The sequence below is a fragment of the Mesocricetus auratus genome, unplaced genomic scaffold (genome assembly GCF_017639785.1).
Source record: "Mesocricetus auratus isolate SY011 unplaced genomic scaffold, BCM_Maur_2.0 Super-Scaffold_100008, whole genome shotgun sequence".
In the NCBI taxonomy this organism is placed as follows: Eukaryota; Metazoa; Chordata; class Mammalia; order Rodentia; family Cricetidae; genus Mesocricetus; species Mesocricetus auratus.
In genome coordinates this window covers 22,016,600-23,170,032 of record NW_024429192.1, presented here as the reverse complement: position 1 = coordinate 23,170,032, position 1,153,433 = coordinate 22,016,600, and the positions used below count along the sequence as shown (strand labels likewise).

At 37.3% G+C, this 1,153,433-nt stretch overlaps 1 protein-coding gene across 10 annotated transcripts; it reads left to right on the top strand.

Moving 5' to 3' along the window:
• The first annotated feature begins 188,894 nt into the window (after positions 1–188,894).
• Robo1 (roundabout guidance receptor 1) lies at positions 188,895–1,108,008 on the top strand. 10 transcript variants are annotated; one of them, XM_040750592.1, is made up of 32 exons: positions 188,895–189,126; positions 307,846–307,983; positions 673,792–673,875; positions 818,651–818,977; positions 969,731–969,888; positions 997,055–997,175; positions 997,511–997,649; positions 999,543–999,670; positions 1,018,533–1,018,541; positions 1,022,387–1,022,511; positions 1,025,134–1,025,305; positions 1,034,443–1,034,648; positions 1,035,922–1,036,003; positions 1,036,134–1,036,302; positions 1,036,483–1,036,649; positions 1,040,654–1,040,775; positions 1,041,443–1,041,674; positions 1,042,712–1,042,833; positions 1,046,595–1,046,766; positions 1,050,075–1,050,272; positions 1,054,700–1,054,726; positions 1,056,077–1,056,119; positions 1,064,863–1,065,017; positions 1,067,599–1,067,769; positions 1,069,642–1,069,749; positions 1,072,209–1,072,353; positions 1,076,426–1,076,674; positions 1,085,848–1,086,254; positions 1,089,504–1,089,656; positions 1,097,000–1,097,308; positions 1,105,081–1,105,277; positions 1,106,360–1,108,008. In XM_040750592.1, the coding sequence occupies exons 2-32, from the start codon at positions 307,896–307,898 to the stop codon at positions 1,106,372–1,106,374; spliced, it is 4,800 nt and encodes a 1,599-aa protein (XP_040606526.1). In that variant the 5' UTR covers positions 188,895–189,126; positions 307,846–307,895; the 3' UTR covers positions 1,106,375–1,108,008. The 10 variants fall into 10 exon arrangements, with proteins under 10 accessions (XP_040606526.1, XP_040606519.1, XP_040606518.1 ...); XM_040750584.1 differs by having other exon boundaries at positions 188,896–189,126; positions 1,067,434–1,067,769; XM_040750585.1 differs by lacking the exon at positions 1,018,533–1,018,541 and having other exon boundaries at positions 1,067,434–1,067,769.
• The last annotated feature ends 45,425 nt before the right edge of the window (positions 1,108,009–1,153,433 follow it).

Here is a 1,153,433-nt window from a genome sequence, read left to right as displayed (position 1 = left end):
GATAGTTTCTTCAAGGAAATAACCTGATAGAAACTACTGAACATAACGTAGCCTTAAGGCCAGATGCATGATATGCATATTTAATATAGTTGGCTTGATATAAATTTTTCTAATGGGCTGTATAATTTAATTAATCAGGAAAAACCTTAGCTTCGCCAAAGAAAAGCTTTTTCAATTAACCTTATCTCATGGTTTGGAAAGCATTGTCTGTTATTTAATAAGTTCAGCTTGATTACTCCTTCAAATTCCAGACAAATGTAGAATAGTGGAGACACACACGGCAGAGAAACAGATGTCAAAGAAAAGAACACAACCACAAACTTCTACAGGGTAATGACGAATTCTCAGAATCCCCTTTCAGGCCTACATGCCTTTGGTAAAGGGTGGCACAGAGTTTCCTAGATAAATAATACAGAGCAATCTCAGAGAGGACATCTAATAGGCATTTCTGAGTTGTTAAGGAGAATATGAAAGTGAAAAAAGTTTGCTGTGAGATTGTGTCTCTGAGTAATGTCAGTAGCAACCTGCATAAAGTCTCATTAACAGGAGCTGAGCAAGAACACAGTGTACATCCTAAAAAAGATGGGAAAAACTCACAAGCCTTCAACCTACACAAACAACTGAAAGCAACGAACTAATCCTGAGAGCAGGAGACATAATTTTGACCCATTTTTCCTTTTCTTCTTTTTTTTTGAGACAGAGTTTCTCTGTGTAGCATTGGAGCCTGTTCTACAACTCACTCTGTAGACAAGGCTGTATTCCAACTCACAGAGATCCACTTGCTTCTGCCTCCCGAGTGCTGGAATTGAAGGTGTGTGCCATTTCTGCCCCTGAGCCATTTTTATAAGGCTATTTTCCTTTCTTTGTTCAGTTTTGTTAATTACATTATATTCTGGTTCACTATGTCTTCACCTTGCCTTTGCCTCTCATATATAAGTATATAAAGGCTGTGTCTCTTATATTTTTGGTTGTGAGCCTAGCCTTTAACGGCTGAGCCTTCTCTCCAGCCAGAACTTGGAAGCAACCTAGATGTCCCTCACCCGAAGAGTGGATAGAGAAAATGTGGTACATTTACACAATGGAGTACTATTCAGCAGAAAAAAACAATGGAATCATGAGATTCGCAGGCAAATGGATGACACTAGAAGAAACCATCCTGAGTGAGGTAACCCAGTCACAAAAAGAGAAACATGGCATGTACTCTCTCATATATGGATTTTAGACATTGATCTGGGGAGTGCCAGCCTACAATCCCATGACCAGAGAGGCTGGGAAACAGAAACTTCATTTAGTGGCTGATCGAAGAAGAGGCAGACTCCCTCGGTTAAGTACTGAGCTGAACTCAAGAAAGCCAGTATCAGAGAGGGAGGACTGATGATCAAAGGAATTAAGACTGGGCTGGTTTAACCCCCAGAAACAGCTTACCTGACAAAGGTTAACCCTTGAATCCCAGGCATCAGCCTGGGAATCCAGCATGGGACTGATCAAGACCCCCTGAATGTGAGTGTCAGTGAGGAGGCCTAGGTAATATATTGAGCCTTGGGCAGCAGATCAGTACCCATCCCAAGTATACACAGGGACTTTGGACTCCCATCCAACAATGTGAGGTGCACTCTCACCCTGAACTCTTGGGGAAGGGTCTAGGCCCTGCCCTATATGAAATGACAGACATTGGACACCCCCATGGAGTACCTCACCCTCCCTGGGGGAAATGAGGGGATAATGGGGGGGGTTGGGGGGAGGGCACGGGAGGAGGGGAGGGAAAGGGAGAGGGATCTGGATTTGACTTGTGAAGCAACCTTGTTTCTTATCTAAATTTAAACTGAAAAATAAAAAAAGGCTGTGTTTCAGAGACCTTCATTTTTTTAATAAATACATTTATACATGACACTTACTGGTAGAATGTGCTAATAAATATATATTCATAAAAATGTTTGTATTGTATATGCCATAATGAAATTTCACATAGGAATTGAACAAAATTATAAACCAGTATCACTTTGAATAGAAAAATTCTCCCAATAAAATAGGCATATGGAATGTATATATATGGATAACATATCACAAACAAAAGGCATTTAAAATTTGGGATAATATTAAAAAACACATTAGTACAAAGTACAACATCTCTATTAACAGATTTGTGAGAAAAAACAAGAATTTCCAAGATGCCAAAAAACTGTTGAGAAATTTAAACACTTACTGAAGTACATGTAAGTAGCTAATAATTAAAACATTAGACATTCTTTAAGATGTTGTATATCTACAAATATCACAAGTCTAATAAAGTTCTTTTCATTTCTTTTTATTATCATTAATTAAATTGTTTCTTTGAAAATTGTTCCATGATAAATTGTGAAGGAGAAACTGCCTGTATTGTTTAGAAAATATATATCCACCTTTTAGAGATTTATTTGACCAATGCCCAAAAAAAGGTTGAAATTCTGCCTGCCCAAACATTCACATGAAAGGAGAACTATACCACCATTTCCTCTAAAGAACATTTTATTATCAATGTGTAAGAGTATGCAATAATTTTGAAGATTATTTTAGCATGCTTTTCAATGATAAACTGGATTTGTCTCTGGAAAAGCTTGTGAGGGATTGCCTTGATTAGGTTAATTGACTTGTTCATTGTGAGTAGGTTTATTCCATGGGCTGGAATCCCAAATATGAATAAAGAAGATGTAGTAAGTGAGTCAAAGCATTCATCATTCTTTATACCTTGAAAATAGGTGCAGTGCGATCAGTTGACCAAAATAAATCCAAATGTATTTGGTTAGTGAAACCCACGAAGTATAAAAGAAAGTAAAAGGGAATGACGTGCAAATTCTCACTGTCCTTCAGGACATTGTTGGTCTGGTTGTCTTATGGTGCATGCATGGAGTGCTTGGGTTTCTTCAAAAAGAAAATGTCAGTTTGCAATATCCACAGAAGGAATCCGTCCCATAAACAAATTGGAATCGAGGGGAGATATCTTGCAGTGCCTGCTTTCAACAGCCACAGGAGGAAATGAAAAAGTGGTGTTACCATTGTGCCTCAAGTTGAAAGTGAGTGGAGCTGAAGACATTTCTCTGTTTGTCTTCTTTATCTTTCTCTTTTTAAAGAAGGCTCAGATGGCATTATTGATACACCATTTAAAGTATTAATTTAAATTTGCTAAAATAACTATGTAACAACAAATAGTATTCTCTTGATTTTTGTATGTTTGGTTTTTTGTTCTAAGAGAATAGACTTAACTGGTTATTGTAGGAAAGGCGATTGATTTCTGACTCACAGTCTCAGAATTTTCGATCTTTGGTAGCTAAGCCTCCCTCATGGAGTGTAAAGAGAAGCCTTCCAGCCAGCCTCGTTCCAGAGCCTCATCACTCCCAAATAAACACACAGGAGGCTATATTAATTATGAAGCTGTTGGCTTTGCTTGTTTCTTACTGGCTCGCTCTGACTTAAGTATTTATCCCATAATTGCTAATCTAAGTATTTCCCTTACCGGAGAGGTTTCCGGGCTTCCTACCCCATGGCATTACATCTTGACTCTCTGTGTTTCTCCTTCCCAGTGTCCTCCTGGACTCCTAGTCCCACCTATCTTGGTTCCCTATTGGCCAACAGTGCTTTATTGACATATACACAGGACTTCCCCAACAATGGAGCCATTAATATCATAGTTTTTGTAGAAATTCATGAAGGGTAAGAAAGAAAACAAGTGTTCATAAAGTGATCTATACCAGTTGTAATAATGACAAACATTTCCTTATGATAGTATTTTCCATTCTGTTGGATGTGATGGATATTGATTTCTTTCTTGCTGCAATCGTGTATTACCATAACAAATATTCATTGTTGCACAGTGTTGGAACTCTAAAGTCTATATTCAGCTTTATCAGGCAGAAGCTACACTATCGATAGGGCTGTGCTCACTCTAGAATTTCTGAAGGAGAACCATTTGCTTTGGTGTACATAGATTCTGAAAGGATATGTCCTAAGCTGTAGCCACTAAGAGCTCCACCTGTGCACATTCACTATGTTCCCTTTTAAAGGGGCTCTGCCTCTTTTTTTCTGTATCCCTTTCTTCCTCTCTTCTTTCTGTCTGTCTGTTTCTTTTGCTCTTCTGTCTGCATCTCTGCCTGTCTCTCTGTCTCCCCCCTACCCCACCTTTCTTCTTCTCTTCTGCTGCTCCTGTTCCCAGAAGCTGGTCTGCCACTCCCCACTCCCTCCTTTTCCCATTGCCTTCCCCCTAATAGAAAACCCTGCACTTAAGCTCTGTTACTTGGTGCCTTTCTCTCTCTGGCCCTTTTTTAAAATTACAACAGATAACACACAACAGTATTTAATATAATAAAATCTCTAGTCATTGCATCCAGATGAAGTAATATCACACACACCAACATATAAAGTATAAACATATATGAAGGCTTCATAATAAATTTGTATGTTTATTTAAAGAAAAACATTTATAGAATGTTGGGGCCTAGCCCCCACAGGGTCTCTGAGTTGTTTGTCAGCTGATAGCCACAGGTACATCCTGTTTTCTAGTCCTGGCTTACTGCCCCGCATTGCCCCCACTGACATCAACATCTAGCACGAGGAAAACACGCTCTCTCTCTTCTCTCTTCCACTTGGGTTTTTCTACTGTGTTGTAAGAAGACTGTACCTCCTACAAGAGAGAGACGTCTTAACACATGAAAAAAAAAAGACACTTCTTAGTACAAGCAGCTAGACATCTGGTCTTTCTTTTCCTGATTCCTCGTGTGGCACGGGCGCCACAATATAATACAGATATTAATATACATTTTATAATTTACATTGATTATTTTTAAACATATACAACTTGAAGAATATAGTCAATGTTTTTTTCTGAAGGTGTTTTTCAAAGTATTTCCTAAAAATATAAATAAAATATAAAAATTTAGGTAAAATGATCAAGGTAAGACTTTCAAAAATTATTCGTTTTAGGGATTGTGCACATTGAGACTATTACTTTACATTAGCATTTAGAGTTGATTTGTGTTTATGATATGAGAAGGCTTAATTACACTTTAATTAAAACTATACAGATCATAAATTTGAATCATTAATTACACTGAAATGTATGTGAGTGTCATAGAAATTTCCCTTCTTATATTTTTCTGCAATTATCACCTCAAGTAAAGTGAACTTCAGGAATTTATTTTTATTTTAATAAACCATTGCACAGTGCTTGTCATATCTTCGACACTTTACAGATTAGGTGAAAACATGCAGAGGCAAAGAACAAAACCAAGATGTCAATAAACATCATTCCTAATGACAAGGATCTTATTACTCCATAGAATATAATGGCTAATATAATTGATGAGAGGAAGGAAAACACTTCTAATAAATTTTGGTGTCACAACTCTACCATATATGTCTTCAATGTCAATTAACAAAGAGTATGATATTGCAGAATGAAAGCTCCTAAACATCAGCCTCTCTTATTTATGTAACCATGGAAACTAGTATTTAAATGAGAGCTATTTACAAAAATTCTAATTTTAGGTTATATGAATGTGAGTTCTGAAGCCAAATTATTTCTTAAGAAAAAAAGTTTATCACTGAGAAACTGTTTACTTGTAAAGTGAGTGAGTAAAAGATACAGAGACAGTACTGGGGTTCAACCTGAATATCAGAGAAGCAAAGCAGCTGGCCACTAGCTCTCACCTCAAGCTTAAGTTGAAAGAGCTGATCCACACAGTAGCGCTTCACTAAGCCTCAAACTGCGGCCTCTCCTCATCATGGCTATGAAATTAAAGCCTTATACTGACTACTGAAGATCCTGCTTCTATTTTTTATACCCTTTGTGCTGGAGTTAAACATGTATAATCGCAGGTGCTGAGATCACATTTGTGTGAGCTGTTTCTCTTTAGGACTGGATCAATCTTGTGTACATTTGAGTGAACTTGAACTCACAGAGATCCATCTACCTCTTAATCTTCAGTCCTAGGAATAAAGGTATGCACAACCACCTCCTAGCGTCTGGCTGCTGGAATTAAAGGTGTGTGCCTGGCTTGTATGGCTTGTGGCTGACTTTGCTTTCTGAATCTTCAGGCAAGCTTTGATAAGTCATAAATACTGCATCATCACATTTACTGTTAAGTATAATAACGACATTTACAGTAATAGAATAATTGAATGCATTCTCAACATAATTACACCTCTACTGTAAAGTAGGGAGAATTAAATGCTAGGGCAAACCTCTGCCAATGCAAGGTCCAGAGAGGAGTCAAAGTTCAGGCAAGGGCAGAAGAGAGCCAGGCCATGGTGGTGGGCAAGGGTCTTGCAGCCTGACTAACTAGTAGTCAGAATGCTGCTTTATTTATACACAATCCAGTAAGCAAGGGAAGATTCATGTTGGTAGGAGTGAGCCCACAATACTGTCCACGCCCAAAGGGGCATGGACAGGTAATGGGCACAGGATTAAGGGAAAACAAAAGTGAAATCAATCTCTTTTGAAAGCCATCCATCTTCCCAGAGCTTCTATCCCTGTTTATCTTGTAAGTATATTTAATAAATATATTAGACACACATCATTTTTGCCTCCTGACATTAGTTTAACTGAATTACCTGCCCATCTGGGGTCACAAGTTTAGTCATTGTAGATAAACTGTAACAGAATAGAGTTATCTTGTACAATCATATTTCATCATTTAGTTATCATTGACAAACTGGGTTATCTTTGTTAGATTTTTAAAATTTAAATAAAAAACAAGGTTGCTTCACATGTCAATCCCAGCTCCCTCTACCCTTTCCATGAGCCCCCCAGCAATGCACCCAATCCCCACTTTGTTCCCCAGGGAGGGTGAGGCCCTCCATGGGGGATATTCAGAGTCTGTAATTTAATTAAAGGCAAGACCTAGGCCTTTCCCCAAGAGTCCAGGCTGAGAGACCATCCCTCGTTATGGGATGGACACCCAAAGTACATTTGTGTGCCAGAGGTAAATACTGATCTACTACCCAAGGCCCCATAGATTGCCTAAGGCCTCCTCACTGACACACACATTCAGGAGATCTGGATCAGTCCCATGCTGGCCTGTTAGCAATCAGTCTGGGATCCAAGATCTCCCCCTTGTTCAGGTCAGCTGTTTCTGTGGGTTAAACCAGCCCAGTCTTGACCCCTTTGCTCATCACTCCTCCCTCTCTGAAACTGGGTTCTTGAGTGAGGTAACCCAGTCACAAGAAAAGACAAACATAGTGTGTACTCACTCATATATGGATTTTAGATATGGATCAGGGGAGTATCAGCCTACAATCCCACTGCCAGAGAGTCTGGGAAAATAACTTCAACCAGTGACTGATGGAAGCAGAGGCAAACACCCACCGCTAAACACTGAACTGAACTCCTGTAACCCAGTGACTTAAAAGGGGCTATCTTTTATAATCACTTATAATTAACAACCTCATAAGCCAATTTTATGAATTTAGATGCAGGGTCTTAACCCAAACAGGGAAGGTTGAGCTTGGTCTGTGGAAGAGTAAGTGCACTGCTAGCCTGGTCCCAGACTCCCAGAGACAATCAGACTTAGCAGGGAGTCTAGTAAAGCAGAAACTGTTTATTAGGACACAGCAAGCATTTTTTTCATACTTCATTTTTTTCATATTTTTTAAACTTTTTACACATATCACTCTAAGTTCCTTCTCCCTCCCCTGATCCCCCACCCCCTAGTCCTCCCAACCCTTCACTTCCACCACATAACCCCTCTGCTCCCCAGGGAGGGCAAAGCTTGAGGAATTCTCAGAGTCTGTCACATCATCCCAGGGAGGGTCTATGCCCTCCCCCATGTGTCCAGGCTGGGAGAGCATCCTTCCATGTGGTATGGGTTCCTAGAGTTTTTCTGTATGCCATGAATAAATACTGCTCCACTCTCCCAGGTCCCACAGGTTGCCAAGGCCTCCTCCTGTCACCCAGGTTCGGTGGGAGGGTGTCTGAATCAGTCCCATGCTGGCCCCTCAGTCATCAGTCTGGGATCCACGTGTTCCCCCTTGTTTAGGTCAGCTACCTCTGTGGGTATTGTCAACCTGATCTTGATTCCTTTGGTCATCACTCCTCTTTGCAGCTGGGTTCCAGGAGTTCAATTCAGTTCCCAGCTGTGGGTGTCTGCCTCTGCCTCAATCAGCCACAGGATGAGAGTTCAAGGATGACATATAAGGTAATCATCATTCTCATTATCATGGGAGGGCATATAAGGTAGGCTTAGTGCCAGTTGGTGTCATTCTTGTAGATCTGTGAAAACCTCACTAGTGTGAGAACTTTCCTCAAACTTATACTGGCTCACTCTTTTATGGGATCTCCCATCCTTCTCTCCTCTATTGTTACCCTGGCTCAACCTTCCTGCTCTCCCATGTCCTCCTCTACCCTCCTCTTTTCCCCCTCTCTTTCTCCTATCTCCTTCTACCCTCCCCTTCTTCCTCCCCCAATCCAATTAGGAGATCTCGTCCTGTAACCCTTCTCCTGGTTACCATGCATATATTTCTTAGGGTCCTCCCTGGACCCCAGACTTTCTAGCAATGTGATTGTAGGCCAGCAATGCTCTGATTCATATCTAAAATCCACATATGAGTGAGTACATACCATTTTTGTCTTTTTGTGATTGGGCTAACACACTCAGGATGGTTTCTTCTAGTGACATCCATTTGCCAGTAAACTTCATGTTTCCATTGTTTTTTTCTGGTGAATAGTACTCCATTGTGTAAATGTACCACATTTTTTCTATCCAATCTTCAGTTGAGAGCATCTAGGTTGTTTCCAGGTTCTGGCTATTACAAATAATGCTGCTGTGAACATAGTTGTGCAGATGTCCTTATTGTATGAGGGTACAACTTTTGGATATAGGCCTAAGAGTGAATTACTGGATCTTGTGGTAGACTTATTTCCATTTCCCTGAGGAATCTCATAATTATCTCCAAAGTGGCTGCACAAGGGAGGAGTGTTTCCCTTTCTCTACATCCTCTCCAGCATAAACTGTCATTAGTGTTTTTGATTTTAGCCATTCTGAAGGGAGTGAGATGGTATCTCAGAGTTGCTTTGATTTGCATTTCCCTGATGGCTAAGGATGTTGAGCACTTTCTCAAGTGTATCTCGGCCATTTTGGACTCCTCTATTGAGAATTCTCTGTTTAGTTCTGTACCCCACTTTTTAATTGCCTTCTTTGGTGTTCTGGAGACTTCCTTCTTGAGTTCTTTGTAAATTTTTGGAGATCAGCCCTCTGTCAGATATGGGGTTTGTGAATACCTTTTGTCATTCTGTGGGCTGTTGTTTTGTCTTGTTGACTGTTTCCTTTGCCCTGCAGAAGCTTCTCAGTTTCAAGAGGTCCCATTTATTAATTGTTGATCTCAGTGTCTGTGCTACTGATGTTATGCTGAGGAAGAAGTCTCCTGTACCAATTTGTTCAAGGGTATTTCCCACTTTCTCTTCTAAGAGATTCAGTGTGGCTAATTTGATGTTGAAATCTTTGATCCATTTGAACTTAAGTTTTGTGCATGGAGATAGAAATGGATCTATCTGTTGTCTTTTACATGCCAGCATCCAGTTATGCCAGCACCATTTGTTGAAGGTGTTTTCTTTTTTCCATTGTATAGTTTTATCTTCTTTGTCAAAGATCAGGTGTTCAAAGGTGTGTGGGTTGATATCAGGGTCTTTGATCCAATTCCATTGGTCTACCTGTCTGTTTTTTGTGCTGATATCAAGCTGTTTTCAAGACCATAGCTCTGTAATAGATCTTGAAGTCAAGGATGGTGATGCCTCCGGAAGTTCGTTTATTGTACAGGGTTTCCTTGGCTATCCTGGGTCTTTTGTTTTTCCATGTAAAGTTGAGGATTATCCTTTCGAGGTTGATGGAAAATAGTGCTGGTATTTTGATAGGGATTTCATTGAATCTGTAGATTGATTTTGATAACATTGCCATTTTTACTATGTTGATAGTACATATCCAAGAGCATGGGAGATCTTTCCATTTTGTGGTATCTTCTTATTTTCTTTATCTAAAGACTCAAAGTTCTTGTTATACAGGTCTTTCACTTGTTTTGTTAGAGTTACCCCCAAGATATTTTATGAAATTTGTGGCTATTGTAAAGGGTGATGTTTCTCTGATTTTTTTCTCATCCCCTTTATTGTCTATATATAATAGGGCTACTGATTTTTGGGGGGTTAACTTTGTATTCTGTCATTTTGCTGAAGGCTTTTAATCAGCTGTAGTAGTTCCCTGGTAGAATTCTTTGGGTTGCTTATGTAGACTATCATATCATCTGTAAATAGTGAAAGTTTGACTTCTTCCTTTCAGATTTGTAACCCCTTGATCTCCTTTTGTTGACTTATTGCTCTAGCAAGGACTTCAGGTACAATATTGAAGAGATATGGAAAGAGTGGACATCCTTGTCTTGTATCTGATTTTAGAGGAATCATCTTTAGATTCTCTCCATTTAGTTTGATGCTGCATGTTGGTTTGCTGTATATAGTTTTTATTATGTTATGTATGTTACTGTTATCCCTGATCTCTTCAAGACCTTTATCATGAAGGGGTGTTGGATTTTGTCAAAGGCGTTTTGAGCATCTAGTGAGATGATTATATGGTTTTTCTTTTTCAGCTTCTTTATATGGTGGATTGCATTGATAGATTTTTGTATGTTGAACCATCCCTGAATCCCTGGAATGAAGCCTACTTGATCATGGTGGATGATTTTTCTGATGTGTTCTTGGATTCGATTTGCCAGTATTTTATTGAATATTTTTGCATCAATGTTCATGAATGAGATTGGTCTGTAATTCCTTATCTTGATTGTGTCTTTGTGTGGTTTGGATACTAAGATAATTGTAGCCTAGTAAAAAGAATTTGACAGTGATCCTTCTGCTTGTTTTGTGTGGAATAATTTGAAGACTATTCTATTACCTCTTCCTTGAATTTTTGGTAGAATTCCACACTGAAGCCATCTGGCACTGGATTTTTTTTTGCTTGGAAGACTTTTTATAGCTGGTTTTATTTCTTTAGGGGTTATAGATCTGTTTAAATTGTCTATCTGTTCTTGATTTAAATTTGGTAAGTGATATCTATCCAGAAAATCATCCATTTCCTATAGATTTCCAATTTTCCAATTTAGGGGAGTACAGATTTTCAAAGTGTGGCTTGATGATTTTTTGGATGACCTTCCCCGAATAGAGGAGGACTGGTCTTCGGTCAAGGGTATACGAGTAGCTGCGATCCCTTGCTAGAACCTCCAAACAAGCTCTCAGCACCATCTTTGACAGGCTCTTGTGCCCTACACTAGAGACATAATCTTACATTTGTATCAATATCCAAAAATATCTTAAAAATGAGTTTAAACATTTATACAGTATGACAAATGTAACCTCAAATTTGTATCAATACACAAAAATCCATACCAATGTAAAACATTTAAGACTAGTAGTCGCTTTTTTGGTTTAAAAGTAGATTCAATATCTATTTTTTTATCCTATCATTTCTAGACCCCTGTTTTCTCTTTTAGAACAAGATCCCTGAATCTAATTTTCTTTGTCCAGCTTTTTTTCCCAAATATTACCAATAAAAACTTGTAACCAACCACTCTAGACAAAGACAAATATATATAAGACCATGATTGTCTAAAATCTGTCCACTCCACCTCTTTGAAATGTGGGCATCCTGTTCTCTTGCGGTGACAACATCTTCTTTTTTTTTTTTTTTTTTTTTTTTTTTTTGGCTTTACGAGACAGGGTTTCTCTGTTTTGGAGGCTGTCGGTCCAGCCTGGCTTCGAACTCACAGAGATCCGCCTGCCTCTGCCTCCCGAGTGCTGGGATTAAAGGCATGCGCCACCAACACCCGGCTCTTTTTTTTTGGGGGGGTGACAACATCTTTAGGGGACCCGAAAAGTTGGGATAATTGTAATGTCCTGGTTGAGCTAGCTCCAGTGTATATGTAATGGGAAAGTGCAGGGATCATCTCAAATCCTGGCTAGGGTAGTATGTGAGGCTGGACCATCTTGAAATAGTCCTGAACAATTTATAGTTCAAAGCAGACTTTTATTATATGTATATATATGCATACATATATATATAATTACACAATACTTAAATAATAATAGAAAAATTTTAGTAGCATTCTACTCTTCAGAAATAGCTTTAAAATATTAAAAATATGAGAAATATGTCACTTGTCTCTGATGCAGTCTCTGCAGAATTTATCAGTTAGTTACGCATGTGCTAAGATGTATTGAAGATCAATGAACAGTAGTGGGACAAAAATACAAAAATAAATAAATGAAAATAGTAAATCGTATACTTTTAGGAAACATAAAAATCCAAAGAATGCTAGAAATCCAAGGTCAACAAATATTAGAAGATCTACAGGATATTCTTCACTTATACTTTTCGTGTATATATGAAAATATAATATACTTACCAAAAACTCAAGGTATATAAAAATAAGCTGTATCCTTAAAACAGACATACTCCTCATGAAAATACAAGGAGATATAAAATAAGCAGATGTATTTAGATTTGTAACAGTGTAGAATCTTTATTCCAGGTAACATTAAATTTTCAGCACACTGTTGAGAGAGCTCAAAATTATTCTCAAAAATATTATGGAAGACTGTAGATTTAGATACAATCAAAACATTTTTAAAGAAATCGAGAGACCAGAAGATACACTATTTCTATTTGTTGTATAAGATATTGCAAAGTAAGAATAAAACTTATGGTACTAACACATTAATAAATTAATTCTCCAGCAGTACAAGTTGAGAAAGCAATGATGATGATAAGTTACAACAAAGATCCCAGAGTCAATCATTTAGGAAGAAATGGATTGTTTACTGGAGATAATAAATTAAACATTCTATTTGCTGAAAATCTCAATAAATAGTATTATTTTGTCATGAAAAATGCATCTGGGATAACAAATTTAAAAATATTTAGGACATAAATTAAAAAAACTATACACAGAGGAATAAAACAATTGATGGTGTTTTTATTTAAGAGGGCAAAATAGATGCAACAACAAATTGGTTTTCATCATGTGTATATTTAGTCTATATTAAGTGTACATAATTAATAGTTTAAGTAGATTAAATAAAGTAATAACTTGTACCCTTTATAATTTCTATGATGGGTATTATACAAGGATAATGAAGACATTGGAAAATAATTACATTCCAGTATAATGGTCTAGTACTAATCAAAATATACAACTCTGTGCAAATAAATATGGCTTCATTAGTAATTCATAAAGAAAAAAGTTATTACTAGTGTTCACTAGTAGCTACAGTACAACATATTATATTGATCACTCTAAATGATGTTACATTCACCAGAATGACAAGAATCTTCATTCAATATAAAAACTGATATTTAATATCATGAAGAAAAATTAGCCTTGCTTTATTTGTAGCTAAAAAAAGAAATTTCTTCACAATCTGGAGACCCATATTTAAGAAATATCCTAATTGCACAATTCCATTATTATCTGTATGATAGAAATGTCTGAATGGATTACTCCATACTCAAGAGTAATCACATGAAAGTGGCCTTAATCCATAGACTATTTCTGTAGCTGGCCAAAACTAATGACTTTCCAGGAATGAAGACAATATGATTTCCCTTTCCCCCACCCTACCAAAGTCTCAAGCATTACAGGCTACCACCAATATACTTGGTTACATTCAAGAATTTACATGTAACACTTTATTGCTGAAGAAAATATAAACTTGAATTACTGAATATAAAAAGAAATCAGGCTGACACTCCTCTGTAAGCTTATTTCCAACTTAGTAACTATTATAGGGCTGAATTGCTATGGCTGCTAACAGAGCTAAAATTTAATCATCAATATCATCCTGCTGTGAGCCCTGAAAGACTTAACAACTTACCTAGTAAGATAAGCTCACTTGTGGAATAAATGGCAAAAGAGCAACAAATTTCTTATTGTATTTGTGTTCTGCTCCATGAGATAAAACACTCACTTGGCACTGTTAATGGTACCAGAATCTGTTTATAGGTAGGTCATAGGCCCTATGTGAGAAACTAATATGCTAAATGGACATAATATTAAAATGAATCCTGATAACTTAGTATGAGTCATTAGTACATCACTCAAAACTCAACAGAGATGATTCTTGAGGTAGATAAAGAATAACATTGAGACACTTAAAAGGCAACCACTCAAAGAATAAAAGATGGTGGAGTGTTCACATTTGTGTTTGTTATAAGTGGAAGGTTAATATGACAGGGATTGGTGGAGAAGATATATATGATCAATATATTGTATAAAATTCTCAGCAAATTAATTAAAATATCTAGTAGGTGATATTTATAATTTATGTATTATGCACATACACATATATAACAATAATATAGAAAAATAAGCAATGAATTTGAGGGGGAGTAAGTGTGAGGTCCCCTGAGAATGGTTGGAGGGAAGGGCTTAGATAGGTTTGGAGGGAAGAAAGGGAATACTATCAGTGATGTAATTACATTCTAATTTAAAAATTAAAATACATAAAATATTTTTAAATGTTCACATGTTGTCATAGAACACAAAATTAACTCTTTACAGTTACAAAATACAAAAAAACTAAAGACCATTCTTATGATCTTGGTGAGGTAGTGCTTCATCCAATGCTAGAGGTAAGTGAAAAGTAACCTCTATACTATCTAACATCCTTTAGTAGTTACTCTAGCTGGTAGCCAGCTGGAGTCTGAAGACCAGTGAATAGCAAGCAAATGTTTAGTTAATGAGAGCAATATTCAATACAATAGTCTTGATTCACTCACTCACAAATATTTCATGAGAGATCACAATGTAAAACAAAGCCCTAATTAAATAGCCTACATATTATATTTTTAATAATCTCGAAATTACTAGCTAAAATTTTAATATATATGAAAATATAGTAGAAACGTATTATTCCTTGCTGGAAACTCAGTTTTAATACATTTATACTTGAGAAGTAGGAAAATGCTTGAATGGTCAACATTAATGAGCATTTAATTTCATGAATGTAAATAACTAAAAAGATTGGAACAGGTCTCTGTCAGGAGTTTATATACCAAGCAATTTAAAATTTTGATACACAATGTAATCACTTTGGCAAAAAGAAAGTACATTAAAGCAAATAAAATTACTTCTCATTTAAGAGAGCATATTCCAAAGCACAAACTTAAAATGGAATTTAATATTCATGGCTAAATATGGATGGCACTCGGTGAAGCTCTTTCTGGACCTATATCAAGTCAACAATAATTATTTTTCTGCACCAAACTCAGAGGCAGCACTCTTGGCTCAGGCTGGCCATGCTTCAGCCAAAAACTCAAGCATAACTTCTGTTATTTTCATCCTAACCTGCCTCTCAGAAATATGAGGGTAAGTGTACACAGAGCTTTGTTGAAACAGTTGGAGTTGGCCTGTGAATAATGATTCTGTACACCATGCAGTCCACGTAGAAAGACCATAATATAAAGACAGGTTTCTAACAGGTGCGCCCATCTGTCTATCCATTTCAAGAACTGATGAAATTGCAGAAAAACTGATCACGAAAGTCAGGCCACATCTGGGGATGATAACCAAAGTTGACTCAGTGGTTTGAGTGCATCCAAGCAGTTTAGGTGGTAAGTCATGTCTTGGAAGTGTCTTCATTGAGCCTATGACATTTTCATAGAATACTAGGGAATTAAGGTAGGGATAGCAGCTGAGGAAGACATATGGTACTACCATAATGAAAAGTCCCAAAGTTGGTGGTTTAAAACTTTTTACTTTCACATACTCCTTCACATGACTAGTCTTTCTGTGTCTCTCTGTTGTCATTTTTCCATGTGTGAAAGAAGCCTTTCATAATCTTCTCTACCATAATATGATCTCATTTCAAGATACATATTTATTTATTTGTTTATTTATTTATTTGCATGTTAGGAATATTGATGCATTTTGTTTGTATTTTTCTTTTTTGTTTTTAAATTTTTTTATTTTAATTTTAAATAGCTTGTTTTACATGTCAATCCCAGTTCCCTCTCCCTCCCCTCCTCCCGCTCTCCCCCATCCCCCCCCAGCCTCCCACCCTATTGCCAATTCCTTCCACATAGGGGATATCTAGAGTCTGTCATTTCACTCAGGGCAGGGTCCAGGTACTCCCCTAACAGTCCAGGCTGAGAGAGCATCCCTCTTTGTGCTATGGACACACGATGTCTGTTTGTATTCCAGGGATAAACACTGATCCACTGCTCAGGGCCCCATAGGTTGCCCAGGCCTCCTTACTGACTCTCACATTTGGGGGGGGTCTGGATCAGTTCCATGCTGGCCTCCCCACTGTCGGTCTGGGGTCCAAGAGCTCTCCCCTGTTCAGATCAGCTGTCTCTGCTGGTTTTGCCAGCCCATTCTTTGCCAATTTGCTCATCGCTCCTCTCTCTCTGTCACTGGGTTCCTTGGGTACAGTTCAGTGTTTAACTGTGGATGTTTGCCTCTGCTTTCGTCAGCCACTGGATGAAGGCTCCTGGATGGTTATAGACATCAAGTTCATTATCAGGAATGGGCATTCGAAGTGGTCTCTCCACTAATGCTTAGCTTGCCAATTGGTGTCATCCCTGAGATCACTAGAGGTCACACTGGTGCCTGATCTGTCTTCTAACCTATGATTCCCTCTTCCCCCTATTCTACCCCCCCATTCAACCTTCCTGTTCCCCTATGACCTACTCTCTCTTCCTCTTCCCCCCCTCTTCTTCCCAGCTCCCCCCCCCCCCGTACCCCTCGCCGATTTCATCTGGAAAAACTCTAGATAGAAAGTTGTAACTAAGAGTTTGGGGGACATAGTATCCAATCAGTTACTGAAAGGCAACCAGTTAGATGTGACCTGTTTATCAAGTAACCTTGGTAAATAACCAGTCACAATACTAGTTTCAAATTCTGGAAACCCATGGAAAACTAAAGGAAATGCTTCCTGCTGTACTCCTTCATTAGCATACAAAATTAGTATAGATTTTTCTCTTTCAATCCATTTAAAATTTTGTTTTCAAAAACCAGAAAGTAGGTTGACATATTCCTATGAAAAGACTGGCCTTAGGCCTAACCCTCCCTAGCCCAAAACCCACACCATGGAGCATACTTGCCTGCCCCTCTTGCTTACAGATGTTTTGATTTTTATTTATTTTCTAAATTTTATTCTTGACTGTATTATAGAATGACTACATGTAAAGTAGAAATAATGTTTTTTTAATTCCTGGTTAAAAAATTATGTTCATTAAATAGTTAATTCTTTGAAGCAGTATTGAAATATGAAGTCTCATGGGAATTTAAATTTTATCCTTTTTTAATTAGCTGTCACATATTTGGCAAATGTTCACATGACCCTTAGACAGCATCTGTTTCTTCATAATAATTCAGAGAATAATTCTTGAAATTAAGGTTGCTTTTTCCAATCTAGAAATCTGGAATTCAAAATACTCCCAAACCTGAAAATTTCTAAATTCTGATGAGACCATAAGGTAAATCTTCCACTACAGATAGCATATGACAGCTCACAGTCACCTGAGACAAAAATCAAGCAGTCAATGTTTTATAAAATCAGATTCAGACTACTTGTAAAAGGTATTAAAATATGTATGAATTTTGTGCTTAAAATATGCTTCATAGCCAAGGTATTTCACGACCTGTATCCTAAAATTCCACTGTCAGAAAGATAAAACAGTGTTTGAACTAAGCCTTTCCATTCATACATATACTGTAGCATGGTGTATGATGTATTGTGTGGACACATTAGATATTTTGAGGCATATATGTATAGTGATTGTGACTCTACTTCTTGAGAAGTAACTAATTTCCCTCTTGTCAAACTATTACTCATGTGTCATAAAAATGTTACAATGGAAAGTTTTTTAAGATGTGTGGGTATGCATTATGGTATTTCATATTTGTTCAATTTTCTCTAACTGTAGGTTCTGATGGCTATATATACCAGATATAAATTCAATTAGCAAAATAGATAATAGGAAATAACTGTACTGGGCAAATGAGTGTGATTAAGGAAAGCCTTGGGCATAATTGCAAAGGATTTAAAATGAATTTACAAAGCCCTAATTCTGCAATTTTATCTTCCATCATATTCTCTCTACCCTCATCTGAACAATTAAGCAAATTCCTAACAATGTTGAATACAGAACTTCAGTTCGTGATAAAGCTATCTAAAATGTGTTGTCTGAAACAATTTTAAAACAGAGAAAAATTCAGACACAGGAAAAGAACTTGAATACTAAGTAAAGTTCTGATATTTTGATTATGCAACAACTATAAAAATTATACACACTGCTCCCTGACCAATGTTAATTATGGTGAATCTTATACAATTTCTTAATTTCCAACAGAACTTAGTCTCTTCAAAATATGGGAAAAATAATTTGTTATACTTATCCTTTGGAAATATATAGCAAAACATTGCTAGGATAATGATCTAGACCATTCCTGCAAACTGGGTCAAAAGTTAGATGCCTCATGAATCCTCCTGAAAAGCTCGATGCTACCATTGTTTCAGAAAGTTGATGTTCCCTGCAATTTTGGCCAGACAATTTCCCTTCTTGTTCTACTGTTCATTTTAAAGCCCTTTGCCATTTTTCCTATAAATGAGACACAAGGGAGATTGAAGTAAGCAAAAATGGACACAGAGACATGACCATACTTCACAGGAAAAGCAATGGCAACATTTTCCATCTGAAAATATGGGCATTTTGCTTTAAGTTTAAAGGATGGTAGAACTGCAGAAAAAATTCCCTCATTTTGTTAATATACCAGTCTAAGAAGTGAACATTCTTCTTATGTTTAAATTACTTTAAACCAGAAAGGTTCAAGTAGATTTCTGCCACCTTTAACACTGTTACCTGATTGGAAATTCTTTTATGTCACAAAATATAAATTTTCTAGAGTTCACATTTTGCCACAATGAAAAAATGAATAATTAAATTAGGGTGAGTATAGAAAAAATCCTTTTGTGCTACCCTAAATTATATCTACTAACAGAGAGAGAGCCACAAATTTTAAAAAGCATCCTTCTGAATAATCAACTGTTAGTTGATGGAAATGTTTTCAATTATATAACAGCTAGCACTCTTCATAGTTGCTATCATAATTTAGATTATTTCCTTTTCAGTTGAATAATTATAATCTATTGAGATCTGTACAGGCAGCTTTAAGGCTTCAGAAAAGAGCAAATAAATGGATTATCCATTATAAATTAGCTTAAATAGGCCATGTACCAGAAATAATCAAGTAAGCCTTAAGGATAAATTTCTTCTAGATTAATCTAAGATGAATTTTAAATTTTCTTCCTACATTTCCCTTGAACCATGTGAGAATATGATTTTTATCATGTTTCTTCCATTCAAAATTTGTAAAATTCACAATAACCCATATCGTACAAAAATGTTTATAATATGGCTTTTAAATGAATTCTTTAAAATGAAGCAACAACTCACTGGCTGAGTAATGCATAGAATGGATTTTTTAGAACAATATGTAGAGTAGAGAAAAGTGATGATTAATAAATATTCTATCTGTAAAGTGTGAATAGGGTAAAATAAATCAACAGTTTTTAGTTCAGTATAAGAACTTATAAATACTTGTGGTAATTTCATGTTTAAAAATTCAATCATGTGTCCCTCTCCCCAAGCAATTAATATAAAATGTATGCACATAGTGCTGTGTAACTTTACGTTCTTTGGATTTATTCCAGAAACAGTTTTGCATTTGTACTGATATTCTGCTTGACATTAAAATACACTTTGAGCTGCAAATTTTTACAAGACTTTGGTAATTAAATGGGAATCATTTCCCGTGATATGGGACTCTGGATGTGCTTGAAATGCAAAAGGAGGCCTTTAATTAACTCCTTATAAATTTATGATGTGACAAGATATTGTCTGTTTCTTTCTCACAGGAGAACTCCCAGAGCCACACGATGCTTAGCTCAAGCTATTAGTTACCTTTCAGTGGCAGCAGAGCTCCTGGAGACCTGAATGGAACTCACTGTATCATGCTGTACATAAGAACACCAGCATAAAATATTAATCACCGGAGCTCCACATGTGAAATGTTACAAAAGAGAAAGTCAAAGAAGAAAGGGGTATATAAGTCACCCCAGGATGCCGTACATTAGCATCAACAAACCATTCAGCAAGTATGGTGGTCTAAGCCCAACATGCTAATAATTTTTATACTTTTGTCATGTCTAAATAATAACCTAGCCACAGTGGGATGTCCTGACAAAAAAGAAAAAAAATCTGTCCTAATGGAGAAAGGAAAACAACACAAGTGCCAATGTGGTGATTGATTTGATTCCCCCCAAAACAAGTCAATGCTAAACTGAGTGAAATACACTCCTAAACTTTAGCATGAGAGTAATATTGCTATTATGCTACTAAGCCAATTTATCTCATATAACACATCAGCTAAGCCAAAAAATGGCTTGGGGTGATTATGCCTGAATTAATTATATTATGTGTCTATAGTTACAAATGGTTCATAAATATTTTTACCTAATGTTGAGTGGTAATATTATAATTGTCCTGGAATTATGCATTTATCAATGTAAAATTTTTAAAAGCAAGAAAGTAATTCTCTAAGAATAATGATAGACATTTCAGATTGCCAGAAAGCAATACAAGGGAATATTGCAAGCTGAGTAGGCTGGGCAACTCAAAGATGTTGAAGCAGAGGGAACATTTTAAAAGCTAACCTTAGGAGGAATGCATTAGATATTCTGAGACTATACCCCTTTGCCAGGGTGATTAATAGAACAGCATCAGATCAAGTTTTTATACATAGCTGTGGCTCAGATGTCCTTGAAGTTGATTTTTGTATAATAGCTTTGGGTCCTCTAGGAAACCATTAATGCAAAGGACAGTCTTTTCTCTTTTACCACATCAACAGGTATAATCACTTGTGAATATGTTCTTTAAATGTATATATCTATTAACAATATTTGTGTTTAACTCTGATCAAACATGTTTAAGTAGTTTTGTGGATATATGTATAAACTTGTCAATGAGTGGTTCCCAAAAGTTATAATTATATATTCAAAAAATGCCTAATTATTTTTTAAAAAGATGTCCAGTATATCATCCTGCTCATTAGTGTTTAGTAAGTAAACTAATAATTCTTTATTGAAAGAAAGTGAATAAATAGATGAATTAAAGAGTATGTAGTGTTACTCTTGGTGGTTTATGCTTATTTATAGTGGTGCATTAAAATAATAGATTGTTTAAAACTATTTATTTAAGAGTATTTCTAACTATTTCATAAAAATAATTGTATATGAGTTGCAAATAATTAAAATGTAGATGATGTATGAAGAAAATTTTTATTTAATGTTCTAAATTAATTGTATTAAAGGTTTTCTGGTCTATTAATATTACATAGTCTGTTAAATTGATTTTGAAAATATTTTACTTATCTAAAATACAGTACCTTTATTAGTGGTCAGTGACTTTGCTAAATGGTTCTAGATAAATTGCATGACAAAATGACTCTTAAAATAAGCACCTTTCCATAAATGAAGTAATTTAACTAGTCCTTGTGCATGTTTTTGGAGAAAGAGAAGATATATGTCTAAGATATTACAATATTTCTACAAGTTAAAATTTAAGCCCGGAGAATCACTTAAGACATTATACTGGTCATAGGTATAAAGAAGCAGATGTACTAGCTCACTATTTTAGAGGCATATTGATGTGTGTGTTTGTGTATACGTGTGTGTGAGTGTGTGTGTTTACTCATATGTGTCCCTATAAAGATTTTATTGAGTTAGTAATCTATGGACTTTCTCTTCTGCTTCCATCTTTACTATCATGGCATATCCACTATACAATAGTTCTACTTACAGTTATTTAAATGTGATTTACATTCTCTGTAATTCTGAGTACTGCACACTGATGAATGTAAATATAAGAGAAATCTTCGTGGGTAGTTATAATAATGGAGCATCAATAATGTTATCTATATCTCTGTAACAATGATGATGAACTACTACCATTAATAACATTTTTTTCTGTATTTTCTTCACATAAAGTGGTTTCAAGATCTATCATAGTCTTTGCCAATCACTAAAAAACATGTCAAAAGTTACTTTTGCTAGCAACTAATCTCATATTATGATAAAATAATTGTGACCTAGCCAAAATATACACCAGCTTTAATATATACTATATGTTTACTGTATTTAGTAACATACATATATTTACATATTTATGTTATATACAAATAAGAATATGCTTGAAATAGTTCCTCAGTAGTTAACATTAATACCATGATCACTTCTCAGTCAACTTCTTTAAAATACTTTAAATATACATTCTGCTTTCATCTTTCTTTTGTTCTTCAAATTAGTCAAAATTATCTTACTCATGAACAACTTAATAATAACAAATAAATTTGCTGCAGATGTACATATCATACTGTTAAGATTGGTTGCTTCTCTTTCTTCCTAGCACCCATTTTTTAAATTGTATTTTCTAATTAATCTTAACAAAGGCTAAGCTGCTAGTGGAAAGAGTTACTCAATTTTACTAGAAATTAATTTTACCTCTGAAAAGAAATCTTTTTTTCTGTGAACTGGTAAACTGCCAGAAATGTGTTCACTGGAAAGAATAAACAGTATCAGATGCACAATGCATGTACTCCTGCCTCAGTAGACTGGGATTTGGCTTTCTTGTCTAGTTCTCTGTATGAAATGCAGATAAGGGGAGTTGTAATAGGGCCTGGGCAAAAATTCAAGGTTTCTGCCAAACACATGTCTGTCTAACACGCAAGGGAGATGATACCCATTATCTTAAAACTCCAAAAATTACAAATGTTTTATTATGAATTTTTTTACCTCCATTCAATAACAATTGAATATTTGTTTAAAAAATTAATGAACTAAATTCCTACTGTTCAACAATTATTCTTATTTTCCGTGGTTCTTAGTCCTAAGTTGATATATTTAAAGAATGGCTGTAAGGTTATATTTGATTTGGCTTTGACTTCTAGTATTTTGTAAAATAGATTAAACAATACACCTCCAAAGCTTGAGTTAATTAATTGCCAGAAGCAATATTCCCAGCCAAAGATAGTCTTGGAATGAGATTTATAATTTTTGGCTGAGTTATACATTTTTTGTCTCTCATTTATTTGAGAAGGTTGTTCTTAGTTCTGGATGGTATGTTTTGAAACTGCAGTTGCACAAATTTTGTTATAGGTTTTGTAGTCCAAAATGAAGATTTATATAAGGTAATCATATAGAAAACAAATACAGTATCTGTACATAGGTGATTAATAATCATTGTAACTTAACAAACAAAATTAAAGTGTAAGTGTAAGTATCCTGCATTTAGTTTTGTCAGGTTAACTGTTGTAGACTATAGAATAGATTTAGACCCAAGATCAGAGACAGCATCAAACTAAATGCATATAAACTTAAAGAATTTTTACTAAATCAGGAAAGAAACAAAGCTATCCAATGTCTCTGCTGGTACTTAATAAAGCACTTGAACTCTTGCTAATGTAATAAGACAACTGAAGGGCATCAGGGGAAAATAGAAAAGAGAGAAATTAATGTATTTGTATTGACAAGAGATATAATTTTATGCATAAAATACACTAAAAACTCCACCAGGTAACTTCTGCAGCTGATATACACTTTCAGCAAAGTATGGAGATACGAAGTTAGCAAACAAAAGCCAGTAGACTTCACATGCACAGCATGATACAAAAGCAAATCAGAAAACAATAACTTGTACAAAAAAATAAAATATCAGTGATATCTCTAACCATCAAGTGAAAAACTTGTAGAAAAACAAGCAGAAAGACACTGAAGTAAAACTGAGGCTATCAGAAGATAGAAAGATTGCCCAGTGCTTAGGGATTGGTAAGATTAGTAGAGTGAAAACAACTTGCTAAAAGCTATCTCCAGAATGAATGCAATCGTAACCAATATCATAGCATAAATTTTCATAGAAATAGAAAAGAATAATCTTCAGCTTCAAACATACACACACCAAAACAAAGCAAAGCAAAGCAAAACAACAACAAACAAACAATAAAAACCAGTGTAGCTAAAAAAAACCCTAAATCCTAAATATCTCTGGTGGATATAGTCCCATTTTTGGTTTCAAGTTGTATACAGAGATACAGTTGTAAAAGCTTCATGGTTTTGGCCCAAAGTCAGACACATCAGTCAATTAAATTGAATTGAAATCCCAGACATCCCCACACCTATGGACACCTTGGTTTTTACAAAGAACACAGAAACAGACACTGGAAAGAAGACAGCACTTTTAACAAATGGTGCAGGTTACCTGGGTGGCTGCATATAGAAGAAAGAAAATAATTTAATAATTCATTAATAATAATTTATCCCTCTGAAAAAGTTCAGCTCCAAAAGAATCAAAGAACTCAAGGTAAGGACACATGCACTGAATCTGATGAAAGTGAAGATGGTGAATACCCTTGTGCTCATTGCTACATGAACCAACCAATTTGTAAGCTCCATTAGTGTATACCTACACCACTGAGAGAGGAAGGGAGAAGTCAAGAGACAGAAACCGATGACAGACAGAGACAGAGACAGAGACAGAGACAGAGACAAAGACAAAGACAGACAGAGGCAGAGAAAGACACAGTAAGAGACCGATCCACTATATCAGCCAAAACTAGTCACGGTGATACGTTATAGACTCATAAAGCATTTTAATCAAATTGTAAACAAACTTAGAGATTTTGGGGGAGGAAAGATGGGATGCTTCCTTTTACAGATTAAATGTTAAAAGAATAGGTTAGAGAAATGTGAAGTGTATTATTATTCTGTACAGTGTAATTGGTTATGTGTAGAAGGATTTAGTCAAAATGGTTCTTTTGTGTTTTGAATGTTAAAGTGAAATAAAATAGAGATCATGAGTGTTTCAATACTATCCTCTATAATTACTTTTTAGTGTCTTCTGAACATGTTCCTAAGTAATAGACACTAAATTGTTACCTAATTATGTATGTATATATGGATGTGATGTATACATATATGCATAGCAAATGTATATTAAAATTTTGAAACAGAAGTATTATGTTGACTCTAATATTGATAAATAGATTAGTTAATTTTATTTGACATTTGGGATGATACCTGTTATATCTATTTTTTAAGTATTTGTAAGAGACCTTTAAAATCAACTATAGCACACTGGAAAATGGTCAGCAGTGAATAGCAATTGCGGCTCTTACAAAGGATCCATATTTGTTTCCTAGCCCCCACATGATGGCTCAAAACCATCTGTAACTGCAATTCTAGGGGATAGGACATTGTCTTCTGATCTTCTTGAGCACGTCATATGTATGTGATACACATACATATATACAGGTAAACACACATACACATAAGTAAAAAATAATATCTTTATAAATACTTTTGGGGCCAAAGATATAACTCTGTTGCTAAAATTTTTTCCCTGAACTTATGACACTCTGAGTTTGATTTGCAGCATCACATAAACCAGTCCTACGTTGGCACACCATCTACCCCAGCACCTCCCAGTCAGTAAATGGAGACAGAATAAGAAATACAAAGTCATCCGCTATTACATAATATTATGAGGCCAGCCAGAGATACTTGAGACTGGTTATAGTTTTCGTGCTTTAGTAACTACAAATATTTATAGTTATCGCTTATAGTAAAATTGTTTTCCTAAAATTCATAGGAATTTATTTGCTACCTGCTACATACATATAGTTGTATATGAGGAATTATTTTCATCCTTTTCCAGAAGGCAGGTCTTGCAACTATTTTCTGAGGACCTCCCTTTGATGTTCTTTGTTTTATCTTTGGACCACAGGAACCCCAAAGTTATGGGGATAAGAGCATGCTCTAGGTTTTCCCTACAAAACCTTTAGGATGAAATTTGTGGCATCAAAATTTCAACCACTCACCTGTGAAGCTGAACTCAAAGTGAAGCATCTTTACTGCCAAACCTTCACTGTGGTGCATCTTGCTATCTCCTGAATTGTAAGCCAAGGGACTTGTAGATATATATTCTCTAACAAAATTGAGTGAAGGGATTATAAAAGATTAAATATATTATTCAAAATAAACAAATTTGAAGCAAGAATAAAAAGAATCCTAAACACACAACATACAGAAATATGTATGTACAAATACATATACATGCAATAACAATAAAAGGAAGCCATGAATTTTAAAGAGAGCAAGGGACGGTATATGGAGCAGCTTCGATGAAGGAAAGTGATGTGGTATAATGTAATTATAATCAAAAAATGAACCAACGAGTTACATTGCCAACACAATGAAGAAAAAATTAATGTAATAGTAATTTCCATGGAAAAAAGTTTTGTTAATGGTGTTATGTCTAGACACTGTCCCTCTCTGTGGCCCTGGGAACTTGCAGTGCACCATCTCCCTCTGCTTTGGGGAATATAGCATGTGTCACTACAACTGGTTGGAATTTCCCTATGGAATTGTGAATTACAATGTTTATTTTAATATTGCAAGGATGTTATGAAATTCAGGCATCGTATATTAGACTGTATAGTAATGACAACCTTCAGTGCAAACAGCAGATATACAAGTTTTGATGCTTCTGTGAAGAGCAGAAATCACTGAAGATTAATAATTTAGTACATATTTAAATATGCTTAATTACATTTATATTAGTATAAAAATATGAAAAGTACATATATGATTAAATTAATAATGGTTCCACAGCTTGCTAGAATGTAATAAAGCATGATGAATATCTTTATCGTCAAAGCTTTATCCATTGCTAACTGCATTATAGCTGGTAAGAGATCACCATTATGTACAGTTATAAAACTTGTCACTTTTTAATGCAGACAATTCATTTTTTACAGAAGCATCCGTCACCTTCCTCTTCTTCTTAAAACATTTTTCCTAGCCTATGAATATTTCAATTATATGGCCATTATTATGCCAATTACAAAAGTAAATACCATAGACAGAGGATCTTGTAAAAGGAAGGTATGCTGTTAAAAACAGATATTTGTTGAGGAGACTTTGAAACAGTACCATTGGCCTAACTTTAAAATATACATTACTACTTACATGTCATTTATCATTCAGATAACATATTTGCTTGAAAAATTTCTTAGCAGTTTACAAAAAATAAAATTACATCCTTACTGGGGGCATTTGCTTTTTTATATAAAAAATGACATAAAAATTTAATCACATCTGGTAAGATATATTTTATATTCCCTTTAGCATTTAAGGACAACAGATAATTCTGTTTTTATCTTTCACTTTTTTAAAAAATCATACATCCACTTCCTAGAGCCTACAGTACCATTTCTCAAAGTAAACATTATCATTGGGTTAACCAGTGAACTTATCTTAAACTCAGCTGCTCACTTGAGGATAGGTAGTTTACTGAATAAGAACCTCCTACGGAAAATTTGAAACCTGAAAATGGATGTCTTCTAAAAATAAGTAAATTACTTATTCTCATTTTGACAACCATCAGCTTAAGAGATAAAGTAACAGAGTTTTTAGCTTAGGCTTTGGTGCTTTTGTTTAGCCGATAGCCTAGATTTTCAGTCTAACAATTCTATGTTATTCCTGTAACAATTACTGGAATATCTTATCCTATTTTGTTATGCTGGAGATGCTAACAAGAAATTTATTTGCTCTCACTTCTAAAGGGTAGAAATATCAGTGTTTAGGTGGTTGCATCTAGAAAAAATCCTGCTATATCAGCTAATAATCTGGAAGTTCACAGTCGTTTAAAAAATACAGCCAAAGATGCCTTTTTAATATGGGACAACCCAACACATGGTAGTAGAGCATATTTTCTTTCCTTTAACTGAAGGTAGTTTTCTTTCTCATGCAATATATCCCCATTGGAGTTCGTACTCCTTTTAGTCTTCCTAGCCCTTAATCCCATTCCAGTGGCAGTCATAATTCAATTACATTTAGACACAAGTTTGGAGGAGTTAAACATTCAAACAGCCCCAGCTTTATACAAGGTGTAATAAACTTTCCTGTCTCCAACTCTTCTTTTTAAGATGTTTTCTTTTATTGCGTTTTTGAGAGGCCCCCGTTCTTGCTCTTTTTGTTAGCTTTCAAGGCTGAAGACTTGAGTTCAGATCCTGGGGAATGGAGCTGTATGATTATAGTCTCATAGAGGAGGGAGACAGGTGGATACCTGGAGCTCATATGCCTGATGGAATTGTTGTGCTCCATGTCCAGGGAGATCCTCTGCCTCAAAGACAGGTAGAGTGACTTATAAAGACACTCAAAATCAACTTTCCCAGATTTTTTCGATGTGTCCCTTCTTTAGAAGAACTAAGATTTACACTGTTATCTCATCAACACTTTTATAATCAACTTTAGGTAAAACAGCAAAACAAATAAAAGCCTTGATTACATTTAAGAGCAAGATGATCTATGCCATGACAAAAGAGCATAACAAGCGTGGGTTATTCTGTTTGTTTCCTGTGTTCTTATAAAAAAGTTACCACAAAAGTGGTAGAAAAAAAAATACTTACTCTGCTGTGGTTAAGTGTATATGTATAAAGCCACATGTCCTCTAGTGGTTTAGGGAAACATTCTCCTGGCTTCTAATTCTTTTGTTATATCTATGTCTCCCACACTTTGATTGCATCATCACATACTTTCTCCCCAACATCTGCTTAATGTTCCTAGACCTTTTTTGTCTAATACGCACACACATGACTTCATTCGGAACCACATCTAGGACCAAATTTTTAAGATCTTTATCTGAATCCTATCCTTATCTGAACAGAGCAGTATTTGCCATTTCTCACTTAGGATCATACTTGCTATTTGTCATCAAAATTACTTTTCTGAGATTTCAGGATCAGGAACTTAACATACATTTGAATAATAAAAATAGTTGTATCTTATCTTTTATTCTTCATTTCGTGTTCTCTTTAAATTTGATAGGCTGATAAATGAATTTTAAGTATTTTAGTCATAACTTTAAGAATAAACATATTTTAATGGTAAATGTACTTAGTATAGTTCGGATTTGATTTCCAATTGTCAGTGACTTGGACGCTTAATTCTATTAACTTATAAAGGAAGAGTTGATATTTTAGATAAAATAGTCACATTCAGAATTGAATGAAATTGTTTCAAACCAAAAAGTAACAACTTAAATTTAGCCAGTATGATTGAATCAGGTTAGAAAAAATGAGGACATTATACTCTAACAAATATTTTTAAAATAGTATTTTTAAATTACAAATTCACTTGTATTAGAGCATCAAACTTGACTTAATCTTGTTAAATACCCAGACTGCAATAGTTCTTTTCATTTACATATTTTGTAGCATAAAGATGCATAAAATCTGCATAGAGCTATTTTCTCAGTTTATAAAGCTTTTGCACGCAAAGCGCGATAGGAAATTTTGTTCTTCCTGTTTTTTTTGTTTCTATAGCAATTTGACATTGTCATCGTCTTTATTTCCATCCTTTGTCTGTATAAGGACTATACTAAAACTATCCCTAACTAACATGGTATGCCCATTCTTCAACTGAAAGTCCTCAAATTCTGAGACTTCACTTTGGCCTTATCTTAGAGGTGAAGTAAAAAGGAATGGAGAAGATTTAACTGATTGAGCATTGATTGTGAGCCTGCCATAAGTTACCTAGAGCTGACAGGACTAGGAGATGCTGTACCAGAAAACAAACATGAGCGTTTTCTCAAGCACAGTTCCTATGTTTTCATTTGGCAGCTTAGTGGGAGTTTGTGTTTTTGCTGTACAAGATGGACACATGGAAATCTTTAGGCATAAGTTTACACTGGGTGGCCTCCAAACTTAATTCAATGGATCTGTTGATCCTTCCCAACACAATTTCTTATTTGTAGAATCAGCTAACTTAAATCCATTCTTTTTATCCCCAATTGACAGCCTACTCACCTTTGGAGACTCAGGATGATATCATCTCATTGTGCTTTACTCACTTGTAACGTAAATGCATGCTTGCAAGTGTCTATTCAAACAGACACAGATTATTGATTTTGCTTGTTTTGTGGCACTTCCGTCTCTTTCACCAATTTTTTTTCATAATGCTCCATAGTTGGCAGAAACTTGTAAAATTAAAACTCTAATTACTGGCTCTCTTTCATTCAGTCTAACAGCATTCAGGACACAGGCATTGTTTTCCACTCCCATTCTGTCTCGCGTGTGTTAGTCATCATTATTGACTCAGAAGAGTGCTGTGGTGTGTAATATATCGCTGCCACAAAAATCATTCTTCTTCGTTAAATCCTCTGTGCTTGCAGGTGCCCGCTGACCTGTACCCTCCACTGAGATGCAGACACTGCATTTTCTATGATTGTATTGGTGGCACATTCATGAATGCTTCTTGGGGAAAAAAACTCATTCCAAACCAATAAATCAAATCAATAAATAAGTCAATGAATCTCTTTTACTTTGCAAACGCCATTAATCTTTAGCAGAATGAATCACTAGTGCTTGTCTCTGCCTTTTGGACCCTTTAAATCTACTATTAGATGCACTTTTGGCCCTGTGTTAATGCTTACATTACATAATACACTTGAACTGATACTGGTTCCAAAGACATTTGACCTTTTGGGTCAATCCCAATGAACTGCATCTTTTCAAAGAGAATTCAAGAGGGAATGGCATGTGTTGAAGATTGATTTAACCATAGTATGAGATTTGAACAGCAATGTGGATATGTATGCGCAGTGATATAATAATGCCCAATTACTGAAACATATAACTCAATGTGTATAGTACATTGTAGTATTCCAATAACTAAATTTCCATATCCAGTCTTATAAATTATGTGTATGTTGATTCAAGATTTAAATAGCATTATCTTAACCAAACAGTATGAATCACATTTATTATATTCTTTAAAAATACTTCAAAGTAGAACAATTCATAATGGAACCCAATATAAAGATGTACAATTTATCATCTATTACTTAGAAAGTTTATTTGTGCACCTACATAATGATTCCAAAATGTCAGTTCAGATGGAGGCAGTACCATTATTTTCATCACTGACTTCAGTTTCCTAGATTATCCAGATTTCTTCAACCTACCAAATATAATCTAAGTATTCTATGGACACCATCCTTTCACCTCTACCCCAATAGTTGTTTCTCATTGATAATACAATCCAAAGCTGATTCCAAATTTCCTGTTCTCTGGTCTGGCCCTCAGAGAGTCTTCTGCTGCAATTTCCTCTACTTGACCTTCAGTCTAGGGACAGCTCTCTTCTGTATTCAACCACTCAAGGCCTGTTCTTTAATTCTTTCTCATGGATTAATTTATTTTCATAATCTAAGTGAAATCTACCTTCCACTTCCTTCCAGGATATTTATTGAAAAGATTATACACATCTTAAGAACCAGGTGCTTGCTTCTTTGTGTTTTTATCTTCCCCAGCAGTGTAAAATAAGACCACAGTCTCAGAATCTTGGAACTCCTCAACTGGAGAAAAGAGTCCTGTCTTTTACTAGAGTTGCTTTCAATCTAATAATTATTTCTACAAGATCTTCAGAATTTTGCACTCAATTGTAGTGTCTGTGATTATTCCTTTTTCTGTTCTGTGAATTGCTTCTGATTTCTCAGATGGCATTGAATGAAAAAAAAAACACTCCAAATTTAATCTCACTATGAGATATTGATTGATTCCTTTCTCATAAATTACATGAGATGTTTTCATCTCACAGTGCCTAAAGAAGAAACATACGTTGTAAGCATAATTCTGGATTGCTTTTACCATGACTATTCATTCAATATTCTTATTTTATATTTTACATTATACTTTTAAAAACACTAGAAATAACAATAAATGAACTGGAGATAATTAAAATATCTAATTTCTGTCCCTCAAAAGTAAAAGGTTTTAAATGTCTACTTGAAAAGGGAGGCAAGTATTCCATTGTCTGATCTTAACCATGAAATGTATAAATCTTGTTCAGTCTCTGACTGTGCAAACATTAACACAAATTTTATTCTGGTATTGTTGCTGTGGGTTTATCAAGTATTCATGATGTTCACAGATATGGTGTACCTGCATTGTGTTCAGGGACTGGTTATAAACCTCCATGCACAGCCAGCAGTAAAACTGATGTTATTGCTCTGTTACATATTTAATTTTTTTCTCTCTCTCTTTTCTGTTACATTTTAACAGGTGACACATTCTAAAGAAATAATTTTAATTCCATGCATACTTGTACTTTTTTCACATATTTGGCAGCTATCTGTAAGATAGATTATAAAAATAAGAGAGCTATTAGTAAAGGTGATTTGTAAGAGGTAAAATATCAAACACTATATCATCAAAACATTTTCTTTGAATGACACTTGGGAGTCTGGGCCTCATGCCAGGAAGTAAAAGCATTTTGAATGTGTAACTCCATGAGATCAAAGATCAAATATTTTTCATACTCTATCAAGCTAGAGTTATTGGCTTGATTTATAGTCTGTTTCCTCCATACTTAGAAAGAAAACAGATGCTATAGAAGATGAAAAAGCACTGAAGTTTTCTGCACTTTGGACTCATACAAATTGGTGCCTAGCCCAGTTGGATGAAATGATATCTCTAGATATTGTACTCTGTAGTCTCCATTGTCAACATATGTCTGTATTTATAATACCTATGTAAAATGAAGGGGAAATCATGTTTATTTCAACCTATTACAATGAATAACACATTCCCTAAATTTAACTTGTGACTAGAATGAAATGCATTTTATCATTCATTTCATAGCTTATTGGATTGTCAATAGGGCCTTCGACATGTTAAATATATAAATTACCACTAGCCTGATTTTTCATATATTTTTATGCAAAACTAGAATATTATTATTAAGTATTGAGCAGATTTTTTGTGGATGAAAGCTTGTGCCCTGCCCAGTTTCACGGCCCTTTAGTCCAAAATAAACACACAGAGGCTTATATAAACTATAAAGTATTTGGCCTATTGTTCAGGCTTCTTACCGGATAGCTCTTTCTTAATTAACTCATAACTATTAATCTGTGTATCTAAACATGGCCTTACCTTACCAGAGAATGCCCCAGAATTTACCTTATCTGCAGCTACATGGTATTTGCCGACTGCCTATTACCTTTCTGTACGCCTGTTTGGATTTCCTACCTGGCTAATTCCTGCTTGTCCATTGGCTGAAACAGTTTGAGTCATCAAACAATAAGAGAAATGAATATTCATAACATAAGGAAGGACCTCCCAATCAGATTTTAATTATTTTCATGACTGAAAAAGACAAATCAGATATTAAAGATTTTTCTATGTGATTTCTATTGTAAACTAATCTTATGTATTTACTACATAGTATTAAAATGTATTCTTAGATGTCTGGGTAAAGTAACAAATTCAGCACTGAAATTTAGTGAAAGAAAACCCAAGGTATTACACAATAATCTATTACCCTGCAAGATACTTGCTCTGTAAAAGAACACATTAAACCTGGGAGCACTCTTCAGAGAGAGGTAGGAACACCAAGTGTCTTAATTAGGGTTTCTATTACTATGAAGAGACATGACCATGGCAACTCTTACAATGGAAAACAGATATTGAATTAGCACTGGCTTACAGTTTAGAGATTTAGTCTGTACTCATGGCAGGAAGTATGGTGGCATGAAGGCAGACATGGATGGTGCTTGAGAAGGAGTTGAGAGTTCTACATCTGGATTGACAAGCAGCAGGAAGCCTGAGCAACTGAGCCTCGCTTGAAAATATGACCGCAAAGCTCAGACATACCTCCACCAATGAGGTCAGAACTGCTCCAACACTGCTGCAAGTTGTAATCCTTTCAAATAATGTCATTCGCTCCCTATGAGTCTATGGGGCCCATTTTTCCTTTAAACTGCCACAGCAAGGCTATGGTAACACCAGCCTCTCACATTTTCCTCACTGTGCAGCACCTACTGGAGCCAGAAGGAGCTGAGAATGGCACCTATCAATTCAGAGTAGCTGTGCCAGCAATCCACTCTATGACTATTACTTCACTTTCACAATAACTATTATTTAATTCCTGTTCTTCACAATGACTGTACATATATATGTGTATATATTCAGAGAAGGACACACATACACACACACACACACGAGTGGAGAAGCATCAGTCAATAAAACTTTACTGATCAGTTTTCTGTAAGGAATTCTTTATACTGGTCAGGATCATTTCCTATACCCCTCCTGTTACTTTGCTTCTGTTTCTTTTTCTTAATGTTATCCAGTTCATTTTTTTAAATTTTAACTTATATAGTGACAACAATCTGTGGAATATATGGACCCTAGCAACATCCCAGAATTCCTCTTCTATCTGCTTTATTCACTGTGATTTTTATGTGTGTGTATTTTTGTGTGTGTGTGTGTTTTTCTTTCAGAGACAATATAACTAATAATCTTTATTCTCTCCACCCTGCTTTCCTCCCACTGCTAAACTCATTGCCTAAAATCTGGGTATATTCCATGCTGTCTTTGGTGTATAATCATAGGGGCCACTATTATTAATTGGGTACTATGATATTTATATAGTCGTAATATCAAGCACTCATGGTTGCTTTTCTACTTAATATTCTACTCAGGAAAATAAGCCAAGCAAAGAAATAACAGCTAATGCATAGATACCAACAGAGTAACATAAGCAATGTGAACAGAATGAAAAAAATGGAATTATTCCTCCAAAACTTAATAGTTTTACTGTAATGACATCTAGTAACAGTGAGTTAGATAGAATCCAACACAGAGTATTCCAAAGAGTATTTAAAAGTACCTTCAAAGAAATCAAAGAAGAAAATAAATTCCTGGTTGAAAACAAGAAAAACAATTAAATGAGAAAAGAGAGACATGCAATATATGAAAAGAAATAATTCAACAATGTGGTGATATATTATATATGATTTAAAAAAGCTTGCTTGAGAGTTCAGAATGCAAAGATAGCCACAAGACATAGAGGCCAGGCAATGGTGATACAGACCTTTAATCCCTGCAGGCATACTAGCAAGCCATTAAACTAGGTTGTGACACACACCTTTAATCCCAGGACTCAGGAGACAGGCAGAAGGAACTCTGTTAGTTCAAGGCCACACTAAGCTACAGCAAATTGATCCTAAAGAGAAACAGCTCACACAAAGGTGATCTCTGTATAAAAGGAAGAAGCAAAGGGTCTCATGTGAAGATTTAATTTGCAGACAGAGAGAGCTATTGTCTCTAAGTGTTTGTGGAGAGCATTGAACTCTTAGGGTTTAATGGAGCCAGGATCACCTGTTCAGTCTGAGGTAGAGATAAGAGCTAGTAGGTGGTTGCTTTGCTTATTTGACCGTCAGCTTTAACCCCATTATCTATCTCTGGGTTCTTATTTTTCATGTTATATAACAAAGACATAGAAATATTGAAAAAAAATGAAATGCTGGAAACAAAAATCATAATTAAATCAAAATCTATGTATTTCAGCACAACAGTGAAGCAAAAAGAATATAAAATATCTTATGTGAAGAAGTGGAGAAAATAGAAGCATCAAGTAAAAAGATAAGATAATAACATTTAAAAACCCGGTAGGTATATATTCCATGGTGGCACTCAAAAAAAATCTGTGATAACAGGCATTGAAGAAAGAGAAGACTCTGGTTACAAAGGAGTAGAAGTTCAAATGTAACATAGATAAACATTTTTTTGGAGTTGGAAGAGGTACCAGTAGAGATATAGGAGACATTTAGAAAACAAAAAACACAAGACCCTTATAATAAGACTCAACCCTTATAATATTATAACTAAAACACTATGCACACCACAGAAAGCATATTGAAAGCAACAAGAGAGTGAAGCCTGGATATCTCTGAATGCAAATGTGTCAGAATTCCACCAGACTATTCAACTAAAACTGCATAGTGTCCAAAGGGAATGAAGAGGGGGAGATTTCAGCTGAGTATGGATGGTCAAATATCTTCTACAGCACATGAGATTTTCAATGAATAGATAAAAGCTATTCTTAAAAATTGTTTTCTTCCCATTTGTCATATTCTTTTGTATACAATTGAGTAATGGATGCAGTACAGTGATGACATACTAAAATACTTAAGTTATTCTGCTAGGCCACTACTTCACTTGTCTGAATTTTTAAGTACATATATTTAGAGTAAGAATAAGTGTCTGCTGATGTCATTGTGTGCTGTCATCCTCCAGGAAAATGATATTGCCTGTCGTTATTTGGAATTCTACTCTATCAGAATGGATAGGATTTGTCTGTGAAGCTTGTTTTTAAGTTGTTACCATTCAGTAAATTACAAATATATAAGACCAGAGTGTGGCTCAATGACCTTAAATATAAAAATAAATTATTTTACTTTAATTTCATTTTATATTAGCAATATTTTAGTTAGTTGAAAATTAATGTGGTAACCAGTGTGTATAAAGGATTAGTGATTTACAAAACAAACAAGCAAACATGTAGCAACTAAAACAACATGAGGGTTCTAGCTCCTGCCTTGAATCCAGTTAATTGAATTAAAATTATTATATGATTCAATACCTCAAAAAACAAGTACTATAACAAGTATTTCACAAATGGATCTCAAGTGTCAATGCAATCCACATATTATATTCCCACTAGCTAGCATTAAATATACTCAGTGTTAAACTCAAAGATTATTATTTGCCATGTGCTCCACCATTCTATTGTTCAATGCAAGCAGCATAATCTGAAATGGATCAAAAAGAACTTTAATGGACAAATAACTTGCATGGCTATTTGTAAAGCAAAAGGGCTTCCAACATGCTAAAATATTTCTCTTCTCCAATTGGTACTCATGGTCTGCAGATGAGCCCACTGCAATCATTTGATGTGTGGTGGCAATGTAGACCTGGTCTACAAGTCTTTGTGCACACATAGCATGAGATAATACTTTATACTGATAATAGTCCTTTACCAGGTTGTGGTCAAATGACAATGAAGAGAAATCTTCCCCGAAGATGAATCAATATGCCTCATTATGCACTGTATTTGAAGAAAAAAAATAGTCAAATGTGGAATTTGTAGACTTAATTCATAGACTGGTGCCAATGCTTTGGTGAAATGGTCAGATAAAATAACTTAATGAAGAAAATTGAGAAAGTCACAAGTACATGGAATTCTCAAAAATATATTTTTAACTTCCATGGATATTCACAGATGGTGAGTTCAACAGAGAGACATTGTTAATTATAGAGTGAATAAGATGATCCACTCTGGATTTCAGGTATCCTCATTGTCCAGGCACTCTATTATCACACAATGCTTTCCTGAGCATAGAAGAAGACATGTGAGTGGACTATTAATCACCCATTCCCATTGAACTATCAGGTTGTAAGAGGGCCCAAAACTGAGCTGTCAATATGCTACTATCTCAACATCATCAATCAGCTACATGCTGCCTGGATAACTTCATTGAACTTTCATCATGGAATGAGGAGTGTTTTATCCTTACTGTAGGAGATACTAGATAAATAACCATTTTCATTCCATGTATGTTCTGTTTGTATGCACTAGCACATTTTTCCCTTGTGAAATTTTATGTATGAATATGTATATACTTGTATGCATGTATAAATAATAAATTGACATTTTTTAATCCTTTTTTATGTTCTAACATTTTATAAGATAACTTTGTTTATATTATTATTCTTACGCTGTTAAATTTGTGTTATAGTACATAAAAGCATGCCAGGACAACAACAGAAGAGCAAACGTTTTTCAAGGACTTCATATCCTCTTCAGTAAAAGTGAGTATTACATGTCCTATTGTATTCTGTAGAGCGCATGAGATAAGATAGATTTACTAACTTGTTATTATATTTATTCTGAGGTCAAGTACAGTTTGTGAATATGCTCAGCTCCTAAATTCTCAAGTGGTTATACTTGTGATGGCTATGGGTCAACTTTATTTTTGCTAAGACAAGCTATAATATGTGGTAAACATGTATTTTTAGGACAGTGATTCACAAATAGTTTGGTTTTTGAATTGCCAAACTGAATAGAGCAAATAATGCTTCAGACTATGGATCAGCTTGCCTTGTCTAATTTACTAAGGGTCAGGCTAAAACAAAACACAAAAGATACTCTTTGTCCTCACAGAAATCTTCCTCTCTTGATCCTGGATACTGGTATTTTTCATTTTACCTCATACCATCACTTGTACCACCAAACCCTGATTCTTAAGACTTTCAAATAGCCTACCAAGGAGCATCTTAATCTCCATGATAAACCAACTTATCTTAAGCAGTAGATGCAGGCTCAGTTTCCAGGACCAAAATGGTGTAATGAAACCGCATTTAATATCACTCCCTGTGCAGTGAATGGCTTCATTAGGCGTCTATGCACGCAAGACTGCATGACTGGAACATAGTGTACCTGCATACAACCCATTTTATACTGGAAAACTATTTTCTCATCTTAGTACCCATTGAGTGCTTCTGTACCCATTGACAGCCAATTATACATGGAGACAGACTGTATAGCTTTCTAGAAATATTATATATGAGTCAGTTATGGAATGATGTGCAAAAACAAGATGATTGTATACATTTATTTGCAGGAAGCATTATGGGTAACAAAACAAGGACATGACTCAACATGTGACAAGATACAGAATTTGAAAACTTGGAAAAGTTCATCATTGAATTTAGTCTTCAAATTTCAGATTAACAATTTTTTCTTTAGACACAGTGATTTGGTCAGTGTAGTTGTAGGCCACGCAAACAGCCTCACGTGTAGTCTAATGATAGAGAGGTGATGGGAAATTAATGAATAGATGGTGTCAGTGATTCCAATGACTTTATGGCATGTTCCTGAACCTTGGCATCATGTGCAACAATGAGCTTTGAGTTTTTGAACCCGCATCTGTACACATGTAAATTTGCATCCAGACACAGTTTTACAGAAAATGCATGCTCACCCACATGTGTGACATACAGAAAAACCTGATGTTTGCAGAAATTGGATTGACAAACGAAAACAAATCCCCATGTTATCATTTTAAGTAACATCTCGACTGTTTTCCAGAGATGCTTTAACAGACTTTATTGCAACAAGAGTGAATGAATGTTACCTTTCAAAGCTAGCAGTTGTAGGCTTCATTTTTTTCTTTCTTTCTCCAATTTAGGAAAATATTATGAAAACTATGAAGCGATATCTCATTGTATTTTCTACTTGTATTTCCCTTGTAAAATGTGACGAACAGATTTTTACACACTGTTGCCTGCTTGTGTGTGTCATTTGAAAAATGTCCATTTTGTGTTTATGATCCCGTTAACATGATTGTTTTGTTTTTCCTTGTTATATATTGTGAAAATTATATGCATTATTTCCTCTTCTGCTGCTGTGATAAAATAACATGATTTTAAAAACTACTTAGAAGATAAGTGTTTATCTTAGCTTACATTTGCAACAGAGTTAGATCCCATCAGCACATATGTGAGGCAGGCCTTGTCATCAGAAAGCATGTCAATCCCATTTCACATCACATAGGAAGCACAGGAAGAAAGAGTAAAAGGACACAGTGTAGTCAGGCTACAAAACCTAAAACCTATGTCATCTTTGTCCACTGGGTTCTGTCTCCTAAAGATTCCATGCTTTTAGGAACATCACCACCAACAAAGAATAAAGCATCCAGATACATGATAGTATGTGGGGTATTTTTCATTGAAGCAACACATCAGATATCCTCTTATGGTCGATTATTGTATCATCTTCTTTCTTTGCCTATGCAGAAGCTTTTCTTTCTTTTTTTTGTAGTTACACCTCTTAATCTTTGATTTGATAACATGTATTTATAGTGTTGCATTCAAAGATTTATTTATAGTTAATGCAAAGAAGTGTTTTTCCTGCTTTTGGAATTTTATGTATTCATGTCACACAACTGAGCATTTAATGTATTCCAAGTTTATTTTGCTGATTAAATAAGATCAATTTCTTTCTTTTTCTTATGGATATCTCAGATTATCTCAATTAATCAGCCTCCTTGCAAAAGATTAGTTGATTTTTTATGTAGATGGATTATTATGTTCTGCTTTCCTTTATGTTGTATCCTGTGAGTTGTCTCATACTATATTATCTTCATTAGTACAACTTCATTATAAAGTTTTAAAGCAAGAAATACCGTTTGGCGGGGCTGAAATAGCATAGTTGGAGAGCTTTACCCTGAAGAAATATGTTACTAGTTTTCTTAATTTTATAATTTGTTGTATCAATTTTGTGCTTTCTTATGTATTTTGTAGTTGATTTCCTCAATGGTAAACATCAACTTAATTTTGATAAGATTCAAATTGAATATGTTTACTGATTCAAGTGGTGCAGTAATTTAACAATATTAGACCTTTAAATCTGTGCATGTGAAGTCCTGCTCCATTTATTTATGCCTTTGTCAGATTCTTTCAGTCATTTACACTTTAATTGCAAAGTATTTTGCTTCCATAACTGTACTTGTTCAGGTTATTCTCTTATGTACTGTTACAAACAGGATTTTTCATTTATGTTTTGACTATTCCATTGTTAATGTGAAAACATAACTAATTTCCATGTGGATTTTTCATGCTCCAACTTTGATGAGTGTGTTGAATCTTTCCAATACTTTTTTCAGGATTTCTCAACTTTAATGTCTAGAACCATGTTTTCCACAAAGATGTCTTATTTTTCACTTCCAAGTTTTAAGTCTTTTATTCTTTCTATATACTCTGGATAGCAATTTAAATTCTATTTTAAAGAAACAAACAAAAGTAGTGACCAGGCATGCTTTTGCTATAGATACTTTTGAGGCTATAGTATAATATCTCTATTATCTTGAATACATTTTGTCTATACATTATTTTTGAGGAAATCTCAGGATAAGGATGATGAATTTAGGTTGTTCAAACAAGATGCTAATGAAGGTACATTGTGTATGGCTCATATTCCTTTTATGCTGTGCCGCTGCTTCTATGACTTTTTGTTAATGGAAAATTAGTTTTTGAATAAAATCATATAGTCTATATTTCCTATTTACTTTGTAGCTAATCATCATGGAAAAATTAGTTTAGAAGTTATTTCATGAAAGCCAAATGACATATTTGACATTAAAATTGTTAGAAAGTATCAACATAATCTGCACTTCTAAAACTCTATGCATGTTCTATTTTATTTTGCCAGTGTTATTGCGTATGTTTTATACATTCAACAACTATCCTACAAACCTCATCCTAGCCCTGTTTTATGTAAAATGGCTCATAAAAATTTGAGTGTGTATTTTTCTGAATTTCTGTGATAACCCCACACTTAAATTTATCTAAGTCTACAACAATGTATAAAAATTGTAAGAGTGCTTTATTTGCTAATTAGTATATTCTTTATTTAATAGCTACTAAGTTGCTTAATATATGAGCTAGAGGGGATATAAGCTAATATACATATAGTGGTCTTACAAATATGGTGAAATAGCATAACCAGCAATATCGAATCATTTATTGATGAGAGACAAGGAGATCGCTAATAATAGAGATAAGAAACAGAAGCATTTTCAGGGGAAGAAAACCCATTTTTAATTATAGCTAAAAATGTGTAACAAGGACCACAGATGTCACTAGACTTGAGCTGAACTCTGAAGGACAAGTTAGAGTTACTCATCCTGAGAAACCACAAATGACCTTTCTGAGAACCTAGCTGAGGAGACATTTCGTTGGAAAAATTTTGCTGTGTAAACTGACAACCTGAGTTCTCATCCCTGGAATATACATGAATCAAAGTAATAATAGTAAAAAGCCAAGAAGTAGTAGCAGTCATGTAAGTAATGCTTGGGCAACCAACCAGTTCCCAAATTATGACGGGAATATTTACTAGTTATGAATGTTCGGCCTTTCTTATGTATGCCTGCCCCACTAGCTCTTAGAAGTTATTTTAACCTCTTTTCTCTTCATCTACATCTTCCTTTGGGCTTTTAACTTTTCTTTCATTCTATATCCTATGCCATGTCTTGTTGACTGGAGTCTGTCTGGCCAGGCATCTCCCTGTTTCTCCCTCATTTTCTCTCTCTCCCTTCTCTCCTTCCAAACAGCCCCAACTTAAAACAAACAAAAAGCAGACAAACAAACAACAACAACAAAAAAACCTCATGCTGTGCTCTTCCCTGTACTTCTTGTCAACTACTTACTAAGCCTGCCTCTCAGAGTTCAGGTGGATTTCATTTAATTAACGCAAACACATCTTTGCCTATTTAAACAAATAGTTCACAATGTACATCTTTAATCAGAGTGCTTCCAGGATTCCATGGCAGTTTGAGACTGGATATTTGCCTCACACAGTTTCAGGAACCAGCAAGCATGCAGTAATCAGGAAAGCATTCAAAGCCCCTACCTCAGACAGACTCCTGGAAGTTTGGAGACCAGAGATCATGGTCCACAGAACAGCTCTTAGTCCCTCAGGAACACCCACACTTCATCCCTTGGTTTTTGCCCTGCTAACCAATTGTTCCAGGAAATCTTCTCAGGTTTTGGTCTAAATGGAGCACTTCACCTTTAAGAGCTTCTTAGTTGTATTTCATAGATTGCAGAGATAAGATTGCTTTTGCTTTTTTCTGGCTGTTCAGTCTTACTTTTCTACCTAGTTAAATGTCACAGGAGATGGTGCCTGTGTTCTATTTGAATGAGATTGTTCTTTGCTGATGCTGTCTACAAAACTCCTTTAACAAAGATCACCTCTCCCGAGTATTCCTGCCACTGGTACATTGAAAAGGGGAGTGGGGGTAAGCTTGTTTTGCTCAGGTAAATACCATCTTTCACTGTGCATATGTCCTTGAGTTCATTCTTTGTATTTAATATAAAATGCCTGAGCTGTGTGAATGCTCTTTGCTTGCATTCTCATTGTTCTGTTTAACTATCTCCTATCTAGTTATTCATATCCATAGTAGTTGGAGAGGTTTTGTTCTTTCTTTTCTCTATAATTAATTATCTGGCCAACTTTGAGGAAGTTATTTCATATGCATACATTATCTTTTCTTATCACTACCTGATGGAGGTCAAAATGTTACTACTGGTAGAGGGTGAGTCATATCTGTGAAAAATATAAGATTTTAAGGAAGAGTGACAATTTCCTACTAAGAAAATGAATGATGTTTTTCATTAAGTCACTTGTCCTTATTACTAAAGTATGTGGACATGCATGAAGACATGTTCTTGAGATAAGTATCATTCTGTAGGTTGGAGTAATAGTTTATGGCTTTTCAAAGTAAAAACATAATTATTATGATCAAGAATAAAAATTGTGTATGAATAAAATTAAATATAAATATATATATATTTCATGTGAATTTTTGTTTATGCATACACACAGTGCTTCATAGAAAATATTTTAGGAGTCAAAATTATCACTTTATAAACTATTCTGAATTAGAAATATTTAAAGCTTCTAAAGATTGTAATGACACATGTTGTTTTCACAACACATTCTAATAATATTAGCATAATATATTAATCATTTTATCATAATGACTAACCAAGACCTGTGTTTCAGCAATAATAGTTGAATTTAGTTGTCCTGGAAATTGTAAAATTACAAAATAAAGTGCAGGTAAGTAACACTATTTATATCATTTTCATGTTAATTATTTTGCCTTGGCTTTTTTCCTACAATATTTTGTTTTTATACTTTTGGAACTTGTTATTATTAGAGAGTTAGTATTCACCTTAAAATTATTTCATAGAGTCACTGAATTTATTTAATTTGGCTTCTTTGAAAAATTTGGAACTTTGAGATAAGCAGTAGGTTCAAAGACCACTGAATATTAAAAAATTAATCTCAGTCTTTATGTACATATAATCAAAAATAAAACCTTCCTAACAATATGACTTCTAATGGTATGTCTAGTTTTAATGTTTTTAATACCAGTTGTGTTACTGCCCCCTTGGCATCAACCAACGGCTCTCTAAACGGACCTAAGAAGCTCAACAGAATCTAATCCTAATACTGGAAACTGAGCTAATTTTCAATGCTAGTGAAATGGTAATTAAAGAAGAACAGAGAACACTACTTTACTAAAATAGTATAATTCCCCAAAACAACCTAAAATTCTGTTATTTTACCCACAGTCTTCATCCCTGATCAAGGAAACATCTCCTTCCAACAGGCTGAGACCCTTACAGATTTCATTGCCAATGACAATTCATAGTTGTGTAGATCAGTCCCAATCAATATTTCACCAAAACAACCCTGGACCTAAAGCTTAGTGACATTGCAGAAGAGAGGACAGAATCTATCTTCAGTCTTCTGCATGCCAGTATCCAGTTATGCCAGCATCATTTGTTGAAGGTGCTTTCTTTTGTCCATTGTATAATTTTAGCTTTTTTGTCAAAAATCAAGTATTCATAAGTGTGTGGGTTTGATTCCATTGGTCTACCTGTCTATATTTGTGCCAATACCAAGCTGTTTTCAGGACTATAGCTTTGTAATAGAGCTTGAAGTCAGGGATGATGATGATGATGCCTCCTGAAGTTTCTTTGTTGTATAGGGTTGTTTTGGCTATCCTGGGTCTTTTGTTTTTCCATATAAAGTTGTTTATTATTCTTTCAAGATCTGTGAAGAATTGTGCTGGTATTTTTATGGGGTTTGCATTGAATCTGTAGATTGCTTTTGTCAAGTATACCATTTTTATTATGTTGATATGACCAATCCAAGAGCATGGGAGATCTTTCCATTTTCTGGTATCCTCTTTGATTTTTTTCTTTAGAGATTCAATGTTCTTGATATACAGGTCTTTCACATCTTTGGTTAACGTTATCCTCAGATATTTGATGCTGTTTTTGGCTATAGTAAAGGGTAATGCTTCTCTGATTTCTTTCTTAGCCACTTTATCATCTGTATATAATAGGGCTACTGATTTTTTTGAGTTAACCTTGTATTCTGCCACTTTGCTGAAGGCGTTTATCAGCTCTTTGTGTTCTCTTGCGGAATTTTTCAGGTTAGTTATGTAAACTATCACAGCATCTGCAAACATTGAAATTTAACTTCTCCTTTTCCTATTTGCATCCCCTTCTCTTGGGTACTATGCATATATGCATATCTTTTAGGTTCTTTCCTGTTTCCCAGACTCTCTATCAGTGGAAGTGCAAATTGGCACTATCCTGATCCATGTCTAAAATCCATACATGAGTGAGTACATACCATGTTTGTCTTTTTGTGACTGGGTTACCTCACTCAGGATGGTTTCTTCCAGTGCTATCCATTTACCTGCGAATTTCAAGATTCCATTGTTTTTTTCTGCTGAGTAATACTCCATTGTATAAATGTACCACATTTTCTCTATCCACTCTTCAGTTGAGGGGCATCTAGGTTGCTTCCAGGTTCTGGTTATTACAAATAATGCTGCTATGAACATAGTGGAGCAGCTGCCCTTGTTGTATGAACTTGCCTCATTTGGATATATGCCTAAGAGTGGAATTGCTTGGTCTAGTGGTATATTAATTCCCATTTTCCTGAGGAATCTCCATACTGATTTCCAAAGAGGCTGTATGAGTCGGCACTCCCACCAGCAGTGGAGGAGTGCTCCTCTCTCTCCACATCCTCTCCAGCATGAATTGTCTTCGGTGTTTTTGATTTTAGCCATTCTGACAGGAGTAAGATGGTATCTCAGAGTTGTTTTGATTTGCATTTCCCTGATGGCTAAGGATGTTGAGCACTTTCTTAAGTGTCTCTTTGCCATTTTAGCCTCCTCTACTGAGAATTCTCTATTTAGCTCTGTACTCCACCTTTTAATTGGATCCTTTGGTGTTTTGGAGACTTGTTTCTTGAGTCCTTTGTAAATTTTGGAGATTAGCCCTCTGTCATATGTAGGGTTAGTGAATATCTTTTCCCATTCTGTGGCCTGCCTTTTTGTCTTTTTGACTGTGTCCTTTGCCTTACAGAAGCTTTTTAGTTTCAGAAGGTCCCATTTGTTAATTGTCGATCTCAGTGCCTGTGCCACTGGTGTTATGTTTCTTGTATGTAGCAGAAGATGGATTCTGTCTTGTATCTATTCTGCTAGTCTGTATCTTTTTATAGGTTAGTTGATACCATTGACATTGAGGGATATTAATGACCATTGATTAATGATTCTTGCTTGTTTTTATTTATTGGTAGTGGTGTTATTGTGTGTAGGTTCTCCTCCCTTTTTCTTTTGGTGTTTGGTAAAGTGGGATTACCTATTGCCTATGTCTTTGTGAGTGTAGTTATCTTTGTTGGGTCTAAGTTTTCCTTCCAGCACTGGAAGGATATGTACTAGATTCGTGGATATGTACTGTTTAAATCTGGCTTTGTCATGGAATATTTTGTTTTCTCCATCTAAGGTAATTGAAAGTGTTGGTGGATATATTAGTCTGGGCTGGCATCCTTCTTGTCTTAGTGTTTGTAGGACATCTGTTCAGGATCTTCTGACTTTCATAGTTACCATTGAGAAGTCATGTGTAATTCGGATAGGTCTGACTTTATATGTTACTAGGTCTTTTTCTTTATCTGCTCTCAATATTTTCTCTGTATTCTGTAGGTTTGATGTTTTGATTATTATATGGTGAGGTGACTTCTTTTTCTGGTCTAGCCTATTTGGTGTTCTGTGAGATTCTTGTATTTTCATAGGCATATCCTTCTTTAGGTTAGGGAAGTTTTCTTGCATGATTTTGTTGAATGTGTTTTCTGTACCTTTAAGCTGTATTTCTTTGCCTTCTTCTATACCTATTATTCTCAGGATTGGTTTCTTCACAGTGTCCCATAGTTCCTGGACATTTTGTGTTAGGGGTTTGTTTGATTTGAGATTTTCTTTGGTTGATGACTCGAATGAGTCTTCAATACCTGAGACTCTCTATTCCATCTCTATTCCTGATCGATTACCCAGCTTTTAAATTTCCATCATCCCCTCATTCTGTGTTTTCTTTATTGTTTCTATTTCAGCTTTCAATCCTTCAACTGTTTGAGTTGTTTCCTTCATTTGTTTTGTTTTTTTCTTTGTACTCTTTATATTCATTAAGAGATTTGTTTATTTCTTGAATTTTTTGGTTCATCTTTTCTTCCCTTTCATATATTTTTATTTGTTTTGTCTTCTATTCCTTTAAGGAATTTCTTTTGTTTCCTCTTTGAGGGTCTCTATCATCTTCATAAAATAATATTTAAGGTCCGTCTCTTCTGCTTCAACTATGTTGTGCTTTTTAGGTCTTGCTGGTGTGGGGTCTCTATGTTCTGGTGGAGTCATGTTGGTTTTTCTATTGCTGAGTGAGTTCTTATTCTGTATTCTTCCCATCTCTTCTTCCGGTGGGTGCATTTGGGGTCTTTCTGTCTCCACCGGTCTCCTTCTTTCCAGAAACTAGGCATGCCATATCGGGGGTGATCTGGAAGGGCTCATATCCTTCCTATGTGGGCCGGTCCTCTCAATGCCAGAAGCAGGCCCGTGGAAGATAGAGGGAGTGGGTAGTGGGCAGGGGAGGGGTCCCAGGCAGACCCAAGGTTTCCTGGGGCTGGGCACTCAGGTCTTGGGAGAGCTGTGGGTTAGGTCTGTTAGGACTGATATCTTTCCTGTGCCCAGAGCAGCCTCCGGAAGATTATGGGAGTGGGTGATGGTCAGGGAAGGGGTCCCAGGAGGACACCAGCTCACCTGAAGCTGGGCATTCTGCAGGGTGGGGTCTGGAAGGGCTTATGTCTTTCCTGTGTGGGCGAGTCCTCTTGATCTCTTCACCTTCTTCTATGCCTATTATTCTTATGGTTGGTCTTTTCATGGTGTCCCATATTACCTGGACATTTTGTGTTAGTGATTTGTTGGACTTGAGATTTTCTTTGGTCAATGTCTGTATATCCTGTAGTGAGTTTTCCACACCTGAGATTCTCTGTTTCAACTCCTATATGCTATTGGTTGTACTGGCATCTATAGTTCCTGACCTGTTTCTATTTCTAGCATCCTCTCATTCTGTGTTTTCTTTATTGTTTCTACTTCAGCTTTCAAGTCTTGAACTGTTTGGTTGTTTTTCTTGACTTTCTTTAGGTTATTTAAGGGATTTGTTTATTTCTTGAATTTTTTGGTTCATCTTTTCTTCCCTTTCATATATTTTTATTTGTTTTGTCTTCTATTTCTTTAAGGAATTTCTTTCGTTTCCTCTTTGAGGATCTCTATCATCTTTATAAAATAATTTTAGTGGTCCTTCTCTTATGTTTTGCCTATATTGAGTTTTTCAGGTCTTGCTGGTGTGAGTTCCTAGATTCTGGTGGTGTTGTGTTGGTTTTTCTGTTGTTGAGTGTGTTCTTATACTGTAGTCTTCCCATCCCTTCTTCAGTGGGTGCAGGTGGTGTCTCTCCTCCTGACATTTCCTGGTGGTGTGGGTGGGCCAAGACTTCAGTGTCTGCAACTCTGGATGGTCCTGCTCTTATGAAGTTCTCCTCACTCATGCATAGGGCTTGGAGGGGTCAAGACTCAAGGGGAGGTCGGGAGGCAGAGGGAAGAGGGCAGAGGGCAGAAGGCAGGGGTGGTAAGAATGCGTCGTGTCCATACTCAGTGTTGTCCTTCATGCAGGGGTGGGTCCACTCTACTAGAGAAGCAGACCAATGAAGATCAAAGGAGGGTGTGATGGCAGGAGTTGGGGCCTGAATAGAGCCCTCACTCACCTCAAGCAGAGGGCAGAACATTCACTTGTTTCTTAATTATTTATTCTAAATAGGCCTTTCCTCCCTTTGGTTGTTATCATATATTTATGGGAAATTACACAAAATCATGGTAGCATTAAGAGGTATTACTCAAAAATATTCTATTAAAAGGATTCGGTCCTAAATAAATAACTGTACTCCCCATCTGGTTCATCCTCAATATATAATGGATCAGATCCAGTATAATTTCCAAAAAAGAAAATATCCCACAAATAGTTAGTCTCTTCAAGGTTTGCTTCACAGGTATGAAATTTTGGAAATATGGGTTGGGGAGTTATAGAAGAATCATACACTAAGAAGAATTTGGACTTCTGGGACAAACAATAATAAATCAGGACAAATAACTGCATCCTTAGTGAATCAGTAGAATTATTGCAGACTAATGATCATTTCTTTCTACAATTAAATAACTCCATTTATGAAGAAAGTGTTATATACAATATGTAGCATGAGAAACAAATCAATTTGATTTAAAAATACCTCATAAATAAGAGTTTCTATATTCTCATAAGGACCCCAGTAGGCAACAGTAGAGACAATAGAAGCAACAATTTGGTGGCAGCTTTCCAAAGATTCTGTTTTCCTGTTTAGAGCTCTTTGAAGGCATCAGGGAATCTGAATGCTTTAATAACATTTCGACCTCACGAGGTGGCTTTTTTCTATGGATAAGAAAACAAAGGCACTCAGGGAATCCATCCCCACTCACATCTGTAGCTTCTGCCTTTGTCTAAATTTGATATTTTTGACAATACACCCTTCAGAAGAAACCTTCAATGGCTTGTGTAATTATGAGCATGAGCTCTGCAGACCTTTTATACTGTGTTTAAGAGTTGCCAACATTCACTGTCAGGAAAATCATGGAAAATTAAATTAGGACAATAGATGAAATAATGGATGTGAAGAAAAGAAATCCCTAAGTGCTTTGGTCATGCTGCTAATAAAGAAAGACTTCTCAACGTCTTTCACTCCGCTGTGAACAGCAGATCTCAGCCATAAAAGTGGTAGCTTATACACTAGTTTCCTTTTATGTAAGCTGTTAATGATTTCCTTGAGTGGCTACTTTAAAGTGGTCTGTTTGAATACAGTATTTCAAAGATACCATTGCCTTAACAGAACTGCTACAAAATAGGCTGATGAGACACACACACACACACACACACACACACACACACACACACACACACACACAGAGAGAGAGAGAGAGAGAGAGAGAGAGAGAGAGAGAGAGGGAGAGAGAGAGAGAGAGAGACAGAGAGAAAGAGAGACAGAGAGACAGAGAGAGAGAGAGGCCAACAGATAGACAGAGGCGTGGCACAGAGAACATGTCTCTACTCTTTATGTGTGTAAAAACATTTTTATATTATGGCCTGATAAAAATCATACAAAGTGACCCAAACATAGCTATTACCCAAAAAGAACTTAATGTAAGGCAATATCTTATTGATACAAAAAGTAATGAAACAAGAAGTTCATACATAAAAAAGGGAAATTACTCATTTCCTGCAAAACATGATAGCAGAGATTTCCTTTTCCTCTCCAAGGCCTGCTTTGTTTATTTTTGAATTTAATTTAAATATTAATATAAATTCAATTGATTTGTAAGTGCTTATAAAACTTTATGACATAAGAATATATTTTATGAGTTTTCTAATTAACTGTGAGGTGTTATTAAATGGCAAAGGAATTCAATTGGTGTTTGATACTGAATAAAATCTAGAAAATGTAATTAAGCCTTCCAAATAAAAGTAGTGTTATTAAGGACAAAGATAATAACCATTCCTTAGGGGAAAATTTATCCTATCTATCTCAACTATGAATTGAGTCAGCATAAGAGCCTACTGACAGTGTTCTTGATGTAATTTCAGGGAATCTTAGCAGTACAAGCAAAACTAACTCTCAGCTAATGTTTTCTTTTAAACCATGGTTACTAAGTAGATCATTCATGGCTGCTATGCAAAACTCTGTGATTGTATTTTGCGTATTATATAATGTGGCTAGTGTGCAATGCCTGTGGAATTGTTATGCTGAATTCACCACTAAGACTCAATCACTGGGATAGCATCAGGCCTGGAAACACAGGAAACACATGGATGTGGATTGACCAAGGCTGTATTTGACCTTGCTCTTCTCTTTGGTCTTTTTCTTTGTGCCTATGATATGTCACTCTTCTAACACACAATGAATTCCTGCTACCGTCAGAGGGGAGCACTCTCTGACTTAGTACCATCCTCTTTACTTTCTATCCGTCTTTCCTTTACTGATAGCTATCATGAAACACCTTCTGGTAAACCCAGATACATGACAGCTGTCACCTCCCAGTTCCAGCTCTTTGATTCCAAGTTTCTACCTTTCACAACAAACATAAATGAAAGCTGAAGCTGAATAACTCACCCCTGGCTATTTGTGAAACACCAAACTGAGAACTAAACATAGTTATACTTGTTCCCTTAAGGCTATAGATATAGCATGTGTAGCCATTACTTTTAACAACAGCACAAGTTTCTACCAAATTTGCAGGGTCATCATAAGGACACATGGAGAGGGGTAACCACATTTAGGCATTTTGCACAAAGGCTGTTTGTCACACGGACTAAATAACAGCTGTGTGTTCTCCCAGTGTTCATCAGGGAGCAAGTCAGTAAGACAAGAAGATAAATACTATTTTCTATAGCTCCTACTTTCTCACAATAGACTGATATTCATTTTACCAATTAGAAATATTTCTTAATATCAGCATCAAGATACAGGATATACTTTAAAAAGGATACTCACATTTCCCAACATAAAACCTGTTTCATTTTCTGCAAGATTTAGAGAGACATATTTCTAGATCTCATGTTCAAGACCATGATACTAAATGTGAGATAATTTATAATCCCTGAATATAAAAAACTTTTGATTTCTTATTTCTCCATCATGTTCCCGATGTAGAAAAAATAATACTTCAGTATAACTAAAAGAGAATGATCACTTTCTTGGTTAACCCAAAACCAACACTACACCCATTTACTGAGCAACATAAGAAAATTAAAACCTAAGGACAAATCACCAAGGAGAAGTTTGTGGTACATTGAGAAGAGTAGTTTCTTGACAAGTTGGTCCTTATTACACCCACATAGAGCTGTCAGGTGATAAATCCCTGTATCACATGATATAGAGTTGTAGAAAAACAAAATCATGAAATTCTCAAGTAAATTTGGAAGCACCATACAACATAAGGTGCAACATGCTTTAGGAGACAAAGGATGCATGTTCTCTAGCAGGTACCCTAGCTTCAATTTTTTCCTATGTGTTTAAACTGAAGAAGAATGTGTAGAAGCTAGGAAACTAAAGATGGTGATATGTCTTACTGGTATGTATTTCACGAGAGCAGATAGTGCAACATAGGCAAAAGAAGAGTAGAGATAATTTCAAATCTGAAGTAGAGTGACAAGTATGGGGAAATGAAAAGATGGGAGAATAGTTAATTAGTTTGTATTTAATTGAAATCAAAACCATTATTCAAAATGTGTGAGATTGGAGAAGGGGAGGTTGGTATGTAAAATGAACAAAAATTTAAAATAAAAAAACATGTGAGATGTAACTAATAGTGCTTAAAGAAACTTTTGTGCACTGAAAGGCAAAGGAGGAGGAAGAGGAAAAGGAGGAGGAAGAGGAAAAGAAAAAAAGGAGGATTAGGAGGAGCAGGAGGGCAATGAAAAAATGACAACAGAGGGGCAGAGGAAGCATAATATTTGGATATATATATATATATATGTCCTCATATTTGACAAACAATACTCATGAGAAAAGAAGGGATGAGCAATATGTAACATTTAGTGAGTTGTTTTAAATGCCTAGTTTGAAAGTGACAAGAAAGAGCAAATTAAAGACATGTACAGGATGATACAGTACCTGTTATATGAAGAATAGAAGAAATACTAAATATAATGTTTTATTAGAATAATTGATAGTATAAGCCTATACATAAACTGATTAGAAACAAAATTAAGTCTGTTATGACTAAATTACTGTGTATGTTACATATAGTAAAATAATAGTCAAGTAAAAATGCCAATCCTCCAAACTAATCCATGAAATATATATATATGTGTGTATTCACATAACAGATTTACATTGTGTTTTCTATATATACATACATATATATTTCTCTATGTTGAATATATATTTTTTCTGTATATTGAAAAACCAACGTAAAACAAAATCATGTTTGTACAAGATTTAAAACTCGGTGGATTTCCTAGTCAAAGTCCTCAAACATTAAGGAGAGGAAAGACAGTAGAAGCCAAGGAGTCAAGGACACCACAGACATATGGCCTACAGAATCAACTAATAAGGGCTCAGAGGAGCTCACAAAGACTACAGCAACAATCACAGTGCCTGTATAGGACTGAGCTAGTTTCCCTGCATATATGTTTGTATAGCTTGGGGTTCTTGTGGGACTCCCAACAGTGTGAATGGAGGATGGCTATAACTCTTTTGCCTTCTCCTGACATCATTTTCCTCCTACAGGGTTGCCTTGTCCAGTCTTGATAAGAGTGTTTGTGCCTAGCCTATTGTAACTTGTCATGAAGTGTTCATTTGCTATTCCCAGAAGGGCTGTTATTTTCTAAAGGAAAACAGAGGAGAAGTGGATCTGGGAGAGAGGGAAGGTGGGGGTGCTGGGAGAAGTGGAGGGAGGAAAATCTGTGGTTGGGATGTAATGTATGAAAGAAGCATAAATAAGCAGTCATGATATCAATTCTTGAAAACTGTTTCAAAATTATAAAATTTATGAAGGACAGCTGCACTTCCAAATCACACAACCATGAAAGAGAAACTAGATTATTTGTGAGAGAGGAAAACAGGAAGAATGAATCATGGCAGTATGTTTTTTGTTTCCAGGTAGTTCAAAATTATAATTTGAAAGTCAGTCTAGGATTATTAAATTAAAAATAAGTAATAAATATTATTAAATAGAGAATGTTATCAATGATAAACAGTGTCTTTCCTAAGAACATTTCTTAATTAAAAACAGCTACAGAAATCCTACCTCTAATACCATATGTAAGGTTTCTACATCCTCAGGAATGTAAGGTTTTGCTCCAGCTAATTCTATGAGCATCTGACAAATAGTATCAAATAGTTCAAAATTAAGCACTAACGTAAAAATTTAAAGATATTATTTTCATAGGAAAAGCTATTTAACACTGAGTCTTTCAAGAAAACCATCATAATTAGTGAAATAAAATTAGGAAAGTCATTTCATATTCAAACACAAGTAATATGTAAAATTTCCTTACTTCATAACCTGATTTCTTGCAGTCAATGCTCTTTACTAAACACAATTTATAGCTTCATCTTCTTTCTTTTTTATTTTCTCTTTTAAAAGTTTTTATTGATAGTTAGGAAACTTGCTTTGACCTAAAATTTACTATTGATTTGTGTGTGTATTTATGTATGAATGCATATGCAGATTTTTTACAAATTTGACAACATTAGAACATTTCATATGTCCTTTGAAATAAGAGACACAAGATTCCAGGGTGCTTTATGTTTGTCTGTAGCTTAGATAAAGAGGAATGCTCTAGAAGGTGTTGCATGGACTGACATGGGAATGGAAAATAGAATAATTTTTGAGGGTAGTTTTGGGAATGGTGGGGATGAGAGCAGAAGACAGGGACATAGCTTCATTTTAAAAAGCAAGTATATTGCCGGGCGTTGGTGGCGCACGCCTTTAATCCCAGCACTCGGGAGGCAGAGGCAGGCGGATCACTGTGAGTTCGAGACCAGCCTGGTCTACCGAGCGAGTTCCAGGACAGCCTCCAAATCCACAGGGAAACCCTGTCTCGAAAAACCAAAAAAAAAAAAGCAAGTATATTGTTGTAACATATACAAAGTGACTCAATATTAACAATCACTAGTCCAGGTTTTCTTAGAGTAGACAAAATGAATATATATTTGTTAGACTTGTTACAATATAATTTTGAATTAAAAATGTTAACAATATATTAAATTTGTTATCATAATCATGAGATATCAAGTGGTGTAATTAGCTAATTGTCAGGTAAAAAGATATGTGTTATTTCCGAATAGGACAGTGACTCCAAGAAGACAACTTTGGAATAGAGAACTATGGTGGCACAGGAACGAAACTGATCTTTTCAAGTTGAATGTTATTGTAAAATATTGTTCAATCTTCTAATCATTTTGAATGTTGAAGTGTACATCTTGTTGGTTTTAAGCTCATTTTTAATATTTGAATTCACTAGAAATGACAAATTTAGTACAATATAGAATTTATATCAGAAATTTGATAAACAGATACTCCCAGGGAAAGAAGAAAAAATAAGGATCATAATCTACACAATTCTTCTACTCTTTGCAAGAGATGGCCAACTGTATCTACAAGTTAAACCATTGCATCCATAGTGGAAACTGTGGAGGAAAGTATCACTATGCAGAACTAAATGACTCTTTACGGCAGCTCAATCATAAAATGCCAGAACTAATGCAGATAACAGCATTGCCAGCTCCTTCAGACCTAATGTATTGCACGAGATCTTGGCATTTTCTTTTCTGACATCTGGATGCCCTTACTGTTTTCAGCTTCAAAAGTGACTAAGAGCAGAACTCACAGGTTGATGGATGATAGGTAGTAACTGCTAAAACAAAACTCAGAATGACATGTTTTCTTCGGTACAGTATCCAATTTCCTGAAGTGACAGTTCTCAGTGTCTTAATAGCTAAAGGACAGTAAATTGTTCCCCTCATGAACATTTTTTGGCACAAACTTTTAAAAGCAATTTTCAAGGAGTCATGTACAATGAATGATATCGCACTTAGCACAGCATTGGAGCACAATATTAAAAAACCACCGCATGCAGGATGAGACATGATACAGCCCCGCCTGCAGCTTGTGTGAAATGAGGGCTGGGGAAGATCACATTATATGTACAGCACGTGTTTTATCACGGCAAGCTTCCAGACTTTGGTCCTTTCTGAATTATTACACTGGAATTTACCTTAAAGTTTCACTCCCCAGGACACACAAATTGTTTTCTGTGTCCTTTTAATTGAGGTTCTCTGTACAAATACCAGGAAATCATCCAGTATCATGATCTGGAATCATTGTGCCCTCCACAAAACTCTCCCTTGTACACTTTCTGCTTCCAGCTTGAGATTTTTTTTGTTTGTTTGCTTGTTTACATTTATTTTTTTGTGTGTGTATATATGAATTTGTGTGTACCATATGTGTATGGGAGCCCATGGAGGCCATTGGATCACTGAATATGGATTATAGGTAATGGTTAGCCATTATGTGTGCTGACAACCATTCCTGGATCTCCTGAAAGAAGGAAGTAATCATTTTAAAATACTGAGTCATACCCCAGGCTTCCAATGTGATTTTTTGGCTACTCAAGAGAGGGTTTCTCTTTGTAACTTTGGAGTCTGTCCTGTAATTAGTTATGTAGGCCAAGATGGTCTCAAACTCACAGAGATCTGCCTGCCTCTGCCTCCCAAATGCTGAGATTAAAGGTGTGCACCACCACTGCCCAGCCCAAAATGATTTTTGGAGTGTAAATTGCTCAGCATAAATCAATCATGATAAATTATGGCAATTTCATCCCTAGTATGTCTTTAAACCATAAAAATTAACAATATATTAACTGTGGAACATATGCTAATCTCTTTTCACGTATCTTACAGTTTGTCTGTTACACTGAAGTAACCCATTGAGAATTGTGTACATCACCAAAAAGACAAATTAGTTCATCTAGTTTAGAGAACTGAAAACACACTAAAAATAGAACGATCAATGTGTGACCAATAATCTATGTATAACCAATAAGCTAACAGTAAGATTAATATATTATCAACAAGTACCTTCTGAATATTTATTCAACAAACTTGAAATCAGATTTTGAAGACAAGTTTGCACTCCAATCTTCATTGAAGCATCATTCATAATAAGGGAGTAGCTGTGTAATCAAGCTAAAAGTTCACTAATGTATCTATGTATAAAGAAAAAAAATCACTTGAGAAATAAAAAACCAATTAAATCTTTGAAGGAAATTCTGTTAACTTCAGCATCATGAGAAGGTGATAAAACAGACAAAGAGAGGCAGCATAGTATGGGATGACTTACATGTGTACTTTAAAGGCCTCTAGAAGCGGACCAGAACATTTTTTACCAGAGGACAAAGGGGAGGTTTGAGGAGACAGTGGCTAAACAAAATATATAATATCTCAGAAAAAAGTGAAGGGGATGATGCAGTCTGCTGTGGTGCAGGGGTTGTGGGGTTTTTCCTTATGGAGATTCAAAACATCATAGTGGATACTGTCAATCTGTGTATTTTACATTGGTCATTTCTTAGATCCAATATCAAAACTTCTCGTCACAATAAAATGGTAAATATAGGAGCAGATGAATATTTCTTAAATTACTTTCATCATCTTACTTTGCATTCTTAAATCATAGTCTCATTTTCCATAAATATATGTAAGTATATTATCAATTCATATTGGATAAAATGTATAATTGACTTGCAATATGATATGGATGCATTACAATATGATATGGCATACTGAGCAACAGGAAATATTTAGAAAGTTAGTATTTGTGGTTAAAAATTCATCATCTAGGAACTAGAAAAAGCCACCCTGACTGAGGTAACCCAGGCTCAGAAAGACAAACATAGTGGATAGGAGATGTAAAGCAAAGAGTAACCAGACTACAATACACAGCTCCAGGAGGACCCTAAAAGGGACACGTGGAATGACGTGAGAAGGAAAATTAGGTGAGATGTACAGGGTAAATTGGAGGTGGGGGTGGTATGTCAGAGGAGGGGGGATGAGAGCAGAAGGAACCAGATAACTGAGGCAGGGAGCGATGCAGTGAAGAGATGTTCTAACAGAGAGAGCCGCCATGGGTTTAGGAGGAAACCTAGTGCTAGGGTAACTCCCAAGAATCCACAAGGCAGACCCCAGATAAGACTCCTAGAAATAGTAAAATGGATGTCTGAATTGGCCGACACCTGTAATAAGATTGATGATTGCCCCAACTATCATCATAGTGCCTTCATCTAGTAATTGATGAAACCAGATGCATAGATCCACAACCATGAACCAGGCTGAGATTCGGGAGTCTAGTCAAAGAGAAGAAGGAGGGAATATATGAGCAAGGGAGGTAAAGATCGTTTTGGAGAAATCTAGATAGACAGCTGAACTAAGCTTGTGGAAACTCATGAACTCTAGACCAACAACTGTGGATACTCCAGGGCACTGAACTAGGTCCACTTTATGTAGGAGACAGTTGCGAAGCTTGTACTAGTTGAGGGGCCCCTGGCAGTAGGACAATGATACAAATGTGGTATATGAGCTTGCCCATTCCCTATGGTGGGATGTCATGCTCAGTCTTAATGCATGGGAGAGGAGCCTGGCCCTGCCCCCAAACTATCGTGCCAGACTATGTTGACTCCTCATGGGAGCCCTTAACCATGTCGCAGAGTGGATTAGGGGTGGGCTGGGGAGGAAGCAAGGGGACAAGTAGGATGTGTGGAAGGGAGAACTTTGGTTGGAATGTAAAATGAAATTAAAACAATAAAAAATGGCAAAAAATTCATCATTTAGAATAAGCTTTTCAACACTAATCCTAGGCCTGTAAATTACTTCAAATTACTTCTGTGTGCTATGTAATCTATCTGTCTTTCATAAAATTAAATAAAAAAGATATTCCTTGAGTCATTAAATATTAATAGAATAGCAAGTGAAAAACACTTTCAGGAGAGAATTAAGCATAGAAAAATTCAATAAACATTTACTCTTATTATCTAGATTTGTATAGTGGTCAGACAGTTTTAATTGTTGGTTGTATGTATGTGTGTGTGTGTGTGTGTGTGTGTGTGTGTTGTGTGGTGTCCAGTTTTTAAATTAAGAGTATTAGACATTTCTTCAGATTTCTTTCCTCAGACAATAAATCTAAATAAATATTTAGAATGCCCAGGAGATTTCACTTTTAGCTTTCCAGGGTATGTAAGATTAATGATCAGGCTTGCATATGAACATGTATCTTCAGACTCCAATAGACATAATACAAACACTTTCTGTTTAAGTTCCAGGAAAACTTACACAGTGTGCTTCTTTCAAAATGGAAAACTTAGATCAAGTCAACACAATAAGATAAAGGTTGTAGGAGATATCACTTGAGGTAAACACTCATCACCTTCAGTTGTCACACTCTGTGCAAAGTTATTTGGTAGAAGTAGGCAAAATCTGATTAGGAAGCTTGAGGACAACGACATTTTCCCATTCGAAGTACAAGAAATCATTTAATGACAACATTAGATGGAATGGGATACTCTGCTTCTTAAAGCTCTATTATGTTTCACCCAGTCACATCCATTTTGTAACAAAAACATTCTAAATACCAACCACTCTCACTCTTATTTCTCTGTTGTTTCTCTTGTTTCACTTTTACTGCTTGATCCTGGCTACCTCCTTGTGTCTTGGGAAAATGATGCTACTTGTAGAGCAAGATGCTCTTGCTGTACTGTCAGGTCTTTGGAAGCAAAGCTGCTCACTTTTATTGGCATCCAATTCTGAGTCAGCTCTTACAGTTGTGTTTAAATGCCTTTGGCCATTTTTTTTCTTCCCTCAGTAATAGGACTATTCTCACTGTGGAAGCCACTTTTCTGGACCCAACTTTTGAGTCACAATTCATTGGCATTTTTTTTCTTTCTCCTTTGTCTTTTCCAAAGATACCTGTCCTTGCTCACCTGGTTATCTCTGGTGACTTTTCCATCCTTCATCTAAATGCCGGTAGTACCGGGAGTATTTTTAAAAAACTCAACATCTACTCTTAGAGATATGCTATCTAATGAGGCAAATGTTTATCAGATCTTTTTGTTTTTCTGGATCCACAGAAATAAAGATAAAATAGGGTATAGATATCTCTTAGATTTGTCCCCCATAGCTGCCCTAACTCAGTAATTACCTTCTTCTATACATGAGCTTCAGATTGCAGCTTCTCTTCTCAAAGACAAATGAACAGGTAGATAGTTTTAGCATGATTGTTTCCAGTATAGGAAGCCCTCAACAACACTATCAGTACTCTCTTTCTGGCTATACAGTCACTGATTCAGATAATGAGCCTGATTCATGCTTTAATTTCTCAATGCTTTTCAGTACTAGTCAAGTGTTGTAAATATTATCTTGAAATTTTTTCAATTTTGCCCTATGGAGTTGGATGCTAACAGGGTGGATCCTTGTTGATCCCAAATGAGCTAAATGCTGTGCTGGGCTAGGCATGTGACTCTACCTCAAAACTACAAACAAAATCAAAATAATACAAAGCAAAACACACACACACACACACACACACATATTCAATAGATATTTACTCTTATTTTCTAGATTTGTATAGTGGTCAGACAGTTTTAATTGTTGGTTGTATGTATGAGTGTGTGTGTGTGTGTGTGTGTGTGTGTGTGTGTGTGTGGTGAATCCAGTTTTTAAATTAAGAGTATTAGAGATTTCCTCAGATGCCAAGTATTATTTTGATCATGAAATCAAGTGTCTATTCTAAAATCTGACTGGTTTACCTTTCCTAATGATTCAATTTCTATTGAAGTCTGAATCTTTCCCTCCATATTCATCTTTCTTTTAGAAGCCAGTGAGCACTCTGGCTTTTCAGAATGACATGAAATTGATTTTGAGTGTCTGGTCCTCATTCACCTGCTAAACTACCTGAAAGGTGTAGATCAAGAGAAGGAGACAAGGGCATTCTAGCCTCACAGAAACTAAGTAAACTTGCACTTGGACTTTGGACGTGCTCATTCTTGAGCTGTGTTCTTGGGGCTCTCCTGAATGCTCTTCTTTGAACTCATAGGAAATATTCTCAAGAGTTTCCTTGATGCTTTTGAACAAATACCCGCTGCCCGTTCTGCCAGGGAATAAAAGGCAATCACACTTCCTTTGGAAGTTGGTAACAATTTTGCATCACGTTTTATACTGTAAACATGCGTGCTTCCAAAGGATACAAGAGTGATTCTGATTTCTGTTTCCTCTCCCATTATCCTTTCTGTCTTCTTTGAAACTTAATTTGTCTTACCACTAATTACAGAATGTTACTACCAGCTATCGATGGCATCTCAGTTTAAAAATTGTAATTTGAGCTGTTACTTCATCCCGGATGGCAAGCATCAGCAGAAGAGCTGTTGGTGGCTGAATTGTGCAGTGCACAGACGTGAACTTTTATGGTCAGAGGAGTGAATTTATGGAGCAGAGCACTCAAGTCTGCCAATAAGATACTGCAGATGAACAAGAATGATGTAATGCTCTGTAATTTGATCTCACTTAAATAGAATGGAAACTTCAAAGAACCCTTCAATATCACCAATACTCACAGAAAAGTGTAGCAGATGTCTCTCTCTTGTAGTATAGACTATAGAGGACCGAGAAGGCCTTGAAGACCATAGGAAGTGACAATTGGCAGACAGACTAGTAACTTTCACAGACAACTGACATACAGTCTGTAATGCTACAATGAATCTTAAGCAGTGTCATAAGATTATGATAAGGAGAGGAAAACAAACATTTAGACAATTGTTACAATAAAAAACACCCAAGAAAAAGTGATTACAGAGAAATTAAGACTTCAAGATCACAAACTATGATTGAACTTCCCACTTGGAATCATAGATTAAGAGACAGTTCAACCAAGCAATGAGAATCCTGTAAAAATCTGAAGATATTTGCTCGCATTCTTTGTCAGAAAATTCTGATGGGTCTGAGTACAGTTCAGAGACAGAAATGGACACTGTTCATAGTCAAATGACTCATATTCTGTTGCTTCAGTGTGGTACAGAGATAACTTCACAATAGCACATTCAAGTAATAAAACTGAAGTCAACAAACATGTTATAAATAGCATTCTTGCCATTAATAAAGACCAAACAATCTTTAACTCCACAAAGAAGATATAATTAACCCAGGTAAAAGAGGTGCATGTTAAGGTTTTCAAGGATGCTGTAAAACTCTATTTTCTATGTATACCATCCAGGAAAAACAATGCCCTAAAATTTTGCCAGTTCACCATCCTAAAGCCCTGAGCATCTCCTGCCTGTATTAGTCCAAGATTCCTATTCTGTTGTGATCGAAGCATACAGAAACAGTAGATCTGCTTATGGAAAATTTTTGTCAGCATCCAGAAACTACAGCTGAAATTAAATTATATCTCTATATAATTTTTCATTATGTATTTTCTGTAAACTGCTCTTTCAATTTCAGATTACTATCTCTTGCCATATTTTAAAAGTTAACACTAATGATTCTAACTTAATTTATAATCTGGCAAGAAATCAATTCTCCAAGGAAAAATGAGAAGAAATGAACTTCATAAACTAAAATGTTCCATATGTTAATTCAAAAAGATTCAAAAGGCAAAGCCAAATTTGTACAGATAAATTAATAGTAATACAATTCATGATACTTAATGGAGAACATAAATAATTCTATGATTCTGAAGCTTTTATACATTATATAATTATTTTGTTTGCTGTTTTAGCCTCTGATCATTTAATTTTGCTCCAATAAAATTAGCATAATTATTTAAAATTATTGAAGTATAGGTGTTTTACTTGAATCTCAAGGTTATTATTTTTGTTATCATAAGATATAGTATTATTAATACCTAGAAATAGCACTTGATACATTTTAATATTGGCTTCATATTTATTCCAGAATCCTGTGTCTACAGATTCAGAATATACATTTTCTCATGACTGTTTTCTATGCTTGTTTCTGGAAGAAACACTAGGCTCTAATTTATGAGCTTTGAAGTCTTTCAATTTTCTCTAAATAAATAATGTTCTATAAAGAATTTTAGCTTCCTTTAAGGATAATGTTTAAGAAGACTATATTTCAAAGGAAATGTCTGAATGATGTCTGTTTCTTATCCTAGAAAAGGAATAAATAACAGACTATTCACAGAAAACTGAAATTTAATCAAACTTGTATATCCAAAATGACCTATAGTTACCAACACAATTGACCAGGAAAAGTAATATATTGAGTTATTTTCTAGTCAGAAGCCATGAGCTGGACACAGTGAGCTGAAGATCTGAATGAGATATTGCTCAAGAAAAGTGTTTGTAAAAATCATTTTATATATTTAAAATCATATACTCCATATGCCTACAGATCAATTAAAATTAGTGTTTCACTTCTCTTCTTTTCAACTATTTAAACATGAATAATAATATAAGTCATTGTAAAGGAATGTGTTGAGTAATCATTGTTCTCCCTCTCTGAAGTTACTCTTAGAGGTTCCTAGCTTACAGTCTCCAAGACCATGATTAGAGTAAAGCGTCTTAGAGCGAATACCATAGCTGTTCTGAGAGTTAGATTATAATTGAGGATTTAAGGAGTCTTCTTGTCTGTGTGATTTTCAGACTCATCAAAACTCAACTGCTTCTGACTGTAGGCAGCCAGAGACTTGTCACTATTGCCAAGTTATGTTTAGTAGCTTGTGATCTCAAAGAGAGATCTGCAGCACAGTCCAAGTACTCTAATGCTACAACTTCAAAACAAGTATTTTTGTAAATGGGTACAGATAAAGTTATTCACATAAAGAGATGCTTTTAAATTGGCGGGCTATAACACTTTTTTATTTCAAGCTTGCTTCACATCAATCCCAGCTCCCTCTCCCTCACCTCCTCCCTGCACCCCCACCAGCTCCACCAGGTCCCCACCCAATCCCCACTCCATTCCTCAGGGGAAGTGAGACCATCCGTGGGGGAATCCCCAGTGCCTGCCATTTTGTCCAGGGAAGGGCCCAGGTCCTTCCCCAAGAGATCAGGATGAGAGAGCATCCCTCATTGTGGGAGGGGCACCCACAGTTCATTTGTATGCATGGGACAAACACCAGTCCACGACCCAAGGCCCCACAGACTGTTCCAGGCATCCTCATTGACACCCACATTCAGATAATCTGGATCAGTCCCATACTGGTCTGCCAGCCATCAGTTCCCCCTTGATCAGGTCACTTGTTTCTATGGGTTTCACCAGCCCAGTCTTGCCTCCTTTGCTCATCATTCCTCCATCTCTGTCACTGAGTATCAGGAGTTCAGTTTAATATTTAGTTGTGGGTGTCTGCCTCTGCTTCCATCAATCACTGGATGAAGGTTCTAGGATGACATACAAGGAAGTCATCAAACTCATTATCAGGGAAGGCCATTGAAGGTGGTCTCTCCACTATTGCTTAGTTTGCCTGTTGGTGTCAACCTTGTAGATGTCTGGATATCTCACTTAGTGCCAGGTCTCTTTCCAAACCTATAATGTCTCCCTGTATTATGGTACCTCTCATCTTGTTCTCCTCTATTCTTCCCCCGACTTAAGCTTCCTGCTCCACCATATCCTCATCTACCCAGTTCCTCTTCCCTATCTGGTTGATATCCCTGGGAGGTCTGGCCTTTCTTAAGGGAAACAGAGGATGGGTGGAATTTAGCTTTTTTTAAATCAGTATCTCATAACCTAATTCTAGTAAGATTTTTAGACACAAGCAATTATACCCTCATCAAACAGTGACTCTCCCTTCCTTTCTCAGTTTTTCACTCATATGTATGTGTGCACAAACACACACAGATACATAAACACAGGATATGTAGGTATGAGGGGGACTAGTTGTAAAGAAGCAGAATTTCTACAGAGGAAGGGGGAGAAAAGAGAGCTTTAGCTACAGAATCTGATCAGAATGCCTTGTATGAATGAAACTATAAAAAATATTTTTTTCAGATTTTTTAATTTAATTTAAAAACAAGCTTGTTTTACACGTCAATCTCAGTTCCCTCTCCCTCACCTCCTTGCCTGCTCCCCCACTAAACCCATATCCCATCCCCTTTCTGCTCCTCAGGGAGGGTGAGGCCTTCCACGGGGGATCTTCTGAGTCTGTCATATCATTTGGAGCAGGGCCTAGACCCTCCCCCCGTGTGTTTAGGCAGAGAGGAAATTGTAATTAACAAATGTTCTTAGGAAAGAATCATTAGTATGAATGACAAAATTCATTATTAATGTGAATTATTAGTCATCTTTTGCACACCTTTGTTAATGTATCTTGAAACAGTTTTTATCTCCAGTTACTTTAGACCCAGCATGAAATAATTAAATTGCTTTGAAAACATCAAAGACAGAAAGAATCCCTCCCAATCTTCAACTTAACACTGTATCCCTGGATCGGTAAGAAAGGTCAAAGGGGCTAATGTATTCATGAAATACAGGATAGGGCTCACTGATAGGGATATACTTAATCCTGCCAGCCAAATAATCATTAGCAGTGGTGATGGATACAGTGGAATTTGCAATAGCTACAGGGTTAATACTACATTTATTCAGATTCATAAAATGAGATAGAAGTTATCACGCTCTGCATTTGTGATGGGAATGAAAGGAATAAAGGATGAGACACCCAATTCCATAATTTTTGCACTCTTTGTCAAATCACAAATTGACTTTTCATCATAGAATTCTAATTTTATACACATTTAAGGTTATTATTTAATAATGACATTTTGTGTGAAATAAAATATGGATAAAATGTTGTTAGTAATTGTGCATGCTTTCATTCATGAATATTTATTCTGTAATTCTATGTTCACAGTGAAATTAGTAATTTATGTTAAAGTTATGTATATAAGTACTAAATTATATGCATATATATGCATATACATACATATAAGAACAATTAATGGTCATGAATTTGAAGGAGGGCAAGGAAAATTACAGGAGGGATTGGAGGGAGAAAAGGATAGGGAGAGATATTGCAATTATATTCTCAAAAATAATAAAATAAAGATAATTTACAGTTATACCCTTGTTTTCAAAATGTAGTCTTCCCATCAGAAACTATGGCACAAACATTGAAATGTATGGTTTTTAACTTATAATTAAACAAAAATAAAAGCATTTCAAAATTCTCTTTGGGATTCATAGAAAGACATTTACTTTTCTTCCTTCTCTGTAGGGTTAGATCTTAGAAACCTGTGCTGCTGACCACACCCACTTTGGGCATGGCTACAGATGCATACAGACCAGGGTTGTACAGGGGAGACACCCTCTCTCTCTTGGGGTTCCAGAGGTCTCCCCTGTACAACCCTCTCTCTCTTAGGTCTCGGAGAGCAGCAAGCAGACCTTGGATTCTAGGCTTCTCATGTGACTTCTCCCTAAATAAATATCATATGACAACCTACCTGTGTAGCTTAATATTCCCCTACACTTCTCAATATCACAAACTTCATTTTAATAAATATTTTATTCAATATTCTACTTCCAAATAAGTTACTTCTTAAATCTCCTTTCTATGATGAACTACAATATTATTTCCACTTAAAAATATGTATATGTTTCACATAAAAGTCCTTTAAAACCCTAAAATGTCCAATTGCTTAATGAAGTTATCTCCAGTTTGAATTATATTAATGGTCAGTGAGTTGTGGCTTTTAGCCATTGTGTAAATATTTAATAACCTAAATATGGTCAATAATTTAAATTCCAGGATATTTGTACATTGATCTTTCAGATAAATTGTTACTCAACCCAGTGGTTTCTCACAAGTTCAGTTTGTTTTATAGTTTTATGTGTTATACATTGTGGAAGGACATTCCCAGCCAACTAAGGTACCTGTCATGTTCCATAGGTAAAGAAAATGAACTGAATGCTACACATAACTTGTTGTGATTGGAATAGTGAGCTTTGCTTTGGGTGAGATCATAAATTAGGAATAGGAAGCAATTCTTACTCTCATTCTCCCAAAAATCTCTTGACCCACCACACTGAGTCCTAATCTCCTTCCCTTAGGAGCATAGCTGCCTTTCTGATTCATGGGGCCCCACCAGGAGATACCTCTTTGTTTTACCCCATTTCACAATTTAATATTTACTACAAATTTCTCATCAACTTGTGTGCAAGTAGAAATGATATTAAGAAGTTATTCAATAACTAAAAATAACATGTTTCTTTGTTAAGTATATTTATCCTCTTAGTATGATGTTTTAAAAATATGTCTCTTGAACAATATGAGAATATCTTTAAAAATGTAAACCTTCTACTTTACCTATATAGACATTCCATACACTTGTCATGTTTTTGATTGTATTAACTATATTCTTCAAAATTTATTTTGTAAGAAATCACTAGGTATCTTTTCCATAATAACAAAATAATATTATGAAATATAGAAGCTGTAACACTAATTATGTTATATCACATACCTTTGTAACATTTAGATTCTAATTTCAGAATACAGAAAAAATCTCAGAAATAGATGACATTTACAATGTTAGGTTGTTGACACAAAGCCAATTAAAATTTTATGCTTGGTAAATTATTGACATAGTTCGATCTGTCCTTATTTGGTTTTACTACTAATTTATAATGCAATTCGATATTAATTCCATAAGTGATAGATGTTATAAAGCAAAAATATTTTTATTAACATATGATATTGCTAATAAACATATTTAATGTAATGTAATTAAAATTTCATACTATTTCCTATACCTGAAGTTGGGGAGATAAATGATTAAAATTTCCTGATAATTGTGTCTTAAAATTTCATCCTATGTTTATGTCTCCTCTTTCTCAACACTCATGACAGAGAAAGTAGAGTTCTAATTAGATTTTTTAACCAATACAGTCCAGTTTTATGTTGCCTTTTTACAACAAATTAATACAAGTACAATAATTCTCCAAAAACTTTAACATGAGTTTATAATTAAAAATATTTCCATTAAATAGAGCCTCTTCTATAATGCTGAGCTAAAAACCGAAGTAGACAGGCATTGAACATTTCCCTGTTGCTATTGAAACAACACTATCCTATAGTATATGTCCTCAATCTTCACTTGTCAAGATAAGGGTAATCAATCTCAATTCCACATAAAATGTAATTTCCATTAGAGACAAGCAATAAACACTACCAATTTCTTGGTAACTTTAGACTTCCACAAAATAATACCCTTTAACAGAGACTGAAGGAAAAACACTTTATTTTTACCACCAGATACTGATATGTAGAAGCAGGGAAAGTCAATTCATCTTCTTATCTGACTGAGATGTCTATAATTAATGTTTGTGTAGTTTCCAGGAAAAAAAAGAACAAAATAGAAGTCAGTGAAATTGATTGTTTCTGAAGGTAAGGGCAGTAACATCCATAAAAATTGTTCCAAATACTTTCTATTGAAACAATCCACCACATAAAGTAGACTGCACATTACCCCACAACAAGGCTGAATCAACCAATCAACCCAAGACATGGCTGCTGATACCACACCCTTTAAGATGTTCTGTGTCTGATAAGAATTGTGCTTTTCATCCTTAGGAAGCTTGTATTTAACTAGGGTGTAGAAAGCATATCACTTTAATTTCCTACTTACATAAACATATATATATATGTGTGTGTGTGTGTGTGTGTGTGTGTGTGTGTGTGTGTGCGTGTGTTTGTGTGTGTGTGTGTAATGACTTTTAACACTAAGGAAGTTGAGACTCCTAACAAAGAATGTGGCTGACATACACTCTTGTTGACCTGCCAGAATGCTCAACTTGTTTATTGTTGGTGATTTTATTAAATTAAAGTCTGTTCATCACTTTCCTGTTGAGATTCTTCTAAGGCTCTGTATTCCTTTCAGAGCAGATGAAAAAGAATCTCATACAATTGGCTTTCTCTTGAATCTTTACTTCATTGCTACAGTTCAGTGTTTACTCATGCTTCATGTGGGATATGTAGGTGGACTTCTCTCCATCATCATTCTGTCTGGTTCTTCAACAGTCCCTTTAACCTGATTAATTTATAAACTTTCTGCAATATTCACCTTAGATGCCTATTCTATCTAACCTGAAAACTCATTTACATACCCTGAAAAAGGATAGATTTACCCTATATAAGATTTTCTCATGTCTGCCCCTTCTCTTACATCATCTGATATTGTAATTTGTTTGTCAGGAATAAGGACATTCTAAAGAAATATTTATCACATTGGCTGCCTGACAGAGAAACAAAGCACATCTGGAAAATTGAATTTTCCCTTTCTGGATTTTCATGTGGGAGAAGGGAAAGGCTAAACCTTGTGCCTACCAGTGAGGGAAATGTTTGTGGAAAGAGATTTCATGTTGTGACACTTGTCAGGCCAAGTAGAGGGAAAGACTGAAACAGAGGCAGTGATGGACAAGACCACACCTTATTCAAGGATGACTGCCTTGCTCTGCTTAACTCAGGCTCTCTACTTAAACTTTCCCTTAATGTTAGGATGCAGACAGACTTGGGTAGGGAAAGGAGTGATGTTAGAGCTACCCTTCCCTCTTCTTACCATGGCCACATTGAAAAGAAAGTCTCCTTTTGACTCATTACTGAGTGGCTGAACGTGGAGATTGAGACTGTCAAGCCTCACTCATTCTCATTCTACACCCTTAATATGACTGGACACAGAATGGCTGTTGTTCACACACTTCCTTTGAATTCCTTCATGAAAATATCTGCATTATATTCATTAGTTTACTCTAGCCCAGCAGGATAGTTTACATATTTGAATATATAAATATATGCTTACTAAACTATAAGTTGAACATACTTTGCAAAATAGCAAAGCTACACATTTGCAATGAAAAAATTGAAATATTTTGTTCTATAACATTATCGGCATCATTGGATAGATATTTAATGGATAATTGTTAATTATGAAGATCAGATACATTATTTTGATTTCTAGATATTGTTTTTGGTGTTCTTATTCCAAATGAACTACATTATAATAAAGGTCATAATATTTATATTTATATAGATTTTATTGTCATTTTAAAAATTAATTCATGCAGACATATTCTTAATGTAAATGCTATTTATTATTGTTATATCTCAATTATTTTTATTTTAGTTAAACATATGCAGATAGCATGTTTCACAACCTCTGATAAAGCATCAAGATTTTCATAACTTAATATTGAGTCAACTTAGCAATTATTTTTATTAGTACCTATTTCTTGCATTTTCTTCCAGTTACTGAAGCCATCTGTCTCCCATCTCCTGTCATACTCTTTCCCCTATGACACATGGATAGCATTTGTGTCTAGGGAAGTCTTATTTCTCTCTCATCCTATTATTCCATCGTTGAGTAATGTTCATTTAATACCCTTTCATTTCACCTCTGAAATATATATGAGACATGCATCCTACCCTTCATAATTATACAATGAAGCACAAATTCAAATATGATATTTATGAAAGAACATTCACTAGTACTTTAAACATCATCAACTATCAATATCATCATTAGCAAACAGTCCTCCTCTTATTCATATTGAGTGTAGTTCTTTTTAATACTCACCGTAGGTAACACCAACACTAACTTTTTATATAATGATAGATTCTACCTCATTAAATTCACAAAAAAAAACATAAGAAGCAAATAACTGGATGCCAGTTTTGCTCATTGGGACAATGAGGGTCAAAGATATAAATTACTTTGGTTAATTAATCAACACTTAAATTGTCTTATGTGCTAATATTTTAATCCACAACTCTATTTCTCTGGTGATTAGCTTTACCAAATACGCCATTTTGATACAAAAATTAGGAAGTTCCATTTAGAATTTTATCTTACATGTATATATTATTGTCATTACTTTTTTGTTTTATTGAAAACAGATTCTTTTTCATGCAGTGTATCCTAATTATACAATACACTCCCTCTATTCATTCCAATTTTTTCCAAGACACTTTCCCTCCAGATTCACTCCCAATATATCTCTCTTTAGACAACAACCGACTTCTAAGAGATAATATCTATAAGTTACAAGTAAAATAATAAGGTAAGTCAGAGCCAAAATTATCATATTGTGATGGGGGAAGTCCTTCTGTGTATGTGCTTATCTTATTGGTTGTTGAATAAAGCACTGTTGGCCAATAGGGAAGCAAGATAGGTGCGATAGGAGTTGAGGAGGATTCTGTGAAAGAGAGACAAAGGCATACACCATGTAGTCTGCCAGAGTAAGAGGTTATTTGGGAACTGCAACCACGGTAGGGCCCAGGCAACTGGCAGGGAAGGCAACATGTTACAATATTTAAGTTGGACATGGAAATTCAACGGAAGAAAGAGACTCCTAAGGGCAGGCACTTTACAGTTGTATGTCTGTGTGTATGTGTGTGTGTTTGTGTGTGTGTGTGTGAGTGTGTGTGTGTGAGTGTGTGTGTGTGTGCACTTTGTGATTTCAGAGTCAAAAGCTTTTATACCAGATCCCAACACATTGTATATTTACTGTAACTAAATCCAGTTACTGAGACAGACAAGTTAAATAATAATAACATAATGCCAATATTAAACCATAATGATAGAAAAAGTTACTATGGATAAGCAAAATTCTTTTTTAAGATTTATTTATTTATTATGTATGCATATATGCCTACATGCCAGAATAGGGAACCAGATATCATTATAGATGGTTGTGAGCCACCATGTGGTTGCTGGGAATTGAACTCTGGAAGAGCAGCCAATGCTCTTAACCACTGAGCAATCTCTCTAGACCTAGATAAGGGTAATTCTAAACAATAAGGAGAATATGAGGCAGTAAACAACTTGGTTTTGCAGGAATACCAATGTTAGGAAATCAAAAACATCAGAAGAGTAGTGAGTGGATTTTTTATTTCATATGTGTGTTGATAGTCAAGTATTAGATTCTTACTTCCAAGACTAACAGAATGCAATGGCTGTGTACATGTTTCCCTGGATATTTAGTAGTTTTCTTCTTGTTCACAGTCATTATAGAGTCCCAGGTACTAGGTATTCCTCATAAGAAGTGGTGATGCGCTGGCACCTTAATTCTATATTGGATCTACAAAGTGAAAATCATCATCACTTTTATGAAACATTGGAGCTGTTGTCATTTTTACATGATGCCTTATCAAATAAAATTACCAGTGATGTGATGGACAGAATGGTCTCATCAGTGAATAATATTTGAGGAGAACATTGACATTTCACATCATTGTGTAATAAACATCATAGATATGAATATCCCAAAGCCCCAGGATGTGTGTGATCTTTCTGTGAGTGGAATGGGTGCTAGTTTATACTGTGCCTGGTTCACGTCTCTTAAATATCAAGAGAAATGGAAAGACCTAGTACCTCTAATGCTGAGTGACTACCTGGCACACGGTAAGGCTTCAGAAGCTGTCTGTGCAAATGAACACATGCATAGAAGTGAACACAGTGCACACACAGGTGATTGGAATACAGTGACTCCCTAGGAACAATTTTAAAATATGGATATGTGAATTCATGAATGCATAACTATATGGAATTCATTAATTAAGATTTTTTAGACCTTCCATTTATTCATATACACAAGCAAGAACATCATCTGCTAGTTCCCTCAGGACTGAAATGCTGGGTGATAAAGTGGTTGCCATCTTTGCCACGTGAAAATTCAGTTTTGAGTAGAGTCTGAAATCTAACCAATGAACACACACACACACACACAGAGAGAGAGAGAGAGAGAGAGAGAGAGAGAGAGAGAGAGAGAGAGAGAGAGAGAGAGAGAGAGAGAGAGAGTTGGAGGAACACCACATCTTGCCATTCCCCTGATTGCCCTCCGTAAGTACAAAGTACTACTTCTTACAGAAGTAAGAAGTGCAAAAAATATTTTTAATAACATAATGTTAGAATACCGTGGGATCATCTTACACATAGAGGTGAGTCACAGAGTTAATTCAACAGCAGCAGCAAGTCAGAATTTATTACAGAGAATGCTTGTGTGACCACACACACTTCCCTGGCCCCTGAGTTAAATTCATAATATCATTATGAGTATGAGTTTGCTCTCTGGGTCTGTGAGGCGTTTGTTTGTTCTAGCACACTACTAGTGGCCTCCCTCAGGAAAGAAAATAGCAGTATTTTAGTTATACAATGATACGTTCAATGTATATTGGGTAAATCATTTTCCCTCACAAATTTGTGCAACTATGCCACCTCCACTAATAATAACAAAAGAACTTCTAATACATCTTCAAACATGCAAATGTTTGAAGTTTGAACCTTGAGACAAGTACAGTGTATTCTATATTTACTGTAACATTTGCTGCAAAAAAATAATTCTTGCTATCCCAACCCAGTTGAATTTAATCTTGTATATAAAAAAGAAGTTCCCAGGATCATTTCTGGAGCCAAATTCTTCCTCTTTAAGCATTAACCTAAAATTACACCAGTCAATATTTAACATAAAAAATAAAACAAATCAAATCAAAAAGCTGTATTTTACCAGTGTGCTATGCAGCCTCATTTTAAAATTAAACAAACAAACAATCAAAGATTTCAGATTCTTAATAAATCCTACAGGAAATCATTGGGTCATCCTTCAATGTCCCCATTAAGACAGTAGATGAACATAAAACGTTTAGATGTATCAGCTATGGACCTCTGGCTCCATCATTTTTCCCTGTGTTGTCAGTGACTGCCTTTTTAAATATTCTTCACCCACAAAAGAGAAGCACATATTTATAGACAGAAAATGTTCAAGATTCAGATTTTTAAAATAATTCATTTACCATCCCACCAAGTATGTAATTAGGAACTGCCATTATGCTAAGTGTTACACATAAAAAGACTGAAATTTTGAAGAAAGCTGACAGGCAAATAGACAATGAAAATACAGGGTGCTGGAAATTTTGGAGGATTTTGGAGCAGCGACAACAACATATTTTGAGATTAGAAAAATTCTGGCATGAATCTCTGTGTCTGAAGTAATAATAAGATCAAAAGTAAAATCTAAATGCTGTAAGATAATGTGAGCAGCAAAAGGAACCCGAAAGCAGCTATAGGTTAACAAGCCAGTGGTAGGTTCCTTAGATTCAGCTGCCTGGGCAATTCTGTGGGCTTGTCAGGAATTGAATTCCCAGCAGGCTACCAGTGCCTAGTGGTGCAGGAACTAGGACAGAGGGGAGATAAAGTGAAAATTCAGCTTCTGGTATTCTTTTCTGTACACAAAGAAGAGGAAAATGGCAATGTAGTGGGGGGGGGGCATAGAATCCAGACACTTTGATGCTAGAGCCCCAAAGTACTCACAATGCAGAACGCAGCTCCTCTCCTTGGACATGAACGTATACGCTTCAGCCAGAGCAAAGAACTACTTGTCACACAACCAAGAAATATAATTGTAGTAGAGGTGGACTTTGTGAATGCTACCCAGATCCATGATGAAATGTTGATGGGTCCAGTCTAGTAGGTCTTGTGCAGGTCGCAACGGCTACTGGGAGTTCACAGGTTCAAAACTCTTGTCAAGTTTGGAAGATTATGCCTCCAAAACAATACAGAGAAACCCTGTCTTGAAAAACCAAAAAAAAAAAAGTTTGGAAGATTATATTTTTCTGTACTTTGTTCTAACCTGTTATGTTTTTTTATCCCTCTTTTCTGCAGTATCCCCTGCATTTTTGAGAAGTGATATAGATGTCTCATTTAGGGCATGACAATAATTTGTTCTGAACATATTGACCAGTTGCATGTCTGAGTCTATGCATTGACCTTCACCTACTGGACACAGTAATGTCTTGACCAAGGCAGAGAGCAGCACTAATCTAAGGGTGGTAGGTTGACCTGTCCATTTAGCTGAGCAATAGGAAGTTCCCTCCTGGGGTCTTTGATTTTCTTACCCATGCACTTTAAACAAGTATATTGTAGCAATCATTACTTAGTTACACTTATAAGAGTAATGCCATTTTTTTATTTTTCATGACAGGGTTTCTCTGTATTGTCTCAGAGGCTGTCCTGGAACTCACTTTGTATACCAGGCTGGCCTCGAACTCACAGAGATCTGCCTTCCTCTGCCTCCCAAGTGCTGGGATTAAAGGAGTGCCTCACCAACGCCCTGTGTAATGCCATTGTTTCTAGCACCAGTAGGATTACCTTGCTTCTTTTACTGGAAGCTTGGTGTGACAGTTCATATGTTTCATTGCTTGGTAAGACTGCTAATGTCTTATCTCACCTGCCAGAGCATTACCTGCCTAGCACTCTGAAAACTAGCCAGTAATGAGGAAGCTTTTATCTCACTTTTTATTGATTTCTGTACTTCTGGAGGACAACCAGTGGAATGACAGAAGCCTGCATCATTTTGGTGGTTTCCAATATCTCAAAAAGAAGTATCCCACACAGGCACTGGTATTTTTCTTGAATAGTCTGTTTCTTCTAAGAAAGGCATTAAGTGTTCATGTTGCATCTCATCTTTCAAACTATTTTCCCTTTAATTTATAGTCTAAATAGGTTTAAAAATAGTAGGTTGCTATGTGACTTTTCCTAGTCTTCTTATTTGTTAACCATCACCTTCATCCTCTTATTTCCAAAAGCCCTCCACCCCACCTTAAACACCCTTAACTTCAGTTTTCACCCTGTACTTTTTTTTTCACCTATGTTTTACTATTCTTTCTTCCTTACTGCATTGAATCTCACATGTACAGTTTCTGATTTCTAGTTTCTTGATAGCCATATGCTCTCTAAATAAAATGCACAAGTGTAAAATGTCTAAGCTAGGGTCTACACATAAGAAATGGAATGTGGCATTTGATATCCCAAGCCTTTATTATTTCACTAAGTATGATATTTTCATTCTTATTTACAATTGAATAAAATACCATTGAAAATATGTAGTACATTTTCCCTCAATATATGTTTTTATTTAAATTAGAAACATGAATTCTTCACATGTCAATCCCAGCTCACTCTCCCAGTCCTCCTCCTTTGTCCCTCCACCAGCCCCTATCCAAACCCCACCCAATCCCTATATCATTCCCCAAGGAGGGTGACCCTACTTAGGGGGGAATCTCCAGAGTCCGTCATTTCATCCAGGGCAGGACCCAGGCCCTTCCTGATGTGTCCAGACTGAGAGAGCATCCCTCCATGTGGAATGGGCACTGAAAGTTCATTTGTATGCCATGGTAAACACTGATCTACTACCCAAGGCCCCAGAGATTTCTGAGGCCTCCTCACAGACACTACATTCATGAAGTCTGGATCAGTCCACTGTTGGCCTCTCAACCATCAGTCTGGGGTTCAAGAGCTCCCCCTTGTCCAGTCAGCTGTCTTTGTGGGTTTCACCAGCACGGTCTGGACCCCTTTGCTCATCAATCCTCCATCTCTGTCACTGGGTTCCAGGAGTTCAGTTCAGTGTTTAGCTGTGAGTATCTGTTTCTGCTTCCATCAGTCACTGGATGAAGGTTCTAGGATGGCATATAATGTAGTCATCAACCTTATCAAGGAGGGGCTATTAATGTAGTCTCTCCACTATTGCTTAATTTGCCAGTTGGTGTTATCCTTGTAGATCTCCGTTGATCTCACTAGTGTCAGCTCTCTCCTCAAACCTATAAAGGCTCCATCTATTATGGTATCTCTCATTCTACTCTCATCTATTCTTACCTTGATTCGACCTTCCTGCTCCTAATGCCTTCATCTCCCCTCCTCTTATCCCCTGCTTTTTTTCCTGATTCCCTCTCTCCTCCGCAGATGTTCCCAATCTTGACTCATTTAACTTCTCTGCTGAGGAACCTCCCTGTTTCTCAGACTCACTGGCACTGTGATTGTAGGCTGATATTCCCCTGATCCATATCTAAAATCTGTATATAAGTACATACCATGTTTGCGTTTTGTGACTGGATTACCAAACTCAGGATGGTTTCCTCAAGTGCCATTCATTTGCCTGAAAATTTCAAATTTCCATTGTTTTTTCCAATGAATAGTACTCCATTGTGTAAATGTACCACATTTTCTCTAACCACTCTTCAGTTGAAGGGCATCTAGGTTGCTTACAGGATCTAGCTATTACATATAATGCTGCTATGAACATAGTGGAATAGACAGCCTTGTTGTGTGAAAAGGCATCTTTTGGGTATATGCTTAAGAGTGGAATTGCTTGGTCTTGTGGTAGACTGAGTTCCATTTTCCGGAGGAATCTCCATACTGATTTCCATAGTGGCTGTACAAGTTTGCACTCCCTCCAGCAATGGATGAGTCTTCTCCTTTCTCCACATCCTCTCCAGCATAAATTGTCATTGGAGTTTTTGATTTTAGCCATTCTGACAGAAGTAAGATGATATCTCAGAGCTGTTTTGATTTGCATTTCCCTAATGGCTAAGGATGTTGAGCACTTTAATTGTCTCTCAGCCATTTTAGACTCCTGTATTGAGAATTCTCTATTTAGTTCAGTCCTCCCCTTTTATTTGTTTTTTGTTTGTTTGTTTGTTTTTATGAGACAGGGTTTCTCTGTATTGTTTTGGAGGCTGTCGGTCCAGCCTGGCCTCGAACTCACAGAGATCTGCCTGCCTCTGCCTCCCGAGTGCTGGGGACCGCCCAGCAGTCCCCCCCTTCTTAATTGGATGCTTTGATGTCTTTGAAACTTGCTTCTTGTGTTCTTTGTAAATGTTGGAGATCATTTGTCAGATGTGGGGTTAGTGAATATGTTTTCCCAATCTGCAGGGTGCCTTTTTGTCTTGCTAACTGTGTCCTTTGCCTTACAGAAGCACATTTTTGCTATCTGTTTATCAGTTGGTAGACGTCCATGCTGGATCCAGATATGAGTCACTGTGAATAGATCAGCAGTCACCATGGATGAACAAGTACATGTGGCAGGATTTAGAACATACAGAGTCCTTTGCCAACATATCCAGGAGTGGTACAGCTTGATCATAAAATGGTTAACGTTAATAAGTTGTCAGAATGATCTGAAATATGCATTTAGTTGGAAATTTCCTATCAATGCTATATTCTCTTTAGTGTACATATGTTTAATTTTATAATGTTATAGATATTTGATGCTGTGTATGAAAATCATTGCATGGCTAGTACAATGTAGATCAAATACTATTTCTGTATATGAAAAAACGATAGCATTGAACAAGGAATAGTCTGCCTTAAGTCAATTTGGCAAGACAAACATTTCTTGAGGCAAAGTATATGTCTATCAGAATGAGATAGAACAAGCAGAATAAGCTGGTGGTGATTGCATTTTCAACAAAAAGTCAACTTTACATCCTAAAATTTTTATTCTATTTAAACAGAGTATCTACATTTCCATGTCCCGGGTAAAGCATTTTATTTTCTAATTTTCTTTCTTTCACGTACTTTATTTAGAAACAAGACCATACCTCTGTGGAAAACTGGGATCAGACCCTTTTGGAATGAGAATGTAGATTGGCTGTCAGTAATGAATATCCTATTAAGCCTAAAATTAAGGTCTGAGCCAGGGCAGCATGTTAAGGATTCTTGCTTTCATTCTTAGATTGCCTTGGTACTGATGTTCTTTTGGTAACAGTCAACATCACTTCTGATTAAAAAGCACTTTATTGGCAACAGCATTTTCTTGAAAAGAAAAACAAATAGAAAAACATTTTAAGAATGAAACAGATTCCTCTGCATCTGGAGCCAAAGTTCTGATAATTAACTTTATCGACATTTTACTATTGTGAAAGCTGTATTTAATCTGTTTACACTTAAACCACTATTCAATGATGTTTGAATTATTAAAACATTTTTTGCTAAAACTCATATCCCCTCTTTCAAGTGTTGTTAGCTCCTTGAGGGTATGCTGCCAAAGCACTCTATAACTAACAAAGAATGCGGCACAGACTTAGAAAAAAAAGTCTGGACTTGAGATAAATTACAGGTTGCCTTAGGAGTGTGAAGGCATTGGAGAAATGCTGCTGCATTTAAATAACAAGCTGCCTCTAATCCACCCCAGTGGCTATCCATCAATACAATAGAGATACTCAGAGAGAGGCAGAGATTGGGAAAGGACTCTGATTTTGATAAGATGAAATGATTCTCATAGGGCATAAATATATCTTGAGGACTTCTCTACTCTCCACTTTGGTTTTTGCTTTAAAAAACTAAAAGTGGTTGCAGAAAACTCTGTGCTGGAAATTGAAGAAGTGGTACTACAATAATCTCATTGATTAGGAAAAATGGAGGCACAGAAATAGCAGGACTATAAGCAATACATGAAGCTAGTAGTACACAGGAGAATGAATACTGCAGCCACAGGGGCAGAACATGTCATATAGTGAATTATTAAATATGTTTATCAAAGCTGTAAACGAAATCTTGGATTGAAATGAGTTCATAATAATGTCATAATGAAAGTATGCTAAAAAATAGAATGTTTCATTTTTTAAAATTGCATTTGATAAATTAACAAGTGTTTTTAGTAGCAACAAAATTCTTAATTGAATAAGATGATAACAAAATGTCCAATTCTTTACTTTTGCCTAATTCATAATTTTAAAAACCCAGCTAATTGGATTACCTCTATAATTTTAGCTTATACATATTAACACATTTCATTTACTGACCTTTATTTTAGGAAGATTTACAGTTTTCTTGTATAAAAAGGAGCAATAATGTATTTAATGGTTTGTGCCATTGCTTAAAATACTGCTGATTTCTTTAACTTCTTAATGAAGCCAATTAAAATAAAATTATTTCAAAAATATTTTAATTTTTCCTTTCAAGCTGTTCATCAACTTAATGGTCTTTTATACACTGGAAGTATATTTCTTGACTTGGATAAAAACTTAAATATTCCCTATTTAGAAAGAGTAATAGTAGTTTTACTTGTAAATACCTAATGATGAAGCCCTTTACTGAAGAGCTGCATGAATTTTCCAAGCAACAACTTAAGAGAATTTTATGTTTCCTTGTATTGTGATCTGTGCAGTATTGTTCCATGCTTCATACCACTTCTGCTTCTTGTAACACATAACTGCAATTTTTCTTCTTTCTCTGATCTCCTTAGTCTCTGGAAGGCTTCCATATGTTCACAGTACATGGTAGGAAGTTCCTAAGAGCCCCCCGAGACATCAGTGAGAGAGCAACACAAGCAGCATTGCTACCAACCTCATGAAAGCCTCAAGGCCACACATTACTCATCTTGACCTGTAAAGACACTTCCCAGTTCCTTCAAGAACAAAAGTCATATTATAGTGCTAAATAGTACAAAACTATTTCATACGTGTCATTTCCTAATCATGTCTGATCATTTATCTCTTAAAGATCAGATTCTGAACAAATGCTATAGATGTATTGTCTATGAGCAGATCCGCAAAGATTCATCTCCCTGAGAATAATTCACCATCTGCTGTAGGTAGACCTTGTTCAGATCAGGGCCTGTTAGGACTGTTGATATTTCAACAACAAAATCATTTTCAGATGCATGAATGGTGCTTGCTATATTTATCAGTACTGTCTTAGTTGCTTTTCCTGTTGCTGTAAAATTATTCTGACAAAAGAACTGAGGAGAGAGTGGGTTCCTTGTGTCTCATAGTCCAAGGTTATAGTACATCATTGAAAAGAAGTCATATAGTAGGGACTGGAGACAACTGGTCTCATGTTATCTGTAACCACATTCCATTTGCATCTTTAACTTTGAAAATGAATCTTAAAGCAGGACTACAGTTGGCTGCTGTTTTAAATAATAGCAGTTCAGGCCAGTTGCTGCATATTTGACTGCCCATTTGACAGATAATTTTGCATCTCACTTTTGTTGTTCTATGTATGTTTTGTGTATTGGCCTCACAACAACAAGCTGTAAGAACAGTTAATAAGTGAATTGGTTAACTGTAGTGACAAGAAAAAAGAGAGAACACTTATAGCAAGTAGAAACTCCATTGTGTAAATGTACCACATTTTCTCTATCCACTCTTCAGTTGAGGGGCATCTATGTTGCTTACAAGTTCTGGCTGTTACAAATAATGCTGCTATGAACATAGTGGAATAGCCATCCTTGTTGTATGAATGGGCATCTTATGGATATATGCCTAAGAGTGGAGTTTCTGGGTTTCTGGTAGGCTTATTCCCATTTTTCTGAGGAATCTCCATACTGATTTCCAAAGTGGCTGTACAAGTTGGCACTCCCACCAGCAGTGGAGGAGTGTTCCCCTTTCACCATATCGTCTCCAGCATAAATTGTTGTTGGTATTTTTAATTTTAGCCATTCTGACAAGGGTAAGATGATACCTCAGAGTTGTTTTGATTTGCATTTCCCAGATGGCTAAGGATGTTGAGCACTTTCTCAAGTGCCTGTCAGCCATTTTAGACTCCTCTATTGAAAATTATCTATTTAGTTCGGTACCCCCCCCCTTTTTTAATTGGATCCTTTGGTGTTTTGGAGACTTGCTTCTTGTGTTCTTTGTAAATTTTGGAGATCCACCCTCTGTCAGATGTGGGGTTAGTGAATATCTTTTCCCATTCTGTGGGGTGCTTTTTTGTCTTGCTGACTGTGTCCTTTGCCTTACAGAAGCTTCTCAGTTTCAGGAGGTCCCATTTATTAATTGTTGACCTCACTGTCTGTGCTACTGGTCTTATGTTTAGGAGGCTGTCTCCTGTACCAAGAAACCCTCAGAAAATGGAAAGATCTCCCATATTCTTGGATAGGTAGGATCAATGTAGTAAAAATGGCAATCCTGCTAAAAGCAATCTACAGATTCAATGCAATCCCCATTAAAATACCCGCACAATTTTTCACAGACCTTGAAAGAACAATAATCAATTTTGTATGGAAAAACAAAAGACCCAGGACAGGCAAAACAACCTTATTCAACAAAGCAACATCTGGAGACATCACCATCCCTGACCTCAAGCTCTATTATAGAGCTGTAGTCCTGAAAACCATTTGGTATTGGCAAAAAATAACCATGTAGACCAATGGAATCAAATTGAACACCCTGATATTAACCCATACATGTATGAAAATCTGATTTTGACAGAGAAGCTAAAAAATATACAATGGAACAAAAGCATCTTTAACAAATGTTGCTGGCATAACTGGATGCTGGCATGTAGAAGACTGCAGATAGATCCATGTCTACCACCATGCACAATACTTAAGTACAAATGTATCAAAGACCTCAACATAATTCCAGCCACACTGAGCCTCTTAGAAGAGAATGTGGGTGGTACCCTTGAACGGATCTTATATTTCTATGGGAATGCTCAAAATGAGAAAATCACTTTTAGATATCATTTCTTTCTCTTCTGTCAAAGACTACATTTCTTGTTTATTAATGACTTCTAGGGTCAGAGTAGGACATCGTTGAGATGATTAGCCATAGTAAGATAGAAGCCAAGTATGCTAGTATCCTCTACCTGATGGTATTCTAATTACATGGGAGTCCAAATTAACTTTCTTCTCCTGTGGCTCTGTGTCTAGAGATTCCAGAAATCCTTCTCATGGGAATGCATGGTGTGAGTGCAGGTCCACAGGAGAAACACAGATAGAATAAATGTGACACTGACTTCATTACTACACAGCGTAATTCCATAAATCAGACAAGGTCAGCCATCTCTGTGAATAACAGAAAATTAACAGGTAAACTCTAGTTAGGTAATCTGTTACTTAAAAAAATACATATTCTCAGAATCATGAGTGCTGCAAAAATAAGCAATGACCATTCCATTCTTTTTAAATGTTTTGCAAGCTTCAGGGTTTAAATGTAAATTTTCTTGTTACATTTTATTTAGAATAAATATTCTTTCTGTCTCCGTTTTCTCTTTTGTGTTGACTCATTTTCCTCCTTAAATCCTCAGAAGGGCAATGAATGACAACACAGTTGAGTTTTAGCTCCCAGTATGTTACATAAAACATCTGGCATTTTGTTCTGGTACCAGTGTTTGGGGAAATTTCTACTATTTTAGAGGTCATTGTGAGGATCTGATGGTGAGTAAAGCTAAATCTGTAGAGAATTTTAAAGATGACATACTATCACAGAGATTTCTTTGTGAGTAATGTTTGCTTTGTATTTTACATTACTTCCAATTGCCTTCATGCTCCCAAATATCCCATGCTTCAATCAAAACGCATGAGCTCCTGCCCTGAGCTGGTGCTGGAATGAATTATAATGCCATGAAAAATAATGAAGTTCTAAGAAAACAAGGGACTGAACCACTACAGGTAAAAAAATCATGTATTCTTTTAATACAACACTTAAAGCACTCTGTACTTAGTAATTTAATCATTTCTTCTATTGAACACTTATCCTAGTGACTCACAGTTATAGAGGGTAATAGTGAAACATGAAATGTATCTCTAAAGCTAATGTATTTGTCGTTTTCTAACACACTACCTTGTCAAAAACATTACCGTAAACATATTACCTAGATTTCATAGTAAGGTACAAAGATATTAAAGGAAACAGAAATATTTCAAAATATTTTATTTGTCAGTATAAAATATACTAAAAATAGCAGCTATTATTATACATCAGAAATCACAGTGTCCCAATATATGACTGAGCAGTCATGAAATACTCTGAAAATTGACATTAGTTTAGACTTTATAGGCATGTCCAACTTTTTCCATTTATTGTCTTGTGTTAATAATCAAAGCTATGACACATTTTAATACTTTGTTTAAATACATATTTTATGATATTTTTACTTAGATGTTAATTTGAAATATATCCTCTGGTGATCTTTATGCAAAATAACTGTTTAAATGGTTTCTGCATAAGCAAATACTGTAGGAATATATTAAGGCTTATTTATAAATCAAACAGTTTTCTTCTTGTTATAATTAAAAGGAGGTGGAAATTAAAGTCCTTGCACTGGAATTTTTCTAGTAATTATCATTAATTTAATATATTCTTGCTTAAAGTTTTATTAACTTAGCTTGTTTTATGACATGACTACCTGAAAGAATAAATAAAAAATTCATTTGGTCATAGTTTATACTTGTCTCTGTCTACATGCCTCATACACTCAACTTCATGTGTGTAGAGTTCTGTGTATTACATCGTGTGTCAAGCCAATTACCATGCAAATACTAGATCACACTCCTCAGTGACATGAAATCATATTGATCTTGATAATCACAAGAAACTTTGTTTCTTAGTATTCATAATAAAAATTTTATGTACTGGAAATCTTACAGCATTAACTGTTCCTTTAAAGTTGATACATTTTTATAGGAAATTCAATTTATCTTAAATTTCTCAAATTAAACCACACAAAAATATGGAAAACTTGCTAAATAAGCAAATACCTTAAACGTTAAAAGTTGAATTATAGTTCCTACATATAACTAATAGTAAAGAAGTACTTCTATAAGAATAGTAAGAATTGCTATCAAATAGTAAAAATTGCTTTCTCAAAACTGTATTGCTTATTTGGTATCAGATTCAGTTTTATTTCTACTGGTAAGTTTCTCAGTTAGACACTTTAGTACTTTCTAAAGGGGAGATGCATTTGACATCAATCAAGTTTCCCTGATTCTTCAGCATCCTCATATTTCTGCTGATTCTCTGATTCCTTCTGTTGAACCTATCTAATTCAGCATGTATCTTTAACCTGTTATTTCCTCCATATGTTCTATCCCTAAAAGAATTGCTTTTCCCATGATTCAAAAACGTTGAGGTGGTTTGGAGTTTGAATCCTAACTCTAATTTGTCTTTAGACCATCTAAGCAGGTTTTTTTCCTCATCATAAAATGTTGTACTATGATATTTTGACATAAATGAACAATTTTAGATCCTATCCAGCTTTAGGGACAGTAGTTTTTTACTTCAAATATACACATTGCTATATCAGAACATCATTTTGTCTATGGTGTCCTGCATATCGACCTGACTTTGCATATCCTCTCTGGATTGCCTCTTCAGAATGCATGTTGAAATTTAATTTCCAAAGTGACAGCATTGAAGGTGAGGTTTTTAAGAGGTGATTACATCATAGGGCCTCTAGCCTCATGGGGGGTTAATGAACTTTAGCACAGAAGTGGGTTTTTTTAATAGAAAATGAGGTTTAATCATTGTGACAGCTGTTTTTAAGTTTACCTATCACTTCATGTGTGCATCTTGATCTCTCTTATGCAACAAAATCTTCACAGTGGGCAGCTCTATAATTCTACATATTCAACCTCCAAAATAATAAGAAATAAATTTCTTTTTTTCTGGAGAATTGCTACCAGGTGAAAGATCACACAGTAATTATACAGCCTTTGCATCTTAAATAACTTAGAAGAATTAAGGATTCTTCTGAAGGATGAAACCAGTACAAAAGCTGTACCCGGTGTTATAATATCTTGAATGAATTGGCTGTGTCTTGATGTAGAGTCTTCTTGTACCTTATTCTTTTCTGTAACAAATTTGGGATTTACTTCCACAGTTCAGCACCATCTGATCACTTACTGGTAACAAATTTCTCTCATGCATTTGGATTTTTACTGATTACACTCCTTAGCTATGTGTACATACCTATTTTCCATTAACAGGTCCTAGTTTACTAATTATATTCCTTAGCTATGTGTGAGGCCTGTTTTTCACCATCAGGTCATTGTTCGTCTCTCCATTGTAATTGCAGGAAGGCAGGATACCATGCCTTCTTTTAAATTAGTTTATAGCAACCAGAAAATGCTAAAACAAACTGTAATTCATTAATTCAGAAATTTAACAGCCAATTAATATATGAATTTTGTCTTTTGAATATGACTCTGACAAGGAAGTAAATTACTTCCCCTATGATGTTTAATTATATTTCTCTTTATGAAACCAATAAAACTGAGTTATCAAAAAATAAACATCAACTACTGGGGTTACAAAGGCATGAGATGGAAAAAATATAAGATCTTTAGCAAATGGATTGTGCATTAGATGAAATAATTGTTGAAGGAGTTGCTGTCCACATATGAAAGTCAGGTTACATTACAGAAAAATTTAATGAGCCACTATTTCTATTTTGCCTCTGACTGCCTTCATTAAGAATGAAATATGGGATCTTTTAAACAACTGTATATTATTGATTATGTTTGGTAAAATCTTAGATTCAAATTAAAGCACGTGTTCAATTTAAATGATTATACCACAGCATTGAGAATAGATCCCAAAATCTCTACCAACATTTCATGGACTAGCCCATCATGTTTCCTTGAAATAGCCCCCATCTCCTGCATAATTACGCAATCTCTAATTTATTGATGTTGTTACAGACACAAGAACAATATTCCAATTAAACTAGCACTTTTAAATAATTTTTTCACTTACTTATTTCTGTTTACTTTTACACTACTGGTTCCTCTGTGGATCTTACCTCACCTCATTACTATTACTTTAAAGTTTCTATGAGAGCTATTATATCTGAAATAGCAGTCCTCTCTGTCATGCTGTGTCCCCAGACACTATTATTTTTCCTGTGGTATGTACAGCTATTTTTCTGTATCACGTACAACTACTTAATATTACATACCCATTATTGCTTCTTCTAGTTTATGAGTTTTACAAGAGCAAATAACCTAGCTTGTTCTTTTTCTTTGCAGCTGTCTTACTGCACATAACATAATGGTGCATATTAAATATTTGATGAATGCATAAATTAATCGCTGGAGATTAAATGACGTTTGTAATCACTGTCATTATCTCTTTTCTCCTCTGTTGTGATCTTAGGTTAGCTCTATTTCAGATTTTACTCTTTTTCTTAGGCTTTAATTATCCCATATTACCATGTTCTGTCTTCTAGTAACTTCCAAATTGCACTGAAAATTAAATATATTTAGATTATATTGAAAAAAATTTCAGAAACAACTTCATGCCATTTAAAAAACCAAATTACTGAGCACCCCCAAGAGAAGAACACATGGTTCCCTGAAGAAGGGGAGGGGAACAAGAACCCCTGAACAAATTGGTAGCATGCCGGGAGATTGGAGGAAGATTGAAAGGAGAGAGGGTTAAAAGGGTATGGGAGGAGAATAGGAGGACTGAGTCAGGGGAAGAATAAAGGAGGGCAGGAACAGAGTTGTCTTGGTTAAGGGAGACAGTATAGGATTGGAGAGAGGTCTGGCACAGAGGAAATGGTAAGGGATCCATAGGGATAACCCCAACTAAGAATCTAGACAGTGATGGAGAGGCTGCCTTTGATGTCCTTCCCCTATAATGAGATTAATGGCTACCTTGGTTACCATTCTTGGAACCTTGACCCAGTAACTGATCGAAGCAGAAACAGGCACCCACAGCTGAGCAATGAGCCTTACTCCCAGAATCCAGTTGCAGAGAGGGAGGAGAGAAGAGCAAATGAATCAAGACTGTGCTGGTGATACCCGCAAAAACAGTTGACTTGACCAAATGAGAGCATGCACATCCTAGTCATAAAGGGGTTGTACAGAAGGAGTTCAAGGGCAGCCAAAGTACACAGAGAAACCCTGTCTCAAACAAGTAAAAAGTAAAATTAAAAGATATAAAGTAATAAAAAGCCATGTAAAAATAAAAAATACATAAAGAGTCTAGATACGGTAGACTGTTATGTTATTTTTCAGTTGTTCAGTTACTAAGGAAGGAACAACAACTGCTAATACACTTGATTATAAAAGCTGCCAAATTAATACAATGTATATATTTAAATAATGCTTTGATTTCTAAATTTAAATATAAAGACAGGTTACTTTATATTTTTTGCTTGTGTTTCCACAGAAAATGAAAATCTGTGTATTCCTTCCATACTTATATAGTTTGGTAAAGCAAGACCCCCTGAAGCAGTGGCCCAGTTGATCCAACATCCCAAAATAACTGAGATTATGCAATTACAGACAAAAACAGCCAGGATTTCTAGGTCTTCTTAGGATCCCCAAGACAGTGCCCCCAACAGCAGGAAGTAGTTTGGAGAGAACAGAATAATGCCCACATTCCCAAATATTGTTTATCAGTGTTTATTTTCATTTATACAGAGTTGGTTATAAATGGTCATGATCACAGTCAATCTGTTTTTAAATGGATAAGAGGAAATATGATATAAGGTCAATTTTGTGATATGTATATTTCTCCTCTTATGTAAGTATTGTGTTTATACTGATCTTTGAAAATGTAATTCATAATTCAATACAGATTGTATGTAGTCACTTATAATAGTCAGAACTTATAGTTAGGTTAATTAGGTTTTTTAGACAAACAGAGATGTATTTGAGATGGATAGATATTCTTCATACCTTTCAAAGACCTTCAGAATATATGGCATTTAAATGGTTTAGGGATTTTCATGATAGTGAGACACAACTGCTCCTGGCACACCAATTATGACAGAGAGGAAGATGGGCATTGAAGAAACTCATTATGGAGTTTGCTTTCAACAGACAAGATTAGCCATTTGGGCAAGAAACATCTCTTGCCTTTACTGTTTGACAGACAGGACCCATAAGAAAGTGACTGTTAAATTTCTTGGGGCAGTCCTAAAGGGTTCCTGCTTCATGGAAGAGTCTGCCAGACATTCTACAGTACACAAAAAATGACTGACAAACTGCCAATGCAGACAAACCATTTAAGATTTCCTGCTTTGCTGGAAGTCTGCCAGACACACTGTGGCCTATGGGCTAAAGATGGATGCCTCAACATTACAGAGGAACTTCAGGTGACTGTCCTGGTAGCGAGATGTTTCTGTCAGTTCTACAGTTTACATATTATCCTTCTATGGTCTTTAATGGAGTTGAAGACAGATAGTTATTGTTATAGTTTTCCTTAGTTATGATAAAAGATAAGCTACCTATAAGACTTTAGACCCACATAGATAGAATAGATGACAGAATACTTTCTTTAAATCTTGCTAAATGTTAATGAACTAAATGTTGTAACTATAGTTCTTACTTGATAACTGTTATGTTATATATTTTACTATGTTAAAGTTAAAACCCTTCTTTTTTAAACAATCTTGTTTCACATGTCAATCCCAGCTCCCTCTCCCTCCCCTCTTCCCCCACCCTCCCCACCAGGTCCCCCAGTCCCCCACCCAATCAATACTCTGATCCCCAAGGAGGATGAGGCACTCCATGGTGGATATCCAGCAGCTGTCATTTCATCCAGGGCAGGGCCTAGGCCCTCACCCAAGAGTCCTGGCTGAGAGAGCCTCCCATATTGTAGCATGGGCACTCAAAGTCTATTTGTATGCAGGGATAAATACTACCCAAGGCCCGATAGATTACCTAGGCCTCCTCACTGACACCCACATTCAGGGGTTCTGGGTCAGTTCCATGCTTTCCACATAGCCATCAATCTGGAGTCCAAGAGCTCCCCCTTGTTCAGGTCAACTGTTTCTATGGGTTAAACCAGCCCACTCTGAACTCCTTTGCCTTTCAGTTCTCTCTGACACTGGATTCCAGGAGTTCAGTTCAGTGTTTGTCTGTGGCTATCTGCCTCTGTTTCATCAGTCGCTAGATGAAGGTTCTGTGTCTTAGACTCTCTGGCAGTGGGATTTTATTCTTGCACTCCCCTGATTCATGTCTAAAATCCATAACTGAGTGAGTACATACCATGTTTCTCTTTTTGTGACTGCATTACCACACTCAGGATGGTTTCTTCTAGTGCCATTCATTTGCCTGCAAATTTCAAGATTCCATTGTTTTTATTCTGCTAAATAGTACTCCATTGTGTAAAAGTACCACATTTTCTCTATCCACTCTTCAGTTGAGGGGCATCTAGAAAACCCTTCTTTTTATTTAGATAGAAAAGAGAAAATGATGGGGGAATCCTTCTGTGTATACGTTTGTTATATTGCTTGATAAATAACACACTGTTGGCCAATAGACAAGCAAGATAAGTGGGACTAGGAATTGAGGAGGAGTCTGGGTATTGGGGTCAAGAGGAGGGAGTTGCCATGTGATCCTGGGAAGAGAGGACTCATGAGGCTGGCATTATTGGTAAGATCTTATAGAAATATGTATTAGTATTCATTGGTTAATACTTAAGTATTAAGACAGAACTAGCCAATGAGAAGCCCTGGACATTGGCCAACACATTATAACTAGTAGGGTCTCTGTGTGTTAATTGAGGAAAGATGTGCCAAAGCATATTTTAGGAATCAAGCTCTTTTTTTCAGAATGTTATATAAAATAGTTTTCATTTAAACCAAACAGTATATAGAAATTATTTTTATATTTTATTTTGCTAAAAACAAGTAATGCCAAAACACTGATATTTCTCCCAGTATTTGGCTTTTTTCTTTGTTGTACTACTCAAAATCCAATACCTAATTACATTAATTTATCAGTGATCTAGAATCAGGAAAGTTGTTCCCTTACGTTCAGGTCATTGATAGTTATATTTGCAGTGACTGCTGTTTAACTTTGCAGAGAGAGCTTCAAAGATCTTACTCCCTTGACACATAATCATGTCAAAACAGTAAAATGTGTGTCAAGTCTTACACGTAGAAAGTTTCCTACAAGAACGAGCCTGACATTTTTCTAATTATTCATTTTCCTTTTGTATGCATTTGAAGGTCATTTGCTGAACATCTGAACATTATGTTCAATTTTGTTATTCCTCATGGACTGCTACAAGAAAATTTAGATATGATATCTACAGTACATTATCTCATGTTTTCCACTTGAAAATAATATATAAAACATATTGTGAAGGTTTTGCATGAGTGTTAATAAGTAGTATATACAAACTACTTACCCATTTGCTTACAAAAAAATTAAACAAATAAAGCAATTAACTTAGTAACAAGGAGTATTGCCATGACTATATCATGTATTTCTATAAAGGACACATGTTACCTCCGCAAGCAGAAAAACAAAGAGACCATAATGTCAGTTCATGGAGTATTATTGACATATTGTAAACACTAATAATCCATGTGTGTATTTCTACCCTAGCAATGGTTTTCTGGATTTATAATCACCTATTTAGTGCCAATAATTAGTTTATTAAAGTTCTTTGAAAGCAATACTGGATTATGGTAAATGTCTAAAAAACAAGACAGGAGAAAAAGTGAAATGAAAAATATGAAGGAAGAATGGAGAGAGAGAAGGTGCATGTCTACAAGAGTGGACATGAAGACATAAATAACTTTAAACAACAGCATACTCTAACATGTACCAAAAACACTGGTTTTATTTTCTTTAAACATTGATTTTTTAATACGTATTACATCATAACACCTCATACAAATGGAATTTACAATGAGTTTATGTATGTAAACACTCCAAATTTGATATTTAAAGAGCATATTGATTTTATTAACAAAAATATATTTACATAAAATTTTAAGTATAGTTCTTAAATGAAAATCAATTTCATTTTCTGAAGGACAAATAATTTCTACAATGAAATTTTCACTACTAGAAGTATTTTGCCATGAAATAATTAACAAACAAAGTTGAATACTTTCCACCTCACAAATAAATAAATAAATAAATAAATATAATACTGATATAAGAATTCTGTACCCTGTCTCTGTATTTGTGGAACAAAGGGTGGATTTCACATTTGCTCTACATGAGGCAATGAATAAAAGATCACAGATATAAGGACACCAGTAAATCATCAATTGCATTGTATTGATGCTTACTGAAGTATAAAATCCCCTAGAGTTGACATGGGGCATCAAATTCTCAGAGGGAAGTAGCTTTCCTCAATAACACTGGATTCAATGTATATGTATGTGTGTGAGAATTAACCTAAGATGAGTGTTGTATCAAATTCCTGAAAAAAAAACATGTAAACTATCCCTTTATACCCTGATCTGTACCTATAAGGTTCTTATTTTGTTTCTGAACAGAAAATAAGTGTCTTCTCAAATACTAATAGGTGACAGTAAAGTATATTAGTCTTGGTTCATAAAAAATTCTTTAATACTTTTAATTCACTTTGTATTTTAACAACTTGAGTTATAAACAAAACAATCTGCCATAATATTTTTCTCATATTGAAATTGAAACATCAAAGCATAATGATTAAAAAAGATTCAAAGTCAATATGTCCAAAGTTTTACTAACACATTATCAATTCACAATGTTAATATGTGCCATTGTGCCCTCCCAGCACAATGAGGAGAAGTAGGTGCAACAGTGGACATATGATAAAGTTTTATTTGAGTAAGTATCATGAGAGTCAGTATCAAATCAAGAGCTGACCATGTGAACAATGAAATGAATAACTATAAGTGCAGGTATTCACCTGTCTGTAAATAAGGTGCCACACTGGAGAAAAGCTCATGTATAATGAACATCAAATCACTAGTACAAGGAGTACAGTGCCAAGAAAAATGAATTAATAGGAATAAAAAGGCTCATAACTTCAAAAACAGATAATTCCAGATTGGGGAGAAATAACAGTATCAGTTTAAATTATTTTAATTGTTGAAATTAACATATGATTATGTAATTTTTCACCCTTCCATTTCCTTCACCAATACTCATGTAGTCCCCAGCTCTGCCCTTGCTCACATTCAACTTCATCCTTTATTTCTCTAAATGTGTATATACAGATATAGATATGGATATATATTCTGTCTAGAACATATATGCATATATGTATTATATTTTATTTAGGTACCATTACACACACATGCAAAATATATATATATATGTATATATATATACGTATATATTGAATAGAATCACTATATTCCCACAAATAAGTATAGGTTTTTTCCCTTTCTCAAAGAGATATCTCTTTCCATCAGACAAAGACCATTATAGAAAACCACAACTGATAACATTTCAGAGAATAAGCGACCATGTGGTGACAGGCTGAACTGATCCATCTGCAACTCTTGTCCCTATGGCTCAGGGGATGAGGGGATTAAAGATAATTCTATGTTTATTCGTCTCATAATGTAAATGAAATTACCTAAAATCATACAATTTAATGGCGTGGATAAACAAACTTTTATAACTGTTTACAGCAAGGGTAGAAAATGAGAACATCAGAAATATCATAAGATCCTACTTCTGTCCTCTCATTCAATAACTTACACCTCATACAAGTGGCAGTGTGATTTTGTCACCTAACATGGTCTTACTGTTTTTAAATTTTGTACTCTTATGTATTTAATATGTGCATGTTGTTTCACATAGAATCATTTACCCTTTCCATTTTTATATAATATATCATGTTATGCCTATGTCATGATTTTTATATTTTGAGAGAATTTTAGCTGTTGGATATTTATTAACTACAAACATGAAGCTGATATAAGCACATTTTATTGAACACACATTTTAATACATACTTTCTAAATATCAAAGTGTAGAAGTGTTGGCTCTATCACAGACATATCTTGTGTTTTGTGCAAGTGTTACTCCTGAGAGTTCATGACAATTTATGCTTCCAATCCACTGTGAGACTGTGCATAGCTTCACATGTTCACCGTACAGTGTGTTGCTTTGCTTCAGAATATGATTTTTATTGAAATCTTCAGAGAAGACACAAAACTTGATAATAATAAGCATATTGATAAGGGACTTCATTATTCTGTTACTGATTTGTTACAAGTACATATGTCATTTTAATCACTTTATTGCACGTTTTTCCACTAGTGAAATGTCTTAGCTTGTTCTATTGCTGTTAAGACATATGACCATAGAAACGTTTATAAAGGAAAACATTTAACTGGGTATGGCTTATATTTCAGAGGTTTTGTCTATTATTTTCAAGTCAAGAAGAGTAGCAGCATACAGCCAGACATGGTACTGGAGAAGGAGTTGAGAGTTCTACATCTGGATTGGCAGAAAGCAGGAAGAAAGAGAGGCACTAGGTTTGTCTTGCGCCTATGAAACCCCTAATATAATGAATGCTCAGTAACCCATTTCTTCTCACAAGACCACACTAAAACAAGGTCATACTCTATGTTGGTACCATTCCCTCATGACCAAGTATTCAAATCTATGAAGCTATGGGTCCCATTCTTATTCAAACCACCATAGAAAGTACGACTTTTCAAATATGAGAGAAAGAAAAAAAAGAAGATAGGTTTGAGCTAGTGAGCTATGGGAAGGTCCTGGGAGGATTGAAGGAGGGGAAATAATAGTCATAATATAGGATATTATATGAATAATCCATTTGCAATCTAACATCTGAAAAAATATATGATATTAGAGTAAAAGTTAACGGGAAAACATATATATATATATGTGTGAAGATGAAGAAATGAAGAAAATTCATATTCTTTAGAATAACGTGTTGTGTAGAAGAAATGGTGAAGCAAATATTAGGCTGATAGGTTTGAAACAGGAATGAATTGAAATGTGAAGACATTGAAATTTAGCAGTATAATCCAATCATAACAATTATTGAAAATTTTTCAGTAATGGAAAAATTTACCAGTGGGATTTAAAGCCATGAACATAAGTTTAATTAGATTATAGATGTTAAACTATCATCAATAATAATATTATTTGGGAAAACTTGGACTTAGTGAATGAAATAGAAAAATAAGTATTTGATGTTACTTATTTTTTGCTTTTTAAATATTATTACATGTCAAGAAAGGATAAGCAAATGAAGATGCATACCCTCCCTGGGGGAATGAGGGGATAATGGGGGGGGGGGTTGGGGGGAGGACACGGGAGGAGGGAAGGGAATGGGAGAGGGACCTGGAACTGACTTGTGAAGCAACCTCGTTTCTTATCTAAATTTAAACTGGAAAATAAAAAACAAGATATTATAAAAATATCTTTGTGGTAATAGTAATAGCTTTGTTTACAGATTGTTAAACTAAATTCTGCATCCACAAGTTAGCAGTCTAGGAATGGGTAATGTATTTTAAGATTTTTGAGCTCATTTAAATAAACTATTTGTGAGGTCTCTGCCTCAGAGCATCCAGTGTTGTAAAATCTTAAATTAAAATTCTGAATAATGTAATAGTAACCACAGGGGAACATCTTAATTCTTTAGACATGTAAGAATTCTTAAAATCAGTTAAATATAGACAACCAGATCATAGTTAATTGATACTGATCAATAAATCAATAATTACAACTGTATATCCTTTCAGTAAGTTAACTGTATTGATAATGCTTTTGCTAAAGAAGACTAAGCTAGCCGTTTGTGGTGCATGCCTTTAATCACAACACTCAGGAGGCAGAGACAAGCGAATCTCTGTGAGTTCAAGACCATCCAGCCTGGTCTTTTGAGCAAGTTCCAAGACAGGCTCCAAAGCAATACAGAGAATCCATGACTCGAAACCCCCCCCGAAAAAAAAAAAAAGAATACTAAGTAAAATACAGCATTGTATCTGCAGTATAACTATAAATTAGATGACAAAATAACATTTTTAAAGTTTGCAATTTCTTGTTTACTCTGAAACAAATAATGACAATTCACAAAACGCAGAATTATATTCAGAAACAATATTAACCAGAGGGGTGGCACCAGTGTTCTGTAACAAATTAGAGATGAATAAAACTATTTCATTCTAATTATACTGTGAGAAATAAGATAATGAGATTTTGTAACATATATCAAAGGAAATACAGCATGCATTGAGATGGCTATTTTCAAAATCATAGCAATGAACACTGGAATGAATACTGGAAAATGAGGTATTCATATCATGCCAGTGTAAAGTGATAGCTGCCATGAAAAAAATATAATGATTCCTTAAAACAGAACTAACATTTAATCTAGACAGTATAGTTCTGCATATATATATACACATATATTTATATAGAGAGAATTGAGTGTAGCATGTCAAACAGATTATATAGATGATTTCATGTATATGTATTAATAGTTTACAACAGGACAAATACTAAGTGCTTATTTGACATCTTACACATAAAATTTGACATCTTACACATAAAATGAACTTTTAGTACATGGGTATTTTTTGAAGTTACTGGGTTACTTACATTAAAAAAGACCCATGATATCAGTAAAATTGTACCTAAAAGCATCAGTTTTATAGCAATAAAATAGGATGGGGAAGTCTAGTGTCAGAGGAGAAAATAAGGGGCAATTGTTGTTTAATATTTATTATATTTATTCATTGATATCTATCTACCTACCTATCTATCTGTTATCTATCGTGTGTGCATGCGCACTTGTATCCATTTGAACTCATGCGTTTCAAGATATGTATTAGGGGGCTTGAGACCTCTTTCTCCATCATATCTGTCCTGTAATTGAATTTAGGTCTTCAGGCTTGAAGGCAACTGTTTACCTACTGAATAATTACATCAGCCTAGACAGAATAAATGGTTATTACATAGTTTTAGTTGGTAAATTTCTGATGCTGAACATTTGTGAATGGTGACATACCAGTGGGAATCTTCTTCACAGCAAAGGGATACACATTTATAAATGTAAAATGATATATTATTTTAATGACTAATTTTGTCTATGTATTGGGATTTAGAGTAACCATGGAAACTAAATTAACATTTTGTCTGTGAAGGATTATTTACATTAGGCTAATACAAATGGGAAGACCCAGGAAAAATGCAATTAGTGTCACCTGAGAATAAGCATCCATTGTTCCTTTGCTTCGTCATGGTAGATGCAAAATGAGAGTATGTCTCAAGTTCTTGCCTAGATATCCCCCTTGTCAAAATGGACAATACCCCCAAATTGCAAGCCCAAAACAACCATCATGCCTATAGTTGCATTGTCAGATATTTTGTCAAACAGGAGACAGATAACTGATACAAATTTAACTATATTGATGATAATAAAAACAGAAATAAATAGAACTTACACAATAGGATACAAGATCACCTTTAGAGCAGATATCTGTGTTTGTGGAAATAAAAACAGAGCATGTGATCACCTAAAACTTGATTTCCAGGTGGTTTTGAGCTCCCATATGTGTGCTGGGAAATGAACCCAGGTCATGTAGAGGAGAAGCCAGTGCTCTAAACCTATGAGTCATCTCTCCAGCCCCTAACCTACTCAATTTATTTTATTTTTACAATATTTGAATAATCTTCCCGCTATTACATGGACTTCCTGGAGACAGCATAGGTCCCTTACAGTACTGTGTACTTTGAATAACCTAACCTCAGTCTAATGGTGTGCTTCAACAATAAGCAGGGTATCTATCATTGCTTGCCAATTCAGGGGTTATAACATTACTTTCTTATAATGTTTTTCATGCTCTTTTTCTTTCTTCTCATTGTATGTGTGTTTGTGTGTTTAAATTTGCAAATGAATATACAAGCACCTGTATACAAGTATGGAAAGAGTCCAGTTTTCATGAAATGATGTCTTCCGCAGTTGCTTTCCCTTATATTTTGAAACAGGGATTCTCAGATAACCAGAAACTCACACCCTCTGTTGGATTAATCAGTGAGTTCCAGCGATAAGTCTCCCAACCCTTGGATCACAGCTACATACCACTATTCATGTGTTATATATGCTTTGGAAATCCCAACCGATGAAGTCATGCATCCATAGTAGGTACGTTACACATTACCCACATCTCCAATCTTTTGTTAATCCTTCTTTATATTCACCTTGCTTCTTAATTTATTTTCTGTTTATAACTTCTGAAGACTGGCCACTATATCTATGCATTTGTCCATATATCCTGAGTTGTGGGGTAAAAAACAAATATTAGCATGAAAAAAACAAACTAAAAACGTAGCAATAAATAACTCTTAGTGATATTCTGCTATACTCATAGATCAGTGCCTTTTCAGCTATCGTCAGAGAAGCTTCCTCTTGCAGCAGATGGGAAGAAATACAGAGACCCACAGAGAGACAAAACACAGACAGTAAGAGATATTGGGTCACTTAGCCATAAACGTGATTCCCCACCAAATACTTCCCTTCCTCAGGAAAGCTTGTGGAAAAGGAGTAAGAAGAGTATAAGATCTAGCAGGGATGGAAGACACCAAGGGAGGAAGGCTCTCTAAATCAACAGGATTGATGCACATGTTATCTAAAAGTGACTGAGGCAGCATGCATAGGGCCTACAGGGCTCTGAATCAGATGAGACCCTAGAGCTAAGGTGGATGCTCTGTCCCTAATCCATAAGCTAACTACAACTGACAACTACTAACAAATGATAATGTAATTTACTCCAAGGGAGTCTCACTGGGGGAACAAACTATTCTTAAGGATAGTTTGCGTGTCCAACAGAAATTGCCATCAAACAAATGAAATCAGTGGACTCTTTGGATTTTGGATGTTCCTTGTTTGGTAATTTGTGTCAGAACTTTAAAAAAACTTTTCTCATATATACTCCTTTTCCCTACAAATCTTTTGCTTATAAATTATGACTTCCAGTTTAGGATATATTTTATAGAATTCCTGAGTATGCAAATATGTGCATCTCTGTTTCTTGTTCTTTTCTTGAGCTGTTTTCTTTTTGTTCATTTGCTGTGTTATATCCTGGCATTATAGCTTTTGTTCTACCTTATTATATTCTTATTTTATTATTTAAAATATATATATTTGTGGCATAAGTGACAAATTTTTTTTATAAAATGAGGATTTTTAATTTCATACTTTACATTCAAAAAAGGGTTAGGAATTAATTTCTGAAATTCATGATTTAGTACTGCTTCAAAATTTAAGAAATGTTTGTGTATTGCACAGTCTAACAATTGCTCTACTATCAAAGACATGAACTATCATATGTTACATACAGTATTTCAGCACTAACACTGAATCTACCAAAAATGAACATGAATATATATATATGTATATATATATATATATTAGGCAGTTAAATAATTGTGTTTAAATTGTATTGAGATGAAAACTCACACTCCAGGAATAAAATTAGGGCAATGTGACATATTATGTTTTATGCCTTATTCATTTACAGTGTTGATGTTTCTGGTGTTAACTTTGTTTCTCACTTCCTCTGCCCCCAACACACATTATTTTAAAAATTATCAAGGGGGTCCCATAGTGTGAGCACACAGAATGCTCTGAGCTGCAAACAGCAGGTAAAATGAAGCATTTCTCTGCTCTTCCTCTATATTTAATGCCTCACTGACACCATGTTTACTCTCCCCACATTTTAACAATGCCGAAAGAGCTGAAGATCTTTGCAGAGAGGAAAGCCACACACGAAAAATTAAACTTTCCAGAACCTGAGAAATGGGTATGTCAAAAGATTTACAGAAGAAGAAATATATATGGACATTCTTGGGGGAATGGACTGAAACTCACTGGCAGTCAGTGCATTAGCAATTAATAATCGGTGGCATTTTTGAATATCATGACCAAGATTTTTTCTTCTTTTTTTATTTAACCTTTTAGGCATGCCACTTTCAGTTCCCTCTCCCTCCCCTCCTCCCCTACCCCCCAATCCTCCCAACCCTTCACCCTTACTCCATCCCCCCTCTGATTCCCAGGGAGTGCAAGGGCCTCCATCAGGGATTTTCAGAGTCAGTCACATCATCCCGGGAAGGGTCCAGGTTCTTCCCCAAGTGTCCAGGCTGAGAGAGAATCCCTCCATGTGGTATGGGTTCTCAGAGTCCTTCTGTATGCCAGGAATAAATACTGCTACCCTCTCCAAGGACCCACAGATTGCCAAGGCCTCCTCTCTGTCACCCAGGTTCAGTGGGAGGATGTCTGGATCAGTCCCATGCTGGCCCCACAGTCTTCAGTCTGGGGTTCATGTGTTCCCCCCTTGTTTAGGTCAGCTGCCTCTGTGGATTTCGCCAGCCTGGTCTTGATTCCTTTGGTCATCACTCTTCTTTGCAACTGGGTTCCAGGAGTTCAATTCGGTTCACAGCAGTGCTTGTCTCCCTCTGCCTCCATCAGCCACTGGATGAGAGTTCTAGGATGGCATATAAGGTAGTCATCATTCTCATTATCATGGGAGGGCATTTAGGGTAGCTTTAATGCCAGTTGGTGTCATTCTTGTAGATCTGTGAAGATATCACTAGTGTCAGATCTCTCCTCCAACTAATACTGGCTCCCTCTTTTACGGCATCTCCCATCTTTTTTTTCCTCTATTCTTACCCTGCATCAACCTTCCTGCTCTCCCATGTCCTCCTCTCCCCTCCCTTTTTCTCCCTATCTTTCTCCCATCCCCTTCTAACCTCCCCTTCCCCACCCAATCCAATTAGTAGATTGCATCCCCTATCTCTTCTCCGGGTTACCATGCATATCTCTCTTAGGGTCCTCCCTGAACCCCAGACTCTCTGGCGGTGGGATTGTGGGCTGGTAATGCCCTGCTCCATGTCTAAAAACCATATATGAGTGAGTATATACCATGCTTGTCTTTTTGTGACCTGGTTACCTCACTCAGGATGGTTTCTTCCAGTGCCATCCATTTGCCTGAAAATTTCAAGATTCCATTTTTCTTTTCTGCTGAGTAGAATTCCATTGTGTAAATGTACCACATTTTCTCTATCCACTCTTCAGTTGAGGGGCATCTAGGTTTTTTTCCAGGTTCTGGCTATTACAAATAATGCTGCTATGAACATGGTTGAGCAGAAGTTCTTATTGTATGAGGGTACATCTTTTGGGTATATGCCTAAGAGTGGAACTGCTGGATCTTGTGGTAGACTGATTTCCATTTTCCTGAGGAATCTCCATACTGATCTCCAAAGTAGTTGTACATGTTGGCATTCCCACCAGCAGTGGAGGAGTGTACCCCTTTCTCCAAATCCTCTCCAGCATAAACTGTCATTAGTGTTTTTGATTTTAGCCATTCTGACAGGAGTAAGATGGTATCTCAGAGTTGTTTTGATTTGCATTTCCCTAATGGCTAAAGATGTTGAATTCTTTCTCAAGTGTCTCTCAGCCATTTTCTACTCCTTTATTGAGAATTCTCTGTTTAGTTCTGTACCCCACTTTTTAATTGCATTCTTTGGTGTTTGGAGACTTGCTTCTTGAGTTCTTTGTAAAGTTTGGAGATCAGCCCTCTGTCAGATGTGGGGTTGATAAATATCTTTTCCCATTCTGTGGGCTGTTGTTTTGTCTTGTTGACTGTATCATTTGCCCTGCAGAAGCTCCTCAGTTTCAGGAGGTCCCATTTATCAATTGTCGATCTCAGTGTGTGTGCTACTGGTGTTATGTTCAGGAAGCAGTCTCCTGTACCAATTCATTCAAGGGTACCTCCCACTTTCTCCTCTAAGAGAATCAGTTTGGCTGGATTGATGTTGAGGTCTTTGATCCATTTGGACTAAAATATTGTACATGGTGATAGATATGGATCTATCTGTTGTCTTTTACATGCCAGCATCCAGTTACTCCAGCACCATTTGTTGAAGATATTTTCTTTTTTCCATTGTATAGGTTTAGCTTCTTTGTCAAAGATCAGGTGTTCAAAGGTGTGTGGGTTGATATCAGGGTCTTTGATTCTATTCCATTGGTCTACTTGTCTTTATTGTGCCAATACCAAGCTGTTTTCAGGACTATAGCTCTATAATAGATCTTGAAGTCAGGGATGTTGATGCTTCCAGAAGTTCCTTTATTGTACATCGTTGCCTTGGCTATCCTGGGTCTTCTATTTTTCCACATAAAGCTGAGGATTGTCCTTTCAATGTTGTGAAAAATAGTGCTGGTATTTTGATAGGGATTGCATTGAATATATAGATTGCTTTTGGTAAGATTGCCATTTTTACTACGTTGATCCTACCTATCCAAGAGCATGGGAGATCTTTCCATTTTGTGGTATCTTCTTTAATTTCTTTCTTTAAAGACTCAAAGTTCTTGTTATACATGTCTTTCACCTGTTTGGTTAGAGTTACTCCAAGATATTTTATGGTGTTTTTGGCTATTGTAAAGGGTGATGTTTCTCTGATTTCTTTCTCATGCCCTTTATTATCTATATGTAGTAGGGATACTGATTTTTTTAGTTAATTTTTTACCCTGCCAGTTGCTGAAGAAGATGTAGGAGTTTCCTGGTAGAATTCTTTGGGTTGCTTACACAGACTAACATATCGTCTGCAAACAGTGAAAGTTTGACTTCTTCCATTCCAGTTCGTATCCTCTTGATCTCCATTTGTTGTCTTATTGCTCTAGCTAGAACTTCAAGTACTATATTGAAGATATATGGAGAAAGTGGACATCCTTGTCTTGTTCCTGATTTTAGTTTTAGAGGAATCACCTTCACTTTCTCTCCATTTAGTTTGATGCAAGCTGTTGGTTTGCTATATACAGCTTTTATTATGTTTAGGTATGTTATTGTTATACCTGATCTCTCCAAGAACTTTATCATGAAGGGTGTTGGATTTTGTCAAAGGCTTTTTCAGCATCTAGTGAGAAGATCATGTGATTTTTCTGTTTCTGTTTGTTTATATGGTGGATTACATTGATGGATTTTTGTATGTTGAACCATCCCTGTATCCCTGGGATGAAGCCTACTTAATCATGGTGTATGATTTTTCTGTTGTGTTCTTGGATTTGATTTGCCAGTATTTTATTGAGTATTTTTGCATCAATGTTCATGAGGGAGATTGGTCTGTAATTCCCTATCTTTGTTGTGTATTTGTGTGGTTTGGCTAATAATGTATTGTAGCCTCGTAAAAAGAGTTTGGCAGTGATCCTTCTGCTTCTATTGTGTGGAACAATTTGAAGAGTATTGGTATTAGTCCTTCCTTGAATTTTTGGTAGAATTCCACACTAAAACCATCTGGCCCTGGACTTTTCTTGGTTGGAAGACTTTTTATGGCTGCTTCTATTTCTTTAGGGGATATAGATCTGTTTAAATCATTTATCTCTTCTTGATTTAATTTGGTAAGTGATATCTATCCTGAAAACCATCCATTTCCTTTAGATTTTCCAATTTAGTGGAGTAGATTTTCAAAGTATGACCTGATGATTTTTTGGATTTCCACGGTGTCTGTTGTTATGTCCCCTTTATAGTTTCTGATTTTTTAATTAGCATGTTCTCTCTCTCTGTCTTTTAGTTAGCTTTGATAAAGGTTTCTCTGTAGGAGGAAGTCTGATGCCGCCATTAAACATGTGACTTACTAAGTCTATGCCGCCATTAAACATGTGACTTACTAGGGGCGCATACAGATGAGGTAATAAAAGGGCGGTTAACCACACCCACTTTAGGCAGGACTAAAGACGTATACGGCTGGACGTAAAGACGTATACGTACGTAGGCGGAACTACGTCACTAGCCAAGCCCACTTTAGGGCATGGCTAGGGGCGTTACGGGGGAAGGCATAAAAGACAGCGCACAGGAAGTCTTGCTCTCTTTTCCTGGAGTTCGGCTTCCGGTCCAGTCGCTAGCTGAGATCTGCTGGGCTTCTCTGGGTTTGGTAACTTGTGAGTAATTTTCTACATAAAATACTTAGCATTACTTTCAGTAATTGTGTGTCGCGTATCGTTACAGCGTCCGTTGAAGCCAACATTTCTCTATCTTGTTGATTTTCTCAAAGAACCAACTCTTTGTTTCATTGATTCTCTGTATTGTTTTCTTTGTTTCTACCTTATTGTTTTCAGCTCTTAGTTTGATTATTTCCTGCCATGTACTCCTCTTGAGGTAGTTTGCTTCTTTTTGTCCTAGAGCTTTCAAGTATTTCATTAATTCTCTAATGTGGCAATTCTCCAGTTTCTTCATGTGGGCAGTTATTGCTATGAATTTTCCTCTTAGAGCTGCTTTCAAAGTATCCCAAAGGTTTGTGTATTTTTTTACTTTGTTTTCATTGAATTCTAGGAAGTATTTTATTTCTTTCTTTATTTCGTCCTTTACCCAGGTGTGATGCAATTGAGCATTGTTCAATTTCCATGAGCTTGTGAGGTTTCTGCAATTTGTTGTGTTGACTTTGAATTTTAATTTTAAGCTGTGATATTCTGACAGGATTCAGGGGATTGTTCCAATTTTTTGTATCTTTTGAGGTTTGCTTTACTGCCAAGTATGTGTTCAATTTTAGAAAAGTTTCCATGTGATGCTGAGAAGAAGGTATATTCTTTTCTGTTTGGATGGGATGTTCTACAGATGTATGTTAAACCCAATTGGGTAATGACTTCTGTTAGTTCCATTGTTTCTTTGGTAAGTTTCTGTCTGGTGGACCTGTCCAATGGTGTGAGTTGGGTGTTGAAGTCTCCCGATATAAGTGTGTGGGGTTCAATGTGTGATTTGAGTTGAAGTAATGTTTCTTTTATGAATGTGGATGCCTTTATATTTGGGGCATATATGTTCAGAATAGAGACCTCTTCCTGATGGATTTTTCTTATGATGAATATGAAATGGCCTTCTTCATCTCTTTTGATTAATTTTAGTTTGAAGTCTATTTTGTTAGATACACCAACTTGCTTCTTATGTCCATTTGAGTGGAAAGTCTTTTCCCAACCCTTAACCTTGAGGTAGCATCTGTCTTTGAATTTGAGGTATGTTTCTTGTATGCAACAGAAGGATGGATTCTGTCTTCATATCCATTCTGTTAGCCTGTATCTTTTTATAGGTGAATTAAGACCATTGATGTTCAGGGATATTAATGACCATTGATTGTTGATTCTTGTTTGCTTTGGATCTGTGTGAATTTTTCTCCTATTTCTGATTTCTGGTAAAGTTAGATTATCTATTACCCTTGTTATTTTGAGTGTAGTTAACTTCCTTGGGTTAGACTTTTCCTTCTAGAACTTTCTGTAGGGCTGGATTTGTGGATATGTATTGCATAAATCTAGTTTTGTCATGGATATCTTGTTTTCTCCATCTATAGGGATTGAGAGTTTTGCTGGTAGTAGTAGTCTGGGCTGGAATCTGTGGTGTCTTAGTGTTTATAGAACATCTATCAAGGACCTTCTGGCTTTAATAGATTCCATGGAGAAGTCAGGTGTAATTCTGATAGGTTTGCCTTTATATGTTACTTGGCCTTTTTCCTTTGCTGCTTTTAATATTCGTTCTTTATTCTGTATGTTTGGTGTTTTTATTATTATGTGGCAAGGGGACTTTTTTTTTGGTCCAGTCTATTTGGTGTTCAGTAAGCTTCTTGTAGTTTCGTAGGCATATCCTTCTTCAGGTTGGGAAATTTTTCTTCTATGAGTTTGTTGAATATGTTTTCTGCACCATTGAGTTGGGCTTCTTGCCTTCTTCTATAACTATTATTCTTAGATTTGTTTTTTTCATGGTGTCCAATATTTCCTGGATATTTTGTGTTATTGATTTGTTGAAGACTTTCTTTTGTCGATGAATCAGTTTCCTCTAGTTTATCTTCAGTCATGAGATTCTGTCTTCCATCTCTTGTATTCTGTTAGTTATGCTTGTATCTGTAGTTCCTGATTGCTTTTTCAGCCTTTCGATTTCCAGAATTACCTCAGTTTGTGTTTTTCTTATTGTCTCCATTTCGGTTTTCAGGTCTTGAACTGTTTGAATTGTTTCCTTCATCAGTTTGATTATTTTTTTTCTTGGCTTTCCTTGCTTTCTTTAAGAGATTTGTTGATTTCATACATTTTTTGGTATGTATTGTCTTCCATTTCTTTAAGGGATTTTTTTCATATCCTCTTTGAGGGCCTCTATCACTTTCAGGAGGTTGTTTTGAAGGTCATTCTTTTCTGTTTCATCTGTTTGATATGTTCAGGTCTTGCTGGTGTAGAATTTCTAGACTCTGGTAGTGTCTTACTGGTTCCTCTGTTGTTGGCTGTGTTTTTATATTGCCTTCTTCCCATTCTTTCTTTCATTGGGAGCTCATGGGTTCTCTTCCTCTCCTGGTGGGTTTGGGTCTAAGGATCCTTTCCAGTACATTCAAGCAGGTCCAATACTTCAATGGGTGAAGGTGGATCTGGGGCAATCTCCAGCACAGGGCAGAGACCAGAGGGAACTAAAGACTTAAGCACCAGGAAAGAACCAGAAGACACTGAAGACTGAGGTGTGGGCAGACTCATGGTGATCCTTCCAGGAGGCGCAGGTCCTCTCTAGGCGCAGAAAATGCCCAGGGAGACTGACCTGGGGATGTAGGGAGTTGGGGCTCAGAGCAGGGCCCCTACTCACCTTAAGCACCAGGAAAAGACCAGAAGACACTGAAGACTGAGGTTGGGCGGACTCAGGGTGGTCCTTCCAGGAGGGACAGGTCCTCTCTAGGCTCTGAAAATGCTAGGGATACTGACCTGAGGATGTAGGGAGTTGGGGCTCAGAGCAGGGCCCCTACTCACCTTAAGCACTGGGAAAAGACCAGAAGACACTGAAGACTGAGGTTGGGCGGACTCATGGTGGTCTTTCCAGGAGGGACAGGTCCTCTCTAGGTGCAGAAAATGCCCAAGGACATGGAGGCAGGGGATGTAGGGAGTTGGGGCTCAGAGCAGGGCTCCCCACTCACCTTAAGCACCTTAAACACCGGGCATTAATATTTATTTTTAATTTGACCTCTATGTCAAGAAAAGTATATACTTTATTTTTAGAGCCATGTCCTCTATGATATAAACTAAGAATGTTCAAAAGCTGAACTTTCTTAAGCCAATACATATATATGTGTGTGTGTGTGTGTGTGTGTGTGTGTGTGTGTGTATTATTTTCTATATTTTTCAATAATCTTGACATTTCAACTACTAGAATAACACAGATTTTCAGTGAGTAGAAGTATGTATAACAATTATTTGTATATTTTTGTATATTTTTTTCATTTATTCCAGTATTATAACACCACTTTAAAATTCAGAAGAAAATTTTATCATGATGTAAAATGGAACAATCAGGAGGAAATCAAAATCCAGAAATTTTACAGAGCATGCTAATGAATGGGAAACAAACACTAGATATTTTATTTATAATGGCTGCTAGTCATTCAGGGAAGACAGTCTCATCAGAGTGGAGAGACATTTTCCATATGAGCCACTGTCCATGGAGCCACTGTCACTCAACTGAGAAATGGATATTAAAAGAAAGATAGATTTCTTCAATTTATTACGACATGGTTTTTACTCTCATTCTTCAGGTATTACTCAATTTAGTGGTATCCTTCTTGATTAATCTTGGTTAGGTCATGAACTAGTTACAAATACCCATGATGTAGTTAGTATAGATTGGATTTTAACAAGAATTCTAAGGTTTTAACAGTAATTTGTAGATGTAAATGACTTCTCAACAACCTGAATGACAAGATAAATGTTTTACTATAATTCATTTGCACATTGCTCCCAGGTGTACTAAGGAACTACTTTCACCACAGTATCTCAGAATCCCATAAGGTTGACTTTGGTAGGGAGTATAAACAACACTGACTGACAACTTTTAAAAGTCGTATGTAAATGCAAAATCAATCAAGAATACCTGAGGGAGTTTTAGAAAAGATAAAAGAAAATCCAAAGGAACTGCATTTTAAATCTAAAGTCCTACAATTAAACTCTGCAAATAAAGTCAATGTGCTATTGATATTGGAATTGAGAAACTGAATGATGGGATAATGGTCTCATAGTCCAGTACTTCTATGTGAAGTATGATGAATGTCACCCCAAAGAATAGCAACAGCATATTAAATAAAGTTGCAAAGTATATTATGCATTCACTTTCAACTAAAATTACTGATATAAATTATAAGAAAGATAGTTTTCTTTATGTTTGTTAAACCTGAACTATAAAAATAAAATAAAATAAATAGATTTAGTCAACATTATGCATTAATAACTCTCTCATCATAGAGTCAGTGAATATATTTAAAATTGTATAGTAGTCTTGGAGGAAAAATGAGTAAAATTTCTTTAAACTAAATATTCCATTTATTGGATACAATCATTAAAGAGCAAAAGAAAAGCAAAAAGTGATAAAAACTCATAGTTTTTTCCCTTGTTTTTATACATTCTTCCAATTTTTTTTCTACAGTATGTTCCAAATTATATTTATCTCTTCCTTCTACTCCTCCCAAATCTACTTCTCTATTCCTACCCATCCAAGTTTGTGCCCTGTTAAACCCATAAAGTACAATAATTCTTTTTTTATATTTTATTTTTAAATTTAAATTAGAAACAAGGTTGCTTCACATGTCAATTCCAGGTACCTCTCCCTTTCCCTCCTCTCCTCCAATGCTTTCCCACCAACCCCTCCAAAAGCCCATCAGGAACAAATCTTTATAATGTGTGATGATGGACCTTAATCCAATTAAGAAGTGATTGATTGCCACAGTGATGTTTGTGCAACCCTTTTCAGTTGACAGTTCTTGACATGACAGTTATTATCATAGCCCACAGGACTCACAGCTGCGCAAAGATTGGCTATCACTTTTCTCCTCTGGTAGCACATACAGATTTTTTTACTACTATGAAAAAAAGATTCTAGCTGACTACCAGCTTGAGTTCTTCATGTTTAATGTCTCAAGTACATGAAAACTTCAACAATGTGATCTTAACATCAGGTCAAGTTTAAGACAGAAACCAAGAACAGCAGTAATAGGTAATAGTGCAGGGTCTGTGGGACATCACTGTAAAACTACTACTAAATATGCTACCTATTCCAGGCATACATTGTATTTTTTAGTTCAAGTTTTCTTGTAGGAGCATTATTGTCACATTATAGGATAGTCCCCGTATTTGTTTTTCTCTCTATCCATACACATACACACACATTGCATATACACAAGAGTTTTTATGTGTGTGTTTGTGTGTGTCTGTGTGTGTGTGTGTTGCATGTGTGTGAATGCTCAAAAGCCTATCATAAGTTAAAAGTGCTAATCTTGTATCCTTGGGTTTGTCTTCTCTAAGTCATTGTTGGCATTCACAGATTTTACTACTAGGAAGGACTACTGACAATTTTTTGTCATTGGCTTGTTGGTACCTTCAGATACTATGAGAGCAAGGCTTCAGAGAGGGGCTATGTTTTGAAAAACCTGTGTCCAAAGTGTGTGATATTTTTTTCAGAATTTTGTTACTGTTTGTGACCATAGTCCATACCTCCCCTTTATCACAGCTTATCTCCTAACCTCCTTAAATCCTTCCTTCTTTTTCATTTTCTTTTAACAGAATAGATCATATGAAAACAGAGGGTTTTAAAAGCCAGCGAGATAAACTGGATTACCTAGTAAATATCAATAAAATTAATAATTATATATGTGAATGTCATATAGCTATTATATATATATATATGTAAAATAAGAATCCTGTGAGAATATAGGGAAGGAAAGACATATGCTTCATCAGAAAGAATATCCAGTAAGCACTTAAATCAGTTCCTCAATTCAAGAAATTGTATTTAACAGTACCATTCATTCATATCTTCTAGAATATCTGAAATGAGAGAAAAAGAAGCAATGAATGTATGTGTTAAAGGGACAATGGTAAGCACTGGCAAGGATTCTTAATGGTGACATGTCACACATTTCTTGATAAGTCAGCTCTCCTCAAGAAAAATAAAGTATTTAAGATGGATAGAAAAACAGACAGGAAGAAAGAAAGAAAGAAAGAAAGAAAGAAAGAAAGAAAGAAAGAAAGAAAGAAAGAAAGAAAGAAAGAAAGAAGCACACTTAGGGCAAAGTAAATTTCACCTACAAAGGGAGACTCGTTAGACTATGAAAGTTGTTATATCTTTCGATGCATGTTCTATCAATTTATCTACATATCTAACAACAATCAGTAATACATTTAACTGCAGGTAAGTACGTAACAGTTCATAGGAGTTAACTGTAATCATGCAGATATCTGAAACTTAGTGAGAGAAAGGGAATAATGCAATAATGGCATGATGCTAAAATAGAGTATTATGCAGTATTCAAAAAATGACACAGTAGAGTAAAAGACACAAGAAGCAAATAATGCATGTGAAAGAGTGTTATTCTACCACTGAGATATCTTCCCAGTCCTGATCTCTGTATATTTTCAATGTTTTTATTTTCAGTTTTAAACTGAAATATTTTTACTCCCTACAAAGACCTAAATTTAATCTTTCATTTGACATGGCACCATCTCTACGTATAGGTCATACAAAAGGTGAATAAAAGCTATACCTAAATTCTGGTAAATTCAAAATAAAGGAGTACTGTGAACCATAGCATCAATAACCAAAGGTGACACTGCAGAAAAAAATGACATGGCACAGCCTAGGGCCGACACTGCTTTTGATTTCACAACTTAACACTTGCTGCTGGGCAAGTGCCTGCAGCAGATAGTGGGGGTGCACTTTGCTGTTCTTGTGATCTGTGCTGAGCAAGGTGTTTTTATCTTTCTATCTCTATCTTTAGCTCTATTAGACTAGAATTCTTTCCCATCTTTTCAAACAATGTAGTACCTTCCCTCTTCCTGTGAGAATAGTAAGAAGACCGTATTCCCTCTCCATACTCCACGCAGTTGTGAAAATACTGTTTTGCCTTGGTTTCTCCCAGTGGCCAAACACATTTTTTACAGTGTTCTGTCTGATAAAAGTAATATTTCCCAGGAACAAAACCACAGAAACATGTGTGTAAGAAGGGATGATGTTTTCACTGTTTGAAATGTTTTCACATAAATGAACAAACCATCTTTAAATACGTATTCAGACCATCTAAGTAAAACATTCTCTAGGCTAATTATTTCATTCCTGAAGGAACAGCAGGTGATGGTACACTTTAATAGTCACTGAGGAAATCATTCCTCTCTTAGAGAGTACATATTTGAGCTGTGTTAACTGATTTAAATATGACCCATGGCTTCCAAGGACTTAAGTAGGAAAAAATAGAGGTAAAACTCAGTGAACCATGATGACTCTGACTAACTTCCTCTGTGGTAAGGCATCCAGACACAGTATGGACGAATATATGATTTGGGGAGGAATAGTTGATTTAAATGATGGTAACTGTTAGAGAGGTAAGCAAACTCCCTGTATCAACTTGGTAGATTAAGAAGGTGCATCTATGGCCCTCTGAGGATTTGTCTTATTTTGTTAACACAGGCTAACAGGAGCCATAGCCATCTCAATAAAAGGCAGTGAAGCACATATGCTGGGGTCAATTCTGTGAAGATTATAGTAGCCTCAACACAAACCCATCATGTCAGAAAATACAACCTCACAATGGAGAGATAGTGATAGCAACCTTTCTATACATCCACATTTTTTGTTTCTCTTTTATATCTCACAGTGAAGAAGACGATATAGTTTATCGGAAATATCAGTGGCAATTTGTTGTTGTTGTTTTTTGGTTTAGTTTGGGTACTGCAAATTTGAAACACTCATCTCACTGGTAGAAATCATGGATATAAAATGCTTGTTCAAATCCAACATTACATCTCAAAAGGTCAATATGCTTCTAAAAGTGTTTATAGCTCTAACAGCCTAAAAGCATTTTTATGGAGATTAATGAGGCAATTCATGCCTTCATCACATTTTATTGTTTTTGTATGAGGAAGAATGATGGTATGTTTCCCCATAATATCTAAGCAGCCTAAAAGTTCTTGGTGAAAATCTGTCTAGAGAACAACTATTTCAAAATTAGATCTGGACTATGGGAGCAGGTTAATATGGATTTTTAAAAAGTTGGTGGCCCTTTGCTGATTTTCAGTAGGTTCCTAGGCAAGGAAAAGCATTGTTAACTCAACACTGAAAACTCCAAAGCAAAGTGTTGTTAACACAGAAGGGATAGGCAGCATTCCACATGAAATCCTTGCCTGTCAGGAATCCCATGTCTACCCCAATGTATGCAGAATTTTAGGTTCAAAATGTGACTCTTAATGCCTTCTAATGAATCAGTCTCTGGTAGGTTAAAATAAGAGTCTAATTTATAAGGTAACCTACTGAGACTTAATTATTATTAAATAAAGAATATAGCTATCAAGAGGACTAGCTATTTCTATTTACTGATCAGCATATTTCCCTCCTATAGGCAAGTTAAATTGTAATTATATGATTCCAAAGTCAACATGGGAATAAAACAGGAACAATTAATTAGATATTTTATTGCATTGTGTTACCCAGACCCACGAGTGTGAAATATTCATCGTTATACAAGAATGCAGTAACAGTGGTCAGAAGCTCGCCCATGGGAAAGCAAGAGCTATTAAGAGGAAGTCTACCACAGTCTTGTATATGTTTAAAGGTATACACAGGTTGACAGTGCTCAGTTAGTTCATAACATGCATCCTGTTTAATTTAACATGCCTAGGAGTATGTTTCATGGATGAAGATTGTCTCTGCCTAGTGTATATTTCTGGAGTGTTTCTGTTGCTCTAGGGGGAAAACTCAAGCTCTTACATATTAACATAAGTAACATGTGCCTCTTTGGCTTATTTTTGTTTGTTTGTTTTGAGACATGGTTACACTGTATGCCAAGCTGGCCTGAAATTCACTGTGTATTTGAGGCTGGACTCAAATGTGTGCCAATTCTCTTACTTCACTTCACAAGTGCTTGGATTGCATGTATGTACCTTACTGGACTCAGATTAGTTCTGTTTGGTAAAAAGACTAAGGTATGGCATAGCTCATATTTGCAAAAGTATAATAATATCTGCTTAGGTAACAGGATAGTTGTTTTGTTTATCCTTTCAGTTGGCTAGGGAATCATTTCTCACAGGGCCTTGGCAGCAAAAACCATTATATCTACCAGTGATCAGAAGCAAGTGAAAAGGAAAATGACTTCACACAAAGACTGCTTAAATGCTTTAATCCTAGTCACTCCCTCAAAAGGAGATGAGGATAAAACTCCACAAATCACTCTCTGGAAACTGTGAGGACAAAGATTTAAGCGTTTTTCAAATGCTATTGTGACAAGTCTCTTTAAGCTATAAGCAATCTCTTTTCTGCCTTTTATCTTTGAATCTGTCCCCTTCACGATAAGCTTCATTGGCTTACTTCTGCTTGTTAAAAGGGTGAGCCCGATAATTTTGCTATTCAGTGACCCACTCATAAGCACAATACTAAGAAGCTTTCAGTTAAAAGTGCTCGCTAGAAAGAGGTCAGTAATCGATGAGACAAGCAAGGGAGTAATAGAGGTCAAACAATGTACAGATATAATTTTGGAAGAAGTCACATAAAAATAAGGTAATTGCAAAACACAAGTTGCTAGAATAAAGGGGAACTGTGCAAAGTAAATACATCAGGAAATTCCAAACCATAAAATTATCCATGGATTTTAAACTACTTGTCTAGAACAATTTAGACCTTGTCCTGGGCTCCTCACTATCACATAGTTACTTTTGCCAATGGTTATCTTAGTTTCTGTTTCTTAACCCCACTTTAGAATTAAACAATTTATCGGAAAATTCTGTTTTTCCCATTAAAAATTCATTCCTTCAGGTTTTCCATGTTTCTCTACATTCTTTTTAAATATTTGGATACTCACATTTATTTTCCCAGTTTTAATGTTATGTATGAACTCTTCACTCCAACTCTGTTCTTTAAAAATTATTAAAATGTGTGATATCAATAAATGAACACCAGGGCCAGCTGCTACGGTACTACTCCTTTTGAGACCTGCTCATTAACATGTTGTAGCTTAGTGCTCCTCTTAAATTTCTCCTGTCTTACTGATGATGGGTGAGGCCCTGGAGATTAGACCTTCTCAGAAGACAATACCCACAGATTATCAAGATCAGTCTTTCAGTCTAAGCATTGGAATTACATCCATCAGAAACCCACAGTCGACAGCTGGTAGGTAAGGCTAGCATTAACATATAATTTATTGGAGAACTATTAAATCTCATGGGATTGAACCAAACAGAACTATTTGGAACATTTCATGAGAGGTAATTCAGTTTTAAATGTTCTGATATATCACCTTCGGGTCCACTGAGGTTCTCAGGTAATAGAGCAGGAAAATGATAAGGGAAACCATGATTCTCAGGTACCATAGACATCTTAGGGGATATTGTTTTCTAGAGTATGTGCTTTCAACCTTTACAACCCCAACAGCAAATATTTTATGGTGAGCTAATGTCTCTTGTCTTCCATTTGCTAATTTTACAGCAATTAGAATACCCACAAAAAGATTTGCACTATGAAGTCATCATACTTGATGAAGACTTGTTTGTCATCCTAAAGAGTTCTGGTAGACACACAAAGTACAGAAATTGTAGCTGTTTGTTTTGCGTGAAACCCATTATCCAAATTTAGGATGCTCAACATGGTATTTGCCATGTCGAAATAACCAACATAAAACAAAGAGGTTGCACCAAAATTCCCATACACACTGCTAAGGATTATTTATTTTACACTGTAGAAGTTTGCAGTCTTGCTTTAAATCAGTTTTCTGTGTTTATGGTTTAAGTATGAATTGGCATTAGAATGAAAATGTGTGATTTCCACTCTAGATTTTCTTTTCTAAGTTACTTTTGATGTAAAAGCATTTCATGGTGAAAATTTCATCTATATTACATGGGAGCAAAGTCACTATAAATTAACTAAGCAGGCCGAGAAATATATAACAAATGTCAACATTTAACAGAGTTTTGCCAGTGCTGATTTCCTTGGAGGTTTTTAACCTATAGGAATCTAATTCTGAGCTGCAGATGAGGATTTCTGTGGGTAGCTAGCTTTCCTTTTTTTCCAACTCCTAGCTTTCCTAGGCTACTCGTAATACTATCTGCTTTCCCTCTGGGATGTTTTCTGTCCCAAAGGGTATACCTATGGTGGCAAGACGAAGCTGAGTGCTATTCTTTGCCATCACAGGAGTTTATGAAATGGCTGCAAGCTACTTAGATAAGATTATTTCTCTAAGTATTAATTTCTAGTTAGCGTTATATCCCAGAGGTACTTCTATGATAACCAACATTCTGTCTAATCAGCTTAATTCCATGTCTGTTACAAACTCAGCTTCTGTTACTTTATTTATTTACTTATTTGTTTATTTTAATTTTGGTTGTACATGGAAAAATGTAGACATAATGAAAGTCCATAAATTAGAACTAGGTCCACGTTACGAATTGGATTCAAAATTACTCTCACTGTTGATCACCGTGTAATACGACTACAGTAGTAGTAGTCTGATTTATTTTATTTTATTTTTTAAATACGCCCAGTATTTTCCTTTGATGGAAGCACTGTGTGGATGCTACAGAAATCCTGTGAGGAAATGTATTACTCTATCTATCCAGAGTTGAGGATATTTAAGGTGTCAAAGGCTAGGCATGGAGTTAATGATCTTCAATGCTCTAAGATCTTTCCCTGGGTACCCTTTTAAAGTGATGTGTGAAAGAGAAAGCAGGTGAACCTGAGCATCTCAGAGTTGAGAATGAATTCTACCATCTTTCTGGTTGTTTTCATTAACCAAAAGAATATTAGCTGATTTAAAATGAATAAAGACCTCTATAATGAGTATGTTAAAGCAGGCAGGCTTTATGTTCTTATTGTTTTCTTTTGATTTTAACCACAGATTCCCTAACTTCCTTTAAATGTCTAAGGAAGAATTATACTTACTAGGAATACAGATGCTTGTAACTTTATTTATTAGGGTTGTTTTTTTTTTCTTTCAGAAAGTATTTGAACTGAAGTTTGAATCAGTAGCCAAATAGTTGAGCTATAATTACTATATTTTTATTTGAAATGTGTTTCCTTTATTAAAATATAATTCATAAAGATGGTATTGTGATAAAAAACTTTCAAAATTTGAAAATATCATAGAATTTTGACACGTGTGTAGGCATCAAAATCTCTTTGGCCATACTGGAGTAGAAAAGACCTTGGTGTGCTTAGGAGAGGAAAAATTATAGAATACAACGCTGATCTTGACTACAAATGCTTTTAGCATGTCATCTAACTTGAATGATATAGACTAATTCTTCCATTAAAACATCTCTGAAAGATTTGTGTTATTTTTTTTTATTTAGAAATGGTTGCATTTAATTCATTATTGCTAAGTACTACCTATTCTGCAAATAAATGAAAAAAAGGACAAAAGAAATAAAGGGCATAAAACACATGAGTTTACTTAAACATAATATGAAATACTTTTTAATGTCTCAGTCTTTTTTAGTTGAATCTCTAAATAACTCTTAATGATCACACTTCAAAATTTCAAGCAATTAAAAAACTCACATTTGGATACATTCAGGTCCCAAGTTGTATTGGTTTGTTGCATACTCCTTTCGACATACAAAATTATTTTATGTTTTCTGTTTATTCATGAAAACTAGTTAGAGATTTGCTTTCATATGTTTCATTGAACACGGAGAGCAAAAATACCAGGTAGGTTGGTTTTATCTTTGAGATAATGATTCTTTACAAGGAATTGGGATTAGAGTCAGTGAGCTCACCAGTATCTGCCTAAAGCCTCATTCAAGTTTAAACTGATCAGTATGTTCTAAGTTACAGGTCACCTATCCATCCTGTTTTCCATGAGTCTGGAGAGTGTAGACAGTCTACTTTAAAACCACTCTCTATCAAGAGCCACCTCTACTGGTTGGTTTTGTGTGTCAGCTTGACGCAAGCTAGAATTATCAGAGAAAGAAGCCTCAGTTGAGTAAATGCCTCAATGAGATCCAGCATTAAAGTATTTTCTCATTTAGCGCTCAATGGAGGAGGGCTCAGCCCTTGGTGGGTGGTGCCATATCTGGGTTTCTAGTCCTGGGTTCTATACCAAGATAGGCTGAGCAGGTCATGGGAAGCAATCTTCCCTTCATGGCCTCTGAATCAACTTCTGCCTCTGAGTTTCTGGCCTGTCTGAGTTCCTATCCTGACTTCCTTCAGTTATGAACAGCATGCTGAAGTATAAGACAGATAAATCCTTTCCTCCCCAACATGCTTTTGGATCGTGGTGTTTCATTTCACCAATAGAAACCCTAGCTAAGACACCATGCTGGGATCTGGCCAGTATGTGTCTATTGTTTCTGAGGTCAGCACTTTAACAGCATAGGATTTCAAGTCTGTTCTACTTCTTACAGACCCTCTCACCTCTAAGTACCAGAACACTCTGAAACAATCATATAAAACATGACCCCAGCAGGGGTAATCCACCACAAAAACCCAGCAACAATGAGATTCACAGTCAAAATAATGAAATATAAGAAAATATAAAATTTTGTGCACTATGTTAAAAGTACAATAGAGTCAGTAACTACTACTATACAAGTAGTGACATTTGGATGATATACATTTTATTTTTCCACTTCATTATTTTTATTTGGTATTTTTGCTGACCAAAGAAAAATAATGGTTAGTTCTCTCTTCTTTTTTTAAGTCTGACTCTTCACTTTATCATCACTTTAAAAAGAAATGAATATGGTCAAGACATAGGCCTTAAGACATCTTTAATGCTTCATTTTCTGGTCAACTTAGGCTTCTATCAAGATGAAGCAGATGTACAGAGATACTCCAAATGTCTCTTGTCTTCTTCGACTATGCTGTCTGCACCAGGCTCATGTGGCTTTTCATTTGCTTTGTTCTTTTTACAATCAACAAATATAAATCACCCAAAGTCTATTGTTGTATTAAGGTTCATTTATGATGCCATAAGTTGTATTGATTTCTGATGCATATCCAGAATTGTGGTGTTGTATATGAAAGCTTCACTGTTCTAACAATTAATTGCAGCGTACCTGTTGTTCCCATTCATCTCCTTACTCCAAATCCCTAGCAATCATTAACTTCAGAGTTCTCAACATTTCAGTGAGATGCATAATGCAATTGGAATCATCTAAGATTGGATTTTTAGGTTGAATTTGATCACTTAGTGGTATGGTTCTAAGGTTCCACAGGTGTTTTTAGGACTCAGATGCTGATTTCCCTTTAATGCTATGCAATGCTAAATTGTGTTCATAAAACGGATTATCCAGTCAGTTGTTATAAAAAATATGGATTGATTTCACATGAGATAATGAATAATTAAGCTACTATAACATCTATGTTCAGTCTGTTGTTTAGACACACATTTTAAGTACATTGGATAAAGATGAAGAATAGGGATTGCTATATTGTACGATGATTACATATTTATTTCTGGAAAAAGGTTCAACAACTCTCCTAGGTAGTTGTAGTATGTTGTTTTCTCACCAGCAATGAATAAGTGTTCTTATAATTCCTAATGTATACATCGAATTTGTCATTGTTTCAGATTTTTGCTATTTTAAAACTGTATGTTTTACTCTTGCATAATTATTTGGATTTGCACTTAATTAATGATTTTAAGATAGTGTTCATTTCTTTTCCTACATTCCTCTCCTTTGTATGTTATTCTTGCTGATCTGTCCTTTCAGATCATTGGCCCAGATTTTTCTTTATTGAGCTTAATTTTCTTAATTGAGCTTAAAACATGTGTGTATGTTAAATGACCATTCATTACCCAACATGTCTGTAAAAATATTTTCTCCATTATTTGTGGTTCCTCTGTTTTAATTTTCTTGGTATTACCTTTGGCAGATCAGAGGTTTTGGGATTTAATGTAGTCTTTCTTTTTTTCCCCCGATAGACCTTGTCTTTAGCATTGGGTCTAAAATATCAGCTCACATCATAAGACATGTACATTATTCTTAGGCAGCCTATAAATAATTTTACATTTTTCACCCAATACTTAGGTTTGTGATGTATTTTTAAACAAAAATCAATTTCTACATTTTGCAAAGCCACTATCTGTACTAGCTTTTTATGTGTGCATGTCCAGTTATTTCAAATGCATTTGTTGATAGGACTTTTTCTGCATTACATTGCCTTTGCTCTGTTTTAGGGGCAATAGATGATACTTATATTGATATATTTCTAGTCTTTCTATGCATTCTTATTGATATCTGTTTCTATTCTTTCACTTTCTAGTAAATACAACAAATTAATATTTTTCTCTGAAAGCAATCATGAACTCTTTAAAGAACAAGGCTTGCTGAGACCCTGGACAGTGAAATACGAGGAGCATGAAGATGAAGAGCCAAGATCAGCTCAGCTACAACAGCATGAACATGGACAGGGCCCGGGATTATACCTTTGCCTTAGCAAAAGCAGCTGCAGGCCTGTGAAAGAAGTAGTAATATTGCTAGACCCAAAATTAACCTGTAGTTTTTGTAAAATAACTACAAAGCCTTATGGAAAAGTACAGTGACCTCTGGATCCACATAAGTCCTGTGAAAACTTGTCTACAGTCACACAGCTGGAAAAGACTGAGGTAGTTGTCCTGATCAAATTGCATTGTTGTCATTATTTAAAATTTTCAAAAAAGCTTAGTTAAATTCAGCCAAACTGGTGTATTTGTCTTTTTTTCTGGTGAGTTTCAAGGTTAACAACATCCTAATTATGGTTTTAGGAATTGTCTGCTGTTTATAGAAAATAAGTACCTTGTGTTATGTAGAAACAAGATATGACTAGAGATTTCATGTTAGCATATTCTAACACACTGCCATACATTTCCATGAAAGACATGGGGAGTGAGAAAGGGTTTCATCCATCTGTAACTTGACAATAAAGAAAAGAAGATGAAATAAAGGAAAACAGGCAGTGAGGAGCAGGCTGTGAGACAAAGCAGGAAAGCCACTGCAAGTTCTGGTCTAGAACATTCCTCCTTAGGAAATGCTCCCACTCAAGAGAAGTCTTTCCCAATGCTCCTTAGTAACTCTTCAATGTAAAATGATTTGGTTCACACAGAATTGATAGACAAATTTGAAAACATTAGGGAATATGAACTTATTTGGTGAAACAAAGTCTTACTTTACCCACACAATTTTGATAGCTTAGTAAGACCCCAAGCAAAAATATCCAGTAAGTGATTCGGTATGAATCCAGCATATAGATATAAATTATACAGCCATTGGTTTGCAGAGTATTTATAACTCATTATTACAAAATTATTTTACAGCCAGGCGGTGGTGGCGTACGCCTTTAATCCCAGCACTCGGGAGGCAGAGGCAGGCGGGTCTCTGTGAGTTCGAGGCCGGGCTGGACCAACAGCCTCCAAAACAAGAGAAACCCTGTCTTGTAAAACCAAAAAAAGAAATTATTTACATTTTACATACCAACTCCAGTTCCCCCTTCCTTCCCTTCTACTGTCCCTGACTTCCCCCTTTCCACCTCTCATCCACTCTGCAGAGGGGGTAAGGCCTTCCTTGAGGAGTCAACAATTCTGGCATACCAAGGTTTTTTAGCTTAGTTATTCTCTTAAAGTTCTTTTTACATTCCAACCACAGTTCTCCGTCCTCCCCCACCCCGACTCCTCAAGCCCTCCCATCATCCACTCTTGTTCACAGGTAAGGGCTCCCATAAGGAGTCAACAAAGTCTGGCACAATAGGTTGGGGCAGGACCAAGGAATTTAAAGAGACATTTTAAACAATGTAAAAATTACAACCATTAACACACATTAATAGAAAATCCATCATTAGATTTTCTGAGACATTAAGTTCTTCCATTTGAGAAGGAGATAAGGGCCTGATGAGGTGGTTCAGAGCTTAAGAGTTCTGACTATTCTTCCAGAGGACCCAAGTTTGATTCCCAGAACCCGCATGGTATTTCCTAACAATGTAAATCCCAAGGATCTGACACTCCTTTCCGGCCTCCACATGCAGTCAAAATATCATCACACATAAATATGAAAATAAAAGAAGAACACTGGATACCCAATTAAAAGTCTTCAGCCCTAAAGACTTCCATGTATAGAACACGTTATATTTAGGACTAAATATGTATATACAAATATATGCGCATATATTACATGCATATATGTACACATGCAACATATATACCTATACACATATATGTATGCAACAATAATTTGAAAGAGAGCACAGCAGCTATACGGGAGTGTTGAAAGGTAAGAAAGAGAAAGGGGAAGTGATGGAATTGTATCACAATTTCAAAAATAAAATAAATAAAGAATCATACTTATCAAAATAAAAGTAGAAAATGAATTACTGAGTGTTAAAAAATTATGAATTACTATAGAATACAATAAGACTTAACAAACAAAGTACATTCATAGAAATTAGAGTGTATGAAAACATGTTTTATTGAAGCTATTGTTTTTGAGATTTTATATTTATCCACTATATATATATACTTTTAAAACAAATTTGAGTAGCCGTCCTATTAAGAAGTTTATATTGTTAAGAGTACACGAATTGATTGAGAGCACGATGATAAAAGGTTTTGTTGCTGACATAATGTGTTTACACAGTAGATGTTATGGTACAGGCCTTTAATCCAGCACTTTGGAGGTCAAGGCAGGAAGATCAGTGTGAGTCTGAGGTCAGCCTTTTCTGCATACTGAATTTCAGCTCAGGCAAGTTACATAGACCGTGTTAAATTTATTTTATTATTACAGGAAAAGAGGTGTTTATGAAGTATTTTGACTCAGTCCCTGAGGCTCCTGCGATATATATATATATATATATATATATATATATATATCAATAAATTTGTGAATCAGAGAAATCTTTTTCTCACACATAGAGCACTGCTTATAGGGAAATGATCTTCAAAACATACTAGAAAGTGGTTAGCCAGATACAACAGGCTGGAAAGAGCTGTCAGCAGAATGAAGAATGGGAGGTGACTCCGTGGCAAAAAGTCTTTGTGGTGCAAGCATGAGAACCTGAGATTGATTTCCTGAGGTCCACACAGGATCTAGAATTGCATAGCGCCACAGTGAGACAGAGAGGAGAGCAGGATAAATTCTGCATGCGCCTAGGAGTACCCTGCAGTAGAAAGCCTCAAAGAACTGAAGGTTTGTGTCTCAAAGACCCATGCCTAAAGCTGTCCTCTGACGTCTACCTGCACATCTTGGTATACATGGGCCTTCCTGCCCTTATGCACGTGAATACACATATTCCCACACATCACATATGCACACTCTCATATACAAGGACACACATATCCACTCTTTCTCACACTCACAAACACACACAACACACACACACAAAGTTGTTAAAATAAAAGGAATTAAAATATTTAGAAAGAGATAAGGTATTAAAACTATCCTGATTTTTTTAAAATTAAATATAGTAATACTCTGCAATAATGGATAAGATCCACAACTGATCATAGGAGATTCTGGAAAGGTTAATTTATAAGGAATGCAGTAACCCACAGCTTTAGTTAAAGTAAATTCAGAGCATGCTAACTTAGATGATTCTCAGTTGATGTATAACCAATTTCTTGGAAGCTATATCATGGTAACTCATAGGTGTCAGGTTTCTGTTTGTAGAGAAATTTCCAGGATATTAAACAATATAGAATCTTACATACATACTATCGTATCAATAGATATGCTGGTTGAACCTTGTATGATTTTGGAAATTTCATCTCCTCTTTAATATGCATATTGTCTTAATTTATATCAAGATTTAATGTTTAGAACTTTAACCTATAAAAACAATTAAAATAATATCTATGCCATGCATTTCCAGAGTTCACATAGCAAGAATCTAGTAAAATACCAGACAAGACACCATATTTATCAGAATTACCATACTTTAAGGATGGTTTCATACTTATAGAATGCATACTCTTTAATCCTGAAGTTCCATTGTGGTGCCTGTATCATTGGGCTGCATATCTGTATTTTCAACACATTCAACTGAAAGTGTGGAAGATATAGTGGTATATACTAGACAAATGTTAATATGTTTCACCATAGTTACAACATAATGGTCATTTGGACCAAATAGATAATTATTATTAAATTAGTATATTTTATTCCAAAAGTTATATTAATATAATAGGTGATAAAATCATGTGAATTTTCCCATAGTTTATTCAATGGAATAGTTTTGAATTAATTTTATTATGATAGTCATTCTGTACTATTATGTTGAAAAAGTTTGATCAGATAATTAAATTAACTGTGACTTTGCAACTGATGTTAGGATTATTGAGAGAGCTTGTAGCCTTTTTCCTCCCGATTTATTCGAACTTTGACCGGGCAAGCCTTTTCTCTCCTCTAAATTAAACTAAGGATCAATTTTCTAGAGTAATAACATTTTAATAAAATTGAATATAACAGTGTGAATTATCATAAATGAATTAACATTCCTTTGACTGTGAATATTCCTGAACACCTGCACAGGAAGATTTAACATAGTGAGACACTAGCCAACTACGGCCAGCTTAATCAGTGAATTCATTTCAGTCTTTCCTTAAGCCATAACATTCCCCATTTACACAACATTGTAACTGTCAAATTTTTAGTTCAGGATCATAATTAGTTGTATATAACAACCATCTGTCTACCGGGGCTTAATAACTTACAAAGTACTTTGGTCGCATAGCAGGAATGTCCAGAGTGGGTAACAAAATGGTTTATCTAAAGCATCAGAGCCTGGGCTCAATACATATCCTAGTCACTACAATTTTAAGACATCTTCTGCATGTTCAAAATGTGACTTCCTATATTACTTTGTTGTTAAGAGGTGCTATGTAGGGATAAAGGGAGGTGTCAATCAAGAGGACTGCCTTATTTTGTTCATGATTTCATAACAGCATATTGTAGTCTGAATAATTGATAAACAGTAGATGTCTGTTGCTTACAATTTTGAAGCATAAGGAAGCCCAACATCAAGGGATGAACAGTAGAACCAACACAAATGCCAACTTCCCTAGAAGTACCTTCATATTCAGAGGACAAAGGATTTTTTGATACCCTAATTTTTTTGCTTGTTCTAAATAAGAGGATAGAATGATAATTGAGGAATAGCAATATAGTAAATCTAACACAAATTTAGAGATGTTTGATTAAATGACAAATATGTGGGCAAAAAAAGAGATGACTTTCCTTTAAGATAATTAGTGCATTTAGGAGTATCTGTTTGCTTTGTCCTATTCATGTTTGTTTGGTTTGTTTCTTTATTTCATTTCCTAATCAGCACATTTTTATGCTCACTCTTCACTTGAATTATCTTCACCCTCCCATGACTTACCAAATTGACCTCCATTTCTTTAATGCCATCTAATTAAAAGTTCAAAATTGACCTTATAATTAAATGTAAGGCAAAGCAGCAAATATGTAATCTATAGCAGCCAGTTAAGTCAATATTCTTTTTTATCTTCCTTTATCATTTACATCTGGACCACAGTTACCCCTCCCTCCATTCTTTCCAGTTCCACCCCTTCTCTTCCCTTTTCCCCAAGATCCACTCCTCTGTTTTCCTTTAAAGAAGACTGAACTTCCCAAAGACGGCATAAAAAGTTACAATAAGACTAGGAACAATCTGGGCCCATAGGCGCTCACAGAGACTGAACAGATAACCAGGTATCCTGCACTGGACTGACCTAGGTTCTTTGTATGTATGTTACAATTGAATCGCTTCCTATGTGACTCCTAACTGTGGGAGCAAGGGTTGTCTTGACCCACTACCTGGCCTTTGGAACACTATTCCTCATACTTGGTTGCCTTTCCCAACCTTAATACAAGGCCAGGTACTTAGTGTTACTATAATTTGATATGTCGTGTTTTGTTGACATCCATGGGAGACCTGCCATTTTCTGAATAGATAAGGGGGAGGAGTGAATGGGGGAGGTAGAAGGAGAGAGGAGGAAACTTCAATTGCGATGTAAAATTAAAAATAAATAATCAAAAACTAGGAACAAATCCTTATATAAGGGCTGGGTAAAACAACTAAGTAGGTAAAGTTCCCAACAGCAGGCAAGACTCACTGTTAGGAGCCCCACAATAAGACCAAGTTAACAACCATAACATTTGCAGAGAACCTAGTGCAAACCCATTCAGGCTTCTTGATTGACAGTTTGGTTTCTGGGAGCCTCTATGTACCTCTTTAGTTGATTCTGTGGGAGATCATTTCCTGGTCTCCTTAAGCCCCCTGGATCCTACAATTATCCCCCCCCCCTTTTTCAGGGTGCCCTGAGATTCAAGAGAAGGGAACTGATGAAGATCTCCAATTTGGGCCTTCTGTGGGTCTCTGCATCTGCTCTCATCAGCTACCAGAGGAAGCCTCTGTGATGACCACTGGGCTAGGCACTGATGTGTAAGTATAGAAGAATAATTTTATTGATTTTTTTTCTATCCTAGATCTCTGAGCTGTCAAATCTCCTGGTCCTGGACATCCAGCCAGCAGCATTGGGCATGACATATCATAAAAACCAACAAACAAAAACAACCTCTGCCTTTCCAGGAATGTCTAATTGTTTGTTTCATTTGTGATCTATGGCCAGGTAAACGGTAAAATAGGCCTAGCTGTTAGTCCACAAAACTGGGAACCTTGGACCACTGTTACACTGAACTCAATCACAATTCTTCGGTAATGAGAGTATAAAGAAATTAATGTTGGGTAGACAGTTAAAGATGATTTCAAATTATGTTTGGTTTATGTGAGTATAATTACCCTAATTTTCCCACTTTAATCTATCTTCCAAATACTATTCACTTTAATGGCTTTGCCACTGCTCTGAACAGTAGCTCCAGGAGGGTTTTTTTTTTTGTTTTCATCAATTGTAGCTTTCACTGGCCCATATGTATTGTTCTCTACATTATCCACAACTGAACCCTTGCTTGTTGGGCTGCTCTGCTGGTCTGCTTCCATGTAGAGTGTGTGTACTTCTGAGTCCTTGCTGTCAAGGCCATTTACAGATCACCACCTTCTATCCTGTTCTTCCAGCATTCTCTCGCCCTTACTCACCTGAAAGTCATCTTTGCCATCCTTATTATTTTGTGGACTCTCTCCTTTCTCCCAGGTCTGAACGAGCAATTACCCTACACATTCATGTGCGGCTTCCATCTCAGGTCTATCTAGCTCCACATCTTAGACCAGGCCATTGGCACTTTCATCTGATCAGCTATTTAATCACACATTCATTTATTTATCTTCAACACCCTGAAGGCTGTCCACAGATCATTTTACATGAAAACTGTATGACATATGATAATATACTTTGCAATGTGCCTAGTTAGTATGAATCTCTATATTATTGCATGAAGCCCATTGTCTAACTTTACACACGTACATAGCAAGGGAAAGAGGAGGCCTAAATTTCATTTCACCTTAACCCTCCTGGATATCTGATATATATATTTGGTGAAAAGCAAACAAAATTCCAGATGACATGGTGAGCAGAAAAAATGTAGTGAGCAGGAAATGAAAAGGATTTTGCTTTGTTCTTCCCAAATATTCTCCCAAGGAATGTGCTGTCTTGGTTCTCTGTGTGCCCATGTTTTAGAACCAAATATGCTAAAACAACTTTTTATGCCACAAAAATACTGCCTTAAATAGATGAGTACCTCAATTCCCATATTCATAAAAGGGTAGAGGTCAAGTGGACAGAGGCAGAAAGGATATAGCTCATGAGGTAGGTGACAGGAGTGATTAATATCTCAACTATATATCTCATATTAATCTTTAATCATTAGGAATTATCTCACAAAGAATAATGCATCTTATTTCTGAAAAGTTACACAAGCTTATATTTGTCATTGCTTACCTGTCAATTATACTAGAATAACACAAATACAAGAAGGAATATGAAGATATGAGAAAATGGACTTTGTCCATTTGCCAGGTCACAGACACTTGACATGCCCTTCGATCTGCCTCTGAAATCTAAAGAGTCAGTAATATTTAAGAGAAAAAATGTAGAGATGCTAGAAGCCTAGTAATTCATCTGTATTTCCATACAGCACACCTTGATGTACACAATAGCTCACTAAAATTATGAGGCAAAAACAGACACTAAAGACTAAGAGGCTAAAGGCTAAAATGTGTCTACTCTTAGTGTCAGGATCTATTATTTGTGTCAAGACAGGAAGATTCTGTTAACTTAGGCTGCCAGTCAGCACTTATATAAACTTTTTGTTATGATAAAATTTTGATTGCTGTGGTGCCTGTAGGAGGAACTTGATCTGTAGGTGACCTAAAAATTCTTTCCTGGAATGTAACTCATTTTGGCAAGGTAGTTACAAACACAGGTACATATAAAGTATATATGAACATATCCACAATTCAGAATCTTAGACATTCCAAAACTAGAACCATTCAATGAAATAATTCCTTAATTTTCTAAAATAGGTACAAAGTTTATTTGTGAAAAGTAGTTATCAGTAGAATTGCTTAATAGTTACTGTTCAAATAATATATACTCAAGTGTTGTCTTGGAAAAATTAGTATATGAAAAACTTCTAGTACTGTATGCTTAGTTCAATTTCTTCTAATGTGAAGCAATAGAATCTTTAATTTGTAAATTTGTTCATAAAACCATGATATTTCAAATAAAACACCTCCTACAATGATTTTAATATTATCCTAAGATTAAGTAAAGGATGAAGGGTGAAATACGAATGACTGAGTTTACCAGTAAGATTAAGAAAATCAAAACCTCGCTACCACAACCATGTGCTGTTCCTTTTACTTCCTCTGCACGGAGTTGATATGAGGCATGATTCAGATATTTAAATCTGTATGTGTGAGCATTCCATAGTCCAAGTCTAATACAAAACATGAAAAATGGGACATGGATTTGCCATTTACACTAATTCCAAATTTACTGAAGTGCATATGGTATCTATTATAAAATTGGCAACTATCTTTGCATCTGGTTCAGATTGTTCCAGCATTAAAATCATGATGGGTATTTCACATTAGAATGCAACTATCACTATTCTCATCACCTCTATGCACATTTTGCAAATATGAGAGATATTAGAGATCACTATATTATCTTCATAATCTCTCATGATAAAGTTCATGAATACTTTTAGCCAAATAGAATACAGTTTCACTTTATGCCATGTGGTAGGGTGTTGGCTTTCTCTTAGATTCATCTCTCCTTTGGAATCAAGTCCTGCTTTGCCATTTGTTTTGATTAATAAAATATGTACAGTGCTGTTAGTCACTGTGGGATGAAGCCATTCAACCAGTATGTGAGAAAACATCCTTTCTCATTTATTCTTCCATAACAATAAGCAGTTGTAAAAATACTGGTCATTGTCATCAGCTTGGAGCCTTTCCTGACTACACTGAGTAAAAAGCCCTGAGAATTATGATAGAGGATAGATGTAAGATGGTTGAGAAGACAAGTCATGGCTTTAACCCACCAATGTTGGAATCTCACCAGATGCTCTGTCATAACATTTTATAAAATTAAAATAGGTGGTCATAATTAAACTTCATTTCAAGACTTGTTCTATGTATAATGATGTAGCCATTCCAGCAAAAGTGATGGGTCAGGATAACACACAACAGTTCTCTAGATTGGATGTGTAAAGAGGAACTGGATGTGGTCCTTGGCTTCAGCAATCCTGTATTCTAATATGGATGTTGGTCATTCAGTTTTATAAAACTGTAGGAAATGTATCCTTTCTATATATAAAGAGTGGTAAGTTCAAGTCTACATTGTGTTTACCTTTAATTACTCACTGTACTCTCTGTAGAAACCAGGTGAGTCCTGTGAATGACTTTGAATTATTTCAGGCTTAAATTTCTAGTAACACGACTACAGATTCTTTGTTTGTCTTCTCCAAACCCTGTCATGTACCCCTGCTTGCTCTCTTGCAAATTCATGGTCTTTTGTGAAAGAGACAGATCTCCCAGCCCTTAAGCCCCCAGATAAACACACAGACACTGTTTTAATTATGAATCTGTTGGTCATTAGCTATGGTTTTTTATTTACTAGGTTTGTATTAATTACTAACACATTTCTATAAATCTAAGTATCTCCATGTGGTCTTATCTTACCAGACAAAGGTACAGGAAGCTCTTACTACTCTGGTATCCTACATCTCAACTGTTCAGCATATCTGCAGAGAAGAGAGAGAAAGAGAATAGAGTGATTTCCTGTTTGTCCCTGCTTATATTCTGATTCAGTCCAGCTAAGTTACTTCCTGCCTGGCCAATCAGCCAATCAGTGTTTTATTCATTAACCAATAAGAGAAACATATACATGGAAGGACTTCTACCTTCATGGCGCAATAATACTAAGAGTGCAATAGTGTCACATATGCCTTGTAAGTAACAAAATCTTTGTAATTGAACCAAAATACCCCAAACACTGTCCCACTTCAATAAGATGGAAATCATGCCTAATACTCAAAACCTAGCAAACTATCCAAGGCTGGTGAACTCATGGATGTTGGAGGAGAACATATATCCTAAACTTTACTAAACTCCCATAAATAGGAGTCCTTATACCTTATCCTTAGTTCTTATCAAGGAAAAAACCCTTTGAAAAATATAGAGACCATTACAGAAAACCACAAGCAGTCAAATGCAGAGTTGTAAAAGTCAGGTCCCGAAATTACATCTCCAACTCAACTTCCTTAACTAAAGGTTCAGGGGTACTTGCATAAGAGTAAGAATGACTGTAAGTACCTGAGATAAGGGAGTTTGCTATGAGATTGTGTTTCCTGGGAATACCAACAGCTACACTCATAAAAATCTCACCAACATTACAGCCAAAACATACGCTGAAAAAGAACAATAATAGGCATGCTAAAGTAGGTAGGGGACAGCACATGAGAAACCTGTATTTAACAGCTCTAGTTACTGCTAGGTATACTGGCTAAGTGTCCAAAGCACATTTACTTTTGAAGACACTTTGGACACAGTAAGTCATTAATTCGATGTCTGGCCAGGCTGTGGATATATTAACATGTGATGTGAAAGGAGAAGAGGGGCTGTTTAGGGGGAAGAAGAAAATTATCAAGAGAGGGAAAGAGGTAGGATATGGGAAAGGAGTTGGAGGTTAACACATACAACGCATGCTGTGTTCCTATGGAAAGAAGCACTTCCCTGGCTCTGTGTGGTAAGATCCCCCTCCTACAGGAAGAATTACAAGTTGGTAAAAGAAGATTAAATCACTGCTTATGCTTAGCTCAGGTTCACACTTGATATTTATTCCTTCATTTTTCCCTATCTGTTCTAAATTATCTGAAAGCTTGGCTTTCTTTTCTGCTTCCCACAGTAGTTTGTGTTGGAGTAATGACTGCCCCACACACATCCTGAACTATCTTAGTAGAAGCCAAATAACCATCTTTTTAAGGCAGAAAATGTAGTGTTTCCATTTATGTCAAGGATGTACCTTGATTTCTATAACAAACTAAAATAGGGTTCAAACATGTTTATCAAGTGAGACAACAGCTTCACATTCAATTGATATTATCTTGTTTAGCAATATATGAAAAGATGGTGGCTTTAGTACCATAGATATGTATCCTTAAACAAGCCAAGGCATATCTTTTATATTGTGTAATAGTATTCATTTTGATTTGTAGGAACGGTTTTCTGCCCCATGTCATTGGACCTTAATACTTAGAAAAAGTAATAGTATAATATTTGAAGAAATTATTTGCCACATATCCCTCTATTACCTAGCAAACTTTTGTTCTTTCTGCCTAATCTCCAAAATTCCACAATATAATGCAAATATACACAGATTCTGTATTACACAGTTCAGATATCTTAGACTACAGCATGGCCAAATATAGTTGTGTTAAGATGCAAGATTTTATAATATGATTTGATCATCACTCTTTCTTGATTAAAAGACAGAAGAATATGTTGACTTGAGCAGTGTGCACATGCCAGTCACCAGAGGCCATCATTGAAATCCTCTTGCTATGGTATCATTCCCCATACAGAAATTCTACATATGTTAACTGGAAATTTAACTTTGCAATAATTTGGAGTCACACATAAGTCCTACAAGGTTACTAAAGAAGTTGCAATGGTAATTAAAGAAATACATAATAGCAATTTACCATCTTTTATAATTATATTAATGTCTGACATTTCTCCAAGTTAGTTCCTATGTGTTCTTATGTCCACTGACTAAAGGCTGCAATATGGCAATCTGTGGGACCTTGGAGAGTATAGCAGTATTTATTCCTGGCATACAGAGGGACTCTGAGAATTCACACCACGTGGAGGGATGCTCTCTCAGCCTGGACACATGGGGATGATGTGACAGACTCTGAAAATCCCTCATGGAAGCCCTTGCCCTCCCTGGGGAGTAGAGGGGGGAATAGGTAGGGGTGATGGGTTGGGAGTATTGGGGGTGGGGAAGGAGGGGAGGTAGAGGGAACTGAGAGTGACAGGTGTAAAAAGTTAAATAGAAAAATATGAAGAAAATATGCAATATGAGATTTTTTAAAGGTAATCTATTTCCATCCTAACTGTATCCTTGATAACCTGTGAAATGATAATCCAAAAGTAGGCTGAAGATTAGAAATGAATCCAAAATAAAGATTTCACTTATATTTGTATACACAGACCTTTAGTTGAGATACTTCATGGCTTGAGTTATCAATGCCTTCTCAGAACTGGTGTTCAAAAGCATAAGGCCTGGACATTCACATTTCCTAAATTCAAACCTGATTAAGCTAATGAACATTGATCTCTTTGTTTCAAAGCATAGAGAATGGTCTAGGGTTTGTATTGGTCCAGCTACCCTGTTTTTGTTGGGGTGTAATCGATTTTCTCCATCAACAAATTTAGAGTTGAAAACTTGATACGTTACTGAAAGTAGTCAAGATATTTTGCACATATATTTTGGAACTTTCCTGAGATTTTACCCATCCAACATTCGTTTCTCATGGATAATCACATTAAGAAATTCTTTCTTTTGTTGCCCCCTAAATTTATCTATAGGCATGTCAATCTTTAATAACCATTTCCATAGCCATCTGAAGGTTGGGTAGTCTTGGCTGCTAATATGAATCCTCAGCAATCATGAGGATTGTCTCCCATGTTTAACTTCTGACCATCAAGAACTGAAACCTTGTCTCCTATACAGCATAGGAGATTTTAAAATCTCCATAAGCAAGGAGCTACTTTCCTTCCTGAGGAAAACAAACAACAACAAACACAGGGAATTTACAGATGTTAGGATGTTACTGCAATGATTATCTTTGATGGATGAGGTGAAACTTATATATTTTTTCACTCTTTTTAAAACATTTATATGGCAAGAGTTTTAATCCAGGGTAAATTAATTTAAAAAGTCCAATATTCAAGTATTTTTACACTATCATCCTTTCCATAAATGCCTTATTTTAAAAATCTTTCATGTGTAGATCTCTTTCTATGCATGTTTATACACATGTATGTGAATCCTCATAGATCCCAAAAGATGCAGTCAGATTTCTTGAAGCTAGAATTGTATGTGGTTATGAGCCACTTGCAAAGGGTGCTAGGAACTGTGTTTGTATCCTTTGCAAGAGGAATACATGCTCTTTATCACTGCACCATCTCCTGAATCCCATGACAAAGACTCTTCAATCTCAGGTGCTTTCTCAGGGCATACTGCTTCTTACAAAACTTCTACATCACACTCTGGCTTTGAGTTTATATTCATAGTTTAATCTCCTTTCCTTAAGTCATATCCAAAGAGGCCATGCCTACATTCCCCGCAAAATTTCACCAGTCAGTAAATGTTCCCCAGATGAGTTTACTTGGTGGATTTCTTCATTAAATACGCATATGATAGACTAATCTCATGAATATCAGGACCTACCAATATATAACAAGTACAATTCACCTTTGGGAAATTATAGTTCTTTTAGTATTTTTCCTTATAATATCTAAACCAGGCTTGCCTAGACTATATATGACTTATACTGGTTATGCATCTGGGATCTGGGAGAAGATAAAGGGACAAAAGAAACCAGGGGTTATTTTCTTGTGATAATTTTTGCACTGGCAATTGGAGAAGTTCCCAAAGAGACAAAATGGCCACTATTGCCTACTCAGGTACCAGAGAAGACCAAGAAAATGGCATACTTTAGAGAATCTACATCTATCTCCATCTTATGTGTCAGGGTCTCATTCCCAAAAGTACAGGCTCTTATTAAGAAGTTTTTATCTTACAGTGTAAGAACTATTTACAGGAGTGAGCAGTGAATGTAGAGATTTTAAATGCCTGATTAGAGTTGTACTCTCAACTTAGAGCTGCTTCAGAAGCTTTAGGTAACTAATATCAGGTCTGCCCTTGTGTGAAGTATCAAGTATGTGGTAAAGAATCTGTTTTTTATTTTTCCTAAGAGATGAATACATGAAGAGGCTAATAATTCAAATTTAATATTGGATTTTAGCATTTAACTTCGAGTTGCAAATAATTTCTAACTTTTAACACTATGGCATCACTGAAAACTAACTTAATTGTTATACAACTGGGACTAATTGAACTGATACAGAAAAATGCAGACACAAAAATGAAGTATTTTCTTCATTTCTTCTAAACATTTCTTGAAAAACCGAATTAGGATTGACAAAGGAAAATGAACTTCTCTGTTGACTGAGCTTCCCATATATTAACACACTCAAATATAGAATTTAAAAAACATTATGGAAGGAGAAATTCTGTCCTTAATTATATGCAAGAGACTTTCACTGCATCTAGCAAAAACCTATAGAAAGCAAGGACGTAATATATTCTGCCTATAGCACATTTTTTGACAAACTAATCCACTGTCATGTTGGCAATTTGAGCTGGAGAATGGAAGGAAACTGTGAAGATAATTATCTGTTCTACTTCCTTTCCTCCAGGCAAGGCTGTATCCACAGAAACCAAAAGGATTGCTTTCTTTAGAAACAAGTAGAAAAGCAGACTTTGTTCTTCCAAAACAGAAGATATGAAATACAAGGATATGCAGCATTTTTCCTAAACTTACTTTGTTCTATATCAAATAGTATTGTGTTGGGTTTCATGAGAAGGGGACTCGCTGTTTGGTTTCATGTCATCACAAACGGATTCAGTTCCTGATATACACCTCAAACCAACTTGCATTTAGCTACTACCTTTCCACTTTAAAGTGACATTTCTGCTTGAAATCTTCAAAGTAACGCTTCACCTCTCTGATATTCTTCAAAATCAAATTTCTTTGCATAGCACTTGAACTGCTCAAGATTTTCATCTGTAAGTCGTGAAAAGTTTTCCATTTCCTTGAATCTAGCATTAGCTCTTACTATTTCAATGTCAATGTTCTTGTTGAGGTTGAAATGGTTGCTCTATAAAAAAAAACAGGGGAAACTGAATAGCCCCATCTTATTTGAATCTTATTTGGCCTGTTATTTGCTTTTTTTACATTGCTTTTAGCAAGAAAACTCTTGTCTTTTTCTGTTTATTAAGTAGTTTTGCTGTTTTCTTTTATCTTTGGCTATTCTTTTGAAGATAATCTGAGCATCCATATATATTTTATGCATGGAAGACTCAATAATACTTCTGTAAAAATTTAATTACATTTTATTTTACATTATATGCATGTGTGTATATATGTACAAGCTATTCTGTGCCTTGGCACAGGGCTAGAAATCAGAGGACAGCTTTCAGAAGTCGGTTCTCTTTTTCTACTCTGAGTCCCAGGGATAAAACTAAGGTCCACAGATTGGTAGCAAGTGCCCTTATCTTCTTGGTCCTCAAGTATGCTTATTTTACTTCATAAGAAATAACAGATGAATTCGGAATAAACATATGCTTGTGGTTTAGATTCTGTGCCAAACATGGAACTGATTCTATTTGTAGCTGGAATTGTCATGAGCACTGTAGTAATTATCAAATTATTTAGAAGATCTCAAGTATACACAAGATAATACTAATGAAGACTACAGCATCTGGTTTGCAAAGTTCTGGCTGGTGTTTCTAGTCTACTGAGAAAAACAAGTAGAGAGGACGTTTTGCCGGAGCCAGCTGCAAATTCTAAAACTCTATGGATTGCAAGATAAGGCTTCAAACTCATACTTAGCAGATGGCCCTGCATGAGGCTCATCCCACCTTATTCTAAAGACCAACACAGAACTATTTTGCAAAATAGTAACATCTCATCTGTCATGACTGATCTTCTACTTCAAATTCAGTAGTTATTTTACAGCTCCAAGAAATTCTGTATTGTTCATGTTTATTAATGATCAGTATCAAAAAACTGAAGGGGATATTTTTATTCGATGGCAGATTTTTTAATGAAGCATGTTATGAAGATAACAATATTTTTGTGTAGCAAAGTAGGAAAATATCAAACAAATACCTCAGGAGTAAAGTGAACTTTTGAATTCTACATTTCTATGTAGCCTACAATATAACCTGTAGTTCCTTCATGATACAATTATCTAAAGCTACCACTGAAAATAATTTACTAAAGACAAGCTATGCAGCACCATTCCAGAGAATAATATAAAAATAATACATTAGAAATCTGTATTTGATTTTGGCATACATACACATTAACATATCTGTAATGTACATATTTTAGAGATGTGCTAAATGAATGCATCACCGTAGTTAGTGTATATATTTTATATGTTAATGTATTGTAAGTTTTTATATATGACTTTATATGATATTTGTAGATATACAGTGTGGATCTAGAATGTGCTTTAAAAGCCTATGTGCCCAGGAAGTGTTCTAGCTCATGGCACTATATCATAGCATGGGATGGCTATTAAGAGGTCTGTGATCACTAAAGACATACTTTTAAATGTGTTTGGCAGTTATGGGCTATAACTATATGACTTTTCATATGAAATTTATTTTATTTTTGTAGTGTGGAAATAGAAATCAAGACTTTGAATATACAAATAAGTTATCTAACATTAAGATTCTTATCTTAGCTCTCTGGGATTTCCAGGTCTGAGGACTGCAGACAGGTCAGCTTGCCCCTGAGGACGAAGCAATCACGATGTGCTGAGAAAGCTGGTCTACTCCCACCCCTACTCAGGGCAGAGGTGATCTCCAGGCCCGCTTGGTTGTAACTTTCTTCCCCTTGCCCTCTCTGGGATCCCCTGGACTGGGAATTGCAGCCAGGTCAACTTGCCCTGGCTCACCAAACAACCTCCAGTCTGCTGATAGCACTGTGCTAATCCAGCTCCCACCACCAGGAGACAGAGTGTCTCAGACCCTCCTACACCAGCCAAGAGACCCCTCAGAGTATTGAACCTGCTTACACCCACTGGAAGAGAACCTTGGATCCATACCCACGAGGAAAGAAAGAGAGCTCACCTGTATCCATTGGAAAAAAGCAACAATATAAGATGGGAAAACAACAATATAAGATGGGAAAATGACATTATAAGGACACATTCAACAACAGAAAAATAAATATGACACCATCAGAGTATAGCGATTGTAACCCAGCAACACAGATGAAACAGAACAGAATGACCTTAAAAAAACTTCATGAAGATGATAGAGATACTAAAAGAGGAAATGAGAAAATCTTTTAAAGAAATGGAAGAATAGACACACCAAGAATTGCAAGAAACAATTCAAACAGTGCAAGGTTTGAAAGCTGAAATAGAGAGAATTGAAAAAAAAAACAGTCTGAAGGTATGCTGGAATTAGAAAAGATGGGTAAATGATCAGGAACTACAGATGCAAGCATAACCAACAGAATATAAGAGTTGGAGGAGAGAATCTCAGACATTGAAGATTCACTATGAGAAATAGATTCATCAACCAAAGAAAATATTAAGTCCTACAAATCCCTAACACAAAATATCCAGGAAATATGGGACACCATGAAAAGGCCAAATCTAAGAATAATAGGGATAGAAGAAGGTGAAGAATCCCAACTCAATGGTACAGAAAACAAATTCAACAAAATCATAGAAGAAAACGTTCCCAACCTAAAGGAAGACACGCCAATGAAAGTACAAGAACCCTAAAGAACTGCAAATTGAGTGGAACAAAAAAGAGTGCCTTCACCACATAATAATCAAAACGATAAACATACAGAATAAAGAAAGAATATTAAGAGCAGCAAAGGAAAAAGGTCAAATAACATATAAAGGCAAACCTATCAGAATCAAACCTGATTTCCCAATGGAAACTATAAAAGCCAGAAAGGCCTAGATAGATATTCTACCAACATTAAGAGACTATGGATGCCAGCCCAGACTACTATACCCAGCAAAGCTTTCAATCACTGTAGATGGAGAAAACAAGATATTTCACGACAAAACCAAATTTAAACAATATATATCCTCTACTCCAGCCCTACATAAAGTACTGGAAGGAAAAATTCAATGTTAGGAAGGTAATTTTGCTCACAAATGCATAGATAATAGATAACCCAACTTTACCAAAAGCCAAAAAAAAAAAGCTGGATAAATCATAAATCAACAAAAAATAACACCACTATAAAGGGAAGCATTTCCGCCAGCCTGTTCCAGAGCCGTATCAGTCCCAAATGAACACACATGAGGCTATATTAATTATGAAGCTGTTGGCCTTGCTTGTTTCTTACTGGCTAGCTCTGACATAAGTATTTACCACATAATTGTTAATCTAAGTATTCATCTTACCAGAGAAATTTCCGGGCTTCCTACCCCATGGCAGTTACATCTCGACTTCCTGTGTTTCTCCTACCCAGAGTCCTCCTCGACTCCTAGTCCCACCTATGTTGCTTCCCTATTGGCCAACAGTGCTTTATTGACATATACACAGGACTTCCCCAACATCTCCTCTTTTCTGTTTAAACAAAAATAAAGGTCTTAACTTTAACATAGTCAAATTATATATAAAAGAACAGTTATCAAGTAAGAACACATTTACAATATTTTGTCTATCAACATTTATCAAAATTTAAAGAAAATATCCATCCCATCCTTATGAGTCCAAAATTCTATATGTAGCTTATATTTTATCATAACTAAGGAAAACTATAACTATCTGTCTTCAATTCCATCAAAGACCACAGAAGGATAACATATAAACACTAGGATTGACAGATACATCTCGCTACCTGGACAGTCACCTGAAGTTCCTCTTTAATGTTGGGCATCCATCTTCAGCCCATAGACCACAATGTATCTGGAAGACTTCTCAGTAAAGCAGGAAATTTCAAACTATCCATCTGCATTGGCAGTCTGTCAGTCATTTTTCTGTGTCCTGCAGAAAGTCTCGTAGACTCTTACATGAAGCAGGAACCCTGTAGGACTGTCTAAGTTCAGCAGTCACTTTCCTGTGGGTCCTGCATGTCCAGTTTATACAGCAACAGTCAAGCTGTCTAGGCAAGAGCAGTTTCTTGCCCAAATGGCTAATCTTGCCATAACGAGTTTCTTCGATGCCCATCTTCCTCTCAGATGTAATTGGTGCTGCCAGGAGTAGACATTTCTTATTGTCAAGAAAAACCCTAAACCATTTTAAATGCCATTATCTGAATGTCTTTGACAGGTTTGAAGACTGTTTATCTATCTCAAATATATTTCTGTATATCTAGAAAACCTAACTTACCTAACTATAAATTCTGACTATTATAAGTAACTATCTATAGTCTGTATTTAATTATGCATTATGTATTAAAAGAACAGTATAAGCACAATATTTAATAAAGAGGAGAAATATACATATCACAAAATTAACCTTGAATTTGTCTCAATAAATGAAAAACCATACCAATACAAAGTACTCATTTCTATACCATAATCCCCTTTTTCCTTTAAGAAGACATTGGTTGTGATCATTAACCAATTATAAACAATCCCATTTAAATGAAAACAAAGATTTGTAAGCAAGATGGGAATTAGGACGTCGGTCATTCCAAACTGCTTCATGCTGGAAGGGGGCGCTGTTCATACCATGGGGATCATGACAAAACTCAGAAACCTGTATAAGTCCTCATTTTGGGGGTCTGTAAGACTGCATCATCTTAGCTGTTTCAATTGTTGGAACACCTGGCCCACTGCTTGGTTCATCAAACCACAGAAGCCTGGAAGGAATCCTCAGCTTTTCATTTTCTGTAGAAACATAAACAAAAACTCTTTTTCCAAGTAACATATCCTTATACTTAAATTTTGAAGTCAAGGCATTTTCAAAAGATATAAGTTGAATTAATTCAGCAGCATTTATAATCAAGTATACTGTAGCACTTGTTCCTTCCTGAGCAATCAAAAAACTGGAAAACACAATAGTGTACAGTAACCAGACTTTCTGTGTATTTTTCATCTTTATGTGTCTTATTTATTTATCTATATTATTACTGTATTTCTTTTACTTTTATTTCTTTTTCTCTGATACAGGGTTTCTCTTTGGAAATCTGCCTGCCTCTGCCTCTGCAGCAAATCCTACTGGTTTGTACCACCACATATGGCTTCTCTATTTATTTACCACTATGCCGTTACTTTTTCTCTGTCAATTCTACATATATTTTTAAACACACTGTAAACCTTTAGAGATTTTTCTTCATCCAAGTCTGACTTTATTGTAAATCTTTATGTTTTTCAGCCACGTGTCTTATCTGTTAATACCGCGACTGTTTTAAACTGCAGTTTTTCCAAGATGGCGAGCATAAGCATGATTCCAGCTCACAGCCTCAGTCTATGCTGAGATCCAGCAAAAGCTGCCAGCTTGGAGATGTGGTCACTGCCACTTCCAGCCATGCGTACAACTTTTCAATTGTTACCAGAGCCTCTAAAATGAGCCTTGCTGTTTTTTGTTTTTTGTTTTTTTGTTTTTTTTTTTTTTTGCTTATGCTGAGTCAGGAAGACTCCCTTAAGAGGGCCACATGAGTTTCTGCTTGTCTGTAACAAAACAGAGCCCACCTGAGAAAAATGCTGCTACCAAAAACCCATACTTTTCTCCATTCTTTTGTTTCTAAAATTCCTTTAAAGCTTTTGTCATTCTGCGTGGAAATTCATCATTCCACTCCTGATCACCATTATGTAAAGGGAAGCCTTCCCGCCAGCCTGGTTCCAGAGCCGCATCAGTCCCAAATAAACACACAGGAGGATATATTAATTATGAAGCTGTTGACCTTGCTTGATTCTTACTGGCTAGCTCTGACTTAAGTAATTACTCCATGATTGTTAATCTAAGTATTTCTCTTACCGGAGAAGTTTCCGGGCTTCCTACCCCATGGCGTTACATCTTGACTTCCTGTGTTTCTCCTACCCAGAGTCCTCCTCGACTCCTAGTCCCACCTATGTTGCTTCCCTATTGGCCAACAGTGCTTTATTGGCATATACATAGGACAACCCCAACACACCACCAACACCAAATCAAAAACAAACAAGAATTACCACTCAGTAGTCCTTCATCTCCCTCAATATTAATGACCAAGTACCCTTGAATGAATTGGTACAGGAAATGGCTTCCTGAACTTAACACCAGTAGCGCAGACACTGAGATCAACAATTAATAAGTGGGACCTCCTGAAACTGAGCAGCTTCTGCAACACAAAGAACACAGTCAACAAGACAATACGACAACCCACAGAATGGGAAAATATTTATCAACCCCACATCAGACAGAGGTCTGATCTCCAAAATTTACAAAGAACTCAAGAAAAAAGTCTCCAAAACACCACGGGATAAAATTAAAAAGTGGGGTACAGAACTAAATAGAGAATTCACAATAGAGGCATCTAAAATGGCTGATAGACACTTGAGAAAGTGCTCAACATCCTTAGCAATCAGGGAAGTACAAATAAAAACAACCATCTCTCTCCTGTCAAAGTGTCAAAAATCAAAATACTAATGACAATTATGCTAGAGAGGATGTGCAGAAAGAGGAAACCTCCTCCACTGCTGGTGGGAATGCCAACTCCAACAGCCACTTTGCAAATCACTATGGAGTTTCCTCAGGAAAATGAAAATCAGCCTACCACATGATCCAGCAGTTCTACTCTTAGGCATATACTCAAAAGATGTATGTAGAGTGCAGCCTTCCTGCCAGCCTGGTTTTAGAGCCGCATCAGTCCCAAATGAACACGCAGGAGGCTATAATAATTATGAAGCTGTTGGCCTTGCTTGTCTCTTACTGGCTAGCTCTGACTTGAGAATTTACCCCATACTTGTTAATCTAGGTATTTCTCTAACCAGAGAATAGTTCTGGATCACTTATCCCTATGGCGGCTACATAATGACTGACTGCCTCTCTTTCCCAGAATCCTCCTTTAACTTTAATTTTAAAATAATCAAATTGTATATGACAGAAAAGTTATCAAGTAAGAATATCATTACAATATTTTGTCCATAAACATTTAGTAAGATTTAAAGAAAGTATTTTATTATCAATCCTATCTGTATGAGTCTAAAGTCTTATATGTAGCTTATCTTTTATCATAACTAAGGAAAACTATGAATATAACTATCTGTCTTCAACTCCATCAAAGACCACAGAAGGATAATATATAAACACTAGAATTGACAGAGACATCTCGCTACCAGGGCAGTCACCCGAAGTTCCTCTGTAACATTGGGCATCCATCTTCAGCCCATAGGCCACAGTGTGTCTAGAAGAATTCTCAGCAAAGCAGGAAATTTCAAACTGTCCATCTGCATTGGCAGTCTGTCATTCATTTTTCTGTGTCATGCAGAAAGTCTTGTAGACTCTTCCATGAATCAGGAACCCTGAAGGACTGTGTGAGTTCAGCAGTAACTTTCCTGTGGGTCCTGCATGTCTGGTTTATACAGCAAGAGTCAAGCAAGAGCAGTTTCTTGCCCAAATTACTCAACTTGCCGTGTTGAAAGCAAACTCCATAACAAGTTTCTTCGATGCCCATCTTCCTCTCAGACATAATTGGTGTTGTCAGTAGCAGACATTTCTCACTCTCAAGAAAAATCCTAAACCATTTTATATGCCATTTTCTGAAGGTCTTTGAAAGGTTTGAAGACTGTCTATCTATCTCAAATATATCTCTGTATATCTAGAAAACCTAACTAACCTAACTATAAGTTCTGACTATTATAGGTAATTATAATCTGTATTTTATTATGCATCACATTTTAAAAGATCAGTATAAGCACAATACTTAAGAGGATAAATATACATATCACAAAATTGACCTTGAATTTGTATCCATAAATGAGAAACCACACCAAGTATTCATTTCTATACCATAATCCTACTTTTACCATTAAAAAGAGATTGGCTGTGATCATTAACCAATTAAATTAAAACAAATAAAAATTATTAAACAATATGGGAATTTGGACATCACTCATTCCAAACTGCTTCCTTCTGGATGGGGGGTGCTTTTCATACCATGGGGATCATGAAAAAACTCAGAACCCTGTATAAGTCCTTATTTTCTGGGTCTGTAAGGCTGCATTATCTTAACTGTTTTAGATGTTGAATCACTTGGGCCACTGCTTCCGAGGGTCTTGGTTCATCAAACAACAGAAGCCTGGAAGGAATCCACAATTTCCATTTTCTGTGGAAACATAAACAAAGACTCTTGTCCCAGGTAACTGGTCCTTGTATTAAAAATTAGAAGGCAAAATTTTTTTGAAATATATAAGTTGGATTAATTTAGCAGCATTTATAATCAAGTATATTTCAGCAGTTGTTCCTTTCTTAGCCACTGAACAACTGAAAAACACAATAGTATACAGTATCCAGACTTTCTGTGTATTTTCCATCTTTATGTAGCTTATATTACTCTATTTCTTTTACTTTTATTTATTTATTTATTTCACTGAGACAGGGTTTCTCTGGAAATCCACCTGCATCTGCCGGTGTAGCAAATCCTACCAGGGTACTCCACCACAGCTGGGTTCTCTATTTATTTACCACTATGCCGTTTCTTTTTCTCTCTCAATCCTATATATTTTTAAACACACAGTAAACCTTTAGAGGTTTTTCTTCATCTGAATCTAAGTTTACTGTAAATCTTTATGTTTTACTGGCCACGTTTCTTATCTGCTAAAAACCATGGCTGTTTAAACTGCAGTTTTTCCAAGATGGCAGGCATAAATTTGACTACAGCTTATCGCCTCAGTCTATGCTGACATCCAGCAAAAGTTGCCAGCTTGGAGATGTGGTCACTGCCACTTCCAGCTGTATGTACACACCTTTCAATTGTTAGCAGATCCTCTTAAAAAAACCTTGTTGATTTTTTTTCCCTGCTTATGCTGAGTCAGGTAGACTCCGTTAAGTGAGCCACATGAGTCTCTGCTTGTCTCTAGCAAAACAGAGCCCACCTGAGAAAAATGCTGCTAGCAAGAAGCTGTGCTTCTCTCCATTCTTTTTTTTTTCTAAAATTCCTTTTAAGCTCTTGTCATTCTACGTGGAAATTCAATCCTGCTCCTGACAACCATTTGTAGAGTGAAGTCTTCCTGCCATCTGCCTGGGCCCTGCCACAGTTGCAGTCCCCAAATAACACACATGAGGCTATATTAATTATGAAGCTGTTGGCTGTTTGCTTGGTTTCTTATTCGCTATCTCTGACTTAAGTATTTACCCCATAATTGTTCATTTAAGTATTTCTCTTACCAGAGGAAAGGCTCTGGACCTCTTATTCCTATGCAGCTACATCATGACTGATTCTGCCTCTCTTTCCCAGAATCCTCCTTGACTCCCAGTCCCACCTATCTTACTTCCCTATTGGCCAACAGTGCTTTATTGACTTCCCCATCAGATGTACACTCATACAATAAGGCCATTTGCCTCACTATGTACATAGCAGCATTATTTGTAATAGCCAGAAACTGGAAGTAATCTAGATGCGCCTCAACTCTAGAGTAGATGGAAAAAATGTGCTACATTTACACAATGGAGCATTACTCAGAGGGGAAAAAATGGAATCTTGAAATTGAAGGCAAATGGATAACACTAGAAGTAACTATTCTGAGTGAGGTAACCCATTCACAAATAGACAAATATGTTATATACTCATTCATATGTGGATTTTAGACATGAAGCTGGGGAGTGTCATTCCACAATCCCACTGCCAGAGATTCTGGGAAACAGGGAGGACCCTAAAAGATATATGAGTGGTAACCCAGAGAAGGGGAATGGAACAGGATCTCCTGAGTGGAGTGGGAGCATGGGGGTAGGGGAGAAGGAGCTAAGAAAAACTGAAGAGGAGAAGATAATGAGAGAAGATGACATGGGGGAGCAGTAAGGTTCAGCAGGGTAAGAAAAGAGGAGAGCAGAATTAGACATACCTTAATAGAGGAGTCATTATAAGTTTGAGGAGAGATCTGACACTAGTGAGATTTCCAGAGACCTTCAAGGATGACACCAACTGACAATCTAAGTAATAGTGGAGAGGCTGCATTAAATACCCCTCCCTGGTAATGAGATTGATGACTACCTTGTATGCAATCCTAGAGCCTTCAAGCAGTGGATGATGGAAGCAGAGGCAGACATCCACAGATAAACACTGAACTGAACTCCTAGAACCCAGATGCAGAGAGGGAGGAGGGATAAGAAAAAGGGGTCATGATCGGGCAGATGAAACCCAACAGAAACAGCTGACCTGAACTAGGGGGAGCTCATGGACCCCAGACTTATGGCTGAGACGCTATCATGGGACTGATCCAGAACCCCTGAATGTGGGTGTCAGTGAGGAGGCCTAGGCAATCTTTGTGGCCTGGAGTACTAGATCAGTATTTAACCCTTGCCTATGAATGGACTTTGGGAGCCCATTCCACATAGAGGGATACTCTGTCAATCGAGACACATAGGTGAGGGCCTAGGCCCTGTTCCAAATGATGTGATAAACTTTGAAAATCCTCTAAGGAAGGTCTTACCCTCCATGGGGAGCAGAAAGGGTTTGGGATGCAGGCCTTGGTAGGGAGCAGGGGAGCAGGAGAGGAAGAGGGTATTAGCATTGACATTTAAAACAAAATTGTTTCTGATTTAAATAAAAAAAAAGAGAGGAGAAGAAAAGATTCCTATCCTATCTGAAGTGTATCCTATCCTGGCCTCAAACCTAAGATCCTTTCTGCTTCTTCAGCAGCTTTGTCATTTCCTACTGGAATGGTGCAGCCACTGCTAAGGGCTGAGATCAATTTTTGACTGCTTCCTCCTATTACACAAACAACAAAGTCAGAAACATATAAACCAGCAAGCAATGTATTAATTCCTTTGGCAGGAAACTATGTCTGAGAGAACAATTCTGGTGATTCCTGATCTCCCACTAAGACACTCCTTTTAAAAAATTCTGCTAACTCCCAAAAGTAAATGCCAGTATGAATCCACGTTTTCAGCCACACAGACCCATGCAATGATACTATTACTTCACAGATAAATCAAACAGCATGTACCCTGCAGATTTGGAGCAGAATAGACAGATGGATTTAGTGTGCATTACAAAGGTACAGTCTATCGGTGTCTTTTAAAGCCCATTTTAATTCCTTTCATAACACTTTTTTTCTTAAGAAAAAGCAATCTGCAGCAACAGAAACTTATGTGCAATGGAACGCTTGCCCATTTTAGGCTCATAAACACACAAGAATAAGAGTAATATTTACTTGTTCATAGTAGTTAGAGAAATACAGAAATATTAACCACAGTAAATTTGAGAATAAACTAATCCTGGGTTTCTAATGTTGAAGCAGAACATGAAATCCACACTCCATCCTCCTGTGATAGGATGACACTTACCTCCATGTATCCACTGCATATAACCAAACATATGATGACAATGAACTCAGTCTACTTTGTTAAATTACTGCTTTGTGATTTTGTAAAGTATCAATATATAGGTTGAAGATATATGTGTGTATATATATATGTGTGTGTGTGTGAATTCTGTATTTATGTTCCACTGAAAACAGAAAAAATTAATCATCATAGAAATGTCAGACATAATTATTCACTTGTCATCTAAGTACCAATGTATGTAAAACTATATTCTAATATTTTAGGCAGAGTGTCAACATCATCCAAAAGTTAAATGGAAATATAAAGATGATGTAATATATCCTAGAAAGTTTAATTACATAAATGCAAAAGTAAAAAAGAAAGCATTTAGCCCCCAAATTACAATATTCAAATTTATCATTAACATTGATGCCCTCTTTGCAAGTAACCTGAAACCCACATTTTTAGATGATATTCATTCTATTTATGTTCATAATTTTAACATTATTGTTGGTTATGATAAAATATTGGTTTATCTTTCACATATCTATTACCCCCTGGAAAACAGGTGTATAGCTTATTTTTAATTAGTCTTGTGAATAATGACATTAGATGACTCTATCAACAAGGAATTATAGATTATTTGGCAGACACAGTAGACATTTGAGAATATGTTCTGGCAATGTGAAAAGAATCAATAGAAAAACCACCCTTATATTAGCAAATAAACAGAATGAAAACACTGAAAACCCTTTCCTAGGAGAGGTCCAGAGCTCTAGCGTCCTGGGAAATTATTTTCAGGTTTGTTTGCCTCGGAGATTATGTTATTGAGGATGCTGTCAAGCTGTAGTTTGCTTACTTTCTGTTTTGCTTTGTTTCTCCTTCAAGGCCAGTTAATAAGATATGCTTTTGATCTCAGGACAAATAAAATTTTAAAAAAAGAGGAAAAAAGAGCAGAGAAAGCATCATAATTACCCCATATCAGTTCTCAATTAAAAAAGAACTTTGGAATGACTTTCATTGCAATTAAGTGGGAATCTTATGTTTTACATGCACAACAGGAAGTTTAAATGTCTTATGTTCCTACATGATTATCCTTGCTACCTGTCACTCACTCGTGCAACATTTTACTCTTCTTAAAGATAAAAAAGTAAATTATCTCAATTTTGTGAGCATTTATCTCAACTCTTCTTGTTGTGTAGCAATTCTCCTTAGAGGCTATATGTACTTTTGTGGAATGGCTGGAATCCATCCTGCTATGCAGTACGGTGCACCCTTGCACTATTTTCATTTCCTGTATTACTCAATCCACTATACTCAGTGGCTACGTACATCCATATCCTCTTAGTTATCACGTAATGTCTTTGTAACATTACAAATACAAATGAATCTCAAGAATTGTGGGTCATTCAAAATGCTGCCTAAGAAAGATATCTCCCAAATTGATTGAAAAGCCAGATATGGGGTAATGCTGTAATCTCTTCTAAAAAGAGCATTTTCCCCATCAGGCTCTCTTGGCTGCTATAAACAGGTTTACATCTCCATCCATCACCCTCTTACTTTATTTCATTTGTGTTCTGGAATTATCCAGAACATCTGGACTTCTGGAATTATCCAGAATAACTGAGCATTGGAATTACAACATCAGAACCAACATAACTTCTCCATTGTAGCCATTTTTAATGTTTTTAAATGAAACAAGCCTTGGAGATCATTATTTTTATTAATATTACCCAATTCTTCCACTCAGTATGTAATTCCAAATGAGAAAATAAAGAATAATTTCTTCATATATATTCTACTACTGACTATATAAACTATACACATTGTTCATATTCCAAACCTATTCTCATCACCTAATGTTAACCATAACTATAACCCAGACATAATAGAATGTTTGATAATATCCTGAATTGCTAGTTTAAACTGTTTTTTTAATTGCACAAGTATTAAGACAATTCTCTGTTTCAAGGTGCAGAAAATTTCTCCTTGTAAAACATGGTCATTTCTGTAATTCATAATGCTATTATTTTTTGTGTTTGTTTTTTATTTGTTTGCATTGCTTTAGCATCAGACATGTTTAGTCAGTATTTATAGACAGCCCCAAATGATATCTTCACAAAATGTTACAAAAGATGTATTCACTCACACAAAACACACAGTAACAAATGCACTTACACACATTCACATACTCACATGCATATAGACTCAAACACACAAATTCTTTCACACACACACACCTAATATATTGGCTTTGGAGGCAGGAACAGAGAAGGAAGATGAAAAGAACAGTTTCCATACAGGAGAAAAGCTCAGGGTTTTTCTGTAAAAACAGTATGGAATGACCTGCTGTCCTTCTGAACTGCTTTGTTGTGGATGGTCAGAGTAAACTCAGGATGTCATCATGCCAAACAATGTCTGCCTAGTGGCATTGTTGGAACTGGACACGGGAAACATTTTGTGGTGGTTAAGACAGTTGTTGATAAGCCTGACAGTCTGTTTCCAGGAAACCAATGGTAGATGAAGACAAGCATTGTACTCTGATGTACACACATGCTACCTACCGCATGCACACACACACACACACATTAACAAATATAGCATTTTAAATGGAGTATTGTAATAAGAAAGTGTGGACTAAATATAAACTTGTAAATTAACATATTATAAGTAATAAGAATGTCTTTCACTTAAGTAAGATGATTGAGTAGAGCTGGAAGACATGCACACTCAGTTTTGAGTTTACCAGGCTAGAAATGAACATTAGGTGTGAAAAACTAATGCTATTTTTTCCTAAGCATATTCAGCAGGTAAAAAAACAAAAGCAATCAGTGAAACGGACTCAGAGCTGAAGTAATACTGAGCACAATTTCTATGGCAGACAAAAATGTGTACAATATGGTAAAAATTTGAATAAAGCTTTAAAAGCTTATTTGGGGTGAGTGCCATATTACACACGTTTTTAAAAAACCAATTACATTCCATATCATCCTTGTGAATCTTGTGAATTTTTCAAAACAAAGCTTCAGTATGTTTAGGTTTTTCATGTATATTTTCGATACCTAGATGATGTAGGTAGATAAACAATTAGATGGCTAGATGATAGATAGATAGATAGATAGATAGATAGATAGATAGATAGATAGATGGTAAATGAAAAGAGATCTCAGATGCTTAACATTGTAGTCTGACCTTGTGTGGGGTATATTTGACCTTGTGTGTCAAATATAAATATAAATTATATCGTTCATTTAACTAATCAAGTGTTCTGCTTAAATTTTTACTAGAAATATATTTTCTCTACACATTTTTAATTGGTGTGTGTGTATGTCAGGGATGAGTGTGTATCTCTATTGCTCATTCCCCAATTTTTCTTTACTTACATATCTCACACAATTCCCATAAAATATTTACATCATGGTGGAGGTTTTTTTGCAAGTCTTTTGCTTTCCTGGTCTTACATTTTGGGGGTCTTAATCTGTGATATGTCAGTACTTCATTTACCTCTGTTTCCAATTCATTCATATGCTCCCTGTGCTTTAACATATTCATAGACTTCTCTTGTCTAAGATGAATGTCCTCCTCTTCACTTACTACAGAGTATCTCTGAATTCAGCATCAGCATACTTATGTACTAAAATGTAAATTCAAAATTCCCCAGTTAATTCACATGAATAAACACATTAATTTAATTGATGCTGATTGTTAATGCTTTTATTTAAAATAAATGAGATTATAGTTATTTTGTATTAGAAAAGTAGTTACATATTTATTTTAAATTTTAAATTAATTGGGGAATCTTAGATCAGCTTAGAAGACAACTGTGATTTATTTTTTTAAGTTTTCCATTTGAGATAGATTTAAATTAAGAATTAATGCCACAATACTTTTTTGGCACCAAAATTTTCTTTCGATCATTTTAAAAAACATACTTTCTGTAACCTTTATGTTGGCTCATTTCCCAGACTCATGTATCCACTACATATTGCTGCAGTAATTACTTGTGTTTTTATTTGATACTTATCTCTGCCAACCTCATTATTTATTGTTAATTCTAAACGTTATGGCTGGAAGCTCATCAAAATCTTCCTCAAGGTCAACTCAGAGGACTTAGTTCTTTCAGGCAACTATAGTATTCACTAAAACTAATGTCAATGTATTCTTCTGTGCCTTTTGCTTTGCTTTGAGACATGGTCTACTGTACCCCAAGGTAGCCTTGAACTTGTATGTAGTCTGGGATGACATTGAGCATTCTGAAATTACTGAATCTTCCTCCTAACTTTCAAAATTACAAGAATGTTTGTCACTACCTGGATTATATCATTCTGGGATTAAACCCAGTGTTTCATGCGTGCTATTCAGTGATCTTTTTTTAATAAATATTTTTTGAATAAGCTTTTTCTCAGTTTAAACTCTTTCTTTTGAGTGTGTGCTTATTTTTCTTTCTTGAGAATTTAATCCTTGGAAGCCTACGAAATTAAGGACAAAATAAATCATATTTGTCCTAAATCCTTAGACATGTTTCCCTGAAATTTTTATATTTCATTACTATTAGTTTTTATTATTCACTTATCTCTTAATTTAAAGGAATCAATATAATTATGTTAGTACAATTTGCAATGCTTTAAAATACTTGTTTATCTTTGACTTGCCTCCACATTCATCTAAACATCCAGTAGTTTCATTTTACAGGTTTTTTATGAGCAAGTAAGTTGAAGTATAGTTTTATGCACATACTCTCATGATTTTTTAATTATTTGTACATAAAGACTATTATGCCTGGATCATTATCAAGATGAGATGCTTCAAGTAAAAGGAGAGTCCCCATCAAACCCATCTCCATCATACTTCCACAGTTTCAAGCTTTGTCCCCTTTACAGTGTAGAAGTTGTCAAGATGGGTATAAATATCTCAATATGTGAATATGATAGAGAGAGTCCTTCAAAAAGACAAAGGGATGAAGACTGCCAAATGTAATACATGCATCAATACCTGTTGGAGTACATAGTAAATTTTCATGTCCATGATTAAAACTTAAAAATGGTTCTAAAGAGGTTTTGTGAATTTGAAATTAAATAGGAGCAACACTAACGCAAACCTTAGATGAGAAATTGAATAATAGAAGTGGGAGACATTCTGACTATTTCTGTATAGACTACAGCTAGAATATGGACTGTAGAGAACTGAAAGGAATCCCACAATAGTAAGCAATTAAGAGTAGGTCAATGTCCAGGCTGGGGAGACCCACAGAAACAATTGGCCTGATAGATAGAAAACCAGCATAGGACTGTTCCAGATCCCCTGAACATGGATGTCAGTTTGGAGGTCTGGGGCCTCTGGTAGTGGATCAGTGTCCCTAGCACACTAATGGACTTTGGGAGTCCACTCTATATAGAGGAATACTCTCTCAGCCTAAAGCATGGGGGGGTGAGGGAGTCTAGGTCCTGCTCCAAATGATATGACAGACTTTGAAGATCCCCCATGGAAGGCCTCACTTTCCCTGGGGAGCAGAAAGGATAGGGAGTTGGTAGAGGCAGGGGAGGGGAGGAGGAAGATGGAACTGGGATTGACATGTAAAACAAGCTTGTTTCTAATTTAAATAATTAAATAATTTTAAAAAAATAGTAGGTCAATGTAAAGGCCTCGTCGGTGAGAAAGTGGAAGTTAGAAAAACTTGTTCTCACCTAAGGTCCGGTCCTCCTACGTTTGGAAGAAGAACCCAGAGATGCAGTGATTCTACTGGCCCAGTCTCCTCAAGGAATTAATGTGAGGTTTAGGTTTAAATATAAGCCAAGTTGTATGCATGTCTAAGTTCTTTCAAATAATATCTGAATGGAATTTAATTCTAGAGTGTGCTTAAGTTAACCCTTAATACTATATGCCTCTTAAAATTTCTTATTTCTATTACTGGAAGAAATCATCTAAATACACACTTTTTAATAGCTATTTGAACTTTTAAATTACAGAACATCAAATATGTTTACCTGTAGCGTGAGGTATACTTTATCTTCATGTGAGGTCTCAGCGAGACGAAAAGGAAAGAAGAAATTATGTAAATATATTTTATATTCAAAATTAAGAGAAAAACTATTCAATAGCCTATACTCTGAAGATTTTTAGTAAATTTTAAGTAACATGTATTTTCAATTTTTACAGACTAATTAAAAGGTTACTCAAATTAGGATCCAATATAATGAATTCTGTGGCAATTAGTGTATATTTAGCAAATACTTATCATATCAATATGGGGGCATTGTTTTAAATAATGGAGAATTTCTTTTACAATTTTGTTATGAGCTGTGTAAAACCTAGCCTAGTAATTTTACAAACATCTGTTGACATATATAGCAAGTATATATAGAAGCAGCATATATGAATTTCATACATTAGTGTGAACTAAATGAATACTAATTCACAAAATACATTGTAAAAAATTTTGAAATTCAAGTGGAAAAATATTCATCAATCTCTATTGTGAACTACTTCTTTACAATTCAACAGTACTTTATGGATATGTGATATAATACTTGAAAATGTTTAAAATGAAATTTAAGCCTTTATCGAAATAGAATACATATGTTATTTTCAAAATTGCAGCAATAAAATATTTTAACTAGCCATATTTCTACTCATATATAGTGAATGTTTTAACTTACTTTTTCTGAAAACTCAACATATTAAACATTTTCTGTTAGGTTGTAGTAACTTTCTACTAAGTCATATGAGCTTATTATTTATTATAAGAAATAACTAGTGTGGATGTTCATACGTGTTACTAAATTAATGTAGTATAAACATACTACTTTAGCATGTTTTCTTTGGCTACATAATGCATTTTTGGGAGAGTATCCATACTAAATTTCCTCATAAAGAGTTATTACTGAACATTGGTGCTGTATCTTACCTCCATGATCTCCTATTATATTTCTAAGAGAATAACAACAGAAATCAGAAGGATCCATTTCAGGCAAACCACTGAAGCCAAAACTCGTTAACTCTCACACCCTAAAAATATTGTATACAACTTAAATGGAACACTGTCTAAATTGAAATAAACTTTAACAACTCATAGGAAATTTATCAAGAAAAAAAGGGAACTTCACAAGAATTTCTGCTCAGAGACCCAAATTTAGAAAGAGCTAATTCCCAGTATGCTATCTATTCAATTATGTATATATCTTTATTTTATTATGGTTTTATGATTATCAACTTATCAAAAATTATCAATATATTTCCTGATAACAGTAAGTCTATGCAACTTGTAACAATCAAATGAGAATAATGATTGGTCAACTTTATCTTGCTTTATTTATGATTCCTTGTTCAAAACTGTGGACCTTTTCTGGGCAAGATTTCCCTCAAAACTAAAAATAAATTTTGGAAAATATAAAGTAAAGGACAAGCACTTCTAATTAAACATACACAAATTGAATAGAAACTAAGTGTTCATAAAAGAATTGACAGACTTGTTAATAAGGATGTTTTAGAGGGTTGCCTAAATATGACGATGGAATAGAAATGTAAAATGTATCAGGAGTGGGGCTGTGCTATTGTAGTTTTTGCTGTCAACTTGGCAAGAGCAAGAATTACCTTGGAAGTGGCAATTCAATTGAAAAATCACCTTGAAAAGATAGATCTGTGGGCATATCTCTAGGTCATGTTCTTGATTGATAGTTGACATAAAAGGTTCAACCCACTGTGAGCAATATCATACCTGAGCAGACAGTCTTGTTATGTGTAAGAAAGCAACCACAGCAAACAGAAGGTAGCAAGTTACCAAGCAACATTCCTCCAAGGCTAGTGTCTCCAGGGTCCTGCCTTGAGTTTTTATCTTAAAGTCCCTGAAGGATGGATTGTGACTTGAGAGTTTAAGAAGAAATAAGACCTTTCTTCCCCAAGTTATTTTTCATCAGGACTTTTATCACAAATAACATGGAAGCACAGTAGGACAGGGAACACTTATTATCAAGTTAAAATGTTATCTAGTGCAATATTACATTTAGTGTAAAATATCTGTAAGCCTTCAGTTACCCATTTTTCACATAAGAAAATATTATGTTGTTCACTGACAGTATGTTTTCCATCACCAACATGGTCAACAGTAATGATACAGATTCATGTCTATACAATTTGTACTTTTTAAGATAATTTTCAGTAACTAGAAAAGTTCCAATGCTAATTCAGAACACACTGGCAATATTTTTTCTGGAATCCATTAGTGTGGTGATTAAAATCTTTCATAGGATCCTGTATAAATGACTCAAAGATTAAGAGCATTTTTGTTTTTTCAATGGACACAGGTTAAATACAAAGTTCAAAGTACCATAGGTGGGCCGGGCGGTGGTGGCGCACGCCTTTAATCCCAGCACTTGCATATATAAGAGACTTCCAGGTTTCTGTACAATATGTCTATTGAGTCTTTGTAGTTATTAAGTATAATTGTAGGAAGATATTTTGAAAGCATAAATTTATATTTTCACACATTAGTAATACATCTGTTGCCCTCTATTGCCGGCATTATTTTGTGATGATTGCTAAAGGTGATTTGCAAGCTCAATCACTTTACTTAGATTTTTAAAAATTATGTTAAATTAATGTAAAGTTTCTGTTTGTCATCTTATATATATATATGTATATATATATATATGTATTATTTGTATATCAGTATCAATTTATTAAACAGATAATACTCTGTTACTGTCAATAAGTGCTCAAACTGGCCAGTATTTGACTAGGGAGAGCACATTCAGGCTAATTACTGTGTCCTCTATCACCTTTCCCAAACTCTGAGTACTTTCATTTCACATATAATTGCTGGCCTATGGAGTTTCAGGCTTAACCCTGTAATTCTCTCAAAGGCTTGGAATCAGTCATTTCTTCAAGAAGTCCTCATTTACTTAAGTGAGCATCAAGTGCCTCCTCATCACTGCTGTGGCTTCTCCTATAGACCCTTTCAATGGACGGAACTAGAAATGTTATTTCCTCACAGTGGTCGACACTATACACACGTAGCTTATGCAGATACAGAAACATGCATTATGAGTTCACAAGACTGAAAGCAGCAATTTTAATTCAGTATCAATGAATTGGCTCTAATTTCCTCTCGTGGTAATTGTTTCTAAATTGTGAGAACATGCCTTCTTTTTCTCAGTTTATTATTCTTGGTACCAACTAAGGTAATTGATAGAAAATTATAAGCTAACTGTACCTACTACAATCAGTTAAAACCTCCATAATTTATAAGGCTTTCTTTGTTCTTATTTATAATGTAATGGTGCTTTGAAAAGAGAACCACATTATTATGCTTATAAGTCATTTTATTTTTGAAATCCATGAATTTTATTCTTATTCATTTAAGTGGCAAAATATTAACATGTTTTCAAGGGTCAAATAAAACAGAAGACTCCGAAGGGATTAAAAATCCTACCAGGTCTCTCTCTGTGAAATTTTCCAGAATCAGAGGGGAGACACAGCAAAGGAAAAAGAGGGAGGGAGAGAGGGAGAGAGAGAGAGAGAGAGCAAGGGAGGGACAGAGAAAGAAAGTGGAAAAGGAAAGGACATCAATAAACATAAAATATCTAATTAAATATTTTATAATGTTATGCATGGGTATTATTGATTTGAAACAATAGGGAGGGCAAATTTGAAATTACTTTCCCTGGGCTGCTCCTAGGATTAAAATATATGATCGTAGAGAGCAGCTGAGACTTGGCACTGTGGGTAAGGGCTGTAGTCCCTGAAGAGGAGAGGCTATGTGAAAACATTCAGATGACAAGGTTTCTATAAACACCAAGATACTAACCACTAGTGAAAAGGCTGCCTTCTCATCATATGCATCCTTTGCTTAATTTTTAGCCCCTGTGCTCGCTAGTTTTATGTCAACTTGACAAAAGATATAGTCATCAAAGTTGAGGAAGCCTCAATTGGTAAAATGCCACCATAAGATTATTCTGTGTATGAGTCAACAGGTTATTTTATTAATTAGTGACTGATAGGGAAATTCCCAGCCCATTGTGGAAGGTTCCATTCCTGGACTGATAGTTCTGAGTTCTATAAGAAAATACTCTGCAGAACCATGAGGAGCAAGTCAAAGAGCAGCACTCCTCAATAACCTCTGTATCAGTTCCTACCTCCTGGTTTCAGCCCTACTTCAATTCCTGTCCTAATGTCCTTCAGTGATGTACTACAATGTGGAAGTGTAAGCCAAATAAATCCTTTCTTCCCCATCTTGCTTTTCGCAGCTGAGACTTGGCACTGTGGGTAAGGGCTGTAGTCCCTGAAGAGGAGAGGCTATGTGAAAAGTGTAGCCCAGCTGCAGCAAGAGACACCAGCATTTTGGAGATATCAGTACCATGAGATGACCACCTAGAATAGCAGCAGCAATAAAGTGGAACCAGCCAGAGCTATAAGACAAGCTGTGTGTGATGCAGAGGGAATAGCCAGAAGAGTGACCCAAGTCCAAGGGTAGAGTAGATTCTAGACTTTAGATGTTGAGTTATTTAAACAACTGATTTGGTGTTGCATGTATTTGTTGTCCTCTGTGTTTGTGCCCTGGTTCTTTCCTCCTGAAATAAGAAAATGTTTATTTTTGATTTTACAGGAGCCCACAATTGAGAGACTAACTTTTAAAAAAGATTTGGGGTTTCAAAATAGACTTTGGACATTCAAATAGACTTTTTAATACTATCTGAATTTGTCAAGAACTGTGAGACTTTTAGTTTGTAAAATGTTTTACAGTGATGAATGATCTTTACCATGAGCAAGAAAGGAAAGGTTGTCTTTGTGTCGATTTGACAAGAGTTCAGTTGTGCTTTCTAGTTTTATGTCAGTTTGACCTGAGCTATAGTCACTAGAGATGTGGGAACCTTAATGGGAAAAAATGCCTCTTTAAGATCTGGCTATCTGCAAGCCTGTAGGGCATTGTATTAATAGGAGAGGGCCCACTATAACGCAAGTGGTGTTGCTCTTGGGCGGATGGCCCTAGGTTCTGTATGAGAGCAGGTAGAACAAGCTATGAGGATCAAGCTGGCAAGCAGCACTCTGTGTTCCAACTCTGCTTGAGTTCCTGTCCTATTTTCATTCAGTGATAGAAGTGGAAGTCAAGCAAACCCTTTCTCCCCCTACTTGCCTTTAGTCATGGTGTATCCTTATAACAATAGTAACCCTAACTAGGACAGTTCGTATACAGAATAGTATTTTTTGTTTAATTTTTAGGAACTAATATACTTGAAAATGTATATATCTTTAATGAGATAGCAAGTTATTTGTATATTACTGTGCATAAGTTTTACTTATTTTAAAATCTCAGGATACAGTCTTTTTGATTGCATACTGTATAATTAAAATTTTTGATTATGTAGAAATATGTATATGTACATATACAGATTTATGAATAAATTATACACAGGTACCATGAAGCAAATATATTATTTAACTATAAAACATGCCTATTACAATTTTAAAGAATAAGAGTAAAGTCTTCTAAGCTATGCTTATCTTTAAAATCTTACTGGTCATTGTAGATACTGATTATCATTCTATTAAAAATGATTAGAAGTATTAGCATGGAAAATCATCATTTCCCATATATCATGAGGCTTTTTATGTCAATCTGTCTTTTATAAATTTGTCTCTTTTGTAAGCTCTTTGCTGTGACTTTGATCCTTTGATTCATGTTTCTTTTGTTGAAGGATTACAACATAGCTTTGCACAGTCCCCAGTTGTCACCATTGCTTGTTCGTTCTCCTGTATCACATAACTTGCATAGGGATTTTAAAGCCAATATGTCTGTTATTTAATGCAGTCTTATGTGTTTCTTCATATATTTGTTTTTTATTTTTTTAAATTAGTCATTATGAGGAAATGGAATTTCTGTAAGAGTTGAGTTCTAGATTTGAAAAAAATATATAGAACTTTGTATTGAAAGCAAATGAATTATCAGAACACCACTGTCATTACCCTCTCCTGAGACTCACAATCCTTCCTCCAACTGAGTCAGCCATACAGAGGACACTGGGATGCTCACCATTCAGACTAACTAGGGATGGCAAAGTCAATGGAAATTTTGTTATAGAAATCTTAACCTCCATTTAATGAAGTAAATGTTATGCTGTCCCTATCGGATATAATTTTGTAAATTATAAAACTCACTGATCTAACCACTGATTTTTCATGTCCTCTTCAATTGCACACTCTCTTTTTCTCTTGAATTAGGAGAATTTGGAATTTCTCAGATCAGTTTTCACTCCTGAGCAAACAAATTCACTCTCACTTCTTTGAATCAAAAGGTAAAATCAGATAAATTAATTTAAAGTGATCCTTTCTTGACCAGACATTATAGTCGCACCTTTATGTATATCACCATTGGCATCTAATATTTGTATGGCTTCCACTATGAAGAATGGGAAATATTTTATAGAAGCTAATTATCCCTGGGATGAAAAGAAGTTGTCAGCCTGTAATGCATCTGAAGTTGCTCAATGAAATATAAGGATGACAATGCATTTGCCGTTTTATTGTCTCTCTGACTTTAAATCAAATCTGTTTGAGAATATCATACCTAAATATCATATCCTCAGTACATTATTCCTATGTTAAACAATATGACATTACCATTTCCCTTTGCAATCTCTAGGATAATTAGGACAAACTTAGATTTGGTTTAGTGTCAAATTGTGATCTTTGTCATGTTCAGTAATTCTATGCTTCTCTAAGCTCTTTGCTATTTAAATGCTTTTAAATTCTTTTTAAAATACAAAGCATTTTTCCTTTAGTTATGTATCTCTTCCTGTGAAGTCAGTACGTCTGTTATTTATCCCCTTAAATAAGATTATGTAGGCAATAAAACAAGGAAGAAGAAATCTAAATTGTCATGTCATGCCCTAAGGAATATCTAAATCGGTTGTGAAACAATCAAATTTATTTTCTGTGCAATGTTGAAAATAAGGTTTGTTTGCTTTCTAATTAGGCTACAAGTAATGTAGGAAAGAAGCCATGTTATTCTGCATTAGGGTTCTCGGTTTTAAAGCAGATCTCTTATTTCTTTAAGATAATTGATTTATCAGCTCGGCAAAGGCCATACATCACAGAGTTCTCAACGTTACAGTGAGCATATAATCAATGGTTTGAGACAATAAAATAAAATGTCCTCAGCTTTATTAAACTTCAGGGACATACGGTGAAGAACTGGGAAGTAAAAAAGCATTAAAAGTAAGTTAATAGAGCTATTATTGCCAAGTGTATCTGAGTCATCTCTTAGCAATGGGTTTCCCATGGTTCTTCAGGTAAGACTACCTTTTAAAATAAACAGAAACATGAAAAGAAGACAGAACTGGATACAATGCTTAACTAGTCAATTTTTAGATGTAATAATTTACTTTTGTACTAACATAGCATTTTGCATGTCTCAGAGTCTTGCTTAAAGACTTTTTCTTTTTGCCTTTCCAGTATCAAGTTTCTTCTTTAAAATCGGTAGCCCATAAATATTCTCATGTGAGTCTCTGAAACTTAGGCTAAAATCAAAGTCTTTAAAACTATTCCTATATGGATACATTACAACTTATAATTTATGTATCTGGATAATAATCCCCATTACTACTCTATTATGCCAATTGAATAATTAAGGAATATCAGAGTAGGACTGGTGTGTCTTTTCATTTCTACTATGGAATAAGAAATAGCTGAAACTGCTTCCATGTTGGCCATTGCTCTCTCTAAATATTGTACCTACCTGTGATCAGGCTTAAGGGGCCATCATAGTCAAACAGAAGTCAATTTGCTGAGGAAAGTTGGGAGGTTTTCTTAAGTTCCTCATTTAAAATGTTCACTCAGTCGCTGTCATAGTAGGAGAGCTCTCAAGAGATGTTTTCTATGTATAACTGTAGGGTATTATAAAAATTCATCATAAGCATTGGGGATGGAGATATGGCTCAGTGATTAAGAATACTTGCTCTCCTTGCAGAGGGCTGAAATTCAGCTCTCAGCACCCATATCAGGAGGCTCTCTCTGCCTACAATTGCAGCTACAGAGGACTCCATGTCCTCTTGAGTTTTTGGATACCTAAACATATAGCACATGCATATGTTCACACCCAAAAGCCGTACAAATAAGAAGTTATAAATATTAAGAAATAAAATTAGATGTGCATGGTACATGATTTGCTTTTTTTTGTTTGTAGAATTTTGATTTATACTCGTGTAATCTTCCAGTTTTTTTATTACTTTAATTTTAAATAGCTTGTTTCACATGTCAATCCCAGTTCCCTCTCCCTCCCATCCTCCCACATCCCCCACCATCCCCCCAGCCTCCCACCCTATCACCACTTCCTTCCACATATGGGATATCCAGAGACTGTTATTTCGCTCAGGCAGAGTCCAGGCACTCCCCTAAGAGTCCAGGCTGAGAGAGTATCCCTCTTTGTGTTATGGACACACGAAGTCCGTTTGTATGCCAGAGATAAATACTGATCTACTGCCCATGGCCCCATAGAGACAGCTGATCTGAACAAGGGGAGCTCTTGGTCCCCAGACTGACAGCAGGGAGGGCAGCATGGGACTGAGCCTGGGCAATCTTCCAGTTTTTTAAAAGTTCACTGAGAAGATAACTTGCATTTACTCATGAAGGCTTTTCTTTTAACATCCGGGTATTGAATGATGCTTTTGGTTCCTCAGTTTTACCTACCAAACAGTGATTATTTGGGGACATAACTATATCTCTTTTTGCTCAAGCAATTGACAGTCTGGGATGTACTTTTCTTTCTATGAGCAGATAAAATGTGACATCTTCAACTTTATCATCTTATTAAAACAGATGCAGGCAATCACAAAATTTAGCATCTAAATTGAAGCATCGAGTTGATGGGAAAACTGCACATCTTGCACCCAGATGAATCTGCTTCTTTCACCTTCTATTTGATATAATAGAACAAATTACCTAGATAAGATTAAGCTTCTTTACTCATAGTAAAGGTGGTTTGTAACATTTCATGAAACATATTTTTGTAGATTTAATGAAGCAATACGTAATTATTCCTACATTTCAGTATACAGGACAAAATGAAAATGAGTGATATTGTACGTTGAACAACAGAAAAGTGATCTGCATGAGAATCCTGACTCTGCCCTGCAGATGTTACTACTAGCAGGACCAGCCTCTTAGCTGCTAAAATTTCATAATATTATTTTTTCTTTCTGAATTAGAACAACTTTCCTAAAAACATCTACTTTCTAATGTTTCTTATTTGGTGACTTAGATTAGAACTAGAAAGAGGCAGCTAATGAGAAATGGACCATCAGCTAATCCTAACAGTTAATAGCTAAAGCTGGATATGTATAGGTCTACCTCTGTTCTACCCACATACAATCATATAAAATGTAGTGCTCCAATAATTAGTCATTCTCTAGTTTGTCACGACCACCTCAACCAGCAAGGAAGACGCAACTCAGGAATCCTTCTCACAAGCGGTTTATTCAGGACCTTGATGAACAACATGGAGGCAGCCACGGGAGAAACCCCTCCTGCTCCCTAAATAGCCGAGGCCAGCCAACCCTGAGCAGCCACGTGTGCGCAAGCCATAGGCTCACCAGAATGCATAAGCAATCTGATGACGATGGCGTGACCCCGGCGGGATGGGAGCAGGCCAAATAAGGAGTTGTTTATTACCGAGCGCACTCACCGTCGGGATGGTGGAATGCGGAAGCTGACGCCATCTTTGAGGCACGGTGTGGCGCAGCTCTCCACAGTTCCCCCTTTTTGTTTTTATATAACAAAGGTGGGTGAAGATAGAGGCCCGATCCCTGGTGTGCAAAGCTGGGATAATGTACAGGTGACACCTACAGACTCTACGCCTGTGGTGACCCTGACCCATCCTGTACCTGTTTTCCCAGGGGAAGGATCTTGGGTACAACCTTCATGCAATCGGGCTTGTCTTCCGAGGATAGCTTAACTGCTTACAAGCAAACCCTTGGGCAGTGCTTAGCCTTGCACCCTGACCGGAGAAAATTAGTTTTTAAAGGTAGCCAGCCAGGCTGAGGAGGACTGACCTTCTTCAATGGCAGCGAATGCTTGCATGACCATCATTGCATTACGGCGCTGATTAGACTGAGCATTACAGAAGCACCACAGGCATACCAGAGAGGCTATGGCCATCAGGCCAAGTAGGGACCCTATCCCCGCCCACTCCTTTAAGTGATCCATGGTGGCCCTGATCCAGGAGGACAATCCTTCTGCGATGCTGGAATCGATGCGGGTGGAGTTCACTGTCACTATGGCTGCGCACAGTTGGTTGAGTTCCTTTTCAAATTCCCCTGACCAACTACATAGAAGATAACTGGAAAGTTTAGACAAATTAGCAGCATGTATATAATTTTCAAACTGTACGCTGGTAACACAAAGACTGGGATATTTAAAAGACCTTTATTCTTCCCTACCATATCTGGGGAAAAGATGAATAGTTTATCTTCATTTGTCCAATTCACTTGCACGGCCTGGCATCCTGTCCAGGGCCAGGCCTCCCCCTCAAAGTGGCCCCAGCATCGGGGTGCCCACCTTGGTTGAGTAGGAGGGGTATCATTACTCCTCTTTGCTACTACTGGCCATGAACCATTAATCCAGGCCGCATTGGTAGAGTAATTTGTGATAAGATGCATCCAGCAGGTGGTGGAATTACAACTTTGACTCTGTCCGGATTGATATTTATCTTTATCAAAATACCATCCTGCAGTATGGCGGGCTAACTTAATACAGGAGCTGTTGGTCAAAAATGTAAAACACAAACTTCCCTTTTCAGGAAAAGTCCAGTTTTCCCCTATAGGGGATGCCTGGGTATCTAAAGGAAGGGAGGGCAGGTTAAGCTTGCTTGAGGTGGTAAACAACCAAGGGAAAACTTGCGCATTATGGTGGACCAGCATCGGCACTGGAAAGGCCAATAGAATCCCCCAGTGTGGCTCCGCCACCTCCATTGTCATTATCATCATTATCATTGGAAGGCATGGGGTGAGCGGCCTGAGTGGCATTTGCATCATTCGGATCCAGTGGTGTCTGTGCCTTCCTCACCAGTCATTCTGGAACCCACACGGGGTCTTGTTGGTCCTGTGGAAAAACACAAACAGAACCTCGTGCCCAAGTCAGCACGGGATCAGGCCCATGTCATGTGCCAGTCAAGATGTCCTTCCATTTTACCAAGCCTTTGCTTGGACCATGGGAGTCTTGATGCCTGTCAGCTGCAGAGTGACCTTGAGCATCCAAATTTTAAAAATTTATAGTAAAGAGGGCGAGAGAAAGCCTCTCTTTTGGGGTGCGGCCAAAGCCTATTCCCCCTGTTTGTTTATTTAGACATTCTTTTAGAGTGCGATGGGCACGTTCTACTATGCCCTGACCTTGTGGGTTATATGGCAATCCAGGAAGCAGTTGAACCTCCATTTGTTTGCAAAAGGAGGCAAAGGACTGAGCCATATAAGCTGTCCCATTATCAGTTTTCAGCTGCCTGGGTTTTCCCCAGGCCGCCCAAGCCTCCAGGCAATGGGTGACAACATTGCGAGCCTTTTCGCCTGATAGAGGGGTGGCATGGATAATTCCAGAGCAGGTATCAACAGATACATGGACATATTTTAGACTGCCAAATTCGGCAACATGAGTAACATCCATTTGCCAAACCTTTAAGGGGAGCAATCCTCTAGGATTGACTCCGAGACAGGGCAGATGATGATGGACGGCACATTGAGCGCAATCCAAGATGACTTGTCGTGCATCAGCCTGGGAGAGATGAAACTTCTGTTGTAAGGTTTTGGCATTTACATGAAAATTTTTATGAAAATCTCTGGCTCTATCCAGGGTGGAACAAAGGAATATATACTCCATTCTGGTCCATTGATCAACTTTATTATTGCCCTCACTTATGGGGCCCGTGAGGCCCGTATGTGCTCTGACATGCTGTATGAAAAAACAACACTTTCGATGCCAGATTAAAATTTGAAGCCTTTGAAACAGGGTGCAGACCGGACTGCTGGACCTAATAGGGCCGGCAGCTTCCAGTACCTTTATAGCATTAACCACATAGGCAGAATCTGAAAGAAGATTAAAGGCAAAAGAACAATTTTCAAAAACCTTAACAACAATCTCTAGTTCTACTAATTGGGGAGAGCCGGGTTGAAACTGTATCTGAACGGGTTCCGAAGAGCCCACCATATAGGTACCACGTCCTGTTTTTGAGCCATCTGTGAATACATTGGGGGCACCTGGGATTGGAGCATTAGAAGTTATTTTTGGAAAGACTACTGGGCGCTCCTTAAAAAATCCTATTAATGGATGTTTTGGATAATGATTATCTATATCCCCTTTAAACCCACACCTTAAAATGGCCCAATCATCAATAGTGGTGCAAGGACATGAATTTGATTGGTGTAGGGCACAGTGATCACTTTTGGGGCTATGCCAAAATGTTGTAAGCATTGTTGGATGCCATTTTGAGCCAATCTTGCCACCACGGTGGGATAATACTTAATAGATTTAGCAGGGGATATGCTTGGATAAATCCACAATAAAGGTCCATCCTGCCAAAGCAGGCCTGTAGGCTGATAATATGTGGGAAGTATACATACAAAGATGGATTGTCCCTCCTTGCATCTTTGTAGGAAGGCATCTTGTAGCCTCTCTTCCACCCTACGTAGGGCGAGCCTTGCTTCAGGGGTTAACTGTCTGGGGGAATCCAAGGCTGGATCTCCATTTAAGAGATCATTCAAGGGCTTTAAATCATAATTAGGGAACTTAATAAAACACCTAATCCATTTTATTTCTCCTAGCAACTTTTGAAAATCATTTAAGGTTTTTAAATTATCTTTTCTTAACTCTAATTTTTGTGGAATAATATGATCTCCGATAATCTTTGTGCCCAAATAATTCACCATTTTTCCTTTTTGAATCTTTTCGGGAGCCACAAGCAATCCCTTATTCTCCAATAAAAACATTAATCTAATAAATGCCTTTTCTAAAAATTTCCTTCCTTGGCAGCTAACAGCACATCATCCATATAATGAAAACATCTTAGGATGGGGAATTCCCTTCTTAATTGCTCAATGGTCTGTCCTACATAGAGCTGACACATAGTGGGGCTATTGGCCATTCCCTGGGGCAACACAACCCATTCAAATCTCTGATCGGGCTCTTCATGATTTAAAGATGGGACAGTAAAGGCAAACCGTTTACAATCCTCCGTATGGAGAGGGATAGAGAAAAAACAATCTTTTATATCTATTGCAATAACATGCCAAGATGCCGGTAAGGCAGAAAGTAACGGCAGCCCTCACTGTACAGGGCCCATTGCTTGCATTTGGCTATTTATGGCTCACAAGTCCTGTAAGAGGCGCCATTTTCCTGATTTTTTTAATGACAAAGATGGGCGTATTCCATGGCGACAGGGATGGCCTTATGTGTCCCAAGACAAGCTGTTCAGTGACTAGGGTTTTTGCTGCACTCAATTTTTCAGAGGAAAGTGGCCACTGAGGAACCCATATAGGCTCCTCCGTCTTCCATGTAATGGGAATACCTCCCTCAGCGGCCCCTAGGAAAAACCCAACCCTTGCCTCAGGTGTCTCTGGTGTGCTTGAACAGGCCCCCTATTTCCTTGTAAATGTTTTCCTAGCCCAAAACTTGGATGGCATCCCATGTCCCTCATCATTTGTTGAGAGGCGGCTGAAAATTTATTACTTAGCTTAAAGCCCATATCATTGAGCAAGTCCCTCCCCCACAAGGAGACGGGAAGATCCAGGACATAGGGCTGCATAGTTCCGGAATGACCCTCCTCATCTTTCCACTGTAGGTGTCTAGCACTCACATCCGGAGACTTAGCATACCCTAGCCCCCGTAAGGTTTGAGAGGAGGCCTGTATAGGCCAACCCAATGGCCAGTCCTTTTTTGCTATAATGCTTTTGTCTTTCCCCGTGTCTAGCAGGCCAAGAATCCTTTTTCCATCCACATTAAGTGTTAGGACTGGTCTTTGATTTAATTCCAAGGACAAAAAGGTCAGATCTGTTCCTGTAGAGCCACAACATTCCTTTCCTCTTTCATTAGACCATGCTGAAAACAGCTCATGTTGGCTGGGCAGAAGCAGAAGCTGGGCAATCCTGTCTCCTGGGGAGATAGCTACTACCCCTCTAGGTGACTCTACCATTATCTTTATTGTACCATTATTGTCGCACCTGCTGTGCGGCCTGCATCCGAGAATGTAGCGAGGTGGTCGGGTTAGATGACACAGAGACCGGTCGGTTGCTTTAAGAAAACTTTATGTTTCCCAAGTCAGCTTAGGAGGAGACCCGAGTCCGCTTAGGAGAGAGCTCTCAGAAGAAATCTCAGGAGAAATCTCTGGAGAAGTCTCCCCAAGAAAAAGGAGCTTCCCTTTTTAAGGACTTTTGCCATCCATTTACATACCATTCTTTCCACTTCTCACCCTCCTGGCTGGTGGTTTAATCTCCGGCCCCAGAATCGGGGAGACACCACAGGAAAACAGGAAGAGGCATCTAGCTGTAGGAGGTGTGAAAGGGACGGTATTTCAGTGAGCCAGCCCTTATCTGAGCCCTATCAAGCTTTAGAGCACTGAATTGTTTTCAGTAAACATTACATAGATGCCTGCTCCCAGGCCGAAGGGGAAGTGGGTTTCTGCTCAAGGTCTGGTGTCCCCACAATTATAGTCAGGGTCAATTACCCCAGGATGTACCTTAAGACCCTTTAAAATAGTGGATGATCTTCCCAGGAGGAGACCCACCGTGCCTAGGTTCAAGGGTCCTTGGAGGTCTGATTCTATTAATTGTACCCCCATTTGAGGGGTCAGTATGAGTCCGGAGGTGGAACAGAGGTCCAGTTCCGCCGCACCTGCAGTGGCCCTGCGAGGTTTTTGGGGTGCCGGAAGGTCGGCCACTGTTCTAGGCTTGTCTCCCTCAGATTGGGATTTTCTGTTGTTGAGTTCTCCATGGCCCCATATATTTGTGGGCCCTGAGGCTTGGGGCCCGGTCTCCCGTTTTTTGGCATTGACATATATGGAATGACATGACCGTTAATGTACCTAACAGACCTGCACTCATTTGCCCAGTGCCTCCCTTTTTTACATTTTGGGCATAATCCTGGCATGGTGTGTTGAGTACCTTTAAAGTTTAAAGCATCCTTATTCCTTGGCTGGTCTCTCTGTGGGCAATTACGCTTCATATGCCCCGCTTTACCACAATGGAAGCAAGTTCCGGGGTGGCTGCCTCCCCTGCTTAATTTGATGATGGCAGCCGCAAGCCCCTCATTAGTCAGGGAGCTGCCTATTTCCCTGCAGGCCCTCATCCATTCCTCAAGTCTCCTATGCCTAAGTGGAGCGATAGCCACCCTGCATTCTTTGGTACATTGCTCAAACACAAGTTGCTTTATTAGCGGCATGGCAGTATCAGTATCACCAAAGATTTTTTCTGCCGCCTCCACCAACCTGGCCACAAAATCAGAAAAAGGTTCAGATGGCCCTTGTAAGATTTTTGTCAAATTGCTAGTCGTTTCCCCTTTATTGGGGAGAGCCTTCCATGCCCTAATGGCAATCTGATTGATCTGGTCATACACCAATGGTGGATAAGCATTTTGTTGAGTGGCGTATTGACCCATGCCTAGGAGCATTTCCGCATCCCAAACAGCCTGGGGCCCTCCGGCCGCATGACCGGGTGACAAGCATGCCTTTGCAAGATTCCGCCAATCAGCCGGTGTCATGGCAAATCTATGTAGGGTCTCTCACTGAGCAACTGTAAAGGATGCTGTGACCCCGTAGGTTCTGACTGACTCGGCCAAGGATTTTACAATTTTAAAATCCAGCATTTCATGAAACCTGCTTCCTTGTGGGTCCTGGAAGATCGGATAGGCCAGAGGCATCTCTGTTCTAACCTGTCTCCAAACTTCTGAGTTGAAGCAAGCTCCTCCTGAATTAGCTGCAGCCTCCGAATAGGGAGGGGGAGCCGAAGGGACTATGTCAGTCCTTGGGTAAAGTCGGCTAACTTTCTTTCTTCCTAGCTGTAATTTAGCAAGCAATCTTCGGGCGGACTGTAAAGGTGCTTTATGGGGGGCCTCCCGCTCCTCTTCCGACTCAGACTCTTCGGTGGAGGTAGGGGCGGCAGAACGATTAATATCCTCCAAGTCTGACAGGCCAGGGTATAATCCTTCTTCTGTTTTGGTTTTATTATTAGATCCGGGGTATGACCTATGGGAGAGGCAGCCTCAACTGAGGCAGCCGACTCTGACCTCTCCTCCTGTAAAAGTTCTAGGGCCGCCTGACCGTTCCTTATGGCTTTAATGCATTTTTGATCAGTAAGGCACCCGCGAACTAACGTCCAAACAGGCCGAACCCCGGGAGCAAGGACACCGTGCTCCGCAGCAACATCTAAATCTTTGCCTAATTTCTTCCATGATGAGAGTGTCAAGCTGCCAGATACGGCAAACCAGGGTGCCACAGTGTCACACTCCGTCAGGAATCTTTCCAAAGTACTTTTCTTAAGTTCAAGGTTTTTTGAATGCAGCAACTCATTGAGCACCAAAAAAATTGGGTGGGATGTTGAATTACCCATGTTTTTAGCAAGGTCGATTCCCGGACTGACCTGCCCTAGTACAATCCTTGCAACAAACAGTGAAAAAGAAAACCCAAAAATAAAATTGAATACCACCCAAAGGGCCAAGAAAAAATAATACCCTCTGTTTCACTTTTACTCCTTCTGCTTTGACGTGGCTCTACTACTTTCGTTTTATCTTGTCCACTTTGACACGGCTCTGCTGCTTTGCTTTCCTGTCTGCTTTGACGCGCCTCTGCTGACCGTTCTCCCCTTCTCTACGGGTGAGAACAATAATCCTGCTCTTTTCGCGGATCCCCGCCTTACCTGGGGACTTACCGTTGCACCCCCTGACCGCCGTGAGTTCTGAATTCCTTTCTTCGTACTAGCGTCCCCGTACGGGCCACCAACTGTCACGACCACCTCGACCAGCAAGGAAGACGAGACTCAGGAATCCTTCTCACAAGCGGTTTATTCAGGACCTTGATGAACAACATGGAGGCAGCCACGGGAGAAACCCCTCCTGCTCCCTAAATAGCTGAGGCCAGCCAACCCTGAGCAGCCACGTGTGCGCAAGCCATAGGCTCACCAGAATGCATAAGCAATCTGATGACGATGGCGTGACCCCGGCGGGATGGGAGCAGGCCAAATAAGGAGTTGTTTATTACCGAGCACACTCACCTTCGGGATGGTGGAATGCGGAAGCCGGCACCATCTTTGAGGCGCGGTGTGGCGCAGTTCTCCACATTAGTTAATTTGTTAATTATTTTGCAATTAATTTCTATCTTTTGTTGATGTTTTAATGGAATTCCATATTTTAAGTAATAGCCATGAGGAGAAAAAATAACATTTTATTGTATTTCAGAATTCTTGAGTTGTTTTTCCAGTAAAGAAAATTTTACCTGGTTTTGCCAGTGCATTCTTATCAGACAGGAATATTTGAAACTGTTATCAATTAGTCAGGAAATACAATCAATAAGCATCTTTGGTAGATAGCCAAAAGCCCATTTAAAGTATTACCTTTAGAACAAAGTTAAAATTAATTGTATTTCTCTAAAGACGTCTAGAAAATTCAGAAAACAGTGATCTCTTAAAAAGTTCTGCTTCAAAAATCTAAATCATTGAGCTCTTTTCTAAAGGGGACTATGGGAAGGAAACTTCCTTGATGGTTGTAATTTACATTTGAACATGTAATGGATAAATCACTGCTTTTTGTTTTGTTTTGGTTGTTTTTAACCTTAGCTGCCTTGTAATGTATGGCTATTGTATTTAGTAACTGCAACACTCACTACAAGCAGTGACTCTTTCAAAACTACTAAGGAAATTTATTTAATAATCTGCCTCGCTAAAGAACTCAAGATTCAAAAGTTTATATAGAATCCTGCTTCCCAGAGGGGCTAAATAACAAGAAACTCACTTCTTCGCATCTCCCAAGAAGTCCCTGTGCTTTTTCTTACCCTCCTTTTCCACCTGGCTCCTCCCTACACCTTCCCATCAGCTAGCTGCTGACCAAGCCTCCTGACCACAAGTGAATTTTATTTAATCAAACACATGTTCTCAGTATTAAACAAATTTTCTAGATCATAAATGAAAGTAACACACCTTAAAATAATGTCGTACAGCAAATCACATCTTAGATTTTAATAGCAAGCAAAGGAAAAACAAAACATTTATTTCTGTCACAATCATAACAGATTTCTGTAGCTAGTCATATACCAGTACCACACCAGGATTCTATCCCTAGGAGACTTGCCAATAATTAGAAGTGAGAAATGTATTCTGCCATGGAGTGTTGATTAAATATTCTGTATTATATCATTTTAGTTTCCTCTTTGTGACTACAGTATTATGTTTGAAGCCCAAGAGAGCACCTTTTGGAATACATGGGCTGTGAGTTCCTGAGAGCTGAGCTTTTATATCTTCCCTGGTGGTTATTTCTCATTTGATATATATCCAGCCTCTTCACATGATCAAGAGAATTATAGTAAAACATTTGAAATCCTTAACCAAACTTGCAGCAAGAAGATAAATTCTAGCAAAAGTAAGATTCTAAGACAAACAAAATAATGAAAGGAAACTCTGGAGTCTTCCAGTGTTGGGAACATCAGTAATACAGTAGCAATATCTATAATGCAAAACAAAGGGGAGGTTGACTCTGCACTGTACAACTTCAGAGGTAGCACAGTGGTGTAAACCTACAGTCTCCTCCAAACTGTTCCTTAGGTTAGGGGATCTTCCTTATTCCTTCTTCCTTGGGCATTAAAGTTTGTAATTTTTAATGTATTTCAAGGATGTCATAGGAGACCCTTAAGAACTCATATGGCTTTAATTTAAATTACAGTGGCAAGTCCTCTTTGCTGCTTTCTACATGGAAGCAATTATTAAAATACATATTTTAGGAAACAAGAACAGACAGGTTTCAAAATTTAAAATTTTTTTATAGATAATAAAATGTTTATTCAGCACTAAGGGCAAACAACAAGTCATCTTCATACTATCTAATCTTAATAATTTTTTATTCACAGTCACTTAATTTCTCAACAGTTTCAAGTTAGACCCTAAAGTATACGTCTATAAAAATGACTACTTCATTGAACATGACAATAAAATTATATAATGCCAATATGTTCTGTGCTAAGGAAACAATAACCACTTTAAAAACAATTATTTCATTTGTTTACTGACTTACATAGTTTGTGACTGGAAACACATACCATGGGGTGCATGTTGAGTAAAGAGACAACTTCTGAAAGTCAATTTGCCCCTTCCATTTTGTGGAACCCAGAAAAAAACTCAGGCTGTAATATTAGGTGAAAATGTCTTTACCTGCTGAGTAATCTCAGAGTTCTACCCCTAAGTACTATGACATTTGAGGAAAAGTCACTGCTTTCTATAGGAGATGCCAACGAAATACTATGCAGTCATGAATAAGCATCATTTATAAATATGATCCAAAGCTATGGTAAGCACTCTCTACAGATTTCAGAGGATATTTTACTCTCACAGATTCTTAGTAAATTCTACCTGCCAATAGCATATTATAGGACAATATTGTTGGCCCATTCATAATTTACTAAATATTAATTAGTATCATCATATTGATGAACTTTATAGGTGGTAGCTATAGAATTTCTATTTGTCATTCTATAATTTTATCTACCAATAAAGATTTGGTATTGCCCAGTACCTCAAGTTCATGCAACAAAGTAATTAATTGTGTTACTAGCATCTTAGCATCACTGTAGTTTATGTAAATAAATTATCTGCTCCAAGATATTAACTCTTTACTTGTACAATAATCAACCAATCATGTCTAAATAAATTTATATCTTATTATATTTCTGCTATACATCAGGTTTTATGATGCAGCATTTCTTCACCGCTTTTGTGCAGCAACAGGTCCTTTTCTTTTATAATTTAAACTACACATTATTGTCAAGTCAATATTTACAAAGCATTCAAGAGTCAACTCACAAGTCAGCATTTAGGAGTCTGTACCATTCTGTCTCCGGTTTAAGGACGAACATTAGATTTTATTGTTTGTACACAGGATTCATTGCAATGATTTATGATGGGTTGTTTCAGGGGAATACCATGTGACTCCTTGGGCGATCAACTCAATTTGGATGTAACAAACCCAGTACTAGAAGTTTTATTTTGTGACAAAAGATAACCAGTTTGGGCTCTACCTCTTCCGTTATTTGGCAATTTAATTTATATCACCTTTATATATGTATATATATTTAGGATGTTTCTATTGTATTAGATTCCCACGCTACCCCTCAAATGGCCATTAATTTAATGGCTCTCTCCAAATTCCCTCCTTATCTTTCTATTCCCTCCCTCTCCTCACATGATCCTCCTGTTCCAATACGACCAGTTCATCCAAAACAATCTATTGTATTTCCCTATCCTAGAGAAATTATCTGAGTCTTCTAGTCCCTTACTTTACATATAACATTTGTAGTTCTACAGATTGTAGTTTTGTTATCATTTGTTTAACAGCAAATATCTATATGTAAGCAAATACATACCATATTTGTCTTTCTTGGTCTGAGTTACCTCACTCAGAATGACTTTTCATCATTTCCCTGCAAATTCACATCTTTCTGAGGATCTGCTACACTAGTTTTTATAGGAGCCATACAAGTTTGTAGTTCCCCAAAACAGGGATGAGTGTTTGCCTTACTCCACATCTTCACCAGCATCAACTGTCATTTGTTTTATTGACCATTCTGAATGGGTGTAGAATAAAATCTCAAATTATTTTTGATTCATATTTCTTTGAAGACTAAAGATGTTCAATGTTATGTGTTTCTTAGCTATTTGAGATTCTTCTTTTGAGAATTCTGTTTAGATCTATGTGCTGCTTTCTAATGTGCTTCATATTTAGTTTTTTAGTTATTAATATATTTTGGATATTATCCCTGTATTGGATGTGTATTTAGTAAAAATTTTTTCCATTCTGTTGGTCACTTCTTTGTCTGAATGAAAGTGTCTTCTGCCATAAAGAAGTTTCACAAACTTTTCGTTTCATGAGATCCTATTAATTAATTAATTGTTTATCTTAATGCCTGGACTCATGGTGTTTTTTGTTCAGAAGGTTTTCTTATGCCAGTGAGGTAAGGCTATACCCACTCTCTCCTCTCTAAGATTCAGTTTATCTGTTTTTAAGTTGAGGTCCTTGATCCCTCCCAGGATCAATTTTTTTAATCTGCTGAACCCATGTGTTTCTTGTGCATGTACCAGTATTCTCTCTTGTACAAATGTCTCTCATTGATTCCACCCCTGAAGAAAACCTGCTCTGTACAGTCAGCCACAATTTGCCAATAATTCCTCAACTAGAGGTGAAACTTCATGGGACCTTCCCTCTTTCATGCTGGGATCTCATCTTACCTGATATGGTACATCAATTCATAGCTTCTGTGAATTCATATGTACAATGGCCATGACTGGCAAGTATAGTTTTATGGAACTACTCATGACTATTATGTCAGAGAATTGATACTAGGTTTACAGGGCTGTAAATTAGCTTTTAAAGCTATTATTTAAAAATTGTAAAAATTAACAAGATACAAAACAGTACCTACAAAAGTTCTAACTAAAAGGAAATTAACAAAAGAAAGAAGGAACTATGCACCCAGCACCCTATTAAAGTATCAGCAATTGTGTTGAATGCTTCTGAATTTCATCTCCCGTGGTAGAATATTATTTTAAGGTGTGTGACTTTTGTTAATGCTGTATTTGCTTAACTGGGTGAAACTGTGATTCTTTGCTTATCTAAAACACCTGATAGTCTAATAAAGAGCTAAATAGCCAATAGTCAGGAGGAACAAGGATAGGCAGGGCTTCCAGGCAGAGAATATAAACAGAAGGAGAAAGGAGAATGAGAGGAACAAGAGAACAAGTAGAGGAGGATATGAGGAGCCAGCTATCCAGCCAGTCACAGAGTAAGAGTGAAAGTAAGATTTACATAAGGGAAAGATAAAAGCCCAGAGGAAAAAGGTAGATGGGATAATTTATATTAAGAAAAGCTGTCTAGCACAAGCCAAGCTAAGGTCAGATGATTATACCTAACAATAAGCCTCTGTTTGGGATTTATTTGGGAGCTGAATATTGGTACTCTCCAAAAAGCCAAAGAGTAAAAAGACTAAACCTTCAAACAACAATCTTCAAATGTGTTTCCTTGCTAATAACTTTTCCAAATTATCAGCATAGATTCTTATTTCAATTTTAAATAATAATATAAAATATATATATATGTATGTATGTATGCTATTTACTCTTACATATTTTTTATATAGACAGAATTCTGTATTCTATGTATAGGTAAATAGTGTGCTCTGTGACTGATTATCTCTCTGATGTACTGCTTTCGAAAATATGCACATGTTCATTTAATGGTCACTGTTTCATTTATTGTTTGAAAGAGTATCCCACTGTGTGTATAAAACCAAACTCCAGACTTCCACTCTCCTCAAGAGATTTAAGGGTGGTGTTCAGATTGCTTCCTGTTTTAAATAGCATAATGCTAGAAATATTCTTGTGTATTTCTCTATATTAGTATTCGTAAGCTTTCCCTTAGAGTAGAGTTAGAGAATGATTTGTTTATCATTAACTACTCTCTAAATTTCAGATTTGTTTTGCAAAGTGTTTTTACCAATTTTAACTTCCACCAAAAGGGTGAAAGTCTCTGAATCCTTGACAACATTTGGTTTTGTCAGATTATTAAATTTTTGTCAATCTGGATGTGAAACGGCATCTCATTATGCTTGTGATTTGCATTTAATTTGCATTTAATTTGCATCTCTGTGAGGGGCTGCCAAGCAGAGTCACAGTCTGAGGGAAGAAGGAGACACAGCTGCTGCTGAAGAGGCCTCCAGACATAGAAAGAGGAAGGAAACATCCGATTCTTCTCCCCTCACAGTCAGCGTTCTTGGTTGGAAAAATAGAATAAAGGGAAAAAAAACCCTCAAGTTTAGGAAGTATGAGTTTGTAATTACTTGAAATAAAAGTTGGTCAGAAAGCTAAGGAAATTTATCTGAAATCCAGCACGAAAATGACTATCACAGCTTTACAACATGATATTTTATTTGCTGTTATTTGTCTTTTCCACCAGAATATACAATTTCATAAAAAGTGATTTCCTCCATTTTCTTCCCCTTGCATAAAATTACTTGAAAGAATAAAGTAAGCAATAAATCTCAGAGGATGATGAAGATACACTTAATACGTAGTCATTTGGAAACAACATTTCACTTCAGAATATTACTTGTATTTTAGACTGATATTATTAAAATGTTATTAACATAATATGTATGGGAAGAAAGAAAGATTGATAGGTGAATAGATGGATAAATGGATAGGTTGATAGTCATTATATGAGAACTACTACAATAGACAAAGAAATCTTGTTTTTAGCTTCACTGTGATTCTCCTAAAAAATATCATCATGGAAATACTCAAAATATGTATGTATCTTTTTGAGACATAGACTTGCCATCTAGGTCTGGCTTGCTGTAGTCTGCTGAAGGTAGAGCTTCAGGCAACTCGGTCCACACTGATACTAAAATCAGAATAAGCATTTGGTCATCTCATGACTCAACCATGGAATTAATAACTTCTTTATCTATTAGAAGGATAACTATATGATTAGATGACTTTAAATTTGACCTTCCACAAGGAAGAATTGCGGCACAAAGTAAAATACTGTAACAGTTTCAAAGTTCGAAGGACTTCTTAGATGCTTTCAGTACACATGGACATTCCTAAAAATTTTATTTCTCTGTGTTTAAGAAAAGATAACAGAGGTCATTCTATTATTATACCTGTATTTTTTATTTTCCATTGATGAACCCATATGTGATGTAACTAGCACCTCATCTTCTTAAAGATACCTCCACTTAGCCCAACCCTCCTTATTTAGTGGTCTTTTCCATTTTTTACACCATATTCCCTAAAGCAACTCTTTCCCTTCTTTAGTCTTTGTGCCTTGCTTGTTTTACTTTACATCTAGTTATCCTTTTCATTTGTGTCTATTAGTTACCTAAGTAAAGTTTGCTGCATGTTTTATGTTTCATCCTATTCACCTCCTCCATTTCCTTTCAATTCCTTCTCTACTACCAAGTTTCTCCGCTAAATCTCTAATATTCCTTCTTTCTTTCTTGATTTACTTTTCTCTCTTTAATTTCACTTGTATGATAAAGCCTATGATATTGTCTTTTTGAGTCTACTTTATCATATCCAATGTGATGACTTCTATCCATTGTGTGGAACCAGTTATATACATATACATAATTATTATAAAATGTTATGGGTTTTATCATTTACACAATAATTGGAACATGTTATTATTCTATTATTTATCAATTATAAGTAATACTAAGTTGAAATTGTTATAATGATCTTTTATTCTTTGGGGTATATAAATGTATGTGTCATTGTTTAAACATCTAGTAGATTATTTTTGAGATGTTTTGAAGGACTTCCATAATTATTCAGATAAAGACTATGGCAATTAATATCAAAAACATATATGTTTCCTTTCTCCAAAAGAACCCTCCATAATCTATTTCTCTTTTTTCTTTAATTTTACCATAAATTATTCCTTTTTACATTTACTTAGTCAAATTAATACATTTTGTGATTTCAACCTGAGTCTGCTTCTTTCAAGGAAAACCTTTTACCACACCCTGACCTTACTCTTCAGATACAATATTAAATATTACATTAAATTTCTCCTATACAAATGCATACAAAAGTTAATATTAAGATTATTAATCTAAATTTTCATTTTTCATGTAGTTTGTGATTGCTTATTTTCCAGATTAATGTTTTAAAAAGTCATTATTTTGGTGGCTACTGGTTGGTGTCATGTGGCCTTTATTGTGTAAAAGTATGATCCTCTCTATTCAGTGTTAAGAGTTAGTGAATTTCTTCTGAGTCTTGTTTTATATTATCTGGGATCACCATTTGATTTTTTTGTCCTTCTATGTGACATATTTTATTTATTGGCTTGAATGTATTTGAACTGACTTTTCACTTCTAGAGTTAAATCATGTTGGCTATATATGATCTTTGAAGTCTTCTTACATTTCTTTCCTAGTATTTTAGTGATGATGTTTGTGTATGTTAATCAAACATATTAATTATTTTGGCATATGATATGTTCTCTTATATCTCACCTCCTCAAACATTCCTATTTTCAAAATTCTATTTACTGTGCATTTCTAATCCACATCCATCTAATCATTTTTTACAATAGCTGCTATATTTCTGCAATCACCCTCCATTTTATTTGTTTTCTTCATTATTGTTGATCTTTCTTACCTGATTTCAATATAAGTTTTGGGTTGCAATAAATTTGTATCTTGTATATTATATCCGAGCAAAGTAACCTAGGACTGACCTGACAGATTATGAACTTGTTAATTCAAGAATTACCAAGTGCTTTTTCTTAATATGCATGGAATAGTTAAAAATAAATAATGTGATTTTCACTGATAAAAATAAGTGACTCATGGCAGTTTTATGTGAGAAAGACAATATTACACACTAATATTGCTAACAAATCAGTTTCCATATTCATTAAAGAAGTATACTAGTTATGATCAAATGGTGCTTTATTAATTTAACTAAATAATTTTCAGAGTTAAACAATAGATTAAATGTTAAATTAAGGGCCATAGTTTATTGCACACATTTAAAAATGATCTCATTTGACAACTAGTCTTTTTGCAGTTTTAGGTCAGACATTAGATTTGATATTTTGAACTACATGTAATCCAATGTGCAATGGCTGATAAAATGTATTCATGATATTAGTCCATTTACCCAAGAACTAAAATTTGACAGCAGACCTGAATTGAAATGGAAAAGCACTGTGTCTCAGATACCTCACAAATATTGTCTCTCAAGATATATCATGAATACTGTCTCTCAGTTACATCACTTCACTTTATCTCCAGGAAAGATGTTTCCCACAAGCTGAAAATAGGCTTATCAAAAAATACACTGTCTATTTCAATAGGAACAGTAAAAAGGACACTATGTTACAAATGTAACAGTGCTGACTAAAAAAACCAGTGTCCTTTTCTATCTTTGTAAGGAGTAAGTCAGTTGATTTTTTGAATAATGATTCCTCAGTGAAAGGTTATACAGATGAAATACAGTTGTTGATGTTTCGTGTGTGTGTGTGTGTTTGTGTGTGTGTAATTTTTATATTGTGTTTGTTTTTGAAACCTCTTTACTTTTTATTTAAATTAGAAACAATCTTGCTACACATGTCAATCCTAGATCCTTCTCCCTCCTTTCCTCCTCCCACCCCCACCCAATCCCCACTCCACTCCCCAGGGAGGGTGGGGCCCTCCATGGGGGATCTCCAAAGTCAGTCATATCATTCAGGGCAGGGCCTTGGCCCTCCCTCATGTGTCCAGGCTGAGAGAGCATCCCTCCATGTGGAATGGGCTCCCAAAGTCTTTTCATATGTCAGGGATGAATACTGATCTACTACCTGAGGCCCCATAGATTGCCTAGGCCTCCTCACTGACACCCACATTCTAGAAGTTTGGATCAGTCCCATGTTGACCTCTTAGCCATCATTCTGGGGTGCATGAGCTCCCCCTTGTTTAGGTCAGCTGTTTCTGTGGGTTTCAACACCCTAGTCTTGACCCCTTTGCTCATCAGCCCTCCCTAACCTCTTTGTTTTATAGAAGACCAGTTCTGTTTCACTTCAATAAGATCAGGCAAATATTTCTGTATCCTAAGTGTAAAATTTTCATGGAAAAATATTTCAAAATAATTTAAAGCAAACCTTCTTTTATTCATGAAACATAAAACTTCTTCTCATGAAGGGAAAACTAGTAGACTAGTTGGGATATTCCAGTACAGACACCCTACACAGTCTAATAAATGTATACTGAACAGCAAAATAATATAAAAGCATGGGTGATGACAGAGACATAGTTATTCTATGTTCTTCTCATTTTACATAATTAAAGGTATATAGTTATTAATGAGAGAATGGGGCTTCCTACAGGCTTTATACTGAATAGTTTATAAACAGTTAGTTTTAAACCCCTTTTTAGTTCTTTTGAAGTTAATATTATGAACTAAAATAAACAGATTTGTTAATGAAGCAATTATGAAAATAACAAATTTTACAGTCCTCCGCTCTACCAGCTGAGCTATCGAAGGGAGAGGAAAATAACAAATTTTAGATGCATCACAGTTTCAGACCATGAGAAATTATTAAAAAAAAACTTTGTATGTTGAGAATTTTCAGTTATATTTTGTATAAATAAATAAACCAGAAGTAAAAATATGATTGATACTGAGTTTAGATAGGTTTCTAGAAAAATAAAAATATGTCATTATTTAGCTGAGATGTTGTTTATAAATCATGTATTTGATTTGCTTAAGCACTGTATTCATAAAATGATTGCATAAATAATATAGAAACAAACATGACACAATCATAAGAGCTATTGGAGGCTACTGGGGAAGAATTTTCCTTTTGAGCATTTACTTCATTGTTGCATTCATTCCTTCTAAAGACAGGAAATATAAAAGCCAGAAGTCAAGGGATTATGTGCATTAGACTTTCCCTCTGCTGGTAGGACAGGCACTATTAGATCATAATGTCTATAATTTTGCGAATACAGAATGGTCCCTATACCATTACCCACTTCTTTGTCTGCCCTACATGAATGACTGAAGCAAAGGGCTTTTACTACATCCCTTAGGAAATAATTCCTCGGCCTAATAGAACTAGGGAGGCTGCCTTTTCTATGATCATCACTCACAAATTTTCTATACTCAATTTCAACCCATTACTTCTGGCTATTTACTTTTGTCTAACCTAAAATTTGCTCCTCTTTCAACTTTTTTTTCATTCTACATAGGCTTTCAGGTGATTGAGTTTCTCATTAATCTTTTCACTAAATTAAATGAATACTGTCTTTTAATCTCTGTCCATTAATCATTTCATTTAGACCCTTAATCATTTTTATTGTTCTTTCTTGAAGATTCATTTGTCCACATTTTTCTCACATTGAGAAATCTGTATTTCTTCTCTGACTTTTGGGCAAGTTTTAAAGAAATTTAACTGACATTATTTTGCTTAGTCTAATCTCACCTTCCAGAGGTGATTCTTTTATCTGCTTTCTTGAACAATTTTGCCTAGGTTTCACTTTTCTAATTATATAATTAATTATGCCCTCCTTAATGTGTAATTTTTCCATTAGTAATGTGATTTCCCCCAAGTTCTCAAGTTTCATAACAAGATTAATTACATCCTTTCTGTCTCCCACAGAATTCACTGAACTTTTATATTTCCTTCATTTCTAAGACCATGTCTTCACATAGCCAGATAGTGCACAAACTTCATCTATGGTGGAGACCTAGAAAAATTTATCTTTCTGAATTTCTCTGTAAAGATGACGTACCTCTCCACAAACATTTCTATGTATTTCAACATAAGATGTTTAAAGAAAATCATATGCATATTTCAGCATTGTTTGCCATGTTACCAGGTATCATTCATTAAAATTAGAGAGAAGTACATGCTAATCTATGAAGATTATTTCTAGACAGAAGAAAAAATACAAACAAATGTTTATCAGTTGAAATAACTTAGTTTGCACTGAAAATATTACTGCTCATAATAAAAAAATGCAGAGAAATTTGTTAAGGTAAGTCAGGAGGAGAAAAAGGCCTGCAATATTCTATTCATTAAGGCATAAATGGTAGAATATTCAACTATTTGTCTTAAGGTACCCTGCACAGTCAGGAATGATAGATGTAGACCAAAGTGCTGCAGAGTTACACAGAGCCCAACTCCCATCCTTCTTCTCAGACTCTAAATCTCCATCCCTCAGAAATACTGGTGAAAATATATAAGAACCCACATCAGTGAAAGAACCTAAAGAAAATACTGTTCACCCTTCTTTCATTGAACCATAAATACACAATAGATGCTATGCCTGTAAATAGATCCAGAGATATTTAATATATAGAAACTCAACCTGAAGCCTGTTGGGACAAGAGCAATATGCTTCCTTCATGAGGTAAAAAGAAGGAGCTGTGGTTCATTCTGTGGTGTTATAAAGCTTTTTATAGGATAGAATTCCCTCTACAGAAAGCCACAGACAGGATAAAAGTTACTATGGTGGGATTTCAGGGTAGTAATTTATTTTCATGCATGAATGATTCATTTCAGAATGCCAAGTAAGGAGGGATAATGTTACCCTGTATGCTGGATTTCAAATGTTATTCCTGAATTGCTGAATAAGTGCCAATCATGAGTTATATCCTGTGAGACTCTGTCTCCAAATTCACTGAGAATTTTCACTACAGATCTTGATAATGTCAAAACGCACGAGTTTTTATGTTTATTTACCTTTCTCATAAGTACTGCAATTATGCATGTTTAAGCAAAAAGATAGCCATTTGAGTTTTCTTAATCCAACCAATGTTTTCTTTGTGTTTTATACTAGTTCATAATTGATTACTGTATACTTGCATTCAACTGGATTTGATAATGGATTTCTGTGATACATTTTTCGGGATCTTGCTCCTTTGAGATATTTCACTCTTGAATTTCTATGAATTTTGCTAAACTGTACTTAATTAAAATTAATACAAATATTTGCCGAGAAATAATCATATGTACAAGCATTTGGAAATGAGTTATTTTTGAATGTATCTATTAAACATTATTTAAATTTTGCCAAGTTATATTTTGAATATATATTCATCAGCTGCATCTATTTCTAGTCATGGATCTATTACTTTTAGATGCTTTAATTTGTATGTAATTTTTGTCTTTGTCTTAGTATGTTGTTCCTTTTCAGATATGTTGAACTGTTTGAACTTAATGACTTCTGTGTCATGATTCCTGGGTCTTCTATCACTAACTCACATTTCAGTGAATTAGTCATTTTAAAGAGACATAGAAATGTATATAATTCTGTAATTTGTCAAATTGACACATTCAGTTTTCATATAAACTATCATCTTGATTAGATTAGTTTCACTTTTAATATTGGTAATCTTATTATTGTTTGATCTTTATCATTTTGGTAACATTTAATATAGTCTGTAAATTACTCAAGATTAATTTAAGGTGTCATAATTGCTGTGGTTTCTAACAATACTACCACAGTATATTTAACCATTCTAAAACCTCAAATACCTCAGATTGTGAAATGATTTAAAACACAAATTTAGATAATTTATACTTTGCAACAGGTATATGTTCATTAATATATGCATGCAGCCTTGGAGACAAAAATATGTGCCCCTTTATTGAATAACAACTCTAGTGACTAAAATCTAATTACTCCTCCAAGGTGTGAATAACCCTTCTTAGTTTCTGAGATCAAAGATAAGAGTGTCCTGGTCCCCACTCAGGGGACAATGTGGACGAGGGAGCAAGAAAATTGTAGAATCCACTGCCAGGCTTTGTTGACTACCAATTGGAAGCCTTACCCTTTCTGGTGACTGGATTGTGAGGTAAGTAGGGGGAGCAAGAGGAGGGGTGGGAGGGAAATTGTGGTAGGTATGTAAAATGAACAATTAAAAAAAACATGTAAGATCCAATTGCTATACCAATTCGTACAAAACGACCATCAATTTGAAGAATGGGAAAGGGTGTGTAGAGATTTGGAGGAAGGGAAGGAATGGGAGAAATTGTAATATAATCTCAACAATAAAAGAACATTAAGCTTAATTAATACTAGATACAGGAAAAATACTAAATGATATCTCTTTAATATAACTCTGATATAAGCAAACTAATACAAGCAGTAAATAGAGTAAGGGCTGGAGGAAATGAAGTGTCATTGGTCAAAGAGTACCACACTGGAGCCATGTAGGATGTATAATTCCTCAAAATCTACTGGATTACATTGCTCCCTTTTTACTAGAATTTTATATATACCTACATCACTTATTATTGAGGTACATGCTCACAAAAATTCATCCTAAAGGATGGCAGTAGGAGAAGAATTTGGGGAGTGTGCGGATATTTATGATGCAGATTATGGTGATTGTTCCATCTCTTTAAACTCATCAAGGCATGTGGATGTAATGGGTTTAGTTTTGTCTACCTACCACACCTCAATAAAGATTTAAAATTGAATGTAGTTTCTTCCATTCCATAATTATTAGTAATCCCTGTTCTCTTATACTTTAACCTATGAGTCTCAGTGCTTTCCATAGTGTAAGTTCATAGTTCCCTCGATCAGTCTGATCTGTTTGTAAATTTGTAGTTTCATGTCTTAAATCCAGCCCCATTGGAACTAGTACTCTGTGTTAGAAACAAAACCTAGTTATCATCTGGTGATAGGAAAATAGCATGATTAGCCAGAAGCTTGTTCTTAGAATATCTAACAAAATTTAGTTGACTGTAGCTGTATACACAGGGATGTGTGATATTTTGAAAAGAATTAGAGAGAGTTACCTTGATTACAAAACTTTTAGTTCACTGTGTTACACACATCATCATCTAGGTTGTCTAGAGTATTTAAATGGCCATTTCAGGCAAGAGAATACTATGTGTTTAGGCAAAGAGAAAGAACTCAGGAATTCTGGATCATATAACACATACATACTTCTTAGAACATGTATATGTATGTTCACATGTGCTGTACTAAATTAATTATATATATTTCTCTGTTTTCTAAAATATTTAAAAAGATAGTGCTGATCCTAGTTTTTCAGTATTGTCTACATTGAATATTTTGTAATTATTTATAATAAATGATTTATAAGCAAGTAAATGTATTTCATTTCTTTATGTTTCTACCATTTAAGAATTTCACACAATATATTTTGATCATATTCTTTTCACTCCAATTCATCCCAAACCTTCAACCACTTCCCTTACCTATGCTCTTACAAATATGTGGAGTCCAATATGTGTTGATCAACTAAATGGGTAACTCATGTCATCTCCATTAACTTTACAACTTTGTCATAATATCCTCACTAAATATGTAATTCTTGCAAATTTAACTTAACATTGAATGAATTTTATTTTGTTATCATATTCTTCTATATACAACAACAAATGAAATTATATCCTTGCTTAAACTTTATTAGATTCAAATTGCTTTGTACTATTCATTGTTTCTTGCTTTGTTCCTTTTGTGATATTTAAATCACCAACTCTATCCTTGTCTTGAAGACTCAACATTAAACTCATCGAATAGTGTGTCTAACTTAGAAGCTTGGGCCCCCATGCCCAGCATACATTTTTAAAATATAAAATAGTTAACCTTTGTCCAGGCATTAGCCTGGGAAGCCAGCATGGGACTGATCAAGACCCCCTGAATCTGGGTGTCAGTGAAGAGGCCTAGGGAATCTATTGAGCCTTGGGCAGCAGATCAGTACCCATCCCAAGTATACACACGGACTTTGGACTCCAATAGAACAATGTGAGGTGCACTCTCACCCAGAACTCTTGGGAAAGGGTCTAGGCCCTGCCCTATATGAAATGACACACTATGGACACCCCCATGGAGGGCCTCACCCTCCCTGGAGAAATGAGAGGATAACGGGGGGGGGGAGGGGAGGGCATGGGAGGAAGGGAGGGAATGGGAGAGGGACCTGGAACTGACTTGTGAAGCAACCTTGATTCTTATCTAAATTTAAACTGGAAAATAAAATTAAAAGAATATATAAAATAGTTCTAAATTCCATTAAAATTATAATAACATGTTTTCTAAAAATGGCTTTTGTATTTTAAAAATCTTTATTTTCTCAGTTAGCCTTTAAGTCCTAGTATCAAATATGTCATTTGACTTCTCTCTTTTCTCTAGTAATCTGCCCATCTGCTGTTTTTTTTTTTTAACTATAAAGCCTATAATTTGGTAGAATCTGTATTGTAAAACACAGTGTGAATACTTCTTGTCTTGATCATAACAAAAGTACTTTGCTTTGTAATTTCACCCCAACAGGATTATTAGCTCTCAGAGTACACCATTAATTTATATTGAGCATGTGGCCAGCTCAAACTCCCTAAGTGGTTTTATATTGATCTCTGAACCCACTTTCCAAAGACCCTGTTGCTAAATGATACGTTTCACCTTTTATCTCTTCACCTATTCTTTTGTACCTTTTCATTCCCTCCTACCTTGACTTTGCTTTGCTATCATTGTGCATTTCGTGAAGATTTCTTTAGTGATAAGCCTTATAGCCCACATAGGATCAGGAAGGCAGACTTATGGCAGTCCACTGGAGGTCCTTTATAGGTTGTCATTGATGAGTGACCACAGAAAGCCCACTTGTTTAGTTAGGTACAAATCCACATCAATGAATACATCTAGGCAAATCTTCATTACAAGAGTGTAATGAAGGCCCTGGTCAAATTCTTAGCTGAAATCAAGATATGATATTACAGAGTACAAAATTCGTCTAATTTAGCAAACACTACATTTCATATAAGTAATATTTCAGTAAGATCATAATTTTTATCAATATCTTTAAAATCTGATAATTTTTACCATCTGTTTCAAGTAGCCTATTGTTTAAATTTCCCAGGATTTGCAATACTCTTTTTTATTCAACATTTTTTCTGTTTTAGAAAATTCAGAACACTTTTATATCTCTGTGATTTCTCTTAAATGTCAGAGAAATTTGGTCATTACATCTATAACTTGAAGAGATAGATATGTATTTTTCCAGTATTACATACAAAGCCTTTAAATATGTAGAAGTTTTGAAATACTAATTAATAATTTAAAATAGAAATTTTAAGTAAATTAAATCATATGTTTATTCTTTCAATAGTGAGAATTTACCACCACATGTGATTCAATTATCTGAATTTCATAGGCTGGTTAGGTCAATGCCTAAAATACAAAAATAGGGAGAGAAAAGTGCAATATGTCTTTTGGTAATTGCATGAAATAGTCACACTTGCTTGAATTTCTTCAACAATGAGGCTATTGTGAGTTACTATTCAAAACTCGTGAGTTATTATACGAAACCAGAATAGAAATAAATACTAACAGTAGTAACAAAACAAAAATATTAATAACTACAAATGAGTTTAATAACTCCCAAGTGATGGGTGTTTTTCACTTTTATTTCTGAATATATTTTACTTCAGTGACTAGAACAGGATAAAGTTAAATGTCTAATATTTTCATTTTAAGTATTTGTTAATATAGTTCAATTATCCCAGTACCAGGATACTGGCATTTCAAATGACATTTCTTGTCCTTGTCTCTTTTCCAAAACTTTTCTCTTAATATCAACAAATCTTTCTTTTCTTTTTCAACATAATTCTGTATTATTTGTAATCATTGAGTTGACTGATTATTGCAATTCAACTAGTACAACATTCTGCCTTAAAAACTCATGTTCTATTTTGAAACAAAGGTTTACAAGTAGGGTTGTTGCTTGACTGTACAGAATCATATCTGGACTGTTAATAGTCATTTTTCCATGATGAAATCCAGAGTCAAAATTTTGGCTGAGCTCTCTTTTTAAATTTCTCTGTTGATAAGACATCTATTTGTTTCATCTTAAACTATGAGTGTCTCAATAAACTCATGAAGCTGAAGAATAATCTGTGTTTATGAAGAAAATTTCTGAGTCTATAAAGGGAAGTTGTACTGAGCCCAAGTGTTGCACAGATAGTCAGACTAAGAATAGCTCAAGTTTGATTCTGTGCCCATAGAGTTGATTCATACTATTGCCTAGGTAAAAATATTTTCGCCTGTTTCCTTGATATCATCAAAATGTATATTATATGAATATTTTAATACACACTTTTAATTCTGTGAGTTCATAAATCATTTGAAGTTTCAATAAACAAGCAAGTAGAAATCTCCTTTAGCAAATAGCAACCGAATTAGCTTTCTATTAACACTTTCCCTAATTTCAAAGGCTTATAACAGATGCCTGCCTATTTCTCTTTTGTTTTGTTGACTTTTCTTTTATCCTTTGCCAAAGTGTTTCACTTCTCCACTTTTATGATCAACTTTTATCTTGCCTACTCTATAACCCTGTTTGATATAGTATAAAACAGCCTCCTCCATGCTTCATTCTTTGTCAACGTTTTTAAAATTTCAAGCATTATAAACTTTCCATTCATAGTGGTCAAAAAGAAAACAATACCACATAGTGCTTTAGAATTTTTCTTTATATTTCTCTTTATATCTTATTTAATCTAGATTTTTAGTTCTATATTACTTTTAAATTATCTTTGTTATTTCTATGCTTGAGTTGCAACTCATCCAAAGTTATCTTATTTGAATATAGTCTTTTGCAATATAAGCAGTTTAGTCTATTGTTTAATAAATCACAAACTAATTTCAACAAATGTGAATATTGCTAGTTAATAATAATCTATACTTGCAAACCATACAATCATGAGGGTCATTCTTCATATTCTATTTTCTAAATGCAAATATATTGTAGTAAATTTCCTTTCCACCTATCAGAAATTAAGTCTGCTTAACTATTATATTTAAAATACATTGATAGTAAATCATGACTTTGGAACTACTACAAATGAACATGCACACACACACATTCAATAAAAAAGTCATACAGTATTTAGAAAAGTAAACCTAATTTTAAAATATCAACAATGACATTAGAGTTCATTAAATGAAATTAAACAGTATGTCATATTTAACCTCCATAAATTTATAAAATAAGCTAATCATACTAATGGCACATGGATATGGTACAGGTATGTTTTCATTTTAACTCTTAAATGTACACACATTAGCAACAGTAAGATACTGTCATCATGATCCAAGGACATAATGGAAATCAGTTTTTGACAAAGAATGTATTGTCCTTGAAAACTTCACAGACAAAATGAGGGGTTCAACAGTACTTGATATAATAAAGAATATGTCAAGGATATCCCTACTGATGTTGAAATGTGAGAATTATTATGGCTTTAAAAATCAGTACTTACTAGGAGTTAACTTAGTATAGCATGCAAATTATACATTATCACTTGTAGTATATACTTCATGTAAGAGTAAATTGTGTATATAGAAGGATTATATCAAAAAGTAAAGAATTTTTATTCTGGAAAAATAAATTCCATTTAAGATTCTGCATTATTTGCTGTATGGGTATATCATAATTTATGTTGAAAGTGACAAATGATACAAGAAGTGCAATAGACATGTTCATTTGCTGTTTTTTAACTCTCATACTTGTTCATTCTTCATCTTTCATACTTAGTATATGTAAAATGTGGTAGTTTTATGTGACTTACAACTACAGGAATAAGAGACATCTTTTTTTTAATTCTAGAAAATTTTCATTTAAAGCCAATCTTCAACATGTAATTACAAAGCAAATTAATATTTTCTGAGGTTTCCATGTAGTAACCAATTGAAATATCAATAATATTCTTATAAAAATAAAACAATTGAATGCTAATCATCTTCACTCAACCTTGTGTGGTCATTATCCCTTACTTCCCTTCCTTCTAATTAGTTTTCCATAATGCATAACCAGGTCAATCTATATTCCTTATCATACATGAGAATATAAAGATATTTTCATTAAAACATTAGTGTATGTTGAAAAGGAAAATGAGTAGAGAATATATAGTCAATGATTCTTAGTAAAAGTCCTCACAGGGAAACACGTTAAGATTCACTGCCCAAGTGTATCCTTAGGCACTTTTAAGAATACATGTTTGGTGTTGAAAATGCACACATATGAACACATGATTTACCAAGATCTAAAGAAAAGTCTTGCTGCACGACACTGCCCTGTAATAGTTAAATCTCTTTCCTAAGGGCTGCAATCTATGAGTTGGGTCTAGAAGGCAGCAAAGACAACCTGGACTTGGAGTAACACTTCTGTTGTCAAGGGTTACTGGTGGGGGAAGGGAGGACTGCACAGGGAAAGAGTTATGGAAATGAAGAAGGATCCTGGCACACACTACATAAATTCAAATGTTATACCTGTATTTAGAATAAGATCTGGATACTGTTGGGTTTTTTTGTTTGTTTGTTTTTGCATTTCCATTTGTTTGTTTTGCACATGACTGATCGATTTGGGGGTTTTAGCAGCTGCCTGTATTGGGTAACAGCACTTGTAACATCATTCAGCAGTAAAAATGTATCTCATAATTCTGTAGTGAAATTTGAATACACTATTAATATTTACCTCTAAGTACAAGAAAGCCTCTACCTTACTATAACATTAGGAAATACCTTAGGCATAACTTGTTGGGAAGTCTGGGTCATTTCAGAGTAGGTGAAAATTTGCTTACAAATTTAAAAGTTCTAATGGTAAGCTCAAGAGCTTAAATTCAACTATCAACATGCCATTTTTCAAATTATGTAGTATCAAATGGTCAGCCCTGAACACAGACACGTAAGTAACATCATACAGACTGAATCAATTGAATATATGTATGGAGTTGGTGATATGTATGTTTATACATATACATACTTTTGTAACAAAAATCCATCTAAAAAGAAGCCATAGACATGAAAGAGAGCAAGGTGGATTATATGGAAAGGTTTGGAGGGAGAAAAGAGAATGGGGCTCTTGTGTAATTATATGTTCGACATTAAAAGAAATTTTAAAGTGGAGTTAGTATACACAAAGTATAATTTAAGAGTTCTCTTTCTCTTTCGTGATGATATACTAAAGTATTTTCTGGCAATGTTAAAATGCTTCCAAGAGACCAGTCCCAGGGTTCTGGCTCATTGTAGATCCTCTGACTGTATACATTCATATTTCTAATATATTCTCACAGAGGGGAAAATGCAGAAAGAAAACGTGACAATTAACAACATGTACTTGAAAATTGTAACCTTATTGATATTTTATAGTGATGTATATTTTCATGGCCACATTCAAAAGTAATCCCTAATTTCCGACTTTCTCGTTTTGTAAAGCAGAAATGAAGCTTGTGCTGTTATCTTTAATGCCTCCTGCCCTTAAATTATTTGAGGGAAATCTTTCAGATTTCATAATTGGTGCATACATTTTGGGTTCTGCCATTTTAATCCACTTAAGTCAAGTTAGTGGTATAGCCCTGCCTTTTCATGGGTAAAATTGGGTGCTATTTTACTTCTGTGAAGTACAGAAGTGTTTGAGCAAATAACATGACCTGGATTCTTACGACTCATGCACTATAGAAAGCAAGAGGGAGGTTTTCTTGCCAAAACCCCCGTGTGATTTTTTTTCCTTCAGAAACTGTTCTTTGAAAATCCTTTGTATTATCAAAGCCACCCCCACAGACAATTAAAAGCAGATATGAAATGATAGATCACATGACCGGAGTTTAAAATGTGAAGGCTTTCCCCCCTTTGGTTAAACATCGCAGCAGGCATTACAATACCAGAGGTAACGAATCAATTAAATCCATTTTCCCCTTGGCGTCTCCAAAGCTGCATGCCCAGTGTTGCTGTATAGTTGAGAGCTGGAGCTAGGACCCAGGGGCCTCCGCAGCCACCAATAGAAGAGCACACTTGGACCTATTTGTATTCATTGCCGTGTGCTCTGCGCATTAATAGTAATACAGATAACGGGTATGAAAGAATTCTCTACTGAAGAAGGATTGAATATTTCTTCCAGGGTGCTGAGACTGAGAGGAAACCTGACTTTCCTCCCCGGGTTCCTCACTCATATTGAAAAGTCTCAGAAGGCTTTTTCAGCGTTTAAACTCGGAAAGCTCCTGTCTGCATAGCAAAGTTGGAGGGCTGTGCCTGCATCAGGGAGCTGCTGGATTTCCGAAGACAGTCTTATGGAAGGGTAAGTCTTGCAAACGTCTGCCAAGGAAGTGGCTACGGCTTTGGAACCATGAAAGAGGTCGCTTGCTTTTTACCGTAGTGGTGTGGCATGGAGAATGGGTGCAGAAAGGACTCTGCAATTTGCCCAGAAATTGTCAGGGATGCACCAGGGATTCGGGGAGGGTAGAATCAAAAACCTCCCGGCTAAATGGGAAATTGCAGCCTTAAGCTCTGGCGGGATTCAACAAGTTTCCCCGCAGAGATGTGATGTTTGTTTTGTTGCCCTGAAAGTTGGGCCAGGTGTCTCTTATGAGTGAGCCGTGCTTGATTAACAAAGAAGTTTCTGGATTTTTGCCTGTGTTGTGTGGCTGAGTTAATCCTTATTTGAGGAGGTTCTGTGCAGCTGGGGACTGCCTAGTGGGAAGTTCCGATTTTCAATGTCCTGCTGGGTTCGCACTGGTAGAGTTTGCTGGTCTCTGAGTGCAAGGGTTTCTACTAACGTGTGGAGATGCAGAAACCAGCTCCAAGGAGCTCCCAAACTTTGAAGGAATTCTCCAAGAATGGATAAGTGTAGGGACTTGGAAATTAAACGTTGCTAGGTGAATTGTGTTACTCTTAGAAATGCATAGGTACTAGAGTTTTTTGAGACCTTCCATTCCAACCTGCCTCTTTTTGCCTGAAAGCGTAGTGGCAATGTGGAGGAGATGGAGGATTAAAACCAAACCAGGCGAGGCATGATCTGAGAGGCAAAGAAGGGAGGAAGGAAAGCTGATAGATGAATGAATGGGGTGCATCCCATCTTTCACACACAAAAACCTCACCCGCGGGAAGTACAAGGAAGCGCTCCAGTTGGTGGCGTTCAGCCGCAAAACATTACAGGGAGATCTAGGAGTCTCTGCATTATTGATGAAGCGCTGTGTCCTTTTGGGGGCCCCTCTGCTCCTTCTTTCAGGCCCCTCTTGCTTCCTCTCCCCGATCTTCCCCACCTGAGAGCCAAGCTTGGCGCGGTGCGACAGTGGGCCACCCAGCCCCACAGCTCTGTGAACACAATAGGGAGAGGCTTGTGAGCAGCCAATGCGGGATGCAGGGAAGCTCTTCTGGAAATCCTGCTGCCGCAGCCTGGACTGCTGCTTTGCCTTGCTCTGGGGCGCCAGAGGCTGCCTTGGTTCAGTAGTCTCGCACTATAAAAATTATTGGTAGCTCGCACCTGGGCATAAAGGTTTCTGATTACTGTTGTAGCAGGTCACTGCTGCAGGCAGAAGAGTACCTTTGGAGAGCCAGAATGCTTTGACCTCTTATGCAATCTGGGGACTGAGAAATGGACTGGTATGCGAAGATTCAAAGACCTGCACTTCAAAAGGAAAACAGTGATGAGATTTTAGGGGGCGAGCGGAAAGAAGTCAGGCTATTGGTCAGGCTTTTCTTTCAAGTGGATGGTTTTGATACGGGGCTTTGAAACACTGTCTCTGCCTTCTCTAGAAACCAGAGAGGCAGAATTCCCAATGCCCCATGTGGGAGCTCAATAGAGAGAGACTCCTTCAGTAGATGAAGGAAAGAGAAGTCAGGGTAGGTGGCTTCATTTCACAGTGTCATTTAACCCTGACCTCAGCACCTCCCACCCTTTCACGCCCATGCCAGGGAGTATCTCTCTAGTGTAAGAAAAAAAATCGTCATGAAACTGTGAGATTTATAAAGGCAAGGAAAAGTGGTGTGGTGGTGGTGGTGGTGGTGGTGGTGGTGGTGGTGGTGTGTGTGTGTGTGTGTGTGTGTGTGTGTGTGTGTGTGTGGTGTAAGCAGGGCCAGAGACAATTTGGTCATTGGTTTCCAACCTCTTTCACTGAACACTAAGAATCTGGAGAGAAGGCTGAATGAAGCACTCTATAAACATTTCGTAGAAGGGACACTTGTAAGAAATACATTCCTGTGGACACACTGGGGATTGTACTGTCTTTCCCTTACCCTCATTTCTGTGTCCCTTTGTTTTGGCTATTTGAGAATTAGAATACAATTAGTGTACAAAATACAATGTTTGGGGAAACCACTGACATACCTGGAGACCAACTAGCACTCTGGTAACTGAATTTTCGATTTGGATGCTCCCAGGACATTAATGTGGGAGACTGGGTTTTGCATCAAGACCTTGCAAATTCTAACTTGAGGCTTGAGGTTCAGAAAGCATAGGATAAATACTGGAAAATGGTGATTTATTCACATACAAAAACAGGTTGGAAGGTGCTCCTTTAACCCCACCCAGAGAGAGAGAGAGAGAGAGAGAGAGAGAGAGAGAGAGAGAGAGAGAGAGAGAGAGAAGAGAGAGAACACAGGTGCAACCAGCCAGAAAAATCTTAAGTTGGTAAGACCTTTTACAGTAAGAATCTATTGTGTACCCAGTGATGAATGACTAAGTGACTAAAGATGAGAAGTGTACAAGGAATGAAGGCATGCATTTCATGTCATTGCCAAGGGTTTTGGACTTCTGTTAGCATCTCTCTGCACATCTTCCAGCTTCGTGCATCTTTCAATTTAGCTTTATCTACCAAACGGAAGCACAGTGACACAGCTGCAGATCCCTTGTGGAAGCTTGCTATAGCAAACAGCTTTTAATCACAGGTTTGCTGCAATTTCCACCACTTCCTCCCTTTGGTTTCCATTCCCGTCCCCTGTCCTTGAACCCATATTACCATCTCCTGGGCTATATCCACTGAAGGTTAGTTGCATCCAGTAATGTAGCACCTTGCTAATCATGGGAGGAGGGCAGCCATACAACAGCTGCCTGGGGAGCCACAGAGCTTTAAAGCTGACTTTTCCTTACCCCAAACTGCAGAAAATAAAGAATAAATGTCCTAATGTCCCCACAAAGAAAAGTGTTCTCTCTGCACAATTGTCTTTTATTTTGCAGCATAACCAAATCAATTCAAATATGCCAGAGCACTGATGAGAGGCGGAAGGGAAGCTCTGCACTCCTGTGTACTGTGCAGTGTTTTGAAGCTAGGGCTGTTTGTTCTGCTGTCTCATCTTTGGCACCTATCAGTACTTGATATATTAGGGTTATTTTTATTTAAGCAAGTTTAATATGTGGATTTCCTTAGGAGGCTCAGCAACTCAAGGCACTGCAAAGATTAGGGCGGGGAGCAGGAGACAGACAAAAAAAGCAAAGCTACAAAAGCCAGGCCTTCCTTGGCAACATGATAAACGAGCAGGTGCATTGCACCATTTGAAATGTAATTTGAGATGAAGTTCCACCATATCTCTGGCAAAAGGAAGCTACTTCTGCCTAGACAACCCAACTGATTTCTCTCACTTTCTTCCCCAAAATACATAAATTTGGAGACAAAACAAGGTGCTAAATAGTAGGTAACATTATAAACTTGTTATATAATTATTCATCTCCCAAACTCACTGTTAAAATGAGCATTGTTATTTGTGATTCCTTCACAAATATATCTAACTATGTTAATGCTACATGAGTCAGACAATTATCTTAATTCTATAAGAAATTGTGGTCCTAGAACAGGCTGATTTATCTAAGAGAGAAAACAATTTTTCCTATTGACAAAAGACAAAGTGTAGCTTACCTTCTGAATCCCTGAATTCTGTCCATGAAGGTTTTATATATCCATGTAGATGCGGTGCTACTTAATAGATTTGAACATTACTGAGTTTTGGATTCCTTAGGATTCCTGGAAATAATCGCATGTAGATATCAAAGAATAGCTATAAATATTGCTTTGTTGTTTTCAGACAGGGACTGGCATTGTAGCCCATGCTGGCCTTCAAGTTTTTGCATAGCCCAAGCTGTCCTCTCCTATCAGAGTCCTCTCACCTCAGCTTCTAGAGTGCTAGGATCATGAATTTGTTCTCTCTTTCCAAGAGGTCAGACTGCTTTAAATCAACCAGTTCAGCTGACTCTACCATCTTATTTCCCTCATATGTCAATAAATAATTTGACAATTCTTTATATATTCTAATGATAAAAATTCAGAACATACTAGATATTTTTTAATTTACCAAACTTTATTTGCATTTGTCCCAGGCAAAACTTTGTAAGGAGTAACATTGCCAAGATCTCATAGGTAGTTACTTTTCCTGTATTTCCCACCATACTGTTTATCCTGTCTCATGAGTCTAAAGGTTGGAGCCTACCAGGTAAAGGCATCATTTTGGGAACTGTTCACATCACTGCAGCCCTGGATCCTCTGGTATGGAGGAATCCTTACTTCACATAAAAGTCTGGCACATTTGTCTGGAATAGTGTATGTTCTTCCTCAACCATGAGATTTCTCCCATCATGCTGAGTTCCAAATGTTGTGACCTCTGACTTTCTAAATCAATTATTATGAGTGCTACAGCTTTGCTCAGGATTGGGACCAGATACCTGGCAAAAATAACTCAAAGGTCAGATTTGTTTTAATCTGTGACTTCAAAACATTTGGTTCATTATGGTTGGTAAGACAGTAGAGGAAAGCAGAGGACAGTAGAGGAAAGAAAAGAGGAATGTCATTGCTGGAAATTTTGTCAATGCCCTTATCCTGAAGGATGGTGCCACCCATATTTGTGGTGGATATTTTCTCCTCAGTTAACCTTCACTGAAAATCCTTTCAGGACTATACCTACAGATTTGCCTCAACAAATTCCCCAGGTCATTTTAAACCTAGCCCTGCTGACAATGCAGATTATCTATTACAAATATCAATACCTTGGGCTCAGAAAGCAAGTAGACATTTTCTAAACATCAGCTCCAAAGTAATATGTAGTTAAGTCTTCACTGTTTTGCATAGATTTCTGATCACCTACAATTTTCTCTTTGTTGATCTTAGTTCTGTTCTTAGAGATTAATGTTTATTAGTTGCCTATGGTAACACAAATACGGTAAAACATTTAGGGTGTTTCAATAACAAAAAGAGAATTTATTTCTAATCTGTCTTTTGCCACATCTGTATTCTAAACTATATACTAGATATTGAAAAGTACCTCAAATATTTCAAAGGAAGTCACTTAAAAGAAGGCATTTAAACTTTAAAATCTTAAAGCAACACAGATATTACTTCTTGCTCAATTTTCTTTGTACTTGAGTTTAGAGTCTAAAAAACTCCTCTTATACCCAGACGAATCCACTTTGGCCTTGTCCTTTGGTGTGGTTCATAATGCACTTTTGATACTTTATGACAGTGCTTTTTCATAGGCCTAACCCATTCCTTGCTTCCCCTTTCATTGTAAGCATTATGTCACCCCAATTCCATTGTCGCAGCTTGCCGTCACATTCATGAGTTTATAAATGCTACCCTTCTACTCCACAAATAATGAAATGTAAACTCTTCCAGATGTCACGATCTGAACCTCGAATCATTCTCTTTATCTTCATCCTTAATTTGTTTGCACCTTCTGAAATATTTGGGATGTTTCGTTTTCCCTGCTTTTGATTGTATAAAAATATTTTCCTCAAATGGTTCTCATTTTCTTGCTCATTTTGTGATCACAACAAAATGATTGCTTATCCTGTGAAGAACTCTATGTGAAATTAATGGATCTATATATGCCTTCCTTTCATATTTGTTCCAGAAATAATTTGAAAACTGCATGGCATTTACTAATGACCACCATGACACTGTGCCAAGTGTTCAATGTTTTCAAAATTCAGATGTTGACATCAAGTCTGTAGCTGGGAGCAGATTCTTATATTTATTATCCCAATAACTGGGCTGTTGAAGCAGGATGATTTCTACAAATTCCCATGAGTTACAAAGTAACTTCCAAACAAACCAAACATACTGTCTCAAAAAGTAATGCATGCATACATATACCACACATACAAGAGATTCTGTACTATACAATGTTGTAAAGGTGAAGTTTTGGAGATTAATTCAAAAGGCCTCATACAGACATACATTACAATAACAGAAGTATTATCAAACTCTTGTGTTTCTTTCTCTTCACACATGAGAGAGTAGAGTCCATATAAAGCCCATTTCAGATATTTATCTATATTGCCTGTATCTCATCCTCCAGAGTGTAGGTATAAAATGATTATTCTTTATAAGCCTCCCTGTGTATGGTTCTCTGTTTAAGCATACAATGCTTAAGTGAAGCATCAGACCATGGGCAAACAAACCACACACCATAGAACAAATAATTATAGGTTCTTGTAATGCACATTTTAATGAGCATCCCTGATATAAATAGGAAATGATTGTAACAACAGTTGCTCCTCAGCTCAGCCAGATCAATATGGAGTTCAGGGTGACGCCATAGCACAGGCTCTCATATCACACAGAGAATAAGAGCCATATCTGTGTTGAGTACTGTGCTTCAAAACATAAACTAAGTTCAACAATACAAAAATAAACAATAGACCACGTGATTACTATGTGTCAGATCAGCAGAGTCATGTTTGCCATGGCTAGAGATTTTCAATGGAAAGGCACACACATGAATGGTAGTGATTCTCTATCTCCCCATGGAGATACTCTGGGTCCAGGTGTTGCTCTGCAGTGCACTTGGAGCTTTAAGGTTATGGAACTTTTATACTCATGACTTCTTGGTTACAAAGGCAGAGGTAAAACATGTTTGTACTTAATACCCACATTTAGCGTTAAGATAGCAAATATAAAAACAAGTTTCCTGTCCACTCTTCTAGATCATGTCTTCTAGCAAGAAGCTCATGCTACAATTTTCTGAAGACATCTGCACTTTAGAATATTAATATTGTTATTTTTAGTTATGAGTAAGTATGTGTGTCTGTTTATGGAGATATGCATTTCAGTGCAGGGGACTCTGAAGGTCAGAGACATAGGATCCCCTAGAGTTCGGGTTATAGGCAGCAACTCCTGAGTTCTAGGAGCACAACTTGGGTCCTCTTAACCAGAGAACCATCTCTGTATTCCCCTCCTGAATTTTGTGTTATATCTATGTGTACCAAGAACAACTTTGAATCACATTTAGTGCTATGAGATTAACTGAAATATTGAGACAAGTTTCAATTATTATATGAATATTATTCTCATGACTTGCTCAAGTTGTCTTAGGTAGGCCTACTTCATACATTTTCATTACTCTGTAGTATTGAGCATAACACATGTAGTATAATTTGTGCTTCCCATTTTTGTTAATGAACATTTGAATTTCATAGTATGAAAATTGATGTAACAATGTTAGTAGACGTTTCATTATGCAAGTGCCTAATATTTTCTTAGGTGTGTCTAGAATTGAAATGACTTAGCCATGTGGAATGTATCTTTGGTCCTCAGATTTTCGTTTTTGAAAATACATTCTTCTCTCATTCAATATGACCTAGCCAAAGTGTTCCCTCTCTACACTCCTTAAAGCCCTGTCCAATGCAAGGCTCCATATCTGAGTACTTTTGCTTTGAAAATTTGGTGACATTTCAGTATATAACTTGACTTCAGTCCTTTTTAATTTTCAGATGTTTATTTTAATTTTTGAAAATTTTGTTTATATCCTCTCTATCCCTCCCATCTACTCTGTTCCCTGTTCTCTCTCCAAACCATGACATCTCACTTTTTAATTATTATCAATGAATATATATGCATATATATGTGTATGCTCATACATATTGTTTAAAGTTGCAATTTAATTTTTTGTAGTAACCTTCTAAACAGTGAATAAGCATATTTGGATAGTGGCTACTGTCGTGGATATAGCTGTTATAGAATGCAATAATCATCAAGAACTGTTACGTCGATATATAGTTAAAATGATAGGAAATTTTGAAGTGAATGAATTCATGAAGAGGTTTATAGGAAACATTAAATGGCTTCAATTCATTTGATTTTAAATAGATAGTTGACAGTCATTTAGAATTTATTCATTATCATGTTAATGAGGATAAGTTTATAACTTTTTTAAGCTTTAGCATATAAAATGTAGTCTCAGCCCAATCAAGTAGATAAGCACTTGTAACAAGTACAACAAAGACCAAAGACCAAGATGAACATGAAAGTTTATTCCTTTTTTCTCCTTTTGATTTAAATGAATTTTTTTCACATATGATATATCCTGATTAGAGCTTTCCCTCCTTCTCTTTCAAGTTCCTAACCACCTGCCCTGCCATTCTGTCTATGCCCTTTCTAACTCTAATTTGTCTAAACAGAAAAAATGGGCTTCTATGGTGTAATAATAAAATCAAATGAACAAATCTAACACATTGGAATAGAGCAAAATAAACCACCAGAAGAAAGAGTCCTAGAAAATACACAAGAACAATACTGACATAGAGACCCACACAATCACACTCAGGATATATATTATTGTATGAATGTACATCTTTTGTGTATATGCCTAAGAGTGGAGTTGCTGGATCTTGTGGTAGGCTGATTTCCATTTTCCTGAGGAAACTCCATAGTGATTTGCAAAGTGACTGTTGGATTTGGCACTCCCACCAGCAGTAGAGGAGTGTTCCCCTTTCTGCACATCCACTCCAGCATAAATTGCCATTAGTAATTTTGATTTTAGCCATTCTGGTGGGAGAGAGATAGTATCTCAGAGTTGTTTTGATTTGCATTTTCCTAATGGCTAAGGATGTTGAGCACTTTCTCAAGTGTCTCTCAGCCATTTTAGACTCCTCTATTGAGAATTCTCTATTTAGTTCTGTATCCCATTTTTTCATGTTCAAGTGGCTGTGAGTTGGAGATAGTTTCTGAATAAGGGATGGGAACGTGAGTCCACTTCTTCTTTCAGCTCCAGGGCACTATCCAGTATAAACCTATGCAGGCTCCATGAATACTGTCACAGTCTCTGAGTTCATATGTGCATCAGTCCTGTTGATTCAGAGGACCTAGTTTCCTTGGGTCCTTAATCCTCTGTCATTTGTTTTTTTCTTTTTTTAAATTTAAATTAGAAACAAGCTTGCTTCACATGTCAATCTCAGCTCCCTCTCCCTCTTCCCCCATCTGCCCAGCAACCTCCCCAACCCCTCACCCAATCCCCATGACACTCTCCAGGGAGGGTGAGGCCCTTCATGGGGGATCTCCAAAGTCTGTCATATCAGACAACCACCCTCCATGTGGAATGGACTCCCAAATTCTGCTTGGATGCCAGGGATAAATAGGGATCTACTAACCAAGGCCCCAAAGAATGCCAAGGCCTACTCACTGACACCCACATTCAGGGGGTCTGGATCAGTCCTTTGCTGGTCTCTCAGCACCTATCACTCTTAAACTCTTCCAGCTCCTATTCTATAGAGTTTCCTGAGACCCGTGGGAAGGGATTTGATGTAAATACCCCATGTAAGACTGATTGTTCCAAGGTCTCTCATTTTGTATATATTGTCTTATTCTGGGTCTCTGTATTTTTTTACTCTGCTATATGAGGAAGCTTCTGATGATGGTTGAGCATGGCCCTAACCAATGACCACAGCACAATGTCATTGGGACTCATTTTAATACGATTATTCTTTCTTGAAAAGTAGTCTTTGGTTTTGCCTTAGGTACCAGGATATTTAGTATTTGATTCTTGCTCAATCCAGCAGTGTCAGGTATGGGTTGCATCTTGAGAAGTGGGCCTTAAATAAAATCAAATATTGCTTGGATGCTACCACAAATTTAAGTCATCATTGCAATTGCATATTTTACAGGCAAAATGCCTTTGTGGCTGGGTTGTTGTCTATTTTTCTCCTTTGTTAGTGTACATATAACAATCTCATACAAAAGACACTAGCATATAGGGGTGAAAGTTCTATGTAAGCACCATCCCAACATCTCTATGTTCAGTGAGTCAGGTAGTAATGTCTTAGGACCCTGTAAGCAGTGTGTAGAAAGAAACATACAGTTTTGGCAACAGCCTTGGTTTGTTGGGGGTACCCCTGGGACTAGTTTGGTCCACCTCTCAAATGGATGCGTCCATTTGGTGACAAGATAAGTCCATTTGAGACTCTGTCTCCCCCATTATTTGACAACTTCTTTTAGATTGCCTTTATACATGTATATATTTTAGGAAGCTTCTACTGTGTTATATTTCTAAGCTTTCCTTCAAATTGCTCTTAGTTTAAGTGGTATCTCCCTATATTTCCTCCATCATCCCCCTCTTCCTTCCCCCTCTGCTTGATCCTCCTCTCCTGTATTAGTCCCCACAAACCCATATATAACTATCCATTCTATTTCTAATTTCTAGGGAGATCTATCTGTTCCCCTTAGTCTCTTATGCTCTACTTATCCTCTGTGGTTCTATTGAATGTAGCTTGGTTATCATTGCCTTAACAGAGTTATTGATGAGAAGGTCCACAGGAGGATAAGGGGTTCACAGGATGATGATGTGATCCACATGAGGATGGGGTTCCACAGAAGAATGAAGGGGTCCAGAGACGTTGAGGTGGGTCTATAAGAGAATAAGGGGTTCCATAGGAAGATGAGGGTGTTTACAGGAGAATGGGTCTCCATAGTAGGAGACAAGATGCTATGTATTCTACCAGGATGTGCTTTGTCCCCTGGGAATGAAAAAAAAGAATAAGGAATGGCCACACAGACAGTCTGCTACAGAATTAGATTTGGAAGAGAAGAGGGACAGTGAAGATCTGAAGCTTGCCTACATACCTCACTACTTACTTTTCTGGATATCTTGGCTGGTGAGTTCCCAGGTAATGCCAACTGGTGTTGGAGCTGGGAAAATTGCAAGTTGGAAAATTTTTACATGGATCTCTAGGAAATAGGGGCAGATGCCATAGCTTCTGATCTGCTGCAGAGTGGACATTGAATTTGGAAGGAAGGAAGGAGGTATACATATTTGTCTGTTTCCCTTGAAAGTTTATTATTGATGAGTTATTTGTGCTCCCAAAATTATACTATAACCTACATCATCATTCAAGACAAAAGTGTGCAGTAAATAAGACTCCACCAGCAATGTCAAATCATCAAAAATGTAGTTACACAAAGCTAAATTCACTCACTCTGTTTCAAAAACAAAATTTTAATTGATATTAATAGTCATTAAAATACTTATTTCTGTAAAAATTTTTAAACATGACTCAAATTTTACCATATTTAATTTTGTTGTGTCAAAATCAAATCCAGGAACATACTCTGTACTACTGAGCTATCCTCCAACCTTCATATTTTTCTTATAGGAAATAAGACCTAATTATGCTGCATATTTTGTCCCTACAATTGAAACCCTCCTGCCTCAGTGTCCTGAGTGGCCAGAACCAGAGAAATGTACCAAGACACTGTTGACACAGCATTCATAATAGTCCACAGTCAGTGCATGTATGACTAAAGTAGGGTAATATTGCATGCCAGAGAATTTTATACAGTTTTAAAAATGGAGTGAAATTCTGATACTTGTTATAGTATGGAAATATTATGCTAAGTAAAATAGATCAGACAGATGTTATATGAGTCTATTTACTAAAATGTTTAGAGTAACATACTTCATGAACAGCAATAAAATGATGACAGGAAATGGATGAGGACGCTAGTAGATTTTTATCTAAGGCATACAGCCTCTCAGTTTAGGATAATTGAAAAAAATCTGCTGATTACTATACAACCACATAAGTGCAATCAGTGTCAGCAATGTATGTAACTAACAGCAATGGGTTTCATGCCATTACATGTTTTTCCAGGATGACAACAACAACAAAAAAAGCAACAAAAAACAAAAACAAAACAATTTTGCCAGAAACTTACCAGGTGCTCATTTTTCCTTTAGGAAAATATCTACTCTAACACATTATCTCAAGGCCTTTTAAATTTTTAATTTTAGACAGAGAACTATAATCTCTCTGCCTGTTAATATTAGGATAAATATATGAAGTCAATAGTGGTTTTTCTGGAAAGGGCTCTTGGAGACGGACAGGACTGAACAAACACACTCAGCAGCATGGATATACTGAATCGAGAGATCCTGCCTCTGGATACAAGAGTGGCGAAGTCAGAGGGAGGTTTCAGAATGAAAAGATGCTTAGGGATGAAACAAATGCAAACTTAGATGTAGTGAAGTAGCCCTGAAACCCCAGGAGAACTTCCTGTTGGGTCTGACACAAAGTGCCAATAAAGCAATGCGTTAGCCACCTGCCCAAGCAAGCTGGCAGATCAAAGATGACTGTGATCAAATGGGATTACTGCACTGACACAAATGTATGCAGACATCGGGAATTGTAGATTATGGTGCATCTGCTCCTTTGCTCACCTCTGAAATGGTGGGAGGAAGATATGACAAGCATGGATCGTGTATCAGTATAATAACTCTGTACCTTGTGCTGTGGATTTAAATGCTGCAGTCACATCCATCCTCCTCAATATCCCCTCCTAGTGTAGTGATTCACATTTTACAACGCTGTTCTAACTCACCCTACTAGTGCAGGCGACATTGACCATTTACAGGAACTTTCTTTCACAGATAATGATGTCAAACTCTCTGAGGTCAATTATCCTATGCACACTGCGCAACAGTAGGACTACGCACAGGCCTGGAAAAGGACATGCTGTGTCAGTGCTCTGGAGGTGCTGGGGCCTGGAAGAACAGAGATGATGAATGAGGTGGACAGAAGTCTCACGCAATAGCCACCTTTACCTGGGGCATCAGACAATTTATACTCTGAGGGTTAACAGGAGTCATGTGAGTATAGTGTACAATGATGAGGGCTAGATACTCCTGGAGGACAAGCTGCATAGGGCAGAAACATGTTGATCCAAGAAATATATAAACTAATAACAATAGCCAGTTGAAATGAATAATCACAGATAAACTCACTCCTATCCACTACACATGGAAGGTGCCCAAAAGCACATTCCAAGAAAACTTTTTGAAGAAACTGAGGTCACAATATTCTTGTTTCTTTAGAGTTTTCCCACAAGCACTCAGAATTCTCACAGGTCTCCATTCTTGGACTGTATTCTGACAATGAAGGTGCGTTTGACTTTCCAATTGAGAAACACAATGGGAGGACTTTGTTGTCATTATTCTTATTTTCTTGATGCCATTGTCTTTCTGTAGAGTAAAATTAAGTTTGAAAAGAAGATGGCAAGAAGTTCCTAACTTTATTAACTTAATATAAACCATCTCCTAACTAGAAAATATAACAGTCTCACTGATTGGGGAGACAGAAAGAATTATTAAAGTGCCACAGTGTTTGAAAGCATGAATGCTTATTTGTTTAGAATTTGTCTAGAACTAAACCTTGATGTTATGCTCCAGGAGATACCATTTTTTGTTTCTTCTTGGTCGATAGTGCTAGAGCAGCGAAGATAGAAAGCTACAAAGTTTTACCTCACCTCTGTTCTGGCCATTCATTCCAACACTGTTTCATCACTAAGTGGCTTCTACTGTTTGTGGAGGCAAAAGAAACCAGTAGAGAGAAGGGGAAGGGGGGCATGGTACTGGCTGCCAGGAGGATATTCCTGTCCTTTCTAGTCTTTGCTTTCCTTGATTCCTGTAATGTTTTTCTTCATTTACTCTGAAATTCTTCCCTTATAATAATTGCTCTCTCAGGATGAACTAGGAATATGTATCACACATCCTGTATGGGTACCTCTGTAGTTGAAAAGTTCTACACCTTGAAGGGATATGGTTAACTGAGTGGAAGTAATGTCTTCCCTAGATAGATTAATGGTTTCTGTATCTATCTTGTACCTCCCCAGCCTCATCACTTAAATTGGCAGGTTTGGGCATGTTACTTAGGCAATTCTATCATTTTTATGTATGTAAGTGATTCTAAGAAGTGGCAGATAGTAAATATTATCAATATCTTTACTACAAAGCAGTCATACTTTAACTTGAGCAGATCTCAGATATATGTTTCTTAAGACTTTGGTATTGAAGGCATTTCTTCATTATATTACTACCATTCTCATATTAAGTTCCTAATAAATAACCAGTAAAAGAGTTACTGTTCAGATCCTCAGTCTATATGTACTCTATTGAATATATTTATTTAGCAAAAAATTTGAACAAAAATTATGCTCAGTCTACATTTGATAAAATAATCTGTTCAAAGTGTCCTATTTCCTAATCACTTTATTTGGGTTTTATACTATAGTATCACTCCTTATTTATATATGACCCTTCTCAGAAAACACTAGGTACAAGACTTTTCAGATTAGGACAGCTATCAGAGTAATCTCTGTTATACGCCATTTCCCTGGGACTGGACATGTAGAATATGTCTGTTGTTCATTTGTTGCTCTTGCTGGTTCTAGGTCCTAATTTGTGTGTGTCATTACCCTTCCTCCTTTTGGAATACACTAGATATTTGTTATCAGTTTTTTATCAGGCTTAAAACTCTCGTTTTTAGACAAAAGGGGAATTGCAGTGGGATTTTCCCTTACCAGTGAATTTGTGGTGGTGGCCACACCCTTCAGGCATGGTTTCAAGTATAGACATGACCCAATTTAAGGTAGAGAAGGGGCTGGATCACACTCTCTTGGGTTACAGAGAGCATCAGAAGAGCAGAAACCGCATATTCTGGAGCAGAAAGATGGTGGTGGTTATTTACTCTTATCTGTGTATATGCTTCCCTAATAAATACCAATTTATCATTTATCTTGAATCTGGTGGACTCTTTTAAAGCCCGCCTTCACTGTCTCCTCTTCACACCCCCTACAGTAAACATATTGAGCCATGTCCTTTGTCTCCCTCCTGCTTGGGAATCTGTGAAATTTTCAAAATTGTGTCTCAGACATGTTTCTTCAATTCTCTCTGACCTCTTTAAAATCTCTGGAAGAAAGCTCTATCTGCAAATTACTTTAATCCTGACTTGTGATTTATGGACAGACCCTCCATTTCTGTAATGTTGTGGGCTCTCCTTGAACAATCTAATAAAATGTATGAGTTTCTACAACCCATGAACCCAGATTTGCTTCTCACCTCATTTCTTGACTTGGCTGAACCTCCCTATATTTTGGAATTCTTTACACATCATTCCAAGGCCTTGATCTTATTTATTTATTTTTGAGAAAGATGACTTATCATACTTATTCGGTATCTGTCTTGTTAATAGACTGCTAACACCTACAGAAAAAAAATGGCTATCTAGTGCAATGTTTTCCCCATTGTTAACAGAGTGATTTATATGTGGATGTTATTCAAAAACATGTGTTGAATAATTATTTGGTAGAATATATATAAAACTTATCACCACTCTGTCATTTCATATTTTTCCCCTGGAGTAGAATAACCAAATATCCTTTGATTCCTTTTTCCTTGGAAATCTAATACATTTAATATGAGACATGCATATCAGATATTTCTGTAGTTCACCAGACCGAAACAGAAGCTATGCTTTGTCAACATGTTTTTACAGCAAAAAGACTTATACCTAATAGGAAATCATTGGCTTCCCCTAGAGCTAAGACTCCTGGAGAATAGGAAGCACGTATCATTTCTATTTGTAACCTCAGCACATAGGACAGTGTCTGGCACACAGGTGATAATTAAATTCTTATCTTTGTTGAATGGATGGCTGGTTTCCTGTATTATTGGATGTTTTGAGCACTGTGGCCAATATTACAGCTACTATATTCTAGCATTGAAGCTCTGCTGCTTTCTTCTGGGAAAAATAAAAGGGGAAATAAAGTGGGGTCTAACCCTCTGGCAGTCCATAGCGAGCCTTTGAGCAAAGGGAAAAAAGGACTTTGAGAGCAGAGTAATCAGATTTTTAATGTGTAGAAAAACTCATCCACATTGCTATGGAAAATATAATAGGTAATTGTAATATGGCCACTACTCTGATATAGTTGATAAAAACAGAGGCCCTCAATTTGAAAGACAGCATGGAGGAAGCATACGAGGATGTTTGGAGAGAGGAAAGTAAAGGTGAAATTGTATAATTATGTTATAATCCCTTAAATAAAATAAATAATTTAAAAATCTGCCTTATCTACTGACTGAGAAAAGCTTATGTTTATCCTTAATTTGTAAATTTAATTGTGTGCAATAGTCCATATACACACCTTAGTCTACTGCTCAATATATACTTGTTTCAATCATTTTTATAGAAAATAAATTCTTCTCTCATAAAATACATCTGAAACACACTTTCCTCTTCCCCACCTTCTGTCTCCCCATGTCCACTCCCCCTCCATTTCCTTTTCAGGAAAGATCAGATCTCCAATATACAACAGTTAAAAGGACAAAGCAAGATACAATAAGACAAGGCAAAAACCCTCATATTGGAGGTTGGAAAAGAGTCTCCAGAGCAGGCAAAACAGTCAGAGATACCTCCCAACTCCCACTGTTAGGAGTCCCACAAATACACGAAGCTAACAGCCATAAAATATGCACAGAGGGTCCAGTGAAGACACATGCCCTGTTTAGTTGATTCAGTGGGCATTGTTCTCCTGGTGTCCTCCATTCCCTGACTCCCATAATATTTCCTCCATCACTCTTCTGAGAAGTTCCTGATCTCCTAGAGGAGGAGCTCCTTATAGAAACCTCCAATTTAGACTCTCTCTCCTCCTAATGACAGGCTATAATCCTCTGTTCCTGTTCCATTTACTGCCAAAGGAAGCCTCTCCAATGATGTCTGGACAAGTTGCCAATCTGTAGGTACAGAAGAATATCACTAGAAATAATTTACTTGATTTTTTTCTACCCAGTCTTCATTTCTTGTCCATCCAAATATGGTATGTATTCACTTGTGAGTGAATGTTAGGTGTTAAGTAATGATAATTAAGGTAAAATCCATAGGATCAGAGAGTTTAGGTAAATAGGAGGAAATAGCTTATGGATCTCCCTGGGAAGGGAAAATAGAGTAAGTTTTGAGGTTGGACTAGTGGGTGAATTGGGGGGAGGCAGTAAGAGGGATCAGGTTGGGGCAAGGGTGGATGAGAGATTGCAGGGAAAGACAGTTTTCAGTAATTGTTTCATTGGGCTTAAAGTATTTACAGTTTCCATTTTTCCTTGATAATATGCACTTTAAGCCTTGTTAATAATCTAGGGTATGCCTACATTATTTACCTAAATAATCAACCATATAAATCAATTTTGCTCATTGAAATTTGTTGAAATTATTCCTTTCATTTGAATGGGATGAATTCAAAAATTGATCCCTTAGTTTTCTAGTAATTAGTATGATTGCCCCACATTTAGATTTTGTTATTTAGGATTAATATATACTTTCTATGAGGCATATTTGCATTTCATTGTGAATCATACTAACAAAATAGTATAACACTCTTCTAATTAAGAAGTAAAATCATGAAAAGTACATGAAGTCTCTATATAAGTACAGAAGACTAATGATAAATTCAGATTTTCCCTGTGTACTGAGATTTATAATAGGGAATAAATAAGAAGGAAAATAAATTTACCAGAAGAAAATGTTCATGTGTGAGCCTCACAATTATAAATCTGGCACAATCTCTCAGACACAACTATATTTTATTTTCTCTTCCTTTGGGGCATGAAGAATTCAACTATCTCCACACTTGTGTTCATCGTGTTCCTAGGTGCTGTTTTCTGTTTAAATGGTGAATGTATCCCCAAGCTACTGTTCAACACATTTAGAGTAAACAGATACAGTGTCAACCTACTAAGATTTACTTCTCTGTATAGTTTACTTCTCTGGTCAATTGTTGAACTAAGTATATTGATAATATATGACTGGCTTTAAACATATTACTTTTATAAAAGTACATAAATAATTAAGCATACTTGTACTTTAGTTGTTTTACCATCTTAAAAATGCAGATTTTTTTAAAAATGAAAGACCAAGAAATATATAAAACAGTGCAATTGGCTTTTTTTTTGAGACAGATTCACAATGTCGGCCTGGCTGGTCATTGATATATAGAAAATGTTTTCCATCTGCTTTAATGTAAAAATTTTTATGACATAAATCAATTATTTTTAAAATACTTAAAATAGCTATTTAAATATTATTTTAAAATATGTGTGCTATTAATTCTAAAACTCTGCATCTTAGTACCCTGAACAATATTGTACAAGGTCACACACTACCAAAAATAAATATTCCTTTTTATTATGGGAATAAAATTTTACTCTTTTACAAATGCTAATATATGAGATATATTATAGATTTGTAAACATATATGAAACATATACTTTATACATACACAGAGGCATACATACATACATCTGTGTGTGTGTGTGTGTGTGTGTGTGTATGTATGCGTGTGTGTGTTTGGCAAAATCTCATAAATTGTCTTAAAAATTGCAAATTCAAGCATGCTTGATTCTAAGAAATTTTGTTGTATTTAGTGAGTGGCTATGTGTTTCATGATCAGATATCCAAACAATCAAATAAAGGAAAACAATGATATTTTCCAAACATTTTATCAAAATTTTCATGTTCAAAAGTTTATTAAGTCAACAAATTAAATATTCTTTGTTTATGATTGTGCTATTTAATAAAGTACAATTTCTCTCCATTTTTAGAAAAGTTTGTGTGTGTGTGTGTGTATGTGTGTGTTTGTGTATTTGTGCATGTGTGTGTATGTCTGTGGTATGTGTGTGTGGTATGTGTGTATGTGTGTGCTAAGCGTATATACGTCTGTATGCATGGTAGTGTGTGAGTGTCTCTATGTATGTTTGTGGTGTGTGTGTTATGCATATGTATGTGTGTGTGCATGCCAGTGTGTAGGAGTGAACCCCACAAAGCTATCCGCCCAATAGGGCGTGGTCAAGGTGGAGATAAAAGGAAGTGAAAGGTAAAGGGCCTTCCCTTTTTTCTCCTGGAAGCCAGCCATGCTTCTAACTCCTGGTCTGTGCGACTTTCTCCCTCACTCTCTGGTAAATAAATATATTGTTTTCCCTATATAGCATTGAATATCCTTATATTTGGTGTCAGAAGTGGGATTAGTGTGTTTCATGTCTGTATTTGTGGGTGTGTGTGTTTGTGTTTGTGTGTGTGTGGTATGTGTGTGTGTTTAGTGCATGTGTATGTGTGAATTTCGTGTGTGTGTGTGTGTGTATGTGTTTGTATGTGTGTGGTATAGATCAGAAGACATCTTTGTGGAGTCAGTTTCCTACTTCCACATTTCCTTGAACTCAGTCAGGTCCCAGGCATGTAAAACAAAAACCTTCAGCTGTTTAGCCACATCCATAGTCTTTCCTGTACTCTTTTTCGCTCAATTATTTGTCACAGTGAACTTCCTCAAACATGCAGACATTCTTCCTGACTCTTACTCATATCTATCTTGTACACTTCTCACATTTTAACTACAGTGAGTCATTTTTATCATTCTAGGTTCTCTTAGATATACTTTGGATCACACTGTTGCTATTAAAGAAAAGTTCCACCTTTGAGGAATATATAATATATCATTCTCAAAGACTCTATGGTCAATCATAGGATAAACTGGGATCCACCTAAATTTTGAAAACTATTTTCTTTTTAATTATTCATGTATGTATTTATCTGCATGGGTGTATGTGCACCTGTGATTTGAGGTACCTGTGGAGTTCCAGAAGGAGCATGGGATCCCCTGCAATAACTGGTGTTTTGAGACCCTTAAGAAAGTTCTGCAACTGAGCTGGGTTTTATGCGGGAGAAGTGCACAGTATTAATTGTTGAGCAACCTGTCCAGTCCTACTTGTGATTCACCTCCCTCTGCATCCTGCCTGCTGGGATAAAGGTTTGTGACAGGTGCCTACTCTGGGATCTCTGTTTCTGTCGTCATACATGCCACTAAATTATATTTTCTTTTTACTTTTAATGTATGACATTTCTACCTCAATATTCCCTTTGTAACATATTTATGCTTTAGAAGTGTTGTGTTCATCTATCGATAATTCTTGTGGTCTCATATTATTATACCTCTTGCTAATATCTCTAGACTCATTAGTCTAGTTTGCTTTTTAAATCTCTATGTGCCACCAACATGTGGGTGCAACTACTGCACTCTTAGGGTTATTGTGCTATATTGCTTGTTGTTGTGATTCACAGGTGTCAAAGTCAGAGATATTGATTGCTTCCTCCTTTGAAAGTTTGATTTTTACATTTTAGTAATAGGAGACTAGTCCTCAGAGAGAAGGCTTTCAAGTCGATCCTGCTTGGAGTCCAGTGTGTCCTTTATCTAAAGTGCATAGTATCTCAAGTAATAGTGATTTCCTCTCCACCTCTGGTGTGGATGGGGCAACCAAGGCGTATAGCTGTAGCTCATAATTTCTGGGTAATATCTCATACAAACTTAGCCAACAACTCAAAAGTGGGTTTCTTATGCCTAGTGTTGGGGTTTTTCATAGAAATTTATGGCTTTTAGCGGGAGTATTATCAAGCCATGGAAACCTTTTATGCTCTACATATGTATATGTACATGCAAGCTTCCATGTATTATAATTCATTTTAGCTATGTAGTTAATAATGTGATTTTTATAGCTATTTAGGAATCCTTATTGTTATCTCCTCCTCCTTCCTTTTTCTATACTTAACTCCTCCACTACATAAAGTCATCTCATTTTCCCCATCTTCCCTTTCAAATCACTTATTCTCTGCTCTTCCCCATTCTATTGCTCCCTACTAAATGGTTCATATTTATTCTCCAGTTGGACTTAAGACTCACTCAACTTAAGGGAAATCAGGCGTAGCACTGGAAACATAGCCAACTACTGAAATGTTGTGACATAGTAGACCTATGAGAACTTACAACTGCGGCATTACTAAACCAGCATAATCCATAATAAAACTCTTTGTATTTATCCTTATACCAAGAGATGAGTGTAGTTCTTACCTCTTCCCATGAAAAGTTGACTTTATTGTTGACAATGACCACTAGAGAAAACCACAACTGATCAAAATGCAGTTTTGGAGCCTAGTCTCAATGGACACATGTGGTCCACAACACAACACATACATAGGTGGTTCAGGGATAATTTTAGAAGAGCCGGTGGAAACATTGTAAGATTCTGAGGATCAGGATTTTGTTGAGAGAAAAATGTCTCTTATAAATGTCACAGAAGCTATACCTATAGAGTCTCACCCACACAGCTAATTAAACACAAGATGAACAGGGGCACCACCAACAGAAATGTGGAAGGGGCAACATGGCAAAGTCTCAGGTCTGCACAAAGCTATGTAATGCTAAGAATGGGAAAAATCATTTTTTCATGGTGCATGCCAGTTGGTTATCCGACACCAAATTGATCAGTCCCGAAAACATACAACAAGTAATATTATGGAAATTGTGCAAGTTTTTTTTAAATACACACCATTAAAGAAGCAGAAACCTTGATTTGAAAAACAGCAAGAAATGGTCTATGAAAGGATTTAGGGAAAAGAAATGGAAGGGGAAATAATGTAATTATAACTTCAGAAAATAAAAGTAATCGAAAAAATAGAATAACCAAAGCTAGGGTCTGTATGACGCTTGTGAACTATGTTGCTGTAATGCATCCATGTAGCAAGGAGGAGACCAGTGCGCTGCTGAAATGGCTGCCTTAGCTTTCTCTGGGAAACCCAAGGTCTATGTGTGTTCTGAATTCTTACCGATTAAAGTAAAGAAGCATTAGCTGTAAAGTCCTAACAGACTTTAGTAGTCAGAGACCCAGAAGATACTGATTAATGTGTGAGATTCATTCACATGAATCCATCTGTAACAAAACTGAAATTTGGAAGTATACAATTTAGTTGATCTGTTAAGAAAAATTAAGAAATATGTTTACTTTTTTCCAGAGTTGATCTTTAATGAGGTTTTATTTTTAATTTAACCTAACTAATCTGTTAGGTTAGTCTATGTTGTAGAAACTGATACTATGGCTAAAACAAGTTCACAACATGAATATTCCTGCTCACGCAGTGAGAATACGTGATAATACACTAATGGACAACTTTGTAGCCATTGGTCAGGTTAATGACCATAAACTGTACTTAAAATGAAAATTCTCTAAAAGGAGGCTTACCTTGACAGCTCTTATCTTTATAAATGATAGGAGCATTTAACCAACACCATTCTGACTGAAATAAAACGCATGAATAAAAATAATTATATAAAATTATATACATGATTACAAAACTATAGTTATTTAAAGAAATTAACTTAAATATATGTGTGGATATGTATGTGGATATATTCAAGATATTATGATTTTCCTCTCAACCATAATTTCAAAATCCACAGGATTCATATTGCCATAATTCCATGAGTTTTAAAGGAAGTTTCTTTGCTAATTATTATTGTCCGTTGTTTTATTTGGGAGCTGAAAACTGTGAGATACCATTGAGAACAGGCATCTTAGTCATACTTAGCTGTCATAACACAATGAAATGAACTGGCTCATTAGGCAATACTCGTTTTTCCCAGTCATGGAAATTGAAAATTGAAGTCAGGTTTTCACCAGGCTCAGCCTTGTGGTGTAGTCTGTCTTCCCAAATTATAGACAGTCATCTAACACCTGTGGTGTCATGTGCTTCTTAGTTTTTTATTGTGTGTTCTTGAATCTCCTCCATGAAGCCTTTACTGTCAAGACCCATCTATCTTCTAAAGACCACATCTCCAATTACCAGTACATTCGGATTTTCTCCATATGGATTTAAAATGATGTGGTGGACTTTGATGATCCCCCGCGGAGGGTCTCACTATCCCTAGGGAGTGTGTGGTAGGTGGGTTGGAGTGTTGGTGGGAAGCATGAGAGAATGGAAGGGTGAAGGAACATAGGGGGCAGATATGTAATTTTCTATAAAATAAAAAAAACGTGGCAAAAAATAAAATGCAAACACTCTAAGCCAATTTCTTATTAGATTTTGAGTCTCCAGTATCTCAGTAACTAACTACTTAGAATACATTGTTTTATTTCTTAAAAATAAATGAGTACTTTTAAAATATCTTCATTTATATAAGTGGTAACTGATAAGTGTCAAGCAAAATAGAAGAAGATGGCAAGAAAAGAAACTATTGATGCTCTTTTGTGTTTCAATTATCAGACCAACAGATGGTAGGGCTATACAATAAATGCATACTTTTCTAAATGGTTAAGGACAAATTCAAGATAACCTTCATAAAAACTAGGCTTTATTCAATATAGTCAATAAGTAACATATCTGTTTTCATAGTGAAGAAGAAGTAGTTTTAAAATAGGGCTTATTTGTTATTCTGAACCAAAAGATTTATTTACTTCAAAAAATTAAATTTGAAAATCAAAAAGAAATGAACAATTTTCTGGATAGATATCACTTGCCAAAATTAAATAAAGAATAAATAACCAATTTCAATAGACCTATAACCCCTAATGAAGTAGAAGCAGTCATCAAAAGTATCCCAACCAAAAAAAGCCCAGGGCTACATAGCCTCTCAGAACAGAATTCTACCAGAAATTCAAATAACAGCAAATACCAATTCTCCTCAAAGTACTCTACGTAATTGAAGCAGAAGGGTCATTGACAAACTTTTTTTTGAAAGGCTCAATAACCTTAATACCCAAACCATACAAAGACACAACTGAGAAAGGGAACTTCAGACCAATATTCCTCATGAACACTGATGCAAAAATAGTCAATAAAATACTGGCAAATCGAATCCAAAAGCACATCAGAAAAAATCATCTACCATGATCAAGTAGGCTTGATCCCAGGCATGCAGGAATGAACCAACAAAAGAAAATCCATCAATGCAATCCACCATTTAAACAAGATGAGAAACAAAATCACATGATGATCTCACTATATGCTGAAAAATCCTTAGACAAAATTTAATACCCATTCATGATAAAGGTCTTGGAGAGATCAGGGATAGCAGGATTATACACAAATATAATAAAAGCAATATACAGCAAACCAACAGCCACCATCAAACTAAATGGAGAGAAACTCAACAAGATTCCTCTAAAATCAGGAAAAAGAAAATGCTCTCCCCTCTCTTCATACCTCTTCAATGTTGTACTTGAAGTTCTAGCTAGAGCCACAAGAAAACAATAGGAGATGAAGGGGATACAAATTGGAAAAGAAGAAGTTGAATGTTCAGTATTGGAAGATGATAGTTTACATAAGTGACCCGAAAAACTCTATATGGGAACTCCTAGAGCTGATGAACACCTTCAGCAAAGTGACAGGATACAAAATCAAGTCAAAAAAATCAGTGGTTCCTCAGGAAATTGGGAATCAGTCTACCACAAGATTCAGCAATTCTACTCTTAGGAATATAACTAAAAGATGCAAATTCATACAACAAGGACAATAGAAATATGGCATTAAGGAAATGTCCAGAAATCTACAAGATTGACCCCAACTAGTAATCTAAGCTTCCTTAAATGCCCTTCTCCAGTAATGAGATTGATGACTACCTTATATGCCATACCAGAGCCTTCATCCAGTAGCTGATGGAAGCAAAACCAAACACCCACTGCTAAACACTGAGGTGAACTCTGGAATCCAGTTGCAGAGAGAGAGGACTGTTGAGCAAAGGGTTCAAGACCAGGCTGGAGAAACCTACAGAAACAGCTGACATGAACAAGGGGTTGTGCATGGACCCCAGAATGGTAGCTGGAAAGCCAGCATAAGACTGTTTCTGAACCTCTGAACGAGGATATCAGTTTGGAGGTCTGGTTAATCTATGGGGCCTCTAGTAGTGGATCAGTATTTATCCCTGGTACATGAATGGACTTTGGTAGCCCATTCCACATAGAGGGATACTCTCTCAGCCCAGACACACAGGGGAGGTCTAGGCCCTGCCCCAAATAATATGACAGACTTTGAAGATTCCCCATGGAAGGTCTCACCCTCCCTGGGGAACAGAAAGGGGATGGGATAGGGGTCAGTGGGGGTCAGGAGAGGAGGAGAGAGACAGGGAACTGGGATTTATATGTAAAAGAAGATTGTTTCTAAATTAAATTAAAAATGGGGAAAAATAAGAGAATACATAGATGCTATGAACACTCTGCTTCTGAAAGACAAAGTAAATTTTTTGGAAGATATTGGCTAAAAAGCAGGAAAACATTGGATATGGGAGGTAAGGGCTCAGTCCACAGCTCTACATGAGCATAAAAATATCACATTGTTAGTCCCTTTCTGGCAATGACAATGTCTGTGTTTTATTATTAGTGACAAGTGAAGAAAGTATTTAACACACCTGTTTATATTGGAGGCAAATTCCTATGAAATTCTAATCATGAAACAAGTAGGAGATAAATTGGGAAATCATGCATTAGATATATATATATTTCCTTTGCAAGTTTTGAAGCTTTGTGAGTATTGTCTAATACTTTCTTATGTATACAGAGCAAAATGTCCTTTGGTAATAATTTAATATTAGACCTATAGAATTGTCTATTCTGAGTACAAGAAGATATGAAGAATGAAAGAAAAGGAATATAATAACTCCACAAGAATGTATCACTAAATGTCTTATCAATAGTACAGTGAAGTAGAACGGAAATCACTAGAAATACTTATCTAAGACATAGTGTTCAGTTTTTTGTATTTCAACTTCCTTTATTTGAGCAATCCTTGCATATCCCCAGGCACATAGTTCTGTAAAGTAGGTATGTAAGTCAAATATTTGCTGATAATAATTTAGAAATTTATTTTGAACCAATTCCTTTGTATATATGTAATACCAATTATGAAGGAAAGACAAAAAGAAAATTTGTATACTAATAATATGGACATAATTGTTTATTTTTATATGAGCAATAAAAACTTAGTTAAATATTTGATACTACAGGACATAGAATATTTTCATTATTTTCGAGAATTGATTGACACTTTGGTTTTGTACTTTTCAATGCCTGGAATGATGTTTGTCCCAGTCTGTTTTCTATAACCATGATAGAATACCAGGACCAAAATCAACTTAGGACAAGGAAAGATTTTATTTCAACTTAGAGTTTGCAGTTCATCACGAATAAAAGCCAAGGCTTGAGCCGGGCAGTGGTGGCGCACGCCTTTAATCCCAGCACTCGGGAGGCAGAGGCAGGCGGATCTCTGTGAGTTCGAGGCTGGGCTGGACCGATAGCCTCCAAAACAATACAGAGAAACCCTGTCTCGAAAAACCAAAAAAAAAAAAAAAAAAAAAGCCAAGGCTTGAACCTGGAGTCAGGATCAAAAGCAGAAACCAGAGAGGAACAGTGCTCAGTGGCTCACTCCCTATGGTTATTTAGCTTGGTTTTTTTTCCTCTTATTTTTTTCAGTAGTTGAAGAAAGGCTTTTATTTCAGATGAGGAAATACACATATACAGGAGGCATACAGGAATAAAGGACCTCATCAAAGCAGAGGGAGATCTCAGGAAGCCAACACAGTCTCTCCTTGAGGATTGGTTGACTTTGAAGTCTTTGAAGGGTCCTCCTCCATAATTAAGTGTTGGTCAGTGTGAATAAATACAGGATGGTTTATTGGTCTACAACTGTTATGTAGACATGTCCTGATCTAGCCTTGAACCTGTTTACTCAGTCCACTATCAGGGGACCTAATACTAGGAGAGGAAGCCCAGAACACCTTTGTTTAAAGGTACCAGGCTTTTGGTGTCAAGTCATGAGGATGAAAAAGAAGAAGCCAATAACCTTAAAGGCAAAAGTTGAGTAAATGGCCAATGCTTGTGTTTTTTAATAAGACCATAAACTTTCAACTTCAGGTTAAGACATGACATTTTTGTGGTTTCCTCTTCACTCAACATAGAAATCCTGAATAAATTTAGAAATATTTAACTAGTTTTTCTTTTATTTGCAACCAAAAATTCATATAAAATTTAATAACTTCTGTGTCGTTGCACTCCCCTTATTTTGAGAGACTCTGTCTTTTCTGGTAGAGTAGGAGTAACTTGTAACCAGTTGAACTGGTGCCACAGAATGCATTCTGCAGGGGATTTTGTTCTAGCAAATGAATTATATGAATGAAAACACTAAATGTTACCATACAGTGCAATTACCTGAGTATTTTATAACAAAAGTCCACTGAAAAATATCTACTGTGGATTAACTAAAAAACAGCATAATATGAATAAGTCGAATTTCTTGTGAATAGCCTACTAGTCCAAAACAGTTTATTGTCCTTAATTCTGGAGAAAAAAGATGATTGCTTTTCTCACACCTATACCTTTTCCTATGTGTGTTGATGCACCTGCAGACCTTTTATTATTTTCTAACCGGAGGGCAGGTGAAAAGGCTCAGCATGATTGAACAGAAAATGTTGGTAGATAATTGGATCTGCAGGCTAAAGTAGTGTGAATATTAAAGATTTCCTATGCACCATTGATTTGTATTGCATCTGTATTGTGCCTGAGAAAATTCAGATTTTATTTTGGCATTTCTGTTTAGGATTTTAAACCTCTGGTTAATATTTAATGGCTATAGTTTCTTTCCTCTCATTCTCTTTAAATTACAGTAAATTGTTTCTCTACTTGGTGGGAGAATCTTTTGTTGTAATTTCTTGAATTCTGAGATAGCACACTAATGAATTGAATGTGAAACTACTCTGAACTATGTTTGTGTTAAATTTACTCAGTTATTCTTGAGATCCTTCTGAGAGAATGACATTGTGTATATGACACTTAGGAGTATTCTGAAGCATGACCAGTACCCGCTGGCATCTTGGAAGAAATAAACTTTCAATTCTCAAAAGGAATTTGAGTTCAGTCTTGATCAACATGTGGTCCAAAGGCTACTTTCCAGTGGGAATATGGGAGTTGGAGGAAACAAAGCTGGGTGACAAAAGGAATAATGCTGGAAATCAAATGATGTAAAAAAAATCTGATCCTTAGCATTAAACCAAGATGCCAGAGGGAAATAATTGAAGCAGATTTATTCCTTATAGCATTCATCATTTGATAAACTGGAAAGGTCTGACAGGCTTGTCAAATGGTTCACATGCATAGCTCTGCCAGGTAATTTTATGAATCACTTATTTTCTGACAGAACTCTTTTAAAAAATTGTAGAGCATCCCACAGGTAGGATTTCTTGATAGAACAAAGACCAAAGACCATCTGTTATAATTCATACTTCTCATTCTTAAACAATTAGCTGGGAAAATAATAGGCATGTTGTTTGCCTGTTGTCTGCTTTCTAGATATCATTTCCTACTAAGTGTTAAGTGTAAGGAAATTGGTTTCCTATTTTTCATGACTTTGATTCCTATTATTAAGTGCTTATTTTGTTGCTGGCACTCAATCACGATTGTTGAAATGACGTATGAGCAAATTAATTTTGTCTGTCCAGTTTCATTACGAGACTGAGATTAAGTATCAGTCACTTAAGTAGCTGTCTATCCTTATATGTACATTTACAATTATTGATGCCATGATTTATTGTAATTACAGATGCTGTCTTCCTTTATGTTGTTCTTGTTTTGTGTGTAGTTAGAATATCTCTTTGTTTATAGGAAGCTGTGATGTGTACTTTTGATTGTCCAGTTGATAAAATATAGAATCAGCCGAGAAGGGAGACTCACTATAGAATTATCTAACATAGGTAGACGTGTGGTACATCTGTGAGGAATTTTCTTAATGATGTCAATCCAGGTGAGAATACTCACCATTTCATGGGCTGAAGGAGAGACTGAGAGAAGAGCAGAAAGTAAACTTTAGCATCCATGTATTAATGTATTGTTTTCTGCACTTCTTTACTTTACTGGACTGTAACTTAGAATTGTGAATTTAATGAAACTTCTCTCTCTTAGGAGTCTTTCATCATGAGGCTTTATAATGGCCATGGGAAATGAAACTAGGATAAAATCCTGAACTTCTATTTCCTATTGCTCTCAAGGTATTCATGCCAGACTGTATTTTGCTGACACCATCTATATCCTGGTTTATACTCTCCTGGAAGAAAGTCATTTCAATGGCAATAATGGCGGCCATGTTTCCCAGCCACTGAATATTCTTTAGTATTTTGCTTAAATAACCAGGACAATATTTTTTAATTTTTAATTTTGAAATAATAATGTAATTAGAGTTCTCACTTTTCTTTCCTTCTATCAAAAACTCCCATATAGGCCTTTCCACTCTCCTTCAAACATACAACCTCTTTTGTCACTAATTGATATTGCATACATTATTGTATAGGTATACATATAAATTCCTATTACCTCTTTAATCCATATGATGTGGATTGTAAATGAAACCTATTGATGTCACTATGACCAGAAAAATAATGGAAATTAGCCAAGAAGTGATTAAATTAGAAATATATTTATAAATCATCAGTATATAAATTCAATTCATATATTGGCATTTACTTAAAGATACTTGGTCACAGAGACAGAACTATGTCTTTAAGGAAGCACTTGGAGTTCATTTTTAATCACTTAGAAATTATTAGTATATAGACACATATACGCTCTGTATAGGTTTCTCTCAGGAAGATCAATGAATGGAAACATGACTGCCGCCAGGAATAGCAGTACATGTTGCTCCTTAATGTATAAAACCTTGTGGAGGTAAACCCAGAAAGCACAGACAGGATAGCAGCCATCCTCTGACTTTTAGTGTGCTAATAACTTTATGAATAGCCCTAGTAGTTGTATTTCAGTCATCTCACATGCTAGCAATTTCTCACTTTAAAAACTAAACAATATCTTCATGTAGACTACATAAAACCTCTTAGGTGGAAATTCATGTATATCCTTCCTGCAAGAAAAATAAAATGCAAATATTTTACTATTTGGGAACCACAGAATCCCTAACCCTGTTGTTCTTATTTCTTCCACTGTGTCTCATTTTGCTTCATTCTTAGATATCTGTTCCCTATCTCTTGGAAATGTTCATCATTCACATATATTAGCATCTGTGTTGCTCTGTTCTACCTGGAATGGTAGAACATTCCAGGGATGACATTCCATCATGCAGACCTGAAAAGAGGCTGTCCCCAATTTAATCCTTGAGCTTACTTATTCTATTCCATTTACTGATTTTACACACACACACACACACACACACACACTCATCAATGCAGTTGAATGAGAGTACTGTTAAACTATATTCTTTCAATTTCCCATTCACATGATTTTAGTATTAGGTCCTCTGTAAATAACTGTTATATAAGGAAGTAGAGGGACAACTAGATAACCAATCTGAAGCATTGGTTGTGTGTTCCTATAAAAATATGTGTGTAAATTAACAAGTGTATCCTCAAGGTCTCTGTTTACATTTACACCAGAGTAATAATATGGCAAGCGGGTTGTAACAGTGCTGGCCTGTAATGTGTTCACACAGGAGGTTAAGGCCAGACTAGAGTACAAAATAAAACTGTTCAGAAAAATAAGAAGTGGAAATGGAAAAGAATGTGCAAGAATTTAGAAACTTTCTTAGAATAAAAAAAGAAATAATCTGTCTCACTTGAATATTTTTCATTCTGTTTCTGCTCCACCATGCTTCCAACCAGACATTCATTTAAATAAGAATCAGTACACATTGTAATGAAGAAAATGTGTAATTTGTACACAGATGATGGGCATATTCTAAATGACATTAGCAAAGCAATCCCTCATTCATTCACTGAAGTTAGAGTAACTTGAGATTTTTTTATATCCATAAGTGGACTTCTCAAACTGAATGTGCACCCAACATTACAAAATTGTCTGAGTGTGCATTCTTCCCATTGTAGCAGCAGATGTAATATGTGTTCTTTTTCCTTGTAAGAACAATGCCCTAACTGAAATCAAGTGATATTTCTAATAACATACACCATTCTACACTTTAGTAGAGACAAGATTGTTTTATATTACAAAAATTATTTTTGAACTATGCTGCACTTCAGAGTTTTCTGATGAAGTGCTTCTCAATCTCCCTAATGCTGTGACAATTTAAAACTGTTGGTCATGTTGTGGTGACCCCCAACCATAACTGTGATTATGATACTGTTATTAATTATAATGTAAATATATGACATGTGTGATAGCTAATATGTGATGCCCCAAAGGGAACAAGACAGGCTGAGAATGTCTTGTCAGGTAAGCTTTATAGTCCCCAAACCGTTGTTCACACAACTGGTTTAATGAATCCTCAGATGCCTGGCAATAACTATTTCAAACATCTAAGTTATTTCATTGTACTCACAGTAGCAGAGATATGCTATTCTGAATTTTATTGACAGATCAGTAAAATTGTTGTTATGGCAGATTGTTAAGACTGTAACCCAGACTTATTAAGTTTCAAGATGCCTAGGTGATATTTATTCACTTTAATAATAATACTAGTAATAGCTTAAGCAAGTCTATTCATCTGCATTGTCTCATTTCCTGTAGTAAACAGGAAGCAAGAATCCATTGGAGATTCCAAGAACTGTCTAAGAAAAATGCTTTCGAAAGCATCCCCAAATAGTGAAGACAAATGTGACCACATTTGGCAATGCTAACATTGCACAAATCTGAAGTAAGGTTGGAATGCAAAAAGTAATGAAATTAAGAGAAAACAAAAACAATTTGCAAAGCTGGTTAGCAAGATCCAAATTATTATGAAAAGGAATATCAGCTTGCCCACTAGCCACCACATGTACACTTGGCCCTCATATATACATAAAACAAACACAGATGCATAATAAATGAGTAAATATACAAATAAATGAATGAACAAACTAGCAAGAGTGACTATTTTTACCCTGGGTAAAAATGTGAAGAAGGTAAATAAAATAGAAAAGGCAGCATTAAAGGGTGGTGACAGAAATGACTTTTTTCATAGGATAAGAAAGAAAGAGGGTATAATATAAGGAGAAACAGGGACATAGTAATTGGATATGTGTGACAACATAGACATGAATTATGTATGATATTAAGGAAATGTGGAATAAATGGAAAGTATGGTGGGGAACAGGACACACAAAGCAACATGACAGTAATATGACAGAGTAGGTATAAAGACTATGACAGTACACCAAAGCCAATCCTGCTCTGCAATTATTTGATCAAGGAACATTTCTTTAAAAAATTGAATTCAAAACAGCACATGAAGACAAGCGGAATGTAAAAGAGGATGCTTGGAAATAAGAAAGAATGAGACACACTTGAGATTTGAAATTCATTTCAGTCTGTCTTCATTAAAAAAGAAATAGCAGTAGGACAGGTCACACTGGGAAGAGGTGAATATGGAGTCTGCATAAAGGGACTCTTTCTCCATAGGGGATCTACGGATACTCTTGACAAATACATCTCAGAAGAAATAGAATTGAGAATAAATGTTTATATGAGCAAGTTTTTCTAACTATAAAGATACTTAGGACTAGACATAGTGAATGAGAAAATAGTTGCATTGTTGGAATAATATAGACCAATGGAATGGAAATCTAACTTAAGGGAAATTTAATGGAATGTGCTTATACTCTATTAAATATGAACAGTAGCACTTGTGAGGCGAAGACAGGTGGATTTCTGTGAGTTCAAGGCCAGCCTGGTCTACAGAGTGAGTTTCAGGACAACCTCCAAAACAATACAGAGAAAACCTGCCTTGAAAAATAAAAAATAAAAAAGAATGTCAACTGCTTAAACCAAGCAACATGATGCAAGTCACCTTGCATATCTTCTGGTGTGCATGGTTACTTGATAGCTGGTATTGTGTTATTCATGATAGTTTGGCTTTGTGGAATAATGTTTGTCAGTAGATAGTTTAATATCTGAAGCTCATAAGTATGTGAGAAATACAGACAGATTTGGTGTCATCACCATGGAAGTTCTTTAAACCAGAGAGAGAAAAGCACTGACAGAGAGGCTTATGCAACATTTTAATAAAGCACACACAAAGACATAAGACAAATGTTGGAATATTCTTTTCTTTTTGAGATTATAAGATAATTGTAAAATTTCCCCTTCACTTTTCTTCCTCAAAACCCTCCCATTAACTCCTTCCCCATTCTCCTTTGAATCTGAGGCCTTCTCTTTCACTAATTATTATTGCGCATGTATGTATGTGCATATATATATATATATATTCCTAAATATAACCTGCTCAGTCTGTGTGATGTTACCTGTATATATGTTTTCAGTGCTGACTGTTTGGCATGAGAGAAATGGAATACCAAATTTCAAATGACGATTAGGGTCTCATACAAGAGACAGAGACAAACATAGCATCAGAGAAATCTAATATTTGACTAATTGTTTTCAAAACATGACTAAACAAAATATTCTAGAGTGGCAATTAGATCTTGTATAATGGATCTGATTCAATTTATAATATTTATTTTTTAATTTGGTGTAATGTGAGATTTTTTTCCCAGCTTCATCCCCAAATGAACACACAGACACTATATTACTTATATCACTGTGGGTTATTGGCTAGGGTTTCTTATTGGCTATCTCTGTCTTAATTATTAACCCATTTCTGTTAATCCATGTATTTCCACGTGGTCTTGGCTTATTAGAGAATGCCAGACCTGCAACTCCTTTGCCTGCTGTATGATGACTGCTCAGGGTCTCCGGAGAGAAGAGAGCGATTTCCTGTTTCTCCTTGCTTATATCCTGATTCTGTCCAGCTATGTCAATGTCACTCCCTGTCTGTCTGTACAGTGCTCCAGACCTCTATAGCTAGTGGCAAATTTCTTCCCAGGTATGTCACTTCCTATCTGGCCAATCAGCCAATCAGTGTTTTATCCATTCACCAAGAAGAGAAACATATATACAGAAGAACATTCCCCATCATTTTGGTTATATGGAGGAGGGTAGATGCCTTGTGAGTGCAGTTGCCCACAGAGGCCAGAAGCCAGATTAGGCCATGGGAAATGCTGTAACTGGAGTTACAGGCATTAATCAGCCACCTGTCATAGATACTGGGAAGCAAACTTGGGTTCTCTGAAGGAATAATTTTACTTTGATCATGGCCCCATGTCAGGGTGTTCTGTGTTGCATTGGCCAGTTAAAGAAAGAGTTCATGCCAAGGTAAAACCTTAGGCTGCAGAAAGCTCTAACTTCTGATGAACTGAACCTCAAACAGCTATACAAAGGCATATTTATTGATTGTTACATAAAGTTGCTTTTCGGGTAGTGTATTTCCTCATACCCAGGTCCCTAATCTAATCTATATGTTTCCAATGGAAAGCATCACATGTCCCTGCTACTTTAGTTCTTATTGTATACTACTGGCAGTAGACAATAACCTAAAGCTACAGGTGTGCCAGAAATGCCTTGTGACCAAAGTCGTACAAAGACTGCAAAGCTATTTCAGGAAAACAACTCTATAATCACAGAAAATAACCTTTGATTTTCACCACGATCTTTTCAAATTTAAAGTGTTTCTAGAAAACAAATGTTCTAGTCTAATGTTTACACTTGATACAGTGATTCGTGGCGTTGCTTCCTGTAACAGATCCATTCACCTCAATAAAGGATCTATGTCACATTTGTACATTTTCCTACAGCATCTAGATATCATGGATACTAGAGAAAGACATATTTAAGACATGTAAAGCCCTAAGAATTGATAATTTTTAAAAATATATTTGAGCCATGAATGGAAAGAGGGAGGCTTTAGGCTTGATATAGACAGCTTTGGGAAATTTTCCTAAATTCTTTCCTGTGTTTTGTTTTTGCCTGAGGAAATGCTATTTTATTTTATTATAAAGTTTCTTTAAAATAGCTTGAAGAAGTATTAACACTTGTACTATGTTTTGTAGTTTATATGTATAATGAATAAATGTTATATTCCAATGCTCTATTTGTTCTCAATTTCGAACATATGTCTTTATTATCTTCTCTCATTACATTAACACCTTATTACACCCACATAATTTTTTGATTCATGGTGTTCTGTGGGTAGCTATTTTTTAATTGAAAATAAAGTTTTATAAAATATATACTTATTATTTTTCTCCCAGCCGAACTCCACCCTGATTACTCCCATCTATCTACCCATCTAAATCCAAACACTTTCATGGTCTCTCACATTAGGAAAAATCAGGTACATATAAAATATAATAAAGAATAAAAGTAATAATGAAATTAATACAACAAAACCTGAACAAGACAAATCTAAGGAAATAACATAAAAACAAATAGTCAGAGAATTAGCACAAGAAATGTGCATTGATGCAGAGACACAAACATTGACAAAGAAATCCCATAAAAACACAAAATCAGAAATCGTAATGTTGTGGAAAATTATTTTAAGGTGTGTTACATTTGTCTATACTGTGGAGCATTTGGCTTCATGATGCAAAGATGTACTGCATTAGTTTAACTCTGTGAAGCTGTGATTCTTTTCCTTTCTAAGCACCTGATGGTCTAATAAAGGGATGAATAGCCAACAGTGAGGCAGTAGAAAGGATAGCAGAGCTGGGAGGGAGAGAGAATTGATAGGAGAAATATGGGAGGGGAAGGAGTGAGAAATGGAGGCGAGATAGAGGTCAGGAACCAGCCACCTCGCTACACAGCAAGCCATTGAGTAAGAAGTAAAGAAAGATATAAAAAAACAGAGAAAGCCCAGAGGCAAAAGATATATGGGATACTTTAAGGAAAGCTGGCTAGAAATAAGCCAAGCTAAGTCCAGGCATTTGTAAGTAATAATAAGCCTCTGTGTGATTTATTTGGCAGCTGGGTGGCAGGCCCTCCAAAGAACCAAAAGAGTAAAGAGAAAAAAAAACACAACCGACACCACCATTATATTATTCCATGGGGGAGGAAGGAAGGAAGGAAGGAAAGAACGAAGGAAGGAAAGAACGAAGGAAGGAAAGAACGAAGGAAGGAAGAAGTTCTGAAAAGTTTGATGAGGCAAAAACCAAACCAAAACAAATGAGCAACAACAGCAAAAGCACTCCAAAAATACATTTGAGTTTGTTTTGTGTTAGCTAACTACTGCTGGGCTTAGAGCCTGACCTTAAGAATGGTTTGGAAAGCCAGTAAGACACTATCATGGAACACTAACTTTTCATTTATGAGTGACTATCAATTGGAGGTAGCTTTTGGTTTAAGGATGAGATCTTGTGTCTACTCCCACTTACAACACTGTGATCCTGTCAAGTCAAAACCTTGTGCATGCTGTGACATTCTCTCTGAGTTTGTATGTGTGCCCGTCCTGTTGTGTCTCACTTCTTGTTTCCAACCCTTCTGACTCTTAAACTCTTGTCTACTGTGCTTCCAGAGTTTCTGGAGCCCAAGCGGAGGGATTTGATAGAGACATTCCTTTTGGAGTTGAATTTCTCAAGGTCTCTCACTCTATGCATACTGTCCAGCTGTGGGTCTCTGTATTTATTCTTTTCTGCTGCAGGAGAAGCTTCTCTCATGAAATCTGAGCAAGACAAAGATTTGAGAGTATAGCAGAATGTAATTAAAATTCATTTGTTGCTATATTCCTTCAGAGGAACAGTACTATTTGGTTTTCCCCAGGTCTGTAACCTATATAGTCTCAGGTTGGTGACCATCCAAGTCGTGTTGGGGATGGGTCCATCATACTGAGTGGGTCTTGTGTCAAATCAGACACTGGTTGGTTACTCCCATAAACTTTATGTCTCTGTTGAAATGACACATCTTGCATGCAGGTGAACATTGTAGACTGAAGGGATTGTAGCTGGGTTAGTATTTACTTTTCTCCTTTCGTAGCACTGAGAGTAACTTCCAATACCCTGAGCACTAGTTAGTGTGGATGATGGCTCTAAGCATGCATTTTAAAACAGCCAAAAATTATGTAACTGGAGGTAGCTATGTAACACCAACAGCTTATTTTTCTTTAGAAGAAGTCAGTTCCCCATGAAAATTCCAACATAATTCTTCTCAGGATTGAAAGAATGTTCACCTTCATATGAAAAAACAAAAACACTGGAGGAAGGGATAGATGGGGTGTAGCATACACAGCAGATATACTGGAGGAAGGGATGGATAGGGTGTAGCATATACAGCAGTTACACTGGAGGAAGGGATGGATAGGGTGTAGCATATACAGCAGATACACTGGAGGAAGGGATGGATGGGGTGTAGCATATACAGCAGATACACTGGAGGAAGGGATGGATGAGGTGTAGCATATACAGCAGATACACTGGAGGAAGGGATGATGGGGTGTATCATATACAGCAGATACACTGGAGGATGGGATGATGGGGTGTAGTATATGCAGCAGGTACACTGGAGGATGGGATGATGGGTTGTAGCATATGCAGCAGGTACACTGGAGGATGGGATGATGGGGTGTAGTATATGCAGCAGGTACACTGGAGGATGGGATGATGGGTTGTAGCATATGCAGCAGGTACACTGGAGGAAGGGATGATAGGGTGTAGCATATACAGCAGATACACTGAAGGAAGGAATGATGGAGTGTAGCATATACAGCAGATACACTGGAGGAAGGGATGGATGGGGTGTAAAAAATTATATGACTTGTAAATTTTGAGGCGTACCCTCCATAACACATATATTCATTTAAAATATGGGGAAATTAGTATGTGAAAATTCAGCGTTAAGAATAAGATTGAAAAATTTCCCTACGTAATGTGTATTGATTGCTTTTACTGTTTTTGTTTTATCTTTAAATATATCAGTGATTATAGATACATTGTGTAATTTCAATGATTTTTACATAAGATATGTATTTTACTGACTCATCTTTCTTACTTTCCTGCAATTGCTCTAAACCAAGGACCCACATCTGAAGATTTAAAAAAAAACACTTTCCAAACCCTGAGAAATTTGGGTTAGCAAAACCAAAGGTCAGGGGATTTAATTTCAGGTGCTTTAGAAATGATTTTAATGCCTGTTTTTTTGGTAGACTGGGGTGGCCTCATTAATATGTCAGCAGTCATTTGCCTAGTCTATATAAACATCTAATTGTGCAGTGGAAGTAATGATAGGCATCCAACCACTGTGCACTTAAATATCTGGTGCCATAGTTTCACGTCTTAACACAAGTGGGCACATTTAAGTAATGAAATTCCATGGAAATTCCATTTACAAAGCATTATTTAGACACATTTGTTCATTTCACAGTATGAAGGACATTGTGACACAGCTTAGAATATAGAAAACAGAAAATTTTACACAGAATCCAAATTATATTTTTTGCTGTTCCTTCAAAGAGCAGAACGTTGTATACATTTCTTCAAGATACTTGGTACTCTTGGCCATCAAATACTCATGTGATACACAGCTACAACGCCAAGCAAAACAATCATACACATGAAATATATCTAAAAATATTTTAAATGGTTGTGATATAAAGTTATGATATTCCATAGGTATCAAGGAAGAAAACATTTCCAATAAGACTTATCTATTCATGATCTCTTTCTATAGCAAACAATTTATGCTAAGGTAAGTATTTATATTGTCTACCCAAGAAGGAAGAAAAGCAAACTTGATTTGCTTGTCACATATGTAAAATAAAATGAGTGCCATGTTTTAAATTTAGTTTATAAGTAAGGATTGATAATTTTGATTATATACATGACTTCAGTTGCATCAAAATTAATGCTCAGTGGGTCATTATTTACAGACATAGGAAAAAATTCATGGCCTTTTTGAAAGACAATGTCCTCTGCAACTGATTCATAAATATCATGTTTAATAAAACACAAAACAATAAAATAAAGGAAAATGATAGGCTCTCCAAATCCAAATTTACTCACATTTTATAGGAAATATGAGTACTAGGAAAAGAACACCTGATATCCTCATGGAAAAGTTACGTGAACTGTAAGACTTCAGTGTATATGATAATGCAGTGGAGACTATTCCCTACTATAATTACAAAAGCACACTTGATTAGGTGAGGAAATAAAATGTTAACATTGGAACTTCTTGAGAATAATGTATGTGGATAATAGTTAAACCCTTGTGAATTTGCTATAACATTGCCTTTCTAATAAACTTGGCAAGGTATAACATTGTATAAAGGGTAATGGTTAGCAAGGTCTTTCATATAGAAATCATAGGACATAAAATATGTTTCTGGGAATGTCTGCTACTTTATTAATTTCTATTGCTCTTTAATTAAATCTACATATGCAGCAGTGAAATCTCCCAAATCATCAACTTATGCACATTTAGCCTCTGGACTCAGTGACATTTAATTAGTTAGCAGACAGTCAAATGCCAAGCATTCATTTTTAGTGGCAGGCTGTACATGAATGCTTTGCTCTTCTCTACTTCCTTGAAATAAAACTTGACATAATTCTAACAATGGCTTGGCACAAAATGGAGAGAAAATTATGAATTAAAAACTTTGGACAATTAGAAATGAGAGAAATGGAGATTGTGTGTGAATGTTAACACAAAACGTCTCAACAATTTGTCATCATTTTAATGGAATATAGTTCTCTGTACACTTGAGAACAACTCCTATCAAACTAATAATACTTATTTCCTGAAAGATTATTTCTGTCAAATAACTATGTAGTAACAAGTCTTAATTGTGGTTTAGGACATTGCCTCTTACCTCACATGGAAATTTTAATTAGCTTTAGAGAGATTTCCATACACCACAACTCAGGCTGCAAAAACGAAAGTTCTTTTAGGGAGGAAATATCCGTAGCAGAGTTTGAATTGTGAGAGGAAATTCATGCTTGCTTAGCCTTTGGTGGATTTACTCTTAAGAGCTAAAGTGATGGATGCTGTTTACAACACAAGGGATCCAGGAGTTGATCTGAGGCTGTGATGAAATTCAGCTCTTACCAAGAAGGCAAAAGCAAATATATACTAAAGAATTAGAGGGAAATGACATGATCACATAAGCAAACATAATGTAAGCATTAAAACTTGGTACAAAATATCATTATTCAATAAGAACCAGTTTGCATCCATTCCAGTGTATGAACTATTACAAATAGATATATTTCCAACATGATAAAAAATGTTTATTTCATGTGGTAGTCATTTGGTTATACATTGTTATTTTCTTTAGAATACCATTCAGTTTTTAAAATTTTCCTATAATGTACTTCTTGGTGGATTACTGTTAGGGGGCTGTGAATATTTTACTCATAAATAAAAATAATCATGGCCACTTACAGTGGATTGTGTAAGACCTTGACATAAAAGGATTTTCATCAAATGGCTTAAAACATCAGTTTTGTTTTTTGGGTTTTTTTTGTTTTTGTTTTTCTTTTCATTTAACACAGTTTTATTTGTTAAGCAAGTAAATGTCAGATTCTTGGGTGTATTTAATAGATTTTGCAGAATTACAGAGGATGGCCAGTTAGACTCCATGTCCCCATTACTAGGAATCTTTGTATATTTCATGGAGTTCCCATTGTACTACATATCCACCCTGTCCCCAAAATGCCCCACAATTACAATAATTTTTCCCAGTATTTTCTCCCCTCCCTACTTGATGCCTCCTTTTCCCAATCCCAGCTGCCCTGAGTCTGTCTATGAACTACATTCTATTTCCCATCCCCAGGGAGACATGTGTCACCCCTTAAGCCCTCCTTGTTAATTAGCCTCTTTAAGTCTGTGAAGCATAATATTATTGTTTCTTCTTTTAAATTACTGAAATCATGATTTTTCTCAAATCAATCAAGTTGACTGATATTAAATTAATTTATTTGTTTTGGGAGGTAGAATTTCCTATTCAAAATTTACAAGAGAAATTATTATAAAAATCTTTGGATATTTCTGTATTAATTTTTACATCAAAGCAGGAGCTATAGCTAATAACTAGGTATATATTTAATAGGTATAATTACAGATACATTGAATGTGGTTTATTTTTATATATTGCCCATCACTGTTGTTAATAATTTTCTTTACCTGCTTAAGTTTCTCATTGTCAAAGTCAACAAGGAATGTGTCGCCCATGCCACAAGCAAGTCCAGGGTATCAAGAAAAGAAAGACCAGATGTCCAGCTGTTTGTACTAAGAAGAGTCTTTATTTTGCAAGTGCTAAGAGGTCTCTCTCTAGTAGGAGGGAGCAGTCTTATATATAGTCTTACAACACAGTAGAAAAACCCCAGGTGGAAGAGAGCATGTTTTCCTCGTGCTAGATGTTGATGTCAGTGGGGCAATGAGGGGGCAATAAGCCAGGACTAGAAAACAGGATGCACCTGTGGCTATCAGCTGACAAACAGCTTGGAGACCCTGTGGGGGCTAGGCCCCAACAAAGGAAAGTCAAAGAAAATATAATCAGATGATGAAGTACAGATTTGGTATTAGAAACACATGCAATTTGGAACTTTTAAGTCACTATTTGAGCTATGTATCACTTTCCTTTTCAAAAGGGAGTTCAGCATTTGTAGGTGGATTTTAGAGGTGAAGTTCTGAGGCTACTGAGATATCCTTAATACTAGAATGCATTGGGAGATAAATAACTTTATTTCACTATGAAATGCATTCCTCTTTACAGAGTTGATGGATAGTCAGCCATTAACAGAAAATAAATGTCATAAAGACTAATCTTGCATATATATTTGCTCTTTTGTATGTGTAAATGTGTATATATACTAATTATACATACACATAATTAAATTTTATATATATACAAATATATATATATATATATATATATATATATATATATATATATACACACACACACAATCAAAAGACAGCCTTCCTTGGTGTAGCTACACTATACTCACAGACACACAGACACGCACACACACACATCCATGTACACATAGGGAAACACAATAGACTGTCTATGATTTAGCAGCTACCTCCTAAGTATATCTGTAGATAAATGTGATAGGTTCTCAGGGTGGAATTATTTTTTATAATCTGAAAGCCTTGAATGATCCATAGGGAACCTAGCCTAAAGTAATTCAGTTTAAAATTCATGGAGTGTTACCTATCAAAATTACATATTAGTTTTTTCCTAGAAAGTATGAAGTATCTCTAAAACAGTACTTTTATAGACAATATGTATTACTTGTAAAATGCATATTGTTTTGAAAATTACCTGTGTTAACTCTGTTTTTACAGAACTGATATTTGTACTGAATATTAATTGTGCTAATAAAATTGTATCTCCATTTTATGTGCTTATAGTTGTGAAAAAGGGAAGTATAAAAAATTAAAAATAATAAACTTTAGTACAGTGATGTAATGATACCAAGGCAATTTGTGAGGAATCATTTTACATATAGAAGTCAATCAAGTGAATTTTCTTTAAAATAGCATGATGACTGAAGTCTAGCCGTGACACACACACTTGTGGTGTATTAACAAAGTGAATACTTAATAAATATGTGTGCATTGGTAAATAATGTGTATAACCTGCCATAATTTGTGATTCACTTGTCTGATTCCTGGCTTACATAGATCATTTATCAAACCTTCTTTAAAACAACTCTATGATTGATACTGAGACATTTGACAATTGTATGAAATCTAATTATATTGTCTGAAGTTATAAAACATAAAAAAATTCAGGTATCTTAGACCAAAAATTTATGCCTGAAAATAGATGCCAATGAGTATAACTTCAATCCCTAGCTTTTTGTCCTGGTTTATTGATTTCCTTCAATTAATGTTTGCCAGCCAGTAAATTAACATAGAACCTTAGTGAATCTTAAACCACGAGTTGTCCTTTCCTTGCAGGTTTAACACCTCTTGAGCCCACTGCTAGCAGCTATGTTTTAATTCAGTCTAGACACTGACATTGCCCAAGACTTTAATGACAGGTCATTTACAGCAAACTCATGCTTCACTGCTGAGGTGTCTCACTCAGTGACATCTCATCAATAGCAATTCAATTAGTCAACTTTAAGACTATGAGACTGAACCTACACTGTGTTGCAAAGTACTCTACGAATTTGCATTTAAAATGTCTATATTATTCTCTCCCTAATATATTAATATTATTACTAAAAATTTAATCTCAGACATTCTCCATTTGGATTTTATGGTGTATATGCCTTACTCCATCAAAACAAATAGAATGGAGTATTCTGAAAGGCAATTTTAATTCATGAGACATTCTGTCAGTAGAATAATTGAAAGGGTAAAACAAAAAAAACCCATGGGATACAAGAATATCACAATTCATAATCATACAATATACAAATTATTTCAGTTTTACTTTAGTAAGCATTCCAAAAACTTCAATTTATAACAGATACATGGATTTGATTAAATGTGAATAGATGAAACAATTTTATATTTTATAATCCTTATAACAAAGGGATCAATGAATTTTTACCTTGTGAAGTTTTTGCTGAAGATAGCGAAATATATGGAATCATGAGTGGGAATGAGGGACCAAATCTGAAGAACAAAGTCCACAACTAGAACACCTTGTCCCAGCTTGTGTCCCATGAAAACGATACAGTCTAGATGTTCTCTGACACACTTTGTCTGTGATTCTTCTTTCATGATCTTAAGACAACAACAGTAGATAGGAACCATCCTCGACACAACTGATGAACTGTTATTCATGCCACATCTTTAGTTCCTGATGATTCCCAGATTCTTGTTTGAGCAGAACCTTCCTTCATGATTTCCCCACCCTCTAATTGTGAAGGTATGAGGGTATGTTTGAGGTCAGCTGAGTGTTATGGGTGATTTGACTTAAAAATTTGCCCTCCATCTTTAGGCTTCAGTGTGTTAAATGAGCACTACAGCCAAAATAATGCATAACATGACTCATATAACAAATAGAGATTGCTTCTGATCAGTATTAAAGTTGTGTATTTTAGGGAATATGTCAGTAAAGAAGTTTCTAACTTCAGATTGCAAAAGACTCCTAAATAATAACCTTAATTTAAATTTTTTATTGTCTAACTTAAAAAAAAAGAATTGTAATCAGTACAAGTCCAGGATTGTTAGATACAAAACATAGCCTTGTTGCATTAAATACTATAAGTTACATAACATCATGGTGTTTCTTATATCTTTCTCTGCTGCCTTTGAAGGACTAGGGGATGTTTTCAAAGCTAAATGACTATTGTGTCACCTGAGAATTTAAAGAGAAGATTGTTCTCATGTTCTGCATCATTTCATGAGGTCTATTAGCTAGCCAGTGGATTTACACTCAAGCATCATTAGCAGAAACTGGGCTTAACAACAGTGCTTTTTCTTCCAAGAAGGGAAAGTAATGTGTAATGGTTGCTTTAGGCTAACAGTGATGTGATATTTTTGGGTTTCAGCAGCTGAGCCCAAGCTGGAATTATGGTTAGTGAGCAAAGGAGAGTGAGGAAAACCACTGACAATACTCGAGAGTGCAAAGAGGGAAGTGTTTGAAAGGCAGCAGGAACTGTTAAAACAAATAAGACTTTAAACAGTAACCTGTGACACACAACATATTGCACATTGAGTATGGTGAATCTCTAAGTTTAGAGTTTGAAATTCTGCAAACTCCAAAGCTTTTTGAGTATCAAATCATTAAAAATAGAAGAACTCATGACTTGGAATTATGTTACATGTAAAAAGTTATTTGAAATAGTAATAAGATTACTTTCAGGCTACATGTATGGGATGTGTAAAACATAAACAAATCTACATTCATGACATTTCCTATAAAATATATAGGAAACTACATATTTTATAATCCAAAATCTGAACTTTTTCCTAGTTTCAGTTCTTTTTAAATCTGTGTTACTTAACTTGTATCCCAAAATATAGTGCCTAGAAACACATGTATTTATTTATCTTATTCTTTGGATATTGGGAACTTACTTAGAGGATCCTTCTTTCCTTGGTTTCTCATGAGAAAAAAAGGTTTTCTGTTGTAGAGTGGATAGCATCTGAAATTTTGACAAATAAATTAGCTGAGATTAAGTTTCTGCCACTTTTGTCTAGGAGCACATGTGTTGCTTGCCAAGGCCTCTGGCATGGCCAACTCTCTCACTACAGAGACAGACCAAGAAGACAACACACCACATAATTGAATCCCTTCCTTTGTAACTGAGTTATGAACATGCTGTCTTCTCATCCTTGCCATTTTCGGTTCACTGAAAGGAGACACGGAAGAATATAAAATAAGCAAGGCTGTGATTCCAGAAGATGTCAGCTTTCCTGTGGGTATTACATGCTATTCCTGTATAGGGAGAATGGATAATAGTCCAATGACTTAATGATTTAATAAATAAGCAGAATAGCATTGGTTTTCTAGTACTCTATCAGTTGATTTAATCACGCCAGAAATTAAAATCTTTATGGAAACGTTAATACGTCGAGTGTCCATCACTCAAAGACAGGTAGGAAAATAAAACATGCACACAAAATGAATAATTATAAGAAAAACAAAAACAAAGAGAATGTGATAAATGGTGGACTGTGAGATATAGTTTTATTTTAAACTAAGATACTTTATTGCAGCAATTTAGTTCAATTGAGTTGTATAGACTTTAGCAGAAATATCTCTTCTAAAACACTAATTTCTAGCATATAAAAGACAAATAAGTACTTTCTTTCTATACTTCATTGAAGTCACCTGAGTGATACCTCTTATAAAATATTTTAATTCATAACTCAACATGCTTTATCATATGAAAATAAATACTGTTTATCATTGAAAATAAATCTTACAAAAAGTACCTTTTTACTTTTAAGTCTTAATTAAATGTCATAGCACTGAGAACAGGTTTTGCTTTGTGCTGTATAAATACAACTGAACAACTTTGTTTATATGACTGATTCAATATCATTGAGAAATTAACTTGAATACAGATACTGATTTATCAAAATGTTCAAAAGAATGAATCCCAGTGTGATTCATGCATTATTACAATATGAAAATACTCTAAAGGGTTAAATTATACAAAATACAATGTGTTCATCTCTGTTAACATGAAAATACATACATTATCTTTAAGGGAGATGATTCATTTTATATGATTATAAATTTATCAGAAGATTTCTGAAGTCTATTTAATCCATAATCTATTCTTAAATCCAGTATAAATGAGTCATTTTATTCTGTTTTCAGAAAGTTACTTTTCCAGTAAAATAAACTTGATTAAACTATAGTCTCAGGGGAGCCTCAACATACCTTTGGAAATCTTCTCATAATTCAACAGAAATGTCACAAACTTGATAGATGATGCCTTAGGACAATAAGTTAGCATGGAAAATAAACCCACCCTTGATCCCAAGAGAATGAAGAATGCTTTCAGGTCAAAGAGAAGGTCACTGCCACAACATATTCCATCTGCTTAATCCCTATGCACCTGACATTGCCAAGGGTGAAGTGAGGGTGGTGGTCTTGATATAGAGCAGACTTCCTTATGAAAATACAAATTATAATACTAATTCCATTTTACCTGGTATAATATCAAATATTTCCTATTAAATAGAATAAACAACATATGACTGTCCTCACACGATATATTAACAGCATATCAGACGCAATACCAAGAGCATGTCCCATGGTGGTTATAAATACAGCTGCAGGCATTTGCTATGTTGGCTGTGGCTGTGAATGACCTCTTTGAATAGCTAGGATGCTAATCATCGCTGATCATGAAGCTGACTGTGCATTGTTATGCAATCTAGATGCTATTTCTCAGTGCAAAATCTGTTTGAGCCATTGAAACACTACTGTGAAAAGAGAGGGGAAAAAAGGGGGGATGGGTAGAGAGGGCAACAACACAAATCTTGTAAAAGAAGCAAAATCAAGGCCTAATTAAATGATTCCAATGAAGATTGCTGAAAGAATGATCTAAAATTCATGAGAGATTAAGTCTGACGAAGCAACATACAGGAGTTTTCCCTGAGGACCCAGAACATAAATTTAAATGACCAGCATCCCAAGGATAAGGGAATGTTAGATAGTAACAACATTGGCAATTGAATCTTATGTTTTCATTGATTCTTGTTGACTGCAAGAAGGAATTATTTTAGAAATGTGTTTAAGAGATTCATTTTATATTCATGCATCATTGATTTTACTGTATATTGTAGTCAAATATAAATGAAATACTTAAACTTCAGAATCTTCAAAATCAAGAGAAGATAGGAATGAGTAGAATTTTTTGCAAAATTAGATTTCCAGAAGACATGAGAAAATTCACAATTTTACCTTTGATAACTGATCTTATTTAAATAACAATAAAGCTAAATTTTCTCAGAACTCAACCTGACACATGAGTTTACATTTTTTGTCATTACTATTTATATACTTTCCTTTATGGATACTCTTTCTTTCTCATTTCTTTTAGTTCAACCAGTGACCAAGAGAAAATGAGGGATAGAGTAATGAAAGAGACATCTTGATAGAGGGAGCCATCATAGGGTTAGGGAGAAACCTGGTGTTTGAGAAATTCTCAGAAATCCACAAAGATAACCCTAGCTAAGACTTCTAGCAATAGTGGAGACTGTGTCTAATAGGTCTTCCCCTTTAATCAGATTAGTGACTACCCTAATTTGTCATCATAGAACCTATCTCCAGTAATTGATGGAAGCAGACTCAGTAACCCACAGTCAAGCACTGGGCTTACCTCCTGAAGTTCATCTGAAGAGAGGGAGGCGGGATCATATGAACAAGGGGGATCAAGACCATGATGGGGAAAACCACAGAGACAGCTGGCTTGAGTTAGTGGGAGCTCATGGACTATGAACTGACAGCTGGGAAACCTGTATGGTACCAAACCAGGCCCTCTGAATGTGGGTGACAGTTATGTGCATTGATTTGTTGAGGGGGGCCCTGGCAATGGCAACAGAACTTATCCCAGTGCATCTCTGATAAAGGGAGGAGGGGCTTGAAACTGCCTTAACTTGGTGTGTTAGACTTTGCTGACTCCCAAAGGAAGGCCTAACATCATCTGAGGAGTGAATGCAGTAGAGGAAGGGTAGAGGTCATGGTGGGGGAAGGGAAGGGAGGGAGAAACTCTGGGGATGATATGTAAAATGAAAAGTGATTTTTAGAAAAAAGAAAAGTGAATGGCTGTCTATATTACAGAAGCATTGAGCTATAATTAATTTTATGGAACTATTAAGAGTGCCTCAGAATTTTACACAGAAACATAAAATTTCACTATCAACTTTCCCAGGACTCAACACTGTTATATGTCCAAGCTGCTATGTGCCTTGAATTATTTAATAGGAATGTCCTTAAATTTCAACTTTAATGTTTTTCACAACTAAGGAACATTTATTTTAATACCTTCCCTATGCCCATGGCTGCTAGCCATTTATCATCATTAGTACATCCACCTTAACTTTCCTTTATTCTTTAGAATTAATGTTACTGTAGTTCCTCATTTTAACCAATAGATTATTATCACACCACACATATATAATTAGTAGAGAGAAAATTCAAAGAATGTGTTCACAAACCTATTACATCTTGTTAGAAGGCATTTTCATCATGTAGTTTGTGGTTATTTATCCCCTGATGCAATTTAGCTCTCCTGACCTCAAAGTTAAGTGTAGGAAATAATTGTTCTCATGTGTCTATGAAATCTTCCCATTGATGGAGTTAGTTTAACAGACCTCAAAAAGAAAAACAAAAAGAAACCTGCCTTTGTGGTGATGATTTTCTTACTTGTACATTTAAAATCCTATAAGCTGGATACATTTCAGATGTATACAATGTCAGAGCATATACTTCTTTATATATAAATAATTTAATCATTTATACACTGTATATTTCTTTGCTATGACTTCAACTTTGTTTATTCTATATATAAGAGAGATTACATGGCTTTTTTGTATCATGTCTTTCTTTTCTAATAGTGACCATGTAGTCCTTGAATGGTTCAGTCTTCCTAAGGATTATTATGGTACTCTAGTCTGAATCTGCCTTTTCCTATTCCAGGACAGTAATTGTGGTGCTATCATCTCTGCTGTCTTTCTGAGCATCTTAACCAGCTTCACCAAAGAGACTCTCCAACCCCAATCCAGAGTACATAAACAAATATACTCAATTAGATTACAAGGGTGTTTTCTGGTATGTCTACAATTACCTCAAATATACATAGAGTCACACTACTTAAAACATTCTGATCTGTACCAAGCTCTCCTAATGAATACTGCCTGCCTGGCACTCACACAGAACAGTCACATCTCCTTTTAATGTTCTAAGCTTGCCACGCTCACTTTTATGTGTGTACACACATGTTCAGTGTTCCTCCCTGTCTTAGTTAGGTTTCTATTGCTGCTGTAAACATCGTGACTGAAAGCAACTTGAGGGCAAAAGTTTTAATTTTACCTTATAACTTATAGTCCATCATAAAGGGAAGCCAAAGCAGGAAGTCAAGACAGAAACTGAAGAAGAGACCATGGATGAGTGCCTCTTCCTGGATGCACTCCTTGATTTATTCAGTTAGCTTTCTTCTGCAACCCATGCCCAACATTTACAAGGTGTCAGGGCTTACTGTGGGCTTGGACCTTCTTCATCAATCATTAATCAAGAAAGGTCCCCAGAGACCGGACTGCAAGAAGACTCACAAGGAAATTTTCTCAATTGAGGTTACTCTTTTTAGATCACTAGAATCATGTAGTTTTTTGTGCATGTGCACACATATATGTGAAAGACAGAGGTTGATATGTCCATGTATGTCTTACAAATACATCCCTTTCACTTTTTAGTTAAGTGGAAAAAAGTAGTTAAGTCATAAATAATACAAAATATAACCATGGAAAGTAAATATTCAGTGAGAATTGTCATCATTAATTTCTGTGAATTACAGTGAAAAATGGATAGACATAGATCCTTTTGGTAAAATGAAACAAAAATACTCTGTGTCCTTTAAGTTTTAAAAAACTGTAGTTATGCCGGGTGGTGGTGGTGCATGCCTTTAATTCCAGTACTCAGGAGGCAGAGACAGGTGGATCTCTGTGAGTTCGAGATCAGCCTGGTCTACAAGAGTTAGTTACAAGACAGCCTCCAAAGGCAGAGAGAAACCCTGGCTTGAAAAACAGACAAACAAACAAAAAACCTGTAGTTATTTCATTTTGGGGGTGAATTTAAGAATTACACTAAAATGTATAATAAAATTATAAACAACATTGTGGGATAAATGAATTCTGTCATGCCCTAAACACATCTGCCTTTACCAAAATTCATAGTAACCTGGAAATCAAAGATATGAATCAGAGCTTCTGGAAATGAGCAGATTCATATGCCTGTACTGAGAGGATTGGATTTGTCTCCATAAACCAGTCTGCAGAGATCTGTCATTGTCTGAACTATCTGGTGTCTTCCAGGAAATCTGTAACCATGAAGGTTTTCTTTATGCATTCTATCCCCAGGAATTTGTGAGATAATTTGAGACAATTGTATAATATCATATCTATCTGAAGCAGTGGGAGCATTTGAGACATGCTAACCCTTAAAATTACAAGCTCTTCGTAGATGGTAGGTGTGAACTCCATCATTTTATGAATGGATAAGCATTGTATGTATATCCATGCTGATGGTGTACTATTCAGTGACACAAAAGGATTGAAGCATGTATGCTACTTGATAAAAGCATGAATGCATGCTAATTGAAAGAAAGAGAACACATAAGGCTATATATTTAATCATACCTTTTTTATGAAAGTTTACAAGAGCACAGCCATAGGCACACAAAATATGCTAGTTTCCCCCAGTAACTAGAGACAATGGAAAAAAGGAGTGTACCTTTTGTTGGTTTGGGTTTTCTCCTTGTTCACTTTAAATGCAAATGATTGCATGCTTACTGGGGACATACACATAAAAAAGCATACTAAGTTATTCTCATATGTTAAATTATTACATAAAAAGAAATGTAGGCATATGACTACATTTTACAGACTGTTATGATGATAAAAACTGTTTCTAATGCTTTTCCTATACTTTATATGTGTCTGTCACCTTGACACCTGCTTTGAAAGTGCAGTCCCATAAAAATGATTCCTATCTGTTGGCCTTTCTCCTTTCAGAGTTTCCACACTGCAGTGCAGGTGCAGGCTGCCTGAATCTAGACCTATGCAACTGTGTTCCTTCCAGGCCTTTTAGTGTGACATGTCATAAACATTTCAGTGTGATATCTATTTGCTCTGAGATCACCAAGAAATAAAAGAAATGCAGCAGATTTTTTCCTTATGTAAGGATACTATACAATAAGATTGCTTTACTTTTCTTAGGGTTTTGTCAACTTCTGAATCCTTCCTTTGTAGTTTGTAGTATCTGTGTATTCAGATAAGGAGAATGCCTTTGGGGAAAGTACTCTTGTTCAACTGACAACAATCAAGTAGAAGAATCTATTGTTTAATAAATTATTTAAAATATTCAGTGTTCCCAAGACTGATGCATCAGTATTGTTATATGGGTCCGATGTATGATTCTAGGGGTCCAAAGCAGGCATTGTCTGTATTCTGGTGCTCACTTCTTGCATACTGGCTACTGGAAGCTAAAAATAATAGTAAAAAATAGGGCAAATCATATTTATCAGTTGATATCATGTGTATTCTTATTTGTTTTGTGCTAGGCCATCCCTGCATTTTTCAAAGGATATATTTTGCAACTGTCCTTTAAATTCAAAAGACATAAATTTTGCACACTTTTTAAGCAGAAAATGCTAAGGGAATGAAGATTGGCATGCATTTCTTTTCCATAGGAAACAGTTTTCCTGAAATTGATGCTAGTTATTTTAGATGCCCTTTAGGAATTTGTCTGCTTAATTGAAGATATAGTGTTAGTTTTATTTATTTCTTTATTTGAGAGAAAGTAATACAATATTCAATGCCTGAAGCAGAGATTTACTTTTAACGAAGGAAAATCACATTTTCTTTGATTGGTTCATGTTCTGCTAAAAGCTTAGAATATTAAAGGCTGTAAGTCTGAATTTTAAAATACTGTTAGGATAAAAGCAAGTTATATGTGCAGCAACAATATTATAGATTAGCAAACAATTGATGTTTAATTTTCACAGGTTCACAGTAAAAATTATATAAACAAAATTTCATGATATAAATTTCCCTGCATGGTGAATTTAGTCACTATTTAATGCCATTTGGAAGGGTGTCTTTTGTCTCTTTCACCATATGTGGGTAACAGTCTCTCAATGACTACTTCCTTGTAAGTGCTTGAAAGAACCCCAAGGAAGCTTAGTGATCTAGAAATATTCTTAGAAACCTGAAGATTCCAGGTCTCCTTTGAGACAAATATTGATTCTATACTTTTACTTCTCCCCTCATACCTTAGTACTGATATCTTCTAGACTACCATCGAAATATCTGACTATTATTTTCCTTTGTTGATGCCGGCTAAACTCCAGATTCCAAATAGTCATTGTCATCTACAGACTTCTAATACTGTAAGGAAGGGAAGAGAGGAAGGGAGGAGGGAAGGGAAGGGAGGGAGGAAAGAGGGAAGAGAAGGGAAGAAGGAAGGAAGGAAGGAAGAAAGGAAGGAAGGAAGGAAAAGAAAGAATACAAGTGAGGGACACATAACATGAGAAAAATCTAAATCTAAACCCTGTAAGTAATCACCTGGAATTTTAGGGTTGCTTGAAACATTGTCTATTTTGAACTAGTACAATGTGAGTTTTCTAATAGGGGACACGATATGCTCTAGAATAGGGATTCTCATCAATCTGAATGCTGCTACCTTTTAAAGTTTTAATTGAAAACCAAAATCAAGTTCAAAACCTCAAAATATCTCTCAATAAGAAAGCCTACATTGGTTTTATCATCTACTATAAAATGACTCATTTTCTCTTGTTGTATAGACTTATTTTAAAGTCTGTATCTTTTGTGTCATTATTTAATTTCATCTTCTAAATTTATTCTGACTTTTAATAAATCCCTCTTAAACTTCTGACACTCCATAATTATTTTACAAGTGCTAAAATCAGCCATCATTGTCTTTTCACTGATACATTTCTCAATATAAATATATCTAAGTTTACCATATATTCTGGATTCTATGTAACTTCCTATCATTGATATCCATAATTTCTGTTTGTAACCATTTAATTGGTGTGTGATTTCAAATTTTCATTTATATAGTCATTGCATCAGTTATATCTGAGTTTTACATAGAGAAGGAGCACTCATTAAAATATGTGTTTCATTGTTAAGAGAAGCTTTTTCCTTGAGAAGGAGCCGTTCCGCCAGCCTGGTTCCAGAGCCGCTTTCCTGCCAGCCTGGTTCTAGAGCCGTATCAGTCCCAAATAAACACACAGGAGGCTATATTAATTATGAAGCTGTTGGTCTTGCTTGTTGCTTACTTACTAGCTAGCTCTGACTTAAGTAATTGCCCCATAATTGTTAATCTAAGTATGTCTCTTACCGGAGAATAGTTCCGGGATCCTACCCCATGGCGTTACATCTCGAACTCTCCTGTGTTTCTCCTTCCCAGAATCCTCCTGGACTCCTAGCCCCACCTATCTAGAATCCTCCTGGACTCCTAGTCCCTCCTATCTAGATTCCTATTGGCCAGCAGTAATTTATTAACATATACACAGCTTCCCCAACATTTCATGAGTGTTTGTGTAAAAGTATGATAATGGGGAAAAGGCTAAAATTTTTTTGAAGTTAGCTGCAGAACCTATCCTGCACACAGGCAAAATCAGAATTTAATTCTTCCTAGGACAATGGAAGAGCTTTTAATTACCTTTGAAGTTTCATCTGAATGAAAAATTAATAAGTATTTGTTGTGGATTGATGTCAATCTCTGGTGATAACACTTGTGACTTCCACATTTTCTCCAGTCAGGAGGGAGATCTCAGAGTATGAATTACATGTTATTTACAGGCGTTCCCCAGACCCTCTCGGTCAGGTGGCTCTAATTATTCATCTATAGATTATTCATATCAGCTTGCTATTTTTCTCTACCCTCAGGCTACCTGCCATTTTTGTCATTTGTCTTCTCCCTTGGAAGCTTTCCAAGCTTACAGAGAGGAGGGAAAACTCACCCTAATCTTCATGGCAGATCTAGTAAATGCAGGACTGAGGGAGGCTGGAGCAACTTTGCCCTGACATCTTTATTATCTGTGGATTTAAATTATCCATGTGTTCTCCACCTGCCAATAAACTAAATACTTCCAAGCTGGATGCTACAAGTCTTTAGGTATTTTTAAAGTAACTTAAATGTTTAATATTAAGCTAGTATTTAAGGGATATAAAACATGCAGTTAAAATCAAGCCAATACATCAAAAAGGACATTCATATTTATCCTTGTTTCATCCCAGTTCCTGGGGGGTATATAGTCAGATACACACATACTGAGACTGTATAATAAACAAATTTACTTTTAGTGTTATTTCCCCACATCTATTTGGAACTTTCATTCAAGTTTGATATCTTTAAATAAGTCCCATAATATCAACTGTAAGAACTGCAAGGTCTTTGCCAGATGAAGATGTAATTGAAACTAAAATGCTGTTTTAATTTTTCTTATGGAATTTTCAGTAGGAATGACTTAGTATTTGTATCAAAATGATATACTTGTCAACTGTATTTTCAGCTGAAAACTCTATCTTTGATTAGTTTACCCATCTTAACTTATATTTGAATATATTGTGCAATGAAATTATAGATATAATTTTATTTTGGTACAACTTTAGAATGCAATTCAAACTCGTGATCCTCCTGCCTCTGCCTCCTTCAGCAAATCCTACCAGCATGCACCACCAGGGGCTGGTGGAGGGACAAGGGAGAAGGGGTGGGAGAGGGAGTTGGGATTGACATGTGAATTATTCATGTTTATAATTTAAATAAAAGCATATATTGAGGAAAATAATGCAATTCACTTGTTACCTTATATAAGTATTAGAATGTAGATTATAAAAGTCAACTGAGGTGATAAATTGCATCTCAAAAACATGAATTATAATTTTATTTTTCTCTGTGCAGACGTTATGCATTTGACCCATATATGAACTTGTGTTCAAATCAGTTCTCAAAATTACAGTGACAGGGAAGGAAAAGTAACCAGTATGTAACGCACACAGAAGAAAAGTGGCAACATTGTATGATTGTTTAACTATTCATGCTTTTGGCTTTTCATTTCTACATTTCCTTACTTTCCAAAAAATTCACAAGAAGCATAGAGTAAATCCTAAATAAGAATAAAATAACTCACCATTTTTTTATAATATTAGCTGATGATCAAATTGATCTGACACTTTCGAGATACTAAGAGTTAATAGATACTAACAATATTCAAATGTTAAACACAATGTGAAGTACTTTAAAACTCTCCCTTATGTGTCCCAGTAACCCCATGTCATTTTTAGATGAGAACAACGAAGTTTAAAAGGTGTTCGGGTAACCTACCTAAGTTCCAAGAGCTATCTCAACTGCTTTAGATTTATCAACACATCTTCTTAGTGAAAACATCAGTAACTTATTTATTGTTTTATAAAAATTAATAAGTTTCCAGGGAAGAATTGGATTATTCTCATGTGATTTTGATCAATAACTGAAGGCCCTGCCTTTTCCTCACCCACACCCAGCTTCTTTCTAGTTGTAGGACAGTGAACACGGAGCCTTCTTATACCTAGCCAATGCTTTTATATATGCCATAAACATTGCAGCTAAAATCCACCATAAAACTCTAATTTTTGCAGGCTGATCATTGTTTACATATAAAATTCACTTTATTATATGCCCTTAGATCCTACATTCAGTCTTCCTTATAGGGAAATCACATAATAATTGCACATTTGTAGAAACTGATTCTGTTTTACAAGGCTGAAGCCCAGAAATCAAAAACAGGAAATGCTAAAATTCCATTCTTAACATTTCACAATAGCAAGTGTCAAAGTATCAGCCCTTTCTGAAGCTGTGTCTCATGCAGGGGACATAATTATGCTGACAAGATAGTTGGTTGCTGCTACAATTAAATCAACTGAATTTCCAACAACACTGTTCTTATTCATATTTTGTGTGCCTCAGTTAGTCTGAATTTACTATTTACCTATGATACATGTCAGCCCCATAGATTGATACTTCTGTGTGCAATGGGTGGAGTCTAATAGTGTTTATGCACACTGACATGTACACACTCACACACAAATGTAGCATTCATAATCAATCATTTAGGAGCACCCTAATAAATCTATAAATTATTACTGTTATTAAAACTATTATCACTAATGGTTAAATCTGACATTTTCCAAAAATATTATCTAAAGAAGTATTTATGTGATGCAACAAACCGAAATATCATTGTGTTTGCAAACCCAGCTATTTTTTTCTTATGTCAAATTACTGGCTTATGCAAGCAGGCATAAGCAGGGAAGAGTTCTTTGATGTTACCCATGCCCAGGAGCGTCAGCAGCTGCAAAGCCCTGTAATGAAGCATTTGGCCCTCATTTGGCATTGCTTGCTCTTGAGAGGATTTTCTTACAAAAGATCAGCTATCTGATGAATTCCACAGGCTATTGCTCTGAAATCCCACACATTGGCACCTACATGCTGTAGAAATTTACTGCTACCTTCCACATGGCACAATGCCTTCCTCACAGATGGGCCCAGGTGTTGTGTGACATGGAGAAATTAGCATCGTTTCACTCAGATAGTTGGTGTTATTTCTTCCTTGAGTATCAAAATGGAATTTTGGAGCAATTCATTCCTCGTGAGGAGTAGCAGTAGACATTAAGCAGAATCACATACTGTTTGAGAGATATAAATTGCCCAAGTAGGGATATTACTAAGATGTATACTTGTGCCAGGATTAAAGGAGAGTAGAGTGAAGCTACCCCAGGGCCATTGTTGTAGTTGCAAAATATAAAGAGTTCAAATCTAATCTGGTCCTTATCCTATATGCTTTCATTTCAAAGATTTCAAATGTCATCTCATGTTAAATGAAATCAACAACTTACTGACCTGGTTTTCCAGCAGAATAAATCAACATTAAAATCTGTTTGTAGGCAGAAAAGTACATCCACTAGTTTCACAATGGAAGATGCTAAGTCTAGCTAGAACTTCAAAACTTGAAAGAAAGAACATTGTCCCCAGTCATTCTTCAGGATAACTGAAATTCTGGTACCCCAGCTATGTCTGCACAGAAGTCACAGTTGTTTGTATGACCTTTAGGAGAGGCACAGCACAAAAGGAAAATGATTTGGTGAGATATTTGGCTTCCTGTCTGTGCATGCTGTGCTGGTACTGTGGTGTTGCCAGCACTCTGAATGAAAACACAAGAACAAATTAAATAGCTCCACAAACTCAGAGGGAGAGCAGTTGTTCTACTGGCTTCCATGTAAATGTCTAATTAATTTTCAAAGTAACCCACATTGTTCTTTTGTGATCTGTGATAGAGAATCTAGCAGAAAACCTGCCCAGTAATGCAATGGAAAAAAAGAGGACAGTTTCATTATTAGCTTTCAGTTCACAGTAGTGGGACCAGCATAATTTAGTTATTCTACTCATTAATATTACATTAGCAAGCTAATGAAACATTTGGGTGAATTCATTTTGAGTAATATAGGCATTAATTTTATTTTTTCTGAACACCCAATTATACTAATTGGCATCTGTTGTTGTTTACTGTGTGTATTTATCTATGAAAATTAAAAACAAATGGAGAATGCACCCATAATTTCAAACATTACTAATATTGTCAATTTCAAATCTATGTGCTTCACTTTTATATCTGGGATATCATGACCAATTTATGAGGCATAATCATACTAGTATAAGATTCCCATTAAATTTAAGTTATTTTATATGTCTAAACATATACTAGTATTTTATAAAGTATATTTCTAGTAGAACTACAGCTGTTTCATTGAGCAACGAAACACACCATTATTAGTACACATATTACTTTTCATTTTTAAGACCTGAGATAGAACCAGGTATTTTAGAATGCCAAGTAGGTGTAATAAAATTGAATTACATCTCTAGTCCATTTAAATTATTTGTTAAGAATAAACTATGTGAATCTTTCCATGTGGCTGGGTTTGCATTTTTACAAGCTACTCTGTTTCCAGATGGTTGGTATAGTAGGGTTTATGAAATGTACCCCTCCTTGTGAAGTTCATCAGACATGTATTCAGCATTACAGTTGGCTTTCAGTAAGCCCTTTGGTTTTTATCTCGTCTAAAGTTAGCATTCCTTTTCATTCCCTTTTCCTGTCATGCTGTTCATTCACAGGTATGGCAAACCCTGTTTCCAATTAATTATTACTGAGAGCATACATTGCAACTAATAAGTGTTAAACAACAGCACCTCATTTCTGTATCCTCAATACATTGACTACTTTTATTCCCATGCACTTGCTTCCCTATTTATTAGGAATCTGCCTTCCCACCAACTACTGACTACACACAGTGTATTTCACATCATATATAACAGCATTGAAAAGCCATTGCACAATCTTTCCAGTTGCTTGTAAGCACAAAATCAGTTACTAACAACAATTACATTATTTCTTCATCCTGAATAAAGAATCAGTGTAGATTACCATAATCCTTTATATTGCTAATCAAGCTTGTTTTAATTACTGGAACTTTAAATATGTTGATATTTACTTGTAAACTCCTATTATTCATGCATTTATCTGACTGGACAGCATTGTTCTTCTGCCCAAATTATACTCAAATCATTTCAGGAGTAATAATGATACCTGCATGTTCTCTACTTCCTAAAAGTCTCCTTCAAGCTTGTCAGTGTTCACTAAAATGGCAGCTTCTTCAATGAAGGTATGATATCCAGACCATTTCTTTTTATCTGTAAGTAAAGAATGACAGATTCATTTGATCCTTCATGTCTGAAAAGATTTTCCATGTGATGTATAAGATTGCCCATAAATATCCTTAGAAGTAAAGTTTAGAATATGAGATAATGTACTATCTCTTCATTTTTTAGTGTATAATCAGTCATTTGTCAATTATTATGCTATGTTATAATTTGGGTTCACCACATAAAAATTTAGAGAGCATTTTGTTATAATATACATTTAGCAAGATAATAGTCATAGTTTATTGCTGGAGTCTAAACTCACTCCCAAACCATGACTTTTACTTACAGATGGAAGTATCAGGCATGTGTTCCATTTTATGGAGTGTACCTTAAAACTGATCAGAAAGTGGTTTGTTACCCACATAATGGAAGTGCCACTGTCATACCCACGAGTATATCTTGGCATGCAAGTCCTTATTAAAGCTCATAGGGTTCTGGATAAGAGTCTTGGTGATGACACCACTTCATCCTGTTGACATAGTACTTTTCACTTCTACGGAAGGAAGCTTCCTGGTCAATTCAACTTGCTATTTCCCTATTCTATGACTAATATGCATTGTATCTCCCACCCCACAATAGGATCTTATCATAAAGTTCTAGTGAGTGTCCAACAGCATTAGCAATAGGCTGTATTATTTGGGGGAACCCCAGGACACCTCTGACCAACAAGTTGAGGTGAGGTAAAGTATCCCATACATGACACTGGCCTTTTTATTTAGCAGTTTATGTCTTGAGAGATAACCATAATCCCTTATGAAGGAGTAATTCTAGTCAAACTATTTTATATGGAACACACAAAGATTATATATAGATTTCTACACGGCTTCCTCATAGTTAGTCATGCACCTCCCTGAGCCCAAACTCTTCTGCTGGCCTACCATTTTTTCCTCTCATGAACTTCCCTCCCCATTATTATTCTTCCCCCCTTCTTGTCTCCTGTGCTCTACTGTCCTCCCCCCTGTAAAGTCTCCCTTCCCTCTCTTTCACAATTGTGCCTCTCTAGATTATATGATCCAAACCAATAGGAACTCCAGTTTGAACTAGGAGTAAACTTCACTAATATCCACACACGAATAAGGGCATATGGCATTTCTTAGTCCAAGTCACCTCGTGTAATAAATGTCTTCCAGTTCTATCATTTTACCACAAATTTCATCAGTTTTACCGGTTTCCTGAGCTAAGTTTTGCATAGGCCTCCGTATCCTTGGGAAAGTCCAAAACCAAGTTCACATAGGAGAACAAAATGTATCAAGTCTACAAAGGATGAATTAGGGTATGTGATCCCTTTCCAAATGTATCACCTAGAAGGGTTTAGAACTAGTTGCTATCACTCCAGAGGCAGGCAAGTAGGATACCTTTACAAAAACACATATTGCTAAATGAATTAGAACTGAGGAAAACCAACCCAATGATATTTTATAAAGAAAACATCATATATTGGATAAAATATAACATCTTTAACGAACAGTGTTGAAACTGGATATGTATATGTAAAAGACTGACACTTAACCATTATTTCTCACCAGGATCAAAAACCAAATCTCAGTTAACCAAAGACCCCAATGTTAAGCATGATACCCTGTAACTAGAAGAGGGAACATACTTTTTTATTTTTTTTATTTAAATTAAAAACAAGCTTGCTTCACATGTCAATCCCAGCTCCCTTTCCTTCCCCTCCTCCCCCATCCCCTTCAACCCTCCCCCAATGTCCCACCCAATCCCCACTCCACTCACCAAGTAGGGTGAGGTCGTTCATGGGGAATCTTCAATGTCTGTCATATCATCCAAGACAGGGCCTAGGCCCTCCGCTACATGTCCAGGCTGAGACAGCATCCCTCCTCATGAAATGAGCTTCCCAAGTCCATCTGGATGCCAGGGATAAATGCTAAGATATAGATTCAGGTCAAGACTTTCTGAATAAGAATCCAGTCTCACAGGAGCTAAGATGAACAGTCATTAATTAGGTCTTCTTGAAGCTGATAGGAAAAAGCATATTTGCTTCTTTATACATCTTACAGATAGATGATTAGTGTCTAAAATATGCAAGAAATTCAGATAGATAAACAGAAAACAAAGAAACCAATAAAAAAAGATTGCTCAGGAGTTAAAAAAATGACCAAGAAATACTTATAAAATTGTTCAGCACCATTAGGACAGGTGCTTCAGGAGAGTGTAATTTAAAACTATTTTGAGATTTTATCATGCTACAGGCAAATTGACTGCAAACAAGGAAACAACAGACAAGGAATGTTGGAAATGAGGTAAGATGCAGGGAACTCTAAGGCACCATTGGTGGTAGTACAAATTCATGTGGCCACTGGAAAAATTAGTTGGCAGCTCCTCAGACAACTATATCTACCCCATGACCCAACTAGCCTCCTCTTTGTCATATATACTAAGGACTCTATTTCCTTCTATAGCGACCTACCCTTGTCCATGTTCATAGTTTCCCTATTCATGATAGATAGAACATCCAAACAGTCTCTGAGTACTTTATATTCAGAGAGATGATTTTACCCTTAATGTTTCTCCATGTAACATATTAAGTACACAAAACAAAAGTTCAAGTGAAAAAATGCAAAATCAACAATTATGTTATCTAAAGGAACTCTGTATTTAGGATGCAAAATAACTATTTTGTTATTTTATTAATTGATAAATTTATTTATTGATTGATTTTGGGTATTCACATAAGTTACTAAATTGGACTCATGTTTTGGTGTGTCCCTATATCAACTGTAATACTTTTTCTTGTTCAAGATGTGGGAGAGATCAAGGTCTCATACACAGAGCATTAGCAGTGAACTAGACTCTTATCCTGCTGCTTTTCTGCACTGTCTCTGCCTTGATTTTGCCTGCTCATGTATTCTTCTATTCTATTAGAAATTGAAATGTGTAAAATGGTGGCAAGTCACAATTATATTATAAGATTCACCAATATCTGTGTCTCTTTTCTTTCTCTGTGCCTCCAAATCCACTTGATTTTTAGTCACTTATCTAAGTCATGCATATGAGAGGTAATGGCTGATGACTGTCCTTGGATGTGAAGAGTGTCCTTTATTCATTGGAGGTTTTGCTTTGGTTTGGTTTGGTTGTTACTGTATTGTTTAACTGAAGGCAGGATTTCCCTCTTGCCTATTACAGAACTCACTATGCAGTCAAGGCTGGCCTTGAAGTCAATGTGCCCCAGCCTCAACTTCAAGTGATGGGATTACAGGTGTAAACCACAACACCTATTTAGGAAATTTCTTAGTGTCTTCCAACTTGCTAGATTTTTTGATGGCTGTATTTTGGAAATTGTATAGAATATTTACATGGCATTCTTACTCTCAATATTTCTTCCCCAAATAAGAATTTTTATTAATAAATTCGAAAAACGTAATATCAAATTAGGAATCCTGAGGTTTATGAGAGGAAAAACTGGGCCCACAATTTTCAGCCAAATTAGAAGAAAGCTTTAATTAAAATAATGACTAGAAAAATGAACTTTGGCTGGATCCACCCGGGGTTCCCAGCAAATGGCCATGAGTCACAATTTTCGGCAGCTTAAAAAAAATGAAACCCGTAATTCACTGCATTTCCTACCAGGACCAATCAGTGGCAAACAAATATCCTGACATATCTCCTGCCTATGTACTTCCTACCTACATGTGGTCAAGAATATCCAGCATAGTTGGTTCAAACAATCTTATTTAGGAAAGGAAAATCTTGTGAGTTTTTTCCCATGAACTACTACTCCTATAACTCCAGGAAGTTACTTTGTCCTTGGGCAGGAGGGTCTACAGATTAATTTTGTTCTTATATTAACAAAACCTACAGATATGGGAAATAATGTTTCCATATATTTTATATTTAAAACTATATCATAATATAGAAAATTAAAAGAGTCTGTCGGTATTTCCTGCCTATTCTCATTTTCTTCTTTCTAGGAAAGTTGTCCCCAGTTTTTGCAGAACAGTCCACTGAGCCTATTGGGAAGGCGACACATTCCATCCAAAAGCAAATTCCATGGGAACTGACTGCCCTGAGTCTTAAATCTTAAAACAAAGATTTCCTTAATGTGTTATAAGATGCAAGCTCCCCAGTATCAATATAACTTATGAGGGAGAGAAGTATTATTAAACTTAAAAACAGAAGACTTTGAAAAATGAACAGCTGGGAAGTTGTCCTAGTTGGTAAAATTTGTTATACAAGCTTGAAAGTCTGAGTTCTATGTCCACCCATTTTGTAAAGGTCAGTATTAGTTGCACATGCTTGAAATTCCAAAGATGAGGAAGTGGAGATAGGAGGGTTACTGGAGCTCCCTGACCAGTCACTGTATCCTAATTATTCCTTCCAAGTGAATGAAGAGTCTATATTTGACAGTACCTGAAGAAGAATGACACCTGACATTGACCTCTGGCTACAACACGCATGCTCAGGCTTGCACAAGTAAACACACACACACACACACACACACACACACACACCAGAATATTAGAAAAATTCTTGGACACCTCATTTTAGTACAATGAATGAGAACACAAATCAAGCTGAGAAAGGTTTTAAAATGTGGCACACCAACAGTGATAGGCACAGGTTTATAAAATACTTTTTTATAGCTTTCCATAAATTGGCATCTATTACATCAATGATTAGATGAGACTTACTGAATCCAAGCACACATTTATCTTAAATTTCTTTTTTTTATTTTTATAAGAAAAGTTTTAATTCAAGGAGAAAATTCACAAATTATTACATAAGCAGATTAAAGTTTGATATCACTTAGAAGTAAGCAAATGATCCTTTGGACAAGAGTCCTGAGTATAACCCTTCTTTTATAACTTTTTCTTAATTTCAGAAACATTTTGTTGCCTGTTAAATTCCCAGAAAAGTATTAATCAGTTTATATCGGGATCTTAAATTTCAGTAAAATGTTGAGAAATAAGTTTTTTGTGTGTTTAAAGAGGTATTAAGATACCTTAAAATAATTATGTTTTAAGTTAAAGCTACAGAATATGATTCTGTTTCTTAAGTCAATACAAGTTGAATTATTATATATTATTTTACACAAATATTTTAAATCCCAAAATAATGTCATTCACTCATTACCCGTCACATTTAAACATAAGAGACAGTTACTTCAGTAACATAGTACACTGTTATTAAACGACACTCACAGTTATTGACATATTATTCTGAATTTAGATACTGACCTGGTAGTTCTATAGAGTATAGATTTTATATACATTTAAAATATTTTCTATTGTATTTGGTTATGTTTTAAAATTTATAATCATAATTTAACAACAAAACACATATTTACATCTGTAATACATGAATGAAACACATAAAAGCAAAAAAACAAAATCAAATGCATCATTTCCTGGAGCATCACACATAATTACTAACTGGGGGAATATAAAGGGTTTATAATAAAAATGCCTTTCACATTATTTTAATATTATTTTATGAAAATTTAGGGAAATATGGAAAAATGTTATTCATGTCACTAAAACAGAGACTGAATAAACCTGGATCTGGAAACAACATTTTGGAGATTAAAAAGTAAGTGAACTCAGTGTATTAAATTGCCATTTGTCACTATGCATATCTGAGAAACTAAAAGTTTAAAACGATTTTTCTTGAGAATCTGAACACAAAGTATCTAAAAGAGTAAATAGTGGTGATGCTAGAACTTGGTGATAGAGCAGATACTGAGCATCTAAAGGTATTGGGTTTCATCTCTAGCATCAGAAAATGAGTAAATAGGGGTACACAACTGTGGTAGAGCACTTGTCTATCTAGTGTTAGACTCTAAGTTCAAGCCTTGGTACTTTACTAATAATTAATAGATCTGAAGCCATAGGGGTCCAGATGAAACAACAGCCAGATGAGTAGAAAAAATGACTGGCTGATAGGTTGGAAACACATAAAAGAAATGGGGGAAGAAATTCATTTCATGCTACAGAGAAATACTGTAGACTCTAAGAAATAAATTTTTTAGTGCCCCTTATCTAAATCCATGAGATTTACCACAGAAATCCACATGTCTTCATCTTAGATTCCCATTTCTACCCAGGTTTTATAATTAATATTTGAAATAGCTACTCCAGAGAAGGATGCCCTGGACAATTTTTTACCATGTATTGATGAGTAGATTGTTACAAAATTTATAAAGACGTATTAATACAATTGTGTCATTATATCCATTCTTATACTATGTTTACTTTCATTATGTACTTAGTGTTTGCATTTAAGATGATTTTTCTTATATTATATAATAGTATCTAATATAAATTATGCTTTTTGAAAGGATTCTGGTTTCCTCCTTTAATTTGTATAGCATGTTTCCAAGTAGCTTATACAAGACAAATATCATGTTGGCTGCTCAAGCAATGTTTATTCAGAGTACACATTAAGCTTCCATGTTTTAACTATTTCAGAGAAAACACTTTGTAACTTCAAGGTCTTTCATATTTCTTCTGGGTGGTTTCAGTTTGATTTTAGAAGTGATATTTCTGTCCTAGGTATCCATTCAACTAAGTCTGTTGTCTGTTACTAACACAAAATAACTAAGGGTAGATTTACTTTTCAAATGAAGACTGAAGGGGGAAGCCCTTCTGTGTATATGTGTGTCTTATTGGTTGATAAATAAAGTACTGTTGGCCAATAGGGAAGCAAGGTAGGTAGGACTAAGAGTAGGGGAGGATTCTGGGAAATGTAGTAAAGAGTAGAAAGTCTCCATGTGATCCTAGGAAGAGAGGACAGATGAGGCTGGTGTCTTCGGTAAGATAAGACCTTACAAAAATACAAACAGTAGTAGTTATGGATTAATATTTAAGACAGAACTAGCCAATGAGAAACCCTGGACATTGGCCTACAGCACTGTAACTAATAGGATCTCTGTGTATTATTTGGGGTTGATGCAGACCTGGGACCAAACTGGGAGGGAAAATGCTTGTTACAGAAGACTCAATAACTCTAGAGTCTAAATAGGATGGTGCTAACATGCTGATAATACATCCCTTATCTATGCAGAAACAAAGGGAAGAGAGATGCTTAACACACGAGCAAGTACTTGTGCAAGGAGAACTGAGACTGACTGAGGGTGAGGATACTAGGCTTCCTTCTAACAACTTGCTTGCAGTAGTTTTCATTTAATGAAAGAATGTTTTCAGGAGACAAAGACATTGATCTCTCTTAAGGGTCTTGTCTTCTCCTATTGTGTCTCATCTGCGAGAAGATTTGAACATCTAACAGCGGCACATTGAGCAAGAAGCTTCTATCATATAACTTCAGAGTATCAAATATTTCCATAAGACACAGAGAATTTTTCCAACATCTTTTGAAACTTTTACTAAGTCAGTTAATTCCCTGACACTTCAGGACAATAATTATACAGTTAGAGCACATTCAGAAACCTATTCAAATTTTCAGTCTGTAGAGTTGTAAAATGTTATTAGAATTCAATAATAAGAGCTTAAAGATGTTAGAACAATAACAGCATTTTATTTTAAATATTTGTTATAAATGAGTTGGGGCATAATTGCTCTTGAAGGGGACCTAAGTTTGGTTCTTAGCACTCAAGACAGCTGCTCTAACTGAAGTTCCATGGAAACTTATGTCTCTAGTCTGCAAGGTCACCTGTATTCAAGTGCACCAACCCACCCCAGGACACACACAAATAAATACAAACACTCTTACACATAATTAGAAGTAATTAAATAATTTTAAAATATAAGATATCCAAATATCAAAATATATTTTAAATTCAAGGTCCTTTCTCCCAGTCTATGTTTATTTTTCATAGACTCTGAGAAAATATGGCTTCATGAATGAAAATGTTAAAGAGTTAATGAGGAACTGGTCCAGTGAACAGAATAAAAATTACTGGGTGATATTTTGATAAACAACTGAACTTAGAGCCAGAAAGACAGCGCTGTGCCCAAAGCACTAACAAGCAACCTTGGCCATCTGAGTTGAATATTCAGAGCCCACATGCTTCCAGAAGAGAACATGGTGCAGAAAGTTAACCATTAAGTTTCACATGTGCCTTGTGACATTTTTGCACTCACACACATGCACACAGACACACACAAAAAAACAATAAATAACTTAAAAATAAAAATGACATTAGGAAAAGTTAAGTTTGGTAGAGTTTACAACAGTATATGAAATCATACTTGTATTTTATGAAGGCTATGATATTATGAGTACATATATGGTTTTTCTAGAAGCATCCATAATTTTAAAATATACAAAATATGTTTTGATTAGACAGAAGAATTGTGATGTGTTTAGTAATCATACTTTACTCTATACTCATAATATTCTACAATGGAGAAGAAAGGCTATGAAAGTTAAAGGTAAAAATTCACCATTTCTCATTAAGTCTCTCATGCTAAAGAGTTATTTCATCAGGAAAATAAAACTAAATTCAATGCCTACTGTTATTTGCTTCATAACTTTCCCTTTTTATTACATGACATAAAAAGTGTAATGATCTTCATCCAGGCACATTTTTTGTGGTAATCAAGAAAGTCAACTCTCCCTTGAGACACAGGTGTAACAAAGAACAGGCAGGCCTTTCTTCTGCCAAGAAAGTCAAGTGAAGCTATCTGAGGGAGCTTTGTGCCATTATAATACATTCTTGATGGAACCCTGAAAAGTTTCACTTGTACTCACAGGGTGGGAGATTATAGTTCCAAGGCCATCTGGCCTCTTTGTTTTTAGACCTGTGGTGGGGAGGTCATGGTGGACCAATGCTGGTCACATCATGGCACACACTAGGTAGGTTTGATGCTACTGAACTTCAGGAAGGAATAAAGGAGATAATCTTATGGAGCATGTGAAGGGGCTTGTCCTACAGACCCAAAGTTACAGAATCTCCATGACACATGGAAATAACAAGATAATCAGGAGGAGTCCCAGTGAGGGCTTGACATTGATAGTGTAGCAGAAACCAGAGGTTTTCAACAAGATCAATGACTCATTGCCCTGAACCCTTGCAAGTAATAGTATATGGACTAAAGGACTATGTGTCTAACTGTGTCACAGGTCAACATCCATAATGAGATTGTCTTTTCTTTTTCTCTTACTTTTCTTATACATTTTAGCTTGTTTTGTCCTGGGGGCAGATGGTAGGGACTGGGAGATGAGTGGGACTGAGTTGTATGATGTGAAATCCACAATGAACCAAGAAAAACCTAAATTAAAAACAGAGGTAAGAACATTGTCATAATACCCACTCAAGTGATACATCTGGAGACTTGGGAAATCTGTGGCATAAATAACACGTGTGTTATTTAGTGCTAACACATTCCAAGCCCCTTTAGATGATAACATGCATGTTATTTAGAGCTAAGACATTCCAAGTCCCTGTAGCAAACCTAATTTCCCCGTTTGAAATATTTGTCTGAGTGAATCACTGAAAGTTTGTGACTCGTTAAAGTACAATAATATAGGTAAAGACAATGTCTAAAAATGTTTGAGGTATTAGTTATTTGTAAAAAATAATGACAGGTAATAGGAAATATATTGATAGGAAAAGTGTCTCTAGGAGTCAGATGCCATTGAAATCCACCCTGAACTAAATGTTCCAAAGCCTAAACTATGAAGAGTGAATGAGGAAAACTCATTTAGAGGTGTCATTGTCTCTGTAATAGCAAATGAAACACTAATAAGTAAGCAGAATTAATGAGACAGCAAAAGAAAATATTTGCCAGTTATGAGAAAGATTGCTGTTAGTTTTTATAGACAAGAAAACCAAGGGGATATGCACCGGATCCTGTCATATAAGAGATGCAGGTTCTACCTTCTGGTGAGAATGTCCTCCAAAGACTAATTTATTATTCCCACTCTGTCACTGAATTTTTCAAATGGATTTCTGTATAATTTTATTATTGATGCAGTAGCATCTTTTTTTAAACTTGGTAATAACGATTCCCAGAGTATACTATTAGTGATATATTGTAACAATCTGCAACAACTATATAATGCTAGAAATTCTGAAAGAATTAGTTTAAAAAGAGTGCTGTATAGGTGAATGTCTGTATTCATTACATCACACTTGTAAGTCCTAAAATGGAATTCACATTTGGTTTTATTGTTTGTCTCCACCAATGCTAAATACTGCTTTAGACGCCTGTCTGATTCCTTTAGTTTGTCTTGCAGCCCTACCAAAACACATTGTTGTATTATTTGATTGCAATTTCTTTCAGATTTGCCTCTGGCATCTCCCTGATAGTCTTGTAAAGACAACTGTTCCTTCCACAGATGTTTGGCATCTCATAGGCTTAGCTTGCTACCTCTTTTCGTATCTGTATCTCTCTCCATTGTTGGACAGTAACATTACAGGGTGAGCTAATGCATGTGGTGGGCAGGCCCATTGGGAATCCTGAATACTTGCTAGGGGGAGGGGCAGCCGAAAAGAAACATAAGATGATTATTTACAAAGTCTCTTTAAAATGGTATGGTTTTGATTCCCTATCTCCTCTGATTCCTGGAGGAAAGCCCCTGCCTGTTGGGAGAAGTCTAATTCCTAACAAGGCAGGGACTGCCCCTGGAGAAACTCTGGAAAGCACTAATTAAAATACGACTAAGGTTTCCCTTCGTTTTGTTTTTGGATGCTTTAAAGGGAGATTTCCTTGAAAGAATACAGGTTTGATGATATATTACCTACAGAATCCTTAATTAGAAGGCATTTATAAGATAGTTAAAGTACTTGCAGTGCAGAAAATCTGCAAGATACTGAAACATTTCTGGTAGTTTCAGTTAGCATATCCATCCTGATGAGTGGGTCTCAGGGTCCTTTGGAGGGTTCCTTTGATGTTTTTCTTTTTTTTTTTCAGTGTGAAGTCAAATCTTTCAAAGCTGCTTATTCTCATTCAGAGGGCAGCAGAGTTCCAGAGAATTTCAATCACATCTGTAAGTGTGTGTAATAGCATCCACGGTTATTTCACAGTAATTTAGAAGGCCACTATCAGGATGAGTGACTCATTCAAAGTATTAGCATAGAAAACCTGTAAAAGCAGCACTGCTCTTTGCATTTTAAACTGAAGAAGTGCCGCTAAAATTTCTAAGACTTTCAGAGAATGAAATTTTCATAGTTAGGCACTGAAAGAAGAAGAAAAAATAAAATCAAAGCATAACAAAAAATGCAGTAAAGAATCATTCCACATCATGTCTTAACCATAGTGTTGGCTGCATTTTGTGGTGTGGACCAGCTGACATCATCCAACTTATTTTTACAATACGTGAAAATTTCAATTTATGCAGTACATTATAGAAAACACATCATTTCAGGACATGGGATTTTATTGTAGGTAAAAGGGGTACATAGGCAATTCTGTATTTGAACATTTTATGGTACTGTAAAATCTCTGTATACGCACCTGCTTCTCTAACAATGTAAAATACAGAAATAAAAAAGACAGGGACAGATGGTTGGGTATCAAGGTATCAAGAAAGGAGGCATGTTGAATAAACACAAAATTATCAGGAAAAAATAAGAAGGAAAACAGCAGTAAACAAAAGTATCAGGAAAAAATAAGAAAAAAGACAGCTGTAACAAGGAAAAGAAGGGTAAGGAATATCTGTGCACTTGACTGGGGACCAATCAAAAGAAAACACTATGTTTTGATCGGTACGCAGCATAGCACAACTACGCAGCAGGAAAGTGTCAGAATAGGCACATGAGAAGCTTGTAACTTTCTGGGGATGAGTGCCAGTGGGAATGAAGAATCAAGAGCAGGTAGCAGTGTCTGATTTGATGTGAACCTTAGAAATGAGCATGTAACCCATCATGGAATGATTTTCTGACACTAATGTGATCTTAAAGGGTTCAATCTGCACATACTCTGCAGATAAGCCCTCCATGCAGGCATAAAAAACATTCTTCTTGGACTGAAGATGATGGAGGTGAACAAAACTGGAGAGTCAGCAAATTCTGTCCCTTAGACCACTCCACTCGTTAACAAGATTTTGTAGCAAATTAGTGACAATTTCTACAGGGCTGTCTTTCTGGAGAGAGACTAGAAGATAAAGTTAGGTAAATGGATAGATATAGCCACCAGAGGGGAAGCTTGTTTGGGGTTCACAGCTGACAGTTATTATTGTTTCTATATAGAGATGGCTTCCATAGTTAGCGGGTATCTCAGCTGGTCTTGGTGATGACTTGATAGGGTTACATGAATCTTCCTAGGACATTCTGCTTCACAGTTTGTGTGTTTCCAGGGTGAGACTGTCATCTATTGTCCAGGTGATTATTTCAGTACACAGAGACACTCAATTGTGTTATTTAGACAATAGGCATTCTTTTCTCTGACTATATGCATTATGGTGACTTCTGGTGTTGATAGCCAACTACCCTTTCCAGAATCAACACAGAATTGCTGGATGAAAGATATGGACTGTAATTGGATGGAACAGTCACTGGTGTAATTTTCTCCTCTTTGGAGACATTAACATTTAAATTTTCACAGCCACTGGTAGTTATATCAATTTACCTAACTTTATCTTTTAATCTCTCCAGAAAGACAGGCCTGTAGAAATTGTCACTGATCTGCTACAAGAGTTTGCTAACAAATGGAGTGACCTAAGGGACAGAAACTGCTCACTCTCCAATTGTATTCATTCTATCATTTAGTCCATGAGAAAAAAAGAACCATTTGCAATGTGAGTCATAGAACTATTATATCGTACTAGAGACCCTCTAGTGTCTATTTACAAGTTTGTCGATTCATGACTTGTATCCTTGGGAGACATGGTATTATATAAATGTCTCTGGTGCTAAATATACAGTATACTTGGGAATATGTTGTTGTATCTTCTAAAGTGTAACTTTGAGCTGGAGAATCATGGATGACTTTTACAGATTCTACAATTCATGATGTATTATTTGATCTCAGTTAACAACTATTAAAACTTTATTATAAAGAGCTTTTCAAAACATATTTAGAGCCTGCTTCTGCATTCATTGCTATAGAGTGGGTATCTGGCCTGGACAGTGCAGTGTGGGAATTAATGCTGCTAGAGCATATTGTTGTTAAACCCAAGTGACTTTTCTGGTGCCCAATGAAGTGAAGGCAACCCCATACAAGATGAAATACTTATATAAGAATGTCTGGATCCAGCTTAGTAGTCCTGTGGTGTCTTTGGGATAGAATATTATATTGAGAAACAAGTGTTTTGTCAGCAGTACATCAGATAATATTTGAACAATATGCTGATATTGCTGGACTTGTACCCAGCTGCCATCACTGCCACCCTAGTCTTTCCTTCCTTTTGTTTCACACTGGGTGACTGGGCCAATTGGCCACTCATCCTACTTTGTAGGTAGTGCCTCTTCTATTGTAGATATCCCGTCCTAGACATTAATTTGAAAAGCAAATTAATTTTTTGATTAATGTATCATGTATCCATCCATTTGTAGACACAAGTGTTAATTGTATCTCCCATGTCAAGTAGAATGAATCTAAAACTATCAATGCTTTTCTTTATTCTACTATTCACTAACACTGCCCAAAGGTGCTTTACATAATCATTTTTCATTCTCATTCTTGGTTGCAAACCACATCCCTTCACAAAATGTTCTTAGAAGCAATAGGGGTTCAACTACATATCAAAAATATCCTAATACAATTCAAGGAAGTGAGGCCAACCATTGGAAATCATCATTATACTCAGTGGTTAACACCAAACAATTTCCTATACAAGTAGATTCTAATCTTGCTTTTGCTTAACTTAAATTTTTATGCCATTAAATGTAAATCCTGGAAGCCTGTTTGCTTAAACAATTACACTTCCTTATTAAAATTTTCTCTAATTTAATTAATATGTGGCTATGTAGCCAGGTCTGCAGGTCTGTTTATCTATTATTAGGTTCTGAGGATGACTGCACCATTAAATGTTTTCAATATCCTAGACACCTAAATAATTTTTAAAATATTATACTTTGCAATTTTCAACATACATGTTAGCTACCAACATATAAGAAGAATTTGAGTACTTTGGGTGCCTAAAGTAAGGTGTTGAAATGTTTCAGGTTTTTTGTTTTATGCAGTACTTATATTGGCAATAGATATCAAGATTGAGTTAACACTTCTTAATTTCTATTTATTTAACATCATTTTATAAAATAGGACACAGAAAAATATCGCAAGTGCAGTGATTTGTTAGTGGTACAGCAGTGTGCTATGCTGCAAATCCAGTGTCTGAAAATAGAATTTGGGGACAATTTCTTGTCACAAAAAAATCAGAAGTATAAAAATATTTGTATAACTCCATGTTTACAAGAATCACAGAAATATTGAATCATAGGATTATTACCACAATTATTACCAAGACATAATTAACCACATCTTCAGATACTAGACTCCTGGGAAAACATTTCTCACTGAATGGTCATTCTGTCTTAACTTATGGGTCCTCTGTCAAGTCAACAAGAATTGTGGCACAAAGTCTTCATTATTCAAGTTGTCAAGTTTGATCTAAACATTACTATTAAGATATAAATACTTTCTTTTTCCAATCAAGGAAAGTAAATTTTTGTGGGTGATTTGTATATTTTTACTTTGTCCATCATTTTAAATAATCCTTTTCTTACCTGCAAATGTCTGCCCACAGTGTCATTACCATTTATCTTCTTTCAGTACTCAGCCATCTGACATTACATACAATTCTTCCTTCACTGCCTGCCATCTCTGATAGATGTTCTTTATGGTTCCCTCAAGTCATAAGTGTGGGCTGACTTACTAATTCCATCAACAGTGTATAGGAGCCTGGAGCTATGTTCCCATATATAAGCTTCAAACCGCATTTCAAACAGCAAAAGAGCAAATAGATCCTACCAGTGTCTGATTTTATTTAAAACGTAATCTGGATACTTCATTTTTTAATATTCTTAGACTATAAATTATGAAGGAAAGTATGCAAAAGTCAGAATGAGTCTAGCTGATAGTTTAAATCTTGAAATTTTTCATATGTCAACCTACACACAAGAGAATCCAGAAGATTGCAGCATGACAATATAGTAATCATTTGTTGTATTCTAAAATCAATATTCAATATAAATTTCATTAATTTTTGTAAAACCACAAACTACAAAAAGAATACACATTTTAACTTCAGAATTACAATTCTCATTATTTTTTGTTTGAATTCAGGCATTGAATTTTAAAACATGGCTACATTTACTTAACACTTTAAAATAATCCCTCAAGACAGTTTTGATTTCTTAAATCTATGTTTCTCTATGGTTAGAAAGTTTATACTTATTATTACAAAAATAAAAATTAGAATTCTACCTTTGAATATTTCTTATAATTGTTTGTTATTTTTGACAATAAAAATGCACATCAAATTATTCTCACTCATAAGAAATACAAGTTGTAGACCAAAGAGTAAATCTTAAAATTTCTTTTCATTAAACAATCTTTCACTTTTCCTTTACAGTGTTTATAACTTGCTAATAACTAATGTTTGCTATGTTTTATTACGAAAAACTTTAAAAAATGGTCTATGTTAAGATTCAAAGAATCCACATATATTCTTCAATATCTTGTATGAGAAATCTATATTTTTCAGGTCTCATTATTCCCTTGAGCCCAATTTAAATATTCTAAGTTACTTCCAATAGAGTAGGAAGAAAGGAGAGAGCATTAAGCTGTGGTCAGTGAGGAGAAGCTGGCTTTCTGAGTAATCAAACTCTGGTCATTGCTGTTACTGCATCTCAGGTGCTATAAACAATGAGTAATGAGACTCTTTCCATTGTTGTTACTGCATCTCAGGTGCTATATGCTCTGAGTAATCAGACTCTTTCCATTGTTGTTACTGCATCTCAGGTGCTATATGCTCTGAGTAATCAGACTCTTTCCATTGTTGTTACTGCATCTCAGATACCATATCCACTGTTTCTTTCTGAAAGTGTCTCTAGTGGAAGCTGAATATCATTATTTAATACTCCATACCTACCCTGGAGGCTGAGATGCTGTTCTTCATTTAGTGCCTACTGCAGATAACCCCATCCTTCCACTAGTTATACAATGGACTGATTGCCTTTTAAAACTAAGAAAACACTATAAATTCCCCCACCTTTTGTTTTCTTTCCATCCCCCACTCTCTCCATCTTTTCCTCATTATAATGCAGCACTCAAGACACAAGAAAGAAATGTTTCTAAGGTTTAATGCTTTTTATGCATGGAATCGGGTGATTAACTCTCAAATATTTTACATTAAATATCACTCACAAGATTTACAAGTTTGAAAATAGGGTTTCTTGAGAAAAGAGTAGAAGGGTCATTTAAACCTTTTTGCAAAATGAAAGTCTAAAGCAACCCAGGCCTTTAAACTATGGGTACTTGACGCATGTGACATCAAGTCACCATTGAATGTGGAGGGTCATGAAATGTTGGCAGTAGTAAAATATTTCTCATTAAAGAGTGACTAACGATTAATTCAAATCAAACATGTAATCAATCAGTGTGTATCTAAATGCACTCAAACATGATGTCATGTATCTTCCTTGCAGCATATGTTCTGAACAGATAACAGGCATGCTTTGTATCATTCATTCTGTCATATTACACAACTCCAATGATACTAGCTGAAAAATGTGGACTCTGGCTCAGAGAGTGTGTGTGATGGACTATACTACTTTACTGTACACACATGGTTTTCTGTCCTTATAAAAACACATAGTTTTAATACGATTGATGTTTTCCCACCATAATCCTCCAACTTGCAATTATCAAATTAGTATATCATTAGATTGGAGCGTGTTAGGCAGTTCGATTTAGAATTTGATGTTTGAATTGCCAATTTGAGTTTCATGAAATATCATGAAATGAAGTTTGGCTTAGAATTGTAATAGAATACAAATTTTCTAAAATGTCTATATCTGAGCTTTCACAATCTGATACCATGCCACTATGCGAGATTAGACCCTCAACATCTGTGGTTATAAAATCAAAAGACTGAACAATTCTGAAACATGTTGAAGATGTGCTGGGCTCTATGGAAACAAATATTAAGCAAATCCAAATTCATTATGGAACAATAAACAATTGCATTGATCTCATCAATATGCAGTTTCCTTTAAAATTCAGCAAACACTCAGGAATTACTTTAAAATATAATACTTTATCATTTGTTAGTCATAACTCTTTGTTTATGCCGGGCATTGTTGGCGCACGCCATTAATCCCAGCACTTGGGAGGCAGAGGCAGGCAGATCTTTGTGAGTTCGAGACCAGCCTGGTCTATAAGAGCTAGTTCCAGGACAGCCTCCAAAGCCACAGAGAAACCCTGTCTTGAAAAACCAAAAAAAAAATCTTTGTTTATATGCACCAGCATCACATAAAAATATCTTAGGGAGAAAAGATTCATATTTTAAAAATGTGTGAAGGAGCTGTGGACCAGATGAAAATTTTGTTATTTGTATTATTCTTTGAAATTCACATTTTTTACAAATATTTGAACACACAATATAACATCAGGTTTCTAGGGCACAGCAAAGCAAAATTTTACATACATACATACATACATACATACGTGCATACATATATCTATATACATATGTATATATATTTTCTCTTCATTTATGGTGCTGGTAATGAACAATATAATTTCACTCTTCTAATGTTATATAAATTACACAAAATTTCCCCCAAACTATAAGCAAATATATAATAATATCTGATATGATTTAAAAATTAGAACTGAGCAGGTAGCAACACTTAATACTGTATGACAAAATAGTATTGGTTTTATAGTATAGTATAATAGAGCAAAGAAATAGTAAGATGGCATCATATTTTACCTATTTTTCTAGCATTGTTTTGCATTCTTTTGATATTTGTTAATCTGATCATATAGATATTATTGTTTCTGAAGAAAGTAACTTTACTATGCAGACACCAAAGAAAGCAAAACACATAAGATCACACAGCTCCCAAGACAGAATAAGACACCCAAGGGTTCTACTCAAGGTCAATGTGCCTAAACATTGATCTCTCACATCTCCAGGACAGTCCCCCAGAGACCAGAGGCTGAGGTGAGCCTTATTACAGACGTTTTGGAAATGACTTCACAAATCATGTTTATACCACTCTACTAATACATTATGATGTAGACACATAAGAAAATAACACACTAAATCGCATAAATCCAAAACTCAGGAGCCATGCACCCATGTCGGTTTTCCTAAATAATGGTACCTGTTATTGGAGTGAACAGGGTTTTCCACCATTGTTAGTGTTTATATTTTAAGAATCCATTTCAACCTTACAGTACCATGCATCCATGTGTTACAGAGTACAAAGGCAGGCTATCATAAGCTTCATTCAACATTTTTTAAATGGGAACCTTTTTTGAAGAAATAAAAGTCATTTCCCATGAAATCACTTTCAGTGTATTGTCCATTGTTCTTCAGGTTGCTGCTGCATTCTCTCCATTGTCTCATTTATTCTGCAAAGCTGGATTAATCTAAAACAATCCTTTTCATTTACCTTTGTCTTTATTCAGCTCTCATCAAGTCAAAGAAATCACTGTAAAATGCAATGTCTAGAAAGTTACTTTTCTTTTCTTCCAGGGGTCTTATTATCCCTGTTTTTTGTTTGGAAAATACATGAACAGGACCAAGCTTATTATTTTGTAAGTGGCTAACTTTATCACAAACACTTATTCCAAATACTTCTCCAGGCCTACCCTCTCTTAAAGACCAGTGACTACAGACGTGTGGATTCACTTCTGTTCCCTTGTTCTCTGTGGTAATCAGTAAGCCTGGTGTTTCCCTTCATTCAGAATTTTTCTTTTTTATATTTATAATTACTTTTGTTTTATGTGCATTGGTGACTTTCCCACATGTATGTCAGTGAATCACATGCTGCCCCACCCACAGAGACAAAATGAGGTATCAGAACCCTTGGGACTGGAGTTTCAGATATCTGTGAGCTGCTGGGAATTGAATCTTTGCCTTTTGGAAGAGCATCCAGTGTTCTTAACCACTGAGCTATCTGCCTGGCCCTTTTTCGTCTTCTTCACACACTGCAGTCAGAGAAGGCAGAAGGTCATAGCTTTAGTCTTTTAAAATATGCATTGGAGTGTAGAGTTTTCACAGGAACCATCAAGGTAATGTTTTTAGATCATTTTACTGATTTATCCAATTTACTTTTTATTGTATTTGGTTTGGGTTTTTGCAACAGGGTTTCTGTGTGTAACAATTATGGCTGTCCTGGAACTCACTTTGTAGACCAGGCTCACCTTGACCTCACTGAGATCTGCCTGCCTCTGCTTCCCGAGTGCTGGGATTAATAACATGGGCCACCACTGCCTTTTTGTTTGTTTGTTTTGCTATTTTTTATTGTCATTGGAATTGTATAAGGACTGTTGATGCTACTGATCACTTTGGGAAACACTCCCATTAGAAAAAAAAAAGAAATGTTCTGTGATTTTCAGTACATCAAGCTTTTGTTTCTTGCCTAATACTTTATGATATGGTAGTATCCATAAAATAATTTTACTAATGTCATTTCATATATTAATTTTCACTGTATAGAAACATGAATTTTATATGCTGGATTTATGTTCTACAACTTGCATATGCATTATTTCATGCTAACAGTATCTTAGCTGAGTCTTTAGTGTTTTCTGTATATCAACCCCTTCAAACAGAATGGCTTTAGTAAGCCCTCTTTGAATTCTTTGTCTTTTCTTACTTTGTCTAATTGCTCTGGATAGTATTGTGTCCTTGCTTAGTGTAAAAGCGGTGAAAGTTACAGACCTTGGGAAAGTTTTCAGTTTTCTTCTGCGAAATTAGATGCCATTGAGATTTTAATATGTAGTCTTCAATATCATGAGGTACTTTCCTTTTTACCTGTAGTATGTTGAATTTATCATTCCCTTTTCTCTATCATTTGAGATAATTGTGTGATCCACACCTTCCATTCTGTTGTAAGACATTAACTGACTTCTATAACATCCTTGTATTCCATCCTGTAGCTCTTGGAGTTGCTTTCTGCTTTCTGTCATAGAATGAATTCATGGATAATCATCACCTCGCAGGCATAAGGTACAGTTAAGTTATGACTAATTATTCTTTAAGCACTAGTTGCTTTCCATTTAACAGAAAAGTTACGTACTGCAGTGATATTTCTGTCTATACAGACTGCCCATATGACAACGTTCCATAAAACTGTATTTCCTCATGATGTCAGCCTTAACAATTTCTCTGAGTATTTGCTGTGAAGTTTTCATAATTATGAAAACCTGTAAAGACAAACTTTTATTGTTATATTTATTGCATATAGTTTATCAACTGGCCCATAGGTTGATTTTTCTGTACTGTTTTTCTGTAGATTTGCTATTACAGTAAAAGTGTGTGCATGAAATCATTGCAAGTCTTACTTCGTCAATTATTTTTAAGTTGGAGAAATTTTGATAGCCTTTAAGTGTTTGGGAAAAGCACATTATGAAACAGTTGTGTAGCTTGGTTATTTGTGGGACTCCTAACAATGAGAGCAGGGCTTGTCCCTAATGGTTTGACCTGCTCTTGGGAACATTTACCTCCTACTGGGTTGCCTTGACCAGCCTTAAAATGAGGAGGTGATAAGTCTTGATATGCCATGCTTCTAGATACATCTGGGAGGCCTGCTCCTCTCTGAACAGAAACAGAGGAGGAGTGGATAGGTAGGGAAGGCAGTAGGAGGAGAAGAGGGAGAGAAAATTGTCATCATGTTGCAAAAAGAAATTTTAAATTAAATTAGATTAAATAAAGAAAAAAGAAAATCACATTGTGAACCTACCTGGCAGTGAGTTCTCTTGATTAAGAAATTCCTAGACTCTTCTATTGAGAATTCTCTACTTAGTTCTGTAGCCCACTTTTTAATTTGATCCTTTGGTGTTTTGGAGACTTGCTTCTTGAGTTCTTTGTAAATTCTGGAGATCAACCCTCTGTCAGATGTGGGGTTAGTGAATATCTTTTCCCATTCTGTGGGCTGCCTTTTTGTCTTGTTGACTGTGTTCCTTGCCTTACAGAACTTCTCAGTTTCAGGAGGTCCCATGTATTAATTGTTGACCTCAGTGTCTGTGATACTGGTGTTATGTTAAAGAAGCAGTCTCCTGTAATAATTCGTTCAAGGATACTACCCACTTTCTCTTCTAGTAGGTTCAATGTGGCTAGATTTATGTTGAGGTCCTTGATCCATTTGGACTTAAGTTTTGTGCATGGAAATAGACAAGGATCGATCCGCATTCTTCTACATGCCAGCCTCCATTTATGCCAGCACTATTTGTTGAAGATGCTTTCATTTTTCCATTGTATAATTTTTGCTTCTTTGTCAAATATCAAGTGTTCATAGGTGTGTGGGTTAATATCAGGGTCTTCAATTTGATTCCATTTGTCTACCTGTCTATTTTTGTGCCAATATCAAGATGTTTGCAGGACTGCAGCTCTATAATAATAGAGCTTGACGTCAGGGATGGTGATGCCTCCAGATGTTGCTTTATTGAATAAGGTTATTTTGGCTATCCTGGGTCTTTTGTTTTTCCATTCAAAATTGATTATTGTTCTTTCAAGGTCTGTGAAGAATTGTGCTGGGATTTTAATAGGGAGTGCAGTAAATCTGTAGATTGTTTTATCAGGATTACCATTTTTACTACATTGATCCTACCTATCCAAGAGCATGGGAGATCTTTCCATTTTCTGATGTCTTTTTTAATTTCTTTCTTTAAAGGCTCAAAGTTCTTGTGATACAGGTCTTTCACTTGTTTGGTTAGTGTTACCCAAGGTGTTTTATGTTGTTTGTGGCAATTGTAAAGAGTGATGTTTCTCTGATTTCTTTCTCAGCACTTTTATCGTCTGTATATAGTAGAGCTACTGATTTTCTTGAGTTGATCTTGTATCCTGCCACTTTGCTGAAAGTATTTATCAGCTGTAAGAGTTCCCTGATAGAGTTTTTTGGATCACTTATGTAAACTATCATATCATCTACAAATAGTGAACGTTTGGCCTCTTCCTTTCTAGTTTGTATCTCCTTGATCTCCTTTTGTTGTTGTATTTCTCTAGCTAGATCTTCAAGAACAATATAGGAAGTGGACAGCCTTGTTTTGTTCCTGATTTTAGCAGAATCATATTGAGTTTCTGTCCATTTAGTTTGATATTGGCTGGTGGTTTGCTGTAAATAGCTTTTATTTTATTTAGGAATGTTCCTGTTATCTCAGATCTCTCCAATACCTTTATCATGAAGAGGTGTTGGATTTTGTCGAAGGCTTTTTCACCATCTAGTGAGATGATCATGTAATTTTTGTTTCTCAGGTTGTTTATATTGTGGGATACATCGATGGATTTTCATATTTTGAACCATCCCTGCATCCCTGAGATGAAACTTAAATGATCATGTTGAATGATTGTTTTGATGTGTTCTTGGATCTGATTTGCCACATATTTTATTGAGTATTTTTGCATTATTGTTCATGAGGGATATTGGTCTGAAGTTCTCTTTCTTAGTTGTTTCTTTGTGTGGCTTGGGTACATACAACAAGAACATCTGTTCCACCATGTTTATAGCAGAACTATTTGTAATAGCCAGAATCTGGAAGTAACCTAGATGCCCCTCAACTGAAGAGTGGATAGAGAAAATGTGGTACATTTACACAATGGAGTACAATTCAGCAGAAAAAATTGGAATCCTGATATTTGCAGGCAAATGGGTGGCACTAGAAGAAACCATCCTGAGCAAGGCAACCCAGTCACAAAAAGACAAGCATGGCATGTACTCTCTCACATATGGATTTTAGACATAGATCAGGGAGTACCAGCCTACAACCCCTCGGACAGAGAGTCTGGGAAACAGATCCTTTAACAAATGACTGATGAAAGCAGAGGCAGACACTCACAGCTAAACAATGAGCTGAAGTGAACTCAAGGAACCCAGTGACAGAGAGGGAGGACTGATGAGCAAAGGGGTAAAGACTGGGCTGGTTTAATCCTCAGAAACAGCTGACCTGAACAAGGGATAGCTCTTGAATCCCAGCTCTGGGAATCCAGCATGGGACTGATCAAGGTCCCCCTGAATATGGGTGTCAGTGAGGAGGCCTAGGCAATCTATGGGGCCTTGGGTAGTAGATCAGTATTTATCCTGGCATACAAATAGAGTTTGGATGCCCACCCCACAATGAGAGATGCACTCTTACCCTGGACTCCTGGGGGGAGGGTCTAGGCCCTGCCATGGATGAAATGATAGACTATGGACACCCCCATGGAGGGCCTCACCCTCTCTGGGGAATGGAGGAGGTATTGCAGGAGAGGGGTTCGTGGGAGTAGGAGAGGGAAAGGAGAGGGATTTGGGATTGACACATGAAGCAACCTTGTTTCTAATTTAAATTTTAAAATAATTTTTAAAAAGGAAAGAAATTCCCAGATCCTGACTGGACCACCTTATTGGTTGTTTTCATATCTCTATTCCTTCATGATTCAGACATGGTAGCATCCATCTTCCTGGTTACTTATTTGCTTCCCAATCCCATTTGTTGCATTATTGCCACTCATACTAAACCCTTATAAAATCTTTTAATTATATAGTGTCAGTTTTAAGGTTACCTTTTAAGTTATTTCTGAGAGTTGTGCCTTTTAATTTCTTTACCTAAATTTTGGTCAATTGAATGGTCTAAAAGATAACTTACTTTCAAGGTTTTTTTTCAGTTCCTTGTTTCTATTTGATAGTTTCTGTTCTCTTATTCCTTCCCTTATGCTTTCATCATTCTCTGTTTAGTCCTTTGATATGTAAATTATATTACTCATTTGAAGTATTCCTCCTTTGAAATATAAGCATTTAAAACTATTCATATATATCAGCAATGTCTCTGTTATACCAAAAATCTAAATTGTCTCAATATATAAATCCACTGCATGATTTCTTCTTTTATTTATTGATAATTCAGGAGCACAACATGTAATTTCCATATATAATAAATATTTTCCATTTTATTCTTGATATAAATTCAAGTCAATGTTTTATGAAGGTATACCTGACTTCATTTCAATATTTAAAGTGTTAATATTTTCTGATACTCTCCCATGTGTTCTGTTCTGGAGAATACTAAGTGTGTGATTATAATTGAATATAAATTTTATATAACTATAATGTATGCATATATACATATATATGTATCCTATATTAGATGCAATGTCCATTTGATCTATTATGTTCTTCAACACACTAGTTTTTCTTTCCATATATATTTTAGTCATTATTAAAACTGTGGTATTGGACTCTCCTATGATGTTTATTTGGGTTATTGATGTATTAGAAACTTTCTAGTTACCAATGCATGTTGAGAGGATTTCATATCAAATGTTTATTTTATTTGATGAAAAATTACAACCACTCTTGCAATCTCTGGTATCTATTACAGAAGATTTTCTTTTCATCCCATCATTTGCAGCTTATGTATGTGAATAAATGGAACGTGAGCACCTTGCTGGCACCAGAGATTTCACTTGCTTTTCTTTTATTTCCCCCATTTTTGTGTATAGCTGAGTTAGAAATTTTAATCTGTTTACATTCAGAGTGATTGAACATAAAGATAAACCTAATATTCTCATTTTTAGTTGTGCTTTACTATGTCTTTATTCCTTTCACCTTGAAGAATTGCTTTCAGTATTTCCTTTCAGACATGTGTAGAGGTGATAAATTCCAATAGGCTTCCTTTCTCTGGAAGAATATTGTCTTTCATTTCCGAATGAGACTTTTGGCTGATAGAAATTGAGTCACAATTCCCATGTATTCATCTTCCAAAGAGGTTTGTGTTAATATTTCCATGGATAGAGAAACTTCTTCCTCTGTCTGGGAAAAGCCTTTACCCTTCAGCCTGGCCATGGATGTGAGGAAGCTGTACAGTCTTGCTTAGGGATATGCCTTCTCTAGAACAACACATGTAGATTTCTACTCAGCAATTATTAGGAAATTGTAAGTAAATGTCAGTTTCTTTCCTGCAGTTTGTGTTCTTTCAACGCACACTCATTATTACCACCTACTGGTCTATCTTGCACTGTGAATTAGGTAACAGGAGGTTTAAGTAGACTCTCCTTCATACTTTTGGAAAAGCATAGAGCTGTTACCTCCCCTGAACCCCCAAATCACACATCTGCAATGATTATTGCAGCCTGCCTGGCACGTTTGTCTTCTTTTAGATGACAGCCTGAACTAGTTGTATCAGTGATCTAACATAAGACAATTTGGTCTCGAAGACATGTATTCAGATGTTGGTGATATTGGATACATGTTTTCAGTATTCGGTACATACTAGAGCAAAACCCTTGAGAAAATCACCTGAAAAGAACAGTTTATTTTGCCGCACAGATTCAGCTGTTTCAGCTCACATAGAGCATGCTTCATTGCTTTTTGGAAGAATGTGGGCAAAACCTCATGACAGGAATCATATGGTAAAGCAAAATCTAATGGCTTCATAGAGGGTGGAGAGAGGAAAATAATGCGTAATTCATGGGTATGTCTCCTTGTTAGCATGATTACTGAAGCCCTGGCACCACTTCCTAGTATGCGCTATTTCCCAGTAATGGAATAAGATTATTATATCTTATGTCGATAAATCTACTGATTAGATCACAGCTCCTGTATCCACTCACTTCCTAAAACCACAACCCCGAGCATTGTACTGTGGGCCAAACCTTCCCAAGAGTTCAGAGCAACTGCACTTAACACCTCACTTTGTACCTCCCATCAGTTTCTCTTGGAGAAACAGGTTAACATAAAACAAGATCCTTCTGCATTTGACGTGTTTTCTTTTGTGTATTTGCTTGCCTATAGAAAATAAAATGCTAAGAAAGTTGTGGAGAAAATCCAGGAAAAGAAGTAACATTGTTAAATGAGGTTTTCAAGTTTTATTCAGGAATAGGGGATGTAAAATTGTATATGTGGTATGTGTGCTTTTGTGGGGACTTAGACACCATTGATAATTTCCAATATGGTGAGGAGGAAGTACTATTCTCTCATTGTATTTGAGAGATAAATAGGAAAAGCTACATAGCATCTAGACAAAGATGTTCTTGGCCTTGTAAAGAACGAATCTAACAATCCTGAGGATAGCCTAGACTTGGTTTATTCTGGTGACATCCAGGGCTGGAGAGGATAGAGGAAAATATATTGTAACTAAGAAAAATAATACGAATAAAGAGAAATAAGAGGCTTCACATTGGAGCTTAGGTGATTTCAGGTTTGGTTCAGATTAAGACAAAAAATATTGGAGAACCTGAATGGAGGAAATAATGGCGTGGTTCTTGTATTCAAATCTTGTATTTCAAATTAGAGGTCCAATAATAATAATAATAATAATAATAATAATAATAATAATAAATTAATAGGGAGAGTGATGAAGGAAGACACCTGAATTTACATCTGACCTACACACATACACACACACACACACACACACACACACACACACACACACACACACACAGAGATAGATAGAGAAAGAGAGACAGAGAGCGAGATGAGAGAAAGAGAGAGATGAGAGAAAGCAGGAGGAAGGAAGGGAAGGAGGGAGGGAGGGTAAGAGGGAAGAGAGGGAGGAGAGAGTATGTGTGTATATGTGTTTGTGAGTTTGTGTCTATTAGCTGTTGCTGTATTAAAACTCAAACAGATGATCTTATGGCTACTTTAAAAAAAGCCTAGATAAGCTATAAAGCACCACAATGAAACAGATAAACAGCAAAGGTGTTATGAAGAACATGAGAAAGTGTAGACATGAGAAACTTCTCTATTGTGGACACATGTTGAGAAAGACACCTACTATATTTTTTGATAGATGAAACTGGAGATTTAGAGGAAATGATATCCTAAGGATTGACTGAGGTCGTCAATATGTACCCAATGGTGTGGAACTATCATTCCTACCTAATGAATGTTTTTGTCATCTGGGTCTGAGTTATGTTACTGACACCAAATGTCAAGTATGATTTTCATTGGTAGCTGAGTAATTTGTGTTACAGGAGCTTGTGGTCACAGAAGGTCAGGGATCACCGCCTGATCTTCAAAGCACCCAAAATTTGGTAAAAGTGAAAAAAAAACATTGAATTTTATGTTCTAAGACAGACTGTATTTGTTGACCCTTTAATGTGTAAGGGTTTGGAGTAAGACTGAGGAACTTTAAGAAGCTCTGCTTTCCAAATGTTAGTGATTGCATTACTCCCTTAGCACGGAGGGAGGGGACCTGATTATGAGGGCAGTTCAACAGTAGAGTCTCAACAGGCACTTCTTCCATTACTCACTTCACTTTACTCGTCCGCTAGAATTACAACTTGACTTCATGCATTGTTTCTTTGTGAGTATTTTCATGTCAGGGAAAGTTTCTACTTTTTCGCCTCTAAACCTAGAAAAGATTTTTAAAAATGTACAATAGTAGAAACTTTTTGATCTTTCATTCAAGAAATTGCAAGCTGAAGATGAATATTTTTCCTTTTTTATTTTAAATAGATTGTTTTACATGTCAATCCTGATTCCCTCTCCCTCCCCTCCTCCCGCGCCCCCTCACCATCCACCCACATCCTCCCACCCTATTGCCAATTCCTTCGGCATAGGGGATATCTAGAGTCTATCATTTCATTCAGGGTAGGGTCCAAGCCCTTCACTAAGAGTCCAGGCAGAGAGAGCAACCCTCTCTCTTATTTATGAAATACCTATTGTATGTGAGCGTAACACAGGATGAGGATAATAATATTAGATAAAATAAAGCAAAAAATGAAGCACTTTTATCCCAGGATTGCATAATTTTTATTATTTGTCAGCATATAATTTGTATATCCATTATAAAATTGTGGCACACAAATATTTAATGTTTTCTTGTGTGATGTGATAGTGTTTAAATATCTATTATGTAATGAGAAGACCTAGCTCCCAGTCTTCACTACACAATTAATAATATATTCGTACATATATCATTTAACTTGTGGTACATTCTTATCAGCTGTCTCTGCCTCATATGGTGGTTCCTGTATAGATTATACTAAATATGTATTTGAAGTTGTTGTATATGCTAACCACTCAATAAGGGTCACCATTTCTCTTCTTTGTTCGCAACATTCTGCTAGTGTGTACTGCCAAGTAAGTGAGTTTAAGATAAATTGATGTCAAGGTGTATGTCTGCCTCTAATATCCACAAGTCAAGTGAAAATTTCATCAGATCTCTGCAAGGGTCTTGATTGAATTTTATACTTCAGTATACATTTCACTGGCAAAAATCTTCACTGATTTTCTACTGAAGAGCAATCAATAATTTCCAACTTCTTTTAGAGAAATGAAGTACATTTTAATTTCATATTTTCTAGGTCAAATAAATGTGTTCTTAAACCTGAATTTATGCTCTACCATGGTCAGTCATTGGTATTAGCAAACAATCTATTGAGAATTTCAGTGAAAGAATATGCAAGGATGAATAAGTTTTAGGATGTCTTATTTGTGTATACTATGATTAATAGGAAACAATATAAACTCACGCCAATTCATTATTTAATGTCTAAGAACGCTATTCACTGTATATAACTCTAAAATATATGAGCACACATATTCACATTATAGTAACAATTTTGTTGCTAAGGAAAGTGCGGGTCTAATTATGTAGAACAATTACATTCAAATTTTCCTATAATTGACCGTCTATAAAGTTGTATGCTATTAATGGGAGTTCAGTGGATTTCCTAAGTATAAATATATCAATCTCCCTTCCCACATTATACTTTAGGATTGCACCATAAGGGAGAGAAATGAAAGCACTGCATACCTCATTACACAGACCTAAATTGTGGTGAGGTAGCAAAGGCTACAGAATTACTGTGGATCACCAGAGCCCCAAAGAAGGAGATTAAATAGAAATAGTTTATCAGAACCAGGCAATCAAAAAAGGTGAAGGATTTAAATCAAAATGATAATAGAGAGGCTAAAAGAAAATACACCTGCTGCAAGCAAGAGAAAAAAGTCAATTTTTACAAAGGAAAGCTCATTCAAATGAAATTCATATCATCACTGATTCATGAAAATTGAAAAGTAGTCACTAAGGATGACCATGTGAAAATTTTGTGTTTATATGTTTCTTTTAAGTGATTTTTGGATAATAAGAACACTGAAGGTTCTACTTAGTATGCATATTGCAAAATATATCCTTAATAACTAGGAATGAAATTTCTACTTTTCTTTATGGTTCTTTTGTGTGCAAAACTAAACATAAATTCATTTTATTTTGTATTGAAAGAATAAGAGATTTATAATAACATTCATTTTTTCTCTTGTAAAAGCAACAGGACCAGAATAGATTCTCACAATGTGTGCATAAATTTTCCAATTTTTATGAATCCATTAAATAAATTCTTCAGTAGTCCCCACACCTCAAGCCTAGAGAAACCTTGAGTGTTGTATTTTGTAATTTCTCATTTATATAAAGTAATATATTTTTCTGACATTATGTTTGTTTTCTCACTATTCTATAGTGACTATTTGCATATGACATTTTCTTAATCTCAATTTTCATGCATAAACTCAAATAATCTTCCCCTAAATAAATTAAACTCATCAATTTATTCTCATAATAAATATATTATTGAATATATTATTTTATTTTCTCCCTTTTAAAATCTACATGTGCTTCTAATATCAGAAATGTTAGATAAATTCATATGAGTTTTCCTATAATTTCCTAATTTTCTATAAATCGATAGCTTTGTGTTCACTACTGGTATTTTTGCTGTCTATAATACAGGAAAAGTATATCTTACCACTGCTATTTTTGTCGAGGTTTCAGGAAATTTGCCTCATTTACTATTGCAATTTACTATGTGGAATTAGCACAGTTATACAGTTATCAGCTGCTCTTTTGATAGTCTTGTATACACGAATAGAAGAAGATTCATCTAATCTGTGTCAACATTAGCAGAAATACGAGAAGAAAGTGCATGACTCATGGGATTTCGTGGCATTACTGAACAGCCTCTTACCTTCAGAGCTGTTTATCCTTGGGTCAGCTGCAGACGTATTGCACAAAAGAATATCTACTGATGATTTTTAACAATCTAAGACAGTGATCTATTCACTTTAGAAAAGGTGCCCTAATGGAACTCCACATCATTTCATCTTGAAATCTTAGTCATAGGACTGAAAAGAATAGTTCCTTTGTCTTCCTTCTGTGGAGGATTCTTTACAATGACCGTTCCTGTAAAAACCAAGTCCATTGCAGTGATAAAAGAAAACTGACATAAAACACAAATTAACATTTTACTATCCAATCTAAAAAGTAGTGAATAATGAGATGGGTTTTAGCATCCAGGGAAATGAACTTGAGTAAAGGAAGGATTATGTGTCCAAAAATTGATATTAGAATTTTAGCTTCTAAGGAGATAGGTTTCCTATTTGGAGATTATGAGTGAAAGAATATACTCTGAATTAAATCTTGGTCTATTCTTGAATAAATTCATTTCTTATATCTTTTTTCATAAATTATTGTATATATAACATACATACTAATTTCATATAGCTTTCATTAGAGTCCTCCAGTAAATTACTGTATGATACTTGAGATTTTCTCCAGTGAAATTAAATAATAAAAAATTCAGAATTAAACATTAAAATGTTTAGTGGATTCTTATGTAGATAATGGACAAATACATTTGGTGACCACTCAGATGATATGCAGATCTACATTAAGAACACTTTGTGTTATAGTACATATCTAAATACAATGCATTCCTTATTAATGACTTCGTCCTTTGTTTATGGTTACCTAACTCCAACAGAATACTTGAAAATAAATGCAGTGTAAAGGAGAATATAGGAAGTAAAGAAACTGTGAGCACACAGAAAAAACTCACCCTCAGAAAGGCACAGGACTAAACTCAGGGTCCAAACACCCAGTGTAGTCACCATGCAGCTAATAAAGACTTTCCATTGCCTTGGAGGGAAAAAGTAAAGATGCAAGAAAAATATGTATCTCCTCTGGAGGAGTTTTTACTATCAAAGTAATAACAGATAACCATTACAGTACTTCTCATTGGTATGTGTACTGTTATTTCCAATTCATAAAACTATTACTACTACCACCATTTTGAAATTACCATGTACTACATAGAAATTATAGGCAGTTTCTGTGAGTTTCTCCAACCTGGTATTGACCCCTTTGCTCATCATTCCTCCCTCTCCACAACTGGATTCCAGGAGTTCAGCATATTGCTGAGCTAAGGGTGTCTGTTTTTGCTTCCATCAGCTACAGGATGAAGGTTCTGGGATGGCATATAAGATAGTCATCAATCTCATTATAAGGGAAGTGCATTTCAGGTAGTCTCTCCACTATTGCTTAGATTCTTAGTTTGAAACCAGCATATGACCAACCCAGACCCTGTGAACATGGGTGTCAGTTAGGAAGTGGGGCAGTCTATAGGGTCTCTGATAGTGGATCAGTATTTATCCCTAGTGTACCAATGGACTTTGGGAACCCATTCCTCATAGAGGGATACTCTCTCAGCCTAGACACATGAGGGAGGGCCTAGGCCCTGCTCCAAATGATGTGACAGACTTTGAAGATTCCTCCATGGAAGGCCTCACCCTCCCTGAGGAGCAGAGTGGATGGAATAGGGAGTTGGTGGGGTGGGCAGTGGAGGATGGGAGAGAGAGGGAAATGGGATTGACATGTAAAACAAGATTGTTTCTAATTTAGGCAAAATGTTAAAAATTAGAAAATAAATTGTAGGCCAGTCCATAGGCTTCCTGACTTGTATAGATTATTTTGCATCTTTGCCAGACTTAGATGTGCCAGACTTCATTATAAATTAAATACTAATGAGTAATGGTATTTTCAAAATGAAAATAAAGGCAATTCGCAATCCCTGTTAAGCAAAGTCATTTGGAAATAATTACATTTCATAATATTCTCATTCTACACTGTAAGTTATGTAGTGATAATGTACTGCCAACTGCTTGTAGTAAATACTAGAATACTAACAAGTGTGGGATAGACATGAGAAGGAATAGAATTTTCAGAGAAGAGGAACAAGAGCCTTCCCATCATTTCTGTGGGTGTTCAGTGGTTTGCCACCTCCAAAGAGAAGACAATAGTGGTGTGTTAGAAGTCCCTGTATTGCTTCAGCCATATTAACATGGTCATTCAGCTATCCCTAGTAACTAAAGTGATACATTAGAACAAATCATGGGAAAAATCAACCTGAGGATAAAAAAAATAACATGATAAGAAACTGTCGATTTTGTGAATGTTCTATTCAAGTCTCAGTTTCACTGACAGACATAACTTTCCCTGTGAAATTAATTCACAGAAAGGAAGATGAACAGTTACTATCTATACAAATTTGTCATTGAAGAAGAAAAGTTGAACTGTGACCCAGGTTTCAATCAAAGTGCAATCGAATAAAAATGTCAGTGAATTATGGGAAGATAAATTTTATTTTGAGCAATATTAGTTTCTTCTCATTGATCTTCTTTGACATATAATAGATTTTTTCAGTCATGCACAAATAGGGGAAGAATGTAACTGAAATGAAAGCCTAATACTTTTTGGCATCAAATGAAACATTAAACTATGCCAAGGAGAGCCTCTGTATGTGTCCATTTCATCCATGAATGCTTTGGGCTTTCCAGACCTAATGTGAAGGGAAACGATGCAATGCCTGGTCTCCCTGGGTGCTCACACAGCAGAGCGAGGGCTAAAGGGTTGCTGACGATACGATGCACCACTGAGTTCTGCAAATAAATCAGTTGACTTCAGTTTGAAGAATGTGGCTTTCAACTTGCCTCATTTTATGAGGTAAAGTTGAATGTTCAAATTTATATAAATGCCTCTGCTCCAAAATTAACAAATATTGCAGGAACCTTGCTTAAATAACAGCATCCTTTCCATCGAATAAATTTCAAGTTGATAGCATCTTCAGAAAAACTCTATAGGCATTCACACTTACAATTGGATATGTCTTAATTTATCATACTCCCACACTTGAATCATTCTTCACAGTTTTTATACAGTAATTTATAAGAATGCAGTTAAAGTCTCCTACAAGGCCCATTTGAGATTCTCTCAAACTTTGAGAAATTGATCACGCACGATTTCTGTGTAGTATTCTATAACTCACTTTTTCTTCCACTTTCCTGATGCATTGAGTATATACTCTATTGTTCTGCATTTTATTAATATTTTAGAAGTGGTACCACAACATTTGTGTTTTTTCTTTGTTATATATTTGTTCAGTATCACTTCCTGGAGACCTACCCAAATATATGTTGTATAGAGAACTTTATTTAAAAATTTATGGTATTACATGATATGCCATTTTTTTCATTCTCCTCTTATTGCATAATACATTTTTCATAAGATTTTCGGTTTAAAGGTTTTCAATGATTCCAGTCATATATTCAATTCAAGAATATATTTTATGTCAGTCATATATTTGACACCCTGCCATAGATCTTTTTGCTTATATATGAAGAGTTTTTATAGAGAGAGAGTTTTTGCTTGTATATGTAGAGTTACAGAACAGTATAATTTAAAAGATCAGAATTTTTATGAATTTTTGATGAAATTTTCATGTATAAGTTAAAACTTTGTGAAAGTTTTAACATCTTAATTTTTATTGAACATAGATTTGTTCTTCCAGCACTTTAATTAAATTTAAGTATTTCAAAAAGTTATTTAGACTATGTAAATATGCTCCAAGAGATAGTTTTGCAGTTTGGGTTTTCAGTTTGTTTTTAGTCAACCTTGTGGGCACTAGATATATTTTTGTTAATGCTGTTTATATATACATCTACTTGCTTCTTAAGCACCATACTAAAATGAAGTTCAGTTTAACATCTAATAACATACTTAAAATGCAGTTTTGCCACATATGCTAACTGTGTCAATCAGCATTTTAATGTTGGATATACCTCCAACCATCTCTTTTTGAACAAGCAATTACATAGTTTTTCTTCTATTTTGTTCATAATCCTGATTTAGTCTTATATTTTATTATTTTACATTGATGATTTATATAATTTAGAGAATCCAAGTTGTAGTCATTATCTGTTTATAAATATGGTCAAGGTTACCAAAGAAATACACACTTCTCATTGGTTTATCTCTTCTAAATATTTTCATACCATACTATATGATAGTTATTCAATAAAAAATCAAAGTTATCCAATGCATGATCCATGGTTCTTATAAAAACAGTGAGTATCCCCAGAATTTAACACTCCTGAAATGTTTTATTGAGTGTCAATGAACTAGAGGGACCCTGGGTCTACACCAAGAGGGTCAGTCTCCAGGAGATGAAGCTGAACTGGAAGAGGGGCTCCTGTGGACAAGCTGTAGCAGTACTAACAACTCTGGAGAGATTGGACTGGTGGGTGATAAATGTTGCCTACCTGAGCCAAGGTCTAGCATGGTACTGGCAAAGCCAGGTAAACAGTGTTTCTTAGCATTCATGGGTGTCATGAAGGAATGGAGATGACCTAGAAGGAAAGGGCTACAGGCTGCATTTTCTACGTCTGTTTATGTGTATATTTGTCTTGGCTTGTGCGTGTTTTCATGTGCTTGTAGAATCAGAGACATTGTTTCCTCTAGAACTTGAATTGAAAGAGGTAGTGAGCCACTGGACTTGAATGTTGGGAATCCAGCTGAGGTTCTGAGGAGGAGTAGAGTGTTCTCTTAACTACTGCTGATTCTCTTTCTCTCTCTCTCTCTCTCTCTCTCTCTCTCTCTCTCTCTCTCTCTCTCTCTCTCTTTCTCTTTCTGTGTGTGTATGCATCTCTCTCAATGGAATAAAAATAATATTACTATACTTTGTACTTAAAATGTTCAAACTTAGTTTAATGTACCTTGTTAGTCAAAATGGAATTTTATTTGATTATTTTCATTTATATAGGATAATATATATATATATATATATATATATATATATAATGTGGCTGACCAAATCCACTTCCCATGTCCTCCCCTATAACTACGTCCTCCTGTATTCCTTCCATTTTTTTCTTTCCTAATTTTGTATTTATGTTTATTCTCTCTGCCTCTTTCTCCCTGCCTGTACCCCTCAATCTACAGAGTAGTTGAGAGTTGCATGTATGTGAAGGAAATTGAGAACATCAGCGGCCTTTCCTAGGCTTAAATAAAACCTACTTGTTTTCCCGCATTAGCCATCTGTTTCTAATAAAGTCTTAGCTAGGGTTGGATGTCCTCAGTCCCTCACCAATCCCTCTGGTAAGATATTCATCAACTTATTAATGATAAAAGAAAATGTTGTGCATCTATAAAGCAGAATATTGCTTAACTATAGAGAAAAGTGAAACTTTTGTAGTTGCAGGTAAATGAATATAGCTAGAAATAATTATTCGGAGCAAAGCCAGCCAGACCAAGGAAAACCAATCCCATATGTTCCCTCTCATACACTGATGCTAGATTTGAAATTTTGGTGTGTGTTTAAAGTTGGGTAGTTAGTTTTTTTTTAACTTTTCATTCTTAGTGAATTTCACACCATGTACTCCAATCCCACTCATATCTCCTTCCCTCCATATCTGCTTTCTGCCCCTGAAGCGTCCCCCTGAAAGAAAACAAACAAACAAGCAAACAAAACTCTCGTCATGGCATCTGCCGTATGTCATGCTGTGTCACACAGTATACACTTTTGCTCACACCCAGCTATATTTGAAAATATTCACTATCAATATTGGGTCCTCACCAGGACTTTTCTCAGATATCCTGTTGTTGCCCTGTGCCATGGAGACCCTTTAGCTTTGACTCTGTAGGACCATCCCCTTCACTCATTCAGCAATTCACAGATGAGTGTTGGGGATGGCCAAGTCAAAGCCCTGGATCTGAGTATGAGTGGTAGCTGAGTTGGTCATCCTGACCACTCTCCCAAACCCTCTACAGCAGCACCAGGTCTCCCATTCTCATGACCTCAGGACCAGCTCTCCCAAGATGTTAAGGTGGGACTAGCTCTCCCACATTCACACCCTCTGGTGGCTCACTCACCTACATGCAACCAGGGAACTTTTTGCTGTGCTGTCTGTGAGGGGTAAGACCAGCTAAACACAAAAATGGGGCATCAATGTATCTTCAGAAAACAGCTGGACCATGGAATCCATTTGGTCTTGGTGATAACAAGGGCCATGGACATTAACACAGACCCTGGCTGCAGTACACATTATATTCACTACTTTTCTTTATTGGGACAGCACAATAGTACCTTAAAATGATAGGTAAGGGCTTTGTGCTATGTAAAGACCTAAGCTTCCAGTCATATGTGACTGTTGAGCTCTGAAAATTAGTGTTATTTTATTTTTGTTGCACCTAATTTTAATTTTAGTACCATAAAGTGATGACCCACAATAGGTTGCTCTTTATGCATGTGGTCAGCCATTCTGTCACTCAATTACAACATTTTCAGAACTTTTCATATGCAAAAGAAATCACTATTTATAAAGAAGATGTATGTACAGCATAAATATTCTATTTTCAGCTTAGATTTTTATTATGTAGCTAACCTGTTTCTGCCATCACTGCAAATGTTAGTTGCACAAAAGTTACTCCAAATGACATCCTTGCTGTCATCTCAAATCCTCCTTTGAATCTAAAAATGCAGCAATCAGTACTCTAGGCAGAAGCAAACTTTTGTTTGTTTCTGCCTGTATTAGCCAGTGAGCTTTCAATCTTTTTCAAGATAGGCTTTTAAGGAGTAGAGATAAAAGGCATGTGTGAAGGGAACCTTGTTCTGTCAGTGTCTTGAACCAGGAATACTTCAGCCACAATAGAGGGAGACTAAAATGGGAAGCTGCCATAGAAAGATTCATAAAAAGCCTGTGTGACAGGTTTCTGTGATGGGCATTGTGACTGCCTCCAACATTATGTTCTAAGTACAGGGAGGAGAAAATTGTAGAAAATCAAGTGATTTGGGAAAATTGCTTGTTTGCTAGGTCATAGGTCATTAGGTAGAGGCTACTACTATGTTATATGGATATACTAATAAACTGCACATTAAATTACCATTAAGACACTCATGGGTAGGTGAGTCATCCCTAAATGGACATCTATATCACATACTTTACAATTGGACCCACAGGGTTCACTGCTGGGTAAGACTGATAAGGCCTTTAATACTCAGGTAATATGCATAGAGTCTTCAAAACACTCTAAAAAGCCTGCCAGTAGGGATAAAGTTTCCATGTTATTTTTTATTTGATTTAAAAACAATCTTATTTTACATATCAATCCCAATTCCCTTTCCCTCCCATCATCTCATGTCCCCACACTGACCCCCAAATCCCACCCACCATCCACTCCCCAGGGAGGATGAGGCCTTCCATGGGGATCAATGAAATTCCATGTTCTATGAACTTGATCTCTCCATTTCCTGTGACTGAATGAGTGGTGTCTTCAACAATAATGTTTAACCACCAAAGTCTGGAAGGCTATGAGATATAATGTGAGTAAACCAAAAAGTTGCAGTGTCTATGAAACCGCATGAATCAACAATTGAAGAAAGGTAACCCATTCCTAGAACTGGGCATTTTATTTGATAAGCTATGGTATCTGGGGGAGACACTGTATACTCATTATAGGGTAATTCCACTTAAACCCTTTTATACATGCGTGTGCATATATTTTAGCAAACTCCTTCAGTACCAGGTTCCCATATGAATTTTTCACAAGTCTTTACTGTTATTTATCCCTCACCATACCCCATAATTTATTCAAATTTCCCATTCCTCATCTTATTTAACTCTTACTTCTCCATTGTTTTCCTTTCCCCTTTAATGCAACCGAATGCATAATGAAAATGGAATTCACATATAAAGTGAAATGTTATTTATCTGTAAACAAAAATGAAAATAGCAGGTAAATAGACAGACCTGGAAATATTGTGACTGATACAACTCAGGCAAAGTCTGCACTTTTATCTCATATGTGGCTTTTTCATTTGAATCTTTAAAAGCATGTGTTTAAATTGGAGTACTCATAAAGGCAGAAGCTACTAAGGAGCCTTGGGTCTGTCAAGGAAAGCAGGATGGAACACGGTGTCTGTGTATTGTTGTTCCTATTCTCTAATAAGAAAAGATGATATTATTAAATTATGGTTGCATTACAAGTACTGAAGTCACAAAAGAACACTTTTTAAATCATGATCCAATAGCTAATACAATGCATAGGGAAATTAAATACCATTTTTACTTTATTTCAACATGTTTATAATGCTAAACTAATCCTTGATGATATACTTTAATGGGTTTGATACAAGTCAAGCTGTGTTATTTGATGTTTACAATATTAGATCACAATATAAATGTTTCTAAGGAAACTTTTTTACTTTTGAGATTATAATTTAGTTATGAAATTTCTTATTTTGCATTCCTTCCATAAACCTCCCCCAAACACAGTTACCTGAACTCTTTCAACTACATGGCCTTGTTTTCAAAAACCAATTATTATTATACATATATCTGTATAATTATGTAATATATTCCTAAATGTAGCTCGATCAGTTAATATAGCACTACCTTTATGTATGTTTTCAGGCCCAATTGATGGGCTTTTCCCTGGGGATAAACACTTCTGTTCCAGATTTCCTAAGTCCCTATAGTTCTTTGTGTAAGACTGAGGACGAGTGGACGTTTCTGTATCCAGTTTGGCATGTTTATTAGCGTCATCCTCATTCAGTTCATTTTCAGGTAGTCACACTGACGAGACTCTGTGGGTGTATCTTCTAATATTACTAGGAGACACAATCTCATAGCAGAACCCCTTTTACAGCTGTTCCATGTCTCTTCCACAATGTTCCCTGGGCCTTAGGTACACAACTACTCATGACAGTAAATCATGACTATTGCAAGACAATTTTCAATCACTAATTTACTAAACATTCATATTCCCTAATGACAATATAAGCATTTGCCCCTTTGCCAGAGATAATTGTAGTCTTTAACACTTCTCAAGGAAACTTCACTTTGCAACAGATGGAGACTATTACAGAAAGCCACAGCCAATCAAAATGCAGAGGTACAGAGCAATCCCAATGGATATACTACAGAATCAAATGCTTTATAACAATTAAAACAGACACAATTATGAAGTCATTCTCAAAAGCAGCCATTAAATTCTTTAGAAATCATTTTTTTCTTCTGGTAAAAAAATAAAAGTTGAAATTCCTTTGACCTATACATTCTTCTTGAATTCTGTCAATCTATGTATGCTATGTTTTCCAGACTATTTGATTTATGTTATTTTTACTAGAGTCTTTACTTGACATATGATCTATTACATCATGGTACCCAACTTCTAAACGCTAGACATTTCTCACACGTTTTTCTTAGTGTTTATTTTTATAATTTATTTAAATAACATTTTTCATTTATTTTGCATACCAACCAGTCACCCTTCCCTGCTCTCCTCCCCACCCTTGCCCTCCCCTTTCTCTACCTCCTTCCCCATCCACCCCTCCTCCATCTCCATTCATAAAGACACAGGCCACCCATGGGCATATACAAAGCATATACATCAAGGTTATGTTTTAATTTAAACTGTAGTCCACTCTTTTAAATTCATGGTTTTTCGAGACAGGGTTTCTCTGTTAAACTCTGGAGTCTATCCTGAAACTCATTCTGTAGACCAGGCTGGCCTCGAACTCAGAGATCTGCCTGTGTCTGCCTCTGCCTCTGTCTCTGCCTCTGTCTCCTGAGTGTTGGGATTAAAGGTATGCACCACCACAGCCTGAACCATGTAGAATTTAATTTTATATTATTATAAATGAATTTTTGTAGTTGTAAAATGCTATAATTGGTTAATATTTTTAACCCAATCTAACTTTATTCATATTTAATTCTATCTTTAGACTTAATGTAATTACTAATATGAATTAAATTAAATCTATCACCTTATTGTTTATAATTTACCCATCTATGCTAAGTTCTTATTTTTTTCTATTTTTACATTTATTTTAGTAATGTAATATTTTCCCATTTCAATTTTTAATCTATATACAATTTCCATTATGTAAGCCTTGCAGACTGACTTTTCCTTTTTATCACTTTTGCCCACTCCTTTCTCTCTCCACAAACCATTTCTTCATGTTTATGTTTATTTGTTTTGTGACCTACAAAGATTAACCAGAACATATGTGTGACAGTGGGTTTGGAACTATCCATTGGAGCTTAATGGAAACAATTTCAGGTCAACAACTAATTATAGTTATTCTTCCTTCCCTACAAACTACTGATACCCAATTTTCAGTAACAAATATAGGGCATTGTGTTCCTGTCTTGTTTCTTGTGGATAAAGTTGGTCTTGTGTAGACCAAGGGCAAGTAACTAGAGTTGTTGGAATCATCCAGGGTGGCATTTTAAAGAATCCATGCTTATCTTCCAGCCCTTACATAACTCCTACCCTTCTTCAACAATGTTCCCTATGACTCAGAGGAGCATTCCAAGTGACCTGTTTAGAGCTGGACCCTTTTGTTCCAATCATTATTTTAATTTTCTTAAAGTATGATTTTTTTTCTGATTCATAGTTATCTAGACCATAAACATAGGAGTTATTTATACAGTGACATAAGATCTGGTATAAACCATTTAAAGGAAGGGAGATAGGTTTTCTTTAACAATTCTGAAGTTGTCATTCCATCTTGCTGGGGAAGTAGAACAGAACATCTCATAGCATAAGAGTCATAAGATTGAGAAGGAGGTATATAGGAAGGACTCAGGGGATATTTTCATTTCTAGGGACTGACTCCCTGTACTGACATCCTACTTTTGTCATCTTCAAGCAGTGCTGCCATGTAATAGACTTATCATGGAATTAGACTTTGTTTATTCATTTGTTTGCTTTAGATCATAATCCTAACCAGCTAGCTCGCTCTGGATATGCTCTTGAACACAACAGGGACTGGGTTTTACTAAGCTCATTTACTAATTTATAGTCTAGTTAAGGTGACAGCAAGTACTAACCATCATACCTTGCAAAACTGATTGAAGTCAAGCGTGATCCAAGATGACTTCAGTGTTTTAAACATAAATTTGGAATCAGGAAGGATTTGCTTATTGTTTCAATGTGTTTAGTGGGCCCAATTACAATATTAAATCCAACAGGTTAATAGGTTGTGTTTATTTATTTAAAAAGTAGTTAATTTAACGGACAAGAAGTCATTGAACTTTAATTCAGAAGACATTATTTAAGAGATGGGCAACCTATCTTATATACATAAAACCCTTAGTGCCAGCAAAGTCCTTTCTTCCCAGTGTCACTGGCTGCTAAGGCATCCATCTTTTGTCCAATGTCTGTTCTCATACATGGGGAAATATTTCCACAATTCACTTAATGCTCCTTGTAAGTGTACTAGGCAGCATGTAGCTCAATGATAACATACTGAAAGATCTGATTTCCAATTAAATTGTTTCATGGCCAGAAAAATTTAATGCCTTGAGAAATGTAGAAATCTGAGTAAACATAACATCAAAGAAAGGCTAAAAGGATTATAATTATTATATAGCTACATTTTTAGTTAAAAGGTGTTTTGTGTGCACAAGAAATCGAATAATAGTCTCAATAAGAAAATACAACCGTGTTTCCATATAACCAGCTTGTAAACAAATTTATGCAGCTTTGATATGTTGCACATTGAGGACGGTTGATAGTTGAAAACATATGTATTTTTCTTCAAATTTTTAAAGTAATGCAGCCTACATACTTATATGATGAAATGAAACTAATTAATCGATACAATATCACATAAATACAGCATAAATGGGATTCAGCCCCAAGACTCCTCTTGGTTTTAAATCATGTGAGACTTTTATTACATATCAGCCTCTATAATAACTGTAAATATTCTATACCCTGGTTATAAAAAACATGTCTCAGGGCTGTAAAATATCATGTTCAATTAGAATCTTCCTGTCCCAGGAGTGCTGTGCACATGAGTAGGCATCTGAACAGATAGCCTGAGTGAAAAAGAATTTATTTTAGAAATTAAAGGATACCTAGAATCATTTTCAGCTTCTAGTTCCTTAAGCTACCATGTTTTACAAATTCATTTTCATCAAAAGTAATTAATCCAAGAAGTAATAAAAAATAGAAATGCATACCAGACAATATTGAACCCATAGCCTACTTAAAATTAATGAACTTTTCAATTTTACATAATTTTTGTTATATTTTCAATATGTATGGTTAATGTTTTTATTATATGATAGCCATACCTTATATATTGGTCTATCATCCTATATTTTGAGATTCAAAAAAACAGATATCTAATAGGTACCATAAATCATCAAATCACTTTAATACTCAAAATAGTAGCAATATGAATAAATTATGTTCTAAAATTTACTTCTAAGTAAACAAGTCTGTTAAAAATATGATATGTGGCCGGGCGTTGGTGGAGCACGCCTTTAATCCCAGCACTTGGGAGACAGAGGCAGGTGGATCTCTGTGAGTTCGAGACCAGCCTGGTCTACAAGAGCTAGATCCAGGACAACCTCCAAAGCCACAGAGAAACCCTGTCTCGAAAAACCAAAAAAAAAAAAATATGATATGTATTAATCTCAGCAATATAAAAGATCTATTTTCCTCCAAGGTATTGTGCCAGTTTTCAATATTCCTAGTTGGTAAGGCTCTTTTAAAATTCCAGTATATATATAAAAATATGTTTTTTTCACTCAGCCAGCTCTTTATGAACAATGAGTAATACATACATACATACATACATACATACATACATACATATTGTAGGCATTTCAGATGGATCAGGTGGGACAGGTATTCTGGCACTCTGGAGTCACAGAATACTGAGTGTTACACAGTTCACATGGAAAGGTATCCTGGAGCTAGGGAGCCAAGGACTACCACAGGCAGCAGTAAGAATAGCAGCTTACTGCCCTGCCTCAGGGAAAGGCTTCCCCTCTGTATCAGCTCTGCTCTGGCAGGAGAGGTTCTTCCAGCTGGGGATGTTTGCTCAGTGTAGCAGTTTTCTTCAGCAGGAAAGGGTTTCCAGGGCAAAGTTGCTATTGCTATAGTTCAGGTCTGCTACCAGGACAGCGGAGAGCTGAGTGTAACAACTCTACTTTGCCAGGGGAAAGTTTCACTGGCAAAGTTGTTACAGCCCTGCTGGTTCTGCTCTGCCCAGAGTTTTCTCTGCTGTACTGCTAAAAAAAAAAAAAAAAAAAAAAAAAAAAGGTATTCACCCAAAGCTCATCCAAGGGGTTTATTGGGAGGGAAGAATCCAGGAGAGCAGCTGCCCTCTGCCACGGTGGCTGAGGACAGTAGGGTAGCGGGAACAGACACAAGCTGAACAGACATAGGGTTTATAGGGCTTCTAGGGTGGTGATTGGACAGATTTTAATGCTGAGCTCACATTGGCTAGAGCTCCTGCTGGAGGATTGGTTAGTTTTCTGCACAGGGTTAAGGTCAGATTTGACTCTGGCCCCTTTTCCCTACATATATAGTCTACCTGTTTTATTGAGAGTTCTTGCAAACAAGAAAGTGACACTGACACTTGCAATTCAATGATCTCTACTATATACATGCAATGATATCACTAAAGGAAAGCTGAGCGATAATGGTGTGAAATTTTATTTAGAAACTCCTGATTTTGTTGTATAGGATATATGTGTGTGAACCTTCATAAATGTACATTCAAGTGTGCATGGCACCGTGTGTGTGAGCCCAGGGGGTTGGTCCTTCTCTTCAACCTTGTTTTAGCCAGAATTATGTTCTTGTTGTTTCCCACTTAATACTTATGTCAGGTCAACTGTCCTGTGAAACTCTGAGGATCCCAGTCTTCGCCTCACATATCACCACCATAGGAGGGCTAGGATTATATAGACATGCTAACATAACATTCTTTAACATGTTCTAGACATTCAAACTTAGTTTCCTAAGCTTGTACAGAAAATCCTTTACAGGATGAGCTACCGTCTCCACTCCTGTCATTTCTGGGTTTTTTTGATGCTACTGCAACAATGAAGGTAAAGTGAGTGAAGCAATGTATTGAAAATTTTCAAATTTTGATATTTTTTCAAATTTCAGTATTTTTAAAAATCACATCTTTTTTTCCTGTTTTCACTCATAGTTTTCTTACAATGGCTGAATTGTAAATGTTTCTCTTTGTTTATATATTCTCTGACCAGAAGTGGAAATCATGGCAAATACTGGTAAGAAAAATGCAAAAGGTAATTTAAAAAAAGAAATAAAATTCTCTCTGCCACATGCTTGTTCTCTTATCTTTTTTTTGTTTGTTTTTTGGTTTTTACAAGACAGGGTTTCTCTGTATTGTTTCGGAGGCTATCGGTCCAGCCCGGCCTCGAACTCACAGAGATCCGCCTGCCTCTGCCTCCCGAGTGCTGGGATTAAAGGAGTGTGCCACCACCGCCTGGCTTGTTCTCTTATCTTTAAAATAAAAATGTTTACTGAAAACTCATACACAGAGAAACTTGTGTATAATTTGCTGAAATATGGTAAACTTCAAGATGAATCATTTTCTAGATGTTCACTGTTTGCTTGGGGCCTGGAACATGGTTTTTACACTACACTTTTACAACAATATGCACTAGAGAATGACTTACATCTAAGCTTATTTGGGTACTGTGTTTAGTGCAAGTCAATATATCAAACATTTCATATGAGATCATTTTATTAGATATCATTAGTCATTTAATTTGTTCTGATGGATATTCACAATGCAACAACTCTGTTTTAATTGCACCAACCTTATGGCATATTCCCTTAAAGCCTGGATACATCTTGGCTTCATTTTAGTCAGTGTGGTTCTATAGGGTATTAATCATTTCTGAGTCATTCTGTTACTAAAGGAGACACATATACTATGGAATAAGGCAATGTAGTGACTTGGAGAAAGCATATCATTTCCATGAGCAGAGGGAGAAGACAACTTACAGTTATCTGTTTGAGGCCAGGGCGATTTTACTAGATATTATATCAAATGTATAAATAAGCTCTGTACTACTTTAATGTAATATGCGAAATTGATTTCTAGTGAACAAAGGAGAGGTTTTGAAGTCTGAATATGAGGAGGAGGAAGGGAAGCATTGGCATCATTGGGTAAGGGATTCATTATGATTAGGTAGCAATGGAAAGAATGTGTGATAGAATAAACACTAACAGCAAAAAGGAAAAGGAAAGGAAGGCAGAGCTAACCTCACTCATATAATCCTTTCTAAATTCCCACCAGAACTAGTTTTGAAGAAAGTACCCACAATGACCCAAAACTCTCCCATAGATTCCCACTACAACAAGGGAATATAAAACATCCAACTATCACCTAGGGACCAAGTCTTTATCATATGCAAACCATGACAGCATGATATTGACCCTTAGTTTAAGGCCCTGAAATACTCATGACAACATGGAATATAAAAGGACATAATAGTTAAAGACAAAGAATCAGACAGGAACTAACATTCAAAAGTAGTGTAGAGCCCTCTTGAGTGTTCATGTGCATATAAAATGAATATTCAAGTATGCATATCTGTTTTCATTTTTCATTTAAAGAGTTAAGCTGAAAACTAGCAACAAAAATATAAATACATTGATGCTTACATCATAATCTGACATAATCAGTATAGTTGACCAAAGTTTTGCCATATAATGCCATATAATGTAAACTGCAATTGTAACATCATGTATGTTTTGTGATAACTGATTGTTTCAGATGAGGCTTGGTAAAGAAATTTTATAGCCATCACTGATTTTGTGTTAAAATGGATGTTCTTTTGTTAGGCTAATAAGTGATTTCTCAGATATGTTGTTAAGATTTCATTAGGTTAATAAGTGAATGAATTTATGATGAGATTGTATTACCCTCCAGATGTGCTAAATGGTCATGCCTTGCCAGTACTTCTTACCAGCTCAGCTGAGGAACAGTAAAATCGCTTGGGTAGTAATTAGGTGTTTATCAGATTCTTGCTGAAAAGGAGTGAGGCAGTTATTGGACACAATTATCTCTGAAAATTGAATCCTCCATTTCTAGCCCTGTGGAAGACATTTAAAGGAACACTGAGTGGTTTAAAGCTAAATGAATTTCAAACTCCTTTGCTTTCAGAATGTATGTCACTCAGAGACAAATGTTCCTCACTTTTCATTCAGTCTTTTGTGTGTGATCTTTTTGTCATGCCTTTGTACATGTTGACGTATGAAAATGACCTTTGGCCCACTCTTCTGTTACTTCATTAATGTCATTCCTACTATAATGTTATTAATAGCCTAGAATGTAATGCTTGCTCCGTTTGTGCTCACCCTGCTGCTATATCTTCATAAACTAACCCGGTACAAGTGAAGGCAATTGCTAAGATTGAATACACTATATGTGCATCTTGGAAAATGATATCTCTAGAGCTATTGCTCCTAAGTAATTGAAAAATTTACAGCTCATTTAAGTATTAATGTGTAATATACTCACAGCTTATAAATTAATACCATTATATAATACAAAGAGCTATGGAAACATACTTATTTAATCACTTAAAAACCAAACCCCATGTACTATACTTGAATTTAAATGTCCCTTCTTTGTAAAAATGATGCTACAACATGTTTCCCAATAGAACTTAATTAGTTTTAGGTCTACACATAGGGATACACAATCGAGTAAGTGTCTTTGGTATTAATTTTTATATAAAGTAAAAGCAAGTAAGAAGAAAATTCAAATGCAATTTGTTCTGGCCAATAGTGATAAGTATGGTTGGAAGCACTGTATCTTTAGCGGTGATGATTTCTTATTGATATCAAAGCATTCGTCATAGATTAGGGTCCTTATGAACGTTATAGATTTCATGTTTGCACTTGTGTTACTCTGCAAATTATTACTTCAGTTTCATATTACTCTGCCCATTCAACCAAGCATTAATTCAACAAATGTTTAGTGCTTCCCACACAGCAGGCAATGTGAGAGATTGGCAGAATATTATGCTATGATCTGGGAAACCTAGTGATTTGTGCTTTTGTGCTTCAAGTTCACAGAACTTAAGTCAAAGAAAATGGCCTTGTCCAACTCACCTCTTTTAAGAGTGGTTTTCACTAAATCCTGTTATATGTTTGTTTCATTCTTACCGGCCTGTCTCATCTCCTGTGTCACAGCCTTGCACACAGATCCCTGTAACCCTGCAGTAAGACCATGCTTATTGATCCTTTAAAAAACCTGTTGTCTCCAGTCCTTCCTCACTAACTACTTTGGTAAATAATTTTCTACTTCTTCAAAACTTAAACTGTTTTGGCCCAATCCATATCTACAATTTAACTTATCTGGGTGAGTGTCATGTACAACAGAGGAATATCTGCATTAGTTGAAACCACCCTACACATTTTTTATTTAAATTAGAAACAATCTTATCTTACATATCACTCCCAGTTCCTTCTCCCTCCTATCATTCTATACCCCTCACCAATCCCCATCCCGTACCCCTTCTGCTGCCCAGTGAGGGTGAAGCCTTTCTTGGGGGATCATCAAAGTCTGTCACATGAATTAGGGCAGAGCATAGGCCCTCCCCCATGTGTCTAGGCTGAGAATCCCTCTATGGGGAAGGGGTTCTCAAAGTTCAATTGTTCACTAGTCCACTACTAGAGGTCCTATAGATTTCCTAGGCCTTCTAACTAACACATCAGGGAGCCGGGTTCAGTCCTATGCTGGTTTCCCAGCTGTCAGTTTGGGGTCCATAAGCTCCCCCTTGCTGAGGTCAGCTGTTTCTGCTGGTTTCCCTAGCCTGGCCTTGCCTCCTATGCTCATCACTCCTTGCTTGCTACAACTGAATTCCAGGAGTTCAGCTCAGTGTTTAGCTGTGGGTCTCTGTTTCTGCCTCCATGAGCTACTGGATGAAGGCTCTAGAATGGCATATAAGGTAGTCATCAATCTCATTATAGGGGAAGGGCATTTAAGGTAGCCTCTTCACTATTAACTTAGATACTTAATAGGGGTCATCTTTATAGATCTCTGGACATTTCCCCAGTGCCATATTTCTCTTTAAGCCTATATGGCTCCCTCTATTAAGGTATCTATTTTCTTACTCTCCCCTATTCTTCCCCGACTCAATCCTCCCCCCCCCGCACGCTCCTCTTCTCCCCTTCTCTATTCCCAAATCCTTCTCCCCTCCCGTTATACTCCCAATTTGCTCAGGAGATCTTGTTCCTTTCTGCTTCTCTGTGAGACCATGTACATGTATTTTCAGGTCCTGCTTGTTTCCTAGCTTCTCTGGAGGTGTGGATTGTAGGCTGGTAATCCTTTGGTCTATGTCTAATATCCATATATGAGTGAGTGCATACCATGTTTGTCTTACTCATTTTTGTATGCTGTGGTAGCACAAACAACATTCTCATATAAAGTTTTAGACAAAATAAATAAAGGAGGAGAAACAAAGGCAAGGTCTTCTTAATATACATTTTGTTATAATGTTGCTTTGTTTTTCTTTAAGATTAGTGATTCTAGAATCAAAATGCTCTTCCATTAAATATATCCTTTTTTCTAAAACCTCTTCAGACACTCATATTCATTGACATATGAACATGTTGTAGTTTGTTTTCACCAATAACTTGCCATATACCTGAGTTTACTTAAGTTTAAACTGAGAGACAAAACAAAGTCAAAAGACAAATATTTTCAATCATGTAAAGCACAAGAGAAAGAGGCCCATGCTATTTTCTGAAAACAGAGGAAATTATGCATCAAGGAACCCTCACTTGTTGTAGAATTGGTTAATGATTGCTGCATCCATTGTCCCATCTCTCCCCATTAATCCTACTCTGTTTTTTCTCGCTGTTAATTCCTACTCTAACCTCACTTTCAACATGTTAAGCTAAACCACTTTCATGTGTAGCATTAGAAAAACTGCCAGAACATTTTTCAATGTTGTAGAACTCTCACTTATCTAAGACAGGCCTTACAAGAATAGGGAGACTGTTGATGTGTGATTCCATGCTGCACTAGTTGAAGGATGACATTGCTCACAGATATCTGTCTGCAACTGGATATTCTTTCAGCTAGGATGCCCAAACATCATGTGTCCCACTAATTTTCATCAGAATGATGAAATGAACAATATGATTGAAGGTCAATTGGGCAGAGGATTCATCTGGCTGAGCTAATATGAGCACAGCATTTTGAAAATTGCTTTTGTTTGAAAACTGCTTCCTTTTGTCTTGATATACATGAGTGTACTTTTAAAGAACTATCTTTGTGAATTGAATATTTATTCTGGAAAAAATGTTTGATATACACGGTTTTGATTTTAGCCTCAAAGTAGGAGAAATAGGAAAAGAAAACTCTGGGCAACTCAATTTTATTTATATAAAATTGTCTATTGGATTTTCTTCTAGAAATGTGTGAGTGCAAACATTTTAGGAAGACTTAAAGCTTGTTCTGCCTACAGCCACTACTTAATTAAAGTGAAAAGAAGACACAATGTTCTTTTTGGTGCATCCTTTTGTCTATGTGTGAGCAATACTAATGAACCTCTCAATGGTTGGGATGAGAAATTGATTTGAAGCCCTTTGCATTTACCTCTGTGTTTCCCCACCTTTCTTTTCTCTCTGAGGATTTGTGCAGTTTAATTTAGCATTGATTCTTTAATGATTATGGTAGCTTCCCTCTAGAAACTATTGTTTATCTTCATCATATAGTGTGGATAGAGCAGCGTTTATTGTTATACGTGGTGGCTTCTCTATCAGTTTGATGAAACACCTTAGTCAGCAGTGGACTAGCAATTCCTACTGTCTCATTGATTTTATAGATTAATATTGAAATGCATATATTCATTCTAGGAATGCAGTCCATTAAGAGTATTTAACCCACATGTTGTGCTCGTATTGTTTTCAAGTACTGTTGAAGAGCTGTCTTCAACATGCTGCATGGAGAGCAAACATTAAGTACAATGTTTAGTGATCATTAGTTTGACTCCCTTGAGGCTTTTCTCATATTACTTTATTTGAAGATGTCAATCATTCTGGCATGTGCTTTACATTCTGGGTTGGAAGAAGGCCCACATTCTTCATGTTTGGAATAGTTATTATTGCTCCAAAATAAAATAAGATAAGAATAATTTGTTCTTGAATATTATCAGTAACCTGAAACTGGTAATTGAGAAAAATCTTGCCTACACACAATAGGAGAGTGAAAATGTTGTACTAATATTTAGTATTGTTTCATTTTAATTCTTTTCTAAGAATGAATAAATAACAGTATTAAATGCATAGAAAATTTATAAGTACTAAAAATTTATTTTGGTGGACATGAAATAGTACTATACCTCTGCTGATTCATCAATAGTAGCAAACAATGTTTGGCAAAATGATTATTTCTTCTGAATTCCATATATCAAATAATAAGATTTTAAAAGTTGCATGACTCAAATTACTTTTCCTTATTATGTATCCAAATATAATGAATGAATGTGTGAATCCCATAGAAAATTTTAAGTGTCTTGGGAGACTGTGTAAAGAAAGAAAGAAAATATTTTTTGCTCTTGTTTCTTTGCAATTCCAGACCCAGATTTAATCACATAATTTATAGTGTGCATTTATAAGAGTCTCAGAACACTGCATTCTTTCTATATATCCTCAGGGTAATCACTCTGCCCTGAGTTGCTTCTGAGTATATTTAAACAACTGTTTCCTTTGAAGGTGATGAAAATGATCTAGTCTTTTGTGAAATTACTGAAAACTTATGATCTGCCCAAACAGAACCATTGTATGAATATGAATATGAATATGGTTGTGCGTGCAGAGCAAGAATCCCTTAGCAATGAACTGACAAACTTCTGAGAGTCCCTTATTTTGGCCTTGTAGCTAAATTTTTCAAGTTTGCCTTAATAGTTTCATTTCATTGCCTCTCAATCTCAATAATAATTTCCCCTAATTTCTTTTTGTTTCAAATCATTTTATTTCCTTCTGTTTTGGGAACAACCCCCCACATACATAAAGAAAAGTGAATAATCATAATGACCCTTTGAAGTGTAGGATTTAATAATTGAGAACTAAGGGCAATTTAGATATTTTCTAATGTATAGTATTTGTCTACCTTGTTATGAAAGAATTGTCTAAGTTTATTCCATACTCTTAAATCAAATACAATATGAATGAATTACAAGTGTTGTTAAAATACAAAAAGAAGTAAATGGTTTAAACAATTCAACCCTAAAATTCTTTAAGTACTCTGCTTTTATATAAGACTATTTTCAAATAATAGACTCTTCCTGGAAGTCATAAAATGTTCCCACTTAGCAAGAGGTCGGTAATAATTTTTTTCAGGTTTCTTTGTCTATTTGAAAGCATTAAACCTGCATTTGGTAAGCTATTATACACTGCTGAATTCTTCTTCTTTCAAGTGAAATGTGCCTCCAATTAAAGAAAACAGTAACCAGCTCTTAGTACCTCTATTACCACTAACTATAGACCTCAAAGAAAAAATCCAGCTACACTTGGTTGTGAGTTTTTTAGAAGCTACCAGTTAACTGACTTTTACTTTAGAGCTCTCTATAATAATAAATGTCTAGTTCTATTTTCTAGAGAGCTCTAAAGTAAAAGTCAGTTAACTGGTAGCTTCTAAAACTCACAACCAAGGGTAGCTGGATTTTTCTTTGCACTGACAGCTCACACACACACACACACACACACACACACACACACACAAACATGCGTTAAGATAGGTGTCTTATTTTTTACTGGTATTCTATTTCCTAACTTGAAATTTTTGAAATATTGGAAACACCACCATGAAGATGTTATTTTTTCTCTATTTCCTGCTCATTACCAAGTTGTTGACATTGCATTGGTATATCTATCAAGTTTTACCACGTTTCTCTATTCTTTCAGATTTGCTCCTAAATGTTATTTCTGCACATACTCTATTATTCAATGACTTTCCTCTTCAAATAATAAATTTCTGCCAAGCCTTAACTTCTATATTCCATCACTCTGATTATAAGTAAAACCTTGAATTAATAACCTTCTCATTCTATGATAATTTGATAATGTTATGAAGAAATGGTTGTCTAGGTTCCAGTTCACTGATTTGCTAATTACATGTATTCATACAGATACTTTCTTTAAAGCATCTGATTCTGCATCCTTATCTGAAAGATGCTTTTTAAACTTAAATGTGACCAACCATTACATAGGTAAGCTATTAAATGTCATGTGTATGTTTCATGTTATTTGCTTCTAATTTGGTAGATCATATTGTCCTTACAACCTTATCTGCATACAAAACCCCTATCAAAGAAAATTCTTTCTGGGACTGCAGCTGTGTGACTTCAGCACTTCTGTTAAAGCCTAACATTCTCACTCTGGGTACCCATCATTCATGAGCAATTATATCGTCTCCAGTTTTTCTAACTATATGCAATAAATTATCTAGTGTTATGATTTAAAGAGAATATATGTGTTTCACACATATTTGACTCTTGGCTGTGAGGCAGGCAGCTCCTGATAGGTTAACTATTCAAACATACTTATTATCATTGCAACTGTAGTCCAGTCAAAGCCACTAACTTTTGAATTCTTCGATTTTTAAAACAATTCAGAAAACTCAGCTATAGAAATATAGCTCTAGAAGCAAAATTACAATCAGTATTATATAGAAAGGCAAAACTTTTAATAGCCTGTGTATAAATTGCTATCTAATTTGTCTTTATAACAAAAAAGTCTATAATGAATCTAGTAATTTTATCTTTGATATCACAAAATCTGGCAGTCAATCCTTAATTATAACTATTGCTTTGGCAAAAATAGTGCCTCCTTTACCAAGAACTATGACAGAGATTTCAAGATAATGATTTCTTCTTTTGTTGAACATTACTAAGATTATCAGCTTTTGACTGGTGGAATTGTTTATTTAAAACTTAACATGATTCTTGGAATTAAAGATCTTCAAAATTGTTTAGTTTCTCAGATCACTTTAAGTGTTAATGGAATAGGAAAATGGAAGAGTACAGTAGAATTGCAGGAGGATAAATTCTGGAAATCCTGTGTTGTTTCTTTACTATCAAAACCAAATAAAAGTCAACTAAGCAAAATAAAAAAACTAAACAATAGGCACCAGATTCCCAATTTAGGAAGTGAAAAATGGGAACACGCCCTTGAAAGAAATGCAGAATATATGCCAAAGGAAATAATTCTCACTTTGTTTTATTGTATAATTAACTGTCTTAATTAGAGTTTCTGTTGCTATGAAGAGACACCATGACTACAGCAACTCTTATAAAGGAAAACATTTAATTGAAGTGGCTTCCAGTTCAGAAGTTCAGTTCCATTGCCATCATGGTGGGACATGACTGTGCAGGCAGACATGGTGCTGCATCTTGCCCAGGCAACAGGAAGTAGTCTGTCTCTCTAGACATGTCTTGAACATATATGGGATCTCCAAACTCACCCCCACAGTGGCACACTTCCTCCAATAAGGAATCCCACTCCAACAAAGCCCCCCTCCTCATTGTGTCACACCCTTTGGGAGGCATTTTCTTTAAACTCCCACATAAAATATATGCCTTTCTTATGAAACTTAACTAATATTCAGCACAAACAGGATTTTTCCAAGCTATATTAAAATGAAACTCTCTCATAAAAAATTAGAACCCTAGTTATTAGATTTTTTAGTGTACTTTGGCCAAATTATACATTACTGCACATATGTATAACATATTAGTCTTTTAACAACAGCTCCTTGTTAAAATTAACATAGATGTTTCATGTCTCCATTAATTTTTCAAGACTGACCTTTTTAATTACTCTGTTCATTTGGTCATGGATAAATCACATCTCAATAAATATTACTAATATAATTCAAAACCATAATGTCATGCAAACTAAGCTTTCTAATATAATTTTAAATGTCAAGTAATATGTAAATGTCAATACAAGTTCAGTTCTATCACACCCTCAGGTAAACTCATTAGATGCCATTTGAAATTGCTAATTGTAATACCAATCTTAACTGATATCAGAAGACAGAACACAAACTCTAATAGACAACTACACTAATGATCTCAATTATGTGTTGCTGCTGCAGATGATTATGATAGTTCACTCAAACATTTGATGTGGTTATTACTATTATTCCATTACACAACTGAGATAGCTACAACCGAAAGAATACAAATTTTCCAACATTCAAAGTATACTGTTAGATAATAGCACCAACTACATACAAATTGTTATTTTAACCACCTGTGTTTAGCTGAATGCTATCATATACTATCTAAACATATTTACATTGGAAATTAAATTGTATTTTTAAATGCACAATATATCCAATATTCTTACAGTTACATTGTCAATGTAATAGGTTTTTCACAATGTTTATAATTATTTTTACTCAAAAAGTGTTAGCAGATTCGCAGGCAAATGGATGACAGTAGAAGAAACCATCCTGAGTGAGGTAACCCAGTCACAAAAAGAGAAACATGGCATGTACTCTCTCATATATGGATTTTAGACATAGATCTGGGGAGTGCCAGCCTACAATCCTATGGCCAGAGTGTCTGGGAAACAGAAACTTCATTTAGTGGCTGATCGAAGAAGAGGCAGACTCCCTTGGTTAAGTACTGAGCTGAACTCAAGAAAGCCAGTAACAGAGAGGGAGGACTGATGATCAAAGGGATTAAGACTGGGCTGGTTTAACCACCAGAAACAGCTGACCAGACAAAGGTTAACTCTTGAATCCCAGGCATCAGCCTGGGAATCCAGCATGGGACTGATCAAGACCCCCTGAATCTGGGTGTCAGTGAGGAGGCCTAGGGAATCTATTGAGCCTTGGGCAGCAGATCAGTACCCATCCCAAGTATACACACGGACTTTGGACTCCCATAGAACAATGTGAGGTGCACTCTCACCCTGAACTCTTGGGGAAGGGTCTAGGCCCTGCCCTATATGAAATGACAGACTATGGACACCCCCATGGAGGGCCTCACCCTCCCTGGGGGAATGAGGGGATAACGGGGGTGGTTGGGGGGGGAGGGCACGGGAGGAGGGGAAGGAATGGGAGAGGGACCTGGAACTGACTTGTGAAGCAACCTCGTTTCTTATCTAAATTTAAACTGGAAAATAAAATTTAAAAAAAAGAAAAAAAAGTGTTAGCATATCTTTTTTCATTTGAAATGAAAACCATTCATTTGAACTAAAACTGCTGATTATAGATATATATAATATACATAATATATAACATATATATTTATAATATATATGCCACAGGTAAATTGTCCTTCTATCCTGAAGCACTGTATTTTAATACTCAAACAATAAACATTGTGTTATATACATACAGAATTAGCTGGCATTTACACTAAAATAAGTTGTTCTATCCCAAGAAGTGTGATTAATTGCCAATTAAGGCAATGTTCTAACTTCGCGTACTTTCTTATAGGATGAATATGAAAGTAAAACATTTTAAGATATTTCAAGGTATTGAAAAGAGTTAAACCTCATTAAAATTAAACATCACTACTTCGGAACAGACACACTCAGTAAAAGTAAAAGATAAGGTGAGGATAATAAGAAAGTATGCAGGAGACAGAACAAATCAAGGATTGTTATTTAATGCAGGCAAAGCACCCCCAAATCCTTAAACCTCCAAAATGAACAGGGAAAGAGAAGAAGAACAATTAAAATTGAGCCAACCATCTATAATAGGCATGTCCCTGAAGAAGGTAACCAGATGCCAGGCACACCGCTACGAATTTCAGACCATTCACTGCCTGGAAATGCACATTTATAAGTCACCACCGGAAAGTTTACAGAGCTTATTCTGTCTCACACTTAACAGGATGGACAGCATGAAGACCACTGTTTATACCAATTCCTGCAAGGACACCATGCAGTGGTACTTTATTTTTAATATTAGAAGAAATGCAATGTGGCATCACCGTTTTGAAATCCTTTGCCATTTTTTGAACATTCAACTCAATATTGCCATAGGATGCAACAAGGAAAATTGTTATTTAATAATACATGTTAAAATATATCTATGTTCACACAAAAATCTGCACATGGTTGTGCATAGCAGCTTTATTCACAGTTGTCAAAATGTAGACAAAATCAAGATGCTGTTCGGTGAAGATATAAACCAGCTACAGGATATAAAGTCAATAGAATGCTTCTTAAAGCTGAAAATGTGTTTGCCTTGCAAGCCTTGGAAATACAATGACAATTCTTACATTCTTTTAACCAAATGAAATAAGCCAGACTGACATCTTATGCTCTGTCTGGTTCTAACTCTGTGCAGTGTTGGAATTCGCAAAACCACCAAGACACTAGAGCAATCAGTGTTAATGAATAGAGAAAGGAATGAGGAGTAAAACCTTTGAGGATGCTTGTGGAAAGGAAACCTATCCTTGGAGTAGCATAACCATGGTATATATTTGTCCAATACATGAAATACAAAACTCCATAGATGAACATTATGTAACCTCTTGTCTTTGGGTGGTAATAGTGGGTTCTTAGCAAATGAAATATCTTGATAGTATATGTGTGCAGGAGAGACTATGTGTGCCCTGAACAGGAGGTATGAGAATTCTTACCCTAGTCTTCAATTTAATGTTGCTTAAAATTAACTACTCCAAAATTTAATGTTTTTTAAATGTTTAAGAATGCATTTTCTTTTTTATTGAAAATAGATACTTCTGTTAGATATTATATCCCAACCACAGTGTCACCTCCCTCCATTCCTCTCAGCCCCACCTGCCCACATCCTCTTTCTCTCCCAGAGACACTCCCCTTCAGTTTTCCTTAAGAAATGAGCAGGCCTCTAAGAGACATCAACCAAACAGGACACACTAAGACAAGGCGAAAGCTCTCAGATTGATGCTAGACAAGGCAACCCAATTGGAGGAAGAGTCCCAAGAGCAGGAAAAAGCATTACAGATATACCTTCTCTCTGTGTTAGGAGTCCCACAGAACACCAAGCTAGCAGTCACTACATATACTCAGAGGGCCTGATGCGACCCATCCAGGCTCCACGGTGGCCATATCTGGGAGGACGTGTGCTCTGGTTAGTTGATTTGTTCTTCAGGTGTCCTCCATCCCCTCTGACTCCTACAATATTTCCTTTCCTTACACCAGCTTCTCAGAGCTCCAAAGGACCTCCGATTTAGATCCCTCTCTGTATAATGTATGGCTCTGGGTCTCTGCATCTGTTCCACTCTCCTGGCAGAGGAAGGTTCTCTGTTAATGGCTGGACAAGGCACCAATATGTGAGCACAGAAGAATTAGGAATCATTTCATTGTTTTTTTTTCATTCATGTTTGTTGCTACCCTAAATCGTTGTGATATAGCAAATAATTCAATTGCCATTTTGGATTTGGATGCATTTTCTTAAAGTTGTGTAACATTAGTAGGCATTTAATATGTAATTTTGAATCATTTGGCTCTACTTGAAGAATACACAAAACACAGCAGATATTTAAGTTACTATGTACTTTGGAGTAATATAATCTTAACAAGTTAAATCAACTGTATACTTAAAATAAGCTGAATTTATTTTTTAAGAAAACAGTATGTAACTAACCACACAGAAGAAGAAACACAATTCAGGTAAATGTGCCACTGTCCTTTAACAAGTAATTACATTCAATTAATAACAGAAATGAACAGCATATATATCTTTGGATTCTCTTATTAGCATCACAGTTTGAGGCAAATGAGCTTATATAAATTTTTAAAAAATCAAAGATTTCAGGTTTATCCCCAGTGTCCATAGGCCTCTGTAGTAATTAAATATTGGAGAAGAAATGGGAACAGAAACCTCTTAGACAAGCACAAACCAAAAGAGGGAAAACGTGATACCAAAGCCCATTTCAAGCAGAAATGCTTGGGATGGACCTTGCTGACACAATCTCTGAGGACCAAACCAACAACAATGAACCTTTCATCTAAGCTATGCTCATGTGTCTGTCCATTCCCTCACTTGACACAGCACGTATATTGCGTGAAAGATCATGTGGGCACAGAATATCACTGATGATTGTGACACCAGGGTAAGTTCTGTTTTAACAACACTAGCCCTAAGACACAGAAGGCAGATAGTACATGTGTAAATACTGTAGCAGATATTATTTATTCGAGGCAAAATTCTGGCTCTGAAAAGACAATTTTACAAAATTCTTGATCAAATAATTCATTCCCAGTTATCCCAAGAACTCTCTGGCAGGACTTGGCATTTTGCTGAATGAGACCTGTGTAGTGAACTCTGCAGTTATAAGTATTACAGCAAGGACAATGCAACTCCAACAGATCAAATAGCAATAGTCATGTGCAGATAAACTTACAGATTTCAGTCAATTTCTCTGCAGTTGGCATTTTGAGTGTCACCAAGAATTAAGACTTGGGTAATGGTAATTCTAAATAATGTTCTCTTTATTTAGTACTAGACTGATTTATGTTTGACAGAAAATACTGTTAAATAAGTATATATTTTGACTTCCCGACTTAGAAATTTGATAAATTGCCAAATTCTGTAGCACATATGCATATTGTGTAAAATGCCTAAACCCTCATTTTACTACTATGTCCTTTAAAAACACTAATTATAAATGCTTCAATACTGTGAGTTTCTGTTCTGGCTCTTCACAAAGTTAATTTGTCCTTTCTTCATCTTTAATTGTGGTATGAGTCATTTAGATTATGTGATTGCCAGTAAGCTCTACAGTGATTCCTCATCACCAGTCTTGGTATTTCCTGTTTCATTATTCTCAGTTTTCTTCATTTTTAATTTTATTTATTTATTAATCATACAGTGTTTTTTTGCCTGAGTGCCATAAGAGGGTACCATATCTCATTGTAGATGGTTGTGAGCCACCATATGGTTGCTAGAAATTGAACTCACGACCTCTGAAAGAGCAGCCTTGCTCTTAACCTCTGAGCCATTTCTCCAGCCCAGTTTTCTTCATTTAAAAAATAGTTTTGGGTTCATTTATCTCTCTCTCTTCTTCATCTTCCCTCTGTCTGAATACATACGTCAGCAAATGTGTACCACAATGTGGTATAAAGAACAGAGAATACAATCTCTAACACCACTTGGGTTGTGGGGATTGAACTGAGAATGTCAGGGGTGTTGGTAGTACCTGTACTGGCTGGGCCATCTTGACAACCTACTCTTCTCCAATTTTTGTACCATTATATTCTGAAAAACTGTATCTATACAAAGAGCAACTGCCCTTGTAGTAGGCTGAGTATATTGACATATTATTAGAAAATATATTATGAATATATTTTATATGTGATATGCTATAAAGTTTCTCTCTGTATAATACAATTTATATGCAGGAGCTACAGAATGTACATTACGATGTATAAAGAAAATATTGTTTAAATTTTCCTTATATTCTAGACAGCTGTGTTCACATTCAGTATAAGTAAAATACTTCTTTTTAAAAGTATCACTTTTAAGGTATGATGTTAGTTCTTTGAAAAAGTAGTAAGACATCTATATACATTCCTATGGCTTCATTCCATAATTCTTCATGTCAATAGACATGGGCTTTAATTTTCATGATATACATGGATACTACCTTATATGTCTCTATGTCCTCCATGACCAGTTCAGACATCCTTATTTACAGTAGAAACTCTATTCATTTCTTTAATGTGTTTGTCTCTGAATTATTGTCATTAAAGTGACTTTGCATTGTTAATACATGTAGTGGAAGTTTTTGAATTTTTCTTTTGCATAGACACAGTTTCTGTCCCATAATAAATGATTGATATTTGAAAGGAAATCTCAAAATTTTGTGCATGTAATAGGCATGTTTTATCTAAGTGTAAGAGGACTAAAAATAAAACAATTACTTCCAGCCTGTGAAAGTTAAGGAAAATAAAGGAATCAATTGTGACTAATGTGTCTGAAAATGAATTAAAACTAACAAATCCCATATTTGTTTTAGATGTTCAGATGTATCCCCATATACACAGGATACATTCCGAGACCTACAGCGAATACCTGAGCTGTAGTGCCAAGTTCTGTTTAATTTGTGTTTCCCGTAGATGTGTATCTATGTAAAGTTTACTTTATAAATAAAATGCAGTAAGTAACTAACAACTCAGAGTTCAGAACAACCTCAGTACTTTTCTAAAATTAAATTATGGGAATATGTTTTTTTAATCCATAAAATATTTTATTGAAAATTTCCTTCTTTATTCTTCTGATAACATGTCCCAATGTTTGAAAAGCATTTGTCCTGGTAAACTGAAATCATGGAAAACAAACACATGTATGAATGTCGGGGATGATAATATATATGGCATATATTTTGCATAACTGACTTTATTTAAAAATATCTTGTCATCTCTGTGAACCCTGTCTCAAAAACCAAGAAAAAAATCTTCTATCATCTCAAAAGTAGACTTTCAAGTCTATGTGACCTACAGGTTTTCATACCAAAATTAAGTATTCAACTTACTTCACTTAATACAAACAATTCCTGTGTTTTTTGTTTATTTGTCTCCCCAGATAACATACATCTGTGTCACTGGCTGATGTAATGTAAGGGAGGGGTAAAGATGAAATGGAAACACCTTCCTCTTCTGGTCATGACATCACTCCTCATCCTGTCAAGAAAGCATCTCCTTCTGGCTCAGCTTATTCCAGGTAAGTGGGAGGCTTTTGTTTCATTGCTGTGTAGCTGGTATTTCTTTGCTTTTAAAGCTCATTTTTATTGTATGTGTCCTAAGTAAAATGTCTGCATGTTCTGTGTAACTTACATGTCTGTATGATTGTTTTAGTGTGTGAGTATGTGTGTGGTTATCAGCCTTAGGATAGAAGTGACCATCTGAATACAGAGTCCTTCAAGAAAGCCTCCAAGAAATGCTTACTGTTGATAAATCATAGGGAGTTACAGTATCTGAGAGAATTAGGTGCAGGAAGAATGTGCAATGCACACAAAAAAATGAGGAATAACAGGTTTCATTGCATGTCAGTACCTTAGAAAAGGGACATCGAATGGAAGACTTAGAACGGAAATAGCTTTAAAACAGGGCCACACTAATTAGCCGTTTGCACAGTGTCAGAATGTAAAAGTAACATGCTGCTGTGTTGCTTCCATAGTTACCATTGTTGTGGGTGAAGTTAGAATACAATTTCCTTGAAGGCATAATTTTGTTAATGGAACTAAAATAGCTTTCTATGAAATGCTTTAACTGAACTGTTTTGGAGAATATTAACCAACCTCTATGTTGTGGTAGAGAAATCTAGAAAAAAATCATATTGATATCTTATCAAAATATAAGTTTACATTTTTCCTAAAACAATTTGGAAAACAGTAGGTAATGAGGGTCTATTTTATATGGTGCCTTAACTTAGTCACGGAATTCATATAAGTTTGACATATTATTTATTATTGTACAAAGTACAAAGTTTCTATATTTATAACACTTAGTAAATATGCATAGTCTATTGTGTGCATTCCCACACAATCTAAAGAATTGAAAAAAAACTCTAAGGAACACAAAGACTTCCAATACTTGAAAAAGATGGATATTGGAGCTACGAGAATAAAAGGGTTGTAAATGAAAAAAAACAGATTGTGGTATTTGTTGAAAATATATATTTTCTGGGTGATGTCAGGGCATGCCTTTAATCACAGCACTCAGGAGCCAGAGGCAGGCAGATCTCAGTGAGTTTGAGATCAGCCTGTTCTGAAAAGCAAGTTTCAAGACAGCCAGGACTGTTACACAGAGAAACTCAAAAAAGAAAAGAAAATATACACGTTGTATTGAAATACATAGAAATTTAAAATACTTAAATATTTGCACTAGATTGGTCTAACAAAATGAAGTTTCCACACATGAGTAGTTTGGCCTACCCTTAGGTTCTCCATTCTTACTCATGATATATAGAATATTGTTAAACATATCCATGAACCAGCTATTAAACTTTAACAATACAAACGTATCTTTGAATATATGAAAAATATAAATAAGGATCTTTTCAATAGTTATGAAAACACTTAGAAAGGAAGAAGAAACAACAAAAGTTTGGAAACTCCACCTGTTTTTACAAATATATGCACATTATAATTATCCTTAAAGTCTGAAGCTAGTTAATAATACATGAGACAGAGTTATACATTGTTTTCAGGAAATTTAAAGGTTATTTTTATAAATGATATTGTATAAATTCTGGGAAACATCCAACAAAGGCATTCTGTTATAAGACTGGGTAAGAAGTCTGTGCTTGCAATAAAACACTTAAAGCTAAAGATAGCTTAAGATACATAACATATTGTCCAAAATAATGTATATCTGGTCACAAATGAGTTAGGCTATCACTTAAAGAATGTGGTAAATACCAGTTAGATGAGCTCATTGTAAGGCAGCTTCTTTCTCCTAGGAAACAGGTGTACCCATGAATGAGATCCACACAGGTTTGGTTTTTTTTTTGTCAAGATCATACAGTTCAAAAATTATTTCAAAGTAATTTGTCTGTCAAAAGAAGTATGCTCTTAGCTTTTCAAAGGGACCCCTGCAGAGCAATAGTTATTTTGATAACTGCCTCTGCCTATGAGCCCTGGGTTCATGGTATGAATGCTAGAAAATCTACTGAAAGTACCCCTTATCTTCACAGCAATGTCTACCCATCAATAGCTCATGAAAAGAAAAACAGATTCTTGCTTTTGTTCTGGCTTCACTGTATTCTTTATGTCCAGGATCCCGCATGATTAGCTTATCTCGAAGTAATCAAAACTGAGGAAAACTTTAAGGCTCGAACATTCATGCATTTCAGAGCAAGCAGTTTCTAATTCACCTGACTACTTCCACTTTCCCTTAAAAAAATAAATTTAATCATATAAGGAATACATCACAACAATGGCATAAAAAATGTTTTAACTGTTTTTAAAGAATTGAGAGGTATATATTTTAGACCTGTACTTGCTGAGTTATTGGCAGAGGTGCCTAACTGAAGATATGCTAGAACTCAGTATAAAAGGACAATTTAAAAAATTCTCCTATTTGAATTTCACACCAATAGTATGTTTTCTGGATTGATTAGTTGTGATGTAATCCTACTAATAAAGCATTTGAATATAATGTCTACAATTGATAAGTTGATATTTTGCTCATTTTTGTTTTGTCACCATAAATGTGTTATCTTTAAATATTTCCAGTTGGTTTTATGAGAACATCTGCAGAGTTGTTTTCATGAGGGAGGCATAAACATAAATTGTTTGTAAAAAGAAACACTCTTATTGGAGAAGAGTGGATTGGTTCTAAGGAAAAGGGAATGGTAAGGAAGTAAATTCTGAGACTATTTAGATGTTCCAACAATTCCAGTTGACTTTCCTCACTCGTATCCCATTAAAGCCCACCTCCTCTTCACTATAGTGCTGATATATATTGGATTGTTAATTTATTCATGTCTAATTTATATATAAAATATTCATTAATCAGCCTATGTAACTATACCACATGTTCCATTTTTGCAGTTAAAGTGAAAGGTTGTAGACTTCCATTCTTATATTTTAATTGCCACAGATGTCAAAAATGCAATAGAGACAAATGTTAAATGATACCTCTTAAAATTACTGATTTCACCCGTGCTGGAATGGGATATCAAAATGTTGAATTCTAAGCCTATATGACATGGTTTTGAATGGGGAGGAACAAAGCAATGCACATTGAGTTCTATTTGTGTATGAATACATTTAGACAGCCCACTTCAGAGTCAAGCATGATTTATTCTTTTTAACTCTTCATTCTATGACTGTGCAACAGTGTTGTCCTTCATTAGCAATGCAGGTGCTGACAGGGCTGTTTCCTTTGCCCTGGTTCATGTCAACAGCCTTGAGTGTGAGAGTTTCTGAAATGATTTACAGCCTCCCTTTCTTACCCTCCTGTCCTCCAACACTTCAGTGCCTTGGTATTATACCGTGAGAATGGTAATTGATAGGAACTAAGTGTTATTGCTGTCTGAATCTTCCCTGTAATTGTAATATTGCAGGAAAGAGGCTTTATATAAAATGCTAGAAATAAGAGTTTGTCTTTATACCCCTCATTTAATCTTAAGTTTTACACTGGAGCTTACCTAAAACTAACAGATTTTGGATTGATATGAAAAATTAGATAATGCATCTAAATATCTCTTTTATAATATGAAAATATTAAATCAAAAATATCTGGAATCAAAAGATGACAGATGCATTAAATATTTTCTTTTGAACATTTTGCATATAGTATCATACATATTGATGCACTAGAAAAAAATTTCCACAGGTTATGATTAACTTCAGTGACATAGAGTAACCACAGGCAATGATTAGAAAATATGTCTGTTTATAATCTGTGCAGATAACTTTGTTTTAAGCAGTTTTATTGTTTTACTTTTATCTGAACTTCTAATTTAGAATCAATCGAGTATATTTTAAAGCAAGTTTTATTATGGCAATATACTTAGGTTAAAATACTTAACATACATTTATCTAGTACAATTGTTCAGAGAGATAGATGTCCTGAACAGAGCTATTTGAGTTTTAGCTCCTAATTAAGATAGCTCTGCAACTACAGAGTTTTCTCTTTGCAATGTTTCATGGGTCAGTTGTTGTTTTCATAAATATATGAACTTAGCAGAAATCGTCAACAGACATTTATCACATGAGTACTCAAAAGTTACAAAATGAAACAATATGAATGCAATGGATACAGTATATATAGTTGTAAAGTCAGTAGTGGACTCGTGTATTTTACGAAACTCAGTTTCCTCATGATCTCAAAATATATTTTACCCTCACTATGTATGTATATTTGTTTGTATGATGAATTTGTTCTTAGCTTTTCTATTAACCTGAGTAGTAGTAGACTTTGTAATACACTTACTTGACAATGTGCATAGAGAGTAACTTTCAAAAGCTGAAGATAGAAGACTGGGGTGTGATTCTGTCACTCAAGAATTCTACTCTGCATTTGGTAATATACAGAAAGAAACTCCTTTTAAAAGTTTATTTGGATAGTATGTTCCATGACACACTGAAGAAAATATGTACATATCCATATATTGAGCATCACTAAGAACCTATCACAGCATTACCCAGAAGTCTATCATTACAAGTATCCAGTCTTGGAAGAATACAAAGGAGAACAATCAGTGTTCGTTACTTCCTGGCAACCTTCATTCAGGTCAAGATGATATCTTAATAACTAGAGACATCGCCAGCTGTATTTCCATTCCATGTCCCTTTATTAGCTTGACTATTCTAGTTTGCGTCTTTATTTAATTGTGTAAGTAGATGGAGGCACACTAACTGAACAGACACAGTCAGTTCAATGACACTCAGTGCAAAAACTTTTATTAGCAATCTGCTTTAGAGCACAGGCACACTCTGTCTGATGACATGGCCTTGGTGATGAAACTGGTTTGAAAAATCCCATGTGCCACACAGTCCCCCTAATTAAGCCATCAGAATTCATCGTAGCAAGCAGTGCCTCATATGGACTGGTATAAGTAATTTTTGTTTCTCTATTGCTTGGCTAATAGAAAGAGGCACAATCCTAGATTATGAGTGATAGAGTCTATACGGTACAGCTGTTGTAATTATGCCTGATGGTCAAGAAAGCTGTTGGTGGAAAAGCCCTCTATTTGCCTTGGACACTGTCATTACTTCATGCTACTGCTTTTCCTTTAGTTTCAGAGTGAGTCTTCATTTATTCTGCTTTCTCTTGTTATTTGACTCCATTTTCCATCCAAATGCAAGTGCCCTTTGTTTTATAAACAGACATGTTTCTGCTGTGACTTAACATGAGAAAATTGCTTTGAAAATGGTTCCATTTATTCAATAATTCAGTAAATAAATTTTTTTTACTACTGAGATATGAAAAACACACCCATAACATGATGAAACCCTGAGTGTCTTGGATGTATAAAATCATGTTAGAACTGTCCATCTCAAATGCTGACATTTATGAAATATATAAGTATATATAATGTATCACCTTATATCTGTGCATTTACATAAATATTTATATGTGTGAATACATTCATTACATAATGATTTGTAAGTATAAGTTTATTTATAAAACACTATGTATTGCTAATATCTAGAAACTTTTCAGCAACAATATTTTGTCCTCTTAAAATAAAGTTAAGCTACATTATGATATGACACTTTCACAGTCATTGATAATAGATGTTTAAAATTATCAAGGTAGGGTATTAGCGTGATGTACCACTTAAATACAGAACATTTTAAAAATGATTTCTATAGAGATATGCAATGCCTGCTTAATAACATCTCATTGTAGATTAAATCTAATGTGTGTATAATAGCATCCCACTACCGTCATTATATTTTCTTAATGGTACGCAGTGTTTACATGTCTATAGTCTACATCAATGCTTTGGAGTGCTTATCTTCAAGATATTATGCATAATTTTTAATGATAATTATCTTTATTTTCTCTGTAGAGAATAACTGTAGTTGGAAAGAGATCAATGGTTTTTCAAACATAACAAAATATATATCTAAAGTCTCAGCTTTTACCTGTGTGGAGGTGGCTCACACCATTAATCCCAGTACTTGGAAGACAGAGACAGGCTGATCTCGATGAGTTCCAGGCCAGCGAAGTCTGCGAGTGAGTTCAAGAACAGTTAAGAGTGTCACAACTGTTAAACTGAGAAACCTGTCTCCAAAACCAAACCAAACCAAACAAACAAAAAATAATAATAAATCAGCTTTTACTGTATGCACAACAATTCTCATTATTGCTAGAGCAGAATAATTTATGACTTTTTGAGGGGACAGTGATACTTTTAATGTTATTTTTGTTGAGATTAGAAATTCTCTATTTTATATAAGCAGTTTATAATTCCTGTGCTCTACACTCATCATTATAAAGTTTAATAGCATCATTTGCAGAGTTTATTGAAATCTAACATGTATATTTTTCTACTAATAAATATATGCTTTTGATAGAGTAATAAATAATTCAGTAACAAAGCCAGAATCATCTAAGTTTGCTTTAGAAAGTTCTATCCATTTGTCCTTTCCTCATGTCCCTAGTATACATTAAATTTGAAGAATTATATCTCCCTTGAAAAGTCTTTAGTGTAAATCATTGATATTCTACAGAACATTTTCAGTGAAATCAGGAGGGCAGGAGAATTATCATGAGCCACAAGCTGGGTGGGATGTTTAATGAGTGGTGGGACAGCTGGGGTAACAGGGTGAGATACAGCTACAAACATCAAACAACAACAAAAGAAAAATGTAAGCAAAGTGGTAAAAAGTAATTTATATTTAAAAAGGACTAGCAATGAAACCAAGAAACATACAAGGAAAGGATGACTAATTCAGAAGTGTATTTGGGTAACAGAGTTTCATGTTGCTGGTATTCCACTGTTTGTTTCAGATTATAGAAAGACCTGGGAGTGAGTGTTAAATGATCACTCCTTACAGGGTTTGTTTTTCTCAATAAGACTGGGAATAAAACTCCCTCTCAAGTTATGTTTTGTTTTCTTGTCAAACGTGCTTGCTTTAATGATGAAGGACTTTCCACTTGTTTCAGTTTTGAAAGCAATTTGGTATTTATATCCACCTACCTATTAAACAGACTGCTTGATTTGAAGTAAATGAATTTGGAAATATTTACGAAAAATATTTGCCAAACATCAGAACTTTTTGTGTTTGCTAGGTTTGCTACTAGAGTTTGATCTTTGTTTTTCCTTTGGCATCTTAGAGGAGATAATATGTACCTGCTTAAAGGCCCATTAGAAAATTTGTATCATCAATTCAGATAAAATCTTTTAAATGAGTATATTCCAAGCAGTTTATAAAATTATGAAAAAATAGCTAGAAATTCTTGAGAAAATAATGAATGCCATTATTCATTAACATATCACATGTCCTGAAAAACCAAGTCTTAGAACAATGAAATATATGAAAACTTATAGGAAAAATAAAAACTTCATACATAGTAAAGGCTTTCACAATTTTTGCTTCTATTTGTTTCATATCTTTGAAATCAGTGAAGACAAGTACAAAGGCTAGTTTTCTAGTATGACTCCTTTCCCTTCTTAGTGTCCTCAGACAATACACACCAATTAACCATGGCTTAACTGAACATAAACAAATATAAAATCATGCTAAATCTTTCATGTTATTCTTCAGGTTGGAATCATTCAGGAGGATTTGATATTGTTTTATTAAATGAGCATAGCTTATATTTTGAATAATCAAGTAGTCTTCTGGTAACAATTCTGGGAATTAAAATAATTTCAATGAACATACTCTAGGGTAGCATATGAAAATGATGCACACACACTGATGGTGAAATGTAAAGTGGAGGGAAACTAAATCTAAGTGAAGCAAGTTGCTGACAGCAAGAATACTATAATATTCTTTAAACCATTTATAATTACACATTCGTGAGATAATATAATTAAAGGTCTACCTCAGGATTTTCCCTAAAGATTTGCATGAATGATATTTTATTGCTCTAATTGTACCTAGCCATTGACAATTGATAATAAAGGTTAGAATTTGAAGCAAACATTACTGAATTCATATTTTGACTAGAAGTTGTCATAAATGACTTACTATATGTTTCTGAGTAGCAAGTAATAGTTTATCATCAGTGAATTCCATTTTGAGCAATTAATAATTGTTATCAGCATTGGATCTCACTTAAGGTCTGGGAACTGTTTATGAAACCAAATTTTACTTTCAATTACCAGTGAGTAGAGACAGGATATAAACTCATAACAATATTTCTCAAGCTGTTTGCGTGATTGCTTCGCAAGCAAATGGGCCTGAGTTCCCATTCCTAATAGCCAATAAGGATTTATGACTTGCTATTGGATGACCAACTGCCCTGTTTCTCTGACTTTGTTCTTATCTGTTTGTAGTTCTTTGTGTGGGATTGGATCCTCATGGTCTTTCCACATTTACTTTGGCATGTCTGTTATCTTTGTTCAGATCATATTATGGAGTCATGTTGGTGAATCTTTATGAGTGTATCTTCTTACATTAATAAGAAACACAGTCTCACAGTCCTGAAAACTTATAAGCAATATTACTACATATTGAGAAGGAAACTTTGAAATATATGTGTATACATATGCATGTAACAAGAATTAATGAAAAAGAAGGCAAAAATTTAGAAGAAAGCAGGAAGTGTATGTGGGAAGGGTTTGAAGCAAGAAAAGGAAGGGAAAATTATGTAAGTATACTATAATATACTAATAGACTAAAGAATCATGTGTGGCCACACCAGACTATAATACCAGTGTTTGGGAAGCTGAGGCAGGCATCTGAGATTTTGGGTAGAAAGACTCTTCAAAACAGGTCATTTAAGTATTGATGACAGACCTTGTCTCATAGAATAGAACTAAGAGAAGGGAGCAATAGAGGAGGACACACTGGGCTATGGTGGAGAACACCTCTAGTACCAGCACTTGGGAGACAGATACAGGTGGATCTCTGTGACATCAGGGCGAGCCTGATCTACAAAATGAGTACCAGAACGGGCTCAAGAGATATACAGAGAAACCCTGTCTTTAAAACCATGTATGTATGTATGTATGTATGTATGTATGTATGTATGTATGTAAGTATGTATATAGAGAGGGGAGGGATATTTAATTTTCCTCAACCTGTAATCGTACTCACTGCACCTACCTGCATACACAAGTGCACAAACATACACACATTGAACACAGATTAACTAAAATGCTGCCTACATTGTACCAAACAATTCTCCATGCCCACATAAAAGTATAGATTTTTGATTTTAAACGAATATCCTTGATTTAATCTGTATGCTCATTACACATTTACAGTGTGCTTTTCTTCTTAAGTGATATTACTTTTGCTGCCATTTTCACATATCGATAGTTGAAAGTATCATATTCATGGGTTGTGAAATATGAGTGTGTTTCCATTGACTCTTCATTTCAGCATGCCATTCTTCTCTTACTGAAGTCATGCCATAGCTTATCTTTTCAAGTGACAAGAATTTTGGCTATCATTCGTAAGTGAGTAATATATTTTGTAGCTATATTTTCATTGCCTAATCATATGCTTTTTAAAATTCAATAGAGAAATTTAAAAATGTGCATAGTGAGGCTATAATTTACCATTTCTAAAATTACCTCATGAATATGTAGTCCCTAACTTATAACTATAGATCAGAGTAAAGCACTTCTAATCAGGAGGGTTGTGTTATAATGATGCATAAGTACTTAGAGAACAGCAGCATCTTCTTTGACTGATGCATATTTAATTCTCTTGGAGCATCATGTCATTTCTAATATTTTTTTACTAGCTAAAATATGGTCTTTAGCATCTTTTTATTACTTGATTTTCTCTTTTAATCAAGAAGGCTTGACATGGAAATAGTGTGACTCCCATTATCAATTTCTTTTCTTGAGGGTGGATGCTCTCTGAGCCCTCTTTAACTTGTATTTTCTTTTTTCTCTCCTTTCTTTCTTTCAATTTAAATTAGAAACAGTCTTGTTTTACATGTAAATTCCAGTCCCCTCTGCCTACCCTCCTCCCATTTCCCCCACAAACCTCCCCATCCCATCCCCTTTTTGCACCCCAGGGAGGGCGAGGGCTTCCATGGGGGATCTTCAAAGTCTGTCACATCATTTGGGGCAGGGTCTAGCCCCTCCCTCGAGTATATAGTCTTGAAAACAGCTTGGTATGGCCGCAAAAATAGACAGGTAGACCTTGTATATTCTTTGCTCTTGAAACGGGCTTTGAGACAGATAACCTCAGCAAGCAAGGCAGGGGCCAAGGAAATGATGTTAAACTTGGGGAACTCTGTAAATTGCTATATAGTTTTTCATTTATTGAGGCTTCTTCCTAGAGATACTTCAATGTTGCTGTATGAAAGTAAAGCAGACCTCCAGTTCCTGTGGATTAATAAGTGAGACTGTGTCATATAGTTGAAAGGAAGGGTTGCTCTCTTCAAGTCTATAAGTGAAGACCTTGTACAACATTTTTAAAATAACCCATTTCCATTGTGTTCTGTTCTTAGAGTTCTTAGACAGTTGGCATATTTTATAAATTTACTATGAACTCCAATAATTTTATTTTATCAGTCTTTTATGTTTTTAATTCCATTTGAGTTATAAGGATATCTTCTATTTTAGCAAGACTACACTTTTAAGTTTCTAAATCAGTATCAAAGGTCAGCAACATTTTAAATATTACTCTTATAGAGAATGGAGTTTTAATAATACATGCGATGTAAATCAAAATTACATTTTATTTTACCTGTCTGTGTTTTCATAATTTATCTTTCATTGGCGCCCTACACACAATGGTTTTACCCAGAGATTACTATAGGCCTCTGGAAGGTCACTCATTTACAAGTTATTGCCTCTCATAAATTGATCTAATCTTCTGAATAATGGCTGCACATGCTGATGATCAATATTTTATTGCTTCTACACCCTGAAAAACACCATGAAATATATTCAAAATCATTACCACCCAGGACTGCAGACATAACAATAATGTGCAAGTAATATTATCCCTCAGCTTGTGGTAGTGTTTATAAAACATGACTCTGCTTGAATGATTTTATTTCAGCACTATTATAATCCTCTTTAATTTATCAATAAAAATACTCTGACAGTTATCATTCACAGAACTGTGAAAAGCCAGAAATGGGACCCATTATGACATTAGACTGCATAATCAAATCTAAAATTTGCTTTTACTTACATGTTCTAGACAGCAATAACTTCTTTATATATGGAAAGAATAATGAATGCTAAGACAATTACCAGTTCAGGTTTGAAGAAAAAGCAATGAATTGCAAACTATATACAAAGAATGTTGTATAGCATGTTGACTTTGACTATACTTTTTGTCTTCCTGTATTAATAATTCCATGATTAAAAACAATATTTTATATTTTACTCACAGTTCATGTTTCCCTTTCTTACTAGAAATTTTTATATTCCTTTTAACATTCCATTTTCAAAGGAACTTTTTTACTGATTTTTCCAATCCTATACACAAAGCTCTTATCTCTCTCAGCTACATTCTCTTGTCCACGCTTAACTTGTCAGTCCATTCCAACATTTGCTTTCTCACTGTGTGTTATGACAATCAATATTTGACATTGTGAGAGGGCTTTCTACTAATCCACAGTTTGTCATGATTCAAATAGAAAAATGGAAACTTTCTCTCTTGGGAGACTACGCATGGATGTAAAAATAACAGCAATCAGAAAATAGTTTTTGTCCATTATAGTTATAATCCTGTTATCGGTCGGTTTCAGTTGATTCCATTCCCACAGGCACACATGGACATGTCTGTCATACAGTTTCCTACACATAAGAAGGAACTGCTCATCTGTGTGCACACTGTCTATTTTGCCAGTGAGACTTGCATACCATCATTTTAGGGTATTGCCTTAGCTTTTGATTTACCTCAGAGACATTAGGTCAAATAAAATTTCAGAAAGTGGTTATTCCTATGAATATTTTAGACGAATTGGTCTGATGTTGTTAACCTGTCTACATTACTATGTTGGTGTATTTCATTTTTAATTGAATTTACCTGTTGTTGTATTCAGCTAAATGGCAAATGGTGTGCAATAAGTCATATCCATTTGATGGCACACACCATCTATGATGACTTTTTGGCTAACTGAGAAAACATTTTTAGATAGAAGGAAAACTTGGCTAAACACTAAATTGCTAAAGATAAATCTGTGGGAATTTTAATGAAGTAATCCTGTAGTTAGTGAGCACTGAATTAACATGTATTACTAAGTTTTCATGACTCTCCTAATTTAAGTAAATTTTCTTTTGATTTGATAGTAATTTGAGTAAATAGGCCCTTAGCACATTGTCAATGAAGATATAAATATCTTTTCTTCTGAACTTTGTCTTAAAACATAATTCAAATGTGTTTCTGCATAAGCCTGTTTGACTTAACATAATTATCTCAGTAGTAGAGTACTATGTGTGTCAGTGCCTACTAATGTCCATACATATACACACATATAAACACTTGCATAAGCATACATGCGCACACGCACACACACACATACACACACACACACACACGAACATGACTAAGTACAAATTTGTTTAGCTCTAAGTTTGGGAATCACCAATCAAAGGTAGGTGTCTCTATGCTTTGAACATCTAATGAGAATGACAGATAGTAATCCTTGAGAGGATAAGCCATAATGAAGTGATAACTTTCACACCATGTGTAAAGAAGAAAGAAAGAGGAATGGAGAGGTTGGGGGAGGTGGGGAGGGAGAGACATAGGTAGAGAAGGAGGATAGGGATAAAGATGGGAGAGGAGTAAGAAAGGGACAGAGAGAGAGAGGAAGTGAAGGAGAGGGGGGAGGGAGAGAGTGTGTGTTCTTAAGTTCCTCTTCAAGACATGCATTAAAAAAAATTGAGGAATTGCCATAATATCCTACCTTCTATTCATTCCACAGGAGCACCAATCTAGAAATCCGGTTTCAACACTAAACTTTCAGGGGGTTGCCATCCATAATAAATCTAGCACAAAAAATTGCTATTTGTCTTTCATTCAGTGTAATAACATTTAAAATACATTGTTAAACAGTTTTTTCTTCAGTTTTGTAAACCACTCTTGCACATGAGTTGAGCCTATGAAGGGTATTTTGGGGCCCTGATTATTCAGAAACACAGATAAGATGAAAGGGGGGATTGTGACTAGCATTCAGAGTATCTGTTTGATGACAGTCGTGGGGCCTGAACCTTAAGTCAAAGAGATGTGACACTATCTCTTTGGAGATAGTGTCAAAATTTAATTTAGAGTATTTCACTGGTGGATTGCCAGTTGGTAGAGAGAAATCCATATATCTTTCTTTCAAAGTTCCCAAAAATCATCCATGCTGATTTTAGAGCAAGAGAAAGGAAGACCAAAATGTTTTAAACTCCCCACAAAAATCAGTCCCTGTTTAGTCAAAGCAAGACACTGAGATAGGAAAAGATGAGAATAGTGCAGTCTTTTCTTCCAAGTTGAACAGAAGAAAAACCTTCATGAATTAGCCAAGGCTGAAATTGAAGCTCAGGCATCAACAGTCACCAAATTCAACTTCTCCTCTTTAATTGTTTGATGATTTTAACACACAGAGGCAATTTGGTCATGGAACATTAAAATACTCAAATCAATTTTCTTTGCATTGCTACATATATATGCTCTCTATTTTCTCTCGACCCTGTTGATTGACATGCAATTTTCTCTACCGAGAATCGTTTATGTGTGCTTTGGTTATTATGGCACAAAATACATACATATATTTTTAACTGAATAATTGCTGGTCTCACTTTTCAAATAGTAACAACAACATCCATGCTGGCCCACTTCCCAAAAGTGAATCTACCAAAAGTAAGAGACTTCAGACAGGCACTCAGTTTGGCAACCTCAGAGTCATTTCAGCACATGCAATGTTTGCCAAAGGATTTCTCTATTTCCTTTATCTAGGGAAGAAATTATGGATAACTCTATTTTAAATATTTTAAGTATATTACAAGAATAAAAAGCAATTCATTATAGCAAATAATATTGGATAATTTTCTTAATTTAAAAATTCTAAAGTATTGGAAGGGAAATGAGAGAGAGTGCGATAAACTAAATACCTTCATAATAAATGTATGAATTTGTCAAGATCAAATTAAAAATACTCTGGAGCAAATATATAACAATGTCTTTGCTTTAGCTATTTAAGAATTTGTATTTATTAGCTGGGCAGTGGTGGTGAACACCTTTAATCCCAGAACTTGGGATGCAGAGAGTTCCAGGCCTGGCTGGTCTACAAAGTAAGTTCCAGGATAGGCTACAAAGCTACACAGAAACCCTGTCTCAAAACATACAAAAAAAGTTTATATGTATTAATTAGCTAATAAAAAGAATTTAATTTGAAAATAATATTTTTATCAATATATGTTTTTATTTAAATTAGAAATATGAATGCTTCACATGTCAATCCCAGCTCCCTCTCCCACCCCTCTTCCCTTGTCCCTCCACCAGCCCTCCCAGCCCCCGACCCAATCCCCACATCATTGCCCAGGAAGGGTGAGGCCCTCCTTGGGGAGATCTTCAAAGTCTGTCATTTCATCCAGGGAAGGACGTAGGCCCTTCCCCATGTGTCCAGGCTGAGAGAGCATCCCTCTATTTAGAATGGGCTCCCAAAGATCATTCATACACCATGGTAAACACTGATCTACTACCCAAGGCCCCACTGATTTCTGTGGCCTCCTCACTGACACTACAACCTTGGAGTCTGGATCAGTCCCCTGTTGGCCTCTCAGCCATCAGTCTGGGATTCAAGAGCTCCCCATTTTTCAGTCAGCTGTCTTTATGGGTTTCACCATCATGATCTTGACACCTTTGCTCATCACTCCTCCATCTCTGTCACTAGGTTCCAGGAATTCAGTACAGTGTTTAGCTGTGGGTATCTGTCTCTGCTTCCATCAGTCCCTGCATGAAAGTTCTATCCACAAACCTATGAACACCTGATTTTTGACAAGGAAGCTAAAATTATACAATGGAAAAAAAGATAGCATCTTCAACAAATGGTGCTGGCATAACTGGATATTGGCATGTAGAAGACTGCAGATAGATCCATGTCTATTGCCATGTACAAAACTTAAGTCTAAATGGATCAAAGACCTCAACATAAATCCAGCTACACTGAACCTGTTAGAAGAGAAAGTGAGAAGTACCCTTGAACGAATTGGTACAGGAGACTGCTTCCTAAGCATAACACCAGTAGCACAAACACTGAAAATAATTACTATGCAATATATGTTTTATATTTTCAATCTACTGATTCCTGTCTGTCCCCAGCCCCCACCCACCCAAATTCATACCATTTCCTGTTTTCTCCCACTAGAAAACAAGTAGCCATCTTTAAAAAATATGTAATAGAATAAAAACAAACAAACCATTAATAGGATAAAACAAACCTAAAAGTAGAATCAAAGAAAAAACACAAGACACACATAAAGACACAGGAGCATGCACAATCACACACAGAAAAAATGGGAAAAAGATGTGAAATCAGAAAACGTAGTATACAAATAGACCTGCAAGCTAAAAAAATACTTAGTGAGACTCAATTGGAGATAACTAATTTTTCTTTTTTTTCCATTTTTTTATTTAACTTTTTATTCATGTCACTCTCAGTTCCCTCTTCCTCCCCTCCTCCTCCATCCCCTAAGTCTCCCAACCCCTCACCCCCACTTTATCCCCCCTCTGCTCCCCAGGGAAGGCAAGGGCTTCCATAAGGGATTTTCAGAGTCTGTCACATGATCCCGGGAAGGGCCTAGTTTTTCTTTTTTGAGCAGTTATCAATTGGAGATATCTTCAAGGTTAGGAAAGGGGTCTTGTGTCCACTTTCCATCTCAGTGCTGGGACCCCATCTGTTTAGACCTGTGCAGGTCCTGAGCATACTATCTCAGTCTCTGGGAGTTTGGATGTGTTTCAGCCCCATTGTGTCTAGAGGCCTTGTTTCCTGGGTTTCACTCACCCCCGCTGGCTTTTATAATCATTCCATTTGTTCTTCTTTGGAGTTCCCTGAGCACTGAGAGAAGGGAGTTGATGAGGAGATCCCATTTAGGATTGAATGTTCCAATTTCTCTCATTTTCTGAAAATTGTCCCCTTGTTGGTCTCTGAATTTGTTCCTAAACATTTATTTTAAAGTGGGTGGGTAGATTTTCCAATTAGTTGTATCTTATGTACATCTGTGAAAACATGATATTGGTACAGTTAATTTCTATATGATTTTCAAACCTTCCAAATTTGTGACAAGAATGTGGAAATAATAAGCAACATTTCTAGTAGAAACCTTTTGGATAATGCACAAAAAATAAGTTACTAACACCAGGAAAGAGACTTTTAAATGGGCCATGCTTTCATATACAAGAAACAAAAGTATAGTACTTCATCTTGTGTGGAAAAATTGAATATCAGCTTCATTTTGGAGTTCCATAACTTGATATGCAGATAAGTATTCATGGAGTTTGAAGGACAACTGTTTTAGAGCTGAGTTGATAGTTCTGAATTTTTAGGTGTTTAATGATTAATACCATTGCGCCAACTATAACGTAGAGCCCCCTGTCCTTGGTTTTATATACTCTAAACACTTCTAGCCATTAGCATCTAAAAGCCCCATGTTGATAACTATCCACCCACACAAACACACAATATTTACAGGGAACTATCAGCTTATATAAACCAAGTAGTTTGCTTGGTTACATTTTTTTAATGTAGTCCTGACTGATAACAGGCTTGCTTGATTTGTCTTATTATTTCTACAAAAAAGGCTTACTTTAAAATGAATAAACCTTCAGCTTATTCTGCTTTTTTCCTGCTCATTTAAGTTTCTTTTATTGGTTATAGTTTAAAGTAATTTTCATCATACATGAACTAATTCATAGTGGGAGAGTGTAATCAAATGGAATGAGCTGTCCTCATACTGTTTTTTGCAATGAACTGCAAAAAAATTAAAGATATTTTGTTGTCCAACTTCATTATTCACATCCTATTCTGTTTCAGAATGAAACTCAGAGACAAACACTGCTCTTTTGAATTCAGTAACTTCTTAAACAAGCAAACAATAACAAAAAGACTAAGGGTTGATCTCATCCTAAATGGAATGAAGAAGCAAATAGGTATTGATGGGAATGCATGTGTAATAGGTATAAAAACAGGAATCTACAAAGATGAGGTCCACAATTGCTTATAGGCTAATACAAATAACACATGGAGGAGAGACCATAGGTGTTCATTAAAGTAGAATCAAGAGCACTGAGCTTGAACATATACATTAATGAAAATTTCAAAATTGATAGCTCAATAGAATGTTACCAAGATATTATGTTACCCTAGAAATATTTTGTAGCAAATCATATTCTCATGAGTAAAAATGTGTAGAGTTATATGAAAGACATAAGTATAAATATCAACATAAATAATATCTCTGAAGTGTGTGACAGCTCTAGAACTACCTGACTCCTGTCTCCTTCCTATATTAGACTAGAGATTGCTGGCAACATTCACTCTCATGTATCCAACTTTGGAAATATCTTGACAGATGTCTCTGCTGTTTTTGTGTTCTCTTTTATAAGAAATAGTTTAAACATTTTCTTTAAGAATATTCCCTATCAGAAAGGAGATAATTTGATCCAAATTTTATTTGCTAGCTTGCTAGGGTTTCATCTCAATAATCATAATAGTATAATGGTCTAAATTCATTTTAGCACTTAATAATCACTTTGATAATAATTAAGATATTTCACAGTTTATTAAAATATACTGCTGGGTGGATATCTAGGAATTAGAGGCCAGTCTGGTCTCCAGAGCAAGTTATACAAAGAAAAATTGTCATGAAAAACAAACAAAAATATCTGGTATTTAGGAGTTATTGTGTTAATTTTGAAATTGACAAAATGGAAACTTAAGCAATACTTTTGTTTGCCAGGTCTCAGAAGGAAGAGCCACAGAAGGTAAATTTGAACAGTAGTGTCTAAAGTTAACTTTTGTCCTTTGAATGCAATGACCCTTATAAAATCACATTCTTACAGTTAAAACGCATAATAAATATTCCCTTCACTTTTTCTAAGGTTAATAGCTTTTCAAAAACATTACCTTCAGAGGCTGGACTATAGGATTTTTGACATTTTTATCCCTTTATATAACCACTTTTTAGAGATTTTTAAATTAATCTGTGGAGATATTATTTATGTTGATATTTACACGATTCTTTTTAACAACCTGATTAAAGTCTGTAGGCTAGATTTTATTGCAAATCTCCCTTTAACCATCATTAATATATATATATATATATATTTGAAACCAATATATAGAGATCAAATGAATTATTTATCATAAGCTTCACTTACAGTGAAGATTATTACCAAAAGTCTTCTTTCCATATAAAAATATCTTTATTAAGTTATTTTAATTCTTATATCTTAAAATATAAATCACTTGGATAATTTGCTAATTTATCAATATTAGTTTCAGGCATTTAACAATATATTTTAATTTTTGAATTACTGAAATCAAAATAGCACCTTAAAATGGAAAAAAATACCCTATAGTAACAACATCTTAGTATTCTATCTCCACATGAAGAAATTATCAGTTCCAAAGATCACATTCTAAATAATATTTTATGGTCCTCTGCAATGTTGCCATTAAATTCCCTTTATTAAACACATAAAGATTATCTTAGTGATAACTCAGTGTTTGGCTTAGGCCTTCCACATTCTCTGTGCTGGAAGATTGTTTTGACAAACAGGAATTTATAGTAGAAATGACCTCTCAACTTTATTTATGAATCCAGCAGGACAACACCACAGTAAATCACAGGATGACATACGATTACTGTTTCCTGAAATAGGTATAGGATCATGCAGTGCAGTGAACCATGCCCAGCCTTGCAAGTCCGGGAGCTCCATGCTAGAATGCATCTAGCTACGTCTTTGGATGGTAAATGGAAATATGTCAGAACGAGTTTGCCACAAAAGCTTGGGGGTTCCACATGAGCGTGCTCTTTTTTTGCATGAAAACAATGCATCAAATATTTTATTTGACTTTGCTTCGTAAGTTTCAGTTGTTCAAGCAAAACTTTCTATTGCATAGGGCAGTGCTGTCCCCATAAGTGACCTCACCTTGTAGATGGGATCTAAAAACACATGCAAATGTCATTACAATATTAAGTTCATTTTGACACTCAATGTAAATGGGCAGACTGCTGTGCAATTTAGATTTGAAAATTCATCACATCAGTATTGTCAAGTAAATTTCTGTTAACTTACTCTTTGGTTTTAATGAGAATTTTGTTTATTTTGAAGTTATGGCCTTTGTGTGTGTTAGGTAAATTTTCTACCATAAAATCTTATCCCAATCTCTATCAGAAATTCTTCATTTTTAAAAAATGAAATATCCCCGTGGAGGGCCTCACTATCCCTGGGGGTGGTTGGGAGTTCTGTGAGGAGCATAGGAGGATGGAAGGGCAGGTAGTGGGGGAATTGATAAGTAAATAAGAGGGCTTCTAAAATAAATTTTAAAAAATGAAATATCAAAAGCAAGGTGGTTTCATTAGTATGCATTATAAAATAAAAAATGTACTAAATCTTTTCAAGTTCTAGATTTTTTTCAGAAAATATACATATGCTTACTCTTCTTTTGCTTCTACATGTTTTGTGTAGAGTTGAAGTCTGACCTCCTCACACAGTCTTCCCGACATGTTCCTTTCATTAGGAACACTTGTGTAATAGAAAGGAGATGATTAAACTTTCTATCAGAGACACCGTAAATCTATAATAAAAATCAGTATTATAATTTCTTATTGAAATTTCTAAGTCTGCTAATGATAGCCACCTCTATTTTTATCTCTTCACTTATTTGCATTATGCCTACAGCAGTCCAAGTTAAGAATAGAGAAACACTAGACACACACTAGAAAATGTAGGAAAAGTGGCAATAGAGGAAGGGAATATATAATCACAATATACTGTATGAGAAAAGAATCCATTTACAGTAAAAGAAAGAATCTATGGACTCCCATCCAACAATGTGAGATGCACTCTCACCCTGAACTCTTGGGGAAGGGTCTAGGCCCTGCCTTATATGAAATGACAGACTATGGACACCCCCATGGAGGGCCTCACCCTCCCTGGGGAAATGAGGGGGTAATGGAGGGGTTGGGGGAGGGCATGGGAGGAGGGGAGGGAAAGGGAGAGGGACCTGGAACTGACTTGTGAAGCAACCTTGTTTCTTATCTAAATTTAAACTGAAAAATAAATAAACAAAAACAAAAACAAAAAAAGAAAGAATCTAAAAAGAAATTGAGCTATTTAAAGACAGCATTAACTTAATATTTTTGCTTTATATATTTTGTGTTATACATTGTCAATGAAGATATTAAATGTTGAAATACAAAGGTGCATTTAAAAAACTGACAAGGTAAAAATAAGCAATTTAGAAAATTATTAAAACAACATGCTTTTGTTTTGATTATAGTACTGTTTTGCATCTCATTATAGGTTAATTAATTTGAATACACATTGAATACATTAAAATTTCCTGCTGAGATGCTCTCATTTTCTCTCACAACACTTTTACTCATAGGTGGTGTCTTCCTGGAATACTAGAATTTTTTGGAAGTCATTTCATGGTTACCAGTAATACTAGGAAGTTTGGGTAACTTCTTAGATTTCATAGTCCCATTAATACTGGAATTTACCTATGGACTCAGAATATTGGGGAAATTTTTATTGGTTAAAAACAACGCCAAAATATCAGGGAAGGTCAGCTGTAAATCTCTGCAAATCCCTTGATGATGGGAATGGAAAAAGATTGCTTGGAATAGATGGGGAGCCATACCCTTTGAGATAATTCTGCCTGAAAATCAGCAACATGCTGACAATGGGATTTTAGAAAGATAATATGAAATTCCAGAAAGAAAAGCACACATTTGTTTTGACCAGTGAAACAGAAAAGAGATGCTAAAAGAAAGAAACTTCACCATCCTGAATCCTGATTCAGCCAAGCCTGTGGTGGCTTTGTTGGTAAAGACTCGAATATTGACATGAGAATTCTATAAAGGAAAACAAAGTATCTCATTAAGGAAATAAATATTCTCCCTATGGTTTTAGAATGACTAAAATTAGCACACATTTCTAGATGTAGTTCCTTGGCCAGGTTATGGACCAGCCCAACCTGAGTAACTCTTAAGGGAAGAGATCATTTTGTCATTGAATAACTAATTGCTGTGTTCTTCCCAGGGGAGGGCTATTATTCCCACTATTAGTTGACTGTAGCTCTTTGTGTAGGGTCAAGGTCTTCTGGGATATATGCATATGTATATAATTACTGAAAAAATGTGATGAATTTGAACAATAGCAAGCACTGTATATGTGAGGGTTTAGATTATAATTACATTATAATATAATAAGGTAAAAGATATTTTAAAAAGGGAAGAGACAATGGTTTGTCTCAACTAAGGGTAGATTGCATTCAGTCTTGTCACAATAGTTCATATATTCAACTCATCACTGGTGGAATAGAATAGAAACAACCATAATCCCTTTGACAGTCTTTAGCTGACATAAACAAGTCAAATTTGTTAAGTTTTGTATTTCTTTTAGTGTTCCTATCTACATATATTATATGTTTATATTATATTAAATATGTGTATTTTCATAGAATATATTAAATTAGATATGGCATATTTATAACTGTATACAATTGAAATAATATGACCTCAAGCTTGTCATTAAACCCTATGACAGGCTCCAAAGCAACACAGAGAAGCCCTATCTCATAATCAACAGCAAAAACAAAAAACAAAACAAAGAAAAGCTTTAGACAGAGAAATGATAAAGTAAAACCCATTGTCACATAGAACTTATTAATTCTAATCATATAGAGGAGAAAATAGTTCTCTGAAGAATAACAAACTATTATATGATAGGAAACTTCTTTAGAGATATTACTTCCCCTCTACATCCTCATCTTAGGCATTTTGTGTGTGATAGGCAAGCAGGACTCTTGTTAACCTTGTCATTGATGATGTGTAGACCCCACAGCATAGTCATCATGATTACATTTCTATTGTATTAGCTCTATTTCCATTTCAAAAGAAAATACCACACTGATTTCCACAGTGCCTATAATAGTTCACTCTCCTCATCCTCATAAGCATGAGCTAACATTTATTTTATTGTTCTTGGCCATTCTAACTGGTGAAAGATAAAATACCAAAATATATGGCTTAGATTCATTCTATACAGGCTCCCTTTTTGTTGATTCAGATTTTGTGAGTTCCTATGAGCCACATTAGTTGTTTCTGTGGATTTTCTTGGGATGTTCTTCACCACTATGACTCCTACAATCCTTCATGCATCTCTCCAGTAGCATTCCCTGAGCTCTGCTTACTATTTGGTTGTGGGTATCTATGTCAGTTTCCATCATATACTGGATGAAGGCTCTTGGGTGACAACTGGGGTAGTCACCAATCTGATTACAGGACAAGTCGATTCAGGATATGCATCCACTATTGCTAGGAGTCTTAGCTGGAATGGGGCTGTCATTAGGCTGTCCCTAATGTTTTGGTTGACTCTTGGGAACCTATTCCTCATACTGGATTTCCTTGCTGAGCCTTAATACAAAGGGGAGTGGGGTAACTAGTGTTAACCCCAAGTTGATATGGCATGCTTTACTGATGCCCACGGGAGGCCTGCCCTTTTCTGAATAGAAACAGAGGAGGAGTGTTTTGAAGTGAGATGCATGGAGGGGGAGGTGGGGGAGAAAATGGCAGAAGAGAAGGAAAAAGAAATTGTGACTAGGATGTAACACAAGGGTATTCTGAATGTAATGTTATGATTCAAAATAGAATTACATCTTGTGTTCTATTTTATTTTTATTTTATTTTAATTTCATTTTACATTCCATTCACAGTTCTCCCTCCTACCCCTCCTCCTGTCCCCTTCTCCCTCCCAAACCTCTAGTATCCATTCCCCCAAATGGTAAGGGCTCCATGGGGAGTCAATAAAACCTGACACATCAAGTTGAGGAAGGACCAAGCCCTTCCCATTAAGGGTGAGCACTGGCATCCCCTCATAGGGAACGGGTTCCAACAAGCTAGCTCATGCACCAAGAATAGATCCTGTTCCTACTTCCAGGGCCACTTCAGATAGCCCAAGCTTCACAATTGTCTTCCACATGCAGAGGACCAAGTTCAGTCCCATGGAGGATGCACAGCTATCAGTCTAGAGTTCTTGAGTTTCCAAGAGCTTGGTTCAGTTGCCTCTGTAGATTTATCCATCATGAACTTGACCTCCCTTGCTCATATATTCCCTCCTCCCTCTCTTTGACTGGATTCCCAGAGCTCACCCTGGTGCTTACTCATAGATCTATGCATCTGGTTCTATCAATTACTGGATAAAGGCTGTAGATTATTCACCAATCTAATAACAGGGGAAGGCCAGTTCAGATACTCTCTCCATTATTGCTAGTAGTCTTAGCTGGGAACATCCTATTGGATTCCTGGGAATTTCCCTAGCACAAGGTTTGGAGACCACTTCCTACATATAACACTAGTAGCACAGACACTGATAACAACAATCAATAAATGGGACCTCCTGAAACTGAAAAGCTTCTGTCAGGCAAAGGACATGATCAATAAGTTAAAACAACATCCTACAGAATGGGAAGAGATTTTCACCAACACCACATCTGACAGAAGACTGATATCCAAAATACATAAAAATATCTGTACTCTTAGGGGGAGTGCCTGGACCCTACCCTGAGTGAAATGACAGACTGTAGATATCCCCTATGTGGAAGGAATTGGCAATAGGGTGGGAGGGGGGGAGTTGGGGGATGTGGGAGGAGGGGAGGGAAAGGGAACTGGGATTGACATGTAAAACAAGCTATTTAAAATTAAAATAAAAAAATTTAAAAATCTCAAGAAACTAGACATCAAAATATATAATCCAATTTTTAAAACGGGGTGCAGTGCTAAACAGAGAATTGTCAGAAGGTGAATCTCAAGAGAGGGGGAGAAGAGGAGAGGAGAGAAGAATCGCAAATGGAATTGTGTTCTGTTTTAGAACTCACACTAACTCTTACCAGCATGCATTACTTACTTCCGTGGATATAAACACTGATAAGATAAATCATAGATTATCTGTACATTTGCTTCAATATCACCATTGTGTCACTCAAGATAGTATAATATAATGAATGTTCCTAAGATAGTATTGATTTTATTCTGGGGCTAGATTCACTTCTCAAATAAAGATTCAAGTTAGAGATACAAGTATTTGAAGTTTTCCTGAGAAGAAACTCCCAGCAATAATGACAAGGCTCTTACCATGCAAACAATCTTCTCATAAAATAAAAAAAAAAGCTTTATAACAAGGAAGAAATCTCAGTTCATATTGACTACAAGAGTACTGAAACTGGCACTAGGAAACTGTATTTGCTGGCTCTCAAGAGCCTCAGAAATTTCATCTCACTGATACATTTGCTTCTACTGCTTCTTAATATGATGAGCAATCCTTGCCCGATCTTATTTCTCTGTGTTTCTGAATCATCTCTCCAAATCATAAAGGATTTTAAAATTCACATGACACTTATAGAAACAGATTACTAGTATTTATTTTCTTGTTCATTTCCTGCCACTTTGTGCCTGCCTATGTGTGAGCAGACTGGTTGAAATGTTTTTGACAAAAATGGTGGACAACAGAGTTTTGGCAACGATCATCATTAACATGAGCAACTCGTTACAGTCTGATTTGTATTTTTAAGTATTTGAATCAATGTGAATGAAGACATAGCTCAATTACAATCAAGTTTCCTTTCAAACTTTTCTTAAAATTGTTTGACCACAAGTTTTGAAGATTCTAATTACTGTTGTTGTTGTTGTTGTTGTTTTCTTTTCGTTAATTATGGTTCTCTCCTTGTTGCTCCAAAGCTTAGGAAAAAATTACCTCAATTCGCCTTTTAAATAAATGTGCCTCCCTTATGCCATGTTCACTGCCAACATCTACAAATTTTACTCTCCCATTTGCTTAATAAAGGAAATGGTGGGTGAGACCATGATTATAGATTAATGCAGGCTTAACAGGTTAAGAGATTTGTCATTTCCTAAACTATGCATCTTTGAATTTCAAGTGCCATGCTCTGTCTGCTGTTTCAAATAATCTACTTCAATTGTCTTCTTCTCAGCTCTTTGGCTTATGAATAATTTGATTCTAGTTGCCCTGTCATTACATTTTTTCTGCATTCTTGGTCAATACATCTACTCAGATTTATCGTCGACTGCATATACACGATTAGCCATAGATGAACCGTGTCTTTCTGCTTCCATGATTTTTATCAATTTTACTAACACCACTGAGGATCCCCTCTGTGCATCTCCATTTCCTTATGCATAAAGTATAATTATCCTTTAAACCACTACTTAAATGTTCACTTTATTTTTAACCCTTTAGTGATAGATGGCTAAAAATATTTCTTTTGCAGGAATTGCAAAGCATTCTATGTGTACACTGCATATGCCTATAATATTCCATTCTTTAGAAAGAAATATAATTCAGAAATTTAAAAATCATTAAATAAAATTCATTCTGCCTTCTAAAACCATTAGCATTTAGTTGGTTTTATGAAATGGCAAAGAGTAAAGAAGTGCATTTTGGAAAGAATGTTTATTTGAAAATGAATGTGCTTGATTAATCATATTCAACTTATACTTTCATGTAAATTATTTTAAAAAACAACTGAGATGAAGGTAAGATACGTTTAAAAATCTGTAGGTAAGGAAAAACATAGCATAATGGAACTATGCTTCAAAAATGCTATCAGCATCAAACAACTTTTCAAAATAAATAATGAGAAGTCAATCATGCTTTTGTTGGTTTTTCAGTTGTGTGGGATGAATCTTAACTTACACAAAGGAGCCAGAGATGCATAGATTTGTCTATGGTCCAGTCAGTGAATAGAAAAATTATCAGGAATTGGAAGTTGAGTCCACATGTCTTGCCTTGATTAGAGAATCTTCACTAATTAATATTACTACATGTGAAATTGGTTTAAATCAATCATATTATTAGAAAGTCATAATTTTATGATATTAGGTTTTAGCTACATTAGTTCAATAGTTTATTATTTTTGCAAAATTAATTTCATGTTTCTCAGAGGAAGAATTTAATTTATCTAATTGTTAGTCATAAACACTGATACAGGCTATTGTGATCAAATTATAAACAAATTTGGTTTTGCCACACTTTTTCTTAGAAGAGTATTAGAATTACTATTGAATGAACATTTGATACATTTTCTAGTACCTGAAACATTGCAATTTTTGAAAGAAATCATACAAGAAGAAATGCCTGTAACTCACAGACATATGTGGAATGACCATGTCAGAATAGAGCCAGAAATAAGATAAATCTAACCAAAGAATAGAATATTGAAGATGGTGTTTCAAAGGAACTACTATTATGATTTGTGAGAGAGAATTGACTCTCATTTGTGGAATAAGTAATGTTACAGTTTGTTCCCATCTAAAGGCACTCTGACAACAAATAAATGGAATTGTTGATTCTCATTTTGATCGCATCCAACAATGTAAAATTCATGCAAATGTGAAATACACTTAGTGAAGCATGTATACAACTCTATGATTCAACTGTGAAATTAGAGAAGCTTGTACCTAAAGTGAAATTTCACACACACTGAAGCAGCACTCACTCTCACAATATATTATTTCCATATTTTGTTATGATCTAGAATGGTCTTTACAGGAAACTATTTAAGGTGTGACTCTAATTCTTAATCTCAGATGTTCTATTAACTGAATACTAATTGTGAATTAATAAATTCTTAAATCATAAGCAATTTCACAGTGAAAACTTACCAAATTCACCTAGGAATATTATTCTATGTTTTTAATATTTAATGGAAATGCAGTTTAACAAACATATATTGTCAGTTTTTGATTCCTTGTAAAAACACCAACTATCAAGCAAAGCCAAGTAGTGATAGGTAAGCTTGAACTACTACATTAGAAAACAAATTTTATTGGTTCACAGAACTTCAGTTTGGGATGAATGTTACAATTTCCACATGGCTATAGTTTATATATTAGAAAATGAATGTATATTTTTCTATCTAATAAATTTGTGAATTTACAATCTCATAGAAACTAAAGGTTACATCTCTAAAAGTCTGTGTAATGACAGCCTTCTCATTAAATCCACATTCAATTTGAACAGATGAAATATATAGAAATAAATCTGGTAATAAAATTAATGAGTATATTGCATGCAACATAGCAGGAAAATGTTGCTTTGTTTTATAGAAATGATACATTGAATTCCAATTGATAAATACTTTTAGCTTTCTATTCATTTTACATACCAACAACATATCTCCCTTATTACAATAACTCTTTACTGCCAGCCTGGCCCCACAACTGCATCAGCGCCAAATGAATACTCAGAAACTTACGTTAAGTATAATATTGTTGTCTAATGACTAGAGCTTCTTTTTTGCTAGCTCTGTCTTAATTACTAACCCATTTCTATTAGTTTCAGGAGGTCCCACTTATTGATTATTGCTCTCGGTGTCTGTGCTGCTTATGTCATATTTAGGAAGTCGTCTCCTGTGCCAATGACTTCAAGGCTGCTTCCCACTTTCTCTTCTATCAGGTTCAGTGTAGTGGGATTCACCATATGAGAAGTTAAAAAAATGATTCTGATAAACATGTGGATATTTAAAGTTGGCAGAGTGACTATCAAGCATAGAATTTATCATAGCCCAATCTGTATTGAAAGCACAGGTAATATATGGGGATGAGGGTATGAAAGTTGGTTACAGTTCTGTGGAATATGTATTATGTGACACTATGTTAGAGCTTTCCTTTTGAAGCAGACAGCCTTTTGAGTCAGTCTGTGGTTTGAAGTTGAAGAAAGAGACACATTTTTCTCATTCCTCACTGTTTATTGTTCTGTAGATTATATCCTCAAGCCATTTCCATGGTAACTCTGTGGAATCATCATGGGCCAGAAGACTAAAGCTCCTCCACTGTCTTACATTTTTATAATAAAATATTAACATATTTTATTGTTTTTATGTAGATTAGAAACAAGCTTGCTTCACATGTCAATCCCATTTCCCACTCCCTCCCCTCCTTCTCCACCCTCTCACTAGGTCCCCACTTCACTCCCCAGGGAGGGTGGTCCCTCCATGGGGCATCTCCAAAGTTTGCCATATCATCCAAGGCAGGACCTAGGTCCTCCTGCATGTGTCCAGGCAGAGAGTGCATCCCTCCATGTGGAATGGGCTCCCCAAAGACCATTTGTATGCCAGGGATAAATATTGATCTACTACCTGAGGCCAGGGGGTCTGGATCAGTCCCATGCTGGCCTCTCAGCCATCAGTCTGGGGTCCATGAGCTCCTCTTGTTCAGGTCAGCTGTTTCTGTGACTTTCACCCACCCAGTTTTGACCCCTTTGTTCTTCACTCCTCCCTCTCTGAAACTGGGTTCCAGTTCCATACAGGGTTTAGCTATGGGTGTCTGCCTAGGCTTCCATCAGCTAATATATATATAAAACAAAATGTAATAAGGTAAATCAAAAACCATCACAATGAAGTAGGACAAGACAAACAATCAGAAAATGAAAGAGCCCGAGCCACACACAGTCTCACACACACACACTCAGGTGTCCCATGGAAGCGCTAGGTTGAAAGTAATAAAATTTATGCAGAGGATCTGATGTAGGCCGACTGCTTGCTGTTTCAGTCTCATATTCCTACGAGTTTTGCTCAGTTAATTTAGAGGGCTTTGCTCTCCTGGTGTTCCCCCATCACCTCTGGTTGTAACACTCTTTCTGCTTCCCCATCTGTGGGTTTTCCTGAGATCTGAGAGGAGGGATATGGTGATGAACACTATTGATTGCTGAGTGTTCCAAGGTCTCCCTCTTTCTTTGTCATGTCTGCTTGTGCATCTCTATTTGTTCCTGTCAACTGCAGGAAAAGGCTTCTCAGATGGTGGCTAAATAAGGCACTGATCTATGAGTACTGGAGAGTATCAATAGGACTCATTTTGTCATGACTTTTTATTTTAGACCAGTAGTATTTGGTTTTACTCTATGCCCCCGGGATATCTAGATTGTGGTTCTTGGTCACCCAATCAGTGTACAATATGGGTTCCTTCTCATGGAGTGGACCTTAAGTCAAATCAGATATAGTTTAGTTGCTCCCACAATTTCCTTACATTTTAAGTCTTAGGGGAATATGTGAGTGCAACAATTAAAGTCATTTCTTCTATAGAGTTCTCTGTTTGCTTATATGTAAAACATTTGACTTGCGAGGCCCCATCTGCATGAAGGAAAATGCCTCCAAAAGAGTTTCCATGCAAGGTTCTCTGCTTTCTTGACTCACAGACAATTGAACATGTACTTTTGTCAGATGAGTGATTAGTTGAAGTACCACCTTAGGGCTATCAGAGTCATATGGACTTTCTGTGCTGCCAGCAGCTGAGTGATATGAGAACAAGGGAATAAATCTTGAATAGTTACCAGCATATCTGTGCCTCGTTTAATATCATGTCTCTTTTTCCTCTGTCTGCAAGATCCTTATTATTTTCACTGAAGAAAAAGTTGTTCACAGTTTCTCAGTTTGAATAGGAATGGGGAACTCCAAATCATAGCCACCCTTTTTTTGAGTTATAAAATTTGTAATAGTTTGGTATCATAATATTTTTCATTCCTTAACTGTGAAGCTGATATATTTTTTTAAGTCTGTCTTCATCCAATTTTTTGTACTGCTGTCTCAGAATAGAATCATGGAATAATTTATGTTAAGCAGAGATATATTGTCTCATTGTTCAGGAGGCTGAGGAGTGTAAGACTATGAGCAAGCATAGAGGCAGGGCCCTGTTTCATCTCCATTTGAGATTGAAAAGAAAGAGTAAGAGAGGGTAGAATTAACACTTTTATAGGGAATACTCTTTCACAATATTGGCACCAATCCATTCATGAGAGGAAGGCTTCAAAGTCTAAATCCTGTCATAACCCTGCTGCATTGTGAGTTATGTTTGAAAGCCATCATCTAGTAGAAGTATTCAAATCATAGTGAAGTCATTCCATTTTATCACACTATCTATCAATGTCAGTTCTTAGTGAGGAGTTATATGTCTACCCCATTTACCTTCAAAAAATTGTCTTCTATGTCACATTAACCTGTATTCCAAGAGTCATTGCTTTAAAGTGGCTGAACTCTTCAGTGGCATGGACTTCTCAACCACCTGCACATTGAGACGGTACATTTCTGATTTTGGTAAATTGCTCCATCTTTTCTGTTCAGTACAACAGCACAAAAGAATGGACCAAAACAGATTTAATTAAATGTATTCACTTTTTACTTAAGGAACAAAAACTGGCCTGATACCAAGCTATTAAAAGTTTCATAAAATAGAAAAAGTATGACTATGATTTTGAATTCCCTGTCCATATTTAAACTTCTGCCATTTACTGTGAAATGCATCACTCTAGTATTTACCATTTCCATTTAACTATTCACAATTCCCAGGCATATGTGGAAGTGCAAGCCAGAAGCATAAGAGGCACTTTCTCACTGAAATAAATCTCTTCATGCTACAATGGTACAATCTTGGATAAAGTTAAAGACAATGTTTGCAAATTTGAATATAAAGAACAAGTGGCCTTCTCTCTAACCTACTTCTCTATAGTCTTAAAACCTTGGTCAAGCACAGAAAAGCCATGTCTAGCTGTTCTGTAACTGGCAACCTTCTGTGAAGAGCTCATCATCAGTGACATTAGGAAAACGTTAGAAAGGTACAAGTGTTACTTTACAAAGAAGAGGTGAAAAGGAAGAATGCTTGTGCATTATTACGATCCAGAACATTATGATGACCACAGAGATGACCCAGTGTGTAAAGTACTTATCATGCAGGCAAGAAGACCAGAGTTCACATACACAGTACCCACTTAAATTTCAAATGGTTTTGGTGACCCACCTGTAATTCCACAAACAGCATACACACCATACATGCACCTAGGTACCTAGGCACAGTTGTGTCCTGACACAAATGCAATTATGAATATATACATAAACACACACCACACACAAGCAGATGAAAAATAAATGATATGGTATTAAGGATGATGATGTTTTCTGAGGAACTGCATCCCAGAGGTATGTCATATGTATTGATACGATTCCTAATGTGAATGTGTTTATACATATCAGTGGTTATGTCATTATATATGTGCAAATGTGCACATAATAACACATATTAATTATGTATGCAGACTGTATATTTTATGTATACACACACATTAGTGTAGTGTGTATGCATTTGTGTGTGCATGTGTGCGTGTGTGTGTGTGTGTGTGTGTGTGTGTGTGTGTGTGTGTATACAAAGTTCTTTAGGATCAACTTATTCTGTCCCCCAACTCTTAAAGTTTTACATGTGAAGTATTTCTTTTCAAGTATTAAGTAAAAGTGGAATCACAGTGGACAGAGACTTTAATACAAGTAAAATAATATATTAAAATTACTTCAACGAAGTCATGATTTGGGGGCTCACTTATATTGTTGGGATAGGATTATGTAAAGATTTTTCAACGAATTGTTTTCTAAGATTTACATCATCTGAAGAATAAAATCATTCATTAATACTCTGTTCAGAAACACATCTGCTCACAAGTTGCTAATAATAATAAACTCTCTCAAAGTGGAAGGCTTCCTAAGAGGTCCTCATAGACTTGCATAGTTTTTCTTTCTAGGTGTGCTGACTTCATGTATTCAGTGCTGCAGTGACAGAGACAATAATTTCAAAGCTTGAATACTGGAGAATTCCAGAAATTAGCATCCTATTCACTGGTCTCACAGAGTATCTGGAAATCCTACAAGAGAGTAAACACATGGTACTGTAGTTTGGTAGGCCTTTTCCATCCATTATAAAAGTTGTGTGATAGGCAAATAGGAACAAGTTAGAGCCATGATTAACATTTGAAGAAAGTTAATTTGCATAGGAAGAGCAGAGACCTTCCTTCTGGTGACATCATCTAAGGAACAGAAAGTGCACAAAACAGAGGCTCAAGGTACAAAGGGACAATACAAAGACCACACCTCAAGTTTGGATGCTTTTGGACTCTTTCCCTCAGACCACTATCATACTTTTACTCTTGAGAGTGCTTTTTTCTTTCCTAATTAACTGTCTGCTTCTAACCCATGCCTGCATTAATGAATTTAGTTTTCCTCTGCACAGCTTTTAGGATTTTTACCAAGTGTATACTAAGTTTTTCTCTTAAATGCTATTAAAATTGTCATTAAGTTTAACAAAAATTCTTAATATCCATACTGTTTTGTCATACAAACAGGAATTTGTCAATGAGTAAAGTTTAAATCACCTATTTAAAGTTCTGATTTATACTGGATTAATATGTCCATAACTGTGCAATACAGAAGTGTCATATCAATGTGATCAATGCTGTTTATGTTTCCAATTCAAAATTCTTGATATGAAGAATCTCACTCAACAGTTCTCAATGTCAATGAGATTCTGAACTTTTAGACATATGGAAAGGTTGTAACACTACAGACTTTATCCTCTTGTGTTTTAAGAGGGATTTTTGCTGATTTTCTTTTTTGTTTTATTTTTTGAGACAGGGTTTCTCTGTCTTATTAACTTTGGAGCCTGTCTTGGAACTTACTCTGTAGACCAGGCTGGCCTCAAACTCAACAGAGATTGATTTGTCTCTGTCTCCTAAGTACTAGACTTAAAAGGCACAAGCCACCACAGCCTGGCTATGTTTTTAGATTTTAATCTGCATTACTTAAGAACATTTCCCTTAAAACTTCTTACAATTTGGAAAGAAAATGGTAACAATATTGATATGTATAGAATGTTGATAGATCATAGATGTGAATATATTGAAAGGTATGAAGTTGTGTTTAGTAGACTAACCTCTTACTGTCCTCTTCATGTTCCCATACACTATGTACTGCAAGCCCAGCTCGTGGCCCACCATTAGTGATGATTTCTGCTCCTTTTACAGCTGTCTTAATAGCTCTCATAATTAAGAGCTTTCATTATGTCCTAAACCAGACAGCATTTTTTCTTTCCTTTATTATTGCAATCAATCTTGTGTCTTTGTTTCAGTAAGATAAAATTTTGCCTAGATTACAATCAGCTAAGAATATAACTTCAAGAATCAGTAGTTTGCTATGCTAATTACCCTCGATAAGTAGATTTTCTAAACACTATCACTGTAAAAATCCTTAACTCTTACTAATCAAGTACAGTTGTTAATTTTAAGAAGAACTAAAGAGACTGGTATTGTTCTCCATTGTCCTTTCTTTCTAAAGGAATCTTTTGTTATTTCACTCATTACTATGTTAAATGGTCGTCTCATATGCTTAGCTATTAATTCTGGTAGGCTATCCTTGCAACCATTTCTCCAGACTTCTTCCCAGGCTCTGACTTTGTTTAATGAACTCAAATTATTTTTAAACATACATCGAGAAATACAAAAAGAAATTAGTGTGCTAAGTCACATAGCAGCAAATAATATGGCAACTATAGCTGTCTGACTAGAGCCTTCTGTCTCTGTTGTGTTGAGCTATCATGTGTCCATTTTGGTAAAACTGACTATGTTGAAGTGCATAGTCTCAATACTGAGGAAATATTAACTTTTTAGTAAATAGTAGATGATATTCTTGCACAGTAGGAATTAAGCAACTAGGGACATGGATATAGTCAGTCACTATCATGATGGGTTTGATTTTAAACACCCTCTTCTCCTCATGAGTCATATTTCCCTTTGCCACCGTCATCACTGAAATAGCAAAAACTTCATGAAGAATCCCAAGTAATTTCCTTGGGACTTGAGAGTTTCTTCTGTCCTCTGATCACAAGCTGCTCATTGATTAATACCTATTTCAATCTATCCATGCCAATAGAGGTGAGTTTTTTCTAGATACTATATTCAAATACTAAGCATCAGTTTGTAAAAAATCATGATCAAATGAAAGGTAGAGCTGGGGAGGACACAGACCATATATTCTCTCATTCTGTTGTGATTGTCCTTTGTGTTTTGGCCAATTTCTGTTAGGAAAATTAGACAGCTGTTACTATTTTTTAAGTAGGTCCTGCTAATGAATTTTTTAATAAGTCCTGTTAATGAAAACTACAAACTTCCAAAGTAACTATATTAGAATACTCAATATAATTATTTCCTGTGTACTATAAATCTCATAGACATATTTTAATCAAAAAATAAAACATTGTAATAGCCAGACAATATATATTTTGTGTTTGTGTGCATATAATACATATTATATTATGTTATATTAACTCTATTATGCATGTATATACATATATATATTTCTCTTTTTCTATCAATTGCAATCTGTTTCTCTATGTGTTATGTGTCCACCAATAAAGTTCATTCAAGTGCCCCCAAATCCATTTCTCAAGTTTAAATCTTAGAAAACTTGGAAGCATATTGTTTTTGATGTTGAAAAAATAAAATTGTGAATACATTAATTTTTACCCCAAATGAACTATGTGTAAATTTTCAAAATTTCTCTTGACAAGTACTGAAGTTTGGTGACTGCCCCAGCACTTCATTAGAACCAGCAGCTACAAGTTCATTGAATAGGAGAATGTCTTGTTATTTAAAAAAACACTTTGTATAACTGATTCATTTCAAATTATCTGAAGAAAAATTAGTAACTGTAAAATTTTAAAATTTTGTCAACATTTTTGAAAAATATAATCTAGAGATTGAATATTTTACTTCTCATTGTATTATTCAAATTCAAAGATACAAAATCCAGTGACTTAAACCTGAAAAGGAAAATATTATACAAATTAAGACTACAGCACAAATTATAAAATATCCTTCTCAAAATGAGAAATAAAAGTATATATATAAAATACATATATTAATTTATATATGCATATATGTATATGAAGAGAGAAATTTTTAAGGATTTTGCAAAAGAATCAAGAGATATAAATATATCTTCATGTCTCTTCCTTTACAAATGCTTTTAAGTAGTTTAAAGGAGTTTTGTGTTTAATATGGACTTTTTCAGTTACTGATAATGCTATGATTTTCATCTTGAGCTGTGTAGACCTAATTTAAATTTTGTTGAATACTACACCACATTCCATTAGAAGCCACTGGAAATAGTCTGTACCTCAAGTTGTCACATTTTGTAGTGTGCAATTACCATGCTATCTAGAATCCTGTCTCATTTTAGTCTATATGTTTGCTTATCTCTGCTTCCATCAAGCTTAAAAGGAAAAATAACAAATGTACAGAGAAACCAGGTGATGAAATGTAAACTACAAGTACACATTTGCATGCACATGACTGTCTTGAACCCCAGAATCTATTTTCAGAGACGCATTTTGGTAATCTCAAGGGAGACTCAAAAGAAATAGACTAAGAACTAAATGAGTTCTCTTTTGGAATTGAAGGTTATTTAGAGTGAAGGATTCCACGTGTCAGAAGTGAACACAGCTAACAAAACAGTCTCCCTTCTGTTGGTTGGGAAATAAGTGTACATGCCTTTCTATGGATTAAGTCCAGATTTATTATTCTGAACTATTCACCCAGCATTAATCATAAATCGGTCTTGTGACAACATAAATATATGAGAAAAAATTATATACAGCCTAGATAAACCACTTAACTGGTCAAACCAATGGTTCTTTTCTGTGCTTCCTTTCAACTGGACTCTCTGGTGATGTATTCTATATTTAAGTATTTACATTCTCAAGTAATCAAAAGATTGGGGTACCTCATAATTTGATAACCCTGTGTCAAGAAACATCCGTCAACTTTCAAGTTTAAGAAGCTTATGAAAAGCTATCTTGAGCTTCATGTTTGTAAAACAAAACCTTACTCAGTAAGTTCAGACATGTTATTCTGTTCACCATGTATAACTAAATATACATAGTGGTTGGTATTTCAATCAGATAATAACACAGCCCTTTATACCCATTAATATCTCATCTAAAACCCTGATGAATTACAGTATCCTACCATGAAAGTCAGTTCTTAATTAGATTATATGGAAGAATTAAGGGCAAGATATGCTATGACCTGGGATATGGAAAAAGTCCTTCACTTTCCTGACTACTCAAATCAAGCAGTGAGGAAGAAAGCAAGCTGTGGAACTTGACCAATACGAAGTCCTTGCAATAGCTGTTTTTACAGGTCACTAGAGATTTACAATAGCCACCTGTAGTCTTAGCACTATCCGTCGTCTCATTCATTTTGTGAGTACTGAATTAAGTAAAACTTCATACTGGCTAGACAAGTTTCGTTTTTAAAATATTTCTATTAAAGTGATTTGTTTCTGAAAATTCATTCCACTATAAACAAGTATTATATATTAAAGGTATAGGTGTACCTTGAGAGAACTCCTTGTTTATGCTAAAAAGCTAAAATATTTAAAAATAAAATATTGTTGAGCCTTTGTCTCATACATTTCTAACAATTAGACTTATTTACAGATTGCAATTTTACTTTTCCTTACCACAATTTTATGGCAATGAAAAGTAAATTGTAAGGAAGTGAAAGTTCATTTTCCTTAATGGAAAAACATTCTTAAAGTTTTGGAACGGGTTAAACTAAAATTATGTAAATTGTTGAGCACATATAATAGCATAGAGTCAAACACTGAAGCAGAAAATTGAAATCTCTGATTTTAGACACTTTAATAATAAATCCCATTAATTGCAAGTGACAGTTTCTTAGATGTTAAAGATCATTATATTTCAGGTTTGCTCCAGTGTCTGTGGAAAAATGTTATTCCTCACCAGTGGGCGATGTAATTTGACTGGAGAACAACCCTATAAAACCAAAGTTGATGACTTAGCTGATTAATGTGCTCAAAAGTTCAACTAGCATAAAATGTAATTTAGAAATCCAACCATTAAAAGTCATCACTGTCTCGTTTAAATTAATTTCAATTATAAATTTCATATATTTTATATTAAAATTAAAAGTGATACCCGAAGTCATGGTTGTTTATACATGTTGTTTTACATTCTACTGAGAGAATGTACAACTAAAAAACATCCTGAGGAAACAGAATTGACACAGGTCAAAAGAGCATTTTGGTGGACTTTATTCAATCCCCTTTTGACTAGACAATTAGTTTATAAAAGAATGACTATTTGATATGTGTTTTTATAGCTACAACCACTTTTCTGTCCTTAAGGAAATATGTACTTCTATTGAAACCGTGAACTAAGAAGCCTCTATCTTTAACCCTATTGCAAAACAAAGCACCACGGAGTTTCTATGTATTTCTGTGATTAATACCTTGATAAGGAGGAGATATTTTAAAACTGCTTCAGAGCATTGGTTGCTTGGATGTCACAATGTCAGTGTTACAAATATGTTGCTTGAGTCAAAAGACCCCACTAGACCTGACAAATCATCTACAATTACCCGCATGTCCCCATGTATTAGATCTTACTTGAATATGAGCTCAACCCTATATTACCTGTAGAAAGCACAGCTCATCAGCGTTACTGAAAAGTTTTATACAATGTGGTTGCATCTCCACACTAGGATGATATTAAGCAGTATATCATAATCATTTGTGTCTCTGAACATCTCCAGTCAACCTGGTCATATCAACCAATAGATCATCTGGTCCAGAAGTGTACCTTATCTTGTTAGAGCACTAAATTAGCTGGAACAGTGGCATTGTAAAGACAAAGACATTCTAAATGTCTTGCTAACATATATTAACATGAACTACAGGGTTTAGAGTTGATACTGAAAGTGTGGGATGAATATGACTACATAAGAGACATTTCCAAAGACTGCAGAAATCAACATTTAGGGGGAAATACCCTAAACATAACATGTAAAACTGAGAAATGACTTTATTAGTATGTATTTTACCAGTGTAACCTGTATGACAATTTGAATAGCTGTTTGGCCTTAGAATCAGTGAATATATATATATATATACATATATATTTATATATATCCACAAAAACACTGTTAAAAGAAAATTAATTTACATTTTATCAAAGTGTCAATCAAGTACTATTGAATTTCTGGTCATATGACTTACATGATGTACATATAATAGGTGACATCTTTTCCTATTTTTAATAAATTTATCTATTACATGCTGTTAGACCTTGAATATTATTGGTATAAGATGTCTAGTTTCAAAGTTCTGAAGTGCAGAATTTCAACTCATCAGGCAACATTGACTTGTTTATTAGAATTGCAGTAACTGCTAAGGAGTTGTGGAAAGCAACTATACTCATGAAAGAATTATGGCAAATGTCTATCCCTATATTCAAGTTCAGCTCCATGTTGCATAAAAAATAGTCTTTGGATCATTGCAGAATTCCTCTGGGCAATAGTCCACATCATAAAATCAACATAATGATTAATAGACACTTTTTACACCGAAGAAGTCCAGGAAATAAAATTTCACAGCACAATTGGGCACATGTGCTGTGAAGTACTTTATCCTCTCATTAAGCATGAAAAATTGTTCACTATATAATATGGAAAGAAAAGAATTAATGGTAAGATCCTCAGTGCAAACCTTTACATAACGCTGAAAGATTTAGGATATTTAAATATTTTCTAAACTGTAGAAATTTAAATAAACAATTTTGGCTTTTCTAAGAGTAATGAGAAAGTAAAACATTTGATATTGATATTACCAAAATATTAAGTATAAACTTACCATTTTCATCATCATCATTGAAAACACATAAAATGCAAAGAATGCTAAGAATGTTTTATATATAAAAGTCTAAAATCACATTCACTCATTCTATATTTTTGTGGGTTTATGAAATAAATCTGAATGTGTTAAAACATTATATTGTGTATATCCAAAAATAGTATGTATGTGTAATTTGAAATTATTTTTAAACTTCATTTATTTGCATATTTCTTATTAATTACCACAAAATACAAGAAAGCACTAAGAAGTTATATAAGAAACAAATGGATTATTTGATTTTAAAGTTTATATCCTTTTGGAAAGATCCTATGACACAAAAATACTTATACTGTATAATAAAGGTGTTTCATCTTACAATTTGTTTGAAATTATTTACATATTATGATAAGAGTATGGGTGAATCAATTGACTTGTTTTTGCAGTGGTGATTAATGTAGAAAATAATTCTAAAATCCATTAGCATCCCCTCACTTTTGCCATAGCAGTGGGTCTTTTCTAAATTGTAGTAAGTGTGTGTGGTCTGTCTTGTTCACAGACGCTAGCCTCTACTAGTTGATATGTACAGAAATCCAATCAGATGCTTAATTACATCTTAGCATGAGCTCCAAACAGCTGTTCAATTCCCTTGTTTCTGATTAAAGAGATTGCAAAATCTAAAACTTAGCATGACATTTACACAGAATTCTAAGAAGACATATTATTAATAAAGCTGAGGTGTTTAAGAGAAGCAGGAGGTTTCTTTTTAGCACTGTGAGAAACAATTTCTAAAAGAATAATGATAATAAGAAATTACAAGTATACAAAGGGCGGGAAGACAAGGCATCCATGAACAATAATAATCTCAATGAACAGATCTACAATAATGTCATACAATCACTACACACCCTAGCTATCTTTGATGTGGCAGGGTGAAGTATATACTATTTGAATTGTGGTTAACAACAGGGAATGCATTAGAAACAACGAGGCAAGTGCATAAGTGAAACAAAAGCAATACAACCAACTTGTATTATCAGGGAGATAAATAGTAAATGGAACTTTAAGATTTTTAGCATAATCAAATTTAAAAGATGGGTATCATTATGATGTTTTCTGTGCACATTTTTTATATCGCCCGGCACTTACATCATTCTAAGGACAGAAATGAAAAAAACAATCATGTGGAAAAATTTTTTTGGAAACAGTATCAGTTTATCTTTCATTTCAACAAATAAGTTAAATATGTATGACACAAAATTCATAATTATTTAAAAGTCAAAATACTGTTACCCAAAGATGTTAAGGTTGTTGCATCCATAATTTGCAATATACTATTATTTTGTATTTTTTGTAGATCTACATTTCAAAAAATAACATGTAATTTGATCTGATACAAATGGAAATCCTGATAGAATTTTAAACCAATGTAAATAACTGATTCCCTCATTTTCCTCTAGGAAAAAATTAAAATCAATTTATTAATAGGAGATAAATAACTGGATAGAATTTGCTCTATCAGAAGTGGTTCACAATATTTCAGTGCATGTCCTTGATTCTAGAATTGTAAAAGAGAAAGCAGTGCCTGAGACAAACCAGAATAGTACACCCCAATATACATGGAATAGTACATCCCAATATACATAGAATAGTACACCCCAATATACACACGGGTTTGTTTGTATGCACCCACACACTGTTCTATAAAGCTCTCTGTGATAAACACTTGAAATCAGGTTCATTTTAAAGATAGCCCCTAAAGGAAAGGAATTCTTGATTAAGTTGCTGTGTTAAAATTTAAATTATATATTATTACTTTAAAATATGGAGTAATGAATTGAATACATGTGAAATGTGGTTTGTGTGTGTATGTGTATGTGTTTGTGTTGATGGATATGAGTCTTTATGTGAAAAGTATTATTTAATGTTGGTGAATTAAATGCTAATGCCACGTAACAAAGGAAAAAAACAAATACAAGGGAGGGCAGAAATGGCAAAAGGTATGAGAATAAGGACCATGGTCTGCTCCTCTGCCTGGCATACTGTTCCAGTAAAGTCACAGGTGGCTGTCATAGCTCCAGTCGCCATGCTTTACATATGAGCATCTGTGCTAAGTATGACAGTGTAAAAACAAAACCAACAGGAAAAGAACAACAGTGAGTAAATCTCCTTAATAATTTTTCATGGCTGGGCAAATTTATTTCTCAGTAGTCCACTATGTTCTTCTACAATCCCATTCCTTTGATTATACCATGCTTCTAACTTTAGTGCTAAAGAGCTGGACAGCAAGTCACTATATGTAATAATCTCGGCAAATGCAGATGAGCTCCAAAACTAAGCAGAAAATAATTGTTTCATATGACAGAAAAAGTAGTACCTGCTATATTTGAATTATTTTAAGATGCCACAGTTATATTCACCTTCATTTAACTCAGTATCCCTTGGTGAATTAGGTTATGGAGACAACAGAGATATAAGTTACATGTGCTTTTTTAAGTGAGGTGTCCACTGCTTGTTGTGGAAACAGGACCACCCAGGCAGTACCTCTTTTCAAATATACCACAAATGATCTCTGAAATGTCTTAGTGTTGCAAATTAAGCACCATTTAAGTTCTCATTCTATCCCAAGAGGACAGGTGTCACAAGGGGATGATATTTCGCCCATAATTCCAAATCACCTTTGAAGACTGCTGGTTAAATCTTCAATCAACCCTTTTCTAAATTTTGAAAAATAGTTGTAGATTAATAGTTCAAGAGTCGTGGGAATTAGCTTTCTGTGTTCCTATCAAAGAGAAATGGTATAAGGATAGTTTGCCCTGGCTGTAATCTAGGGAAAGCATAAACAAAGCAGATTATGAGTATCACATGCCAAAGGCAGTATGGGCTTGCCACCCCTGCATGGCTGAGATAAAGCTTCAGCCATCTGCAAGCACAGCTCAGCGGCAAATGCAGAGAGAGGGAGAAGCCCTCCATAGCAGTTCAAGGGGAGGTCAGGTGAGTGCCTGCAGGTTCACATTCAAATTCTATTTGCAGACAGGAAATCCGTGAGGCTTAATTTTTTAAAAATAGCCTTAATAAATCTGCCAATAGATGGATTGGCTGTTTGATGAGGGAACAGCATCCCCCCAGGCAGAGAACTGGCCCATGAATGTGCTGGATAGTTAGTTCTTTTGAAATCCATCCAAAAGAATAGCACTTGGCATAGAAGAAATGATTGAGATTTCCTACCTCGGACAGGGTGAAAGAGGCTCTTAGCAGCACTTACCTTCATCAAAATAGAGTTACCGAGATTTAGAGGCTCTCGCTGAGACTGCGCATAGCCATTCTCTCAAAAGGTCTTGCCCTCCTAAAATTACCTGAGAAACAGAATGAGGTTTGCTGGATATAGAAAATAATTAGTCAGGGAGAACTCCAGGAAGAGCATCCAGAAACTTCTCAGTGCTGGATCAACTATGTTTGTATGGAAAGAGTGGGTATGTGTGTTTCATGTCTTAGTTCAGGAAAAGGAGCATAAATTCAATGATCTGTCACAAAGTTCATTTTTTAATTTAAAGCTCTATGGACAAGAGTTCCAGAAGAGCTTGCATCTTGGACTAGGATTCTGTGAATGTGTCCACAGTGCTCTATTGAGGATTCCTTCCTGGGTGTGCTCCTGTATCTTTTCCAGATTTTCTGGACTACCCAATTGCAAGTAGCTACCTTTTACTGATACTGACTGAGACTTCCTGGAATCTTGCTCTCTGCCATTCACTTTTGCTATACTTATGGTTACTTTAGAATATCATTGTCTCATCCAAATGGTCCATGATAATCCTCTGTTTTAGAGATGGTAAATTATTGACCTTATCTCACTCAATTCTCATTTTCTATAGAAAGATATTCATAGCTTTCCAAAATCGACTTCATGCACCGCATAGAAACAGAAGTGAACAGGGAGTGTTACGCCATGCATTGCATTTAGTTTCTTCTGTGGATACTCTTACACACTGCCTTAGTGGGAATTTTCTCTTTTTAAATTTTTCAGGGATACAGTGCACACTCTTTGTACACAGCAAAGTGTTTTTATCACACTACATCCACACCAGCCTACAATTTACTTTGGTCAGATTCACCTCCCTAAGTCTCCTTCCATTTTCCCTACCACAGACTTCTATTTTCATGAACCTCTGTGCAATACTAATTTTATTGAGTATGGCATATTTCATTCAATTAGATGATCTATAGTCCCATCTATTTTCAGCCAAATGGCAAAAATCTTGTTTCTTTTTATGGCTGAGTAACAATCTATTGTTTATGTAAATCGCATCTTCTATCCATCTGTTTATGGGCACTGAGGCACTTTGTAAGCTGGATGTTCCAAATAATGCCATAAGGGACATAAGTGTGCAGGTGTCATTTAGTTATGTTTATTTTGCTTCCTTCATGGCTATATCAAAAAGAAGCAATAACTTTTTATCAATGATCCCAAATTTGAAATATGACTAATATTTAATTATTAAAGTTTTATTTCCATGATACCATAGCTATTCTTAAAGACATTTTGATAAAATTAATTTACACAGAATGAGCATTGTGTGTAATTATGCTGTACTAGTCATTTGAGCAATAAATCTGAGTAATGAACCTCAAACTGAAGTTAAGTATTTACATTTTTCAGGAATTCTATTGGTAACAAAATGCCCCCAAAATTCAGTGGGTTTTTTGGTATATTTGTGTATGCTGAGACTCAGAGGAAACTCATATTTCAGTTTATTCATCATAATTGTTTGCTCATCATTTATGTAGCCGCTGGATAATATGTCATTAATTTCTACCAGCCATTTAATCAGCACCTACAACCACCACTACTATTTCTTCTCTTGTGACCTTTAGGGATAAAAGAAAATTATAATTTATTAATGAGTAAGCTGATACCACAAGAAGCTGTGATTTGATATAACAAAAAATAAAAATAAATGATGAGCGATGGTGATAAAAATTTCCAATCAACAATGACAGCATTAATTTATATAGAAGACACGTGACTCATGCAATGAAGTGCACACTGACCCGCACAGCTAAGCACTGAGTCAGGGCCCTTCCTTCTCTTCCACGGTGACTGATTATTCTTTCTGTTCATAGTTGTGACAAGGACAATGCATTAACTCTGACTACAGTGAGGATCCGTGGAAGAAGGCTAGTGTGCTAGAATTAAGTTAGAAGGTAGAAGTTAGTAGAGATCATTCTAGCTCTCCTTAGGAGTCTTGCTCCGCACTGCATTCACTTTCTATTAGACACAGAGAAGCTAAGGAAATAAAGTGGACCAGACAATTACGCTCTGACTCTGTGTATTAAGGAACAATGAAGACAAGTTGAAGTTTCCACCTGTATTGCAGGGTAAGTGAAAAATGTCATTTTCTCTGTGTATATTTTCACATAGGGTCACAAATTTGATTTTATATAATATTCAGAATGGTAAATCCAATTGGCAGTGGCAAACTAGATGGTCACAAATTCAATGGATTAAGAAGACAGTTATTGCTAATTAAACATATTTGGGAGTCATTATTTAAAGGCACAACCCTATACCGTACCTGACAAAAATGCAAATGTAGAAAAATTCACCTAGCTATGAGTGCTTTGGGCTAATATCAAAAGTTATATTTTAGTAAAGGAGTGTGATTATGTTAAGTGGGTATATTATTTAAGGCTCTTTAATGTGATGCTATGTTAAATGCTGTTATGTAAAGGCAAATTGCAATGTGAATGTTTATCCCTCTTTAAAAATAAAAGCATCTCTCCTACTAGTTTGATAAAAGAGGGAAGAGGTTTTAAATTAGTCATTTCATGTCTTTAACTTCAACCTCAGATAGGGAATGATTTCATTGCTTTAATTAAAGCAAAGTCTCATGCACCATCAAGGATCTTTTTTAATATAAATATTAGAATATTTTAGTAAATGCATTTATTATAACTTAATTGAAAATGTGTTTACTACCTTTTACTGATTTTCATAGTGATTTAGGTAGGTTTCTCCTCAGCTAATATCTAGATCTAATCCACAGATCACTCTAAAGTTAACCAAAACCTTGAATTCTTTCTTTCCATAATACCTCAATCAAAAGCTACACTTTTTCAAAGTACCTTCAATTCAACTACTGTTGATTAATCAGTCACATTTGCTTTGTATTATGTTAACATCTGTCTTACAAGGTATTGGTTATGAATGGATACAAAGTATTCTGATTATACTTACACAGAAATAAAGAAGAATTTTAAAAGAGGATATATAGGAGCCACAGATGAACAGTGGTTCCAGAGTAGACTGTAGAAACAAGTTTCTGTTTAATTATGAAAAAGGAAAGCACTGCTTATCTATAGATCCATAATATGTAACGGTGGCTTCTATAAATTGTTTTTAAAACAGATTTGTAGAAAAGATGGCTCAGTTATTTAATTGTCATATCAAAATATTTACCCAAATGTTTATGGATATAAGCATTCAACTACATTGCAGACACTGTTGCCAAGAAAGATTGAACACTTTGTGGCCAAATCGACCACTTTTGTTCTTTTTTCTGATCTTCAAATGACATAATTAAAAACGATTAGTTTAAGCCTTAGTACTCAGTTTAAAATAATATGTGGGGCGCTGTAAAATGGCTCAGTGGTTAAGAGTGCTTGCTGCTCTCCTAGAGTACCTAAATTTGGTCCCTAGCATCCATTCCAGGTGCTTCAGGGTCACCTATAGTTACAGCTTCTAAGGCTCTGATGTCCCCTGTGGCCAGTGTGGTAGCTGTATGCACACAGGTCATAAATTCCCACAGACATGAACAGATCCACATAAAGAAAAATAACAAGAATAGACATTTTTATTACTATTTTAATTTTTCATTATTTTTATTACATATTTTTAGAAAAAAAACTTGCTTCACATGTCAATCCCAGTTCCCTCTCCCTCTCCTCCTCCCTCACCCCTCCACCATCCCCCCAACCTTCCACCCTATCCCCACTCCCTTCCACATAGGGGATATCCAGAGTCTGTCACTTTGTTCAGGGCAGGGTCCAGGCACTCCCCTAAGAGTCCAGGCTGAGAGAGCATCCCTCCTTGTGGTATGGACACACGAAGCCCATTTGCATGCCAAGGATAAATACTGATATACTGCCCAGGGCCCCATAGATTTTCCAGGCCTCTTCACTGACTCCCACATTCAGAGGGTCTGGATCAGTCCCATACTGGCCTCCCAGCTGTTGGTACAGGGTCCAAGAACTACCCCTTTTTCAGGTCAGCTGCTTCTGCTAGCTTCACTAGCCCATTCTTTACCCCTGTGTTCATGACTGCTCCCTCTCTGTCACTGGGTTCCAGGGGTTCAGTGCAGTGTTTAGCTTGTGGGTGTCTGCCTCTACTTCCATCGGTCACTGAATGAAGGTTCTAGGATGGCATATAAGGTAGTCATCAAACTCATTATCAGGGACGAGCATTTAAAGTAGGCTTCCCACTAATGCTTTGTTTGCCAGTGGGTGTCATCCTTGTAGATCGCTAGAGATCTCCCTGGTGCCAGATCTCTCTTCAAACCTATAATGACTCCCTCTATTGTGGTATTTCTTAAGTTGGGGAAGAATAGACATTTTTAAATGAAGACATATAGGAGGCAGAGATGGGAAAAGATTTTATTAAACTCATTTGTGTTTATCTATAAGATGTGACAGAACTATGAACTATTCGGTGTAGTTTATTTCCACAGGCAGTTACTGCTGAAATAGTTGAAATGATTCATGGAAAGAGCATGTACTAATCTTTGGCTCTCAGCCTTCCACTAAAACCATGAGAGACAGTGAGGAAAAGATTTAGCTACTCTGGTAGAACAAGCAAAGCAGTCTTCAGGTTTTAACGCATGATGCTTTAACCCAATGTATTTGTCATCTACCTAATATATCCCAGTAGTGAAAACTTTAGATGAAGCAAATACAGTGATGGCACTCTTTCAGGGAATGATTGTGGATTAATACACAAACACTAGAATTTATTGTTTTAATAGTACACATATTGTAATGTTATAAAAAGAAAAGTTTACCAAATTAATCAGATGTGGTTCACAATGTTAAGGAAGGGACCCTTTCATGACGGAGTAAAGAAACAATTCCATCCCTGAGCTTGTTCTTTGTATACTGCATCTAATGTGAGAGAAATCTCTAGAATCTTAGACTCTATCTCTTTGGTAAATATTTGAATTTAATTGTCACATGTTCTCTAATGACTCATTTAAAAAAGGAGAGATGGTTTAACATTGCACATGAACATATTAATAGATCTCTGGACATAAATCTGTATTTATCTGTCTAATGAATTTCACACCCATTTTAGCATAATGTATCAATCCAGTTGTCCTGGATTCAACAATATAGTCTGAGGATAGCAATGTTTCTATATACTGTTGCCAATAATCTTGATACATTGCAATTATTAATATTAATACATTTACCAACCTAACAATATAATTATTTGGGATCAATTAAGTAAAACAGAATACAAAAAGATTAAATCAAATTATATAACCCATTATACCATATTTTTGCCAAAACAGTCTCTTTAGTTATGATCAAGAACTTTAAAAATTTTGTTGAAAATCTAATCTTATATTCAATTATATGCAAGTGATGTAAAACACATTTAAACCATTGATTTCATTTTTATCTGTTGAAATAATATATTCATTTCTGAATGGATTTATTTGAGTAAAATGAAATAATGTAATATCTATTCAAATTGATTTGGGAATATACACCCAGACAGCTATAATGCTTAGTTCTTCAAGTAATTACCACAAGACTTCACACATATCTTGCACAGAAACCTCCTGTGGCTTCAGAGGTAAAGATTTCACTCTTTTGTAAGAGCAATAGAAACTCACATTTTATGGCAATATGATGTAAAATTATGTCTCCTTTCAGACAACAAAATAGAATGCAAAATGCAGAGAAGCATATTTTATTGGTTCATATTTTTAACAATAGGATTCATATATATCTTCTAAGTATTTTACTTTTCTTTAGAGGTACATTATATTAAAACTTTTAAAGTCAAAAAAGAAATATATTCATTTTTACATTTTAGTGAATACTTAGAAAAAATCACTTTTCATGTGTTGTAGAACTTTACATAACAAAGCTAGAGATCCAACGTACACACCATGCAATGTGTTCACCAAGCACTGTGCAATGTGTTCATTTGCCTTATTTGTGAACCTTGCAACCCTTCATACAAGATGAGTAACAATGTACCCAATGTATGACACAGTGAGTCTAGTTATATCATATGAACCCTTACTTCCTGCCATATGTTGCATGAAGGACCAGAGCAGGGAGAGCATCCCTAATGTTAGAAACTGTGACCATTGCTCAGTTGTATTCAAAGTTTATGAAGATGCAAAACTTTAACATCCTTTGCCCTTTCCTAAGTTAGTCCTTTGAGAAGACAGGTTTAGCTGCCCTGATTAAACTTCTACCATTTGACATTGGCTCTAGGAATTGAATTTGAATGAATGTACTTTTCTTAGTTGTCTATAAAATTTCTTTGAAGTGAATTGCTAAAAGTTTGGAGGCAATTTTTATTAGTGGCATATTATATTTTTCTTATAGAAATTTAGAGAATAAACACCTTGAAATAAGCATGAAGTTCAAAAAGAGACCAAATACAAAAGATTATCATTTCTAAGTCAAATTCATTATATGAAACAAACGCACAGAGCCTGAGGCACCATGCACAGAGCCAGCCCAGGTCTGGGCCACCCTAGATGTGGTTCCAGCACTGAGAGAAGAGGACACAAGCCCCATTAATATTCCAGAACCTATCTCTAACTGATAACTTGCAAATGCAGAATTCATTTTCACTAATGGAATTTCAGTGGGTTTATAAGCCACTTTTATGAGAGTGATTCCAGTTTTTTTCTTTGTGTTTAAAAGTTATTAAGGAAATTTGTATTTGGCCGTTTTTTTTTTTTTTTTTACATTTTAACAGTATAGAAAAATGTTGATTAGGACTTAGCCATTATATTTAACATGTGCAATAAACAAAGCTCCTTGTGTTAAGGAATATAGATACAATTATTACTATTTTCTACTCTTATGATAGTATTCTACTTGTAATCCATGCATAACTAACAATTTTACTTGTTGTTACATATATTCACTTTCTGAAAGTTAAGGAGTAGTTCATTTGAGTTACTGTAGATATGTGTACTTATAGTTAAATGGCAATAAACTATGCTTTCTAACCAGAATTTGAAAATCACATGGAGGGAATTTTCAGTTTGGAATTAATGAATATGTTTTCACTATTGTTAAAGAAATATTGTCCATTGATGACATATGCGAAACACACACACACACACAAAGTCAGAAATAGAGAAGAGAACACATATTAATTCTCTGTCTAAAACCATAATGATCTCAAATTTCCCCCTGGGCTCTTCTTTTTATTTTAAATTAATATTAATTTTGAGACAAGTAAGTGGTGCCATTGATAGTTAGATCATTTTGATGATCTTTCTAAGATTGTAAAGTTAATAATGATCTATAATCTAAATATTTTACAAATATAAATTTTCAAAGTATATTCCCCTGAGCACAGCAATGGGCTGATGAAAACCACTATATTCCTAGGCTTTGTAATCTTTCAGTTTTCAGTGTATGCTAAAGGTTTTGTTGCCCCTTGAAACTATTTGTGGTTCTAAAGTTCTCTCGGTCAACATCCTTCTGGATACATTTTGCTTGAGAACAACAAGGCTCCTCTTTTAGTTATCTGAGTATGAATGCTGGTGTATCTTCTTTATTACAATAAATGGTTGAGAAATATATAAACATGTACTAATTTATTTGAAGATATATATTGTTCGATAGTTTCAAGGGTTTTGTCAAAATCTGACAATGATCCAGTTCAGCCTGCAGTTTAGAGAACCTAGATCCATCTACATTTAAACAAGTAAGTCATCTCTACATTCATGAGAAAATTACACAGTGTTCTCTATTTGATTATATGGCACACTTGACACATAACCATTAACATTTACAAATTCACAACAGTCTTTTTCTATTTCTAGTACTAAGGGATGCACAAGCTTTACACTTAAGACCAATTACATACCGATGAAATGATATCCATTCTCCAATTTCTTTTTTTTTTTTTTTCGAGACAGGGTTTCTCTGTGGCTTTGGAGGCTGTCCCTGAACTCACTCTGTAGACCAGGCTGGCCTCGAACTCACAGAGATCCGCCTGCCTCTGCCTCCCGAGTGCTGGGATTAAAGGTGTGCGCCACCAACGCCTGGCTCCATTCTCCAATTTCACCACTGGGGATCTTTGTAAGCCTGAGTTCCAAGGATATGAGGCTTAGCAAGCTAATGCTCTATAATGTAAATAAATTTTAAATATCTTTCATGATTTTAGATAAGAATAAATCAATTAGATTATACCTTAGTAGTACATTTATCTATTAATATAAATATCATCTTAAGATAGAGAGGCTGCTATATAGCTCCACTGACATAGACAATACTAAAATGCATATGATCTTGTCTCCATCCCAGGGAAGTGTTTGCTGGTAGATTCAAGTTTCTCCATTGGAAGTAGAAACACTAATTAATGAAATGGAGTTCCACTTCTCATACACACACAAAGGAACACAGGCAACTAGAATTTTATTTTCACAGTGATCAAAACAGAAAGCCATGGATTAAGACTGAAGGACAAGATGAATTAGAGAATCCAGAGAGACAATGCCTGAGTCATCTTTTGAGGGATGAATAGGAATTTGCTAGTTGTGTAGACAGAGAAGTCAATCCAGGCACAATGATCTTGGAAAGGCAATAGCAAAAAAGACCATGTGTGCTTTGGATAAAAATGGAGGCCTTTGGTAGAATAACAGATAACCAATGCTGGATTCTCCATGACAGTTTGATAATCTTGTATTAAATTCTATAGTTACAATTTCACCAAGTTCTTAAAAGGCAAGTGATTTTTATGTAAAAACAAGTGCTAAATTTTTTTTATAATTTCCTCAAATCAATGAAATTATGACACTGTCAACAACATATTGAACCTATTTTCAGTTAATTTTGAATATATGACCACATTTACATTTGTGCTAATGTATTTTCATTATAGTAATGTAAGTTCATGCACCACACAATAAAGGGACAGCATGTTTCTTTGCATGTCTTTTGCACAGGAGGATAGAAGGCAATAAAGCTCCCTACCAGGGTTGTTTTAAAGATGCATTTAAGATAGCATCTGTGAAGGAGTTTTTCCTTCATTTCAGGGACAGAACAAGAATGAATTGACCTCTGATTTCAAAAGGCCAGTAATAGAAGCTGGAGGGAAGTAAAGTTGTCTGAGTGTCCAGTAATTTCATCTATTTCTATTGATGATTCTTATGTAGTCACAATTTGTACAGGTAACGGAGGCAGATAATGCAGTTGTCTCAGCATTTTCCATTGAAATGAGATAAACCTGGACCACTGAAATATGAACAGATTTTTTTTTTGGAAAGGGTTTATAGAGTCCCTAGCTTATTCTGCCACCTTGTGGATATAATGCAAATTTCCCTCACATCTGAAATCTATGTCTTTCTCAGGAAAGTAATTTCTAATATTTTACAAATAAGAATCCCAGAGGACACTGAGGTTTTATATTAGTTCAACTTGATACATATTCACTACTCATGATAATAGGATGCTTTATTTTTATTCTTTAACTTTTGTTAACATTCTGTGACAGAAGAATAGCATAGGCCTGGGACACATTGAGAGAGAATTAAATTATACCAAATTACAATGCTACTGGGTGACATCGTGAACTATTTATAACCCTAGATTTATTGCGTGAACAATGGAGGGAGTTGAAGATGGTGCCTGCCCAATGGAATACAGAACATTCCTGTGTGCTTGTTCTCTGGATATCCTAGACACATGAAGATAAAAATATAATTAATTCTACAGCAATAGTCTATCTAACAAGTATTATATAATATATATGACCTTTTTAAATGTCAATTAAGGTCTAGGAGACTCAGCTAATAGTTTTTCTCTTCTTTGATCAATTTTTTGTCTCACATCTTAATGAAAAAAATCTACTCTCATTGTGATATTGCTTTTGCCTAATAGCAGCATTTTCTGAGTGTTCTGAATTTCTCTTAAGTTGGTGCTTTAAAACTACCTTGACTCCAGAAACAATAGATTCATTGAAACCAATTAGTAGTGGTAAGAAAAATAAATTACCTTGCAATCCATTTGTCTGATAATTGGTCTTCCTTGTGAAGTTCTAGCCACTATTAAATTTCAAATAGACATATATTATCTGTGGAACATCAGCTACATTTTAATTATCTCTGTTCTTATATTGTTTTTATTAAGACCTTATGTCAGTTTATTGCATGTATACCATATACTATGACCATACTCACCCCATTACCTCCCATGCCCCTTCCTCTCCCTCTAACTGGACCCCCTCTTCTTCTCACCCAGTAAATGTCCTTTTTACATCCATTCGTTATTGTTGAGGTCTCCTGAAAGTAGTCACCACTCCATAATTTCTCTGCCATTGGCTGAATTTTCAATGAGACTTACCTGTAAACTACTTTGAACTTTTCCAATGTGAAATATGAGGGAATCAATCCAGTTGTTACGCATTAGACTTTTGTTATTGTTGACTTAGGTACCCTTGTCTTTGTTTTCTTAAGATTGTGATTAGAAATGAGCACCTGAAATTCGATATCTTTCTTTGACCTGTATTTTTGAATTGGTCTCATAGCTGACCACAGCCTGTTATGTTTGCTTCCTCCATCATGTGAACCCCCATCCAAATGTGTTCAGTAAATCTCCTAACTGAAATTCATGATTAATTCCATTATTACCGTCAATCACATGCTTGCTTTACCCCATTAGAAACACATGGATCTTAGACAAGGCAATGTAGTTTTCTATAATCCCACTTTTCATTTATTATTATGAAGCAAATATTAAAATCACTTCCCCACTCGTGGCTGAGGTAACATATTAATATTATATTTCACAAATACTCAAATGTGCCATACCATGTTTAGAACAATTTCTCTCTCCATGATCAAGCTTAACCAGGGAACACAATTTGCCCAATGAAATGTAAAAGCGAGAATCGAACAATCTTAACAGAAACTGCAACAGCCATTGAGAGTCTTTGTGAAGTCTCTTGATTTTCCTTCCACAGTTGAATGACATGGTATGAGTCCTATGGGAATTGAAACCCTGAACCTGGACTCTGAGTAGGAGAATACCATCAGGCATAGGGATCAGAGGCATATCAAACCAGCATTGGAATACAGTGAAAGAGAAGTGCAAGTTGTTGACCAATATTTAGTCTCTTTCTATATGTCTCACTCCATATACCAAAATTTGCTTTCCTCTTCCATGACTCTTTTTATACATCTTAAGAGTAATTCCTGTGTGTTTTTTAATTCACCATAGTTCCAAAATTCATTTCTGCTATTTTCAAAAAACCTATGTATTTAAGGAAACCATGACTCTGTGGTCACTTCAGAAAGAAATGAACAGACAGTAAAGGAAAGAGGCTGAAACCTGATACATCACAGCCTCTCCATACCTCCTGCTTGTGTAATTGCAGATATCATTTTTGTTTTGACCTTTTTTCCTATAGTCACTTTCTTCTTAGAAAAATGTTTTCTTCTTTATCTGATTATCTGTTGCTGACTTGATATAATAAATAATTCATGACAAGAAAAAATATATCTGTCCAGATAGGTATGAGCAACCAAACTGTTGTGAGAGTGGAGTCTCCTGTATTTTATTGCATTTTAATCATTCTGATTGTGATCGTTCTAGGCAAGGAAGAATGCAACTTTTGTTCTAAGCTCAGTATTTCCTCATACATGTCTTTTACTCTCTTACCACCAGAGGGCTCTCTGAGTCTAGCATGCCAATGAAACAGCACACAATTAATTACATTTTATTTACAAGAGAATATCGTTTCCTAAAAGTGAAGATTTGGTCATTCCTTCAATTCTCAAACATTTGTTTATTTACTCATTTTCCTACTAATTCTTTGTCAATTAAAAGTCTGCATGGGATTCTGTGTAGATCAGTTTCCTAGTATAGTAGTAATATCTACTACAATTGTTTCTTAACTTCTATCACATAGCAAACTCACTAGTCATTACACATTATCAGTTAATAAATATTTTGTATCATACATATAACTGAAAATATATTTGCAGTTTCTTGGTGCTTAATTTAGATCTGCATCCAAGCAATACAAAGTTCATCTGGGACAGAGTTAAAGATTTGAGGACTACAAGTGCTGTCCATAGTTTGAGAGCTATATGTTACAGGAAGCAGAGCAGGAAAAAATATGAAAACAGAACTAAGATAAAATACCAGGACATGTGAGTACATAAAGTCAGTACAATAAAAAGTGGGTTGCCTACAAGAGAAAGTGCTACATTACAACTGAGAGTTTTCTGAAGATAAGGAGTGATCATTTGGTTAGGTTTTGCTTCCTAGGATTATTACAAAGAGTGATGGCCAATAGGAAATGTTCTAAGAACAGTAAATGACTTGATGGAAGTTAGGTTATTAGTAAGTGTTTCAAGGACATAAACCATTATGTAAGGATGGTACCAGCTAGGTAGAAATCAGCACACATGTGAGGAATAAAGGGATACAAGAAAGACATTGCCACATAATGGGAGATGGATTAGGTAAAAAGACTCCACTGTTTATAATGAGGAAATAATGAACATGTTTTAGACTAAGAAAAGAGATCCCAAAAAAGATGATATATATTACCATATGCTAGAAAGACAATACACTGTATTAACAAATTTGACTTATTAGACTGACAGAATTTTAAGTTAGATCACACATTTGTAAGAAACTACCATTGTCGCCAGGCGGTCGTGGCGCACGCCTTTAATCCCAGCACTCGGGAGGCAGAGGCAGGCGAATCTCAGTGAGTTCAAGGCCGGGCTGGACCGACAGCCTCCAAAACAATACAGAGAAACCCTGTCTCGTAAAAACCAAAAAGAAAAAGAAACTACTATTGTCATAGAATGTTTTATGAGAATTAAAAAGACATAGCTCATAGTTGGGTAAATGAAATAATGAATTCCTTATGTAAATGTCATGTGAAGTTTATCAAGGATCTCTATTTGATAAATTCACACCATAGGTATGTTCATCATTGAAATATATTCATGACCATTTTTCCTCCATACCAGAGCACAACTGGAATATTTATTAAATAAATTGATTTAATTAATTTCTGATATTGAAGATAAATTAGAATGCAATTAATAAGAATAAACTAAGCTCTTTAGAATATAAAGAGACTTCTATATTATTTTGTTTTAAAATAATGCATAATAGTATGCAAAAGATGATGATAGATATTATATATTAGAACATATATTGATACTTTTTTAGGCATACATATTGAAACATCTAAAATATTAGTTAGTTTTGTGAGAATGATGTTGAGTAGAGGGAATATTGTGTAGATGGCAGCTTTTTGACAATCATAACTAAAGTCCCTCTTAAACCTATTCAAATTGAAGAATAGATTTTATTGTAATTATTCAAACATGTGTTACAAATGAATGGGTGCCTTTGGAAAGTTCATGTAGCCTATAGCATGTCTTGCCAATATTTTCTTTTTCCAAAACCCTCATTTGCTTTCCTTTGTCTTTCTAAAATTTTCCTTCCATCATCCCTAAAGATCTTTTTAATGTCATATTTTTCTCATCTTCAGTTTTAAAATATATACAGCATATAATACTTGTGTTCTTGTAATTGTAATGAGTATAAATAGGTGAGGTGATAGCAATAAATGAAGTCATGACAAAGTTTATATAATTATACAAAACATATCATCAAGAAAAGAGAATACAGGTCTTCTTGACAACTAGTATTAGCTACATTTATTATTTTCAATTGATTAATTTATTTGTCATCATGATAGCATGTTGAGAGTTTTTAATATTATTTCCAGAAATTACTTTGTACTACATTATTATTTTTACACTTTTTTATGTATTTTTCTCTCATACAATACATTCCAACTGCAGCTTCTATCCCTTAGCTACATTTTTTTTAAAGTTACTTCATTTAAATATTGTTGATAATCTGTATGGGTGTAACAAGCATTCTTCTTACCAACACGGTACCAGAGTCGCATCAACCCCAAATAACACACAGAGACTCTATTCGTTATAATGCGGTCAACCATTGTCCGGGCCTTCTCATTGGCTAGTTCTGTCTTGAGTATTAACCCATATTTATGGAGGACACCAGCCTCAAATTTCCTCCTCTCTTCCCAGGATCACATGGCAACTCTCCACTCTTGACCACATTTCCCAGACTCCTCGCTGATTCCTAGTCCCACCTATCTCCCTTCCATATTTGTCGACAGTGTTTTTTTTAATCTACCAATAAGACAAACATATAGCGAGAAGGACTTCCCCCATCCATATAGGTGTTATTTAAAATGATTAGGTTTTAACTTTGGCTATACCGCATAAACAAAAAGCATGTATAATATACTAAAATGGTGCATTGTCCTTCTTGGAATACGTTGATCATTTCTAGAAGGAAATTCTAGCACACTTTAGACAAAAAGTGAAGTCAGGACAGAAAAATTGTTCTTATCTCTGTAAAAGTTTGTGACAGCTGACCTGAATAAGGGGGAACTCTTGAACCCCAGACTGATGGCTGGGAATCCAGCATGGAACTGATCCAGACCCCCTGAATGTGGGTGTCAGTGAGGAGGCCAAGGCAATCTATGGGGTCTTGGGTAGTAGATCAGTATTTATCCCTGGCATACAAATGGACTTTGGGTGCCCATACCACAATGAGAGATTCTCTCTTAGCCTGGACTCTTGGGCGAAGGCCTAGACCCTGCCCTGGATGAAATGACAGACTATGGTTATCCCCAATGGAGGGCCTCACTTTCCCTGGGGGAAGAAGTGAGGTTGGGAGGAGGGAGGGGGAGTTGGCGGGAGAGTGTGGGAGGAGGGGAGGGAGAGGGACAGGGACCTGGCATTGACATGTGAAGCAACCTTGTTTCTAATTTAAATAAAAAATACATTAAAAAACTTTGTGATTATTTTTCAACAGTGTCACACAGTGGCACATATAACTCATTATGTAGGGGATAAAGGTTACAACTGAACATATATGAAGACATCAGCCAAATTCTTTGTAAGGAATGGTTAAATACCATATCTAGAGGACAATACCTAGCAGCAGATATCCTGTGTTCTATCTCTTATACTGCTTCAACTTCTTATTCCACAAATTTTCCCGAAACTTATGTATCAAAATTGCACTATAAATGTGTCAGTTGGTGTTGGGCAGTCAGTGCACAGTGACTTTTTTGACCACTAATGGATATCTGAAAAAGTCTCCCACATTTTGCAAAAAGAAGCCTTTGGGTGACTGGTAAGAGTCACACTTGTCTATAAACTATTTGTAAATTATCGCTACTAAGAAAGGACCAATAGTTTACTGCAGGGATGTGTTCCCCGAGAGGTTGCCTAATCCATCCCAAGCACCCAATCCCAAATACATGGACCTATCAGTAACACTAAGTGGACTCTGTAGGTGGTGTGTTTGTGTATTACATGATTATGGATACACATGTAATAATAGTTAAAGAAAAGATTGTGAATTTGCAAGGGGAGATACAAGAGCAGTTAAAAGTTGAAAGAGAAATAAGAGTAATATAGATACAATGATCACATTTGAAGCTCTCAAAAAATATGACACATCTTTTAGCTAGAAGTGAGGTATAGACTTTTATAGACTGTTTATGTGGAACAGTGCATATTTAAAATATTTCAAGGCAGTAACATTATTCATTTATATCAAGTTTGACACCATTACAGTGAATATTGAATATAAATGAGTCCTTTGATAAAGCTATTTAAATGTGAAAATAATATAATACTGAAGATATCTTGCAAATATTTGTTCATATATATCTCTGGAAAATTCTGAGATGTTGTTAGACTATCTCAAAACCGAATTTGAAAAATCTCAAAAATAATAAAAGCCACTGAAGACACAAACTGTTAACAGATAAAGGAATGTGTGTGAACAGCTACAGAGAGAGCCATGCTGGTTGAGGGGAAATTTGCATCTTCATAATAAGTGTTATATGAAAAGCAGAGCCCTTTTCACATGCTAGCTCAGCTATTGAAGTTATTCTTATCTTCTATCTGGACTACTGCCGAGTAAGAATAGAAAATTCTTCATTCATTTTACCAATTATATCTGCCATGTGCAGGCAACGCAGAGCCTTGGCGAACATTCAGACAGCCTGCCGATTGAATTTGTTGGTGGAGGACAGTCAGCATTGTTCAGCCGTGCAGGAAGCTGGGATGGCTTTAATAATACATGAGGGCTGGTTTTGGAAGATTTTTCAACCTCTTGTGTTGACTGCATGCATGCTGCTATGAGCCGTGAAATCTGCCCACTTTAGGCTCTGGTAGAAAAGGAGTGTCAGCAAACAAGGCTTGTGGAATTTTATGTTTGACTGGCCAAATCTATCTCTTGAAATCAAACCTATTTTAAAATTGAAAGTATAATCTTGGCCAAACATTTATTTGAACTTTACAGATTCATTTCATTGCAAAATTCAATGTGGAAATGCTGTGAAATTTGTAATTCCAGTCTGTAGAATTATATCAAAAATTGAAAGTCTTGTTATAAAAAGGGGGTGCACTAAGAATGTAGACATGGTGGGATATTTTTTCTTTAGAGTCAGTAAAAATTCAAAGTGTCATTGGTAATATATAATTCACTTTCTTTGTATTTTTAATGTATTTTTTCATTATCTAGCACTGAGAATTATTTATGTTTAAGTCAAAGTACCACAAATACTGAGTGGAAATTACTGTAGGTTCATTAGTTGTCTGTGTCTGTCTTACTCTCTCACTCTTCACCCTCTCTCTTTCTCTCTCTGTCTCTGTCTCTGTCTCTGTGTCTCTCTCTATCTCTATCTCTTTCTCTCTGCCTCTGTCTCTCTCTCTCTCTCTCTCTCTCTCTCTCTCTCTCTCTCACACACACACACACACACACACACACACAGGATTTGCCACTGAGGCCACTGAGTAATAGTATTTAGATCCATTCTCTTTCCCTAGTCCCAGACAAACCTCTGATTTTTTCTGAGCCCTTCCTTCAGCCTTGACGTCTCTCACTCCTCTTTTCTCCCAGACAACTGAGCTTTTACTTCCTTCTCCGTATCCTCTAGCCTGGCTCCTTAATGGTCCAGCTGCCTGTGCCCAAAAGCAAAGACTGAGTGTAAGAACATCATGGGTGATGACAGATGAAGGGAGAATTCTAGAGAACAAGGGGTTTTGATCACAGTGATTTTTCATCCTGAATAGAAAAGTAAAATGCACAGTGAGTGTTATATCTAAAAATGTGCTGCATGGAAACTATGCCTTCTAAGGCTTTGGGAATTTTCAAAACTTAAATTTCTTTGGGATCTTTCAGCAACCGAGTGTTGTTAAAGAAGTACACAGATTTATTTTTAACTTTCATATACATCAAACAATAGCATTGTATTTAGACATCTCTACTACACTAAAGAAAGCAAGTCAGTAGCCCAACAATCAACAATCAGTACGGCCAGAGAGGGACTCCTCTCAACCATGGCTAATTTAGGATATTCTGATTAAATCCCCTGCAGTGTAAATGCTAGCTCTGACAGGGCAGCATTCTCCTTGGCTGATGTAGGTCAAACAATGACTTAATTGCCATCTAAAGATGTCAGTATAAATTGAATTACTTCTCAGTTATGGAGTGAATTTACTAGACAAGGGGGCAGGAGGACTTTACATGAAACAGTAATTTAATTACCTATTCCTGTAACTGAAGGTATAGTTGGAGTTCATGATAATTGTCTTACTGTCGTGACTTTTCTCTTTGGTTTTCTTTAAAAATGAAGGACTATTTTTAAGTACATGGCTGAGTGGTTCCTCTGAGTATTATAATATTTGCCATTGTCTACACATATATTACTATACAATGGAGATACTACAAATAGCCTATTTTCTGGCACAGAATCTGTAAAGTTGGGTTGCAGTAGTTCAGGTTTTCTTGTAAAATACAGCAGTTAAAATGGCATGGATCAGTGAAAACACTTGGAAATGATAAATGCACTGTCTGTTTACAACGACTCCTTTGGTTGTTTGTTATCTTTCACGAGAGTTTATAATGTCTCCAGGAATGTTACACTTCAGTAATTGGAAATGAGATTTTTATTTCCAAAGTTAAGTCCTCTGCTATATATTAAGTACACCATGTGAAGGTCAGGTTATTCTTGATTCATTGTGCTTGATCCAAATAGCAGTTTTTGGTTCCTTTAAATCATAGCTTCTTTTATTTTTTCTGTCTCTGTTTTTATACATAATGGGCACTTTAAGTTAGAAGATCTGCTTCTTCCATTAGTGAGTAAAGACACATCATAATTTCCTACAGAAAACTTTGTAAGACTTGGATTAAGCTCCCTCGTGGTATGTTTCGTGTCTAGGGAATTGCTGTGCTCAAGGTTGTTTACCACTGAATGCCTGAAACAGGGTTTCTCCCTGTAAGGTTTGAGTCCCATGTTTGTTTGCCTTTCTCCAGTTTGATGCCTAGTAGTGATTCTATCACATATTATTTTATCCTGGTAACTATGATTGTATCTATGTGATGAAATATTTCCTGATTGGAAAAAGGAAAGTATCCGTAGGGTTTTTAAATGTTTTTTTATTTAAATTAGCAACAAGCTTGCTTCACATGTCAATCGCAGCTCCCTCTCCCTCCCCCTCCTCCCCTGACTCCCACCACCACCCCCAAACCCTTCACTCCATGCCCCCTCAGTTTCTCAGGGAGGGTGAGGCCCTCCATGGGGGATCTCCAGAATCTGTCATTTCATCCATGGCAGGCCTAGCCCTCCCCCACGAGTCCAGGCTGAGACAGCACCTCTCATTTTGGGATGGGCACCCAAAGTCCATTTGTATGCCAGGGATAGATACTGATCTACTACCCAACACCCCATAGATTGCCTAGGCCTCCTCATTGTGTCTGCAGGGTTTTGTTCCTCTTTTTTTTTTCACTCATTCCATAATAACAACTCAAATCGGAAGGGCAGGACAGAGACAGAGATAAAGAAATGCCACAGCAAAGATTTTACTTGGCATCTACTGTGAATAAATTCAAAGAAATTGGCAATAATCCTCAGAATTTCTTTTCTCATCCTTGATGATGGGATGGCCCATCACCTCTCACTCCTTCCTTCACAGTTTGGGAAGGATCGCTAAAGTATATGTGTGCACCTTTAAAACATGTAAGCTGGGTGTAGTAACTATGCTGTTTCTTAACTATTAAGACAAATAGACCAAAGTGGACAGATTCTGTAGCTAAAAAGAAACATTTGGTTTTAAAGTATAGCTTTCTGTCTGCATGTATTCATAATTCAGGAGAAATTTAGTTTACATTCATTGTATTCACATGACAATGCAATAAAGGCCTACCCATGTATTTGTGGCATATGAATGGATTAATTTCTCTAGGCCTTAGTAGATACTCTTGAAAAGTTGCATCATGTGACTGATATGTCAGTCCCTCTCTGCTCGCCTTCCCAGCTGCTTATAAAACTCTTCTCCGTAGCTGGCGCTACTCCCTACAGAAGATAAAAAATAGCTTAAAAATATTTCCTTGTGGACATTGGTAGAGTCTCCTGTCTAAACACAGAGTGCAAGAAAAGCAAATACATTAAGAGAGTAAAATCAATTCAATTGAAGAGAATGATTTATGATATATCTCAAATATTTCTTTTTTAATAAAAAATGTTGGACGCCGGGCGTTGGTGGCGCACGCCTTTAATCCCAGCACTCGGGAGGCAGAGGCAGGCGGATCTCTGTGAGTTCAAGGCCAGGCTGGACCGACAGCCTCCAAAACAGAGAAACCCTGTCTCGTAAAAACTAAAAAAAAATAAAAAATAAAAAATGTTGGAAAATATTTAAATCATGCTCACCTTATAGATTAAGAATAAAACTGTGAGGTTCTTTGATGCTGACTCCCTGGGATCTGAAGCAGAAGTAGATAAGACTTTTTTGTATCCTAGGGTTTTGCAAGTCCAGACAATAAGCAATAACAAAAAGGAACATGTGTGTGTTCTCAAGTACTCATTATCCCCAGCCCTAATTCACAGTGTGAACTTTGTAGAAAAAATATATGTGTAATTTTGATGACCATGAAAAGAACCTCAAAAAGTCTCTTACAACTACCAGGCACAAAACATTCACTAATGCAATGGATGTGTAGAGATCTCTAAGTAGGAAGCATACAGCCTGAACATGGTTCCTTGAAGCAATGGAATTCTGAGGCCTTAGAGAGACTATAAAACCTTCTCAGCATATCACACATTTCATTTTACATATATTCCTCCTAACATACCACTAAAATATTTGCACATTACCGTGTCAATATTTCATAAATATCTAGACATTTACCTTTAAACAAATGCTCATGTGAACTCAAATCAGAGTTATGATGAATCTTTGGCTGTTTGAAAAATAAGAAAATGATGTCTAGTTCACTTGGCCAGCTTCTCTATCTCATGCAGCATATGAGCCAATTCATTTTGATGAGCAGAATTCATGCTCCTCCTTTATATGCATATTTCACAGAGATAATTATAAAACGGATACCAAACACGGTCTTTTACTTTGTTACACTAAAATTTTCATAAAAATTTCATCTCTAAAATGTATGCAGCAATGTCATAGCATCATTTAATATAATTTAGATTTCTTTAAAATATGAAAACATTTATATACTAATTGCCATTGTCTTCACCAGTAATACAAATATAAATATGTCAGAGGTTTTTTTTCTTCCAAGAATATTTTTCAAGTCTAAAATAACAAACAAATAAAGGTCAAAGGTCTAAAGAAATTAAGTTTGTTTTCTGATGAATCTGGAGACATATATATTAAGATGTAGGCATGATTGGATCCTTCAATCATGCCTACATCTTAATATATGGGTGACCCTCTTTCTATTTGTACATGTCTAAATCATACCTTACTTTCATCATTACATCATACGTAGTGAATAAATCTGAAAGCTTGTTTTAAATAAATTATGTGTTTAAACAGCTTGTGTATACATACAGTCATCTTTGAGGTAATTGGTATTAGAACCTTAATATGTGAATTTTAGTAGTGCACAAAATGCCTGCAACATGATGGATTTCAACAAAGCATCTTCACATGTGTTTCTAAGATTATATATAGTAGGACAAAATAAAGAATGGTTATGTTCATGAAGTGATACCTTTTCCCAAAAGTCACACCTGCACTATTATTAAATAAATTGTGGATTTTTTAAATATAATGAACCACATAATAAATTCACAGAGTTTAAAATGATCTTGCCAAACCTCATCAATATTTTTAATTCCCAAAAGGAAAGTTATATGTCTTTGGGGAAATCAACAAATGATGGTAAATATTGTTGCACAAACTTACATTATTCAAGTTTGGCTTTTGTTTTTTAAGTAGGTTTTTAATTTCTATGGAAGTTATTCTGATAAAGCAATAGGTAAATTCACACAAACCCCTAGCCAATTAATTTCTAGGGTGGAGAAATGAAACCTCATGAGCCTGAGAGGACAGAACAGGCATACCCAGCCTATACAGACTGCTGTTCGTACAAGTATGAATAAACTTGTAAATAAAATGTAGGCCTCATCTCCCCTCCCAGTTTTATTCTTCCTCATGGTATGAATGACTATTTGTAAGGTATATAAGATGTATTTATACTTGGGATGTCTCATAGAATAAGAAAGAATAAACAAATGACAAATAAATCAAAGCATCGCACATATCTAAGGGCATATCAAAAGAATGCGATGAGCACAATGCCCTCAATACAATGTTATTAAAGTGAAACAATGAATAAACACTTTATGTTAAAATGCTATTGATAACAGTATTGGTGATTAAAATTTTTATTGAAGCTTTATTCATATGGATAAAAATGGAGAGATTCTGTCAGAAAAAAACACTCTTACCATTCTTCACTATTTTTAAGCATAACACTCCTAATGTAAATTTAATTTCAACAATGGGCACATACATACATGATAGAGTCTTTATATAGTTTTTTATTTAGATTCAAAGGTCATCACCAAAATTTAGAAACCAATCCATTATTGTGCTTTACACCTTGCTCTACTGGAATCATTTGCTGTTCTACAAAATCTAATCAAATATGATCATCCCCTAATTTGTGCGCAGAAATTCCTTTGTTGTTCCTATGTGCCATAACCATCCTTCAATGTTTGTCCAAGACACTAAAGCTTGCCCCACCATGAACCTTAAGATGATTTTCCTCCTCTACCCTCCTTTTTTCCCCTCCTGCTTCGTCTAACTCCTTCTCCCCCTCTCCATGCTCCTAATTAGTTCAGGAGATCCTGTCTCTTTCCCCTTCTCCAGGGGGACCATGTACGTCTCTCTTAGAGTCCTCCTTGTCTCCCAAGTTCTCTGGCAGTGTGGATTGTAGGCTGGTAATCCTTTGCTCTATGTCTAAAATACATATATGAGTGAGTACTTACCATGTTTGTGTTTTTATGACTGAGTTACCTCCCTCAGGATGTTTTCTTCTAGTGCCGTCCATTTGCCTGAAAATTTCAAGATTCCATTGTTTTGCTTTGATTTTCCACTGAGTAGTATTCCATTGTGTAAATATACACATTTTCTACATCCCGTCTACAGTTCAAGGGCACTTAGGTTGCTTCCAGGTTCTGGCTATTACAAATAATACTGCTATGAACATAGTTGAACAGATGTCTTTGTTGTATGAATGTACATCTTTTTGGGTATATGCTTAAGAGTGAAATTGCTGTGTCTTGTGGTAAACTGATTCCCACTTTCCCAAGGAACCACCATACTGACTGTACGATTTGGAACTCCCACCAGCAGTGGAAGAGTGTTCCCCTTTATCCACATCTTCTCCAGAATAAATTGTCATTGGTGTTTTGATTTTAGCCATTCTGACAAGAGCAAGATGGTATCTCAGAGTTGTTTTGATTAGCATTTTCCTGATGGCTAAAGATGTTGACACTTTCCTATGTGTCTTTCAGCCATTTTAGATTCCTCTATTAAGAATTTTCTATTTAGTTCTGTACCCCACCTTTTAATTAGATTATTTGGTGTTTTGGTAACTAGCTTCTTGAACTCACTGTATATTTTAGAAATCAGCCCTCTCTCAGATGTGGGGTTGGTGAATATCTTTTCCCCTTCTATGGCTATTGTTTTGTCTTACAGAAGATTCTCATTTTCAGGAGGTCCCATTTATTAATTGTCAGGAGAATAATAGAGGAGAACAAGAAAATAGATACCATAATAGAAGGATCTATTATAAGTTTAAAGAGAAACCTGGGACTAAGGAAATGTCTAGAGATCTGCAAGGATGACCCCCAACTAATAATCTAAGCAATAGTGGAGACGTTCCCTTAAGTTCCCTTTTCCAATAATGAGATTGATGACTACCTCACACCCATCCTAGAGGTTTCATCCAGTAGCTGATGGGAGCAGAAGCAGACACCCACAGCTAAACACTAGGCTGAACTCCTGAAATCCAATTGTAGAGAGGGAGAAGTGATGAGCTAAGGGGTCAAGACCAGGCTAGTGAACCCACAGAAATAGCTGGCCTGAACAAGTGGGACCTCATGGACCCCATACGATAACTGGGAAACCAGCATAGGACTGTTCAAGACCCCCTGAACATGGATATCAGTTGGAATTTGGATCAGTATTTATTCCTAATTTACAAATGGACTTTGGGAACCCACTCCACATGGAGGGATACTCTCTCAGCCTAAATACATGGTGGAGGGGCTAGGCCTGTTCTAGATGATATGACAGACTTTGAAGATCCCACATGGAAAGCTCACCCTCCCTGGGGATCTGAAAGGGAATGTGATTGGGGACAGTGTGGAGCAGAGGATTAGGGGAGGGAGAATGAACTGGGATTGACATATAAAACAAGCTTGTTTCTAATTTAAATTTAAAATACATACACACAAAGAGAGGAAAAAGGAGAGAAAAAAGGATGCTTTTCACTTTAAAAAGTCTCACAGATTTGTGGTAAGTTTCTACCATTTTACATATCACTTACAACATGGCATCTTGAGCTTTCTTTAGTTTTCTATTTATGTGATCTACTGTAACAGGAAATTAAACTCATAGTTGACAAAATCTGTGACTCTTCATCATCTGTATTGCCCTTCTTATAGCTGTTGTCTGTTAGAAAGGCTACTAAGTCACAGATAAGTCACTGTGATCTATAGAATTGGTTGTTATCAGGCACCGTAACACCTTGCTCTCCAATAAGTCAATTTTTGCAAGCTATGGTGACAAAATCTGTCCTTGTTCTATCAGAATGGCATGTAAATGAGATAAGCTTGCATTATCTCTGACTTTAGAAACTATATACATTGCTTTCCTGAAACATCACAACATGATATAACCATTATTTTCCTGCTTTGTTTGAATAAAGCTATACCTCTTGCATATTGCTCAACATATAATAGATGGAAAGAGATGGAATCTCCTTTTTTTCCTCAGTATTTCTTTTTTCTCTTCCTTTCTCTATTCATCTTTCTTCTTCCTCATCCTTCTTTGATTTGGGTTTTTGATTGATGACTAGAAAAGCATCTTGACAGAACCAGAAAGTCAAGTAAAAGAAAATATAGAAATTAGAAGTTGCTTTATCTATCAATGACTTCCTCAATTGGTGGTAAACCTGTGTTCCACTAATTTATACACCAATCCACCCTCAATGAGAAATCGTGCAATAATTCATTTCAGTGTATGTAAGAGCATAATTGTTAAGGGATTAGACATTTAAAATGACTATCCATAAGTTATTCTTAGCATGGATGAAGTATTTAAAAGACACAACATAGAATTTGCCTTCTAGCAACATCACATAAAGTTCGTCTAACTTAATATATGAAGTTATTAGGAAAATCTCCCAGGGCATGAAACACCATATGAGGTATTTCTAGAATGTATGACACACAAAACTCAAATATTCTTACATATCCACATAAATAGACTCCCACACAAAGTATTGCCATTTCTTTTTAAATACATTGAAAATTGCTTTTTTAAATAGTAATATCTACCTGAACCTAGAAATTTTAAAATTAAAATAAAACTAAAATTATATAAAATTTCTATTGTCTGTTACATTAAAGAAATAAGGACCATATCCATTCAAATTATGAGACTTCAAATTTAAACAGTACTGAAATAAAATATCATATGACTAATGTTTATAATCATTAAAACTGCCAACTCAGATGCATTCAGTTTTCTTTCAAATATCCAAATTTATACAAAGATAGCTTTAAACTATTGTTCATAGAAAAAATACTTCTATTTTTCATACTTTGTGAACTGTATTTCTGGCAATCGTGAATGCAGGTCTATGAATCATTATTCTACACAGATTTAAAAAGAAAGTTAGGCAGGTGTAGGTGGTACATGCCTTTAATCCCAGTACTCAGGAGGCAGAGGTAGGTCAATCTCTTTGAGTTTGAAGCTAGCCTAGTCTACAGAGCAAGTTCCAGAACAGGCTCCAACACAATACAGAGAAACCCTGTCTCGAAAAACAAAACAAAACAAAAATAATAAAGAAAGAAAAATTTAATCTAGTGAAGTAGGTATTTATTAAACCACAAATTATACAATCACTGATATTATAAAGATAAAAGAAGTTATTTCCCCAAACTAGGGGACAAGTTAAAAATATATGATGTCCTAAAGTCACATCTCGAAATTCTCTCAATTATTAGTGCTAGGTATTGTATCAGATTTTCACCTAAATTATTCCTTCAGCAGAAATTAATTCCAGAAATTAGCTTTTTGGCTTGCTGTGTTGCTTCTAGAAGTTAATTTTTGAATTAGAGCATTTTCAATAAAGAAACTGGTGGTATAACTGGTATTTAAGTTTTGAATTCTTTACATGTAGCTGCTAATTGTATTTTCTCCACCATTAGTTGAGGCACTGCATTAGTCCACTTTCTGGTGTGAAGGACAGCAAGGGCTGTTGCCACAGCAATAATGAAGAAGAACTCACCAACAAAAGGGACGAGTGAGAAGGGCAGAGACTCCTTACTTTCTTTTTAGCCCTCATGTTTCCTTATATTAGGGCTACAGGTATAAAGTACTACCCATTCTGGGAAAAGACCCTTTTTCTCAGTTAAAATTTCCATGAAATACTTAGCATACCTGTCCAGAATTCCTGTCCGTGGATCACAGAGTCAATCAATTTGAAAACCAAGGTTAATTAACTAAGATAGCATATTTTAAAACAAAGTTTCAGGTAAGGAACTCTGCATAGCTACAAAAGTATGAGCCTTTATCTACATGTATGCAGCTTGAACTAGGTACTGTAAAAGACGTAAGTGCTAATGTAGGAACCAAGAAAATATTTATAATGTGATAGGAGTTTTTGTTGTTGTTGTTTCCCCCCTTTTTATTTAAATTAGAAACAATCTTATTTTACATATCATATTTACCTCTCCTTCTTTTCCTCCCAAGTACCCCACTGACTCCCATCCCATCCCTCTTCTACTCCATAGAAAGGGTGAGGCCTTCCATGAGGGAATCTTCAAAGTCTGTCAGATCATTTGGGGCAGGGCCTAGACCCTACCCCATGTAGTCTAGGCTTAGAGAGCATCCCTCCATGGGGAATGGGATAAGTGCTGTTCCACTACTACAGGTCCTATAGACTGCCCAGGCATCCTAACTGATACCCATGTTTAGGGGAGCTGGTTCCCTCCTGTGCTGGTTTTCCAGCTATCAATCTGGGGTCTGTGAGCTCCCCCTTGTTCAGGTCAGCTGTTTCTGTGGGTTTCCCCAGCCTAGTCTTTACTCCTTTACCCATCACTCCTCCCTCTCTACAACTGGATTCCTGGAGAAGGGGAATGGGGCAAGATCTCCTGAGCAAATTGGGAGCACAGGAGGGGGGAGTAGGAGAAAGAGAAGGGAGAAGGGGGGGGAGGAAGGCATGAGGGAGCAGGAAGATTGAGTCAGGAGAAGAATAGAGGAGAGCAAGAAAAGAGATACCATAGTAGAAGGAGCCATTATAGGTTTAAAGAAAAATATGACACTAGGGAAATTTCCAGAGATCCACAAGGATGGTCCCAACTAATAATCTAAGCAACAGTGGAGAGGCTACATTAAATGCTCTTCCCCTATAATGTAAGATTGATTTATATGCTATCCTAGAGTCTCCATCTAGTAACTGATGGAAGCAGAAGCAGGCACCCACAGCTAAGCACTGAGTAATAGGAGTTTTAAAGATCCATTATTAAATAGAATATAATTTCTATAGTATCATGCATTCTATTAATCCTGGCATACATGAACGCCTTAAAGTAAAATATGATAGAAATAAAGAAGGCTAACAAATTAAAAGTTTAGAATATACTTCTGAATAATGTATTTATTCTATTTTTGCATGAGTCAAAGTTGATTTATATTTTTAAAATTATTACTTTTACCATACAGCTAAATGTTATTTCAGACAGCAGAGCTGTAGAAAGATGTGGTTTTGGTGATAACTTTATTGCATGAGATTGACAACATTTTTGGCAAAAATTCAAAGGCAATAAAATTATGTGCCTGAATTCTTTATTTCTACCTTTTGATTTATATAAGTTATATTTTTAAAATAAGAGTCACACAATTTGTTTTCTTTGTTCAATTTTTGCTTTTTAAAAATATCCCACATGGATTAAACACCAATCAACAGGACAATATTTTCTTCACAGCTGTTTTTTTTTTAAGAGTACTGGTTAATGTGTTTTCAAAACATTTGTCACTTTACACTGAAGATGTTTTGAAGTCATCTTACTCAATGTCCTCTTTAAGAATCCACTAGAGGGCAACATGAACCAAAAATTTATTCCTGTTCAGTTTTGGGTTGGGGGGAGAGAACCTATTGTGTCTAATTCCATGAATAAATGTCATTGACTTAATATTGACTATCATTCCTCAATGTTATCTCAGTGATACACATGTCCCTCAGTAAACACCATCTAGCACACAAAAGATTGCATGATGACTTTATTTCATCTGGTTTCTATTAGTCAACCCTAGTTGTTTAGTTACAATAATTACTAGAAATGAAAATAGCACCAATTTTTTAAAATCATTTTATATTTAATGAGTTCATGGGAAGAATTGGTCAATGACTTGTGTGTTTTGAATTATAAATATATCTAAACAGTCCTAGGTCAAATACATAAATAGTATAGGATATGATCATACTAAATATAAAACTCATATTTGGTGAGATGAAAGGATTTCCTACTTTTGAATTCTCAAGCACTATTGTTACCATGAATTGGGGAGACTGGTTGAATGGCATGCATCTGATTAATATTTCTAAATGCTCACTGAGAAAAGGGATATGCTGAGTGCTTCCCATAACACCATGCTAAGTCTTCCCAGACATCCTGTCTGTATCTCCATTTCTGTATCTCCATCTACAAGTTATGTTTGACTAACAAAAACGATTCCAAATGTGAGATGTCACCAATATACTGGCATCAGAAAAAAACACAATGATTTTGTGTCCTTTTCAAAGTTAATTGTTCTGTAAGAGAAACTCCTAACAATCACTTTGGAAAAATGTTTGAGTAGGTTCCAGTAGAGTCAGTTAGAAATAATAAGTGTAAAATAATAGACACACAATATTGAATCCATTTTCTAAACTATCCAGTGATGGATATTATTGTTACTTACTGCAATAGAATGGAGATTTTACTATATTTTTATGAAGATAATAACAATATGTCTAAAATGTATTTACATATACATAATTAATACTGTGTGTCCATATCAACAAATATTAGACAATGAAAAATGGTTTTTGCCATCACAAATTGCCATCCAAACTGAGCTGTGTCTTATATACATAGGCAGATTATATCTGTATAGAATGTCAACATTTCCATATGCAATTTTAAATCCTATTTTTCTATATAACAGAGACTATTATTCATTCTGTTTTAAAGATAATTAAGCTGAAATATTAATGTTAGCTATGAAGAAAATTAGAAGAATTAATATATATATTGGCATCAAATATTGCAAATTTGCAAATGCTAAAATATAGAGGTAATAAATGTTTTACCTACAGAGTTCCACATAAGTAATATTTTCATAATTAGGGGAAAATGTTCTATAATTCTCACCAATAATAGGAAATATTAACAGATATTAAAGCCAAGAAGAATATGTTTTTAAATTTATGATAAAATCTTATATTTGTTATATTGTGTAAAATCTGCTTCATCTTAAGCAATTTTGCTTTCATTGTTAGCCAAAGCATTTAATGTTAAAATGTCTTACTTTCCATAATATGTAATCTTTATGTTTACTTCTTAATAGCAATTTGTTCTTTAACTTCTCTTTATGATTTATTAATATAAAATTACATTTTATTCAACTAATAAAAGAGGAATTGGTATGCTCTAAATATCTGGTATGAGATGACTAGATATTATAATGTTATAGAGTAAACATGACAATTTTAAAAGTAGTATTAAATTTTGATCATTTAGGGGATTTTAGAAAACAAGTAATTGAAGACATATCAATTTTTAAGTATACATTTTGATTCCATTTAAATTAGAGAATTTATAAGTTAAAGACTATAAACTAATTTAAGCAAGCAATATTCTTGTCAGCTATGTCATTTAATACATAGTCTGTGTCGGAAATAATATTTTGCAATACATTGTATCAATTTATTTTTAATAATTTATATCATTTACGCCCCTTCCTATTTCTCTTATATTCCTCCTGTTGCCCCCACTCACTCTCAAATTCATATCGGCTTCTATTGTCAGTTACATGTACATATATAATATGTGCAAAAACATACATGTATATGCCTATATACCACAGTACATATGTGTGTACAAAAATAGATAAAGTTGTGTATACATAACTAAGTCCTATTGGTGTTGTTCAAGTGTGCATATATTCATGGCTGACCAGTTGGTTTTAGATATCCTAACATCAGAATTGCCCCTGGAGAATTCTCATTCTTCTCTCAGTTGTCATTTGATTGTCTGTATTTCATCTAGGGGTGTTAGCTTTCGAGACAGCTGTTGTTATCATTATTTAGGTCCTGTTTATCCAGCAATATTGTTAAGATTGTATAAGCATACCTTCCTGTCATATAGTCTCCCAGGATATGTCACAGTCCTCTGGGTCTTAAATTCTTTATGTCACCTATTCCTTGATATTTTCTGCACTTTAAGTATGTGAATTTCATTGCACATATATCCATCCGGGTAGTGGACCCCACAATCAGTTGTTCTCTTCATTTTGACCAGGTGTGAATTTCTTCAATGTTCTCCACTGGCTACAAAAAGGAGTTTCTTTGAAATGAATGAAAGCTGTATGTGTCTGTAGTTGTAAGGAGAAGAATTTGTCATGGAATTAAAAATCATGCTGGTTCAGGGACCTGGCAATGATTGACTAATTTCTAGGGTCATGAACTTTCCAGCCCCAAGTAGTTGGCTAGGTTTAGAATGCCTAGTACCTGAATACCCTCTTGGGAAAACCTTAAATTAAATTAGATGGCTGATGGTTACCTCTAAGATAAAAGTGCCACTATTGCATGATTGAATGTATCTTGCCACATTGGCCATTGTTGTGGCTCACAGGCCTTACAAACTTTACAGCTGAGTAGGACTACTGGTTAATACTCTTTAGTGACACCTTCACATAATAAGAGAGGTTTCCAGGTCAGTTCCAGCTCAGTTCTGTCTAGCATAATGTCTACTTTTTATGGTGTCTTATGCAAGAGCTTACCTTCAAATTCTTGGATGCAAACAAGAGCAGTGGCAGTAGCCTATGCTTTAGGATTCTCTTTCATTCCCTTGAGCAATAGCTCTAAGGGAGTTTCCAATGCCTAGCACTGGAGTTTTCATTTGCTTTTATTTTGTTTTTATTGTTTGTGGCTGTTACAGGAGAGTTATCACCCCATGTAACATAAGTGCATTTAATTTATCTATGTAATTTTAAAATAACACAAAATAATGTTTCCTGTGGGTTTTAAAGCACATCTATTCTTTTACCTCCTCCCTCCTACTTTTGGTATCATATCCAAAATTGTGGATTTCTTTAGCATAGTACCATACAGCATTTAATATCGACTGAATTCATTCAATGTGATTTACTCTGCGGCAGTCATTTTCCCACTAAGGTTGTGACAGTTCTTTGAGTTTTCTTTTGCTCTCCCCTTGGCATGTCCCTGCAAATCTTTCAGGAGCTCCCTTCCTGTACTAACTTACCCGTCCATCCTCAGGTGTGTATTGATGTCTGGGGGATCTCAGCTGGTAGCTGGTTTGAAAGCCAATTAAATACATATCCACAGCAAAAGCTCACATTAAAGTTTTCAATCACTTGCTGGCGGAATGTAAGTAAGAAGCTAAACTATGAAAAACGTGCCTCTCCTTTTCTCCCCCACTTCTGTGTTCTCTCGGAATGGCGCCAGTTGTAGACTTGATGGACTGACAGAGCCTTTAGGTCATCTCCCTGACGTAGAGCCCACGCAAATGTTTCTCGGGGAATCGTGAGGAGAGACATAGGAGGTAGGAAGATAAAGAGTTAAAGGATTCCACAGTGATGAGTCAGGGTGAAGAACATGTTTTCAAGGTTTTCCTCTCTGTTCCTCCTCCTCTCAGGAGCTTAGATAAAGTGGTCTCTGAAAGAAATCTCCCTGGCTAGGAATGCTAACATATATAAACAAGACTAACCAGAGGAGCCAGCCAGGGGTCCTCTCAGAGCTCCTCTCACAAGCTGTAATTCACTGACTACAGCAATTCCAGGCCTCTTGCTTTGGGAGGCCAGCCCCGGGAACCTAATTGTCTGTATTTGGGCTTAAAACAAAACCCCATGCAGGTTTTAACTATGTTATCTTCGCTGTCCTGGTCCTCCAGCAACTTTACTTTTTTTTCGTTTGTTTTAATGTATATGGATTTGGTTCATATGCTATAGACAATTGGTTGGTCAACCAAATAAATTCAAAGAATTGAGGTCAGAGATTTAGCAAAATCTGCCTTGAAGAGACCAGGCTGAAGAATCTCCAAGTTTTAAAGTAAAATCTCTAAAGCAAGGAATAAATAAACTCTGGTCAAAAGAGGAAAAAAATGTGCATGGTCTGGAGAGATGGCTCAGCAGTTAGGACACTTGCTGACCTTACAAAAAGCTCAGATTCAGTTCCCAGCACTCAAATGGTGACTCACAACTATCTGTAAACAGAGTTCCTGGGAATCTGACACCTTCTTCTGACCTAAGTGTGCACCAGGCACACATGTATGGCACATAACTACCTGAAGGCGAAATGTATATTCACATAAAAATAAATGAAACTTTCTTAAATGTGGAAGTGAAAAGGAGATTAAGAGTAGGAAAACGATCAGTTTTCATGGAAACAAGATGTGAAAGGATAGATATAATCAAAGTGCATTAACTATGTACAGTTATGTAATAGTCATATGAAACCTGTGATTGTAGATGATTAATATGCTACTAAAATGTAGTGAATAATATGACAAAAATGTCCAATTCATGTCTTGTAAAAGAACTTGGAATTAAATAGCAAACAACAATAAGGACTATTCAAATTCTTTGTGACATCTTAGCAGAAATGCTTCTCTAGCAGAGACTATTTTAACAATAATCAGGTAATGTGTTATTAAGTGTTTCTAAGGATTTTTGTTACTGTAGAACATTTTCCTTTGGTCTTATACAATGTCTTCTTGTATAGAAAAATATATGACTATTGTTTTGTTACCATACACAGCAAGAATGAAGATAGGCCAAATGGTAGATGAGAAAAGCAGGAGGGTAAAGGCAGCTAACTTATGATCTGAAGAAAAGTAGGGTCACACAATGTCCATCTAATATTAGTAAATAATTTAGAAATTTGCAAAGTGCTATTCTTGTATAATCAGATAAGTGATATCTATTTCCTAACATTGATGAACTAATATGTATCCAGACTTATGTAAAAATACAGCTACACACATCTTCACTGCATAATTATTACTCTAGTTTCACTCTTGCAATGAATGTATTTATTTTTAATGCTCCATAAGATACACGTTAGTCCTCACATGTTTTTATACACTAATAACATATGTAAAATCATTTAAGATAGCCTCTCTGAGATAAAAATCAAACATATAGATTTCAGCTGCCATAAATTATTCTTTATGATTGTTTAGTAGCAAAGGGAAGGAAAGAGTTCCAATTCTGACTTTGGAGAGTTGGCTAAGTCAACTTCAGCAAAAGTTATGTAAAAAAACCTCCAAGGGCAGAAGTTTGCTGGTAACAAATCAAACAGATGTCCTTGTCACTTTGCATGCATGTGCAAATCTTGTTCCAGACTAACAAATATACAATGTCTAAAACCTATAGATCTAAGAATTTGAATTTGCAACTTTTGAATTTGAATTAGTTGTTTATTAGATGTTATACCTTGTATTTAATTAGTCATATATAGAAAAAAATCTAAGGATATTAATGCAACACTTTTTTGATCAACCTAATATTTTTATTAAATATTAAATGAAAACATCATGTCACATAAATTTCAGGCATTATTCATTTTAAATAATATTAAAGTCAATTTTAATAGAATATAATAAACATAATAGCAGAAAATGAAAACTATCTTGTTGGATCCAATTTTAGCAATAGGATTAGTTTCTATTCTTCCTAGCTAAGAGTGAATAGAATAATAGAGCTCATGAGAAAAGAAAATTATGCCATACTCTATTGGCTAACATCTCTACCCATTAAACAACTATAAAAATGTGTGTGTGCATATTCATATATGTTATATATTTAGTATATATAAATGCAGTGTTATAGGAGGGAGAAAAGGTCATATATTTTTGCATGGTTAGTTGGAATGTTCCTTGTAACAAACACAGATTAGGAAGAGAAAAACAAGATTAATGCTGCAACGATAAATGGCACACTTACTGAAATTAAAAATAAGTATTTATTGTAGAAATTACTCACAAGAGCATTGTTTTCCTCCTACACAAGATGAGTACTTTAATTACAAATTATGCCCTGTAGATGCAGTGTTAAAGGACTGATGACCTCAGAGGGGCTAACTAAACTTTTTTAAAAGGACAAAACAGGAGGGACTTGAGTCTTATGGGGCAGCAAATAATGGAAAGACAAATAAATAGGAAAAAATTGGTAGACAAATTCTGTTCAGTAAATTCCCTTCTGTAGTCTCCTTTTATGCTCTGAGAAAGCCTATATAAAGTTATCTCTGTCATCCTTTGAGCTTTCTGGTAGATGAAGAAGAAAGACAGTTTATCAATTTATACTTTGCATTGAGACAAATCAGGGAGAATTTTGACTTTTCAGTATAATGCTGGCTTCTAAGTTGTTATTAGCACAGAGTAATTTTCATTCAGAACATTTTGATGTGGCTTTATTTCACTCTTAAAAGCACACTTGGTGTACTTGACATAGATGTTGTCTCTGAAACCCACCATAAAATTATTGACACAAAACAGAAAAGTAAATACTGAGTTATGAAAATGATTTATGAAGATAACCAAGATACCCTGTCCATTCCCAGATATAGACAAATGAACAAAATTCTGCACTTAGACAAAAGCTATCCAGGCTGACTTGGAAACAATTCTGATAGATAGTCTAATATAGATATTCATTCTCATGGAGAGGAGAGGTCCTTCAGGGCAATTGGAGTGTGCAGATGAAGGAACAGTGAATTTGATAGGATTCCCATATGTTTACATTTGTTCACTGGAGGAGAGATACTTTTAGTGAGTCATAGAGAGTTCATCATGCCTGTATGTCAGATGATTTGTAAAAATAGGGGGTGGGTGGGGGATGGGGGAGGAGGGGAGGGAGAGGGAGCTGGGATTGGCAGGTGAAGCAAGCTTGTTGCTAATTTAAATTATTAAAAAAAACCAATGGAATCTTGAAAAATCACAGGCAAAAGGACGGAAGAAACCATCCTGAGCAAAGTAACCCAGTCACAAAAAGACAAAAATGAGCCTTCATCCAGTAGCTGATAGAAGCAGAAGCAAACACCCACAGCTAAACACTGAGCTGAACTCTGGAATCCAGCTGCAGAAAGAGAGGAGTGATGAACACAGGGGTCAAGAACAGGCTGAAGAAACCCACAGAAACAGCTGGCCTGAACAAGGGGTTGCTCAAGGACCCCAGATAGATAGCTGGGAAACCAACATAGGACTGTTCCAGACCCACTGAACGAGGATGTGAGTTTGGGGGTTTGGTTAATGTATTTATCCCTAGTACATGAATGTTCTTTGGGAGTCCACTCCATACAGAGGGATACTCTCTCATCCTAGACACATGGGGGAGGGCCAAGGCCCTGCTCCAAATGATATGACAGACTTTGAAGATCCCTCATGGAAGGCCTCACCCTCCCTAGGGAGCAGAAATGGGATAGGGATAGGGAGTGTGTGGGGGCAGGGGAGGAGGGGAAGGAGAGGGAACTGGGATTGACATGTAAAAGAAGCTTGTTTCTAATTTGAATTAAAAAATAAAAAAGAATGCTTCAATGAAATTACAAAAGTAAAACCACATGAGATTTTTCCCTGTTTTGTAGAACAAAACAAAACAACCTCCCCCCAAAATCTGTGGCATTGAGAAAGTAATATTTTTGCAAAGACATGTGACTCCTGAACATCAAAAAACAATCAAAATACAACTGAGTAGTTCTACTGACTTTGAAATTGTTACACAGTTGTTGTTCTTTATTGTTTATTCTATGTTGTTCTTTATTATATAGAGCATAGAGGACCTCAAAATTAGGAAACTAATAGGATGTGAATTATGAAAAAGTGACTGAGAACAAATCCTGAGCTCCTGATGTCAGAACTGAGTTGAGAGTAATAGTTGGCTGAGGTAGAATTCAGACAAATCCAAACAAATATAATAATTCACAATATGTTAATATTTCTGGTGCTGACAGAGCCTAAAGTTGTAGTTTTTTCATCCATCTCCGTGCATGTTGGTATTGAAGGGCAGATAGCAGTAGAATTTTATCATTGTCTATGGCAATTAACTCTGAAAGCATCCTAGATTGCTCTGTAAATTATTTCCTTCATATCAAAAATGAATATGAGTTGTCACAAAGATTAAATGAGTTCTTTTGAAAGTATTAAAAAACACCTTATTCTATGTGCCTTTTCTATGTGTGTTGTTTAAACAAGTTAATCAAAGACACAAAACTTAAATTTCCTCTAAGAAGAGAATATAAATCTATACTACATAATGTTGGTTTTTATCAGCAATGTATTATTAATGTTTATAATACATATGATTATATTTATTTCTTACAATACTCTCAGTATAATTTAGTTTTTCAGTAATATGTTTATAATTTCAAAATCTAATAAATATAACTAATATGTTGATAAAAGATATATTGGATAAAGTTATATATTATTGTTCATTAGTTCAGGTATTTCAAATTAAAGATTTACTAGTACAAATAGTGCTGACCAAAGATTTCAAATCGTTTCCTCTAAAACACTCATTCATTGAAGTATTCCTTGATTCATCGGATGATTTTTAGTGTCAAAAGAGTAATCTTCCTCAATATAGTAGTGAGATTAGTAAAATACACTCCCTCAATAAGATAGGTCACAGTCTTACATAGGAGTAAACATAGTCAGCAAGGATGAACACATAAAAATATGTATTTGCAAAGGTACATTTACTCTATGTTGTATTCAATTAATCCTTATACATTAAAGAACATTGCAATAAAATGTCCCTATTGTTGCTTTATAACTTCTCAACAGGCATCACAAAAATTTTTCAGGTTAAATTTTTAAAGTGTTCTTTGAAAATATCAGCCAATTGTGATAACAATTGCAAATGTTCTGGGTCACTATATGTATTTGATTCTTAATATGAAAAATAGACAAAAAATAGTATAATAGTGAGCATACAATTACCAACACTGAAGTTGCAGATTTTTGCGTTGAGATCAGGATTATTTCTGTATGTTTTCTTTTAAAAATGGCTAAGCACTAGGGATAAATTCTGTTCCCACTGCCAGTGTCCCCACAGACTACCCAAGCCACAAAATTGTCACCTACATTCATAGGGCCTAATATGGTCCAATACAGGTTTCCCAGCTGTTAGTCAAGAGTCATTAAATTCCAACTAGCTCAGGTCAACTGTATCTATGCGTTTCCCCATCATGATCTTGACCTCTTTCCTCATCTAATCCCTCCTCACTCTCTTCCATTGGACTCCAGAAGCTCAGTCCAGTCCTTAGCTGTGGATCTCTGCACATTCCCTGTGGAGGGATATCTTATATCTTGTTCAACTTTGATACAGGGTTCAGGGGCCTCATCCTGCCTCATTTTGATATGCCAGACTTTGTTGACTCACCATAGGAAGCCTTATCTTTTCAGAAGAGTGGATGGGGAGTTGAGTGGGGGTGGAGATGGGAGGGGGAAGGAGGAGGAGAGGTAAGGAGAACTGTGGTTGGTATGTAAAATTAAAAAAAAAACGTTTTTAGGGCAAAACTTTTATTTGGGATAGAAGGAAATGACCAGGTTAACCCTCCACCATCATTTAATACTTCATCACCAGAGTCTACAGATTAGGGCCCTCAGGCACAAAAGTCAGTGGCTCTACTAACTCCCCAAGATTCCCTAAGCCTAACTGAGCATTCAACATTGAAGTCATAGCATTGAGCCTGAAGCTGTTTTTATCATCAAGAGCCTGTGTCCTTCTGTGTAGTGACCTTGGCTAACAACTGAGACATTAAATCTGTATTTCTAATTGTTAATTATGTCTTTGAGAGCAATGAGATCTGCTGCAGCTCAAGGCTAGTTAATTCATCAGGTCAACATCTTTCTTTTCCTGGGAAAGGGTTTCTTCTCAAATTTACCCTGCCCATCTTGTACACTGAAGTCCATATATGAGATCCCTCTCCTGACTTTCTCTTTGTTTGCTAGTCCAGCATGCATGATTAACTGGTGGCTATTTCATCCCCCAACACAGAGTTTCCCACAGGAGGCAACACATTAAAAACTAAACCATTTGTTTGTTTCCGAAAGAAAATCCCCTTGAAGACTAATAGTTCTCTCCCTCGAGGTAGCATTGTTGATTAATTCCTTACACATTTATTTTTCCTTTCCCTTGCTCCATCATGAACCGGGAGAGGGGTGGGGGTGGAGTTGGCTCAGGGAACTGAGCCTGACTCCATTCTGTTCTTTCTAGGATATAGAAAGTAAAGACTAGAGATCTGAAAGACTAAAGAGAACAATAGGGGAGACAGGTTAATTGTCTATATTTAATCTTAGCACTATGTTGGAGCTTGCCTATTAAAAATTCTAAGGAGAACAATTAATTTGTGTTTAGAGACAATGAAACAGAACCTAAAATTTTATAAATGTAAAACTGGTGAGCAGCAGAAAATGCAGCAAGGTCTGTGTGTTTCCTTTCCCACAGGACTCTTTCTACAAGTGGACATTTATTTAGGGTACCTGGACCAATGGTCAGTCATCAGTGTTATTCTACACTTTTCCCAGTACTGGGGCTATAGGCTGTGCCACAGCACAATGCCTTTTCCTTGGGATATGGGAATGCAATACAAGTTTCATATTGACCTACAAACACCTTTTCCAATTACATCTCTACAGGTCTGAAAGATGATTTTTTCCTGGAATAATTTTGCAAAGAACAGTAGGTGAAAGTTAAGAATACCTTTGACCTTAGGGAAATAGAATTCGTATTTCTATCTCTTACCTTGGAGAAAATAGATTCCAATTGTTATGTCTTGTACTGAAGAAAAAAGTGGGGTGGAAAACAGCAGAGATGATGTTCTACAACAACAAACTTTGCTTTTGAGGTTCCTCCTTATACCATCATGCTGGGCAACAATTTTAGAGCCATTAAGGTATACAAAATATGAGCATAATATGTGTTGGTTATGAATAAAATATGAAAGATTGGATGTATTTCTTCAAGTATTAATTTAAGTTGAAATGAATCTACATAACTAGCATCTAATTTTGTAAGTTATTTGTAGAAGAAACTGTAGGATTTCTTAGCAAAAATCATTTAAAAGATAGGACTCTTGATATATTCCTACACTTTAGAGTAATATTTTACAAGAAGAAAATGTCTATACTGTCAAAAAATGTCTATATTATCAAGGAGTAAAAAGAAGTATGGCAATTGACCTGTTTTCATAAGATAAAAGTATTTAGACTAGGGAGGGGGCTCATTGAATAGTCTTTACCATCCAAGGATTGGAAGGTGAATTTGAATCCCTAGAACTAAATTAAAGTGAGGCATCCTAGAAAAAGTTTGCAAACCCTTTGGACCTCATGGCCAGGTAGAAAGTGGAGACAAGAGACTCACTGAAAGGTCAGGGGTCACTTTTCAGGGTAGAGACTCCATCTCAAAAAAGCTGGAAAGCTAGATGACCCATCCTTGCTCTCTGACATCCAAAAATCAACACACAAATGTGGATATAGATATAGATACATATATAGATGTAGATATGTGTATACATATATATATGTACATACATACATCATCATCAAAATTACCTGTGCATAATGTCCTTCTATATAATAGAATGGAAGATAGTTGTAGAAAGAAGGAGAAATTGTTCATGTAAATATCTAATAAGGATGCAAAATAATAATATAGGTTAAAACAAAAATTAGACAAAATGGTTTGAATTTCTGATAGCACAGAATGAGCATTTTAAGAAATATTCACCTAAAACATACAAAAATATTTGTGTATGATATATCTTCATGTTAGCAGTGTGAACAACTGATAAATTTAATGAATGAATGCATTAATGGTCTAATTATATTTAAAGGAAGCACATATACGGATGCCATTATCAAATTCTAAGTGTTCTCAGTTACCTGGCTTACATTAAGGTTTGTGTGTGTGTGTGTGTGTGTGTGTGTGTGTGTGTGTCCATGTGAACATATATGCATGTGTGTGTGCCAGTAGAGGCCAGAAAAGGGTGTAAAGTTACCTGCAACTGGTGTCACAGCCATGGTAAATTACCTGATGTTGGTACTGTGACCTAAGCTCAGGTCTTAGGCAAGAGCAAAAAAAATCTTGCCAAACCCCATTTTTTTATGGTTAAGTTTTATTCCTAGGTAGTCAGGTGTAAAGGATAAAAACTTAAAATTATCAATAAAGAACTATATAATTTCAAAGTAGATGAAGTCGTGTTATTTAAAATTCAATCAATTACCTTCATTCTCTTATTTTCTTTTGCTGAACAAAAGGCATGGGTTCTCTTTAAATATAAAGCTCTAACTCTTTTACAATTTCTTCTTGGCATTTTCATAGGGAAGCAGTCGATTCCTTTCTATAGATGGATTTCATTATTCATACTCCACCAGCAGTGGGATACAGTATAAATTATGCAGAATGTGATGATTAGTAGCAAGCAAGAATATAAATAAAGCTGCACAACCAATAAAAGGCTATAAAACCTGGCAAGCAAAATTAGTTACTGTGCGTTAAAACAGGCAATGTATGGAGGAAAAGGAATGATGTCACATGCCTTGTCTTGGCTGGGGAGAAACTCTATATTCTGCAGTGCTCTGGATTCACACACATAGCCTATTACAAATACAATGAATGCATACGCAATGTGGTTTTCAGAATGGCCTCTGAACAAAGAAGCTGTAATAACTGGAAGGTGGTTGGATCCTTGAAAATGTAAGCATAACATATCCCTCTATTCCACTAAAACCAGTTCCATTTATTTCCACAGTTCTATTTTTTATGGTTTGACAATATCACCAAAAGTACTTGTAATCTGTTGTTATTAAGTGGGCAAAACAATGCATGTGCATGTTTCTATACAAGCATACATATGTGCATATACACACCTTCTCTCTCTCCCTCTCTCTCTGTGTCTCTCTGTCTGTCTCTGTCTCTGTCTCTGTCTCTTTCTCTCTCTCTTTTTTTCTCTCTCTCTCTCTCTGTCTGTCTCTCCAGAGCCCCTTCCCTATTTTCTTTCTTTCTTGAAAGCCAGTAGTTGCTAAAACACGACCCAAGCCACTGAAAAAAACATAACACTGAGTGGGTACACTATGATTATTGAAGCTCACAGAAAAGCACTGCCTTCCTCACTCAGGAAAACCTGAACATTATCAGGGAAACGTTAAAGACCGCTGGTATCCTTCTAGAAAAGAAGCACTCTTTAGCTCCATATTGATTTCAATGAAACTTCTGTAGAGCCACTTGAGAAAATGAAATGCAGAGGTTAAGTCAAGGACTGAAATTCATTTGACTAATAAATTCTAACATTCTTTTCTGTATATGAACTGTGTCAATTATAGCAAAATGCTCAATCTTGAGAGAAGAGCAGCCTATGTTTGTGTGACTGACTGTTGTTTTTGTTGTTGTTAAAGGATATTTGGCAACCTAGTATTCTTTTTCAAATGTTAAAACATTGCAGGTGTAACCAGATTATATTTATAATGAAAAGCAGTGTGAATTGATGCAAATCGCCTTTTGAGTACCTATTTTTTGTCATTTGTCTATTTGTTTCTTATCAGTTTGGTTTCCTTATATTTCAATGTCAAAGAACTCAAAATGTCCAGTATAAATGCAAATTTCCCGTTCAAATTATAATAGGAAAACATAGAACTTGAGTGTTTAGTTGCTTAGGGTGAATGAATCAGCAAAGTCATATTACACTATAGTGTAATGTGGGATGGAGAAATGAATCAGCAATTAGGAACACTTGCTGGAATGGACACAGTTTGGAGCATCCACTTAACAGCTCACAATCTGCTACTCCAGTTCCAAGAATCTGATACAGAGAAGCACACACATGCACACACACATACATAAACACACACTCATATATACATAATTTTAATTAAGTTAAAATAGCATATAACATGATTCCATAATCCATGATAAATATCTAAATCAGAACAAAAGTCTTTAAACATTGAAAATAAACAATCGTACAATATACTGATTGCAGTTTCCCCTGTCTAAACTTCTCCCAGATCCAACTTTTTGTGCACCTAACTCCATGCCTTTTGTCTCTGTCTCCCCCCCCACCCTACCCCACACCCCACACCCCTGCTCTCTCCATAAAACAAGCATGGCCGACTGACACCACAAAATTCTTTATGAAAGATGTACTTTTTAGAGGACTAGAAAATTAATAGGCATCATAATATGTTTGTTTAAAAAGTATTTTCTTAATTAAATTAATATAATTTAAAGAGCAAGTTATTTTAGATTGCAATAAAAAATAAGTGTGAAATTGCTACCACAGTGTTCCTATGTATACCAATATTCTAGTGATGCAAATGTCCAGCCATTGATCCATATTTAAATTCTACACCTGGGACATCCAACCACCTTTAGTCCATTCCTATTTGTAACTTTTCTACATTTAATTGAAGATCATTTGGTGTGTGATTTACTTTCCATCATCATTTTTTCTTTGTACAATAGCTGTTGAATTGTATTTACAAAATAGGGCAGAGGGAGTCAGACAGCTAACTATAATAAATCAGGGCAAAGCCTCTTGAATCATCTTCAGAATTAACATCTTTCTATTCTATAGCATGTTTTGTTTGTTTTTTAAATCAGTTTTAGCTCTTTCTAGAGTTGAAGTTTGTTGAAACTAGAAACTTACGCTGGATGATACGTCTTCATGGTAAGACTCATGTGTAGGTCAGAGGGAATCTGTGTTAGAGTACCAAGTGTGGATTCTTAGGACCACAGATTAGGAGGACATCCACTCTATTCACAAGAAGAGAGCATTATAAATTGTAATTCATAAGCACAATAACACAGGAAATGGTTTTGAAGGCATCCAAATCAAAATTAGTTAAATGAGTGGTTAGATATCACAAGTACATCAAAAGAACACTAATTCTTTTCATGAATCAGGGTTTCTGCAACTCAGGTACCACAACAAATCTGAAAGTCAGTCCCTCTAAAATTGGTATGTGAGAAATGAGGGTGGGGACGTTCAAATATTGCATTTTTGAATTTTCAATGCACACTGTTTACAAATAAAATTTAATAAAGTATTACATTTAACTTGGCATACATACCAATTCAATATCGACTGTTAATATGCATTTTCTTGATCTTCATTATTCCCTGCCTAGAATCAAGCCTAACCCTAACCTTAGCCCCAACCCTTATCAGGATGTAGACCACATGGGAATACCAATCCATTACCTGAGTAGTCTTCATGGACTGTTCACAATGTATTCAACAGACTTCTCAGGACAGAGCTTCACCTCATTTTGCTCTTCTTGGATCCTTGGAACTACATTTACTGCCAGTAACTGTTTTCATTGACCAGAATAGCATATCAAATTATTGTAAACAGATTTTATAAATAGTGTGTACAGTATAAGCAATAGGGTCATCATATACACAAAATGAAGGTTTAAGAATGCTTATTAAGGCTTTATAGTAACAGGAATGTATTGACTAATTCATACTAATTGATACCCATTAACCAATAAATTTATGACTGTATTAATTCATACATAGTAAATAATATATTAACTATGTAATTAACTAGTTAACTTATATTAATCTGTTATTATAAGAAAATACCAGGTAATTCTTATTAGCAAAGAAACTGAATATAAGGATCACAAAGCAATAATTATGTAGTAATGAATTCTGTATAAAATTTATGTCTAAATTTGACTTTTTAAGAAATGAACATTTAAACAGGGAATAATGGCACATGCCTTTATAATACCAATACTTATGAGTCAGAGGAGGTGGATCTCTGTGAGTTTAAAGGTAGCATGATCTACATAGTTATTTCTCAAACAGCAAGCACTGCATAATGAAACCCTATCGCAAATTGCTTTTAATTTTTAAGAAAGACAAAAGGAAATTTACATGTAAAAACCCAAATATACATTTCATTTTCCTTTGACATCTCACTTTCATAATGAAAATCTATATCCAAAACATACGGAAATCTCCTTAAATGACCTTTGTTTGCACTCAAAGCCATGGTACAGACAGTCTACTCAGCCTTTCCCACTCCTAAGGTTTCATCCTTCAGTCTCTATGGAAAATCATTCTTAGAATGATGTCCTGTATATAAAATAAAGGAGAAAGCATAGTGTTCCTGGGCTGAATGCTTACCACGCCTAAATCCCCATTACATCCTTTTGAAAATAGGGACTTAAAGGCTTGTCCGTAGGATTTTCCCATATAAGAGAACAGAGTACATGTTTGAGATGGAAAAGAAGTGCAGAAGCTTTTAAGCCCAGGGTAAGCTGCTCCATGTGCATCATCTGGGAAGCACAAACCCCAGAATGCTCCAAATACAGTTCACATCATGCTTGAATTTGAAGAAAAATGAGATAGATACATTGATTTCTACATACTATTTCAAATATTTAAGAAAATACTTATTAATATAAAAATAAACCACAATGTTATTAGCAATCCCAAATAACTGTCACTAATAAAAAGCACTGATTTTTATATGGCATTCACAGTGCTATAGAAATGACAAGATATAAATTATATTCCTCAATATTGATATTATAATAACTTAATTTTCCACTAATAGGTCACATAGTTTAATGTGTAAACTAATAATTAACAAATTAAATGTTCTCTGCTACTGGAAAACAATATCATTTGTGTCCTATATATGTTCAAGAAATAAATATCATATCCTGAAAAAGATATCCAGAGCTTTCAGTACTCTTATCAAGGATAGCTTTTTGTAAAATACAGAAGAAATTCTTACCTAAGCCTACCAGTAAATTCAGTGAAGTTTAAAGGTGTAATGATGCCTTGCCACTCTTTTGTAGTTGAGAGTTTAAAAACAACTCTTTTCTGTTGTGGTTTTCTTCCAAGTTTGTTCAAAGGCAGATTAATGGGAAAGGAGCCCAAAAGAATGATTGACTCTACATTAAAGTGATGCAGAAATATTCTGCAGAAAATTGAAAAGAAATGAGAAAATCATTTAGGTGGTCCTGTATTCTAAGACTAGCATAACTTGGTTACTTAAAACAATATTCTAATAAAGCAACCCCAGATAACATCCTCCACAAAGATGCTTGCTTTGAACTCCAATCGAATGCCAGTTTATGATGCTCCTTTTGCTGCCACTCTTATCCGTTGAGTAGCTGATCCATTCTCTCCTACAGTTTGCAGATCTCTCTAACAGCCAACAATATATTTGGAAGTTCAGTATGCATGCTTTAGGAAACAAAATATTAAGTGTGAGCATTTATAGGAACAACAGCCAGTTACATAATCAGAGCCCCAACATGCCAGAGTCAACTACATACAGAGGAAGCTTCATGTCTGCATTCCAATATAAACATGAAATTATAATCAACCTTGTCTAAGCTCACTTTGGAATGAGTACGTGAAAATGACCTCTATAATAATTGAATTTCCAACACGTAAGGCTGACATGACATTTAAAATGTAACAAAAGTAAGTATTTAAAAATAAATAGTATGAGCCGGGCGTTGGTGGTGCACGCCTTTAATCCCAGCACTCGGGAGGCAGAGGCAGGTGGATCTCTGTGAGTTCGAGGCCAGGCTGGACCGACAGCCTTCAAAACAGAGAAACCCTGTCTCATAAAACCAAAAAATAAAAATAAATAAATAAATAAATAAATAAATAAATAAATAGTATGCACTTGCCATTTTCTTGTTATATTTCCTTCATTAATACATATGGAAATAATTTATTATATAATGTAGGAGTGATCCTCTAAGACTGAAAATATATAACTATCCACTGAGAGTTAGGACATTACAACAGGTATTACTTTACTTTTTCAGAGATTTGCATTACATTTAATTTTTTATTATTTTCTTAAAGGGTAAAGTTCCCAGAATTATGCACCAACTGAAGAATAGAACTGCATGGAAAACAAGACTTCTCATATGTAGAATAATATTACTAAGGAAATTCAAAACGTTCATCAAATTCATTTGCCACTTCGAGTTTCTGATAGACAATCATGCAGATACTACATTTTTTTTCTATATCATGACTCAAAGACTGTACTTGATTCAATAATTAGGGAAGACCCATAGGGATTCTTCTCTTCAGTGGATTTTTTGATTTACATAGTGCCCGCAGCATCCTGGATTGCCTTTAGTTTACTAAACCTGATAAATTGACTTCAGAGTTTCAACATTTAATAATTTTTCATTATTCTCATTAATTAAGGACTCTATTCTGTATGCTGCTTCCATGTTGCTTCCATGTTAGTGTATGTATCTGATTTTTCTCTGCCACCGAGTTTTCTTTTCCTGTAGTTTTCATGAGCCTTCTCTGATAACCCAGAAGTAGCTGATGTTCATCATAAACCTTGTATCCCTCAATTAGGTGCACTTATCACATTATTTTTCAACACGTGTCCACCATTCACTAATTTCTTCTGTGGCCTGGCATTATCTACTGTGTCATATTTTACAACACTACTCACTTTCCAAAAGTAAAATTATGAGTACATTTTTGTTACTTACTGAAAACCATCGTCTTTCATGAAATGTACCTTTACATTCACTGTTAATATTACAAATATTTTTGACCTCCGCAGGGAACAAAAATTGACTGTCCAGTGCCAAACAATCAGTTCTGAAAACATACATGCAAGTCATATTACATGCGCTCAACAGGCTATATTTAGGAATACATATACAATATATATATATGTTATTTATATATATATGCATGCATGCATGCAATAATGATTCATGAAAACGAGGATAGGAATTTGAAGGAGAGTTGGGAGGAGTGTTTGGGAGGGTTTGGAAGAAGGAGAGAGTAAGAAAAATGTAATTAAAATACAATCCAAAAAATAAGCAGCAACAAAAAATATAATATGTAGTTTTCTGAAGAATAAAAAAGTTATGTCAAATAATGGGAAAGGACGAATGAACTCTTTAGTATGCAGATATTCTCCTGCTTTGTTTTTGTTTGATTTCTTATTTTGTTTTGTTTTGCATTATCTCTTTGGATTCTCAAAATAGCCCAGTGTGAAATCATTGGAGCTCAATGATGTCTCCAGCATAGGAAGAAAAATACTATGATGAGTGAAATTATGTCTCCACAAATTGTATCATTCCCATAACATATTTTGTTTATTTAGTTTTCCTTTTATTTCAGGCTATCCTTCCTATTAAAAATTGTCCATTTCTCATCCTAAGACATTCTCAAAGAGAAAGAGTTGGTTTGTGAGCAGAAGTACAATGAGAGTGATATCGTTTACACTGGCAGAGTGTTAAACGCAGGTGAGGCACACCAAGGACATTACCTCATATTCTGAAGTACTTGTCCTGGAATAGAAGCATCAGTACTAAGGATGGCATCAGGCAAAAGTAAGGCAGGCCCTTGAAGATACTCCTCTGTGAGGCTGAGGCAGGCTTCAGGTGGGTGCAGGTTCTGGCAGAGTTTTCCTTGTAGTTTGGTACCAAGTGTTTATCAGGAGAAACCCTGCTCTTTACCTTCTTTAATTATTCCTTTGCTAAAGTTTGACACAAGTGGGTTACATTTGTTTTAAATAACACACACGCACTAAACAGACTTGCTTCCTCTTAAATACTTGGCAGTACCTCTAGTAACTACCACAATTATCTACAAAGAGTTAAAGGACAGAATCAGTAGCTTTTAATAGTATATCCCCTGAAACAGATTGTTAAAATCCAATACTTGTGCCTTGGAAGAGTCCCTATTCTCAAGTGTAAAGTGTGCGTTATTGTAGTACAAGTGTTGGGATTGCCTCAAAGGTTAAGTAAGCAGTTTGACTTCTGACATGTCCAATATGAATCAAATTGAGTTACTAAATGGCTAGTGCTGCAGTGAACAAAATCAGTATATTTAATATAACAAATAAAATATTACACAAGCACATACACCTACACATATACATATATACATACATGTATACATATGTATTTCTGAGTATGTGTGTATTTTTATCTGTATATATATGTGTGTGTGTGTGTGTGTGTGTGTGTGTGTGTGTGGTTTATCCAGTGTTTTAAGTTCTGTAAGTAGCAAACAAGAAAAAGGAGTGTAGTGCTGTTCTCTCTTGGTAGAAGGTTTGCCGAGTGTGTATGATTTGATCCCCAGCACGGTATAAATAAAGTATGGCAAATCAGGCCCTTAATTCCCATTACTTAGAAGGTATAGGTAAGAGATCAGATATTCAAGGTCATCATCTGCCACACAGAGATTCAGGCCAGCTTGAGATACCTGCAAAAAACAAATAACCTAAATAAACAGGAAACAAACACCAAAATGTCAGTCCATCTTTGAACCCATCCATGCACAGGTATGGTGAGGAGACATCTGATAGGAATTCAGTAAATCCTTTAGTTGCTTGTGCTGGTGGCATTATTAAAATTGAAGGTTATGGCCTGGAGAGATGACTCAGTAGTAAAAAGCACTGGATGTGCTTCCAGAGGACCTAGGGTCAATTTCCAGCACCACATGGTATCTCACAACTGTTTGTAACCCCAGGACCAGGGCATCTGGTACCCTTACACAGACATACAGGCAGGCAAAACACCAAATTCCATAAAATAAAATAAGAATTCATCCTTTAAAAAGATAGTTTAGAATCTTGTTTTAAATGTTATTGTTTAGGACAATGTGCATTGGAAACCATAGTTTCTCTAGGATCTGTTTCCATACCTCGGAGGGCTGTGCTACAACAGTAATGTCCTTCCATTTCCCAACAGTTCAACATTTCTCAGCAAAGGCACACAGCCAAACATCTGTACCATCCTGCTATATCCACTTGTCTCTTCAGTAATCCATGCCTTTAAACACTGGGTAGATTTTATTAGCTTTCTTTCTGTGTCCCTGTCTCTCTGCATCTCTGTGTCTCTGAGTCTGTGTTTTCTGTGTCTTTCTGTCTCAGTGGCTGTCTATGTCTCTCTGTGTGAGTCTCTCTGTCCCTATATCTTTCTCCCTCTGCTGTCTCTCTGTATCTATCTGTGTATCTCTGTCTCTGTGTCTCTCTCTCTTTCTGTCTCTCTTTCACTTTTCAAAGTGGTTTCCCATACTTAACCACTCCTCATTTCCCTTTTCCTACTCTCCCATGTTCTACCCTCTTAGTTGTTCTGGATAGCCTATATATATATATATATATAATATATATATATTATGTACATTATATATATATATATATATATCCCAGTAGTTGCACAAAAGAATCCATTTTTAAGGATACAGATTACACTATCTACAATCAAATTCCAACAATTTTATCAATAGGTAGATATTCACATAGAAATAATATATGTAGGATTGCTTTATCTTTCTGGGTCAGTCAAAGCTTTTCTTTTTTTACCTTTTTTATTTTTAGATACACTCTTATTTACACATCCATCTCCCCACTCCATTGCCCTTCCATCCTCCCATACTTTACACTGACCCCCCAACCCACCCACCCTGCACTTGCCAGGCATAGTGAGACACTTCACGGGGGATCATCGAAGTACATCACATCGTCTGGGCTGCAATAGTATCCCTCCATAGAGAAAGGTCTCTCAAAGTCCATTTGTGACCTAGGAATAAACCCTGGCTCCACTGTTAGAGGTTCCATAGACTGCCTTGGCCTCCCAGCTGGTACCCACATTCAGAGGGCTTGATTTGGTCCAATGCTGGTTCCCCGCTTTACAACTATGGGCTGCGTGTTCTCATTATTTCAGGTCAACTGTTTCTGTGGGTATCCCCAGTTCAGTCTTGGTTTATTTGGACATCTCTCCTCCCTCTCCGCTACTGGATTCTGGGAGTATGGTTCATGCTCAGCTGTGGGTACCTGTTTCTGCTTCAATCAGCTACTGGATCAAGGCTCTAGGAATGGTAACCAAGGTAGTCATCAGTCTCATTATAGAAGGGCATCAAAGGCAGCCTCTCCACCACTGCTTAGATTCTTATTTGGGGTTATCTCTATCATTTCCTTTGTGCCAGACCTGACTCCAAACCTGTACTGGTTCCCTTTATGTAGGCATCTCCTTTCTTGCCTCTTCTATTCCTCCCCTGTCTCAGTTCTCCTGTTCTCCTCTCCCTTCTCCCCTTTCCATCTCTCCCCCACCCCCCGTGCTCACAATTTGCTCAAGTCAAACATGGTATGTACTCACTCATATATGGTTTCTAGGCCTGCAATCCACACTGCCAGAAGAACTAGGAAACAAGGAGGACCCCAAGAGAAAAGCTTATGGTCCCCGAAGAAGGGGAGGGGGCAATCAAAGCGTTTCTAAAATTTGAAAATATCTGTTCATTCTCAAAAAAACAACAAAAACAAAAACAAACAAAAAAACCTTGAGGGGTATATCCCATATCCTCACTCTATTTTCCTTAAGTGCCTTATATATTTGATATTTCATTGTTCTATCTCTTAAGCTATTAAGAAATATACATGGGATTGGATTGCTTTTCCTAATTGCATGGAAAAATCAACTCTTTGCCTACAAATTTAATATGTTACCTAACAGAGCTCCTCTCATAATTTAACAATAATTATTGTGCTCCATTATACTCCTAAATAAAGCTAGCTCATTTAGCCTGTGAAATGAGCTATATTGATCTCTGTCATGAGAATTTAAGGGGATAATCTTATTGGGCATTTTAGGTGTTTTGTCTCTTAAAAACTAACTATTCTAAATACAGGGAAAGTCATACCGCAGAAATTAAAGTGCCATGAGTTTTTTGAACTATGATATTCATGGTCCTGCAGATACTCAAGCTGAAAACTGTCTTTTTAAAGGAATTTATAGAATTTTATGTTATTGGTTTTAGCATTGGTTTTACTAAAAATACTGCTTCTTATAAAATGTGGGTTTTAAGTGTATCAGTTTTGTATTCAGCAGCAATGTGTTGAATAAGTTTAAAAAATGAGGGAAGATGAGGGATGGATCTCAACAATTTAAAGTTAGACCATTCTGGTTTCATTCAAAATAGATTGACAGGACTAAGAGCAATTAATTATCTCATATACACGTTGCCTAGAGGTAGGATTGAATAAAAATATCAAAATTCAAAACAAATTTTAAAAGGTACCATTCCTGAAGGTAATTCTTGATAAGTGGTGGTTTTCTTAAGGAACTGTTAAACAATGAATAAAATCATTTTTGTTTTTTTTTAACTTTTAATGATAAATAATGGAAATCTGCTTTCCAGGACTTTAAATCCCTGCTCATGTACAAATATTTTAATGAACACCAAACATTCTCTGTTGTATTTTCTGGTGTGTGGGGATAAACAACTTTCCATGTTGCAATGAGTAAAAAATCCATTAAATCTATTTTAAAGATGAGATAGGAAGAGATTATAAACTATGCCATTGCTTTGTGAATTAAGCTGAAACCTTCCTAAAACTGTGACACTTTAATACAGCTCCTCATGCTGTAGTGATGTCCAACCATAGCATTATTTCGTTACCGTGTCACAACTGTAATTTTGCTACTGTTACAAATCTTAATGTAGAGATCTGATGTGCAGGATATCTGATATGTGACTCCAGTGAAAGCGTCATTCCATCCTCAGAGTGGTCATGTCCCACAGTTGAGAACGACTAGCATACCATGAGAGTCATGGCAGAACTGATGAACCAGTATACCTGAAAATTGCTGGTGAGCAAGGTAAAGGCATCATAAGAATAACAGAAAATTAATTCTAAGTTAACGGTCAGAGAACTGCATGAAACAATGAAAATTAAAATTTCAATCTACATAAAGCAGAATATTTTTATTGAACTCCAGAAATACATGCCTTGGTGATGTTAAGGGCAATATTTATCCTCTGAACAACTGTTTAATATGATAAACCAACATATATTATCAATAGAATGAATAACTCTCAAAGTAATATTAACAGATGTAAATGTCTGAAAGATTTTACTTTCTATGGTTATAAATGGAATTAGAAGACCCACCTGATATTCCAGGAGTCCCACTGTTATGGTAGCCTATTAATATATAATAGTTAATAAATCCATTGATTTATATTAGATATATATTACACATGGATATGAGTTAGTACTATTGTTTTGGCCATGACAATGTTTTCATAGAGAGTATGTGATTTAACAAACCAACTGAATTCTTTGCTTCTATTATTAAAATTCAATTAAATTTCAATTAAGAGTGTCCTTAGGATTCTTTTGTCTTGGCCTGGAGGAAACATGTCATGCATTCCTTAAGGATTAAAGTGTTGCCTTTCTGCTTTCTAATCCCATGGAGGTGCCCAGAGTCTCAGCTGCTCAAAGACATTGGCATGTGATTAAAGCTAGAAGACACTCCAGAGGATTAGGGTCATGTAGGTGCAGACCACCTGCATATATGCACAGCATTCATGACCTTCTGATGAAAGAATTTTCATCCAACATTGATCACATTCCCTTTCCCAAACACCATATTATAACTCTCTCTCTCTCTCTCTCTCTCTCTCTCTCTCTCTCTCTCTCTCTCTCTCTCATACACACACACACAAATACATGTAGCAGAAACATTGCAGATTATCTATCTGGCATAGAACACAGAAAGTGTAAGGAATACTTATAATTCAATAATAAAAATATAGTTCTTTCAGAGTTAACAAGTATTTGAATGGGTAGCTCCGCAAAGAGCATACATAATACCCAATAAACCCTTGAAATGATGAATAACAAAAGGAATCATTAAAATCATGTTATCATAATGAGATATCACTTCACACACTGCCCTTGGCTAATTTTATTTCAACTTGACACAATATAGAGTTATTTGGAAAGAAGGAGCTACAATTGAGACAATCTCTACCAGATTGTCCTGTGGACAAGCCTGTGGGGCATTTTCTTCACTGTTATTAGAAGTGGGGAGGGACGGCTCACTGTGGGTGATGTCTCCCCTGACGTTGTGGTCCTTGGTGATATAGGAAAGCAGGCTGAGCAATCACTTAAGAGCATCAGTAAGCAGCACTCTTCCATTCCAGCCTCCAGGTTCCTACCCTGCTTCCTGCCCCAATGCTAGACTGTTACATGGAAGTTTATGACGAAACACACTTTCTTCCTTGAATTGCCTTGTTCATAATGTTTGTAATGGCAACAGAAACCCACAACAACTATATTAGCTTATCTATAATAAAAGAAAAGGTGTTAGTGAGAATTCTTAGGAACTGGAATACTTATAATGCCAAGGAAAGGTTAAATACTATGGCCGTATTAGAGAACAATTTTGACAGTTAGATGTGGAGGCTGGCAAAGCTAAACATGTATCCAACAAGATCTCCCTTCTACAAAATAAAATGTTTGAACCAAATTCTTGTATACAAACATGTTTAGTAAAACTGTACATAAAATGTTTGAACCAAATTCTTGTATACAAACATGTTTAGTAAAACTGTACATAATAGTCAACAGTAGACTTACTTGAAATTGAGTGAAATAAAATGTTATGTATCTAAATCATATGTTCCTTGGAAAAGAGAATGTGGGACTCGTACGTGAGTATAACATGGATGAATAATTGAAATATTATATCAAGTAGAAGACAAAGTGATGACTCAGTGGTTAAGCCTGCTTGCAGATTATCAATAAAACAAACAATACTTTTAAAGACTGTAAGAAAGATTTTCACACAGGTGTCAGATTTCCTGAATGGGGTGAGATACACCTGTTGCCTAAATCCTATGCTGGTTGAAGTGAAATTACTACAGAAGAACCTCTATTAAAGGCAGACTTGGGTTACACAGGGAGAAAGTTAAGTCAAATGAACAACCAAACACTAATAAAAATTCAAATATCAAATAATCCCTTTAATAAGAACCATGAAGTTTAGGCAATCCACCAGGAAGAATGTTTAAGAATTACTTTCCTTTCCTAAACTTCTTATTATTCGTAAATTAGGGGCATTAACATTTTGTGAGTAATCATTTATTTCATTGAAAACATTTTTTCAAGAATTATACCATAGGGGGAAATTCAGCATGTGATGACTCTTCATATCTCATTCATATACAAACAGAAAATATTGCATGAATCAAATAATTGGCATGAACATTGTATAGCATGACAATTAGCAGATGAATCAAACATGATATCCTGGAAGAATGAATGAGTATATGTAAACTCAGTGACAGTCATGCAAGCTGTGATTTTTAATTCTAGTTTAAGGGTTAAAACTATACCACGTATTGCTTTATCTATTTATTTTTTCATTAATTAATTTATTCACAAGATTCTAATGTTCCAAATTGGATAATGAGCTTTATTTGCATTATTAATAATGAAAGATTCCATTATTTTCATGCATAGATACCATTTAATAAACATGAGCATAAATGTCAGTGTAAACAAAGAAAATAAAAAAGTTAAATTTAGCTTAAAGTTTTTTGTTTAAAAGTCCATACTATATATGTAATTTTTGTTATTTCACCCTTATAGAAAAATATATCTACATTTTCATTTCTATACCCATCACCAATAATTGTTATTTTGCCATTTTTAATGAGTGAAGTGTTATTTATATAGTGGCATATATTTTAATTCCTTTATGATTACTGATATTGGCCATTCATTAACTGTAAGGTAACTGAATATCTTCTTTGAAGAAGGTGCATTAGATTTTTTGTCCAATTTTACTTAGACTAGTTTGGTATTTTGTGATTGAGTCATTGCCTAAATATTCTGGTATAACTTCTTATCAAATACACATATCTTGAAAATATTTTCTATCCCTCTCATCTTCTCTCTCTTTACAGTTTCCTCTGCTCTTCAGAATCTTTTAAATTGGAAATACTTCTATTTGCTTAATTTTGCTTTTGTTTGCTCTGATTTTTGAGGGATTAATTGAAAAGATTGCTTTGTTCACCCCAATGTCTAAGACTTTGCCTTGTTTTTGTCCCTAGCAGGTTTCACAATTTGGGATCTTGCTTCTGAGTCCTTGATCCATTCTAACCTCATTTTCTACTAGGAAAAGGAAGATCTTTAGTTTTATTCATTTCCATGTTGATATCCAGTTTTGCTAGAACCTTTGCTTTAAGGTCTCACAATTTCCCCAAAATGTAATAATGCTGCCTTTGTCAAAAAACAGTTTACTGTAAAGATGTGGTTATATTTCTGTTCTGTTGGTCAGCAGGTTTGTTTTTAGGCCAGTTGCTATACTGTTAATTTTTCTCTGCTCTACATTTGGAAACTAGGCAAAGTGATTTCTCTTATTCTTTTCACTCAAGATAGACTCGACATTTCAGAATCTTTTATTTTTCAGATGGATATAGCATTCATTTTTATCAATTTATTTACACATATTAGCCACCTGTCTGTAATAATTTATTGGATTGCAAGCTTACATTTTACTTGCATAGTAGTCAATTCCACTACTTAAGCTTGGAATGAAAATGATCAACACAGACATGTATAACATTTTTATTATGTTGAATTGTTTCTAGACTAAATGTTTTACATAGTGTTATTTTTTATTGACAAATCATCCCAGAATTTTTATAGCTCTGTAAGTGTCCATATATTTCTGAACTCTATTTCAAAGCATACATAATCATTTTTAGTATTAAAAGGGTAGCTAAATATTAGCAATAGGCTACCACTACTTTTGTTGCATAGTGTCTTAGTCCTAAGAATGAATAGTTTCCAATAAGCTATTGCTATATAATTTATTCACAAAAGATAATAACCATACACAACTATCGTATCTTACAATTTTGCAGGAGAGGATTCAGATTGGTGTATTGTAGTCTTATGCTCTGTGTGGGGCTAGTCAGGACCGCTAGATAATCTTGACAAAGGGGTAGAAAGTTTCCTCTTCATGCATAGATATTTTAAATAGACAGATGAATGCTGTACTTACTACATTACATTTGGTTTTTCTTGCACAATTATTAGATGTCGTGTAAGGCAACTATGGATCAGAAGGGTCAATATCACCACTGTCATTCCTCAAAATGGTAGTCCCAATTTGGCAAATTTTCACAGACACCATCGCCCCACCACAAACACACAAACACACACACACACACACACACACACACACACACACACACACCTCTTTAGAGAATTTTGATACAGACAACCCAAGTACAAGGGACTGGAGTCAGACCTTACCTTGATTGAACATGAAACCAAGTGTTGCCATCACATCTAGACATATGATGGTTTCAAAAATATTGCATAGATCTGAAGCAACACTTTAGTGTGATAAATTTTTCAGTGTTATAAAAATCATTTGTACTACTTTTTGTTTGAATGGAATTATTTTTCTATAGTCATTTATATTCTGATAGCCTCAATTACAATTTTCTTATAGCACATTGATTCCAGTAAAGTACAGATGCAACTTAATATTTTAATCATTCATTTGAAATATGCTATAGTCACCACAGTAGATGAAATGTTTTGGGTCCATAAAGCATTATTTGTATATTAAGATTGTAAAAAGCTAAACTTAAATATTCCTACCAGCTGAGAAAAATGGGAACCATCTTAATGTTTTATCTGAAGCCATTTTCTGATTTTCCTCCCAGATCTATAAACATTCTTGATTTAGGATGATTGGACTTCTACACAAAGGCATCTGATTTAGTTCTCATCTTGGCTCTTTTGTTTGCATAATGGTTTGCTCCATTGCTGTAAATTTGTTATACAGTCCCTCCAACATATGCTGACAGCACACTTGACTTGTTAAAACCTATCTTCTGCTTTAGAGGAAGTGAGTAAGGTCAGTAGTAGATTTTCTAAATTGGGCCACATGTCAGGTGGTAAATTGAAAAAGCATTTGGATATTTACAGACAGTGTTATTACAGAATCACCATCTATTTATTGCAAAACCTCTCGGGAAAGGGAGCACATAAATTAGAATTATCAATTTAAATCTTAATGATCACCATTCCCCCTGTGCTCTTGCCTGGCTCTTTGTTCAAGTGAATGATAGTTGTCCAAAGCACTGGCTGTACTGCATGGCGAGAGTAGAATTAGAGTTTATGAAAGGAACTGCTATGGTGATTGTGTGCCTGCACTCTGAATAAAATAAATACTTGATCTCAATTTTTGTAAGCTCCATGTATTACTTATATCACATCAACATAAAACTATTAAACCCTGGGCTTATTAATGAAACTTTATTCAACTTAACGTATATACATGTTTTCACTGTTTGAGCATAATATTGTGGCAAAGAATTCTTTGAAATTTGTTGTTTGCCTGGTTACCAGTTTCTAACTCACTTTGTTTTGTTGCACCTTTATTGAAAAACTTTGAAACATGCTTCAAATAAATTAATTACATCAGTGATGTCACTCAGAGCAATGACCTACATATGCAATATTTTCAAAATGTCAATTATTTTATTGCAGATTCCTAATGAAACTTTATATAGTGTTGTGATGTCTGAAAACTCATTTAGAGTTCAGCCGCTTATTTTTTCTCTTCTTTACAGTGTGGAGTTATTTTTATTTTTCGAATAAAAAAGTTGAAAGAAATATAATTGCATCGTTTTGCCCATCCCTCTCCACACTGTAATCAGTTCCGGAAACAACTCCTGCTCTCATTCAATTTCATGGCTTCTTTTTCTTTAATTGTTATTGTTAAACACATACACACACCTAAATTCTATAAGTACAACCTGTTCAGTCCACTTGGTGTTCCTTGTCTTTACAGGCTAACCCACTTAGATTTAGGAAACCGAATTGGCAGTTCTACCCACGGGAAAAATATTTTCCCACTTTCAGTATACCCTAGTTGCTTGGATTTTTACTATTAGTCAGAATTTTCGGAGGAACAAAATGTGTATTACAGTGAGTGAAGCATAAAGAATTGTTAAACGTAAAGGTGATTTATTTATCCTATGTAGTGTTATTCCTTACTGTCTTCGTTATTAGCTGCTTTCCTTGAAGCAGGGAAAAGGAGCATTGTGAAGGAGGAAATGCTTGACTTTCAGCAGAAGGGGTGTGTTCTCTTACAGCAGGGAAAGTCTGGGGGCAGGAGTTGGAAGCTGTAGATTGTGTTGAATCTGCAGTCAGGGAAACAGAATTACCTTTAAGTATGGCTGGTGTCTTAAACCTCAGTGCCATTGCATGTGACCACTTCCACCTGTAAGGTTCCTCCTCGTGAAGTTCCCATAATCTTCTAAAACAGCCCCTTCGGCAGAGGACCATGTTTTCAAACAAGTGAACCCAAAGGGGACACTTCACATCTAAACCACAGCGCTGTTATCTGAATGTATTTCACTTAATCTGATTTATTGGCCATATATGTTACCAGACATGAAAGAACTTACAAAAGAAACGCGCGCGCACACACACACACACACATACCATACTCACACACACACATACACACACACACATACCACACTCACACACACACATACACACACACATACCACACTCACACACACACATACACACACACATACACATACACACACACACACACACACACACACACACACACACCTGGCCTATCTTGCAGCAGGCCTCGATTTTCAGATGTCAGAAACATTCATCAATCTTGAGTATGGATATATCAGAAAATGGTACCAAAGAGATGTTTGTATGATAGCTGGTTTTAGATTCATTGAATTTCTTTTTAATTATTTATTTTTTTATTTTATTTTCCAGTTTAAATTTAGATAAGAAACAAGGTTGCTTCACAAGTCAGTTCCAGGTCCTTCTCCCTTTCCCTCCCCTCCTCCCGTGCCCTCTCCCCAACCCCCCCTGTTATCCCCTCATTACCCTAGGGAGGGTGAGGCCCTCCATGGGGGTGTCCATAGTCTGTCATTTCATATAGGGCAGGGCCTAGACCCTTCCCCAAGAGTTCAGGGTGAGAGTGCACCTCACATTGTTCTATGGGAGTCCAAAGGCCTTCAAACGAATAAGAAGTCTAAGCAAAGCCTTTTAGGAGGTGATTGATCATAAATATATATTATCATAATCAAAGTATGTATTTTCTGGATTGTTAGACCATAAATGAGATAAATAATGACTCAATTTTTCTTTAAGAAATAGCTGTCACTGCCTCAGGTAGATTAAATCAACCTCATTATTTCATTTCTTTTATGTTACTGTAAAGTTGTATGTGATCCTATAAGGCCCTGATAGCAAAACTTTCAGCCTTTGTATGTTTTTAGCTTTAAACTTTTTTTATTTCCCTCATAAACCTGGAATATAAATAGTTTGGTTTGGATTTCAATTTAATTTGCTTTTCTAATTAACATGAAACTCTGCCAAACTGTGTATGAATACATCTATTTTGTTAAACCCATTTTTATTTATTGAAAGTTAAAAACATTCATTTCAGATAAAAGAGCTTTAGCTCCTTATTATGTTGATAGCATCTTCTATTTTTAACTGCTTTTTCTCTTTTTTATGGATAATTGGTTTTGGGGTTTTTTTGTTCTCAGTTTTTTGAGAGAAGGTTTCTCTGTGTAGCCCTGGCTGTCCTGGAACTAACTCTTGTAAGTGGCTTATATTTCTTGCAACAGGAAGGGGCTGTTAATTTGCTGGGTCTATGGAATGAAATTTTGAGATTCTAAATATCCAGTGTCAAATAATTTTAGATCTTCAGAGTGGAAATATATGAAGTTATCATTTACAGATAATGAGAAATAATATAACTCTGTGGTGTAAGTATATATTTACCTGGAGAGGAAAAGGCAGGCATTGCAAAAATCTCCATGTGACTGAACAAGAACCGTCCTTCATAAGAATCATCAAAATTCTGTCAGTATACTGACTTAGGTTTAGGGTGTGAAGACTCTAAATACTTACAGGGAAGGCATTTTTAAAAAAATAAAATGACAAGGAGCTCACATGAAACAATAACTTTAGCAAATAACTATTTGGTAAATATTTATTAAAGAAATAATTGGAGAACTGCATCATTTTTAAGGTCTGATATAAGGATTAAATTGAAAACCCAGTGAGTAATGTAAGAAGTAGTATTTATTTTTGGGTCAACACTATTTCATCCTTTCTGGTTCTTCAGTAGAGTCATATTACTCTACTCAATATAGCTATCAACTAAAGTTTAGGGGAATGATAAGAGATAGCAGAGAAAATTATAGCTGGAGACTTACAGTTCTTTCATTGAATAGAAAGGGACTTTACTCTCTCCATTCCCTCAACAGACCATGTCTACGGCTGCACTGAAAGGACTTTGTTTGGCACTGTGTAAATTTGTGTAAAAACTATGACTTTCTTGTTTCCCAATAAAAGTTTTGATGTTATCACTAAATCTTAGCTTGATGTTGAGTCAAAAGATAACTAAAGAATTCCAAGAAGTACCTGAAATTTAAACATCAAAAGATCTCTTCATTAAACTTTTATACAGACCAATTCTTAATTTCCAAAATCATTCTATTTTCTTTTAAAAGTGATCTTCATACTATTACCTTTCAGTTCAATGATGGGAATGAAATATGTTATATAAAAGAATGGTGTTGTTAAACATCTGCTTTATCAGGTTTCATCATTTAATACGTAACCATGAGTATAAAGGTCAGCTTGCATACATCAAGCTATGTACAAACTTGAGTTGCTCAGAAAGGGTGTCAAGAGGACAGACAAAAATAACATAAATGTAAGTACAGAGCTATTTTGACTTCTTTATATCTACTATGCATGAAGAATTGGCTATATGAAATATTTGGACATTTAACAGATTGTCCTAATTCTTATTTTTAATCATTTTAGATGCCATGTTTAAATATTTGTTCTTTTTAAATAATTGAAACTTGAGTTGTTAGCATAAGTTAAGTAGCTGAAAAAAGTTATCAGACTAACAATTCTAAAATTGTATTGATGACATAAAATAGTAGTCAATATACTTTATTTATAGAATTTGGAGGCTTGATATGAATGACCTGTAGTTCCAAAAGTAATTTCTCATATATAGAGGCAAAATGTAGGGAACTTATTTATTATTTCTCTACCACTGAGGTAATTAATCCTTGTGACACACATAGGGAATTATAGTAAAGTATTTGAATGTTGTTTAAACACCTCATTGCTATCATATCCCACTGCTAAGAGAATCCAAAACTAAACTTAGCATCTTTGATGGAAACTGTATACCTTACTATTTTGACATTTTGCGTATTCTTTTTTAAAAGGCAAATTTCTACTCGCGCAGGAAATGGAAGTACAGTTAAGCCATCTGGCCAGTAATAAGCTGTATTAAGTGGAAACCATCGATTGATGTTAAGCGTTGTACGTCACCTATTCTGCAGAGGTGACTGTTAAATCTCATAGTCTGGCTTTAGCCCTTACCTTTTTTTGCATTCTAATGAGTCATTCCAAAGAGCAACATAGCTTGTTCTGTTACCAGAGTCTTTCAGTGTGCACATTTTAGCCTTTTTTACAAGGTGTGAATTGAAATTCAACTCACTGCAAAGTTTTTAATAACGTCAAGCAATTAGGTAATAAGAAAAGATACTCAGAGTGAACACATTAAACTGTAATCCCTTTTGCAAGACAGAATACTCAGAATGTCCTGCGACAAAATTTTGTCGACCTCTGAAACCTGGTCACGCTGACTATCCCACTAGCAGTCACAGAGGAAAGAATGGGAGTCTGTTCCCCCTGTGTGAGGCTAGGGGCTCCCACCATCACACTGTAATCTGGGCTTTGCCTTAACTTTAATGTGTTATATGAAGTCTTGCATCAGTTTTAGAAAGTAATGAAAGAGTCAAATGTGAAAGCTTGATAAAGTAAAATGGTATTAGGAAAATGTCAATCTAAGAGCATAAAAATTGAATAACTAAAGTAAAACACAGCTTTAGGAACAATCCACCCACAATGCTATCTCTGCATTTTTAGGCATTCCTTCAGATTTAATGTGTGAATCTTTGGTGCAATTTGCAAACTTTCCTCCCCTCTGAATGGTATCTGTTTTTCTTATGTTAGGAAATATCACTAGGAATTTTATTATCTGTTCACTGATGGTAATATGAATAACTTGTGTATGTATGATGTGTGCACTTTTTATTTGTTCTCAGTCTATGGCTATAAATCAAAGGCAGTGGTAGCTGATTTCCACTTTTAGCAAGAAGTAATGGAGATAGTGAACAATAATATAAGAATTGCAAGTTGTGAGCAAAAAAAATGCCTTGCCAAATAAATAGAAAAAGGATACATAAAAGATTTTCTCATTTTTACCTATAAATAATGGTAGCACTATTTAGTGGCCCATTTTCCTTTCATTTGATTAAATTAATTCCAGTCACTTTTCTATTGTGTCCTAAACATGTATACATTATTTCTTTATTAGTTTGTAGTTCATATGCTGGCAAAAAAAACCCATCTAGAATAAAATTAAATAATGTAGAATGTTTCTCACTAATAATTTTGATCAGTCAAATCTACTTGACTGGAGACTCAATTTTCCTCTTTCCTATGTTTATTTTGGCTTAAAGAAGAGACTCCCACTTCCTTGATCAGCCTCACAAATATGAGTGTGTTTTGACAGAAACTCTGACTAGCTACAATAAATGTTTTAAGCAAAATCAATCCCCTGCTTACCTTTCTCTGGTCCTCTTCTTCATGTATTTGTCGATTGCGTTCAGATGCACTGGTTAAGATGACCTCAGGAGTCATCTTTGGAACAGACACCTTGATTTAGCTTAGGTAGCATTTTCTCCAAGTTTCTCTTTGGCTAGGTTCATGCCATCTGATGTTTCCTAATATGATTTATTTTATTGAAGAAAAATAAAACTATCAATTTTGCAAAGATAAACTCCACCGTCTCCCTCCTGTGTGGATTCTAGCTCTGAGTTCCTAATACTCTATGTTCCTCTTAGACCTATAGTAGATGGTAAATAGAAAATAGCCATGAGGAACAAATTGTCTTAAAAGCTGGTAGGCAACCACATGACTTTATCAAACATCATTCTATTTTGTTAGCCTTCTTTTCTGTTCCCTCATGCACCCCCTTCATCCCAGGCCCTAACTTCTTAAGCCTTTCCAGTCGTATAATAGCCCTTCTGAGATTTCATGTTATCTACATATTATTCCTTCCCCAGCTCTCACATGGCAGCTCACAACAGTCTGTAACTCGAGCTCCAGGGAATCCAGCTTCCTCTTCTGATCTTTGCAATTGACAAGCATATGCATGATTAACACTCTTACACATAAAAGAAAAACAAAAGCCAGGCATTGATGGCACATGCCTTTAATCCCAGCACTCGGGAGATAGAGGCAGGTGGATCTCTGTGAGTTCGAGGCCAGCCTGGTCTACAGAGTGAGTTCCAGGATAGCCTCCAAAATAATACAGAGAAACTCTGTCTGGAATAAAACAAAAAAAGAAAAGCAAATAAATTCTAACATATAAAACATATTTACAATTGTATTTTCATAGGAGAAAGAATGAAAATGAGTAAAACAGCTTTTGAAGTACAGTTACCCCCCTAGTTGAGAATGCAAATTAATGGGACAGTACACTTTTTTAAATATGTAAGTAGATTTTGTCGAATTTCCCTAATGAAAAAAATAAGTCACTCACTGGTCTGAAGTTTTTTATGGACTCAGAATGGCTCTATCAAAAATACATCTTTATCATTTATAATTTTCTCTTTCATTCTAATCTTTCTTCTTCTCTCTTCCCTATCCACCCACTCACCCTTCCCTCCATCTTCCCATCCTTCTCTTTTTCCTCGCTTTCTTCTCTGATCCTTCTGTTCTCAGGGTTATTCTCCTTCAATTACTAGGTCATTTCCTTTTTGAAAACAAAGAGAGGGGCTTAAAATAATTTATAGGATTATTATCACTCATCTGATTGACATATAAGTTTATCTTTAATGAAGTAGAGTCCTATACTTTCTTTAAAAAATAACTTCACTGGAAACTCCACTAGTAAACTGAGTTATGATAAGTTTACTCTTAGCACAAAGAATGCTAGGATTTTGCTAAGAATGTTATGAGAAAACCTAGAAAGATCTACATAAGGTATGCATTGAAAAGATAGTCTCTGTAGTGAATGTCAAGTACAATTTTTATTATCACTAGTAGTCCTAGAATAGGCCAAATTGATCCCTATGTGATTTTAGTCAAATATAAAGTAAATTTGACAGTTATATTAATCTTAAATCTGTCACACACATACAGAAAAAAAAATGTAAGATGATAGTATGTTGTCATACTAACAAAGCTCGTGGCTAGATTAATACATTAAAATGAACAAAACCAAAAAATTACAATCAATAAAGTAAAAGCTAAGGAATTTACAACAGAAATATTCATGAACAGATATTCTGAGGCACATTGTACTGTTATATTTTATCATTTCCACCATAAACAGGCTGCCACATTGTACTTGAGTGGCTTTTTAATCTATCCTTACATTGTACATATGCTACCAAAATAAGATTAAAGGAAAGAAATTATGCAAATGAACAAAAGCATGTCTCGCAAATACTTCAATATTTCACTTGACTCCAGAATGTCACTTAGAATAGAAAGATAACATAATTTACTATGAATGTTACTAATTTACATATTTGCAAAAGGAAAACAAAAAGAATTAGTGAACTGAGATACCATATTCTGCCATAATTTGCACGTTTGCAGACATGCCACATTGCTGATTAAAAGTGCAGTGATGAATAACTGAAAACTGGTTCAATGTGGCTTTTTTCCGTCCTTTAAAAAATGATCCTTTTCTTTTCTTGGAAGTCAACCGGTCCCATAACTGCTCAGCATAATTTACTTGATTCAATCACTTTCTGGTATGCCTATAGCAGATAAATTCGTAGAACTGCTGCTATGTTAAACACAAAATCATTTCATGTTGTGGCTATAGGTTCTATCAGTTCTGAAGTAATCTCTAGAGCACAGATCCAGGTCTTTGTAGTGTCCTCATTACTACTTCTAAATCATTTTAGTTTTCTTTTAACCTTTGCGCTAGCAATGTGCACACTGTAGAAAATGAGATTCATTCCTTTCCTTTGACATACTGCACATGTAGGTCCATCTGAGCAACATCATTATAACTAAGATGACCAATCGCTCTTTCTCTGCGAATGGTAATTCAAGATGTGCTTTCTTTAAATGGCCATGGAGACGAATGATGAATTTTTGCTTAGATTTCATATTCTACTGTAAAAATATTTAACTCAGCTCAGTTCCAACTTCATCACTTTTCCCACAGAATAAAATTACCACAAGATACTGTAAAAATAACAAAAAAAAGCATTGACTTTAAAACTGACTGGCCATGATTACAAGAATTGTTCACAGAGCTACCAAATAGAAAGCAGATAATCTGAATTCACGAAAATCAAAATACTCAGTTTGCCCTTGTGAAAGACAAAACATTGCCTATTGTTCAGAACCCAAGGAATTACAATTCACTAATTCCTAAATTATGGTTTTATCTGTAGATAAAATTTTCAAGATTTACTGAATATTGTTATACTGTGCTAAATATTTTATTAAAATTTTCTTTCTAGAAAAAATGATTTAGCTTATTTCTTACTAAAAAAAAAGAAATATACTGTATTCCACATTCATGGCAGCCAGTGATGACATTTTGCTTTTAAAAGCAAGCAGCTATAACCAAAGATATTTCTACTTAACATGTAAGGAGACATGGTGACCTAGTCAAATTATATGATATCATCTGTTTTCAAACTTTAATAATAATATAATGTATTTGATATAAAATTAAATACTTATCTGTTGATATAGTAGTTGGTATGCATGTGTCAACAGAAGAATCCTAATTCCATGTGATGTCATGTGATGCCCTCCCCATGTCACCCTTATCACCACTGTTTTCTTCAGTCTCCTAGTGATACTTCATTTTCTCCTGTATCCCAACCATGCAGGATCAATCAAGCTCCCCAAGGATTGATTTTCTCATCTCCTTGTCTTGTTCATTTTATCCTAATTTAACAATTGAAAAATATTCCTTCCTATCTTATACTGGGTTTGAAGCAGCGACAACTCTTGCCAGAACAGAAACAAATACACAAATAACTGCATTGCCATGAAAGATTAGAAATGAGGTGCGGCAAGGAAGATCAACAAACAATGATTTGTTTGATAGCGCATTATGTCTTGGTTTTTACAGAGGAAGTCTATCTAAGTTTACAACATCATCACTAAAATCAAGTCTTTCAAATATATTCTCTCCTAAGTTGCTTTGAAAATTGAATGTATATCCACATAACTTAGGAAATGTTGCTGACCAGAGGTTGAAGCATCAGTGATATTACTTTATTTGGATGAGGGGCAATTAATTAAGGATGGATAAGATTAGTGGCACTGATGGGATGAAGAATAAACAATGTGAAATGGAGTTGGAAATAAAAACTTAATTGAGCAACCTTTCCTTATGTCTTACTATGTAAAAGCTTTTTGATGTTCACAGAACCAGTAGAATTGGGGAAGGTATTTTGGTGGTGGCTGTCTCCTTGAAATGACATTAAAGACTGGTGAAGGATGACTGAGAGAGATTAAGATGTTAAAGAAACAGTTACACAGAACACTGCATAATTATTTTCCTATTGGTCTTCTCTGCACAGGGCACTCTTGCAATCCACTTCAATCTGTCATAGTCCTAGATGTCTTTAAATATCTTGCCCAATTTAACTTCTCAATGAAGCTTTTCTAGATATAATTATTGTCTTTCTCTTCCTCTAGTATCCCATAGTGACCAATAGCACTGTCTCTACCCTTTCATCACCAGTTAAACTCTAGCATTAGAAATATATATATGTGATCTGAGAACAGCCACTCAATAAATATTTATGGAACTTGGCATTTTCATTGATGCTTAGTATAACTGGCATTAAATCTGAAAATGTTTTATATAAATAGGTGTGTGTAAAACCTGCATGTATAAGCTAGATAATTATATTTATATATTATGATTAAATTTTTACCACTGACTCATCAGCTTTCTGTAGCACACTAGTCAAAATAGAATTCCTCTTTTGTCAAATAACTGTTCTTTTTTGACAGCAAAACACCCTGAGACTCCTTTCAATTTAGACATCTAGACACTAAGACAAAAATAAATATAGATTTAGACATTGGTTTCCAGTAATTTTGTTTTGCCATTTGTTATATTACATATTCTTGAGAGGAAAGGCCATATAAATTTTATGCCAAAGTTGATTCATTACTTCAGTTTTCCTATTCTGAAGTATTCTTCCTCTAAAATTCTGGAAGAAAGCATCTAGGGTTTGATGGGGAAATCCTGTGTATATGTCGTTAAAACACTGTTGGCCAATAGGGAAGCAAGATAGGTGGGACTAGGCATCAAGAAGGATTCTGGGAAAGAGAAACACAGGGAGACATCATGTAGCTGCTATAGAAGTAAGAGGTCCGGACCCTTTCTCCTGTAAGAGAAATACTTAGATTAACAATTGTGGAGTAAATACTTAAATCAGAGATATCCAGTAAGAAACCAAGCAAATGTCCAACAGCTTAATAATTAATATAGCCTCCTGTGTGTTCATTTGGGACTGATGCGGCTCTGGAACCAGGCTGGCAGGAAGGCTTCATCTCTACAAGGACTGATTGACTAAACTTCCAGTAGTAATATTGCATAGTACCACTTTTGAGCCTACCCAATGTAAATCAGAATAGAATTTGATAATGGTATCTTAGTCATAAGGCCATAAGTTATATTCCCTCTTGTGAAAAGGTCATGAATTTGAAATAAAGAATTTATCTCAAATACAAAGCACCCATTTCATAATCTTATGTAAACACTGAAAGCATTATGTCAATCTTTTTAAGATATCATAGACAATTAGAATTCATGAACAAAGGGAATGCTACTTAAATTATAGGTTAAATACTTATTTTGGAGATGAGGAAAGGGATATGATTATAATGAGCATATGCAGATCTGGAGAGAAATGGTAATCAATTTAAAAAGTACCATTTGTTTGTATATAAACACAGGGATTTAGGCTCCTGTGAAAGAGAGGAATATAAAATTTATCTAATTGATTTAAAACATCTGTGGTCAGAATTTTACTTTACATTTAAACTGGATGGAGGGATTTTGATGATAATATTATAAACTAACGTGGGTAACCCTCCAAAGGTAGAAGGTACCCTAATGCTGAAGATTCTGTGCATTTCAGAAATAAGGCCTAGATGCTCCTAAACTAGGACTGACCTGGATTCTCCCTCCCTGAGGACTAGCTATGAAGAAAACAAATGGTGCTGAGCATAATTCCAAATGAGGACACAACCAATAATCAAACCCAGCTATGATGTATGTGAACCACATCGATGCCCAGCATGGCATGACAACCCTAAGTGTGAAGAGGTGGCAAACATTCTTTGGCAAAAACAAGCAGCTCTCTAATTGTGCTTCAGACCCACTCACCTAATGAGAAATTTAGCTAAGAAATCATGACTAGAGAAATCACAGTTGTTGCAGGAGAATCTATAACATCTTATTTATTAACCATAAGATTTACTATCAAAATCTATAAACATCTGTCCTTCTACTCAAACACAAGTGTAGTCTTTAACCCTTATCAAGGAAACCTCTTTGCAACAGATAGAGACCATAACAGACAACTACAACCAATCAAAATGCACGATCGTGGAGTCTAGTTTCATCGGATACTTTTATAAAACTCCCACACCTGTGACTCTGCTGAGAGCACTGAAGAATTAGGGACAGAAAGCCTATAAGAGGCAGAGAACCAGGGACTTTGCTGTATGGGTATGAATCCCAGTAAAATCATAAGCTACAGCTATGAAGTCCCACCAATATGATAGCATAAGCATGAGCTGAAGGATACTAGTTAACAAGCCAAACTACACAGGGAAAAAACCACAAGGCCTCAACCCTATACAAAGAACTACAGACGATCATGTAAAGCTGGGAGTGGCATAAGTGACCTTCTCCAAGGAAGAGCACATCAATTGGGTGTCCAATGTCAAACATCAGCCCTGAAAATATACTTAAAATTACATAGATTCATTGGGATATACTTTGTAATATGTATGCATATACAATATATATTCAATAACAATTGATCTTTAAAAAAAGGCCATAAATGAATTTTAAGGAAAGTGGGGGGGGGGGGGACATTGTAGAGTTTGGAAGAATAAAAGGGATAGGAGAAATGTTTACTCCCAGTAGGAATAGAAGCTACTGGAACAACTAATACTAGACATTTGTTTTGCTACTTTTAATAATGAAATCATAGTCATACAACTCATATTTATTTGGTTTTTGGCTTCTTTAACTTGGCATTACATGTTGGGAATTGCCACTCCTATTGTGGATAGTGTTCCATTTTATGCATACAGACTCACACATTCTCTTGTTGATAACCATTTATTTAGTTTTCAGTTTTGGGATAGTAACAATGAAAGTGTCTATAAAATTCTTGGAAAGTATTTTTCTCAAGCATATGCTTAAATTTCTACAAAATGAAGAATGTAGGAGCTTAGATACAGACATATCATCTTTAGTTGATACTGCACAGGCTGCATTTCAGTCATCCAAGGGGTATGGTAAGAAGCAATAACTGATGATGGACTAATATCTTTCTAGTAATTTCAGTCTCTTTCTTTGGTACAAACTTCCCTTTTTAAAACTGACCGCCATCATCTGTTGATTAAAGGTAGATCTACGATACAAATATGACAAGTAGACTGACCACCATGACATATGACCAAATACACAAAATTCATTTCTTTGCACACAGGGTAGGCAAAGATTCAGAGATTGGCCTGAATGTGAAATAATGAAAGGGGGAAATAAAAAATGAATTGAGAAAGAAAAAAAACAATAAATCCTCTAAAAATCATACTGGAAGCATGAGATTTTTAAATTTCGGTTTAAATTAATCTTTATTACTAAAACCCATATGTTAGAAACCATCTTTCCATACCTACCCTCAGTTCTCACAATGATTTCTTTGACACAAGGAATCCTAGCCTGCAGTTTGGGGAGTGATCAAAATTGAGAACATAATCTTCATTTTTGTTGGCCCAGATATCTGCTTTAACACTTCAAACACTCTTTTAACATATCTCACACTGTATCAAAAATAACTCTCCTTAACCACAAAGAAATCTGAGAGCTCCGCCAGTCAGCAAACCCATATGTGAGTGAGAAAGAAACGGGGCGCATAGTTTACATGACAACCCACAGATCAAAGGAAAATCAATAAATAACTTTGCCTTGAGTATGTTTTCTATTTCTCTGGGAATAAACATTAAAAAGGAATGCTGGAGAAACAACAAGTATTTTGTGATGGAATAAAATGGAAATTTAAAGTTCTGGGTAAAAGGAGGTTATTTTCTTTTTAACATAAAATTTTACTAACTAATAAAAAATTAATCAAACATTTTACGGAGCTGTAGGGTGAAAATAGATCTTTTTCTCTCATCCATGCAGAAATAGAAATATTGATGTAGAAAATTGTTTAAGCTTTAAAATTCAAAGTACCTTGATTTAATTGTTATAGTTTATTATTTTAAAATGAAAATAGAAACAATTAGATTAATAACTACACAACTTTGAACTTTTATTACAAAAAGCCAAAATGTTTTTCTGAACAATAAAACCTCTAACTTTTATTCAGATTATTTGTCTGAATGGTTTGAATTTTCCTTAATCATCTCTATTACCCAGTTGTTTCTACCATTCATACTTCTCAGAATTTAGGAATAAATGCAGTTTTAAAAGAATTATGTAGAAACATGGTTCTTTTCCTCATAGAAAAAAACTCAGAAAACATTTCAAGTTGCTATGAAAAAAGTGAGCAATTGTGTCACCATCATTCTGTCCTTGACATCCTTGGGAGCTATCAAAGGACAGAGTTTTCGAAGATGGGATTTCAAAGTTGCGTTTGGTGGTGGTGGTGGTTTGGTTTGCTTTTGGTTTGTTTTGGTTTGGTTTTTTGTTTGATTTCTTGTTTGTTTTTTGGTGTTTTGTTCTTTTTGGTTTTGGTTTTTTTTTTTTTTTGGTTTTGGTTTTATGGACTAATAGGACACTGTCAGTGTTAGAAAGTAAAAACTCCCTAATTGCTACCTGAAGACACTATGAATTAAACTCTGTTCTTCAATTTGATCAATGTTTTTCAGAGTCCAACTTCTAATTGTTCTTTTTAGATTCTCAGCCACATTGTAACTAAAAGCATGCTTTAACAGCAATGCCTTCTTCATAGTTCTCACCCTAAAGTGCTAAAAAGTTTGTTTTTTTATGTAACTAATAAAAAGAAATAGTTTGGTCACCACTCTGGAATCTCAAAATGAACACAATAATCCTACAGATTTATAGAGCTAAGGCTGTATAGACAGAAATGAATTTAATTCAAAGTGCTTTATTACTCTTATTCACTTTAATTAACTTTGATTTTGAAATATATGACCCATATCATTGTCTCATGTGTTCTTAATTTTTAAAAGACTATCTGCATTAGTTGTTTGAGAATTTGATACAGCACATTTTGATTATATTCTCCTTCTGTCTCCAACTTCTTCCCAGACTGACTTCCCATTCCCTTCCCATACAATTAGTCATTCTTTTTCTTCCCATCAACGTTAATTTTCCCTCTAAAGCCCTTTAAATGTGTGGCCTTCCACTGGAGCAGATTTGACTTATCAGATGCGACATCCTTAGAGAAAACTGATGCATCTTCTCCCAGCAGCTAAGAATTCCCTGTAGCTCCTCAAATAAGTGTGGAACTTCATGACTTACTGTGCTTTCCATGCCAAGATTTGATCTGGCTTTGGTTTTCACGGTTCACATGTGTGCTGTTAACATTGCTTTGCGTTCATAAGAGCGTGCACCCTCCCTGTTGTTCACGAAAGATGCTGCTTCAGCATCTCCATGTGCCACTTCTGGACTCTTTCAGTCTTTCTGCTCGCTCGTCCATAATGATCCCCGGGCTTTGGGAATGGGGAGTATCTTATAAACATTTTGAGGCTAAACATTCTGCCATTTCTCACTTTGTCTGTCTTGGCCAGTTGTGGATCTCTGTGTTGATCATTGTCTGCAGCAAACAGAACCTTTGCTGATGAGGTTTAGAGGTGCCTTAATTTGTGGGTGTAATGAGAAGTCATTAGGAGGCAGCTAAATACTATGTTTATTTAGCAGAATGATAGTGGTAGACTCTCTCCTAAGAGCTATTATGACCAGTCTAGCCATAGGTTCTTGGTCCAATTGTGGTGCCAGGTATGGGTTTATCTTGCGAATGGCCCCTGAATTTAATCAAACTGGTTGTTTGCTTCCACAATGTTTGTTCCACTGGTGTGCCTGTTGATGTCTTGCCAGGGCAATCGTCATCAGCCTACAGGGCTAACAGCTGATTATGATAAGTGCTTTACACCTTCCAGCACTATGAAAGTTCCTGGTGGGGATAAAGTTTCCATCTTGATTTCCTCAAGTCTGTGGTGTCTTCAGAATTACGGCTTCACTGTTGACTTCTAGAGATCATCAGGATCTATGGGTATCTTTATGATCTCACTGCTGAACAACTCCCAGGGAAGTAACACATTCCTGACAGTGGGCTCTTTGCTTGTTAACCTTTCATGTCTAATAGGGGCATTGTTGCCCCATTATATGATAACTCCACTTTAATTCTTAATGTGTATGTATAGATGTATTTGAGGAAGCTTCTACAATACTGAATTTCCATGATGATTTAGAAAATGTTTAGTGTTATTTATCCCTCCAAGTTTTCCTCTTCTCCTTTGCCCTCCATCCCTCACCCTCATTTATCTCTTCCCTGGTCGTAATTCCTTTTAATTCATTATATTAGTATTTTTTTCTATTTCTATATATTTTCTCAGTATTTTCCCCTCCCTTGAAAGTTCTCCATGACTCTAGTAATTTCCTGACTGTTGCACGTATCCAAAAGGAAGCAAATATCAATAAAATTTCAAAGCTAACATCCAACAATGATAGAAAATACATGATATATATATATATATATATGTTAATTGTGTGACTAAGTAAGCAATACTAAACCATGGAGAATTTGCCTCTAAGACTGTCTTCTCTGGGGCTGGAAAGATGACTCAATGGTTAAGACTGACTCAATGGCTGCTCTTCCCAAGCATCTGACTTTGATTCATAGTACTAAGTTGCTGGTTCACAGCAGTCTGTATCTCCAGTCCCAGGGATCCAGCACCCTCTCCAAGGTCTGTATATATGTGGTATACAGACAAACATGCAGACAAAGTACACATACACATGAAATAAAAATAAATATTAAAATTCTTTCTAAAGAATGGCTCCTCTAATTATGGAGCTCTGATATCTCTCCATGAATGTTTAAATAGACACCAGGGATAACACAAATTTGGCCGCTCTAAAGAAAAATCACAGATTTCTAAAAACAGCTTTTTAAAGAGAGTGCTGAAAGACATCTCATGCAGAATATATAAACTGAAAAAGTTAGCATCCAATCCCTTGAAAACATGCCATGAGGATATGCTATTCAGATTTATAAGCCACCTTAGTTCTTCTCCATTTAAACAGTCTCTATTTAAATTAGACTCTCCTCAGCCAGTTGTGAGGTTTGGACTAAATGTAAAAATCTAAGGCTCTAATGAGAAAGGAATATGAATTCAATCTCAGAGAACATGAGCAAAGATTTAAAAAGTCTGTGGACAATCCAGAAATAAAATTCTATTAAAAATATGAAATTATCTTAGGTTAAGGACAAAATAGAATGATTAAAAGATGTTATGGTTTCATTTTCATATTGATAAAATTTTTGATACATGCTAAGTATTTTAGTGGCTTTTTCCCTCAAATTCCTTATTTTATATTTTCCTTGATTATTTTAACTGGTTTGGGTCAACTATTAAGCAACTTCATTATTTTAATTTTTTCCAACTGAAGCAAATTATTTTTCTTTCTTTTCTTTTCTTTTTTTTTTTTTTTTTGGTTTTTCAAGACAGGGTCTCTGTGGATTTGGAGGCTGTCCTGGAACTAGCTCTTATAGACCAGGCTGGCCTTGAACTCAAAGAGATCTGCCTGCCTCTGCCTCCCTAGTGCTGGGATTAAAGGCGTGCACCACCAACGCCCGGCCGCAAATTACTTTTTTATAATTTAGTTTAGCACAAAAGAAGAGTGAAGAAAACTGTCACCCTGATATTATACTGCTTTTTGAAGGTCAGTGTAGCATAGAACAGATTATCAGAGCTGGTAGAGAATGCAAGTCATGTAGATTCCCAGAACATGTAGGTGTGTGTCTATAATAGAGAATAATTGCAAGTCACAATAGACAAAGGGGCATCTAAAACATCTTCTCTCACACATATTCTACTTTTTAAAAAAATCTTGTGTTGATGCATTGCTGTTGAAAAATTCAGAGTGGAAGTTTGAGTAGGTGCTAATGTAACACCTCGTACATGTAGACTGATTAAAAAAAGGTACTTGTCAACTCATTTGGGCTTTACATAAAATACAAGTAGAGGTTTTTCTGCCATGATTCTGTGAAAATTCTCCAGTTTATTTTAAAATCTGTGTAAATACTTTATCTAAATAATATATATGAAATATGTAATTCTACATTATGTGTGTCTCTGTTAGGGGTTTCTATTGCTGAGAAGAGATACCATGACCATGACAACTCTTAAAAAAGAAAACATTTAACTTGGGCTGTCTTACAGTTCAGATGTTTAGTCCATTGTCACCAAGGCAGGACAATAAAGCCTGCAGAGAGGCATGGTGATGGAGAGTGAGCTGAGAGTTCTACATTTTGATCTACAGGCAGCAGGAGTCTGTGTAGTGGGAGAAGCTTGAGCCTATATTAGACCTCAAAATCTGCCTCCACGGTGACACAGTTCCTCCAACAAGGCTAGGTCTACTCCAGCAAGGCCACACCTAGCGCAGCAAGGCTACACTTCTTACTACTGCCATTCCCTATAGACCAAGCATTGAAACCTATGAGTCAATGGAACCATACACCAGAATATGTAGTATATGATGTGTAACATATATGTAATTGGGTAAATATAGATGACTATGTATGAATGACTAATTCTATAATATGATGTCTTACACTAAATCTTCACTGGGCTTTAAAAGTAACATTTATTTTTCAGAGGAATTATTTGTTATGAACATTCTTCATTGGGGCCCTGGTTTTGAGAACCAAAACATTTAGAAAGTTCTTTCACCTTCTTGAGAAATAAAAGCAGGCCCTTAGACTATAAGTCGATGAAAAAGCAGGCCCTTGTCTTCTTGTAATATGTTACTGTATCTCTAGTTCTAAGGACAGTATCTAAGGACTCAGGGTGTTGTACAGCATTTGTGATCACATACCTGAAAGATCAATAGGTTGCGTTAGTTCATGGAATGTACAGGGATGTTGTAGACGGGGATAGAATGAGCAAAATATTCCTGTCCTGATCAGATGGATAATTCTCAACTGATTGCTTAAATGAATATCAAGGAGTAATTTATACACAATTAAATGCAGGAAATTCACTTAGCTTATTTAGCATTCAATGAGATAACTGTAAACCAGGAGGCATCTTTTGTACTAGAAGTATCTATCCATCTAGCTACCAGAATTAAAACTTGAATTTTTATTTTACTGAAAATGTGTCTACAGCAACACATTAGCACAGATAGAAAAACTCTTCTAAATCCACACATATTGTAGTTACTGGGAGATCTGTAACCAAAAACTCGAAGCCATCTTATGAAAATAGTTAATGTGACCAACTGAATGTGATAGCATAGAAAAGTTTAAAGTGATTTTCATCTCGCCTATCTCCATCCCACCCATTCACACGCTTGCCCATGGGTCTCTAGCATGTTTTCATGAATCGGGATTCATGAGTCACAATTACATTTCCATGAAAACATCCCTTGACATTTCCAATCAAAATGCTAAATACCAAATCATTCAGGGACTGCTCTCATGGAAGCTGTTGCAAATAATCTCTATAGATTGTTTTACATCATAAATCTTCGTCCCAGAATTTTCTTCAACAAAGTCACATAGAACTTTGCTGAGCAAACCCTCATAATACAAACATCCCACAGGAGAGAAAACATAGAGTCCATGAGGGACACTGACCTACACAGATATATATGTCCAGAGCTTGGTCATAAGGCTTTTATGAACACTTTATATACCATAGAGCTGTCCCCTGAGATTTAACATTTCTGAGTGTGTGATAACAACCTAACACATCACACTTCCTGTGTATTTCTTCATTTAATATGAAAGTGAGGATTGGCAGTATACACCCAAATTTCCTTAAAAGTAAAGAAAATATTTTGACTGATCTTTAGGTTTCTTATTTATAGGAAGGCTTATATGTCCATTTCCTATATGTGAGGGTGACTCAAACCTCATCTTAATCCCAGTTATTTCCAGACTTCCTTTACACTTACAAATGGTGAAGCTAGAGTGCTAGGTCTTTAAATTTATCTTCCTTCATTCTTTTTTATGTTGTACATCATAATTTAGTTTTGAGTATTTTGTTCCATCATATTCCACAAATTTGTCTTAGCATGTTTTGGACATTTAAAAACTGTGACTCTTTCCCTTGTTCCAATGCATATTTCATATGTGTATGGGGGGGCATAGGAAAATCTCAGGTATAATTGCTTAGGTATCATTCACTATTTGAGATAGACTATCATGGGCAGAGAGTTCCAGAAATCTACTTGCCTTCCATCTTGCCATCAGATGATTACAAGTATGAAACATTATACCTAACTTTCTAATAATAATTTTATTTATGAAATTATAATATAATTATATACTTACAGTTTATCCCTTTCCTCCCTCCAGCACACCACAAGCATGACCTTGCTCTCTCCCTAAAATTCAGGGGTCTTTTACACTACCTACTGGTAATGCCTGGCTTTTGATTTGTGTTCTGAGGTTACAAACTCATGTCCTTGTGCTTAAAAGGCATCGTTGCCAAATGAGTCATCTCCTTAGTCCCTGAATCTGTTTGAGGTTTGTGTCACAAAACTAAAAGTTAATGAGCCTAGGATACACTCAACATTAATCTGTTTGGATGACCAGCTATTTGCCTTTTCTAATAGTGAGGTCAGCACGGTCAGTATGTGCTAGCATGCCCTTGATGGTTAACATCCTCCCTGCCTATGTCCCCCATCTTAGCACTACTGCCTGGTTTCCAAAAGCAATCCCTAGCTTGGATATTCCACAATGTTTGGAGCCTAGGCCTGGATCCCTAGAAGTTACAGAACTGTATCTCCACAATGACCCATTTGATATTAGATAAGACCAAAACTGAGTTCTGTTAATCCTGCAATTTTGTCACAAGATTATCTAGAAAAGTGTTCAGAAAATTCCAGATTTATGAACAACATAGGCTTAAACAGTTTGGACCCAGTACACAGGATCAGGCTTAGAACAAAAATTTGGTAACGGATGCTAGCTTAGTCCTGGATTTGCATATTATGTTCACGACTTATGTGGATTCAAATGAAAGAAATGCTCTTAAGAATGAACAGGAGGTGGAGGGCACAAATTGCTTTCACACCATTTGGAAACTTAAGTATGACATCTGTAACTCCAGAATGAGAGTCTTTGGCCATTAGTTATCAGGCCATCCATGATTCCAAACTGATTGGGAAATATGTTCCCAGTTTTTTCCATACCTTATCCAAACAAAGGAAATACTTTGGCATTTTACACAAACTGACATTATTATTCATATTTTTGTATGGTAAGAAATTAAATGCTATGGTTAGAGAATACCCCTAAAGATTTTTAACTAGTTAATCCATAGATGAAATGCTGCGGGATTTGGATTCAAATTTTGCCATATTCTAATAGTAAACAGAAAAATAACTGATTTAACTTCATTTACTTCAGTCCTGAATCAGGCTAAAACCCAAACACTTCAGCTGCATTGCTTGATCCTACTGACATAACAATGATTTCTGATGTATTTTTTCAACAACAACAAAAAATATCATTATGGATAATTGAAAAAGTTACTATAGATAATGTGGACAAATTCAGTGCTAAATAAATACCATTAGTACCATGATAGTTTGATAAAAGCATGCAATGGATATGAATGCAAATCAAAGATATAACTCTAAAGTTCATTTAATTGTTACTGCATCATAAAACATGCAATAGTTAAGACAATTGTAGGTTACACATTTCTCTTCAATGTATTTACATATGTGGACATTGCAGGTTTGGTAAAGTCTTTAAAAACTCTGCTCTGTAAATTAGCTCCGTTTCTTTGTACTTAAAAATATCTATACATTCATTTTGTGTGTGTGTGTGTGTGTGTGTGTGTGTGTGTGGTGTTGTATCCATTAGCATGTGTGCCATTCATTGTGTGTGTGTGTGTGTGTGTGTGTGTGGTGTTGTGTGGTGTTGTGTCCATTAGCATGTGTGCCAAGACAACATGTACACTGACACATGTATAGAAGGAGATTGTTTTCTCACCTTCCACCATGCAGGTTCCAGGAATCTAACTCAGGTCATCAAGCTTGATGGAAAGCACCATTACACAATGAGCCATCCTAGACCCCAGCACTGTTCCTTCATTACTGTCTTCTTGCCATAGGCAACAAGTTTTAATGTTAAACATGCATCTATAGTTTGTTTTCAAAGAGCTTTTTCCATGTCAAAAGAGACTTGGAATGTTCTGCAATTACAACCATCTTGCTATTTTTTACTTCTGATGGCATTCATATATCTTTTTGTATAACTTGAAACACTGAGGATATGAAGTGTACTGCCTTTTCTCCATACAAAAAAGCTTGTACCATGAGAGAGGTTCCCCACTGGCTTCAGTTGAATTGAACAAAGACACTAAAATGTAAGGAAATGAAATATTTCATAGAAATGTAGCTACAAAAGCTTCCTTAAGGACAGTTAACAGGAAGCATAAAATGCCACCAGAGTAAAATTAAAGTAAAAGGTAAAATAGAAAATTATATCTATAGCAATATCTGTAAGCTCGTATAGTTACCCGAGTTTCTTCTTGACCTTGAATGTTATGAGCCAAGTTCATATACATTAATTTTCAATTTTACACAGAATATATAGAGACTATAGGAATATACAAGGCTATATCTTCATGTTAAAAAGTGAAGGAGTTGAGATGTAAGGTCTAAACTAGACCTTACAGAAAACTGTGATTCTCGTCTAATGTCTCAAATTAAACAAATTTGAGGAATTCTCTAACAAATGTCAGGAATTCAATAAACCCATGACAGACAAATAATTTAAGAATACGTGAGTTCTTACTAATGTAGTCATTCATCCAACAGTAATTTATTGAGATTCAAAAACACAGACATACTCATAACATTCATCTTCTCTACAAGTTAACAGCCAAGTTTGGGGTTGATGAAAATTTAAAACCTTTACATATATTTTATAAATAATATAGTGAGAGAAGCTGTGGAATCTGGGAGAGTTCAGTACTTTCTAATACTGAAGGAGCTGATCACCAGAGAAAGGAAAATGTTGGTGAAGAGCTTTTCTTGAAGGTATCTGCCAAAGTTATTCCAGAGGCAAGGACATTAAACCCAGAGATAACAATACACACAGTGGTAAACAGAAAGTGTGGTCTCAAAATAAAAGGCAATGTCACTGTCTGAGTGTTTCTGTTGCTGTGAGGAGGCATCGTCATCACGGCAACTCCTATAAGGAAAACATTTGGTTGGGGCTGGCTGACAGTTTCACAGATTTAGTCCATTATCATCATGGCAGGACATGGCAGCGTGCATGCAGACATGGTGCTTGAGAAGGAGCTGAGAGTTCTGCATCTTGATCTGTAGGCAAGAGAACTGTCACACTGGGTGTGGCTTCAGCATGTATATGAGACCTCAAAGCACCCCCCCCACAGTGATATGGTTCCTCCAACAAAGCCACACCTACTCCAACAAGGCCACACCTCCTAATAGTGCCATTCCCTGTGGGCCACGCATTCAAACACAGGAGGCTATAGAGCCATACCTATTCAAACCTCCACAGTCACTCAGGTAGCATCTGGCATACTACATTAACCAATATCTTATATGCATAATGTTTATATTATTTTATTATATGCAATCATCACTGCTAATAACAATTATATATACACATGAATACAAATAATTGGCAAACTGACTACCCCTTTGGAATCAAATTAATAAATTGCATTTAGGAACATATAAATATGAGTACTCCTCAGTCGTAACTCTATACCAGCATGGTTTTATGCAAAGCCTGTCATACCCTTTTTTTCTCCTTTTTCTGTAAAAATTATATCAATACCAGAAGAAGCAATATTATTCCTTGGCATATTACCAGGGTCTGCTTTATTTTTAGCATTGTTTTAAAATATTTATTTGTTTTAATTTATGTTTTCAACCATCCTACAAGTCAGGTATCATTTTGGATCATAACGATAACAAGTATGAAGCTGAGGACAGTTGGGCCTTGATAGCACAGGGTTAGCACAAATATTTCTGCTGCTTCACTATTATTATCAAATGGGCTACAGGGTTCCTTGGAACTCTTCTCCCATGTCTGACAAATGGCATTGACTGTCAGTTACTACAGACTGGTTCCCGATTATGTGACCTATTAGCCACCAGGTGGGTCACCAGATCCTGGCACAAACAATCTCTGGGCAGAGTTCCAACAAAACCTGGACATATGGTGCAACTGCAAACATTAGAGATATCATTTTTGTTACAGCATTTTGATGAAGAACAGACACATGGCATATATTCAGTAATGCAGGAATAGACTTAAACTCTCTCCATCCAAGGTTTGAATCTTCATATTTAAATGTAGGTGGGACTGAGGAAGGCACTGCTATCATCTTCAGAGACTCCAAGTTATTCAGGAGAGCATAGCTTTCTTATTGGTAGCCATGTCTGTAGCCTGTGCAATGACACAGCTGAAAACCAACTGTCAAAGAAGCCGCAGTCACTAGTGAAGAGCAACACCTGGGTGGTACTATGAACTTATTTGTCAGAAATACAAGTTTTACTGACAAGGGATTAAGAGTTTGCTCTCATTTAACCAAAGGTAAAATTGAAATGCATCTTCTCTCTTTACAAGACCCTTAGCCATTCAGTACTTTTTAATAGACAAACATTTCTGCTGCTAGCAATAAAATTAGATCCTGTTCTAAAACTACAGAGTCGCTTGAATTCTGAAACACCTGTTTAGGTTGAAAAATAATTTTATTTATGGAATGGATGGAAATAAATCATGTCACGCAAAGCTGTACACAGCTTTCAGACTTTTAAGAATTTATATTACACTTCTAATGGTAGACTTGCTTTGCTCTCAGTGGTATCCTGTTGTTCATTGACTAATTTTTGAAAGGATAATAGGCTATTAAATGGAAAAGTGAGAATAATGTAAGTACTGTGTATCATACATGTATCCTACATTATTAATTAAAGTATGAAAAGATGTTAAGGCCAGATTTCAAAAGTACTAATAAGAAGTTAGTGCTGAGACAGCAAGATGGCTCTGTAGGTTAGGATGATGACTGCCAAATTAAGGTCAGTCCTTAGTACCCATATGACAGAAGATGAGAGCAGACTCCTACAATTGTCCTATTACCTCCATTCGTCCATTCTAGTATGCATATCCAAACACATATACAATAAATTAATAAATATACAATGGTAAACACAGTGTTCCTAAAGCTAAATCTCTCTATATATATACATAATCAGTAATATTCAAATCCCATGTTATCTGGATCACTTTTGGATTTAATGTGGGACTTGAGACCACTTCATATCTATATCCTCCAGGCATCTTTTCAAATGCATACTTCAGGAGACTTGAAGAACGAAAATCAATTTCTCATCATCAATTTTCCAGTTATTGTATGGTCCTCTTATGATGTATATGAAAGTGCAATTGAAGTTACTTTAGAATTTGAAACAATGTTTCTTCATATTTAAACGAATTGCATGCATGAAAGCCATGTAAGACAAATTAAGGCAGATGTATTCATCAAGCACAATTTGAAGTGACATTAATGTGTAAAAGGTGCTGGAAAATAGATGAGAATGGGAATTTGAATATTAAGGTCATATCTATTTGTCATTGCTTTGCCTTTCTTTACTTTTATTAGTATCATGATTCTTCCTCGTGTGGTCTTCTATGCCATTTCTCTATTTTTCTCAGACTGGAATCTGCTCCTCAAATTGGAATCATGGTCTATGATACTAACTTCCCCTTCAAATGTGACCTAAATTTTATCTGATCTTTTGCTTATGGACCAAATGCTGTAACACCACTCAAAACTTGTTCTTGATCACTATTCAATTTGAATTTGACTCAAGGACGGACTCGTCTCATAGATCTACATACATGCTTGAGCTTCTAAACCTTTTTGGCCTTAAATATATCTTCAATTCCTAAGTTCCTGTGTTGCTTGCATATTTTCCTCTCTCTAAATTCACCTGAAGTCATGCTGGCTAGCTTGAAGTCTTATAAGTGTGATTATGTCTAATATATTTTCAGTAGCAGTCAGCAAAATTTTCTTGTCTTTTCATGGGTGTCTCAGTCTCCCATTTGTGTATATGTCTACATCACTCTTTTCGATATTCTGTTATATAGCAAGGTGCCTAACTTAAAAAAATAGTGTTAATTCTATTTGCATTAAACAGTTCAGTTTATTGCTTGTTAATTTATTCATCCAATTAAACAGTTATTGAGGCTACATATAAATAGCTATTCTAATTAATAGTGGAAAAAATAGGAGGATGTCATGGCTGAGAAACTTTTATTGATCAGGGTGTTAGAATAATAATAAAGTTACTTTTGCATGGTTTCTTCTATCCCATTTGTATCTTTATCCATCTAATCTACTGAATGAATTTCAGGTGACAGAAAATTAATGTAGTTAATTTTTAAATTTTGTTCATCTCTAATGTGCAATAGCACTACCAGTTTTTGAATTAGATTTTTAAGTGGGGTACGGTTTTTATCAAATTGTAAATTCTTTTAAGTAGATCTTAAAACAAAATAATTTATACCCTTCTGGAAAGACAAGACAGGAGATAAATATAAGACCTCATGGAGGAAGTAAAAGGACAAAAATGTACACAAGTCAGTTCCATACACAGAGTGGTTCCTCTGTATCGATGTTCTTTTAGCATAAGTATCATATTAATGAATCTTCTATATGACATAGTTAAGAGGGTCTACAGTGAACTGGAATCTTAGCTAGGGACCTGATTAACAGATGTCCTTTATAAAGAGCGTATTTTATATGAGATAGATGTGGCATTTTCTTTTTGTGATAGCTTGACTACAATCAATATGCATTACAAAATCAGATCTATAAGTTAAATGTGCATGACCATCTGGCCAGAGTGGAAAAGTTAGGAACTGTTAACAACTGTTCACTTTGAGTTCTAAATGTCTAAAACTATGAAAATCATGTTACTAATGAAACATTTTCCAGAAGCTATGTGATTGATTAGAATGTAACTCTGCTAGTTTGCATTACAATAATAAGATCATTTATCTTCTACCACTTAGGCAAAAGACAAAAGACAGCAGTATGGTCAGTAGATGATATAATGGCAGTCATGGTCTTCCAGACACCCAGAATAGGAATAAAATGCATAGAGTGAAGAAATTGAGTGAAAAGAAGAGAGAGAAAGGGAAGGAGAAATGGAGAAATAGAGGAGAGAGAGAGAGAGAGAGAGAGAGAGAGAGAGAGAGAGAGAGAGAGAGAGAGAGAGATTGAGATCCAAGGTATGGTTATTTATTCTTACAGAGTAAATTTTGTTGTGTTTTCTTTTGTTTTAATTTTTAAGACAGGGTTTCTCTATGTAGTCCTGGTTGTCCTGGAACTGGCTCTGTAGACCAGGATATCCTCAGACACACAGAGATCCACATACCTCTGCCTCCCATGTGAAGAGATTGAAGGTGTGAGTGCTCCACCCCAACAGGGTTTACAGAGTAAATTTTACACCCAGATTTCACCAGCTTGAGATGACGTATTTCTGTTATCTCATGGTGTTTAAGAGCAAGAATCAAAAAGCAACTCTGCTTCTGATACATTAGGCCTATGAGCCCAATCATTATTGACCAGAATTCATCATCTTGCTACCTATGGGCTTAATCCTTCAAGTGTTTGCACACACATGTGTGTGTATCAAGTGTATGCTTGAGAACAGCCTTTGCATAAAGGTGAGAGAACAACTTCTTGTGTTGGTACCTACCTCCCACCTTGGTTTTGGGGATAGAGTCTTTTGTTCATTGCTTGGGATACCAGTTTAGCAGATCATAGAGCTCTGGGGATTAGAATGAAGGTTGGCAAACTTGAACCATCATGCCAGCCCAGTCCCTCAGATTCTTACTAAATGCAACTCTCCACATGAACAACAACTGTCCACAAAGATAGCAGTTCTGATACTGCAGAACAAACATCAACAAGAAGAACATGAGAAACAGCAAGCAATACCAAGTGTCTCATTTATCTCTGTGCATGGCCACAATCCCCACCTTCACCTCCTGTCACATACCAAGTCTATTTAGCTTGTTTATATACTGGTTTTCCTACTAGAGATCTTTAATTTACCTCAGCTGTAGAACCTGAACAGGCGAGTGAGTTGCAAGTCATCAGGTACATGTTTTAGAAAGCTGCCTTGGCAGCTGTGTGAACACCATCAAGTTAGAGAACATTCTTATGAGTGTAGAGGTATCTAAAAATAGCTTTATGTGCTTATTAAAACATTAGCATATGTTTTGTGGAATTATGATTTTGGAAGCATTAAGTTATTTTATTACTAAAAGTAAATAAGTGTGCTCCAATGAGAAGGCAAGCATCTATGTCACTACAGAGTAGTTCCAAAAATAATTCAAGGCAACATTCCCATTTGCCCACAGGAAATAGACTTCACCCTAAAGCAGAGAAATCTGATTTGATGAAAATTCTGCTCAGCTCATAAAGTGATAAAAATCATTATGCAGGAAACAGAAGACTTGGAAAATACCAACATGTATTTACAAAGCAAGCGAGTGTTTATGATGCACTGCAGATGATCCCAGAACGTGTCATGCACACTACATTTTGCCTGCTTCATGGAGCTGAGATATTTCTGGCAGACTGTCTTTATATATTATTCTCTGAATAGAGAAATCGAACAGTGCAGGCTGAGTATGAAGGATGGCTGTTTACCACTCCCTCTTTTCAGGGGTATTTTTATCATCCCTCAGCAGCCAATATTTATACATCTAATCCCTTCTCCAAGATGCTAGCTAGAGCTCTGAGCACCAGAGAGGGCTTTCTCTCCGCGTCTTAACAACCACCTCTGTTTGAAATGAGGTGTGTTTGCAGTGCCAAAATTAAATACTCAGTTTCGTCAAGTACTATAATCAGTGGTACAGAATGGGGAGGTGGGAAAATGCGGAAATCTCAGCTTTTTTTCTCTTAACCATGTTATGAAAGATGTTGACAAACATTTGGGAGAAAGTGAGGGATGGCAGAAGCGGGTTAGAGACTGGTGGCTGCAGAAACACAGGGAAAACTGTCAGCGTCTCTCTCCTCACATCTGCGCTTATGTATAGAGGGACGCTGTACATCTCTTCTAGTTTGGGGGGAGTGTTAGAAAACATTCCTGCACAAATCAAATAGAGGCTGAGATGAACATACCTGTTCTATTTTGTGAAGTAAATGGGGATAAGCATCTTTGCACTTCTGGTGACTAAAATGACAGGGTTGGCTCTAGGTTTCTATTCTCAATAAGAGCCTTCAGGTTCGTCTGCAACAGGACTCTCCACAGAGCTTATTTTTACCTGGCATGGCTGTGCTGTTACTGATGCTGCTGTTCTCAATGGCTGAAATAGCTTCTCCTGTGGGTATCTCCGGCAGAATGAAAGCTGGGTCAAGGTGGAGAGGTGAAAAGAACCGTGAGTAGCAAGATTATTTCACTGTTAGTTCTTTTCTTTCTTTCTCTCTTCTTTATGTTTAGGAATGTATCTGCTCTGCCTAGCTTTTAATGCGTGGCATTTCAAGAGGTTATTTTAGGATGTAAAAATAATTTTACACATTAAATATGCATGAAGAATAAATGGCTCCACCTTCTAAGTGCTACTCAGTGGAAATATTGTTCTGATTCATATTACAAAGAATTTTGTTTTTTTTTCTTTTAACTCTTACAGTTTCCAGCACTTGGGAAGACTTTGACTGGTAGGTCCTAAGGACATGTATTATAATCACCACCCATATATGAAGAGCAAATATGTTGAAAGTATTTGTGTGAATATCAGAACACTAGCTATGTAATAAAAACTCATATATAAGCTCTTTGGTTTGAGGGCAATAGGAAAGGAAACAGAAATTGCAAACATTGTAAAAACTTTCCTTTGAATAACTAAGCATTGATACTTTATAATTAGGGGTTGGTAAACCTTTTACATTCAGGGTCATTAACTTATTGATTATTTCCTTGTGAATGTGCAAGCCCTAAGCTACATCACTTTGAACTTTGTTTCTGTGTTTATATATTATTTGAAGCACTATTTTAATCTGTAGGTATAAAATTAATCTAGTGTTAAAGGTAAGAGATGGATTTGATGTGGACCTCTGCACTATTTTTTCCAAACAGCCAACACCTTATCTACATTTTATTATCTCACAGGGTATCACATGTTAGTGTGGATGCATGTGAGTATATGTGTGTGTGTTCATCTACACATGTGAACAGATGCAATTACCTGTGAACATTGTATAAGCACTTTACAGCAAGCTTTGAAATATATTTTCACAGTTCCTATTTTTAATATCTTTCTTTTAAAAAGAGAGATGGAAATGGATCTAAAAACTGGTATGAACAAAGGAATATTGCTTTTTACTATGAATGTTCTAAAGAGGTAAGCCAGTCAGTAACCTCTTTTATTGACTTTCTTCAGATTCATGGGGACCTGTAAGCTAATTGTTGATAGGACAACTTGAATTTCATTGTTCTTATCGTGGTGTGTTCTGTCCTACTGACTTGGCCTCAGGGTGGAAATCTGTGGAGGATAGATTAGTGGAACTCTAAGCAAGACAGGCTGGAGGCATCCTAGAACCAACTTCCAGTATTTGCATTTAAACTTCTCAGTTCACAATCCTCACTGGCTTGCTGTGTTCTTTTCTCTCTTTTTATTTCTTTTTTTCTCTACATAAAAAGTCAGATGTGTAGGTCAAGCATTTATGTCATTCTGATCAGTTGTTTTTGTGTATACACATATGGCCTCAGTATTTTCACTGTAAAACTATAAGCTTATTATACCTTAGGGAAAAACAGTAGAGTGCATTTGTCTCCAAACACCAGGGTTCTTAAGAGTTACTCTACATCTGGACTTTAAATATAATTACATCAGTCCATAGAACTAATAGTATTTCTTATTTATCCGTATTGTCCATAATGATGTCAATTTTTCATGATGATTTCAGAAATCCATGATACCCAATGTACACATTGAAACTTGTTCTTGAAGATGGAGAAATTTAGTGTATTATTCACTTGTCTTCCTGCAGTTACTAAAGACTGAGCAACTAGAAACTTAAGGGAAGAGAGATAAGTTTGGCTTCTGATTTAGGATGATACATTCACCAAAGCAAGGAAGGCTTGAAACTGTCAATGGTAGCAGAATCATGAGGCAGCTGGTCATACTAAGACACAAGACAAGCAGAAAATATTGAATTCGGGGGTTCATCTACTCCCCTACTTTTTAGATTATAACTCCAGCCTGTGGATGATGGTACCCACATTCAGAGACAGTACATGCTCACAAGCATGAACAAAGGTGATTCCAGGTCAGTAAATCTGATAACTTGACAATGAAGATCAACCATAACTCTGACACCCAAAGTTAAGTGGCTTGCTCAGGAACATTCACCGGGTACGAAGGTTCAGATGCAGTTCTGTCATCTCTGCTCAGATGCAGAGGTCAGTGCTGTACCATTGCACAAGTATCCCTCAGTGAGGAATTGTTCCACAAGGACCCACACCACAGCTGATCTGTCAGCTTTGAGGTGACATTTAAGATTCCCAAGTGAATCTGTCCTGGGATGTACAAAATGGAACCTCTTGAGGAATGCACTTCAAAGTCATCTTTCTCATTGAACAGGCATAGTCTCTCACAAGAGACAAATGTTTCAAAATAACAATGCTTTTCAAACAATATATTTAGGCAAGTAGAATAGGCAATACTAGAATAATGTTAGTGGGGAAATGGAGAGCAATGTAATCAAGCAGTTGTTCTAAATGTAGACATTTAATGTATGGTTATAAATGTTTTAACTTCCATAGAAGTAAAATGTCCAGAAAATGTAGTCTCTAAGGAATCTGTTACTGCTGCATCCAAAGTGAACTACCAGCAAAAAGCAACCAAGTAATCAAACATGCCCCTGTACAGGAGAGACCAGGCATGCAAAGGTGAGAAATCCATGAAGAATTTACTAAGTAAGAGAATTCCTCTAGATACAAATCAGTAGACCCTGATCACAAATTATGATGTAAAACATATGTATACTCAACAGTAGATATCAAGTGAAGGGAAGTTATGATACATATTTAAATAGAAGTTAAACCTAATAGCCAACTGAGAATTAGGTAGTTTATTAAAAATAACAGTGATAATATCAACATAAATCTTAATCATAATGATTAAGTTTCAGAGTATGTCAAGTCATGGCTATTAGTGTATTTTTCTGTTTGTAATAAGAAATAGTTATACTTTCTTGCCTCTAAGAGAGACTCCTTGCTTATAGCCATACCCCACTGAGCACACTAGATCTCATCGGTTAAGTATTTCTTAATAGTTGTTTAATAACGTTTTATTTATGAAATTTTAAATATGCAAATATTTAAATTATTAAGCCATTTCTGCAGCTTAAAACTGAGGGTTTTTTGTTCTTTTTGAGTATAGTACCCATTGTAAATATTGATATATTCTCTTACTAGCTAGAGTTACAAACAATATGAATTGGCATATCATTTATCTGCAATATGTAACTTTACTAAATATGATTTGGATTTAGATCTAATGTTAACATACAGAGATATTAAAATATTCATTATAATGAAACATATAATGGATCAAAACATAGACACTCAGATAACTCTAATTGATCTTGCAGAACTTGCTTTTCAAACAACAGCAAGGCTTCAAAAATAGTGACTTGAACCCTGGAGTGGTGTTGCATGCAAGTTGGAAACCAGCCTAGATTAAAAAGAAATTCCTGTCTCAAAATCTCATTCTTGATGTAGTTGGGTTCTTGTGCAGGTAACCATCTTTGCAGTGAGTTCACGAGAGCATACTCAGAGCACATTCTATCACAGGAGCCTTCCAAACTGCTGACTCTTTCTGTTGTCTCATCTGCAATGGCTATTGAGCCTGGAATGTTTGGGGAGAGGAGTATCTCCTTTAGAATGGATCACTCTGCTGTTGTTTACACCCTACAGCTACATCAGCTGTGAGTCCCAGCATTGATCAGGTCAACTACCAAAAGAGGATTCAGTGGGGAGGACTGAGACCAGAGCAACTACGAAAAGAGGATTCAGTGGGGAGGACTGAAAGTTGTTTGAATTTATGAATATATATATATGTCCATATATTACATATTATATTTACCTCTTATATATTATATTCATATGTATAGTATGAATTTATATATGCTTGTGGATAATACATACATACTTATGGGTATGAAATTTATTTTTAAAGTGTTTGGAATGCAGTTTGGCATGATATCCACTTAGCAAAGTGATAGTGGCAGTCTTTCTCTGAGGGCCTATGACAATCTGAGCTATATAACTAAGTTAGTAGTGTTTCTTTAGCGTTCCGCAGAGCTCTCAGTTCAAACCCAGAACTCACAAATTCAACACAGTGGCTCACACCTGAGAGCACACCACCTGAGAAGTGAAAGCAAGAGGATGAAATCGTAGCCAACCTTGGCTACAGCAGAGGGTTAAAGCTAGCCTGGACAACATGAGACACCAATCAAAAAAGGAAGGAAGGAAGGAAGGATGGAAGGAAGGAAGGAAGGAAGGAAGGAAGGAAGGAAGGAAGGTTGATAAAAATGCTTAAAATGTATCAAATGCTAAAAAAGCAAAATAATTGTACATTATAATTTTAAACAAGAAGAAATAATAAATGCCTCTACCGTTTAAAAATAGAAGCACCAAATTTCCTCAATCTACTGCCTACACATACTAGTACCTAAATTTATACCATATATTTATCACTTGCTTAGTTCACCACCAGTAAGCTAAAAGGCGTGGAATGTCATAGTCTTTTTGCTTTTATATCACAATCTTTAATAAAGACCCACAATAAAACATTCAATCAATGTATGTATTGATTGAATAAGTTATGAACCAAATATAGTTAAATTATTTTACAAAATATTGAGACTATACATAATGTATATTTAAAACTTTAAGTGGTTCCATTAAAAACGAGCATATTAATTTTTATTTAAAGTCATCTAATCACATAATAAAAACTGAACGTGAATATAATATATATTTTCACCTTTAGATTAAAACACTGCTTTATTAAAACAGTATGTAGCTCATAGAAGTCCCACAACACTATGACAAGAAATAAGTACTCCTGAGAGAAAACACTAAAAATAGATGAGCAGGAATTTCACAATACATCAAACTGTTTCATTTCTCTTTATACAATGTGATTACCTTTACTCAATTTCCAAAAGCAAAAATCATAATGAAAACCAATGACTTGATCATAAAATATTTAATTTAATTGAGAAACGTGATTCTTTTATCTAAATGAAATATATACAAAGCAAGAAAAGACAAGGGCCAAAAAAAAGAGAGAAAAGAAAAGATATGGGCATTCCATCTATTAGGGAAATGACTCATACTTCCTAAACAATAGTTGTCAAATTCAAATTTGAGCAGAGAAGGACACCTGAGGAAAATTTCCATCAGAAGGAAACAAAGTGCACAGAATTGGCACCGATTTTATGGGTCAGTGTTTAGAATTCAGCTCCAACCAAGTGGACCTGATTAAAACAGATGCCTTAAATACACATCATTTGTTTTCTCAAAGTCCAGATTGGTAGGATTTCATTATCCTGTAGTTAAATATAGGTTCCTGGTACACTTTGTGGAACATAACTGGCCTCTAGTTTTCCTACTACTTTCATCTTCACTCCTTCTAGGAGGACGGTGGAGAATACAAAGCCCAGTGGAAGCAGCAGAAGGGGCAGGCACAGAGACCCACAGCCAGCTATCATGCAGAGAGAGCCCAAATTGAAGATAGCCATTTGGTCCCTCCTCTCAGAGGAGGGGAACCCTGCAGAAAGGGATGGGGAGATTGAATGGAGCACAACAGGAAACCATGGCCCACTGAATCAACTAGGCTTGACTCACTAGGGCTCTTGGAGACTGAAGCAGCAAGCACTTTTCCTATATGGGTCTGCACCAGGTCCTCTGCATGGATGTTATGCCTGTTAGCTGGGTGTTTTGTGGGACTCCTACCAGTGGGAGCCAGTACATCTCTGACTTTTGCCTGTTCTTGAGAATCTTATCCTCGTATTAGGTTGCCTCGTCCCGCGTCGGTGTGAAGCCTTTTGCCTTGTCTTACTGTATCCTGCTTTTTCCTGTTTGGTTTGGTATTTCTTAGAGGCCTGCTCTTTTCTGAAGGGAAATAGAAGATTAGTGGATCTGGGCGGGGAGGAAGATGGTGAGGAGAGCCAGGAGAGTGAAGGGAGGAGAAACTGTGATCAAGATGTATTTTATGAGAGAAGAATCTAAAAGTATATAGTTTATATATGAGTATATAAAGACCCACATACTCCTGTCACATAAAGACCTACATACTGCTCTTCCACATCCTTCAGACTATCAGAAATATATTGATGATTTTCTGCCTCTCCTCCTTGTTAAATCTGCTACAGAAAATGGAAAAGTGTGTAGAAACAAAAACAGTGATTTACAAAGGGAAAAATAGAGCTGGGTCACACTATTAAAGCTTTAATAAAGAAATTTCAAGTACCTTATTTTATTTTATTTTTAAATTTAAATTAGAAACAAGGTTGCTTCACATGTCAATCCCAGATCCCTCTCCCTCCCCTCCTCCCATGCCCCCCGACCAACACCTTCTTCTCTCCTCCCCCAATTCCTACTCCTTTCCCCAGGGAGGGTGAGGCCTTCAACAGGGGGTATCCATAGTCTGTCATTTCATCCAGGGCAGGGCCTAGGCCCTCTCCCAAGAGTCCAGGCTGAGAGATCATTTCTCAAAGTACATTTGTATGCCAGGGATAAATACTGATCTACTACCCAAGGCCCCATAGATTGCCTAGGCCTCCTCACTGACACCCACATTCAGGGGGTCTGAATCAGTCCCATGCTGGATTCCCGCCATCAGTCTGGGAATCAAGAGCTCCTCCTTGTTCAGGTCAACTGTTTCTGTGGGTTAAACAAGCCCAGTCTTGATCCCTATGCTCATCAGTCCTCCCTCTCTGTCACTGGGTTCTTTAAATTCAGTTAACTGTTTAGCTGTGGGTGTCTGCCTCTGATTCCATCAGTCATTGGTTGAAGGTTCTTTTCCCAGACTCTCTGGAAGTGGGATTGTAGACTGGCATTCCACTGATTCATGCCTAAAATCCATATATGAGTGAGGACATACCGTGTTTGTCTTCTTGTGACTGGGTTACCTCACTCAGGATGGTTTCTTCTAGTGCTGTCCATTTGCCTGCAAATTTCAAGATTTCATTTTTTTCCACTGAGTAGTACTCCATTGTTTAAATGTACCACATTTTCTCTATCCACTCTTCAGCTAAGGTTCATCTAAGTTGCTTCCAGGTTCTGGCTATTACAAATAATGCTGCTATGAATACAGTGGAACAGACATCCTTGTTGTATGAATATGCATCTTTTGGGTATATGACTAAGAATGTAATTGCTGGGTCTTGTGGTAGGCTGATTCCCATTTTCCAAATGGGAAAACATTTTCACTAACCCCACATCTGACAGAGGGCTGATCTCTAAAATTTACAAAGAAATCAATAAGCAAGGTCCAAAACACCAAAGGATTCAATTAAAAGGTGGGCTATAGAACTAAATAGAGAATTCTCAATAGATGAGTCTAAAATGGCAGAGAGGCACTTAATAAAGTGCTCAATATCCCTAGCCATTAGGGAAATGCAAATCAAACAACTCTGAGATACCATCTCACTCCTGTCAGAATGGCTAAAATCAAAAACATCAATGACAATTTATGCTGGAAGGGATGTGGAGAAAGGGGAACACTCCTCCACTGCTGGTGGGAGTGCCAACTTGTACAGCCACTTTGGAAATTTCAAGTACCTTTTAATAAATATTGTAAATGCTAACTTTATTCTTGCTCTAAACTTTGAAAATGTGTGATTGGAGAGAGAATTCAGCACATACTTTTACTGAGGAACCAGGTTCAATTCCCAACACCCTACAACTCCTGATACAAGGGAATCTGCTGCTTCTGGACCACAAGGGCACTGACACTTGTGTACACACACACACACACACACACACACACACACACACACCATTGTATTTTTGGCCTTAAGATACCAAATCTTCTATCATCTTGGAAAAATAATACTCTATGATACACACTTATTTTAGACATCTCATCTCAAGTTCGTGATTCTATTCTGTGAGACGTGAAATGTAGAACTCAATAATTGTTTTGAATACTAGACAAACTCAGAGTGGGTCTTTATACCATTCTATACACTATAACTGCTTATATTTGACTTGACAGCTAACATCCACATATGAGAAAATACATATTATATTTGTCTTTCTGGCCCTGGGTACCTCACTGAGGATTTCTATTTTTAATTCATTTACTGGCAAATTTCACTTTTTTAATGGCAGAGTAATATTTCATTGTGTAAATGTAACACATTATTTTTTAGTTACTAATCTGTTGATGGAATTCTAAGTTGCTTCCAATTTCTGGCTATTATGAATAGAGCAGAAATGAACATAAATGAGCAAGTGTCTCTGTGGTGGGATGAAGTGTCCTTTGGGTATATGACCAGGAGTGGTATAGCTGTAGCTTGAGATAGATCAATTCTCACACTGATTTCCTTAGTACCAGGAAGGGTTTGCACTCCCACCAGCAATGGATGAGTGTTCCCCTTACTCCACTAAGCCCCCACACCACTTTCTTTGAATCCAGTAAAAAATGTGTTGTACTTTTCATCAGATAATGAAATTTGCATAAAACCAACAGATTTCTGTATTGGCAAAACATAGAGTGGAGAGATCCTATGGGTAAAGAACAGAATCTAAATCATACCACAATGCAATGAAGCCTACAGTGCAATGTAGTCACTTAAGGAATAAGAGAAAGTAATAGCATTTAGCATTCAGCAGCCCCAGAAGGGATATAGCCCTCCAGTGGAAACAGCATGTGTTTCTTTGAGAATAAACACTAATGACAAATGACATATCACACAACCATCACTGGTCCATTCTCGGAGCAGAACTTCCTGTCACTATCTGATCGTCCTTCAGCCAAGAAAGGATAGATATCTCAGGCATTACTTTACCAATGTCAAAAAATCAGGATTATCTTTGTAACATGATGTTTTTTAGACACATGATATCTTATAGCAAAATTTCTGGTAATGTTTTGTGTTCACAATCATTTGCAGTGTGATGCTTTGGAAACAATTATTTTTTTCTGTCACACATTCATTGTAAGTGTACAGAGTGAAATAAATAACCATAATTTCTTTTTTCCTTTTTTATTTTATTTAAATTAGAAACAAGCTTGCTTGATATGTCAATCCCATCTCTCTCACCCTCCCCTCCTGCATGGCCCCTCACTAGCCCCCAGCCCCCTACCCCATTCCACCTCCATTACCCAGGGAGGGTGAGGCCATCGATGGGAATCTTCAAAATCTGTCATATTATCCTGGGCAGGACCTAGGCCCTCCCCAATGTGTCCAGGCTGAGACAGCATCCCTCCATGTGGAATGGACTCCCAAAGTCCATTTGTACGCCAAGGCTAAATACTGGTCTACTATCCAAGGTCCAATAGATTGCCAAGGCCTCCTCACTGACACCCATGTTCAGGGGGTCTGGATCAGTCCCATGCTGGCCTGTAAGTCATCAGTCTGAGGTCTAAGGTCTCCCCCTTGTTCAGGTCAGCTGCCTCTTTGGGTTTGACCAGCCAGGTCTTGACTCCTTTGCTCGTCACTCCTCCCTCTCTGTAACTGGTTTCCAGGAGTTCAGTTCACTGTTTAGCTGTGAGTGTCTGCCTCTGCTTCCATTAGCCACAGGATGAAGGCTCTAGGATGGCATATAAGGTGCTTATCAATCTCATTATCAGGGGAGGGCACTTAAGGTAGCCTCTCCACTATTGGTTAGTTTGCCAGTTGGTGTCATCCTTGTAGACCTCTGAAAATCTCCCTAGTGCCATATCTTTTCTCAAACCTATAGTGGCTCCTTGATTCAACCTTTCTGCTCCCCCATGTCCTCCTCTCCTCTCCTTTCCTCCCCCTGTCTTTCTCCATGTTTCCTCTCCCCTCCTCTCGCCCCAAGTTCCCAATCCCCTCAGGAGATCTCATCCCATTCCCCTTCTCTCATATCTCTCTTATGATCCTCCCTGTATCTCTAGCGGTGGGGTTGTAGGCTGGCAATCCACTGCTCCAAGTCTAAAATCCATGTATGAGTGAGTACATACCATGTTTGTTTTTTTTGTGACTGGGTTACCTCACTCAGGATGGTTTCTTCTAGTGTCATCCATTTGCCTGCGAATTTCAAGATTCCATTGTTTTCTTCTGCTGAGTAGTACTCCATTGTGTAAATGTACCACATTTTCTCTATCCACTCTTCAGTTGAGGGGCATCTAGATTACTTCCTGGTTTTGGCTATTACAAATAATGCTGCTATGAAGATAGTTGAACTGATTCCTTACTGTGTGAATATGAATCTTTTGTATATATGCCTAAGAGTGGAATTGCTGAATCTTGTGGTAGGCTGAATTCCATTTTCCTGAGAAATCTCCATACTGATCTCCAAAGTGGCTGTACAAGTTGGCACTCACACCAGCAATGGAGAAGTGTTCCCCTTTCTCCACATCCTCTCCAGCATAAACTGTCATTGGTGTTTTTGATTTTAGCCATTCTGACAGGAGTGAGGTGGTATCTCAGAGTTGTTTTGATTTGCATTTCCCTAATGGCTAAGGCTGTTGAGCACTTTCTTAAGTATCTCTCAGCAATTTTAAACTCCTCTATAGAAAATTCTCTATTTAGTACTGTACCCCACTTTTTAATTGGGTCCTTTGGGGTTTTGGAGACTTGCTTATTGAGTTCTTTGTAAATTTTAGAGATCAGCCCTCTGTCACATGTGGGGTTAGTGAATATCTTTTCCTCTTCTGTGGGCTGCCATTTTATCATGTTTACTGTGCCCTTTGCCTTACAGAAGCTTCTCAGTTTCAGGAGGTCCCATTTGTTAATTGTCGATCTTAGTGTCTATGCTACTGGTATTATGTTCAGGAAACAGTCTCCTGCACCAATTCATTCAAGGGTACTTCCTACTTTCTCTTCTAAGATGTTCAGTGTGGCTGGATTTATGTTGAGGTCTTTGATCCATTTGGACTTATGGTAAAAATGTGTTGCACTTAAGCCATTTGATACTCATAAATGAATATAATATTTGCAAAATACTAATAATTCCATTTTATTCTTTAATTCATTAAATAGCCATAACTTACTATGGATTGACAAGATGACACAGTGGATATAAGCTTGTTTCACAAGTCTGAAGATCTCAGAGCAGTGTCTATATCCAAGGTTGGAAAGGGAGAAATGATTCCAGAAAGATATCCTCTTACCCCATCCATACATGCCATGCCAAGGAAGTGCCCACATTCACACACACACACACACACACACACACACACACACACACACACACACACAATAATAACAGAGAAACTAAATTTTAATGGGTATAGTAAGAACATAGATTGCAAACCATGGAATTGTTGCTCTGTAACTCTGACCATGCACAGAAGCAGCACAGTACTCTACTCCATGTATCCCTTCCCAAGTTGTTAGCTCCTCATTGTTTAGAAAACTGGGCTTAACTTATGCTAGAATATGAGTTCCTTCAGCAAATAAGCTTATATATTCTCAGCAAGTAATATCAACTTTGTTTCATTCCATTTCTCTAGATCATTCTGACTGCTGTCTCAGGGTGAATACAAACGCCAGACCATAGATAAACACTTAACTGTTTGAGAAGGCTTATGCTTCAATTCAGAATGGTCTGTTTTGTATTTTCTTTTGTGTGGCGGATATAGCTGAGTTAATATCTGTGCCATATGCAGAGTGGACAGAAGTTATAGAAGATCACTGTGTCACAAAGGTCAATAATATAAAACTCTAGCAACGAGGGAAGGGGAAATTCCTTGATCGCAAGCATTCCAATTCATTTGGCTTCAAATATAAGGACCAGTGAAAAGTGCTCAGCTGTTCCGTTGGTGCTTAAGAAAACAGCTGAAGTCAGCTGTCACACACACGAATAGAAAAGCAATTTCCCAGGTAATCCATCCTGAAAGCACCCGTACTTAAAGGTTCAAACCCTGTAGACACATGGCTTCAAACAGGGAAAATGACAACAACTTTGATTCTATTTTGATAAAAAAAAATGGTATCACTTCAATGTGTACAAGTGTTATGAAAAGGTGAAAATTTAATGGGCTCCACCCTGTAGGCGTCTGAAGCATTATATATAGTAGCAAAACTGTCATTTACCATGCCTCTTTCTCAGAAAGAGATGAATAAGTTATTACAGAATGATGTTTTTAACTGTCTTGGTCATGATGACTTTAAATACAACTTCTAAGCTGACGAGTTTGTGCAGCTATTTGAAGAAGAGTAAACGGAAGTCTATACAGTGATTCCAGGTTCTGCTCTCCTTGAACGCTTGGGAGCCACCAAATTGGACTGTGTAGTTTTTGTTAGTTGACTATTATTTCCCAAATTACGTTGGTTTATAATCTGAAATTTTAATTTTCCATGTGGTGTAATAAATATATATGTAGGAACCCAATGTTATGTTGGAGAATGCATTATTTTTTTAGACATTTCTAATTTTGCTGCTCTCTGATACTTAGAACTTCCTTTTTATGAGCCATTGGAAATGGTTCCTAAGCTGCAGGAGTGGTAAAACATTTATGTGCAAGCACTTTGTTAGTTTTGGACACTGTGATGAAAGCGAATAGCAAGCCTCAGAAAGGTGTGGACTCTTTCACCACGGCAGTTTGTCCAAAATCGCTGCCAAAGTAACTGCATCTATTCCCTTGAGTCTGCTTAACACCCTGAGCATTAAGACTTTTACGTTACATCTCAGTTTCGGCGCCATTTAACTGATGGAAGAGAGCGGTGAGCAGGCTCAAATACAGTCCAGTTTTTGGTTCGCCCCTTAGTTTTGCCATGAGGAAAAGAAGTCATGCAACTATTAGCACCGAAATGTCTTACCCTGCTAAAAAAGTTTCCTCATCAAAATAAAATATGTCAGACACAAGGAGTGGAGTGCCCATGAGCCCTACGATGGTGTGACTGCGACGTGAATTGGGAGAGAGCAGGTGATTATCAGGAGCATTTGGGTGGCCCCTTAGCCCACACATATGGTGGAAGGGGAGGGTTCCTAAGAACACTTTGGTAATCTGAAAGAAGCCAATGGCCAGGAGAATCAAGAACTTCACAAGAGAATTATTTGCAGCCAAAAAAAAAAAAGTAAAAATACTTTCTGTAAATGGAGGCTCATGGAAGTTATCATCAAAATCACTTTCCTGTGAAAAAAGTGTGCAAGTAGCTAAAAATTCACACTAGTCTAACTCTAAACTTAATTTGAGAGGAGAACAGTTATGAAACTTCCATTATTTTCAAAACCATCTTATCAGTGAAAGGCTGCAGGGGCAAGTGCCCATGACACAGGTGTTTGAAGTTCCCAAGCCAAACTCTGTGTGTGTGTGTGTGTGTGTGTGTGTGTGTGTGTGTGTGTGTGTGTGTGTTGTGAGAATGTCATAATCTCCCTGTTCTTCAGAATGAGTCATGAAGATTAACAAAATCATAATGTTTTGACACAAAAATATTCAAACACTGAGGACTTGACCTGTGGAACTTATAAATCTTACCATTGACACTAGAATTGATATTGAAATGTATCGTCCTGCTACAATACCTATGTATTTATTACAAGCACATATATGTATTTTTTATTGCTCAGTTGGTATTCTATTGCTCAGTTTCTATTGCCCACGCGAGGGAGACTTAAACATTACACATAAAGAGGACTGATGTCTATCTATTATGACCTTTATCAAAGAGAAGAGGTTATTTAGACATAGTATGCTTGAAAGATTTTCTTTAGTTAAATAAAAATTTTCTCCTATATTACAAAAATTAACACAAATCAAATAAGTCCAAGTTATTTATGTTTATTTTCTCTTACACTACATATATCCTAAGGGGCTATGATGAATTCTGAGAAAGATAATTATTTTTATCTTAATAATTATACTCTCAAACTGGCTATAAAACAAAAATTAAAGTCAAGTTATATGTAAAAATTAAAATAAATCAAAATGTGTTTGATAAGAATGGACGGCAGTATCAATTAACAAAAGTTGTTGTACATGTGTATATTTATACGACATGTTCACACAACTGCTAAGCATAATTTCTCTCTGAAAGTTACTCTGAAAAGGCACTTAAAAAGCTCATAAATACCAGTATTATGCTTTGGAAAAAAATAGAAGTTTCAGTGTTCTATCTTTGCCAAAATTTCATTTTATTTTATTGCTATAATTTAATATATTCTCACTAGAAATCATTGAAGACAGTTTAGTTTTCCTGGTGTTGCACCTGTGTTTACCACCAAGCCCTTTCCCTGCTATTGATGCTTATAAAGTGCACATAGTGGCCTGGCGATTGCCAGTTCTGTGCATAATTACAAATATATAGTATATGTGAGAATCATCAAAGATACTGAAATTCTTCTGGGAACATTAATTAAAATTCTTCAAATTTCAAGGCATGATTCCCTTTTCTTCATCATCTGAAATCATTTATAAGATATTCATTAAACCCAAAGCATTTCATTTTGTATTCATCTTCTACTAACTTTATGTGTTAACACGTAGATACAATAATGTCTTGTGTCTAGACACCAATATCAATGACCGTCATTCACTTTTCAAAACTTAAAAACCAAAATATCAATCCATACAGTTTTTGCTAAGTGAAACAAATTCATACTAAGATGTAGTATAGCATTTCAACATAGAGACTGATTCTTTATAAATAATGACTAACTTAGTGAATAAATAGATAAACATTTCACAAACAGTAAGCTTGGGAAATTGGGGTGAGTTTTAAAATAAGTGATCCTTGGGAATTTCACTAGACCTGCCACTAGTACTTCTCAAATGTTTAGTCTAGCATGTGTGTGGGGGGTGGATGTGTGTGTGTGTGTTCATGTGTGTGAGAGAGACAGAAATAGACACACACACACACAGAGGAAGAAGACAGAGAGAAGAAGAAGAGAGAGAAAGGAGAGAGAAAACTGGGAGTTGTTATACATGTAATAGTATTACTAGGGAAACTCATGGAAATACTTAGAAACATATTTTGACATTCTGGTTTGCATGTAGGAAATAAGACAAACAGTTGGAATTTACCTTAGGTGGTTGCAATATTTTTCTAATTTAGTAGTTTGACTGAGAATGCATAGTTAATGTCTCTTCGAGTAAATTTACTTGGTAAAATAATTTAGAGAACTGATTAACACACAGCAAACTTCTCTGAATAAGCAATTAAATATGAAACCAAGGGTAAAGGTGAGGCAAGAAACTGAGCCCTTATGAGTCTATTTTTCTACACAAGGGTCTAGTGTGAGTGAATCAGCAGTACTGGCTTTTAAATGTCATTTGGAATCGTGGTTGGAAAACACCTGTAAATGTTGTATCACAATTTAAGAATTAAGGATAGTGTCAGAGTATTTCTCAATCACATTTGTGTAATGACATATATACATATATAATGAAAATGTCTACAGGTAGAAAAATATGAAACACTTTCTATTTATGCTCAATCAAATGAACCCATATTCTTCTGTCAACCTGAAGCAGAAGTTTCTTTTCTTCCTATTAAAAACAATCTTGATATATTAAAGACAAATTTTATAGAGTGTTAGATATGTGGTCATTTTCCAGTTTATAAGTTACTCAAAGTATTCTGGCAATCTTCATAAGTAAATACATGTCAAAAGTGCCATAATCATACATACTTAATCATTCATTGAACAAAGTAACAGGTCTTCAAAGAGTGAAAGAATGTGTTATGTTCATATCGTTGGGAATGGTGTTCCAAGTTGTTGACATGGTAGAAGGAAAGAGTAGAATACCATGCTTGTGCTAAGTTGGAGTTTGGAAAGTGGCTTATGGATAATGGAGGATCTATGCCGCTCACTGGCCAGCCAGTCTAGATCACTCAATGAGCCCCAGGCTCAGTGAGTGATCCTGTCTCAAAGGAGCAAAGTATATAATATAAGAGGAATACTGAATATTCAACTCTAACCTCTACATCTACACACATGTGCACCAACCTAAGCATGTGCACACTTCACACATACACACACATACACACACACATACACACACACACACACACACACACACACACACACACACAATGCCCTTCTCAGGTTCATGAAAGAGTCGTCTTAAGTTAACAAGTCCTAAGGAATGAAAGCCTAAGAGAATAATGAACTATGCAAGCAATAGGAGGGTTTAAAATTTTAAGGAGGCAGAGGCAGGTGGATCTCTGTGAGTTCGAAACCAGCCTGGTACACCGAGCGAGTTCCAGGACAAACTCCAAAACAATACAGAGAAACCCTGCCTCGAAAAACCAAAAAGAAATTTTTAATCGAGATGAAACAGCCGTTGTTGATTTAAAGCATAACAATTAAATTACACGACCAATGTTTCTCAAGTCTCTCTCTGCGGTGTTGTCATCTGTGGCTCTGATGTTCAGGGTGACTCTGCAGAGAGACAGACTCATATTTCCTCATGTCACCATATTATAAATGTCTAAGAAATAGAATTTAACATATACTTGACTAATAGTATCCATTTTATTTATATATTAGCATTTATATGTGCAATAATTATGTGGCCAGTTGTTAAAATACAGTTTATTTCCAGGATAATGAAAATGATGTGACATGAATGCTTTTCTTCTTCAGAAATCAAAAGAAGAGTCAGGCAATGAGGAGGGAGACAACAACTAACCCAGCGAATTTTAGAAACTACAGGACTGGAAAAAAGTCTTGTTTTAGCATAATCAGAAATATGAGGCTAATTAATATTAATTAACAGCAAAATATTATAAAGGATAAATATTCCCCATTCTAGTTTTCTGAATTTTGTTTTCTTTTCTTTTGCCTGAATAGCCAATCATATCATTCAAATGCAGTCTATCTCAAATTAGCTGTTTCTTTTGGTTTGGTTCTCTTCTGAATGTTTTTGATTTCTGGCTTAATTGTATGATTTTGTATTTTGAATTTAGCATGGAATTAAACTTTACTTCCTTTATAAGTGAAGATTTTTGGCTTAAGCTGATTGAATTGTATTTGCATTTCTACTTTTGCACAATTCACTGATTCTTTCTGTTAAGCTACAGAATATAAATGTTCTCCCCACAACCTGCCTCACAATGCTTTACTTTCTGGCCTTTGACTCCCTGAAACATTGCTCTATCATCGTTCATTTCTTTAGATACGATGGCTTATTTTCTCCCCGCGTTGTCTGACTGCATAAACTTCATACATTTTCCCAATTTGCCTTCAGTTTGCTCCAGCCGTTCTGGCTGTTCTCACCTTTAGCCTCTGACAGGTCTGAGCTGTGATGTGGTTCCTGTAGCCAGGAAAAATGACACCAGAATGGTTTCATGTGGTGCTTTGAGAACTTTGTTCCCTAGAATATCCAGACTAAAAATATATGCATTGCAGATAAGACAAGCCATCTTGTTCAAATCACAGCCCAAAGAATTGAGAAAAGTTCTGTTCTATTATCCAGTTATATGTTATCCAAAAATCATCTTCACCAGTTATTTGTCTTTACAATTAAATTATTCTAGAGTTTTGTTGAAAATAATGTTACTCTTAAGCACAAATAAACTGTTTAAAAGTCCTTTGCCAATTTCCATTTGTTATTATATTAAACCATACAAAACTGGTACATGTAACTAATTTTAATATTTAAAAAGGTATTTTCTGTACTTTAAGTTCATTCATGTGCAAATACCTGGTTAATGTTCACTCGAGCAAATTTATAAGTGTGTGGATGGTATTGGTAAATGAATAAAAATATAGGTACAGATAGATATACGTGTCTGAAGCATGAGAACATGAAAATCAATATATTTGCATTTGTTTTTAATATTAGACACACACACATACACTGTAGTGATTATGAATCATGAATATTTTAATAATAGATGTTGTTTTCTGGTTTTGCTTATCATTATTTCTATATTGTTGACCCTCTGTGCCTGAGTACTGAGCTTAGAATAATATATTGTTCACAAAAGAGAACAGTGAATAAATGAAAGTATCTCTAATAAGACACTTATTTAAAATAGGAAAATGTAGATCTTTGATGTGTAATTTTACATACTATTATATTGATAATAGAATCCTATTAACATTTTTAATTTATAAAGTTAAGTTTTTTAAAGACAGGGTCTCACTATTTTGCTGTGGCTGGACTTGAAGTTGCTGTGTATACTAGGCTGATATCAAGCTAACAGAAATCAAGCAGACTCTATCTTCTGAGTGCTAGTATTAAAGGCATGTGCCACCATGCCAGACTTTGTAGTGAACTTTTTGTCTTATCCTGTGTAGATCATAGCTAAGAAACTCACTGTCTTATCCTTGGCAACATTTCTGATTATAAAAAAATGGATAAGTAAGGGCAAAGTGATAATGACAATAGTCACCCAGCTTATGTGGTGATGTCAAACATTTTGGATTGAATTTGAAGTTCAGAAGGGATTGTATTTTGTCCCCACTTCAATGGTTAACATACTAGTTTACAACTCTGCCACCATTTATTCCATGTGATAATATGAAAAGGCATGGATACATATCTGTATTTTGAATTACTCATATAAATTTATTTTTCTAGTGTGTGATCTATCTTTGTATATGAAAGTACCATGGAAGGGAAATAAATATGGACACTAGTTGGAATAAAGTATTAGATTTTATTGGATTTTATGTTGTGGGCATTCAAGAGTATAAATAATTAAGAAGAGAATTTAAGATGCCAGGCTTGCTTTGAAGATCACATTAGTAGCCATAAGTAGAACTCAATAATGAGAAATGTATTGATAGCTAGGACATTTACGCTGTTGGCTAAAACCGGAAATCAAGTGAACACCTTCACTACAGAGGGCACAAGTGAGCAACAGCACTGGTGCTGCCTATCATGTACATTGACTTTTTAATATGCTTATGATGGTCACAGCATTTTCTATCTGTATCAGAGAGAAATGTTGATAATAAAAGGTATTTCTCTTGATAATTATGAAATGACAGTTGTGTATGAGAACTGTCCCAAGGAAACAGGCAACAAATATCAATCAAAATAATCAAAATGCCTTTAAAAATTTTAATGGCATAGATGTGGATGCAGTTTCTTGTGATAGAGAATGAAAAGGAATTTGTTATTGAAACATTTAATAGCCTGTTCTTCCGTAAGATAAAACATATTTGCAATGTAGCATAAAACTGGGGCTATGTGTATAGAGGTAAATAAGTGCAGGTATCCTTAGCCTTTATCACTGAAACTTCCTTTTGCAGTGGGATTTGTTAAAATTGAAGCTTATAGTTGTCCAAAGTACCTAGAATATGCAAATGCAGAGTACTTGGCACAAAATGGGAAGTCTGCATGGTTCCCTCCAAGGTTCAAAGGAACAATCCAGAAGAGTTGATGGAAAGAATGCAAGAATTGAAGGTAAAAGTACTGCTAACAGGTATCATCCTCTGAACATGGCATGACTATTGCACTCATGCATCCATTGCTTCTGTGGTTATATACAATGACCTGCAAAGGATTAGGCCCATCAGTATATCACAGTTGGATGAGGGACTCATGTCCATACCCTCCCTGAGATCTTATTATTTATTATTATTAATTATTTCAAGGAAGCAATCATTTTCTTCAGTACTATAGTAACAACATAAACCTAATCAACAAATGTGTCTCTCTCTGTCTCTCTCTCTCTGTCTCTCTCTCTCACACACACACACACACAAACACACGTGCACGCATATATGCACAGAAAGAAAAATAGAGACATGGCAAGGAGAAATCAGGGAAACAAGAGGCATGGAAGTAGGAGAAGGAAGTAGTAGCGAGAAGAGCTTTAGCCATAGGTGGGTAGGGGATGGGAGAAGGCAGTTGGAGAAATACCTAGAGTCCGTTATATGCCTTATAAAACTGTCAGTGCATAGGAGAATTTGTATTTCAACAGAAATCCACTGTGGACCAGAAGCTGAAAATGTGCCACTGAGCTTGGTGCTGAGTTAATACTGATCTTTGCAAGAGCGGTTACTACAGAATGACAGAGAAATGGAGAATGCCAGACTGACCAGGGTTACAGGAGGTGAAGGGGTTGAATGCCACCCAGGAGTGATGAAAGCGACCCAGGAGCAGGGATTTTATCAGGTCATCGCGTTTATTCTCAGCACATTATGGATGTGGCTTCACAGAAGCTTCCAGCAGTGCCAAGAAAAGGCTTTTATTCCTCATCTTCAGTTTTTGAGGGAAAATAAAACAGTTGAGCAAATTTCATTTTTTGATCACTGCTAGCAAAAGCTATAACCAGTGTCACACCATGCTGGTACCTTCAGGTGGTTCTTTGGTGACTTTCTGGATGGAACCCAGAGCTTGAGTCCTGACATGGTTCTTTACATTTTGAAGGTAGTCTATTTTCTCAGCCTTGAAAAATAACCATCCAAAAATTTAAAACACTGACTCGAAATTTCCACTATTCATTTGAGTTATTGAAGAATTATAGTCTCTACAGTGGACAATTATTAAAATTCATATTCCCCAAATACCCATTCAACCTTCAAAGTATAGAAGCTGTAGTGTTCTAAGCTGACATTCCTAAATTTCAAATGTACTGTATCTGATAGGCTCAGTGGCATTGGAAAAGCATATTAATTCCACTTATGACAAATGATATATGGAACAAGTAAGAAGACAGACCCAATATGGTAGCAACTTGAATTCCTGTGCAAAAAAAAAAGCTGGAGTGATTTGTCATAGGTGAACCCTGAAAGGAAAGCAAAAGAAACAGTACATTTGGAAGAGAAGAGTGGATTAAATTTCAAAGGGAAAGGAAGAGACATTTCAGATTTAGTTGACTAGACCAGACCTGGTGATGACAGCTGTTCTTGATTTGTGTCCTTGAAGAAGTCATTTCATTTTTCAAGGTCTCGATATTCCCATTTGTAAAATGATCAGGCTGGAGTAAGTGATCTCTAATGGTTCTCCCAGTTACGATGCCACTTATATAATGTTAAGTATTTGCTGAGATTGGGCATTGTCTCGTTTGGTGATAAGTTATCAGCCCATGTACAACAAAGGTCCTTTTACTATGTTCCAGGGAAATGACATGTAATACTAATTGGATAGTGAAATGGCTTCCCATAATGTAAGTATCACATGAGGCCTTCAGTCTAGTCATGGTATATAAGTGTGCTTTTTTATTTGATCGTGTGAATGCCATTATGTGTGCTCTATTGCAAAGATAGAATGCTGCTCATATTGCAATATAGTTCTCACTATTGCTACAACCCATTCATGTGATCTCATGACTAAATGACATGTATCATCACAATCCCAGCATCCTTCACTTATCCTCCTGCCAAGGGAACATTATGACAAAAATAGAATGATCTGACCACGAAAATACTTAGCATATATGCATGTGATCACATTATTAGTCTTTCTTTGATAGTCATAATTTCCTATCATGATTCCTCTAGTAGAATACTGACACAGAAAATATTTTTGTTTTGTTGGGGTTTTTGTTTCTTTGTTTGTTTGTTTTACTTTTTTGGCCTGAATGATCTCTAAGGTATAACATCAATGCACAAAAGCAGTAAAGAACAGATCACCTTTGGTCATTGCAGCATTTGCATACCTGTGCCAAGTGTATGGAATGGTCATTCTGTGGTTGCATTGCAGAATTTCTCAGACGATTGCTGCCACATGCAATAAATTAAAAACAGACCATGTTCTTGCCTTCACTTTAATATCTTCCTCTTCAAGGATAATCAGAAACAAGAAAAATGTGGGCTTCTGGTTCAATGCCTTGCCTGCTTTAAAATTACTCATTCTTAAAATAGATGTAAACTGAGTTTAAATTGGGGATATAAAAAATTATGATGTTTTAGTAATTTAATGCAAGTTCACAGATAAATGATACATGGTTTATCTTCTGGAAGTTTTTCTGTTTGACTACTTCATATAATCACAAATACACACACTCACACATGTATGTTTCTATATGCATGCATATTCCCCATATATGTATATGCATATGGATATGTATGTATGTTTCCATATGTATATGTAAAAGAGAGGAGAAAGTCTCCTATGAAAGCGAAGCTATTCTCAAACTCATGATCTTCATGTCTTTGTCTCCTAAGCCCTGAAGATAACAGCCATGTGACCACTAGTATCGAGTTATGATAGTTCTCAGCACATAATTATTAATTACATTTGGTGGCTTTGAGAACATAATGATATTTTTCCTTGTATTGGTAAAAATGTCCAGTGCTAAAAAGTGCCAAATATTAGGGGTGAGGTATGAGAATGTATCTCAGTGTTAAAGTGCTTGTCTGCCCTGAACAATACCCCGAGTTGAAGGTTCACTACTACAAAGTAATTGGATAGTGAAATGGCTGCTAATGTTTTAAGTATCACATCAGATCTTCAATATACTCGTGGTATAGAAGTATAGTTTTGCATTTGATAATTTTAATGTGTTCTCTGTTGCAAAAGATAGCATATCACTCACTTTGCAATGAAGTTCTTTCTGTTGTTACAACCCATTTATGTGGTATAAGATATGTAAAAGTAAAATCTCTGATGGCTATATTAAAATTTTCAGTTCTTTTCGTTCCTAGGTGGGCCTGAAATAGTTGCTCAACTACTGTATAACCAAAAGTATGCAATTTCACAACTTCAAAATTGAATTAGGAGTCAACATCCACTAAAGATAATTCAACATTAAGTTCAAGATTTAATTAAAATAAGAATATATAAGGAATTATTGACCCTATGTCAGGATTAATATACAACCTGTTTCTGATCCTGCTGCTTTTAAAAAACTCATCAGCCATCATCATCCTGGGTATTCTTAAAACATTCTTTCTTCTCCATGTCTGAACATGTGTATCTTATTTCAGATCTTCATAACAAGCTGCACAGTTGTCATTAAAACTCTCACCCTTGTTCATATCCAACTAACAGACCTACTTTGTGAACACAGCAAATATGTACTAAAACATTGGTTGCCAATCTCACTGCATTTCTTTCTTAAATTTGACCTAACTCAAAATCTTTTCTTATGCATTCTTGACATTGAGCACCTGCTTTCCAATCCCTGACCCATTTGTGTGTGTATGTGTGTATGTGTGTATTCTAATTAACAGGAAAAAAATGAAAAGCGGTAATACAAATTGTTCTTATCTTGCCTTTGTCAAATGTATCAAAATATATAATTCTCTAATCACATTTTTTGACTCTTGTGTCTGTACAAAACTGATGATTTTTATATTTATAAAGGGCTGCTTTGACCTAAATCTGATTCTCAGGCACCCTAAGATCTCAACTGAAGACAAGCCTTTCAAGAACCTCAACAATTCCTATCCTAAATACAAGTCAATTTTTTGCTGTAGATTTTACTTTCACTTTTTAGCTTCGCTCAATAGTTGTCTCTTTTGTCAAATGTGTTCTTCTCTTGCCTTCTTTGACATTAAATATAACCCAATTTCCTGCCTGCCTTCACAGTGAATCTCTTTGTCTACCTCCTCTCCACAGGTCCCCTCTTGCCCATTTGAAACACACACACAACACACACACATATAAACACACAATGTAAAAACATAAAATTCTATCACTACACCACCTACACATGTATAGTAATGTCTTGTATGGACTATCCAGAATCTTCTATCTTCAAGAATTTTGTGAATCTTGTCACCCATTTCATTCCCTGGCTTGGTAAAACACAACCCTCATTAGTAACAAACTTATGTCCAACTCAAGTTGTTTACACTTTAGTTCCCTCTGTCCAAAATGCTTATTTATAAAAATGCAGTAAGGGGGGAGGGGTTCCTGCTTGTCCCTGCTTATATGCTGATTCTGCCCTGCTACATCTCTTCCTTCCTGGATCACATGGTGATTTCTCTTTACTACATTTCCCAGAATCCTCCTTGACTCCTGGTCCCTCCTATCTTGCTTCAATATTGGTCAATACTGCTTCATTCATCAACCAATAAGACAAACATATACACAGAAGAACATTCCCCATCAGCTTTTAATACTAATGTCTACAATAACTACTTTTAAAAACTCAATCCTGTAAACATTTTTATTGAGCATTTCTTGTTGTTTATTTATTTCACATTTATTTTTAAAAATTTAAATGTTATCATTGTTCTGTTAATACAATTTAAAGTAACAAGATTAAAATGAAATAAGATGTTTAACAAGATCTTGCTAACAATAATGATATTTTATTCAATAATATTTACAGCCTTTATATAGCTAACCTTGGACATACTTTATTTCCTAGATAACCATTTTTAAATTATTTCTTTTCATTTTGAGATTATAATATAATTACATTGTTTTCCTTTTGGGCATTCCAAAACCCTCCATAAATCCTCACTGACCTCTTTTAAATTCATGTTTTTAATTAATTGTTGTATTCATACATGTGTAAACACAAGCGCGCACACACACACACACACACACACACAAATATATGTGTGTTTTCAGGGCTGACCATTTGATATTGGATAACCATTGTACCATGTCTGAGGGAGAATATTTTTCTACTCTCATAATTTCCTTGTTGCCTATAGTTCTCTTGGTAGGCTTGAGGCCCCCATGGGATTTTCTCAGTCCACGTAGGCAATTCTGTTATTGTCCTTGTTTAGATTTAGGCAGCAATGTTGATAACATAGTCATTTTAACTCAAATATGTAGCTGATAGTATTCAATCTACAAGTAGTAGCAGTGACGGCACTTTTTGTCTCCACTCCATTTTCTAGCGCATTTACTCTTGAATTGTTTGCATTTATGTCAGCATATTGTCTTGTATGGAGAATTTTTTATCCACTTAACCATTTTATGATGTCTAATTTAATTTTGTAATGATAATTCAAGGTTTCCTTCCACGAATACATCAAAACTATAATAGCTCACTAATTGTTCAAGGAACATGGATGGAAGTGGCTCTGCATTGAAATTTCATCAATATTACAAAATTATGACTCCACCCTTCTCATACAAGACAAATGAATATTCTATCATATGACGATCCTTTGGGATTCAAATGAAAAATGTATTTGTTTTCCTTTGTTTTGTTTTTCACACCACAATTCACCACAGTTTGTTGGGTAATTGAGCTTCAGTTCTTTGTTTATATTAAAGGCTATGTGGTGGAAGACATCTATTCACCTTAGTAGAGGAAGCACTCATGAAGAAGTATTGCTCTCCTTTTGGACTCTCTCGCATCAAGCTGTATTTAACACATATAATGTCCTGGCCACACTGCTCACCCCGTAACCTTCACTTGTCCATATAGTTTATCTACTTGTACGACTTGGTCACAGCACCAGAGAGAAACAAACATCTCTCCTGCAACTTTCTTGCCTCAAAACTAGCACCAATAATGAGAAAAAATACAAGTCAGGTTGAGAATATGGTACACAGTATTGCTGGGCTTGTCTGTAGTTCTAGACAGAAAACGCCTTATAACTTCAAAGTTGCTGAACTCTTTCCTGTCCACAAGGACATCAATCTCAGTATCAATAAAATGTCCCTGTGCCCTTGTTTCCTTTCTGATTTTGGAAAGTATCATGGTGAATAAGAAGAGACCATCAAAGAAAGAATGTGCCTTGAAGAGAAATAATTAGATAGGTCCAAGATTTTAGAAAGCACAGTTTATGAGGGTATACTTAACACTCCCTTAGGCAGTGGAGAGGAGCCCATCCCCAAAGCAAGAGAACGGGGTTATATGGAGAGCTAGACTGAAAATCACTATCTCCAACTACAGTGTACATGTACTTCCTCAAAACCCATTACTATTATCTGAATGACTTTTTTTATAAAAAGGTTTGAAATTTTTGCTACAATCACCATGAAGGAAAATGACTGTTTTGAACAAGATGACTATAGCCAGGATAAATTTTATCCCTATAATTTCTCTATCCTTTTTGCTTACCTAATTTAATTTCATTGAGCTTATATTCGAATCAAACTACTTTTTAACAAAATTGATGAGTTAGAATCAAATATCTGGAAATCAATATAATTTCAGACTAATTTTGTTCATGTACTTTTTCAATTTAAATCACATATTATAACACCATCTTTGTTTCTACAAGATAAGTTCAGCTAGCACATGTTAAGAAAAATCTTGCAGCATCCTGACAGTTTCATGTGAATGATTTCTCCATCATATACAGATTAATATAAACATGAACTTTACATTCATAACTATAACAAAAATAACACGATCATACTGAAGTCAGAGATTATCACTGTGCTTATATAAGAGAATAATTATATATGTAGGGCACAAACAAACTTGAAGCTTGCTATGCTAATTTCTTCTCAATGCCTTTCATGGAATTTGAAGAATCCAGAAAGTCTCTACCATTGTGTGATCTGTGTTTGTCAATATCTTCTTCTCCAAGTTTTCCTTTGGCTTACCAAGTTTATCTTCATCATTTGTTAGTCTGAACAGAGAATGAGTCTTCTAATTAAGACAGTTTTAGTTATTTCATGTTTCTACTAGATAGCAGCTGATTCACAAATATTAAACAAGTTTTTTTTCTTTTACAGAAGTCTAGTATTCCAACCCACAAGGGTTAGAAAGAATTTACAAGGTCACAACTGATTATCACATGTGTCTCAGGTTCCACAGTTTTATCCAGTAAGCTTTGTGTCGCCTTTAGGATTATGGACTTGCGGAAAGATAACCCACAAGGCATGGAGGTATTTTGTGCAAACGTCTAACATTACGATGATGGCACCAAGCTATAAAAGCCATCCTGTTTAGTAAGAGTTCATCTTTGTCAACATTCAGACTTGTGTGCTCCTGAGCTCAAAAATGGCTTGTATTCACAGTCCTAAACTAGCATGTGTGATAACAGTTGCATATGAGAAGTCATGGGATTTAGGCAGGGTCAGATACACACAGAAAGCTTTAAAATGGATTAAAATGATCTTTGATAATTTACATCTTGGATTTCAATTTCTTAAATTCATATGCTTAATTTATAAAAAAAAACACAAATACTGACAGTCCTAAGGAATTAGCATTGCTCTTGCTTAGATTTGGTACAAATTATTTTATATATGAAACTGGAGGCAAGTAAAGATATCCCCATACAGAGTAACTGACTCCAGTTTCAAAACAAAATTGTTGTAATTATTTCATTGTCAACAGAATGAATACATTTTCAGAGAAATTTCATATGGCAAATTTTCCTAAGTAAAGGAAAAGAGAGCATGCATACCTCCATGTATGATAAGGTATATAGCATAATGAGATTCATGTAGTCTCAGCTTAAAGGAGAATATTCGTAGATATTTTTCTTGTAGTTTAAACAGTGCCTGGTGTTGTGTTCAAATAATTATGAACATGACTCTAAAAAGTGTATAATTTCTGGAGCCTCAAAACAAATACATTAGATCAATGGGAAAGCTGGGATATAAGGTCTTATTTAAGTACCAAAGGGGGGGGGAGGAAAAGGCTTTGGCAAGTAAGTATTAAACAGAAGCATTCCCAACCACACTCAACTTTATTGATTAAGAATAAACCTCTGTTTACTGCATGTTATGGTATTTAAAACCCTTTTTAGCCTTCAGACCCTTTTCAGGGGCTCTAAGGCTTATGTGATCTTCCTTAATATTCCCTGATTCCCTGGTTTTCCAGTTCTCTTTGAGTGCCACTTCCTTCTCAATATAAACACCAGCACAAGAATGGTTATAAGTATAGTTTCATCCTTAGTTGTATTTGTTTCCACAGAAAATTAAGGAAACCAATTATGAACTTTGTATTTTCTCCTCAGATAAGCAATAAACAAGTAAAATTTTAAGGAGCACAAGAACAGAGAGACAGCTGAAGATTAGCACCTTCAAACTAAACATTGGTCACATATCACTGATACTGGAAAATAAAATATGAACAAGTTTCTAATGGTAGAATACTTTAACATTGAAGATAACCTACCAATATTTTCCTGTTGACATCAACTGATAGCTTTTTTACAAAAAGATAAGATTTTATGTACAGCATATGTAATATATTCAGCCAATCTGTTATTAACAAAAGTAATCTATAATTAAACCAAGAGATAATTCTTCAAATAAGTATCTAACTACATAAATAATGCAAGTGGGATCAAACTATTATGTGAGGATCTTCTACTCCTTTAAAAAATGATCACTATTAATCACAGAGCTAAAGTCATTTGGTTAAAGGAAATTTTGCTGGCCTCCCCTTTCATCATAATGATGAAACTTAGCAAAGAAGGGAAAATTTGAAAAGGACATAATACCTGATGTGCTCCTGGTTTTGATTCAGGTTTTTTGTAGGTTAACAGTGGGTAAAGGTTACTACTTTCTGAGAAGAAATTAAAGGGAACAATGTGGCCTCCTTATAGCTTCCAAAGAACAGGAGAACGAAAGGAGCCAAGGGAATCAACTATGGCATGTCCGTGATATGCCATCTTAAAGAGGAGTCAAATCTAAGTGGAATCTGCAGGCCTCTTATTTTACTTGGTTTTCAGTCATTTATTTCCCATTACTAGATTTTCATAGAAAAGAAAATAAATTATTTGGGCATTATGCAATATGGAAAGTATGTTTCCTACTATCGAGCTTTTGAGGTTGAAATTGTAATAATAATAATTATTAATTGATTAAAGACTACTTAGAGCTCCTCTTAGAATACTATCAGCATGAAAGCTCTCTGCAGCATTTCAGGTAGTTTAAAATAATGACATTTCACTGTATGGCATTGATCTTGCATGTTTTAACTTTGATTTAAAAGGAAACCTTGTCAGGCAATTAACCTACATATAAAGATTTGTATAATAGGAAGGTCCTCTGAATTGCTAATAAGTCTCTCCTTTTTTCCCCAGTAGTGCTATAAGGGTCAGTCTTTTTATGTGAACTCTATCTTACAGAGTTTATTAGAATCTAATCTTTCAACTTTCACTTGGGTTTTTCAGTAACAGCTTTTCTCACTGAATTGCTTCTGCAAGACTCCATAAGAAGAAAGCAGCTGAACTACCAAAGCCTGCTAGAAAATGTTGTCATATACATTCAGGCTTCATTGTATCCTGAGGACAGAAATTATATATTATTATTTTAGGGAAATCAATATAGTGTATCCAGAAACACCTGTCATTAGGTACAGAACCTAAGGATAAAAAATGAGAAGCCTTTAAAGTTCAATAGCCATGTATCTAGATTTAAAATGTTAAGGAGAAAGCCAGCCATGATAAGAATCATATATCCAACTTAATTTTCATCACGTGATCTAGACTATTAATACATATAGCTTATGTCTCAAATATCTACCTAATAGTTTCAAAAGCTTTCAGAAGAAAATTGTTTAGACAAATTGTCTGTTATAATCAGTTCCAACAAATTTAGCTGAGCATTTAAGACCCTGGTTGCTTAGTGGTGTCCTGTTTGTGCTAACTTACATTTCAATTCTTTCATGCACAATCCTTATTTTCTTACACAAATGAGTGTACTACCTTTCAATTAAACACACAATCATTTCCATTCCCGTTCTATATGGTCTTTCTAAGTTTCTTAACTTTTAAATTATGCAATAGGCTTATTAACATTTAATTGCTCACTTTGTTCAATGTATTTCTGATGATTCTTATTATGGACGTTTCAAACCATTACTTCGATTTTCTAGTGTTCAGGATTAGGGAGAGGGGTGTAGCTTCCTGATAAAATCATTCAATGTGCTCTTTATCCAACAAAACATAAGATCTGGCTTGATAACTATGCCTTCTATATCCAAACCTGAGGAAAGACAGTCATTAGGTGCATGGTGATAACAATTACAGTAGATGATGATTGCAGAAATGAACCTTATAGACCCAGGTAAATATAATTATATAAAGTTTAGAAAATAATTGTGAGTCATGTAAAGCATGTCTGTGAAGAGTGGACAGTAGTGTATATATTACAAAAATCATTTCTCTTTTGAAAATATTAAATCAGAGAAGTGCGAAATTACATTTATCATACAGTCAATAATGCTTAACATTTGTTCATATATATTCATATGTAGTATGTCATTATTTAGATCATGGGTTCTCTACTGTGGAGGCAAATTTTTAAGAATTTCTAGTAATTAGGGTTTTTTATATTTGTTGAGTGTGTGTGTGTGTGTGTGTGTGTGTGTGTGTGTTTGTGTGTGTGTATACACTTCCACTAATGGTTCTGGAGATTGACTTCTGGCTATCAGATTTAGTGGTAGACTCTACTATTGGTGAGCCATCTCACAAGCCCTAAAGATGCACTTTTGTTTTCAACCCTGTCATTGGACACTGATCATAATCTAAGTGATAAATTCTCAACTATGCTAGAGTTGAGGAAAGATTCTAAGTGAATACTAAAATAGGAAATAGGACTTGAGCACATTCTGAATATGTTTCATATAGAAGAGGAAAAACTGTAGAGAAGAAATATACTACAGGACAAAAGATGCGTCTTTCTGTACGTTGTCCATTGAGACATCAGAAATATTACTATAACATGGTCACTTAGAAATCAAGAGCTATTTCTATAAAACCTACAACGTGCTGAGTACTTGTCTATACCAAGTTTGCTACAATTCTATTGTTGGACCTCATTTATCTATCGGTAATAAACTGGAACTGTTAATAAATGAATGCTTGTCTAAAAGGACATAAGTTTGGTAATTTGTTTCAATTACGCATGATCTCTAATAATCCCAAGGCAGGGTTAACACAGTCGTGTTACAGCAAAGACCTGGAGAAAGGGCATGAGTTCCTTAAAGCTTTAACTCATTACAACACAATGTGATTGTATTGTCAAAAGTATTCACAATACCCTTCACAAGGAGAGCTATGCTGTCCTGCACAGAGTTGAATATGGGCATTATTTTGAATCATTGGAATCATCGTTCCATATTATTAAGGAATACAATAATACTCGAAGAGTGTAATGAGTGTTCTTTCTGCCAGTCTGCTCCCAGAGCTGTGTCAGTCCTAAATGAACATGCAGAACACTACATTAATTATGAAGCTGTTGGTTGTTTCCTATGGTTTCTTGTTTGCTATCTCTAACTTAATTATTAACCCATAACTGCTAATCTGAGTATTCCCATGTGGTCTTCTCTTACCGGAGAAAGGGTCGGGACCTGTTACTCCTCTGGTATCCTACATAGTGACTGACTGTGCCTCTGTTTCCCAGAATCCTCTACCTCTCCTAGTCCCACCTATATTGTTTCCCTATTTGCCACAGTGCAAACATAAGACAAACATATACACAGAAGGACTTCACCCATCAGAAGAGGGTGTGCTTTTTTTTTGGTAGATCATATAAGTAACATTTCAAGTAGATAAAATTGCTTCAAAATGTGTCGCCTAGTGCAAAGTAAACAAGGTCATAAGAATAATTAGATGCCTCAGTGGAGATTTTTCTAGAATCCCAGGAAAGTAGTAGACAGTCCATTACAAGGAAATTAGAGTTCCTGGCATGATATTGAGAGTATGGTATACATGATAGCTATAAAGCTCATGGGATTGACCAGAGTACATAGAGGTTTTAATGAAATAAACTCAAGAAGAATATGGTTTTGGAAAGCAAAAGTGGCAATCCTTTTCTACAATTGAAAGAAAGAATGAATGATTTAGAAGTACCAGAGTGACAGAGTCCTGGGAGGAATAGAGTTTGGCATTTGTTTTCTGTGAAGGAAAAAAACTAATCACAAGATAAATGAAGCAACAGAAGGAGATGGACACTTGCAGACTATTGGAAATTTTAGACTAATTATCTGAGGAATTTATAAGATAAAGGGAATCAGGGAGCATTTCGATGCTCATCATGATTTGTACTAGAAGAAATAAGTAGATAATTTTAAATAAATGATTAAATAAATGATGGTATAATTTGGTGTTTCTCAAAGGGCAGCATGCATCAGCATGAACCTGTGAACTCAAAGCATTGATAAATTCAAGTTATTAGATCTATCTATTGGGCATCCATTCTCAGTCAATTTGTAAAGCCTTTCAAGAAGTTATACTTCTAAAAGTGTAGATGATGCCGAGTCTGTTGTTGTTTACTTGTGTTTTATTTTTCTCCATATGTTATTCTGGTTTAATAATTTTAAAGCATACAAGTAAGAAGTCTTGAGTTGTACTATACTGTTAGACAGTTAATAAATATAACCCAAGTATAGCTTTGTTTTATATTCCTACCTTACAAGAAATGGTGTGATCTTCAGTATATATCTTAAATTATTGCAGAAAAAGAACATGAAAATTTCTAGATCTCAGTATGAATAGCAATTATGTCTGGAGGTGAAATAATACAATCATTTGAATGCTTTATGAGATCCTCAGTGGTGTGTGATTGATTCACAAACATAAAGACCTATGTGTGAACTTCATAACCCAGAATTCACACACACAAAGAAGGCTCAGAAAAGGTGACACTCTATTCTAATTCTAGCACACTGGGAGTAGAGACAGAAAGATTCTTGGGGTTTACTGGCGTCTTTACATAACCCACTCAGCAAACTCATGACTGTGAGAGACTCTGCCTCAAAACAAATGTAGACAGAGCCTAGCAAAGGACACCCAAGTCTGTTCTATGGCTTCAAATTTACACGCAAAGTGATGTAATTGGAGCATCCCCCAAGTACGGCTCTAGATATCTGGAAGACTTGATTCTTTTCCGGCTGTTTCTGGGCTGCAAGTAAAATGCATATTAACAATACTTGGGTTGTGAACATTATTACCACACCAAACCCTTTTAACATTCCACTGTATAAAATAAGTCATGTGACCAAATCCACAGTTCCTTTTCCCATGAAGTCATGTCAGGAATGTGAGTGCATTGTACTACAGAGTAGTGGGAATAAAAATGTTAACCGAACATGTGACTTCCAAAGTTACCAGTTAGTATCTTGCCTTGAAAGGCATTTTCACAGCTATAGAGCACAGAGGCCTTTATCTACGATGGGTTTACTTAGGTGACCTATAAGACCTTGCTAGCTTTATCCTGTAGTGAAGTCTATGCCATTTTCATTGGAGTTGAATTGTTTGTCAAACACTTAAATATGCGAGTAGTTCTACATGAACTGAAGAGTTACTGAGCCTGTGTGTGTGAGAGAGAGAGAGAGAAAGAGACTCTGTGTGTGTGTGTGTGTGTGTGTGTGTGTGTGTGTGTGTGTGTGTGTGTGTGTGATGAAACCCAAAAAGACAGGAAAAAATTGGGTGGAGTTGCAGATGATAGAACCCATGTGAAATAAAAGCAGAGGATAAGACTACATAAGGATAAGATGTGTCAGTCACAGGAGAATAGGGAACATATGGGAGAGAGGAAGTGGCAGAAGTGAACAACTGAGAACTATGTTTAGTCACACAAGTATCTGAAAATGCCATAGTTAAACTTACCATTGTATATATTAGCTTCAATTTGTAGTTATATTATTGTTATTACCATTTTAACCAAAAAGATAAATCCAGATCACATCATCCACAGAAGACCAACATGTAGAATAGAGTGTTGCCAATTGCACTTACATGATATAATGTTTTCAAACATGCTGAGAAACATTTATGAGTCTCTGATCTTCATCACCCATTAGGGAGGTAACTGGAGAGGCATCACTAAACTCATTTTGCAGATGGAGAAAGTGAAGCTTGGGGGTCGATTTCATTCAGGAAGGCAGGATGTAACTAGATCCCAGACTTCTCCTTGTTCTGCTTTTTCTTTACATTTATACCAGAGCATCATGCTGTCAAATATGGACAGGGAAAAGCCTACTACAAATAATTATCACTTAAGTACCTTGACCTTATTAAGCTAAGTATATAAACTATAAAGTTGTGATCAAATAAAATTTGGTGTATACAACTCAAAAATAGGGAAAAGAAACATCTCTTCCAGGGAAACATTTGGTTAGCAAAAAGCAATTGAATTCTACAGAGAATTCAAGTGAAAGACCTAAGTGTAAGAGCTGATTAATGAGTACTATTTGAATAAAATTTGAGGTGGAAATCGAAATAAATTATCTAGTAGTTGCACTCAGAGATTCAATATCCCATTGCAAGAACTTACACATAAAAAGGCACACTAACTAGAGAAATCAAACCACAATAACAGTAAGGTTTGATAGAATGTGAGGAATGCTATATGAAAGTCAAATCTGCTGGGGACAGCGCACATAGGAAAGCACACACACGCACACAACACAAACACAAACACAGAGAGAGAAACAGACAGACAGACAGACACAGAGAAACAGAGAGGCACCAAGAGTTGGCAGTAAAAACCTAACTATGTTTTAATTTAAAACCTAAATATATTTTAATTTATTTAATTAATATTTTGTGTAGCTAGGTAGTGGTGATGCATTCTTAAATTCTATCACTGCATAGGCAGTAGAAGGAGAATCTATGAGTCTGAGGCCAGCCTGGTCTACAGAGTGAGTCCCAGGAAAGACAGAGATGCAAAGAGAAACCCTACCACAAAAAAATGCATACAATATATTTTGATCATGTTTCCCTCCTCCAACTACATGCAGATCCTCTCTATACATCCAATCTCATGTTTTCATTCTCCCCCAAACTGAAAACAAAAACAAGCCCCAAAAAACAACAATCAAAACACACAAGCATAGAAGAATAAAACACAAAAATGCCTTATGAAAAAACAAATGAAACAAAAAGTACACATACACACTTCACAAATAAAGCAAAACAAAACCATAGAATTCATTTGGTGTTAACCAACTACTCCTGAGCATGAGGCCAGCCCTGGAGTGTGGTTGCTGCACTCAATGAAATTCTTGGAGAACACTGAGTTTTCCCCTTGCCAGATGGTATCAATTGTGTATAACTTCTTGTTTAAGGGTGGGACCTCATAATCCATTTCTGCCTCAGTGCTGGGACCATCTGGCCTGTGCGTGCTGCCACAGTCTATGATATCATATGTGCATCACATCAGTCCTGGATAGTTCTAAGGAAATCCTTGCTTAAGGACCAAAGCAAACACTGGTTCTCTCTCTCTCTCTCTCTCTCTCTCTCTCTCTCTCTCTCTCTCTCTCTCTCTCTCTCTCTCTCTCTCTCTCTGTCTCTCTCTGTCTCTCTCTACATATATATATATATATACGTGTGTGTGTGTGTGTGTGTGGTGTGTTATGTGTATAGAGAGAAACAGAGATGTTAAATGTGTTCAATATAGTCCCTAAACAGATAGGGAACCATCACTAAAAGAAAGCAAGAGAGAACTGTGATTTTTATAGACACATAACTCTGGTTTGGGTAAAGTAGCTTCTGGGAACTGCTGAATGGCACAAACAAAGAGGAACATCAAATCTACCCTTCTGCACTTCCAGTTAAGCATTCTTACCTTGTCTTATAAACTCTCCCAGTTTCCTTCATTAAAATGTCTATGTGTTCTATTTACCTATTTGAATTATCAAATTTAAATATTCAAACTGTTTTTCAAGTCCATCTCCTTTAATGTGCTAGAAAGAACACAAAATAAAGTTCAGAGGAGACTAAAGGAATCTGAAGCATAAGCTCAGCCCAGGTCTAACTAGAAAGAACAAGCGTATTCTCTGGTAAACAGTTCCTGGATGTTCCTAAAGACCATTTTTCTTCATTAGTAGAGAGTGAAGAACTACCATGTCTGTGGTTATATAACAGCAGAGCCGATGAAGACAATGAATATAAACATTGGAAAACTACAGCTAATGAAATAATTAGAAATAGAATAGGTGTTGACGTCTCCTTTTTAAAGTACAATTTTACTATTGTATAGAAGTTCTGCAATGACATTCCTGTTCATTACTCAATTAGATCCCTGAAGACTCCTAAAACTCATTTTATATTTGAATAACTGTGTAAGTAGAAACATTATTAAAATACCCTTGCTGTTTCCCCAAAGATATTTGGCAGGGTTTGATTATTTGTGCAATGTTATATTCTGTCAAGAAATTATTGGAGAAAAGCTGTTAAATTTTTAATTTCTGCCAGAACACTTTAGGTGTCAGAATAATGAACTTTTAAATACTCTGGCAATAGATTAAATAGCATCTTTAAATATGGCTTGACATTTACTTGAAGGAGTTGTGTATTTTCTTCTATTTGATTAAATTATGCCTGTCACCATATAAAGATGAAAAGAGTACTTTATTCTTTTAAGACCACAAATACATTAAGTATAAAGTTGGCTCTGTCCATTGACAACCATGCTTTATTTAACAAGGCAACGTATCAGTTAACTTACAAATTTACAATTATCTTACAAGTCTTCCTATAGATTTTGCTTAAATATTCAATTATATAAATTTATTCCTCCCAAACAACACGGATGTGAATCATGTGTGTTTCTGCCACTAAATGAATTATTGCTGAAATTTAGTAATGATTAACTTAGGTTTTAGTACACTGTTCTAAATTCCTTACAAAGGAGCCACTTCATTCATTATTTTTTACCCAGTGGCTCCTGTGCATTTTTATTTTAACATGAATCAGATGACTTTATTTTAAATCTGGAAGTATGTCATGTATTTAAAAATCTATAAAAGACAGAGTCAGGAGAAAAATACATGTTTATCTTAAGTAAAATGAAGAGCCTTTCAAAAATATTGCAATGAGCACATAGTGTGCTCAAATAGCAAACAAAACTAGTTAAACTCAGTAACATAAATTGAAAATTATACATACTATAAACAGTGACTTGCACAACAATGACAACTCTCTGGACTTGTACATGTCGCCTTGTTGCAATGTCTGAGAACTTGAGTGATCTTCAGGTCCAAACCTGCTTGACAATGCCAAACACTCTTGTCGTTAACTTCTGACAGTGCTTTTAATTTTCCTACTCATTAGGATTAAATGGGACACTTTAAAATGTCTGCTTACCCATTTGCCTCTGGTGTCCTACTCAATACTTCTAAGTTCTTTCTACAAATATCTCTTAAGGCTCCAATGAGAATTGCAGCCCTAAGTTGATCTCCAAGAAGAATAGAATTTCTATAAAGGACAAGGACTAATCGCAGCAGCCACAGCAGCAGCATTGGCTGCTCTCTGGGGGAGAATTTCATTTCTGGGTCTTAGGACTGAAACTTGGGTATCACTTCCCTTTCTGGAACTTCTCCAGTGCCCTGTAATGAGAATGAATGGCTATGCTTCTGACCTCTGAGTAGTAACTTCTTCACAGATGTAAGCTCAAATTGCACCCTATCCTCTTAGCTGCCGACCTTTTGTTTGTAGTACACTCCCCCCTGGAAACACCGACCTATCATTATATTTTCACCTTGTGTTCGATCTCAAGACCTTCCTGCAATTTTTTGATCCAATTATTGGACCGTCTACCTGGATTTAACTTAACCTAGAAGATGTCAAAACATTCTCCACAAGAGATCTTCCTCCATATAAGAGCTGTTCTTCTTTTTTTATTTTACTTTTAAATTTAAATTAGAAACAAGGTTGCTTCACATGTCAATTCCAGGTCCCTCTCCCTTTCCCTCCCCTCCTCCCGCACCCTCCCACCAACCCCCCCAATATCCCCTCATTTCCCCAGGGAGAGTGAGGCCTTCCATGGGGGTGTCCATTTCATCCAGGGCAGGGCCTAGACCCTCCCCCCAAGAGTCCAAGGTGAGAGTGCATCTCTCATTATTGGATGGGAGCCCAAATCCCATTTTGTATACCTGGGATAAATACTGATCTACTACCCAAGGCTCAATAGATTACCTAGGCCTCCTCACTGACATCCACATTCAGGGGATCTTGATCAGTCCCATTCTGGATTCCCAGCCATCAGTCTGGGATTCAAGAGCTAACCCATGTCAGGTCAGCTGTTTCTGGGGGTTAAATCAGCACAGTCTTAATCCCTTTGGTCATCAGTCCTCCCTCTCTGTCACTGGATTTCTTGAGTTCAGCTCAGTGCTTAGCCATGGGAGTCTGCCTCTGCTTCCATCAGCCACTGAATGAAGGTTTTGTTCTTCCTACATCTAAGCTCTGTACATCCAAGTAAGTTTCTGTATTCCTATTTATTATTTGTTTATTCATTTATTTATCATACTATGAGTATTTTTATTACCTGTGTCCTGGCTAGATTTTATATAAATATGATATACACATTTATATAAATGTGACATACACTAGACTTATATAAAAAGACAGAACCTCAACTTCATGAGATCAAGTTGCAGGCAAGACTGTAAGGCTAGTGAGAGATGTGTGAGGGCCAAGCCCATTGTAGGTGGTGCTATTCCTGGGATGGTGGTAGAGTTCTATAAAAAAGGGGGCTGAGCAAGCCATAAGGAGTAAGCCAGAACAGAGCATTCCTCCATGCCTTCTGCATTAGGTCCTCTCTCCAGGTTCCCACCAGGTCTGAGTTCCCACTTTGGCTCTCCTGAATGGACTGCATTAAAAATATGTAAACCAGGTGTCTGGGAGTTTGTGGCCAACTATTCTACATAGTGGTTTCCAGGACAGCCAGGGCTATACAGAGAGATCTTGCCTCAAAGAAAACCAAAGGGAGGGGAGAGAAAAGAAGAAAAAGAACAGAGAGAAATGAAGAATGTGTAAGACAAATAAACCCTTTTCCCAAGTTGCTTCTGGTTGTGGTGTTTAATCACAGCAATAGAAACCATAACAGAGATACATACTTTTCAATGGATTTGAAGACACAAACTTTGCCATCATGAGATGTTTAGTATAATGAAATATCTTAAAGCAATTACTTTTAGGTGGCCAATGCTGTGTAACAAATTCTAGCTTATATAACCTTGTGAAATCTGTCTGTTTAACTACATAGGTATATTATAGTTCAAAGTGTTGTTGAATAAAAGATGTTTCAATTAATAATTACTGGTACTTTTGAAAATATAGGATAGAATCCAACTGTTACAGTTTCCTTTTTCTAAAGTTAGTTTCTCATATTTATTAATAGGTGTTAGGGAATAAATAGCCTAGAAATTGGTTGCTTTATTCTAAAGGAGAGAGTTTGAATCTACATGTTAAAGCAAGTGCCTATCCTACTATATTTAAACATATTCATGAGAAAAATGTCTTACCTACAAGAATATTTTTATACTTTATTCCAGGTGAGTGTGAAATTATTTCCAGAATCATAATGGCATTCATATACATACCCCACCCCAAGCTCTGATGCTAAAATTGTCTTCACAACTGGGCAGTGGATTCATCTGAAAATACAGCCTCAATATGCACAACATAAAAGCCCTGTTTCACCTCTAAGAGGCCCCACAATGGATACTCTTTCTTGGTTCAACTATTTTTAATGCGCTTTCTATTTGTATCACATTTCTATATATCCCTGTAAGAACTGAAATGTGATTTGTTTTAATGCAAACATGTGAAACAATAACCAAATAAATAATAAGATGGTCCTATTGTAAGAATTGAAGAATTAGGGAGGTTCTATGAGTTTGTGACTCCTAGGAATGTTAGAAGTTACAACAGTGAAGTCTCACCAATATGACTGCCTAAACATGATGTGGACAAGGATAATAACAATAGACATGCTAAATTTTACCTGGGAAATGGAATGGATGCAGGAGGCCTTGACCTATACAAAGAGCTACAGACATCTATGGAATGCTGGGAGCAAGAGAAAGTCTGCCCCAGGAAAGTACAAACCAGATAGTTTTCCATTACTAAATGGTTAGTTTTGAAACCTTATAGACACATAAAAAGCAACATACAGACTGAGAAGGTTATATTTATATTTTTGAGAATATGTATGTATATACATACACATGTACATGTAGCAACAATGTAAGAAAAGTTTGAAAGAGAGGAAGGGATTGTAATGGTGGGCTTAAAGGAAGGAAAGGAAGGGGAAATTATGTGATTATATTACAATCACAAAAATTGAAATATCTTTGAAAAGACAATTTGAGATAAAATGCCAATTAGAATCTCAGGTGGAAATGAGGTATAAGAGAAAACAGCAGAAATGGATAATGCTTATGAACTGATGTGTTTATTGATCTAAATTTCCCAAATGAAGTCTGAATCCGAATCATACCACAAAATGTTAAATTTAGCAGTAGAGATGAGGATTATTGAACTAGAAGGCCATTGTGTACCACATTTCCTCTTTCTTCATATCCAAGAAGACCCACAAGTAGGTTAATTTATTCAGTGTATCAAAGTATGGGTCACAATAAACTCACTTTAGAAGATCTATATCAAATTCCTCTAGGCCATCTGACTACAAACACTATATTACAATTGTAAAACCACAATGTTAGGAAAATAGCAGAATTTTGGCTCCTTGATATAGTGTTTGATAAGTTATTTGTTGTTGTCTGTAGAAGTGCCATTCTTCTATGCGTGTGTCTCTAACAGGCAGAATGTTATGGCTTCTTACCTAGCAATACTTACTAGGGTATGACAGCAGGGAACTTTTGGAAATGTAAGGTCTATCCTGTTAAAGATAATCAAGATTAATAAAATAGTTAGCCAACTTTTATAAAAGCAATCATAATACATCATTCATCAACTGCATTTATTTGTGTCAAATATAAGATAAAATAGAATAATAATGAACATGTATGGGATTTACTCAAGACAGATTCTGCTTGCATTTCAGAGCATGAACATATTTTATTTTTTAACAATGAAATTAGATACAGTAAGTATGAAGCAAACTAAAGGGACCATCATAAGATTTCCTGCTTGCTGTTGTATATACTTAACAAATTTTAAATTAAACCTTCTAAAGGTTCTTTTAACAAAATATGAAAATTAGATTTTGCTTGGAAAACCAAGCCTAATTTAAATAAAAGCTCAGCCTTTTTCTTAGTTTGCTCTGTTTTCTCTAACAAAAATGCCACAGACAGAGTGTCTTAAATCATGAAGAACACAGAAATAAAGTTGTCTATTTTCCTATGGTTCTGGACTCTAGAAAGAGTCCAATATCATGACATTAACACATGTGTCTTTCGTGAAGTCATCTTCCTAGTTCGAGGAGGTCTACTTTCTGTTAGCTTGATGGGAAGGCTAGAGGGGAAGGAGAGAGGAGTGAGAGCTATACAGAGACAGACAGAGAGAAAAGAGCCAGCAGGAGTGTACGGCACCTCTTCTTGCACCAGTATTAACTCTATTCAGTCAGAACCTAACTCTTGAGGTGAGCTTTTAATCTTTCTTACTTCCTTAAATGTCTTATTTGGAGGCTTTATCCTAAAATGTAACCACATGGAGATTATGGCTTCAGTAGTTGGATTTGGAGCAAGGGAAATAAGAAATATTTAAACCATAACAGTTTCGATGCAAATTATTTGCAATCACATACTTTCTCAAGTCTCAGAGAAGGTGTGTTGGCTTTTGTGCTTAGGTCTCCATAATCAGTCAGACGTTTTCATGACTGCATGTGTATTTGGTTGTCCTTCAAGACATACAATCTCTCAGCCAGGCTTATCTTTACTGTGAATAAGACAGACTTTCTTATCTACATTACTTCACTTGTACAAACTTTCCTATCTTCTGCATGAATGGAATTATGTCTACACAGTACCTTACTTTCTTTTCTGTGGCTCTAAGTTTTCTAAAGAACAGGCTTGCTTACATTCATTCTAAACTACAACCTCTATCTTCTAGACACAGCTATTCAGTTATGTTTCCAGAAGACATATGTTGCAGCTGAGTTAAATATTTATTTCCATTGAATATACAGTACAAAACACTGATGGAGAAGAAGATGAAGGGGATTCATCAAGTATGCTGGAAGTATGCTGGAAAGATCAGAATACCAATGGTGTGGTTGTTATCTTGTGGACAGACGGGCTTGCAGTGACCATTCAGCTACATAAGTTTGTATCCATACCAGAAAGAAACTTATAGCCTATAAAATTTCTGAACCATGCCCAAACTTTTGTGAGGATGGAATGAAGCAATCTGAATAAAAATTTCCATAAATGAGTATTTATTATTTAAATAAGCAATCAGGCAGAGAAAAAAATCTTTGGTGCACTTTGGGTTTTTGTTGTTTTTTTTTATTATGAAGCTGTTGGCCTTGCTTGTTTCTTACTGGCTATCTCTGACTTAAGTATTTACCCTTTAACTGCCAATCTATGTATTTCTCTTACCAGAGAAAGGTTCTGGACTTCTTGCCCCTATTGCAGCTTCATTGTGACTTCCTGTGTTTCTCCTACCCAGAGTCCTCCTTGACTCCTAGTCCCGCCTATCTTGCTTCTCCATTGGCCAATAGTGTTTTATTAACATATACACAGGACTTCCCCATTGTCTCCTCTTTTCTGTTTAAATAAAAAGAAAGGTCTTAACAGGTATATAACAGAACAGCTATCAAGCAAGAACACAGTTACAACATTTTGTCTATCAACTTTCAGCAAGATTTAAAGAAAATATCCATCCCATCCTTATGAGTCCAAAGTTCTATATGTAGCTTATCTTTTAACATAACTAAGGAAAACTATAATTATAACTATCTGCCTTCAACTCTATCAAAGACCACAAAGGATAGCATATAAACACTAGGATTGACAGAGACATCTTGCTTCCTGGACAGTCACCCAATGTTCCTCTGTAACGTCGAAAACTAACTCCATAACGAGTCTCTTCGATGCCCATCTTCCTCTCAGACATAATTTGTGATACCAGGAGCAGACATTTCTCATTGTCAAGAAAAAACCTAAAGCATTTTAAATGCCATTTTCTGAAGGTCTTTGAAAGTTTGAAGACTGTCTATCTATCTCAAATATATCTCTGTATATCTCGAAAACCAAACTAACCTAAATATAAGTTCTGACTATTATAAGTAACTATAGTCTGTATTTAATTATGCATTACATTTTAAAAGATCAGTATAAGCACAATAATAAATCAAGAGGAGAAATATACACATCACAAAATTGACCTTGAATTTGTATCAATAAATGAAAAACCATACCCATACCAAGTATTCATTTCCATACCAAAATCCCCTTTTTCCTTTAAAAAGGGATTGGTTATGATCATTAACCAATTCTAAGTAGCCCCATTCAAATGAAAATAAAGATTTATAAACAATATGGGGATTTGGACGTAGCTCATTCCAAACTGCTTCACGCTGTTCATACCATGGGGATCATGACAAAACTCAGAAACCTGTATAAGTCCTTATTTTCAGGGTCTGTAAGGCTGCATCATCTTAGCTGTCTCAATTGTTGGAACACCTGGCCCACTGCTTCCGGGGGGTCTTGGTTCATCAAACCACAGAAGCCTGGAAGGAATCCACAGCTTTCCATTTTCAGAGAAAGGTTATGGACTTCTTACCCCTATTGCAGCTATATCGTGACTCCGTATTTTGTTTTTTAAAGAAAATGTGGACTGTAGAATGAAACATCTATGTACTAAACACAGAAGACCAGGATCTACCCTATTACTTTTGGGTCTTGAAATTTTCTCCATATTTATAATTTCATAATTAATCTACAATTTTGACTGTCTTTGAAGTCTAGTAGCTATTTACAAAAGTTTTAGGACTGCCAAATTATTTCATTATCTTCAAAAGACCAACTTGAATTGAACATATTTAGGGACAGCCACATCCTATTTTTATTATTACAATGCATTTCCTCCTTGCAATTGCAAAATATTAAAACTGACAAAAGGGCATTCATTCTGACAATGAAAAATAGTCCTAAAATGTAAAAGTAAAAGGAACATGGAAATGTTCAGACATTGTTTAACAAACACTGAGTGCAGCAAAGACATTCTGAGACATTTGCTCTCTGACCCACAGATGGCAGAAGCAATGTAGAAGATAGGAAATTGACTTGATTGCCTTGTGCTTGGTAAAATTAAAGTGAAGGATTATCCAAGACTATGTTATAAGAATCACCTAAGGTCAGAGAAAACACTGTCACAAGGAGAGGTTACTGTGGCCATTTAATTTCCTTCTTTCTTGTGTAGTCTGATTCAGGATTATCAGCCTGGGATGTCTCCTCCAGGCTTGAATATATGGAGAATGACCCTGGATGTAGAGCTCAGTAAATATGCTAACAGACTGTTCCCAAAACGTGCAAGGGAAGCTGTCCTTCTAAGTGGGCCAGAGGGACTTAACACATGGCTCTCATTTGAATTGTTCTCCTATTTTCTTCTCTTACATGAGAGATTATGTTTCTAAATGACTAAAGATTAGCAGGTTGTCTATGGCTTGCTGTAGTTTGAATAGAGAAAAAAAAAGATGAAGAAGATAATATCTCTCTGAATCGAGTTTGGCAGCTCATCTCTGTGCCTTTAGTTTTAGATTGTTCATTCATATGCGATAAGCTCAAACCAAGATTTTTCTAATCTGCTGCCACTATTCATAGAGCCCCACAGGCTCTCATGTCTGCGAACGCTATCCTGTAAATTTACATGGAACTTTCAGTTGCTGTTTTTGCACAATTAATGCTTCCTGCAAAGTTGTGCATGCCTTAAGCACTTACCAATCAAGAGATGTAAAATACACAAAACAGCAGGTACAACTTAAAGCTCTGCTGCTGTGTGTGCTCTTTGAATATATGAACATCTCATAAACAAAAAAAAATCTTAAGCAATATTGTCAGCTCTGGAGGGGGTTGAAGTACATAAAAGGGCTTTCCTTTATATGTAGTGCCTTTCTGGGTGAGAGAAGAGCAAAAACTGCAAAGGTAGGTGGAAGCAGCCACAGTAGAAGCAGGCAGTTTAAACCACACCAGAAATCAGAGCCGAAGTCGGGGCAGGGAAAGCCGACAGGGCGAGGCAAGCTGAGAAGGGAGCCTGGGGGGAGAGAGTGAAGTTCGTGTTTACAGCAGCAGAACAAGTTCCTGTGGTTAGGGCATGTCTGGTACTGAGGCAGAGAGCCTCACACCTGGCAGGATTGAAGGAGTTCTCTTTGTGGGAGTCCAGAGACCACTGAGTGTCTGGTTCTATGGCCACAGGCAGTTCACTCCCTTTGAATGTGCAGATGGTGAAAATGGCAGCCACCCCTTGCACAACACTTCAGAAGTGATTTTAGAAATGTCCTTTCCATGCAGTCTCTCTCAGAAACAAGGAAAGCGCCTCTTGGATTTCAGTTCAACTTAATTCATCAGGTAAACATGACAATCACAGATAATAGCATAGTGAAGGAAAATAAGATACAATTTCAATGAAACTAAAGGGGATGTACATAATTCAGTCATCTTGCCAGCATTGATTTTGATCCTAACAATGGACTAGGTACAGAACAGCCAGGGCTTGAAACAGAACTGGGCATCTCCGCTGACAAACTCAGGGTGCTCCAATGTCCATTGTTAGAAAGTAGAAAGTGCATCTCCACTAACAAACTCAGAGGGTTCCAATATCCATTGTTAGAAAGTAGAAAGGCTTGAGCAGGACTCCTAGGGTAGGAAGAGACCTGGAGGGGAGGTTCCTATGTGTTCATGTTAACAATGAGACATCACTGTTGCTTTTTCACACCATTCTCTGTTATCAGCATCTGTGTTTTTTAAGAGGGGAACACTGGCGGATGAGAAGTTACTGGCAATCTCAAGTCACACCTTAAAAAGGGAGTGCACAAGAATCATTTCTCCTGGCTGTCTTCACAGCCCTTCACCATTATACATTGAAGTGTCACAGAAACTGGGATCCACGGTTCCCAGGTTCCCCAGATCTTGCAGTAGTACAAAATGTCAGATACAGCATCACCACTGTTGATATTTCTGGGTTTAGGCTTCAAAGGACTCTCACTGCAGGAATTATCTCAGAGTGGGACTAATGTGAGGAGGAAATTGCTGTGGATGGCCCCTGTAACAGGTATTACCTAAAGAGTGAATAATCCCTTACTCCATTCAAACTGAGCCAAACTTTATGTCCCTGTGATAGACACATGAGTCAGTAGGCAAAAAAAAAAAAGAAAGAAAGAAAGAAAGAAAGAAAGAAAGAAAGAAAGAAAGAAAAGGAAAAGAAAGTCACATGCAATTGCTTTCCTGGGTGTGTAAGATAGTTTTAATTGTGTTCAACTAACTCAAATAATTGCAGGTAGTCACGTAATTCCTGTAAATTAATGAAGTGACCTAATTTAGATGTTTAACAATGCAGATTAAATAATTACTACATGCAGTTGCAATTCATCATGATGAGGGGCATATTTTAAACTTTCCGAAATGGTATAATTCAAGCCTTCGTGGAAATGGACCCAACCATTTCTGTTTTCTGTTGGGGACCAACTGCACGAGTCATGAGGGCTACATCATCCGTACTTAAGGGCTGCCCTGTGTTTCTAGGCTGTCTTAAATGGAGAGGATTCTTAGGAGATCAGTGTGGGTTTCATCTTCCTGGGGATCTATTCTGAATAGAGTTGTCTAGAAGGAATGCAAGGCTCCAGCTGTCTCAGGAGCCCAGAGTTGCAGCTCTGAGCTGTGTGCCTGGGCTCTTGGTAATGTTTTGGTAGTTAAGCCAGCGAACAAGATCTGGGGGCGGGTACTATTTGTTATTCTGCCCAGGTGATAAGTGCCATGAAGAGTAAGGCCCAATGTCGTCAATAGGAGCAGAGGGACACATAAGGAGAGCAGCTAAGATTCCTCAAGATTGCAACTGCAGAACTGGGGAGATTGCTCAGTGGGTAAAGCACTTACTTGGGGAGGAGGGGCTGGCAAGCTGAGTTCAGCTCCCTAGTACCCATGGGAAAGCCAGACGCACATGTCTGTACACCCAGCAGCCATACAGAGAGCATGAGAGCCAGCTAGTCTGATGTATGAGGGGGCAAACAGGAGAGGCAGCTGTGCCAAACAAAGAGGAAGGCAAGACAATCTGAGGTGTCCTCTAATCACGCCACACATTGGATTGTGCTATGTCACGTGCCACCCCACACACACACACTAAAACTTTAAGACAACACCTAAGGTGAGTCTGCTCATTCCCTTCTGAGAATTTGCAGTGGAGTGGTTCATAGCAAAGGCAGAGACAATAGGCAGGGCAGCAGTTCAGAGGTGAAGAGAGATACCATCTCTTTGAAGTAGTGTCATTGTGAGGTAGACAAGCAGGTTACATTTCCTTAGAAAGGGGGATGTTTATCTTAAGAGAAATTTCTGTCTTCCCACAGCCATAGGGGAACAAACTTACTTGAATCCCAATTAGAAGGAAATAGCAGCCACTTTTTTCTCTAGTGACTTTACACTGGCTTTTATATTACCGATTATTCTAATTTATTCATCATTCTGATCCTACCAGGAACCTGCTCTTATTCCCATTGTACAGGTGAGGAAAGTAAAGTTCAAGAAAATTAAACCTATTGCTTCCTGATGTTTGATTAGCAGTCGAATGAACTAATGAAGAATCGCAATGCTATTTGACTCCAAGTAACAGCAAAAGTAGCCTTTCTAGAGTTGGAAGTAAAAATGTGAGTGTCTGTCAGTGGGTATCAAAACCTTGGAGCCCAAAAGTCTGCAGCAAATCTATCCCAATACAGAAGTCGAGGGAGAAAAGTTCTTCTCTTTCAACGGTAGGGAGAGATTCAAATAGAGACCTTCGTGCAACTTGATAGACATTTGTGGCAACTTTCACATGTTTTTTTATTCCTCTGTATAGTTAGAGATCCCATGAAACTAAGGCAGAGTGAGGGAGGAGCCAAGATTTCAGACTTTGTAGCAATTGATGCAAAGCCCAGTCAGTAGAAACAGGACATGCGGCTAATCCCCAAGTTGTGTACTCAACATTCATGGCCCTGTTACAGGAGTTGATGGAACCAAAATGACTATCTAGTTACCAAACTGTAGCGACTATGTAATTGTTACAATAAAATCCAAAACTACTAATTTACGTTTCTAAGAATTTAGTAATTCAACATGTGTAAGGTAAACATAAACTTTATTGTCTTAACTTTATTGTAATTCTTCAGAATTTGAAGCATAGTATACATATACTTCTCAGAATATGAGTTATTACACTAATAACAATATTGTCATGGGGACTTCAACTTTTAAAGAAAAATGAAGAGAACTATCTAAATAAAAATATGTTTGTACAACTGTACATACAGGTATATATTTGTTGACATGTGCATGAGCGTACACATGTGTATACCAAAGCATTGTGTCCATGTGTGTGTTGCCTGTATTTTCCTGAGCATGAATATGGTTGCAATCTCTATGCCAAAAATCAATGGAACTGAATCTTCCTTTGCTGAGAGTTAGCAGCCAGAGTTTAACTGTATACAAGTCAACTATTAGACGTTCCAGGAAAAATTTGCTGAGCAAGCACAGCCATACAAACCCCATTTGTTCTGAATCAAAATATTAACCAAAGGACACTCTATGTAAAAATAACTTCCTTGAATGTCCTGAATATCATCAGTCTTAAAAATAACCAAGTCAAATGCATGGTTATCATACTCCATATATTTCCCTTTTCCTTCATGATCAGGTTGATGAAGAGATAAGCAAGGAATACAGCAGCTAACTGGATAGTGCTTTGGGTACTACATAGGAAAAGATAGAAATCACAGCTGCTCCAAGAGAGGCTTTCTGACTGTTCTCCGTGTCTCCAAGGGCCATCCTGTTTCCTGTGAATGGCTGAGAAAATGAACGGCTTACTCCTTTCCCGATAGCTCATTTAGAACACATGAAAGCTCCCCTCATCGGGGAGACGAAATTACATCACTGATGAATCAGCCCCGCGTGCGTGCCCTTTTGCATCCTAGACTCTAGCTGGGAAGTCTAGCATTTTCAGACAGGAAAACTATTCTGGATTCTTTTGAATTCTCTAAGAGCAAGTGAGCTTCCTGAAGCAAAAGGCTCTTCCCTTATCTCCCCAGCTGTGAGGAGTTCATTTCATCCTTCCAGTCTTGAGGTTGGCACAGTCCCTGGAACAGGCCAGAAAGACTCCTGTAAAGATCTTTCTATCACAGCATCGTTATTTAAACTAATCTTTCTGCCTGATTTCCACCCCCCCCCCAGGAGAAATTTTGTACAGTTAATTGGAGTCTCAGGAAGAGAAGTAACAAAAGGCAGAATTTCAGCTGGGTCAAACAGACACTTGAAAACCATGAGGGTGAGGGAGGATAATTTCAGTCAGTGACATAATTCAGAATCTAACATGAGAGAAAGCATGTAGACTTTCATGACCTGTCACAACTATCATGGATTTTGCTCAGACACCTGCCCCTTGTTTAGCTTAAAAGTTAGATTCTGGGAGTTCACCTTGTTTTATCCTTGTCTTCAAATAAGGCAGCAAAGAGATAAATCTTTCCTTTGTATTCCAAACTGTTATTCATGACCTTAATTAACGACATTCTGACACACAAGACATGCTCAGTCTCCTCTTTCCCACTTTCTGTAGCAGGATTCTATACCTGCGACCTTGTTTATCTTTAAAAGTTACCCACTTTTGTTTTCCATTGGTTTTCTATGTGTTAGGTACTAAAAATTTCTTTTCAATTACCAACTTAAGTATTCAAATTTTATAGAAACTACCATATGTCTATCTCATCATTACACAATAACCTGAATATACTTTAAAAATATTTTACCTTTAAATATCCATACCTTTTTGTACATGCACTCATGCACACACGGACACACACACACAGAGTAACATTTATCAAAGGCATGCACCTTCTAAATGTAACATAATCTGTTTCCTGGGTTGGCCACTAGATGGCACTGATCTACCTTTAAAAACTGCTTTCTTGGCAGAGATTTGTTTGAAACAAAAACATAATTTTTAAAATTAGACATATAAATATATACACGTGTATATATATATATATCAGTAAACTTTCCAATGAGTTATTAATATACACTAACTTTTTTGCAGGCCACAATAAAATAGATAAAACAACAAACACTTTTTCTTTTCTGGACTGACATTTTCATCAGCCCTTACAGTATGTCCAGGAAGCATAGAGCTCAGAGTAGAACTGAAGATATTTCAGCTCTATCAATCTTCATTAATGTGCTGTATGGAAAGTTCTTCTTCCTTTGTTTGCTGATGATCCTGGAATTGCCATTATAATGTACTGAATGGGCTCCTGGCTATGCAAATATTGTGTGTGTGTCTATTTTGGGAAATTATTCACTTGTTTTTCACTTTCATGTTATCTATAATAACTTTTACAATAAAGCCTGACTATTTTCCTGTGTTATTTTATGTGACTCTCAATGCCATTTTAAACACTAAATTAATTTTAATCTATTAGCAAGGCATCCACCTAGAAAACTATTATGAGCAAAGACATATTTCTTTCTTTCCAATAAAGACGCATAATCTTCATAATCAATATAAAAAGAAACATTTGAGCTATTCGATGAGAGTCAGTCAGTGTTGTCTATATGTGGACTAATGATGGCTATCAAATGCAATAAATTAATGTAATTTACCATATAGCATGTTTACTAGATGCCCCATGCTTCCTGCTAAACCTAAAATTTCCATCAAGCTTTCAAAACCGTGGAGAGTGAGTCATAATTGCCAGTGCAGGAACAAGTGTGATGGCTTAGCATGCAAATGCTCTTGCCACTGGACTTGATAATCAGGGTCAGATCCCCAGAACCCCCCATGGTAAGAGCAGACCTGCTTCATCAGAAACCTGTAAACCAGCTCCAGGGGACCTGCAACTGAGAATACCCATACATAAATCCACGGAGGGCACACACATAAATAAACTATTTTATGTTTTGAAATTACAGTATTATTATTTTTCTCCTTCTCTTTCTTCCTGCCTAACCATTTCATATAGCCTCCCCTTCTCTCATTAAATACATGACCTCCTTGTTCATTACGTCCTAAACTTACGGCTCAGGGATCCGTGCAGAAAAGGAAAAATGGGAAAATTCTAAAAAGCCAGGAGAATAGAAAGTTTTGTGAGACTTGATCTCCTAGGAATGTCAGAAACTACATCCATAACATCTCACCAGCATGATTGCCTGAAATCACTTTTTGAACAAACACTTACCGACCATCACTAAGACTTAAAGATGGCTAGAGCTCCATTCAAAAACGTTTTCAGAGCACAGATACTGAAATCTCTCTTCATAAAAAGATTCCAAACAGTATTCTATGGTTTCATCTGTTTGAAGTTTTCTCCCAATTGTGTGAAACCTTTTCTATGTTCACATGTAGCTCAAATAGCATCATCGAGTTCAGAAACACCTCCTCTAAGATCCGCCATACACTTCCTCTGCAGTACATCAAGCTTACTGTTTGGGTAAACCTTAGGGTCCTCATACCACATTCTAAATACCTCTGTCCCTATCCCCATGGTATCTTTCATCAGCAGCTTATTGTGTAAGGTGTAAGTAACTATGATTGTTTTTTCCTTCTTGGTCTTTTTTTCATAGCCCCAGACATACCGATATTTTAAAAAACTACTATATCACATATTGAGTGGCTGAGACATGTGTAACTGATTTCATAGTTGACTGGAAAAGATTAAGCAAAGAGAGAAATCTGGTACTTTGAATGAAGAAGAAAATATACCCCAGTAGGCACCTGGTTTCTTGATAGCTAGAAATCCTTAAAACCAATTCAATATAAACCATAAATGCAGTTACAAATAAGAGCTCTTTTTGAAGAAACCACATACAGATAAGCTGAGATGTCAAATTATGGTGCCTTTGTCTATTAGTTCAGAAAACAAATAGTGTTTTTTTTTTACCAAAGATATAGAACACCTATCACTACGTTTATTCTCTAAAATGGAACCACCTTTTAAAGGAGACATAAAAAAAAGAAAACAGGAAGTCTTACTTTGACTTTAGAATTTGTAGCAGTAATGTATGATTTTGATATTTATCAGGGAATTAATTGAGTGATTCGTTTGCTGTTTCATCATGATATTGTTATAGCATGTTGATATGTGATTTAGTTTCTATTAAGGTTTGCTGGAAGATTAATCTAGTTTAGGATGCTGACTTGGCATGCAGCATGTTCACTCACTGCAAGCATTTTTTATAATTAACTTACAAGCAGAGATAAATGAAAAGGGAATCTTTTACTAACAAAGAGGACATGTTATGACTGGTCTTTGAAGAAATGCATTTTAAGTAACAATCCATTGACTTATACATAGATATTTATGTAAGAAAGGAGACCTCTTACTTGATGTTAAACCATGCTATGTTGCCTAACTTGCAGTTATTTTTAATTGACATAGCAAAAGATTGTTGAGGACAGTAAAATTAATGCGAAATACTTCAGAGCATTGCTGACTTGGAACATACAAATGAGTGTAATTCTATAGTCCCTTGTGTCTTTATATAAGCAGGAAGATATCCATTACTATTTTGTTCTAAAAACTTATTGATTCAATCAAAAAGATAGTGCTTAATTTAAATTCCTACTTTTCTGGAGTGCTTCATTTTTTTCATCACAATGGCAAATAGTTTTTAAATATGCAAGTACTGTTAGATGTTTACTGAAACTTCCAGCCTAGCTAGGAGTATATAATTAAACACTTAAGCACGCCTAGACTTCTTAGCATGTGTTGAAATCTCAGAAACAATTCACTGATACTGAAACTTAGTCTGAGGGCTCCAAAGATGTTTCAGTAGGGAAAGTCCTTCCCATACAAGCATGAAGCCCTAAGTTCTTACTCCCAGCATCTTTGTAAAAAGCAAGTGTGGCAGCAGTCCTTTTTATTTAATTTTTTTTCCTTTTTACATACCAAATCCGGTTCCCCCTCCCTCCCCTTCCTCCCACTCCCCACTGAGCAACACCCCTCTTTAAATCCAATACTGAATAGCTAAAGCAGACAGATCAGTTCTTCTGGATTCATGGCCAACTATCCTAGCAAAAACAAAAGCAAAAGCAAGTGCTGGGTTCAGTAAAGTGATACTGTGTCTCAAAAAACAAATGTGAAGACAGTCAACAACTGGACTCTCCAAGCATACTGCACACATATCTGCACACCCATACTCTCCAAACAAAAAAGAAAGGAAGATAAGTAGATAAATATAGTTTTCCCCAAAATTCAACAAATCACAGCTTCCCCAATCATAAGCCAGTACTGGATCCAAGCTGCTTCTGGAACATCTCACTATGATCCCATGAGATATCTACCAGTCATCCCAGAGAAATCCCATGGGGAAACAAGACTATGCTGACATAGACTTTTGCTTTTGACCTTCATTTGTTCCTTTGGAGTCTGAATCATAGTCCATTTCCCTATGTCCATAATCAGAGTTGGCATTTATATAGTACTTATTTTATACCAGAAACCATTGTTAATGCTCTAGGGCTATTAGAGATTTAATCCTTACAGCATCCCAGTGGAGTAAATAGTATTTATTTTCACAATCTCATTTTTATGGATGAAGAAAGCAAGGCTAAGGGAATACTTTACATGGCCAAGGTCACACAGCTGTGGACATGATGAAAACAGAATTCAAAAGAAAGAAACCTGCTCCAGAGATCAGGCTACGAGCAATGTTTAAACCTACCCTTCAGAAAAGGAAAACACACTGGGAACTCAGACCAACTAATCTTCCTGATGTTTCTTCTGGGAATGGAAAGACGGTGCTGGAGAGTCTACACACAGAATGAGAAAACCCCTCTCTTGGTTTTCATGTGTTATATGTTGCTTATACTGAACTATAGGTGAAGTTTGCTCCCACTGCATAAGATGAACAAAGTCAGGAAGGAGAATTCAAATGCAGTACGTACAAGAATAGCTTTCAGCTGTGTAGCATCCAGAAGGTTAGTGCTGGGGGTTAGTAATTATTCTTAAATGAGACTCATTTACAACAAAATGGAAATTAAGGAATATGATTTGGTGACGTGCGTTGCTTTTAAAGCCTTGTGTTCTCTCCAAACCACCCTGCCCTCGGGAAGTTCATTAGCCTATAACTAGCCTTGTGGCATCTCTGCTTCAAATAGACATTTTGAGCATAGCATATGTACACATAGCTTCTTTGTACTTGCAGTTTTCAGTTAAGCAACTATTGCAGATAAACAGCTTCATTAATTCTCCTATACGGCTAGAGATAATTGTATAAATTGTACCTAAAATCTATATAAACTGTGATCACCTTGTAATTGCCCCCAATTAATGTTTTAATTGACATAATGATCCACTTTTTAACTTAATACCTAAGGCATTTCCACTAACTCTCTGAAATGAAACACACATTACTCATGGGATATGCCTTCAGCATGGCTTTCCCTAAGTCTACACAGAAGTCTGAAGTCTCACGACTCACAAATGGGGCTGATTCTGAATGTTCATTCTCATTCCCTTTGTAAACCTAAACTATTATTTAAACATGTGCTTCTCTACTTGTTAGAAACAGATAAAGAAGACTGTATCCTAACATGTTCATAATTTTAAGGCTGTAAATACAGCACAAAATTCCTTATTTGTTCAGATGTACACTTAGACCACAAAGACATCAGGAAACTGGAAACTGGAAGTTTAAAGTGAAAAAAATCAATGAATTTAGAAATTTGGCCAATATGCTACATGATGGCTCTCTGTATTGCCTATCAATACAGATCTGCATATGGATATGTACCCAGGGATCATGTAAATGGAAGTGGTCTGCATGGCTAAATTTTAAGTTCTTAGCAATAAAAGCAGGTGATGTTTTTCCAAGGAGATAGGCATAAGGCTCATCTGAGTGTAGCCCCTGAAACCTTAAAATATTCCATCAAGTCAAAGAAATTCTAGTTTCTGATGAGCAAGCCCTGTAATCCTGAGAATCTCTCCTGGTCAGTGATTTTTATTACAAATTTAAAAACCAACCACTGACTAGCACAGGCATGAGTGAATGTCAGAACTGTGGAAACAGAAACAATTCAGGTATCAGGACCTGTAGGTGTCCAGACATAATGAAAGCAACATCAGTGGCTTAGGTTGGGTTGAAGGTTGGGCAACACTGTATTCCGAGCTTGGGTGTACTTCTAGAATGTTAGATATATTATCATGTACCTTGACAGAAACTGTTGTATCATTATTTTGTTAACTGGAGAGGGGTATGTTCTTCATAAAGATTACCTCCTAAAGACACTGGTTACCATTTAAAATCCATAGGCAAAAAATGAGGGAAGCAGAAGGGAAGGACTTTCCTGTAATTAAAACTTCATGGGTATTCAAAAAAATTAAGTTGAAACATAATCTACTAATAGGTTTTTGATTAATTGGGCTTTAAATTTGAGACCAAGATCAATTCAGTGAGGTTTATTTGTAAAGAATGAGTGCGACCTATCTCCTCAATATAAAAATTTAATGACGTGTCAATATAAATTACAATGTTGGGTTATGGGTTTTTAAAACATAGAAACAAACATCTGCTGTTTGGCAGCATTTACAAAGTTTTGAATGTTGCTTGAGTTTCTCCATCATTTCCACAATAGTGTAGCAGGAAGACGCTCTGAGTTTGTGTTATTAGTACAGAGGAAGGATATGATTAGGTACACAAATCTACATTGTTTCGGTCTTATTGTTAACTGTTGGCATGGATAATTTTTGGAATATGGCAAATGTGCCAATATGCACCAAGGAGGTCAAATTCTATGGAGGCTCGTCAGTGGTGTTCTGAGATGCCTGCAGTGCTCACTCTGGTTTTGTGCTCATCAACATATTTAAGTCCTATAAGTTATAGGTGTTCAACTGGATAATTGAACAACCAAGATGTGAACCGTGGGTTGGACTTCTCATGGACAGTTCCCATAGCATAATAAGGATGCAAAATGATCACGAGTGCGAGAGTAAGAGTGGTTCCAGCGTGGTCCCAGCCGTTAGAAGACAGAGAAGCAGAATGAATAGGAGGAGGTGACAGAGGCGATGAAGGGGGAAAGAGCTTAAAGTCAAGTGTAAGTGGCAGACTATAGGGCAGAGTGGGGAAAATAAGACATTCCAACTGCCCTGCTTCAATAACCTTGCCCCAGATGGCAATGGTAAGCAATATTTGATTTACCTTGCTTAATTAGAAGACTTTTCTGTTATAGGATAGTATGCAATTAGTTTGTTGAAGTTACCATTTCAGTAGAAATGACACCAGCAACAGTAACATTTTAGTATCTTCCTTATAATACAGAACTAACTTTCTGTCCTTTCCTCTATGACCTAATTTCTAGGACATTTCCTATATTTATATAACCACCCTCTGATTAAAACTTAGTTTCCTTTTGACTATGGAATAAACAAAAAATTTTTTTGCTATCTTAGGTTTTTTATTTCTGTAAAGATGAAGAGACACCATGTTCACAGCAAGTCTTATAAAAGAAAACATTTAACTGGGGCTGGCTAACTGTTCAAAGGTTTAATCCATTATTCGTTATTCTCATGGAGGGAAGTATGACAGGATGCAGCTAGACATGGTGCTGGAGAAGGAGCTGAGAGTTCTGTTTCCAGATCAGCAGGCAGCAGAATGAGAGAGAAAGACAGACTCTGGGCATGGCTTGAGCTTTGGAACCTCAAAGCCCACCCCCAGTGACACACTACTTCCAACAAGGCAATACCTAATCCAACAAGCGCAAACCTCCTAATAGTGTCATTCCTGTGAGCCTAAGGGGACCATTTTTATTCACACCACAGTTAGGTATAAAAGTCCTCTCCAAGTGTTCCTAATGTCCACACCAAGGAATCAAGAACACAATTATAAGTGATCATACCAAGTTTTGTATCTTTTTAGAATGCAGAAGACACATTCCTGCCCACTTAAAAGTTTTGCTTGGAAATAACTGTGTGCTTGAGTATCTGTGACATTTTTTTCTGATTTATCTAGTCAGAATTAAGTTTTCTTCCTCAACATATCTACCTAATTAGGAACGTAATATATCACATCCTACATAAAACAGTGTACCAGTCTCTCCCACTACAAACATAACAAGTTTACTCAAAGACCTAGAATAATACTACATATCTAATATTGACTATCAAAACAAAGAATGAGTAAATGTGAATCTTCCTGTCTTAACAAAAATACCTTAAATTAGCTATAATGTCTCAGTAGAGTGTCATGATGTCACATTTAATTTACAGATAGATTATAGAACATTGTAATGAATGCTTAGTCATCACTATAAAGAATTAATGTCATATAACTGTAATTGTAAACCTACATGTTAGCCTTCTACTCTTCCGAAATAGTAGAAATATTCACTAATTTAAAATAACTTCCATTCTCTTTAATATGCATATAATAGTTATATCTTGTGTATGTTTATTTTAAATAAATCTATCATAAAAATAAACAAATTATCTCTGAGACAAGTCAACAGAAGAAGAAAATGCAATATATTCAAACATTATCAATTTATCTGTTTTTTCTCCCTGTGATTTTAGGTAATATTAAAATATAACAAAAATTAAAAAGTCTGAACACTTCATTCTATGCTACTATTTCTAGTTGGCATTTCTTGGTTCAAAATAATAAAATTCAGCAAAAGGAAAACCTAGCTTGAAACCTTTATGTTGAGAGTAAACTTTGTTGGGGTTTCTGTGGCTGAATTAACTGAGGAAGGCCAGAGGAGGCCTTACAGTGGCAGCCTGGGAGTCTGTGTTGATTTGTAGTTACTAGCAAAACAGGTTCCCCGTACTCACTGGAAACCCTCTTACCACATATGAAACTAGTACAGACATGTGCAGAAGACACATAATATTCAATGTAACATTTCTGAGAATTTTTATTGAGACCTCTCACATTAGAATCACTGGGTAGTTTGCTCTGTTATACCTTTGTTCTTCTTTGAAGAAAAGAACAACAAACTTGTAACAAAAAATAGACATCCTATTCAAATAGCTGCCTTGAACAAGGCTGAAATGGATAATACTAAAACCTTACAGGATGAGAAAAAAGGAAAATGGCCTAAATATTTAATTACAGAAACCAAAACTTACTGTACTTTTATTCATAAAATACTCCTAAAGTAAGAGTTTGCAAATCTGCAGAACATAACTAGTGGATTTCATTAGCATTTAGTTGTTGTCAACTCTAAGGGCAACTTAAATTTAATGAGGCTTTTTTCATTTAAAAGTATATCACATTATAAAACTAATATTTTAAAGTAAACCTTAGCACTAATTTCAGCTGTCATTAATAGCAAGCAAAACTACTTTATGTACTTATTTTTCATAATTGATTCTAAGAAAATAGTAAACTCATAAGGCAAAATACAATAGTACACCAAAATTATTTTACTGAACTAATTCCTACATGTCTTGTAAAAGTCTCCAATCTCTCCAGTGTATTTTATTACTTATTTACAATGTAAGTCACCATTTGCAATATATGATTAGATAGCTTATACTATATTCATAGTGATATAAAGTGTCAATTTCTAATATTTCCATCACTTTAAAAGCAGCTTTGTTGCCATTAACTATTGATCACATGCTATAATCAACCAGAAGTAAGCATCCATTAGTCTACTCTAGGCTTTTAAAGACTTACCTACTCTCTCTTATCGCAGGTATGTTTGCTCATACACTATGTAAGATTTTCTGACTAGTCACTCTAATATTGTTTTCAAGGTCATCAATGTGGTATGTTTCAATTAATTTTCTTTTGCTTTTTATAGCCAAATGACATTCAGTATCTGCACAGACTATATTTTCTTTATGTTTATTCACTGAAATGTTTCTATTTACTTCTTTCATGTATAATCAAGGTAACTACTCTGTGACAACATGTTCATGTTTTTGTATGAACATGAATTAATAATTCCAGTAGAAGTAGATTTTAATCAAATCATAACACTGTGTTCAACTTTTTGATGAATTACCAGGATAGTTTTCAAAGTGACTGAATGTGCTAGCATCCTCACTTGCACCAATGCTTGTTATTTCTCTGCGTTTTATCGTAGCCATCCTAATGAGTGTGAGTTGATTTCTGATTCTGTTTTGATTGGCATCTCTTTGAGAACTGTGATGCTCAGCATTTCTTCATGTTCATAGTGACTGTTAACGAACTTTAGTGAAATGTATATTGAAATATTTTCTCACTAAGTCATCGGGATATTTACATCTTTGTAAATTATTTAGAAATATTTTCATCTCTTCTGTGAACTCTCTTTTAACACTTTCTTGATAGTATTATTTCAAGGACAAAAAAGGCTTCTAATTTTAATGAAATCCTATTTACTTGGGTTTTTCCCATCGTTGTTCCTTTTTCTTTATTGTCATATCTGAATCCATGATAAAATATACAATTACATGTATTTGCTGCTGTCTTTGTTGAAGACTGTTTAGATTTAGCTGTTAGAGTTGGATTCTTGATTCATTTGGATCTAATTTGCTCTAACATGTGAGATTAAGTCCAACTAAATCATTTTTCTTGTGGATATACAGTTGTCCCCACATCATTTGTCTCTCCCTTTGAAGTGATCTTGTTGAAAATTAATACACCAAGGGCATTCATAATTCTTTCTGTCTTTCCCAGTTCTACTCATTAATCTATTCCAAGTAAGGAACCTCAAGGTCTTGATTGCACTTGCTGTGGAGTCATGTTTGCCATGGTGAGCTGTGAGTTTAAGCTAAATGCTCTTTCAAGGTTAGTTTAGCTAGCCTTGGTATCTTGTAGTTGATTGACAACTTCTCTCAATGAGTTCATTGCAATCCTGGCAGGTTATTTGAATCTGTATGTCCCTGAACATCAGATGCTTTCCTGCTTGTGTAAACATTAATGTCTTTAATATTTTGCAAATCCCAAATACATTATAATCCTTTGTTAAATGTATTTCTAAGTGTTTTACATTTTAGATTATATTTTAAAGAAATATTTAGGATTATACATCGAAATTCCCCAGCAATTCCATTTTCTTCTTATGTTTTAAATATATATCTATTTCTGTTTTCCTTTGTAAATTTTTAAATCCTGAAAGCATACTGAATATTTCAAATGTTTTATTCTTATATAGCTAGAGGTATTTATATTTTATAATATTGTTTATGTTTCTATTTATAATGTATATTTCATTTATTGATTTTAATATAATTAATTTTATGCATTGGGTGTTTTGCCTGAGTGTCTGTCTATGCACCAGATGTGTGCCTGATGCCCACTGAGACCAGAAGAGAAAAGATGTTCCCCTGCAGCTGGAGTTAAGGGTGGTTGTGACCCTTACGGGTGCTAGGAATTGTACTGGGGTCCTTTGGAAGAGCAACAAGTGCTCTTAAACACTGAGCCATCTTTCAAGCCCCCCCATTAATTGATTTTCAAAGCCAAACCAATTTCATGTATGAATTAAATTCCTCTCAGTTATACACAGTATTTCAAATACATGCATAGATTCACTCTGTTATTATTTTATGGAGTATCTTCCACTGACTTTCTTAAAGGATATACACACATCGTGTTTTTACTGTGTGACCTAGATTTAGTGACTTAACGTTCTGCCAGTTCTCATAGACTACACTGAGAGATTTTTTTCTTTTTTATAGTTCACATCATTTGTGAATAGCTTATATTTTAATTTAAATGTTTAATAGAATTTCAATGGTGCATCAGAATTTAGATTTTCTTCTGGGGTACCCTTTGAAAACTAATTCTCTTTACTTTTCCAAAAATATTATTTTATTTAATTAATCAATATTAATCACCCCCATTCCACTCCTTCCTCCTACCCAACCCATGTGCCCTCTCCCAAAATCACAGGCCTCCTGTTCTTGAACCATTGTTACATATACACACATGCAAATGAACCAACTTAAAAATACAATTGGTTGAATCCATTCAGTGTTGCTTGCATGATGTTTCTAAAACCGACTGCTTGGTATTAGCTAGCCATTCATCCTCAGAGATGAATTCTCTCTATCTTAGCAGCTTTTCTCAGTAGAACTTAATAAGATTTTCCCCATCTACATTGCCGTGTCAAGTCATGTTGGAATTGTTCTAGTTTTCCGCATGTAGTTGAAATTTCAGGGATATAGCTAACTTACCATAGCTAGCAAGGTGCAGTATCAGAGCAGACTTCAGATACCATCAGTAAGAGATGAAATTTTTCAGCGTCTATGTTTAATGAAGACTTTCTACTAATTTTTTTTCTCTTTGAACCTTTCCTGTTTTCATGAGTATTTAAAAGAAAAATTTAAGTTTAACACATTGATCCTGGGATGTACTTAAGTTTAAAGACAAGCAAAGCTTGACATTTTTCTACCATGATTGTTCAATTTCTTTCTTTTTCATATCTTTCATTATTTTTTTTATTACCCACTGTGTTTTTTTCTCTTTTATTTTTAAATTTAAATTAGAAACAAGGTTGCTTCACATGTCAATTCCAGGTCCCTCTCCCTTTCCCACCCCTCCTCCTGTGCCCTCCCCCAACCCCCCATTATCCCCTCATTTCCCCAGGGAGGGTGAGGCCCTTCATGGGGGTGTCCATAGTCTGTCATTTCATCTAGGGCAGGACCTATACCCTCCCCCAAGAGTCCAGGGTGAGAGTGCATCTCTCATTGTTGGATGGGCACCCAAAGTACATTTGTATACCCAGGATAAATACTGATCTACTACCCAAGGCTCAATAGATTACCTAGGCTTCCTCACTGACACCCACATTCAGGGGGTCTTGATCAGTCCCATGCTGGATTCCCAGCCATCAGTCTGGGATTCAAGAGCTAAACCTTTTCAGGTCGGCTTTTTCTGGGGGGTTAAACCAATTGTTCAATTTCTTAGTCTCAAACAATCACTAATTGTAACTCATTGCTGTTGGAAATGCAAACCAGTAGATTCACATATTAGAGAGCATATTAGATTCTAGAGTCAAGATCTTTGCATTTATTTACAAAGTGGAAAACTGGCATCTTCACAAAAACCTGTGCATGAATGGACTTGGCAGTTTTAGTCACAATTACCAGCACTTTAAAATAACTAAGACTTTATTCAGTCAGAAGATATATAAGTTATGGTACATCCAGATAGTTGAATAATATTCTACACTAAAAGGGAAAGAGCTTTGAAAAAGATTTAGAAATACACAAATGAAATCAGAAAAGACTGAATGCTCAGTGGTGATAATTAGGTAAATACCGGAGACACAAATCCATGTAAAACAAAATCAGTGTTTTCTAGGGTTTGGAGAATAGGGAAGACTAAGTCAAACACGGAGGACTTTTTGTACAATGAAACTACCCTATGTATTACTGGGATATAACAATATTATGATATACTTGATATACTATATAATATATAGTATGATATAACATGAACACTATGTTATGCAATATACTGTTCTGATATAATCGTATCATGGTAGATGCATGCCATATACATTTGTACAAACCTACAGTGCATGCAACTCCCTGATTGCAACTTAACGTGGGTGGAAGATACTGAGTGATATTAATTTGCCAGCATAGGCTCATCCGCTATAGCAAATGCCAGCCTCTTATAGGAGATACTGTCAGTAGGCGAGACATGTGTAAGATGTAAGTAGAGATGGGGCATCTGTGGAAAAACCCCTGTACCTTTTGTTTAACTTTATTTCTAAGCTAAATCTATTTTTAAAACTCTACTACGGTTATATTGATAACACATTCATTAATTCTGAACCCACGGTACTCCTTTCTCTCTGAAATCCTTTCTAAGGTCACTGTGTTCTCTGACTGTCTGTAGCAATTGTTGAACTTTATCATGAGTAAAAGCGTACAGAGAACGTATTACAGGGCTCATCACTAGTCCTCACCCTAAAAGCATCACACAGATAAATAAGTTCTAGCCCATGACACTGACATATAAATTTTTAACACATATACTGTGAATTCTGAAATAGAAGACAAATAAACAAGGCTTGAAAATTCTTTCGCTTCCTAGTGTTAGAGGCATTCCTCCCTTTCCCCTTCTTCTGTGGCTTCAGTCTTGTTCTGTTCACACAGGGGTTACAATAACTTCTTTGCAGGGGACCTGGATGCCAGTCTCTTGCTACAATGATTCCTTTGTAAACTGCTACAATAATCTTCTGCAAATACCAGTTTTATCGTGTCACCTTCCTGCTCAAGAATCAGCTACTTCTACCATATCAAGTCTAAAACTCTTGGCCTACAATTCAAGGTCCTCTGTCAACCAGCACTTATGTACCTCTCTAATGTTATCTTTCCCCTCTGCAGACTGACGCTGCCCTCCAGCTAAATTCAGCCAACTTTCCACTCTTCCCAGTACTTGCTTTTGTGGCTTCTAGTTTCTCAGCAGTTGGAATTCCCCCTTTCTCATTTCCTCAACACACAGTAAACATGTGTTCCTAACTCACCTGCTGCAGAAAAATTGCTCTGATTAAAATTTCCACCTAGTCTAGTCATGGAGCTGATTGAACGAAAACTATAGTAAGCTCCTACAGGTGATTAAAAAAATCACAAAAGAAGCCTCTAAAAATATAAAGTTCGAGCGTTTTTTATTTTTCAAACGAACCTGTGAAATCAAATTATTGTACTATTATTAATCAGAGTTTATAAGAGGATGTATCTATCTGGGGCAAAAATGATTAATAATTAATGAACTGAACCTTTTAATGTAAGTAGCCTATTTGGGTTAAAATCTACAGTGGTGCAATGCACTGTAACTGTTGTAAATATAAAATGGAGAAAAATGATGATTTTGGAAACACTAAAATTGGAATGGATGTGGTAGCAATAAACAGAAACAAAAATGAGATGTGAAAGTTCACATGTCTGCCTATACAGGAAAACGACTCTTAGCCCTTCCCAAAGTACATTTTACTCATTTAAGAATATTAGTTTATTAGTATTATTTACTGTTGTTAGTATACTACTTTATATCCTTAGTTCACACATCAACTGTTTTACTCCTAAAAGTAGTCATGTCCTATTCCTGTGAAGTAAAGATATTCCACAGCAGATCACATTACAGTGACATTCTACATGCATGCCTAATCTGTCCATCCAGGCAGATTAAGTTCCAGAGGCCTCCCTGGTTTTCCATGCCCTTACAAATATTTGCACTTAAACAATCCCCAAATCCTGTTGACTGGCCATGCTTTTGTATCACCTCATGACTTCAGTTGCATTTATATAATGACTGGGAAACTGTACATCCCCTTATGTCAAGAGGCATTCTTCTGTGTACCCTAAAACTACAAATTTCCTCATCGCACCTATTTTTTCACATCTGTGTTACTTCTCTATATTCACCCTGTATCAGCCACACTGAACTCAATAATCCACCTCCCAATCACGATGTACAATGCATCCCCGGCACTGTATATTCAGCCTCCTATCCACTTCTTACATACACTTTATTATAAAGCACATGACATATCATATGAAAAATGTTCATATTTTTATCATAATGTCATATCTAAAACCAAATGAAATTAAACCAGATTTTAAAAAAATAAAACCTTTGAATGTTACACTCCTAAGAAATATAAGACTGGTGTTAAAGGTTAGGAAGGATATACTTCCTTACCATATTAGAAGGAGTATGTGTTTTATGATCTATTTTCTTTTTTTAATTATTTTTTTTATTTAGGTTAGAAACAATCTTGTTTCACATGTCAATTCCAGCTCCCTCTCCCTCTCCTCCTACCCCACTCTTCCCACCAGGTCCCCCAGTCCCCCACCCAATCTGGATACCCAAGGAGGGTGAGGCACTCCATGATGGATCTCCAGTAACTGTCATTTCATCCAGGACAGGGCCTAGGTCCTCCCTCAAGAGTCCCTGCTGAGGGAGTCTCCCATATTGTGGCATGGGTACTCAAAGTGTATTTGTATGTCAGGGGTAAATACTACACAAGGCCCCGTAGATTACCTAGGCCTCCTCACTGACACCCACATTCAGGGGGTCTGGGTCAGTTCCATGCTTTCTACACAGCAATCAATCTGGAGTTCAAGAGCTCCCCCTTGTTCAGGTCAATTGTTTCTGTGGGTTAAACCAGCCTATTCTTAACTCCTTTGCCCATCAGTTTTCTCTATTTCTGACACTGGATTCCAGGAGTTAAGTTCAGTGAGATGACCTGAGATAACCCACCCATGGAGACCCAGACAAGAGTGTATTGAATCCATTCCAGGCCCAGAGGCTCTTATACTAGCAACTGTTTTTTTTGAGACATGAACATTGGCTTTGCCCTTATGTAGTTCAAATTCTGAGTTTACCTGAAAAAGTTTATAACTGAGAGGAAAGAAGCAGAATGAAGGCACCTTTGAGTATTGCCATATCTTTTAACACAGTTGAATGAAGCAAGATAGAAAGACCACAGACATGGAATCAAACAGACTTTGGGGATTGAAGCAGCTACTACCTTTCCGCTGTACCCAGGTGTAGAAGACACAAAACCATTAAACAATGATGGGAATGAATTCAGCCAGACTGGAATAACGTGCTGTTGAGAAAAGTGTGGCAAATCCAAGACTCGCAATGAAAATGGGCAGTCTCACATGCCAAGTGGGTAAAGCCAAGATGCAGGGAATTTAGAAACAAGAATCTAGACTGGAATTCAATGGGTCTATCTTTGAGTTGCAGGATAAAAGCCACTGTAGTGGAGCTTAAAGTCAGCCAAGACCCAGAAAGAAGCCAGAACCAGTTAAAAGCCAAAGACACTTATCTGGAGTCAAGATGTATTCTTTTGAATTACTATGCTAATCACAAAGTTTGCTTATTTATTAAGAAATAATAAATATTTTCAATATCATCTATAGGTTAGATGCTGGTGTCCTTCCAAGAACTGTCAACTTTACTGGTCTTCATAGGACTTAAAAATTTTAATGGACAAAGATAGACCATCATAAAGTAAATAAATTATGCTGTTTCAGTCAGATGTTACAAACTGTATAATTAGTTAAAAATTGATATATACATATAAACTGATACATACATATGCACATATGTATATGTACAGTAATAGAAATAGTATTTAAAGGATTGGGTTATAAGTTCATACAAATGCCTGAGGAAGAAGCCAGCTGAGGGAAAGAAGGAAAGAGTTGTGTATTTTTATCAAAGTTCAAATATAAATATATCAACAGTGTGTTGCCAGAATAAATGAGACAAATGAGTAGTTACTTGGGAAAGTTGACTTTAATTCGGAGATGTAAGAGGGTTGTGAATGATCAGCTTTCCTGGTTTTACTTAATTCTGGGTTTTATTTCCAGAGGGGCACATTTAAGCAGCTGAACTACACTAAACACAATGACTTGTTTGTGTACAAGGAGGCAGAGACAAGTGAATCTCTGTGAGTTTGAGGTCTACCTGGTCTACAGATTGAGTTGCAGTACAGACTGAAAGCTAGAGAGAAACCCGGTTTCGAAAAACAGAAAGAAAAAAGAATAACAAGGAAGGAAAGAAAAACGAAAGATCTGGCATGATAGGCTAGAGCAGACCTTGTTGACAGCAGTGGAGAGGATGAGAATAATGGGGACATCATTTTTCGAGGTTAATCAATAGTCATTGCTGTGGAATTGGAATACTGCATGTGGATTGAGAGAAAACAATACACTAAGGATTATTTCCATGTGAGGGGCCTGAGTGACTTTTTTGAGTTCCATTTGGGGAAGAGTAAAAAGCTTCAAAAGAAGTTGGAATTCTCATTTTGAATATGATGACATTGCTATACAAATATGTCTATTTGGCTGCTCTATGTAAGAATGTGATTTCCCGGGTGTGGTGCAGGCCTTTAATCCCCAGGGCCCTGTCTAGACTATATAACAAGTTCTAGCCCAGACAAGAATACACAATGAATCCTGTCTCAAGAAACGTAAAGAACGAGAAAGAAGGATTGAAAAATCAGAAATAAAATGTGTATGTATTTCACTGTTATTTTAACTCTTGAAACAGGAGAAAATAGACAAGTTAGTTGAGTCCAAATATTCAAAGGAGAGGAGATCCAAAGTTTGTTTAGGGTGTGAGAAGCGTAGATGTTACCAGCTAACCAGTCCATTGAAAGAGCAGATGTAGGAAGAGAACCCAGACTGAATTACAGGAACTGGAGGGAAAATAACATAGCAAAACTTGAGAAGAGGAATAATGAAAAACTTTAATAAGCCATAAGATGTTAGTGACCTTACTTTATTCTCTTTGTTTTGTTAATGGTGATGATCAGACTTGCCAAATGTAATATGTTCATAATGTCATCAATTTTTAAATAGTGATACTTTAAGCTGTATACCAGCATTTTATAGACACTATATGTATATACATTATACATAGTGTTGACTTTCATAGAGACAATTTGTTCAAGTAAACCATACATTTTGACTACTCCTCAATTCTTATCTAAACCCATCTTTGGCATCGTAGAACAAAAATATGAGAGAAATAAACAAAAGGGATACAAATAAAAAAGGAAGAACTCCAAACATTCCTATTTGTAGACAATTCTATATATAAGAGACCCTAGAATTTCCAATGGTATGCCATAATTTATAATCAAAATAATGTATGCCTATGGAAGGAAGGTGTTTGGTGTACTCATTTAAAAAACACAAAACAGGAACATTTCAAATTGGGTAAATTGTGATATTACGAATACTACCTTTTTAGAACATTGCATAAAACGATCGTTCTTGAAAATAAAGGGGAACCATGCCTAATTTAGTGAAATAATTTCTAAAGCATATTTGAGTATCACCCATTCAAAGATGTTCTTGGCATCAGAGTTAAGGAAGTAATTTTGTTGTTTATACTTTAACATAGATAGTAGTATCAACATTATCAAGGGAAAAATTTCTGTAGACAATTCTGAAGAAATGCTTTCTATGTGAAGTCTTTATCACATGACTGACATAACTGGGGCACAGGTGCAGATTTGCTTGGACAAATTGTTTTCTTTGCGTTCAAGCAGTGACTGCCTTAAAAATTCTTATAGCAAAGTCCTGCCCATGCTTAATAAACACCAACCTAGAGTTTGAAGCAGACTTTGTGGTTGTTCTGCTGATCCCAAACCTGAGAATTAACTGATGCAGGAAATGGACAGACAGCTTGTGCAAAGTGATCACACTGTGTGTGGTAAAACTGTATAGTATGAATATAAACAATTTAAGGAAGTAGGACATTTTCAGAGTCCGGAGTGCTCACCATTATACGGTGGAACCACATGAAGTAGGAATAATTATGTAGAGGAGCAGGAACCTATTTGGAAAACATATCTGATTTTTTTAAACAAAAGCAAGAGAAAACTAAAACCAAATACAACATTTGGAAACTGCAGTATTTTAAGATAATTATGAGTTAGTTCAGTTCATGCTGAATTCTACACCTTTATGGGATCATTTGCTAGTTTAAGATTGCTCAACCACTGGCCTGGAGAGATGCTCAGAGGTTAAGAGCATTAGATCCTCTGCTGGAGGACTCTGGTTCAATTCCCAGCTCACAATTCTTTGCAATTCCAGCTCCAGACAATCTGATCTTCTGGCTGTGTGGACACCAGGCATGAATGAGATGCAAATCAAATATACACAAAATAAGAAAAAATAATTCTTTAAAAAAAAAGATTGCTCAGCCAAAATTCACAATCCCTGAGAGAACAAGTAGACCCAACCCCCCACCCTAACCCAGCAACTATCTCCAGTTGATAATCACTCACAAATGGAAAATATGTCTTTTGAATGGAGTCTCACTAGGAATACAAACCAGTCTTAATGACAGAATCCATGCCCAGTACGAGATGGCCAACACAAACTGTTGCATCTTTGTTTCCTAATGCTTTGTCAATTTTGTTTTGTTTTGTTTGCTGTATATATATATATATATATATATTTCCAGTCTTGTGTTTTTATGGGATTCCTGTGTGTGCAAATGTGTTTATCTCCATGTCTATATGTATTTCTTGTGCTTTTTTCCTTTGGCTTTTTTTCTGCTTATTTTGAACAATTCTGGTTGTTTTGTTTCTGTTTAATCTTTATTTTATTACTATTCTTTACATGTCTGTACCCCTATCTCCTATTTGATTCAATAATTGTCAGAGTGCACACTTCTTCCTTGAAATGATCCTCGACCCTAATGTGTACTAATAAATGGATAGAGACACATCCTCCAGCTGTATATAACAGAAGATCTTTCAAATTAAAAATCAGTGTGTCAATTTTCTCATTTCCTGGCCACCTCTCTATTCTACTGTAAGCAATTCACAACTCAACACTGAGCCATAGAATACCTGCATTTATGGTATAAACTCAACTGTGCTATATATTCCTTGACAATTGTATTCAAAATATTATACATGTGGCTAGTGAGATGGCTCCTTGTGTAAAGATGCTTACCCCCAAGCCTGATGATCTGAGATCAACCTCCAGAGCACACAGAATGGACAGAAGAAATTATTCCTGTATGTTTTCCTCCTATCTCTACATACATGCTCTCTCCCCCTCCCTCCCTCCCTCCCTCCCTCCCTCCCTCCCTCCCTCCCTCCCTCTCTCTCTCTCTCTCTCTCTCTCTCTCTCTCGCTCTCTCAAACACACACACAGAGATACATGAACAAAATCTTAGTTAAAAGTTTGACTTTTTAAAATTGATGAATAATTACATTTATATATCTTATATACAGCACACAATTACATGAGTGAGGTATTCCGAGGGAAGCTTGGCAGCAAATGCCAGCCTCTTCTGCTTTTAAATGTGGGAGCTTGTCTAAACCTGTATGGTAATTCCTTCTTCTCAAATTAGATCAGCATACAAATAAGGTCACAATCTCAAAATCAGAGACTGTTACACCCTTCATTATCACTAATAAAGTTTCCTAAGACAATGAATTTAATAAGGGACGGGAAACTTGTAACATATTGACATTAAAGAGTTTATTTAGATTTCCAAATGTTTTCCTACATAGGGGGATTTTCCAGGCAGCTGGAAAATCTATGTTGTTGTTTGGCACACTTTTCCTATAATAACTTTTACAAGCTATGACTACTTTGGGCAAAAAGAAAATATCCTTAATCACCATTGCATACTTTCTACCAGATCTCAAATGTTTGGTTACCACTTTTTATTTTAAAAAAATCTTGAGGATTAGCTTAAAATGTTGAAATTGTCACACATAGTCAAAAAAGGTAAACCGTTTTCTATTTCTTTAAAATTCTGGAATTCTATTTTTATATTATATTTCATATACATGCTTAAAAACATTTTCACCTAATTGTTTTACAGATCCAAATTAAAACAGGCAAAATTTAAAAACACCTAGAATGCAGCCTCAGTTTTGTTCAAATATAAAATATTCTCAAATACGTAAAATAATCAAATGAGATTTGCCATGCTCAAATCAAATTGTTATTGGTCTTTAATTCTTCATTAAATTTGGATTGATATGATTATAGTCTTAAAGTTCATATTTTTTTCTTTTTCAGCTTTTCTTTACAAAAGTTGCAAGTCTGCCCCTTCAAGCAAGGCACTCTGAAAATTCTCTTACCCATTTGCTAAAGTATATTGGCTGCATTATCGACTCTAGGATTTATTTTTATCATTTCTGTCTTTAGAATCCCTTCACGTCTTGAAAGACTCTGAGCCATGTATGTCTGGTTCTTATTGCTATTCATTCATATCAGATGTATGCATGTCAGGTACATGCATAGCACCTTCAGGAATATTAAACTGACAAACTTTAAAGTGTAGAAGACTCATATTATAGAGTTTTCTCATTTTATGAATGCAAAACTGAATGGCTACAGCCATCTAATGTTTCCCTGATAAGTACAGCTAGTGAGGGACTACACTAAGAATGCAACCAAATTACTACACTATGAGGTAGTTCCAGAAACTTCACATCTCTCCAATGACATCCTGTCTGCACATTTCTAATAAAAGCAGGATTACATAGGTCTAGACCATAGCCCAAGGCTTGGTTTTAATTGCCAGATAATAAATATTTTAGGTTTATCAGTTCATAATTTCTAACATATAGTTTTTTAGCCATATCTTCAGCTGTAGCATAAAAGTGGTCACCAGAAAAGAAGTTAATGGAAATGGCTTTCAATCATACTATATAATAAGGTTTCAATTTCATGTAAATTGCAAATTTCACAACACAATATTCTCCTTTTAATTTCTGTCAACCACTTGAAAATATAAAACTGTAAGGCTATGGAAAAGCATTCTGTATGCAAAAATTATTCTTGAAAAGTTAGATCGACAACCCCTGACACAGAACAATGAATGGGTATTTTAAAACATGCACCAGGTCTGACGACTGGGCTCTGTAAAGTGCTCGCTGAGCACTGAGGAGGTGTGGGCTTGATGCCAACTCCCCCAAAAGAAAAGCCGCATGCTCCTATAGTCTATTCACTGATTGACAGAAAAGTAACTGAGAAAAATTTGAGTTTATTTAAATCTGATCATCCTTTTATTTTTTCCTTTTATTGAAATCCATTCTTTCCTCACACATTCTCTTCAACTCCCCAACTCCCCTTCCTTCCAGATAACCCCCCTTTCTGTCTCTCATTAGAAAATAAAGATGTTTCTAAATGATAATCACAAAATAATAGGATAAAACCAAACTCACACAATAGAAAGGGACAAAACACATACATAGATGGAAATAGGTACACAGAGGCCAATTCGTTCACACACTCAGGAATTCCAAAAATCACTGAAATGAAGCCGTAAAATATACGCAAAGCACCTGTAGGTTTAAAAAAAGAGAAATATATATTAGAAATAAAATTAAAAGAAACAAAAAAGGAAAAGCCCTGATATGACATTATTCATTCTACCCCCAAGAGTCCTGTGCAGGCCGTCTGCATACTGCCTTAGTCTCTGTGAGTTCCCATGTGCATCTATCCTGTTGATTTAGAGGGCGTTGTTTTCTTGGTATCCTCTCTTCCCTCTCACTCTTATTGTTTCTTCGTCTACAGGGTTCCCTGAGCCACAAGGTAATGATACAGACATTCTGTTTAGGGCTTGGTATTCCAAGGTCTCTCACTCTCAGCATAATGTCTGACCATGGGTTTCTGTATTAGTTCCCAACTGCTGCAATAGGAAACTTCCTTGATGATGGCCTAACAAGACAAATCATCCCACTGTTTATTTGCTGATGTTGTTGTTGCCTTAAGACACTAGTAATTGGTTTTATCTTAGGTTTCTGGGTTTTCTAGTCTCAGGTTCTTGGCCACCCAAGTAGTATTGGGTATGGGCCAAATCTCACTGAGTGGACCTTCAGTCAGATATTGGTTGGTTACTCCTGCAATCTTTTACTCCCACAAGATTTGTTTCACCATTGTCCTAGCATGACAGGCATTGTGACACCATTCACAAGTCACAGTTTGATACCATCGTGAACCAAAGGATTTGTAACTGGCTTGGTATTTATGTTTCTCCTTTCTTAGCATGCAGAGTGTCTTCTTGTCTCAATAAGGCTAACCCACAGCTGTGAAGGCTCTCTGTAGGCACCAGCTCAACTTTACCATGTTCAATGAATTATATAGGTGCTGGGGCCTGCCTATCAGTTTGTGGTAAGCAATCTATTGCCTTTCTAGAAGCTCAATTGTTCTTGGTTCCCAAAAGATCCCATTGGCCAACAACCCAATTAAATGTAGCCCAATTGCAATCTGGAAACTTCATTTAGTGGCAGAAAATGTCCAGTTGTAGCTCTGTCTCCCCTATTATTCAGCTAGTTCATGTAGATCACCTTCATATATGCATATATTTTAGGAAGCTCTATTGTGTTAGGTTTTCATGCTAGTTCTCAAATGGCCCTTAATTTGAGCTGTCTCATGCTGTAATCCCTCCTTCACACACACACACACACACACACACACACACACACACACACACACACTTCCTTCTACCTCTCTTCTTGAGATTCCTATTCAAATCCCTCATACATCTATAACTCTCCATCAGATTTCCCCTTCTTAGGGAAACATGTCTTTCCCTTACTAGACCCTTGATCAATACCTAACCTCTGGGGTTCTATGGATTATAGCTATCATTGACTTAATAGCTAATATATACACATAAGTGAATACATACTGTATCTGTCCTTCTGAGTCTGGGTTCTCTTACTTGGGATGATTTTTTTTCTACTTCTATCCACTTATCTGTGGATTTCACAATTTTCATTTTTTAAAATGGCTGAGTGATGGTTCACTGAGTAAATGTATCACATTTTCTTTATATATTTATCTGTTGAGGGACATCTAGTTTGTTTGCAGTTTCTGGCTAACATGAATAGAATAGCAACGAACAAAATTATACAAGTGTCTTTGTGGTGGGATGAAGTATACTGTAGCATGAATAATAAAAACCCAGAGACAGATGTTGGGGTTAAAGATAAAGATCAGAGAAGCAAAGCAGTCAGCCATTAGCTCTTTACCTCTACCTTAGACCAAAATGGGTGGTCCTGTCTCCTCAGATCCTTAGCCTGCCTGCCTGCCCGACTGCAATGAGCTCCGCCCTTATATTCCTCTCTAGTGTTGGGCTAAAGGTGTGTGTTCCCAAGTGCTGGATCAAAGGTGTGAGCTCTGATTCTCTCTTAGATTGATTTACTGTCATGTAGTCCAGGGTGGCCTTGAACCACAGAGATCCATCTGCTCTGTCTCCTGAGTGCTGGGTTAAAGGTGTGACCGCAGCTGCCTATTCTCTATGACTAACTACTAGCTTAGTGTATGTGTTTCTATAACCAGGGGATTAGCTTTTAGCTAGGTGTGTTGTTAACTGGTTACATAGCTTTGCATTCTGATCTCCAGGCAAGCTTTATTTGTTAGATTACAAAGAAAATGTCACCACAGTCTTCTGGTTATGTACCCAATAGTATTATAGCTGGATCTGGAGGCAGATTGATTCGCATCTTCCTGGAGAATTGCCATACTCCATAACAGCTGTAAAAGTTTGCACTGTCTCCAGCTTTAGATGAGCATTACCCTTACTCGGCATCCTCGCCAGCATGAGCTGCCACTTGTTTTATTGATCTTAGCCATTCTGGCAGGTGTAAGGTGAAATCTCAAAGTATTTTAATTTGCATTTCCTGGTTGAATTAAGGTGTTGAACATTTCTTTAGGTGTTTCTCAGACATTTGAGTTCCCTCTTTTGAGAATTCTCTGTTTATATCTGTGCCACATTTTCATAGGGCTATTTGTTTTCTTGATATCTAGGTTACTGAGATATGAATATATTTCATGATTTAGCCCTCTATTAGATGTTTAGTGGGTAAAGTTCTTTTTCCCACTCTGTAGACTACTGTTTTTTCTGAACTAAGGTGTCCTTTACCATATAGAATCTTTTCAAACTCATGGGGGTCCCATTTAGTAATTGTTGATTTAAATGCTTTTTCAGAAGTTCTTTTCTGTGCCAATGAATTCCACACTATTTCCTGTTTCCCTTTTTATCAGGTTCAGTGTATCTGGTTTTATGTTGAGGTCATTCATCCATTTGGAGATGAGATTTGTGCATGATGATGAATATGAATCTATTTGTAATATTCTACATGCAGTCATCCAGATTGACCAGCACCATTTGTTGCAGATGTTGTCTGTTTTTCAGCATTTACTTCTGGCTCCTTCAAAAAATGTCAGATGTCCATGAATATGTGTACTCATGTTGAGGTCTGCAATTCAATTTCATTGATTAGCATGTCTTTTTGTGTGTGTGCCTGTTGTCACTACTGAAGCTCTGCAATACAAATTAAGGGTGGCAGTGAAGATACCTCCAGGAGTTTTGTATTATTGAGGAAGATTTCAGCTATCTTGATTTTTTTAAAGTTTCCATATAGAGCTGAAAATTGTTCTTTCAAGATCTGTGAAGAATTGTGTTGGAATTTTGATGGGGATTGTACTAAATATGTAGATTGGTTTAGGCAGGATGGCCATTTTAATATATTAATCCTACAATTCCATTAGCATGGGAGATCTTTCCCTCTTCTGTTGTCTTCATAAATTTTTCTTTTATGTCTTAAAAATGTGTGATACAAGTCTTTCACTTGCTTGGTAAGGTTATTATGAGAGATTGTTTCCATGAGTTCTTTCTCTGATTGAGCATTCTTTTATGCTGTTACTTTTATTAACTTACATGAAGTGAACTAGAATATGCAAAGTAATTTTATACACAAAGCTACATCAAATTTTTATCATCTTCTCCATTATTTTAATGTAGCTGTAGTAACAAATATTGGGGGTCAAATATTCCAGATAACAGTAATCAGCAAAAGAGAAAATCCTGTCTCACAACAGTTTGAGAAAGGAATTCCCTAATATATAAAATAAATTTAATTATGCTAGCTTTTCAGGCATATGTCAATTAAATAAATATAGTGAAAATATAGTATGTTTAAAACTATTAGACTATAAGCGTTTATTATATATCATTTAATCAGTCAAAGATAGTAAGGACAAGTAAAGACTATCAGTAGAATAACAATAGATAATAACAACACATATTCATTACACTTTGATGGCACCTTAATGTCTTCAAAGCATTATTATATAATTTTTAAATTTTTCTGTATATAATAATTATATATACTGGTATATTTCTAAAACTTTTATTAGATTTCTTTGATATTTTTATAGATATTTGAAATTCATTCATATTACTATAAACCACTAGCCTCTCTTGCCCATACCCTATTAGTTACCTTTCAGCCTTCCTGGAGCATTTCTGAAATCCACTGATATTAACCTGGATTACCTGTGTTCCCATTTCTTTGGAACTACCTAGTAGAGTCTGGTGAACTCTCCAGCAGATCTACAACTCAAGAATGTAATTGATGCCCCCAATCCACAGGAGCCAACAGTTCAACACAGAGGAGTCTGGCTACATGAAGCCCTCCTGATCTGTAAATCAATTGTTGATAGACTCATTGAAAGCAGCCACAGTCACTGTGTAACTGATCATGTTGTATTTGCTGTGACATTCTAGAAGACAGCATATTACAGCGCTGTTCGCTATCTTCTGACTTGCATCATTATTTCTCACAACAGAAATCACTATTACTATTTTACAAGAAGAATGCATTTCCCAACTAAAGTGATGGTGACATATCTCAACTCATGGCTTCTCATTTCTACTTGTCAAGAGAAAGTACAACCAGTTAGACTTTTGGCTCTTCTCATTTACATGTGATTGCAATATTGACAACCTTCAGGAGTTAAGTCCTGAAAATGTGAGTTCTATAACCAGCCAACTTGAGACATGGTTAAGAGAACTGGGAATGTTGATATAGATAAGAAAAAAATGACTTCAAGAGATACATTTATACCCTTTCCGCTGTGACCAAAATACCTGAAAGTCTTAGTTAGCTACAGGGAAGAAAAGACTGTATTTGAGGTCAGATTTCAAAGAGATTTCATTCCACCACAGTGAAACAAACACAGGAGAGGGGCACCTCATGATATCACAGAAAGCTTGTTCACAAGTCCAGAAAGAAGGTGTTATAACCTTCAAAGGCCCACAACGAGTGATCTAGTGTCAAAGGCTAGCCCAACACTTTAAAGTCATCATAACTCTTAAAAGAGTGCCACAGCACTACTTTGTTCTAAGTTTAAGGTGGAGGAAATGGTTACAGATCAAACACCAGCCTGTGGGGATCATTTCTGATTCAAATCAAAAGATTAGCTCTTCAATTTGTTTTCAATGTATGAAATGTAGAAACACAGACAAACTTTTTCATTGCTCATACAAGTAAACCAGCACCAACAAGGAAAGATTTTTGAGAGAATGGCAGGAAGAATTACTCAATATAATAGGTAATGTGGACTGGTCTATTCTTGAGAGAATGAATCTTTGTGCAACTTATAAAACCATCTGCAAGAGAAGAAAACATCTCAGAAGAAAAGTGGTTATATTTCTTATAAGAATCATTCTATGTCTAAAAGTCTATAGCCAGCTAGTTTTAATATCATGAGTTAAATAAAAACATACATTATTTCTAGACTGGCTTTATGTACCTGTAGTTTTATCACGGTTTCAAGAGTTTCACTTCAAACTCCACTCTGTGTAGTTCCTGGGCTTTTTTTTTATTAGCTCTCTGTTCCCAATGCTCAGATCAGACTCACACCACAGAACAAAGTTATTGAGAGGCCTGAATCTGGGTCCAGGGCATTTCAAGGACTGCATGGGACCTCACAGAACAGAGATTCTGGTTGCACCTTCCCAATTGATCCAAGGAATTCCCATCACACTAGGTTCCTGGGCTTTTTAGTTGGATTCAAAGTACTTCTAGCCCTTTTTGAAAACAAAGAACAGAAAATTCATCATAAACAGATTTAAATTGTTCTTCATTTCAGACATCTACATTGTTCTTTTACTTAGATTGACAGCTGAGAAAAACAAGGTTAATTTCTTATGAAATTCTCAACAGAACTGCCATTTGTCAAAAGATGACATAAATTAGAGTGTATCACAGAGTTAGCCTTTGTGGATTCATGCAGGTGACACTTTTTGAAGGGGAAAACCCGTGGAAACTCCTTTGATCAACATTGTTCACAGTGATGGCTCTAATGTATACAGTCTATGCTAATGTATCTTTTAGTTTGAGTTTCACAAATAGCAATAATTCATATTTTATGCTCTATAAAATTATAAGTAAATACACTTGTTTAAAGCTCATATGTATATATGAGCTATCAAAGGGCGACACTTACTTTTTCATTACTGATATTTTTACTGTGAGAAATTTGTAAATCATTGTAGTCCACAACTCTGACCCACCCTGCACTGTGGTGTGCTGTTTCAACTGTGGCCCCCTTGGCAGGAATTGAGGAGAAGCAGATTTTCTCTGTGGGATTTGAGATGTCATATGAATCATTCCAAAAGAATGAGCCCTTCTCTGTGGATGGATGAGGAGTACAGGGCAGACCACGGAGCTCCTATGTTCTTCCTCGCCTTTTTATTACAAAATTTACTGCCTGACAAACACACAAAGCAGCAAATGGTGATTTATTCCTGCAGGATAGACGACATCATTACATATTTTCCTGTTCTTCAGCCATATTTTTAAAATTTATTTCAAGAAATCCTTCTTCAGCTATAGAATGTTGATTAATGGCCATATTTCCTATTCATATTGTTTGAGTAGGATAAGTCAAAGAGATAAGACATTATACGAGAGTCTAAATAAAATCAAATAGGCCACAAATAACTTCCTCATATATATATATATACATATATATATATACTTGATGTTTTCCCCAACCTACAAAGTCTTCTTTATATCAAAATTAATTCATATATAATACAAGTCTTAATTAATACCTAATCACAAAAGTACTTTTATACATTATTATTGCATCTTATATCAATACACATTTTATAGTAAGAATGGCCATCTTAATCATTTCTGTCTTTGAGCCTATGGTATAGAATTTCTTTCAAAATAAAATATGTGTTTTTTGTTTCAGAAAAAATCAAAGCCTTAAAACCCATATGTTTTTTATTTATTATTTATTTTACATCCTGACCACAGTATCCCCTCCCTCCTATCCTTCCATCCCATTACCCTACCTACCCCCTCTGCCTACCCCCATCCTCCTCTCCCCATTTCTATTGAGAGAAGGGCAGGCCTCCACTGATGTCAAGAAAACATGACAGAAAAGGTTGTAGTAAGACTAAGCACCACTCCTTGTATTAAGACTGGCAAGGCAACCCAGTATGGGGACTAGGATCCCAAAAGCCAGCAGAAGAGTCAGAGACAGCCACACTATCTGGTATTCACAAGTAGATCAAACTACACAATTGTCACATATATGTAAAGGGCCTAGGTCAGTTCCATGCAGGTTTCCTGATTCCCACAATCCTTCCTCTCTGAAGAGCATCAGGATCCCTGAGCTGAGCCAAATGTTTGGTTGCAGGTCTCTGCTTCCGTTTCTACTAGTTGCTAGATGTAGCCTCTCTGATGACGATTGGGTAGTCACCAATCTATGAGTATAGCGGATTATCTTTAGACATCATTTCATTGACAATTTTTTTATCCAGTTGTGATTGGTTCTATCCTAGGTCTCTGATCTATCATCCCTATGGGTCCTGTCACTCCAGGCTGAGTCAGAGGAGGGCTCATTCTCATGGCATGGGTTTCAGACTGCACCAGTCATTGGCTGGCCATTCCCACAATCTGTGTCATTCATAACCCAGCATACCCCATAGGCCAGACTGCCTGCATGTTGAAAGTTACAGGGAATGGTTGGTATTCCAACCCCTCCATTGGTAGTCTTGCCTGGTCATAGGAGTGCTTATCACTTTCACAGTGATTTATCGAAATATATGTTCTTTTTTCCCCTTCTATTAATAGTGGTATTTTATATATGAGACTAGGAGAGTTCTCCCTTATTGTCTTTAGACTTGCCAGTTTCCACAGATACAGGGTGCAAGATGCCAAACTATAGAATAGAACTACTGACTATATCAAGGTCCAAAACCCCACATGCACTTAGATGAGGCTGTAAAGCAAACATTGTCAGAGTAGAGACATGTGGAAGTTAGTTTTCAACTAAAGCTTGTGTTTTATACAAGAACAAAATGAGAGAAAGGAGTAGGTGGGGTCTTTAACCATGACTCTTCATTCAACTGCTTTGTGTGTTCTTTATTGACTAGATTATTTAGGGGATATCTGTTAAAAATCACACAGTTAAACAATGATTCTCGCCGGGTGGTGGTGGCACATGCCTTTAATCCCAGCACTCAGGAGGCAAAGGCAGGCAGATCTCTGTGTGTTCGAGGCCAGCCTGGTCTACGAGTGAGTTCCAGGAAAGCCTCCAAAACAATACAGAGAAACCCTGTCTTGGAAAAAAAATTAATGATTCTCTTTCAAGTCCTGCACTTGTTACCTATGCACTGTCTTTATGGAACTTGTCTGAGTGAAGCCATGTTTTTTTAACAACACTCACAAGTTGCCAGTCCTCCTTTGCCTTCCCTGGTACTCATCTACAACAGCAATCAGCCCTACTGTTGAAGAAAATTACAATTTAAACCAAAATAGAATTTTCTCTGTGCCCATTTTCTTAAGCACTCAAGCCTACGCCACAATTTGGAAATAGTACAATAGGTTGGCTCTGCATACTGTGTCTCATTCTTAGTAGCTGAGGTAAATGTTCTAAAATTGTATTATGTATTGGGATTACCTGGTTATTTTTATGCTTAACCGCTGGAATTTATGACTTAGTAAGCTTGGGATTCAAATATTTGCTGTGCTGAAAAGTTCCAACATAATATTAATGTTGCTGGTATAGGAGCTATGATCTCTGAACCACTGAATTTCCTATTATGCAGAGAATCTGTATTTATAGCTGCTTTAGTTGTGGGTTGTTTGAAAAAAATATGTTGTCAATTATGCTTAACGTATGTGAATGATGTAGTCTGCATGAACTCCTTTAAACCCATGAAATCTATGGTTCATAATATCTTGCACTGCAAAAATAGTGTTTTGCTTTTAAGAAGAGAAATCCAAATATTCATTCTCTTGTAATTCTTGCTGAATCGCCCTCTTCATTGAATAAATCAGAAAGCATGTTTGGCTTATTGTATGAATTATGCATATTTTAATATCATCCTATAATATATAAATATCGATTTTCTAAATTTTGTCACTGTCAAAAGTTTATAAGAAGGAGCAAATGAGCACAAAATTTATCTTGGCTAGAATTTGCTGAGCACAAATTACCAACAAGATTGATGGTGAAGATGTTTAAAAATGACAGTCAATATATGCTATGGAGATTCAAAGAAGGAAGCTACTCTTTAGTAGTGAACTGGGATACTAATAAACGATCAACTGGTAGGAGTGAACTGGTGATGGTTACTTATATGTGTCACCTCGATTAGATAGGGGACCTTCCAGATATTTGGTCATACAGTAGTCTGGGTATTTTAGTGAGGATGTATTTGGCTGACATCAACATTTAATTTGGTAGATTGGGGAAAAAAAGCATATGTTCCTCATCCATGAAGCTCAACGCTTACAGCATGGCTGGTTTTGAAATAAGACATAGGCTTTTTCTGATTCTGCATCATCCTGCTATTCTTTAGATCCAAATTTATGGATTGCCTTACAGAATTTAGTGTTTGATAACCTCCGTACCCCATATGAAACAAATGTTAACAAAAAGTACCTTTATATATCATCAAGTTATGGCATTTATGAAATATTCAATAATGTAAAACAATGTATAAACAGAACTAGTAGTAGATGTGTGGGAGAGAGAATTCTCACAAAATAATGCCCAAGAGCTGAGCTTTATGCAGGCCCAATGGGAAGAATTGAACTTTTCAAAACTGAGTCATACATAGAATTCCATCATAAGAGGATTAAAGATTATAATATGTCAGTGATGACTGAAGTCAGGTAAACATCAGACACTAGAGTTTAGTTGTCTGGAAATGAGAGCTTGAGTAGAAGATAATATTTAATCTAATATGTCAGACACAAACTTTTCCATTTCATCTAGCAGGCAGTCAAAACAATTTTAGTAAATGGTTATGATTGGAGTGTTAGGTGATTAAATCTATAATGTTAAGCTAATACAATGAAATGCAAAGATGTTGAAGCTAGACCAATGAGCTAAGAGAATACTGAAGAATCTATAGGTGGGTATATTATTTAAATCAGGAGAATCTTGGCTGGAGAGAGGATGTCTAAAAGTAAGAATATCACTGGGAAGTTATAGTTGAGAAACGTTCAGAAACAGGGTGATTACAGAAATAAAAAAATGTTTGACTTAGAATGGAGAATGGTGGCCTCTTAATATACATATATGAATATAAATTAATCAGTTTTAATATACTTTCAAACTCATTCTCATACATACAACTATGCCCATATATGTCCTTATTACTGATCTACACACACACACACACACACACACACACACACACACACTTCTTCAATGCCCTATATCCTGGGAAATGAAAGCATCAAGCATTCTCCTAAATACTTACGTGTATCATTTTCTGCATGATATTGTTGCTACACACCTTAAGCATTTCTCAGAATGCCCCTTCAGATCTCCCCATTCACTGGTTTAAGGGTGGGGATTGCTAACCTTATTATGTCACATATCCTTGTGCTGCTGCTCACAATTCAATAAGGAGCCCCATTAGCTCCAGATAGAGATGGGAATGCCCACTATTAAGTCACCATTTTTTAAGTATGGCCCAAAGATAAAGCAGAGTAAATAAAGATGCTCCGATGGCCTGTGGGTCATTAGTTGTGAATGCAGACTGGTATAATAAGTGGAGAAGAAAAGATCAATGCTGATATTTTCAAATGAGGGCTTGTGTAAATAAGTTGCAAAGGTCCTGAGAAGGAAAATACCAGCTAATGTCACTATACACTGAGGACAAGAGTTTTGAAGTAATGCTACATTTGCAAATGTATTACAGAAAATGCACAGGAACAGCTCTTTCTACACATCTTTGAACACAGATGAGATCAATTTCTGGAAAACGTTAAAATCGCCAGATAGAATTGTAGTGGATAGTAGACTAGGGCAAGTAGTCCCTGAGAAGCTGAGGTTTCCATCGCCAGCTCTATCATTCTGCCATTGATAAGTGAGGTGCATTATCAGACTGATCACTGGGAGCTATGGGATATCAAAAAGGCCCAGTGTCCCAGGAGAGAGAAATGAGTGAACGCACTCACTTGCAGTGTGATGAATACAGTTCTTCCATACCAGCAGCTGTCAAACAGATGAGAAGCTCTGAGCAAAGTCAGGGACCACAATGTGAGCTGGGCCCAGAACTAATCAGGTCTAATTAAGACAGACATGTTATGGTCCTGTGGTGTTGACAAGGTCCGGATTCCTGTAGCTATAAATGAGGCATGTTATAATTAGGATCTAATTGAAAATCTGGAAGTGATACAAAACCTGTACCCTCTATAATCTAAGACAAGGCCTGCTGAGTATCTTGAAGACTGTGAGTGTTCAATGAGACAGCTATTTAAAAAAATAAGCAAGAAGAATAACAGTTAATGTGGGTCAAAGGAGTGTTTGGGGGTGCTTTTGTGTATGATTCAGAATAGCATTAAATCATAGATTTAGAATTTGTCTTCACAGAGAATGTTTTCCAAAATGTTTTATAACTTATTGCATACAGATAGAAATTTGACCAGCTTCCTTGGCATATTACACTTCATTAAATGTTCATGATATTTAGAATTTTAGGAACTCTGTTCATCCAAGTTACTTCTCTGTATTCTATTCCCCACACTTAGAGCTGGAATGGGCCCCTTTGTTCACGTTAGCTGCATATTCATGAAAAGTTTGCCCAGTAGCTCTCTCTTAGGATTTAAAAGCTATTTTTCCTCTGGAATATGTTACTTGTATCTCACCTTGCTGCTTTTTTCTTCCCATACATGAAAGTTGAAAATGTATCTGGTCATTTGATAGTAATCCTCATTTTTAAAATACATGATAAAATCAAATATCTAAAAAACTGTGTTGTTCAGCCAGTGTGCCAATTTGCAATTTCTTCCTAGAGCAGATAAATTCAAACGTTAAATAACAAATTCAGGGGCAATGACAGATTCACTTTCTAGTTCTAGTTTCAAGTTCTGTTTTGTTGTTTTTCAGAAGCAGTTTCTCCCTCCATTGTTTGTCGAACATTCTCAGTTTATTTGTCCTTCTTTTCTTCTCCTTATAGAAATGTTTTTCATATAAAGATGTTTTACAAGTTTATTCTCCAAATACCTAGTTTTCACTATGGGCAAAACATCCTTGCTTTGCTTACTGCTGTTTCTAAGGTAATGTGTACAGTAGCTGATGCATTGGAAATATACAGATGAAACTGTTGAATGAACCAAAGGATTGTAGCATCAAGGCTTGCCATTTAATAATGACTCATTCTCAGGATGAAAATTCTTTTACAGAAACATGCGCACATTTCTCATTCACAAATTGACTTCAGTATTTGCCACTTGTAGTGCCTTACCAAGTCCTTAAAGACTGGAGTTATTAGTCTGTTGGCTTTTATGCATGTACTGAGTTTTAATTTTCCTACAACTATGTACTTTATATTACGAGCAAAAACTATGTAATTTCTAACTTTAACAGTTACTGTGTGCATATATTTCTCAGTACAGTAAAATATTTGTTACAACTACTATAAAAATGTCAAAAATTTAAAGAGATACAACTCTTGGTGTGTTTATAAATTGATATAGCAATAGGAGTCTCCATGAAGCAGTTGTGATGAGTTGCAGAATTTTACAGTTGTGAAATTAGCCAAAAATTCTAGAAATATTTTAGGTATGAATAGAGCACTTGCTAATAAGAAAATGAATTTTAATCAGACTGACTATGCTGGCTCTGATTTATGGGAACATATATTCCTCCACAGTTTATATATTTATTGTTCTACTATAAGGTTATTCATAGTGATAGTGGCGTCAATTCCAAAATAGGTCAGTTTTTTTAATGTGTTTCCTAAATAACGCAAATCAAAACCCAAAATCTTATTCATTTCTATTGTTCCTTGTTTCCTCAGTTCTTTGCTTGATATCTTACCCAGAGTTTCTTATTCTTCATAAATGATCTATTAATAACAAAATTTAATTGATATTTACACACATACATGTTTTATACTAACAGAAACTTTTATTAAAATAACTTCTTCAGCCAGCTTAGATGCACCTATTCACCTAAATACCACCAGAAAATTATACTTTAAAAGGCTTTGCAGTGTTTTTTTTTTTAAGAAAATCATTTTAGAGTTGTTTCTTTCTTTGCTTTTCTGTTTTTCTTTCTTTTTAATGGAAGTTCAAATTTCACTAGATGGGAACTCTTTTTTATTGTATTTCTTTTTTATTATTATTTATTTTTAAGTTTAAATTTAGATTAGAAACAAGGTTGCTTCACAAGTCAGTTCCAGGTCCCTCTCCCTTTCCCTCCCCTACCCTCCCCCTAATCCCCCCATTATTCCCTCATTTCCCCAGGGAGGGTGAGGATGGGAGCTCTTTTGGTTGTATAAACATTTTTTCTTCCAGAAATACATAGGATTTTTTATTTCACTTTTTAAAAGAAGCAGGGAGCAATCTATAAACGGATAATGTCTATAGATTCAACTGGGCATCTCAGAGGGGTCTTGGGCCCCAATACACTGAGACGATATACAGTCTGAGGTAAACAGATTGGCTTCAGTACTGCTGGCTGATCAATGCATGCCATCTCTGCAACAGGAAATGGTTTGAAAACTGGGGTGATGACTTTTGCAAGTGCTTCTTTGAATTCTTGGCGTTCCCTGACCCCTCTTTTCTTTTTCTTTAACAAATAGGAGCTAGGGGAATTTTCATTCTTTGATGAGTTCTTTGTTCCTTCTGTATTAGAGAAAATAACATTTCAAGGAAGTTCTACAAATATTACCTTGAGTGTCTCTTCATTATATTTATTAAGCTATCTGTCTCAGAAATCTAGACAAATTCTCTTCTTACATTTTTATGCATGGCTATAAGTTACTTAAAATGAGATTTGGAATAGAGCCTCAGCTTCACCTTTTCGCTGGTTCTAATAAATAAAAATATCTTTACTATTCAAATGATTACTCTCTTCCATGTAGAGGCCCATTCAAGAGCCCTACTACCTTGTTGCAAAGATGTTTTAAATATTGGTTAATATTTTGATTGTCCAGGGAACAAAAGTCTCCTGTGCCTTGAGAATGAAAGAATTTTAACAAAATTGATGTTTGGAGATAGAAAGTGAAGTTTCTAAACTTTAATGTGAGTTTTAGTTCATTTGCCATTCATCTTCCTTTATAGCTTCGCACTTGATCATTTGAAACACAGTTTTGCAGCTTACATGAAAGACACATTTAAAGTTGTAAAGTTTAAAAGAGTGCAATAGCAAAATAAATTCAAAGATGGCATTATGAGTATATCCTTCATTGTGTTTTTGTATTTTGCTCTTTAAAATAGACTTATATAACAGGTATCAGCTTGCTAATTCTTGGGAAATTAGATTATATCCTGTAACTGATTTTCAACACCTACATATATATGTCAGTAGCCTTTGGAAGTTTAGATACTCTGAAAAACTATATCTGGGTTTTTTAATACTTTAATATTGTTACTCTGGCATTTTGCATTCTCTCAACCTGAAACTTCAATATTTCTTAGAAGAATGAATGTATTTGTAACTCTTAAAAACTCTTACTTCATCATTTTCTTTCCACTCATTTTTATGCTCTTATTCTCATGACTGAATTGATGGCAAAGTGTTTGTTTATACTTCTCTGTCACTGCTACAGAAACCTTAGGCAGACTTTCTTTTTTCTCAAAGTAATTCCCTCAAGATAAATAATAATTCTCACTTCACATTGGTAGCATTGAAGTCCAAGTGTGCCTTAAAATTATAAGACAATAGAAGAAATGTTTACTTCTTGAAAATAATCTCTAAAGTGTGTTTTCCTCCATCAATGTTTGAGGTAGTTGCATTTGACATATTTATATTTATGTGTCCATTCATTCTTAGACATAGATCTTTATCTTTTCCAATTCTTAAACACAAAGAGGGGAGGGTTAAATCTCAAACCACCTTAAAATATGGGTTAGGATTTGATGGTAAGTGATGAAACTTACCATGCTAAAATTAATGAGGATCTGACTGACTAAGTTACTAGAAGTAAAATCAGAGTTCTAGCTGTGGGATACGGTGCATATGAAATGGTGCTCCATTGAGCTTCCAGAAGGAGTACAACTTCTTCAGAAACAGCTTGTCAGTTGCAATGGAAGGAAAACACTTGTGTGTGATTGCTTTATTCTACTCCTTGGGTACACCAAAGTAAACTGAAATCTGTGACCACATGAAGACTATTCCAAGTATACTTAGCAATCATTTCAGTTTTTATCCAAGCTTAGAGACAACTTAGACATGTATCATGTAAAATTGAGGGGAACGGGGATCCTGAAACAGTCAAATGCTCCTTAGCATTTAAGGAATATACCTTTAATGTATCCTACATTGTGTAGGAGTCACCCAAAATTACACTTGAAAAATATTCCAGGAAAATAATGAATAAATGGTATGTATTTCAAGTTACATGGTATTCTGTGAACTAGAGCAATATGAGCAATGACTGTTGATTTGTGGGTGCTTGAGTTGGAGGTAGCAAAGGGTGTGGAAAAAATACAGAAAGGCACAAATAAAATTTTAGGCAAGGCACACTAGCTACATAGAAGCTGAATGTTTTGTGGCTGTATACTTTTCAATGTATATTATCCTATGGCAATGTAGCTGTTTTTTAATAAATATTGGTCTGAGATGTGGAATCACAAAAGAGAATTATCATATATCATCATACTTTTGATCAAGTAGATTATTAATTTGTTTGCTATTATCCTCTCTTCAGACAGAATTAAATCATCACAAAAGTATATTGGATTGGCATAGTGGCTTGCAGCTGTTGTGATTTCAATTAGGAGGCTTGAGGCTGGATATCACAACCAGATTTTGGCTAACCTGTTTTATATAGTGAGTTCCAGGTTAGAATACCTGCAAAATAAGTGGATGAGACACTGTCTAAAACATATGTGCATGCCTATACATGCATTACTGCACACACAGGTACTCTCTCACATGCATGTGCACACACACACACACACAATACTTGGAATTATACAAAATTATAGCATGTTTTAGGTACCAATTTAATTTACTAGAGCACAAGAAATTTCCTTAGTTTTCCTTCTTCCAGCTTACTAATTATTTAAATGGTCTTTGCAATGTGTGAATTTATAAAACTTGGATTTTTTTCATCAAATCTATCAATATGAGTTTCACAAAGGATACCCAAAATGACATTTTTAAACAATTCTTTATAATTATAGTAGTCTAGCCCTTTTTTTAAATTACAAAAATCTGCTTCAGAAATTTCAGTGGTATTTCGTTTCTGCCAAAGAATTAACTTTTTAAAAATACAACTTTGATCCTATCTACTGACATCATGAAGCATGAGCCAGATAGAAGTAGATGCTATTGACCAGTATTTAAAAATCTTGACTTCTCCCAACACTGTGAACAAAAGCAGAGTGGAAACTAGTGACAACCGTCCTCCACCTGATTTTGACCATATCAGAAAGTGAGCAGCTTGATTGCAGAAAGGCTACAAAATAAACCTTTGCATTCTAAGGAAAACTGGGCTTGATTACATTACTCGACATGTGTATGACATGGATTGTTAAGGGAAGCTTTTTCTTTGCTAGCCGCTTTGGTTTATCCCCCGCCAGTCACCTGGGCTCTGCCGCGCCAGCCTGGTTCTAGATCCGCATGAGTCCCAAATAAACACACAGGAGGCTATATTAATTATGAAGCTGTTGGCCTTGCTTGTCCCTTACTGGCTAGCTCTGCCTTAAGTAATTACCCCATAATCGTTAATCTAAGTATGTTTCTTACCGGAGAATAGTTCCCGGCTTCTTACCCCTATGGCGTCACATGTCGACTCTCTTGTGTTTCTCCTACCCAGAGTTCTCCTGGACTCCTAGTCCCTCCTATCTAGGTTTCCTATAGGCTCAACAGTACTTTATTGACAAATGCACAGGACTTCCCCCAACAATGGATAGTTCCTGGAATTTTGTCTACCCCTTTCATTTTTCTTTGGCAAGGGGGGGGGTATCTGTTCTCATTAAGCATTTTGTTTATCAAACAATGGGAGTCATTTGGAATGCTGCTTATACATTGACAGTATTGTACCTAGTAGTACAATACAGAATTCATGAAGTCTAAAGAGGTACCATTTTATATATCCATTCTAAAATATTATGCTTGGATGATAGAATTCTATTGGGTTTTTTAAAATTCTGAAATCTTTATTTCTCAAAAGTTTGTTTGCAGAGCCTGACCTGTGGCCCTTTATTGCCTCATTGCTTCTCTCTTTATTTCTTCCATTTTCTACCTTTTCTTTTCTTTACTTCTCTCTCTCTCTTTATCTCTCTGTCTCTCTCTGTCTCTCTCTCTCTCTCTCTTACTCTCTCTCTCTTTCTCTCAGGTATGACTTTAAGTATTAGAGTTAAAATATAGCTCTTTTCTTTTGAAGATGAAAGGGAAATATTTTGGGGCTCTTTGTGTTGTTTTATTGTTGTCTTGGAATAATTATCCTGTATTTCCACTCATTAGAATAATCCCTTTTCCTTCTTATTTTGGAAACTTTATTAGATGTTTCCATCTTTTGGAATGTACATCATGATTGCTTTAAGTTACCTAATGACTTACACAAAGCAAAGTCCAACTCAGATTAAGTCTCCTGCAAAGGGTGGAAGGCTACAGTGGGTATTTGTCCTTGGGCATAGAATTTTAAATTGCTACAAGTTAGATTTGTTCTTTTGGAGGAAAGATTTGCATGAAGGAAGCGCAAGCACAGAGTGCTCTCATAGAGAGTTAGCTTCCCTACTACTCGAGGTTTGCAGTTGACAAATCTGTGTGCAGGCACATTCAACACAACCAACCAGACATTCTAAATTCATGCATAGGCTCTCCTTAAGTTTTCTTGAATTGTGTCAACTACCAGAACTCAGGTAACCCTTCAGCCTCTACCTCGAAAGTGGAGCATGACCCCAAACCTAGCTACCACACACAGTTCATGTCATGCATTTCATTTTTAAAAGGAAATTTAATTCATTTAAAACCTATAAGTATTGCTTACTTAAGTAATTAATACTTTGAAGACTTTAATGTTTTTCTAGTGCTGTAGTAGCATTTTTATAATCTATTTTTTATCCTTTGTCGGTTGTTTTAATATTTGAACATTTTCAGAATGGTAATTTATAACCTTTTCTAACTTAACCAATGAAGCTATTATAAAGTATGAGTATTAGCCATGGATAATGTATTTTAAACTGCAGGACATGTGATATCACAGATACATGTGGAGGGAGATGTAGTTATGTTGACTCTGTGCTTTAGAGATATGTAAGATTATAAGGTCAATTGTTCCAAGAGGATTAAGCATTATGTTATTTATTCGATTTTCTCGAATTTAATATGCTGTTCTCAATTTAATGAGTTCAAACAAATTATTTGTGTCCCATACAACCTTCACATTTCAAATATGCTAAATGTATATAAACTATCTCTAATTTTATACTTGCATATTTTTGGTATTAACAAGCTTTCAGTTTCTTCCTCAAAAGAATCCAAAGTGGAAATTTATAAATGAATTTCTTCCTGATAACGCCATGAGTAGAATCCTTCAGTGAAAGTAAAATTTTAATTATGCTACTTATTTTTTAAAATAATTCTGTATCTACCATAATTGAGAATGTGCACTTAATATATGCTATTTTTAAATTAGTTACCATGAGTTTACAAACCTTTAATCCCTGAAAGGAACCGAAACCTACATCATTGGCTCCTGAATTTCCAGCTATGGCAGGAGTTTAGGATTGACTGGCATACTCTTTCAGTCATCCTGACTTACAACACAGAAATTCTACACCCATGCTAAAGTAATATTTTACTGCTATTTGCTAACACAGAGTGTTGCAGTCTTTTCAAAGGGACCATAAAATAGGGAAAGAGACAGCATGCACTACTGGACATTTTAAGTTTGAAAACTCTGCTTCCTGAAGGAGGCCAAGTTATCATCTATAATGTGCTTAATCCTTCACAATTTCACCAAGGTCAGAGACCATTAAAAGACGGAGGCAGGAAAAGAGAGAGAGGGAAGACATACTCATTTAGTAAAAGGCCTGGAGTGGCCTGGATGGGAAGGAAGGAAATGTGCCTCTACACCCAAAGGCTTTTTGTTTGTGGGCTGCCAATCAATGACGCCAGCTGGTGTGCCAAGAGGTTAGTCCTGATGATCTGTTTTCACAAGCTCCTAAGAGAATTTGAATCCCTAAGCCACTGGCCCTTTCTTACCAAAAGATATATATGACTTGTAAAAGGATAGGCTGTAATAGTGACTCTAAGAATTACTGACATGTTAGTATCTCCCTGTTTAAGTTATTTCACACAGTGAAACTCTCAAGTCCAAGACATCGGAGTATGCCCCTTATAGAACTCCCAAGGAAAGAGGATACTAGAAATTACAGGCTGTGTGTCACTAAAATGATGTTCATCTCTAGTTGTATGACAAAGTTCAATTCCGGAACATCGCTGATTTGGGGGCAATCCCTGCAGCTGACCTGTTAAAATACTGACTGTCCTCCTCGGCACAACCTCATGATACTTCAATGAAAAGAGCATGTTAGAATTTTCAGAACAATTGCTTTGCACAGGTTGTAGAAACGCTATTTTGTTTACACTAAGCATCCACTTTTCATTTCTCCCCTGGGAGCTCACATAAATCAAAACAACTCAAATGTTTCCCATTTCAGTGTGGGATCCGCAGCTGTTCCCCAGATCTCCAGTTGCCACGAAAATGCGACTTTCCTGAGTCTAGTCACACTGACAATAGACCGAGATCTGGTTACAGGTCATGATGCTTACTGGTCATATGCCAATTAGAATGCAGAACAACACGGAGCGCTGTTTACTTAAGCGCACAGCTTCACCAAAGTCTAGCAGTTACAGCACTTACGTAACTGTCCCTATTGCACTGTGAATCATGGTGGTGGAGAAATGTAATCAATTCCTGACAAGCGCTTTTGATGTGCTCCGTTGTCAGTTGACATAACAAATGACCCATTGAAGAGTGCTGGGCTAAACACAGCCGCTTAAAAGGAAATTGAGTTCAAGTGAATATTTCCAACAGTTTATTTTAAATGTTTATATTTGATGCAGTTCCTAAAAAATGTATAATTAGACTCTCTGCTTAGCCTTCCAGAGAAAAGAGAAGTAGATTGGAAAAGAGTGCCTGAACTCCAAAAGCTCATTTCTTAGTGAAATAATCATAAAACAAATATTTTAAACACTAGCTGAACTGAACATTCTATTAGGATTGTATGAGTTTTAAAAATTAGTCACTTTCAAGAATTATAACATTTTCAGTTATTTTAAGTTTATGATTTGAACACCTAGCTTTTGTAAGTTTAAGTGTACCAAAAATAATCTGTGGTGTTTTACACTTCATAGTTTCAGCACTTTAGGGTAGCTAGAAAGGCAGAAAATAATGTTAAGCAGAAAGACAATGGCAGACTTAGTCTGATTTAAAGTCCACAGTATGATAGTAGGTAACATTGCTTGCCAAGTTTCCTTTAATGTATAAGTCTTTCAAAATGGAGGGACCCAACACCCCATAAGACAAATGCTGAACTCCAGCAGAAATCTCATCTGGACCTAAACTGGTCTCTTTGAATTCCTGTAAGATAAAGTAAGTCCATTTCAGCTGGAGATCTGTATAACTTCTACCTCCCAAGTACCCCATTAATGTGTCTGGGATGTTATAAACTAGGTTCAACATAATCTGATGAGCATCAGGTCACCCCAGTGAATGTCCCTTTTCTTCTAGACATAAAATGGTAATACTAAAGTCATTCTTGCATAGTCTATACAGTAATCGTTATTATTCACAAGGTATTGTCCTGTTTAAGAAAAATTAGGGTGTATAAAGTGTTGCTTCATCATTTGTGCGCACTTAGGAAAATTGATTATTAATGGATTCTTTTTATTTACATTTATGTGGGATAGTAAGTGTACTCGGTTATCTTTTGCAATGCTTATTAGAAAAGAGTGTCTTGACATAAGAGTGACACCCCCTACAGCCTTTTGCCAAGAGTGTTAAAATGTGCTTCTATTCAACTTCATTGCCTCTGTCTAGTCATACACAGGGTTTAATTATAGTTTCTAGACCTGCCTACATGGATTCCACGCTGACTGTTTTCTCTAGGCGTTTACATGTTTTCAAAATCAGTTTAATTTAAAGATTTATAGGAGCAAAAGAAAAACCAAAATACAATCACTTTATTTAAAAATAACAGAACTTATGATACACAGTTTTTGTTTTGCCTCTGTCTGACTCCATCAAAGCCATGGTGTTCATTCATTATTTTGTTCTTTTCTTACTATTTTAAAAGATTGATAAAGGATTGTACTTTGTTAAGAGCCAGAACAACTGGTGTTGTTTTAGGTTTTTATTGATAAAGGTTCTCATGTAGTCCATGCTGTCCTCAAAGATTCTGTTTTGTACACTCTACCGTTGAGCTCCTCCTACTCCTCCTGCCTCTAGTGCATAGGGTAACCAGTGTCTTTTTCTTTAGAATTAAATTGATATGGGTTTGTTATTTTATTTTTGGATGCAAATAGTAATGAAATGACAATGAAAGAAATAGCTATGCAGCTTTCATTTTTTAAAATTATGGTCCTGGCTATAAACTCAATCATTCAGCCATCTTTCCGATGCCCGTTTGCGTATCCAGCACTTTCAACACGCCAGTCTGTATGTGGATGACTGTCCCCAGATTATCAGACTCTTTCTCAGAAATATTTGCTTCGTCATGACTTGGGATTTGGAACTAACAGAGCATTCTCTCTTTTTGTCTACAACTCTTAATACATGAACACAAGAATTATGAGTCTATTGTTAATTATCCAGTATCAGATTTGCAAACTGGATGAGTATCACAGCCAGCATCCACTTTATCAAAGTCAATAGGTATTGATTCTGTTTAGCAAAAAAATACTATTTCTTTCAGTGAACTCTAAAGGACTATGTGTAATTTTGGAGACTTTAGTAAATTTCAACCTGTAACAATCTTTTTGGATGTTTATGACTATATGTCTAAAGGTAATAAAACATCATGAGCACTTATTTAATAGGAGTAAGATATTTCCATCTGATATTTTCACCCCAGCATGCTTAAGCCTCTCTCCTATGCATTAGATACTAGGGCTGTCTCATTTCAGTTGTATTTTCCTTGTGTTTCTCTGTGTGTTTTTCCCTTGAGAAGACTTTACCCCACTCTTAGCACTTCTTAATTCTATGTATTTTTTTGTGTAGGGTTGAGGGTTCAAATAATATTAGTAGGTTGCATTTATGAATGTTTAAATATATGTATATAAGAACAAGTAATTTTAAGAGAATCCAGCCAGGCGGTGGTGGCGTATGCCTTTAATCCCAGCACTCGGGTGGCAGAGGCAGGTGGATCTCTGTGAGTTCGAGGCCAGGCTGGACCGACAGCCTCCAAAACAATACAGAGAAATCCTGTCTCGTACAACCAAAAAAAAAAAAAAAGAGAGAGCGAGAGAGTCCAAAAATTTCAAAGAGAGAAGGGCAGGGTATTTGGTAAAGTACCAATATCAAAATATAAAATAAATAATTTTAAATAGAGTAGTATGTAATTTGGTGTTCTTTGTACAGAAGCTTCTGTTGTTTAATGCTAAAATAAAGATATCATTAAAGACAGAGCATCAAGATACTTGTAAGCATGAAGATTTGAAGAGAATAGTGCTATGTGCCCACACTTACTTATCGGGCCAAGGTCACCTGATGTGGCCTTGACGAGTGAGATCAGGCCAGGATAGAATGGCCATAGCACATATGAGGCTGTGACAATTTTATTGATAGAAATCAGACTTTTATGCCTCAATCAGAAATAAAATATAATGGAAATGTTTTATATCAATACAGTTGTAGTTGCTAGGACACAGTCAAGTTTGCAAGCCATACAGGGTTCACAAGATTAATGTCAAAGAACAGTTGTCCTGTTAGGTTTCCATGCTTCCTTGACTACTAAGGGATCATACAGAGGAGGCCTGAACTCTTCACTGCATGAAGGAGTACATCCGTCTCTCAGGAACTGAAAGGCACATTGTGCCCCAGGAGCCATGGACTCTGAGCTGAAAAACCCATGATGTATGCTTCTAGGCAGCTAAACCATATGGTTCTCTGCATACAGACATAAAGAAGCCAATGAGTACACTTTAGACAATACATAGTGCAATCTCCAAAAGAAAGTTACATAGAGGACAAAATAAAGCTGTGCAAAAGGAGAATACTACTGAAATAAGACAGCCCTAGTACCTAATACACAGCAGAGAGACGTAAGTATGCTGGTGTTCCAGTTTTAAACAACATTCATAGCCTTAGAGAACTGCAAGCAGAAAGGAAGAAAACAATCAGACATGAAGAGAATAAAGGTGGGGAAAACTCTCATAGCCGTGTTTTCTGTTAGAATATTAGTGACAATTTGTGGGAAATAGCTCAGTGGGCAGTTACACTTTCTGCTCAAGTATAAGGAATAAGCTAACATAGTGTATTATAACATTAAAGTTAAATTTGTTCTTGAAATTCCCATCCTGAATTCATGTAAGGGAGACCTGTTATTCTTGTCCTCAGGAGAATTGACAGGAAGTTAAAAGATGAACTAGACAGTTCAATAGTGGAGTATTAACTATATGTTAGCATCTCACCTAAATCAAAATTCACACCTCTGTAGGCTCAGCCACAACTGTGTCTGAATGTCTGGAATTAAATGGGGAAGATGATGACTTTTTTCCCAAAAAATCTAATCTGAAATCCCCATTGCTCTTTCCTCCATGCATCTCCTTCCTCGTTTCTCCCACCCGTGTTTTATTGTCTCCTCCTTGCCTCTGTCTCCTCTGTCTTCTGTCCAACCAGATAAACACACACACACACACACACACACACACACACACACAGTTTTTCCTGTTTAATGCCAATCGTCATCTTTGCTACGTTCAGGAACGAAACACAAATAATGTAGTTTATTACTTGATGACTTAGTCTTGAAGTTGAGAAAGACAATGTCATATAATTAATGCTTTGTGATTTTAACATAGAAGAGTCTTTGTCTTTATCTTTGCACTTCAACTGGAAGCACTGAAAACTGCCCAGAGAAATGTTTAAATAAATTCACCATCACTTATATTGCACTGTCTGGATATTTTTACTTTATTTTTCTCCTGAAGATTTCAGTCTCTTGGAAACAGATAAAAATACACCAGTAGTCAGACAGACAATGATTGTAGTTTACAGGAATACACAATTTGTTTATTTTGTCATTGTTGTTGTTGTTAACAAAATCACACAAATCCTTGCCAAAATTTAATAACATTTCAGAGAAGATATAATATTTAAAAAGCATGTACTTTGGGTGTAGTATCTACTATACAATTAACAAAATAGCATCAATTCTTTTTTATTTTGGGTTTTTTCTCACAGAGTGCTTTCAGAAAGTGGGAAATAAATGCATATAAAAAGACAATAACAGGTGACAAGAAACAAAATGGTCGATGTTAGTATTAATAAAGTAAAGTACCACAAAAGGCTCCAGGTCATTTTTCAGGGCAGCTGTGGAGGACTAAAGGAAGCTGGCGTAATAACATGGCTTTCAGGTGCACAACAAGATTGATTGTTCAGCAGGGTCTCTGCATCTGGCCCCCTGGATTTCAAACATTTCCAGATTCCTATATAAGATCACAACCAAGAAAACCTTGTAGGCCACTTAAAAAATACACAGGAATTTAGGAATTAAATTAAGAATACGCAAAGTTTCAAGGACACACAGAAACACACAACAAATAGATTGTAAGTTCGACCAGTTTGCTACAGAACACCAGAAGTTGAGGGGAGATGCTAGCCTGATTCTTTCCCTCTTTGGTCACTCTGTCACTTGCACTTTAAAAGTGGGAGCCCATCTTTGAACTTACCATTAGCCCTCCAGAGCCCTCATCAAAGCCAGTCATCCATGAAAGAATAAAAAATGAGGTCATTCAAAAGTACTTCTGCATATTCAGAAGTGTATTAATGATAGGAAATTGTAAGCATCATGGGACTGTGTCTCAGACTTTTAAAACTTTCACTAGGGAAAAAAGGAAGTGGTGGGGGGTTTGTACGTGTTTTTACCAGGTGCAAAGATTGAAAAAATTGAAGAAGGCTGGAATTTTTTATTTCTATGGAAAATATTTAGAAATCTTGATAGTTTAACTCAAGTTTAAATTTTTCTGTAATTATTTGATCTTCAAAAATGTTGCAATTTGCACACACACAAAGAAAGAGGGGGAGAGAAGGAGAAGGGGAGAGAGAGAAAGAGGATGGGAAGGAGGAAAGGACGGGGAGGGAGGAGCGAGAGATTTGGGTGATGTTCTCTCTCCTCTCAAAAGACCAAAATGTTGTTTCTTGTAAGTTCATCAGCGCACAATTTAAATCAGTATTATGAATGAAAACATAACAACCTAAAAGGAAAAATAAATATGCCTGTAAAGTGATATGAAAGCCAGTATCCTAAGATTTGAATCTAATAAAAACTTAGAACTGCTTAAATCAAATAATATATTTGCATGTTTAATCTACTTGTACCTTCTTTTAAAGTTGAGCAATACAAGGAAGTGATTATGGCAAAAATAGAAATAGCTAGGGCAGAAATTTTCAGAAAATTAAAACACATCAAGAATGAAAATAACAAAACTGTGGGTCGTAAACCTAGGAACGAGATATGTGGGTTAGGAGTTTGGTTGTACCACCCTTCTAGTGCTTACAAAAAAGAAACTCTGAAAGAAACTCTCTGGAGAACTGCTTAGACACTGGGCATCTTATTTTAACACCTGTAAAAAAAATTCCTGAAGATCGAAGCCCTTATGAAGAAATAGGATCTTTCAGTTGTCCATCAATCATTAATGTGTTCATCACTACAGGAGTACACAGTGAAAGAAAGTAATGGAGACTTTGAGACTTTGCATAGGTGAAGAATGACTAGAGACTTTGTCTCCTGTGCCATGTGTGACTTAGATGGGCCTTGTGACCAGAAAATAACAAAGCAGAGAGATCGATTGGTTATGCTATCAGATTGAATAACAACTTTCTAGACAAAGGACATATCTAAAATGAAGAGCAAAACTACATGAATGAAAATATTTCTAAATGTACAAATTGTATGTATGTAATTTAATTCAGATGTTGAATTACTCTGCTATGTATTCTCAAGAAAAATTTTGGTGTTACCACTCTATGATGTCATAATCTTACATTTTATATAGTGTTCCAGTGATTCACTATGCTCTCAAAATGTTCCCATAGTTAACATACAAAAATATATATAGATAATGATGTCACCAAGTACATTTAAAAGATGAGGAGCAAGTACTTATACCTGTGTATTATTGTGAGTGAAGTTCATATAGCAGAATATAAAATGGCTTGTACTCATCCTTAAAACTCATGTGACTAGAAAAATAATACTCATGTAATGAAATCCTTATGTTGATCTGGAATTTATAAAGTTAAAATCAACTGCAATAGTTTTCTGTCAAGACTTGAATTATGGTACTACTACTATTATTATCCCAATTACTCTTTCATTTTATATACACAACAGTTGTATATCCAGACAACCAGCATACACTTTGAAATATCACACTGCATCTTCTACTGCCTTTTTGAGAAATAATCCCTGAGAATTTAAAGTATGTCGATTCTTCATATTTTATTTTACTCTTCACAACATTCAAATAGGAGTTTGATTGCATTCGATAAGTTAGAGTGGGTTGCATTAGTATACCAGGCATATTACTGTAAGAAGAAATAATTTTCAGTCAATTATTGCTAAATTGTACTTTCATCTGCTTTTGTGTGGTATTTGATAGAGGAACAGTTCTTAATAACTTTTAGCCAATTTGGGTATTGTTACCTTTCCATAGACTATTTCTACAACTATATAAAAAAGAGAGAAAGTAATAGAAACTTCAGTAGACACCTCACACAAAATTAGCCCTTGGACAAATTCTCTGCAAAGATTTCCTACAAAGGTTGAAACTCCTTTTTAGTTATCCAGCAGGACATAGATATGAAGTTCTTCACTAAGACTTCTCAGGAAAATGTTAAGGAAAATCTGATAAACCAAGGAGGCATGATACCATATGATTTAATTGAGTCATATTTATTGATTCAATTCTGGCTAGCTTACTTACATTTTGCTAAAGTATTAGTAACTATTGCGTACCAGTATCCTTCAAGTAAGACAGGATATGCAGAACTTCTACCGCCTCGCCATAATTTGTCATTATGTTTCATTGTCTCATCTCTCCTTAATTTCTGCCAACTTTAACTGCTTTTTTCATGTAGCAACATTTTCTAATGTTACATTTGAAAATCAACAATTGTAATACATCTTAAACCTATTTTGTCATCTCTCACATACACAAAAAATGCATAGTAAGTTTGCATTACCTGACTCTTTGGAATGCCAAGACTCTCATGCATTAGGTTGTTGGAAGACACAAGAGTTTAATGGTTTTTGCAATATATTGCACAATTTCCTGTATCCTCTCCCTTAGGATCAATTTCAAAAAGTTTTGCAGAGCTAAGGAGAAAACTCAAACTTTGGTATATCTCATTGGTCCTACTTCCTTTCTATTTCACAGCTCCATTGAATAGTCCCATGCTTTAGACTTCTTTTGTGCCTCTGGGTAACAGGCAATTCATGACCATGACAGACCAGATAGCATTCCTTGCATTGCTAATTTTAGGCACAGATTGGGGGCAAGCTTAAAATGAGACACTAGCATTCTGGATTTAAAGGGCTTTCTATGTGCAGTAACTCTACAACCTTTGACCTATTCAGTAATGCTTTGGGAAATTACAATTATATACAGGTGCAGGCAATATGTTAAGAAAAACATTGTAGACATTGGTTTGCTCTCTATGATTTCACGTTCTTCCATGGGGGCTATAGATTTTAAGTCAAGTGAGTGTGACATTTAATAACTCTCTCCTTTATGCTTTTTTACAAGTAAAACATTACCGTTGAATAGCTAGCCCTATAGAGTTTTGAAAGAGTGTTTTTGAATAACATGCCCATTTATAAATCACTGTGAATATTAAAATATAATTTTATGTGTTCATTTATCAATAGTACCTAATATAATAATATAGTGATGTAAAAACTCAAAAAAGCTAGTCAAGCTTGTTAACACATGATTTTTTTCATCAAAAATGTTTTAAATGGAAATAACATTTAAAAAGTTGTAGCAAAATTTATGACTGAAGAACTCTCCTCACTCAGTCATGTTTTCTCACCTTTCTAAATGGTTTTGATAGTTAAATTTACATAAAAGCAACATTTCATCACTCTTAATCAGAGTTTTGCTCTTCATTTTATTTCTTTTACAAACGAGAATTCGCTGTTCTGGATGGTGAATCACTAGTTGTACCATTGTGCTTATATTAGGCACAAACTTTCCTCCTGATACAAAAGTCTTTCTGGTTTAGCTAGGCAGCATGCAGCTTTACTAATTAAACACAAAGCTTGACATTATTTTTACATCAATTCTAAATAAGATTATACTTGGAATACTACTACCATCCTCAACACACCTTTTCAGAGTAACGCTTTGGCAATTACCAAAGTTCATGGAAGGTAGTACTACATATAGCACAGTGTTTTCACTATAAATATGTAGTTTTTTAATTAAAAAGAATAATTCCCACATAATAGATTCATGTTCCTTTTAAATAAAAAAGTAGACATATGTTAAATATTGATTTTAAAACGTCATGCTTTCCCACTGTGGTCAAATTCTTAATTGATCATAAATCAGGAAGAAAAACCCATACATCTCTCTAAAGCAACAAGTTGGATAAATGTAAAATAAATGTTGCTTTCTGGTTAGGCTGGTTTATGCTTAGGTCATAAATGTTTACTTCAAGTTCAATATTATGTGCATATATATCCAAATATATTGGCACACTATATGAAAAATCATAAGAGTGTTCAGAATGTAAGACAAATATAACGTTTTAATAACTCATTAATAATGATCCTTTGATATCCATCCTTGGAAAGTACATAGATTTCCTTCTTAGAGTTAACAAAATGAAATGGAGCAGCGAAATCAAAATGAGTAATTTTGAAATTTTCACATTTAACATGGCAAACTTGTGTTCCATTTCGTTAATATTGTAAACACTCTGAAATAAAAACATGTAAACAAGACAATGACAATTCTTAAATTCCACTGAATACAATGGAATTCTTAAATCTGAAATGAAAATACAGAATGGATGATAGAGGAATAAAACTGTTAAATGGGTATAAAATTGCTTTGAGGGATTGGGGACTTAGCTCACTGGTAGAGCGCTTACCTAGGAAGCACAAGGCCCTGGGTTCAGTTCTCAGCTCCGGAAAAAACAACCAACCAAACAAACAAACAAAAGACCCCCCCAAAAAAAGCTAAGATAAAATTTGCTCTAATTTTCCTGGAATGCATTCAACTGTCACTTAATTTTCATAGAAATAAGGTTAAATATATTCAGAATTTATTTTCATACTAAAATATGTAGTTTGTTAACTGTGTATCACTTTCTCTTTGAATGTGTTAGTAAAACTGGGCATGCTGTCACCGGTCTGCAACTCCAGTACTTGGCTGTGAAGGCAGGGTACTCTGTGACTCCATGCTATATTCAAGGTCAGCCTGGGCTATATGAAAAGAGTCAAAAGAAAAACTAAAATTAAAATATTTAACTTAACTTAGATCCTTACATACATATGTAATTGAACTATTGAGCATTTTAATTATTCTTTAAGCATGCTTCCTTCTTCACTGATGCCTTTATTATAAAGAATCTAGGATTCTTTCTGTAGTTAATAGTTTTCCATAATGGAAAGGTCATTCACTGTAGTGTGCTGATATCTGTATTTTAGCTGCTGTCTCCATACTAGCTGAATGATGTGGGGGGGGGGGGGGGAGAGAGAGACAGAGACAGAGAGAGACAGAGACAGAGAGAGAGAGACAAAGAGAGAGAGAGAGAGAGAGAGAGAGGAGAGTCTCATAGCATAGCATAAACTCAAAACCTCTAAAATTGTTTTCTCCTTTTTTCGTATTATGTAGCCCTAGCTGCTCTAGAACTTGTTATGTAAACCAGGGTGGCCTGGAACTCACAGGGATCAGTCTGCTTCCGTCACACAAGGACTTAGATTAAAGGCATGTGCCAAAACACCTGGCAATTTCACATTTCTTATGCCACATCTTATTCATTAACATCCATCCATTTCTCTGAGAAAAAAAAAGACTCTGGATCCCATTAGGCTTCTTGTTTTCCCCAATGCACAACAGACCTAATCAGTCAAAGGCTCTACACATCTTTCTTTTGAAACACATTCCTTATCTTTCCCTCCCCTGTCACTTCCACTCTTCATGTTCTCATTGAATCTTTCTTGGACATTGCTCTCAACATTTCCTATCAGGAAAGCACTTCAAGAGCAGACTCTTATCGGTCTCATTCACTCAAATTAGGCTTCAGTACATATTAGATGCTCAGAAAACATTTTGATTGAATGAAAAGTTGGATGGAGAATGAGGATGCTTCTATTTTGGGTGTCTGCACTCAACTTGGTTATTCTGTAAACGCTATCTTGAATGTCCTTTATTCTTCACCATCACCATACCTTCAAAACAAGATTTTACCACCCACAGAAATTCCTCTCTGAGTATTTCTGCCGAACTAAATGTCTGAGTTGTGATAGCCCATACTATACATATTAAATGCTGGACACATTAGTGGTTCCAAAGGTGATTTTTTAAATTGAGGGTTGCCATTAGAAATTGATAAAATATAATTGCTATACATTGCTTAATATCTTGATAGTTGTTATAAAATATGCAAGCCAATGCTCTCTTTTATATTTCTGGTTGTGAGCCTAGCCTTTAACAGTTGAGTCATCTCTCGAGCCCACCAATGCTCTCTTTTAGTATACTGTCCATATAATAATTTTGATAATATGTTTTAGAATGCATGTGCTAAAATAGATTTATGGATTTTAAAAGATTCATCACTAAATGCATAAGTTTTCCCTGTTGTTTATTCAATCATTTTATTCAACAAATTTTAACTTATTAATGCTAATGACTTAGTTATTATATAAGTAGTGTTTCTTTCAATGTTTGGAAGAAACTACTGGGAAAAAATATATGAGTGCTTTCCTACACTGCGGTATAACAGTGGCAGGAGGAACTGGTTCCCTCTAATTGTTAGTAAAGATTTTGTACAAGAGACTGTGGGTAACTTGAAATATTTACAGGAGTTTTCCCAGAATGAAAGGGAAAAGCCATCCTATGCAGAAACTTTTAAGATGTTAGCAATAGCTTTATTTTATCTCTTGATATTTCTAGTGTATCAGTTTATGCAAACTGTATTAGAGGTTAAGAAGCTTCTGCTCCAAATTGGAGTATTTCACTTGACCAATTCTGGGTCAGTACCAGCTAATGAGCGAGCATCTTAGAGGCTTGCCAGTAGAAGATATCACTGCTTTTATGGCTAGTGGGATAATATTGTGTTCTAGTTTGAGGTGCTAAAATCCCCTTACAAAAGAGGAGGAAAGCTAGCTTTTAAATTCCATGGAAACACCCATATCCCTCTCCACTGGTATAAGAGAGAGACAGAGACAGAGACAGAGACGAGACAGAGACAGAGACAGGGAGAAATAAAGAAAGACAGAAAGAGGGGAGAAAAGGGGAAATATACAACCTATTCAAATTCTTTAGTGGACATTAAGGGCCTTTGCATGCAGTATCATGACTCCACAGTTGTTTGTTATCCTTTAGGGAAGCAAAATGGAGCACAAGGTGCCATACTGCTACATAGACATCATCAGACACTGGCTGTCTCATAATGAATTTGTTCCTTCCCTGGAAATCTTAAAGACAGTATCTTTCAGATAACCACACTTTTCTGAAACTATTTGAATATATTTATATCTGTATTACTGAAAACACTCTATAAACACCTACCCAACAGTGTGGAACTGAAGTATTCCTTGGTAACTATGCTATTTTGAATATATAAAGGTAAGTGGGGATGGTTCATTCTCTGTGCTTATGGAAGTTGTTTGGTACTGTGTCTCTTGCCAGAGTAAACACATCTGCAACTTATAATCAACAGCATCTCAGGAAAGAATAGTCTCAAATTTAGTTAAAATTCAGGAATACTGACATTTTTTCTTCCATGAATTCCCTTGCAATTTCACAGATACCCAGTACCCAAGTTAACACACCGTGTGGGGTGCCAGCTTTTGTATCCTTCAGCAATGGGGTATGGAGACAAAAAGGATCTCAGTAGATCATTGGTCAGTCTATTCAAACTGACAAGCACTGGGTTCAGTGAGAAACCTCTATCTCTGCCCCAAAGGGCATTTACACATAGAAATCTGTACACACACACACACACACACACACACACACACACACACACACACACACGGTGCCATTATTGAACCTCAAAAATGTTAGGAGTATTCAATGTCCTCAGAGGCTTTATATTATCAACACTAATTTCTCATAAATGCTATTGTTCTAAGAATTAGATTAACTCTAAGTATTTACTAAATTATCTCAAAACAATAATAATTTATGCTTGTTTATTACATGACTGCACTACACAAATGAATTTAAAAGAAGTACCAGGTCACTTTATAAGTGTAGTGATATCCATTTGCTCACTAAGACGTTACATGTACTCTGAAACAGGCAGCATACTAAATGCCTAAATTATCAATATGAATGTGGTATTAATCCTGTGCTCTAGGGGCAAGTTATAATACCAAACTGCTCCTAGAATTGTTTCATTTACATTAAAAACAATACATTCCCTGAGAGTGAGTGTAAAATCTAAAACATTTAGACAATATAAATATACATTATTTAAGGCTTATTTTACATGCCATTTCTGCATATTTGCTTTATCTATTTGGAAGGAAAGCCTTTATTCTTATGACAATATAGAATATTACTAAATAAATTCCATTATTTTGAAAGTGATCAATGTTACAGGAAAATGAGGCTTAATATACTATAGTTCATACTTAAGAGAATAATACTTATAGAAATGCTACAACATATTTTGAAATGTGTAAGAATACTTAAAAAGTTAGATAGTAAATATTTATGTTGCCAAAATAGGTTTTTTGGAATAATAATAGTCTTCCAGTAGGCTATACTCAATATTTTAATTTAGTCATTTACTTTTCCCCCTTCAAATGTGGTTAGATACAATACTAGTGACCACGATATGTTACCAGGCTAAATGACCAATCAGAATACATTGACTTCAAACAAATAAAGTAGTCATGTTTGACTGGACTCAGACATGAGCTGAGACCAAAGAGTAACTTTAAAATGAAGATGATGTGTTAAGAAATATAGAAATCCAAACCATCAATAAAGATGTTTTTTTACAAAATCCCACTGCATATCTTCATTAAGTAGCACAGTAAAATAAAACCCACAGAAAAAAACAAAGCCAATCTGAGTGTGTGTGTGTTTGAGAGGGGAGTAGCGGTGATGTGGGGGGAATGAAAGGGTGGGGAGTAATGTGTGAGTGTGATTGTTGAGGTTAAATACAGGATCTTGAACATGGCAAACAAGTTCTATACCACTGAGGCAAACCTTCAGATATCACAAATATTTAAATATATTTTAATGGATCAAAGTATTTTTCAGGTTTATTTATTTTATAAGATTGAGTGTTGGCATGCATATTTTATGTGCCTGTAAAGGTCAGACAAGGATCTCCTGGAACAGGAGTTACAGGAAGTTGTGAACCACTATATCGGTGCTGAGATTTGAACTCCGGTACTCTGGAAAAGCAGTCAGTGCTCTTAACCATTGCAACATCTCTCCAGCCCCTTAATTACATTTTTGAAAACTAAAATTTATACTGCTCAAGAACCCTTGAATATCATTTTGTATGGAAGATCAAATTTGAAGACTAAAGCTCTGGTATCACAAAATCCATATTTATGTATTTGAATATTGAAAATAGCATAGAACCCAAGCATAATTATATTCTCATATTTTTTCATGATCACTTACAACTGAGTCAAAGATGTCAAGCATCTCCAAATTGAGAGGCACTAGAAAGGGGCTTTGCTTACTGTTTACCCACGATTATTTTTCTTTACACAAGATTATTTTTAAGCTATCAATAAACTGTTTTTTGTTTTTATTTCACGAACAATCAATGATTATCATTCTCTTAATTCAGCCTAAATATGATTTTAGCAAGTGTGACATGTGAATCTTTAACTTGCTTGCATTCTTAAATAACTAGATGTCAGTAAACAAAATTCTGTTTTATTAAGACTTGCATTCTTATGTCATGACAAGTAAGAAAATATTAAGTCATATCAAATTAAAGATCATATTCAAAATACTAAACAGATAGGAAAGATGATGAAGATACAGGAGATGCTATAACTAATGTTACATGTAATGCAATGCATATGTGAGCTATGGGTGATTTCATAATAAGATGAATATTCATGTAAAAAAGAATGACACATAATAATTGCAAAGTAGACAAACACTAGAAAATTCTAAAATCATGCAACTTGTAGTCACCTTGAAAATTTGTTTCCAGATAGTATGAAGTATGGAATGAAAACTTGATAATATTTCTAATGTTAGTATTTCAAATGGGTGTTTTCAAACAGCAAAAAAAGAAAAAAGAAAAAGAACTAGTAGTTTCAACAAAGACAAGACAAAACTCAAAGTGACTTATTTTGTACACAAGATTCCCTCTATTGCCTGCCATGCCCTATGCAGTCTGGCTTATGTCAGCGGCCTCCAGTATTCCATGATCTTAATACCATTGTTATAATGAGACAGTAAAGTCAATCACAGCTTGGTCAATGTAAAACCCACTGTTAACTTGAAGCAGCTCCTTGAATGCTCTAGTTCACTTTATTGCTAAAAGGTTCTTCTGGATTTCTGTTTAAAATGAGTTCAACTCAGAACCCGATGGCAAGACTAACTAACTGGAAGCTTGCCAAGAAGGGTCCACAGCCATCACCACGACAGAACACAGATTTTGTATGTATTTCTTGGTTTCACATACAGCCTCACAGAACAAAGTCCTGTAGAGTATTTTATAGTGATGAAAAAGTTCTGTTGCACCATAAAATTACTTGAAATAGGCTGCTACAATGTAGTAAAATGGAGAATTTATGTTATGCTTTTGAAACTGAATGAAGCATATGTGGATAACAACTGCTATGCTGGGTGAAGTTGAGAATATAGAGTTGACTTCTCTTCTACCATCAAGAACCATAGAAACAAGCAAAAAAATGTACATGAAAGACTATGTTATGGAACGAACTTCAAAAATCCACTAGAGGTACATAAAATTTTGTATAATTTGGGCAAGTAAGTCTCTAAATACTCATTTTTTCGGGATGTTTTTTGTGATCTATTTAAATTAGAAACCAGCTTGTTTCATTGTCAATCCCCGTTCCCTCCCCTCCTCTCCTGGCCCCAACAGACCACCTATCCCATCCCCTTTCTGCTCTCCAGGGAGGGTGAGACCTTTCATGGGGGATCTTCAAAGTCTGTCATATCATTTTGAGCAGGACCTAGGTCCTCCCCCATGTGTCTAGGCTGAGAGAGTATCCCTCTATGTGGAATGGGCTCCGAAAGTCCATACGTATACTAGGGATAAATACTGATCCATTACCACAGATTGTGCAGACCTCCTAACTGGCACCCACATTCAGGGGTCTGGATCAGACCTATCCTGGTTTTCCAGAAATCATTCTAGGGTCCATGAGCTCCCCCTTGTTCAGGTCAGCTGTTTCTGTTGGTTTCGCCAGCCTGGACTTAACCCCTTTGCTCATCACTCCTGCCTCTCTGCAAGTGGATTCCAGGAGTTTGGCTCAGTGTTTAGCTGTGGGTGTCTGTTATTGCTTCCATCAGCTACTGGATGAAGGCTCGAGGATGACATATAAGGTACTCATCAATCTCATTATAGGGAAGGTCATTTAAGGAAGTCTCTCCACTATTGCTTAGATTGTTATTGGGGTCATCCTTATAGATCTCTGGACATTTACCTAATGCCAGATTTCTCTTTAAATCTATAATGGCTCCCTCTATTATGGTATCTGTTATCTTGTTCTCCTCTGTTTTTCCCCTGACTCAATCTTGTTGCTCCCTCATGTCCACCTCTCCCCCCTTCTTCCCTTCTCTTTCTCCTAACTCTGCCTCCATTCCCCCATGCTCCCAATTAGTTTAGGAGATCTTTCCCTTTCCCCTTCTCCAGGGGACCATGTATGTCTTAAGTGTCCTCCTTGTTTCATAGTCTTTTTATGGCTTGTTTGCTTTGCTCAGGATGGTTTTTTTCTAGTTCCATTCATTTGCCTTTGTGTAAATGTACCACATTTTCTCTTTCCACTCTTCAATTAATGGGCATCTAGGTCGCTTCCACGTTCTAGTTATTAAAAGTAATGATACTGTGAACATAGTTGAACAGATGTCATTGTTGTATGAATGTGCATCATTTGGGTATATGCCTAAGAGTATAATTGCTGGATCTTGTGTTAAACTGACTCCATTTTCCTGAGGAACTACCATACTGATTTCCAAAGTGGCTGTAGGAGTTGGCACTCCCACCAGCAATGGAAGAGTGTTCCCCTTTCTCAACATTCTCTCCAGCATAGACTGTCCTTGGTGTTTTTTATTTTAGCCATTCTGACAGGAGCAAGATAGTATCTGAGTTGTTTTGATTTGCATTTCCCTGATGGATAAAGATGTTGAGCTCTTTCATAAGCGTCTTTCAGTCATTTTATATTCCTATCTTGAGAATTCTCTATTTAGTTCTGTGCTCCATTTTTTAATTGGTTATTTGGTGTTTTGTTGACTAGTTTCTTGAGTTCTTTGTATATTTTGGAAATCAGCCCTCTGTCACATGTGGGGTTGGTGATTATCTTTTCCTATTCTGTGGGGTACTGTTTTGTCTTGTTGACTGTGTCCTTTGCCTTACAGAAGCTTCTCAGTTTCAGGAGGTCCAATTTATTAATTATCGATCTCAGTGTCTGTGCTACTAGCGTTATATTCAGAAAGCAGTCTCCTAAACCAGTTTATTCGAGAGTACCTCCTACTTTGTCTCCTAAGAGTTTTGGTGTGGCAGGATTTATGTTGAGGTCTTTAATCCATTTGGATTTAAGTTTTGTAAATGGTGAGAGATATGGATCTATCTGCAGTCTTCTACATCCCACCATCCAGTTTTACCAGCACCATACCAGAAAATGGAAAGATCTCCCATGCTCTTCAATAGGTAGGATCAATGCAGTAAAAACAGCAATCTTACCAAAGTTATCTACAGATTCAATGCAATCTCCATCAAAATCCAAGCACAATTCTTCACAGACCTGGAAAAAACAATTCTCAACTGTATATGGAAAAACAAAAGACCCAGGATAGCCAAAACAACCCTGTACGATAAAGGAACTTCCGGAGGCATCACCATCCCTGACTTCAAGCTCTATTATAGAGCTATAGTTCTGAAAAAAACTTTGTATTGGCACAAAAATAGACAGGTAGACCAATGGAATCGAATTGAAAACCCTGATATGGATCCACACACCTACAAACACCTGATTTTTGACAAAGAAGGTAAAATTATGCAATGGAAAAAAGAAAGCATCTTTAATAGTTATGCATTACAGAAGTATGTAAATAAGAGATTTGAAGTTGAAATGTTTGGCTAAGTGAATGCAAAGTTTATATTTACTTTGATTAAGGTACTATGCTCAGGGCACCCTTTCAAACAGAGGGTATGGGAAGACAGACTTCAGACTGCTATAGTCATTTATGGCTATTGAATACCCACCAAAAACAGAGCAACTCAGTTTTGAGAAGTGATTTATTTTGTTGCAGGTAATAGTCTGCTATACAATTCACATTAACACTAAACATATCATTAGTAGAAAATGGTCCTTAGCCTTGAATGTAAAGCCCATGACTAAATGCATCATCTCTGTTCTCATGCACTGTGAAATGTTTTGAATTCTTGAAGCAGCTAGCTAGAGCAGCCACCATCCGCAGAGAAGAAAAGGGATGCTCACATCAATATTTAGTAGCTGAAGTGATAGTTACTGTCGGCTGCAGGTTCATTCCCACAAGGGAGTGCTTACAACTGAATTTCATAATTATCACACTGCAGAATAGGATGTTATCATGACTTCTTTTCATTTGCCCTGGTCTAAGCAGAATTCTTATAGATACAGATTGCGTTATTTGAGCACTCACTTGGTTCCATTCTGCTTCACATGCAGCTTCCATCATTCATCGTTTAAAAAAATATCTGTATCAGGAAACAGATGTGTGTGGAGAGCTTCCAAGCTAAGAGAAATAAGTTTGTTTATATACATATTCATATAGTAGCCCATAAATGAATACACTGATTTACAAAGGTACACTATAGATAAGGACATTCTAAACATTAACAGGAAAATAGTAACACTTTATATATTTATCACAGTCATTACACACATTTTCAAACGACATATTCTTTTTGATATTTTGCTCTTTTGTAATAGATTAGTGTAAATGCACATTATGTTATATCATAAAATATGAATGTCATGAGAGAAAAATGTAGTATCATTGATTCATAAAGTTTTTAATTCAATAAACTTATACATAAAAACAATGACCTTAAAATACATTATTTACAGGACAGGCATGGAAACATATCATTTTAATGTCTGTACTCCATGGGTAGGGAAGGGTATATCTCTGTAAGTTCAAGGTCAGGATGTTCTATATATAGAGTTCCAGCCCAGCCTTCATTAAATAGAGAGTCCCTGCCTTTAAAAAAATTAATTACTACAGAAAAATAAACAGTATGAGATACATTTTCTAAAATGTGACAGTTATTCTATGCCATAACATTTGTATTACAAAGCCCATTTATATATTTGTTCTGCATTTGAAGAGAATATTTGAATAAGCATTGATATATCTCATTGTTTTTATTACAATTATCACAAAATAACAAATTATAAAAGCTCTTCCATTTTTCTGTTATCACTAAAATATCTTTCAATATTTTCTTAATTGAACTTAATACAACTTAGGACAATTACAAATAATTGTTTATATATGGTTTTATTTTTTTAACTTCTATCTCCCATTTAGATATTAGACTTCACTAAAGCAGGAGCTAGACTTGCTTCAGTAATGTTATATAATCTGTTTTATCCTGAACATGGCATTATAAAATTTACACAACTCTTTTTGCTAAATCCTAGTAAAGAAAGCTGACTGAAGGCATGGTTTTCAAATTTGGAAACTGAGCTCAACTCATCTCTCCATAAGAAAGTAGGCATAACTCTATCCTAGTAAAAAAATAGTTTAAAAAGATATGTTCCATTTACATGGCTTGATTAAAAAGATAATATCTTATTTGATAGTCTGAAAACTTCTGTGGGTGTTATTTTCTGTTGATAGAACTGTGGATCTTTTTTATTTATTTTAGTTAGAAACAAGCTTGCTACATGTCAATCCCAGCTCCTTCTCCCTACCCTCCTACCTACCACCAGGTCACCCAATCCTCCACTCAATCTCCACTTCAATCCCGAGGGATAGTAAGGCCCTCCATGGAGGGTCTCCAGAGTTTGTCATTTCATCTAGGGCAGGACCTAGGCCCTTCCCCAAGAGTCCAGGCTGAGGGAGCATCCCTCACTGTGGATCTTTATAGCTTCATTTTTAACACTTGAAACACTATTTTAATAAACTGAGCGTGTTATAGGTATATAAAATAAATTAATGCTTACAAATGCATCTTAAATTTAATGTTTGCTAGTCTCATATAAATTTTACAACTTTTCATCATATCTTGGATATCCTAGACATGTAATATTACCTAAGAAGATAATAAAATATCCTCAAGTGTACTTTGAATGTAAAAATTTTCTCTTCTCTCAAGCTGTACTTGACCAGTGAATTTAGAATTATACAGTTAATCATAATTCTGATTACAAAAACCCTTGATGTCTCTGTTATGCTTAGCTGTCTAGCCCAAAGTTCCCAGTTATCCAACCAAACTGACTTTAGTTCTAGTTGGATAGTACCCCTAATGAGAAATAACTACTTTATGCCTAATAGTTTAAAAGTCAAAACCCCATCGCTCAGCTAAAGCTTTCTCCATTTAAGGTGTGTTCGTGGTACTCCCCTGCCACTGTTGCTAGGAGACCTGAAGCTTCAAGTTATTTTCATCATCTTACCATGAAAATCAAGGTTCCTAGGAAAGGCATGACCAAAAAAAGTTACAATATAATGAGATTATTATTTTCTGTCTCTAAAATGTCTTCTATTTTATTTATGTATTTATTTTGTGTGTGTAATAATAACCCCATCTCTCATTGATGGCACTGTGCTTAGCAAGGAAAGATGTGATTCTAATTCTGTATCTGAGGCACTATGGTATAGTTAGAAGATTTTAGACACACATGCATAAAAGAAAGTAAATCTTACAATCTATACCAGAACAGCATGTACTGATGCTTGTTAAGCACATATAGAATTACAGTGTGTGGTAGAGGCACATCTTGCAGGAGAGAGAGGCTATTTCAAAACAATTAAACACCTATATCTCAAACCTCATAATAGGAATGAATATGGAATACTAGGTTTATTTGAAAGGACGTAGTTTCTTCTTTATTAGGACCTTAAATATCCCTTATTAGGACCTTAAATATCCTGAGGAAAAAAATAATCCAAAGTTAATATGAAGACAATTAAATGGATAAAGAGAAAAATATAAATATGACAGAAATATAAATTATAATAAAAACAACCAAGCAATTAATTATAATGATGTAATGAATAGAAAATAGAATTCCCCTTTAAAAAGTTTAAAAGATATATTTAAATTTTACAAGCCTGAATTGAGGTGGTGTGGTTCATTTAACATACAAAAGAACATATGTGCAAAGGTCCTGTAGTGAGAAATATTTGTCATGTTAAACTATTTTCAACTAATGGAATGTAGCTGTAATACAATGAGCTGGAAAAAAAGTACAGTAAAAGTTCTGTAATCAAAGCTTAGTACAAAGCTTAGAGTTACAAGATGCCAGCTTTGTCATTGTGGAATTTCAAACCATTATTACTTGTATGGCATGTATGGAAGCCTGGGATTACTTAGTGTTTGTGGTTGTCATCTGGAAAAAAGATGGTTTGAAATGTGGAAGACGTGCCTAGATTTTGAAAGTAGAAATACAATAACTTCATAACAAACAGGACATAGGGAGCCATAGAATTTAAGTAATTAAGGATGAATAACTGGTTTTTCTTTTGTTTTTTGCTAGTGGTACTGGTGGACATTTGGTTTTATATTTTGTTTTCTTCTTTGATTGTTTCTCTATCACAAGTGCGTGGATGTGATGTCAGTAGTTATTATTTGCATTAGTTATTAGATAATGTTTGTACATTTATTTGTAACATTTTAGTTAAGAGGGCAAAGAAAACAGAATTGAAACTGACAATACAATGAGAACGGAGGTACTAGAAACAAGGATGATAATGGAGAACTCAGTATGAAATGCCGGGAAGCAAGTCCTTGATCAAGATTCCTTTCCTTCCCATTGTTGCATTCAAACTTTACTTAGATGGGTTTGATATGTAGCAACCCTGGTCCTTGATCATTTTTAGAACAATGATTTGAAAGACAATTAAAAATCTCCACAGGGGAAAAAATGCCAGTGGTTCCATTACTTTGAGACTGCCTGTGTGTTACCAAAGAATGTCATTTTCAGGACATTTGTATTTTTGCTGCACTTAACATTATGGGAGTTGTTTTGGTCTCTCTCAGATCAGAAACAATGCAGCATTTCAACAAAAGAGGCATTTTTCTTAGAATATGTATGTCCCATATAATTAAACAAAATCTATTTTTCCTGACATCAAAACTTCATGTTTTTCCAGAAAGTTCTTTCTTTTTTTTTTTTTTTTTTTTTTTTTTTTTGTTACCTATTCCTGCTTTCCAACTGGAATATAGAGCATGCCACGTGTGACACTTAAAACTTCCTGATAGCCGTATTTACATAAAGCAAAAAAGAAACAGATGAGATCTTTATAATGAATTTTATCCAGCATGATATCAGCAAGGGATTGCCATCTCCAGCTGTACTTGCTATATGACCCACTGAGATGTTTCCTGATTTTTTAATTAGTTCATTTCATGTCGATGGGTCTTTTGCTTGCACAATGTGCAGGTGGTGAACCATGTGTATCCAGTCCCCTGAGATGAGTTATGAACAGTAGTGAGCCTCCATGTGGGTGCTGGAAATTAAACCTGGGTCCTTTGGAAGAGCAGCCAGTGCTCTTAACAACTGAGCCATCTCTTCAGCCCCTTCTATTATTTTTTTGTGCTACACATTTGAAACATCTTATCCTCTTAAAACATCTCCCTAAAGATTAGCAATACTACAAAATTCAGTGGCATCACATGCCTAGGGGCTACCATATTAGACAGAGCAGGGCTTCACTGCAGACTAAACAAACCCATGGCCAGCACATAGAAATTTAGTTGATAACTAACATTTCCCTATTACTACTTGAAGTAATTATGGGGCTGTCAGAAAGTTCTTTCTAATCCTCAGTAGCATTTGCACTAATCTCCAGGGGTCAACTACAATATAAAAAAAAACATTGGGAAATTCTACTTAATTCACAATGAAAGTAGGTGCACATTTTTTAACTTGGGAGGAATTCCAATCACCTTGTATTGACTCGCTTTGGGTCTGAAAGAAAATGCCTCTTTTCTTATTCAAATCATAAGTAACATTTGTGAAGAATTATTGTAACATGAGTTCTAATAGGTTTTAGTTATAAAGACCTGAAGTGAGATATAGGGGTAAATGCTGAAAGATCAGAGAGATGGAAAAAGCCATAGCCACACCTTACCTCCTCATATTTCGCAGAAAAAAAAGAGCTCCTGTTCCCTCTGCCTTACTACTTCCTCTCTCTGCCCAGCCATATCACTTCCTGTCTGTCTGTACAGACATCCAGACCTCTATGGTTAACTAGTGGCTAGCTCTGCCCTCTGATATTTAGGCAAGCTTTATTTGTTAGAGTATAAAAAAGATATAACCACAAATTGCAATTTTGAATATCACAGCAGCCTAGCCAATCATATAAACAACTCATGTCAGACAGCCTAATATATATCTATATCTATTTAAGTAGATGAATGGTATATAGATATGTATGTAGATAGATGATATCTGCACAGGTATGGTGAGATGGAAACTATTTCCGAAATATTTAATACAAACTCAAGAAAAGGGTCTTTAAAATGTATAATGGAAAACAAAAAACATGTATTCATAATATGTTTGAAAAATGTATTGAACTTGTACAATCAATTTAAAAATGTTAATGCTATTCACTTTTTACAAAACCTATCAGTTTAGTTCTCAAAAACAAGTACAATTAATGTTATGATGCTATTCTCCATGATATAAAAGTGGGTCTTTGGAAAATTATATTTTGACCTCCTTTAGTTTATCAAAGTACCAAGGTAGCATTAAAAAAACTTTTTTGTGAAAGTAAACAAAACAAATCCTTAAAATCAACTACAACTCAAGCAGGGTGGCTCAATGTTTATTCAGGTCTGTTCCATAGAGTAAAGTTCATATGGTACAGGTTGTGAGTGATGGCAATTTTAGACTCTAAGGATTATGGTGCTTGATTTCTGTTCTGTTTCTGTCTTTATTATAAGTTTGTGATTTTATTTAAGTGTACATGTGTGCACCTACATATGGGTACATGCAGTAAGTGCAGGTTGCCAAAGAGGCCAGAGCCATCGTGTCTCCTGAAGATACAGTTCAAAATGGAGTGAGGGCCTCATGATGCGGGTTCTGGGAACTCAAATCATATACTCTTGAAGATCAGCAATTGTTCTTAACTAATAATTCCACTAATTTTTTTAATCGTCTATTTGGAAATTTTGTTAAGCTAAATATAGAATTGAATGGACCTCATTTTAATTTAGGAGATTATGTATTCATAGCACACTTTAAAATGTATTAGGCTGAACTGTATTACTCCACTCAGATGGAGACATGATTGACTTTGAAGATTAAGCTCATGATTTAAGGTTCCAGATAATTAAGTGAACAATTTTAAATGAGAAGACAGTTTTGTGAAAGGTTAAAATGATATGTAACATTGCAGTAACATTGCTCACAGTTAACAGAAGGCAGAATGGGTCTCTGTAGTATTCTAAGTGACCACTAATCCCAGAGGGCTGCCTCTGACTCATCTGTTAGAAACGTCTGAGAAGGTACCGATGAGTGGGCAACTAACACACCCTTCCATGATGCTCAACCATGATCTTCAATAGGCAAGGCAGACTAAATACATTTTAATTTGCCATGTTTCCAACTTACTATGTTTTCATCAGGCTGTGGTCCTGTCATAATAAGTCTAGGCACTTCTCTACAACCTCTGCAGAATATTGGATGGGGGTTAGTCTTGACATTTTGAAATGGCAAATTCTGTGCTTGTCTGTGTTTGCATCTCCCTGTGGAAAGTGAATATTTAATATATAAAAACACTAGCGTGAGGAGCTGAGTAATTGAATCCCAAACTGTACTTCAGGCCAAGGTAGTGATTAATTTGTGGAGGAATTCACACTGAGTCTCCGTGTCTCCCTCTGTACTGCTGTGACATGACACAAAATATTAATGTTAGTATGGACAGCATTAAATTAAAATGTTTGTGAAAAATTTGGTATTCAAAGTCTAACTAAGATGTTTACAATATGCGTAAATCAGTTCAAGATGAGGTAACAGGGAAAAACAATATGAAATAAATTACATTTTAACTTTTTAAATAGAGAAGCAACACAGTAAGTCTATATATGTCAGCCTCATATTTGCATACCTGGTCCTAATTCTAGAATGTAAATAGATATTTGCTTGTGTTTATGAAGTAAAACATATTTCACATATGCACACTACATTCTTTCTGAGGAGAAAGTATTTAATTGACAGCATATAAGTCAAACATCAAGTGTTTGAAATAGCAACAATGAAGATAAAAGGAAGTCAGTTGTATGTATAAGAAATACAGTAAGGGTATAAAATTAGATATGCAGAGGAAACTTTTACAATTTAATTTGGCATCTGGTTGCAGTTGTTGCAGCTAAATGTTTAAAGATGGTAAGCAAATTTTAAGAAAGAACGGAAAAAGCAGTTAGATTGAGAGAAACAGCCTAAAGGCTGAAAAGGAAGTAGTATCTACCCCAGTTCTGATTCCATACTTATTGCAAACCAATGTAACAATTAGTGTGAACTTTAACCTTATACCTTTAACAAGATAGCACTCTGAAGATAATGTGGCTCCATCTGTATCCTAAACTCACATTCCAGTCATTATCCGTGGCTTGGAAGAATTAGTCTGTAAGTCATCTAATGTAGAAAAGGAGCACTGGAACGTACCACTAAAAGAAAAAGAAAACACAAGAAACCCAGGATTCTGGTGTCAGTTATACCCATGCCTTGTCAAATGACCTTGAGAAAGTCAACCTGAACATAAGTTCTTTTCTTATTGCAACGCAATAAAGGACATATTGCCTTTCTAGCTTATGTCTGAAGATCATTATGGAATCAAACCATTGAACAGATTTTTGAAAAACTTCTGTAAACTAGAAGCCAGCCATTCAGCAGAGAAAACGTATGGCTCTAGACCAGACTAATTGAACTTGGACCAGCGATAGAGAGGGTTACATGATAAAGTGGTTATGGACCAAGAATTCACTGCAGGCCTGTAACCAGGCTGGCAGGAAGAGTGGCAGATTGCAATTTATATGACTATTTCAAGGTCTGCACATATACTCCCATCACTGCCCCCAAGTCAACTTCAATTTGTACTTTTGAGTTCCACAGAATATTTTTTAACAAGTAAGAAGGCCTATAAGGATTTTCTTTCCCTTGAAATATAAATTCCATCTCTCAGTTGTGCTCATGGTTTACTAGAAATCAATCGTAAATCTAAAACTCAAGTTACATACTAGTTCACCTTTTGCCAAGATCTCCAGAACAAAGGTTTTGAAGTATTTTTAAATAAGCACAAATTACTTCAAGTTGATTTAGCATTTGTTTATTAATGTATCATTCCCCCAGGACCATTATGAAAAGATTGCAACTTCAAGCTGGGTTTCTGGAACATGGCAGCATTTCTTTGCTCCTTCAGCCTTGGAAATTATAATTTGAAAAGGCATAACCTATTTAGCTCAAGCACCATATGTGCCTACAAAGAATGTATCTATGGAAACTAAAGAGTGATTTAGCTAAAACTAATGAATTCCAAGTAACAAACTTCAAGTTACGATCTAGAAAAGTCAATTTTATTTTGACACATTCTATTATATTTGGACTGGTTGCTGACAACATTGCCTAACATAGGTGAAACTTGACCTACTTAGTCAGAATAATCTGGACGTACATTTAAAATGAACTCCTTTTTAATCCAAGTACTCAGGAGGGAGAGGCAGATGGATCTCTGAGTTTGAGGACAGTCTGCTCTACAGAGAAAGTTTCAGGACAGCCAGGGCTAAATCAACAAATCTTGTTTTGGAAACCAAAAAAAAATAGCTTTATGATACCAGAACGAACCACTCAAGCTTCCATGGAGGGAAGCAACCAACAGATATACCCAGCTATAATGCCTATGAGCCACAACAAAGACTAGCATTACACAATAATCCTAAAGATAGAGTAAGCAGCACACACAACTTGGAGGTAACCAGCATCTTCCTACTTGGACTTACAGCAAACTCAACAAGGGGAAAATCATTCCTGATACTGGAAACCTAGACAACTACCCAGGATTAGATGGATCTTGAAGAAGAAGCTATAACAGCCACTTTACTAAACCATAATAGTCACTAACTAAATTGTAGATATTTGCCTTTAAACCCACAGATAACTCTAGTCCTCATCCTGCATCAAGAAAACTTCTCTTCTCTTTGTAACAGAGTCCATTCCAGAAAACCACAACCAATCAAAATGCAATGTTATAGAGCATTACCCCAAAGGATACGTCTACAACATAACTTCTTCACCAAAACCCAGGGATCATGGTGGAGGAGGATGGCAGAGGAATTTTACATAACCTAGAAATCCCAGAAAATCTACATACATAAAGTCTAACCAATATGTCTGTCTAAAGATGACTTGAACAAGGATGACACTAATAGATATGCCAACATGGAATGGGGAATGCTCATGAGGCTTCAACCTTAGACAAAGAATGGCAGGCACCTAAGGAATGCTGAGAGCAAGAGAAAGTCTTCCCGAGGAACTAGCACACCTACTCATTGTCCAATACCAGATTGTTAGTCCTAGAAGCATACATAAAATAACATTATATGGACTATGCAGGCTGTATTTCTATATTTATGAACACACACACACACACACTCAAGAAAAAGTGACCATGAATTTGAATTAGAAGTGATGCATGAAAGGCATTGGAGGAAGGGAAAGAGAGGGGGGATTATATAATTATATTACAATGTCAAACAATTGAAATGTAAAAAAATGGTGCACTTACTTTTATTAGTTACATTTTTTGTTGCTCTGAGAAAAATACCCAGCAAAAGTAATTTAGGGAATCAAAGATTTGTCTTAGCTCATAGTTGAATAGTCCAATCAATCAAAGTTCGGGAGGTATTATAGCAGTATTACGAAGTGGCCAGTCACATTGCGATTATAATCAGAAACCAGAGAGACATAGAAATTAGTTCTCAGCTAATTTTCTCCATTTTCAGTCTTGGATCCTGTGCACCAGTTGATGTCACCTACATTCAGCATAGAACTTACCTTTACAGCTATACCTCGCAAGAAAAAAAATGCTCAAGGATACTCCCAATGGTATATTTGCTACAATCTAAAATACAGTTCAGTTTACAGTAGGGATTATTCATCACCTCTTTCTTTGATACTGTTGTTTAAAAAATATGATGCTATCTGGACATAATAAGTACTCATAATCCTAGAACTCAGGAAGCTGAGGCAGACGAAATATGAGTTTTAGGTCAGTATGGGCTTGGAGATAAAACCTCAAAAACACAAAACAAGAAATACAAACAAAAGCCATGATACTGACCATGCAGAAGCCTTTAATCCAAACACGAGGAAGGCAGACACAGACAGATCTCTGAGAGTTTGATGCTAGACTGAGCTACTGAGTGAGTTGCATGGAGAAACTATCTTGAAAATGAAACAAACAACAAAAAAGATACTGATACCTCCTCCCCTCCTTTAATAAATTATCATACAATTTTTAATCCCAGAAAGTGATTTTGAAACCCCAAGTCATAAAATTCCTCAATGACAAAATTTAGATGAAATTAAATCTTGTGTGAAAATGCTGAGACTAAATTGATGGCCATAGTAGCAACTGCCTCCATAATGCACATTCCATTTCAGTTAACAATGGATTGCTGCCTTTTTATCCACATTGTAAAACATAAACAAAGGAGATCTCTTTCTGGATCTGTGGAAGATCTACTCCTTTCATTCACGTATTACACAGTGTTTTCTGGTACCATCGTGTTACCAGTTCTCAGTGATCTTAATCAATTGCATTAACATGGTCAGGCTGTTTCCATTAATTATAATCCCTAGCCCTGTCTCCTCAACTGCTTCAAATTGGGAGGTTAGTAATGAACACATGTGCCATGCATCTGCAGGTTGAGAGGCATGGTGACTCTTTCCAATTAGGACCAAAGAGGAAGAAACATAAAGTTTTGTTTTAAAAAATCCAGAAAGTCATTCTTTAAATGTGTGGATGGAAGCATCTTGTTTTAAGACATATGTTATTATCGTTGCTCATGGAGTTGAAAGGAAAATCTATGACAATGGGAATTGTATGTGTTTCTTAGAAGACTTTACTCAATGCAGACAGTGTGCCAAAGGATGCTTGTTTTATTACCATTTCTACCAGAATATACATCTCAAATCCTGCAAGAGCCCTCAAGCTAAACTGTATGCCTGTCTTCTATTCTCCACGAGTGTCTCTTGCTGAAGAGATGGTCCAGACTCCTTTCTTACCCAGCTTTCGGGCAGATGTTACCTCACTTACAGGAGATCTTCCCTTAATGCACTTCTTCCTGCTGTCAGGATGTTATAGGGAGTGGGATGGGAGGGGAGGGAAGCAGAGAAATGATTACTTTTTGACGTTATGCAGTTTTTGAGTCTAAGTTCAGAGTACTGAAATCCTGCAGAACTTAAGTGGTTGTGTGGATGTGAGACCCTGAGTGTGTACTTACCTCCATTTCAAGAGCAGTAATTTGCTTCTACTTAATAACTAGGAAAACACAAGGACACTAACGATTAAGATGCAGAAGAATTTTGTCTTGCTAATATAAACACACCTTTATTGACAATACAAATAGATTGCCTAATGTAGTCATTATGTGTGGAGTCCAAAAATTGCTTAGCTCAGCAGTAATATCAACTGCAAAGAACAATGTCATTTTGTCTGAAGGCTAAACTACATCTAGAGCTGTGGAAAGGAGGCTAAGGAGCAGAGGGACTGCATTTGCATTGTGGTTTCATGGGAGTGAGGGACCAATGACTTCACTTACTGCAGTATCCTTTTGGTATGTTAAAAAGAAATAGTACCTCTGGAGGGTGTAATATGTCTAGTGATTACTCTTTAAATAAATATAATGATATTTTACCTATTTGCTAGACGCAAATTGTTTATGTGTTTTCACAGAGCATTTGACTATCATTTAGTTATTTATCCCATGTGTAAGCAAATCTGTGAAAACACAGAATAATTTGAGTATAATAAGTAGGTAAAATATCATACTAATTTACACAGTGTCCACTTGCAAAAGAAAGGAATGAAATGCATTAATTCAGTGAAAATATAAGGATAATTATGTAAAAAATAGAAATGGCTGAGTGTTCAGGCATGTGAAGAATTAAGAATTCCACACATATAACACACAAACTCATCCTGAGCATGTAGAGTGGGTTGCCAGAAAACAATGATGTCCTTACCAAGTCAAAGTTTTTAAATCATTCCAGAGTTTCCGAACCAGGTAAAAATTCTTCCACAAGGGGCACTAGAAAGTTGGGTAGATTGCTCCACAAGGTACGGTAGAAAATTGCAGAGATGTTAAACCACATGGCAACTCCAACCATGTAATGTGACAAATGGCTGAACTGGAAATACTAACTAGTCACACTTGGGTTTAATCACTTGGAAAACAATCCACATGGCTCACACATGTGTGTTTTCAGTCCTTCTTAGATTGCCCATGAGGATGGAATGTAGAAGCTCTAGCTTTTAGAATCTCAGGTGTATTCTTTAATCATGTCTTCTTCCTATCACCTTCACTACAACTTAGCACTTGCAGAAATTGTGAGTCTCCGGCAATTCTACTCCCCCAAACTATATCCATTTGGTCCCTGGTTTTCCTTGTGCTTTAAATTTTTTTAATGATGTTTTCATCAATTTTTGTGACAGACAATATGGGAGATTTCAACTTTGAGAACGCCTTAAAGGAACTTAAGTTGAATCCTTTTGTGTTACAAAAGATCAAAACTGTAGGTGGTGGCTAGACACATCACTTCCCATACTTTCTATAAGCTTTTCCTAAAAACATTGAATGATGAGTCAGACAATATTCTCATGAAGATGAAATATGTTCTTAGGAAAACAAGTCCCTCCCATTCATGCCAGAGATACTTAGAACCCTTCTAGACATCCATGCTAGGGAGAACTCCCTAAAGCTCTTTCTAATGACAATATTGGAGGTTGTTGCTGATGATGGTGTCATGCAAACATCTCACATGTTTTCAGGTTGTGTACTTGGACACCATATGGATTACCTAAATACCTATGAAATCTAATCCAAGCAACTTCATGAGTTACAAATTGAATATAATTTTGTGTTGAATTATTGCTCATTTTTCAGGCATCATTCATAGAATTACATACCTTACATTTTTAAACACAGAAAACAAATGGACTTGGCAGTTTATAAAGCATATACCATGTCCATAACTACAGGCACCATAATTAAGATAGATAAGATTTGTAAGGTCAGCTGAATCTTGTAGACCAGTTTCATGGACCACTAAGTTTTAGAATATAATTTAATTCAAAACATTTTCCTGGGAAGAAAATATGAATAATTATAAGTTAGTGAGATGATTTTTCATATGTGACTCTTTACATCTGCACCAGGTGGATTTATGATCTATCTACTGACACTAAAAATTCATGTTACTTCTAAGAAGGTTTTCAGGGCTGACCATTTGTTACTGGATACATTGTGCATGCTCTATTCCCTGGAGAATGCTCTCAGCATTCCTTGGTTGCCTGTAGCTCCTTGTGTAGGGCTGAGGCTTCAAGGGTTTCCTCTGTTCCCTTTGGCAAGTGTATTGGCATACATATTTAGGCAGTAATGTTGGTGAGACTTTGAGTATAGCTTCTGACATTCCTAAGAGACATGAAATTGGCACCTGATTTTTAAAAGGCTTACCCTAAATGTGCACCCAGCAGCTCTGTGGATGCCTCCTTTATAAAAACCACATCATAATATGAGTGCTTTTCACTCTAACTACAAGGACAGTAATTTTATCTATTTACATTGGGTACATTTTTAAAATGTCTAAATTTATTTTTTCATTTTTATATGAGCCCTGGGAAAGCATTTGTCAACTACACAGGTGTGGAGGTCATAGAGAACAACTTTTAGTACTCTGTTCTCACATTCCATCATATAGATTAGGGACTGACCTTGGATAAGGTCAGGCTTTGACAAGCATTAAGTCCTCTTTCTCTCTGGGAAATCTCAGCAGTCCTACTTTGGTACATTTTTAAAAGCTGAGCAAATTTCTGCTACAAGAAAATATGTTCCTTGTGTTATTGTTGTGGTTGTTACTACAGTTTCCATATAACGCTCTCTTGTTTGACACTCTTCCTGGGGAGAAATGAATGAATGGCTTTTCACCCCAGCTAGGCAACTGATGGCAGACCAGATTAGCTATACCACCAAGGTCCAAATTGATGAGGTAATGGGCTTTATTGGACTTGCTTACAACAATTTGAGGGAGGAGTTACTTACAGAAGCTGCTGCATCACCAAGTACCTACCCATCATGTGTGACAGCCCATGAACGATGAAAATCTGGAGTACACTTCATAACCTCCAGGCTAAACAAGTTGCAAACTACCTTGTTCAGACAAATCAAGTGCTCTCTGTCTCTCCCAAGCAGTTCAGTCCTTACTTGTTATATTTGCTTAGATAGGAAAAGCCCTAGTGAGTCTGGTCGGTTTCAGGTACTTCCTGAAGCTATGAAGGTGTTTGCTTCCTGAGCTTAAGGAGTTTCCTTGCAAGATGCACTATGTCACATTCATTTTGACATCCTGTATCTCAAGGAGCTTCCTCTGAGATGGAAAGTTATGTCTCAGAGGAAATTGGTATACGCCACCCAGACTGGACTCTAACTCACTGGGTAGCTAGCTGAGTGAACTTGCCTGTGTCATCATGTCCATTCCATACAGTGGTGAGAAACAAACCTAAGGCTTCAGGCATGTTAAGCAAACACTTATCACTTATGCTATATCTTCAGCCCCCAAATAAGTTCTGACACCATTTGGGTCCTAAAGATTGAACTCAAGCCAACAGACAATACAGCAACCATATATATGTCCTTCTTACTGGCCTCCAAATAAATTCTGACAGTAAGAAAATAAGATTAGAAAATCTTAGTGGACATATAAGCATATGCAGTTTCTCACTGTGGAACATTCTGGGTCTGGAGTGCAATATATTTTAGGTGGAGTCATATACCTTCTACTCTCTCCCAAAAATGACTCCCTTAAAATTCAAACTCCTCCTTAGACATAGTTAAACATCAGGCATTGTAGAAACCTAGGAGTGGTTACAATTCGTGCCTTTCCATCAGTCCCAATACTTATCATTTCAGCATGGCCTACTGATCCTCTGAAATGTTCTTGAGTTTAAGGTTTATCTCACTCTATTTTGTCATCTCCCTAGGGCCAAACACCGTCAACTTTTTGTTCAGTTCACTGAAGCAAAAGATTAACTGGTCTCCAAGCTTCCACTGCATCTCCTAAGCTCTGCTGTTCATCTTCACCAAAGTGATCTTTATTTATTGACTCACAATATTTCTCTTTTCAGTCCTCTTGATAACTCTCTATCTGGCCTAAAATAAAATTGAAACTCTCCACGGCAAAGCTACACAAAGCATTACTCAATATACTTTCTGTCATCCTTCTATTAGATTTCTTCTTATTTCTTACAGAAAAAAATAAAATTATTTTTATCTTTTACTCCTTTTGTCTTGGTTGTTTCTTGTCCTCTTATGATATTATAAACTTGGAAATAAACTCATCCCATGAAATCTATCAATGCATAAAATTCCTAAGCCCATAAAAGCAAGCACAGGGTCACCTGTCTGAAAACAGAACCAAAAGGTCTTTCTATCCTATTTGGGAAAATAAAGCTGAGAGCTGATGTCAGTATCATTTTCTCTAAAAATCTCTCCAAAGTTCCCCTGTGGCCATTTCTTCATCACAAAGCCGATCACAACTTCAGCAGCTAACGTGGACCCGCTCTTTCAAAACACCAGAAGAAGGTCGTTAATGTTTAATATCTGAGCACGAGCCAGAGTTTCTGTTTGTAAGTCTCAGGAGGAAAGAATTTTGATAATTGAATGATTTCCGGCAGGGAAGCGCATTCCCAAACCCACATGCACTCATGTCTGTCTCTGGCTCCACTACCAAAATGCGTATTTATTCTATGTCTGGGCTTTTCCAGTTTAAATAAGTCCTTCTGCTTCACTCTGCATCCACTTGTATTTGGTGTACAAATTATTTTCTCATTGATTTCATGCCGTGGTATGTTTCTTGAGGAGTAAGCCTTGCAGCTCACAGAAGTTCTGAGGTGTTTGTGAACACAAAGCATGGAGGACTAATTCAAGTTTCCTGCTTTGGACTGGAGCTTACAGTACGATTTAAGCTATGGGTGATAAGCAGTTGACAAGCTTTTGTGGGCAGCCAAAGCAAGTTGGTGAAATCCTCTTGTTGCTTTCCTTTTTCTGGCCACATACAGAAGATGTTTCTTTTGTGTTGCTTACAGCGGAGTTCACTTAGTAAATGTTCTTCCCTACAGACTTCTTCCAATGCAGGGACTGCCAAGCCCCAGATCTTTCCCCTCTAAATACACTGGGTTTTCCTTTCTTCTTAGATCTTTCAAGCCCTCTGAAAAGGAGGCAGTTAATTAACTGCTGCAGATGACTTGGGTATGGAGCTCAGCAAGCAGAACAGTGGAAAGCTGTTAGCCTTTTAATACTGAATATTTCAGAGCAAATGCACCTTGGAACAATTTTACTGTGTATAGAGAAGGGAAAGTCTTGTCGAATTTATACTGCATTGTGTTCAAAATCCTGTCCTGATTCTTGTTAAAACTGAACAGGACACAATGTTTTTTTTGTGTAAAATGTTCCACAATAGTATTATGTACAAGGTCCACTCACATCACAGGATAAAAAGAAGAAATGAGCTAAGGGCAGGTCAGCAATAATTGGCCCAAATACTACTTTCTGCTGCATAGTATTCTAAGTGCTCTATATGGAAATGCTGGTTTCATTAGCACTGGGTCTCCCTGGGATTAACTCTCTATGTGACATTGTTGATTCTGCATGATTAAATGAGACACAAAATCTAGCAGATCAAGAGGAACAAAGCCAGGCTTTGAGAATACAGATAGTCCTGACTTAACAGATGAAGACCTTAGTGGGTATTAAACCACTGTCTGATTGAGACAATAGATAAGTTACTAATAGAAATACACTTATCTTGTTCTAAATTGTCTGGTGGATGTCTGGTCTTCCAAAGGAAGCAAACAGTATAAACGAACATGCGACACAATGGGCCATAATTCCTAAGATGGCAGTTGATAGCTGGCAAGGCAGAGAGCATACACAACATGGATATGAGTGAAGAGTTTGTTTGTGTCCTGGAGAGGACAGAACGAGGTCAACAACATGCGCTTTCAACACATGCAACAGTATGCAGCTGAAAGTTCATATGTGGAAACACTGCTGGAACTTTCCACTTCATATGTTTAGACTGAGAAACAGAAAACGTTTTCAAAAAATCATGAAGGGGAATTTTGAGGAGATTTGTAGGTCAGAATGATGTGTCAAGTGTGCTCAACTCTCTCAAATCCATCAGTATTAAAATAAGTATTTCTAGAGCAACATAATTATTATTACTAATTTGGATATAAGAGGAACATTGTTCATATCCCATTGTCAAACACTACAGCTAATGAGTCACAGCCTCTTAATTGGCCTCAGTTTTCATATCTGTAAACTGGAATCAAATCAGAGTCTCTCTCAGAGTGTTGACAGGACTTGGCAGACTTAGAAACACAGGAAACTGAACTGCACCTCAAACTTGATATCTTAAGGATAGATACATTTCTCCTAGACGTTCTTATTTCCAAGTGTGGAAATTAAAATCATTCGAATCATTGTCCTCATACATGAGCATCAGCGACTTTCATCATGCTGTTTAAAAAGCATAGTCCTGGCATTCCCAGTATCTGGAGTCGTAAAGCCGGTTTCATTAAACTTTGCGTTGAACTCATCTCTGGGCCTCAGTTAACCTAGCAGCAACTGAATCAAAGACACAGCCAGATCTTTCTGAAGATGGGAAATACATTGGATGTTATCCCTTGAGGGATTACACTTCTGTGACTGAGTTCAGGTGCTAATAAAATTTAAGATTCTTTCATTATTGTTTCAATCAATTTAGGATAAATCGATCTCATTTTCTTTTGTTTCTGTGTAGGTTACCTGTCACTTGGAATGATAAAGCACTTCCCCAAGGTCTCCAGTGCAAGGAAGTCACAGTTTTCCTAACGAATCTTCCTGTTTTCTGTGCCTTCTACCCTGTACCTTTGCCTTTTCCCATTGCAGCTCCCTTACCCCAATTGGTTGGAGTCTTGACATAGTTTTCCGTTGTTGTTGATGCCTTCTTAGCTTCATTTTCCTGCGGACTATCTTTCTCAGGGTTCCTTCCCCCAACCTATTCCAATTGTATGTCAAAAAAGACCTCAGAGCTAGCCCATTGATGGAATAGTCAAATAAGACACCATTTTAGCTGACACATCCCCTTCACACAAGTAGACAAACGAATAAGTGAGCTCTCAGAATGACACCAAGGACTTTACATTTCTGGTCATATTCACATAACCCTAGTATAATTTAAAATGATCCACTACAAATCCTATATGAAGTATAAATTCAAAAGAATATGTAGATGTCTCCCAGTAGTTTTCCATGTGAAAATATTTTGTTTGAAATTCAGTACTAAAGAGTATCTGGAGTTAATAAAAAGAAAAATTTATTCTGTCCAGATGAATGAATTTAAAACCAAATTTTCTTAGTAAAGAATAACAGAGTATATGATCTTTTGGAAGCTATGTTAAATAGATCCAGTGGCTTTAAACATATATATACTTAAATGCATATATATATATATATATATATGTTATGGCTAGTTGAAAATTTTGCATATTAAACCAAAATTCAAACATTTTCATCATGCCTGGTTGTTAATATAAAACACGTCTGATGGGCAAATCTCTTGATAGTCTTTTCTGCCTCTCATTATCTATTGTAACCAGACTGTGAGCACTGTTAGCACTAGGTTTCAGGATGCCATTATTTCTTTAAAATTAGAGTGAAAAAAATTAGGAAAAATGATATAATAGAACAAACAAGAAATGTAAAATAACACATTAACTTTAATCCTTTCTGTAATGCATATGTACATATATAATAGTTTATTCAGTTACAGGATACAGTAAGCATTTTGATTCCATATGTAAACTTTTAGTATAGGTAACAAAGTCTCTCCAATATTTGCTCTAAACATGCTTGGCTCCAATCTGCTTTGACCATAGGTACAAAGCCTATTGGTATGCTAAACTATGCGCTGAAGTCATACTTTTTTATTAAGAGCATATTGACAACACTTTTTTAATATAATCAGAGCATAATGACTTTACTGACCTGTAAACCAACCTTGTTGATTTTTTTTTCCACTTATGCTGGGTCAGGAAGAATCCCTTAAGTGAGCCACGTGAGTCTCTGTCTCTAGCAAAACAGAGCCCACCTGAGAAAATGCTGCTATCAAAAAGCCATGCTTCTCTCTGTTCTTTTGTTTCTAAAACCCTTTAAAGCTTTTGTCATTCTACAAGGAAATTCAATCCCACATGCTAACACCATTATGTAACGTGTAGTTTTTCTCCGCCAGCTGCTTTGGTTTTTCCCCTGCCAGCCGCTTGGGCTCTGCCACAGTTGCAATCCCCAAATAACACACAGGAGGCTATATTAATTATGAAGCTGTTGGCTGTTTGTTTGCTTCTTACTGGCTAACCTATAATTGTTAATCTAAGTATTTCTCTTACCGGAGAAAAGGGTCTGGACTTCTTACTTCTCTGGTGGGCTACATTGTCTTTGCTGTGTCTCTTTTTCCTAGAATCCTCCTCAACTTCTAGTCCAACCTATCTTGCTTCCCTGTTGGCCAACAGTGCTTTATTGACATATACACAGGAGTTTCCATTCACTGACCAATGGAGGATTTTGCTTTAGGCCTCTGTTTTCTAAAGACCATGCTAAGGATGCACATCAAATTGTATTTCTTTAGAGAGAATTCTCTGTGAAGTGGTAGTCTTCCCAATGGAGAATTGTCAGAGTGAAATTCCCCTTGACAACTTCTTGTATCCTTTAATTTTATACAGTTCATTCAGTGACAATGCAGGAGGTTTTGAGGGATATATGGTTCAAAATATAATTGGGAAAATGATAGCTAAATATATTAAATAACTTCCCTGATCCAAAAAATGACGAGGGGCTAAGAAAAAAAACAAGCATACAGCAGAATATTGAAGCCAGCTCAAGGTTTCATCATTGTCCTGCAAGACGTCAGGGAACCAAGCTCAGGCTGATCTTGTGAGAACAAGACTCTTGAATCATCACTTTGGTAATCACACACAGGGGACTTCATATGAAGGATATTAATTCCCATTAATCTTAGGTGTATATAGCGTTTGCAGTTTAAATTTAGGATCAGAGGCATAATGAGCTATCTTAAATATATTTCATAGGAAATATCTAAAACAAAATTGCCCATTAGCCAACAGTCAAAGTAGAAAGCATGTAACTTGCTTAGATCAGATATTGTTATATCTGAAATTGGGAAAATTTCAAATGTACTGGTGTTAAGAGAAGCTTTTTCCTTGAGAAGGAGCCATTCCGCCCGCCTGGTTCCAGATCCCCATCAGTCCCAAATAAACACACAGGAGGCTATATTCATTATGAAGCTGTTGGCCTTGCTTGTTTCTTACTGGCTAGATCTGCTTTAAGTAATTACCCCATAATTGTTAAACTAAGTATGTCTCTTACCGGAGAGGTTTCCGGGCTTCCTACCCCAATGGCGTTACATCTCAAACTCTCTTGTGTTTCTCCTTCCCAGAATCCTCCTGGACTCCTAGCCCCACCTATCTAGATTCCTATAGGCTCAGCAGTACTTTATTGACAAATAGCAGGACTTCCCCAACATCTCCTCTTTTCTGTTTAAACAAAAGAAAGGTCTTAACTGTAACATAGTCAAATTATATACAACAGAACCGTTATCAAGTAAGAATACAGTTACAATATTTTGTCTATCAACATTTAGCAAGATTTAAAGAAAATATCATCTATCTCATTCTTGTGAGTCCAAAGTCCTATATGTAGCTTATCTTTTATCATAACTAAGGAACACTATAACTATCTGTCTTCAACTCCATCAAAGACCACAGAAGGATAATATATAAACACTAGGATTGACAGAGACATCTTACTGCCTGGACAGTCACTCGAAGTTCCTCTGTAACGTTGGGGCATCCATCTTCAGCCCATAGGCCACAATGTGTCCAGAAGATTTCTCAGGAAAGCAGGAAATTTCAAACTGTCCATCTGCATTGGCAGTCTGTCAGTCATTTTTCTGTGTCCTGCAGAAAGTCTGGTAGACTCTTCCATGAATCAGGAACCCTGTAAGACTGAGTTCAGCAGTCACTTTTCTGTGGGTCCTGCATGTCCAGATTGTACAACAACAGTCAAACAGTCTAGTCAAGAGCAGTTTCTTGCCCAAATGGCTAATCTTGCCATGTTGAAAGCAAACTCCATAACGAGTTTCTTCGATGTCCATTTTCCTCTCAGACATAATTGGTGCTGCCAGGAGAAGACATTTCTCATTGTCCAGAAAAACCCTAAACCATTTTAAATGCCATTTTCTGAAGGTCTTTGAGAGGTTTGAAGACTGTTTATCTATCTCAAATATATTTTTGTATATCTAGAAAATCTAACTTACCTAACTATAAATTCTGACTATTATAAGTAACTGTCTATAATCTGTATTCAATTATGCATTACATTTTAAAAGATCAGTATAAGCACAATACTTATTCAAGAGGAGAAGTATACATGTCACAAAATTGACCTTGAATTTATATCAATAAATGAAAAACAATACCAATACCATAATTCCCCCTTTTTACCATTAAAAAGATTGGCTGTGATCATTAGCCAATTATAAACAATCCCATTTAAATGAAAACAAAGATTTATAAACAAGATGGGAATTGGGACGTCGCTTATTCCAAACTGCTTCCTGCTGGAAGGGGGGCGCTGTTCATACCATGGGGATCATGACAAAACTCAGAAACCTGTATCAGTCCGTATTTTCGGGGCCTGTAAAACTGCATCATCTTAGCTGTTTCGATTGTTGGAACACCTGGTCCACTGCTCCCGGGGGTCTTGGTTCGTCGAACCACAAAAGCCTGGAAGGAATCCTCAGCTTTTCATTTTCTGTAGAAACATAAGCTAAAACTCCTTTTCCGAGTAACATATCCTTATACTTAAATTTTGAAGTCAATGCATTTTCAAAAGATATAAGTTGAATTAATTCAGCAGCATTTATAATCAAGTGTACTTTAGCATTTGTTCCTTCCTTAGCAGTGAAAAAACTGAGAAACACAATAGCGTACAGTATCCAGACTCTCTGTGTGATTTCCATCTTTACGTGGCTTATTGATTTATCTATTATTACTTCATTTCTTTCACTTTCATTTATTTTTCTCTGAGACAGGGTTTCTCTTTGGAAATCTGCCTGCCTCTGCCTCTGGAGTAAATCCTACCGGCATGCGCCACCACAATGCCGGCTTTTATATTTATATACCACTTTGCTGTTTTATTTTGTCTCTTAATCTCACATATATTTTTAAACACACTGTAAACCTTTAGAGGCTTTCCTTTATCCAAGTCTGACTTTACTGTAAATCTTTATGTTTTTCTGGCCACGTGTCTTATCTGTAAAACCGCGGCTGTTTTAAACTGCTGCTTTCAAGATGGCGGGCGTAAGCGTGATTCCAGCTTACCGCCTCAGTCCATGCTGACATCCAGCAAATGCTGCCATTTCCAGCTGTACGTACACACCTTTAAATCGTTAGCAGAGTCTCTTAAAAGAACCTTGCTGGCTGTTTTTTTTTTTCTTTTTATGCCGAGTCAGGAAGACTCCAGTAAGCGAGCCACGTGAATCTTGGCTTGTGGCTAGCAAAACAGAGCACACCTGAGAAAAATGCTGCTACCAAAATCTGTGATTCTTTCTGTTCTTCTGTTTCTAAAATTCCTTTAAAGGTTTTGTCATTCTACATGGAAATTCAATCCCACTCCTGATCACCATTATGTTAAGAGAAGCTTTTTCCTTGAGAAGGAGCCGTTCCGCCCGCCTGGTTCCAGATCCCCATCAGTCCCAAATAAACACACAGGAGGCTATATTCATTATGAAGCTGTTGGCCTTGCTTGTTTCTTACTGGCTAGATCTGCTTTAAGTAATTACCCCATAATTGTTAATCTAAGTATGTCTCTTACCGGAGAGGTTTCCGGGCTTCCTACCCCAATGGCGTTACATCTCGAACTCTTGTGTTTCTCCTTCCCAGAATCCTCCTGGACTCCTAGCCCCACCTATCTAGATTCCTATAGGCTCAACAGTGCTTTATTGACAAATAACAGGCAAATAACAGGACTTCCCCAACATATTGGAAAATCTGCTACTGAAATGTATTTTTGTCTCTATAATTTTGTTTCTATATTTAATGTGTCTTACAGATATATAGCTTAATTGTATTTCTGGGTGGAAGAGAAGGCCCAACAATGCAAACATCAAGAGGAATCAGGTTTATTGTGCTGAGACCTGTGGCATGTTCCAATTGGTCTTGCTTGGCAGAGCCACAAAGATCACTCTTGGTTCATTCTTAGTGATGTACTGTCTCACAGCATGTGCACCTATCATTCCAATACCTTCTCCTCCGGCACTCTTTTGTGGTAATCAGTAGAAATGATAAAGGCACTCTACTTGTTGGCATTCTTTGGTTCTAAGGACTATAGCTGACAACTTTTTTCTAGGTACTATTGTTATCACTTTTAGATCTTTGCAGTTAAAAGTAGCAACAGACTACTGAAGAAGAGCTGACTTTTTAGCCTCATCTGGTAAAGTATCTGGCAAAAGTGAAGTGTGTGATTCAGACAGAATGAACACTTGCAAACTTGATCCCAGCACTTTCAGTAATGTCTAAACACAAAGACAAAACTCATTTTCATCAAGCATAATAGTCTTTCTTTTAAGCATTTTTATTTTCAGTGGCTTCTGCTTCCCTGAGGGTGTTTCTTATTTTTCACTTCACTTTCAAAAATATTATCATAAATAAGTAACACCGTGTTTCCACTTTAGACTTTCCACATTTCATCTCTCCTGCTTCTCTTCTTGCTTCTTCAAGAAGACAGAAATTTTAGTGCTATTTGTGTTTGCTTTCTAGCCTTGTTTTCTTTTCTAGCACTTTTTGATAGTGCTAAAACTCATTGTGCTTTTTTATAATCATGCTGAAGCAAAGGAATATCCCTCTAACTGTGGTACAATTTAACTTGTATTCAATATTCTTTCCTCATCTGTTTTTATTTAATTTACAGTGTCAGCCAATTAACTCTTTATGAACACCATCTTTAATTTCAAATAATTTATAAAGTGTAAATTGTGCTATTCTTTCATTATTATTTTTGCAAAGAATTGAGTTTCTACATAGTGTTGAAGTTGTTGTGTTTTCTTTGTAGGAATGTCTCTTTGCTAATACAATCAGTGGATTCTATTTCAGGGGTACACCCCAGTCCTTATTCCAAAAGTAATTTCTCTAAATAATATCTAAAAGACTAACAAGCAAAGTGATCCCATTCAAATATTATTTGTCTATGGACCATTTAATTTGTTGTTAAACATAAAAATATTCCCTTTAGACTATCTTAATTTAATGGCAGCTAAAATCAGTGAGTTAGGAGTCTATGCAGAATAAAAATGAAAACTATCAAATACCCATGTCCCGTTGAGATTTAGCAAGAGGCTGTTGAGGGACTGACCACATTGTGGTACTAAACTGTGGAAATGAACCTGGATTCCCATGATGCACTAAACACAAAAAGTTCAAGACAAACAAGTAAAGAGTCGAATAAATATAATGTTTATTCTCTAGGCAAATTAATAGGTACTCATGATTTGCTGGGAATTTTTATATTTCAAGTACTAAAATTACTTAGATATTAATTTTATTGATCATTAACTTTTATTTTTATTAATTATTCTATTAATTATTTTTCTCCTGACTGTAGCTATATTAGACAAAAAAGTAACTTAAGGAAGGAAGAATTTACTTTGGTTCTTGGTTCAGGAGGCCACTTGCTGATAGCTCACTGGAACAAGACTCAGCCAAAGAGGATAACACCATTTGGTTGCCTTTCTCCTCTCTTTCCCTTTATTCAGTTCAGTTAACCTGCCCTACAAGATAATACCATGAATATTCAAGTCATGTCTTCCACATAAAGTTAATGTTTTCTGAAAATTCCCTCCAAGACACACAAACATGAGGCTCAGTATTGCCCTAGATGGCTCTTTATTTCATCAATTTGACAATTACAATTAACCATCATAGATGCGTGCAAATATTTTTAGAAAAGACCTGCAATTTTGAAAAGTATGGAGTCAAACATAAAGATATCTCCATAAAAATAATTAAGTAACCAAATAGGCCAAGAAGCAAAGATTTCATATATGGGGGGGGGAAGGGCTGACTGTGCCATGATAAGGGGGAAGGAAAAGAGGACTCATTGTCAAAAAGACAAATTTGTAGCTTTGAGGTTAATAATAGATGTGACAGTGCCTTCTGTTATCTCTGAATGAAAGCTTCTGCTCGAAACTGTAAAATAAACAGTGGTCTGAGAGGGTATCAGGGTTTAGAAGGAAATGGGGAATACTGGAAGCAGCTACAGTAAACGTGATATAGTAACCTGTTCCAACTTACCAGTACCCAAAGCTGTAAATTGAAATTTCTCTGTCCTGCCCTATCTCATAGCAGCTTCCAAATAATCACTCAGAAGCTTATATTAATTATTAATGCTTGGCCAATAGCTTGGGCTTATTACAAGCTAAATGCTACATTTAAGTAAACTCATATTTCTATGTTTTGCCATGTGGCTCAAGGCTTCTTACCTCATTTTCTATACTTCCTGCTTGTTCTGCAGCTGGCTGGCATCTCTCCTGGCTCAGCCCTTCAATGCCCTGAATTTCCACTTGGATTTCCTACCTACCTATATTCTGCCTTGCTATAGGCTGTCTTGCTATTGTTGTTGTTGTTTGAGACAGGGGCTCTCTGTGTAGCTTTGGGTGTCCTGAAACTAACCCTGTAGACCAGGCTGGCCTCAAACTCACAGTGATCCATCTGCCTCTGCCTCTTGAGTGCTGGGATTAAACTCTTGCCACATCCCTGCCCAACCCAGGCTGACTTCTGAAGTCAGCTTCTCATTTTTGACTTATATTTGTTTCCTATGTTGCTCAGCTATCTTAGGGGCATAATTCATCAATGTACCTTTCCTTCTTTGCTCGGATGGCACTTTGTTACATCTTTTATTATTTTCCCATTTCTTAATCTGTTCCTTTATTTTTTCTCCCATGGCCCCACCAATCCCCCCATCTCACCCCCCAACCCTGACCACTCCCCAGGAAGGATGAGGCCTCCCATGAGGGATCATCAAAGTTTAACACATTTTTTGCATCAGGACCTAACCCCTCCTCCTTGTATCTACAGTGAGAGAGTATCCCTCCATAGGGAATGACTCCCAAAGCCCATTCTTGCACTAGAAATAAATACTGGTTCCACTGACAGAGGCTCCATAGACTGCCCAAGCCTCCCAACTGACTCACATATTCAGGGGGCCTGGTTCAGTCCTATGGTGGTTCCCCAGCTGTGAGACTGGGTCCATAAACTTCCACTTGCTCAGGCCAGCTGTTTCTGTGGGTTTCCCCAGCATGGTCTTGACCCTTTTGCTCATCACTCCTCCCTCTCTACAACTGGATTCCAGGAGTTTGGCTCAGTGCTCATATTTCTAGATTATCAATCTATAGCTAAGATATCTAAACTCTGTCTTTGCTTAACCTCTTTATATCTTTTATTTCAAAATCTAGAAAATTGCTTTAACTCACTTTATCTGTTTCCATGTGTTAGAAGGGAGGAAGGATTACTATAATAAAGCCTCATAGTTTCTCTGAGTGTCTTTCTTTCACTGAAAAGAATGGGGAGAAATGCCATCAGCAGCTCAATATTTATTGAGAAAAAAATCTGTCAGTTATCATGACAAGTAAGCTGATTCACCAAAACTTAATGACTTTCAACAACAAACTTTTCCTGGCTCATGTCTTTTCAGTTATAAATTTGCTCTAGGCAGTGTTACTGGCCTGGATAAGGCTCAGTGGGTCTCAACTAAGATCACTAGAGCATCATCATTTAGGTTGGGGTTTAGCGGGATGTTTCTGGTGTCTGACAACTTTCTCTAGTGCTGTTACAGTAGTAGTGGAAGCAGAAGCTTTTATCCATCAGCCACTCCATCACTCTACTGACTGACTGCCTTGGCCTTATTTAGATGTGTGGGCTGAGTTCCAAGCATAGCTATAAAGGCTTAACCCACCGGGTAAGCACTTTTTCATCATTAATTTAATGAATATGTTCTATTGTCACATTGACCAAAGTAAGTCACATGGGCAAACCCAAGATCAGCATGGAAGGGACAAAACAAAGACCTGAATAGAAAGAGGCATGGGGACACCAAGGCTTACAGTGCTTTCACTCAAAGAATCTACTAGAATGATACATAAGAGCATAAAAGTCTTTCTTGTATAGGACACTAGATAATAGAAGTGCTGTAAGATGTATATAAATCCAGGGAAATCTGTGCTAGATTTAGTATGTGCTTAAAGACTGCAGTGCAAGAAATAATGAGTAAGAAATCCTTGGCAATGCTTTATATGGGAGATCAGGTTTTAGCAGGCCATTAAAGATAGTAGATGAATAGGGAAAAGCCAAACTGTGTGTGTATGAGTGTGGGTAGACATGTGTAGGAGTCTGAGTAGATTTAAAATATGAGCACCTAAGGCTCATGGAACATTACAGAAGATGGGTGGAAAGATTGTAAGAACCAACACGTCAGGGAGTTTGCTGTGAGATTGTGTCTCCTAGTAATATGAGAAACTAAACCCATGAAGTTTTACCATTATAACTGCCAAAACATGAACTGTACAAGGATGACAAAAATGCCCATGCCAAAGTGGACATTGAAAAGCACATGAGGCTCAACCCTACACAGAGAACTATAGACAACTCAAGAAAGCTGGGAGCTGGAGAGATGGTCCTCCCCAGGAAACAGCATACCAATTGGTGGTCCAGTGCCCAACAGTGAGCCTTTAAAGCATATATACAAGTAATATTGTACTAACTGAACAGGTTATATTGAATAACATATGTGTATACACATGTCATAACAATTAGTGATTAAAAAAAGAGGCATTGAGTTTGAAAGAAACCAGGAAGGAGTACATGGGAGAGGTTGGTGGGAGGGAAGGAAAGGGAGGAAATATTCTAATTATGTTATAATCTCAGAAAAAAAAGTAGAGTCCTAAGATATTTCTGTCAAAAACCAATATGAATATTCCAATGTCTTAGGACATTAGCAAAGTTCAAATGATTCTTCCTGCTGTTAATGCATATGAACACATCTCTCATTGATATCATTTGCACTAGCACTGTGGCTCCTGCAAGCCATTCAGTTCATTTCATGTATTTATAAAACATAGTCATAGAACTATTATTGAGACAAAAACCAAAATAAAAAAGACTTAAAATAATCTATTAAAAATTCATTTGTAATGACTAAAACAATTATTTCACTGTAAAACAATAAATTAATAATAATAAATTATAGTATAAATAAAGATAAATATAGAATATGTTAAATTATAAATTAACTTATTATAAATTGAGGGGGGAGTTATTCTGTGTATATGTTCTCCCATTGGCTAATAAATAAAGTACTGTTGGTCAATAGGGAAGCAAGATAGATGGAACTAGGAGCCGAGGAGGATTCTGGGAAATGTAATCAAGAATAGAGTGTCTGGTCTACCGAGCGAGTTCCAGGACAGCCTCCAAAGCCACAGGGAAACCCTGTCTCGAAAAACCAAAAAAAAAAAAAAAGAATAGAGTATCACCATGTGATCCTGGGAAGAGAGGATGCATGAAGCTGCATCATCGGTAAGATAAGACCTTATAAAAACATATGGTAGTAATATGGGTTAATAATTGAGTCAGAGCTAGCCATTAAGAAATCATCTCAAATGGCCAACAGCTTTATAATTAATATAGTGTCTCTGTGAGTTTTTTGGGGGGCAGAGACAGTGGTGGGACCCAGGCAGCTGGTGGAAACGAATACACATTACAATAGAGAGATTGAATACATCATGTTTTAGCTACTTTATCTCTATTGGAGGATCTTCATTTAAATTACAGTTCTGAAAATATATTGGCATTAAAATTGTTCTGAATTCTAAGAAGCCCATTGGTTTGGAGGCTTGCAGGGATTAATCTCCAAACTGATATATTTATTAACTTATTTGTTTTTGAAAATGGAGTTAGTAAAGATCCCTGTTACATAGTATCATCTCTTCTGCTTGTACTCAATTTCCTGTGAAATTTGCCTTTTGCTATTTGGTGAAACTGGTCTTTGAAAGGATGTGTGGTGCATGAAAAGCACAGTTAGAAAACCCTCAGTGTTTCTCCTGAGCCTTTTTACTGGCAAATCATATAATTTATATGATATGAACTCCAGTCTCTCTGCAGGCAGAAAACTCATGACAGTTTTGTGAAGGCTTAGACTTTGTGTATGAACAGATTATTTTCAGTCATGCTGGACATCTGCAAGTTCTAGAGATCTCTTGCAGTAAATCTTGAAGCACATCAAAGTCCCATCTCACAGCAGAGTTTTCCACATACAGCCCCAAGTGCCTTTTCATGTTTTTCTCGTCCTTATTGGAAGGAAAGCACAGGATACTCTACATTTGCATTCCTCTGCAGACCATTATGAGTGCTGCTGTTGCCCACAGTTCTGAATGGCTTTCCTCTCCATCTGTCCTTGAGTAACTCAAATTCACTAACACCTGTGAAAAATCACCCATTTGTACAGCTGCTGACTCTTTTTTCTTTTCTACATCTTTCTTCCAACTTCCCATCTGTTCTCTTGTCCTTCATTCTGCCTCTCTCCTCCATCATCCTTTCTCAAACACTCACACATAGAAGCACATGGGACCACACAGAGATTTCTATGAATTCATAATAATGACTCTCCTCTGTTGTTCAAATAGAAGTGAAATCCAAAAGATGGCTCACAAATAACTTACTTAAATTAGATTCTATTTTCTTTAAGATATGAGAATAATTGGTAATAACCCCTTAATAATAATTAGAATATCATTTTATCACAAATTACATACTCATAATTTACATTTTATGTTTACTATGTGTCAACATCTGATCTAATTAATATGAGTATAATTTGGGAAATCAAGTTCACAAGATTCTGTGATGAGTCAGAAGTCAGAACCAAGAATGACTGCCAAGGTCCAGGCATGTGCCTCTCTCTTCATAATGCTATTCACTAAACCAGCTAAGGATGGAAGACCAGGTTGTGTGGAAGAGGGTCAAGAGTTGAGCTATGATATATTTTCTTCCTAAATATTTGGAACATGATGTTACATCAAAAATTGAGACATGAGCTTCATAAAGAGGCTGAGATAGACATGAAAGTCTAGGTGTTATTTATTTGATGATATAAGAAACATTGAATATGGAACAAATTTAAAAAAAATTCTTGAGAGATTTGGGCAGGGTAAAAGACCAGGATACCAGGCTTTGGTCACCTACAACTAAAGGGATGGATGAATGTCTAAACTACCAAGACACAGGAAACTGCAAGACAGGTGGGTGTGAAAGCACAGAGGTATCACAACGCGTAGGAAACAACATACTTTACAAAATCGGGATATAGTCACCACTTCCATGGCTTGAGTTTAGGACAAAATAGTTGAATACATAAACGACCTTGACATTGTGTTATAATATTTGGAGATCTGGTTTTTAATTCACCAATTTTTATGTTAACATGAATGTAGATGGCAGGTTGGAGAACTGTCGTGAGATATCTGACAGTGAAGAAATCAAAACACAGAGAAGGGTTTTAAATAATGACTGAAGAGAATTGATGAGCAAGGGGCAAGTGAAGTTGAGAGAAGCTTTAGTTAAATTTAAAACATGCCATTAGAACTACTTTAACAGCCCATGGATGGAATCAAGTTGAGAAGTTGTGTTTGAATGGATTCATGCGTGAAAACCAAAAGTATGTGTTCAACAAGAAAGAGGAGAAGGGTTCATTCGTTAAGGGAAGCTTTCCTTGAGAGGAGCCTTTCCGCCCGCCTGGTTCCAGATCCGCATCAGTCCCAAATAAACACACAGGAGGCTATATTCATTATGAAGCTGTTGGCCTTGCTTGTTTCTTACTGGCTAGCTCTGACTTAAGTAATTACCCCATAATTGTTAATCTAAGTATGTCTCTTACCGGAGAGGTTTCCGGGCTTCCTACCCCAATGGCGTTACATCTCGACTCTCCTGTGTTTCTCTTTCCCAGAGTTCTCCTGGACTCCTAGTCCCTCCCATCTAGATTCCTATTGGCCAGCAGTAATTTATTGACATATACACAGGACTTCCCCAACATTCATTGAGAAGACAAGTTTGGTCTCGGATATGGAATCAGCCTCATGATGTCACTTTGGGGAAGATAACAAAGAATCCTGAGTGTGGAGCTATACTTTGGAGGCAGAAGGTTCCAAATTTGTTATTCTTATGAAGTGGACATTTCTTATATTTAGTTGATAATCTTGCTTTGTCACAAGTGCTCAGCAAAGTTTGACATCTTATAGTCATGAATGGGAGAAGAATTTCTTTCCAACACTGCATAGTGCCTTTAATGTATGCCTTTAATGTATGCATGTTTGAGCGTGCACAGCAGCATACTGCCATGGTGTCAATGTGAGTGTGAGTGTGGAGGCCAGAGGCCCATGCCAGGGATCTTACTCCATCATACACCACCCTATTTTGTGAAGCAGGGTCTCTCACTGAATCAGTTAGATGTACTGGCCAGAAAGCCCCAGGCAGCTACCTGTCTTACCTCCACAAGGATTCCAAGCATGATACCAAATATATTTATACCAAATATAAAGCTCAGGTCTCATGACTATGGAAGTGGGTTCTTTCCTGACTAAGAAGACATCTCCACAGCCATGAATAGTGTCTTAGAGAGAGTGTGTACATATTTATATCAAATGTTAGGTTTCAAAGCACTATGTGACTGTTCTCAAACAAGCTTGAGAATGGAGATAATTCACAAAATAAAAAGTTTTACAAAGCTGATGTGATTCAAAGACAAAAACGTAACAGTTTTGGAATGATGATATCTCTAAAGACGGACTGAAGACCAAGGGAAATGAATGGCTAAGAACAGTGGCTTGAATGAGACAAAACAGATGCTGTTCTCATTAGATGAAAAAGCTCTCCTATAGGTGAACTTTAAGAGGAGAAAGGTATGTTTTAACTTTTGCTTTTAGATTGATACTGCTCATGTGACAGGGAGAGAGAGCACTTTGGTTCCTCTGGAGTTTGCTTCTTGTTTCGGCTCTGTCCTCACGCTGAGGTGCAAGATCCCAAGTACTTAGTTTTCTATCCATCTCTCATTGTCTGCATTATTATCATCAGCAAGTGAAACACCTAAAACATTGTGGGGTCAATAAATAATTGCAGAAAGACTAAGTTGGTACACGGGCAAATTAATAAGCAGAGAGATGTAATCGAGTCTAAGGACAACTCCAAAGAAAAGTTATAAAAATACCTGCATCAATGAGTACATTGTTGAAAGAAATGTGGGACCCTCCAGGGTAAGAGGGTTCAGTGCACATGTGGATGAATAAATTGTGCTATGGGCAGTTTAAAGTGGGTTCTTTATTTCAGTCACCTCCGGATCATAGGATGATTTTAATGTCACTTGAGAACTTAATTCCCGATCAAGTAGCCCCCTGAATAGTCTCCTTTTGGTTTAATTTTCAAAAACCAAATAAAGTGCAGTGCTGTTTCCCTGTGTGAGCCTGGCTGCAGCTGGGTGCCTCAAGGCGTGTCAAGGCCTAACTGCCAGATTCTGCAACTGAAAAAACTGAACGACAGGAACTTTGAAAGCCTGAGGATTGAAGAAAGCAAGGCTCTATTTCAGTGAAACTCTTCACCATCCCACCTGGAAGGCAATTAAAATTCCATTGATTAAATAATAGTACCAAATACACAGATTTTTTTAAAATTATTTTTAACTTATCAACTCATGGTCAAGACATTTCCATCTTGGTTATCATAGCTACAGAATCTGCTTTTTATATTTATTGTCAATATTGAGTTTGTTTTCTTGTTTCCTTTTTTTTTCATTTTTATTACATTTAGTTTCCATGTTTAGTGAGCAGACCCATAAGCCACGGCACAGGTGTGGATGCCAGAGGATATCTTGTGAGGGTTGATTCTCTCCTTCTACCCTGTAGTATCTGGAGCTCAAGCTCACACAAGTCCCTTTGCCCAGGGATCAATTCTGCTGGTCCTATTTTCTTGTTTCATGCATGTTTTAATAATTAGATTAGTAAAATCCTCATATTATGCATATTGTTTATATGTAACATGCATGCATTCCAACATTTGTCCTAGAATAAAACAAAGTCATATACATGTTCTGAGTTTTCCAAGAAACTTTCCTCTATCAAGAATCATTGGATCTTAGGGAATTGCTGACAGGTTTTACAGTGTTCCTGTAAACAGAAAAATCCCTGTACTTCACATGCTTTTGGAGAGGTCTCTGTAACCCTAACTGATGTTAAAGTCTGGAGAGCATAGTGATGGTAACACAGTAATGTTTGATTTCCTATCTTATGCCCTAGCCACAGACCTGAGACAATATCCACCACCAATTTAGAATTTCCCTTTGAAATGGGAGGTACTTGATTGTTGACACATTTGTGTGAATCAATAAGATGTCTGCTTTAATCCTGGGAAGATAAATGTGGATGAGTTCTCAGCCATCAGTCATTTGGCAGCTAATATTATGAATGTGTGGACTTACTAGTTTTTTTGAGGGGGGATTAATCCTAAAATAAGCATACTGCTGTCTTTACTTCTCATGTGTCAAAGAATAGATCATAAACTAAAATTCACCTTTGGAAAAACTAGAAATGTAGCTGGACAGTTTCCTGCAGTGTTTACTAGAGTAGTCACCACCAACGATTAGATTGCCAAGTTGGAGAGGAAGAAGAAGAGAGGAAGAACTATACAGGGAAAGTTGACATAAATGTCCCATGTATGGAGGGGAGAATTCTCTCACTTTGTGCATGTTGATCACTCTCTACTTAAAAAGAAGGTTTTCTATTGATAATTGAGAGACTCACTAATCTATGGGTATAAAGACAAGCATTCAAGGGACATTTTAATACTGTGACCACTTAACAGAGTAATGATAGTGGGTTCTTCCCCAGTATGGAACCATTAATGGCTGCAGGGAGATAGTTTTCTTGGCAGATACAACTCCTGAGAAGGTACCCACATTTCCAGGAGATGACCCTATCTATGGAATGACTGATAGCACTAAGAGGAATTGAAGGAATTACGAGTTGAAAAGAACACATAAATTTGGCAGGGAATAATTGTGGGGATATAAGGGAGGAAATGAAGGGAAAGGAGAATCGATTTGATCAAAACACAGTATATGCATTTATAAAATTTTCAAGCAATAAGAAAAGAGGAAGGTGGATTTGGAGATGCATTTCGGGTCCTTGAAACCTTTATCTTTTCAGCATTCAGATGGATGATCTCTACCCAGAAATCTCCACTATTTCTTTTCTGTCCCTTGCTTCATGGTTGTTCCAAGGGAAGTATTTGTAGTTAAAAAAAACTGACCTATCCAGCAAAATTCACAGGAGTAGTGGGAGGCAGCTTTAAAATAGACTAATGTTTCCTTCTTGGTGTTTTTGTTCCTCTTCCTTTCATTACGGACAGGAGAATTTATGTTCACATTGCCACTTATATAAAACATCACTGATTCTTGTGTTAGTATATTTATGAATAATAGCTGCAACACATGTGACGAGCAGAAGGTAAATCTGAATAACAGCAATAGCTTCCAAGACTTACAGGATCCTATATGATCTAACGCAGGTCTCACTTTTTCTCACTTAGTATAATAATTTAGTTTGATTTCAAAAAATTATTCACAGTTATACCCAAACGCTTTTGTAATGTGTGTAATGGTAACAACTCTATTCATGTGTGGTATGTAACAATATTGGGTTTAGAAGTATATTTCTGATGTATACATACATAATATCACTGTTGCATTTCAAAAATCATTATGTGTATTATGTTGATAATAAGGAGGCAAGACTTTGTGCTTCTGTGTCTTATTCAAAAATCTTTTACATTTCACAAATGTAATTGTTTGAAAACATAAAAGTTTGGGGAAAAATTAAGGTCCCAATAAAACTTCATGATGCAAAATTTATGGGACAATTTATATTTTATATTATGTCTTACATATATACATACACAAATGTATATAAATATTTATTCTAATATATTATCATAATACATTTCTGAAGGGAAAAGGGTGCCAAGGTAGTAGTCATCCTTCTGAATAAGAATTTTTACTTTATTAAGGATAGTCTACTGTTAAATAAAATGCATACTAATTTCTAGGTACAACTTTATTTTGTATGTGAAATCCCTAGAAAGGGTATAATTTGGTCATCTTCACATTTATGGCAATAGGAAGTACCTTCTTCTCATTTATATTAAAATGTATGTCTTCCTCATATCCTAAGGAAAGATGCAAAAGCAATAGCAGCTAGAAAAGATGGTGATGATGATGATTATGAAAGAAAATATATGATATCTCATGAAAAGAATAAGGATAGTAAAAAAATGAATCTAAAGGTAAAGATTTAGCTCTGTGTTGGAGAATATGTTTAACATTCTTGAGATTGTTCAATTCCCAGAACAGCCACCCCAGCAAAAATAAAAAGTCTTTAAGAGAGGCAAGAAATCACCAGACACTCAGTGCACACTCAGAACTTTCCATTATTAAAGGTCTTGACATTTTTGTCAGCCTCCATTTTATAAGCAAGACTTTATGTACCATATCTAAGTTAGAATAAGTATATGTGATTCTACATATTTGAACAGTATCATATACATAAAGACTAGTTTGTTAGTCACTGTTTCTGATTCAAAGAGATCAAAATTAGATCCACACAGAGACCCAGTAAAATTAGCATAGACAAAATAATCAAGAGAACTATTAATTATTATTGAAATTATAGGTTATTACAGTTTTTCACTCTGACCTGAGAGGCAGGAAGATTATTCATCACTTTTATCTGTTGATTTTTATGTAAGATATCATAGTGGCAAATTATTTAATTTTGGAATTGAAAAAAAGCTTATGAGTTCAATTATTCAAAAATTGAATTATTTCACCCAGATACTAATCTTTGAACTAGGATCCATAAAGCTATAGCAATTTCAAAACAACTAGCTAACTTAAAATATTTAAGTAATCCTCCAAGTGAATATTTACAGACATGTTGAGTGTGGTAGTATGTCCCATATGGTTGGGCTCATTTGAGTCATAACTTCAAACATAGAACTGGGTTTGCTTCTCATCGATGTCAAAAATGTTATATAATTTTTTGGAAAATTGCATCTTTTTTAATTACTAATTAAGGATCTTCCCTTTCCCCCATCCTGAGGCATCTGTATCCTGGAAATGATTTTTAAATGGTGATGTGCATAGTGTGTCTAAAGCTGTATACTATTTTTTCTGATTATCTGCTCAGAAGGACATTATAGTTTGGTAGCCCATGTAGATAAGATATGACACACTTAATTTTATATTTTAGGAACAAGCAGCGGGGCATGGGGAATCTATGGTTCTTGGCTGGGTTGATTTTGCCTCACACTCCAGAGATCTGTGTTAATGTCTGAAAGTGTGTTTTGTGTGCCACCAGTCATGGGGGGGGTTGTTTCCGCAATCCACTGGGCAGACACTAGGCATATTGCAGAATAGAGGGCCCCCGAAACAAAGATAATGTTAGTGTCAAAGGATAGGACTGCCAAGCTGTGAAAGCTGCAATGCTGTGAAGAAAATCTGATAAAAAATATTTGGAACCCCATCAACTATCCAATTTCATCTGCAAATGAATTCTTATGAAAAGGCAAAGAAGAATCTACTCTGTCATGATTTATATACACATCTGAATCACTGACTCTTTTGTAGGAAGATAAATCACCATCCATTTTTACTTCAGGACACAAAACTGAGTCTAAATCATCCGCACATGTATGCACACTCAGGCAAGTAGATGTGAAGCCTGTACTAGTTTGTTCAACAGGTGCCCATCACTGGCTAATTGACTTTGTGTTTCAGGACATTTAAGTGATAAATAATTGCCTACGACAAATTAACCAGAAAAAAATGGTTATTTCCCATTTCATTCATTGATAATTGTTTTGAAACATTAGAAAAGTTTTTAAACATTGTAATCTAATCTTTTGGCGGAGAAACAACAAAGTCAGAATGCAAATTGATACACAGACACTAAGGAAGCTACAGAGGCAATGGAAGGAGGGGAGAGAAGAGAGGGGAGGGGAGAGGAGATAAGAAGGAAAATGAGAGTTACAATTCAAAACAGAACTGTGTTTGCTTCTCATCAATGTGTGAGTGCTATTAATGTTCTGTGAGATTGTCTCTCCTAATTACTAAACCCATATCCTCCCTGTCCCTCATCCGGGGGTACAATCTGTATTCTGGCAATGATTACGTACATGGTATGTCTAAAGCTCTATAGTTTATTGTTTTTTTTTCTAATTATTTGGCCAGGAGACCATTACAATTTGCTAACCCAAGAAATTAATACAAGCCACATATAATTCTGTGTTTTAGGAACAGCTAGTGGGCCATAGGTTCTTATTCAACCTTACAACCAGAGCTTTATTTCTTGACTAGATTGATTTGCCACACACTTCCAGGAGCCTAGGGTAAAGTCTGAAAGCAGAAAGGGAGAGGAAGAGGTGGGAAGGGAGGGGAGGCAAGGGAAGGGCAAGTAATGGAAAGGGGAGGAGAGGAATGAAGAGGAGAGGAGAGGAGAGGAGAGGAGAGGAGAGGAGAGGAGAGGAGAGGAGAGGAGAGGAGAGGAGAGGAGAGGAGAGGAGAGGAGAGGAGAACAAAGGAGAGGAGAGGAGAGGAGAGGATAGGAGAGGAAAGGAGAGGGGGGTATTCAGAAGGAAAATTCTGGGGCCAAATATTTTGGGAATTTTGTCTTCTCTTCAAGTATTATTGAACCTTCATTATTTTACTTATAATGTAAATTCTTAATTAATTTTCCACCAAAACACACAATATTTTATTACAACTCTTATTCCAAATCATTTCCTTGCAAATTTTATATTCTATTCTATTTTCTCTAAAAACAGGAAAAATAGGCAGCCCCTCCCCCTCTTATCACCATATGTCTATGTGCCATTAGAGTATTTTTACCTTCTAGTAGCTGAATTAAGGAATGTACTAGCTCAACCAACCTTATTGCCCTGGTTGAGTCTTTTCCATGCCACACATTTGAATAAGATTTCATATTGTTAAGACTTCTACATTTTTAGAGAATATCCCTACATTTGCACTTCATAAACAAGTAAAAAAATATATATTTGTATTTTGGCTTTTGGCTTTAGGATATCAAGACACACTTATCACATTATAAGTCAATAGCTGCCAACCCCAGCCTTCTAGGTGCTTTTATGGTGCACCAACTAAAAAAGTGGTTTTGGTAAGATTGTAAGTCTTGTTTGACGGCAGTGTAGAAAGTGGCCGTCTAATCAGAAGATGTGCACCTTCGGTTATTCTTAAGAACCAGGAAGAGGGTATCATTGTGCAAATACTAGGAAAATAAGCAGCACTATTCACAAGAGCTGGGCAATTAATTAAATGATATGCTTGTTCATCTTGTGGGTCAAGCAGATAATTGTTCTGAGAATTACTTTGAAACCTTGCATGGTTCAACTTAGCCCTTTTGAATCCCAGGAGAGATTTACAGGTCACACTGCATATCACACTTCTAGTGGATGGAGGATTAATACGACCTAATCCTGTTAGCATTCAAAATGGCATGAGATAACTAGACAGTCCATTTACATATTACAAGCTGACATGAATACTATGGGTTCACCCTTCACTTTTTGATATATAACTCACATAAAAATGTGCAACATGGCATTTGTCATGCTTCGAATAGCATGACAGCAAGTTTATTTTAATGTGTGTTATTTTAATTTTGTATTGTTACTGCTAAGGTAAAACCTATTACTAGCTATATCTCTCCAAAAAAAACTATTAATTGAAAAATGCAAGAGATATTTACTTTTCTTTTAATATTGATATATCAAAGAATCATTAAGTATAGATCCCATGTCAGCAGAAATAGTCAAGAAAATTATATGGGAAATATAATACAGTACAGAAACAGATTAGTCAAAAGCTATTTTAACATTTAATTGAATAAATTTGTAAGTAAAATGTTATATCATCTTTATAATTTTAAGCAGCTCAATGGATTATTGGAGAGTTTACGTTTTCTGTGAGAAACTCAGAAACTTACATTTAAAATGTCCTATAAAATTTGATGTCTTGATCTATTAATAAATAATATTATTTCTGCAGATAATTTGTCCCTAAGTTATGTAATATCAAGATGAATGAATTTATATCTTTTCACACTGACAAAAATAGTAATAATTGCCGGACAGTGGTGGCAAAGGCCTTGCAGAGGCAGGCAGATCTCTATGAGTTCGAGACCAGCCTGGTCTTCAAAGAGAGTTCTAGGACAGCCTCCAATGCCACAGAGAAACCTTGTCTTGAAAAACAAGCAATCAAAAAAAATAAAAAATAGTAATAATTGTGTTAGTGGAAATCATACAGATCCAAAATATTCTTTTCATAATATCTTTATTTTTATTATTTTTAATTGAAATAGGAATACATTCCTTTCCCTCCTCTAACACCACTTGGATATGTACCTTGAGAGTAATTGACGATGCCCTTTTTTCTGCTACTTTCTAAAAATAAAAGACTCGTTATTATTTTGAAAACACTTTCAATCATACTTCTTAAAAACTGGATGATCAGTTTTATCCTGATATTCTAGAATTCCCTCATGCAATAATTTATTTGGGATCATGTTACAACATGGACATTTAATTATGTACTATAAATTTATCCTATCCTTTGCAATAAAGTGGGATTCAGTATAAGAAAGATGCATTTTGGACTGTATCCAAGCAAGACTTTATTTATTGTAGTTAGGAAGGGTTTGAAACATCATCGCCTACAGGGTCTAGGCAGGTCCTGTGCATGCATGGAACAGGGAAATGGCGGGTGGTGGTTTGTGCATGCTCCCTAACACACAGCCTTTCCATATGGGAATAGCAGCATATTGTTGCTTGAGCTTTGGATTTTTTTAAAGAACAACAATAAATAAGGTTTATATTTTAAATTTACTCTACAGATGGTGGATTGTGATTATATACATATATATATGTGTGTGTGTATATATATATATATATATCACAGAGTAGACACAAATATGCTCGGAGGTCATATGCAAGATGGCAATTTACATTTACTTGTAATAATTGAAGAAAATGAAACTGCTATTGTATTTTAAGATTTCAGTATCTACTGATTACTTATCTGCATATATTCATTATTCTTGTGTTTATCTAAGATACATTAATGGGAATTTCCTACTGTTAACAATCTCTAAATCTTCAGTCAATCCCATATGACTTCTATATCATATGAGTCTCTTTAATTAAAATTGATTTTTTAAATTCTGTTATATGTGATTGTGTAGTAAGTATTTATGCAAGACAGCTTTTGGTAAATATAATTAGAAAAACAGTGGAAACAGTGCTTATTTTAAATTTTAAGCATCTCAAAATGAAAATAAAATACCACACCCACAAAAAATAACCTTTTAAAGGGGATTTTGTATGTTTATGTTTTATCATTTTTGTCACCTTTTCAGTGGCAACCCATGGATCAAAAAAGAATGTACAATACAGAAATACTCTAAGTGTGAAATAGTGTAACTTAACACCAAAGAAGCTGGCCAAGAGGAGACTAAAAAGAATTCTGTTGGCAAAACAGACAATAATTAAGGACCCCTTAAGAGTCAGGGATAAAACAAAGCCGATCCAAGAATGCAGCAAAGGCTAATTTCCCTGGAAGAAACCCGTTAGCTGTCAAATTCAAAGTGTGATGGTCAAAGTCTTTGTTGAGTTATTTTTCTAAAATGGTACTTGTCTTACAGTAAAGACTATCTGAAATCAGATGCTAACCCTCTAGTTAATTTTAGGTAAATTAGGGAGTTTAAAAAATGAGTTGGAATTTAAGAAATAAATATATATACTACCTTATCAGTTAAGGGAATCTTGCAGCTGTTCATATTTTCACTTCATAACACGTGTCACTGTGACAAATGAAAAATATTTTCATCCACTGGGATTAGGGGGCTGCTGAAAAGCAATAAACAAATTGTAACAAGAATTATGAATGTAACTGACAGTTCATCACACTATTCACTGCTAATGAAGAGAATGAAAAGATTGGGTAGTGCTCTCTGCTGACAAATGGTCCACGTTACATTAATAATTTATTAACTAAAATGTGTGATTGTTTCTGTTTAATGTGGTAAGCATTGACTTATTTTAATGATTTCTCAAAGAAACATAGAATGAAGTCATTAGACAAAGCTCCTTTTGAAATGATCATTTTAGCCGCTTTTGCATTTTCAAAGAGTGCTTCTATCAGAGGTCTTTCCAGAAGGGAAATATGGTTAGTGGATAAAATGTCCCCATATTTTCACCTTAGACCAGAGGAAAATAATGGAGAGTTACTTATAAATCACATTTTTCTAACTCAGCGATGAAAAACTGATTTTTGTTTTTAATGTCTTGAGAAGAAATCATCAGAAGAACTTAAAGAAAGAAAAAGATAAAGGTACCCAATACTATGCTTCGGAAATGCTGAAAAGGAATGGGAAAAGGGGGAGATTCCCTCAAAGAAATGGAAAATTCTATGTATCATTTTCCACCATCAGAAAACACAGAGCTGTGTTCAGGTGATGTGCCTAATCCAATGTATATCTTCAATACCCTCTCTCCAAACACAACATAAAAAGCAAGCCAAATATAATTAGGAAAATTCATGCATGTATAAATCACACTACTGTATGAGACTATTGTATGGATTCAACATAAAAGGAAAGATTAGTAATGGCCACCTCTTCCTGGCCCTGAAGTATATCTCTGAACTAAATTGCCCCCAGATAGATATGAATCATTTCCATTCTGACAATTAGCTTTCTAATTAGCCTTTAGGAGATGTTGTCTATGCTGCTAGACAGTAAAATTTCCTTTTAAATCTGCTTGATTAGCCAGATGTGGTGGTTTATGCCTGGAATCCGGCACTTGAGAGGCAGAGGCAAAAAGGAGAGTGACAAATTTAAGACTGCATAGTGAACCTTCGGCCAGGGGGGGAGAGTAAGATCTTCAAACAAAGTCAGCTGGATAAAAGTCTATTACAGCACATGTATCAAAACCAATGCTTGTTTTATTTAAAAAAAAAAAAGAAGCACACAATTAGCAAACACTTCAAGGAGAGTTTATCAAAATTTTGACTACAGAGTTACAAGAAGAAAAAAAATAGAGGAAAAACCACTGCTTCCCAAATATATTTGAAGATTTAAACTTTTAAAAAATCATAGGTTTTTCTAGCCATTACCACTGTATTTTTTTCATAATAACAAAACAGCATTTTCCTCCTTAAAAAGTGTTCAGATTTAATTCATTAATTATAATATTCTTATAGGGAACATACATGAATAAAGATGTGGGAATCATTGGTATCTTTCACTGTTTAAGACATTTAGCTATGAAATGATTGCAAATTAAGCTGTTCGAAGAAGAAAACAATTTTACAAGTGTTGCCAAAACAGGAAAAAGAAGGAAAAGACTTCTGTCCATACTGTAATCACAGGCGTACACACCAATCAAACTAATTGCTGCGCATGTAAATGGGTGAACTGAGACTGTGTGTCTATTATCCAAACAATCCTTTGTCATCTCAGGCACTGAAAGAGAAAGACCTTAATCCTTAGTGTCCTGGAGAATGTTTGCAGGTCCTCGGGGAGTGACTGTCATTTAATTTAGGCAAGTTAGTGTCTGTCTTAGATCTGTGTATTTACATATAAATTGTTTGGGGGGGAGGGCAGGAAGAAAAGACACATAATCAACTCCTTCCCCACAGTTGCGTTATGTCTGCTTTCATGTAGAGTGTGCCTTCTGCAAATGAGCAGGCTAGAGAGAACAAAGGTTGTTCCAGAGGGAAGTCTCTTGTCTCACACACGTGGAACTAAGCCCCATCCCAAAGGAATCCACATTGGGTTCTATCCCTAAGCAATGCAAAAGCAATGATTTAGCGAGGACTTTGTACCAAACAGTACTCTTGGGTGACTTCACACTGTGTTGTTCCTAGAGATAGATGCATTCAGTGACCTATCTAATAATGAACTAGATACCAACCGAGGGATCATAAAAGAAGGTGTGTGTTTGTGTGTATGAGAGTGTGTGTGTGTGTGTGTGTGTAAGTGAGTGTGTGTGTTTCAGGAGAAGTAACAGGGGTTTTTATAGATGCAATCTCCATTTTCCAACATGGGATTTTGAGCACCACAGTTCAAAGACACCTATGCCAGAGGTTTAAAGGATTATTTTTTTATAAGTTTTAACAAAACTTGAGAAAACTGATTGATAGTGTGGCAGTTGGAGTAACAACTGGCCCCCATGGGCTCATGTATTTTGACACTTGATCATCAGGGAGTGGCACTACTTAAGAAGGAGTTGGAGGTGTGGCCTTGTTGGAGGAAGTAAGTCACTGGAGTGGGCTTTGAGTTTTCAAAAGCCCAATGCTGTCTACAGATCTGAACATGAAGACTCTCAGCTACTTCTCTACTGCCATGTGTGTCTGTGTGCTGCCACGCTTCTTCCCATCAGGAAGATGAGGAACTAAAACTCTGAAGTGTAAGCAAGTTGAAGTTAAGTGCTTTCTCATGTAAGAGTTGATGTGGTGATGACATCTCTTCACAGCAATACACTCCTAACTAAAATAGTAAGACCTCATTAGAAATAACCCTTGCCAAAGTGCTTATTCTGAGAGAAATCATGAAGAGTACAACCACACAACCTGCTCATGACTCTTCTTCCCTTGGCAGTTTAAATAATGTGCCTATAGCTGGTCGTTGGTGGTGTACCCCTTTAATCCCAGCACTCAGAGGCAGAGACAGGTGGATCTCTGAGTTCGAGGCCAGCCTGGTCTACCAAGCGAGTTCCAGGACAGGCTCCAAAACAATACTGAGAAACCCTGTCTTGAAACACCAAAAATAAAAAAATAAAATAAAAATAAATGGCATGCCTTCTTCTCCTTCCACCTGCTCTCCTTGTCCAAGCAGATGTCAAGATCTTCTGCCTGCCTCCTCTGATGACAGTATTCTCAAGCTTCCCTTGAGTTCATTCCTAACTTATGTTTACTAATAAGGTTAGGAAACCCAATAGGAACTTCCCTTGTATCACTATGAGATAAAGTAATTAATGTGGTTCCTAGCATCTAGCAAAAATTTAATGAATGGTAGCTCTTATCAGTAGTAGTAATTGGAAAAGCTGTGGAGGAGGTCCATAAAAGACCCAAGAAAGACACACTTAATCAATGAATTTTCTATATATGTACATATATATGAACCTGGATTATATAAGGAGTATATATAAGGAATATATATATACATTTAATATATTATATGTGTGCTTTTCATACATATGAATGAAGTAAAATGACATAAAGTGAAAATATCCTGGAAGACAGGTAGAAATGAGCTAATCAACTCTGATGCACTTGCAAAAGAGCAGAGAGAGGGAACACATCCAGTGTTCCTACATCAGTGTTTTCATTTGTTGAAATTTTTAAACTTTATTTTGTAACAGGAAAGTAAGTTCAGATGTGTATGTCTTAATGAATCTGTTCATGTGAGATAATTTTTCATTCATTAGGGAAGGTTCACTTCAGAAAGCATGTTTAAACTATGTCTGTTCAACTTAGATTTACTTGAATAAAGTATGTTGGTAGTAGTACTTTCCCAGTTTGACTTCGTTTAAGTCTGAGTTTTATTGCACACATGCAAAATATTTTAAAAATGTATGGATATGCTGAACTCCACTTGAGACCTAGCCTTGAAATTTCTATAGAATATATTTAATTTCTATTTGTTGAAGTTTGTTTATTTTATATCCCATTTGCTTTATGAGTGAATGTGGAATAAACAACAACAAAAAAGGATCTAATGCACCAGAAACTTTATTAATATAGAAAAATATAAATAGAATTAGGATGCTAAATGATGATATTGGAAAATCCAGGTATAGGTCAAGCTGACTAAGTCAACCAAATACAAGCTTATGCTAGAAGTAGTCAGGTAATATAAATACTGATATATTTCTTAATCATCAGGTTGCTTTAGTTGCTATTATTGTTATGAGGAGACATCACGACCATAAGCAACTCTTATGAAAGAAAGGATTTAATTAAAGGCTTGTGTACAGTTTCAGAATATTACTACATTATCATCATTGTGGGAAGCAGGCAGGCATAGTGCTGGAGCCGTAGTGAGAACTTTATGGATCTACAGCCAGCAGGAACAGAGAAAGAACTGGGCCTGGTGTGAAGTTTTGAAATCTCAAAGCCCTCTCCCAGCAACATACTTTCTCCAACAAGGCCTCACTTACTCGAAACTACTCCAAGGGCACACCTCCTAATCCATCCCAAACAGTTTACCAACTCAGGACCAAGCATGCAAACACATGAGCCTATGGGGGCTACTTTCATTCAAACCACCACGCAGGTGAACAGTAGCAATACCTATTATTTGGCAAAGATGAATTTCTCCATGAGTTTCCTGAGAAAAATCTCCATTACATGAATCCTATGCAAAGGGCTTTGATAACATTTAGGCTAAGTTTGCATCAGTAATAACTATTAAAAATGCACAAGTAAGTTTCAAGTTTTGTTTGTCTCAAATGCAACTTGAAACTATGTTAGTCATGTGTATATCTACTAAGCACTTACCATTTACAGACTTTGCAATTTACAAATATTAATGATATAGATAATATTAGTAAAATTTAATGCATATTCTAACATCTGTTCCTGCACCTACAACCACCACCATTCTCTCTATGCAAGTTAGGAAGTTTTCTCTTCAAACGCTTAAACACACACATACACACACACACACACACACACACACACACACACACACTTGTTTGATTTACACTTGTCAGAGAGCATTTTCTTCATTTGTCTATGTGAAATAGACATTCACATAGATGAAATATTCATTTAACTATGCTTCTGCTTAACTGCAAACTGTGAACAGATAAAGTCGAGACAGTGGTGCATAGTCTTTCAAACAAGAAAATATGTTGCTGATAATGATCTAAGGCCAAGTAGAGTAATTCTCAGGCTTTCTGAAGAGCTCAAAATGCTTTAGATAAACTACAATTCTATACTGCTTTTTCACCTCATTTCCTAATCTAGCGCCTCCTCTCAACAAGCACTCTCCCTATTCTGAGATGTTGAGGCCCAAACAGTGCCTACAGAGGAAAGAGTGCTTTCCTTCCCACAGAATCAAAAATAAACATGTTCAAGGTGATAGTCATCTTTCTGTAGGGTGGGCAGGAGGTTCTTAGTCACATGGAGGGCTCATTGCTCTCAGCTCTGAGAGAGATGAAGAAGAAAAGTGTTGATTGGTGCTTTTCTACATAGAAAATAAGTTGAAATTACGTTAATCATAAAGTAAAACTAATTTTCATTTAGTGATTAAGGATGCAATTGCATTCTACAGGTAGACATCACCGTGTATAAGTCTGGAGGCTGACTATAGAACTCTGAGAAACACCACCACCTAGATCATGATGGTTTCCCAGCATCACATGGCTTATATAGCTTGACCAGATTCATTATATTTGTCAGGAATACAAAAGTCAATTCCTTTATATAAAACAAGACAACAAAAACACTGTTCTTCAAATATTTTATATGAATGCAAAATGAATACTTAATAATACTGTATACAATTGAACTGAGTAGTGAGTAATGAATAGTGCACATTTAATTTTAGTATGAATTATTATTTCTATTAACAGAAATTTGTTTTGTTTTGTTTTTTATTGCTCTATTGACTTTCCTATGTCTTATAAAGTTTCCCTGGCTGCAGCCTCATATAAATATTTTTTGTGATGGTTCTTCCTAGTGTCAGCAGCTTATATCCATCATGTTAATTTAGATTGTTTTCTGCTATGTATAAATTATTCTCTGAACCTTCTTTTTCTCATATGAAGTGATTATTCTGATGAACTTTTATCTGCAGAAACCCTTCTCCTTCAGCCACACTACTCAGAAGAACTTGGAGATCTGTACGTGTAGGGTATCTTACAAAGTTCCCTTGACCTCCCAGAATGGCTGAACCTCCTTAGAAAGACTAGCAAGGTACCTCAAGAGCTGTCTTTGTCCCCAGTCTAAACCTTATCTCTCGTCTCCGTCCTTGTCACCTGACCTACATTTTGTCACTCCCACAACCACACATTCCTTCACAGACATGTAAGCACCCACACATACATTGCCTTTGAAAGCACTGAAAAATGTTTGCTTCTACTTCTGCACTCTTTCATGGATGCCTCCCCTGCTACTAGTGATCTGAGTACGCTGCTTTGGCTTTATACTAACAGTCATCCTGAACAGATGTAGTACAGTCCTTCTAAATTCTGGACTTTTGAGTCTTGGGAGAAGGGGCCGTATTGTTGCAGACCATGGATGCCATAAACTTGTGGTTCAAGGTACTCAGAGTAGACTCTAAATACTCTGAGCTTTCGCTGGAACTTGACCACTAGTGTAATCCTGACCTTCCATCAGCAGAGGATAGCACCTGCTAATGTCGCTGCTCCTGAGCTGGTCTTCAGCGTCTTTCTCCTTAGCTCTTCTGGTTGACTAGTAGTACAGTTCAGAACACACACGAAGTACAGGATGCCAGGACCCTTGGCTCTTTAAAGATTGAAGGCATCTCAGAACACTCAGATGACTTGAACCACACTGTCTCCTATCCATGCCACTCTTCTGCTTACTATTACTTCTGCCTCATCCAGTCTCTGGACCACTACTGCTGCTATCATTACCTTTGCCTCCATAAAGTATTAGTCATTGTTTTCACCCTGGTGACAGCATCATTGTTACTTCCTTGTTTTCCAGCTCAACCCACTGTACTCATGATAAAGATAATAAGGAAGCAAGATCTTGCTATAGAAGCCCTTTGATGTGACTGTTGTTGAAACATTCAAGGGCAACACAAGAAAGTATCTTCTAACTTAAACAAGAAACCGAGTCAAAAAGCATCTCTGTGTAGCCAGGAAGAGAGCAAAGGAGTAAAAAGAGTGTTTGTCATATGTCTTCATAAAAATAAATGACTCATTTGTGTGTTTGCAGCAATAGGAAGCCTTCTGCTGTATCACCAGGGACACCTGGGTGAAAACTGACGTAAGAGATCGTCAAGGTTTGTGATGAAAATGACCATCTTAAGCTGTTTTCAACTGATATGACTGGAATAGTGCCTTCTCATGCCCAAGATGTACTTTCATCAGCAAATAGCTGTCATTGTAATGTAGCTTTTTCAAGACATTCATGGTGTGTTCAAGGGAGATAGGCCATCATTACATCAATGTGGCTGACTGCAATAGGGCTATCTCGTTGACAGTCCTTCAACCAGGTTGTCAGGACTCAGCAATTACCACACTGGGAATAAAGTGGCATTGACCAACATTTAGATTATTTTAAGGAAAAATAAATCTTAAGATGGGTGCTTTTAATAGAAGCCTATCATTTGCAATGCAGTGCTTTAACAGGTTTAACGTTGCTGTGGCCTTACCCCACAGGACTCTTTCCTTAGCCAAGTGCCCTCTGGGATTCACTGAGTCATTTTCCATGCTTCATCACAGCCCACCTGTGCTTCTTCTTTCACATCCAAGTGAGCAGCTGTCTCCTACAGCATCCCTTCGTGTAAACTCTTTAGTGTAGCGTTGTCCCAACATTCCCCCAGGCAACTTTACCTTCTAGCCTATCCAGCCACGCAAATACACCTCTTTACCTGACTTCCACAGAAGCTCCTCAGAGCAGTGCCCACTGCTTGTTCACTATTGTGTGCCTACATTGTGAAATCACGTGAACAGTTTCAGGAAGAGGGGAGACAAGAGGGCACATAGGGTAGGCTGGCTCTTAATTTCCTGTAAGGAAAGGAATGAAAATGACTGAGAAACACAGCTAACCTCCTCTTAAATGACTTCATGACTTACATACATATGTACATACATACATGTGGATATATATATCCACATATATATTATACATGTGTATACATAAAAACTGACAGGTGTTACAGGCTGTTATTTAAAGATTATATAACTATGCTCTAATAAAACATGTCTTGTGGATTGTTTGCAAACCTTTCATAAGAGTTGCCTGTTCTCAGAAAACAGAACTAATTCAATCATCTCAATTAAATAAATGTCATCAATCAATCAATCCAAGAAAGGCTATTGGACTCCCATGGTCAACCTGAAAATCAAACATTCAGTTGTCCTCTAGCTGATTTTTATTTCTAATTATCAACACCTTCCCACATTTTTATAGAATAAATAGTATAGATTTAGGCAGTATTTTGTACTCCTGCCAAACCTAACATAAACTGAATGTCTAAGGCAGGGGGTAAGAGATTGAGGAATTAAGTCTCTGCCTCTCTGGGACCATGAGACTCTCTCACCTGGGTCCAAAACAAACTGAAAGAATTCATTTTCTGACTTTCCATGACTGTTTTCTTTCTAAAGATTGCAGAAAAGAGGAAGTCGCCTAGCTTTTAATAAAATTAGAAAAAACTTTCTCTTTTCTTAATGATCTTGGAAAACCAGACATTTTCGTTTTACAGATCTATAAAAAGACAGCTTATTTCATCCAATTAAACCAGCTCTTTACATAATATTTCCTACTGCTTCCTATTCTTTGGTTCAGGATTCTATGCTTACAACAAATGTAACTAATTTTCTTGTGGTTCATTTACTTCAGTAAAGTTCAAATGCAATGCAATAATCTAAAATTACAAGTGATTCTCATTCAATCTCACCAAATATCACCATGTAAATGCATTTCTCCTTAATCCATTTTTAATTTTTAATTGCTTCTGTAAATCGCATTTATATAAGAGTGTCGCTTGCAGAAATATTACTGCATGATTTCTCATGATTCTAGCTTATGAATATTCTTTGATATTCAGCTAATAGAATTATCTCTAAAATAGCAGAGTTAAAATTAAATTATTTCCTCAAAACTAATTTACCTCCTGGAAGGGCTGCTCTTTTTCTTGGAGATCATGGCCATTTATCATCATTGTCACAGTCTCCCTAGAGAATCGATAATATTTTAACTACTTCCTAATGGAAAGGAAAAGTTTCAACATTTTCTGTTTGTTGCTGTTCTATTGAAACTCATGTTAGTTTCAAGTACCAGACAAAAGTCTAAATCAGAGTAATCCAAAAGAAAATGTAGTATTTTATATAACAGGAAACAATCCATGAAGCTGGTATGATATTTGGTCATACAATAGGCTACATTTTACAACTTCTTTCTCACTACTCTCTCAAATATTCTTTTCTTTTCTTGTTGAGAGGAACACAGTTGCCTCTGTCCCATCATTCCGTCTATTTCCCTGGAAGCACCAGTCAGTGTGTCAGAGACCAACCTCAGCTTTCTCGGGGCTTTTTGCTTTCTTTCTTCCATTCTCTTTTTTTCTTTCTTTCTTACATTTGTTCTTTATTTCGGGGGGGTGTGTGTGTGTGTGTTCATATATGTACAGGTATGAGATGGAAGAAGGATTGTAGAAGCCAGTTGAGTAAAAGTCACCCCAAGAATACTCAAAGAAGCAACTAAACTGAACCCATAAGGGACTTTTCAGGGCTTTTAGTCAATGCTCTATCAATCATTGTGCACCAGGGATAGCTAAGATTTCTCTTGGGTGAGATACAAAACTTCATTCTTGGGCAAGCAATACCCTGTCAAACACATGCCACAGAAAAGCAAGACTAGTCACTGCTGAGACAAGTTTCGGGTTGTATCCCCAACAGGGCAACAGGTAGATTACACAAATCTATTTCAGGATACAATTAAAAAAAGAGATAACTCCGCCAGGCATTGGTGTCCCACGCCTTTAATCCCAGCACTTGGAAGGCAGAGGTAGGCAGATCTCGGTGAGTTCGAGGGCAGCCTGGTCTACAGAGTGAGTTCCAGGACAGCCTCCAAAACAATACAGAGAAACCCTGTCTCGAAAAACCAAAAAAAAAAAGAGATAACTCATATTTTCTTTTTTTTTAATTTTATTTTCCAGTTTAAATTTAGATAAGAATCAAGGTTGCTTCACAAGTCAGTTCCAGGTCCCTCTCCCATTCCCTCCCTTCCTCCCGTGCCCTCCCCCCCCCCCCGTTATCCCCTCATTTCTCCAGGGAGGGTGAGGCCCTCCATGGGGGTGTCCATAGTGTGTCATTTCATATAGGGCAGGGCCTAGACCCTTTCCCAAGAGTTCAGGGTGAGAGTGCACCTCACATTGTTCTATTGGAGTCCAAAGTCCGTGTGTATACTTGGGATGGGTACTGATCTGCTGCCCAAGGCTCAATAGGTTCCCTAGGCCTCTTCACTGACACCCAGATTCAGGGGGTCTTGATCAGTCCCATGCTGGCTTCCCAGGCTAATGCCTGGGATTCAAGAGTTAACCTTTGTCTGGTCAGCTGTTTCTGGGGGTTAAACCAGCCCAGTCTTAATCCCTTTGATCATCAGTCCTCCCTCTCTGTTACTGGCTTTCTTGAGTTCAGCTCAGTACTTAACCAAGGGAGTCTGCCTCTTCTTCGATCAGCCACTAAATAAAGTTTCTGTTTCCCAGACTCTCTGGCCATAGGATTGTAGGCTGGCACTCCCCAGATCTATGTCTAAAATCCATATATGAGAGAGTACATGCCATGTTTCTCTTTTTGTGACTGGGTTACCTCACTCAGGATGGTTTCTTCTAGTGTCATCCATTTGCCTGCGAATCTCATGATTCCATTATTTTTTTCTGCTGAATAGTACTCCATTGTGTAGATGTACCACATTTTCTCTATCCACTCTTCAGGCGAGGGACATCTAGGTTGCTTCCACGTTCTGGCAATTACAAATAAAGCTGCTATGAACATAGTGGAACAGACATCTTTGTTGTATGAATGGGCATCTTTTGGATATATGCCTAAGAGTGGAGTTGCTGGGTCATGTGGTAGGTTTATTCCCATTTTTCTGAGGAATCTCCACACTGATTTCCAAAGTGGCTGAACCAGTTGGCACTCCCACCAGCAATGGAGGAGTGTCCCCCTTTCACCACATCCTCTCCAGCATAAATTGTCATTGGTGTTTTTGATTTTAGCCATTCTGACAGGGGTGATAACTCATATTTTCTATCCCTTATATTTTAATATGATAGAAATACATGTGAAGGCCAACCAGCTAATTCTGCTGGTACTTAAGGCTGTCAAAAAATGGATTGCTTCATATCTCAAGATGCAATTTTAAGTTGTTACATTATACTTAAGCTTCATTTAGGGGGGAAAAAGTAGATACATAAGAAATAAAATTCCCTGATGCTTTGATTTACTGTGAGCACTTCAGCTGCTGGAGAATTAAAGGGTTAACATGATTACATCTCACACATTGCTGTTGTCCATTCCTGTTGCAGTTCTAAAATGACTGGAAAATTATGGAACACGGGTATAATATGGGTAATACTAACTAGTTACATCATTTGACTCTATTGTAAAACTACTTAACTGAATGCTATATGTCACCTAACCAAGGAAAAACAAAGATACACACCTTTATCCAATAAGAATTACTGAATAGTAGGACTTTGCTGGTACTTGTGTATTAGAGGAGGTAGCAGTGGACTATATGCTTTTAAGGAATGAAGAGTGAGATCCAAGATTCAACAAAGAAGCTAAAGAAATGATTCAGTGGTTGAGAGCTTACTGCTCTTGCAGAATATCTATGTTTAGTGCCTATCACTAGCATAGGCACTCACAACAACTGCCTGGAACTCCAGTTCCATGTGACATAATACTATCTTCTGTAGGCCCATGCATGCATGTGGTGTTATACACACACACACACACACACACACACACACACACACATTTAGCCACACACAAAAGAAAAATACATTTTAAATTTTAATTAAGACAATTATCCTTTAATTTCAAAATATCTGAATGTCTCAAGTGCACAGTGATAGAGCTTGTAGAGACCCAGGAATAATAATGCATAAATTCTAAGTATGCAAGGCTTTCAGGGAGCATACAAGTAGCATATCAGTTGAAGGCATTTTATCTAAGCTATGTGAATGAGTGCTTCACAGACAATTGGGACCTGAGAAAGGAGAGCATGATAAGACCATTCAGGGAAGGATCCGCCCACTATAATCATAAAGTCTAAAGACACCAACTGAAACACTCCTTAAATCAGTGGGCGGAAGTCAAAGTTGGTTCAATCCGTACGTAGGTTAGGAGTAGATGCTGCTTTGGAGGAGAAGTGGAGAGCTCTGCCTGCATGGTGAGCTCGTAAGTAAGAATATTAGGTGGCAGTAACTTTTTCATATTACATCACTGGAAAGTTGTGGCACACACCTTTAATACCAGCACTCGGGAGGCAGAGGCAGGGGGATCTCTGTGAGTTGGGGGCCAGCCTGGTCTACAGCAAAACACAGAGAACCCTGTCTTGAAAAAACAAACCAAAAAACTATTTTTCCCAGCATTAGGAAAAATATAACTTCATGTCTCGTTAGCTGTATCATACTGTTATGTTTCCTCCAACCTCTTTAAGTAATCCATTTGTCTTGTAGGAACTTCCTAAAAAAGAGTCCCATATATCAGTTTCCTCTTTGTTTCAAGAGATGTTTATGTTCAATCAAGGAAAGAACTGTCATCTAGAGGATACTGGGGGAAAAATAACAGGTAAGAAATTCCCAGAAGATACACCTGAAACTCTAAAACCAAAAAGGAATTTATAGATAGAGTGTAAAAACCATTTCTCAAATTACAAAGTCAGGGCAGAGGTTGTAGAGGAAGAGTACCCACGAGAACAATAAAGACAGAGTTCTAAAACACAATTCAAAATCCAAAGGACTAACAAACACAGCAGGTGTCCCAGTCTATCAGGATTAAGAGACACGCTAATTAAAACAACAATAGCATATCACTTACACCCAAGAGAGTAGCAAATTTTAGAAAGCTGGACAATGCCAAATACTGGAAGAAGCAGTGGGGAATGAGAAAGCTCCTTCATAGAGTGTACAGCCATACAGCCATTCTAGAAACCATTCCAAGGCACTTCTTAATCCAATTAAATTCACATACCATCTATATCCCCGCAACTCACAACCAAAGCACAGTGTGGAAATTTCCTCATGCAGGCTGTGATGAAACTTAAACAAGAATGTGTTCCCAATGTTATTTGTACTAGAAATAGGTTGGGAGATGCAGATGTCTGTGCTTAGGGAAACAGATTGATAAGAAATGGAAGCTTGTCGGTTCAGAGGTTGTGAGTTCTGGCTGCTTTTCCAGAGGAACTGAGTTCAATTCCTCGCCCTAACTATGCAGCTCACAATTGTCTATAACTCCTGTTCTAGGGGATCTGGCACCTTACACAGACATACATGCAGGCAAACCACCAATGTACACACAACAAAAAAATTTATTTGTTAAAAAGCAATGGAAGCTATGGGACATTCCACTGTGCAGTGCATACTATGTACTATAGACTACTGCAAAGAAGTTAGAGACACAGGCAAGAGATCCATATAACAATACAAAAGACATTTAAAGTGTTACGCTCTGTGAAAAAATAAGAAAAACACAGCTATGAATATTTACTTGATCCTTAAGATACATGCACTCAATACTGTAAATGTAAATAGAAATTAAAGATCACTAATTATACACATTGGGATGCTTGCTATCCTGAGTCCTGGCTGGAAAGTAACAATGGAATGGGAGAGTGAGAGTAGTGTGAGAATAGAAAGAAGCAATTGAATAAGCCAGGTAGTCTTGGCACTTATTAGCAATCCTGGAAACTATGCAACACTAACTGTGAAGCTATAATGGAACTAGCCTTGACCTTGTAATATAAAAATAAACACGAACAGATACACATACAATTGTGTAAGCACAAGGGAGTCACAGTTTGGGGCCCCCAATACCTTTACTGATATTCAAGTCATTTAACAATGTTGTTATATCACCATGTTTCTTAAACTGAATTCCTTGAAGGCAATGTTTTTTTCACCACTAAAATAGAAATTTCAAGACAAAAATCCTGCCAACATTCACCTTAAAATCATGAACTCAAGCTTCAATATCCTTCCAGTTGGACTTCTCCAGTTTCAAGGCATTTGTAACCCACTTTTCTACATAAAGATTCCATCATCAAAGTTGGTCATTTATTATTTTGAGTGATCTGTTCAAAAGGCAAAACTCCCCATATGATTCTTTGTAGAGATCAACTCTTTCTGGAAATAGTCTTTTAAGACTCAGAGTTATGGTGTTTTGTTAAGCCAATTTAGATGTGTTATAAGTCTAAACAAAATCTCTCTTAAAAAGATGCCTTTGATATAAACCCACCAATATTTAAATACCAAAATGTAACTCTTTGGCCAGGCAATAACCCTCCATGTGGGCAAGCTGGATGAGACTTCCAGACCGCCTCTCTTGTCCTGGGATCTGCAGCATCTGGAAATGATACTTGTGGTCATGGTAATACTTCTGTCTGTCAGAATATATTTTATCTGAAGTTTCCAGCGTGCTTTGCAATTTATTAATCCTTGCAACACCTATATAGGGTAGGCAGACTTTTTCCCTAGAGCCACAAAGGAAATAGAAGGTTGAAATGAGAACTGTACAGGACCAGGCATTTGGACAAGCAAGAGGAAGTCTTCTGCAGTTAGGACAGCAGCCAATCCTGTTACATACTGAGCACAACTGATACACTCATTATACAAATTTTCAATGAAACTCTATAGTTTCTAAGTATAGAATGAATTTTTTAAACATCAAAACTAATAGAGACTTAAGGAACTAAAAATATAAAATCTGAGACCAAAAAATGTGTTTTGAGATATTACTACATATTCCCATTTATTGAGTTTAATGTTAGAGCAAACCACCAGTGGTTTGACACTAGAAGTCTGAAAACGTGTGAAGTCTGGTGGTGTTTACCTTTGAATGGTGAGATAACTTGGCTCAAAGCATGCTCTAGGGACCAGGGTTAACATTTTTGCTTCTGTTATCCAAATCTAGTTTTTTTTTCTTTTTTTTTTTTAATTTCTTGGTTGGTTGACCTCACATTCACTTTTGATTTCCATGAAGTTTAATAGAGTTTTCCTGATCTGTCATGGGCAGCTGCGTATACAATTAATAATATAAAAGCCAGTGGACAGGTTCTTTGCAATGACTATGAACCCTTTCTTTTATCAAGGTGATTGTACTTTCGATGACTCACCTCCCTAGACATACACAGAACAGACTGAACACTTAGAAGGTTGTGCTGGTTGCTACAGAATTGACAGCATTATGCCATAGAGCATCTAGAATAGCTCAGTTAAGAACATAATGCAAATGAAGGACTTTAAAATAATATTGTATGTGTGTGTACAAAACTAAATAGCTACTAAAAGGCATTTCAAAGAAACCATGTTTCATAATGATATGGTTTCCATATTATGTGTTGACAATTACATCAAAATAGTGCATTATATGTCCTATGAACAGTACAATTATCTTCTTATTAATATTTTAGAAACTGGGAATGCCTTTTATTAATAAATATATCCACAAAAATTAAAAAATATATCCAGAGCTTAGTGTTTAATACTCTTTCCCCTAAGAGTAATATTAGAAATAGATTTTGCCCTCTGATTTTACTATTTGCATAAAATGCTAGACCTTTTACATAATGTAATAGTCACTTCCTTTAATATTAGATTGCTTTATGATTAATGTTATTATAACATTATTACCATATTAACATAAATATTAATGTTATAGTAATATATGACTTATGTTAATATGTTACTGATACGATGTTAAAACAGAGAATTTTATATCACTAAATATTCTTCTACTAAAAACACCTTTAAATTTTGGTTGTATTATTATTACCTATGTTCACTTTCAAGTTACATTTCCAAACGAAATGATTTCATTTGGCTTCTCCCAATAAAAATGTGTTAGCTTTCACAGAGCACATGCGGCACAAGCGTGATGACACGATGCAGGCCTGTCAGTTGACTTCTTTGACAATAAGCAGGTCTATTGGATGTATGTCTTCTGTGGCCACGCTGGTAGTCGCACAAGTGTTCAGTGTGTCACTCTGTCTACAGGATCCAAAATGTGTTGGTTTTGTTGCCAAGAAAAATCTCACCTTTCTTGAACCTAAAGCATGAGCTAATATGTATCAAGAGGCACATTCTAACACGAGTCAGTATCCAATGGTCCATTTGAAAATATAAAGCATTGAGTTCCTGAGGACAAATATTTTTATCAGCAGTTGTTTGAAACCAGTTTGGAGAAGGCTTTTCTAAGAAGAGTTTTCCTCTTTGTTTTATGTATTTGAGAACATGCTGATCAGTTGTTTGATTGTATCTTAGGTAATGGGGCTTCATGCTACTGTATGTTTCATGTCTACAACTATATCTGATTTCTTGAGTGTATTCTAGAAAAAAAAAACTTTTCTCAGTCATACCCACTCTCAAAATCTCAACCTACCAGCATCTGTTCTTGTATCACCTAGTGCCGATTTTCTTTCTTTCTTCCTTTCTTTCTTCCTTTCTTCCTTTCTTTCTTCCTTTCTTTCTATCTTTTTAAGAAAGAATGGTTTATTTTGGCTTAAAAAGGAAGAGTCCTTTCTCTCTTTCCCCCTTTTTAATTTAAATTAGAAACAAGCTTGTTTCACATGTCAATGCCAGTTTCTTCTCCCTCCCGTTCCCCCCTGTCCCCCACCTACCCTCATCCCATCCACTTTCTGCTCCCCAGCAAGGGTAAGGCCTTCTTCCATGGGGCATCTTCAAAGTATGTCATATCATTTGGAGCAGGGCCTAGACTCTCTATATGAAGTGGACTCCCAAAGTCCACTCGTGTACTAGGGATAAATACTGATCCACTACCAGAGGCTCCATAGATTAACCAGACCTCCAAACTGACATCCATGTTCAGGGGGTCTGAAACAGTCCTATGCTGGTTTCCCAGCTATCAGTCTGGGGTTCATGAGCTCCCCTTGCTCAGATCAGCTGTTTCTGTGTGTTTCTCCAGCCTGGTCTTGGCCCCTTGGCTCATTACTCCTCCTTTTCTGCAACTGGACTCCAGAGTTCAGCTCAGTGTTTAGCTATGGGTGTCTGCTTCTGCTTCCCTCAGCTACTGGATGAAGGCTCTATGATGCCATAAGAAGTAGTCATCAATCTCATTATCAGAGAAGGGCATTTAAGGTAGCCTCTTGACTACTGCTTAGATTGTTAGTTGGGGTCAACATTTTAGTTCTCTGGACATTTCCCTAGTGCCAGATCTCTCTTTAAACCTATAATGGCTCCCTCTACTGTGGTATCTCTTTTCTTACTCTCCTCTATTGTTCCCCTGACTTGATCTTCCTGCTCCCTCATGTCCTCCTCTCCCCTCCTCTTCTCCCCTTCTCTTTTTCCTAACTCCCCCCACCCATGCTCCCAGTTAGTTCAGGAGATCTTGTCCCTTTCCCCTTCTCGAGGAGACCATGTATGTCTCTCTTAGGGGCCTCCTTGTTGGTAGCTTCTCTGGAGGTGTGACTGTAAGCTGGTAATCCTTTGCTCTATGTCTAAAATCCATGTATGAGTGAGTGCATACCATGTTTGTCTAATTACAATATGTAGTTTATTTTACTTCCCTTATGCACACTTACAGAGTTATCTGTTCTTTCTAGAAATATAAAGTGCCAAGTTAAGGCACTAAGACATTTGTAACTATTTTAACTTCAAAGCATCAGTTTTCTACAAATATCAAACAAAATAGTAAAACATATAAGGTAAATGTCTCCTTCTCATTGGTTTTTTTTTACATAGTCATATATAATAATTTCAGTCCTTCAATTCAGCAGCAAGTCCTGTGAATTCCACTTGACTGGTGCAAAAATTGTACGAATCTCAACATTACATAAGTAAAGTTAAATGGACAGTTCCCTCTCCCTTTCTGTCTCCACTCACTACGGTTTTCTCACTCCTTGGTTTGAGCGTATTCAACTCTCCTGTGATTACTTCTCTGTTCTGCTTCATTGTACTGGCCCTACTGATTTATTTTTTTCTGATTGTACCTTTGATACCTGCCAGTTTTTACCTCGATTCTTTAATACTCATTGTCACAGCACTTTGTTTTTGTTCCATCCCTACAATTAGAATGCCCATTTGTGAAAGACCTTTGAGTTAAAGAAATGTAAATGCCTGAGTAATTCATACAGCATAAGCAATTCTCTTTTGATTTCCCCATTAGAAATTTGTTTAAGTTACGACAGCAGCTGGTGTATAACTGAAATTCTATGCTAGTGCTGCAACTGAATCCTCAAACCACATAGGAAAATCATTATGTGATGCTCATGCCCTGAAAATATGTATTCCCTATCCCCATTTGTCTTGTGTAAATGTATTGTTAACAGTTTTGGCATCAAGATAAGGAAATATATGTGTGTTATATATATATATATATATATATATATATAATTATCTTAAATATGTATATATATTAAAATAGATACTTGTGTTTTAAGGCTAAATATACATAGATCCAAATTACACTGGAGACTGAATATTCCTAGGAACTGAATCCTACCCACTAAAGGGGTGGCACGGTGTAGTATCTATATGGAAAACCACTGTGCTTTGACCCTGCTCAGCTGTCTTTACAGAAGTGAGTAAACCAGTTTCTTGTGACATCAAAGTAGGCACCAATGTTAGAAATTACAGCTGCTTCAAGAGACTATCTATCCTGGTCCTTTTTGTTCTTTTAAGTTTTCAGTCTTCCATAGATTGGGATAGGTAGCAGATAGATAGATAGATAGATAGATAGATAGATAGATAGATAGTAGATAGATAGATAGTAGATAGATAGACAGATAGATAGATGATAGATAGATAATAGATGATAGATAGATAGATAGATAACTAAAATTTATCAATGTGTACTCATATTAAGCATTCCAAAGCAGTGAACCCAGCAGTAGGGGTTAAAGTTTTATGTGTATTTTTTTTCAAAGCCACTGAAGATAGTAGACTTATTTCAATTCTGCTTTATTGCCACAAATGGAAGAGAAAGATAAGTTTATCATTCTTAGGTTGTTGTGCAGGAATATAGAAGAAAGCTACACAATTGTGGTGAACTATACAGATAGTCACAAAACTGACGTCAGACAAAGGCTGTTTAAAATCATGGTACAATATAAACAATATAAACAACAGGCAGTGAATAGCACATCTAAAACAATGAAATGTCAGAGGTAGTATGCGTTGTTTCCTGTGTCTGAATATCATGTCTTTAGGCTTAGCACCCTAAACCACAAAAATTGAACCTGGGGAGAGTAATGAACCACTGTGGGGCTAAAAGCAGCTACTGTACTACCTGGCGCCTAATCATATTGATCTAGATCATTAGATGTATCAAGTTCCCAATTCTTCTACAGTGCTCAGCCCCATGTGTCTATAAGATTGCTTGCTTCAATATTTCTTGACAAGTCGAAATAATAACAAATGCATAACTGTTGTCATCGCTGTAATGAAAACTCCCAATGACCTCATAGTTTTATTTTACATGTACTTGTTTTCTGCTTCTTAGTAATAACAAAGAATCATCAAATATCTTTTATCTGACTTCAAATAGTAAGATTAAAATGCAATTCTACAAAAATGAAAAAATAGTGTGCCAAGATGCCGATCAGTGGCTCTTGCTTTTGACATCAGCTACTACTGAAATTTGATCCATAAGAGTCAGACTGTTGACTACTTATCATTGTTCAATGTACAGCATTTTTGCCTGATGATAGTCTGAAAATACACTCAAAAGATAATTCTGATTTTTGGTCTTAATTATAGTGAAATAATGTTCATGAGATATTTCATTATAAATCATCATTATAAATTTAATTCCATATAAATTAATTCTCTGTAAGTGGTTTGAAGGCAAAGCTATAGAATTTACTAGGAAAGGTCAAATAAATGCATTTATTTATTTGTCATATGTATATTTATTTTTTAATTTAACATCTTGTTTGGTGGATATAACCCCATTATAAGTTAAGGAACATCCGTTGTTAATAAACATCAAATATAGTACTGATTACTTACATTTAAAAACCCTGTGCAATTTTGGGACAACAAAAACAATAACAGCAATAAGATCATAATAAAATTAGCTACTAAACAGTGACTTCTTACTATATATCCAGTGATATTGTACTTCCAGTTTCGTGAGAATTATCTTCTTCCTTTTTCTCATTAGACCTAAAAGGGAGGTCTTTAATTTCCATTTTAATGTGTCAGTAACGATCAATAGGCATGTCAAATGGTCTGCCACAGATAAGGTGTACATAATTGCGACACTGAAACTTATACTGAAGGTAAAATTGACAAAATAGCCCTGATCCATTAACCAAGTTCTTCAAAGTTTCTTTTTTGTTCATCTCAATTTACATTGCCTGCTACATCAAAATTTTTATAACTAGATATATGAACCTGCTTACCATTCATGACTGACTATATTAACTCCCCCTATTGCTACAGTAGACAGCTATCCACATAAGACAAATCTGATATGGCAGAATGTAATACTGAGGTGTTGTCCTCATTGGTTCAAATGAAAGGCAATCCTCCACATGCTCAGAATATGGTGGTCACCAGAGTTGATCATGCTACTGCACTCATGAAAGAGTAAGTGAAGACTCATGAAGGCAGGATATAATTAAATATGAACGTCATTTAAAATTGCAGATGGGTGTTCACTGTCCAGCAGATGTAGCGTGCACATGTCTATACACAGTCCAATGGCAAACACGTTAGTGCAGAAAGGCCTTGCCAGTTCAACATATGAAGGAAAAAAAACCAGGTTCTTCTGAATATGAAGATTAATATTAAAGTTATTAGAAAAACTTCTGGTTTTTATCATTTGGCAATTACTTTCTGATATCTCCCTCATAGAAAATAATTTCTAACTTATCAAAATATATTGTATCCATTAGGTATATAGGCAAATAGGTTTCATCTAATAGCAAAAAATGAAAAACAATAAACTTGATATTAAAAACCCAGGGAAATATAGACACTTCCCAAACTTCCATAAGGCTACATGCTAGTAAACATCATAGATTGATGACATAATTTATGATTGTATTCAATTACATTATATCTAATAGAATCTGTGGGTGGATTATGGTATTGAAAATGGAAACCAATAAGGTGATAAGAGAATTCATTTGCACCATTTTAAACTGAAAAAATAATAAATTGACTGTCTTAAGTTGGTGTAGCTAGATATTTATTAAATGTCAATTAGTGCAATAGGTATGAGATGAAAATATATTGCCTTGGTTATAACCATGATTCTACACAACCAATTTGGTTTTATCCCTCAGGGTTTTTTGCAATTGTAAAATAAATATAATTATACCTGTTTTATAAAGGTGATTTTAACCATTAAGTGAAATATATCCAGGTGCATTAGTCAGGGTTCTCTAGAGAAACAGAAATGAAAGAATATATAGAGAGGATTTATTAAAGGGTGTACAGGTTATGGCCCAACTATTCCAATAATGACTGTCTCCTGATGGAAAGTCTAGAAATCCAGATGTTGTTCAGTCCACAATGCTGGATGTCTTAGCAGGTGTTTAGGACATGCTAGAATCCCTAAGAAGTAGGCTCTAATGCCAGTGAAGGAATGGGCTAACCACCGAGAGTGATGGGGAATCTTTCTTCCTTGTCCTTTATATTGGCTTCCAGAAATGGCTTTGGTCCACATTAAAGGTGGGGATGCTGACCTCAAGTGATATGGATTAAGGTGGGGGGGATTCCTATCAAAAATGATGTAATTAACTAAAAATCCCTTACAGTAATTCCCACCAGCTTGAGTATTTAATTCTAGGTGTAGTCTTTCTGACCACCAAGAATAGCCATCACATTCATATGTATTATATACACACATATATAATACATATGAATATCCACATATATGAAAATGTCAATTGTAAGAATTATATTCTTTATTTACTATTATTAAAAACAGCTAAGTTTGAAAAAATAACCCGTTTATTGTATCCAACCCAAACTCTCATGTGAATGTCATACTTACATTTTATTAACTATTTGAGAAGTTTTCTTCTTTTTATTGAAAATAGATTCTCCTTTCATAAAGTACATCCCAACCATACTTTCCCCTCCCTCTACTCCTCCTAGCTACCCCCGACCCTCAACCAATTGCCCCTTCATTTCCCTACAGAAAAGAGCAGACTCCAAGAGACCCCAACCAAACACGACAAAACGGAATACAATAAAACAAGGCAAAAGCCCTCACAATGAGGCCAGACAAGGCAACCCAAGAGGATAATAAAAGTTCCTAAGAGCATGCAAAATAATTAAGGACACATCTGTTGTCACAGTTAGGTGTTCCACAAAAACACCTGAACAGGCCAAGAGCCACAGCTTATACACAAAGGACTTGGTGCTGACTCCTGAAGGACAGTGCTTGCCACTTCAGTCCCTGTGAGTGAGTCCATAGGCGCCCTGCTTAGTTGGTTCTGTGGGCCGTCTTCTCAGGTCCTCCAACTGATTCTTACAATCTTTCCACCACCGCTTCCACAGGATCCCCTTACGTTTCGGGCATATTTAATCACCACCCTACATCCACACCACCGCTCTACCTTCCCAACTCCACATTCTCCTTCTTAGTTTTGTAGCCCAGGTGTGCTGCTCACGTACTCCTGGTTATGGGACCATCCACTGTAGTGAGGCTTACCAGGAGCCACACCCTTTAAAAAAGTAATTCTTCCTCAGAAGCCATCAAGTCTCCATTGCTCTTCTGTTTGGGGTGATGACTCCTAAACACCTTCTCCATCCATGCTAGGATGTTGACTGGTTTGATTTTATGCAGGTCTTGGGCAGGTAGCGACAGCTGCTGAGAGTTCCTGACAATCCAGAAGACATTATTTCCAATGGCTAACCCTCCATCACCCCGATCTCGGAATTTTTCAATCTTTCCCCCTCTTTTCTGTGATAGACCCTGTGTCCCATTTATGACTGGTGCTTCATGCTTTATTCCCAACTGTCTAATGTAGGGATCCACATATCAAATCTGGGAGAATCTCAAACTATTGCTATATGAATTTAGCTTAGAAAAGTGTCCAACAATTGGCTTCTTCTACCACCACCAGTATCTGGACGATAGAATATTTCAATTATCTTAGAGTTTTCATGAACTGCCCACATGCACTCATGTATATATTTGACCGTGTATGTTTTGTCAAACTCTACAACCGCCATCTTACTTGATAACTCGTCATCTGTCAGTCTCAACTCTTAGTGAACTTTTGCCTACATATAAACTTTCCAACATTAACCAGACAATATCCACATTTAAAAAAATCAAAGACAACTTTGTCCAGACTTCTAGGTTAGTAGCCTATTGCTATTGAGTCAAAAACAAAATTATTTTCCTGTGCCCATATGACCTTGAATATTTCAGCCAGATTCCTGAACTTACCTTACCTTGTCTTTCATTATATATGAGCCACTGACCTCTGAGAGTCTCTACTGTTCTTTGATATCAACCACCTGTATATCAGCCTTGACATCCCCACAGAGAGGACCTCCCCACTTCCTATGAAGGCCTCCTACTGATCCTTTACATCTCAGTTCATGCATCATTTCTTGAGAGCAGTCTTCCTGATAAATCTCACATCAATCTAAATTACTTGCATCATTACTTTTCTCTATCCCTTATTATAATTACTGAATTGCATATCGCCTCTGTGTTGATTTAACCTCTATTGTTTCATTTAGAATATCATATTGGAAAAAAACTTTTCTTCCTGAAACTATCCATCCATACAGTGTTATCATCCAGTAAAGAAACAAGTGTTCTTTACTATTAAATAATGGTACACTTTCTAAAAACGCATTGATAGGGAAGAGGATGTGATTCAAAGATATGGCAGAATAAAGGTTACTACTGACAGAAATGAGAAGATTGATCTTGTGCAAATGTAAGGAGCATGTTTCTACGTTCAACTGAAGTCAACTACAGCAAGAGCACAAATCCTACCTGTAAATGTAAGAATGGGGAAGGCGTTTTGTTTTGTTTGTTTTTGTTTCTTTGTTTGATTTTACAAAAAGAGAAAGAATACAAACATGGGTAGGTGGTGAGGTTGGGAGTTCTGGCAGTCATTGAAGGAGGGGATAAAACAAAATAAATAGAACAAAAGTCTCAAAATTCATTTTTTTAAACAAGGAGCAGAAGAGGCAGAGAAATCACACATTTTGCTGCTTTTGATACTAAAACCAAATCCAATTTCATAAAGAAGTCTTCTTCCATGAAAATACCTATTACTGAAATCACTTTAAAAATAAAATCATTGTCAACTCTTTAAACTTCATTCAACCATAAGCTACTCTATATTTCAAAAATTTTTGTATCAAAAGAAGTCACAACTAAAGACAGATGATTTAAAGAGTATACTCATTTTATTGTTGAATATAGCAGAAAGACTTTTTATTTTAGAAATTTAACTACTGTAATTAAAGTATAATACCTTTCACAACTGCTTCTATTAATCAAATTTTTCTAAAGTGATGGCTCTGTGTGAAGCAAGACTAAAATAGATCATTCTTTGAGCATTGGTTTCCATGAGAAGTTAGCATATATACATAAATATATCCTTATGTTCAGAATTCACTCATACAATATGAGAAGTATATTAATAATTTATGTTTACATTAATATTTTATTCCTGAAACATTGATGTGAGCTGCATGAAGCTAATTGCCTACACATAGTTATCTAACTGTTCTCAAATGTGAAATACAATCTAAATAATAAAGTATTAGAATCTTGTAAATTGTTCTGTAAAAGGAAATCATTGTCTCCCTTAAGAACAAGTGTCTTTTTATTGTAATCTTTGATGTCATAGTGAATTTGGTGTTAGAATACTAAGTTACTTATTTCTTCCCTACTTCTCATATAATTTTCATTCATTACATTCTTATGCTGTACCCTGCATAAGAGCAAACTCAATAAATCATAATCAATTTTATCACAATTCATAATGGCAAACTAAAGAGGGAAAGTGGCAACTTTCCTTAGCAAGTAACTTCCTTGGAAAAACAGCAATAAATCTCCAACTCAACTAGAAAAAATAATAGCATGATATTCTCAGAGAATTCCTCACACTTAAAAACAAGACTGAACCAATATTTAGTTATGTTCACTACACCATAAAAACTGTTTCCAGAAGTAAGCTTAATTAGACCTTTAAAAGGGTTTGCTTAATGTAACATGGTATAACATTGTATCCATGGGAAGATCACAGGAAAATTAGGAAAAAAATTTCCCTCTAACTAAGGCTAAGTCTGAAAGAGAGCTCTTTATTTATTTATTTATTTATTTATTTATTTATTTATTCATTCTATCCTATAAGTAATCACTAATTTTTGGTTATATTACAAATGATATGATGAGTAATTAAATATCTAAATTAAAGTGTTGTGGAATGGTATCCTTTTAAAATCACTGGGGGCAACAGACACTACATAGGTCTTAATCTCTATGTGTACAAAGAACACAGCAACTGATTCAAGACTATCATTAAAAGGATACATTCAAGCTTGACTTTTAAAGACAGGAAAACTTATCTCTGAAGGTGGGAGGAAGACAAAACAAGGTGTTCACAGAAAGTCACAGTAGCACTGATTCATTTGTAAGACCTTAAAAGTCATGCTACATTGTCCCATGTTCTTCTAGGGCAGGCAAGTGGGATAACCCACCTCCCTACACTCCAGTGTGAACTTTCCCCTTTTCAACAAAACCTCTGAAGCAGAAGCCAGACACATACTGTGCAATAAAGTAGCTCCTACCCATATGTATTTGTATTTAAGTCACACTCCTGAAAATGAATAATTCAGTCTTCCTTAGGACTAGTCACATTCTAAGTACATGTGGGATGTACAGACCATTTCTGTCAACACTGAAGTTCTATTGGACAATATCATATTGCAGTCTTTTTTTCTTTTGCCTAGAGAGAGCAAATTTCTAGATTTCTAGAAATCCATATGGAATTTCAAATGCACTCTTTTTGAGTGTGTAAGTAGGGCTGCATTCTAGTTAAAATAGTTATAGGTACTACTTCAGGATACATCAAAAATTATTTAGGTGCTCTAGGAATTGAGAGATCATTTAAAATATTCTTCTATGGAAAAATCCAGCTAAAACAAACAGTAAATCCATAAGGTTGTGTAGCACAGTTTATCTGAGTTCTATACAAGAAAAATGTAGTTCTGATTTTGTTTCATTATCAGTGAATTTTAAGGGTGGCGCTGAATTGCTTTAGTAATTTTTGTACGCTCCCTTCACTTTCTAATCCAATACAGATCCTATATTATATGCATCTGTGTTCCTGGTCATTAAAAGATCTCAAATTGAGCCTCAAAACCAGGATCAAGATTGAAAATGCATTATGTTGCTGTTCTCTTTCCCCAGAATCAGCATTGTTAATTCCTCACTCCATCAGACTGCCACTTCTAGCATGCTATGTCACATTTTACACTGCAGAGGCACACTTATTGAGCTAATAATATATTTACTGTCTTAGTAACATGAATAAAGATCTTGTAAGCTGAAACATAGACTGTCTTTGTTAAATGAGTTTTACAGCTATTCAAAAGTACCGGCATGCACACAGGAACACACACACACGCGCGCGCGCGCACACACGTGCACAGACCTTCTTTATTTTCTGGACAAGTAAGATCAAATTATATAACATGCTACATGAGCATAATTTCAATGTTATAATTTCCCTACCCCTGTCCTATTTTGTTCATTCAATGTCATCGTTCTATAGAGAGATATCAAGGAAAATGATCATGTTCAACTGACATGTGGGTTTGTCTCCATTCTTAATTATCTGATGTATTTCATAGAGTTAAGTGAGTCTCATCAACCATCAATCATTGTATATACTTTTATGTTGACTTAGGCATTTTTCTACAGTTATTTTATAATTTTTGCAAATGTGAGTTCATACGTACATTTTAATGTTTACTTTTATATACATACATATTAAAAGTTTAGTAAGTATTTTATCCTGTCTGGGCTATTGTATCAAAATGCCATAGGCTGGACAGCTTGTTTACAACATAAAATTATTTCTTACTATTCTAAAGGTTACTATTAGATATCCAAACAGTTGTATCATGGGTGTCAGGGGAGATAGCATTTCCTGGTTTCCAGAAACATGTTCTCACGTGGTGGAAGACACATAGGCATGTTAATTTTTTTTTGAGTGAGAAGTTTTATTAGAAAGGGGAGGGAGGGGGAGAAAAGAGAAAAGAGGTAAAGAGACACAGCGGGAGGACGGAAGAGAATGGAGATAGGAGCAGAAAGAGAGGAAGAGTGGAGAGAGAGAAGGAGAGAAGAGCTGGAAAGAGAGTGTAAGTGGGGGCGGGGTCTGTCTTTTAAAGGGGTCCTTTGCACCTGTGTGCAGACTAGTACTCATGGAACCCTGGGCTGACCAAAGTACTGCCTGACTCACTCTGCCAGGTGACAGGGACAGGCCAGCATAATGCCTGAATCCTTTACTTATTATTAAAAAGGTGAGGAGTTGGGCATAGTAAGTTAGGGAATAAGGCGATTAAGTTCTCAAGACTACTTCCTGATGATCCGGAGAGAGCTGAAGGGCTGTAGGGGTGATGCCACATCCTGGGGTAGCTGGTTGTTTCATCGCAGTCCAGGCTGTATGGAACTCTCTGGAGCCTCTTAGACCTAGCAAGATGTTGGCAGAGCAGAACACAAAGTTAAGTTTAGGAAACAAATTTATCTTAGAGCCTGGTACTTGAGGGGAAGAGGATCATAAGATGAGGGAGGGGCTCCCAAGGGGTTCCAAGATCAGGGAAGGAAGTCCCAGGATCAAGAAGAGGTTGAATAATATTTGGAGTGAATCTGACCTGTTTGTGTGGGTCCAATTAGGCTCTCTGGAACTTACAAGAATCCTTTGAGTTTGTGAAAACATAAATATTAGACACATTAGCGGTATACTCATGTCAGAAATGATTTGGTTGAAAGCATTAACACTTTTAAAACTGTCAGATATCTTTAGAACAATGAAAGGAACCTTAATCTTGACCTTGCAGTTATGATCAAATAGTGGTATAGTTTGGTGTTTTGCACTCTGTCAGAGTTGGATTAGTAGCTTATTAAAACTTTATTGATTAATGTTAAGACTATGAACAGTAGCTAATGAAAGAGAGAAATCTGGAACATGTTCCATTCTTTTGAATGTCTCCACTCACTTATTTGTAATCACTTGAGCCTTTTTGTCCTCAGACCTTAATAACTTTAATTGAGACACCTTACATTACCTTCTTAGACCTTCCTTCTCAAACCTTCATATCTAGCACTTATCCACCTTGTGAGACCTAAGCATCCCTCCATGGCATGTTATTTCCTTCTGTGGAGGTGCTATCCACATGACCTAGTCATCTGACAAGTCCCTTCATCTCTTGGTATCTTTGCTTTGTGTATCGACTTTCCAACTATGAGTTTTTAGGAACACAAACATTCAGATTATAACAGTGAATTTTGATGTGGATGACTTCAGGTGAGTGATAAAGTGAAAAACTGGACATATGGGGTCTTAGCTCTCAAGCACAAAGGACTTGAGAGCATAACCAAAAAAATGGGTGCTGGAGAGATGGCTCAGTGGTTAAGAGCACTGACTGCCCTTCCAGGGGACCTGGGTTCAATTCCCAGCACCCACATGGCAGCTCACAACTGTAACTCCAGTTCTAGGGGATCTGACAACCTCACACAGACATGCATACAGGAAAAATACCAGGGTACACAAACCAAAAATAAATAAATTGCTTTGGTTTAAGTGTGTTCAGATTCTATGAAATGCATTAGTTCAATTAAAAGAGCATCTTCATAGTCAAGTAAAAGTTAGTATCAAAAATCAATGAAAGAACTGAGTATGGTTAGTGATACTGAAAGCCAAGCATTTGGGAAATTGGGGTAGGAAGGAGGATCTTACATTTGAGGTTCTACTCCAAAAATATAATAAAATGAATCCTTGAATTTTTGCAAACAGAAATATCATTATATGTGCTTATACACTTACCAAGTGTATACTAAATAGATAGTGGTATACATTCATTCATAGTACATGTATTTATCTTAGAGATTATAGGTGAATATATACAAAGAATTTACCAAATATTTTTATTTCTTGTAGTCAGATATTTCTGTGATGTTTGCTAGAGAAACAAAAAATATATTATGTGTTCTACCTGCAAAATTACTTAAATGAATGCTGATTTCCTGATTGCATCATAAACCAAAGAAGCAAGAGAACCCTCCTCTATATTCAAAATCCACACATATACTTAAAATTACTTACATGAAAAACAGTGCAAACACAGTTTTAAAAAAGAAGACAGTGCAAAGAGATATCTCTAACAGTCTAGCTATTGGTGCCAAAGATGGAAAGACCAAAGATTCATCATATCAGTGGATAAAATATTAATAATTTGTTTATACACACACTTCTGTCTTTGATCATCCACACCTGTTAAAGAGTATGAAGTTTAAAACTGGCTATTTTCTCTTATAATATGTACTTCTGAAGTCAGAATCAAAGTGGGAACAAGACCAACTTTGTCCTTACTAAGAGAAATCACACTCATTTAATGCTAGTGTTTCACTCAAACTTTAAGCTCAGCGATGCCCTAATATTTGCCTGAGATCACACAGGAAATTAGTGGCAGAACCAGTGTTATGAACTGGGTCTACTACTTCAACAGTTTTCTTAATGTGTCACTTAAGTCATAAGAGCTAAAGTAAGTTCAAAACTGTACATAAGGATTGTTTAAAATAAATATGTTTGTCAGTGAATTTGCCAGAATGAGTTTAATTATTTTGATGGATTTTGCCTATAGTTGGGCCTGAAACCAGTTTACAGATCAGATTATTTCCTAGCCAGATTAAAAGTGTACCAGAAACCCTGGCAGAGTGAGCTAATCTTGGGACCATCTGTTTTTTGGATTGCTCTTGGAATTTTTCTTCAGAGGAATTCTGCCAACCCTTTTCATGTCACTGGATCCTCTCTAGTGACTGAATTATTCAGTGTTGGACAAAAATTATTCTCAACCAGGTTTAAATTTGTGCAGTAATTGATTGAGTAGACGTCCAATTTGTGGTGATTCTCTCTACATAGTGATTCTTACTACTGTATAATATTTAAGAATGCTCCTCTGGATGTGACTTTTAATGTTTCAAAGAAAACCTTGTGTAATGGGGAGAGAAGATAACAAAATCTTGACGTGTGAAGAAAATTGAGAGATTGCCTAGAAATTCAACTTCCATATCTCTTTTTATTTTTTAAATTATTTATTTGTATTTTATGTACTTGGTGTTTTGCCTGCATACATGTCTGTGTGGGTGTGTCGGATCTGTTGAAACAGAAGCCACAAACAGTTGTGAGCTGCCATGTGGGTGCTGGGAATTGAACCCGGGTCTTCTGGAAGAACAGCCAGTGCTCTTACCTGCTAAACCATCCCTCCAGCACCCCACTTCTGTATCTCTTGCTGATGATCATGTGGCTTGTCATAGCAGAACCAAGCTCATCTGAGCACAAGTCTAATGACAAGGACGTTCCTCCAGGTCTAGCATCCTGTCTTCATGTCTCTGAGACACAACAGTGTGCCTTTACCTAAGAAGATGCTGTTTCTTAGAGATTTAACATCTTGAAGAGAATGATGGGACATTTTTTTTTAGTTCTTCTAAACTATGCCAGCAGAGGTTGATGGATCACATACTAGATTTTTGTTATTTTATTTGTTAAATTAAAATATAATTACATTGTATTCCCTCTCCCTGTCCACACTGTAATCCTTCCCACATAGCATCCCCCCCTTTAGTCTCTCTCAAATGCATGGCATCTTTTTCTTTAATTATTGATATGTATATAGAGACAGACAGACACTTAAATATATAAATACAACCTGCTCATAATATACCCATAATATTTACTCATATTTGTATGATTTGAGGACTGACAATTTGGTATTGGATAGTTAATTGGTGTATTCTTCTCTGGAGAAGACTATTTATATTTATTCCACACTCAACATTACCTGGTTCCTGTTGTATTTCTCTAGGGATAAGATCCCCCTCCTGCCCTGCTTCACCTGCTGAGACACTTCCCTTCTATATTAGTATGTCTATTGTTGTTGTCCTTTGTCAGGTTCTAAGTATCTACTGCCTAAATTTTTTAAATAAACGGTTTCCTTTTTATTTTTTAATGTTTTTATAAAAGTTAACACTGTACAAAAATAAAGGATTATCAGCATAAAACTCCCAAAACATATGGATAAATAGAGAAAAGTGAAAGTTGAGCTCTCAAAGGTCTTTCTGTTCTCAGGGTGCCATGTAAGGAAATTTAGCTGATACTCTCACAATATTAATTACTGAGTTAACACAGTTTTACATGTACCTCCTCTGGCAGGCACTGTGACTTTCACAGTAAGCCTATGAGGTAGACGTTCTCACCACATCCTACACAGAGGCAGAAGTAAGTTCTGTTGCAGTTGAGTATCTTGCCAAATGAACACGGTTGGGATATTGTCAAGTGAAAGTCAAGCTGACCCTCAAACCTATGCTTGGTCCACTATTGAGAGGGTATGACACAGGGCCCCGGCTCTTGTTCTAGATGAGTTAGATGCTGTGAACTCTATTGAAAATCAGTCTAACTCCTAGGATTCTCCATTCTCTTGGAAAGAAGACAGCAAATCCAAGGGCCCCAGGCCCTGGCACTTGGTTAAGATCATCTCCAGTGCTTGAGTCTGTTCAAAAACTTTTACAAGACCAGAAAGAGGTCTTTCTTAAAACAACAATCTTGGCCTAATCCTTTCCTGTAAAAGCCGACTTCCCCCAGCCTTGATCTTCTTGGTAGATAAACTCAGGCTGATCCACCTAGCCTAAATCCTAGCTCTAGTCCACTGGCCAAGGGAAATAAGAGTGACCTCACCCAGATACAGACTGCATTCTTGCTCCCCAACACATGCAGCTTACTCCTTTCTCATCTGGGGCCTTTAAAAGGCATGTACTTACTCGGCACCCCACACTGCTACTTCTTTTATCTTAATTTTTTTCTTCTGACGTGACTAGTGACTGTGTAAGAACAACAACTATTGAAAAGAGCTAAACTCTGGAGGAAGCAGAAAGATTACAGAAGCCAAACAATGCATTCTATTTAACTTGAACCATGGCATTACACATGAACTCTAGTGTTTGTAATAACTGAATAACAAGTGTGTATTGGTGGCAATACCAAAAATGTGTCTGCTTATTGGCAACAGATGTTTTAATATCCCATCAAGTCAACTGCTCCAGGAATTGCCTTAGATGCTGGTGTTCTTCCTACAAATCCCATTACCTCCTACTCAGAAGCAAAGCAGGACAAATGACTAGCAATCCTTTAAAAATATTCAGCCAAGTGGTGGGTAAAAAGTGAGAAGCAAAAGAGAAGTTTAATCCTGCTAATTTTTACTGTGACAACTCAAATGCATGTAAACTACCAAGTGAACATACAATCTGTTTTCTAAGATTAAGTTATCAGAGAATTTGTTGACATTAACAAATTTATGTTAATGATTTAGAACCTTTTAAAGTATTGTGCAAATATACTCTTAAACCATACACAGAAGAGAAATGCTCACTCCCTGACCTACCAAAAAGAATTTCCCCCAGTTACTATTTGTCTTTGGACCTAGAGCAACTCACTCTCTACAGCATGCCTGTATCTTTTTTTATCATGTTTTATTTTAATTTTAAATAGCTTGTTTTACATGTCAATCCCAGTTCCCTCTCCCTCCCCTCCTTCCGCACTCCCCTTCCCCCCACCCTCCCACCCTATTGCCAAATCCTTCCACATAAGGGATATCTAGAGTCTGTCATTTCACTCTGGGTAGGGTCCAGGCACTCCTCTAAGAGTCCAGGCTGAGAGAGCATCCCTCTTTGTGCTATAGGCACACGATGACTGTTTGTATTCCAGGGATAGACACTGATCCACAGCTCAGGGCCCCATAGGTTGCCCAGGCCTTCTTGCTGACACTCACATTTGGGGGGGTCCAGATCAGTCCCATGCTGGCCTCCCCACTGTCGGTCTGGGATCCAAGAGCTCTCCCATGTTCAGATCAGCTGTCTCTGCTGGTTTTGCCAGCCCAATCTTTGCCAATTTGCTCATCACTCCTCTCTCTCTGTCACTGGGTTCCGTGGGTTCAGTTCAGTGATTAATTGTGTGTTTGCCTCTGCTTCCATCAGTCACAGGATGAAGGCTCCCGGATGGTTATAGACATCAAGTTCATTATCAGGAATGGGCATTCGAGATGGTCCCTCCACTATTGCTTAGCTGGCCAATTGGTGTTATCCCTTTAGATCACTCGAGGTCGCTCTGGTGCCTGATCTGTCTTCTATCCTATGATTCCCTCTTCCCCCTATTTTACCCCCACCCACTCAACTTCCTGATCCCCCATGACCAACTCTCTTCCTCTTCACCCCCTCTCTTCTTCCCAGCTCCCACGCCCCCCCCAACACCTTCTTTTTAGTCATGCTCTGCCCTCTTAAATATGCTGTAAAATTATGTTATACTTCAAAGAGTCATCCAAAATTTGTGCCGGTGTGAGCATAGGACCCATTGAACAAGAATGCATAAATTCACCCACAAAGTTAGGATGATCCCCATCAACAATATCACAAAAAGTTAGAATGTGATGGATATTTCTCCCCTTATGGAGCTATTTTTGTCTGTCCTACTATTTTCAGTGGTAATTGTATCCAAAACCTCATAGACAAACTTTGTGATGAAATGATGTCTGTAGGTGATTCCTGACTTCTCTGTATAGTGTCGGTATGAAGTGACTAACACTGGACTTCCCTCCCTTTTAGCTATTAGGATTTTCCTACTTATTTGAACTATAAAGAATTTGCTAGGTTCCTAGAACAATATTATACTGGAAATTCTATGGTATTAGGTTCTCTATTTCTCACTCTAGCTCAACTGTCTAGTACCTGTCACCTTCCCCCACAGGTAAATGAAGGAGAGAAAGGATAACAATATTTTTCCATTTTGTACTTACATACACAATGGCACTGATTGTGTGTGCTCACAATTAGTGGAGTCCATTTTCCTCTACTTAAACTTTGCCAAGCTACAAGAAAAAAATAGTATCAGTATTTGGCATTTATTTTTAACTAAATTAAAGGGATCCAGTGTCTTATTAGAGTCTTCAGTAGTTGAAAGTGAATGGGATTTTTCAAAAGCCTTTAACAAATATACAATGTTGCTATGATTTCCAATGACTTTCTCTATCAATAAATGGATATAAAAATAAATTGCAATATGATTTGCAAGATATGGACTTAGTTTGCTCAAATCCTGCCTTCTTAGTTTTTGAAGAGCTACGTGGCATTATTTCCAGGACATGAGAACATGGAGATTTGAAATGGAACGTCCCTTAAGAAAAAAGTGCGTGCATTCTGACTAACCCCAGGATTAACAATGAAGGAAGGAAGCAAGACCCTCACAAGAAACTATGAAAATTAAATCTAGATAGTAAAGCAACAGAGAAACTTTAAAACACTCTTCCCTATCTTATCATTCTTGAAACATTGATTAGTCCTTTACAATTTTGTTGCCCTTTCACAGACAGTCAAAATTTAGAAAATGAACTAAAGTCATAGTTACAGTAACTAGAAGGAACTCATTCCCAGGAAAGTAAGCCTTCATCTCTGGATTATTCTAAAATGATGCTGGGTATAACCCTGCTTTGGTGACAAGCCCCTGCACTACCCAAAGCAGATCCCTTTTCTTACTTTATCTGGCCTGACACCTGACAGTCCCTACTAACCACACATACCTCAGCTTTTCTCTTTTGTTCCTCCATAGCTGTCCACTAGCACTGGAGAACATTTTTAGCAACAAAAATCAGTCTGTGTCCTTACTGATTTAGGCCCTCACTAAGTACATAATCACAACCTTGTGGTTGCCACTTGACAAGAGAATGAAGAGACCTAGGCAGGTACTTGAGCCAAGATATTCATTCACTCTCAACGTATAGCTTCTACAGCCCCATGGACATCTTTCCCATGCTTGAGCTGCCCTTTCATGGTGCCAGAAGAAATATCAGACCTTCCTAATTCCAAAGCATCATTTCATCCTGTTTGAATGCTGGATCCAGTATTTCATAGATGCAGATATTATAAACAAATAGAAATGTATTTATGAGAATAATGAAATGCTATAAAAATAAAATGTACCTTTACTAATTAAATTAAAATTGGAGGGGACTGAAAATATAACTCAGAATTTAAGAAGCTACCGGAAACCACAAGATAGGAGAAGATAACTGACACATGAAATCTGTCCTCTGGCTTGCACAGAGAGAGAGAGAGAGAGAGAGAGAGAGAGAGAGAGAGAGAGAGAGAGAGAGAGAGAGAGAGAGAGAGAGAGAGAGAGAGAGAGAGAGATTAGATAGATGGATGGATGGATGGACAGACAGACAGACGGATAGATAGATCAGAAGATAGATACATGATAGATGATAGATGAATGGATGGATGGATAGATAGATAGACTGATTAATATAGATAGATGACATTTAGAGAGACAGAAAATGTGAAAAAACTCTGTCTTTCATATTATAGTAAACAAGCTAACATAAGACATTATTGTCAAGATCAATACTACACAAGAGGCAACCCCAGATTTCAGAGACTAAGAAACTCGATTATCAGATCAAATGATCTTGTAAGGTGTACAAGGAACTTAAAATTCATCCTCAGGGCTGGTCACGAAAGAAGGAGAGGACAGGATCATGACACTATGTGTGTCCTAGGTAAGCCCAAAGCACAGGAAATGCAATTGAAAGTGGCGTTCACTTTGTGGAAGACAAAAAAGGCAACTTAAAATTTGCTTCCAGGGTTGTTTTTATAGTCATGAAAATATAAAACAGGGTACATCCAAAAGCATTTAACCCGCCCACCAATAACATCAACATATGGGTGATTTTTCCGTGCTACATGCAGCTTTTGTGAACCAAAAGTACACGTGAGTCACAAAATTCAAGATTAATCCCATGTTATTATGAAACCAAATGCTCATCACTGTCTAAAACTCAGTCTGTTTATACTATTTTCCCTAACCAGACAGTAAGTGTCTTGAATCCATTTTTCTGTCATGCTCAATATTAGAACTGTCAGAAATGTTCTTAATTGTAGCAACTTTAATACCCCTAGTGGTGTCAATTATCATGATTGTATTTTTTTCTTTAAAATCTCATAGGCTTACATCCTAAACAGACTATTAATATGATGGAAATAACCATCATATGAGTTTTTTTGGCTTTAGTAAAAGTTTTTAGGAAAGTACAAAAGTAAGCAAATTATCACATGGTCTAACACAGTGTCCTTGGGACACTAATTATTTTAATAAGTGCAGAAAATTAAAATTATTCACTATCTTATTTGTTCATTTTTCATTAAGCAAGTTATTCTGCTATTATCTTTACAGAAATTAAGTCAACAAAATTCTAAATAGTATGGGCCTTCCAGAATAATTTTCCAAAGCAATTCAGTAAATTAAAATCTTCTAGGATTTCCAATTTTATTACCTAAGTATGTATAGCCCAGATTTAACCAAGTAATTCTACAGTTTAAAATATCCATGTGAAGTTCATTCTACAACTATCTGATGTAGCATTTCTAGCTTTGGAGAATTTCTTTCTTTCAATTCCACTCAATGGTTATGGTCCCTGCTTCTTTAGTGGATGGCCCCTCTTTGTTTATTTGTTTATTTTTAGTTGGCTTTGAAATATCATTTGAGGGGAAAGCCCATCTGATGTCAGTCCTTTCTTTATTGAAGTTCCACAGAGTCAGCCGGAGATAAATGGAATTTTCTTCTTCAATCCAGGGCTTAATTATGGTAATTAGTCTGTGCAATTTGTAAAGTTTGGCAGCCAATTCAGATCCTAATATGCATAAGCCTCTTTTTGTTACAAATTGAGTAGGTTTTAATCAGTTTTTAAAAGACAGTGTCTTACTATGCCTGTGTGCCTTGCTCTCAGATTTTGAGATTGAACATTGTTCCCAACTCTGCTGCATCATTAGCAGGTTAGATATTTTTTTGTTAATATTCATGAGGCTTTCATCCTTGCATTAGTTCCCGAGCATCTGTGATTATGATGGGCACTTCAGGGATCTGTCTATTGTGTGCCTTTGGAGAAGGAGAGGCCCCTGGCAGTAAATTAACCCTCACAATGCCGCTGGGTGCCAAAGGCCTTTGAAATGTTGCCTTCTGCTGTGTTCCTTTCTGTGTGGATTTCACACTGACGGTCGATTCCCTCAGCAGAGCCATGTTTCACTTCATTCTGACAGCCATCTGTGACTCGATGTTTCCCCCCCCACACACACACCCTTTCACCAGTTTTCCACCCCGCCCCTCCTTTTCCAAAATGAGCCTACTAATCAATGGAGTCTAGGTTACTAATTCTCATTTCATAATATGAGTGTTTGTACACAGTGAGGAATTTATAAGGATATATGCAATTAAATTTGTGATGATGCTTTACCAAAATAATTTCATAAATCACCAGTAAGTTCTTATTTAATGAGGTTTCAAACATGCTTCAAAATCTCTGACATGAATTTCGCTCTTCAACATTACTTTTTCCCTTGTATTTTGTATTTTAAATAATACACTGACTCTCTCGGAGGATAAATGAATTTTATATATATATATGTATACATATACATATATATGTGTGTGTATGTATGTATTATATACATATATATATAATTTTATTGCACTTACATCTTCTCCAAGGCCCTTTTATCTTTAGATAAATAAATATGTAAATAAATAAACTGAAAATTTTAGGTAATTTTAGTAAAGAATTACTTTGGTACTTCAAAATCCCTCTGATTCTTATAAAGAAAAGGGATCATCTAATTAATCACAGAAATTTAAAATATAGTAAGTAAATCTCTTTTTTGTCTCATAGCTTTGCAAAAAGGATCAATTTCTAAAAGCAAATCAGAGTACCATTTCTGTAATGGGACCAACGCTAAAGTAAAGTTAACATATACCCTTAAACATTAAGCATCAAGTTATAAAGATTAATTAATTCAGGGGAACCCTAGGCAAAGTCAGTATTCTTTCATTAAAAAAAAACAGAAAGAAAAGAAGAAAGGCAAGAATGGCGGAGTCTCAGAGTCTTAAGTTAGTACAGGAATCCAGGTAAGTAATGTTCAATTTTCAAAAAATGGATAGCAACAATAGCAAACCATTCTTCCTGAAATCTTGCATTAGTTTTAAATGTAAGATAAGGCAGTACTGGAATGGTGCCTTTTGTGAGAATGAGGCAGTCCCTATCAGGGCTGCCTGGGCTTTATGTCAACTTGACACAAGATAATCTGGGAAGAACAAAATGAGATGCTGCTTCCATGTGATTGGCCCATAGGCACTCGTGTAAGGCAATTTCTTGATTGACGCTTGGTGTTGGAGGGGGTCATCTCACTGTGGGCACTGCCCCTGCTGGACTGGTGGTCTTGGGTCCTACAAGAAATTAGGCTGAGGAAACCATGAAGAGCAAGCATTAAGGAAGCTGCAGTCCTCCAAGGCTTTAGCTCCTGCCCTGGCTTCCTCCATGAAGGAGCGTGATTTAGAAGTATCAGCAAATAAATCCTTTCCTCCCAAGTTGTTTTTGGCCATAGTGTTTTATCACACCAAGGGAAACCCTAAGACACTATCTGCAGCCTCCATTAAGTAGACAGGAATGATGTTCGATCCCTTGAATGACAGAAAGGTAGTAAGGGAAATGACTGGGGAGGAAGGTCTGCCCATCCTACCTATTCCCAACCCCTTTACCTTATTGGGGGGGCAGAAGGTTATTAAAAGAAGCCTGGTGTGTGAGGGAAGTATCTTATAGGAGGCCACACATTTTCAGGCAAACAGAAGTCACTGAAGGTGCCTGAAACATGCAAGACGATGATGCAGCCTGAAGTACCACATCAGCAATGAGGTTTCAAGAACATATTATTGTGTATCTTACTCTTCACAACAGATACTCCCTTACGTTTTTACTGCCATTGGCATTGTTTGAACTAGAATTTAAACTTCCTGTTCCCATTTTGTGACCCACATAGAGATGCTGAGCCTGATTAGGTGAGCCTTTTTAGTCTTTCATAGAAATCTAATCTTTGGAATTGAAAGTTGAAATGTATGTAGAAATTACACCTAAAAATTTAAAAACACTTCATTCAGCTTTTCCAGAGTATTTCTTATGTTCCTTAGAATAGATTATTTTAATTTTATTTTGTGTTGAGACAGAGATACTTAATACACATTAACTGCCTCCATAAGTAATAGGGGTTATGACAAGCTAACACTCTGCAGAACATAAGGTTTAAGTATACTAATTGCAAGATGTTCAATTATATCCATGAAAAATGAGCTATCATTTTTAGGTGAGAGACAAAACATGTAATGTTCTTGAATGAGAGAAGATTCTCATTAAAACAGTATTCTTCAAATCTACCTAAGCCTGCAAATTATTCTAAATGTATTGTTGGAAAAAATGCTGGTATAAATAGTTTTGATATCAAAACACTATACTGACTATCTCTTATTATCTAGAAAGCTGAGAGAAATTAGTATTTTTCTATTCAGGTAGTGACCCCAACTAGAGAAGTGTTCCTAATGTAGCTTTGCTTTCATGCATTTAGAAGTGAAATAATACACGTTGGGGAACATTAAAGCAGAAAAGAAGATCAGTGTGCTTCTCAACAGCATGTCATTTGGACACACAAATTGAATTTCCCTGACAACTTCATTGCCTGGAAGACTTTAAGCAGGTAGAGGTCCTTTGGGCTTAGCTATGGCTCAGTTCCATTTTTTCACTGGTGTTTAGATACAAACCAGAATGAACCCTACCCTGGGGTAGTCAGTGGATTAACCTAGCCTTCAAGGGGCTCAGTTTGAAGATGGCAGAAGGGAAAGAGGATAACCAGAGCATAAAAACACTTCCTGTGTTTATTATGTTGTAAGTTAGAATACCCATTTTATCAAATAGGAGCCACACAATTCACACAGTGTGCATTCAGAACTGTAACATTACATCTATAGCTTAGAAGGACTCAGATAATAATGAAAAAGAACCACTTGTCATCAACATTTATATTTATGATACTAATGATTGTCTTTGTTAACTGTTTTGGCTGAAAACCATTCTTTCACATGGTCTGATATTAAGAGTGTGTCTTTGAAGAATATTTCCAGTCATGTGCATGAATTCCTATTATATGTGTTACAGAATACTTGTCCAATTCTGAAAATAACCAGAAATCCTTTTGTAAGACTCAAGCATTTGGAGTAGTGTAAATTCTCATTTGTGAACAATGAGCAATACAGATAAATTCTGGAAAACCTTTCTTCAGTATTTCAAAGGAGGGTGGAAAGATAATGTGGATAAATTGTGTGGCATGGTCCCAGGAAATGGAGCAGAAGATTTGTGTAAATGAAAAATCAGTTTGAGGTTGCTAAAACTCAAAGCTAGATTAAATAATGCAAAGACACAAAAGTGCCTATACAGTCATTTATAAATGCTATTATAATTTTATTATAACTTTGAGAAGTTAAGATGCCTACATCCATGTTTTAGCTAAAGGTGAGAGAGTAGCATATATATAATGTCTTGTGTTACCTGAAATGTATTCTGTCTTGAAAGTAAAAACTTAATAGGAGCAAGGTTAAATGAAAGAATAAAAGTGCTGCTTAATTCTTCCCTTCCTTGCCTGTGAAGCAAATAGTCATCTGACTTGTTCTTGTAAACTAATTATTAACATTTTACTTTAGTCTTCTTAAATGAGCAATGGGAAGGCTTTCACAAAACTGAATTATTTCTTCTAAAGAGTTACTGAAGAGACTGCCTTATATCTGTTCTTCCTCAAGTTTACCCACTGCTTGTCATCATTTGAGAGACTTGTACATGTGCTGTCATTCGCTCAGCCTATTGCAGTTCACTATGAACGACAGGCTACAAAATGTCAAGACATTTTAAAGGTGAGGATTGTCTTCATCAATCATGGTGCTCCAATATGATACTAGCATTCATCTGCAAGCATCTCATCCATATTGCTCCTACTTTCAGTGTCAGATGCAAAAACACAGACATCTGCTCACATGCCTTCACTTTGGTCAGGCAGATAGGAACATAACAAAATCTTGAGCCTAAGAAAATACAAATACTTAAATATATAAATAGGTATTTGAAATGTGTTTTTCTTTTCATTTCTTTAAATTTTTTTATTTTTAAAACAATTTTATGAGGAGGCCTCAGCATCCTCTGGGGCCTCAGGCAATTAATCAGCATTTAGCCCTGTCATCCAGATGAACTTTGGAAGCCCATTCCACATGGAGGGATGCTGTCTCTCCCAGGACACATGGGGGAAGGCCTAGGCCCAGCCCCAGATCATATGATAGACTTTCAGGATCCCCCAACAAGGGCCTCACCCTCCTTGGAGAGTGGAGAGGGGATTGGGGAAGGGGTTGTGGGAGGATTGAGGGGGGTAGAGGAGGGGAGGAAGAGGGAGCTAGGATTGACATGTGAAGCAAATTTGTTTCTAATTTAATTAAATTTAAAATAAATTTAAAAAACAATTTTATTTTACATACCAATTCCAGTTCCCTCTCCCTCCCGACCTCCTACTCCCTCAAACATCTCTCCATCCCACCCTCCATCAACTTCTCAGAGAAGGTGAGGTCTCCCATGGGGAATCATCAAAGTCTGTCAGGTCATTTGGGGCAGGACCAAGGCCCTCCCCTCTGTATCTAGGCAGAGAAAGGTATCCCTCCATAGGGAATGGGCTTCAAAAAATCGGTTCATGCACTAGGGATAAATATTGGTTCCCCTGCCAGAGACCCCATAGGCTGTCCAAGCCCCCTAATTGGCACCACATTCACAGGGCCTAGTTTTATCTTATTCAGGTACCACAGCTGTGAGTCTAGAGTCAGTGAGCTCCCACTTCTCAGATCACCTGTTTTTGTTGGTTTCTCCAACATGGTCTTGTCCCCTTTGCTCATATTATCTTTCCTCCCTTTCTACAACTGGACTCTAGGAGTTCAGCCCAGTGCTTAGCTGTGGATCTCTGCTTCTGCGTCCATCAGCTACTGGGTGAAGGCTCTGTGATGGCTATTAAGGTAGTCGCCAATTTCATTCTGTCATTCTAGGGGAAGGGCAGTCTTTAAAAGTGACTGGAGAAATACCCAGTAAAGCATGAAGAAATGAGTTTGAATCACTAGAATCCATGCACAACTGAGCCTTGTACCACCACGTTTATTAGCCAGTGTTCTCATGGTGAGATGAAAGGCAAAAATAAGATAACCATGAGAAACTGACAGACCCACTTCTTGGCATTTGCAGTGATAAACATCAGAGAGATGGTGTCTCAAATGAAACACTGAGGGAAAACACTTATAAGTGTCCTCTGCCATCCACCCTAACATGTGCACTCACACACAAAAAAATCATGCACACACACAATACACATAAACACACACACACACAACCATTTTAGGATCAGAGAAGAGAAAAAACACTTTCATAATTGGAGATAAAAAATAGAAAGTATTTCAGACAAGAAGAGTAAACGTAATCGCAAAGGAAATGTTTTTAATTATGCGATACATCAGACTGGGTAAGCATTTCAACATATTAGCAACACAGTGCAATAGGTGGATCTTAGTAGACATGGTAGCTGGAAAGACAGTTTAGGACAGAAAATAAAAACAACAGATCCATGTTTGTGACTGCAAACAATGCATTTCTGTATTTCTATTTGAATACAACTCCCTATAAAGTTTCTGGGATAGCTCCAAACTAACAAAAGTGAAGACAGCATGGAACAATTCTGCCTTCATATGGTTTTTAAGCCCCCTCTTTGCTAAGTATGTTCCTTCCTTCGGGGAAGTTACAAAGGAACTCTTTTCCAGGAATGCTACGCTCAAGGGCATCATTAAGTGCAGAAAATTGGGGAGATTTTTTAGTGATTTAGTTAATGCAAGAAAGATGTCTTACTTTAGCAATAGAAGGTGATTTTTTCTGTTTGTTTATTTGCTTGGATATTTTAGTTATCAATAATAAATCTATAATAACTGAATTTTATCCAAGTTCTTAGAAACAAAGGAAGCATCAAAAATTGCTGAAAACATGTGTTTGTATCTAATAAATTCAGAATTATTCATCAGAGTTGATACTGGAGAGCTTAATTAAATGTAAGCAACACATGAAAATGGAGTGCGATCATATTTGCCTGTATTTTCATTTATTTGGTTTTTGTTTATCACTAAGTTTTTATTTGCACATGGATTTGTTACATTCTTGTATATCTATAAGACCAGTGATCTGATTTTAATGGGCTCTCCTAAGAGAAGTTGTATGTTCTTATTATACTATTATAAGAACATATAACACATGATTCATAAAAAATGTGCAAAATGTTATTGTAAGCAATAAACAGTTTGTTGATTTCCAGAAAATGCATGACATTTTTCTATGACTTCTATGACTTCATATGTAGTGCTCACATGAATGTAGGCTGTTGCTATCATTCACACTTACAAGTAAGAAAAAAAAGAGAAGTAGAACACATGTGTTTGCAGTGGTAGAATATGTGTTTATAATGAGCACATGTAATAACATGTAATATCAAAAACAAAAGCTGTAATATGTTCATATTTTTAAAATCCATCAATAATGCAAATGGCTTAGTTATTGAAATCACTAATAGTTATTGAAGAGTGAGGGAATTCTTTGTTTTGAAGGGTGTGTGTGTGTGTGTGTGTGTGTGTGTGCGCATGCAAGCGCTCACGCATGCTCATGTTACTCTCAGTGTAATGCCTGCTGATATAATACAGTGTAATATGAGATTGAATCTTTATTGTTATTATTTTCTTCATCACTATTTAAAATTTGAAGGATCAACAACATCATCAAATCTCAACTTGTAGCTTTGTTCTCCTATTTCTATAGCATAAATACTTAACCGCTTTCTGCTAATGCAAAATACTCAAATATATGAATTTGGGAAAGAATGCTTGGAAACATTGTATATTTAACTTCATTTCAATAATAACATGACACTTGTTATCAGCATTTCAGAGTAAAAGTTGGGTAGCTCTCTACCATGATTTTTAGGCCAGTTTGGTCTACGTAGGCATTTCCAGACAAGTCAGTAACTTTCTTAAAAACACACACACACACACACACACACACACACACACACACGTGATTACTATTAAAGGCATGAATAAAAACATAAATCTAGTAAAATTAGAAACTTGAGGTTTAATATTTTTATTTCTATGGTTTAATTTTATATAAAATTTGGTTTCTTTGTTATAAGCATTTCACAAACTCTCTGAAAAAAATAGTATCATTTTTCTTGTGAACTAGTAAATGACACATACCCTGAGAAGAATCTTTTCCATATGGACTATTGGTATATAAGTTTATAACTCTCTTAAGATGCATGAACACAAGTGTAAAAACAAATTATTGCTGCATTTACATGTGCAACATGCAAATCACATTGTTGTCTGTTAGCAAGAGTTGGCTACTGAGGTATAGAAATCATTCATTTTCACTACATGAGGGTCAAAATGTGATTTAAGCTTAAATGGTGTTTTTTTATGAACTTGGATGCCCTTGTGCTTGGTGCATATATGGTAACAATTGCAAGATCCTCTTGATGTATTTTTCCTTTGATGAGCATGTAGTGCCCTTCCCTATCTCTTCAGATTCTTTTTGGCTTGAAGTCTTTGTTAGATATTAAAATGGTTACAACAGTTTGCTTTTGGGGTCCATTTACTTGGAATATCTTTTTCCATCCTTTCCCTCTGTGATGGTATCGTTCCTTGATGTGAAGATGTGTTTCCTAGATGCCACAGAAGGATGGACACTGTTTTCACATTCATTTTCTTAGTCTGTGTCTTTTTAATGGGTAATGGACACCACTGATATTGAGAGATATAAGCCAGCATTGTTTGTTGACTCCTGTTATTATTTTGTTGTGTGTGGGTGTATGTGTGTGTGTGTGTGTGTGTTCACCATCTTTTGTTTTGCTGGTCAGAATTAGTTATCCTTTTGGGTGTGGTTAACCTCCTTAGGTTGCAATTATCCTTCTAGCTCCTTCTATAGATCTAGATGTATAGACAGATGCTATTTAAATTTAACTTTATCATGCAATATCTTTTTCTCTCTGTCCATTGTGATTGAAAGTTTTTCTGGTTATAGTAATCTTTGCTGGCATATATGGTCTCTTATAGTTTGTAGGACATCTGCCCAGGCCTTCTTACTTTTAGACTCTCTATTGAGAAGTTGCTTATTACTATTTTAGTTGGTCTTCTTCCCTTGCAGCTTTTACTATTTCTTCTTTGTTCTGTATGTTTAGTGTTTTGATTATGTTCTGAGAGTAACTTCTTTTTTGGTTCTATTTTGTGCTTGTGCGCTTCTTGTATCTTGATAGGCATGCAATTAGGGAGCTTTCCTTCTATGATTTTATTGAAGATATTTTCTGTAACTTTCATGAGGATTTCTTCTCCTTCTATTCCTATTATTCATAGATTTGGTCTTCTTATAGTGTCCCAGATTTCCTGGATGTTTTTGTGCCATGTTTTTGTGTGTTTCATATTTAACATTTACTTTGACCAAGATAAATATTTCTTCTATCATGTCTTAAATACCTGGAATTCTCCCTTCCTTGTCTTAGATTCTGATGATGAGGCTTGCCTCTGAGTTTCCTATTAAATCTCTTAAATTCCGCACTTACAGATTTTCTTCTGCTTGGGCTTTCTTTATTGATTCTGTTTCCATTTTCAGTTCTTGAACTGTTTTGTTCATTTCCTTCTACTGCTTGTGTTTCCATAAATTTAAATGATTTGTTCATTTTCTCGTCAAGGACCTCTACCATATCTGTAAAGGTCTATTTATTTATTTATTTTTAAATTTAAATTTAGATTAGAAACAAGGTTGCCTCACAAGTCAGTTCCAGGTCCCTCTCCGTTTCCCTCCCCTCCTCCCGTACCCTCCCCCAGCCCCCCCCCAATATCCCCTCATTTCCCCAGGGAGGGTGAGGCCCTCCTTGGGGGTATCCATAGTTTGTCATTTCATCCAGGGCAGGGCCTAGATCCTCCCCCAAGACTTCAGGGTGAGAGTGCATCTCACATTGTTGGATGGGAGTCCAAAATCTATGTGTATACTCAGGATAAATACTGATCTACTGCCTAAGGCTCAATAGATTACCTAGGCCTCCTCACTGACAACCCCATTCAAGGGGTCTTGATCAGTCCCGTGCTGGATTCCCAGGCATCAACCTGGGACTCAAGAGTTAACCCTTGTCTGGTCAGCTGTTTCTGGGGGTTAAACCAGCCCAGTCTTAATCCCTTTAGTCATCAGTCCTCCCTCTCTGTTACTGGCTTTCTTGAGTTCAGCTCATTGCTTAGCCAGGGAAGTCTGCCTCTTCTTCCATCAGCCACTGAATGAAGACTCTGTTTCCCAGACTCTCTGGCCATTGGATTGTAGGCTGGCACTCCCAAGATCTATGTCTAAAATCCATATATGAGAGAGTACATTCTATGTTTCTCTTTTTGTGACTGTGTTACCTCACTCAGGATAGTTTCTTCGAGTGTCATCCATTTGCCTGCAAATCTCAGGATTCCATTTTTTTCTGCTGAATAGGAATCCATTGTGTAAATGTGCCACATTTTCTCTATCCACTCTTCAGTTGAGGGGCATCTAGGTTGCTTCCAAGTTCTGGATATTACAAATAAAGCTGCTATGAACACAGTGGAACAGACATCCTTGTTGTATGAATGGGCATCTTTTGGATATATGCCTAAGAGTGGAGTTGCTGGGTCTTATGGTAGGTTTATTCCCATTTTTCTGAGGAATCTCCATACTGATTTCCAAAGTGGCTGAACAAGTTGGCACTCCCACCAGCAATGGAGGAGTGTTCCCTTTTACCACATCCTCTCCAGCATAAATTCTCATTGGTGTTTTTGATTTTAGCCATTCTGACAGGAGCAGGGTGGTATCTCAGAGTTGTTTTGATTTGCATTTCCCAGATGGCTAAGGATGTTGAGTGCTTTCTCAAGTGCCTCTCAGCCATTTTAGACTCCTCTATTGAAAATTCTCTATTTCTGCAGCCCACTTTTTAATTGGATCCTTTGGTGTTTTGGAGACTTGCTTCTTGAGTTCTTTGTAAATTTTGGAGATCAACCCTCTTTCCGATGTGGGGCTAGTGAATACTTTTTCCCATTCTGTGGGCTGCCTTTTTGTCTTGTTGACTGTGTCCTTTGCCTCACAGAAGCTTCTCAGTTTCAGGAGGTCCCATTTATTAATTGTGGATCTCACTGTCTGTGCTACTGGTGTTATGTTCAGGAAGCTGTCTCCTGTACCAATTCGTTCAAAGGTCCCACCCACTATCTCTTCTAAGAGATTCAGTGTGGCTGGATTTATGTTGAGGTCTTTGATCCATTTGGACTTAAGTTTTGTGCATGGCGATAAACTTGGATCAATCTGTATTCTTCTACATGCCATCCTCCAGTTATGCCAGCACCATTTGTTGAAGATGCTTTCTTTATTCCATTGTATATTTTTAGCTTCTTTGTCAAAGATCAGATGTTCATACGTGTGTGGGTTAATATCAGGGTTTTCAATTCGATTCCATTGGTCTACCTGTCTATTTTTGTGTCAATATCAAGCTGTTTTCAGGACTATAGCTCTATAATAGAGCTTGAAGTCAGGGATGGTGATGCCTCAAGACGTTGCCTTGTTGAACAGGGTTATTTTGGCTATCCTGGGTCTTTTGTTTTTCCATACAAAATTGATTATCGTTCTTTCAAGGTCTGTGAAGAATTGTTCTGGGATTTTAATGGGGATTGCATTGAATCTGTAGATTGCTTTTGGCAGGATTGCCGTTTTTACTACATTGATCCTACCTATCCAAGAGCATGGGAGATCTTTCCATTTTCTGAGGGCTTCTTTAATTTCTTTCTTTAAAGATTCAAAGTTCTTGCGATACAGTTCTTTCACTTGTTTGGTTAGCGTTACCCCAAGGTATTTTATGTCGTTTGTGGCAATTGTAAAGGGTAATGTTTCTCTGATTTCTTTCTCAGCCCTTTTATCATCTGCATATAGAAGGGCTACTGATTTTCTTGAGTTGATCTTGTAGCCTACCACTTTGCTGAAGGTGTTAATCAGCTGTAAGAGTTCCCTGGTAGAGTTCTTTGGGTCATTTATGTAAACTACCATATCATCTGCAAATAGTGAAAGTTTGACCTCTTCCTTCCCAATTCGTATCCCCTTGATTCCCTTTTGTTGTCGTAGAGATCTGACTAGAACTTCAAATACAATGTTGAAAAGGTATGGAGAGAGTGGACAGCCTTGTCTTGTTTCTGATTTTAGAGGAATTGCGTTGAGTTTCTGTCCATTTAGTTTGATGTTGGCTGTTGGTTTACTGTATATAGCTTTTATTATGTTTAAGTATGTTCCTGTTATCCCAGATCTCTCCAAGACCTGTAAAGGTCTATTTTAATGTCATTGTTTTGTCCTTCAGCTACATTGCATTTCTCAGAACTTACTATAGCAGAGTTGCTAGGCTCTAATGGAGATACGTTGTTCTGGCTGTTAGTGATTGGTTTTTATGATGGCATCTAGGCATCTCTATTTGGAGTGGTTGCAATTCTCAGTGCTGAAATCTGGTCTTGCCTTTCTTGGGTGGGTGTTTTGTTCTTTGCTTTCTGTTACTTTCTCTAGTCCTGAGGAGAGTATGTTGCCCATGTGTTGACTGGACGAGAATCTGGAATTCTACCAAGCATGGCAACGAGAGGTTCTGGGTAAAATGTTTCTGCTTTCCAGGCTGGTGTACCCTTATTTTTTTAGTATTTGCAAATGTTTATTTGTAACAGAAACATCTATCTGACATACTGGGATCATCTATGATCTGCATTATGAATAGACTGTATCTGAAACTCTCCAAAATCTGTATTGCTAACATAGATTGAGGTATTTTCTAACCCGTAATGTAATATATGTTTTATGTGGATGTGACTTTGTTTCATACTTAATCTCTTTGAGAGGTGTTAAAATACCTTCTGGAAACTGAAAGATCAAGACTCTTGTTAAAGCCAATACAAGAACACCTGTGGCTAAGCCATGATGCCAAGCGATCTGACATGAGCCCCTTCTACTCTTCTTTGTTCTGAGTTCAAACTCAGAGCATTAAGTTTAACACCTTAGCTCCCATCACAATTCCACTCCAACTTCTACCTAGAAATCTCTTCAGAGGTGCCTCTTTTCCATCAACCAAACACCTAACCCAACCTTGTCTATTTCAAAGAACTCATTCTGGGCTCATCATTCTGTACTTTCTACCAAAGCCTTTCTCTTTGAAGATAATACTTTTTCTCACATAAAATATCCTTATCGTGGTTTCCTCCCCTCTACTCTTCCCATTCATCTTCATCTTGCTCCCCATCTAGATCCACTCCCTTTCTGTCTCTCCATAGAAAACAAACAAGCATAGAAAGAACAATAATAAACATAATATAATAAGATAAAACAAAACTAACACATTGGAATTGGGCAAAACAAACAAGCAAAAGGAAATTAGATCAAGAGAATGCCCAAGGAACAAAGACCCACTCATTTGCACACTCAGCAATTCCATAAAAAGCAGTAAACTGGAAGCTATAATAAATACACAAAGGAACTGTGCCCTCATTTTTTTAAATGCTGACTTTCTTTGACTCTTTGTTCCAGGTATGTTTAATATATATTAATTCCTGAAGAGAAAGGAGCTATTAAGTTCACTGTTAATAGCCTCTGTGGTTTAACAAGCTAGAATTTTCTACCTCCAATATAGACTGGGAAACATCTACCAATATGCATGTCACTTGTTAGTTTAGGCACAGAAAGGAAATTGAAATCAGTTTGTTGCGTGAAGAGGATAAGAACAGCAATTTTAAATTTATGCACAAGTGTACTGTGCATTCTTCCTGCCAGCCTGGTCTCAGAGCCACATAAGTCCCAAATGAACACACAGGACGCTATATTAATTATGAAGCTGGTAGCCATTTGCTATGGTTTCTTAATGACTAGCTCTTACTTAATTATTAACCCATAATTACTAATATATATATTTTATAAGGTCTTATCTTACTGAGAATGCCAGACTTGTGCCCTCTCCTCCTGGGATCACCTGGTAACCCTCTATTCTTGACTACATTTCCCAAAAATCCTCCTCAACTCTTAGTTCCATGTATATTGCTTCCATACTGGCCAACAGTGCTTTATTTATCAACCAATAATACAACATATACACAGAAGGACTTCCCCTATTACACAAGGTTTTATCAGCATTTCAGACTTTATCCTAGTTGGAATGCAAAATATATAAAATCCCAAATCTAAGATGCAAGTGATTGACATACTGATAAACTATTAAGAATTATGTCTTGGGGTTTTCTTCACTTGGATCAATTCAGGGAAAAAAGAACCACTTCATATTGCTAAATTGAACTGGAAACACACTTAAAATTTATTTACACTTTTCAAAACTCCAGTAAGCATAGTTCATGTGTTATGTTTGTATAAGAGATGCAATGCAGATTCCTTATACTCAGCTTCTAACATAGGTACTAACTCAGGGGCTAAATAAATGAGTGGCTGAATAATCATTAGGAGATAGGTTGACAGTGGATGGAAATTTTGTAGTATATGAACTTATCCTCTACATTTAAAAGTGAGAAACACTTCTATAAGGGAAGGGCAGCATATGCAAAAGAGAGAGGAGTTACCTAGAGTCTTTGAAGATAGGAAACAGAACTCAGATGGTAAAGGTAAAATGAACAGCCAATATACCATGTCAAGGTAGAATCCATTTTCAGAAAGCAGTCCCTGAAAAATTTAGTTTGAGATCCATAATATTGTATATTTTAATAATTAATTTTGAATGGGTACACACTGCATTATTTCTCTGTGGAAAATTTCAATATGTTTTTGGAGAGGATTTTCTCCACATCTCAGTCATTTCTTCTTCCTTTTGTATCCTCCCACCCCAGTAGCCTCATTTCTGATTTATGTCACATGTTTACTGCCCTTATTTATTTAAATACACAAAGATTTCTGAGACTAGAAATCAACCTCCCCCAAAGAACCACCATGTGTTATATAATTCCAGAGAATGCAGCTGGGCAGGGGCATACTTCTTTTAGTCCGGTGGTGAGAGTATTTCCTCTGGTTGGATGCACTCTCTATGTTATTGACCAACCACACACTGACTGGTGTGGTTCTGTCTACAAATCAAAGAGGGTTGTTAATGAGTCTAGAAGCTCAAATCCTTTAGCTGTATTAAATACCAAGAGCTTATTGATCAACATCTGGTCCTAGATCAATAGATATCATAGCACTGATTGGAACAACAAAGAAAACTTAGTAGTAAATCCACCTGAATAATCCATTTTATTTCAAATTATTCTAAATTCTTTCCAGAAACATCTGGGATGTGTGAAGTTCTGATTAGCCAGAGAACCCTGTGCCAATCTTACTACCGAAGAGCAGGAAATGGCTCTAATGTTGGTTACAAGCTAGGAGAATGTCATCGCGTCACCTAAAACAGAGGTGAAACATGGTGATTTTCTCCATTGAAAGCAGTAGTAAAATACATCAATTCAAATAAGAAAAAGAGTTACTTCAAATAACTTTAAACTTTCACCATTTGTATCATCTCCACAGAGGAGTTTGAGAAAGCATAACTGAATAGGATTCATTAGAAGCCAAATCTTGCATGTTGGAGTTGTAGGAATCATAGACTGCAAAGTGTTCCTGCCAGTTCTAGGAGCATCCAATGTTTTTTTTGTGTCAAGCTGATATAGATGGTTCATAAGCAGTGGTGACAACAGTGTAGTCTGAACTGAGCATGAGAGGGATCCATAGCTCAGGGTCACAGCCCAAGCAAACATGTAACCAGATGAAATTAATGAACTTATTTGTTCCAAATAGTCTTTCAAACTAATTTAAAATATATACAGAATGTTAATATGTATCTAAATGCAATAATAATTAATTTTCTATATACATTATTTCAACCAATAATTTTAAAACCACGTTTTTTTTCATTTTTCAAGACTGTTTTCTTTTTCTCTTGCAACACCCTTTTTCTGTAGGCAGAGATTATTTTGGTAAAGAGTTATGCAGTGAACATCTGTCACAAATGTAAAGGTCAATCCTTGTTTAGGGTTCTTGTTTAGGTTTCTGGTATAAACTCAGTTGATTATATCCTCAAAAAATGACTTATTATGGAAATTGTTCACTCACACTTAAAACAGAAATTTAGCTTGTTTCAGCAAATAAATGGATTCCTTTTTCTCAAAAGAATAATAACAGTATTTTGACATGGTAGAAGGCATACACCAATGGGAGCCCAAGGGAAGGCTCCTTTGTACATTCATACAGACTTGGGGACTTGGCAGGCATCTTTGGTCAAGGAATATAACAACCCAACCATCCTTCTACCATTTGTCAAATTTGCATAATTAAAGTGCAATTATACATGGTATTGTCTTATAGTAGGATCCTCAGCTGGCTTTCTCTTATTATGTTTTCATGCCACTTTCCCATTTGATTACCAAAATATAGCTCTGCCATTCTAATGAGGGGGCTAAAGTCAAGCCATATCTATCAGTGTGCCATGTGATTACCAAACATGGAGAAGAATCTCAAGAGTAAAATATATTTAACTGATACTGGCATTAATGCCCTATATGTGTGCAGTTAAAATGGCAGAATACTGTGTGGTGTTATGTATGAAGAGAAGATTGTGTTTACATCTCGTGGTTTGGGACACTCAGGCCCAGGAAATGGCTTTTAATTAAAATTGTGGAGCTATTAGATAGTCTATTATCAGCAAATGCTCTTAGTTTTCCTCTTATTTGAAGAATGTATTGTGGGATCGTTCTAGCATCTCTCACTGATCATCCTGCCAAATCATAGTGTGGTCATATGAGGGTTCAGAACACAACAGTTTATCTGGACAACCAGTTGCATGACATATCCGAACATGCACTTGTCTAAATGCCAAGGAGACGCTAAGGTATCAAACTGAAACTTTAGAAAATCATATTCCACTAAATTGATAATTTCAGTCAGGCAGTAGTGCCTTTATAAACTGATCGTCACAACATTTCTGAAATGGAAAAGAATACAAATTATGTTGTCAGTTTATACCAAGCTTGAAAACATTTCCATTAAAAAAATAGTGTCATGGAATACTGAAATTTAAGAAATAATATCATTTAACTTCAAATGAAAAGTCTTTGAAATCCTTTATTTTAAAAGTATATTTTAAGGAAAGTCTCACTGAACTAAAATAAGCATTAATATGCAAAACAACCTTAATAAAATCTATTTTAATGTTTGCTTACATTTTATGCATTCTTCTTTTAAATTCTTAAAGTATATATGTAGTAACTTTAGGAAAATGAATACTTGAGCATGCTTTTTAGATAGTAAAATATACAGAAATGCCACTGTGTCCTGGAATCTTTCCATATGCCTTTTTCCTCAAACATATGGAGTTGCTGAAGTAGATCTGGCCTTCACATCCACTCAGATTCAAGTGACACAGGAAAGATTTCTCTTTTCCAGTAAGGCCCTATCATGCTTCCTGCATTTATGTTAGCAACATACCCATCTGTAAATTATTCACTGTGGCCAGAGAGTGAAACTCTAGTAACCAGACCTGAATGAAATGTCCAACAGGGGACACAGAAACATGAAAGTCATTAGAATAAGTAGGAAGAATGAATATAGTACAAACTGATAACGTAGGAGTCATTTTCATAACTCATTTTAAAGTCTTGCCAGAGGTTACATAAGAGATATTGACTTCAAGTTGGCAATTGGTCCAGTAATAAATCTAGTAGCTTTGTAGACTTGGTTGCTTGTACATCTGGAATTTCTTAATACCAAGCCTAAAAGGGAACTCTCTTCAAATGTTGGGACTGAATTAAAACATCTATGATGATATAGTAGGCCCCTGTGCTTTTTTATAGTACTGATAAGAAGAGTGGATCTTGATGCCTGAGTTCCTCAAGTGTATCATTACCCTGGGTAATAATAAGTGCATATTCTACAATATAGTTCACCTAATGCTACAAAATTCATTTGATAGATCACTCAAATTGGATGGCTCTAAGAATATATGAAATCACCCCAATGTTAATGTACCCATTTGGAATAAAATTCACATTATTCATGATTTTGATAATTCATAAAACGGAATAAGTAAACTGGGGGTCATAGAGGGCAAACATGAAATGCAAACTGAATAAAAAGCCACAAACTCTAGAACACAAACTGCACAAAATCAAGTACTTTGACCAGTTAATTAATTAATTCTTTATAATGGTGCTACATTTTTTAATAATGGATGATATTACTGACTTTGTAAATATTTCATATATATTTCAACTCCAATTTAGTTATGCATGTTTTCCTTCCTTCTTTGCTTATTTAGTAAATAATCTGTATTTAATAACTGATTTATTAGAATGTATGAAAGCAGTTTTTATGTGGACACTACTTTCTAAATAACATTCACAACCCATAAAAACAGGCTTAAATATAAAATGCCAGGAAAAAATCGTTTTTTGTAAATACGTGTAGACAAAAACCCACACAGTGAACAAGGTATCAGCAATGGATGAGTGAGTTTATGAGAACAGATTCAAGCCTGGGTTAGAGAGCCTATACATGGCAACAGACACATTTGTAGTACTGGTAAAAGGTAAGGATTGTCACATGATGCTGAAGTGTGTTGTTTATAGTCTGGGAAAAGGAAAGACTTACTCTTCTTTCTTATTCTTCTTTACACCTAAATGAATTTCCCGAGAATAAAAATTTTAGTCTCAATGTATCAATTAACTATCTCGAGGAAACAGCAGAGGACATTTGATAGCATGGAGTAGGATTGCATTTCTGAGACACAAAATCCACAAAAGTACCAAAAGAAATTACTAAGATGTGTAAAAAATTGAATTTTATATAAAAATGCACTGAGATGACATAAAATCCAGATACAAGGATATTTGTAACATATTCCGTTAAATGATGATGTATGTTGCATAGTGTTATGTATGAATATTACAATACCATATAATATGTTCTGTAATTGTTCATTCATATATATATGAATAACTTTAAAATTAAAAACGAATCAGGTATATAATTTAAGCAACTACATGAATGGAAAATTGATAAGATAACATTGAGAAGTGGCTGGTTTTACTTATAGTCTACAACATTGCATAATCAATGCCACTCAATTTTTCAATGATGCTATGAGGGAAATGTTTTATGGGCCAGAATGTTGAGAGATAGTTCTCAAAGTTTTAATTAAAAAATGTCTGGATGTGATCATTTCTTACAATTAAACTGTTAAATACATAATTGAAAACTTCTAATGTTCTAATATGTACTGTATTCACAAAAGTAAGAATTAATTTAAGAAAATAGGAAAGCATGCAGTGAATCACTATAAGTATAAATAAAACAAATACATGAGCTCCTACAGACCATAATCTGTACTGCAATACTTAAATAAGAAAAGAAAAAATGAAATGATTACTTCCATATACTTTATTGATTCCAACAGAAAATGAATAATTATTACATTTGTGCCTACCTAGATTATCTTTCCACATCGCTGAACTATTTTTTAAGTTTTACTGCATGCATATATTATTTCTTTGTCAAGTATCTACTCCCTGAAATGAATTATTCTTGAGGGAGAGGCAAGACTCTCCCTTTCATTGTACATTCAAAATACAGGCCTGAAAGCCTAGATTACTCTTGATTCCTCCATAATCATCACTTTTGAAGAATTTTATCCGTGTGGTAAGGAGCTGGTACTGTTTCAGATGCTGATGCCATGATAGCTCGGAATGTACAGGTGGGTGAGCTGTTTTCCTTCTCCTACACCTTTAGATGGGCCACTGGCCGGAGCTGAGATCTGCAAACAGAGCTGCATGGTCTCATTACAGAATGTTCAGTTGGTTTCTAAGCAAGGATCTGTGTCTAGTGTGCCAACTTCCACCTCTGCTTCAGCTCCCACTGCTCATCAATAAACCATTACGCACTTCACACAACCCTGTGCCCTGGGGCCAGCCTGTCAGTGATGGTGGACAATAAAAAATTGTATGTGTTCACCGCATCACTGCAGGGACAAAGCTCAAAAAAAATCCCCCAAAGAGCTATTCCCAATTTAAAAGCAACAGCAGTAAAGGAGAAGGGGGCAACAAAGGGAGGAGAAAGACTGAGAAATTGAAGTCAAAACCACATGTAAAAAAGTATACATATAGATATATGTGTGTATATTCAGTTATATAAACAGATTTTAGTAAATATTAGATGAAAATTTATTTGTAGTAATTAAAGAATGTTTTCCATCCTAAAAAATTTCCAGCATCAAATGATTATGAAACTATTTTTTTATTTAAATGAGAAACTAGCTTGTTTTACATGTCAATCCTAGTTCCCTCTCCTTTCCCTCCTCCCCTGCCACCTACCAACCTCCTATCCCATCTCCTTTCTACTCCCCAGGGAAGATGAGGCCTTCTATGGGGAATCTTCAAAGTCTGTCATATCAATTGGAGCAGGGCCTAGGCCCTCCCCCGTGTGTCTAGGCTGAAAGAGTATCCCTCTATGTGGAGTATGCTTCCAAGGTCCATTCGTATACTAGGGATAAATACTGATCTACTACCAGAGGTCCCACAGATTGCCGAGGCCTCCTCACTGACACCCACGTTCAGGGAGTATGGATCAGTCCTATGCTGGTTTCCCAGCTATCAGTCTGGAGTCCATGAGCTCCCCCTTGTTCAGGTCAGCTGTTTCTGTGGGTTTCCCCAGCATGGTCTTGATCCCTTTGCTCATCACTCGTGCCTCTCTGCAACTGGATTCCAGTTCAGTTCAGTGTTTAGCTGTGGGTCTCTGCCTCTGCTTCCATCAACTACTTGATGAAGGCTCTAGGATAGCATTATCGGAGAAGGACATTTAAGGTAGCCTCTCCACTATTGCTTAGATTGTTAGTTGGTAGATTCTTGTAGATCTCTGGACATTTCCCTAGTACCAGATTTCTCCTTAAGTCTATAATGGCTCCCTCTATTATGGTATCTGTTATCTTGTTCTCTTCTATTCTTCCTCCAACTCAACCTTCCTGCTCCCTCATTCCCTCTTTTCCCCTCCTTTTCTCCCTTCTCTTTCCTCTAGCTCCTTCTCCCCTCCCCCATGATCCCAATTTGCTCAAGAGATCTTGTCCCTTTCCCCTTCTCCATGGGACCATGTATGTCTCTCTTAGGGTCCTCCTTGCTTCCTAGCTTCTCTGTCTGTGTGGATTGTAGGCTGGTAATCCTTTGCTCTATGTCTAAAATCCATATGTGGGTGAGTAAATGCCATGTTTGTCTTTTTGTGACTGGGTTACCTCACTCAGCATGGTTTCTTCCAACACCATCCATTTGCCTGCAAATTTCAAGACTCCATTGCTTTTTTCTGCTGAGTAGTACTCCATTGTATAAATGTATCCCATTTTCTCCATTCATTCTTCAGTTGAGGGGAATCTAGGTTGCTTCCAGGTTCTGGCTATTACAAATAATACTGCTATGATGTCCTTGTTGTATGAATGTGTGTCTTTCAGGTATATGCCTAAGAGTGGAATTGCTGGATCTTGTGGTAAACTGATTCCCATTTTCCAACAGATTTAAATGATAGTAATGAACATGACTCTTGGCATCTGTGTGCAGTTTACTGTATTTTCCAACCTTATGAGTACAAAAGTTGAACAGTACAGTCTAAAGTGCTCTTTGAATGAACCCACAGCAAGATGTTGATTTCTGTGTCTAAGGTTATGACCCTCATACCATCAGGACTATGTAACTGTTAGAGGCTTCAAAAGCAACCTAAAGGTTTACGTAGTATTTTCCCCAGCAGTGGCTGTTTATGCACTCCCATGCTTTAGTTTCCTTGTAAATCAAGAAAGTCACATAAAGCTATAGACATAATTTTATGTTGTCATTAAAATTTAGAAATTATAGATTTATAGGCGAATTTTATTGTTATGTGTTCAATGTAATGATACTTCTACCATTTTGTTGCTATATCATAGTATCTTTTGTCTACATTCCTCCTAAAAGTATGGCTCTAAAGGCTGCAGTTAGAAAATATTTTCTGGGGCTGGAGAGATGGCTCGGAAGTTAAGATCATTCACTGCTCTTCCAGAGGACCTGGTTCTGTTCCCAGCACCCATACAGGTGTTCACACTCCTCTAGCTCCACATCATGAAATCCAGCTCCCTCTTATGGCCTCTGTGAGGGTTAGGCATGCACGTGATGCAGTGAAATATGTGCATTCGAATACCCATGCACATAAAATCAAATTTTAAATATTGAAGATGATTTCTGACTTCATATGTGAATGCTCTACTACACGACCAAATAAAATTACTATCAGATACTAAATGAAGTGAACATGTGGAAAAGTAAACATTTTTATGTATGTGTATGTGTGAATATATATATATATATATATATATGCATTCATACTGTACTTGAATGGTGACTTTCCTGTCTAGATAGCCAGCTTGTCCTGAGGATACATTTTCCCTTCCTACAGAGGACTAGGAGCTATAGGCAGCCAAGATGAATGCCCTGTTCATGTATGAACACTGGGGGTATGAACTCAGGTCCTCACCAGTGTTTGGCAAGCAGTGTATCCACTGAGCCATCTTGCCATCCCCAATTCTCTTTAAAATTAGATATTTCAAATACAAGGTCTTTTCTTTTTATTTCATATATACAACAACTCTGCTGGTAATGACGTGAAAAACTAAAAGGATGTCAGGATTTAAAAAAAGCTTCCGAACCTAAAGAATTCATTTAATAATAAATAGATATTTATCTTTTCAAAACTTAGGACCCTTGGCATTTTGACAGGATGGCAGGACACAGAATGCCTTCTATGTCCACAGTTCCATGTGATGTCAGAAAAGAAGTTACAGTTAAACAGAGCTGAAGGGACTTGGGCCAGTGACAGAAGTGGAAAGGCATTCTAAGTGAAATCTGAATTTGTCTCAAACTAAGGGTTTTCATCAGTCAGTGCCAGGGTGGAAAGGTACCTGGTGATGACCAGCAATCAAGATCTTTTCAGACTTTACTGGGAAATTACAAGTTAGCTTAGCAGACATTCAGGCCTGGACACTGAGTGCACTGTTTGGGGAGATCTTCATTCTAAGAGCCAATGAGTGATCGCTTGTGCTAGAAGGATTAGGGCGAGGTGGAAACCTGACCTACATTTGCGGCTATAAAGTCAGTTTTGCTTTCCGAAGGTACTTTTGTAGGGTGGTTTGGCTAACTCTTATGATTCTGGTTCAAGTTCTGACTCTACCATTTTCTAATCATGTAAACTTGATAGGTTTCTAACTTCGTGGAGACTATGACTCTTCTTTCATAAAACGGGAGGCACATCTGGTCCTGCCTTTTACAGCTGTTAGGGGTAGATGAAATAATGCCCAGTGCTAAGGCAGCTCTCAGCACAGGCATTGTGTACACCACTGCAGAAATGAAACTGGCCTCTCTGAGAATTACTGGCCCATGGGAAATACAAAATACCAGTCTCCATCTTATATATACATCCTATTTTTTATAAGATCTTGCTTGATTCCACTGAATAGTTAGTTGTAGGCAGAGAGAGAGAGAGAGAGAGAGAGAGAGAGAGAGAGAGAGAGAGAGAGAGAGAGAGAGAGAAGAAAGGCATCATTGGAAAATGTTCATGCCAGCATACTTGACTTTTAAGATTTTTGTGTTTGTTTGTCATTGGGTCTAGTTTTAAAATGTAAGTACAATTCATTCAAGAAAGAAGTAGCCACTTTGCCTCCTAGGTACCTGCATGAACTTTGACACACACTTCTCATCCCCTCTCTTCAAAAGGTGTCCTATTTTCCTTTCTTTGTAGAAGGTGACTTAGGAAGCAATAAAGCAAACTGTAACAAAATGAATCTTTAAACCTTGGCCTTCTGTGATGTCCACAGTGACCTGCTTCCCTCAGTGATGGAGAAATGTGTATAGTCTTCTGTCATTGTTTGTGAAGCACTGGCATCATGGGTAGTGGAGGCCAATATATCCTATCAGAGTCATTCATGTGTGTACCCAAGCAGAGCTGTCCTGACATCTATTTTCAGAATAGCTGTTACAGAATACAACCACAAAAGAGAAAAAGGAAAAAAACCCTCACAGGGAGCAGAAAAGAGATTTTTTATTTGATTCTTTAGGTTTTGTGTTAATAAACTGATCGCAAATATCAACTGTTAATGACAAACAAATTTCAAATTTCAACCTTCACAACAGTACTCAAGGGGTTGACTTTTAAGAGTTTAATTTCAAAAGAGTTAAATAGAATGTACATCCTAAATGTTTTTGATCTACACACAGATTTGATAAAAATGTTAAGGCTTACGTTTTCCATTTTTATTCTTTCTGTAAAATTCAGTGGAAACTGAGGTTGACTAGGAAAAACTAAAACTGTTTATGAAAAAGAAAATGTTCATGGGAATTAATCCTAAAGCTAAAAGAAGGTGCTATCTGTAGCAAGGGGCAGAATTTTAAGAATTCATGAATTTCCTTTCACTTATTCATTTGCAAAGGTTAAATGTGAATTGTTTTATGCATTACTTTATGCTTTGATCAGTCTCAAGTGGCTGTGTTGACTGATCTCATCTCCCACAGTTCAGGAAACATCAACAAAATAAAAATTAATGCCACAGCTAAGACATGTATCTGTGTTTAATTTGTAATGAAAAAAAACAGATCTATCTGGAACTCCTCTTGAAATGTAAAATGCCACCTCATTGAGGAGGGATCTTGCATGGCCCCCCATGATGGTGATCCGAGGTGATGGATGGAACATTAAGTAAATTCATCAAGATGTAATAATGTCTTGGCTTTGCAGATTAGACCAGATTTTGCTGCTTAAAAAAATTCAGCAAATTCATAACCTAAACCTTCTATTTGAAGGCAAGCTGTAGACACTAGAAAATAATACAAGGTCTCCATTTCATTGGCATTGGTCTGAAATTTTAATGATGGAAACAGGCACATATATTTATATATGGAGTAAAATCAGCAAAATCACAATTGTCATACTTATAGAATATTTTTAAGGATAAAGAATTGTGAAATGTTGGCTAAACCTAGCTTTAACGTGTTTTGGTTGTATGTTATTTACATGTAAAAACTGCAATGTATTATTTTTTGTTTTTTAATTAATTTAATTTTATATGTGTTAGTATTTGGGCTTCGTGTATGTCTATGTGAGGGAGTCAGATCACTGGAACTTGATTTCAGGCAGTTGTGACCTGCCATTTGAGTGCTGGGAATTGAACCTGAGTCCATTTCTCCAGCCCAATTAACATACTATTTTTAAAATATTGAAGTTTCTAGATAGACATCTGAGACCTACTTAAGCAGATGAGCATATTTTAAGAGAAACTTTTATTGGATAGTTGTTCATTATCACTTAGCAATCATCTCTCTCTAATCTTGGCTACAAATATAAGGTCTAGATTCTGAGAATAAGAACTAAAATTAAAGTTTTGCTGAGTAATAGCCATGCAGGCTTGAACAAGTTAACCTCTCCCTATAGCAACTTTTACTGTAGATTTTTAAGAAATCTTAGGGCATAGAGTTGTCATTCAACTTGCACTCCAGGATGCTCAGAACACACTAAAAAAGAATGGCTGCTTCTGTTGCTGGCTTTTTCTGGGGAGACCTACTTTTCTGTCTCCTGATAAAGGTGAAAAGGCAAAGCATGATATACTGAAGTACTACTCAATAGAAGCCATCAGTTCTAACTAACCTGAGCTTGCTTTCCTAAATTTACTGTCACTTACAAGAACATCCTTTGTTACCCCACTCCTACATTCATGCACACACATCCTCTTCTCTACATGACTGTCAGTCTAGTATTTTAAGAACAAAAGTTGAATTGTGTCCCACTGTATGTCCTCCAAGGCCTGTCTGCTGCAATATCCTCTGAACCTTGCCATACTTGAGTTTTTTTCACTTTTCAAAATAAGCTATTTTTTTCTTGCTCACATGAAAGTGAATACCTAGGTCTGTTCCCTGCCTATGAACCTTTGTACATCGTGGATCTTCTGCCAAAATAGTCAAACAGACAACTCCTCATTCATCAGATTTCAGAAACACCCAGCACTACCACCTCTCTGTACTAGGAACTGAACATAGGATCCCTGTGTATACCAAGCAAGTGCTGTGACACTAATATATATACCAACCCTTCTTTGGACCATTTTGAGACACAGTCTTATGAAGGTTAGCCTTGAACTCGATCTATATCCCAGACAGGCCTTGAGCTGGTGATCCTCATATTATGGACCAGCATCATGGGGGCCAGATTCATTTCATTTTTTGTGACATTTTCCCCTAACAAAGTGGCCTGTAAGAAGAAACAATAATGTTTGTTAAATAAATAAACATAGGAGTGAATGGTTGTTTCATGATACAGACACATAAACATGTGTTTCTTTGTGTTTGGAACATAGACAATGAAAATATGTTCCTTTCTTTCCCAGTTCATTGAAACATGGAGACATTTTTTTCTTTATCTTAATCAGATCAGCACAGAAATCCCTGCCCCACTGAGGCCCACTATTCTGTTCAAACATTTGACCTCTCACCATCTTGGCTTGTTCTCTAGGTCATTTTCTTTCCTGTGCACCCTGTTTCCCATTCTGATGAAAATAAAGTTCATCCATGCTCTTTTCCTTCAACTTAAAACTTTGCTGTGATGATTTTCACTTAACATGTTCCCATTTACAGGAGGTACTTCAAGGATGGTGTAGGGTTATGAGTTAGAATTTTTCTGACTTTTTTCTTCAGAATTATATTCATGTTGCTACTTCTCCAGTGCCTAAAATATGTTAAAAGTTCTATATTTTGTCACAATTAGAAGGCATCAAAGGAAATTATCAAAATAAATCAGTTTAGATGTGTAACCTAGACCAAACAGGATGATGAAAAATATTTCAAGACTGAAATTTCAAACTAAGCAATTTTCTCAAAGAGCAATCCTCCAGTTTGGTATATTATACATCATTTCCATCTTAATGATAGATAAATTATATTCTTAAAACAATATAGTCAGTAGTTCTAGAGACAAAATTACAAATGTTAAAATTCACTTTGTTGACACCTACGAATCTGTGCTTCACATTACCTCTACATATTTCTCCTTCCATTTTTAATTTTTTCTTTACTTACTTACTTTCTTATTTTGTGCAACTGCAGAGAATTGAAGGCTCCTCTTTATATGTAGTATTTGAGAGAAGAATTAAGGATTTTATAAATTTAGGCTGCTATTTTTGTCTCTGAAATATCTACTTCTAGAGCAGCAATATCATTTTTGTGTTGACCCTGGAACAATGTATACAAGGAAGATAACTATGCAAAAAACCAGAGGTTCCTAGTTTGTGCTACATATGGCCAAGTTAGAGGTAGGGATTGGCTGTTCTGAGATCTCCTGGAGACTCAATGTGTAAGCATTTCTCTGATTCATAATTCCAGCACATTGTGAGTCACTTTAATGTATTAAAATCCTTCTTTATGGAAAGAAATATTCCAACTTTTTATGCAAGAAAAATTAGGACATTTTCATTCCTTTATACTTATAATTGTGGTTGTTAGCTATAAGCTCATAAATATTAGTTAGAAAAATAACAGGACTTCACAGTTTATCTGACCCATACTGCTTGCTTCAGTCTCTTGACATCTGGATTCCAGGAAAGTTCTTTGGAACATAACCATCACTTGAGGTCATTGTTTTCCTTTTCTTTTTGACCTTTCCTGATAACTAAATCTAAATAAATTCTTTACAACAAATGTCTATAGACATCATTAAATACCAAGATCCTCGAGAGAGAAAGAGGTGTTAACAATAAATAAAACAAAAATCAAGCATCTGTAGAATTTCTAATCTCTTTTTTTTTTCATGCACAAATTCTATGACTCAGGTGGTTTAGTCATCATCAGTTTCTCTATGAGGATACTGAGACTCGGAGAGGTTAATTGAGGTAGCGAGTAGCTTGTAAGGAAGCAAATTAGATTGTAAAGAAAGCAGATACTCCTGAGTTCTCTAATCTACTACCCTAAACTACAGTACAAAACAAAGAGTCTGGAGGATAAGGCAAACATTTCCAAACCTGAGACTTTATAGTGGAAAACCATAGTCTTTTATATACATAGTTCATTGTTACTTTGAACACAAAAAGAAAACCATGGTGAGATAAATGGAAATTGATTTTTATTTTTTCCTACCACATTAAATTTTTTAGTTTGTCCTACAGTAAGATGGATTTCTGAGAAGTCCACAGGCATATATATTTGCCAAGTCCATGTGACACTTTCTTCCATTATTTCTGACAAGTTCTTTCCACCAGTCATCTCCATTTCTTCATGTGAAAATATGTTTCTCTGTGAGTACCTATGTTTGTTATGTTGGACTTTATAATATCTGTTAATTGTTTCACAAATGTAATGCATGTATTTATTAAGCATCTCAGAGAGATGAAAAATACTTTCAAAACTAAGTTATGGAAGCCCCTTTCTCATGAACTTTGAATTCAACAGGAAAAGGACAAGTATTCTGCCTGTATTCAAGTAAATGTGTGCAAAGCAAGATCAGTTTGTAAAAGGTGCATTAAAACTGTACAGAAGGATGCGAGGAAAAGAAGGATGCATCATTATTGCAAAGGTCAGGCAGGAGTGTGAGAGAAGACCACTGGGAAGCTGGTCCATGACTTGAATCCTAAATTAAGAACAGAAATCATTTCACCAGGACAGGAGTAAATGTCAAATCAGGAAAGACTGAACTCCTAAAACACAATTATAGACGTTTGAGGAGAATGGCCAATGTTTGGTTGTAGCGAACAGATCCAAGATTGTTGTAATTTGTGCTTGAAGAAGATAAAGGAGTGAAGTATATTGTAGACTATGGCAGGGGATGACTCAGTGGATAAAGCACTTTCTTTGGATTTTAGATTCTTCTCAATGTTAAAGAATATTTGTGTCCATATCTTTGCATCATCAATATGCTCTAAGATTCATACTAAGGATAAATACTATGTGTTATAACTCAAATCATTATTTATTGAGAACTAAATATCAGAATATACCTACGTGAGTCCTACTAGCCTAACTCTTGTCTTTGAAATGCCACTATTGGCATTTTCATAGCCATAACTCTTTCTATTGTTGTTCAGTTTGAGGATAATGCAGTTGCTGTCTTTATTGGAAGTCAATAAGCATTTGTCCCCATTCCAAATCTTCTAGTGTTCTTATAGGAATTCTACTAAATCTGATCTTAGGGAGTGCACACCTTTAATCCCAGCACTTGGGAAGCAGAGGAAGGTGAATCTCTGTGAGTTTGAGGCCAGCCTGGTCTACAAAAAGAGTTCCAGGTCAGCTATGGCTACACAGAAGAACCCTATCTCAAAAAACAAAAAGAAAGAATGAAAGGAAGGAAGGAAGAATTCCTTTATATCTAACTGCATCTGGCTTCTGAACATAATTCTATGACTTAATGAGTATTTTGAATTTATTGTTGATACTTAGTACACAGAAAAAATTTTACTTATATATATATATATATTTTGCTCTCTCACCTCTACCACAAGAAGCAAAATATTTGCCGCTGATTTGCTTCATACTTTGTTACACAATATTATTATTTAAATGTACAGTGAGATCAATGGTGTTTAATACTTTCTGAGAAGGGATTTATTCTGAAGCTCTTAGGTCATGCAAAAAAAATTCAACCATCAAGTTGTACTGTTTAAGAAATGTATTCATGAGATCATAGCTTCCACACACAGTGTTGCTCTTCATCTGGTAGATCTGAGAGAGTAAACTGATAAACTTCCAAAGAGGATTCACTTCTGAAGATGTTACCGGGAATATGTGAGGTTTCTGAGTTGGAGTCAAAATATCAACCGTAACGTGGGTTTTGAAGAAGCTGATTATAATTCTTACAGACAACTTGAAGGATTTTGACAGTTTAATGAATTAATTGAAGATGTGTAAATAGAAAAAGAACTAGAATTAGATAAAGATCCTGAAGATGTAGTTGCTCACACAACTACATTGTGAAATTAATGAAATTCTCATAATGAAATTTCAACAGATAGTGATTTGTTTTCCATGGATGGAGTTTAAAGAGGTGGTTGCTTGTGGTGAAGTCTGTTTCTTTCAGTAACTCATCCTTTTGTGCTTTAACCAGAATGCAGGGATTTTACTTAGTGGAAAAGAAGAGTGACAGTGTTGGCCAGATTTGATGCAAATTTTGGAAAAGGTTCTGATGCAGGTAAAATGGTATTAGATAGCATGTCAGGACATGAAGAAATATTTCATGAAAAAAATCTTAAATTGGGTCTACATCACTGCTGTCATCTTGTATAAAATTGTCACACTTCAGTGACTACCATCCTGAGAAGTTAGCAACCATTAGCGTTGAAAATACCACCATGGCCCTAGTCATAAGTACAAAAGGGACAAATTGGAAATCGACTTTTCTTGGCTCTGCCACAGAAGAACACAGACAAGTCACTGCCTCTCAAGGTTGAGAGACACACACATAGATACAAGAAACTATACATCCAGACTGAAGCTTGTTTAAGCTAGTCCTTGAACAGGAAAACATGACCTGCAATTGAGCACTTTCTTCAGCCTCTCAGTGTGTCATGTTTATATATGGTAGCATGTGTGTGGAAGCATGTATGTGGTAGCATTGTGTGGTAGCATGTTTGTGGATGCATTTGTACGGAAGCATGTGTGTGGAATCATGGGAGTTTCCAGCTGTGAGAATATTTGCTTGGTCAGTGAACCTCAGGGAATTTTCTGACTTTGCATCGCCAACTCTGTGGCTATAAACACCCATTATCTTCCTGGCTCTTTTACATAGATGCTAGTGGTTCTCATGCTTGTGTGACTCTTTTCTTTCTTGATATTTGAAGCATTCTTTCCTTGATATTTGAAGGATTATAAAGATTTCCACAGACAAATCAGACTGGGACAATATGTTCCCAGCATCCCTTTCTTAAAATCAGTGTTAAAAGAGGTTCATTGGAAAGATGGAAGATGAAATCTCAAAAATGTTGACCCTGAAAAAGAAAAGTAGATGGACAAGGAACATAGTTCTTTCTGAGAGCATTTACTTGTATGTGTAAAGGCCAGAGTTCAATTGCTGGCCCAACTAAAAAAGAAAACAAATAATTCTATGTGCTCTCACAAAAACTAAACATTTATAAGAAATAATTGTGTGATGTTACTTTAGTTTAAATATTCCACAATGTCTCTTCCCTGCTATTTCTCTGAAGAGGCAAGAAGGTCTTTTCCCATCTCTGCGCTCTCTGTCTCTCTGTCTCTCTCTCTCTCTTTTTTTCTCCCCTCTCTCCATTCATTTTCCTCACTCCCTTCCCTTCCTCCAATTAAACTTCCTGCACACAAAATTCCACAATGTGTATATATTTTTAAAACATCATAATATATTACTGTAAGTATTTATACTATTTGTTGATTTAAGAACTGCTAATCAAGCTATATAAATATTTTATAGTAATTGATATTCTAAGAAAGGAAAGTAAACATAATTGTTTTAACTGTACTATTGAAAGGATAAAACAACAATGAAAGTAGGTTACTGTGCAAGATGAAATACTAAAATATATTTTGAGGGGCTGTTTTGCAATAGAAAACTGGTTCATATTAAAGAAACTTAGAAATATTTTGGATATATTCTCATTGGATACATTAAGTATAGAGTTTGTCAAAAAACTTTTAATTTTATAATAAATCCCTTAATAAACTACAATTTTCTTGAGGAGACTAAAGGTTACACAGTGGCTTCCTGGCTTTCTAAGTCAAGGATTCAAAATTATAGTGTTTTCATGATATAATTACTCCCGCCATCGAGGGCAACAAACTCCAATGTGAATATGAAGTTAACAGATTTGGGGAGAAAATGGATTTACAATTATGTCATTCCAATTCTTAGGAAATAATAATCCCTTTGAAGCTGAGGCCCCAGATTTATTTTTACAGATCTGAGCACCTTAATTCTGAAGTCATATTCATATCATATCTAGATCTTTAATATTAATGATATCAACATGAGTTATTACTCCAATCCATCATTCTTATTAGACAATATATATTAAAATTCATCATTTCAGAGAATGCTTCTTAGGAAAGAGTGTAAATGCTAAGAACTGATTTTTGTAGAATTATTAGGTTTTATTTTTTATAATAGTGATTTCAGATAGCTCTAGGCCTTAACAACTTAGTTCATGCTATATTAACACAGTAGACATGTACAGAGGGAATACTCACAAACAGATAATACATATACTACTGCAAGTAAGCTCAACTTAGAAAAGGGATTTGTGTATACCTAATCTGTTACATACCTCATTTGTTCTGTTTTGTCAGTCATGAAATGTTATTTTAGACCATTCCCTTTGTATCTCAGAATGTCATGGTTAAGGGTTTCTATTGCTATGACAAAACAGCATAAAGCATAACCAAAGACATCTTGGGAAAGAAAGGGTTTATTTCAGCTTACAAAGGTCACACTACATTACTTAGGGAAACCAGGACAGAAACTCAAGGAAAGACCCAGAAATTAGGAACTGAGGCAGAAGCCATGGTGGACTGCTGTTTACTCCCCATAAGCTTGCTCAGCCTGTTTTCTTTCTTTTTCTCAATATATGTTTTTATTTAAATTAGAAACATGCATGCTTCATATGTCAATCCCAGATCCCTCTCCCACCCCTCCTCCCTTGTCCCTCCACCAGGCCCTCCCTTCAGCCTCCCACCCAATCCCCACACCATTCCCCATGGAGAGTGAGGCCCTCCATAGGGGTATTTCTGGAGTCTGTCATTTCATCCATAGCAGGACCTAGACCCTTCCCCATGTGTCTAGGCTAAGAGAGCATCCCTCCATGTGAAGTGGACTTGGAATGTTCATTCATATGCCATGGTAAACACTGATCTACTACCCAAGGCCCCAGAGATTGCTGAGGCATCCTCACTGACACTACATTCAGGGAGTCTGAATCAGTCCCCTGCTGGCCTCTCAGCCATTAGTCTGGGGTTCAAGAGCTCCCCTTGTCCGGTCAGCTGTCTTTGTGGGTTTCACCAGCATGGTCTTGACCATTTTGCGCACCACTCCTCCATCTCTGTCACTGAGTTCCAGGAGTTCAGTTCAGTGTTTAGCTGTGGGTATCTGTCTCTGCTTCCATCAGTCACTGGATGAAGGTTCTAGGATGGCATATAAGGTAGTCATCAATCTTATCATCAGGGAGGGGCTATTAATGTAGTCTCTCTGCTATTGCTTAGTTTGCCAGTTGGTGTTATCTCTGTACATCTGTGGAAATCTCACTAGTGTCAGCTCTCTCCTCAAACCTATAATGATTCCATCTATTATGGTATCTCTCATTGTGATCTCCTCTATGCTTGCCCCTACTCAACCTTCCTGCTCCCCCATGTCTTCTTCTCCCCCTCCTCTTCTCCCCCTCTCTTTTTCCTGGTTCCCTCTCTTCTCCCCCCCATGTTTCCAATCTGCTCAGGAGATCTTGCCTCTTTCCACTTCTCTGGGGTATCATGCATATCTCTTGGGAACCTCCCTGTTTCTCGGACTCACTGGCACTGGGATTGTAGGCTGACACTCTCCTGATACATGTCTAAAATCCATATATGAGTGAGTACATACCATGTTTGTCTTTTTGTGACTAGGTTACCTTACTCAGGATGGTTTCTTCTAGTGCCATCCATTTGCCTGCAAATTTCAAGATTCCATTTTTTTTTCTGCTGAGTAGTACTCCATTGTGTAAATGTACCACATTTTCTCTATCCACTCTTCAGTTGTGGGGCATCTAGGTTGCTTCCAGGTTCTGGCTATTACATATAATGCTCAGCCTATTTTCTTGTATAACCGAAAGCTAACTGCCCAAGAGAGGCACCACAAACGGTGGGTTGGGCCCTCCCACATCAATCATTAATGCAGACAATCCCCTACAAACTAGACTTCAGGACAATCTTAAGGAAGCCTCTTTTAAATGAGAATTTTAAAGTCCCTCTTCCAGATGATTTTAGGTTTGTGTCAAGTTGACAAAAGCCAGTCAGAGCACAGGGTTACACCTTATAGCTAGCATGCTTTTCTTTTCACTTTTAAACACATACACATTATAGTAGTCATTCTGTATGCAAGATTACAGTCTTCTTCTCATTTATACTGAATCACCTTCTTTATTCTGAAAGTAGGCAACATTTGCCACCTACTCTTATATATTCCTTCTTTTCCTTCTGGGGAAAAAAGATTGCCTTCTAGGACTGGTCCATATAAACCACAAATAAACAGTAGGAAATTAAAAACTGTCAAGAGCCACAAAAACAATCTGTGAGGTATGGAACAGGAGGATAAGGAAAGAGGAGGAACAAAAGATATTTCTGAAATATGCATAACAGGCTTTCTTGTAAAAATTAGCTGTTGTTTTTCACATTTTCCCTAGTAAAAGCAAGAGGGACCAAGGACTAATTGTAGGTATGGGAAATACCTAATGTTCAAAATGGAAAGGAGAAGAAAGCACAGGAAGAAGCGGGGGGAGAAGAGAAGGAGGAGGAGAGGGGGAGGATGGGACAAAGAAGAGGGAGAAGCCAAGAATTAAAATGCAGTTCTACCTACAGACACTAAAACTTTCCTTTTGAATAATGACAGTGATGACTAACAATAATTTAGATGCATCAATAGCCACTGGAAAGTCGACCCCATATTCAGCCTCACATTGTTTAAAGGCTGATTATAAAACAGCACCAAGAAGAATCAATAGAGCCATTAACCATCTCATCCACCGGGTGTGATAAATGACAGATTACCTTCAATGGGATCAAACTTTTCCCATTCAAAGGAAGGCACTTTCCTATTCAAGGACCACTTGATTGAATGGTGCTGCAGATCTCCCTAACACCCAATTTCCTAAACTCATTTGAAGGATGGGATTATTTAGCTTATAGTCTAAGCAACTAATTGGAGCCTGAGACAACAGCTGTGTAAGAAATATAGTTGCCCAGAGAGCTAGTTCCCTCAATATTGGGGCTCTTATCTTCAGACCCTTTGATCCTGTGATATAAGATTCACTGACTGCAAAAAAAAATCCCCACCCATCCCACACACTCAATTTATATATCTTCTTTAGGAAAAAAGGAGCCTTTGTCACAGACGGCCCATCTTGGGTTTTGCTACACAGGAATACTTTCTGAACTTTGTGAACTCTAAAGCAGGCATGGCTGGATGCTCAGCACAGAGTAAAATCAACCTTTACATCATTGTAGAGCCAACTATTATCTGTCCACTGCATGCATCTTGAGTTACTGCCTGGCAGATGACAGAGTTACACCCTAAAGAATGGCTAAATTAGAACTTAAACTCGAATTTTCAGTTCTGTCTTTCCTTGCAATTTGAAAACTAAATTTATACAATTTGTTATGTATCCATCTAGTTTTGATCCACAATGCTCTATACTGTCTCATAGAGATGTGAACACTGATTTACCTTTAGTTACGAAACCATTTCCTATGCTTTTCTCTGTTCTTTTTAAGTAGCTCTACCACTGTCAGTACAGAGCTAAAGTCCATTTTTTTGTTTGCTTGATTTAACATGTATTTTTTCACCACTTCTTTATGCTTGCTCTGTATTCTACTTGAATTCAAGGGGAAAAGTCATTTCAGATGTCTAGCTATTAAACAATCAGCATCTATTAAAAGCGCAACACCTTTTTTTCAGATGTGTAAGGCTGTCATTTTTCTCTCTCTTCCAATGTTCTTTACTCTTTTATCCATTTTCTTATTGTTTCTGTTTTAACTTGTAATTGTTTAAGAAGTAATACATACTTAATTCTTCACACTACTAATGCTAGTATAAAAACCATAAATGAAAATTAATCTTAAAGGAAAGATACTTCTCCTGGTATTATTTCTTCATATTTCAGGTCAGTCCAAATTGAATTATAAGCATATGCACATATCATATACACATTTTGTGTTTTGGTAGCTAATGATCTACACTCAGCTCTGCAAATACAATAATAAACATTTTGCAGTGATTGCGTTTACAAAAATTACAAAAAATCATTATAGCTCAGAGAACCATTGTTCTATATGTTCAAAGACAAATTTTTTTCAGAAAGTTTTCCAATATTCCCTTGTCTCCCTCTCTGTTTCCTTGGGACCCACCCTGAGACCCTGCACATCTCTTTCCAGAGCACTCCTGAAAGGAGGTAGATTCTGTATGGACCACAGAAGAGGGGGTGGGGATCATTCCCAACTCTGGTGATGCTGTTGCTTAAAAACTATTTTAAAATAAAGGCTTCTGTTTGTTTTTAAAAAACATTTTATTTGTCCCTTAAATATAAGTAACATGTGAAAATTCCTTAGGCAATTCTGTTAAGTAGGAATTTTCCTCTGCATTTGTTTTTAATTTGAACTTTTCATTTGGATTGTTCTCAAAGGTTTCATAGATTGAGCACACAACACACCAATTTTTACTTAGTACCAAGTAAATCATCTCTAATTTTATTGCATATACATCAGTCCTCATCCACTTCACTCAAAGAACACTGTTGTATTGATCATTCTTCTCTTAGTCTACTGTATTTTATTTTGTTTTACTTTATCATTCTGCAAGGTAAATAACACTAGTGTGACCTCAACATTTTTCCAAGCTGTCAGAATTTATCAAATAAAAGGTTATTATTGAGATCCTAAACAATTCCCTTCCTGACTCTAGTCAATATACTTCCAGTACCTTCCACAGAACTTGACAAAGTCTTTGGCAAGTTTTTCTTACATTGTTTTTTTGTGGTTATAGTCTGTTGTTCTATTTATTTGCTGGCAAAAAATCTGTTATAAAATCTTGTAAGATTTTCTAAGTATATAAAATATGTTTCTCTAAAGAGAGACTTGAATATGATATCAGTTCTATAATATGTATATTTTTATATTGAGAAAAGCATGATAGCTTTAAGTGAGATTATTTGTAATAGGTATTTCTGCAATCAGAAATATTTTCAACACCTGATAAAGATCTAAAACTGACAATTCAGGATATAAGTGTTTTAAGACTATCCATTCTTTTTTATTTGTTCTTGTATGAGATACCCTAACTACTGTCCTTGTCAAAAAAAATTTATCAAGATATTTTATTTAACTTTTCAGTACTAAAAACTGGTAATATAAAACAAACCAACTTGAACATTTGCATGAAACTGAGATGACTCTAACATTTAGATATTTGAAAATACTGAGGAACTATGGAAACAAAAAAGGCAGAAAAAAATTTCATTTCGTTGCATATATATTTGTTCAGTCCTCTCTATAATTAAGCACCAATAAAGACTGAAATGCCTTATTGTTATGGTAAGCGCCTATGATGGAATAGGTTTTTATTTAAGAAGGTAGATTATAACTGAAGATAAGAACAGAACAAATTTCTGTCTCATGTTTTTGGTTGTTTGTTTCTTTGTTTCTAGTTGGCTTTTTACTTGTTCTATCAAAGTAAAAAAGGTACCAAAAGTTATTTCAAATTCATCTTCACTTTTAATCCCCATTGTGCAACTTTTCCCTCTTTTGTTATGAGAAGAATAGGATGATGTTGTTAGATATATAAAAGTCTATAACACCAATTTCTGTAGAGGACCTAAAGTGCAATATCATTTGCCTTTCTTACTTTGTATTAGACTCGCAAAGTCTATGCTTTCTACCAAAACTTCATACACACATCTAAACAGAGAAATGCTCAAGAGGTGAAGAAGACAAGGGGATGCTAGAGAGAGGGGAGAAGAAGACAAGGGAATGAGTGAAGAATGGAGAATGAAGGAAAAAGTTCTTGGAATGTTACTCTTAGTATTTACTTATGACATGACAAGGGTAGTTTTCCAATAAATACGTAAGTGCCTTTCAGATTCTGATTGGCTGATTATAAAGCAGTCAACGTATTGGCTCTTTATCAAAAAATTAATCAGCTACCATATGCTCTACTAATTGCACTTCTGGGCGTCAGTCCCAGAGAGATGAAAACTTCTGTTTAACACTGAACCATGAACACACACATTTGTGGCATCTTCATTCATAATAAGTAAATCTGGAAACAACCAAGACACACCTCAACAGGTCAAAAAACATCATTAAATCCAATCTAAGAAAACTAAACAGCAATAAAAACAAACCTAAACTCTTGAAACACACAGAAACCTAGAAGAATCTTTGTGGAGTAAAGATTTTTACTGAGTAAAGACACTATTCTCAAAAGGCTTCATAGTGTATGGTTTTGATGAGGAACATGTCTCAGAATGACAAAGCAATATACAGGGAAAACAGACTAGCATTTCCAGAATGCAAGGGATGGGTGGGTAGGAAGAAATTTAGTGTGTCTGGAAATGTAGAACTGGTAAGATCTAATAGGTGACCTAAAGACCCTCTGCCTAGCTTGTAACGACACTGATATTGAATCTATGATAATGCTTTTAGTTTATTCAAGGTGTTACCACTCAGGAAAATTAGGCATAAATAACAATAGGTCTTCTTGTATTCCTTACTGAGCCTGCAAGTATCTCAAAATGTGTTTTAAATATTTGTTTATATTGGCTAAACACCAAATGAGAACTTCCACTTTTCCATGCCGTGTAGCGATGCAAGCAAGCTTTAAATGCTTGCAGGAACATCAGGTATCGTGTTATGATCTAAAAGCCCTCTGGGGACAATATATTTTTGTGACATAGAGAGCAGAATTCTTAACAGCATTATATGCTGCTTATGTAAATGATAAGAAATTGGCGATGATACATTTTCCTCTTACAATTAAATACAATATGCTATCTTGTTTTATATTTATAATGATCAGTGAAATGCCCACATTGTAATTGCTTTTGAATCTTTTCTACTCTGTGTTTCCTCCTACACAATTATATTTTATAGCTACCAGTCATCGCCAGGATTATGTACAATTATGAATTATTTTTAAACTAAGGGCCATGGAATCATAGATAGATGATAACTATAACTATATAATTTATAGTTAGTCAACGAAAGGTTTATACTTTTTGGCACTTTCAGTTGCCAGGTGCTAGAATGTCAGGTAATCATATTTAAGTGTCCAAATATACACTCTGTAGAAATGTTTTAACATTAACACAAAGCATAGTTGTGTCTCAGAAAAACTTAGGCACTTAATCTATTCACATTCACTTACTACTAGTTGAATTCTGGTCATCCATTCCTAAATGAAGCTTGTCAATCTTAGGACACTTCTGAAGCCACTATTGAAAGTCTAAGGTTTTTGTGGAAACACAAAGATATTTTCCAAGGTATATGTTGCATATTAAAGATGATAGAGATTTTCTTCAGTTGTATTTATCCATATATAAGAGCTAACTGTGTATTTATGAATTCGATATTTCTCTAAAATATTCATAATTACCATAATTCTGGAGCCATAGACAATTCAGCAACATTTATTCCACATCTATAAAGAGTTCTGTTGTTAATTTTGTAGGAAAATGTGTTTCTTTACAGTTGAGACCTCTATTAAAAAGAGGTCACAAAAACTCAATGGAACCACGGTAAGTTACAATATTAAGTTTTTTACCAGCTTCTCAAGCATGTGCTGACCAACAGCACTCACCCTATAGCTGCATATTTTGAAACAAAATCAGCTGCTGGTTTATTAGTCCTGTCTGCATTCTGGATGCCTTATGGAAAATCTTACACAATTATTCTGAATAAGAGGTTTCAGAGCCTCTGGATTTACAAAGGAATACCTCCCTTAATGCTCTAATGAGTGCCCTATGAAGGAGTAAAAAGAAATGCTGCCGCGTTTTCAAGTCAGAGTATGCAATATAGTGCTTGAAATGCATTCCTGTGCTCAGTGTGACATAACCTGAAAATGCCAGCACTTGGGAGCCTGTAGCTAGAATACTGCTGCAAGTTCAAGGATAGCTTGAACACTTAGTTTAGGCCAGCTTGAGCTACAGTATGAGACTATCTCAAAAGACTACCAAAGAAAACAAGCACATTCTTGCTCAGGAGGCCATAATTTGGGTCAGATACACCATAATTTTCATACCCTTTTTTTCTGAGTTACATGGATAATCATACCAACTACAGATCCATTTCTCAGTTGCCTCCTAGAAGGAAAAATTTACTAAGAATTGACTCCTGTTGACCATCAGTAAATGAAGTGACTGCACCAGCCAGGAACACTGCAGCCCAGAAAAGGCCTGTGCATACTAAATAGCCCCACTGTTACTTGAATGTAAATGGTATTATGGATAGCATAACAGACTTTTAGATTTCATTTCAGGGAGTAGTGTTTCAAGAGCATTGCTTTTAGTGCATGTGTACATTCAAATTACATAACAATGTCTACTATAATAGTCTTTGTCTTTACACGTTTCCATTGATTTACCATAACGATGACATGAAAATTGTCCCAAAATGAAGCATATCTTAATGTAAAACTGTCTGCCATATTAATGCCTTGATATTTTCCACTGATACACAGATTAAAGACTGCAAATCAAGTGTTAAGATGCAAATAAAACAGAGAGTACAAAACAAATCTGCTATGTACACTGTATAATTGACTAAATAGTCTCTGTGTAATTACATGTATGTAGCATATTTCCATAACATATAGACTGGCAAGAAAAAGGAAAATGTTTACATTTCATTCTAATGTCATGAAGTAGAAACATCTGATGATTGTGTCCTACCTAGACTGAAATACTAGAATCGGATTCAGGAGCAATTCTGTGACTCTAAAACCTAAAACCGTAGCCACTACTACCCACAGCTTTCTCCAGAGAAGCGCAGGAGGGGTGCGAAAAAATAACAAATGGGCCTTTAGAAAGGAAAGTAACCACCACTAACTGTGGACTCACACTGGGGGAAATCAATGCAGCTGGATGAATGGGGAGGAGGCATCTCTTTCTCCTTTCCCCCTCCCTCTGTCCCTCCCTCCCTCTGTCTCTCTCTCCCTCCTTCTGTCTCTCTCCCTTCCTCTGTCTCTCTTTGTCTCTGTCTCTGTCTCTCTGTCTCTCTCTGTGTCTCTCTGTCTCTGTCTCTCTCTGTCTCTCTGTCTCTCTGTCTCTCTGTCTCTGTCTCTCTCTCTCTCTCTCTCTCTCTCTCTCTCTCTCTCTCTCTCTCTCTCTCTCTCTCTCTCTCTCTCTCTCTCTCTGGTACTCTATCCGACACATCTAATCCCGGTGACCTTTGGGCAAGCCGAAGGCATAAAATGACCCCAATAATCAAAAGCACAATTAGAATGAAGAGGGCAAAACCGTGACTGTGGTTAGAAAAGACAGACAATGAAGGGACTGTGGAGGAAATTTGTTCCCTTAGCTGTTAAGTGAATGCAGCCTTGAAATGGTCTTAATTGTCTCAGAGGAATGGCTCTCATGGCTCCCCCAACTCCTGAGACAGGGTAGCTGAGGAGAGGATCTGATATCTCAGTTGTTTCAAGCCTCGACTACTTTACATCCAGGCCCAGGCCTGAAGGATGTTAACAGAAGGGTGCAGGTGTTGAAGGATCTCTGGCTTAGAGAAATCTCTCTTTTACTAGTGAAGAAATCTATTGCTCTGCCAACCCACCCTCCGTCCCGCACCCCTGCCTTAGGAGATAAATTTCAGTAAATTCACCTATCTTTGTGGACATCAACCAACCAGGCAATTAGGTGAACTCAATCCCCTAAGCCAAAAGGATAGTGTAGAGTCTTCCTGATGTTAAAGTGGGCTATCCTGTGCAAAAGGCTCCAAGAAAGAGCCACGCTGAGCACACAGAAAATGTGGGTAAGAGAAGCAAGAAATGGTATAGATTTAGGTGGATGGGAGCATGCAGAAATGGGAGATACCAGACCTGAGAGGAATTGGAGAACAGGAAACCGTAATCGGAATATATTGTATGAAAAAATATTCTTTTTCAATTGCAAAGACAGAAATCATATTTTTAAAGTAAAAAAAAAAGGAGTTTAACATGTATGATGACTATTTTAGTTATTCAAAGCCTCTGAAGATTTTAAGGTGTTATATCTGGGTTTCAATGGGTGGGTATGTTACCAATGCCCACAGTGTCCCCAAAAGGGTGTGAGATCAGCTGCTGTGAACCTCAACATGTGAGTATTGAGAAGAGAACTATGGGCATCTTCATGAGTAGAGCCATTTCTCTTGTCCTAAAATGACTTTTGAAAGAAACCTCTAATTTGAAATACTTATACTATTAGATAAAATTACCTGCTGATTTCCAACTAGGTGTTTGGGACTGTGATAAAAATCTTAACAAAGTTCACACATTTGATTCCTTTGTTTCACACCTGTGAAACAGAAATGACTTTATATCTTTTAGATGAACAGAACAAAGCCAATGCTAAACAAATATTTAAAGTAAATAAATACTTAAGTAAGCTAAGTAGCTCCTAAACATAGTCCTATATAAAATACCTAAATTAAATAACAGTAACTACTTAGTTTTAGGGATTCCAAAACACTGAATATATAATATGATTGTTGATTAAATTTAAGAAAGCAATTGAAACTGTTACATCATTGATCATGGCTACTAGTAGCATCAGTTACAAGCAGGCTTACTAATTTATTTTTGGAAATGTTAATAAATCCTTGTATTCTATGATGAGACATAATCCAAAGTCAAAGAAAAGGACATTGGGTTTTATTTAGTCTCAGATATGTTCGTCTTCCCTCAGACTCAGACTTCTACCATGGTAAAAGATGAATGATCAATTTGTTCCCGACTTACTAGCACCACTGTTTGGTATAGAAGGAACATGTTATTAATTTAGATATTACTACTGTGCCATTCTTGACACTCAACTGTATTTGAGCGTGCTTTGAGGGCAGCTGGGACACCACCTGTTAACTGAGTTCAAGCACTATTTAATTAGCCTGTGGTGAGGTTACCTTATGCTTTGACTGGAAGGGAGTGGAATGGTAGCAGATGCTAACTAAGCTCAATAAAGAAAAGCCTTTGAGTAGCAGGGCAAAGTGGGTGGAGAGAATAACAAAAAAAAAAAAGCCAACAGACGGAGCTGACCACAGATACTGAGTAAAATGAACCGGAAATTAACTCTCACAGATAAAGTTCAAGACAGCAAATCTCGGAAGATTAAATTCCACCCCAGCAAGGTATCTGTCACATCACATGTTACTGAGGATTTGATCTGAGGATTGTGAATAAATACAGGACTCAACTGGACAATTGGCTCAGTTTCTAATTATACAAAGGGTAGTCATCACTCACTGTTTCCATGAAAACCCCTGTGGCAGTCTTACACCAAACATGCAGACATCAAAGAAAAAGAGCATGTTGTCATGTTGAAGAATAATTTTCCCAATTACTTTAAGAGCTCGCTTCTGTCCGTGTTTCTGTGAGAAGAGATCTGGCAACAAATGGTTTTAAAATAATAAGCATTTCTCCATCAATCGAACGATTTCCATCCTGAAAGCACTCTGTCGCGTTTCGTTGAATTAAGTTGCATTTAAATGAGTCAAAAAGCTTCTTCCCTGCTTTTGATATTCTGTCACAGTTATGTTCCTTAATGCCAGTGCTTTCCTAACATTTCACTGGACTGCTAGCAGAATTGTTACACTTACATCTCTTATTGATGTTGTACCTAAATATGTGTTAGATGCCTGCTACTTACTATTGTGTTGTAGCATGACGTGCCTCTAACTCATGTAAATAAAATGGTGTTTTATAATTTTTGTGTACTCTAACATGTTCTTTCAGAATTCTACTATTCTTGTAATTTTCAAACCTGGAACGTGTCATCAACAAACCAAGCATTCATTCCAAATCGGTATTATGTAACTTTGGTTTCAAGAGAAGCCTCAAGGAAAAATATACCCATTTAAATCAAAGTATATCTGTATTCTTATAGGATGGAGGCTACCTAAATCAAAGGAGGTTTTCAAAAAAAACTCCAGTTTACTCACATAACCTGAAGATATTTAAATTTAATAACCATATTTGCATCACAGTTTATTGACATAAGAGCTTCTTTCAGTTTTGAGTTTACTGCTATTCATTGTATCCTCTTTAATATATAAGTGTTAGTCATATCTCCATGTAACAGACAGCTAGGAAAACACAAGTAAAATACTCAATCAGTAAAATAACTATTTCTCTAGAATATACAAATACTTTGGGGGAAAATGCAGCACTCTATCAGAAACAGTAACTTACTGTATGTAGTAATAAATTAGATTTACAGCGATTATAGTACTTTAGACAGATGAGTAAAAATGTCTCAACTAAGGCAATAATGCCCATCTGTTCATTGAGAAAAGTTAGCTCTATCTTGAATTCCTGACTACAGCAAGTGTCCCCCCTCAATGTTTCCTGAGATGATACAATAACATTCTATCAATGTCCACTTACTCTTAAGACTAACATTAGATTTAGGTATTGGAAATAATTCATGGACATATCTTAAAAACCCTTAAAATAATATCAAAAATATGTCTGTCACTAAGAAATATTTTTTAAAAAGTAATTGTTGTAAAGGCTCTGGATATATTACTAATTTTGCTTAATAGTTTAATGCCCAAACCAATCTATCTAGAAATATTGTATGAAATCTCTACTTTAATAGCAATTTTGAGAATTTCTTGCTTACAGTCAACTAACTACATCATTAAATATTTTCCTTTGTGTATAAAGAAGATGAAGAAAACCTGGCATTGTGTTCCAAGGGATTAAGAAATAGATTTATTAAACTATCTGACCTTATTGTTCAGTGTCTGGAGAAAAGCAACTAACCAGGTGTCCCATTGTTTATGTAGTATTGGAATTCCATCTAGTACCTAGCAAAAGAGTAAAGACATCATGGAACACAACTCGAAGAGCAGTGACGGGAGTATGAAGTCATTTGGAATCAAATTTCCAATCTGCAGTTTGCCACTTGCATAAAATCACAGATTCTCTATTCTCTTTAGTGTCTGTATAAGAATATGATGACAATTGGCACCTCTCTGTTCATGACAGAATATAAAAATACACAGAAAAATAAATGGACATTGATATGCTAAAGAAACTTTGAGAATAATACTTGTTGTAACAGTCAGTGCAGTTTTTACTTCTTTTATTTACTTCATTATTATTTATTCAGTAACACATAGATAAAAATGTGAAAAATCATTTTAGGTCATTGTATGAAACTTATGTATGATTGTCATCTGAAGTCACAGGCTATGATTACCTGTCTATCATTAAGATTATTTTACTTTAAACAAATAACAAACATTTCTGAATTTGTCTTTTCTCAACATAAGATGTTTTCAAATTTTGAAAGAGATAGTCAGTAACTAAAGTTTGCATTTGAATGTATATCTTATAATAAATTAAACATTGTGGTTCATTTTACTAAAACAAGTTTCTGTTTGTTATTGTCCACAACAACAATTAACACATAGTCCTCTTAAGTTTAGAAAACAATATAAAGCAGTTCTTTGATTTTCCAATTATAGTAAACATAAAGATTATTGCAGACTTTGATGGTGACCATGTTCTTACACTGAAAATTATAGTTTATAAAAATTTAGTAGGAAGCTGAGAGATAAGTTAGTGGGGAAGAACACTTATTATACAAATGTAAGAACCTAGGTATGAGAGCCCAGCACCTGCACAAAATGCTAGACATTGCTGTGTTTGACAGTAACCCAAGCATCTGCTATGAAACCCCAGCACCTACCCAAAAAGCTAGGCATTGCTTTGTGTAACAGTAACCCAAGAACTTGGCAGCAAGACTAGTCAAGTGGCAAGTTTCTGTGAGAGACTTCTGTGATAGAGAGTGACTCCCCACATCCTCTACTGGCCTCCACAAGTAAGTGTGCTTACCAGCCCACAGATGCACACACGCATGCACACACAACACGAGAGACAGGAAAATGTGTATTAGCACAATTTTAATGACATGTATCATGTTTGATGATCTAAAACATGGTAGTGGATTTTGGTTGCATTGTGCTCTAAAACAGTTATTTCATTCTCTGGATTTTTGAAGTGGATATTATGGAAAAGCAACTTCTCATGTTCGTTTTCCCCTTAATCTCTATAACAATCCTCATATATCACCCTTTCATTCCAATTCAGAAGAATAGAGTAAATAATAATGTATCCTCAATCATCATTTGACCATACATGGCAAAGGCAGAAGTTAAATTTTAACTTTGATTTGATCCTGTAGGATTCTGATGCTGATTAAATCTTCATAATTTTGTAATTCATTGCCTAGGTTTCTAATTAAATGTTTTCAGTACTTCATTTAGAGGACCCATTCCCTGCATCCCTCTTGATTAGTAGGAAAGAATCAATGAGAATTGATCCAATTTGTAGAACACAATTCTCATATTGATAGTAGTTTGTATTCATTTGCTTTCCCCTAATCTTTTATTAATGGTCATCTTCAAAATGTCAATTAATGCCAAAGTGTGGGGCAGTGATAATTCCGATCTATAAAGAAACAGGTTTGACACTATACAGGAGACCAAAGAGGAGACTTTTATGTTTAATGTAAATTCTGGGTGGTGAATCAGACTGAATGGAACATGGCAGCAGAAGGACGTGGTGAGCATAAAAATCCTAATGTATGATAAATTGCAAAATCAACTGAAATTGTTGGTATAAACAAATGAAACACAAAATTAATTTATCTTATTTTTGTTGTTTTTGTTTGTTTGTTTTTGTTTTGTTTTGTTTTGAGACAGCGCTTCTCTGTGTAGTTCAGCCTGTCCTAGAACTCACTCTGTATACCAGGCTGGCCTCAAACTCACTTCAGGCTTCTGCCTCCCAAGTGTCAGGTTTCTCACTATATAGCCCTGGCTGTCCTAGAAATTCCCATGTAGACCAGGCTAGCCTCAAACTCATAGAGATATAACAGTGTCTGCCTCTCAAGCAAGTGCTGAAATTAAAGACATGAACTACCAAGCCCACCTTTGAAAGTCCAAATTAAAGATCGGAAATTTTTCCTCTTGGATTTCTGTATTTCCACACTGTAACACTGTTTGCCAAGTTATGATAAACAGCTTAGAGAAGTATGAGTGGTATGCCAAGACTCATATGAGCTTTTGTTCTATGGAAATAGTCATCTTGTGGGAGGGGGAGGAGAATCATTTCCAGCACATTACAGACTTGCTTAGACTACATGATCGTACCACATCTTCACTTCTGATGTTTCCATAGTAGATTAATCGCCAACATGTGCCATGTCCTTTCCTGAGTTCCTTCTCACATGGTATTTTTAGTCACCATTTCATGCCTTGCCACGTAATTATTCTACCTGCACAGTCTAATAATGACAGATCATGTTCCCTGTACATTTCATGTTGCACCTTAAGCTTGATTGCACACAAGTCATACATGGTTTGTAGAAAACTGAAACACATGTGTCTTCCCCTTCTTGGACACCTGCTATGGTGATGCTCAGTTTGATTATTGAGTCAAAGTGGTGATTATCTCAGGCAGCTGTTATCAAAGTCTATTCTCACCTGACAGTTAGCAAGTGGGTACTGAGGTGATAGTTTGGTAGTGGGGAGTCTACAGTTCATTGCACCCAGAAGATTTAGGGCTAGCTAGCTCAATGATACAAAGTTCCAGTTAGGCATGAAGGGTAGATTCCAAAGCTATGCTCGGCAAGACGATGAAGAACTAACAAGGTATGTATTCTCGATAACCACAGAGAGCAGCCTGGACTTGTTTTCAAAATGAACACATTAATTTGACCCATTAAGTGATTCTAAAATGTAGATATATGTTACATTATGTAGCACATAATAAATGAGATATACATAAAATCTTCCATCAGTCAAAATGTTGAATGAGATGTATTTAAATGCAAAGTTTCCTTGAAAATAATGGTTTCTAGTGTTTATTCCATTTGTAGTATTTATTTTTATTAAATGTGACAGACTTACAGGATAGTTCATGCTTCTATATCCTATATGAAATTATATATGTATATCTCATATGATATATATATATCAAAGCTATTGCTGCATATTATTGGTTCAAGTATAGTAAACAGTCCCATAACCAGAAGAAAAAGGCAAGTAAAGTTAATTTTCATTAAGTCTATAGTTGTTTTCTGTCACAGACAACAGCATTGACCGAAGTGTAAAATGATGTAAATATTGTGCATGTTTATGTAAAATAGGTAACATAATCAGGGACACTAGGAAAAGATTACATTGAAGTGGTAGCTAATAAGTGTCATGTTTGCTAAGTCAAAGTGTGAAATTTGTTGGTGTAGACACAAAGTTAAATTGGCCAGGGCTCTAGGTAGAGAATTCACTTGAGCGATATGAAAGTTGCTTTGACCTATAAAAATCACTGGGAGCCTTCAAGTTAGACGGTGGCATCACAGAGAAAGCAGGATGAAAAGTTGAAGTCTAGAGAACTGTAAATCATGAGGCTGAAAGAATTTTGATAGTGAAAAGATTGTCATTCAATGAGCACTAGAGTGTTCTGTCCCTACAGGTCAGAACTGAAGTTGAGGGACAGAGAATGTAAAAAGTGGATTGGTTCCTAACAAACATACAGACAAAAAACAGGCTTTCAGAACAATGAGACTGGCAGCTTTGCAAGACAGTGATCACCAATAGGCACTAACTTCCTAGGAAGTGTGCCTCTGGAAAGAATTTTTTCCAGCCTTTGATTTAAATTTATGAATCAAATCTTCTTTTATATTTCATAAAATGCTCTGTGTCTAATATTGGCTTACCAGGCAGACAGAGGACAGAAAAACATCTGAGTGCATATATAATAAATTCCCTCTAGTACATGATACTAAAGGAGAAAACCCATTTTTTCTTTTTGCATTCTCCACTTGTTTCTTACTTAGACTCAATCACTGTAGTAAAATTTGCCTTCATTATTTCATCTGTTACCTTCAATTCAATTCTGTGTAAAAATAAAAAATAAAGTACCTAACTCAGCTAGTTTACATTTTCACCTGAGGAACAAAGCCGTGGGAGCCAAAGCTACCAGCAACAATGCATCTGTAGATGACATGGAGGGAACCTTGCATTCAGAGCCATAGGATCCCAAATTCAGAGTCTGAAAAGGAGCCCTCCTTAAAATATGCTAAAACAAAATAACCCCCCCACCTCTTTATCTTCTACCCTGTGGCTTAGTAATCAATACTGCTTAACAACAATACACACACACATACACACAAAATAACTATCTTTTGGACTCAACATTCAGCCTCCAGCTCACACAGTGTGAAGCAACAGGAGCATTTTCTATTATCGTTATCTTTTGACAAGAAAGAGGAGAAAAAGGAAATATTAGTGAAGTTAGTGAAAATGGCACCTTCTGTTTCCTTGAGGCCCAGCATGGCTTTAATTAAAGGGGGTATTAGATAGACAGGATGGGCTTTGCAGATATGGTAAAAAAAAAAATTGATTGATTAATGCACAGCCTAATCTTCCCTAAGCCTAAAAGGAGACCCTAGCATGGAGGTCAGACACAAGGAGGTAAGTTTACAGAGCAGTAAGGATAAGTTAAGAGTTATGTGAAGTTTTGCTTTTTCATTTAAGAAGATTTAGGCAGCTCGTTTCAATGACAATGAACTCACTTCCTTTATCTCCATGAATTTTAGAAAAGTATCTGCATTTCTCGGAAGGTATCAGTAAACAAAAAGTACAAACCTTATTCCCCAGTTTCATGACTACATAAACAAGCCAATTTAATTGAGTAATAGATTTGGAAGAATGTTACCACGTTTTAAACAAAGTGATTAGAACTAGTGCAGCCCGAATAAATAAACTACACCTTCATAATTAGGCGTAGGAGTCCCCTTGACTGTCTGTGGCTGTTACTAAAACTAATTAAGTCATAAAACTAAAGTGACCCTGCACACACAGTGGGGTTTTTTTTAAGTGGTATTTAAAGAAACAGGATTGCACCCTCCCTTAAAGGCCTACTACACATGAACAACAAACTTCTGTTCATCTCTCTGTGTCAGCCTCCTATGTGTTTAACCCCTTAAACGATGCTACTGTTTGTGGCCCAGCACTGTAGTAACTAACACTGCCCCAAATTACACAATGAGATCCACTTTCCCAGACTCTCTGATGGATGGAACACACAACTCTGGCCTAAACAGTTCATGCATCTAGCAAGCTAACAAGTTGCAGGACTAAAAAGTCGACACATTCACTGCCTGGCCATTTCCAAAGTCACTTTGCAGGATAAACATAACCAAGCCATCCCCAGAGAGATAAGGTAAATGAGCATGCCCCCCCCCTTTGTCTGCACAGATCCAAACCCTCCTCTCCCCACATTAACCGCAACAGTTTCATCCTTTGACATTTGTGGTAGGGAATACAGAGAGCAAGGAAATGAGAGTGAACAGCAGGTAGCTGGCAAAACCTCCTTGTGGACTTGCGATAGACTTCTTATTTCTCGTTAAAAATTCCTAAGTCATTCCTGAATAGTTCTGCCTGAGACAAAATGTGTTGCCCTGGCGGAAAACAAGCCGAGACACAAAAGTGGTGATGCCTGTGATGTGTCTACAGGGACACTGCCTGCATGTGCTTACTGCCTCATTTCTAAGTGACTCTCTCTTTCCTAAGCAAGCAGGGGCTCCTCCCGGTGAAACACAGAAGAATGCTCTCCGGATGCTGTTTCAGGGGATAAAAGCTCATAGAACGTTGCAACTCTAGTGACCTATGACTCCACGTTGTTTGATTGAGGAGCTCTACTCGTGGTCTTTATTGTTTCTGTGTCTAGTTATCAGCAGCAGAGCAGTAGGTGATGGTCGAAATGGTCTTGCACACATAGATATGTCACATAGCAACAGCATCACTAGACTGCTGCCAATCACAGACGGAACTTCGACTCCTGAGGACCAGCCTCGTCTCAAAAACTCTGCATAGGAAAATGCCTGTTCAACTTCAAAAACATTGGAAAGCATTTTTTTCCTCGAGAAAACTAAGAATACATGGATGATGATAACACATGGATGGTTGCAGTATAGACCAGCAGGCAATCTGGAATGCCTTTTAACATTCAAAGGAAAAAAATATTTCAAGTTAGGCGCTATTTTACCCACACACTCATTCAATTTTCCTCAGTCCCATTCCAGCAGAAATGCTTGTCTTCCAAAGACATAGGCTGTGCACTGCTTCCTTTACTGTTTTCTAAAGGGAAAAAAAAGAAGCATTTTTATAATAGCATTCTCCTTCTGCTGCCACAAGACCCTTACCAGCTCCCTCCTGCTCTCATCTGAAGTACAGTCCCTGGAGTCTGTAATTGCCAGGAGATGAAGCGATGATGGGGAGTGATCACAGTCAATAGCTTTGATTAACAATAAGGTAGAAAATTAGCAATGCTAGCATTCAGCCACCCTGCCCTCTCCCTCCTCCATATGCTCAGTCAGTCATGCTGGCGGCCTCACAGAGGGCAGTCGGAGCCCTTAGCCAGCTTTGAAGTGCAGCAAAGGTGCAGGCAGAGCAGGGAATTAGGGGAATTAAGGGGAAGAAGGGGAAAGTGTAAGCATGGTGCTGAGACCTTCACGGGGTTCAGCGTGCTGTAGGAAGGGCAAGGAAGACGTGTGCTGTGTGTTGGCCTGGTGTGTGTTTCTGTCACATGTGGATTTACTTGTGTCTGGACATGATGCAATCGAAATGGCAACTCCTGTTACTTCTGTGACCCCATCAGCAGCTCTGGTGTTGTTTCCGACAGACCCTGAGGACCTAGAGAGGGGCAACGACAGCGGGACGCCAGCCCCCACCTCTGATAATGATGACAATTCGCTGGGCTATACAGGTAGAGTGTCTCTTTCCCAAATGCTAACTTCCTCCTGAACTGCCTCCACCCCCATCCGTCATCAGTCACCTGTGCAAATTTTCTAACCATGCCTGCTTCCAGCTCATAGCCACAACACCTTCTTGTCCCCATTCCCCAGGCTTCATTCTCTCTTTGAAAAGCCTGGCTGCAAATGTGAACACATTGGAGAAGAGAGCTGTGCATGAAAACTGAACATGTTATAGTTGTTGTCTATTTTTAATAGGAAGTTTGTCATTCTGAAAATTGGGTGCTATTACCTATTCAAAAGGATGCTTTTTAAAGAGATTTAATATTTTATTAAATTAACTTCAGCAAAAGGTAAGACAACCTACAAGTGGTTACATTTCAAAATTAGCAAACCCTTAAATGGGACACAATTCATAATGACAAACTCATGTCTCTGGGTTTTGTTTGCCCGAGGCATGATTATCTTGACAAGCAATCACTTCTGAAGTCGAGAGGTGTATACATCAGCATGTTAGTACAGATTAAGTTAATGTGTTGGGAGTAATTTACATACAAAAATCTAAGAATGATCAGTCTTAAAACACAGGGATCTTCCCGTCATAATTTCTAATTAGAGTTAGAAGTCTAATTGTGTAAACCACACAATTGTGATCTTTTTGCTCTGATATAATTTGACTGAAACTTTAGACAAGGACAAAGAATAAAAGACACCACTTAAAGCTTATTGAATCAGATAATAATATAATAGAGGGCTGGTGTGGTAGAGGCTTCATTATGCCCTTTCTGTGGTACTTACAGACAGGGGTCTTTGCAGACACGGCTTTGCTATGTGCTGGGGTTAGAGTGGAGGAGGAGAAGAGTGGAAGTAAGAGATAAGGCAAGATTCTTGTGTCCTCACAGTTTTGCACATGGCTATGCTAAATAGAATGAGCCAGGGATGAATTTCACTTTGCCATAAGACAGCAAGCTGACAATTTACTTCAGAAGCATCTCTGGTTTCTTAGTAGAGATATTATTTTTCACCTTTTATCCCAATTTCTGGGTTTAAATGCTGGGAATAAACACAGAAATTAACAAATTGACAGGCTTGCGTGTGTCTATTCCTGAGGTTTCCTCGTTTTTATTTCCTCTTAGCATAGAGAGCAGATGGCTAGCTGACCAAAGTTTATGGTGATGGCAAGTTTGTGATTCTTTCCCAGAAATGCAGGGAGAGAAAGAACTATAGACTGCACCCTTAGTATCATACACAAATCAGGGTAGTTTGTATTTGTGACAGGAGGAATCAAAGATAGCATTCCTTTTGGGGTATTCTCATCACAGAGTCTTCCCCATTGTACTTGCTCTATCTGGATAAACTGCAGTGTTTAGATGCACTAATGGGGTTTGCTCTTTGTCTTTTATAGATTTCCCGAATGTTATATATATATAAATCGTTTTACAGCATTGGATTAAAAGTACTTACATAACAATGCACTTAATGTCAAATGCTGTATATGTAAATCATTTTACAGCATTGGATTAAAAGTACTTACATAACAATGCACTTACTGCCAAATGCTGCATCTAAATATTTTTAATTCCATGTATTTGCCCCCTTGTGGGACTATCATAGATAAATTAATGTGGAGTAATAAACTTACAGAGTAATATTTATTTTCTACAAGGGAACAAATAAGGCAATAAAATTTTTGCAAAGTGAGTAAAAGTTGATCATCTGAATCATGCTTTTCTTGAGAGTATCAATTGAATCCTTCACTTAAGAAGAAAATTTACTCATATTCTATGTTATAGGATATTCTTGATAATTCAGGAACTCTTTTATGCTCTGTGAATTAAACACATACATTGTGCCTCTTTTATTTGAATGTTGATTCATTGTTTTTTTTACTCATTAAAACTGCTACTGAAATTGATAAGAAAAACAAAGTAAAAAGAATGTTTTGGCCACACAATAGGAAAGATCTCAATGGGCTTTATCCATGGCATGACTTGAAGTTAGCTGCAGGCTTCTTTTTCTTTTGTGTGTGGCTATGTATGTCTATGGTATGTGTGTGAGAGAGATTCCCTTGGCCTCAATAAGAGTTGCTGAAGTTTTTATATATTACAAGAAAGTGAAATGTCCTATTTTTTCAGGAAGAACTTTGCATACTTAGCATACATTACCTGTAGTTTTGAACATTCAGAGTTCAGCAGCCCTGGTTGGATCAATAAGAACGATTCATATTAAGCATCATAAAAAATGAGTCATTAGCTTGAATTAGTTTTAAAGCAACTTCCTTTAAACTTAACCAGAAAAACTACCAAGAATTGTGTGTCAGCACTACAATTTGCACAGCATTTCTAATGACATGAATATATGACAGGTGTTTAATATATGTTTGTTCATTTTATCTGGGGGCAAGTGAGGATATTCCACTTTTTTAAATGCAATATGTACAAATTTGAATGACAGTCTTAAGGAACACAAAATAATTCCATAAAATGGTCATGCACCTCAAATTCACACCCACTCCCTTTTATCTATTTAGCTCTGTTTTTTTTTTAGTATAATATTCACTGTACCTAGTTTGTCAGTCTAATGCTTGCTCTGACACACCAGTCATTTGGGACCATCTTAGATTGTCAAACAGACCTGCCTTAGACTCTATGGATCTCATGTCATACACATCAATTTATGTTTTCATTAACACCCTAGTTAACAAACATTAATCTACTTTACTAGTTGCCTTTTATATCATATACTATGCTTATATGTGGAAGTGATGTACTTGAGAGAATTGGGAAGAGTAGCAATGTGGAGTTTGGGAGCAGGAATATATTGATTGCACTTTTCCCTATCTGTAACTAGTGATATAAGGCCACATAATGTTTTCAAATATTTCAGTTTCTCTCAGTGATCAATAAACGCAAAGCAATTTCTAAGGTGGCATCGCAGTGGGTTATTAAAGTGGACTTGTGCATTATTTATAGTGAAATAGCCCATTTCCTGTTTAACCAAGCATGGCATAAATATTAGGGGTTATTTAACAGTTCACAGCATATAGCCTTTGTCACAAGAACAAGGTAGCTAGGGTTTCAAATTAGCACTTCATGGGTTCAGACACAAGCCTAAAGAGGTTGATTATGTAACCATCAATAGCTTTATCAGGATTTCTCAGAAGAGCACATTGTTACCCAATTGCCCAAAATCTGAACATTGCTGAAAATAGGAAAACTGTAATATATGTAAGAATATTTACATTTATGAAATAAACATATACTCCATGTGAAATTTGCATCATCCTTTATGAAAATTTCAATCATAAATAAATCAAAGCTTATCTATAAGTAAAAATTTAAAAATTAGTGAGAGCTAATAATCCATAGTACCTTTGTAATATGACTAGAAAGTAGTAACTTGAAAAGAAACCAATATTGAACCATATTTTGCATAAGAGAAGAGTGTAAATTCTGATGTATATAGTGTAAAAAGTATATATTCTTTGTCTCCATCTCAGCACAAGAAAACAAAGATAATATCCCCATCACTACAAACAAGAGGGTCCTGATGCTTTTATAATAGCACATTGGAAAAATAAATGTAAAATTGCATATTTAAATTAAAAATCAGGATTATGGCGATGTCGAAGTAAAATCTAATAAAGAATAGCCATGGAATGCCCAAATAGTTTCAAATGAAATCAAGGTTTTCCACTCCTTGATATCCATGTAAACTTTGTTTATAGTTTCTTTAGGAGGAAAGCAAAATACATGTTGCCCTATATAGAAAAGCAATATCCTTATCAAATTTTACATTTGCCTGAGTACACACAAACATGATCCCCAAACTGCATTCTTGAATCTCAGCTGTTAACTATTACATGAAGGTGGTGTTGATTCTTAGGTCTCCCTACATCCATGTGTCTGTGTGTGTGTGTGTGTGTGTGTGTGTGTGTCCCTACATTTGTGTGTGTGAGGTGTGTGTGTGTGTCTGTGTGTGTGTGTATCCCTACATTTGTGTGTGTGTCGCTACATTTGTGTGTGTGAGGTGTGTGTGTGTGTGTGTCTCCCTACATTTGTGCGTGTGGTGTGTGTGTGTGTGTGTGTGTGTCCCTACATCCATGTGTGTGTGTGTGTCTCCCTACATTTGTGTGTGGGGTGTGTGTGTGTGTGTGTGTGTGTGTGTGTGTGTGTGTGTGTGTTTATAGGGGTGCACATGCACATGAACCACAGTGGGCATCTGAAGTTTAGAGGACAAAATCTTTGTCTTGTTCAAACAGGGCTTTTGTTTGCCATTCTGTATGCCAACATAGCTGGCTTACAAGCTCCCAAGGCTTGTTTTGTCTCCACTTCCTGCCTCATAGCAGGAGTGCTGGGTTACAGATACATGCCATCATGACCAAATTTACTTGGGGTTTCCTGGATTTGAACACATACTTGAAGTACAAGGGCGTTACCCAGTACCTATCTCCATATTTTCTTATCCTAATTTCACAGGTAAAATAAGAACTCCACTTTTCCATGTGAATTTATTATTTATGCACTGATATAAATAACCAGAATTTATTATTGTTTTCTGTGCACTAAGGAGTTGTATGAGTACTTTATAGGCAGCAACTCCTGACTCCTTATAATCTTACCTCCCAGGAAGATGGGATTACTCATACAAATAATGTGGCAGGTCTGCTTCAATACTTTAGAAGTGAATTAATCCAAAATTAATTACATATGAACTTCACAGGACCTTTCAGTTACGTGAGGTTGGGTATTTTAGCTACATTTGAGGATTTAGTTAGAAATGAAACAGCCCAGCCATGCTATAGTAGACACCCAGCACCCACACTCTACTTGCAGAGAAGCCAATCTGCAGTGACTTCTGATCTGCACTGACTTCTGCCTGCATCCAGTTCACATACAGACAAGCATCCACACAGACATCAAGTTCGCATGCAGACAAGCGTCCACACAGACATCAAGTTCGCATGCAGACAAGCGTCCACACAGACATCAAGTTCACATGCAGACAAGCGTCCACACAGACATCCAGTTCACATACAGATAAGCGTCCACACAGACATAGACACAAATAAAGTAAATCTAGAGGAAGAAAAGTAGTAGAAGCTTGATTTGGGAAAGTCTCATGTAAGTTCTCCATAAAAAATTACTTTCTCTGAAAATTTGCTATTAATTTTAAAAATTGTATTCAAATACTGCAATGTTTACCTTGTATGTTATAAGCAACATCTTCAAAAGGGCAAAACATGTATTTACTCTTTAAGTAAACATATCCAAATACACAATGATATAAGTATTTGAGATTAAAAATACGAATTGCCATCACTTTGCCCACAATCACTGAACCAGTCTAGAATATTAGAATAGTTCCAGGAAAATTATGTAACAAGTTCATTATTTTTTCTTTCATTGAAAAAGAATATACATATATGAATATATATATATATATATGTCCTGATTATGGTTTCTCCTCCTATTCCTTCAAATTTTTCTTTTTTCCCCTCCCATCAGGATCCAACCCATTTTTTTTTTTTTTTTAGTTTTTACGAGACAGGGTTTCTCTGTATTGTTTCGGAGGCTATCGGTCCAGCCCGGCCTCGAACTCACAGAGATCCGCCTGCCTCTGCCTCCCGAGTGCTGGGATTAAAGGCGTGCGCCACCACCACCCGGCGATCCAACCCATTTTTATCTCTCACTAGAGAACAAACAGGCTTCTAAGAGATAATATTAGGATAAAATACTATAAGGCAAAAGTTAACACATCAGAATAGGACAAAACAGATAAACAGAAGGAAAAGAGCCCAAGAAAAGGCACAAGAAACAGATATAGATCCAGAGACTTATCTATTCGCCCACGCAGGAATTTAATAAAAACACTAAACTGGAAGCCATAGTATATACACAAAGGGCCTATAAGAGATGTATGTGTGTTTATGATATATTAAAAATTAAAAATAAGATAAAAATGTAAAGCCATGACACATTATGAGACAAGGAACCTCCAATGAGTTATACTACTGCATTTATTTTCTGTTGATCATCTACTGCTGGGCACACAGCCTACCCTTATGAGTAGTTTGTTTCCCCAGTGAGTCTCCATTGGAGAAAACTTACTATTCATTTGCAAGTAGCTACCAATACCAATAGCTTGTGTATTAGGGATGGGGGTGCCTTAAGCTGTAGGACCCAATCTGGTGCAGACTCATGCAGGCCTTGTGCATACTGCTCAGTCTTTGTTAATTAATGTGTGCATTGATCCTGTTGAGTTGAAGATCCTTGGTGTACTTCATCCTGTCTGGCTCTCCCTGACTCCTCTTCCCTAAGTCCTGGGGTTGGGGGATGAGGGAGTCACTCTAATTATGGTTTAGTATTCCAAGTATTCCCTCTATGCATAATGTCTGACTGTGAATCTCTCTCTGTGTTCCCATCTGCTACAGGAGGACATTTCTCTAATGATAGTTGAACAAGGCACTGATATTGAAGCAGAGCAGGTGTCTCATTAGGAGTCGTTTTATTACTGTGTTTTTGTTTGTTTATTTATTAGTTTGTTTTCCCCTGTGTTCCTGGACTCTTTATCTAGTCTCCTGTTCTTGGTCATCTGTGCAGTGTCAAGTGTGACCAGTTAATTATAGCAATCAATGTGTCTATGGTCCTTAATGCGACATTTTTATATTTCCAGAACTTTCTAAAGGTTGGCCTTAATTTACCTATACTAACTCTACTTTACATTGTCAAGGTTCCTTGAAGACCTAACTATATAAAGGGTCTGACATCACCAAAATAAGTCTCCCATGATTGCTAGACTTCCCATCATGAGTGGTTGGAACTGGCCACTCTCATTCCCAAGTTACAAGACATAAGCAAGATGTGATCTTGCTCTTCTACAAAGGCTTAGGGATCTATGCAATGACTTGAACACAAATTGACAGAAAAGCTACATCCAACATGAACACTATTGGATTTACAAAAGCATGTAGCCCAAGATCAGAACTGCCTTGTTAGACAAATTGGATCTGCAAGATAGCCTTCTTTGATCTGAGTCACATGCAAGAGTGAAAGCCTAATTGTTTAGTTTCTTAAAGTGAAAGAACAATTCATCCTCTTAGAGTGTATACTTCCTCCTAGATCCAGAGGTAACTAGCAGGCAAATTTACTGGGAAGTGAAAGTCAAGAAGCATCCACTGGTCTTGAACTTGGTGGTAAATATCCTTCACTAAGAATGGTAGGCAGTACTCTAAACGTTTGTGAGGTTTGCCTGATATTCTTGGACCTTTTGAATGTAAGCAAAGTGAATGTTGGTCTCTGTTGTCCAAGATATATGAATATGAACACACCAAACTATTGCAGACACATGCAATACCAGGGTGATCAGGACTCAGGATTCAGAGTAGATAGAATTTAATGGAGTTCAAGTCTTCTGCAATGAAATCTTTGCCCAATCTTATAAGCAACAGTCATTGTAATTCTCTAAGATCTGCCTCTCTTCTTTGGCAGAACAGAGTTCAGTAGAGCTAAAATAGAATTCACATACATTCTGCATTTCACTATTTGATGATGGCACTGTTGACTCTTATTTTCACAGAGATTTAGTATTTCCTTTACTTCTAATTTACATTTAATGGAGAGCAACAATTCAAAGGACAACCTACTACTAAAATTTAGGCCAGGGACCGTATGTCGTGCTGATTGTTGACTCAGCAATGTGTTTAAGAATTAGAAAAATGTTCATAATGAAGATTTTCAGGGACACTAGCAGGTAAACTTAAGATCAAACTCGTTTCAGAAATGAAAGCCAGTAGTGCTCTAGAGATGTCTGTTAACAAAAATCTTAATGGCATTTCTCTTCCATTATACTAGGAATCCTAATAAATTGGATTCCAATGGAAAAGTTCAGAAAGAAAACGATGGTGTTTACTTGGTAACATTTTTCAGTTTTAATCAAACCACCAACCCTGTCCTTTATGACAAGGTTCCTTTCAGGCCTGGAAGTGGTTGAGAACTCATACTCCAGCAATTTGTAGAAAGACTGTTATTTTTAATGCATAATTAACATCAAATATTTATGCAACAGGCTTCAAAAGAATTTTTAGTTGAAATGTAATTAGAACAGTATAAACCCCAACGTTTTCACTTGTAGGGAAACATGAGCATTCAACCACAGCAAAACGCTCTTGGAATCCTACTGACTGATAAAAAGACAATTCCCATCTCAAGTGTAAGTTATGTGCTACCATTTGGCCTTGATTACACGCACTGAAACTATTGCTAACTTACTTTTCATGGGCATAGCAGCACTTCACCAGGAAGTCCAACGTCCCCATCTCTCTGAATCCTCCCGCTGTAGAGAGTTAGAGAAGGGGTGACTGTGTCACAAATGATAAATTCACTCAACATTTCTATCCTTCTACATCAGCGCTGACCAGTAGAAGTGTAAGGCCAGATGCAAGCCACATGTATAATTTTACATTTTCTAGCATCCATATTTTAAAACAAAGGAAAAGGAAACAAGTAAAAGGGCTTTGAAAGCTTACATTTTGTTTAACTTAATGTAGCCAAGATGTCATTCTTTCAGCATGGAATCAATAAAAAAAATAGGGTTGAGATGCTTTACTCTTCCTTTCTGCACAATTTTACACTTAAAAATGTCTTATTTTGGGCTTGCCACATGTCAAGTGCCTGATGCAGCATGAATCCCTCCCTTTCTCGATGCCAAAGAATTTCTGGCATCTAAACTTTATTTACTAAAAACATCATTTGGGTCTTAGTTTCAGTTGATACCAAGTACACAGGCGGAACCATTTCCAGCTGCTTAAAGTAATTCTTGACTCCAACTCTCCTCTGCATGCAGTATCATAGTGAACACTGCTCTAACACGTTTGGAAGGCAACCCCACTAACACTCTTTAGGTTTCTGTGAATACAATTATCAAACGTTAGTACACTTTTTTCTTTTAGTTTGATGTCTCTTATTGGAAACGGAGTCTGATCTTTACCCTAGAGGTGACAAAGACTTAGAGCCTGGTGGAAAGTGAATGAGTCTTCTTGAATGTATTCACTACAGTCAGACCTCCCAGCAAGTCAGGTCCAGCTTGCCACGATGGAATGAATAACCCTTCTTTCTGCCTAGAGAATGGAGGAATGCTTAAGTTTGTGGAGGATGGGTATTCAAATCTATCTGAACTCATTCAGGCAACTGTATTTTCCTTTCCAGTGTTCCATACTTTCCACAATCAATTCTCTAACCCTCCCCCCACCCTTTTTTTTTTTTTTTTTGCCTTTTTGGTTTTTCCAGACAGAGTTTCTCTATGTGTAGTTCTAACTGTCCTGGAACTCCCTTTCTAGACCAGGTTGGTCTCAAACTCACAGAGATCCACCTGCCTTTGCCTCCCAAGTTCTGGGATTAAAGACATACACCACCACCGAGTCTGATGCTCTAACTCTTTGATGAGCAAACCTAAACCTAATCTTATTTTGTCTTATGTGCTGACTCATATTTTCAACTACAACAGACATACAACTATAGAAGCAGGAAACCAACATATAGATCTTTTCCATCTTTTCATAGATTTATTACAGGAGCCAGAAAGTCAGCTAACGCCTTTCTCAATTGTCACTTCAGCATGGGTGACTGTCACTGCCAGTGCCTTCTTATTCAGTTTCACTCATTTCCAATTTTGCAGGTGAGATAACAAATCTCTGGTTCTCTGATTAAGGTACAATGGCCAGCAATTAGCATCAGGTACACAAAGAGCCTCTCTCCTGAAAATCTGTATCTATCATGGAGAAGTAAGTTGAAGAAATCCAGGATTTACTCCAGTTATTTTTTATTTAGAAGTGACATACAAACTGGTTGTATAGTACACATTCTGCAAGTCTAGAACACAGGACTCTGAATGTTTTCAACATAAAGGTATCATAACTGTTTGAGAAGGAATGGAATTGATGTGATTTGAACATTATACAGTGTCCATAGGTATCGAAATCATATAGTATCCCCTTAACATGCATATTTTCATTGCTTATCAGGTGAAAAGCCAATTTCAAATCATTAATAGAATCAGCAGTTAATTATCAAAATATCAAGTTAAGAATGAGTCACATGCCTTTAATCCCAGAACCCCAGTGTTAAAGATCATAACCTGCCTAGAAACAACTGTGGATCCCAAGCCAACCTGGACTACACAACAAAACACTATCAAAAAAATGAATTTCAAGAGAAAGCACAGATACAGAATCTCCTTTGATTGTGATTTCTCAATCTCAGTGAATCAATGAACAAATTACTAATTTTTTGTAATAGTTCTGAAAGTTCAAAATGTCCCCAATCCATATTCGCTGTGGTAATTTCTATCTAGTTGGTATGTAGCACTGACATTATTCACATTATCTTCACAACAGCTTGGGAAATTGGGTTGTATTATCTCCATTCTGTGCTTGATGACACTAAATAAGGGAGAAATTAAGGCAATTTTCCTGACGCGACACACTATCAAATCCAGGAACAGTAGCCTGTTTCTCAGTTGCTTCTTATACCCATGGAGGGGTTATCTGTCGTAAGATTCATGTATTATTAATAATTGCAAAGTCAGCATGTTTAAGCTTGCAAATTACCACAGTTCTCCAATTAACCTGTGGTTACTACACTGCCTTTAGAGTTCCATTTCAGGAACCAGCTAATGAATTTCAGTATAAATGATTGTACAAGTGGGAAACAAAGGTCATGAAAAAATGGAACACTTCATAACAACTGCTACATAAAGGGCTTCTTATTTCCCCCAAATCAATTTTAAAGATTGAACTCTCAAATCAATTGAGTGAATTTTAATTCAAGAGCTTTTCAGTTTGTTCTAATAAAAATAAAAAATAAAACGTACTATTAAAGATATATCCATTTCTTAACCAAAACAATTTGATTATATAGATGAAATAAGACAACCCTATAGAGGTAATAAAATATAAAATGTACAAAGGAGTGATGCTCTTCAACTCGGGATGCTAAACACCACTGGGAAAATGGTAGTAGGAAGTACTGAGAAATAATAGCAAAATCTATATTTTTCCTACTAAGAAAGAATATTACATAAATTGGCAAAATAACTACATTTTATCTATGTGGTGAAAGTTGAATGCTTGCTATATGTGATTAATTTTCTTTGCCTGTAAATGTTTCATAAATTAAAATTATAGTGTTGTAAGAAGTTAAAAACAATAGGAAAATCATGGTGCTAGCAGCTACCATTATGTAGTACAGAATACTTAGCACTCTGTGTGTCCTTTCAGTACCCTCATTTGAAAACTGACATATAAGAGAATAGAACAAGTATTAAAAATTGGCACAGCTCTACTAAAATAAAGTCACAAGAAAAAGCATTTGCCTAAAATCTAAATCTTAGTATAAACAGGCTTTTGATGTACTGTGATATTAATGTGCATTCAAGTCAGACATACCCTTGTGCTATTTTTAAAGATCTTAATAGAAGCCATTCTTGTAGCCTATTTTTTTAATAAAAAAGTGAACTCTTATATACCTGATTCAAGAATATAGAGACAAACATCAAATGCTACATCATCCAAACTGTGCTTGACAATGTGTAGGTTATTGTGATTTCATGAGTAAATAAACCAGGATTTTTTTAAACTGCTTTTCAAAGTTGTGGGAACTAATAGAAACCTGCAAAATCCTTTCACCGAGAATTCACAAAGTTCAATTACCATTTTGAGAATAGGGAATATTCAAAGACACATTCATTAATGAGCATGCTCTAAACAAAGTTAGTCAGATTACTCACTCTGGTGTTGTTCTGAAACAACCTGACCTAGGCACCATAGTCACCCCAGCCTCTAATGCACACAGGCTTCTTTTTGCTTTTTTTTCCTCCTGTGTCTGCTTCCAGCTTATATGCCCATAAATGACAATAGCTGCACAAATAGAGCTTCAAAATTATGCCCCACAATTAGATAATGCTTTCCTTTCAACTCTAAATGAAATAAAGAGAAACTTCTGGCAACAAATTCTGTTATTGCCACTCTATCCTAATGTAATACGTTACTCTAAAATTTGATTTGGATGGAAGTATTAGTAGAAATGTGTCAGCTTTGAAAAAGTAATTGGACAGGCGTTAAGGCTTTGTCATTGATGTCCACAAATGACTGGACAGGTGAGAAAGAAAGGGCTGAAATGCAACTTCATTTCAGTCGTGGAAGAGTGTTATTCACGTGAGTAATGGTCCTCTCCCGCTGCCGCTGACGGCTCACACGAGTAGGACATTTATTCAACTGTGTTTTAGAGTGCACTCATAATTGTATTAAAGAAACAGAAACAATAATTGACCAAAATCAATCATTTTAACCACTAATTATATTCACTTAGATTCGTTTTACAGGCAACAGTGAGAATCAACCAATTAAAATAAAAACAAAATACATATATCAGCAATATATTAGTGATTAGTTAAAATGAATGTAAAATAAAAGTTTTACTGTGTCTAGAGAGATTGCTCAGTAGTTAAGAGAACTGACTGCTCTTTCAGAGGTCCCGAGTTCAATACTTGGCACCCACATGGTACCCCACAACTGTCTGTAAGTCTAGTTCTAGGGGAATCAGCACCCATGGCAAAACAACAAAGCACATAAAATAAGTAAATTTTTTAAACTATTGTACGGTACATCCTTGGTATTCTGCAGTGCCCATGTTAAATTTAAATAGCTTGCTTCCTTTCCTCTTAGCATGGAACTCGTGAGGTAAGACGCATGAAGCCCAAATCAAGTCTGGGAATCCTTACTTTTTCACCTAGGGGTTAACAGGACATCACACATTGCCAGATGTTGATCCACAAGGCTGCAGCACTTTTAACAGTAGGTTGGACTTGTCAGTGTATTAGACACACAACTACATTAAATCTCTTAGCTTTCCTTTTTCCTGTCATTCGTGCCTCGTGGCTTTACTTTGTATATGGAGTGATCATTTGGGATTGCTTTTCTGTAGATTAATGCTTCTGCACCTCCTTCATCTTTCTCTGTGGGTCACTCTTCTTTCCTGTTGATTTTCAGGAATTCATTGGTAGTTTTGACTATCATGCTTATGTTTTCATCATTATCTTTCTCCGTGGTATAGAAAAGTGAGATCCTATCTCCCCTGAAAGGCTTACATTCATATTTATTATGATTTTGCGTCTGAGTTAGTCTCTTTCATTTTGTTATGGACTTGATATTCTTATCATTCACACCTCTGGTTTTAATGCATCTAGGAACAACTTGTGTTTTCCTCATATAAATCAGTTCTCCATTTAATCCACAATAAATATCTCCTCCTTCCTTGCTAGAAGGAACTTTTCAGAGGTCATATTCCAATGTGCACTACACTTTCTATTCTGTTCTAATTCATGTGTCAGTTTTTGTACCAAGGGCCTTGTTTCCACTGATGTGGCTATATTCTGTTTGCACATAAGTGGAAGAGCATGGCTATCTCTGTCAAGAATCCCATCCAGAAACATGGCTTGTGTCTACATTAATTGAAATAATCTAATAATATTTCCTTGAGTTTATAAATCTCTATGCTTAGAATAATGTCAATAATATCTAACTTATATAACAGGACAGGAATTAAAGAACAAAAATGGAAAGAACTGAAGAATAATTTGAGTAATGAGTCTTAAGTATTCATTAATAGTAACTCAATATGAATCCGTAAAAAAGAAAACTGATTAGAAGTTACCACGTTTTTTACAGAATAAAGACAACATACACAGTATTATATGTTTGACTCTATTATATACATTGGGTTTATATTGACACACAAAATAATAATTTGACAAAATCGTCATCCATTGTTACATCATGTATTTCAGGAAAGAACCCAATTTTACATAAAAGTGTGAGGTTATTCTACATGACTTTTCCTTTCTTTCCCCCTCTACTTAAAAATAGATTCTTTTCTCATACAATACATCCTAGTTACAGGTTACCCTCTCTCTACTCCTCCTAGTCCCTCCCTACCTCCTATATCCTATCTGGATCCACTCCCTTTCTGTCTCTCACTAGAAAAGAACAGCCTTCTAAGAGACAAAAACAAAACTTAACACAGTAAAATACAATAAAATAAAACAAAGACCATCACATCACAGTTGGACAAGGCACACCAACAGAAGGAAAAGAGCCACAAGAGAAGTCACAGGAATCAGAGACCCACTCATTCACACACACTGGAGTCCCATTTTAAAAAAATACTAAGCTGAAAGCTATAATACATACACAAAGGACATGGTAGGCCCTGTGCTTGCTGATTCAGTCTCTGGGAGCTCATACAAGTTTTGCTCAGTTGATTTCGAGGGTCTTGTTCTCCTGGTGCCCTCCATCCTCTCTGGTTCCCACACTCCTTCCACCTCCTCTTCCATGGAGTTCACTCTTCTTTTCAAAGGATTCATTTTTGACATGGTTTCGATCTCAGGACATGTCCTTCACCAGTGTGTCCGAGTCCCAAGGCGCAGCAAGCGAAATGGGAATTTTTTGTTTGCAAGTATCCACTAGATGTTCTAATGTGCTGGCAGAGTAGACACTACTGCTTCAGGGAAGCATTAAGGACACCTTTTTCAGGGTTCACCTTACTCTTCTAGCCATTATCAATCTGTGGCAAAATGTCACATTTCCTAAATTAAAATGAATTTTCTTTATTCATACCTTACATTTTAACTTCATTAATTTGGAATGCCTTAGATAAAATCTAATAATGACTTGCTTTAACAATAAAAGGAAGCTTGACTCTCAGTTTTACTCAAGTATTTCTGACTATAGTTTTAACCACATAACTTGCATGTATACAAACAAATTTGTGTCTGTCTCTCTTCATTCTTCTTGTTCATATTTTATAGGAAACAATCTGTGATTTTGAAAACTAGAATTTATGCATAATAATTCTAGACATTTTGAACTCCAGCAGAAATAATGATCTCATTTAATTCATTATTTGTTAAAATATGACAATTGTAAGGCTGTTTGCTGTTGTAAACTGCTTACTTAACAGAAATCCTCCATTTCTTCAAACTAAGGTCACCCTTCCTTTATCACAGTAATTATTGCCTTCAACTAGAGATAATGTGCTTGATTTTCCAACTATGTATGAACCCTATCTCTTAAAGTCACTGAGCCTCAGTCAATAATGCAAAAATTGACCTAACACCAAGGTGTTAAATCCATTTATGAATGTGGAAGTAGGTCACTCCTGTTTGTAGGTATTAGTTCCCACTCATTCTTCACTGTGTTATTTTTCTTTTCATCTTTACTGTTCAATTAAAATGCAAAGTGAAGTACAGCGACCTAAAATTAAAAAGTCTAATAAACAAACAAGGACATGGAAACTATATACCACAACTATATTTGTTTTTCTTAAATTGAACACAGTCATACGTGATGGTTTCCCGATAACACAGTATTTTGACAGAATTTCGCACTGTTAGCTATTTTTGGTCATACATGAGGACAAATTTTGATAACTTTATTTTAAATTTATCTGTGGTTTTATCATTAAATGTACATTTTACCTCAATCCATTAAGAATGTGCAGCAATTAACTTTATACACAGGTGTAGTTAACTTCACTCAATTAGAGGAATCATTAAATGTTCTATGAAGGAAAACCTGAAAATAATACTTACCATAAATAATGAACTCCTTTTATTAATTTATCAAAAGTAAAACAGCACAAATAATTTTCATGTGATTCTCTCTTTAGATGGTGGCTTTGTTCAGTAATAAATCCTAAAGGTAACAAAGGCTGTATTAAACTAACGCAAAAGTAATTTGCTGACGACCTTGACAAACGCTACCTTAACTTTCATTGTTTTGTCAACCAATCACTGAAACAAACTTATATATTTAGTGTGTATTCCATAACTTGGTTTTTAATCTTAGAAGTAATATAAATAAAATTCATTCATGAAAATTGGCAAAGAGAATATTTGGGATATCTACAGATTTCTCCCTAGAAGGGATGAATAACAGCCCCACGTCATCCATATGTTTTTTGGCTGAAATCTGTTGTGTTGGGTAAGTTAGATTCTGCACTTCTGACTGAAAATCTTAGATTTCAAAGAGCTTCTTGCTAAAATCCTGGAATCTGTTTACAACACATAATCAGAATGATATGGTGAGAATCACACTGTGTATTTTTTCCGTGTTGTAGGTAAAAGAGAACCTCCTAGCTGAAAATGGAGGGTTTTAAAAATAGCTAAAAGAGGAAAATGTTATATATGCCATAAAACTGTATGTTCATTGAATCTGAAAAACGGTCCACTTTTTCATTGGCATTAGATAATATTTAAGTGTGCAGTAAATGCTGAAGTGTATCCTTTATATTCATTTCTACAAACAATTACAATAAAAACATATTCATTTGCATGCACACAACTCATGCTCAACATTAACACTGAGAACACAATTCAATAATGGCGCTGAAGTAAGGCAGGTCAAGGCTCTGACTATATCCCCCAGAGTATAATGAGATCAGCTTCAATTAAACCCAGTCTCTGGGAGCAGAGCAATATATTGGTTCACATGAAACTTGTTCTACAAAACTCATTTGCATTTATTGACATTTTGTCCAATCACACGTTAAAACCTAAACCCTAGCGTAACTCTCTGCACTTCCCCTAACTGTTTAGATGAACGCAAATAAATTTTAACAGGGAATCCTCCTAAGTTATGGTCTCGAAATAAGTTTGATATTTCTATGGCCTACACTGTGGGGACATTTGCCATTTGTGTTGTACTGTATGCAGATTTGGAACTGTTGAAGGCACACATAGGAAAACTACATCTTTCCTTTTGGAACCCTGTGGTTTTCGTGTTAGCAGAAGCATGGTGAAATGCCAAAGCCTAAACTCAGAGTCAGAGCCTCAAGCAGAGGGTTGTGGGATAACCAGAAGTACCATGCAGAAAAAGGGTGAGAAACTCAGAGACTGTGGGTAGAGGGACAACCTCTAGGTAAGTGGCAGATACGCTTTTTATTCATTCCAAAAGAATCATACCCTTACCCAGTAACTTTCTTAGCTATCATTAGCCAGGACCACTTCCATAGATGTACATTTTTGTTTACAGTGACTCACATAACAACACCAGCATTAAGCCATGAATTGCTAATAGAGTTTGCAGTTTCCACCCAAGGGATTTAGCAGAGGTCATTTGTTGCTGCATTCATCCCCAAATATGGCACGAATCACCAAATTTGTCTTTTAACTCATGAATTAGATCTCCGTCTTATATGGACTATTGATCTCAATTCTCCAGTGCATTCTCAGGTGCTAGAGTGGCTATGTCTGTGATTTTTAAAATGATTTTTTTGTGTTCCCAGGCACGGGAAAGCTGTTTTCTTCCATTGCCCCTGGAAGCCATCTCCATCCCCGCATTACACACAGTCCTCAGTATGTACCTCTGACCATCTGCTTCATTGGCACAGTGCCTGGTTACAAAAAGAAAATAAACGAGAAAGAAATAAAAGGAAAGGGAGTAAGCTACTATTTTTTCTTTGCCATAGGTGCTAATAACCTTCCGTTTATCCAGGCAGCTTTCTAAGTCCCATCAGTCATAGATCATCCTAGAAGAAATCTCTTCACTTTAAGAATAGAACAGTGGTGCCTCGGGCTTCTTTTCAAAGGGACCCATCTGCTAATTAAGAGTTCAAATCACCTTGTCTAGAAGTCTTCCCTTTAAACTGCCTTTCGGCTTAAATCTACCCAAAGTCTTCATTATAGACCTTCTTACAACACAGGAGGATCTGATAGACACAAAGGCCTGTATGCTCTCAACATGGTCGCAAGTGGATGCTTGAAGAGTTAGTGGAAACCCATTATTATTTGTTAATTAACATGAATTAACTTTATAAATAAAAGTCAGGTTATCTTACTATTTGGTAGGCTTAATTGACACTGAATGGTTGGGATCTATGTTATGGTTTCTCCAAATAATATTCTTCCATGGTTTAAAGTTTTTTTTAATTAAAATTTTCTGAGACCCATGATTATGTCCTTAAATTCAGCTTCACAAATCATTCCCTTTTCTATGTGTGTTCATTAAAACAATGTAGGAAAACCAGGATTGTGGCATAAGGAAGAAAAGAAAGAGTGGGATTTGAGCTGTATAGAACTTAGTCATACAGTACCAGTGGATGAAAACCTAAGAAAACTGCTGAATCTTACTTCCTAAGTCATGCTATGACCAACAGTAGAGAGTAAATATTAGTTTATGTATTCCAGGTTCAGATTTTAAAAATCATTATACACAGATGTGTATTGTTGTTATTTAAATTTTTATATTTAGATATTCAGTGTCCATTTGTCAACACTGTAAAAAGCAAAACTACTCACCATGGTTAGTAAATTAAGACCTCTTAATTTCATTATTGATGAAATTTCTTCCTCATTTCTCCCCCAAGTTACTGAGATTTATTACATCAGCATAGCATCCTATAGTTTAGTATAGGACCCGGAGCCACCTGCTAACAGATGCATTGGTCTCTGTAATTCATTCCACATTCTCTGAAAAGAGAACTAATAAACATGACTAAATTTCCCTCTCTACAAGCATGATGTCTCTTTAAACTGATCTTCAGAACATCCCTAAAAGCTGCCTAGCATAGTACTTGAGGTTCCAGAGAATAAATTCATTAGTACACAAACAAATAGATAAAAATACATTTCCTAGTTGGGCGGTGGTGGCCCACGCCTTTAATCCCAGCACTCGGGAGGCAGAGGCAGGTGGATCTCTGTGAGTTCGAGGCCGGGCTGGACCGACAGCCTCCAAAACAAAACAGAGAAACCTTGTCTCGTAAAACCAAAAAAAAAATACATTGCCTTATTATATTCATCAAATTCCAGTCAACAAACTTCTAGTCCATTATTAACTCTATCGAATCCTAGCACTTACCAGACTTTCCTTTAGTCTGATTATAAAACAGATGTAATTCCCATGTTTAATTGATAGAGATAAATCTTCCTTTTTCAAAATTAACTATAAAAATAATGTGTACATAGTTCAATGTATAGTTGTCTTTTTTTAGTCAAAAACAAACCTGAAGGTTTTTTTAAGGTAGTAACTCAATTTCTCCATTTCAACTTGCTATTCTTCTTCTCCTTCTGTTTTCTTTGTCATTTAATTTCTCAATGCTACCCTTTTCAGATGACGTGAACTGTTCCAAAAGATGTTATTTTGGTAAAGGGGTATCTCTTGCTTGTGATAGTCACTACATCCCTGCTAAGATTCTATATCTGTTCCCCTTAGTTATTAGATAGCTTACACTCAGAGAGAAGGTACAGGGCTACCTGCTCTTTGCTGTGCCTACTTCATATGCACAGCATATTTGCTGGGCCTTTTTTTTTTCAGTCAATGTGTTATTTTGTAAATGTAGTTTGATAGAAGAAAAAATTCAGAGAAAGGGAAAACAAAAGTATTTTTATAAAAATATCTAATATTGTTTGTAAATGCTCGATTAAGGTGAAGTTCAAGGCTGTGAATGAGAAACAGTTTTTTTGAATGTCTTCATGGTCCTAAAAACATAAATGTTGACCAAGGCTATGGAGAATTCTTTTCCCTGTGGTGTGATATATTTTCATCTATGTGGGAAAATACAATACATTGTCCATTATCCTGATGAAGCTCATGGTTGGGAGAAAACATCTCTGAAGGGGGACATTGTGAGTTCAGATCCTTAAAAGCATCATTATTCATATTTAGTTTCCACTGTGGTCAGGAGCATTTTTTATGAGAGTCAGTAGGCAAGGGCACTTTCTGCCAGGGCTGATGACCTTAGTTTGATCCCTAGATACCACCTAGTAGAAGGAAAGAACCAACTCCAAAGAGTTGTCCTTTCACCGCCACACAGGGTCCTTGATAGGTGTGTGCCCACATACACACATACACATTTACATACATACATACATACATACATACATACATACATAATACACACATACATACACACTCATATATATACAAAATAAAAAGTAAATAAAATGCAAAAATACAAAAGACAAGTTAACCTAAAAGGAAGCTAAAAGAGTCTTAGCAGTATTTTTAAAAGGCATCTCTTCCGTTGTTCTGTATTACTATAAATTAATAACTAGATATAACTCTGAAATCTACACTTAAGGCCACATAAAAATATTTCATCTGTTTCCTATATATAGTCATGCTACATACTTTAGAAATTTATTCCCAAAGGGTGTAACCTTTGTCATACAGACTCAGTAAATGCTTTACAGGCCCAAGACAGAACCATGTGTGTTTTGCTTTAAGGGTAAATAATCTGCATTGAGACAGACAACCCACGAGAATATTCCTCCCATATGTCAATACTGTGGTTCTTCTTGCAGCATGCCTAATATATTATGTCATCAGCAAGGTCACAGTGAGACAATGAAGATGATAACCCAGTGCTGGAACTATTGGTCTTAAGATTCCTCTTAGGATCCGACACAACTGTTTAGCTATTAAAATTCTATACCAAGATTATATCTCTAATAAAACCACATCAGAAACTCCAGGTCAGCATAAGGACAACAGAAAGTAAGGTATTTACATACTGCCTTGTCTACAATTGAAAGTCTGTACTATTGGAGAGTGAGAAGACATATGGATAAGTCCTTGGCCTATAAATCTTATCTGCATAGACACAAATATACATGAGAATGAACAGGCCTCCCTTCCCATTCTCGGTCATCAACCCTTGTTTTTCCTCTTTCTAGTTTTATTGTCATCACTTTTACAGGATATAACTCTTTTAAATATACTGAGGAAAAGAAATGACTCTCTGCTTTTTGGACAATGTGCAAATTAATTCATCATGCTTTATTAGTGATTTGTACAGAAATTCAAAACAAACTGTTTTATTTTAATAATCTCCTACACTTTACAACAATTCTTTTTGCCCCACAATCTGAACCTGGTCAAGACAACTCTGAATTTAAGCTCTTGTAAAATTGGTAATTATCAGATAACTTGTATAATCCAATATTAAAGATCTAGAATGATATCAGAAAGAACTTAGTTTAAAATGAATTAGAATTCAATGTTGCCTTCTTGTTTAATAGTGTTTTCTTGACTGGTCTGAGGGAAAACTAAAAAAAAAATAGACAACACTGCTAAAATTTCATCGATTACTTGATTGATGAACTGGTTTTTAACTCTGAGATGTAAGTTGAAATTGACTGAGCATAATATCAGTTTTATTTCACAGTTTTAAAGCTGCAGGTGGAAATAGCTTTAGTTTTCCATATACAAAACACCACATATCACACAGTCATTTCAATCTGGTCTTACTCTCGCAGTTTCTTGCTTTGTATTTTAATAAGAATATTCATTAAATTACTTGAAAAGCACACATGTACACCTCTCAATGAAAAACCCAGCACCTTAGTTCCATTTATAAATCAGAATGAGAGTCAGGAGATAGGCATCTGAGAAGAACCCAGATTTACACTTGGATAATGCCTCTACTATATGCAAAATGCTTTTCACTGAGAATATTTTAGAAATTACTCATTTGCAAGTTGAGTCCATTTTGATTTGTTTTGTTTTAATTTTTATTTAAAATAAAAACAAGCTTGTTTTCATTGCTAATCCCAGTTCCCTCTCCCTTCCCTCCAACCCCTGTCCCCCAGTGACCCCCTATCAAATCCCCTTTTTGCTCCCCAGTGAGGGTGAGGCCTTCCATGGGGGATCTTCAAAGTCTGTCATACCATTTGGAGCAGGGCCTAGACCCTCCCGCTGTGTCTAGGCTGAGAGAGTATCCCTCTATGTGGAATGGGCTCCAAAAGTCCATTCGCATACTAGGGATAAATACTGATCCATTACCAGAGGCCTCATAGATTGCCCAGGCCTACTAACTGGCACCCACATTCAGGGGGTCTAGGTCAGTCCTATGATGGTTTCCCAGCTATCAGTCTGGGGTCCATGAGCTCCCCCTTTGTTCAGGTCAGCTGTTTCTGTGGGTTTCACCGAGCTGGTCTTGACCCCTTTGCTCATCACCCCTTCCTCTCTGCAACTGGATTCCAGGAATTTGGCTCAGTGTTTAGCTGCAGGTCTCTGCTTCTGCTTCCATCTGCTACTGGATGAAGGCTCTAGGATGACATATAAGGTACACATCAATCTCATTATCTGAGAAGGGAATTTATGGTAGTCTCTCCACTATTGCTTACATTGTTAGTTGGGGTCATCCTTGTAGATCTCTGGACATTTCCCTAGTGCCAGATCTCTCTTTAAACCTGTAATGGCTCACTCTATTATGGTATCTCTTTTCTTGCTCTCCTCTATTCTTCCGCTGATTCAATCTTCCTGCTCCCTCATGTCCTTCTCTTCCCTCTTCTTCTCCCCTCCTCTTTCTCCTAAATCTCTCATCCCTGCCCCCATGCTCCCAATTTGCTCAGGAAATCTTGTTCCTTTTCCCTTCTCCAGGGGACCATGTATGTCTCTCTTGTTTCTAGCTTAAGTTTTTAAGAGATTTTGTATGTATGCTTATACATGTGTGTATTCCAGCAGCAGAATGTTCCATGAAATCATGTTTTCATATTGATTGTGTCTATCATGTTAGTGTTTACCACATTCAGCTCTTTAGGATCAGGTTTATTTAATTAAGATCAATTTTCAAAGGCTAATATTGTAGATATTTCTAAGACTAATAGACAGTATTCTGCATTTGTGTCTTGTGTTATGAAGGGAAATACAGGAACGAAGCAATCTATATCCCCAAACTTCCCATCCACTATGCTTCTTTACCAGTCTGATTGTGTCAAGTTCAAACCTCATCCTTTTCCGGAAATTGCAGTTGTTTTCCTATTCTTGCCTTTTCTATTTCCAGCTTCTCTAGGCTCAAAAATATTTATTATAGTATTGTCAAATCTTCCTGTAAGATAGTCCATATTTATGTTTCCAAAAGCCTTCTGATGACCCAGACTACAAACGTTATCAAGAACTTGCAGATGAGCAGGTACCCACAGCTAAGCACTGAGCAATACTCCTGGAATCCAGTTGTAGAGAGAGAGGAGGGATGAGCAAAGAAGTCAAGACAGTGCTGAAGAAACCTACAGAAACAGTTGACCTGACCTAGGAGAGCACAGGGACCCCAATCATAAAGCTGGAGAACCAGCATTGGACTGAACCAAGCTCTCTGAATGTGGGTACCAGCTAGGAAGCCTGGGCAGTCTATGGGACCTCTAACAGTGGAACCAGTATTTATTGTGTACTTGGAGAGCCCATTCTCTATGGAGAGATACTATTGCAGCCCAGATACATGCAAGAAGGCCTAGGCCCTCTCCCAAGTGATGTGAAAGACTTTGATGATCCCCCGTGGAAGGCCTCACTATCCTTGCAGAATGGGTGGGGTATGGGTTGGGGGGGTCGGTGGGGGCATGGGAAGATGGAAGGGCGAGGGAATGGGAAAATTGATATGTAAAATAAGATTATTTCTAAAATAAAAAATAAAATGAAATTAAATAAAAAGAACATGCAGATGAGATCAGAGGGATGGACAAGTTGAATTTTAACCAAATTTGAGAATTGTAAAATACACAAATGAACACAATGATAGCAATAATCTCAGTGGCCTGTGAGAACAATACATTCTCAATGCACTCAGGAACTGAAGATACAAAGGCCCATGTGGGGTCCTTGATATTAAAGGCAATATTTTATTAAGCCCTCAGTCCTACTTACTAGCTAACATAGTAATATGAATTTATAGACTATGCATAAATATCTTCATGAATAATTAATTTTAATAGCAGTATATTTCTTAGGTAGTAACCTAAGACTAAAAGTGAATTTTACTGGGTCTAGTCAGTAGCAATCAAGAGAAAAGGAAACTTCATCTTGTTCTAGGTAATCACTACTGATTTCCCTCCCTCTAACAAATTCTATGGAATAGATTTATTATAGATATTCCATGATCAACTTTAAAATCTTATCAATAAAGTATCTTAAAAAGAATTAATAAAAATTTTCCATTTTGAGTCACCTCAGAAGATGGTTTATTAGCAATTTTGTAACAACATGGAATTTGTAATTCATTAACTTTGGGGTTAATTTGTATGCACTTTTTATTGATTCTTTGGAAGATTTTTCATTCCTTTGTTAGAATTCTAATGTTATATTGAGATACCCTACCTGGACACACACACACACACACACACACACACACACACACACACACATATATATATATATATATATATATGAAATATATCAAATGCATGTGTATATGTTCTTCATGATATAGCCAGTAGCTAGCAACCCTACATTTCATGTTCTTATATATCTTCCCTATCATTTTACCTGTGGTTGTACCTGCATCACGGGAGATGTGAAATATTCTTCACATTATGAGTTTGTCTTCTCAATCTAGCACCAAATGTCTATACAAGTTAGAATGAGTTACATTGTTCACTTCAAAAGAAATGACTTCATCTTGATAAAAGTGTAGGGAAATAGGATGTATAAATTGAAGTCAACACTTTTGGACAAAATATTTCAATTTTTATGTAAATGAATTATGGATATACACATGTATCTGAAATGAAGTTATACCACTTGGACTGATGTGCCCTCAAAAACAACCATAGATTATCTAATAAAATCCCAGTACCAGGCATGAGAAACAGCCATTATAGTTGCTAGCCAGGGTAGCCCAAGTGACAAGCCAATAGTATAGGCTATTTCTGTTGCCTGTGATTGTGTCTCAGAAATGGAAAGTAAGTCCTTATTACCACAGATACCACACACTTCAGATATAGGACTCAGAATATTCAAGCTGGATCAGCTTAAAGGATCGTTCCTGTGGTCTAGTTTTCATAGTAGCAGAAATTACTATATAAGATGCTAAGGTAAGGGAGCAATCAATAGTCCTATCTAAATGTGATGCCTACTAACTGTAAAGTACGCTATCCCTAAGGAAACAATGGTGACACTCGCGTCTCAGCGGTAACCAACAACTGTTTAATTGGACTGAAGGTACTACCAAACAGGAGGAAAATCATGTCTGATACTGGAAGCATCACCATCTATCAGGGACTAGTCAATTCATGGATCTTAAAAGAGAATGTATACCATTACCACTAGGCCAGTGTAATTCCTAACAGCATTCCAAAACTTGCTTTAAACTCACAGATAAGTGTAGCTCTCATGCCTCATTAAAGAAACTTCTTTATAGAAATTGGAAACCCTTATAGAAAATCAAACTCAACACTATACAGAGAATGGATTGTGGGAAGACCAGCCCATCTACAACACTGCTATTGCACTTAAGGCTCAGAGAACATTGTGGAAGAGATAATGGAAAGATTGTAAATGCTATAGGTTCTGGAAATTTAAATGAGATTATATCTCATAAAAGTGACAGGAATGCTATACCACTGATTCCTCAACAATATGACTTCCTAAATAAGACCCAAACAAAGAAAATATTAATAGACATGCTAATGTGAACGGGTAAATCTCCGGCAGTCCCCACACCCACACAAAGAATTATAGGCAACTAAAGACTCCTGAGATGGGGTGAATTAGAGTCTCCCATAGATGAGCCCCTAATAATTATCCAATGCAATATGAAATGATTAGCCCTGAAAATACACATACCAAAGCGATACTAAAGTGATTCTGTAGATTGTGTTTACATGTCTATGTATATGTATGCATATTATTTTTAATAAGGAAATGACTGAAAGCAAAAAAAAACACAAATCCTTGATTAAATGGTTAAAACACTGAATAAAACATAGTCTCTACATAAAATATACTCTAAAATCTACATGTATTTACATGAATTAATTAAAGAGAAATTTAAAAGTATAAGCAAACAAAATTATGGACTAAGATATTGCTTTAGTATATTATTGCTCACTTAAAATGCATATATATATAAATTAATAATATATAAAATTATGGAATACCTTTGTCATCTCAGCAAATAACAATGCCAACGTTTCAGTTTCTTAGAACAAACATTTACAAAGAAAACAGACCAGTTTGAAGCCACAGCCCTTCAGGTTCATGGCTGCTTTACGTCTCTATGTCTTCTACTCTTTGCCACAACCACTGTCTTAACAACTCGAGTTTTACCTGTGGTGTGTTCACTTGCTTCAATTTCCACCCTTGCTTTCGCTTCTCTGATAAACCTGTTATCACCGCTCTCTTTAATTATCAGGGAAACACCTCAGTTGTCGGTCATCTTGAGGAACTCGTGCTCTGATCACAATACGTCTTCAGTCTCAGCTCCACAGTGATAGGTGGGATTTAAGGAGAGAACATCACCAGGCTGAAAATAAGAATATTTTATTTTGAATCTAAAGCATGAGTCGCTCTTCAAGAGACAGGATCTAGGGTGTGTCTCAATGTACTGGATTTATTCAGACAGGACAGGCTAAGTCTAATTCAGCAGAGACACTGGAAATAAGCTTCTGTGTGGCAACTACTAAAATATTAAACCAACTAGATACTGACCAAACTAAGAGCATATCTCTTCTGCACCTTGCCATTTTGCCATCTCAGGGAATACTTTACACCTTCTCCACTAAAATGAGTTGTTTTGAGTGTTGTTTTGTTTTATTCTGTTCTGACTTATAGTCAAGGCCACACATGTAACAGACGTTTTCAAAGGAATACTAAGGTCTTACTGCAGGCTACGATAGGCCAGATTCTGCTTTGAATTCTCAATAGAACAGGTCATGTAAATTCCCCCTTCTTGAACTGATTGGCTCTTCAGTGATTCAAGAAAAAAGCTAGAGAATCCTATAGTGTTACCCACATAGTAATTTTAAAATATTTTAGCATTGAAAGTATTTATTTAATGGACTCAGGAAATTTCATTTCTAAAACTTATTCTCAACAAGATTGTAGCACAAAAACTTTGTACTGCATGGTTTATTTGCGATGTTGTAAACCAGAAAAACTAGATTGCTTTGAGGACGTAATTAAACAAATGATGGTAGGACAACAAAATTGATTACTCAACAATTTAAAGAGTTGACATTTTTATTCATTGACACAGAAGGTGCTATTTTTAGAGAAAATAGTAGAGTTGAGCCAGGCACATTGATATGTGTCTGTAGTTCCAACTACTCTAGAAACTGAATCAAGTTCACTTGCATTCGGATGACTGAGTCATTCTGGTCAACATAGTGACAGACTGAATGTAGGTGAATAGCTGTTCCTCTAGTGAAAATTAGTGATTTTCTTCTTCTTAATTTCACTTTTAAAACTGAGAGAGGATGCATGTCTGTGTGTGTGTGTGTGTGTGTGTATCTTTATGTCACTGTCATGGGTGTGTGCCACAGTACGTATGTAGAGGTCAGAGGACAACTTACAGGCCCTGATACCATGTATATCAGGCTGGCCTGGAACTCATAGAGCTCCACCTGCCTCTGCTTCTTGAGTACTGGGATTAAATGTGTATGCCACTAAGCAGATCTTTAGTTATAACATGAAATAAACCCTTTCCCACCCTAAATTGCTTTGGTCATGGTATTTTCTAACAGCAATAGAAACCCTAACAGAGTAACCCTACCTCTCAGTGAGTTGAGAGATTATGACTGGCCAATTTGTGTTTTACAATTTTTCTGGCACTGGGTTTTCTCTCTCATAACTGGCAACTATGGGAAATAATTAATTACATCCAACATAAAAATCCATTTTCCTAAAATTGTGTTTTGGAAATTAAATACACCATACTATAATTCATATCTAATTGTGTCTTAGTTACTGTTCTATTGCTGTGAAGACACATCATGATCAAAGGAACTCTTATAAAAGAAAGCATTTAATTGGAAGATGCTTACAGATTCAGAGGATTATTCTAATGTATGAATGGTGAGAAACAGACAGGCATGGTACTGATGCAGTAGTTGAGAGCTTTATGCCCTAATCCATAGGCAGCAGACAGAGAGTGAGGGGTGGGGAAGGAGAGGCCAGGCCTGAGATGGTCTTTTATACCATCCAGCCCACATCCAGCAACACGCCCCCTCCAACAAGGCCACACCTCCTAATCCTTCCCAAACAGTTCATCAACTACAGATTAGGCAATCAAACATGGCAGTCTGTGGGGGTCATTCTCGTTCAAACCACCACCATTTTTTTCTCTCAGTTTTTCTTAATCTTGTCATAGTGATTATTCAATTTTGTTCCACTTTAATATTTTTGTCTTCATGTGTTTGTTTTGGTTTAATTTGCTCTGTTTTAAGACAGGATCTCTTGTAGCCCTGGCTACCCAAAAGCTCATTATGTAGACCAGGCTGGTGTCCAACTTGCACCCATCTTCCTCTGGCTCCAGAATCCTGGGGTGACAGATAAGAGACAATTCCACTTCAGCTTCTTAAATGAGCAGATTTTATCACTACAAACCATATACATGAATACATTCATCAATTGATGTTGGGAGTCAAATTTTAGCATCCTAAAGATTGTTGAATATGCAACTTATAGTATGATTTATTTCTATTTGCACCCAACTATAATTAATAATTATCCTGATAAAAATATCTCCAAAAACTTGTGATTGTTAAATTCCCTGGTAATACTTAGTATTCTACTCATGCCAAAAAAAAAAAACTACTGCTGTTGAGTAAATCAAGTATATTGGATAAAAGCGTGTCTCCTGCCTTCCTGCTACTCTTCCAAGGGTTCGAGCTGTGTTTATTTAAAAAGCAATTAAATCTAGCAATCCAGTATATACAATTTAAACCTGCATATTTTTATTACATTGATAAGAATTTGTATATTTTGAAAAATGTAAACTCAAAGGACTGAGAGCTGACTCCTGCATGGATTATTAAATAAAACAAGTTTCCAGTCTTCCTACATTGTAATCCTTCCTCTACCCACAATTCCTATCCAGAGCACTTTTAAGACAGTAGCTTAAGCTCTACAACATTTTTGTAAGTAAAATTAATCTCACACAATTTAACAAGAGGGTAGATGTCTATAATAACTCACTCTAAATCAATTCAACAATCATTCTATTTTACTTGAATCATACAACAGATATTCTAGTAGCAGAACACATTCTCATATCAACCAACCAGCAGAGGTAAAGCGTGGTCCCATGGGAAACAGACCAAATTTAGTGTGAAATCGAACACAACAGCCGGAGCTACTCCTTGAGCTGAGCATTGTGAGACCATTGTTGACCATGACAGAAGGCCACAGAGAGAACCTTTTCCCTTTCCAAAATTGTTGCACTCCCACCAACAATCTAAGTTGGTTTTAAACATATGCAAATGGAGGTTCCTTGACACCAGGAAATCACAAACTGTCCACTTAACAAGCCTTTAGAAAGATCTCTTTAGGCAGTACATCAACACTTGATAAACACAGTTATCAGTGCTGTCTGAGGCGGATTAAAATCAGTTGTTACTCAAATGCCCTTTGAGTATTTTTTCCTCCCTCCAATAAAACTAGTTTTGGGGGGATTTTCCCCTATTACGTTCTCTGAATTCACCTCTGAAGGTTTTATCATTATTCATTCAAATTTCAAAGATGGCCCGTTTACTTCAGCACCCATTTACACCTCCTAAATAGAGAATAGAGAGGAGAAAAGGAGGGACAGAGACTGGGTGAGAGCAGGGAAGTGAGAAGGGAGGAAAGTCGGAAAGGAAGGCCAGAAGACAAGGAGCACACTGAAGCCATTCCTGTTACTTCATTCCAGAGCAAAAGACGACCTAGACCCAATGTAATTTATCAAAGATGTCAAAAGAGGTTGGGAAATCTGCGTCAATATGACTAGGAAATTTTAACAGTCTTAAAATAATGGATACAATCTTAAAATACTGTTGTTTAATATTAAATTGATATAGGGTTAGCTTCAAAATTAGCAAAATCCTTTAAATGTCTTTTAAAACGTGATTTCTGTTTTCCTTTTTACAAAGTAAGCTGTGTGTCTGTGTCCTGAGACAGACAAATGCCTGGAAAGCCCTCTATGTTTCCACAGGAGTCAGCTTTCCCATTGCTGGGAATGGTACACTTCTCAATGAGAATTGACTTTATTTATTTTTCTTTTATTCTTTAAAATGCCCAGTAGTTACTAGTAACCACAGAAAATATTAAAGGTCCACATCAAAGTTTTTGATGATGTTGTGAATGATTCAGGTATTGATTTTTATATTCTTGCAAGTCCATAAGACTTTAGGAAAACATCCTTATGAAGAAAGAAAAGTCCCATGCTGTCATTCTTTTAATACCCAGTGTATTTGTTGCTAGTTGTTAGCCGATGGAATAACTCTCTCTTAAATAGTATCTAGAGACCTGTATGTGTTACACATATGCATGCATGCACATGAGTAGAAAATCAGGGACTGCTTCCTTCCTCAGAAAAAGGAGAGGAAGTCCTGATTCTTGGGGATGACATTTCTGTAACTTGTTTTTCACTAGTGTATATAGAAAGAGCTTTACTTGTCCAAATGGCTGCCCTCTAGTGGAAAGCCTACAGTCTGCAGCTAAAACTTCTAAGGAGCAGCTAGCTAGTTTGCATCCAAGCAGGGTCACTAGCTCATCTCTCTGAACAGATATTACTCCAGGTATATTATTATGCTCAGTGTAAACTCAGCAAGCTTCTTATAGACCACAATAGCCTATTTCTTGCACTACATTAAGAATAAACTATTTCTACTAATAACCATTTGGTTCTGCTGAAATTGTACATTCCCCAGTGAACAGTTTTAAGTTATTTTTAAAGAGATAAAATCTCCACATGCAATATTTGTTTCAATTTTCATATGCAACTAGAAGACTATGAAAGTTTTCAAGGTGTCAAAACTTTGAATACCTGTTACAAAAACCCCACTTGAAAGGTGTATGTAAAGCATTTTTAACTTACCCATTGTGTTGACATACTAAACTATAACCTCTCATTTCCTCCAGAATATTATGGGTTATTTATGCAAGGCTTCTGACTTTCACCTAAGAATTAGTTAATAATATTTTCATGGACCACATTTATAAAGTATTTTGAGACAATTTATACCTTGCAAAAAATAAATCCTGTTAGACTAATGAAAGCATTCGATTATTTGGGGATTTCAGCATCACATTGTCCCTTTACACAGTGTTTTAAAATTCAGCAAATAGTTTCACTAAGTTTTGCTCTTAGGATCCGGATGACAAATTAACTTTACTTTAGGCATTTTGGTGCCTTCCAGAGAGGTTGTGAGGGATTTGATTTTCATCCTCACATACTCTAAAAGAAAATGCCAAGAAGATCAGCAAGCCACCACCCAAGCTCATTGCACACATTAGCATCATTGCTTTAATTAGTGGTCACTGAGAAGCCTCAAGTGAAAAATCCTTGTCCAGTGTACTTGGATAAAATTTCACCCAGAATTTCATGCAAGAACAAATCCAACTGCTCGCTCTCTCTCTCTCTCTCTCTCTCTCTCTCTCTCTCTCTCTCTCTCTCTCTCTCTCTCTCTCTTTCTCTAAATATGTTTTATTTCACAGTGCTAGAAAACACAGTAGCTGCAATTCTTATCACTTTATTTGAAATTACAGGCTTGACTTAGTTATGAAGAACTTATACTACATTCATTTCTCACTAATTAAAGGAAACTCATGATAGTCAAGTTGTTTTATTCTGCAACTAAATTATATGTGGCATCCTTCCTTAGCATATAATAGCTAAGCATACTTTCTCTTATCTTGTTTCTTTCATTAAAAATTACTGTATTTTGCTATTTTAAGCCACGGGAGCAGAATTCCCTTTATTCTCTGACTCCAAAAGGAAGCAAGATAGACTGTTTCCGTGCTATTGGAATGAGTAAACGTGGCTTAGAGCAGGCTCACACAGGAGCGAGTCATCACGCTCTTATGTGTACCAGGGCAGCTTCCTCCCTGTATCTTCAATTTGGTTGTACATTGAAAAGCATCTTTTTTTTGCCAAGCTATTCTCTTAGATCAAGTCTCTATCACTGTAGCCACCTGAAAGTAAAGTTTAACTCTAATTCAAACAATGAAAATTAAATCAGCATGACTCATTTTGTTCAAGTCATGAATATTGGTATTTTTGGATTTTTTGTAGATTAAGATAACTTATAAGTAGAAATATTCAGAACTGCTAGGTAGAAAAATCATTAATTTATTTGTAAGCACCTTAAAAAGCATCAGATCTTACATTTTTTTAGGTCATTGAATTTGGAAGATTTTTAAAATTTTGCTTTTATTGATTTCTTTGTGGATTTCATATCATGTGTTCCAATCCTATTTCCCCTTTGTCCTCTCGAGTCCTCCCTCTGCCCTTGTAACCTCCATCCCAAACCAAATTTAAAAGAAAAGCCAAACACAAAACAAAACAAAAACAAAAGCAAAAAAAATCAAAGCACAGACTTGTCATCTTGTCGGGGAAGCTGTAGTGTGACCGGCTGAGACACATACTGTACCCTTTAGTCTGTTCATGATTGCTAGCAAGTGTTCATTACCATGAGTCATCGGTCTGGCTGGAAGCCTCTGGTTTCTGCTACACTACTGATAATGGGTGCTCTCTGGGGCTCCTCTTGGATATCCTGTTGTCGCCCTGTGTCATGGAGATCCTGCTGTTTTGTGCGATCAGCCACTTTACATGCTCCAAGAGTTCATAGATGAGGTGGATGTTGGGATGGGCCAACTTCTAGCCTTACTTCTGAGCTGGATTGGTCAGCCTGCCAGCTTTCCCTTGTCTTCGCTGCCAGGCGAGCTCTCCAGTCCTCCCTCGGCTAACTCACCCAACGCAGCCTGCAACAAGGAGCCGGCCAGTTCTGCTCTCAGCTCCTCAGATCCAGGTCACCATACTCAGACCGCAGGGCCAGCTCTACCGTTTTGCCCAAGCAAGGTGTAGGGCCCTCTGTCCCAATTGCTTTAGGGGACATCGAGGAGGGGATGGTCAGCTCTTCTGCTCTCATGCCCTCGGGCTGCCTCACCTCCAGACAACATGGTCAGCTCTATGTGCTGCCCGGAGTGGCAGCAAAGTTCTCCTGCCTTGAAGCCCTCAAGGGTCAGTGCTGGCTCGTCTACTCTTTCAGGGAGGGCTCTGTCATGTGTGGAAGGCTTTTTTTTTTTTTTTGACTACTGTTTATAGACTCAAGGCAATCATAGCCAAAGTAATGAGTATTGGTTTCACACAGAATATATAGCTCAAAATAAAATTTCTAAGAAGAGATTTAAAATATCGACAGCTGATAATATTTGCTATAAATTAGGACTTGTGATACTAGGAATGTAATTTTATATTAAATGTAATTTATAGTTTACAGTGTGAAAATAAATTAATAAATATATCCAGTCTCTCTCTCTCTCTCTCTCTCTCTCTCTCTCTCTCTCTCTCTCTCTCTCTCTCTCTCTCTCTCTCTTGCCAGCAGGACTGTAGTTTTCTCAGGCTCTTCTACCTAGAATAACATTAGCTGCCCTTTACAGATAACTCCTACGGAACACTGTATGAGAATGCATACAGAGATCTCATGTACTGACTAAGAATATAGGTTCTGAAACACACATTCCTGGGATGAATAATCTTACTGCACATTTTAAAAAATTTTATTCCTTTGGGCTAATTTCTTAAAATATAATAACAAGCCTAACTCATAAATTCCTAAGGTATTTTTTTTAGTTCCCAACAAACAGAAAGCACTCGTTGACTTGTAGTTAGTGTTAACATTCACAAAGTTTGAGTTTCTGTTTGTCATCATTTTCAGATGAAGTAGCTGAAACATATATTAAATGTTTTCCACATTGTCAGCTGACAAAAACATGAAAATGTCAGAATTTAAATCCAGCAACTCTGTAATTATACTTTCAGACACTAAACTACATTATCTTGTCACAGATCACAAACGCTGACATTTTAACTAATGAATCTAGAGCTTTCCGAAGTTAGGGTTTAGAGTTTCTGTTCCTGATATTGAGGTTAGAATAAAATGAGGTGTAACTCACAGCATCAGAACATTGTCCTGTAAGATTAAATACCTTCTCAGAGTGTAGCACAGACCACTGCTGAAACTGAGTTTATACCTCTTTTTGGTGTGTAAATTCCCTCCAAAAGTATCTGTCAATTCATACAAAAACCCAGGAGAAATTGTCGATTGTCGATTTCCATAGTACTTTTGAATAAAAGGGTCTTTCGGTTGGAACAGGTGAATTCTTCTTTACTTCTACAGTGACTTCCTTTGGCTCTGTTGGCCTGAATGGAAGAAGCCAGAGTTAATTGATATTAACTTGCATTGAGCTACACTAACTACTGTTTCTCAGCAAGAATTTTTTTAGATGAGTTTTCAGTTTACTCCACCACTCTTTGAGTAAAGAACTGAAAAATATTGTGATCGAATGTTGTTCCCCCGATTATCATCTTGTCAGACATAAACTGCATCATAGATTTTTTCTTATTTCTATGTAAAAAATAATGGTAGACCACAGGTAGGTAGATAGGAGGATAGATGGATGGGTGGATGTATGTAATGATAGATGATAGAAAAATATAGATTAGCTGGGCGGTGGTGGTGCACACCTTTTTAATCCCAGCACTCGGAAAGCAGAGGCAGGCGGATCTCTGTGAGTTCAAGGCCAGCCTGGTCTACAGAGTGAATTCCAGGACAGCCTCCAAAGCAATACAGAGAAACCCTGTCTCAAAAAACAAACAAATATATATATATATATATATTATTTTAAAAGTATTCATAAAGTGCCATTTTGAAAATAATGACCAAATGTATCATGTCCCTTTTAATATTTCTATTTCATACTCCAAAAGCAAATATCTTAATATTTCTATTTTTTGTCCCTTTTGTTTCTTGATCAAACAATAAGCACAAATAAAATTTTGTGATAATTTAAAATAAGCTACTGGAACCTCCCCAATTTGTACATAGGACATTTCTGAATGCCTCACGAGAATTCCCAAACTATTCAACAGTAGAAAAAGGGAGTACGTGAAATAAAGGAAGTTTCATCCCCATGTACGCTCATTCTGTCTTTCTCCGGCTGTAGACATCAGTGTGCACTGAGTCAAGAGGCATGGGTGTGAAAAAGTCGTGAGGAGAACACTGTGAGCATCAGGGTGAGATTCTGAGTAACTCAGGAAGAAGATAACACTCTAGGAGTATGACCTTGGTTGATCTGAGGTTTTAATTTAGTCAGACTGTGAGGCTCTGGGCCCTGTAATCATTACACACTATGAACATTTCTACATTCAGATTTTTCTCTTAGTAAAACTTATTAAAACTCTTAATAACTGTCTTAACTGTTAAGGCAGTGCACAAGTTTGTTTATTTGTTTGTTTGCTTGCTTGTTGAGACAGGGTTTCTCTATGTAGCCCTGACTGTCCTGGAACTAGCTCTGTAGACCAGACTGACCTTGAACTTTCAGAGATCTGCCTGCCTCTGCCTCCCAAGTGCTAGGATTAAAGGTGTGTGCCACTACTCCCAAGAAACACGTTTACTCTTTTAAATCACAGATGGAGAATTTGTTTTGATTAGAAAAATCATATTTTATTAAAGTACCTACTTGGGTACTAATGATTTACATGACCACAAATGAGTACCAGTAGTTAAAAAATGACATTTCCTGAAACTGACAGATCTGCTCATTAGTCAAGATGGAATCAGGAATGTGGCTTAAGTGGAGTAATTAGTTGGCCTACCTGTAAAACTTCTTTCTAGTATCTTTTTTTTTTTTTTTTTTTTTGGATTTTTTGAGACAGGGTTTCTCTGTGGCTTTGGAGGCTGTCCTGGAACTCACTTTGTAGAACAGGCTGGCCTCGAACTCACAGAGATCCGCCTGCCTCTGCCTCCCGAGTGCTGGGATTAAAGGCGTGCGCCACCAACGCCCGGCCTTTCTAGTATCTTATATGTGTTCAGTTGAATAACATGCATAATTTTCCAAAATTTTGGAGGATATCTTAAATAGAATTATTTACAGGCATTTGGATCCTAAAAGGGGTAGTTACTTGAAGTTAGTTTTCTATGTAATATCTTATTCTATATATTTATGGTATTGAATGATAATAGAAAATTAATATTGACATTTCATCACATGACCTCACAGTAAAATGTGGTATTAATAGACCCTAAAATAGAGTGAATGACCTATAGGGGCAGTAGTAAATGTCATTGGTTTTCACTGAATTATGTAGTGTGATCCCTTTTCTGTTTTAAGAGTCATGAAGTTTTTTGCTATCAAATCTTCCTGTTCTCTCCTAGTTTGACAAAGAAGCTATCCTTCCCATACAGCCACAAAAGCTAGATTCCTAAGAAGTGAGCCAAAGAATTAGGTCCTTCGTCAAGGCATGACACGAAACCCTAGCCAGGCAGTTTGCACAAACAGCTCAAGGTCTCCTTTGTGTTTGCTAGCGCCACTGGTTCAGCTTTCTTGTGTTGGCAGCTTTGGGCTTTTTGGAGGAAAGCCCCAAACAAAGTTGTTACCAGCATATATTCTACAGTTCACAGACTCTCAAAAAGGACACATTAAAACAGTTAGAATCCCCAGGGTAAATGGGGAGATTAAGTAGCCTTCTCCCTCTACAGAAGCCCCAACAGACAAAGCTCCTTATTGTGTATTCAGTACACTATCTTTTTCCAAAAACTGAACTTTACCATTGTGCTCAAAGATTCAAGTTTACAAAGTGTTTGGGGGGCTTTGCATAACGCTCCACTGGCACCCCCATTGACAGCCATCTGAGTGTGGGAATTCTGCAGAAAAGACATGATGCCCACCAGATGATTGACCTGTTATATTATGCAGAGGCAGCATCTTAGCCAGGAGGAGGGTGGAGATGTTTGCACCAATTATCCAAAGCAGCCTCTTTCCTCACAAGAATATAAATTAAGACCAAAAAGAAAAAAGAGAAAGATTCCCCCATGCATTCCTATGTATATTTTAAAGACTATACAGTTCTTTCGTTTGAAGCACTTACAGATGTTTGATTATTTCTAGAACTCTGAAGAATAAAATTTTATTTTACGGAAATGTCTAATTGTCCTGAATTAAGATGATTTTCAAGTAAAATTAGAAACATGCACTGAGTGGTGGCCCTTTATATGACCCACTGTATCTGAAAATCTCCCCTATCTCAAAATAATTTTTTAGAGGTGTTGCCCTAAAATATTTTCAAGGTAAATAGCCAGTTCATGTACAGTTTTCTGGGAAGCTTAAGGGAAAGGTGAATAAGTAATTAAAAACAGACATTCTGAATGACTGGGAAGAAATGCTACTTATTTTGGATAGACAGTGTTTAGTTTTAAAGCCTTTTAATACAGTGCCTTACAAATGTAAATTCAGCATGAATTAGCATACCCATGACCTTTCCCAAAGTTTGCATATTACTCACTGATTTCATTGAAGGATCAAACATGTTTTAGCAAGCATTAATAGTAATGAGACTTTATGCAAATGTTGTTTATCGTTTCTATTTTTGTACATTTTTTCCTGTATAAACATATAATTTTAGCTTAAATGCATTAAGGTGAGGTTTCCGATGTTGAGAACTTAAAAGCCAAAAAAATAATCTGGTTTTGCTTATCCAAAGGATTCAAAGCAGAACTGTCTTGTTTTGGCTTTATGGAGTAGGTTATTAGAACCCCTAAACTCAGTGCAAATTATGAATATGAAGCTAAATGCTTTATTGACTGAGGGTAGAAACATGAACTTTAGTGGACATTTTAGATAGTCACAGTGGACTTCTCTTTAGTGTGAGCAGTGGACTCCTAAACTATGGACCCCTAAAGTATCAGAACTAGAATAGCTTGACTGAAAGTTAGTTTTAGGGAAAGAAAAGCTTTCATAAAGCTTATTTCATAATGGTGAAAAGAAGGAAAGAATGGTAAATTGCATGGTAGTTTTCATAATGCATTTCTTCATTAGGGTTGCAATTGTTGTGATGAAACACCATGACCAAAAGCTGCTGGCAAAGAAATGGGTTTATTTGGCTTCCCCTTCCCCATGTGGCCCATCATTGAAAGAAGTCAGGACAGAAACTCAATCGGGCAGGAACCTGGAGGCAACGGGTGATGCAGAGACTATGGAGGAGTGCCGTTTATTGGCTTGCTCATCGTGGCTTGCTTAGCTTGCTTTCTTACAGAACCCAAGACCACGAGCCAGAGCATGCCTCTGCCCACAGAAAAGTAGGCACTCCCACAGCAGTCATCCATGAAGAAAATGCACCACAGGCTTGCCCCTCTGCCCTTCTGGTGGGAGCATTTCGACCACTGAAGTTTCCTTCTCCAACAGGACTTGACCTTGTGTCAACTTGACGCGATAACTAGCCAGCACAATGGGTACAAGCCATGTGAACAATTGGCATTAAGTTTCCACTTTTGATTATGCACTCTACTGAACCTGTCACACTTTCATGTGCACATCACTAACATCACCATTGTGCTAATATTCTTGCAATTTTCTGCCATATGTATATTTATCTGTATAAAATTTTATGGAAAGTGCACACCACTAAAATCCTATAATCTAGAGTGAGGCTTTTTCCACAAGGAAACTTAACATTGTGAGAATTTCATGCAGTCGTTTTAGATTTTTGAAAGTAGATTCTAGATTTTGGAGAATCTTCTAAACATAGTAAGGACTCTGATGTCTGTTGAAGACACCAGACTCAACTTTTTCATATGAATTTCTGTCACAAATTACATCCAGGTTCATTTAGACATGATGAGTTTTTTTTCCTAAGAGTAAATTTAGATGATTATTGTTGATGAAGCTTTATTTTTCACTAAATCAGAAAACAAGTAGATATCAGACATATTTCATTAAACTAGTTGAATCGCATTGATAGTATTAATCCAGAATGTTTCATGTTCCATTTTACATAGACCAAAAGCTGCTTGTTGATCATCAGTAGCCTCAGGTCAACCCCTGACCTCTTCTGTGACTTATAACCTTAAAGTTTTTCTTTAAAACTTTGGGGACAACTTGAGGAAACAGATCATAGTTTGCAATCATCATCCTCTTGAAAGGTTCTATGGTTCTTACTTAAAATTCAATGATTCTTGAGAGTCTATGTCATCTATCTATCTGGTTCTAAAACTTAGGATGGTGGGTTATTATGAGTAATGGTTTTTAAAGAAATCATGATGTTTTTTTAAAGTATTGCTCAGCCCCACATGTTTTTTTAATTATTACTCTATATAATCTTTGTACTGTGATAGTTGACCAAATACTTCAGTGTTGAGAACCTCCAGGTTAAATGTTAAGACGAAAAAGGCAGTAAGTACATGCCTCAAGTTCTTCCTATCGAGAAGCAGACATAGGGCACACGCCTTTAATCCCAGCACTCCGGAGTCAGAGGCAGATGGTTCTCTGTTGTGGAATATTTAACTCTGTAAAGATGTGTTCCATTTCTTTATCTTGTGGGATATTACTTTAGCCATATAAAGGTGTGTTACATTTGGTTTTTTTGTTTGTTTGTTTTTACTTTTGGGTTTTTTTTTTTTTTTTTTTTGGTTTCAAGACAGGGTTTCTCTGTATTGTTTTGGAGGCTGTCCTCGAACTTGCTCTGTAGACCAGGCTGGCCTCGAACTCACAGAGATTCACATGCCTCTGCCTCCTGAGTGCTGGGATTAAAAGCATGTGCTGTGTGTTACATTTGTTTTTGCTGCATTTGTTTAACTATGTAAAAATGTGTTGCATTTATTTTACCTTGACTGCCTAACGCACCTGATTGGTCTAATGAAAAGCTTAATTGCCAATACCTAAGCAGTAGAGAGATAAATGGGGCATGCAGGCAGAGAGAATAAATAAAAAGAAAGAATTAGGCTCAAGGAGGAAAGAAGAGAATGAGGAAGACAGGGACATGCTCTGGGCCAACCAGCCAGTCAGACACAGAGTAGGACATACAGAATGAAAGAATGCAAAAAGCCCCAAGGGAAAACAGATGAAGAGAAACCGCTTAAAATAGTTATAAGACCTAGTGAGACAAGATTAAGATAACGCCGAGCATTCACAACTACTGTCTCCTTGTCATGATTTGGGAGCTGGTTGGTGGCCCAAAACAAAGTCTGCTATAGATCTCTGTGAGTTCAAGTCCTGCCTACTCTACGAACTAGTTTCAAGACAGTCAAGGCTACACCAACAAAACCTGACTGAAAACGACAAAGAAGAGGATGATAACACAGGAAGTCAGGAGTTCAAGGCCAATTTAAGCTGTATAGTACTTTCAAGACCAGTCTGACCTGGATGGGGCCCTGCTTCCAAAACAAAATACCAAGCAGATAACACAGGGTAAATGTTGTCATCTACTATTTGCTAAATATTAGCTCAAAGTATGTAGTTACTACATTATATAAGAACATAAGTGCATTCTTTTCTTTATATTGTGTATTTATGAATATTATACTATTTTTAGCTCAAATAATCCACACCCAGATGACAGTATAAGTTCACAACCATAGATTCATGTAAGAAGAGATTCAACATATTAGTGACATCAGGACTAATTACGTATTGAATGGTTGTTCTTGAATCTCATTCAAGGATTGGCAGTTTCCTTTCTTAAAATACAAGTTTCAATTCTGTCTAGTATCTTAGGATTGTTATTAGGATGAAATGTGATGACACATGAACAAATAATTTAGAACTGTCTCTCACGTTTTACAAGTGTACACTACTATTTTAATATGGCATTTCATACCTATTTTAGAATGTTTTAGAGTTATTATCTTTTTATTTAATTTTTTTCGTTTTATGTACCAACCCCAGTTCCCTTTCCCTCCCCTTCTTCTGCCCCCTACCTCCACCCTTCCTGCCCCCCCATCCACTCCTCAGAGGAGGAAAGGCTTTCCTTGGGGAAACAACAAAGTCTGCCACACCAAGTTGAGGCAGGACCAAGCCCCTCTTCCCTGTATCAAGGCTGAACAAAATATCCCACCATAGGGAAAGGGCTCCAAAAAGCCAGTTCATGCACCTGGGATATTTCCTAATATGCTGTTCAGTTGTTGCATACAGAAGCTGTGACAACCTAGGATGCCTGTGGCATTGGTAAATATTGGCCAACCCTTCATCCTCTGTTAGGTGGAATGTGTAATATCCATGTACAACTCTCCAGTTTTTATTCTTAGCTAACAAACATTTAAAGGTTTTGAAACTCAGCCACTGAAGTCCCCAAAATGTGTGCTTTCATAACAAATGTTCATTGCATAATTTAACCTATGAAAAAGACAGTGTTTGTCATAGCCACTAGAGGGTACCACCTACATAGATAGTTTGCGTCAATCTTATGTCCAAGCATACTTAACAGTGCAGTCAGCTCTTGAATCTAATGTACTTGTATCCAGAATCAATATTTTAAATTAAGAAGTATATTAACACTTGGAGTTGACATCTTTAGAGAAAATGTATTGGTGTATTGATTAGAACACAAGGTTTTTCTTTGTTTTTGTGACTTGTAGAAGCAGCAATGTATATATAGAATCACAGAAAAGTGTACTCTTTATTCAATTGGATTACTCACAGAAACTGCCTACTAACTTGTTATTTACCCAGTACTTGCAGTTCACCACTAATAACCAACAACACGAAGTAGGTACCATTTTCCAAACACTGAACTCTAGAGTTTTACCCCTCATCTACTTCTCGGGGACATCTGGAGTCAGTACACAGCACAAACAATGATACAGATGGTAGGAGCCTCAGACAAAGACAAAACTTTCAGTATCTGGCACACTTTCCACTTGTCACTTTAAGCCTTCTGAATTTTGTCTTTAAATTGCAAGCCTACAGGACACATAGCAAGTGAAGTATGTCTGCAAACTTAAGACACTCCTTTTATTAAATGGTTGGTCAATTAGTAGTATTCTTCTTTACTTTTCAAACTTTCATTTACAGAATAGAAATAAAACAAAAATGTGCATGTTAATTCCAAAAGCGCCTTTTCCTTAATCATAACATTGTATTCATTAGTAACATAATATGTATGTATAACCCATTATGTATATCTATCCACACATGTATGTGTATGCCTAGGTTCTATCTGTACAAATATTTGTGTCTGTTGGAGATCTTTTTTTAGCAACTGTGTGAAAATTAATCTTCCACTTTTTCTTTAATGATTTCACCTTGGTCTTTTTGTGTTTTGTGGAATCCTGACTTGAGAGCTTTAAAAATCAAGCATCTTAGGAGTTCAGAGCTGAACTGTGGTGACAGGGGCTGGGGAAGGAGGTACTTCATTTGGAAGATGGAACAGCTCTGAGAAACTCAGCATGCAGCTGGAATGTGGAGGCTGTGTGAATCAACTTGATCATGGTAATCAGTACACGGTTTAGAAACTAATCAAATTATCACATTTTCTACGTCCAACCTTTGTCAATCAAGTGTTTTACTAATGAAAACAGATGTAAAACAACACTTTCCTATGTACATTATAAATGTGTACGCCACATCCATTCATGAATTCAATAATTTTAAAATAGTTTAAGATCATCTTTTCCGATACTCTATCCAAAATCTGAATCCTTCTTCCCCGTGTTACCTAATGAAGCCTTTTATGAGGACGCTTTTGGTGACAAAGGAATTTGTGTCTCTTACTGCAGCCTATCCTGCTTCAGACACCCCAGGGCTTGATATCCTTCTACACGTCTTGCAAACTCTTCTTTCTCAGACATTCTACCACCCATTCCTCCTTTCCCCAGTCTGTGCAAGTGTCCTGTCGGCTTGGCACTCTGCAAAGCCTCCTAGGTTTACTTTGCTTCTGCTCTAGCGAGAAGCCCCGATGCATTGTGAAAGCACATAAAACTAAAAATCACTCTGTATATAAAGTGTTCTGTAAATATAATTGTACCCTTATATCGGTAATTTGCCATTTTCATGATAAATGTGTATCTTCCTTTGTTTGGTAAATGCACGGCAGAGGTTGATATTTATGTGGAAATATGGAAAATCATTTATTATCTTAATAATTCATTTCATTTATTATCATAAATCTCTTCTATGTTTTCTTAATGACAAGAGTTTGCACTTATGGTCTATTACCTATAATATAAGGACAGCAATGCAAGGTATAATGTATATTAATATTTCCATATGAATTTCATGGGATCATTTATTTGATTTACTTAATTAATATTTACATAATCTAAGCACAATTATAAGATTTCTATAGCTGTTGTTTTTTATATTTTGAAACAAGGTTTAGCCATGATACTCACCATATAATACAGGTTAGACTCAAACTCATCATTCCTCCTGCCTCAGATTCCAGGTTCTGAGTTTACAAGCACGTTCCACCACCACACCCCAGATATACATTCTTATTTATTCTCATAACAGCACTGTTAAGCGGGCATTATTATCCAACTGTAAACATAGGAAGTTAAGGCATGGAGTGGCTACACTAGAAAGGCTAACCAAAGCCGGGCAGAGGTGGTGCACGCCTTTAATCTCAGCACTTAGGAGGCAGAGGCAGGAAGATCTCTGTGAGTTCAAGGCCAGCCTGGTCTACAGTGCTATACAGAGAAATCCTGTCAGGAAAAGACAAAACAAGAGAAGAAAAAAGAAAGAAAAGAAAAGCTAAGCAAGGGTAGGCCTGATCACTGTACATCCTGCCCCTTGTACAGAACAAATAACAAAATAAATGTTCCCAATGATGCTGCTTGTTCAAAACTCCTTTTTATTTCTCTCATCTTGGATTTGTGATTTTAGGGTATGAGAGAATCATGAAAATGCTAGAGATATTGCCTTGGTTTTAATACTGCAATCTCTGGAACAATGCAATTAAGTAAAAACTTCTAACCTTCAATAGCTTTAGATAATGCAAGAATTCTTGAAGAAATCTTTTTTATTCAAATCTTCTTCTGAGGTATCTGTAATGCCCTTCAGCCATATGCTTCTTTACTCTGGTGATCTTCCTGCACAAACATTTAACAGGACGCCATGATGGTTGTGAATTTGAATGTAAAGTTGACAAAAACATTATTCCAACCAATAAAATGGAACCCACGGAGTGTGCCTTCCAAAACAGAGTAACACCTCCTTGGTTACTAGCAAATTTTCTGAACGTTTGAAAGTTTTTCATTGCTTCTCACACTAACATCTATTTCTTTGCCTGAAGGGGATTCAAAACTAACTGTTGCATTTTAACATGTGTGGCTTTACTTAGGACAAAAAGATTATGAAATGTTTAAGTGTTGACTCTTGTCATTTTTATACTTGAAAATAAATGTTTTTATTTGAACTAATTATCAGTAAGAAAATAACAAAAAACAATTCTTTCAGTTTCAGCCTAAAAAAGAAGAGTATATGTTTTAAACTTCAGAAACTACCCTTGCTCACCTAGGCGTAATTACTGCATCTGTAATCCAAACCTATGGTACATATGGCAGGAGAGTTGTTGGAAATTCCGGGAAAGCCTTAGGTACATGGGCTTCAGATCGAAAGACCCAGCCTCAAAAAAGGAGGGGATTCATGTGCAGTTGTCTACAACTTCAAGAAACACACACATACGCACACACATTCTTATCATGTGCAATAATTTTTAACAACATCAATGCAGGGAACCAAGACACCTTGAAGCAAAAGTAAGGGTGGTGGGTGGGTGAATTAACAAGGACTATAATCTCAAGATGAAAAGAAGGAGTATATTGCTTTTCATTTATTAACCTGATAAAGATACCAAAAATAAGTGTTGTCATCCTTTTCCTAAAAGACATCCTTTGTTCTAAAAAGCAAAATGGACACAAACAATCAAGGAACAATCCATCTGTATTTGAAACAAGGATCTCTGTGCAATGCTGGGTGGAACCATTTGCACAGAATCCTTTGCCATCTGTTTCAGAGAGGAGAAATATTATCATTATCCTTATACTTATTGCTCCTGTGTTTCGACCATTCTGTTGCAGAAAAGAAAGAGCTGCATGGCATTCACAGTAGACCCTCACAGAGTGTAATCATGCATTGACCAGGAGCACACATATTGTCATTGTCACATCCACTGTCTTTCTGCCACTTTTGGAAGCTCATCCTGTGAGAGGCATTAAAAGCAAAAAAACGTCTGCAGGCAGGGTCAGCCTAGAGAAAATGAACTATCCTTTTGAATGCTAAGAACTATTCTCTTTGTTCTCCTTTATAAGGCTCTCTAGAGAGTGGCCGCATCAACTGGGATCATATTTTTCAATGTATGTTCGGCCTGCATATTGATTACACTCTTTCAGTGTTGTCCCTAATCTCAGCTAGTATCAAAGTTTGTGTGGGGGATGAAAGGCTCCCTATGGCACTGTCCTGGGGAACAGGCAGTGTCTCCATCTAATTGGGAAATGAAACTACAGAGGTCCTGAGACTGAGGTTGTAAGAGTTCATCTATTATTTTTCTTGATGGCTCACATAGGCATTTACAGTGTTACCATAGATCTGAGCCAATCATTCATTATAAACACTGTGAATTCATGCAAGTGACATACTAAACCCAACTAGGATAGCAATAGCTAAGCAAATAATGAATATCATATTCTATTAGCCTACACATTAATTGCTATTGCTTTGCTTTTAATTAAATGGCAAATACTAAGCACATAAGCACTAATAACTTTAAATTACATGAAAACTAATTGTATTCTTCTTCCTTAAAGCAAATGAGACTGGGAATTATACTACCTTACTCAGCATCTAAGTATAACTTACTGCCTACCTGGCCCAAGGCCATCACAGAATAATGACTGTAGAAACATTCTAAGTTCTTATATTTCTAGTTTTCAATAGCGTATGCAATAATCTAATTGTTTGATAGGCATTGAATTTTCATCATCCTTTCTCCTCTCTCCATAGAAATCCACCACATCAAGTTGTAATATATTTAAATCATCACTGTGTTAACAAATACATGTAGTCATATGCAAGGCAGATTTTGATCGGTTTTATTATATTTAAAATATGTATGTTACCTCATGTATTTCTAAAACTCCATGTTTTCATGGGTTATAAAATTACAACAAGCTAAGGTTAACAATGTAATTCAGTTAAAACATAACTGCCCATAACTTATCTTTTATTAGTTCTTGTACTTCTGGTGAACTAATGTCTTTAAGTGGATGGAGATACATAAGCATTTCATTCTGTGACCTCGGCCAACAAAGACTGACAACACTGAGCTTTGGATAATGTTCCTCATCCACATCCCAAAACTGTAGATATTTCCAAGAGCCCCATACAAATATTACTGAATGACGCCGATGGTCTCTGTCATGAAGAAGTGCGGCTACTGAGGTGAACTACAACTATGTTTTAAAGATGTTTTCATAATTGTGTATGTATGTGTATATGTCTGAATGTACCTCAGGTGTACAAGTGCCCTGGGAAGCCAGGAGAGGGTATTCTATTCCCAAGCACTGGAGTACAGGCCACCCAATGTAGTTGTGGGGAACTGAACTTAGCAGCTGATGTTCTTAATCACTAAGCCTTCTTCTCTTCAGCCACTACAACTAGGTTTTCAGCAAGGATCAGATCAGAAGTAAAGGCATTGGGCTATTGTGGCACAATTATTTGATTTTTCACACTGGTGAACACACACACCAAAAATAATAAATATAATATTTCAAATATATTTATTAGTAAATGTTGACAACAACTTCCTCATTGTTTTTAAAATCACAGCTATCGAACTAACATCTGTGTTGGTAACTTACTTCCTTAACGAATAGAATCATCACTTTGCCTTTACTCTTACTCTGTTTTAAACTCAGTACCATTTTGTTATTTTGTGAAATAAGGATGAAACAAACTTCGTAAATAATTGCTCATTAAAAGCATCATTAAATCATAAGATTTAAATTTCCTTGTTGGAAATATACCAACTGTAAAATCAAACCCAGTGTTATAGCAGTGACTGGGTTTTATCAGCTTAAGGACTGTTTCTGTAGAGTTTAGCACTCACTAAGGGACCAACTTGTGACACAAAAATTCACATTTTCCTATTCAAGTATGTGTGCTCTGTTGGTTCCTTAAAATCATGACTACGCATCTTTGTAATCAGGAAAATGGCACTGCGTCCCAGAGATTTTTGAAATGAAAATTAATTGTATTATCTTGTCTTGTGCACTCACCTTTTTTCCCTCTGATGAAAGACTTGTAACTTACATCAGTGAAAAGGGGACTTTTTATTTTCCTTTTCAGAATATCTAGTCGGCTCTGGGAGACTTTCATGTGCTTCCTGGCAATATTAAAGTAATCATGAAAGCTCTAGAGTTAACTGTTTCTCTCCCACTCGCTGTTCTTTGTCATGCTTCAAGTCCATCTTCACCGTGCAACTTTGGAGAAATGTGTCTGTCAAATAATCAGCTATCTACTGAGAATGATTACAGGCTTCCTAGGCATGCTAGCACTCCCTTTTAAATAGCCCTACTGCCTTACATCTTCTTGAATAATATTCCTTCAAGTGTAATCTACTGTAAGCTTCAAGTGTCTCCCAAGAGCTCATTATCATGGTAAAAGGAACAAAGAGAGGAGGCATGATGGGAACTCCTGCTTGCATTTCCACTAATACAACCAATCTCCACAGAATGGTTAACCGCAAGACATTCTTCTTATGTCAAAAAGGAATATTTGCGCAATTTTAATAGTCATATCTCTATTTTAAATATCCATGACAGTGGGAATGTTCTATTTCCTATTTGCTTTTCATAATTTGATTCGAAGTCCCAGAATAGTGTTCACACTCTGTCCTCTTAAGCTGAAATGTAGATACAGAAAACTAAAAGACACACACAATTTATTAGGTATAAGAACAACCATGTGGCTCAGTGAAAAAATAGGATTATGAATTCATTTTCAGAGTCTTTCCTTATCCCTTTAGAATCACAACTATCTCCAGTCAGCTATACTGAGCGCTATTTTGACATGCACAGAAATCACTTCTAAGCATTTCTTTATGATTTTAATATTTAATATTATTTAATATTAAGTAGGAATTTATTGATACATTGGTTTAGTTCTGCTGTTGAGAATTTTGCACATTTTTTGTTTTTTTTTAGAATCTCCTACATATGTTCTGTATTTACATTATTTCCACCCCATCTTCTCCTTGTTCCAACTCCTCGCAAGCCCCCACTGCTGCATTTTAAATTCAAGACCTCATCTTTGATTATTGTTACACATTTATACATACATATATAATGTCTATATAAATACAACATATTGAGTCTACTTAATGTTGTTCTTATGTGTATGTTTTCAGATTTGACCTTTTAGAATTGGGTAACCTCTTGGGGCTCTTCGTTACAGAAGACTGACTCTTCCTCTCTCAATAGCCATTGTTTACTTGTAGCTCTCCATTGAAGGTTAGTTCTTTGTGAGATCTCCCCAGTCCATATTGGTTTGTCAACTGCTGCTGTCATTGCACGAGTTTGGATTAGATAATAGCGTTGAGATTTGAGGGCTGCATCGTCACTGCCATATGGAGAAGACACTATTTCACAACAGGTGTCTTGACTGTCTAACTCTTACAGTCTTTCTGTTCCCTCTTCTGAGATGTTTCCTAAGCCTCAGGTGTAGGGCTTGCATTGTAAATGATCACTTGGAGATCTGCACCTACAGTCATTTTTGTAATGGTCTCTCATTTGATGCAAAAAGAAACTTTTTTATGGGTAGGGGTGTGAAAAATACACTTGTCTGAGAGTATACGCATGAGTATTTACAATGCAGCTAGAAATTATCCTGATTTAGGCAAGTGGCAGCAGTAGGTTTCTCCTAGCATCCAAAATTTCACCAGCCAACAATGGTGAAGCTTGGGGATATCCTGTAATTCCAGTTCTCAAGAGGGCACCTCTAGATCACTCCAGCTCAATTCTTCCACACCCTGCTCCAATGCTGGAGTTCAGCACTTCACTTTGAGATCTGTATTCATGTGAGTTGGTAGCTAAATGAAATGTTGCAAATTATACCCATTTGGCATGTCCAAGATTTTACACACATACACAAGAAGGAAGGAACATGGTGACTCTTTCTACTCTGTTTTTTTGTGTTATCTGCCTCGATTCATTAATTATTTATGAGTTACAAAGTGGTAATGCTGAATTTTAATGTGTTTAAATACTATACTGATTTCAGTAACTTTGATAATAGAAACTAATCACTGAAAAAAGTGCAGGAACAAGACTGGGGAGGTGTGAAGGCGAAGACTGTATTATTGGCCATATAGAAGAGAAAATAAGCCATGTAAAAGTAGTGACTGTGACTGCTGAGATGACTCAGAGGGTATAGGAGCTGATCACAAACCCTGATGATCTGAGTTTAATTCCTAGGACACGAGGTGAAAGGAGAGAACTGACTCCAACAAGTTGTTTTTAGGTTCCATATGTATAGAGCAATCTCTCTCTCTCTCTCTCTCTCTCTCTCTCTCTCTCTCTCTCTCTCTTCCTCCCTCTCTCCTTCTTCCTCTCCCTCTCTTTCTCTCTCCCTCTGCCTCTCTCCCTCCCTCTCCCCCGTCTCGTGTGTGTGTGTGTGTGTGTGTGTGTGTCTGTCTGTCTGTCTGTCTGTCTGTCTGTCTGTTGGTCTGATACATGCACACAAATAAAGAAAGAAATGAACTTAATGGTCATAGATGGAAACTGAGACTATCAGCACAGTGATGTATGAGTCTCCAGGTCCCTCAGATGCTCAAGTACCTGTGGTGTTCATTAAAAACTCCATGAGAATCACAGGACAAGCAAATGTAAAATGCTGTGAGACAGGACTGGACAGATGGCTCATTCCAAAGGTCCTGAGTTCAATTCCCAGCAACCACATGGCGGCTCACAACCATCTATATCATGAGACCTGGTGCCCTCTTCTGACACGCAGGCAGAACACTGTGTACGTAATAAATCCTTTTTTTTTTAATGCTGTGAGAATTATTTTGGCAATGACTATCAGAGAAAAGAGAGCATAAGAAACACTGTGTTCTGACTGTGCAACTGTAGTGATTTCCCCAGCTATTGACAAGGTAGGTGCTGTAAGTAGGTAGGCACTGTGTGTAGGTAGGTACTGTAACGTCACCTGGTGTTTTTACGGTGACATAGCGGCAGTGCTGCCATTTCTCCGTGTTTGTTACTAGACTGCTTATCTGTTGCTGGGTGACAAGTTGCTCAAGAACTTGGGGGATTTAAACAAGGAGCACTTCTAACGTGTGGTGTCTGTGGCAGACTGAACAAGAGAAATATAGTCGCATCTCTTATCTCTAGACCACATTTTCTCCCCATGCCCTTGTTATCTTCTGTAATCAGAAGCTACTCCAACATCATTTGCTAGAAGGAAAGACTGAGGATTTCCAAACATCCAGGACTGTTTTTAACAATTCTTCTTTCAATTTGTCCCCATGTTTTTATTACAAACATCGAGACAACAGCACACACAGAAAAAGCCAGCAAGTGTCATACAAACACTTCCCTTGGAAATCTTAGCCATCCCACCCACACAGTTCATAAGACACATGCTTGACTTTCTCGTTACTGCAGGAGACAGTGGCATGCTGTTGCTACTCTCTGCGTCTGCATGCCATCTCTCTTCCCTTTTTCCAATCGCACATCCTCATTTCCTCCTGAACGCTAATAGCAGCATCCTTAGAGTCCAGAGAACTAAAAGTATACTCAAGGTCATTCAGGAGTGCCCCTTGACCTCCCAGGCATTCTTTCCGCCTCTTCTCACTTCCTAGCTTTAGAACTACTTTCACACTTTTAATTGGTTGGTAGGTGTCCTAGTTAGTCTTAATTGTCAACTTGACAGTGCCTAGTGTCATTGGAGGGAGGATCAATTATGGGGTTTCAGAGATCAATTTGGGGCCAGGCGGTGGTGGCGCACACCTTTAATCCCAGCACTCGGGAGGCAGAGGCAGGCAGATCTCTGTGAGTTCGAGGCCAAGCTGGACCGATAGCCTCCAAAACAATACAGAGAAACCCTGTCTCATAAAAACAAAAACAAAAACAAAAACAGAGATCAATTTGGCCAATGGCCATCTTTATGAGATTATCTTAAATAATGATCGACTGGGGGATTACTGGTCCACTGAGGACCATGCCATCCCTAGCCAGGTGGGCTTAGGATGTCTAAAAAAACTAGCTGAGAAACCGAGAGCAAGGCAACTATCAAAAATCAGCCCCTGGCTTCCTGGGCACTCCTTTGGAGATGAATTCACTGCATGGACTAGCAAAAAACCTTCCTCTTGGGTTCCTGCCTTAAGTCCCTGGCTTCCTTCAAAGGTAGAATGTGATCAGTGAGTGTAAAATGAAATAAACCCTTTCCTTCCCAAGTTATTTTTTGCTCATAGTGTTTAACGCAGCAATGAAAAGAAGCTTCAAAAGTAGAGATGCATCCTACTTCCGTGTACTAAAATCTATAGTAGTTATCTACTGTCATACAACAAATGAAGTCATGATCTTAAATCTTTTGACAGACATTTCGTATCTCATGAAAGAAAAATCTGGGTGTAGTTTAGCGGAATGTCCCTGTCCAAGAGTCTCCCATAACCCTGTAACTGTAGTACTAGCTGGGCTGTGGTTTGTATTACAAGATCCTATTGCATGCTTCCTTGATTGTGAGCAGTTCTTAAGATTTCACTGCCTGTCTTCATTAGAACTTTATTCACGATCTGTTCCAAAGAGCAACTACCAACAGGGGTCTCTTGGTGCAGGCCTGGAATCGCAGATACTCAGGAAGCTGAAACAGGAGGTTTTCAAATTCAAGGCCTACCTAAGCTACAGGGAGAGTTCAAAGTCCCCCAGTCTGGGGACTTTAGCAATGTCTCATAATAAGAAGTGCAAGATGGAGCTGGGGGTATTGTGCCATGTGGGGCATTTGCCCAGCATGAATGACATTCTGTTCACAAGGAGAGGGTTGCAAGATTCAAGTACACTGAAGCAGGGGTGTCACACTACTTTAGAGCCTGTCTTCAAAACCTGGCTTTTCATTAGAAATCAGTGAAAATATTAATGAAAATATATCTGTTCTGTTGTTGATTGTGTGTGTGTTATGTACATTCCTGAATGTTTATTTGAGTTCATTTGCATGTTTAGATCTAAAGGTCAGAGGTCAATGTTTCAAGTCTTCCTCTATCACTCTCCATCTTTTTAATTTTGTTTTTAGATAGGATTTCTCACTCATCTTTGAGCTTTCCATTTTAGCTAGAGGAGTTGGCCATTGAGCCTATGGCTATAATATATTTGGTTAAAAGTCACATGAAATAAATAAAGATATTAGAAAATATTATATATTTAAGTCTAAGAGACTCCTGCAGTCTTTGTGTATTTTTCCATTTATTACATGCTATAGTTTTTTTTTTAATTTTGCTATCCTAAACTTTTAAAGAAAAAAGAGAGAGAACTAGAAAATAATTACTTCTTCAGAGTGGTGGTAATAACTTGTGGGGCTAAAATCTCAGTCTGTGTCAGTGGAGACAGTTTCTATTAGTACAAATTCCACAGCACTGACAAGCATTAGACATCAAAAGATCCCACAAAGCCTCTTCATTCAATCTGCCCACTGCTCTTCATTGTTCTTGTATTCAGTATTCCAATTTTTACATTACTATTTCATGAATTATTTCTGAAAGCAATTTATAAACATCTTGCAGTAGGGCCCATTGTTGTATTTTTGTCCTCTAGGATGTTAGTCATATGGGATATGCTTTCAGAAATCCAACTGACTTATCCTTGGCTATTGAAATAAATGAGAGATATACTCTGAGGACTATAAATAAGATACTGTTACACGTGTCTTTCCCTTAAATTCATTTATTTAACCAAGAATGAAGATAAAGGTGCAAATAGTTTCCTATATATTCAGCAGCAGAAAGATAAGCCTCATTAAAATAAAAGACCCACACTTTATGCAAAGAATGACTTCCTCTACATAATGTTTGGTGTAGGCAGACAATAGTCACATTTGCAGTGCTGATATTGTAGATAAATCATTATGTAGAAACTAATGGCAAGATGTGCCCATTCTGTTGCATTGTGAAAGCACAAGGTATTAAAAAAATCATTTCATTGCAAAGAGCAAACTTAGCCCTCAAAATATTACCATGCCTTTAACTTTCAAATTTGTAACCCTCAGACAAAAGTTCTCTGTTTGCTTCATTTGGCAGCGGGCCTGTTACTGTATACATTTCTATACTTAATGTTTGTTATCAACTTAGTTTGACAACTTAAATCTAGTATAATGATATGGATTATAAACAAATGTTGAATGCATTTTGGAATTCCATTAGGTTGCCCTGCCCTACAAATCTTGCCTTTAAAACCAATGCTTCATGAAAAATGTAAAATCTGAGAAGAGATTTTTCTTTGTAAACGTATATGATGTAGTTTTACAGTTATAGTAGTCCAATTTGACACACTATTTAGGTTACTCTAAGTTTAAACCAACTTAGATATGGGTTTTGACCTGATGTGATCTCCTTGGCTTTGCAAAGGATTATTTCAATAAACAGATGGATCATTTTCCTAAGGAAATTTTCTTAAATTAAAAATAGTCATGAAAATCCACAAATTACTTTGGGTCCAAAGAATAACATATTATGAAGCTTCAATCTCTATACCATTCTAGATATAAAATGCTTTTCTATATTAATGTAGGTGTCTCTTATTTCATGTGATTTGTCTTACACATTTCTGTCTCAATGGCAGATTTCTTGGGAACATTCGATGTGCTGCATTTAGCATTGCTCATTGATCATTTTACTGAGAATGAGGCAATTGTGTTTATTTTGTCTGAGAGAAAAGTTTGCATTTGCATAATTTTGGATCTCTTTGCATGAGAATCTCAAGAAAAGACAGAAGCTAAAAGACAGAATAGAATTACATTAGGTTGCTTGTATGTAATGAAGTAAGAATTAAAGATGTAGTAAAACACAACTACATGGCTGGAGTTTGTTTATCAAGAAAATGGGGAAACATAATCGGGGGTGCAGGAATCTTAAATTTGCATTAAATGGAGCTCCTGGAAGTAATTAGTTCAGGTTCATATTTCTGTACAGAACTCTATTTCTGTAGCACTTACCTGGTGCCTTTAAAATGTGTGCTGATTTGCCCATTTGAGGAATCATCTATCATCTAAATTACATGACATATGTGATTAACTTAACGCACATTTGTCCTGAGACTCAATGACAAGCCTCTCATTTGCACAAACAGAAAGTTTTGATTCAATAATTCCTTTGCAAAAAGAAGGTGTATGGTTGGAACTCCTTGCAGATTTACTTTTTTTAGAAAGTTGATGCAATCTGTTGTCAACTTCAGAGACTTAATGCTCGCATACTATCAATTATTATCCTTGATTTTGTAAATTGCAATGGATTTTATTCTTTTTCTGTGGTGATAACAGGACATATAATGAGCAATAATCTGCATGCTATGTATGAGTTGGAACACAGTGTGCTTCCTCTTCATTAGTGTGTAAAAAGAACCAAAATGTTTATCTTTCTGAGCCTGTGTTCTCTCACTTCAGCGTTTTATCTTTAAGAGGACAAATGGAGGAAGAATATTTTAATATTAAAATATGTGTCTGAGGGAGTTGTTTGTATAACTGTACAATAGCACCAGAGTAATTTAGATGCTCAAACTATGGTTGAGTAAACAAATGGATAACTGGATGAGTGTGTGTGTGTGTGTGTGTGTTTACATTTACATATATCTGAGAACTATGTGTCTAATTCTTGGGTAACAGAAGTACTTATAAAGAGTATCATGACTTTGAAAACTGATATATGTGAGAATTCAGATTATTACAAGTTTTTCTCAGCTAACTGACAGTTACCTATCTAGGGTGCTATCAAAGAGACACAGTGGGAATGAATAAAAAGTCTCTGCCACAGTCTCATTTTGTGAGGGTTTATTCATGTCATAGATATGAATAAGGAAATGGGAGTAACTGCATGCTTTCTTTATTTTGAAAACCACAAGAAGGTTCATGAGTCGAAACAGTTGAATGGTGTTAGGCCTTGCTATTAATTACTATCTGTAGCCCAGAGGCTAGAGGTGAGGCATGAATGTTTGGCTCAGAGACCAAGTGTGGTAGCTTCATAGCCTCCTATTCACAGACAGTGAAATGTTAAAGACTGCCTGTGTGGGCTAGCCACCTGAACAGCACAGAACATATCCTTTTGAAAGAAGTAAATGTGTCCTTACAGACTTTAGCCAAGCTGTACTTGGACATGAGCATCTGGCCCGTGGAGTTCTTAGGAGCTGTGAACAAACAAAGCACTCTGAGAGGCATTCTCACACAAATGGTAGTGTCTGCCTTTTGGTGATAACTTAATTGCAATTTGATTTATATTTTCTCCTTTAAGGAAAGAATTTAATATGTGTAGATACTGCAAAAACACTCTCTAAGAAAGGCTGAAAGTATGTTCCAGTAAGTTAAGACTAACAATTTTGAATGCTATTTTATGTGATTATTGATATACAAACAGTGACTCAAAAATATTTGCATCCTTAAAGGCTTAATTTTTAAAAATAGAAGAGAAATATTTAACCATATGATGACAAAAACTGAGGAAGACAATCTCAAGAGTCATTCCATACTTCACTTTGCAGCCAGGTACAGTTGGGCATGTCTACAATCTCATCATCCAAGAGGCTGAGGCAGGCCACTACTATAAATTTGAGATCAGCCTATCCTTAGTGAAATTAAGATTGGACTAGGCTACATAACAAAACCCTTATCTCAAAAAAAAAAAAGAGTGCAAGACACTTGAGGATATAGCTCATTTGGTAGAATGCTGTCTCACATTCTCTCTCTCTCTCTCTCTCTCTCTCTCTCTCTCTCTCTCTCTCTCTCCCTCCCTCCCTCAGTTGGGGTGGGGGCAGGTTGGACAAGGTTTCTCTGTGTAACAATCATGGTTGTCCTGGAACTCACTTTGTAGACTCGGCTGGCCCAAAACTCACAGAGGTCCACCTGCCTCTGTCTCCAAGTACAGGGAACAAAGGTGTGTGCTCCATGCCTGGCAGTAGAGTGCTTTCTTAAATATTCATAAGCCTTGAGCACTGGGTTTGATTAGCAGCACCTGATCACCTGGGCAGGCATGGTGTTACACATTCGTAATCCCATCACTGGAGGAACTTCAAAGTTGTCCTCAGCTACACAGACAGTTCTATATAGCCAGTTACCCTGAGATGCATGGGAAGTAAGACCTGGAGATGGGGAGTTTCAAAGGAAACAAACACAGATGTAACAACAGCCCAAGAAATGTCTAGGCAAACATGAGTCATACTATATAAAAGAATGTACAAGCATTCCTGGACTGTAAAATCTGGACTTCCCCAAACAGATGAGTTCCTCCTAGAAGCAATAGGAGAGACAGTGGATGTGGAATCTTGGTTGATATCTAATGCCCCAGAAGCAATAGTCAGAGAAGCACTCTGAGAAGACCTGTCTGAAGCCTGGTGTGGGGAGGCAAATGAGAAGGTTGCAGAACCTAGTAACACTGCCAAGTCACTTGATAAAGCCAGAGGATGCAAGGGGTTAAGGAATGTGCTAGACTGAGAAGTGCCCTATTGTAAAGTGTCTGGAATGTTTCTTGTAAGCAGTCATGAGATGTCTGAGTTTAAAGGGAAGTATCACATAATTGAATGCTTTGTGCTGTGACAGAGATATCTCTGGAGCAGACAGTGACAGACCAGGAATTATAGTGGAGTACTGGAATGACACAATCAAAACTATAAAACTACTGTGATTTTGGTGTGCTACATCCACAATAGCGAGGGGTGTAGAGTCATATTCTAGTAACAACACTCAATGTGTGCTAGAACTTTACGTCTGGACATGAGCTGAAAAATCAGAACATCTTAAGTGCTTACACTGAAAAGGCAAAGGGCTGAAAAATAAAGTTAGGCATTTGGTTTAGAGGCAAAAAATGACTAGATTATAGATATGTAATTTAATCATTTATAAGAATTGTTCTTAGTTTTAAGATTAATACTTGAAATTTTTAATTTATACAATTGAAAATGTTAGTTTACAGCTCTTGAAATAGAACGAGTAAGATGGTCCAGTATCTTCGTGGCATTAGGCTCCTGAAATGTAATAAAAATGTGAAGGTTAAGGATGGTTTCTATTGTTATGTGAGAGTTTAAGAGGCGCATCTGAGCTATTGTCTCACTTCATTTCATCTGCACCCTGATAGTTTGAATTGCATCCCATCCGTGGAGATGCAAGACTTGCAGAAGAAGCTGACAAAGAAAACAGAGAAACCTGACACTATGATTTTTTACCTTTTTTTATTTTTAAGACACTCTTCTCTCATTTCAATTACTAATCCCAGTTCCCACTCCCTCCCACCCTCCTGTTCTCCCCACCTTCCCCCACCCCACCCCATCCACTCCTCAGACAGGGTAAGCCTTCCCATGGGGAGTCAGTCAGTCTGGCACATCACTTTGAGGCAGTACCAAGGCCCTCCCGCCTATTCCTAGGCTGAGCAAGGTATCCTCCAAAGAGAATGGGCTCCAGAAAGCCAGTTCAAGCACTAGAGATAAATCCTGGTTCCACTGCCAGTGGCCCCACAGACTGCTCAAGCGACACATCAGTCATCTACATTCAGAGGGCCTTGTTCAGTCCTATGCATGTTCCCCGGCTGTCAGTCTGGAGACGGTGAGCTTCCACTAACTCAAGTCAGCTCTTTCTGTGGGTAACCCCAAAATGGCCTTGACCCCTTTACTCATATTATGGCTCCTCCCTCTCTTCAACTGGATTCTGGGAGCTCTGCCCAATGCCTGTCTCACCCACACTGGCACTCCTTAAGAGTACTCAGGAATGTTCTTTGAAAATGGAAGTCCTCTTTGAGTCTGTATAGGAAATAAAAGCTTTCCCCTACTCTGGCTGCTTATTATCAGACATTAAACTTGTACTAGAGCTCATAAAGATAACCACAGGACTATAATACTACTATATTCCACAGCATGATGTGAATCTTACGCATCACATACATATGTAAGCATCTGCCATCTATCAGACATCTACATGGATTAAATATCTCACTTCATCTGGAGAGCAAGCTACAGTTATCCCCAGTTTACAGAAGAGAAAACTGAGTGTGATGTTTGGAAAGGTGCTTAGTGTCCTGTAGCCCGTAAAGGCATGGACAGAATCCTGGTCCCAGTTCAGACTCAGGCCAAGGCCACAGCAATTTCCATCATCTTTTTTTCTGAGTGAGACATTAAGAGTACTTCCTGGCCGGACGGTGGTGGCACACCCCTTTAATCCCAGCACTCGGGAGGCAGAGGCAGGTGGATCCTTGTGAGTTCGAGGCAGGGGTGGACCAATAGCCTCCAAAAAATACAGAGAAACCCTGTCTCGTAAAAAAAAAAAAAAGGAGTACTTCTTAAATCTCTGATCCAAGGAAAACATCAGCTGACTGATTATGAAATTGGATAAATGTGTCAGTTATAATAACAATGCAGAAAAATAAAGGGGATTTTTAAGGGGAAAATTATCAGAAAACAAGAGAGAATTGAATTCCAAAAAGAAAAGAAATAGAAAAATGAGCATGTGTCCCCATTGTTCTAAAAAAGAGCTATTTTCTCCATCATTTGATATGAATATTAAGCCAGTCCTCCATAGAAATGCTTCTGTTCTAACCCATAGAAATTGTGTCCTTTGGTGTCTAAACCCCGATGTTGTACAGTATGACTTTATGTACAGTATGACTTTATGTACAGTATGGCTTTATGTACAGTATGGCTTTATGTACAGTATGGATTTATGTACAGTATGGATTTATGTACAGTATGGCTTTATGTACAGTATGACTTTATGTACAGTATGGCTTTATGTACAGTATGACTTTATATACAGTATGGCTTTATGTACAGTATGACTTTATGTACAGTATGGCTTTATGTACAGTATGACTTTATATACAGTATGGCTTTATGTACAGTATGACTTTATGTACAGTATGGCTTTATGTACCATATGGCTTTATCTAGAAGTAGAGTCCTTGCAGATGTTGAGATTATAGCCTACTGTAAGCTTCTAACCCTATATAACTGAAGATGATGGTGAGGGCACAGATTGGAATATTGCAGCAGAAGTTAAGGGTAGCCACAGGTTCCAGAAAGAGGCAGGGAACAGTCTGTACCCATGTCAGCAACCCGCTCTATCGGTGCATTCAGTTCCTGTAATTGTGATGCAATAGATTTATGTCATTAAAGGAAAAAAAAAGAAACAATGTAGAACATGAGAATGAAGTCATTTCTGCTCAGCACTTCTGGACTATTATCTAGACAGAGAATGTCAGTCAGGACTAGGGTATAGCAGGACCCTCAGACACACTGAACTCCCATCTCTGACCCGGGTCCTTTGAAGGAGCAGTTAGTACTCTTAACCATTGAGCCATCTCTCCAGCACTGTCATTTCTACTCTTGATTTGTTTACCCGTGAGCCTTTGTATTTGACTGTAGCCACTGCTACAGTTTGGAGCTAAGACCTGGAAACACGGATTTTACCTCATGGCTGGGGTAAAACTGGAAAAGGCAGTAGAATTTAATTTAGTAACAGATATGATGGTCTTTTAGAAAGAGAGGGATTGAGGTTGGGGGGAGCTATACTTCTATGGTTAATATTTTTCATTTCTTTATTATTATTTAGTATGTGCACAGTGATGTATATATGGCGACATAAGTGAGGTCAGAGGTCAGCTTGTGGAGTCATTCCTCTCCTTCTACCTTTGCATGGGTTGGTGATCCAGCTCGTTACCAAGCTTTCGTGGAAAAGTGCCTTTGCCTGCTAAGTCATCTCTCTGGCTCCTCTTTTGTTATTATTACATGTGACTTATAATTTATTTTTTTTAAATCAGTTCTTAGACATACTCTAGATAGTGGACTAAGCAAATGCAATGCAAGCTTGACAAACACACATGGAAACAGTTGCCGCATCTCTTAAGTGAGAACTACTCTCCCTCTCTCTCTCTCTCTCCCTCTCTCTCTCTCTCTCCCCCTCTCCCTCCCTCTCCCTCTCTCTCTCTCTCTCTCTCTCTCTCTCTCTCTCTCTCTCTCACACACACACACACACACACACACACACACACACACACACATGTGTGTATCTGTCTGTCTGCCTGTCTGCCTGGCTGCCTGGCTGTCTGGCTGTGTATCTGTGTGTCTGTGTGTCTGTCTGGCTGTCTGGCTGTGTGTCTGTGTGTCTGTGTGTCTGTGTGTCTGTGTGTCTGGCTGTGTATGTTCCAGCCATCAATAGCTACTCTTTCTAAGTCATAGTGTTGGCAAACACATGAATACGGTTAGGTAAAGCAAACTCTTTAGTAATTGAAATGAAAAGAAACCAGTAAGATAAAGAAAGTCACTATTCAAAAACAGATGGAGACAGGACACCACTCACAAATATAGACTGCATCAAAAGCCACTCAAATAAGTTTTAAAGGCGTCATAAACGACAAACAACAAAAACAAAAAGAAACAAATTAGACAGCTAACATGTTTCCAGGCTTCCTCATTATTAGTAAATATGAGTGTTCCTTACGCATCTGTAGAGTGCTCGCTTCTACAAGTTGTTCTGAAAAACCGGAAGTCTCTATGAAATTTTTTTTCATGGCGCTACTTAAATTTTGACTCTAGCATACAAATGTATCACATCTGATTATTTTGTTAGACATATTCTTTAAGACCATCAATAGCTATAAAATTTAGCCGGGCGGTGGTGGCACACGCCTTTAATCCCAGCACTCGGGAGGTAGAGGCAGGCGGATCTCTGTGAGTTCGAGGCTAGGCTGGACCCACAGCCTCCAAAACAAAACAGAGAAACCCTGTCTCATAAAACCAAAAAAAAAAAAAATTAAGGAAACAGTATACATACAAGTAACATTACAGTTTAAAATCTTAACTAATATAGTTTTTCCAAAGAGGTAATTTGAGTTGGATTTTAATGAATAGTGCATAGACAAATAATTGAGCTTATCACTGCTTTTATTTCTTCAAGTTAATGCTGAAGAGAAATTATCACTCTCACTCATGGTATGGTTAGATATCATAAAAAAACAATGTTGTAGAAAACATCTAGGTCCCCTTTACAACCAAGCTTCTTAGCTAAATGTTAAATCCTTGCATAAAGCAAAATATAAGAATATCCAGATTTTTCAATTCACTTCCAGCAGCTGACAAAAGAAACCAAGATCTTGCTCCCTGCATTTTTCTTGGAGAGAAACATACACAAATACACTTCCTCATGTATTGGTAGACATAAAACCAGACTCCAGGTTCCAAACAATTTCCTTGGTAAATATAACACCTTCTTGTAGTATAAACAAATTCTGTAACAACTTTTATCAACCTTTATTCCATCTGGCACTAAAGAATAATATTTTGCTTGAGTGAACAGGGTAATCTCCTCATCACACTGACCTTGGGTAACATATTTAAATTGACAATACCCACATAGCCTAAATTATCGACTGACTGATTATGTTCAATTAGATGTCAGTTGCTTTTATGAAGAAGAATGGGTTCAGGGGAGAACGGATGTGAAACGGAAGAGCAAATTGGTGAAAAGAAAGGAGGCTGAATACATTATACAATATTCACATGGAATGGTCTCCGATGACTGCCACTGTATTCCACAGACTACCACGCATACCCAAGAAATACAATAAAGGTTAATTGAAATCATTTCTGAAGCATCAAAAGAAAATCTTATTTCAAAAGATACTGAAGGAGAAAAAAAGTGATAGAGAGTTAAATGTGTCCACTCTCCTCCCTGACCTGGGCCGAAACCTCACTCTCTTTAAATTCTTAACACTGTTGGGTACTTGTGTCCTGCATCAGATTTAATTTTCATTCCCCCGGGGTCAGAGAGAACTTTTTTTTATATTCTTTTTCGAGCCATCCTGGGATGTTTCCTCACAAACACTTCATCTATTTACAGGCACAGTTTGCTGCGAGAACTCGAGAACCTGCAGCATCTCTCTTGATGTGCTGCTCTGGAATGCAGAAGTTCAATCCCACCGGCCTTTTTAATCACTGCAAAGTTTTCACCCCTTTTCATATCCAACGCACTGTAACGTGAGCCGTAGCCCAGATTTTGCCCTGGATAATTCAGTAATTCTTAACAGCTGACTCCAACTAACAATATTGAGTTTAAGGCACAAAAAACCCTTCTTTCCTTCAGACCATTATAAAACTCCTAGGCAATGTCACTTTTTCAAAAAGGAAAAACAAAGGAAACTGATCATTTTGTTATACCCATATTTTTAGTAACATACTTTCGTCATCACCTGATGAGTGTTTTAATCATGGATAGTTTTAAGCTTTTAAAATTTTATACAAGACCATCTACAGAAAGGAGTATCAAACCTAAGGAAAAAAAAAAACTTGTTTTACTCATAGACATAAAATATCCTTTCATAGTGAAGTATTTTGTTGGACATGATATTTTTTTTAAGATTTTTATATGTGTGCATCTGATATTATGTTAGAAATAGTTAAACTAGCTAATGTGTAGTTCTTTCTGGCACACAAAACTAGATGGACTATCAGTCAAATAGAAAGAGGAGGAACGATGAACTCATATAAATAGTTAATTTCAAAGCATTCATGACTTAGATTAAAGCAAATGTATATTCCTAGTGTAAATAATTACTTACCTGTATTTCTATAGTGCAGCCAATAGAGGAATAAGACAATAGAAAGGACATGGAATTGAGTGGGTGAGGAGGTGGGGAGGATGTAAGAAGAGGAATAAGACAATAGAAAGTGCATGGAATTGAGTGGGTGAGGAGGTGGGGAGGATGTAAGAAGAGTTGGGGAGAGAAATCAATCATAATCAGAATATATTGTATGTAAAAAAAATCTCCTTTCCTTTGTGAGTTCGAGGCCAGCCTGGTCTACAGAGAGAGTTCCAGGACAGTCTCCAAAACAATACAGAGAAACCCTGTCTTGAAATACCAAAAAAAATATATTTTCAATAAAAGGGCCAACATTTTAACTTTCCTTTCAAAAACATTTTTTATTTTAGATCTATGTATTAATGACTGCATATTTATATATACACATATGATTGTGCCTGCAGGGGACAAAATTGGGTATTACAGTCTCTGAAACTGGAGCTACAGGCAATTGTGAGCTAGCACTTAGGTCCTGGGAATGACACTTGGGTCTTCTGCAAGGACAAGTGCTTGTAACCCCTGACTCGTCGACCCAGCTCCCACAGTTTCACCTCAATTATGCTTGGAAACTGAGTCCTTTTAGAAACATGGAGAGAACAAACTCATGAGTATCCTGCTCTCAAGTTCTCATAAGAAACCCTTATTGTGCTGGAGAGATTTAATAGTCATAGTCAAAACTAGGCGAAATTTCTAGAAAACACAGACTCACTGCTTTTACAGAAAATGGTTATTCTCTATTTAAAATAATTTTTGAAAAAAGTATTGTAATTACAAGTGAATTGATCTCTAGAATAGCAGAGATACTTAAAACCTATGGCATGCTGAGAAATAAAAACCAGATTATTATAATATATATATTAGCTAGAGAAAGTATCTTAAGTATAAAATCCCAGATTCAAAACATCAGACGTAAGGAAAACCAACAAAGGCAGCTTTTTCTCAGATTTGCAACCGAAATATGTTTTTGAGAGAAGCGAACAGGTCTGTCTGTCTGTCCTTGTGGAGACTGTCTCCTGTCTTGGGTGGCGGAGCTGCAGCTTTTAAGGAACTTCTGAAAGAAATGTAACCAACCATTAGAGCAGCATGTAGTGTTGCAGTAAAACCAGGTAGGCTCATCAGTCTGCATTTTATGTTACTTGGCCCATTATCACTGTTTTTATGGAAGAATTTATAAGCTAATTATATATATTTATAACTGTTATAAACCAGTATTGGGCTTTCCTCAGTGAAATGTGAATAGCATAGGAAGAATGCCTTAAAAATGCCTATGACTGTAAGATAAATTGTTCACTTAATTAATTAAAAAACTAACTTTTTACTAAAAACATACTAAGTAAATTATTTCAGTTGCTTAGTAAGATTATGTTTACAAATCTCATATTCACATGTTCATATTAAAGCATTCCAAAAATGTGTTGATTATTAAAAGGGGTAATAAATACCCTATTCAAAGACATCATACAGTTAACACTGTAAGACACTATTCCATTGACCTAACATAAAACAATCAGATTTTCAGTTTTAATAAAATTAAATACAAATAACAAAATTTTAATTGTGAAATATGTTAAGAAAGTTTTATAGCTTCAGATTTTAATTCCCTACCGTTTTGACACGCTGTCTTATTATCTTTTTCTCTGATGATTAACCCCCACACCCCAAGGTCAATTTCAATCCTTAGAGTTAAGAAGGGAAGTTTGCACTTCTCCCGCTCTAACCAGCAGAGGGCAACAGTGCATTTTATACTAAACCACCCTCACCGAATGGAAGCATTTCACAGAGGAAGTCTCTTTGTGAACAAAAATGCAGACTTTAATGAAACACACTATCTCCCACTGTTTCTCTGTGCTGTGTGTAGGTACGTTGAGTTTGGAATTACAGTTCTGATCATTTAGCACAACTACAGAGAATGCATTATCTAATGTTAGCCCAATGGAACATGCTTGAGAAAGTAAGGCACAGCAAGATGAAAAGTGTTTCCAAGTTTAAAGGAAGTTTGAAAAAGTACAAATTGTCGATATTGGCAAGTAGTTGTTATATATGCCCCTCTCCAAGTCAGGTAGGGAGAGAATTATCCTCTATCAAAAGAACCCCTCTTGCTTACATTTTTTTGTAAGTAGATGTTTCATTTATGTATGGACCCACTTCAAGTTTAATACTTGAGCTTCAATTCATTATATTATTTTTATCATGATTTTGTGGTGGATGAATTAAATTGACTCAGAAAATGAGAAGCAACTTAATAATATGGGGAAGCTATCGGTTTAACGTACTAAGCAATGTATTTCCTCTTATATTTCTTTTCTGTTTATTTACGACTCAAGTTGTTATAAGACCAGAGAGTCTCTTGTCTCCTCAGATTTAAACATCTAATGATTTCTTTAGGCGCTATGTATATCTCACTAATGAAATGTGCTCTTTGACAACTTTGTACACATATACAGTACATTCTGCATGCCCCGCCCCCCCGACCTGCCCTCTCTCATCCTCCCCCCCCCCCCTTTGTCCACCTCTCCTCCCTTACTAATCTCTTCCACATCCGTGCCTTTTCGCTTTGTTTGTGTCCCTCTGCTTTTGAGCGGGCCCATCTGTGTGGCCTTGGGATTAAATTTATCCGTTAAAGCCTAGTGGGCACACACCCGAAGAAGACGGTGGCCTGTCCTTTCCAAAAGGAGCCTAGTTCAGCGGGAAGAGAGAGGGACCCCTGACCCCATCACCCACCTGTGACTGACTGTTGAGAGGGCTTGTCACGTACAGGTCCCGTGCAAGCAATCGCAGCTGCTGTGGGTTCTTTATTGCATTCGCTGTGCCTGGAGGATGGGGTTTCTCTACCCTTCTCCCTGTCTTCAAGCTCGCACATCTGTTCCCTCGCATGCAGCCCTTCCCCAGTGTTCCCTAAGCCATAGCAAGGACAGTGTAAATGACTTCAGAACTCAGTCCCCATCTCCACTTATTCTCTGTGCCATGGGCTGCCATGAGCCTCTGCCTTCCCTGTTGCTCAGCTGCTAGCCACACTGAGTAGAGCGTGACTCTGTCTTTCTTGAAGGTACTGTTTCCCCTCCTTAACTAAGTATCATGTTCTCATAAATCGGTAAACATTTAGGAAGTTCATTTTCTGACACTCCTGTGTAAACCTTGATATATCCTTTCTCTTTTCTTTGTACACTATGTAAACGGATTGTTATCTCTGAACTTGTAATAAGATAGTATGTAAGTGGATTTTCTCATTTATTCAAGGAAATAGCATAAAAATTGCTGATTTAGGAAACTCAATCCTTGGTTGGTTTCAAAATACCTGGAACTTTTTTCTCACACATCCATTATTTATATGATCATTATTTTGGTGTTAATCAGAAACTATCTTCCTGTTTAAAGACTAAAAAAATGTAATCACATATCACATTTAAATCAGAATCATATTTTCTTGTCCTTACATTTCAGAGGGAATTGACTTTGACATTATTGCATGAACTCCATCTCCGCACAAGTGGAATGCCATTAAACTTTAGCTGTAGTCTATACTCGTGATACTCAAAATCAGATCACACCCAGGAGTTCAAAGTTACCCCTGGCTCTATAACCCTTTCCAGGCCAGTCTGGGCACATGAGACTGTCTGGAAGAGAAAAAGAAACTAACCCAAAGAAACCTCAGATTTACAGCAGTCTATTATCTAAGAATGCTGTGTTCTAAAACCTGTATTAATTTAATTGCACATTTCCTTGTTAAATGCAAAAAGGTACATTTATTTTATAAGTCACTATATGCAGATATCTTTTAAATTACATTCACAGTTTTCTAGACAATATTGCAAGTAGCTCTTATGCAATTTCCTTTACTGATTACAAAAGTTTCAATCTTCTACTGCCAACTATGTGCAAAATCTTAATACTTTCAGAATAAAGATCTTTTGTAATCACAATAATAACTAATGCTTAATTACAGTTTTTGCTATTCCAAATCTAATATAGAACTTTATATGAATTAGTTATTTATTTTAACTCCTTGAGAATCGTATAGGGTAAGGTCTATCATTCTCTTCATTTCATCTAAAAACTTCTTAGTCAACTAACTAGTGATGAAATTGTCAACTAACTAGTGATGAAATGGCCATTTGTATTTTTATTCATGCGAGCATAGTCTACCTCATCTCTGTTTTACGTACGTACCCAATCCTGTCTTTTCTCCAAAGAGTAAAGTTTAAGTAAACAATATTTGAAAATTAAGTTTCCGGACGCAATTCTTTATCCTGTAATAGACTAGAAGACAAGTTGCAAAGGCAATGCCTCCATATTACATTTACTGCACACACACACACACACACACATTCAAATCGTCATCCACATGAGAATAATCTTTTTAGACTCCATTCTATCAAATAACTGGAAAAGTATGTAGAATAAAATAGCCACAAAAATATTCTGATCAATTAAGTTCGCACTAACTCAGCTGTCTTTCTGGTCTCCCTTTGACACACAATCTTACTTTTCCAAATCCATGTACACATAATAATAAATACTTACTAAGAAGAAATACCTCATTTGGAAGTGTCATATCATAATTCACTAGAAAAAAACAAAATTTCATCTTAAGATAACATTACTTTTTGATAGTTTGTTGAAATCATGTGTGTTATTTACAGTGTTCTCCAGTTCAGTAGGCACCAAATAACTGCAGAACTAACTGTAAAATCACTCCCAACATGTATATAAACGACTAAATGATTAATCTTCATGAGAAGGAAAATAGCCTCCAACGGCTATGCATGTTAGACAAGAGCAGAGTTGCTCAATCTGGACACTTATTGACATTGGGGGTGACGGCTATTTGTGGTGGGTGGGAGCTATCTTGCACAATACAAGATTTTAACAGCGCCCCTCACCTTTACACTAAGTACCATGGGCAGACTCCACATCTCCCAGTTGTGACTACGACAAACATGTCTAGGTACTGTAGAATGCCAGTGGGGTGCTGGTTGGTGTGCACTCACCCACAAGAGAGGATTCTAAAAGAAAGTAAACTAATATGCAGTTAGGCGTTGCAAAGTTGGATTCTCTCAGAAACAGTGAATTAAGAAGACTTTCTTCTTAATTTCTGCCTTTCAGTCTAGATCTTCATCCCACCCCCCAAACCTTGTTTGTCATGCAGAATTGTAAACAAAGTCATGCTTATAGTAACCTTGGAAGAGCTATTTGGAAGTCTCTCTCTACCACAGTGGTATCTGCAAGGCTTACATAAAATGCAAGATTAAAATATATCTTTTGAGAGCATTTATTTGTCATTAGCGTTGTGCAGCGATGGTCCAAGGTGTTCTAGGGGCATATCACACAGAACCCTGACCTGCTGGGCCAGGCTGAAATGGACAGGGCTAGATGGGCTTTTCTGAGGAAAAGACTTTGATCTGAGACTTAGAGAATGAATACACTTGACAAGGGAAGACTGTGTAGCAAGACTACTTACTGGTTTGATACCCTACTCTAATCACATGGTTCCCACCTGAAAAGCACATTTAACTGATGCTGTAAGCGAAGCACATATGTCAAAAAGCTTTCCATTCATTGATGCCTTTTAAAGAATTCTAATGGTTTGGAAACAGTAAGTGGAGCAAGATATAAAATGTTAGTGTAGTGGATAATCTGGCTTATTAGATTTTGCTCGGTGCTCTTTACATTTCAGTGTGAGTTAAGCAGAACTGACAAGATCCCACCAATATTTAAAACAGATGGATTTTCTAGACGAAGATCTGATCTTTAAAAGGTGGCAAAATGATTCACCTCAGGAATTGACAGCATTATTCTTCAGGCACTAAAGTATTGAATATGGGGATCGATTCCCTTTATCTGTTTTCTCTAAGCGTATGGCTCATAGCCCCTCAAGAAAGGGAAGATAACGAAATCTTTCTAATTTCTATTGTATGGCAAGCCAAATGTTGAATTCAGAAAAAAAGAAAAAGAAGGAATGTTAGCTAAAGTCACTTGATTTGGGTACACTACAAAAACATATGCTTCCAGACTGATTTCTTTTCAACTATGTGTGGTCATACAATGCATTCTGTCAGTAATTATTATGGCCAACTATTGAACAATATATGATCTAACAAAAAGAAATAATTAGCAAAGAAAGGTGAATTGTGTTTAAATTTGTAGCTTCTCCAAAAGGTATCAGTTTAGAAAAAGTCTGAGGTCATGATTTATTGTGCCTTCTAATATAGTAGTTTACTTTCTGGTGTTAAATAACAAGAACCGTGAAATTCAAGCATACTTGTGAAATACAAATATTTTGCTTTATTAATTGCTTGTAATGAAAACAAATGGTTTCCCTTGAACAAACATGTGATAATCCCAAGGGAAAAGTAAACGTTTTGCAGCTCAGAGTTCTAATAATTCTTTGTAGTTCTCTGTTATCTTACCTTGCATCCAGGACTTCATTTTAAATTGATGATTGCAACATTTTCTCCAAACATTGGAATAACTTGGTCAGTTGTTTGCATGTTGGTAAGCATGTTTCATTAACACAGTATCTGCAAGTAAAATGATATTCACTAACAATTTAACTTGCCAAACAACATCCTTACATGACTTTCAAGATCAGATTCTGTGTCTTACAATCAACTGAAATGAATTAAGTATCTAGCAATGATGATCAGTTGCATGTAACCTAACATATTTATGCTATTGAATTATATTAAACTTTTAATTAAGGTGTTGCAGACTGTATTATAACATGAGAATTACCGTATACATGAGAAAAGATTGATTTCATATCAGCATTGTATGTGGGCTTTGTGCATGTTTGTCTGTGTTTTGTAGGTGATGATAGTCAGAGTGTTATTTATTTTAGGCAAGAACTCTATTATGTTTCAGACTCCAATCTGTTCCCAGATTGTAGTCTATCTTTCCACAATGTAGGAAGAAAACTGCACCTTATAATACAGAGACAATTAAAAATAAGGATAGACAATAAAACTGATTGCATACCTGATTGTATGTGAAGTAATCATGATGAATGTTTGTTTCTTTTGTTTTCCAAGTTTCTAAAGTGCGCTATTTTTGTGTAGTGAAGCAAAAGAATTAAAAATCTCACTGGGACTCACTGTTACCTGAACGTAGGAAAGCAAAATACAGCTTCTAGAATGTGCTGCGAACAATAGTTTTGTCAAAATGTAGGCATGGTACCAGTATTATAACATTAGAGGTAGAGAATACTATTTAGAAATTTCTCTATAAGAAGAACATAGTGAGTGCATAGTGATTATGGTGACGAAGTTGCTTTGCTAGCTGCAACAAACTTCTCTTTCGCTTCAAAAATACACATGTGATACAAAAAAGGTAATAAGAGATGTGCTATCCCAGGGAAATCCTATCTTCTAGGTAAAAGAAAGCAGCTCCAAAGCAATATATAACCATAGGAAATTGAGAAGATGAGATTAGATCAAATCAACAAAGACTTTTTTGGTTACAATAATGGAGTTGGATGATTTCTCTTGGAATATAGCCAGGATACTGGAGAGGGGGTGATTAAACTCTAGGGGAAATATATAATTATCCATGTTGTTAAGACGGTAGGTTGACATTTCATGTGGGTTTTCAGCAGCAGTTGGTTTCTCAGCGACAATTGTGGGATGTGGATTCAGTATTTATCCACAAGAATGAGCGCGTCCATATTTAGAAGCCTAGGTCTCAATCACACCAGGCGGCTACTAAATCCCAAAGTCCCAGTTTAGCTTTCTAAACATGAAGTCATTTTTCCATAAGCCATACTAATAGAGAGCATACTAATAGGCTATAAAGTAAATAACTTTCAAATTATGATGCTACAATTTAATGAATTATTTATCACTGTTGTTACTGTTATTTATGATAAACTTAGATACACCTCTTTTCCAAAGCTATAGTTCCATTAAATATTTAGACCTTTTTTTTTTTGTTGTTTACCAAAATGGAAAATAACTTCTAAATAGAAAACTCTGCCGCATCTCAAGATGTTTTTCTAGTTAACATAACACTTCCTTAAGGAAGTCATTAAAATAACTGTTAAGCTCTAGGTAAAATATTCAGAATAAACAGATCAGCAGGTGGGCCTAAACACACGCCATGTAGGAAACAAGGCCTAAACTCCAACATATGCACCTCAATCCTAGAAACGTTTCCTGAAAAGATTTCCTTTGAAGCAATGAAAACTCAAAAATATGAACAGTTCTGTAAAAATTCATCTGCAGAATTACACATAATGTAAATTACTTACAAAATAGCGTTCAAATCGCAAGACTACGGGATATGGCAGTCAGCTGTGCAGCTGTTAACTATGATCCCAATTGTAGAGAATTTTAATTCATGATTAGAATGGTATATGCTTAGCTCCCGATATATCTGGGAGTATGAAACCAAAAGACAGCAAAATCTTGTGCTCAGATAGCAACATGTATATACATCCTCATGTGTTCTAATATTCTGTGGATGTCGTCACACATGATCAATATATATGTTTTTATGCTACCTCATTACGTTGAACAGAAACATTAAATCACATTGAAGGCTCTGTATATGGAGTTGAAAATTAAACTTCCATATGGAGCACAACCACAGATGTGTGAACTTCTGAGTCAGTTTCTCTTACTGAGTCCCCAAACAAAAACTATGTCTTTATACAAAATGTCTACACTGATAGGATTGTCCTACAACTCGATCTGTACAAATAATGGCCTCTTAATCAATAACTTTTACTTGTGTCTCAAAGACTGGCATGAGAGCAAAAGGCTGGGTTATCAGTTCAGACAAACGAGGCTTCGAAGCTGAGCTCAGCCACATACTGAGCATTCTCTGTCCCCTCCAACACAAAGGGGGACGATAGCAGGAACTGATCCAATAATGCTATCTGCTTGAAGATTAAATGCGTTCAGATGCAGAGAGTACCTAGAGAACTATCACAAGCCAATAGTGCTACCTAAATGCAGGTCTTTATTCTTTTTGGAACAGTTTATACCCAAACCAACTAGTCAACCAACCCAAACTAGTCCCTAGATAACTGGAAAAAAAGGTCGTAGTTATGGAAAATTCATATCATACATATGATGCAATATCTAATGACTTACTATTCTGATTGTGCAGAAGTTTGGTCAGCAATTTCTGGCCAGACTGTTTGTTATTACTTAAGGTTATTATTGCTGTGATGAAGAACCACGCCCAAAGCAAGTTGGGCAAGAAAAGGTTTCTTATGTTTATTACACCGTTCACCACCGAAGGAAGTCAAGGCGGGAACTAAACAGGGCAGAAACAAGGAGGCAGGAGCTGATGTTGAGGCCATGGAGGGATGCTGCTTACTGGCTTGTTCTTCATGGCTTATTCAGCCTGCTGCCTTTTTAGAATCCAGGGCCACCTGCCCAGGGTGGGTGATGAGGATCCTAGGGAATGTTACTCTCAGTTTCAGAACTCTCATTTATGAGAACGCTCTCCTTTAAGGCCTCTTCTGGCTTCAACATTACATGCTTTTAAGTTTGGTGAATAGTTCTAGATTCTTTGCTTCCAAATAAGCAAGTCCTTCTGCAGCCAGAAATTCAATCACGATCTTATAGAAGCCCATTGAGTTGGTAAGTTGAACTAGATAAATTATTAAACTAACTATATACTGGAGAAAAAGGTTTAGAAATATAGAAATAAGTTCATTAAAGATGCATTTTGGAAACAAGCTATACACTGTGAAATAAAATCATTCATGCAGTATTTGATAAACATTTGTGCATCTGTTACGGTTAAGCACTGTCTTAGATGCTGGGAATCTAAGTGGAGAAAATAGTCGAGACTCCCTGGCCTCCTCCTGTCATGGTCCACGTTGAGAAAGCTAGCCAAAAGACCCAAAAGGAATATGTAGTACCTTAGGTGGGCATAAGTGCTCTGAAATAAAATAACAAAGGCTTTAGCCTGGCATGACCTGGGAAGGGAAGTAGTCTGTAAAGGTGTAAGGTTAAAGAGTCCGTTTTTGTTTTGTTTTGTTTATTTTTAAAAAGACACGAGAAATCTTCATACCGTTGAAACCTAAAAGAAAGGAAGGATAATGTAAATATATAGATTTATGGAGGTGAATATTCCACACAGGGCAATATAATACCTCTGATGCACGTGGTTGTCTGACTTATTTTAGCAATAGCGCAGAGACCATGGTGGTAAAGCCAAGGAAGCAGGGGCTAGTAAAAGCGGGAATGGAGAAAGACTCAAAGAGATGGACCACATGCCCATGCCTGTGCCAGGACCAGCCTTGTGTGCTTCCTGAAGGACGCCTACTCCTAATTGGATGTGGGGTGGGAAACCACAGGAGTCGTGAGCAAAGACTTCGTGTGTCTGCAGATTAAACAGGGTTCCTCTGGCAGCTTCATGAAGAATGAACCAGAAGTACAATTACAGCTATGTCAGCTGACCAGGAAGGATGATTGCATGGCTCACTTTAATGCATTTCCTGCCAGACTCCCCTGTTTTCTAAAGGAAGGTGGACAACATTAATTTTCAGGTGTGGGGCAGTTCTGCAAGGGCTGCATGCTGTAGACTGCGTGATGTTTACCCAAGACCCAAGTTTTCTCACAACGCCTATTTGCATGTTAAAGGCGAGGAGTCCCAGAATGTGTCAAATCCGAAGTCTCCCAAGCCTATCCTACCTCGGGGCTCCTTTTTCCCATGTGCTTTGCTTCCCAACAGGCTGAGTTCAAATATAAGCCCTTGGCTTCTGGGCCATTGAACTCTGAGTTAATCTTTCACTCCCCCTAACCTCATGTCCAAATGGAGAGAGTAATAACACCTCACAGGGTGAGAATTAGATCAGATAATGTTTGTAAAGTGCGGCAAACCATTCCCTCAATTAATGCTACTTTCCTGTGCCCTTCTATTTATATTCTTTAAAAACTAACCATCTGTGAACATGAAAGGTGTAAGTTTTACTGAGATACCTTGTGGCTAGAATGTAAGGTCTCAGTCTACCAAATGGTAGCGCCCAATTTTAGGATATCTGCACTGTCCCAGCACGCAGATATCTCAGAGGCAACCACAATGGCTAGCATTTCACAGCACATTAGTATACATATTCAATGGGCCTTAGAGAGGTTTTTCTAGAGGAGAATATATGCGTGGGCTCAAAAGTTCTATTAAAAGTGTTGCATCACCCTCATTAGAAGTAACAAGAACCTTTCAAATAAATGAAAATGAACGATGCTGACTCTTTTCTTCCAGTGCCTATCTGGGTTTGGAGGATATACCTGTGCTAAATGACAGAGAAGCATCCAAATAATATAGTTACAATGTGCCTTATGTACACATACAGGACACTAAATAGACCTAATAGTTCAAGCTACAAATAAATGTGAATTTGTTTACCATTTTATTTGTAGTCCTTAAGGTGATATTATGATTGGGACTATGTCTCCAAATTGGGGGGAAAACATCAAAAGTGCATTTTAGATTAGTATTTCAGATACCAAACAGTGTATAGACTATCTAGCAATTTTTTGTAAGAGTTGCTAAATAAGCGGTTGTTTCCTGTGGGATGGTTTATCCGAGTAGTCAGCAAAGCCTTACTGTGTGGCTCTTGCCAGATCTGCTCACTCACCAGATCTGCTGGAAGTTGTGGCTTGCATCCCAGGCACTGTTTGATACTCAGGCGTCTTGCTAGGAAGGCAGACAGACAGACAGATGTTGTGGTTTGTAGTTTCCTCAGGACTCTGCCTTCCTGATCAGAATAAGTGCAATCTGGGATCCCTGGAGAGGCCCTGGGACTTTTGTTATTTCCTGAATTCCTGAAACTGCACCCCCCCCCACACACTCCAGGAAAGATACAATCAAATAAGAGCAAGTGAGAGATCCCTGTAGCTTTGGCATTTTGCCTGTCAAAAGTCCCTAATCATGAGACTATTATTGGAATGCATTATTTTCAAGTTTCTCTTGAAACTTCCTGAAGAAACTCTGAGAGATCATGAATCTCCTATGCTTCATATAAGATTAAAACTCTTGGAAGTGAGCTTTAAGACTCTTTTCCTTCTTCTCCTTTCCCCTTCGAATCTGCCTTTTTCTTTCAATTTTTAATAGAGCATACAATGTAATGAATTTCATTATGGCATTCCCCACCCATATTCTCATTAAAGTGATCAGAATTGAATCTTTGAATGTACATGAAGGCACAATCTTACCTCGCTTTTCGTCTCCTTGACAATCTAGGATGACTCAGAGTTCTGTTGTCCCTGAGTTGTAGGAGGCCTGTATTGAGTATGTCTCCTATGCATGTGTAGGTGATACATGCGCAAGTACTTTTATTCATAGAACACACTGAGAACATTTTGTGCATTCTTTCGGGTACCTTAGTGTTCAGTAACAAAGATGGAATGGTGTCAAGGTGCCGTGAAAAATCCGTCTCCAGAATACTCAGAGTTATCAGTTCACCCAGCGGCTCTTTGTTGCATTCTGGGGCAGACGCTGCTCTAGAATTGGTTTTATTCTTTGCATAAGAAGAGGCGTTCTCTTAGGGCCTGAAGAATAGGCTTATTTTTACATTTTATCTCATCAACAGCCTTTATTTGCATGTAGATGCTCACTCAGCATTTGTTTGGATAGAAGTGAGTTGGAGAGTGAGTGAGTGAGTGAGTTAGGAAAGTTGGCTAGCCCTCTGACTTGCACCTGTTATGGGTCCCTAATACCGTCTGCATACAAACTCTTAATTTAGATGTCAATTTCACTTGACAGGACAATTTTAGAAAACACTTCAGATGAGAGTCTGTAATAGTTTCTTTCCTGGTGGGTACTTACTGTTGTCTCCCTAGATAATTTCATCTTTAAGGCAGGAGCAAAGATGTTCGATGGAGTTAATATTGATATAGTTTCAATTCAATGGGAATGTTGTGGGTATTGAAATAGATCCTTGAAGATCTATTTATTGTGTGTGTGTGTGTGTGTGTGTGTGTGTGAGTATATGTGCAGCACACGTATAGAACAACCGGTGGAGTTCACCAGAGGGCATCAAATCCCCTAGAACTGGAATTACCGATAGCTGTCAGCTCATCATGGTGCTAGGAACAGAACCAGGGACTTGCAAAAGCATAAAAACACTCTTGACCACTGAGTCACCTCTCCAGCTCTCCTGGTGACTTGAGAGATCTCAATAAACTTGTGAAGACTGGGAGACGTACTTGGGAAACAGTGTGATAGCAATACTTGCAGAGTATCTGCTTTCTCAGACTGGGTGTGTAATGGCAGAGTCTGTGTTTATCATGCACGAGGCTCTTCCACACTGAACAGGAGTGTACACACACACCACACACACCACACACACACACCACACACACACACACCACACACACACACACTTGCATTGCTCACACACCTAAAATAAATGAAAATGAAAGGATATATATATATATATATATCCCTCACTAGATGGAACTTCAAAAATCTTTATTTAAAGTGACTTAAATAAGTTGGGGATTTGTGGATTTTTTTTCTCCTGCCCTCCATCACACTAAGCTTATTTATTTCCTATTCCTAGGTTATCTTATCTTAAAAGGACATTTTATTCCAAGGAAAAGTAATTTTCTGTTTTTCACCAAATACCTTTTCAGAGATGCCAAATCAATGTATGTCTCTTACCATTTAGAGTATGTCCCAGTTTTTATTGCTGAAAAGATTCTGCTTGAACTCTTTGAATTCTTATCACAGCTTGTTTCCTGAGTTTCCAGTCAGCTTTCTCAGGCTACAATTGTCTTTCACTTTTAAAGGCAAGGTGCTGTTAACCAGGTTCCTTTCCACAGACTGTTGCTGGAGTTCGTGGTTCATGACTAAAATGAGCTTACAGCCTTCTTTTAAACTTGTACTTTAGGTAGCTAATGCATGCAGGCACTTAAGAGAAAACTAGAAAAGCACAACAGTAAACACACACACAAAATGACTCAAATCCTTCTCACCTGCTCTAACCTGTGCTACCCGCCACAGGCCAAGGTACTAAGTATTTAGCTTGGAGTCATATACCATGTCTTTGAAGAAAGTACCATTAATAAAAACAATAGCTGTTAATGAACAAGACCTACTGTTTATGTTTACAGAGCCTTCAGCATATATTACATGGTTCTCGGTGTGTCATATGTAATAAAAAAGGGAACAACAAATTCACGAAAACATGTCTGTCAACTATCCCAGGCATGTTGCACTGGGCATAATCGACCTAATCATGAGGTAGCCCCATTTTTCAGAAGAGAGGATAAAGTTGGTATGTTCACAGGAACAATAGCTAACGGGTACCTGATACCTTGGGATTTTGGAGGCCATCTCTGCAAAGTTTAGATTATATGTAGCCTTCCCCTATCAGTTCCTTTACTTTAACTCTCTACTACATAAAAGGTACCAAGTTGAAGAAACTCTCTTGTAAACCTAATGAAGGTCCAAGACCTAACCCCTCACTCCTAGAATTTAACCTTTCTGTGGGACCCTCAGCAAATTCAAGGAAAAGAGAATATCCATGGACTTATACAGTCTAGATCATTCGCTCTGTCCTAAAGCCTCTTTGCTGTAAGATCAAACCAGTTTTTTTGTTTGTTTGTTTATTTAATGAGAATGGAGAGGAGTAAAGTTACTTGGAAGTTTACTGCAATCCCCTGGAGCGGTAAAGAAGAGGTTAAGAGGGACCTGGAGGATTTTTGAAGTCTTTGGTTTGGGAGGTTCCATTTGGAAAAAGGTGTAGGGGAGACTCTGATGGCAAGAGACCCAAGACAAGTTCTCCTTCGCTTAGATTTTTGCTCCCGAGTAGTCGAAATCTCACCTGAGGGCGCAGTTGGGCACTCCGGGCATGTGGATGGAAATATTAACAAGCAGAACTTGTCTGAGCAGCGCCAGTGAGGACATGGCAGGGATCGAGCGTCCCCTTTAAAGGTTCCGGAGTCGGGCTGGAGAGGGAGGAAACCCGGGGCTGGGACTGAGGGGGAAACCCACAAGCTGCCGAGCCGAGAGGAGGCAGCGTGAGAGCAGAAACTTCAGACGCTGCAGCCCCGGGCGGAGCTCGGGCGAGCCTCGGCAGCAGCATCCTCCTCCTCCTCCTCCTCCTGCTCGCGTCTCTTCACCAACTCTCGGCCTCCCGGAGTTGCCTTTACGAAGCTTCCTGGAGCATCGGGGTGAGAGCAGCCACCCCGGGAAGTTTGGGCTGCAGCTTGGTTTGGAGGTGCGTTCAGCGCGCCCCTGTAGAAGCAGGACCCGGAGAGATGCTGAGTGCAGCGCCGGGCTGGGGGCGCCCGGAAGGCGCGCTTGCATCCGCGGTCCTGGTGCGGTCCCCCGTGCTCTCCGCATCCCGCGAGTGATGGGAACAAGGGCCCGCCCAGGCAGCCGCTGTCGCCGTACCGCCCCTTCGCTCCCTCTTGGCGCACGGAGTCACCCAGGCGCACCCCGTGAACCTCGAGACTGTCCTCCCCAACTGCTGCCGCTACCTTGACTGCAATCGCCGCCAGAGGGGGTGGCCGGCTACGGACTGGCTCTCCTATAGACGGAGGAGCACTTTTGTGGGGGGCTTCTCTTCATCTGTTCTCACACCCCAACTTTGCAATCGCCGCTTAGCGGCGCCCGGACACACGCTGAGGAGGCGCACGCCGGGAGGCTCAGCAGGACTGTGGAGGCAGGAAACCGCACAACTGCTCCTCCGTTTCTGCTCTTTGTTGTTCCTCTTGGATGATCCTTGGAAGTGGCTGAGCCTCCTCTGAAACCCGGGGGCCAGGGAAGATAAACCTTGGAATTTCTCTTTGCAAGGGGCTCCGAGGGATTGACAAGCCACCAGAGGGGTCGACGAGAAACTGCCCTGCAAACTCTTGGCGGATTGACTCACGTTGCTTATATTAAGCCTTTGTGTGTGGGGTGTATGGTGTGTGGCTTCCATAAATTTGGAGATCCCCGCTTCTGCTCCCTTCTCTTGGCATGAGACTGTATGCAGGACCCACCCGAGGACAATGATCGCGGAGCCTGCTCACTTTTACCTGTTTGGATTAATATGTCTCTGTTCAGGTAACCCGCGCCCTCTTTCTTCAACCGTGATCTCCTTTGCTTGTCCTCACTCCACTTTTCATAATCGAACCCTGAACCCTGAACTGACTCTTGGCGACCTTTGCCTTCTAAGGCCAGAGGGGCTCGACCCCTCCAGAACTTCTACTGGAAAAGGTTTCTAGTTTCCCATTTGAGATTGTCCCTCTGGCCTATCACCCCAAACTCCCCTGAAACCTCCCCAAACCTCTTAGTAGATCCTGGCCTTTCACCAAGTTCAGGGCACGCCCAGCTTACTCTGGGCAAAGGCCTGTCTAAGTGCTTGGGTAGGAGGAGGCTGCGGGTTGTCCCCGAGTTTTGGTCCCCAGGATGAGGCCAAATGAGTGCCATCTATCTGAGGAATCCTAAGGAGAGCTGGAGTGGAGGGGGAGTTGTGGGGGGCCAGGGGTTCCCCTCTTCCCAGGAATCCAGAATCTGTTCCTCTAATCCACTCCTTCTCTTTTGAGCCCAGGGTGTTGTTAGAAGTTGTTTTATGTAAACCAAAGTCTGTAATTAAGTTTGATTCTGAAGAAACTTGAGGAAATAACTCGTTCTCATGATAGGATCTAAACTAGACACTGCCTGGCTGGGCTTAGAAGGGTGCTTGCAAGTGTCTGAAAGGGAACAGTAAGTTACCTGACAGTCCTTGTTGGCTAGACAGAACAGAGGGTTGCCTTAGGATGAATTAAATAGTTCTGCAACTCCAGAAGAAGTGCTGGAAAGATGCGGCTTAAGATACCTCCTGTCCTAAGAGAAAGCACGGTGTGGGGGCTTGCAAACAGTTTTCCTGAACGCCTTAAGAACCTTCAACGGTGGATGACTGAAGCATGCACTCAACTTTTGTTTCTTCCCTCTTGGTAAATTCTGATTTCAATCATGGATCCAGTTTCAGGCCTACACACACACACACACACACACACCAACCTTATTATAGTCACATAGTGAGTGAGCTTCAAGTTGCAGCGGGGGCCTAAATGTTAGTCACTTAGTTTGCATAATCATGAAATAATTTTGAGGCTAGTTTGAACATTTGTGGTCTCTGGTGATTCTTCATGTTTAGATCAAAGGTTTTACTTAAGCCAAGAGGCTACAAAAAAAGAAAAAGAAAAAGGAGAAAAAAAAGGAAAACCCACCCACAAGAAGTAAAAGATAGTAAATAAATGCCTAAAAGGATGTAAGCTCCTGAGATGTTTCCTCGGCGGAAAGTTGAAAGGCACATTTGAGCTAAGCTGAATAGGAAACACACTAAGTTGTTCCTGCTTTGAAGAAAGCAGAAATTGAAATCTCAGCCTTGACTATGTCATCTGTGTCACAGTGAATGGATGAGAAGATTAAACCAACTTCCAACATCCCCTTTCTGTATGGCAGCCTTTCTTCTCAATTCGCATATCTAGATGGTTGACTAGTTCCCCACTCCCAATTCTCAGCCATGGATGCAAATCCAAAACGTTAAGATCTGATCTATCCGGCTCTCTCTGTTTTTTGTTTTTGTTTTTCTCTGTCTCCCCTTAGTTTAATTTACAGCCCCAGATACCTTTGAGATTTTTTTCGTTGATTCACCTTCTCTGTTAAAGTTTGTTCACGTGTGTAAAGGAAGGTGTCAATGTGATGAATGACTGGGGGGCAGATTACTGAAGATAGAGGGATTAATGGTCATTAGTCACTGCTGGAGCTGAGTTTGTGTATGCTGGGGCATTTTATCATGGCTGTAGATTAAAGATAGGGTCACACTAATAGGGTATCCCTGAAAGCTTGTCCTGTCAGCCTTCAAATTCTGTCTTCACTTGGGAAATATGTGGGGGGTGGAGTCTTCACTCATGTTTAATAATTTGAACGGCGCTTAGTATCTGAGATGGCAATTTGACTCAATGTGGGCCATGTTTGGACTCAGCGCTAATGTGGGTTCTAGGCTTATCTTCACTTAACTTGCATGCGAGCCCTTGACTTTGTGGCCCTCAGGTTTCCCTCTAGTGTTGCTTGCCTACACTGCCAGGCTCCAGGCCTCACTCACATTTTACCTGAGGCTTTTTATTCCTTTGCTTTCACTTATACTCATAGTCTGAACTTGGGAGGCCAAACCACTGGACCCCTGGGGTGATTTCATGACCCTAGTCTGTTGTAAAGCACTGGGATTGACTTAACACACACACACACACACACCTTGGCAGGGTTAGGCAGGTAACTAGTAAGTTGGATGTACCCAAGACACCTGGTCAGGGAATGAATGAAGTTCTTGAAAGATTGTGTTTCATGTTTTGCCTCCAGCCTGAGATCACAGTCTAGCACTTGTTAATGGAGTGTATTTAAGAGAAATGTGGTGAGCTTAAGTAAATCAAAGTCTACTGAGGGGATAAGGCGCCTTCGACAAGATTTAACCTGTAAAAGCATCTATTGATTGTCAGTTCTTTTTTCCTCTCCTTTTTTGTTTTTAATGCTGGCTGCCAATTTAACAAAGTCTACAGTTATCTTCAAAGAGACTATCAACTCTATTTGCGTGCGTTGATGGCATATTGAGCATTAAGCATTAAGTTTGAGAGTGTTTGCTTTTATAGCCTTAAAAAAACCTTAAAGCTGTAAAACTACAGATTCTGTGAAGCAAGAATTTGGGTGTAAAGTGGGCACTTCTTTGGTAACTCACAGTAAAAGATGAATTCATCTAATCGGTTGTTATACCTGTGTTCTCCACTATGGGTGTGTATTTTTTGAGTGAGGTTGGGACTATTGGAGGCTACCCTGAAAACAGAACAAAACACATCAGTGAAGTCTCCCTGGAACGGAGTCTTCATGTTCTGTCCTAACTAAGCCCTTGGCTCAAACTTGCCTTCAAGTGAAGAAATGATTGAACTTCTATCAAACATAGGGTGAGCTCTGAATTTCTGGTGATCTCTTTTTCTTCTCTGGGGAGGCGTGTTTCTCCACACATCTTTAGGTGAGTTTCACTCTCTGGGACAATGTCTCCCCTCTCCTTGTATCTCCCCTCCCTCTCCCTCCTCATTCTTTTTTTCTTTCTGTCCCGCATGAGGTTTGGTTACTTCAACCCATGTTGATCAGTGTTTAAATTTTGGAAAGGTAATTAGTGTGTGTGTGTGTGTGTGTGTGTGTGTGTGTGTGTGTAGGTGCTCAGGCATCATGGCGTACATGGGGAAGTGAGAGGATTACTTTCTGGAGTTGGCTCTCACCTACCTTTCCGATGTGGTGTCTCTCGTCTCTGCTGTGTTGTGCACTGTGTGCTAACTGGCTACATGCCTCTGGGGGGGCCCAGTCTCTGCTTCCCAGCTCTCCACAAGATTCTAGGATTATGGATGAGCTAGCAAATCCAGCCTTTGTACCAGGATCCTGGGATCATACTCATCGGCATATTGCTTTATCTGCTGGACTGGCTTGCTGACCTGTATTATTGTTTTAAAAAATTTTTAAACATACAGTCCTGCTTGATTTTAGATATAAATACCTAAATTCTTGATGTCTTTAAAAATGTCTCTGTCCCTGATAATGGGTCCTCTGACATCTAAGGTTTGTGGTTGAGCTGCTGTAAAAGCCAATGTTTAGACCTGAAGACATTTTTCTTGAGTTTTACTATGACACGTGAAATACTCTTCTGTCAAAGTGGTATAAAGCACTCCATTTCAACTAACTGCGACAATGGTTTACTTCTTTTTTATAGCGAACAGATTTTTAGCTATAACAATATTTATAACGGAAAAATAGCTGAGTTCCAGGAGTGCAATTGGAAAGAAATTTAGGAAAACATTTAATAAAGGACCTAAGTGTTGGAGGCCTCATCTGGTACCTTTTGTGTTCATAAAAGATGCTATGGCGGACTGGAGAGATGGTGCCAAGGTTAAGAGCACTGGCTGCTCTTCCGGAGGACCCAGGTTCAATTCCCAGCACCCACATGAGATCTGGTGCACTCCTCTGGCCTGCAGGCATACATGTAGACAGAACACTGTATACAAAATAAGTAAATAAATCTTTAAAAAAAGATGCTAAGGCAAGATTTATGCTAATTTTGAAAATTTAGTTTTGCAGGTGAGTGTGGTAGATGTATGTGTGTATGGGTGTTTCTGACTTTGTGCACATGGTGTCTGGCTGGCACATAAAGGGTCCTACACTGTCATGTTAGGCCTTATTCCTCTGAGACAGGTTCTCCCACTGAACTTGGAGCAAGGTTGGCAGGTAGCAAACCTCAGTGATTCCTGTCAAGGCTTCCCTCAGCACTGGGGTTACAGGCTCTGCCTTATATTATGGTGGGTTCTGAGAATTTTGTTTGGGTCCTCACACTTGTATAGCAAGAGCATACTGAATCATCTTTCTAGACCTTGATGTCTTTAAAGAACATCCAGTTGTTAACACAGAATTGTAAACTGCCCTGAAAACTTGCTTTTTTTTTTTTTAAGTTCGAAATTCCAAGTAAATCGAAGTTAGGCCTAAGGTAATCTGTATAATGTGCAAATTGAGGAATAAGTAAAGGTAAAGGGAAAAGAAAATAGAAACAGAAGTTAAGAGAAATGCAGTAGAGGATGAGGTCTGTAATTATAAGGTGTTGGTTTGTTTGTTTTGTTTGCATGAGACAGGGTTTCATTAAGTAGCCCAGGCTAGCTGGAACTCACAGACATCTGCATGCTTCTGTGTCTCAAACGCTAAGGCCTAACCCTTAATGTAGTTAAAATATATGGAGAAAATATGAGGTGAGGGCTTAGCCTAGTGGTAGGGTGTTTGCCTATCTTATGCAAGGCCCTGGGTCTGATCCCTAGCTCCATACAATCATTTACACACATACATACACACACACACACACACACACACACACACACATACACACACAGACATACACACATACATACATACACACAGACACATATAGACACACACAGAGACACACAGACACAGATACACATAGACACACCAGGCACACACACAGAGAGACACACACAGAGACACACACACTTACATGCACACACATACACACAGATACAGACACATATAGACACACACACAGAGACACAGGGGAAAGGGGAGTGTAGAATGGATGTAGAATGTATAGTTCATTCTAAGTGGATTCTGGCTGTGTTCCTTGACCACACACGGCAGGAGAAGCCAAGGAGGAGGACTAAGGATTTATGAAAATCTGATACCAGTGTCTGTGCTTTGTTTTGCAACTATGTAAAGAATTAGAGCTTTTATATTTTATTAAAGTAGAATCTGTGGAAACCCATCCAAGTCTATAATGCAGGGAAAGGGTTCCTTTCACACTGCAGTTCATAAGACTTTAGAACACTGTCTGCATCCTAGCTGCATAGGAGCAAACACTAAAGAGTAACTATCATCACACCTTTTCCTAGAGGAGGTAAGTGAAGTGATGGGGGGAAGTGACTTCAGAGTGAGGTTGATGCTGGGATGAAGTAGGAAACTTGTGATGACGTCTATAAGTGCATGAATCTCCAACTATCACTTACTGAAAGGTCATCACTGTTTCGTGCAACATTTGTAAGAGTCCTGTGGCAGAGGTGGTGTTGTAGGTTATAGGCTAGATATTTATTTACCTTTACTTTATAGTTGTAGAGACATCACTGAGGAGTTGGGAAATGTGGATGAAGCTGGTATGTGACCCAGGCTTGTTCGAAACTCTTTGTTAATGAATATTGTCCAAGTTGAAAAGGAGAATTGAAGATAAAAAAAATTATGGCTCAATCACCTTTTTCTTTACCCCATGGGAGGCTGTTGTTTGAGCATTTGAGAGTTTGAAAGGGAGACATTATGTTTCCTGTCGTGAAGAAAATGGTCTTTAAACCTTTAGATCACCCAGGAAGAAAGTCCAGTCTTTATATCTATCCAGATTGCATTCAGCTTTGATCCCATCTTGGCTGAAAGTAGGGGACTCAATGTATGTCAAAACAGGGCCTGCTGGAGGTACAGATGCATATAGATCCCAAGTTGTGTTTGGGCAAATGAACGCTATTCTCTTTCATGCACACTTCAGGAGAGATTTTTCTTCTCTGACTCTCAAGGCACATAATTGGTACTTGTCAGGGACGAGCCTGCAGAGAGACAATCATCTCCCCTGTGGTCGCTCTTCCCCTCTGGGTGAGCTCTGGCCTGGCAGTCATTTAGCAGTAGATGAGCCTTCTGCTTGATTGCCATTCCTAGATGACTCACTTCATGGTTACTGATCATGGAAGGGTTGAGCATTAATACCTGGTTGATCAGCTGGCTAGAAACTGCTTATGCATAGCCAATAAAGTTGCCATCCTGTGGAGATCAAAAGACCGCCTCCTTTACAATTCTGGATTAGAACGGTTTCCTTTTCTCCACCTGCACTCTGAGCTCTTTAGTTCAATCTTGCTGCTGACCAAGAGGAAGCAAAAAAAAAAAAAAAGATTATAGTGTACAGGGAGGTATCTTTGATCTCCCCCACCTCTAACACTGGGAGGTGTCATGTCGCTTCCTTCACGGGAGAACCACGCCTCATTACCCATCATTCAAAAACAGGCTACTACAAAGTTCCTTAACTTATTTTGATTTGGCTTATACACATCTTATGAAAAGTGCTACACTAGTGTTTTGAACAGTTATGTCTGCATATTTCTGATCTCATTCATGGAGAGAAGTCCCATTATGGCTACAGCTTTGCTTAGCTTAGAGTCGGAAAAGAACGGCCACTGCTTGTGTTTCATTCATTTTGCTTTGTGGGGGTTATATGTATAGATGACAAATGGTAAAATAGTCCATCAAGTCTGACGTTAACTAGTCTGTAAGGTTTAATGTCTGTCTACCAGTTAGATACTTACACGAAGCTTTGAAAGCACCTTCAGTGGATAAGAGCGGATGCCAACAGAGTACTGTGGTTCCTGTTAAGTGCCAAGTGATTGATTGACATGTATCTTGTAGGAAGTAATCTGCTTTGGTACCTAATAAGGCAACGTATCTGGAGGATCTAATACAAATAAACAAACAAAAACCCCCAGCATATTTGAAAAGTACTTCTTGGAATAGCTGTTCACTGTCACACTTTCAAAGATGCTTTGGATCAGATTCTAGAAAGCATCCAGTTGGAAATCTATTCCTCTTCTGTAGCATTAGAGGTCCTGAGAGCAGGGCACAATTCTCCACTGTCAGCTATGGAAGGAGCATTCCCCGGACAGTCCCCTAAAATTATTTGGGAGGAGTTCGGTTTGAGATGATTAGGTGCCCGATTTATAAAAAGATGACCTGTATTTTTATTTTATGTGGACGTGTATATGCTTGACTATGTGTCTACCATGTGCCTACAGGAGCTCTCAGAGGCCGGGAGAGAGCATCCAATCCCCTGCAATCGAGTTACAGGTAGTTGTTAGCTGCCTGTAACCCAGTCCAGGTCTTCAGCAAGAACGGAAGTTCCCTTTAGCTGTCAAGCCAACTCTCCACCTTCAGGGCTCCAGTTTTCACTGCCCCCTGCCTACAGATCCTCCATTGAAGGTCAAGAAAAATATTTGAAGACTGAAGTTGTTAGATGTACCTATTTGATACTTTAAAAATCATTTCTGGTATTTGCCATCTCCTGATTGAATTGTAAGCTTGAAGGACAGCAGGAGATGAATCTCAGATATCATGAAGAGTTCAGTGCCTGCTGCCCAGGAATGTTAATAATGCCCCATTACGGAAAAGATAATCCACTTATCCTCATTTCTGAACTGTAGGGAGTGGGGAGTCAGAGGCCAGAATCGAACTTCTGTCCAGGAATGTGATTCTGTGTCTGTTATAGTTAGCTTCCCTTGTCAGGTTGACATACCTTGGAAAGGGAACCATGGTTAAGGGATTGCGTTGGCTGGGTTGACTGTCCATGGGGCGTTTCTGTAATTAGTAATTAATGTAGGAGAACCCAGTCCACTGTGGGAGATACCATCCCTAGGCAAGTGGGCCGAGGCCCCATGAGAAAGGTAGCTGTAACTTAGACTGGGGGTATTCCATCAAATGGTGTTCCTCCATGGCTTCAGCTCTGTCTCTCCACACTTGTGCCTTGAGGGCTTGCCCTGGCTTTCCTACAGAGATAGACTGCCAACCCGAAAGCAGACTAAGCCTTTCCCGCCCCAGTTTGGTGTTGTCCGCAGCAACCAAAAACCATAGGCCTTTCAAGATGGACATCAGATGGCTGCAGTGCAGCTGTAGATAACGCTAGAGAACCAGTCCACGCTTCATAATTTCATCTCCTAACCCGAATGGCTTGCATTCTGTTCCATTTTCCTGCTTTAGTGTATGATTTGTTTTTTTAGTGATGGGCTAAATTCTAACTTGGCTCAAGCAATGTGCCTATCCCTTTCATAGGAAACTCAACCTGTGCTTTTAGTTCCATGAATCCTGGTTTTGTTTATTAAGGCTTGCTTTCGAAGTTGGCCTTTTATCACGCCCAGGCATCACTAAATGGAGCTTGCTCGTATAACAGAGTGAGCGAAAGCACATTTGTACATGTTAACTACACACCTCAGGGTAACTCTAAACGACTTCAGCTTCTCGGTTTGGGAAGTACTTCAGTCACTCCAGACCATTCAATTAGCAAGCTGTGTGCAGGAAAGTAAACTACCTTGTACAGCCTGTGGGGCGACGAAACGCATCAGCTTTTCCCTCTTCTGTGTGGAGAAGCAGCAGTGCCCCAGCAAGCTTTTAAGCTCACTGCTGCAAGTGTCATAAGTGAATGAGCGTCTCCAGGCACAGAGTTCCTAAACCTAAGCAAAGAGCAGGGCAAACGGACAGAAGTCAAGCCTTCATTTGGGTAGCTCTGCTTATGCGAAGCACATACGCTCCTCTTTGAGGCCTCCACTTTTCAGATTGGACAGAAAAGTAGCATAAGCACAGATTTCCATTAGGTTTAGTGTGGTAAGAAAGGAAAGGAAATATAGTCAGATGTTTGGTCTTTAACTGCTGGGAGATTATCACTCTTTTAGAAGCATGTAGTAGATACTCTCTCCCATGATAAAAAAAAAACCCAAGCCTTATTAATTAAATGATTAATTAAATGATGAATTGATGCCATGTTTGCCCGTTTGTGTACACCGAATCCAAAGGACAAGGAGCCCATGGCAATATCTCTGATAAAAACAGGGGCATTGATAAAGTCAGAAGTTTATGGGGTGTCGCTATCTACTCTGCCAAGTGCTAACATGCCTTATCTTCTCACTTGAAGCAGCCCATTCAGAAGGAATGTGTGCTGTTATCCTCATTCATCAATATGGAAAGGAGGTCGAGAAAAGTTAAGCTCTTGATTATCATCAGGTAGTGAGTTGGAGTGAGGATTTGAAAGCAACCTGCCTGGTGTCAGGCGTCTTGCTCCTCACGGTTAACCACTTTGGAATATGTTTACTGCATCGGGATGCTTGGATTGCCTGTTTTGTTTCTGTAGGGAACCGAACTGTTGATGCCAAGATGATTTAGTTCCTTGTTGGGCCTTAGTTTTTTATGTATACTGTCTGCTCCTCTCTTCTGTTGGCAAATGATAGCTTACAGAGAGGAAATCACCCTGGTGTTACATGCCACTGATCACAACCTTCATGTACAAACATGACATGACTCTGTAAAATTTAGTCCTGTCTAGCTTGGAGAATAAAGTTGAAATAGTAAGACCCAAATAAGGTTTTTGATAGTTCAGTAGGTGAGTCTACATCAGCCCCACAGGGATTAAACTTCTCTGAGAACATGCCCACTGAAGTTGAGTTGCTTTGAGTTTGGACATAAATGCTTTGTTGGTGATAAGTTGTTATTGATGACCTGATAGGAGGAGCTGTGTTAGAATTAGTGACAGCTGTTTCTTTAAGGTCTATCCTTCTGCAATGACAGGGTTCATAGCAAACAAAGAAAAACAGAGCATTAAATAATACTAAGAAACAAAAACTGTGGTCCCTGCTTGTCAAACCTGAGTGAGTCTGCAGTCCTTATGAAAAACAGCAGCATAAATAGCATACTTTCAGAGGCAGGCAGTGTGGGTAGAAACCTTATTCTTCTTTAAAAAAAGTTATTTTAAAGATATCTTTTCCCCCCCATGACTCTTACATTGTTTCTTAAGGATGACTTTCTCAGGTCTTCTTAGTAGTTCCCCCAATATTATTTCCAAAGGTATGGACAGAGTCATGGATTTATATTTTCTCCTCTGTTTCTAGAGTTGACAGAAGGCTTAAAGGCAGACTGACCATTCTTCCAGTTTCTTATTCAACGCCATGAATAAAGCAGTAGCATGTCTGATGCCCTCTCGTTAATGAGACTTGGATTTTTACCCTAATTTTTTAAGTTAACATTTGTACATTTTAAAAAATTTATTTACGTATGTATATATGTTAGCAAACATATTCCAAGGTGGGACTGGAGAAGTCAGAGTCCAACTTCTCTGAGTCTGTTTTCTCCATCCACTGTGTGGCTTCCTGGAATGAAACTCAGGTCATCATGCTTAGGGCCATGTACCTCTCCTGCTGAGCCGTCTCACTGGTCCCTGGTCCCACCGCAAGGTTTTTACCCTGTCTTAAAATACATCTCCTAGTAAATTTGTTTACATGCATGCATTGTTTGCCCCATGCCATTTTAATGCTACTTATTTATTATTTTATTTGGTTTAATTTGTGTGTGTGTGTGTGTGTGTGTGTGTGTGTGTGTGTGTGTGTGTGTGTGTGAATGTATTTGTGTACACATAAAGGTCAGAACAAAACATTGGATCCCCGGGAACTGCCCGTGAGTGCAGGTCCTCTGTAAGAGCAGCGAGTGCTCCCAAACTGTTGGGCCATTTCTCTAGCCCCCTACTTGTTTAATAGCACATTTTATTCATCTTGCCACAGCCTCAGCCTATTATTGTTCTCTCAAGATTAATTATTGCTGTCCTTGTGTGTGTGGTGTATGATGCACATGCCTTGGTGCTTGTGTGGAGGTCTGAGGATGTTTGCACAGGATCTGGTCCTGGGAACCCTACTCTGGTCATCAGGCTTACACAGCAAGGGTTTTATCAAACCCTGATCCATCTAGCTGCCCACTGAATGCGTTTAATGTGTTTCATAGGGATCTCCCTAAAGATAATTTGAGGATTCTTAATCCTCATCATTTGAAGAATTCATGTCATTTTACCCAAAGGTTCTTACATTATATAGATTCTAGTGACTCCCCCCCATCCAGATTTAAAATGACATAAGAAATTATGTGATCTTTCCCTACTAAGCCAGTTAGTCTAAAATCACAGTTCACAGGAAAAAAAAAACGCGAAAGAAAACAGAATTTGTGAGATTTTGTTTAGTGTCTGATGATTATTTTTAATGGCTGAAAACCGAACTGTCTACTCGGGGCCTCGATATGGAAGAAAGTGCTGAATTAAGGCACCGGGCAAAGTTAGCTAGTGCTTGTTTGGGGAATAGGACATGCGTGTAGATAAACTTGCAAATTGTTTTCAGAGAAGTCATAAGCCCTTTTAGTAAGTTCTCCCAAGTGATAAATGGTATATTAGTGTGTAAATTAATAATAAAATAATTACATTGAAAGTCCTCAGTACAAATATGGTCCACTGGTCACCGCTTTTGTGGCTACAGTGTTGTATGTCCACATAGGCCTGACTTATCTCTTGATGCATGGTGCTACCCAACAGGACTCTGTTAGAGGATCTCTCCTTCCTAGTCTTGGGCTTTCCTCATTGTGTTCCAACTAGTTAACTAGCTACATTAATGGCTTATTTATTTAACCTAAAGCCTCTGCCTTTATTGGGCTCTGTTTACACTTTACAAATTGTATTTGTTGAGTGGAGGCAAAAGTAATCATCAGTTTTACTGTTTGTGTTTATTCCTTTGTCTTAAAGCAAACAAACAAAGAACACAAAACCACAAGTCCTTGGTCAACCAGGAGCCCCTGTTGAACTTAACAAATAATTATAGTCTTGAATAAGAAGAGAGGTGATCAACACAGTTCTGAAGGTTGACTGATTGCTTCAAAGAGACACATCACCTTGTTGCACTGAATTACAGGCTAAGAAAACACTTTAAGGAAACAGAAGAAAGAAAAACAGGAAAAATCAAGGCTGTGGCAAAAAGCTGTGTGTGTGTCCCTGTGCAAGAATTTATTGCCAGATCCTATCCTAGATCTCAGTCCCCTTCTTTCATTATTTGTTTACAGATCATTAGCTGGTTGACAGAAATATTATCATGAGGGAAGCTTAATCGAAAAGTCAGTAATCAGTTCCAATCGAATATTAACCAGACATGAAAATGAAACATCCCCAGACTAACTTGTCAGTGAAAGTGTAATTTAATTTGTGAAGTATTGATTTATACATGGTTTTGAAGACTATATCTAACGTTTCTGTGAGAAATCTTGTGCATAATTCATAAATGTTTGTCAGATACCATTTGGAAGATTTTGTTAAGCACCATAGGTATTGTAATTTGCTCAGGTGGTTAAGATATATCCTAAAGCTACATATATGAGGAGTCTTTCATTTACTGTTCCTCTTAACCTCCCAACAATAGCTAGGTTATTTCTTGGTAGATGTAAGTAAATTCTGCATGTAGAATTTTTTTTAAATTTCAGTTTGTTTCACTGCCAAGTGCATGGCATTGCTTTTTGTGTCTGAACAGCTCATTGTGGGGGAATAATATGGCAGTGTCCCATCGGGGGTCATTAGGGGCATTACTCATGGAAGACATCCATCAGGGCAGCTCTCCTCATGCTAAATTCGAGAGCTGCAGCTCAGAAATAATACGAGCTGCTCACAAGCATGAGGCAGGGAATCACTTCTGAGTGGGAGAAGGTCAAGGCACGGGCAGGGAAGAGGTCAGAAGCAGTAATGTGCCCAGAGCAAGTCGAGCAGATGCGTTTGAGGCTGGAAGCCATCCCCGGCATTTCATTGTCCACAGGAGGTATGTTTAAAGATGAGCATTAGCCGATACTTTGACAAAATAGCCTGCCAAGAATAACTGACTCTTCAGCCCGTGAAAGGGTGGCTGCCATTTCCACATCTCTTTGGAAATTACTGCTGCAGTTGAATTGCCTCAGTCATGATGATCTTTATCAGCTCTGGGTCCAGAAGTCTGTTTCCTTCACTTCCTTATAAGTACATGTTTGTTTTCTTTGGGACCATAGGCAAGTTAGATTTTGTATATTTTCTTATGAAAAAGATACCTGTTTGTATAGGCATTGATTAGCATGTATGGCAGACCTACTTAGTTAGAGAAACACCTGCATCTTGTGAATACCTGTCTCACCACACTGACTTTTCTGAAAGCTGTCTCCTGTATCTGGGGATGCTCTTTCTAGATGCTCTAGTGTGGGTTCCTTTTCTTCAGTTTTCCAGCTCAGTTCCTATGGATCTAAACAATGGGTCCCCTGGAAATCTTCAACTCTCTGGTCCACAAACTGAGTACTGAGCTGATGGGCTTGTTTCCCTAGCATCCTGTACAAAACTCCCCGTGCCTACCCACGTACATCATGACTTCCTACACATATTCTTCCAGGTGTCCTTTCAGATGCTGAGGGTCTAGGATTAATCACTTATAACTAATACATGGGCCTGTCTATGAGTTATTAAGTGGTGAAGTGAATAAAACTAGGTTATGAGTTTCCTTTGCTTTGATTGGGAGTAATAGAACTGATTAATACTTATTTCTTTTATTTATCAATCCATCGATCCGTCTGTCCATCCGTCCGTCTGTCCGTCCATCCATCCATCATCCATCCATCCTCTCTCTGAGTAATGATCTCAGTTTGTGGTCCTGGCTGGTCCTATATTTGCTATGCAGACTAGACTGACCTGGAACTCAAAAAGAGATTTGCTTACCTCTGGCTGCCAGGTACTGAGATTAAAACATGTGCCATCACACCCTCCCTCCACATGTTTGAAGAAAAAAATTATACTTTTAGAAATAAGAAAGCGAACAATTGAAAGGAGATACCAGGATGACTGAATGTAACAAACTTGTATTCCAGTGTTAAAAAAACAAGCAAGTTGGCCTTAGAACATCTTTGGGGTAGTCTGTGCCAAATGTGGAAGTAATATAAAATAAGAGAACTTAGTTACGTATTGGGTCTTACAAAAGGAATTGATAGGAATTTGGATGTCTGTGCTAGCTTGGAGTTTGTGACTTTTTCTATGACATCAATCTTCTCTGGCCTCACTGAGGTATAGTGAGAAGAAACACCACTTTAACTAGGCCTAGGTTCTCTTTACTGGCCACTGAAAAGCTTTCCCCCATGCTGTGGGCAAGTTGTTCCTCATCTATGTAATGCAAGCATCCAAGTGACTGGTGTTTTGGTTGTTTCCAGAGTTAAGTTTTATAGTTTTTAGCCTAAAGGAAACCAAAGAGCTTACTTACCTTTTGCTGGGTGTGTTCTTAGTGTGATTTTTGCTTTAAGGTGCAGTGATTATAAATGAACTGAATAGTCTTATCTCCTTCAGTAGGTTTTTTTCACATTACCTTTTCTTTATCTGTAAGATGGGGGTGAGTAGGTAGCTACTTGATAAGGATCCTGTGCAAATGAAATCAATTAACATATGTAAAGGGCTTAGAATTGGTTTGACTTGTTTGAGTGTGCATTTAAGTGTGGAATGTTACATTGTTTATTACTATTTACCTATTGAGAGTCTTTGCTAAATTCCTTTGAAAGATACTCTTTCTTGCTGTTTACTGAGTGTGGCCCCTTTGGAGCGCTTCCAAACTTAAAAACAACTGTTAGGTAGCATCCTTGGACCCTTTGCACCACTTCCAAACTTAAAAACAACTGTTAGGTAGCATCCTCATGGCCAGACTCCTAGAGACTGAAGACAACAAGCAAGCCCGGTTGGAAAAGTGTGAGCATCTTGAAGAGAAAATTCCAGGTTCATTTGACAGGTCAGAGACAGATGGATTCCTGGGCAGACTGCCATGCCAATGTGATAGCCATTTCTATACCAATAAAGAAAATATAATATTGTTTATGCTGAGCAAAAAAATGGCAGCAATTAAGACTGTATCAAGTTTCTTTCCTACCCCACCTCCAATTTAAAAAAAAATGTTAATGCTTCTAAGAGGATTAAGAGATTTGCAATTTACTGTGAATTATTTTAATCAGATTAACTATCCTCATTTACTTGGAACTCAGCTCTTTTTTTTTTTTGGTGTGGGGAATGGAGGCCTTCCTATCTGTAGTAAGAGTTGGGACAGGCCAAGGTAGTATGGGCCCTAAAGAAAAATGAAGTCCTTTTGGATCCTGGAGTAATATGGTGGGCTAGACCTGTAAAGAGAGGGTCCGAAGGAGACAGAACAGAATACTGCTGACACCAGGCATTGATAATGTTCTCTGAGGTCAGGAAAACTGCATCCAACTCCCCTTTTTAGGACCTAACCACTACCTTCCGAATCCATAGGTGAATTAGTGGTATTGAAAACATGATTTGAGAGCATGAGGTCTAACAGAGCCATTGACACAGGTTGGGTAATCCAGTGTTGATTATAGATTACTAGTGTGACTCATTAGTTTGCCAAGTAGTTATCACCTTTTGTGTCTGGCGGCAGCCTGTAGTGTTGGCCCTACACTAGCCAACTGTGTGAACTTGATTACACCACTGACCTTTTCTAAATCTTGTTTTCTTATCTGTCCATTGGGAGAAGACACAATAGGAAAAGACATGTAAAGTGCTTTTGCCATTAAAAAAACATTAAGTAATTATCACAGTTTCAGTTCAAAAGTACATATAGGAATGATTTCCTAGAGACCTATCATTAAAGTGCTGAAGCCTAATACATTAGGATTTGTTTTATTTTAATAAGTTATGATTATATATGTGCTCATTAATGAGAGAGGTTGTAAATAAAGCCACTGACTGAACTATTCAGTGAAGGTATATTGTCCATCCAAAATAAGAGGGCAAGTGGATGTTTTTGTTTATTTGTTTAATGGTGTTGAGTCTCCAACATCCTAGGTAATTCTACCACTATAACTGAGTTATAGCGTAGTTCACACTGTGTACAAATTTTCTCTGCAAACTTTAATATGCATATGTATAATAGTTTTATTTCATTTTATCCCTTTGTCTGAATGTGTTTTCCAGGAAGGCAGCAGGATATTGAAGCAGTTTTATTTGCATGGTAGTTAAGTAATATCTGGTAATAGTCATCCCAGGTGAAATTTTAAGAAGGGAGAGAAAATTACAGCTTTTGATTTCATGACCAAGCTAGTATGTTGTTCTCTAATGCTGCTGCTAGTCTATTTGGTACACATCTACCACCTATGTGTTGTCTCTGTTTGGTCCCCAGGTCAGTGGTCCCCCTAAGCCTATCTTATGGTTTTCTAGGCATGTTCATGGTTACTCAATCAGGGAAGCTTTCTCTCTCTTCCTGGATCCTAGACACTCCCAGTGATACCCATTATCTTATGTTTCCAAACTCATGCTTTCAATGTTCCTAAATATAAACTGCATCTAACAGAAAAGCAATGCAGAGCTGAAGAGATGGCTTAGCGGTTAAGAGAACTTGCTGCTCTTCCAGAGGACCTGGGTTCAATTTTAGCATCCACACAACTATCTGTAACTCCAATTCCAAGTGATCTAACACCCTCATAGACATACATACAGGCACAGAAAAAAATAAAAGTAAACAATTTAAAAGGATAGAAAAACAATCTATTTTCCATTACTATGAAATTGAATACACTAAGCCTATATTCAACAATAATTTGATGATCCTTCATGGTAACTTGTTTATCATAAATGCAATAGGAAATAATTCATAGTGTTTGGGTTTGTGTGACTGTTAAGAAGACATATTTAAATATTTTGTAGTTTCTTTTTGGGACCTACAGTGTTAAGTCCTGTTGAAGCTACAGAAACATCTAGAGAATTTGAGCACTTCAAGTTACTTTTAAAATTAATTAAAATGCTTGCCTGGTAGTTTACTAAATCTGACTTACAAATAAATAGAATGAGGCCTGTTAAATACTTTCTTTATTAAAAACACAGTTGTAAAATTTAGTGTGTGTGTGTGTGTGTGTGTGTGTGTGAGTGTGCGTGCATGTTAAATGGCATTCATAAGTACAGAGTTCAGACAACAACTTTATGGCTTGATGGGGTTAGTTGCGTTTTACCTTTACATCAATTCTGGGGATCAGACTGACGTAGATTGCATTCTTCCATTCTGAACCATCTCTCTAACCCTCAAAGTGCTAATTTTTAAATTCTTTAGAATATTTACCATTTAGAATGACTTTTCACTAGATACTTTCTCTAGCTGTTGAGGCTTTGCTAATATAGAACCAGATTTAGCTATGGCTGCTACACTCAAGGTTCATGCCGTTTCATCTGATACTTGAGGGAGGTATATGAATTATTAGAACAGGATGTACACAATGAAATATGAATGTTAAAGGAGAAAACATGTTTCTTCCAAGGAAAAGGAACACTGTAACACATTAAATAATACTGAATAACAACCTTCTTCATTGTCTCCCTGTTAGCCATAAGAGTAACCACATGAAAAATATTGCAGCCTAGAGAGAAGAAATCATGTTGGTAGGCGAAAAAGAAGCATCCTGGGATTGTGGAAGGCCCTCCTAGCTTGTTACACATTCCCAACATCACCAACAGTGGATTGAAATATATGGGAGAGAAAATGACATATTTATGGGCAGGCTTATTTTCTCTATCATTATTTCTAAAACAAAATAGTATTTGCATTGTATTTGGTATTACAAGTAATTCAGAGAATTTAAAATATGGCCAAAAACGTTTGAGGCCTCATACAAATATATGTGTTAAAAACAACTTGCAGATCCTTGGAGTTAGGTATCCTTGGAGGACCTGCAGCCAAATTCCTGCTAATCTTGAGGGATGAATATAGTTAACAGATCTGGTGCCTACGAAAATATTTCTCACCCAAACACTGGTCACAATATGAGGGGTTTCTTGCTCCAAGTTAATCAGACTGAATTTCACTGTGTGGTGAAGGAAAAACATTATGTTTTTAGTTTTTGAGTAGGGAAGATAATGTTTGTTTGAGTGGGATGGAAAGAGTTGCCAACTACTAGTCTCATTCAGGCTATTGAGATAACAAAGGGGAGAGACAGAGAGAAAGACAGCAGAGATGAAGCTAGAAGCACAGATAAAGACTTCTGGATGGTCAAATGAAGACCCGGAGCGGAAACAGAGTTTGTGTAAGAGGAAGGCGTTTGGACTCTCACAGTGGTAGTTCAGGAATACGGGAGGAACCATGTACAGAGAAAGCGCTACGAATTATACCCACAGAACTCAAAAAGCAAAGCCTAAAATGCTGAGGGGGAAGGTACCAGAATTGTAAGTGAATCACTGACTCAAAGATGTGGTTTTGGAAGAAACCCTAGCAGGAAGGCTAAGAGAAGTTGCTCTAATGAGAAACTTGGGAGTAAAGACAGCAAGCAAGACTTGAATAAAATGAGCTCTCTCCACTTGCTTTAGTGGCTATTATTATTCCTGTTTGAATTACTATAATGTTAGTCTGTGCATAAGATTAGAGGTCCTGCTAAGGAAGAGAAAATTAAAGGAAACGGTCATTTCTGAGTCTGTTTTAGTTGCATCCACTTCAGTTCTGAACAAGTTTGTGCTTTGCTAAGTATATTGCCATTTCAGCGAAGTACTACTGATTTAGAAGAAAAAAAAAACCGAAAAACAAGGAGCATAGAGCCGGTTTCAATATAGTTCAAATATGCAGCTCATTACTGAGTAATCACTATTTACACAATACCTGGAATAAAATTAGAGACTAGGGGACTATCAGAGTGCTCCAAAAGGGAAGTCTGGTGTAGTGAATACCAAGACAGACATTTCCCAGGGTCTGTACGTTGGCCTGTATCTGTAACCCACCCAGCTGCCTTGGCCATTCTCTCACTGCGACACTATAAAAGCATTGACACTCTGATACTCTTCAGGTTTCCTCTTTTGTAATGCTCTTTCTTCCCCTTGTTTCTTTGCCCAACTACTACTTGTCATACAAGGCAGGTAAAGCTTCACCTATGGGAACACATTTGTCTCTCATGCCTTCTATCCTAGTTCCCAAATTTTGAAGTCTTGTTGAATCAGCCCTTCTATGTAAGTCTATAGTAACGTGTGCATGTTTTTAGTTTGAGAGTGTACCCAGTGATAATGCAGTGTATTTTGTGATTTTTTTTTGTTTTTTACTTCCTTTGCTAGATTTTGAATAGTTTTTAGGATACCTAGGACTCAACAAATATCTCATATTTCAGCCTTGGTGGGTGCTTCAATTATTATTATTAATTATTACTATTTGAGACAGGTTTTCTCTGTAGCTTTGGAGCCTGTGCTGGAACTTGCTCTGTAGACCAGCTGGCCTTGAACTCACAGAGTTCCACCTTCCTCTGCCTCCAGAGTGCTGGGATTAAAGGTGTGCACCACCACTGCCCACCAAAGTTGTGCTTTACATATTACTTACGGTTGTAAATTCAGCAAATCCCTTCTCTGGGGGTGATACTCTAAAAGAGACACCAAGTAGGCAGTGAGATGATGTTGTAGTGCCTTGAGGAACAGGGCGAGTTTTAGATAGATTCTCAGGCAAGATTTTAGAGTAAAGATTATAGACCTAAAATCTAAGGAACACGAGTGAATGTATCAAGTCAGGCAGCGGAGGCTCGTGCCTTTAACACCAGCACAAGCAGGTGGATCTCTGAGTTCGAGACCAGCTTGGGCTACAGAGTGAGTTCCAGGACAGGCAGGGCTGCACAGAGAAAACCTATCTTCAAAAACCAAACCCAAACAAACAAACAACAACAGCAAAAAGGAGAGTAGATGGGGAAAGTACACAAGTTTGGAGATGGGAGATGCTTCATGAATTTGTGAAACAGGCAATAGATCCACATATGTGGAGATGAAAAAGGAGACTGTCGGGAGTAATTACTTCCCACGCTGTCCTTTCTATGTCAGTTGGCACATAGGATATTTGTTTCTCATTGCCTTAAACATTTCTGGCAACAGGGAGTTGGTGAACTACTGCAGCATGAGGGCTTGAGGGCACAAGCCCAGCAGCCATGTCTGTGCTTAGCAGCTGAGGAGGCATCTCAAGAATACCAGTTCTTACTCCAGAGGCAGAGACCGGGTGTCCCCAGAGCAAGCTGTGTAGCTGGACTAGCTGAATCGGCAAGCTCTACGTTCATTTCTGAGACTCTGCCTTAAGACACCAGGGAGAGAGTGTTCATGGAAGACTCCTGACATCATCCTCCAGACCACACAAATGCTCAGAGATGTGCATGTACACTCCCCTGTGTGTATCCCCACATATACACACATGCATGCACACCATACATATGGTCGTTGCAAAAAAAAAGTTTAAGCAAAATAAAGAGATTTCTCAAAAACTAAAAGTCTAGTGTGTCTCAGATACTTAGATGACCTGATTTTTTTTTCTCCCCATCATGTGACCTGTCACTTAGGGAAGTGGACTGATGTTACCTTATCCTGCTTGCCTGTACCTGGGTGCCAGAAATTATCCTCGTGTTGTTTTTTTTTTTGCCTATCCTAACATCTGCCTTACATAGATGTATAGGTTGACAATTCTCTGGTTAAAAACTTGAAGAACCTAGTAGGAACTTTAATTTCAAGAGAATCACAAGAATAGTTAACAAAGGAGTCACATGATTTACTTTAAAAATGGAAGAGTCCGTTCAGAATGTTCTAGAAGGATGCTCTGTACAGGTAAGGGCAAAAAGGAGAACGCTGAAGAGACTGCTGTAGAAGGACTTGGTGGAAATCTAGTCTGAGATGCTATAGGGCTGTAAAGAAAAGTGACGTAGGCTCCAAGCATCGCACGTTCAGCTTCCTCCCTCACGCCAGCGTGAGGGGCCACCTCCTGGAGTCCAGGCCCCACTGGTGAGAAGAAGCAGGCCCTTCAGATTTGTGTGATATAGCAGAACTGATGGAAGGATTTCAGTTAGACTTTGAAGGTAAAAATCTGGGACCGTCTGCATTTGCTCTGTTTGGGAAGTCATGGTAGTTAAGGGAAGGAAAGAATATCATTAATTATTCCACTTTGATTTGGCTTTTTCTTTGTTCTGGTGCAGATGGAATTTGTTAGAATTAATTTATGTCAGTCCTAAAAAGTATAAAGTGGGCTGCATCAGCTAACAGAGCAGATATGTCTGGCCTGTGTGTACAACAGTCGTTATTTTCCATCTGCTTGTCTAAACAAATGCCATATGAAAAGTGTCCTGGTAGGGTGAATGTATGGATTCATGTCTGTGAGGTATTTATAAACACACCATGTGAATTCTTGCCCCCTCTAGCATTTTAATGGCTTCACATTAAATGGTAGGTCATTATACTTTTCACTGAGACAGTGAAGGGTGATTAACTCCGTCTGGGTTCAACCAGTGTAATTTTAGAGGCTACAAATATTGTTACAAGTCAGGTTAAGGTTTAAAGGTGAAAGTATAGTGAAGCTTGACTGAATGACTTTTACAGCATCTAGTTACTGTACACAAACAAAGAAACTCTTGTTTTCTTTCCATTATGAATACAGAGGACAAATGACTTGCTTGTTATGGAGAGGAAAAATGTGAAAATTAGGTTGGGCTACAATAAACTTCATGCTGTGTGAACCCATTTACTCAGCATTTCAAATGGAACGTTCTTTTCAAAGCCCTGTTTAACCCTGAGCAGACTTAGAAACTTTAGACGCTGGCATGCCATGCCCTGTGTTGAGATAAGAGTATACCAGCAAATGGCATTCACAGATCTACCACCTTTTACGTCGAGAAGCTAATTCACCTCAATAAAACATACTCACACAGTCTTAGGGGGAAACAGCCTTTTTTTTCTCTCCACTGAGTGTTTTTGATAGATCCAACTCCCCCCAGATGTTTTCCAAGCTCACTGTTTCCCTGCTAAATACTTGGGTAATTTGATATAGTCTTTCCCTTTCAATGGTTGGATTCAATTCATGGAGACTAGCTCTCAGCCAAGGAATGGAGTTTGAAGCATAGGGTTGCTTATGACCAAGATACAGGTTAGCCTGTAAGACTAAATTGTGTGTGTGTGTGTGTGTGTGTGAGTGTGACTGTGTATACAAGGTGTTTGTGTGTGTATCTGTAGGTCAGAGGTTGATGCCTACTGTCATCCTCAATTGTTCTTTTCTTTTTTTTTTTTGAAATTTAACTTTTTTTTTTATCAACTCTTTGTGGGTTTCACATTTCCATTCCACTCATCTCCCCATCCCTTCCCATCTCCCTTTTACCCTTGCACACCCCATGGCCAAGTATAAAACAAGGTAAAATCTGAAAGAAAAAAAGAAAAGAAAAATCTCATTGTGGAAGCCCTGATATGACACAGTGAGTCACTGAGTTCTTTAGTCCATATATTGTCACTTGCAAGTGTTCATTGCATCGAGTCGTTGGTCTGGTTTGAGGTGTCTGGTTTTTGCTACATCATCAATACTGGGCCCTTACTGGTATTCCTCTTAGGTATCCTGCTATTGTCTTATTGATACAGAATTTGTCACTTGAACACACAGTTTGATGATTCTTCTAGTCTAGATAGCCAGTCTGCTCTGGGGATCCCCTGCTCTGCCTCATGAGTGCTGGGTTACAGGTGGAACACTGTACCTGCCTAGTATTTCTATGATTTCTGGGCATCATACTGGTCTTCACATTTGAGGGCCAAATACTGTACCTGCTGATCCATTTCAGGTCGTAAAGCTTCTTTTTAAAGTCTTGTGGAGCATCGACATTGATCTCAAAAGCAAAGGAGACATGAAGTCTGTATAGACTGTTTCCTTCAGTGAGCAGACTTGTTAAGGCTAGTCATGGATATGAGGACTGAACCTGGAACCAGAATTCACCTCTCTAACCATTAAGGAAATTTTAATGTCTGTAACAAATTCTATGCTCTTTTTTTCTTTGATATTTTATATTCTTGGAAAAATAGCTTTGATTGAATTTCCGCCCTGATATTAACAAGATTTGGTGGAGAAACACAATTTTGACCTCTCAGAGTTTGATGTAAGCTTTAAAGGTTTTAGGAAACAGTGTGCTTTCACTGAAGTAGAAGAGATAGCAGTGATGATTTGGAGCACCATTCCAAGGAGGTGATGGACAACAGAACAGATCTCAGCAACCCTCACCAACCTCAGAGGGTTTGCAGTGACATTCAAAGTAAATAACTTTCATTTGGGTGAGCTGACCCTTCCCACAGCAGGCTCTTCTGACATCACTCAAGTGGGAAAGGTTGGGGGAGATGAGTAAATCTAGTCCCAAGGTCAGGGCGAAAACACAAAGGTCAAGGCTCTGTACTTAGCCTTGTGTCAACATTGTCATGCTCTAATAAGTCTAAGGACTGATTCGACTGTGTTCAGTTACATACATAAATATATTGCAACTCTCTTCCAACTTCAATTAAATGGTATTTAAATGCAGGCTTTAAGACCTCTGTATTGCTGGCTAAATCAACTTGACATTCAAGAAATTTAAAACTGTGAGAAAAGGTTTTGTCAATGGTGTTTATGTCGGATTTGAGTGTGATTAATTAGATCATTGGTTTTTCCCTTAGAAGCATTTTGTGTGCATGTGTCTGAATGCATACACACATGTATCTCTACACACACATGCACTTATATACACACACAGGCCCCTCTACACATACAAGCACATATACACAGGCACCCCTACACACGTACACACCTCTATACACACAGGCATCTTTACACACACAGGCACCTCTACACACACATACACACATATACACAAACACACACACACGTATGCACTTGTATACACACACAGGAACCTCTACACACATAGGCAACTCTACACACACAGGTAACTCTGCACACACAGGAACCTCTATACACACAGGATCCTCTGCACACACAGGAACCTCTACACACACAGGATCCTCTTAGAATCTTACCCTCTACATTTTTATCCTTGTACGTCCCATCCATAGGCTGTTGTGGAACATGTCTCTGTTGTGAGTTTGCTTTTGTATTTTGTGCTTTGCATTCATTTTTCTTGTGTTCAGATTTCATTTACTTGGATGGGTGTGAAGAGGGGGGAAGGGGCCCAAGAGTGATGAAGTTTGTAGAGGAATTGAAAAAGTTCTCGTTCAGGATTGGGAAACACTTAGATGAAATACATGCAGCTTTTCTGGCACTCTGGCAAACTAGAAAGACTTGTGCACTGTCATCCCAAGCTCAAGTCTTGGCATGCACGTTAGCCCTCATTGTTGCTGTTGTTCGTGGTAAAAGACACAGATCTGATTTACTTATGAAATTTCCTTGAACAAGACTTTGGTTGCTCTGGAAACACTAGAAGGACAGCAAGGTGCTTGAATTACTTCTATTCTGGAGTGAGATCTTTTCCTATGATCACATTGCATCTGTACACCTTGGCTAAGGCTGCCTGAGTCCCTTGTGTCTGCCCAAGTCACTTGTGTCTGTACTAGTTTTGATTTTAAAGTTTGAAATGCAATTGATTCAAATCACAGTTCTAAGGGTCCTTATGTTTACTTCAGTGGCTGCTATGAAATTCTGTGTCTGTTGTGACATCATAGTAAGCCTTCACTTACTCTGTTCTGAACAGTAAACCAATAGATTACATCATAGATGTAGACATCCATACAACATAAACAGCTCAGTGAAATGACAAGTACTAACTTTTTCTGTCTCTCTGTTATGTTCAGTGTTCACGTTTGGGCTGTTTTCCCCTGTTATGGGAATATAGGCTCTACTAGTAACCTTGGAGCCTTATTTTATGTTTAGCAGTTATGAGAATACATTTTGTATTTGAGAAAACATTCTTTTCCGGTAGAATTCGGTAGAAGGAATTCAGTAGAAGTCCTTCCCATCAGACTAATGTGACTATAGATGAATGCCACCCCTGGAGTGATTAATGAATTGGGAAATGATATGCAGTGATTGGCTTATCTAGGTTTTATTCCGGGAGGGAATCCCCTTCACCTGCAATGTGTTGAGGAAAGCTTAGACACTTGAACATATGAGAAACAATAGGTAGAGATCATACCCACAATCTTCTAGGTCAAATGTGTTACATTTCAACACTTAGAGAAAACATCACTCAGATAAATCTGTCATTGTCGTCCAGTCTGGAATGTTTTTAGGGGAAACATGCTGTGATTTTCATTTTTTATTTTTTTGGTTTTTCGAGACATGGTTCCTCTGTACTGTTTTGGAGGCTGTCCCGGCACTAGCTCTGTAGACCAGGCTGGTCTCGAACTCACAGAGATCTGCCTGTCTCTGCCTCCCGCGCCACCAACGCCCAGCCATGATTTTCACTTTTAATTTTAGCACAAATTAAAATTTTGAATTTGTATAGCCATGCTTGTGGTATTCATTAGTATTTTATTTTCATTTATTTCATCTTATAATAATGTAGAAATACCTGTATTGAACTTGGATGGAGTTACATCCTGCTAGCCACATTGTAAATCAAAAGTGTTCTTAGGAGAAACCAGTCTATCCACTTAACCTAGTGTATTGCTTGCTTTCTCAGGATTGTTTGGAGGACTTGAGTACCTACCTGTTCTCTGTTGCTGTCTAGTATTTGAATTTCCTACTGGGCTTTACAAGCCCTTCAAGATAAGACATAAACTCAAAATAGGAAGCATGGCATCTAGCAATTTTTAGTGGTTTTTCCATTACAGTTGAATCATGGTAAGACAGGGACTGTCTGCATTTTCCTAGTTCTGTATTTATTTTTCAGTGTTCTATTTCCCGATTTCTTCTATGATGCTAAATCCACTCCATTTCTTTTGGTGTCAGTTTGTAGTTTGTTCAAGTTGGTCCTTCTATGGTGAGGCCTTTTTGTTTTTGTTTTTTTCTTTCATGTACCTGTTAATCCCATAGGCAAATGGAGTGTTTAGTGTATGTAAGTCCTCTCTCCACGTGTTACAGTCAGTTCCTCTGTAGAATTCTCCTTTGGAATTCTCTGTTAGATAAACAAACATGGCACTTTGGTGTTTGGTTTAGCAAACTAGCTGGGAAGCCAACTGTTGGGTCGTGGGATCACCCCAATGAGAGAATGAGGCTGTACTCAGATTCACCTGGCATTTTGTTTAAGTTCTCTGGAAAAGGCTCAGCTGCTGTGTTGGAGGTAAATCCCCACTGCCTGGGTTTGCATGCATTTGGGGAAGATGGCTTGACAAGGAAAAATAATTGCCTGTCTGCAGGCCTTCAATTAACCCCCTCTTAATTTCTTTTCACATCCATCTTCCAGAGTTCCTGTTGTCTTGGGATCTTGATTTCTGAGGTGCTTCAGTGGGCCTCTGCCTTTTCCAGGGCCTCTTCTCAGTGGGCTACAGCCTGTTCCCCTACTTAATTCCTGAACACGTTTCTACTTCTGTTCCTTCCTGCAGAAGCCTAATATTTTTTGCTCATCAGTGGTGCCCACCCAAACTCTCAATTATGGTTTTCCACTTCAGGAAAATTTTTATTATTTCTGAACTTCAATTTCAGTAACCTCTTGTTACAGGAGCTTTATCTGATATCCTAACCAATTGTAAATATATGCATCATATATTATTAATGTATCTAAATGTAGGTTGTAACATAATGATTAGCCTGGTTGGAATACTGTGTTAATATTTCGACAGTGATTTATTCGATAGGCAATTCCTGTTGTAAAGGCAATTAAAAAGTTTAAATTATATTTTATTATTTATTGTTATTATTTTATTTTATGCATACGTTTGTGTGCATACCTGCATGTGGGCAAGATGAATGTGTAGTGGTCCAAGGAAGACTTTTGGGAGTTGGTTCTGTCCTGCTATGTGGGTCGTGAGGAATAAACTCCGGCTTTCAGACTTGAAGGCAAATGTCTTTATCCACTGAACCTCCTTGCCTGCTCTATAAAAGCACCTTACAGTGTGCTTATTTCAACTACATATTTAGTGTTTATGTTTCCCATAAGCAAAGAATTTGTAAACAACCATTCACTAAACATATTGACAAGAATATAATTCAGTTTACTTTTTAGTTCTATGTCATATTGTAACGAACTTACTTTTACTTGTCTCTTACAAAGAAACTTGATGCATTTGCCAAAATCTGTGATTCAGGACAATATTTGCTTATCTGTGGGTAGAATTGTGGCATACATACAACTGAATTCTAATATTGGTAAAAGTAAGATAATTCAGAAACTGGCTCTAAGGAAATGGGTCTTGGGCCTAAAGAAGTTATAGAAGTGTGTATAGAAGTACATGCTACCAAAAGACAAAGATGGGATGAGTGAGTGGGAAATAATCTAGTGTATTAGACAAAAACTAAAATACTTTTTAGCTTGAAAGGAGATCTAATGTTGGCATATAATTTCATCTTTTTCTTTATTCTTTGAGAGCTACTGCTATCATTAATCACTAAGGAGGCATAAGAGTGCTTAACCAACAGCCAGATGCCTTGCTTTTATGCCTGTTGTGGACTATTATTTTTACTGTCTGTAGTTTTTCTTAGGACTCTGCTAAATTATTTATTGTACCCAGTTATATCTAAACCACTTGAAAGAACAATCATTTGTAGGTTAAACTTGAACAATGATCCCACCAAAATGGAGGTTTCTTTGTTCAAAGCTACATAATTTTTTAAGTGAATCAGGGGTTAGTCCACAATGAGGATTAATTTATTGAGCAGAAGGTGGACACAGGGGAGCTGTTTCTGTTTCAGGAGCCCCCGAGGCTGCTAGAACTCAGGGTGACATGTTGCAACACACAGAGGCACTTTCTTCCTCAAGAAAAGGCTTTATCCCTCTGGTAGAAAAACTTAATATCTTCCTTTTGACTCTGCAATCCATTTTCTTTGTACAGGATACAGACATATAATGTATGTTATATACCTCATGATTCAAATGATGTGATGTAAGGTCATGTACATTTCTTTTCTAAAGGGCAGACAATTCTACAGCAATGATCATCTTGTATTTCAATTATTTTGTTTGCAAAACAGTCAACTTGAAAATTATCATGGAGTGTAATGGTCAGCCTTAACCCTACCCCCAAATAGAAAAGAATAAACCAACAGCAATTACAAGACAGAAGGTTTTAGGTCTGTGAATGCAGTGATAGAAATACTACCCCAAATGATTAACCGAACACAGGCCATTTTCAATCTAATTTGTGGAGATACAGTTTTTCTTATTGAAATCTGTCATTGATTGTCTTGGACCCAGTTATGTTTCTTGCTTCCAGCAGGTGGGGATACAAGGTCTCTGGAGATAAAGGCAATCCAGTGTGTCCCCCAAGAGAAATGCTAGACCACTCATGTACTCCAGGCTCCAGCATTACAATGTGGAGGTTGGAGAAGACGTCAGTGTCTTTCTTCACAGGTGTCTCGATTTTGGCTAATTATAGAAACCTTCTCAAAATTAAATCAGAAGGGCCTGTGTCAGACGGAAGAAGCCATATAGAGGAAGCCATACTTCTCTCTGTAAAAAAGTTCCTTTTAAGTTCATAGCTCTGTTTAATTGCAATGGAAACTCTGACAAGAGATATTGCAAAGAAAATTTTTAAATTCTAACAGTAAGATATGAAAAACGCCGGGCGTTGGTGGCGCACGCCTTTAATCCCAGCACTCGGGAGGCAGAGGCAGGTGGATCTCTGTGAGTTCGAGGCCAGCCTGGTCTACAGAGCGAGTTCCAGGACAGCCTCCAAAGCCACAGAGAAACCCTGTCTGGAAAAACCAAAAAAAAAAAAAAAAAAAAAAAAAAAAGATATGAAAAACACTGGTAGAGAATCAGACTTCCAATGTGACTCTGTGAAGAAACAACAGCTAGTTATTTGCATATTCATAAAATTCCCCCGAGATTTATTTCCCTGTCTTTGATGCTAGAGAAGACAGCACACAGTTTATTTATTTACCAAAAAGTGCAGACATACAGAGAGTGTAGAACACATGTGTGGATTCCTTCATTATTTTAATTTGGTTACAGTTGCATGTCCTTAGTGATTTAAATTAGATTTCCTCATGTTTCATAGTAAATTTTGGTTTAAGGTGCATCAAGAAGACCTGGTCTAGAGATAACTGAAATATTTTGGTCTCATGACTTCTTGAATAATAAACCCCACAAACACAAAAACATTTACCTACAGAAAGGCTAACCCCCTCTCTCAGAGGCCACATGACCACTGAAGTGCTATTTTTCTTGACTAGTATGTCTTAAATTTCATTGCCAGTATAATTCAGTGAAGTGTAGGAGTCTTCCCCACCTGCTGTGATAAATTGCTATTATTTGTTTTGTTGTAGTTTACAAGGCAGTATAACGTTACTTAATTTTGCAGTATATGTAGATCCAAGGAGTAATTTTTTAGAGAATATTTGTAATAATCTTTCCTTCCATGTGTTCATTCTATATTTGCGATAAGAAAATAGAAGCAGTTGTTTTTCCCCCTTTCTAGAAACCTCAGAGCACTTTGTCATGTTTTGGGGGAAGAGGTTAACACACTGAACACTGCACTATTTTATTGCCAGTAAATGTTTTTACTCACTAGTGAAAAGTTTGTAAATAGGCACTGTTTAAGGACACAAAGAGATAATAAGCACTCAGACTTTCCCCCTTCAAATGCTTTTGACCTAGGAGAATGCATTGGTGATCTCAACCTTTGGGACAATAGCTGGGATCACAAAACCACTACTCCCCATTCTGCCTGCCTAGCATAATTAGCGCCTTTGATTCCGAGGAAACAAGGGACGGTTAGAACAGGGGCAAAAGCTTTTCTCTTTACTTCCCATTGTTAAGCCAAGACTCCATACGTTGAGAAAGGCCAGGATTTCTGCTAAGAAGTGGCTGCCTTCAGTACCTGTTCTGCTCATGGGAATGTTTCCCAATGTCCCATTTGGAGGAGACTCCTTTAACAGGAGCCTGCACCAGACGGATGAGAAGGAAACATTGTCTGGCCATTCAGTGAGGGCAAGTAGTGCTGAACCATCACTTTGGTCTCATTTGACCAGCTTGGGACACATGAATGAATAGCTGTCATTGAAGACTCTGGGAAAGGTGAACAGTGTGTATTACAAAGTGACTGGAAAGACAGGATTTGGCCGGTATGGTTGACTGGTTAGTACCCAAAACTCAGAAGGGATATGCGTGATTCTTTTTCTTTTTACATAACACTGCTGTGTAAGTAAACTCTATGCTGAGAGTAGTTGCTAGTGACCCAAGCATGTTAGAATATGCCTTTGCTCCTTCAGCCCATTATTGTAATTGAGTCAGCTCCTCTGGTGCACCAAATGGTGAGGTGGTGGCCTGAAATGCTCTCTCTAAAGCCCTTTTGTTAAGATAGCCAACCTCTCTCTCCCTTTTGGCTCCAAGCAAAGGCGTCATCCGAGTTCTCATTTTCCTGGCCCTTTCGGTGAACTCTTGCCTCTGAGTACCCTTTTCGAGCTCGTTATGGCGTTGGAAAGGATGGATTGCCATAAACTGTTTTTCTTCCAGTAATTTTTTTCCCCTAATGTATTGTCTTGTGAATGATCAGGGATCTCATGTTACCTGCGGAAGCTCTGGTTTTGGGATCTGCAGCCCCTCTTTCTCTGTCTGAGGTTTCGCCACACCCCCTAACTTACATCCTAACTTCCCGGAGCTGATATTTGACTAGGGAGAATCTGCACAATGTCTCAGCAACACGAATTTCCAAAGGATCAGCTTGAATTCCCTTTGCTACCATCTGTATATCTTCTGAGGTGCCCCATAAAATAATGATAATCAATAATAGGTAAAACAAAAAATGAGGCCGGGCGTTGGTGGTGCACACCTTTAATCCCAGCACTCGGGAGGCAGAGGCAGGCGGATCTTTGTGAGTTCAAGACCAGCCTGGTCTACAAGAGCTAGTTCCAGGACAGCCTCCAAAGCCACAGAGAAACCCTGTCTCAAAAAACCAAAAAAAAAAAAAAAACCAAAAAAACAAAACAAACAAACAAACAAAAACCGATAGGGATGTATGAGACAGATGTCCTGTGACATTTGGTAATCCGGGTTCTTGTAACGGTGACACTGGCTGGCAGCTAGTCAGGAGAGGTCAATGGCATTAACGCATAGCACAGTTCTTTCTCATAAAGTCTGCTGTTGCCTGAAATGTCAAGAACACCAAGACTGAGAAATCCATTCCATCTTACATCGCTTTAAAAAATGTATTTATTTTATTTTAGGAACATTAGTGCTTTGCCAGCATGCATGTCTGTGTGAGGGTGTTGGGTCCCCTGGAACTGGAGTTACAGACAGTTGTGAGCTGCCTTGTGGTTGCTGGGAATTGAACCTGGGTCCTTTGAAAAAGCAGTTGGTGCTCTTAACCTGGGAGTCTTGCCTCCAGCCCCCAATCCCACACCACTTTTAATTTTAACTTTTATTTATTATTTTGAAACCTGATCTTACTCAGGCCAGATTGGTCCGCAGTTCACTCAGGAGCCTAGACTGGCCTCTAACTGGTGTAATCCTCCTGTTTCTGTCTCAGAATGCTGGGAGCATAGGCATGAGTGTCTTTTACTGCATTGGACGAAGACTGATGCTGTTACCTGTATGGTTTAATCTGTTAGCCATCTGTTTTCAATGACCCGTTTTCCCCATTCTTACTCAACTATGGAGAAACTTCTGGAGCAGAGACGGTAGGCATACATCTTCATTCAGGAACCTGACTGAGCAGAGCAGGTCACAGCATGGGACTGGAAAGCTCTGGAAGACTTAGTTATTTCCCTGACTAATTACTTATTTCCTGCCTTATTTGCATATGTATGTCTTTCTCTTGTGAACCTGATAGTTACCGAAACATCCTTTTTTACTTGCTTCATTCCCTCAAACCTTCCTCCGCCTTGATTGTAGTCCAGCACAAGTAAACCTGGAATGCCCTGACTGTCTTAGTCACAGGAAATGTCACAGGCTGTGGAGACAGAGATCTCTCTCTGTTCTCTTCCCTGCTGTGAGCCTCAGCTCACCCTTCTGTAAAGTGGAGCTGTAAAATATGGTCCCCACGGTTGGTCACCATCTCGCCGTCACCCTTACAGTCTTCTCATAATGTTTTTTGGGGGTAATAAAGTGAAAATTTGTAAATCATACAGAAGGGTTCTACACCAAGATTTGATCATGTAACTTTTTGTTTATATTATTCTTTGCTCTTTGTATATTTATTGTTATGTATGGATATCATGTTTGCATCATCTGGCTTCTCATTACATGCTCACTTATTTTTTTTTACTTACTTAACTTGGATGCTTCCAGATTACAAGTTACTAATTCTGATTTTAAGCCAATTGTCCTTAAGTTTTTCTTTTTAAATGTTTGTCTGTGGCTTTCACAGACCATCCTTACTCCTCCTTGCTTCCCAGTTTGGTGTTTGGCAGGACTATTCACTCATTATTTAAATACTCAAATACTTACATTATGGTTGAGATTGGTCACAGCTAATCTGGTTTTTGTTTATTGCCTGATGTTTTGGAATAACATATTCGTCATTATAATGTCAAGGACTGCTCTTTTGCTGCCAAATGGACAGCTCTGTGAGTTCTGATGAACCCACTTCTTTTTGTTGTGCTGAGTCTGAGTTAGTTAGCCCCTGTGACAGTTTCAAAGCAAAGGACATTTTTTTCTTATCAGCCTTGGTAGCAAGTGACCTCTCCTCTGGGCTTGAGGGACATGGGGTGGATGTCTCTCAGGGTTCCTTACATTTGCATTTGAGCAGCTATGGGCAAAGATCCTATGGGGTAATTTAACAATGTTTCTGAGTTTCCTTAGGAAATTGCCTTTGGGGGAGGGGAGGCTAAGGAAAAGAGGGCATACATTTGTTCTCCAGAGGTACTGTTGAGTTTCAATTCTTTTTTCTTTTTTTTTTAATCAGCCACTTAATTCTGTTATCTGTTATTAGTATCTTCAACTTTTCAAAATGGTCTTGATGCCAAAAAGTACCAAAAACTACAAAGAGCAGATGCGCTTATACCTGGAATTTGGTACAGCCTCTTTACTCTTACAGTATATACATACTTTCAAGTTAGCTGGTTTTGTATTTCTAAAATTTAAAGGTAGCGCATTGTAAGAAAGGCAGTCCATTTTTAAAATCTAGTTGTTACATTCTTTTGATGCATTTGATTTTTGCATTGTGCGGAATAACACACATGTTAATAACACACATGTTCAATGTGGCTTCAGGAAGAGGATAGTGTTTCAGGTCTGGAAATTTATTTGAGAACACTGTGGCTCTACATGACATTACTGAACTGTACACTTAAGAATAGTGAGGATGGCAGGGCCTTGATGGCACACGCCTTTAGGCCCAGCATTTGGAAGCAGAGGCGAGGTATGTCTGAGTTAGAGGCCAGCATGGTCTGCAGAGCTAGCTAGTCCAGGACAGCCAGTACTACACACAAAAGGCCCGTCTCAGAAAACCAAAAAGGAAAACAAAAATAAAAATAACAAAAAATAACAACAACTGGCAACACTAGCAAAATAACAACAACCAAAATCAAAAGCAAAAGTATGATAAACTTTAATAATACATGTCTGCAGACACTGTGAAAAGATAAAACCTAATGTTTAACCTAGCAATGCGTGCATTCTCTTGTAGAGTTTTGTGTGACCAATGTGGGACATCTCTTGTTTGAGAGTTTGGTTGGCTGTCATGTCTGAGAGTGATGGTGACAGATTTGTGAGAGATTGCCATGAGATAATTTGAGTGTCATACTTAATGCACAAAGTTTCTGACCTTTTATAAACATTAACCATTACTGTTGTATAAGATACAATAAAATAAACTACAGTATCCCATAATTTATATAATTATATGTAATGACATTATGATTAAGTGTACAAACTCAGCCCCTAATTACAAGGTATGCGAGTATGGGAAAGTTACATTTTTAAAAATACTTTGTACTCTCGTTCTCTCATTCCTATGCTGGATGAGACAATAGTACCTGTTTTATACCTGACAGAAAGGATTAAATGAGCTAATACACATAACACATACAGTATGTTTTATGTAAGTGGCATATTATTACCTTACTTTGATAACTTAGTAATGATAGTTTGGGTGTTAGTAGTGGTTTGTAGATTTAAAGTAATGTGCTTTTTTAGACTCAGTACTTCTCAACTATTATTTCTGCCTATTTAATATTATGTCTTTTGAGGGATCATTTTAGATACTTCTTCCAGGGATGTATTGTTATGCATTCTCAGGGGCTGAAGTGCTTTGATGTTTTATAAAATTGCATACATATAACAACTAAGGGGAAGTTTCCTAAGAAGCTAGTTTCCATCTGAAAAAGAATATATTTTTACTACTTGTTTTTCTATGCTGTAAATAATAATTGGTACCATGATTTTTGTTTTGTTTTGTTTTTTTTTTTTTTTTTTTGAGACAGGATTTCTCTTCATAGTCCTGGCTGTCCTGGAACTCACGCTGTAGACCAGGCTGGTCTGGAACTTAGAGATCCACCTGCCTCTGCCTTTTGTGTGCTGGGATTAAAGGTGTGCACAACCATTGCTCAACCTTTTTTTTCTTTTTAATGAATAATAGGTGACAGAGACACTGATTTACAAATGCCTATGTTGCAGATATTTAAGTTTTTGCGTGTAGAATGCTGTCCACTCCGCTGAAGAGTGCTTTATTTCAGCTTTACACATACACATCTGTGTTTGCGAGGCTTTGGAACTTGTATATGTGGCTTCATAGTTGGACTTGGTGCCTCTTAGGGTTCACTGTGGCAATGTGACAGGGTGCCAAGCAGAGATTAAAGCCTCTTAAGGTGTTTTTTGTACCTATGCTTTTAAGATTGGCCCAGAGGAATCTTGGTTATTCCCCCCACCTCCTGTCCAGGTGTCCTACAGCCTGCCAGATTTTAGGGAGGGAAGGAGGTCACTTTCTCACAATTACAGTCTGCAACTCTTTGAAAGTGTCGGATCCTCCCTTAATGTATTGATTTTTAAATATAATTATAATGTGGATTTCATTTAGTATATGTGTTTGGAACATGTGGTGTTCCTTGGCAAATGGACCCTCAAATTATATGCTTGTACATGTATTTAACTGTAGGAAATTATTGTTTTACTTGTAACATGCTCGAGGTGCATTTTAATAAATATAAAGGAATAGCCCGAGGGAGGGAAACAGGAAGATCAAAAGCTTACTCTGGCTGAGAAGGGAGTTTTTATTGAGGTTGGTTATTAATTTAAAATTTTCTTTTGGTGGGGTAAATGACTAGGAAGGGTCTAATCCCAAATTGCTCATGTGGCTGTCTCTCTCTCTGTGTGCCTTTTCTTTCTTTTTTGTCTGTAACTTGTGTTTTCCATTTTCCCACCCGCCTTTTTATTTATTATGCCAACAGTCTCTCAAGGATTTGTTTAAGCTAACAGAGAGACCCCCCCCCCCCATCCTCTGGGGAAATATTGTAAAGAGCATGGTGATATTTGATTCTTTGGTTTGTAGAGTGTCGTCAAAGACAAATAAGTAATAGCGACAACAGCAAAAATGGACATCCCTTTTGTAGGAACAAAATCCACTTTGAATCTGCTTGATGCTTAACCGTGAATTCCGGAGCTGATCTCCTTAGTGAGATTTTTTATCAGACAGAGTGTGATAGACTCTACTACTCTAAGGAGCAGGCAGAAATCTTTGTAACAGTTGCTGTTAAGGAACTGTAAATTTCGACAATTATTCAGCCCATTGCTTTCAACACCTTTTGTTGGCTTATTAGTGTATAGAACAGCAGGGCTGTATCAGGAGCAAGAGCCCCTGCATTTTAATTAGCTCCAAAGACAGTGGGAGATAAAAGCCAGGATTTTTGCCTCATTTTGATTTCACGTTGGCTGATTAAGGATGCCATTGTAGGCTGAGCTGGCCTGACCTAATCTGGGTGACCACCCATTTATGGAAGGGGAATGGCAAAGACTTGCTCTAGTTTTCTGAATGGGATTAGGAAAGCACTAATTAGCAAATCCTGAAAGCCAGGAGGCATGGATGGGAACACAGCACCCATCCATAAGAAACAAATGCAGTCTGGGGAAACATTCACCAATTGAACCAATTAATGCCTGCATATATTAGGCACTCAGTGATGTGTTTTCCGTTTTTTAATTACTTGGTCATGAATAAGAGCCTGATGTTCCTCAAGCTGTACTTGTTGATTAAATAAATACTTCTGTCCTGAAGAGAGATGTCAGAACTTGAAGAGTACTAATGTTGATAAAGAGGTTTGTAAATAGTTGGAGAGCAGATCTGAGCAGCCTTTGACCTTGACTGGACTGGGAGGAAATGCACTGGAATACACTGTTGTAGAACTTTCTTGTTAACTCTTTGAGTCTCAGTACAGTCAGATTTTAGTTATGGAAGAGGAACATGGTCTCCTTGGAGATATTCCAGCCTTTTAATTTTGGTTTATGCGCTTCCTTTTTTCTTTTGTTCTTTCTTCCTTTTCATTTCTTTTTTCTTTCTTTCTTTCTTCCTTCCTTATTTCCTTCTTTCCTTCCTTCCTTCCTTCCTTCCTTCCTTCCTTCCTTCCTTCCTTCCTTCCTTCCTTCCTTCATTTCTTTCTTTCTTTCTTGGTTTTGTTTCTCTATGTAACAGTTTTGATTGTCCTGGTACTCACTTTGTAGACCAGATTGACCTGGAACTCACAGAGATCTGCCTGCCTCTGCCTCTCGAGTGCTGGGATTAAAGGCGTGTGCCACCACTGCCTGGCTGTGGAAAATTATTTTAACATTTGTTTATGCTCTGGAATATTACTCTAACTGTGTAAAGTTGTGTTAGTTTTGTTTATGCTGCATTTGTTTGATGATGTAAGGATGTGTGTTTAATTATGTAAAGATGTGTTGCGTTTGTTTCACCTGGCCTGCCTAAGGCACCTGATTGGTCTCATAAAGAGCTGAATGGTCAATAGCTAGGCAGAAAAAGGATAGGCGGGGCTGGCAGGCAGAGAGAATAAATGTGAGGAGAAATCTAGGAAAGGGGGGACACAAAAGAGACCAAGGAGAAAGGGGGACATGCCCAGGGCAAGAAGCCAGACAGCTGCCAGACTGACAGGCAGCAGAAGCAATGACGGTAAGATATACAGAATGAAAGAAAAGTAATAAGCCCCAAGGCAAAAGGTAGATGAAGAGAAACAGTTTAATTTTAGTTAAAAGAGCTAGCCAAAAGCAAAGCCTAAGCGAGGCTAAGCATTCATAACTAATAAGAAGAAGTCTCTATGTCATAATTTGGGAGCTGGTTGGTGACCCTAAGAGAGAAAGCCTGCTACATTCCATTATGACTTTTTTCCCCCTTCTGCTCAGTGTTTTCTCCAGAAGAGTGACAGTATTAAATATGGAGCAGCAGAAACCAAACACGCCGTGGTCTGAAAACATTGATACAAAAGAGATAGGAATAGGGTTATTTCACTGAAATGATTGGGTGTTGTTATTTGTGGACTTCCCTGCTCTTTCCTCAACCTTCACCTTAGTTAATTGATTCTGCCACTAGGTGGAAGCATCTAATTTTATTGATTTTGCATGTGTGAATATAAAGGTACTTTAATTTCAACAGATACCATTTGTCATACTGTTGAACTTATCATCCTGTAGGTCCATAGGCTAAGGAAACTTCTACACTTCAATGAATTAACTAGCCCATTCAGATTCAGTCAGCTGAATAGATGGCGATCCTTGACATTGCTAAATGTACAGTGAGACTCCTGTACACAGGAAAGGGAGGCTAAAATAACAAAAGTCTGAAAGCTCATATGTGGGTTTTAGCTACATGCATTTCACAGTTACCATGTTGTTAGTGCTTGGGAGGCAGAGGCAGGAGGATCATGGCAAGGTTGAGATCAGCTTGGGCTATATAGAGAGTTCTAAAATAATCTGAGCTATAGAGAGATCTGTCTCAACATAGCACACATGCATATACATAAACATACAACACAGACATAGTTATGTTGTGTAAAATGATTGGTAAGGACTTTAGTCTTGCTTGGTTTATATGTGTATGAATATTGAGGAGAAGTAGAATGTTAGGTTTTTCCCCTCACCTCAGAGCTGATGCTGGCTAAGGAAGGTCTGAGTAAACCATAATTACTGGTGTGATCAGCATTGCGTATGTTAGTGACTATGGACATGTAATGCTAAAACTTTGGTGTGTTTCTGAATACAATATACACACACACAAAAAATCTGTCTGTCTGTCTGTCTATCTGTTATCTATCTATCTATCTATCTATCTATCTATCTATCTATCTATCTATCTATCTATCTTGAGGCAGGGTGTCTCTCTGTTAGCCTTGGCTGTCCTAAAGTTCATTACTTAGACCAAGCTGTCCTTGAACTTATAGAGATCCACCTGCCTCTGTCTACCCTGTGCTGAGATTAAAGGTGTGCACCAGATTTTTATTTTTTTAATCTCTAGTTTCTTTTATACTATCCTTTATTTCTTTCCAAAGTCCCTTTCTCTCTCTGTCTCTTTCTGTCTCTGTCTCTGTCTCTCTCTCTGTGTGTGTGTGTGTGTGATAGAGAGAGAGAGAGATATATCTATATCTGTATCATCTGAACTCATCCATATGAATGAGTTCCTGAGTCTAAATCCTTTGACATATGTTGTAGTTATGATGCATGTCTTACCAACGACTTTTGGTTCTAGGAATGGAACTTAAACAGCTTAGCATTTCTCCTGGAGACCATTGAGAATGTTCTGTTTAAAAGAATTTAGAAGAGAGAAGTAGCTGAATGCCATTTCTCTCTTTTTTTCTTTTCTTGCTTTTTGAAGTGAATACTCTTTCTAATGGCAAAGAAACCATACTAGATGTTAGGCAGAGTTTGGATTCTATTGTTAAAGTACGGTGAACTATATCTTAGATTTGCTGTGCTTCACAAAATTTTCCAGGAGACCACATATACTGATCTGACAGTGTTCTGGAGGTAGGCAATCTGTTGCTTTTACTCATGTGTGATAACCATTCGTGCTTCCATTGCTTGAATCGCCAGTTTTCTCCCAAAGAAAGGACAAAGTCTTAGTTGATTATACTAAGCTAAGGAAGGTTTCCACTGGCATGGCATAAATTTAAAGGTAGCACAGAAATGAAAATAGAGTCAATATAACATTTATAGATGCAACTACATAGAGCATACGGTAATATAAAGGGACAGTGTTATATATAGTTGTATATTATATACATTATATATAAGTGTACATATAGTATTATTATGTATATGGCATATATAATATATACTCAGGAGATGGAGGCCAGATGATGGGGAGTTCAAGATTATTCTCCCCTTTAGAGTGAGTTCTTGACCAGCTTGAGTAAGAGACACTCTGCCTCTAAAAAACTGTCTAGATAAAAAGAGGACAGATGGACATGCTGGCTTTTACCTTTATGTAACTACAAATAAAATTCTTATGTACATTTATTTATCTGCTCAGATTTAAGTTCTGCCAAAATCAGGAGAGCTGTGGCTAGTCTTTCTTATGCATGCAGTCCATGCAGGACAGACCAGAGGGCTGGCTGTCCTTTTTATCGGAGCTGGACTGGAAACTGTTTCAATCTAAACACAAATGACTGCGGTCTCTTTATCATGTCAGAGATGTCTTAGGGTAAATGGAGTTTGGGAGACCCTTTGCTTTTTGAAAGCAGCACTAATTTCCTTGATTCTCAGATCAACTCTTTTTGTCTTCCGGGGCCCATATCTTGCTCTCATTCCCATGTTAATGAAACTGCTAATTTACATTTGAAGGGCCCCAAACTCACCAGGAAAATTACTAATCAAATTGAACTTTCTGGGTCTGATTTAATTTGGTGGCATTAGTAGACATGCTTTGGACTCTCGGGGAAGAATTATTGAATGCTAATTTTAATTTGGTTGAATATAATCTAATATAAAATTCTACCTTGAGCAATGGAAAATTAAATTACAGTATTTGTATCTGTAAATAGGAACTTTCTGTCTTTAGTACAATTTTTGTTTACTTAGGTTATGAATAAATTCTCAGATAATCTTTAAGGGTTAGAAATATTTACAGGTTACATTATGTTAGATAAAAACCTAGAAAGAAAATGAACCCAGAGGCCTTGGTAGGAAAACCATTAGATGGGCTCCCTTCACCTGTTAAACCCAGCTGTCCCTACTAAAATTCAGCTTTGTTCTGAGAACGGTGTCTATGAAAATCTTAGGAGGAAACTCTAAACTGTTGGTGACAAGAGTAGCCTATTTTATAAACCATGCAGTAACCAGGATCAAGTATCAGTGGACAGATTCAAGCCTCTTTCTCCTCTTTCATATATTCAGTTTGGTGGCATTTTGTAAACCTATCTATCCCTTTTCCATTGCCAAGCTGACAAATCGGCTGGTGTGTCGACACCATCTGTCTGAAGAATCCAAGGCCACTACCCGAGTTTTGGTTCAGTTTTCAATAGAAGCGCATTCCATTAAGTCTTGTATTTTTTCTTCTTAAATTCCCAAATTTACCATTGTGAATCACATTGGAATTTCCCCTTTTCTCTTTCCCTTCCTCTCCTCTCTCTGTCCTCCCCCATTGTCCAAACATAAAATTTAGTGTCGTTCTCAGAACAGTGGTATTTATACATTAGTAGAAACTGTTACATTAGATCTAGGACTATCATTTTACAGTAGACTGATAGAGCATGTCTGAAGTCCTCAACTGCCTCCCTAGCACAAAGAAGAAAGAAAAGAAATTGAGAGGGAGGGAGGGGGAAAGGGAAGGGGGAATTGTATTGACCTACAGTCGGAATTAATTCATAATAATCACTTGTATTTAGGTAACTTCCTTATTCTAACTGAATCCAGTTCTTAAACAGTCTCCTCAGTTAATTGTTGGGTAAAACCCTTAGAAGTCCACCAGAGCTCATTCAGGTGGCTTTGTCATGCTTTACCTGTGTGCTCTAAAGTGGTATTACCTAATTTTCTTATTGCTATGACAAAATCCCCCAGCAGAAGGGACTTAGGAGCAGAAAGATTTATTGTGGCCTGTGATTCGAGAAGAGAGATAGCCTCTCATGGCATGAAGTCATGGCAGCCTAGGTCTGAGAGGCTGATTCTGTGGTGTCTATGCTTAAGAAGCGGACGGAGGGAGATTTATGGACTCAGCTCACTTTCTCTCTTTTCCCTTCCAGAATCCACTACTCTCAGCATACACTCACAGGCACACAAGAATGCATTTTCTAGCTGGTTCTTCATCAGGTGACACCAACAGTGACTGTGAATTTTAACTATTTAAAACTAGTGTTTTAAAAAAAAACCCAAAAGAACAAAACCAAAAAAACCTTCATGACATAAGTAATATTAGTTAGATACATACTATAGAGACTTGTGATAGTTTGAATACAAGACGTAGATGAAGACATATTGACTTTCTGTGGTATGTATTACATAGACTATATTGGGCAGGCAAGGTTTCGTGGAAGAAGAGGTTGTAAATAGAAATGCGAGAAACTAGAGAATTGGAGAGCCAAGAATGGAAAACTCTTACCAACATTCTTGTGAGGATGCACTGAAGAAAGAAAACCTGATTTTAGGGCGATTAGTTTATTAGAATTATTTGTTTACAAATGAAGGAAATCCATTCAGTAATGGAAAATACATTGATTCAATATGCTCCAACTATAGAAAACACGTGGGTGAGACCACAGTTATGGACTAAAGAAACAGATGAATGCCATTGATACATTTCACCCTTTTCCTCTACCTCTTTTGTGCTATTAATTCGTTCTTCTACCTTGAAGGCAGTTCATTTCGGTGCAAGAACGAACACGATGCTTGGTGAGCTACAATACGATAGCTTTTCCTTGACAGCTCCAGGTTGGAAGATCCCTGGGAAGGATTCAGTTGTCTCTTTGCACAGTAATTGATGTAACCAGGTTGGGACCCCTGCTCCACTGTGGCCTAGGAATGGAATCTATTATTAGAAGAATAAAGGGAAGGTATAGCTAGCTAAGGATTTCCTCACTGCCACAAAAATACCAAAAAATGAAAAATAAATGTGTGTGTGTGTGTGTGTGTGTGTGTGCGCGCATGAACCCCCCCCACACACACAGACGCAAACGTTTCGCAGTTGAGAAATGAATAAATTTAGCAATGTGAACTAGTCAGAGACACTGAATTGGGGATGAATGAGGACTGTCATTGCCTCTTAAAGACAGGTACATGACAGGACACAACTCTAGTGAGTATTCCTCAGCCATTCCCCCTGTGTTGCTTGTTGCTACAGCTTTTGAAATAGAATCACTCTCTGTTGTCCAGGTTAGTTTCCAGTACCAAGTTCAAGAGATGCTTCTGCCTCGGCATCCCAAGTATTGAGAATGCAGGCAAAAGTCACTGAACCCAACCAATTTTAACTTAGATAAATACAGTACTGTAAAACTCTCTAAATGGAGCATTCTCAAGCTGTCTCAAGGTAAACTTCTAAGTCATTCTTGAGGTTTGTAAGGGAAACAGGTCTGTGATTATACAATGTTGCTCTGACCCGGTTCTCAAAGTAGAAATCCTGGAGGAACTGCCCTGTTTGCCTTGCAAACTGAGATATCCTTTTGACATTATTTGGGAAATATTCAAACGAAGCTTTTGGTTAAAGAAGAAATGAAAGGAATTCTAAGTTGTGAGTATGGCCATATAGTGGCAATTGACTACATGACCAATGCCTGTTCTGTGCTATAAATATTTATTAAAGGAGTATTCAGTAGCCTTGGCAATATTCTGAAGGCCTTAAAATGTTAGTATAAAACATTATATTTTTATCTATTCTTATCTGTGTGTTGCCCAATATACTTCTCTAGTCATAGGCTTTCTAGAAATATGTTAGGCAAGGGCAGCCTCTCAAGATGCTCGAGTAGGAATTGGAAATCAACTGTCTGGACTGTTTAACCCCTTGTTCACACTTTCTAACTCATTGCTTGCCTCAGAACATTTTTTTTCTGTACCTTTTTTTTGGTCATTTTTGTCATGTCTGTACTTCAAGACTTATGAATTGGAATTTGAACATTTTTATTAGCACCTTCTCAAGAAAGAGATTCTACTCTGTACCAAATTTAGGAAATATTTTTTCTACCTGTGAACTCCACGTTGCCACATGACCTATTTCCGTTTTGTATCTACACCAACAATAAACACCCAGAGTTACTCTGGATGAGCTATGGGGAGTGGAGTTTGACATTCAAATGATGGAGACTGAAGTCCTAGGTCTGTAGGTTGGGGTTGTAGCCCAATGTGGGGAAGGCTGCCTAGTGTGCTGGAAGGCTTGGGTGTGGATCCTAACCTGTGGTAGTGATGAACACAGAAGTTCTGTGTGTTTCTAACTAACCAACTAATTAACTAACTAACTCTGGCTGAGGTATTGGACTAGTTACTAGTTTATTCATGGCCAGCAGGGTGATCAAAGCATCTTGGGGCCTAATATTGTTTTAATATTTCTGGAAGATATTTGCCCCTTACCTTGTAAGAATGTTTTTGTTAGTTGTAATGATTATTTCATTGATTTACTAGTATGCTTCTTTTCTATTCTAAAATCCTAAAGGTTAAACACCCATGGGTACTTCAGACCTATTTCATTTTCAGATTTCAGGAGGTGATAATTAAATGGTAACTAATGCCTTTAGCTTCTTTTTTGGCTCCGCCTTCTCACCCTCCTCCTCTTTCTTCCGTCCTTCAATTTTTGATTTTTTTCTTTTCCCCTGCTGTTGTTTAGTCAGGGTCTTATGTCCTGAGGGTGGCCTTACTATGTACTGGAAGATATCCATGAACTCCAGACTTCTTGCCCCAACCTCCCAAGTAGGAAGACTATATGTGTGAACCACCACACCCTGTTTGTTTGCTGCTGGGGATCTAGCCTAGAGTCTGTCCATGCCAGACAAGAACTCTACCATCAGAAGGAAACCCCCATCCCCAGTTACATCTTTCATTGTGTAGAGGAATCTCCCTTTAATACACTTTCCACTTTCCAAATTGTGATATTCAATTAGCATATTTTGAAGGTCAGTCCTAAATGATGGAAAAGCCACATCATTTTTGGTTGTAAGGCTAACCTTCAATGGCTGAGCCATCCCGGCAGTTCCGTCCGTATCATCTTGCTGTGTGGTATTGTGAATGAGAGAATGCTTCCGACTATTTATTTGCCTAAGGTTAAGGAAGGGGAATGGGATGGAGGAGCATTATGTAAGCACATACTATCTCCAGGCACTGGGTTCAGTTACTTTTCCTTTAGTTTTTAACCAGAGAGACACATATTCTCAGATATGCTACAGAATTATGGACACCTGGACTTTGTTCATTCAAACATTATCATGTTCTAAGTAATGAGAGAAAGAGAAAGCCTGTTCTAGTAGTTAGTGCATATTACCATTTCTCTTTTCCTTTAGTTTTAGTTTTGGTTCTTAATTTTCTGAGGTTTTGAGATATAAAATATAAACAGACATACAAACCACCTACAGAATATTCTTTTTTTTTTCAGTACCTAAACAGATTAAATTTAAAAATGACAAGAGTATTTGTTTAAACTCTGTCTTAATATGAAATGGTGCAACATTTAATAATAGTAATTTAACTCTGTCTGCAGACACCAAATACTTTAATTACTGTTTATTTTTAATTTGATATGTAATACAAACTCACATTTGTGTCCATGTGATTTCATATAGTATAATTATTTTAATATGTTTGACTCTTGGGTTTTTTTTTTTCTTTGAAAGACAAACTTCACAAATGTGAAGCTAAAGTCTCCACATGCACCTCTGCTGGGTGTGTTACAGTAGACTTCTGTTCCAGTGCGACACACACACCCCTGAGGTGACATGAAATAACACTGTGCTGCCCAATGGGAAACCCTGTCTTGAAAAAAAAAGTCACTTTTTTTAAAGGTATTTTTTATCTGTAGAGCAACAGACTTTGCATTTGAGGGCTCCTCATGGTCCCCCTCAAGTACCTTGTTAATATTCGAAGTTCTTATGAAATTGACTTATCAGCATGGTTTGTTTTCAGAGTTCCATTTCATCCCTCTTCAGTAAGCTACTGAGGAAATCTTGAATGAGATCTTTAGATATTTTTGTAATGGAACTTCCAAAAAAAAAAAAAACCAAAAACAAAAATAAAAACCAAAAATTCCAAAATACCTCTGTTAAAAACAAAATGTTTCCACCTTAACCACAGTTTCTTTGACTTAAATTAGGAAGTTCTCTTACAGCAAGGCTGAGAAAATGAATCTCTCTCTGTCTCTGTCTTTCTCTCTGTCTCTCTCTGTCTCTGTCTCTGTCTCTCTCTCTCTCTCTCTCCTCCATGATACCTCATTCTGTTTCACCCTAATCCAAGAGTAGCTATCCATTTCTTCTTATAAGATAAAGAAATTATATGTTGAAATATTTTATTAGATTTGTGAGTTTAAAAAATCAATATCGTTTTAAGGCATTAGCTTTTAAAATTGAAAGGATACTAAAAAGTGTAGCTCAGTGTTAGGATTATCTAACCCAGCTATGTAGAAAAAGAAGGGTATAGAATGAATATGTGTGTGTGTGTGTGTGTGTGTGTGTATGTGTGTGTGTGTGTGTGTGTGCATTTGAGTGAAACAAGGTGGAGCAGAGATCCAGAACACTCTCACTTCTCAAGTTGTCTACATGGGCATACCATTCAGTGTCTCATTTTTTTTTCCCTCCTAGTAGAGAGTGACAGGGGAGTATTATATGAGAGGGCAGATATCTAAATAAATCAGGAGAAAGAAAGCAGGGCTGTAGTTACAGGCTAGGCTTGGCCTGCATTATAGGGGTAAGACAGTGAAACAATAGCCAAGGTCCAAGGATTGGGTGGAGTTGGGAAGGCCTCATCACTGAGGAGAAGCCCGTAGGTCCCATGTACAGATACCACCTGCTCCGTGGAGGCAATTCTTTGGACTCTGTGTGGTCTTGAAACATGTACAAAGTGTTTCTAGCAGCCATCAGCCATATTGACAGAATAGATTGAAAGAGAAGTAAATTAAAAAAACAGAAAAGCCATTGAGAGGGGGAAGAGAACTGGATATCTAGCATTTATTACACACATGCCTGACCTCCGCTGGGTCCTTCCCATCTGGCTGTCATAACCATCCTCCGAGGAAGGCACTGTCATTCCAGCTTTATTTCATTTTATAGACGAGGAAATTGAGAACCAGAAAAATGCTGCATAAATTTACCTAACAAGTATGGGGATCTGGCTTTAAACCTGGGAAATCAAAAACAGTGACTTGGATGCAACAGGGAAGGCAGTTAATTCGTTTACTGAAAGATCCACAGAAAGATTAGATACCATGAATGTACATTTATGCAGGGGAATTAGTTGATGCCTGGTGGTATTTCATACAATGAAATAACTTGCTTTCCAGTCCATCCTAAATAGGTAAAGCTTTCTAAAGTGCTGATTAAGAGGTGCCAACGCCACTCAAATTAAAGCAGCATGTTTTCATATCAGAACTCAGCTGTTAAGCAGAACACATTCCCATTTCCCGTTAGAGAGAAGCAGTCACTCCACCTTGGAATGGAAATGAGCCAAGTGTTCTCAAGCTAGGATTTACATCAAGACAACTTCTGGTCCTTTTTGCAAACAGGTTCTTTGGTTGGGTTTGGTTTTACATCTCTTAGTTCCAGTCCCAAGTCTCAGAGGGGACTAAAGCAGGACGTTCCAGTTTGTGGGAGGGTAGCTTAGTCTCCAGAATGAAACCCTGTGTCAGGGAAAAAAAAAAGACACCCTAGCTTTGATTCAATTCCCTGGGAATCACATTGCCTGTGACATGTGAATTGTTAATAAGCTTCCCCTCTGCACTTCACTGTTACAGATTCTGAGGTATAAGTTATGACGTTCCGTGTGATGGATGCCAGCATTTAAGAGTCCTCAGTACAGACTGCGGCTTTCCCTTTGCATAATTGATGAGGGTATTGTTTCACACAGTAGACTCCAGTTGCATGTTTCTATTTAAATTAAATTAATTAAAATAAAATGAAATAAAAGTTCAGTTTCCCATGCTGAAGAGCCTCATGGGACTGGTGTCTAGTGTACCAGAGGAGCATAAACACATCACAGAGCTCAAGGAAACGTCATTTGACAAGGCAAGATTACTTTGTAAGAATCATAGTGTTAAAGAAATGGGAAGTAACTTAAAGCCGTCCTTATGATATGAGTTTATTCAAGTAGAAACAGATAGTGATTGTCCTTCCAGAATTATTTTCCATGTTGAAAATATTTCAGCTTTCAGAACAGACTTCACACGGTTTTGTTTTTCTTTTTTTTTTTTTTTTTTTTTTTTTGAGTTTTCGAGACAGGGTTTCTCAGTGTGGCTTTGGACCTTGTCCTGGAACTCGCTCTGTAGACCAGACTGGCTTCAAACTCACAGAGATCTGCCCACCTTTGCCTCCCAGTGAGTGCTGGGATTAAAGGCATGTGCCATCATGGCCCAGCTCTTTTCCTTTACTGAAACAGGACTATGAAAGATAAATTACGTATATACTTTTGACTTGACTTGAGTGACATTATTTTAAGACTCTTATGTGTAAGGGATTTTCCCACTGAAGGTCCACCTCTCCAAAATATTTAATTCACTCAAAGTAGTAAGTGCCTTGGTGGTTTTATCACTCTGTAACAGCAGTGTCAAAGATGTTTTCAAGAATAGACTAAGTGCCCGTAAACAGACTCCACGAACATACCTTTATGTATACATGTAATAAATTGTGAATATTCTACATATTTATATGACATCTATGGAATAAGCATTAATCTTAGATGTAAATATGTGTTTTGTTCTCATTTTCATGAACTTATTCATTATGGTTGATAAATGTTAACTAAATTTGTCCTAAAACAGTTTCAGAACACAAAGTACATACTATAACTATTGATTATATTTTGAAACGTAATTCTTGATATAGTAAACACCATGGGAATGTGATGGGGAAAAAAATCACCTTTACAATTTTTTTGTCATCAATTCAGCCTCAAGTTGGTTTTAAACCATTTTTGGAGTTACAAGTCAAGCAAAATACATGAAGAAACTGACTTTGTCAGTGCCCATTGTCACATGTAGGCTAAAAATAGCCCTAAGCTGTGCTTCTTCCTGCACTCCAGACCCCTTGCCTCAGAGCCTGGGTACCTAATTTTATGAATTTGTTCTTTAAATGTTACTTTGGGTTTTCATCCCCCCCCCAGTTGCCTCCCGCTGGGTTGTGGATGGTTGACTCATCAGTGCTTGACTCTCTTCCCACCACCCTTCATCTTGCCCAGCTGTGAGGTGCTCCTAGAAACACTTACAGCTGTTCCTTCGCTTCCCCCAGATCGCCTAAGGGCCATGCTGCCGTAGGCTCCGTTTTTGAACATGCCTACGTGTCTGGAGTTTGGCTGAGAGTTGCCTTCATCTCCATCCTCCTGCTAGCTAGCCATGAAATAGCTACGCTGGATTGATCCTCTCCATATTATTTTTGCTCCTCCTTTGTAGTCCCCACTTAAACATCCTTTCAACTTTCTCTAAGGTCACAGGATGGAGCTGTTTCTGCTTCGGGATGTGGTTGGATTCCTGCCTGCAACACATGCAGATGAGGTGTCATTTGCATAGGGTAGGCTGTTTGTGGAGGATCCAGATGAGGTGGGAGTTATTGGCTTGAGCATTCATTCAGCATGTCTGTGCTCTTACAGAAAGGGAGAGGTTGGACAGAGAAGCAGAGACACAAGGATGCCCTGGCCGGTCCAGAGGCCTGAGTTCATGGGTGATGCCACCGAAGACATCAAAGAACAGCGGGCAAACACCCAGAGACTGGGGAGAGGCAGAGGGCAGATTCGCCCTCACTGTAGGAAGAGCCAACCCGTTTCCTCCTTGACTGCAGTACTGTGAGGCAATGCACTTGCATTGTAAGTGGCTTGTTATGGCTGCCCAGTGATTTCTTTGTTTGCTTGACTGCTGTTTGTGCCCCTTGAAGAATTCAGTCTCCATTTCTGCCGCTGGATTTTCTCTTAAGAACATGAAAACATAGGGTCCGGGATATGGCCCACTAGTTAAGAGCACTTGCTGCCCTCGAAGAGCTGAGCATTCCATCATTCAGTTCCTAGCACCCATGTCTGCAGGCTCCAGGGGACCTAACACCCTCCTCCGGCACGGGGTGATCTGACATGCATTCACTCACATGCACATACATGTACGCCCATTCAGACGGTGCACACGCAGTCACACAAATAAAAAAATCAAATCAGTTTTAAGAAAGAAAGCAAATATATTTCCGAACATAAAACTTCAAGTAAGTTTAACTCTTAAGACACTTTGACCTGCCCAGATCCTATCCGGTCCCACCTGTGCAGCCTAAACATCCCGATCCTTCCCGGGCAAAAGGAGTCTGGCTATTTGTTTTATTCCCTTTGGTAGATCACTGCATACTTCCTGGGCTCTGAGATTGTAGGTACTGCACTCCTAGACTGTAAGATATTGAAGGATATAGGTCGGGTTAGTTATGCCTACCCGGCTGTCAGCACTGTTACGAGATAATCTAGATAAAGTAGGAAATCTTATTTACATAATGCCTGATATGTGCCTGGAGGATGCCAAGTCCTTAATTGTTGGATGGTTACAAGTATGACCAATGGCTTCCCCCCATCCCATCGCCCTCCCTCTCTCCCTCCCTCCCTCCCTCCCTTCCTGCCTTCCCCCATCCCCCTCATCCCCCTCTCCCTTCTCTGGTTCTGGCTTCCTTTTAAGCATGGCCTCATATATTGTAGGTGAGCCCCACACTCACTGTGTAGCTGAGAAGAACCTGAAATTCAATTCTCCTGCTTCCCCCTACAAAGTAAAGGATTGATTTCCGGTGGCTTTGCGGTGCTTGCATGGTACTGAAGACTGAAGTCAGAGTTTTGTGCACACTAGACATGGATTTTACTGACTCCATCCCCAACCTTACATTTCCCCTCCCGCTTTTCTTTTCCCTTTCTTCTTTTTCTATCTAACATTAATGTCTGCTAAAATACTTTTCAATAAAAAATAACCGAGCTTCCTGCTTGGACAAGCAATAATAGCAGGTGTTACTTCACTCGGTCTGTGCGGAGGCCAGCGTCAAGTGAACAGTAGGTGTGAAAAGGTTCAGGCGAGAAAGCAGAGAGGCAGTGTTGCATGGCAACACGTCTGTTCCTTCCATTCTGATTCTCAGCTCTCCGCAATATCTGGGCGGTGCTAAGCAAGTTATTGACCCTCTGAGAGCTTCTGCATTTGTCCAACCAAAAGGAAAGGAACTTCCATGTCTGGAGATCAAACCCTCTCCGGAAACCTCACAATTTTCATGGGACACAAAGAAACTTGCACTGACTTCCCAGAAGTCCCCCCACACCCTTTGGAGCACATCCTCCACAGGCTAGGGATGCCATATGGTTGTTGACTGGGGCACTTTCTTCATAACCTCGTGTTTACGGCACTGAGTAGGACCATGTCCTGATTCTAGCCAGGGGCCTTGTGGCTTGTCAACTTTGATCAGGGATTCTCGCTATGCTGATCAGTTTTTCTTTGTTTGGAGCATGTGAGCATTGACAAAGTTATCTGTTCTTATTCCAGCTTTCCCCATGCTGTGTTAACTTCATTTTATGGGTGAGGAAACTCACGCATTAGCTGAGGTTATAGAGAGGTGGACATTTCGAATTTAGGCCTGGAAGAAGTGTTCACGTATTGTCACTATGAACCCACCTTGTTTTCCCAGCTAACCAGTGTGAGGAAGCACCGTGTATTGTAGTTTTCCTTAAATTTACATTAATGTTGAGGCTTAAATTTTTTGGGTCTAATAAGTATAGTCTTTGTGTGCTGGGATGAATGCTATTGATTCTTTGTGTCTCTATTTCTCAGCTGTAAATTGTAGGTAATAACAGTGCCTACACTAGAATGTTATGGGGATTGTAAGAATTAAAATATTAAGTCCATTGAAATATAAATACAGGTTAGATATTTTTCTGGCTTTTCATTCAAGATTAATAAGATGACTATAAAATATTTATTGTGTGTTCTTGAGACTTTGAGAAAACAGTCTACTCTTAGTAATACTTTTCCTGTTTTTTCATATCTATTGTTTTTTGACACAAACATATAGAGTACTGTGTGACAATCCTATACATGTATACCATACAGAGCTTTCAGGGCAGTTAATTCTTTTATCTATTTCACTGAAAAGCTAGATCAGTGTGTGAACATTCTATTTATAGACTCCAGGGTGTTGTTCAATAATATATATAGTATGTTCTCATCTAATCTAGGTAGGTAACATTGCCGTATCCTTTAAGCTGCTTTATGTTTGGAGACTGAATGTTTCAATTGTTTCCCACACACATTCCTGTTTTCAATTTTTTTTGAGATTATAATACAATTGTGTTATTTTTCCCTTACCTTTTCTCCCTCCAAATCCTCCCTGCTTTGCTTTCTTTCAAACTCCTGGCCTCATTTTACAAACCATTGTGTGTGTGTGTGTGTGTGTGTGTGTGTGTGTGTGTGTGTGTGTGTGTGTGGTGAGTGTATACACATACCCCTAGATACTAACTGATCATAAAGATAGATGGATAGGTGGACGGATGGATGGATGATGGATGGATGGATAGATACATCCTGATCAGCCCATATGTTACCTGTATGTAAATTGATGTACATTTTCAGGGCTGACCTTTGGTATTGGACAACCAATTGGTGTTGTCTTCCCAGGAGACCCCTATTTCTCTTCTTCTCAGCATTCCTTATTTGTCTCTGCAATCTTAAACATATCAATGCAGTGATATCCAGTGAAGCCAAGCTATGAAACAATTTTCTGGGTCACACAGAGTGACAGTGTCCTCCTGACCATTTCCTGGGTGACACACGCTCCGTGAAAGCTTCCATTCATTTTTCTCTGTCTTTCCAATTTTTTGATTTGCCGTCAGCAAAATCTGCAACTCTTGCATTTCTGGAGGCTTGTCTTGCTTTTGCTTGTGTCTGACTTGCAGAGACATATATGGACGTGCTTATTGAAGGTGAAGGTGAATGAAGTGTTGCTTTTATGGATATGACGGTGTCCACTTGGGGACAGGATACTTACTGATGACCACTGTGAAAATAGCATTTTGTGTGTTATAAAGTAAGACAACTAAGAACTCCCGAAACTGGTGAAAGTTTTGCTTTGCCTCTTTATGAGACTGTGAGATTGCTTTGTTTTCTCTTTATATAAGTTCATTTAGTCATGTAAACCTAAAATAGTTGTTTTAAATGAATATATTTAAGTATATTAGCATATTACTGTAAATATGTGCTTGAATTGGAGGGCATTTGCAAATGTTCCTTTTTAACAGCACTGTAGTTTTGGCTAGTCCGCCCTATCCCCTCCTCCATATCTGGGCTTGTGTTTATCACTTTTTTTCTGATGCTAGAGACTGAACCAGAGCCTGGATCAAGCTAAGCATTGCTCTGCCTCTGAGCCCTAATTAGCTTTCTTACCCCCACTTCCCCAGACACAAGTATTTTGAATTGCCACGTCTGTCTGCCTCCTTTCTGCTCATCGCTCACCACTTGCATAGACTTTTGATAATCCTGGCCTGTACCATTTAATTTCAGAACTGCCTCCAGTTGAGAATCAAAGTCGGACGAAACTAATTATGTAAACAAGACTATCCGTAAATGCGCTCAGACTGAACTGTAGTGCTCTCCATGCCTTCAGCATATATCAACATGGATCTTTGTGGGTTTATGCTACCCTTGTGGAGGCTTGACATGCTTCATAAGTGCTTGATCACAGCTCTAGATGGAAGCTCTGGGGTTTTGTTTTTTCCCTTTATTCTGTAGTACTAATTACAAGCCTCTGCGGTCCTGTAAGGTTTTAGATTCATTCTGTACTCTGTAGGGCCAACCACAGAATAGTCACCCAGGAACTACTTGTTGAGTTGCAATTATTTTAGTTTCCATGCATTGTTTTACTTTGGGGGAGGGCATTTAACAGCCATTATTCTTGTGGTTTAAGATTAAACCATAAAAGAAAACAAACAGGTTGAAAATTTAGCATTATTTTCATCTTGGCATCCCTGAAGGTTCCCAGTGAGTAGCTATTTTATTCTTGTATTAGAACTACAGAATGTTAAATCTTATAATAACGCATCAGCCTTTTTCCTTTATATGTTGTCTTTCAGTGTTTGGTCAATGAGACAATCAAGAATTTCTGATTTTTAAGTAAGGCATGGTAGCCAGATCGTGATCCCCAAATGTGGAAAGCAGATGGGGAAAGACTAGAACAAGGCCAGGCTTTTCTACATAGTGCCATCTAGATGAGACGGGCCTAAGCAGGGAGATACCCAAACAGCACACAAATGAATAAACAAAAATAATCTATGCTTATTTTCTTTTCCTTGCCATGATTATTCATTGTAGCTTAAGATGTAATTCATTCTTTTTTCTTCAAACATATATCCTAACACAATTCTAATGTCTTTTAAATTATTTTATGTACTACTAACCTTGTATTTGTTACCTTGATACGTTTTTTCCTTTGTAGCTGTGGGACCAAACTATCCTTTCCATCTAGTATTGCATCTGACTTATAGGAAGAGACAATAGCCATTCTAGGTTCATTTTTAAGTTGAATATGAAGGGACAATAAGGTCCTAATAACTGATTTTTCCCTGAGTGGCAGAGACTAGGAATTAGCTTGCAGTGTCATGGAAGATAAGTGAAATGATTAGGTCTGTTTGATGCCTAGAGAGAAGAGGCAATTGATAGCTGTTAATTGGTTTAAATCCATATCCAGTCTTCGAATTCCCAGTGGTCACACAGGCATGACCCAGCAACTATGTGCCTCGGGGCTTGTGGCCCTCATTCAATTACTGTCCTATTGGTCTTCCACCTAGCTAGGAAAGCCTGCTCTCGGGAGGGCCCTTGCTTTCACTCATTCTAACTCTGTTGCATGTTATTTTTTTAAGATATGAAATCCCTTTGTCTGTTCAAGTGCACACAGGAAAGGGTTTTCTCTCTTTTTTTCCTTTTTCCTTTTATTACTTAAATGATTAGTGTGGGCTAATATTAGTACATGCACATGGTGTAAGTGCCTACAGTGTAGTTCATGCATAATTATTGTTAACTCTGGATTGTACAGAATCTGAAAGGACACAGGTCCTATTAACACTATTTTAGAGCCTGCTACCTTCTAGCACAGATCTGAGGAGACATTTAATGTATATTTGGTGAGTAAAATGAGTGAGTACTATGAGAGTCAGCAAAGGTCACATTTTATTTCCCGGACTCCTCTCTCTGCTAACTTGTTCCCTTGCACAATCTCTGACTTAGAGAATTTCATTCTGAGTGTGCCAGTAGAACACTGTAGAACATTTGGAAAGTAGAGATACTTGGAGAGAGAAAGAACATAAATTGCCTGCCTGTTCATCAATCTGTGAAAAGTCAAGGTTATTTTTCCCAGATCTCTTTCTCTAGGACCCTCTCTCTCTGTGATGTTCTATCTTCGTCTGGATCTGTAACTAGAATGGGGCAGCTCACACCTCTGTTCACAGGTGACATACACCACAGTACATGAATGAACACCTGCTTCTGTCTCGCTCATTCACAAGTGCTGCCTGTCCTGCACAGAACCCCCAAGGTCGGGGTGGGGGTGGGGGTTGGGTTGGGGGTGGAGCCCATTAATCTCCTCTCTAGCTGTGCTGAGGACCATTGGCTCCTTGGTTGAATGTTAGTATATACCCTTGTTCTAAACTATTTAAAGAAGTGTCTGGGGTCACCCATCATTTTCTTCTTCCACATGTGTTAACAGATTTATTCAACACATATTTATTGACCCGATGTTTGCAAGATGCTGTGCCCAGGACTGACTGGGATGTAGAAGTATTTGAGTTACAGCCCAACTATTCATAAACTAAACACCAAAAGTACTTTATAAACAGAACTGAGTATTGACTCTTTCCCTTTGAAATTAAGAATCAAACCACTCTCAAAGATAAGTATTTTATTCCCTCTCTAAAGTTTTGTTACAGTACACCACAAAAAATACATAGACCTATAATATTTCCCATGAGATTTTTCTTGCAGGTAGGAGAATTTAGGGGGAGTTTATATTTGTGAATTAAAAGATAGATTATATACACATATATTTGCATATTTACACATTATTATAGAATTTTTGTATCAGGTAAAAGGTTTTATTTCAGAATTATTATACTCTTTATAATTTTTAAGTTTTGGTTATTAGTTAAAATTTTGATTTTTTTTTAAGTTAACATGGAAAATTAGTTAAATGTCACATACTGAATGATAGGTGATACCTACCTCTCATCACCTTTTATTATCACATTCCCAAGAACTGCAAAATTGAAAACCAACACACAGTGAAATTTGAAAGAGGTATGAAAGGAAAGTATACAATTAGTTTGCTAATGTGTGAAAAGCTTTTCTTCAGAAATTCTTGTTCCTGTCAAAATTACTGTGTTTTTACAGAGTGGAGTTGACTGTGTTCCTATAGGAATTCCTCAGTAAGCCCTTAAAAGGGTATTTTAAGAATTTTGTTTTTTAGAAGTCTAATTGTCTTTAGACAATTATCCTTAGAACAGCAATTTCATACTCTTATTTTGGGGACATTAACCTCTTATCCTTACATGTGACTGTGCGAATGCTTCAAACAGCCGAGTTAAAAGCTTCAGTTTTACTACTTTAATTGATGTTAGATTTGGAATTATTAATTATTGCTATGGTACACATATTTTATGAAGGTGTAGTGCTGCTCTTTAGTGAAAGGATTGGTAGTTTAACTTTACATGATATCTTTGAAACGTTTCCTATGGTTATGTTACTGTATGTATTTTTATTTTTTTATGCAGTTTAAATTTGTGACTTGAAAGCATCTTTTGAACATACGAATAAGATTTATTTTCAGACTATTCTTTCAAAAGTTTTTTTTTTTTGGTTTTTCGAGACAGGGTTTCTCTGTATTGTTTTGGAGGCTGTCCTGGAACTCGATCTGTAGACCAGGCTGGCTTCGAACTCAGAGATCCGCCTGCCTCTGCCTCCCAAGTGCTGGGATTAAAGGTGTGTACCACCAACGGCTGGCTCAAAAGTTTTAAGGTGAGGACAGAGGTAGTTTTTTAGGCAAGATTTATTTATGTAGTTGTTCATTTTCCTTACTGGCCAGTTGGATGGCAAAATCTGTCAATTGATCCAAATTTTTCACCATCTGCTATTTCCATATTACATGTAAGTAAACGAACTGAAATTTACATTGATTGCAAAACCATGCTATTTTCTATTTGGTAGAGATAATCCAAGATGATTACTAACTATATTTTCATTGCACTAAAAAATTCAGGGGACCACCCATATACTGTTTTTTACAGCGCAAGCTATTTTAAAACCCATTTCCAGGAAAATCACAAAGGTCAGTTGATCTTAACAACTAAGATAGGCCATAATATTTTACTTTATGCAAGATATTAACATTCACTGTAACATATAGACTTAATCTCTACTCTGGTGGTCCACAACATTTTGTATTTCTTAGGCAAAGAAAAATGAAAGACACCGTGATTCCTTCTCGCCCAGAAGTACTTCCGCAGCCCTAGTATCTGTATTTGGAAGTAGTGAGTTTCCTTACCGCATGCCCATTTAGATTTGGAGCTTTGCCTCCAAGGAGCAGAGGTGACCTTGTATTGTATCATCAGCATTTTAGGCTTTGTGGTAAAACTTTCAGTTGGCTTTTAAAATGACCATTTTTTTTGTGTGTGTGTATGATGTGCATGCATTTGCCTACATGTATGTGTGTAGGTGTGCTCATACATGTTTGTGCATTTGGAGACAAAAAAATTGCGCCGAGTTTTCATTCTCTCTGATGTCACTGTTTCGGCTAGACCAGCTGGCCATGGAGGCTTGGAGATCCTGCTGTCTATGTCCCCTATAATCCCATGGTCCCGCTGATGGTCTTGTCTTTTCTTTCGGAGTCCATGATCAGAACACAGATGTATATGTCCGTCCAATGAGCATTTTACTTCTGAAGTTGTTTCCCTAGTCCCTTTTATTTTGTTTGTCTTCTTTTGTTTTCAAAGATGTTTTTTGGAAATTGTACCAGAATCTTCCAAGAACTGTGCAAATTAAATTTTGTTTTGGAGTTTACATATAAACTGAAGCTGGGGGCTAAGCTTCATCTACAATGTTTCTTCCAAATCTGGAGGAAAAATTCTCCTGGAATTAGTAAGAGTGCTGCTGTAACTAAAAGATGGGGAAGGGACATTATAGAATCAAACAGAGGCGCTCAGGCAGCTTCCAAACTTTCAAATCCATGTGCTTATTTAATAGTTTCCTTTTTCTTCTTTTTGCATCTGGCAAATGTAATGAATGCATTTTAGACATTATCTTGTCTTCTTTTTATAAATGCAAAAACCACGTAAGCAATTTATCCAAATCACAATAGCTATGTAGTACAAGACTTAAACCCAGGTAGCTAGCTGAACCCAGTCTGTAGTGAGTTCCTTTCTGTACACACACTAGAATAGTTCACAAATCTTACTTTAAGCTATTCTATTCTAATCCTAATTTCTTTCACTATTATTTTTCCTACATTTAATGGCTCATACCCTGTAATCAATTTATTTTGTTTTTTTTATAAGAATAGATCTTGCCATGTAGTCAAATCTAGCCTCAAATTCAAAATGCCTTTTCCTCTACTGCCTGACCCCTGGGATCATGGTCACTGCCTCTGGTTTTAATATCATCCTTGCCAATATTTTGTCTCTCTTCATCTACTTCAGACTGAGATCAGTGATTTTATTTCATAGTTCTGATGTACGCAAATGATAGACAAGACAAATGATGGATAAAACAACAAATTTGGGTTTTTAAGATATGTAAATAATTTTATTTAGCATTTTACAGAAGGGAAAATTACTATTGGTACCTTTCCTAGACATTTTGTTGAAGGGAAAATGGGAAAGAATGAAGTCAGAACAAACTTCCATCCTCTAGTTTCTGCAGGGTGGCGTCCCAGCCGAGGCCATCCCTACAGTGAGTACCCATGGCATTTCTGCAGTGTCTGCATTATTAACAGGTGCAGGGCTGGGGGCTCAAAATTATTCCCAAAATTTAACCTACAGTATTGCCAATCTTTTCCCCATCTCTAGGGAAATATCCATTTGATTTTGATGATAAAGGGATGTTACCCACATGATAGTAGTTCTTTCCTGGAGTTTCATTGCTTTGATGATCATTTTACACAATGGGTCTACCAGCACACTGAGCTAATTCTTGAGGTTATTATAGACTTTGGTTACAAAAGGTTCTTTCTCTCTCTAAGTGATCTTTTTAAAGTTTCTAACCAAGGGAAGTGAAAAAATGCCACGATCATCATGTAGTTTTTTATATTTCTTCACTGTGTATAATTTCATCTGAGTATGAGTAACATGGTGGCTTTTTTTTGTTTTTTTGGTTTTTCGAGACAGGGTTTCTCTGTGGCTTTGGAGGCTGTCCTGGAACTCGCTCTGTAGACCAGGCTGGCCTCGAACTCACAGAGATCCGCCTGCCTCTGCCTCCCGAGTGCTGGGATTAAAGGCGTGCGCCACCAACGCCCGGCTAGCATGGTGGCTTTTGCTTATGGATATATTACCACAACACTGAGTGTACTTTGGAAATGTGCATGACTCCTGAGAGGATAGTCATCAGTTAATTGGTTTATTTATTTGGGTGTTTTATGAGATAAGATCTTATATGTGGTCAAGATTAGCTTCAAACTCTGGTTTTCTTTTCTTCTACATCCTGTGCTTAGTGAGCAGTGGGGTAGGTGGTGCCTTCCTGGTTTTAACTAACATCTCCTGGGAGGAAGGACTTCTGACAGGAAAATTATTGGATTTGTGATGATGGGGTATGTGTTTGTAATTAGGGATAATTTTATTTAACATGCACATGAAACTTAGGAAAAAAACAAATTTAAGCGGTGGGGTTTCCCTAAAAATACAAATATTTTTACAAATATAAGCATGTTGTCAAGGCAATTACATTCATTCCTAAACCAGCCTTGGACAGATGTCACCAAGTTTTCTATTAATATTCATTGCAGACCTCTCCACTACTTAATGGATTTGTTATGATGTTAGCAACTTTATAAGCATTTTTTGTTCTCTGATATGCTTGAGCAGGTCGATTTCATCCCTGCAGACCCTCCTGATACTACCTATCAACTATATTGCAGAGAAAGTTGACTGCAAGTAGGAATTTCTTTATAAAACTGTAGTTTCATTCAGTGTACTGAGAAACAGACTGGAGAACATAAATAAAGGCTTATGACAAATACTACTTCTATGCTAGAGAGAAAAGAGAAACAATAAAATTATGCATAACCCTGACTAGAATGTCAATAGGACCAGTGTCTCTGGAATGGTTGCTTGTTTGTGTTCTGTAAGTAATGTCTCAGTAGGTGGGGTGGGGGAGAGTTTACATCCAGCTACGACTCTGGGCTCTTCATCATCAATCTCACGTGACTTTGATGAATTTCCCTGAAATGCTTACCACTTACGTGTTCGCCTCTTTCCAGCTGTGGTTGTGTAAATATTTAGATATTCCGGTCACTCTTGTTTATATTTTATCTTCCAACTGGGTCTTGTTGAAGGAATTCTGTCCTGGCCTTTTCTGCGTGCTGATCTTGCTGAAGTCAGTGGTGTTACATCCCCAGGGAGCCACCAGTGTTCTTCTTAAGGACAGTGGACAATAACATCCTAAGTCCTTGCTAAAGGACTGTGTCGCCCTGGTTCTTGTTAGGGAACAATATCATCTCACTGTCAAGGTGTCATGACTTCAGCCCTTTTTCTTTTACTTTTTCTTCTTTGTAACTGTTGCATTACGATATAGAGTGCGGGTTTTGCCATTTATTCCATAACCTTTCTATCTTTTTCTATAAAATTAGCATAGCCACAATGGTGACTGGCAGGTGACTTGAGAACATTTTATAATTTTAGGGCATTTTTCCAGTGTGTAAGGTTTACCCATACCTTGACACTCGACACGCAGAGATCAGAGGACACACTTGGTTTCTTTGTCCTCTGTGTCGTCCATTTCTGCATACCAGCACATTTCTAAAAAGGTCCCCGTCTTACAGTTGCATACATCTGTGCCCAGCTTCATGTGGTCTTGATGATTTGAACATACGTATGCAGTAAGTACCTACCCACTCGGCCCTCTCCGTGGCTCTGTTATCTTTCTTTACCCAGAGATGCCACAAGGTAGCCCAGGCTATTGTGGAATAACTGATCCTCCTTCCTTAGCCCTCTGAAGGCTGGGATTGCATGCATACATCCGCACTCTGTTATGAAAGTAGCTTTCATTATATACATAGTTTGCAAACTGAAGTTCTCAGCAATCTGAAAACTGATATTGTTAGGATGCCTAGCAATTTAAACTCATATTTATACAAGGAAAACTTTGAGTAGAAGGTCTTCATTAAGTTAATTTGGTTTACAGGTAAATGTTCTTGTTTTATGGAGAAAGAAAACAGAGGTCATCAGACTTGACAGCTTCTCGGTATTTTGTCATTACCATTTTAGAAGTTAGACATTAAAATAAACACTTGCAGTTTTGAAAGACAAAGGGACGGGCCATATTTACATATTGATTTCAACCAGTTAGTCCCAGCAGGATGTATGGGACTATTTGCAAACAGCATGAGTTTGGATTTGCCTAGGTCTAAAATCCAACACTGCCACCTCCCCACGGAATGGCAGCTGAGACTTCAGTTCTGCATGTTGACACCATACTTAATGACACTCACTTCAGAAAGATTCCCCGTATCAGTAGAGATACTAGGTGACTGACAGGAGGTCTCTCTTCACTCCCATTCCTTCCTGCTCATATTTGGTCCCACACAAAAACGTTTATTATAGTTTTGATGAAGATGATGATTGGTGTTATGGTCTTTTATTATCGAGGCTAATTCATTATGTATATGAGTCAGATATTGCAAAGTCTCTTTTCTGAGGGTTGAACGTTAATAAAGAATCGGAACACTTTCATGTTTTTGTTGTGATTTCCAAAGTCCTGTGGCAGTCGGAGGACTACTTTTCTGATGATGTGGTTTGGTCTCTTTAGATAACTATATATTTAATGGTGTACATTTTCTAATCAAATGTACTCATCAGGAACAAAACTCAGTAGAACCCCCTTTTAAAAAGAGAGAGAGAAGAAGAAGAAAAGACTTTGCCTAAATAAGCTTGGGAAACGGTGTGTATTACATGCATTCTCTGGCAGATCAGAATGTCCATTAGTAAGAGTAGACCCTGAGAACTTCAGTTTTTTTTTCCTTTAATATGAGAAATGTTATTAACAATGTGGGGAAAGTGTATTCCATAGAGAATGAAAAAGTTAGTCATTAATAACATAGAAAGCATTTTTATTGCTGGAGCTTTTACCCAATGCTGCTGTGCAAACATGGTGGTGAAAAGTTGGGTCTGACTTTTCTATTCCCCAGCGTGCTGCTGGCTGGGGTCCAGCTCTGGGGAACTGACGTTCAAATGGAGACTCTCCTCAGCAGCAGAGCACTGTAGTGGAGCCTGGGCAGTCTCCAGCTTCTGCAATTGGCCGTGACTTCCTCTACACCTACCCCCCACCATAGAGTTTTATTCTTTCCCATGATTTTTTTTTTGCCCCAGCTCTTTTCTAGCTAATGGCTGTAGCTCAGATTTTCCTTCTTAGGTCAGACTTGGACACACAGCTGTCAGCTCATCATTTCTCTCTGGGCTTTCTAGAAGGATACCCAACCCTTTTTTTCTCTCACGAAAGTTTTTGTCTCTATGATCATTGAAACTATAGTTCAGCCACCAGTGATAGTGTTGTATCTTTTCCCTCCCTCCCTCCCTCCCTCCCTCCCTCCCTCCCTTCCTCATTAGCAGTCTTCTTCCCCATCATCCACGTTGCCAGTGAGGAAGTTCTGCTGATTTGCTTGTTATTATCTCCAGTGTTTCCCTGTTGCCCTTCTGTCAGTGTCTAAGTGCAGGCTCAGAGACTCTTAATTTGAAGGTTCAAATATCTGTTATCTAATCTCCTAACTTAGTCTGCTTACCTTGACTGTATTCTATCAAGAGTAAGCTCTTTAGAACCAAGCAATAGCCCTTACTTGACAAAGGAGTGATTTTCCAGCTGAGGAGATGGCTAAGTGGGTGAAGGGTTCCATGGGAGCATGGAGACGTGAGTTGGAGTGCTCAGCATGAACACACTGGAACAGCAGGATGCATCTGTGACCCCATCACTGTGGGCCAGTGATAGCGGGATCCCTGGAGCTCACTGGCAAGCTAGTTTAGCCAATCAGGGAGCTGCACTTCAGTGAGAGACCTGGTCTCAGAAAATAATACGTTGTAGAGCAGGACACCCAGTATTTACTGGACTCCAAGTGTGAACACACACGTGTATTCTCTCTCTCTCTCTCTCTCTCTCTCTCTCTCTCTCTCTCTCTCTCTCTCTCTCTCTCTCTCTCTCTCTCTCTCTCTCTCTCTGTGTGTGTTTCTCCCTACCTCTCTGTCACATATACACATATACATGTGCACACACACACACACACTTCATCTAATTTGTTGAACACTCACTTGATACTCAATTCCTGTTCTATCATCTAATTTCTTGTTCTCTTTTCACTTTTCATCATTTCTTTAATTTTTATTTTCAGGTTTATGCTCCCCAATTTCTGCCAAGTCACATTATAAGTTAACCTACCAGCGGATCCGTTAAGTATGTAGTATAGTAGCTGTCCCCTGGGTGAATTCCTTGTCTTTTTCCCTTTGTGACTCAGTCTTAGGGAATCTCCTCAAGTCCTGTTGCTCCAGACCCCTTCTGGTTGGCTGGGGTTGGCTTCAGTGCCCTCCCTTTGTGTTCTTATAGCAATATTTGCAATCTTATTTCCTATCTCAAATGGACTTTCATAATTTAAAATTTCTGTGTGTGTCTCACCTCATTAGTTGATTACCAGCAGTATCTGTCTTTCATAATTACAGCCATCCTAAAGGCTAATGATACTCCCAGGTTCACGGCACTGATAATTATGAGTTACCGAAAAGGAAACCCGATTTCATTTTCTTTAGTACAGCCATTGTGAGAATGGAGGCCTTCCTTTCTAAGTTATTTTCTCTCACCTTGCTGTTTTCTTTCTGCTCCTTTCCAAGTCTACCATCCTTTAAAGAATGCATAGCACACTGTGTCCCATGTTCTACCCCAGTGATCTTTCTCTGTAGTCCTGAGTGTAATGCTCTTCTCTCCGCATCCATCTCTGTCTCTGTCTAACCCATCCCTGCTCTGTGTATGTGCAATTGTAAGATCCCCTGACTGCATCTGTGAAGGCCAGAAGCAGATGTTGCCTGCTTTCCTGTATCACTCTTCCTGTTTAAGTTTTCAGACAGTGTCTTTAATGTAACCGGGAGGGCTTTTGGTTGTTGCTGCTTTTATTTTCGAGGCAGCGTTTCTCTGTGTGGAACTCACTCTGTAGACCAGGCAGGCCTCAAACTCACAGAGATCCACCTGTCTCTGCCTCCCTGGTGCTGGGATTAAAGGTGTGTGCCACCACCGCCCAGCTTAACCTGGAGTTTTAACATTTAGATGGACTATCTGGCCTTTGACATCCTCTCCCTTTCTATCTGATGGCTATCCTGTACCCTCTCCTAGAGGAATACCACTATGCCTGGTTTTTACCAGTGTGCTATGAATCCAGTCTTTTTACACTGTAAACAATCTATCAGCCAAGCAATCTCCTCAGCCCCTGGTTATGAAACTCTTACTCACTGAGATTGTCAACTCTCCTTTCATAGTCATTTCCCTAGGACAAACTATTAATTATAGTACTTACAAATGAGTCACAGGTATAAATAAACTTCATATTCCATATAGAGTCTATTGTGGCTGAATACAGTGCATGTTGGTTAAAGAGGAAGGTCTTATGCCTTTTTCTACAATGCATGGTTCTTTTGTTTGTTTGTTTTGAAACATGGTTTTCTGTAGTCTGGTTCGGCTCAAACTAGCCAAGGATGATCTTGAACTCCTGACCTTTCTGCCTCTGCCTCCCAAGCACTGGGGACAGACATGCAATACCATATGCAGACATAGAGTCTGTGATTCCTTCAGCTCACTCTTCTCAGTTAGGTCTTTGCTTCTAGCCATTTATTCGTTTTCTCAGTGGTTCTACTCATGTTTCTGGAACTTTGTAGTATGGTCAGCTCTTTGCCATCATCAGCAGACCTCTGTGAGCCAAAGGAAGCCCACAGATCCCACATCCTTGTGGGGAAGAGAAAACTGCTGGAAGTATTAGCAAAATAAAATAATAAAGTTCAGCACTAGCTCTGAAGACTCTTAGTAAGGTTGTCTGTGGAGTGTTGCTTAGGTTCGTAAAAGTGAACTGAATTTGCTGGGGAAAGTTTGGGAGAGTTGAGATGTGAAAGAAGCCTGCACTTTGATGAGTGGAGTTTATTTGGAGCCCCGTGTCTATGGCAGGCGTTTGCTGGGCAGAAGGAAACACAGCGTGCTCGTGGAGCTAACAGAAGGCGTAGGAAGGCGTGAGCAGGCTGTGTGGAGAGCTGGGCTGGGGAAAGAAAAGGTCATGCTTTTGTGGTCTTATTAAGAACTTAAGAGCAAATGAGTTCAAAGTCTTCCGACCATGTCTAAATGGCCGAGAAACAGGATTTCCTAACTTCAACGTTTCCAACTTTCTATTTTCACTGAGGTATGCATGTTATATGAAAGCCAGGTTTGGGTTGCACTAAAAGGAAACCGAAGTCGACCGAGGTCTGAGACATTTTATGTTTGCTATATTCCCAGCAGGATGCAGTTGAAACTATTTAAGAATATAAGGCATTCCTCTTATTCGATAAAACGTTATGACCAGGACAATTCATAGAAAGAAGAGTTTATTTAGGCTTGCGGCTACTCAGGGTCCGTCATGGTAGAGCTGCAGTAGCAGCAAGCTAGCTGCATGCATTAGATGTCACATCTTAAATCTGAATCCGACAGAGCAAGCAAAAAGTGGCCAAGGGCATATAATCTCAGAGCCTTCCCACCAGTGACATATTTCCTTTAGCAAGGGCCGTGCCACAGAAACCTCTCCAAAAAAGCTCCATCAGCTGGGGACCAAGTGTTCAAATCCCAGAGCCTACATTCTCATTTACACAACCACAGACATGATCCCTGTTTTTGATGTTTAAGTGTATTGCAAAAAAAAAAAGAGAAAAAAGTGTAGCCATACTGTCTTTGGGTTTCTATTGCTGTGAAGACACACCATGACCACTTACAAAGGGAAAACATTTAATTGGGGCTGGCTTACGGCTCAGAGGTTCAGTCCGTTATCATCATGGTGGGACATGGCAGCATGCAGGCAGACATGGTGCTGGAGAAGTAGCTGAGAGCTTTTACGTCTTGACCTGCAAGCGACAGGAAGTGGTCTGAGATACTGGGTGTGGCTTGAGCATATAGGAGATCTCAAAGCCCACCCCCACAGTGATGCACTTCTTCCAACAAGGCCACACCTACTCCAGCAAAGCCACACCTCCTGACAGTGCCAATCTCTGTGAGCTTGGAGGCCAATTACATTCAAACCACCACACATGATGTATTTAAAGGACGTATTTGTATTGAAGGACATTTTATTAAATATTTTATTACCTGGTGCAGGTTAAAAGAGGGTTCTGGGAATCCATACCATTGCCTGTGATATTAAAAAACGTTCTTCTGTAAAGACTGGCAACATTTTAGTTTTTTGCTGTGATGGTGATACTGACAAATGTGTCTCAAGAGAGAAAGGCCTTAGTTGCCTCACAATCCCAGCTTACAGCCCCTCAAGGCAGAGAAGAAAACATGGCAGAACTTGGAGCAGGTAGTTAGGATCCATCCATAATCAAGAGCAGAAAGCCACGGACTAGTGCCTGCATGTTCCGCCTCCATTTACTTTTCCTGTTCTTATATAATCCGGAATTTGGACCAGAAATTGCCGTCAGCGAGGGGGTAGATGTCCCACCTCAATTAATGTCATCAAGATAACCCCCCACGGACTCGCACAGAGGCCAACTTAATTTACAGTTCATCACTGAGACGCCCTTCTTGGGTGATTCTCGATGACATCAGGTTGACAATTTAAACTAGCCATCACAGTACCACTTAAGGCGGCGCCATGGGTTCTCAAGGATCCGCGGGCCGCATCTGTGCAGGCAGAAGTAAGCAGGAGAACTTCCCGAAGGGCAGAGTCCAAAGCGCTGAGGCTTGGATGCTGTGGGCAAGGTAGCCGCTGAGAGTGTTTAGAGAGAGGGTTCGAGGCCATGTTTAAACCCTTGAAGCTCATCCCTTTAACTGTCTCCAGGTGAAATGCTTACCGTTTGTTCTGTTCTCCCGCAGGCTCGCGTCTTCGTCAGGAAGATTTTCCACCGCGCATTGTTGAGCACCCTTCAGACCTGATTGTCTCAAAGGGGGAGCCCGCCACTCTGAACTGCAAAGCCGAAGGCCGCCCCACGCCGACCATCGAGTGGTACAAAGGCGGGGAACGAGTGGAGACGGACAAAGATGACCCTCGCTCGCACCGAATGTTGCTGCCAAGTGGATCTTTATTTTTCTTACGCATAGTGCATGGACGGAAGAGCAGGCCTGACGAGGGGGTCTACATCTGCGTAGCAAGGAATTACCTTGGCGAGGCTGTGAGCCACAACGCGTCGCTGGAGGTAGCTAGTAAGTAACGCGGTTTCCCAGGGGCAATGAATGACATGCGATCACGTGTCTTGACAGTGGCTTCCAGCCTTTGCACGAGGACAGCCTCGATCTGTATGAATACAATCTCGCGCGTCAGCTTTCCTCCCTTCTCATCCTGTTTAGGTGTATAAGCCGCTGGCACTTTTTTTTTTTTTGGACTTTAGACAGCTTCTTTGTAGGTATTTTAAAGATACTATTAATTTCCAGTTTAGTTTTCTCACCTTGGGAGTCTTAGTGAAACTGAACTGAAACCAAATTTAGAGATCGTTATGCTTAATTCACAGATTTTCGCACTGTGTTGTCACGGTGCCCCATGTAAAAATGACTATTATAAATTTACCAGTTATACAAAGATTTACAAATATTCTGAGATGGGCTGGAGAGATGGCTCAGCCCTAACTGCTCATCCAGAGGTCCTGAGTTCAATTCCCAGCAACCACATGGTGGCTCACAACCATCTGTTTGCAGGGATGAATGCAGACAGAACACAGTATATACATAATAAATAAACAAATAAATAAATCTTTAAAAAAGCAACAGGATCTGCAAGTAAATTGGAGAAGCAGATTACAAAAAATGTTTATAAAATGTTCTGAGATAATACTTTGAATAATTCCTATATTTATAGAGAGAAATGTATAAACATTTTTTGCTTCTCAAATTTAGTATGGTATTAATGACAGTTTGATACACATGTCCTCATTAAAGGTAAAAAGTTTTGGAATCCTGAAGGAGTTTGAATAACGTTTGGGTCCAGTAGACTTCCTAGTAGTTTCATCAGAAGAAGCCCTTGTTTGTTGGAAACTATGCTTGCTTTTAGCACCCTGCCTTGAGAAAGGCTTTCCTGTGTTTGGGAAGTTTACAAACTATTAATTCATAAAAAAAAATCTCCTTTAGCACACTGCAAATCAATATGTAGCAACTTAGTTCACACTATTTCACTCATCTAGTCTTGACCGTTACTACTGTTGTCGCTCCAGTTTCAGGATCCTTTTGTCTTAAACCCAACTTTGTAGATGGTGAGCACAGATGTCAGCCATATTAGCTACAAACAAGCCTGGGAACGCTGTTAAAGTTGGGTTTTTATTTTTTTCCTGGAGTATATGATTGCTCTTTGTTTTTCTACGTTTCCTTAGTTCAGGTGCCATGAGTAAAGTAAGAACTATTCTTACACTCCCTAAGGCTCAGACAGGAAGCCAGAGATTGCATCTAATTTCACAGTGATGCTGTCGCCTCAGTAACAGCATTAGCAGAAGTGTCTTGAGGCAGTGCAGGTCTCACAGAGCAGTTGTTGGTAATGCTATTACAAACGTTTCATCTGTGTTTTGCTTGTGTTTCAACCAAGTTTTACAGCTGTAACAACAACTGGAGTTCTTGGTTCCTAATATTTGTTAATCCCTGAAACTTGGAAAAATACAGAATGCTCCTTAAGCCTTCATTTTTACATAAAAATAGTAATATTCTTGTCTATTGGGCACGCATATATATATGTATATATATAACGTAACAATGTAATTAGAGAATTGCTTCTATTGCTTGGCTATCTTTAAAAATTTCTTGTTTCATTTTCATCTGTCTTATAGTGACAAGTAGATGTATTTATATGTATATCCTTGACCTGTATTAACAATCACATTTCTTAAAACAAACTCAGTTGTGATGCTGTTTTACATACTGTATTTAATTATACAATCTGAAAATTAAAACAAGGAATGTTTAGCAGTACTTAATTCTACTATGTATACCAAGAAGTTTCGAAACTTTGGTTTTGCAAAAGAAAACACATTTTCCTAAATTATTTTCAATTATGATTTTTTGAAGAGGAGTAATAATATATGGATTATACATCTAAATTAGATCATGTAAATTAGAAGATACTTATTTTTTTTAAAGATTACTGAAAACTCCAATGTGTCTAATTTAGTTTCAACACCACCTGTCCAAAAAGTGGCCTTCTTGCCAGCCATATTTTCTAGTTTATCATATACTCTGATAGAGTTTAAGGTATGTTTTAGGAAACTATTTTATTGATGTGTTCTCCTTTACACAGTAATAGCACTTATTAAATTTATTTTGTGCCCAGTACAAATTGGTAGCACAATTCTTTGGTACAAGTTAGATTTAACAAGTATTTTGACTTTGGATAATTACTGTAACTTTTAAGGAACATTAATTTGAACCTTGCCCTTTGTGGTTCCCATTGTAGAACATGGCTGGCGATGTCATCTGCGAAGCAGGAACAATCAGCATATGGTTATTTGCTTCCTTTTTAATCTGTTTTCTCCTGAGGAAGAGACATTCCCTCAGGACTAGGCAGACATCTGCTCACTATCTTAGCAGCAAACCCGAGGAGGACTATATGTCTTGGAAAGTCGTCATTATATTAATTAATCAAAGGTGATCTTTTAAGATTTTGACTACATTTATAAAAACATAACTTTGAGGTAAAAGCAACGTTGGCTTTGAGGTCAAGAAACATGTTTTACTCCTTTTAATACATTTTGGTCTGTTGTTGTCTTAGTACACAATTTTTCTCAATTTAGAATCACAACTGTCTACTTTTCTTAAGTGGAAGGAGAAGGCAAGAGAAAGTATATTAACCTCACGGGTGAAATAGACGTGTATCGGCTGATACAGTAGTATGTTTGCAAAATATAGTCCATGGAAGATGGAAGTGCGCCTTCTAGGACTTCAAATGGTTCGGGTGAGATGGAATGAAAAAAAAATGACACTTTTATTTTTATTTTATTTTGAGATAGGGCCTCATTGTGTAGCTCTGCCGCCTGTCTCAGAGCTCACTATGTATACCCGCTGGCCTCACACTCAGAGATCCACCCGCCTCTGCTCCCCAAATGCTGGGTTTAAAGGCGAGCACCACCATGCCTGGCTATAAAATTAGCCCCTTGTAAACATTTTGATTGAGAGGCCTCTGCGTTGCATCAGAATCTGGAGAGGGGATTTGTTGAGTATCACACAACAGATGGATGAAAACGGAACCTCAGGTCCTTCCATATGGATCTTGGACAGCTCTTCACAAACCGTTTCTGAGCTGTGTGTTTTGAAGAGTCATTATGAGGTGGGAAGGTGAGGACTCAGATGATAGTGATGGTGAATATTGGCAGAGTGTGAATGCTAATGGGAATTTCGGTAGGAAAGGACATAGTTGGCCAAGCATTTCTTGTTGACTGCTATTAATTGAAGACAACTCTTAAGCAACAGGTTCTAGGCTCAAATATGCAGCTGGCTTTTTTACTTACAAAATTTTACTTTTCTGGCCATTTTATATGTCAATAACTACCAGAAAATATCTTTGATAGGGCATGTTAGAGGTTGTCTTAACTCACAATCACTAGTTAAAGAAGATGATTTAAAAAATTCTAGGTTTTGGTGGGAAGGTGTGGGAGGAGGGGAGGGAAATGGAGAGGGACCTGGGATTGACATCTGAAGCAACCTTGTTTCTAATTTAAATTTAAAAATAAAAATTAAAAAAAAAAGTATTGTCTGCCAGGCAGTGGTGGTACACACCTTTAATCCCAGAACTTAGGAGGCAAAGACAGGCAGATCTCTGTGAGTTTGAATCCAGGCTGGTCTACATAGCTAGTTCTAGGACAGGTAGGGCTCCACAGAGAAACCCTGTCTAGAAAACCCACACAAAAAAGTATCATATTTTCATTAGAGAACAGTTCTATACCTTGTACAGTTTTTATTTATTTGGTTTGTGTGTACATGTACATGCCCCAGTGAACACTCGATATACTTTGATGTCAGAGGACAACTTGGTATGGTTGGTTCTCTCCTGCCATGTGAGTCCTGGATGTGGAGCTTAGGTTATCAGGCTTGACAGCCACCTCACATGCCCTCAAGAACACTTTTGAAGGACATAGTACAAGATGGCTTAATCTTGTAATTTTACTCCCAGAATTTGCTATAGTTGAAATTTTAGTGATAGTCTTGCATTGTGTAACAATGGTCTGTATAGAATCTTACTTAAGATTCGTTATTATCTGTCCTTCTCTCCTCCCATCACTCACTCCGTTTCCTTTTTCTTCGTTCTTTATTTCCTATTTTGGACCCTGCTAGGACAACACTCTACCAGTGGGCTACAATTGCAGACTTTAGTCCTTTCTTAAATAACTGCAATAGGCTTTGAGCATGTTAGAACACATAGGACATGTCAGTAGATGACATGGACAAGTTAGGTTTCTAGATTGAATGTTGGAAAGTAGATACCCACCGAAGGTTAGTTCAGAACAGTCAGAACAGACTCAATCTGGCCGTCCTGGGTGATGGTGACATAATCCATTATGAATCTCATGAACCACTCCTTTCATTTTCATGATGTTTGTATGTGTTGAAAAGTCCAGAGATAATTATTTCAACAGTAGTTGATACTTAGATATGAAGACCCTGGAGGTTCCAGAAAGTCAATCTCACATTTACCTATTTATAAGAAATTCTTGATAGGCTCTTATTGTACCAGAAGCACCACCTTTAAAAACTAGGAAGACAAAAATGATGGATCCAGTTACCTCTTAAAACTTAGAACTCTTCTCTCTCTCTATTTCCTTTTGATTTAAATGCTGGAACTCACTCCTACATGTCAAGACCGACTTTAGATCTTTGGCATTTGTTTTAAAACATTTATTTACTATGAACATTCTTTCTTAGCATAATTAATTTTAATCAAATAAAACATAGTTTAACCAAGGCTGTCATCACTTAGCAACTGAACTTGTTTTATCTATAAATTTGTCAAGTTAAAATACAGCATTGTTCAATGTCTTTCTGCAGTAAAGTTCTTTCTGTCTCTTTGTTACTCCACAGAGACAACTTTTTGCAGTCGTATTTAAAAAGTAAATTAAAATGGTAAAAATATGGAGACTATCTAGCTAAACTATAGGCTATTATAAATGTTTTTCTTAAATATTTTTTCTAATTATGCCAAAGAGGTCTAGTTCTTTCTTTGTGAATCAAAAAAAAAATTAAAAATTAAAAACAACAAAAACTACCTGCCTTGATCATTGCAGATGGACTAAGTTAGTTGAAAATACACAACAAATAAGGACTTTCTGCTTGTTTGTGACGAGTGTTTCAATGGAGCAAAAGAAGAGCCAAGAGCTGAATTCCATGAGGGTATGATTAAGAGCAAACAAAAAAAACCATTTCAAATTAAATGAAGAGTACATCTGAAGGGCTATGAGAAAACAATAGATTTGGACATGCTTGAGGAAAATAATACACTGTTTGAGCTGTGGTCGACTCTGTGAAGTGGGGTGGGAAAGAGACTGGAGAAATTAGGGGCACAGATAGCAAGCAACCCACGGGAAGAAAAGCTCAGGCAGGATGCAGCGGAAGGCTGGAGTGACAAGGTGAGGGTGCGGACAGGTGCGGACAGAAAAGGATGCAGCAACTAACTGAATGGGACTACAAGCAGCCCCAGGAAGCCGGGGGCGGGGACGGCGGTAGCAGGCAGGAGCAAGAAAGCCCAGACTACATGGGCACTCAAATCCGAAGAGTAGAGAAAGATGCTTGCTTGGATAAGGAGGGCCAAGCAATGTTTACTTTATAAAACATTTATAAAAAATAAGCGGTGAGCGGGGCGTTGGTGGTGCACGCCTTTAATCCCAGCACTCGGGAGGCAGAGGCAGGCGGATCTCTGTGAGTTCGAGGCCAGCCTGTTCTACAGAGCAAGTTCTAGGGCAGCCTCCAAAACAATACAGAGAAACGATGTCTCGAGAAAAAAAAAAAAAAAAGCGGTGATTACAAGTAGTGGGATGTTAATCAGAGATTAGGCGATTGCATCCTTTGTTATTAATGTTCAGCAAGGAAAGTCATACGTGAAAAGTTTCAGGTGTTCTTGAGAAAGTCCCTGGCAAAGCCGGGAGTTGGTGGCGCATGCTTTAATCCCAGCACTTAGGAGGCAGAGGCAGGCAGATCTCTGTGAGTTTGAGGCCAGCCTGGTCTACAAGAGCTAGTTCCAGGACAGCCTCCAAACCCTGTCTAGAAAAACCAAAAAATAAAAATAAAAAAAAAAATAAAAGAAGAAGAAGAAGAAAAGCCCATGGCAGCTAGCAGTGTCTTAACATATCCAAAAATGAAATACTAGATTTTCTGAAAACAAAATGGTAGTAAAATAGGTTTTATTAAAAGGAATGGAAACATGCTAGGGTCATCTGGTAGCCAATTAGTCTCTACCTCTGACTTTTAGTTTAACATGACTAAAAATTATTTGTTGTAGTCCAAAGAGGAACAGAATAAACGAATATCCAGTCGCCATCATTGGTGTTACTTTTATGCACTCTGTTGAGAAGAAGCTATTACTTAATTTGCTTAAATCCCACGTTATTGCTAAATCGTCCATTCATTTTCATTCTGACAACGGAGTGAAGATTTTCAAAAACTATGGCAGCTCATGTGTTTCAAGATCATCATTATGTGGGCCCTAATTTTTAATGAAATGGTTCTGATGTTTAAGTTGTTAAGTAAAATACAGCAGTTTCTGATTCAGTCTCTCAGTCTCTAAAGGAGAAATGGTAGCCATTGTCACATTTTGAGTTGTGTCGTGTTTAACCTAGCTTGAAATTGAAGCCTTAATAGTGCTTATGACATTTTACACTTGTCAAGAGAAATAAAGGTTTATGATCGAGATATTTAGTATTCCTGAATGAGGACACTTTAAATTTTATTTAGTCAACCTTGGAGAAAAATTTAAAGGAAAAGCCAGTGAGTTAAAAAGCCAATAGGAAAAGACAGTTCCCTGCCCAAACAGGATTTAAATTCTTTCTCAAGGTCTCCTTGTTCAGTACCTGTGTGTTTTTACTGGGAAATATTATAATCTGTATCTAATCTAAGTCCTATTGAGACCCTTAAATTTTCCCTCTATGTGGATACCAGAAAAGCCGGCTGGGGGCCCACATTTGAGGTAAAAGTACATTGAAAATATTTTGATTATAGTAACTTAATGTTGCTGCTGTTTTCCAAGGTGACTTCTTGGCTTTCCAATGGAAGGTTCCTGCAGGTTGTAGCTTAAGCCTTGCTTAGGGGCTTCTTGGACTATCTGACTTACTCTGCTCTCCTTTGAGATCTGCCTCCAGAAAGAGCAGGAGAAGGAGAGCAGCAGTCCCGAGGTGGTGGCGGGGTGTTCCCATGACCTGTGGCTTGAGAACATAGGCAGTTCCTTTTCTTCCTCTCTCTTCTTTTGTCCAAAGCCTGCAAAGAACCTCAGATTCTGAGTTGAGTCTATTAAATAAGCAGACAGTAAAGCCAATTCCTATTTCTTTTCTTTCTTTGTAAATTGTAACTGCCACTCAAGGCTCTTCACAGCTTCCCATGAACAGATGCTCTCTGGATGTGTCCTTGTCATTTCAAGCTTCCTCAGTTGTAATGACAAACAATGCCCATTTTAAGAAGGCGTTGTTTTTTCCAATTTTGAAAATTATTTTGATTTGATTTGTCAAGGTGTTTTGCCTAAATGTATATCTGTGTGTGTCCGGTGCTCATGGAGGCCAGAAGAGTATGTCAGATCCCCTGGAAATGGAGTTTCAAGTGGTTTTATCCATCATGTGTCACTAGGCGTTGAACCTGGGTCCTGTGGAGGAGCCATTCGGGCTCTTAACTATTGTGCCATCTTTCCAGCCCCTTGTATTGTTTATTAACCCTCTATACTACTGTTTGTTTATAGACGACTTTGTGCGAAATCCTCAGAGGTGATGAAATTCATCTTGTCATTACGCTAAGACAGCTTTTTGTTTTCAAGAACCCAGTGAATGCTTGCTTAGCATAGTACTGTAGATGTATAGAAGTTAACCAAACCTTCTAGTGCAAGGTGCTCATTTTCATTACCTGACAGGGGTATTGGGAGCTGCTGTGGATTAGATCTGGGATTGCTCCTACAGCCATGTGTGTTGAAGGCTCAGACGCCACAACTGGATCACTGTTATTAAGAGACAGAACCTTAAGGGAGTAGGTCCTAGTGGAAGGGTGTTAGGTCAGTGTGCACGACTTTGAAAGGTATATAATGCTGAGGCTTTCAACCTTCCTAACGCTGAGACCCTTTAGTACAGTTCTTCATGTTGTGGTGGCCCCTAATCATAAAACTTGTCTCCAAAAACCAAAAGCCCCCTCCATGCTTCAAAGCTGCCTTCTAACTGTAATTTTGCCATGGCTATGAATCATAATGTAAATATCTGAGATGTAGGATATCTGTGACCTCTGTAAAGGGTTGTTGGACTCCTCACAGGGTTTGCCCCCACATTCTGAGAACCACTGGTATAGCAGGTCTACAACCCTTGTTTCCTCTTTGTTTCTGCCCACTGTGAGGTGTGCAGCATTCTCTGCTCTGGGTACCTGCCCTAATGTACTGTACTGCCACAGGCCCAAAGAACCAGGATGAAACAGAGATAGATAAAACCTGTGGAACAAAAAAGCCAGGTCCCGGTTAAGACAGTCCTTTTAATAAGAGTGCCCCGGGCTCCTTAGCATAATGTTAGAAGCTGAATAACGCAGAAGCACTATTCAAGTAGACTTTATAGAGAGGGTTTTGAGTCGTGCCTGGTAGATATCTCATTAGAAGTCATTATACTGTCTGCTATTTCCCATGCCAGGTGTATATTAATTAGTGGATTTTTGAAATTTCAATGCCACGAAAATGTCTCTTTTCATTTGAGGAAGGCAAATTCAGCAATCCTAATGCCAGACATGGTTGCCTGTGAAATGATCTCTAATATTTTACCAGGGTCAGGGTCAGTCATCTTATCATACACAACAAGATTTGAAATCTGGACAAATATTTATAAAAAGATACATATGTCTCACTTATCCATAAATAGTCAACCTCATATGACAAACATACGTTTTGGTTTTACAGCTCTGTTGTTACTGACATGGTTAGCATTTCAGTATTTCTTTGTGCTTTATCTCAAAATATGTTCCAATAAATTATTTCTTGGGATGTTAGATAAATTAGAAAGTGTTTCTGTAAACAAGTTTTAATAATACCTCCTCTTGGGTAAGAGTTCAGAGTCAAATGCTAATGAATAATACTGTATTGGTAACTTTTCTTCTTGTTGGGACAAAACGCACTTATTGAGAGAGGCGTTACTTTGGCCCACTGTTTGAGAGCATCGTATACACTGGGGTCATGAGAACCTGTAGCTAGTAGTTGTCCTCACCCCTTATGTAGCAGGCAGCAGAGAATGGAGCATGCCGGTACTCATCTGGCTTCTTCCCTCATCCTTCTACATTCAGCCTGAGGCCCCAGCTCCTGAGGCGGTGCTGCCTGCATTGAGAACAGGCCTCCCCATCTCGGTTTAACCTATTTTGGACCCAACCTTAAAGGCATACTCAGAGTTGTGTGTGATAGTTGCTTCAGATCCAGTCAAGTTGACAGTGGAGATTAACCATCACGGTACCCACTACACGTAGCCGCTTTAAATTACTGTCACTGCCAACACCATCAGTCAACTCTTGTCTTCTCAGAGAACACTCTAGGTATCAGTGGGAGGGGTCAAGTCCTTGTACAGTGCAAGTTTATGCACATGGCACTGTTCATCATTCTTTTGTCTTGAGAATGGTCTGTTTCCATCTGGAATTCTGGGAGGTTTGCCTCTGCTCCATCAGCAGTGGTGTGTGTGTGTGTGTGGGGGTGGTCTGTGTATGGATGTGCAAGCCAGCTGTGTGCATCTGTGTGTGCTTGTGGAGGCCAGCAGGCAACTTTCTATGGCGTTCGTCAGGAGCTGTTCATTCTTGTTGTTTTTCATTTTTATCTATTTTTGAGATAGGGTTTCTACTGGGCCCAGCAGCTTTCTGATTTAATGAGGCTAGCAGGCAGCACGATGCACAGATCTAGATGCCTCCATCTCCCTAGTACTATATTTAAAAGTGTGCACTAACGTGTCTCACTTTGTATGTAGATAAGTGACCCAACTCAGGTCTTCATGCTTGTGTGGCAGGAACGTTGCCAATGGAGGCATTTCTCCCCCTCTTTTAGCATCTTTAAGACCATATTGGAGTCTTACTTAAGATCCCAATAAGGGAAATTCAAGGATGCTGTTATGTCGGTACTGTTCATGCCCATGAGGACCTTATAGCTTTGACTTCTGTTGTCTAACTTCATATTTTGTAATTTGCGTAATTTACCTTTTGTGAACACTTGACTTTGTTTGTGAAATACTCTCTTTCCCATAATTTCATGATTTTATCAAGAGTGCTTCTTTCTGCTTATAACCCAGGTTAAGCAGTAAAACAGTTAGGCTTAAAGTTGGTTTTGGAGACGGACCACACAGAAAGCGCAATGGGTCTCAATGACTTTCCTATTTATGTGGCTGACTGGTTTTGTGGTCTATAGATAAAATGACCAAGTTTCTTGAGGATTTATTATAGGCTATCTTCTATGCTTTGATCTGTGAATTATCTGGGATAACCAGACCCACCTCCTTAGTTTCATATATTCAATTTGTCTTGACTGTCTATCCTGTTCTTTTACCCATGGCCTTGGTCACTCTGTTCTCACCTGAATTTGGAGGGATCAGTGGCATCTCCAGGTCACCTATCCTGATGCTCATCATTTTTTTTTCATCTCTAACTCTCTTCTACAATATTCAAACTTTGGAGATAAATTACCAGCCAGCCAGCACGGCAAACCAGAAAGCCGACCTTCGGTTTTACCTTCAATTTCCCATCCCCCATGTGTATTCATGAATAGATATTATTTGACAGTTTTCCCGAGTAGCTTGAGCATCTTTCCACTCAACTCCGTTGTCTTTGCTGCTTTCCCAGGTAGCGTCAACATCACTTCTCATTGAGATGTCTGCAGTAATCCTTTGTAGATGGAAACTCATCTGTCTCTTAGATTGTTCGCTCAGAGGTTCTTCTTTCTTTTAAAGTTTAAATGCTTTAACACGATTTGCAGGGATCTGTGCAATCTTGGCATGGTGGCTTAGACCTCGCTCCTATCCCTTTGATCTGGAAGAAACTATTTATTGCTTCAGAGCTGAGCCATGGCTTCCTCCAGCATTCCTTTTCAGTAAATCTCCATTTCTGGTCCTAACACATGTCAAGGGTAACCTTCCTGGCACAGCCCTGTATTGCTTTCTCACAGTATGTAACCCTTATTGTGGTTAAGTTTTACTTGTTCATAATTCCTGTTTCATTTATGTGTACCTTGTAGGTCTCAGTGTGGTCACAATGGATGCATTGTTCCTCAATCTTTGCCAGTAAAGATTCTATAAAATGATTCCTTACAACCAACAACAAAGAAAGGCAGTGTGTACTTTGTCGTGAAAGGGCTCAGGTAAAATTTACATATCTGTTTCTCAAAGAAAGGAGAGATTGAACCTGGTTTTTGCTGGCATGTATGTATGTATCTCTCTGCCTTATGCCTACCATTTTCCCCTTTAGAAATAATTTTCTGTAGTCCACTCTAACAAGAGGTCCTGTTTGTGGTTGTGCAGCTCCACTAGACGACCATTTTGCGTTTTTGTTTTTGAGTATCTTGCTATGTTGCCTCAAACTTATAAACCCTAAGTTTGGGCTTCTGCAGTCCTGGGATTTCCAGTGTATGCCACTGTACCTGGTCTAAGCATGTCCATAGAGTACATGCAATATGTACCTTCTGGTGCTTCAATGAATGCTTCCCTACTTTAGCAATCATGCTGTAGTAATGTGTTGCTAAGCTTATCATGGTATATAGGTCAGGCCATTAAACACATTTCAACTTGTAGTATTTTCAGCTAAATAGGAGATTATCTGGACACAGCCTCATCTGTTTTAATTACTTTCTTGTCTTTATGAACAGAATTTTTGACAGTAACAAGGCAGAAATTACTTATTTTGGCTCATAGTTTCTGAAGATTTGGTCCATCATACGAGGGAAGGCGAGGGATGCAACTCAGGTCACATCATTCAAAGTGAGACAGGAAGCACCTAGGGATAACAGGCTTCCAGTGAGCTACCCACAGCTACCCACTTCCTCTCTCTCTCTCTCTCTCTCTCTCTCTCTCTCTCTCACACACACACACACACACACACACACACTCTCTCTCTCTCATACACACACTCACACACAATCACACACACACACAATCACTCTCTCACACACATACACACACTCAAACACATACACACACTCACACACAATCACTCTCTTTCACACACACACTCCACATGCACACACTCAGAAAAATTTTTTATACCTTGTACAGAATGATTTTCAGTTCTTTTTCCTTTTTTTTTTTTGGACTTTCTAGACTGTCAGAGGCAAACATTCTTTAGGTATTGGAAAATTGGGTTGGAGCATATGATTTATTCATGAAATTTTGTTTGCAGAAAATATGAACAAGGAATCCACATCCCTCTAGCCTTACCCCGAAACACTGCAATTACTGAGATAATTAGCTCCATGTTATTATAGATTATTTTTCTGATAAATAATTTATACTTCAGTTTACTATCATTCTTTAAAATGGCAGAGCATGAAATTGATTAGGTATAATTGAACATCTGATTAATATTTAATTCAAATTATTTTATAGTCTTGTTTAGATGTTGCTTTGTCATAATGTAGGATGCTGACTGAATATTTTAAAATTCCATGTATGTGTTTTTATACTAATTTTTAAAATTCTACAGTACAATTTCTCTAGAATATAAAATTTTATGTATGCCTCCATATGCATATATAAATATATGCAAAATACATAAAAAACTAAATTATGTGTGTGAAAATGTTTTTTTCTTCTTTTTGATACCTTGTTTTATTTGGGATCATTAAAAATATCCAGAGAAAGCAAGTATGTATAATACATGTATTCACATACACATGACTGTTTTTATTCATCTGTATCTATATATGTCTTCATACATACATGCTTATATCTATACAGATACACAGAAGTCAAATTGCACTTGTTCTTTTGTATGGCAATGAGATCTTTTTAAAAAGACAGTGTCAAAGTTAAAATTCCCCTTGGTTATTGGACAAGAACAAAAATGGCTTCCCTTCTCCACTTATCCAAACAGAAAATAATGTTATAATATGTGTAATATCTATTTCCCTTTGGTATAGTTCACTAACTATCCCAAAAGTTGACTAAGTTCAATTGTGGGTGTTTGTTCTGTGTTCAGTTAATCTCTGTATGTTATTACATATGCTGTGTCACATAGAACGACTGTTAATGAAAATCTGAGGCAGATAGAATGAGTTGGCACTGACTCCTCAAAGTCAGGGCTGTCCCTACTTTTGAGGATTACTTTGTATCTCAGAGGAAGTTGAGAGTCAGTTTGTGATTGATGCTGAGGTTGGTAATCAGTTCCTGGTTGATGCTGAAGTTGCACAGGTGCTTCAGGTGGCGAAGAGGCCGAGGGGACCCAGACTGAGCCGCATACCTTAGGAAGCATGTGGTAGGGTGCCGGAGACTAGCAGGAAAGGGAGTAAAGGCCTCTGAAAGCAGCATTGTCCCCCACCTGCTTCCCAGGCACACTCCTGCACAGTCTTTGATGTCCTGCAAGGTCAGGGCTGCTTTAGAACAGCAAGACACATCACTTAATACATGTTCTTTGATTCAGCGTCTCTGTCCAATGGTAAATTTGGATTCTGTGGACAGACGCTCTAGTTCTGGGGCAGAGAGGGATCATAATTAGTCCCCAGGTATTTTATTTTATTTTTGTTTTTTATGAGACAGGGTTTCTCTGTATTGTTTTGGAGGCTATCAGTTCAGCCCGGCCTCAAACTCACAGAGATCCTCCTGCCTCTGCCCCCCAAGTGCTGGGATTAAAGGCGTGCGCCACCACCGCCTGGCCCTCAGGTATTTTATTAATAAATGACTTACAACAAATAGACATGTAGATGCAAATAGGTATGGGATCACATGACTAATATATAATATATACCTGTCTATTGCTGATTTCCCTCTTAATCTTAACCACTTTCAACACTACGTGGCATGAAAGAATACTCAGATATGTTTGGTAGATGAATGTGCTTGAGTTTAACTCTTGGAATTGAGTTTGTGGGGGACTTTTGTGAGAACCTGATACCGCTTGTGAACCTATTCAAACTCGTTTTATTATGCATATTAGAGTAATTTGTTTGCTTGCATAGTAATTGTGTAATTAGACACTTATCAGACTATAATTTGGAATGGTCAGAAATGGGCATTATACAGATAAGAGACTTGGTTATTAGAAGATAATCATTGATTCCCTCAGGATTCTTGATGTTACCTTTGGCTCTTTCTCGAAGCTGTACAAACTTAATACTTGACTGTCAGGGCGTAGCTCTACTAACAGAAGAGGAAAGGAAAGAACGACGGGAAAGAAGAGGGATTCATTTGCTCAGCTCTGGCTGCCATGAAGAAAATATTCTTTCTTTTCAAATTAGGCTATTCAAGTGATTTTTATTTCCTTTAAAATGATACCTTTGTGTGTGTGAGATTTCTGCTTTTTTTTTTAAAGGATTTTTTTTTTTCAATGTGTTAGCCCATTGGTTGGTACTAGAGTGTTTTTCAAGGGCAAACTGGTGAGTGGGGGTAACTTTGCTGAAACTGGGGAGTGTGCAGTCTGTTCCCTAAAGGTCTCATATACTGAAATGTTCTAAGAAATTTTTGTTGATGATTGAGAGCATCCATTCCTAGGAAATTTTAATGTTCTGTCGCTTCCCTCCGTTGTTGTTATTTTTGTTTGTTTGGGAGAATAACTTTAGCTTAAATCTGAATTATAAATTAGTCTTTGATTTCTTTGCCTACTGGCCTTTCATACATGCCTTTAATCTGTAAGCCTTATGTATCTTTTCAGTGTGATTTTCTAGATGCCCGGGAGTCTTTGCTTCCCATTCATATGTGTGTGTGTGTGTGTGGGGTGTTTAACAAATTTAAATTTATAATAGATTGTTGTTCCCTACTGAAAAGCATATTTGTGTCAGTGGCCTGTTGTATGCTTTATATGTAAATATACCTTTTTGTTTTCTATAACTTAAAAGCTTATTCAAAAATGCTTGTTGCTTTTCTAAAATTGTGATTTTTTAAAAAAAGGTAGGCTTATTTTGAGACTAAATCATCTTATTTCAGAGATATTCCATTTGGATGTTTATGGGACTACAGGGAATTTCTCATTTCAGAATGATCTGTATTTCACTTGGTGTTTACAAAAAAAAAACCCCTGCTCGTTTATCTGACATAAGGGGCTAATTAAACTGCTTAAGTACATTCTTGGATGTTTGGAAGCTTTTCAAGCACCTTAGAGAGAATGCTTAGATTTTAGAAATCATGTGTCTGTAAGTAGAAAATCACTATGGAATTTGTAAGTAGACACAATGGGATAAGAGTGTTGAGTTTTAAATAGTAAAGCTACTACAATCAATTTATAACTCTTTATTTAGCCAAGGGTAATGAGTTCTTAGTCAAACTATATTATAGAACACTGTTTAAATTCCCAAAAGTTGTGGAAGAATTTGAGGTGAAAGTTCAAGGAAATTGTAATAATAAACCAAGACTTTTATCACACATGCTAGGTGTAGGTTTCCATTTCTAATGTATAGTATGGGTTCATTGAGTAGAAGTGGTTAACTCTCTTTACTCTCACATAATGAAATCAAGGTGGAGTTAGTATACATTTGTTCATGTCCATAGTCCTCATGCTACCTTCTCTGTCATTATTACTGATTTTTCTTAGTCATGGAGAGTTCTTACTCACCGACATAAAACCTAAGATAAATTCATTTTGTACCTGAAACAGTTACCTTTGTAAAACTTATACCAAAGCACGTGTCTTTTTTTAAAATTTCCACTGGAAAAATATAACTGGCAGTATGGCGGTCAGTAGGGTTTTCAATATGCATGTAAATATTTAACTTTTATGTTCTCCTATGTGTTTCCCTGATCTATGCTGGATCATAGACATAACCAGGGGAATGTTAGTGTTGTTTTACGTGCACTTCCTTCTTACACACCAAACTCTTACATTTTTGTGCAGCTGCAGTAAATTGTTTCCAGACCCAGCCATTCTGCATTTAAGTATAGGCTGTGGCCTCTGTAGCTATGCATTGCAGACAAGTCAACTTACCATAGGCTTATTGTACTAAGACAGATACCTCCCTCATAAAATCTGAGACAGACCAAGAAGGTGGAGGTAAATTGAGAGTGTATAACTTCTTTTCCTTCCCTTGTTCCTTTAAGCCAACCTGTGAGTTGAAGTTTTATGAACTTGCCTTCTTGGATGTGTTCCGTGATGCTAGAGCAGAGTGGATTTGGGTAAAAACTCCATTGCCTGATAGGCTCTGAAAAGTGCAGATCGGAGGAGATTGTGTCCAGGGAAATTAATACTGGGGACCCACTGCCATGAAACAGATAACCCTCCAAAGCCTAGGATTGACGTGGCAATCTACTAGGTGAATTCGTGAGTAGTGGTGAGCAACAGTTGACTGGCTCTGTGGCTGCATCTTGAACTGCCTTTATTGGAATTGATGAAGTTGCTCCTGTGCCATGTCCAGCTTCCTCTCAGAGCCACATACATTGATTTTACTTAACTCACTTTCCGCTGTGCTTTGTTGAGTCGATATTGTATCCATCAACTTAAAAAACAAAACAAAACAAAACCGGGACTGGAGAGATGGCTCAGAGGTTAAGAGCACCTACTGCTCTTCCAAGGGTCCTGAGTTCAACTCCCAGCAACCACATGATGGCTCACAACCGTCTACAATTCAATTTGGTGCCCTCTTCTGGCATATAGGTAGAACACTGTATATGTAATAAATAAATACATCTTAAAAAAAAAACACAAAACAACCAAAATGAATCATCTCCAGCCAGTGAGTTTAATTATCTGATAGTCTGGTATCTTCATATGACATTGCAGTTTGAATTTACCTTTTCAGAGATTCCACTGTGTCTGTTCCTGCGTGGCTACATAGGACTGATGGCAGGTGATGTAACCATGATGTGCTAGTCAGAGATAATGAATAGTGATGATGATGATGATGATGATGATGTCAGTGTCTTCTGAGATGGCATATATGTTGGTGCGTTGTTTTCTTAAAGTGGGTACAATATTTCTAAGTATAAAACTACTTGGATCTTTTAGAAATAAGCACCATGAAAGATTAATAAATTGCTTGTGGTAGCACGTGATGAAGACTTTGGGCATCCTGGTGAGGTCATTTACCACCCAACTGTTTTAATGTGGTGAGCACCATGCTCTATGTGACTTTTTTTTGTTTGTTTCTTTTTTTTTTTGGACAGAGTTTCTTTGTATAATGGCCCTAGCTGTCCTGGAACTAGCTCTGTAGACCAGGCTGTCTTCAAACTCACAGAGATCCTCCTGTCTCTGCCTCCCGAGTGCTGGGATTAAAGCGTGTGCCACCGCTGCTTGGCTGACATGTTCTGTTCTTAAGGTACAAGTACATAAGGGTGTTTGTACTCATTGTCATGGATGCACCCTGGTAGGCAACTGAAGAGATGAAAGGAAAGCTCAACGTAGCATTAAAATTTTGAGATTGGTGCCCGGTAGGGAGATGGAGAGGACTGTTGACAAGCTGAGAACTGCAATCGACTTGGAGGTAGAAGGACTAGGTTAACCACAGTTCACAATGGATTGTGAATTTCAGCACATCCAGTAGGGAGGACTTTGAATGTATACAGAACAAAGAGTTATCAATTTTTGAGGCAATAGATTATGCCATTTATCCTGTTCTCATAATTATATGCTGCATATAAATGTCTCTTCCTTTCTAATGGAGCAGACATGGCAGAACTTCTAAATACATCTCTTCTTCTGCCAATATTTTAAATTAATGCTGTCATTTTCACTTATAAATGTAAATAATAAAATTTAAACTATGTCTAACAGAAAACTGCCGAGCAGAATCGTTACTTCCCATCATTGCATGTGTGTGTGAGTCTGTCTGTCTATCTGTCTGTATATTCTCTTAAGAGTTGATTACTGTTACTAGTAGTCTTTGATCCTCATTGTATTGATATTTGACCTAACAAGTGAACAAGTACTGAAAGCAGTTGGGCAACACTGAATTGAGCTATGTGATTAAGGAAGGATGACCATCAAACAAGGATGCCAGTTCTTGCTTGGCTTCACGTTTCCTCTTAAATATTAACAAGAACTCACATAGTGGAAGGAAAGAGATCAATGTTCATGAAAGGAAGCGGAGAATCAGGATAGAAAGAAAACAGTTTTTAACTTCTAGTTTGCTTTCTTGTTTGTACATTTTATGAATTTATCTTATTATTTTCAAATGATGAGTACGTATGTATCTGTGTGTGGGTGCTGGTGCCCTTGAGGTCACAATCAGGTCACGTTGGAGCCAGAGTTAGAGGCCGTCATGGTTGCTGGGAACAGAATTCAGGTTCACTGCCAGAGTGTGGATGCTCGTAACCACAGAGCCTTCTCTCCAGCAATTGTTTAGAGTATTTTGAATTAGAGTTGTATTTAGTCCAGATGAATCTAAGCTAAATCTGCCAAAGGTGAGGGAACTATGTGTCCCTCAGTAGAAATATGTTACCGAGACTTTATCTGAATGTATGGCAAGGCTTGCATCAAGATTCAGGATGGCTTTGACTTCCTGTCACTGGGATTTCTACAGGCTATCCTTAAATATGCCTATCTTTGTCATGGCTGGGAGATGATACTGAAAATTCAAATGTTACAAAAATTATTCATTTCTTGACAAAAACCAAATGAGTTTACCACTTCCAACAAATTACGTTGGCATTTAATAGAGTTCTGAGGCAAAATATACAAAAAAATTGGAAAATTAGTTTTACCCTTTCTTTTAAAGATTACGGATTATTTTCTAGAAATGATGTTCTTACTAATGCAAATAACTGTTTATTTTACAACAAATAGCCATTCATAAGAAAAATTCTCAATTTGCCAATATTAAGAATCATTAAATGGGGCAACTATTCAGGAAAGAGATTGAGGATAAAACTTTAGATTTCTCCTATCTATATTTTTGACCTCTTCCTGGTACATATAGAATAAAATTATATTTGGAAGGTATGTTTTAGTAGCTAGTTCACAGATAGCCCCATACAGACAGTTGTTTCTACCAATTTTGATGAGGAAAAACCTGAGATTACATAATTTAACTAGATTTGAAGCTGTAGTCATTTGTTATAGGACCTTCCTGCAGTTTTATTAGATATTGTTCATTGTCTCTTAATATTATATTTTGAGGTGAAAGGTTTATATGATGAGATTAGATAAATAATATTGCTTGTTATTTAGTTCCAAATTTTTACATTTATAATTTAGAAAAAGAATGATTTCATTTGCTTTTTCCCCATTATGATTTTTCCAGTATACAAATTTTACTATACTTCATAGATAAATTTTAACGATAACTTCTATTCTAGTAAGTGTCATTGACATTTTAAAAATTGTCATCGTATAAATAATATAGCAGGAAGAAAAATAAGCAGTCAATGCATAGAAAATGGACATATGTTATACCACATGAGAGCCCAGTGCTAATTTGGTCTTCGTATTTCATTGTGGATTCCGTTGGTAATAGCTACGGAGGATTATGAGGTTGAATTTAAATAGAAATAGAATATGGGACATCTTTGAACTTTGGTGCAAATAGGTTGAAATAAATGAGAACCACCTGGCCATAGTTTTTCTTTTTGACTTCCTACATTTTGCAGCATTTTCTGAGATTTGAATATCATGTAGAAAGTTCTGGTGTATGTTGTTATTTGAAGTCATAAGTCCAACATTAAGCCACTGCCAGTTTTATCATTTCAGTCTCTTACCAGAAGCCCAGGGTTCAGAGAATAATTTTGACCTTGCCAGACAAATGATGGTCTTTTATTTCTTCACCAGGAGGTGGCGATCCAATGGGACCTGCCTTTTCCAAATCTGGATTTTCATCTGTTTCCCACTATTTTTGGTTTGCATTTGTTATTTGTTTGTTTTAGTCACATATCCTGTAGTGGAAAACCTAACACGCACACTTGCAAATTCTCTGGGCCGATTGTTGTAAAGAAAATAGGTGCATATGGAGAGGATGCTCATGATGGCATTTTTGATAACATTGCAATGCTTTCTTTACCACACACTTTACCTTAACGTGCTTTCTCCATGCATATGGATTGGTTGTTCACTTTTACCCTTATTTTTAGTACATTTAAATATGTAACACTAAATGCAGCATGGTTAGTCATTATTGCTATTATCAAGCTCGATGATGAAAATCCTGCCATTCTATGCCTCATAAAGGTATTGATTCATTCTATGGATTCTTCCAGCCATATATAGCAATTTGGAATAGTGTCAGAAGAATACTTAAACCTGGAGCAATTGAAACCCAAAGAAAATGTTTATGTTAACTATACAGCTACTTGTTGTCCCAGCTTTTGGTGTGATACAGTTAGTACCTTTTGTGGTTTTTAAAGTAGATTTTCAAGGTGTAATATGTGATTATTGCTTGAAATTGTCACATTCGTATGTCTTCCTGGCTTAATATCTTGAATGCTTTATAAAAGGGATAAGAGATGTAAAGAAGACCATATATTTAAAAAAAAATTAGCCAAATGGCTATTCCATTTTCCCGTGGCTATTTGTCTGTTTTGAATTGGTTCTGGCTTGTGTTCAGACAAGATGAAAGTCAAACTATGTTCCCATACTTTGACTATGGAATCTTAGTGTTCAATGAATGAATTGTTCTTGCCACCAAAATCAAGGCCTGGGGCAGTTAAGTTCTCTTGCTCTTTAGCCTCAGGTAATCTGACCCCCTACAGAAGCACTCTCTTCTGCACTTATCAAAGGGCTCTGTTCTAACCATCACAATGGCTTTCTGCTTCCCCTTAAGAAAAGTTTTGTAAATCAAGAAAGCTTTTGTCCTGTGTTCCTTTAATCTCTGCTCCCTTCTCCCAATTCCTTTTGTTTCTAAGTTTCATCGGGCACTCTAATGTTACACAAGCTGTAAAGAAATAAGGTGGTTAAGTAGGAGAACTACATGAGTCCAACAGGATACTTCAGTTAAGTACCATTGTATCAGTTTTCTCCGAGTAGACTAGAATTTATGGCTTCTTACAATGAAGAGATCATATGCGAAGTTACTTTTATCATTTTAACTAATCTAAGATGGTACATTTCAGGTGTTTTGTCGGGGAGGGAGAGGGGAAGAGAGGGAGAGGGGGAGAGGGAGGAAGGGAGAAAGAGGGGGGCAAGGAGAGGAGCAGGGAAGGGGGGAGAAGGGGGATGGAGAGAGAGTATATGTGGAAAGGCAGGAAGATAGAGAGACAAAGAGAGAAGATGGGAGAAGGAGGGTTTCCTCCTCTCTGTCATCTCTTCATTTTCCCCATCATTCTATCCCACCTCAGAAAGCATTTTAGTTTTAATAACAATTTACTGTTTTTCACTGCTTTAGGTTATTTCATATGTTATTAGTCCATATTGATTACAAACTTTGAAAACCAGGTTAATTTTACATGGCTACTGATGTCACTATCTTTTGCAAGTAAACTGCACTGCCTTGTATAAGCGTAATAAGTGCCTCCCATTTTTAAATCATTAAATTATATTGGTTGTTTATTTTTTTTTAACAGTGCTGAGGTTTGAACCCTGGACCTCTTGCTTGGGTTTGAGTTATATTTAGATGTACAAACAGTCAGAATTTCAATAACTAATTAATTAATTTTGGTATGTAGTATGTGTATGTGTTCTTGTATGTGTATGCTATACATATAGCTATAACTAGAGACCATGTGTTCAATGTCTTTATCAGTCTTCAGTTCATTGTTTAGAGACAATGTCTCTCATTGAATTTGGAGCATATCAACTAGGACATACTGGATGGCCAGCTATGTCTAGGGAGCCTCCGGTTGACAGCTTCTCCGCTCTGGAGGACAGGAGTGCATTACTTTGTCATGCTGTTACCTGAATTCTGGGTATCTGAACTCACATATTCATTTTACCAGCTGAGCTATCAATATCAGCTATCAGCTCAGCTCCTCAAATTCAACATTTAAATATATATTTCATGTACTATTCATTATATAGTAGGCTAGCCAAAGACACAAATGCATTTGATAATGATGCACATTAATTTTTACATTATTCAATTGTAAAAACCACACTCATACAAAGATCTTCATTAGTGTTTAAATACAGTTAAATTGTATAACTTTTGAAATTGCAGATAACATTCATTGTTTTCGGCATCTGATGTTTCGTTTCTTTTTTGAAAACTGTTTTAGAATGCATTGAGCTTGAAATTCTGAGGACCTGAACCCAGGTCCTCAAGCTTGTTGGGTAAGCACTTTCCTAACTGATCTACCACCCCAGTACCCCCCACTCTAGAAAAAAGAACAGTTTTATGTTTAGACACACACGTGCATTACTTTTTAGCTAAACTTGACGATACTTGTGCAATGTTTGGAGAACAAGGATGGAGATTTAATGAAATAGGGACTTAGACTCTGCCCACACACCCTGCCTTCAATGCAAATCTCCTATTTACAGTGATCCTTTGCGAATATTTAATGGTAGGCTGTATGCAGTCTTGAATTAAAGAACATATGGGGACAGTTATCCTGGGTAAAATGGCCAACGTGCCTTGTATTGTGTATGGAAGATAACAGGGCAGGTGGTAATCCATCTTCACAGAGTGGAGACAGCTGGTATTTTCTGTAAACTGAAGAGCTTTTGCAATGCAGCCTCACCTCACAGCTGATATGTTGGTGCTTATTAGTATAATTTAAGACATACATTGATGTGAAGAACCGTTGTGGTTTTCTGTCTGGTACAAAGAGCACCTTCTGGCAGAGGCATAATGGGGGGAGGGGAACCATATATACACCCCTATATAGGTTCTACTTTTAGGAATTAAACATTCTTGCTTTGATTTAATTGTTTTCAATAATAACAAAAAGATTAGATTCTTCTATAAAATATTTCCCATTGAAGTCTTATCTCTATGTTCCTTATTCTCCAAAATTATGATGTTGCTGTGGTTGTTATTAATTCACACCATCAAGATATATTTTTTTAGATTCCCTTTTGAGTTTGTAGCTTTTGAGGTTATTTTCCATCAAGAGGCACTCATTAGACAAATACTGAAATCAAAATAGCAGAATCTCTCTCAATCTGATGAGGTGCTGAATGTTGTAGCATTCTGAAGTCTGAGTACAAAGAAGAAGTAAACTGTTATAGCACACCGAAAACTAGTTTCAGACAGTGTACAATCCATTTCAGATTCCAGTTACTCCTTGGGAGCACTGTACAAATTTTGACAGGATCTCTAGTCACAATGACCATATCCGTTGATTTAGTCCATCTCCAAAGTCCCTAAAGACAAGCTCAGGTTAAAGGTCAGGTTACTGGTGCATGACACCCTTGCTTGCTGCAGCGAGATGGAGATCAGAGGTTTCTAGCAACACACTGGGCATGATTTCCATTTCTGCTGTCCAAGCATCACATAGCTGATCGCTACTGCAGCTCCTGCCGTCTTCAGGCTGATCACAAGGAAGCTGTGAGTAGACCAGTAGGAAGGGGTAGTAGAGCATGGCTAAGATCCTGTTTAGGAAGGAGAGAGGAGTTTTGCAGTTAGTCACTCCATTTCACTTAGCTTCATGACTCAGGCACTTACATCAATTCAGTAAAATAAATAAATAAGTAAGTAGGTAAGTAGTAAGTAAAATAAAAAGTAAGAAAGAATATGTAGCTATGATCCAACAAAGGAAATTTAAGAATTGAGGTGGTTTTACAGTTAATGTCTGTACATAGGGTTTGGATCTCCCCACATAGAAGTGGAGATATGTCTGCACCCTCATGTTTTTTTCTTGTCATTGGTGCCGTCTAATCACATTGTAAACCATTTCTTTGATTTCAGCATTATTGGAATAGTTGGCCTGATGTAGTGTAGTGTCAAATCGAATGATGTCCTTTGTCTAACTTTCTCAGAGTGTGGTTACACTCAGGGTATGCTTTCTTAAATTCTTCAGCTATGATTCTCAAATGTAGGCTTGTATCCATTATGGCTGCCTGGTTTGTCACCTGGATATCTGCTTCCTGTCTTCAAGTCTTTTGAATGAGCTGCTCTGAAATGGAGCTTGAGAATCCACATTCCTGATGATTCCCAGCTAGAGCTGATTCAGCCAGTTGGGAGATTGCATGCTGGAAACCCAGCTCTGTCAAAACACTATTCAACTTTGCTTACGCAGATTTTAGTTATATAACACCATGTAAAACAACAATCTTTGCTGAAATGGCTGTATTGTTTCCAGAGCATGTGAACAAACATTTGTAAAGAAGTTTGTCAATTGTCTTGGGAATGGCATTTATAAAAAATATTTGGTTGGTGTCCTTTTTTTTTGTTTCCTCCTGTTTCGCTCCAGTGATATTTTCATCCCTAATGTTGGATTTTTTTACCTACCCCCCCCCCATTGTGATATTTCACATTATTGTTGATCCCTTGAAGAGTCAGGTCAGTGTTGCTTATGATTTTCATGCTTCCTTAGACGTCCAGTCTTTAGGTGAGTGAGTAAACATGAAGTAGTTTTTATAGGGGAATTAAAAAGATAAAGAAGCTGAAAGAAAAATGCAAAAGCCTTGACATTTGCATATAGCATGTGCCAAAGAGATAAGCATGACTTTAACTAAGTATAAAGTTTTTTAAATTTAATTTTAACAAGGATTTTATATCATAAACTATGCAGGATTGTTAAGCAAGCGCTTGTGCGCGCACACACACACACACACACACACACACACACACACATAGATGATTGCTTTATTTACTGGCGGTCTTCTCATTTTGACATATAAATACTCTGTCCATCATTTGTTTGAAACTAACATTTAAAATAAAGCTATGTATTCTTAATATTGAGACTTAGAGGTATTTTGACACTTAGTATTATTATATACAAAATCTCTCTGAAATGTCACTATTGAAGTCTGACCTTAACTAAAATTTATAGACTTAGGGATCAAAATTTTTATTCATTGGTTTTAATAGTTTAAAGTATTAGAAAAATTTGTGATAAGCATCTTTAATTAGCAATAGCTATGATCAACTATTAAATTTTTCTTTTATATACTTTTACTTATATTATACATGATTAAAATATCCAGTTTTGCAAAGTAAACCCTTGGTGTGCTCTAAAGTGGAGCTTCTTTTTTCAATTGGGATTTGTTGTTTTTGATGTATTATTATTGTAAGCATTAATCGAGTAGCACTATTCCAAAGAAAAAAAGGAATGAGAGTAGCAATGTATTGGTTTATTGATTTATTGGTTTACTAACTTAATTTATTGGTATAGCAGAATATCCACAACCATAAAATAAATTATTTAGCTTCCAGGAATCCAATTGTAACCAGAACACTTATTGAGCATGTGGTTAGAGAAAGGGTGTGCATATTCTTAAGATATTTCCTGTGGTTATATATGCATACTAAGATCTAGGGTTTTATATATTTCCAATCTATCTTTTACAGCCATAGATCTCCAATCTGTCTTTTACAACCGTGGGAAAACCCGTTGTGTTTGCCACTCTTCAGCAAGATTCTTAACAGTATAAAAATCAGGGGCTGTGTTCTCCTTTTTGAACCAAGTACATACATCTTTCTAAACAACATGCAAATTATGGTGTAGTATTTCCTGTGAACATGAAGATGTTTTTGTGTAAGACATTATGGTTCTTATACTCTGAATAGCTCTGAGATTGATGTGAAGTAACATTGGCCAGTTTAAAGAAAGAAGAAAGCGCTTTGTACATCTAAGCTGTCTGTGAGCCAAACTGGAAGTTGGTTTGCACATGGTGTCTGTGAGCACTAGATGAAGAGAAATATTCATGATGTGAGATTCTGAGCTCTGTAAATCACCCATAGTAAAGAACCATGAATCACATGCTCATGTTCAGTTTTCTTCCTGCTTTGCCATGTATTTATCCATATATGTTTTTTGTATCTTTTTTAAAATTTAAATTAGAAACATGCTTGCTTCACATGTCAATCTTAGCTCCCTCTTCCTCCACACCTCCCCTGTCCCCCACCAACGCTCCCCAGACCCCTACCCAATCCCCACTCTGCTCCCCAGGGAAGGTGAGGCCTTCCATGGGGGATCTCCAGAATCTGTCATTTCATCCCGGGCAGGGCCTAGGCCCTCCCCCATGTGTCCAGGCTGAGACAGCATCCCTCCATGTGGAATGGGCTCCCAAAGTCCATGGGATTGGGGGAGGGGTTGGGGGAGGACTAAAGGAGGATGGGGAGGAGGGGGAGGGAGAGGGAGCTGGGACATGTGAAGCAAGCTTGTTTCTAACTTAAATTTTAAAAAAGTTTAATTGAAAAAACAAGTCTATGAGAAAGGTTGCAGAGTACAGTGTGGTCTACTGCTCCGTCTAGCTTTATGTACTTTGCTACTCTGGGATAAGAGTGACTTTTTTACTGCAATAGTCATGAGCCTTCTGTGTCCCTAGCATGTTGGACTAATCAAATGGGAAGGTTAACTAATTATAGAAGAGTTGCTGTGGTGTCTGTGTTCTGCTGGTGTGGTAGTCATGTATCATGTGACTCTACAACATCCACGCTGTCCTCCATTCTATACTCCAGTGTGTCCCCAGTCTGGTTTCCCTCCTGCCTCAGGCTCCCATGTGCTGGGATTACAGCCATGCCCCACCATGCCCACATTGTGGGCCATATGATTCTATCAGGTCAGAAAGTGGTTATAGAGAGAGCCACAGTTAGTAGCCACACACAGTGATTCTTTCTCTATTTCTAACCAGCCTCTCATATATTCACTTCAAATTTCACTGAGAAATATTGGTGATTCCCCGGGACATGTGAATCACCACTCACACACACGTTGCTTTACGAAATTATGCATTTACCACATATTTTCTGAAAAACACTGAGATTCAGCAGTTCCTTAATTTTGGGCCTGTGCTGTCTGCTCACCAGCAATAAGGAAATAGCTCGTTTTCTCGATGTTAGGTTATGTCAGTGACAATCGGATTTTTCTTGTAAGTGAGTTCAAGTATAGAAGCTAAGGATACGTTCTGGATGGGGCATTGATTGCAGCAAGGGGTGCTAATTGCAGAGAATCAATGCAATAGGAACTAAATTTACTAAACATTAAAACACTTATAATACCTTCATTGCTATGATATTCACTGAATACATAGCAGTTAAAATTAGAGACTTCATCAGATTTTGGGTAAATACACAGTGTTGTAAAATCTTAACTATTTCAGTTTATACACCTTGTTATTTTTACATCTCTCATGCTTTTATTAAAGGAATTTTCATTTTAGAACATGCAGCTATATTCTGTTATAAAAAGAAATACAAATATTTCATGATTTGCCTTTACTTTTAATTTGAAGTAGTTTTTCTTTAAAAAATACACTTCAGGACTTGATAGGTTTAAAAAAGTTGAGGACATAAAGTTGGGTAGGGAGAGAATAGGCCATGTACCTGTGAGAAGTTATGAGAGAGAGGTTACTATGATCAAAACACAGTATTTAAACTCTCAAAATGTGAAAAATGAGAAGAAAAATAATAATAGATCATGTAAAAATGTTAGGTCTTAGTATATATAGTCCTTTAAAGAGTTTCCCTTCTTCCTTTACTCCTAATAAGCTCCATGTTATGAAATAAAATGAACTAGTCTACTGGGATCTGATACTATTTTTCTATTGACATAGAATTTTAATTGTCAGCTTGTCATGAATATATTCCAGACATGGAATATTGAATAAAAGTTGGACAACTACATGAATTATATTGGTTATGACTCCCAAGTGTGGAATTTTATTTTGTTCCTTCCTAATGTATATGTATTGTTGTTGTATCCAGGGCTACCAAGTACAGTCATGTCATCTCTTCATGTCCAAGTGTACCAGGCTAAGAGAACAAATAGAGCCTGCAATCTAACTTGGCTCCCTAAGCCATGTAGACAAGGCTGCATCTCAAAGATGGCCTTCTTTCCTCTTTCATGGGATGCTTATATGAATGAGAGAATCTGGACTCCTTCTGGAGGACTGAGTAATTTTCACAGCTTCCCTGGCTCTCTGCTCGGCTGACTCATGTATACTCTTTTCGGAGAATATTGTTTTGTACAAATGATTTTCCAAGTGTAGTGTAGAGATTCTTCCAGGAGAGTGACAAAGTAAGGAGGGAGCACTGGACTGTAACAAACAGCTTATAAACAAACAAACAAACACACACACACACACACACACACACACACACATGTTATTTTTAGATTCAGTGCTGACACCAAATTTTAATGACTTCAGTGAGTACTGGTGTCATGGAAAGGAGAATATTTAAATTATCTGAAAAGACTTTGACACATTCTTGTCCCTTTCACAACTAGGGTGTTTGTGAAGCTTAATATCCTCAGATTATATATAGTAAGTGTGTAACAGTCTGTTTGCGAGTGGATAGTAGAATCCAGCTTTATCCAATCACAAATTAAAACATCTGCAGAAATTATAAACCAATGTCACTTTTTCACACTAAATGTATTTGTAGCTATTTTGCAAGAAATATTGTTAACATATCATGATAATATTTTTATTTTAGAGCAAATGAGTAAATATTTTAATCTTCCTTGATTTCGATGTCTAATAGCAACTTGATTAGATCCAGTTGCCAGAAATGAAAAAATGTTGGGAACCTGCATTATTTTTAAGGGTGCCAAAGGTCCCTGACACCAAACACTGGAGAACAGCTGCCTTAAGCCTTCAGAATGCCTACTGTTCCTTTGTTAGAAGAGTGATGTTCCGATGTTCCAGGGACTGGACAGAATGTACACATATGCATTTGATTGCTTATCTTAGGAAAAGGAATCCAAACCCGTTCTTCAAGAGTCTCTTCAGTGTTCGCATTTGATTTGTCATGAGGCAGTCTACAGGTGCAGATGTGTTGACTCAACTGCACAAACAGAGAGGGGATGCATCGTAAAGGCCATGCCACTGGCTGTCAGGATGGTTTTAATTAACAGGAAGGCACTAGTGCTCCCATTTTGTGTGCACTTCAAAATGCTAGTTGTCCACAGAGATGGCTCACAGATGAGGCACTACGTGAGCCTGGTTGAAATGCAGCTGTGACATATGTTTTTTAAGGAAGACTGGAGAGGGGACTTGGAGCAAGGGATGCCATATGAATTAGGAGCTGTTTTATGAGAGATGTTGGACAGCTGCTTTGCTTCTAATGAGTGCCAGAAAAAAAGCCACAGTAGAGAGAATTCTGGTACAAGAATATTTTCTCTCTCTCTCTTTCTCTCTCTCTCACACAGACACATTGCTTGTGCATGCATCCACATTTATAAAATTAATAGATCTTCGTCATAATCGTGTTGAACTCTATAAAGAAATGGATTCACCTTCATACCTAGCTCTACCTCTAGACTTGTCAGCCTGGCAGTTGGTAGCAGAACACAACCTGTCACAGTGCTACAGCATAGGCTTTGAAGTCAGTTGGATACACACTGACCCAAGTTCTGTCTCCACCATTTGCTGGTGGTGGATTGACTGGTTACTGAAGTGAGACTTGCCTTCTATGATTAAAACTGCCCTGCCCCCAAAAAGCTGCTGTTAATATTAAAACCCACTTCCCATAGAGAATACTCACTTATATTTCTACATATGAGTGTGAGTGAATTACAGATATCCTCATCTGTATATGGATAAATAAATATGACTTTAATATTTGCATCATGATATGTGATACGCCACCTTAAAAATGAATTTTGTTTCTTTGAAAGCGGATATAAGGTATAAGGTGAGTGAGTTCATTTTATCAGTTCAATAATTGGGAGAAGGAAGTATTGAATAAATAAAATTAACCTCATGTGAAGATGTCATTCTTCTGTCATTCCCTCTGTTCCCTAATTTTGTATACTTCTAATTGAGGCCAACAAGTCATGTGTACTTGCATAGATCTGTATGTTCTTGTGACTTTAGACACGTACAGTCTGGTAGAGCTTGAGTTATCTTTGATGATGGTGGTTTTTTAATTGGCTTCAGCATTTGCTAAGAATGTGAGTTCTGAGCTACTTTGGGAGTCTATCCAGTTCCATTTTAATGGGTATGAATATAATTTGAACAGAGAGTGAAATATTAATACCCTGTAGCATTTTTTTTCTCTCCTAACACTTCAAGGGTTAGTCCTAATTGCCAAAGGGAAGCATTGAAATTTGGACTCAGGGTAATCAGCCTTTCGATGCCTTGGGTGTCTTGAATATTTCCTATGGATCAGTGCCACAGTACATAGAGGTTTGTAAACTAGATTATAAGTTCAGTCAATATTGTGGTTTAATAAATGGTATCAGTACATATAAATGTTGAGTAACTGAATGTTAACCTACTAAAGTGGCATATTCCTTTGATAGTGTGTGTGTGGTCACACAAATACATTATTTAACATTTATTGGCTATTCTGTCTAGTTCAGTTATAAATGTTTCATATGGATTCACTCCATCATTTCATATAGCAATGCTCTGAGGCAAGAAAATTCATTGTTCCTATTTTGTAGGTTACTAAAATACCTCAGGATGATTACTTAGCACACCTAACATCATGGAGAGTGGCCTCTTCTACTCAGTTCTCTAGAGTAGGTATGCATTTTTTAAAAATCCCCTGTGTGACACACTGCTGAGTTTCTTTTGGATATCCTCAGCCTTCTGTAATTGTTCCTTTTATTTTTTTAATAAATGGAGATGAAAACAAGCGTGGTGTCAGATTTATCTCCTCGCACATGGTTTTTATGTAAACTAAGTCTTTGAAGTTAAGCTGGCAGGCAGGTGTTGGGTATGGGTATACTTCAGATGAGAGGTTAACACAAGGAAAACAAACTAAAAGTGGAGAAAGTATTTGATTGTAGTGTTTTCTGTTTAGAACGTAGTATTTTCTATTGGCCAAGTTGAAAACCCATAATATTTATTGTATATAGTGTATGTGGCTCTTGAAGTCATAAAAGCTACCCAAAGGAATGCATCTCTTTGAGGATTCCATTAATAAAACTAATGGAATTGTCATTTTCACAAGCATTCGAAGTCTTATACTTTAGTGTACCCTTCAAATCGGTTGCTGATTCTTCTGAAATTATTTGACACCATTTTTTTATTTTCAATTTTTAATTAGTTCTTTGAGGATTTCTTACAATATGTTTTGATCATATTTATAACTTTCTCAGCTCCATCCCACCTTCCCTCTCCACCCAGATTTGTTTTTTTTTTTCTTCACCTCTTATGTCTAGTTTGTGTGGCCCATGTTGTCTTGGTTATGTGGCCTTCCACTGGATCACAGTTGACTGAAAAGGGGCAACACTCTCAATTCTCCATCTCCCAGCAGCACCGTAACTCCTGGGTAGGAGTGTAGCTACATGTTACTTCCCCTTTGCCCTCTCTCTCTCTCTCTCTCTCTCTCTCTCTCTCTCTCTCTCTCTCTCTCTCTCTCTCTCTCTCTCTCTCTCTCTCTCTCTCTCTCTCTCTCTCTCTCCCCCTCCCTCCCCCCTGTATCTAATGCTGTGCTTTTAATAGGAAATTAATATAATAAGACCTTGTAAAATACAATGTTATATGTGTAAAGATTTGAAGTTTAGACTATACTTCAAGGAATTCTTTAGGCACTGAAACCAACAGACCATGATGAAAAGTAAGTCAGTTTAGATTTCAAACAACCTCTGTGATTTAATGTTTAGATGTGTAAAAACAGCCTTTTCTCAGTAAGAGAGTGATGTGGCTAGGCTATTCTTTGAGGAAAAACATATCTTAATTAATTCTTTAATTACTTGTGGATTAAATTCATAAATGACCTCATCATGTATTGAAAATATAAGAATATGTTTCATTTTACCTATTTAGGTTATCTTATAAACCACCCAATATTTATTCCATAGAAACTAAAACATGTTTTACTCCTACAATAGTCATGGAGATCATGAAAGGTAGCAAAATCTTAAGTGTCATAGGTCATTGTCTTTAAGTGATGACCTGAGTACACTGGTAGTCATAAGGGATCATAGACATTAAGATGGAACTAGAGTCCACCATGAGGCAATAGACCATTTTCTTGTAAAGAATTCTATAGAAAAATTAAATGCCTTTTCTGGAAAGAACCATGAAGGACACATGCATTTCCCCAGCCATTTTCCCTTCCCCCTTAGTACTAGAAGAGAGAAAGGAAACAATGGAAAAAGTGGCCACTATAATGGAAAGATGGGCAATCACCAAAGTGATTAGTGTAGACATTTTATGGGGTCTAATCTACTTCTGGAACACTGTGTTCTGTCAGGAACAGAGGGCTAATGCATCTTCTAAATATCTAAAGACAGGAGCCAATTTATGCCTGTCAGGCCTCGCTTGTCTTAGATTTAAATCTTTCCTGTTAGGGAATGACACATGATTCCCATTGTAGTCAAATTTCCCTCTTGATTTTACTCAAAAATAATTTTAAAAGCTTTCTGACAATTTTATAGAGCATTTTAAGAATAAATGGCATTATTTTAAACCCCCTGCTGCATATCAGAAACTGTGTATAATTAGTAGAAAGTTTTAATATTTTATTGCTTCTAATATATATGTGTATATATTTACTATATTTTAAAGTAAACCTCCTTTAAGACATACCCACATCCATTATTAAATCTTTCTTTTTTTTGATAAATATTGAAGACTTGTATAAAACTTGTTAATCTGTAATGTGAATAAACATCACATTACAATGTTTGTTGGCTGAATGATAGGCCCCGGTTATATTTCATTGGTTAATTAACTTCCTAACATTTGCAGGTGTGATGTCTACTGCGTTCATGATTGTCAAGGCATAATGGGATTGTGGGCTGTAAGAACTGAATGTGGTATTTCCCCTCCCAATTATATGTCTTATGCAAGCAGTATAGCCTACTTACTTCAGGTCAGCATGACATTGTGTGCCAAATTGCATACTGCACTGGGCCAGATGAGCCACTGCCATACACTGCTCATGCAGATGCAAATTGCCACTTATCTAAAGACGATCCTTACACTGAGCGGACAAGCAATTTCTGTCTCGGTAGTGAGGCTGTTAATATCTGGATGGATGGATAATGAGAAGGAGGCAAAGGAGATGGATGAAAGTGCTACATTCATTTCCCTTTTTGGATTACTACGGTTTTTACCCGTTATGAAATCAGTCTTACAAAATTATGTGTTTTCCATTCTGTTCTAGAATGTAATACTTACTTTGGATGAAAAACATTATTACACTTTTTTAAACCTAAAAATACCGAATATATTTTGTGATTAACTCAAGTAATATTTTCTTCTAAAGTTACTGTTAAAACTCATTTTGAAAGTAATTCAACATTCAAAACTCTTTGTTGAACATATACATGCAGAAGGAGCCACCCATATTCATTTTTCAGAGGATTTATGTTGACAAAGGTAAAAAACGAATGTATTTACCTTGAAACTAGTGTCTTGGTAACTAAATGTAGGACTGATTTACAAGGGGTTACAAGATTTAACTTTAAAGTATCACTGCATGCATTACTAGAAACATCTAGTGAATTAGGCAGTGTGAATTCCATTAAAATATAATGAATGTTTTCATCAGACTTAGCATTTAAGAACTTCATACGTTCTTAGACCTCCTCACATAGTCTGATGTTCAAAATACTGTTATGCTTCATGAAGCAATCAATCTATCATCTATACCTCTACCTATGTATCTATTTGATAATTAAATTTTTATTGATTGTTTTGATAATTAAATGTTTATTGATTGTTTTGTATTCTACTATCAATTACATTAAAATTTTTCCTTATAAGCCAAATTAAATATTAATTTAGTAACATGTTAATCTGTTGATTTTGATTCTATCTCAGAATAATGGTCATTTTTTTTTCTGTTGACTCTCCAATGATCATGTTTTCTGGTTTGAGTGTTTTTCTTGAAGCATAGGTCACATGTCTTAATGACTGATCCAAGAGTTAATAGCCACACCCCTTCAGTCCCCAAGGTTTTCCTGCCCAGTTTGCAGAAATCAGCTGCAGTGGTTCCTATTATGTGGATAGACAAGACACCCTAATATATGTGTGATGAGGTTTGAAACTCATTCCATAATAAAGCTTATGATTATTAGCTACACTCACCTCATTGTCTAAATGTTAACTGCTAACCCATCGTAGTGACATCCTCTTAAATTTGCCTTTATTCCAGTCTATTTTTAGATGATACTTTCAAGGGGACACTTACCATTCATACAAAGCCAGATATCTATGTTTTCATTGGTAATTACTTATTATCAGAAAGCACATTGTGTATTATCAGCATTGAATATAAGATTTTGTTTTAACTTTTGGTGCTGGTGATGGACCCTCAGGCTTCATGCTTGCTAGGAATATCTCCATCCTTGAAGTAGTTTCCGCTTTATGTTTTCAGGCATTGCTACTGGATATTGAATTGCGTAGAATTAACTGTTTATCAGTATTTCAAATAATACTGTTGTTTGACAATAGTCAGTTCTTTGAATGGCCCAGTCAGATGATTGTGGCGTTGTTTGCAGTGAAAGGCTCCCACCATCGCAATGGCCTCAAGGTCATTTTTTTTGTAACAGCAAACATCTCCACCTTCAGAAAATATATTCATAGATATAAGTTGTCTCTCTGCTTCCAATTTCATTTATTCCTCAAAAAAAAAAAAACAACAGAAAAGGTACATTTAGACTGGGATCACTAAAGATATAAAGAACTTCTGTAGGCCTGGGAAAATGGCTCGGCTGGGAAGGTGCTTGACTTGCTAGACAGAGGATCTGAGTTCAGATAGATATCAAGAGTTCACATTAGAAGCTACTGGGTATGGTGGCCTGTAATTCCAGGCATGGCAAGTTGGGAGGCAGAGACAGATCCCTGAAAGTCATGGCCCAACTATCCTGGCATATGTGCAGAGTTCTAGACAGACAAGACATCTTCTCTCAAATGAAACATGGAAGGTTCCTGAGGATGACAAATTACAAACAAAAGGCATTGTTGACTAGGCACTTAAAAAACTATCTTGTCATTTAGTGAGATGTGTCTGTTTCACAGTTCAGAAGGCGAAGATGAAAGGATGAGAATATAATCCTTGAGCATATTCTTGTTTTAAATATCAGCTTTAAATTCTTGGTATGAGCACCATACCTATTTGAACCATTTGCCCTTGTGTAATGGGGAGAAGGGACTGCCTGAGTATTATGGATCTTGACAGCTCAGAACATAATTGGCCAAAAAGCAGCTATTTCTTATAGTCCTGGGTCTCTGAAGGTTTAATGTCTTGAACAGTTGAAGATACATGAATGGTGATGGATAATTATTTTTATTTAACCAGATTAATTAAACATTTGCTCACCCATCTCTGAGATTTTGAGAACTGCTTCTAAAAGCATGTCTAAAGAACGTTATCCCAGTTCCTGTAGAATTCTCTCTAGTTGCCAAATGGGTCACCCGAAGCACATCAAATGTTGCATCCAGATGTAGTTATTACTTCTATAGATGGCTTTCGCTTCAAAGCAATCATGTTCAGAATTGGAACAGCTACCACAACACAACCACTGTTTTCTGTTGGCTGAAGGTTTCTTGATCAGATTTTTTATGATAATGATAAATGCTGAGAAAGCGCAGAGGAGTTTCCCCAAGATAAATGTTTACTTTAGACCTATATGCTGGTATGTCTGGGTATCTGTTACACGGAGGATATTCAAATAGTACAATACTAAATTTATTTCTCACTTTATAGACAAATTTATAATTTGTGTCACCTAGTAATTCCATGGATGAAAGTATTTTCTTCCAGTTACAGAATTTTAAAATATATTCTCTGTAAATAAGGACCTTAAAATAGTTTGAAGAACAATGAAGACTTTTAAAATGGATTGTAACTCCCCAACTCTCTCCCTCTCTTTCCTCCTCCCTCTCCCTCTCCCTCCCTTCCCTCTACCTCCCTCTCATCTCTCCTTCCCTTTCTTTGAAAAGAATTATAGATCATCATTTTCGTTTCTAGTTTCACTATTTTTAAATACTACAGTTGGCCTCCCAGAACAGCAAGGATGTTTGTGACTTAGCTGTGAGCACCACTGTGAGTTCTAATGAAGTTGCTCAACTGACTCTGTGCTACTGCCCTTCCCAACTCCCAGCCATACTTCCCTTTTCCGCCTTCGTCAGCAGCTTCCAAACTATCAAGTTGTTTCATGTCAAATCTGTGTTGTGCTCTGCAATAAATCACTGATGAACAGCCAACAATGTATTGCAGACATGCAGGCTCTGAACATTGATGAATGTGACTCTTCCAAATGGAACAATGGCCAGTATGCAGTGCACACGAGAGGCCCCCTCCGCTGCAATAGATAGCTTTGTTCATGGCCCCAGCCTCTCTGGGTAGAATGCTCTCTTTCTTGGGTTAGCAGGAACCTCGGCTAATTGATTAACCGCATCCTTGGTCTGTCTGAGGTAGGCCAAAACAGGGATGTAATCAGTGCTTTTGAAAGACTCCTTTCTTGTCTTTGGGGATTCCTCTAGGCCCATATGGCAGCTACAATGGGCAACACAGCAAGGGCTCCGATTTGGGGAGGTTTGGGAGGACTACAGTGTAGAAGTGTTTCTGTTGTATTATATCCTTCTTGTTCCGTCCAGTTGGTGGTGGTTCTGCATTTGACAGGTGTTTGTAATAAAAAAAGTTATCCTGAGTTGGCCCTCTTCTTTTTCATGGGTCTTTTTGAGAGGCTCATTTCCTATTGGAGCACTTCTTTTTCCATACTATTCATAAAAGTAAAATATGAAGGGAATTGAAAAGTATATTTTCATATCCTATCATTTACTATAAGAATACATTTGTATAATTTGTCAAGAAATGGAGAAAATATTTTGCAAACAAGCGAGGTATTCAGTATTGTTTAATTGCATAATATAAATCATGTCTTTACCTAAAAATGTATTCACCTCATTAAATTAAAAATATTAGTAGAAGTCTATGTCTAATGATGATTAAATGACAAATAATAGCTACTTTTACTTGTTTTATGTAACTTTGACACTTTGTAGTTGCCACTCTTTTAAGTTATATTTATTTATAATTGGCACATAAAAATATAAATTATACACATGATTGACAATCTGAATTTTATATGTATATGCAAATGTTATACATGGTTAGATTATGTTAAATATTCATAATTTATAGGTACTTTCAATAATTCAAAGAAATCATTTTAAAATTTTAAATCTTTTTATCTCTGTAGTCACTATGCTATCTAGATGCAGGGTATGTTGGCTGAAGGAAATATTAATATAGGTTCTCATTCTGTATTTCATCTGCAAAGGCAGAAATGAAGTTATTTTAAATTGATCATTTGGTAAAATAAATTCTTCAATTTTCTAGCAAAGAAACTAAGATTCAATTATGTGTTGAGAAGAAATGCTTTTGTCAAATCTTTACCTCTTTGTTCCTGTATCCTATCAGACGTTTTACAATACTTTATTCCCATTTTATGAATAGGAAGGTGAAGGAAAGCAAATGTGTCAAAATTCAGCACTGGTAGATTCTAAAGAAGGCAATAGAAGCCTCTTGTGGTCTTTTGTATACTAATTCACTCCCTCTATACTCCTCTCCATTCAAAAAGGCATTTTTCTCCAGATCCCAGGGGAAAATCTACCATTCATAATGCCTTTAGAGAAGTCATTTTGTTTTTGCACTGAAGAAAAGAGGTTGCCCTTTCATGAGATCTTGAGACAGAGGAGAGGGTAAAGAAGGGACAGTGTGGTTACTTGGTGACAAGGAGCAGGGCAGCACCTTAGGGAAGGGGTAGTGTGGTGTGGGACCTCTATGACTTGGTATATGGTTTTATGTAAGCTGTGTAGAAAGAAATGAAAGATGAAGAGCTGGAAATCGCTTGAGGTATCTAGGTAGTTTGATACAATATGAAAACTGAGAAAATTAAGTTGCTGAAAACCATGAGCTAAACACATGCATGACTGAGGTACTAGATAAAACTTCTGCCTTTACAAGTCAACTGAGTTAGTGAGACTCTTTAGTCTTGCATTTTAACTCTGAATGATGACAGTGGCAATGATCAATGTTTTCTGAGTGATTACTGTGACCATTCCATTTCCTTAGATACTTAATGTGTATTTTCAAAGATTCCCATTGTTAGAGCACATTTCCTGATGTAGCATGTATTCTCCACTTTCTATGAGCTTAGCAAGACTATTATATACGGTGCCCAAGTTTGACTTATGGTTAATGTTAGGTCCAAACTTTTCAGAGTAGACACATCATTTTTTTTCATGCTCTAACCATTATTTTATCTCAACCATATCTTACCACATCTAAATAACCAAGCCACTCAATAATCCAGACATAGTTGGCATCACATTTGGTTAGGGCTGTAATTCTTTAAAGGAATAAGTTAAGACTTGATTTTAACCCCCTTTCAAATGGTTTTTAAAATGTCCCTCGTTCTTTTGCTTTTCATCTAGTCAGTGACATTTACTGACTAGCCCCTTGTGCCTTGTGCCTGACTGAGTGTCAAATAAAATATGGTGTCCACATAGCATATGCATGTGGTTAAACCTATTAGAAGGATCAAAATGTATTTATTTAAGGTCTCATCAATTGTCTCCTGGTAAGTTTTCCTGAGATGTCTTGTGTTCTTGAATTTACTGTAAGTGCAATATCGTAAGTAATTTTAGCCAGGCATCATACCTCATTTGAAACTACACACTTGTCTGTTATTTTAATGGTTTACATTTTAGCATTTCTGTTTCACAGGACTTTCATTGGAGTGGCTATAATCTATGGAATAAAAAAAAAGCGGAATAAACTTACTTCAGATGTTAACACTTGTTTAATAGTAGGTGTTACATTCATGTCTTAAGTCAGATATTTGCTGAAGCTATGAGTTGCCATGATTCTAATAATCTACTTTCACTGTCAGGTTTCCAGTATCCATCTAGTTCGTGAAAGTGCCACATTCATGTTTTAAAGGAAAACAAAGTTGCTTCTTTATATAGTTATCAGCTTTGTAGGTCAGAAATATTTTAAGTTTGATTGTATATGATTCAGGAATCTGAATATAATTTAACTTTATTACCATAATACAATTTCTGCATAATACAAAATGCAGTAGTATCCTGGGGGGCCTCCAAACAGTTCAGCATTGCTATTATTTTCAAATCTTTGAAAGAAAAAAAAATTAACACTTCATGTAAATTCAGACTTAAAATCCCCATCCCCATCATATCCCAACTAAAGTAGAATTATTCATGTTGGCTAATGTTTTCTTTATTTTGTCACTTAGGTTTAAATTTTATGTCTCCCTCATTCCCTTCAAAAGTGCATCTTTAGAACTGACTCCAGCATGCCAGGTGGTGGTGGTGGCACACGCCTTTAATCGCAGCACTGGGAGGCAGAGGCAGGCAGCTCTCTGTGAGTTCGAGGACAGCCAGAGCTACACAGAGACACCCTGTCTGTAAGAAAACAGAAGAATTGACAACTCCATCACAAATTATAAAAACTACCTACAAACATTTCTTATTGTAGCCTCTAAATATTTAACAAGACTGAAGAACAAGCACACTGAGAGTTGAACATAGTTGTGTAACGCAGGTTTCTTTGTCATGAGCCAATTTCCCAATATATTCTATATAGCACATCTTTACATCATTTTCTTCATGTGGTTTTTGTGAATATGAAAGGGATACTTTAATTGCTTTAATGCTGACTTTTATGCATGTTTAATCTGAGATACCAAATTTCTTGTCATTCTTTTGCTATTTCAAAGCAGTTGATATTTTACACTAAATAGGGTTTGATTTTTGAAAGTTAATTTTGCAGTGAATATCAAACTATTGTATAAATACTTTTATTGAGATTAAAGTATGTATACAAGGGAATGTGTACATTTGAGCTCCAATCCACTGACGAATTACGTACACCTTAGGAACTTTAACTCCCATCAAGATATAAAATCTGTATACCATTCCAGAAATGTAATTGCTTTTCCAAGTCCATCCCTATTACCAGAGAAACCACTGCGCACACGCACACACACACACACACACACACACACACACACACACACACACACACGTGCCCAAGCCATAATAAATTAGTGTTTACCCATATAAAGAGTTATTCAGTGTATAGTTTTAGTGTGGTCTCCATCACTAACCACACTTGTGGAGTTCCTCCTTGGGTCTGCCCATCAGCAGTTCCATCTTTTTCTCTGCCAAGTGGAATTCCCTTGTATGCATATATCACTATTGGTTTACCCATTCTTCTATTAATGGATTCTTGGCTTCTTTCCAGGTGGCTCTATTATGAATATGCTGCTAGAAACATTTTACAAGTATTTTTATAGACATATGTTTTCATTTCTTTCAAATAAACAGTTTGGAGTAGAATGGGTGGATTGTATTTTAAGTGTATGTTTAACTTTATACATTTTGGCCAAATAACTCCCCAAAGTAATTGCAGTTTTATTCTCCTACCAGTGGCATGAGACTGCCGTTCCATGCCCATCTGTGGTGTTTGTCTTATTTTAGGAAATTATGTGATTTGAATCTCCGTCCCCTCCGAAACCCAGTGGTGAGATTTACACGCTATTAATTTTAACAGTCACAACCAAAGACCTTTGTGAGGTGATCATGCAGGAAGGACTTCACTTTCATCCTGGGCCGTGACACGTTTACAGAAACCTTTTGGGGAGAGCTGGCCAATCTTTCTCCTCTTCTCCTCACCGCCTCCCTCTTTCCCTCCCCTCTTGCTCTTACTCCCTTCCTCTCCAGCTCTTGTCCTTCCTTCCACCTCTGTCACAGGAAGATGCATTGAGAAGGCCCTTGACCTAGACTTCCTACCCTCCAGAACCCCAGACCAATACGTCTCTGTTGATTATGAGTCACCCAGGCTGTGGTAGTGTGCTCTGGAAGCACAAAGCTCGATGGCCATCCCAGTGAACACAGGGCCATTCCCAGTAAGCCTGAGTTTCTGTGGCTCCGCTGTCTCTTCATATGGAACTTTAAAATTGCACAAGGTTATTGGTCACTTGTGTGTCTTCTGTGACTTGTCTGTTCTGATGGATTGCAGGGACATTAGCCTTTGTGTGACTTTGCTTCATAATTTATAATGATATAAGTGATAACCTCCATGCTACCGTGTTATATTTTTCTTGCTTCAAATAGTTTTGAAAAAAAAATTGAGATAAAAATCCCATGCAGTATATCTATGGCTTTTAAGCTTGAAATGCTTTTCATTCTTCTTAAGTGCAGTGTGTGGTTTCTACTTGGTGTTGTTTTTCTTCATCTTAAAGAGGCTTTTCAGAGTGTGGCATTGGGCAATCGGGTCAGCCGTCGTTTATGTGCATTCTTTCAACTGTGCATTCATTCACTGGGTATAGAGCTCTGTGGGAGGTTTGTACCAATTATTGACTTGTTTGTTTTTGTTTGCTTGTTCTTGTTTGCATGTTGTGATACTGCAATATCTAACTGCCTCCTCCATTTTGTTAATTTTCAAACATACTTAGGTAAAGTTATGCATTTCTTTTACTCTGTGTTCATGCCAGGAGTCTCTCTAATTTTGATTTTTAGCACTTTGGTTCATGAGTCTAATTTTATATCTTTATTATGTTATAGTCCATTAAGTTTCTTGGGACTAACAGGTCCTACTCTTTTTTTTTTCTTCCTAATTTTGGAAAAAGTTGACATTATTTCATGGATTTTTGTTCAGTTTTCATTCATTTCTTTAGAAATTCTTTTTGCATACACATTTAGGTTCATTATTATTTCACAATAATATTCACTATTCTGTACTTATTTTACTTCAGTTTTTTCTGTCTTCTTCAGTTTATATAATTTCTAGAGATCAGTTCAGATACATCCACTTTCAAGTCATTGTGTTGCTTGTCAATTAAGTGCTTCAATTCATTCCATGCTAACTTCAAAACCAAAGGTATATTGAGATATATTAATAGACTTCTTTATAATATTCCCATCTAGTAGTTTTTCATTTGTTTGTTTGTTTGGTTGGTTTTTTGAGATAGGGTTTCTCTCTGTAGTCTTAGCTGTAGACCAGGCAGGCTTTGAACTCAGTGATCCACCTGCCTCTGTCTCCCAAGAGTGTGTGCCACCAATGCCCAGCACCATCTAGGAGTTAAATGTTGGGAGATTTTGAGCACTGCCTATATGACTCATTTGGAGGATTTTCCTCCTTTGTAACCACTGTGAAAATGCTACTTTCTAGTTTTCATGTATTACATTAATAATACTGTATTTATCCAGAGTTCTTAATTTCATTCCTGCTCATCTTTTCTCCATGTCCTGCAGGTAACAATAGTACAAAGACGAACAGATCTACATCACTCCAGCACAGCCTCTTATCAATCTCACCCAGGCTTCGTCTTGCCCCAATAATGTCAAGAGTTTGGAGGTTATGTTTTTTCCCAGAATGTATTAGTCATCCATGGATATGTTATTTGTAATTTATGTACTTGACTGTTCCTGAAACTCGAAATGAAACTACGTGCCTCAGGTTGTCCTTTATTACTTTCTCCACCTGCTCCTGTCTCGCTGTCTGATAGTCTTCTCTCCAGAGGTTTTGTTTCTGAGGTTAAAAATATCGCTCCATAGGAAAAGTAAAGAAAAAGAATGAAATTAAACCACTTGCTTAGGCTGCGTAGAAAACAACTTTACAGTTAATATAAAATATGTTAGAATCGTAAGAAAACAATCTGGCAATTAAAAATAGAACTCAAAATAAGAAAAAAAAGAAACTCAGAGTAAGTCCAGTGGAAAACAAAATCTCCTGCGTCTATTCTTGTATTAACTATCAACAGTCTGCATTTCCCTTCTCTAGTCTGGGTTGCTATTGACTGGGTGGTTTAAGCTGTACATTGTTCTGATAGGAATCCAAGGTCAGGGAGTTGGTTAGGTCTTGACATTTCCTTTTTGAATTATGTAGAAGGAGGGACAGAGTGGAAGAGGGAGGGAATGAGAAAAAATGGAGAAAAGAGGTGGATAGAGTAGTTAGGGAGGAGAGATAGATGGTAGATAAAAGATAGATGATAGACAGATAGATAGACAGACAGACAGACAGACAGATAGATAAATGGGGACTGTTCCCTTTAGAACAATTCCGTAGGGCCTCACTTATGACATTTGCATAAAATTTTCCAGCAGCAAAGGATCAAGGGAGACAGAAGGGGGAGCAGGAAGAACTTAAGACCGTCAGCTCTTCAACAGCTTGGCTTTTGTGACTCTTATTTCTTCCAATCTGTTTTCTCTCAGATTCTATAGTGTGCTGTGAATTTTTCAGCTTCGTGTATTTCTTATATCTTTTTTTTCCCCCTTTTAACTGGCTGCCTTTCTCTGCTTTACCCTTGGAGTTATTTTCTGTGTTCCTTCAATCTAAAGGAGGCTCATGCTGTTATGAACACACAGTTCCCAAGCAGGAATCAAAACCCCATATTGTCAAGCTGCCCAGCTGGCACTCACCATGCCAGTCTCTGCTCCCGCCAAACTGCTGACTTCTAACATTTCTGCCCAGATAGGAAGAAACATCCAGCATGCATCCCTCGCTGCAAGACTGTGTTTGCCTTAAAGGAAAAGGGCTCTGTAGACGCATGCCCTCGTGCATTTGTGTGTTTCCTTCTGGTCATGGCTCTCTTGAGACACTCAAGTTGGTGTGTTTAGTTTAATTTTAGAAATCTGTATACAGTGAACTTGGGAATGTAATTTAATTTGGAAAGAAGGGCTGCTTGTAGCCCCAAGCATTCCTCTAATAGGGTTCTCTGGCATATGTGAAAAAAAAATGTGCCATCTTGGCTCGTCCTTAATTCTTTTGGAAACTTGAAAAATTTAATCAAGCAGGCACATTCTGAAAAAAAAATCTTAATGTAAATTAACTGTGACAGGAAGAAAGTAAATCAGTGCCTTTGCAAATGTGCTTAGAGACATTATTTTCAAACCGACTTCATTGATGAGCATGTCTCGCTGCAGCATCCACTGAGGTGAGAATCTCTCTTGCACACCTGCTCTCCGTTAACTGTAGGCAAGGGCTCTGGCTTTGCCTTTGCGATTGTGAGTCTTTGTGAGTAGGGGATGCATCATCTTGTCTCTAGGCGACCAGAGAGCACTCTTGCCATCAGAGGATCCATTGTTTACGCCCTGCTTCCATCTAGTATGACACACAGGGTAGAACGGGATGGCCAGCCATTCCTCCAGACGGAGCATGGGTCTTCAGTCAATGTTAATGTAATAGCTAGCTGTTTTATGGCTACTCACAGGGATTTTATAAGAATTGTACAGTTTCTAGTGTTTGGGGAGGTGGGTTCACCGTGACCCGAGCCAGAGCCTGGCCTTGTTTCTCAACATGCAGCATACCACTGCAAAATTGATCTAAGCTTCTATATGTCTTTGAAGTCAGGACAAGAAAGGAAGCCAGGGGCTTTATGAAGTGTAAAGAAGTACTGTTTCTAGGCAGAGAAAGGGCTTCTGTAGCATGTTTGTTTGCTGACTGTGCTCATTTTTAAGGTTGAAATGGTTCCTTACATTTAACTCGACTGACATGTTAAAAATGACGTGTTTGTGTGTCCTCAGTGAAATAAAGGGGTATTTGAAGTTAGACTTGTTTTGGGTATCACCATTAGTTGTTTGATGTTTTCCCACAAAAGGCCACATCTGTAGATTTGTCATAGCTCCCACCATAGCTGAAATCTGAATCCACTGTGATCAGAGTAGATTCTGAAAACCTGCATGGTTATAAATACAAATTTCTAAATCACTGGATAACCAGCAATACATTTTTAGCATCTCAGGGCTCCAGGAAAAGGATATTATATTTAGTTAAATTAAACTTATCTGGAGATGTATGCTTTTAATTACTGAATCTGTTGAAAACTTTATTTTCATTATGAGAAAAGTGTTAATAAGCTAAAATATTTTAAGTTATTCTGGATTTGTAACAACAGCAACAACAACAACAACATAAGTGCTTTATTCTCAAAAGGACCAGCTGGTACTGGGGAAAATTCCTGAGGTCTCAGATTCCTTTGGTTGTGAGGCAAAGATTTGGAGACATGCAATGTGTGACACCAATAACTCAAATGCATTCGTGCAACATAATCTCCTCATAATTGTCCCACTAGAGAGATAAGAAGAAAGAGGACTGAAATAAGAGATAAGAGTACTGAAATCACAATTCTTACCAAAATTTTGGAAGAAATTGAGGTTTCGGTTGGTGATGCAATTCAAATCAGTAGCTACTACTGCGGAACTAACAGTCAGTGATTTGGCTTAAAACTTAAAGAGGGCTGGGTGTGGTAGTCAAAGGCTATTATCGCAACAGCTGGGAGACTGAAGCCAGTAAATAACCAAATTCTAAGCCATCTGTGCTAAGTAGAGACCCAGTGTCAACAACTCCAAGAAAAACATCAAAACAATCCCCACAAACATTTAGGAGCGATTTGAGCATCCTTGGAATTAGAAAGAGTTTTGAGCCAATTTTATCCAGGTTATAAGCAACCAGGTGAGCCTCACATATCCCTGTGGTACTTACTCTGTACTACTGTAGGATGGAAGGAGACCCAACCAAGTTCTCCTGTTTTGGTCTGTAACAAATTCACAATCTTGCTCTAACATATATGTGTAGTATCCTCTTTGTTGTTGTTCTCTTGTGTGTTCTACTTTAAAAATGTGCATGCAGGAAATCGCCCGAGTTGAAAGAGTGTGACTAGATGAAATTCAGCATTTCATGAACACAGTGTGCACAGCAATGAATAGGATACATGCAGAAACTCTCTTTGGAGATTCTCCATCACTACAGTTTGCCTTCTAACCCTTCCAGTTTTAACGTCTGACGCTGTATATTAATAACATGTGTTTTCATGGCTTTTTGCCTCTATAGGAATATGATCATATCCTGTGTTGTTTTATGCATGTTTTCTCATAGTCCATACTCTCTTTTTTGAGATTCATAAATATGGGTGAAACGCTGGACTGATAATTTCATTCTCTGAGTTTCAGACTTTTCATTCACAAAACAATAGTTCATTTGTTCTCTGAAGTCTTTCCCAAACTAAATTTTAAAATACATTAAAAAATCAAGTATTAAATAAATCTAAAAAAAAATCAGACAAGAAAGAAATGTTGGAGTGGTGGTGCGACTCTCAAATAAACCCATAGATACTAAAATATACTTAAAAGGAACTTCATGCTAAGCCATTAATACATTAGAATAGTGTAGAATTGTAGTCATTTTAATATCCCCTGCCTGAGGACAAACAGGTGTAGTCAGAGCAGGACTCCTTGTCATAATGGGCTCCTAGAATGCATGCAGAAATATCAGTGCATTTTATGCATATCTAAATTCTATCGGGCCACCTATGTAATTTTTTTTTTGTCTTAACTGAAAACCTTGAGCCCTATTGTCTGAGAAGCAAATCTGTTGTAGTTTAGGACATGTTTTGTTTTCGTGGTCAACCATGGAGAGGAACAGGTGAGGGACAAGGTCAGAAGAATGGAAGTGACATTCTATAGGATAAAGAGAACAAAGCTCTTTTTTTAAGGAGTTGAATCCATAAGTAGAGCAGGGATCCTTAGAGGGAGGGGGAGGGGAAAGATGGAAGCTGAAGAGCTGAGGAGAGATAAACTGACAGTGGGGATTGGGAAATGTGGGAAGAGAATATGTACGTTCCCCTCGAGGTGACAGAGAGACGTCCCGAGAAGAGGCATTTGGCAGAACATTCATCGGGATGGCCGTATGCTCGAAATGTCAGCTCAAAACAGCTTGTTGTGTTTTGAAGTAAGAGAGGGGGTGAGCTGGAAGAAGAGAGAGAAACAGAAGGGAAGACAGTACACAATGGGCTTCGCCTTGCTGGGTGGTCACATGGTCTCTGAAAAGCGGACAATTCCCGAATCCAACTTCTATGATTCTGGTCATTCTTCACTGCATGCTAGTTTTGCAGAGATCATATTTTGTGTTATTCCCCCCGCTTTTTTTTTTCACTTTCCAAATCAAGAAACCCCATAGTATTTACTTTCCTAGCTGGACTCGTATGGATGCCCTTGTTGCACCAGCGTCTGTAAACGTTGTCCCACATCGATATTGTAAAAAGTAACTGCGCACTTCGAAATTGTCGCTAAGGTTTTAGAGCCCTAAATCGGAGGGGAAGAAAAGACAGCTAACATCCAATCTCCTGGTTTGTTTTGAGACAGGATCTGACTCTGCAGCCCAGGCTGGACTGTAACTCACTCTGTAACCTGGGGGTGGTCTCAGACTCGTCTCTCAGTCTTCCTGCTTCCCCCTCAGGAATGCTGCGATTACACAAAAAGGCTACAATACCTTATCACCTAAAGACATGAGTGCATCAGGTTCAAATGCACATAAACATTAAATGGAATTTATGCTAGAATCCACATGTTACTTACTGTTATTCATCTAAAAACAGTGGAAGGGTTAACATCATGGCCTCTCTGTGTGTGTTTATTTTATTTCCATTTATTCAGTGCCCATTAAAAGTATAATATTACATTGGTAACTCTTATTAAAATGTTGAGTAACTTCTCTTATTGGATGACCATAAAACAATTTAAATGGAATTTCTACTTAAACAACTGGAAAATATTTCTCTTTCCACCCCTGCCTCTTTTTTTTTACTCTGTGCTGGCTGTACTGGACCATGGACCTTGCATGATCATCAATAAAACCTGCCAGTTTTTATTTCTGGTGAGGATGCATTTTCAATAGCATATAAAGGGAGAGTATAGAAAATAGTAGCTCCAGTTAGGAAATTAGTTCATTATGGTAGAACGCAATGAACCAAATGACTTACTCATATAAGATGCCAAGCTCCTAAAAATAGCCAGGCTTTTCACAATCAGATAATAAAAGAAAAATGCTATTCCGTGTTTTCATTTGTCACGTTACTGGCATTTTTATTATTTCCTCCAAATGTTTTAGTGCCAGATACAAGTACCTCTGCCCACCACGAGGCTTGGCCTGTCCACTGAAATAGAGGGACAGCTCTGCATGTAGAAAGAGGGGTGTGTGGGGTGATCCCACTGAGGGGATGGATGCCGCTAGGGCAGGCTCCCACCAACCTGAGGATGCTGAACTGAGCCCGTTAATGTTCCCGCAGCCTTTTGTCCTTCATACATCGCCCAGAATCCTCTCGTCAATATTTTCTTCCACTATTAGAGAAACAAATAAAACTCATCTCTTCTGGGATTAATTTGCCACAGCCTGAAGCAATGAGCCTCCACTGGCAGCTACTCCTGAGCCGAGCAAGCAGCCTTTCCGCATCTGTTGACAATATGAAATTGTTGCAGCCGCCAATATTCTTACGGCATGGCCCCCACCATCCGGGGGGGGGTGCCGCAGTCAATAGCCAATAGGGCCTGACCGTTGGAAGAATAGCATATAATTCCCCATTTTCTAAGCTGTATTTAAATGAAGGCTTTTTTACTCCTTGGACCAGAATGTGGAGACTCTGCATAGACCTAATTTGACTTGAGGAGACCTAGTTATATAGCTGGTTTGGACCGAAAATGCTTCAAGTTATTTCCAGCTGGACATGATTCTGTCTTATGAAACCATGACATAAATAGCTGCTCCTTAGCGGGCTAGTTCCTCCTGGTATGGAGTGCCATGATCGGGACAGGACAACACAGTGGGGACAGACCCAGGTGTCAAGGTGTGTGCGTGTTGGGAGAGCAATGGTGCTAATTAACCCCCTTTCTTCTTTTTGGAACTCTGAATTCAAATGCAAAGCATCTTCTTGAATGTTGGTAACGATTTAGGAAGTTTAAGTGATTTGTTTTTCCTTCTTTACTGAGTGTGTGGACATGGCTTGTGTGATTTCTTTTGAGTCATGGTCTTATGTAGCCCACTGCCACATCCTGCAGGGCTTGGTTCTGGAAACCTGGCTGGGGCGACAGTAGAAGGACAGACAGACACACAGAAAAGCTGGAAGTGTAGGCCTCCTTGACTCCCCATAGGAGGCCTTACCCTTTCTGGGAAGTGGATGGAGGATGGGGTGGGGGGAGCTGAGGGGGAGCCAGGGGAGGGGAGAGAGAGGGGACTGTGGTTGGTATGTAAAATGAATAAAAAATTTAATAAAAAGAAAAGGAAAGCTGGGAATGGGCGAGGTGTGCTGGCTCTGATGGAGGGACCGACTTATGCAACCCAGAAACTCTGGGCCTGTATTGTGTACAACACATTAATGAGGCCTTAGAGAGACTCCGTGGGATGTCTCTGTATGGGAGAAGTTCAGGCTGTGAATATCCATGAGAAGGAAGCAAAGTGATCATAGCTAAAAGTTCAATTGTTCCCCAGCACTCATGGGAGCAGCACCAGAAGGCTTTGACATTTAAATGTCAACTGGGGAAGACTATGGGTCTTCGGCATTGGGTCCTTGTCATCTTCTGGCACATGTGCACAGCACACATTCACTCAGGACTGCACTCTCTGAAGCCCAGTCTGGCTTGAACTTCTGATCCCCTTGCTTCCACCATCTGAGTACTGGGATCACAGGCATGTTTATTACACTCAGTTCTTGCACCGCTGAAGACTCAACCTTTAACTCCACACATGCTAAGGAACCGCTCTACTGATTAAGCTACATCCCCAGCCCCCAAGGTCTTATATTTTACTTAGTTTTTTTTTTTAAATCTTAGTCTGTATGGAAGGAGCAACAAGATGTCCTTTTTAAAGGGAGATGGAATGTGTGTTTGTGTGTGTGTGTGTGTGTGTATATGTGTGTGTATGTGTATGTGTGTATACACCTCACCTGGCTTTCCAAGGGTAACAAGTATTTAAAGATACTCCTTTCTGTTCGTGAAATAGAGCAGAATAGGACAGCACTCATTTTCTAGGTGAATTTGGTTGATGACACCTTAAGAAACTGTGAGGTAGCAGTCTTCCGATTTTCATATGTGTGGATGGGTGAATTGATATTCTTGTTGTGGAATATTTATTTTGTCTTTCAAGATAGGATTCCTCTGTGTAGCTTTGTAGCCCAGACTGGCCTCAAACCCACGGAGATCAGCCTGCCTCTGCAACTCAGTGCCACCACTGTCCTTAGAGAACTGATGCTCTTAGGGCAAATAAAGTGTTTACTGTTTAAAGCTATTTTAGTGTGCAAAGTTTGCCAGACAAAAGCAGTCAGTCCTGTGCTCTGTTTTGTTTTCTATATTGACTCTGTTATCAGTTGAACTTCCATCATTAAGTGAAACTTCTGGCATTGAATGGTTCTAAAGCTAACATATCAAAGGTTCTATTTTATACATCCTACAGGGTCATATGGGGCTTACCTATCTATCACCTTGGAGAAATGACTACAGCTCACTTCTTTGCTTTTGAAACAGTCTTTTGTTCTGGTTGGCTCATTGTGTTCTAGGTATCAAATCCAAATGAAAGGAAAATTGTTACCTCCGGTATGGCACAGGCTATCAGTAAGAGTGTTCTGTAAACTGCTGTTTAAACTTACTAAGATCTGATTCATGGGATGCCAGATTTGCCCTCACGGTTATGCTTGGGTAGGTACATGAGCCAAGGAAGATGTGCTGTTTCCCAAGGAGGGTGCAGACAGCTCGGGTCTGTGGGGCTGATTCACTCTGGTGGTCAGTGCTGAATGGAAAGGGTTGTTTGGGGCTAACTATACGGTGTTCATTTTTATTTTATTTATTTATTAACTTTTTAAATACAGCGCGGTCAAAGGGTGATGTGCTCACATGCGTGAGCACACACAGCATCTGTGGTCCCAATCCCCTAATTAGACTATCATGCACAGATGGTATTTACATCATATATTTTTAAATGAATAGAAATATGTGGTAATGGTGTTCATGAATTTTTATAAGAAAAAATACTATATGAGTTTTGCCTAACCTCTAATATAGGTCAAACCATGGGTTGGGAATGATATTTGAAACTTAATATAAATAGATGATGCCTTTTTAGCCAACCTGTTTGTAGGCATGATTCTCATGATATTCATATTCACATGATTCACAAGATATACAAGCTTGCCCTGTCTTACTGTAATGACATACATAAAGTATAGGCCATTATATTTGCAAGGATGTTTTAGTGGGAAGTGGTAATTTTCCTCATACAATTTTGGGAATAGATGCACCAAATTCTTTATTTAGATTCTGTACCATTTTTTTTAATGAAGTAGAATTTAGTATAAAGAAGCAATCTGTTATGCATGTTGCTTAATGTCACTCCAACTGTGTGAGATAGAAGCAAATTAAGTAGTGGCTGGATAGTGAACAGCTTCTCGGTATTTCTGACACAGATACATTGACCCACTCTGCTCCAGGCCGAAATGCTAGCGTATATACAGCATTACCTGCCTGTAAGCTTTAGATAGTTTGCATTTGGCAATTGCAGGATTCTTTTTTAATTTCATTTTTATCAGCTGAACTGTGGAAGGTAATATTCATTGTGGTCTACCTAATTATGAGTCTTCCATTGCATTATTTATGGTTTATGAATATAAAAAGATAAGATAATAGATGAAAATCAAATAGATAATAAAAGTCTCTATTATGCTATTTAGCTTAAATATGATTCTGTTACTTTTTTTTCATTAAAAAAGAAATGGGTTCATTCTGCTGTAACTGGTTGTTTCAAAAGTAATTAAAGTCTTGGTTCCCATTACACAATCCTTTAAAAATCATACTTTTCTCATCTTCTTAGTATTTTCCAAGGTCCATGTCGCTTAGACACTGGGTCTTGGAGGCTCAATTTGGGCTGAAAAATGTGTGTGTTTGTAAATTGTTTGGAGTGTGACTAAACTGGATTACTCAGCATCAGCACATGGAATTGCTCCTCGGTGTTTTTCAATAAGAACATTCTTAAAGCAAAAACATTTAAAATTGAGACCAAACAGTGGTCCAGCTGCAGAAACAGTCATAATCATCTGTGACCTTTGGTGAGGTGGAGTCAGATGATGTAAGTAGGAGGGTATCATGACTGACTCAATCGTGTGTCAGAAACCAGGAGCCTGGACACTATATACAGCATGCCCATGTAGATAAGACCCTTGTTGAAACTGTTTCAGTATGGAATAAACTGGGAAACATAAAAGCTATTCAGGCAATTGATGTAATAGTTATATTTTCATATATGTGGTTTTCACCTTTTGTTTTGCAACATACAACTTAGACTTATCAATGATTCTTCTATATAGACACTTTCAAGACTATTCAGCAGTTAGCTGTAAAGGAGGAAAGAGAGCATTTTGCCCTTGAACTCAGTGAGTTTTCAGCTGTGTAGAGGAAGGCAGGGATTGACTGATAGCATTTCTAACCAAAGGCCTATTTGGAAGGATGAGTGTGCATACTCCAGTTAGAGGATTTAGTGAGTTAGCTTGACATTCGTTATTAGTCTTGTGTAGCCCTCTCTGTGTGTAGGTTCACATACGCGGTAGTGTGTTTGTGGCAGTGGATCGACCTGCAGGAGTGAGTCAGTTTTCTCTCAGCACTGAGTGGGTTCTGGCGATCAAACAGGTTGTTAGGTTTGGTAGCAAGTGCCTTTGCCCTTTGAGCTATCTCGCTGGCCTGTAATTGATTTTCTATGATACACTAGAGTGATAGTACTTAAGTTATTAACGAAGCATTGAAACTGCAGTGACCCTCCTATCTGTTCCTACTCCATGCCAGGGTTACAAGTATGTATCAAATAGCTGTTATCTGCCTTCTGGGTGCTGGGAATTGAACCTGGGTCCTCTGGAAGAGCAGCCCATGCTTGTAACTGCTGAGCTATCAGCAGCCCCAGATCCAGAGGATCCCACACCCTCATACAGACATATATGCATGCAAAACACCAATGCACTCAAGTATGTGTCAACACCGTCAGCACCACTACATTTGTTTTGTGATGTGTTAATTCCTGCTGGTGTCACGTGCTTCTTTTAAAGAGCATCAGTGATCATTGACTCTGTTGTTGCTGTTTTTTATTTTTACATTTTTTTTTTGTATGGAAGCTTTAACTGTATGCTACTACGTTTGGTTCTCAGAAGATGTGTTATTGGAGGTCTTATAACTCCATAAGAATTACTTTTCTTTTAATCATTATATATATTATAATGCAAAATGTAGACAATGTAAATATTCCCCAGTTATCAAGGGTAGTATTTAAGATGCCAGTATGATCATAGATTTCATACATATCATTCTCACATACGAGTTCATTCAATTAACTCTTTGGGTTCAGTGACTCCTGTAGGCTTGACGTGTGTCTTACTTTGCTTTTTTGTTGCTGTGAAAGGACGTCATTAACACAGCAACTCTTATATAAAGGAACACATTTAATTGGGCTGGCTCGATTACAGTTCAGAGGTTTAGTCCATTATTATCATGGAAGAAGGAAAGGCAGCATGCAGGCAGATATGGTGTAGGCGAAGCAGCAGAGAGTTCTGTATCTTGATCTGAAGGCAACAGACACAGGACATAGCTTTAGCAGATATGAGACCTCAAAGTACAAGTCCATAGTGACAATCTTTCTCCAACAAATCCACATCTACACCAACAAGGCCACACCTCCTAATAGTGCCATTCTCTATGGGCCATTCAAGCACACAAGTCTATGGGGGCCATACTCATTCAAACTACCACAGCAGTGCTGGGGACCCAACATGCACTGAGAAAATCTTCTATTAATAGAGTTCCTGTTTTATTGTATGTACAGGGGTTGATACTGTCACCATGTCCACAGAATGAACCTTATAATGATGCTAAGTGAGTTCAAGTGATATTTTCTACCATATGAATAAAGTTTCCTCATAGGTAAAATAGAAAAAAGCTAGTGAATTTTAAAGCTGACCCTTTGCTATGGAGTCATCCGTTCTGGTGTTTTGCTTGATCAAATGTGTGTGACAGAGGAGTTTGGTAATATTTTCACCTGTGATTATACTTCAGTATTTTCTCTGCACTGTTTCCCAATATCCTTGACTGGAGCTTAGGACATTTGTACTAGGGATGAGTTTGGTTTGCTTCTGGTTTAAATGTAGGATTTTCATGTATTTTTATGTGCTTTTGGTATTTTCTGCATGGAATGAAATGACTATCTGATTCCAATAATCACTGAGCACATGTGTGACCTGAATTATTGTTCTCGTATTTCCTTTATGCCTATTAATATGTGTCTGTCTGAAGCGATTAGTAGACAGTATAATAATCTGAATAATCACAGAAAACTCTAATACATAATCAATTCAATTCATCATCATGATCTAAGAGATAATTATGGCTAAGAAGATGAAGTTTCATTAGCTTTCATTTCTAAAATGGAGTTAACCTTTGATGTGGTGGGCTATTCTGTTTGTTTACATATTTTATATTTCTTTATTGTTTTTAATTAAACTGAAACTTTGTGACTCTGCGTGCTCTTGTCTGAAGGGTGCACACATGGAGTTAGAGAGACACAGGCTTTTGGGAGGGGAGAAGTGGCAGGGCAACAAGATCTCTTACTGAATCCTAGACTCACCAGCTGTCTAAACTGTCCGGAGAGAAGCCCCGGGATCCACATTGCGCTTGTGCTACTACTCAGGGCTTGGGTCACAAACTATTCTTGGCTTTTTTTTTTTTTTTTTTTTTTTTGGTTTTTACGAGACACGGTTTCTCTGTATTGTTTTGGAGGCTGTCGGTCCAGCCCGGCCTCGAACTCAAAGAGATCAGCCTGCTGCTGCCTCCCGAGTGCTGGGATTAAAGGCATGCGCCACCACCGCCCGGCTTATTCTTGGCTTTTTAAGTGGGTATTGTGGATAGAACTGAGGTCTACAGGCAAGTAATTTGTTAATTGGCCCGTCTCCTCAGCCCTAGTCTACTATGTATTTATTTTGAGTGTGTATGCACGCTTGCACGCGCACACGCGAATGAACACACACATGCAGGAATGTGTGGAGGAAAACTTGCGGGAGTCAGTTCTCTTCTTCTACCAAGTGGTTTTCCGGGACTGACCAATGTCCATTTGGTGTGGTTTACTTGCTGAGCCATCTCTCCAAGTCCCACCCAGGATCTTTTCATCATTCCAATATTTCTTGTTGATTTTTAGCAAAATATATATGCCATTGTCAATTTATTTGCTGACTTTTTTCAATATATGGAAATAATTTTGAACTCTTCATATGTAATGCCTCATTCACTAAAATCATATTTATTACTCTTTTGAGTAACAGTTTTTTCCTTCCTGGCCACTATACATACAGTGGTCCTTTCAGTACTCTTATTGTATGAATTGACTGTGTGTGCCAGTGCCAAATATATCTTTGCTCTCTTGCTTGTGCTCTGGCTTGTATGTACTGTATTGTCCATTTGGAAAATGGAGCTTGTGTGTTCTGTATTGTCCATTTGGGAAATGGAGATTGATTACCACGAGGAACAAACCCTGTCACCAGTGCAGAGTCCATTCGGGACGGAAGAGAGTGGATGAGACCTGTTTCTCAGTAGCTCCCCCTTTCCTTCTGAGTTCTTAGTTCCTAACAGTTTACAGGTAAGGGCTTGATGTTCTCAGCTTTAATTCCTCTTTTCATCTCCATGTGGGACACATTTTCATGATTCTCCCTGTAACATTTTGTCTTCCTAAAATCAAACTGTCTGAAAGTTCTGATGGTTGGAGACTGCCAGGATCCTTGGCCAGAATTCTGATAGTTTTTCAATTGGTACCATACCCCTCTCTGTAGTCTTCTCTTGGACTGATGGTTGATTTGCAAATACTTCCATAAGCACTTCTGAATGCTTGAAGTTAGGTTTGTTTTACCATGATAGTTTCATAAAGGACAAATCAGTAAACCGAAGTAACTTAAACTATTACTGTTTTGTTTCAATTTGCCTTCACATATCATTTGAGATAATAGTCTCAATACTTTTATGGTTATTTCCTTATTGTAACTCTGTTCATTTGCTTTTTCTTCCAAACTTACTAACATTTATTTTACCTGACCTAGAATTATTTTTCTGTCAGCCTATGCTGATTCTTTTGTCTCTCATTCCCTTCTTGAAACCAAGTATTTTCAAAATAAATCTCTTCATGGTTATGATGAAATTGTTGCCAAGGTCATTGTGGGCACGTTAGTAACTCTACTTGATTTGGTTTTCAAAATTAAAAAAGATCTGTTTGTTTCCTAGTCCAGTCATTGCCTCATGTTCCTGTGACTGACTGTGATCTTTTTTTAATGCACTGGATGAACCCTTCAGAGAAATTCTATACACCCAGACTCTTTGATCTCTATTTTATAATATATTTCCCCACACTCCTCTACTCCTAGTCCCTTCCCTGCCACCTTCCTGCTGCTATCCACCCTCCCATCCCCCCCACCCCTGCAAATCCATTCGCCCTGTTTCTTTTCAGGAAAGGGCAGGCCTACCATGGATATCAACCAAACATGCCATACCAAGTTTCAATAAGACTAATTACTTCCCTTGGATACCTTGGTCAGGGCATCCTAGTATGAAGTGAACATCCTACTATGAAGTGAACATTTAGGCCCCAAATGAAACATCAGCCACATTTGTAAAAGAAAGATTACTAAGTGTGGGCAACATCAACACTGCATTCTCACCGATGGGTAGATCATCCAGACAGAAACTACACAGAGAAGTAATGGAGCTACCAGTTCTTATGACTCAAACGGACCTAAGACATCTACAGAACATCTCACCCAAACACAAAAGAATACTATACCTTCTTCTAAGCACCTCATGGAACCTTCTCCAAAACTGACTATATACTTGGCCACAAAGCAAGTCTCAACAGATACAAAAAAAAAGAAAAAAAAAAGAAAATAACCCACTGTATCCTATCAGGCCACCATGGAGATATATTTTAATGAGCAATGACCCATTTTTGACTGCCTGGTATGTGCTAGTTGCTTGTTACAACGATCTTAGTATCTGTAAGTAATTTTTTCTTAACACTGCTACAAATTTAATGCAGTCCTTTGGATGCCTAAGTGGATGTCATATTTAAAATTATTTCCTTTAGAACATTCCTTTGAAAGTGGAAAACAAACAAACAAACCCTTGCTGTCAGCACTACATGGACTGTAAGCTCAGTATCTGTAGTTATATCTGGATCTTTCCTCTAAACTCCCAAAGGAGTTTCTGGTGAATCTGTATGGCTTACAGAGACAGACTGAGTTTGAACCTATGCCATAGAGTTGTACTTTTGACAAGTTATTTTATTTCAAGGGATTTAATTTTCATTGCACAGCTGTAATAAAACCATCTCTACTGGGCTACTTGTGATGAGCATCTAGAATCCCAACCCTTAGGAAGTGAGGCAAAAGGATTGTGAGTTTTAGATGAGCCTGAGCCTCATTGCAAACTCCTATGTAAAGCAGAATAAAAGGGTCTGCATTAGGCACAGTGTTGATATGTGTCCTCCGTGGCACTGCCAAAGTAGCATTAGCTCATAGACATGAACTGAAAACAATCTTTTAAAAAGGCGCACATTCATGCACTGACTTCTTTTTAATCTTTCAACCCACAAAAGCATTTATGTTTGCCTAACTGATCTCAGAAGTATACATAATAAGAAGGATACATTTTTTTTACTCTGCTTTCTTAATTTTGCATTCTGACCATTACCTGTCTTCAGCATTAGGAATATCTTTTCATTCCTAATTTACTCATGTGTTAGAAGAGGTTTCTTTAGTCCCAAGTATGTTACAAGTAGTAAGATACTTTCATAGACTATCAGTCTGCCTAAAAAACTGGAATCTGTGCCTTTGATGTTGCTTCAGCTAGGGTTTCAATTCATGAGCTGAAGTCTGTGGAGGATCCAGAAGTAAGATCTAACAGTTTAGCCAGCTCATCTATTTCTTTCCAAAGCAAAAGATAGGATAAAATGGGATATCTCCAGAGGGAGGTCTAAGTCCAGTGGCACAATAAATTCCCTCTTTTCCACAAAGCTACCTGAGTTCCCTTGGAGAGTTGGGGGTGGGGGCTGGGAGGAAGACCAGACAGGCTGACTGATTTGGGGCCTTAAACTTAGCAGTTTAATATATAGAGGTGAGGCAAGTTTTCAGTATTTCCCTTCAGACTACTCTGAGCAGGGGAAATGAATTCAAGTAAATATGTTAGTGTTTTTAATATTTATCTCATAAAGTAAGACAGAGGAAATCGCAGAGTCAGGTACACCTCGCTCTGGACAGGCCTTTCTTTCCCTGGTTTTCAGTCACAGGAGGCTCACTGTTTCCTCTGGGTAAAAACGGGAGAGAAATTTCAGTGTTTTTATTTCATGATTTTGAATCAAGTCCTCAATTAGAAGAAGTGAATTCTTCGAAGACACATTCCTTTGAAACCGTTGTCACCACAGATTTTAAATGTTTGTCTACTTTAATTCTGTGTGAAAAGCGTTTGTTTTGGAGTTCCCAATATCCTGGGAATTTCTGAACCTCTTATACTCTAGCTATTGAATTAATTAAGACTTTGGAAGGACAAATGCCTTGATTTGTCTGTGGAGTTTACTGATAAAGTCACTGTTACAACCTGGAAACTCGCCTGCATTTGAACAGCGAGTACTCCCCCATGTCCACCCCTAAAGGCAGTGTTTTGAAGCTAAGCAGATTTTGCCCTTCGTTCTGCTTTCTTAATCTAACCTCTGGGTCATGAAGGCAGGTCCCTGTTACAGAATGAAACTTGACCTTCCCAACTATCAAACATCAGAGGGAAGGTCATAAGCCTTATAACAATAAAAGATACTGCTCTTTCTTGTCCTTTTGCAGCCTTCTAGGATTCCAGAATAGACTTGGATTGCAGCAGAGGAAGTTGAAAGGAGAGTGGGGTTGGAAAGACCAGACGAGATTTGTCAAACCAGACATTGTGCCATCCCCCAAACTCAGCGTGGCTGGGAACCACTTCCTTATCTAAGCACGCAGCTGGTTCTGGGAAGGTTGTCTGCCTTCCCCCAGGACTGGGTCTTCTTACTAGAATGTCAGGTGGGGGATGGGCTGGGAAGAAGCAGAAGGTATGCACAGAAGAAGGAGGCATGAAAACCTGTGTATATTAAAAGTCGGAAGATTGCCCAGGTTGGGGCACATGTAATCAGAAACCCCAGAAAGCAGGGAGATCCCAGGGAACATTGCTCAGAGCATAAGAGAAAGAATTGTAATAAAATGTCCATAGAGACGGAAACTCACCTAAAGTATCTTATTGTCCACAGCGTGGCAAGTGACACAGAAAATCTCTCATGTCCAAAAATGATGGTTGTGAATTTAAACCAAATGGAGATGGCTTTCTGTCATTCTTGTTCTGTTTTTAATATACCTTAGCTCCAGGAACATGACATTACAGTGGCAGATGGATTTATCTCACTTTAGATAGATAGGCACAGAAATTCTTAAGGCCCACATTACAGTCAGTTATTTAAGTTGTCAGACTTAAAAACAAAAACAGCTTTACCAATTCTTCTTTGCCGTGAAATTTATCACACACAGAATTCCTTTCATAGCACTCAACTCTATGAAAGAACAGTACATCCCCAAATCTAGCTTGCCTTGTTACACACATTGTAAGAACAATTAGAAAAAATAGAACTCACTAATAAGTGCCAATGTAGGAACTTATTTCTTTAAAGTTGAGGATAGAAAAGTCTCTCTCTCTCTCTCTCTCTCTCTCTCTCTCTCTCTCTCTCTCTCTCTCTCTCTCTCTCTCTCTCTCTCTCTCTCCCTCCTTTCCTCCTTGTTCCCCCTCCCATCCTGCATATCAACCATTAATTGCCTTAGCTCTTCATCAAGAGGTTGGGCCTTGTGAAATCCCCCCATCTATTTGGCATGTCAACTGGTATTGTCATATCCTGGCCTTCTTTAGGTGACCATACCATTAAGATCTCTTAGATGCAGCTTCCATGTCATGTATAGGAAACACTTCCTCAAAGCCAACTCTTGATCTTCTGGCTCTTATACTCTTCCCCACTCACCATTCTGAAGTATAAATCTAATTAACCCTTAATCAATAAAAACCCAGAGTCATTTATCAGGGTAATACCTGAAAGATCAAAGAAACAGAGCAGCAGCCACCAATGACCTCTTACCTCTCTGCATGCTCCTACCAAAAGGCTCAGATCCTGTCTCCACCCACCTTATCACTTCCTGTATCCATCTCCCAAGTGCTGGGATTAAAGATATGAGCACCACTGCCCAACTTCTATGACTGACTAGTGTCTAACTCAACTCTACAAAATACCATACAACACCATTCTACAGTGTTTCCTAAGTTTAGGGATAGGATTGGTGTTGTAGATAAATTAATTAAAATTGAACAACCCCATGGTGAGTTATTCCCTGCATTTTGACTGGTTGTAGATTTCTGTTCCAGTATCCATCTGCTGTGAAAAGAAAAAGATTCTTTGATGAGGGAGGAGAACCATTCTTACCTGTGGGTATGAGTGCAAGTATCTAGAACACAGATGAAAATTATACCGGTTTAGGAAAGTGACAGTGATAAATTCTCCCCTGTGCCCCATGATCTATATCTTTTTAAAAGAAGATTTTATTTTATTTTAAATTATGTATATTCCTGTGTGTCTTGGGGTGAATGTATACTTGTGAATGGAGGTACCCTAGGAAGCCAGAGGCCACACAAATCCAGGTGTCAGATTGCCTAGAGCTAATGTCAAGAAGTTGAGAACTTTCTGATGTGGGTGGTGGGAATTGAACTTGGTACTCTGGAGTCTCTATTAAACTACACTTTAAAGTATCCCTCATTACACTGTTTAGCTATAATAGACATGAACAATAATTTTCTTGTTTAAACACTATTATTGTGGCTATAATATAAATGTAAATATTTGAGACCTTTATTATAAAATCTTTGGTATATATGGAGATTTAAGCAATTAATTAAATTAAATACTAGGTTAGGCTGAGCAATTAGCAAAGCAGATGAACTTGACTTTTAACAATATTGAAATTGTAACATGGAGAAGGTTTTATCACTTAGTAAAGTCAGTAGTTTTAATTCATGGAATTATCTGTTGCCGTAGAACATTTATTAGAAGAAAACCCAAGACTCTGATGTGTATTTGTCGTTGATTCTCCCTGGAAATTGCTTTGTAATTCCTATTATTTCTACTTTAAGAGAGAAAGGCCTCATAATGCACTATTGAATAGAAAAGTGCATCCTTGATTAATGTATTTAACACCACTTTTGGAAGCTTGCAAACTCTAAGGGAGTTCTCAACACAGAAACAGGTTGTTCTAATTCTACCTACACTTTTTCAAAAATAAAAGGCTTAATAGTTGGAGGAAGTACCCATTGTTCTTTCTAAGCTTTGTTCCACAGCTCAGACTGAGCATGGGTAATTATATGTAATGGAAGACAGCTGTGATGCACGCAGTGTATTTCCCTCTTTTCATCTTGTGCTTGGGTGCATAATTCCTTTCCTGCTTCAGTGTTACATAACGCTCACTTTGCCTATGCCCATTTTATCCTGAAATTTTCCTGTGAGGATCTCACTACTGTAAATCTGTTAGTTTTGTTGTTACCTTTGGATAAGTGTCTTCAATTATAGATTAAAGTATAAGATTGTTTTTTAATGCTAGAACATTTTGTTAGAAGGGTTGTAATTGTGCTGTGGATGTAGGAATTGATTCCATTAATGAAAGAAGAGGCATTATAGTTTTAAGCAAGATGGTGGAATAACTCCTATGTCTACCTGGTTGTTACAGTGGATAATTCTGCCAATTGTTTGGACTTATTTATATATTTGTGGTTTTCAGTTTCATCTAAGACCTTGTTGTTTTGCTTTTATTTTTGTCATTGAGTCTCCATATTTGTGTTCACAGTAACTGTAGAATAACTTGTAATTGATACTGAGCATCTTGTAATATTTACTATCTTTTCTTTCTGCTGTCTTCTGGGCCGTCTTACTGAAATAGGCACAGACTGTTACCAAGTCACGATAGCTCCCTGAATCCCTGTCGCCATGGCCTGAGTTGTCTCCACATACTTTATATTGGTGGTAATTGGGTAATTAGCCAGAAATGCTGTCGCTTGAGTAAAGGAGTAAGAAATGTCTCATTGGACAAAATAATCTTTCTTTGTACTCATGATTCATCTTTGATATACTACAACTCTATCAGCAGGGAAACTTTCTTCCCCATGGAGACTCTAACAAGCCTTCAAGACAAGAATAGAGCAGGGTTCTGCTATTAGTTTCATTTCAGAGGCAAATTGGGTTATTCTGCGGTAGTAGCATTTTCTGCCTGCACAGTATGAGATCTCAGGATATGGCAGTAAAATCTTCTGTTGAGGTTTTGATGAATAACAAGATAAGGGTTCTATTGTAGGTATTTGAAGAAAATGTGTGGCTGATTTTGGCTTAAAAAAAAAACAAAGAAAAGCATGGAGGCATTTCTAGAAGTCTGCAGAATCCACTGATTATTTGGCTTCAGTGTGTTAATATGTGCACCCAGTGCCCTTCAGTGAAGAGAGTTTATGTTTCTGACTATCGCTTGCATCACAACTCCTAAGAAATAGCTCAGTGAAAGCAAACATCCTCTAAAGACTGGACTACATTCTTGTAATAAATCACAAAACATTGGTATCGGCTTTCTCAGTCATTCTGTTAGACTATGGTTAAGAATATTTCCAGATGTGTCTTCCTGAAGGTAATTTTCTTTCAGACACAAGAGATCTTTTCTTAACTTGGAAGAAAAAAAAATTGAAATACTTTTTTTTAGCCCTCTGCAGGTGACAAAACTTCAATTTCCTGTATCCTTAGACTGCTAACATTTTGCTGTGATCCCATGGGAAGGAACAGAGAGATATAATCACTAGACTACAAATACTTCTAAGGTAATATAAATGAAGAAGGCAATTTTCCAGCTTCCTCTCTAGGTAGCTTCATGGAACAATAATCTGAAGCAAGGAGTGCACGGGCATGGAACTGATTGCTTGGGTTTGTGGTAAAGGACTCATCTCTTGAAATATTCCAGGGAGGGCAAAGGGATTTCCTTAACGAGGTACTGACTTTTTCTATGCGATGAACAGAAACTTCAATGGGAATTATGCCCCTGATTTGTTAAAATTAATGACAGACCTAATCTTCCAAATAAGAAAGGCAAAGCTAGTGGATATTCTTGTCTTTTTATTCTCATCACATTCTTGGTAGGTGACAACAGCATAGAAAAGGGTCTATTTTAGTTCAAATCTCTTGGTTAAATTGAGGCTACCTGAGGTATCCCAGTGTGACACGGGTAGAAATCTTTTGTGCTTACATATTATAAATTGCATACATTTCTTTTTCTTTCCCATTATCCCCCTCCTGGCACTGCTTTCCCTAGAGATAAACCATCACTATTTGTCTTCATTTTAAAACCAGGCAACACGCATGAGTACTTACCAGGTCTTCGTGAGTTCTCAGCTTTTAACTACATTGTATTTTAATTATTTGGGTTGTTGAATGAGTTCGTGCTACAATAAAACATTATTATAAAAAAAACACGTTGTGTACTAATTATCATTTCTTTAAGAAACTGTGTATGTTAACAAACTATTGAGTTAGAGAGGGGGTGGAAGGAGGGTTCTATATTCCATAAATTTGGTAAGCAGGGACATAGTTGATTTTCTCATTGTAGCACCTGACAGGTTTCCATTTCCCTGCTTATTGCTAGAAGATGCACATCCTTCTGGAAACAGATGGTCCAAGGAATTGTACCACATACAAATTTTTGTTTTGCCATATATGCAAATTTATTATTAATAATCATATTTATTTTTCTAGGCGTTCTTCGTGCTTTCAGTTGATATTTTCTGTAACTTTAGCAATCTTGTAAGACTTTTTTCTCCCATTCCTTGCTTGCTTCTAAAGTTAATATAAATGGAATGATATGGCGGGCATAAAGTAATATTCCTACAAAAATGCAAGGAAAATAAATGCTCTTTAAAGTGTGCACTGTTTAGTTGAGTATAAAGTAGGCTTTTTCAAGAAGTTAATTCCTGTTTCAGTTGAAGTTGACTGAAGCCTTCTATGACACATGAACATAGTCACATAAATATGGATATTAGGAGGTTTTATATATAGCCTGTGTTTGAGAGTTGTGGCCAACATTTTCATGCAAATCTAAATGTGTTTTAATTTGGCAATGTTGACTTGTTAGTCAATAAGTCTTGTCCTGTTGAGTTAGCAAAGTGTAACTACACTGACTTAGCAATTTCAGTGTGTAATCGAAGACAGCATGGCAGATATGAAGGAAATCAATGCTTCATTTATGTACTTGGGTATCTATGTGCCATCCTCAGAGTAAAAATCGAGCCATACGTTTTGTTTTCCACAAATTTCAGAAAACATTGTGGTATGAAATGCTTAAAAATCATCTGCTATGATTACTATAACAGCTTTGGTGACACTTGTTCAGGGTTATATACTTGACATTGTTTGCATAATGTCTTCCCATTATTTACTTACTTTTGCTGAATCACCGCTCAAAGGGTATGATTCTGGATCAAACCAGTTCTATTTAATAAGAGAACTGCATTGATACACACTCTGATCTGAAAGGTTTCCCTCGAGGCAGAGCTGCAGGTATGAGGATGGCCAGGGCAGCTCAGACAATAGTATGCCTTGAAAATGAAATGATGCAATGCTGCGGGTTGGACTACTTTGCATAAGCATTTTCACTCATGAAAGTAGTCATGTGTCTACTTTCAAGTGTAGCAGCTTGTCAGAAAAAGTCAAAACTAGCCTCTCTTTCTTATTCTTCATAGTCATAAAGATCATAAAATTGAACAATATTCTATGGTAGTTGCCTCTTTGTTTCTTCATGTCTTATCTTTTTCTTTTGGTCTTCCATGCAGGGAAAATGCGTTTGTTGTATTTCGGAAAATACCTTTGTTGTAGTTGTTGGATTCTTTTTTGTGGTTGTTTTTGTTCACTCAAGGTTAAACTAGAGAAGATCTGTAAGAAAAAACATTTCCCCTCTCTATATATGTATTTTTAATGTTGAAAATCATAAACCCTTCTAGTAATGTTTCAAATATTAGAATTGTTACATTTAATTCCAAATACATCTATTTACTTGACCTAATTTTGAGAATGAACTTCAGGGCCAATTTTTTCTCAATTCAGTAATTAAGAAATCAATCAGCTTTTCCTTGATTTTTATTTTCATCACATTGTGTCTCATTACGTACCCCAGACTACCCTCAAAACTCTTGTGATCCTCTTGCTTTAGCCTCCCGGTTACTGAGATTCCTGGCGTTACTGACACCCCCAGCTCAACTTTTAATTATGTGCTATGTTGTGAAAAATGATACTTTCCTTATTTCCTTCTTTTTTCCCCATTGGAAAACTCTTTCTGCATGGATTCCATAAAAGAAAAAAAATAATAAGACAGTAATTTATATGTTTGTCCTGGTAAGGCAGGAATAAACCTGATTGAATTTCTAGCAGGATTAAAAAGAGGTAGCCCCAGAGTGTGTGAACTCCACAAGCAGTGTAGACTGCAGCAACATCTTATATGAAGGGCCCCTTGCAGCTATCACGACAGGTGTCTTTTAAAGCTGAACAGGAAACAGCTTGCAGAACAATAAATTTTAACAGAGAACATAAAACTTTATGCTATCCTCAGCTACACCAGTGTGCCATGAATTCTTCCCCACTGTCCCAGATGAGACATTAACCTACCTAGCTTGTGCCAAAAGTGATCTCGACAGTGGGGAGGCCCTTCCATCCCTCACTCTTTCAAGTCTTGGTAGTTGGACTAGAAATTGCATTCAGTGCAACGGTGACTGCACTGGGTGGGTATAATTTTGGCATATTTCCCTTAACCTAGTAACAGAAAACAGCTGAAATGTAACTAAAAAAATATTGAGGAATGAAACCAAGCATATGAAATTTCAGATTCAAAGAATCCCCTGAAATGAAGAAGCTATAAAAGAAGAATAATTCTTGGCTTTTTCCTGTAGTTACTGGGAGGAACTGTTGGCCCAGTGGTTGGGAGATTATCTCCTCCAACTCCATGTCAGTTCCCTACCACCAAAATGATGTACCTTTGAAAGATGCTCAGCCTCTCCTGGGAGTCTCTCTTAAAGGGCTTCCCATGATAGCTCACCAAGTACCCATTTGCTTGCTCATACACAGTTGTCATAATTCCTGGTTGGCTGTTGCCTCTTGTATTTAGTCTGAAAAACAAAAGGTGTCAGATTAAGTATATGTCAACTATTGTCTGTGTTTCAGAGGATGTTGGATGCTCATCCAATTTTAGAAAGAACGGATGTTGCTAATAACTGAGCTATAGGTTGATGATGGTCTCTTTTACTTAGAAAACAGTTGGTACAGGAAAAGTTAATTAACTTGTTTTCACCCAGTTTCTTCATTTGAAGAGTAGAGAAGTATAAAAAAAATTCCAAGATTGTTTGAGACAGTCGAGGTAGTCTATGTGGCACATTGCCTAGCTCAGAGAAAGAACTCAGAAAAATACGTTCTTCCATCATTGTGGTTGTTTGTTTTTATATTGGCCTTGTGTAGGCCTCCGCAGTGAATCATCTTAAAACCAAACCTTCCAGGGCAGTATTAGCTCACGTTTCATTAGATAATGTTTAGAGTGCGTAGTCAATCCTTGATAATTCTAAGCCAGTGTTTCTGAGCTAGCTCAAAAAAGGGGAATGTGAAGGGACACATGGTACTGGACTTGTAGCAAGTACATGACACATTGCAAATTCTGAGAGACATACTTGCTGAGAAATTTATATCTTATCACTCATCTCCATCGTGTTTGGACCAAGAAAGAAGCTGATGATCATAGTTATGAACCACTTGTGTGTTTTTATTATCTAATTTTAGTTAGGTTATAGGTGTATATGTGGTTTTTATTTTTTAAACACTTGATGTATGGATACACTCAAACACTTGGTGCAAGCCTTTCATCTTACACTTGGACAGACAGAGGCAGCTGGATCGCTGTGAGGTTTACATAGTGAGTTCCAGGCCAGCCAGGATTACATAGTGAAAATCTGTCTCAAGCAAAACAAAATAAATGATACCCTCAGTGACTTATATTGGTGTTATATAGCAGCTTTAGCCAGTCATTACAACTTTAGTAGGTGAAAGCAACACAAACTTACCCTGCGAATCCTGAAGGTGAGAAGGCTGGGTATGGGGGCGTACTTCACATTGATTCTACAAAGCTGGGGATGGAGGTGAGTTACAGATGCTCCTTGTTTCGACCATAGAGGAGAACTACTCTCTGGTTCACTCGATTGTTGCCAGATGGTTGGATCATGGTTGTAGTTGTAGAGATTTGGTCTTCCCATCAGAGTAGTCCTCTTTCCTAGTTGCCCTTATTCCATTCCTTGTTGTCCAGGAGACCATACCCAATAAAGATGGGGCCTCTTTCTGCCATGCAGCCTCCTCTCCTGTATCTCTTTGATGCCAGAGGACGTGCTCAGTTCGGGTCTCCTGATGCTAGATAAGGCTAACCTGGATAATCTGGTGCCTTTCTCTTATGTTTAATTTCCAAGTTCCTTTTGTTCTATTCTACAGGCTCTGGAAAGTATAGGTGGATATAGCTGAGGGTTAGTCTATGCCCTGTACTTGTGTTGTTAGTCTAAGTATTCTAAGTATAAGCTATATATGTTCCTTCAGTATAGGCGGTCTTTCTATGATGCACCATACCTTATGGGATGTCTATGAAACAGTGTACTTGAGAAATACCTTTATATCTTTTCTAGTAATAATGGCTCAAGAGCTGCAGTACAAGGAGAATGGAGACATTTCTAATGGGGTGGGGAAAAAAAGATCAAAGAAAGTTCCCTTGGAGACACAGCTTTTGAAATATCCATTCTGAAGAATGAGTAATGGAAAGATAGTCTTTGGTCTTACATGGCAGGAGAGTAAAGAGCTATGCTGGGCTCAAGATGTAGTATCAGCCTCTGATTCATGGCAGTGGGTAATGACATCAGGATTTTGCACATCTAAAGTTAAAACTTTTTAATAGGGCTCATTGATGCTTTTTGACTTCAGGAAGTAATGCATTAAAATTATGTTTAAAAACACTAAGTCTGGAGACAATGTGGAATAAGCATTAAAGTCAGGATGGGCTGAAAAGCTGTTGTACAGCGAAATGAGGTGGGGATGGGTAGTGGAAATGGAGGGAGGCGGTGATGTTATGAAACACTGAACATGATTGCTCCAAAGAGGAGTTGGAGGATCATGTAATCTAGATATGAAAAACTTCCTACCCAGCAAACTAAGTACTGTGATGCCAATTCTCAATAAAAGTGAAATGTGAAGAACAGTAGAAGTTCAGAGTGTGAAGCTGAAGTGCGAAGTGCTTGGGCTTAGGAACTGGTGTCTTTAATCCATGGGCTCATGGAATGTCCCAAAGTCAGATGGAAGGAGGAAGTTAGTGGCCTTGAAGTCAGAGGTTATCTGTGAGAATGTCATCAGCATACATGTATAACTTATACTTAGAATACTTAGACCCTAACATCACAACTCATTCACTTTCAAGTTCATTGTTGTCATGTGTCACGAATAATAAAAACCCAGGGGCAGATACTGGGGTTCAACATGAAGATCAGAGAAGCAAAGCAGCCATCCACTAGAGAGTTTTCACCTCTACCAATGCTTAGCCCGAAAGGGTGATCCACTGAACCTCAGATGGCACCTCCAGACTGTACATACTCTCCACCAAGCCTCAGAATCCTAGACTGCCGCCCTGAGACTGCACTGAACTCCTTGTATTCTCTCTAGTGCTGGGATTAAAGGCGTGAGCTCTGTTTCTCTTCTAGACTGATTTGCTCTCATGTAGCCCAGGGTGGCCTTGAACTCACAGAGATCCATCTGCCTCTGTCTCTTGGGTGCTGAGATTAAAGATGTGGCCCCAACTACCTAGACTGCATGGCTGAATAGTGTGGCTAGCTTTGTATTCTGATATTCAGACATGGTTTATCAAATCATAAACAACATATCACCACTATCGTGCTCAGTTTCCTCTAGCTTATTTCTGTCCTGTAGTGACAATATTAGCACGCTCTTTATTGCTTTCCTTTCTAGTACATAATCTGTCACATTCTTGAAAATTTTTAGAATTGGTATTATTTTAATGCACTAACTGGGTGGTCAGGGTGAAAGGTGCTTGCTGCCAAGCCTGGTGATTTGAATTTAATTTTTGGAAACCACATGGTGGAGGGAGAAAACTGACCCTTGCAAGTTTCTACTCATCTTTATTCATACTTATACCCACAATATGGTGGGACACCTCCACACCCACACCAATAAAATCATGTAAGGTAAAGTAAATATGTTAAGTAATCTATCCAACAAATATTCATTCTTGTATGGTTGTGAATGTCTATTGTCCCAGGATTCAAGAAGCTGAGGCAGGAAGATTGCCTTGAGTTTGAGTCCAGCCCGGGACACAAATTGTGCTTAAGGGCATCCTGCTATGTAAATAGACCCTTTCTCCAGCAAACAATATGCACCCATATTATTAGATTTAAAAACTGAATCTTGTCCAGGCGGTGGTGGCGCACGCCTTTAATCCCAGCACTCGGGAGGCAGAGGCAGGTGGATCTCTGTGAGTTCGAGGCTGGGCTGGACCGATAGCCTCCAAAACAATACAGAGAAACCCTGTCTCGTAAAAACCAAAAAAACTAAACAAAACAAAAAAAACCTGAATCTTGACTATGAGTCTATAAACTTTTCATGTACACAATGTTAGCACTATCCAAAAGTATTTGTTGCCACAAATATGTTGCCTAATGATTTTCCTGCCTTCTTGAGGCTTTGAGAAACAGCTTTCAAGAGGTTGGGACACATGAGGAAGATGCAGCCTTGGCTGGCATAGCCGGGACTCTTGCAATTATTGACTAAGCACTATCTGTTGGGAGAATTATTTGTGTCTTTACAATGTTTGGGTTACCTTGAAGAATTCAGTGACCTTTAAATTTATGGGGCTATATTTTATCTCATAAGATGGCATCCTAGTAATAAGCCAGGAAAGTTATTTAGCTTTTGATAGCATCGATATGCTTCTGCTGACATGTTTATTCACGTTGTTTATGTGCTTGTTTTTGGCCTTTCCTTTTGGATTTTTAAAATACACACACACACACACAAACACACACACACACACTGGCTGGTATTTGGTATTTACTGTAGGTTGAATGTTCTTCCTGGGTTTAGTTCATATTTTTGTATTTCATTTGATCAGTTTATAAGACCTAGACGTAGCAACCCAGATTTCCTGTTCAAAACCATTTTCTTATGTTCGAAATTGTAGATGAATTGCAACCATTATGTAGATTACTTAGGAAATTGATCTTACTTTCTGAATGTAATTTGTTACCCTTGAAGCTTTCCAAGAAGAAAAGTCCTGGTAGTGTACCATTTCTGAAATTTCCCGTGGAATTAGCTGTACTTTAACTTTGAAACGTGCATCTTTTAGTATAACAACAACAACATGTGAAAGTCATTTTGGATCTTGATGATATTTCCTCCTTTTGTTTCCTATAGTATTTCAAAAGGAAGAGGAAAAACTTCTCTTGAGTTTTCATCATTTCATGTCGAGTGAGCTGTTTGTACTCTCAGATTTTTGTGTGTGTGTGTGTTTAGTATTCATATGTTAATATAAAACATTTTTATAGTTAGTTTTTTTCAGATTACCTATTCTATTCAATATGTGAGTTAATATTTACAGGTAAAGGTATGAATGAAATAATTCAGATATAAATGTATCTGAGCAGAGATGTTCAAGATCTAGAAAGGTTAGTAACACATTTTCTGTTGGGGACATCCGAGCCAGTGTGAGAGAACAATCTGATTTAAGTATTATTATTAAAAACTACCAGTAAAACAAACAAAATTACCAAAAAAAAGCAAAAAACAACAACAAAAAAAACTCACCTAACCTGGCAATCCAGAGGCATTCTTCTCTCATTGTTCCAGGCAAATATCTACCCCTGCATGGCCCTGCACATTTTACTTGGTGAATTTTTCACTGTTGATGTCTTGCCTGGTTTTCCAGGATTCAAAAACAGAATGGGTTGACTTCCAAGAAGTTCCTCAGTGTTGAACTACAGCATTTAAGCTCAAAACCACTTACTAGTGTTGATTCTAGAATGTTTCCTCCGGGACACCAAATCTTTAGTGGTGTGATTACTTTGGCATAGTTTTGGAGATGGCACTGGTTGAGTGTGAAATGAGAGAATGTGATTTATTGGTCTCTGCGGTATCCTGTTTTTTGAACTCAGTATTAACATTTTCAAAACAGATATTCCCTGTGCCTCCAAGTCCAGATATATTGTTTTTTTGTTTGTTTTTGTTCTTGTTTTTTTGGTACATTGGCATCCTCTTCAGTAGTCAGTGTTGGATGGTTATGGCCAACCATACTTGAGTGTTATGTCCATTTATTTGACTGTTTCTTTTCTGAGCAATTCATATCCTTTATATTTAACCCATTCTCTTTATATATTGAAAACTAATTTCACTTCCTTGGGAAATAGCCGGTTCATTATTTTAGGTTTATTATTACTTTTTCACAAAGCATAGAAGTTGAAATATATGAAAATATAACGATGTCATTTTTTAATCAGATAAACCTCTGTGTTAAAATTGTGTACAGTTTCCAATATGTACACTACTTTTGAGACAATATGCTAGTAACAGATTTGAGAGTTGGAATGTAAATTTTCCATTCTTGTTTTTGGTTTAAGACAAATTGTTGCTTATTTCTGCTTATACAACTAAAACTAATAAATGTCTCCAAAAACTCATAGATTAGGAACTGGAGAGATGGTTCCATAGTTAAGACTGCTTGATACTCTTGCAGAGGATCTGAGTTTAGCACCCTGCACCCATTTCTGGGTAAAAATCCAGCTGCAGGGAACCTAATGCCCCCTTCTGACCTCCTCATTCAACTGCACTCATACACTTACCTCTGCATGGACAGACACAGAGACATAATATACATCTTTAAAAGAATAATAGGATGTAGACATGGATGAATGCAAATTGATGCCCATCCATAGTGACACTGCATTACTGTGCGTAAGCACACAAACATACACACACATAAAATATATTCCTCAAGGACTGAAGCACAGGGAATAAGAAATCTGTCTCCATTTCCTTTTCTCTGTGTTTCTATTTCTGTTTGCATGCAGGATACATCGAGAAGGAGGATGAGATTTATGTTATGATACTGGCCAATAAAATCATTTAATTGTGGTGATAAACAAGTTCTGTATCTGAAGAACTTATTCATTCATGGGAGATCCTATGAAGAGCAGATGTAGTCTTGAGTCTGAGTCACATCACTGCGGGTAGTTTTTGCTAATCAGCCTACTGACTTCAGGGTTAATAACACTTAAAAGATGTCTTCATAGCAGCCTCTCTACCCTTTTATTCACCCCATTCCCATTTACTGGCCAGAAGGAAAGGGATATATTCACCAAACTGTTGATCAGTTCATGATCCATGACTACACACTTCATCATTTCCGAAGTATTATTTATCTGGTGAAAAGGTTTTCTACATTGTTTTCTTTTTAAAGAAAACACTTTATATGTAAATGCACTTTGATCCTTCACTTCCTTAAAATCTCCCCATGGGTCCAGATTTTCTTCATAGTAAAAATCCAGACTCTTAGCATGTTAGCCAAAGTCTGCTGTGATTCGATCCCTGCTGACCTCTTCTGTCTCATTATGAGAATCTTTCTTCTTGCTCAAAAACGGGGGAGGGGGGACTGAAAAATAATGACAAAGAATTACATATGAGTCAGTAATATTTCTAATGCAAAAGGAATTGGATCATAATGCCATTCTTTTTATAGCTTTTCATTTAGACTTCCTATTATTATCTGAATTACTAGTATGTTTTTCAAGAAATTTAATAAGGGCTGTTAAACTACAGGAAGTAGAATTTACAATATCATGTAGAAGTGAAAAATTTGTTGTAATGATAAGGATCCTCAACTAATTGGACTCAAATATAATTCAAAGTATTCCTTCCCACAAATCAACTTTGTACATCTATTTAGCATGTGTTAAATTGCTTGGCTTAATCATGAATACCCCATAATCCTAAATGAGAGCCTTAAATCGGTTTAGAGATGGTTAGAAACCATTAAAAATGAACACATGCTAGAAGTTATGTTTTATTTCTTAGGAACCGATTCTAAATTAAAACATGGTTTAAATTTCTGGGAACATGCAATTATTTTATGTGGTAGTTTGAATGTAATTGGCCCCCATAGGCTCGTAGGTAGTGGTGCTATTAGGAGGTGTGGCCATGTTGGAGTAGTGTGGCAATTTTGAAGGAAGTTTGTCTCTGTTCACTTCCTGTTGCCTGAACATCAAGATGCTTAACTCCCAGCTCTTTCTCCAGCATCATGTCTGCTTGTATGCCACACACCATGATGATTGGGGTTTAAATCTCAGAACTGTAAGCTACCCCCAATTAAATGTTCTCCTTCAGAAGAGTTGCTATGGTCATAATATCTGTACATAGCAATAGAAACCCTGAGTTAAGACATTTTATAAGTTGTTTAAATTTATTACATGTACAAGGATGATTATTCAAACTGTTGTTAAAAACCATAATAAAAGCCAGGTGGTGGTGGTGGTGGTGGTGGTGGTGGTGGAGGTGGAGGTGGTAGTGGAGGTCGTGGTGCACACCTTTAATCCCAGCACTCAGGAGACAGAGGCAGGCGGGTCTATGTGAGTTTCAGACCAGCCTGGTCTACAAGAGCTAGATCCAGGACAGCCTCCAAAGTCACAGAAACCCTGTCTCGAAAAAAAAATAACCATAATAAATGTACCATGAATGTTTGCTAATGTTTGTGAAATGTCTTGCTCAAAAACACGACCAACATTTTTGTATTTCTTGAAGCAAAATAATATAAACACTTTTGAATAAGTTAAGGAAATGACTCAAAATCTTACCATCAAAGTCTACCATACCATTGATGACATTTATCTTTGTTTTTGTTTTTTCTTTTTATGTAGTCCTATTATCTCACTACTCACATTTTAGGTTTTCTTATATTGTTGAGAATTAATCAAGTGTGGCTTATAATTCTGATATACATTTTCTAAAATCGATGAACATACTTTCCATTCAGTGTACTTTGTTAATGAACTCTGACACTTATCTTTAGGATTATTAGCCGCTTTATAAATAGTTATATATTAAAAGAAAGAGAACAATTTCTAATAGGTATTTGTGCCAGAAACAGTAGTATATCCTCTTGTATGGATTGAGGAAATTCTTCTCCAGGGGTATTTTGCAAGGAAGAAAATGAGTATGGCTGAAGTTTTAGACATTTCTGAATGACACAGGAAGAGCCAGCATCCCTATTTTCTTTTTCATAGATGAGTGAGCAATGACATTTTTCCGATGATAATTCATATATGAACTGTGTGATGTGTATTTCAAAAATGAGCATTATATATTTACAATTATTTAATGGAAGCCCTCAGTGAGGCATTTCCCAGACCAGGACCAAATTACACAAAGACAGGTGTTTTCTCACTTTGCTTATCTTCTAGAATCTTTTGTGGTATGTTCTCTGTCTAGTAGGAATTTGCAGACCAATAGGTAGTACACAATTCATAAAACTTGTTCTCAACAAGAGAACGACAGATAACATTTTCCATCCATAGCACAGCCTTCCTGCTGGAATGGTTTGTGCTGGGACTTCATCAGCTGTGTCCCCCCCCCCCCCACACCTTGTGAGTCTCTCACTTTGCACTGCTCTCATCTACACCAACCTTGTCCAAAGAGAAATTTTGTTCCCTAAAAATTATGAAGACTTTGTTTCGCTCTGTATTATGGATTCCCCCCAATATTCTATGTTTGCCGTCTGTCATCGTGAACCAAAAGGGATGTCACAGCTGTTGTTTTATTAACTTTCATCATGACTATTGTAGATGTGACCTCCTCATTCCCTTCCTATTAGCTTTACTTGACTCTGAATTAACTATGAAATTTTCTAGTAATTTTTGAGAGATCTAGGTTGCTTTGTTTTTTTTCTAAAAGGGTATCATTTTAATTTAGCTGATAAATATTAATCAGTGTTTGAACATGTAGCTTTGTCGTCAAAAGGGCGCCTAAGGGGAAATTAATACGAACACTTCCTGTGTGACTCACTGACAGGACATATACTGAGAAAAGCATCAAGCAGGTTCAACTTCGTATGAACATCGTGATGTTTGCTTAGCAGTGCCTACATGGTGTAAGTCACTCTTTGCAGCATCTGATGCAATCCAGAGACTTGGTAAATTTCAGATAGATGAGTCCGATCGATGTCAGCATTACATGGCACTCAGTATTACATGTCTCTTTTAGTAAAGACAGACAACACACTTTGAAGTAACAAAAAGAGTAAAGTAGCAAATGAATGTACTATAGCCATTATTTTCCTTATAAAGCATCTTCTATACATGCTCACATGGGTTGAGTTTGTACATGCCTGGCAGTGCAGTAGGCTTGATGGCAATAGCATTACCATAAGCACTGGAGGATGTGTCCTTGGATATAGTCTTGGGAGATTTACGTACTCTCTTACATTTGATTCCTCTGTGATCTGAATTGTATATCCCATGGGAGAGAGCGGGAGTGCGGGAGACAGAGCAGAGATAAGAACAAGAAGGGCCTACCCTCACTTCATCTTTTTGTAAAACAGTGGGAAATGGCAGTTCTCAGTAAGGGTTGCTTGTGGAAGACCATCTCCAACCTGCCCTCAGATTCTTTTAGCTTCTTCATCTTGAGAATTTGCTTCTGGTTGGAAGGATGAAATTAGACCTAGAAATGGAGATGACGTGCTCGCATCATATAACTTACATATGACAGAACCCTAGAGTGTGTATTTCTAACTTCATGTATGAGTTGATATGCCTATTAGAGTCTGAATCACCAACAAAGAAGGTGTTCTGCTTCGTACACTTTTACCCAGGAGATATGCAAAATCATCCCTGTGTCTTGGTCAGACTGAGAAGGTGAAGTGCTTGAAATAACTTTAGACCGGTTTTTCACAGGTAGTTATAGCATGATACAAGGAAATGAGAGATAAATGGGGATTCAGAAAACCGTGGACCCTGCCAAGGCGCTCTGAGGAACATGTGTTTATTTGAGAATTTTCTGTGTGTTCCTGCCAATAAATGAAGTGCTTTTGCTTAGATCCCTTAAACCTGTGTAATTTTAAATCACTCCTCATTGAATTGTACACCCAGCATGTCCACTGGATGATCCAAAAAACATTTCAATTTCCTGTGTCAAACCATCTATCTAAAGACTGTTGGACTCATAGTCCTCCCTAGCTCATTAAGACAGAAATTCCATCACAGAATTGCTCAACTTCTCATCTATGGAGTCAACCTTGACTTTTTTTTTCCAGTCCACCAGCAAGGCCTGTCATTTCAGCCTTCAGTAACATATCTGTACTCTCAAACTGTTTTCAACTGTTTCTGGCAGAGGAAGCCACCATCATCTTTCCATACATAACTGACTGGCATGGCCTCCTAAGGGCCTGACTTCACACTTCCATGGCTGCCAAGCCCCCACATTACCCTCTCATCAGGCGCCTTCAGGGATCTTTCTGGAACGTCAATCTAGTCTCAGTGTGCCTTAAGTTCTCGGATTTTTGTCCTTGCTTTGCTATGGCCAATGGCTCTACCTGCACATGGTTTCTGCTTTTCTCTCTTTAGACCTCCAACTTCTGTTGCGTCAGTCATTTCTCCACCAAGGACCATACTCTCCAGCTTTGCCATATACCTGTGTCTGGACGATTTTATCCCCAGATGCCTGCTTCTTCCTTCACTTTCTTACAGTCTGAAGGCTCCAAAGTCACCATGCTCAGCGTTCTTTGATCTGTTAAATAATGCAGCAACTTGTATTCTCTAAGCCTTTATTTGATTTATTATGCATCTGGTTGGCATGAGAGAGGTACCCTGTTGTTAGCCACTGTATGCTTAGGAGTCAAGACACCTTTAGTTCATGAATGCCTGAATGGATTCAAGCATTTCTCCTTGGACTCATATAACACCGTTAAATGTTCTATTGGCACTAGAGGGATGAAGACATGAAATTCATAAGCCTCTCTTTTTTTTCCTGTGAAATAGACAATAGACCATTTGGAAGCAATACATTTCTTGGGTTTCTAGCTCCACTGATACAGAGCAATTCCCTTGTCTCCTATGGCATCACAGTTTTTGGGGGGTGGGGGGAAGGAGGGGTCCTGGAAAAGTAACTATGTGTTCTTAACACTCATGCTATATAGGTCAGTCTTATATTTCTTTTTGATGATAATAAATGGGGAAAATGTTAGAAGGATGATCCATTACCTGGTAATACTAATAATCTATTGTAGAGTTTCTCATTTTATAAATCCTCACTTGCTATACAAATAAACAAAAAGAATTCTGTATGTCGTATCACATCATTCATTATGCTAACTTTCCACTCATTTGAAAGCAGAACTCATTTCAATTGAGTGTGGTAGAATTTCTAGTCCAGCTTGAGTGGGCCTGGTACATTTAGTCCTTTAAGTGACTATAGGTCCTTGAGGAAATTGCATGTCCTTAGCAAGTCATGGCTCCGATCTTTAAAATATGTGTAATAATGGTGGTCAACTCTCTTAACTGCCTGGCCTGGTCATTATGGTTAACTTCCATTTTTCTTATATTGATAAATTAGTGGGGAGAAATTATTTTCCTGTCTTTGTTTTCCTTAATTTCCTGAAATCATGCACACTCTCCTTGGGCAGCTGGTGGGATGTTAAACTTCAGATACTTTACATGTTGATACAATTAATCTCTGAGATTAGCTGGTTTTATTCCTGTGTTCTGATTTGTAGCTATTAAAAGGCAACAACCCTTATCTGGAGAAATGGCACATTGGGTTAAGAACACATACTGCTCTTTCTGAGGATCAAAGTTCAGTTTCCAGCACCTAGGTCAAGTGGCTCACAAATGCCAATAACTCAGCAACGAAGGAAGCCAACACTTCCGGCCTCCACGAGCATCTCCATACACATGGGTACAGCCAGCCATGTGCTCTCTTGTGTGCATGCATGTGCGCACTCTCCCTCTCTTCAAAATAAATCGAGAGAGAGAGAGAGAGAGAGAGAGAGAGAGAGAGAGAGAGAGAGAGAGAGAGAGAGAGAGAGAGAGAGAGAGAGATGTTTCTGATTCCTCGTATATATTAAGATACAGCTTTGGCAAATTCCTGCTCTCTACCATAACGTGGAAGTACCCATCCGAGATAGATTTGATTTCTTACAGGTACTGTGCATCTTCTGAATGGATTCTTTGGGTCAGATAGAGAATGTCCCAGGAGTGGAATGTCTTTAAGTATCTAAGCGGATTTCCCCTTCGCTTGCTTTTTATTATTACAGTATTTTAATGTTTTCATGTTACAGCCCAGGGCCCAGATTTGATTAATTGATTTCCCTGCTCTATTTAAAGGTTGTTTTTATTAATGCGCTTTCTCAAACCAGACGCGGCATTATCACCTTCTCCATCACTGTGCTAAGTGTTGAGATCTGAGTGGGCCAGCTGGGGCAGCTGTGTTTCCCCTTGGATCTCGAAGCTGAAAACTTTCATCTCCTTTGCTGTCTCAGCTGCTGGTCTGAGGCTATGGCCTTCCCATAACTCAAACCAGTTTCAAAGCAATGCAAGTAACCTCTTTGGAATGCTTTTGGAAAACCACAGAAAGGTTCCTTAAAAGTACACCACTTATATGCTTTAAATGAATGTTTCCATTTTAAGGTAATAACAGCATAATGTCACAGCCAACCTATGATATTTAACTACATTATGAACACAGTGGAGGCCTGTGTCTGTGGGCCGAGTGAACATAGGAAAGGACATGGGTGTTGTGATCCTGAAAATGATATCATAGCTGTGGAATCTATGAATCGAAGATCACACTTTAAAAAATTCTATTCACAAAGTCCTTTTTTCTCTAGTCTGAGAATCTTTTTCTCTGTCTTTAGAATCATGTGCAAAGATGTCCCCATCAAAGGGATGATGTTCATAAGTGGCAGGAGGTTTGAACTCACAGGGCGATGTCTTGAGAGTGAACTTGAATTTAGCTAAAGTTGGAATGTGGGAATGCTCAAACTGGCCTGCATTTTAATATCCCTTGTTTATATCAAATTGTCAGCGAAATGAAAGGTACCGGCAATTTCCAGAACTGAAGATCATTTTAGTCAGCTTTGCTTTTCACACCAGCACCCCGCCTGAACAAGAAGTGCTTTAGCTTCTCATACCTGCCCTGCCTTCTTGAAGGAATTGCTTCTGGAAGCCAGCTGGCTGTGACTGTGTGGTCACTTGAGGAAAGGAAGACTCCACAGCTCAGTTGTGTGTGTAATTACGAAAGAGATTACAAATTCGATTTTTCATTTATATCTTTCTTAGCTGTTCCCTAGCATTTTGTGGCTGGAAGAAGTCTCCTACCCACTCTGGAGTGCCAGTAGAGGAAAGTTAACCTTTGGGGCCGGTCACAGTGGCTGTTGACAGTGTACAAGAAGAAAACAATCCCCAGTATTTCAGTGTGCAGGAGGATTCTTGACAAATCAGAAAGGCGTGCTTGCTGCTAAATATGGAAAAAATCATTCGCTGGCCTCAAGAATGCCAAACACATTGTTTCTTCATGATTGACTGCGTGGATTTCTAAGCTTTTCTTTGTAATCACTTGTATCCCTTATCTAGAAAGGGAGCTTACTGCAGCTACTGCCTGCTCCAGCAGGGGATTAGAACAGGTAGACATGCGATCACTTTCCCCTCTGGGGCTCCCCAGACATTACAAATATCATGTTGAGCTTCTAGTGACCTGCTCTTGAACCCATGTCATTCAAAGACAGTGCTTGTTTGTGGAGTATTGGCTGTGGCCTTTGATGTTTTTCATGCCCTATGTGTCTGGAAAGGATTTTTTTGTGTGTTTCCATTAGAGAGAGAGAAAGAGAAAGTATATACATATACATACCCATATGCACAAATCATGTGCAAAAGCATGAACCAGTGAAACCAATATGGATATAAAATATTAATGTAGTAGAAGGCAATGGTATACTTGAGTCACATGTGTATTTTTATGTTTTAGAGCTACATTTAGAGTAAAAATGTAAAAAGGCGAAATTAATTTTAATGATATGCTATTTAATTCAAGATAAAAATAGAAGCCTTTTAAACCATGGCCCAAACAGAGGGTATTGATAATGAAGCTTTGAGTTATTGGTCCTTCTACTTTTCTACTGTCTTCAAATCGGTGAGAACTATAAGTGTACAGCACTCTCAAATGTTTAACAGCTATGTGCGGTTACTGGCTGCCTTAACAGGGGAGGTGTCCATGTGGTCTAAAGACTTTGAAATCAATCTTTAGGTAGAGTACCTGGGATTCTAGCCAAATCCTGTTTTTCCCTTTTTCCTCCTTTCGTTTAATCTCTTTTATTATAACATCCATTTTAACACAGTGGTCTTTTTTTTCTTGACAAATTAACTTCATCGTGGATAGCTCTTCTCCAATTGCATTGATCCCGTGAACTTAAACACAAGCTTATTTGGTGGTTCACTTAACCCCCTCCATTTTCCAGTGTCTGCTTTGGAGGAATTTCAAGGTGTTACTCATACCAAAGTGGAAGCTGAATGCATTAATTATTAAACTACAAGGCCAACCTAGCTTCCATACTATTCCATAGGATGTGTGCTTTCTTGACTTAATTGAAAATACATTAAATACCCTTGTATTTAAAGTATCGAATATTTGGAACCTAACTTTAAGCTAGTTTTTTGTTATATTTAGACTAAGGAGCCGTGGGGGGGTGGGTTATGTGCTAGAAAAGGATTCGAGGGTTGTCTTGTACAAGCACAGGCTTCCCTGAACCCTCTAAATGACTTGCCCTTTGCTCATAAATCCTTTGCCTCGGTCAACACGAAGCCTTGTATTGATTTACCAGCAAACCGTCATGTCATCTCTGGGCTCAGGTCCTCTGACCTTTTATTTGTTCCTGTAAAATTATGGTGTATCTCAAACTTCTTTTCTAATAGGTCCTTTAAACTTCAAAAGGCCATGGACTTCTGTGGGAATGATTAAGCAATTTGGTGAGCCAGGAAAGGAAGGTATCAAAAAGAAAAGAAATGCCAACAGATAAAGGTCAGAAAAGCTCTGCGTCCAAAACACAAATGCTGTTCAGTGAAAGGAACTCACAGAGAAGGCTCACGTTTAGTCCATTCCCAACCTGATTTAGCTTGAGTATTCTTGCTACAGCCTATTAAATATGGGTTTTAATTCATGGTAGCTTATTGGCTTATGGTGAGTTTTATAATGCTTTTATTTCTGAGTGAAGTGTATAAGCATAAGGAGAGTAATTTAAACATGCACCTAAATGTGGGTGATCACACTTTATTTCCCCCAATACCAGTACTGGAATAACGTGATTTTGGATGCATTTAAACTGTTATCTACATGTTACCTCCCCCCCCCCCACACACACACACCTTGCAGATTAGGCTTTTCAAGACTGAGTTTTTCTATGTAGCTTTGGAGCCTGTCCTGGAACTCACTTTATACACTAGGCTGGCCTCAAACTCACAGAGACCTGACTGTCTCTGCCTCCCGTGTGCTGAAATTAAAGGGGTATGCCACCACCAACCAGCAGTAGCTAGAATCTTAGCAAATAACACCTAGAATCACTATTACAGTTTTTGTTCAGCTTATCACATCCAGTGAACTTCAAGTTTAATTCAAGATGCCATTGGCTACCTGCCATCTTCATTCTGAGTGCGGATTTTCCTCCCTGGGCAAAGAACCTTCTTGAATATTGTTTTCTGGAATGGCATTTTGTTTAGACCTCTCTGTTAAATAGGAGGAGAATTAGCTTTGAATTTGTGTGTCATTTGTTCCTGTATCATCACATTCCTTTGTAAAACTTCTGCAGAAATATATTATTATTGAAGGACAGTGGCTCAAAGACATTTTTAGCTAGTATGTGCTAGTCCCTGGTGATGACAAAGTGTTGTTGTTTTTCTTTGTGTGTGTATGTGTGTGTGTGTAAAAGAATAACTGCATAATGAAACTCCCCAGGTCTCTGACAAAGAAGAACACAAAAGATTTCTCAAGTATGCATTCAAACTCAGCCTCTTTGGTGAATTTTAGTCCCTGAGTCACTGAGTTGATTTTGAGTCTGAAAGTCAGCTGAATAAAAACATTCTTACAGTTCCATAATCAAAACTTTATAAACATTACACGGCTAAAGTCTACACACCTGTAGGTTTTACTGGAAACACTTTAATTACCAGATTATAAAACCCTTAGTGAGATAATTTTAAGACATGACATAACTGCTTGCTCATTGTACAATATTGGCAATATGTTTTACATATGGATATGTTGTATATATTACTGAAGCTGGATAGTATTCAACTTAGTAGAACCCACTTGGCCTGATTCCTTCTTTGTGAACGTTTATATGATTTCATATATTTATTCTCTTGTTTGTATATGTGTGTGTGTGTGTGTGCGCGCGCATGCACTACTACTCAGATGATGAGGTCTGAGGGTGACATGAGTGTTGTTTCTTTCCTTCCATTACATGGGGTTCAGAGATCTAGCTTAGGTTGTTAGGTTTAGTGGTATTTACCAGTTCAGCCATCAAACCGGTTCCTCTTGTCCCTTTAGTGGGCCCAATACTAATACTGGGGGTAATTGGTTTTTTTAATAACTTTGCAAAAGTATGAGTAGAATCAATTCTTACAGTTAAATAATAGGTTAAAAATCATGCACACCAGGCCAGAGACATGATAAGGGTGCTTGAGGCTAACTCCAAGTCTTGGAATCTGAGTTTGAGTGCCCAGAAGCAGAACCAACTCCTGTAAGTTATGCTTTGATTTGTATGTGTGCCCTGGAAAGCACCTCCCCCCAAATGAAAAAATGTAAAATGCATGGACATGCATATATGAACTTGTAACTTTGTTAGGCATCACCAGGTTTTCTTTTCAGTTGTTATGGAAATTGTTGTCTCATCATCAATGGAAGATAGTTTATATTTTTCTGAAAATTTCACTATTATAAAACTTTCAAATGTTGACCTCTTGCTCATGGGAATTTCAGTGCAGGTTTCACTTAAATTCCTTATTATAATGATATGAGTATCATTTTGTGTTCCTAAGTGTCCCTTGGAGTAGGCAGGTACATGTGTAAACAATTCAGTAATATATTCTCCCATGTGTCCATGGAAATTCTTTGTATGAGTTCTTTGTATATTAGGAAATTAGATGTCATCTGTAATATGCTATTGTAAATCTCAGTTTGACATTTTTCTTTTCTTCTCGTTCATGCCATTTTTTTGCAGCCCAGAAAATTAGAATGTAAGTGATTAATTTTATTGATTTTTTTTTTTTTTAACATTCATTGCTCTGGCTTTTGTGACATTTTAGAAAGGCTTTTCCTATGTCAAGGTCATACATTAGTTTTCTCATCATTATTTCCACTCCATTTATGGTCAAAATCAGGTAATTGCATCAAGTCGGCTGTCAATAATTCTGGCTATGGTAATTACTTTGCTGATTAAGCATGGCAGGCTCACCATAGAGATTTTGCACTTGGTCTGATTAACTAGGATTGGGCTTATGTGTGTCCAAGGACCCAGCCCCTACACTTGACTGCATCTCCTTTCAGCCTAAAGGATTCAGTAGTAAGAAACGATTTAATTTCAAGGCCTGCTGGGAAGTTAAGTGAATACCAGTTTTCCTTTACACCTATCTTTGTGTACATTTGCTTGCTTGGATACTCAAGGGTTATAGAGAGCCTTTTTCCCCCCACATATCATTTGCATTAATAAATAGTAAACCTGAAATTTGAGACTGATTGTGTGTTATTGGCACACATTATTTCATTAATAGGTAACATTGCCTTATTGGCATTGTATATACTAACTTTTCATAAGTTTGTTCTTTGTGGCTTATTGTGATTGCATCAGCATAATCACACTTGGTTTTCTGTATCAACTTGAGGTTTAATGGCTCCTTTCAAGTCAATGTTCTGATCACATTACTATGAAGAGACTGGGTTTCACAGTAGAATACTTTCAGTAAATGTGACCCCATGTCATGATTTTCTCATCTTTATAATGTGGGTAATGTCTAGTCATCTCAGAAAAGGTTGGTAGGATTGAATGAATTAAAACCTGTGTGGTACGATAAACATACCACATTGGTGATTTTTGTATCATTAGTGGTGTTCAAGTTGTGAAATTTAAATACAGATAATTTAATAGAGAATAAATAAGGGGAAGGTTACATATAATCTATAGAGTGATACATAAAGATGATATACAATCTTGGTCGCTTTTAGATATCATCTATATCATCATGTAACATCATTTTTTAAAAACTCCTGAGATCATATGCCTATCTTTTGGATGATCAGGACAGCTGAACATCTAATCCATTCATTTTGACCTCATTGCTATTGAAATAGCTGAATCCATCATACAGTGATTTGCCTTTGATCATGATGACGGCCAAAATGAAAGCATTGGCCATGCTATCTAGGGTCCATTTATTTTGGAAATAACTTTTGACAGGTAGACGTAGCTCCATATTACTTCATGGTACAAACACTGATGTCTCATGTGACTCCTGGTAGCATATTTATAATTTAGCTAATATACTTTTGTTATCGTTTGTCCCCTGCTATCTCTGTAAATGTAAACAGTGATTCATGGGGGTCGTTTATTCTGAGCTACTGCACAGGACTCAGAAGCAGCAGGAGAGACCACAGTGTGCATTTTCCTCACCACTAGTTGGGATCAGAGAAGGGCCAAGTGGAGTCCTCAGAGTTAATGAATATTTAATGTGAATCACTTAGGAGTAAAGTTTACAAATGATGAGCTTCAACTTGTTTTTAATGAATGGTTATGTGAAAAATGAAAAAAAATTGTTTAGGGCTTATATTTTTTTAGTAAACAAATATCACTGCATTTATCTATGCTAACATTTTTTTCATTTATTGTAATGCTTCATTAGTATGTCCAAACCATCAACAGTTCCTCTTGTAGGGTGGCCACCAATAAAAATATGTATATATGAGCATATATGAAATATAATATGACAATACATTTTCAAATTAACACATAGCTACCACACTTGTGTGTATAATAGTGGACTGCAATGCAATGCAGTGACTCAGCACTGTATTCTTTGAGATAAATTTGGGTAATAGATTTTCAGCTAAGATTGAAAAGGGAGCTGCTAAACAGATTCTCAGATCATCTCAATGAATGACTTTTATGAGTGATTTATCAAACAATATCATTGTTAGAAAGTTTTAAACAACAACAAATAGACACTGCACTAACCCATAGTAACTGACATTTAAAAATCTGGTTTCAATCCTGGGAATTCTAGGAATGTCTCTACCAGGGAACCTGGGACTTCTGTTTGGGGTTATCTCTTTTTGTGTAAAGACTATGTCTAAGTATCAGATTAGAAAATATTGAGAAGCTTTGTAAGTCACAGAATCAAGTAACAAGCCTTAATGAGGAGAGTGAGATCCGACTGTTAGTCATGTATTGATTGATCTTTAAATGCATATAGACTGTGATCTCTGTTAACATGACCTTTAATTATGATGGGCAGCTTTGATGTTGTTTATGCAGTAATTCATAGTATCTGCTATCTGTATCCCTGTATGGTAGAATGAACATGTAAATTCTTAAAAAAATGTAGATTAAACTTTAGATGTTAATATATTTGCTGCATTGAGATTATAGGAGTATATTTACATATATAAATGTGTAACATGCATTCTTCCTGCCAGCCTGGTCCCAGAGCTGTGTCAGTACAAATTAACATGCAGAACGCTGTATTAATTATGACGCTGTTGGCCATTTGCTATGATTTCTTAATGGCTAGCTCTGACTTAGTTATTAACCCATAATATACTACTATATATTTTAGTAATGAATTATCTTTACGAGGATGCCATCTTGACACGTCCTCTCCTCCTGGGATCACATGGTGACTCTTTTTGACTACATTTCCCAGAATCCTCCTCAACTCCTAGTCCCACCTATCTTGCTTCTCTTTTGGCCAACAGTGTTTTATTTATCAACCAGTAAGACAACATATACACAGAAGGACTTCTCCCATTATAAATGTCTTTTTAATGTAAGTTTTAAAGATAAAACTGTGTTCAAAATTAAATTTTTTTACAGAATTGGGATATTAATACTGAGATATTATACTCATAATGTCATGCTTATAATATATTATTTCATTTTATAACATGGTTTTTCCATGTATCCATCTGGTATTTGATGTTGATATTTAAATGGTAAGCATACGTATATTTTTCCTCATTTGGTTCTTCATAACTTTTGTTGATTGTATTTTTAGCAAACGTTTTTGACAACACTAAATGTTTAAATTTCTTCACTTAGAGTATATAAGGATGAATTTTCCTCCTGTTTAATTTCATAAGGGACTCTAGTCATGCCTCTTGACTCTCCTATGACATAGCTTTGTTACTTTACTTGTAACACGAAGCCTCTTGTCGCCATAGCATTTTCTTAGTTTCTTGGATTTGAATTCTTTGTTATGTACTGCTACAGAGTTTCAGCCACTTCAGGATGTCACAATAGGGATGACCATAGATTTTAATGCCTACAGCAAAAATTGAGTCTTTTCATTTATTTTCATTTTGTACACTTAATTTGCTTTTTCCTATCTGATTGCATTGAATAGCATATTCTTAATAGCACAAGTGGAAAAGATTTGGTTACTTTTGGAATTCAGTAATTCTGCCCCACTATTACATATTATATTTGATGAAAGACAAAACAGTGACTTTTATTTCTTTCACTAATGTTTTGTCAGCAAGATTATGTGTTCAAACAAAATTTCCATCTTTGTTAACGTTATATCAGAATATTTAAGCAGATTTTCAGTTTAGGAATTTTCTATTATGTGTTTACCTGCTAATTTATAAAAGTTGCCTGACCTTTTCATTACTGAGTTTCTGTATTTTATTTGAGGTTTCTTAGAGCAAACTCTGCAAATGTAACACAAAACATAATGGTTAAATGTTTTTAAATTGGGAATGACTTTGATATGACCATGGTTATCGTTTTACTTATTCTATATCATGAACCTTTATTGTTAATCTATCTCTAATTAGTATGCCTTCTTTATACGTATTTAAAGCTTTTTAATGTGAGTGCGTTAACTATCCAATTACAATATGCTCAGGTTTAGGCCTTAAGGCGTGGTAGGTATCTTACTACTACTCTGTAACAGGTCAGGAAAAGGCCATATGGCTGCCATAGTGACTGTGCATGCATGCCTCCCTGTGTGCCTGAGTGTATGAGTGTGTGACTGTGTATTATTTTGTTAAGTTACAACAGATTATTTTATGCACTTTTCCCTTATTTGCAAATGAAAAATTGTCTTAACAGTTGCTAGGCATGAACACTGTAATCTACAATTGTTTTCCTAGAACCATTCCACTCTATGACTTTTCTCACAACTCCATTTTATGGAAGCTGGTCTTGGAGGAATATAGCGCTTTTCTTTTCAGCCATGCAGTCCAGTTTTACCCCCACCCCCCGACAAATGCAGAGTTTTCATCAGCAAGTGGTGAATGGACTTCATCTTTGACCTACATTCAGCCGGAAGTTCCTTTTCTCATCTGAATCAATGAAGTGCTACAGGGTAACCTTTCAATTAAAACTGTAGGGTCTGAGTGGTTTTCATGTTTTGTAAAGGACTTTGTAATTACTAAAATTAAAAAAGCTTCCCATTTTCTGAAGGCATTTCTGAGGATTGGTTTACAGATATGTGTTATTAAATCTTCACTGAGACTCAAGATTAATTGGATTAGGCAACATTATTCAATTTAAATATTTTATGTTTTAATCTTACTAGAATTCCACATCACTAATTTCTCTATAATAAATTTGCCACAACCCAGTTGGAACTACTCAATTCCGCACTGAAGGAAGTAACGTAATTTAAAATTTTCTTTTAAGTGCTTTAAAGTCTTAAGACACAGTATGAAAAATGTCATCTCCAGGAGTCTAATTAGACTTTCACTTTTGTATGTTAGGAATAATTTTAGTTAAACCCTGAATATATAACTATGACTTTAAAAATGTTTAATTTGGCTGTCTTACTTCATTGAGGTGTAGAAGATTAATATAACAGTTAGAATACAATGAAACACACATTTCTCAGTCGATTAAATGTGCAAATTTATAATTTGTAAGTTCATGTAGTTTCTTAGACATATTGTCTGCATAGAATTGCATGGGCGTATAATTTCCCAGCAGCATTTCTTTTCCTAGAAATTACTCTTTTGTAATACTGTCATAAGTACTCCCTGTAGGAAACTTATCAGACAGTATTGTAATATGAAAAAAACAGGCCAGTGTGTCACAGAACATCTTTATTCCTTTGATTTGGAGGCATTAATAATGCTGTTTATAAACCCATGCCACCGAATGACAGTCTTAAAAATGTCATGTCCCAGTGCCCTGTCTGCAAATTATGAATAGCATCTCTGACTACTTATACTAGAAAGTGTTTATCTTGGTGTTTTCTGGGGATAATTCCTTTTTGTATTGATTGCCCTTTGTTCCTTCTAGAAAGCAGATGAAGGCAACATTTGGAGAATCTTATTAAATTCATAATTTGTGATGGTATTACTCACAGAGAAAGAAAAATTCAGTTCATTGACATGTAGGGCTTTGGGGGGGTCTTCTAATGGGGCCTTCTGTTGTATGAAAAATGAAAATTCAGATGATAGAAACATCTGTTTAATATAGAGTAGGCATTGATTCATCTCATGGCATCATTTTGTTACAATAGCCCTTTTGAAAAGAAAATCTAATTAGTAAAACCCCCATATTGTTTTTCGAGCTTTATTTGGGGACCCCAGTTTACTCTAGTTTCTAATTACACACTATTATGGACACAAACATTTACATTTTAAGACAGAGATTTATTTTCGTAATTAGGTTGAAGGAAGGAAATCTTACCCAGGACTAACACTTCATCAAAGTGATGATAATATTCCAAACATATTCTTTAATATAAGAAAGACATCTTGTAGAGGTCACAACTCAGAATTTCATTACTTCAGTTTGACAAGGAGGTCAGTCTATCGGGTGAGCTTGCTTAGATGATACTTAGTCTTTCAAGGCCAGAAAACGAAGATGGTGACCAGATTGTGTAGCCTTTGCCTTTAAATACCTGTTTATGTGTTTCCAAGAAATTAGCTTCTTTTTAGTTGGTAGTGCTTTCTTTGATTGTTAGAAAACTTAAGAATAGGATGATTAATAAATGCAAAGAGATCTGGCTGTGGATATTGGAGATGCTTTTCAGTGATGAACTACTAAAACTCATCGTGTTATGTTCTCCTCTACATTTTGCTGCCTTGTCTAGTTTTTTCCCCTTTTGCTTATAGAGCCCTCACTCCATTGAGTTATTCCTTCTGTCTTTTTTATTTGTTTTGAAGTATTTGGAGTTATGTCATCCTAGGGTTTTTTTCTTTATATATATATATTTTTAATCTTGAGGCAGAATCTACCTAAGTTTCCCAGGCTAGCCTTCAACTCATTCAGTAGAAGACTTGAATTTGCAATCCTCCTTCCTTAACTTCCCAAGTAGTTGGGATTCAATGAGCAGTCACCAGGACCTCCTGATAATAATAGTTCACTGAGGCCATTATTGTTCCCATCTTAACAATCCTCCTGCATCAGCTTCCCAGCTGCTGTAATTGTAGCCTTGCACTAGCACATTGAAACAGTGTTACTTCTTTGACCGTTTTCCTTAAGGTGTAACTGTTTGCAGGTCTTCCTCGCTCCATCTCCCATACATATAAATGACTTAACACGTCCCTGCTGTCTGCTTCAAGACTACTAAAGAAAAGCGTTGCAGTTACCGAATTGCTGCCCAGTGTGGAGTAGTGTATCATGCTTTTGGCCCAATGCTTGGCTGTAGTGCCACTTAATAAAAATGTGTTGAATGAGGGCATGAAAGAAGCAATGAGTGAAGGAGTTGTCTGTCTGCAAGCGGTACCTTTTAGCAACAGGATGCAAATGACAAGTAGGTCATGGTTAGCCCTCTTCTGAGTACACAAGTCTCCAGGGCTCAGTAATTTTGGCTGCAGTCTGCTTTAGGGATAGAGCATATGTGTGCACCTGCATAAATATCTGTGTTTATCCAAAGGAACAAAGGATGGATCAAAGAAAATATTTTGAGTTTAGAAAAGAAAATGGCTGTGGAGAAAGGTTAACAAGAAGGACCTGAAATTTAAGATATAACTAACATTTAATTATCATTGTTAAGCTATTTCAAATGAATAGAAAGATGAATGAGTCAGTGAGTAATTTTTTTGGGGGGGGAGAATTAAAACAACCTCACAGATGGAGACAAAAGTAATAAAGTAAGCCCCCAGGTACCTATAACTAAACTTCCCCAATATTTTTCCCAGTGTTTTACCGACTTTTATTTACTGTCTCCTTTAACTATACGTTTTTACATATAGCATTTGCCTTTAATGGGTGATTCTGAATAGTGAGTCATGTGTTGCTTACCAGGGTGCTGTGTCTACAGAAATGAACATCTATGCTGTGTGCTTGACTGGCTATTTTACAACCATGATAACCAAAGCAAGAAATAGCACAGCTTTGATAAACTTTACTAACCTGTTTTTAATATGCAGTTTATATTCAACCGAGGAACCAAACAGAAACCATTTGCTGCTGTCCCTTGGATCTCGAATGGTCCAAAGGCCCTGTGCTCCTGGCGGTTCATTTTTTTGCTGGGAAGTACTGGAATTGGTAGAAATTTACACGAGGTGGGGTCTTTCAGGTGGCTTTAGGCAGTTGGGTCCTGGCCCTGGAGATAGTTATGGGGAACACACTCTTTTGTCTCCTATTGCTCAAGGCTTTGTTCCACTCTGTCCACCCTGTTATGATTTGCTGAGCTCTCCAAACCTTGATCCAATGCAAACCATGAGGTGATTACCTCAGTTATTGGTTATGATGATGGAGAATTGAAGAAATGTTATTGGAGGACTAGTGATTGGCCTATAAATCTGCATATTTATGAAAGAATTATCTGTTTTCTTCATTGTGTGTGCATGTACACAAGTCAGAGGACAAGCTTGTAGACTCACTCTCCTCCTTCTACTTCACTATGGGTCCCTGGGATTGAACTCAGGTCTCCAAGGCTGCATAGCAAATTGCCCAGGAGCCAACTTGGCAGCCAACATTATCTTTTTGTTGTTGTTGAGACAGGCTTTCTTTGTGTAGCTTTGACTGTCCTGGAACCTGCTCCATCTACCGGGCTGGGCTCGAACTCACAGAGATCCCCTGCCTCTGCCTCCTGAGTATTGGGAGTAAAGGTGTGTGCCAGACACCACCCCTGCTGTGCTCACTCTTCCCATTTTAAGTTGGGTCAATATTGCTCTGTGGATTAGTTAATCTGAAGAAGTACTCTGTTTATGATTTTTGTCCTTTGTGATTGAAAAATACTTTGTCAGTGAAAATTTGAAGATCCAAAGTTACCAAAGCAAGAGGAGGGTAGGGTGTGAGTAGCTATCAGTCTGTATCCCACCCATGTTCCTAATTGGTTTCTTTTTATATTCTGGAACAATTCTGACAGAAATTCACAAGGACGGTTTCTGTCCATTCGGCCTCTACTAAAAAGCAGAATGACCTAAGGGGTCATTTCATTCAGGCCTTTTTTTTTTTAATAACCTGAAGTTATGGACAGTGGATTTCTTCAGTATCATAAGCAGTGTGCAGACTCCATGTGGTTATAGTAAGAATATGGTCAGCAGTGTCATCAGAGGCTGTCGTGACAGCAGCACTTAAGATAGGCGTCTTCCGGTAATGGTAGCCAGCCTTTGTTCTGTTACAGTCTGGGACTGAGAACTGTGAGGTTGAACCTTTTAACAGTTAATATGGTCCAAAGAGAAGATGCGATTCCTCTAAGGGAATAGGACCAATTGTTCACTTCTAGGCAGTGTGAGTGGATCTTTTCATGACTTAGAAAAAATAGTATTAATTATATTCATTGGCGTTGTCATGCATCTATAAGATGGATTCCAGTTCCTTTTCCCACCCACCTCAGGCAATCCTCCCTTCTCTCCCCGCATGTGTGTTTTGCGTTGTCCTGTGATAGACTCTTCAAGGAAGGTGCATGATGAGCAGGCATGTTCAGGCTTGGCTTTGTGTGCCTTCATTTCATACAGCCACACCACACTGTGCCTCTATAAAGTCAGCAGGGAAAGTCCATAAAATGTAAGCACAAGCCGGTACCTAGTCATCCCAGCCAACGTCTCTGTTACTGATGCTTTTAAATTTCTTTTTTTTTTAAAGAAACTTTGTTAGTGTTGTGGGGGGTGCGTATGCCACAGCATGCCCGTGGAGATCAGAGCACAACTTTAAGGATGTGGGTCTCTCCTTCAGCCTTTCCACTGGTTGTCAGGTTTTTACAGCAAGTACCTTTATCTGATGAGGCACCTTGGCGGCCTCTGTTGCTGCGTTTCTAGAGGCCTAAGGAAAGGATAGTCTTTAAGCACTCCATGAGGAACTGTATTTATTTCCATCATGAAATATGCTTATATGACCACGACTTTCTATCCACCCGGACACAAGTTTCATGGACACTTTCTTAAGCACATCACTTCTTACAGGGGAGTTAGGGCTCTCACCTAACAACACCCTTCTCTCAAGAGGGAGCTCTCCAGTCTTCAAGAGTGGAAGCTGGCCCATTTCTCATAGGGCCTACTCTAGGGAAAACATGAGAGACAAAGACATTAGCTCCTAATGAAATGGACACGTTCATGTCTCATGTTCCTTGGGAGAGATGAACTGTATTAACACATGGCCAACCTCTTACTGTATGTACCAAGCAGATGTTTTCATTTCTGACAAGGAGGGATGAAGGGCTGGAAAGATGGCTCAGTGTGGAAACTGATTGTCATGAAAGCACAAGGACTTCAGTTCAGTCCACATAGAAATTACACAAAACCGTCAGATGTGACCCCCTGCATCTGTAACCTCAGTGCAGGGAGATGGAGACAGAATGATTCCTGGAGCTTGCTAGCCAGCCAGCCTGACCAAAAATAACAAGCTGCATGTAGAGTGCTGTGATTCTTTCTCAAAACATAAAGTGGTAAGCAGTTAAAAAAGATACCCCACATTGAAACTCATGGGTGAACATATCCTCTCTTTTGCACAAAATATGCTCCCTTACACATGTGTACAATCCTATCTCTCTCCCTCTCTCCCCCCCTCTCACTCATACACACACACACACACACACACACACACACACACACACACACACAGGTATAAGCTCAAGGCTACAGAGCTAATTTTGACATGTTCTTTTATATTGTGAATGATTTCCCCCATCTCACCAATAGAGATGGGGGAAAAATCAATGAAATTTAATAAATTTAATAAGTGTAACTTTAATATGCTTGGGTATCCAGAAATATTAGAATTGTATTTGTTTTTCTATAAGTCACTGTCATGACCACAATTTTTTTAAGTAAAATGAAAAAAGGACAGTTTCTTTTTGTTTTATCAGCTCCTTATGAAGGCCTACCTCTGTTTCAGACCTGTTTTATTCAGAAAGTGAATCCTACATTATAATTAGACATCTTTAAATAGGTTAATGGATTGAATTACATTTCAGATGGAAAGTAACTACTCTATCATAAGACTTTACACTGCTAAAAAACACTAGCATCTTCACATCTTTCCAGTGAGCAATCCCTTCTACTTCCCCTGCTTGCAAACCACTGAGCTTTTCTGTTATTGAACTTTGATTAATGTTATTCTGTGATCATCTAAGTGGCTCCTGGAGACACATTCCGCATTATTTTCATCATGAAAGACTTACTGTGGGAAGATATAAAAGTTCTTTTTGTGTAATATCTAGGTATGAAACCGGCAGAGGGCTTGACTTATACCAGAGAATATTTATATATTTGGCTCAAGGTAGTCTTTGATCAAGAACTTTCTGAGTGAGAAGGCAACTATCATAGGGGAATAAAAGAAAGAAAAATATTCCCATTAGTTTCCGACATGGTTCTCTACCAAGCAACTCTATACCCTTTGTCAAAGGAAAGGCCACACCTTGCTTGTCTGAAAAGTAAGGAACATAAATTAGAAACATTCTTGGCTTCCTTAAAAGTCCCATATACAAAATATAGAAATCCATAAGGGAACACACTGTGGAATTAAAAAAACAGTTAATTTTCCTCATTCATATATTGTCATTATTTTTCCTTTCCATGATGGAACCATTTGTTTTAGGGTATGGTAGCAAGAAGCTTGCATGGCAGTGATTCCCCAGGTCATTAAGCACACACATTGAAACGAAGACTACAGTAGTGAATTGATGTGTTCCCATCAGTGCAATGTCTTCCACTCACCATCTTTTGGAACTACTCTAGAGCTAGTTTAAGAAGCACTTTTCAGACAAGATTCAGTTACATTCTGGAGGACCACTGTGCTGACATGAATTGTACATTAAGAAAAATAAGGAAATTTAATGTGGGTATTCAGGCATTATCTTAGCAACTGGATAAGCTAAGTTGTTTTCCAGCTTGCCATACTGGACCCACGTTGCTTGTACAAAGGCAAGAGGACCAGATTGCAAAGTTGGCTTTCATGTAGTCATTTAGATGATTACATCCAAATGGTAAGACCCTCAGTTGCATCTGATGGTTGATATTTCGGGTCCACATGGTTATATGACTGTATGTAGATATTTAGTAAACCTGAATGTCATTATTGCTGTGAAAGTATTTTTAATTAGAATTTAAATCAGGATACTTAAAATAAAAAGAAATACTTCAAATGGCCAGAGTTCTTTTCTTCTGCATATTAATTAAATGCTAGTTCTTCTGGAATCCCTAACTTGTTAGTGCAGAGGACCATACTGTGCAGAGTAGAGTGTCATTCCACCATTATGACATGAGCCGATCCCTTAGTGAGAATTTGTCATGTCTTTCTCTGTCTGTACACAGGAACACGCCTACACACACATTTTCCCCCATGCCTCATTAATATATACTAGAAAGAAATGATAGAAAAATAAAATTTGTGAAGTACAGCCATCCCTCCATATTTTCAGGATCCATTCAGATATGGCAGCATTCAGATAACTGTGAATGGAAAAAAATATTTTTGTGGGAAAATTACATTTTCACTGAATTGTTCAAACATTCCTTTTTCTATACTATGTCCCACAATAATTCAGTAATGTAGCATTTAGATAGTTCTAGAGATTATGAGTAATCTGGAAAGGATTTAAAGTATATGGGGGGATGTATGTTCAGCATAGACGAAAACACAATGTCATTTTTAATGGGACTTCAGCATATAAATAATTTGCTGCCTGCTGGTGGAGTCTTGGAATGAATGCTCCATAGATACCAATAGTAAGATGTTAGGAAGGATACAGACACCTACCTATTATTTCAACTTCGCTTTGGGTTTTCTATTTATTCAAAGGGCACACTACATCTGTTACTTTTAAGTTTGTTTATTCTATGATGCAAATCGATGTGGTATGCCTCCAAAGACAGCCTTCACTCTACTTAAGAGAAATCTTAGTAGATTCATGTGTAGCAATATATACCATCCATGAAAACTAAAACAGGAATAAGTTTCTTATTTCATGAACCCCCTTCCATGATCTCCCCCCCCAGTCCATGATCTCGTTCCTCTAAGAGGCTGTCTGACAGGTTGCCAAGGCCAACCTTCTCCTCCTTGTAGTTTCAGGTAAACATAGCTCCAATGATGCCCAGTCCCCAAACAACATAGAATAGTTTAAAAATCTGCTTCCTGACAAATGGGTTATGGCACAAAATGTGGAATCTGCCCTAACTACCTCTTACCTCTTCTTACTTTTGAACACAACATTTTTTTCTCCCAGTTTTATGTTTTTATATGTCTTAAATTGAAGCTTTCAGGAGAAATTAAAAATAACTTCCCCCTATGCTAGTTTACATTTAGAATTACACTTGAGAATCGTAAGCATGACTAGTATCAAGATTTACTTTTGCTTTTCCCCTTTTCTTCCCGCATGGCTAAAATAAAATGTAAGTATATATGCATATGCATATTCACAGTCACGTTTTAAAATAACTATAGAAACATTGCTGCTCAGGAAACAGGACCTTTGCCAAATTTAAAGTGACAGTAGTTATGCTAATAGCCATACAGTTGCTTTATGATGTATGGAAGTGAATTCATGATACAGCTGTCTCAGTGAGTTTGCCTACACAGTGTGAATGTGTAGGTTTTCTAAGTGGTGACTATGTTGCTGGGAAACACTGATAAGTACGATGAACTTCTAAGGCTAAAGCAAGAATTTTATAAGCCCTCCCCTCCATCTTCCATAGCAACTCTTGAATTCATTCAGTGGATGGATTTGTCTCTGAAGAACATGTTTCTAAATGATCAAGTTCAAGTCTTACACAGATACCAACAGTGATGCTGGTGAAGGACGTACTCACCATGTGTCTCACACTTAGCAAGCCAGTACATGCTTATGTCTCTCACGCTGATCTCTAGGTGCTTCAGGCTTTCCCAGAGTTCCTTTTTGTTTGTTTGTTTCTTTTTGTTTTTCAAGACAGTGTTTCCCTTTGTAGCCCTGGCTGTCCTGGAATTCACTCTGTAGACCAGGCTGGCCTCGCAATCACAGAGATCTGCCTCCCTCTGCCTCCAGAGTGTTGAGATCAAAGGCATGTGCCACCTCTGCCTGGCCTCCAGAGTTCTTAAAAGGTACAAAGAATTCCTTTTTCTCTGTAACTATTAATTTCAAAATTCAAAGCATGGTATGTTAGGACTTCAAAAGGAAGCAAATCACAAAGTTAAAGCCCCCTTTGAGAAGGATGTTTCTGTTGTGATTCAATAATGGGAAGGCCTTTTTAGCAATAATGTGCTGCTTCATACTAATTATTCCACAGAGTGTGTTGTGCATTGTACATTCACTATGGGATCACATGGGATGAAAGAAGTGATGTTCAAACCCAAGCTAGTCCTTTTAGAGTCTGTTACTGAAGCCGGGGTCTTTTATGTCAAATGATGTGTTTCTAGAAAATTCGATTTTTCTCAGACAACTTCCTTAATGAATTACAGCTGACTTCTGGCTTACCAGGAAATAGAAAACGTGACAGATATATGCAGCTACACTATAAACTGAGTTGTGAGTACAGTGTGCTGATTAAGTGATGTTTGGGTGCATGAATTAGTAGGCGTTACTATTTGGACGCCTTTTACCAATAGGAAAGTGGTCTTGGTGGATAATTTCCCTTTTTCAAAGTCAGCAGAAGTTATCATTGCCTTTATTTAATAAATGTCCTAAGGATGCTGCAGATGTAAGTATCTCAAGGAGACTGAACAGTGTCAGCACATTTTACATGAGATAATTGTCCCTGGGAGAATATTGCTTTTGCTGTTGGCATCCACGTCGGATTTACACAAAGCTACAGTGTCTTGAATTGGAAACAGAGATGACATGAAGGTAATTCAGTTTGTCAGATAGGGTCTCTGTTAAACATCTTATGTGAAGAACGACACCTATGGGTCCGTGTACCCACTCTCTGTCTTCCTAATAGTGCGAGTCAAGAAGCAGGAAAATCAATGGTACAAAATGTGCTTTTGCTCGTCTCCCTGCGTTCTGGAAAATGGATGCCTCCAGCTTTTCTAAATACCGTCAGATTCATGAAAGACCCACTTGGCTCTCTTAGAGCCGACTTCTGTTGGAGATAAAGTATTTCTACCCTTCCTCATGTGTTTTGCTTCAGGATGCTTTTTTTCCCATTAGAGTCCCACTAGTCTAAATCAAGGACTGTTTGATGAGTAATGTCATCTGGCTGGAGACCATTATGCTTCAAGGCACATTTTGTGCTAACACTAGATGGGTCTGGCTTCCTTTGCATAGTACTGTTCTTACTATTGGGATAGCCGTTTTTAACTTTGAGAAATTCCTTTGTAATTCAGTGGGAACTCTATAATGCCGATTTGTCAAGCCTATATAGTGCATGTCTATTTTAAAACAATCCTTTGTAACTAATTAATTCTGCACATTTGAGGAAATGCATGTCTTGTGAAAGTGCAAACTTTAAATGGAGTGTAAGTTGAGTGTTCCTCAGGTTGAGGGGGTGGTTATTTTAAGGAAAGAAAACACATATAAGAGGGTGAGAAGTGTGCAACATTTGTGTGAAAGGAATAATTTTGTGAAGAAAAAACGACTCATCTGTAAGCTGTGACAGAAGCGTCAAGTATCGAGCAATAGAAGTAGCAATAGGGGTAAAGAGAAGAAAACCCATTAAGGAATTTAAACATGTTGCTTAATAACAATAAAACAATAATCACTACAGTTATTGCTACAGCAGCATGGAGAAACACATTGCCTCCTTAACTTGGGCTCTTTCAATATTATACCAATCAGGAGAACCTTTATAATTCCTGTTCGGTGGATACAAATAATTTTTCACAGTCTAAGTAATTTACCCCAAATTATCAGTATTGCACACAGTGAGATCAGGATTCTGCAATAGGTTTGTTTGATTACATACCTTATTTTAGGTAAATTGAATTATCTCATGGCTCCTGACACATTCTCATTTTCATCATTGTATACCGAAGTGTAAAATAGAATCTTAAAAAGATGCTTGCCATTTAGGATCACCAGGATCTTTTGTTCAAAACCAGTTCACAATAAGCTTTCTGTCCTGAGACAATCTCAGAGTGAATCAATCCCTCATAACTACCTTTTTCATGATCACTTTATGAGTAAAAGTCATCTAATGAACAAGTTGAATCACTTTAAGAGGGCGGAAGATCAAGATCATTTCTAAAATATATTTCATGTCACAAACCAACCTATTCTTCCTGGTGATGTCCAGTGCTAAACTGTTGTATCTTTATTGATTCGCCTTAATCAACAAGCCTCTTTGTTCTTCATATTGCCCCAGTGCCATCTAGAACTAAGCAACCCAAACATCCTAATCTCTAGTTTCTGCTCTTGCAACTCTGATGTAGTTTAGCCTCGGTGAGCTCAGCACACCACATTTCTTGCAAATGTCAGCAAATGATAATGTGTTGGTCTTCTCTGTGCATGTATACATGAACTTGATACTGTTATAAAGCTTATGAGGAGATGCATTAATAGTTGAAAATAGGGGGGTGTAACATGCATTCTTCCCGCCAGCCACCTGGGTCTGGTGGCTGTCTCAGCCCCCAAATAACACACAAGACGCTGTATTAATTAATTATAAAGCCATTGACCATTTGCTTGATTTCTTATTGGCTAGCTCTGACTTAAATATTAACGCATAACTGCTAATCTGAGTTTTCCATGTGGCCTACTCATACTGGAGAAACGGTCCAGACCACTTATTCCTGACATCCTACATCGTGACAAACTTTACCTCTGTTTCCCAGAATCCTCCTCAACTCCTAGTCCCACCTATCTTGCTTCCCTGTTGGCCAACAGTGCTTTATTTATACTAATCAAACATATACACAGAAGGACTTCCTCCATCAGTAGGGGTCTACTTTCAATTTGGTATCCAGGGAAAATACTATCCAAGGAAGGGACACATATTAAGAAACAACAACAGCAAAAGGAATGACTATGGAATAGGCAGGTGTCACAGTTTGAATGTGACGCGTCTTGTGCAGGCCCTTATGATGAAGCTTCATCTTCAGCGGGTGGCTCTGTACTGAAAGTTTGTGGAACCTTTGCTTTCAAAGGGGTCTAGCTAGAGGAAGTGAATATCGTATTCTGGGCATGAGTCTTGTGCTTTAAAGTGTGATAACATTTTCTGTCCTCATCCTCCTTCCTGGTCCACTGAGATATGAGCAGGCGGGTACCATAGAGCTGCAGGCTGTCAAGCCTGCTCTGCTATAATGGACTGTATCAGCACAAACCATGAGTAGAAATAAACTCCATTCTTCCTAATGTCTCATCGGCATTTTGCCAGAGCAATGTGATAAATACTAGTATTGAACCAGTGACTAGCTGAAGAAAAAAATGTGCTATATCGAGAGGTAGGAAACAGCATACAAATTCAGAGATGATGAGAGAAGCCTGGAGAGGTACCTTTAACTGACAGAACACTTGTCCAGTATGCAGAAGGCTATAGGTTCAATGTCCTCTACCATATAACCAGGCTCGAGTGTGGATGCCTATAATAGCGTGGTGAAAGAAGGAAGGCGTTCAAAGGTGTTCTCAACCATGTAGTGAGTTCATTCAGTCTAGTTACATGAGATACTGTCTCCCATCCCTTTTGTCAAGAAAAAAAGAACAAGACTATAGTAGAGAATATTTTTGGCCGTTTTGGGGAGCGAGGACAAGATAAACCCAGAGACCAATCTTGAAAATGCTTCTGTAGGTTGCTTGACTAGGATGCTAAAATAAAGGCATGGTAGTATTTCTCTCACTTTGATTCCAGTGATTGATCATTACAATGCCTTTGACTACCAGAATTAACGTGTTTGCTATATTGGAGAATATATCGGCCTATTTTCTCATTTTTTTCCTTAGATCTTAGAGTTGCTACACACACACACACACACACAAACACACACACACACATACACACGTTTTCTTAAATGGGAAAGTAAGTTATCTCATGTCTAGATACGTTATATATGTTGTAAATATTTACTGGCCTAATGAGAGATTATCAAATTGACATTTTCTGTATTTCTCTTGGCAGTTTAGAAACACACCATGTAAGAAACAAAAGCACTGTAGAAACTAATAAAAGCATGTAGACACCAACATCCTCAGACCTGAAATTACATGAGACAAGACAGCCATCTTAAATCATTGTTATTATTTTTAAAAAGTTTCCCTGTGAATAAAAGGATGAAACTTCATTATTGAAGATGAGGCAAAAGTAGCCTGATTAAAAACAGGAGGATTGCGTTTTTGCCTTTTGAATAAAAGGACTGGATTGTTACTGAAAAGCCCTGAAGTTCAGAACTCTGGAATTTGTGGTGAAAGGATATTGAAAAAGAACAGAACATTTGGCTTCATGTTTCATGAAATAATTTGTGTGACAGAATAGGAAGGCAGTCTGAGGGAAAATTGACATAATTTTTTCCTAGGACCAGGAAAGGGCAGATAAATATGTCAGTGCTAACAAACGCACCATTGTGCTTGAACAAAGCATATTCTGCTGAATTTTGTAAATATTAATTTTCAATCATTGGAAGATATTCATCTGCATGGTACACTATAAACAGACATCCCCTCCTTTTTTAACTTCCCCATTTTGGTTTTGGGTAGTCCCACAACTGAACCAGAATGATAGAGGAAGGTAACTTTTGACTCCAGAAATATTGATTCTTCAAGAGAATTGAAATTTGTGATGCATCCTGGGGAGTATGCATCCTGCAGCCTGTACACGGTCCTTGTGCAACACATAAAATCTGGCTCTTTTCAGTTTAGTCCATACAAAATTTACCTGCCAGATTGTGGAATAATGGATACTTATCTACTCCGTGAGGTGTTTGGGGACTGGATCTTTCCCTGACCATCACCTTCATGCTTCCCAGAGTGCCTAGTGTGAGTTTGCTGTATAAGTGGTGTTTGCAAAGTGTTAGGCTGACTCAGAGAATCCACTTCTGTCTAAGGAAGCAGGAATAGGCAAAGAGAAGCTGTGGCATAACCTCTGGATACAGTTTAGGGATGCTGTAGTTGCTGCTGTCCGTATGCTGGGCTACCTTGTAACTTTAACATGATTCGTGGCCCTGGGATCAAGCTGGGGATGTAGGTAAATTAACCAAGTTGGGAGTGTGAACAGATGAAATCTGTCTACAACACTTCCAGAACTGGTCCTTAAGAACCCGCATGTATGTGTGTATTTGTGTATGTGCGCTTGTGTGTGTGTGTGTGTGTGTTGTTGTTGCCTCAGACAGTTGGATGTGTAATTGTGTTTCTTTAGCTTGTTCTCTTATGTAGCACAACTCTGAAGGGAGTCCCATGTCGCCTTTCGAAGAACTAACACAGGGTCGACCTACTGTGTACAGTGACCTCCATTTGCTCACAAGGAAGACATGCTTGTGAGTTTTCCCTTTCTGTCCGCACTTCCTACCCTCTTCAGAGGTGATGATGCTGAAACCGTCCCCAAAGATTTGCTTCCCTGACGAGAGAAAGGGAAGGAGGTTCGTGGTGAATGAGAACAGCCATAGATGTCTGTGAAAGTTTGTTGAAAAGAATTGAATTATGTAGAATTGAATTGAATTAAATTAAATTATGCATCAACTTTGCCCTTTTTGGGCCAAATCCAAGCATTCATTACATGCTGTTATGGGAGCTGGGGAGGAAGGGGTAGTGTGTGTTTTTATTTTCAATCTGTTGACAATTTATAAGCAATTTTAACAGGTTTGTAAACTGATACCTAAAACCTGTAGTATGAGAAAGGCTACCCATTCAGAGGAAAATGTGGAGCATTAAGCATTCATATGGCAAATTCAGGTAGGTTCAACATCACGAAAGTGACTGCAGAAGTGCCGTGGAATCCACATATGAGCGGCTCTGTGTTTTTATGCAATTGAAGTTTATACTATATCAGTAGACACTTTTATATAAAAATTTAATTTGTCTTCATATATTTTGTTTCAAAAAAAAAGTTGGAGAGGAGTAGGAACTAACTGGCTTGAATTATTTTCCAAGGGACCAGGTCAAGTTACACCATACCTAGTCATATTTTAATTGAGTAAATATCACAAGGCCGTTCAGATGATATCTCTACACGTTTCTGTGTATGTGGGTGTGGAGGAGGTTGGCTGGGAGGGAGGGGTAGAAATAACACTTTTTTTTTTTAAGAGAAAAGGATACGACAGCACATTTTAGCTTCCCAGTGCGAAGGAAGCTGATGGCACATTGCCACTGAACCTCTGGTTTGAATGATGTAAGAGTTGATCTGTTCAGAAGTTATTTGCAGCCGTTTTAATACAGTTACAGATCACTTTGTGAGGCTCCCTGATGCGTTGAGGTTGTTGGCAGGGAGACTTTGTTGGATCTAGCCACACTGAATGGAACTATTCCAGGGTGGGAAGCTCAAATCTCACTGTCGATTTGGCCTATCAAAAATGAACGATTTAAGTGTATAAGACCTCATGAATCCCCTGTGCCTTTAATCATTCATATTGTATCTACATTGGTCTCTTCCAAAACCTGAGTTCTGGTACCATTCTTTTACACTTTTAGGAAACATCTTTTTTATCTGTGTATAAGATGTGTGTGTGTTTGTGTGTGTGTGTGTGTTCACATATATGTGGATACTCCTGAGTGTGTGGCTCTGTGTGCATGTGTGTTCATGTGCAGGCTTGACTGGATGTTGCGAGATTTCTTATTCTTTTTTTCACTCTCCACCCTATTCATCAAGGCAGAGTCTCTCGGTGGAAGCCAAAGTTTGCCAATGTAGTTGTGTAACTAGCTGGCTTGCTCCAGGAACCATGGCTGTGTCTTCCAAGGACTGGGTTTATGGGCCAACCTGTCCAGCTTTTACCCGTGTTCTGGGGATCCAAATTCTGTTCCTTGTGTTGATATGGCAACTACTGACCCATCACTCAGTCCCCAAGGAGCCTCTGCTCAACCTGCAGTTTCATAGCCGCTTGTCCTGGAAAATAACTTAACCTCTGTTATGTTCAGTTTCTGAAATCATGAAACAGACAATTGTGAATAAGCTCTCCATAGGATTATTTGTCGGGATAAATGACTTTATTGCTGGGAATTTCCTACATACTCAAGAAATTAGACAACATTAAACGCAGCCGTGCAAAATGTAAGTACGAAGAGCATTGCTGGAGGGAACCCGTTGTTCTCTGTGTCACAGGAGTTTGCCTCTAATGAGAAACACAGTACATACTCGAGAATAATTCCTGCATAGATACAACCTAGCTGAATTGTGGAGTGCAGGCTGAATATAAAATCCCATAGCTTTCCAATTGGAACACTTTATGTTTTCTTTAGATTATGCTCTTTCAATTCTGCTCCATAAAGCCAGGTAAATTATAAAGAGTAGTTTATAGAGATGGAATTACTGACTGAATCAAAAGTTTTAAAGTTCTCATGACATTAGGCAGCCAAAAGCTCGGGAGGCTCCTAATTGAAAGTCATTTTCCCCTATTAATTGAAAATGAGGATTTTATTTTTCTTTCAATTCCAATAAAATACTCAACAGGCCTGTTTGTGGGAAAGTACAGCAGAATATTCAGTAAATTGATGTGTATTTTTTTTCTTTTAAAGGCACTATAAGAGTTATTTGGAAGTCCTTGCCTTATCAAATCTAAAAGTTTCCTATATAAAATAATGACGATAGTTGATATTGGAAGGGGATTACGGATAGGGCTTGGGTACTGGGCTCTCACAGACCTGTGAAAGTTGATTTAGGATAGAGCTGACACTTATTATAGGCTGTTCGAAAATATAACCTCGTTAGTAAAAAATTGCTGTTATACATGGGAAGTAGAAGAAAGAAAAGTGAACACTTACTCCACACACTATAGAGAAAGATCAGAAATGGTGGGAAAAGACACAAAACAAGCCAGGCAGTGGTGGCACCTGCCTTTAACTCAGGAGGGAGAGGCAGGTAGATTTTTGAGTTTGAGGACAACCTGATCTACAGAGTGAATCCCAGGACAGCCAGGGCTTTACAGAGAAACACTTGTCTTGAAACACAAACAACAACAACAAAAAGACACAAAACACCTAGCAGATAACAGAAACCAAGCAGCTCAACACTAAACATGATTCAAAAAGTACTAGTCCTAAGAAAAAGCTCACTGAGTCATGTTAAATTTGATGCATTTCAGCCAAGAAAAAGGCCTGATAGAGGGTGAAAATAGAATATGAATGGAGATACTTCATATGGAATATTATTTCAGCTAGGCAAAGATGTGTTCCATTTGTTTATGTTGCATCTGTTTAATGATGTAAGGATGTGTGCTTAATTATGTAAAGATGTGTTCCATTTGTTTTGCCTTGCCTGCCTAAGGCACCTGATTGGTTTAATGAGGATCTGAACTGCCAATAGCTAGGCAGAAGAAGATAGGTGGGACTGGCGGACCGACAGAATAAACAGGAGGGGAAAGCTAGGCTCCATGGAGGAAGTAGAAAAGGAGGAGAGAAAGAGAGACAAACAGGAGGCAAGAAGATTCGCAAATAGCCCAGGGAAAGGTGACAGTGGGAAAGTCATTCTCCCTTAGTAGCAGCGGCCATATTTCCAACAGTACTTGCAGATTGTAGGCAAAAAGCTCCAGTTGGGTACTATAGCTGTGTTTGTTTTGCTGTTGACCTGACACAATGCCGATCATTCTTACGGGTCATTGAAAGCCAGCAATGGAGCCCCCTGCCCATAATGACAAATCCCTGTCCAAGGCCCAGGCCTAAGTGTACCTGTCTGAAAGGGTGAATTCGGGAAAACAGGGCCTTCACCTGTTGCCATTGTTAGCTTTGGCCTTGGAAGATGACATTTGGGAAGACACTGTGGACACTATCTTATAGGGATCTACGTCGTTGAGACTGGTGGTTCTTGACATTGGAATCCCTGGGGATGACTTTCCCCAGCTTTGTATTTTGGATATCTACAGTGATGTGCCACTAGCTGATTTCACCATTTTTTTATTCAAAGGGAACTGCTTGTAATAGTTCCACATTCAGTATAGCATGTTAATATTTTAGTAACTATCCACTGGTTTGTAGTTTTTTTTTCAAAGAGGGGTACTGAATCCATATATGATTTTTATATCCTTAAACCAACCATAAGTTTTGAACTATAACAATCTAACATGACTGCTCACATTTTTATGTGTACTATATGAACTTAGTTGCTCAGATTTTGCATAATATTTTTTAAAAGTTCACTAATGGGCTAGTTTACAGATTTTTCCCTTCAGTTTTCATTTCTTATTGGCACTGCCTGCTTTTTATTTCAATACCACTTATTAGCATAAAATGAGATAGGAGTTATCTATTCTTTTAGATGTTACTAGGATAGTGACCTCATGGGTTTCATTTCAGTGTATTTACAAAGTTTTTATATTATGCATTGAAATAATATTTGTATACCAGGTTGAATAAAATGTATTAAATTAATTTCATTGCTTTACAACCGGAAACAGTTTGAATTACATGCATAACTGCCATTTTGTCACTATTGGAAAATATTTATTCAGAAAATAGATTATTTCTGTCTTGAGAATCAAGAATAAAACTGTCATTGAAGGTTCATTCCTGAACAGCTCGTACAGAGTAAGAAAAGATCAGTCAGGAGTGGAATAGCTACTCTTAAAATACCTTGCACCTTTTCAAGATAAGCTTCAGAAACTCATACTTGCAATTTACCAAGAGGAAAACTGACATATACCCCCATGTAATTAGATGTTGCTACTGCTTAGGGTTGGAGCTCAAGTAAGTTCTACCTGTTGGGTACTTTCAGTAAAGGATGGCTATTATTATATACAGAGATTGTGATGACGGTCGTTAACCTTAGCCCATGCTGTAGAAAGTAAATCAGTATGCAGTGGTGCTTAATAATGGATTTAAGTCTTAACAGTCAGAGAAGAAACATTTGATCCACCACCAACTGTGTTATATTGAGAGGGAATTCAGAAGTATGCCAGGAATAAAATATAGGTTTTTTTATATGAGAGATAACATTTTGTCTTTGAAGAATATAACAGTTCTCTTTGATTTATATGACTGTAAGTCAAATTAGGAATGCTTCAGTAGAAAATTTAAAACATTTGACATTGGGACAGTATATATTCATGTTTGGCCAGGTAGATCACAACACATTTGTATCTTTGTACATACATGTATTTTTAGTAAAATGCAATGGCTGTAAGAAAATAATTTTGATCCTAACATTTTGAAAATACAAGCTTTCAGGTAAGACATCATATGAATTTGAAACTTTATTGCTTTAATGACTTCAGTATCCATTTTGATGTAAAAGGGGAGTGTATGTGTTTAATGATCCTAGGAGAGCAATATTTGATATTAAAATGTTCTGTCATGATATTTCAATATGACTTAAATTGTGGCTTACTTTTTCTGAAGTTTAGATCACATAATAATTGACGAAATTTTATCGGATCCCTTTGATTTTATTTCTAGAACCCTTCTCAACTTAACTCTGGATATTTTATTCCTGCCATTTTTAAAGTTCTACCGTGTAAATAATTGTATTAATACAAGTAAAAAATAGTTCAGGTTAGAAATTATTTTGTTTTAACACTTTTTATTTGTTTGTGTTTGGATTTTCAAGACAGGATCTTTCTGTGTAGTCTTGGCTGCCCTGAAACTCACTCTGTAGACCAGGCTGGTCTTGATCTCACAGAGATCCACCTGCCTATATGACTTTCTTATAAATAGACAAGTAGTTAAATTTTATTTATCACTTGCTCTTCAATTTGCTAGTTTTATCTTGAAAGCAGACACTGTTCAAGGTGCTAGAATGATAGACATTCCCAGGAAAACAGCAGGATGAACTCCTTCTCTGGGTGATATGGTTTGCTAGAGGGACAAGATAGTAAATGATGTAGGTATGTATAATTTATGTTTGTTAGATAATGAAGATTAAGGGTAAGAAGTGGCACTAGGTCAGTTCAAGTGTCAGGCGATTCCATTAAGTTCCAGGAGTATATAACATTTGAGGGAACATCTGAAGGTACAGGCAGAGCCTCGCACTATGCATCACCCAGACAGGGGGCTTACTTAGGACCTACAGTAGCACTGTGGGAAAGATAACCAAAGCATTCGGGAGAGGACCCCAGCCTCATGGAATCCAGTGAAGGAGATGAAGTTATATTGAGAAAGACGGGAGGATGGATACGAAGTGCAGTTAGACTTGTGGATCCATCATTCTGAGATGGCTCAATAGGAGTGATTTTTTTTGAGTCCAGAAAAAGTAAGAGAAATGTGATTTGGGCAGGAGGTTAAGAAGCATTTGCGGCAGAGGCTTTGACAAATGTTAAGTTTTAAAAGCTTACTCTTGATTTAGGTGCATGGTGTCTACATAGCCACATCTGCTCCTGGAGCGACATTAAGCCATGCTCAAACACAGTTTGACGGTTCAGTGGGTTTCAGAATTCAGGTTGTGTTCATATATTTGTGCATGCATCCTTGTATATAATAGTCAAAGAGAAAGGTTCCTCAATTTGAGACAAAGGGCACGGGGCCATTGTAGGAAGCGGACGTGGGTGGAGTTGGAGAGTGGAGAGACGAGGAGGGAAACAAAGTAGTTATGTTTTAATTAATGTTTGAAACAATTCAGGACATTGCTAGGGTGTTTCAAATTGAAGTAGCTCATGCTTGGAAAAAAACTTGGGCAGTTTGAAAAGTATGGTGTTGAACAACAGACTGTAATTCTATGTGAATTCACAAAAAAAAAAAAAGCATGACAAGATCGATGCTGTTAGGAGAAGGGAGTTAAAAAAATCTTTCAGTGAATAACAGATCTAATCCGAGACCGAGAGAACAAAGGGAGTTAATTAGCTCCGAGTTTGGGGAGTAATATTCTAGCATTTACTCTGAGGATGGAGCCACAACACATTCAGGAGACTGCCACGCTCCATGGGAAGCCAAGAGCTGAGTGGACAGGTGAGCAGCACCAAAGCCATATTACAAAAGTGCCCTTCAGATGAACATGGATTCAATTTTCTGGCCAGTAGAGGTGTGAAAAGATTTAGCTGTTTCCACCAGCCTGAAAGATCAACTGTAGTTTCAAAGGGGCCCATGCATACAGAAAAGGAGTGCTCTAAGGTTCCTTGCTGTTGGTTGGCTCTTACATCATAGAAACACTTCCAAGTGGTAAACGGTTTCCAATTAAAAAGAAAATTATAGAAAATTCCATTAGGGCTTTAAAACTTCTTGTCTCTAATTACACTAGAATGTGCAGGCGTTTTTGAACTTGAACCTGCGTTAGTTGAATTTGTTAATGATACTTTATTACATTTGTTTGAGAAACAAAACTAAGATCCAAATTATTTTGGCACTTTAGCAAGAAGACTGAGTAATTTCATAGAGTAATAGGCTTTGGGGCTACCATTTAAATCCCATTAAGGATTTCTGTGCAATCTTGAAAAAAATACTATAAAGCTCTATGGGCTGAGAATGATCTTTCGAAATGAAGTCTTAATGTTAACCCACCAGAGCAAATCCCATGCAAAGCAAATAGGCCAGTTGCAGAGAGAAACAGGTAAGGCGTGGACAGACCTGGCCTTGCTGAAAAGAATCAACTGTCTTTTCCTATTTGCTTTTCCTTCTTCAGGGGATGTTGACTGGGCAGGAAAAGGATTGAATTCAGGAAAGGCTGAAGTGTTTTTCTTTTTAAATCTGGCTTTTATTTTTTGAAGGTGAAACATTTTATTCAGTATCATGTATGTATAACACAAACTGGAATCTTCAGATTTTGGAAGCATCAATAATGGGTTATGAAAGGCTAGGGAGATGGATCGGTGGTTAATAGCCCCTACTGCTTTTAAAAACGGTTCCCAGTTTGGCTTCCAACATCTGTGTCTAGCACCTCACAACTGCCTATAACTGCAGAACGGAAGTCCTATGACTGTGTCTGTGGACAGCTGCACTCATGAACACATGTGCACACATAGACAAGCAGACAAACACATAATTAAAAATAAAGTGATTCTAAAAAGAAGTAACTTCAAAAATTAATGGTTCAAAGGGGTCTGGGAAATGACTTAGCTACTTAACTGATAGCTATGCATGCAGGAAGTCCTGAGTTCCGAAATCCGGAATCCCACTTAAATGTTGTGTAGGTATGGCCGCACACCTTTGACTCCAGTTCTGCAAGTCAGAAACGGGGGACCCCAAGAGCAAACTGATTAGCAAGATTAGTAACTGCCTCATAAAACTCTGGGTTCAGCTGAGACATCCTATACCAATAAATATGATGGAAGAGTGGCTGGAAATGGTTCTTGGCATCAGGGCCTCATCTACATATCCATGTGTACATGGTAACACACACATGTATCTCCATGCATACAAAACCATGCATGTGTACCACACATATACACATGAAACATGAGAAGAGAAAAAAAGAATGGATTACAAGAGTAGAGTAAAAGGAATGGATTGGCCTTGGTGGTGTGTAAAGTTTACAAGGTAATACCCACTTTCATAAGTAAATCAGACCCAGAATAAATCCGTCATCTACACCAGTATAAGAAAATTTAGGATTCAAATAAGCCAAGGCTTCTGTACATAGTCCTTATAAGAAATTCTATTTTTTTATTCATAAGAAATTGTTTTTTACTTGATAGATGTTTACCTGCTGCTTGCATAACTTTTCATTTTTGGCTTTAGTCATTGTTTAGTGGGATGATTTTTATCCTACCACTAGTGAAAGAGTCTTTTTCTTTAACCCCAGTTCTTGAGCAAATTCAGGGAAAATAGTCAAAGTGCGGCCATTCGCTTTCTCTGGATTTAGGTCAATAGGTGCAACAGCCATTACAGAGCAAACCTATCCCTTCCTGTGTCTCTCCCTCTCAGAGAGGGAGGAAGAGTGGGGGGGGAGAGCGGGAGGGAGGGAGGGAGGAAGGGATGGAGGGAGGGAGAAAGCTGCAGTTGTTGGACAAGGGCTAGCAGTTGATTTGGAATGAACCAGCCAAAAATGTCCCAAACAAATTAATAGCATAGAAACATCTGCTGCTGTTTTATTAGAGTTTCACATAAAAACCTAGTTTGCAAGCTGGCGTTTGGAACGCTTTTCTTTACGCTGAACTCTTAACGTAGCTGCAAAAGGCAATCAAGACCATATGTCTTACATTTTTAGGTCCAAATTTCCCTGCATCTTACTCCAACCTGGGACAGTTGCTTGAAACATGAGTGCTGAGTTATGAAACCTTTTTAAAATCAGGTTTTTTTTTTTAACGGAATGTTTTTAAGTCATTGAAATGATGGCATTTGCATCTCCGCTCCTTTGGCTATTATTACAATTTCAGTTACAAATCATTGTAGTCTATATTCGTCATTTTTTCAGTGATTTTTGGCTGTAGCTCAGTGTAACACTTAAATAAACATAATAACATCAAGTTTTGATTTTTTTAAACCTAATTATGATCCAGGAAAAGCTTCTGGTTTTTTTTATGGAGATGAAAACCATATAATAGACTATGAAACAAATGGTTTTATACAACTAGTTCACCTAGATGTTTAGCTAGATTTACTTTTAACTCAATCTACATGAGGAAAAGTGGACAGATTCAGTTTCATTATCAAAAACCAGATTTATTGCTATTGTGTCATTGCGGGACAAGAGCTTTAACGATGAATGTTGTTAACATTTCTAAAAGGGTTCTAGCAATCAGCCTTTGACTGCCAATGTTGTTGGGAGTGTCGTAGTTCATTTTCATTTTACTGTGTGGGCACTGTGTCCTATACTTCTGTCCCTCTTGTTTCTGGTGTGTCCCCCCCATAGTTGTCTTTATATACATATATACACACACAGAGAGACACATCAGTACACACATATGAGCAAATGTACACTCATACACTGCATGCATGAATTTAAATGCTTAAATTAAACTTCAGAGGATGCAGCCATCTGCTCCTATAAGATTTTGTTTGTATACAACAAATTTCATTTTCCCTTTGGTCCTAAAAAATGTGAGAAAGTTGCCTGGTAGCTTAACTCTGTAGCTTTTGTGATTTTTCTCACTTGAAATAAGTTATTTTTATTCCTGTTTAATGGCTCTGAAATCAGGGTAGTGTTTGCAGTTGCATTTTATGTTTAGTGAAACATGGCAGCATTTTTTCAAACCAAGGAGAGAGGAACCAAAAATTCCACAACGCCTCATTTTCCCTATGGGAAGAAAATGCCCTTTGCTTAGAAAGCCAGTTTTCCTGTGCTCTCTGTCATCACCCATAGCTTTTTCATTTAGGGAAGATACCTTTTTACATTAGGTTGCAAAATGGACCAGAGTCATACAGATATGGAAACTATTACATGGATTCTACATAAACTCATGTAAATTATAAAATGCACATTTACATAGAAAAATAAAAACCAGAGTGACTGTGATTTCCTTTTTGTCCCATTTCGGATTTCAAAGTTCTTCTGTTGCTGCTGTCGTTTGAAACTGGGCCTCACTATATAATGCAGGCTCTTCTGCAACTCAGCAGTGACCCTCAGGTTCAGCCTTCTGAGAGCTACTGCTGTCACATGGAAGGCCAGGGTGTCGGCCATCGTTATCTGATTTCTCATTCTTGTTACATGCTCTGTGCATTTCTCCTTTATAAGCAGTGCCGCTAAGGTCGTAGGAAAGAAATGCAGTGTTCCTAGTAGGTACCCGACTGAAAGGTGATCTCTTTGAATAACCCGAGATGCTTTATGGGGACCATGATGCTGTGGTATATTACATCACACACATAGAATACTCCATAAAAGGAAGCAGAGGGAATTCTAATGAACCTTTGAGGATGTGTTATGAATCCAAATGGTGCTGCGTATGAGGGAGAAATGCCAGCATTTGAAACCAATCGGTAGGCATCGGAACTCATAACAGCGGTACATCCTCAGGCCAGTGGAGTCTGTGCAGAGCGACAACTTGAACCATTCCTGCTTCCTCTCTCTTACTTGTTAACTTTTTCTGTCCTTTTCTACACTTCATCCATTCAGTAGGATGAAGGAATGGGTACTAAACTTCTTATACAGCTCACTTACCCATGAAACTGATGTTTCCCTGAGGACGTGTTTTTGTTTCGGCCATGTTTCCCTGCTCTCGGCACCATTGCTTCAGTATGTGAAAGGGTACTTGGGGTAGGCATGACCAGGAAGTGCAAGGGGTATAATAAAGATTCTTTTCCAAAGGCGAGAGGGGAGGGTGTGAGGGAGAAGTGACTTTGAAGTTTTAGTTTTTAAAAACACTCCCCCTGGCAAAAAGCTAAACAACTGTTGTGGTTTCCTTAATTATGTTATATACACAAAAGATGTTTGAGGGAAGGAAAGAAGCATAAGCTGAAATGCTTGAGAACAAGACTCGCTGAACTTGATTTTAATGTGAAATAACTTTTTGTGAGTGTGGTGTGCGGTGTGTGTGTGTGTGTGTGTGTGTGTGTGTGTGTGTGTGTGTGTGTGTTTGGGGCGGGGAACATCAGAGCTTCTTTTTCATATTGCATTTATTTAAATGTTTAGATTTCTGATAGAGTGAATACTAGAAATACTGAAAGTAAATAGACAGAGGTCTGCTAATAATAGAACAAATCACACTGTGCCCGGCAGAGTGAATGGGATATGCCCATGAGGTAACCAACCCTACACAAAGAACTGTAGCCAACTGTAGAGAGAGACAAGGTGGTCGTCTCCCAGGAGGAGCTCAACTGGGTTTCCAGGAGCTCTCATAATTGTAAGAAAGTGTGACAGAGACTCAGTCTTATGTATTATACATGATCCTTTTTGCTGTGTCTCACATTGTACCTTTAACAGGAAGGCAATATTGAAAAGAACCTTAAGAAATGCATTATCTATCAGTTGTAGCACAGATGTTGCTACTGGTGTTGGATTCCACTCTGCTTTCCCTAGCACATGCAACATGAAAGTCTTCTGGAAGTTTCAATCTTCTCATTGTTGAGTTTAAAACAACCTTGGTCTTACAAAATCAAGGACATCTTCAAACCATAATATGGTTTTCTTTTGTGCGCCATAGTTTAGTGAGTTTATCCAACTCCTTGAATATGTTTTGCTACATGTCTGAAATATTCTTGCTATCACATGGAAAGAGATATTTGAGACCTCTGCTGACTTCCAGTGACTAGGGACTCCGCAGTGTGTTTCCTCCCAAATTAACGATCTTCATGTCTAGTTTGTGCTTTAAAAGAAAAAAGGAATGGCTTTATCTTGAAAAGCCCTTTGTTACACTTCCAGGGAGGAGCACAGATGGCCATGCACTCTGTCACTGTGTCAATGTTCTTCACAAACTGTCACTTTTCATAAAGAGACAGCAGAACTCATCTAGCACAGGAAAGCATCCCTACTGCAGAGAATTGACTAGAAGACTAAGGCATTCTTTTGAATTCTTCTAGTAGCATTCTGTCTGTCGGGCCATTCTGCTTCTCATGACAGCTCTTCCTACTTCCATTGGTTGGCCTCTTAGATCATCTGATCTTAATTGCTAAAGAATGGAAACAGTGACCAGAAAAGTGATATACCGTTTGAAAGAACATAACATTTATGGATCTTTCTTTTTAAAGAATCGGATGGCTATGAGATGAAATATCTTTTGAATATGATTAAATATGATCACTAAAAATTCACACAGTGGCACGCAACTGCAAAATAGATCATCATGAACACACAGGAAGTATTTCCTTTTCTTGTTGTTGTCATGTTGTATGTATCACATCTGCAAATGTACCACCAGATGTTTCTAGAACACTCCAGTACATAAATTACTTAAAGGCATTTTTGTTTCCAAACCACTTTTATTTCTATTGGTTGGAAAATAATGAATATAATTAAGGTAATAATTTATTAAAAGAGTGGTATGTAGATAAAACACCATATTTATGATTCTTAAGCTTCCTTTTGATGTAATTGTTTACAAGTAGTCACTTGTTTTACATTCATTCATGTTTTATATAGCACATTTATAATATTTTCCTATTTAAATATTTATAACCCAGATTTTTATTTTGCATGAATATGATATGTTAGTGACTGAATTTGAATAGAATTTTATAAGCAGCTAATGAAAAATAGCATTGTAATATTAGTTTTTGATACCAGTATTCCCTAAGGGATTTTTAAAATTTTAATTATGTGTATGAATATGTGTCTATGTATGGGTTTGTTCATGTGAATGCCCATGACCATAGAGGTCAGAGAGAGTAGATCTCCTGGATCTGGAGTTAGCAGGTGCTTGTTAGCCATAAGACATGAGGACTGGACTGGAGCTCAGGTCCTCTGGAAGAGCAGCAAGTGCTCTTGACAGCTAAGTCAAGTGCCAAGACCTGAGGTCAACTTTTTTCAAACATAATGTTTTCATTCATGTTGAAATACTGAATGGATCTGATGCTGTAAGGGTTTGTGATCTAAAACGTGAACTGTGAGACCTATATATTAATCGTGCAATATTAGGAGATAATTTCAGAATTGAAAATTTTCTGAACAAACTCATCCAGACAGCTCAAATGTTAGTCACATCCTAGCCACAGTCCTCTCCTTGAAAATACATCTCTGAACTTTTTAAATCAAATTTTATTATAAATGGCCCTGACTTAACAGAGAACACTAAGTATGTATTGGAGTGCTGATGTAGAAGGTATTGGGGTGCTGGTGAAAACAATATTGGGGTGCTGGTGAAGAAGGTAGGGGTGCTGGTGAAGAGAGTATTAGGGTGCTGGTTAAGACAGTATTGGGGTGCTGGTGAAGAATATAGAAGCTTGAAGAGGAAATGGCAACCACATCACCCTTTACTGGAACAATTAATAGATTCTACCATTTACCTGTGGTAGAATACGTCCTATAAATCTTTGTATTTCCCTGTTCTACAAGTGGGGCTGAAGGAAAGCTATGAGAATTTGTAGCTAGCAAAGAGAATTCCCAAAATGTCTTCAAGCCTCAGGATCTGATACTGATCTATCACATAGCCATCACCTCTAGAACTTACCAGACAAACCATCCCAGGTGGAGTCCTCATTACCCAGCATTCCTTGCCACCAGCACACTTGCTTCTTTATTGTCTATGTGTAAGGAAACCTGGAGTCTCTCTGCCCAACTTACTGATGCTCTGTGGTACCCGCTGATGGCTTCCCTCTAGACAAGTGCTAAGTAAATCTCCATGAGTAATCTCACCTGTAACATGTCTGTTAGGAAAGCTTGAAAGTCAACTAAACTGCTCTTCACAGACATTTCACTGAACTGAAAATTTCCAAATTGCTCTACCTCTGGGTGACTTGATGTTTTGACATGTCTGTGTTTCTATATGTTTGCCCAGTTGGAGATCTAAAAAATATATGATGAAATCTCCTTTGATCTTCTTTGTTGAACATCTGAAAAAGTTTACTTAGCATGTGGTAACAATTTTAATTTGGGAGCACGCTGATAATAAAAAGATGTATGTGCATGCATGCATCCACAAGTTAAAATGAGTTCACATTTATTTGTTCTCTGCATTGAGCTTGCCTGACTTTGTTTTTCTAAACAGGACTATTAAGCTTGTGGCTTTGGTAAGTCAATGCAAAGTAAACAAAGTCTGAGTCAATCAAAATTTTTGATAGTATCTGTGGCTGGTACTTAGTAATTTTATGTATTTTGGGCATCTGCTGTAACATGCTCATTTGGTACCTTGGAGAAAATATCATGTTTAGCGCCCGTGAGCAACTTGAATGGGGAACCTGTTCTAACAACTATGATTTGCTAATGAAAGTCATTTTAAGCAAAAAAGTTCCCCCAAGTGATAATACACAATATGCTATACTTTGAAAAACCATCCTTACATCCACCTGAGTTTTAGAGAATGTTTTCTAAATAAAAGATTTCCTCTTTATCCTAAACACCATATGTGAGGAAAAATTGATACATTTCTTAATGGCTTAATTATTCATGTATATGTAAAGCTTTTTCCCATTTTTAGTAAAAGAAGGAAGCTTAAAAATCATGGTTTTGATAGCACATTGCATTACTGTTCTAGTTTCTTACATCATGAGGAAAACTCAAACCCTCGTTAGATTATTGGTCTTTAAAAACATGTTTTAAGTGTGCATGCAGGCAGGCATGGTGCTGGAGATGAAGCTGAGATTCCTATATCTTTACTTGTAGGCAACAGGAAGTGGTCTGAGTGTCACGCTGAATGAAGCTTGAGCAAAGGAGACCTCAAAGCTCACTCCCACAATGACTCCCACTTCTTCCGATATGATCACACCTACTCCAAAAAGGCCATACCTACTCAAAGACACACTTCCCAGTAGTGCCACTCCCTTTGGAGAACATTGTCTTTCAAACCACCACAATGTTTATAGTTTGTTGTACTGCAAACCTAAGCCTAAGTGAGGAGAGAGAAAGACAGATACACATATGCCACATACAAAGAGAGGACGCGTGCGAGAGAGAGACAGAGATAGAGACAGAGAGAGATTATGGGTTCTGGTTATTGAATTTTCATGTTTCACTGCTCATTTCTTTTAGCTAGATTTGACTCAGAGTCATAGCTCACCAACTGTAATCAACTGTCTCTTATTGTTTTAATATGTTCATCTCTGATAGTTAGAGGGATAATAATCAACAAACCTTGAGTAGCTACTTCTTTCATTTCCTACTTATGATTCCTACATGCCATGACCAGTATTGTTACCATTCTCATTTATAATGATGAAGAAAGAGATTGAGACAGTTTACTCTGCTTTTCATTTCTGGGAGACTTCATTGCTGGGGGAAATGGGGCTGCCTCCAAACTCAGATGGTATCTGCTTTACCGTCTATCTCAAAAGATTTGAAGTTCAAGCACAGAGGATGTGGCTGAATGGTAGAAGGGTGATCTGAGGCTGTGTGTCAATCAGGAAGAAGACATTTCATCCCACAGGAAGGAGGAGGAGAACTGAAGTGGGGCTAAGCTGTAAAACCTCCACGTCTGCCCCCAGAGTCCTACTCCCCTGAGCAAGCACCAAAATCCTCAAGGTCTTGTAACCTTTCCAAATAGCCCCTCAAACCGGAGGCCAGTTTTTCAAATATATGACCCTGTGAAGCACGTTTCTTACAACAAACATTGGGAACATCTAACGGGCAGAAATCTATATGTAAAGAAAAAAAGAATTTGAAGTTGCTTAAACTCAACATCACTCAGACATCATTTTTTTGGTGAATGCCTCTTTAGTATGCTCCCTTGCCCAACTTCTGGACTTGTGCTGAGTATTGCTGTACCACTCCCTTTAGTAAGGAAGGACAGTCCTTCATTTGTGGAAACATTAACTTTTTTTTTTTTTTTTTTTTTTTTTTTGGTTTTTCGAGACAGGGTTTCTCTGTATTGTTTTCAAGGCTATCGGTCCAGCCTGGCCTCGAACTCACAGAGATCCACCTGCCTCTGCCTCCCGAGTGCTGGGATTAAAGGCGTGCGCCACCACCGCCCGGTAACATTAACTTTTTTAAAGCTTTCTGTATGGCACTTACAATATACTTTAGTAGCTGGCACTGGCCTTCGCTCCTATTTTGATATGATTATTCTGACTCTCATCCACATCATTTTTACATAAACTCCACTTTTATTTGTATTCCCTATCAAAGGAAAATGGCTTTGAAAATTCCTTCTGTCATTCTCTAAATACCTTGTTCTTTGAGGTTCCCAATGTGGTATCTGACTCTGTCTTACCTTTACCTGCATATGGCAAGCCTTTCCCAAAAGCTGTATATATAAATCAGTATGCTTCCGTAATGGGAGGGCCTGTAATTCCTGACCCCGAGTTTATGTTAAGAAAAACCCTCTTGGTCTGTGGAGAAATTTCATATATACAGATGAGGTTAGTTCAATGGATGCTTGAAGGATGAGTCAGTGCTTTGACTTTTATCATGTTTCATTATTGTTCTTGTGTCATTGATCTACTTTGTAGCTGGGGAATACAGTTAGATCAGAATATTATTATCTAGGGTAAGTATTTGTGTTAGCCGGTTTTGTGTGACTGAGACAGAATACCTAAGATAAACAGCTATGAGGAAGAAAGTTTATTTTGGCTCATAAATGTAGAGGATTCAATCCATAGTCACTTGGCCCTGTGACTTTGAGCCTCTGCGTGGTGGGAATGGTGGCAGAGAGAGGGCAGAGGAGGGTAGGAGGGAGGGAGGGAATGTGGAGGAGGGGGAGGGGAGAAGGAACTATTGTTCCAATGGCTCCTTCAGATACACACCTCCATTTTCGAAGCCAACATCCTTCCACTGGGTCCTACCTTCTAAAAGCTCCACTGACTTCCAATAGCTCTACAGTGCGATCACTAACCTATTCATGTTCCGGGCCCCTGAGAGGCACTTAAGCTCCAAACCATAGTAACATTGGATGGAAACGCTATGTTTTTATACCACCAAAGTTTATTTTCTGCAAAGAAAAATATAAATACTCCATCAATCCTTTGAACACACGGCAGTTTCAGTTGAGCAATTTTCAGTAGAGGTTGCTTTCTCTGAAGTCTCATTACCAGTGCTGTAAGTGGGCTGTTTATAAACAAAATTTGGGAAGAGTATTTAAAATGAGTCATTGAAAATTATTCCTGCTTAGAAGTCCAGTAATGGCGTCACTAGTAAAAAATGTCAATGCAGTTGGACCACTTCCCTGCTCTGACTCGCTGGTGTAGTCTACTCGTATCTCTACCCTTTAACTGCCTTTCACATACAGCACAGGCTGGCTTCCCCTGCATGTAAAATACCGGGGGGCGGGGAGAGGAAGGGGGGGCCCTTCCCAAAGCAGAAGTTCTACACCATGTTCAAACCTTTATAGAAACAATGTTGTTAGAAAACTTTCTCAAGTGCACTAATAATATTCAGAACTGTTTTATTGTATATTTTCATTTTCTAGGATTCTCACAAAGATATTGTAAAATAAGCATAGTGATTGTTGTTTCTATTTTCTTGGTGAGCAGTAGATGTTGAGGAGCTTATCCCAGGTCCCAGGATAAAGAGCAGGGCTCAAATCCCATACTCTGTCCCTCTAACCCTACTCCACAACCAACACACCTGTACCTCCCATTATAATTTTATTTGTTGGTATTTTCTGACTATTAGAGTTATTAATAGAGTCCTGCACTTGGACTACGAATAGAAGGTTGGGCAAATATTACAATTTAAAGTCACAAATGCAATCAATGCGGTACACTTAGTTGATAGTTCAGTGAAAAAGTGATTCTGCAGTCAGTAAGTATGTGTGTGTATATATACATACATACATACATACATATAGTTAAATAGCTTGAAGTAATTTCTTGAAGAAAAAATATTTCAGTGCTTTTGAAAAATTTATTTGGTCACAGAATTTCTGGTGTGTATGAAAAAGAATTTCAATACCATTTGGTGTATTCGTGTGGATGACAGATTACCTGCAATTTTTTTGTTTCTGTCTGTTTTTTAGGACAGGGTTTCTCTGTGTCATCCTGGCTATCCTGGAACTCACTCTGTAGACCAGGCTGGCCTCTACTTCACAGAGATCCACCTGTCTCTACCTCCCGAGTATTGGGATGAAAGACGTGTGCTACCACTGCCTGACACCGGGAGACTTTTTTTTAGAGTGCTATCTTTCTTTTTCATATTTTCCTTGCTTTCGACCTTCAAGTCTTAAGTATAACCTATGTTAGCATTTTCACTTTGTATTCTGCTACCATACCCTGGAGTTAAGCACAAAACACACACACTATGGATGGTTGGTTGCCCAGGGAAGCCTCTTGTCTGACTTTATACTGACAGGAAGGAAAAAGTAAACACCACTGAGCACATCGCTAGGTCCTGAACCTGCACTTAGACTCCTGATAATCAAATAATCCCAATGAAAAGCTTGTGTCAGGATCCCAGGTATCATGATTTTTAAAGAGTGAGATCTCAGATTATGGAGCCAATTTTAGTTGAGTATGCCAGGCATCAGGAGCTTTCTGGAAAAGAAAAGATGGAAATCTCAGTTCCTTAGTTACATCCAATTACACAGTCCTGTTAAACAAGCAAAAAAACAAAGAAACCAACAATGAATTAACAGGAAGCTTTTGAAACTCAATGACTCCCATTTGCATTGCAATTCCATAAGCTCCTTGTGGTGATTAACTATAATAATAATAATAAAACCCTACCAACTCTTGAGACTGTGCTTTTATTTGTGTTGCAAGTTTGTTCTAAGGATTAAGTGCCGGGACAGTGCAGAAGAGCTGTAAGTGTGAAATAGATAGTGCTCACAGTTAGCGTTTTCACTTGCCTTGAGCAGTATGAAATGTGGAGGTGAGGAAAATGGGTAAACACGGGTTTGTTGTGGGTGGAGCCCTACTTCCAATGATGCTCTTCAGTGCAGCAGGGATGACTACAGCAGGAGCGTTCCTTTCACTTTTGTTAAACATTACTTCTTTTGTTTTTTGAGATTAATTACATCGTTTATCACCTCACTTGCCTGCCTCCAATCTCTTCCGTGTATTCTTCCTTGCTCTCTTTCAAATCCATGGCTTCTTTTTCGTTATTGTTACATTGATGTAAGTATGTGTATACATACATACATACACATACATACATACATACATTCATAAATATAACCAGCTCAGCTCAGTTTTTCCCTCTGACTTGCCCCTTATACCTTTCTGCTTGTTAATGTCCATTCAACTCCTGCAGCACTTGGATGCTCTCAACCATGTGGCCACATAATTACTTGTGAAATTGCTTGTTACCAAATTCTGCTACTTCAGCAGCTGACTACCTAATAAAGTCACATTAACAGGTAAGGCAATAAATCATATTTTAAAGCTTGTAACATTTACAAGAATGACAGGATGATGAAAACAAAGAAACACGTTCCAGACCAAAATGAGAATCCACCGGGCTGTTGTGCTGTCTAGTCTTGTTTATGGAAATGACACCTACCATCAGCACATTCAATTACGAGGCAAAGTCTATCAGCGTCTCTTAGTGGCACACCGCACACCAGATGGTAGAGCATAGTTTCCCACAGTGAGGTCTTGGGATTCATGGGATCCTGAGAAGCTGAAACCCTTCTGCATGAAAGTCAACTCCCCAGGGCTGGAGGAGAGACTGTGCGCATTGCAGGCAGACGAAACCCTGTGAGGGTTCCCTGTAGCACAGCCTGAAGCAAGGTAACATCACAGCAGATAGCTGGCAAATACCTGCAGCCCAATGGGGATTCTGGACAGCAATCAGGGATGGCTCAGCTCATTTAAAGCTTTCCCCTTGTCATATCCAGGAGACAAACTGGCAGGAGCAGATGCGACAGCAGCCTCTTGCTAGGAAATGGCAGCCACAAGAGAACAGCACACATCGATGATTAGAGTAATTGCGGAGAACAGTGCTACATAGCACTTTGATGTATGGATTTCTGATCTCCATCGCAGGTTTGCAGGAATGGTAGGGTGCCTTCTATTAAACAGGTGTAGCGGGAAGATAAAGAGGCAAAGACTTGTCCTATAACATGTAGGTAGCACACGGCTAGAAAGGGCTGGTGCACTTACAGAGAGATGCAAATTGTCGGGGATTTGAAGTGCGTAAAAATGACAGAATATTTAAAGAAGGATAGGATAGTGCCAGAATATAGTGCAATTGGGGGTGCTATGCCTTTGAAGTCTTAAAATGTGAATTTAGTAGATTTGATATATCTGGCCAGCTCTGCAAATTGGCTATTGAAACTGGTATCTGTCTCCAGGAAAGAGAAAGTCAGTGTGAGGCTTAAACCATAGCTGTGAGACTTTGGTGGAGGGAAGGCCGCTTGCTGCCATGGTGTTCTAGTTTTTGTTCTCACTGAACATTTTAAAACTTGAGATGAATTCCTATACGTATCATAGAAATCATTGATATTGTGTTTCTACCAATTCTCTACTCATCAACCAGGGTACTCATGATAAGGGAAAGAAGGAAGAAAACTAGCAAGAGGAAATGGAGTGCAGATAAGAAAATAAGGAAATGGTCCATGGGGTGATCTATTTGCCAGCCATTCGCTATTCACTATGCTGGAAGAACCTTCGTTTGATCTTTTGTGTCGCCAGATAGGAATGGAGAATCCTCTAAGTAGCATCAAGTGAATAAATCCCTGCTTATGTTAAACCCTTCCCTTATCACACAGCTTCTTCCTTGTCACACTGGAAGATGAAGGAGGCCACTTCAACAGATCAGGATGTCTTTCCCCTCCTTGCTCTACTTTCTGGTACTGTTTCCACATGCAAGCCCACAAACTCTAGTTGCCGTCTCCTTTCTGACAAGAGAAAGCAAACATAATCGTTCAATATTGGAGAATGGGATGCTAAGGAAGCATGGGCCCTCACATTCTTATGGCATGCACAGTGGACAATTCCTGGAGCTTCCTTGCAATAGAATATTCTGGTTTGTGGGATAATAGTTGTTCAATCTAATCAAGCATGGATTTCTGGCAATCTGTTCTTTTTTTTTTCTGGTAGAAATAGTTAAGGCAGGGCACCCAAAGTTCCAAACTACAAAGGAGAAACTGCAAACCTAGGAGAAGAATTATTTAAAAAAAAAAAAAAAGGTAGGATGGGGACTAATGCCTAAATGTTTTGGTAAGCGTTGTTCTCCAGATACCAGATTTAGAGAAAGAAAGACAGGGAGGGAGGGAGGGAGGGAGGAAGAGAGGAAGGAAAGAAAGAGAAAGAAAGAAAGAAAGAAAGAAAGAAAGAAAGAAAAATAGAAAGAAAGAAAGAAAGAAAACTAGAAAACTAGTGTGTCACATATCAGAGACATTTAAGAGTTTGTGTTCTGGCAGCCTCATGTTTTTTTTGTGAAGGTTTATGGAGGGTGAACAGGACTCAGTGAAGCACAACTTAAATTTGATATAAACATTTTAGGAAACGTGGGGTTTTGTCAGAGGACTCTAGGTGGATACCGTGCTAACCCAAAACATTATAGAATCTGGCATGGAATGGGGAGAGCTTCCGGGTCTGAACTAGCCAAATCAGATTCACAAACGTGGGGGCTGGAGACGAAGTTGATAGAGGGCTGAATGAAGAGTTCAGCTTACTTGAAATGGGGGGGGGGGGGCTTTTTCTCTCGAGTACATTATCCAGTAGACTAAGAGTTTCAATGAGCTCAAAAAAAAAAAAAAAAGAAATAATACTATTTCTTTATTTTTCTGGAGGCATACGGGAGGGGAACCCCCAGCATCTTCTCAGGTTAAGAAGATTTTACTTAAGAAAAAAAAAGAGATAGTATGAAAAGCTTACAAGGAAATCATGAAATAAAGAGCATATCATTTATAGTAAAAATAGAAGATAGGGAATTCTGAGGCTATAGCAAGAGCCGTCATTTATGTTTTAAAGATGTGGTTTATTTTTATTGGTATGTGAAATATAATCCCTGCTGCTCTAAATGTCAGTCACAAATCATTACTGTGAACCCATTACTTCTTTATTCCAAGGTGCTGAGAGATTGTGGAAAAGTCCTCATTCTTACCCATTAAAAGATTCCTCCATACTTGGACCCTAATTCCATTTGTCAATTTGAGCCAAAAGCTGAAGTCAAGTTTAAATTAATGCTTTTGAAATATGAACATATTATCAATATCAATACACGACCTTATGTTTTGTCATATTTTCTCATTAAAGCTGATAATCTTACTTCTATGAGTCCTGTTCCCCTGAGACACAAAACCAGTGATGACTTGCTGAATTTTAGTTACGTGTGGTCTATTTCTTTAGATTTGCCAAGATCACTCAACACTTATTAGAAATAGATTTCAGCACTTTATTCAGACTCACCAAGAGGAATTTATTATTTTGGATGACAATACTAATCTTTATGTCTTACTGTTTGGCCCAGCCTACGCTGGATTACTGAAATGGCTCCATTCATAATTCTTTTCAGAGGCATTTGCCTGCCTCCGTAGTATAAGTTGTGATATTATGAACATTTTATAGTGTGCAGTCTTGTCACAGCGACACACTTACAGAATTATGAAATTATAGAGTACATTGCCCATATCTTTCTCTTACCTCTCAGTTAGTTTATCATCTTATAAATGTAGTATTTGGTCATTGCCATGCAAGTGTTTTCAGTTTAAACAGAGAGTCTGATATCTTTAGACAATAAAAGTTAATGTCCATGGAAGCCAATCTTTTTTTTTTGTAAACAAAATGAAGACATGCCACTAAGATATGGTAAATGATTAAGTAGTTTGAAATTATTTCAAATTGAATCAGTGAGAATCCTGCCTTCATAAGAAATATATTACATGAAATATATTAAATACCTCAAAAAGTGAGCAAGAGGAATTATATTCAAAGTATAAAGATGATTTTTTTATCTCAGCATGCTATTTTCTTGGCAACATAGAATACTATCAGTTTTTAGAGTAATTTTTTAAAATTCCTATTCTTTAAATTTTTCTAGCTGTAGTGCATGAAAATTGTACATAGTTGATAGATTGCCATATTAGGGGTGTGTGTGTGTGTGTGTGTGTGTTTTACTTAAGACAATGTAGGTAAACAGATACAAATTAAACTCCATCACCATGTAAGAAGTTATGGTAATAATCTACCTCTCATTCTCTATAGTAAATGGCATCATGTTGCTCCCAAAAATCAATATCAAAGCATAAATAAAAAATAAATAAAGTCTGTTTTCAACTATACAAGCATACTTGGATTTGACAGTAAGAGACACGGAGTTATAATTTGTAAATCATATGAAGAGGGTGACACCATGAGTGGCTGGTCATGTTACACTGATCTTGTGACAGTCACTCACTCGTGCATGTTTACCAATTCAATTTCTGATACTTCTCACAATTCAAACTGTGAAATCAGTATAATTACAGTTTTCAGGCAGTGGTTCTTAGGTAACAGGCCCCCAGGACTCCCTGGGGCCTTATAAGAAGTCAGATTCCCAAGTCCTCCACCAGAATAAGTATAGGAAACCCATCTCCAAAGTCATGTTTTCATGAAATCCATCTGGATGACTCTGATACACACAGTAGCTCCAAGTCCACAGTAGAAACGGGATGTTCTAAGAGCAAAAGAATGGGGAGGGAAGAAAGAGAGTATCAGAAATCACACTGCATGAGAAGGCTAAGAGTGTTGGAACTGGAGTGGGGACATGGGTGGTTTAGGCCAGAGATGAGGAGAAAATGGGGAAGGAAGACCAATGGAAAGGACATTTGAGGGACATAACAAAACCTACTTTATATATCAATTAAAAGCAAATAAACAATGGAAGAGAATCACTGGTGTAGGTGTGCCCAGCTTGAAGACCTATACAACTCTTTCACGTTTGCTCTATGATGTTGAATGAATTACTGAGGTTTCTAAGACTTATGCTGCACATTTATAAAATGATAATCGATGATAAAATTGTAAGGTGATAAAATTATAATAAAAATTTATAAGGCCAATACTTAATGGTAGATCTTCCCACCTCATTTAACCCAGTCTAGAAAGTCCTTCATAGGTGTTCCCAGTGGTTTATTTTCCTGGTGATTATAAAGCTTGTTCATTTGATAATCAATATTAACTACCACAACTACTTCCTCTGTCAACGTGATACATGGAATAAGACCATAACCTCCCAAATATCATCCTCACAGGCTTGTCACCATCTCATAATGCAAATCGCATTCAGAAAACTTCAAAAATCCCACTGTTTTTCACAATTTCCACCGTATTTAAATGTTAAGTAATAGTCTAGTGAGTTACATGCTCACAATCCCAACATGCCATGGCACAGAGTAAACATTAGCACTCTCAAAGAAAGTTATGTGAATATAGCAAGGAAATACCAGAACAAAGCAAGACTGAAAACCAGGAGAGGAAACATAAAATCCCACAATGTTTATTGCTTGTATACTCTTGGGTTGGGAAGGACCTTGTGAATCTTGCTGGTTTCAGGGACTTCCTGAATGACTAGCTTACTTCCTGTTTTAAGGAGCTTCACTGCCTTATTTCATCTTTGCATAGGGCAGCCAATCATTTCACCTCTCTGAAGTTTCCATCCAACACAGAAGGTTTTATTCTCAGAGAAAAGGGAAAAACTACATGCTAACATCATGGGCATGCACATGTGCTCATGTGAACACACACACAATACTACTAGTAATAGCAATAGGAAAAATTCATATTTTACTTGGGCCCTTATATACATGTTCACTTAAGAACACATACACACATGTAATAAGTTAATGCAATAATTAAAATTTATAAAGAAGTTCATACCAATAAAATACCTATATCTCTTTTACTGATGGATTATTTTATGTAATTCTCAAGTATTGCTTCCTGATTTCAGATGTTATTAGTTGAGAACAGTAGCTCTAAACCTTAACTGTATACTGGAATCACCAGGCTACATCCCAGAACAATTATTTCTAAATCTCTCCCAGAAGACCCAGACATCTAAATTTTTCTGTGTCCCCAGGGGATTTCTGTGTGCAGCCAAGGATAAGAACCACTTAAAGGGATTAGAAGAGTGACTTCTATCCCAAATACAGAGAAAACAGGAGAGAAAAGCGATCTCTTATATTAGAAGCACATGGAAAACAATCCCTCATTAGTATCGTGTTTGTAAGATTTCATATGCTCTGGGTGATTTTTTTTTAAAAATCAGATGTGTATGTGTCTGTCTTGGGGATGAAATGCAAGTATAAACAAGAAGTTGACTATGGATCATAAATATATTATGTAAATAAAGTGAAGAATTTGATTAGATTAATAATCTTGTGCACAAACAAAGGCTTTGCACACTGAACATTATAAAGCAAAAATGTTACTATTTTAGCCACCCATTCGGGGCATTCTGTTGGACATCAATATTTTTGTTGGTTCAATCCCTGTTACGAACATGCTATGAACATGTTTTATGTTCATTCATAATTACTTAACAGAAATAAATGATGTGTGAATGTAATACAGTACTGAAATCGGAGAAGGCAGGAAGCCTAGTAGAATCATCAGAACACATTTATAAACTGATAAATAACAGCAACAGCAAAGAGTCTCTTAATTCTATGGAGGAGACACAAACCAGTGAAGATTGGGTCATTGGTACGCACAGAGTGCACACGCCATTTCATTCATCAGTGCCTAGCCCTTTGGGTGTGTGCTTGGGTGGAGAATCTGAGCATCTGCAAAATGATATATGACAACCAAGTGAGGGCTTCTTTTTCCCTTGCCCTAACCTGATTAAAACAACTGAGGTGGGCCAAAGGTATATTTTGGTTCACTTGAGCAGTAGCCTTTCATTCTTGGAGAAGTTATGGAAGCAGAAACACGAGGCACCTAGTGACATTGTGTCTGTGGTCAGGAAACAAAGTGGGTGCTTCCTTTCTCCTTTTCATTCAGCCTGGAACCCCAGATCATTGGTGCACTTTCATAGAGATCAATAGACGCCTACGTAGAGATCAATTGACCTATTCCATATATTTCTTCATAGGCTTGACCAGAGACTTGTCTCCTAGGTGATACTAGATCCTATCAAGTTGGCAATCAGTATTGACTACAACAGGAAGCTACAAGGATTTCCCCTTGGATATGATGAATAAACTGTATTGCATGCCTGAATTTTTGAACTATGCTACCAGCTATAGTGTGTCAGGGGTGGAAATTTCCACTTGTAGTGTCATGTCAGTACCCCAAATTTCAAATAATAGAGCATTTCTCATGATGAACTTTAAATTAGTGACTTCCAAGTGAAGTATGATTTGAGTTTACTTAGTGGGTTTCTACTGTAAACAGTATTGGCATAGTAAATACATACTAATTTCAATATGTACAGGTGTCGTAAAGCAGTCTGGCACCAGATAACATTTATTGCATATATGTGGAGAACTGAAGAATAGGTATGCCTTCATTTCTCTTTTAGGGCCTTTTGAAATCTTCTTCAAGCTGACAATTCTGTTTAGCTTCTCTGAGGTTCTCTTCTGCCTTCTGGAGCTACTATCTCTGAATGAGATGACTGGAGTAACCCATCCCATTACCATGAGCTTGATGCAATTCTAAGTAGTCCTGAAAGGTGACTTCCACTACTTATATCTCTCTCCTTTTGGATTAGCACATGTTAAGAATTTCTTCCTCAGTTTGCCATGAACAGGAGGTGATTTTATCCTCTACCACCACCACCACCACCACCACCAAACAAACAAACAAAAAACCGAATAACCTGATTAAAAAACAACACTAACCTCTTTGTGTCCAGTTCCATGGACCCATTGGAATTAAGACAATGATGATTCTAGGAGTACCCTCTACTATTTACTTGATAAGAAGAACAAGCAATTATTTAACACTGACCACAGGAGCTAGCATTTCCAGGTAGTATTCAGTGTTCCCAGGATTGATTGAAATATAATCACTATTAAATCTTTACACAAATGTTCTGATTGTTTTTATTGTTAATTCCTATTTATAACCCCTCAATATATAAATTCACATTGTAATCCAAACTCTGATGCAGATTTGTTTACATAGAACAACAGTGGTGTCATCAAAAGAACATGTTTTTTTTGCAATGGTGACCATAATTTTGGGCTGAGGTGGTAGCTTAGTAGGTAAATCACTTACCCCTCAAGGAAAAGGTCAGGTATGGTTGCATTTCCTTGTAATCACAACACTGGAGTGGTAGATCCCTGGAGATGATGGCCAGCCATCCTAGCCAATTCTTTGCATTTCAGTAACAGGCTAGTGTACAGTTTCCTGAGGATAGACACCTGTGTTTGACACTGTGTTCACCACAAGCACACACATGCACATTCACCCACCCTCCTGGGCTCATGTATGTATGTATGTATGTATGTATGTATGTATGTATGTATGTATGTATACACACATAAATGACCATGGCTTTGCTTGATGTTGATAAACTCATACTAAAATCCACCAAAGATCAATAATCTTTATAAGCTCTTTTAAAGAATTTTTCACACAAAGGAGTATCTGACAAGGAATTCAAGGCTCACTCATACCGTCATTCATCGGACAATACTTCCTGAGACTATTGCTGACCAGGGGAAAGAATCAATTAAAGAAAACAAAAGATGTAGCATAGTAAAAAGATGCTATGATCACCACAAGAAGATTGTGATTCCAAGAGACTTCTTTAAATTCAGCTTGGTGGGCAGGGATATAGGTGGGAAATTTAAGGGATTGCAATGTAATGCTCTTTTCTACTTCCTCAATCCCATGAGGCCTTGAGATTGAGGGAGCTGCGTGGGCAGGGCCTGTCTGAGACATTAATGTGAACTGTTTAAATCAAAAGCTTAGGGAACCAAGAAAAAGAAAACTTTTAATTGAAGACCAAAAATAGTTCCCAGATAAAAAAAATGTGCTCTCAACAACAGAGCAGAAGTTGGGCCAAAGACAAAAATAAAAGGAAGGCCTGAAACCAAACCTGAGTACAAGGCAAGCAAACCTCTCAGAGAGGAAAGTTGTGGATGCTTCCAAGTGGGGTTGTTGGTAATTGTTTTTCTTCTCAGACAGCTGAAGAAAAACCATGTGCCATCTGCTTCTCATCCTGGGACTTTGCCTCTTTGTACAGAGGGGTGACTAAATTATTGGATGTTGAGGGGAGGGACGCGGTGTTGCAGAGAGTAATTGCAAATCTTTTAGTACATGCTTGGAAGTCTACCCAGCCTTATTTTGTTTCATTTCACTTGTATTTCTAATAAGTACTCATGACTATGTATAGTAGAATTCAGTGTGGAACAGAAATTTACTCTGTTTGGTCATCTGAAAATCAGCATCTGTATTCTTGTTAAATGCTTCAATCCCCCCATGCCCAACACCAGGAAATACTCACATGAGCTCCTTGAAATGTGGTTGTTCAAGGTCTATTTTCGTCTGAGTAATTTAGCAGAAAACTTTTTATTAGATAAGATGACCATAGTTTCTGGGGTTGGGTTGCCACTAATCAGCTTTGTTTTGGGATGGGGACCAAATAGCTACTTATCCCAAGAAATATGTACAAATGATACATTCCCTCAAAGTATCAGAAGTTTGTCATTTCCTGAGTGTAAGATCCCATGTGAAGTGAAACGAATCCATTTCTTTAAACTATAAGTAAAACTTAAAATTTTATGAAATGCTTGAAGAGTATTATATAGTTGTCAGTGTTTCTCGTCTTAATGCCTATCTAAGAGATGTGCATTAAATAGAAAACGCTGGATGTATTTTCAAGTTTTTCATACTTAGGAAAATAGAAGGCTACAGAGATAAATAATAAATAATGTCACATTAGTGATTATTGACTTTAATAAACACTGTTTTAAAATGTTTGTTGAACAAAAGACAGAATTTGAAGTGTTGCTTGTTGGTTGTTTTATAATATCTTGTGATTCCCAATCTATGGAAGTATCTGAAGCTTTTTATAAAAGAGCATCTTAACAAATATTTTGTTGTAATAAAGAATAGAGCATTTAAAGGGATTTCCCATAGAAGCCTTACTGATAGAATCATAATACATGAAGACTGTGGGAATGCTTAAATTGACTAATGATTTTAGGTTGTCACAGTTCCAGCCAGGTGTAGCATTAGGGCCCAGCTAATGGAGCAGGGAATGGACAACTGCCAAAGGCTACATTGGGGAGTTGGCTGGTTGTTGTCTTGTCTGTGTCTGGCTTATACTCGCTGCTATTCCTAGAGGACATTCTCACAGTTGCAAATGACTGAGAAATGAGCATACTACCCGGGATAGCTCGAAAACCCAAATGAGATTACCTTATTCCTTGAAACATTGCTGTTGCATTCCTACTGTGTAAGAGGTCCTGTGTGACGGTCTAAGGTATCCAGGCAGGAACAGAACAGTGGCTCTTATAGGCGGTAAGTAGAGGAAGGACTATACAATAGAAGTACTCGAGCACTGACAGCGGCACACATGTAATGAAGACAGCAATGTCTTTTGCACATGCTCTGTGCCAGAGACAGTTCATTATGAGTAAATAGAAGGAGGCAGACACAGTTAAGAGAAATAATAGCTATTGTGGGTTACCTAGCACATCACATTGAGTGGAGAGCAAGCCCCCGTTTCATAATGCTGGTTTTTTCTTTTCTATTCAAAGCCATCAATCAAAAATTATAGGCTGTTAATATTTGAGATAACTTTTGACCAGTTTATTCTGGAAACATATGGTACTTAGAAGAAATGTTGTTTACAAGAACGTCAAAATCTGAGATGATTCATGGTGTTGAGTTCCTCCTAAACTTTCAGATAACGTTTTTTTAACCAAGTTCATCCTGGAAGAATTTTTTTTCCAAGAAAGGACTCTTTTTTGTAAGTATGTATTGTACAGTGTGCCTCCTATAAGCTGTTGCACAGACATAATGGACAAGAACATAGAGGGCATCCTAGTTTTCAAGCTCCAAAATCTCCCTACTTTCTTGCCACTAAAGCTCATATGGCTGAAAATGTATGCCAGGTCGTTAGTCTAGTTCCTAGTACAGTACTGATACCAGCTATTAGGTTTCAAAATGCACATACTAGACCCATAAGCACTGATGATTAAATACTAATAATCAGCTTTATTTGGTAATTCTCGTGTAGTTCTGTGGTGGTATCCTTTGGGGATATCTGATGCAATACACAATCTTGGCTTCGAAGGTCTCAGAACTCTGCTGATAACAAACCCAATTCGATATCACATAGACCTAGGGCGGAATCCTGATTCCTGCAAGCAACTCACTGCCTCCCAAACACCAGTCTCTACACTTGTGCAAGAATGAAAACTCTTGACGAGTTTTTGAACGAATGAAATGGGATTGCATGCTCAACAAAAACCTCAGTCCAGAATGCTCGATTTCCACTTCTTTGTAGTAAAGGCACCAAGCGCCATCACATAGGGACCTTAGTTTGATATCTGTCACATTCCATTGACGTGCATCAGCATCTCTAAACCTTTTCCATCATCAGTGTTACTGTTGCTGATACTCAAACCAGAGAGGGATTAGCCAGAGAACGAAGAGTCCTTGAGTCCAAGAGAAGCTTTTTCTCATAGAGGAAGCCTCTGACTTTCAGCATGTAGCTTTATAGTTCTCCCAAACCATCAGAACCATCTGTGACTGAAATGTGATTACCTCCCAGGCATAATTTTTCCAGTTTCTTTAGTGACCTGAGGTTCTCGGTGCAGGGAATTCTGTGTTATAATTCATGTTTGTGATGTGACTAATGCAGTTATCCTATAACTATAAAACATTCAGGTTTTTGCAAAGAGAGGTCATCGTGACCATCCAAAAGCTGACATCTTGTGTCAATTTTATATTCTTTTTTGTTGTTGTCAATTAAAATTTTGTCTCGAGTATTTTATTTCTTGGTTTTTATATTTTATGACTGTATAATATTCCTTTGCAATGTAGTATTTTACTCACAAGAAAAGATTTTTGACTTTTGAATACTTAGAGGAAGTTGGAAATTAGAAAATCCCAAGCTTACACTGATCCAACAAATGTAGACATACATGAATTGGGACTAAGAGGGGGGATGAAAAAAAAACTACCTAGGAAGAGAGATCCTAGTGAACACCATTTTCATTTATTGGAGTTCAAGAAAAACAAAATTGCTGCTAATGATTTTATGGTCTCCTGTCAATCTGAGGTGCACAGCCCTTCCTTCCTGTGGAAATGACAGACTTGCGGTTTCATGCCCTTTTCTCTTTTGTTCAAGATCATTTTAAAGGATAATTTTTAAACAAAATTACTTCAACAAGGAAGTTGCTAGGAGGTTAGGGAAATTTATTCAAGCAGGCACTTTAATCAAAGAGGTATTTGTCAGAGATGGGGCCCAAAATATACTTGGCCAAGTCACACAAATAGTAACTTTTTCCCCCTTTGAGCTCTAGCCCAAGGCTTTAGAAATGACTTATGAATGTAAATAAATACAAATCAATAGGAGTCCTGCTTTTATTATTTCCCAGGGAATTTCTGTACAATCTGAGAGCAACTTGCTGCGAGTTCAGCAGATGGTTAAGTTTAACCTTGATCCTGAGCCAGCAAGATTGGCTTGCTTTCTATCAGCAAGGGATGTAAATTTACTCGGACACATTTTAATTGGCATTTATGCAACTTGTACACACAGATGCTGGGCTCATTGAGAAATCCTGGGTGCCATCTGCTCGTCGAGCTCTGCCCTCTGTGATAAAATAACCTGCTCCCAGGATCCCTCAATCACTCGTCACACATTCTGAATGCCGCTCTATTAGTGTGCTATTGTGTTACCATTAGTACTTACTACAATAACCTAAAAATACATTGTCCTATTCCGTATGAGACAATTTCCTTACTCTTTCCCCTTATAAGCATCATTATGAGTTATCTTTTCCTGTTTGCCGGGCATAATTTTGTTAAAGATAACTTCTTAATAAAAAGTGATTTTGTTGTATCTAGAGAAACGAAATGTTTTATAAAAATCAAATTATATTTTCCTAATAAATCTTAATGTACATTTAAGATAAAAACAGAAATAACCTTTTACCTCCCTGTGAAGTTTGAGTTACATAGGAAATAGTCTTTGGACATTAGTCTGTTGTTCCAAACACATATAATTTTAATCTATTTGACCAAGTCCCAAGTAGTGATCAAGTTGCTTTAAGACTTAGGGTATACACCAAACTCACCTCATGGTCTATATAAGTAGACCTTGAAGGAATGCCTGTAACCTATGACAATCAATGGAAAGGCTTCTCTTTACATATAAGGCATCTTTTTTTTGTTTGCTTTGTGTTTTTTTTTTTTTATATCAGTGCTGGAGGTTGAACTCAACACGTTGTTCTTTCTGCAAGTGCACTAAAAGATATACACCCTAGGCTATTAATTGCAGACTCTAGCTTACAAGAGGAGACTGCAAGTCTTTAGACTTTCAAAATAAACATTTGAAACATATCTGAAACATGATTAGAGATGTAGCCCTGCTGCCTAGCATGCATATGAAGTCCTGGGTCCAATCCCCAGTATCACATAAACCAGATGTGATGATACATATGTCAGCTGCAGAGAGACTTGGAGCCAACCTGGCATAGAGACCCTGTCTCAAAACAATAAAAGGAACTGAACTCAAGGAATCCAGTGACAGAAATGGAGCACTGATGAGCAAAGGGGTTAAGACTGGGCTGGTTTAACCCCCAGAAACAGCTGACCTGACAAGGGTTAGCTCTTGAATCCCAGACTGATGGCTGGGAATCCAGCATGGGACTGATCAAGACCCCCTGAATGTGGGTGTCAGTGAGGAGGCCTAGGTAATCTATTGAGCCTTGGGTAGTAGATCAGTATTTATCCCGGGTATACAAATGGACTTTGGGCACCCATCCAACAATGAGAGATGCACTCTCACCCTGGACTCCCAGGGGAGGGTCTAGGCCCTGCCCTGGATGAAATGACAGACTATGGACACCCACATGGAGGGTTTCACACTCCCTGGGGAAATGAGGGGATATTGGAGGGGCTGGTGGGAGGGCATGGGAGGAGGGGACGGAAAGGGAGAGGGACCTGGAATTGATATGTGAAGCAACCTTGATTGTAATTTAAATTTAAAAATAAAAAAATTTAAAAAATAAAGGGAACTATAAAATGTATACTAATTCATTGAAGTGCTTCAATTTAAATTAACATTAAAGCTGTACCTTCTCTGTACAGTAAGTCTTTTACTTTAAAAAAAAACTCACACGGCCATCAAATTAACTTTGCAGCTTTTCTTTTTAAAGTAGTCTGTTCTACAAGGGCTGTCACTTTTAAAGCTGTCGTGATGATAGAATGAACCATTATTTGATCATCACAGGCCTTATATCTCCGTGACAGCTAGAGATTATGATGACATTGTCTTCAACTTAAATTCATGAGCCCTAGAATGGAATCCCTGTGCTGGAAGGCTGTTGGGAGGGGGCGTTTGGGATGTAAACCAACAGATGCTGTGGCAAACGGAAGCAGCTCTTAGGGGGTGGTTCAGCTAATTTCCTCCTGTGATTACTGCCTCACACTGTACTGTTACTCACTGTATTAATATACTTGTCTTCTAAGCATGAACTTTCTGGGGCTGATAACGGGGAAATCACATATAAGCCAGACTTCCCCAGTGAACCTACCTTGATCTCCTCATGTCTGCCAGGGGCTCTCCTGGAGGCCCCTCCTGCCCACTGTTTGCAAACACTTTGAAATGTTTCCCAAAGATTTGTGAAACCATTTTCAATTTTAAAGCTTTTAGCTGTTCTAAAAGCTTTAACAATCCTAGAATCCGTTCCAGCTGTCACTGAGCAAAGATAATCTAATTGGAGGTCAGCGACCTTCCCTAAACAATCTGTTACTGTAGCATTAAACCCATGGCTTTAATATCTGAAACTCAGTTTTCCCATCTGTGAAATGAATACTTGACCCAAAAGGAACACATTTAAGCATATTGTAATTGAAGCATTCACAATTAAAAATGTATAAAATAAGCTCACAAGTTATAGATTTGTGTGTGTCTTAGCTCATCTCCAAACTTTTATACTTTAGAACATATCAAAATGTCTTTTACCGAAAGAAAAGTTATGGGACCAGAGAGATGCCTGAGAGGATAAATGTACTTGCTGTCAAGCGTGATAACCACATACAATCCCTAGGACCCACGGGGTAGAAACCCAAAGCTGTAGATTGATCTCTGCCTTCTCCAAGTGTGCTAGGGTATACTCACAAGTGCCCCTCTCTGTCTCTGTCCCCCTCTCTGTCTCTCTCTGTCTCTCTCTGTCTCTGTCTCGCTCACTCGCTCGCTCTCATATATATATACTTGAGGCGTATACCATCAAATCGTTTTTGAACCTTGTCACCGGTTAGAGTGAGTCATCATTCCCTTAAGAGCTGTCACTTTTGAACATATCTGTAAAAGTTGAAAAACCACACTTCAGAAAGCTCACCTTTCTTCTAACAACTAACTAAATTAACACCCTACAATACGTACCGTCTCCTCCACCTCTCCTCTATAAAATTGTATTTCTCATAATAACTTTGCCCGACTAAAGGGCTCACATTCTTCATGGGGATTTACATTTTCTTATATACAGACTGGTTTTAAGGCTTGGGATGCAGGTGAGCAATAGGATAGGAGATGCGTTGGGTGCAGGTGGGGTGAGTCGGAGGGGTAGGAAATGCTGTGGGTGCAGGTGGAGTCAGGTGGAAGGATGACCAAAGTGTTCTTGTGGAATGAATAGTTTCATGATAAGAGGAATCAAAAGTGCAGACTGGTTTATGTTCTCTTATGATAAGACTCCGAATGTGTGTGTCCTGGATGATAATAAACAGTGAATAAAGAGTAGGAAGTGGTGAGGTTTCTCTGTTAGGGAGGAGATAAATTTCATGTTAAGTCTTGTTATGCACATGTATTATTGAGTCTTGTGTTGAAGTACATTAAACATAGCTCGCTAAAATTCACAATACCTTCAAAATGTATTTCAACATGGAGTATAATGTGGAAGACTAGGATGTGAATTTAATAATGCAGATGACGAGATGCCCCATACCTTAAATGATTCAGTTGGAGGCAGTGTTCAGGGATTAAAATACTAACGCAGCCTGTCAGTGCCCAAGCCTTTGGAAACTGGTATAAATGTGTTCACTAGTTCATTTGCAAGCCATTAGAGAACCAAAGGAGAGCTAGATGGCAATTTAGGCTTTCTTATGACTCCGGTTTTGTTTAAGTGCTGGTTCGCTGCTAATACTCTGTGTCTGCAGCCCGTGGGGTCAGAGGGAAAGCTTGAATTGCCACTCTCTCCAGTAGCCTGCCATTATTTCCGCTAGTGACAGCAATATGCTTCTCCCAAGTACTATTTAGGTCACTTCATCATAGTCATAGAGCCTTTCAATTATGTATAGGGGTCGAAGTAAAATACATGTGTGCCTCATGTGTTCTTTATCGCGCGCTGTGTGGTGTACAGCTAGTTTCCTCCACGTTAATTACATTTTGTAGCATGCCCGCTCTACTCTTAGGACCATGTTTAAATATTGGAAGTGGCATTCAGTTTGCTAAGCATGCCGCTTTGATATACCTTTGTTGATTCTACCCCCCAAATTTTAGCAGTGTAAAATTCAGGAGATGTAAATGTGATACTAAGTTATGTAATGTTTCTCTTAGAAAGAGAGAAATGGTGTCATTTGCAACATTTTAATGAAGAACTTATAATGCACTTGGTTAGAAGGGACCATAAAATTGTCTATCTTAAAAATGTTAAACTTCCCATCATTAAAATTTAGCATCGCTCATTTTTCTGATATGAAGTAGGTCAGTAGCTTTTGTCTTTGGAATTTAAGAGGACTTCATGCCTCAAATATACATGGCTCAACTAAGATTATTTCTTTATGACCTGTGAACACCAAAGGAAAAATAAGACACACAGTTGAGGAATGGTGGGAAACTATTTGTTTGGAGGCCTTGTTATGTTAATGGATGTACATCCTTCATCATTGTATATTCACCTAAGCTTCCCTTTGGTAACTGTACACCAATCAGTACACAAGAAACAGATTGAAATACAATTGGAAGTGGGAGCAACAATGTGTTTTTAATTTTATTATTTCCTGGGCTTTGGTATTTAGAACAAAAGGCATTTGTGTTTCAACCATGCATTTTTTAAAAAATTACAGTCTTTCATGACTCAACTTTTCGCTCATTAAGACCGTGGAATTTCTCCTTGATTCCTGTAAACCAGGATTATCATCTCATCACTTGTCATTTTCAACTAAAAGTAGCCACACATTTATCTATTTATTAATGCATTTATTTATTATTTTGGCTACTCAAGATAGGGTTTTCCTTTGAAGCTCTAGCTGGACTGGATCACATAGTTCTCCCGGGATCTGCCTGATGAGCGCTGGGACTAAAGGCATGCGCCACCCGCCTGACTCTAACCAGGCATTTAAATCAGGAAGACGTTTATTTACTTTCCTACAAGATCTCTTCAGGGTCCAAGAAACCCCATTCAGACGTATTAGCAATTGCAGCTAAGAAAATGAGATACAATCAAAAGCCAGTTCTAGATTTTCTTCTACTAGCTAGTAAAGTGGTCTCTAAAGTGATTGGTTTTTTCATTTTTATTGTCTTATGAAAGATTTGCTGTTGTAGAGAGGGAACTTATTACATGTGTGCCAAAAAGCAAATGAACTAACTACGCATAAAACATCTGTACCAACATATTTAAAATATAACCAAATTGTATGATGCACCTTGTTGACTAGTTACAAACAGTACACTAAAAACAGAACTGTCTCTCAATGCTTAGGAAAAATCAAAGGATTTTTTTTAATAGTCAGGAAAGTCACAGGTGCTGCTTGAAAACTAAAACCATCTACAGTTGTTAAAATTACAAAAGATGTTACCACCCCAACTGGGGTCTGTTCAAGGAGAAGCTAATCCACAATGATCCCCCAGGGCAGCAAACTCAGAGCTTCCTTTGTACTGTTTCTGCACCTCAAGTTGCTAATGGTTTTATCATTCTCTTTTCCAGGGCTCATTTGCACAAGCCAGCATAGTTGTGCTTTCTGTTATTCTGGCGAGGGTCTCCCAGGAAAGCCTGGCGTTAGAGTAGATGGTTTTCTTTGTTTTTTTTCTTGGTTGCTTTTCTAGACAGGGTTTCTCTGTGTAGTCCTGGCTGTCTGGGAACAGGCTCTGTAGAGCAGGCTGGCCTTGAACTCAGAGATCTACCTGCCTCTGCCTCCTTAGTGGGAGTGCTTCAGCTTCTATTGCTCTGGGGTTGCAGTTGTGCACTGCTCTACTCCGCTGTTACATGAGTTTAGGAGATCCGAACCCAGGTCCTCATGCTTGCATGCCACTTTACAGACTGAGCTATCTCTTTAGCCCTCGCTTGATTTATTTATTTTTAACTCAATGCTTATGTTACAGACTAGGTCTTAAGAAGGACAAGTTTGACTAGATTTTTGTCTGTTTATTCTTCTCTGCCTTTTAATTTGTATTTTGTGAGCCATGTTTTCTATTTGTTCCTTTGCTGCATATGAAGCCATCTTTGGTGTAGTTCTAGGTTTGAGCTATTTATATTAATCTTGATCACGTAACAGTGGTAATTACCAAACATGAGTTTGGGGGAAGGGAGAGGTGGTGTGGTCACATGTCATGCCATGTGGTGCAGTGTCTAGCAAGGCCAGAAGATGTCCGCTTCCCAGGAGATGGTTTAGCAGGTTGTTGTGAACTCAAGTCCTCTGGGAGAGCCCCGGGTGTTCCTCATCTTCACAGCTGAAGTATCTCTTCAGCCCTATGGCGCTTTTCCTGGTGTACATTTTACAGGGACCCAGAAACTCATCATCTTGCCATCAACAATATAATTTAGGTTGATTTCCTGAGAAGCTGAAACAAGATTGACATCCGAGGACGTGGTACCCATCTAAGGCTTTGAACACATCAGGAAGTCCACATGCCAGGCTAGCATCTCTACCTTTCGTCAAGCAGCCTGGATGTCCATCACACCTTCCTCTGCTAAACTGTGACTCTCTTTGTGCGTGATCCAGGTGCTTTCGAGCAGGAGGCACAGTGTGTTGTCATTGCCTCACAGCCTGAGCAGGACTCCAAGGCATGCACTGACCTCCTGGTCATTGGCTATGTGTGATTGGCCTTCGGGAAACTCAACTGAGATAACACTGAGGTTCTTGTGGGTAGTTGTTGCAAAGAACACATTTTGCAGCATGGAATCAGCCAGCATTATAGATGTTTTGTTTCCAATATGTGATAAAAAAATTTAGATGCACACAGTTGACATTTAAGAGTGATTCTTAACATGAGATGTTTTGATAATCTTAAGTGTAGTTACCATGCTTGATATTTTTCCTTTGCATCTAATACTTCCTGGAGAGGACAAAGTTACCTAATAGAGTTATTGATGAATTTAGCATCATTAAGGTGATTTATAAGATGATGCTTTTGTGCTAATTTAATCCCTATTGCCTTTAGTCAGAGCTTGTTAGTGTGTTTGCAGCTCTCAGCAAAAAGAAAAAAGAAAAGAAAGGGAGGTCTGAGGTCCCATTGGCCAGCGAGCTGGAGGCTGAATATTCTCTCCCAAGGGATCTGCAGTCTTAGGCAAAGGCAGCTCGCACAGCTACACAATTGAACACTTGTTACGGTCCTCGGAGATTGAGAGCCCTGTTAGGTGCTCACTGTTATTATTCTGAAGCCCTAGACAGCCTGCAATAGGGGAAGATCCAAGGGATGAGTAGATCTGAGAGTCATTATGCTCAGAAATGGCAATAGTGATTTACGGCAGATTGTCACCAATTAAAGACCTTTTTGTTTAGATGTGTCCCTGTGTGTGTTGTTTAGACTTGGGTTTTTCCTATCATTGAAAATATTCCTTTGGGTTTCGGGAGAAATGTTATAATTGGCAGCCTTAATTATGCTGCACAAAGATACACTGGTGAGAAGGAATTTTTTTTTGGTTTTGTTTTTTTAATCCAATTGCTGTTTTCTCTGGTGCTTCACAATTGGCAGGGAGGTTTTAAACTGTGAGGCTTTTTCTCCCCCTGAGACTTTAACCACTGCTAGGTACTTCTACCTCTTCCTTACTGGGTAGGAATATTTTAAATCTCATTTTACTTCTCCCAGGCTTCAGAAATAAAGAGACACTATGAGTATATTATGTTTTCCTCCCTCCCTCCCTCCCTCCCTCCCTCTCTCTCTCTCTCTCTCTCTCTCTCTCTCTCTCTCTCTCTCTCTCTCTCTCTCTCTCTCTCTCTCTCTGCCATTGTTTCCCATCAGATATTCTGATTAGAAAGCATTCTGGTCTTTTACAGGCTATTTGTAAAATACACAAGCTCCTGTAATAATGAGTATGGAAACAGTTATTGCTGGGGTCTAATGCTGTACACGTCTAGTGAGTTGTAGAAAACCCCAAGCGCTTCACTGTCTGACTTTGCATCCTTGTTTGTGATGAGAGGTCAGAGTAGAAGCTAGGGACTTCATGCTTAGATTGCATGACTTGAGTATATAAGCTATAGTTGTCCAGAACTATGTAAAGGTGCCATGTGAGGTAGCAGGAATAATTCTTTACAGAGTGTCTTCAAGTGGCAGTACTTCCTCATACTTGGAAATGACACAGAAGTAGAATTCTCTTTTCACCATCAAGGGGACATTCTCTACTCTGATTGTAGTGACCAGTCCCCCATTTTAGCAGCCATTACAGGCTAGCATGTGCTTGCATGACCTTGCTGCTCCTGTCCTGGGCACTAAGGTCAGATGCCCTCCTCATGGCAAGGAGCCAATCAGAAGTTAGCTGGCAGGGCTGTGCTTTACAGCTCTGGGTGTGCTTTATGGACAGTGCACAACAGTGACATGCAGATCATAGTAACCGCCCTGGGAGGGCCTATGGGCCATAACAACCAGTTGACCAATCAACACAGGGCGCACCCAAACCTGGAAGCGCACCAATCCTGAGACTGTTTCATACCCCTAGACACTCCCCTTATGCTGCCCTTGAAGGTCCCTGCCTCGAGGTTGCTTGGGGTCTTTCGCCATTTGCCATGGTGGCAGGTTGAAGGGCCTGAGCTAATGGGGTTAGCTCGTTAAACCTCTACAATAAAAGACTCTTTGCTTTTGCATCGAAATGGGCCTCTTGGTGATTTTGGGGTTCAGAATTTTGGGCACAACATGGTTATTTCCTAGAAGGCCAGTGAAGATTAATGCTGGATATTCATCTGTGGTTACTAATAAAAATCGCAGATTTTTTATAATATGTACTGGCTGTGTGCTAGACTGCTGTGTGGGAGCTAGAGAAGGTCCTGTCATTCATATCAGCTCTTGATGATCCAAACCCCTTCTAGTAGTTTCTTGTGGTCACTCAATGCCTCCACACTTGCAAAGTCCCTTGAATAGTGTTAGCACTTATTATGAGTGCCATGGCTGTAATATGATACTCCGATGTTGTAATTGGTTTTTGGTGGTGACTCTCTAGTTTGTTTTACGTGTTTAAGTCAGATAAAATATATGATGTGCCTCTAATTCAATTAAAATCAATCCTTCAAAAATCAAAATATACTTTAATTTGATTGAGGCATATTGTCACTTAGCAACTGGGATTTGGAATGCTGTAACTCAGTCTTAGTCAGTAAAACTCAATCTGTTTTAAATAGTAAGGACCAGAATTCGAAATTGTAATATTTTAATCAACTATTGATTTTATATTATCCCTATGTTCTTTCTTTGTCTAAAAACATAAAAAGCATTCCTATCTTCTTGTTCTTCCGATGAAGAATTGACCTGTGCTTTTTTTGTGTGTATTCCTCTGTACATTAAATGGGCATGTTCCATTACACAAGAAATGTGGGTATTGACTTTGACATGTGGCTGTCCACTTTCACCCCTCATGAAGTCAATTTCATGTTAACCTACAAATGCACCTCTAATTAGCCCCTCCCTTGCTCCAAACCTGAGAGCAACATAAGAACCCAAACCTCTGCCTTGGTTTTCCTCTTCATACCACAGCCTTTTGATTGTTTTGTCCACTTCCGTTCCTATTTCCGTTTCCTGTTCATTCGTAGAGCAGCCGGAAGGAGAGATTCATTATGATGGCTACATCCGAAAACTACTTTGATTGGACCTTGAGAGTCCCGGTGGGACATGAAATAGGAACCAACCCCTTCTCTAGGGTTGTGTGCACACAACCCTACTGCTCCTGCCTTCCCCGTCAAACTCAAGTCCCATGGCTGCCAACTTGACCCACTGCCCTGGACCAAGTCTCCTAGAATTTCTTTACAGTGCCAGGTTTCCTGTCCCACACTGATTGCTTCCTCTTCCTGCAGTGCACTTCCTTAGGCCAGCTACTGCTTATTCTTCAGGCTTCAGCCCACCTCCTCCTTCCGCAGAGCCCCATTCTAGCATCGTTCACGTAGCTCGCTGCCCTTTCCCTCCTATGTGTATCCCAACAGAAGCCTATATGCAATATAGTATAGAATGTAACATATACAGTAATGCATAACAGTAGATACAATATCAATTTTATATTTATACATATGCACAGGTACACTCATATTTTAGGATGGACAATAACAATTGTTTATTTGTCACAATATATTTCCCCCTCTCTCTGTATGTATAGCATTTACTTAAATATTGTCTGTCTACCTTCCTTTATCACAAGCCTCACGAGAATAGAACTGATGCAGTTCGCCTTTCCTGTTTCATATCTAAAACATGCCCTGTAAACATTGACTGGTGCATTCCGTATCTTCTGCGATGTTCCGAGCAGTAGCGATACGGAAGTGATGATGACAGGTTCCTTGTTCTTATGGTGGTGACCTTCAGATAGAGGCAGGCGGTAAATACAGAAGAATATTCTTTTCCTTAAGGAGTCTCTGAGTGCAGGATACTAAGTATACAGTTGATTTTATGAAAGAAAGAATGCCTGCCTGTCTCGTTCTAATCGGGGTCCCATAGCTCAGATATCCCCATTTTGTCTGTGTTATTTTAACCCTGCCAGGGTATTCCTGAGTGTGACTTTTGTTCTGGCACTTGGAGGTCCCCGTCAATGGCATTCTTTGTCCTCCCCATTTGTACTGGCAGCTGAGAAATTTGGCAATTCCTTACATAGTGACTAATAGCAATACTTCTTTGTAGATGTAATGCCCCATAAAAATGGCAAGTCCTGTATAAACATTAAATAATTAGTTTTCATAATAACCCTATCAAGACAGAGCGTAAAACTCTGTTTTGTGTGGAAATAACTGAGTCATTGTAAGTACACTTATCGCAGTCACGAAGTATTGCAAGAATCACTAGTAATTCTGAGGTTTGCGACTCCCATTTTCTAACTCATACGTGTCACGGGCCAATAAAATCCCACTCTATAAAGGATGCATTCTTGAGTAGTAAATTAATTTCCCTCGCACTTTACATTCACGTCTGTAACATGGACACATCTAGTCGATTACTGACACTTTTAGCATGGCGGACCCGAGTTAGCCACTTGACCTTTCCTCCTTTGGCAGCCCATATTTTTATGTCGCCTCAGACTTCCAAATCTGCTGGGGTTTAGCTATTTAAACGTCGGTTCCTATGAATGTCCACTTTTCTCTGGAATGCATTACAGACATTCACCCCAACCTAGCGTGCCAGACTTCCCCCATGAGTCAGCGCCATTGTAATACGTGCTGGCGAGTGTGCTGAGCCACAGAGCAGGAAGCATCACAGTGTTGTCCATGCTTCTGCAAAACGCAAGTGTGGATCCAAATGAGATCCAGTCTGGAAGAAGGGGTTAGACGTTTGTCTTCTGCACCAGGATAGAGAAAAGGGTGGAGGCCAAGGACCACATGCCCCCCGTGCTGCAGCCCAGCAGAAGCAGTCCACGGAGGCATGCATAGGAGTTACTTGCTCCTTCTGCATACTGTAGAGAAAGTAACAGATAACCGTGGATTACTTTTCTTCTGGGAATAGCATCTCTTTCTATCCGCTGTGTTCTATCACTGACTGTTTCCTGAGATTAACTGAGACACGGCACCTACCAGCACCGGATGACCTTAGGAATACATAATTTTTAAGTAAAAGTTGTATTTCCTTCCTAGGATGGAGATTCAGCAGCTTGGGGGAGTCTTAGAAGCTCCAGTAGTTAAAAATGAGTGCTTCTTCCAGCACGGTTTTCCCCAGAGTCTAAACTAAACTTGACATTCTACAATAAAGAGGCATGCATTAAAACCACTTGCAGAAGACGACATAAGCATGAAAGAACACACAGATAAATTCGGTGTCAACCGTAAGAAGTAAAGTGTTTCAGAAACCATCCCTGTAAATTCAAAACTCTGTACAGAACTGATACTTGAAAATAATATTTTTAATGCCATTACAAGATGGAGGTTTAAAATGAGCAGCACTTGATGGAATATTATTTTATATTTTGTCACTTTAGTTTTCATACTTAATGTACTATCGTCTCGTTCATATGGACTATATAAACTAAGATTTGATAATTTATTTCAGAATATTTTGGGATGTTTAAACCACTTCATCATATAAATATCACTTCCTAACTAAAAGTTAGGAAGACAAATTGTTTAGATATTCCTGTACATTCCTGCACAGTTCCCAAAATATATCTGTTGATTTAAAATAACCTGCAACAAATCCCATTCAGTTTCTATTTTTGACAAACATTTCTTTTTGGCATGGTGTGTGTGTGTGTGTGTGTGTGTGTGTGATATGGTTCATTTGTGAGAGGCTGTATATGTGTGGCTACCTATGCTCCTGGAGGTCAAAGGGCACCCCTAGTGTTATTCCTCATGAGCCATTCACCTAGCCTTTTGGAGACAGAGTTTCTCACTGACCATGTTAGGATGGCAGGCTGGCCAGTGAACCTCAGGAATCTGCCTGTCTCTGCCTAATGAGATTATAAACATAAAGCACCACACATTTTTATGTGGACACTGGGGACGAAATCCCCAGGCCCTAATGCTTTTACAGTAGGTGTACTATTAACTTAGCAAACTCAGTTCATGATCTATATCAATATATTTTTATCTTCTATTAGGAAAATAGAAGAGCTTTATGATGTAGTTACCAGTCATGACATTTGTAATCGGTACAGATGTCCTATATCCAAGAGTTGATTTTGAAATTGAATAACAACTTTGGATGCAAACCTGTAAGTTGACATTCAGACAGGAGTCATGATGTATCATAAAAGTGAGTCACTTATACTCTACCTCAAATTGAACATTGTTTAATAATTTAGGAAACAACTAGAATGGCTTCACTTAACATAGGCTTGTGCTACTTAGGAACTACAATTTTGTAATTAAGTACATACTTTCTAACTTATTTTCTTCTCCAGTACCCTCCACCTTTTTTATCAATATATGTTTTTATTTAAATTAGAAATGTGAATGTTTCACATGTCAGTCCCAACTCCCTCTCCTACCTCTCCTCCCTTGTCCCTCCATCAGCCCCCAGCCCCCCACCCAATCCCCACATCATTCCCCAGGGAGAGTGAGGCCCTCCTTGGGGGATCTCTAAAGTCTGTAATTTCATCCTGCGCAGGACCTAGGCTCTTTCCCATGTGCCCAGGCTGAGAGAGCATCCCTCTATTTGGAATGGGCTCCAAAAGCTCATTCATACACCATGGTAAACACTGATCTACTACCCAAGGCCCCAGTGGCCTCTTTCTGTGGCCTCTTCCCTGGCACTGCATCATGGAGTCTGGATCAGTCCCCTGTTGGCCTCTCAGCCATCAGTCTGGGATTCAAGAGCTCCCCCTTATCCGGTCAGCTGTCTTTTTGTCCAGTACCCTCCACTTTTTAAGGACTTTGTTTTGTTTTTTTCTCTCCTCATAAACACAACTTTACTACTTGCTGCCCGGTCTCATTGATAAGATTGCCATTTGTGTGGGAGAATAGATCCCAAGACTACAGACTATCTTCGTTTGTCTTCCCCAAGATACTGAGTTCTAATTAAAATGCCTATGTTTAATTAAAACCCTTATTATTGTACAGCCTGTTCAGTTGGGTTGTAGTTGAAATGAACTGTTGATGAGAAGTAACACATCATATGTATTCTGAATAATGAATTCTGAGTCTCAGTGTGCTGCTGAAAATGTGACGAGGTCCCTTCCAAACATGGGACGATCCGAGAAAAGTCGAGTACAGAATGTTAAGAGGCTAGCCATATGACTGTCAGGGGAGAAATTTCTCGGCGAACTTCTGTTCCATTGGAAGGAGACTGAAATATTAGTTACAATCTGATGCTTAAGTATTTGTAACTGCAAGTGGTGTTCAGACTGGGAGACCAGCAGCTTGGTGGGGAAGCTTCCTGTGTGTCTGGAGAGCCGATTGAAGCTTGCTCCTGGTTTTTACTCCTCCTCCATTTGTGTTAGAAACCTAGTAATCTCACTTCATCCTTGGTTTTTCATAAGGAGTAAATGACTAGAAGAGCTGATACTGAAGGTGGGCACATAGTGAGTGTCCCACGTTGCTAAGGCTACTATCATATTATGATTTTCATCGGTTTGCGGTCATGTTCTTCTCCCTTGAGAAGTTCTGATTTGTTAGGTTTTCACCTTAAACTTTGATTTAATGTGGTGTTCCTTGTATTATGTCTGTAGGTGTTTTGCCTGCTTGTATGTCTGTGTACCACCTGTATAATTGGTGCTGCAGAGACCAAAAAAATGCCCGGAAGAAGGCTTTACATCCCCCTGGAACTGGATTTCTAGATGGTTGTGAATTACTCTGTGGGTTGTGAAAACTTAACCTGGGTCCTCTGCAAGACCAGCAATGGTTCTTTCCTGTCCCAACCAACATCCCTCTCCGAGTGTGTGTGTGTGTGTGTGTGTGTGTGTGTGTGTGTGTGTGTGTGTGTGTGTGTGTGTTCCTGTGTAGGGGTCAGAGGACAACTTCTGAGGGTTGCTTTTCTCATTTTACCTCTTGCATTCTAGAGACTGGATTCAGGTCATGGGGCCTATCAACAAACCACTGTACCCACTGAGCCATCTCCCAATCCTTAATTTGTTAATTTCTAAGATAAGAACTTTGAAGTGCACATTGTCAGGTGCCTAACAGCACTGAGATTAAGTCTTAATTACTTACATATACACTAAGATTTTTTTTGTTTGTTTGTTTCTGTTTTGGTATTGGTTTTACTCCTCTTGGTTTTTTTGAGACAGGATTGCACTGTATAAAATAGCCTTGCCTGTCCTGGAACTTACTCTGTACACCAGGCTGGCATCGAACTCAGAGAGATCTGAGTGCCTCTGCATTCGAGTGCTGGGATTAAAGCTGTGCACCACCACTACCTAGCTACACACAAGTTTTTTAAATTGGACAATTTAATTAAAAATAATTTCATTTAATAATATGACATATAATATGATCCTTAGGAAAATTTCAGGACAAATATAGGTAAGAAATACTATTTTTATAAAAGAGTGAAAAGTATTAAATTCATGTTTTTGTGAAACATTGCCTACAGCCTTAAACATTGCTGGATTTTTATAATTTACAGCTGTAAAAATAGCTACATGAGCATAATCTAAGCAACAATCTTTAATGGATTATAGTTTATTAGCTCTCTATTATATACTATAAAAACAAGTCTGAATAATATGATAAATAGAAAATATAGCTCGACTGATCTTAAACCTTTGGTATTTTCATAAGCCTTTTAATTATTGCTTTATTGGAGATTATGATCTTAATTTATAAATAAGATAAAGTATGACCGAGATTACTTTAAGTCTACCACTTGGAAAAAATGTGTAAAACATAGTTGCTTTCCTTTAAAAGATATTTTGCTTTTGGGTGTTTCAGGGGTCTTCAAGCATTTCCAGGGTGTTGTCACTGATGAGCAGCATGATCCATCATGGGAGTTAGCTGCCTGCTAAGGCCAGCTAATTTGTTTTTTCTATAAACGTTACAATGTGTTTGTTGTTCTTAGTTAACACCTAATAACAATACAGTTTATAAATGGTGAGAGTCTTCAAGCTCTGTGTATTTATTTTTAATGAGGTAATGAAGGAATCCCAGCTCAACAAGATGCACTTTATTTAACCTGTGATGATTTAAGAGCATGTAGTAAAGTTACAAGTGGAACAATTTGGACCAGTCATACTTCCTTTTTCGTCTCTCTGTGTGTGTGTGTGTGTGTGTGTGTGTGTGTTGTGTGTGTGTTGTGTGTGTGTTGTGTGTGTGTGTGTGTATTTTCTCTTTGCAAAGATAGGAAGCAGGACTCTTTCTTGAAGTAGTATTTTCCACAGGCTAACATGCTGTTTCTGCACCAAAGTTGTTTCAGCATGCAGGAGAAAACCAGTTTCGCGTGGGTATCATGGCCTACTGAGTTACGTGGAAATGGTTAGCACAAAGAAAGAGAAAGGAAAGAACAAATATAAACTACTAGGAACCAGTGAGTTTATTTGAGGCTAGGAGAGCTAAATTTAGGAGTGATTTTATTTTGACTGATAGTTTTCAGTATCATAGGGCTTCATCCATTAAAACATTTTAAAAAGCCACATGGATGAGAATATATCCATCCTAATACACAACTGCAGTCCAGTAGTTTTTAAAGATAAACTCTATTCACTCCAGAGTTATGTGCTTAACTCACAAGTAAACATTTTAAGTGTTGCCTTAAATTACTTTGTAAGACGGTTCACATCTTAGTCCACACAGGTCGAAGGAAAAGAACGATGGGCAAGTTAACTGTTTATTAGACATTGTGCTAATGTATAGGTCTTCATCCTTGCTTTGTACTTAAAAATGCAGGCTATAAATAACGTGCTCGTGATGATCTAGCAGAGGTTGGGATTTAATTCACGACCTCTTGATAGCATCTGTTTTTAGAGCACATTATTTGCTTACTTTCCCACATTTCCACCCTTCACTCACTAAGTAAATAATGCTGCTTATTTGGTAATATGTTAATAGTGTTTTTCTGGCCAGTTGAGATGACATGAATAGATTGCTTATTCCATTAAAATTTAGAGCTCACAATATAAAAGAGATGACTAGTATATTTCATTCTAACTATGTTTATGGATTTAATAAGATACTGCCTAACAAAAATAACTTTGAACATAAATTCTGATGCTGTTGCTAATTATGACATGTATTGTAGCTCCTTCTTACCCAGTGACAATGGGAAAATACACTGAGTTGAAGTCCATGGCAAATGTGTGTGAAGTTTTCATAGTGACTATATTTAAATTATATTGATAATACTGTTATCTCTACAACAATTTAAATAGCTATAACAGCAATTAAATATATGCCTTTAAGTGTCTTCATTCATGGTTTTGTTTGCGTGTCTGTAATTGACGTGGTAATAGATAGATAGGGAGCATTGGCCTGATGTTTCTTGTAACTAGAGGAGCATTCGGTTACAGCCATTATTGTGTGGATGAGAGAGATGCAGGCAGTGGGTAGAAATGAGGTGTAATTCAAATGAAACGGTAACTTGAGGGCAAGAAGCAGCAGCGTGCACCTGCTTGCTGGCCTGTGAAGAGTATGAAATAATGCTTACTGAATATTCTTAAGGGACAAGTACCTTTTCTAATCTGCAAATAATACATATGGGTTCTTCAGACTTCATTGTGATAGCTATCAGTGGAAGTATATTCTAATAAATGTCACTTTCACTGAAGCTTGGAGATAAGGACTGCATTTTTCATCATTGAATGTGATGATTTAATCTTGTCCCTACAGTACTACGGGATGACTTCAGACAAAACCCTTCGGATGTCATGGTGGCTGTAGGTGAGCCTGCAGTAATGGAATGCCAGCCTCCTCGGGGCCATCCAGAGCCCACCATTTCCTGGAAAAAGGATGGATCACCCCTGGATGATAAAGATGAAAGAATCACTGTGAGTACTGATTCCGGTGGCAGGGGACATCTGGCAGATAATTGTGCGCATCTTTACCCAAGCAAAAGAGGACATAGCACTCAGTTCTCAATGACAAAGCCTTGCCTTAGTTCTCTTTTTCAGTTCTTTTAAAAGAAAGATACTTCAATTTTCCTTGTGTAGACATGAAAATAAGTGATGAAAGCGTATGGTTTTTAAAGGTTAATGAAAGGAAGGAAATATATTTCCAATTCCAAAGTATAAGAGTTCACACTTTTATGTAAACTTACTGTAATTACTTGAGGCATAGGCCATTTCCACATATTACATTTAACATTATTACAGAAATCATTTACAGAAGGCATTTTTGCATTAGCCCATTCTCATTTTTGATTTGCTTTTCTATTCTATGTAGTTTAGGATTGCTTCTGAAAAATAAAATCCCACACCTACTACGTAAATGATAACTATGCCTCATTAGAAAATAAAATCCCATGGTTAAAGAGTAGATTCTAAATCCCCTATATAAGTGAAATTTATATGATGCATTATCTTTTTGAAGCCACATATTTTGTCCTATGAGGTGTTTACTGAACACCTTCATCAAACATGCTCTCATTGAATGTATGATTGTGTGGTACTCCCTCTTCTGACTCCCTTTGTTCCATATATACTGATATCTTCTGTTGTGGATTTATTGGCCAAGGGGAGTGTGTATGTAAGCCTTCTGCTAATTTATCAAAGAAGTTATAACACACATCATATGCATCTAAGAAAAGCTTGCACTAGTGTTGAACAACCAGTTAAGCAAGTAGCATGATAATTCAGTCATAAGACCAAGAAGGACCAGCTAGCCCCATGTTTAGGGAAGGAAAAAAATGTGTTTTGTTTTGTTTTGTTTTGCTTCTCAGCACTGACATGACTTCATATGGGTATCTGAAATTTTCTTATATGTCTAGAAACTGGTAAAAGATAATTCAGCTTTATCAAATTTTAAGAGGCACTGAAAAGTCAGAGAGTGAAAATTCTTTGTGACAAGTTTGCTTGGGGAAAAGAAGTCAAGAATGCAGGGATATAGAGACTAAGAATACATATTTTTCTGCTTAGTGACAACAATTACTTTGGGTTCTGTGCATCGTTGACATAAAAACATTTTACCCTTGTATCATACTCCAGGTCACATTAGTACATGCTCTGTACTTCCCATTTCCCTGCTTAATGATTCAGACATACTTAATGGTTATTATCTTGGACTTTCTCAAGTTTCTTGTGATCACCCACTTGCATTCAATACAAACGAAAGACATAATTCTCAGCACTAAGAATTAAATAAATTGCGGTGACCGTGTCCTAGACAAAACCAACCAACCAACTGTATTGAGTAGTTTGCATATTGTACAATGTTATTGGAAAAGTAAAATAGACAAAGGTGGAGAAGGATTCAATAGAGGCTGGGTATGTCTGTAATGGTAAAAGAATGATCAGAGAATGCCTCTATAAAACCATGGGGAAAGTGAGTAGGGACATGAACAGGAGTTCAAGAAATGTGTATTTTGATCAGCCAAAGCTGTTGATTCGATACCCCACAACTGATATGTTCACTAACGGGCAAAGAATCAGTGTGGGTTGACCAGAGGAAACAAAGGAGAATCATAGAAGATAATGTCTGCAAACAGGAAATGCCCTGTTATGTGGGGGCCTTACAGATACTGTAAATATTTTACGTTTTTCCCAAAGTTAAGTTAGGAGACATTTGTCACTGTGAGATCAGAAGTTGTGAGTGGTGGCCTTCTCAGTAGTAGGTAGACTAGTTGGGAGTTTTTACGGAAATCCAGACATGAGACTAATGGTGCAGAGGTCACCATTATTTAGATGCCAAATATATTGTAATGTAGTACTCCTCCCCCAAATTTCAGACATGTTGGCCATTGCTTCTAAGGTGTAAAGCGTGAAGACATACCTTTATGGGTCGGCCCAAGAAAGTCAGAATGTGTGGGTGACATTAACTGTGGTGCATTGCATATAGATGGTTGGGGTGGGATATGTCAGGAGCTGAGGGTTAGACGTAGTAATTTTCAAATGGTCATAAAAGATCTAAGTATAAAAGAAAGAGGCAGTCGGGTGTATGAGTCAGAAATTGCGACTTGAGGTTGAGACTGGAGAATAAGTTAAGTTGTGGTAAGCATACAAGTACTCATTACTATGCAGTCCTCCCCGCCCTTTGAGCAGATGGAAGGCTGATCCAGTTTCTTCTCAGGCTGATCTCTGGCTACTTCAGCTGCCTGTATTTGGAGTGAAACACCAAAACGTTATTAAATACCAGTTACTTCAGTGAGCCTCAGCCACGCTGTCTTTACCACTAGGCAACTTCTATATCCATGGAACACAGCTCATGGCCCAAGGTCTGAATAATGAGTCACAGAACTGTACATTCCTCATTTCTGGGCTCATGACCAGCATGTAGGATGGATGCAGATTGGATTATTGCTGAGAGAAGTCCTACAGTTTTCCTAACACAAGGTAGTCTATCCTGATGGGTGTGAGACTCACCAGGGTCTACCTGTTATTTCAACTTTGAAAACTGACATCTCTTAGGGAATGCGTCTGGACAGAAAGGAAAAGATGTAGGGCTTAGCTCTCGAGAAGAGAGGCCAACAAAAGAGCAGCACAAACCTCAAGTTAGAAAGCAAGTAAACCACACGGACTGTCCGTTGTTTTAAAGAGGATCTGGGGAGAAATAAGTTGTGGCTGGTAAACCAAGTAATATGAGAACTAAGGGCTGCACACTAGATGCAAGAACTTGGTGTCAGTCAAAGATGATCCTGACAAGTGACATTTCAGGGGATGTGGGGGGTGGGTAGGCTGTTAAAAATGCTGAAACTGGGCACAGACTAGACAGGATGCTTTATAAATTATATTTTAATATGGTGGGGGGAAAATATAAAACATGCCAGTTAATTTTTTAAGTTTAAATCTTATGTGTATCAATATGTATGTGTTCATTTTTATAACATTCATAGTTTAAGCCTGCTGTAGTAAATCTGTTTTTTTTTCCCAAACAAAATCTTGGAAACTCCTCCTGCCTCATATGTTGTATTAGACAATTTTATGATTTCTGCCACTCTTTAATTTATTAGAGAATCTTATTTATTTTCAATGTCCAAAGGGATGCTATCTTCTAATTCAAAAGCACCAGCCATTCAATACCTTCAGCAGCTTCGAATCAATATGAAAAGCACTTCTAATCAGGAACCAGACAATTTAAAGATGTAATAACCTATGGCTATGAAATGATGCCAAGATATTAATGTATAAAAAATTCTAAAATCATTTAAATGTTGCCAAAATGCTGATCCACAGTAGTGTTCCATATGCCAGGAAGTATTAACATCTGAAATTTTACTACCCCTATTACCATCTGTGCATTTTGTATAAATTATGACTATTGAACTGGTAGAACACAGGAGTAAGAAGCACATTTTTTACACATAGAGAAATGAGTAGGCTAAAATTGGCAGTTTGGTTCCAAAATCACTGTTCTTTCTTAGATCATGCTTGTTTTTGTTTTGTTATCTTCCTTTAGGCAAAAGAAAATTGAATGATGAAAGCAAAAAAATGTAGATGATCAGTAGAATGCATGACTGTTTCTGATTCTTCTTTTCAAAATCTGAAAAGACGTTCTTAGGAGATGTTTGGTTATCCGATACCTTGTGTGGTTTCCTTTCCTAAGATTTGTATTCAAATGACTGTTTTCATTTCTCTTGTTAATGTGCTTTGCCAAATGTGTGGAGAACTAACAGGCGGGAGATGAAAGTGCAGAGTATCTCCATGCAAGGCAATTGAAGATAGCATGGTTATTGCGACAGTTCAGGTTGCGGGAATTTCTAGAGTTCTTTAATGTGGTGGCGTTTCTTTGTTGAAAACTTGAAGTACACATCTTCCAGCTGTGAGAACAAAGACACACCCTGCACAAAGGGAAAGTATGTAATTGAATTGTAGCTGCACCTGTATTTTGGATATTCTTTAGTCATTTCTTTTCGCAATGACCTAGATTCTGAGCCAAAGTTTAGATCCATGATGCTCATAAACCGAGGGTACATAAATTACATTTCTTACATGACAGGAGAATCTTTTCAAACTCTGTTGGCATTTATCCCTCAGAATAAAAGAGGCCTCACTTGGTGGTTGTCTCAAGAACTCTTTTTTTTTTTTTTAATCTTTTTAAATACACACAAGACTGTAAAGTGAGAGATATAGAAGTAGTTTAACTGCCAGGCTAGAAAAAAATTGACTTGCTTCACGTCTTTGAGAGTTAATCGTAGCCATCATGATTAGTAAATGAAGTTTTCTCATAGTGATGAGTCAGAGTTCTTAAAATTCTCTTTGATGTATAACAATATTAAAAATAAACCTTGTAAAAAGCATTATATTTATGACAAATACTGTTCTAGATTATAAAAGAACCCAATAATTCATTAAGCTATTTTCTTACAAGTTTAACTACAATAAATGAAAACATGTAGATCTTAAATGGCCCAAGAAAATGCTGATATAATTTTGGATTTCTGAATGTATGAGTAGTGGGTAGAAAAGAAGGGGAAAATGTAAAAGAAGTCCTAAATTGGTCTAGATAATAAAAGGCTGGAGTCAGATATAGAGGGCAATGTTGAGAGAGCAGAGAGAACGAACGAGAAGCCAAGCACACCTTACCTTCTAAGCGTCTCCTCAGAGAGCGATTTCCTGTTTGTCCCTGATTATATACCATTACTGCCCAGCTACATAACTTCCTGCCTGTCTGTACAGACCTCACTAGCCCAATACTAGCTATATCTTTAATGTTTTTAGAGGGTAGTGGCTGCCAGGATATTATGCAGTGCCCTGAGCATCACTGTCCCAAACTACTGTGTCACAATAAGATGGTTGACTTTCTAGTCCATCAGGGTTGGAACTGCAATCAGAGAGATTAAATAAATAACTGATTTTCATGAAGATTCCTTGTTGACTTGACTTTTATAAGAACCATTAAAGTACTGTATGGCACCTATAGAGTAGTTAACAAAACAATGCTAGTATTGAGTCAGGACAAACTTACAGAGAATACTAACAGCAGCAAAAGCAGCAGTCATGTAGTATGTGGGAAGCTTTCAATAAGCCTATTACCTTTGATAGTGTTTAGCTGCTGTCACTGTCTTTTCCTGTGGTGATATCTTTCTTGCACAAATAAAGCCTATCTCAGGGTCAGAGAATGGAGCTTGCCACTAGCTAACCATAGAGGTCTAGAGGTGTGCCTCTGACTCTTTTGCCTGCTCTAGGGACTCTTTTCATCCTGCCGGGTTGCCTTGTCCAGCCTCGATATGAAGGCATTTGTCTTGTCTTACTTTGTCATGTTTGGTTTTCTTTTGGAGACCTGCTCATTTTTGAAGAGGAAACAGAGGGGAAGTGGAACTGGGGGAGACAGGAGGTATTGGGGAGCTGGAAGGAGTAGAGGGAGGGAAACTGTGGTCAGGATGTATTGAAGGAGAGAAGAATCTGTTTTCAATAAAAACAAAAAAAATATCTTAAAGAAAGGTTTGCCACCAAGACCCAGATTGTAAATTTCAAATTTATGGTTAGCTAGTGGCAAGCTCCATTCTCTGACCCTGAGATAGGCTTTATTTGTGCAAGAAAGATATCACCAGAGGAAAAGACAGTGACAGCAGAGGTCCCTATGACAAATTAATTAAATTTGATTTAAGTTCAGGCAGAACTTATGCTTTATATGATGCCAATGTGTTGTTTTTTGCACATGCTACCTACACCCACACAAAATGCAAAACATTCCATCCCACGGGGAAATTGATAACTCTTGGGAAATAAACTACTCAAAGACTTCAGGAAGTTCCTGAAACCGATGAAATTCACCAGGTACACCTGTTCCTACTGTTAGGAGCCCCACAAAAACACCAACCTAACAGCCTAAGCATATGTACAGAGGACCTGAACAGACACTTGTAAGCCCTGTGCTTGCTGCTTCAATCTCTGTAAGTCCTGTTTAGTTGGTTCAGTGGGCTGTGTTCTCTGATGTTCTCTAACTATTCCCTCTGACTTCTATAACTTTTGTCTTCAACTTCTCATTCTTCCTTTTGGCTGTCCTCTAGATAATACAAATAGTCTGTGTTTTCTTTTTTTTTTACAGGATTGAAAAGTAATTTAGACGATAATCAAATAATCTTATGCTAAATAATCAAATAATCTTATGCTAATTATTTTCATTAGAGGTAGACCAAACAGAAACCATTTTATTAGCATATAATTGATAATATAACCTTGAATTCCAAGTGGCATTTCCTACATACATACTGCGTATTTTCTTTCTATTCACTCCCCGGTCCTCTCTTCTTCCCCTACACTTCTACTTATTGGTCTGCTTCTTCTTCCCATCTACTCCTAATTTACTCTGCTTTTCTTCCTTCCTCTTTCTGTTTTTTCCCTGTTTCTTTCTTCCTTCTATCCTTCTCCTCCCTTCCTTTTGTTTTTTTTTGTTCTCCCATCTTGTTTCTTAGGGTTACTGACCGAGTCCAGAGGAATAATTATTTGTAGGAACATGGGCTCCTTACCAGTGTCTACACCACATGAAGAAATGTCTTTCCCATCTCCATCAACCGTTTTGTATATTGATATTCAGGCAGGGATGGGACTTCAACAATAGCTGCCATTATCTCCTGAAAAGGCCCAGGACACAGGGAGAGTTCAAGAGTTTCAGAGGCTTTACTCCTCAAGCCTATCACAGATCCCTTCTTTAATCCATTTTTAGAAAAAAAATGTGCTAAAAGAATCCCACTGCATCAAGTAATTTTCACCTGAGCGTATTTGTGACTTTTTCTTAATGTTTCACTTTAGATATGATGACCAGCCATCACCATTTGCCCAGAATTGTAGCCTTGGAAAACTGTCAGATCTGAGAAAACAAGAATAGCAGGCCACCCTAGTCCGAGACAGTTGAAGTGAATCATTGTATGCATGATTAGCATTGGGTGACATCACAGATTAGGAAAAAATAACTAAATATAAATAGAAGGTCTTATCTGTGTTATTTCCTTCATAAGCAAAATTAAGATTTGGAGATAAAGTAATGCAGCTATGCATAAATTCAGGTATATGTCCAAACCCTCATTTATCACTTCCCTCCCCCTGCTGAAGACACAGCATTGCTGAGATGAGACGTGTCATAACTTTTTCCCGTCCTGTTCTGCACCCTGCATGTCTTGGAGGGTTTCTTTGATTTCCCACGTTGGTGTGATATTTGGGTGAAATGCAGCTGACTCACATCCCATCCAAAGCCCCTGTGTCCTCCAGATCCTTCACACACTTGGCAGTCAGCCCACTCCTTGCCAATTGCCTCCTCTCCTCCAATTCCCATATGTCTCCTTCCTGAGCCGTCTGCTCCTCCTCCCTCCCTTCAGACCGCACTCTGCTGGGCTCTTCAGTTTCCTTCATTGTTCAATGTCCGTTGCTTCCTTTCTCCCACTTCTCTTCTAGAGGAGATCACTGTATTTACAACTGGTGACGTAGAGCCCCGCTTCCCTGAGAAGTCAACTTCATGTTCTTGAAAGATAAATTACATCATGGTCAAAGGAAGCTGGGGCGGAAAGCCAAAAATAGATGTTTTCCCTCATGTACTGTATTTCTTATAAAAAATAAGGTTTTACTCATGATATAGGTATGGGTAAAATGAATGTAATTATTTGTGGTAGGATTATATAAATTAATTCAAAAATAAATTTTTGTTCAGTCTAATTACTTAATTTTCAAATTGTATAATTGGAACACTATCAATAGAATAAAATTAATGCTTGAATTTTATAAGACCAAATTATAATGTTGGGCGTCAACACTTATATTCATGAGCCCATAGAAGGTATTTAATATACATGAATTACTTTTTCTTCTTGTGTCTGTCAAATGACTTGTCTAAGAATTCCTGTATCAGTTCACTGTGTCGTGGTGAGAAAAACACGTCAGTGTCAATAATAATACTCTATACATAAATACATACATACCCAAGTACTCTGAATGTTCTGGAATGTTTTACTAGACCTGTGTGGACTCTAAATATCGTTACCTATCAAACCATATGGAAAAAAATGGGGAACTTTTTGTACTGTAATAACTGTAATTTCATGTTTTAAATATATATAAATATCTTATCTTACATGTCTCTTCCCAATATTTGTATCCACACCAGATTCACAGCTATGAGAATATTCACTTCTACAGAATTCCGCTCAGTACTTAGGGTGAACGTGATGAGTAAGTGAAGAATTTAGACTAATACTGGGATGAGGAAACTTATGCACAGCCTTTGTCCAGCTGTGTTCTGAAACACAATCATCAGCTGTAGATGTCGCAGGGAAATAAGCCGAAATGCCTAAGGCAGCCACTGTGTACAGTGAATCAATGTTTTCCCATGCATTGGGAACACTTCTAGTTAAGAGTCCGTCCTTAGGGGAGTTGAGAAATTCTATGATTCACAAGAGGAAGGGTGGTTGAGAAATGATGGTTTATGTTCCCAGAGAGCATTCTGAACCTTTCACAGACTTCCAGGTCTACATAATTACATGTATATCCTTCATATCTGATTCCAAAACTAGGGTAAAGAAACCCCAGTATTTCTCCTCTACCTGTGAACACAAGTCTTTCAAAAGGATTGCTAGAAACTAAGACATTCTCAACTCCAGGGCACATGTTAGGCTATGTCTTGGTTAGGGTTTTTACTGCTGTGAAGAGACACGGTGATCACAGCAACTCTTATAAAGGAAACATTTAATTGAGGTGTTCCACTATTCAGTTGACATACAGGCAGAAGTGGGCTTGGAGTTGAGAGTGCTACATCTTGCAGACAACAGTGTAACTGTCACACGGAAGGAACCTTGATCAAGTAGACATCAAAGCCCACCCCCACAGTGGCACACTTTCTCCAACAAGGCCACACCTCCTAACAGTGCCACACCCTTTGGGTGTCCTTTTCTTCCAAACTACCACATTCCACTTGCGGGCCCCCAAAGGCTTACAGCCATATCGTAGTTAAAAAAAAATGCGTTCAGTCCAACTTCAAAAGTCACCATCTCAAACTCGTTTTAAAGTCCAAAGTCTCCTATGAAACTCATGGAACTCTCTTAACTGTATTCCCCCTATAAAAATCAAAACCAAAAATCAGATCACATACTTCCAACATATAATGGCACAGGATATACATTGCCATTCCGAAAGGGAGTAGAGCATGGCAAGGAAATGCTGGACCAAAGCAAGGCAGAAAACCAGCTGGGCAAACTCCAAACTCATGCCTGATGTCAAAATGCTCTCTACATCTCCAAGTCAAGTCCATTCAGCTTGTTGACTGCAATACATGTCTTTCTCGTGGGCTGGTTTCACTCCTGGGTAGCAGCTCTCCTCAGCAGGTGTCCCATGACTCTGGCATTTCTAACATCTTGGGTTCTTCAAGGCAAAGCAGGCTTGAATTTCACGGCTTCACGCAACGACCTCTCTACTAGTCCTCCATTCCAGGACACCCCTGACACATGATTGACTGGTTTTATCCCCATGGCTCCTTTCTTCTTTCCTTTACTCTAAAGCCAGAACCACGTGGCCCAAGCTGCCAAGTTCCACTATTGGCTGGGGCGGGAACGTGGCCCCCTTATTCAGTTACATCTGCACCAGCCTAAGTTTGATTGTCCTGAAACTTTCTCTGTAGACCAGGCTGGCCTCAGACTCAGAGATCCATCCACCAGCCTCTGCCTTCCCAATGCTGGGATTAGAGGTGTGTCCTACCATGCCCGGCTTTAAGCTTTTCTTCAGTTCCTTTTCACAAATTGGACATTTGACTGGATGGGATCTTGCCCTGAGGTCACTACTCCCTTTGTTCCATTTCTTAATGTTAATCTTCTTGAACACAGAATTTTGCTTCATTCCACTCTCTGGTGCTCTGTTTCTCCCCCAAATTTACATTTTGTAACTTACCCTCTCAACTTATTCCTGCTCGTTATAAATCTTCATTAGAGTTACCATTGATAAGCACACGACAGTCTATGCTAGGCTGTTTTGAGATTTCTTCTGCCAACTGAATTAATGCAAAACTCTTCAACACAAGAGTAGATCACAAAACCAAAACCCCTGGAATGCCTTGTTTGGGGGTCTCTCATTACCACACAGTCTGTAAGTGTGTCCCATTTCTCAAAATGTTCTCTTAAGCTATCATCTGTGGTTTCAAAGCTCAGACCGCCAATCAACAGCTTCCTCAACTGCCCTGGTTCCTTTTATCTTGGTTCGCTAAAGTCACAGAATTTTGGAATCTCTCTCTCTCTCTCTCTCTCTCTCTCTCTCTCTCTCTTCACACACCTACCTACCCTCCATCCCCTCCCCGCACACACACACATGGGAATTTTCTGGAATGACGTACAGGCTACAGTTCAACAATGGCTGGTTGTGAATGGAAAGTCCAAGAATCTAGCAGCTGCTCGGTCTCATGAGGCTGGATGTCTCAGCTGGTCTTCTGGATGTGTTGACAACAAGGGCAAGCGGGCAAAGAAGAAGAAACCCTTCATTCTTCCACTGTCCTTATATAGCCTTGCAGCGGAAGGTATGGTTCAGATTGAGTGTGCCTTGTAGCCTCAAGGTCCGGATCAAAGACATGTGCTTCCCCACCCTCAAGGTCTGGATTGAAGACAAGTGTCTTCCAGCCTCAAGATCCAGATCAAAGGCATGTTGTCTTCTTGCCTTAAAGTGCAGATCACAAGTGTTCCCTTCAGTTCTGGATTATAGTTCATTCCAGATATAGTCAGGTAGACAACCAAGAATAGCCGTTGTAGACTAGACATCAGTAAGGTACTCTAATGAAGATTTGGTTACTGTTCTTCTTGAAAATTTTGATTACTAAGTTTTTTTTATTGTTTTATGAAAGTCTTCCCTTCTGCTACTTTATGTTCTGACCTCTGCACCCTGTTTTTTGCTTTCAATTGAAATCTCACATCCCAACTTAAATTCTTTCATTTTTTGTTTCTGTGTGTGTGCATGCGGGCTTGCACAGACACACACACAATTTGTTTGTTTGTTTTAGGTGGTGGGCACACATGCCTGGCACAATGCATGATTAGAAGGTAGGGGACACTCTTGAGTTTCGGGCCTCACCTTCCTTTTGTGTGGAGGGCACAGGGTCACCCATGTCTCTCCTCATTGAACTGCGACCTGCAACAGTTCTGCTGGTTTTTCCTGCCTCAGCCTTCTGTTTTACCACAGAATCCCACTGCTAGAGATTTGAGCCTCTGTGTCTGGGTTTTAGCTTGAACTCTGGTTGTGAGGCTTATCCTGCAAGCTCTTTTCGTGGTAAGCTTTCTCCCTAAGCCCTCAAATCTCAGCTTTGAAACAGTTTCTTCAGAGGAGCTTTCTGGAAAAATCCTACCTGAAATACCCACATTAGTTTCTTTTTTCAGATCTTTCCCCCCCTTCATCAAGCATTCTTCATAGAGATCAGTGGAGTTTTACTTCATAAATTAAAACAGCTTGTGGAATAAGGTATTTAGATGATTAGATAGAAAGAGAAACAAATATTTGTGAAACCACAGCATATCCTTTTCTGTCAGTACATAAGTTGTGTCTGTTATGACATATGCTGCAGGAATGGGACCTTGCGGATCCCATGGCAGACCAGGGACTAACATGCCATCAGGAAGACCTTATGTGGGAAGTTTATTGGGGGAAGAGAAGGGAGAGAAAAGAGGAAGAGAGAGAGAGGAAAAGAGAGAAAGAGAAAAATCAAGAGACAGAGCTGCCTACATTTTCAGAGAAACTGCAGAAAGAGAGAAAGTAGGCGGAACTTGTCTCTTGAAGAGACCTTTTGTGCCTGGCCTGCATATATGACTCTGCCAGGTCCCAAGGGACAGGGGCAGGTTTGCTGGATGATAATAATATCAAATTTATGTCTTCTATGATGTAGAACATCAATAGACTTGATATTGTGTGGTCGGTCTGCTCATTTTGGTAGAGATCATTTAAAACACTAAGTTTAAGTTATCATTCCTTGGGAAATCCCTACAAATCAGCATGAGCTTACTCAAGAACCACAGAGACACTGCAAGTGTGTCCACATGCGGAGTTAAATGGGCGGACCTAGATTGTCAGACAATGGAGTTCTGGCTTAGCAAACTGTCTTTAGCAATTTGGAAAATGCTATGTAGTTCTCATGGATACTTTGAGTAATGTGTTAGATTTCTGTGTATGTAAATGACCTCACCTATAGATGTGATCAGCCTATATAATCCCATGCAGTTTGGATATAGTAATACACTGATAGTTTATCCTGTTTGATTTTAATATTTTTTAAATCTTTTAAGAAAATTCACTTCTTCTGGTTATTTATTTTTCAAATTGGTTTTCTCTAAACCAGTCTTAAAAGTTATTTTTTTTCTCAAATAGCCAGGCCCACCCAAATGTTGTATCCAGTATAGGTTGAACAACACAAAGAGGACTGACTGCTTTACTGCCCAAGGACAACACAAAGAGGACTGTCCAAGTCTGGTCACCATGTGCCTCTAATTAGCACCCTTAGTCCTCCAGTCGGAGTGGATCCCTCATACCGGAGAAAGGCTCCCAGAAGTTCTTCTCATCTTCCCCGAGAAGTGAAACTTCCTAACTGAAGCTATCAGTGAGGCACACCTATCCCAAATACGGCAGCTGTACAGACTGAACACACAGGTGGCCACAGGGCGTTCCCGCGGAAGGCATTTGCCGTTCCCCTGCAGCCCTATCACAGAGAGCAGACACGCAAACGCGGTTTCCCTCTTCTTTCTCTGCTTACAGTGTGCTCTTAATCCTACAGCTTGGGCTCCTTCAGTTCTCAGCACTTTGATATAACTGATCAGCCCCTGAAATTTCTCCAAATTGCCGTGGACTCGTGGAATCTCGCCGGAGTCTGGGAACACTTTGTTTAATTATAGGTTGAAGTCACTTGCCAAATTAAAGACACAACCTTTGTGGGTTCAAGGATGGTGTTCTTACCCGTTTATTTTATTTTCAGTGTTCTATTAATCTCAAATGAAATGTTTCTGCAAAAAAGAAAATGTAGCTTCAAATTCACTTGGAGGCATTGCCTATAAATCTAATCTTTGAATTGGAAGAGTTCAGCGGCAGCAGAATGGGGTTGGTAAAGCCTTTGTGTTTAGATGGTTTACTTTGCAAGTCACTTATCTGTGATTGTGCATGATGGCCAGGCAGCATTTTGTTTCTTTCTGTTTACCTCAAACAAAATGAATTGTAACCTTCCCTTCAAAGTAGTGCATTCCAAAGTTCACTGATTGTACAAGGCCTTCTCTCTTTAAAAGAGGCCTCAAATGCAGAAATCAAAGAAACATTTGAAGCCATTCAGGTTTAAATTACTTTTCATCTGCACCTTTTAAAGGGACCGAGGATTTCCTTTTCATGGTTTGTGCTTGGCCCAAGTTAACTTTATTTCTCCATGATGTCCACACCGCCGCTTTATGGAAAGATTCTCTCTCTAGAATAATTTCAGTTCTGATTCTTAGGCCAAGGTCCCTTATTGACGATTGTGATTTTTCTTTGTTTAAAGGGCCAGTTGCTTAAGGCAAACAGCGACGGGTAACATCTGACCTCTTCAGTTTTTATCTCCTTAAAACCAAAGAATTTGATAATCTGATAAATCATCCACTTGTAAAATAACCTGGTGTGCATTAACACAATTGCTACCAGATGGTACAGGGTTTCTCTTCTTAAATCTTGTAAATGTGGGTGCTCTTGAAGATTAGAAGGCCAGCCGTGTTAGAAACAGGCTGGGTTAAGATCCACTTGTTTGGGAAAATCTCCAGAGCGGTTGAGTTCGATTTGTATAAAACTGACTGAAAATAATGGAAATTCACCTCCTTGAGTGGATAAAGGAGCCCATTATTTCTTATGCTGCCTTTTCGCCTTCTGGTGTCACTCTGCTGGCATCCATCCGCATGCATCGCACCACCCTCCGCTGCCCTGCATCATGCTGGCCAAGATCTATCAGATTGGTCCATCTTCACTACAGAAGCCCATAAATACTCCTCCCCAACTCTAACTGTGCTACAATAATCTACTCATATGTTCCTGGGAGCGAGAGGGCCATCCACATGCATATGTGTTGTAAATATGCACATTTATTCTGGTGACGACTACATGGATTGAGGACAATTAGGCTGACTTTCCCAATCAGGCAGGTTTGATCCGGCATGTGTTGAAAAGAGGCCCCTGAGTCTACCACACTGTTGAAGCCCTTGGATCACATTTATTTGTTCATCTAGTTGTTCAGGCTCAGTACATCCATACATTCACTCGAGACTGCCGATTTGTGCCTTATGTTCGGGAAAGTCAAGAAAACATAAGTTTATCATCTCTATCCAAAAGAAAGCCCACTAGAAAAGCTTTGCTATGTATGTGGGTGGAATATTTTTGATATTCCCTGAATGTTAGTTGCTTCATCCAAAAAGTACTAGGATGTATGTTCACTGTGAAGTAGATTGTAACATTAAAGATAATGCATGCAACAGTGCTCTACAACACAGGTGTTAAGGCATGTAATTCTGATGAACATTGGGTCACAAAGGTTGCTGTATTAAACAGTTAGGATAAACCTGCCATGGACTCGATAAAGAATGCCCACAAAACCATTAACTGTATTTTGCACATAAGACAGTAGGGTTTTTTTTTCCAGATGTCATTTTTTTTGTGATTGTTATATCATTTCAATTCTTAGACAAGCATCAGAGAATTTACATACATTTGTTTGGGAAAGGGATCAGAATTTGAATGCCTTCCACAGTATAAGAATCTGTTGTAGGGCCTAGGCCCCGCCCCAAATGAAGTAACAGACTTTGATGATCACCCATGGAATGCCTCACCCTCCCTGGGGAGCAGAAGGTGAATGGGATGGGGGGTTGGTGGGAGGCAAGGGAGGATGGGAGGGAGAAGGAACTAGGATTGATATTTAAAATAAGATCATTTCTAATTTAAATTTTAAAAATTTTAGGAAAAAAAAAAAGAATCCCTTGTAGCTAGAGAGTTCTAAGACAGGCCCCAAAGCAATACAGGGGGGAAAAACCCTGTCTCGAAAAACCAGGGAGGAAAAAATCTGTTGTAAACTCGAGATCTAGACTATCAAGCATTATCTGAAGAGATGGTAGCTGACATCATGAAAAATCTATACTTCCATTTTCTGTGGAGGAAAATGCAGATAATATGTTTACTACACATTTGATGTATATTTTAAATGCTGAAGTTAGGGCAAAGTCCTAGTCATCACAGAATGTGCGTCATGTGTGGGAGATAAGCAAAATGATGGGAAACTGCTTTTGACCTCTGACTTTATTTTGCTTCTTACTGTTCCCATTAATTCCTGGCACAACGAACTGGTAATGCCAAAGCTTCTGGTTACCTTTTTTTTTTTGTCTGGAAGCAACCTAGAATTCCCAAAATCCTGATTTTCAACTCCAAGTCTAACAGTATAATAGATCACGATAGAACTAGAAGCACTTATTTTTCCTTTTTATGTATCATTGGTTCTCAAGAGAGATACATGGCTAAAATGCTCAAGCTTAAGGCTGAAGTTTGAACTCTCATTCAGTCCTTGAGTTCCCAAGTGATTACAACCCCAACATGGGTAAATCAATGATCATACTTCATATGGATCTGTGTGTGTGTCTGTGTGTGTGTGTGTGTGTGTCTGAGGGAAATAGGAGTGATTTGTGTCCCTTCATTATTGAGGCCAAACCAATGAGATACATTCTAGCATAGTACTGTGTTCAGTAAAAGAGAAGGAAGAAATTGGCTGCTAGGGTTTTGAATTTATACCTCTAGTCTGATGGGCTCGTCTCCTGATTGATGCATTGGTTAATTAAGCTGCTTGCTTGCAAGTTTATCTTGCTCCTCTTTGATATTCTGAGATGAAAATAACACCAGCTATGGATGAGACTTCACTTCAACCTGAAGCTGTAACAAACAAACATGTTCAGACTTACAAAGAATATTAGGCAAGAATACTAGCTAATCCTGCTGATCTTTAGAGTTGCAAATTCAGAATACCTTTTCGTAAAGCAAATCTGGTCACTGTATTTCCAAGTCCAGGAATCCGTGCTGTACTCAACGCTAATTGTCTCTACTGTGGGTCTTTGTCTTCAGAACGTAAGTGAGTTTAGATTTCCAGAATAATGTTACAGATGACAACAGGTCTCTGGAAAAAGCATTATCTCAGCAAAGTATTTGGTGATGAAGGAAACCCTCACGGTGTAGAGAACAAGGAACCCTAAGAAGGCAGAGAGAGAAACACGGGTTTGCTGTTGGGAAAGTACTTTCAGCTGGTGCCCCTGCAACTCACAAGAGCCAAGAGTTTGAAAATGAGCTTTTCTCCTCTCAAATACTACGAACAGTTGTCATCTTTATTTCTAGAGCATAGTCATAATTCCTCTGTAGATTTTTATTTCAGGCTGTCTTAGTGACTGTATGTAAATTCAGAGTTACAGCCAGATGGCTGCATGAGGTGATAAAAAGTAAGCCTGGTTTTGTGGGAGAGTGAAAATTGCCCATAAGACTTTGTTTTTACCTTTAAAACAGCAGGGCATTGTTTCATGAGACCTGTGAAGGAAATAATACATTAACTTTAATAGCTGTGGGCTAAATTAATTTTTCATATCCAAGCTGAATACTACCCTATAATCTGCCTAGAAGTTTCATAGAGGTAAAAGCCTATCAGCTCCCTGGCTTTTAGGGGACAGCTTCCAAAGGCTACTTTATAACAAAACCACTCTTGATATTGCCTGCCTTTTACAGCATTCACTTTGGGGTTCTCGTCTACGTGGCTTGAGAATCAGACACCTTACACATCAGCTAAAAGCCCGTGGTGGGTCATCTGCTTTCCATTTCGCCGGCAGTCTGCAGCTGCTGACTGGCGTTTGGAATGTTATAAATTAGAGGGGCTTTCTCCCTTCATTGCTTTGGGTTCCATACTGCAGTGGCCCACGAAAATGGGTTTGCAAGACAAAATGCCAAATTCAAGTCTTCGTTTGTCTTAGAGCCCCACTTCAGCAAGCAGACTAAGTAGGCATTAAGAAGGCCACGTTTCTTCTCTTTTTCCTTGTTAAAATCATGTTTCAGGAGTCAGATCTCCGGTGGTATGCTGGCACTTCCATAGAAAGGCCCTAATTTATGCCTCTCAAGGAAAATCATCCTCTCCCTTGAAACTTAACTGTCACCGCGGGGTGCCTCCCACTTGCCTGCAATTAGCTAAGCTAGTTGAAGTCTATCCTCAAATTATCCTAGGTGCGTGCGCTTCTGCTGTGGCACCACAGCAGTGAAGTTTAAGCAAGAGCCGGAAGTAGCCAAGTGCTGCAGCTGCCCCAGCCCTAGACAGAATTCTCCCCAGGCCTGTGTTCTCAGCTGGCAGTCCCCCAAGCTGTGTGGAGAGCCACGTGCTCCCACTGGGATAATTGCTTTTTCTGCATGAGCCTCTTGTTGCTTCTTTCCGATGATCAAGTGTGTTTAAACTCCTGGCTGAAATCATGTTGGTTTTCAGACGGCGTTGGAAAGTGTACCAGCAAACAAACGAAATTGGATCATGTGCTCTTGAATGTCTGTGGCTCAGGCAAATATAGGACACCGATGAAAAGATCTTAATTGCCCGCTTTCCCTAATTCTACCCCGAAGAGACTAATCTGAAGACTTACTTACACGTTATGTCCCCCGTCCCCCCCCCCCGCCTTGGGATGCCATCCTTCTTATGTCTGGAGATTGAATGTACAAAGATGATGGGACTGCTTCCAGTTTGCACATATGCTGTTGCCTGGCCTTTTGTTGTAGAAGTTTATTTTGTGTGTGTGTGCAATTCCCAGGAGCACTATTTACACTTTAAATTGGCTATGAAAAATGAAATAGACAATGCCAGTGAATTAGTAAAATAAAGATGAATTGTTTTCACTATCAAGTTGAATGCTTTTTTTTTTTACAATGAGGTTGAAATCTGTCTGGTTTAATTTTTTATACCTTACAGCAAATAAAGTATGATTAATATTGGTATTCATCTCTTATGCTCTTATAACATGTCTCAGGGCCCAGCTGTTCCCCTTTCGTATGTGGTCAGGAGTACACCACGACTTTACCTACCCACCTTTTAGGGGTCACATGGAACTAGAATGTCTCTTAATCAAAACCCTCAGTGGGAAATATTTTAATCAATTCATCTGTCTCTCTGTCTCTGTCTCTCTCTCTCTCTCTCTGTCTCTCTCTTCTCTGTTCTTCTCTTCCTCCTTCTCAATCTCCTCCTCTCATTCCTGTATCAGATTGAAATAGCCACAGGGAGAAATGAGACTTGTTTTTTTTTTTTGTTGTTGTTGTTGTTTTGTTTTTTTCATGAATCTGATACCACTAATTTTCTGAAACCAGAAAGAGTGAGTTAACTTATGAGCAGCTTTGCTAGCTCAAGGACTGGTGTGGCTGGCTCTAGTTTATTATTGCTGTTAAACACGTGTGATTCGACATCTCTGTGAGATCCTTTTTTCATTGGCATAAATATCATTTAAATTCCTGTTTTGTGTGATTAAATTACTACACATAAGTAGGCTATACACAAATTAATTCTTGAAATGTGTCTTATGTTCAAGAGGAATATTATGGAATCATGGCAGTAGTTGTGTGTCTATAGTTTTGATAGTGGATATTTATCAAGAATTTGAATTTTTCTTGGTAATGACTTTTAAATTTAAGTTTCAAAGAGAGAAACAATAATTAGTGTATACAGACAGACTATAAATTGCCTACATATACTATTAAATGATAATTCCTAAACAGACTTCTAATCATCCTGATTAAAGCTGTTTTTTTTTTATTTCCTTGTTCACTCTTTGGTGGTTTCACATCATATACCTCTAGATGTTCCATTCACCTCTAGATGCCTCCTATCCTACCCTCATCCCTGACACACCCCCCCCACACACAAGGAAACAAATCAAAGTAAGCAAGCAGGTGAACAAAAGCAAAAGCAAAAACCACAAACAAACAAACCCAAACAAAACCCACCACAACAGAAATGTCTTTGTTTCTCCTTCTATCCTGTTTCTCCAACTCCTCTTCATTCTCGCTGGTTGTAAAAGAGGCTTCAGTGTGCTATATAATATACCTCTTTGTCCCATCAGTTTTGCTGGAGAATGTCTATTGCAGTGAGTCACTGCTCTGGTTCAAGGCCTTTGGTTTCTGGTACACCATCATCATTGGATCCTAACCAGAACTCTGCTGGCATATACTATGGCTGCCACAAATCTTAGAGATCTTGGGTACCATTCCACAGGACTAGTCCCTTCACCAGCTCCAGCAGGTCCTAGATGGGGTAAATGCTAGGGAGGGTTTTTTGAACAGTTCAGTTCAAGATCTGAATAGGAAAAAATGGGCACAAAAGAACTATTGTATATTCTCTGATACTCTATGAGACTAGAATTGCCTAAATTATCTTTCACTTGATTCTAGTTTTTTGTCTCTGTGAGACATTATCTAATCCTTTCTCATTTGTCCAGTAAAGTTATGTTACTAGTACTTTTTATTTATTTTAGTATGCAGTGAACTAGGATAACTATTGCTATTTTTTATTATTGTTTTCAGATAGGGTGTACTTTGACTGCCCTGCCACTTATTGGCTAGAAGTCAACAGCAACCTTCCTGCCTCTGTCTCTGCAGTACTGTGATTACTAGATTGTGATTGGCTAGAGCCAATGCACCTAGCATTATTGGTTTTTAAATGGGCCAGTTTGGGCTAGACGATAAGAATGCCCAATCCGAACTGCCCAATATTAAAGCTTAAAATCACTTTTGTAGACCCATTAAAAGATACCATTCTCTTTCCCCTCTTTCTATATTCCATCTTTAAACAAAGTATCATTAGTGAATTATATTTGATTATTGTCACTGTGATTGGTTTGGTGCCAGTTTTTAGAGAAGAGCTCCTTGTGTGCAGGGACAGGTGCTGGTGTGAGTGGGACACTTCCTCATATGGTTCTGTTGAAAGGAGTCTTGGGTAACTCTTGAGACTGTTCTGTAGAGCAGGAAGATACTTCATCAGTTTCATCAGTTACCAGCATCTGCCGTGAAGACCGAGGACCTGTCTTCAATTGTGCACGTGCTTTCTCTGTCTTCCACATGTACCGGGTGTGTGCCACTCACCCTCACAAAATAAACCAACAAATACGGTGAAAAACTGCTATTAAAAGAGTGTCCTATAAATGTGCCCCTGGGTGTCTGAGCATTGTGAACAACTGGCCATCTAGGTTATCTGCATCTCATTGTTATAGGTGGACCATAGTGGGCATTTCTGTAGTTCACACAGCTTGTTTCAGGTCTGTGGTTCAAGGATCTGGGCAGAATTGACAGCACTCTTGTAAATGGATGTCCTGCTTAAGAAGAGTTAGTAGGAAGAATGATGGTGTCATTCAAAACTCCTCAACTACTTTGCAATATCACCTAAAAGTAATTGCATGAGAAAGAAAGGTTTAACGAGGAAAAAAAATCACTTCTAAGCCCAGGTACATTAGAAAGTTTTCCTCTCTGTGCTAATCACACTTACCAAGACCTTGCCACTCACTGAGTATTTCCAAGCTTTTGGTCTTCTCAAAATCTGTGAAAATGAAGCCCTTCGCAATTTCACAATGGTATGAGGGTTTCTATGTGTGTCTTATTTGTATTGTTTTAAAATATCTTTCTCTGTTACCGTTCCATATCAGCGTTCTATTCTATTGTTCAAATCTACTTCTTAGATAGTATTTCTAAAGGACACCGTTTTTAAATGCAAAAATCTATTAAAGGAAATGGAATAAATTAAGGGGCAGTTTGCTGGTTAGCAATTTGAAGTCAACTTTGAAGCCCTTAATATAATTAGTGGTTTCGTTTTTTGGTCTGTTGAATTCAAGTCACATTAAGTTAATGTAATTAAAAGCAGAGAAGATTTTGTGTAGCCAAACTAGTTAATTAGCCCCAGTTGGCTTAGAATGTTAACTGAGAGGTGTATGGAGAATGTTGAGGAGGTGATGTCTTAAAAAAAAAAAAAGAGTCCTGTGTAACAGACACTGCAAATCATCTGACTTGCTCTAGGGTAGAAAATGAAGGCATAGCAAGGAGTTCATGTTGAGTTCATCTTTATTTCTGATTAGAAAAACTGACTGCAGGGTAAAGCTGTCTACCCAAAGAACAGACAGACCAAAAATCTTCCTTAATTTTCTCCCTCCCTCCCTTAGAAACATGCTCCTTTACAGAGATTATTAGTTTTCTTCCCCCTGTATACCAGAAATAAAAATGCTTCCTGTGATGGTTTATGTTTCCATAAAGGCAGAAAAACCATTGTCTTTGCTTTGGGTGGAGTAAACCGATCTGCCATGTAAGGTAATCTATATTGTCACTCAATAGAGACAGTTTGTGAAGATGAGGGAGTTAGAAAAAGATATTGTCTCCTGCTCCATAGAAATCATTTAAATGCTTGGAGAAGATCCCTCCCTCAAGGAAAGCAATCATGTCTAGTTTCTCTTAGGGAAAACTCCTAGTGTATTAAAATAATATGTGTCAACCTCATGAAGGGTTTCCTTACCTTAGTATCTCTCAAACATCCTCTTTTAAAAGTTGGAAACTGTTCCAAAGAAAAATATCAAGTTTAAAGAGATTTGAGGTTTTAAAAATTTTAACACCTTCTCTCCCCACCTCTGTCTCCTTCCTGCAGAGGAGCAGGGCCACAGGGATCTGTCTTTTTGCTTTGATTTCATTAAATATGTACCTAGCGGAGGCCCCCCTTAAAGTACTGTCTGGGGCTTATGGAAATGGGGATGTCTAGTGTGGTTGCTGCCATGGGCTGCTAAGGTACATGAGTGAGGAAGTAAGACCCTGCCTTGGGTTTTTGACAGAGGCTAGAGGCCAGCACATTGTCTGAGAGCTTAGCAAATTGGGCTGCATCCCTCCCAAGGATTATGTTAATTGAAGTCTCTCGGCTGCAGCCCACTGTTTAACATTGTGTCTGTTCATTATACAAACTAGTTTTTGATAGGTTTACAATTTGGCTGTCAAATCCAGCTGTAGGAAGAGACCTGCCAAGAAGCATATCTGAGCTTGTTTTAAATAGTGTTCTTTTCGCATTTAGAGAGTTTTGTGGGTATTTTTTCCTCTCTGTTTAGAGAGAGAGGAAATGTCACTTTTTGAAAATGTTGAAAAGAGCATCATGGTTTTCCTGGAACTAGGTATCCACTTGGGGTGTTTTTGTATGACCACACAAAGTGCAGACAGATGACAGTAGTGTGTTGATTTGACCAAGGTGAGAGTACTGTAGAGATGCATCGCCCTTTCCACTGAAAACGACAGACCACTGTGTTTTCCATATGTGTGCTCATAGACAATAGAATTGTGACCTTTCCCATAGCTCCGTTTCAACATAGCCATTGCCACGATGTCAAAATCAACTTAACTGTTGGAAATGGAAGATGGCTGTAACTGTTCTTCCATTCTTTTGGACTCCTGGATTGTTCTGTTTTGTTGCTTGCCCCTGTTAACAGTTTTTTGTCTCCACACCTAGGAACAGTTTCATCTATATGTAGTCAATTTTGAAAATTTTAGACTTTCTTTCCAACCAGTATAAAATGCCATGTTGACCAGGTACACTTGGGAGGCAGAAACAGGAAGATCTCTGAGTTTCAGGCCAATCTGACCTATGGAGTGAATCCTATGCCAGGGCTACATAAGGAGACCCTACCTCAAAAACAAAAAGATGTCTTTTTTGAAATAGTTGTACCAGTAGGGTTTTGTTGCTGGGACTTGATGGTTATATATTAGAGAGATTTTTATAGCCATCTGGCAATTCTCTCTCTCTCTCTCTCTCTCTCTCTCTCTCTCTCTCTCTCTCTCTCTCTCTCTCTCTCTCTCTCTCTCTGTTTTTTTGAGACAGGGTTTCTCTGTAGCTTTGGAGCCTATCCTGGAATTCACTCTGTAGACCAAGCTGGCCTTGAACTCACAGTTGAAAATCATCATTTGGGAGGAAGTGATGGCAACCTAGAAAGGCTAAGGTTTCTGTCTCTGATTGTGTGTTTTAAAAGTTTCTAAAGTGCATGTTTAAACTAGGGAAGCAGAGGCAGGCGGATCTCTGTGAGTTCGAGGCTAGCCTGGTCTGCAGAGCAAGTTCCAGGACAGCCTCCAAAGCCACACTGAGAAACCCTGTCTCAGAAAAAAAATAGTCGATGTTTATAAGATAGGAACAGTTTGTCTGTTAATATTCAATACCGAGCCATCAATAGATGGCAATAAAGCAGGTCTCCTGATTGACTAAATTCTAAACTGTGAAGGAACTTACTGTATTGGAGTTGTATGAACAAGGTGCATCACAGGAACTCTTTGGGCTCTGATCAGGTTTTCCAGTGTTGTTTCACCTCAGCCACTGTCCCCACCCATTCTCCCACAGTTGGAATTATTCCATGGCTGAGACCTTGCCAGCATCTCCCCTATAATTCTTTTTAGTTAATTTCCCCTCCTTCTCCATTAGTATGTAATCTTTCAAAATAGAATAACATCAGGCTACAGCTGATGGTAATTGATGTCCCATGTGTACAAAATCAAGTTGATTTAAGATTCTACATTCCCAAGTATTTAAAAATTTTAAGAATAAATAAATACTACATGGAATGAAAACTGTAGAAATAAATCTCTGAGTTTGGAAATTACTTACATGTTATCATCCTTTAGCTCTCATTTTCCTAGATATTTTCCTAGATAATTTTAAAATTATTCTCAAAGCCTTACATTTGTTGTAGATAAGCACACTGACTTATTGACTTTCTGATCAAAAGGAATGTTGAAGGCATTTGTTGGTTTCCTTTTTTTCTGTTTCATTAATCTAATATTGTTTGTGTTATGTCTTCTAAAATGTCCTTTCCTAAGTATGCAAGGTCATTTAAAGTTAGACTCCTGGGCATAAGAGGGAGGTCCTTACAAGTTGTCAACAGTTATATAATCAACAGCAAGACATGCAGAGTAGAACCTCAGATCCTTCCATTTCAGAAATGAAGGGTTTTCTTCTCCTTTTTGATGAAATGTATCTGTTCCCCTCCATTTTAGACTTGCTTATGCAAATGTTACAATACAAGCTTGTAATCAAAGGGACAGTATATCTTATCAGGAAGATTGTCATTTTATGATGACCTACTGGTTCTCAATCTGAAGAAGTCAAGCTTATGAAATACCAATTTATTAAATAGGAATCATGATAATGAGTTACAAATTGTATGTTTGCTCTCCCCAGTGCCCCTCCCAAAGTCAAAGAGACAGACTCTTGCCTAAAATCTCAGCCTTTTTTCCAACTTGCTCACTAGACAAGTCCTTTATCCCACAAGAATGTTACTTTCTTCTTAGACATTTTGGCAGGTTCTAGGGCCCTCAAGAGCAATGAGAGGCTCCTTTCCCTCATAGTTCATAGTCAAGATGACCTGATTTTAAGTATAATTAAAAAATACTATGGATTGTCTTAATAGAAGCAGATGGGAGGAAGGATTATAATTTTGGACCTCTGATCCCTCTTTTGGAAAGTAAGGATATTATAACATTTACCCTAATCATTCTCATAGCAATGTGATAGGAAGAACATGCTAATTATATATACATACAAATATGCACACCATACCTCACGGAACACAAAGTAGTCAACTATGAACTATTATGCACTAAAGTTCAATCTACCTTTGATATTTTTGATTTTTTATTATTGTTTAATTTTGTGGTTTTTTTGTTCTTTTTATTTTCTTTTATATTTTGATCCATACTAAAAGGAAAGCACAAAACCTTTGAAATGTCTGTCCATAAGAGAATAATCCCAGCACTCGGGAGGCAGAGACAGGCAGATGTCTGTGAGTTCCAAGCCAACCTGGTCTACAGAACAAGTTCCAAGCCAGGCTCCAAAGCTACACAGAGAAACCTTGTCTCAAAAAAATAAAAACAAAACTAAAAAAAAGAGATGTCTATGTGGGGCTCTGTCCCCACCCCTTATTTAGCAATTTCACCTAGGTCACCTTCATATATATATATGGAAGGTTCTACTGTATTAGGTTTCTATACTACTCCTTAAATGGCCCTTAGTTTTAGCTGTGTCTCCTATAGTCTATTCCTTGTCGCCTCTCCCATCCATCCATAACTATCCTATTTCCCCTTCCTAGAGAGATCTATCTGCCCCATCCCCACCTAACTACTCACTTTATACCTAACTTCTGTGGTTCTAAGATTGTATCTTGGTTATCATTGACTTAACAGCTAATATCCACAGATAAACGAATGCAAAACATTTTTTGTCTTGGCTCTGGGTTACCTATTTTGTGAAATAAATAGGATTATTGTCATTAACTATTCTTTGAAAGTGTGGTAGAATTATGCACTAAAACCATCTGGCCATGTGGGGTTTTTGTTTGTTGTTTGTTTTGCGGAGGACTTTTAATCACTGCTTTTATTTCAGTAGGGGTTATAGGTCTGTTTAAATTGCTTATCTGATCTTGATTTAACTTTGATAAGTGGTATGTATCTAGAAAATTATCTTCTTCTTAGATTTTTCAATTTGGGGCAGTACAGGTTTTTAAAGTTTGCTCTTCTGATTATATTTCCTCAATATCTGTTGTTATGTCCTCCTGTTCAATTCTAGTTTTGTTAATTTGTGTGTTTTCTCTGCCTCTATCTGTCAACCCCCCCCCCACACACACACACAGCCTTTTAGTTAATTTGGATTAGGGTTTGCCAATCTTACTGAGTTCCTCCAACTCTTTCTTTTGTTGATGTTTCTTTTCTATTTTGTTGATTTTAGCTAAGTTTAATTATTTCTTGTGGTCTATTCTTCTTGGGTGTGATTTCTTCTTTTTGTTCCAAAGCTTTTCAATATGCTATTGATTTACTAATATGAGATCTCTCCAACTTTTTTATGTAGGCACTCAGTGCTATGAATTTGCCTCTCAGGACAACCTTCATCATGTCCCATAACTTTTGGTACTTTGGATACTTATTATTCAATGCCTGAAAGTTTTTAATTTCTGCCTCAATCTATTTTCCATTCATTAGTGAGTTGTTCATTTTCCATGAGTTTGTAAACCTTCTGTTGTTTCTGTTGATATTGACATCTAGATTTAATCTGTGGTTGTCTGATAGGATGCACGGTGTTATTTTAGTTTTTATTTTATTTTTGTATTTGTTAAGACTTGCTTTTTGACTGGGTGTATGGTCAATTTTGGAGAAAGTTGCATGAGTTGCTAAGAAGAAGGTATTTTGTGTTTGGGAGAAATGTTCTGTAGGCATCTGTAGGTTCATTTGGTTTATGACATCAGTTAGCTCCAGCATTTCTGATTAGTTGTATCCGGATATCTCCTGAAGCTGGAGGAGAAGATACCTGTTTTCTACTGGGCATGGGGCCAGGCAGGGAAGGAAGGCTGCAGCAGGTGGTCTGCTACAGAGCTCTGGATGAGAATGGTGGATTCCATTTGGAGAAGTGGTGGGACAGGGGATTTTTACTTCTTTATTATGACTTTCTTGGTGATTTAGGGGAAGAGCATTGTACTTGGTGCCCCTTAAGTTTCCAAAAAAACTATATGGGAGGGCAAAACTCCCATCAAACATAAGATGTTAGTTTGCATTGGCAAGTGAGATATTTTCCTTTACAGCTACTCAAGAAAACTATCTAGAGACCTTTTTTTTCATGCTTAATAATAACAGAATACAAATATTTATATCACTTGTAGCTGATACATATTTGTACATTGATTATATTCCTATGGTTCTTGAAAATTAATCATTTTTTCCAACTTATTAACCCTGTTTTTTTATTTAATCTTTGTGGTTTACACCAAATTAAAAATATGAAAGACTTTAGCTGATTTAAAATATTAATTAACGCTTAGACTGAGTAGTGAAAGTTCACCAGATGTATAGGTAAACAAAGTCTTTTCTTTTTCATATTGTATATTTAGAATTAAGTTTGTTTGAGGATACTGGTAATAATTATAGCAAATTGTATACACCAATGATTTTGCTTAATTATGATTTAATTTATTTAGCTATAAAGTCTCCTTTATTTACGAGGATCTCAACCCTTTTACCAGTTAAAGACATTTCAGTAATACCCATGCTGATTGTTTTGATTCTTTTGAAGATACGAGGAGGAAAACTCATGATCACTTATACCCGTAAGAGTGATGCTGGCAAGTACGTTTGTGTTGGTACCAACATGGTGGGGGAACGTGAAAGTGAAGTTGCAGAACTAACTGTTTTAGGTAAGTGTATTATTATCTAATTTCATCCAATTGCAGTAGGACATACTCACCATTATCATTTTGTATCCTTATAAAATGGGGGAACTCCACATTAATTAAGGTATATGAATAACCTTTTATGTAAGGGAGAAAGAGACCAATAACTTAATATTTGGAGTAAAGAGAGATGTGAGATGGATCAGCAAAGCAGCTTGCAGTAAAATAGTCAAAGATAAGAGATTGGCATAAATAGGAAACACAGTGAGAGGTCTACAGAAGTGGACAGCTGTGTGGAATAAATGGAAATCTGTCCTTATTGAACATCCTAAGGGGTTTTCGGTTCATTCATCTTCTAGAGAGACCATCATTTGTGAAGAGACCCAGTAATTTGGCAGTAACTGTGGATGACAGTGCAGAATTTAAATGTGAGGCCCGAGGAGACCCTGTGCCTACAGTTCGATGGAAGAAAGATGATGGAGAGTTGCCCAAATCCAGGTATGTATGGGGGGTTTAACAATGTGATGCATCAGTTTGGAATGTCTCCTTGGAGTCAGGCCACACAACGTCCTTTTAGTCCTCTCTTCTGATAGCATCGCTTTCAGATTTTATGAAACCGTTGAACATCCCATACTTCAAATTATAATCATTTCCAGGCCTAGTGAGTGATAAGAGATGTTGTGTGCTCAATCCAAGACTGCCGCAGTGAGCCCCAGTTCCCATGATCAGAGAAGAAAACAAACAAACAACAAAGGCAGTACTCTGTGGTAAATACTGTGTTGCCAAGCTAGTATAAAGGAAATTAAGTACATGAAATGACTCCTGGATTCAGGATATCATTGATTTACAAAACATTTACCATGATGTGTTTGTATCACAAGAGTATCTACAGTCTGTGTCCAGGGTCAGGATGGATCCCTGGAGATCACTAGAAGCCAGAGGCTACGGTCTTGTCTCCAAAGCCTTCAGAAGCATGCAAAGGTGACAGAAGCTTGCATTTACAGTGTTTCTTCAACAGATTGCTCTTCTGCTCAGCCAAATTTAATACCAACCTTTTGCAAAGCAGTATGTGGGAAAGGAAGATGGACACAGCATTAAACATGTAATTAGACTTCCTTTTTGTGAGTCACAGTATAACCTGGAAAGGCTAGAAGTCAGGATTTCTTGATGTCTGCCAAATCCTTAAATAGGAGAGGAACAGAGATCTAAGAATTAGGGAGCACTGATGATGAGACAGTGATATAGAATATTCTGGTACTGTCACCAGACCGTGTCAGCATTGTAGCTTTAGGATGGTGGACAGTCTGTTGCCAGGTGTTGGTGGCACACGCCTTTAATCCCAGAACTTGGGAGGCAGAGGCAAGTGGATCTCTGTGAGTTCGAGACCAGCCTGGTCTACAAGAGCTAGTTTCAAAACAGGTTCCAAAGCCACAAAGAAAACCCTGTCTTGAACCCCTTCCCCCAAAAAAGTACCTTAAAACAGAATGCAGGTACTAGTAGATAACCAACATTATCAAGATCTTTTGTCACATAGGTAGAAAAACTTTTCTGAAAATAAAACGTATTCAAGGGCTTAAATATACATAGATATGGATATAGATATATGCATGTACACACACACATACATGCATGCATATATATGAAAGGAGAGTGAGCTATTTCAGATAAGGACCATTGTAGCATAGACACAGATGCGTTGGAAATGTTGGTAAGCATGTGATGCCAGACTGGGGACACTGAGACCAAATGATGAAGGGATTCATGCAGTAAAGAGTTTCAGCTCACATTGCATGACATTGCTTAGGCACAAAAGGTTAGGATGCACAGGGTTAATATTCAGGAAGTAAACTAGAACGGTAGACGTTCCTCAGCTGTGGATAGAGGCTGCATTGTTGCTGTGGTTTTAACAGAAGAGAGGCAAGTTTTGCTTTTGATCTAGCAGACAGATCACGCTAAGCCTCCTGAGCGGAGAAAAGTTACAAGTCAGCTGACATATTGGATGGCATGTCTGGCTCCAGTTTCATTGTTGTCACTAGCATTTGAGGAACAAGGCCAAGCGGCCTCATCTTCTAGTGCCTCGGTCTTCTCATCCACAAAATAGTATCTGCTGATCATAAAAGGTCAAAATGTAGAAAACCTTTATATTTGGGATTTAACCAATGGTCCCATGCCATCTCACTTTAATTTGAGCACAGTAGTGCGAGGAAATCCATGAATAATTGTTCTTTTAGAAAATGCATTGATGGTTAGGAATACCATGTTTTATACTTTGTTTATAATTGTTTTGAGTTTCATGTGACTTGATACCTAGGTATGAGTGCATAGTTGCAATGGTATGATCTTCCAAGAAGAAAAGCCCATAACTTCGCTTTCTTCTTCTTATATCACCAGATATGAAATTCGAGATGATCATACTTTGAAAATTCGGAAGGTGATGGCTGGTGACATGGGATCATACACTTGTGTTGCAGAAAATATGGTTGGGAAAGCTGAAGCCTCAGCCACACTGACAGTTCAAGGTAGGCAATGGAGATGGTGTGTGTGTATATGTAGTTTTTTATCATGAGAAATACAATGTTGGTACTTCAAGAATACACTATTTATTAGTTTTTATAAATACAGACTTTATTGCTCTAAATATTTTATGTCAGACATCCAAACAGAACATTGCCTATATATTATTCAATTGTTGGAAAATATTGAATTAAAATTTCAGAATTGTGGTAAATTGGATCTCAAAGGAGAGTATGCTTTAATCTTTGTGTCTATCTTGGAATACAGTGTCCTTCTAAACTTTTAATTAAATGGTAGCTGTTTCCATGAAATCTTTATTGTAGAAAGAAGTTTTATGTTCCTTAGATCGTGTTTCAGATCAGAGTTGTGTAAAGTGCACTACAATACCAGGTGGGTTCCATAACCCCCAAGAACGTAATGTTTGTTCACAGACTAGGGACTTTGCCTTCTTCTATTCACATAACACCTAGGACAAAACATGTAGTCCGAGTGTAGTAAGTGAAAAATTCCATTTCTCCTTGGCTGATATTAATGGAGATTTCTTATTGAGTGTATGAGCTAATGTGAATAGGATACTCAATGGCAGAGGTGCCTTGAAAGTCATTTGTGTCTTCCACTGATGTCTACAAATGGTCCTCTGCTTGCCATTGTGCTCAGATTTCAGACATCGTCTCCTCTCCTAGTCATCCTTTTACCTCTGCCTCCATGATGTATTAATGATTATTTCTCATTGTTTCTCACTTGAGAACTTTTTTTTCTCCAGGTGAGAAATTCTTTGTTGAGGGGTTTGAGAGGCAATGACCTTTAAATACATTTTATTGCTGTAAAGGATTCCGTATTTCCACAAGTATATATAGTAAACAGAGAATATGGCCATAAACCACTTAGGTTGTTTTTTAGGCTAACAGCACCACTCAGGGCTGCTATCTTTTCTGAATGTTGTCTCTTCAAAAGCTATTAAGAAGAAAAAGGTGGCTTTTGAGAGAGTTTCTCTACAGTGGATGTCCACAAAAGAGTCTTGTAGGCCTTTCACATCAAAAAAATCAAAAAAAGAAGGAAGACAATTTCCTTCCTGTCTCTAGAGTCATTATGTCCTACTGTGGGGTGTTTAGCTCAACCTCATAAAAACAAAAGGGAAAAAAGAAAGTCAAGAACAAACATTGAATTTCTAAGGCCTCTGTTCCTTCTCCACAATCTAAGTTAGGCTTGAACTTCTTACTCAGGCTGAAACTGTATGAAAAGAACACCGATTTAGATTTAGAGAAGGCATAAGTTCAAGAGATGTTAAATCCAAGTTCAAAAGCCCTCCAGAGGCAGCGAAAGTGTCCAGGATGAATACAAAACATGAAAAAGTGTGTGTATCTCCAGGCTACTGTGAAGGAAAAACTGTCTATCCCAGTCAGTTAAATGTGTCTCACTTCATGCTGCAGACTCAACGGCTGCTACCCCGGCCGATTGATGCTAATATAAACAGCAGTCATTCTGTTCCGCGCATCATGAGCACTGAAATCAAAATGTGGTTTCTTCCTACGAGTTTCAACTCAGTGCCAAAGCTAGGTCAGCCTTAAGTTTTCCACATGGAATTCTTGCTCCCAAGCCTGAATTAATTTCAGTGGAAATTGATTACAAATGATCAGATCCAGAACCTGCTAGCTGAGTTTAGACAGTCTCATTTCAAAATGCGCTTGGTTTCCTATGAAATCGTGAGGGATCTGTGAGTAGCCCAGGCCGTATTACTTCATTCAGTAATAAGTGTGTACATCAGCGTCACTGTTGAGTTGCTTTAGCGTATTAGAACAATAATAAATACACTGAAGAAAAGCAATGGGCCCGTTCACAGATAGCCAAGAAGCATTCCAAGGAAGCCCGAGATGTTTTTGTTCCTTTGTGAAGAAAATAGAAAAACGTTAGTTACTACAAATTAACCTAATCAAAACTGAATTCTTTTGGTAGCAGGAGGCAATTACAATAAAGAATTTAGCAGTGTAAGGTGTGCTTGTTTGTTCCCATGTGGTTCCTTTGTAAGAGGGAGTTGTGAAGTCAGTTTGCACGTAAAAGTGATTTTCTTGCACTCAACCATCCTGCGAGCGTTTTATTCACAGAATTCAGGTAGGAAAACTGCATAATAAAATTATAGGTAAAATCATCCTAATTAAGGGTGGTGATTTGATTTTTCACCTCCAATACAAGGAACCCTGGTTTGAGAATTATTTTTTTTTCTGCTCTTTTTTTGGAAAGCTAAATTCATTTTTACTTTTTATTTTTTGCCGTGTGGGGGATTGAACCCGGTACCTCACTTACCACTGAGTCACTCTCCTATACCCAGTTCTCCCTGTTTTAGATGGTATTTCTAGAGATACTCTCACACGTTCCTTACATGAGCCAGGATTTCTTCCCTCCCTCCTTCCCTCCCTCCCTCCTTCCCTCCCTCCTCCGTCCTTCCCTCCCTCCTTCCCTTCTTCCCTCTCTCCCTCCCTCCCTCCCTCCTTACTTTTGTTCATTTGTGAGTATATGCTATATATGTATGTGTGTGCTCGATTATCATATATTTCATATAATGTATGTGTGTGTTGGATATGTGTTGTGTCTGCATCTGCGTATGTATGGTTTCTGTGTATGTGTATCTGTGTGTTGTGAGTGCAAGTGCATATATGTGGTTTGTGTGTCTGTGTGGTGTTAGTGTGTGTAGTGTGTGGTTTGTGTGTGTGGTGTTTATGTGTGGATGGTGTGTGTGTGCATTTTACATGTGTTGTATGTGTATGTTGTGTGGGAGTATCTGTGTGGTGTCTGTTTGTGGGAATCCACATGTGTGTGTGTTCGTGTGTGTTCTATGCTGCTTCCTGTCGTAATGTTCTTACTAAGCAGCTGTTCTCCCACAGAACTAAATCCAGTCCTCAGGCCTTTCTTGGTTTTTCTACATATTCTCCACTGTGCTTTAATAAATACTTGTTGAAACTGAAATATGAATGAATATGCATTTTAACCTCCACTTGAGTGGTAAAAACAGCAAGGATGCATGAAGAGGAAAACGTAGGCAGTGCCTAGTGGCTTAATCCTAACTGCCAACAGTCAAAGGCATTGGATCAGAGCTGGAGAGACTCTGAAGTGTGACTCATTCTGTCTGTGGTCTGTGTTTGGAGGCAAGAAAAGCCATAATCATTGTACTATTTTAATAACATCATCTTGAATTTTTTGAATATTTTAAATGTGTATAATAAAACAGACTAGGGAAATAAATAGGAAAAATTGAGAACTAGACAGAAATCTTAATTGTAAGTGTCTTGATATATATGCTTGACCCGATTTGGGAGCTCATCAGTGGAGCACAGAAATTTGTCGCTGTATTGTATTTCCACAAAGAAGTTAAAAAGAATAACGAAGTAGCCTATGAGTTGACAGAAGTCATAAAGGGCTTGAACAGGTTTCAGTACAATTCCAAACTTTTTAGACCTTGACAATGTGTGCCACAAAAATAGTAGCTAAGATTGTACTACAGCCATCACAGCCAGAGCGACCATTGTGGTGAGCCTTTGTAGAGGGGATACTGGGTGGATTACTGAAGATTAAGAACATTTGGGGACACCACTTATTAATTTTCTAAATATTCTTCAGAAGGTGCTTAACCTCACCCCAGATTCTGTTAACGGATCAAGTTGATTGCTCTGCACATTTCAATATTCTCAGCCCCTCTATTTACCTCTCTGTAATACTGGAATATTTTTGTTCAACTCAGAGGCTAATAAGATTATTCATGAATAAACAACTTCCAAAACTCCTTAATATTCATGGCCACTTCAGACATGGGTGGCCTGCTGAGCTCACTCTGTTTCAGAGCGTGTCACTTCACCGTGACAGCCACCTAAAGTTTATATACAATGTTAGTCGTGTAACGGCCTCTCACTAAAGCCAAAATAAATTCTGTACTAAATCAAAGCACAGATTATTTCTTATATGTGTTCACATTTTACTTGGAAAAGAAGAAAGTTATGGTAAAATTTGGTGGCAGTAGGAAGTCACAGTCTGCAATACATTCTGCCATGCCTCTAGAACTTGTTCTTCAATAAATATCAAGAATCAAGAATATCTCAGTTCTTTTAACTTTCATATCAAGTTGTATATGTCATTGAAGTTCATTGTCAGAATGTGACTGAAGGCTCAACAATAATTTGACCAATGGTAGATCGAACAATGTGTTCCTCATAGAGAAGGCAGGATGCCTCTTCCTCTTTCCCTGTTTGGAATAGTTCTGGCGGTTAAAGTAATCCTGCTTAATTCCTACTCAGAATATTCAGTTATATAGACTCCATCATCTTCTGAGGTTAGCTAACATTTACTACCTGTGACTAAATCAGCAGTTGTTTAATTGATGCTGAATGTTTGTCGACAGATCTATTTTCCCATATGTGTGTATGTGTTTCCTTATACATGCATGCATGCGTGCCTACATACATATGTACATACCATCCATACACTTCTTCAAGAATTTAACTTAGAAACCAAAAAAAAAAAAATTAAGCTAAAGCTAGTACGTTTTAAACAAAAGATACAGTTCACCACAATCTCAGGCTATTGTTAAGTTTGTTAGGACGGCTAGTTCTGCCTTGGTAGGAATGAATTATTTTCCAAGCAAGTGCTTAATACCGTGTAATAGCCCCATCTTTTAGAGGAAATTATATTTACTGCAGTATTTATAACAACTTTATAGGTTGTGACATATCTATAAAACATAAAATCTAACCAGAAGAAAATAGATGCATCGAGGCACTCTGCCAAGCTTTTAAACACCATGTCACTGAAACTGTTTGAATTTATGCCTCCCTTTGGTATTTGAGAATGGTGAGACTTTTGTTTCATGCGATTTCACTATCTTCATCGAAATGCATTACATTGTTTAGTGGGTGCTTGTCAGGTGGGCCTTGTGGTTTTTCTTAGGCTCATATTAATACTCACGGGGAATTGGTTTATTTATCTTTCTTTCAGTCACAATCCAAGGCTTTATTTTTAATGTGACTGATTTTCCCCCCCTTTGGTTAAAGTTAGAATTTTGGTTACTCTTAATGTATACATCTTCAAAATATTTTTTAAAACATCAAGAGAAAATAAATATTTCTCTGTAATGTACTGTTTCTAATGAACCTTATAAGATTTGTAGATTACTTACTTCAATGGCAATTATGGAGATAGCTTTTCAAAATCATTTCCCTTTTGAGGACTACGATTCCAAAAGATAGACAAGACTGCCTAGAATTTAAACTCTTAATCACTCATTTCCAATTTTGCCCTCAGCATGGTAGATTCTTTTGCTTGATCTACTCATTGCTTAAACAGGGCAAACTAGATAGCGTTATTAATCTTTCCACTCTCCTCGCAACTTCACAGATAAAGCAGCTCTTATTACTGTCACAATTTTATTTCCATAGTGAATTTGTGACTCTATCAGCAAAATGATCATGTTCCCATCACTGTGTCCCATCAGTCACAGGAAGCTGAACTGAACTTAGACATCCACACACCAGCCATTTCCTAAGCAATCACCTTTTATCTCCCTGTGGTGAGCCATTAGGAAAATCTAATCCCATTTTTGTGCATTTCTCTTACAATAGGAACTAAAAGATACTTCGTTCTCCTGTTTCTCTTGAGGGCTGAATGCTGCACCATTCAGACACAGGAAGTTATATGTTGTTATCTCTATTGGTACCCCGCTATTCCCGTTTCCCACATGAACAAGTTACTCTTCGATGTCTGAGACTTGGCTGTTGTTCTGCCCCTTCTTGGATCTGTGTTAAAACAAAAAGCAGGTGTCAAACATTGCCCAGTCAGGTGATGCTCCGTGATCATATACAGACATTCAGTAAGATTTCTGCTCCTCCCTCAGAAGAGATTGTCCATTTTCCTGCCTTAATCTAAAATCATGCTGTTCACTGTTTAATTTTAAACATAGCACAAATTGTATTTCCATCTCCCTAAACTCATTGCCGGCATATAATAGCCATTCTAAAATGAATTGTCAAAGGGGTGTATGCTCTATTCTATTCCATGGAATTATATTGTCTTTTGCCTCTCGTAGGTATTTATGAAAGTATATAATGAAGGAGAAAAGTACATCCTCATTAGGATTGATTAGCCAGTGACAGCTGCTGGAAGGCTGCTCCTTAGAGTGTTAAGACTGACATGAAATGGGGGAGACACAAAAGCAGGTGGGGGGAAGGGCCCAGGGCCAACTTAATTGCTACTAACGTGATGTTTCCTACAGCACTTTCCTTGATGCTGAACGGCATGTCAAACAAGAAGCTTTTGCCAGTGTCTCAAGTGCTACGTTCGTGATTGACCCCTACTTATGGCTCCAATGCACTAGGAACTGTGAGCAATTTTAACATTCAGCAAGCCAAGAAGCAATTGTCAGAGGCTTATATATATAGCCTTGTAGTTTCTTCTGTCTTTGCAATAAACAGTGTGGTACAGTAAAGAGTTGAGCATTGAGAGGCAACTTCCCATGATCCTCCACTTCCCCTGGAAGTGCAACCAGTAGTCTCATCCAGAACACAGTTTAGAGAAGTGACACATCCTTCGCTTTCCTTCTTTCCCATGTTGTACCCTGAACCAGGAACTGCAAACTTCTAGTCTCTGTTTGCCTTTGAAACATTCTCAGCATTGTCCTCATCCTTCTGGTCTTCTTACCTCTCTCTAATGCAGGCGTCTCAAATCTCTCTGAAACTGCAGGGCTCTGGCAAGTTTCTTTGTCTCCACTTTGTTCTGTAGAGCCTTCCATCTTCTGCAGATCCTCCTATCTAAAACACAAATCCAGTTATGTTAGTACCCTCCATTAAACTTGCCGTAGTTCTTATCTCTCTGTAATAAGATCCAGGCCTGTTTCTTAGGCCGAACTACCTGCTTGCTCCTCCCTTCAGTGAAAATTACTATATGAATTACAGTTTCAGACCATGACTTTTAAATCATAATCACTAGGCCCAACTACATCTTTATCAATCAAAATAGGAACCATTGCAACCCATATTTTTATCAATAAGAGACCTTTGTTTTATTCCTGGAACATAAGCATTCATGCTTTGGGACTTGATGGGCTCTTAGAAAGCCATGGAAGTATTGTCTCTGAAAAAGTTGTCAAGATGCTTGAAGACATAATAGATGGCAAAGAGTCAGGGGACCGCGTTGGATGAGGCAAGTATTCGTGGACCTTAAAAATTGAGTCAGAGGAAACCAGCATCCCTAAACTTAATCATTTTCTAATATAAAAATAATGATTTTGAAGATAAGATGATATGGCTTTATATTAGTCGTATGCAAATGTGGCCATTTGAGAAACTACTAGATGATGATTTCAGAATGCCAAGTTACAGTAAAAAAATCAAGTCAATGTTTTTTTTTAATTCTACAAAATTTTTCAGTTTTTTTGTTTTCCAAACAATCTTATTTTACTCTTCAACCCAGTTCCCTCTCCCTCCCGTCCTCCAGCTCCCCCTAACTTCTCCCCATCCCACCTCCATCCACCCCTCCCATGGGAATCAACAAAGTCTGTCACCTCAGTTGAGGCAGGACCAAGGCCCTCCCCCTGTATCTAGGCTGAGCCCCTCCATAGGAATTGGGCTCCAAAAAGCCAGTTCATGCACTTAGGGATAATTACTGGTTCCACAGTTAGTGGCCCCACAAACTGCCTCCAGTTGTCACCCGCAGTGAAAGGGCCTAGTTTGGTTTTATGCAGGTTCTCCAGCTGTCATTCTGGAATCAGTGAGTTCGAACTAGCTTGGGTTAGCTGTTTCTGGTTTCCCCATCGTGGTCTTGACCCCTTTGCTCATTTATCAATCCTCCCACTCTTTGACTGGACTCCTGTGCTTAGCCGTGAATCTCTGCTTCTGCATCAATCAGCTACTAGATGAAGGCAATTAAGGTAGTCATCAGTCTCATTATAGGGGAAGGGCACTTAAGGTACCCTCTCCACTACTGCTTAGATTCTTAGCTGGGGTCATCCTTGTGGATTCCTGGGGATTTCCCTAGTGCCAGGTTTCTTGTGACCCCATAATGTTTCCCTCTGCCAAGGCAAGGCTTTCCTTGCTCTCCTTCTCTTTTCTTCTCCCAACTCAACCTCCCTGATCCTTCATGTTCTCCTCCCTCCTCCCCTTCTCCCCCCCCCACACAAGATAACGCTTAAGTAAGGAGCAATATACTATGTGCTACAGATTCCATTGCCTTAAGTAAATTACAAGCTTTAAATCTTAATTTCAGGAACAAATTCTGGGGAAAGGAAGACTTAATTGATAAATGTGAGGTTTCTGGCATCAAGTTCATTGAATGTAGCTTTAGCAACACTTAAGATCTTTGTGTAAGGGTCACATGCCTCTTTGGAGCTTAGATGATATCTAAGTATAAAAAAGTAATAATAGGGAAAAAATCTAAAGTAAGACCTTCAGTTTGGAGTTTCCTTTCTCTGATGTAGACTTCTTTTAAGTCATCTGTTGGAATAGTTGCCCTATATTGCTTATTTCACAAAGGCTGGCAGCATAATAGTGCATTGTGTCTGACCATTAATGTGGTTATTTGAGACAAAGCCAAAACTAACAGTGTCAAGGGGCCTTTTTGCAGGTTCAAGTTAGGTTTATGAGAATCCAGGATCCTGGTTAAGAACTGTGAGTTCATCAACATTTTGGCAAAACACATTATGAACCCTGCAAAGCTTTACCTGTTGACTCTAAGAACCTTAATAAATGCAGAACACTTTTCCTGGATTGTGGCAAGATGCAATAAATTGCTTTGTGAAGGAATGGTTTTTAATAAGATATTACCTATAATAGCAATCCGAAGAAGTCCAGGAAAATTAGCTTGCTACAATAAATAGTGTTTTGGGAGTCAGAGGACACACACACAAACACCACCACCACCACCTCAACAATAGCAAAGTCTCCTGTGTGTATTCCTATTCTTAAAGATGATGAATTCACAAGTCTTATTCTAAATACCACCTTTATGTAATTTGTTATGCATTTATGTTGGCTTTTTCTTACTTGCTTTGTATTTAAAGGTAATGATTTTTTTCTTTTATTTATCACTTGCACTGGAATTTTTTAAAATTTAAATTAGCAACAAGCTTACTTCACCTGTCAATCCTAGCTCCCCCCCCCGCCACCTTCCACCCCCCCCCCAATCCCCACTCCTTTCCCCAGGGAGGGTGAGGCCCTCCATGGGGATATCCAGAGTCTGTCATTTCGTTCAGGGCAGGGCCTAGGTCCTTCCCTATGTGTGCAGGATGAGAGAGCATCCCTCATTGTGGAAGGGGCACCGAAAGTTCATTTGTATGCCAGGGATAAATACTGATCTACTACCCAAGACCCTATAGATTGGCCAGGCCTCCTCGCTGACACCCACACTCAGGAGGTCTGGATCAGTCCCATGCTGGCATCCTAGCTACCAGTCATGTTTCCAAGAGCTCCCCCTTGTTCAGGTGAGCAGTTTCTGTGGGTTTCACCAACCCGGGCTTGACCCCTTTGGTAATGAGTTTTTTTTTTTTTTTTAATGGAACAAAAATCTAGAGAGGGTGAAGGAAAGAGGTTTGTGTCATAAAATAGGAAACACTCAAAGGACAACCTGCAAGGTGCCCTTGCCCAAAATCTATGTTGCCAAAGGGTCCTCCATGGGGAAGCTGAGGGGAAAACACCATCATCGGAGGTTTAGCAATACAATTTAGCAAGAGAAGAATTTATGAGTCTAACTCCCTGTCCTAACGGTTCTGACCAGTGGAGTGAATAGGGTTCTGAACAACACCCCTTCTCTTTGTTCTGTTTATTTGCCTATCCACTTCTTGTTTATTTGTTTCCTAACACTATTCATGAGATTGAGACCCAGTAGCATTTCGGATTACAAAGGTTTTTTTTGTTTTTTTTTATTCTTCTTAATTCTTCTGGGAGAGATAAAATGTTCCTTGTGTTGGTCAACCTTAAAGAAACTAGCTGTCTTACCCTAATGATTACTGGTAACGTAACATTCTCCCAGGTTTCCTTAATTCACATGGAAAGGTACAGGATTGAGGTCAGTTATTCAAATGAAAGTGATGTAAGACTTAAAAACGTATCAAAAGAAGACACTTTCAGCAGTGGCCTTACTGCAGATAATTTGAAATACTCTTAGTGTGTGTGCCAGCAAATATTTGAAGAACTAAGTACAGCAGTTAGAAAGGAGATATAATGGAGACACGAGATGATCCTGTGACAGATTAATACTCAGCCATGTTCCGGTGAAGAGCACCTTCCAGGTCTTCCCTTGGGTTCTGAGACTCAGAGGTGATACACTCCTCCAAACAATAGTGGACTAGGCATTCTCCAGCCCTCGCTGTACGGATATATAACCGAGCAACGATTTCTAGTAACCAACATTCTCGAATGAAGTTGTCAACATGGAAATAATGTTATTTGTCCTGGGGATCTGTAAACTGAATTACCAAGTCTGAGAATAAAAGTGGGGAAATAAATGACTTTTTTTTCTCTAGTCATTGACAAATAACCTTCTCTCAAATGTTTGGTTCCTTGCAAACAGTCTCATAGAATTTTGAAAACTTGGAGTCAGTCAGTGAAGTTGTGTGTTATTTAATATAATTAATTTTACTTAGCTAACTCAATTTGGTTTAGTGTACTTTATCTGGAACGCTTCAGCCAAAAATGAAGTGACTGGCGTTATTCGTTGTTGAAGAATTTTCACAAGGACAATAATTGCTGAGTGCATTAAGGACATTGCTCTTTATGAGGAACCTTGAATAAAATCATTATACTAAATAATTGAAATTTTGAGTTTTTTAAATCCATCCATATGTTTTGACTTTTTATTATTTGTTTGCGATGATTTCAGCTGTTTTGACAGATAGGTGTGGTAGCAATTAAGACTAAAGACTACTCATTATTTCTAGGTTCAAGGAGACATTTGAGTACATTCCAAACAAGTCATTGTTAAAACAGTCCCATGTGGCTTCGTGGTATCTCGTGTCCTTCAGTTTTACTCCAGCAACTGCAAACTGTGAAGTAGTTTTAAACTTTCCATTTTTAAAAGGATTCTGTATACATTTTAAATGAACATTTCAAAATACTTTACCTAAACTTTGCAAAAAAAAATGGATTAATATGCCAAGAGCATTTCCATTTGATTTTTGAACTTTTCATGACTTGATAGCTAGTGAACCAGCATAAACACACCTGCAGAATACGCTAAAGTACGTGTAAGACAAAATGAGGCTGAGTAATTGCTATGTAACGGATTTATAAGGGTAGGAAAATCCATAAGTGGTTATTAAAGTTAGCTTAGGGACATTCATTTTGTGTGGTCGATGCCGTTGCTCCCGAGTTTGGAGTGCTGCACAATTAAACCTGATAGATGGGCCGATTTAACAAAGATGGTTTAGAAAGCCAACTTTGTGGACGGTAGAGAAGTTATTTCAAACAGTGCCTTTTAAGTCATTAGTGAATAAAAGAGATAGGCTTTTTTACTCTCCCAAATATAATTACTGAACAATGTTGGTTTGACTTATATTCCTAGGGAGTAAACGTTTAAATAATGTGATTCTGTGCTGGGTTCGGGAAACTGCCTGGTAGCCATGTTTGTACACTTAAAAATTGTTTGCTTTAGTACATAATGGTACCATAAAAATTAGGGAACTGAGGCCTGATATTCTTTTATACTAAGTTGCAGACTTGGAGGGTAAAGATTTGATCTTATGACTACATACCTTAGACACTTGAGATGATTTTTTTTTTTTTTTTTGGTTTTACGAGACAGGGTTTCTCTGTATTGTTTTGGAAGCTTTCGGTCCAGCCCAGCCTTGAACTCACAGAGATCTGCCTGCCTCTGCCTCCCGAGTACTGGGATTAAAGGCGTGCGCCACCACCACCCAGCTGAGATGATTGTTTTTAATGGCTATATCCTGCCACTTTTCTAAGACTAGGTTGACTCTTTTGACATTGAACTAGCAATAAAATGAGAAATAGCAAACTCACTTATTCGCCCCATACTTTTTTACATGTCTAAAGACTGTTGGCATTTAAGCAGTTTGTGGTAACTTACACAGGACTTTCAGATTTTTGTTTTTGATGTTGAATGATTGTGTTTAGGGCATTCATGAAGCAAACATATTCCAGAGGCAAAATTATATCAGAGTAAGCTTTAACATTGTGTTGTGTTTTACAAACCTGTGAAGCAATGTGATTACAAACAACAAAAAATGTTAAAGAGCTGGAGAGGCAGGGATTCCAGTTCTTCTCTTGCCTTGGTAAACTTTACCAAATGATGGGTCCTTCATTTTCCTCCCCTGGCACCGTTGGGATACTGACGTGTTTCTGACAGTTGCTGAAGTTTCCAGTGTACTATCAGACACACAGCTGACACTGGCGGCTCTTTGTTATGAAACTGGGAGCCAGACATTTACATAATTTTCACAGGATCACAGACCCAATACCTTGTGAAGATCATCTCCATCCAAAGCAGTGTTCCTGTCAGGAGACAGGAGAAAGTTATCATCAGTCATCATGGACCAGGCCTAGGAAATAAGCCACTTAAGGATAGGCCTTGTCATTTGTTGTGTGAACAAGATTCTTAGCACTGTTGTCCATGTACCAGAAAGAGTGCTGAGACTTGTGGCGGTGTACATACAGAAGGAAAGCTCGAGGAAGTGACATACACTCCTGAATCCATGCAGGGTGAAAAGTGGGTTCGCAAGTGTATAGGCAATGTGTTTTCTCCTGCACGCTGGAGATGCTGCTGTTGGCTCATCTTTCACAGGTATTTCCAATGTGGGGAACATTTTCTGCTTGCAAAGGGAGAATAGCAAACAGAAATGGAGGACACTTAGTTTCCACAGGGAGTGCAGGCGAGTTTGGGTGGCAGTCATAACGATGACACAAATGTGTAGTTCTAAACTAGGAGATGTGTTGTAAGTGCAAGGTTGCTGGGGGAAAATATAGCACTCAGAGGATGTAAAATCAGATTTACAGGCAGTATTTGGAGTGTTTCTTCCACTCCAAATCCAAAAGCCCAGAGCAACAGGCAAGTGACATAACAAGACACCAAAGGGTCACACAGCTGAGCATGTAACTTTCGATTTTAAGAGCATTGGGACTACACTGAAAGATTTTAATACCAAAAAGTATTTTGGGATTCATCTTGTTTTGTTTTAATCAACATGCTTTTATTAGAGGTTAGATTACTAATTCAGGTGAACAGTTTGGTTAGTTTGGAAATTGGCAGTGGCAGTTGGGCCCTATGGGGGAATCTTATTGACATATTGCTAAATGGACATAAAGTGTGTTCTAAATATGTATGTTTACACAGGTCGACTGTCTCAACTCTGAGCCCAGGTCAGGGAGGCCTCTGTTAGCAATAGATAATAGTCAAAAGAAGGGATTCTTAACTCATTTGTTGTATGAGTGATGCTACAGAGAATAAGATTTTCAAGTGCCAGGCTGTAAGGGGGACATGGATATCACACACTCCCAGGGTGAGGGACGTCATATGAGAGAGGACAGAAAGATTGTAAGAGTCAGGACATGGGATGGAGTACTATAAAACTTTTTTTTTTTTTGGAAATGACTTGGCCATTGCAGTTGTGAATCCACAGTGGGTATGTCACCAGTGCAAGACTTATGGTGGCGGCTGCAGGGGTGGGGGAATCTAACTGGGAAGAAGGATTTCAGCAGGAATGAGAAGGAATAACAGTAGGTAACAGGGACAGGCATGATTACAAGATACCGTATGTGAAGAAGAAACTGCCAAAACTAATTTCATTTTTCAAAGTAGTAGCAGGAACTAGTTGATGGAATCAGAAATGCTGAGAAACAAATTCAGTAAAGGATCCTGTGTTTCCAAGGGGCGGGGAGGTAGAGAGATCTCAGCTTCTGCCCTTCAAAATCCTGGAATTCAGAGTTTTCACACTTTGAACCATGATCCTGAGAACCTGTGTTTTGTGTGTCTGGGTTGTAGTGGATGGGTGACCTAGCACATGCATTTGAATCATACATGCTTTAATTCCGAGATCCACAAAGGGCAGCATTTAAATGAGAGAAAAATAGGTAATTTTTGAAGGAAAAGAAGAAGAATACAAACTTTTGCCCAGTAAGACATGTCAGAGATTGCTCAAGGTCAGGGGGGTGTGGTTTGTTAGGACAGTCTCAGATAAGAGTTAAACAAACAGCCTGCAGCAAGGTTTCTCAATTCTGTCTGGCACGACTGGCATCTCGGGACACATCCCTCCTTGTCGTGGTGGCTGTTCTGTGTGCTGTGGGTGGGATCAGAGCATCTGTGCCTCCTGTCCACTGAAGGCTGGGAGCTCCGCCTGGTCCCCTTCCTCCCACTGCAGTCCTGACAACCAAAATTGCCCCCGGAGCCATTGTTCTACAGGATGACATGAGGTATTTGATCAGAGGCAAAAAGTTCACAGTGTTTTATGTATCCATTAAATACATTCTAAAATATCCCTTTTATTCTCTCTATTTTTATGTCTGCAACGTTGAAAGACATAATGACAGGCTTTTATGTTAAACTCAATCCTTTCTCCCCAAAAGAAATAATACCTCGTATTGGAGTACCCGAAGGGCTTCTGATTGTTAGCGATATCATCATTCATGTGGATTTGTGCCTGTAATTCTCACACACCAATGGCCGGGTTTCCTTGGTTCAAACGAAGATGGCTTCTTTACTTCAAAACTAGTGTTTGGCTGTGTGGCCAGAAATGTGCTTCTTCCTCAAGGCCCTGTGACTTTCCAACCCATTCATGTTCTTCCACAATGAGGATTTTTTTAAACACTTTCTAGTCTGTCCATCTTGTTAACTGAGCCCTACTCCACTGTAGAAGAGAATGAAAAAAAAAATCATGCTAATTTAAGGAGATATTAGAAATTAGCTGCTCATAGTAAAGAAATACTATTAATTAGAAGGAAGCTACTGTACTGTTTACTAATAGCATGGGTCCTGCTGTATACATGCTTGCTCTACTATACAACCTTCTAATGAACTGTACCAGGAGTTTCAAATACACAAGTTTTTTTTTCCAATTACTGTGGCAGTATTCTGCATTCTCATCCCTTTACCCACTCAGTACTAGGGACAGAACCTAGGATAACTGCATAGTATACAGCTAACAGAGGGAATACCCAGTAATTTATTTCACCTATAAGGATACCGTAAAAAATATATTTGCCTTATTTGCTGTTAGGCTTTAGGTAATCGATATTAATACAAAATACAAAAACCTAATCATAGTGTAACACATAAATATCCTATCTTCTTTAATTCTTCCGGTATTTCCTAAATTTAGCATAGGTAAAGTTCTTCATTAATTAAAAATGATATTATTAGGACAGAATTTTTATAGTTTCCAATTGGTGCCTGAATCCAGGGCCTCACACATGCTGTGTATTCATGCTGCCACTGAGCTCCATCTTCAGACACTACAAAGAAAATTTCTGAAGACCTTTTAAAAGCAGACTTTCTGTCTGTGTACATGTAATCTATTCGGAGACGTCTGGAGCAGGATGATCTCGCCAGCCTTTCTGCTTTGCTTCTGAATAGCCACTTCAAAATGCCAGCATAGCAAATGCGGTGAGACTCAGTCACCATTGCTTTGCCATCTGCAGTGGTCTGTTGGCACTGCTGTTGGCAAGTAGAAACAAAGGACTTCTTCAGACCCTTGAAGACATCAAAATCTGCAGCCAGTTTGTGGGTCACTGGCCCTTACTGGTATCTACTGCTTTCCCATACTTTGCTTGAGTTGTTGACCAAATGACAGTGTCATTTGCCATGCACAAGTTTCCGTTTCATGATGGCCCATTAATTAATTGTTGATCTTTGAGTATGTGCTAATGGTGCTCTGTTCAGAAAGTCTTCTGTGCTGATGAGTTCAAGACTATCTCTACTTTCTCTTCTATGAGGATCAGCACATCTGGTTTTATGTTAAGGTCTTTGATCCATTTAGAGTTGAGTTTTGTGCATACTAACGAGTATGGATATCTTTGGATTCTTCTATATGCAGGCATCCAGTTGGACCAGCATCATTTGTTGAAGAGGGCTCCCCATCCCCCCGGTGCATATCTGGCTTTTTTTTTTAATCAAAAGCCAGGTGTCCATAGATCCATAGATTAATGTCTGGTCTTCAAGTTGATTCCATTGAATAAATATTTTCATTTTTTGCCAATACCACGCTGTTGTTAGCAGGAAGAAAGTAGAGATAGAAGTACTCTGAGCCTTTACATTAGAAGGAGGTATTGAAGAGAGTGAAGCCTCCCATACATGGTGAAACTCATTGGGTGATGATGACAGGTTCCAAGTCATTCTGCTTTCTGAGGAAATCTTTTGACATATTGCATAAACAAGAGTGTCCCTACAGATTTTATAGAAAGATCTCTGTTCTATGAATAGAAAAATATAATTGTTTGGCTTTACTCTTAGAAGAAATGTAGAGAAAAAAATCATGCATGTGTGACAGTCTTAAAGAAATGTGCACAATTAATATTTTAGAAGATTAGAAGAAAAATGCAAGAATTATGATTTCCTTAATATTAGTAGAAGAATGTAGAGGGTATGCAGAATTTGTTTGTTGGTTGGTTTGTTTATTATTCGCTGACACTAAAACAAATGAAATGTGTGAATTATACATACATTTTCGTTATGGTAATTCGAACCATTTCTTGATAATTGTGGTTGCTAAAAGCTTTAGTGTTTCATCATTCAGATAGAGTTTTCTCAAGGAATTTTGATGCTTTTAGTTTTTTTGTGATGGGAGATGTTCTTAGATAACATTTGAGGCCTTGAACACACCATAAGAATTATTATTTGTCATTGATACAAGATGCAACTGTTTTAGCCTGGAGTTCTTACATGTGATCCATTCTAATCCTATGGGTTGTTAATAAAACTGTAGGGAAGAAAGGGCACTTTATATTTTAAAGGAATGGCTTCCAGTAACTGTATTGCTCTTATTAATTTTTTTGAAGTATGAAGAATTTTTAAATATATGAAGTATAAATAGTATAGGAATCACATGTCTAGTCTTCTAACTTTACTACATTATTCTGATGACATCAAGTCTGTTTTCACATATTAATCTTTGAGAAAGTTCTGCAATTTCTTATTGCTTCAAAGAAAATTTGACTGTTTCTTGTAGCTGCATCAGAGTATCCTCCTGACATGCAAGGCAATCACTTTAAGATATTAGGAGATATGATAGTACTCTTTCCACCCCTTTTGGTTCTACAATTTTTAAACTCTTCTGAATAATGTTTGTTTTCTCATTAAAATAAAAAATAAATGCGTATACATTATAAATTGTAGCTGCAATAATATAAACCCAGAGACACATATTGGGGTTTAAGCTGAAGATCAGGAAAGCAAAGGCGCCGACCACTAAAGAGTTCTTAACTCTATCAAGGCTCAGACCAAAGGGGGTGATCCTGTCCTCAGAGTAACTGTAGATTGCAATGCTCTCCACCAAACCTCGACTGGACTGAGACTGCATTGAGTTCCTGCCTTATATTCCTTTCTAGTGCTGGCATTAAAGGCATGTCATTCCAAGTGCTGGGATCAAAGGTGTGAGCTCTGTTTCTCTTTTAGACTGATTCACTCTCATGTAGCCCAAGATGGTCTTGAACTCACAGAGATCCATCTTGCTCTGTCTCCTGAGTGCTGAGATTAAAAATGTGACCATCACTGTCTATCCTCTATGGCTAACTAGTGGCTTAGGTGTATGGCTTAGCTCCACACTCTGATCTTCAGGCAACCTTTATTTGTTGGATTAAAAATAAAATATCACTACATTGAATATTTCCAACTCCCTTTAAAATGTTCCATATGTGAAAAAGTGGACTATGAACCTTTTTTTCTACTTTGTAACTGCACCATCTCAAAGCAGCAGTCCTTGACCTTGATTTAGACTACAGACACATGGATCCAGGCAAACTAGTTTTGGTTTGGGCACTGTTTGTTTGAATGAAATGGATTGTGGGCTCCTAGTATGGTATATGAGGATCTTCTGTGTTTGAAAGCAGTGGCCTTTACTTCTGAAATAGAAAAACAGGGTAATTGCTCTCTATTATTGTAAATCAACATTACTATATTAAAACGCATCCTGTTTCAGCATTGAAGATTAATAATGTGATTGTGACTTCTAAATCGATATATATTTTTCCTGTTTTCATAATTTCTTCATTTCTATGTGCATATCCTCAACTAACAATATGCAAGCATGTGAACTCAGTATATTTTAATAGTCTTTCAACTCAACTCATAAACCAATATGGCCTACCTGGTGCTCATCACAAATGCAGATTCTTAGACCTTATCTTGGATCTTTAGAGTCATTATCTATTTGTGGGGTTAATTTGGATATATAGTCAATTGTGAACAGTATGAGTGGAGTAGAATATCATTGCCAATGTGAAACATAAAAATCAACCTGTTAGTGGATCTATTTGGAATTTAACATTCTTTATCTTTAAAACGATGCTTACTCTATTTTTGTGTTAGCAGCTAATATTTATAATACTTTGGAAAATCCATTACATAAAGAATATGTTACTTGGTAGCAAAGCATAAAATTGTTGAAAAATGCTTTATAATTTTACAACTGTCAATCCATTGCAATTTCACCATTTTTCACAGTAGAGATCTCAAGATTCATTTCTATTTTCCTAAGTTATTCATGATTGTGCTTAAAATGCTAACAAATATTCATTCATGGATAGTGTGACCAGTGTATCTAAATATTAATGTGTACTTTATGTTAAAGGAGAATCATTGTTAAGTCAAATCTTACTACTTTTTCTGTTTCATTTTTTGGTTTGTTTCCTTATTTTTATTTATTCCATGTTTTCTTTTTTTTTATTTTAGTTGGGTCTGGTAAGTTGACATTTTATTGGCCATCTCCTAATCACCGTGTCACTGTGACTGGAACTTCTCCTCCCCTTTCCATCCATACCCTTCCATGTCCTTCAACCAATCAGCCTCCATGTTTCTCTTGTCATTGGCCACAAAGACAGACTGCACAGAATAAATCTGCAGGAAGTATGGGTAACTGGGACAAAGAGTAAAGGTAATGGGTTTGCTAACTTTCTGTCTTATTAAGTCATGTGTGATCTGAGCCCTTTGATTCCCTCCTTCCTGGGGATACGTCATAGCATTGTATCTTGGTGAATGAAGGACAATTTCATTTTGTACCTCTGTGACATTAAATGAACACAAAGACAGGCATTGAGGACAACTTGACTTTCTTTGTTTCAAGTACATTCTTAAGACCCTGTCTGTGGACTGTTTTGTAACTAGAATTCAGGAGTCCTTAAAGTTCAATTCCTGAGTCACCTTGTGCTTAGAACTCCTTAGTGTTCATTTCCATTTCTTTGCATGAGGTTCATTTCACTTTATATACACGGTAACCACATGGAACATCCAAAATTTGCTTTTATTTTATTTTCTATAAATAAAGAGGACCAAGGTTCTTTGTACTTGGTTTAGAAGAAGATCCATTCATTCAGTAAGCCATGGTGACAGAAATTGTGATACCAAAAGACAGGCCAGAATGTCATTTTCACCTTAAGAAAATCTCTCTCATTGTTGTTTAAGAAAACACAGATATTTTTATTTTATATTCACATATTGGGTAGGAGGAGCTATCCAATAGTAGAGTATGTTAGATACTGGCTATGTGAGCTGTTATTTACAACTGAGAAAAATCAAAATTTAAAGTAATAGAAATTATTAAATTATTAAGATAGTGAATCAGTTATTCAATTAATTATTGAAATTGCGCTTTAGTATGAAATTGTTAAAGAATACTATCTAGTTCACATGGTAGAATTGTTGGCAGTTGTTCTTTTTCTTGTTTCTTCATTTTCCCACATTTATAGCACTTAATATATTATTATACTGGTTCCATCATGATGCCCTTTGAACATAGGTAATTTAAATATTTTAGATTTCAAAGGCCACTACACTAGTTAGTCATAAAACATCAAGTCTGTGTATTTGGTGAGTATGCTCAGTCTAAATAAATATATATAATAATAGAAATGTATTTGGTCCATTTTTTCCTTAAAGATACAGCTGTATCTGATATCTGACATATATAGGAAGATGGTTTTTTCTGTGTTTATTTTTTAAAGCATGTGTTATTGACTTCAAACTGTTAGACCGAAGCAATGGTCCTCCTAGGCCCTCTGGGTAGCTGGGACCATAGGCTTGTGCCACCACACTAGTCGGAGGAGAAGTTTTGAAAGTTTATTTCTAAGAAGTCTCTCGTGGCTGATGTCACTGTTGATGTTGGCTTGAGACTATGCCGACAGAATATAGTAAATCATTTCCAAGCAAATATCCTGTGTGGAAGGATTGCTTTGGGATAAATGTAGTTAGCATAAGGGTTTGTATTCCTTTTTCCCAAATAAGTCTTTGAGGTTTGAGGAGAGCTGGCATTTTATAAAAGAAACAGTTTCTGGCACACATTCCTAGGCGAGCTCCTGAGATTTGGGATGGAGACCACCCCAAGGCTTCTCTTGACTAAGTGGTTTGAACATTTATATTTTCCTACTTGGATTCTCTTCGTATTGGAAAGTCATGTGCCCCCACACATCTAATTAATCATTTGGTTTTCCTTCATTGAAAGAAACCAAACTCTAGACTGGATTTCATTTATTCTTCAGTCAGCTTTGAGTCTTTTAGTCTCATCTCTGCATTAGTTATTCTAACCCTTACCTAAGAAGAAAAAAGCTCTTGTTTGGCTTGGTACAGGAGGGGACATCCCCAGGCAACCAAACACATGCCTATTATTATACCTGGGTAATTACAGTGTTAGCTACATTCATGAGTAAACCACTCAATTACAGTCACAGGTTTTCTACAAAAAAATTATAAGCTAGAGCTTCAGTTTGACCACACCGAACTCCAACTGTGTCTCTTGACTTTGTATTTTATCTTCTGTAAGTTAGAGAACATTTGAAAACATTTGACCTGATGTGACAGGTATCATATAATTTTCTAGTCAGCTAGTCAACTGCTAGAGTTCCTACTAACCTTCAATTAAAAAGAAAGAGCCATAAGAGAAAGTACATTTATGTAGACATTTAGAGACCTAATTGCTTTCTTCAGTTTTTGTTACAATGCTAGCCTTGAACAAATAACATTACATTTTGTTTTTCAAAGAATTTTTATATGGATATATTCATGATTTTGTATATATACATATATAGTGACACATGTATTAAGTAGGTCTTAATATGCTTTTATGATGTACTTTCATAATTGTCACATATGTAATATTTATGATACACACATAGGTACATCAGATAAAATTTACTTGAAAATATAATGAAAAAGAAAACTGTCTTTCCGAATGCTTTTATTTAAAAAAAAAAAGAGTAATTCTCCTTGGTTCACCAAAAATAAATAAAATAAGAAAAGAAAACAAAGTCATAAACATACAATGGGTTCTACACGAGAAGAGGAGCAGGCCACCAAAAGAGGAGGGGCACCAGAGATCAGTGGAGACAGGCACAATCAAACACACCATGTGCATGTGTGTGTGTGTGTGAAAGTGGCAGAATGAACCCCATCATTATGTCTAATCCACATATGCTAATAAGAAAGCTTTTAAAAAGAAAGAACCCTTGCTCTTGCAAGCAGTGCAGTAACATTCTTGGATATAATCTGAATGTGAGTTTCGATCGAGATTTGCTTTAGGGAGTGGCCTTACGTAACTGACGTCAGCAACTGAAAATACTTTAAAGGGAACAATGGCAAGTAGGGGCCAGGCCTTGCAAAGTGACTTAAAAGAGCCCTGCCCTGTGTAAGCTGTTAGCAGGCAGGCTTGCATTGTGATAAGAGGGGAAGATTAGCTTTTCCAGACAGCTGATAAGGAGTGGATTTGGAGAGTGTACACATGAGGTAAAGGGACTCACTTGGTACACACTGTCTTTCTCTGCAAAGCCCAGCCCTAAAGCAGGCTCCCGATTCCCCACCCAAGGGCCTGCTCTATCTGCACACCTACCTTTTAGCTGCCATTGCCCTCCATGTAACTGACGCAATTTTCTGACACTCTATTGACTGCTGGATGAAGTGGCCATTCAAGTCTGTATAAATCAAACAGTTTAGACAAAGCTGGCAGGATTTCTAATGTCAGGGGGAGCAGATGTTTCGAATTTGCCCTCATTTCCATATATATTCTGTTTGAGTATGCCCTTGCCCATGTAAATGAAGGAGGCATGCGACTCCACTATTGCTTTAAACCCGTTTCTATTCAAATAATTGGACTGGAGATTTTAAATGGCTCTAATTTGCATGGTAGCATTTCGGGAGCTTTTGAGGTAAATTAAAGTAATTTCAGTCCCTGCCTGTATCAGGAGATCTTGCTTGTGTGTGATTAGAGTTCATTCACCTTGAAGCAGCCTTAAGTGAGAAAAGATAATATTTATTCATACAATTTTCGGGTATGATTTGAATGTAAAGGGTCAGCTTGTAGCTCAAGAATTCTTGTGAATGTGAGGATTAATTCCAGGTCTAGGTTAAGTAACGTAGCTCTTCAACTTACCACTCTGTTTCATCCTATAAATATGCACTTAGCAATTTTGCTTTAAATGGAGGGTGGGAAATGTTTGATTATTATGTGTTGTAGACAATGAAGGCAGTACTAGGGACAACAGGCGACCGAGTGGGGACTGTGGTGACATGAGCTGACTCAGTGTGTTTTGTTTCTTCAGAGCCTCCACATTTTGTCGTGAAGCCTCGTGACCAGGTTGTTGCCTTGGGACGCACTGTGACTTTTCAGTGCGAAGCAACTGGAAATCCTCAGCCAGCTATCTTTTGGAGGCGAGAAGGGAGTCAGGTATGACTGTTTTCTATTTTTTTTTTTTTTTTAAAGAAAATACTGGGTCCACAGCTAAACACTGGGCCCAGCTCCTGGAGTCCAGTTGTAGAGAGGGAGGAGCAAAGGGGTCAAGACCATGCTGGGAAAACCCACAAAAACAGCTGACCCAAGCTGGTAGGAGCTCATGGACTTCAGACTGACATCTGGGGAACCTGCATAAGACCAAACTAGGTCCCCTGAATGTGGGTAACAGTTGCCGGGCTTGGACAGTTTATGGGGCCACTGACAGGGGAACCAGTACTTATTTCTAGTGCATGAACTGGCTTTTTGGAGCCCTTTCCCTATGGAGGGATACCTTGCTCAGTCTAGATATGTGGTGGGGAGGGCCTTGATCCTGCCCCAAATGATGAGACAGACTTTGATGATTCTCCATGGGAAGTCTCACTCTTTCTGTGGAGTGGTGTGGGGAGAGGGTGAGGGGGGTGGGAAGAAGGGAGGGAGAGAGAACTGGGATTGGTATGTAAAACGAGATTGTTTTAAAAATAGTAAAAATAAATATAAAACAGAAAAAATATGGGAACTAGGTATCTGAGAGGAAAATTCCAAGGATCGTGAAATTGTATAACAATCATCTTAGCAGGAAAAGAGGAAATCCAATACCTCAGAAATGTTTAGAATTAAGAGGGAAGAGAAAGTTGTGCCCTTTTAAAATCTCAAAGCCTTTTTTTTTCATACACAGGGTGGTGTGCATAAGCCACTGTTTTGCCATATAAATGTTCCTTTGATTGTGAAACTGTGTTAAATAAAAGGTGGCCTATTTTCTCTATACAATCCAATCATCATCTCCACTGTTCTGCTACCCGAATTGTAAGCTTAAGTATATGTGAAAAAGAGATGTTCATTCTTATTTGTTATTCCCTAGAAGCCCAGGAACCTAAAATACCTTCTGAAGCTCCAGATGATGGAAAATTCTGTCTAGCATCAATACCATATCCCATACAGTTCAGTACCCTCCAATCTTTAAAACTGTCATGTGTGCCCATCACCAGTGATGAGATCCTATTTTCTAAACCTTCCATAACTTACACAGAACAGCAGTTCTTAGCCTGTGGGTCATGACCTCTCGTGGGGTCAATAGACCCTTTCACAGGGGTCACCCAAGACTATCAGAAAACACAGATAGTCACATTACGATTCATGGCAAAATTACACTTAGGAAGTAGCAGTGAAAATAATTTTATTACATGAAGAACTGTATTAGAGTGTTACAGCATTAGAAAGATAGGGAAGCACTCCTCTTGAACATTAATTCTTGTTTTGTAAGTTTTCAGCTCAATAAGAAAAACAGTTGCGTAGTTGAAAATCTCATCTCTGTGATGTTTCTTCTTAAAGAAGGTGAAATACTTCACTTGTGAAAAATTAATCTCATTCATTTTGGGTGTGGTCCTGCCTGACCTGTCTTATTGCTGCTTCACTGAGTGCTTGGGGTTTCACAGCCCTGCTTCTAAAGACAAGAACATATAAACAGCAGGAACACAGCTTCCTGACTGAACTCCATGATCGTTTGTGGACAATGCTACCTGCTGCATTATTCTTATTTCTGGTTGACAAACGTTATAGGATGTAGGCTATCATTTGAATTCTAATATATTAGTGGGTTCTGACATATTTCATTTAGTCTCACGAGATTAAGTTTGCTGAGAACAAGTTAAAGAGGAAAAAATAGAGCAAGAAGAATTGGGATGGAATTGTGTAAGAAAATCTTGATAGCAAAAATTCTAATCCACTTGATGTCCTTTTTAGTAGTGTACTTTTACTGAATTAATTTCCAAAATTTTTGTTTACTTTGGTTCAGTAGTACAAATCACTTTGCATAGAAAGGTCACTAAAATTTAATCTATAGAGTTCTAGGTAACCCTTTAGAAAATGAGTTTTGCTAAATAGCACCAAAACTTTAAAAACAAAGCAATAGCAATTTTTTTCAGCCAGGAAAAGGCCAATATACCTTCTTTCCTGAAATTCAACACCATGAAATACAAACTTCTAAGAATCTGAATCTCCTCAGTCAATCTACATGAATTTCTAACACTCCATAACATGCATTGTTATCTCCTAACAGGAAAAAGAAGATGTGCCATGACTAAGGGATTGATAAATGTTCCAGCGCATTAGTAATTGACAGCTGGATGAAATGCTTGTATTGGAGCCAAAATGGTGTCCTTGAACATAGTTTATCAGAAGGAATTTAATTTTCATTTTGGTCATTTATTAGAGGTCTTAGAGTTGATAATGCTATTAGCCAATGATGTATATTACAAGATATTTGTTGCCATTTCCATAAATATATTTAGTCTTCTTATATGTTCAAAATTAATTTCAAACTGATGGCTATAAATATGCATGTTGATATTGAGAATGTTAACATTTTTCGTATGACTCTATTTAGCTTTGTGTTGTCAAACTAGGCTTAGTAATATGTATTTATACATGTGCACATCAATATATGTGGACTTGTGGTGGAAGAATTTTTAGTTTATATATGTGCATATATTTTACATTTATGCACATATAACTGTGCCAAAATATGAGAACCTAGCTGCTAACCTGTCTCTATTCTTTCCTCCCAAATTCTGGTTTTAGAATCTGCTTTTCTCATACCAGCCACCACAGTCATCCAGCCGGTTTTCCGTGTCCCAGACTGGGGACCTCACTATCACTAACGTGCAGCGGTCTGATGTTGGTTACTATATCTGTCAGACTTTAAATGTTGCTGGAAGTATCATCACAAAGGCATATTTGGAAGTTACTGATGGTAAAGTAAAACGTTTTCTGTTGAAATATCCATATTATCTTGGGGTCTGAAAGAGCCTGTGGATGTTCTCATGCAAACTTCGCCTTCTTTTTTATAGTTATTTTAGTGAAGAGGGTGTCTACACGATAGTGACTCTACTGTTCTTACTTAATTAGCACACACTACGCTTCTCTGTCATCTGTTCTGATTCCTAAAAGCACAGAAACTCTCCATGAATACGTTTATTCTGAAGAGTTGAGCATAGGAAAGTGTGCATGTTCTTAACACAGGAAAAGCAAGATAAAATCACTTCACAGTCTCTTACTATGAATCCCCATTTCCACTATTGTCTCTAAATTAAGAAAAATAAGAACTTACAAAGTTGTGAGTCATTTAGTTTGATTCTTATCCCAAGTTTTTGACTCAGAAAAATTATGTATATCCCACCTATCTTACCTATCTCAATTTATTGAGATAATAAGAATCCGGATTCTGACAAATAGCACTATGAGACTTTTTCTTGACAGTTTGATTCATTCTATTTCACAGTTTCCTAAACGTGATCTGTTGGGGAAGTCCAAGGCTTCTCTTTACAGTGATCAACTGCCAGTAAAACATAAAGACAGGGCAATTTAGAAAAGTCTCTAACCTATAAACACAAGTAGTGATTGTTTGAAAAGATGGAAGAAGATATAAATTGCTTATAAGCATATATTTATACATGTGCATATATATACACTTGTGATACAAGATTTTAGTTTATTAAATATATGTTTTATCAAAGATAGTGCCTATAAATATGTGAAATAGGCATATATGTGCATATATTAATCTTACATGGAAATATACCTATACATATAGTAAATAAATATATTTTAGATATTTCAAAATATATTTGTATGTATACATAGTATATATAATATATGTAGTGTATGTGTGTGTGTGTAATCAAGAAAGCATTACTACAAAAGGCTTTGAAATTACAGTGACATGCTTGTTTTTGATAATGGATTCATTTGAAACATTAGGATTATTTTGCATTGTTTTTATTTTAAACACTAGGGAAAGGACCATAAAAGGTAAACACTTCATGTCTTTCACGGGAGAAAGATGGGACCAGGATAAAGGAAGAGTCAGGACTGAAAGATGCTAGCTCTTGCTTCTCCCTCGTTGATGTGGTGCCTTTTGTGTTCGTTTGATGCGTGTGTGTGATGCAGGTGACAGCCATGGGAGAACTTCAGGCTTTGGTATTCAAGTGCCTTTTACTTGTTTTTGAGACAGACTCTTTCCTGAAGTAGAACTGGCCAAGCAGTCTAGGCTGAATGCCTAGGGAGCTCCCAAGATCCTCCTCTTCCTGCCTGCCTAGCACACAAAGCGGTGCTCTATCATTATTTTTAGAAAAGACCAAACTTTTCACATTCAACTATACTTTTTAAATTCAAATGTGCATAGATTCCTGGGCAATACATAGTCAGTCTCCGTTCTCTTCCACATATCTGTTTACTTCATTTCATGTAGACTTGGCTGTTGTAACTTATAATAAGGCTTAAAGGCAGATGTAAGTCTCCAACTTTGAATTCCTTATTATAGTTTTGCTAAATTGGTGGGAAAAAAAACTCTACATAAGAATCCATACCTTACACAAACAAAGGTGTAAGTTTTTTTACTTTGTTTTTTATAAAGTTTTCAGCTCATAGAAATGATGTATATCCTACATATCTCTCAATTTATTCAGATTTTTCTTCAGTATTTTTCAATCTCTTGATAATTTCTCTTGTTTTGGAACATAAATTTTGCATACTTTTCAGTTTTATCTAAGTGTTTTGAGGTGTCTATATATGAATTTAAAATTTTTGTTATTGAACTATTTGAGAAGAGAGCTTAATTTTGAAGTTGATTTTTGTTTATTAACTTTTCATCAAGTAATCTTGATAAATTCCTTTAATCTTCTAATGTTTTATGTAAATTATTTAGAAAAACTTATATACAAAAATGTAGCAACTGAAAATAAAAAGAGCTGACTTATTCTTTCTATATAGAAAAAATATATATAAATGGCACACATAGTTTACATATAAATGAATATATACCACATATACCCTTTGTCTCCTTTTCATGTCCTCACTGTCTATGTAGTGAGTAGAATTTTCAGAGCAGTACACATATTCTTCTTAATCCTCACTTCAAAGGAAAACATTCATGTTTACATAGTGTAGTGTTGAGTTGGATTTTTGGAGATAACATTGAGTTTGGCAGATTTTGTAAGGATATTTTGTTTTGATGAGTAGGCTGGGGAGCTGGGGATGTTTGCTGTCCTTGAATGTGCTGTATGGTTGGCACGCCTAACAGTCGGCAGTCTCTGTTCTGCTTACCAGGCTGTGTGTATGCTGCACTGTGCCATACTGCTTTATGGTTTTCCTTTGTGGCATTTACACTAACTTCCATTTCACTTTCTGGAAGGAGTTTACCCTAACCTATCAAATATGAGTCCTATACTCCCATACCTGCCATCTCTACACAGATGTGTTCCATCCTTTTTTTTTGTGTTTCTTCTTTTATCTGTGTTCCTCTGTCATTCATTACAATTCAAGTTTTGCATTTCTTCTTGTATCTTCTGTTCCTCTGTCATTCATTATAACCCAAGTTCCATGAAATCTGAGCCATCTTCTGTTTAGTCTAGTCAGTATTTGCCAAGTGTCCACCCCAGATCTAATGTGATAAATGTTCAGTCGATAGTTTCAAATGTCTAAAAGAAGCAAGCAAGGGGCAGCTTGGTCTTGGTTATTGAGATTTCAAAACCAGGATTGTCTCTGTCAAAAAATTCACTATCTTAACCTTGCCTATGCCACATACTATATGTCCCCTGGCTTCTATAATTCTGAAGGACCTAAAATGTGTTTGTGGTACATATTGTACATCGTATGCATTAGATTGTAATTATGAAGACCACCTAATAGAAAGTAGAATTTTAAAAATTGCACATATGCCTACTATTGTAACTCTACACAGCTATCTATAAAATAAGAAAAACAAAACAAACAAACAAACAAGCAAAAGACAATCTGTTGAACTTTATTCCAATATCTCTTTTCTGATAATTAAAAGCAAAGATTTGTAGGCCCGGGATGTGGCTCACTTCATAAACAGTTCATTTGGATCCCCCAAACTGCACAAAAAGCCCGGCAGGGGTACAGGTTTGTAAGCTCAGCCCTAGGTAGGCCAACTGCCAACCTTGTCAGTCAGTGAGTTCTAGGTTCAGAAGAGACCCTGCCTCAAAAACTGTGGGGAGCAATAGAGAATGAAAGTAAAACTCTGATCTCCACACATAGGTGCAAACACACACATACACACACACACACACACACACACACACACACACACACACACACGCACACCCTGCACAGATACACATATTAAAAAAGAAAAGCCATGAAGTTTGTAAGGAGACATGTTGGGATGGGGTCTTAGTTTGGGTTTCTATGCTGTGATAAAACACCATAGTCAAAAGCACCTTGGAAAGTATTTCATCGTGGACTTCCATCTCACCTTTCATAACTGAGGAAGTCAAGGTAGGAATGAAAGCAGGCAGGATCTTGGATGCAGGAGCTGATGCAGAGGTCATGGAGGAATACTGCTTACTACTTGCTGCTCATGGCTTGCTCAGCTTCCTTCCTTCCTTCCTTCAATTCATCTTTTTTATTACTATTTTTTCATTTATTTTCCATACTCACCAGTTTTCCCTTCCTCCTATCCTCCCATTCCTTCCTTCCATCTCTTCACTAACACCTCCCCCTATCCATGCCTTCACCTCTGTTCAGAAGGGGCAGGCCTCCCATGGGAGTCAACATAGTATGGCATTAAAGTTGATACAGTACCAAGCTCCTCCCCCCTGCATCAAGGCTGTGGGAGGAATCCCAGAATGGGGAATAGATTCCCAAAAGCCAACTCAAGCAATAGGGAAAGGTCCTGATCCCACTGCTGGGAGTCCCATAAACAGACCAAGCTATACAACTGTCACCCACATTTATAGAGCCTAGGTCAATCTCATGCAGGCTCTCTAGCTGTCAGTCCAGAGACTTCGAGCTCCCACCAGCTCAGGTCAGTTGTCTCTGTGGATCCGCCCCCCCCCCAGGACTTTGATCATCCTGGCTTGTACAATCCCTCCACCCTCTCTTCAGCAGGACTCCTGGAGCTCAGTCCAGCTCTGCATCTGCTTCCATTGGTTACTGGGTTAAGGCTCTCTGATGACAATTGGGTAGTCACCAATCTATTACAAGACAAGGCCAGTTCTTATAGAACCCAAGACTACCAGCCCAGGGGTGGCACCATCTACAATGGACTGGGCCCTCCCAGGTCAAAGACTAATTTAAAAAATGCTCTACCACCTTGCCTAGAATTGCTGTGGATGTAGTTTCTCACTTGAGATTCCATCCTTTCAGATGACTCTAACTTGTGTCAAGTTGACATAAAAACGAAACAACACAGAGGGAAATGGGGGAAGTTAGAGGGAAGACAGGGGAGGTATGGTTACTGTTTCATTGTATACATCTGTGAAAATCTCAAGGATAAAGAAAGCTTACCATTTAAAATTTACATAAAAAGAAATAAAATTCAATATCATAAAATTATCAAAAAACAAACTATTCTATATAACAACTGATATGATATTCGTATTAATTGCTTGTATTTTGTTCCAGTGTCACATACACATTTTTACTGACACTTTACCAAAGCTTCTGCATCTGTTAATTTAATCCTGAAACTAGAAAGCCAGCTCAGCAGTTAAGAGTACTTGGGGCTTTTATGGAAGACCCGGGTTCAGTCACAAGCACCCACATGGTGGCTCACATCTGCCTATAACCCCCATTCCAGAGCCTCTAGCACCCTCTGCTGGCCTGAGTGGTGACCAGACATGTAAGAGGAGTATATACATACATGTAAGCCAGCATTCATAAGCATAAAATAAATTAAATAAATCTCAGATTTTAGAAACGTCATCTCTAGAAGCCAATTTATTCTCAGCAGTGAATACCTTATTTAACTTTACAATTCCTTTGAGGATTAATGTGGAATTTGCATGTGCTGTTAAGGGTTTATTTCACCTGTTGTTTTTGTGCTATATTTTAGTTTAGTCTTTTGGTTTGTTTGTTTTGTTTTGTGTTTTGGAGTTCTTTGATATTATTCAAAAACTATAGACTTGTCCTTCATAGCTAGGGCTATTCGTAGTGAGTGCTGACAATGTCAATATTTTTATACTACCAGTTCTGTCAACCTGGTGGCTCATAGAGAGAGTGTGTTCTTCCTATTATTTGACTTCATCTTTTTGACCTTCTATGTAGTTGGCAAACACAGAAAAGGCAAAGGCAGGATAAGAAATGAGGCATGGATGTAGCAGCTGTCTGTGGAATGGTGCCCGTTGCTGAGGTCCAGCCTCACTGACATTGGCTAAAGTATGTGTATATTAATAACTACTTACTGTGAGATTATGAGAGAAATAAAAACTACTAAACAACAAACACTATTCCAAACCACTTGTATGCATCTTTAATAAACCTGCGGTGCAGTACAAAGAGATAGTGCTCCAGCTGCTTTTCGATTTAGACAAGACACTTGAACTTCTAAGTTTCAGTCCCTGATTCCTAGAATGGAATGGTGATACAAACAGTACCCATAGCACTTCATACCCTACATCTTTAATTTGAGTATACTGCTTTGTAGAGAACCTGCATACAGATGACAATGTTTGGTTTGATGTTCACTGATACACACATGAAATTTTTATGTGAACCAGTCAATATCTGTGTGATTTTCACTGAAAATTCACCTATTTATTCACTATATTAAACATATCCATTTCTTACACTCCCTGTTCTATTGCCTAGTATGTCTTTATTTCAATTCCAGTGAAGATATAGACACTGGTTGGAAGTTTGCTTTGCAAATGGTAAATTTAGATTTTACTCATAAATGGACCCTATTTGCTGATATAGACTGAAGCATTTCCTTGTATTTTATACCCAGTGATGAAAACTCCATAGTTTTAGTTTCTGTACCTAAACGTGTTGCAAGAACATTAGTGTAATCCTACATTTTTCAGCTCTGATTTCCATACTAGGTTTTGTCAGACAAAGAAGATGACACTGTATGTTCCATGTGAATGCCTGGCCTTTTGCAATTACCTAAGCACATTCATGACTTCTGTTTCATCTCAGGAACCATCAAGATTTCCTAGGCTAGTTAGTATCCTCGTTTAATAGATTTAAAAATGTGGAGCAGTTGGGAGAGAGGGCAACACTGCAAATTCGAGTGCAGAGTTGGGACCCTTAGAACCTATGCAAAGCAACTTGTCATCCTGGCACTCCGGAGGCAGTAACATGCAATCCCTGGAGCGAGTTGTGTACCTAGACTAGCTTAAATCGTGATGCTCCTGATTCAACATGACTCCTTAACTCAATAAGTAAATGGAGAGCAATGAGCAAAGAGACCAGACAGACTCAACCTTTGGACTCTGCGAGCATGCATGTGCATGCTTATGCATGAAAGCACACGTGCATACCACTCATAGACACAAGCAAACGACCAACGCACAAAAGTGGAGATTAGAGTGCATAAAGAACTAACCAAAAAACACATGGCAGATGGTGGAAGTGTCTTTTTATCGCTTTGTTTTTGTTAAGCACCCAGTAGAAAGCAGGCAGAAGTAAGTGACAGAGAAGAGGAGCTAGCAGTGAGCTGGGTTAGGATAGCACTGACGAGGCACACATTTATAAAGCAGGTCTGAGTAATTAGATGTAAATTATAAGAGACCCTGACATTTGATGGTTTCTAACCATGACAAGACTACCAAATATAAGCCATCCTAGTACTAGACATTGTGATAATCAATTGGCGCGAAGCCCTCTGTTACTAATTCCATTAATGTCTGGAAATATATGTTCATTCTGATAATCAGTGGAACACATGTGCTCTTATAAACCCCCAATGGATTTACTAGGAGGAATCTGCAATTGGACCTTAGCAGACCTCTACAGATAATACAAAGAAGATTTTTAAAATTCTAAGCAAAGGAATTGCAGCTGGCTTACATTTTCCAACAGTGTAGTATCTAAAACACTCCTGCCAAGTTTAAAACTCCAGTCTTCTAACTCGCCCGTCCTACTGGCAAACTTCACAAAGTAAGGATGGCATGGAAGAGAATCGGAGACTGGAGTGCCATGCATAGTTGCTGATTTCACTTAATTGCTTTTTTAATGTGAATGCATAAAACTAATAAGTATTGCATGATAAACGAGGAACAAATTGAAGTGTGACTCCAGCTTGTGAAAATCCGTGGTGCATAAAACTTTGAACATGACACATCCAGATTCGCAAATTATTGCATCCAAAATGTAGTCACTCTGGCAGCCAGATCCCTCTAATCAGACTTGTTAGAACTCTCCCTCGTATATTTGCATCTTTTTCATTTTTAAACTTGGAGATCCAGGATAGTATGAATTCCAGGATTTGAAAGCTTAATAATTGAAGACAGTTTCCTGAAACTAAACAAACCACTTTTACTCTTTTTAACGAAATCAATGGAGTCAATTTTTCTAATTTTGCCCTACTTCCTCTATACTAGTGTTAGATTCTCACGAAAATAGTGGACTTAAGACATAACATTTTCCGGCATTTTATATTTTACAGTGATGTTATTTACTTACACTAAAATCCTTTCATGGGTTCTTTTTCGAAGTAGGTTGGAGTTAGTATTAAAAAACCATCACTGGGTTTTCTGTGTGATGTGTCTTTGTGTGTGCTATGCTTCTTGTGCCTTTTCTCCTCTGTTTTGCTCTATCCTGGTTTGTCCTTTTATTTGCCTGTTTACTTTCTAATGCAAGAGAGAAGAAGGCGGGGTCATATGGGTAGGAAGACAGGGAGGAAACGAGAAGGGGAGATTGTGAGCTGACTATATTGAATGGAAAAAAGTCAGTTTTCAATAAAAACCAAGAAAACAGTATTGCCCAAGTGCATTTGCCCTGTGTTCCTTCTGAGATGGCCTAGTGGAGGCTGCCAAGTGTGAATGTTGTCCTCAGCTATCTTTTTGGATTAGCTTACCAGCACTGCTATTGGGTAATTTCCAGTGTCTCTGAATCCATTATAGTGTGTTGATGTTATTTTTTAAGCTATGCATATGTACTTCAATAGAAAATTTATTTCAAAGTCCCGGAGACGTTGCTCAGTGGATAAAGCAATTGCCTCACAAATGTGGGGATTGGAACCTGTGTCCCTAGAACCAATGTAAAAGTTGAGTGGGTGAGGTAATGAGCCAGTAATTCAAGCACTCGGGAGCTGAGTGGGGATTTCCAGTACAAGCTGGCTCTCTGGACTGGCCAAACCTAAAGTCCAGGGTTCCGGAAGAGACCACCTCATAAATAAACCAGAGAGCAGTGTAGGGAGACACCCAGTGTCAACCTCTGGACTCTGTATTCACATGCATAGGAGGCGTGCACACCCACTCACATGTGTGAATGTGCCCTCATGCCGCACACAGAGACACACCCCCCATGCCCACACATGTGTGTGTACACACATCCCAAGGAAAGGGGGAGGGACAGAGAGAGAGAGAGATTTTGAGATTAAAAAGACAGCAAGTTTGATTCTATAAAAGTCCAAAGCACCTTTTTAAATCAAATTGTCAACCATTCTGGCATGACAGTCTCATTTCATGGTGATGGTGGATGTTGCTGGAGACAAAACAGTTATGAAATCAAGTTGGCATGATGCGTTCATTAGATTCTGTCTCATGCATTTCTATCGGCTAAAGTGCTGAATGTTTCTGTTTCTTGTGCCTTTTCTTGCTTACCGGATGCTGTTCTCACCACTCTGTGCCTTCCTCACCAGCCATGGCTCTGAACACTTAGATCAGTCCCTAATAACACAACGTGCTCAGGCCTCGTTGGTCATTTGAGAGGCGTACATTGTATCTCATTTTAATATTCCTAATCAGCGCATTATGTAAATGCATTCTGAATAATGCATGTCTCCACTTTAATTACTTGTTTAATTACCTTTGGTGTTTCTTTTTTTCTTTTCAGAGCCTACAGCAATGGCTGTTGCTCGGATGATTAGGAAATTGCTTCCAGTTGCAGAAATCTATTTCCTGTTGTTTCTTTTGGCAGTGATTGCAGATCGGCCTCCCCCAGTCATTCGACAAGGTCCTGTGAATCAGACTGTAGCAGTGGATGGAACTGTAGTCCTCAGCTGTGTGGCCACAGGCAGTCCAGTGCCCACAATTCTATGGAGGAAGGATGGAGTCCTGGTCTCAACCCAAGATTCTCGGATCAAACAGCTGGAGACGGGCGTGCTGCAGATCCGATACGCTAAGGTAACTTACAGAGACATCGTGGACTTCCTCCTTGGTTCTACTTCATTTTTAACGACAGCAATTAGGGTTGAAATACCATAACCTAGATGAAATACTAAATAAAATACATTGCATTGTGGTGCATCGTTTGTCCAGACATGCCACTGTGTATGCTTGAGGGGATTTGAGTCATAGCAAGTAATTTAAGGTCTTGTGGCAGTGGAAGAAAATGCTTTGGAAGACATATTGAGGAAAATGGTTGGGGACCTGAGAGATGGCGTGCCTTCTGTGGGTATGGTATGATCCAAGGCATTTTATAGGTAACTAGAAATGGAAATTTCCTAGTGCTGTTTTATGCATAGTGAGCTTTGTTTTGACGATTCAATTCAGGTTTTCACAATTATAGACTATCATAATACATTTGAGTAGCACTCCTAAAGCCATGTACTAACTCAATATGTGTTTCAAATCAGAATGCTAAGTGATGGAAAGCCCACAAATTTGTGGAAACAAATGTAGGGATTTACCATCCCGGGCCATTACATCTCACATCTGTCCTTATATTGTTTTGATTTTGATTTTTCTTTGGTGGTCTAGATCAGTCAGACTTTTGAGACATGAAGCAATAATATTAGGCTGCAATCAACAGTCACTTCCACTGTCTGGGTTCTGTCTTCTGGGTGGCTTCTTTGGAGTTTTGGTTTTGTGTGCCACCAAAGTTACTGTCTCGTACTTATTTATGGCCACTGCTGCACAATGCTCTTGCCATGACCAGAGCCCGATGGCAATGATATTTGAGGAAAAGTTATTCAATTTAAGCACAAGTATATGCCTTTAGCGTACCACTCCTGAGTTTTAAGTTGAACCAGGGTTTATTTCTCAGGATTCAGTTTTCAGAAGAGAAAGTGTTCTTTCCATCAAGGGTTTTGTTTTTACTTCTGTGACTGACTCAAGTTTTATAACAATAGGCAGGGTGGGATGAGTAATTTAAGAAGATATAGTATAATATGTTTGTCCCTAATCTGTGTTGCTAAACCTAGTCTGTTAAAGCATTGCAGATATTTTTTTTCATTGCAAAGTTAGGATAACCAAATAAAGGCTCTTTATTTCTGTATTCATGCAGTATTTTCCTTTGCATTCCAAGAAAAATGTATTCAATTAAAGGGACATTTCTGGTTAGCAGATTTTAATGTAGTTATCCATATTCATGGACCATATACAAACCTGTAATTGTTTTTCCAGCCCAGCAAGCTCTTGATCGTTCCAACTATTTCTTTTCCATCTGCTTTCACAGCTGGGGGACACTGGCCGGTACACCTGCACTGCGTCTACCCCCAGTGGCGAGGCAACATGGAGTGCTTACATTGACGTTCAGGGTAAGTCCACGCATTGTCTTTCGATAAGTAACGCCAATGCCTTGTCCACGAGAGACAAGTTAACGTGTCGCCTGCATTCAAGTGCCAGTTTGTGTATGTGTAATTTTTTTCTTCCCTTTACATCTGTTAGAATTTGGAGTTCCAGTTCAACCTCCAAGACCCACGGACCCCAATTTAATCCCCAGTGCCCCCTCAAAGCCTGAAGTTACAGATGTCAGCAAAAACACAGTAACTTTATCATGGCAGCCAAACTTGAACTCAGGAGCAACACCAACATCTTATATTATAGAAGCCTTCAGGTAGAGAGAGGGGATTTCTTGCATGCTTCTCTTTCTCTCTCTCTCTCTCTCTCTCTCTCTCTCTCTCTCTCTCTCTCCCTCTCTCTCTCTCTCCCTCTCTCTCTCTCTCCCCTGTCTCCTTAGTTTTTTTTTTTTTTTTGCATCCAGAGTTCTTGTTCTAACGTATGCATTCATCCTTAGCCATGCATCTGGTAGCAGCTGGCAGACCGTGGCAGAAAATGTGAAAACAGAAACGTTTGCCATCAAAGGACTCAAACCTAATGCAATATACCTTTTCCTGGTGAGGGCAGCTAATGCATATGGGATTAGTGATCCAAGCCAAATATCAGATCCAGTGAAAACACAAGGTAAATATTGATTGACTGAAACCTGGAATGCCTGCTTATCCTTAGATCTTCTAATTATACTAGCATGATGTGTGTTACAGGCTAAGAATGCATATTTGCAAACCGTTCCTTTATTTGCTGCACAATACAATGTCTACAAACCCTGTTTCTCTGAACTGAGACTATCAAGATTGATAATATATGGAATTGCCTCTCATACGATTACAATCCACTAAAAAATACCCTGTGACTAGTTGTGTGTTCTTTACAATTTTGTGAATCTTAAAAGTCTAATATCTTAACACTATTACAATGCTATTTAAAACTGAGCAAATTTGTTGGTGCCAAAACTCAGTCTGTATAACCTCCGAGGTAATTTTTCAGAATTCCCACCCAAGCTAATGCATGTCCTGTGAGGATCACACAGGATAGGGGACCATTAGAAACTTGGTCTCCATGCCTCTTTGTAGCCAACATCCTGCAAGCCATGAAAGAAATAGTTTGGGTCTTTAGTTGTTCTCATCTCTTATTCTCACTGTGTGAGGCATGATATGAAACTTTTCAATGGAAAATAACAGAGTATATGTATATATACATAACACACACACGTGCACGCGCACACACACACACACACACACATTGATGACTGGATGGAAGTGAGGGATCAAGACTGAGGCATTTAGAGTCTTTTTTTAAACACATTTAGATCCTGAAGTGTTATCTGTTGGGAATTTCTTCTCAATATGTTATTTTCATCTTTGGTGGATTTAAATTATTTCCTTCTTTTGACAGATTATATTCCCTGTCTCCCCTCTTACTCATTCTATTAGTTTAGTATTCTTGAAGAGGGAACATTTACACTTATTCGAGTCAACTGTTAACTTTTCTTTAAACCTAATGTCATGGTAAATAAAACACACTTGCTCTTATATCAGGAAGGGGGTTAGAAATGTAGAATTATTTCCCCACACACTGAAGCATTGCCTGTGAGTTAAGATTTCTGAAGGAAAACGCTGTAGATTAGTGAAAATGAGAAAAGCAAGTTATACACAAAGTGCCGAAAAGACTCAAACTGCTTTCTTCCTGGCATGGAAGGAGGGCAGAAGACAGCAGTGGTGCGTGTTCTGGCCACGCCTAGGGCACATCTGAACAGTCTTTTAAGACTGCATTTTCCTTTAGAACTCACAGAGAGAGTAAGCTAACTGCAGAACATGTCCATGTCTGTTCCTTGTGGATGAATTCAGCACACCCAGGGACCTAGGCATATTTGCTGTTGTGAGTCACCTGCTCGGAAGCCTTGATATACTTGGAGCCTGCCTTGAGACCGTGTGAGATTTGCGATACTAGATATGCATTTGTAAAGACTGTAGAAAGTATAGCAGTGTCTAAATGAATTTAAGCTTCTGTTCCCCCTAGAAGAGTCTCTATCCAGTGAATCTAAGTGAAAGTGTTGATAGCTGACATCATGCTATTCTGACACACTCATGGGACTGTTTTTGTAAATGACGATATTGTTCATATGTTTTATGCACGTCATTTTCCCCCTTTTACCTGGGTTTAAACAGCCTCCTTCAGCTGTATAGCTAGTAAAAACACCATAATAAAATGAATCTGTGTCACCTAGAGACTCACTTTCTGGGGAAATATGCCTACCATTTTGAAATAAATGATATTTTCCTCTATCTCCTCAGTCTAGCTGTGTGGCTCTTGGCGCGTTGATCATTCCTGAGCAGCCTGGCTCCTTGAGTATAGAATGCAGCTAAATGAGCTCCCTTCTCCAGAGTTGACAGGGATTATTAACTAGTTACTAATGCATGCAGGATGCTTTTCTATCTATTGCCGTAGCAAACTTGTGCTTCGTTCAGTGTCTGAAATAAGAATAAGGAAGTTTCATAGAAAAATTCAGCTATCACAACACCATGAAAAGTAGCAAGTTTGCCAAATGAGAGAATCAATTAAATGTATCTTGACAGCTTGGAATGATGAGCCAGCACTAACAAGAGTAAAATTAATAGAGCAAATTAAAAAATCTGGTACTTGAATTGTGGTTTCAAAAATTAACTATAAAAGGCTACAGAGTAAGTGGCCCAGCTTGAGGGAGGGGGTGTCAGGGCGCAGTGAAATGTGTAGACTCTGAATTCACTGAGTGATGTACTTGCCAAATGAATGAAGTTCATCCTTACCAGGATTTTCAGAGTTATGTCTGAACCTAGATCTCTTGCTAGTGCAAACTGAAAAAACTCTGGTGCTTGAATTGTGTTCCTATGGGTTTCCCCTTATTGTCTTGGCCCCTTTGCTCATTAATCCTCCCGCTCTACAACTGGACTCCAGGAGTTCAGCTCAGTGCTTAGCTATGAATCTCTGCTTCTGCTTCCATCAGCTACTGGGTGAAGGCTCTAGGATGACATTTAAGGTAGTCATCAATCTCCTTATCTCAGAAGGGCATTTAAGGTAGCCTCTCCACTATTGTTTAGATTCTTAGTTGGGGTCCTCCTTGGGGATCCCTGGTTTCTTGTTAACCCCATAACGACTCCCTCTAACCAGGTATCTCCTTCCTTAACTCTCCCTTTCTGTCTTTCCCCCAACTTGAACTCCCAGATCCCTCACATTCTCCTCCCCCTCCCCCTCTCCCTTTCCCCATTTCCCTGGTCAAAAGGCATTTATCCTGTGATGGGGGTGGGGTATTTAATATTTAGCAAACTAAAACATCCGTTTTTGTTTTGTATAGGTGGTAACACATCTAAATGTGTGTTAAAATACAAGTCTATAAAAGGTTCTGAATCCCCCCATCTTTATTGTTGTTTACATTGCATTCCTTTTACTCTCTGAAACGAAGAAACCCATCTGCACTTCAGAAAGTCTCTTGAGCTGTGACCAGCTGTTGTTGAGTGTAGAGTCTAGCAAATTTAGCAAAAACAGTTCCATGTCCCCCCAAGTAGTATGACATAAAGGACACTAATGGCAGTTTGGTTCTTACTGTGCCCCAGGTCTCCTCTCGACTCTTTTAGTATCCATGAGACTGAAAAGAAATTATTAAATCCGCCATGCGATATGGCAAACTAACCCAACCTCCATTGAATGATGGGAAGGGCTCTTTCCCGACTGATCGAATCAGATTTAGTTTATCAGACCTCACCTCCGCTTCTGGGTCGCTCCCTGTATACGCCTCACTTGCCATCTCCCTTGGTTAAGAACATCCCTAGGTTCCTCCTGGGAGATGTGCGGACCATCAGCGTGTTACACTCAATTTGCGCTTGCTGCCTTTGCGAGCCTCCCGATCCCGGTCCCCTGCTCTTTCCTTTCCTGTACGGTTGGAATCACTGCAGCGCGGTGTATCACACTCAGAACTGTGCCAGTGCCCTCATGCTCAGCAGTAAAATGATCATTACATGGTCGGAGGCTCTCTTAAAAATTACTGTTTGCCGCTGTTATCTTTGCCGCCTGCCCTCTGGCTTACACGGGCTTTCTGCTTGCTCTGGCACCCTGCCCCCCCCCCCGGCTTCTTTGTCTCTCTTCTCCTGATACAAAGGTTGAGCTGTGATGGATGGAGAGATGGCTCAGTGGCTAAGCAGCCTTGCTGTGAAAGCATAAGGACTTTACCTCTGAACCCCGGCATCCACATAAAAAGCCAACTGTGACCACTTAGTGCTGGGACACTAACTAGGTGCCGCGCGTGGAATCCGGTAGAAACATGAGGATCTCTGGTGGGCTTGCTGGAAGTCAGCCTGGTGCCCATTGAGAGAGCCTGTCTCAAGGCAATAAGGCAGAGTGATAAAGCAGAACGCCTGATGTCTTTCCACAGCCCTGTACACACGCAAGTGCACACACACGCACATGAACACGCCCACCACACACACACGAACACACACACACTCCACATGAACATGCACGCACACGCAAAGAAGGTAAGTTGGCGTATTTTTCCCTGTATTCAGGCTGACTTCACAACTTCACTGATTCTGCTTTAACTGAGGGTTGTGTCAGCGCATGGCATAGGGCCTGACCGTGTTCTTGGATTGTTACAGATGTCCCACCGACCAGTCAAGGGGTGGACCACAAGCAGGTCCAGAGAGAGCTGGGGAATGTCGTCCTGCACCTCCACAACCCCACCATCCTCTCTTCCTCTTCGGTGGAAGTACACTGGACAGTGAGTTGTTGTAACATGTGGATTGCTTTTTTAATAACCAGGGGATTTCTGTGAGATTATTACATTTAAGGAATTTGTCACTTCCACACCAATGTCCATTTTATTAAGCCAACTTTGTTTAGTCCAGGGCTATTATCTGTCTTTAACATATATATTCAAAAATAATTAACCCGGCTAGTGTCAAGGGAAAGAATCACAAAGTATTGGAATACATGGCATATGACACGCACATTGCCACATTTTTTTAATTTAGGAATACTTCCAAATAGTATTGAGCAGATTTTTAAAATACATTTTTGTTAATTTTGAGAATTTTATGCATATAGCCAATGTATTTTGGTCATAGTCGCCTTATGCCCCTCCCCCTCATGCTTTTCAGACCCCCATTACCCTCCCATCCACCCAACTTAATATTAGCGGGCTTTCAAAACCAAAATGGAAAATGCCCTCTCTAAAATATGCCACCCATAGTGAAGCCCTATGTTCCTGCTGAAACACATTATAATATTATTATAGAAACTAATGGTTCCTTACAGTTATGTTCTAGAAATCCATACTATGGGGTCCCATTGTTTTTTTTTTCCTACTTGTTGCATTTTTCTTATTACTTTTCAGTGAAACAACAAGACGGTATGACTAATTCCATCTTTATTCATCATTGTAATAGGTGGACCAACAATCTCAATATATCCAAGGATATAAAATACTCTACCGGCCATCGGGAGCCAGCCACGGTGAATCCGAGTGGTTAGTTTTTGAAGTGCGGACCCCAACCAAAAACAGTGTGGTGATCCCTGATCTCAGAAAAGGTGTCAACTATGAGATTAAGGCTCGCCCATTTTTTAATGAGTTTCAAGGAGCAGACAGTGAAATCAAATTTGCCAAAACCTTAGAGGAAGGTACGTGTGCTTTCCGAGGGCATGCAAGATATCTCCTGTGCTTTTGAATTAATGGAGGTTGTTTAAGAGTTAGCAATGACTTTTATCATTAATCTGTGTATATTAAAACATTTTGCTATGGGAATGTATTTACTAACACCAAGTATAAGAAACACAACGTTATAGCAAGTTACTTGCTTCAGTGGCAGTGTGTACAAAATCGGTGCACATGTTAACACCGTTACTAGAATTAATATCCAAAGACGGGGTTGCTCGTGATTTGCTTGCTTTTTTATTCACGGAAGCTAGCGTTAATGGGGTGTAGATAAGGTGAGTAATATCTGGGTTTGCCCGGACTTTCCAGAGTCTGCATTTTCTCCTGATGCCTCACGCTAGGAAACCCTGTATTTCTTGGCAAACCAGTATTTCCACCCTGTCACTGAAAACTGAAAAGAGTATTCACATAAATATAAAGAATTTCATTTCGCAGTATACTTTAAAAAAAGGATTTTGAATTTTCTCTAATTGTGATTATATCTATAGATGATAGGTTATAGTAAAACGTAATAGAATTAGCATTCTTTTTCCTACTCTTGTACATTTTTAAGGAGGACATATGAGAGTCAAGTGACAGGCTAGAAGGAATAGATGACGCACTCCGGATGTTTTTAATTTTCAGAAATGTATTCCTAGTCCGCATATGTGTGCATGTGTGTAGGTATATGAGATCATAGTAAAGACATGGAGAGAGTATTTCTTCTCCTGCCTTGAGATCCAGGGATACAACTAAGGTGAACAGGCTTGGCCGGCCACTGCATCTGCTTGCTGATCTATCTCAATGTCCTGTCCTGAGGTGTTTTGTGCTCTAATTGAACTGATTACGAAAAATTCACAGTATCAACGATGTAGTATAACTTGGAGAGAAGTTATTGTTTGGAGCTCTTGAGTGTTGGGTGATACCCATATTTAAAACATTCAGCATCTATGTTTACTGTGTGTTTTTAAATAGTGTGTGTTTTGGCATTCTATACACTTTATGTTTTATTACGACTTAATAGCACCAAGCGCCCCTCCCCGGAGTGTAACCGTATCAAAGAATGATGGAAATGGGACCGCAATTCTTGTCACTTGGCAACCACCTCCTGAAGATACTCAGAATGGAATGGTTCAAGAATATAAGGTAATAAATACACTTAGTAAATTCACTGGCAGCCCTCACAGCTCACAGAAAAAGGAACCTGTACAAATTGTCTATTGTCCTTTGTCGCCATCTGCTGGCCCAACTGCCAACATGTAAAATTATTTCCTAGAGTCTATGCAGTTATTTTGGAGTCATTGTCCATACTAGAAAAAGCTACTTGGAAAGTAAATGAGTAAAAATTCAAATAAAGGTTGTAAGTGGATTGACTCAGGAACATCTAGATAGCAAATGAGTATGCTTTTTCTGCATTTCTGCAAACAAAGTGTGTGTGTGTATGTCTTAAACCATGGCAAATTTTAACTGTAAAGCATACATCCCTGTACTTAACATTCCTCTCATGCCTGCGTAGTTTTCTGGTTATTAGCTTGCATTGTAGCATAGGTTTCTATCCATTACTGAGGTTAGAACATGGACTCATCTGACTTTGCATCTGTGAATATGAACCTGTGCCTAGGAAGGTGGACACATTTGCCTTATCCGGTGTAAGTCAGCCACTTTGATACAGGCCAACATCAGAAGCATTTGCATGGTCTAAACAGGACCACTCCATGTTTATTTTAGTAAATCTTCTGGTGATCTGATAGATATCCAAGGAAAGCTATCCTAAGGAACATAATTTTGTTATCATTTATTTATTTATTGCGTGTGTGTTTGTACATGTGTGCCATGGTGAATGAGGGAAAGTCAGACAACAACCCCCAAGACTCTGTTTTTGCTCCTACTGTGCAGCTTCTGGGGATCTAACTCAGATTGTGAAGCTCACTGACCAGCGCCTAATCCACTGGGCCATCTTGCTGGCTTGGAGCGTAGTTATTTTTTGAGTCCCAAATTAATTCATAAAACTGGGACTAGTGATACACATCTGTAATTCCACTTCTTGTGAGATGGAGGCAGGAGGATGAGAGGCTCAGGACACACACACACACACACACACACACACACACACACGTGTGCGCGCGCGCGCGTGCGCACACACACATACACACACATACGAGAAAACAAGTCTTTTTTTTACTATGTGTAATAACTAAATGTGTAATAAGTAAACCTAAGCTTAATGGTAGGCATAGTATTTGGAAATGATTTTTTTAAACAGAAAAATAGCCTTGTAAAATTTTTGTCCCTGAGCTACTCATGTACTTTTTGAGTATTGCACAGGACCGGGGGCAGGGTTCTGTAAATACTTGCAGCGTGAGCATAGAGGCCTGAGTTTGATCCAGAAGTCACTGGAAAAGGTAGAAATAGTGGCACATGCCTGTAAGCCCTGTGATAGAGAAGCTCAGGTTTGCCGACTTGGGTGGCCAGCCCAGTGGTTAGCTCCATGTTCACTAAGAGATGCTGTATCAGAAAGTAACTTGAAGAGTGACTAAGAAAGACAAACTCAGACCTATTTGTGCAGGCATACACACACACACAAACACACACAAAGACACAAAGTACTTTTAAAGACTGCTATAAATATACTATAGATGGTTCAAAGCATTTCAAATAAAAATTTCCCTTGGAATTGGCTCATTGAAAGATACAAATGGACCTCATTTTAAATGCTTTCTCATCAGGACTAAGGTGGTTTCAGTACTAGGGTGTAGGTTGAGATATGTCAGCCCAGGGAAGCAGACTATTGTAGAAGCATTTGTAAAAGAGCCTAAAATTTGATGATGTCTTGGCTCCCAAGCCAAATTGTGTAACGTAGAGATTTTCCCTTAAGAGTCAGAACTCATTTCTCTCCTCAAGAAATATGCAAGGATGGATTTCACTTAACTTCATGGTCAATTTAAAATAATAAAATGCCTTTCGGAACCTGATTGACTGGTACAAAATCAGTTTGTGGCTTCGGTTCAGCTGTGTAATGTAATTGCTGGAAAAAAAATTCACAAAGGAGTCTCTTTCCAATGGGCAGGTCAGGATAGCGTGTCTCACCATTTATGGGCATTGTGTTTTGAAACTGCATTTTGCTTTCAAAGAAAAAGTTAAAAGTTAAAGGTGATAGAAAACATCAGAGTTTTGACTGTTATTAAGTCTGTGTTCCTAGTATAGTTTAGATAATAAATAGTTCATCCTAGCTAGTTCTTCTTACTGCTGGAGAGGGGACTTCAGAGAGCCCAGAGTATTATGAATACCATTCTAGATACCACTTCCTTGTGGAAACAATAAAAGTATCTTCATCCTCTATCTCCATTTATTCAAAATTATCATTCTATGGGTAATCTTGTAATGACACGTAAAGCCAGACTTAGAGGTAGTCAAACTTTCAGTTTCATAAGTAGATGGTTTCTTACTGCCTGTTACTATCAAAGTTTATGACTACACAGAGTACCTTTTCATTACAAGACTTTTCTTGCATCAAGTGCATATACTTACTTTTCGATTCCCATTGTGTTACGAAACAGAAATTTTTATTTCGATTTATATGGAAGCTCTGTTATTGTTTATTGATCGCAGTTCAGCATAACATACTCTAGATAAACAAAAGGTGAGCCTTACCCCTTGGTAATATTTAATTTTCAATACCAACCATATTTACATGAAATGTATTAGATTATTCAGGAGCTCTTCTGCCTGCCCAGATAACTGCTTCTTGGTTTTGATGTTCATGTGATGTGTTAATTCTGGCTAATTCTTCCCCAAAGTATCAGGCTCTGTGCTTCTTATGCACTCTCCCTTTTTGGGGGGGAAGTTTGAGACAGGGTTTCTCTGTGTAACAGCCTTAGCTGTCCTGGAACTCACTCTGTAGACCAGGCTGGCCTCGAACTCACAGAGATCCGCTTGCCTCTGCCTTCCAAGTGCTGGGATTAAAGGCGTGCACCATCATCTCCTGGCCCTATGCACCTTTGTTTTGTGGCAGCTGGTCACACGGAATTCCTCTTGCAGTATGATTGTAAGATGATGGCACAAACATTACTGTTCTTTATGTGAATATTCGCAGTCTTTGGCAGAATAATTTTTGACTTCTTCATGAAAATTTCTTGATGTTAAAAAAAATCAAGCAAAACCTTAATGAAGTTGGCTGATGACAGCCTTGTGAGAGAAATAACTGTGTTATACAAGTTGACCAATTTATATGATATGATTTTTAATTATTTTTATTTGTTTTATGTATTTACTTATGTGTGTCTGGGTGTGCATTGAGGCCAGAAAGGGATATCAGATCCTTCAGAAATAGAGTTACAGATGCTTATGGACTAAACTGTGTGGGTGTTGGTATCTAATCTCTGGTTCTCATGATGCCTGATTATGTAGCAAGCCTTCTTAGTGGTTGAGATATCTCTCCATCCCCTATATCAGTGGTTAAGCATCTCTTTCATGTGGGCCACTTAAGACCTAAAGAAAAAATGGATATTTATATTATAATTCCTAGTAGTAGAAAAATACAGTTGTAAAGTAGCATTGAAAATGTTATAGTTGCGGGTCACCACAACACAAGGAACAACTGTGTTAAAGGGTCATAGCATTAAGAAGATTGAGAACTACTGCCTTATATGATACATTCTTAAATGAGTATATCTAACAAACATACCTATGAAAACATGTAGGAACCTTATAGCTACTGCTAATATGCAATTTGACTAGGATAATCTCAGAATTAGGTCAAGACAAAGAATGACTTTTCAAGTTTCCTTTATTGGATTCTTGATAGGTCTGAACTCTGTGTAGGTCTGAAACCTATCTATGGTTTATGTTGAGCTTTGCATTAACTTGGATAAATTATCAACTTCCCTTTCCTCATGTACTTCTCACAGGTTTGGTGTCTAGGTAATGAAACCAGGTATCACATAAACAAGACAGTAGATGGTTCTACCTTTTCCGTGGTCATCCCGTCTCTGGTCCCTGGGATCCGGTACAGTGTGGAGGTGGCAGCAAGCACTGGGGCTGGTCCAGGGGTGAAGAGTGAGCCTCAGTTCATCCAGTTAGGTAAGAGTCACGTAATCTGTCATTGTCCCACTTCCTCTGCTTTGCTGTTTTTATTTTGCTTATAGTCCAGCCACTGTTGCAAGTCAAGTAGAGGCTAGAGTATGGCTTATAGCTGCCATGGGGCTATCTTTATTTAAAAGATAGAAAACTAAAGATATGTAGCCATGACTCACTTGCCAAGGGCAATGCATTCTGAGAGATACATTAGGTGACTGTGTTATTGTGTGGGCATCACAGAGTACAGTTACACAAACTAAGACTTCTAATGCCCTAGACAGTGCTATCTTATGGGAACATGGTTATACATATGGTTCATCACTGACTGATTATTATGTATGGTTAATGACTATAGATGTCTCCCAACTAAAGCATCAAAGTGTAATTACTGCTCTTTCAGATACAGAGCTATCAGTATTTACTCTCATTCTTACTCTGTCTTAGGGAATTTTCATCTAATTAACAAATGCTATTAGTTGAACATCAAGGAAACCTCAATGAAAAAGGAAGACACAATCTTTCCACTTGTGGATTCACAACTGTTTTGGAAAGGAAATGTCTTAGTTAGGGTTTCTGTTGCTCTGACAAAACACCATGAGCAAAAAGCAAGTTGTGGAAGACAGGGTTTATTCAAATCATACTTCCGCAGCACTGTTCATCATTGAAATAAGTCAGGACAGGAACTCAAACAGGGCAGGAACTTGGAGGTAGGAGCTGAGGCAGAGGCCATGGAGGGTGCTGCTTACTGACTTTCTTCCTGTGGATGGGTTAGCCCAGGGACAGCACCACCCACAATGGGCTGAGCCTTCCCCCATCAATCACTAATTTAAAAAAATGCCTTTGAGCCAGATCTTATAGAGGCCTTTTCTCAGTTAAGGGTTCCTCCTTTCAGATAACTCTGTTTGGTACGTCAAGCCAGCACAAGAAATAAAACCCTTCCTTAAAACACTTAAGCCAGGCATTAGAAATTTATAGCAAAGTGAAATTATTATTTACATTTAATGTCAATTACAATTACAAATAGTATTTATTACAAAATGTACATTAAGATATTAATTTTAAATATTTATATGCTAACTGCATAGAAGGTTAAATACAATTTGTGCTTAAAACATATTAGGTTAATGAAAAAGAAAATGTAACATAGAAGTTTACATGATTACCATTCCCTACAGAAAATATCTTGTATTCAGAATATACAGGTTAACAGGTTATTGATAGTAAACTATAAAACAACAAATACTATTGTTCCTAAAAAGACAAGAGAAAATAGTTTGATTTTTAAGCCATGACATTTCAATTATTAAGCATAACAAGAAGTTCACGGTCAACTTTGTATTTTAGCAGTCAGAAGTTAAACTTCAGAATATTTTTATGTCACATATTAAACTGTGACCAAAGATTCAGATGACATAAGTCTCCTTGCTTCACAAGGGCACACCTTCTTAATTTCCTAATAATATTGTCATCCTAGGATTTTGTCAAAATAAAATTAAGAAATATTCAGCTCACACTATTGTCCACATTTCGTTGTTAAGACAAAGCTAGCGGCTCTAAGACAGGTAGAAAATCTCTGTGGGACACAGGAAAGAGTCTAAGCACACAGTTGATGGTTAGCACTCGCTTCCATGGAAACTCTAAGACTAGGCACTGTGGACCACAGGCTGATGAGACTGAATCTTGAGAAGGATGTTTCCAGGGTCATCCCTGACCCCAGGCCAGCTGAAGAGAGGAAAGGAAATGTATGGGAGAGCTTAAACGCTTCAGGCCAAGGAAGGTGCATATTGCTCTCACCCCTTTGTGATTAGAACTAAGGTGATTGGGGCCATGACAGAATGAGGTGGAGGTGTAAATGGTAAGGTAATTATGAGATATCCCTTTAAACTTGCTCACTCAGTTACAATTATGGGCTAGAATTTAACAATTCTTATCATTTCCACTTACCAACTTTGAAAGTAGTTATTCCATGCATATCTTTGAGATAAAAATATCCTTACAACTTATTTCAAGCAATATAGGAAAGTGAATTGCGTAGTGCATCTGTTATGATGTTTTAACACACATGCAGGGATAAATATAAGTTGACACACACACATTTATCCACTTGGGTGTAATGTCAGTATCTATTTTTTACCGCTATACATTACACTGTTGTGATCCTGCTGGTGTTTTCTGCTTTTATAGCACACTGCCTTTTCAACCTATTTATTATGGAAGATAGACTGGAAAGGGGACTATGAATTACTTTATTAGGATTTATATCAAGAAATTTAAGAGTCAAATTGATTTGCTTGGAATTATAAATGTGTTCTGGGTTTTCATATTTTAATATAGCCTCAGCTGTACTGACACAAAGCCTGATATGCTGAGTGGCCATTTTAATTCATTAGTCACACTATACTTTATTCTGTTAAGGCCATCTGGTCGCTCACATTGGAACCTCCCATGGCCCTTTCTATAAAATCTGAAGCTACCCAGTTTAGCCTTGTGCAAACAGCCATGAGATCTATAACCCTAGTAGATGCAAAGGATGAATGAAGAATGAAAAGAATGGGTCTGCTTGGTGAGCAGCTAGAGGTTGAAATGCTCTTAGGCAGACCAGAGATAAAAGGGTCTGGGACATGAAATAAAACTTTCAGTCAACAAACAGTTGAAAGCAGGTTGGGAAAAGAGCTTTCCAACCTTGACCTCTGTAGAATGAAATTAGGAGTTGCGTTCAGGGAAAAGGTGCGTGTAGCAGGTGTGTGCACGTGCGCACGCGTGCGTACACACACACACACACACACACACACACACACAGAGCATGAAAAGGATTATAGATATTTCAGTTATGTGCCACTGTACCTAACCCATTGCTACCGTTTCTGAAGCAAATATTTGAGGGTTCCTACAGAAATGTGAGGAAGTATATGTCTTTTCTACATTTACTCATTCAGCACCCTTATTTACCAGAATGCACTAAGTTATTTCAAATGGTAGAGGTATGTTGGTATATCTAGTTAATTTTGTCCTATGAAACTCACTCTAAACACCCACACAGTTTTCCAAAATAAAAAGACAGGGCATTCTTCTTTAACTATAGTCTAATAAAAGTGTGACATTCTTGTTTTGAATTTAAATAAATGGAATAATTCAAAACATTTCCCTGAAAAATCTCTTGAATTTCCCAGTGGTGGCAGAGGCAAAATGGAAGACAGAAATCATTGTCCAAATGTTAACACGGTGAAACAAGAGCGATGTGTACCTTGTACGGGTGTTATACTATCGTTCTGAGATTTTGACCCTTATTTAACCAAGTAATGGCCTTTCAGATTCTCATGGAAACCCTGTGTCTCCCGAGGACCAAGTGAGCCTAGCTCAGCAGATCTCAGACGTGGTGAAGCAGCCAGCGTTCATCGCAGGCATCGGGGCAGCCTGTTGGATTATCCTCATGGTCTTTAGCATCTGGCTTTACAGGCACCGCAAGAAGAGAAATGGCCTCACCAGCACGTACGCGGGCATCAGGAAAGGTGTGGCAGACATAAAACCTTTGATTGTAAACTGATAGTGTGTTACAGTGCGCAGCCTTCGTGAAACGGCTTTTATTTTATGCTCTTGTGGGAAATTTGAAATCACCTGTCACAGGAATTATAAATTCAGGCTTATTTTGTTGTTGTTCTTATCATTGCTTGGGGTCTTGTTTTATCTTAGTTTAGTTTTTATGAATGAGCACTTACTGCCATTCGCTTTTCTATAACAATTGCCCTTAGTGGATAGGGGTGATGGCTGTGTCGGTTGCTTGAAGTAAAAAAAGTGAGGTTTATTTATCACTCATAGACTTAACATGGAGTTGAATATTTATATGTGCTTAACTAATAGTGTCATTAGGATGTCTACAGAGGTTTGGAAAGTACTCTTTCCTAGCTGTGATTTACGTCTTAGAGGCGGAGCAGCCAGCACGTGCTGAGAGTTCAGCATGCCCTCAGATCTCAGAGATGCTGATGTCAGTTTTTATTTGCTGAGTCAGTTCTTACCACTCTCTGGTAGATAGCCATCCTCTCCATTCCCATGTGTTTGATAACCCATGTGTTCATACCAGGTCAGCTATAAGTCCCAGTGTTTAGTGGATAACCCTTTTTCCTGTCCTTATCTATAATGCTTCTGTTTGTTTTCAAAATTATCATAATTTGCATGGTAACAGTATGATTCACCCTCGATTAGGGCCCATACATCATCCTGACATAAGAGATTTATATTGCCACAAAGCAGACTTTATAACGATTGCTAGTAAGGCTACCTCTTGCCCAACCATTACCTCCCTTTTATTCTAATTTATACATGTTTCCTGTAGCATGAAGAATATAAACCCAGAGACAGATATTGGGGTTCAAATTGAAAATCAGATAAGCAAAGCAGCCAGCCAGTAGCTCTTACCTCTACCAAGACTGAAATGGAGATCCTGTCTTCCCTGAGACTGGAAACTGAATCTCCTACGAGACCCTTTTCTTTTTCCTTATGTACCTCTATGATGCTGGGATTAAAGATGTGAGCTCTGTTTCTCTTTTAGACTGATGCAGCCTCATGTAGCCCATTGTGGTCTTGGACTCAGAGCTCTGTCTGCCTCTGTCTCCTGAGTCCTGGGATTAAAGGTGTGTGCCAGACTGCTCAGCTTCTTTGGCTAACAGTGTGGCTAGTTTTGTATTCTGATCCCCAGGCAAACTTTATTAAATCATAAACAATGTATCACCACAGTTTCCTAAGCAAACACTTTCTACATGTCCTAGCAAAGTACTACCTCTGACTAATTGTGGGGCTAAGTCAGTATTGTCTGCACTAGGTGGAACTCAGTACCCCTATACATTTAGCCAGAATTCTGGGTCAACAGTCTCAACTCTGTGCTCTTGTTTACAAGGGATCTTGACAAAAGAATTGGTCGAGACTGCCACCAGCCCTGTGAAAATGAATCCCTGATGGGCCTGCAGCCTCCTTCCATATGTAAATCTTCTCAGGCATTGTCATCTGTACATCCCTCCCCCCACCCCAGACATGTGTTCTGTCAATGGCCCTGCCTGTAAAATAGCAAAGAAAGGCTTAAGGCCAGTGCAAACACTGTGGGGCTCGTTATGTATATAAAATGGAACAATAACAGGCACATGTTGACCATATGAACCCTTGACTACAGATCAATGTAGAGAAGGGGTTTGTGGGAGGTGGCGTGGGGAGGGAGGGGGATCCCTAGGAGACTGTTTTTGAAATGTGACTTGAGTTAGGAAACACAACCAAGGAATTTTTAAATGCGGAGCCCCTTGTATACATTCTGGTTGAAGGCCCTCCATTAACAACTTGATTGTGGAAGCATCAGTCATTGAGCTCCAGAGTTTCCTGTCCCAGTGAAGTGTCTTAGCTATATAATTGTAGCAGGTTAATGCTGTCTATTGTCTTGAGATCTGAAGGTGTGACACAAAACTCTCCTTGATCTCCAAAGCACTTCTTCCTTGTACTAATGTCCTTTGAGCATGCCAGTAGACACCCACGTGCATTGCCCAGAGCTGTCTAACTAATACCATTGTCTTTTCAATTAGCTCTAGTTGAAACAGATATCATGGAACATAATTATGAATGTGACTTACTGAGCCCCTGACTCTGTTTTCCTCACTTTGGCATATTTTTTTAAAATTATTTTTCTATGCATTTTTAAAAAGTGTGATGTGTCACCTTCAATTTCCTATGCCAAAAGAATAATGCCAGGGACTTTAATGAAATGAGATATGGCATATTTAAAAGAAATCAGTGCAGAGGGCACATTTGCCTATACAATGTCAAGCCAGAGTGTGACTTTTTGATACTGGTGAGGATTTTTGATGTGGCCTCCCCACATGTCACCGTCAGTGTCTTGCATACCATTCTACATCCATTCACACAGATCCCCAACATGAGTGAACACTCAGAGTGTTATTGGTGTTACTGGAAGGTTTGGGCATTAGGTTAGGTTTAGGTGGGTAAAAGTTTCACCGAGTACTGGCCTTTCTTCATTTGTTTTTATCTTCACAAATAGGTTAGCAAAAGTACTGCACTGGCCTCTTCTCTTTCCCCACGTCCTTGTAATCTCAAATTAATGTTCAGGCACTCCATTCTTGTTTGAATAGCTTTAGTTGCAAATGCATCTCTTTTTTTGTATTTTATAGGGACTTGTTACTATTGGTTTTTTTTATAATGTAGCTAACTGATATTGACTTTGAAAGGATCTGAGTGAAAAAAAATCACAATAGAATTCTTAAGATGGTTCTGCTGTGCTACACATGAAGACCAGTGTATGAATTGAGGGTGCATTGAGGGTTTTTTTTGTTCTTTCTAGTATGCTAGTGCTAAGTGGTCTGCAAAGAACTGGGCAGGCTACAGCTCTCTAGCATATTCCCGTCAAAGCCCAGACCCTAACATCAATTTCCTATTGATGTATTAATGGAAAATGTACTTTAGCATTTTGATACATGATAAATAATCAATATTCCAGCTTATTTGCCCTGAAGAATTGTTGAAAGCCATCTTTAATCTGAGTGGACGATATTTTCCTGCTTTCCTTATTAGGGCACATTTGTTTTAAATTGAAAGGGGAGGATTGGAAAAGCCTTTAGTCTCCTCCTGTCTATGAAATAGTATGGAAACTGTTATGATGCTCGCCTCCACCCAGCAAAGGGAGAAGGTGGGGGAGTGGAGGAGGCCAGACTGCTACTTTTGAGGTCTGCAGTTCAATTTCAGGCATTATTGATTAGATTTAGATTTATAACTGCAGGGAGAGTCAAGGTTCTCAGGGGGGTGTGGCTGTTCTTTTGTTCAGCATGTTCTGTCTGCCCCCTAGAAAGCTTCTGAGGGTAAAGGATGACAGAGAAATTGGAGCTTCTAGCTCCACATCTTTTCCTATGCATTCACTAATTTTATGGTGATAAAACAAACAAACAAATAAACGAAATCTGTGTTACTTTGTTCTGTGCTGCCAGGCATTTCTCAGCAGTGAAGCTCCCTTTTCATGATATTCTCTCTCTCTCTCCCTCTTCCTCCCTCCCTCCCTCCCTCTGTCTCCTCCCCCTCTCTCACTCCTTCCATTTCTCTTTCTCCTTCCCTTTCCCTCCCCCCTCTCTTTCCCTCCCCCTTTCCCTCCCTCCATTTCTCCTTGCCTTTTCCTCCCTCTCTCTCCCTCTCTCCCTTTCTCTGTCTCCCTCCCTCTTTTTCTTGCATTCTCTCTCCCTCCCTCTTTCTCTACATCTCTCTCTCTCTATCCCTCCCTCTCTCCCTCCCTCTTTCTCTACATCTCTCTCTCTCTATCCCTCCCTCCCTCCCTCTTTCTCTACATCTCTCTCTCTATCCCTCCCTCTCTCCCTCCCTCTTTCTCTACATCTCTCTCTCTCTATCCCTCCCTCTCTCCCTCCCTCTTTCTCTACATCTCTCGTCCCTCCCTCTCACCGTGTGTGTCTCTCTCTCCCTTCCTCCCTCTCTCCCCCTTCCAGTAAAGAACACCCCACTGCACCTATTATCCCACTCACCAAGCATTTACTTTCAGATGTCTAGATAAGGGTCCAGCACAGCCCCGATAATACTTGTTTAAGATTCCATCATCGAGTGTTTGGAAATGATTAATAGTGGAGGACTGCTGTTTGCACTAAAGCCGTGGGCAGACCCTGTGTTACTGACTGCAAGGTCATCTGCAGGCTAACCCAGACAGTTCCCCTCCTGAGAGTATTGGAATGTCAGTCACTTCGGAACGGTACCTGTAGAGACAAGATGATTTTTTTTTTCCTAGACTTCAGATTTGCTGTTACTCATATATCAGAGTGTCAAACCTACTGGCTTGGTTCTTTACATTTGTGTTATGTTCAGCTGTCTGCTTGATTTATACTAATGGGATATGTTCCCCTTCTCTCCTCAGCTTAATAACTCGTTTATATTTTGTTTTGATTTTCAGTCCCGTCCTTTACCTTCACGCCAACAGGTATCTATTTGCATGCGCCCTCTTCCTCCCGTTTGGTAGTCTGACGTGTGGCGTGCTGTTATGTCTCTGGTTTCAGTTCATTCTGAACAGTAACTTGGGGAAGAGACTTACACAGGAGACAGTGTTTCACTTTCTCGTGCCAGGCATGCATTCGAAGGCGAATTAGTTGTGTTGCTTTTCGTCTCCTCGATGCAGTTACATATTCTGCATGCCACATTGCATCTTAGCCTGTGTGCATGGAGCTCCCTTAAACAAGCACACTTTTTCTACCCTTGGCATGGTTTAACACACTAATCGTCGTACTGATTAGGTCACGCTAGACAATGCATCTTTCTCCCCTTGACTCCACCTTTCAAGTTTTCCAACAACAGAAAAATTTCTCTCCTTTGTAATTTTCGGTCATAGAATTGGTATTCTCGGAACCCCCCCCCAATCTCCGTCCCACATGAGCGATAACTTCATTTCTGACAAATGAGTCCTTGTGTTAGAACAGATCCTCCTGTCACATCACCTCCCATCAAAGATGTCCCCGTAGTTATGTGTCCTCAGTTTTAATCCACTTACTGGGATCACTGGGCACACTTATCTCTCCCTAGCAGACTTCCAGTTTGGAGTTTTCTAAGTAGCGGAAACTTGGCAGCTTTTAAAAACACATTTCTCCTTCGAAAATGTGTCTGTATTTACAGGAAAGCTAATCTTCTTAACTCCTTGCCTAACTATTTATAAGTCTGTTTTTGTGCTGGCAAAAATAAAATGGATTAATCCTTAAACGGCATTAAAATATTTTCTCATCATATCTGATAGAAATATAATGTCTGATAGAAACATAATGTGACAGGGTTTCCATAAGCCACATATAAAATAGGTCATGTTCATCGTCACAGTTTGGTATAGGTCTTTGTGTGTGGGAAAGGGGTTTATTTGAGCATCTGTCTTCTCTTTATTTCTGTGCTTTCCTCTGGGAAAACAACCTCGCAAGTTTTCTTGCACTCTGAATTTAGGACTATACATATAGAAATCATAGGATTATGTTATCTGGTAAGAAAGTCTAAAGAAGTCTGTGGGGAATGAAATGTTCTTAGTAATAGTGTACTGAGTTTTTAATTTTGATTTTTGCAATCATATTGGGACACTAAGAAATTAAGAAGGATGTATAGTTAGTCTAAAAAACCACCTTCTAAATATTCCTTTATGGAGCAAGGATCTTGCAATGGTTTTTTACAGAGTTTCTAGGTAGAAAGGGAGACAGAATGGCATTTTAGAAAGATGTTCATGAATATGATGGCTCCTGCTATATTGACATGCCTATTAATTGCTTTCTTTCTCTCTCTCTTTATTGTAATATTCTAGTAACTTATCAAAGAGGAGGCGAAGCCGTCAGCAGTGGAGGGAGGTAATTATCTTACTTGCTTTTTTATATCCGAAATTGTATTCCAGCTCTTTCTTGTCTTTCTCAGTGACATTGCGTCTTTTGTTCACAGAGTAAACTTCCGTGTGAAATTTGTTCAAATACTTTGAAGAGATCTCTCCTTTCCGTTGTACTCTTTAAACCATGGGATTCAGTCATTGATAGGAATGGTTGCATTTTATCCCTTGGCCACGAGAGGGAGCATTTCACCCAAGAAAAACATTTCACCCAAGAGTTAAAGAGATTAAGCTGTGGCACTTAGAAGATTAAGAAATATAGCTGGTTAACAGACACTATCAAAGCAAGGTGTTCACTTGAAAACCTGCTGAATGCAGCAGTTGCTCGCAAGTTGTGGGTGCTGTTTGTTCTTGGTCGGAATTTACCATAATCCACATCTACATTCAGAGGGAAATACATTTAAAGGACAAAATATCTAGGTAGCCAGCTTGTTAACAAAGAGATTTTTCACCTCTAATTATAATGCACCTCAATTCCACATTTATGTGGGGTTTTCTTTTTTTGGTGATTATTATTCAGTGAATTGTAATATATTCACAGAGAAATCACAAATTGAGGCCGCAGAAGGCTTAAAGGGACGGAAACAGGGTATAAATCACAGGAGACAGGCTTAACTATTTTCCACAATAAGACGATTTTTTTTCACCCCCCAAAATCTAGTAACATCAGAATGATGGGAGGGGGGAGAAAAGGAAAATAAAAAGCCCTTCCAACAAAAACTATTTCATAATTCAAATTTGTTTAGCTTATTGAGTATCTTTCCGTGTAGTTGAATAATATGGCTAGCTACCAGACAGTGAAAAATGAATAAGGTTTTATTCCTGAGTCTAAGGAGAGGCTGATAGGAACATTACTGAACTTGCTGTATAACAAAGAGTGACTTGGAGGAAGAGCTTAGTTGCCTGCCTCTAACCAAGGCTTCCAGATGTGACAATAGGCACTAATCTTTTCATTCCTGGATGCCATTAACTTCTCGTTTTCATACCTGTGAAACAAAGCCAGCCTCCTAAACACTCCCAAAGCTAGGAAGTCTGCATAGAAAAATAAATCCACTAGATTCCAGAATTAAACCACAGCATGCTTTTGCATCCTGGGGACTTCCGTGTATGAATGAGCCTTGCCTCCTAGGCAAACCTGGAATGCCTGATTATTCAGCCACCACCTTTTGTATGTATACTTAAGACTGCAGGCTTCAGTTTTCTTGGCAGTGGCCTCTGTGCGTGGACATGTGTGCACATGCTCACACACACGTGCATGAAAATAAAACATAAACCTCATTCCTTTGCTAAAACACTTGCAACCTATGGAAACAAAATCACCATGGGGGAAACAACAGACAGGCATAGGAAGTGTTTGCTGGTTCTTCTTTGTGAATGAAGAATTGTAAAGTTCTTACATTCTCTAGTTTAAAATTCGCTAGCAACGAAGACTGATAAAATTGAAAAGCAGATGCCTAGCAGTGACGTGGACTTATGTCCAGTCCTCACATGAAACCATCATTGTCCCCAGTGTAATAATGGAAGGTGCAGGAGTGTTGGCGAGACGATAGTTAAATGAAGATGTCTGAGTTATAGCTTTGGTGGTGCATGCCTTTAATCCCAGCACTCGGGAGGCATCGGCAGGCAGATCTCTGTGAGTTCGAGGCCAGCCTGGTCTACAGAGTGAGTTCCAGGACAGCCTCCAAAACAATACAGAGAAACCCTGTCTTGAAAAACCAAAAAAAAAAAAAAAAGACTTTTCTATTGTTATTTTGTTTTGCTTTTGCACAATTTTAAACACATTGGTTCATTAAGTAGAATAAACTTCTACTATGTGGGAAGCCACTGTGGGTAAAAGTCCCCACCCTGGATTTTATGACAAAGACAAGATGACTGACTATTACAGGAGACAGGTGCTTTTCAAAGTCTGCTATATTGTGGTAGCAGATGCTGCTCATTTGGGGAAAGGTAAAATCGGATAAGAAAAATGGTTCATAGGGAAAAGGCATCATTCCTGGCCATGGGATGACTGTGCTGTGTGTGTTCGTCAATGCTTGTGTGTGCACACATGTATGTGTGTGTCTGTGTGCTTTGTATTGGTGGGACAGAGAATGCATGCTATGTCAGACTTCTCTGTTGAGTTCTCTTTTTCTACATACATCTCAGATCCTGGTTTCTCAGTGGGCCTGGGGCATCACTAGGTTAGTGACACCTCAGCCAAAGCTATCTGGTCAGATGCTTTCCCCTCCGGCAGCCATGACTGCATTTGCTGAGCCATCTCTTACCACGTTCACTGTGCCTCGTGTTATTTGTCTGCAAGCCCTAGTTTCCCTCCCCGAATCTGGAAGAAAAGCACTGGGCGTTCCAGCTGCATCTTGTTTTTTTGTTTGTTTTTTACACTTTTTTATTATATATTTAAATTAGAAACAAGCTTGCTTCCCATGTCAGTCTCAGCTCCCTCTCCCTCCCCTCCACACCCATTCCCTCCCCCCAGACCCTCACCCAACCCCCACTCCATTCCCCAGGGAGGGTGAGGCTCTCCATGGGGGAATCTCTAGACTCTGTCATTTCGTTCCGGGGGAGGGCCCAGTCCCTCCCCCAAAGTGTCCAGATTGAGAAAGCATCCCTTATTGTGGGATGGGTCCCCGAAGTCCATTTGTGTGCCAGGGATAAATACTTATCTACTACCCAAAAACCCCATAGATTGCCTGAGTCTCCTCACTGACACCCACATTCAGGGGATCTGGATCAGTCTGGGGTCCAAGAGCTCCCCCTTGTTCAGGTCCAGCTGCATCTTGTTTAATGAAAATTTCTCCTGCGAATTCTCTGCCAGCTTAGGCAAGACTGAAATTTGGGCTGTGTATTTTTAGTCTTCTCTGCGCTCCTGAAGCAACTGTTACCAACAGGACCCTGTTTCCACGTGTAACATCAGACCCAAAATCAGCATGTCCCATAAAGCCGGCGCATTCTTGGATTGCCATGCCAGCTTGCCTGTGTTATAATGTCATCTGTGCACAAAGGTTATTGGATTAACCTAAGATGACTTTCTACCTACCATCTCTGGTCAGTTTATCCAACCTCACTTTTTGATAGTTTCCCATGAAATATGTACCATGGAGCTGTCTCAGTCAGCATGAAGCAAATCAGCTGATCTTTCTTTCTTTCTTCCTTTCCTTCTTTCTTTCTTTCTTCCTTCCTTCCTTCCTTCCTTTCTTCCTTTCTTCTTCCTTTCTTCCTTTCTTTTTTCTGAAATCAAGCATCACTAAATTGTAGCTTTTAGACCATTCCCAACCTGCTGCTGGGGCTGTAGAGATGCATGTGCTGTTCAGAGCATGCCGCTGACCCTGCAGAAGAGCTAAGTTGTGTTCCCAGCATTCACGCCAGGTGGTGTACCCCCGCTTGTAGCTCTAGCTCCAGGGGATTGGATCCCCTCTTCTGGGCTTGGAAGGCACTAGGCACACACTCTCCCAGAGGCACCCACATAGACATGTGGTTTTAAAAAGTTTTTTTTTTCAAATGCCTTTTCCCCATTCTGTCTGAAGCTGCTTCTGAGCTAGTAACAGAATTGAGAGATTACAACAAAAACCGTGGAGGACAAAAAGCCTTTAATGGTTACTGTTTAGACTTTGACAGAAAAGCGTATTAACCCTTGGTGTGTATGATTGCCTGTGACCACAAAATGTGCAGGCCTGGTCTGAACTGAATACACAGTTTATGGTTAATACAGGAATCGATGTGAGTATACATGTTTGTGGAGGTGTCATGTGTGTACATGTATGGGCATGGCTTGTGGAGGTGTCCATTTGGGTTTTTGAGACAAGGTCTCTCACTTGCCTGGAGCTCATTATTTAGGCTAGGCTGGCTGGCCAGTGGGCCCTGGGCACTACCTGTTACCACCTCTCCAGAGCTGGGGTAACGGAGATGGTGAGGGAGAAATTATTCGCCATCACCTAGCTTTTTACCTGGATTCTGAGGGTCGAACTGGGATCCTCATGCTTGAGCAACATACCGCGGTATGATCTTCTCTTCCCAGCTCAATACATGAATTTTTATTATGTAACCAAGTTAATTCATTGGAGGACAGTAGTAAATCCAGTGACTTCAATGATGTCATTGATATCTTAAGAAAGGGATGAGTGGCAGGTTAGATAATGAATGCCAAAGGCCCCCATTTTGTCTCTTTTTTTTTTTTTATAAAAGAAGAGGCTATGTAAAAATCTTACAGTTCTTCACATTGTAGATTTCTTATGCCTGAGAGAGAAACAGCGAGCAATGTGGTTAAACCAAGAGACCTGCTCTCACCACGCAAAGGCCGCAGTCTGTGGTAACCCAGAAGGAGCACAGCGATATCGAATAGCTGTTCTTGCCCGTTAGTTTCTCATGCCTCAAACATTCCAGTTGCCTCTTCCAAGAAACCTTCTTAACTTCCAGACCACAGCATGAAGTAGGAAAAAGTGGGGAAACCTGCGGGAGGGTGTGTGAAGGTCAGCCTAGCCTGGTGAAGGATGCCAATACCACATTTCCTGTCAGGCAGAACACACAGAAGTGGATAGAACCCACATCTTGCTTCCCTTAATAACACTGGCACCTCATAGACATATCCGAAGGCTTTGAAACTCGTTCACACAGTCCGTGGGGAAAGGACCCAGCCAATAGGACAGCAGCCTTCACTACTGGGATTCTGCATAATGTCTCCACAGCTCGTAGGCTCGGTGCTATTTATGCTGTGGTTTATCAAATAAGTGTTCTTGGAGTGAGAGACAGGAATATGTGAAGTAATGGAAAAGGAAGAATGGAAAGCAATTGGCATGTGATTTTTGGAGCACATTTGGGGTTTTTGTTTGTTTGGTTTGGTTTGGTTGGTTTTTGTTTTGTTTTGTTTTGTTTTGCCAGGACTCAAATGAATTCTCTTAATATATGGGTGGATGCAGTCATATAGACTTATTTTTAACATGCGTAAGCCAGTCGATACTGTTGGGTAGCTGAAGTTACACAGTAGATCTAAGAGCTTAGGATTCTCAGAGGCCTGAGAATCGTTAGTTGCGGAAGACACAGACGCCCTGGTGAGAGGCGCTGTGCTCGTGCCTGCCTTCCACCGAGGCCTCTGGAATACACACCTGGCACTCTAAGCTTCATTATGGGACAACAGTCATGTTTTACCTTCTCCCTGAGCGTAATTTTCATTCCAAACTCAAGTCTAAACAGAAGCCCGAGGTGTGATTTGTTGATCTTCCTTCCTGCTGGAAATCACCCATCTGTATGAGAAGCTCTCTAAGCCTCCGATGACATCAAGCACTCACTGTGAAAGGGTTTGTTCACAGGGAATCACAGTAGCATAAAAACACTGTCTGTTCCTTCTGAAACATGCAAGTCAGCCTGGGAATTTTCCACTTGACCTATACGTCATGTATACCATAGTGTCCCTGCAGTGGCACATGCAGAAGTTTTATTCTTAATGGCTTCAACAGTCACAATACTCTAGGCTTGAGTTCAGAGGGAATAAAATAAGAAAGCTAAAGATTACTCCAGGAAGATTGTCTATAACGAACCGCTATTGCAATTCCTGACTATCCGTGCCACAACTTTAGGTCTGAATGTTTAAAATTTCAATGGTCCAACAACATTGCTTTTCAAAGTATGTTTCTATCAACATTAAACAGCCCGATTTTAACAGCTCTATTGAGACTATACAACATCTTCTTCATTCTTCCTAGTTACTAAGTGTTTGGGAACGTGAGAGAAGTCCCACAGGTTTCTGTGTGTGCTTGTACCATGCCACGTCAGGGTGTGGACCCCGGGGCCACTGCTCGTGTTTGAAGCTCAGCTTTCACTCACTCCACTGGGTCCATAAGTGTCTGAAGCTGGCTCGCACGCTCCAGTTTTCTCTCCTGCAATGTCTGCATAATGGCAGCGTGACCCCATAAAATTGTGACGTTGAAATGGCTGACTGCATTTAAAGAATTCAGACCAGTGCTTCACAAGTTATGAGCGTGGAGTGAATACTCACTTTTACTGAGTGTGTATTTGTTCCCTTATGGACACAGCTATAGGAATTATCTATCCATATTCTTCATCTGAAATGAATTAGCCTTCAAACAACCATCATTTGCCTAACAAGTTACATACCTTTAACAACATATATGACCAAATTAAAAAAAAAAAACATAGAGGGAAATACAAGTTCGTACTGCCCAACTAAGTGAGAAGCATGGTGGCTGTACTTAACGGTGATAACAAAACCACAGACTCATCTGCACTGCCATCCTGCCCTGTTGTGGGTTGCACAGCAAACCTCACGCCCTTTAGCCCTATGCTGGGTTCAAGTGGAGTCAGTGTTGAACGGGCTCACAGACTGCAGTTAGATTCCTTGGCACCAGTGATCTAGGTTACCCATTCATTACTGCACGTGCACTCTGCCTCCCCAGAGTGAAAGCAGACTAACATCAGTTGTGCAGAGGGGGCACTGGTATTTCTTTTTGTCCCCGTCTTTGTTTTTATCAGTTTTGTTCATTAGCTTTCCATTATGCAGGAACTTGGGCCCTTTAAGCTTCATTGTGGGACAATATTACATTACTCCTATGAGTTAACAAGCTTACAGAGCAGTGTACAGCATACTGATAGAGTGATGATGTAGCACACTGTATCACTGATGTAACACACTGCACCACTGATGTAGCACTGCATCACTGATGTATCACTGTATCACTGATGTAGCACTGCATCACTGATGTATCACTGTGTCACTGATGTAACACTGCAACACTGATGTAGCACTGTATCACTGATGTAGCACTGCATCACTGATGTAGCACTGTATCACTGATGTAACACTGCATCACTGATGTAGCACTGTATCACTGATGTAACACTGCATCACTGATGTAGCACTGTATCACTGATGTAACACACTGCATCACTGATGTAGCACTGTATCACTGATGTAGCACTGCATCACTGATGTAGCACTGTATCACTGATGTAGCACTGCATCACTGATGTAGCACTGTATCACTGATGTAACACACTGCATCACTGATGTAGCACTGTATCACTGATGTAACACTGTATCACTGATGTAGCACTGTATCACTGATGTAACACACTGCACCACTGATATAGCACTGCATCACTGATGTAGCACTGTATCACTGATGTAACACTGCATCACTGATGTAACACTGCATCACTGATGTAACACACTGCACCACTGATGTAGCACACTGCACCACTGATGTAGCACTGCATCACTGATGTAGCACACTGCATCACTGATGTAGCACTGCATCACTGATGTAACACTGTATCACTGATGTAACACTGCATCACTGATGTAACACTGCATCACTGATGTAACACACTGCACCACTGATGTAGCACACTGCACCACTGATGTAGCACTGCATCACTGATGTAGCACACTGCATCACTGATGTAACACTGCATCACTGATGTAACACACTGCACCACTGATGTAACACTGCATCACTGATGTAACACTGCATCACTGATGTAACACTGCATCACTGATGTAACACTGCATCACTGATGTAGCACACTGCACCACTGATGTAACACTGCATCACTGATGTAGCACTGCATCACTGATGTAGCACTGTATCACTGATGTAACACACTGCACCACTGATGTAACACTGCATCACTGATGTAGCACTGTATCACTGATGTAGCACACTGCATCACTGATGTAGCACACTGCACCACTGATGTAGCACACTGCATCACTGATGTAGCACTGTATCACTGATGTAACACACTGCATCACTGATGTAGCACTGTATCACTGATGTAGCACTGCATCACTGATGTAGCACTGTATCACTGATGTAGCACTGCATCACTGATGTAACACACTGCACCACTGATGTAGCACACTGCATCACTGATGTAGCACACTGCATCACTGATGTAGCACACTGCATCACTGATGTAGCACACTGTATCACTGATGTAACATTGCATCACTGATGTAACACTGCATCACTGATGTAGCACACTGCACCACTGATGTAACACTGCATCACTGATGTAGCACTGCATCACTGATGTAGCACACTGCATCACTGATGTAGCACACTGCATCACTGATGTATCACTGTATCACTAATGTAGCACACTGCACCACTGATGTAGCACTGTATCACTGATGTAACACTGTATCACTGATGTAACACTGCACCACTGATGTAGCACACTGCACCACTGATGTAGCACTGTACAGGATGCCGTAGAGCCCCACACTCTCTCTGAAAGAAGTACGACTTTGAAGAAAAATCTGCAGGAATGCTTTCTAAGAAAGATGTGTTTTTTCGGATTGTTTACTGTTCTGTCTTATAATGAAGCAGTTTTAATGGGTCAAAAATGAAGCCAGGCAATTGGCCCCACCTACAAGACTCAAACTTGTGCGCTGATAATTTCAGAGTCCGGGGTTGATTTTTTTTTTTTTTAGTCACCATGACTTAAACGGAGCTGAAAGTTGCAGACAGTAAAGATTTTAACTCAGAAACACAGCCGTACGGATTTACAGATGTGTCCGCAGAGATACCTCAAAGAACATGATATTAAACTGTCTGTCAAATGGAAAGCACCATGGTATCGAGTGTTATAGCTCACTATATTATGGCAAGATGAATGAAATAAATGGTTCCTGGAATCCTGAATGCGAATCGTTTTCTAGTCCTAAACACTTGCTTTTCTGTGTTGTTCTCCTTTAGGCCGGGACTTCTCAACATTAGTGAACCTGCCACACAGCCTTGGCTGGCAGACACGTGGCCCAACACTGGCAACAATCACAATGACTGCTCCATCAACTGCTGCACAGCTAGCAATGGGAACAGTGACAGCAACCTGACAACCTACAGTCGCCCAGGTTAGGGACACAGCTAGAGCTGCAAATATACCAGCCTTACAAGGAGTTAGCCAGAAAAAGGCGTGTGTCCTTCCAGAATGGGAAGGAAACTGATCAACAATTTCAGGAAGCCTGCCTGGTCTAATGCTCCCCCCCACCCCACTGCCCCAATATTTCTACTTCTCTGTCCATCATTTCTCTTATATTTTTGGTTGTGAGCCTAGCCTTTAATGGCTGAGCCATCTTTCCAGCCCTCTGTCCATCATTTCTAGAGAACAGAATACACAAATTTTAGAATAAGGGGAAATGAAATCATGAGGCAGTCAGAGTGTTTATAATGCTAATTTTTATTATGGCTATTGAAAGGCCAATGAATCTGTAAAGAAAATCAAATTCTTGGGGCAACTATAGTGACAATCACCAGCAGGAATAACAAAAGTGTTTGGGGAACTAAATTTGTAAATCGGATTTTATATCAGAAAAACAAACCCTAAGTCTACAAGGATACTTGCTGGCGGACACACACATATACACACACAGCAGCAGTGTCTGCCTGCATTTATTACGTAATGTGTAAACCTCCCCTAAGACATTAGAGTAGAACAGATGGATGTGGGATTTGCAAGATAAAGAAAGTTAAATTTGCTTCTGACAAAAACAAAACAACAGAGTCCCGATATTTGCAAAATTTGAACCTAAAATAATTGTAAACAACCAAAAGATATGGCTGCGGAAGTAGAAAGCCGCATGGGCTTAAAAAGGGGACGGAGAAAGTGGGCTGTAGATGAACACGCTGTAAATTGCAAGACAAGTCAAAGAGCGGTCTCTGTGCCTAGCCCCTAAAGCAGTCCTAGGTCTCATGCACTGAGTGTAGATGTCCCTTACCCACATGACAAGTCTGTGTCCTCCAGAGGTCCACGCTCAAATGGCCTAGACTGATAACTCCACCACCATAAATAAAAGACAGTGTAGACACCAACAGGAAGGAGTAAATGCGGCCAACCGTGCAAGGTTATGCACAGAGCTACGCTGTCCAATAGGAGAGCCACAGACGGCTTTTACAATTCAAACTGAGTGGATGTTTCCTCAGGCGGACTGGCCACATTTGAAGTGCTTTGTAGTCAAATGTGACCAGTGACTGTTGTATTGCCAGCGTAGGGTAAAGGGAGTTGGGGGTGGTGTCAAGATTATCAACAACCTATTGCATAAAACTCATACAGAAAGATTGCCAAAGCATGACAAGGTTTCCAAATCCATATTGCTTTTGCTGTATTTCTTACTCACTGCTAAGCAGAACCTAATGTCTAGAAATTAAAGATGGAATTACTGCAGGCCAGATGAATTGCACATCCGTGCTCCGTGGTGTATGACAGATGCGCAGAGTGGTTGAATTCAGTAGGATAGGGGAATTGCAAGTTCCTAGGATTATGCTTCTGATGGCCCCGTAAGTAGCAAGCGTGCTAATTCTCCAAGAAAGCTATTAATGTTGTTGCCACTTCTGAACATCATGAATTAAAATGTTATTCCTCCATAGTAACTTTTCAATTTCCAGTGTTATAACTTAAAATATAACTTTAGCTCTTCCTGCTGTTTTAACAGTTTGAACTGCTGACTTTAAACACATCTATGTATATGTTACTTAGTTACTAGTTATCTCAATGAAGGTAGAATTAGCATGGTAATGAAATGATAGAAATACTGGATATTATTTCTGTCTTTTCTTTATTTGATTAAATGACCCTAGTATTCATGATTCATCTTGTCGACATTACTGCCATTTTTACATCATGGGGTGTCATTATGAAACCATGAACAATGGCTAGGTACCATCCTTCTCAGATAATGATTACCCTGTTGTCCAGATAATGAACTAATAAAACCATCCTGAGTGCTATTTACTATTACTTTTCCCTGTCCCTCTTAGCTCTGAATAGAAGCATTTTACAGAGCATTGAAATATCAGGTCTGAGAGAATGCAGTTAGGAGGTGTATTTACTTACTCCTGGTCCGAGTCCTCAACTTATTTGCTTAGCTCTGTTCTTTTAATAGATAACCAGGAGCTTCAAATAGGACAGTAACCCGAGACCAGGAGATGTCAAGGTGGTGCATACATCTGTATGTCTACTGTTGTCGTGGAATTCCTATTGATAGAATTAAACAAGGACAGCTTTTTAAAAACTGAATAACGCATGACACTAACAGAGGTTCCAAGTCATTTGGTTCCTACACAAAAATGTGTGAGCATCCTTATTTCCCCCAGTTTTGGTTCCCTTTGAAGACCCATGTGCGGTGCGTGTTTCACTACTCCCGTTCATCTTAGGTACACTTGTACCTAATAGACCAATTTCGTTATAACTCAGAAAGCTTCTTAGAGAAAAAGTTTAAGACGAATAACCATGCAGAATGACTTTTTCCTTTTCCTCTCCGTTGCACATAGCTGATTGTATAGCAAATTATAACAACCAACTGGATAACAAACAAACAAATCTGATGCTCCCAGAGTCAACTGTTTATGGTGATGTGGACCTTAGTAACAAAATCAATGAGATGAAAACCTTCAATAGCCCAAATCTGAAGGACGGGCGTTTTGTCAATCCATCAGGGCAGCCCACTCCCTACGCCACTACGCAGCTCATCCAGGCCAACCTCAGCAACAACATGAACAATGGCGGCGGGGACTCCAGCGAGAAACACTGGAAGCCTCCGGGTCAGCAGAAACAGGAGGCGGCACCAATTCAATATAACATCATGGAGCAAAACAAGCTGAACAAAGGTGAAGGGTTTTGCACTTGTTTCCATCCCTTTCTGTAGTGTTACCCGTAACCCCAGCACCAACTGTGAAAACTGCTCTGTGGCTACCAAACCAAATCTGCCCTTTGATTACTGAAATTATTCTTGTTTCTTTGGCTTCAAAACTTCCAGTGTCAAAGAGTTAATTAGTACAACAATAACCTTGGAAAATTGATTTTATAATAATATATAAGTATTTTCAAATGGTTTGGAGATTAATTTAAATTTAATAGTAGGTGAGGGATTGCTTAGGACATACAATCTTTTATTCATAAGGCAGATGTACAGCTCTCACAATGCCTCACATTCTCAATAAATAGACTTCCATCCTTTCCACTTGAGGACGGAAGATAATTGCTTCTACATGGTCATATAAGCGAATGGCATTTTTATATCAAACTGAAGAAAAATAATTAAATTAAACTTGAACTGGAGAAGTGGTTCAATTTCTTGTATCACTTCATGTGGTAACTCTGACTGCTATCATATATAATTCTAGGACCTAAATTTCCTTGGTTGGCCTGATTGAAGTCTGTCACTATAGAACCTAAAATAAATTGAGTTTAATATTAACTTGAAGCACCAGAATGGTATTGTATGGCCTGAGGGGAATGTCTTTGTATTGTAATGTGTGGGCTGGAGGAGATAGGTACTTGATTTCTTTGTAGTTCTTCAGGCTACTGCCCTAATAACATGATTTGTAAAGTTATACCTATAGGAAAAACAGGATTGCTCTCATTTGAATAGATGGGACAATATTGTACAAGTACACCGGTAAAAGAAGCAGTTTACTGCAAGTAATTAGAGGCAAGGATTTCTTTTCTTGGGGCTTACAACTCAAGATTACCAAGGGGTAATTTAAGCATTTCATTTGATTAAATCCATGCTATATGTTTTAATTTCATAATAAAGTCATCTAACCTTTTCCCAAGTTTCAGGAAGCAATTGATTGATATAATAACTCAAATTAATGAATTTCATTAAGACTCCTGCATAAGTTCATGACAAATACTGACAAGGATAGGACAGCTTCTATAGTCACAGAGTTCACTCTGGTGGCTTAAACTCTTGTCACATTTTTTTCTGCCAAATTATATGCTTTCATTGTGAGCCTTGGAAAGGTCTGGAAGTCCTGTGTACAAATAGTTTAGAACTTCAACTCATTTAAACTGTCAGAGAACAAAGATGTAGCTGTGACCCTGTGCCAGAGGTAGGTTTATCATTTACATTTTCACCTCTGCCCAAGCAAGCAAGCAACTTTACTGGGCTGGATTAAGATACTGTGTTTCCTTATTAGGCATATATTGTTACTGGATACAATGTTACTGACTTGTTTCCTTTTTTTTCTGCTCTATAGCTAGAGTTGCCTTTGTCACTACTCTGCTAAATATGCTACCATTTGAAGCTAGGCTATAAAGCACAGCCTTGGTGTGTCTTTAAGCAGAGAGGCAGCCTAAGAGAATGAACAAAGGTTTAGGTCTGGATACAGTTGGTGTCTTGGTTGACAATACCTCTACTTCTCTGGGTAGGGGGAGGGAGATGGTTTACAAGTCTCCTGTCTGCAGATTCAACTGAATCCAAGTTCTAATACAGGTTAAACATGCACTGTATCACAAGTCTGTGCCCTCACTCCTCATTATTATATTTAAAATCACATACATGTATGCCTCCACTTCAACTAGAGGCATTTTCTCTGTTCTGATCATCTGAAGAGAGAAAAAAAAAAAAAAAGAAATCAGACTAGGAAATTATCCAGCTGGCTTCTTGGCTTCCTCAGGAATACAAACCAAACAAACGTGAAATAAGCAAGAGGGAATAAACAATTATATTTTTTTTCTCTATCCAAAATGTCTAGATTATCGGGCAAATGATACAATCCCCCCAACCATTCCATACAACCAATCCTATGACCAGAATACAGGAGGGTCTTACAACAGCTCAGATCGGGGCAGCAGTACGTCTGGTAAGTACAAAAAGGAAAAAAAAAAAAAAGACATAAGACAATGTTAACCTTTCTCTTAAAAAGAAATGATGAACGGGGTGCTGTGAATTGTTGTACCGAAGGGCTGTGTATCATCTCTCTGTATCCTAGGAGTCCCAAAACCACATCTGCTCTCCAGTTTAAAAATCAGTGTCTGCTCAAGCAACTGCATTGTGTTTCCTGTTACTGAGTCTTAAAGCAAAGTCAAAAGTATAAAATAATCTTTCAAGGCAGTTAAACTTCCTTTTCTTCCCTTAGCCAGAATTTGCTAACTAGGTTACCACTGGTGCCCTTGAGGAGAAGAAAGCCTGAGAAACAATAATCTGGGCTGGAGGGATGGCAGGAACCTCTCTTAGTTCCCAGTCTCTCCGAGATCTCCCAGTTCTTTCTGGAATGCTCAGGAAGTTTCCTCCCAGTCTCAGCCTGAAGCCACAGTGAGGCTTCCCTGTGGGTCCCTGTGCGGCTGCAGCTGTCTGCCAGCTGTTTTCCTGATAGGGCTGCAGATGGGAGTTTGCTGGCAGTTAAGTCCTGCTTTTGTAATTAAAGGCGGTTCGTTATTAGAAGTAACATGTGGCAAGTCACACCACAATGAGAACAGAGCCATTGATCTTAAGAGGAGCGAGCTTCTCCAGGACAGGGAAGAATGGAACTTCCTGGCAAAGGCAGGAGTTGTTGCTAGGGTCCTTTGTACGCAGCAGCCCTGCCCTCTTCTGTATTGATGCCCACATATGCAGCTCCCCATCTTCCCTTAGTCGAGGCACGATGGTGCGGCATCTTCTAGCCTTGCTCAAAAGATTCTCAAGAGAATCTAAGGAGCTTAGAAATGATTTTCTACCATTTTAGGTACCCCCCCCCGCTTGTACTATTTTTTTTTCAAAGTATTGCACGATTTGTTTCATTCTCTTTTTCAAAGTAACTAAACTCCATGTTTTACATACAATGTCTTCAAGTGCCTGTTTTTGGAAAAATCTTATACATTATCAAAGTGTTTGCTTACTATAGGCCACTTCATCTTTGAATTCTTGGCTATTTGTAGAGTGCATGGTATACTGATTGGGAAGGACACAATTCCAGGTTCTGGGTTTTCAATTGGCTTCTTTATTCCTCCCTTTAGATACCTGATCTTGCTAGTTGTTATCGTTGGTTATTCCGTGGGTGTTTGGTGAAAGGATACTGAAGATATGAAACTTGATGCTATGTGGAGGAGAACAAAGCCATGAATGAAACTCAGGGGAGGGCTGCGTTGTTCAGCATCTGAGAGCAGATGCTCTTCTTAGGGAAACCATGAGGAAGGCACCGGTTAATGCTAACTCTATGGCACTTGCCCATGGTCCTCCCCATACAGGCAACTGAAGGCGTAAGAGAGCATAGAGACCCCCCAGGCATGTGACTGACAGTCACCGTTTATTAGTAGCAGCTGGCTTACCCTTCAGCCCACACATGATGCAATAACAGACCAGCCCAAGAACGGCTAGCATGACAAACAGTTCCTGTGCCTGGAAAGTCCCAAGGGACTTAAAATCATTTTAAAGGCTATCGAATAAGCTAAGGCCTGCTTCGTCTCCAACAGGACTTATTTCAGAGTCATAAGGAAAAATGAAAGTAATTCTGTGATACTGGCGCCTCATCTGAGAAAAGACAATTACAGACTCTGTTGTTAATGTACACGTGGATCTGAAATACGTTAAGTGGGAGAGTTTCGTAGTACACAATCTTTTAACTTGAAACTCTCTAAAAATTGGTTTAGATATGGCTACCAACGTTTAAAGAGTAAGTTTATTCTAAAATCAAAATGCCATAGTAAAGGAATGGTTGGTTTACTTCAATATACTGAAAAGAGTGGTTAAAAAATACTTTTTTAAAATGCACTTCTTTCCTTCTTTTGTCATTAAATGTATTAGTTCTTCTGGCAATTTATTTTACTCCTAGCTCCCTTCCCCAAGAAAATGAGCAACTTCATTGTGCCTGGAACTTTCCAATGGACAAGTACAAATTATATATATTCAGTGATTTAATGCAACAGTAGAACACTAATAGATCGTATCTGTATTTTATTGTATTTCAGGATTCAGCAATTAAATAATAAAAAGGCACTCCAGAAAATATGTGCACAGCTCATTTGTTTCAGATGATAATCCGTAATGCAATTAATTGCTGTAGGAAGATTGCTATTAATGATATGACTTGTAAAATTCACTTAAGCTTCTTTGCTGCCTTTGCTATGTACTTGGCAGTTGAACTTGGCAGTATTTGGCCTTTTCTCTTGTATCAAGTTCTGCTTAATGAAGAAAAGAGCATGTGAGGTGTGTGTGTGTGTGTGTGTGTGTGTGTGTGTGTGTGTGTAAATTGTGGGATACTAGCACATAATATTAAGTTGTTTAATAATGAAAAATAAAATGGAAAGGTCAGGAACAAAGGATCTGTATTTTATTTCTTTTCAGGGAGTCAGGGGCATAAGAAAGGGGCACGGACACCAAAGGCCCCCAAGCAGGGCGGAATGAACTGGGCAGACTTGCTTCCCCCTCCCCCGGCGCATCCTCCCCCACATAGCAACAGTGAAGAATACAGCCTGTCCGTAGATGAAAGGTAAGGGGGCAGCCGCTGTGAGACATGCAGCCTACGAGCGCGCAGTGCGCATGCGTCAGAGCGGACAAGCCAGGGTTCACGGTATTGCCAAAAGAGATTCCTCAGGTTCACAAGTATGAATGAAGGTTTAGGAAGCTTCCTTAATGTCTGAAAATTAGATACCTGTTTTAGGTATACATGCATTTTATTTGCTCCCATGTAGAAGCTCTCCCTAGAGCTGTCTCAAATATAAATTAAGTTTTAGGAAGCTTCTTTGACACATGTATTATATGCATACACATGTGCACAGATGCTTCTAGTTACATATGTGTACACATGTGTGCACATATTAAAATAATGGTATACACGTAAGCTCATATGCTTGGAACCATATATACATGATATTTCAAAAAAAATTCATATACTCATAGATCCACCAAAGCCAGTGTGAATATATATAATGTGATGTTAATCCCATAAGATTATATTGGAATGGAAGAATCCCAATCCAATAGTGATTTCATTGTATTTTTTTATGGGGGGGTTTAAGACAGGATTTCTCTGTATAGCCCTGTCTATCCTAGAACTCACTCTGTAGTCCAGGCTGGCCTCACACTCACAGAGATCCTCCTGCCTCTGCTTTCTGCGTGCTGGCATTAAAGGAGTGTGCCGGGCCACTGTACATTTTCTATCTTCAGTGTCTCTGGAAACACAAATAGTTTGCACCTAGTGTTTGTCTTATCTTCTGTGTTAAGTACAGCAGGCTGCACAGCAAAGAAGTGACCTGTAGGTTCACCTCCAGGTTTGTGAAAGTACACTCTGATGTTCATACAATGATGGTGTTCTCTTAGAATGGATTCCTCAGAACACATCCCTGTCATTAAGCAATGCCTAGCAGTGTTAGAATGTCCTTGTTCTTAGTACGCAGGCATCTGTACTTGGGGTTCTGACAGAATACGCTCTCAGCTGCAGCCACTAAGATTACCACCTGTGCACATGCACTGTGTTCCCTTTTAAAAGGACCCCACCCCCTCCCAGCCTCTCACACTTTCTCTCTCTCTCTCTCTCTCTCTCTCTCTCTCTCTCTCTCTCTCTCTCTGTTTCTCTCTCTCTTTCTGCCTTGCTGTCCTCTCTCCCATTGCTTCTATCCCTGGAGGCCAGCCTCCCCTCTCCCCACTCCCCTCTCCCCTTCTTATGATCCCTCTCCCTAATCAAAAGCCTCTCTGCTTGAACCCTGTTACATCATGTCTTTCTCTTGTGTGCTGCTTTTCTTAAATTGCAACACTTGCCACATGTTAAATTTTTGTGAAACAATTGTATCAATCTATACAACTCACAGTACATTGGAAAGCACCCTTAGATAATATTGCATTGTGCTACAGTTTATTTAGAAATTTAAATTTTGCAGAACTGATTTTCAAAGCACTTAATGAGTATAAATAAACCACGTGGTAAAATTTAGGAAGCAAGGATACTGTTTTCATTTTCCAGCATCTATCGCTAGACATGGTACACCAGACAAAATAAAAAGCAGCCTCACCATTGTCGGGCTTCAAAGGAGAACTCACCTAACAGAGAACAAACAGCCGGAAAGTGTAATCTACCTGAAAATATAGTATTTTCATTGGCTAGAATTAACAGAAATAAGGCTTGATTAAGTTATTCTCCACAAAAAAAAGAACTTAACAGTTTCAGCCCATAAATAAGGCCCGATCTTTCTCTTTTCTAATAGTACTTAAAACATATTTAATCCAAGCTGTGGTAGCACACGCCTCTAGTCCCAGCACTTGGGAGGCAGAGGCAGGTGGATCTCTGTGAGTTTGAGGCCAGTCTGGTGTACAAAGCAAGTTCCAGGACAGCCAGGACTGTTACACAGATAATCTCTGTCTTGAAAACAAAAACAAATGCATTTAAGTGAAGTTGTTATACAGAAAATGTTTAATAGCAATTCTCATTATCTATAACTGTTACGTGCTGATGCTCAATAACTGAGAGCCTTCACCCCAATGATTATCGTCAGTGCATACTCTTATTTTCCGCGTGTTTTGTTTAAAATACTTCTGTTAACATCTGCTCTTCCCTTATGGGATCCTCACAGCCAACAGCACTAGATCATTTCTGAGCATATTCACCTCTAAGGGACACGGGGCCCATCGCCACCTTCCTTCGTTAGTGGTACATCTCTATCTCCATTGCGTGTCACAACAGTCAGGAAAACCACCAATATTGCATAAAACTCAAAAGAAATGAAAGAAATTAAGGAAGAAGCTTGGAACTGTGAAAACTGTTTGGAGGGTGATTATTTAGGGTATAAACATGAACTCCTGAAAGCAGGTCTATATGCATATATATATATATACATATTATATATATATATATATGTGTGTGTGTGTGTGTGTGTGTGTGTGTGTGTGTTAACCTCAGCTGGAAACATTCACAGCAGGTGGCTTGATTTGGGCCTCTGTGCAGATGTGGGAATGACCATGAAAATGTCACCCAGACCGATTTTGTGGTTACATACAAATTTTACTGAGTCAGTAAATTAGCAGGCACGGAATGTGCAAGCTACAAAGATCCGGTCAGCTGCTGTTTATAAAAGTTTGTTGTCCAAGCTATTTTAATACTATAGTTACTGCTTAGCACACACATGCGCGCATGCACTCTCTCTCTCTCTCTCTCTCCCTCTCTCTCTCTCTCTCTCTCTCACACACACACACACACACAATCTCTCTCTCTCAACATGAAGTTTATATGAAGAAAGGAAAAACAAAAACAAACCCGTGGGGCGACACATTGATGCCCCAAAGGGCATGGTATTGAGTGGGAAGAATGAAGGCCTCCTGATCAAATGGCAACTGTTCTTAGCCTTGACACATGGGAAGGTTCTGAATAAAGAACAGGGGGTTATGGACACTGGGACCACACAGAGATCTGGACTCCTGGAGAGCTAACAGGAAGCACATGGAAGGGTGTGAGGAGACTGGGAAGGCCGATGTGAATCAGGTTGGCAGATACTCGAATATCTTGCCTTTGCCTTGGCATTTTAATCTTTTATTGTTTAAACAGTTAATGAATAGCTTATTGCTCTGGAGTAAATGAGTGATCTGTGAGCGGTGTACAGTTAGTTTTGCAAATTTGGAGCCACTTGAAGATACTGCAAAAAGGAGGGACCAGAAGCAGAGGGATGGGTTGAAAGGTTAACCCGTGGCAAGCACAGGCGAAGACCTCGACTCCGAGGTTCTTACAGAGAGCATAGGGGAGAGCTGGGGGATTGTCTGATGCAGAAGAGAGGAAATATGAAGAGCACTCTATAAGACATCTAAGACAAGAGAACAAATTACTTTGCTTCTTGAGAACAAAGATAACAGACAAGAGGGACAAAGAAAAACTCTTTAGAATTAGAAAAGTAAAAGAATACACAGCACAACCACAGTATTTGGACATCAGCTCTTCTGATGGAAGCCAAACACCTGGTGGAATATTAGAAAAGAGAGGGCTAACAAAAGGAGCTCTCATCGGGCACGCCTGTAATCCCCACGGCCAGATTGTTAGACTGAGGCTAGGCTAGATTGTAAAGCAAGGCCTGCTGTCTCTCTGAAATAGAAGAAATATAATAAAGGGAGAGAGAGTAAGAAAAAGAAGTATACAGTTTATACAGTATTATCTGCCTCTGCCATTTGAAATGAATGAACATGTCCTGGGCGAGAGGATGAAGACAGCTTGCTTTCCCTGTCTGCATCCTGATGCCCCTTGCAGCTCCATCTTGGAGGAAAAGGCATTTGATTGCTCAAGGCCATCATGTTTGACATTCAGAATCCTAATTACAAAGCAAGCACTCTGGTACTCAGCTAAAGAATCAAAACTTCCTCATTGTAGTGTCAGAGGAAACATGGGTGGCACTGCACTAAATAACTTTGGAAGGATTCCTCCCAGTTCCTATACCATGCTGCTGTATGTTCTGATAACTTCTAACAATAAACTGGTTCTCCCCATTATTCTTTAATTAGAGCCAGACCTACAGATCTGAAAGCCATTTAGTGTCAGCATTCTCTAATACAAATAGCTTACCGCACGTTTTTATAATCTGCTGTAGCTATGACCAAGAAATGCCGTGTCCTGTGCCGCCCGCAAGGATGTATTTGCAACAGGATGAGCTAGAGGAAGAGGAGGATGAAAGAGGCCCCACACCCCCTGTGCGGGGAGCTGCTTCTTCCCCGGCTGCTGTGTCCTATAGTCATCAGTCCACAGCCACTCTCACCCCTTCGCCCCAGGAGGAACTCCAGCCCATGCTACAGGATTGTCCCGAGGACATTGGCCACATGGCCCACCAACCAGACCGGAGGTATGTTCTCACTAGCTGCCTTGCCGGCCAATCAGAACTTCTACTCCTCAGAGAGAGTTGTTGGATGTTGTGCCATGAAATGATTTTTGAGTCTCATGAGCATTTTCTTGGGCTTCAGACCGCACAGTTGGTGTGGGCACACCAAGTAACACTGTTGACTGTTGTGTTAGCTGAATTGGCCCTGGTGAACTAGTAACCAGAAGATCATACACCTGTGTTTGTGATAATTATGTTTGTGAGCACCTGTCTCATTGTGAATCCTGTGTTCTTGATGGTGAGTGGTTCATGCTGTAGTTTTTCCTACGTATGCATCAGATGTCTTTTTGGTTTGCAAGAAAAAGAATTTTCTCCTGATGTTTTAAGTCCAGCAAAATCTATCATTTTTAAAGGGTTGATATGTTGATTTTATGTTGACTTCAGATAACTTTATTTTGGCTTAAATATCGGGCTGAAATATTTCTGCACAGGCTACCAGCAGGACATTTGTGTGTAAGTGTGCACACCAATGTGTATGCTTCGGCATTTTTTAAAAATCTATTGAGCATTACCAACAATCCATTTTATTACATACAATGAATATGCATGCCATTTCTACCACATAAAAACTATTACTAAGTCTTGTTAGTTTTGCTCATTGTTGATGATTGTATTTGTACTATTTTATTGCCCTTGGCACATTATGTTATGTATCTGTTGCTTTCCTGAATCCTAATATCCCTTGAAAATGAACACATTATTGCCTCAGAAGATTTTCCTTCAATATTCTTGAATAAAACAAATTTGAGGATACGCTGCTTGAATTTAACCCTGTAGATTAAAACACAATTTGCAGTGCTTATGAAGTATCTTAATAACTTACTGCTAAATGGAAGTGGCATGCTCTTGCTAAAAAAGGAGATTTTCAAGCCTTCTTATGAATGATGGAGGTCTCTCTGTGTGTAGAACTGGCTTGCCGTATGTTTAAATTAATAGTATCAATCCTTGCAACTTTATGAAGATTGAGAGCAAATAAGGCATTTCTTTTCCCTATTAAGGCCCAGAGCATCTCCGCTATTCCTATTAAAAGCAAATGAGGCGCTAATAGGCACCATTAAGCTCTGAGATACCTCAGCATTCTCTCATTCTCTAAAATTACCTAGGTTTCCCCTTGCCTGCTCCACCCTTCTGGCTTGCCTGTGGAACCACTGTCTTCCAGATTATTCTACAGCCTTTTCTTTCTTTTGTTGATGGCACTGATTTGTTCGTTTACTCAGTTACTTGCTTCTGTTTTGCTCTGTTGAGACAGGGTCTCTGTGTATGGCCCAGGCTGGCCTTGAACTTGTGCTGATTCTCCAGACCTCCCTGTACAGGATTACAGGTGTAGGCCCCTTCACCCGTTCTCACTACCCTATCCTTTTGTCTTCCCTACATAATCCTTCCCACATTGCTCTGAAACAAGAGCTCTGTTTCCTCTTCCTTATCTCCCAGTCCTCTTCCAGTCCCGGACTTCACTGTTAACTCCTTCAAGAGAAGTTTCTTCTCTTGAGCCCTCTCTTCCCATTCCATGGTGTCATTCATGTGGTTTAACGTCCCCCTCCTGGGTTGCCATTCACACTTTAGTCCTCTGCATCCGGGTTTTCTCATCTCTCTCAAGCGTCCTGCAGTGACAGCATCTTGTGAGTTGTTCTGGGGATCAAGTGAGTGGGGAATCACTATAAGTGTCTGGGACAGGCAGTTTTCAACAAATGGCGTCTTCACCCTATGAACTGAATCACCCCCTACTTACATTCTGATAGCTGTCAAATTTATTTAGCCATCCCAGACTTTCTTCCCAGGTGTTACAATGTTTTCACTTGCTTCTGTAGTACTTAGTGGCTGTCTGATGTAGAAGGATCACCCATATTATTCCAGCCAACATATGAGAAAAGTAATATCCAAGGTCATATACAAAATTAAAACAAAACCCTCTGTCCGTGTGATATCAGTGATCCTCCCATTTATCCTCTGTTGCTTTGGTACCATTCTATAATTTTTTACCAGTTTCCTTGAATGCTAACTCCAAAATAGCTCTTGACATTTTTCTTTGGTTCCCGTTTTTACCGGAAGGCTTCAGGTCAGTTCCAAACAAAACCAAAACAAGCAAAAATAAAAAAAAAATCCCAACACCTTTGAAATGATCTCCGATTTTCATCTTTTCCATCTCCCCCAACTCCCCCTTTACCCTTCTGGATGCTTCTCCCATTGAGGCAGCCATTACAACTTAACACAGTGTCCTTGGCCATTAGGTCTGTCTGCCTGTGCTCACCTTTTCCTCAGTCCCCAAACACACATTTTTCTGCTTTGTCTGTTTGAGATTCCCTGGATTTATCTTAAGGTCACAGCACAGGTCTTGTACCTCCTGTTATTTTTTGACCTGGCGAGTATGTCTCCTCCTTGCAAGTCTGGCTGCTCCCTCTCCAAAGCTGTCCTTGGTTGCCTGGGAAAAATTGTCACTTGTTTTCCTTTAGTCTTTGAGATTATAATATAATTGCATAATTTCTCCTTCACTTCCTCCCTTGAAATCCTCACGTATGTTCCTTCTTTTTTTTTTTTTTTGCAGATTCGTGGCTTTCCATTAATTGTTGTTACATGGATATGTACACACACACACATACACACACACACACACACTCACTCCTGAATACATAAATACATACCCTGCTCAGTCTCTATGTTGTTACTTGTATGTATGTTTTCAGAGCTGACCGTTTGGTATTGGCTGTCCAGTGGTGTGTTCTCTCCCAGGGAAGACCATTTCTTGTGCTCTCTCCTTAACTTCCTGTATTTCTTTATGTAGGGTGGAGGCCTCCTCAGCTTTCCCAGTCCCTGTTAGAATGTCTATTGGTGTCTTCCTTGTTCTGCTCCTGTTCAGACAGTCTTGTTGGTGTGACACGGGTGCAGCTTTGAGCATCCCTAGAAACACAGTCTCACTGGACACTCTTTTATCCTTTGACTCCTGCAGTCTTCCCACCTCTTCTGCTATGGTCCCTGAACCTTATGTGAGGGAGGGAGCAGCGTTCTTCACATCTGTGTCGCCATGCTAAGCGGATTACCTGTTTCTTTGGCTTTTGTTTCCGTTCCTCTATTTGAATTAAAAAAGCTATTTAAGAAAAGAACACCCGGGTCTTTGAATTTCTCAGGGCTTTTTCTGCTATTTCATGAAGAGAAGTTTGATAGTTGGGAAATACCCAAACTTACAATCAATTTTATTATGCTCAATGACTTGAGAGCGATTATACTCAGTCCATGGTGGTATATAAACTTGATTTCCAGGAGCATCGCTACGCTAGGCATTGATGATAAAGTCAATGAAAACACACTTTAAAAATTTAAGAGTGCTTATTGCTTTTTGTAATAAACATTCTGGATGCTTATTATAGATGTTTTCAAAATAAAGGTCCCATTTTCGGCAATATAGAAAATATAAAAGTAATCAGCAACCATGTCAACAAGTTCAGTGGGGAGGTTGGAGAAAGGAAAGGGAAGAGGAAATGATGTAATTGTTTTATAATCTCAGAAGATAAAATAAATGAGGTAGTTACACAAAAGAAGAGCCCCGGAAGTCCTTACCTTTGCATATTTTCCCATTGCTTTCCAAGTGCCATCTGCTAGCATCCTTTTAGAAGCTGCTGTTTCCATTGCAGTATGTTGTCTACCTTGATCACCATTAACAGAGATATTTGTGCTAAATGCATCTTATAATTTATTTAGCCTGTCCCCTAATGTTGGTGCTTACATTGCGTCTGCCGTTTCGGTAAGTGCACCATGTTGGAGTCTCCTCTGTAGTTAAATCCTGAGCGCCTCTTCTTTTCCCTTTGCCTACTCAAATGTATGTCTGTTGGTTGCACAGATGTGTTCTTCTTTGCCTATTCGATTGTATGTTGGTTGCACAGATGTGTTCTGCTTTGCCTATTCGATTGTATGTTGGTCGCACAGATGTGTTCTGCCTTGCCTCTGCTTGCTAGCTCATCGCTGTTGCACTCATTAGAGATAGTTATTTTCTCTGTAGAGCTCACTTTATGTCCACGTGTACCCATATATCCGAGAACTTGTTTTGCTGAAAGTTTTTACTCGCTCAGTATCACTCTGGCATGTTACGACAAGTGGCACGCAAGACTCCAGTCCTAATGTACTCTCTGTCTTCTGCCAGCCATTCTCCCTTGACCCCACTGTCGTCGTCATGTCCTACTAAATGGTATTTATGCATGTAGTCTCTGCTTGTGCAGTCAGAACCCTGCTACAGACTCTGCTGAGGCACTTACCTGCTGTTCAGACTACTTCAAGTCCTTCAGTGGCTTCCTATCGCCCTTTAAATAGAGACAGAATTCCCCAGGAGCACAGCCAGTCACCATTCCGTTTCTTTCACTTCTGGAATGAACTCTATTCTTGCTCACCCCAAGATCTTTGCATGTTCTAAGCCATCCTCCTAGAACACCATTATGTCTCCCGTTTTTATCCAACTGTGAAACCCTCTTTCCAGTTAGCAACACGGATATAGACACTTTTGGATCCTGTTCCATCTCAGTCATGGGACCTCAATAATGTTGCACTGTCTCTGGACATGTGTTCTATTATTTGTGGCTTCCATGCCTGATTGACCTACCAAGTCTGTTTTATTCACCAGAATTCATGATATATAATGCTCATTCTTCTATTGATGTCTAACAAGTTTTTCTAAAGTTTGGTCACCTGGCATGAGCATTTTATAGTGTCCAAAGTCAGGAATTCTGAGAATATTCCCATGGAACATCCAGTTCAGTTCTTGGGACTGGAAACTCTCCTGCCAAGTGACTTGCTTCTCATCTTGTACCCATGATGTCTCAGGGCTCTGTGGCTCCTCTCTGGTGTCACTTACTCTTAGTTCCTAGGTTCTCACCACACAGACTAGGCTTCTCATAATGTAAAGTCTCAGAAAACCAGTGCTTCTCAGGTGGTAACTGGCTTCAAGTCAAGACAAGAAAGTTGTCTAGCCAAGTAAGGATCACTTGCAGAACTGGGGTGTATCCTTAACCTCTGCTACATTGTACTGTTCAAAGAACTCAGGTGGCCTATCCACATAAAAGGTTAAAGTATTTTTCTTGATGGGAGAGTAACCAACTCTCATTTTAGAAGATCATTTGGAGTAGGAAGTATTGTTATGGACATACCAAACAATACAGTCAAAAATATGTACACATATTTAACTTATATTTGTTATATATGATTTAAAACCATTATGTGTCCAAAAGGTATTCCCTCTAATTGTTTTCATTGGTAATGTTCTCATTGATTTAAATAGCTAGGGTATTTATCATATGTTAACATACATATATATTCATTGATTTTATGACTATCAACTAAGGGCATATATAAATACTATGATATATATTAAGAAAAGTATAGAAGTCAAAGCATTATAATATTATGGCATTTATTAAGAATGTAAAGGCTGACATTGTTGGGCTGAGGAGCTATTCTTAGTTGGTAGAATTCTTACCTTGCAAACATGAGGACCAAAGTTTCATTTGCAGAATCTATGTAAAAGTAAATGGATTCCTCCTGTTACCCTGTTCCTGTAGAGGAAGGGACAAGCTGATTCCTGGCCGACCTGTGTAGTCCATTTTGATAAATTCAAGACCAGACTAGTGAGAGACTCAAAAACCAAGGTTGACAAAGCTTGAGAAGCAATATCCAAGGTTGTTATCTGGCTCCATACATGTGTACCTGCACACATGCACACTCAAACACACACAGACAGACACACACACACAGAGACTTGAATTATAAATATTGCAATTTCCAACATATTCTATTTATGTCTAATTCAGTAAAGTAGTTGATTAATATAGGAGGAATCTCCATTTTTTTTAGTCAGCTGCCACAAAAATTATGTGTCTAAACTTTGTTCACATCTGTTGCTTTGAAAGGTGTCAGCTGATGTTGCTTTGCTACAGTTAATATTTAACACAAATGTCCTGAACAATGAACAACATTCTTATGTGGGCTGGGAAATTTGCTTGTATTTTAGTATTATTTAGTAGTATTTAGTATTATTTGGAGGAAAAAGAATTCATATGACAAAGCAGAATTAATTTCTTTTTTACAAATAGTCAGGAGATAGTTAATTACACAGAATACTTATGCTATGCTACTGTTTGGAAAAAAAATCACTAAGGTTCCCTTCTGTCTCTTGCTTGGCAAGCGTCGTTCAATGAACTGTAGATACACCTGCTTTCATAAATTAATGGAATCACTCCCCTTCCTCTTGAATATACTTATGGAAGCATCATTTTTGCGGCAGCCTAGAGTGCTGTGACTTGCCGACATAGACTTTTACATTATTTCATGAGCCATTGAAACCCCTAAGGGGAAGAATCTAGAGGGTTAGGTTCATTTGCTACAAGCCCCATGTGAATGCAGCATCCTGAAATAGCTTTTTGTTTTCCAATAGAATATATTACATATTTCAAACTGTACATGTTTATCACACATTCCCTGGGCTGGTCTTATTTACAGATGGTTTGAATAAATTTTTCTGCCTTTTCTCAGAATTTGCCTGGTTTGTAGTTAGAAAACCAGCCCCTGTTTAACAGGAAGGTATTTTTACTCTCCAGAATGTAAATTCTCCAAGTATAACAATATTGGCATCCTTTCACACTGGAGTTAGCGGTTCCATAGCAATTTATGGATGGTCAAAATAGCCCCCTCTGTGCTTAAAACCCTAACATGTCCTTAAAAAGAAGCAAAAGTTGCCTGCTCTTGTGGGTATGCATGCTGACAAAGACTGTAAATTAATTTTTAAGTACACAATTTTATTACACTCCAAATTAAACAATGGTTTTCTTTCTATGTGTATAACACATTCCACATTGAAGCAATTATCCATTTTAATCTTTTAAGTAACTTCAGCTTTGGTGCATTTTTCATATTTCTTCTAGTGCCACCCACACAGATAAATTAAACCCACCCAGAAATGAAAACTAATCCACTATATTGTAGGACTGTGTATGTGTGATATGTATGTATACATGTTTGTATATACATGAAGATATACAAATAGATTAAAATGAACTTACTCTATGAAGTATTATGTTGTTATATGCATATAATTCTTTTATATAGTGCATTACTTTTCATTTCTGATTTTTTTACACATCCAAATTCATAAAATGTCTCTCCTTGGCTTATATAAAAAATGGGAGGGTTGTCACTACCATTCCTAGAATGAAAGTGGTAGCCTTGAAAATACGATTGGGTTTCAGTTCTGAACTTACATACAGAACTATAAGAACTTCGCAGCCTTTGAATATCGGTATACTTTTGTGTAAATCGATCACTTAAAAAGCAAACCAGCAAGTTATAAGAATTAATTAACATTGTAAAATATGGCTAGCCAGTGTCTCAATGAGTTGGCTGTGGTGTTTCAAAAGTCATCTCTTTTATGGTTTTCAATTTTAAGTAATAAAATAAGTTTATTGAAGTGTCTCCGTTTATTGGGATCCAAAGCAGAAAAATAGCTTACTTCAAAGAACTGCCAGACCATGCTGTAAATGGTGTGGCGTTGGACTTACTTTTCTCTCTTTCGAGAAGCCTGCCACAGCAGAACCTGGCTGATTGTGACCACGGGTAGATTTTGACCACCTGCAGAGCAGTGCTGTCTGCCTGCTTTTCATTTCCGACCCAGCTCTGTTCATTTAAAAACCTTGATCGTGCATTCCCAGACACCCTTTGTAGAGGGGCCATGGTGGCACGGAGTGGTGGCACATCTCTGCCGTTGCCTCTTCCAGTCCTGAGGGAAAGAAGAGAGAACACCAGCAGGAAATGCAAGCTACGTCTCCTGAGGGGACAGCACTGGACGCTCTCCCAACCCGCCTCACTCAAGAGTATTGTCATGATGGAGAGGGGGACACAGTGCTACTAACCCACCTCAGTAATGAGGACTTTGCTCCGAGGCAGCATCTCTAGACAGCAGAGTCTATCCAGTCTCGCAACATCTTTGCGTGGATTAGCGCTCACGTGTCGTCTGACCGAGCTGCCCACGTTGTAGGGTTCCAGGTGATGTGCCAGACCCAATGACAGCCTCCTCCTAGCAGCCGTGCTCGTCTGGTGTGCATCAGTAGGCCATTCTTCTGAGGGCGGCAGAATTTGATGAGCTGCTATCCTGCTACTCCTCCTGACTTCATTGCATTCTCTCTCCTACCTGGAGAGGAGACACTAAACGCGACTACCGGTGTCTTCCTTTTTTGTGGGCATGCTCCATTCCTTTGCCCTACTTCAGTAGGAACGCTTTCCGTCAGTGTCCAAATGACCTCCACCATCCCAGCCATCGCGTACTCACTGTGGATTGTGGAAAGGTTTACTTTTAAGGGGAGTTCTTGTGGAGAAATGGCTGGGGCCATTATTTATAACTCCCAGTGTGGTATTCATAGTGTTTTCTTCTCGTTTTGAGCCATAACAAATTCTGTGACAACAGAATAAATGACATTAACCTTATTGAACAGTCAAGTGGATAGATGCTCACAAGCCAGCCCAGCTGAACACCACTGTTGAAGGGTAAAAATGCAGTTAAGCAGGAACAGATAAGTAATACGACGCTAAAAAGCAGTAGAGTTTAAAAAGAGTTCATAACCTTTAGTGGAACTCGTAAGTGATTAAATCAGAGAAAATTGTTCTTGGATCTCATAGCTTTTCTTAATAGAATAAAGTCTAAAAGCAATTATGGCATATTGCTGAATATGTATTTTTTAATCATACAAAATTTTGCTGAATGTTGTCAAGATGAATGACTCCATTTGCTCTGAATAGTAGGAGCAGCAATGAAGAAAAGAGAAGAAAAATGTGTGTCGAGCAAGCTGTTTCAAGATGAGTGTCTATGGCTTTTAATAAGCAACTGAGAATATTAGAAAGTCTTTAGCACAAATACAACATGTCCCCAAATATGAACTACCCAGGCTCCTCCTTTTCTTAAGTGAACAGAATTAAATGAGAACTTGGAGAACTGAATTTTATTTTGACTTGAATAAAAATAATAGACTGGGTGTGAGAGTTGTAATTGTCAAAGGACAGAAATTAGAGTCACCTGGAACACGTAGTCACCGTAAGTTCCGGGTTAATTTTCCGAGTTTGTGTCTTTAAGCAGTGAGCTGAGCTGTTCCTCTCTCTTCATCTTCCTGCAGGCGGCAGCCGGTGAGTCCCCCTCCGCCACCACGGCCCATTTCCCCACCTCATACCTACGGCTACATCTCGGGACCCCTGGTCTCAGATATGGATACAGATGCCCCAGAAGAGGAGGAAGACGAAGCTGACATGGAAGTTGCCAAAATGCAAACTAGAAGGCTTTTGTTACGCGGGCTTGAGCAGACCCCAGCATCCAGCGTCGGGGACCTTGAGAGCTCTGTCACCGGGTCCATGATCAATGGCTGGGGCTCGGCCTCTGAAGAGGACAACATTTCGAGTGGGCGCTCCAGCGTCAGCTCGTCTGATGGCTCCTTTTTCACTGACGCCGATTTTGCCCAGGCGGTGGCCGCAGCTGCCGAGTATGCTGGCCTGAAAGTGGCCAGACGCCAAATGCAGGATGCTGCTGGTGAGTCCTACACACCCCTCACCAAGAGATGTGCGCGTCTGTCACGAGAAGTGTCCCCACCGTGTGTCCTGGGTGGGGGGAAAAATCCTCCGGTTTTTGTTTCTTGTTTTGCTTTTAAAGGCAGGGTTTCTCTGTGTAGCAGTCCTGGCTGTCCTGGAACTCAGCTTGTAGACCAGGCTGGCTTCCAACTCACAGAGATGCGCCTGCCTCTGCCTCCTGGGTGCTGGGATAAAAGGCGTGCACCACCACGGCCTGCCACTTTCTTGTTTCTTGCTGCCTACAGAAAGCAAAGATGAAAAATATGACTTGGTTCGATTATTTCCTAGTTGTTAAGACTTTTTAAATTATTTATTAACTTTTCTTTCATAAACTCAGTACAAGCTGAGAAACTGACTATGCTGTCATTTATGATAATCATAGAAATGTATACATACATGTTTACATATATTTCTGCATATATACGCATACACTGTAGGCAACTGATAAAATTTCTCTGAGATTTAAATATATTCACTAAAATGAACTTTGTGCTTCTCTATGCATATTATAAATCCATGCATAAAGCCACTAAAAAGAAGTTTATTTTGATAGATAATTCTATTTAATTAGCACTTCTGTAAGAGAAATAAGAAAATAGCCAGTTGGAACACACAAACCTTTGGGAAATGGCTCCTTAATCCCTTACATTAACTGCCTTTGTATCACGTGATCACGCTTCTGCTGGAAACCCCTTCAGGGAAAAGCGTTATTTATACTTGACTCCTGGGGTGAGATGGGTGCTGCCCTTCCCAGGAGAAGGTCAGAACAGGCCGACTCAGTTCCTGGAAGGAACTTGTTTTGGTGCCTGCTCAGACTGAAGGAGATTCGAGGTTGAGAATCCCGCTAGGACCAGCATCGGCTCTAACCTCCAAAGACTTGGTTCTTATGACCCATATCTGCCAGCCAGGCCCTATTTATAAAGGTTCCATGGTCCCCAGTGCAGAAGTAGCAGCCAGGGAACCTGCACTCGATAATGAAGTCTGGGGAAGGACACCATCACACCTCTTTATGCCTCTTATCAAATAAACTGGGAAGATGCTTGTAATATGCGTACATCTTAGCGCATAAATGTTTCATATTTTTAATCTAAGAGTTGAAAGAGCAAGTTAGTATAAATGCATATTACTTTTTTCCCTTTTGATTGCTATAGCCTAGTATAATGAATGTACGTATTTTTAGATCGTTTTTATTTAATTCTTCCTCTCAGCTCTTACTTAGAGAGGAAACAGCATAAGAAAGAAAATAATTAGAATTTCAACAAATACCATATGGTCTTTGTGTAGAATGAATATATATGTGTGTGTTGGTGTGCATGTGTGTGTGTGTGTATGTGTGTGTGTGTGTGTGTTTCTGGTAGCCAAGAAAATACAAATAGTTGTGAAAAGCAATATAGTCAAGAGGAAATGAACATATTTCCGGAAAAGAAAAGATCCTTACAAGTCAATACCTGCTGTCTGTCTTTTAATTTTCATAGTTTAATAACTCACATTACTAGCTTCCCTTGATTCCTTGAGCTATTGCACTGGTCATTACTTTTAATCAGGGTATTCATAGATATTTCACTTAAAGCACAAGGCCATGTCAATACATTATTCATTGTGTGGAAAAAGATGTCTAATATTTATCAGCACATTATCACAGAATATGTATTTACTTCAGGTTTGTGTTTTATAAAATTCAACAACATATTCTCTTTTCCAGTATGCAAACCTAATTAACTTTATTAATAAATAATATCTATTTAGATATGCATATATATGCTTTACCTTAGGTTTTAATCTTCTGTAAAAAGAAAAATATAAGTGCATGAAATTAAGCATCTCACATCACTATCTTCAGATTGCATTAATGGCACGTTTCAGCTCATTAAGTCAACAAAACATGGAATAACATTGAAAATTCATCTGTAAAGACCTTATGCCTCAGGGTCTTTGAGCAGTAGATGGCCTTATACAATAGAATGAATAATGGTTTCCATCTCATCTCTAATTCTCTGTTTTCATGGCTATGTAACTTTAATTGTAATCGTCTCCATCATAGCTAAAGAGAGTTGGGTTTAATATTTTATTGTGTTGTAATTTAGTGGCACTTCTGGTTTCATTTGGCTCATAATTATAATGAACTAAACATGCACTGGCCTCTGCCCATTACAATATTCTTTGCAAGAAATGGTGGTGCTTATCATGTGACTTGAAGTTAATATGAATGGATAACCCAATCCCATTGCTTCTCACTTGGCTGCATTAATGTCCATTATTTAATGTGCCTCAGCACTTTTAAATGTGTTGATTTCAATGGATGTGGCCTCTTCTTATTTACAGCCAGAGGACATGTCTGATTTCCAAATCTGTCTCAGGTTTCTTTGGATTCAGTAGAAAGCAGTGGATTTGTAGACGAAATTTCTAGAAGTCAAAATACTGTGGGTCAGCATAGCACCGAAAGCCTTCCATTGCCATTTTAGATGAAACACATTGGACCTGTTACAGTGTATCGTCTTGATAAGGGCCAGGGAAATTGATGTCACTGAAATGATTCATGTCTGCTTTGTAAATTAAGTTCCCAGTATCACCTGGCAATGTTGTCTCTCCAAACATCATCATGATCCACATACTGGAGTCTTGGAGAGGTCACTGAATAGTGAGAATTGACAAATCTCTTGAAGCACAAAAAAATACAGAGGTGCATTTGAGTAGGACTGCGTACGTAAGCTACGTCAATTTCACAGCACTTCCTTACAAAGCAGATACCCAAGAAATGTCATTAAGTTATTGGGGTTCAAAGAATGCCATAAACTGATTCAACTGAAATAAGGATATAACTAACCCAGTGCATTTTTACAACCTGAATCTGCTAAGAAATCTGATTGTTCCTCTTCTAAAAGCAACAGTCATTGAATATGTGGTACAAGGAAACAATACCACTCTTGTTTTAAGAACATTTTAGTGATGATAATTGCAGTGGTTTCCTGATGTAAAGATGTTTAGGAACTTCAGCAAAATAAAAGTCCTATGGTTTTTACAAAAAGAAGACTAGCATCCTTTCAGGGTGTTTTCTTCAGTTAGCATACGGGGCGGGGGGGGGGGTCATTATTAGGTGGGTGTTAAGTATGTTTTAAAATTAGGAACCATTTCTAGCTTGAGTGTTTTGCTCTGGCTTGTTTCTATGACATTAGAATTCACTGATGAACCTGCCTCTGGCTTCCCTCCTCAGGCCGCCGCCATTTCCACGCCTCTCAGTGCCCTAGACCCACGAGCCCTGTGTCTACAGACAGCAACATGAGTGCCGTTGTCATCCAGAAAACCAGACCCACCAAGAAACAGAAACACCAGCCAGGACATCTGCGCAGAGAAGCCTACACAGATGGTAGGTTCATTGAAATGGATGGAAACATCACGAAGACTCCCCATTCTGCTTCCCTATGCCTCGTGAATGTGTTCACTGACATTAGGAATCGCACTAACAGTCATTTAAGAGTAGCCTTCTATTACAGAAGTGAAACCCTTCCATGTCTCGTCAACCATCTTTAGCCTGTGAACTTTTCTAAACATCTGTTTTTAAAGTTTATTTTATAGTTTCACACAATGGCCATAACTCTAGTTGATGTCAGAACTTAGGATTAACCTTTGCCATGTCCACTGATCAAAACCTGTAGAATATTTCCCTTTTCTTCATTCTATCTTTTAAAACTAATTTTTCACTTAAACAAAGGGCTTTTTTGTTATTGTTGTTTTGGCCACCGTGGTGGTTTTACAGTTAGTCTGTGCACGGAAAGGCACTTCCAACCCTCTTCTTCATGCCTTCACATGCAATGTGGACTCTCACCAAAGAGGGACACTTGTATTCTCAAGGGGGCAGAGGAGGAGAATACAAACATTGTGATGTTGTCTAGCGAAAGCCTTTAATGAAAGTGCCTCAGGTGGCCCAGCATTTATTAAACCACCGCCACCTTCTCATTTTATAAAACAGCCCCTCTGGCTTTATTGGAAATTCATGTAAGGTAATTTTCCCAGACTCACTCCTCTTGACATGTTTTCTGAATTTGCTAAAGGGGCAAGGGAAGAAGGGTGTCACATGCCATCTCCCCCACCCCCTGAGTGTCTGCACCCACAATCTGATTAGGATTTTCCTGACCAGTCAGCAATTTTTCATAGAGTCCATCATTTAATATTTTAGATCCTTATCCAAGGTTTTGGGGAGGGTATTTTTTGAAGGCCCTTTTTTTCCCTGTGAGTCTTGCCACTTGACAGAAAAATGTAATGCAAAGCTCACAGCCTGATGAGCTCAAGTAATTTTGCCATGAGTGGTGTCCATGCTATTATCTGGAGTTTATTCTGAGTATTTTCTCTCACTAGCATTCATCTGATATTAAACTGCATTAAATACTGGCATGACACAGCGCACCTGGGCCTCCTGGCTTCTGCCCAGGACTCTTTTGTCAGGGAAACTGAGCTGTCAGAATATTATCTGATTTTGAAGGGTTATTGCAGTGGCTCTGCGCATGTTTGCCTCTGTGAAGGGACAAACACGAGGTGTAAATCCTCAAACTATACAGGCAATCTTACATTTATAGGACCCCTGTAATGGCATTTCACAAGTTTTATTGCTGTTTTATCAATGTTTATTATCTAGAAGACAGGACTCCTCACTGGAAGACTAGTCAAATGGCAAGCCTCGATGTAAACACATCTAAATTGAACACATATGGAAAAATCTGGCCTAAAAGTTTGTGTAGCTCTTTCTACCTCTTATTTATTGTATTTAGAGAGAAGTCTGGCACTGAGAGAGGCCTCCCAAAATGCTTTAAATAGTGAAAGCTGGCTAGGTTAACAAGCATAGCATCACATATATATTATGCCATTCTTGAGAACCGTTAGCTGTCCTTGTGTCCTGCAGTCTACAGGACCTGTTTTGATGCATTTGAAAACTAAATATGAATAGTAACTCATTCTTGAATAAAAAGTATTGAATTAAATGATGAATTACAAAAATTATTTTTTATTTAATTTCAGGAACACCAAAGAACTAAATGAAAATGTGTGTAAAGCTAAAAAATTTATGTGAAATATTACTTGAATTTCAAATAGCTCTTTTCACAAAAGTGGTCAAGTAAATTATCAGTGCTTACTACAATTCAGAAGATAATAATAGTTTTCTGTAGATCATGAAAATAAATAATGGAGAAATGAGTAAAGTTGGTTTTAAATTATAGCTTTATCTTCCCTTCAACATAGGGAATCATCCATCCTTAACATATGATTACTAGACTGTTTCTTCAACTCATTTCTCAAAACTTCATTGGAAAAGGTACATGTTATGTATACCTCCTTAAGTGTAAATTATTTAAAACCATAATATTAAGATGTTTCTTAATACATCAAACAAAAGAAATATAAACTAGCACACTTACACAGACACATACACACACACACTTTATAATTCTGATACTCAAATCCAGGGCTATGTGCTCCCTATACCGTGATCTATACCCAATATAATATGCATATACTCTTGGTAGCAGCTAGGACATAGAGATAAAGTGATTTTTCTCATCTGGCATCCAAATGGCAACATATATATATATATATATATATATATATATATATATATATATATATATATATATAACTCCAGCACCAGGGGATTCAACACCCTCATACAGACGTGCATGCAGGCAAAACACCAACATAAAAATAAATAAAATTTAAAAGAAAATATGTCTGTAGATCATGTTATGGAGAATTCCAGTAGCAGATGTGGTTTTTTTATAGTGTTTTATAAGATTGGTGGGTAGAAGAAAAAATTTTGAGATGTCCTTTGTTAAAATCTGAATTAAGCGTATTTGTAAAATATAGAGGTTTGTGACTTTTTTGTTTTTGTCTTTTCCATTAGTGCAGTGTATTGGCTGAGATGGGCTATTCTCATTACTGTGTATCAGCTAGTTATGAGAACACTGTCTAAAATGGATAACGTTCTTGAGTTTATAGCATCAGTTTCCCCAGTTGTTTTCTAAAGCATTCAAACGAACACACAGGACCTCATTCTGAGTTAATAAAGTGTCGTTTGGGGGAGTCCCTCTTAGCTAGTCTATCTGTTGCTTGATTGCAGTGAACCAGTACATGGACTGCACAATGAAAACAACACGCATGCATTTCCTCAGAGCTCTGGAGGGTAAAGTCCAAGACTGAGTTGTGAGCAGGGCCGCATCCTCTGAGGCCTCTCTCCTGTGTCTTCCCACTGACTCCCCTTTGTCTGTAATTGCTCTCCAAACTCCTTTCACTAGTCTTACTGGGTTGGACCCATCTAGTAAGCTCATTTTATTGCTTCTCAAAAGACTCCTAAAACAGTCCCATTCTTAGAGAGGCGAGTTGTGACTCTGAGTGTAGTGTTTGGCAAGGACATAATTCACAGCACATCACCCCACCAGCCCCTCCAATGTCGTGGTCATGTCTTGTCCTGTTGGTAAATATAAGGTTCATGAACACCCAGGGAACACTTGCGGGCAAAGCAGAGTCCACATCCTCCAGTCCTTCTAACAGAACTGATTATTTATTTATTTTGTGTTTGCCACGTTCAAGATTAACTCAGATGGAGGATAGGATTAGAATATATGAATATTTATCAGCTGAAGTCTTGTGGCGTTAAAGTACATTTCTAGAACCTTCCAATAGACTCTTCCCAAACCCCCACCAACTCTTCAACCTTCCCAATACATTTGCATATTTGATTTAAAAGCCAAATCTATAATATTTCTCCGGTTCTACTTTTCATAAATTATAAATTCACCAACCTCTTTAGAATGATGTTATTTTGACTTGATTTATCATTAATTACAAGGTCTTGGGGCTTGAAGCAATTACATAAATAGAGCATTGGCTCTGTCTACCGAGTTCCTGCTGCACTAGCAGGATCACCTACATATGCGTCCCTATGTTATTACTTGATATGAGGGGCATTTTCTCAGCTAGGGGTTCTTGTAAAAGGAGAAAGTGTTTACAAGATTACACAAAGAGTCTGGAGAGATGGCTGAGAGGCTAAGAGTACTCACTGCTCTTACAGAGGACCTGGGTTCAGTTTCTCATCATGCATGTGATGGAAAATGATTTGTAACTCCAGTTCCAGCCGTACTGGCTTCCAAGGACACCAGACACATGCATGGTGCTCATATATACGTGCTGGCAAATGTGGACAGGAATAAAATTAAGCTAAATCCTTTTTATAAGATTACATAAGATTTTTTTTAAAAACTAGGTTCCTAATTCCCTAGTTTTTAAATCCATTTTAAACTAATGCATAAGTTAGAGTAAAATACTATTCCCCAATAAAGGAAATAAAGATTTGTTCGTGTGAAAGCAAGCTCTGGTTTGGCTTTGTGCTCATTCCCACAATACCTTAGAAAGAAATTTTTATTTAGAAATCTGTTTATATGACATACCAAACCTGCTAGCATTTCTCTCTGTCAGTTAGGTACAGTGACAACTATATACAGGGAGTTACTATTCTTAGCAAGGGCACCGAGTTCTCTCTTTGACTGGAGTCATAGACAGTGTTTCCTTTTGAACTTCGGATTCCCAGGGCGCTGTTTGGTCTTATGATGGTAGTAATCAGAGCCTTCGATACCCTGATGAGCCTCCGTATTGTGTTATTTAATAGATGCGACAGTCTCTAGTGTTTGATATGTTCATAGGAAGCCCAGAACCGAATGAGTGCACAGCCGCTCACTCCCTTGGCGTGCGGGTGTGCTTTGGATTTCCTTCACCTCCTCTCCTGAGTCCCAGCTACATCGCTGATTAAGGTCTATTGTTTAACTCCTTGTCATCTTCATTTTCAATTTGTGCATGTTATACAAAGCAACTACAACAGCAAACACTGCACTGCAAAAAACCCATTGAAGTAGCCACCAAAGGGAAAATATCCATGCAGTGATGGCTGCCTATGTGTGTGACAGATAAGGTACTTGGGATTCTAGAATTAGAGGGAAATTTTGCTATTGTCTGTCCTTCAGCCACAGATGTGTTGAGACTATTAGCGAGATAATGCAACACAGTGAGCAGTGAAGAAAAACTTTTCCGCTGTTGCTTTGTTGTTGTTTGTGTTTTGACAAAGGGTTTCTCTGCATAGTCCTGGCCATCCTGGGACTCTGTTCGTAGTCTAAGCTGGCACTGGCCTTGAACTCAGAGATCCATCTGCCTCTGCCTCCAGAGTGCTGGGATTAAGGGCGGGCCCCACCATGCCTGGCTACAACATTTTTTTCTTTTATAATGGAATCCTAAGAAAAATAGCAAGTGGTAAAATGGTAGCTCAAACTTTTCTCTTTTAGAGTCAAGTGCAGTTTATTCTGATGTCTTAGCCTCAGCCTGCAGCGTCAAAGAAAACTTCGTTTAAAAAAACATACTTTTTGTTAAAAGAGAGGAAGGGAGGTAGAACTTTATAAATAACTATGTACATTAATGCATACATAAATATATACAGGAATGTAAGATTCTGCATTAAACGAATTCTCCCCAGTCCTTTCATTTAGTGTCATAGTAAGAATCTTCAGGGTACATTTTGATGGTGGGGGTGTTTGGAGAGAAGGTCGCACATACACCAGGCTGGCCTTGGCCTTGTGTAGCTGAAGAGGACATTGCAATCTCCTGCATCTGTATCCTGAGTACTGCAATCACAGGCATACACCTCCATGCCCAGTTTATTTTGTGCTGGGGATCAAACCCTGGACACCGCATGCAAAGCAAGCATTCTCACTACTAACCAGTCTCTAACACCTACAAGGTATAGTTTCGATATCCAAGAGTTTCTTATGCAGGCACATAAAAATGATAATTAGCAGGACACTGTCAGTGTCGGTAAAACATCTGTAAATAACCTACATATTCCTCTGTGGAGAATGGCTACCTAATGATGCCATTTACTTAACAAAATATTATACAAAACATTATACATCATACATGTATTCACTTGGAGATGTGAACAATTACATGATTGGGGAAAGGAAACATGATACAACTCCTGTTAACAAAGATACAAGGCTGTTTATTTATATACGATGGTTTTTAGTAGATTCCCACCTACGGGTGGATACATACTACCCATAGCTCCATATGACTGGTTCATATGATACCTGTCTGTGGATGGTGCTCCCTTGAGTCATGTGACTTAGCATCCCAGTTTTGTTGTATAAATGCAATTTGGGGAGTGGCCTATAGAAAACTGTGAAAACCAGTCTCTCTTCATAATCCGTACTGGGGACTGCAATGGAGATGAGGACATATGAGATGGATTGGCATGTCACAGTTTTTATATGACTTTGTCATTTTAACCATGAATGAATACTTTTTATTTGAAACCCCAAGGCTAAAGTTATGATAAGTATTTTTTAAATACTTTTTATGTTACCCTTCAAATGTGGAAAACATCACTCTACCTATAGACATGACTGAGTGTATAGTATTGTTGATTCCTCTTTCTCTGATTTTGAAATGTGCCTTGTACACAAAACTACTTTTCATTTCTGTCTGGATCCCCTGAGAGCCCTTCTGTTCACTTTCCTAAAATTGAATGCATACATCTTTACGGAAACCTCCTTCTCATTCCTACACTCATCAGCTGCAGGGATGCTTTCACACCTACTTAGTAAACTATGGCCAAAGTCCTATGGTCATCTCTGATTGCTCCCCCACCCAATACTATAGTTCATCGATCATTAAGTGATACCAATATCCTTCCCTAATCTCTCAATTGTATTCTCTGCTCTCCTCTAAGCATTCCAGTCTTTGCCTATACAGACTATTAAAATAACCTCTTCATCTCCTGGAATCTCTTTTATTGTAATCCATCCTTCACACCACTCTCAAGCCCCCGAAAACTTGGTCCTATTTTGTTCACTTACCAAGTACTATTAAGATATATTTCCCATTAGTCATGGAATGTTTCTAAGAATCATTTTTATGAATTGCAGTACTGCTTAAGAAGAATGCACTTTCTCCGATGTTAACTATATGCATACTTTCATTTTGAAATACATGCTTGATGTAAAGAATTGAAGCCAATGTGGTATATAAAATATTGCTTGAAATATAACTATTAGATATAGATGTACATATAAAATAAGAAATTAATCTGCATTTCATACCAGTAGTTATCTGGTTTTAAGTGACCGGGTACAGTGTAAACAGAGCCTTCACTGAAGTGTAGATGTGTGTGATCAAATGGGCAGCGGAGTAGTGATTAAGACTCTAAAGGCGTGTCTTTGGTCTGCTCGTAGACAGCTTTGATATCAGAAAATAAGTTAAACTCTGGAGTTTTTAACCTACAAATTAAGAAGGGATTGAGGCCAAATTAGTGATGGCAATTAAAACTTAAGTGCCAGCTTTAATCAGTTTGAAGAGGTTGTCTAAATACTTAAAAAAATAATCACGTAGGGCCTGTGAAGGTATGGTGAAATTAAATAGGAAGCTGTGCTGCCTTGGAATGGGAACATTATAGTGCATATGCACAGCAGTAGATGGTCTCCAAGTCCTGATTCTATCATTCTGTTGTTCAAAGCGTGGGTGATGAGAAATATTAAAGTTATCTTTAAATGTTTTTGTTATCTTCAACTGCTCTAGTCAATGTACAGTATTTCAAAACTGAATGTCACTCCAATGATAAGCCTAGTTTTGATGAATTTAGACATGTCAAATCTCATGCATTTAAAATATTCTTTTTAGATCTTCCGCCCCCTCCAGTGCCACCACCTGCTATCAAATCACCCACTGTCCAGTCCAAGGCACAGCTGGAGGTACGACCTGTCATGGTGCCAAAACTCGCTTCTATAGAAGCGAGAACAGACAGATCGTCAGACAGGAAAGGTGGCGGCTACAAGGGGAGAGAGGCACTGGATGCACGACAAGGCCCCGACCTGCGAACAAACCCAAGTGACCCCAGAGAAGCACAGGAACAGCAAAACGACGGGAAAGGGCGGGGAAACAAGGCAACGAAGCGAGACCTTCCTCCAGCCAAGGCACACCTCGTCCAAGGTACTGCTATTCCCAGCAGCAGACAAACACAGAATTCCATAAGCTTTCAGGACGCATGGGTAGACTTTCTGCGGCTGTATGAAAGGGAGTATGATTAAGACCTCTCTAACAGTGGAGTGGGAATGTGCTCAGCTTATCGAAAGCAGTTGATGCCAATACATGACATCACACAGGCTTCTTTGAAGAGACGCCCCATAAGTCGGGTTTTACCTTTTTCATTAGGTTTTAAGGGAAAACACGATTTCAGCAGAGTAAATGAGGAGGCTGTAGATATCAGGTGAAGGAAATATACCGAGAAAAAGGGATGAAAGCTTGAAAATAAACATTTGATGGTCAATGGTTTTCAGTGTTTGGAGAAGAGGACCAGGATTGAATAGCTAAAGAATAAAACTAGAAACGTGATTAGATTGGAAAAGCCAAAGATCCCATTAGAATTATGTTACATAAGCAATGGGGAGCCATTTTGATGGGGACAAAGGAAGGGAGGGTAATAGAACCCATGCGACATAAAATGCAGAGAAGACACTATTGGATGGGAGGAAGGAAACATCCAGAGGCTTGTCAGAGGCACGGGATGGGGGGCGGTGAATTAAAACAAAGCGTGAGGACAGGTGTGTATGAAAATGCAACAGTGAATCCTGTTCCCTTGTCTGGTAGCTTTAATTTAAAAACAAACAAACAGAAATCCTTTTAAGTGAGAAATGATGAAATATGACTTGTGGCTTAGAAAAATAACTGTCAGTCCAGGATAGTAAAAGGGAACACTAAAATATGAGGTGTGGTACTACAGTAATAATCTAGGTATAAAATGTAAAATGAGTTGAAATAACATCAAGGAAATGCAAAAATAACCAATAAGGGCATGTCAGAGGTAGGCGCAGCAGTAGTATGCAACCAATAAAATGTTAAAATATTGTATCAGGTCCTTCTCTGTCCTACCAGCCAGCTCCCAAATAATCACATGCAGACTCATTATTAAGTATGAACGCCCGACCTATAGCTTAGGGTTGTTCCTAACTAGCTCTCATAACTTAAACTAACCCATTTCTATTAATTTGCATGTTGCCATGTGGCTCATGACTTATTACCTCGTCTCCTACATGTCATGCCTCCTCTGCATCTGGCCCTCTCTGCCTCGAAGATCCTGCCTAGCTATTGGCTGTTTAGTTCCTTATTATACCAATCACAGTGACTTACCTTCACACAGTGTAAAGTAATACTCGACAACAAAATAACAAGTTGAAACAATTTAGTAAAAAAGGGGAGTGGTCTGGAAAACAACTGTGCGGCCCCGTGGATCAGTTGTATTAACCAAATTAAAACAAGAGAAATGCATGAATTTCTAATGAATTTGTAATGAAGAGGGTACATTTTTCCCCATTGACTTAGATGTTGACTGTAACGTAGACACAAAGAAAAGTCAGTAAGAGTTGAGAAACTGGATTAAAAGATCAGGAGAAAGGGTTGGAGTAGGAGTGGATTTTAGAGCAAGCAGTGCTGGGGTATGAATTATAAAGATTAAGTGTCAGCAGTGATGTATGGTAAATGTTTATGCATCAGTTCTCTAGGAGGAAAAACAAAACAAAACCTATTTTGTAGCAAGTTGATTGCCTCTGCCGTGTGAATATTTCCCAAAGCTAAAAACCTAGCTGCTAACAGTGAGTGAATGTGAAACTAGACAGAGATGAGTTCAGCTAAGTTCCTGTGAAATGGTCCACGGTGTCATGATTACTCTAAGGATGGAAGAGAATCCATGTTCTATAAGGCAGAATGAAATTGTCCACCCTGAAGATAGAGCAATCGTGATAGCTAAGACATGAAGAATAGTATTCTACTCTCTGCATTTTAACCAGCGAAATCTGTCTGCATTGCTAGTAAAACTATTCGTCATTGATAAGAGATGAGAGCTATACTTACCTGTGAGTATAAGGGTGAGTGTTTAGATTACAGTTAGGTTATATTGGCTTCAGAGAATGGCATAGTGGGTTTTCTTCTAGGGTCTGTAACCTCTCCAGCCACAGGGAGTTGGCTAGGTTTACAATACCAGATAGAATTCCCTCCCATCAGGCAGGGTTTAAGTTCAATTAAACAATTGTCGGTTACACCAAAGATAAACGTCCCACTCTTGCACAATTGTGGATATCTTCCTGGGCCATTCCTGATCTAGAAGCATTATGGTTGGGTAGGACTACCCCAGTTGATCAATGCAAGCCTACATCTAAAGCTGAAGAAACATCACAGAGGAGGGGGCTGAGTGATCATAATATCCAAATGACCAGGATACCTACTGCTAAGTAGTAGCCCCTAGACATAAAAGAGAAGATATGCCCATGAGCTTTCATTGTTATGCTTAAAAACAGTCAGCATGATGATACTACCAGTTGGCATGCCAACATGGACAGGGCAATTTCCATAAGGTCCTATCCCTAAATGAAGAGCTACAGGTGGCCAGTAGCTACAGGGAGAGAATCAGTTTCTTCCAAGGACAAGCTTCCACATAAGTTGTTCAATACCAAATGATGGGTCTTGAACACATGTACACATAAACAACACTAAGTGTGTGCAACTAACAATAACGTAGATCTGTTGTACTCGTGTGTGAAGTTATAAGTTTTTTTTTAAAAAACTAGAGTTAGAAGTAGGTGGATAGCCTGGCGTTGGTGGCGCACGCCTTTAATTCCAGCACTCAGGAGGCAGAGGCAGGCGGATCTCTGTGAGTTCCAGGCCAGCCTGGTCTACACAGCGAGTTCCAGGACAGCCTCCAAAACAATACAGAGAAACCCTGTCTCAAAAAACCAAAAAAAAAAAAAAGGTGGATGGTGGAAAGCTTACCAACAGACCTCAAGTTCAATGTTAACATCATTTCTCTCTCTCTCTCTCTCTCTCTCTCTCTCTCTCTCTCTCACACACACACACACACACACACACACCTGGAAAGAATGGAGGTAAGAAATATAAGAGGGCTGGGGAAATGACTCAGCAAATAAAACCCTTTTTAGAAATCCTGAGGGTCCCCAGAACCAGTGATAATGCTGGACGGACATGGCTGTCCACATATAATTCTAGCTTTGGAAGAAATCTTAAGAGCAAGCTGGCTAGCAAGTCCAGCCATCAGTGAGCTCTGAGTTTCACCAAGAGATCCTTCCTCAGTAAAGAAGATGGGAGAGTGAAGGAAAATAATTCCAGATATCTATCTCAGGCATCCATGTGAATGCACACACACAAACACACACACGTACATGCACCCACACACATGTAAACCATGCACATCACACATGAGAAAGTGACAAAAGGAAAAAGTGCTAGACATGACTGCATGTGTGTACAACATATGACCACCCCCCTAAATAAAGCAACGTGAAACATCATGAGGTAGAAGTTTGATGTAGTCTTAGGAGAAAAGGAAATTTTTGGAATGTGTCTTCCATGATGACTATTTTTGACTGCAGTAGTCAGAATAGTAGCCAAAACGTGTGGTTGCAATAGTCACCATCGAAGCCAGACTTTGGAGAACTGAAGAGGGAATGGAAATCTTGAAAGGGGCATGGATTAGTCACTTTCATATTTCTGTGACCAGAATATCTGATAAAATCTCTTATGGGAAGAAAGATTTATTTTTTGGTTCCCATTTGCCGAGAGCACATGGCAGAAAGGGTACCAGGGTAGGAATGTGACATGGAGTGGGGAGCAGAACAGGAACCAAGAGCACATAGAATATTTAAGGATACCCGCCACCGCCTCAGCTGAAGTAAGTCTGCCATTAGAGCACATAGGATATTTAAAGATACCCGCCACCGCCTCAGCTGAAGTAATTCTGTCATTTGCCCCCTTCATATGGGTTCCACAGTTTCACAAAATAGCACTGCCTGTGGGAAAGCTTTCAAACAGGAGCCTGTGAGACCTTTGCACTCAAACAGGAGGTGATGAGCAAGAATTCCTCTCAGAAGGTTAGGATGCGAAGGCTTGCATGGAATTTGTCAAGAGGATCAAATTGGTAGAAATATGAAATATTTTAGGATAGGAGTTGACAGCAGTGTGTGTGTGTGTGTGTGGCAAAAAGACCATGCAAGAGAAAGAGATTTTTTTAAAGAAAGATAAAGACGGGTGGTGGTGGTACACACCTTTAATCCCAGCACTCAGGAGACAGAGGCAGGCATGTCTCTGTGAATTCAAGACCAACCAGATCTACAGAGTGAGTTCTAGGACAGCCAGGACTACACAAGGAAACCCTGTCTCAAAAAGCAAACAAACAAACAAAGAACATGTAAAAAGGTAAAAGAAAAGAATGATGGACGGCAGGAGGGATTGATGGAAGCATTGGACTTTTACTGTATTTTGTCAGAGTATATTTTGGCAAGATTTTGTAACCAGTCACTTGCTTCGTGTGTTCCCTACCTTCCTTGCAACAAGAAGGGTGGTTCCCCTTTGTTCTGGGACCAAAGTGGGACTCCTGCAGACATGGACTCAGACCTCAAGTGCAGCTCAGGAACTGTGCCTTTGACACAGTTCTCCCTGTATGATCACAGAGTCCTGGTGATGTCAGCTTGGAAGACTCATTAGCTTATCTCCAGCCATTAAAGCAAAGCTGATGGAGCACTAAACTTTTGACTCCAGACCCCGTGTTCCAAGTAGTGATTCATACACTGAATACCATGATGTCAGTCAGTCGTGGACTTCATATCTGGCTGGAAAGTATGACCACTTTTGTGATCATGAGCAAATTCCAAAGTAGGAGCGATTCTTTAGAAGAAAACTGCAGGGCAACAAAGATCTTGGTGTGACAAAATCAGAGCAAAGAGGAGAAGGAGTTTAAATCAATCCTTGGAAATTTACTAAGTAGCTGTTACACTATAAAATTATTTCTATCTTTAGAACCAAGTTGGAAACTATTAATCTAGAAATAAGGAAGCCTACCCCCTGAAAAGCATATAGCTGATCCAGATATTCTGCTTTGGTTTTCCAGATCAGTTTTTTTTTGAACCGTAACCCCACATGTGTATATCATTAAATTATCATTGCTAAGCATTAGTGTAATTTTCACCTTCTTGATTCAATTTACATTATTTATTTAATGAGAGAGGCACCCTGATTTACATATGTAATGAATGGATATTTTTAATTAAGGAAAGTGCTTTTCAAAACTTGAAGGTCTGATGCTGACATTTACTTCCTTTTGATTTATTTCTACACATATCAAATACCCATTGTTCTGTATTTACAGGAATAAGTCCTCAGATGTCTCTAAGCACCGACTCTGACCTCAAGAGACTGGCATGCACATGCTCACACATATAGAGAAGAAAGAATGTATATGTTATAATTCATAGATATTTTAAGATTTTAGGTATCCAAGTCCTCGGTAAGGACACTGTCACCAACCGTTAAGTCCTCCACATAGCCCAGCCTAGGCCACCAAGCCTGTCTTGAAGACTAGCCAAATCCAAACACTTTTGTACCCCGTTTTACCTCCATCATGTTGTAACACCTGAAGTCCAGGATGAGGACAGTTAGTGTTATGGGTGATACAATGTCAGGAAAGATCCAGAGGTAGTTACTGTAGAAATGACATATCAGCTGAGTGTCTAAGAATATGGATAGGCATTAGATGATGCAAAAAAATGGAGTGTTGAAGTTTAAAAGTCAGCATCTATGAAGCATCAGGAAGAGTATAAGAAATTGGATGAACATTTGACTAGATCATAAATATGCAGAGATGGCCTAAAGTGGTGGCATATGCCTTTAAACCTAGCACTCAAGAGATGGATTCCTGGATTACAGGGCAAGTTTCAGAATAGCCAGGGATTCATAGAGAAACCCTATCTCAAACCCCCCCCCAAAGAAAAAAATACAGAGAAGAAGTTCCAGAGGTTACCTGGGGTTGCGTCATCACTGCAATCTCTTGAGTGTCACAGCTGATCTCAGAGGACGGGCATCTTGCAATCAGTGTTCAGCATGTTGAGTTTGAAGAAGTTTAATTGAGCTGACTGTAGGAGCTGTAGTTTCAGGACATAGTTCATGAAAATTGTAGTTAAAATCACTTCTCTGTTTGCTCAGTCTGGGAATAACAACACATAAAATAGACAAGATTATATTCCTCAAATGTTATATCCTATAAGAAGGGATGGCATTGCCCAAGATGAGTTGTAAAGAAAAAGTGGAAGTGTGTGTGTGTGTGTGTGTGTGTGTGTACATGCATGTGTGCATGCTTGTGCATGTGTATGTGTGTGTGTAGCTTTGGAAAGAAAGTAGAAAACATCAGGACACTGCCATCTAAGAGGCACTCTCTTTCACACTTTCCACATACCACACTTCCTAAGAAGAGAGATAAAAAAGAAAGGGGTGCTGAATACTGAAAGAATAGTGGTGTTGCACAGGAGTCAGAGCAGACAGAAGTCTGAGCTATGAGGGCTGAATTGCGGTTGACCCCGCAACTTTCTCCATTTTGTAGTGGCAATGTAGATTTCATGATTGGAACTCATCAGGACAGGGTGACCAGGAGCTACAACTGCCAACCTGGGGCCAATTTGCCTTTTAAGAAGGTTTAGCGTTCAGCAGGGAAAGAGGGAACAAGTTGATTCCTGAGAATAAGGTTAAGGCAGAGTTGTTAGCCAGAGAGATTTTAATGCATTGTAGTGGACGAAACAAAGTCAATAGCAAGGAACAGGTTTAAGAAGCCGTACTGGAGAAGAGAGTACGTATGAAGAGAAAACTCGGAAGAGTTAGAACTGCGAGGGGAGACAGATGAAAAGAACGAGGGGCCGCTGAGGATTGGGGCTGGCTTCCGGAGTACACGGTCTCAGGTCACACAGGAAGAGACTGTTCTCACGCAAGAGCAGAGGAACAATGACATCTAGGAGGAGACTTCCATCCTCACCTTATCCTCTGCTGGAGAGAGTGTCAGTGGACCCAGGAGAACCAAGCTTCGCTCAGACAACGTGGGTAGAAAGGAACAAAAGAGGCGCTGGGAGCCAAAGAGGCGCTGGGAGCTGGAGGGCAGGCGAGAGCACTGGAAGAGGGTTTTCTTGGTTTTTGTTTTTATGGATTTCTGTCCAGAATATAGACAGGCTATGGAGAAAAAGTGAGCAATAACATGATTTCGGCGTCAGTAAACTTAAAGCTGTAAGGAGACAGAAATTCAGGGAATAATTGGCTACATTGGTTATTTTTCTATTGCTGTGGAGAGACACCATGATCAAGGCCACTAGTGAGGGAGACCGTTTCCCGGGGGCTTCCAATTCAGAGGGTGAGTTCAGGACCACCATGGTAAGGAGCATGGCTGCAGGCAGGCAGACTCAGTGCTGGAGCAGTAACTGACAGCTTCTAGCAGATACAGAAATACAAGGCAAGGGTAATGGCTGGGCTTTTGAAACACATCCGCATTGTCACACCTCTTCTAACAAGGCCACATCTCCTAATCCACCCCGCGATTGCTGGGGACATTCTGATTGCAACCACCACAAGTGTTTGTACTTATGCCTCAGAATCACTCTTGTTTCATATGTAAATTTTTATTGGCGTTTTTGCCTGCGTATAGATCTGCATGAGGGTGTCAGATCCCCCAGAACTGGAGTTCCTGACAGTTGTAGGCTGTTTTGTGGGGTGCTGGGGCTTGAACTTTGGTCCTCTGGTAGAGCAACCAGTGCTCTTAACCTCGGCCGTCTCCCCAGAATCACTCTTTCTTGTCCATCTAGGATTACAGATGGACAGGAATAATAAGTTATAAGGTGAAAGCTTTCCATCTTGTTCACATGCCCTCATATTTCTTTATACAGAAGATATCCTCCCGTACTGTAGACCTACTTTCCCTACGTCAAACAACCCCAGAGATCCTAGTTCCTCGAGCTCAATGTCATCACGGGGATCGGGAAGCCGACAAAGAGAGCAAGCGAATGTAGGGCGAAGAAACATGGCCGAAATGCAAGTACTCGGGGGATATGAAAGAGGAGACGATAATAATGAAGAATTAGAGGTATGCATAATTTTCCCCACATTTTAAAACATTGTGCTGTAGTTGTGATGACAGCCCTTGAAGCTATGAACATCTGTTGGCATACAGACATGTAACTATTTTACCACAAACTTCCTGTATCCTAATGCCTGTGAAGTTGGCACCTGAAGTTCTGTGAACTTCTCTATAATGCATTTCATAATTTTAAATGTTAATAGTGATGTCCTTGCAGACCCAAAATCCATATTCTTTCACATATTTCCTCATCCAAATTTTGTATGACAGAACACAAGTTGGGAAATACATTGGTCTGATATGGTTTAATTCATAGTATTATAGGAAACCTAAGTGAGGTGAAAGCTATGATGCTATGACTATTTAGCATCTATTGTCTGTCACCAGGTTTAATTTGACTGACCTTCCAGCTTCGTTACACCGTCATTGTTCTGGAAAGGGCCTGGCAGAAAGAGGAGCTCTGTCTAAGTCAAATAAATGCCTCTTCTTTGTAATCTAGGAGTAACTCAAATACAGATTTGTTTCTTTATAAATAGATTTAAGCTCAAGTAGATGCTAAATGAGTTTGAGAGTCTTGTTTTAGAATATAATATGAAAATGCTAAGAACTCATGTGTAATTGAATACCGCTATATGCATCTCATGCTGAAATTTGGTGGTTTGGAATAAGAAAAGCTTCTCCCACAAATGCTGCCAGACTATTAGCTTTTAAAGGTAATTTTATTTTTCCCTTTTAAATAGAAGAACTTTTAGGGGGAGTTGAGAGATCTTTGCCATAAGTCTTGTATTTAAGAATGATTTGCAGAAATAAAATGAAGAAATGACACTTAGGAGAAGTGGGAAGGTAGACCACGTTTCCAAGCTCAGAACCCGGTGCCCTGAACTGTGACTTCCAGATATGATTCCGAAAAATTTGGTTCTAATTTGAGGATGCTTGGGCTTGCAATAAAGACCAACTAAAGTTGGCAATGATGTGATGAATACCTTCCAACAAATGAATGGAGAAAACACAATCAATGAATATCAGCAAATGTCAGACACTTATCTTTGAATCCGTTTTCACATTGAACAAAAATTAATCTCTTATAGGAAACTGAAAGCTGAAGACAACCAGAGAGGCTTATGATATTAATGTGAAACCATCGCTCAAGATGCCTCTCGTCCGACGACACACAATGCCAGATGAAGTGTTCAGTGCAATCAGAATGTACAAATTGTCATTTTTATTCCTCCTATTGGGATACCGTTTTTAAAAAAATTTCTTGGGTTTTTATTGTTGCTGATTGATTGCCTAACCCTTGATGAACCTCCCTCTTCCCCCTCGCTGTTGCAACCGTTACACTTGACTTCCGGCAAGGGAAGTGTCTTGACTGCTTGCTTCAGCCATCAGCCAGCAAGAAAGAGCAGACCAATTCTTTTGCGTTTTGCCCCTGAGATATGGCATTGCACTGCTTATATATCAAGCTAATTTATAGCGAAACATTGATCAAAGATCAATCAACCTCATGCCAAGGGCTCTCGAAATATAATAGTTCTATGACCAACTGCTAATGCCAGTTAAAGCATATTTCATTTTACATGATTTTAAAGTCAGTCTTTCATATCACCCTTTGCTGGGATAAAATAAAAATACATCGAATACAGAACTACAGATAATTTGAATGGGGTAAAAGCATTGTAAATATATACTCTTTGCAACTTCTGGTGGTACTTTATTTTGTCTTCATTTCAATCATTGAAATATATTCTTCTTGGGAAAGTACTTTTGGATGAGCAGGGCTAAGCCAGTTGAACCTCTGGTTATCTAGTCATTATCAGGAGTAAACCTAGCAAAAATCTTGTTCTATTTTTCAATCAAAAAGCAACTACAAATGCATATTGCAAACAAGTGGATGTTTTTAGTGACCAACTGAGTAAGGACATCCCTATCTTAACTGGCCTAAATTTCTTCTGGTCGTGTCAGTTCAACTTTCAGAAGTGCCACTTAAGGAAGTTCATTTGATTTTTGTTTTTGTAATGCACTGTTTTTAATCTTTTTTTTTTTTTTGGTTTTAAAAGCACAATCACTAAACTTTATTTGTAAACCATTGTAACTATTAACCTTTTTTGTCTTATTGAAGAAACTGTTGAGAAGTGTTTTTAACCTGTTTTGTTAATGCTCTGTGTTTGTATTTGCAATATTTGAGTGATGACAGCTGGTGAAGTCATGTACAGACTTTATTGTGGGCTGTGAACCAAATGGTTCCAATTTTTCCTGGACTTTAAGAAGAAAAAAAGTGTTAAGTTTGTTGTGGCCAATGTTGACTCTTACAAGGTTTCCTTAGATGCTCATCAGAGGCATCCTTACTTGGAATTGCCAAGTGATGTCCTCTGACTGTAGATTTCTATAATCTTTTGACATTATATGAGTTTCATTAACTTTATAATTGGTGCTATTTGAAGAAAACAAAATGATCCTTTAGTCATACATAGGTATCAGGCCTGACCCCACAAAGCCAAACCAAACTGAACCACAAACAAAGGCTGGTATTCACCAAAAACTAAGTGTGTTCATTTAGATAATTTGGAAATGTCCCATATAAAGGGTGTGCAGTACTAAGGGAACAATCCATGTGATTAATGTTTTCATTATGTTCATGTAAGAAACCTCTTATTTTTAGCCATAATTTTGCATACTGAAAATTCAATAATCAGAAAAGTAATTTTGTCACATTATTTATTAAAAATGTTCTCAAATACATCATTCTTCCTTGTGTTGATTTTTTCCATTGTGTGATTACCAGATTTATACCATTAAATCACAAAGTCGTTTTGTCCTAACATTTCACCACTATATTATCAAAAGAATACAAGTTCTCAATTTATTTTATGAGCAAATATTCTCATTTCAGTTGTGTGAAATAAATGGAAGATGAATCTTCAGTTGAAGTTAGCTATGTGGCCCAGGGACTAACTTTGGAGGGCATGCTGTTTTTGTTTAGATAGCTGTGTCTGAATTTCAGTTATACTATTTCTAAAATAACCAGGACTCAACCTCATTTGTAAAGTTTGAACCACCTATGTTCTGTCAATAAGAGAAAGTTTATAAATCCCATTGTCAGTAAATACCTGCTTTCCAGTTTCAGATCATGTTAAAAATTTGGACTACCAATTATATACCAAGTTGCATATTATGATCAAGTAAATTGCCATATTCCAGAATTTCACTTGGGTGGATGAGATGGGTACCATGTCTTGGAAATGTCAAGACCAGCAGAATATACTGGAGTTTGGGCCTCCCCCCCCCCCATACACACCCTATGACATATATATTTTTTTCTTTTACCTAAATTTTTGTGTCTACCAGAATTTGAAAAACTTAACAAAAATTAGAATAGTCAGGGGCAGATTTGGAATATAATTTATAGAAATGAAGTAATTATCAGTATCTGTTTAATACATGAACAGACGCACAAGTCAAGGAGCCAGTTTCTAAGCTATTTAAAAAAACCTGGAGAGACATACACAATGAACTGATTTTTGTGTTTTCCTAGGTGAGTAAAATACAAATAAACCACTGTCTCTCTCTTATATTACATGCTGCAAATCACACACAAAGTCTGTGCATCAGAGGACCTGAATTTAAATCCTCATTTTGTCATGGCTATGTTTCCTTGGACATGTTACTTACCCTCAAAGTCTCAGGTACTTCACCTGTAAATTCAATAAGACCTACCTCATGGAGCTATTGTCATGATTTAGTGAGTTAATGTATCTGCTATGAACTCTGTATATTCCCCAAACAGTATAAGATATTGTTATATTTATGGACTACACAAGCAGTCTCCATTTTTCATACCTGATTTGTTCCTAAAAATTTGCATGAAAGTCAAAGAATAAGTGTGGTATAAGGATGAGGGTGCTTCCGTTTCTGGTAAGTAAAATTCACTGTGAACTACCCCATTGTGGAGTAAATGCTTGGTGTTGGTCTTTGTTTCTTTGCTTTTGGATGCAAGGGCAGTAAATGAGTTGGTGAAATTGTATTTCTGGGACTTTCTTATCCCAGTTGGTAATACAGACATGTCATTTGAGTTCTCAATAAATGGATTTAGTGTCTCTTGGGGGCTGCTGTTGTGCATTGTAACAAAAAAAAATACAGTCTTGGTCTGTGTGTGACTTTTCCTGCACAGATGTGAGTGAACGTCTATTTATCCATCTACCGCAGACAGCACCACAACAGATCAATGAAGTGACACCATACATGTCCAACTTAGTGATCATTGAATTGGGGGGATTTACTTACAGAAATATGGGTGACTCAGAGCCAGCTGTATCACCAAAATGTCCACCCCACCATGGACAATGACTCAAAACACCTGCACTCCTTGAACTGCCTACATCTTGCTAGCAGCTGCACCATGAGTTTAGCACCAGCAATTATTTTCTGTGTATACACCCTTGGAGGAGAACCATGCGAATCTTGTAATTGTCATAAACTTAATTGTGAGCCTCTCTTCCCCCTAAAAAGGATGCTTCAGTCTCAACGAAGGAGCTATACAACATAGTCCCAGGTGAGCTGGGCCATCTCTGACTTTCTTGATCATTTCAGATGTGGTCTGGATATTTTTTTTTCTGTTTCCTTCTCCACGGAGCATGTAAATTCCAGAGGCAGGGGCCGTGTGAGGAAAGCTTGTGGTTTTAGGATTCAGGAGTCTTAAACGTGACTGGTGTCAAATTGTCAATGGTCTGTATTTCAACTCTCAGTCTCTGTCCTCAATGCCCCATACCCATTGGACCTCCCTGATACATCTGATTATGTTGAAGAGGAGTGTGTATGAGGAGCCAAAGATAGGAGTTCTTTGCTCCTTCTGGCATGTTTGAGAGCTGGAGAAATCTGAGATTTTGGGGGTTTGGCTGTGGCCTCAAAAGACTTGAGATTCTTTCGGACCTCACATGATGCCACCATGTCCTGTCTCCCGTCCTACTTGTCCCATGTGAGATCGGTGCTGGTAGAAGTGGATGAAAGCCACTACTGCTCTTCAAAGAAAGGAAGGCTAATCATCTGAGGAAAGTTTGAGAATAAGTAATCCACAAAATAAGTATAAGGTTTGTTGTAATGTATCTGAGGCTCCAATGGGTCTTGCAATCCTCCCTATATAGCCGTCACTTTCAGCCAAGTAACCACCTTGAGGCAGTTTTCTCTGCTTACTGTTAAAAGCATGTCTCATACAACATGATAGTAAGTTTGTGTCTAACTTTTATTTGCCTCAGTAACCAAAGAAGCATTAGCAAGATGGAGCAGTTACAGAGCACCTGCATAAGGAAATTAAACACGATTGCTAAGTAAGTTACCTTTCTAGGAAACAGTGCAAGCAGTACTTACCTGGACTGAGTGGGCAAATCCTAACCCCTGTGTTTTTCTTTCGGCTCAGTGATTACCAACCTTAAAGAGTACACAAATGTCATTCCTTCGTTATCTGTAAATTGCTTGACAAAAAGATATTTGTAGAGTTTGCACGTATGCAAGAGAATGAGGGAAGGGTCAAAGGTGGCTTGTTCTGGTTGCTGTCTCCCTTACAGCGCCTGAGTCAAAGACTTGGAAGTGAAGAGTTTATCTGGAACTTAATCCCACAGAATAGGAGTGAGAAGGAGAAGTGAGTAAAAGGAGAAAGATCAACATAAGCCCTTTGAAGTGGCCAAAGGTGTCCTTGCCAGGAGACTCGCTAGGTGCTCCATGAAGCTTGAAGGAGCTTCTGAAGGACACAAGTCTGAACACTGTTCTGCCTCACTGGTGCAGGTTCCTGACAGAGACAGGTGTTTACAGAGCTCTGGTGATCAGAGCACATGTGTTTGAAATGGGAAGGAGCAAAAAGGAGACTTGACTGTCACCATGAGCTCCCAACACCTACGGACTGTGAGCAGGGTTATTGGAAAGTGTTTGGGCATGGTATTAAAAAAAATAAAGCAATCATCCGTTTACCCTTTTCTTTTTAAAATAAAATTTAGGAATTGCCACAACTAAAATTAAGCACACACTATCAATTTATTTTCACACTGAGATAGTTCTTACAAGTCATTTTCAGCAGTCTATGTCTTGAGTCTTAATATCTTAGCATTATGAATATTTTTAGAGTATCTTCATTGAAATAAATCATAAAGATATAGGAACACAGCGAAGCATGAAGATGCTTAGATCTTAGAGTCACTACAATTGTGCACTTTATAATAAATCTACAATATGTACTATGTATGCCTAAAACAGAATTTTCAATAGTAAAGTTCTTTCTAACACACACACACACACACACACTTAGGCATGCCAAATTACTGAATTCCTGAGAATAGGATGGAATTCAAACAAAGTTGAGACTGGCATGAGCAAATCATTTGTTAGAAAGTCTGTCTTTGAAGCATTAGCGCGCTGCCATGCAAGTTAAGTCTCTAATAGAAATCTTTAACTTTGGTGAGATATTTGTACAAAGTTACTGCATTATTGAGCTCCCAGTAATTATATTTGTCTACTGTTGTGACCTCAAAGTTTCTCCTTTCAGTTTTACATTGAAATCCTAACCTACACTTGATAATGTTAGATGACGGGTCTTTAAGTGATAGGTCACAAATGTGGAGCCCTCAAAATGTGGCTACTGTAGTTACAAAAGATCAGGTAAGTCTTTCCCCTTCTTTCTGACATGATACAATGAGGTGTTAATAGTCTGCAGCCTAGTAAAGGATTTTCACAAAAGCCCAACCATGTTGGCACCCTAATCTCAAACTTCTAACCTTTAGAACTGTGAGAAGTTCAATTTCGTTGTTTGCTGAGCCACTGTATGTGTATCACATCTTAAAGGATAACATTTTATTTCTTTATGGTGTGTGTTTGTGTGTGTGTGTGTGTGTGAGAGAGAGAGAGAGAGAGAGAGAGAGAGAGAGAGAGAGAGAGAGAGAGAGAGAGAGAGAGAGAGAGAGAGAGAGAGAGAGAGAGAGAGAGAGAGAGAGAGAGAACAGTTGCTGTAGAGCCTAGGAATGGGCATCAGATTACAGACAGATGTGAGCAGCCCACTGTCAGTGCTCAGAACTGAACCTGGGTCTTTTATAATGGTAGACTGAGCTATCAGCCACTGAGCTGTCTTACCAGCACTTGGGACAAATTTTTATAGAAAATAAAGAGATGTTTGCTTTTTAAGAGTTCAGGACTTTGGCATACTCACTAGCTCCACAAATGGGTGATGGGGAAGTCCTGTGTATATTGTCAATAAAGCACTTTTGGCCAATAGGGAAGCAAGATAGGTGGGACTAGGAGTTGAGGATTCTGGGAAAGACAGACAAAGACAGTGATGATGTAGCCTCCATAGGAATAAGAGGTCTGGACCATTTTCTCCAGTAAGAGAAATACTTAGATTAGCAAAGATGGGTTAAATACTTAAGTCAGAGATAGCCAGTAAGAAACAAGCAAACGGCCAACAGCTTAATAATTAATATAACCTCCTGTGTGTTCATTTGGGACTGATGCGGCTCTGGAACTAGGCTGACAGGAAGACTTCACTCTATAAATGGGTAACCTTTGAACATTCAGAAATTCCTCATTCAGCAAAGCTCCGAGCCTCTGTGCTTTGGAATAACAGCTTTCATTGTGAAGTATCAATGTCTATATCCAGCTTGACTTCAGTTACTGTTCCCTCTGTCTGTCACTGATGTGGGATAATGTTCTTGTTCACTGTAAAGATGTGTCACTTGAGTTGGTTTAATAAAACACTCATTAGCCAGTAGCCAGGCAGGAAGTATAGGCGGAGAATTCTGGGAAGAGGAAAGGCAGAGACCCAGTCGCCAGTCAGATACAGAGGAAGCAGGAAGAGAATGCCTTACTGAGAAAAGGTACCAAGCTACATGGCTAACATAGATGGGAATTATGGTTTCATTTAGGTTGTAAAAGCTTGCTAGTAATAAGCCTGAGTAATAAGCCAACCAGTTTATAATTGATATAAGCCTCTGTGTGTTTACTTTAGACTGAAGTGCACAGGACGGGGCAGAACAGAAACTTCCGTCTACACGTCACTTCGGGGCACCTTCCTTAAAACTCCTCTCTGCCTTGTGCTTTGAGGCTAGCCCATAGGGGTGGTGACAATGGAACTGACCTCAAGTCTATGTAGAGAACAATATCAGCCCGTGTACCTGAGGCTGATGTCTGGGAATTTCAGGATTCATAACTAAGGCCTGTTGCAGGTGACCCTTCTCAGATGCCCTTGAGGGAGAGGAAGAGAGGGGCAGCATCAAAGACTCAGGCACCTGGAGTCAGTGAGTAGCAGAGGAAGCTACAGACTCCTTTACTAAGGAAGTTAGGCCTGCCTTTATATCCCCTCCCAAGGTCCCATTGGCTCAGGGTTTGACTCTGCTGCATGTCCTTCCCTCATCGGTGTCTCTCTGTCAGCGTGTCTGGGAGGCGAGACTGGCTTGATGGCTTGGCTCAGGGAGGAAGTGCCTTCCGTGCATGCTCATGCAGCCTGGCCTGGGCACCAGGAGCAGGGCGACAGTGGCTTGGGTAGATTGGCTTTCGTTTCTCCTACAAAGGCCTGCTTGAGGTCTGGCATGGTGGTGCACACTGTAATCTCAGCATCAGAGAGACACAGGCAGGAAGCCAGCGTGAAGCCAGCATAGGCCACATAAGTTATGGCATTCTGAGCTGTAACAAATAATGGTCTCAAAAGCTGAGATAGGCTGTGTTGGGGAGGTCCTGTGTATTTGTCAATAAAGCACTGTTGGCCAATAGCGAAGTAAGATAGGTGGGACTAGGAATTGAGGAGGACTCTGGGTAGGAGAAACACAGGGAGTCAAGATGTAAAGCCATGGGGTAGGAAGCCCAGAACTATTCTCTGGTAAGAGAAATACTTAGATTAACAATTATGGGGTAATTACTTAAGTCAGAGCTAGCCAGTAAGAAACAAGCAAGGCCAACAGCTTCATAATGAATATAGCCTCCTGTGTGTTTATTTGGGACTGATGTGGCTCTGGAACCAGGCTGGCGGGAAGGCTTCTCTCAAGGAAAAGGTTTCCCTTTACAGAGCTGGTATAATGAATGCCTAGTATGCATAAGCCTCTGGCTTGTCTTCAGCCTTGAAAAAGAAAGAGAAAGCAGGGATGACGGGGCTGGATGAATGGATGGATGAATGAATGAATGAATGAATGAATGAATGAATGTGGGCCTCAGGAACCCCATTGAGGTTCTGTAATCAGCTTCTGTTTCCTGCTAGGGGATCGATCATGCTAACTGACACGTCATATCAAAGAACAGGGTTGTGCTCATGGAATGGTTTTGACAGTCCTAATTTTGGAGGGATTCAATTGTTAATGTGAATGGGACTCCAGAAATATTTGTCCTGGCTGCCATGCTGTAACAACTAAAGAGGGGAATCACAGTTTTAGGTCAGCCTAATAAAACCTGAGTTGTAAATGGGTTGCCACTTACCTGCTATTCCTATCTCTTCCACCATTCAGTAATTCAGATATTGTTCACCATGTTGTCTACCTATTCTCTGTAGAGGTTATGGGAGAGACAAAAAGGTCAAAAGTTAGAAGCCAGGAAGAAAAATGACCTCTCCCAACATTCTCTAACAGTGGGCTCCTGGCTGTTTGGAACCTGACCCAAAGACTTGCAATGCCTTTAGGGAAACACGAAGCCTAATTTCCTAATGTGTCACACCAAATGGCCAGTCTCCAAAGGGGCAAATGATTCTTCTACTTAAATGGGGCTCTCCCACAATGACAATGCAGCTAACTAGCTTATCTTTATAAAAAGTACTTTGATTTTTGAGATCTTCTTGTAGCTTCCGACAACTCTCCTTCAAATTCATAACCTTTTTTAACAAACTAATCATTATTGTGAAAGACCCCCAGAGTGGGGAAACCCTCACTCAAGTCTCGGGATAAGCCAACACCCCAATAATTCAAGAGAGACCGTTCTTCCTGCAAGCACATGAGGTTTATTCGGGGAACCAGTGCACTGGGGCGGAGCTCATGTCCCTGGCAGGGGAAGAGGAGTTCGACCCCTAGTAGCTGCAGTTGGGGGTTTTTAAAAGGGAAAAACTGAATCCAGGAGGTAGGCAAACATCATAAACATAAAGGATGTAAAGTTAAATGATAGCTTATGTCTTAACAGGAAGGTTATCTCAAGCAAGCATTCTTTGGGCATTGTACAGTTAACATTGAGCAGGAATGTGGTGAGCTAGTTCCTGGATAAGGGAGGGTTATCTTTCAGGTTTATCTTGAGGTCTCCGGTTTCTCAGGAGAGGGCAGAAGGGCAAGTCACTCTGTGATGGGCTAGTCACTAGGGGTCTAAAAATGTTGAGTGGTGATCTCTCAATTGCGTACATATACAAACAAAATGTATATGTATCTATTGTATATTTAGAAATATATTCCTTACTGTAACCTGATCAGGTCATATAATACTCTCTGAAAACTTGCCCATTATATTTCTTTTGATAGTGTGTATTCTTTATTGTTTAAGATTTATTTATTTATTTATTGTTTAATATACATTGGGGTCTTGCCCGAATGTCTGTCTGTATGAGGGTGCCAGATCTGCTAGAACTAGAGTTACTGACAATTGTGAACTGCCATGAGGGTGCTGGGAATTGAACCCAGGTCCTTTGGATGAGCAGCCAGTGCTCTTAACTGCTGAGCCGTGTCTCCAGCCCTGTGTATGTTCTTTATTAAAACTTACATATATAAAAATTTTAGTCTGATAAGTACTTTTGTCCTCATGCCTTGGACTTGTTCATACAATATGACAGTTATTCATAAATCATCTTTAAAATCTCTCTGACCCTTTGTTGGAAAGTATGCATGTGCACACATGAGCATGTGTGTGTGTGTGTGTGTGTGTATCTGTGTCTGTGTGTCTGTGTGTGTCTGGGTATGTGTGTATATCATCTGTGTATGTGTGTATGTCTGTGTATGCCTCTTTCTCGGTGTGTATGTGTCTGAGTCTGTATGCTTTCTTAAGAAAGCCATAAAAGAATAAAGTTAATGTATTTTTGTGTAAATTTTGTCTTCAAAATAATAATACAAAGTGTTGTAACAGTTCAGTAAAGACAAAGAGAATAAAGGCTGTTTTGGAATGTTTCCTTAGGGGAATAACACAAGAATTGAATTGTGAATAAATAAATTACAGATGAGTCATTCGTTACATGCCTGGATGTGCTCACATATATAATCATATTGAATTTGGGCCAAAATTAGAATGGAATATATAGCCTCAATTACTCTTGACAAATAAGGGAACCAATATTTGAAATTTGCTGAAATTAACAATGGAATTATATAAATGCAATACAAACGTGAACACTAATTCAAATGTAGTGCTCTTTATAGAAATGAACACTGCCCCTTGGGGATCAGAAGCAAGTTAATAAACATTAAAACAATGCCCAAGTTCCATTCTTCAATTAGCTGAAATTGAATTTTGAAAAAGAAGAGGCTATCTTAAGAGTGGGAGAAAAGACAATTCTAAAGGTGCTGTTGGCGACCATTGAAAAGTGTCTCATCTTTCAATTATACATAAACTTTAAAATGCTGTTAAAACATCAAAAGACCACTTTCCCAAATAAGAAATTAAAATTGCCGATTTCTCAATACCATACCTGTGTATTTATCCACAAGGCACATGCACAATGTTGAGCTAAAACTAACTTAATCTTTCCAATAGAACTGCTGCCATTATATATTTATTTATCCATTTTATTTATTTATTTTTAGGTTTATATGCTTGTATTTGTTTGTTTGTTTGATTGATTGTTTGAGACAGAGACTGACTGCCTGTGAAATACCAAATGTAGATCCGTTTGGCCTAGAACTCACATAGGTCTGTCCCAGCACACCCACCAAGAACTTAAGTTATTGAATGATCTTGAAGTTGACCACTGTTCCTCAAAGTGGAATTGCCTTCTTACCCCAGCAATTCTATTGCTCCTAGTTGTTCCTATTCATAGTGAAGAAACATAGTTAGAGAGCATCTTACATTTTTAACACCTGTCATTAAAAAATATGGTAAGTCATTTATAATTGTATTTTACCAGTTGAGTCTTCGGGGAATGAAAGAAATAGCACACACGCGCGCGCACACACACACACACACACACACACATACACACATACACACATACACACACACACACACACACACTACATTGATTAGACTAGGATTAGACTAGTAATGTTCCTCTGTATATGATTAGCTCACATTCAGAGACATGTATTTTATCTGGATGATGTAATATTAGCAGTTGTTAATTAGGCCTCACATGACTCAAGTATACATAATTAAACAATCATTTTGAATAAACTCTATTTCTTATTCTACTATATAATATGATGCCAAAGATATGTTTACCAGGACATCCTAACAAATACTACATGATGAAGAAAGTTCGATTAAGTTTCTCTTGAAGTTTTGCTCATACTCTGTACTTTGATTGGCATCTGGGCATCAATTCAGTGATTGAGCCCCCTAGGCGGAGTTCTGTGCACTGAAGAAGAACACCTTGGAAAAAGCTCCCAGTGTGTGCCAGGCACAGGCACAGGCACGGCAGTGGGACAGAGGGACTTGCACAGCCAAAAGGGTGTTTGCAAACTGATGAGCAACCTGAATCAGGCCTGAATCATGGAGATAGAAAAGGAAGTCATCGATCCATTTCTAACATAGGAAGCCAGAGAATCTTACAAATTTGCTCCCTTTCACTTAAAAAAAAAAAGCATCTATGATGCACTACAGATTAAAATACAAGTAAATGAACCAAGACAATCCTGATCAAGTACATTTGAGGCATGTGACTTGGGTTAGTCACTGCTCTTACTGATCAGATTCCATCATCCTTAAACTCAAAAACATTGAATTATATTAAGTTGGTTTTGAATTAAAGTATTTTCTTTTATATTTAATTTCTTTCATTTATACAATGTCAGTTAATGTAGGAGAGTTCTCCAGAGGAAGAGAACTGGTAGAATCCGGAATGGATATCGACAATAAAAGGCCGGAGTCAGAAATGCTGAGAGATCAGAGAGAAGGAGCAAGCCATAGCACACCTTACCTCCTAAGAATCTCCACCGAGAAGAGAGAGATTTCCTGTTTGTTCCTGCTTGTATACTGTCACTGCCCAACTATGTCACTTCCTGCCTGTCTATACAGATATCCAGGCCTCTATGATTAGCTAGTGGCAAGCTCCATTCTCTGAACCCCAGGCAGGCTTTATTTGTGTAAAAAAGGTATCACCACATATATACTATATTAATGAATATATGAATATTTGTGTTCATTCTATCAGTCATGTGGGGTTTTATTAGGCTGGCTTACAGACTATGGTTTAGCTAGTCCATCAATGCCTACCAATGGAAAGTCTAAGAATCCAGTAGTTGTTCCATCCACAATCGAGAATCTCACCTTGTCTTCAGTATGTATCAGAATCCCAAAGAAGTAGACTCTAATGCCAGTGAAAGAATGATCTTACTGGTGAGAGTCATGGCAAGTAGGCATGAGCTTCCTTCTCCCATGCTCATTATTTAGTGCCTTGGCTGCCACCAAGCCAGATTTAAGGTGAATCTTCCCATCTCATTAAGAAAAATCCCTGCTCAGGTGTGCGCAGCCACTTTGGTTTTAGTTATAGATGTAGTCAAGGTGACGGCCAAGAACAACCATCACAGTGATGCTTCCAAGGGCAAGTTATGAGCATAAAACACACAGCTGTGCGCTCAGTGCTCCGCAGCAATGAGTAAGTGTGTGAAAGGGGCTGGAGAGGTGGCTCAGAGGATAAGAGGGTTAAAAATTGCTTCCTATCCGTGCATAGGATCCAGGTTCAGTTCCCCATACCCACATCAGGTTGTCACAACTACCTGTCACTACAACTCAAAGGGACCAGACCCTTCTACTGGAATCTCTGAGCACCTGCACTCACAGGTACACAAGCCCACACATAGACACATTCATGTGTCCGTAAGTGAGAACAAAAGGAAATCCCTTATGAAAGAAATGTGTGGAGTCATGGAGCAATAGAAACAAAATATGTTCCAACAGGGCACCAGGCAGACAGGGTGTCATCAGGTTGTGACTCCCCTTGTATGTACATCTCTACTCCTGTTTGCCTATGATACTCTTTTTTCATGTACTTATCAAGTGGTAATGACAGAGCATCAAGACAATGTTGGGGAAGTCCTATGCATTTGTCAATAAAGCACTGTCTGGCCAATAGGGAATCTAGATAGGTGGGACTAGGAGTCCAGGAGGACTCTGGGAAGCAGAAAGACAAGGAGTCCTACCATGGGGTAGGAAGCCCTGAACTATTCTCCAGTAAGAGAAATACTTAGATTAACAATTATGGGGTAATTACTTAAGTCAGAGCTAGCCAGTAAGAAACAAGCAAGGCCAACAGCTTCATAATGAATATAGCCTCCTGTGTGTTTATTTGGGACTGATGCGGCTCTAGAACCAGGCTAGCGGGAAGGCTCCTCTCAAGGAAAAAGCTTCTCTTTACAAGACAATAGTACTCAAAAGTCAAGAGGCAACTAAGATAAGTTCTCCTAAGTCCATGATCTAAATGTCCTGCATGTTCTTTCCAGAGAAATATAACACACTGTTAGCTTAGACTTCCAACGTCAGACAGATGAGGTCCTCTACCAAAGCACTGGTCTGTAAGTCCTAAAGTGTATGTACTGCTCACTGTAGAGAATGGATGAAGAGAGAGTAACAAACAGCCAATAACACACACAAATTCTTATACACACTTTTAGTATTAGTTGGCATACTACAGTAACTTCAGTACATAGTTTCTATAGTGATTTTGTAATCACTATAAAGATTTTAGCATTTTCTTCACCAGAAGCAAAATTAGTGACCCATCCCTCTGCTTCATGACAAAGATAAGACTGCTGAGTTAATAGAGAAATGCTATTAATTTGGGGAGTCTGGCCATTAAAATCAATGCAGTTTCCTCCTAGTTCCTTAGATGTCCACTTTGCAAAAGCATGCCATTCCCACCCAGTGGCTGTACTGTAGAAAGCCGGACTTTCTAAAAAGGTCTGGGACAGGTCAGCTCAGCACAGCACAACTTTACTCTTGTTCCAGGAATCCAGGGAGCCTGAGCTTCAGCTATCAGAGGCACCCCAGTCATTTACAACTTTCTGAAAGGGCTTGATCTTACTGAACAAGCCATTAAGATATCACAAGAAAAGCCATCCCAGCTGTGCCTTTGTGACTAACAGAATCCATGAGCCTCTAAATTAAAAACTAAGGCTTGTTTAGGTCATCAACCTTGGAACGGTTTGTTACATAGCATTAACCAGAATTGTTTGAATGCATCAAGTGAGTAGAAAAACCTGTAAACATGGAAATGGGGAGAAAGAAGATTTGAAAAGAAATGGATTTGGAGTCTTAAGCAACAGCATACAATCTAAGTGTGTGTGTGTGTGTGTGTGTGTGTGTGTGTGTGTGTGTGTGTGTGTGTGTGATATGATGTATTTGACATAGGATGATGGTAAACAAAACCCCTGGGCTGTATATTTAGTATCATGCTTAAAGACCAAAGTAGTATGTTCTCCATCTGTGATGAGTCTGCACACCAAGTCACTGATTCTTAGGCTTTGTATTGTAAGCCAGAAATGTGATATTCCCTCTCCTTGACTGTATAACACTGGGAACAGGGTGTGGAAGGAAATTCACTAGTTCAGTAACAACTCTTCTGCTACCAGCTCAGATAATTCCAAACAGTTACTCTTGAGTGCTCTTCCTGACTTCATTCCTTCTGTGTATCCCTTAGGTATAATCTCATCAAAACAAGAAAAAGTATGAGAAATGGGAATAAAATGCATACAAGTTCTTAATTCTGTTTTTAAGGAAAAGGCTTAAGAGAGGAAATATAAAATTAAAAACTGTGGTGATATCTAGTTTGTGCAAATAAAGCCTGTCTGAAGATCAGAGAATGGAGCTAGCCACTAGCTGACCATAGAGTTCTGGAAGCCTGTACAGACAAACAGGAAGTGAGATGGCTGGGCAAAGAGAGGATATAAGTGGGAAGAAACAGGAACTCACACTATTGTCTGCTGTGATGCTAAGGAGGTGGCTTGTTACCTCTCTCTGATCTCTCAGCACTTTCCTCTATATCTGACTCCTGGTTTTTATTATTTAGACCAATTAAGAACTCGTTTTTACAAAAAAAAACAACCCAGCATATTCATCTGCTTTTCACAATATACATGGAATTTAGCAGTTTATAATGTATTTTCAGAGATCTTTTAAAATATAACCATCATATTTTAATACAGTAATTTTAGGGTAAAGAGGTTCAGGGATGGACTGTGAATCAGTCCAGACATCTAGGTTAGAACTCAAACACAGATATGATCTTTGTTCCAGAATTGACTGTAAAGTGCATCACATTAAATTTTCCCTTTTATTGATTTATCATATAATATTCTTATGATTGTGTTTTACTTATAAAAATGCAGTTTTGACTCCATGATGAAATGTAAGTTTTCTCACTTGGGTTTACTGCCTCAGCAGTTCAGAGAACACACACATCTTAATAGTTCGGCCATGTTTACCCTAAGAATTCTGAACAGAAAATGGAGCAAAATTCTACAGTGCTGTGCACTGTGGTGAAGACAACAAGAATGAATTTAAAGTTGTGGACAAAGCAGATGCAGATAGACCGTTACTGCAGAGAAAGCTGAGTTGTTAGGGATTAGCTAATTAAAGAGAATTAGTCTGCAATTCGGACAGTAGGAACGATGCCTTGAGGACAAGCCCCAGTCATCCAAGGCTCACAAGGGGTAGACATGCAAATGAATCCAAAGGAATTTCATTTAAAGTTAGAGTACCTAAAAACGATAAGAAACCAGCGAACCTTGGTGAAGTAGGACCACTTGGGCAATGGTTTTCCCCAATTCAGGGAGACAGGCACTCAGCGAATACTGAAGCCCAGACTAGTCCTCTATGAGACTCAGATACCAAACTTGGAGCGTCGGGGTTGGAGCTTCCTCAAGAAGCTTAGCTCTTCTCCTTGTCTTCCTTTTCTTTCTGCCTTCCTGTTACTCCATTTGAAAATGGAATCTTTATTCTGCACCTCTGTATATTGGGGTTATGCATATTGCTAATTTTTTAATTTTATTTTACAGAGCTTCATTACTAAGAATTTTCCCTGACTCTCAGAAATGTTTGGAATAGTGTTAGAAATGTAAGAGTACTGAGACTTTTGCACTCCAACGGGGTGCAGGAAATAGCCATCAGCCTATGTGGCTACAGTCCTTCTGGCTCACGTGTTTCAGCATTTGGTCCTCAGCTGATGACGCCGTTTAAAGAGGTTGTGGATCCTTGAAGAGGTGGAGCTCTGCTGGACGAAGGTCCCTGGAGGCAGGCTTTGGGTGCTACAACCCGGCAGCAGCTCTGAGGTTCTCTGCCCACCTCTGAGTGTCCCGGGACATTGGGTAATCAGCCACCTCTGCACCTGCTGCCACACATAGTATGGGCCACTTCTGCCACCACAGCTTCCGCATGATGACCAGCCTTCTCACTGTCTTTGGATTTTCCCTCTTCTACCCTTTTCTTTATCTTTTTTCTCTTTCTCCCTCTTTAGTTTTTCTATGAAGTTTGTCTACCTAACTAAAGACTTCTCCCATGAGGAACTCAATTATTTGTGTGCTAAAATTCCATGAATCCGGGGAAACTAGACTCAAACCACACAACGAGTTATTAGCCCTCAAACAACACACCCATAGTACAGAGAAACTTTGACACAGGCCATTCTCTCTTCCTTGAGTCCCATGGGTGTCTTGTAGGAATCATTTAATCCCTCTCTCATCTGAAGGTGTTACTTAAGCATCAAGCAATGTGTGGAATTATATATTCTGCGACACTCCTGAGTATACACTCACGTTTCTGACCTTGTCTGCATCTCATGGCCTGGTTCAGTCTGGACCCTTCCAAATGTCTCTGGTTATACCCTCCCTCATATTTACAATAAAATCTTTCCACTCAACCATATCTTGGAGCAGTCATATCTTCATTGTCATTTACAAACCTGTCCTCACGTTCCCTGAAGTAAAATGAAAGGAAAAACACTCATATACATGAGGGAAGAGCAGGAGGTGAGGAAGTAATGGGAGTGTATAATAGATATTAAGAAATTCTCTAATATTCCATAAAATTAGAGAAAAAACTTTTTAATAATTGTCGACAGTCAATATCTGAGAAATATTCAAGCTATATGATCAGACACAGAAACCAGCAAGATGTAACTTCACATATAATAATGATTTTGACAGAATAAAGACAAGGAAATATGCATTGTTAATAACCAGCTAGTTACAGAAAAACTACACAAGAAGTATATAGGGCAATGTTTATTTAGTACACATGTGGGTCAGTCTCATAAAGTTTCATTGCCATGACAAAGGGATGAATCTTGAACATCAATCAAGATGTCTCATCTGAAAATGGAAAGCAGATGGCTTATGACAGTGTGTCTGGAGAGTGACCAAGCAAACACTTATCTTCATAATGGGAAAGACGTAAAAGTTACCTATGCTTTTAAAGGTTCAAAACATATTATCTAAAAAGGACATAAACGCAGAAACCATTCAGTAACCTGAGACGGGTGGGGAGGACTGAGCAATGTCACTATCGGGATGGCTTTGCTACCACAAAGCACAGCACTCGCTGTGTTGATGACGGTCACTTTCATTTCCCCTGACTCTTCTTTCTTGCTGTCATCAAAGTGGGTCTTTGTGAGAGGCCCCTCCATTATCCCAGAGGAAAAGGAGCTCCCTATTTCTGAAGACAGAGTTTTCTAAGTTTCTCTCAGTTTTATTTTGAAATCACTACATTGTACTCTTTGGTCCTTTCAAGTCTGTCACTCTGCCTGTCTTCTCCTACTTGTTGTGCTGGCTACTTTTCCATCAACTTGAAACAAGCTAGAGTTATCTGCAAGGAGGAAACCTCAGTTAAGAAAACACCTCCATAAAATCCAGCTGTAAGGCATTTTCTTAGTTAGCGATTGATGGGGGCGGGCCCAGACCATTCTGGGTAGTGCCCACCCTGGGCTCCTGGTCTGGGGTTCCAGAAGAAAGCAGGTTGAGCAAGCCATGGGGAGCAAGCCAGTAAACAGCACCCCTTCAGGGCCTCAGCATCAGCTCCCAACTCCTGTCCTGTATGAGTTCCTGGCCTCACTGCTTTTGATGATTAACTGTGAGTAAAATAAGCCCTTTCCTCCCCCTCCCCAGGTTATTTTCGGTCACGGTGTTTCAGCACAGTGATAATAGTGCTAACTGAGACACTTACAGTTCTCGCTGCATCGTAGACACTTTTAATTTGCTTTCCTTTTGGTCTTGCTCTGGCTTTTCTCATAGAGAACTTAGCGATGAATCCCGGATGTTACACTAGCAGTGTTTCTCGTTGCTGTGGAAGAGATACCGGGCAAAAGCAACTCCAGGAAGTATTTGTTATGGCTGACAGTTCAAAGGAAAGCGGTGTGCTAGGCGTGGCGGGGGGAACAGGAGATGCCTGTCGCATCATGATCCTCATCACAGGGATGGATGAGCGCGAGTGCTCCGCTTGCTTTCCCTGTCTCTCTTTTCTTCAGCTGGGCATGCCACCTCATAGGACGGTGCCACCTACGTTCAGGGTGGGTCATGTCTGCTCATTGAACTTCCCTAGAAACCTCCCAAAAGATACTCTCGTAGATGATTGCAAACTCAGTCAGATTCAGTCAGATTGACAAAGAGGAGCAACCACCGTGTAGGGGTAAGGAAACCGTCTCAACTCTACACGTATGAGAACATGGCATGTAGTTTGGCTTGATTGAGAAAAGACTAGAGGAAAGTGTAACATAGTATAAATAGTAATATCGTATTCTGTTCCTTTTCTTTTTTTCTTTTTTTTTTTTCAGACAAGGTATCAGATGTAGCCCAGAGTCCCCCTGTGTAGAACTTACTATGCAACGATCTTCATGCCTCTGCCTCCAGAGAGTGGGTATCACAGGCACCATCAATACTGTTATTACAATAATTATAGAAGGGAAAATAAAATAATTAACTTGGCTGTAGAGGCAATATGATGTGGTGGAGATATAAGTTCCCTAACTATCATTTGGGTTTGTTATAGGACTTCTCTGAATTTCAGTTTCCTATTGTATCAAGTAGGAATTGTATCTTAACGTTGCTATTGTTGTAAAGAGACACTATGACCACAGCAACCCTTATAAAGGAAAACTTGTAGCTGAGGTGGCAGCTTAATGTTTCAGAGGTTTAGTCCATTGTCATCATAGCAGGGAGCATGGTGGCAGATATGCAGACATGGTGTTGGAGAAGGAGCTGCTACATGTTAATATACAGGCAACAGGAAGCAGACTGTGACACTGGCCAGTATTTTGATCAAAGGAGACCTCACAACCCACCCCCACAGTGACATTCTTCCTCCGATAAGACCACACCCACTTTCACAAGGCCACACCTCCTAATAGTAACACTCCTTATGATATTATGGAGACCAATTACATTCAAACTTTCACAAATAAGTAGCATCTACTATATACACTTGTAGGAAAACAATGATGTAATAGCTAAAACACCTAGCATGATATTTAGTCTATTGTTTCATGCTTTAAAGATGCAATATACTCTTTTGGGGAAGTCATGGTCCATCTGGGCCTATGATTCAAGTTTTTAGTCTCTTCCTAGAATTAACTTCTTGAAGATAATACTGCCTCCATTCAGCAATATATCAGTCTTCCAAATCATTTATTCAAATGTTGCAGCTGTTTGCTTTATGACCACTGACTGGAATACTCAGTATCTTTATAACAATTTTTAAATCAGTTTTTTATAAACCTAGGAACGCTTCATAGAATCACAGTGAATTCCTCAAATATTTAGTATGGAACACTATAGATCTGAAAACAACACAAGACCAGGTGTTCTGTGGCAAATTTTTTTGTGCTATCTACATGGCTTTCAGTTAAGACAAGTAGGATTGGGATAGCACTATACCTTTGGGAGTCTCCCACATGAATGAATAATTCACTAAACATGAGCCAGCAGATAGAAGGAACAATGGGCAAGAAAGATGAAAGGAAGAATCAAAAGTGTGTGGATAATTCGTGGGACTAAAGAGCAAGGGCTAAAATAGAAAGCTGATCAAAGGCCACAGAGTCCCAGCAGTAAAAGAAAGATCCAGAAGCCAAATGTTATAGAACTCCCAGTCCAGTGGGTGGTTGGTATTTCATACTCTGTACCTTGCCAACATGTACATTTTTTAAAAGAAAGTCTGTTTGCTTCTGTCTGCACTACTCTAAGGGATACAGTAGCAATTAGGCTCATCTCCAGACACCTAAATGGAAAGGAAAAACATTTAACTTTACATTCAAAATACATATAATGAAGCTACTGGATTAAAATAGAATTATTCAACTTGAAATAAATGAACGGACATGGTGCTGTGTCAGAGTCTGGAGATTTGATGCTTGTTTGTTCTATTTTACTCATCATTGCTTTTCTGTTTCCCTCCTCCCAGAGCTTCCGGTTAGACTTTGGAAGGTTAGCCCTTCTTCAGGCCATGGCAAATTCTCTGTTGAAATGTTGAATGCATGTGACAAGAAATAAGCTCAAAATCCAAGAGATTATTGACCTTGATACTAACTCACAAACTTCCTCTCAGAATTATAGTTGGAGTTTTTTTTGTTTTTTAACTGTTAAGGCTAAGGAAGTTTAGCTTGGTCGTATGTCTGACTCATCCCCTCTGGTCTTGTTTGTCTTCATATTGAAATATGGGCTAGAAGATCATAACCAGCCCAAAATTTCTCTGTTCCAGTAAACCAATGAATGGCAGTTGTTAAAGAAAGTTGTCGAAAACTATTTCTGCCAGGTCAATTTGGTAGAGGTAACTCTATTTGAGCAGATAATAAAGATGAATGCTCTTTATCGGAAAAGGTCTACCTTTCACTTTTCTCGGTAAATCTGCTACTTGTTATGCTGCAGGGAATGCTACACATGATATTTTATTTCCCTCTTGTGCCTTTAATTAAGATTCTTACCTAGAGTTTAGCATAATTGGAAAGAGTTTGAAAAAAAATCATGGCCATTTATATCCCTTGTTTTATGGAAGCTGTGAGCCCTAATTGGGGAGGGAAAAAGAGGACCAGAGATTAAAAGGAGGGAGAATGAGATGGGAAGGAGACAGGCAGAGGGAGGAGGGGCAGAGAAATACATACATATCTCTCTATATCTCTTTCTATATCTATATCTATATCTATATCTGTATCTGTATCTATCTGTCTGTACACATACACACATACATACACACACACACACACACACACACACACATAGAGGGGGGTAGACAGACAGACAGGCAGACACAGGGAGACAGAGAAAGATTATCTTTGGATTCCCAATCCTTTCATTGTCAGCAACTTTATGGTTTGGTTTTGAGACAGGATCTTACTGTATGGCTTTGGTTTATCTAGCACTAGCTATGCAACCCAGAGTAGCCTTGAACTCAGCAGTTCTCCATCCTTAGCTTCCTGAGAACCAATAGCTGAGATTACAGATGTGAGTCATTGCACCTGACATCCCTGCCCCTGTTTTACAAGCAGGAACATTTTCTCGCTTGTCTTCTCCACTGCTGTGGCCCTGGGGAATGAGAAGACCGTGAGGACAAACGAGAAAGTAGAAGAGACCTGATGTGACACAGATTCAGAACTTAAGTGATAAGGGAGAAGTATACAAGCCATAAATCTTTACGAAAATCAACAAATGGTCTTAAGGCTTTAGGAAACAGAGAGACCTGCTATGAAATGCTGTATCTGGACATAGCACGCAAATTACACTCAAGACCGAACCACAGCTGCAGTTACCTGCACAAGATCAAGTCTTCTGAAATTACAATGATGGAGGGATAGTGATGAATTTAGCCTAAAAATGGCATTCCGGGGAGGCTTCTCTTTGTAAGGACATCTCCCCTTCTGTTGTTGAGCCCTTCAAACAGTAAAGGCATTGACCTTTTGACCTTTCTGGTTTACTGGTCACCTACTTCTAAATATATTGGTTGAAGAGACAAGTAGCGGTGAAATGCAGAGACAGGGTGTTTGTTTAATGTCACCACACTGTAAAAAGGAGCACACATACACAAATGAGATGTGTGAGCCTAACCCTATCTACAGAGTACTACAGCATGGGAGTTAGTTTAGATAGAGGGCAAGAGGGACGTAAAGTCAAGCAGTCCTGGTCCAGGTGTTACATTCACTGCTCCATCATTGTCTTGGCTCAAGTGTGTTTCACAAGATGATCTGATTGTTTGAACTGTGTGGGATCTCTTCATGGGAGGTAATGCCTCCCTTTGACGACATCAATACGCAGCCTACCCTTTTCCTCAGTATAGGATTTCTCCGATTTTAAATCTATGTGGTCCATTATGGTATTAATCAGATCGCCAAAGGGAAAGACACGAGGTGTCTTATTAGATTATTGCCTCTCCTGAGATTGCCAATGGCTTATGTTTATCAAGTGGGATCAGTGGTACTTGTTGAATTCAAGACAGACAGACAGACACACACACACACACACACACACAATCAATGTGTTGGGGGGCAGGGGAGGAGGGGAGGGAGAAGGAACTGGGATTGACATGTAAAACAAGATTATTTCTAAGTTAGATAAATAAAAAATAATTTTATTTTAAAACAGAAAAAAGAAAACTAAAAAAAATCAATGTGTAACCTTCTGATATTTGGAAAAACACAACCATGCTTATTTTTGTTTCTGGCATAGCTTGCTCATGACATGGGAGGTTAAATAGTTGAAAAGTCTTTAATGCAGCAAACCTCTCCAAAGTTCTGTAAATGCATTTTTTTTACTATCTAGGACAGAGCTGTACTAATTGGTCCCCCAAGAGAACGATTTATATGTCAGAATAAAGATTTGTCAACATATCACTGGCAATGGTTCTGAACCTTTGGCCTGTATTCCTTTCCCATAAAAAAATCCCATGTGAATTGCAATCACTAGGTTGCTTGTGAAAGCAGTGAATAATAAGGATAGTGCATTCTGGGAGTAAATATATCAGCAAGGCTGTCTAGCAAAGAAAAGCCTTGGTACTTTCTTCAGCCAGCACAGGGTCCTAGCGAACTTTCCTAAACAAAAGATTGTGGTAGAGTGAGGCAGCCCTTGAGGTTCTGAGGAGGGAAGGTTAAGAGCCAGGTAAGGAGACACCCAACTTCCCTCTCACCTAAGTCCAAGACAGCATGACCTGTTATTCAACACATCTGTTTCATGTCACACGGTGTGTGTAATATATGCCCTGTACAACAGGACACATGTCAACTAAGCCTGCTTCCTTGTGCTACAGATGTTCACTTTAGAAGCAGAAGTCTCCTTTGTCAGGGCCTCAGCTCTGCTTTCAGACTCTGACCCCCCACTGTGGTCAGCTTATTAATGACCTTGTGCTGGAAAGAACAGTCTGTCTCCAGAACTCTCTTACACCGCCTCACATCTCTCAAATGAGAGCCTACAGAAATGAAGATGCAAAAGTCATGAGAAGCTGTCTGTAGAAGAGTGGCTGTCCCTGTACACGTGGGATGGGATGCAGGTGATCTAAGAGCAAGAGAAGAGAGTGGGCTCAAGTTCCTCTTGCTCTTCCTACAAAGCCTCCTTCCTCCTGGGCACGAGACCTGCCTGCCTGAGTGTGTGTCTTCAGCAAAGATGACATCTCTCTAGATGCTACTGCTCACACACAATGACAGCTGTTGTAGTCTCACAACTTGTGGGAGAGCAATTCTCATAACTGTAAGTCCTTTTGGGGGGAGAAATTAAGCCAGCACACAGGAGGACACTCAGGGAAAACTAAACTACTCCTGTCTCCCTCAAACCTAATAGCAAAACCACAGAGCTAAATCAGTTTCGCTGAACCTTCATTTCTGAAGGCTCTTTTGGAATGTAGAACTTACTGTTAAAATACTTTTTTTCTTTTTATTTATATATTTCTTTTATTTAAATTAGAAACCCCCATGCTTCAAATGTCAATCCCAGCTTCCCCCTCCTTGTCCCTCCACCAGCCCCACCCCCTCACCCCCAGCCCAATCCACACACCATTCCCTAGGGAGGGTGAGGTCCTACGTGGAGGATTTCCAGAGTCTGTCATTTCATCCAGGGTAGGACCTAAGCCCTTCCCCATGTGTCCAGGCTGAGAGAGCATCCCTCCATGTGGAATGGGCTCCCAAAGTTCATTTGTATGCCATGCTGAACATTAATCTACTACCCAAGACCCCAGAGATTTCTGAGGCCTCCTCACTGACACTACATTCATGGAGTCTGGATCAGTCCCATGTTAGACAATTAGCCATCAGTCTGGGGTTCAAGAGCTCCCCCTTGTCCAGTCAGCTGTCTTTGTGGGTTTCACCAGCACGGTCTTGACTCCTTTGCTCATCATTCCTCCATCTCTGTCACTGGGTTTCAGGGGGTCAGTTCAGTGTTTACATGTATTTGTCTCTGCTTCCATCACTCACTGGATGAAGGTTCCAGGATGTCATATAAGGTAGTCATCAACCTTATCATCAGGGAGGGGCTATTAATGTAGTGTCTTCATTATTAGTTTTCCAGTTGGTGTTATCCTTGTAGATCTCTGGAAATCTCACTGGTGTCAGCTCTCTCCTCAAAGCTATAATGACTCCAACTATTATGGTATCTCTCATCCTGGTATCCTCTATTCTTACCCCAACTCAACCTTCCTGATACCCTATGTCTTCTTCTACCCTCTTCTTATCCCCCTCTCTTTTTCCTGGTTCCCTCTCCCCTTCCCCCATGTTCCCAATCTTGTCAGGAGATCTTGCCTATTTCCACTTGTCTGGGGTATCATGCATATATCTTGGGAACCTCCCTGTTTCCCAGACTCACTGGCCCTGGGATTATAGGATGACATTCCCCTGATCCATGTCTAAAATCCATATATGAGTGAGTACATACCACATTTGTCTTTTTGTGACTGGGTTACTGATGGGGGAAGTCCTGTGTATATGTCAATAAAGCACTGTTGGCCAATAGGGAAGTAAGATAGGTGGGACTAGGAGTCGAGGAGGACTCTGGGTAGGAGAAACACAGGGAGTCCAGATGTAACTGCCATAGGGATAAGAAGCCCGGAAAGTTCCCGGTAAGAGAAATACTTAGATTAACAATTGTGGGATAAATCCTTAAGTCAGAGCTAGCCAGTAAGAAACGAGCAAGGCCAACAGCTTCATAATTAATATAGCTTCTTGTGTGTTTATTTGGGACTGATGCGGCTCTGGAACCAGGCTGGCGGGAAGGTTTCCCATTACATAATGATGATCAGGAGTGGAATGATGAATTTCCACGTAGAATGACAAAAGCTTTAAAGGAATTTTAGAAACAGAAGAACAGAGAGAAGCACAGATTTTTGGTAGCAGCATTTTCTCAGGTGGGCTCTGTTTTGCTAGAGACAAGCAGAGACTCATGCGATTCGTTTAAGGGAGTCTTCCTGACTCAGCATAAGCAAAAAAAAAAAAACCAAACAAACCAAAAAACAAACAAAAAAACCAACAAGGTTCTTTTAAGAGACTCTGCTAATGATTGAAAGGTGTGTACATACAGTTGGAAGTGGCAGTGACCAAATTTCCAGGCCAGCAGCTTTTGCTGGATCTCAGCATAGACTGAGACAGTGAGCTGGAATCACACTTATGCCCGCCATCTTGGAAAAACGGCAATTTAAACAGCTGTGGTTTTAACGTGGCCAGAAAAACATAAAGATTTACAGTAGAGTCAGACTTCGATGAAGAAACGCCTCTAAAGGTTTACAGTGTGTTTAAAAATATATGTAAGATTGAGAGAGAAAAGGAAACAACATAGTGGTAAATAGAGAAGCCGGCTGTGGTGGCACACGCCGGTAGGATTGCTGCCTAGGCAGAGAGGCAGGCAGATTTCCAAAGAGAAACCCTGTCTCAGAGAAATAAATAAAGAAATAAAGGTAAAAGAAATACAATAATAATAGATAAATAAGCCACGTAAAGATGAAAAATATACAGAAAGTCTGGATACTGTACGCTATTGTGTTTTTCAGTTTTTTGATTGCTCAGGAAGGAACAACTACTAAAGTACACTTGATCATAAATGCTGCTGAATTAATTCAACTTACATCTTTTGAAAATGCCTTGACTTCAAAATTTAAGTATAAGGATATATGTTACTTTGGACAGGAGTTATTGTTTATGTTTCTACAGAAAATAAAAAGCTGAGGATTCCTTCCAGGCTTCTGTGGTTTGATTACCCAAGAACCCCCCCCTCCCCGGAAACAGTGGGCCAGGTGTTCCAACAATTGAAACAGCTAAGATGATGCAGTCTTACAGATCCTGAAACTAAGAATTTATACAGGTTTCTGAGTTTTGTCATGATCCCCATGGTATGAACAGCGCCCCCTTCCAGCATGAAGCAGTTTGGAATGAGCGACATCCTAATTCCCATCTTGTTTATAAATCTTTGTTTTAATTTAAATGGGATTGTTTATAATTGGTTAACGATCACAACCAATCTCTTCTTAAAGAAAAAAGGGGATTATGGTATGGAAATGAATACTTTGTATTGGTATGGTTTTTCATTTATTGATACAAATTCAAGGTCAATTTTATGATGTGTATATTAATCTTCTTGATTAAGTATTGTGCTTATACTGTTCTTTTAAAACATAATGCATAATTAAATACAGACTATAGATAGTTACTTATAATTGTCAGAATTCATAGTTAGGTAAGTTAGGTTTTCTAGATATATTGAGATGTATTTGAGACAGATAGATAGGCAGTCTTCAAACCTTTCAAAGACCTTCAGAAAATGGCATTTAAAATGGTTTAGGGTTTTTCTTGACAATGGGAAATGTGTACTCCTGGCAGCACCAAATTACGTCTGAGAGGAAGATGGGCATTGAAGAAACTCGTTATGGAGTTCGCTTTCAACATGGCATGATTAGCCATTTGGGCAAGAAACTGCTCTTTCCTAGACTGTTTGACTGTTGCTGTATAAACTGGATATGCAGGACCCACAGGAAAGTGACTGCTGAACTCAAACAATCCTTTAGGATTCCTGCTTCATGGAAGAGTCCACGAGACTTTCTGAGGACACAGAAAAATGACTGACAGACTGCCAATGCAAATGGACAGTTTGAAATTTCCTGCTTTGCTGAGAAATCTTCTGGACACACTGTGGCCTATGGGCTGAAGATAGATGCCCCAACATTACAGAAAAACTTCAGCTGACTGTCCAGGCAGCAAGATGTCTCTGTCAATCCTAGTGTTTATGTATTATCCTTCTGTGTTCTTTGATAGAGTTGAAGGCAGATAGTTATAATTATAGTTTTCCTTAGTTATGATAAAAGATAAACTACATATAGAACTTTGGACTCACAGGGATGGGATGGATGATATATTCTTTAAATCTTGCTGAATGTTGTTAGACCAAATATTGTAACTGTGTTCTTACTTGATAACTGTTCTGTTATATATAATTTGACTATGTTAAAGTTAAGACCTTTCTTTTTGTTTAGACAGAAAAGAGGAGATGATGGGGGAAGTCCTGTATATATGTCAATAAAGCACTGTTGGCCAATAGGGAAGTCAGATAGGTGGGACTAGGAATTTGAGTAGGACTCTGGGTAGGAGAAACACAGGGAGTCGAGATGTAACTGCCATAGGGATAAGAAGCACAGAAACTTCTCTGGTAAGAGAAATACTTAGATTAACAATTATGGGGTAATTACTTAAGTCAGAGCTGGCCAGTAAGAAACAAGCAAGGCCAACAGTTTCATAATTAATATAGCCTCTTGTGTGTTTATTTGGGACTGATGCGGCTCTGGAACCAGGCTGGGGGGAAGGCTTCTCTTTACAGGATACCTCACTCAGGATGGTTTCTTCTAGTGCCATTCATTTGCCTGCATTGTTTTATTCCCATTGAGTAGTACTCCATTGTGTAAAAGTAGTACATTTTTTCTATCCACTCTTCATTGTGGGGCATCTAGGTTGCTTCCAGGACCTGACTATTACAAATAATGCTACTATGAACATAGTGGAACAGACATCCTTGTTGTATGAATGGACATCTTTGGGTATATGCCTAAGAGTGGAATTGCTGGGTCTTGTGATAGACTGAGTCCCATTTTCCTGAGGAATCTCCATACTGATTTCCAAAGTGGCTGTACAAATTGGCACTCCTACTAGCAATGGATGAGTGTTCCCCTTTCTCCACATCCTCTCTAGCATAAGCTGTCATTGGTGTTTTTTATTTTAGCCATTCTGACAGGAGTAAGATGGTATCTCAGGGTTGCTTGATTTGCATTTCCCTCATGGCTAAGGATGTTGAGCACTTTCTTAAGTGTCTCTCAGCCATTTTAGACTCCTTTATTGAGAATTCTCTATTTAGTTCAGTCCCCCACTTTTTAATTGGGTCCTTTGGTGTTTTGGAGAGTAGCTTCCTGAGATTATTATAAATTTTGGAGATCAGCCCACTGTCAGATGTGGAGTTAGTAAATATCTTTTCCCATTCTGTGGGCTGCCTTTTTGTCTTGCTGACTGTGTCCTTTGCTTTACAGAAGCTTCTCAGTTTCAGGGGGTCCCATCTATTAGATGTCGATCTCAGTGTCTGTGCTACTGGTGTTATGTTCAGGAAGCAGGCTCCTGTACCACTTTCTCTTCTAAGGGTTCAGTGTAGCTGGATTTATTTTGAAGTCTTTGATCCATTTGGACTTGAGTTTTTTGCATGATGATAGACATGGATCTATCTGCAGTCTTCTACATGCCAATATCCAGTTATGCCAGCACCATTTGTTGAAGATGCTCTTTTTTCCATTGTAGATTTTTAGCTTCTTTGTCGAAAATAAGCTAGTCATAGGTTTGTGGATTAATCTCAGAGTGTTCAATTCAATTCCATTGGTCTGCCTGTCTATTTTGGTGCCAATACCAACCTGTTTTCAGGACTATAGCTCTATAATAGAGCTTGAAGTCAGAATGATGATGCCTCCAGATGTTGCTTTGTTGAACAGGGTTGTCTTGGCTATCCTGGGTTTTTTATTTTTCCATATAAAATTGAGAATTGTTCTTTCAAGGTCTATGAAGAATTGTGCTGGGATTTTAATGGGGATTGCATTGAGTCTGTAGATTGTTTTTGCAGGATTGCCATTTTTACTACATTGATCCTACCTATCCAAGAGCATGGGAGATGTTTCCATTTTTTGGTATCTTCTTTAATTTCTTTCATTAAAGACTCAAAGTTCTTGTGATACAATTCTTTCACTTGTTTGGTTAGCATTACCCCAAGGTATTTTATGTTGTGTGTGGCAATTGTAAAGGGTGATGTTTCTGTGATTTCTTTCTCAGCCCTGTTATCATCTGTACATAGTAGGACTACTGATTTTCTTGAGTTGATCTTGTATCCTGCCACTTTGCTGAAGGTGTTAATCAACTGTAAGCGTTCCCTGTTAGAGTTCTTTGGGTCATATCATATGTAAACTATCATATCATCTGCAAATAGTGAAAGTTTTACCTCTTCCTTTACAATTTGTATCCCCTTGATCTCCTTTTGTTGTCTTATTGCTCTAGCTAGAACTTCAAGTACAATATTGAAGAGGTATGGGGAGAGGGTACAACCTTGTCTTGTTCCTGATTTTAGAGGAATTTCCTTGAGTTTCACTACATTCAGTTTGATGTTGGCTGTTAGTTTGCTATATATATCTTTTATTATGTTTAGGTATATTCCTGTTATCCCAGATCTCTCCAATACCTTTATCATGGATGGGTGTTGGATTTTGTTAAAGGCTTTTTCAGCATCCATTGAGATCATCATGTGATTTTTGTTTCTCAGCTGGTTTATATGGTGGATTACATTGATGGATTTTCATATGTTGAACCATCCCTGCATCCCTGAGATGAAGCCTACTTGATCACGGTAGATGAGGTTTCTGATGTGTTCTTGGATCCGATTTGCCAGTATTTTTGCATCAATGTTCATGAGGGATATTGGCCTAAGTTCTCTTTCTTAGTTGTGTCTTTGTGTGGCTTGGGTATCAATGTTATTGAAGCCTTGTAAAAAGAGTTTGGCAAAGACCCTTCTGCTTTTATTTCATGGGATAGTTTGAGTAGAATTGGTATATAAGCTGTTCTTTGAATTTCTGGTAAAATTCTGCTCTGAATCCATCTGGCCCTGGGCTTTTTTGGTTGGAAGACTTTTGATGACTGCTTCTATTTCCTTAGGTGTTATAGGTCTATTTAAATTACTCATCTGTTCTTGATTTAATTTTGGCAGGTGATATCTATCCAGAAAGTTGTCAATTTCCTTTAAATTTTCGATTTTTGTGGAGTACAGGTTTTCAAATTATGACCTGATGATTCTCCAGATTTCCTCAGTTTCTCTTGCTATGTCCTCCTTTTCATTTCTGATTTTGTTAATTTGAATGTTCACATTCTGCCATTTGGTGTGTTTGGATAAAGGTTTGTCTATCTTGTTGATTTTCTCAAAGAACAAACTCTTTGTTAACATTGATTCTTTGTATTGTTTTCCTAGTTTCTGCTTTATTGATTGTAGCCCTCAATTTGATTCTTTCCCGGCTTCTACTCCTCCTGGGTGAGTTTACGTCTTTGTGTTTTAGAGCTTTCAGTTGTGCTGTTAATTCTCTAGTGTAACTATCCTCCAGTTTCTTCATGTGGGCACTTAGTGCTATGAACTTTCCTCTTAGCACTGCTTTCAAAGTGTCCCATAAGTTTTGATATGTTGTGTCTTCATTCTCATTGAATTCTAGGAAGTCTTTAAATTCTGTTTTGTTTCTTCTTTGACCCAGGAGTGGTGCAATTGCACATTATTCAATTTTCATGAGTTTGTAGTGTTTCTGCAATTTGTGTTGTTGAACTCTAACTTTAAATCATGGTGGTCTGATAAGATACATGGAGTTATTCCAATTTTTTTTGTACCTGTTGAGGTTTGCTATGTTGCCAAGTACGTGGTCAATTTTTGAGAAGGTTCCATGTGGCTCTGAGAAGAAGGTATATTCTTTTGTGTTTGGATGGAATGTTTTACAGATGTCTGTCAAACTCAACTGCGTCATAACTTCTATTAGTTCCTTTGTTAAGTTTCTGTCTGGTATTCCTGTCTAGTGGTGAGAGTGGGGTGTTGAAGTCTCCCACTGTAAATGTGTGAGGTTTTATGTGTGGTTTGCGTTTTAGTAATGTTTCTTTTACAAATGTGGATGCCTTTGTATTTGGGGCATAGATGTTCAGAATCAAGACTTCGTCTTGGTGGATTTTGCCTGTGATGAATATGAAATGACCTCCTTCATCTCTTTTGATTAATTTCAGTTTAAAGTCTAGTTTGTTAGATACTAGGATGCTACCCCTGCTTGTTTCTTGGGACCATTTGATGGAAAATCTTTTTGCAACCCTTAACTCTGAGGTACTGTCTATCTTTCAGGCTGAGGTGTGTTTCTTGCATGCTGCAGAAGGATGGGTTCTGTCATCGAATATATTCTGTTAGCTTGTGCCCTTTTATGGGAGAGTTAAGACCATTAATATTGAGGGATATTAATGACCTTTGATTGCTGGTTCTCGTTTGTTTTGGAATGGTTGTTCTTGGTGGAATTGTATGTGGATTTCCACCCCTTTCTTTTTTTGGGTATTGGTAAAGTGGGATTATCTATTTCCTATGTTTTTCTGGCTGTAGTTAACTTCCTTGGACTGGAGTTTTCCTTCCAGAACTTTCTGTAGGGCTGGGCTAGTGGATATGTATTGTTTAAATCTGGTTTTGTCATAGAACATCTTGTTTTCTCCATCTTTAGTGATTGAAAGCTTTGCTGGGTATAGTAGTCTGGGCTGGCATCTGTGGTCTCTTAGTGTTGATAGAATATCTATCCAGGACCTTCTGGCTTTCAGAGTTTCCATGGAGAAGTCAGGTGTAATTCTTATAGGTTTGCCTTTATATGTTATTTGATCTTTTTCCTTAGCTACTCTAAGTATTCTTTCTTTATTCTGTATGCTTGGGGTCTTGATTATTATGTGGCGAGGGGACTTTTTTGCGGTCCACTCTATTTGGTGTTCTGTAAGCTTTAAAATGCTGGTTTATGCTTTCTTCTCTTGTAACTCATTTTTTTTTTATCAAATTGGTCTTAGTCTTGAACCTAAAATACAATGGAGAGTTTTTTTTTTCCTTGGTGGTTTCTGGCACCTAGTGAAGAGGACTGACTGACATCCTCCACTGTCTCCTAAGCTCATAGAGGAGGTTCCAGAACAAATGAGAGCAGGCTGATAAGTGGTAAGCATTCTCACCAGGGCCAGCTCTGCTTGTTTCATAACTGGGGGGGGGAAAGATACCACAAATCTCCTCATCCCTCCTCTTCCATATTCAGCAAGGGTTGGGCATTTGCTCTGATTGTGTCTCTGACTGGGGATTATCCATCAGTTATCAATCCCACACACTATTATTACTTTCTGATTTGTCCAGTTATGTGTCCTGAGAACTTGACTACTGTCCCACCAAAGTTTTCAAAAGGTACCTCTTTGCAGATTTCGAGGGACAGGATAGGAGGTTAGTTATTTCCTCATGAAGGCTCCTGAGTGAAAGAAAAAATCATATTAAGTAAATTTCAGGAAGGTATGGTAATACACACATATAACCTTGGAGCTTAAAAAATGAAAAAAGTTGAGCCCAGCTAAGCAAAAAACTCTTATGGCCATGACATCACAGAATAAGACCTTAAATCAATGATTTCTAACCTTCACCTCACAGCACAGAGCAAAGCACATTTAGATGGTGAAGCTGTGGAAATACAAATTCACACATGGCTAGGAATAAGAGGTCAATGACTCAAGGCTATGGCTAAGCTGGCCAGCCTCAAATATACATTTACATCTTCCATAAAGCAATTATTTCTGGGAAAAGCTCAGTCAGCTTTATTTATATCTAAGGTGGCTTTGTTGAGATAAGTCCTTATCTAACATACACAGATAGAAACAATATGTGACACTTCGGAATAAAAACAGTGCAGAAAGTTGGTGTTAGAAACTTCAGTGAGAAGGACCTTGGGAGAAAACTTATCTCCTGATCAAAACCACCTGCTGAGCATAAAGGTGGCCTTCCACATGTAACCCAAACTGTAAATAAGCTGCTAGGGCTATACTCCTGGAGGCACTTACACCTTCCAGAGATGTCTTAACTAAAATGTGCCTCAAGGACGGGGATGGTTAGTATTTCACCTCTCCTCTAGCCCGTTCCCAGCAAATGGCGCACCCCAGCTGCAAATGTGTTCTGATCACCCAGGTAACTCTTAGGTATATGAACGCAGGAGAAGTGAGGGAACAGATACTTGACCGAATACTTAGTACCAGCTCATTAACGGAACACAGTTCAGGAGAGCGAAGAGAGCTAGCATTTGTTAATTATCTAGTGTTCTAATCTGGGGACTTATTCTTAGTGCCTTCTTCAGAATCTTTCTGTACATTTAATTCTAAATTATGCAAAAGTTTTAAAAAGTTAATTGAATTTTTTATTTAGTGTGTGTGTGTGTGTGTGTGTGTGTGTGTTGGTAGGGGCCTGTGCACACCCAGGTGCATATGTGATGGTCAGATGACAACTTGTAGGTGTCTGCTTATTGGCAGTGTTGAACTTAACCACATAGAAATGTGATGATGATCAAATTAATACGTTTTGTTTTGCATCTTCTCAATTGCTAGAGGAATATGAAGGAGCCCTGGGTGATATTTAAATCAGCAAAGCATTGCACATCTATATTCACAATATAGGTGAATATTGCGTACAACCACTACATATTACCCTGTTACTCAATAGCTTGAACGGGTGACTCCCTAGAATTTGTTCTGGGCCCTGGGAACATGAAGATGGAAAAAAACTTACCTCAGTTTTGAAACAATGCTTAGTTAAGTGGTAGACACAGACATAGAAACAAAGATTGGTAATACAGAATAAGTCACGTGATAGACAGCAAACTGATAAGAAGACATCATCTCTCAGATACAATAAATACATTCCTGGTGTTTTATGGAAGCAGAGGTGAGAAAGCAGAGTTTTCTACCAAGTATTATGAGCACCTTCACCAACGAACAGTGTAATAATATACTGGCCATGGCTTCACTGTACTTTTTCCTTACCGTTTTATTTATTTATCACGTGGGGGTATGCACCACGTGGGGGTGTACCTGTGCCACAAGCCTCACATGGAGACCAGAGAAGAGCTGGGAAGGCCATTTTCTCCATTGACCAAGGACCTTCTGGGGTGAGAACTCTGGTCGTTAGTCTTTGCCTTGATCGAACTTGCTGGCCCTCATTTCTTTTTTGAACAATGATGCAAAAATTGTTATAACAAAGTAAGTCATTAATTTGGTTATTGTAGAAAAAAGTTAGAGTTGGAGAATTGTTTTTGGCATCAGCTTGTAAGATAGCATGAGGGTGAATAAAAAGTTGGATACCCTCAAAGTTCCCAACAGGTTTGAAGCAATCCTAAGTTCCTCATCAACAGACAGAACTATGTCTGAGACAGGATGTTATGACCATAAACTGAATGGATATACACGATATAAAAAATGAATGACAGTATGAATGCTGATGCCTTTTGTCTTAATCCGTATTATGCTGCTATAACAAGATACCTGACACTAAAAAATTGATAAAAATGAGAAACTATTCTGTCACAGTTCTGGAGGTTATAAGTCTAGACACACCTGGAGAGAACCTCCTTGATGTTTTCTTCCTTGTGAGAAGAGGAGTGCGGGCGGGGGGGGGGGGAGAGAAAATGAACTCAGTTTTTATAATGAATCCACTGTTGCTATAAGAAACTCCTCTGAGCAATGAACTCGAACTCACTGACCCATCTGTGAGTGCAGGACATCTTGGCTTAAACACTTTTCAAAGGTTCTACTCTGAATATTAAACCAAGGATTCCATTCCTAACATACACTCTTAGAAGGATGCTTTAGAATCTTGGAGCCCTTGGTTAAAGATACCTAACATTTGAATGAGATGTCTCTATATCTGCTATTGTGGAGGGAACACGAACACAAATTTGGAGCCTGTTTGGGAACTTTGCAAATTGGAGTTTGAGTGCAATGAACTTTTGAACACACACACATAGTTGGAATACATTGCTGGCTGGTTAGAGGTTGCAGTCTGCCGTGGCCTGGCAGCTTATGTCAACATGGAGTCCCTCCCTCCAGCAAAGTTTCCTTCTCTCTACCTGCCCTTATCTGGAGACTGTCCCTGGGCCTGGAGGACTTACCTTATCTAAAAGCTGTCTCTAAACCAGGTGCCTGATTCATCTTTAGCTTGACCCTTGGTGCAGATCTCTGCTAAGAAAACTTGCTCTACGAGCTTTGCTATAGGACCCTACTGTCACATACTAAGCCTCGTAATAGGAACATGTCACTTAATGCAAACTAAGGTTCGTCCTCCTGCTAACCAATCCTATACAGTCCTTGTACTCTGGAATAAAGTTGAGCTGATGGACCCGTTTGTCTCCCAGAAAGATATCTCTGTCCATGCTCATGGACTATGTACAAAGCTTTCTGTCACACCTGCCTCTTTCCCCTCTCGACCTGGTGGCCAACAGGCCAAGAAGGAAAGAGGACCCCACAACATATCCCTTTCCACAGAAGCCAATCTGAGAAAAAAATAGCAACACAAATCAGACCATTAAGGGAGGTGATGGTGACCTGACTGTACCCACGATGCATTGACCTTCAGTCCCAGGCGCCACTCAACAAATGCAGGGTATGGAGTTCCAGAAGAATTGTGGCAAAGATTTTTTTAAACAAATTGTGGTTCAAGAGTACATAGGTGCATTATCTACAAATATAGCCAATATGTCAAAATAAATCAAAGAAAAAAATCCTAAGGTGCCAACTCATATGAGAGGATTATGTGTATGTGCACATCTGTGTAATGTGTTCAAGTGTCTGTGTGTGTGTGTGTGTGTGTGTGTGTGTGTGTGTGTGTTGCATTCAAGTATGTATTGCATATTGCTTTCAACTATCATTCCTCACGTAAAACTTAACGGCATGTGCTTGTGCTTCATTGTTCCTGTGCTGGGTAATGAACAAGGACTCCGGCAGCACATATTAGGCAAGTGCTTTGCCCCTTAGTTGAGCTCCCAGTCTACTGTGTTTAAAGTCGTAGACATATATGAGATGTGATAAGGTTTAATTATTCATATGAAAAATTACTCAGACCGAAGGTTCTTTCGATTTTTTTGAAGAGATGATAGAATTGATGTGTATTTTACTAGTTGTCAATAATAATTTTTTAATGTAAGTACATTTCAACAGAATAAAACCACTAGCAGGTGATATGTTTGTATATACAAGAATTATTTTAGCAAAGGAAATTCGCTATTTTTTTTAATGAAGGCAAAGTAAAAGTCTTCCAAGAAGATCATAGGTGTTCTGTACCCCATCCGAAAGGAAGGAAAGATGGATGTTATGAATGCTGTGATATATTTGTTGACTTTGTTTTAAGTTCTCCCTACCTTTTGATCAGTTGCTTTAGCATCCAGATAACTTTAAATAACTTGTTTTCTTTTAGTAACTAGTAGTGAGTTATTTTGACCTAGAGATTTTCTGTAGCCCTGTTGCTTGTTGTTTTAAGGAAAAAATATTTATTCCATATCTTTTTTGTTTACTATCATTCTCTGTATTTCATTCCACCTTTCTTACCAGGCCTCCAACTCCAGGCCACAAATCACAAACATTAATTTCCACTTGTCTTTGATTAATTGTCTGCTTTGTTATGCAGGCATTCTATCAACATGAATCGTTAAGAATTCCTTAGCAATTTCCTCCTAGTGTTTAATCTGCTTATTAAATGTGTTTACAATTATTCTTCTAGTTTCATCATAGTACAGGCTTATTGCAGCTGACTTTACTGATTTATGGTTTCTTCCTAAAGGGCTTCTCCCTCTTCAAGCCCTGTTGAATTAAATGTTTTCAGATATAATCAACCTGTTTGGACATTGGGTCTGTATTGAATAATTTTACAGTTGGGATGGAGTCACTGAACAAGTTAGGTGAAAAATGTTTTTACTGATATCTCCTCAATACCTGGCACCTGCATGCAAATATTATATATGTAAATATTACAATAGAAAATTATAATACTTGTGTTTAATATGTATTAAACACAAAATATGTCAATAGCAGAATGTAGCTAATGAATTACCTTGTTGGACTTAAATGATTGAAGTTCCGATAGTTCTTAGCTTCATGATTTGTGAAGTATATTTTTTGAATTATTTTACCACCTATGGTTCACAGTTCAAGTGAAGATGATAAGAAGTTATTTAGCTGTTTCATAAACACAGGATAAACTTTCTCCATAGGCTAGTTTACTTGTACCTTGAAAAAAACTCTTAAATGTATTTTCACTATTATCCCTATTCTTGTTAATATTTTCATCTTTGTATTATTTTCACTGCATACCTGGTTAATGGAGGCCTTAGTAAGATCAAATGGCTCTTAGCTGGACCAGTTACAATTTAAAATGTTGCTCACAGCCCTTACGTATTCCTGTGAAAAGAAGGATTCAACTTTAGTGTAAATTCTAAACATACATCCATCAAATTAATAGAAGTCGGCTTCTTAGAGGATAGAATTTACTCTTGTTCACTATCCATCTAACTGCTAACTTGAAATCACATATTAGTTTATCCTATGAGATAGATGAAACCAGTTCCTATTTTTAGCCATCTACAGGGTTGCTTCAGTTAGCTCCTAGACTGTATGTTCAGGTTCATGTCATCTGCCTCTCATCCATAGCTTACTCCCCACTTCTTTTTGTATCAGTAACTTGTCTAGAGTAAAAAGAAATGGCAACCAGAGCCAGATAGCTACATGTTGATTGTCTGGGGTTGTTCTGCTACAAGCGGCAGATTACACAGTAATTATATAACCTTTGCATCACAAGATAACTCAAAAGAATTAAGGGTTCTGATGGATGAAACCAGCACAGAAGCTGTACCTGGCATTATAATCTCATGATTAATTGGCTGTTTCTTGCTGTAGATTCTTCCTGTACCTTATTCCTTTCTGTAACAGACCTGGATTTACTTCCCACAGTTCAGCACCATCTGATCATTTACTGGGAACAAATTTCTCCCATGTGTTTGGAGTTTTACTGTTTACGCTCCTCAGCCCTGGGTAAATACCTGTTCTCCATCAACAGGTCCTAGTTTACTGATGACAATCCTTAGCTATGTGTGAGGCCTGTTTCCCCCTATTAGGTCCCTTGTTCCCCTCTCCTTTGTAATTTCAGAGTTTCTCATTTTCCCACTCATCTCCATGAAACAGGTAATCTGTCCTCAGTGTGTGTCTTGTCTTTGTCCTCAACTTGTGACTTTATTTTGCTACTAATATAAGAGCATGAGTAATATGCTAATCTTGGGAGACGCCATTCAGGTTGTATAGTACAAGGTACTTTGTTTCTTTGGCCAGGATGCTCATGGAAGCTCTGTGGAGATGAGCGCTAAGAGCCTACCTGTCACAGGGAATCTACTTTATCAACAAAATTGCCACCTGTTCTGCATTCACTCCTCCTTATTTTGTTCACTGCAACTTAACCTAGTCCAGCTGACTGACACAGGCAGAGATCGAATTATTCAGAGTCCTTTCATCTGTGAAAGTATTGTACTGGTTAGTTTTATGTCACCTTGACACAAGATAGAGTTATCATTAAAGGATGGAGCCCCGCTTGAGAAAAAAATGCCTCCATAAGATCTGGCTGTGGGGCATTTTCTTAATTAGTGGTTATGGGGGAGGGCTCAGCCCCTTGTCGGCGGAGTTTTACTGAGATCTCTATGGGCTGGTGATCCTGGATTCTGCCAGGCCAGGCAAGATAAGAGAAGCAAGCCAGTAAGCAGCACTCCTCCATGTCCTCAGCATCGGTTGCTGCCTCCAGGTTCCTGCCCTGTGGGAGTTCCTGTCCTGACTTCTCTCAGTGTTGGACTGTTACCTGGAAGTGTAAGCTGAGATAGGCTGTTTTCTCCTCAAATTGCTTTGGTCATGGTGTTTCATCTAAGCAATAGTAACCCAAACTAAAACAAGTGGGTGTTAGGTTAGTGAGGTATTTGCTTCGACAGACCTGACCATGTTGTGCTGTGGAGGACTGTAGAAGGACTTTGGAACTTTGGACTATAAAGGCCACTGAGTGGTGAGAGCTCAGTAAGATGTCCTGCAGGAGCTTGGAAGATAAGAATATTGAAAGCAGTGCAGATGATAGAGGCCTCGCTTGTGAGGTTTCAGCGGGAAGAACACTCCCTAAGCCATTTGAGTCTGTGCTTCTGGTTAGCTGGGGCTGAAGAATGGGCTGTGGTTAACAAAATACCAGAACCACAGAAGTAAAACCTTCATTTTAACAGGACAATTAATGCTGGTTACCTGGAGTTAAGAAATGAGCTTCGATCAAGAGGTGAGCATCACTGAGGAAAGTGCTTCCTGAGAGTGGGCACACAGAAGCTAAGGTTGTACCTCACACTGGCAGCTGAATGGAGTAGTGTGAGAGTCACTCAGGCCGTGCTGGTTTTGAAAGCACGAAGGAGTCACGGAGGGCCACTGAGCTTGGCGCTGTGTGAGGGTAGGAGGGGCCGTTGGTGAAGGAGCAGCCTTAGTAGCAGTTGAAGGCCCAGGATTTATGGAGTCATGCGGAGAAGCTGAGGCTTGGCACCACCAAGAGAACAGCCACTGGTGAGAATGTAGCCCAGGTGCAGTAGAAGTCCCCAGCCTTTGGAGATGCCAGACCATGGGATGGCCACCAAGAACAGCAGCAGCCGTTGAGTGGAGCCTGCTCGCCTGAGCTTAGACAGTGTGTGCTGCAGACGACAGAGTTGGAGAAGCGACCAGAGGCCCTTGGAGAAGCCCAGATGACGGTCGGTGAATCCCAGCGATACTGGGATGGTGAGCTATTTACACTTTGGGAGTTTGGTTTTGCTTAGTTCAGATGGTAACTGTGGACTTGTTCTTCCCTTTAAAAGTAAGGAAGTATTTAACTAATTTTTTTGTCGGTAGCCCACAGTTGACTCTGAATTTTGAAAGACCTTAGATTTTACAAGAGCGTGGCTGTTTTTGAGAGACTGAATTTTTGTTTGTTTTTCGTGTTTTGAGACAGGGTTTTTCTGTGCTGCTTTGGAACCTGTCTTGGAACTTGCTCTGTAGACCAGGCTGGCCTCAAACTGACAGAGACCCTCATTGCCTCTGCCTCCCCGAGTGCTGGGATTAAAAGCGTGCACCACTGCCACCCGGAAAGAGATTGAATTTTTAGGTGTTTGAAATTTTAAAGGTGTAGGACTTATAAAATTTGGAATGTTTATATAGTAATGCTAATATTGATGCGTGATCTTGGGGAAAAGCAAGAAAGGAAAGGCTTTACAGTGATGTGTTTGCATGTCAGGTCGACAAGGGTCAGTGGCGTTGGCTAGTTTTACGTCAACTTGACACAACCTAGAGTCATCATAAAGGAAGGAACCCCAATTGAGAAAAGGCCTCCATAAGATCTGGCCGTAGGGCATTTTCTTACTTAGTCATTAATGGGGAAGGACCCAGTCCACTGCGGGGGGGGGGCGGGGGGGGGAACTTGCCATGCCTAGGCTGGTGGTCCTGGGTTCTATAAGGAAGCAGTCTGAGCAAGGTGTGAGAAGTAAGCCAGTAAGCAGCACTCCTCTATGGTGTCTGCTTCAGCTCCTGCCTCTAGGTTCCTGCCCTATCTGAGTTCTCGTCCTGATTCCCCTCAGTGGTAGACTGGTGCCTGGAAGTATAAGCTGAAGTAGGCCCTGTCTTCCCCAAGTTGCTTTGGTCATGGGGTTTCATCACAGCTTAATAACCCCAAAGAAGACAGCTATGAACTAGACCAGGCGATGACCAAGCCTGTATCCAATGCTTGATTTTCTGAGTGGAAGAACAAGTCGATGGTTACATATTGTTTGTATGTTTGTTGTAGTCCACTCACTGTAGTGGAATTCATATAGAGGATACTTTATTGCTGTTGCTGGTTTTAGAGATAGGGTCCTTCCCTGTTTCCCCAAGTTGGCCTCAAAATGTCTGTGTTCAAGGGTCCTCTGCACTCAGCCTTTGTGTGTAGCTGGGACTGCAGATGTAGGCTAGGACTCTGCTTTTGTTGTTTGAATTAGACTTGACCACAGGCAACATTTCTGCTTTCTCTGTTTCTCAGAAACAGCCCCAGGTTTCCACTTCTGGGGAGCACTGTCTCAATAGCCAGATGCTTAGGTTTGGCTTGACTGTCTATCAGCCGGCTCGGGGCCAGCATTTCTCAGTCTCTCCGGCACTGATGAATGTACCCAGATGAAAAGAGGAAAGTGAAATACAGAAAGTGGATGGACTATAAAGTACAATCATCTAAATAAGTTCTGATTAAAGGACCATAAATTTAAAAATCCAATCTAAAATATTAAAAAGCAATTTTTAGGTAGTCTGAAGAAAATAATTAAGGGAACGATAAACATCTACTCAGAAGACATTATTCTTTTCTAAGAGAAATAGCAAATCCTGAGTTAGCAGACAGACAAGACAGAAGCAGGAATACTACTTGTCCATGTATCTCCTCACACCCACACACGTGTCCCCAACACTCACATCCGCAGGACCAAAGCAGTGTGGATACAGAGAAAAGAGTTTAACATGGAACTCAGTCGACTACATAAGGCTTTAGTCTCAGAGCTGCCACCTTCTATCCTAAAGTTTATTTATTTTGTTTATTTTAGTTGAGTTGAGTTTTTCTTTCTTGATTAATGAGTTCTCACTATGTAGCCTGGGCTGACCTTGAGTTTGTGGTAATCCTCCTGCCTCAGTTTGCTGAGTGCTGGGTTTTCAGACATGTTCCAGCAAGCTCAGTCCTAACTTGGTCTTTCCATATTTCTTTCCACAAGCAGCAAGGTCCTTCCCTACTATTGGCCCCTGTTGGTTGTAGAGTAGGGCCCCTGTTTTGGGTCGGATAATAGCAAATAAAAGCACTGTAGCACTTAGGGTTAGTTTGTAATTTCTAAAATCTGATAGCCCTGCCCCTTGGTCAGGAGTTCCCAAACATTTTATAGAGGGTCATACTTTAGTCTGCTAAGACTGTAGTGATAAATTTGCCATAAAGTGGGTGACTTAAACAACAGAAATTTAGTTTCTCACAGTTGTGGAGGGTAGCTGGCCTCAATCAATTGTGCCAAGTTTCATTTCATCTTTGGACACTTCCCTCCTCGGCCTGCAGGGACTCTCTGATTGTGTCCTCAAACAACCACACCTATGGAGTCACTTCCTCGTAGGCTGACACTGGGCCTATGAAAGCCCCACCCCAATGACCTCATTCGTGCTTAATTGCCTCTTTAAAGACACTGTCTTGGAATACAGTCACATTAGGGGGCAGGGGTTCAACATATAAATTTGAGAGTGACATAATTCAGTCCAGAACAGGCCAGGCGATAACAATTTTAGGCAAGAGGGCCTCAGGATCTGTGGTGTAAGTACTCATTTCTCCCATTACGTTACAGAGATGGTCATAGCTGATACATAAAAAAATGTACATGTGATAAAAAAGACTCTTGAGTGAATGCTAAATGATACATAATGTTTATGTATTATAAAATGTTTTGGTTTCTATCATTTAAAAATGTTACACTCATTATTACTGGATTGAAGACAACAAAAGAAAAAGCTGGTCATCAGATTTGGGCTGCAGGCCAGCTCCTTGAGCTTAGATTTACCAGAAGTTAACAGTTATGCTGTCTTGTTCTGATCTCCCAAGTTTGGTTTGATGGGTAAAATTCACAGTAGATCACTGTGTCTGATACAGAGTCACAATAAGGAAACTCAAGACAGCATCCAATCATCAGGAAAAGAAGGGACACGTACCGGCGCCTATAATATTCTATGATCAACTGAATTTGCAGGCTCACCAGCAGGGCAGTAAAAGAAATCTGGTCTGCACTCGGGAGGCAGAGGCAGGCAGATCTCTGTAAGTTTGAGGCAGCCTGGTCTACAGAAAGAGTTCCAGGACAGCTTCCAAAACAATACAGAGAAACCCTGTCTCAAACCCCCCCCAAAAAAAAATAAGTAAGAAAGAAAGAAAGAGAGAAGGAAAGAAATAGGGTTTGATGCTGTGACGTGTTAGTACTGTCTGAAGTGACTACTCCAGTAAAAACAGCCAGCTGAACAGTATAGACTCAATAGCTTAAGTTAATGTCCCAACTGACAGTAATCAGTTGCCTTTCTGGAAGGAGATTTTTCTGGTCTCTTGACAAATGTTAAAATCAAATTTCAGAAATACATTTAGTTTTCCATTTTCATCTTGTATCCTTTGCTAGAATTTCATACTTGGCAGGGTGTGCATGTTCTGTAGAGGACAAAACGAGCAGAAGAGTTAAGTGTATTTCTTTGTCAGTTGTTTTATTTAACCACATAGAAAGTACATTTTAGATTTACTTAGGAAAGGATGAAAACCAACATGCTTCCCAGTACTTTTTTCCCTATTCTTCATGTATATAGGTGGGTGTGTGTGCAGGTGGAGGCCCTGGATTGATATAGAAAACCTTCTTCAGTTGATCTTCAACTTTAGTTTTGAGGCAGGGTCTCCCAATGAAATGTAGAGCTTGCCAACATGTCTAGTTTTCCCTAACCAGCTTCCTTCTTGCTCTGAGGGTCTCCTATGTCCCTTTGCTGATGCTGGAGTTACAGGCTAGCCATAATGCCCATATAGTGTTTAATTGGGCTCAGGGCATATTAACTCTACTCCTCTTGATTGTGTGGCAAGCACTTTGACTCACGCTCTTGCCATTCTCCTGATTATGTATGTATGTATGTATGTATGTATGTATATGTATATGTATATGTATTTTATCCTTCTAATAATTTCCTAAAGTCAGTGACTATCATGAGCTGTGTGGAAAAAAATTACTGTTTTAAACTTTTGAACATTCTAATATTTTATCATCCTCACATTCCCACACTGAATTTTACCTTCTACAGAGACTATATCCTGACTTGTAAGGAAGAATGTCTCCATTTGTCTGAAGATAGTAAGAATGATTGACATAAGCCTTTCTTCAAAATTGCACTTTTCTAAATATTACAGCAGCAGCTTCGCGTTGAGCAGAGCTGAATTCTAACAGCATGTGTTTCTGTAGATTAAACACCACTCAGAAATGCACATGGGTATTAATAGCTGCCCATTTCAGATTGCAATATGGATTACATAAAGTCTGCCTAATTTTAGGAACGACACCAATTAATTACAAGACCAAATAACCCTTCCAAATTGTTTTTATCAAGGATAATCTTAGATTAGTAAAACTAAGACAAAAATTTGGTGTGAACTTTACAAAGTTCACAGGATAGCTCAGCAGAGTTATGTCTCAATGTTGATTCATCGTGTAGGAGATTATTGGGGTCCTAGAAAATGTGTGAAGTTACAGGGAGCTACTAAGGTAGGAAGACTAACATAAGGGCAACAGTGGACCCCCCTATAATCCCAACTTTATAGACAGGCTTTCTAAGTAAATTAACATTGTTAATTAAATATGCTTGTATTTTGTCATTATAAAGTGAAAGAAAATATACTTTTATTCATCTTCACTTCTGAGGACTTATTGTCAGGTACAGTACATGTATACTGTTTCTTCAGGTATTACCTAACTCAGACTCCTTAATGTACTGTGACAGGGACACAAGGAGCCCATGTGCATTTACTCTTAGCAATCATATTGGACAGTTATTATGACATTCTGTAGCAATGCTGGGACTCTTGGTTTCAGGTAGTTTATACGCTTGTGAAGAAGACAAGAACAAGGATCTCTAAAGTGCTTTGGCATCTCCCTGGTAATCTACCATCTCTGACAGGCCCCACTAGCTAACAGCACCACAATGAGCATTAGTGATCATCAAAACTCATACCAGACGACCCACCCAGATTCAGTGAGAAAGAGCCAGATTTCTCTTGTTGATGGGAGTTGGTAAAACTTTTAATGGGGACATTGTGCAGGAATTATCACCACTGCTATTTTTTAAATACAATAATCTCAAAACCAGCCTTCTGTTAGCCACGTTCACAAACACACTTCTAAAATCTGAGCAAATCTCAAGGGACACTATTTTTAGTTGGAGAAGTCAAATCAAAATTCTGCTCTGAAACCCTTAGCCAGTATCTAAATCTTTTACTTGTATCCGTGCCTAAAACTTGCCATTATAAATTATTTACGTCAAGAAAAAAATGGTGTGTATGGCAATATCTATCTTTAGGAGGAATACACCTCTTTGCTGTAGAGGGGACATTCAAAGGACCAGAATCTTAATTTTTGTACCCTTACCCATTTTTATTATCTCTTCACTTACTGCTGGTCTCAGTTCTTTGAATGTGCCTCAGTCACCCCAGAACCCATTTTCTGCTTTGCTTGTCCAAACCCCTCTCCTCTGCAGTTTAGGAAGGCTTTGGTGGAGCTATCAGCTTAGTTTGTAGGCTTGCCTCCCAAGGCTAGTTCACACACTCTGCTGGAGGTTAATTCTATTTGCTAGCTATGCTCATGGCTGGGGTTTTGTGTCAGAACACCTAGAATGACTCTTGCAATGTTCATATTGTGGTTGCCAGAATGTACAAATATACTGGGACGTAGAACACGTGACTGAAGGTTATGTTTGCATTTGTGGTTGCTAATTAGTTCACATTAAGAAGGCAAAATTATTCTTGATTATCAAGCAATTCCCCCATTCCACTTTTAAATTTACTTTTTAAACTTTTTGAAATTAAAAAATAATTGCATCATTTCCCACTTTTTCCTTTCCTCCCTTCAACCCTTCCTACACAGCCTACTTTCTCTCAAATTCATGTTATTTCTTTAATTGTTTATCTATAAATGTGTGCATGTAATTGTATTACAACCTTCTCGGTCTTATGACGTTTCCTGTGTGTATGTGTTTTAATTTGGGGACTCTTCCTTGAGGAATACCATTTCTATCACTCTCAGCATTCCTTATTTGCCTGTCATGTTTTGTCTAGGGCTGAAGGTCTCATGAGATTTTTTTCCCTTTCATACTAGCATATCTATAGGTGTTATGCTTGTTTAGGCCATGTTTAGGCAGCTGTGTTCATGAGCCTTTGTTGGTGGGGCTTCTCTGATATTTCTAGGACATGTGGACTCACACCAGACCTCCTGTTCCATCCAGTTTTCTGGTATTGTTCAGCCTTCAAAGTGGAAGAAGAGTCAGATTTAGAGAGAAACATTGTAAAACTGATGTCACTGCCATTAGGGGGTTTGAGTACTGGAAAGAGAAACAAAACAGTAATTTTAAGTAATGTCTAAAAGCAGGAAAATTAAACAACAAAAAAGATTAAGGACAGTCTTTCTGATGCCTTGATCTCCAAGCAATGAATTGTTTTCCAGGCTTTGGACCTCTTAAACTGTCAGAAAATAAATAGGTGTTTGTTTCAAGCTCCAGATGTGCAGTAAATTGTTGAAACAGTAGTGGATAAAAATATGTTTGTATGTGGCCTCGCTATGTGATGTGGGTTTCCTCTGCAGAGCTGGTGAGTTCCAAACAGCAAGGTATTCCTTTGAGTCCTAGCTTCCAAAGGTATGCAGCAGACTTCAACCAATCACCATGAAGGAAATAAATCCACAGTATCCTACCGTCCACTGCTTTCATCCATTTAGGCTGCTATGAAAACACACCTCAGGCTGGATATATTGTAAACAAGAGCTATTTATGACTCACCGTTCTAGAGGCGGAGAATTCTAAGACCAAGATGTCAGGCTGTTAGATGTGTAGTAAAAGTTGGATCTTGCTTTATTCATTATGCTCCGTTGATACTTCTTCATAAGGAAAAGGGGGCAAACTTTCCCAGACCATTTTCTCCTCTGGCTACGGAGTGTGAATACCCAGAGTATGTTTTCCATGGTCAGCAGCCTGCTATCCTCCAGGCTGCTGCAAGGTTTCAGTTATCATTCCATGCTGTGTCTTGGCCTAATGGGCCTCTGGCCCATGGTTTTCAAAGGCTTTGCTAGGTGACAGATGAGTGCTGTCGGTGCTCCATCACTCTTAGCATTTCTTAGCTTGTCTTGGTTATCTCTGAGGACGCATGCCTTTCTCTGTTGGCTGCCAAATCATCCCCGGATTGGACATCAGTTTCA

Bases quoted from the DNA above. Each gene is read 5' to 3' on its own strand.
- Robo1 (XM_040750584.1), top strand. From the start codon at position 307,896: ATGAAATGGAAACACCTTCCTCTTCTGGTCATGACATCACTCCTCATC. The intron at 1,036,004-1,036,133 runs GTAAGTCCACGC...TACATCTGTTAG, and splicing joins TGCTTACATTGACGTTCAGG to AATTTGGAGTTCCAGTTCAA. The intron at 1,042,834-1,046,594 runs GTAATAAATACA...TACTTCTCACAG, and splicing joins GAATGGTTCAAGAATATAAG to GTTTGGTGTCTAGGTAATGA.